Source organism: Rhodnius prolixus, unplaced genomic scaffold (assembly GCF_049639745.1).
Source record: "Rhodnius prolixus isolate KJV_2025 unplaced genomic scaffold, Rpr scaffold_1, whole genome shotgun sequence".
In the NCBI taxonomy this organism is placed as follows: Eukaryota; Metazoa; Arthropoda; class Insecta; order Hemiptera; family Reduviidae; genus Rhodnius; species Rhodnius prolixus.
Genome location: NW_027411581.1, coordinates 11,125,984 through 12,279,416, shown reverse-complemented (window position 1 = coordinate 12,279,416; position 1,153,433 = coordinate 11,125,984). Strand labels below are relative to the sequence as shown.

Sequence of the window (1,153,433 nt, the reverse complement as noted above, 5' to 3'; positions counted from 1 at the left end):
GAAATAAATCTTAATATATTCGCACCAATAAAAACACAAAAAAAGGACCTTGCTAGGAACAAAACAAAATCCTCGATCAGAAAACTTTATTTAAAGAGTGATCATTAATAAAAAGTGATAAATAAAAGAAACGCTAAAATTCTGTCTATCTGGACGTTAAATTAAAAGTCCAGGTCGGCCCACGCTTTGCCCCTTGCAAGCCACTCACTCCGCTCAAATAATTGACCTTTCACACACGAGGCAAATTCTTAACAAGGCAAATTCAATGTAGATATTCTCATGGTATTCTGCTAGTCTGGTATTGTACACTAATACATTGTTCTTTGTTTGGATATTTTAATGTTCTATTCTTACTTTTTTTTTGATACTAAATTATTCTTTCTTTAATGAATAAACATCATTGAATTTTATTCAAAAGTTATTACTTTAATTGCAAGTTAAGTGCTAGAAAACTGAGTTACTATAAATCCTTAGTAAGTAAATTAGTCTAAAAATGATTAATGTTACTCATTTACAATGTTTTTTGGTACAGATAATCCTCTACTACTCTACTATTTGGAAATCTTAAAGTTCTTTCACTCATCTTGACCTCAAGTAAAATTCACTGGAACAAATGGAATCTGTTAGATTCTTCTAAAGTTTTTACGAACAGTATTTAACAATATTTTATTTAAAAGAAATGAGCAGTTAGCTATTCACGCAGAATCTTTTAATCTATTCATGTTTTTATATTCACCGGGAATGTTTGGAAGTGCAGTCTGGTCTTCGTAGCCAAGTCTGGAGGATTTAGATCGGATTTCCTTATTATCATTATTAGTATAGAGTTACTTAAACTTCGAACGAATGGGCGCTAGATCTTACAGTGGTACTGTGAACCACTGTACTTACTCTTGAACATATGCGAAACCCAAGTGGGTTTTTCTTTTTTTTTTTAGAAAATAATGCCCCAAATATGAGTAAAAATAAAATGTTTTCAATAGCATGCCTGTAATTATACAAATTATTTAGGTAATTCAAGCTCTAAGGCAAGATGAAATGACTTAACTCTCCTCTACATCTGCTGACTACATTCCAAACATAATTCTCTAATCTAAAAATTGGATTCCAGTCAACGCATGCCGCATACCAGGGGATCTATTGAGATACCCGGTAATCAGAGCATCGCTTCTGTCATAGATTACCAAAAAGAAAAGTGTTAATTTTCTAATTTCCTTAAATTGTGGGAGTTAAAATAATTTTTTGAAGCACATGGGTAATCGATTTTTCTGAATATGGATCAACCCTTTTAACCAATCTAGTGTGATATTCCAAACGTTTCTAGTGGTATGGACTGGCAACTGCCTGAAGTAAGTTCTTGATAAAAAATAATTAATCAAACAAATCAATCAATCTAGCACAATATTGTTTATTGGTGACACATTAACTCAGAACTAGATAACTAGAAAATAGATAAACTAATCTGGTTCAGCCTCAGATTTAATTTAGTTATAGGCAATGTGAACTCACTAATATTGTGAGAAATTAGTTCTACTTCTAGCGAGAAGAAGTACTGGGTCTGCGGCAAATTTTCAAAATGTAGGTTTTACCACCAAAAATACAAATTTAGAATCTTCAAATAAGAATAGGTGCTTAAAGCCCAAATTAGCTGTCCCATTTAAAGGGTATTGTTCAAAGCAACGACTGATTGCAAGTTATTCTACTATTCAATTGTTTTAACCAAAAGATTTTTAAAACTAATCTTCTCCTTCCCACAAACCAAGAGATGAATCTACTTTCTCCACTATCTCACAAAGAGACTAATTTTGTAAAGATGATGTTTTAAACCATTATGAGCTGTAAGAGATCCAAGATTAATTTGGCCAACACATTGTCCTCCATGTTTCTCGAAATAGCCACATTACTTGTCATATTAAGGGCGCCACAGTAGCCGAGCGGTTAGAGGCAAGACCTGCGAAGCTAATATGTATTGTGGTACTGGGTTCGATTCCCGGTCTTTAGGCCTTGGATTTTATTTAATGGTTAATAAAAGAAATTTACAGTAAAGTATGTTTGCTAGTCGCCTCCGTCCACGACACCTAATTGGTAGATGGACGTTAAGCCCCGCCTGAAAAAATTGGCGATTACTTTACTTTACTTGTCATATTAGAAGCACATCCTCGTTGGAAAGTTAATTCCTTCAATCTCTTGGAAAATTCCAACATAATTTTAAAGGAAGATTGTTAGTTATTATTTGAGCAGACACAATTCTTTTCCATCCGAAGTACAACCAAGAAAAACATAGAGACTCCTGGAAGTCAGTCTCCTCTCTGGTACCATCCGTGTATCACGTTACACAGTTACTAGGTGTCATACCAGACAATGAAGGCCCTACTATCATTTCCCAACAAGTTTAGCCCAAGAACTACAATTACAAGAAAACAAAAAAGAAGTACAGAAATATTTTGGCCTAATTAATTTCTTGTAACTTCACTTATTAACATGACAACCATCTCAGTGGAAATACAATGAAAACAGGAAGGAACTCGCAGTGGGCACAAGTGATGACGAAGAAGGTGGAGCATGGAATAGAATGGAGGAGAGAGAACTGCATCAGTTAATAGTTAGATCACGACCTCATCAGCAAGACCGTAGGTCTGTCAGTGTGTTTACATCCCACCCTGTCTGGATTCATATATCTACATATGAGGTAATCGGTCAGCATCCAACTCACCCGGCTAACAAAAGAATATAGCCAGCTCTGTAAAAGAAGAATATTAATTATTACTTGTTTTTAATTTTTTAAATAAGCGGTGCAGCTTTATTTGATAGAATTACATCCAACCCTTTTATATTATTTGTTCTATATCCTCAAGGGGGTAATTTCAAATTTCATTATCATTTTTTATTTTATTTTCTTTTAATTTAAGGCAAGTTCTCTCTGAAGACGAGATCTATAGATACTGAAATGTTGTTAAAGAGATACCACTTGGTAGCTTCTCCACTCCTGAGTATGTTGTGGACGTTTCCTTGATGCTTGTAACGCATATATGAGTTGAGTGGATAAAATAAATAAATAATCTTAAAACTCGTCAACATTTGAGGAAACTGGAGCTTTTTTTATTAATGTCCGGACAAGAGGGTTCTCTCTTGCAGGCAATACTGTCCATTACCGAACAATGAACTGTAAGAAACACTTAGAAAGAGAAAATCTAAGAGTCAGCAGCTGGATTCGAACCCGGGATCTCCGCAAGCATTATTATTATCATCGCGTGGGAATTCAGTTCACTAATCTAAAAATTGAGCTATTTTTCATTCGATCGTTCCAAATTTTATTTTATTACTATTATATTCTGTTAATACAAATATATAGCATACCTTGCGAAGGAAACAACTGAAAAAAATATAGTTGGAGCTTATGATTATTTTAAAAGGAAGTTGTATTTGCATTCACAATAAGATTTTCCTGTTCAGATGATCTCCAGACAACTATTTTAGATGATTACACAATTCTGAAATTTGGCTAGATCATTCTACTTCCTCTTCTAGGAGTGAAATAGTGATAATATATATTTCTCAAATCATAAGAAGTTGTAAAATTTCTTAGTTGTTACCATTAGTGTAAAACTCGAAAGAAATTTTAACAATTCAATAACACACCCATACCAGAGGATTCTTTTACAAAGGCTAGAGAAGGATCTTTACCAGGAGTTAAGGGAATAAAAAGGTGAGAAAAAAAGATCACGAGAAGCCGTTAAAAGTGGGTTATCATGAGTAGTAGATCTGGAAGGCTGTGTGTCATGCTAGTCAGGGGACACTTCCCTTGACACTGTTACGACGCTGTTCGTCATTCTTCCAACCCTCAACCGTCTCCTGGAGACCCTTTAAAACAATTCACTTTTGTCATAACAAAACAAAAGGGATAAATTTATTATTTTACTGATATATATCTTTTATATGATTACCTTTTTTTGTATATAAGTATATGAACCATCGAAATAAATTCTCTAAAATTTATTTTTATTGCTAGATAAAAAGAAAAAAGTATTGTTGGATGCTGGAATATATAAAAAATAAAATAAATGTCTTTATTTCGTCTTTTCAAGCAACTGATTTTTTGTTGCATTTTGAGCTTTTATAAAGCGTTAATATTCCATGCACATTTAAAAAGTTTAAAGAATACAAATATTGCTATGTTATTGATGACAACTTTTTGCTTTAACTCGAAGAGACATGGCCATCTTAAGAAATTTGTAACTAGGGTTTTAATTAAACAGCTAAGTTGGATGCACAAAATGGACTATAATTCAGTTGGCTGTTACAGTGATTTTTATCAAAACAGATTGGAACCATATAATGTTGCCATTATTTTTTCGCTGTTCACTGTAACAAAAGTTTGTTACACCTAGATAACTCTTATTCCCTTCTATTTCTGTTTATATAAGCCTAAGAATAGAGATATTTGTCAAGCTTAATTGTTGGCTGTTTCTTTTTCTTCTTTAGAAGAAGGATCATAGTGGACTCGCGTAAAACTCTATCACATATCTGCCACTGACGAGCGGCACACTCCAGCCGAAACTTTGGGTTACCTAAACAATATGCAGTGTTAAAATATAAATCTATTTTAAAAGAGTCTATTTAAATTCATATCCTAAAAAGAGGCTTAACATCACAAAAGAAATTTGAGAGGAAAGGCCCTGTTGATTACGCATCAAAGTAATAACTTAAAATAGAAGTTAAATTCATCCTAAAGGCTCTGTTTAAACACATTACTGCTCAATAATTCACAAATACGTATCCCGGTGCTACAGTCCAGTTCTTGGCATGAGCCTCCTTCAGGAACTTGGACCACTTTTCTCTATCTATCGGCACTCCCATTGCTGCAGCTGTCTTAGCCAACTTAGTCGATCCATCTATTCTTTAGTCTGCCTATTCTCGTTTCTTCAACTGGCTTGAAAGAGATTCTCTTTTTTGTAGGTATGAGGTTATGTCGCACATGACCCGCCCATCTTAGCTTAGTCATGTGAGCATACTTCAATCTGGGATCATCCTTATCTAGCTTGTATAGTTGTTAATTGTTGTCTCCTTCTTCATTCTTCGTTTCCCCTAAGCAGCCCAGTCTCAACACTTTCCTTTGAAAAATCCCTAGCTTATGTTCATCTGCTTTAGAAAGTATCCGACACTCTGAATCGTAGGTTAAAGTAAGCCGTAAGCTCTTTATAGTATTTTATACTTTGGTCTCCTTAGTTTACCATAAGGGGTTTAAAATATTTATTGAGAGAAAAATCATTGGTTACTGCTTGTACTAGAACTCAAAATTCAAAAAAGATAATAATGAGGGTAGAAAACACGCTTTGACTAATACTTCACCTATCTTTAGAATCAGCGATTCTGTATAAACAGTGATTCTTGCATCAGTGCTAGAAATCTTGAAACGCTAGTAAACTGGCTGCTAAGAATTGCAGATGCAACACATATCCTGTAAGCCGCACTTAGAGTTGATGATTGTAGAAACAAAGTCTTCAACTACAAAGAAATAACCTCATTGAACCTGACAGTAACATAACGTTGAAAATCCCTTATCCTGATGAGTAATCAAATTACTACTATTAACGTTTCAATTTTTGGGAAATATTTACGACGATATTCTTTTTACTTATTACACAAATAGCCCTTACATCTTGTATTTGTAGTATTACGAAAATTCTATTAGGAACAGGATAAGCTGGCCGTAGAAGTTCCATTTGTGTATAGTGGACGATCCTGTGCCTCATATATCATAAGTTAATATTCCGAGTTTGCTAAAAAAATTCCTTCAATGTTGTCGTTGTTTTTTTTGGAATTATTTTAGAAAATTTAAGAAATTGTTAAATTCTGGTAATTTTTGTGAGCGTTCGCATGAGATTTTTATAATAATTTTTTTTTTTATTAAAGCTTAGGGACTTACTTTGTAAATTCTAAGTTCTACAATGTAATTTTGTGCATACATCCCTGATTTAGCTAGATATTGTGTCAGTGACAAATAATTTTGTGCAAATAATTGAAGTGTAGTTGCAATTTGTAACTACTCAATAGTTAAATTATTGTGCTTAGGCAAACTTTATTTCTGATACCTTGGCCCTAGCAAATTTTCAGCAACAATCTTAATGCATATCTATTACTATTTACTAACTATCCTATCTTCCTCTCATTTATCAATCAACCATCTTATAAACTATACCTTAAAAGTTTTAAAAAAAAACAAAACTAAACAAAGCTAAAAGAAAGGATTGTGTGAGCTAGTAAAAGAGGTGAAAATGCGGTAGAGGGGAGATATAGTTTAGTAGGGGAAGTGTGGAGGAACCTCCCTGTGCTGCAATGACTAGAGCACCGTCTGATGATGGTATTTCTGTGGTCGCTAGGAAACTATACACAAGTGTGTGTGTATAGTGTAGAAACTAGCCACTGTCTTCTATGTCTATATAATATATGTACGTCATTTTCTCGATCTAGTGTTCCGCGGCTTTCCGTTTACCAGCCAGACTGTGTTCCCATCCTGTTTTACAGGTGTTTTTTTTTTTGTTTTTGTTCTCTAATTGTGCTTAAATTCCTCATTAAAACAAGAAGTCCAGACTAAATGTATCTTGTTATTAGAATTTAATAATTAAGGTCAGTGTATGTAAGCAAGTTATTGGCAGAATGGCTGGGGGTCTGGTTTATCATCAACACAACGATCAAAACTTTTTACATCAACAGCATCTACATCAACACCATCAACAGCATCAATCAAGGTATAAGACTTATTATCGTACAGCATTCATCTTGTTGCTAATTAGATCCTATTGAAGCTTCATACAATTTACTTTTTACAGTTCTCAAATTCTTAATCTTAAAAATTCTGCAATTCTTACTAACATTATAAATCTTACTCTACAAAGGAATGGCATTAGTAAGGGGGCCAATTTAGAGGAAATCTTAGAATAAAAGAAGTAGTCGACAGTTTAAAAAAATATATATTTTTTTTAATTTTGAATTTTGGCATCAGTTCATTGTACTGATATAATACTTTAAAAGGAACCCCAATCTCTACCTCTCTCCCAAAATTCTTAATTAGAATTTTCTTGTCAAATTGTTTCAATTAAAAATTAATAAAAGAAAACACGTTAACAGAAAATCGAAGGACCCATTTTTGAGGAAAACTCAAAAAATTGAAAAATCCTTCCAGTAAAGTTGGACCTAGTTGTTGTGGAAGGATTGGCTTCTTCTTGAGACGTCTATAAAGTTTAGGATTCTGAGATTTCCCACTTTTGAGATACTACTCGTACACACACAAATGCGTTTACTATTTTCTAAGTAAAGCTCGATGAGAAAAATTTGACGTAATTATATTTTTTTTAAATTAACATTTTCATCTGAATTTAAGTATGTACAATAATTGTATTGAAAGTGGTTTATTGAAACAAGATATGTAGTTATTATTAAGCAGTCGGTATTAATTACAGGTACGCTCAAGAGGGATAATGTTTACTAATAATGACCCTTAAATCGTAGAATCTATTGGGTGAACTATTGCAATGTAGGTCTCACTTTCTGTGGTATTAGGCGGCCGGAAGGACTGTCTGGGATGACAGAAAAGTCCAACTATTGGACTAGAGGATCGCAATGAAGTAAAAGGGATTCTGGAATTTCTTATAAAAGAAGAATACGATTCCTTTACGGATGGAGATTTCACTATCATTGTGTAGGGGATTTTTGGATATGTAGTAAGTAGTTTGGAGGATTTTTGGATTGTAAGGATTAGATTTTTAGAGATTAGCTTGCTTGGTTGAGCTCCATGACTTCCAACTTTTATGCCCAAATTGGTCGTACAAGTTTTATAAATCAGTATTTTGTTTCTCAGTGAGAGTTTAGAACTGTAACAGTCTGAGAAGCAGTCTGTATCGTTTGTTCAGCACTTGTCTTTTTCAGTCTCGCAAGAGAATTTCACAGCATTCATTTGCTCCAAGTACATGTCTAAGAATTGGGTGTTTTCAGCAACCGGAATGGGAATGCAGTTAACAAATATTAGGGAAGACATGTGCACCTCGAATTTAACTCCCTTAAATTCTTCTAGATGATAGATTTTTACATTTCAGTGAAATAACTAGCAGGTGTCAAGGTTTCAGTCAATTTAAATGTTTCCGACTGCAATCACGCTCAAGCGGAAATGATTGGCATTAAGTAAAGTTGGGCTGCTTTGAAACATTTCTCACCTAGTCTCGAATTTCCACTAGCCTCTTTGCTCGAATTTCTTGCGCTTGTATCAATAATGATCATCTTACTTAATGCAGCCCTTTTGCGCTCTGAGTAGCTCACTCAAGACACACTGAGTCATGACAATACCATTCTTAGCTAGTGTCTGCAATTTCTTTACTCTGGGTCCCGCATTGGCCAGGTATCTATTGGTATAGTATTGTACAATTTAGGCGTCACGGTTAGAGCCTAGGCTTGCCAAGCAAAGATAAATTGTGGTACTGGGTTCGATTCCTGGTCTTAGGCCTTGGATTTTATATAATGGTTAATAAAAGAAATTTACAGTAAAGTATGTTTGCTAGTCGCCTCAATCGCAATAAAAGTTGGACGTAAAGACGGCCTGAAAAAATAGGCATTACTTTATTTTACTATTATACAATTTTCCTAAGCTCTTTGACTCAAATTCCATAATTTTCAGTAGTTTCAGGTCCGAGAAGAAGAAACTTATAACCCGGTAGAGAATCCGAAAAGATTACGTCTTTTACGAAAGGCTTCTTGGATTTTTGATATTCTAATTACGGTTATTTAAACCTATCGTAAGTGTCACTATTAGTTTTTGTAAGACCTAAACTATATATCGTATAAATGTACCATCTAAACAATAAGACATATGTCACGGTTTAGATTCAATTGTCGTTCTAGATACGTCGCGTTTATAACTGTTAGACAAACGATTGACAGCATTTTTCTATTTTTACCATTTTTCCGTTTCTAAGGAATTCTGCAAAAATTCCTTCATTTATGTTTTACAGGAAATAGAATAAAAAATATCAGTTAGAGAGCTTCACTTAGACATATATTTTTTCCCTACCAATTTATGAAAAGATAAAGTTAGATTTAACGCTATAACAGGTGTAACGTTTACATTAAAACCTTGGAAGTCTCTAATCGCTCTTATATCTTCTAAAGCAAGGATGTGCAACACGCGGGCCGCATGCGGCCCGCCAAGCATTTCTAAAATTATTTATTTTATCGACTTTCTCCCATCAATATATTGTTATAAAATTAATTATAATAAAATGGTAGTACGTACATACTAAACCTAAATATTTTTTTATGGCAAGTTACTTGTCGACGACGTTTTTTAACATGCAATACGAACTCGCCGCATCTGCGCGATTTTTTTGTGACGAGAAACACACTTGTCGGTGACTTGTTCAAAAATGCAATACGGACGTTTCGTAAATTATTAGTAAGAGTTAATCTGTGTGCGGCCCGCCAAAAAAAATTAAAATTTAAATTGGCCCATTGATTAAAAAGGTTACTCACCCCTGTTCTAAAGTAATAGATATTAGAGTGAGCTTTACACCCAGCGACCTCTCAGGACGAAGGCAAATCGCTTTCCTACTTCTAGATTTAACTCAGAAAACATTAGAACTATTATCTCTTTCTTTATATAAAAGAATTTTTAAAAGCTCTTCAAAAAATCTGAGGCCGTACCCATGGAGCATTTTTTTGTATGTTTGGTATAACATTTCCTTTAGGGCATCTTTCTCTGGACTTCTGTCCTACCTGCGGATAATCCGAGCAAACTACACATAGAACACTAATGCCTCAATCTCATACTTCAGAACTTCTACGACTTTGGACTGTAACTTCATCTTCATCTTATTCTGTTTAACTTGAGTGCTGCCTTTCTTCACAACTAGAAGAAGTTGGCTCCACCCTTGCTCTAACTAACCCTTCTTCTCAGCGCACTTGGAAAAAGTCTCCCTTATTCTGTGGAGCTTTCTTTTATTCTGAATCAAGTTTCTACCTTTGGTGCCCTTCCAAGGAACGAACATCTACATTCAAGAAAAGTTAAACCACTTTCACCTCCAATTTTCCTCGAAATCGCTACGTCTCTTAACATCCCACCCACCCAGCGATGGTAACACATTACTACGGCCTAAACAATTTACGTCCAGAACTAGTTCTGGTTGGCCAATAAGAACATAAATTTAAAAAATTCTCAAAAAGTCGCGATCAAAGCAAAGTAATCACTATTTTTTCAGGACGGCTTGAAGCCCAGTAACCAACTTAGGAGTCGCAAATATTCATAGCTAGGAATAACTCTTCATGCTTAGCTAACTCTTCAGGTTTCATGATCCAAAAATCAATTCACCTTAGATGAATCATATCTATTTGAAGAATTAGAATCATATCTAGGAAATAAGCTCCTAGATTTTTAAGGTTTAATTGCTCCATGCTTCACACAGACACTTTTCTAAACTATGATTCTCGTTTGTTCAGGATTCAACTTGTAACAATTAATTCTTATTCCAAAGTAAATCCGAATCAAAAAGATCGTTGGGGCAAACTCCTAATGACAGGAAAATAGTTTAATTTATAAAAATAAATTTCAAATTCTGTTCTCATCAAATATTTTAGTTAATTTAGGATTCTGTTGTGTGCTACTCTGACTTGAATCTTGACCAAGAAAGCACGGAAGTAACTAAATGTATTGATCAGTATTTTTAGAGGGAACCTGGACAATTTGGTTACTTTGGTAAAAAGAATCGAAGATACAATCGACTCGTCTCTATTTACAAGTTCCAGTATCTTCTTCTCCTTTGACTGGTTAATCTCCACGCTTCCAATTATCCACACCCTGTTCTTAACCGCTCAGTGGGGTAAGAGGCTGAGGTTTTTTTTCCACAATAACCCAACCAGCCTGAACCTCTCCGCCTCAGCCTTTAGCCTCCTCCTCACACCACTAATAGGAAACCAGAGTTCACTATCCATTCTCTACTTCTATTTCATTCCTTTCCTCTCTATTCACCCTTCTTTATCATCACCTCATTTCGTCATCCTCCTTTTTCTCTTCAAGCCTTTGTTACCGCTGTAAGATCTAAAAGTGTAAGAGACCAACTAACTCAGACCCATATTCTATTGTCCTTATGTTAGTTACGGCTTTACCATACAACCCAATCAACCCTATTCAATAGATTGTTATTCTTTCTCCTCCAGGAGATAACTAAGTTAATGTTAAGCGAGGACTTGTAACACCTACCCTCAACATCGTATACAAAGATCTATCTTTAAAAATTTTTACATTATACATATATGTGTAGAAAAACAGAAGTGAATAATGCTCCAATCTTTCTGTGAGTTGACACTTTAGAAAGATGAAATGAAAAATATACATCTCAATATTAATAGCGATAAATAATAAGAAAGATGACTTCATTAAGAAAAGATAACAAATAACATAATAATCTTGTGTGGTCCACTATAAAAAAACATGCACTAGGCTTTCCAAGTGACATCTCTCGTTTATTACGAAATTATGTGATATAATGTTGACAAATTTTAAATCCAAAGTAATTTTCATAGTTCCGTAATAGTTATGTAAGAATTAACATTATTCTGTGTAACATTTTTTGATAGAACTTATTCAGAGTTCTATAGACAACATCTATTTAACAATGGTGGCACTTCCGAAAGCTAATTTTGATAAAAACCTTATAAGTTCGATTTCCTAGCAAATCTAAAAAAAAAGTATGCAATTTAAACATTAACCAATAGAACGAGAATGGATTCCAATTTTTAAAAACCTCTTTATCATCCTCAGAGTACCTTAAAATACACAGGTAATTATGAAAACCTAATTTCGCAAATTTGAAACAAGGTTACAATAGTTACTCTTCATTTAGAGAAAGTTAAAACACAGAAAATGTTGAAAATATAATTATTATAGTAATTATTTTTAAAAAATTAATCAAATAACATTTATGATGTACTACTACGTGGGTGGTTGAGAGTGAAGTAGCAGAAAATACTGACAAATGTTCGAGCAATGGAGGTGGTTAGTTAACGATGTACTTACGGCTAGTCTATTGTTCGTAATTACTTTTAAAATACTTACTTTTCTTTTTTTGCTATAGTAACTTAATGGTCATCGTTCAAAGTTAATTCTTAAATTAATAAACAATTATGTCGGTTTGCTATGTTTAAGTAAGAAAAAAAAGTAATTACTAATTAATTTTTGAATAATTTAAAACAGTTGTATTAATTTATAATTGATTGAAGTTCAATAAATGAATAATAGGCTGCAGGAAAGGCATTAGCCAGGAATTATACTGGTTTGCAACGCGGAGATCACTGGTTCGAATTCAGCTCCTGGCTATTAGATTTTTCTCTGCTCAAGAGCTTCTTGTAGCTCACTGTAATGGACGGTGCCAATGATCTAAGATTTAAACGCTTTTAAAAAATAATAGTGACAATATTAAACAGCAATTATTCTTTTTAAATGTGGAGCCTTAATGTACTTAGCTGTCTAGTTTCGTGTTCAACCAGTCCACTGCACTTAATTTAAAGTAATTTGCAACTTAATTTGAGAACTGCTTCTAATAGAATTTCACTTCTTGGATTGACAGGGAAACTTGAGCTGCTTTCTTTATGTAATCTAGAGGCTAGAGAGTACATTGTTCACTTTTTTGGCCTAATCTTGGCAACTAACTGTCCAAATCTTATTCTTTATGCCCATTCTGGTTGGTTCTATACGTAGATATCAGTAGATGTAATGATTAAATTATTTGTGTATGAGTACCTACGTTTATATCCATTGTCATTGTGACTTGTATGTTGAGTTTTCTTTACTTTACAAGCGAATTTTTAGCAGGATGCAATTCCGCTTTTATAAATTTAAAAATTTGTTTTATTCCTTTCTTCCCCATTAATGAAGGCTTTCATATTATTCTAACTAATCTTATTTCCATAGAATCAGTTTTGAGAGACATTTTTATTTTTCTTCTAACTTAATAATTGAATAAGTACTTAATTTCGGGCTGACGAAGTACCAAGCAGGATACGCTTTTGTGAAGTTTTTGATATTTAGTGTATATTCTCGATAATTATTACTTGTATTATTACTACAGTCGCAAAGTAAGGATTGTTTCATTTTCAAAATAAAATAAAAAGTGGTATTTATATCAAAATAAACATTGACAAAAAAACATGTTAAAGAAATAAGACATTTTAAATCAATAATCTTTTTATTTTTCAGCTCAACTCGCTATGACTCTATTCTTAGCAAGCCACAAATTTCGTAAATAGCGTCGCTAAAATGGTTCGTTCAATTAAAATTTCTTAACCAGTTCCATATTTATGTTACAAAGAAAGATCTATCTTGGCTTATTCCCCCTCCCCCCCCCCAAATATTGTAAGCGAGGGAGTTACAATACAGAGGAAGTGACAGTAATAATTTGCAACTGGTTTCTGTCCATATCACTGAATCTACAATAAGTTTTATTTCGCAGCACAAATGCTGACCATAGAAAATGAATAAAATTTGAATTCTAGTCCTTGTTTGGAAATTAACGAAAATATTACGAAAAAGAGGCGTTTAGTGACAAATAAACAAAATTATTCGCAATCTTAGATTTTGACCAGTTGGGCAATAAACTAAGTTTCAGATTGTTAGTTCCATTTAAGAGACTAGCATTTTCAAAATTAATAAGTTATTACAGAAAGATGAGAACAGCTCTTGCGTGTATTTAGAATTTAATCTGGAGATATTATTACATTAATACAAAATTTCTGAAATACCTGAAGTCCTTCTAGCTGTGTAAATTAAACGTTAAACTTGAAATCTCCTAATCTAACGCTAAATCCGGTCCTAATCTATACGGCTATTGGTTTAATTAATAGAACTTGGGTGAGAAATAATCGATGAAAATCGATTACAACAGATTACTGCGAAAACCAATTACCTCTCTAGAGATTTTGATCCAAGCTATTATCTTGGAATTAACATGCAAATTAGATGCTATCAACCTTGGAAATTGCAACTTTTTGATTTTTTAAAGATAATTTTTGTAGAAAAATTATTTATAGCTAGTTGGTAGGTATGTCTCAAGAATGTGGCTTTTTCATTTTTAGATTGTCTTGCAGCTTTTAAGAGAACTGCTACATTACTGCAGCAAAAATCAAGAGCCAAACTCCGCAATTCGCTACGACAGTTCAGCGACCATCTGGCTAACTTAAGATACCTTTTCTTCGTGCACTCTGCTCACTTGATTAATTCTAATCAAAACATAATAAAAATTGTGTTGTAGTCTCTCCGAACCATTCGTACGTTTATTTCATCAACCAAAACACTCATCGCCTTCTTAGCTCTTGTCTCCGTCGATTTACTCTGCGCAACATTCTCTCTAGCAAGGAATATTTTTGGTTCTTCCTGAAGTATAGGAAAATATTACCGTTTGTTTGTTCTTTTTGGGTGTTAATATCATTTTATATTATTTATTCGTTTGAAGTATCTCGTCTATGAAACGTTTAACATTCTTCTTTGTGTCCGAAGACATTTCAATGGTCCCTGTTGGCCGACAAACATCGTTTGCGAGGAGAGACCTGCAAATCTAATATGCATTGTGGTACTGTGTTCGATTCCCGGTCTTGGCCTTGGATTTTATTTAATGGTTAAATGAGAAATAGTAAAGTACGTTTGCTAGTCGCCTCCGTCCACGACTCCTAGTAAATGGTAGTTGGACGTTAAGCCCCGCCTGAAAAAATAGGCGATTACTTTACTTGACTTTTTTCCTTTACTATATCGTTTAGCGAGCGTCCGATATTCCACTCCATACAAGTGACTAAAAAACACAATATTAATATTACTTCTAAATATTAAACTACAGGGTACACAATATCAGGAGCAAGATCTGCTGAGAATGAGCGATCCTTACCTTTATGCCTGTATCTAGCCCATTTATCGCTTACGATATCAAATGATCAGTATCCATAGTTAATAGCAGAAGTTCCAGGCAGAGATTTTTACCTTGCGAAGGAGGGGCATTACCGTGATAATGATATTAGAATCTGCTCTTTTAATGTTTACAACATGTACCCATAGCGCTTTCAATAACTAATGTATAAGTCTCTTTTGGAATTGTGGCGAGTCAGGCTATAAGGCAATAATAAAGCAGGCGAGCTGGACAGTTGCAGCGTTCTGTGGTCGCGAGCCATCGCGTAATCAGCATTTTCCAGCTAATGCTTGGTTAGTGGAGTTTAGGACGAAGAGAGTACTATGTTTCGGTTTCCCAGACTCAATTAATCGGTATAACTGATTGATGCTGCCGGTGGAATGATGTCAACAAGATTTTAAAGAGATGAGTTTCTTTTTGGATGGCCAATACTTTGCTCGAGTTTTGAGCAATCTGAGTTGGAGTTTCGAATTAGTGGGAGACTAGGAAAAGACGTCTCAACTGTTCCAAGTCGATGGTTTTAAACAATAAAATTATCTGTTCGAAGAGAAGATTAGGAGACCATTTTTTAAATATTTTTTTTAAAGACCTAGCTTCAGTTGTTGTGTGGTAAGACTTCAAAAACTCTCAGAATGAATGGACAAAAAAGTCATTACCGCTGATTAGTGATAGTGTATTGTGGTAGGCGATTTAATTTTACTAATTTAAAGTATCAGTTATGTTCTGTTGAAGATGATAATGAACGGTAAGGAAGTAATCAACCAACTCAGCAGGACTTGGACATGCAGAAACTATGGTAGACATTGTAGCCGGAGATCTGACCAAGCACCTGAGGAGTAACATTCAAATACAGTTCAAACTATTTCCCACCATATGAGCGGCCACTGTTTGTCTGTATGTCTATGTTTTATCTACTTGTTGTTGTTGAGTAGTTTTCTATGCATACAATACCTTGGATAGAGAACGTCACTAACTTTATATATACATGCTGAACATACATACAGACACTCTAGTTTACTACCGAATACCATGTTGTTCTGTACAGTTAGCTGCTGCAGCTAATCTACATCGCCAAGAATCACAATAGTCTCCAGCTGAGTCGGTTCATCACGCTATTTACCAACATATCATCTGGTCCAGTAGTGTGAGGTTTCTTCCTTATCTAGTTTGAGAGAAATCCCACTACATTCAGTGTAGTATATATCTGGCCTAAATACTTTTCCATTGCCTTCTATATTTCATATTCACAGTACATAGATTACACATAAACGTACACAGTACATTATATCCAAACTACTAACCAAAGACATTAAGTTTAGTTATTGCACCAAAATTATTTCGTACAATGCAATAGTTGTGTACGTTATTTTGCCCCAGAATTCAAAAACATTGTCTACAATTAAGAGAATTTTTGTTTAAAAAGCAATTATTAAGCAAACTGTTGCATTCGAGTATGTGAATGAAGCAATGATTTCGTCTGGAAGAAGATAAATTGGGTTCTGAAAATGTGAAAGAATAAAATCCTCCGAAGAATTTACTGTCCAGCAAGGTGAGGAGATTGATTTGAGCGCTGGATTAAGCGTACCTGTACCAGAAAAGGATCCCGGAACTTTCTTTGAAATTGAACGTCTTAATTACGACGTTATTAGATTCTGATCCTTTACAATTATGCATGGTTTGTGAAAGCTTATTCCGAAGCCAAACAGCTAAGCTTGCAAGAATTGGCGAAAACATTTAGAATCTTATCATTAGTAGTAAAGTAAAGTAATCGCCTATTTTTTCAGGCGGGGCTTAACGTCCAACTACCAATTAGGTGTCGTGGACGAATCTTATCATTATCGCAGCGTCTATCATAAATCTATCTATAAACCTAGCATCTATTTCGAAGTTAACTTAAATCTTTGAAGAGAGGATTTGGAGAACTTCCCTTCAATAATAAGTACTTCTTAGGGTACTTGATTGATTCAGATGTATGTATTCTAGAAACAAACGTAAACAACTTAATCGATTTTTCCATCAGAGAAAATGATACTAAATTTTTCATCCTCTAGTTAAAAATAATTATTGAATTCTTTAAAAAAAAAAACGTTAAACTACTCGAGTCAAATTCTGTCTGTAAATTTTTTTTAAAAAAGTGAGCAAACGTTTGTATTTCTAAATAGAAATAAAACGCTAAAGTTTGTAGGCAAATCAGATAATAAACGATTTTTAAAAAGAAACTCGATTATACTTAAAGAAAAGGTAAATAATAAAAGATAAACATAAAAGATTTAGACAAGTGAGTAACACTGTAAGTGTGTAAACATTATGCTGCAGATGCTGGAGTAGATAAATATCTAAATGGTTTTAAGATGTTCCTTCTGTCGGTGGGATGATGGTGTGATGTTCCCATTCTATTCGCTGGGAGTAGATTTTTGTTAGGTGATGGGTCATTACATAAAATGTTCCTACTTCTAACTTCTTTCAGCTGACAACAGTTTTTTTTTAAAAAAACAAAATTTCTCTCTTTGAATTTACATTTTACAAAAACTTAATTCAGTCGTGACTTCTAAACATTTTAGATGTCTTCATTAGACGAAATATATTTCCTTTATTCCTTTTACTGCCTTATTTATTGAAAAAAAAGATAGAAATCTTGGAAAACTTACATTCGAAAATAAGTTTTAAAATTAAATATACCAAAATCTAAAGAGGTTAAGTTACTAGATGAAATTCAAATTTTCTTTAGCTAAATATCGATAGTTTATAGGATTTCATTTTTAGGATTCACGCGGATTTCTTTTTCTTCTTTTTTGTAACTTTCACTGAAGCCTATTTAACAAATTGTTACCATTCTTCTCTCTGGCTTTCACCTAGTTCCTGTATTTCAACAGTAGGATGGAAAATTTCTCATGCAATTTCAGGATTTCAATCTAAAGCTAGACTTCTTCAGAGTTATGGATATTGTTGCCTACTTAGGTTTATTTGAATTTGTCCTTAGATCCAGTACTATTCGGAATGACAGAAGATTTTATGAGTCACAATTATTATTCAAAACTTTACCAGAAGTAGTGAATCTCTTAAACTGTTACTTTTAAGCTTTCTTAGATTGTGTATTCAGCCACAGACCTCTCTGTTTTGTTTGATGCAAATGATTTTTTAAATGGATTGTTTTTTGGAAGTCACCTTTCTTCAAAAGTCATTTAAAAAAAAGTTGACTTTTGAAGAATCAATGACAATTAAAGGATTCAAAGAATTTTTTGTTTTGTTTTTATCATTAGCACCAATTAACAAACTCCTTCTTTACTTACAGGAAACCGTCCGCTGAAGAGGTGGGGCATCCAGCTTCAGTTAACGCACGGTAAGTGCTGTAATAATATTATTTTTTTAACTACAGTTAATCTACCGGGTAACATTACTGACCTAAACCGACCAGAAGAGCGCGGGTTAGGTGAGTTTCTTCAAGGAGACCCTAGCGACTAAGATCTTCTCAGACCCACCCACCGATCATCTCCACGCTGAATCCCTTTTAGATCACACCCTATAATTATAGGGCTTACTTTAATATCACTTTTCAAATTACTTTTTCTTAATTAATTTTTTTTGCCCAAGAGTAGTTTTATTTTTATAATATTTCTATTTTAAGAAGAGATATTTTGGTATAGTCAGCTTTGCCTCAACATGAACTTAATGCTCTAAAAATCGGGGAGAAAAATAAAACAACATAACAGCAAAAGTTAATTAAACCCCTTAAACAAGGTACAATGTAAATCGTTTGCTGCAAAGTATTCCATGAGTTTCCTGGGCGGTAGATAATGTAAATCTGATTGATTTACTATTTCATGGAACTAGTTAATGAACAAATAGTTGTCGAATGACTTAAACAAGAAGCGGCACAGTTTGTCTCTATTCTTAGGCTGATTACGTAAGTTATATTTAATGAATAGTAACTTTTTAATATAATACTTTGAAAAAGATATCTTTATATTGCCAAATTTTAGAAAATTGAAAAATCAATCAATGGGAAAACTTAAGGGAGAAAGGGCTTTGAGAATTACAATTTCCTAAAACCTCTGAACATTGCAATCTAGATTATTTAAATACAGTTAATATTCCTAAATTTTGCGCAATGAACTATTATAATCAGCTTAACTGATTCTCTCTTGTTGAAATAATAGTGTTATCTCAAATAAGTGTTTTCTAATTTGACACTTTTCATCAAATCAAGAGAAGTCTACCATTCCAGTTCTAGGTATCAAGCGATGATGATCTTTTGACACAAATTTGAGTCGAATGGAGATAATTTGGTTCTAATCTCATTATCTTTTGTTCTCATCGGTTTTCATTAATTAACATTTTTAATTTCCTGTCAAGGAAGACTTATTATTAGGCATTAAGTACCTACTTAGTTATCAGAAGAGTTGTGTTATTTAGGTTTTTCGCTTTTTATACCTGTCATAATTTATAGCCACAGTGTTTGTTTTTAGAAAGCGATCTCTCGAGTGAGAGTGAAAGAATTAAATTAGTATACAATATCAAAGTTCTGATCTTATCAAGCCTTGTTGGCTTAAAACTTGACGACATAGAGGACAATTCAAGACTTGTGTGTAATGTTTGAATGGTCCTGGCAAAAAAATGGTAGCTAGAACAAGATCTTTAAGTATTTGGAGCATAGAAATTAAGCGGTGATCTGGAATATTTCCATTGGCATCCATAATCCATCACTGCACCTGAACTCTTTTATGGCGTAGTATATTCTGTCATTGTAAATAGATATCAAAGCATGGATTTATAGAAATTGCAGAAATGAAGGAAAGAAACCTACGCCGAAGGAGACAATTTAGTTCATAACAATGTAACCCTAGATTTTATAAGAAGCTAATCCGAATAGGCTGGGGCTGCAGCCATACGAATGACCGCAGACATTCCTGTAGGGCTACTGAAGTCGTAGGAAGCACATTCTTTGCAGAAATCTAGCAACGAACGCTCTGACACGTTTTGTCAGGAGAGAAAAAGGATATTACAAATGGCTGGAGTGGCTGGTTTTTGTCTCTCAAGAGAAGAAAACTATTGCCTCCATGCATAAATCGAAGAAAACTTTTGACAATCCTAAAACTGTAGGCAGATCGTGGGTGCCACAACGCACTAATCGGAAAGTAAGGACAATAATTTCAGGGCCTTAAAAGTATCTATCTAGTCTACCATACTAGTTTCAATTTCAGAAGTATTCTTTTGATTCCTGGCCATGTCGGACTGTAAATGAGTTTCGATGAATCCATATGTTCCTTCTTATCTGAGAAAATTGTTCTTTAACAGGATATTTTAAATATTCAAAGCAGTATTTCGCTAATTTGCTTAAAATTGTTAATCAAACAACAGATTTCGCTAGATTTACTTTTAGCTTTTATTTAAAGTAAAATTTAACAATTTTAAGATAATAGATCATACATTTAATAAGAGCAATCAGGCTCCTAACGCACAACGATTTTTTAGACACAGCTATTATAATCTCAATATAGTCTATATTACACTATTATAGTCACTGATCGATTTAGTAACCGTCATTATATAGTAACAAAAATAGAGAACTATCAAAAAATAAAAATAAAGATAAAAAAACGGAAAGGTAATGAAACCTGTTATATAAAACACTGTAGAAGTGGGAATAAAAATTGGTTAGGACAAAAAACCTAAGCAAACAACTTGGGAGCTCACTAATCGGTCATATTATTTTAACAAAAGGAGAGGATTTGTTTTTTGGTGTCCAGCAGATTTCTTTTTTAAATTATTTCTAGATTAATTGGGATCAAAGTGCCGGCTAAGTGATGCTGTTTCAGATACTTCTGCTTTAGCAACTTGAAAACAAAGGGGATGAAATAGTAGCTAATTATTTCAGGTAAACTGTTTATAAAAGTGTTTTTCTAGAATTAGTGGGACACGTAAATAAGGTTGATAGAATAAAAAAATTCTTTGAGAAAGCGGTTACGGATATTTGTAGTATGGAATTACCACTCTCAATTAAGAACTAAAACTATTGTGTGAAGTTTGGATTTGAGTTTGAACTGTGGAAGATTATTTCCAGAGAATTGTACCCTCTGGAAGTTTCAGACATCTAACACAGGCAACGAGAAAGGAAATTGATAATTAAAAGTTCTCTGTAAAGAATCAACTGGTGATGTAGAGGATCTTGGAGGATTCATTTCTTAGGAATAGCAATTTTCTTAAAGATCAGTGAATCAATAGCAATCTTATTTGGACTCTCTTCTTGAGCGAGATACGTTCGCATTAGAGTATGCGTTTCTGAGGGATAGCGGCATCCTTAAAATTTAGAAGTTGGTTTGGAAACTAGAATATGAGACTGTGAATGCGAATGTTCATTCCAGTTTTTTCTGGTTGCTGAAATTTCTGATACATCAACAGTTTTGGGAGTCATTGGTGCCTGGAAATTTTTCAATTTCGGATTAATCAGCTGTAGTGGATATAGAAAAAACAAAAACCAAAAACTAACCTATGGATGTCGGCACCATTTTTCTAACAATTAGCCCTTCAAAAACTCATAATTTTTTGACGTTATTTCAGACAGCGGAACAGAAGAGGAACCAGAAGTAAAAAGAAAAGGAGCTAATTTAATTATTCTTTACCTACAGATAATAACTCTTCATGTCCATTTAGGAAAGTCCGCAATATCCGTTGTAGAAACAAAAAAAAAAAAAAAACAGGAAGAGATGCTGCTCGTGGGAATCTTACATGCAGAGCAGAGCATGGGGGAGCAAGAGAGACAGCACAGGGAATGATCACTATTAAACATGTCTGTCCGGAGCCCCTAACCAGAACGCAGGTGAGCTCCTGCCGCTCGCTGTAATCCGGAATGTCTGAGAACTGATCCGCCTCACCATTCTAATTACTTGTAATGGTTCTATTTCTCTTTCATTTTTATAAACGTTATTGATTTTTCTAGTTTTTTATACATCTAACACCTTTTTCCATAATTTTTTGTTCTTAAACATTTAACCGAGTGGAGCAGTCAATATAATAATAGATACTTATAACAATAAATTAATGCGTGCATAGTTGAATGCTGTATTAAAAATCAATTTACAGAGAGTAATTTGTGCTACGAACTGAATAAAAATTATTTCTGTATATTTACTTTCTCATACTATTTATATTGAACTGTTAGGAACACACAGGTGGGTTGGAGTACACTGTGGGGAACTGAGTTTGGAGTTTTCGGGCAAAGAACCAGACACTTGGAACCCATGGGAAAGTTACTTAGCTTCTTACAAGCGCAAATTAAGCTATCGGAAGATGTGTTTGGTTTAACTTCAACAGAAGCTATTGGTATTGCCGAGGTTACCATCAGGGCTAATGTTCCTGGCCTAAACCAGTAGAAGATCTGCCTATTTATCCTAGGGAAGGTTAATTGGGCTAACTTTTTCCACGCAGAACATTGTTCACTGTAGCCCGTGAGGAACGGAAAGCACTTGAAGGAGTTGGCTTCTAGAACGTATCATTACTTGCAGATTCTGTGAGGAGATACAAGAATTTTTAATACTGCGATACTATTATTCAAGAAAGATACAGACCACTTGGTACTAGAGAAGAATCTGTTCTTTCTCTGAAACCTTCTCAACTTCTGGGATTACTCCCAGTGATTAGAGGAGGTGCCGTTGATAGTAGCCTGGTACCAATAAGTAGGAGCCACAATAGATCTTGAGGGCACAGTACCTGTCTTTCTTCCGGGAATGAGGGAAAATTATTGTAATAGTTCTCTCGGAAAAGGCTCTGTGATTCAGAAATTCCTTATTTTTTTTGTTAAGCATTCCCTTAGACATTACGGTGTTTTTTGGAAGTTCATTTAATGAAAAGAAGTCAATTTGTGTTTAAGGAACGACGATTTGAACGTAATACAAGATGGCTGCTTAAAATATGGTTCCTGTTAATGTGCGATTGTCTGGACTGAAACGCACGAAAGATAAACAACCATAAGGGGCCCTGAAATTCAAATATGCAATTAATTGGTAATTTATAAAAAATGAAACAAAACAAAACTTGAAATTAATCACATTTTACCCAAAAATATTCAGTAAGCTATCAAATTATAAAGACTAAAAAACGCAATAGAAATTCGAACAACCTGCAAAGATATTTCTCAAAACAGGTGGTGCTATTATGGTGAAGAAATGTGATCAAAGTGGCTTGTGTTCATGCTTCAAACCAATAACCTTTCTACAAACTGTATATTATGCACATAATCCATGGTCGTGGATCTTCCATTTTACCAACACAAAGTGACCTTTATACACGGCAAGCACACACACACACACACACACACAGAGCCTAGGTAGATAATCTAACCAATTTGGTCTAGATAAGACCCTGGGACTTCTTAGATGATGCGCCTATTAAATCTCAATCTGCCCTAATACCGGAGTCTCACTTTAAATTAGAAAGAATGCCGCTGAGCATCTTGTGAAGGGGGATGACCGAGTGGAGGGGGAAGGCGAACGTCTGCCTCAAGCTCCTCTTCTTCTTCTAAGTCTTCTCTATCTATCCTCAAAGTGGGGAGACGATCTGGAGAACACCTATTTCAATTATATTGATACACGGAGTGATATAGTGATTGAAAAAAGTCTTTTTTAATTATAGACTAAATGCTTTTTCCTTTGAATAGCCTCAAGTCTACATTTTGTTTTCATTTGTCTTCATACATTGTATGGAAAGTGTACTTTTTGCACATTGAGTAAACGCCTTTAAAAGCGCATGCCTATTCAAGTTTATTATATCATATATTTTTGATTCATTTATGTTATTATTTTTCTGGACTTCCTACTTTTTACATATTTCCGGTTACTGTCTTAGGAGTCAGAGTACACTTTTCAAATATCAACCCACTTGAAAGATTCTCGTAAAAAATCCACCCGTAGCAGTAAAATGTTCGTTACAAACTAACTGTAAAAAAGTTAAAAAGCTCGTTATAATCTGTTGTAGCGTGCATGTTTATTGTATCCCAGCGTGACTGGTTTCGAAACTTACATCCATCTTCAGGAGTACTTAATCGACTTCAACAATGTTCACGTCACACAGTACACCTGCTGACTAATCTAGTGTGCTACGGAAACATTATTAAAATCAAATTCTCTAAACCAAACTGGCTTCGACTGGCTTTGCATACTGTGACGGATAAAGTAGGCGTTATTAACTTTAGCATCAGACCTAATCCCATTTTCAACAAATAGATATCGCGTAATGCAAGATTTAATTTAGAAATACCCATGATAGTTTAGAATCATTAATTGTGAAATTGATAGTGCCAAATTTAGCTTATAAAAATAAGAGCTAACGGAAATCAATAAGCTCTGAACGATTACAGTTTGAATTTTGTTTTTAACACCTGTTTTGCATAATTATTACTTTAATTTAATCTTAAGGGATGAGTGTGTGGTAATTATCTCTTTTGGCGGGCGCCACGGTATCCGAGCGATTAGAGGCGAGACCTGCGGAGCTAATATGTATTGTGGTACCGGATTCGATTCCTGGTCTAAGGACTTGGATTTTATTTAATGGTTAATAAAAGAAATTTACAGTAAAGTATGTTTGCTAGTCGCCTAATCACCTAATTGGTAGTTAGACGTTAAGCCCCGCCTGAAAAAATAGGCAATAACTTTACTCACTTGTCTCTTTTGACCATTTAATTAATAATAATAATAATAATAATAAAGCCATTTATTTGGTTTCAGAATAATACATTTTTTATATATATAATACATGTTTTTTATGAAACAAATAAAACAATAACTTTTCAAAAAGAAAGAATACTATGACCATTTAATTATTAAACAAAAAATACACAAACCACTGTTACTAAAGCAATTTTTCTCAATAAATCGATAATTATTCTAATAAAGGTAAACTTCTGACGCCATTTTGCATCGTGCATCATTTTCTTTTAAGGTGGGCCAAAACTTATTGGTTGATAAGCGCATGGCTTGTAGTTAAAGTCTGTACATACGAGTGTGCACACATATAACATTCCGACTGCTGAGGTGGAGAATTCGCTAATAGTGTTTTGAACTATTTTTGCAAACACCATGAGCATAGTGCAAGTATGATTCCGTTCTTAGTCTGGAGTTACTTCCGGGGTTTCAAGATTGCTGAAAGAATGGGATCAAATCTTTCAAACTTTAAAAAAAAATGCATTCCGAAAAAAAAATAAATAAAAGTCTATTATTTTTATTGACTTACTGTTTGTTCAAATACCAATCAGTTTAAAAGAAAGTCAATGGGAGCCAGCATGCAGGAGATTCACAAAAAAAGATAACTTAATAAATTTGCATAAAGCATAGAATATTGCAATCCTATTAAACGCTTAAAAGATCAATACTGGAGATCAGAAGCGTTTTTTTTTTTTTAATTTTTTAAAAAGATCTTGTTTAAAGATATAAAATAATTGGGAACATCTTCCTGCCAAAATTGAGCATCTACCAGTTCTATGATTACCAGAACGCCAGAACGTGACTTTAAGTTTAACATTAAATTACCAGAGATAAATGAATGTATGTATATTTTTCTAATCTATGTGACTATTATCATGATAAAGCAAAACTATGTGCCCGATATTTTGTATCAATTTAATTTCTGTGCGTATTTATTTTTATTTATAGAAAGTAAAATATAAAATAAGTTATTTGAAAATAGTCAAATATAAATTCTACTTCATGAAATTTTCTTTTTCAACGTTGAAAATACTAAATACATCCAGAAAATATTCAATAATTTATAGAATAACAATATTTATTTTGGAAAATATCGTGTAAAGCAATAATTTTCATCCAAATCTAATTATATTCTAATACTTTTTAGGATATTTTATCCAGTTGGAGGTGACCTATTTCCACTATCGCTTTCCATCGATTTGACTTTGAATTAATGGCACTCATCGACTATCTTATGTGAACCGCCAAGAGTTAGGACTGACAATATCAGAATTATAAACCTTCCCCTTAAATAATCTTCAATGAAAAACAGTCAGCCTTCTCTATTTGAGTAGACAATGCAGTAGGAGCACCACAACCGTTGCCTAAATTATACATAGAATATACATATTGGGTCGTCCTAATTTATAAAAAGAACTTCAAAAACTGAGGAATAAGAAGGAAATATCATGCTTATTAAACACCAAATCAGTATCTTTTGGCACCAACCACCGACATCTCAAGCAGCGCTAGAATATGCCGTATTGGGTCGCTTAAATTTGAAAAATGAACTTCAAAGACAAAAGAAAACTTAGGGAAATTTATGTAGAATGGCTAGCAGATTAGTGTTGATATTATGTCACTCGCCAGCAATATCTAAAACAGATTAACTTTGAAATAAAACTTTTAAAACGACGTTAAAATTGGGAAATATTGTTATTAGCTCATCTGAAAATAAAAGATTCCAACTTCACCTCAAAGGAAAGAATGAGAGTTACAGTTCAGGGGTCAGACAGTTTTTAGCAATCAACGCTTCTAATTACTAAGGTAGTAGCACTTGCTAAAGATGTTCATAGAAGGTATTGATGATGAAATTCTTAATACTTGTATTGATTGATGGTTCAATATGAACACCATAGTAAAACAAAATAAGTTTAGTTGGAAAAGTGAATGATAGAACTACAATGAAGCCAAAAAACAAAAAACTTGTTCGGCGAGAGTAATGTAAAGAAGCGAGAGACCGGAGGTCGCAGACCGTACGCATGTAAATGGAGCTGCAATGCGCCTCCTACGCTCAATTAGTGAACTCTTTATTCTATGTCACTTGGCCGAGTTTACAGCGGTTACACGCTACGTTACCAAGGTCAACTCTTAATATTTTACTTAACAACTAAAAGTGGACATTTTTAAACTCTGCAGAAATATTGGTGAATGTCTATTTTTAAAAAAAGGCGGGTTGCAAAACAATATTAGAAGCGCTTAATTTTCCTTGATGTCACGTTCTTCTTCCACTCTTTAGAGGAAACATTTGCAATAGTGCAACTTTTCTTATGATGTCCTGATTTTGGTGTTAGACTGAGGTACCTGCAAAGTGGTCGCGGATTCCAGAAGAAATGTACTGAAGACTTCCACTTTTTTGGGGACCAAAAGGCCATACTCGATTGATTTTGTGTCCAACGAAAAGGTCGAAATAGAAATAAATTGACCTTTGCTAAATATTCTGTGATCAGTGGCGGATTTAACAACTTGAGGAAGGCTAAACGTGCAATTTAATTTTCCTATTTGTAACTCTATTCTGTATTTTATAAAATGAACCATTGCACCTACACATTTATTTCCGTTTGTATTTTAAGAAAAGACAACAGTATGGATCACTAAATTCGTATCACGACAGATTGAGACGATCCAAGATAGTGTCATGTAGCTGTGCGCCATTTTTAAGATTTACGATTAACTAACAAATAAGTAAACTCGGTAAGATACGAATAATCGATAATATTGCTGACTTTATGCATGATTATTGTATAAGTTCCTGAATGAATAAGTGTGAGACAGAAACATAAGTGAAGTCGAATTCTGTACACCAAACTGATTAGGTCTGACGGAAGTGCAAAACCGGTCAGAATGACAGTAAACACGACGGATAAAATCAACGAAATAAGTTAATATTCACTGAGTTTTGGTAGTCCTGCCTGAAATAAAATATGGTTATATTCTTCTTTACCTTTTAATGATTTATCAATCATGTCCGTTCTCGCTCTGCTATCTTTCTGACAGTTTTGTCCTCCTCAACAATCTTTTTCGGACATTTAAAAGTATTCATACGTTCTGTAGAAATTTCTTAACAAGTTCATCCTTTTGTATGAAGTAAATTGTCTAATAAACTACTAATCTAATATACAAGTCAATTTCCTAAAATATAAACGTATATTCTTTTAAATAATCACCAAGTCTTGACATGTTCAGCCCATCTGGACGGCATTTAAGCGTGTCCAATGTGGAACCGTTATCGATTAAGTTTGATGATATTTCATTTACATGTAGACAAGCCACAATGATTGAGTGAATCTTTCACGATGGACAGTCGACTGTAAATAAACACAATCCACCTTTATAAAGTTGGTAAGGATAAAGTAAACAAGCAAATAGAAACAGCTGTGTAATGTAGAAGCCTTGGCCAGTATTGTTAAGATGTCTATCGATGAATAGTTGATTGTTGTTGATTCTATGGTAGATTGGATGCTATTATTTAGTTATTGTATAGAAACATTTAATAAAGAGACGATACAAGCGAATAAATATATATGAATTTATTCTTTATATTTTTTTGTAAATAAGTTGATATAAATCTGAAATCAGAGAGTTTATAAGAGCGTGAAGAGTGTGCGCGTATGTATGAATGATGAAGGAATGGATGCTGTTGGAAAGAAAGGTGCTCTCCCCTTGTGGGCACGCGAGAAGGGTAAACAAGTTGTGCATGACAAGAAGGTAAGCCCCCGGCGCAGTACACGGGCGTATCCGGCCGCCTAATTGTCTCTGAGTGTCAGTCCCTCGGGGTAACTCTACCAATCATCTCAACACCTAGTGCTGTTTACTTAATGAATTAGTATATTAACTGCCGGCATCCTACTGCCTGCCTTAGGGCGGCCATTAACTCTGTCACCCGCTTTACATTGAAGTGAACTCATTTAAAAGCCAATGGTTAATGTGTTGTGCTGTATTTCCATTGATTACAGTTATACATATCTAATAAATATGCCCTCTTTCTTTACATTGTCTAAGAGATTAGTCCAGTATATCAACTTGGTCCATTTTCTCCCATTTAACTTGTAACACCCCATTTTTTTTAGGAGATACTCAGTAAATTTTATGATCTTATTCAGGAAAAGTTTAGAAATTAAGTAAACACAGAAATTGTCCGAATTGTTTACAACTTATCTACGAAAACTTCCTGTATAAGTGAACGATAAAAATGTCATTGATTACTTATAAAAAATAGCGAATTTTAAGTAATAACTGCGAATTGAGACTAAGTAGTTTATATAACTCATTAAATGCAAGGAATATTTGCAATAAAAATTGTTATTAAAAATAGTTAAACCCATTTTAACTATAATGCAATATTATGGAGATGATAGTTTGTAGTTACAGTAATAAAATCATTAATTCACAATTTTTTACTTATTCGCATTACTTGAGACTCCAAAGAGGTCTGTGTTGCACTTCACTGGAGAGCGTATAATTAAAAATAATAATTAATAAATAATATAGTTATTTGGCCAGTGAATCATTTTAGTAGTAAGTAGTAGTAGTAATGCCTATTTTTTCAGGCCGGCTTAACGTCCAACTACCAATTAGGTGTCGTGAGGACGGAGGCGACTAGCAAAATACTTTACTGTAAATTTCTCATATTAATCAATAAATAAAATCCAAGGCCTAGACCGGGAATCGAACCCACTAAACCAACAATACATCTTAGCTTTGCGGGTCTCGCTTCTAACCGCTCGGCTACCGTGGCGCCTCATGTTAATAATTATTATAGGTGAAGTTATTTATTACAAAAACTAATACAGTATTTGAAACTGAAGATTGGGCTCTTGGTCAGTCTGAAGAGAACATTTCACGCAGCACATTAGCTCATTTCGAAGCATCACTATTTTACAGCTAACTTTTGACTGTTCTCGGGCAATCCTAAATTAATAATTAATTTTTTCCCCCATTTTTAACATCAAAGGTTTGATGTGTCTTCTGTCGTAAATTGAAATTGGTCATCATCTTTCTCTCTTTATAATTAATCTTTACAATAAATTCGTCGAATGTCAGAGTCTTGCAGGTATGATCTAATAAGCTTCATGTAGCTTTTTTTTGGTAGACGAAATGAGACAATTAAATTAGTTACAAATCTTTCAAAGAACATGTTTTTTTTCTCGAGGGATTCTGGTAGCCAGCACACCATAAACTTTCATGGCCAGAGTGTTGAATCCACTTCAAAAACGAAAGCCCAAAAAAAGTAATAATAATTAAATCTGCGATCTTCTTTCAAAAAATAAAAATAAAAGAAGAAACGCTCACCAAAATTAAAACGTTCAGAAGATTGCTATTTATGGAGCGATAAACTCAAGAGTGATCTTAAAATAAAACTAAAAGATCATTTAAAAGAATTCCAGATGTAAGAGAAAAGTTTAGTAAAAGTTAAAAGATTAAATGGGCCCGTCATTCACTGCGATATTTTATATACTCTTAAGTGTCGGACGGAGGGCGGAGGGACGCATACATTGTAGAAGAGAAAGAGAGAGGAAATAATGTGGCCAGCAGGTTGTTGATTCGTTCAGTCTACCAGTGTAACAAGTGTGTTGCGGTTTAGCCAGCTATCTTCACTCTACCTGGCCAACAACTGTGGTCGTTAAAGTTCAAATCAGCTGACCACAAAACGGACGGTCTGACATCACTCCTGCTCGCTCTTTAGCTCATGGGACTCCTTTGTGGCGCTGTACTCTTCTTCAATATTTGTTAGCCTTCCCATCATCAAGGTCACTCCAGTTTTTTATTTTCTTGTGTGGATTTATCCTTATTTTTCCGTCTAACAGATAGTATTTTATGTCTGGAAATATTATAGCGCTATTACTCGTGTCTCACTTAAAAAGGAAAGTGTAGCTGCAGAACTTAAAATAACATAATTTTGGGAAGAAATATGATTTCATTTTCTAGATCGCATTATGTTCAAGTATGGTTTTTGCTGAGGTTAACTAATTCAATACAAGAAGTATTTGCAATAAAACATTGTTCCGATGAATAATTTTAATAATTACTATAAGAGAACTTATTTTATTTATCTACATTCAGCCGAAGCGTACGCACAAAAGAATATTTCCATATTCTGGAGACTTTTTAAGGGGAGCTTGACTTGGAAGATGGCTGCAGGACGTATTCCAGCACAAGAAAGACATTATGGTACTTTTTTTGAACGTGTTCTTCATCCCCAATAAATATATCTAATGCACTGGCCTTAAACTAGTTCGAAACCTAAGAAATGTTGCATTTTTTTGGCAGGCAGTTTAGTTTAAATGATTTTAAATGTATTTACAAGTAACCACTCCGAAAGCAATAACAGAACGAAGAAATGAAGGGATTACATTCCAAGCGCATTACATTTACAAATTTAATGGACATCCTTGGCGCTGAAGGAAAGGCAAGTGTAAATCACAGCATAAACCTCCAATTATTCAGATTATATTTGCATATAATAAAAATATAAATAATAAAGTTAAATCTGCATATTAAAAATAAATTAACATTGTAAAATTATAATAGTTCATTCGAAAATGTCATCAGTAAATCTAAAAACAGATGTGCGTTGCAAAATATTACAAAATATCGTTGAAATGAATAATTTAAGCTTGTTTTTGAATTATACGTTTAGAAAAAAAGCCATATAATTGTGCTTAGCATTTAAATTACTAATGTTTATTTGTTTAACTTATTACATAATTTTATTTTGGATTATTTAATTTTAAATTATTAATTGAACAGTTCAGTGCACAACTCGATTAACTCCATAAAACAAAAAACTAGAGAAATGCGATGAAATAATGTACATTGTTTTTTATAGTTCCGTTTATGATATAAATTCAAATAAATTTACCGTTATAATTTAGAGGCTGCAACTGAATTTGAGTTGAATTATTGCAACGATTTACATTAGAGCAATGAGTTAATCAAAATGGCTTCTGAAATAAATTATTTATTATTCAATGGCCAAAAATTTGTTGTCGTTTAATGGTGTTAATATTTATTATTGGGGAAATTTATTATAAATATACGAAGCTATGACTGAACCAAGTGTTTTGTCACTTTAATTTAAAATATTTCAAAAAAATGGAGTTAAACGGTTTGTGCAGTGAACGGCTCAAATAAAAGTCTGGCTTAAAAGGTATTTGTTTTAAATAAATCTTTAGACTTATTATTATAATTATAACATAAAACTCTTCTCACTAAACACGTCACTTATTCTGGTAGATTTTTCATATTTTTCTTCTTCTGCTTTGTAATATTGGTGGCACAGTTCTTTAAAAAGATGTATCTTGAGTGCATTAGGTTAGATTAGGTGCTTTTAAATACGCGAACGCCATAGCTATTTCTCCAATAAATTTATAGTCCTTTTCACAGGAAATTGATAACAAAAAAAGCGGAAATAACACGTACATGATCGGAGTTGTACTGGCTCTCCTCGATGCAACCTTCCGAAAATGCGCATTGATTCTTTACACAGCACGTTCACTTTGAATATTGAAGTGAAACCGTTCTGTCTCTACTTTCAGCTTCCCAGGGATTTAAAGGATATTTGTAGCTTGTGTCAGCTACGAAGAGGAAATCTAAAAATACATTTTGTGCGGATTCATTTTATTCTCATAATCGTTTTCAAAGCTTTCCTTTATCGAAAAGATTTGATTGTGGTCTGTTTGGTAAAATAGCTAATATTATTTTCAGTTTATTAAAATACCGCTCTAATAAATATGGAATTATCAGCATCTTTGCCATTCTTTTGATTTAATAAAAATGAAGTAATAAGAACTGAACACTCTATTAGAAAACTTCTCTTTTTCTTTTATTTCCATTAAGAAAAATTGCGCCTCTCCATTGTAGAAATTTTGTGTGAAAAGACTGGAATTGTCCTATAGAGTCCTAGTGAGCCAGAGAATTGACATTCCACAGACGGTCCCCAGCTCCCTTTACAGAAATAAAACCTTCACATCAGTCTCTTCTATATTGTGGCTTCCCTTTTGTGACGCCGCCTTTCAAGAATCTTTAGAATAGGGCAGAGAGGGAAGGAAAGAATTGGTTCAAAAATAGGGAAGGAAAAAAAAAATGGTCTCCTATTTGACTGGAACGAATTTCACCTAGTTTATAAAATCCTGCGCAAATCTGGGATGAAGTACCGGCGATGAAGGATGTTAGAAATTACCTGGTGTATCAAAATACTTCGTAGAAAGCTGTACTGATTGGTTAATAAATATTCTCACAAAGACCTTAGTGTGTTTCACAAACTACAGTGTGGCTTTAAGATTCGACAAACATGAAGTTGGTTTAATGTCGAAATGAGTAACATACGTACTGGATTATAGATTATGTTAACCTACTCATTAAATTGGGTGGGTATCTTCTTTTCTTTTTGTAAATTATTGAAGCTATTAAAGAGGCTCGCAAAGTTCTGCTGTGGTATTGTGTTCTATTTCCGGGCTAGATTAGGCTGTGTAATTTCACTAACAGGGATTAATTGGTATGCTAATTTTTAGTTAAGTTTGTAGGCTATCCTAGCGTGGTTTCCATTTAAGTTATCAAAATCTTATGCAAACTGCTGTAAAATATAGGTGATTTCCCTCAAATCTGTCATTAACATGTACTAACTTGAAATAACCTTCATTAAGGGATTGATTTTATAACAATAAACCTCCATATTTGTCTTGTTTTTTAAACGTCCTATTATAATTTTCATTCTTTTTTCACTTTTAAACTCATTTTCCACAAGATTATTTCCTTTTTCAACTAGATATCTTTATTTGAGAACTTAGATTTTGAATAAAAACCGTGTATTGGGCATCCTTGCATAAAGAAATGACAGCAAATGCAATCATGTGCCAGACTCGTGGATGTTCCCCAAGGTGAGCAGGAAAAGCCGCTAATGTTCCTGAATAGGTTTCATTGCGATGTTCGTTCGCTGGACGGCCAACTGGTCAAGGCTGGGGTTTCAGAGAAATAGCAAATAAAAGTATTTTAACCTTTACTTTATGCATTATAAAACATTTTAAGTAAACATCGCATAGAATCGTCCACAATTAGGACGGACATGGGCCTAAGTTAATTTAAGTACCCAAAAAGGACAGTACTTCTGAAGATATATACACCAAATTCTGTGTCAATATTCTGTTTTTGATCCCCCTTCAAAGAGTCCTGGGTGAATTACAGCACAAAAGGTCAAATTGCTCTAAGTACGCAGCAGTTAAATAGCTCTAAGTACGCAGCAGTTAAATAGCTCTAAGTACGCAGCAGTTAAATAGCTCTAAGATAAGAATGAAGAGAACGCAATTATCATCCAATAATTTTTGCTAGGAATAAACTATTTGATTTCTACTCTTCATATTGTTGCAGCGAAATGAAGGCAGAAATGCAATAGCATCTCTAAAATTGATTTCTGCATATTACTATTGCAACGGGAGTAACAGCATCCCTTTCCCTATCAAAAACATCTAATGCTGTTATTGTTTACATTACTGACCCCCCACTACCTTCGGCTTTGTTTGCCAAGACTGGACATAATTGCTTGTAATCGGAATTAATCCCTCAGATAGGTTAAGCTCCAGCTTCAGGAGGGTAAGCGATTTAAGCCTCCTTAATCCCTTATATATATATATATATATATATATATAAGCAGCTCCTGTAACACGTGAGGGGAAGAAAATCGAGAAGGCTAACCTTTTGTTGTAATAAATCGAAAGGGGTCAAAAAATACTGGACATGACAAAATTGAAACTGCGCTGAACGTTACTGTTTGATATTCAGTCTAGCCATATTGCTGGGGATTACAAAGGTTTCATTTCAAATGCAAATATATGTACATAAGTGCTATAATTATTATAAAATGTTAACTAATGTTGTGATGGCTTTTTGTTTAAAGATGGAATTTGCTCTAAATGTTAACAAATTCAAGTTTTCTAAACATTCTTTTCCCGCAAACACTGATACAAATAAGTATTTTTTTTGTACAATATTTATATAAAAGCTGCATGTAAACATTTATTTAAAACCAGTTAAGCGTGAAATTTAGTTTTAAAAAAACCTCCCCACAGTGTGCGGAATTAAAATCAGACAATGACGTGTAAACACGTCGAACGCAGGGCAAAACAACTAAAAGTTTACAACGTCATAATAGTCACTGCAATCTCTGAAGCTTGAGATTACAGAGCATTCTGTGCTCATTCAAAATCTTGCACCGCTTCACGTATGCATTGCTCTAGTTAACTAGGGGCGCAAGAGCTTTTAAAAGGAAGAAAAGAGCTTTGAATTCTGTGCAAAATTAAATCATGCTAGTGCTGAAATCATGAATCTCTATCTAAGGTATAAATGGCATTGCACAAGGGTTGAGAGCTTCTATTTGTGTGCGCAATTCCCCAATCTCTAATGCGGAGACCAAACATGTACGAACCACTTATCATTTGGCTGACTCCCACCGCAGTTCTATTGGTAAGATACAAGGAAACATCCCACCAAATAATATTCTTATTGTATTTTATTAAAATTTCGAGTTTTTATCGTTAATGGCAATTTTATATTTTTCACAACGAGTATACACGTCGAGCGCACCGTAATAGAGATTTGGTTTGTATACACGTCAAACACGCTTAACTGGTTAAAGAAAACATTGAAAATTATAGTCGTTTGCCAATTTCAGATCATTTTTACCTTTTTTCAAGGTTATATCTGTCAATTATTTTAAGATTAACTATTCTGATTATCATAGTGGATATAAAAAAATGTATGAGATCCGATAGAAATCCAAAAGGGGCTTTTTACAGTTCTAAACTATCTGGATATTTATTGAAGATTCCATCCTTCAAGAAAACATCTCGAAGAGTAAGAATTCGATTAAGGGAAAGTCGTATGATGTTTTATACCAGATTTTTTTATCATGCTGGAGATGGGAGCTACAGTTTGAAAGAGGAAGCTGGGAGATAGCTGCATCGTGACTATAATATATCGATTCTAGTTTGTTAAACGTCTAATTGATTATAAACACTTTAAAGTGTGAACATCGTTCAGCTGGAGGCTATTTGGCCTCTCTATTCCATCCCACTGTTTCTTTCATATAAAGGTTACCATCACTGTTATAAAAACTTGCCGAATGATGGTTCTTTTAACGCATTTACAGGTGATTCACTCATGTTTATTGGGTCCCTTATATTCAACAAAAAAAAAATTAGACACAACAATATTCTGATCCCGTAATCTAACCACGAAACCTCAGTTTAATTTTTTTTTTTTACAACAAACTAGCCTACTTTACTCAAGTTGAAGGCAAAATGAGTTCCGTTAAACTGACTACTTTTCCCTTTACTCTGACGAAACTCAAAGATGACTGTACAGAACGAACTACTCGTCTTCAAAGTGGCCATCAGGCCCGATATTCCTTTACACCTGCTACGCCTGTAGCCCTGATCTGTAGCAGTAACATCAAAGAACTCCAAGACAATACAGAAAACGTTTCTCAGATTTGCGACTGACTCTCCTCCGGTTACTTAGGAATCGATTTCCTCCATAGAGTTAGTTTCCATAATCGCCGTAGACTACTTCAGCCAAAACCATCTGCTGCAACTCCTAAACCGCTGTAGATCTTCCTCCTAACAACACTCTGCCGCGGAATAGCCTTCCTAAGAGCCTTCCATTTCCTACAGATGCAAAAGAATGAAACACATCCTCATACTTCCAACTCTAGCTGCGGATTTCCTCTCTTTCCCTGCGCATATAATTTTCTTGTTCCATTCTCAACTATTTAATGAAGGTTGCAATGTTAATTCAACTTCACTTTTTTTTGTAAGTAGTGGATATATTTTGCAATAATGTTTCTATCAATCATGTTTATTGGTTTCAACTTTAAAAAAAGTAGAGGAATGACTATGCTTTCATAACGAGCTTTACGTCCAACTACTAAATTGGGTGACGTGGGCGGAGACGAATAGCAGGTATAATATTTCGGCTGATATACATCAGCAGAAATCAGAATTCTTATATTCTGTTAATTCAAAGAGTAGAAAGGTCATTAACAAAATATTGGAAATTTGTCATTAAAAGTGAATTAAGGAAATAATATGAAATTCTAAAAGAAAGCAAAACTAAAATGGAAAATGATTATGTGAAAACTTAATAATGGTAGAACATCCAAAATAAGCTAATGGAAAATAATACAGCGACTCGGATATAGTGGTTACAACTAGCGACTTTTATATCAACTAATGGTGATTACAGGTAACAGTGAACGGCAGTTTAGTTAATGGGCAAGACCAAATGTTCTTCTACCACTTGATGAACTCTGTGTGGTGCCGGCAACAAAGCTGCTGTTGAAGTTACATCAAGAGAGGCGCCATTTTACACGTGGAATTTTAGTGACTGGCGTGCGCCCAAGAGTGTTTCTATTCGCAGCTCTTTGTATTCCGTTGGATGACAGGGCAAATCGCCGCCGCCGTCTGTTTATGTACATTCAGGCACGCGTTCTCATCCTCTCACTTAGCTAGCGCTTGATGATGCCCACTATTTACGTCTTTAGCTCAACAACTATTACAGGAAGTAAGTTATGTATGTATGATCTTGAGCATTTCACTGCAGACCGTTCATTTGTACTAACAAATAAGTTTGGTTATACAATGGAGGGGGAAAACAAAGAAATCGCCATTGTTTTCTGTGGTTTTTCCCCAGAAGCGATACTCGTTATTTTCTAAAAACTAGGAAAAATAAGAAAAGTAGAAGCAAGAAACAAATAAAAAAAAAAGACTGTTTCACAGATGGTGCAAACTAACGGAAATACAGGACCTCCTGGGGCGACATGTCACACTGTTCAATAAAAATGTGTGTTCTATCAGAAAAAAGGAAAAATTGTAACACATATCCTCAATAGTGAAAGACGTCCTAACCCAATATCTGTAGTCACGAATATGGTACCATAACCTACTGATATAGAACTATATTGTATACAGAGGATATAGTTAATACTTTAAAATTTCTAAAATAGGGGACAAGTATTCATCAAAGAACTAATTGAACCCTTGCGATTAGATCGCAAACGGAATCAAATCGAAAGTTTAATTGTCCCAGTTCAAGTTTTATTTAAACTTCTAATGCAATTCTGTGAGGAACATCCGTTTCTTTCTAATAATCTCTTTACCTCTTCCTTAAATTTGGTACAAAATCGATCATCACTCTTAGCGAAATAAAATTCAAGAAATCGAACCTTATTACTAAGTTGCTGACAATAAATCATCTTATAGAATGTAATTAGTGAATCAAATTTTATTCTATCTAGAAACTATAATGTGCCTATCGATTATTGAGAACAATCAATGGCTTAAATTGAATTTTACTGTTTATATAGTTCTTAAATACTCTTATTACAGACTTTTAACAGGCTTTATTTTACTGACTTCCCTTTTTGTAGAGCGAGATAGTATAACGATTCTAAACTGTTCTAAATATGAACATATTAATCTACTATAGAATGTATTCTAAAAAATTTGTATGTTTTTATGTTTTAAATACATAATGTGGCTAACAGAACATTATTTGCAAATTGATTATGGTTGAAAATAGTAGTTTAAGATTTCAGAAATAATGTACGAACAATCTTGATAAGATTCAGCATAATGAAATAATGACTTGTTCTCTATATTCAATCATTTCAGCCAAAATTAATCCCAAAAATTGGTCCAAAATTAATGAATAACAAATAGGATAGCATGGGATACGATGAATCAATAAACCTATCGATTAGTGGCATTTATATTTACTAATTCATTCGTGTTTAACTTTTGAAATATGAATTAATATGATGTAGAATCGACTAAAGGAAAGTTGGTGCAATATTTAGCTCCGTGTATTATTAAAGTTTAAAATTATTTAAGAGAAACACATTTTGCCAAGTTTTCTTCTTTTTTTTGTGTATATTTTTGTGTTTTGCAATATAAGTGGAAGGAAGGAAGGAATGGAGGAGGGACAAAGAGAGAGCTGGTGATCAAGAAGGGAGGGCTACAGCGGCACATTACGTGACTAGCATGATGTTATTATGAAAAAGGGTGGAGTCCTGTATTCATATATTAATATAGGGCAGATATCTGCTTCCCTGGGTCCATACCACCAGCCGCAGGGAATTGTCCTTAAGGTTCAATGCTGGCCTTAATCAATAATCCTAACTGTACATAGTTTCCAGCAAATTGTACTAATCTGTTGCGTTGGATAATTTAGAAATTGTTTTAAGTGGAGTAATTTTTAGTGAAATGAATATTCTAAACAAAAAATCTCTAAAAGATGCTTTACCCGGAAAAGATGGCTCTCTCGCTGCTTAATCCGACCAACTATTTCTGGGAAATCTTTCAAATGATAATGGTAAGAGATTAGTTTTCGTAACTAAATTTCATTGAAGCCTAGAATTTGTTCTAGAAATAAAGTTAGCTTCAATATTAAGCAAGTTAATATTAATTAGAATTAAAATATTCATTTTTAGGATACAAACGATATCTTTTAGTGAGAATCTGGACTATTACAAACGATATATTTTAGCGACAATCTGGACTATTACAATCGATATCTTTTAGTGGCAATCTGGACTATTCTAAATGATATCTTTTAGTGACAATCTGTGCTATTACGAAAACTCTTCCAACTGGGAATTGATAAGAACCGTGCAGTAAGAGGAACTTTGGGAGAAGAACTTGACTTCACCTCCCCTTTACAAGTCCGTTTAACCCTATATTGCATCGTGTTGCATTTCTGCAACATAATCTTTAGCTTTGTGCAGGAGAGCTCTCTTGGATTTCATTTGAATTAAAATATGATGAATATATGCCACATGTCTAGTGTCAGTTTATATAAGGTTTATGTCTGTTCTAGAAGGTAATAAGCTGTTATAAAGCTTGAAAGTGAAAAAAAGTCAACACGACCGTAGACTGTGGTAAGACCGCGCGGAAATTACAGTTCTTGTGCCTATTTTATTGAAAATTAACATTTTTAAAAATTTTTCTGTGCTTGGGAAGGTTAGTATTTATCTATTATTACTTTAAAATTTGACAACAATTTTCGCTTAGACCAAAAATTGAAAATAATTTGTGTTGCACATGTGCAACATCATGTTATGTTCTAATATGTCCTCTAACTTTGTACACAGATGTCAGACTATACCTATTCCGTAATTTTTCTTGAAGAAGGCGGCTCAAGAAGAGTTCTAAGAACAGAAGATATATATATTAAATTTACTACAACTTCCAGATTGTAGTAAAGATAGTGTTTCTTCTTGAGGTGATGAGGATGTTGGAGCCTCAGCACTTCCAGACGATGTGCTTTTGGAACGTATAGATGCAGCTGATGAGCCCATTGTGCCTGCAGAACATTTGGAAGAAATAGAAAATGTTTCTGCTTCGATACCAATAGAGAGAAATACTGAGAATTACAGGCAAGTACTTTGGAAAAGAGAAAATTTATTGCTGACTAAAAGAGAAACGGAGTTCTTAGGAAACTCTGATTTACCTAATCACGTACTTGCCTCCCCATTTCAATTTTTTTCATATTTTTTCGATGGAGAACTTTGCAAGAAAATTATGGAACAAATCCGGCTTGCAAGAAAATTAAGGAACAAACCCGGCTATATAGCGCTCAAAAAGATCCAAATAACATACTAAATCCATAAATAGCCTACATAAATACATTGGCATTTGTATTATATCATCTCTGTTGCCGTGTCCAGTAAGAGACCTGTGGGATCCCGTAATAGGTAGCAACTTGGTAAAAGAAACAATGTCTGTCAATGTTTTTGAAAAAATTCGGTCCAGATTCCAAAACCAAAAATGTTGCGAATACCAGTAATAGTCCAGATAGATTAGATTCCTCGGGGATTCTAATTAGACTTAGGAAGTGGTGAGGAGCTCTTGGGCAAAGTAGAAGGATTTTTCTTATTCATAGTGCTGAACTCTGGATCCTTACTATCCTTTTGCACCACCCCTTTATCTGCAGCGTCGTTTCCTTCTCTTATTCGGAACAAAGATGTTCTCCACCAAACCCAAAACTGAAAAATTGATTTAATAAATTGGTACCAGGAATAACCTACGAGAAATTGAGAAATGCTCAAGAAAAGTTTTGCATGATCGTCATACTTCCCCTTAAAAGCAGAAAGAGAATTTAAAAACGTTATTAACAAGTAGATAACTTGTGCTTGATAACTTGAGCAATAAAAGAACTTAGGAATACAGAATTCCTTCACTTAAATTGACTTATCACCAGAGCAAAAAAAAAATTATTCATAAAAAGATGGTTACATTGCCAGCGGGGAAACAAGAGGTGCAGCGTAAAAGAGATAGGTAGAAGAATGGTAGAAGAAGAAAGACGAATTACCTAGTGGAAGGAAGTAACAACTCTATCTAGGAGTTTGTCTGCTCTAGGAGTTCTCCTAGTTGTATGCAAAACTAGTGTATGTATATTTGTGGTGATTTACATCTCCGTGCGCATGCAATGGACCGACAAACATGCACAAATACACGCACAATTGCATTGTACAGCTATATTATGTACAATAGTGGTAGTAACCTTGACATAGCTGCCGACGTCACGACAATTCTCTTTGAAAATCTTCCGCTTCAACTCACTCAGTTTTTGTGCACACAGTTACTTGGTGTGACGAGAGAGTTAGTTTATCTCCATTGTGGCGACGTGAGACGAGAACTGCTGAGATCGAGGCAGATTTTCGAAATGAAGATTTCTTTCTTCAGATGAACAATTTTTTTTTTTAAGGCACGCAGAATGAGTGAACATTTTTTTAAACCTGGTATTTATGTACGCAAACAACTCTAAAAAACTATTGTGGAGTGGTTGTTAAGTGAAACACACTGCCATCTATAAGTTACATTATGGGTTCCGGTGAAAGTGCTTGTTGTAGACTAGGCCACAGACAGTTTTATTCATGTAGATGCAGGTGAGATGGAGGTGAGCTAAAGTTCAACCGTGGGTTCTCTAAAATTAAGTAATATCGATTAACACTTTGTAGTGATTGCAAGTTGATCATCGAATGTGGTTAGAATAATTACAGTGAACCTAGAAGCTGAAAAATAGAGAGAACACTTTTTACCTAAGTTTTATAAACCAAATATTTTAAAAGACAAAATTATAGAAAACTTAAGATTTCACATGGGGATCGTAGTCGCTATTGAGACCAGGTAAATCTGTAAAAGGAAAGCCATAGCTTTGCTGAATGGTTTTTCCAGTACTTCGCAGTTTTCCTCAAAATGTATTCACACGTGAATTAATATTCTCACTAGAGGTGTGAAGTTCCGCTAACCATTCTAATCTTTAACCGAATCCAATCCATATAATCCAAAATCCTTCGAAAAATCACCAACACTTCTGATTTTGTCTCCAATAAAATCCATCATGGATCTATCCATTTCCTTCGCGTACGACCTGATTCAACAACTCCTTATCCTACCAATACTTCCTTTAGACGACTGAAGCGCCAGTCGTCTAAATGGTCTCTTGATCATCTGAACTAAATCTAACGCCATGAAGTGAGATATCATTAGGTACCTTCTTTAAATGTAACTCATGTCATTTTATTCAAGTATCACATTTGCTTGTTATAAATTTTAGAGTTAAAATTAAATAAGTTCCGTAATATACATACGTAGTTATCAACTACAAACTTTCCTCTGTGAGAAGGGCACTAAAATTTTGATTACTCTAAAAGCAATCCGCCTAAATGAAAACAAAAAACACCTTCACTCACACTCCTAATATTTACACAAACGTAAACAATTTGCAGTGAACTTAATATTGGCAGTAACTGCACCTAGTAATTATTACTCTGTGCTGGCTTGGAGTTTATTGTCATTAAAATCTTTGTAGCAAATAAAGTAATAAAATTTCTAATATAGTTTTTTTAATAATATTTTTACCAAATAATACCATATTTATAATAAATAAATAAATAAAATGGTGAGCTAAATATAGAAAAAAGCGTATCACGTGTTATTAGCAATCAGCAACAAATTAACTTCTGTCTGTACAGATTTAAATAGAACCACGTCGATGCTGCGTAGACATCACGTAGCAAAACACCAATACATTGCGTACTGAGATTAAAAGACAGGTGCCAATTACCTGCATAATCTACTTTGTTCTTTCGCATAATAATCAGGGCAACCTTTAATTTATAATTTGGTTGAAAAGAGATGGAAAATGTTGATGCCGAATTATTTTGTTCAGGGTAGGCACTGCCTAGAAAGCACGTTCCTGGTTGATACGTATATGAGGTTCACTTGGATAATAAATTGGTTGCCGGAAGTTGACTGAATAGATAGGAATATTTGGGAATTCACAAAATAACCTCACTGATTGCCACTAAACTGTATAGTTTAGAGTTTGATTTAGTTAAGAAACACAAAATATTCTAATAAACAATAGATGTAACATTATTTATGGCAAAATCTTCACCGCCTGTTTAATGTTCAAGTCTTAAGTGAAAATTCTGATTAAGAAAAATTGATAAACTAGAACTGGAAGAGAAAATCACGTACCAGATAAGAAAAGAAAAACAAAAATAAATGATGTGGAATTATAAAACATAAACTAACCGAAAATGTAGTCCAAAAATGAAATCATATAACTAACTGTTTCTGTACTAGGGCAAGCATCTAATAAATCGAGCAAAGTGGCAGTTTGAATTGTTTTGCTGTAGCAAAGTAAAACTAAGCACTAATACAAAGTTAATGCTAGAAGTACTATCCTAGAAAGCTTAGAAAATTGTATGTACCTAATTCAGAGTCTAGGACAATATTGTGTATAAAGCTTTGCAAAGATATAGTAGGCAATTGGTGTGACTGGTGCTGCGCTCTTTCTATTGCAATATTAATGTAAGAAACATTGGATGTTTTTCTAGTGTATCCAAGGAGTTTGTATCCATTAGGTGACTTCTTAAGTGAGAGACGCTTGCTTTACCTTACCGCACTCACATGACTACTTTGGGCTTGGTGTAATACTTCTCTGAAAGCGAACAGTAACTTCTTACAAAGTTATTTACGTGCTTCTAACAAAACTGACTATAACTAACACACCCTCAGCAAGTCTTGTTATAACAGTGCCGAGGCTGTTTGTACTACAACTTCATGCGCACATACAGAAGAAACCTGTTTAAACATGTATTTTTATTGCACCCCATACTCCCTTTGGAGGACTTTTGCATTCATCTTTATGGGTTACACACTCATCCGTCTTCATTTAATTCGGGTGGTTTGGTTTGGAGGAACGAACCCTCGCCGCAGCAGGCTCTATCCCCAGGCGCGGCCTTCTTTGGTTCCCATTTCATCTCCAAAACCTACAGCAGTGGTCCGAGACCATTCTAACCCTCTCTCACAAACCACTGCAATCTCAATATTTTACCCGTGAGAAATACATACTTTTATCAAATAAACCTCTGCAATTCTCTTTTCCTGCTAATTCTACTTTAAGACCTTTCTACGTGCTAATTCTATTATAAAGTGCATTGTTGACCAGATATGAGCTTCATGCAGCATGCTAAACTATTATCATAAATAACTATTAATAGGGTTAAGAGATTAGCTCAGTGATTTGCACGTTAGATTTCAACGCGGCGATCATGGATTCGAATCCAGCTTTTAGATTTTCTCTTCCTAGGAGACCCTTACAGCACCTTGTCCTATAATGGACAATGTTATCTGAGACTGTTGTCCAAAAGAACCTTCCTCCACAGTTTGAGGTCCTGCCAATCTTCTTCGCGTAGACCTGTTGGTCATCATTCCCTTCACAACACTTCTCCCCACTGTTATCTTCTTTTACTTCTCTTCTCCTACTGGTAGACGATAATTTTCTTGTATGAGCCATCTTGGTGACGTGGTCATAGACTAGTCGCTGGATCTTAATATTTTTTCTTTGCAAACGACGCCGTATTTCCTCGATTTGGAATGTGTTTAGTATAGGACACTCCAGAAGCCTATTTCTACTTCAAAAAGAATCGTTACCTACTTGCCAGTAACAGTCCGAACCATATTCGGCTACATTTTCCACAAATTCTTTAAATTTTCTTTTCTTAACCTCCTAGCTTTTCTGCCAGGACCACAAAACAGAATTCCAAGCACTCACCATGTTTTTGCCAGATTATCCTTTTTTTAAAATGTCCACAATGTTACTAAAAGAATCATGTTAATAAGATATAATGATTTAAAAAATATAAGACAAAAAGAAAGATTCATGAAATCGTTTTAATAAATGTTTAGCCTTTGTAACTGGTCTGTTAATGGCTAAAATTTAAAGAATGGCTGACCCATATTGTTTAAAGATTACCGACTTTACAGGATGAAAGTCAGATTACGAATACAAGAGGAGAAATTGAAATTGAACAAAAATTCTTTCCAGTAGGCCTGCAAATAGAAGACATAGTTCTTAGAAATCTCAATTCACCCCTTACTGACCCAAATGAAAGAATTGGTGCGACGGCTCTCTATGATATTACTAAAGCAGAACGAATTTCAGCCATATGGAAACCGTAACCGAAAAACCACCCACTGGATTGGACACTATTCCGCTTCTAGATTTGGATCACACTCCGCACGGCCCGACTTAGTAAACTTCCATGGAAAGAAAAAAAGTTATGAAATAATAAATTCGTTTATATACAAAGTAAGTTGAGCGCCCTCTACTTGAGCACCCTTTGGGCTATTGGAAGAAGGAACTAGCCTAAGGTCTCCCTTTGGTACCAATATCCTCAAAATGGCATTCTACTTTGGTAAGGGCTTATTGGTGTCCAGTTTAGGTACGCTTTTGAATCTAAACTATTGCATTATCCTAGTAAACATATCAATATAAGGGCTTCCTTCTTTACTTCTGGATCTTTATTTATTTTTATTATTATTATTTATTTTATTTATTTATTTTTTTTTAAGGGGTGGATATTTACAATAAATTTATATCCCCAGCTGTCATATTTGGGTAGCTTTGCACACTGCTACAAATAGAAAAGCAAAGCACATGCCCACTCACAATTATACTAAACATGTATACCAATTTGAGGTTTCTGCTATTTCCGTTTTTTGTATTTGAGTTTACGGAGAGAGAACCAATTAGTATAATTTATATTTTAAGTATTATGCCAGTTTCCTGACTGCAGTCGGATTTAATTCTATCTTCAGAGATTGAATCATCAGGTTTATGTTGAGAATTTTGACTTCAATTTGTAAAGCGTCTATCATAATCATTAGACTAGCTCGATTATAACTTTAAGTTATATAATTATTTATATCATCGATGTCAAACTAATATCTGCTATGAGAAAAAAGCATATCTTTTGAGATATTGAATAAAAAACGTTTTCCTGTAAAATTTTATATGAAGCAGATTTTTGAATACTAATTTAAATAAAAAGTTATATGTATTATACTTATTTTATTTGATTTTCAGTTATTTAAATATAATAATTTATTTATTACTACCAAATTAGTGTAATTTGTGCACATAGCAGATTATAAATGGTCAATTATTGGCACATAATAGGTGTTAGTGAAAAAACATGTCTAATTTAAATTAGTATTTTAGCGGCCGTATAATGCTTAGAGTTACATAGCAGTCTTTTTATACGAAAATTTGGTTAATAAATTAGTCATAATAGTCAAAATATCGAAAGCTTCAAAAAGTGCCCATAGTAGATATTGATTTGATGACGACAATATACGAAACTTTTAGTCAATTACTAATAACTTTATGGCATACAAGATGACTGACTATATGAAGTCTGGGGCTCTGCATCACACAGACTTATTGATTTCTCTCGGATTTGTAACTTATTGAACTGCATTGACAGCTTCACAGGCAGCTTCAACGGCTCATCTTGATCTCCATTCGGACAGCGTAACTTCCTTAACTTTAGCTGACTTAGAAAGCTTGCCCTATATACTGATATCGTTAGGAACAACAAGTCTTTTGATTCTGCGTGACGGACAACCACGAACAACCACCAGCGGATCAATTATTTTTTCCCAACCTTCCGAAATACCAATTACTATAACTAAATTATTTATTTATAATTTTATTCTTTATAATTGTTATTATTATAATAATTAATGTTATGATCTGCTTCTTCTCGCACGTTCCCAACTACAGGATGTCCGGGACACTATGCCCACGAAGCCACACACACTCACAAAATTATATTGGGGCTGCCCAGACGTTGCAAGGCCAAATGTAGCCATTGACCATGAAGGCGTAGGTTCAAAACAAAATATTATAATAAATAAAATAATTGATTAAAATAAAATTATTAAATACACATCCCCAAAGATGTACAAATATATAAAATGATGATTAAACGTTGTAAAGCAATCAACAATGAAAAGGTACAATTTAATATTTGCAATAAAATTACAGTTGATTCAGAATTATGTGCACCTCACTATGTGGGTGGCTGTGGGGATTATAGTGCGATCAAGGAGAAGAGTTTATTAAATTTCAATAATATGGCCTTTTCCAATGTTCTATTATAATTATATAGTATATTTATATTTATACAAGCATGTGGAGGGGCAGCGCTGTATGTATCTAGCATGCTATATAAGTAAACCCCACTTCATCCATGGTAAATAACATATGTATAGTCTACAACGGGACGGATTGTGGTCCCCATTGTTGTACATTCCCCAATTAGGCAGATTGTATCTGTAATTAATAGTACGTCACTTAATTGATTTATCAGAGTCTGTGTATGCATACCACCCACTAAGGGTTATCGGCCACCCTTCCGTCCTACCAATCAGGTTTCTAAATTAAATAAGGTTTTTAAATTTAATAGCCAATCTAATATTTTATAGTACCTTGTATAGAACTTAAAATTTAAATTTTTGATTGTCAACGTTACATAAAATTTAAGAAAACTTGATTAAATTTAAAATTTTTACTTTCTCTTAGTATAAATTTCCTATTTTCAACTGTAATGTATTTTAAGCAAGTAAAAAAAGTAAAGTAATGCCTATTTTTCAGGCGGGCTTTATGTCCAACTACCACAATTAGGTGTCGTGGACGGAGGCGATAAGCAAACATACTTTACTATAAAGTTCTCTTACCATAATATTAACCATTAAATAAAATCCAAGGCCTAAGACCGGGAATCGAACCCAGTACCATAATAGATATTAAGCTTTGCAGGTCTCGCTTCTGACCGCTCGGCTACCGTGGCGGCGCCTTAATGTACAATATAGTTCAAATTGTAACCTGTAAATAACTTAGAATTTATATTTCGTTGTACCTGACGGTAAATGGTGAACTAACTGAAAGTTAGTGCCCTACAGACATTAATTAAAGTAGAAAAAGATATACCAGAGAAATGGCGTAAGTTTTACTTTCCGTACAGTACTGAAAATGTAACGTAAATAGTCAGCCACATTTAAGCACAATGTTAGTAGCGCTTAAAGCTACAATCTAGACCAAAATGTTTACCTATCCTAGGGAAATAGAAACAAAATTTGAAAGTGGTATAAAAAAAACACAGTATTTTGTTCTCTAAGATGTTCTTTAAGATGGATTAAATGAGTTACCAAAATCCTGAGTTCAAATAAAAATTCAAGGAAGTTCCACTTTATTGAACGGATTTTACGTTTGTTTGTTTGTTTGTTCTACATTTCGTGCTTACATTATGCAAAAACAGTTCTATAACATTTTGTTGCTATAATTTTTCTAGAGAATTAGTTCTATGTCAGAACCGAGGATGATTAGGGGCAATTTAGGGCTTTAAATTGTTATTTAAATTTTATGTAAGGATTTAAAAACTTGATAATGCTAGAAAGAAAATTAAATATCTTTCAAAAACTCTTAAAAAAAAATAAAAATAGAAAATTAGTTGACTAATTGGTGAGATGGGATCAACCATTCCTGAGATGAGAACATAATAATTTGCAAAGTACAAACAACTAAAGGACTTTGCACATTAATCAGATAGAACTTAAATTTTCCGTCTAAGAGAGTTATACAACAGTTAAATACATCTTTTTGCTAAATATTATGCGAACTAAAACAAGTGAAAATGAAAACATTTATTTGATAATAAATCTATGAATATTTCGTTAAGATATTTTTAGGAAATAAATAAAAATGAGCATTAAAAAAGAAATTCAATGGAACAATTTACATGACAAATGGACCATTAGTTTTTGAGACTACAGAGTCTACAATTAAAAAGAAAAAAGTGTGGGGGTATAAAACACTTGAAATAAGATACACCGCACGCCTAAATTATTAGATAGGCCTGAACCAGGGCCGACCTAAACCGTCTGTATATGTTTGTAGGTTCAGTCCCTACGTAAATCACACTTATTAAAATAGTTGCGTGCTTTAAAAGGGGTGTCCAATGCCTTCTCAATCTTTCTTGTTCATCCGGTGTATTTGTGTGTAATGGAGGATTATAAATTTAGAAGTAATTTTTATAAATTAGACATTTATGTCTGTTTTAATGGCCATGATAAATCAGGTGATTTGAATAAGTATTTAGGATGATGGTGAGGTTTTCTCCATTTTCTTTATTGTTCTACACAATTTCTTATCACACTGTTCAATACTTTATAATAATAAGTAAAGTAATCGCCTATTTTTTTCAGGCGGTGCTTAACGTCCAACTACCAATTTGGTATCGTGGACTGGGAGCGGAAGCACATACTTTACTATAAACAAGTTAATTAAATAAAAAGTAGTCATTCGCGGGATTCGAAATGGTGATCTCCTACTTACAAAACCGCACTCTTGACCACTTGACCAACAAAATTACTGTCCTCTACCCACGGTATAGCTCTTTCAAGATTTCTCAATTATAGTTTTTTTTCTTATATAATAAACTTTGTTGGCAACAGTGTTAGCAGCGACTTGTTACTATTTTTTACGTAAATAAGATTAGAAAGAAGTAGTAATAAGTAAGTAATGAATTGTAAGTGTTTGCGATTAGCTCGTAAATAAATTGACTGACTATATAGTGCAATGATTTAGTCAGAGACTTGATTGTGCGCACAAGTGACTGATATAATAACAGGTTACACGTATCAATTATAAAAAAATAGGACCACAAATGGATATAACGCGTTGCAGAGTGATTACAAAGAAAAATGGAATATAAGATGAAGAAGGACGCAGGTATTCTAAAGTGGGCGTTCACACGAACCAATAAATAAAATTCTCCAGACAAATGTACTAATTGTTGTAAAAAGAGAGTGTACCAGTTTGAGTCCGTGGTGAGAGCGCCCCAAGAGAGAGACCCCAACTCATTGATTACCAAAACAATGAGAATACCTCTTCCTTCCTCTCTAATCGTTCTCTCCTTTTAATTGCATTCGGCACAGTAAATTTAGTTAATTAAAAAGGGAAGAAAAAAAAGGTCTGTTCTGCATATAGTTCTTTCCCCTTCATCCTTTAGGGCATTTTTAACGTCCCTTCACAGTATTTTTAGCTTCTTACAAGGAAAAGAAAATATATAGCACTTAATAAAGAGTTCCCTTAATTTTTTTTAATTATTAATCCTGCCTCAATTTTCTGCCCTTCTAATTTTTATGGCTTCCATTTTAACATAAACAATGAAATAATTTAATATCATTGATATCCCGGCTCTTTGTTTTTCTTGACTCAATCTCTCGAACGTTGCTCTTAACGCTCTTAAAAAATCATCGTCTTTTTAAATCCCCTGATTAATCTACTATTTTAAAACTAAAATCAGTAGTTTTAGCATTTCTGATCAAGCCACAAAGTTAGATCTATACCAAATCCCAATTATTCCCTTCCAACTCTACTTATTTAAAGGCAATAAAGTAAGATCTTCGGCTCTTGGCACATCCTTTAAAGAAGTTTACAAATACTATAATACTCGTAATATAATAAAAATTACTTTATTCAAAAATACAGAAAAAGTATGTTCACTAAACAATAAAGAAAGTAACATGCAATATGGAACTACTCCGACTGCTGGAGGAAAACAAAGTATCTGATTCATGTTATTGTAATAAAACAATATTCACTATAAATAGATTATAATACAAATAGATTAATAATTGTAAAACGTGGACAAAATAAAATAAAACTAAAATTAAAACTTTAATAAATTATAATAACAGATCCAGAGGGAGGGGATTAGCTATGCAGTCAGCATACTGGACTCCCACGCGGAGGTCCCGGGTTCGAATCCAGCTGCTGACCCCTTAGATTTTCTCTTCCTAGGAGCTTCTTACAGCTCACTGGCCGGTAATGGACAGTGTTGTCTGTAAAGAGAGAACACTGACCGGAGGCCGGCAGTGCACTGAAAAAAGCTCCGGGCGCCAATAACCTTAGATGTTGACGCGCCTTAAATTAAAAAAATAAATAACAGATCCAAAAAAATTAGAAATCAGAAATTAAAACAAAAGAAATGTTACTGCCTTATATATATCTTTCAAAATGAAGTTCAAAATGAATAATAAATATAAACCAGTGGTTAAACTCCAAAACTATTAATTGGTAGTTGGACGTTAAGCCCCGCCTGAAAAAATGGGCGATTACTTTACTTTACTTTACTCCAAAACTAACTGAAAACGATAATGCCAAACGTGTCGTGTAAATTTAATTAGGTTTCTAAAGTTATAACTCAGCTGATCAATAAATTGGCTTTTTGTTAAAGAGACTGGGTTTAAGAGCAGCCGACGAAATTTATAAACACTAAATCATGGACAATATAAAAAGGACTGGATATTTACTTTACGATTAGCTCCTAAAGATATACGAGTATGCCTAAAGTCCCTTGTGCTTACTTGTATTTGTCTTCTGTCGAACAGATAGAATTTGTATAACACCCTCAATGTATTAAGATATAGTTGCAGGAAATTAGATCATTCCCAAACCAAATAGGTAATTTCCTTCCTTTCTAGTCCATTAATATAGCAGTCACCCTTCATTTCTTATGTTAATCCTAAAACAGCCCCTCCAGTAGCGCCAAAGAATGAGGGTTACATCAAGACTGCCTCTGGTGACGTAGATTTACTACTATAATATTAAATGTTTATCTTTTAGAATCCTATACGTTCTAAATCAACTCTGGTGGTTGACAGCGAATCATTTTTGTTTCTTAATTTGATCATTCGCTTTTCAATTGATCACGTTAATGAAAGTCAAAATATCATCCAATTAAAGTTCAAATTATAATTCGATTTGAGTTGTTCTTTTGTCAGCACTTTTGTTTTAAAGCAAGTTGCATTGTCTTAACAATCTTGCATTATTATTTTGCGAATAACTTTAGCTTAAAACTGACTGGTATGTCTTGCCATTTCGACCACCACATCCAGTTAGAAACTACAGTTTGTTTGGAAAATGAAGTTCGAAATCAGTAGACAATCTGTCAACCTTTAATTCAGTAAGCCGTTTCAAGGCTTCGTTTTTGTTTTCTTTTATGATTACCAATTAAAGTGAGTACTTAAACTTCAAGCTCACGTTTAAGAATATGTACATAGTTTTAAACACGTTTTCAACATAACTACTCGTTTTGTTTTATTGGAATTTGACGTATTTATATGGAACCCTTGTGTAAAAAATGACAATCGCAGAAAGATGTTTCATTTGGGACGACTTAACCTAGGGTCTACTAAGTAATACTTCGATTAATACAATATTTCTTTTGACATGAAGAACGTTTTTAAGGATGGAATTGTCAGTTATTAAATTCAATTTTTCTCTGAAAAAAGCTGTCACGATTTTGTTTAAACTATGTTCTCATAGAATGCGAACTTATCTAGATCTATCCATAACTTTTATTTCTATCATTTTCCCAATAAAATTTCTGAGGACAATTCGTAGTTAGGCCTTCCTCAAAACAGTCATTGAACTGCAACTAAACATTGAACTGAAGTTATTTCAATCAAAGATTGGCCAAAATGTCATGTTTTTTAACAAACATTCTTTCGTGAAAATCGATTTTAGAAGAATTCTGCAGAAGCCAATTTTGTTTGCTTCTCTTTAAAGACCCATCACCGTATGTTCTGTAGTTTGTTCTCCTACGTAATTTACTGGAATTACTACAAGTATTATTGCAGTAAAGAAGAATGTTCTATCTATACTTAAAAAGTGGGTTTTATTAACATTTATGTAAATCGGTAATTAGCAGAAGAAGAGGGTCTAAAGGCTGTCCCTTTAATGTAAAACTTGTGATCTCCTTTTTCCTAAGACCACCCTTCCAAAGTATCAGATAATGAAAGACAATCTGCTGCTGGAGTACGCCCTTTGCTGGCTTCTACCATTGTACATTCTTGTTTTCCCCTTTCTTCAAGTTCACTAGGAGAAAATGCAGTTCTTTCTGAGACATTTAACAGGACATTCTTCTCTTGCTCTTCAGTTCTACCAACTTTCCCAAGGAGGCCTCTACAATTTAAGGAAGTCAGTCAGAGAAATGCGCACACCCAGAACTAACTGCCCAGCATGTGTTTCTACTAATTCAAACCGCCCCCGCATTTTTTTCTTACTTTTATTTCTTCCCTCTTTTTTTATTTCCTCCCGCACTTTCTCTGCGTCCCTTTTTTATGTTCTCTGGTTGTCGTTGAAGGAAAGAGAGGGAATTAAAAGAAATGTAAGGGGATTTTAAAAGGAGAAAAGAAGGGCAGTTAAGTGAAGTGAGAAAGTTACTTTAAGGGGTGTTAGGGGGGCCCTCCGGACTGACTAGGCATGGGAAGGGAATTTAAAGGAATTGAAAAGAGAAGAAATCGTCATAGAAATGAATGGTGATGAACAATTGAAATATTTTACTGTTCTGCATTCCAATAAGTTGAACGAAGTGGCTGTAGAATGATGTAGATTAAAGACAGTTGCAGTAGATTAAAAGCAGAATATTCTATATTTTTGAATAGAAGTAGATTCAAATTTGTTGGATCCGTCGAATGGGATACCTAATTTAATTAGCTACAAATATTATATGTTCAGTCGTTCACAGATTTCTCTTGGCGGTTCTTCTTTTATCTTTCCTGCCATCACGCGCTTCTTTTTCGCCAAATTGTGTAGCCTCGCATCTATAACCTTTGCTGTTTTCATCTCATCTCTTTCCAGGCTACCAGACAGTGCAATTCGTCCATCGACAAGAAAACCGTTCAATCGACAACAACCGCCTCCTTGTATACCTACTTTAAATATTCATCTAATCTTCAGAATCAGTGTTTTTCTTCATCTGCTTTAGGGTTTGTCCTCGGTGTTCTTTCTTTTTGCTCTCTTTACGGCCCTGGCCCTTCCTTGCGAACTAAGGTCACCAGAGACTAATCCTCTCTTAAATTTCTCGCGTCTCTGCACCTAGGTTTAGGCGCCTTCGCGTGCTTACATACATTCATAAGTTTGCACCGCTTAATCTGAGAGGCTGTGGAAGGGAGTTTTGTTGCAAGTTTTATTCAATTTAGTTCTTTCCTAGAATATCTGAAGAAATAGAATGTTCATGATCACATCCAATAATCCAGAAACCAGAACATAAAACTTAGATAGCCGACAACTGAAAAGACTACTTGGCATCAGATCAAACCTTACTCTGGACAATAAAAGACTTATATATAAAAGTATATTAAAGCCCGCCTAGGCTTATGGCATCGAACTGTGGGATTCAACCAACTCCAAAGGATCCAGTCCTTGTAATCCTAAATTCTTCTCTCTGTACTTAACACACCTTTTCTACGTTACCGATTGGTTACCATTCACACAGACTTGAACATTCCTTTCGTCACACAAGTTGCAAAAACACGTTACAGAAAACTCCATCTTAACATTAAAGGACACTTTCAGAAGTCTTAAAAGAGTGGTATCGCGATCTCCTCTCTGAAGACGGAAGTCCATAGATAGTGAAATGATGTTAAAGAGTTACCACTGGGTAACCTCTCCACTCTGAGAATGTTACATTACATTCGTTACATTATATCATTGTTGCTTGTAACGCAATAAATGCGTTGATTGCAACTAAATAAACGATTAAAGAATTTAGATAAAACGTTTGATTAAAAAATATATATATTTTTAGCACTCACTTCCGTTTGTACATTGCAACGTATCATAAAGAGCTTTTACCCCGCATTCTATAATACTAAAGGATTCAGTTCTGTTCAGTAGCAGACAGCCAAAGAACAAGTGCTTATAAATGGGCATGAAACATATATGAGAGTAAAAAAAAGAACATTTAGAAACGGCATTTATCTGTTATCTTATATTCGTTATCAAGTCCTCAAGTACAATTCCATCCAGTACAATAACAATAAAGGGGTTTGGTTATTGGATGCTGATGCTGCCGTCGAATGGAAAGCTCTTTCTGGTTGGTGTTAGTGTGTTATAGATACCTTTCTTGCTATCTATGTATCTATGAGTTGAGTATTGGCAGGATTGGTTGGGGAAAAAAAAGAGAAAAGAAGTCCTGAGATAGTGGCTTAAACCGTGAGTGGCGCGTGCGTATGTGTATTGTAGAAAGATTGTAAGCTAGGGCAAATCTAGCGCGCTATAGAAGGGAGGAGTGAAAGGTCAGAAGGTCTAATGTAATTACTGTGCACATGCGAAGATAAAGGAACCTGAAGGGCTCGCGCCTCTTATCTAATACAAGCAACAAGGGAGCTGCCTCACTCCCCACACATACACACGCGCCAGGAGTGGGAGTGAGTTCAACTCACTTTCTGACCCTTGGTCCATGCAGGCTCAATAAAGCACCTCACTCTACTATAGCGCTGGCATACACTTAGTCCCCATTATAATAGTGCAATAAATTCAAGAAATGCAATCAGTAATTTACTCGTACTAATAATTTTATACAAAGCAGCTGGCTTTTAATCCTTTGCAACAGCTAATCTGCATTTTAGTCTTCTTCTTTTATTACTTTCTTTTAATATTATTTCCCCCAAACCTCGTACAAGAACATCTTTAGTTCATTAAAATTTGGTATCGATAATGGAGCAATTGTGGCGCTGGGATTGTAATTAGTTGTGTTATAATTATGTTCCTTTATCTAACGTGTATAGAAACTTCCACTCCTCGAAACCGGAAGTATTGTAGATTTTCTATATTATAATTTTCACCGGAAATATACCTTTTTCAAAATTCCATTGAGACGATAAAAAAAATCAAAAAAGCTTTTTGTCAAAATCGAACAAACAAAACGAATCGACTTTTCACTTTTTGTTGTTTTCTTAAATAGGGTTCCCCCGATCTTAGTACATTGATTGCATTCATGTGCATCTATAACTTCTATTTGAAACACATTCATCATGTGTCTTCATTTTTTGGGCACCTCAGCGAAAAAAGAGTGGTTACGTTTTCCTTAATTATGTCATTTTAATTTAATGACTGGATTAACCATTTATTTTAAAGTGATGTACATAAATAGTTCACTGAAAATCCAGCTTAGTAGTAAATAGCGTAACCATTTGATAATTAGTCACATTGTTAATACAGGTATTAACTTCATGCTTAAAATTTTGACTTCCCAATAACATAACTTTGCTTACTTCATATTCAAAAAAAAAAGAAAAAGAGTATTGAAAATTAAATACTGTCTCAATGAAACTTTTTTAAATGCATGGTCTGCAAAAGTGCAGTTTTGTTTTTGTTCGATCCTCGAAGGGATGTGCGGCCCCCCGGCCTAGAATTTATGTTTTGGCACAGCATTGTCCGGTTGGCAGCACTGGAGAAGACAACGGAGAGGGGGCTCCAGCGTATGCCTGGGAGCTCGAGCCAGTTGCCCTTGGGCTTCTCAGGAGAGTATAGGGGCGTATACGCATATCAGTCTTGTCTGCAGTTCAGCCATCTTTTGTCTTGTGGCACGTCGGCAGGCGCATGTGTCTAGTGAGATTTTGTGCCTCTAAAGTCTACTCTGGTCATGTCCATGATATATTATTTAGACTCTAGGACCTTGTATAATTTGTATCTTACTTGGTAAATATATAAAATTTTATTGTATTTGTCTCAATCATTTAAGGTATTCCGAGTTTCGGTGGCGTCCCCACCCTTCCCTTTCCTTTAGGAGTTTTATTTTATTTTATTTGACCTCTTCCAGAGACTCTTCAGTTTTCTAGAGATAAATGTGGTACATTGATACAATTTCAGGTTTAGACATGAATCAGAATGCAAAGAAAGCCATAATTAATCAGCTGTTTTGGCTATGTCAACATTGTTACAAGGAAAGAGGTAAATGCTCTCATTGGAAACCATCAATCATATGTTGAAGATCTCTTCTTTAAGTTAAGTCTAAATGATTTATATAAGATGGTAATATTTACAAAAAACAATACGATCGACTCATTTGAGTTAAAATATGTAACAGTACCTATTGTAAAAATTTTATATTACTAATAAATATTTATTTTAAATATGAAGTGGCAAAATAAATTCTCCGTTTATATTATTCAGAAGTTTAGCTGGTAGAGGTATAAGGAAATAGGAGGGAAAATCTCCCCTTGATGATAGGCCGGTGTCATCTTGATGAGAACTTGATGCAAATATCTCTTGCTGAGTGTTACGAGAGATGTAATAAGTTTGGTATATACAAGCAGCGAAGTTAGAACCCCTTGCTAGTTACTATTTCTTGAGACATAGAGATATATCTACTATATCGTCTATTACAAACAACATACAATTAATATGTTGATGAGGACAAAGAGTATAATATGTAAAATACTTTCATAGTTAATGCCGTCTCATATCTCGTCCTAATGTTAAACACTTGAGTTGATATTCTATTTCCTGGGGGACCTTCTTAGGCAGAAGTGTTAACCAGGAGAGTTAGAGTTGACAATCTAAGGGCATTTATGAACAAACGCCTATCTCTGACGACAAATAAATTTGGGAGCGTGTGCTTCTTGGACTTAGTAGGAGAACAGACAGAACATCTTGCATGCATTCTTGCAGTTGTTAGAGTTCATTATGTTACCGTCGGGCTGTCGGTTCGAAGTAAAAAGAAAAGAAACGATCTTCTTTCATTTCAACTCTTAAGTTCCTTAAAACTTCGAATTGTTTCTAAATTTTAATTGGCTTTAATATGGTGGGACTAAATGTTTCCAAGGCTAAGCGTCACATGTTCTTCCTCCGGCGCTTAAGATGGGGTCTTCACACATGACCGTAGGCCTTCTAGAGCAGTTTCGAAATAAACTTAACACGAATAGAGTTGAACTAAGTAATTACTGAACTCTTTCATCAAAACTCTCAAATTTTTCAGCATAATTTGATAACTTCCGAAATTTCTGAATTCATATTGCATATTTTACTATTTTTAAAACGATAAGATTATGCAGTTAATGCATTCTAAGGGGATTTAAAGACAAACACTTAAAATATGAATAGACCACCCACAAAGTTTCAGACTGTTTCTTAGTACATGTTCTTAAACCTGTCTAAACTGGTAGAAGAGTTGCCCACAGTGACCGATAATGTGAACTCAGTATTGGATGATTATACGGAACCCAATATTAACAACAACCCTTCTATCTTCTGAACTTCAAAAAGATAACCTTTCACATTTGAACTTCACTATACTACTTACGCTAACAGAAAAATGTTCATGCCGTAAAGAATGGTGATCTACATTCTATCATATTTACTAATTCAGCCTATATTACAGTTAGAGAAAGGAGCAAAAGGATAAACTTTAACCAGATATCAATAATACAGGAGCCGTTCACTGCACAAAACGATTAACTCCACTTTTTGAGATGTCTTAAATTTAAGCGCCAAAGCACTTGGTTCAGTCATAGCTTTTTATACTTATAATAAATTTCCCAAATAATAAAGATTAACACCATTAAGCAGCAACAAATTTTTGGCCATTGAATAATAAATAATTTATTTCAGAAGCCATTTTGGATTAACTCCGTGCTCTAAGGTAAATCGTAGCAATAATTCAACTCAAATACAGTAACAGCCACTAAATGATAAAGGTAAATTTTGAATTTATATTATAAACTGAATTTTAAAAAATAATATACAATGTCATCATAATGACTTAATCGAGTTGTGAGGAGGAGAACGGCTCTTATTTTGAATACGAAATTCCTGGAAAATTGATTTTTCAAAGTGAAGCGTTAGATTGATCATGAAATTGGAATGATTTACTTTGAAATCTCATTAACAGACTAAATTTAGTTAAATTAGCAATTCTATTTAAAGCCGACCAAAGAATGATGTTGCGTATTTGTAATGTGGTAGTAGATAGTCCAGATTAGTCAATAAACTGTGCTTCTCGCACAGCCTCCGTTACAGTGTTCTCTTTTATCATCGGAGCTGTAAGAGGCTTCTAAGTAGGAGAAATTCAAGAGAGAACCTAAAGAAAGCCCAGCTGCGAGCTGGATTCGAATCCGGGATCTCCGCTTGGTAATCAGTACTCTTATTATTGAACTAATCCCTAATCCCTGTAGCGTGTTATTTAGCGATTTAAATAAAATCTCAAAATTAAAATTTCTGAGCTTTTCTGGTTTGAGTACTGTTGCCAGCATTCAGCATAATAAAACTGATACACTTTTGGTGTAAATCCTGAATGTTTGAAACTCTATAATGCAGAAAACTATGAATGAAAGTTCTGCGGTAGGAACTAGTAGCCTCTCTTGGTAGATTATTAAGTGAGTTGTGCATAAACATGCTTAGGTAGCATAAAAGTAGTGACATCTTCTTTATCCACACGAACAACTTCTATGTTTATTTACCGCATTCAACTCACATACCTTGCCGACACTAAACTTGAACTTTTATACACGCAACTTCTTTACACTCTCTTTGTAGCAAAAACTTGCTTTGGTTGCAGTTAGTACAAACAAGGTTTAGAATACGTAACATTTACTTGTATAAACCACACATATTTATATGTAACAGTTTACAGAGTTTCTAGTTATAATGGCTCAATAAACAACTTGTTAAAATATACTCATTCTAACTAATAAATACTCATTATATCTGTTAGTAATATAAACTCAAAACTTCAGGACAGTATTTGCAAAATAGTATTAGTTTTTGTTACAATTGGACTTCCATTTGCTTTACAAAATTTGCTTGATTATTTTGGACATTGCTTTGAACTATACAAAACCTTCCTTAGTATAAGTTGGCGATGGAACGTAACTATTAATGTTAAGTGAACAGTATAAATAATACAATTTGGTTAAGTAGTCAAGAGAATCAGTCGATTAAGTTCGTCCAATAAGAACTGCAGTCACTTCCAACGGAAATTTTACTGAGCTTACAAAAAAAAATTGCATTTACCTTCGGAGGTGATAAATTAGTGGACACTAATCTGCAGCATTCTCCCTCTGTTCACTTCTAAAAACTTGTTTTATCTCTCTGTTTTTACGCCCTTTTATTAGATCACAGTAGTAAAAGTAAGAAACATCTTCATGTTGGGGGTGAATAATTAATGCTTGCGGTCAAGTAGCAAGGGATGGTAGAGAACCATTTCAGCAAGGGTCCGCAGAGAAGTGCACTTTCCAAGATAAATACAACTTCTGTCATTAACTCAAAGACATAAAATGAAAGATATAAAAAAAAATAAGTATTTGAAATTCTTCTTAATTCAGTCCAATTTATTAAATAATAATTAATAATAATGTTGGTGATTTCATTTCCAATCAGAAACGTTCCTTCTTTTATTATCATTGAAATTTCCTCAAAAAGGTAGCTCATCAAAAGGAAGATATGAATATTTTCCACCTGTGTGTGAATGCTTTCCTTTTCAGTTTTTAGTTTTTCCAGAAAGTCGTTTTTAGAGTTTTATTTGAAATAATTTTCTAAACATTAATGAATTTTTTTGAAAGGATTCGCGTGAAGTCTAACAAAGTTTTTCTTTAAAGGTCCTTAATATACTCGTATAAAATAGTAAAATGTACGATTCTACCACATATGTTATGCTTAACAGCAAGTGAACAAAATTTATTTAATTCATCGTTACAAAGAAGATCTTAGATTCGTAGGAATTCTGGACTTATTATGTGCGTACATTTAAAAACTGTTCCTAAATCCTTCGACCTTAATCTAAATAAACTTTATAAAACAGGAATCAGGGGTATTCGAGGTAACATCTATTTAATATTTATTTATCAATGCAAGGAACAAAACTTAATTATATTGTGATTATTTGGGGGATTATGAAGGCGGTTCCTACATGATTTCTATCTACCAATCATAATTGTGATTTGAGGCCGATTTTTTTTTGGTTGTACCGAGATTGTGTTGTTCTACATTTTGTGGAAAACTGATGCCCTTCATCAAGACCTTCTTTCGAGATTCAGAAGCCATATTTATTAGGAAAACTTTAAACTAAAGTTCAAATTATGCCGAAAAACCACTCCAGTTTTTACTAATTATCCAGCTGTTTAAAGGGAACTCTGAGTGGAGCAAAAATCAACGAAGTTCTTAAAAAAATTTATATAAATATGTATTTGGTTTTTAAAGTTCCTCTGATCGCTTTTGTATAATAAAAAATAATATTTTTTATGTTAATTCGACGTTACATTTGCATATAATGAAAGCCGCGGGTATAAAGTGTTATTTGTTAACCAAATAATTAATTCCAGTAATTATATAACTGCCCGGCAAGAAGAATTGTAGTCATAAAAGGCAAATGTTTAAGAATAATTGTTGAAATGGAATAAATATAGTAAATACCTGGAGCCCCGAAGACATTGCTTGGAGAAATGATGACTAGTGCCCAATGGAAAAATTGAATTATCTCATTGGTTTGGAAAGACAGTAAATAGTGCATTAGAGAGGTTAGTAGCCTTAAATTTGTGGCTGGCAAAAAGCTGCTGAATAATAAATAATATGTCATAAACGGTGAGTGTGGTCTGGGTAGATAGTTTGAGAGGATATAGCGCGTGGTAATAGTATCCTTTGGGGGATTGTATGTACAGGATCAGGGGGGCGAGAAGATATTGGTAAAGAAGAGAAGGGTAAGTTTTAGTAGTAAGAGAGCCGTAAAGAGGAACAGGACGGGACGCGTTCAGACTCGCACTCTGTGGGCTAGAGGTGCAGGTTAATAGGCCAGTCCAAGTGTTATTGTCAGCTGCAACCCTCTGATCGCCGATAGCCCTCCTCTGTTAGTCGACCAGGAGGTAGTGGTCAACCCAATAGAATTATTCATGTCCGGCCGAGCAATGTTTCTCCATGTTTATATACTTCTTGGGGGCTGTCGCTTTCTCCTGGCTCTCATCCAGAAATGACCCTGAAATTTCTGTTACTTAAACGGGTAGAAATAAAAACAAAGCAATCCGATATTATTCTACTTTCGTATTCCTATAAAAGGTCTATCGTACTCCAAGTAATTTCTGATTTAGAACAAACTAACTATTTCTTGTGTTAGTAATAAACCTTTTAATATTTAAAAATTAAATAACCAAAAAGTATTTAATTATTTAGTAAGAAATCTAAATTTACGCGAAAAACAATTCTCTATTGCAAAAGTACCTCAATAAGAGAATAAATGTCAGAAGTGAGATAATTTTAAATAACAAAAATTAAAAACAAAAAGAAACCAGTATCAAAACTACAATCCCAGACAGCAGAGGGTATAATAACAGAGGAGCGCGGCTGTAGGAGATGACAGGCTTGCCGTTGGTGAGCTGTCCGAGGAATAAAAAATCAACCAAATGGAAATAATGACTCATTAAAAAAGTGTATAGAGAGTGGAGAGGTACTGCAGAACTCGAGCGGGGGTGTTACTACACTCAGTGGTGGGTATTACAAACCAAATAACACAATAATGAGACGAATTACAGATTATATAGTACACATATCTCTAAATAACAGGTACCTGGGTGGACAGTCTAACATATTGGATTGTGTAAGCAAGAGAGAATGAGTCGAGTCATAGTCGAGATAGTTCTGCTGTGCCCTCCTCTAGCCGAAACGCTCGAGACATAATCGTACCGGTCTTCTTCTTTAACAGTCTGTACTTCCAGTCTAGAGATAATCGTACTGAATGGTCGGCGATTGTAATTATTATCTACTGCTTTCTTGATCTTAAAATCACCACCAAGTTAATGTGAGTAATCTAGGGAAAGTTATGTAATCAGCGTGGCTAGAGAATTCTCACCAAAACCAATTCTACGAAGGAAGGAAGGATTTAGAACAGCGGTTAGAGCACTGGATTTCCTGTCCGGGGATTCCATGTTTATGTCGAGCTGCCTGTCCTCAGGTTTTTCTTTTCCATACCATTCCCAGGTAGTGTGTGAAGGGCAGTTTTTCTTCAACGAGATATTAAAACATAGTTATGCCTTAGTTTTAACCGATTCCATTCGCCTTTAATCATATTCCATGGCAGGGTTGCCAATAGACGATCTGTTGGCCGAAATTTACAAATCTGTCGTCGACAAAATTGGCCCAGTAGCTTTGCTCAGAACACTAATAGAAAAAGTGGATGAGCTAGCTAGAGAATGTTCATTGAACAGTTATGTGGTTCCAAGCCAGCGGTTCCTTTCCCGAAATAACTTTATGACAGGGTTATTGGAAGATAAAATGAATGGAAGGGTACATGCATGGATGCTACTAGTCTAAAAGGATCATGAACAGGATTCGAGTCCTTCATAAAACTGTTTTTTTATTCTTTATTAAGAAATAATATTATAAAGAATTTTCATCCGCCTTTGGCCACGTCGGCTAATTCGGAAATTAGATGTAATGGCAGCGTAAGGTACTTTAATTTTACTCTTTAACTTTTGGAAGATAACATATTCTTGCTAGAGACTTTACACCTTGATTATCTTACTATTCATGTAAAGAACTTAGGATAAACAATTCTACTTAAACTGCATATATTAATCTTATTTTTGGGCAAGAGAATATGCGTGAAGTAAAGATAGGCTAAGGAAATAAAGATACATTAGATCTGAACTAATTACTCAGCAAATTATGAGTTATTTCAAAAAGTTACAAGGATGACTCTAAAAGAATAAGAATCAAGCTGGAGGAGCCTATTTAAAAGAAACCCTATCATATTGCCCTCTCAGTTAAAAACCTATTGTTTTTGTTTGATATTATTTCACGGAATTTGACGTCAAAAAGAGGATCTTTGACGTCAGCTTTCCTTAAAAGTTTTCTACATTTCGTAAAACCTTAAAAAATTGAAGTAAGAGAAACTCGTGGGTGGGTTTAAACCAGATTTTTCTCATTTGAAATCCTTCTTTTTTAAACTTATTGGAGTAAGAAAAATATTTTTCTTAAAAAAAAAATAATTAACTCCTTCAAAATATTAAATTAAAATAAAAAGTTTTCATAGTGCACAATATTAAATACAATGAACAAAATTAATGAAGAACACAAAGTTGGTTGTGTGTTGCTGAAACAATATTAAATTAAATTACAAAAATTAAAAAAAAATAAAAGAAGTAGATATTAAATTTACAATGAGTGACTCCAGCCATTATCTACCCAGCAGGTTGCACTTTGCAACAGGTTAATCTTTAGTTAGACTTCAGTGTTGTGAAGATGAAGGAATGGTTCAACAGAATCACGATTAGACAGCAACGGAGGGGGAAAGGTACTCGGCTGAGTTAAATTATAAAATTAATAAATTAAAAAATAAAATTAGGAATAAAAAAATTTAAAAAAAAAAACATTCAAATGAGTTTGTGATAGTTTACGAGGTGATTTTATTCAATCGCGTGTTTGAATTTCACTCTTATTTATTCATTCAGTTTTAAACTTTACGATAATGATGTTAATTTACGATTTTTATTGGATTTCTTTTAGCAAAGAAAATAAAAAGAACATCAGAGAATTCACTTAATATCTACTGCTTTTAGTATTTTTTATTTTAATAAAGATATCCCAGAATAACATTTATTTAATTATTAAAATAGCTTTATTAATTTAGTGTAATTCTGAAGACTGCTAAAAAACAGCAAATGTTTTCATAGATTTTGACTATTTTAGACCCAAGGTATTGATGCGTATTGTACCTGTATTCGTCTTAGTAGGTCTTCCAGTTTGGTCGTTTGTGCTATGTGATTTCTTCTGGCCTTTGTGGGCCTTCGATGTCACACCGCCTATACAGCAGTAACAACTCAGACAATCAGAATGTAGTGAGGCCTTTTCCTCTTCGTCCGAACGTTGTCTGCACAGAGATTCTTGGTTGGATCTTCCTATATCTATCCTTCGTAATGCTCATCTGGTGTCTACATGTTGAGTTTCTCTTTAGTTTTGGTTTAACCTTTTAGGTTTAGCCTATTTACCGTGTTTGATTTCTGGAGTGGTTTTCCATTGGTTGTCACACTTTCTCCGTTGCTTAAAATGCGCCCTTTGCCGGGTAAATTATGTAGTAATTTGAAAAATTTATCGTACAGTTATTTTAAGCATAAAATACGTTAACCTTTGCACGATGGTAAATGAATTGTGGGGTTCAGCCTATAGTTCAACCTCCAAGGATCTCTTCCATTCGTGTTTTTATCGGCCTGCTTCTTGCTTCTTACCATTAACTTCCTTATATCCTAAGCGACAAGCTTCCAGAACTGCATTTCTGCTGCAAACTATCTTTCTTGCTCCCTGTCAACTATACTCAACGTTTCCTGTTCATGCTGTGGAAGATTTTTAAGAAGTAAATTATTCCAGAGCTTGGAATTCAATAACGATAATTTTCTTAACGAAACTTCATTGAAATGTTTACAGTATTTAGCATTTAGTCTTAAAGCACAGCTATCCCATTTGTCTTAATGGCGCTTTAGTCTTACTAAGATAAGTTCAGGACTGGTAGAACAGCCCTCTGCTGCCGCTTCAATACCCTGGTAAGGGTCACGGAGTTATTTTTACATCTTGTAACCCGCTTACTCCAAACACTGCAATAAGTATATAAACTGTTTCAGCTGGCAATGCATACGATCATAAATATGTGTAATTAAAGCTAAACAGTTTGTTTTATGTGATCACTTACCAGCTCGTTTCTATTTTATGTTTATCTTAAATTATTTTATTTTTCTTCTTCTTTTATTATAATCATCTCTGCCTCATCTTCAGCTCTACTAGAATGTGCCTTTAGTTTAGTAATAAAATGTAAAACAGTCAAGTAGGAATAAAAAGTGATAAATGTTAAGAATTGTGGGTTTATTGACCCATTCCCACGGGGTAATAATTTTACTGCAGTTCATTGTAAAAATTTAAGAAGATTCTAAATCTTATCTTTGAAAAAAAGAGAAGGAACCCTTGAAACAAATCTTCCATCTAACTTTGACAATAATCTTGTCTTATTAATTACTTCTAAAACTACCTTGATATCGTGCTTCAAAGTTATGAAACGTTTGATATTTTTAAAGATAAGGACGTAGCCACGCTTCAGCCTATACTTTCTGGAATTTTATATTTAGTGAACACGTTAATGAGCTAGATGTCCGATCATTGTCATAATGTGATCAACGATTGTTTAAATACCGGAGAAGTGTACCCGAGTTGATGTAATCATCATTTTAAAGGATATTTTCATTCTTTGAAGAAAGGTTTTGTTGAAACCAGCAATTCCTGAAGACCTACAAATTAAAACAAGATGTTATAAGACTGCTTCTTAGGGTGTTCTGCTATTTAGACTTATTCTTGGGGAAGTTTGGGCCACATTAAGCTCAGACCCTTCAGTAATAGTTAATATCCAAGTTCTGTACAACCATAATTAACCATAATTAAAATTTGATTGATTTAAAATTTTCGAAAGACTTTAGAAAGAGTTATGTATAATAAAAGCATCGGTGGTTGGGAGAACAGCATCATTTTTGATGATGTAGTGGATAAAAAAAAGAAAAAGGTAATAAAATATAAATAGCACAATAAAAGTGGTAATAAAACAAAATAGTATCACAATAATTACGTAATATAAAGCTAAAGGCTGGTGAGTAGCCACCAAAGGACCTGCAGAGTTGTTGGTAGTGGTTTGTGAATAATGTTGATGTAGAAGTGAAGAAGTCAAAAGGGGTGATAAGTGCGGGATGACTGGCGGGAGGCGGCCATTATAAATCTATCTTATTAGAAGACCACCTTGACTGTAGGCCAGTCATTAGCCGCAATAAAAGTCACTTTGTATCTGTTAGATAACCTCATATATTCCGTGTCTTTTACATTTTACTATTACTCCTTAACTCCCCCCATATTAAGGGAAATACCTCGTAAAATAAAAATTCTATCACATATAGAATGCATTATAACATGGCTAAATGTGTAAAGTATAATTTGATTCTATTATAAATAACTTGGTAGTATTATTTGGTCTTTAAATAGATTTTTTTTTTTTTTTTTAATTAATTTTATTGCAGTAATAAACTATATTTTCCCATGAACTTGCTGAACTTTTCATTCTCACTTACTGTTTTGGGACGAAGAACTATGCTCCAGCGGATTTTCTAATTTTTTACCCGAATTAAAGGATTTAAAAAGTTAGAGAAAAGCTAAAATAAAGCAGTACTTCCGTCTAGAATAGAAATAAAGATGGCGATTAGCATTTTGGTGGTATACATCCTGTTGTTGCTACCACCAATATTTTTGATTAAGAAGGCACAATTATTAAAGGTTACCAGAGTAGCCAAAAACGGAAATGTTTATTTTATTTAAAAGCACAAAAAACACATTAATTTTATAAAAACGCAAGTTATCAAGTCCAGAACGTTCGGTGCTCAAGCGGGTAAAACTGTACAGTAACTAAGAAGGTTGATGTATGGTTATAAACCTGTAGTGTTGCCGCCCTAGCATCAAATATTGAATGAGTGAAATAAACTTATCTCTAAACACAAAATATATAAAATTCAAATCGAAAATTATTTTTAAATTAATAACTAGTATTTAAATCGCTCAGTAAATTGCTTCACATTTACTTTCTTTTAATCGCCTTATTTTAAGATCAGTTGTAAGTAAACTGTGATCCGTTGAAATTGTTCGTCATGTTATTGTGTTATTGTGAAGTATCCATAAAGAAAAATCTACCCTATTTTGGCTATTCCTGCTTTGACATTCTTCTCTCACCACTTCCTCCAAAGTAGTTCGTGATCTTCCTCTTTGATCCAGTATTTTCGTCTTCATTGCTGTACCTTCTGCGCACTTTCAGTAAGTTTTCTAATTTCCCTTGTTATTCTATGGATCGCAAAAAAAAAAGAGAAGTATTTTTGTATATTTTTTGTTTATTCATTTTCACAAAATTAAATTTAAAAAAAAAGAAGTAAAATAAATCAAAAGAATTTTCACTTAGAACTTTCACTTGAATCACATTCCATGTGTTTTTCCACGTAGATAGTATATATAGACCAAGGAAAACCAAATTTTCCGGCTACAAAGTTGACAATAGTGGAGGACCGACCTCCCATGTGGCGATGAAATCAGACTATCTGTTGTCATTCACAGTTTTTCAGCATGTATACATAGAAATGGTTTTATGAATATGAGTCTTTCTTGTTCTGTGAATAACCCTGAGTGAGAATCCTTAATTAAAGGATACAAATGCAGGAAGCTGGTCAACTAAGGAAAACGTCTTATCCAATATTGAGCTAGAGCATTTTTGTTGTTGTGTTCAAAAACAAAAGTTAACTATTGGTACTTCCAATATAGTAGTTTTAAGTTCAGAAATCCGGTTAAAATCCAAAACCAGGTAGTAAAGAAATGAAATTTATAATACAATCTATATTTTTCTCTTATTTATCTATATTTTTCGTTGTAAATATTTATTATATTTAAGTGTGTCGTGTAGAAAGATAAAAGCACCTCCACATCTAGACATTTCTGTACAAACTTACATACAAATACTTATTTACATAATAACAAATACACTGTACTCAAAGTACATAACTCCAACATACTGTATTTATATAAATTTTCAAACACTTGTACAATCATGCTTGTTTGTTCAGTATTTATTATACTAACGGAAATATTTATGCATAATACAATAAAATATTTACAACTAAATACATGCATCTGAATATTTTTTTTTAAAAAAAAAAAAAGAAAGAAGTTATAATAAATAACTGCCATTTAAAAAATATTTAGAATGAAATCATAAAAATAGTAAATGGAAAAGGCCAATATCGTAAAAACAGGAAGTCTGTAAGTTACTGTTTCATTTTTCGATGATCGACAAAGTCAGGAGAAAGGGTAGCTGACGAATCTTTGCAAAAACACCAGTCTTTGGGTATCTAGAAGCTGCTCTAACACATTTTTATTGATTTGAGAATGTGTAACTAGGTGTCACGGTAGCCGTGCGGTTAGAGGCGTGGCGCCACAATGCTAAGAGATGTATTGTTGGTTTAGTGGGTTCAATTCCTGGTCTAGGCCGTGGATTTTATTTAATGATTAATAAAAGAAACCTACAGTATGTTTGCTTAATCGCCTCCATCCACGATACCTATTCCTACAATACCTAGTCGGTATTGGTAGTTAAAAGGTCCACCTGAACATATAATACCTGAATAGTACAGAGTGATTATTGGGGTTACCGTTGTGTTGTTAAATTGGGATACTCGCAAAGAACCCTGAAGAAATGTCTCGTAACACTTTTTCTTATGGGGTATTGCAAAGCTTTCCCGTGTACAGAGAAAGCAACAAAAATCTCGATTCCCGAGAAGCAATCCCACAAAATCCCATCTTCAAAGAGTCCTGACGATTAGGATTACGACATTAGCTGAAAAAACAAAGTGAGTCTGTGTGTGCTGAAAACTAGATAAGATCATAGATATTTTTTGTTTATTCATTTTCCATTGGAATTCATATTGGAATTTAGAATTCAGATTGCAATTTACTTTTGCCGACAGTACAGCTATAAAAAGGTTCGCCAGCTTCTACATTTTATTTGTCATCATTATTAGTTCTGGTTGGCATCTTATCCTTTGATGGGCTTCAGTGTTGCTGTTGCTTACGATATTTTTGCGAATACTCTGAAAAACCCACATTTCAGATGTCTGAAACACAGTTCTGCTCTCTACTTTGAACCTTCTTACATTATGATTCTTTAGTTCTAAATGAACAAGAAGTATTTCGTTTTAAGTAAAAAATGTCTGTGGCATTTTCATTAGTGATTTTTGATTTCCAGATCCCCCAATATTGTATTTCCTGGATGTTCGAATTTTCCAACGGCCACATGTCTAATTTACATTTTTGGTGGTATTACACGTTAAACTCCTACTTATGTTTAGCCCTCTCTCTCTGTTAATCATGTCCTACGGTTGTTCTAGATGTTTGTTTCGATATCTTTTCGGCACTGTACCATCGGCGTACTGACTTCATAATTGCATATTGATAATATTTATTCACCATTGAATGATTATCGTGTTGCTGTCTAACTCAAGGCTCCATTAGAACATAACTTATATCAGAAGAAATAATTAAACTGGTCATTTGAGCCAATTAGAGACCTTTCTTTATTGTTACAATCAGAGAAAAAATATCTTTATCCTAGACAGTAATCGAAATAAGAAATGAAGAATTGTAGAAGTTACAGAAAAGAAAACATGGTAACAGTGAACATTAAATCATGATTCATCATGGTTATGTATCTTGGACACGTTGACCAACTATGTAACCAAATAATTGTTAAAATTTCCAACTGGAACGCTCTACTTGTAACCTTGATTTTTGTTAGCTCTAGAACGAAATATATCTGAGTTAGAATGAACTCATTTTATTTTTTTGTCATCTTTAGTCAGGACGTATTTTCTTTTAACTAGTTTAGAAATAGCCTGTAGTCGATGAGAGGCATGTATGCGTGTTTGTAGCGTACGGTCATTGCAAAGTACGTTGCTGGAAAAGTGTCAAAGAAGCTTTAATTTTAGTAAGAAGTGGCTGTTCTGCTTTTTCCAACTTATTATTTTAGAATTGTAAACTGAATACAAAAATATGGGTGTTGTTTAGAAAATGCATTATTATAAAACCGTACAATGAAAGAAAACAAATCCAAAACATGACTTAAAAACAATCCGTGCCGTACTTTGTACTAAAATTCTAAGTGCTGCAGGCGACTCCGGCAGACGGATAAGCGATCAGCTGCCCACAATTTTTACAGAAGACACCCATAACAGCAATACATTTCATTAGCAACAGCAATTATCTTAAAATCAGACTCAACTTTAGTCAATAAAAATGAACTTGAAGTGCAGATTTACAGCCCTATCTGACGGGAAATGGCGTCACTCTTTACTGATTAGAATTTCAAAGAAAAGAAGAGAGAAATAGACAGGAAAAGAAGAAAAAAAAAACACCTTAACCTTACTAGCAACAATTTTACAACCTTCCCATCATTTCAACTCATCACCGAGTACAGGGGTAAAACTTGTAAAAGTATCCTATTTGATTCACCCTGGTCCATGTTCTTACATCTTCTATTTCCTCCCATGCATACACAGAAAGTCGTAATGAAAACTTTGCCAACTCTTAAGTAACCAATTTTGAGAAAAGAATTGGAACATAAAAACTCATCCAAGAATTTACAACTTTCTTCAGCTATAACAACTATGTTGGTCTTGTAGTTAGGCAGAGAAATGGGTGGATGTAATTTAGCTAACGGAAATTGTTCTTACCAAATAAGCTCTACAATTTTTATAAATAGATTCTGTCTGAATAATAAACAAGTCTGAGTTTTATAAAAGAGAACTTAGTAGAAATAATTAACTATATTTCCTGTCTGGAAGAACTCTTAAGTTTTTAGAAAATTTAATAATCAACTGATAATTGGAAAGATATCAAACCGGATGGAAATAACATAAAGCCGGAAGCCCTAGGGGGAAAAGAAAAAAAAATCATTAAGATAGAATTACCCTAAATAATAGAAGTCGTCTGGTTTTATTTAGTCTTAATATTTTGCCACTGCTGCATAAATCTTAATTAATTTATTTTTTGAAAATCCTTAACGAAATTTGTATATCTCGATCGAGAAACAACAAATTTCCGTGAGAGAAGTTGTCACCAAAGTATATCCAGTTGTATCTATTGAGAGAGAGGAGTCAGTCACTTGATGAACGAATTAAACTTGAAAATTGTTGTATTGATTTTTTTTTGGGGTGAAATCATTAAAAAAATCATCATTTCGGGAAACATAAACGCAATGAGGATCCTGCACAGAGTCAGAGTCATCCAGAGCAGCGTACTGCAACCTTTGGTGTCTATCGACCCAAAAATAAGAACAAAATTATTAGCTGACCCATGTCAGCTAACAAAATGATGCAATTGCTGAACAATAATTTTATTTTACGTTATTCGTGCGAATAACCATTTAATACCAGTTCCTACTAATGGCTCTTCTGCTTCTGCTTCACCAATTTGTCTATTCTCACTTCAATTAATGCAATACTCAACATTGCGTCAAAGCTGTGAAGTCGATTACTATATTTATTTTTAATTGCAATCATAGCTGAAAAGCCAGTTTCTGCTAAGTATGTTGTTGCGAATGGTAGTTGCAGTTGGATTGTCTTTTATTTTAAATTTGGGTGTTCATTTTTCAATTTTATCCCAAATTTGACCGAGTCCTTTTGACTGTCACATTTGCCATCCTTTTCTCTGTAGCAGTTTGGCATTTGAAAGTTCAGCTAATTGTACTCCCTCGGACGGATCCAGAACATTGTTTTCATTTGTGAGAAATGGATTTTTTGTCTACATATTACCCAACCGGATATCTGTAAATGGGGGAAAGTAATGAGTGAATCTTTCTTTTAATTTTAGTAAATGGTTTCGGATTAAGCCACTTATATTTTATTCCGTTATTTTATCCTCAACCGTTCGATAACATTTCATTGAAATGAAACATGTTGATCCCTTTTTCATTCGATTTTTTCCAGACATGGATTATTTTTCTTGAAACCTTCCACCGTATAAATGCAATGGCCTTTTTCGTATGGAAGGTCGCGATCCATTTTTAAACTACCACGACTCCAAAAATTGGGGTCGCTTGCCAGTTGTTGCGACCGCTTATCCAGAGTATGCTTAAGTTTTGGGAGTAGTTACTTCGTTGGTTAGCTCAACTTCCTACTCTCGGGTGAGGCTTATCGCTTATCCGATACATCAAGCCTCGCAAGGCTTGCCTTGCTATGCCCAGATTGTCGTCATTTCCTTGTATAGTTTTGGCATTCAAAATAAATTGACTTTAGATCTTGTATACGTCCGGTTTAACTCAAATTAAAAAGACTCATTCGATCGCAATACTTCCTATTAAGAGTAATAAGAGGCTGTAATACATAAGGCTTTGAGATTTGTATTATTAATTAATAAAAATTACTCTACTCTAATAACAGATTATCTTACTTTGGTGTCAAGAAATCATTTCCTTTTTAACTCTAATGAAATAAGAAGATCTGCCGACACTATATAAGTGTGGCTCTATTCCACAATAAGAATTATAGAAAAGATTACCCATTGATTACAGATTTAGGCCGCTTTACAATTTCCTGCTATACCTGAATAAGGGAGTAAATTGCAAGTGACGCGGTCGCCAACTAAAAACGTGCCATCAACTGCCGCCTATGTGGTTATTACGCTGGTCCAAAAAAAAAAAACGTTGATCCAAAACTTATAATCGATTAAAACCCAAGCTTCACACACACACTCACACGGGCTCGCAAACGTATTGACTGTCAGTAATCTATTTTTGTCCAAAGATGGCTGAACGATAATTGTTTGGCATCTATCAAGTTATAAGACATGAATTGTTTTAATTATTTTAGAATTAGTAGTTTTAGATTAACAGTTTCTTTTTGAACATGAAATTTCTACTTAGCAACATCACCAGCCCTTCTTTAGAATTATTTAATTGTCAATGAAATCAATGATTGATCGAAAGATACACGGAAAAATCTGCCCTGAACTGTCCTCTTTATCTAACATATTTTTGAAGAGATCATTGCTTTATTCTATGAATAAAGATCTCCGAAAAAAGTGGCTAACCAAAGAGATGGTTTGTTTTTTCAAACCAATTCCAAAAAATCCGGTTACTATAAAAAACAGAATCGACCAGGGTTGCACCTTCATGTCACCAATTGGTCATTAAACTAGACATAAAATTCATCAACTTTAAATAAGTTTTAGACAAATTTATTACATTCAATTGGTGAAGGGATTAGTTGATTTCTCCTTGGAGATGTCGGGTTCGAATCTTTTTTTTTTTCTCCAAAACCCCACTAGCATGATTTTTTCTGAGAAACTTTTTCATTGGAACAATGTATGTTTTTTCGTGCTCATTTTGCTTGAAGAAAAAGCGTTGAAGGCCGCTTCAGAGAGAGAATCAAAATAACTCTGCGTATTCAGCGAAGACGATTTTCTATGATATTTCATGGAAATTCTTTTTTTATTAAACTCTTTGATTTAGAATTTGAGATTAACTATCTCTCATTTTAAAATTCATCAATATTTTTTGAAAGACAAATTCACCCTTTTAACTAACAAAAATGAATGTTCCTTGTCTCTAGGCCGTACAAAATAGAAAACCAAATTATGAATAAGATAACTGGAAGAATTCTGTAAAAGATTATTTTTCCGTTACTAAGCAGAGAGAGCGTGCAGATTTGATCGCTCCCTCTGCTGGAGATTGTCCCCTTGCTAAGTTACTAATCCTCTGCTTACTTACTGCGACATATCTCGCTACATATCCTAACCTTCTCTGTAATAACAGTATGCATTAGCAGTAGCACTTCTAAGTGCAGTATACTTTATTTAACTGACTCGAACTTGAGACACGGTTTCTCACTCTTGTAACAAATTAATTAAATTGACTTAAATTGTTGGAAGATGTTTGATTTTTTAAAAAAAAATTGATGCTTTCTTTGTTCTCAGCTTGATTCTTTCATCTTGCTGTCAGTGCAGTAAACAGCTCTATACAATTTTTAGCGCACATCACAATTTAATACGCTTTAAATAACCATAAGGTGGCCAAAATTATGTAATATCTGAAAGGTATCAAATCCATTAACACTCTGGGTAATTGTATTCCATCAAGTATGCGCTAATTGTGCCCGTCTTCTCTGAAGAACGAAGTCTTTTAACGGAGCGGAAAAATTAGTTATCTCCAAAAGTCGGAGCAGGACTATGTTCTCCATGAATGCTAGGGCATACCCTGCACAACTTTGAATTATTTTTCTATTTTATTAATTTTAGTCTAAATCTCAAGTACCCATTTTGCTGATTGAATTTATTTTGTTTCTCTCACAATTTGAAAATACCTACAATACCTCTCGATTAAAAGTATTAATTCAACTATAGTCCTAAGTTCATAAAAAATCCGAAGTTCAGCAGCATTGTATACTCTAAAGTGTTGTAGAAACTTTTGGTTGGGCTCCAAGCAATAGAGGACAGTTTCTTTGCAAGAAAATGCACCAATTTGAATATTATAAAGAGCACAATGAAGGAGACGTGAGTTCTGTTAATACGTAACTGAACGATGTATTCTTAGTGATTGATGCTCTAAAGAGATTTAAAGCAGACAGGTAACTATGAAAAGCCCAAGAACTGAAGTGACGCTCATGCTTATCATTGATAATAGTAATTGAGGAAATGCTTTGCATGCATTACAAGAGTTATTTCATCAAATTTTTAATAACGAGGGTTAATTTGTTTAATACAACTTTGCATAAAACAAAAATTCCATATTTTATGAGTTATTCTGGCAAATATAATGTACAAAAATTATTTTATTCAAGAAGTAAAATACTATGCAAAAAATATATGTATATAATATATAATATATACAAAAACTTACACCTAACCAACCACAAATATGGAGCGCAGGCTCATCCTGGCCACACCTCTAGCTCTTGCTATACATGCACACCTGTTCGTAATCTTCTGTTCAAGATTTATCTCTACCTACTGTTCAGATACATTTAACTGGTGCATGATGTTTCGGATTAATCTGAAGGGGAAAATCTTTTTCCCATTGTTCCATATAATTTATTGCATTCTTTCAAAAAAAATCTATTGATCATATTTGAAGGTACTTCTCAATCCTAACTTAAGTTACTTTTACGTTTCTGTTCCTTCTACGTGGAACAAAACAGCATTACGTTGCCTTCAATAATACTTCCCATTTCGCAGCTATAAAAACAAACAAAGACACACACACACACACACTTCAGCATTAGATAAAAACATTATTCTGAAGGGTCACAAAGAAACCATTTAGACAGCGTCCATGAGCAGGAAAGTGGTTTTCCTTATTTGGAAGGGTCCGAGAAGGATGAAAGGGTCCCTTCTTCTAAAACTGGATAGTGGTTGAGATCCTAACTACTAGCATCATCTTGCGGTCTGCCCGTTGAGCATTATGTCCCGTATTAGGAAGAGCGGGTGATAGAAGACGCAATTCAACGCACCTGGGGACAGACTACGAAGCAGGGGCCGTACTGGGGTTCAGTTTTACTGGCCTAAAGGTTGACCGGAGCACTTCCCTCCACCAAGAAAAAAGAAACACTTTAGCTCAAGTCGGCTATCGTTCTACTACCGCCTCTTTCATCCTCTACTATTCTATTACATTAGACTGACAGAGAGATGAGAACGTATTGTAGTTTAAGTCAGCCTCTGAGTAATTCAGACACGCTGAGAGAGAAAGTGATTCACTTTAGAGGGAAGAAGGAAAAGAAAAAAAAACAAGTTCGCAGAGTTAGGTCTCCATAAAGTCGTAAATCAGGATCAAAGCTTTCAGCATGACCCCGGATGTGGCTATGAAGGTCTGCAGCATTTCTGTCGGCAACTACACCCTTGCACTCTTTCGTAGGAAGGGATAAAACGACATCTACTTCACCAGATTAAACGTTCAGCGGTACTCCATCAGAGTTAATGACAGTCCTTCTATTGTGTGCACAAAACAGTACTGGAGACGATTAGAAGAAATATTTTTACAACACGACGAAGAAACAATCTCAGATTACTTTTAATTGATAATTATTGTGATTTATTATTAATTAAGATCCCTCAATAACTTGAGTTTGAAATTATCTGTCGAGAACTGACTTGACTGAATTAGTATTAGTAGCGGCACTAAGTACTTATCGATGTCTTTCATTAATCCAGGCAGTAGATTCTGATTCTGGAAATCACCATGCGTAAAATAAGAGCTTTTATGCTTTCAGCTTTTCTAAATATAATAAGCAGCTTTTGAAAGCAAAGTTTGCGAAGATTAATTTTCTTTTCAACATTCTTTTGAGTTTCAAACAGAAAGTTTTGTTTTACTTTGGGTAATAATGTATTGTCTTGGTTCAGTTTTTAATTTTGTGTTAACTAAAGTATAAATTTATTTGCTGTACAATGCATGGGTTCCCATTGAAATCTATCCCTATCCTAGATATCCTTTCCTTATCTTTCTCTCATTCCAGCCTATTTTAAACGTCATCATTTACCAAACCCAAGCACCCAAAAAGCTGCATCATTACTTTGGCGTAAATTACTTCTGACTAATGTTAGTTAGGAGCTTCAAATCCTTCTCCGTCGTAAAAAAGAACAACGCCAACTTTTATCTCTTATTTCACAACCATCTACCAAATTGAGGCGTATGATACAACCTCTTAAGCCGTAACAGAATCTTTGAAAATGGAAGTCTAACTCATGATACAAATTGATGAATCACAAACTCTGATTTTTTGATGAAAATTAAAGAAAACAATCGTGCTATTAGAATGTCAGAGATGGAATGAGATACCAAAACCTAATATCTAGATTGATTATGATACTGGTTTTTAAATTCTGTTCGTTGGAAATCTAAGGCATGTTTAAAAGCATGTTCTTAAATCGATCTTACCACTTTCATTAAGTTTTGAATACTGTTAATTAGGAATGTTTATTTATTTATTTTTATTTTTTTAAATTAATGAAAACACTCTCACTTACAAGAATAACTAAGGCTCTTATTACAAACCAGAGCTGAAGTGAATAATAACAAGGGCACCACTTAACTAGTGGGAGTAAACATTGAAGAAGAAGAATGTCTCAAAGAATGCTTGAGAGGGGGTGGGAGACCAAGTTAAAGAAGATAAAACTAGAAACAAGATAAGAAAAGATACGGCTAAAAAAGAAATAATGGTCAGCCCATATTTAGTGATGGTGTATGAAGTTAGTAAAACTGGATCTAGTAAAACAGGTGATGGATGTTAATACTATTTAAAGAAGAGAGGTTATACTCCAGCTAATAGTGTCCCAGAGTGAGTAGGTCTGTCTGTCTCAAGTATTAGAAAGAAATGGGCAAGCATCAAGGTGCAAGTGAACAAGTAGCTGGGCCGGGCAAAGAGAGATCCCAGCAAACTGGTAAAGATCTCTTTGGCATTTTTACAAAGAGGTAAAGACGCAAAATAGTTCTTATTAACTGTGAGCTCTACCAGTCTCCCTCCTACTATCTACACACATAGACATAGTTCGTTAATAGCAATTATACACCTGCAAATTTAGTCCAAGCTATCTAGACTACTTGCATTCTTTAAATTTCATCTTGTCTATAACTACAGAAAAAAATCTCTTACATTTTTCCTTTTAGTGTCTATATATAGAGATTTCTTTTAACACATTTGCAAACATAACTTGGCATATTTACCATATTGGTGTGGTGTATTGCGACGTAAATTATGGGTGGTATTTTCAGTTTTGCATCAAGTTAGTACATTTTAATATACGCAAACATTGTAAAGGAAGCATATTTACAGGCCTGAGGAAGGGAGTTAGTTCGAAAGATTTACATATATTTGAGTGGTGGTGTTGTTGTAGCTGCTCGAAACGATTGAACGGAATTCTACTTGGAGTGAGCTCTGTTGCACAAGCAGCACCCCAAAGAGGTTCATTGAGTCGACTAGTTGAAGGAACCTCTCATTTTTGCAAAGTACCAGGGCTTTTCCAACAATTGTTTTTGCGCTGTCCATCGCTTTTGGTCAGTTCACAAAGATTATGACTACAATAATTACAAAAATATAATCTAAGATAAGATAAGATTCTAATAGGGCAGCCCTTAAGGCCTACGCCACTGCGACCCCCTTTGGATCTATTGTGGCTCCCCTTCTCTAGAGATCGCCCTCCAGACACCGTCCGGTTTAATCAGACTCTTAAGTCTGGAGAGCGACTTCTGGGTAAAGCTCACAGGCCTTGGTATTTCCTCCCCGAGAAGTAACATCCTTAGCCAGACAAGCCCCTTACACTGACACAACACGTGCAGTGCCGTTTCCTCCTCTTCCTGATAGAACCTACAAAGGCTATCACTTGCCAGGCCCATGTGATGCATGTGTTTTCTGAGCCTACAATTATCTTTATAGCCCCACGGCCTTGATGGATTATTTCTGCAGTCAGCCTTGGCGAATAGCCCGTCATGAACTCCTTCGCCAAATTATAATCTAAAAACTACTGTATTCGAATTTTCGTCTTTCTTTACTCGTTTAAGCTGGAAGGAATAAGTTAACTAAATCGAAAAGTTCTGTAATTACATTTTTACATTATGAAGTCATAAAATAAATTTTAACGGTAGATTAGTGTATCTGGTGTAGGTGAAAGCACTGGAACTGGATTCGGGGGTTTAGCGACGTTCCTCTTTTTCTCCTCCTGAAATAGCGAGAACGGTGAGTCCAGCTTGGCACTGTTTAACTTATTTTCATCTTATCGAAGTTCCTTAAACGGAAAAAAGATCGTTTACGTCAGCAGACGAATGTAAATAATTACTTAACGAAGTTCTGTTCCTTGTTCATTCTGCACGTAAGGGTAGTTTGTATGTTTGCATATATTATAAGTATATTTCCATTACATATTTTTTGTTAAAGTTATATATTTAAAATCAACTCTATTTGTTTCGTTCTCAGGTAAGTCGCTGTTTTAAATCGTTCGAAACTCATTTCCTGTAAGTACCTTTTTAAAATATTATATATTGGCAATGTAGTATCCATGTAATATGTCTGTCTGTTGCTGAGACTTAATGTGCCAACCTGAAGCACAGTAGAACTCTAAATAGACATACGAGGGGGTACCCAAAAAAAACCGGAATTATTTTTTAAAAGCTATTTATTTACAAATTTTTTACAGAACAACCTTATCCCTTCAAAATACTATCCATTACAACTAATACATTTGTCCCACCGGTGCTTCCACTGTTCGAAACATTTTTTGTAGTCATCTTTAGAAATGGCTGACAGCTCCTTCTTCGTTTTTTTCTTGACCTCTTCAATGTTGTCAAATCGGTGACCTTTCATGCCCTTTTTCATGCGTGGAAATAAGAAAAAGTCGCACGGAGCCAGGTCAGGCGAGTAAGGTGCGTGGGGCAGCGGAACCATGCCATTTTTAACCAAAAACTGTATAACAGAGATGGCTGTGTGTGCAGGTGCATTGTCGTGGTGGAAGAACCAGTCTCCTGTTTGCCACAAATCGGGTCTTTTTTGGCGAACACTATTGCGCAATCTTTTCAAAACTTCCAAATACAAGGTTTGATTGAGGTTTAACCTGGGGGGACAAACTCTGAATGGACTACGCCTTTGGCATCAAAAAAGCAAATCAGCATTGTTTTGATGTTTGACTTGACTTGACGACATTTTTTTGGTCGGGGTGAAGATGACGTCTTCCATTGGCTCGACTGTTGCTTTGTTTCTGGGTCATAACCATAGCACCATGACTCATCACCAGTAATGACCTTTGACAGAAAGTCTGGATCAGTTTCAAGCTGTTGTTTCAAAGCACATGTTTCAACTCGATGTTCTTTTTGATTGTAAGTCAGAACTCGAGGAACAAACTTGGCAGCAACCTTTTTCATCCCCAAATCTTCCGTTAAAATTCGCTGAACCGAGCTCCAAGATAACCCACTACTCTCTGACAGTTGATCAATTGTCTGTCGACGGTCTGTGAACACCAGCTCTCGAATTTTTTCAAGATTTTCGTCGATTCGGGCAGTTGATGGACGTCCAGAACGAGGTTTGTCATCAATCGACATGTCGCCATTTTTAAACCGAGTAAACCACTCGTATACTTGAGTTTTTCCCATAGCGTCATCTTTGTAAGCTGTTTTCAACATTAAAACACTTTCAGCAGCATTTTTGCCGAGTAGAAAACAAAATTTCAGAGCTGCACGTTGTTCACTTAAACTTGCCGTCATAAAAAACGAAAAAAGAACAAAACAGCGCTGGTAAAAACAATCACTGCAGATGAACAGAACAAGCCAGGCAGACAACACAGGCAGGACTGAACTGGCAAGGAATTGCGCTATACACGTCTAGCGGCAGAAATGCGTACTACATAAGCTCCATGCGCGGCAACGCTATTCCGGTTATTTTTGGGTACCCCCTCGTATTCAGATTTTGAAATAAATATTTGAAATGGGAATTTGAAGTTTTATGACTTAATTCCAGAGGATTTTGTCTATTTTCTTTTAATATTTTCGCACTAATTGTTACACAACTACTTTACTTCATTTTACTTCGTCACTTTTCATCTTAAACATTTTACTAGATAAATTTACTTCAGAGCACCTCCTGGAAAGCTGCATTTCTATTTTTTTCCTTTAAAAGTGAAACCTTCCTCTAACAAACAACGCAAATATTCTCTGTGGAAGGTTCACACTACTACCTATTCTTTCTTTCAAAAAATCTCATTTACCTAGCCCGGAAGTTGATTGAAACTTCGGCTTCCTGTACCTGATGTTTTCATTCTTTTCAGAGTAACTCTCTTGTACAAAAAAAAAAAAAAAAAAAAAAAAAAAAAAAAAAAAAAAAAAAGAAAAAATCTATCCTACAGGCCCAGCAATAGCTGAGGTCATGGGCACCCGGTGCCTCTCCGGACGGTGTTTCTCGTTACGGATAACAGTAATCATTAACGGACAACATGGTTCCTTACTGACTAAGAAACTAACTGAGCCTCAGAGGAAATGAGGTAACAGTTTTTAATTCCTTCTTAACAACGTTATAAACTATAATGAAATTGGGATTTTGGTCAAATTCCAGCTTCAGTAGCAATAAGAATTTTTTGTTTTTTATACACTCAACAGCAAAAAAAAAAACGGACACTTAATATTTTTTATATTAAAAGCTGATTATCAGTAATGTGTTTGTTTTTGTGGGTAATCTGGTTATTACAGAGAAGGAAGGGTCTAAGTCCATTGAACTAATCCCTTCAGGATTAGTAGGGCACGAGATAAGACTCAGATGTGGCTTATTTGTCTTGAGGCTGCTTTACCTGACGGAACTCTTCCAAACTGTAAGTAGGTTTTCGCACCTTTAGAGATCTTTAATTTATTAACCGCGCCTTTCTGTCATTAATAGACGTGATTTTTTTTTATTTTGGTTCAGAATAATGGTTCTTTCGAATGTAGACGTAGCTTGAGCTGATGCCTTGGCAAGAGAAGGCCGGAGCGTCCGATCTATCGCAGAAACCCTTGGAGTAGCGAAGTCCGCCATTAATGATGCACTCCGACGTTTCCGGAGACTGGCAGTTATGAACGGAGGGCTGGCAGTGGCCGACCAAGGGCCACAACTGAAGTTGACGATCGATTTATCACGCTCTCAGTATTGTGAGACCGCCATTTAACTGCTCCTGAGGTTCGGGACAGGCTTCAAGTGGCGCGAAATACGCGTGTTAGCTCGGACACAGTACGGCGGAGACTGAGGGAGCGTGGACTTGAAGCAAGGCCCCAACACCAGGAAAGGCGTCGTAGAGAAAGGCGATTATTTGCCGACCAGCATTTTCATTGGACTGTAGAGCAATGGGGAACAGTTTTATACACAGATGAGTCTCGCTTTGGTCTATACCACTCAGACGATCGAGACAGAGTATGGAGACGATCAGGGGAGCGATTTGCTCAATGTACTCTTCGCGAGTCACTGCCTTTCGAAAGGAGATCAGTTATGGTTTGGGGTGGAATCAATTTCCACGCCCGTACTGAACTGATTTTCATTGATAATGGGGGCTCTGACTGCTCGGAGGTACATTTAGGAAGTGCTCCTAGAGGCTGTGACCCGTTGGCTCCATTTATTGGTGACCAATTCATTTTGATGCAGGGTAATGCTCGTTCACATACCGCCAGAATTGTTACCGAATACTTGGAGCAAGTGGGAATCATAGTTCTGGATTGGCCTGCACGAACTCCCGATATGAATCCCATAGAACATTTATGGGATAATTTAGGAAGGCGTGTTAGACATCGTCATCTTCCTCCTAGTGACTTTAATCAGCTCCAAATTGCTCTTCGTGAAGAATGGGATGCTCTGCCGGTGGAGTACGTCCAAAATTTAATTTCTTCTATGCCTGACAGGATTAGGGCCCTTCGCCGTAGAAGAGGGAGAAATACCCGCTATTAGAAGAACATCCCTTGTCAGAAAACCTGATAAGAATGAAGAATGAAGTTTAAAAAAAAATGTGTTAATTTCTTATTTTTACTTTATTTTATAATTTTTTGTAAATAATTAATAAAACTTAGTCATTTGTGGCAGATTTTGTGTAAATAACTTATAAATAAACCAATCCTTACCGTAAATTAAAAAGATTAGCGTATTTAACAAAATTATAAGACCAAATCTGAGTGTCCGGTTTTTTTTTGCTGTTGAGTGTATATAAATAGATTTTTATTTATGTTTTTTGGGGGAGACATTGTTGTGGACAGACTCAAGCGTATTCTTTTCCTCATTTTTAACATTGGAATCTAAAAAACTCAAACGTTAACATGCGTGTATTTTATTGCTATTAGACAGTAATAAAATAAATAAAAGAAACCTATTACTTTTATGACTTTATCTTTGGAAACTGCCTCAGAGCGTCACTTTAAAAATAATAAATATTACATCTATGAATTCATTTAAGTAAATCTTGTTTTATTCTAAATGAATCAGCGGTACTTCTTCCATTAAATAGGTGCTATTTCTTGATCAGATATTATTTTATCTTCTTTTTTTTTCAAAAATAAAATAATTGGATAAAATACAAACACGCGATCAAAATAAATCTAAAACAATAATAAATCTAAACCACTAAAGAAGAAGCAGAAGAAGCAGAAACTGGATGTAAGTTCAGAGAGTAAGAGATAGTTTGAAAGACAGAGATAGTGAAATACTAAAGGGAAGTCTCACAGTCTCAATTATTCGCTCTCTAACGTATCGTTGTGTAATGTGTACGTACGTATTGGAGAAGACCACAAACCACAGGTGGTCACAGAATATAGCCAACTCCCTGTAAACCACCGCATTCTCTTACAGACTTGGTTCAATACTTTGTAGGATTTATCACCTATTAACAAACTGTCCTCTAAATTTTATAATACACTAAAAAAGAAAAAAGAAAAAAAAGTCTTTTAAATTTTTTTGTTATTAAAAATGCAATTTATCAAGTAATAAACTATGTTTCAATTTATGAACAACTCTTTTCAACATAGGCGCAATTTTATTATGGGAAAGAATTATTTGGAGATGGTTTTTTGTTTTTAAAATAAAAGCAAAATCTATTAATAATGTGTTCACAATTCGAGAAGATTGTGCTTAACCACTCGACCGTTTTAATTTCTACAGCTGGAATTAACAGCTCCGATTTTTAATTCATTGACTCATCCTTGAATGTTCTCTTTGCTCCTCAAACAGCTTCCTTCTTTCTCTAGCTCATTCCCTCTCTCTCTCTCTCTCTCTCTCTCTCTCTCCTTCCAGCTGGACAGCAGAGGATTTAGTAAAGTCGTTTTCGGAAATTATAGCTCTTGAGTTTGGTTTTATTTTCCACCCATTCCGAGCCTCCAAATCCTCGCATCAGTTGATCCTAAATGCAGAAATAAAAAAAAAGTATCTGTAAGCTTAAGCGTGTAATAAAGTATACTTTCTTAAATTATAACCTTTACTTTACATAATTTAAGAAGGCTATACTAAATTTAAATCTAAATTAATAACTTATTGTAGAAAAAATGTGCTAAGAATTAGTTAAGAAAAAAATATTAAAAACTAACTTCTTGAATTATTCTTTATTAAAATGTTAATAAACTAGAATCTTTTGTTAGATCAAAATTTTTGAAGTTATTAATTATTATTAGTATTTAGGCGCCACGGTAGCCGAGCGGTTAGAGGCGAGACCTGCAAAGCTAATATGCATTGTGGTACTGGGTTCGATTCCCGGTCTTAGGCCTTGAATTTTATTTAATGGTTAATAAAAGAAATTTACAGTAAAGTATGTTTGCTAGTCGCCTCCAGTCCACGACACCTAATTGGTAGTTGGACGTAGTTGGCCCCGCCTGAAAAAATAGGCGATTACTTACTTTACTTACTTAGTATTTAAAAAATAATAAATAATGCATAATTTATTAAAGAATATATTTTATATTGTTGATTGCATTTCATGTTTGTGTAGTTAACAGTTCAAGTATTTTCAATAAGTTTCAATAAGTATAAAGGGCTTGAAAATCTAAGTACAATCAGTCGCATGAAGCCTGTTCAAAGCTAGTATGCTCGGAGTTTCTTGTCTGAACAGCCTCTGGATTTGCGGTAAATGAGAATGAATTAGATCGGATTAGAGTTCTATAGAAACGTTTTGCAAATTTGCAAAATCTGCCTCGGTGCAGTCCACTACAGCGGACGGAAAGATCAGACAAAAATATAGACAAAAAAATTCATTATCTAAGTTCTCTGCGGTTTTATTTCATAACATGGCGACCATTAGAAAGATCTCAGGTGTTCTAACGAAGCCCTGCATTGTGTAGGCTGGAAGAGACGCCACAATGGATCCTCCAGGTTGCGGTGGCGTAGCCAATCTGGCCAATCAAATGGATCTTTATCTTATCTAAATTTGAAATAACAAGGTGGCAAACTCGTTGCTTTTTCTCTGGTTAGCTAATTTGCTTTTTTAGGTTACCTCATTTGGTTTATTTTTTTTTTGTTTTACCAATTTTTTTTTTTAAATTTATTTGTTAAGTTACACCAGCGTTAGATACACCAAAGGGAACAATGACAATAACTGACACCACTACAAGTTTGTCAGTGAGTTCAATAATTGAGGGGAGAAGTTACCAAGTGGTAACACTCCCTAAGTCGTCTCCAGGATTAGCTACTCTCTTCAGAAGAGAGTAAACCGCGAGGCCACTGGCGTTTTAATCGTCTGGGAGGATGATCTGGATGGTGATGAGATGATAAATGGGAGACTAGAGGATTGGAATGAGAGTGCAAGTTCTGATGAAAACTTTTATAGTGAGTTCGTGCAACCTGGACCTATAAACGGAATTTCCAAGTCTGTGTGGATGGTTAGATTTGAAACGTTAACGATAACGCGGAGAATTTTAGAGTGAAGCGATTGAATGCGTTGATGATTGGAGCGTTTCGTTGAACCCCACAGTTCAATACCGGGCGGGTTTTAGTGTGAAATTGTAAATCAGTTTTACCAATTTAAAAGGAAAATTTTGCCAGCCACCAAATTTTGACAGTTTATTTGTTATAAAATTGATTCTCTTGAAGAAGTTTCCCAGAAAAAAACGTGGGCATAATCATGTCACTTTCTCTTACAAGAGTAAGAGAACACTTTCTCCTACAAGAGTAAGAGAAAACATTAAAAAATTAGGAACTAGCATCAAAATAGTAAAACAAACGCACCACAACTGTAACAGTAAAAATTACTCAGACTTGTCTTAATTCTGAGGAGAATAAAGGTAAAAGAACCCTCCTGTTCGGGGTGAGGGAGAGGTTTCAGGCAGTAAAACCGTGTGGAAGAGGGTCAGTTTGTGTGCGTTATGGAGGTGGAGGCGGATGGTCATCCATTTGGTGGCCAGTGGAGGCGGAGAAAGTCATGACGGCCGGTAATAAACTCATATTAAGGATGAATGGACAGTTGTGATGGACAATGTTACGGCCTAACCTTGGACTTTACTCCGCTAACCACGCTAGTAAAACTTCCATAGACAGTCGGGAACTCCTTTACGGACGCCCCTTCACGATGACCGCCATATACTCCTTGGTAAGAAGGAAAAGTTGGAAATTTTTCATGTCCTTCCCCCTCTTCTCTCTCCCTTCTGATTCCTTTTTTCCTCCCACACTAAATACTAACTCACTCCAGTATTCCTTCCGTATAAATATATTTCCATATAAATTATACTCAAGATAAAATACTTGATGTGCTCGTATCGGTTGAAGGGACGCTAAAACAAAGAGATAGCCTGAAAAATGACAAACCACTTTCTTATCATTTTTCACTTTGACTTCTCCCCTTATATCAACCTTCCACATATTACAGATAACACAAAATTGGAGGAGTATGTCTTATTTCTGAAATTTGTTTAGATCTACCACAGTGTACTGGAGTATGAATATTAAGAAAAACTGAGTTAATATGTTGTTTTCTGATCAACAGTATTAAAGAAAGTTTCTGCGTCAATTTTCTTATTTTTTTAGACACTAACTAGTTTTAGATTTTCTCCTATTTTTGGTTTGATAGCTCTCTGAACAGCAATGCACTGAGTTAGAAATGTTCCTTCAGAATTCGGTACAAAATGTCATTGTGTTCAGATGGATTGCTATGGCGCTTATAGAGAATAAAAGTAAAGTAATGTGCGTTGATATATCCAAGTAGAACGCTAACCAACATGAATGGAACAGATAAGGGCATCAGGTAGCTGGACGTCATCAGGAGGACGTTTGGTGAAATTAACTAGGAAGAGATTAATCAGATGATTATCCAGCAAAGCTTGTGCTCTGGAGGAATAAGTGGTTCTTCGGTCTGTAAAAGAAAGACAGTAAAATCATCCTCAAAGCCATCTCTCCTTCTAAATTCTGGGACAGAATTAACGAACAGTGATGCATAAAAATACAAGCGGAGTTACTCCGGAAACGAGATTTCCCCATCCTGATGAAGGAAACAATACAATGCACCAGTAAAAATTAAACAATTAGGAGCAGCTTAGAAACTAAACTATTTATTTCTTACATGGAAAAGGCTCAATTGGTTAGTTGCTTGTGGCTGGCAAAATATGAAGTAAACAAGAGGCAAAGTATCGGCTAATTGGAGAACATCCGTAGATGTCATCGTGTAAAAGAATGTCTTATATCGATAACAGTAAACTGAATCCGTTGGATAGAGGCCTAAAATGTCTAAAGCTCGATTGTGGTAGGCCTGAGAGCTAAAGAGAAAGGAGCAGAAGAAGGACTGATTGTCAAATAAGAACACCAGCGTTTATCATTTCAACTGCGCAACCAGGCAAGTAGCCTATCACTTGCGTTTCTCGATTAAAATTTAGTTCAGGCTTAATGAGCAATGTTCAATGGCTATAAATATTCTGTGGAGTTTGTGATGGACTCACAACTCAATTACATTAATATAAAGTTCTATTAGTATTTTGGCTCAGATTTAGCTCTAAATATAAACTCAACAATAAAGCAATCAGGTCTCAGAATACGTTGTTACATTAAATTCGACTTGTTTTTCTCGTTAAAGGTATAAAACGTGTTAAAAATAAACATTCTTTTAAAGTTCATCAAGTTAGGCTGATAAAATGAAACAAGCAATTATGAGTTCTAATATCTTTGGGAAATTATAATTGGGATTAATAGACAAGTGACTCATTTATATGGATCTACGAACAAACTTACATAGTACAAATTCATTCGCTAAAACCTTGGGTAATACTAATCCTACTACTGTGCAGGAAAAGCGGAAGTGAATATCCTCTATATTACTAATATAGCATGCAGAGCTTATAATAAACTGCTTTATAAATCATATCAAAACCCTAGAGTCTCAGTAGATACGAGGGCGTCAGCAGACTGGGACGATGATTGTCCTTCGCCCTTGGGTTTAGTAAAGAGATAGAATGCCGAGTACAGACATACATATAACCTCAATTCAATATAACCTCCTCTATCGCACATTCACAAAACGCTTTAGCTTGCGGTTCACAACAAATAATTGGGTCAATAAAAATAATTCCTACTACTCTACTGGGAGGGGTGTGCTTGAAAGGGCGGGAACAAATATTGCCCGTCCGGGAGTTTCCAGGCACAAGGATGATCATCTTATACCCTTCAACAATCCCCAAGTTTTAGTGAGCAAGGAATACCCGACTGGGCTAACCCCTCTAGTGCGGCTCTTCATCTTCGTCCCCCAGTCGGTGAGCAAGACTGAGTTTGAGGGCGGCAAAAGGAAGAGAGTGAACTTTAATGAAAGTGACATAGTCGGCTATAACTCATAGCGGCGGCGCTCGTCCGTCCCCAAGTTCCTAGCAGCCAACGCTGGGGGCAGCACCCAAGTCGGTATAGTGTTGAGACAGAGAGCCTCTGTGTGCCCAGTTTTCCCCATCCCATATTGCTGCTGATTCTATCCAGCCAACATTGTCGGCCTCCAGCACTTCTAAAATTTATAAACTTCTGAAAATCTACCGGTTTGACACTAAAATTAGCAAGAACAAACGATTAATTGCTGTACAAAATGATGTTTCGATTTTTCCCCGGCTGATTTTTAAGAAAAACTGAGTTAATATGTTGTTTTCTGATCAACAGTATTAAAGAAAGTTTCTGCGTCAATTTTCTTATTTTTTTAGACACTAACTAGTTTTAGATTTTCTCCTATTTTTGGTTTGTTAGCTCTCTGAACAGCAATGCACTGAGTTAGAAATATACGAGTATATCATACTGACGGCATTCTTATATAGTTTCCCAGATTTTCTGTTCCTCATCTTCTTGTATCGTAAATAAAATGAAGTCCATATCCACAAGACAATTACCAACTTCAATGTTATCTCTTAGTATTTAGTAAGCACCCCAAATACTGTCAAGAAAGCCAGAAGGTAGAGTTCCTACTGCCGGATCTACCCGTTCACTCTTTTAGATGACCTGATAGTACAAGTAATCATTTGGGAAGGAATTTGGGGCAGCATTAACCATTACCAGTTTTTGATGACCCAAAAGTAATCAAGTAATGACCCAAAATTGCAAGTAAGCCTTCATATTCTTTGGCAATGAGTTATAACATTGGAAAAATCTTTTCAAATGAACCATGGGTTGCATTAATTTGGAAATATCTTTGAAACCCTATCGCTCTTTCTTCCTGGAGAGCTGCAGATCTTGCTTCTCGTTAAACTAATTGTTAGAATTACCTTTCCACCTAAAACTGTACAATTCAAAAAACAATTACACAATAATAAAGATTGTCTAAATTGCTTGTTATTCAGTAGTTCTTAAGTATGAAGAGTTCTTGTGTGTAATCTGATTCCTGACTAAAGTACAAAGAAGCGCTTCCACTTTCATTGAGATACGTTATCAATATTCGTGTTCTTTGTGCACAAGAAATCGTACGAATTCGGGCAGATCTTGAGTACTTAGCTTAGTTTTAAATGTTTGATATCGCTATTTTCTTCTCTAGCCGTAACCATAGTCACACTAACAACTGATGGCCAATTTTATTTTTTAAAGAAGTGATTTATTAAGATTATGATTAAAACTATGACGCATTGTCGAAGTAAAGAAATTGATACTATTGTCAAAGAATGCTTCAGTAATATTATTTCTTCTTTGCCTTACCCCAGAATCGCTGGACTTTATCCCTAATTTTGCTATTGAAGCTTTGCTATTGTCCAATACCTTTTGATTGTGGCATTCACAAAAAAATGATATTTCCAATAGAGTGGCAAGGTTTTAGGCGATTTCCACACAATATGTCCGACCGCTTATTGTGAAGCTACAAAGAATCGACTTTAAATGCTACCTATTTCAAAATATCAAATTAAATTTAATAATAATTGATTCACACTTTTATGTAAATTAAAAGAATATACTACTGATAATTCTTTACAAAGTAGGAAGGATGTTAAATAAAACCTCCTCTTTAAAACTTCAAAACTACAGCCCCACCTCATTGTTGATAAAAGAAGTGAAATATAATCTGGTTTTGGTTTATCTTTTACAAATAAGGGGTGTAAAAAAAAAATCTTCAAATCTTCATTCATAGTTCATCAGAAAACAACGACTGCATTATTAGGTATGATTAGGGGATAGGTTTGGAAAGGAGTTGACAATCTCTTTATTAAGAAGACGTCAAAAGGAGAAGAAGAGAAACAAGATAGTGAGGATGAAGAACCAACAGCCCTAAAGGTTTACAAGCGGCAATGGGTGCGCAGGGGTGCTATGTCTCCGGAGGCGGCAGCTTTAACAGAAGCGGAAGTATAAGATGATTTATAGTGATTCCTTCCTTATGTCAAGTAGGAAGGCGGTGTTTGTGTGAACGCATTTGCGTAGCTATGTGTAGGCCGAGTTGGTTGCATAGTGCGTGCCTTGTTAAAATGCAAATTCTCTTCATAGAAGACCTCTTACTTCTCCGTCAAAGCACTTCCTCCCCCCGGCCTCACCCCACTTTGCTTTCTCCCACCCATATTGATAAAGTGCAATTTCACCCTGGAATCTCTTCCCCGGTTCATCCTGGGGAGCAGCAAGGTTCTGCACTTATTAACACCACCTCCACCACTCTTGACTCCCCAAACTCTGCCAGAGTTATACCGCTCGCCTGCTTTGTTCCAAGATTGTAGCAAAACATCTTCCGCGTATAACATTATCTGTTACACTTCAATGCACACTAAAGCTAAAGTCCATTAACTTCTTGTTGTTTGCAAATATCTAAACGAAAACAACCATTTTTTACTAAAAATTTAATTGTTTTTGAAATGTTATAATTCATTATTATTGGTGACTGATTCATAGTTTCTATAGGATGAAAAAATATATGCTAATTTCAGTCGTGATAAACTTTATTATGCCGATCTTTCGACCTAGGGACTAGGTCACACCTTCAGGGCTAATTGACAATGTAATATTTTACATCATTAAAGCATCAGTGTGTTTTCTGTCTTCTCTGCCCATGGACTTTCATGAGTTGGCATTTATTTTTTCATTCTATTCATTATTCTAATCAAAATTTGGGTAAATTTGCGACAATACTATTACGAATGTGTGAACTGGACTATAGCAAATTGCTTCCTAATAACGTACTGAGAATTCCTTAAGTCATTCGTCAATGCCGCACTATTACCTTCAGATCCTTTTAGTGCTTTAATAGCTCATTAGTAATTAATTCAGAAGATTAAGTGTTACTAGAATATAGGAAAATAAACTTAAGATTGTAACTCACGTGCGAAACTGCTTTACAGACTTCTTGGATGACGCTCCAAATTACCCATTGAACTCAAACGCTTAATATACGTACAACACTATTCTCAAACCTATTTGGACAAACATACGGACAGTACAAACATTTCAGTCAAAACTCCTCCGACAGATAGCTGACGCTCCTTTCTACATGACTAACCTCACTCTTCACAACGACCTCAACATCCCCTTCGTACACCAACTCGCCAAGACTAAATATCGTTAATTCCATACAGCTCTCTCCACTTGCTCCAATCCTCTAGTACAGTCTCTCGCCTCCTCTGACATTCCTAACATTTCTGAATTGAAGTTAATTATTATTATCATCACTCTATTAAATTGTTTTTTTCAACGATGATTTTTAAACCTCTTACTCAAATTTTACTCATATTGGGTGGTCTCGTTCGTGTTTTCCCGCATTTTGTTCTACGTCTTATTGTCTTTAGCATACTCGGTCTTATCAATGTTCAAAGCAAACCGCTGTCGGTTTCCCCTGTGTCGCCGGTGAGGGTGGATTAATTGTCTACTGAGTTAGCTATATCTTGCGAGCTTACCCTTTCGAGGCAAGTACAAATTTGGAACGGACTAAATAACGAAACTAGCCTGTTATATTATTCGCTCTTAAATTCCAAATTACATTCCTGTTCTAAAACGTGACTAGCGACTTACTCTCAAATATTTTGGTAATCAATATACTCGCTGTTAGAAAATAAAATTAATATCCAGATTTTTCCAGAGAAGAGAATTGCTAGAGGGTGGGGATTGTAGACTCAGAAAAGACGGACACAAAGAGTGGCAACAGTGTGCCAATAGGTCAGATCAGAGCTTTCATCCTAAACTCCTAAGAGCGGATTTGAGCCCAGTTTGTATGTGTGAGTGTATCTAGACGAACAGCCCTCCCAGTTCTTGTTCCATAGTTCGTGACGTCACGTCCCTGTACAGACCACGTGACCGGCCCTCTGGACACGTACTTCTACCCTCCATCAATTACAAACTAGAACCGTTTGTAGTCAACATCTGTCTGCGCACCGAGTGTGTGTGCGTGAATCGCAGACCCTACAGCATCCGTGCGTACAAGATACAACAAGTAAGTACATGTGTATGTAGGACCGTTTGTCCTTGCGAATACTGTTGTTACCCCTTCGGACCAACTTGCACCATTAAGGACAGACGGCGGCCAAAATCTCCTCACTTCCAACCACCGTCTTCTTTTGCTTTCACCAAAACCTCCCTCACATCCTGGCCAATTCTATAATATATATATGTTTGCAAATACCAACAGTTTGATAGCCATCCTTAGTTTAGTGGACACATTCTATTCCATTTCAATTTTTTTGCCTTATATCCACCCAGAAAAACCTTGGCTCAACATAAATCTAGCCCTCTCTCTCTCTAAAATGCTCCTTCTCTCTTAGAGAGTCTATATGTGATCACTCACAAACAGAAAATTGCAGAAAGCTCAAATTTTAAATTTATTTACTTTAAGGCTGTTTCTTTAAGACAGAGGTTCCCAATCTTTTTCGGTTTGCGGTCCCCTAAATAATCGGATTTTTTCTGCGGCGCCCTTAATACATAAGATTTTTTCTAAATTTTTGGCTTTCAAAAGATGCGGATTGGAAAGAAAACAATGAAAGACTCGGAAGTTGCTACATTCTTGGAATTTTGTCAGCACACACGATTGTTGGCGCAAAAATTCGAGAATTGGAAATTCCAAGAAAATTGCCGAATTGTTTAATTGAATATTTCGCGGCACCCTTATGACGGCACCGCGGCGCCCCGGGGAGCCGCGGCGCACTCTTTGAGAATCACTGCTCTAAGTCGTAAAACTTAGGCCACAGGTGAGTCTTTATCCTACCCCAGCCTATAAAATTGTCTTTCTGAATTATATCTACTCCGAATCAGGATGATGAGAGAGATGAGAATAAAACTGTAGCAAGTTGATATGAAGTTCTTTGATGAAAGGTACGTTAAGATCATTATGGATTGGGCAGTAGGAGACGTAATATGGTATTAATCGCTATGTCCACACTACGTCAATTGAAGATCTTCAGTCTGTATTGATGGAAACGCTGATCCTTGGTTATGTGCCCTTCAAACACAAGAATATTTATCTTTCACAGTTGAATTGCCAAATTACCAAGTGTTGAACGGCTAGCTTCAGATACGTCCTGGTAATGAGCACCACTAGGTTACTTGACACTGGTTACTTACCTGGTTCCTTTAATAATCTCGAAGGAGTTCTTAGGCTTATCCTTCTGTATAAATCCCTTTGACTGGGGGCCTTGAGTTGAGTTGAAGCCATTACATCTCCATTTTTTTTAAGCCCTACTCTTTAAAATGGATAGTTTATATTTAATTTCGGTACAATCTTAGAACCCAACTGTAACCGTTCATAAATAAATTTGTCAATTTTCCCGCCATTTCCTCAAGTAACTAACTGATCTCTTTTTTTAATTTAGTATTACTAATCAGTTATCACTCATAGAAGGACCAATGACCTCCTCCTCCTTACAGCAGCTCCTGCAACTGTCATCCTCCACTTCTGGGTCTTTTATGGTACATTTTCTGTAGTTCCTAGAGCCTATAACTTGATCCTGCTTAGCAATAAGAAATGCTCTTACTGTAACTCAAGCATATGTCTTTTTTTTTGTGGGCGTACTATTTTCTAGGTTCTAGGGCGCCCCCATGAGTCTAGTCATTATTATTGCAAATTAATTTTGAGTTGTCTTTACAATTGATTGGTTTTTGAGTTCTAAAAAAAAAAAAAGAAGTTCATGTAACATTTTTCAATGGTTCGACTATTTAGCAGTTTGATGGGGCAAGTTTTAGAAGGAAAACAAGATAAACGTGTTCCACCTTTGCACGTGAACATTGTCTGGAAGGAAGAAGAACGTTTTTTAATTCTTACTTCCACAACCTGTAATAATTATTTGGCCTGTCTAGATAAAAACAAAGACGAACTTCTAATAATAGAACGAAGTATGCTAGAAAATTAAATAGCTTTCAGAACGAAAAAAAAAATAGTTTTTTAAGAAGTAAAATGAGGTGCAGTACAGGTGGTAAGGTAACTTGTCTAATGTTTACATCATTTCATATAACGTGAATATCTAGTTAACACTTCCTTTATATTATTTGTGCCTGTGAGTGTGTAGAAGACAAGGAATCAAAAATCTCGTGACTTACAAATTATAATTTCCACAGCAACCATATACTGCTCGTCTGTTTTTATTTTATTATATTTCACTTCGTCCATTTTAACAAAAATAAAGAAAATATTAAAAAAAAAAGGAATGAATACAAAACTTCGGACATTTTGATTGACATTTAATTTGTTAAAAGTATTTTTGAACAAGTAGAACTAGTGTGTAGCAAGAGGCAACTACTTCATTCTATCGGCCAGTTTTAGTACTGACAGCGGCTAGACAGTGACTCTTCGTCGTGGCAGGTTGTGTAACTACTACAGGCAATGGAGCTCCTAACACTAGGAAGAGCTACCTTCTCACTCAGATCTCCTTCTCTCGGTCGGTGAACACAGAGAAACGCATTCACGCACACAGTTTAATACAGTTTGAACGTACACTCTGACCTCTGATGAGTAAGTGGTTGGAGGTAGGCTAACTTGAGGAGAATTTCAAACGGTTCCATGAACTCCCGACCTATATTATTAAAATTTTTAGAAGCATATAGTCCAAACATGTCTAACTGCTAAAATGATTTAGTTATAATTAAAAAAAAAAAGAAGAATTTCAGACAAGAAGTAGTAAAGTTCTTTTACTTGACTTTATAAAAATGCAGCCTGCTAGTAATTATTGTGGTCTCTTTAATTGCAGTTCTTTTGGTTTTGACTTTTAAAAAATTAAAATAAGGTGTTAGAATATTTAATAGTTTTAGTTACTATTTAATTAAAAACCTTAATAATTTTAAATGTAATCATGTATCAACCAAGGTTAGATTAGAGCTTGAGGCTGGTCCTGTTTCCCGACATCGCAGCCTAAAGACCTTTTGCAACCCAGAGTTTTTTCCCTGCCATTTGTAATTGTGCGTCATGGGCTCTAGTCTCTATGTGCCGCTCAAAGAGACAAGGGCCGTTCCTTCCTTCTTCTGTTACATCCTGTCTGAATTGTTGTTGGAACTAGAGCACCCGATACAAAATTTCCTGCCCTCTCAAGGCAGCCTAAAAAGCTAATTGCTGATTGCTCCTGAAGACATTTTATCTCCTCATGAGGCACAGCAACTTATTCACTTTTCCTTTTTTTACAATATGATGTCTGCTCTCATGATGATAAGAACTGGTATCCTGGCGATTACCATGTAGTCAAACAGGATACTCCACTTCTTGACATATTCTGCTTGGTAGAAACCCAACCCACTACATCACTTGAATCAGGGTGGCCGGCTTCTTGAGGTGTGAGGCACTCTTAAGTTTGTTTCGCTTTTTTCTTACTACTTCTTCCTCTTTATGGGTTGATGGTGAATTTAACACAGGGAAATCTCTGGGCGCAATCGCAACACCCCCTACTTCCGGCTGGACCTGCTACAAGGTAGCTCATTTCCTTTAGTTTCTTTCTCTCCTCTCACTCTATTTCTTTTTCCATTGTCCAGACCTCCTGCTCAAGAGCAGGATTATTATGCCGATATCTTTAAGTTCTAGTAGGAATAACTAGGTTTTTACGATATCCTGGGTTTTTCCACCATTCGGGTTGTTAATTCTGTTTTCTAATTACCATAGACCTCATATTGCAAACTAGTGCAACACTATCTGACAAGACATTTCTCCGCAAGGTTTGGATCCCCCCCCCCCCACATGGTCCTATCTATCGTGTTTATACCCACTAGAATGTCCAAAAGCCCTTCCTTATATTGGCCCAAATCGGGAAGGTCTTTTTAGTACTCTGTAACGATCTCAAGAGCCGAAGTTCCACATTTGCAGAAAATTGGTCGCCAAGGAATGCTACTTTACTGAATATTGTTTCCGTTTTTGCCCCACTATTGTTGTTTCAGTGATACACACTCGTTTCTCGCATGCTTGTAGTATTTTTCCATCAGTACTGTATTATAAGATCATCCTTTAACTATCCTGTAAGTATAATGCATGGCCTCGTTTATGCAAACAGGAATTAAATATTTCTATACATGTAATTCCAAATTTAAGAAACCTGAAGGGCCTCTTTTCTGAATGGTCTGTAAATCTCTATCTCCCTCATGCTTACATGAGATCTCTTTGGTATGAAAACGTACGCTGCTGTAAATCAACAATTGTTTTAGTACTCATTCTATGAGTCAACCAAATTTAATGCATAAATTATGGTCAGAGAAGAACGTGTATATTGTTAAACAAATTAGCGTAGAACTAAAACTGCAACGCATAACAAATGTTTCATTCAATTACTTCCAACAATAATCCTCATTCAACACAGATAATGTGCCCGATCGAATTTGTTTTTTCGTAACATTTTTTTCACAGACTCACAACTGCCATCTAGTCCCCGTGCAGTTTGGAGTCCCAGTAGTTCTGCCGGTAGACGAATGACCACCGTGTATAGAACGCCCCGTCCCCTTTAATGCATTACTCCCAACGTACAGTTAGGTTTTCGCTTCATTTCCCATCAGGGAGAGGGGAAAAAAACCCTATGAAGCCCTGACTCAAACGGTCACTCCTCTCACGACGACGGCTTGCCATCCCACACAAGTACAACAATAGCCACTGCATTAGCTTTACAGTGGATGGCTTCTTCCCAAGCCACTATTTCTTACTTAATAAACCTAATCTATTTGAGCTGTTATTTTCTTTGGACCCTCCTCGACTTTCTTTTTTATACTTTTTCTTCCTCTAGACGGGGGAGGGTTCCCCTGTTCAATCATCACACCCTTCATCCCCTGTCATAACAGTGGTCATTGCTTCAATGTTATGTCTTGCCTTCTAAGTGTTTCTTTCCTACACTATTCAATGAAAAAATAAATAAATATTATGGGAAAACTGAGTTGAACTTTCTATAACCTCCATTAATTCTAATTGATCAATTTGCTTTAGAACCTGTAAAGTTCCCGAAAATTCAAATTCATTCTCTAGCCAGACTGCTAGGTTAAATAACAAATTAGAAGCAAACTGGATTGTGACCCGTTTGCTTTGTCTTGACTTTTTATATGAGACTACCTAATTTGTTGATTAGTAAAATTTAAAATAAAGCTTATGGTGCAATCCGCTTTCGTCCTAGTGAAGCCTGCAAGATACTTTCAGCTTACCTGAAAAAGTAAGCATTACCTTTTAGTTCTATTTGGTGGTTTTAAGGAAAAAACAAGACAATCCTGAGTAAATATCAAGCCTGAACTTCCAATTCACCAAAATATTGTTCAAACTAAGGACTGTGCTCGATTGTAATACTTAGAGTTAATACGATAAAAGATGTATCAAAAATTATCTTTCCTGATGTTTTTACCAGAATAGATTTGGTCAAAGACTTTTGAGGGTCCTGTTGGCCCAGTTTGCGCAGCCAAAGGATTTTTCTCGGTCCAATCCTTGTAGGTTTATCAGCTAGAACCTCTCCTTTTTTTTTATTGCAAATTCCAGGCTGACGTCTGAACTAGTCATTTTTAGGCTATCTTATCTTCTGGTCTAAAAGTCCTGATCGCTTTCAAATCGTAAACTGGTTATTACGACGCGTACATGGACTTGGGAGAAATACAATAACTGTAAAGTAGAAAAAGACAAGATTTATTCTTCCTCGTTCCCTCAAGAAAACCCATTTTTCATTTCAAATAACATTATTTGTTTTTGTTTTAAAGAAAAGATTCTTCCCCTACCAAAATAAAATTTCTTTCCAATGATCTGCAATAAATGGTTTTTTAATTTTGTCTGTGTATTATATGTAATTAGTAAATATGATGATAATACTACATTACTGTCAGGTACAACATGAAAGAATAGCCATCAAATGATGAATCTCCGCTATAATTTGACAGCTGTCAGTTGAGTAGGTCTCGAGGCCACTGACGCTTCAACTGACGTAAAGGATTTCCTGAGATGTGTAGGGAGTTTGGCTGCAGGATAAGGAGATTTTTGTGGGGTTGATAGTGATTTATTAAAAAAACTAGGTCGTTGATGTAGGAAATATTCAGGTCAATGTGGAGGGTTAAATAAGGTACACGCCTGGGTCCTTGGGCGATTTTCGATAGGATGGCTAGATTATTTTGGAATCGATTGTATTAAAAGATCTTAATTGTCTTAAAATTTCATTTAAATGCATCAAGTCCAGAGAAAAAAAGACACCCCCAAAACTTTTGTAACTAGAAAATAAAATTTAAGCAATAAAGCTTGATAATCAATAAAGTAATGAAGCGACAAAGAGTAATGTATTGATGATTATAGCAATAGTATTGTGTTAGATGGATGACTATGTAGAAACCGGAAATGATGTTCTGTCCGGTGAGGAGGACATACGAACGTACGGTATGCTGTGGAACGTATGCAATGCAATCCAACAGGCGGCTGCTGCTCGTACAAGGAGACCCTAATATGCTGGCCGTAGAGTGCACCCCATCATTTATTACCCGGCTAGCTGATAACGACACCCAACCCTCGACATCACTTGAATCAGGGTGGCCGGCTCAAAGTTATCCTTGCGTTCAAGCCGAATCTTGAATAAATGGAACCTTTTTTTTTTTTCTTCGTATCTAACCAACTGTGAGGCACTCTTAAGTTTGTTTCGCTTTTTTCTTACTACTTCTTCCTCTTTATGGGTTGATGGTGAATTTAACACAGGGAAATCTCTGGGCGCAATCGCAACACCCCTACTTCCGGCTGGACCTGCTACAAGGTAGCTCATTTCCTTTAGTTTCTTTCTCTCTTCTCACTCTATTTCTTTTTCCATTGTCCAGACCCCTTCTCGAAATTGATGGGTCACTAGTTCTTTATTCAATCTTTTTAGATTGGAACAAAATGTATCAAATAATTCTGCACCTTTCCATTTTGTTTAAATGTTTCAATTTTTTTTAAAGAAAAAACAGAAGTGAAGTTTAAATATCCTACTTTCTTTGACTATCACACGTGTAAAATAGTCAATTTTTCTAGGAAATCGTATCAAATGATCATTTTTCCCTGCGGGATTACATACTTTCGTCCAACTATCAAATAAGGTGTGGTAGACGAAGGCGACTTGCATACATACTTTAACATTAAATGTAATATTAACCATCAAATAAAATTCAAGACCTAGACCGTGAATCGAACCCAGCACCATAATATTTCGCAGCACTACCGAGGCGCCTGAAGGTATTATATTATCCACAACGATTATAATCGAAAGTTAATTCGATTATATTGATATTTTCCTCATAATGTTAAAACAAACTTCTAAAATTTTCTTGAAATTACTACTTTTATTTGAAACGTTTCTTATTGTGGAATTAGAGTTACCTAACGTCTGATATCCCAGAACGTCTTGAAGATAAAAAAAAGAAGAATACAGAGAGAGAGGATTGCAGTTGCAAGGTGGGCGGAAGTGAGAAAAACAGGATGTAAGAAGATAGTGCACATCAAGTACAAGTAATACCAGCTGGAGCCTTTCGGAGAGAATAAATTGAAAATAGTTTTGCTGACGTTGAATAATTGTCAGTGAGATATTGGGCTATTTTTAACAGCCATTTAAATCGATTTTTGGGAACACTAATCGATCATTAGTTCCATTGATTAATAAATAATTTTTTAAAAAAATACCAAAAATTGTTAAATGCATAAAAATTTTATCCACAAAAGTTTAACCTTGAAAAAATATTTACATTAACAGCAACAACAAGCGATACCCTCATTTCCTGTCATACAAATAGGGAAACAGAAACGCTATCTAGGGTCCGTCCTCCCAACAGTTAGATCTTAAGTCATAAATTTACTTTTAATTTGTGTGCGTGCCCCTCCCCTCTCTAGAACTTCATTTTTCTCCGTTATAAGAAAAATAAACTTGGTAAAACATTTGGTATGCCAGGATCCAGGGAGATAAACACAGTGCAGCTGATATGCAAACCGGTATAACATAGCTGTATTGCTGGTTTGTTTCCTGCGCCTTCCTTAAGGGGCTTAATCATTTTTATTTCATGAGATTCACACACTGAATTAAATCTTTATTATTATTTAAAATTGCAAAGTAAATATATTCCAGATCACTTAAAGCTTTGTCCATTGTGACAAAAAAAGAAGATCAAAACGATATATAACCAAATAGTATGTTATCGTTGCCCATTTGTTTTATCTCAGAAAATTCATAACCAACGATTTATTTCAAAGTTCGTATTTAAATTCTAAACTCTCTTATCAAATATAAATATTTTTTAAACCTCTGTTATTCTTTTATGGAGAATTTAATTTTCTAGAAACCTAGAATAATTGCTTCTAATCTGAAGCGTCTAATTGAAGTTATTCCTAGGATCTTAAATTTTAGTAAATAGAGAAGCTATTCAGTAAATGATAAATTAAGTAATGCCTATTTTTTCAGGCGGGTTTACGTCCAACTAATTTTAGGTGTCGTGGACTTTTAACAAACATACTTTACGACAAAGTTCTCATATTAAACATTAAATAAAATCCAAGGTCTCTAGACCAGGAATCAAACCCAGTATCACAATACATCTACGCTTTGCAGACCTCTAAGCGCTTGGCTACCGTGGCGCTTTCAGTAATGGTACTTCTTATTGATGTATATATATACCGCTAAGTTATTTGGATAAACCACCTTTCCGGAGTCAGAGCATCTCAGAACAAATCTTTCCAGATTATTTATCACTTTCAGAGATAAATAAATTTCGATTACTTGGTATGATCTAAATTCTTTCCATATCTAGCAAGAGAACCTGAAATAGAAAAAAATAGAACAAAAATAAGTATTTTCCTCTTCACTAATGATAATTCTAACCTTACGAATTTGTCTCATTTAAATTTAAATTGACTTCTCATGAACGGCCTTTTCTCTTCGACATGTAACTCTGCATTAAAAGAGGACTAACCACAATAAAATGTAGATGTGACACACTTTCTACTTCTTTTTCCACACATATAGCAAAAATTTGGTAAGCTACGGTCTGTCATTAAAATTTAACGATAAATTACAAGAAAATTGAAAAAGTAAAAAAAAAAAAGACATTGGAATAAGTTTGATTGGATTTAAGAGAAAATTTGTCGGCCCAGGTAAGACTGAGAGAGAAAGTGAACTTGTTTTTGGTTGAAGATGGGTTCTCTCTTTATATAGACAGAGTTAGTAGATCACGTTTTGAATTCTTAAGGAGATGAACTGAAGAAGGAGAAGAAGTAGAGATGGAGCAGGGCAAGAAAGTAAAGGAAACTAAGAAGGTAGGTGGAGTTGAACCCTAGAAAAACATTGTTGGTCTAACAGAATCTCCAGAGAGATCGGTGGCTCTCCAGCTTTGGTTTGGATCTAACAAACTGTCTTTCTCATTAATATGTTAATAAGAAAACCAAACTGGCAAGGGAAACAAAACTGTCTCTTCTTTTCCTTCTTCTACATCCGGCCATTCTTCTGAAACTGTAAACTATCCTACACCGCAAACGGCGGATAACAGGTACTTTATCTGGCAAGAAAATTCCTGAATGTTCTATAACTTTTACATTGACCAATTTGTTAAACATTATAATAACATTGAATAAGCTAGAGTTCTTTGAATTATTGAGATAATTAAATATATTACTAATAGATTTGTGAAAACAATGAACAGAAATTAATTTAATTTCAGATAATGAACCTTCTTCATAAAAACAAGCGCTAACTTAATCGTAGATTCTACTGAGACAGATGTTACAAAACGTCACATATCTGAAAACTAGATACTTCTTGCTAAACGACGAACGTTCTAAAATTGACAAAAATTAAATTCACTTTTGCAAGTCCATATTAAGTACAAATTGAGTCGGACTGTAACTCTTGGGAGCTGCCAAAACTACCCATACTGACCAAATTTTACCCAATATCGCTCACTGTTAGTTAAAAACCTTAAAATACACATTCCTAATAGACCTGACACAAGTTTACAAATACATTGATCTGTCTTTGATCGTTGTTAGCAATCCTCCTTGATGTTTAAAACGCCTTTTGGCGAAGAGGTCTCCTGTTTGGGGTAGAGGAGTAATCTGCCCAGGTAGCAGGCATTTTAAGGTAATACGACATTTTCGAAGTCTTTTTGTGGAGATGTAACTCCACGACGAAATCACTACATACTTCGGAGGCTCTGTTTTTGGCTCTCTGTCATCCACCTTACATCAATGGCAGCATGGACGCCTTCGTCTGGGCTAGGGAGTTGCTGAGAAGATAGAGATAAGGAATCGGACATTAAGGCTCCCAAACATCATAGGCTGCCTTTCCTCTTCTTCCGCAGGTGTTCTGAGAATGACTATCTATGGCCACCTCTCAGCGTGAGGGATAGGTTTGAGATGTCGTTTACCTTAATCCCGACTATAGGAAAGTACTCGTACTGCCTCTGTTGAATTCTCTTCAAGAAACAGTTGCGCAGATAGGATGTAATGGATTTTGCTTCCTCAATTCTATCGTTAAAATTCATCTTAGATAGTTTAAGCTCTCTCTGTGGCTAGTCCAGTGATTTTATGATATTTATTTCGTTCATCAACTTCTGTGGTCATTTAGCGCCTACAGCACATTATTTTGTTTTCATTCAAGAACCACTTTGAGTCAGGGTGGTATCAATTGACCTGTTGGGCTTCCACACACCTTCATTCTTCACCTAAAACTTTTCTAATCAGTTCTCAAGAAGTGCATAGATAATAACGATTGAAACCGGCTTAGACATTTGTGGTTATTAACTGTAAATCACATTTAATATTTAAAATTTTTAGTAGATTTAAAATTGCATAGTAACACGAAATTCTATTCAAAAAAGTCAAGTCCACAAAGGGTTTTTCGCGATATTTTTCATCAGTTATTTTTTTTCAGAGGAACGATTTTAATAAATAATATTTCTTATGTTCATTAGCCAAAAAATAAACATAAAAACTATGCAGGAAAATAAAAAATTAAATACGTAATAATTTGATTAACATAATCAGAGATAGGAGCCAGTCTCTTTGCCCGAAGTTACTCGCCAATAACAAAGTCCCTTTTAAACGTGTTCCATGGAAATGAAATTACAGTGAAAGCACGTAAAGAACTACATCGCCTTCGACTTGCCTGTAATCCTTTGTCCTCGACTAACTCTCCTTTTCTCCTTACCTCTTGCAATAGCCGTCTTCTATCTGCTATTTCTAATGGAAGCCTTAATTTAATTCATATAAATTACGTTTAAGGAGTTCATAGTACTCGAACTTTCAGCCATTCTGGTCGTATTTCTTTAATTATAAACGGTTGGAACGTTACGAGAACATGCTGCACGTACCCGATGACCTTGGCAGTAATCACGAACTAGTGGCCAGCGTGTAACGTATGCGAGCGAGCAGCTGATATCTTATTTAGCAGGTGAACAATGCTATTCAGCTGACTAATACTTATTAATTTTAATATAATATGTACAACTTTTACTTCTACGAACAATTTCTTTTTTCAGTTTTATTGCTTAAATTATTCATTTAATAAAGTTGTAATATAAGAACGCTTAGATTGAAATAAATTATGTTCTTTCAAAACGATTACTTTAAATTAAATTCATGAAATTGTAAAAGAACAAAACAGACAAAGTAATTGCACTGTTAAATGAAAATTTAATCGACATTTCTGGGTATCAAATATTGATACCCTGAAAAATCCGTAAATATCACGGATTTTATACAATTTTTTAGCCTTCCTCAGCAACTTAACCAGACAAGCTGAACTGTTGAAAATTTGGTTAGAGCCGCAGGGCTGGACAACATCTCTGATTTAAAATTTACAAACAAATATGTGTACGTCACTTCATTGCGTGGAAATGGGTTCAAGTGGATGGCGAGATCAATTTAACGGGAGTATAAGGATAGGTTGTTAGGCTTGAAAGCTCTTTGTAAAAGAAGATTTTGATAACAAAATAAGGATTGATGGAATTTTTGATTCTTCAACAGATCGAACACGAAGAGAAGGGATAGATTATTGTGTACGTTTTTATTGGAAATATAATAAGGAGCATTATTGATATTTTTAAGGAATTTCGATTGTAAGCATAGGGATTTGGTGAAGATTGGAATGGTTAGCAGAATTTCACACCTCTGTTCCACAGATCGTAGCAAAGTTCTGTATTCAAAGTAAGTTTATTTTGTAAAAATTAAGTTTAGATCACTTGTCGAGTAGTTTTAATAGCAAGCGAATAGCATCGTCTTTTAGTCTCCTTTTGTTCAGCAAGTGTGAGGGTTCCGAGTTATTATTGTAGTTAATTAATGGGAAGCCGTAACATCATATTGTAATCTACTATCTCTTTAGTAAGAATACTAAGTTTCAAGAAAATGTAAATTACGTAAATATTTGTGCTCATACAAGAATTCTTATTGTCATCCAATACTTCTTGTAAACAAGTTGATTGGAAGTGTAGCTGTAAAATTCAATTTATTGCCAGCTGTTAAGACTAAAACATTAAGAGCAATATAACCAAGAGCTTGACGCAATTAAATAAGATAACACATTGATCCGGGCAAACAAAACTGTTATAGTTGGTCCGAATTCTTTTCCTTCTGCGAACGTTCTCGTGATTATAGTTTATTCTTCAGGATTATTCCAGATTATGTGCCCTTTTCCGCTGTATCATGCACACAAGCACGCACAAAAGTACCCTTCCATGTACGTTTAATTTAAAGCCTCACAGATGGTCGTTAGCATGTGAAGTCACGTCTAGTAGAAACTGAGAGGTAACTCTTTAGCCTGAGCTTGCAGAGTTCGCTGTGATTAGAAGACGCAGGATCCCCACTCTAACTCACTTAGCTATAAACCAGGAATATCGCAAGCACGCTAATACGCTTGAACATAACACTAAGTCATGCAAAACTTGCGCTGGGATACATACATACTGGAAGTGAAAGCACCAACTAAGTTCCACTTTAAGCATTAAAGTGCTACAATTCTAAAATCTCTTTTCTAGCTGGGAGTTGCGTTAGTGGCGTATATTCACCCAAATGTTCAGCCTTTATGGCTTCATTCATCCTAGAGTTTAGGTTTGGGAATCATGACTACTTTTACATTCCCTTATTATACTAACAATGAACTAGAGGAAGTACTGACTATTAGTCAAAATTGAGTTTTCCCAATAATACTCATTTTAGAGACGGAAAAGTGATTTACAAAAATAAGCGAGGGTGATTTCCATTTTTTTATCTTTTTTGCGTTAAAGGCGCGTCAACATCTGAGGTTATATTGGCTGTCTGGTTAGTGAATACTGGATTCAAACGTGGAGATCACAGGTTCGTATCCAGCTGCTAGCCCTTAGATTTTCTCTAGCTAGGAGCTTCTCAAGGCTCAGAGACCAGAGATGGACAGTGATTGTCTTTCTGGAGGCCGGAAAAGCACTGAATAAAAAAGCGCCCAAAAGCCTTTGAAGGTGATGCGGCCTTAAATACAAAAATAAGCATCAGTTCAGGACACCAGGAACTCTATATTTCGTCTATCTCAACTAATTCTGTCTCTGGTGGCGCCTTAACTAAATTTCAAATTCAGGACTTTCCATAAATTTCCGTTTTCCAGTTAGCTGACCACACACACTCAAAGACCAAGTTATGATACCTCTTAATCCTGTATTTCCTATAATTCAATTCGAAAATCCAGACGCTCGCCATAGCAAAGAAAGAATTTTGAAGACTGTTAAATAATTGTACATACCTATAGTTGATAATAAAATATGAGTATGTAGTTTATTGTATTTAGTGGCACATCAACAGTGTACATATATATCTCCACTTTGTTGTTAGTTTGGCCGTTACCAAAGTGTGAAGAAGGTAGAACGCGGAACCTCTTGCTCCAGTACAAGAACGTTCTGCTGGAGAGTGAGCCCTCTTATTGATCAGCAACGCTCCTCGCCTTGCTCCAGTTGTGAGCTCGGCGACTTCACCAGAATCACAATTAGGTATAATATCTGCCAGTCCACACTACCGCTGTACTGCGGCTACTCTCGCCAACCAGCATCCAGAACAACAACCTCCTCCTCTGTTGCTCCTGCAACAACACTCGTACTATTCTTATTAATATTATTACTGGAATAATTCTTTATCTTTTAATAATTAAACAACAACTACAAATCTGATGGGTTCTCACTAGTTTTTCTCACTCTGTTTCGCAAAGTTTTATCTTTTATTTGGATATTGCAATGAATTTGCAGTATTAGAAATTCAGATCGAATTCGGAAGGGTCCAATTTAGTTTAAAATAGAGTTTTTAGTTTACGCGAGGATGGCCGATTCCTAGTTAGTCTTATTGATTCACAGCTTCCAAATTTTCAACTCCTATTTACTTTTTTTCCTCCATCTTCTAAAACCGTTACTTCAGGTTTTTCGTATGGTGGGTATTGCTGTGCAACTTCTAAGTCCTATTCTGGAGCCAGTCGAATCCCTATAGCTGCTCCTCCATTTCCAGATAATGAATAAATCCCATAATATGAGATTTCTAAGGGCTGCATATCCTCTTCCAGCTGAATATTCCTCGAATAATCGGGTATTTAATGGAAATACTAGTTCTTTGGATCCTTGAATGCGTAAAAGTGGGGTTTTAGAGATTGTTTTATTGAAAACCACAACATTTTTCTTTGTTTTTTTCTGACTCAGGGTTTTAATATAAACTGCTCCACAAAAAAAGTGGCGCACTTTGAAAAAAGCGTTTATTTTTTGTTTTAACACATTTTGGGGAAAGATTATTAGTTTTAATTATTTTCATAACCTGTCAGGGAACAATTAATCGAAACAAGGCCCAAAGTTTCTTGTAAATAGAGAAGCAATTCCTCGTTTAATCCCCTTCGGTCTTTTTGTGTAAACAACAACGTGAACTTTACCTCAACAGTAAATAAATTTATTGACCTCTACAGTTGCGTTTCGGCTTTTTTCAAGCTGAAAGCATTGCAAATTCTCAGAAAATGGTGATTACTTCAGAGCAAGTGGCCCGTATTATTGCAATAGTTGAGGATGGACGGAGTCAGCGGTACGCAGCACGAACGTTAGGGTTGCCTGAGACCGCCGTCCGTAGAGCCATCCATCGTTACCGGGAGACAGGCCTCTGCACTCGCAGACAAGGTTCGGGTCGACCAAGAGCCACAGAAGCACTTGATGACCGATTTATTAGAATTCACACTCTGAGAAATCGTACATCAACTCCTTCTGAAACTGCTCAAACACTGTTTACTGTTCGTGGAGTTTCAGTCAGTGCCGAAACTGTACGAAGAAGGCTCGCAGAAATGAATTTACGCCCTAGGAAGCAAGCCATAGGAACATTGCTCACCGTAGACCATCGGAGAGCCCGTCTAGAGTTCGCTAGGGAACACCGCAACTGTCTGAGAACGATTGTAGAAACGTTCCCTTTTCAGACGAGTCCCGTTTTGCTCTCTACGCACCTGATGGGAGGCGACGAGTTTACCGAAGGCCTGGGGAGCGCTACGCTCCGTGCAATATTTCTGGTAGACTACCATTCGGAGGTGGTTCTGTGATGGTGTGGGCTGGGATTTCTATGGGGGCTTAAACTGAGCTCCACGTGTTCAACAGGGCAATCTTGAATGCAGATTTGTATGTGAGGGAAATTGTGCAGCAATATGTGATACCCTATGCACCATTTATTGGGGAAAATTTTATTTTTATGCAAGATAATGCCAGACCACACACTGCCGCCTGTGTTGTTCAAAATCTACAGGATACTAGCATTCGTATTCTGAGATGACCAACACGCAGCCCGGATTTAAATCCAATTGAACATCTTTGGGATGAGCTGGGTAGGCGATTAAGATGGAGAAATAATCCTCCCAGGAGCTTAGAAGAGTTGCGAGGTGCTCTGGTGGAGATATGGGAGGAATTAACATAAGATTTCGCGAGAAATTTAATTGCCGAGGAGATTGGATGCAGTAATACGAGCAATACACGTTACTAAAATTCTTTTTCTCTATTTTTAATCGGAAGAAATTCTTTTTTTTTCAAACTCATTTTTTGCTGAGAAGTACTTTTTTGTTAAATTAAAGGTTTTCATTACTTATAGATCATTTTTTATTTTATTTTAGCCTTCCCGTAACTTTATACTTCTTATATTTGCTAACTAAAATAAAATGTAGAACAAAAAAGTTACAGAGAAAAAAAAATAACGCATTTTTAAAGTGCGCCACTTTTTTTGTGGAGCAGTGTATATTTTCTGGGTGAAAGCTCAATACAGAATACATGGCGCGATATTGTAAAACTTCGGAGAAAGGAAAAGAAAATTCTTTCACAGGCTAAAAGAGACCAATTTTCTTTTAAAAGGGAGATGTTGTTAACGAATGAAATTATTGAGTGATTACCCAGGAGGTGCAAACAAGATAAAACAGGATGTTGGCCCTTGTAATCTACACGTTACAAATGTAGATCATCTCAACGAGATCATTTCCCTTTCTGGTCTTGAAATAAGGCTGAGAAGGGAAACCTGATTGCAGGGGGTTAGATTTTTATTATCTTTACCAGTGGAAGACCAGGATTTCAAAGTAGTAGATGAAGAACAAAGAAGACAGGGGGAATTGGTCTGTCTGTACACGGAGGAGGAGAGTTTGAGAGTTTATATTTCTGGTGAAGCTGAACTTTTCAAGAGAGCTCCTTCCTGTTTGGCCATTTACATAAAGAAATGAAGTAGAGCGAGAAAGAATATGGTGTGATATAACAACACACTACAAACAGAAGGATGAACAACTACTGTGGGGTTAAATGGGAAAATCTTGGAGGGTTTGTGGGGGGGCGGAAAGAGACGGCGCTGGGTGCTTTACATCCTGTTTAGTGCCGGCCATAAAGTTTATATCTCGTGACGGAGAACTGTTTACTGGTGAGTGACGATCATGTAATCTGGCCCACCGCTAAGACGGTACATCCAGGTTGGATGTACGGGCAGTCCTACAGAAATAGACCAACTCAGCAATCTGCCACATTGCAGATTTCTACAGCCTCCCTTCACTCTCTTTCTTTACACTAACTCCCTCTCCATTTATATCTCAAGACTTCTTGCAGAAGGCAAAAAAGAAATAAGCATGACAGTAAGACTAATCGAATTTACTAGAGAAAAATAGGCGACAATATTGTCTGAGAAATCCATTCTTATGTGGGTTAAGAGAGTTCATTCATTAAGAGAGATAATTTCTATAGTTAGTAATGGTGAGTAAGTCTACTTAGCGCCGTCATGAACTAGACATTGCCGAGTTTTCGATTTCCAAAGTACTCCAGCCCAACTTGAATAATGGTCAGTTCTGTTTCTCTTTTTGCGAGCGCTGTGGATGTTGGTGTTCATTGAAATCCGATCGTTGGGTTAAAGTACTGGAAGTGACTATTTTTGGGACAGTATCAGCTGGCAGTTGATCAGGAGCACTATATAGCTGATCTCTCCTTTTGAAAACCTATTTTCTTAGAGAGAGAAAAATAAGGGGCAAATATGAGTGTACCTATTAGGCATTTAGGTAGTAATCAGAGTTGATTGTAATTTCGGTGGGAGTTACTCATTAGAAATTGGGGAAATACTTGAGGATCGTATCTGTGAAATCACTTCGGGTCGCTTGGTCACTTCATACTTTGACCAACTTATTTAGGATATGGAGTGTCTATTTTTCATTTTTGAGAAATTCTACTGTTACACTTACAAACGCAGACGATGCGCAAAAATATATTTTTTCGTAGGCAATGGATTCTCAAATTACGTATTTCTGGAGAACACTCAAAAATAATCGAACTAGGTAATCGATAAAAAGTGAAAATTTCTAATTATTTGTCTTTAATTACAAAGTGACCGACTTAGGTCTCGATTAAAGAATTTAATTAAATTTAATGAAATCATTTTGAAGTCGATTGAAGCAAAAAGTAATAAGACAGAAAACTTGAAGCTATAATATTCATGTTCGTAATATACGTACATATAAATGTTTAGCAAGCAAGAAAATCACAAGTTAGACATAGACTGGCGGTTAAGAGATTGGCTAAAGAGAACCCGGGGTTTAAAGTACAACGGATACCCTACAGTTAACCCTAACACCTAACTGTCAGATAAGACTTGGTTACACTTTATAATTGAAAGCTAAAAGTCCCTACACTTTGTTTGCAAGTTATGTTAAAACCCTTTCCTTCAACTGTTTTAGACGACATCCCTTCTCTAACCTAACAAGTCACAATGCTCTCTCGTGCTAGTATCTGAATAGTTCCCCAGTGGGGCATCCTCTCTCTGTCACACACACATACATATCTAAATATAACACAGTATATAGTAATATCAAGGGAAATTTGATGGCTCATATGTACATATACTATATACACTGATTGAGAGATATGTAAATAAGTCTGCATGAAACACATTTAAGTATGTTTAAAGGTTCCCGATGGAATTACCTTTATTAGAAGGGGTTTGTTCCAGCGTACAATTACCACACTAATTGGTACTAATTCTTGTAATGATCTATATAAATGTAAATCAAGTTTCAATCTTCGCTTCCCACTAAAAATCTGGCAGTTTAAATTTTGTTAATTTTTTTACTTGACGCAAAAGGAAGTATTGTAATTGTCAATTTTTGGATTTTTTTACTTTTTAGCGGAAATAGGCTAATTTTTTTATTAATGGAAACTACATTTTTTAGTGGTAGCTGTACTTGTGGCTTGAATTACTATAGTAATTAATCAGAATTAATTAAGAGTTAGGAATCAATTATTTGTGGAGGACCAAAGAGGACGTAATCATAGTTTTTTGAAACTCCCCACACAGACTTGAAAGAACAGAACTGAACAGACGCTATCGACTACTTAAAAAACTCTTAGACGACAGATCAAAACTCTCTCTGGACAACAAAAGACTGATTTATACTTCTATTTTGAAACCCATCTGGGAGTATGGAATAGAGCTGTGGGGTTCAACCAAACGCTCCAATCTCCAAAGGATTCAATCTCTACAATCTAAAATACTTCGAACTATTGTACACGCTCCTTTTTATGTCTCCAACCTGGACTATACACACTGACCTTAACATTCCTATTGTCACACAAGTCGCTAAAACAAGATACCTACAGAAAACTCCATATCAACCTGCAATCTCATTTAAATCCTCTAGTTAAAAATCTTTCTTCTAGAAATCTTCCTGTCAACCCGTCAAGACGCCTGAAGAGACAGTGGCCTCGTGATCTCCTCTCAAGTGAAGAGACCGACAAATAGCCTAATATTTTGGAGTGTTACCACTGGGAAACTTCTCCACTTGTATACCTCTGTAATACATAGTTCTGTTATCACTGTTACTTATAGCGCCAACGCGCTGATTGTTGCAAAAATAAACGCTAAAAAAAACAAAACTTTTTTTTGAAAAGTAAGTTTTGACTATTTTTAAGTTTTTAGTTTTATTGATTCATTTTTTTGAAGGTTGAATAAATATCTGCTTATGGGAAATTTTTTAGTTCGTTCGTTTGTAAATGAAGTACCCATTATCTGCATGTAAATTACCAATATATTCGTATTTCGTATAATTAAAAAAGCTTTACTCAAAACGTTTCTTATGACATAAGAAGTTTTGAGCTTGAATTGAAACTCGAAAGTTAAGACTGTGGCGGCCATCACAAGAGAGAAAGAAGGTTATAAATTAGTTTTCTCCATTCTCTGTTCAAAGTCCTTTACTGTACCTTCTCTTTACTTGAACAAATTTAAACAAAACAAATAACAACGCCTCCCCATGGTGCTTTGCTACACTGTGGAGGCGGCTGCCCACAAAAACAATACCTAAACTATAGGACGGAGGCCGTGGTAGATAGGACCTTCACAAAACCAGCCTCGGAGTAATGCACAATGTGCTTCTAATTCCTTTTTAGATTCCGTAAGGGTGTAATCACATTATCTACAATTAACTGTTTGTTGTGTGGTGCTGTTGTGGATATGCATTGTGTATAGCTCTATATGAGTGGGTTTGTGAGTGAAGAGAAGGAAGAAATGAACGACATACAGAATGACAAAGAAAGGAAGAACAGTAAAACAGATTTGATTAGTTAAAACAGGAACACTACTGTGACGTACAACTGTGACGTTTTCAGTATTAAATAAAGGAAGTAGTGTAGACAAGGATAAAGGGGACAAAAAGGGGGGGGGCTGCTTTATTTTGAAAACTAAGTTAGCTCTTTGTCTGTTAATAATGTTAGCAATGTTTGCAAAACTTAGCTTGCTAATTTTGCTAAATTTGTTTCTGCAAGACTGGCGAAATATGTAAACTTACAGAGATTTCTAGCGAACTGTTAGTTGTGGTTTGGAAAAAATATCTCTAAGAAATTTCAGCTCATATACATTTGATTGATTCATAAATTCTTGACGTTCTTACGAAATCGCAAGAATAAGGTAATCACTAAAAGAAGGTAGAAGAAAAAACAATGCTAAGACTGCCCTTCAAGTTGTGTAGAAAAAAGAACAGTTACAGGAAAAGGGTTCTAGTACCTTCATCAAGCAAGAAACTGCTAACTACAACAGAAACTTAGAAAATCATGAACTTGGAAAAGAGAAAACCATTTATGGTCACTGAAATTTCAAAGTCAAGAAAATGTTGTCAAATAAAAACAATTAATATTATTTATTTATTATTTTTTTTAAGAAGTATTATTAACTGATTAGACAACTTGAAGGAAAGCAACTTTAGGCAATAATTCAAAATAAAATTGTTTAATTTCAAGTAGCGTTAGATGAAATCACTGTTTAAATTTGTTTTGTCCAAAATATCATTGTTTCAAAGAATTTCTGGCTTTGGGAAGTCCTCCCCAAACTCTTAAAAGTAAAAAAAAAATGGTTGCTGCACTTTCTTGCTAGAGAAAAAACATTTCTAGAAGCCAAAAAAAGCTTAATCTATTGAAGTGCATAGTTATATGAGCTTTCTCACATACTTATATTTTTTTGTACAAATATTTAATTGCTCTTAATACAATCACTTAATTGGGGGCGAGTTTCGTTGTAAGTTCGAACTAGTGTAATTTGAGATTGCCAGTTCGAGTCCAACGTGTTGTTCGAGCCCAAAGATAATTTGTATCTTATGGGTAAAAGTTTTGAAGTATAAATTTTTGACTCCTGTCCAAAGGACACCTAATTAGGTAATTGGACGTTAAGCCCCGCCTGACAAGAAAGGCGACTTTTAGTAAATGTTCCAGTATTTTATGTTTTATTTCTTTAAATTTCCTTGTAACATTTTTGGACTTGTTGTGCTTTAAATTTTCAACTTATTACCTAACAAAAAGTTGAAGTAACATAAGAAGAACTTATTACTTGGTAGATAAAAACATAAAAGTCAAGTTCAAGCTAAATGGCCATCTGGATAATATGTGATTAAGAGCAAGACGTCAAAATGGCGTATTTGCATTAAAGCTATGTAATTACGAAGGCCTCACCATAAGGTCTAATCTGTCAGTGCAAGGGTTCATCGCACCAACAGCGTTCGTAAGATGTGGCTAGCTAACTTCCCTCTACGGCAAAGTTAGTACAAAGACCTACAGCTCCAATCATATTTCTCTGGAGGTAAAGACCAATTGGTCCTAGTCATATGTAATGAAATAAGATCTCATAGTAAGGGTTTACCGCCTTTTTATTCATTTTTATGACGGAAACATCCACATTCTGCAAGTGGCTCCAACAGAAACGAGTGCGTTAAATATAAAAAGGAGTACAAAAAAAAAAAACAAATTCTTGACGATTTACAATGCCGTCGGTGATAATAAAAATGAATTAAAACTCTGCGAGAAAGAGGATAAAGAATTGGTGAGCGACTGAGAGGGGACGAGGCAACTTACTGCAGATATGGCCGTATAATTCACCTTGTAATAACGGGAGGGCTGATAAGAACCAGCGATAGGGTGCTGCACTAGAGGAACCCTGTAGTAGTATCTGTGCGCCACGCAAAACTACAAGACAATAATTAAAACTGGTTTAATTTTATTGCTACACACACCGACCACACCACTGTTACCAACATCACCAATAAGCACAGCTACTACGAACAACAACAAGCAGCATCCGTACCACTTAAGGATTTATGGTTGGCAACACTATCTACTCTTCTTCTTTTTTTTTCGCTCCCTCTGAGCCTTGTCCGCAACCCACTCCCATCAACTCTTAAAGCAACAACACAAACCTAAGTGTATTATCTCCAAACTTGTAGATTGCGAAATTAATTAGGATGTTCTTTTATCTGTGAGGAATGAAATTTATTATATTTATTTTTTATCCTCACTTCTCCAGGTTCTGGTATAATTTATTTGGCTCATAGATCCTATGTTTCCTCTGTTCTACCAAAAAGTAAATTTAAAAAAGTCACATGACTTCCTCTTACTGCAATTCTTATTTCTAATTTAAAAGTTCTCTTCAAATTAAATATAAACACAAAATTAACGCCCCACATATGGATATCAGATCTACAGCTACTAGTTTATGGATTTTACTGTCGTCTTCCCCACGGTGAGGTTACTTGCCATAAAGTGCAACAACGTTAATGGTAACTCAATGTAACTAACCAAAGAATTGATCTATTCTTAAACAGACATTGATAAACAAATTACCCCTTGGTTACCAATTAAATCAGTATATGCCTAGTAGCCTCCGCAGATTCCATTTTACAGACAATAATCATGATATGACTTTCAAAAATTTATAGCACAGGTGACACTTTTATGTTTAACTTCAACTTTTATGTAAAGTTCTGTCGCCTGCAAATTGATGTTGACGGCTTGCAGGGAATAAAAAAATATGCTATGGGCAGGGAGTCCTTTCTAATTGAATTATTATCATCTTCGTCTTCTACTTCTTGTTGTTCGACAGGCATTTCCAATCCTGGAAACTATTTACCATATACGAATGATTACATCAGATAAAATTTTAATTTGTTTGTTGTTCATTTTTAACTTTCAAATTTTCGGAAATGTTTTAATAAAAGTAATAAATATAAGAATGGAAAAAAGGGCTGAGAAATGTTAAGCAATGGCTGAGATGGGGACAATTACTTAAAGGAAAAAAAAGAGGAAAAATCTAGCAAGCAAGACGATGCACTGTGAAATGTATATTTTATTCATTTTTCCGAGCACGGTTCACACCCTGTCTCGGTTTATGGCTTTCTTCCATTTAATTTTCTTCTTTGTAACCCTTTTTATTATTTCTGAGGGGGTGTGTGCGTAGTCGGGGGCGCGGAACGCTGCTGCTCCCGTTCATCGCCGCCTTCAGCTCGGTTTAGGATTTTTTCCATCTCTCTCTCTCTCTCTCTCTCTTTCATTTTCAGTTAGCACGGCCGCTTGCCAGCCCACTTTGTTATGTAAAAATTCCCTGTGAAGGGACTGTTAATTGGAAAGTGTGCTTTCTGGCTTCTTGCGAAACCGCCTCCAACCGCCCCTTCCGATAGCTTTGCAAAAAAAGGGGGAAAAAAAAGAAAGCCTGACGTGCTGATAAGAATACTGATGGCGATTACTCCGCCGCTTGATGGTTAATCTTGTTAAACACTTTTGCGACCAGATCACATTATTTCGTTTTTCATCCTACCAAGACAAAATATCTGGGACTTTGTGATATGGAGGATCTACTAGTGAAAATTCCCAAATTTTTTTAGTAAATTTATCCATAGACGTTTCTAAATTTTAGATTATTAGTCTAATCGAGAAAACCTCCCTTTTCAAAACCCCACCTTCAATAGCGTTAAATAAATCTCATTTAGCGATTGCGATATAGCCGACAAGATTTTAATCGCCAACTTCACTTTACTCTAGTTTTTAAATATATACCTAAATATATACTTTATTTAACTAAAAAAAATTAAAGTAAAGTAAAGAAATGCCTATCATTTCAGGCAGGCTTTACGCCCAACTACCAAATTAGGTGTAGTGGACGAAGGCGACTTGCTAGTCATACTTAACAATGAATTCTTTTTATTAACCATTAAATAAAATCCATGGCCTAAACCAGGAATCGAACTCAGTACCACAATTGATCTCAGCTTTGCGGGCCTCGCTTCTAACCGCTCGGTTACTGTGGCCCCCATTTCATTTAACTATTTATTACTGAATTTTAAAACATTTAGTAAAGGTCCCTCTTTATTTCCGCAATGAATCGAATATTAAAAGAGCAATTCTTTATTGAAGCAAATGCTATTTGTAACTAAGTTCTAAATATGAAAGCGTAAAATATAACCAAACAATTAAAATATTTTTAAATCATTTGCTTAATAAATTAGTTCGCTTAATGGAACAAGTCCATGGATCTGATTATCATGGAGAGCGTCATAAAAAAAATTAATATTAAAAATAGGGGCATATCGCAGCCCCACATAAAACTAGGCAAATTTTGACTCCCCAAAATAGCCAACGGATTATAAACATATCAGACTTCGTTTCCGAAAACGTTGAGTGAAATTATGACATTTGGCTGTGACTTCAATCCAGAATTGTGAGCCAAAATCCAAGCGTTAAGAAAAATAAATGTAATCGTGGTCTACCAATCATTATGGAGGGATTAAACCTGAATTAATACAGAATTTTAATCATTTCAAACTTTAAAATCTGTACTGAATATTAATTTAAATGTATGATTTAAATATATATGTGTATATCAAGGGTAATTGGGTCGTATTGGCATCCAATATAATTACACACTTTTATTTATATACTTTATTTATTTATGTATTTATTTATATAGTTATACATAAATAATCAATAAATATAAAACCTTACAAATCTGAAGGCTAATAAATTGTGAGGTGCGGAATGAGTTTCGCCGGACATAGTTAAAGACAATGAATAATTAATGTAAAGTTTCATTATGTTATTGTTTTAGTGAAGACGGTAGAAGTACGTCATCAGAATGATAATATAGTGGGCTAACTATATAGATTGTTATCTCGGTGTGTGTATATAAAACTGTGACAAGGTCTGAAGAGTCACGTTGCTTTTATGGTGAGGTATTAACTTTTGTCCTCACAAAGGATAACAGTAAGTGAATCTAAATCTCACCAACTCAGTTACAGTTATTTTGGGCAAAAAAAAAAGCCAATAATTGTCAAAACAAATTCAAAACAATATCTATCCATTTATTTATAGGTTTTTCTATTTTTGGTTAAAAAATTGTAGAGCTGTAAGTGTAGCAGTCAGCTGCACATTTGCTGATCATTCCAGCCATTATGACAAGCATCTACTTCTTGGCATTACGGTGGGTACTCGCTCTAAGAGTATAAATAACTTCCCCGATCCATAATATCCACACAAGGTAAATCGTGTTCTTCGAAGGTAGTTGATGAGTGAAACCTTTTGGCTTTAGCGAACCTTAAGACATTCCCATTGTATGTAGTCTCTTAGAATTCAATGAAGGAATTAGTTTATAACCTCTCCCTTCCATTTAATTTTATAAATAAACCTTTGGAATAGATGCGGACTTAAAATTGAAAATTGAATTGAACAATTTCTGAAAGAAAACAAAATCAAACAAACTTTTCACAAAATGAAAAAACAGCTGTTTAAAGTTTCAAATGAAGGCATAAAATACGTTGGTTGGTTTTTTATTCTAATAATTTATTGGTCGCCTGGAGCCGTTCCGTTCCAGTCGATTTCATTTCTAAAAAAAAACTTGATTAGACAAGATTAAAGGTGGTCGAAAAAAAGAAATAGTCGATCCAATTTCCCAGTCACTGGACATGTAATTAAAACGATTATTCCTTCAATAACGGTAGTTTCCTCTCAAGCAAGTACAGCATGAGATGAGGCTAAAGTGTAAATACGACATACACAATATGATGAACAAGAAAGGCGGGAAGTTGTGGTGGAGAAAGGCGGCAGCGGGAGAGAGAATGCGACATCGAGGAGGGAAAAGTCAGGGTGCCAGTTTGATTTACAGTCCAATAACGTATTGCCAGAATCATCTCGCTGGTAATAAACGCGCCTCTTTATTTCCTACACACATACACTAGCACAATTTCCCTCTTCTTTTTCTTCAATCACTTTTTATTCCCCCTTTTTTTTTTTTTTCTTCAGGAGATAATTTTCTTTCTTTTTTCCTGAAGTTCTCTGGGAGACGCCTCCAACATAAAGATAAGTGTTTTTGTAATGAGCCTCTGGATTATTAATCTTCCACCTAGATCAAATCATTTATTAATATTGTAATAACAAAGATGTTTCAGTCTTAATGAGAGAAAACGTTCCTCACGTTGCTATTCAAATTCGGACAATGGTTCATCATGCAGTTTTTTCATTAATATAGGTAAACAAGGCGAAGCATAGTTGGGTGGAAGGAACCAACTGTCAGCTGAAAGCTATTTTAAATTTTCGTCATTGGGCTCCTACAGCCTTCTCAAGTACTCTATCGGCTTACAGATAATGTTCACTGAATATTTAATTCAGGATACTCCTCTTAAGATAAGAAAATCTAAAGGATATGAAACCTGGACTCAGGACTGAGACCGGATCCTTTGAATCTCAATTTTTACTGGACGTTCAACAGATTTTAGGCTTCTTGGGAAGGAGAGAGAAAAAAAAAAAAGGTCAACATTTTCACAGTTGTAATCAATTTTCTTTACCGCGAATGATTTTCTGAGTGAAAGCATTGGGTAACTGCCCTCAATTGGACATTAAGTCTTCGCCGTTGGTGTTTCTTCGACCTAACTCTCTTTTTTCTACGTCTAAGGGTCCCAAAAGAGTGCCATTTTTGGATACTTCCCTCAACAAGCTCTACACCTGTAAGTCTTTTTCCCGATGTTCGAAAATACGGTGATTTTCTTTTTAAGTATCTTTTTAAGACACCGCCATTGCTTAACTCTTTCTACTTTTTCACAAAGCTTTGCTTCGTTTTAATTCAATACTTCTGCTATAAATTGTACCACACCAAATAAAGTGATTAATCTTTCACTTTTATTTGTATAATTTTTTGAAAAGAAAAAAAAATAGCTAGATTCTAGTTAGATCTGTTAGATCCATTATTAATATTGAATTTAGCGTTTCTAGCTTTGATGGAGTTGCGTGGCAATCATTCTAAAATTTCTGTGCCGATGGAGGCAGTCGATTTTTTGGTCTAAAGTTCCTCGAATGAAGTTACTAACTTGAAAATTTCTCTCTTTGACAATATTAAAGCGATCATTGTTACACTTTAGACACTTTTACCTAAGTGGAAAACTACGTAACAATTAATAGTTACTTATGTTACCGTATCCTTGTAAAGAAATGTACCTTTTCGCTTAAACTTTTAATTAAAACACAACTGTATAAGGGCAGCCATCTTATATTAGAAGTCATATTGAAGCACTACTAATTATACAGACCTTTTTTTGATTATTATTTTAATTGAAAGTTGATAAAAGGTGGTGATATATGGTAGAATGGCGGCCATTTTTGTAATAATACCTTCTACCCCTTATGTAAATCTATTGTTAAGAACGGAAACTGGTAAATATGGCTGTTCGAGAGAATATACTTCCGGGACTGTATGTCTATATATACGTGTACGTGACATCACTGGCAAACTTGTTTGGAATAGCAAAATAACGTCAGTGAAAATTTTATAACGAAACTAGCTGACTCATCCAGGTCGTTTGAATGGAGAAATCGACATTAACAAATCGATAAATAAAAATAAGAAGAAGAAAAAAATTTACATTGTCTCTTGTTTGATGGCCGCAATCGAAGAAAATCATTTTAAATTATGATAAAAAGAGAAATTTAGTTTTTATTTTTTGTATGAAATTTTCATTTTCGCATTCTTTAAGTTCAAATGATTTCTGGTTTAATGTAAAAGTGAACATGTGCTTAAATAAGTTGTATATATTTTTCTTTTTTCTTAGCACCTTAATGTCATTATGAAAGCGATTATGTCATTTTTTCAAATTGAGATTTCACTCTTATTGTCATTGTTAATATTTGAGCCATTCGTTCACTTCACAACTCGATTAACTCCATAAAACAAAATATGGAGAAATGCGATGAAATAATGTACATTGTTTTTTATAATTCTGTTTATAATATAAAATCCAATAAATTTACCGTTATCATCCAGCGCCTGCCACAGAATCAGAGTTGAATTAAAGCAACGATTTACATTGGAACACGGAGTTAATCAAAATGGCTTCTGAAATAAATGATTTATTATTCAATGGCCAAAAAAGGTTTATCGTTTAATGGTGTTAATCTTTATTATTTGGGAAATTTATTATGAATACAAAAAGCTGTAACTGAACCAAGTTCTTTGACACTTAAATTTAAGATATTTCGAAACCGATTTGTACAGTGAACGGTTCATATATTTGTGGTACTTTAGGAAAAGCGATAAATTCGAGTTCTTAAGTTCTGTTGACAGCTCGAGATCTATTGTCAACATTGATAATTCACAGTAAATATTTTGTTTCCCAGTTTTCTCGCTTTCCCAGGAAATGAATGTAACAATTTTCTGAATACTGTTTTTTAAACTTCACAGGCTAAAAGAAAATACGTCGTAGCACGCGTATTTATTGTATCCCTGGCTGATTGCAGACTTGCATCAATGAATTAGGCCGAAATGGCTTGAGTATGTTATCCTTATCATCATCCATCAATATCATATAATTTTAGGTCCAATTTTATCAGGTTCAGTGACTGAAAATCGTCCTTATTGTTAATTAATTAATTTTCAATTATTCTACTTGAAAACTGAAAGTTAACTTTGCTTTCTATGTAATTTTTTTTTTTAATTTAGGGATGTCCATGTTCTCTTGAACCATCTGTTTTAAGAGATGCTGCAGAATTGAATCCTTGATCCTGCGATATAAGAACTTATAGCGGTTTTGGACCATAAGTAGACAGATAACTTATTTTTTAATAATAACGTAAAACAGCGCGAAAAACGCCAAGACTTTGGTAGAGTAAAGTAATCGCCTATTTTTTCAGGAGGGGACTAACGTCCAACTACCAATTCTATGTTGTTAGGATTAATAAGAAGTACTTAAAACATTTCATTAAAATGTAAAAGAATTGTCAATTTAAAGATATGAAATGAAAAATACCCGTAAATAATAATAAAACCAAAATAGAGATCAATAATTATCAAGTCCTGGATCTTGTGCTAGCAATATTTCCACTATTTGAAAAGCAATAATGAACAATGAGGGAGAACTAGCCAAATAGAATGTGGAAGAGTCTGTCGATGAGAGAGTTATTCTAGGAGTGTTATTAACTCGAACAACCCTATCTATAAGATAATTCCGCTATTGTACTGGCCCACAAGTTAGTGATCCAGGAGGCGGTGTATTGCTATAATGAAGAGATCAACAACTGTAAGTAGATAGTGAGAGAGAGTGACAGAGCAGCCGATGAAGAGGTAGGGTTCTTGTTGACAGAAAGAGTTAAGGAGAAGTTCCAAGGGTGGTCGTCCTAACTTGGTCTTATTTGATCCCACAGTCTGGCTGGTATGTTTATATGTGCCGATGAGTCACAGTAACTACCCAAAAATGTCTACGTCAAACTGTTCAATTTCCGGCTGAATAAGCAACCATTAAAAACAAAAGGATGTGTAACACCCGAAAACCGTAAACCAGCAATATTTCTTGTAATTTTTGAGTGCGTAATTGTTATTTGGAAGATTATATTCATGACTCTCTGCAGGACATTTAATTATCCTCAACTGTAGCGAGGGCCAGCCCTGAACTTGTTCCAGAGAATTGAATGTGCGTAGTTTTCCAATGGAACATCGCATGCATTGTAAATCCAACAAGGAAAACTAGGTTCAATTAAATAATTCTTAGGCAAGTCCAGCATAATTTCAAAATCATTTCATTCCCTAATTCAACCTTTGTGACGTAGAACAGAGCATCAATAAATGTTGTCATAATATTCTAATTTGTAATTACTGTATTGCTCGCATGCCAAACAAATATTTAAAATGAACAATCCATATTTTATTTTTTCAACTACCTTCCTTGTATAGATAGAATATTTGTGAATTTAATCGATTAATTACCATTATACAGGGTGAACCAGTAAGTAATGTCCATAGGCCTACTGTGTGAAGTAGATCTGAAGTGAACTTCAAAGACGTATTAGCCAACTTCATATTTCCCACTTTAATTTTTTTTTTTAAATCATTACTTTTTTGCACAATAAAAACGTTATTACTCAGCAAGTTTTAGCCCAAATTCGATTCTAATGACACGGTTAGAAAGACAGTTAAATTTTCTGAAAATTGACACCATTTTGAAGCATAAGTCATTCTCCAACCAGCCTCAATCTTCCTCAAGGAAACTGGGAAAATAAAAGTAATCGAAATTTTTAAGAAAACTCATTAGGCCCTTATGTGATCATTACCAGACCTAGGTGCTGGCACTTTTTAGTAAAGGTTTCCTTGTCTAATGTGTTTTTAAATGGTATATCATTTTCCAGGATTCCTTTTATCTTTTAAAGTGACGTCACTCAAGAACAGTGGGAAATATGAAGTTGGCCAGCCAATACGTTTTTGAAGTCCACTTCACACAGTAGGCCTATGGACGTTACTTACTAGTTCACCTGTATAGGTGTATACTATTTCTAAAACATATACTTCTAGTATAGTAAGAGAAAATAAAAAACTTCAAGATAAAATTACTTGAGATAAAAATAAGAAAAATAATTATTTGACCCACAATAAGAAAAAAAAAATGACTTAAAAGTGATTACTCCTTCATCGACTAAGGTGACTGACTACACCAGTCGAACCAGATAAAACTTTTACTTCAATCAACTACAGACACCCATGTGACAGACTGACACAAATAAATGGAATATGAATTCATCAAGATGGTTAAGTAAGTTACAGGGTGCGCCCTATTCACTTCTATCAGCACACTTGTAACCCAAACCCACCCTTCCCTAAATTGGCAACCCTTCCTAATTAAGTGCAAACAAAACGCTGAAAAGAGGGGAAGACTCCCCCCTTCGGCCAGACCATCGTCACCACTAATACTAATGAATGAAATGAATTAATGAATGCACGAAGATGAACTGACTGGCTTGAAATATCTCTGCTGAAACTGAAACTGAGCTTCAGCAAACAAAAGAACTCTATTAGCACAGGGTGTACCAACCCCCCCCCCTCCTACTCGTTCCTACTCTAAATTGAGAGCCTCTCTTTCTACTGTTCACTTTACCACCAATAGGCTCAGCCTATTTGGCAACCACAATGTCAACTATGGCTTATCAATTACTCTGTACCAGTTTTAACCTAGTTAAATCTGATTAGGTCTTTAATTCAATCAGTAGGTTTGCTTTGTAACCATTCCAGCCCTTAATATGATAGAAGATTGCGGATTCGTTTAAAATAATAATAAAATAAAATGTATTTGTATTGGATTTGTTCTGTTTTTTTTTGTATTTGCCTTCTTTGCTGATCAACTGATCTTGAGGAAGTTTCGACCAGGTCTGTTTAGTAGTCATAAGCTTAAGATGGTTTAGGGAGTGCGAATTGAAATTAGGCATTGACTAATCTCGATTGATTGATTAGGGACCCCCTCAGAGGTCACATCTTAGCTCCTTTGACCCTTTCTTCGTCGTTGTTCGATTTTTCGAAGATCAGAAAGTTTTTTTCCACCTCTCGCTAACTGATTGCCACAAGTTATTAATGTTATATTAACAAGCAAAAGCTTCAGAATGAATCGGTAAAAACATGGAGTTTAAGATTTTTTTAAAAATATATAATAAACAAGGTATTGAGTGGTTAGCGTACTATATTTAAACGCAGAGATCCAGGGTTCTAATTCTGCTGCTAGCTCTTGTATTTTCTCTTGCTAGGAGCTTTTCTTACAGTTCACAGTCTGTTGATGGAAAGTATTATCTGTAACGAGAGAGAACACTGTTTGGAAGTGGACTGAACAAATCTCTAGGCGCGAATGACCTCAGATGGTGACGCGCCTTAAATTAAAAAAAAAAAATCAATCAATTCATTCCAAATTTCAACGAAATTATCGTATTGGAGTTTGGATGGTTAATTTAAGGAAAAACAAATTCTTCAGGTTACAAACATCTGGTGAACTGCATAAGTGTAGATACACAGGACTCTAGCAATTCTTGAGCGTCTTCTTAACTCAGAATTCCATTTCTATTAAGGTTGCGAAATATATTTTTTGGATCAGCAGAAATAATTTCATTCACTAACTCTCAAACCTTTGTGACGTAGAACAGGGCATCTAGAAATGATGTAACGATTCATTTTCTATCATTTGCATTACTTATGTACAACTGTTACACGTTACACTCTCGGATGGGAAGGCGTAAAGAAGTGTTGCTCTCACCACCATAAGAACTAATTTGAGGTGGTTAGTTTTGAATCTCTGCTAAATAATTCTGTCAATAAAATAATCATTGAATTTTTCCTTTTTCTTATCTTTTTGTTAAAATTTCTAATTACTTTTTGATAAAATTGAAACAAATCTATAAAACTGAAAGAATATTAAGTGTATATAAAAGAAGCCAAAAATCATTTGAAGTCCTCAGAATTGTTTAAAATAATATATAAATATTCCATCAATCTAAACAATTTTTTGTGTTTGAGGTAGATTATAGAATTTCCTATATTGATACTGAAATTATTTTACGTGATACTACATCAACTATATCTATATAAAACATCTCAGGGGAAAACAAAGCTGAAGATTGTTCTTATATCTGAGTAGTGAGTAGAACATATCTACTTGATCCATGTCAGAAACCAAAATAGTTTAAGCGTATCACATAGAAGTAGATCAGAAGGTTGGGTGTATATCTGTGGAAGGTCGGGTTACGGTGGTACATGGCAAGTGAAGGGATTGACAGGGCCCTCTAGGGAGTTTTCCTGACACACTAGTGTCTCTTCTGTCAGGTTTGTTTGTGAGTGGTTGGGTGAATGACTTTGGCGGAACATTCTCTGAATCTTGAACACCATGTTTGATGCTCAGCTAGCAGTCAAGTTCGAGATGGGAAAGGCTGGATCTCTTAGCCTTTTGCTAGCGCCTTTGAACTAGGGTATACAAGATGGGTTTGCTAGGAAACGAACACACACACACACACACACACACAGAGAGAGAGAGAGAGAGAGAGAGAGAGAGGGAGGTAAATTTACACGTACACGTGTAGAAGAGTAACTGTGTGGAGGTGCGCGCCATCAGGATGTGAATGTTGTTAGAAGCAGAAAGAGCGTCAAGCTTGTAGCGTGTAATGGGATTACCAAGATGTATACGGAATTCATAACAGCATCTCGCTCTATCAAACACTAGCGCAATGCACTAAGTGACAAAACATACTAAACACATATACATACATAGGACAAACATCTAACACTATGACAACATACTTTAAACAACGTACAGGAGTTTGAGACTTGAGCTCCATCACACGTGGTACTCTAACAAGATTCCAGCCAATCATACACTTCTTTCTCTCTCATTCTCTTCAGAGAATGTGTCTGTCTACAGAGACAGTATAGACAGAAGCTAAGAGAAAGAAGAACCAATAGTGGTTAGAAAATAAATAAATAAAAAAAAGAAAAATCCTGTTTGTATGTGTGATTTTTATGAGCTTACAAAATATAACGCACCAAGTTTCTGCCGGCTAACACGTAAGCAAACATTTCGAGCTTTTAGGAGGGTGCAAACTAGATTTGACTGCGGTTTAAACAGATAAAAGTAGATAACCCCAAAAATGTTGAAGTTATTCAACGAAGGGGGGGGATTCGTTTTATTTTTTATTTTTTCCATTTTCTTTCCTTTTACATTGATCTAGTAAATCTCTCACGTACATCATTTCAACCTAAAATATGGTTCAACTAAAACATTTCGGAAGGAATAGTTTATAAAAAAAAAATTGATGATAATGCTATTTAAGGAAATCAACGGTAACCAACAAGAAAACCAACCAAAAGTTTCTATTAAAATAATTGTCCAAGTTTTAATAACAAAAATATAAATTTAATAAAATTCAGATAGCTTCAATACTAGTAACAGTTTCACTGTAATTTTGAACAAACATATCCTTCCAGCTTCCAACAACATTGAGTGTTCCTTTTAAAATTTTGCGAACAAGTGAATAGTTACATGTGAATTGTAAAATCCAAAGAAAAATTAAAATGATCGGCGGGAACGTTGAGTTTCAGGAAAATCGATTACTCGGAAATGCTTAAGAAAGATTTCCTTTATTGTTTGCAATACATTTTCTTAAATTTCGATTAAGGGCTGTCCTGTGAGAGGAAGATGGGGTACGCTTTCCTCTAACGTTCCATTTCGGCAATATGTACCGCTCTTTGCACTTAAAAATCATTATTTATGCGAACGCCATACTCGCAAGTTTTAAGCAAATTCCTCAAGAGGAATTAGTACTTCTCTGAATTGGTATTGTAACTTTCCATACCAACTTGTCCAACGAATTCCTCCGAACTACCTGTATTTCTGAACATTTCTGGGGATTAGGTTGTAGTTGATCTCTCTCTAAAATGTAATTTCAAATTATACAGTACTAAAAATGATATAGGGTAAAGTAGGGTGAGATGGCCACCATTTTTTTTTTTGGAGGGTGCCTGCAAATCTTTGGTAAGGCTAGGCTTACTTTATGATTATTTTTTGTAACCTCATACTCTCACAAACATAAGATAAGGAAAAAATTTCAGAAAAAATGCTGAGGGAAACATTTTTTTATTCTTACAAAAAAAAAAAATAGCAGTTGGCCATCTATCCCCACTGGGTTGGGTGAGGTGGCCAGTGCAACTTGGGAGAGATGGCCACATATTGTAAATGAAATTGCACCAGTAAAACGTAATAATAACAGAAAAAAATGAATGGCTACTTAATATTTACTTATTATTCTTCTTTTTAAATGCGCTTTTACCACAATTTTTGCAGGTCTATGCAAAAGAAGAGCAATTTTCGTGGAACCACTTCCCGCAAATTATGCATTCCAACCAATCTTTTTTTTTCCTGGTCTTGTTGTAGCTTTCCCCATATCCTGTACATTCAGTTTCATCGATTTCTAAAATGGCATCACTTCCCTCTTCAAATTCGATTCCTGTTTCGTCCTCTTCATCGGAACTTGGGAAAGGTGAGCGTTTTCTTTTTCGCACAATCCTTTTATTCAGAATTGTCTCTTTGGGGATGGTATTTCTTGTTGGTTTGGATTTCTTTGCAACTCTAATGTAAATATGGATTAAGTATTTTTCAAAAATTCGAAGTTAAAAGTTAATAAGTCAGAAACTTGAGGAATAAAATAAAATCGTGGGTATACGAGGTGTGTTCAAAAAGTAACGGGAATTTTTAAATTTCGCGGGTTTGGAGAGTCTGATTGTAATTTTTTTTTTTTTTATTATGTTGGTACACATGCCCCTGAAGTACGATAAAATTTTCAGTAATATTCATTGTTTACTTCTTAAGTGGCAGCCGTTAAGGTTAGACGTGTTTTTCGAGCTTGGCGATTTTTGTTTGTTAAAAAAAATGGATCAAAGAATTTGTATTAAATTTTGCGTAAAAAATGAAATAAAGTGTGTGAAATGTTAATAAAGGCATATGGTGAGTCTGCTATGAGTAAAACAAGGATTTACGAGTGGTATAAGCGTTTCCAAGATGGCCGCGAAAACGTTGAAGATGACGAACGACCTGGACGTCCAAGCACATCAACAACCGATGAAAACGTGAAAAAAGTGAAAGAAATGGTTATGAACGATCGCCGAATCACAATCAGAGAAGTCGCTGATGATGTTGCCATATCAATTGGCTCATGCCATGAAATTTTTTCGGATGTTTTGGGTATGAAACGTGTGGCAGCAAAATTTGTTCCAAAATTGTTGAATTCCAAAATTGAACAAAAACAGCGGAGAATGGAAGTTGCTCAAGAGTCACTCAATGAAGTCGACAACGATGCGGATCTACTGAAACGTGTTATAACAGGTGACGAAACATGGGTTTACGGATATGATGTCGAAACTAAGGCTCAATCGTCCCAGTGGAGGCATTCTGGATCGCCAAGACCGAAAAAGGCTCGACAAGGTTATGCTCACTGTGTTCTTCGATTTTAATGGCATAGTGCATGATGAATTCTTGCCACAAGGTCAAACAATCAATAAGGAGTACTACCTACAAGTTCAACGCCGTTTGCATGAAGCAATCCGAAAAAAACGCCCGGATTTGTGGCAAAACAATTCATGGATTTTGCACCACGATAATGCACCTGCTCACACTTCATTGCTTGTTCGTGAATTTTTGGCCAAAAACAAAACTTTAACGATGCCCCAGCCTCCATATTCGCCAGACATGGCTCCATGTGACTTTTTTCTATTTCCAAACATAAAGAGAACATTAAAAGGCCGTCGTTTTACAAGCATAGATGACATTAAAAGCGAATCGCTGAAAGAGCTGAAAGCTATCACAAAGATCGAGTTTCAGAAGTGTTTCGAGGATTGGAAAAAGCGCTGGCACAAGTGTATTGTATGCGAAGGGGACTACTTTGAAGGCGACAATATTAATGTAGATGAATAAATAAATATTTTTTTCAAAAAACGAAAATTCCCGTTACTTTTTGAACACACCTCGTATATTCGCCATTTCTCTTTTAATAGAAGAAAAATTCAAAATTCTATATAATTATAGAATCAAATCTGAAATCAGATTAGCGATTCTTCATGATCATTTTAATTTGCATGCAAAGCCGAAACACGTCCAACTAGTGTGCTTATGAATGTGAGGAAAATATTATATTTCTTTCAAATATTTATTTGCAAACTAGTAATCAATTATTTGCAACGCTGGCAGCAAGTTCTGCACAAGCCACGCACAACACATACACCCGCGTAAATATATTCCTTCAAGTAGACCAAACTGCCAGTTACTGATTTCTACCCTGAGTTCCGGATGAATGGATCAGAGAGAAGAAAATTTTCAAGTTATTTCACACAACAGTGAGGACAGTCAGTTACATTCCTCCTCTCTGCTACATCCGAGCGCCTCCCACGAATCAATTTCACCGGAGACTGGTTCCAGAACGTCTACAGTGCGCTATATAACATATACACTCTTCTTCTGTTCTTCTAGCAATCTGAAACATAGAAAGAAAAAAAAAAAACATTTGGAGTAGACAATGGATGAATGGAGAGGGTTAGAACAGTAGAAGATAAGAAAAAGGTTATGCTCTGTTATAAACATATTAACGGATCTTGAAAAAAATGAAATAAAATGTAGTTCGTGACAAACGTGCTTTAACTTCCGTGATGACCGTGTAATGTAGAGTATAATACTACTCTGCAAGGGTAGCCTAGCATTTCTTCTAGCTGGCTGCAACAAGACCAAGTTATGATCATTGTATGAACTAAATATTTGGTTCTAATGTTTATCACTTAGACTAACATCTCGTTATTTGACCAGGTTGTGCTCAGGATTAACTCTCCCTCATCTTTGGCACCCAATCCTCTGAAATGCTTGCTTCCCTCTATTCTTTACGATCCGTTATTTATCGGCACCATATCTCCAAACAATTGAATTAACATCCTAACTTCAAATAGCACTTTCATGGTAAACATTTTGATCTATGTTACAATTTTTATTTAGGAGATTTTTCCTGATAGGCGTCACTCTACAGTACTATTTTAGCAAAATATACGTTTGCTGTCTTATGTATTAAAAAGAAGAGATAATGTTATTGTTAATATCAAGCCACCAATGAAGTCACCTGATTTATAAACACATCAGAGAATAACCTCCACGAATAATCCTTTCTATCATAACGTAGCCACTGAGAAAGGCACACATTAGTGTGGAAATATTTGAGATGATTATAATAATGAATTTTTAAGGTCCATTTCCAACAAAAACTAATTCAAAATATACAGTTTTATTCTCTTAAAAGAGAAATTCACAAATACCATGTTCTTGTTCGGAGTATGTGTTCGTAGTAGCTCAGCAAAAAAAGAGAGGGGGTAAAAGAGAGAAAGAGAGTGAGAGAATGAACTTACACATTTTAGGGGTGGGACACACACACAGACACACACACACACACTAGATTGTGTGGAATCAGTGGTGAGTAAATAGTGGCTAATCAAGGGGCTATCTAGTAATATAGGGTGGCGAGTTTACAGTGTGTAGCATTGAAGGGCAAGTGGTGGAGGTGATTGGCTAGATGGAGCTCTATATTTGTACCCGAGAATCGTACTCACACTGTACTATATAGAATTCACAGACACTCTTATAAAGAGAGAGTCCAGCAATATTACTGTAGTAGGGTGTCTATATAAGAGAGAGCTGAATGGTGCTCCCTAATCTGGGGCTATTTGAATCACAACTCACGGCTGATTGGAGCACGAGTGAGTGCGGACCTGTTAAACGCTTCATCAGGCCTCACATTGTCTGACCGTAATATACCCACTATCGTCAATTTGCTGGCCATGTATATATATATATATATATATATACCTTTAAGAATTTGGGCTGTAGAAAGAACCACAATTACTGGGAAATTCATATGTCTAAGCTAGAGCTCTAAAGTTAAGTTATTATTTTCAAAAAGGGGACTTTTTAATACTTAATTTAAAAAATATATAACATTAGGTTTGCACTGAATCAGCTAGACATGTTGATTCACAATTTTGAGCCAGCTAGACATGTAAATTCCTCGATATACAGGGTGTATGCGGAGGAGAGGTCGAAACTTCTGGAGGTGATTCAGCAGCTCAAATGTAACAAAAAATATTCTCTTCACTTTGGCCCGATTCTCAATAGTGTCCAAGATATTTGCATTTTTAACTTTTTCGTCGATATTCGCGTTTTCCACCATAAAAACGGCCGTAACTTTTCTATGCTTTATCCTACAACAAATCTGCTTATTCCAAACGAAAGAGCATTAAATTTTCTATAAATATGCTTAACCCACAGTCTCAAAACGTTTCTTATAAACCATGAAATTTTTACTGAAATGTGTAAAAAATTCGTTCTCGATGATTTTTGTTAAAAATTTTTTTTACTGCATTTTTTCAATGATTAATGAGTCAAGGAGTCGCATAATTTCAGAAAAAGTTGCGCATTTATTGAGCTTCAAGACCATATGGATTTTTTTTTGGTTTTTAATAAAACCCTACCCCGAACAGAGGGGTGTAAATGCAGAAAACTGGGATTTTGCGTAACCGACTTTTCACTACTAATGTCAATTTTTGGAGAAGGAACAAAAAGAAAAGTAACCATTTTAGTTTTTAACAATTATTATTTAATAAAACGGAAGTAAAAAATAAAGTATAATAAACGTTTTGAGGCTCGGTATTGAGCAAATTCATAGGAAATTTAATGCTCTTTCGTTTGGAACAAGCAGATTTGTTGTAGGATAAAGGATAGAAAAGTTACGGCCGTTTTTATGGTGAAAAACGCGAATATCGACGGAAAAGTTAAAAATGCAAATATCTTGGACAGTATTGAGAATCGGGCCAAAGTGAAGAGAATATTTTTTGTTGCATTTGAGCTGCTGAATCACCTCCCGAAGTTTCGACCACTGTATAAATCAAGAGATACATCCCTTAAATTATACTAAATAAAATGAATTAGAGCAAAAAGAGAAAGCTACCATTTTGCGTAAAACCAAAATTTGTAAATTTATTCCAACTCAAATATTTGTTATTCCAAAACAAATCTCTAATAACTTTCCCATAAAATATGCCATCCCATAAATTTAAAAACATCATATAAATTCTTAGGGCAGTATGGTTATCAAAAAGGCGATACGAACCGCTTTGTTTTATTCCTTTACCTTCCCACTGACTTCCTGTGCCACTGTTTCCCCTCTGGCTGTTTGTCAGCCTGCGGCTTCCCATTCTAAATCCTAACATGCGAGTTTATAGCGGAAACAGTAGTCAATAAAATAAAATAAAAATGAGGGATTGAATATGGTTTTTACTCGTGCTGTATATGTGGAGGGCGCGTACGGTAGAAGTAGCGTATCGTGTTGACAAGCTACAGCGTCTATTAACTGCTCACGCCCCATCGTATTCCAGCCACATACCACGCGGGAATATTTTTTTTATTTATTTTTAACTTCATCTTTACCACTTCCGAGTAATAAAAATAATAATAAGGCCAAAGGAGGGATTATATGTAGCTCTTTGGTTCTACAGACTTCTCTACCTCTAAACTTTATCTTTTTTTTCAGAATCAAGTATTTGTTATTACTTTTAGAGTACGTCTGCGAGAATGGTCCTTCACTATCCAAAGTAATTTTTAGCCCCACTAGACTGGCCGCTCGTAGAGAGATAATGGAGCGCTCAGTCCTGGAAAAAAAAAAATTCAGACTTGGATTTGAACCATGTAAGATATACCGAATAACCTGGACTCTAAGCTTGAGAAGAAAAGTCTAAGTTCATTCAGTTAGTCGCCCTTTTTTTAGGTTTAAGATCCTGTACCTAAATTCCTTTCAACCACATCTAAATCTACCTAAACGGTCCAGTGTAAGCCACAACTTTAACATCCTACCCAAATACAGTTTTGAACATCCCATTTCAAGCGATCTTTAAAAAAGAAGGACTGAATGGACTTGAGATTGAAATCCACGCCGAACTAAATAATAATAATAATAATAATAATAATAATAATAATAATAATAATAATAATAATAATAATAATAATAATAATAATAATATGGTTTTTATAACAAAGTAATACTATTACATTTCAGGGTTGGTGTGTCTTCTGTCTTGTCTGTCCATGAACTTATTCATGCTTTTTACTTTTTAAACTAGCCCTGAAGATGACCTCTAGTCCCTAGGTCGAAAGCTCGGCAAAATAAATTTTACCAGACTGAAATGGCAGTTATTTTTTCAATCCCATTCATAATAATAATAATGTGTTTATTATATCAGAAAATAATACAATCCATACAAATAAAAATACACTTTTTGACTATTGACTAAATCTAAAACAAATGGTACGATTTACAGTAACTGTTACAGTAACTGTAGCTGCAACTGTTGTAAATGACTGAAAAATAATTCCACAGAATTTTATGCTGAAATTTTCATTATTAACAGCTGCGCTAAGGAAAGTCTGAGACATTAAAAATAAGGAATTTATTGTCTTATTCAATATTTATGGTAACAACTGCATATATTTGGGTTATTAATTCGTCAGTTCCTCTACACTGCAAGGTAGAAGAGGAAGAGAATAAGTAAGTAAGTAATTCGTCAGTGCTATGTTTAGAAGGGATAATACTTACCTCAGATGGATACTGCGTGTGTTATTTCCGGTTAAATTTTGTGTTGGTTAATTCTTTAGGAACAGTGGCGCTTCCAACTTTAAGCTCAATACTACTCTGAAATATTCAAATTTTATTCTCTTACAATCTTATGAGCTCTCCCGAATGATCTGCCTTCTTACGTCATCAAACATTTGATATATGTTAAATGACGAGAAGTCTGTAGAAGGTAGTTTCAATTGACTTAGCCCATTAATTTATTAAGAGGTTCCTAAGGTCGACTAAATGTTAATGTTAATGTGTCTAAGGAAGGTTTCACTATTTGCTATGCCTGATTGATGTTGGTATGTGTCTGATGTTAATTTGGGCTGCAAGTTCCGCGTTCTGATCTTTTTCATTTCAAACTTTTAAGTTGTGAAAAAAAGCAGCGCCAATTTTTGTTGTCTGCAGCGATAAAAAACCAATTTGGGGCCGCGGATGGTTATGAATGTCTCCATTTATCTTTATAGAGAACTCTAAAGTACGTATTTGCCTGAAGATTTTAATTGTTCACCTTATTAGCATGACAGGCAATAAGTTGCTAAAATTGCTTAAAAATCTGGCGATTCTTGAAATAAAGTTTAAGGACAAAAAAATAAACAATGGTAATTCATAAAATGAGCACTATCTGATAGTAATTAAGAATTCTACTCTGTAATATTTAAAAAAACATTACTTGTCAATAAAATGACGTCAGGAAGAGGAAAACAGCATCATCTTTGTCTGTTAAGCCTATGCTCACTAATTTTAGTAGATTTAACGAGACCAGAGTTGTTAGCCCCCCCTAAAAATGATAGCAATATACGAAGTCTGTAGGATTGGATACGGCAACGATCATCCCTGTTGAGCCGCGACCATCCGTCACTATAACCGTGCAGATTTGCGGCCAAACGACTTCTCCCCCACCCCTCTCACCAATCCACTAAGAGTTGGCTCGTTGAGTTATGACGTCATAAGTGACGTCACAAAGTAGGCTTTCCACTACTGTTCTTTCTTCTACAACCCTGATCCCTTGTCGCGTAGCTTTACCATTTTACTTGTTGTAACCCTCCCCTCAGCAAACTACCGCCCAAATACAGGTTCTGGAGGTGGATTTTGATAGACCATTTGTCATTTATCGTCTATAATCCTTTGCAAAGGAAAAAAGGGGAACCAAAGTCTGGATAAAAATGGATAATTCGCTTTTCCATATATCCAGAAAAAAAATGAGTAATGTTCTTCTAGTCTTTGTATACATATAAATAGGATCCTTTAGTAATAACGGAACTAACTTTCTGACCCTGTGGTAATAGAAGTGATCGTAGTTAACACAATATGAATAGAGAACAGATCTCTTGCCAACAGATAAATTTATCTTGTCTAATCGCTACAGCGGCCCTCTAATAGTCTAATCAACAAAAGACTTCTTAAATCTTTAAGGCCTAGGCCCAGATTGGCCTCTTTCCCGCTAACTCTTAAATTTATGAACTCTGAACAAAAATTAAATAAAAAGACTTCCATCTATGGAATCATTTCAAAATTGTTAATCCGCTAAAAGACCTTTAAGTATTCCTTTTGCCTCATCATTTAAAAAAATCTTTCTTATAATTTGTTATAGAATTTAATTCATTAACACAGACTACTCTATCTCAATCTTCTGGTTCTACAAGTGAGAACATTCTCCATCATTATTCTTTATAGTTGATGTCATTTTTTGGTTCACAATGATCATTATAATTATATGTTTTACTAAACTGTTTTCACTCATTATTAATTTTTTTGTCTTTATATACATACGATATCAAAGCAAATAATGGATATGATATTACATTAAATGTTAATATAAAATTTAATCGTGATAATTACTAATGCTAATAATGTTTATTTTACAGCATTGTTAAACATCAAGGCGATTCTAGCTAAATGACTGCTTGGTTTGATTTTTTTGGGCGTAGGTTTACATTTATACATGTAGAAGAATGCAATTCTTTTGTTTGAGCGTTACACTCAAAACAGATAAAGAATCAAATCTAATGTAATCTTCTGGATGGTGATTGTTATTCATTAATAATAATGTATTTGCGTTCCAACTTTTTCAATTTCAGTGCCAGCAAGTCGTGCTTGCTTATTAATTACTTTATTTTCAATTTTGCTTCTTGTACATTCCATTATTGTTTTTATTAATTAGTTTGTAATTTAATAATTTAAAAAGTATAGACTATTTTGCATTTTCTGAGTTTGTTTGTTTTAATAATGCTTCTTTCTTGTTTAATCTCAATGTGGTTGGGTTTGTAGAGCTGGATTTATAACTTTGATTTCATTCCTTGTAGTATACTCGTATTTTTGACCGGTTTCGCATTTTCATACATCATCATATGTTGATTCATCAGTTTGGAGTAGAGAATTTAACTGTAATTATGTCTCTATCTCACACTAAACTTTTTTTGTCAGAAATCCGAAACCGGTCAGAAATATAAAAAACATGCGAGCTTGGTCGGAATAAAATAATTGATTCTGTAACCAAGGGGTGGCTATGGAAACAGCTGAAACTCAGTACTATGATTCTGAGGAATACTGTGCACCTTTGTAAAGGAATCTGGTCTTTAGCAGCTGGATTGTTTCCAATTGGAAAAGAACGTTCAAAAGAAGAGATGCGAGCAGTAGATCAGAAGCTTTACTGGATAAAGCAAATTAGCTGGGTCTAAACGAATATTTCATCATTTTGCAATCTAGCTGATTACAAACGTAGGTGAGTAATAATGGGTTCTTTTCATGAAATGAAAGATATCTTGTATTATTTAGCGCAAAGTGTGTACATTTGAAATTAAACGACAACAGAGATATTACAGTTGTCAAAGTGGCGGTTGTTGAGAGGTACACTGAAACTTTATTGGTACGTGCCCAGAAGTAAGTCTTCTAAATGAATATCCATTGTGTAAGAAGGCGTGTGTATGTATGTGTGTGTACACAAAAGAAGACTGTGTGCTCGTCTGCAAGCGGGACCGTGGCTAAATCGGAGATGGACTCCAGAATACATTGTCCAGTTCCAGTATAGTAGAGGAGCCCGTGTCCATCATACAGTTCTTCTTCTTCTTCTTCTTCTTCTTATAGCCCGTTCAACTCATCTCGGCTTCACCACCTATCCATCTCAGTTTTCTCACTGTGTCCACGCCTTTTTCCTTTTTATACGCTGACCAGAGTGTGTCTGTGTGTGTGCCAGCCAGCTAGAGCTACGGGCTCGTGCAGGAATTTCCCAGTCGAATGTTATTGTCCACGCTAGGACAGATGCCCGTTAGCGTCCCCTACCCAGTACGGTGGTCACGCCGAATCATCGGCCTTGTTCCATCAGAGTGTCACACATCCTCCACTTCTTTGCTTCTCTAACTATTCTGGTCGCTTCAATGCGTCACACATTACTTACTGCCAGCCAACTAAGAGCTTATTTCCTTTCACCCTTTCTCACATGATCTTATTATCTTTCTCTGTGTTTTGAAACTGTTGGAAATTAAATGTAAACTGGGTTATTCAACACATTCTACAATCTTAACAATATACACACAACGAACACAGAGCATTATTTTTCCATTGTATAATATTTAAAAATTGTTATTTATATCAGACATGAGACATGTAAATAATGTTTATATAGCTCGTACTATATAAGGTGCACCTCCTACATTCTTCGATTTCTCTAACTGGCGCCTCAACACTTCCTTTTCAAAATGCCCTAGCCTAATATATCTTTGCAGAAATCACAATTTAAGGTCCTGAATGGAAAAGAACCTCCATTTATTTTCAAGATTTTACGTGAAAATGATCTTTCCTTTACTACAAGCTGAAAGTAGCGAATAATACATTAATCTACAGCAGTTTCGTGAAGTGACTATGTTTAATGATAGTGCTATCCACGAGCAGTAAAGTAATCGCCTATTTTTTCAGGCGGGGCTTAGCGTCCAACTACCAATTAGGTGTGATAGACGGAGGCGACTAGCAAACATGCTTTACTGTAAATTTCTTTTATTAACCATTAAATAAAATCCAAGGCCTAAGACCTAAGTACCCAGTACCACAATACATATTACCTTCGCAGGTCTCACGCTATCCACGATAGTTGGTTACAGAAATAGTTGGCGTTGTTTTTCGTTGGATGTATTTGATGTATGCTCTTCATCTCATTGAAAATGTTGTTCTGAGTTCTCGATTTTTTCCTCCTACTTGAAATGAATTATCTTTATTTATTTATTATTATTTTTATTTAATTACAAAATGATTAAATTGCTTAAAATTTCTTTTAATAACTGTTGCCCTAACCTTATTGTTGCCTTAATAAGGATTTTTGTGACCATAATTAGGTTGACTGCTTGACAGAACTCGTCAAGAGGATTATTGCTTTTAATCCATAACCGGAATTCGAACCCAGTCTCCCATACAATGGGACAAACAATGAGAAGTCTCAGTTTTTGGTTGGGAAAACTTAAATTTTTAGTTATAATTTTTATTTGTCTTATTTTTCAATTAAAAAGAAAATAAATTGCAAATGTTTAGCGATTTTGTTTCGTTTTGGCATCGCGCAGTTGACGATTGATCCCAAAATTGGCACCCATTGATAAAATTGCCTATCTTCTCTCTTACATTCATTTTATATTAAAAAAAAAATGTGTGAAAAATCAAGTCAGAATCGATACACTGTTTTGAGAACTGTAATATCGGAACCGCTCTCGATGCACGTGACAAATGCTTTACTCTTCACATATACTGTTCAGGATAAAGTATAAACACCAGTACACGAGAACTCTTCGTTGAATCCATGTATTGCTCTAAGTATTCCTATGGCAGACCCTAATTTTATTTTAACTTTTTATTTTTTAAAACTCCTTTAACTGTTCAATGATAAGAAATTTCAGTAATTTGTCCTCATTACCTAATTACAATTCTCATGAACTACTTATTTAACAACCCATTTAGTTCTACACAACATTACACATGAATGCACAAGCGTTATCTAAAGTGAATAAAAACAATAACTTGTGACGGCGTACGATTGTAGCTATTTATCAAAATGTATGACATAAGAATATGAAGATGTGATCCAAACTTCATACCTCTCAAGGAATTTTCTGATTCCCTCACTAAGTTCGTACTTATTTGGAGTAAACCAAACGTTTGAAGATGATTGTGATAAGGATCGGAAGACAAAGAAATGTAGTTGGCATTCAGTTTCTTTGCTTTTATCTTGGCTTAAATCTGTAAAGTTTAATATCCTCTAGAATGTTGGCAACATTTTGACAACTACGTACAACGCTAGTTTTCTAACTATAATTTCAAACAGAACAACTACGTACTAGAGAGAGATAAAAAAAAAAAAAAATCTTCTAGAATACAGAAAATAAGTATAATGTCTTCTACCGGCCATCTATTCACCAATCTAATTTCTTCTAGAGAGCTGTTACAGGCCAGGGGCCTGTTTTCTTTCTAGACTGAAGATTCCCACAGTTGGTCACCATCAATTCAAACTATTATTCTTTGGCAATTTCCTCAATACCTATCAGGCCGATTGATCGACCAACACCTTTATAAAGCCGTGACCAATGTAATGCCCCGTTCTACCCAAGTAGTTTTTTTGATATCAAAACAGTTCTCCCCCCACTACTTGTAACGCAACAATATTACAAAAATGGCTGACAATACACAACTAAAATATGACAATTTACTTTGACTTATAATAAACATGTTATTTTTATTTGTACTTTGTTAACTGACAAACTGTTACTTTAACTGTAATGGCAGCTACAGAACTGTAAGCTAAAGTGACTTTTTCTATAAAATGTTCAATTATAACATTGTAATGTTTTTAGTAAGCACAAAAGTTTTTTAAGAATATCGTTAGACACGTTTACGATAAAAATGCCTCAAAAATAAATATATTTGGGACTTTTTAAGAATATATTTCTCAATATTCTTATCTACACTTGCTTTTTCTTCGAAATTCTTGAATATGTAACTAACATTACACAGTCCGCAAAGCTGTACATGACACTGAAATAAAACAAAAGAGAGAAGCCTAAATAAGTAAGTAACTCATTTAAAAAGTTTAGAGAAAACTGTGAGATTGATTTTGCGAGAAAGAAAATCTCAAAAAGATGGAAAAATTCTTCCGGAAATATGGTACATCGGAGAAGTTTTTCATATTTAGTAATTTCATTTGTTCATTTAAACATTCTTAACGCAAACAGGGGATAGCATGGTTCATTTCATGGAAATGACACATTAGGCGATTGTCTGTTCACACATCTCCCTAAATCAAATTCTTATAGTATAATATTTCTAACAAAATTTGTAGATTTAGGTTGAACGAAAAACATGAAAGCCGATTTAAAGAAAAATCTCTACATAGTGAAAAATTATATTTTTAGTGAAGTGATTCATCCGGATGAGAGATTGAGATCGAATTTCTGTTTGAATCTTAGCTGAGCTATCCTTGAAATTTATAGAACATAACGAATTGGAAACACATCAGATTATTTTAAACTAGTTTTGCTGAGTTTACCTCATTCTTGTAAAGCAGTTTAAAATCGTAACGACGATGAACTTTACACGCCCATATCCCACTCACTTTATCTTTGGGTCAAGAACATTTACAGAATTTTTAGTTTAAAAAGATTTTTCTCATTTAATTTAATTTTTTTCATTTTATTTTTTGGAGATTAGTACTTTTAAATATGATATTATGCATAGAAGTAAAAGTAAAGCTAATTTAAAAGATTAATTTTGACTTAAAGCTGCATAAGACAAATAAATTATTGTCCAGATAAAAGCAATTGCTATTAGTGTTAGAAGATAATTAGATAAGCGGTAGAAGATTAATTGTTTGGAAGCTCAAGCAATTATAGGCTTTATACCTAATATAATACCCAATTAGAAAGCAGAAACACTTAGATACGTCGTTTAGATATCGCTCTGGAGTTAACCCCTTCTTCTTCAAGTAGTTATTCATTTATTGTTTACCACAATAAGCAAACATCTGATGTGAAGGAACGGTTTATAAATTAAAGGATCTTATGCAGATGTAGGGTCGCCCACTTCTTATTCTGTAGTTCATTTTTTTAAAGGGCTTAGAAACTGACTGATTTGTGCACTACTGTAAAATTTGATCAAAACTACTTGTTCAACTCACTTTCTTTGGAAATTTCTTTTAACTTTTAGAGGCTAAAATTCTAAAATCGCTGGGGACATCCATTCTAGTTACCCATCAGGTTCCTAACCAAAGTAACCATTGCAGGGGATGTTTTAAAGAACGACTACTTTATTATTATTATTATTTTTTTTTTTTTGTATGATTTAAGGCGCGTCAACATCTATGGTTATTGGCGCCCGGAGCTTTTTTCAGTGCAGTGCCGGCCTCCGGACAGTGTTCTCTCGTTACAGACAACACTGTCCATCACCGGACAGTGAGCTGTAAGAAGCTCCTAGGAAGAGAAAATCTAAGGGTCAGCTGCTGGATTCGAACCCGGGACCTCCGCGTGGGAGTCCAGCTCGCTAACCACTCAGCTAATCCCTTCCCTATTATTATTATTATTATTATTATTATTATTATTATTATTATTAGTGTCTGAGAATCGAGACCTGTAAAGCTAATATGTATTGTGGTACTGGGTTCGATTCCCGGTCTTGGTCTTGGATTTTATTTAATGCTTAAATGAGTAAATAGTAAAGTACGTTTGCTATTCGCCTCCGTCCACGACACCTAATTGGTAGTTGGACTTTAAGCCCCGCCTGAAAAAATAGGCGATTACTACTTTACTTACTAGTATCTGAGAAATAACTGACATCACTAAAATTTAAGTGGAGATATGGCCTAAGCTGGCTGGCGATCTGCCTTTAAGATCTTAGTTCTGTGTCGAAAACCAAAGAAATAAAATCAAAAGCCCACTTGTAATGCCACTAAATATTGTGGCACACATTTCTTCTTCTAAGTAACTAAGAAAATATTAGATTGCAATATTTCTCTCCATTAATTTTCCATAGTTTTTGTTTCCTAATATGCATTTTCATTTTTTTCTTAGATTAATAAACTCCACAAACGGAGGTCTTATCCGTGTACATCTGTAGCTTGAACTCATCTAAGAAATCCGATATTCTGGTCTTCATACTTCGATATTCTGCCAGTTTGTTCCAATTTCTCAAATTTCTAAATTATTTTATCATACTATGCTTTTTCTCACTTTTCTTTCGAAATAATCGATTCTAGCAGTACTGTTTGTTTTCTAAGTTTTATCAGCATCTAATTTATATATTTTGACCCTTAATTTCATTTCTTAATTCTTTTTTAAATATTTTTTCGACAATTTTTAGATTATAATTACAGCTTTACTAATTAATAAACAGATCTGTATATCTACTTCAATATGCTGTTCCTAAGTTTTCTTACTGTTTTCATTTTGTTACGTAGTCTTTCGTTGCTTTTATCGACAGCCATGAATGAACCATAATGTGTTTTTTTAAGTCATTTAAATGTACTAATATTTTATCATAAATTGTGCTAATTGAGTGTTTGATTAGTAATTTGGAACTAATATGGATTAATGTTAAATTTTAATACTTGAATAAAATGGAATCCAAGACAGGAACTGAACCTTCTAAACCTGCAATTCACCAAAGTGTGGCGGGTCAAGCATCTAAACTCCCCTTAATTTGTTTCTGAATTTCTGAATATAACCTTTGTTTGAGTGACTGGAGAGCGGAAGGCTTGTAGCTTAGAAGTCTAGTTTGTGTCTTTTATGTTAGGCGTGTACCTTATAGATAATGTAATTAATAAACAAATTAAATGGACTTAAGCCCTGGAAATTTATAGAACATTACGAATTGGAGTCACATCGAATTATTGTAAACTAGTTTTGCTGTGTTTTACCTCATTTAGCCATATTCCTGTATCACTTTAAAATCGTAACGACGATGAACTTTACACACCCATAACAAACACATTACATCTTTGGGTCAAGCACATTTACTGAATTTTTAGTTTAAAATAATTTCTATGATTTACAATTATTGTTGATTTGAGATGAATACTTTTAAATATCTATTTTAAATTATCTTACATTGTTATTCAGTCCACAATTCCTGAGTTTCTTTTTAAATGAAACTAGTATTTCTTTGCAGGCTGTAACGAGGGCCATTTATCATTTCATTTTCTAAATTTTCTACTTTTTATCACTGCAAATAGTGAAGAGAGCTCCCGTAACCCATAGTGAAAATATCACAGTTAGCTCTCGATCGGCAAATGTTGATTGCGTTTTTATTTTGTCAAAGGAGCGGGATTGTTATTGTGGTTGTTATTATTATTGTTAATATTATTATTATCGTTATTATTATTATTATTATTACTATTATTATTATCTACCATACTTTTCTTTTTTATTTATGTTTTTGATGAATCTTCTCATGTAGCAGCCGACTGTTTAATTTGCCAATCTTCCGCGCTGTTGAAGTTTAAACTATTGGGGTTTTCACTAGAAGATCAACCCGTTGAAATGTTGCTCTGTTATCTATGATGTCTGTAATTTCATTAATTCAATACCTGCGTAACCTTTGAACTGGGCAAAACTGTGTGATAGTTTAGAAATTGTTTGTAATTAGAGAAGTAACGGGTTACGGTCAGGATTGTGTAAACCAAGAGTCGTTTTTTTGCAAAGACCTTGTATTAACAGTTACTCTGAGAGGTGCTCAATTTACTAAAAAGTAATATAAGAAAGAAATTCGTCGAGAAATTGTTTCCTGTGGGAATTTATTGAGATTAGCAAAATCCCGGGTTGAAAGGAAACTCTGTCTATGAGGAAGGTATGCCTTGTTGGACAGGCCTTTAAGGAAAGAAAAACGGTTTGTTTTGGTAAGGGCGCTATCTACCGGGGGCGACCTTGGTCTTCACACAGAGAGAGACTGCTGGCTACATTAAATGTGAGAAAGAGACGGCGTTGGCGGTGGTAGTAGAGTCGCAAAGCACGTACCAGGCTAGCCGCATCTACACTCAGAGTCACGGAGGCCATTTTGAGGGGGAGCAAGTGGACGGGTGGGCACTGAGGTGGGAGAAAATAGTAGGCGTGGTTGGCGGATATTACCGGTTAATATCGACAGCGGCCGAGCACGCCCTCCTGGGTCTGGGAGAGCGTTTCGGTTTTTTCACCGCCAGATCGGGCCGGGCACGTAGTGAAGGACGTAGCCGTGCAAGTAGCGAACCCCCTTGAGACCGCCACCCACTACAAATACCCCTCTCTTCCTCTCGTCTTCTACCACATTCCAAAAAGTGAACCTGCCGCAGTAGAAGAAGAAGGAGTGGAAAGCAGCAGTCACGGAAAAGAGCTTCCACAGTTATTTAGACAATAATCGGGCCCATTATCAGTGTGTGTTGTGATAACTGTTATCATGTGATAGTAAACTAAAACGCCACCTCGTCGCGTTTTTTCGACAAAAACAAAGACCAAAGATAGTTTAGTTATTCTTCTTGATATCCGGGTGGCACTGAATTGGTGCAATCATGCTGCCGTACCAAGCGGTCGCTATGGACTACACTTCCGGCTTGGTTCGACAACCACAAGGAACCGCGGCCGCTGCAGCCAGTGCAGCTGTAGCTGCAGCCTTCACCCACTCTTGGTTTGTACCGACCGACCTCTGTGTTCCATACAAACACAATACGGGACTCATTGAACCAGGGCATGTCTCTATTATTATACTATAAAATATTATTATTATTGATTTATTTTAATGATTTCTGTTGACATTTTAATTAGCATCAAGCCATAAGACAGATTTGTTTTTCTACAAAACGTTTTGAGTAATACTCACCTTGTGAAGAAGTTTGATACTGAGCGGGTAAACACTTCTAGGTGTCTTGGACTGAATATTCTGTAAAGTCTTTAAGTCACCCAATGGGACATTTCTACACAAAGTGCGTGTTACTCAATCAACTGTTTTCAATTGAAAACATGTATATGTGCATAATTGATTTGTTTTATTTTTTTTTTTCTGCATGAATTTGCATGCTTACAAATGTTTTATTCATTTTTCAAGCATCTATTAGGAAATAGGCAAACGTCTAATAGACGTTGAACAAACAAAATTAATTTGCGCTATAACTGACGGAATAAAAATGATATACGAGTATATATTATATTGGTGCATAATCGTATAACTTGCAGGTTTATAAATATCATCAAGTTATATTGATCTTTCTATATTTTTTTTATGGCTGTATTGATTGACTTGCAAGGTTAAAGATATCATCAATTTAGGCTGGGAATAAAATCCTTAATGTTGAGGGAGGATAAAATGTAGCATGGTTTTAGGTTAATTAAGCTACTTCAAGTCTAATAAAATGGAATCATTTCTTCGATTATTTAATTTTATTTACAATATATTTAACAAAGTATTATTTAAATTTACTTTAGATAGGATTAAAACTACCAAAAACATTCTCACAAACAAATTCGAGTCTTTAATGGCAAAAGTAAATTACGAATCAAATCAAACGGCGCAAAGTACAAATTCATCATGGGAAAGGATTTTCTGAAAAGGATCCTTTTAAAATAATTAGAAAGGGCGATATATTTGTATATTATTTCTAATTTTTGGCATCATTAACAAATTTTAATGACTTAATACCATATTATTCAACTAATTATATAAAAATAAACTATGTTTTTTTTTATTTTAAAATTCATATTAAAGTTTACAAGGGAAATTTCTAGAAATTATTAAAGCTTTGACCTAGAATTAAACCTAGGTTTACCAATTTATTTATGACGTTAACTAGCTAGATTTAGTAATGATTGTCAGTGATTCGCAAACTGTGGGGTCTCCTTCCATCCAGATTTTGTTGGACGTGAGGAAATTTTGAGTAATTCAAGGAAAAAAAAAATTCGTTTATAAAAATATTTAAAAAAAAAAGCATAATTACTTTTTTAATTTACTTAAATTTAATATGATTAATTGTGTCAATTAATTACATAAACAAAAAACCTCTATGACTTAACTGTGAGCCAGGGGACATAGGTTTTAAAAATGGCCAATAAAAATAGAAGCTTTTAAAATTAAATAAATGATAATATTCAACCAGACAGCAATAACATTATAACATGTTAGTGCTATATCTCTATTTCACCATAAAATAAATGTTAACATCAAATAATGTCGCGTAAGTTTGAATCTGAGTAAGCGAATCCAAAATGTAAAAAAGGGACTAAGCATTGTATGTGAATACATGAAGTATTCGGCTTAGCATTATTCAAGGATTATGGTGGATGATAAGTCGAATTGAGTACTCAGTATTGTGAGCAGTTTTTCAGCTCGTTTGAAAGTCTATGATGAGTCTAACTTTATGGTCTTTTCTAAATACTAATCTAGACAGAAAGAATTTTATGGCAACCTTTTACTTACTTAGTTGTTACTAAGTTGTTTCTTATCGATTGATAGCTTTAACAAGATCTTGATTAGATTTTAGATAGTTATTTACTTAGAATAACCAAAGTAAATAGAATAGAATCCAACTTGTTTGCTTTTGACGCTATTCTTGTTATTCTATGGTTAACTTGATGGTTTAGAATGCAACAGCTAATGCAAATAAATGAAAAACTAAAAAACAAATATAATTATCGTCTTTATACGGTAGCGAGCCTGTATTTTCTAGTTGAGATCGTTTCCAAACTACCAACCATCTTCCAAGTCTATAGGGTTCGAGTAAAGGATTTGACTTCTTGATAGAAACCTAATGTTTTCTTGATTGATCACATAACTAATAAAATCAACAAATTATTAGCTAAAATTGCGTACGATCCAATCATAGGTTAAAATTTATTTTCAGGTTATGTTTGAAGTTAAATTTCTTTCCAAAATTTGCTTTTCAATTTAGTTTAAACAAGATATGAGACGTGGGGGTACGAATGGAATGAGCAAAGTAACAAAAAGAAGAAGTTTTTTTTCAGGCTGGTTTACGTCCAAGTACCGAATTACGTGTCGTGAACGGAGGCGATTAGCAAAAATATACTTTACTACTAAGTTCTCATATTAACTATTTAATAGAATCCAAAGCCTAGACTGGGAATCGAAACCAGTTTCCTTCAAATACTTCTTAGCTTTGCTAGAACCTCGCCTCTAACCCTTCGGCTGCTGTGGCGCCTTGGAAGTTTATAATATAGATTTTTAAATAATTTTTGATGGATTTCCAAATGTTTTTTTTTTTTAATTTAAACTCCTAAAAGTTTTAACATTGATTGCGCTTCCTCCATGGTTTTGTTCAGATATTTAAGGGTTAATTTCGAAGAGTTCAATTTACAAAAATTAAATAACAATAATTTGACAAGATGAAAGCTTGATTTATTTAAATTTCAGTTTAGATTATAGGTTATATTACAAATTATATATTATAGGTTTTAACTATTATAGATTATCATTAAGGGATGCTTAAATCAACCTTTAAATCAGTCACCAAGTGCTTATATTCCCTCATTTTACTTCTACATACTCTTCAGCAAATGATTGCTCTTCAATGTCCTTCAGTCTGTCAGCAAACACGTAAATTATATCGATCAAATTGTTTTATAAAATACTGTCTAATTTCTATACACCTTAACAACCAATTGTTTTGAGTTTTATTATAGGAGAAAGTGGTACGAGGCACATACCGAATTTGTTCCATTGTAGTAATGGCAGCTTTAAAAATCTAAATTGGGAAGTTTTTGAAATTTTGGTTACGTTCCAAAATTTACGTACCGAGAACACTTTGTTCCAAAACCAAAATGCAAAATGATTGTTAAAATAATAAAAAAAATAAAATTATTTATTATAAATATTAAAAGTAAAGTAATGATCTATCTGTTGAGCCTGCTTTTATAAATAGCATCTGTTAGACAATTTAATAATAGATGAAATTTATGGCATTCACTGAATTACAGCCATATTATTACAGGAAATTAAAAATCAATTACTGGAAACAATTTTTAATAAATAGTTGATTAAAGACTATTAAAAGTTTAATTGAATAATTATAGTAATCAATTTAAAGCGGATATTAATACTTCTGTAAATTTACATACATATTACACAAAACTGTAATTTACGTTTCACTATTAAAATACCAACTGGTATTTGTGATCGTATTTTATTTATTCTTTGTAAATTTCATCAATAATGTTTATCGGTATCCATAAAGTTTATATCTTAATATTTTAAAAAATAACGGCATTCTTTCTTCAGAATCCTAGAAAATGTTTCCTGTTTCCAAAAAAACGAAACCTTTTTGAACCATTTGAACAGTTTATTGCATTTAAATTAATCAAGTATTTGAATTTCACTTTATTCATATCTTCTTAACAATAACTTATAGTTTAAAAAGTAAAGAATAAGGGTTTATTAAACGCCAAAACGTATACAAATCAGCAACTACCCATCATTTCATTCATACATCGTGATTGTAATTTCAACCATTTAGAAACGTTCAAAAAATCTTATGTTTTGTTCAAAATTTATAACAATTTTGTTATATCATTTTAAATAATTTCACTGCATTAAATTTTCATTAACATTGTTTAAAATTTATTAGACCCTTAAGCTGGCCATTTTCATTTATAATAGATTTTCAAACATTCAAATTATGCAGTAATCTTCTGCAGCTTCATCTACCTTCTGCTTCAAGTGTAAACTGATAATGAACTCTGTTATCTTTGACTTCATTGACTGAAGTCTATGAAGCCAAATTGAACCGAATTGACGTTTCGCCCCTTTCAAAGGCAGACATTCTCAAACTTCCTTTGAACATTCCGATTTATCCCTGCCGTTTTTAAGTTGTAAATGCGCTCAAGCTAGTAGCTTGAAGTAAGCTCCTTGTAATTATTTTAGCTCCACATAGCGTTAAGAGGTGCCCTGCCTAAAGCTTCTAAGAATTTCCTTTAGGCAGCCTTCTCTTCTTCATTTCCCGGTATAACCAATGCCCTGAAGTCGATTGCAAAGCATCTCAGTGTTTCACTTTCTGTAAGGCAGCTCATGAAGCCCCTGCACTTTAGTTTATAGCTAGACTCTCTTTTCACAGGTACGAAATAGACCCAATTACAGACGCAAATCTTCAAATAATATAATTCTGGCGTCTCTTTTTTCTTCTAGGGTCTCCGGTGGTAGAAGAATGACCGTAACTTTTCCATCAAAATTGCTTGTACTTGGGAACCGCTGAGAAAGTCTCTAACGTTTTTTGAACAGTGTTAGGTGCTAGAAGTTTTACTACCTCAATTGACGCAGTGGGAGCAGTTCGCGTATATCAAAAGGCAGACCTTTAATCTTCCACGTCAGCAACGCAATTTGTTTCGTTTAGCATCTCTGTTACTGGTCTTCAAGTCTGCTAGTAGTTTATAATGAGCTGCTTCAACTTTACGAACATGTGTTTTACTTAAGTTTATCGGCGAATTTCCAGCAGTTCTACTCAAGCTGGCTGCTCCATAGCTGCTATTGGGAAAAAGTGAGCATCAATTGGGGGTGACTTAAATCTTAGCGGCACAATTTTGAAATAAAATTGGATCTGGAAAATTCTTTATCTTACGAGTAGTTTATTGTTCTAAGTTTAAATACAAAATTAAAAGTTAAGTGTTCTGATGAAAAAAAAAAGTCGCAGCGAACTTAAACAAAGACAAGAATAAAATTAGTATTACATGAAATATCTTCTTCAGTTCTCCCCCTTCGGCTGTTTGTGTCTCTGGAGATCGGGAAGGACAGCAAAGAGGGAATGATAGAGCGGTTTAATTCCCTATAATTACCATATTTCATTAAAGTGAATAGAGAAGATAATGACGATGGGTTAAGAGAGGAGGGTCGATGGCAGATCTCTGGAGTAGATGTCTGGGAACAAGTAACCCAGTACATGGATACTTGTTGAGTTCTCCAGCAGATATCCGGGCTCTGAGTTCAGTTTCACCCTCCAGATCTTCTCACCGGAGTGGCCCGGAAACAACATCAGCCCCCTGGAGCCCTTTCTTATTTTCTTGGTCTTTTTATTTGGAAATCACTACCACTGCCACCGTTTTGTTTACAGCGCTCTACTGCTGTACTAGCTGCTAGACCTCATCATAGGGTGAAAATGTCTTGTAAAATGAATTTTATTCTCTTTTACCCTATTTTCTTAAACATCTTTTACCAGCTTAAGCTCTTTTTATTGTACCTTTTTACGGATTCCCTTTACCCGTTTATTTTTTTTATGACTGTAATGACAACATCGAATAGTGAGACAAAATGTAAACAACAAAAATTAACTGGAAATTGTCAGTTAAGTTCTTTAATTATGCACTCGCAGAAACTTCCTGCTGTCATTAGTAAATACTTAAAATAAATTAGTAATTACTTAAATTAATGCAGTATTGCGAAATACTTGTTTATTTGTCACACGAGTTGTGATATTGACACATCAAGTATTACATGTCAGTTGAACAAGAATTTAGAAAATATTTTTTTCACTAGTTAATTGTAAATTTTCCATTGTAAAACAATGAAAAACCCCCAGCTTATTCGATGTTTTTCGACATTTTCCGAGTTAGCAGGAAAGCAAGAAAGAAAACACATTCTTGCCACTAAACAGTAATTCCTGCCGACCCTATTCTCATCGTTCTCTACTTGAAACAAAATCGATATATGTGAATGTAGGCCGATAGAGCACATTGAATCGTTTGTGACGAGTCCAACCTTTACTTCTTTCCATTAAGATGTAACCAGCGCTCCGCAGAACTCTGTAACACTCTAGTTGTGTACAGTACACAGCTGTTTTTGTAGCTAAGTAACTCTCAAGCTTGCCTACGTAGCATAGTTGTGGCAGCATGTGAGAAGTTCGGACGATATGCTCCTCTAGTGTGCTTGTGGGTGTATAGCTGTTGCAGTAATGGTTAGGGCATGGAATGGCCGATACTTGCACTGAATACATAACTGTAGTCGCCGCGCGCACCACACCAGCGGAGGCGGCATTCGACCAGAAAGTGGTGAAGGTTTCCTAGAGAGGATCACGTGCCGCCACTGATTTTCTACTCTCACGTCCCAGCATCTGAACCCATGGTCGGTCATGGTCCTTACCACACCTACAAACCTAACTATGTGTCCCAGCATGCTACCTGCTTACTTACTTAATACGTATTATTATTTTACAATATCCATTCATAATACGACTTCAAGAACTAGAATAGAAGTTCTTACAATGTTTAGAAAACTTTTATCTATGTGATAACTCAATTCATACACAAAATTAAACAAAATCTGGTATGAGTCCAACCGAGTTAATAAATCTTGTTCTTTTGAACGTAGATATAAAATATTGAAGATGAGAGTGAATTTTCCTTCCTTTGAACTCGAACGCTTTAGATCATGTTCGCCTAAAAGAATCTAAAATCTAGCACTAGATTTTTAGATTCTAGTTTGGGTACTTCTAACTGAATTACTTCCACAGCACCGCCCGGATCAATGATAAGTTTTTCAATTTTCAACATTAGCCAAAAAATTCAGAAATCATGTTGGAGAGGCACAATAAGCCGCCCGTACTTTTCAAGATAGAGCCATCTGAGATGGATGATGGTCCTGGAATCGTTCTAGCCAATACGAACATTCTTAAGCATTAGTAAAGAATGGAAGAAGTTAAATGTATGGAAGCGAAATAATTTTTCTAACTTTATGTTATAGCTAGTTGAGTTCCACCATTTCATTTCCTGCTCTCTTTTTGCAACTAAACGTCCTCTCTAAACATCTAACTAACAAACTAATAATTAGAAGAGAGAGCGACAGAGAGGAAGTGCTGGAAAAAATTACGTTTGGAAAATTATCTTTATTTCAAGAGCGTTAAAGAGTTGCTCCTCACCGTTTCTGTCGACCCTACCGCGTAATATCTATCCATCCTTCTATACTCACACCGGTTTCAGTTGAACCGTGCGACCCGTTTCACCATTACTTATTCGGAGCACGTATCCTACTTTAGTTTAATTACTGCTGTACTTGGCCTCCTTGTAAAAGATCTCAAGAAGAAACAAACCGAAAGATGAACAAGAAGAAGGGAGAATTTCACTCTTTTGCCAAGAACATAGGCAGAGAAAAGGAATGCAAGCTCCTAAAAATAGAGAGGGGCAGAAAGAGATCTTCCTGTGGGTCTCGGTGTAGGAGAGTGTGCCAACTGTGCCGTACCCACACTTACCTCTATAGCCACGTAAACATCAGTTTGTAAAGGAGGCGTTTGTCATCCCTCACCAAGAGCTGTTGTTTCATGACCTGGAAATTGAGTGAACTTTGCCAGCTCATACAAATGGCCATATTAAAGGTTCAGTTTACAACGATTGTGGCAGCCTACACACTACTGGCCCCAGATGGAGGGATACTGTTGGGGTGATATTCAGGCGTCTCTTAATCATGACAAAGCCCCTACCTCTCCTAATTACTGTTTCGAAATTATTGCCCGTTCCTCCTATTTCTCTCGCTTCCTCCAACATTCCTGGAAAACGAGGAAGGAATTAGTCCTGCACGGAGATCCCAATCGGCGTGCATTTTCTAGAAGCCTTTTGCAGATCACTTACAGTTGTTGGATAGTGTCTGCTTTAAACTGACTGCTAATAATTTTAATTTGCAGACTCTCCTTGAATTAACCAAAAAAATATGTTATTTCAATTGTAAAAAAACTATTTAAAAAATCTATTCACTATCTCCTCTTATTAAACCCAACTGTTGTAAATAACCATTTATTTTTTCGGATTCTCGGCAAATTCGGAATTTTAGAATTGTATTTAATTTGTAGTAACACTTTGCAAACGGTGAAAACTGTGTAATACCCAGAAATGAGGAAGTTCACCTTTCGTCAAAATCCCCACCTTGAAATAAGTTTTAACGAAGAGCAAACCTAACAATTGCTTATCTAAGTACTTATATAACATACTTGAAGACATCAACCGGTTTTTCCAGAAAATCAAGGAAAATTAAAAAACAAATCCTTCAGGAAATTCGTACTTTCCACCAAGAAGGGTGACTAAACTGTTAACTACTTCATTCTCTCCGATAAAACGAATTTTTCTGAACAAACGTTCTAATTACCATTTTGAACATTTCTCACCTAGTATACTTTCAAAACCGTTTGCTAGCGTTAAACTTCACTGCATTTTAGATGTATCTGAGACATTAAAAAACAATCATTTAAATGTTCAAAGTTTAAAGAATACAAAAACGTGACGATTACAGCATTCGGAAGTTAAGACTCCTGTAAACATAAACTTTAATGCAATACTAAACAAAGTGCCAAAAAAAGCCTAGGTTTTATTTCATTCTCAGTTCAGTCTTCCAAAATGGTAACTCCGAAATTCTCAATTGTTATAAAAGTTCAATAATAACCTCTACTAAAAGAAGTTACATTAGTTTATAGTTCACATACTTGATTATTTTCGTAGTTTTTCATAAGAAATTCAGAACACCTATTTGATTACCGTTCTGCAACAGTTCATAAAAACAATAGTAATTTCAATTTGTAAATCAATAACGGGGAAATGATAACATTATGTTAGACGGAAATTTAGAGAATATAAATTTATTTATCCTACTAACTTTAAATAGAAACAGAATTTGAAAAAAAAAAGCCACATTAATTTCCTAGTTATTGTAACTGAAAGTTTATAAGAAGATAATGAAGAAACGAGACTTATATGGGAATGAGTTAAATAGTTCGTTTGTCAATGGATGTGAGCTAATTCCATTTAGTTGAATGCGTCAGCGGTTTCTGTAAATCTTCAACTGTTTTCTGTTGGGAGGTGTGCCACTTCTTGTTGGCTCCAAGTGGTTTACAAAGGCATCTTGATTCTGCATGAACGCCTGAAACCCTGAAAACCTGTCGAAGGTTTTAATGCACTAATTTACACATACCTATTCATATATGTAATTAATATACGTTTTTATATTGATCTTTTAATGATTATGTATTTTAATTACAGTACAAACAAATGAAACTATTACCTAAATACAAAAGAAGTGAAGTTACACTATATGGTTACTTGTAAACGATTAAAATAATAGATGCTTATCGAAATATCATTGCTGGAGTTTATTAATAAATAGAGACTCGCGCTGGAAACTTGATTATAGTTATTAGATGTATAGATGATGATGGAAGTGGTGGTACTCTGAAGGTAAAAGAGGATGCTGGCCACTGAGAGAGCACACTGACACCGCATCATCTTGTTCATCTTCAAGGCTCTGCCGACCTTAATTGAGATCGCGCTACAGAGTATGACTCTATGATGCTATACATTATGTTTGTAATTATATATTCTGTTCAAAATAAAACACGATTCATTATTTTTTTGAAACAAGAACTTTTGCTTCAATATCTTATATGTTCGCTTGGCTCACTTTAATATATTAGTATTGAGAAATAAAACGGGGCTCCTCCTGAAATAAGTTCAATTAATATTTCTCGAGAATAAGTTTTTTGGACAGGGAAACCTTCGGATTCTGCAGCTCTTGTTGCGTGTCCCTTGAGAAGTAGCGCAGTAGAGTCCACTTAACAGCCTAATCACACAGTACTTTCTTCCTTCATTGCTGTCTTCACAAGGTTCGCACATTTAGTGCTAGTTAACATTGTTTTGTAAATCAACAGTCTTCTTTACCCCTTTCTTGGAAGGGGCGCCTTGGCCTTTACTAGCTGCCATTGTGACTAGAGATAATGGATTAGTGACGTGTCCTCGCCCCCAGGCTCACATTCATTCTGCCAGTTCAATACATCAACTAATTGTAAGTATAAATACTCATAATTAGACCATGCTATAGTGTATAACTGTGCTAGTTATAACTATGGTCATTCTATGTCTAGAAGTTTTAGATAAAACAACATCTTGAACTCCTCTTTCCACTGTTTTTTCCATTTTATAAAGTTTTCGGCAGAGAGGAAGCTGCATTTTCATAATTTCCGTTTAGTTCCAGAGAAGAACGGGACATTCGATTGCACCTGGAGTTTCACAGAACATGACTTAGTCAAAACTTTCCACTTCATAAAAGTCTACTCTATTTGGCATTCCCTTTTTCGAATTCTAAGTTAATTGTTGGTAAAATTGAGAAGACAATTTAACAGCAAGGATGGCCGTAGGAAGTCTTCATTACAAAAACTTTTCATTGGTTTGGCAACCAGAAGGTACCTTTTTCAGGTTCAGTTAATTAGATAAATTAGTTCATGTGTATGGATCATTTATTATAAACAAATGCTGTCAGGGCCCTCCCTGCCTGAATTAGCTCAGTGTTGGCTCAATGGACGCGCAAGCTGAGAATCCTGGATACGCGTCCAGACGTGCTGTGATGAAAGTATGGGACGAAGGGAAGAGATCAACAAATTAGGAAATGAAGGAATTATAAAACTCTTAAAACTGAATCGATTATACACCTTATAAGTAACATATAGATTATATTTTAGATTCAGTTCACCCTTTCTAGAAATCCCTAACGAGACTCTCACGCGGAAATCCCCGCTTCCAGCTGCCAGCTCTTAAATTATCCATTCCTAAAAATCTCCTACATTGCGGTCCGATAATAGACAGTGTTGACTGGGCGCCGGTACAGTGCCTCTGTAGATGATATCTTCTTCATAAAGAAAAAAGAAGGAAGGCGAGCTCAGAACTTCAATATAAGCTTGAATAATATACGACTTGTAAATAAAGATTTGTCCACTTGCCCATATTACAGAATAATACAAAAAACGAAACCCTAAATAGTTTGGTAAATTGACAGAGTCTTTGAGGAAGCCCTTACAGTTAGTTAGGTGATGTTAAAGGAGGCCACACGCTAGTTACAACAAGAATAGACGGCGTAGATGGCCGGACAGCCGATGGTTATTGTTTTAAGAGTTGCTGACAGTGGCCGATAGAAGGAAACAGTGGCCCAGGGTTCAGAAGAACTGGGAAAGTAATCTAGTTAGCAGTGGCGGTCCCTGAGGACCACTACGGGCTCTCTACTTGTACTCCGCGCACCCATCAGCCCTTCAACTGATTATCTTCACTGGTACTTCTGTCCGTGCTGACAAAACACTTAGCTTACACTACCATCCTGCCTTATCTGACAAGAGGAATCGGTTAGGGTAGAGGATCTCTCTAGGGTCAACAAAATAGGCCATACTCTACTGAGAAACTAACATTCATCTTTGTTTCTGGTTGTATAAACAAAAAAAAAAACCTATACTTAACGGGACTTTGGGCGTTTAAGCTGTTTATTGATATTTTCAATATTCACATCGATTTAGAAAATTAATTATCAATTTTAAAGAACTGCTCTGATATCGTCGATAATGATTTCAACTGCTTTATACGTACATTCGAAACGACTTTCAACCCAAATTAATTCAGTAACTAATTTGGTAATAGCAATTTTAAGTTAAAAAACTTGTTTCAGACAATATTAAATTTATGATTTTAAATTTTCTGTGAGTTTTCTAATATTTTAATAACAAATTTATTAAAATAAATAATTTAGTCTTATAGCGCTTTTTGGGAACGTCTATCAACGAACTGTGTGATTTCAAATGATTCCCAGAATCAAAATGGGCAGGATTTTCAGTTTTTAATTGGTTCTTCGCCTCAAAGATTGAAAGCTACCTAGCCTGATAGATCTTACGGAGAACTTGCCTTGAAAATATCTTAGTTTTACTCGTTTTAATGCTCATGCTTTTTAGTGTTGAACTAGTTTATGTCCATTTGCAAAGCTTAAATTCTTTAATATTTTCGAAAAATTGAGTTTAATATTTTATAAGAATTTAACTCTGCTTTCTTACGAGTATCCTTGTTTTAATTTTTATTCAATGGGTTTCTTTAAATATAAAAGATTTTTTAAAAAAAGACATGGAGGACTGTTTTGCTTTTGAAGTAACCAATACAGAGTGTTGCGCGTCCCGAAAGCAACTTATCTAGTGCACTCTCGTTCCGCCAGCCTGCATCTCCATCAGAAGGTTGCTTCCCTTAAAGCTAGTACAACATTTTAGTGTTAAGCACGGTAAAGGAAAAGCGAGCAGGGGAAAAAAAAGGAAAGTTGGGGGTTGCAATTTTTATTTATATTCAGCAAGCGTACACAGACGGCGTGCTGGCTCTCGACTAGAGAGGGCAAATGGGCGGCAGACTAATGTACAAGGTCTGGCGCTGGAAGGTGCCGACCAAGAAGCAGTCGGGTAGATTTGCATTGACTTTTTGACTTTCTAACAGGGCCCATAGCCTTCTTCATGTTCTATTCTTGGTCTTCTTTGAGTGCTTCTTTCTTTGGTCTTCACTTCTCCATAATCCTTCTGTATGGAGAAGACTGTTACGCTAAACTTCCGCTACCCCGGCGTAGCTTCAGTGGAGACGGGGTGGGCCGAGGTGTAGGCACCAGAGATAAATAAATAAAAGAAAATAAAATAAAGTGTATAAAAATTGGAAATATATATATATATATACCTGCGTTATATTTGGGCGCCACGCCGTTTTAACATGAACTTCCGTAGTAAACGGCGAAACCTACGGGGGAAGGGGGAACAGGAAGAAAATCAAAGAAAAGGCAAGTAGGAGTATATAAAGCATATATTAAAAACTATTAAGCACAAAGAAACAGAAATAATGGCAAATGCAACCTAGTTTACTTGTTCAAGTTTGAACGTTACGCTAATTACCTTAATTACGGAAGCTTCCTTACACAGACAAAAAAAAACTAGAACTTATATAAAAGCTGAATGTTAACACAAAAATACTAGAAACACTTTTTATAAGAAAACCTTAATACCACAAAGAAAAATTAATTACATGCAACAAAAGAAAGAATCGAAATAGTAAAACTAGTAACTACTAAAAGAAAAGGTAAAGTTCTTCGATTATCCAAACAGAGCCTGTCAGCAGACGCTTCTCCGGGAAACAGTTTGAATCAAAACGGGACTTACCCCAGGCCTGGTTGTTGTTCTTTTTCAGTTAGTAATTCATAGAGTGATATTTACGGAGGTGACCGCTGTCTTCTTTCTTCGGGATCCCCACGATGCTGTTCCAGAGCTCTTTCCAGCGCAGTCCTCCTCGCACTTTCTTCTTCCCTTTTCACCCTTTTTATTTTGTAGCGTACAATCCCTGCTCAGGGGTATATTACCACGGCACTACTACTACCACTGGTAACTCACCCGCTACACAATTGTTCCTAATTTCCTAATAAGGAAAAATTAGGAATACTAATCCGGCCTAGCCGTAGAAAAAAGGAAAATCCGGTCCTTCACACCGCACGCCACGCTAGCTCTCACACTGTCCCTCACTCCTCTCAACTATGCGCCGCTCTGCTTTTTTTTCCCCTTCGTCAGCAGTCCGAAGTACACCTTCACTCTATTCTATTGTTTTGTGCATAAAAACTACGTATTGCTTATGCTAGGCTTGCATTTGCTTTATAGATTAAATTATTTAAAATTAAAATTATAACTAAATTTTGTTACCCGAATTTTAGTCGGTAACAAGTCTCTTTCCGAAGAACAGTTTTAACTGTTCATTATAAGAGCCTGGGCGACTAAATTTCTACCCTCTCGTACTCTACTGAGTAAGATCAAGATATTTTGGTCATACAGACTGTCTATTTTGGGCTTTTACCATAAATATCTGTTTTGTGGTCTCTTAAATCTGAAAAAGGCTTATTTTATTTTTTTTATTTCGATTACAAATTGGCCTGCATAGCGGAAAGTTCAAATTTGGACCCCGTAAACAGCTTTTGAACTGAAATTGTTCTTAAATGAATAGATCTTTCAGTTTCTTTAATGATTTATCTCCAATGATTTCTTTTAAGCTTCTTGAGCTCAATGCACAGATCTTTTCATTTTTTCTTGAGCATATTTCTATGAAAATGCTTATTAAGATAGTTATGGGGTAGTGGTTTAAATCTAAAATTTAATTTAAGTCTAATGTGCAGCCCCTCTTGCGGTAATATTAAAAATACTTCAATAAGTGATTTTAATTTTTGTTTTTTAAGATAATCGTTACAGCGGAAATGAATAAATATTTGTTCCTGTTTCTCGCCTGATTTTTCCGAACATATCTTATGCCAGTTAGTCTAGATTTTCCAGGTTTTCCACCTAGGGGCTAACATATCATTGAGGAATTGTGCAAACTCAAGCATTAATATCTCAATTGGTTGTACTAACATTTTTTATTTCACAAAAACTTGCTAAAGACATTAGTATTCTTTGCACCGTGATTTTTAAAATAAAAGATTATTATTTGTAAGAGCATGCACCATTTTTATGAACATTATGAGTAAACTGTGCCCAATCTTGGTGCCTGATTAAACTTGTTTTTTTTTATTGAGAAACTAAAAATCTCCAAAAGAACTGTACTCTCTTAGACTCCATTAGAAAGGTCGGCAACGGTAGCCTGGGCGCATTCGATTTTTACGGATCAAAGAGTTTAAAAGATGTGGCACTGTTTTTTCTTTCTTCTCTTTTACCTTCCTCTGTGTCTCTTAATTTTGTTTTTTATTTTCTTTTCCCATTGCTAGCAGCCAACTCCACAAAGGGGAGAAGCACTATTGGATAAAATGAGAGTAAAACACAGTAGCGTTTGTAGAGGCACACTTGGTTCTTAGTTTTCTTTCTTCAGTATAACAAGTAATAGCGTGAAATCCAGGCGGCAGGCCTTGTTGTGACGCTGGGTGGTCGGATCCGGCGAGCGGGGAAATTAGATAAGAAGAGGCTGGTACTAGGAGATTGGAAAGAGAAATAGTTTAGGGAGTAAATAGTGGCAGGATGACTCGGTAAGTTGGCCACTTGGTATGCATGCATACTACACAGCTTCTTCGGGTAGTTTCTGACCGTCAGGCGTTCTACATCAAAAATCAATCAGTTGGCCTTTATATCCGTTTAAAAACATCGTACATTGAATAAAAAAGTACAACTTTTTTTTTAGACCCTCTATCAATTTTATAAGTCCTGTAATGTGCTTTTATAACATCAAATTTGAACTTATATAAATATTTTTTTTTTTTTTACTTCTATTCGTAAAACAAATAAATACGATTAACATTCCACAATTTTGCAAATTTTTGTGTTTGCGTTTCACCTGGATTGAGCGTATTGAGATGTACTATCACGGAAAAATGGTTTTCACAACTTTGTCTGCAGTCTGTCTACTTTGTCCGCCTTAAATGAACGTATCTTCGAAAATAGAAATTCACCAATATTTTGCAATTTATATTTCATTTTAGGTGCCATCAGGGAATCCTCTCAAAATTGTATTGAATAGACAGTTTTCTCAGTAATATGGCTCCAAAAGATTGTATACCGAGAGCATGCGTGCATATCGATAACATTTTCCCAGGGAACCAACTCTTAGGGTGCTCATAAGAAAGAAGAAGTGGAGAGGCAATCCTATAAAGTGCCATTTTACGTCGTAGATGCTCTTGTTCGCGTCTGAACACAACTATTCTCTGCCCGAAGGGAAAATTAGAGGCACAATGGAGATCGCGGTATTGGGCGAATCTCCGACTGCAGTCTGGTTTGGCTATGCCCGCTTCAAGCCTTCAATGTCCACTTTAAACTTTGTACTGACAAGAGGAAATAGAGACGAGTACTGGCTCACTTAATCCTAACTGTGACTACACTTTGGGTGGACAAGTTAGGCAGCATCCATCCTGGATAAAATAGATTGGCAGCAACATTTTCTTTCTGGGACGTAATATGGATTTCATCCAACCCAATTATTAAAATTAATCTGATTATTACACCCAAAAATACAAGAGTTCCATTTTTATTGCAGATTAGGTAGACATGATCTGTTGAAATTATAGTTTGGTCCGCATTGCAGGAACAATATAGTTGATTTTATCAATCCTTAGCAGGTTTTATTGTATCTTTAACCAGTTTCGGTCTTTCACTTACCATCAAAGGTAGATTAATCAGAAAGATGTTAGTGAAAGATTCGCATAATACCGATTTAGTGCTGAATAACACTTACCGCGTTGTTCTGGCAGAAATAAATTTGCGTCTGGATGTTTCTAAGTGATGTTACGTGTTCGCTTTGTCTTTTTTTATTTCATATTTCATAAACAGACTGATATAACTATGTTTTATTAAGTTAATTTTATTAATATTACATCTTATGACAATGACAAAGCTTTTAATGACATTTCCTCCTTGAAGAAAATTAAACGAGGTGATGAAATTATAAATTTTAGAAAATTGTGAATGTTTTGAAATGTATTTCATTTTTCCGCCAAGTTTTCGAAAACTAGTCCTGCTGAATTCTTTGAACAACTTGTGTTATTCACTCGTACAAAAGGCCATTATTTATGTTTGAATCATTTTATGGAATATTAATCTTTTCGATGATTGTTTAGAAAATCAGTCTAACAGTATATTCGTGCAAAGTTGATTTAAAAAAAAAAAAAAAAAAAAAATCATTAGAAAATTACACCTGTTACATTCGTAATAATTCTCGCCTGAATAGCAATACACCGAGATGTAATGGAGATAAACATTTGCTATCCCCTCTTTATATTAGCATCAATTGTTATCATTTTCCAAGCAATTTGATTCGATGAGCAACAATGAAAAATTGTTCTCTCCCCTGTTACACTTCTCTCCATGGCTGTTTCTTTCTGAACAAATTTATTTTGTTAGACAGCAAACAATCAAAAGCAAGAATGTTTCTACAGAATTTTGTTCACCATAGTTTTAGACAGCTTCCGTTGCCAATGCCGTCCCAGAAGTTTTATTGTGTAGCACCCTCCTCCATTGGGACACCTCCATTCTTGCTGCTTAGCTTAATTAGACCGGTGACGTGATACTGGGCAATCTAGAAAGCCACGTAATGTTTTAAATCTGTAATTTCGGCCTTCTACCAAAATGGCCTTGCGTCTGCATTGTGTTGCAAGTTGCAGTGAGTAGCTGACTGATAAAGATTTTCAAGTTCCCTCATTCCTCATTATTTCTACAACTTATTATGCACCCAATTTTTATTATAGCCGCCCTAAGAAGGCACTTAGCGATTCACAAAAGAGTTTGGTTAAGGAGAAGACTCCAATGGTCCCTTAATAAGTTGCCACTTACTGGTTAAGGGTATAAATTTTATTAATTGCTTAGGTTTGCTTCAAAATGTTAAAGTACCAAACTACAAAATATAGAATCACAACAAAGGTACTATTTTGTGTTCCATTTTTCGTGCAGAATGGAATATAACGCTCCTTGTAAATGGCCTATTTATTGTAAACACAAAATAAAAACTTTTCGTCTTTTATTACTAAACTACCTACTCTTTTTTCAGATATTTGGCACACGTTAACTTCTAGATAACCTCAAAAAACTGCAGCAGGTTCACGAATTTCATTAAAATTGATTAATATCAATCTGAAGTATCAAAAATTAATTTCATTGTTTAAAAGAAATTTGGTTTACATCCGCGTACCCGTTCAGATCACGCATAAAAACATTTTCCCTCGCAACCACTTTTGAGATCAAAATATTTAAAAGCTCCTTTCCAAAATGTAACACACACATGCACTGCTTTGTCTTCCTAGCAGTCAGAAGAAAATGGAATAATTTTATTGAACAAACGTTTAAAAATAAATTTCTCCGGCTAACTTTCATGAACAAAGAAAAACAATCACAATAATTTGTTCAGAAGTTGAAGAAGAAAAAGAAAGAGAAAAAACAAAGTGAAAAAACAATTTACAATAAATTTTGTCAGTGAGGTAGGAATGTAGTTTAGTGAAGAAGGAACGTAGGATGTTGTTAGGGAGCAGGATGGGTGTAGGGGTGTGCTCTTCAGGAAGATCTAGAACGGAGGGCATCGCTCTGAGAATTAGATTCCAGTCAATTTGAGCTTTCCCTCCCTATTGAAATAAAAGTTGAAGAAAAAGGAAAAGAGATAGTGGTGTTAAGGAGGGTTTGAGAACAGTCGGACTTAACAGTTAGAGAGGTTGGCCCAGCCCAGCTGAGTTGTCTAACAGCGACTTCAGGGTCGGCCACAATATGTAATTGACACCACGAGCAGATCTTCTTCTGTCTGTAAAGGTTTCTCTTTTGATGTGCATGCATCTTTTTTGTTCTCTCCCACCTTTTCTAAGTATGTTCATGGATATGGACATGAAAAGGGCATCTCTAGTTCCCCTGGGACCGGTAACAAGTTACCATCTCATACTTCTGCAGAGAATGGATAGTACAGCATTGAACTTGGACTCAGCTATGGATCAGTCCAAAAGACTTAGGCTCTCACCCTAGTCTTTTGTAACTTGCAGTCCCTTCCCAATTCTAACACTTCAAACAGTCCTTCCCTTCTGTCCATGGCCTATGTCCTGTAGACCGCGCTTACCAGCGCGCTAGTGTTACAAATTGACCGGAATTGTGGCCTCCCTTGGGATAAGACTTGGTCCGTTCATTCTCATCACTTCACACTCGCCACTTCCTCTCTCGCTGACCCTCTATCCTCTTCAAGTTGGCTGCAAGTGTGTCTGCTTCTAAAGGTGTTCGAGTGTTTCATATACATTCACACACACACACACACTCAAAGACACTTTCAGCAGCGTCGGCATCGCTTGATTTAACAAAGTAGGGTTTCTTTTCTGCCCAATTCTAGCACTGAACAGTTGCTCTTCAATTGTCCCTGCCTTGTCAACAGAAATTAGAACACAACTGTTTTGTGTGCATTTACTTACAACAGTCGCCATTGGACAAAATCTTTCCCCTCAATGTTATCCAATTATACTTTTCTGAAATTTGATTGTTTTTTTTTTTTTTTCTAATAATTGAACTTTATTACTTCTTCCGATAAAATACAAAGAAAGATAAGAAGTTAAGGTAAGCTTTTAGATGACTTAGTTGGTTTTCTGAAAATAAGTTCTTTCGAGACTAATTATTTAGCTAAAAATGTTCTAGAGTTGTAGCCAAACCCTCACTCAGGTATTTATCTTTAGAAAGCTTACTTTACCCTGGTGGCTAGAGCGCGCAGAATACTTGGACACAAAGAACACGAATTAGTCCGAGAAGACACAAATGGCATTTACATACCTGAGATCCTGTGTGGAAATCACTTTGATGGTATGAGTTCAAATTAAATCTGAAGTTCTGGTGGAGAACAGACAAGTGAAGGAATTCGTTGAGGACTCTCTAACAAGCTTTACGGCAGAGCTGCTTAAACCATAGGCCTTTAAGAGTTACAGTTGGATCGGGAATTGTACGCTTAACGCAGAGTAATGCGCTTTTTTTTGGGATGACGGTCAATGCAGATTTGAATTGCCATTGCGCTGACTGTGAGAGGTGTCTTATTATTTGATTTGAGTAGACATTTCTCAAACAGCTTATAGACATCTCACAACAAGCACTTTGTGTGTTTATTAACCGTCTGTTTCTGTTATTATTTATCAAGTTTTACGAATGTATACTCACTAAACAAAATGTCTAATGTAGGTAAATTTGATGTCATCTTTTGTCTGCAAGAACAGTTTACGAGATATCGATACTTAAATAAACTCTTTGTCTGCATTTGGTTAAGTTTTTGAAGATGACGAAATTAGTTACGAAATTAGAAAAGAAGTTTTCTTTATAGAATTAATCTAAAATGTTTTATTGCAGCTGATTCAGCTGGATAGTTCGCAAAACTTAATTTAGCTTTACTATATTTACTTATATATCAAAATTGGTCCAATAATATTCATTGATTGATTAGCCAAGTAGTAATGTCCATGGATTAGGGACAATAGTAGTGTTGATCAAAAAGATCCCAACGGAGTAAACAGGATGTAGTTATAGTTAGGGGATCCCTCTAATCATGAGCACCCTTCCACCCACTCTACGATAAAGAAAACTGCCACATTATTGAAGTTAGGGTGTGATTAATCTGAACGGGCAGCTTGCATAGGCAGTATTTCTCGTCATGGGAGATGATGTTACTCTGCTAAGGTACAATCTTGTGATAGCGTGTGTTTCTATGGGCAATTTTTTGGTTAGGTGTTATTCCCAGGTATTAGAAAATGGATTAGCTCATTTGGTAGCGCGAAGAAGTAGTAAGCCGGAGGTCTCAGGTCTAATTTTGGCGTGCTTCCCTCAGAGTTTCTGATGAAGATTATTGTCTCTACCGAGAGAAACAAAGAACAAAGACCGACACTGAGAAGGCAATGGTTGCCTTTGACCTTCTTTGTGAATGCGCCTTGAATTAAAGCAAAAATAACAAATTCCAGGTGTTGATAACAAATTCACTTCTTTCGTAACCAATAGGATTTTCTTTGCGTTCCTTGTAAACTTGTAAACGAAAGGCAAATTGTATGGTGCCTAACCCTATTTGAAACTTACAAGAGCCAACATAAAATAAGATCAGAAAAATTAGGGCATCAAAAAGCAGAGGTTTACTGAGTGGTCACTTTTTGTTGGAAGTGCCCTCCTTAAACTGTCTAATGTGTTGGAAATGGAAAAGCGATTCTCTTGTTAAAATTGAGATTCTCTTACTTTCCTAAGAAGAAAAATACAACATCTACTTCTTCTATTACACAATAATATGGAAATTCTACTGTTAAGACCAATCTTGTCTTAAGACTATTCATAGAAAAATTATCGTGCAGAATGAGATGAAACAGCTACTTGGGGATATGATCAGAATCACTTCAATTACGTCTGCATAGAAGTATGTGAGAGCCCATTAAAGGGCTGCTAAGTACAGGTCACAAGTAACTTGACAAAAAGACGGGAGATAGGTTATGAGGAAATAGAGAAGGGTAGCAAGGTTCAACAAACTTTACCGGAAACCAATTACCAAAACACCATAAACCGTTTCAATAGCGATAACGATGTTAATTAGCCGCTAAATGGTTAAGTTTACGTTTTAAAGAAATATTTTATGATTAAAATGTATAGATTTATCTGCTGTTCTGCGTAATATTATCACCTTAATAAATAATATTAGATATTTGGACCCAAACTGTAGGATTAAACTTAGAAAACATTAGCTTGCTTTATAATACGTCTAATATTTCCCTCGTAAATTTAGGAGATTGAAGAAGATTTGTAAAAGTTATTAGTTGTAGAAATAAAGCCAGGAATAGAGAAGATACTCGTATAATGAATATGTCAAAGAAGTTTTGGTGTTTGGAATTCGATGCTTTAAAGCCATTGATAATATTATATAGGTATAGGAGAGATCTTTTCGAAGGACTGTCGTCGACAGAAGGTTCTTTCGAAGTGGTTCCTTTAGAAGATTCTTAATGTTGCAGTTACTACTTACCCTAGCCCACTTTCCGTGGAAAAAGTGTTACGTTTTCCTTCAAGTAGTTACTAAATATGAGCGACACTTTTAAACAAGATTCAAATTCAGATTTGAAATATTTCTTTACTCAGGCTTGTAAGCTTTGAGAATTAACTTTTCGATCAAATAACAATTTTGAAAAATTTGAATAACTTTTTGCAGTCAATGAGTGGCTAAACTTTGTTAATCAATGGTCTTAGATTTAATTGCAACGCTGAGAACAGATGAATTAGCATTAAGATAAATTTACAGAATTAGCTCTAAATTAAAAAATAAATTCACTTAGTTGCTTGTACACAGTTTCCTTATTTGTTTAGGTAATGATGACTGGAGTTGTAGTAGCTCCATCAAGCGAAAAGCTTAGGGTTTTACTACCCAAAAAGCTTTCTTCCTGATGGACTTGCCTTTAGTCTTCATCTCCACTTCCGGTGCTGTACATTTCTGTTTGTTTAGCACGCTGGCTCTCACTAACTCATTCTAGCCAACCCAGAGCGTTGTAAGTTTGTCTGTCTTTATGACCTCAGTCACTCAGTTGGACAACAACAAGGGTTTGGCCGTGTACAGGTAGCCGCCATCCTTCGTTACGTGTCCTACGTGATCAACCCTTCCCCGTTTCATTTTCTGTTTCTCTTCTAGCTCTCTGTCCTTCTGTGATGTACGTGCTGCTCGCATGAATTGTGTGACGTATAAAAACACACACACACACACACACTAGCCACAATTCATCCCTCTCGTTTCTCTGTCCCACCATTTTTCATGGCCTTCCGGTAAAACCAGTCGTCGGACAATAATCCTAACTCACCTTACTCAACCACCGAACAGCCAATCTTGATAGAAGAAGCTAAAACGAATTACCTTAAGCAAAATTGAGACACAGTACTTTTTATTACAAATGTCGGTCCTTGGAAATTGCTTTGTAAAGAAAATATATTTTCTTTTGTAATCTTGTTTTCATGAAATAAAAGAAAATCGAGAAAATATGTGAGCGAGAGAGAAGTAACGCTCAATCTCCCTAGACTTAGAAGTATAAATTACTTTTATTTATACACCTGAAGATCAAATTTAAAATTCTCTTATCTGCTTTTGTCGTTTCTAAATCATTAAATGAGAAGTTTAATAAAATAAAGTTCCGCAAGAGGAACGAGACTTAAACGCTCAACAAGAGTTACAAGCGACTAGCTAGAAGGCTATTAATCAAGACCTAAACCAACACTCTAAACTCTAAGCTAACATTACGTTATAATAGTTTCTATATCCATTCTTAAATCGAGTTGGACTTGCGACTTGCACATTATGGTATAAACTAAAAAGCAAACAAAACCAGTGTACTCCACAATCGAAAATCGTTTTTCGAATTGTGAGAGCTCGTTTTTATGTAAGTAAACTATATATTCACGCAATTCCTAAACATTCCAAAAGTCACTACATTAAATCATAATCCAATTCTCTTGCAACAATTTTTTTCTCTCATAAATGCAGAATTGTCGAGACTTGCATTGCATTAGTTTGAGTGCAATAATTACCTTGTTAAATGTATTGTTTTTGCATGATTAAACTCGTTTGATTGTAACTAAAACTTCTATTATTTACTTTTTAAATTGATTTTAATTTTTTTTTCCTGTTACAGTATTCTGGAGTTAAGGAAAGAGAAATCTAGAGACGCGGCCAGGTCTAGACGTGGTAAAGAGAACTACGAATTCTACGAATTGGCTAAAATGTTGCCTTTACCCGCCGCCATCACCTCACAGCTGGACAAAGCGTCCATCATACGATTAACAATATCCTACCTCAAGCTGAGAGATTTCTCTGGACATGGTGACCCACCTTGGACCAGAGATGCACCACTGCCTTCTAAGTCGGTTAAAGGTAAGTTTTATGTATATTTTTCTTTGGGTGAGTTGTTTACCTAATAATACTATTTTAATTGAATATAAATATTTGGAAAAAGCAAAATCTTACTTTTGTTCGTTTTTAATGTTGTCTTGTGGAACACTTTCAATTATGGAAATAAATATTCTCAAATCAATTTCTGCTTTTTGATCTCCAAGACGTAATACGCTCCATCTTAAAAGCAACGTTCGGTGACTGATCCTTCATACCATTCAAACAAATCAACGCCCTATCTTCATCAGTTTTAAATATATTTTCCTTTAATAAGCTATCGCGTAGCTGTTAGATTGTAGGCTCACTTCTGATAACTCTTAAATTAATGCACTTCAAGTTCCTAATTTTTAAAACAAAGTAAGATGAGTAAACTCTAAGAATTAACATCAAGAGCATCTCAAAATTGGTTAATCTAATTTCTTAGCAACAGAAAATAAATTACACAGGAAAGATCCGGCCAAAAATATTTATTCTCTTTGCTTGCCTGCCAGTACCTCCCTCGAAATGCAACATCATTTTACTAACTTCGAAGATCTATCTTCGAATTATTCAAGACAAAGATATTCTTTACAAGTTTTCTCATTGTTCCATTATTTTTTCATTTTACATCACAAAGATTGTTATTTATTTATTATTTTTATTGGAACATTTCAAATTATACATTTTACATTTATATATTATAATTTGCATCTGGGGTCTAGCCCCATACAAAAGGAGAAAAAAGTTTGGCGCGACAATACAAGTAAATATACAAAGAAATACTGAACAATATCACAAATGTAGTACAAACAATGCAAAGATACAATTTTTTTTTTTTTTTTTTTTTTTTTTTTTTTTTTTTTTTTTTTTAATTATTTAAATGTTACCTAAATTTATTATTATTTTTTTAATTTTATTTCATTTTTTATTTATTTATTATATTTTATTTTTTTTTTTTTTATTTTTTATTTATTCTATAAAGGATCTCAACCTTAGTGCTGATGAAAAAAATAAATAAATATTTTTATAATCTTTCTTCGACGAGGGGTTCAAAACCAGACCAGGCCAGGAGGAATCAGGGTTTATATGAGCGAGGTAGCGTTCTCTAAATGGCGTGAAGGCCGGACAGACAAACATAATGTGGTGCAGATTCTCTTTTAAATTAGATTTACATAGAGCACAAACTTGTTGCGGATCTATTTTATAAGAAATGGCGTTTATTGTTATTTTAATGTGATATTTACTTGCAGTTCTAAGTTGAGCAATCAGTTTAGTAAATGTTATTGATATATTCTGCGTGAGGTAATTTTGTGTATCCTCCAAGCAGTTGTAAATTTCTTTATAATATGCGTTAAAATTAGAAGTTTGCAGGCTGCACACATCATTATTTTTTAAATATTCTTTATATTCTTTCAATATTATTGGAATTTTTTGCTTTATATATTTATGATCTGCTGATTCTGGCAAATCCGCGTAACCAATCAACCTCAAAAGACCTATCAGCTGAGAGACCCAGTTATATTTTGAGACCGTATTAGCTCGCGATCTCTCTAACAATTTTGTGAAACAAATTTTGGGGTATCTTGTGGAGCTCATTTTGACAAGTTTTACTAAATAATTCAAGGTTACCTTTAATATATACCAGCTGATGTGGGGCAATCCTGTTTCTAATCTTATTAAATAGTTGGGCGTATTTTTCGCTAACTGTAGGTGACGCTTAAAAAAACATAGATGCGCTTTCTCTATTTCATTACCATAGCGCAGTCCCCACACTTGGGCCCCATACAACAGGGTGCTACGTATAATGGCGTCGCTAAGCCTCAGTTTGGATTTCCAACAGTTCAATTTTGAGCGCGCGCAAATGTCAAGTACCGCCCCTGTAGCTATATTAGATTTTGAGATAGACTGCTTAACAGCTTGTATGAAGAGACCAGAATTTGAGAAAAGTACTCCTAAATAATGAAAACATTTAACTATTTCTACCTGTTCGTTATTATAGAATATTTGTCGTTCCTTTCTCGGTCTACCTTTATAAAATTTAATAATCTTTGTCTTGTTTACATTCACTTGTAACGAGTTTTCTTCTGAGTATATTCTAAGTAATTCTAGTTTATTTCTAATATCAGAATTCGAGTCGCCAAAGATTATCAGATCGTCTGCATATAACAATATAATTATGGTAGAATTAGGTGAAATCGTAATACCATGAGCACCGTTTTTAGTAAAAAAGCTTTCCAGGTCACTTAGATATAGATTAAAGAGCAAGGGGCTAAGGGGATCGCCTTGAAGAACCCCTTCGGTTATCTCAAAAAATTTCGAATAGTTAGATTCACATCTTATTTTCATTCGCACTCCTTCATAAATACTTCTCATTAACCTTATAATTTTACAGCTGACGCCCAAATGAAAAAGTTTGCACCATAATTTATTATGTTGTATTGAGTCAAAGGCTCTCTTAAAATCCACGAAAGCCGCATACAAAGAGCCTCCTTTATTATTTAATTTCAATTGCACAATGCTATTCAGAACAAAAATATTATCTAAACAACTCCTATCCCTTCGGAAGCCAGATTGATTTTCCGGAATTAAATTATTCTGGTTTGCCCAGTCGACAAGTCTATCATGTAAGATTTGTGTTAGGATTTTTAGAAAACAATTCATCAGCGAAATACTCCTATAATTATTCGGGAGATGCCTGTCACCCTTCTTAAACAACATGGTACCAACTACGTCATGACAGGAACTAGGTATTTTTTCTTCACTAAATATTTTATTTAAAAGACATTCAAAATATAAATACCAATTGTCAGGTAGCCATTTATAGAAATCATAAGAGATATTATCTAAACCAGGGGATGTACCAGATCTAGTTCGGCGTATCGCATTTCGTATATCATGAGCAGAGATGGGTAAATCCAATACAGGGTGCCCGACATCAAAATAATCATTGTCATCAATAACTCGGGTTGGATATATTTCCGTAAAGAATTTTTCCCAGGCTTCAGCATTAATTATATTATTAGAACTACCAGATTTTCGAAAGCGTTTTATTGTACTCCAAAATAATTTACTGTTATTACAATTTTCTAAAATCCCAATAATATTTTTTGTATGTTTTCTTTTTTTACATTTTAACAGATTTTTGTAACTATTTTTAGTTCGAATATAGTTATATTTATTTAATTCATTAAAATTAGATATTTTGCAGTATTTTAATAGACTTTTTAATGTTTTCTTTTTTTGCCGACACTCCTCATCAAACCAAGGTTTATTTAAATTTTTACAACAATGTTTATTACCGTTTAGTTTAACTGAATAGCTCATATTTAGCTGGGAAGCAGAATTATATACAGCAGTTTTAAAATTCACAAAGAGATCATCTATGGAATTAGTAAAGTTTGTTGCTATTAGAGAACTGTACCTCATTATATCGCTGAACTCTGGCCCCTTATGTACATCCCACTTCAAAATTCTTGTGTATGACTCACCACTCCCGGCAGTGACTCGATTTTCCACCCCACCATCAGTGGAAACATTCATTTTAAGTATTAATGGAAAATGGTCGGAAATTGTTAAGATATGATGGATTTTTAAATCTAAAATTAGTTCCAAATGTTGAGAGTCACACCATATCAAATCTGGCGTACTCGTACCCAAGTGGCTAGCGAAAGTAAAATTCCCCTCTTTGTCACTCGGCGATCTGCCATTTATCAAAATTAACGAATGCTGTTCCATAAATTCTAAAAGGAGTTTACCTTTTGTATTTATTCTTTTATCAAGACTATTACGAAAAAAATTAAGATGTGTCCCTTCAAATAATTCCTCCTGACCCGTATTTAATTCCCCTACTCTACAATTAAAATCTCCTCCAACAACAATTGCATGATTGCAGAATTTACTTTTTAAATCAATTAATACATCATCTAAATTTTCAAGAACGAATTCAAGTTCAATTGTAGGCTTAAAGTAAACAAAACCTATTATAAATTCAACATTTTTCAAATGAATCAGAGTAAAGAGCCAATATTTACAGGAGTTTATTACTTTTATTTTAATCATATTCTTCCTGAAGAAGAGTGCGAGGCCTCCACTTGCTCTGCCTAGCGTTTTCTCCTTCACAGCAGGAACTGATAAAATATCAAATCCATTCAAAAAATTAGGAACTAGATTTATATTACTAGGGACATGAGTTTCATACGCACACAGAATATCACTATCATTAAACAGATCCACACTATCAGATAAATTGTTGTAGCCATTTACATTCCAAAATAGAATAGAGATAGAATTTACCTTAATTGTTTTAATTAACTGCTATTTCGGTTCACTACCTTTACTTGATGTTTTCAATTTTTTCAAGATCTTGTGAGCCTTCGTTCTATCAGGAGTGTTGAGCCAATAGTCCAACTGAGTTATTTTCGGAGTAGATGGGCGACTGGAGTCGTCAGTATAGGATTGTTCTTCGACATTAGATTCACTACTTCTTCTTCTTCTTCCTCTTGCATCTCTTCTCCTAGGGGTTGGTTTCTTTTTTGGAAGGGGTTTTGAAGTGTCCTCAATATTAAGAACGTCTTCATAAAACAATTTTTTACCATTCCAAATAATGTAATTGTAGCGTAGTTTAATATTTTCCTCTTTATCTCTACCCTGTTTATAAAACTGGTAAAGTATTCTTCTCTCTTCCCTTACCTCTTTCGGATAATCTTCAGACAAAAATAAATTAGTGCCTTTTAAATTCAATCTTTTATACAGAATTTTATTTCTTAATTTTTCAGATTCAAATCTAATAAGAATAGGAGATTTATTAAATGAATTGTAGAGCTTTCGAATATAAGTTATATCATTCTCCAAGCAGACAACTTCTAAATTATTATTAATTATTTTTAAAATCTCTTGTAAACAAATATCAGTATCACCACAATCAGCATTAAAACCATACAGTACGAGATTCCTACTCCTAACTTCTCGTTCCAACATTTTAATCCGAATATTTTGGTGTTTATTTAGTGTTTTTAATGCTGTATTTTCTTTTTTTAGTAATTTAATCTCCTTCTGTAAAACATCAATTTTAATATCACTTTCGGAAACTATAGTTTTTATTTCCTCTGTTTTAATTATATTTTCATCAAGTTTAGACCTTAGAGAAGGTCTAAGATTGTTTTGTGATATATATTTTTTTTTCAACAATTTAATCCAGAAATGCAATCTTACAATAAAGTAATCTAGGAAATAATTTATACTTATAGTGGTACGTTAAAACAATAACAATGGTCATTTTAGATTGCCTGCGTTCCTTCTCCTATTTGGTGGAACCGCCCTTCTAGTACAATCTACAATGTTAAAACACTGGAGAAAAATTTTGTTTTGATTAAAATGGCCACCACCAAACCTTAAAATTTGAAAATTTTACTTAATGATATCACACAGGCAATAAAGTTACACTTGATACTTAAAAGATCTTTAGAGAAAAACTTCCTCACCCAAAAACGCCTTAAAAAGCATTTAACATGGGAAAATGTCTTAATGAATTATAGATAAAACTGAAAAATTCATGTAGAACTTCCGAATGGTTGTTTTTTGAAATCAGAGAATGGGAAAACAGATACTTCCGGTTAAAAACTAAAAATCTAAAATCTGTACGATCATATTCGAAGTATAAATAAATTAAAATACACAATAAAAATTAGATACAATTTTTTTAATTCATTAAACTAGTGCCCATCAATAAGTCGATTGAATGAATAACCTGAAATCAATCGATTTGAAGAGTTTCTTTAATATTATATGTGTATGTACAAAATAGAAAGATACTTTCTTCAAAAGATTTGAAGACAGAACTTCGGGAAGTCTGGCGAATGTTTTAGAAAGTAACTATTTCTTTTAACCAATAAATTTTCACGCTTAATCCTTAATATTTAATAAGATTACTTAAGATCCATTACTTCAAAAGATATTGAGAGTTGAAATTTTTTTGGGTCATGGTTGTGCTGTGAAATGGGGCCCTTATAACTCCCACAGTAAACAACAGATTATTCGTATGAAATTTTGTACTCTTACAGACTATGTTTTACTGAGTAGTATGCTATAGATTTCTTGAGTACAGATCCATTAGTTGAGAAGATATTAAGAGTTGAATTTTTTTTGGGTCATAGTTGTGCTGTGAAATGGGGCCCTTATAACTCCCACAGTAAACAACAGATTAATCGTATGAAATTTTGTGCTCTTACACACTCGGTTTTACTGAGCAGTATGCTATAGTTTTCTTGAGTACAAATCCATTAGTTGAGAAGATATTGAGAGTTGAAATTTGTTTGGGTCATGGTTTTGCTGTGAAATGAGGCTATTATAATTCCCACAGTAAACAACAGATTAATCGTATGAAATTTTGTGCTCTTACACACTCGGTTTTACTGAGCAGTATGCTATAGTTTTCTTGAGTACAGATCCATTAGTTGAGAAGATATTGAGAGTTGAAATTTGTTTGGGTCATGGTTTTGCTGTGAAATGAGGCTATTATAACTCCCACAGTAAACAACAGATTATTCGTATGAAATTTTGTACTCTTACAGACTATGTTTTACTGAGTAGTATGCTATAGATTTCTTGAGTACAGATCCATTAGTTGAGAAGATATTAAGAGTTGAATTTTTTTTGGGTCATAGTTGTGCTGTGAAATGGGGCCCTTATAACTCCCACAGTAAACAACAGATTAATCGTATGAAATTTTGTGCTCTTACACACTCGGTTTTACTGAGCAGTATGCTATAGTTTTCTTGAGTACAAATCCATTAGTTGAGAAGATATTGAGAGTTGAAATTTGTTTGGGTCATGGTTTTGCTGTGAAATGAGGCTATTATAATTCCCACAGTAAACAACAGATTAATCGTATGAAATTTTGTGCTCTTACACACTCGGTTTTACTGAGCAGTATGCTATAGTTTTCTTGAGTACAGATCCATTAGTTGAGAAGATATTGAGAGTTGAAATTTGTTTGGGTCATGGTTTTGCTGTGAAATGAGGCTATTATAATTCCCACAGTAAACAACAGATTAATCGTATAAAATTTTGTGCACTTACACACTCTGTTTTACTGAGCAGTATGCTATAGTTTTCTTGAGTACAGATCCATTAGTTGGGAAGATATTGAGAGTTGAAATTTTTTTGGGTCATGGTTTTGCTGTGAAATGGGGCTATTATAATTCCCACAGTAAACAACAGATTAATCGTATAAAATTTTGTGCACTTACACACTCTGTTTTACTGAGCAGTATGCTATAGTTTTCTTGAGTACAGATCCATTAGTTGAGAAGATATTGAGAGTTGAAATTTGTTTGGGTCATGGTTTTGCTGTGAAATGAGGCTATTATAATTCCCACAGTAAACAACAGATTAATCGTATAAAATTTTGTGCACTTACACACTCTGTTTTACTGAGCAGTATGCTATAGTTTTCTTGAGTACAGATCCATTAGTTGAGAAGATATTGAGAGTTGAAATTTTTTTGGGTCATGGTTTTGCTGTGAAATGAGGCTATTATAATTCCCACAGTAAACAACAGATTAATCGTATGAAATTTTGTGCTCTTACACACTCGGTTTAACTAAGCAGTATGCTATAGTTTTCTTGAGTACAGATCCATTAGTTGAGAAGATATTGAGAGTTGAAATTTGTTTGGATCATGGTTTTGCTGTGAAATGAGGCTATTATAATTCCCACAGTAAACAACAGATTAATCGTATGAAATTTTGTGCTCTTACACACTCGGTTTTACTGAGCAGTATGCTATAGTTTTCTTGAGTACAGATCCATTAGTTGAGAAGATATTGAGAGTTGAAATTTGTTTGGGTCATGGTTTTGCTGTGAAATGAGGCTATTATAATTCCCACAGTAAACAACAGATTAATCGTATAAAATTTTGTGCACTTACACACTCGGTTTTACTGAGCAGTATGCTATAGTTTTCTTGAGTACAGATCCATTAGTTGAGAAGATATTGAGAGTTGAAATTTGTTTGGGTCATGGTTTTGCTGTGAAATGAGGCTATTATAATTCCCACAGTAAACAACAGATTAATCGTATGAAATTTTGTGCTCTTCCACACTCGGTTTTACTGAGTAGTATACTATAGATTTCTTGAGTACAGATCCATTAGTTGAGAAGATATTGAGAGTTGAATTTTTTTTGGGTCATGGTTTTGCTGTGAAATGGGGCTATTATAATTCCCACAGTAAACAACAGATTAATCGTATGAAATTTTGTGCTCTTACACACTCGGTTTTACTGAGCAGTATGCTATAGATTTCTTGAGTACAGATCCATTAGTTGAGAAAATATTGATAGTTGAAATTTTTTTGGGTCATGGTTTTGGTGTGAAATGAGGCTATTATAATTCCCACAGTAAACAACAGTTTTAATCGTATGAAATTTTGTGCTCTTAAACACTCGGTTTTACTGAGTAGTATGCTATAGATTTCTTGAGTACAGATCCATTAGTTGAGAAGATACTGAGAGTTGAAATTTTTTTGGGTCATGGTTTTGCTGTGAAATGGGGCTATTATAATTCCCACAGTAAACAACAGATTAATCGTATAAAATTTTGTGCACTTACACACTCTGTTTTACTGAGCAGTATGCTATAGTTTTCTTGAGTACAGATCCATTAGTTGAGAAGATATTGAAAGTTGAAATTTGTTTGGGTCATGGTTTTGCTGTGAAATGAGGCTATTATAATTCCCACAGTAAACAACAGATTAATCGTATAAAATTTTGTGCACTTACACACTCTGTTTTACTGAGCAGTATGCTATAGTTTTCTTGAGTACAGATCCATTAGTTGAGAAGATATTGAGAGTTGAAATTTTTTTGGGTCATGGTTTTGCTGTGAAATGAGGCTATTATAATTCCCACAGTAAACAACAGATTAATCGTATGAAATTTTGTGCTCTTACACACTCGGTTTAACTAAGCAGTATGCTATAGTTTTCTTGAGTACAGATCCATTAGTTGAGAAGATATTGAGAGTTGAAATTTGTTTGGATCATGGTTTTGCTGTGAAATGAGGCTATTATAATTCCCACAGTAAACAACAGATTAATCGTATGAAATTTTGTGCTCTTACACACTCGGTTTTACTGAGCAGTATGCTATAGTTTTCTTGAGTACAGATCCATTAGTTGAGAAGATATTGAGAGTTGAAATTTGTTTGGGTCATGGTTTTGCTGTGAAATGAGGCTATTATAATTCCCACAGTAAACAACAGATTAATCGTATGAAATTTTGTGCTCTTCCACACTCGGTTTTACTGAGTAGTATACTATAGATTTCTTGAGTACAGATCCATTAGTTGAGAAGATATTGAGAGTTGAATTTTTTTTGGGTCATGGTTTTGCTGTGAAATGGGGCTATTATAATTCCCACAGTAAACAACAGATTAATCGTATGAAATTTTGTGCTCTTACACATTCTGTTTTACTGAATAGTATGCTATAGTTTTCTTGATTACAGATCCATTAGTTGAGAAGATATTGAGAGTTGAAATTTTTTTGGGTCATGGTTTTGGTGGGAAATGAGGCTATTATAATTCCCACAGTAAACAACAGATTAATCGTATGAAATTTTGTGCTCTTACACACTCGGTTTTACTGAGCAGTATGCTATAGATTTCTTGAGTACAGATCCATTAGTTGAGAAAATATTGATAGTTGAAATTTTTTTGGGTCATGGTTTTGGTGTGAAATGAGGCTATTATAATTCCCACAGTAAACAACAGTTTTAATCGTATGAAATTTTATGCTCTTAAACACTCGGTTTTACTGAGTAGTATGCTATAGATTTCTTGAGTACAGATCCATTAGTTGAGAAGATACTGAGAGTTGAAATTTTTTTGGGTCATGGTTTTGCTGTGAAATGGGGCTATTATAATTTCCACAGTAAACAACAGATTAATCGTATGAAATTTTGTGCTCTTACACACTCTGTTTTGCTGAGTAATATGCTATAGTTTTCTTGAGTACAGAGTCATTAGTTGAAAAGATATTGGGTGTTGAAATTTTTTTGGGTCATGGTTTTGCTGTGAAATGGGGCCCTTATAATTCCCACAGTAAACAACAGTTTTAATCGTATGAAATTTTGTGCTCTTAAACACTCGGTTTTACTGAGTAGTATGCTATAGATTTCTTGAGTACAGATCCATTAGTTGAGAAGATACTGAGAGTTGAAATTTTTTTGGGTCATGGTTTTGCTGTGAAATGGGGCTATTATAATTTCCACAGTAAACAACAGATTAATCGTATGAAATTTTGTGCTCTTACACACTCTGTTTTGCTGAGTAATATGCTATAGTTTTCTTGAGTACAGAGTCATTAGTTGAAAAGATATTGGGTGTTGAAATTTTTTTGGGTCATGGTTTTGCTGTGAAATGGGGCCCTTATAATTCCCACAGTAAACAACAGATTAATCGTATGAAATTTTGTACTTTTACACACTCTGTTTTACTGAGCAGTATGCTATAGTTTTCTTGAGTACAGATCCATTAGTTGAGAAGATATTGAGAGTTGAAATTTGTTTGGGTCATGGTTTTGCTGTGAAATGAGGCTATTATAATTCCCACAGTAAACAACAGATTAATCGTATGAAATTTTGTGCTCTTACACACTCGGTTTTACTGAGCAGTATGCTATAGTTTTCTTGAGTACAGCTCCATTAGTTGAGAAGATATTGAGAGTTGAAATTTTTTTGGGTCATGGTTTTGCTGTGAAATGGGGCTATTATAATTTCCACAGTAAACAACAGATTAATCGTATGAAATTTTGTGCTCTTACACACTCTGTTTTACTGAGTAGTATACTATAGTTTTCTTGAGTACAGATCCATTAGTTGAGAAGATATTGAGAGTTGAAATTTGTTTGGGTCATGGTTTTGGTGTGAAATGAGGCTATTATAATTCCCACAGTAAACAACAGATTAATCGTATAAAATTTTGTGCACTTACACACTCTGTTTTACTGAGCAGTATGCTATAGTTTTCTTGAGTACAGATCCATTAGTTGAGAAGATATTGAGAGTTGAAATTTTTTTGGGTCATGGTTTTGCTGTGAAATGAGGCTATTATAATTCCCACAGTAAACAACAGATTAATCGTATGAAATTTTGTGCTCTTACACACTCGGTTTTACTGAGCAGTATGCTATAGTTTTCTTGAGTACAGATCCATTAGTTGAGAAGATATTGAGAGTTGAAATTTGTTTGGATCATGGTTTTGCTGTGAAATGAGGCTATTATAATTCCCACAGTAAACAACAGATAAATCGCATGAAATTTTGTGCTCTTACACACTCGGTTTTACTGAGCAGTATGCTATAGTTTTCTTGAGTACAGATCCATTAGTTGAGAAGATATTGAGAGTTGAAATTTGTTTGGGTCATGGTTTTGCTGTGAAATGAGGCTATTATAATTCCCACAGTAAACAACAGATTAATCGTATGAAATTTTGTGCTCTTCCACACTCGGTTTTACTGAGTAGTATACTATAGTTTTCATGAGTACAGATCCATTAGTTGAGAAGATATTGAGAGTTGAAATTTGTTTGGGTCATGGTTTTGGTGTGAAATGAGGCTATTATAATTCCCACAGTAAACAACAGATTAATCGTATAAAATTTTGTGCACTTACACACTCTGTTTTACTGAGCAGTATGCTATAGTTTTCTTGAGTACAGATCCATTAGTTGAGAAGATATTGAGAGTTGAAATTTTTTTGGTCATGGTTTTGGTGTGAAATGAGGCTATTATAATTCCCACAGTAAACAACAGATTAATCGTATGAAATTTTGTGCTCTTACACACTCGGTTTTACTGAGCAGTATGCTATAGTTTTGTTGAGTACAGATCCATTAGTTGAGCAGATATTGAGAGTTGAAATTCTTTTGGGTCATGGTTTTGCTGTGAAATGGGGCTATTATAATTCCCACAGTAAACAACAGAATATTCGTATGAATTTTTGTGCTCTTACACACTCGGTTTTACTGAGCAGTATGCTATAGATTTCTTGAGTACAGATCCATTAGTTGAGAAGATATTGAGAGTTGAATTTTTTTTGGGTCATGGTTTTGCTGTGAAATGGGGCTATTATAATTCCCACAGTAAACAACAGATTAATCGTATGAAATTTTGTGCTCTTACACATTCTGTTTTACTGAATAGTATGCTATAGTTTTCTTGATTACAGATCCATTAGTTGAGAAGATATTGAGAGTTGAAATTTTTTTGGGTCATGGTTTTGGTGTGAAATGAGGCTATTATAATTCCCACAGTAAACAACAGATTAATCGTATGAAATTTTGTGCTCTTACACACTCGGTTTTACTGAGCAGTATGCTATAGATTTCTTGAGTACAGATCCATTAGTTGAGAAAATATTGATAGTTGAAATTTTTTTGGGTCATGGTTTTGGTGTGAAATGAGGCTATTATAATTCCCACAGTAAACAACAGTTTTAATCGTATGAAATTTTGTGCTATTAAACACTCGGTTTTACTGAGTAGTATGCTATAGATTTCTTGAGTACAGATCCATTAGTTGAGAAGATACTGAGAGTTGAAATTTTTTTGGGTCATGGTTTTGCTGTGAAATGGGGCTATTATAATTTCCACAGTAAACAACAGATTAATCGTATGAAATTTTGTGCTCTTACACACTCTGTTTTGCTGAGTAATATGCTATAGTTTTCTTGAGTACAGAGTCATTAGTTGAAAAGATATTGGGTGTTGAAATTTTTTTGGGTCATGGTTTTGCTGTGAAATGGGGCCCTTATAATTCCCACAGTAAACAACAGATTAATCGTATGAAATTTTGTACTTTTACATACTCTGTTTTACTGAGCAGTATGCTATAGTTTTCTTGAGTACAGATCCATTAGTTGAGAAGATATTGAGAGTTGAAATTTGTTTGGGTCATGGTTTTGCTGTGAAATGAGGCTATTATAATTCCCACAGTAAACAACAGATTAATCGTATGAAATTTTGTGCTCTTACACACTCGGTTTTACTGAGCAGTATGCTATAGTTTTCTTGAGTACAGATCCATTAGTTGAGAAGATATTGAGAGTTGAAATTTGTTTGGGTCATGGTTTTGGTGTGAAATGAGGCTATTATAATTCCCACAGTAAAATACACATTAATCGTATAAAATTTTGTGCACTTACACACTCTGTTTTACTGAGTAGTATACTATAGTTTTCTTGAGTACAGATCCATTAGTTGAGAAGATATTGAGAGTTGAAATTTTTTTGGGTCATGGTTTTGCTGTGAAATGGGGCTATTATAATTTCCACAGTAAACAACAGATTAATCGTATGAAATTTTGTGCTCTTACACACTCTGTTTTACTGAGTAGTATACTATAGTTTTCTTGAGTACAGATCCATTAGTTGAGAAGATATTGAGAGTTGAAATTTTTTTGGGTCATGGTTTTGGTGTGAAATGAGGCTATTATAATTCCCACAGTAAACAACAGATTAATCGTATGAAATTTTGTGCTCTTACACACTCGGTTTTACTGAGCAGTATGGTATAGTTTTCTTGAGTACAGTTCCATTAGTTGAGAAGATATTGAGAGTTGAAATTTTTTTGGGTCATGGTTTTGCTGTGAAATGGGGCTATTATAATTTCCACAGTAAACAACAGATTAATCGTATGAAATTTTGTGCTCTTACACACTCTGTTTTACTGAGTAGTATACTATAGTTTTCTTGAGTACAGATCCATTAGTTGAGAAGATATTGAGAGTTGAAATTTTTTTGGGTCATGGATTTGGTGTGAAATGAGGCTATTATAATTCCCACAGTAAACAACAGATAATTCGTATGAAATTTTGTGCTCTTACACACTCCGTTTTACTGAGCAGTATGGTATAGTTTTCTTGAGTACAGATCCATTAGTTGAGAAGATATTGAGAGTTGAAATTTTTTTGGGTCATGGTTTTGGTGTGAAATGAGGCTATTATAATTCCCACAGTAAACAACAGATAATTCGTATGAAATTTTGTGCTCTTACACACTCCGTTTTACTGAGCAGTATGGTATAGTTTTCTTGAGTACAGATCCATTAGTTGAGAAGATATTGAGAGTTGAAATTTTTTTGGGTCATGGTTTTGGTGTGAAATGAGGCTATTATAATTTCCACAGTAAACAACAGATTAATCGTATGAAATTTTGTGCTCTTACACACTCGGTTTTACTGAGCAGTATGGTATAGTTTTCTTGAGTACAGATCCATTAGTTGAGAAGATATTGAGAGTTGAAATTTTTTTGGGTCATGGTTTTGGTGTGAAATGAGGCTATTATAATTTCCACAGTAAACAACAGATTAATCGTATGAAATTTTGTGCTCTTACACACTCGGTTTTACTGAGCAGTATGGTATAGTTTTCTTGAGTACAGATCCATTAGTTGAGAAGATATTGAAAGTTGAAATTTTTTTGGGTCATGGTTTTGGTGTGAAATGGGGCTATTATAATTCCCACAGTAAACAACAGATTAATCGTATGAAATTTTGTGCTCTTACACACTCGGTTTTACTGAGCAGTATGGTATAGTTTTCTTGAGTACAGATCCATTAGTTGAGAAGATATTGAGAGTTGAAATTTTTTTGGGTCATGGTTGTGCTGTGAACTGGGCCCTTATAACTTCCACAGTAAACAACAGATTATTCGTATGGAATTTTGTGCTCTTACACTCTGTTTTACTGAGTAGTATGCTATAGTTTTCTTGAGTACAGATCCATTAGTTGAGAAGATATTGAGAGTTGAAATTTTTTTGGGTCATGGTTTTGCTGTGAACTGGGCCCTTATAACTTCCACAGTAAACAACAGATTATTCGTATGAAATTTTGTGCTCTTAATTACCGGTCCCTTCAGCCTATTTGTTTTGTGTGAGTGCTTTTTTAAACTCATTTTTCGAAAAAAATAAGCACACGCTTAAAAAAGAACCCTTAGTCTGTTGTTTATTTTAAACTTCTCTGTCATAAACCTTTTTATTTCAAACATTATTCTGAACAAAATTATTATTTAACAGTTCTGAGATCTGAGAATACATATCTATACCGATTTAAATCTTTTAAATCTTTAGATCTTTTAAAACGATTCCTCTTTTTTTTGCGATGGTGCGGATTTCAGCTTCATCAAATTCGATGATAGGTGAGGGTAGAATGGTGCTGATGGGTATGGCTTACAGCTTCGTTGAACTCGATGATTAGCAGGTCCGATTTGGAAGTGTTTGGATCTGGCACTATTTAGGTGCGCCAGAACCGCCATTTTCCCTCTACTTTAATTCATTAAACTAGTGCCCATCAAAAGATCGATTGATCGAATAAGCTGAAATCAATCGATTTGAAGAGTTTCTATAATATTATATGTGTATGTACAACATAGAAAGATACTTTCTTCGAAAGATTTGAAGACAGAACTTCGGGAAGTCTGGCGAATGTTTTAGAAAGTAACTATTTCTTTTATCCAATAAATTTTCACGCTTAATCCTTAATATTTAATAAGATTGTGGTGTGGCACGTTGGGAAGAATTGACACGTTACAAATTAAGTTAATATTGTCAAGGAAATAGAATTAAAGTTGAACAGTGCTCGTAAGAAGGAGAATAGTTTGGGGGGTCGTGCAAGTTGGAGCACAGTAAGCCCATTGCGAACATCTCGTCGAACATAATACAACACTATTAGTGTGTCTGGGGGTAACTGTATCCCATCGTTCTATCACCGTTATACGTCATACACAGGGATATACAGTCCACTGGGAAATGATCACTTTACAAATCTCATTACGTCATATAGCTTGCCACTGGGCTCCGTCATCTCTGGCCCACATTCCTCTTTTTACAACTATTTATCTGTCATAAAAACTCAGCGCAGTTGCATTATAATTAAGGTTCAATTAGAGTTTATTATTATTTTAATTAAAACTTTCCCTTAGGACAGCTGTATTAGGGTTGATCGTCAAAAACTGCAAGAAAAAACGTACTGTTAAAAAATACTTCTCGTAGCTCTACAGCCCGGGGTGGGCCTTGGCCTCTCGAATAACGTCATTCCAGATATTCCTATTTTTTGCTTTTCTTTTCCAGTCATCCACTCCAACGGTCTTCAAAACTTTCTCAACCTTCTGGAGCCATTGCCTACGTGGTCTTCTAATTCTTTGTTTGCCAAACAGTAATCTGCGCGGCATTCTGTTTTCAGTCATTCTTTCCACGTGACCTAGCCACTCCATTCGTCGGACTTTTATAAAGTGCGTTATGCTTTCTTTGTACAACTCGAAGCTCCTTCGTATTCTCCAACTATCAGTTTCATTATCATAAACCGTTAAAAAATACCCAATTAAAATACCCGGAAAAATGAGCAATTATCTTTGTTCATCTTAGATAACGGTACAACAATTTTGTGGTATAATTCAAGTAAAAATGTTGCCGAACCTGATCTAAAACTGTTTTCACAAATAGTTTTTGCTCTTGTTGTTACCTTTTTTTTGGCAAAATTACGTAGTCAACATGCTTGAATTAGAAACTTGGTCATATACACATTTGGGATTCCCGACACTAATATAATTTACGTAATGAGGAATGAATCAGTCACCAAAAACAATGAACAATAAATTTACGAGAAGAGTTAACCGCTCGTACGCGACACCACTTCTAAAATTATTATTAATAATAAATAACTGCTAATATTTAGACTGATTTTGAGGTTAGATAGGATATAGTGGATATAGTTTTTCTATCTAGAGAGATATCTAGTTCTCAATCCTGAGTGATGTTAAATGTTCTTTGTGAGTGATCTCAGATTTTTGAGTTCTTTCACCGGAAATATCTGGCTTTTTAGAAGCTTCTTAAATCTAGGGTGTCCGTTTATGGGTTTTTTGTTGGGAGCGGCTGCACCCTGTTTAATATGACAAATATATTACAAGTAAGCCCAGCAAATGGTCTCACATATTCCCCATTTTCATCCCCTCTCTTACAGGGAAAGGGAATCGATCATTTGTTTAAGTATGTTAACTTAATTACCTTTTTGTAGTGTGACAGTTCTTAGCGGGTTGCTAGATTTGAATTGTTAAAGGATTTTTGTCAATGTATTAGTGCGTATGTACGAAAATGTGGTTGTAGTTTAAAGCTAGCGGTCCCAACCAACCCCGCCGTTATCTTCATGTGAATCCAGTTATTGTGTAACACGGTTAGCGGAGTGCAGGACAGCGCGCAGGAAGGCGGCTCTAACAAAGCGAATGGCTTTGAGTGGCGGCACTCAAGCTCTTGTTCCACCCCCGGCCGGAATTAACACCCCCACTAACAACACAACCGACTGTACATTGTGTGCATACTGTTAGTGTTGCTAACTAAAGCCCCTGTAATTGGTTTTAAAGCAGTGATTAATCAACAAGAATGGCTAGTGGGGTGAACCACAAGATGGTAAGCAGCAACGTTGTGAGGGAGGTTTAAACAGTTTTAGAAGGATAGTAGAACAAAGCTAAATGATTTTAGAAGTAATCTTTTTTTTGTTCTTAAAATATAGTACAGTATTACCGTATTGTTGCATACTACCTTACAGATGATGCGTTATGAAGATAAATTAAAATGAATTTGTCTTCAGGTTTTTCGAAACTCATAAAATTGTAAATTCAGATCGAATTATGTTTGTATATAAATTTAAAATAGTTTTCTCGACAATGTTAACACGTCATACAACACTGTACACACCAAATAATTATTTAAATATAAAAATTATCAAAACACAGCATAAATAGGCAAGGTTTATGACAAGGTTTTTATGACAAGGCATAAATGGCAAGGTTTTTAGTTTAACCCTTGTGATTTACTTTCATAATATAAATTAAAATATCGTGTAAAAATAGTAACTACCTTTATCATTGGCTGTTTTATCATTACAATAAAAATTTACCCACATCAGAGGACTGGATTATACCAATTTTTTTTTTTTCGAGGCGCCACGGTAGCCGAGCGGGTTAAGAGGCGAGACCTGCAAGCTAATATGCATTGTGGTACTGGGTTCGATTCCCGGTCTTGGCCTTGGATTTTATTTAATGGTTAAATGAGAAATAGTAAAGTACATTTGCTAGTTGCCTCCGTCCACGACACCTAGTAAATGGTATTTGGACGTTAAGCCCCGCCTGAAAAAATAGGCGATTACTTTACTTTACTTTTCTTTTATACCAAATTTTTATTTTGCAACGGATTGCATATCTATTCTACAGTAGGCACACAAAATTAATTATAGATAACATAATAATTCCATCCCATATTCGGCCAAAAGCAGGTTTTCTCTATTTTTGGATGGCTGTTCGAGAATCAATGCTAAAAAAAAAATTACAAGCGTATAAATTTTGCCTAATAATAAAGCATTGCCTTCGCTAATTCTTTATCAGTTTACCTAGCCTCAACACTTTCTAGCCTGCCCGCCTCTTCAGCAGATCTTAAAGTAAGGAAAGCCTTACGCTTAGAGCAGCCTAAAAAACAGAATAATAAATAAACGACTGAAAATCTGTTGCGGAAGTTCTATCGCGGTTAACTGCTCAAAATGGTTTTATCAGAACTATTCGATAGATCGTTTTTCAGATTAACACGTTGACTGCCAACTACGAGATATCTCGTAGGTTGTTTGCATGCTTCGGACGCCAACTACGAGTTAGCTCGTAATACTATAATTAAAGTTTTTGGTAATATAATATGATTAAATTATATTGGCTTCTTAGACCGGAATCCTGAAAAGTTCCGTGGCAGACTACCTGTTAATAAGTTCGAATTCTTCAATGACTTCAATATAATTACTCTTCGAAGGTTACCAGTGATTTTGGTTCAGAGTCCATGAAGTTAGAAATTTAGAAGTCTCTCTTCTGATTACCTATGAGTTTTTTTTTTTATCTCTGCAAGCATCTGACCAAAATAGCAGTTACATGTCCAGAGGGATGGTTACGTTATGTTACGGGAATGCATAGAAAGGTGTCCAGTTCTATTGTCGACGTTCACAGACTGTACACGTGTCTTTGTTATAAGCTTCAGATCTATAATGGAGAACAATGGGTCACGAGACTCGAACCATTTCTACAAACGCTACCACAATCCCCCTGTTAACCTGAGTCACTTCCATTCTCTTGCCCCTCCTCTTCTAACATTTTATTCCAAGGTTGCTTCTGAACTGACAGAAAGAAAGAAGAAGAAGAATTATTTGTTTCTATCCATGTAAATCTGGAAGCATATTTATGCTTTGCTTTAAAGGATTCTTTTGTTTGAGAGATTCAAAACAATTTAGTTGGAGTTATTATTTTTATCAGTTCTTTTTTTTAATTTAAGGCGCGTCAACGTTTAATATCATCTCTGGATGATGAGCTGAAGATGCTGTTTAAAATAGAAGAGCAGCTGGAAGTAGATGGACCCAGAACTTTCGTTTAAAAAGAGTAAATACTTCAAACTGGTCCATGTTCAAGCAAGTTTAAAAATAACATTTAGAAGCAAAGAATTAACTGAATTTTGGATGACAATAACAGATGAATGCTTACTCCTGATAAAATGAAGTACGCAGAATTTGAATTTGAATCTTATCTCTTCTAATTTGATCGAAATAAGAAACAGTTGAGGGAGCCAATACAAAAGTCGTTCAAAATTCTAAGAAAAGCAGTAAAAATCTATGAGAATAAGGTAATTAAAGAGATTATGACCATTTTGATTCCTCGATTATTAATTTATTACTCTGCCACTGCTAAAACGGATTGCAAATTTTGCAAAGTAGAATTGTTAGTGCTTGATATAGGGGGCACTTTGGGAAATCTAAACTCAGCGAGGGAACTAAGAATCGAAAAAGTTTCAGAACCATTAATAATAGAGGATAGAGGATTAATTTACAAATCAATCAACATTCTTTAACCAATAAGATCAATTGTTTTATCCGTTATTGTTGCTTCGTCTTTTAATTTTTGATTTTTATTAAAGAATAGCGTGTTTTAATGGAAGTGACCATCCATTATGGCAGCGTTGCTGAATTGAACGCTCATTAAGAGTTTAAATACAACTTTACTGTGTGCATACAAAATAATTAAACACAATTAAACTTTGGTGTTAGCTGTACATTGTCTACTGTCAGAAAGTTTTGGAAAGACAAGCTGAAACTCACAGATGTCGCGGTGACGGACAAGAGTAAATCTTACGGTACATATCGATAAACCTCTTTTTAAGCTCTGGTTAAGTTTGGTTTTCAAAAGCGAGACACTTTTAGATTGTTTACAACAAATAAGAATCAAATAAATAAATAAAAATAAGGCTAGGCACTACAAAGTAGTTCCACAAATAAGTATGCTCTAAAATGTAGATCTTTAGATATCTCAAGATAAATTAAAAAAAAAAAAAATCAACGATATATCCAAGAAAAAAAGAAATAGTGCTGTACTGTTCAATTGTCGAGAGACTTAAAAGGGAAATTCCTCTTCTCCAGCCAACAGTTAATAGTTTGAAAACACAGGATAGTGTGAACTATTTCCTTTTCTAATAAACTGTTAGAGAGGTGCGTTTGTGGACGACAGGAAACCGGAAGGTGGTGTTAGAAGCAGTGAAGGAAGGAGGGTTTGTGACAAATAAGGAAATCCTGACTGGGAAGTAATATACAACATCGACTTGCACACAGACAGGGCCACATCAGGGTGGAAGGTATTTCTCGGCTCTAGAACTAGCAAGGGCGACCTGGAGTTCTTCAACCGCCCCCGCACATTTCCCTTACAAAAAGTAAAGATAAATGAGTATGTTTTATTGGCCTTGGGAAATAAATAATGTACACACTAGTTGTAGGTCTAGACTTGAAGAAAAAGAAAAAAAGAAATACTTGTAACTTTAATTCTTGTAAAGAGTAATGCGGGTATTTTTCAATTTTACATTCCACACTAATGAACTTAGTGGAGGAGAATGTGAAATTCCCAGCATCTTTTTTTCAATTTAATGAAAACTTACAATGTTGCAATTTGTATAAATAAGTACATTTGTTTGAAATATACGAGACGAGATTTATGTAACAAGAAACTGCCTACTTTATAGGAATTTGGATTAAAGAAAACTTTTCTCTAACTAATATTCTCTGAGTTCTAACTCACAAGTTTTTTTGTTTTGAACTCCAAAACGATTGAGTTATATTTCATTCTTTGTCACTTCAGAAGGAATCTACCCCGTCTCTCAGGAGCTGCCTAATTATGTATGTTTTGCGTTAACTAAGTGCCTTTTTTGGAGGGGAGATCTTGAAACCAGAGGAACAATTAGCCTCTTTTGGCTTGGGGAACAGGACCGACTTTGTCCCTCTTCTTATTTAATGTAACCTAGTTTTGAGTGGCTATTTTTCTACAATTCTTTGAGAGGATGTTGGGCATTACTGGATGAAATATAATTTACAGTACACAATATTGAAATTAATTTTACAATAAGTTCTAATTTAAATTTTATGCATATTACTTAAAATTATCACATATGTAAAACAAAACAAAAAAATTCTTAGAGTAACGATGACCCAAGAGTTTAGAACGACTGAGACAGAGGATGAGAGAGAAATAGTATAGAGGCGGTTGGGGAGGAACACCCTTTTGCCAAACCTGATCACACTTGCCTTGCACGTCCCTATTCAAATACATACGGTACACAAGTTGAATTTACAATTGACAGATTGGCTCAACTTTGTGTGTGTGTGTGTGTGTGTAGAGAGAGGATGAGAGGAGGAGAGGCCCCCCTCAGTCGCACCGGCAGCACCACTAACCAATTGTGTCATCACAAAGCACTGCCAACTAGATTGTGAATTGTCTCATTTTATATATTTATTATGAGCATGTGTATAATAAATATAAGGTTATGTTCTTTTTTTATTATATCTACGTTTTTAAACTATTTTCTACAGGTTAATTGTGTTTTTGGCCAGAAAGGAATTCATTTTTAAAAGAAAAAAGAGAGTGTAATGAAATAATGACGTATATAGTTTTACAAGAACAATCTAACATTTAGGAAGGGAAATTCACGAAAAGCAGGAGCTGAAATAAGAAATGTATCTTTTCTCCAACTTTTACAAATTTCTACATCCACAGTTGTAATACGTTTACCGAAATTAGCTTTTACAGGAATCACATGTTTTGTTCCCAGTGTCGTTCCCCAAATTCTCTTAAAAATATTCTTAGTCCATGTTCAGTGTGAACATAATATCCCAAAAACGAAAAAAGTGGCAAAAAAAGTATTTCATTTGGGTACTTTTTTTACTTCTAATTTTGGAAGATTTGGACGATATCTGCCGACGGGATGCGATTTGTCAGTTTTTCGTTTTTATTCCTAAACTGCTTCCAGTATTTCCTTCAATCAATTATTGTGAGTCTCTCAGGGAATAATGTGGCAATCAATTAGTCATATATAATTAATGTATCTTTAAAGTGTTATCTTTAAACTATCTTTAAAATTCCAATTCTGTTGAAAATCGATTAAGAACTTCACTGATTTGATTTATGAGTATATTTCTCACTAATGCAAAAAAAAAATCATAGTAATTATATCGTTTTAGTGCATATCAAGAAAACAAATATTTTTTGAAGATTTTGAGCGAAGGTAAAGTTCTACAAGCTCTACAAGACACTAATTCGCCCAGTTATAACTTATGGTTCGGAAACGTGGCCTTTTTCTAAAACAGATGGAAAAGACCTCCTGATTTTTGAGAGAAAGATTTTAATAAGAATATTTGGACCAATTCGGGATGGCCCGACTTAGCGAAAACGCACTAACACGGAAATCTATTCTCTGTACAAAGAACCAGACATCAGTAAAGTGATAAGGGATGGGCAGACTAAGATGGGCGGGGCACATGTGGCTAGAATGTGTGATGATGACGTGCCGAAGAGGCTTATGGAAATGGTACTACACGGCGGTAGGAAGAGAGGCAGGCCAAAGTTACGTTGGCTGGACGGAGTGAAGGAGGATGCCCTGGCGTTGCTGGGCGTGCGTAACTGGAAAGTGGCTGCCCAAAATCGGGAAAACTGGCGGAAGCATTTGACGGAGGCCAAGGTTCGCTAGACGGACTGACGCGCCGAATAAGAAGATTTATTATTTTAAGAATTAGAAATCTTAACTTCAATTTTTATTTATTGTTCCCCAAAATCGTTCTATAATCAATCGAAAACCTCTCCGGATACCGATCAGATCGTTTATCGAAATTCTGAATAATATATGTTCATATATTTTATAATACATACCTACATAAAATTTCAAATAATAATCGTTCAAATATGAATTTGATTTCATATTGATTAGAAGGAGCGGCTATTCCAACGCATGTTTGAAAGGGATCTTTCCAGGCTGACATGCACTATGTGATTGTTGAGGCTACCAATGTAACATAAATGTTGTACGGTTGTTAGGCTGGGATGCCCACAAAAACGCGAAAATCCCAGAAAGCATGGCTATCCACTTCCTTTATCAGGAACAGTTTATCTTAAGTAGATAATTTGGTTAGAATTTTATCGACCCATTTTATAAAAGTGAGTTTAGAAGTGGCATAGTTCATAAATTTGAACTTTATCTTTCAATTATAAAGTTTGATCGCAATTATTCATTAAGTTAATTACAAACAATAAAATTTATTAGCCATTTATTGTAATTACGTAGAAATGGTAATTATAACAAGAAAGTCATGTAGAGGTTAGTTTAGAAAGTTGGTCACAACCATCAATTCAGGCGGCAAGTTGGTATCTAAATATGAAGATTGTTTATTATCGGACCGGAAGTGGTATAACCATGTAGGCGAGATAATTAGGGAATGATTATCCTAAAACTAATGTTATAACTGATAATCATTGTAAGGAGAGGTAAGCCAATTTGTTGGCAACGTTACCATTTATGTATTGGCTGAACTTAGAGTAAAGTTAGTGAGCACGCACCGTGCTTACTACACATATCTTTAATGTGCGCCCACTAATTGATGGTTATTGCTGGCTGGCCTGGCCACCTCCTCAAACTGGCTGCAATAATATCCGTACAGATCCAGGGGGTGGTAAGTGTACATCATCCATCCCTCCGCTGGCTAATAGCTCCCTCGGGCTGGTTCGCCCATTTTCGTGGGCCTAATCTACTCTAACAGCTAGCTAACTTACCTACTGAACATCCCAGACCACATAGTCTCCTCCTTGTCACAACTTCGTTCCACTATCTGAACAGTTGTATCAATTGTTTTACTAATTTCTCTAACTAGACCCTTTAATAACCATTTCCTACCCTACTCAGTAGCCCTTCTTGTAACTAATGGAAATCTGTCTTATTCAAGTAGTTTGATTTACATACGCAAGATTGCTCTTTACGCAGTTTACATAATTAAATTTCCGTGAAACTTGGGATTTTTACGACAAAGATAGTTGGCTTTAGTTCACTATAATGAAATAGTGAGAAAGAATTGGCTCAGTTAGTGCAAGGTTGTCTAGTAATCCTGAGTTTAAATCCCTTAGATTTTATCTTCCATGTACTGGAAAAGGCAACAACTTAAAAATGTGTTTTTGCAGTTCGTTCGTTTTTGAAATTTAAGCAAAATTAAAATATAAGAAACGAGCAGCTAAAGAAAAATAATGCAGTTAGATAATTCAAATGGATTGCGATGGAATGCAACATGTCCGATGTGGTAGTGATACGTAAACGATCAAATTTGAGCTGAGATTTGATGACTCGCTTGTTGGGTATTTCTTTCAATTGCAAAAACTGTTTTGATTCTTTCAACGGACAAGAATAGTTATTTGGGAGTTGTAGATGTAGAGATGTTTTCAAATATTTCGACATCAGCCTCCCGGCATCTCTAATGCATTTGTGAAACTTGAGATCTCTTTGTAAAAAAAAAAAAGATAGCTTCTTGTAGTAAAGTCAGCAAACAATGTTCTGAAGCAAGCTGATCAAAGTTCAGAATAGACTGAAATTTATGATGCCATTCTAAAATTCAAATTGGCATTTGATAGTTTTTCCAAGTGATTACCTAAATAGTGCTACTTGATATTTATGTAAAACCCTTATGATGGGTAAATGTGAACAAATAGCCATTTCTCTATTAGTCTTAAAAAATCTTTCGTTTATCTCACCCTGAATAAATGCAATAGTCTTTAGTGAGATCCTCAAAGTCACTCTATTCAGACCCACTAGTTACAATTGAAGTTTCGTCCTCCAAGAATTAAACCAACTCTTTGTCTGGTTCGTCCTTATAATTACTTCACGATGGATAGTTAAGAGTTGTGTACCAAAGAAAGAATTTATCTCAAAACCAAGTCCATCTCCTTAAATTCACATCTATAACCAAACCACTTTAAATTAAACAATCCGTTGAATCAAATGACTGATTGCAACCATTTTGCCTAACAAACCGTTAAGAAATGATAATGAAGTCAGTTATTAGAAAAACTAAGCGAGCAATTTAAATAGCAAATGGCTCTAGCTTTCCCATAAATTAGAAAATTAAAATTAAATAGGACAGAACTACTTAATATTCTTGGGATCGTATTCTAAAAGGAATTTCATTTTAAATAAACAGTATTTTTTAAGAAAGAGAGAGAATTTTTGTAGCCACATTGTTTAATCTGTTTATTGTTAAAAAAAGAATAACATGTATCAATGTTAACCAATAACAATTCAATTCAATTGGGTGTAGTCTAGTTGTACGCAATACTTACTGGCAGTTCTGTGCACGAGAATGTGTGCTAAATACCCACTAGATTGCGCTACTAGAATAATAATTATAAAATAGAAAAGGTTGAGTCATTTATAAAAAACAGAAGAGTAAACAAAGATGGTTTCTTGATTTGGCACAATACCAAATAAATATGAGAACAAACAAATCGTACGACAAATAGTTAGTACACAATCGATGTGTGGCCATGTTGCTTTATCCAGTTCTTGACATCTATTTGATGTATTACTAGGTCTTTATTTTGTTCATGGTATAGACAGACCTCTAGACCTGCCTGGGGAGAACTAGATACACGGTCTTCTTGGCCAATGCTCAAACAAATTTGCCCCTTCAAAGAATTACAAAACTACACAGCCTTTCATGTCAGAGGTTTGACGTTATACGAGGGTCGTTTGAAAAGTCCGTGCAAAAATAAAAACTACTTAATTTTTTGGGGTAAACCTTTTTTATTTTTCAACATAGTCTCCTTTTAGGCTTATACACTTCGTCCAACGCTGCTCTAGTTTGTTGATCCCTTCCGAATAATAGGATTTGTCCAAGTCTGAAAAATAGCCATTCGTTTCTGCAATCACCTCCTCGTTTGAATAAAATCTTTTTCCCACCAGCCATTTCTTCATATTTGGGAACAAATAGTAGTCCGAGGGAGCCAAGTCTGGAGAATACGGGGGATGTGAAACGAGTTGGAACCCTATTTCCATTAATTCTGCGACCACAACTGCTGAGGTGTGAGCTGGTGCGTTGTCGTGTTGGAAAAGGACTTTTTTGTGGGCCAATCGTGGGCGTTTTTCTTGCAGCTCGGTTTTCAAACGGTCCAATAACGATGAATAATATGCACCTGTAATAGTTTTACCCCTTTCCAGATAGTCGATGAGGATTATTCCTTGCGAATCCCAAAAGACAGTCGCCATAATCTTTCCGGCCGAAGGAACGGTCTTCGCCTTTTTTGGCGCAGATTCTCCCTTGGTAACCCATTGTTTAGATTGTTCTTGGGTCTCAGGAGTGTAGTGATGTATCCATGTTTCATCCACAGTGACGAAACGACGCTTAAAGTCCTGCGGATTCTTCTGGAACAGCTGCAAACCGTCCTTGCAACACTACACACGATTTCGTTTTTGGTCAAGCGTGAGCAATCGCGGCACCCATCTTGCGGATAGCTTCGTCATGTCCAAATGTTGATACAAAATATTATGTACCCGTTCATTCGAGATGCCCACAGCACTAGCAGTCTCACGCACCTTCACTCTTCTGTCATCCATCACCATATCATGGATTTTATCAATGATTTCTGGAGTAGTAACCTCAACAGGGCGTCCAGAACGTTCAGCGTCACTTGTGCCCATATGGCCACTCCGAAAATTTTGAAACCACTTATAAACTGTTCTAATCGAAGGTGCAGAGTCACCATAATGTTTATCAAGCTTCTCTTTAGTCTCCTGAGGCGTTTTGCCTTTCATAAAGTAGTGTTTAATCAACACACGAAATTCTTTTTCGTCCATTTTTTGAAAATCACTCGACTTCCTCGATTCAAACGAATGCCAAACACAAAGAAATAGACCGATCTGGCTGAAACTTGGTGTGTGTTCTTCCAAGAGATGCTACTAACTAAACATAACCTCGATACGCGCCAGTGGTGCTATCTCTCTGACTTTGCACGGACTTTTCAAACGACCCTCGTATATGTTTCTCCGATTCCAGGTTCGCTACAAGAAATTTCGCACCTTTTATCATTATAACTTCAAGTGTCTCAGCCTCTCTGAGTACATCTTGCAGTTAGGAGAGTTTATTTTCTTTTTACACTTTTCTAAAATTGTAAAAACAGTTCCAGTTTAAGGCACTTTCTCACTAATATTAACTTTGAAGCCAGCCTTTTGCGTTTCCTCGCCTAAAGTTTAGAAAAAAGTAGGTTAGTTTAAAATAAGAATAAAACATTTTGCTTTAACTGCTTCTTAAGAAAGAAACAGTTTTCTGAACAATTTGACTTTAGAACTTTAAGTCCGTCGCACTTGTCCTAACCTTTCGACTTCTGCTTGAAGAAAAGGGCACATTCGAAAAAGAACAAAAACTGTTTTTGGTGATCGCTTGTCTAAAAGTAGGAACGCAGCTCTAAACTTGTTTGGAACCACACTTAAGCAAAAATTGTAGATTGAAGAAGAAGTAACTTAATTGCAGGAAGTACCCCAAATCCACTAAAAGTTCTATCTGGCTTTTTTTTATGGTTTTTGTCATAGAATTTTGGGCCTAAGTTATGGGTATAACATGTAAATGTTTGTTAATAAAGTGAAGTTTACCTGTGAGTTCACTAAATCCAAATCGTTGCCTTCTGCACCTACCAATGCAGGTTCTTTGAGCATTTCGTTTGTGTTGGAAGTGACAATGTGAGAGTTTTTAGTCTGGGAAACTCGAAAGAAGTCTAAGATCCCTGAAGAAGTGGCTAGTCCACTTTCTCCTGCATTTAGAAACCATTTATACGAGTTATCACTGAAATAATTTTTCCAGATTAAGAGAAATTATGTTATTTTTATAACCAAAAAGTAAGACGTGTAAGTAAATATGGCTAAATATGAAACGTTAACTCAGTAGTTTTATTTCTGTTTGGTCTAGAGAATAAACACCGACGACTCCTTAATGAATTGTTCACTATTTAGAAAACAACATCCTTCCAAATAGCAGCAGCAAAACGGTTCTCAATATCCCTCTATTTCTGTTGATTCACAATGTACGTATAGATTTATTTGTGGAAAAGAGAGTCCTAGCGCCTAGAAAGGAGGGACAGCAGTGTTGGTGTATTATGGGCAGTTATCAGGTCCATTTGATTGACGTGGGTCAACATGGTTAGAAATAGGGTCCCATCTGAAAGTGTGGGTATGTGGGCGTTGGTGAAAGAGAAGATTTTTTTTGGGGAGAATAAGAGCACCTTTTTGGATATGGTGAAGGGAGATTGTAAGAGAAGGACACTACGATAGGACGAGTGGGTTGGTGAGGGTGAATAAGGACGATTGAGGCAGTAGAGTGTATAAAGTCTGGTCAATTGTGGAAACTGCTCACGGGCGTTTTCATTAGCTGTTTGGCTTGACGATGTGGGCCGGCGTTGGGCGCTACGTGTTTGTAGTGAGACGTGCGTCTCTAACTGTACAAACAGCATCACTGGGATCTGCAACCTTCCACTTCTCAATCAACACTGCACCCTACACACACACACTCACACAAATATCCAATCTCTTCTATATAAACTGATCGTAAAATATTATATTAACTCTACTATAGAGGCTGGGCTTCTATAAACAAACGCTTCAAAATATTGCCTCCATAAAAATAACATATTTAACATCAGTATTATCCATTTTATTGAGAAGATTATTATTTCTATTTTGCTCCTTAGAGGAGTTCCACTGTAAGAATTGATAAATTCTCCCTTGTGTGATCAGATGGATTTGTATTAGAAGTGATCGTTTAGAAGTCCGTAAAAAGATGAAACAGTGTTGTCCGGAGTGTATTCCGTTCTGCTTGCGCAATCGAGCTGATTTGACATTTTGGCTAACTGCGGAAGCTCAAGGAAATCCTCTCACAATTCTCAAATTGCGAATGGGCTAAACCTCGAAGATATTTATACAAAACAAAACAAAAAATTGTAAAATATAATTGTGAGTTCATACTTTAAAAATTACTGCTCTAAGTTAAGATTCATTTGCTTAATTTTCTTACATTTATTAAGAAACAACTACATGTATCGCCGTTCTAAATATTATAGCAATGTAACTATGAACATTGAACATAAGTTTAGATCAAATTAGATTCCACGGGGTTTGGTCAGTTAGTTAACCAATGCCACCACGAAACAGGGGTCTTTTGTGGCACTCAGTTATTAGAGCACCACCTCCAGTCCGGTCGGCTTGATTAGAGTCTGGAGGGAGCTTCCTTTTCTTCTACAAACTCAGCCAGAATAAGACCTTCATACTAGCAAAGAAATTGTATTATAGTTTCTCTCTGTTATTGACAAAATCTGAAAAAGTTATCCGTCTAGCCAACGCGTTATGTGGTTTACTTAGTATGTAGTTACCTGTAAGACGGTTCACGGCCATTCATTATGATCTATGGATAGCTTTTTTTGGAGCTTTGATGAAACCTCTCGGGCCAGGAAGTCTGCTGTCTCATTGCGTAAATGTCCGAACTCCAGACATAAATACTTTCTTTAATCACCAAGTCTCATTAAGATGTAGAGGCAGTCCCTTAATAGCCTTGAATTGATTCGTACTTAATAGCCAATATGGCCACCAGGTTATTTGAGCAAGTGGCGATTATTATATTGGTTATCTTCTTACCTAGTCCTTGCTATTTTGCGTTCTTTATAGTGACGTACCTAAGACACAATACAAACAAATATTATTTCTAGAATCTACGTCCGAAACATAAACGAAGCGAATTAAATACCTCAAAACTTAATAGGTGATCGCCTATTATTTCAGGAGGGGCTTAACGTCCAATAACAATGTCGTGGACGGGGGTGGAAGCTCATACTTTACTATAAATAATTTTTTCTAACAAATAAAAAGTAGTCATACACGGGATTCGAATTGGAGATTTCCCATTTACAAAAAGCCACGCTCTTGACCACTAGATCAACATCCGCTCATAGTGACTTAGTAATCTACGATCTAAATGCAAGTTGGCTCCAAAAAACGTTCTAACATCCACTACCTCTCCGTTTTAGGTTTCGATTTATAACTAACTTCATGGATTGCGGATTTCACTTCCATCTTGCATTGAATCTCATCCTTTAATCCATCAGTATCCCTTAGCATCAAGCCCAGACATTGTTTCTGGACGGGCTACGAAGTTTCAAACTTTGGAGTTCGCCACTAGGTGATTTTCCTCCTGTCAGATTACTGTCATGCTGGTTACTTGATCCTGGGTACTTGCATATTTTCCGATTAGAACAAGAAGTAAGGATTTAATAAACGGTTAGTTGCTGACCACCATTTCATTAACGTTATAGGTTTACTAAGAAATAACGGGCCAATTTTTTGTGACAGGAATTATAAGTTCTGTAAATAAATGGTAGTTTAGAATTAATAGTTATGAAACTAAAGGTGTGCAACATGTTATTGTACCAAATATTGTTTGAAGACACCTGTACAAGACATGCCAAGTAACAACAACACTTTAACGCTAAGTTGTTTGTGCTGCAACGTCAGTGCAGACATATGGTTAGAGGGTTGTGACAATATTAGCACCATACGAACACATACACATGTTGCTGAAGACATATTTCATGGAAGCTACAAGGGGGGAGGTGACAGAAGTCAGGGGCGGCTCTCTCTGCCCACCCAGTCTGCATCACCTCCTCCCTGAACTCGCTTCCCAGCTAACACCACTCACGGTACCTTATAGGAAGTGCACAAAGTCGCATCACGATCGTACCAAGTTATTAGCACGTCATAGCCGATACAAGCCAGGGGCGAGGGAATCATACAATGTTGCCAACCAAGAGAGTGTTGGAACATAAGCAGTAAGCACTAGCACACTCACTACCCCCGGACACCCACTGGTTCCCCTTTATACAAAAGCATCGTCTATATAATAAATGGTTAAGAAAGGAGAATGGAGGATGGCTAGAACTGTGGCTCGTCGCTAGGCACCAACAAGTTTAAGAATCAAGTCAAGCCGCTGGAGCAATATATCTCGGGATAAACAGTCCCTAACCGTCCAATGTCCCTTCTTCTGCTACTTCTTTGCCTTCGTCTTCAGCTGCCTGCTTCCTTCCCAGTTCCTTCTTTCTAGAGAGACTTCCTCTCCTTCACACCTCTCTCGCTCTGCGCTTTTCCCTTCCGCTCCTGAAAGATAGTTATTTTTACCAAGCCAAACCCAACAAAACTGGCCAGAGCGTTCCACACTCAGTAAAAATATTGTTATAGTCGGTTACGAAAATTGATTCTGGTAAGATAGTTGTAAATATCTATATTCTAGGCTTACAAGGTGTTATTTTTATTTGTCTAGTGTGTAAGTTGGGTGGAAATACGTTTGTAATCAGGTTAGGTTTAATGTTTGGGGTAATAAAGACGAGTTTTATGAAACGGTAACCAACATAAAGGAGAGCATCCGTAAATCCCATTACAGCCTCAATATCTTTTTTGTTCTGTTGACTGTTCAACTGGTTTTCAATATCATTTACCTTATTATGATTGCGTTAGCTGTATTTACAACGAATTCAAGCCATCTCCCTTCTGTATTCGTTGGTTTGCGCCAAATATCAGGGTAGAAATTCGAAGAAAATCAAGTTAGAGACTGCCAAAATTGTTGAATTATCAAAAAATATCTCTTTCTCTCCCACTAGACGATTCTAAATGAGCTTGGGTAGTCAAAAAATCTAAAAACCTGATGATTTTATCCCGAAAAATTCAAATTGAAAAGATTTACACGCAGGTTTTGTCTAGATAAATGATCGGAAAGTTCTTGTCTGTGTAGAGGAACATTTTGAGGATACAAACTTAAGTAGGAGCTCATACAGTCATCTACAAAGGAATATATTTATTTTTGCTAACTGTGAATATGTTTAAATTGAGGCCCTTCATTTTGAATGAATAGTTTATGTATGATTAGTGTTTTTCAATTTTTTGTTTTTTAATGTTTTAATTAATTTGCCAGTAGTCATATTGATTTAATATTCTTTTTTATTTTAAGAAGTGGGTTTATTCCTTTCTTTTTAATAATATTAATTTATTTTAATTTGAATTAATATTTAATTTATGTTCTTTTCTATTTCTTTTTTCAACAATATGGGTTAGGTAATTGTTTTTGTCGTCTATTTATATTCATTTTTATACACTGGACACCTATAACAGATAATATATGTTACATACGCGGGGTCTGCACTGGTAGTTGATGTCACAATATTGTGGGTTAAGTGAACATACAGGAGAATCTATTGTAACTCAACACATAACCTCTCAAACTTTTTCTTTTATACTTACAGACGACTGCATTAAACTATTAATGACTGAAGACGGCCAAATGGATCTTGTAATCATTTTTTAGATCTTTTCGCAGATTTTGACATTGTAGCTACAACTTTCTTAACAAATTTAATCTATCTTAACTATGTCACCTTCTCCCAAAATAATTGTTTTCAACTGATAATTAGAGGCCTAATTTTAATTAAAAGGCCTGAATGTGATAAAAAAAGACCTCAGACTTCATTTTGGCTTCTCAATTCTAGAATTCAAAAGAATGCACTAACATATAATGGGTTGTTTATTAGATTTTAATTTAAAATTGCACATTCAAAAAACTAAATCAGTTTTTTTTTGCTTCGCAGGAGGTGTTCGGAGTAGGACAGGAAATAATTTAGCGCAAGATATATTTGAATTACATCAGGGCACACATATATTGCAAGTAAGTGATTCATTACAGAAATCTGTGAAAATTTTTCCATCCTTAACACATTATAACTGAAATAATAGAACATTAAAAATTAATAAATATTTATAATTGAATTTAAAAGATCCTTTTTTTAAATATTCCAGAGCCTGGATGGATTCGCGTTTGCACTAGCCGCTGACGGAAGGTTCCTCTACATTTCGGAGACTGTATCCATCTATCTAGGACTGTCACAGGTAAGAAGAATGTCTGCCTTAATTTAACCAACAGTTTTACACAACAGGAGTGTACTGCTTTATTTCTGGGCATAGTTTACCTACGGACGAACTCAAGCTTACCAATATCACAGTTACTAACTGTTATACTTTAGTGGTATGTTCACTCTGGCAAAGAAATCATAAGACTAAATGCCTATGCCACAAACTTTTCCTCAAAATGGATAGTCTTTACAGTGGATACCTCTCCTCTAATCCAGCTCTTAAACTTAAATGCAATGGAATATTGGCTTCTCAATCATAATTTCACAATTTATCACGTCAATGACATTATATTCCGTTTATTTGGCAATAACTAGAAACTATTTGAGGTAACCAATTTGGTATAGTTGTTATATTTTGGCGATAAAGTATAGAGGAATTCACTATAACTGTGTTAGACTTGCTTGCATGAGTTTACTGTGATCGCCATTGTGCACTTTATACTGTTTTATTGGTTTTGTTGTGATAAAACCATAAATGCTAAGATTCTATTCACTCATCTTCTTCTAATTCTTCCCTCAATTAGTGCAGTTAGTGTCGAATGGAACAGATGCTGCTGGAATTCCATTAAAATCCGTTTCTATTTTCGCTACGAAGAAAGCGGGGATCGTTTCTAAATTTCCGGATTGATATTTCCACTAGATGGCATGTTTTTAGGCCCCTCGAATGCGAAAAAGAATTTTCGTTTATCTGTAGCTCTAAAACTTAAACTCGAAGGAACAATAACCTTAGTATTACGTTAAGTTACGCGCTACTGTAACAGCGGAAAAAACCCTTTACTCCCCAAGGTATAGATAGCCCTTCAGTTTTCTACGATTTTCTTGAAAAATAGCTCCATCTTTTTCTTCAAAAATGTATTCATGTTGAACTAGAACTTTTATTTTCCTTGAAAATTCTATTACAAATACTTTTGGGAGAGAAGGTGGTTTGTTTAGGCATAAAGAAACATGAGCAGTAGGATAAATAATTCCTAGTAGCACTCCCTCGAAAATGGGGAGAGGAAAAAATTGGTTTAATCTTTAAAATTGAGGAATCAGATTAGGAAATATGTAAAAAGTTTATTTATTTCAAGAATATTAATGATCACGAAAAGGTTAAATTCTGTAACGAGAGTTAACCATTAAGAGCGAGAATCATTTTTAAGAAAATCCCAAACAACTCAGTAACAAGGAAGTTCCAGTTGATTAATTGTGTCCAATACTTCCTTTATCTGGATTATCTAACAACCAACCTAATGTAATAATAATAATAAAAAAACTTTTCTGACTCAAGGGACAAAATATAAATTATTTTAGGCGAAACGTATCGTTCTCTTGAAAAAAACAAAACGATTTAATTAAACATCAAACTATACTCATCTTTAAGAAAGATTTTTATAAATCTTCGGAATTAAAGAAGTAAAAATTTAGTATTTTTATATAACATTGGGTTCTGAATGGGCGCCGCGTTTGTGCGTCTTCTATGAAATGTTGTGAAAGAGTGGGTGATTGAGGGAGATACGAAGCAGCAGCAGGAGGAAGAAGTGGGGCCAGAGGAGAAGAAGAAGTCCTGGCACGGAGAGGATGTTGAGGTGTACAGCGACTCCTAACTACGAACTGTGCATACTTGATCAGCAGACAGCCAGTCGCCGGCCAGCGAACTGAGAACCAGCCGAGAGCCCTTCATCCCTTCGTCTTCTTCTTCCCTTTGCTCCCTTTTAAACACGTCGCTTCCCTTTTATCTCGCTTGGTCTTCACTGTAAATGTTCGCATTACCCCTCTTTGCAAGGGCTCCTATTCTACTCAATTATTACCTTGCTAAGGATAGCATCAATTAAAACTGCAAAGAAAACAAATACTATAATCATGGAAGTTTAATATTACTTAATGACAACTTTGCTGATCTTTACAAACTTTTGGTTGAGCTTTTTCAATATCTGCCAGTTTCCTTTACTACGAAGTTTAGTAGCGGCTGAGAGATTATTCATTTGCCACTGATTACCTGAGTCGTACATAAAATGGATGGACCTGGTGCGTTTCTTAATGCATTACTATGAACACGAGTCCTCCCGATTCAGCCGGACGTTGAAGTTGTCATTAGATTTCAGCCAATGCTTGCCGTTTTCGAAGTAAATTGCCGTAAGAGAGATTGAGGTTTCATGTCCGAGAGATACAGGAATGGGAGATTTGTGAAGAAGCACTTGAGGAACATGGAAAGATGTTTGTACAAAAAAGAACGTAGGGAAGAAGACACAGAGTTTTTTCCTTTCTCTGAAAAGGTTGCTCTGCTGATTCGGCAAGCTTTGGTTGTCTGGTCATCTGATTAGTTAAGCAGGACAGAGCAGCTCTGAGTGTCAGAATTGTCAGAATCCGGGAATTGGGAATCAGTACTTAGGCATGTGAGGCAGGATTTTCAATAAATAAATCTTTTGAGCCGAAATTCAATCAAATCATCGGTTAAAAATACATGGCTCTGCGGTTAGGAATCATTATGCAATCATTAAGATATTATATTAGAAGTACGAAGAGTTATAATTTGTAAGCAAAAAACAAAAAAATTGTAAAATACGCGATTGTAAATTCCAAGTTCCTGATCAAAATTGAGACTTCCTCAATTCTCTGTACTACCACTTGTTTTTTCTTTTTTACAAAACTTGCCCCTTTCTTGTCTGCCCATGATTCGCCGTCTTTAAAGGTGTCAGCAGCACTCTCCTGGTTAGCCAGTCGCACATACCCCAGTGTTAGTATACTTGACAGTAGATAATAGTCTGTACATTGTTGTGTATTCAGGTGGCACTGCCCACACTTCCTGCCCCCTTCCTAAATCTACACAACACCCATCGGCCATCTTGTCTCCTATATTTTTTTTCACTTCTCTTTTTCGTACTTTATTTTTTATTTTCCCTCTCTTCCATTCTCCCTTCCTACCTTGGGTTCACTTCTGAACACAGTCGTTATTTATGTGAACTACCAAAAACAAAAAAATTTAAGAAACTACACAAAATAGAAAAACTATTTAGAAAAAGAGGACACCCCCGGTTTTTCTAGATGCTGAAGATACAACCGTTTTTATTTGAATATTTTAAAAATTCATCGTTGATATTACGCTAGGATGATTTGTGTTGACAGCTTCTAACTTCTCTGTGATAATAAATCTTACGACACTTTTTTCGGTTTTTGTTACTTCCTGAAAATTAATTCATTTCATTGAAATTCTCGATGAGACTTGGATTTTTCATTTTGTACTCTTTAAAAAAAATAAATAAATACCTGGAAACAGGAAGTAAGAAACGAACTGTCGTTGTTCGTGGGAACTTAACAAAAGGGTTTGTGATTCGTACTTTTCCTTTGTCAGGAGTAACTAAGTTACAAATTTCACTTATTATCTCATGCGAAACTGGCGATTACTGATTGCTTATTTCTGCACTATAGAAATCACTTTCTTATTGGCCGGAAATAGAATTCAATCACGCGTATAACATTCTGCAATTCGAAGATAAATCGTCTAGAAAAATGCCAACCCTAAAATTTTAAACTTATTTATAGCAACTTACGTAAATAAGTTTTCTTATGGCTCAGAATTTTTACTAAAAACTAAAAAAAAGAAAAAATAATTGTTTCTCAAGAACACCATTAAAATAGATATTACTTGACTTGAAAAAGATTCAAAACCAAAGTGATAGTCTAAATGTTAAGATTTGAGTGACCAAGTATATTATTTTGATGACTGCCTTGAAAAATTATTACAAATCTCGAAAACTAGCTCTGTAATTCTGGAAGTAATATTATATTCTTTCCGTAATTCTTATTAGATATTTCAAACTCATAAATACTGAGGAGGACCACAGAATATACTGAATCAGCGCTTCGTACGTCAGCTAAATTTCTCCAAACGCTGAGAAGACGTGGGGGAAATGCTTCAAATAAAAGTTCCAAGTTGTATCTGGAAGAATAGTTTCAAAAATGAAAAATGAAAGTAAAAAGTTCGAAATCGTCACAGTACGTATAACCTTGAGGGAAGGGATTAGCTGTGTGGTTAGCTTATACTGGATTCCACCGCGGAGATCCCGAATTTGAATCCAGCTGATAACCCTTAGACTTTCTCTTCTTAGGAGCTTGTTACAGCTCTCTGTCTGTTTGTCTGTTACGGAGAATACTGTCCGAAAACCGGCAATGCCCTGAAAAACGCTCCAGGCGTCAATAATCTCAGATGTTAATGCGCCTTTTTTTTTTTTTTTTTTTTTTTTTTTTTTTTTTTTTTTTTTTTTTTTTTTTTTAATAACCTTCTCTCCCAGATGTTCCTTCTAGATTACCACAACCGGATTGCACTTCTTCATACTGAAACTATACGATACTCTGGGCTACATATGGACGTTTGACATACAAGAAAAACAAGATCAAAAAAAGGCGCTACGACTTCCTGGAAAACGATCAAAAGTGAAACTAAACAACAAAGTAGTTATTTATAAAGCGCTGCCTGAAACTGATTTGGACTTACGTTCTAGAACTGCGAGCATTCCAACATCTATCGACTCTAGATACTACAGTTACAAATTCTTCGATAACCAGTGCACCATCGAACGTCTATCAAACTATTCCCTCCGACCTAAAAGTACCTTTCATTCAAGACCTAATCTCTGCCCGTCACAAGACGTTTGACTCTCTCCTTTCCGCACATCCTGGACCCTCTCACATTGGCCAGCTTTCTTGCTGCCGAATCTAATCGCTGATTTAAACGGCGCTGGCCTCGCGATTTACTCTGCAGTGAAGTTTAATAATTGACTCATTGGGTGGTAACTGCTCTCATATCACATGTCCAGTCATCTGATTCACTTGTTTCAGCATCAATTGCGCTTGCAGTTATAAATTTCAATGAAGTTTAATTTTTTTTTTTTTTTTTTTTTTTTTTTTTTTTTTTTTTGGCGCATCAACAGCTGAGGTCATTAGCGCCCGGAGCTTTTTCCAGTGCACTGCCGGCCTCCGGACAGTGTTCTCTCGTTACAGACAACACTGTCCATCACCGGATTCATCGCTTCTCGGCCTTTTGGCTAAGATCAAAGTGTAATGAAGTTTAATATATACATAATTGTTTCTGTAAATCCAAGTGTAATTCTCTGTGAAATTTCTTTACTTTTGATCATTTTCCCAGCAGTGAAATTAGTGAGTGTGATAAAATTTCCCATGGAATGGCCCAGGGCTTTTATTGAATCGGAAATATTGACTTTTATTCATTCACACAAAAGATATCCTTCACAATTCATTCACAAAAACAATTACAAAATTATTACCTACCCTAAAGTGCTTTTTATGCCTTCCACACTATACCTCTAGTTTTGAGATAATATTATCTTGACAGAGAAGGAAACGTCGTAATGCTTATCTATAGTTTTTCGTTTATTAAACTTCGAAAATGTGATTTCTGCGGATGTGCTTAAAAACTATGGGAAGAATAGTGGAAAAGGGTTTGGTGTAGGAACTGAGTAGTTTGGGAGTTGACAGCAGTATAACAGCAGCAGTAGCCAGAACGGTGATCGGGGGCGGGGGAGTGCGTAGGCGAGGAGTTCCCGCAGGAGAGAGCGGGAGTACTGGCTGGGTCGCGGTGTATTGATTGTCTGACGAACTAGGCGCTGGTGGTTGGAGGGGACTCAGGAGTCCACATCAGTAGCCGGGTCACGCCCAGCTCGGTCGGGCGGACGGGCGCGCTCCCCTGGCGCACGTGACTGGAATAGGCGGGACTTGAGGGGCGGCGTCCTGGAGGTGGAGCACGTACCGCCTCTACCTTCCTCGTCCAACACGCGCACATGCACACAACATACCTGTCACTCTATAGTGATATCAAAACGTTCCTCTATTTATAAAGAAGAGGCAGGAGTAGAACTGGCTTGCCAGCCCCGCGCGTCCCTCCCTAAACCATCTCATCTTCTGCCTTTTCCTTCCTGTATATACTATAACCTACCACCTACCTTACTTTCTAGTACGTCTTCAGGGACCTGTTTAAATCAATGACGATCCCAGGTATATACCTTGTAGCTAGGGAGAGCGAGTGCCAAGGCAATGTAACGCATATTCTAAGCCCCCGTCCAATAATGCCTTATACGGTCCTCAATTTTATATACATATTTATAATATATATATATATTGCACACCCCTTAGCACTTGCTAGCTCTCTGTAGATTATTACATTACAGACTATTTGTCAAGTCTTACTTCCGTCTAGGATTGATTTACATCCGGTAATGTCAGCGATGTCCGCTAGAAAGAAACTTAAAGATAGTCTATATACCAAGGAGTAAGATTATAATCTAAAATTTTAAGTTGTAAATAAAATTTATTTTTAAGCAAGGCGATACAAAAATGTAGTAAATTTATTTAGATATAAACAATTTTAAAACTTTGATCGAACGGTGATTAAAAAAGTGAGGGCATAGTTGCTCAAACTTTGCTGTACCCTTACAAATCTATCTCCAATAACCTTCCAAAAAAATCAATTTTTTTGAAAACTTTTTCAAATTAAAGCCACTTGCAGATTTAAGAAAATCATTGAACTCATTTCTAATAAATCGCTTAATAAACATGGAAACTAATGTACAGAACACTTAAGATGGTTGAAAACCCCAAACAGAATTAAAGAAAATTCGCCATTGTGTTTAATATAAGAAAAAAAGATGCGTTAGGAACGGAGTGTAATAAAAGAGAATTCTTTGAAGTTAAAGATAAAAAACTAAATAAAAGTAATTTTTACAAATAAAAGATCCCGTTAAATGGATGGAATATCCATGAGTTACAGTTTCTCTAAGAACTAGTAACCAAACAATTACAATGTAAACGTGGATTCTACTTCATTGCATTTTTAAAAAAAGGAAATTAAAAACAACGTATTTCGTGACAATTCTGCCCTATTCGTATCTGACATATAAATGGGGAACACACGATTTTGCGATGTAGAAGATTATTGAAGATTCCTGGACGATTTAAATATAGTATACATATTTTATATTCAATGTAGATAACGTAATAATTTGTTATTACATTCAGTGCATATTTATTAGAAATTCCTGGCCGGTGATTTGCATGTTAAAAGTAATTCTTATTGACATTCCTTCTAGAAGATTGCAAACTGTTAGAAATAAGCATCCTCACGAATATGATCATTGTTCTTTCTTAACACTGGTGTTTCACTGACCATTTACTTTTTCTAACTGCCTTTTTTGAGAACATCTTGAGAAAATCAAAAACATCTTGCAAGATGTTGGAAATTGAAGCGCTCAACTGAAATATTTGTTTACATCTTTAAATTCTAAAAATTGATAATTTGGATTTTTAGAACTAACAAAGATTTTTATTGGAAATGAAAATGATAAAAATATAACTCCGATTACTTTATTTATAGACGCTTGATTGTTTTGAAATTGATAGGTTATAAATTGGTATAATTCCATTCTATTTTTCTTTCAACTTTCTTAAAAAGTTATCAGTCCATAATCAGCTTATACAAATAGTACAAAACAGGGTAGAAAATGTTAGGCAGGAGCTAATCACCTCCTGTAAGTTTTTCATTTCTTTTTATATTCTATTATTTTTGGTCGAAACTAGTAAATATTCACTTACCTGGCAGAATTAATATCCCAACTGTTCTCAATTTGAAAATAGCGGCAGCCCTTTCGTTTAGAATAATTATTAATTTAACTAGAGACAAACGTACATTAACTTCACTATATACTCACAATTTTTGCACATGAAGAAAGTGGGCAAAAAAAATGTGTACGCTGGCGAATTTTTGAACACAAGGACAATGTTTCTGTAAATTGGGAATAACCTGCCTTAAGGTAGCAGCACAATGCAGGGGACTACTTATGTACATATGAGATCTGTTAATTTTCACTTGTACTATTGGAAATTTTTTAAGTGACTTTTGAACAGATTTTATTTTAAAAAAGATATCTTATAATTCGTTTCAAACTATTCATGTTCACGTCTTCTCTGTAGTTAATGAGTCAAGTTGTGTGAAATGACCTGACTGATGCTTTATTGTTCTGATCAATCAATTCAGTTTTGATAAATTATAATTTACTTCAAATAACAAATAAGAAAGCAATCGAACAACCATTCTAAGGCCTCTCAATATGAAAAATAAGTTGTTTTATCTCGGGCTATACTCGTATTAAATTCATTCATTTTTTTCACTTCGTGCCGAGTTATATATAAATTCTTATATTTTACACATCTTTTGTTACAATACTTGTTTAGTGTAGGGCACTAGTTTTTTAATTTTTTTTTTTTTTTAGTGTGTACATGGGCATTAAAATAACTATTAAGGTATGCCCAATTAAATACAGTAATTGAAAACTAAGAGCTTAAAGTTAGTAAATATAAGAGCCGTAACTAGTGCTGCACGAGAAACGAGACAAATCTCGGTCTCGGTCTCGGTACCGAGACCAAGACCGAGACCGAGACGAGACTTGAGCAACCGAGACCGAGACATGATATATCTCGTCGAGAAATCTCGGTCTCGTCTCGGTTTTTCAAATATTAATTTTTAGCTACAAAATTATAAAATTGTGTTCTTTATTAATAAATAATCATTACGGGTATTGAATTAATTATTAAAAGATACGATTTTATTATATATGTTCAATATTACTACATCTATTTGACTTCGAATTACATAAGTAAAGTAAGCAAAGTAAAGTAATCGCCTATTTTTTCAGGCGGGGATTTACGTCCAACTACCAATTAGGTGTCGCGGACGGAGGCGACTAGCAAACATACTTTACTGTAAATTTCTCATATTAACCATTAAATAAAATCCAAGGCCTAAGACCGGGAATCGAACCCAGTACCACAATACACATTAGCTTCGCAGGTCTCGCACCGCTCGGCTACCGTGGCGGCCCCCTTCGAATTACCTAATTTTTACATAAATTCACTAAATTTCACTATTCATGTCATTCATTTATTCAATTTCATAAATTTCACTATTAATAATCTAATACTTTGAACTTAGATATTATTTGAATTATATTTTTGAATTAGTGAATTTGAAAAAAAAGACTATCTATGCATCTAAAAAATATTGCCACAAATTTTCGTTTTTAAGATACACTTTGCCCAAGCATTGATACATAAAAGAGCTTTTACTGAGTCAGAAGTTAGAGAAGCCATTATCATCGCAGCTTGCGAAAATAATCTTTCCGATGGCACTGAAGTTGCACAGATACTAAAAATATCTTTTGCCATTCTAGACAAATTTTTGAAGGAATTCTCAAGTGTTTTCCACCATTCTAAAATGTCAACGTCTACTGGTGCTTGGTCTAATTTGGGGTAATTAATTATTTCTGTCTTCCATGCTTCGGTGATATTTGCTGATTTTTGAGCAAATGGTGCAAAAATATTGATGCAGTCGTCGTCGTCGTCAAAAGGTGAATCATCAGATTCTTTATCTTCACCAACAGCCGTAACTAATGGAGCGGGAAGTTTGTTGGGAGGTGTATTTTTTTTATTTCACGAATCGACTTGTTATAGCAGGCAGATATGTTATTTGGCGCGTTTTTAACATCTTTTTGAAATTATATAAAGATATATAACAGTAATAGTAATATATGATGCATTGAAGTGTAAGTAGTTGTTTTCTTTTACACACATTTTCATTACCAATATATAAATTAAAATAATTATTAGAAAATAATAACATTTTTTGAAAAGATTATTAATAGCAAACCGCTTTTAATACTTTAACAAAAATTCAAAAAAACCGAGACCGAGACCGAGATATCTCGACGAGACCGAGACCGAAACTTGAGCGACCGATACCGAGATCGAGATCGAGACTGCATAAAGTCTCGCCTCGTCTCGGTCTCGTGCAGCACTAGCCGTAACGTTGAGTAAAGTACATTATTGTATGCTATGGTTCAAACTGTATGACTGGTATTAAAGTAAAATAAGTAAGCATTTTGATATTAATAATTTTTCAAGCGTTTAAGGCGGTATTTTTAGCAAATAAAATTGACAATTTTTTGATAATATTAAAATTTAAAAAATATAATAAAGAAAACACCTCTGAGTCTGGAGCTTGACACTTTTTTAACTCTTATGATTATGAAAATAGGCACGATTATGTTGGGATTTGTTTGTAGTTTTTTGTTTTCATTTAGAATTACTCAGATAAAACTGTTATGTGTTTGCAATATGTAGAATTAATTACTAATTCTAATGAACTTGTACATTTCTTAGACACATTTTTTTTGTTTTTAAGAATTTTGAAGAAAAAGTAAAGTGGGAATTGATGCTTAATTATCTAAAACCTCACCAAGAATTCATGAGGATCTGGCAATAATGTTAGTAAATCTTAAGAATACATTCATAAAAACAATACAAACATTTTATGAATGATACGAAAAATTAATGATCAAACCAAAGTAATGCCTGGAAACTATAATTGAATATTTAACTACAAAAATTCCATCACGATTCTCTTCTGCCCAGTCCTGCTTTCTACGTTGCCGTTTGGCGGATGTCCAGCCACTAGCACACAATAAGACATAAAGTGGCCGACCCGTCAAGAAGTCACTAGTGAAGAGAAGTCAGTAAGTAAATACATAGATGTCTGTAACTTAGTACTGGTTTGAAGCCTATGTGTACGCTTTGTACATGGGAAATCATAAAGGCATAGGCTCTTGTCGTGGTATATGGTGATTAGCCATGCAAGTGAGGTAACTCCTTCATATCGGGGCATGCATGACTATGAGCCTACAGAAATGACTGGTTGAATAGTCAAGTAGGCACCAGCCTGGGGACATTGATCCCCCCTCTCCTCTTGTTACATACACTGGGCACCCTCATACATCTTTACTATCTTCTTGGAGGAAGTTGCATACGTTAAATACAACACTGCCTCACGATTTCTCACGTTAAATACAACACTGGCTAGAAAAATGTTCCACGACGCGAACAGTTTTTATTGAAAATTTGGTTATAACTTATTTTCGCTTTGAGCAAAGTCGTATATACCAAAGTTGGTCGATAATCCATATTGCGCAGCGTTATCATCAGTAATCAAGGCATATTCTTGGATCTCTAGATAAGTGACCATTGCACAGATAAAACAGAAACTAGCGAGCTGAAATCCAATCATCAGATGGGCCAAAACCTGATGATGAAAAGCATTACAAACTTAAAGTGAAGAAAAACCAAAATGATGTAAAAAAAATCAATGATATTTTTCCGGATGGCGGATCTAGTCATGTATTCAATTTCCACGTTATTCATTCAAACAAAGTTTTTATTTAAGTTTAACTTGATTGTAAACTAAGCTACGAATCATTTAAACTTCTGTACGAGCCAAGACTACATCTTGCACGTGATGCAGGACTATTCAAGTAAAATAATAATAACCTGAACACAAATTATCAAAATTCAGTACATATTAGCAAGATTGCGCAGTATAACCTTAGATATTTATTTCGATAATTGGAAATAAAATATCTTGCGGTATTATTAGCGACCACCTGTTGCATCATTAAATTAATATACTTACTTAATAATCATTAAAACTATAGTATACCCTCATAGGATCATTAATTAATACACGGATGATATCATACAATCGACCAAAACGTAGCTGCCAAAACTTGTCTCAGAGAACTAAGCGTAAGGGCAGCTTAAACGGAATCATAACAATAAGCTTTACCAGAAATATTAAGCGCCATTGTCTGAAAAGAGAAGCTTCCAAAACAAAGATTGTGACCAAATATAATTGTCTGTAATTACTGTTCAATTGTTAAAAACATTGTGAAACTACTTTCGACTAGTAGCATACAAAAGTAAACCGTTCTTATTTATTAGTACTGTTTAAAACTGTTGGCGTTATTTCGTTAAAAAGGTAAAAATTAGAAAAATTTATGGCGATATTTTTCTTTAAGAAACTGTAGAAGACAGTAAAATAACAAAAACAAGAAACCATTAATTACATTGAAGAATGATCAAAGGTTATATCGAGTGGACAAGAGAGATTATTGTAACTTCGCCATGACTAATGTGATGTCTGGACACTCGAAGTGTTGTTGATATGTTGTCGTGAAGTGATACCCTTCACTAGACACTGGCTGGTAGGCTTCAACAGCACTAGTTATCTGGTACTGTGGACCGTGTCACTACATAGCTTGACTCAACTAGCAGGCCATCGACAATTTCTAATGTTCTTTTTTTCTGTTTGTCTGAAATTAAACAAAGCAATACGCGATAGAGCAGTGTATAGTATCATGTCCATTAATCAATTACGTAGCAAAGACCCAAATCAAAATTTTTAGACCGAGTATTCTCCAGTTGATTACTTTATAACACTATTATAGGTAAGTTATTACAACATTTATATGTGACAATTTTTTAGTAAAAGTGTAACTAAAGCCCCTTAAAATTTATAGTCGTCAATACGTACTCACATCTGATTCTTTACACTAGCAGAACTCACTTAAAAGCACTGTGTGGGAACAAAAAACTCCAAAGAAAAGTAATACGCATTTTATTTAACGAAGTTTGAAAAGAGTGTGGTTTCCAAATTGATTTTTAAATCCTTAACGAAATAGAACTCAGGCGGCCTTAGTTGAGAGCTCCGAGCTAGTTTTGTTAACTGGAGGTTCCTTAGGCGTCGCGATGATTGTGGCCTTCAATTCTGTTTCATCTGTGTATGTGGATCATCCCACTTTCATTGAGATCGAGGTCAATAAGGTGGCTGGCTATTGAGGCCCCAGCTCTAAAAAAGTTCTTCTGGAGTCGGCTTTTATATCATCTCGATTTAACTTCTCTAAAATCAGCTTGGTTTAAAACTTCTACTTTTAACTTTTGAAGCCAGATTTAATAATGCCTTTTAACATTGCTGAAAAGAGAACAACGGTGGTGGAATCGACCGCGCTTCAGCAATCCATGTTCAACTAATTCGCGGCTGTTCGAAGAGTAATAAATTACCAATGTCTTTTTATCTCAGCAAATCACCCTTCTTCCAAGACTCTAATGACATAATCCAGAGTCCAGTAATTCTGGACAGACCTGTACCTGTTCAGCCTGCAAATCAAACATGAACTGAACATGAATTGGACGAGTTGACGTGCCAAAGAAATTGCTTTTACATTATCCTTAACAGAATGAGTTAGGAAACGTTTCTTGTTTAAGTGGACATCCTAGAAGACAATTTGACTAAATTTCATTGATACACTATGATTTAATTTATAGAGATTTAAAAAAAACAAATTTTGTAAATTAACTCTACAAAAATTTAGATTATGATACTTTCTAAATTCTATTAGAAATTCAGAAAGTTACTAACTGTAGTGGTGTACAATGAATACTACAGACAATAAGGATGTACCAGTTTTTGAGACATGGAATGCGATAAGCATTCAACTGTTATTTCACATTCCAAATGTGGAACGGAGTGACTGAATAGGTTAACGAATTCATAGTTAATTTAGAAAATACAAATAAATGTAAAAGCTTACTAATTTTGCTTAAGTACAGTATTTTATAAGGTTCTATTAAAATAAGTTTTGTAACTTATTAGTTATTACATGATGTATGTATATAAAAAATAAGGTGGTTCTACTTCATTCATGTGAATAAGTTGCTTAATTCTTATGAAAAATCGTTTATTTCATTCAAAAGATTTTCACTCTGGAGCAAAGTTATTGTTGATGAGATTTTGTAATAGATGCAGCTTTCCGCCTAGGACTAGCCCGGTGTGTAATGGAACCCCATCAACCAATCGTATGACTGGCTGTGAACTGTATTGTTGCGATGAGGATTATCTATTTTATTTAATGCATTAATTAAGCAGTAATAGGTTCACCAATATTTAGTCGTGATTACGTTTAGTTTTATTGCAAACATAGTCCCCAGTAATATGGAAGTTCTTTTTTCTAAATTCAAGTTTCATTTAACCTAAGCACCTCACCTTCCCACTGGTCAGAGAACCCCAATGTTCTTCTATTATCTTTATTCTTTGCCCTTATTAACTTCTTCTTCTTCTTCTTATTCTTCTTACTACAGCCATCTCTCTCAATCCGTTCCAGGTACCAAAAACTAAAGTCAAGAAGCGCTCATCCTGGATAAAAACCTTCTGCACAATTCTTTTACTATTTCTTTATTATTTATTAATTTCAAATCGATTTTCCAGGTCGAAATGACAGGTAGCAGTGTATTCGATTATGTTCACCAGCAAGACCACAGCGAAATGGCCGAACAGCTGGGATTAGGGCTTTCCCAGGGATCTGGTATCGGATCACCACAAGGTTCTGACGAGGGTACTTCATCATCGCCAGGTAGTTTCTTTTTTCATCAATATTAAACTTACTAAATTAGTCAATACTTTTTTAATAGAAATAGACTTGATTTCATTTGGTAATTCTCTTAAATATTATTGCGTGTAACTGACCATAAGTTCATGTTGAAATCATGAATAAAGACAAGTAAGTGGGAGTGACGCAACTTCTAAGCTATCAATCAACGAGAAAAAGAAGGAAAACTAAATCAACTAGACTGGTTTTGACTGGGGTCTGGAAAGATGCTGTTTATTTGTACACCAAAGTGTCTGTTGCTCGTCAAGATGTGTTCTTGTAATTCTGTGTTGCGAGCAACTGGCTTAAATTCTGCATTCCTCAGAGGACTTTAAAGAGTTAGAGTTTAGAAGATGCTAGCTAGTCTTTGTAAAAATCTTTATTCTAAGGACAATAAATTACTGTGGTTATTATTGCCAGTCTACTTTCATTTCAATATTTTAGCTCTCATCGCCACATCTGTGAAGCAAATCTTATCAAACAAATATTATCTTTAAATTTATAAATCAATCAGCCATTTCGAAAACGGTGTACGAGTAAACCGTGTCTACCTACTTGTTCTTATTAGATCATCAAATACAATTTACTGTCTAGAGCAGGCATGCCCAACCCGCGGCCCATGGGCCGCATGCGGCCCATTTGAAGACTTGTTGCGGCCCAATTGAAGTTTTCAACTGTCTATATTACTTTAGAGATTTAGACTTTAGACGGTTGAAACACATACTTTTAATTTTTAAATTTTGCAATAATAAACACCGCATATTATGTACTGAAAACATCATAAAGGAAATAATTATTTGACTTTTCAAAATCGTGCGCAACTTAAATTATTTTACACTTAGAGGCGGTAGAGATTCTGACTTCTCGCTGTCTGACATTCTGAGAAGTGCTATATTGGTCAAAACAAGTGCAATATGGTCGACTTTCAACTTTGGCGAGCTAAAAAGCCTGTACGAAGGGAATAAGATTGAGTATTATCAAAAATATATCCTCGAAGACAAATTTCCAAATTTAAAACGATTGGCTATGTGCATTTTATCAGCATTTGGAACTACTTATCGCTGCAAATCATTTTTTTCCACATTAAAGCTGGTAGAAACAAAGTGTCGCAGCAGGTTGCTCGAAAAAACATGAACAATCAACTACGATGCGCGTCGACTAAACTATCCGTTGATATTAAGCAAATCTCAAGTAAAATACAAAAACAAGTGGCATATTAATTGTAAGATAATAACATATTTTGAATGCTGTACGATAATAAAATATTTTGATTTATTTATTGTTTTATTTTTATATGTGCGGCCCATCTCAGTACAGTAAATTTTTTACTTGGCCCAGCAACCAATTTGGGTTGGGCACCCCTGGTCTAGAGGTATGTTTACATGTTATACAGGCTGTTCGTTTTAAGACGGCACAATGCATTTCATGCTTAAACGGTTAATCTGAGCAAAAAATGGTGGAGGAAAAATTTGTTGCCCGTCACCTTTAGTTTCAGAATATGTGACTTGATTTTAGATTCCTGCTCGCATACGCGGCTGACGCTCGACCAAAAGTGAGTGTTCGCAGTTGACCCCCATTTTCATATACACAGTTTTAAAGAGTATAAAAAGTTATGAAAGAAACCGGAAATCGCAATTCGATATCTTCAAAATTAAAGGTGCTAGCCATTTTAAAATCTGGTATTTATTAATCATATTTCAATTTTTTAACTTGCTATCAAAGAGAAAGAAGAGCACGCGATAGGTCATTTTTATGTATTTTTTCATCCCCTTTCTAATAAAAATATTGCCAAGGCAGTAAAGCTAGTATTTTTCTTAATATCGGGAAATAAGTCTTTTCCGAGTGATTTTTCTAAGAAAAATCAAATGTTAAGAGCTTTAGATGTTCTCAAGCATACACAAAATGGCTAAAAATTAATTTTACATCTGTTACAAACAAGAAGGTTTAATAATCATTTGGTAATTTAGGGAGAGTTGCGTTTAATTACCAAAAAAATTGGAAACCTCCTGCCATATATTTAAGTTATAAGCCTTCAAAGGTGCTTCCTCTGGCTCGCAAGCCAGTTTAGCCAGGAGGTTTCAACTGCTCTCTGAATCTGAGGATGTAAAATCAACTTTAGATTCTGTCACATATTAGATAGAAAATTTTCTTTCCTAATAACCAAATATGTTAATACTTTTGAGGCTGAGGTACCCTAAATTCTATGGGATAGCAGATTTTACTGATTTTAATTCAACAAGGATTTTTAATTAAGCTAGTCAATTGGATCAAATAAAGTTTGAGTCGAATTCTCCCTTGGTTGGATGTTAACAGAACCTGGTTGTGGGAACGGTTTCCCATAGTGGTAACTAACTTTCCGCTAGTTCATTGTGTGCGTGCGTATGGACTTCAGTTGCGTAGAGATGTGAGAGACTTGAAGGATTGATGGGTACCTATAATTTGTGGCTGCGACACAGAACTAGGGAAGCACGCTTGGACTGGCACGAGTCTCTGCTCTGTGTACAATCATCCATAACCATTCTTGTGAAGGAGAAGAAAGTCAAAGAGAAGTTTCTACCAAAGCAAAGGATTAGCTCAGACAAAAAACACATTCTTGTCCTTCCTTGCTTCTTTTTAAACAATTACTTCTACTCTTTATTCTATTTTTCGTCTACTCCTTAATTTACGGACACCTAGAAGAAATTTAAATCAAGATAATATTGAGCTACAAAGACACTACCAACAATTTTTGCAATCATGCGGATACCACATCAAATCAAATTTTGCTTATTTATATGTGGTGATTATAAACTAATCTAATGTAAGAATTATAGCGAGAATAATGTTTCTTACTATCGTATTCACAAAAAGTTAATCGGTATTATTAGCAAAAGAATTAGAGATTTAATTACACTGGAATTTCTTGCATTCGACTCGGCTTATTCCTAAAATTGACATTTTTTGTTTTAAGAATCATTAACTATTGTGCAGAGGATTCTAGGATTGTGACATAATTAGGAATCATTTTAAGAATAGCATGAACTATTTCATGCTTTGGACTTCTTCCTCTACGTCTAGAAGGAGCATAGTTCATGACACAGAACCATTTGATGTTTCCTACTGATTTTTCAATTCCCTCCAACGTTTACAAGACATATTTGCTTTTTTCCTCTACTGATCTCTTTCTACAGCCTCTCTTTCTGTTCAATTTAGCTCTCTCTTTTAGTGGTCACCTTCTACTTCCTTAACCTACTAGCAAACCACCATTTCTTTGTCTCTTTTCATTTATTTGATTTTTTTTTTTAGAGAGCAAAATTATTCGCTGCTTATTATTATTATTTTTTTTGCCACCATAAAAATTGAGCATCAGACTGATAATGAAGGAAGTGCGAACAAATTTTCTATTTTCATTCTAGATGTAATAAGCTTTTAAGTGAATTAAGAGGATAAGTTACTTCTCTGTTATATATGCAACGGAATGTCAGGGTCACAATAGCAGAGACCATACTCCCTAAATAAAGGAAAGATACCTTCTCTTGCATTTTCGTTTGGCCAAGTTTGGACTAATCGGATCTATTATTTGATAAACTTCGAGGTATTCTTTTATGGGTAACTTAAATTTTATTTCTGAAAGAGGAAGCGAAAACGATTGTTTCACATTTTTATGAGAGAAATGAGATACTAATTGATAATCTAATTGGTAAATATTTAATTGAAGCAGCAAACTTGAAGAATTGGGATAGATTTCTCTGCAAAGAGATCCCAACTATATTGGTTATTTTGAAAATCATTTTATACAAAAATAACTTAAAATAACTTTAGAAATTCTATAAAAGCTCTTACATTCCTATAAATTTTTCTTTTTAGTGTGCATATCGAGCAACTTCATAAAATTATAAATCCTTGAATTTGATCAATGATTGATGATTGACGAAGATTTTTAATTAAAAAATTGAAGGGATGCGAGATTAGTTGCGCTTTCCTAATTCCATACGTTCTAGTGCCACTTCCAGATTAGAGAAGCAAGAGTATGATTTTCCAAAATTTGTATTTAGTTTTCAGTTCAATAATTGAAAAATGAATAGAAAGAATCATCTATTCCATTATTTCATCTTATAAAGCACTTTTAAAAAACCTCATCTTATAAAAAGTAAACTCTATTTTAAGTACAGATCTCTTCAACCGGATTGCTGGTAGAAGACTTCTTAAAAAGAAGTAAGGTCCAACAAATTAAGTTTAACAAAAAAGAAATGACTAGAACTAAAGGAATTAAACTAAAAGACGTGGCTGGACGCTAGAAATATATTGTACGATCTTAGTACGAGCCACAGCTGTAGTTGAGTTATTTTCTCCGTTTGGACACGGTATTTCTTCCTGTATCCATAGTCCAGGACAATAGGTTACAGCCCCAGAGGGCATTACTTTCAGTGCTACCAAACTGAAGAGGAACCCGTGAAATTTTTAGTTAGTTTGATCCATAATCGATGGGCAAACAAAAGCCATATGATTCTCTACGTGGACTACAAGTAATTTCACTCCTGGTAATATGAGAACAATTTTTTTCTGAAACATAAAATATATTCTCTAGTTAAGTAGGTAAATGATTTTAAAAATAATTCTTTTTAGTTTATCTGACATTTGACGATCGAGTATGCAAAACGATCTCCCATATTAAAGACAAAAATGTATCTCGTTATTTCAAATTGCGCATACCGTGCTTACACACCGATGGGTTAAAATCTATCTTTTATCTTAAGTTAAAAGATCTTCCCTCAACTCTGGCTACGGTACTTTTGGATAACTACCCTGTTTCCATTGGCATGTTAATAAGGAGCTTAAGTTTTCATTATTACTATTATTTTATTTCATTAAAAGCATTTTGGGTTAGAAAATTATTTTTTAATCTTATTTTTCCATCTTCCACCTTTTCTTTTAAGTAAAATACATGAACCCCTTTTCGCCTTTGAAAAATGTAAATTTAATTTAAAAACAGAAAATAGTAGTTTTATTTAGATGAATTATCAATTGTTTCTGATTACACACGATTCCTCTACTGATGTGAACTTTATTTTAATTTGAGTTCTGTTGGAACGCTTCAGTTACTTGGCCGGAAAATTCTGAATAAAGGTCGACCTTTCGCACTTAAACGTAAGTTTCAGGAAAAACTTGTCAGTTAAAATAACTCCTATAAGAAATTTATTAAATATTAAAATGTAAATTGATTATCCAATAGAGATCATTACAATAACAGTTATGAAAAGTGTTAACCTCTATATTAAAGTCAATTTCTAAATTTCTAGTCCCAAAGTAAAACATTTTAGTACTAACATTTTTTTCTTAAATCCTAACTGTTCACAATCCTCATCTGCACATGAAGTTAGGTAATATACTGGCAAAATAATTCTAGTATGAGTCACAATAATTAGATAGAAAAGAAATGATAAAGAACTCAGAACGATCATTATTTAAATAAACCATTAAAATAAATGCAATAAAAATCTGGTTTCACATAAACAGATAATTAAAATCATTCACTGGTAGATATTCACCCTAGATATAAACTGTAATGTACAAAAACAAACGAAAACTACAACAAAAACTGAAATAACTATAAAGCCCAGTCGATTACAAATGTAAGTCGGCCTCACAACTTACCACTTTCCTTCTAGAGTCTATAGACATGATTGAGACCCCCCCCATTTCTGAAACATTTATTTACGATCAGTAGACCCTAAAACAGGTTCTTCGAAGTAAATACAATTCCGAAATTTTGACACGACGGCTATACTACTCGGCTCTTACTAGCGAAAATGAATTTGTTTGATGGAGGAACATAAAAAAATCCCAAGATAAATTGTTTTAAAATTATTTTCAACCAGTAAAACAACTTGAATAGTAATGTACATAGAATAATTCTTAATTTACAATTATAATTGCTAATTGGCAAAAATTTTCTGTTTTCAGTATCTACCGTAATGACATTAAATTCCTCCTCAACGTACAAAGGCTTTGAAAGAACTTTCTGTGTTAGAATGAAGTCAACCCTGACGAAAAGAGGCTGCCATTTCAAGTCATCCGGTTACAGAGTGAGTATATTTTGCAGAATTTGTTTATGTTGATATAATTTGTTCATTAATATAAAAAAGAAAGATGCTTTAGTGGATAAAATCAATAGAATGTTGAACTACGTACTTTGTTTATCTTCCTCTGCCGTCCACTAAGTTGTTTTTCTTAATATCTGCTCTTGATCGATATTTTCTGACGACCTGTTTTTGAAGTATAGTCAAGTTGTATTCCACATCAAAGTGTATGGCTGCGGAGAAAGGTGATTTTGCATTAATTTTGGCTTTAGTGAATCTACTAGCAGACTATGTATGACCCACTAACTGTACAAAACCCTATGTTTTACGCACATGATGTCGCAGTGGTGGGAATGGTAGGTTTCTCTGTTAGGTATCATGTTATAATAATGTAGTATTGTTTTTTTATTTTATAATTAGGAGTGTCAAAAAATAGAGTTAGAAGTTAGAATCTTGAGATTTGCAGTAAATGTAATATGAGAGTTTCTGTTTCATACCAGATTTTTGTGTTCAATCAGCCAGTAACTCACCTTATTGACTAAAATAAGTCAGCTAAAGAAAAAATGTCAATTATTTATAATCTATACGGGGAGAGATCTTCTATTGTATTGTCAGAAGGATTTTAGTTTAGTAAAGATGGATTCTTTCTCTCGTGATCCTTCTCAAGAAACAGAATTAAGAATGTGGTCTCAACTACCTTTTTTCTCCCAACTATGTCTTCTTAGTTTCTTAGTTGCAACAACTAGATAACATCAGTGAAGAAAGTGTAAAGCTTGAAGGATTAACTGGATACCAACAAATAATCTTGCTCATGGAGTTTGTCTTCAAGAAAGAGTTAAGATCCTTATCCAACTTCGTAACTTTATACATGGTTCACCTGAATCCCATCTCCATTCTTCGGGAATGTATTAAAACTTTTGGATAAAGGAAAATCCTTTTGTCATCAGTTATTTTCTGCATGCTTTATTATTTACAAAGTTATGAAAGTGTATGTTAGTACAGAACACAGTTTTAAGCCTCTTGTTCAAAATAGTTATACCTCTAAAGAATCCTTTTGTATTTACAAATTTCTATAATTTATTTGTTTCTTAGCTTAGATTTTTATATTTATTTATTTACTAAAACTCGAAAAAAAACCTGTTACAAGCTTCGAAGTGGGTATTATAACAATACAAATGTAAGGATTAGGTCAGAGCCTATGACTCCAGCGCGGAGTTATTGGGTTCGATTGTAGTTGCTCACTGGGCGTATTGTCTGAAAAAAACAAAAAAAAAAACACTTTCCGGAGGCCGGCAGTTTTACTGGAAAAAGCTTCCGGCGCCAATGAAAAAGTTTAATATTAAATGTAGAAGCGGTAATATAATTTTTGTTTGTGAATTGTTTTCTATTTATTGTACTAAAATGGAATATACGGGCACTGTTCATAGGGAATACTCATCTGTCTGTGATTGTTTTTTGTTTTTATTTGACGGTTTAAGATTTGTTTGATCCAATATTTTAAATGTTAAGTAATCCATAACAAATAATCCAAGTTATTGCTAATAATTCTCTTTATTCTTTTAGGTGGTGTTACTATTGTGCCGATTAAGGCCGCAATATCAGTTCTCACATAGCCGCAAGAGTGCACCGCCACTTTTAGGTATGGTCTCCTTAGCTATAGCACTTCCGCCGCCCAGCGTCCACGAAATAAGACTGGAATCGGATATGTTTGTCACAAGACTCAATTTTGACTTTTCAATTGCACATTGTGAACCAAGGTATGTTGAAATTTTGTGCGTTTTTGTTTAGTTTTATTGATCAATAACCTTTTGATGTTGATTATTTTTGTGAAGTCAAAAGTTTCCCATAAACCGAATGACTGGCTAGAGTTTTGTCGATTAAACCATTACTTAAAAACTGCAAAATTTAGTCCTCGGGTGTCGGGATGACTTGTTTAAGTCGCTAACCTATTTCCCGATTAAATCACATATGTTAGAATTAATTAATTGGTACTTGGCACTTGGCTCAACATCCCATGAAATACTATTTGCCTGAGTTTAGTGAAGACACGCTGCGGTTCAAACTGCTCAGTTTTAGGACCGCTTCTTTAACTACCACTTTGTCTCTCTTTGCTGCTGCTAAACATCCTTGACCCAATTCAATGATTTTGAGCTTCTTTTTCTTTTAACTATAGACCACAATTAGCTCCTCCACGCTAAATTTTGCAGATCGAATCAAAAAGCTTAAGCGCAGAAGTTTTTAATGAAAACTTAAAAAATTGTACCATCTATGAATGTTATAACTGACAGGAATATGCCTTACTAGTTATGACGTTGATCGCAGTGTACTGTATTGTAAAAATTTTAAAAAATTAACTATTTCATAAAGAAAAAGTATATATTTACTCTTATATAGCTCGTTACTTTAATAATCTCCTTTAACCCACTTTTCTCTCTGTGTACAACTATTTTTATATCAGATTATTTGACAAATATTTGTCAAATTGGTTTAGGGTGGCCGATCTGTTGGATTATACAGCAGACGAGATCACCGGGATGAACATGTACACCCTGTGTCATGGTGAAGATGCTCACAGACTGAGGAAAAGTCACATCGATTGTAAGTTCATCAGCTTATTTATTCTACTATATTTTTAAATAATTTTTTTTTATTTGTATTAATATTTATGATGATTACTTTTATAGTGATCAACAAAGGACAAGTGTTGACCCACTATTATCGAGTTATGAATAAAAATGGTGGTTACGTTTGGATGCAGACATGTGCGACGGTTGTTTGCAACACTAAGAATGCTGATGAACAAAACATCATCTGTGTAAACTACGTTGTCAGGTAATTTGGACTGGAATACAGTAAAATAATTATAAGTTACAGAAGGAGGAAGAATTCGCTCATGTTTCAACTTATTGAAAAATTTCAGTTAAGGTAGGGTTTAAATAAGTTGGAGTACTTATTTGGAAGAGCGGAACTCTTCGGCTAAGTGAGAACATATCGCGGCTATAAATGTAGTAGCAACACCTCCTAAGAAAGAGAGTTTTAGGGGATTATTAATGTTTTAATTAACTAGTATTTAAAATATTGTCCAAGTAAATATTAACGTTCAAATAACAGCAAAAGCTTACACGCGTTCCGGTAAATAAGGAACGTTAACTTATATTTAATAACATAAATCAATATAATTGTGCTATTTCGGTTAAAGGCAGTGAAATTGTCCAATATTTTTCAACATTACGCTTTTTCGTGCACTTTTTGACAATCAACCCTTCTTCAACTGACCTAATAAGCATATACAGTTTTTTTAAGGATCCAATTAGCATACTATAAGCAGAAATAGCTATGAGAAAATAACTATAGAAATAGCTATAGAAATAACTATGACAGAAATTCAATTTGATTTCACCAAAAAATAGAATTCATCCCTAGCCGTAAATAGAAGCAAGCTAGGCAAGAAAATGGATAGATGTAACTGAACCGTTAACCTCAATAGTTCTATCCACAAACTAGAGCTAAATCCTTCTTTTTCAACTTTCGAAGCTACAATAAAAAGGCAGTTTTAGGTTTTAAGATTTAAAATTAATTCTAATACAAATTAATGAGATACTTAGTATCAAAATGTCATTTCATTTTGTGACTTAACAAAATCTAATTTAATTTTGTCTTTGCAGCGGTCGAGAATACAAGAATTTAATAATGGATTGCTGCCAGCTGGAAGACCATATTACTGCCCGAGGTGTTAAAAGAGAAGAGACTAGTGGCAACGATCCCGAGAATGGATCACCAGGATCAGAGACTGGAGGTAAGCTTTTTTTTATAATTCGCAAAAACTGTTGGTTGGCTGTAGCTACAATGTTTAAGATTCCGTAAATAAAGATAACGAAAGTATTGTGTATAAACAAGGTTATCAGTTTCAAGCAGACAATGAGAATGGACGATAGAGAGTGGTCGCAGCACAATTTCTCTCTTTAGCAGTTCTCATTTTAGATATAAAAGCTAACCTATTAACTTTCATGAAGTGACCACCTAGATTGTATCACTAGTGCAATATAGAGAAGCAACGCCAGCTCCCAGTCCACGTCCAGACTCTGACGACACTATCTCCCTTCATCCTAGTCTCAATTTCCACAGGACAGACTCTCACATTACTAAATGTTAATGCAGCCTTTCCTATGCGCTGCAGTAAATATGACTCAGTTCTGTTTTTACTACTAGACTCTTCTTTGCACTAAAAATTTTGTCTACTAACTTAACATAAAACACCAAATTACTTTTTGTTATTGTATTTACTTAAATTTGCTGATTATTGAAATTTATTACCATTTATATTACTTAAAGCTTCCGTACTAGGTCCTAAAATTAAGCAATAACTTTTAAATACACCAGCACAAAAACTATAATTACATACATGCAATATGTTAAATGTACATTACAATGGCGCTCCAAGTCAGAGTTTTGGATCTTGTAATCACGCTTCTGCCAGTGCCAAGTTATTCCAAAATATGCGTCCAAGTTTCTACAGATCCAACTGCAACTGCCAATATCTCGGTTGTTAATAATATTTAAATGTAGTCAGACAATTGATCATTTGACGGCAGTAACCACTACTATCGATTGGAAACTTAATTATTGTCAATGTTGTTGTTGAGGGAATTTTGACAGTTTTGTATGGTGTAATTTTTAGCGTGTAAATGAAATAAAAATTCATTATTTAGTGAGGTAATTAACTGATTGAATAAAGAGTGTTTATTAGCAATATAAAGCACAGCTTCTGCGAATATTACTTTATTTTCTTTGAATGGACCGAGTCAGTTGTTCTTAATTCTTGCAATCCTAGCAAGAATTTCCGAATTCAGGTAAACTTCAAATATATATTTCCGACCATGCTTAAATTCGAGTGTGTTCATGATCAATTTACTTACTTCCTTTTGTGAAAAAATAAGCCTAACTTCTGGTGAGGTTTTATCCGACTATCGATCTCATGGTCTCGGATCCAAGAAGCTATTTTAGTGGCATGTGGAATGTTTTAATATAGCAATAGCATTAGTAGCATTTTTCATTAACAATACTTGATGTTCAGCTGAAGGAAGAACTACTGGTGGTAACCACCTATCCGAGAGCAGACATGTGACTGGAGGAACTACAGAACTAGAAGAAGGAAGTCCAGATGTGGTGTCTGGAGAACAAAGAGGTCGCAGAATAATGGACCTACCTCCTTCTGCGCAGCTTCACAATAGCTCTGATCACCACCAGGTATTTTCTAAATCTTTTAAGAAAAATTGAAATAGCTCTATTATTTCCTAAAAATCTTAAGTGTTCTTCTTTCCCAATAAAGGGAAGATAATTCTTACGACTGATTTAATCTGATTTAACCCTTCACCGCATGAATTTTTTTCATTTTGTTTTAAAAAATGTCTATACTTACTCTCGTAACTAACCTTCAATGTAGAATTAATAAAAACAAGTTCTACTATTCTTTGACCACAGAAGAACAGAAGTGAACAAATTTTATTTAAAAATGAAATAAGTTAGAGAAGGTTTTAAGGTTTCTAATTTAAATTAAAACAAAAAACATATGATAGAGAAAAGATCTAGCCAATGTGACCTGGTGATCTTTGGAGGTGTGGATGGTTACTTTGACTCATTTTCCTAAGAAAAATCTTCTATTTGTAAGAGGCACCTATCCAATTTTCTATACAGCTTCTACTCAAAAATTTGGTCGAGAGGCCCATTACTCTACCATCCCCTACAAATATTGTAATCCACTGAAATAGTATCCAAGAATTTGTCCTGAATATGACAAGTAGATCGTAACAAACATAAAAACGGGACATCTCTGAAATAACTAAAAATAATCATATACGATTGGTATAATACATCTGCTTGAATGTATACTTACATATTTTAATCACATTAAACATCCAAGTGAATCTAATAATTTTTAAAATAGCCTTTAACTAATACTGTGTTCGATTCCCGGTCTTGGCTTTGGACCAAGTAATGGTTAAATGAGAAATAGTAAAGTACGTTTGCTATTCGCCTCCGTCCACGACACCTAGTAAATGGTAGTTGGACGTTAAGCCCCGCCTTTAACTAATTTTTACTCAATCCAGGGCTATCGAAAATTGTGTATTTAATTCTAAAGAATTTAATTCCAAAAATGAGTTTTGTCGCTCTTTCATTGCTCTCTATTAATTTGCGTAGAAGTGTTATAACAGAAAAATGTTCTTTAAAAGTTTAATTACAAAATGACTACTCCATTGAAAAAGTATGTATGAAAAATGACTGCGAAGGGTTAAGATTATTTATGTAAGTGTAATTAACTGTTTAGATTGCAACTGGAGGTGGTGTACCTCCGACTAGGACAACGAAAAAGACCGACCGTCACTGTCGTGGACCTAAAAGGAAATTAGTGTCGGGTGGAACAACCGAAGGTGAAGAAACTTCGTGCAGTTCTGACGATGAAACCAATGGTAACCTAAGGAAAAGGTACCCAGTACTGTCTCCAGCCTCGTCATCGTGTCAGTCGTCTGCAAGATCGCCGAAAACCGGTGCGGCCAGCGGCGCTCCAGAAGAAGAGGAAGGCGGAGGGCCAACTTCAGGCGGTGGGACTGTAAAAGATTTAGAACAAGCAATGTCTAAACATCTACCAGCGTTAGGTCCGCCTGTCTCTACAGTTCAGCCGGACAAAGGTCACCATACAGACTTCAGTACAGACGCTCTGCTGAAGGCGCAACAACAGAGGAGCACCATCCAGGTATTTTTCTCGGCCTAAATCAGTATTTAAGGGAAGGATGTAACTTATAAGGTAGCTATTGCCATTCTAATATGCTAACCCAGGCAGATCTACCAAAAAGGGCCCATTGGGACTTTCAGTAACCAGAGATATGTTTCAGTTTTTCTTCTCTCTCCGCAGTCAAGTTTAGAAACAAAATCTACCTTTTTATAAAATATTTTTGCTTGCAGACGCTGAGGGTATATTGAGATCTGTGAATTTTTTCCAAATTTTATTATTACTAGAAATAGATTTTCAAATAACGAACTTATTCGAATACTCCCTATCTCATACAATTTCTCTAAACTCGGAATATTTGAATCATATTTAATTCTTGCTAGTTTGTAAAACCATACACGTAATTTCGTCGAACCCCAACCGCTAGAACTGCCTTGTAACGCACTTTTCTTGAAATGAATTAACTAAAAGACATAAATATTCTTGGGTTAAAGCACCCTCGAAGTTCGTAGGAAATCCTTGTAGCCTTTTTAAGGAAAATCTCAAAAATGGTGAACAATCCATCTCGAAAAATGGGCCTTTTGATTGACCATGTGGACCAAAACGTTTCTATCGCCCTTAAAGCGAAATGTCAAATTTGAACTTTGGTGGTTGGTCGGTTTTTAATTTCCTGTTTGCTAGTCTCACGAGGTAGGAATATTTTACTTCTCACGAAATAAAAATGTAACATGAACAGCTTTCTAATGTACTTGAACAAAATTTTATATGTTTTGGTTTTTAAGAAATAGAAAAATGAACACTTTGGGTTGTACTTTCGTTTTTACTTTAAAATTGAAAGATTGTGATCTCTTTATGTCCCCCAGTGGATTGGCGCTTTAAATCACCATCACCAAGGAGCCGCAGGCAGCGGATTGCCAGCCTCAACTCTGCTCCGTCAGCTTTACGCGAATAGAGAATCTGTGATAAGAGCGAATGTAACGGCGGCAGCAGGCGGTCGAGCAACGGCCGGCTATTACGGGCCAGAAATGGGACCGCTACCTACACCTCCAGGATCCGATGGTTCTTACAATGATCAGTATATCCATCAAACTAAAGGAGATTTCTCTTCTCTGTATCCTACCTACACGGCCGTCGACTACCACTCAGCCATGACACCACCATCTTCAGTTTCGCCTAGAGATAAGCACACACACCAACTGCATCCGGGAGCTGCAAGCGCCGGGGGTGCTACGACGACAGCAGTGGGCGCCACTACGGCCAGCGCCGGCGCTGGATTTGATTCACCCGTATATCCAGAGGCACTGCGAGCTGCCCAGTACGGTGTGGATAGTCCGGCACAGCCGTTACCCTTGAAGCCACAACCGTACACGGTGCATGCGTTGGACACCTACTCCGTGGAACAGACCGCTGCGGCCCAGTTCTACCACCACGGCGCTGCACCTTCGCCTGCAGGGCCGCCATCTTTCCATTTGTACAATAAGCCTACACCTGGCTCGCCATCCTCACTAAATTGGTATTCCACGCCGTCGTAGCCCATGTAGAGTTGCGTAAATTAAACAAAATATAATAATGCAACATTGTACAAAACAAATTGTAGATATGGCACTCAACAAAATAAGAAGATAACGAAAACAAATCGTCCTTTTGTGTATTATTAAAACAAGCATACAAAACTTTGAACATTTCTTTTTGTACATATTACTGATAAATAATAAATAATTTAAAAACAGTATTATAAATTTATATATTAATACAATTTTACTGTACTGCATGTTGTAACGTAGTTTTCATTGTTAGATATTTAATGTTTAATTAAATATAAATTATATCTCCCACGCGCAGCTTTGTTCATTTACGCAATTTTTTTTTTTTTTTTCGTGAAATGTGAATATACGAAAGGGGAGATAAGCTGTTCGTGCCACTGCCTCTTATTTCTTTGAGTCGAATTTTTCGCAAAGCCCTACAGCTTTTCTAACTAAATAATCAATTATTAAAAAGTAAAATATATTTCATAAATGAAATATGTGAAAATACGTTTTAATTACAAACAAAAATCGATACATTACATTCCTTTACATATCATGAATTAAATTATAATCCATCACATATATGAACACATATAATAGATTTATATGCGTGTTTATATATAAATTTAAGGCATAAAAGTATAAATATTATAAATACATTTTTTAAAGAAGGGGAAAAAAACTAATTTTGTTGTTATTTATTGTTACATAAGTTGTTAGCCGTATTATTTTAAGTTTCAACACTGAAGTGAAGAAGTTACAACAAAAAATGAAAAATAAAAATAAATGTTTCTCTTATAGCCACCCTGTGGGGCATAATATTTTTTATTTAATTTTTTTTAACAAAACAAAAAAAAAAGGAAACAAATTGGCAAAGCCAAAGTTTTAAATTTATTCTTTGTTTAAAATGTTCATTCGTGAAAAATGAAAAAATATTCGTGATCTAACTAGTGCAATCAGATATCTTTTTAACTGAAGGAACGTCAGTATTATTTTTTTATTTACATTATTTTTTACAAATTTTAGTGTTCACAGCTATTCCTTTTTTTGTTTTTATTTTTTTAAAGAGGGAATGAAAAAGAAAGACAAATTTTTAACAATTGCGCCATTCATTTAAATTTTTATATAAAGTTTGTAAATTTGTGATCGTGAAAAAAAAAACTGGCATAATGTCCCGCTCAAAATTATTGTATGTGCAATAGAATTTTTAATGGTGGGAATTATGAAAAAGGCAAACTTGAATATAATTAAAAAATAAAGTTATTTAATACTGTATTTTGTAGATTGTTTGTTCATATCAAATATAATTGTTAATATTTGAAATATGTTTTTGAATTTTTTTATTATTTTTATTATAGATTCTTTTTGAAAATACATAAATGGTCTCATGATTACCACGCTGGCTAAGGTCGCAGAATGGTGATGAGGAACAGAACCCGTTCGATCGTTGCCTTTTATCCCGGCATGTCCTGGCACCCAAAATAGCTTTTCGTTACGCCACTGATATTGAGTCTTCTCCTGCGTTCTTCCAGTAACCAAGTATTCTAGCACTGCTTTTGCGTTGAACGCATCCTCAATCTGGATATCTCCCTACCTCTTCATAATCTCCCTGTCACCCTCCTCCACTCAAACTATATTCAAAGTTTCAACTTATTTAAGCAGTTAGTTTAGTTGCTAGGCTGGGTAATCCGCATTACTTACTAAGCTTTGAAGAAGTAACTAATTTTTCCCCCTTTTTTTCTTACATATGTCATCATAAAACTGTTGTTTCTGGAAACTAAAAACCTGGCAAAAAGAAGGAGTTGCTGTAGGCAACCACTTAATTTTATCAAAAAAAAAAGTATTGGCCATAAATTATAATTATAAAAAAAGAAATCAACAACAATATGTTCAACATATAAAACTACATCGCTCCACTAAGAGACAACTACGTTAAGAAAGCAGACATTCTGGAAACCAGAAAAATATAATTAAAACAAGTTTATGGTCTAAATAGACCATAAAATTAGAATTTTTTTTAGCAAGGGTAATTTAATTTTTGATAAAATAAAATGTTGGTTCACATGCGCCGGTATTTAAAAGCCTTGCAAAAAATAGATCAACAAGTAGCTGATCGCTACACTTGGAGTTAACAGTTCACACGAATGGGAACCAAATTATGAGAAATGAAATCGTTGTACGCTCTATTTTAGATCTGTTCAGTTGAAAAAAAAAGACTCTTAGCTAACAACAAAATCCTATTCCACAAGACAATAATTGTTTTAAACTAGATTTAACACAAACCACAACATGCAACACACAAGTACCATTAAAGCAATGAAACGTTATCTTTAGATAATTTATTACGAGGGACAAAAATAACAAAATTAATGAGAAGGTTTTAACGGCGATAAAATTTATTCACGTGGTAGTTCTCCTTGATCCCTAGTCCTCAATGGTAACTTAGTAGTTTAGTATAGACAGTGTATAGAAACTGGAAAATTAACTTTCAAAATATCCTTAATACAATTAGAATTTAGGATTTGTAAAGGGATATTTATGTTTCATATCAAATCATTATCTTTTATTCCTTGATTAAAGGAGATTTATGTTAGCATGCTTCCTTCTTTCGTTTCAGAAAAAGAAAAATTTACCATCGAAATTTTTAAGCGTTCAAGTCAGAAGAAATGTTAGTTCTATATCTTTCCAATAGAAAGCGCGCGCTGCATCTTTGACACTACCCTAAAACCAGATCTTGATAACAGCTTTTTAGATAACATTGTATTATTTTCACATCCAAAAAAGTGGAAATAAAGTTTTTCTTCAAGTTCTTAAGACATTGAGCTGTAGAGACACATAGAAATAGAAAAGCAAACGACCGCACACCGTTTTGAATCCGGGAATCTAATAGCAAGTCCACAGCGTTTCCAGTGAAATTAATTCTTCTCTTGGGAATTTATACTAATTATACCGAAAATAAATATAGAGATGAAGTCTGAGTACCCAAATGGCTAAAAATTATAATAAAATAAAGGGCTGGCCCACAGAAGTAATGGTAACTTTGTTTTCTTGATAACTGTACGCCTCGCAAGGTCGGTTTTCATAAAATTGCAGAACTATTCATCCCAGTTCTTTAGAGGCTCCTGTTGGTGCCACGGCACAAAAATGTAACTCACCTACTCTACATGACTGTCACCTACAAGATCTGCTTAGCTTCATTCTTTTGCAACCTCGAATAAAATAAATAATTATTAATATCAGTGGCCTCTATTCTGTGATACTTAAATTCAAATTAATTTCAGCTTTCAGCAAGGCCAACATTCAATTCGAAAAATTAGAAATTATATTTCTTAATACCAGATTTATTTAGTTAAAACATGTTATTTTACAATCTATTAACAATTTATTTGTTATAAAATAAAAATACAAAAAAATTCTCAAATAATAGCTATTTTACATTTTAAAAATTACCAAGTGGTATTTACATATTAAGTAACTTTTTTTATTCATCTGAGTTTTAAAGTATTTATTTTCAAATTCGTTGTTAACTACATTTATAAAATTGTATTTACAAAGTGAGGGGAATAAAATTTGTAGATAAATAAAATGAACTAAACAAATAGGGCAAAATATTTACATTCAAGTAGAACTTATTATAATTTTCTAATCCATATATATTTACACTGACTAATCATACATCAATTGAATTTTGATGCTCTCTACTCTCTACAATTAAAAATCTTTGCATTATCAATTTACTTTTAAAAAAAATTAATCAAATAAATAATACTTGCCACGATTGAGACAATAAACCCTGTGACATAAAGGAGGAACATAGAATATTAATTTTAACATTTTAAGTATACAAAATTTCTTATTTTTTATTCCTTTTCCTAAATAAAGAAGTGTACATGAATGATTTTCTGTTTGATTTCATTATAACCATTAAAAAACTAATGTTTAAAGAAAAATATTCTTTTCAATAAGATCATACATTCTTCCATTAAAATAAAGCTTTTTTTATTTCCATGTTTGTGCGGAATGCGTGAATATTCATATTATTTATTTTAAAAACTCATGTTTATTTTTTTTAATTCAAATAATATCTCCAGGCAAACACTCTATAATTGTAACTGTTGGTTGGTTTTCATTGCTCCAATATTTGTGAATATAAATCTTGAAATTATCTTCAGTCTTAATCTGAAACGTTTAAATGAATATATTATACAGTGCACATAAATAGAAAGTATTTGTTGATGCCAAAAATTAATCTGACTAAGAAGTGGTGATTCGGAAAAAAGTTAAACCTCTTTCAGTCAAAAAAGATTTACAAAAAAGTTCCGAACAATCCTATTTCATTTTTAAGCGAAACGCACATAATTATTTGCTGAAATACAGTTAACACCAACAATATTTTTTATTTGTTTGCTGTGTAACTCAGTATTTTACGTTCTTTGGAAAAGTTTTCGTATAAAATTAAAAAATACGAGATAGATGGTAATTTTTGAAAAATTAGGTACAGATAATACACTATTTGAGATGGTTAACACTCTTTGATCATTGATAGCATTTAAATCGAATAATTTTCTGATGGTATTAACTTTAATTACGTTTTGCATCATGTAGGAACAGATCTAACAATTTTGTTAATAATAATAATAATAATGCAAGAAGTCGATGCACCAAAATAATAATAATAATAATTTATTACTTTCAGCCTGCCAACGATCTGGCAAAAAAAGTGATGCTGTACTTCCTACCAGGCCACACACTCCAAGTACAGCCATTGGTAAGTTCACGTTCATTCCTGCCTGGAAATATTTTACAAAGATAATGTAAAATATGTATGTCCAAAAAAAAAAACAAGCCTCAAAGATTTTTAGATCTAAGAAACTTACCATATTCCAAAGATATGGTACAAAGATGAGTGCAATGCCTGAAGGGGCATTGGAAGAACCAATTCCAAGATTCCTCAATAATGTTGGGAATAAATCAGCTGTAAATATTGGCAATATTACGTTGGACGATGAAGCACAAAATCTACCAAGTGTGGCAAGACCAAGCACTAACCAACTTCCTTCATCTACAAAAAAAAAAAAAAAAAAAATTATTGGTTAAAACTCATTAATTTGGGGCTCTAAATTTCACAACTCTTTGACGTTCATGTTTTCATAATTTTTTATATAAGGGTATATAGACGTACATAAAAAGTAAAAACAATTTTTTTTTTGTCTAGATAAAGTGATGAAATTAAAATTTCATAAGGCATTTTCAGAAAACGGTTGAGAATCAGACCACCGTTTATACCAAACTTTTTTGGTCGCAAATGAGTGGTAGAAGCACCTACTTCATTTGACAAGTCCAACCTAATTCATTCTGTACATAATAAGGAGTAAATAATTTTTACTAAAAAAGAAAAGAACTTAAGGGTAATATTTTTCGTTTTATCCACCATTTTTTTAGCTGTTTAATTGGCCATGGATTTTATTTAATGAGTTAATATGAGAAATATATGGTAGAGATACCCGCTTCTGCCCACTTTACCTGAAATAGTTGGATGAATAATCTGCCTGAAAAGTAGGCATTACTTAAATTAAAAAAGTTTAAAAATGGGCTAAACTTTGGATGGAAAATTGTTTAAAGCTATCAGAAATTTTTAGTAGATAAGTCAAAGGAATTAATTAAAATTAATAACTTCTGGACAATGAAAAGCCCTTGTACACTCTACCTTCACTTATTTCCTAAGTGGTCAAAGTCGTTAGGGCAAGGTTTCATGCTGGTCAATGAATGACAACATGCTACATTACTTCGTTTTTATCAATTATTAAAAAATTAAACCACATTAATAATGAAGTAAAAATTGATAATAGTTGCTTCCTATTATTATAAAAAAAAAAAAACCTTTTGGTGCAGGAATGGTTAGAAGGCAAGCACATCCAGCTGCAGCCATTGTAATTGCAAGAGGCCATCTTCTTCCCAGTTTCAGCAGGATCAGTATACTAACAGCTATTGCTGGTAATTCGAAAGCTCCTGCAATTAATAGATAAAATTAAAGACTTACAGGGTTAAGTAATTCACCTAAAACAATTATTTCTCTAAAGAAAAGATAAAACGCAAACTTTTGGTGACTTTTGAAAGATGTGTAAGAGGTACGAGCTTGAGTATTGAATGTTGAGGTGTCATTATTCAGTTAATTCCAAAAGAAAGAAAGTTTCCAATATTTGTTTGCATAAATTAGATTAATTATTGGAATTAAATTAGATTAATTAATTGTTGAGTAGAGTAGTAAGTTTCATATGTAAAAGAATACCTAACTGGCTACAATTGATAACTGTGTTCACTATATGATTCATTAAAACACAGTTTTGTTAGCACAAGGCACTAAGAACTAGGGCTGCCAGAGAAGGTTTGTATTATAAATTTGCAAAATATTATACTGTCCTCGGATCTCAGTACATTTCACAATTAAAAATAATTTTAAAAATAAATAATTTGATTATAAGTACTTTTAAGAGGAATTTATTTATTTTTGCCAATGCAAAAATGTTTTTATACTCATATGCCTTTGAAAAGTGAAAGCCAAAATTTAATTTACCTGATATAACAGAATTAATGTATACATTGCCGCCAAGATTTGATAAGTTTAATACCAGTCCATAGTACACAATATACACACAAAACCAAAGAACGTACAATAAGAAAGATGTTCTTCTCATTCTTGGCGTTCTATACAAATCTAATAAACCAACTTTTGGAGACTGATTTTCAGTGCCTTCTTCTTTGGCGATTTCCTAAAAGAATAGAAAAACTTCATCCTCCAACAACTAACTTATTAACTAAATTAACTAAATTTCTGCAAACTATTCTAAACAAACAAAAAATAAATAAATTAATACCTGTTTAATAAGTTTGTCAACGCTGGCTGGAAGTTCCATTTTATTAAATTTTGCAGCATCTTCTAATACCTTTAGTACTTTCTCAGATTTCCCCATGGAAAGTAACCATCTTGGCGATTCAGGTAATATCCTATTTAAATTTATATTAAACTTAATACTGAAGAATAAATACTGTGTACATCATTATATTGATATAATATAGTCTTTTTTTTAGTAGAGCAATATAAATGTTTGCTAAAAAACACTTTAATTAAAAAAAAACAACTAAATTTGCTTTAAATTCGGTGCCCTTTCGGCGTAAAGTGTATCATTAATATTACTGAATATTTACAATTGCCCTGGAGTTCAACAAGTAAATGTGATAAAACATATACACAACTTAAAAAATTTGAAAATAGGACATGCGGTAATGAACTCCATTAATTGACCAGTTGAGCACAAGCCAATGGCGAAATAATTAGTTCTGATCTAATTGCAAGAAGATATAGATGTTCTTCTTAGCTTATTATCTAAAAATTTACTTTGCTTTAAATGAAGAAGAAAAAATAATAACAATTTACCACAATAGCGGAAGAAAACACACAGAAGGCAGGGTAATAGCTAGCTGTAATTCTCTCCAGCCCTTAATGCAATAAGCAATCCCAGATATTGTTACATAGCTAAGAGGAAGAGGAAATAAATAGGATACTCCTGATATGGTTAGCCATTTTCCTCCTACCAGTTCCACACCTGTAAATAAAAACTAATGAGAGATTCTGAAAGGGAAGGAATTAGTTCAGTGATTAGCTACAATGGATTCCAACGCGGGGTTCCCGGGTTCAAATCCAGCTGCTGGCCCTTAGATTTTCTCTTCCTAGGCATTTCTAACAGTTCACTGTCCGGAGATGGACAGAGTTGTTTGTCATGACAGCACACTGTCTAGAGCTCGACAGTGCACTGAAAATTGATTTTGTTTTTAGGAAGAGGTTGTATGTTTAATTTAGTTATTTTAGCTAAGTCCGTAATCCTCCAAAACCACAAAGATTTCTACTGATAATATTCTTCAATTTTTAGTTATTGCTGGGTTCGAACGTTCCTATATCTTCAGACTATCTTAATGAATATTGTTCGTATTAAACAGCCTTGCTAGGCAAACAGTTAGTTGAGCTACCACGTTAGAAGCTACTCTGATATCAAATTTAAAATGTAAATGAACATAAAATATCAATTTTCGAATGCCACTGATAAGAAGAAATAGATGGCATTCTCCTGATTTAGTTATCATAACATCTACTTCATCTTAGTTTCAACTAAATTAAGTACTTCTAAATTTTATGCCCACACTTACACAAAACGAATCCAGAAAACACAAGACTAACTGAAAAGAAACCTAGAAATCCTCGTAGCGCAATGAATACCCAAAAATGTGGTGCTAGAGCAACAGCTGTTCCAAATATTATCTGTGCAACTATTGAGATCATAAGCGTTCTCTTCCTGCCGAATCTGCAAAGATAAATCATACATTAGAAGATAATTGAAAATGAAATTAAGATTACTTTGTATTTCGTTCACTTTAATCATTACCTATCAGAAATAAAACCACATGCAAGCCCACCTATTGCTACCCCCAATAAAAATGCCATTTCAGCCAAGTTGCCATACTGTTTCTTCTCACATACCAGATCCCACTATAAAGAAGCAAATATTTTGTGATAAATTGTTGTTGAGAAATATTAAAATCATTAAATCAATAAAAATTATTATGCTAAAATGCTTCAACGTATTCAACATAAAAAAAAATAAATAAATAACACGTCTATAAAATTCACCTCAGATATAATCGTTTCACCAAACGCTGATAAATCATACTCCCAACGTGAACAAGGCTTTGTTGAAAAGTGTGACAGATCCTCTTCAGATAAAGAAGTCAGATTAGGATTAGTATAGTTGATATCTTTTATTAAGCAAGCATTATACACCTGTTTTCCATCCTGTGCACAAACCAAATTATTTTAACATATTTAACATATTATATACATTATATTATTTTAATATTAATTTTCTTTTTTTAAAGTAATTACCGAAGTTGTTTTATTTGTACCACTTAATCTTAGCCATTCATGTGTACTAAGGTGGGTTAAGTATGGAGGTTTTGCACACCAAAAATCTCCTTCGGCTGCCTCAAAAGTTGTTGAATAAATTTGAAATGTACAGGGAAAGTTGAGTAACGACAGCAGAAAGGTTAAAAGAAACTGCCACTTTCCATATTCTCCTATACACCTGGACAAATAAATGGTAAATTTTAGAAATTAAAGATTAGGTGCGAACACTTACATCACTTACTTACTTTACATGAGGAAATTTTTTCTTGAGATAATTTGATACAACAAAAAACAAAAAATAATTCAGTAACATAATTCCGCTCAATTAATTTTCTTCAATTTTGGAATTTGGTTTATTGAATTTACATATTGATTTTTTTCTTTAGTTCTTTAAAAGTAAAAATGCTGTAGATTACACTTGAAAGTATTTAATGTGATTGTCTTTAGTATTCTCTTAACACTGCTGAATCAGTTTCTTTGGCATCGACCCTGCTACTCCCTAGTTAATGAGGCGGCAATTCCTTAACAACTACTAGAGTTCTTCCATGTTTATATGCCATGGTACCTTTATTACTTTTTCATTTAATTTTCTCAAAATATTTATCTTTTCATTCAAACAAAATTATTATTATTGTGTTAGCGCATCTAGTATTCAAACAGTTTCCAAAAGTTTGGGAAAGGATTCATTAAAATGAAAGTCCACATATGTATTCGAATGTTTAGCCAATAGTTGTACTTACCAAGAAATAATTTATTCTCGGAATACCTTTGTGGTCCTCGTCATTATCTCATCCGCTGTCAAAGCGCCTCAACATTGTATGTGTATTAAATTTCACTTTATATATGTGTTTATATAATAGAGTATAATCAAAACATTTGAACTCTATTATTGGTTCACAATTTTTCCAATCCGGACTGACTAATAGCTATTAAAATGGATCAAGGAGAACTTACGTTCAAATGATTTTAGTGAGTAACAATTTAGTTGCCAAATAAAAAATTATTAGTCTCTTATTAATTCTAGAAGTACTTACTTGGATACTTGATACTTAAATTACTAAACTTGGTATTTACTGGCATATGAATATACCAATGTTTTTCTTAATTTTAGTTCTTTAAAAGAATTTCAAGTTTCTTCGAAGTTTTCTGTTTAAATTTTAGTTATGCTGAATCCCAGCATATAATTCTTTCTCAATACTTTAATTTATTATTATGATTTTTTTTAATGTATGCATCTTTCAGATATAATCTTATAAGCAAAGTTTAAGGACCGAAACTAGCCTTGAATTTTTAATTGGTAAAGGTCGAACTATACTATTTTTCTTTTCTATTTACCTCAGTCCTATTTTCTAGTTTGTAATATTAATTCCTCTTCTAGCGAAAAAACCTTTAATGTCTTGAAATAGGTTCCAGGAGTAGAGAGCCCTCAACTTACTGAAGTCTTATGTCATCCAACTTAATAATTCTCATGCTACTTCAAGATTTCTTACCTATTTAGAAATTTTTTGGTACATCCAGTTGAGGTATCATACATCTACTTTTCTAAATTACTCAAAGCACAAGATATACTTTTAAATGCTCAGTTTCAAACCCCTAGATGACTGAATAGCATTTATAAAAATTAACATTTATTAGTTACCACATTGCCCTATTTAGTTACGAGTTTCTACTTGTGGCAGGCTTATTTAGCGAATACTTTTGAATGCGGAGATTTTTTACAAGTTAATTACCTGCAGTAATTCTCTTCTTCATCTGTCTAACTATTGACAGTCTTCTCAAAATTCAGTAAACTTTGTTGAGTAAGTAATACAATGAAAATTATTTGTAAATGTGATTTTTATTTACCTTGATTCAAAATGAAATGAAACAATAATGACAATAACAATGGCTGGTACTTGGAACTGGGATTGATGGGTAAAATATTTAATTATCATTTCAGCAAGTTTACCTGGATATAAGATCAGGAGGTGGCGTTGAAGATGGGCTTGATGATTCTGCATCTTTGGACGATTTATTTCCTACCGTAGACTTATCTGGCTCTTTTTCAGTTACTCCTGTTGCCGTCATGATCTCTGCTTCTGTAAATATAGAAATATTTTTACATAAAACAAATGCTGATGATTCTAAAATGAAATAAGTCTAAACTTTAAAATGAAAATAATTACACACTCTAAATGAATTTTTAAAAGATATTGTATTCTTTTGGATTCACTGTTAATAGAAGATAAATAACTGCCATGAGCGAAGGTTTTTTTTTTTACAGATAATTTAATATGCAATAAAAATTCAATTTGGAGTAAATTTGTTAACTAATATTTGGAATTTTCTTTGAGAACGTTAGAGAAGGTGCTTATGTTTCCAGTCCGTCCTATTTGCCTTTCTGGGTCTGCTGGGAGAAACTGATTATAGTTTGTGTTGAGGGCAACACAATGCGTTCAGTTGTAAAACTGAAGTACGTTTAAACTTCTAGGAAGATAAAACCAAAGTGCAGTAGCAACATTATATCTTTGCGTTTATTTTCTATGTAGATCAAATGATTTAATAACAGACAAGTAACTAAGATGTTAAATTTAATATATAGTGTCCTTGCCTGTCGAACTATCGGAGGAGAGATTGCAAACCGTGGCCAATATGTAGCCTGTTAACCCATGTAGTTCAAGGTTTTGTGCATACAGGACAGAGGCCATTACCTTAACTCAAGAGGTAGGGTTAATAACTGATAATAATTTGGTATTTGAGAGCATCTAGAGGGGAGTTTAAATATAAAACCAATATTAGTTGGCTAATATGTTCATACTTTCTCTTTGACAATAAATCTACGCACTTCCGATCAAATTAGTAGACAATGAAAAGTGCCTTATAAATTCGATGAGTCTTCCAAAGTTAAATAATTCTCATAATTTGTATATACTTGAGGAAGCAATGAAACTTGAAAGTATAAACAAAGTAATGGAATTAATGAAATATTTTCAAGATCATTTAAAATCGGCAAAACATGATGCAAAAAATATGAAATTAAAAAAAAAGAAAATCGACTGAAGCTGTTGAGCGAAAAAAAACAAAACAAAAAACGAACTTTGTCAGCAAGTAAATCATAACCAGGACCCTGTAGTTTCAAATGTGGGTACTTTGAAATCAGTGTCTTAGAGTTAATTAGTTGCAAAGACAACGTTTGTTCTAAGAGCCATCAATTGATCAGATTTTTTTCTGTTAGAAGTGACTTCGAGGCAATTGAAGACAAGTTACTTTAACAGTATTTTAGAGAGAGATTGGAGGGTCATGTTGTTCTTATTATCGTTTTGTTAAAGTGTCCCTGTTATTGTTGGCCAACTGTCACTTTTATGAATTCCAGGATTTTAGAAATTGTGGTAGATTGGATTATTAGGATAAAGCTTATTTTATGAATTTAATTAGGCGTCCAATAATATGTATTACTGAAACATTATTAAATACTCGTACATTTCATTTAAAATAAGCCTTAGCATTTATTTTAAATCGTATCCTACATATTTCGTTTCCTTTCTTTGTTACCTTGATTAGTGAGTTGTTAATTCATTTCTAGGTTACTATGTAAACGATCACCTCCTAAACCTAAACGGTTGTGACTAATGCCAAGGTTAGTGGCTCGTTCACCTCCTGCAGAAAATAACCTTAAATCTTTATTTCCGGCAATTATTAAGGAACATACGTTTGTTACTGATTACTAACGAATATAGTGGCAACTTAGTTTTTATTTTCATGACATACTTTTTTTTTATTCTGCATGTTCAATCAAGGACAGATCAAAAATGAACAAGGTTCTTTGATCATTGAATACAATTTAGCTAGAAAAAAATTTATTATTGAGCTATTAAATTTCTTTAACCACCTTCTTCCCTAATAAAGCAGTTTTGAACAGATTGAGAAGGAGGCTGCGAAACGGTCGATCTGTTTGAATCTAATCACTAATTCACAAGGACCATACAAGTCACACCATTAATCTTCCTGTGAAATAGATTATTTGCAATCCCATTATTCATTTAAACGTTGTCTCCTTCATTCTTGGATAAATCTTCAATTTCTTTTGAAGCATTTGCTCATCTGCCGCAATGAACAACTCTTATTGAACTGTCTTCGTCGCTCTCCACTTCCTTCTGTATTTCTTTTTTGAACGAGAGTCCATTCTCACCCTCAAGTTCCTATTAGTGCCAATTTTTTATTCTTATGTAGCTTTACAAGAATTATTGATCTTGTGTTGAGTGAAAATTTACTTTAGAAGATTATGGCAAAGATGGCTCCCGAGGTTTACTACTAATCATAGATAATTGTTTTAATCGACATGAAAACTTTGCAAACAAATTTATTGCTGTTTTTTAAAGTTTAAAAACGATCATTTTCTGGTACCAATTTACAATTAACTTCAAATAACAATAATTCTTCGAGGTGCGGCTGTAATCAAGTTCAATTGGTACCACAACATCCGTAACATTTGTATTTGCTCAATTTATTTTTCTCTTTACCACACATAATACCTTGTACTGTTAATCACTTAATATTATATGTACAATTGTATAAAGAAGCCTTTTAAAACAAAAGTTGTGTCGATTTTAAAATGAATTTGTATAAAATGTTCTTTTATTTAGATGATATTCTAACTTTAGCAGGAAGTTAATTTCAGAAATTACTGAACCAATGGTATTTACTGGATTTTTTTGTTTTATAATTTGTTTACAGAGGTTGCACGTTCTAAACTTATTTTTATTCTACATATTAATTACTTATTAAAAATATTATCCTCAAATCTTTTCTATATGCTTTTTCTTTTTACCAAATTTAAAATTCAAATATTAATTTTTTTGAAGTAGAATACATTTTTCAAATTAACGTATGCGTTATCTCTTTAAAGGAAAGAGCGTTACCTAAAAAGGTTTTTGATAAATGGAGTTGGAGAGCTGGTTCATTAATATATCTTGATGTAGTTTTGCTCGTCTTTTATTCCTTTATTCCTTTATAGTAAGAGTGAATAAATTAAATATTTTTATTTTTTATCTATTATGTTTATTTTTATTTGGTTTATAATATATTTACAATATTTTATTGTTTATTAGAATATATAAGTTGCAAGTGTGTATTTCTTGGACGTATTAATAACAACAACTTGTTTGAACTAAAAACAGGTTGAAATACATTTTTGTTTTCCTCTCTAAAAACTCTGCCTAAACAATTGAGGTAAACCGAGATGATTAATGTGAAGAGAATCGATGATGCCAACCTCGAAATCAGCAGTGAAACGGTAGCACTCACTTTACATCGTCCACCATCCATTGGCGACGAGTTATTAAAGACAGATACGTCGAGATAAACGTACAGCAGCTCCATAGGTGAAGCAATTCAAGAAGTAACTACTCTTCAGTAGAAGAGAATACAGGAAAGCGGACAGCGAATTATTCGTGTCAACTACAACTACAACAGAGAACAGTTGTGCATAGATTGTGACCAAGGTCCAAGATAGCTCTTGAACTTGTCGGTTCAATAACTTGGTGTTTAGTAATTTGTGTGAAACCCACAGCTGACGGTTTAACGTTATCAGTTTGTACTTTGCGGCTATGTTAGCGATACTTCTACTTTCACCTGGTTTTGCAACCAGCTGGCCTCAAATCGTTGAACTTCCACTCAATTTTCAATGGTTTAGTTATTAGCACATTCGTGAGAAAGGAAGTGAATTCGCAGTTTTGAGGTTTTTGACAATTTTGAAAGGAAGGTCCTAAGCCTTTAATGAATTTTAACAGATGTATTTGAACTATAAGAAGTGCATTTTGACCAAAACTTTCTCAATTCGCAATTTTTTTTGAGAGGAGCCCATAATAACTAGTTGATTAAATGTAGATTTTGTGTACCAGCACATTACTCGCTGTGTTTCCACTTAAAGACATAAACATACGAAAACAAAATGAACACAAACCCTGTTTTCTTCATGGAATGTTAATTATACTTGTCCTGTGAACGAATAAAACAACATTAGAGACCGCCTGTGTGGCCAAAGTATTGGTTGGAACTAAGTGGTTAATTCCGGCCTATGTTTGCCCCTCGCAACAAACACATTGTAATCGCCGACAATCAAATTGCTTCCAGTTGCACTACTAGCCCTTACCCTTTAAGATAGAATTAGATTGTACGTCTTAAAAATGGTGCTTGTAATGTGATACAAGAGAATTGAAATAAAAAAAAAAAATGTGCAATCCTCAATGAAGATTTAATTCTTAGGTTCTTGACTGGTCATTGTTTTTAGACTTTTTCCATAATAAAAACATTTTTACGTTATTCCTTCAATGAAGAAAAGTAATTAATAGAAAACAGAGTTAAATATAGAAAGCTAATGTGAGAAACTGTACAGAATAAAAAAAAGAAAGATAATGCCAATTTAGGTCATAATTTTTTATGTATTTTTTGTTTTGCCAAGCTTTCGACCTAGGCATTAGGGTCATCTTCAGGGCTTACATTTATTAACAATGTAAAATCAAATTATAATTGTTAATAAGTATAAGCCCTGAAGATGTCTAGTCCTTAGGTTCAAAGCTTAATAAAAAATTATGACTAGCATAGGCAATAATCTTTCTTCATTTGGAATTAAAGAATCAATCACCAAAAAAGATGCACAGCAAGTTCTAATCATCCAATATGCAAAACTGTACATTACACTGTACTGAACCTATACAATTCAAAATTTAGAGATAAATCGCAAGTAGCTTTAATTTGCAAAGATTTGAAAGAAAATAATTTTTTTTTGTTATTTTTCAGATTAATTCAAAGAAAAATTTTATGTTTATAAGAATCAGCTGGTTCGCTATTGTTCGCGTCAGTGTGTTTAATTTTTGCTCTTTAAACTATTAATTATTTTGAAGTGTTTTAAGTGACTAATTAATGTTAAATTGTTTTTATTTTATTTACTGTTATTGGATCTTTTGTTTGACATTGAAGTGAGATGAAAATTTGACAATTTTGTAAATAGTTTAGCTTTAATTAATTTACTTTTTTCTTAGGTTAGGTAAGTTATTTTGAATTTAAAAAAAAAAAATTTTTTTTTGTTAAACACCTACTCTTGCAGAAGAGGGAAAGAAAGTGATTACAGTAGAGCTTAGACTATGGGTCTAAGTGATACTGATATGACAGGGTTTTCTACCTCAGGAGACGAATCCACCGCTTCCTCTCTTAATAAAACTAAAAGATCGTCACAAATGGCGAATTTATCTCCTGGGAAAGGTAAATCAAAAAAGCAGGGTAAGAAGAGCTCTCTAGTAGCTTCAACAGCTCAAACTCGTCTGCGAAGCTCACACCCCTCTCAGGCTTCAACTTTGCAGCAACAATTAGTACCACCACAACAAGAACAACATCTTCAGTTACAGCATCAGCACCAACAGGTTCAGCAACAACAAAGCCCCCTACAACATCAACAAAAAGGCCAGCCCCAACCACAGGAAGTAGAATTTGTCTCCGATTTCGCTACCCATAATAAGTTCAGTGTTTTGCCTGAGGTTGGTGACTCATCTATGAGTGACCACAAGCCACCGCCCTTATATATCTATAAAATCAATAATTATATTGGTCTGAACAACGACCTCAGAAACCTAATAGGTTCTGACAATTACTCTTGCAAATCGAGGCTTGAAAACATTTTGGTATCGACAAATACATCTGAAGCCTACAGGGCAGTTGTTCACTATCTGAACCAAAATAACATAGAATATCACACCTACCAATTAAAGAAAGACAAAGCATTCAGAGTAGTCCTGTGACATATTCACCATTCTGTTCCCCCACAGGAAATTCAACAAGAACTACAATACATAGGATTTAAGGTTAGGAACATCACCAACGTTCGTCACCCCTTAAATAAAAATCCATTACCTTTATTCTTTGTTGACTTGGAGCCAGACTCCAACAACAAAAATATATTTAATGTCACCAGGCTGCTCAACACCGTGGTTAAAGTAGAAGAACCGCACAAAACGAAGGAGATAGTACAATGCAAAAGGTGCCAGCAGTACGGGCACACGCGGGCTTACTGCCATGTGGCGCCCAGATGCGTTAAGTGTGCAGGACCTCACCTCTGGGATCAATGCAACAAGCCACCAGATACTGCTCCAACATGCGCTCTCTGCTTTGGGCCGCACTCCGCTAGCTTTCGTGGTTGTGAGGTACACAAAGAACTCCAACGAATCCAGCGAGAAAGGCAGATTGTTCGTGGCCAAAGGACTCCCTCAAGGGCACATGCTCCGATCTCGAAAATACCAACACAAAGGGATTTTCCTACACTCCAGCAGACTACAGTGCAAGGGCCACCCCTACAACAACAGCTACCTCAGCAGCGCCGTTCTTACCAACCTACTACTCGAGGACTACCCTACTCGGAGGTCGTGAGGTCACATCCTTCACATCAACATTCACTTCATACTCATCAAAATTCACTTCCTTCTCAACTTCCAAACTCACAGCCTGACAACATAACAACAGTGCTAAACTCATTTTTCCAAAGATTTGAATCACTTCTTACTCCTCTAGTTAGCTTACTAAACACTCTTATAACTCAACTTCTACCATGCCTCAAACCTTAAATATCCTTTCTCAACATTCATTAACTATTCTTCTCTGGAACGCCAATGGCTTGAACTCCCACAGAGACGAACTAGACACTCTACTACACGACAAACGTATTGACATAGCTTTACTCACAGAAACTCACTTCACTAGTAGATCTCACTTTTACATCACTGACTACAAAACGTACAGGACTGACCATCCGGACGACACAGCCCACGGAGGTGCGGCGATCCTAATTCGCAACAGCCTTTCACACTATAGCCTTCCTTCAACAGCAACTGACTACCTCCAGTCCTCTGTAATTTCCTTAACTGTTCTTCCATACAAGTTCAGTATTGCAGCTGTATACTGCCCACCAAACAAATCAATATCCCGAGAGCAATTTGCTTCCTATTTTGGCACCATCGGTCCAAGGTTCCTCTCCGGGGGAGATTACAATGCAAAGCACCAGCAGTGGGGATGTCGCACTACGAATCCAAGAGGTCAAGTACTTCTTAATGTCCTATTATCCAAAAACTACAGCAGCATCTCACCTAATCAACCTACATATTGGCCGACATCTTTAACTAAACTTCCTGATATTCTCGATTTCTTCGTAATTTCTCACATATCTCATCACTTTGACATCTCTACACTTACTGAACTCTCCTCAGACCACAGTCCTGTTCTTCTTACACTTGACATAAGGCCATTTCCTACCATACCTAAACCTTCTCTTATATGTGGACAAGTAAATTGGGAGCAATTCCAATCAAAACTGGAAGACAAGTTGAACTTACGGATTTCTCTTAAAACGGCTGAAGAGTTGGACAATGCAGTAGAACATTTAACCACTTCTATACAGACTTCTGTCTGGGAATCCTCGACTCATTCTGTAGCACAACGAACTCACATGACTAACATACCATTATACATTCGGACACTCATCACGGATAAAAGGCGTGCGAGAGCGAAATGGCAACGCACCCGCTATCCATCTGACAAACGAGAATTCAACAGACTGACTCACCTACTTAGAAACCAACTTAGACAACTAAAAGAAGAACGCTTTGAAGAATACACTTCATCTCTATCGACTGAAGACAAGTCTCTATGGACAGCAACAAAAAGGATCCTTTCATACAAGTCAGTAGCATCTCCACTTCGTCGTGATGACGGCTCGTGGGCCTCCTCTGACGAAGATAAAGCTTCCCTATTTGCATCTTATCTAACTTCTGTCTTTACTCCTCACTCTGAATTAGTCAATCCTCAGTTCCAAGAATCGCTCTTAAAAGATCTTGATACTCCTCTTCCTCTCTCGCTTCCTCCTAAGCCATTCACCCCTTCAGAGGTTAAACATATTATTAGATACCTTCCTTTAAAAAAAGCACCCGGTTTTGATCTCGTTACTCCAACCATCCTTCGAAAACTTCCTAAAAAAGCTCTAGTTTTACTCACCTCAATCTACAACGCCACTCTCCGCACCACCTACTTTCCGCTACTATGGAAATTTTCCATTATACTTCCGATACCTAAGCCAAATAAACCTTCACAACTCCCGACGTCACATCGTCCCATTAGCTTACTGTCAGGGCTAGGAAAAATTCTTGAAAAACTCCTGCTAAAACGTATTCTTCCAATAATTGAATCTAATGACATTCTCCCGGATCACCAATTTGGATTCAGGCGACAGCACTCCACCATACAGCAGTGCCATCGAGTTGTAGATGTAATCTCCACCTCCCTTGAGAAGAAGGAGTGTTGTTCTGGGGTGTTCCTTGATGTGAAGCAGGCTTTCGATCGGGTGTGGCACACTGGACTTCTCTGGAAGCTCAAGACCATCCTTCCAGCCACCTATTTCCTCATTTTGAAATCTTACTTGACTGACAGACATTTTAGAGTGAAGGTAGGAACTATTCTTTCTCCATTCAGCCATGCTGACGCTGGAGTTCCGCAAGGCAGCATACTAGGCCCCATTCTGTACACAATCTACTCCTCAGACATACCTACTCATCCTCAAACTACTCTTCTCACCTATGCTGACGATACTGCCATCTTATCTACTGATAAAGACCCAATAATAGCTCATAGAAACCTTCAGACTCACCTCACCTCCTTAGAAAATTGGTTCAAAAAATGGGCTGTCAAACTGAACGAAACTAAATCTCAAAATATCACCTTCACTCTTCGACGCATCACTCTTCCTCCTGTCTTTTACAATCTTATTCCTTTACCTGCTGTCAACGTAGTCCGCTACCTTGGGCTTTACCTTGACAGAAGACTCACATGGAACCCTCATACTCGACTTAAGAGAACAGAACTTAACAGACGCTTCCGACAACTGAAAAGACTACTCGACAACAGATCAAAACTCACTCTGGACAACAAAAGACTAATATATGTAAGTATACTAAAGCCAGTCTGGGCTTACGGCATCGAACTGTGGGGTTCAACCAAACGCTCAAATCTGCAAAGGATCCAGTCCTTGCAATCTAAAATTCTTCGCTCTATAGTAAACGCTCCTTTCTACGTCACCAATCAAACCATTCACACAGACTTGAACATTCCTTTCGTCACACAAGTTGCAAAAACACGATACAGAAAATTCCATCTTAACATTCAAACACATCACAATCCACTGGTACAACATCTATCTTCAAGAACATTTCCAGACAACACTTCCAGACGTCTTAAAAGACAGTGGCCTCGCGATCTCCTCTCTGATGAAGAGAGTCAGTAGAAAGTAAATTGTTTTTTGGAGTGTTACCGCTGGGTAACTTCTCCACTCTTTTATTCTGTTATTTATAGTTATCATTGTTGCTTATAACGCAAAATGCGTTGATTGTAACTAAATAAATGATTAAAATGTTTATAAGAAAAGATTTCTTGAATGTTTCAAGTTACTGATGAGATGTTCTTAGTAAATGGATGAATGCAACTTCCTCTTCTCATTTTGTAGGGATCATTTAATTGAATCTTGGAACTTTTGGGGATGTTATTCATGTGATTAACCATTATTCTTAGTACAAATCTAGATTTCCAGTGACCAGTTAATAGTTAAATAATGGAGGAAGGCATGAATCTTTTAAATGATTGTTCACATCACAAGGCAGTGGCCAGCAACATCAACAGTTTTGTCCGTACAACCTATAAGCTTAATTGAATATAATTAAGCTGGTTAAAGTGGGCCGTATTAAATGAAACTCTTCCAAACTTAAAAGCTGAGCAATTAATTATAATTAAGAAATAAGAAAATGAACAAAAACGACATTTACAACACTTTGTACGGTCAAGGTAAAATAAAAGCCAACCACAATACCTTGGCGTCTTAACTCATGCGATTACCCCCTCAGAAAAAGTCAATAAATTGCAGTTAATGTCTGTAACTTTGTTTTCGGATTTTTCGCAGAGTTATTGACAGGTAGAAGGACGAAGGAATGCAGAATAACACAAACTTTATGTTGATTGTAAATTCCATTTAGTAAAAAGAAAGCAATATGTTACTATTCCCCCATTTTCAGCTATATTACTACCAAAATTTTTTTTACTCCAATTTAACTCCTGCAAATAGAAAGACATGGAGATCGTGCACATAGTTTTGGATTGAGTATTTACTGGATCTGTACTTTTTGAATTGAAGTGCAAATGGTGGCAGTTCTGGTTATCAATATTTTTTTGTTGATTGTTGAATTTGTTTATCTTTTTAGAAACAAAGAATTTATGACTGCTTTACGTTTGTTATAATTTACAAACAACGCCTAAATTTATCGTGAATTAATATGAGTAAAATTAAATCATCAAGTATGCAAATTATTTCAAGAGTCTGTGAACAAATAGTTTTTAATTTTAGCACTTTCATCTAGAAACAATAGTTACTATTATAGTTGATGAATTGAAAGTAGCTGTTAGATAGATAAGATTATCTTTAGTACTAACTTGATGAACAGGAACTGCTCCTTACAAAATATTTAATTACTATGCGAGCGATGACAAAGACTATAATCGAAGATAATTGACTAAGGGATCTTTGCTCTGTTGATTCCATGAAGAAATACCATGGCGACTGATAAAAAGAAAGTTTTTTCTAATACTGTTCTTATCTTCTTTGGCCAGAGCATTCAAAGTTCTAATTTGATACATATATACTTAGTTTTTTAATAAGTTTGAAATTCTTATTTATAAAAGCTCCCAGAAGTATGGTTGCAAATCTATGCAAGAAAATGTTCATGTAAATTGTCAAGCTTTCTGCGTAGAAAGCTTTCCAAAACTTAATTGAAGCTATCATCTAGTTGTGACAAAACCATGGACTAGAATGTAGCCGACAGGTATTTCATGGATTTCTGTGGATTCCAAGCCATTACATGATTTAAAGCAATGAAACAAATAAAAGAAAATACTAAAAATACTCAGATTTGTGACAGAGATCTTGAGATGGTTAAAATAATATTAACAGATTATTAAAATAATACATCCTGAGATGAAATGAGTTTAAACAGCAGAAACAAAACAAACAAGCCAAAAAAAAGAAAGAAGAATTTGATGAGTAGATGCTTTTGTCCAGTTCAGCTTTGTGGACGACCTATTCATACGCAGAGAAGTTTTTTTCAAATAAAACAAAGACCCAAGTATTCAATACCGTTTAAATGTTGTAGAACTAATTGTTTCATAATACCTCTTCAGTGATCATTCTTTTGTTATGTAAAATAATCCATATAAAAGGTTTTTTTTAGAAACTTATAATACAAAACGTTATTTCTTACAAAAGAAATGTGCAGATTGGTAGGGGATGTTGAACGTTTTAGGATGAATATTCAATCTGTGTTCAAGGTTTTCTCTTACAATTTTATTAACAATAATAAAGGAACACATAGCTTACTGATAGCATTCTGACACCTGCAACAATTTACACTATACCCACCTTTATTTTGTGGTTTAAAAAATCATTGATTTTAAGGCACACCTTAGCAACGTGAAAGAATAAATAATTGATTTTATTAGGTAAAGGTAAACAACTACAGAATAGTTTTTTTTTCTTTTTGAAAATGAGATGAAAAATTTGTTTTTAAAAACTATTTACCATGTGTCAAGAACAAATCAATTTTTATTCATCTCACAACAACAAAAAATTGAAAATAGGTTAACCAGAAATTTGTAGAATCACTATTAGTGTTTGCAATTATCTATAATTGAAAAAAAAAAAAAGATACCTGGATTAATGCAACAGAATATACAATTTACTTAATTGAAAAATACGTAGAAACAATTACAAATTGTGAACCGTGGTTTTCAACAATTAAAAAGTAACACAAGTAAACTGTAGGTTTTACTGAAAATTTAAGATGATGTCATTGAAAATGCAAGTGTATTCAATACTCAACAATTTGGAATAATATGTTAAGTTAGTTAAAGAAATTTGATGAAGGGTAAATTGATTTTGTGCTCAGGGCTACGACGCGAGCTTGGTCCAAGTTTTGCAGTTGAATTTCAATTTAATACATTTTTAAAAAAATCATATGCGGGTAAATAACAATTGCAGTTTTACAATTTAAAGTAATTAAAAATACAATAACAATGTTCTGGATTTTTTTACAGTTTGGGCGTGAAATGATAGGCATGTTTAGATTGGTTTAGTTTGCCTGAAAATTAGTCAATGCTGGTGAAAGAATATACTTCTTCAGATATTGTTCTGAGTGCTAAATGTAAAAAAACAAAAACAAACTCTGTTTCGTTCACCTCATATTTTCATTTTACCAAAACTTTTGAAAGACAAAAAACATTACACTATGGTTGTAAACAAACTTTTTCAAAGAGAACACATTAGTGTGTTAAATTGGTCCTCATTACAATTGATTGCCGTCATATTTTTTAATTAATAAAGCTTGTACACAATGTAGCTTTTAACAGAGATAATTTTTGTACATATGTTGTTTGAGTTGGTCACTTCACTCACCTACCATTATTGAACGTCGAAAAAACTTTTTGTATTGTTTGGGGTGTAAAATATTAATAATAAAAGCTTCGTTTCAAGTTTTATTCGATTCAGTGCTTGTAACGTCGGGAATGGATATCCATCCATCCATTAAACTCTAAATATTAGCTAATCAAGTTTTCAGATTTATTATTCATTAAAATACAATTAGAATTAATTAAACAAATAAATTGGCGGAAATTATATATTAATAATTGAAGTTATTCATTGCTCCCAGATCAATAATTACAACTTACGTCATTCCACACTGTGAATATATTTCTGTGAGAATTTAGATCGGAAATCATGAAGTTATATCACAAAGCGAATTAATTTCTCATTACTGTGGATCACTTCATTATCTCTCATTTTGCTACTTTTTACGGAAAGGAAAAGCTCAGAGATTAACTATTGGATTCCAATGCGGAGATCTCGAGTTCGAATTCAGCTACTGCCCCTTACATTTTCTCTTCTTAGGAGTTTCTTAACTGTCCGTTGATGGTTAGAGGTTGTCTGTGTCGGAGGCTAACAGTTTACTGGAAAAAGCTTCGGGGCCGATGATCTCAGATGTTAATTACTTTAAATTATCAAAAATAAAAATTAGGGACATATTATCAGCTGAGTTTTCGTAGACAAGAAATAAACATCATACCCGCTATATCATGGTGGGCGTGTCCGGTGCTAGATTGGTATGATCCCTTATCTCTGTTAAGTTATAATTATTTCTAAACCAAATTCATTTTTCTTTTTTTTTTGTTTTTGTTTTTTAAATTAGAGAAAATAAATTCACAGGGGTTCTGCAAGGGCACGAAATAGTTAACATTAATACTATGGGCAGTACAATCTTATCATTAATCAGAGAATAAAAACCTGGCAAGTAAAACTAATTGTTTAGTTTACATGTTTTACTAGTTTTTAATAGTAAAAATATATCTATCTGAAGTAGACAATTGAATATAAGGTAAATTAAATATCAACAACTTATAAATAATGCAAACTATAAAGTTAAAGTAAATGCCAGAATAAATAGTTTATAATTTATTTACCAAGCTAGACAACCTTCCTTTTTCAAGTGGAAACTTCAAACGCAGTTTATTGCAGATCTATTTGATGTTTTTTATGTTCTTTTCTGAAATCACTTTGTTTCAGAAACAATGTAACTACCAACGCAAGAAGGTGAGTTGCAACACAATCATGCACATTTGAACGTCAGTCAAATGTAAACTCATGTGGGTAAATGATGTCTATACTCTTCTATCTAGGGAATAAATACTATTATAATAGAATAATAATGTTAATAATTTCCATTTCTATTAGTGATTAAGAACAATAGAAAGCACTTTTATTTTATGCTCAAATAATGATGGGAAATAAATTCGTTTAGGTCACGAGGTCTATTATTGCGGCAAGTTTTCAGACATCATATTGCTACATGAATTTTGCAAGATTTAATTTTTGTTTTTGCTTTTTCCTTTTTTCATTAAATTTTTGCCTTTCACTGAACATGTATAAAAAAGAATTAGGACAGACACAATGACTTCTGATAATCTTGCCATTTTAGGTAATATAAAACAATAATGAATAGCAGTGAAGTTTAGAGTATAGAGAAACAAGATTAATGACAAATTTATTGATGGATAATGAACATGTTCTCACTACCTACTACCTATTTCTGTGACTCCTATTTGTAAGAATCAATACACCTACTTCCAACTAACCAGCGAGAGAAAGAGAGTAAGGTAAAGAAGGACCTAAAGGGAGACAGGAAAATTCCACGTGAGCTCAGAAAGATGGAGAAATCCAACTAAGCTAAGCTTAGACACTAACTTCTAAGACTGAGGCTTGCGAAGGCCTGAAAAGATCAGAAGTTTGCAGCGGTTTGAGTGAGAAATGGTAATGGCACCTGACGACTCAGAGGATATCTCCTGAGATTCTTGGGGAGGAATACCCTACTTCCAACAAACCAGAGTCCCAGAACGAGAGAAAGAGAAAAAGTTCAATATGTACGCTTGATATAGTGTATTGTTCACCTTCACTAAAGTTTGTCATATTAATCTCCGAGCTGAAATATCTGAGTACTATGATTCTGTTTTCTGATGTGAAGTTCTAATTATTATAGCTAGATAAACGAAGTTTATTAATTTCCTTGCTGAGGTAGCAGAGACAAGTTTTGGAGATATGTACCTAGTGGTACCTGTAGTGACAGGCCTCGGCTCTTGACCTGAACTAGACCGCTTGATAGTCTGCCTAGAGGACACGATTGGCTCAGAAAACATTTCCACAGGGTGTCGACCTGTGGGTGGACCAGACTGACAGGTAAAGAGCAAAACCGGTCTCTTATGGATGGGATGGAAACGCTAGTTTGCGATATGCGCCCTCCAGTGCTTAAATATCAGAGGAGGCAAACCTAAACGTTGCAAAAAAAGGAGACATTTTACCAAACTGAACTAAAAGAGGTCAGCACAAAAACCTGGAGACGAAGAACTTCCAATCTAACCTGTTTGTTTGTTTATTCTGGAAAGATTTAAATCTCAGAGTTTTCAATAGCTAAATATTTTGCAAATATTATTGCGGACAATGAACTTCCTTTCATGCAATTAAATATGTAATAATTTCTCTTAGAAAAAATATTCATAATTATGTACATGAAATTACTTTTAAAAAAATTACTTCATCGTTTACAAAAAAAAAAAGAAAGAAAAAAATATAGTAACCAATTAAATATTTCCAATTGAAAAAATAAATTCACGCTATAATAATTAATGTGCCACAATTTTTTTTTACAATTTTATTCTTTATAAATTAATTCTTGTAGATAGTATTTCCGTAGTTATTGCTTAAAAATTATTAAGTAATTATTACACTTGTAATTGGGACATTGTTTATGAAAGTAAACTCACTTCCTCTGCCAGAAGGGCCCGGACATAAATTTTCCTTAAGAAATAAAGAATTACATTCATTTTCTTCCATTATTTCGGACTCTTGGCTTCAAACGTTTATTTCAAGTAAAACTCAGTTTCCAAATAAACTTTCTCTTACTCCGAATAGAAAAATTAAAATAAAAAAAAATGAAGCTCTGGCCAATAACAGAATGTGTTACGAGGGGGTACCCAAAAAAAACCGGAATTATTTTTTAAAAGCTATTTATTTACAAATTTTTTACAGAACAACCTTATCCCCTTCAAAATACTCTCCATTACAACTAATACATTTGTCCCACCGGTGCTTCCACTGTTCGAAACATTTTTTGTAGTCATCTTTAGAAATGGCTGACAGCTCCTTCTTCGTTTTTTTCTTGACCTCTTCAATGTTGTCAAATCGGTGACCTTTCATGCCCTTTTTCATGCGTGGAAATAAGAAAAAGTCGCACGGAGCCAGGTCAGGCGAGTAAGGTGCGTGGGGCAGCGGAACCATTCCATTTTTAGCCAAAAACTGTGTAACAGAGATGGCTGTGTGTGCAGGTGCATTGTCGTGGTGGAAGAACCAGTCTCCTGTTTGCCACAAATCGGGTCTTTTTTGGCGAACACTATTGCGCAATCTTTTCAAAACTTCCAAATACAAGGTTTGATTGACGGTCTGACCTGGGGGGACAAACTCTGAATGGACTACGCCTTTGGCATCAAAAAAGCAAATCAGCATTGTTTTGATGTTTGACTTGACTTGACGACATTTTTTTGGTCGGGGTGAAGATGACGTCTTCCATTGGCTCGACTGTTGCTTTGTTTCTGGGTCATAACCATAGCACCATGACTCATCACCAGTAATGACCTTTGACAGAAAGTCTGGATCAGTTTCAAGCTGTTGTTTCAAAGCACGACATGTTCTTTTTGATTGTCAGTCAGAACTCGAGGAACAAACTTGGCAGCAACCCTTTTCATCCCCAAATCTTCCGTTAAAATTCGCTGAACCGAGCTCCAAGATAACCCACTACTCTCTGACAGTTGATCAATTGTCTGTCGACGGTCTGTGAACACCAGCTCTCGAATTTTTTCAACATTTTCGTCGATTCGGGCAGTTGATGGACGTCCAGAACGAGGTTTGTCATCAATCGACATGTCGCCATTTTTAAACCGAGTAAACCACTCGTATACTTGAGTTTTTCCCATAGCGTCATCTTTGTAAGCTGTTTTCAACATTAAAACACTTTCAGCAGCATTTTTGCCGAGTAGAAAACAAAATTTCAGAGCTGCACGTTGTTCACTTAAACTTGCCATCATAAAAAACGAAAAAAGAACAAAACAGCGCTGGTAAAAACAATCACTGCAGATGAACAGAACAAGCCAGGCAGACAACACAGGCAGGACTGAACTGGCAAGGAATTGCGCTATACACGTCTAGCGGCAGAAATGCGTACTACATAAGCTCCATGCGCGGCAACGCAATTCCGGTTTTTTTGGGTACCCCCTCGTATTGAGAGTCATGCTATCAATAAAACACTAGTGAGACATACTGTCTGCTTTAAACTATGTATAATGTAAAACTAGAATCTAGAATTAATCAAAAATATTATAATACTCAGAAGTATAGTAAAGACGTAGAAAATTGAAAAATAGATTAGTTAAATGGCATTATTAATAGTATATTGAAGTTCTCCTCAACCTCAAATCTGTTCGAGTTTATTGCACATTTTAACCTTCAAAGAGGTCATTCTCGTTAAATACTACTCGTATTTACTGCATTTCAGTCAGAATTACTTTTTTACTATACATATTTATTTTTACGTTCACTTAACCGCTACAGTTAGAAATTGGGCAGACTTTTTATTTTGAGTCTCTACATAAAATACAAGTTTTGGGTTCTTTAAGCCCGAAAAAAATATTTTTTCAAATTAGTCTGCATGTGTACTTTATACTTCTGTTATTATTTTTTGGTAATGAAGGAAAATTTATAAGGAAATGGATTTTAAAAGAAAGAGTTAGCCTTTCTAAGCACATCACAAATTTTCAAAAGGTTTTTGTGGATAAAATATATAAAAATAAAAAATGTAATTTTAGATAATTAATACTAATGATGGCTGCTACCATTCAAAACACATAATGGCCAAAAGTTTTCAATTTTCCTTTCACCAATGACTACATTAAAAAAAAACAAAAAATAACCAAAATATTTTGAAACTATTTAATGTTTTTTGGGGCATCGACAATTGTGGTCACTATCGCCTTTATTTTATGTTTTTATTTCAATTTGTTAATGCTTATTTTAAGTAATAACATAATTAAATTATTAAAGTGTGATTTTGATACTTTTGAAATTAGTACTTTTTTAAAGTTTCCAAAATTATTCTTCATGCAATTATTAAAACTCATTTCAATATTGGCCTACAATTCTTTTCATGATCGGAGATACGGTTTAGATATACTTATATATTTTTGATTGTAGGAGAATTGCAAAACGCACTTTTATATCGTGTATTTAAAAAATTACTTAATCAGAATAATCTGGTTAGATTTTCTTTGTGTTGATTAAGTAAACCCCACCCACGTTCGTTCATTGCTTAATGTTAGTTTTGCTTGAAAAGTAATTCTTATTTTCAGTATTTCTTTTAGCCTATATTACAAGAGCTGGTAACAAAAAAAAACCTGTTATATTAATATGTCAAATGGTAATTGCGAACTCAAACATTGTAGACCTTAAACGTTTGTAGCCCTTGGACTTGGTTTTATTAAATGTAGTCAGCCTTTAGTTTGTTGCTTTACATGTGGCCTTCATATGTTGTAAGTTTTGTTGTTCTGTTAAATCAATGTACATAAGAACTTTATTTATTATAAATGAAATATTTACTGGGACTTCAAGCATCATCTGTTTCAGTTCTAAGTGCTTTCTTGGATGATGAGTCGGTACAACTTTGGAAGTGGGTAATTTCAGCTATCTGAGTGAACCAACGTTTTCAAAATGTTTGTTTTTACGGCTTCCAAGTGGTTGCCTACTACAAATTTTTTTTTGGAAGTTGCGATGTTCGTTTGATATCAATACTTCGTTAACTCCATGTCTCTTCACTCCACTCACTCTTTTAGGCTTCAATTAAGTACATTTCATGATTTACAAACGACGATTCTTCATTATTCATTTTTACCTAGCTAACAATTGTTATGATGCAGAACATAATGAATCAGTGATCGCGTCTGTCCAGATTGGAGCTGGATGAGCAGTGCAAAGTTTCTTTTTGTTCGTTAGAATCAATTTGGATCGTCAAGTTGAGTAGTCTTCTGATAATTCGGTAACAAATTAATTTCATGTCGTTTAAGTAGGGAATGAAACGTTTGTCGAGGTTGAGTCCGAGATACCGCAATTTTTCTGCTGGAAGGATAGGAATATGGTTCAGATAGTTTATAAAAGGGAGTACTTTATGATTAAGAGTCAAGGATGTGTAGGATGATTTGAGCTCGTATACGCGAAACCAGGATTCCCAGATATGAAGATGAGACTTGAAGGATCGGATTGTATTTATTGGATCTGAATTATGGAATAGATGGCCGTATTGACATTTGAATAAATGAAGAGTTGGGATGGAGAGGAAGATTATGCTTTACAGGGGGTACAGAAGTGGAACAAGAATACATCCTAAGAGGATTGGATAAATAGGAGAGGAGGATGAGCCTTGAATAACTTGAAAGAAGCAATTTGATAGGTAGGACTCAAGGACAAGGCTAGGAAGGATAGTTCTGTGCTTAACCAAAAGACCTTCATGCACCACAATGCCTGTGTAAAACTCCTGGATTGCTTCAGCTCAAGGGAAGTGGCAACCATATGGTGAGCCGGCTGGAAGTTAAAGTGACTGTTTCGAAATCCAAAAGGGGTCGAGATAGCCGATGATGTTTAGCAGACGAATTAGGAGCAGCCTCTCAACCACTTTCTATTCAATTAATCTTCGAAACTCAATCCTCTTAAAATATATAACTCAGAAATTTGTACCTTGTTTTTTCCAGAAGTATTTAGCTCACGTCGTGGAGGTTAACCTGAGCTCTAAAGTCCCCGAAATTATACCCACTGATTTTAATGATGCTAATAACGATCGGCAGATATACTAATCAAATCTTCAGTAAAACTGAAGATGCCCTCCATTCACATTCTAACTTCATAAATAATGTCACATACCTCATCATGCACACCAAAATGAACTCTGACCATCAGTGTTCCTGAGAAGCCGACAACTCATATACATTCTATTGATCATTGCCGGCTCCGATGGGGAGGATATTTTTACCGCAATTCTTCATTACAACCACAGAACTGGAGTCAAAGTGTAAATAACAATGAAAAATAATTAAAATTATAATTAAATGATATAAATATCATAAAAGTGGCAAATTTCCTTGTTACCTATTTTGGAAAAACTCACTTTTATATAACAACCCAACCTTGAATTTAACAACCACTTTATCACCTAAGATGATAAAGGAAGCAATAACTTTCTTAGTGTAATTGTTTTATTATTGATTGTTCTTAGAACTTTGGGTAATTTTTCTAATATGTTATTTTATATCAAGGTAGTATGTCCTGGCCAAAAATGCTGTTCTTTACTAAAAAACGAAGTTCCAGTTCTAGATTAGTTATCTGTACATCTACTCTTCTTCCTAACTGGTACCGCAGTCATATAAGTACCTATCATACTATCCCATGGATCATACTCTTTTTTTAAGTAGATTATGTAAAAACAGAAATGTGGCAATCATGAAAGGAGACAAGGAGTAACGCAATACAATTCAATTTTTTCTGTTTAAACCTCCGAATGATGAAAAGAAAAGTTAAACATGAAAAACCTTCGAAGTAAAAAGCAGAAACGCTACAGAATAGCTAGTCTATTGGAAAACTGAATTTTCAGACCATCAACATAAGCTTTCTTTTTTACTGTGGTTAATAACGACATTGTGCAACTAATCGATTGTGCAATCGATGCCAACTAATCCATGTAATTCTTCTGTCACTTTTCTAAATTACGTTAAACAGTTTGCCCTTACGAAATCTGTCTTCTATTTTCTTTAATAAATTAAAAAATACTATAGTTTAACTGTAAGTTTATCTTGTGAATAATACTGATTTATGAAGAATCATATAAATATAATACACAAATTATTATTTTGGCTTAAACGATTAAACAGAATAACATTTCATAATAATTGGTTATTGGATTTTGTCAAGAAAAGAATTACGGTTTTACCAACCACAGCCACCGTCTTAGACTACACAAATTAATTTAAATTTATAGCCAATTAAAATGATTTCTTTTCACATAAAAGAACCATATTTATCGGTTAAAATGTATATAATTCATTTAGGCACTTTCTAATGAATCAGTAGAAAGTTGTAATTAAGTGAATTATTAATTTTAATCCAAAATTTAACAGGATTGTTACTTAAAAGGATTCAAATAGGATAATGATACACCTAACTTAAACAAATTTCAACAAATCAGAATTACCGAAACCTTAATCCATACTAATTAAATTTTTGTTATCACCAAAAAGTTGAAAAAATGTAATAGAATAAAATTAAGAGTTTCTATTTAAAAGCTTTTCATGAAGAAGTAAAACTTTATGAATGTATTTTCAATAAAAGAAAAGTTTAAAATGAACGGGTTAAGTCTGGTTGATATTAAAGTTAATGAGATTATTTTTGCAGTGCATTGAAAAAAATAAAAACAGAAAAAATTTACCATCAGGATGTCCCCGAAATACTTTATTAATATTACCACATTATTAAATATTTTATTAGCGTTGTAGTGATCATTATGGTTCTGCATACATCCATATTATGAGTCAGAGAGGATGGGTGAAATCAATTTTAGAAAACTGATTCTCCTCCAAACCACTTAAATTTGTATTGAATGCTGATAGACAAATGGACCTATTAAACAAAGTATTTATTACCAGCCATCCCAATCTTGAGTTGGTGAAGAACACAAAATTAGGTGATTTGATGACCAAATACTTGTAAATATATTCTTATACGTATTTATATATTTTTTTAAGAAAAAAAAAAGAAGAAATTGAGTCAATAATTAGAGTGAAACAAAAGTTCTAAATTCTGAGAGGATTTGGTACAATTTTCAAGTTTATTCACACCCTTTATTCTCCTTTTTTGTTGCTAAAAATAACTTAAATAATTTGTATTTTGTTTTAGAGTATTGTAAGGTGTAACACAATTTTGGAATAAACTCAAGATAAATTGAAAACAATGTGCTAGATTTCACAAATTTAGTAAATATTTCTTTAGAAGGAAATTATTCTTATTGTTATGAAATTTAGATGGATGTTTAGATTTATTATGAACAACTATTATTACTATTTATTGTATTATAATTGTTTCAAATGCTTACTTGGTGTAATACCTGTATGGCAATACAATGTTCAGAAAATGAGCTCATATGAGTAGAAAGTGCTGGTTTCTAAATGGAGAGCTCTGCTATTTATATAATATCTTGGGTAATTTTATATCCGCTTTACAGTTCTATTATTTATGGGAGAATTAAACAATACTTCAACAAATAATGATTAATTTGAATAATTATATCTATATTAATTATTTCTATAATAGCCCTTTGTGTTTAATAATCTTATCAAACAATTTATAGAACGCTAGTTTCTAAACACAAATGATTCTATGAACTGCTAGGGCCTAGTACTTTTATGCTAGTCGCGTACATTATTGATCTTGATCCACGTTTGTGTTAAAACAATGAGATTTCTGAATATCTTCATTGCACTCAAGTAAGGGAATTCTCATAACTAATTAATTATTCTTTTCTGGATGATTAGACCATTTCAGCTCATTAGACATAACTCTGAAAAAGTAAACCTTACATTGATCTGATGATTCATTTATCAAAGCCTGAGAAGTAGGTGAAAAGATTTGATTAACTTTTAAGTAGTGATAGGTTAAAATTCATGTACGAATTCGTAACAGTAAAGCACAGTTTTCTAAATTTATTTGGGCTATTTATTTCATGTAGGTGAAGGATTTTCTATATGAATCTTCAAGGCATTGTCTCGACCAAGTAGTATGTTCCTTATGAAGCCACATTTAGATGTATATTCAGCAAAGAAACCATTAAAATGGTCTCACCTTTTTATTTTATTGGCGTAGAACTGATTACTGGGACTCCTAGGTGAATCTCTATTCCGGGAAGATAGCATCAGTTTTAATCTTTCCAACTACGGAACTAAGTCAATAATTTTGACAATGACTCAGATGAGAAAAATTTTAAGAAAAAGAGATTTAAAGAAAGAAAACGCAATTATATCATGCTTTTTGTATTTTTGTTTTGTTTTTCAATAGGATAAAAAATGAAAAATAAAACCAGATTAAAAGCTGTTTAGAGATAGTCTAAACAAAATAAAGTAAACACGAAAAGATTCCTTCTCGACATTACGAATTAACGTATTGAATTCAAGGTTAAACAGCATTCTTAGATTATCCTGCTGTTATTATTTATTTCTTTCATTAAAAGAAAAAAAAAGAGCATGAAGTGGGTAATGTGGAAATCATTTTCTATCACTTGATATTCCCCATTTCACTTAAACTGTATTTTTTCCTTCTGCTTTGGCTTGTCTATCTAACTTAACCGAAACTAATATTCTTAATATTAGCGCTTTTAGTACGGATAAAAAGAAAATAAATTTCTTTCAAGCTATTGTTTATTTATTGTATCATGATTTCATCTCTCAATAAACTGCTATAATAAAACAATTATCCTCTGTAATCAGATCTTGTTATAAGTTTAAGTTAAGAGTAAATTAGGGTTAAATTCAAATTCTTAAACATAGATACAATCAACGAAAGAAAGTTCAAAACTTTATATTCTGCATCTGAGGTTATGCAAGTCATGGAAAGATTTCCTCATCTCAGACCGCTGCAGGATTTTCCTTAATCATCTGTCACTTATGCTCAGTTTGCATTAAGTGGTTGACCTCGACCTTAAAGTTTCAGCTTTTTAAGGAAAAGAAGCTGCGGCATTTTTGTTAAAGAAAAGTTATTATTTAAGGGCGTTGTTCTAATTTAGATACTAAAACTCATTGCGCTCTACGGAAAAGCTGTTTTAAATTGTTTAAAAAAAAGAAAACCAAATAGTGGTTACAACAAAAAATAAAGGAAATCTTTTAGCCGACAGTTTAACTAAAAAAACATCAAAAATATCTTGTTTGACTTACTATTGCTACATTCCTTTAAATTGTAGCCATTATAGTTTCAAACTCTTAATTTCAAAACAATATTCAATCCTTACTTACAATTGCCAACTTTTTAATAGATTATCACTTTAGAGCTTAAGTCTAGGTCCGTCTCTCCCCATACTGCCCAAAAATGTATTTTCTCAGAAAAATTATTCCGATAAATTACAAAATTTCATCTCTGTGTACGAAATTCCAAAATAAAGTTTAAAGAAAATCATGGGAATCAATTTCAAATAATTCTCCAAAAAGTTAAAAAAAAAAAAACAACTTAGTGAAGTAGATCATTTCTGTTGACTGATTCCCTTCAGAATCGGAATTCTGACAAGCTATTGAGTCGCCTTTTATAATACATACGAGTTAGAATTAGAATATATAAGTTATATATATTTAATATTTAGTTAATATATTTAGTTCTACTTCCTTCACCAGATTTTTCTAGGGAAAGTTCTAAAATTAAAGTTATTGATCTGCAAGATCCAAAAGAATAGAACTAGTTCAATTAAAATCGCTGAAATTATTTTCAAGAAAACCTCAAAAAAGTCCACTGAATTCCAGGATTCATTCATTCAGCAAGTGTATCATGTGACAGAAACATTAAAAGTGGAAATCAAATTCTCTTCACCCTAGGGTGAACTAGATCACATCTAGATCAACCTCTGATTATAATTGAAAAATCCGAAACTGGCCAGGTAAAGAAAAACAAGAACCATACCTGTTACGATGAATTAAATTAACTTTACAAAAGAAATGATGCCCAAAATCTGCGAGCATTCAATGCAAACTGAAATTTATATTCATGTAGTTCTGTTTTGTGATGAAAATTGCTGTTTTCAAGAGACGAGCATCAAACTTATCTGACAAAATCATTCTCTTAAAAAGTCACCATCCAGATATTGAAATGGCACTTCAGGTGGTAATTTAATTTGGAGGAATAGAGGTTTCCTTGGAATCCTCTCCAAAATCTGTACTCCAGGAAATAGAATTTGCCTACAATCAACCCTTAAACTCAACCCTTTAAAGTGAAAGATATATAAAGATAACTTTAGGAGATTTGTTTACCTTTTGGATAGATCTTTTTATTTACAGTTCTTTCTTTGGTCGTTTTACAAATAATATTTTCACACCAAATATTGTATTATAAATGTTCGCGTAATGAGAATAATTCTAGTTTTACGCTAGATAAAGTTGAATAGATTGTTTTAATCAATTCCGTACAGTTGTAGAAAGCCACGCACATCAAATCATGCAGATTTGATTTCAATGTCATTCATAAGTTTTCCAGAATTTCAAATCAAATTATAAATATTATTTAAAATGTTTCACATCTAATTGATAAATATTTATTTCTACAAATATCATTCCAAGTTCAAAATATTCGATTCAACCAGGAAATTCCCAAATACTCAAAAGTACATTAAGTTTCACTCATCGGTCACAGATTTTCAATAATTTTGATATAACAATTCATTTAAAATTATTTAATTCTCTACTGCTTATAATTATTGTAAATTATTAAGTCAATATTTCACGGCAGTTCCAGGCTTTCTTAATATCTTCCCTTTAGGAACTCAAGCACTTCAAATATGTTCAAGATTTATTCTGTTTTAAATAATGCAATCTAAATTCATTTCGTCCTGGGCAAGACGTTAAACTGCATCCTGGGAGGGCAGAGCTCACAGCCGTGGTTAAGGCTATCTGTCTAGAGGTTCCATTATATCACCAGGCTAGGCTCGAAGGCACGGTGAAGCCGGCTGGCTTAGGAGAGAGAAACTCTGATAGCAAATGACCTGGTCCTCCAGGTTAGGAGTTTGTTTTCTAAACTGTGTTAAATGAAAACCTTCAAAACCCTTAAATGTAGTCTGGCAGGATTATAAATGATTATATTTACCGTAATCGCTGAACTCCGAAGGATTTTCTAACAAATTTACATAAATTTTAGATAAAAATGTACACAAAATGGCGTACACATCGTTTTATATTGCGTCTTTAGTGGGTGGAAAAAAGAAATAAAGTCCTTGAACTTGACGATGAAACAGGTTTTATGACCTTTAAAGAAGAGCGTTGATTATTTAATAGCATGGATGGCACTTTGTTAGAGAGTGATAAGATTACGTGCTCCTGTAAAATGCCGCTTCTGTTTTTTAGTGTTGTTTCTGTCGCCAGGGTGAAAATTAAAAAGAAAATCGAGCCAAGAGGCAACAATAACTTCTGTTAATGTAATAACTCAATAACTGTAAAATACGGTCTCCAGTCCTGTAGGTGATCTAGTCCTAGGTCGAAATCTTAACAAAATAAAAAATGACTGAAATTGGCAATATTCTTTCTTCATTCTAAACTTAATTAGTCAGCTTTTAGAAAATGTTTATATCGTTTATTTTATCTTAGCATGTTTCCTTTCTGTTATCGTTTTCGAATTTGTTTCCATAGAGTTCCCTTGGTAGCCAAGCAGTTCGTGGCACGGCTTTCTAAAAGTGGTTGAAGAATTCTCTCCAACAAGTTTATTGAAAAATTGTAATAATTAAGATAAGGCTTCCATGATGGGTTTCTACATGGAGTTCGTATACATCTGCTGGCCTTTATCTCTAACTAGGAGCTTCTTACAGTTCACACTGTCCGATGATGGACAGTGTTGTTTGTAATGAGAGAACATTGTGCGGCCTTAAATTTAAACAAGAAACAATAGCATTATAAATAAATTTTTGTCAAAAGGCGTCCAAAATTTATCAAGAAGTAGAAGGTTACTTGTTCATATCAATGTTTATCATTCTTTAAAGTATTTTACTTCTTTTAACTATGTACAGGTATATTGATATAAATATCTCAATGGCAATAAAGTTAAAAAGCTTTTCATGTATGGCGTTGGAATTGTCTTTTTTTATCCATTTTAAACTATGACACCATACATTCATAATCGTACATGCCACTTTTAAATAAAACTGTAAATTTAAAGAAATAATCAACTCTAAGTTCGCCACGTTGTCTCTGAAAGCAATTTGGCAACATTTCAGATATTAGTTAGTTTACTTAGTTTCCTTAAGACTTTATCACGCTTTCCTCAATTTATTAAATTGAACTATATACTAGTATACTTCTCTCCACTGTCTTTAAGAGAGAGATAAGCATTAGGTCTATTACTCCTCTGATGTAAGAGTGTATAGGAGTATGTATAAGGCAATATGTTAAGTTTAAAGCACATCGTGTAAGCTGATGCAGTATTTATATTATTCAGCATAAGGATATTTTCCAGGAGAGACGTTCATCATTAAATTACGGCCATATGCCTTGGGGTATTTCTGGGGAAGACTCAATACAGAATATAAGAAACATTTCTCACAGGATGAGAGAAAGTAATATAATTTTAGAGAACTAGATCTTACGTGCATCTAGATAGTAGCACATTTTAATATAGGCGTTTAACTATTGATTTATCATGGCTCCTGTCAAAACAATACTAAGAGTAACCAAAGGAACTTCCTCTCTTCTCTGTAGTCTAGGAGAAATCACGAAGAGGTAGCAGAAACTATTCTTATACGTTTAGAAGAGATAGGTAGAATCGGCGGATGTTAATTTTGTACCATTGCATGTGGTTGCCAGACTTCCTGTATTAAATTATATTTAAATAAACCTTTTTCAAAACAAAATTGAAAAAAGTTATAAACGTTGTGTTCAAAAAAATCACATTTTTGATAAAATTAACAAGAGAACAGTCTTAAACTATAAAAAATATAGATAAACTGTTAAAACAAAGATTCTCATTGCAGAATGGTTGGTACTATGGTAATGGTATTGCCCCTACAAACCGTAGTGATGAGTTAGAATTAGATCAATTGATTTAGTTAGTTAGGAACGTTAAGCATTACGCGCTCCCACATGTAACCAAGGTGTACAATATTGTATGTGCCTAAATACTATTTTTCCTTGTTAATTTTTTGTCAAGAATTTCGTTAACAACTGTTCTCAAAGCTGAAAGAGGTAAATTTTCTTTCCATTTTTCGCAAACTCGAAGGAAGAAAGAAGTTTCAACAAATTCCAACCGGATATAAATTTAATTAATCAGCTTTACAGTTGCTGTTGAGTTGATCGCGGAAAGCAGAAGACCTTCCAGTATTTCTCACTTCCAGTAACATTCATAGCAGGAATTTTTAGCGACTTAATTATGGGCCATCAGGTCTTCGCCACTGGATCATTCAGCTCGCCCAATGCTGGCTGCAATATCAGGTGCTATTGATAAAGAGAACTATTCTCAAACTGACCTGGAAAGTATGAAGTGAGAAAGGACGTGGGTAGCAGAGAGTGAACATCACTGTTCAACCTCTCCTATCTGGGACTTCCCAGGAAGAAATGATCAAGAAATATAATTTGGTCAAGATATTTTGTTCGTGAAGATGAGTAAGGCATGCACCATATCTGGTACTAAGAAGCACGTGATTCTGATATACGAATAGATCGAGAACTAGGGATGGTGTTTTCTTTCGGGCTAAGAACCAGGCACTCGGAACACATTTGGATGTTTCCTTGTATCTTCCAGAAGAATGACATCCTCCTCAATAAGCAGTATGCCATCAAAGCGTTGAACTCAAGAACACTTGATACAAGAACTGATAACAATCAGTTCAAAGTTTGTCTGGAATTGCCATATCGTGCTGTGTGAACCCTTTTTTTGACGTAGGTAATATTTATCTTCGTGAGCAGTTAAAGAGGGTGCAAGGGATCTGTTGAGATCAGCCTGTCTGGACTGAGATAGGCGAAGATATGTCTGAATAATTATAAGCATAACATATCTGAGGCATTCCTCGACCTGTACAAAGATAAAATCCTAAACTGAAAGGTATCCTCTAGGAGCATTGTGGTCTGAAAGAGAACCTAAGGAAGATGGAACTGACACCTGGAACACTACTAGGTGGAAAACTTCCAGAAGAAAGTACCATTCCTGGGGCCATGAAATTCCTCAGATATCTGGTTCTGGAGAGGGTCTAGTTATAGGGAATCGCTTGACACCAGTAAGGAGGCGTAGTGGAGTTTAAAGCTCTCAAAATTCCACAACGTAAACTGTTTATTTTTCTTTTTTGGAATTTGCCGCCGTATTGGAACAGCTGTAGATCTATTTAGATGTTTTAATTTTGTTTCATTCAGAGCATGAAAATATTAACATAATTGCGACATGTAAATGAAGTATATGTGAAATATTACACACTGTACATCACTGAAGGTAAAAAATATTTAGTAAAAAATGTAATGAGCAGAGAATGAACATTATAGGGTTGCAATGAGGACAAGTTTCCCGATTGATGTCTTTTGTAAATAAGGAGCTTTAATTATTTAAATCTAAGATTAATTAGTCTTAAAGATCTGATTTTTAATTTTGTTCGTTAAACTGTTATTTGGGCTGAATTGGATAGTCTAAATTATCATACTGATTAATCTATTCATGAACAAAAATTACAAATAGATCAATTTTAAAGTAATCATGTTATCTGTATATCACTTATCAGTGATAAGACCCTCTATTTATTTCAACCTTCTAACAAATTGATAGACAATTATCAATATTCTTTGTACTAGAATTTGAAATGTCTGTTTATTATTTTTAAAATACACCCCACGACTTTCTATGGAGCAATTTACGAGGTCAAAATAGTGTATTTGAAATATTCACAAAAACTGTCCGGTAGGACAGTTGTATAAGGGTTGATCGTCAAAAACTGCACGAAAAAGCTGTAACGTTGAAAAACACCCAACTTTGACAATTTTTTTCTCTTTGTCTATAGAAGATAAAATTCCCAAATTTTCTTTATAATGTAGGGCAAATCCTCCTTTATAATTATATAAGTTGATGTTAAAACGACATTGTCGAGAAAAGCTGGAAGTACATTTCCTGCAGACGTCCTCTAATAGAATTGCTATGTGACGGAAGTTTCCAAATCGATTTTTTTTTAAAATTAACTAGTTCATTGAAACCCATTGGATTATTTATTTTTGAAATTACAAAAAGAAAAGAAGTTTCTGTAATCACACTCGCGAAAAATTACTTACTTCAACATTAAAATTTTACAAAGTACACAACTAGAAAATACACTATAATGTCTCTTAGAGGAATATTTTTGAAATTCATTATTACCCACTAAAATGGCTTTACCGGAAAACGTGAAAGACCTAGATATTAGAGGTATGAAGAAAATGGCCCAAAAAAAAAAAAAATCAAAAAAAGACACTTTTTATTAATTGATTTCAACTGGCTTCGTCTCTTCCATTGTGGGAGCTAAACCGAAAATGGAGCAATACAAATTGAAAATTAAACTTCTATTCTGATACTTTCCTTTTGGAGTTATGCTAAACATTCAGTTAGACATAGGTGATGGTCTTGTTTAGGTATAGTCATCCCAGCAATGAAATTAATTTTTTAAATTCACTATACAGGGATTAAAGTAAAGATATCCTGACTGCGATCTCGAAAAGGCTTTCGCCGGTAAATGAGAATCGCAATAGTTATTTTAAAGGCATGAAAATAAGTAAAATTAAAAAAAAATAATAAAATAGGAATAAAAGTATAAAATTTACTTACGTTTTTAAAGAACAGAAGTGTTGATAGAAGAGTTGTGATCAAGTGTAGTAGACTATTGGTAGAATTAAGTTGTTAAGCCGGTACTCTTAAGTTGAAAGTGAAATCTGATTTCAGTTGGTTGGCAAATATAAACTGGCTGAACCAAATCAATACTTCGTTTCCAAAAGTAATAAAACAATGAAATGAAAAACACACAGTAGCGGACAGATTGGTAGAAATACTACATGATTCGAATACGCAGGTACTGTGATAGAAGTTCGCCAAACTAACTGACATTCAGCTATATAACCTCAGTGTCCCCACTCTCGCATATAGTAAACTAGTAAATTGTGTTTTGGTTGTTTTAACACCGTGCTAACCACCCTCATTCATAAATATTGTAATCATTAATAATAATGATTCGCTTTTTTTTCTTTTTCTTTTTTTTAAAAAAAAAAATAAGGATACAGAATTTAAGACAATAAATAAAGATATAATAATGATCACGACACAAAGCTAACAAACAACTCTCTTGCAAAATATCCTGATTGTATTATAAAGTTTTACTCTCTTCGCTAAACATCTAACATCCACTAAATGGTAACCAACAATCGCTAGCACGCAGATCTTGTCAAGCTTCATTCATATTCTTTTGAATCAGCCGCAAATTCTCTATAATTATTGTTTTTCATGCGTAATCTTTTTTATTTTTTTACAAAATTTTGTAAAAATCTAAATTTAAGATTTAGTTTCGTAATGTTCTTTTAATTATCTCTATTACTGCGTTAATTTTCCTGTACAGAGTGTGCACCAAATCATCCGGATCTTTTCTTTAACTCCAGGCTATTTCATGGAAGGTAAAGACCTCTCTTAATGCCAGCCTTCCATTTCTTTCTGGGTCTTTCTCTTGGTCTAGGTATTTGCATCTTGGCTTCCTAAGTTATTCTTGTCAGTCGATTTCCCTCCATTCTATTTGCATGATTGTACCATCACTGGTTTTCTTGAATAGTCTTTCTACAGACTTCAAATCAAGTTTTGATCTGATAGTGATGTTTATAATTCTGTTTCAACTACTATTTTTCTTTTCTATCGTACTCGGGAATCTTATGTACTAATTTTGTAGTTGATTTCTTTTGTTTTAGGTCTAAGTTGCACATGGCTACCGAGATTAAAGGGCGAGGAATTATTAACTCTAAAGTCGTAATTTTCTCGGATAGACAGGCTGCTCCACGGGCAATTAGTTCCTACCAGGTCAATTCAAGGCTGGTTTGGGACTGTCTGGGTGTCCTGAAGGAAATTAGTGACCAGAATAAGGTCTTTTTAGTGTGGGTACCTGGTCATTCAGGACACAAGGGGAACGAAGTGGCAGATTTATTGGCCCGGGAAGGCTCTGCGGGACACTTCGTTGGTCCGGAGCCCTGCTTTGGGGTTTCGAAATGTGTTAAGTCTGCAGTCATCAACGTATGGGTGCAGAGTAGGGCTCAGGAGTGGTGGCTTGCCACCACTGGGCTGAGACAGGCGAAGGAGTTCATCAGAGGCTATTCGCCGAGGCTGACCGCAGAATTAATCCGTCAAGGCCGTGGGGCTATAAGGATAATTGTAGGCCTATTAACGGGCCACTGCAGGCCCAGAAAACACATGCATCGCATGGGCCTGGCAGAAGATAGCCTTTGTAGGTTCTGTCAGGAAGAGGAGAAAACAGCACTGCACATGTTGTGTCAGTGTGAGGGGCTCGTATGGCTAAGGATGTTACTTCTCGGGGAGGAAAAACCAAGGCCTGAGAGCTTTACCCAGGAGCCACTCTCCAGAATTAAGAGTCTGATTAAACGGACGGGTCTGGAGGGTGAGCTCTAAAGCCGGGGAGCCACAATAGATCCATAGGGGTCGCGGTGACGCAGGCCTTGAGGCCACCCTAATTTAATCTAATCTAATCTAAGTTGCACATGAGTAAGACAGAATTTTCAAAAAAGTATTTTTCAAGATAGATAGCTTTGTCTTTTTAGAAATTTCTCGCTTATGTCGCAGCTTTTCCTTACCGAATGGAGAAATCTACCAGCGGATTTTAGTTTGTTTTTACTAATTAATTATTTTCAATCAATTGGGCTTCAAAATTTAAAAGTGTAATAAGAATCAACTTTCTTTTTGTTGTTGTAGGTCATTGAAGGAATGAAAAGTCTTTGGAATTGGGTCACTATGGCGAGATATCTTGGAATTCACAAGTATCGTTGCATCGTTGTTTTAAACTAAGAAACACTCCATGAAGAACCTTTACAGACATAGCCACTCTGGTGGTTTGAGCAAAATTGTTACTGTGAAATACTTAGTGTTATTTACAAGTATAATTGGTAATTTTTTTTTTAATTTATTTTGTAATTTACAATCTGCATACAGTTGTATACAATCAGTAAATATGGAGAGAGTGATGAACTGGTGCGGGAGGAGAGCAGGAGGAAAGAAGCGACCCAGCGGTAGCACTCTCTATAGGAGAGAGGAGAATGTGAGGAGGAGAATACGAGGAGAAGAGAGGAGAGATAAGAGAATAATGATTTAGGTCTTCAGCCTACAAGGAAGTCGCGGGGCCACTGGCGATTCAGTCGGCGAGAAGTATTAGGGATGTCAGAGCAAGCGAAAGACAATACAAGAGGATTATTTGGTAACTTAACATTCCTATCTTAAAATTTTTTTATGAAACCATTTATTTTAAATAAGTCTGGGAAATTTGTTACGTCAGAAGTTTTAAGTGTTGACGTGAGATGTTGCTCTGATTGTTACACTCAGGAACTTGTCAGTGATGGAGAATCCGAATGCGTTCTCTGCTTATAAAATTCATAAAGGAAACTAAACAGCAAGAAAATACTCACAACTATCAAGGAAAGCCTTAACCTTCAATTGTGGTGATTATAACAATTACAGTAATTGTCGTCAGAGTGATAAGTAACAGATATATTAAAAACTAATACTATTGAGCTGTTTTTTTTAATAGACATGTTTTGCCTTTCTTTCTTTCTTTTAAAATAATTGTGACAAAAAAACACATGTTTTCAAAGATATTCCAAAATAGCCTCATTTCCGTCTAATAATATAATATAATAATATACAGAATAATGCTCAGATAAAAAACTATACTTTCTCAAGTCCTCATTGAACTTCAAGATGTTTATAAATGAGAAGATTTACGTAAACAAAAATCTTGGACTCACCAGCTTATATTTATTGTAATACAATTTTCAACGCACTAATTTATATATTTTTCTTCCAACTGGGAACTTGAAAATGTATTTAATATTTATTCACTCCATTCAGATTGTAGAAACTGTAATTTACACTAAATGACACTTTATTGTGAAGAATACCCTCATACTTTCCACACAACTGCACATTAAAACGAATTTTTCACTTTTATTTCCCCGTGGAAACTGAATTTTCGAAAATCAACTAGATCTTAGTTTAATAGTCAAGTTGGTTTTCCCCAAAGGGTGTTAGGGTCCCACAGTTATTTCGTTTTGATTTCATGCAACTTCTAAATTGCAAATTGCTTTAAATGTCGTGTATGCTCGGATAGTTAGCTGACATGGCTAACGGAGCTAATTGCCTAGGTAGTCAAGGCTTCCCGCAAATAAATAGGTTTTCCCATATAAGGTTTCCTAAAGCAGGTATTTCTTGACGCAATTATGCTATTTTCTAGATGAGACATAAATTTCTGTTGGGTACTACGTTCTAAAGTTCCTATTTGTTTGGCAAAATACTCTAAGGCTAGCCACAGACATCTGAGAAATACTATTATAAAACAATGTTTCCTGCTTATCTGAATCTCAGTTTGGAACTTCTTGTACAGCTCTTTCTGAATAAAAAAAAAAGAAATATAATGTTGAAAACGTTGCTGCAAGTTTGATGTATTGATTGAATCAATATATTTTCAAATAAAAAATTCAAGAGAATGTGATAAGTGTTTACATTTAGGGTTAACGCCTGCTGTGAACTAGTGTTAACATTGTTAGTTGACTTATTACTTACTGTCAATCTTTTAAATAATCTCCTATCATTGAATTCCTACAAACTGTTTAGTTGTCAGTAATTAGATTTAATGGGATAAATCCTGTTTCCGAAGCTCTGCCACCGGATAATATTTCAGGATGGGCCAGTCCATTCTTACCAAATTAGTTCAATTTACTAATTATCAGGAATTACTTCCGGAAATCTGGTTATCAAAGAGATACAAACACAATCTACTAATTACTTTTTCCCCTATCGATTTATTCTAAATTCTTTAAAGATGGCTTACAATTGGAAGTCTTTGGTGGAAGATTCAGAAAGGACAAGATGATAGGAGAGTGATTGAAGGGAGAGGTTGAAGGTTGATGATAAATACAACTTTTAGAAGATGTTAAAAGTGATTGAAAGAAGATTTTGACAGCGTTATCATATTTTGGACAATGTTATCTCAGAAGAAGCGTTGAGTTCAAATATTAGATTTTGGGCCAATTATTAATAAGAACGGAATAAAATTATATTTATATTTCAGAAAGTTTGTAGTGATTTGTACATTACTACAGACAACAGTTCTTTTGCAATCAAAGCGATTAGGCCAGCAGCCTTCTTATCATCCATCTTCAGTCATTTGAAAATGTAATTGTTAACACCATTTAAAAAACAAAAATTATTGTCAATTTCAGTCATAATTTTATTAAGTTTAGGTTTAGGTACTACAGTCCTTCTTGGAAAGGATTGCTTCTAACTTTTCAGCACTTCAATTTTGTTTATTACGTTTGGTACTTCATAAAATTACTACTGAAATTCGCAAGCATCCTTTCTTTTGGATTAATAAATGAATCAGCCCGCCAATTTGGAAATTCTTCATAAGCCTGCAGGTTTACGCCAATAGGGCAAGAGATACAGCAATTAGAAACATGAAGGAAGTGTAAAACTCCCAAACTTTATTACCTTAAATCTCCTTCAAAAAATCATGTAGAAAGCTACAATTCTGCATAATTGTTGAGGTAAATGAGTACTACAATTGCACATATTTTCGTAAAGTTTGCTGTATAACTTTATGTTTGGTAAATTTCATTTTTGAAAAAAAATACAAAACTATGCGCACGCGCTCACATGTTTGTTTCTGATGTTTTAAAAATTGTTTTTAGTTCTTTATTCCACTGTAATGTCAATCACTTTGTAGGCAATATATAACATACATTTTGTAAAATTAGATCGAATCTTGCGGGCAATAAAATTATTCAAGGCGGGCTACTTGTGGCCCGCGGGATGGGCACCCCTGCTTTAGAGGATTACCGTGAGTGCACTTCGCCGAGAACGCTCAACGTGTAAGAGAAGGAATCTGTAATAAAACTGGTGGACGTTACGTTTAAACGCGAGAAAATTGAAACATAACATCAGTAAATTCGGCCATGCGATTGACCAATTTTCTCCCAAAACCTATTATCGGAAGCCTTATAGGGAGGGACTTATTTGTAATTAAATATTAATGTAAGCACATACGTATGTAACTAGATAAATATGTAATAAGATTTTTTTCGTATTCATAGTTTTCGGCTCGATTGCAGTAAATAGCCTTCTTCCGGGCAAAATTAAACAAAAAGAGAAAAGGAAGGACAAAGCTTAAAAAACATATATCTAATTATGTGGCCCAGAACTATAATATCTAGCTGATCAAAGTTGTTTAGTGCTAGTATACTCCATTACACGCTGGTGAGGAAGTAGTCTGATATCTATCAAGCCAAATGCACCTTTTTTTTTATTACAATATAAAACATTCCAAAGTTAAAGTCCCGGCAGTAATTATCTCTAAGTGATTTTTTTCTTGAACAATATTTAAACTTCAGAATAGTTACACTTCTTATTTGCCGTTAATAACGTTAATTATTTTTATACAATACCTTCTCAGAATTAATACAAACCTATCATTATAAACCTCTTTCTTTATTATTTTTTTTTTTTATCTTGTCTGGCTCTCGTTTACTTTTTTTCCTAATTGCTCAGATAAATTATTAGTAATATTGAATAATTGATTCTTATTTTTAAAAAGTTCAAATTTTCTTTTACCATACTTTCTCTTTCTTAATTTGTGAGTGCGTGCAGGTCAAAATCCCTATTTTTGTATGACTAACCTAAGAACCGTGATCACTTATAACTGCCAGAAGGTATGTAATAAGAATCTTCGGCACAATGTAAGTTAGAAAACAGCTTGAGCTTTATGAAGAGAGTGAAAGAGTGATATTTAGAAGTAAACTATTACTCCATCTTTATCACTGATCCATTTTAAAAATAAATAACCTCATTTAAATATTGTCTAAATTCTTTTAGGCCATAGTTTGTTAAGAACCTTAAGTAGAAATTTTAACAAGGTATTACGACTGTTTGAAGCAGCGACTCGCGCGATTAAATTCCGGTGAGGGGTGCATTCAATTCAAGAAACTAGAGATATTTTTGTGATTTGTCCTTAAAAAAATATTTACACTCCTTAATTACATGTTACAGGAAACTAATCGTTTGCCAATACTAACAATTACCTTAAAACTTCATCTGAATTAATTGAGGAAAGGTTTAGAAAGATTCGGCTCCATTTCTTAAGTTATTATGAGATGAAGTAATTAAGCGAAAAATAACCTGGTAACAGACAGATCTTGAACTAGTACTGACTTTGTTTTTAATGTTATAAAGACCCAGAATTTTTTAAAGAATCACACTGAACTAATTATAGATGTAGTTAAACTTAATATGCTCAATGATAGCGTCACAGAAAGCGAGTGGAGCGACTTTTCTGTCATTTGGTAGAGTGACATCTTAATAAGTGAGGGAACATCTCCATTTCTTAGGTGACTATCTGCTCGTAAGAAGACTGCCCTTATAAACAGATCAGCAAACAAGGAACAAGTAATGGAATTCCTAAGGAATAGAGACTAGAATAGTCTGGATTGTTTACATTGTAGCAATTTACAATTGAAATGCAGAGAATGTTGTATTTCCTACTTCAATCTGTAAGAGTAAGATTATTTTTTCATTAATGAGATTAACATTAATTACTTTTCTGCTTGTTGAAAAGCTACAAAAAGCTCTTAGCTAAAGGTTAGTGTAACATTTAGATTAATAATATTTAGTAAATGATAGAACCTACGTACTGAAATTGCCCTTTAGAACTAAGTTTAAACATTTTCCATCGTAACTACTTTAAAATAAATTCACCGAGACAAGAAGGATCGAATATGTGATGAGAAAATAGAAATAGTAAACTCTTTACAGGGTTTGAACGTGCATTACTGCATAACATTTATAGCATTGACGATAAAAATCGTGATTGAGGGAAATTTGGAGATTGGAGACAGAAAGAGTTGGAAAGGTCAAGTTATTTAGCTATCTAGGTTCAATACTGGACGTCGGAGGTCCACGTAGTTGAAAGATTGGTTGAACAGAACATTGGGTGCTTTCCATAGAAAATTAATACATAATATTTAGCGTAACTAAGCTGGATGCGCAGAAATAGATAATCTGGCGAAGATTAGCCGGAAAAAAAGATTATGAGGTGAATGTTGGAGGACGGTATGACAAATGATAATAATAATAATAATAATAATAAAAATAATAAAGCAGAACTGGTAAGGCCACGTACAAGGACACCCCGGACTCTATGGCTAATAAAGCGTAGAACTACATAGTTCGACAGGAGCGCAGGAGAAAAGATCAGAGAGTAACAGAAGCTGGGATGGAGAAGGAGTATGTAGACCAAGAATGTGGCCTAAGAGATGGCATTTATTTGGACAAACTAAGATAGAGAGATAATCTGGTCTCGGAACTAGGGAGAAAGTATACTAGTGTAACTTGTGAGGGTACACATAAAGGATTTGTTCAGTGATAAGTTTTGAACTAATTTGTCTATTTATTTTTAACCTTAGGCCTTTCTTGAACAAAGTCATGGGCGAGTGAAGGAGGAAGTGAAAAGGTAATAATGGCAGCTGCAATGACACGGAAGTAACTGCGTAATTGCAAGTTATATACGTCTCTATGAATAACATTTATTAGATTAAAATAGTACATTAAAGTTTAGGGGATATACAAAAGTGAATAATATCACTTGCGTTGAAAAATCTCTTGATTCTGATTAGTAAAAGAGGCTGCATTAATAGTCTTAGTGCAGTGGGTTTTATGGCTGGCATCTACGCGTATTATTTTATTAGGTCACTGCCACGATGCTAAACATTCTTTCCCCTTTCTCTGTATCTGAATAGTTACTGCCAAGGTTAATTATATATTATGTAAATATAAAGCAAAATATGATTATATTGGTATAAAACAACTTCTACACTTCCTGGCCGCCAACCCACAGACAAAGTAGGGAAAAAATTAATGTTGATGGTTACAATAAAAAGCGATTTCCAAACATTCTTCCTTTCCTAGTATTTCTTGATAATTCTATCAAAAGTAGGCTGCTGGCGCCTATAACCTGGCGACAACTATATTTGTGCTTTGTCTTTAATAATACGTTGATTTTAATAATAACTTATTTGTCTACTGATTATGCTAATTAAATGCGTTATACTAAAAACTTGATTGTCTGGACTTAATGATTTCAAGAAATTTGTAACTGTAAACTATGCTAATGAAATTTGTATATTCAGTCCAACTCTTTGGATTGATTTATTTTTTTCTGGAGGTATGAATTTTGTTGTGAGAAAAAACTAAACCAGAGAAAGAGAAAGTGGGCAAGTAGTAAAAGAGTTGAATTTACCGCTGAAAAAGTAACTGGTTACTGAAAGTAACTGGTTAATCATAAGATGTCCGTAAGTTAAAGAAAAACTTACTGCCCTAGTGAACACAATTAACCTTTTCAAGTAACACACCCACTGGAATTGCAGTTTATAGAACGTAAAACATCAAATAGATTATTTTACAGCCTTGTGGTCGAGCACATTCATACAGTAGATTCATTCATGGGGTGTGTCCGCGATGAAATGAAGTTTATTATGTTCAAATGTTTTTAGGTCCAGTTAGAAAAACGTACTCTTTAATGAGCTTTAGCTATTTTCTCTTTAAGTCGTTTTCGTCTCCAAGTGTTTTGAGGTCTTACAAACGATTGCAACACAGTAAACAGGACCAGAGGCGAGCTGATGTATTTAAATGGTTATTCTTTTACTAAAGATTAAAATTGTACTCTCTCTGTAATCTGAGAGTCAAAGAAACTGTGTTCCATTTTATAGCAATCTGCCCTAGACTGATTGAGATACGTCAAGTATTTTTAAAAAGCGTAATATAAATTTTGATGAATTTATTGAATATTTGGATGGGAAGAATTGGGTAATTCTGATCAAATTTTGCAAAGAAGCTTGACAATATAGATTTCTTTTAATACCTGAATTTAACTATTAATTTCTAAATTTTCAATTAATATTATTATATTTAAAATATTTAATTTTGGTTAAAGTATAAGCCTCATGGTTTTATTTGGTTTTCATTTATTTATTTGATTTAAGGGTGTCAAACAGGTCCTTCTTCTGTCGCAGACTGCTGTAGGGCCTTAAATAGACTACGTCTATATTCTATGAAAGTTTAGACCGTATATGTTTCTTTTTATATGAATGAAGAAATATTCCTTTAATGATGCCCGTTTCACTTTTTAAATCAAATAGCAAATAGCAATAACGGTGAACCAAGCAAACAGCAGGTTTCACAATTACTTCACTATTAGTTTTAAAAATGTAGTAAAGACGTTTGTTGCAGCTGTGATATAATATTTCCTCTACAGTGAATTTTAAATAAATTGCTTGTATTCGACTAATCCAGTACCATCTACTGAAAGTTCTAACAATAAACTTATCCAACAAAATTTGAGGACTGCAACAATTTTGTCTTCTAAGTTACTCAATTAGATTTTAAACTCTATTAAAATCAGTTAAAAATCGCTCACATACTTCCTAGGTAAATGAATTTACTTGAAGGCAGATGTTCGTGTCTTAAAACTCTGAAAAAAAAAACTTACAAGCGGAAGCAAATGACTAAGAGCAATACAGTGTTTTCAGAAAGTAATTTGTGTTTCCGTTGGCAATTTTAAATCAAACTTGCCACTAGTTTCCTAGTTATGTAACCAGCTGGAAACCAACGAGATGTGAGACGGATTCACTTGAAATACAGAAATGATTAATATCTTCCTATTTGTGTAGTTCCGTTTATGCTTTGGAAAATTTTAACTTGATTAATGTACTGTTTTACTCAGTAGTTTTTCAACTTGCAGTTGTGGTTTTTCTTTTGATTGTATGTAGGTAATGCTTTGTAATTTGAAGGATTCACCAAACACCAAACTTGCTTAAAGAGTACTGATTTTGCTCTCGAATATTTGAAAACGCATTAAAAGTAAGATATTATTTTTAATAAATATTTTATTAAATATCTCTTGACATTGACAAACAATTTTTTCGAAACTCGTGTGAGTTTTTTCTTTGATGAGTCTATAATCGAAAAAAGAAAATAACTAAAATATTAAAATTTCAACAGTGTTCCATTTCCAGCTTTTCTTTTCATTTGCACAGTAGTCTCTAGTCTCTTTTTACGTCAGAATATGGAACATTGTCAGCTATTGTTTGAATCCCACATTCATGTTTGAACTTTCAGTACAATAGCAACCTCTCTGATAACAGAATTTTGTTCTATACATTGTTCTGTTATACACCAGCCTTTTTATTTTACTCATCACCGTTAAAATGTGCCAACGTTGTTCTAATACTAATTTTTCATCAAATAAAGATGTTTTTAAATCAAAGTGTTGGAATTTGAATATTTCAGTAGTAAAACAGTTTTGAAAAGGATCTGATTGATTAATTCAATACTCGAAAATAGCAGCTGCTGTCACTTTTATTTTGTTATCATTTTTTAACTATTTTCGTTTTCTTTTCTTGTTTTTTATTTATATCTCTGGCTTCACTTGGTTAAATTCCTACATTAGATAGGTAGTAAGAAATGGTTTCGGAAGAATGTTTCTGCGTTTGGAAAAAATAATAATCGTAGATCACTCCAACTTTATATCGGCTCATGCTATTCCTCGATTAGATTAGGTTGAAAGATGGAATGAATCCTGTTTCCAACTCAGGGCATCCAAATAGCGGTTTACCAGTTTTGTGAGTGAACAAAGTAAAGAACAGGTTTTTTCTACCAGCTACTTTTATTATGTTATCGTTTTTGTTCTCAAAGAGCACAATATTTGTGATTGCAACTCAATCAAACAGGATGTGTGAGGCAGTTTCCTTCCTCTCAGGAATATATTACATTTTAGGAATAGGATTTATGTAACTGGGGCCAATTACCACAACTCAGTAAGGGGGATACTGAAGAAACCGTGCCAGTCACCAAACGTTCTTAGTAAAAGGTTCTCCTTAGTTCTGTTATTACCAAGCTTTTCGTCTCTTACCACCATGTTTATTGTCTAGGGCTGTTTTTCAGCAGTACGCGATCTCTAAAGCTATTGCTATGGAGATATTCGCTCCATGCTCTTAGAACAACAGACTCTAGAACAATAAAAGATCTGGCAGCCCCTTTCCTAGCAAATAAGCGCAGAAAGTGATGGCAGCATGACCTGACATCATTAATGCACCGTGAAGGCCGTATCACGAAGAATGTCTGCTCTTTTAGAAGGGTATATGGTGGTTATGAAAGATGGCAATGCTTTTATGCAGCATGGCTGTCTGAGAAGATGTAAAAGTCCCTTCTCTCTGGTTTTCGTCTGTGAGTACAGATTAGATAGATCTGTTAGATTAATAATCTAGAGTTCTTTCAATGTACTACACGTCACTGGGAGCTCTAGTAGTACTTTTGGAGACCCTTATAATTAGCAGAACCGATCTCCGCACTCTAGCAAGAACTTCCTTGGCGTTCTGTGGTTGATTTTTTGGCCATATTACCTCTTCGCAGACCCCGTACGGTTTTCCCACAGGTTCTTGTAATCACAAAAGAGCTTCTATTGTTTTTTTGCAACAGTTAGCCTACTAAGTTTTGCACTATGTACTTATTTGGCCACATTTGATTCACTTAAGTTTTTGTCGAAAATGTTTAATCGCTAATATGTTTCTCGAATTGAGAATGATGTCTTCCCGATATCGAATAACGGTAGATTCTACATCTACAGACTGTTGAATCAAAATGGTTCAAAGTTTTATTTGAATCGTTTTTCTTCAGTACTTAATTATACAGGTTGTAGATGGAGGTGAGGTCGAAACTTCGGGAGGTGATTCAGCATCTCAAATGCAATATAAAATATTCTATTCACTTTGTCCCAATTCTCAACAGTGTCCAAGCATTTTTAACTTTTCAGCCGATATTTGCTTTTTCCACCATAAAAACGGCCTCAACTTTACTATTCTTTATCCTACAACAAATCTGCTTATTCCAAACAAAGAGCATTAAATTTCCTTTAAATCAGCTTATCCCAGAGCCTCAAAACGTTTCTTGTAAACAATGAAATTGTTTACTTTAATGTGTAAAAAATTCGTACTAGATGATTTTTGTTAAAAAAATTTTTAACTGCATTAACGCGAAATAGATGGAAAAGTTAAAAATGGAAATATCTTAGACACTATTGAGAATCGGGCCAGAGTGAATAGAATTGTTGCATTTGAGCTGCTGAATCACCTCCCGAAGTTTCGACCTCTTCTCCGTGTACACCCTATATAGTAGTTCACCTAGAGGTTACTCTTTAATGCAGCGTAGAAGTGATTTTTTTATTTGTTCTGAAAGTTCCTTAGGCTCTTAAAATTTAATTAATTTGTCTTTATATCAATGACAGATGAATGAATGCATGCTGTATAAGAAATAGAAGTATGTACTACTTCCTTATTAGAAGTTCAATAATAAATGATTTTTTTCTAATAAGGAAGACAGTTTCTAATAACTGTTCATAATGCAAACAGTAGACTTACAAAAGCAAAACTAAGTTGAATACACAGCGATAAAAGCAAAGGATAAATTGGGGAATTACAAAAAAAAATTAGTTATGGCTTTTAGGTGAATCTAATTAGAAATCTTGTCAAATAGAGCTAATGTCCTTGATTAATTAAAACACTCCATTCAAATAATGATGTATAAATATATTGCGAATGAAAAAATAAGGATTCATTGAATTTTAATACTTTCACTTTTAAAAAAAAAGTAGTAAAATAAAATTTTTTCTGGAATGTGTTGTTCACATGCACATTATGTGGGATACAACAGGTCAGGAGGTTAATGACATTTTATAGGAAACAATGTACAATAATATGTGCTTTATGAGATTGTCCTCGGAATTTCTAGACAATAAAGATTAGAGAATATAGGTAATATATGTAGATTGTAATTTTCATTTTATTTTTTTACTTATTTATTTTTTTTTTTTGACATTTTGTCAAAGATACTTTCAGATGGCTGGTTTACATAAGTGGCTGGATGTATTATGTCATAGTCTGGATTTGGTAAAAAAAATTATAGGAGCCTGGTTAAAAAGGCAATAACAAAAAGTTATTTTAGTGCCCTATGTATGCAACACCAACAGTACAGTTAGCCCTCGAATTGGTTATCCTCGTGAAAGTGGTAAAGACCGGAACTCCGGACAAAGTAGACCAACAACTTTGCAAAAGGTTGAATGTTTATTTTAAATTCATTTAAGAAAAATAAATAAAACTCTTTAAAAATATACAGGCCACTCTGAAAAATACCTTCTTTTTTTGCATTTCGAGGTGCTTAATCGGTGGTAGAGGCACATTGAATTTTGCTTGTATTTTTAAAAGTTATCATTTTAAGTACAAAATGGCTAGTGGTGAAAAACTGAGTAAATTATGATAAAACATTATTTATTAGTGAGATAAAAGAATGATTCCTGTACAATTGGTCGGTTGAGAAAGTCACATTAATGAGAGATGTTTGTTCTGTCGGCTTGGAATCTAAATGCATGTTAATAATAATGATCATAATAATAATAACAAGAATAATAATAAGAAAAAGAATAACAAGAATAATAATAAGAAAAAGAATAACAAGAATAATAATAAGAAAAAGAATAACAAGAATAATAATAAGAAAAAGAATAACAAGAATAATAATAAGAAAAAGAATAACAAGAATAATAATAAATTGTTAGTATATTTCAATATTCAGTACGACATAGGTTTAAAAGAAAATACATGCTGCTATAAAACTCAATTACATAAAATAACTAGTGTTGTTGTGGAATTGAAAGAAAAATAACTTCTAAAAGCTCAAGTCTCAACTTCAGACCCGACCTTCATTACAACATTATTCCAACTTCACTTAAATGAAAAGTTGCAATTTTAATTTATGAGTGGTGATCGCTGCAATATAAAAAATTTTCTGGAACTTTATAGGAAACTTTTTTTATAGTAAATGTTTTTCTATTTTATACTAACTTATTATTTTTTTAATTGTTTCATATTCAATATTTTATCTTTTTACTGTTACTTGAGCTCCCCTATTTAACTGTAATTAACAATTAGTACTATAGTTTCTGCATATTCACTTCGCATAATTGGGAATAATGATCGTGTAAACCAATAAATAACTTTTTAAAAACCACTATTCGTACTCAGGGGGAAACGGATATTTCCAGTAAAACTAAAATGGAAAAGCCATCGGAAAAGCAACCGGATTAATTTTAATTTTTATACTAACTAAAATTATTGAAATATAAAAAATTATTATTTTAACCCAACATTCGGGTTTGTTAGTTTATGTTAGTTAGACTTTTTAGTAAGATTTTACTTTTTGGTAGGAACGAACCCCCTTTAACTAATCTAAATTTTCCATTTATGGTTTTTTGTTTCCAATAATAATCTAAAAAAGTTCTATCACGTAACTATGAGATTTAGTTTTTCTTTACTTTAAACTTTTATGTCTCAGTTGATTTTCCTTTGTATATTCCCACCGCTCATTAACGGCTCAGTCAAAACCTGTTATTATAGAAATACGAGTATGTTAATAAATTAATAATATTATCTAAATAAAGAATTTTACGTCCAGTAAACCTAAATCAGTTAACTTTAGAAAAATCTGTTTATATAACACATTTAATATCAAAATATGTACTTATCCTTAATTAGTTATTAAAAATCTAAAATGTAGATGTAGGAACTTTTAACAGGATGTTCATAATAGAATTTCCAAGTATTGTTACTATCTTTAACCAAATCAAGGATATGGACCCTGAGTTTCTAAAGTAATTAATGATTGTAGAATTTTTAATAGACTGAAGTACGTTACCGGATGTGAAAAATTAAGAAAAGTTTTTCCTGTTTGCAGCACTTTATTACAAATTTAAGTCATTTTATTATTTATAAGATGTTAAATATGGTAAGCTTTAGAAATCATAATAATGATTTATCTGTTTTATAAGTTCAAATTTTGTTGCTTGAATTGAAATATCTTTTATTAAAATTCATAAATTACCAAAAATATTCCCATTAAATAATAGAATATTATAAGTATTAAAAGTAAAATTTCAATCATTTCACCAATAGCTAAATTCAAATTTCGTTATATTTTGAAAAGTTCTGTTTTAAAACACTTCAAACAAGCTCTGTAATCGAAAATTAGAATTTTGAACTTCTCCCTCCCCAGCTCACAGCCCAAACTAAACTCTTGTGTTTCATGTCAATTTTTTACATGCTAAAAGTTTTCCAGGTACCGATAAGGTGTAAACTTGATATTTTGAGGTGGCTGATAGTGTCAGAGCTGTTGGAACTTCTGGACCACAGATAAGATTGTCTAGTTGTAGAAAAAGAAGTTTGAGTATTAGCCTTAATAGGTGAGTGAATAAATCATTTTTTAATGGAAAGATAAACATTAGACTTCTATTACTCTCTAGTAATAGTAATCAAACTATCTTGAGAGTACAATTGTCTTAAAATCTTTTTATTTATTTGTTTCTCTTTTTCTTTTGTTTTATATTTGTTCTTGATTCTTCAAACTTACATTTAAGTTCAGCTGCTAGTATCAATGTAGCCCTAAGCATTTATAAGGTGTAAGGTGCTTCATGTAATCTATTTTAAAACTCTCGTGGGTAGTGTGAAAATACAAAACTTCATGGTGCATCGAAAATCATCCACGTAGATAGTGTTTAATTTAGGTTATTCTCTAGCCTTAAAATTATATAAATCAAAGATACAATTAGACACCAAACTGAGTCATTATTATGTGACAAAACTTGAGAAAATAAAAACCAATCTCTGAAGATTGGATGAAACTCCTAGCTCAATCAAAATTAAATAGCACAAGTAGCAAAAATCAAGGAAATTTCCACAAAGTGATCCTCTTTATTTAGCAAAGCGACTAGTATGACATTATTATCGCATTGTTTTTCCAATAGTAACTTTCTATTCTGTAGTTAAAAGTAAATGATATGTTGGTATTTTATTTACTTATTTATTTTAATGGCTTATTCTTCCTCACTAGAAGCTACTACTTTGTAAAACTCCTAAAAATATTGACTATCTTTTGTAAACTTCACTAAATTTTCTTCTTCTTTTTTATTTTTTGAATTTCCAAAAAAGAAAGCTGCGAATGTTCGACAGTTTTATTCATTATTATTCTGATTTTTCTAACTCTCTGATGTTACCTTGCTAGCACAATCAAGCTAATGATTGAATCACATTACTATATTATATTAAATAGTAGAAAAAAAAAGATATTCTTGTTTTTCAGAACTGTCTGGTAATTAGTAATTTCAGATACATAGTAATTGGAGCATAAGATTTATTATACCAGAAATAAACCAGCATTGTTTTGTAACTTATTTATGTTTAATCGATAACATTATAATATTGCTTATACAAACATCCTTCAGCATTCTGCCCACTGGAAATGGAATTAATAACCAGCCCTCTCTGCCCATTGTTTTTTTTTTCGTTGTCATAAACAGTAATCTCATCTAGGAATACTCATTTAGCCCAGGCAGGCCGTGACATTTCACAAGGCCTAGATGACATTTCCAGCAACATGAAATTTCAGTCTGAACTGAAGATGTATTAGATAATTAATCAGCTTTACTTTAATTTCTATTACAAAATCTTTTTTTCAAAAAGTTGTGTGAGAAACTGATGGAAAAGGTAGAAATAATTCAGCCACTAATATTTTTACTCTGCGGTAAACATTTTCTTATATAATTGATAGTGGGCAAAACAGTAGAATCACTATGAATTTTAGTCAAATTGGATTTAGTGAAGTGGTTATTAGCTGTAAAAGTGTGGGAAGTCTCCATTTCGAGACTGCGATATAAAGATTAGACCCAGGTTGGGTACATTCTCTTTACCAAAAGAGCTGCCACAATGTGTGCACATCCTTTAAAATAAAAATTAGTCCAAGGTTTTCGCGATCATCTTTTTTGCGTATCATCTTCTCCGGTCTAAAAGAGTCAAAAACTGGTTGTCACAAACTAATCTTTGAATCGCAAGCAGGCAAGTATGGCAGATAATTCTCACCTCCCCTGTTAAAGTCTGCATAGGATTTTTTTTCATGGTCGTTCTACACTGACTTATTTCGGAAGTACAGATATTTTTTTTAAAAAAATCTGGAACACCCATTCGATTCCCTCTTATTGAAGTTAATGTAATTAGATATTCTTAAAACTTCAATTTGTACGAAAAACTAGTTGATTTCAATTTAATAAATTTTCACTTAAAAAAAACAGACTCAAAACTGTTTAAACATTCGAAAACGAAAAATTGAAACAATTGCTACGTCTAGTTCCTCTTACTTAGTTTAAATAGAGAAAGTTAAATTTAAAAGAAGTATTATTAAATTCATCAAGTCCTTGATTTGTTAATTTATTTTGCGAACCTTAAATTAAGCAATGAAGTTGTTCTTTTTAACGTTGGTTTTATGCTGCAAATATCATTTTGTCAGCATTAATCTAGATCTTAATATTAGACTACTGACCGACAGAAGTGATTTATTTACAACAAATTCGTTTCCTCTTTGAAACTAATAATTTCACACTTTATAAGTCACGAATGTCTGTTAAAAATATCTATCTTCCTTATCATTCTAAGTACAGTAAGTAGTGCCCATACTGCTATTAATCTAATCCATTACTACCATTAATTTGTAACGAGAATTTGAATAAAAGTTTATTTTTAAACAAGTAAATTTATATTAGTGAAAAATCTGGGACAATTTTTGGTACGATGAGTCAACTACGGCAGAGATAATAAGAAAAGCAAAATAATTAAGTGGCAATTACTTTTAATTAGACGTTTGATTAATAATCACCCTGCTACTGTAATTATTTGATTTATGAAGCTAATTTATCACTTTCACCGTTTATATTAGTCTTCTTATGTAACAATCAGTTATAGAAATTGTAATATGTTGGTTACTCGCTTTTGAGATCACCTAAATCCGAAAAAGTGTATTTTCTTTTTTTACAAATAGGAGTGTGAATTTGTGTATCCACCATAAATCAAATAACAAAAAAAATTAATTTTTTTAATAAAGATTTTTTTTTTTAATCTCTCCTCCAAACTATTCACCTAAAGAATGCACCTGTACCAAATAAGTTTCCATGGCAGCAAACTGAAGTAGAAGCTTCTTCTGGAATCGATTTCAGTTCATACTGTGATTTGTTATTTACGGATTGATTGTTTCAATGTTTCAACATGGTTTTCCTTTCATAGATGTTACGAGTTTTTGGAAAATAAAAAATGCCACAAGAGAACTACAGCGAAAGAATCCTTGGGTCATACATGTCGGCACTATTGCTTTGGCCGGATCGTGAGTAGAAGGGTATCATTTATGCCCACCAACCTAGTCAGGGAAATCTTCCACATATCATGGCTGTTTGTGAAGTAGACTTCTTGCTGTCATAGTATGTGCTGAAGAATACAACATCTCAAATGATAGTCGTCACGGAATCTCAGTGAAATGATTTATATATAGTTGCTTTATCAAAGTAAGACTTATTTCGCGTTGTCAATTTGCAATTTTATTTTATTATTTTTTTTGCAGATTTTTTAGATGTGCGAATCCCTCGCTCCATTGATTTGGCCACTCTTTCAAAACACTTAGAAGAGCTAAAAAGTTTGAAACAGTTGAAGAAATGCAAAAAAAAAAAATGCAGAAGGAACTGAAAGCGATTCCTGAAAAGCCTTCTCTAGCAATGAAACTGTTTCTAGCAATGAAATAACGTTGAGACAAGTATAGTCGTTTAGGTAGAGTTTAGTTTGAAATGGATAAAGACCTGTAAGTAAGTCCTAAAATTATTTTAAAGTTCAGAATTTTATGAACATTCGTTGTATAATATAATAACTTCTGTTATTCTAGTAGACTTAAAAATATCGTTAATGTAGCTCTTCAAGTTGTTGAAAGGTTCTATATAATTAACTAATACAAATGGGCGCAATTCAGTGAAAGTGCATTCACTCTTTATACAAAATAATACTTTGCCTAAAGTATCAACAAGAAGGTCTAAGTAAATCAGTAAACGAAGATAAATTGCACTTCAATTTATTAAACTCTATTACCAATTGCCTATAATTATGCCATTATATCATTATGTCAAGATGCAGTTTTTATTATGTTTCATGAAGTGAATCACAAACCTAACTTCACTTATAAATGAATATGTACCTACTTTCCATTAGTTTAGGCATTTTCTCATGTAGGACAAAAGCCTTGTGCTGTATAAATGTTTTTTATTTCATAATAAAATTATTTATTTATTTAGCAATCCGGATTTACTGTCAATTAAATACTATTAAATAAAAAATATTTGAAGATTCTCTGGAATGTTATCTGTCTAGTTAATAATTTTATCATGGAAGAATTAAATTATCTATAATTTAAAAAATCCTGACTGCGCCATCACATGATTTGTTTAATTCTCTGCCAGCTACTTGGCGAGATGAGAGCCACGGTCTTTGGTTAAATGAATAGTGGTAATGATAAAAGGCGAAATTAAAATACAAACCGCTCTTTCAATGTTTGTTCAGTAAGTTTGAGGTAATTCGCAACACACTTTTAAATAACATAATCAACTAGAAAATATTTTAAAAAGTAAGACAAAAAAAAAAATACATACTAGAAGTTATGAACGTATATTCTCTGGTTAAACAATGATTGCAGGCGTCGTTTCTAGCAATTAATTTTGTTTTTGATCTTTCAAAAGATTTCTTTGTGAATTTCGTTGGAATGTGTAAATTGGAATAGCGTACAGCCATAAAATTCTTAGTATTTGGCAGTTAATCGTCAAGAGAAATTCATCCAAAGTAGCGAAGATTCATTTAAAAGTATCTCCGGCCAATGAATTTAAGGAGAAGTTTGTCTTCCGCTGCTATTGGAATGTACTGGAAAAAAGACAAGAAAAGTGTATCATCTGAAGCTTTCCTGTTGGAGTCTTGACGCATTATTAAACTCCTTCTTTAAGTGTCATTCCTGTAAAATTATTTAATTTTTAAACGTAAACTAACTGTGAAAATGTGGCCAGGTCTGATGTGAGAATATATCGCTGAATTGTTTTTTTTTTTTTTTTTTTTTAGTACTGAACCGTTTTGGATTTTTAACCATCATCATCAATTGATTAATCAATTTGGTTTCGAGAATTAGACTTCAGCAAAGTTTATGTCATTCATTTCACTTGAGTCACTTAGATGTTGAGGCTAGGACGACACCTTGTGAGACTGTTAGATATATTCATTACTTTACTCCAATATCTTCTCAACAAATGACTAAATGATTTAGTTTTCACACACATCATGAAGAGGTGCCAAAGTGCATTGTAAGATTGGTGCACTCACAAAATTAACATTAAATTTGAAATGTTCTGTGAATATATTTTATATTTTAAAAAAATTCTCTTTTAAAATGAAAGCCATAATTTAAATTATTGCTTTAAATGAACTAAGTTTATTTCTGTTGTATTCTACAAAACTAATTAACACCTAAAAATTCAAAATATTCCTACACAATCTTTTTTAATATTTTGTGTAAAATATCATTATCACAACCTTTAAATTCCATCAATGTGCAAATAAGAAATATTAAACTATTTGATTAGATTATATTTTATTTATGTTTTTTCTAAATCTTGAAACTTCACTCAAGGACAGCTTATAATTTATTAAGACAGGAACTTGTGACTATACATTAATAAATTTTCAATGAAGTAAACAAATAAAATTACAGATTATATGTTTTTATATAAACATTTTTTAATTTATTGCGTTGCTAATTAAGGTCTTATATGAGAATTTCATCTCTATAATATTCTTTTTTGAGTTCATTGGCTTTTTGTCCTTATCACCCTATCTAGAGAGAATGTTCGCTTATTCAGTAGAAATGATCTGCATCTTCCAATAAATGTGTGCGTAAGAGTATAGAATAAATAAAATAATAATAAATTAATAGAGTAAAGAATAAATTAGGTCAGTTAAATAAAAAAATTTGGTTGATTTTATCAAAAATAATTTTTGACTTAGATATTTAACGGGGATATTATGGGACTCTCACCTATTAAACCATTAGTCCTGCTTTTTCTCAAGCAGGAATCCATTGTTCATCTGGGTAATGCCTTGTAATATGCTCTTTTGGCTCCTTCCCATTTGATCCTACCTTTACATAACCAGGACGTTTGATTTAAGCTCTACTCTGCAACGTAGGGCTACCTCGTTAATGATCGCCACTCTATTCTAGCATTCTCTGCGAGAAAGCAAAATGCCGACAATACTTTTTGAGCTTCACTCTTTCCCTGTTCCAGTATTTGACTCTCAGCTGGCCCCTGCCGCACCCAAAGAACAATGGAGGGCTATGCCGCAACGTGCATGACCTTCCCTTATCAGCATGATGCTTCGTAAGGAGCTAACTTCTTTAAAGACCTGTTACTGTACAATGTAAGTGAAAAATAATCTCCCATTTTCTTCAGTTGAGGCTTAACTCCAGCTACCAAGTTTGGGGTCGTTGAGATGGAAACTCACACTTGACTTTTAACATTTTTCCAATAAATAAAGAGCACGCGCCACACGCTGGACTCGAACTTTATATCTTCCACTAAGTAGTACGAACTTAGACCATTAGACTAAAACTACCACCACTGATAGTGTAATATATTATTAATTTCAAGTAGAGAAAGTAAAATTTCAGTTTTCACAAATGTTTCCATTTAATGCAATTTGAAGAAATAGAATTTAGTTTCTCTTTTAACATTTTCACTTATTCTTCACTTTCATAAATTTCACCAGTTTTGTTGTAAAAGTAAAATATACTTTTACTTAACCTTGCTATAATTTAAATATTTACTCAAAATAATATATGTTTTAATTGCATTATTGTCTGGCTTTCCAACAATTCCCTCTAAATTAATTTAAAAAAATAATAATAAAATAAAAAATAAATTCTAGATTTGAGTACATTTAATGAAAAATCTCTGGATAATGAAGGTGACTCTGGAAAGGTAATTTTGATTGATCAATTTTTTAAGGAAAAAGAAAGAAAATATTACGTACTTCTCAAATGTTCCGACTTTCCCCCAAAAATGATATGTTTCTGGGTCCCTAGAATAAATTCTGGATCTCTGAAAATGACAATATGTTTTTAGCGATGGTTTGTGTTTGTGTAAATGAAAAAATTCTCGCTCTCTCTCCCTCAAAAAAAAAAAAAAACAAACAAACAAAGATAGATAGATAGATTTGAACCAAAAGTATGAATAAGATTTTTATCGAAAAGGCTGTATCAACTTTTGATCTATGCCAAAAAAAGTTATATTAAATGGGTTCTGGACTCTGAAGTATCTTTGTTGAGGTTGTGTAGTAGAAAGTGTTCTTCTTGTGTATTTTTTAACTTCGAAATGATCAAAGACCTTTTTTTCTCTTTCTCTCTCTCTCTTAGAGAGAAAATCGATGGTAAAAATGAAATAATTGATCAAATATCCCTTAAAAGTCAAAGAGAACTTGGTAATTCTCGTTTATATTTAAATTAAGTATGTACTTTCCTTAACAAAAAACTGATACAAATTGAATAATTTATTTTTTTTAGTTTATTATCGACCAGATATGGAGCAAGGTTCTCTCCTCAAACTTCCTCAATGTTTACTGAGAGGGCATTGTACAGCATCACTATCCATTTTCAGGTCAAGGTGAAGTGAAGAAGTCCTTTCACATAATGTTAATATAAGTTGTCTATTTAATTACTTAGGTTTTTAACGTGTCAAAATCATAAGTGACGTCCATCTCAAAGCACTGCCGGTTGTTACTCTGCTTATGACAACAAAACGAGTCTGACCATTGTGAATAGCAAAATTTATAGTTAACCTTGGTTTCTAAAGATAGGGTCCAGATTTACGGTCCTTGTCAAAATTAAACATCAATATAATCTCATTACCTACTATTTTGTTAATTTTTAATAGTTTATTAATTTTCGTTTTTTGCTTTGAAATCTGCACTCCATGCTCTCTGAGCATTACATATATAATCTGCGGAGGAGAAAGGACATCCACTTCTTCAAACTCTTGGCGTCCTCGTACCTAACAACTTCACAACTATTAACATTAATTACTCAACATTCTAATTCACTCACTGATCAGTAAAAGTTGAGGTTATTTGATGTACTTGGGTTTGTTGAGTTAATCTCTTTGATTAACCATTTCTCTACCCTTTATTATCCCTTACTTTCCTTAATTTACGCTTCATTCGTACAATTAATTTTTTTAAAGTAGTAAACCTTCAATTTTTTTTTTTACGATCAGTGTGACTCTGAGTTTGGCTCTATGTAAGAATCTGTTTTCATATTTAATATTTGATATCAAACGTGAGAAAGTTCTTGTAATAGATGTTTTTAGGTCAACCTTTTCTGCTCAGATGTAAAGATATATGATTTTGAATTGTATTTAAAGAGTTGCCTTGATTGGTGAATAGTTCTGTTATTAAAAGGTAAATTATACATTTGCTATTAGTGCTGAATGATATTTATTCTAGTTTAACTAGAACAATCAGAGACAAGGACAATGTTGTGTTTTGTTACTCTTACATACAATCACAATCATTAATTAACTGAGAAAATTCGTAAAAGAGTACCCTGATTAAATATACGTAAATGTTCCAAAATAGAAAAATACCAAAAAATAACGGAAAATAGTAATCGATATAAAAATTTCATTTTTAGAGTGATAAATAGAAATATGTGGTAGCCTAAAGCAGAGTGACTGATTGCCACCTTGTTCAACCTACCACAGTGAAAAGCGATAAAACCAAATAGGATGACTCAACATTTGGCGTGTGCCGACTTCGTTCTCACAGCGCGCACCTCCTTATCCGTTCTATCCGGCGTTATTGAGGAGTTTGCAACGACAGCAGTATGTACTATCCTCAGAATTATCGCTAACAAGTCAGAAGTAAAAGAAGCTTCAAGAACTGAGGGAATGAGCGAGAAAGTTTTGCAAATAAATGGACCTAATTTCTGATGCTGTAAAAGTTACAAATACCTGAGAGCTTTAATACTAGATGAGAATCTCTAGAAGCCGAATTAAAGCTAGAATAGTAGCAGCTGACCATTTAGTAATAGTAAATAGATAGTTATAAAGTGCAATAGTTTTTACCACTTTGAAATGCAGCTCTACTTCAGTTAGAATCTACAATGACCAATTAAACAAACCAATGTAACTTTATTAAAGGGTATATTTATTTAAGTAGCAAGGGAGGAAAAATGGGCATGGGTACCGGAAAAACGTTTGCAGTTGAAGAAGTAATTATTAGAGTCAGGAAGACTTTAAATACATGATTTTGAAGGTTACAAGCATGTAGCGAATGGGACTTGGAGGTCAATTACTCAAACACAGAATATTTATCTGCAGTTGATCATGATCATATTGTAGACTATTTACTCAAGTACGTGAGTCAATTAGTTTAAAAAAAGTACTCCAAGAAAAAATTGATGAAGAGCAATGTATGAGAACCATTACTTTTATTTATTTGGTTTGAGTGTAAAAAAAAAAAAATGTTAAGGTGAAGGAATGCCGAGATCCGGAACTAATTCTGAAAAATGCAGGATTTGCTACGAGAAGCACTTAGATTAAAGTGCTAGTGGGAAGATAATGTGGCTCGAATTGGCTATAAAAGTCGGCAAAGACTAGTTCTGACCTTTTCTGAGGATCAGAATAGAAGAAGAGGCCGAAGGGTAGTGAAATGAAAGATGAAATGGCAGTCAGTGTAGGTTTTGGTTCGTAGACATCAGATGATATCAGAATTATGTGGAATAAAGTTATGAAACTTTATTTTGAGTCGTAGTAATTAAAAGAAACCCGCAAGGAGTGTCTATTGCATACAGGCGCTTAGGGAGCAGCGACCCTACAGTACACCATTCACACTGAAGCAGAACAGTACACGCACATATACCCACAAATATACACCACTCTAAGGGCCCAAATAGTACACAACCTCTGGCTAACGTCCTTTTAGGAAGCGATCCTTCTAGGAGAGCTTTAAGTGACCTAAGTGTGGCTGCCCCGCCACTACGCTAAGGGACTGTAGGCCAATCCCTCACATCCCCGAAAAGTTAATGACTAAAAGTGGCCGAAAAGAATCTGATGATTTTTTAGGAAAACCTTTAACACCATTGGTGCGCCAAAAAAAAAAAAAAAAAAAAAAAAAAAAAAAAAAACACCATTGGGTAGATAAGACAATCGAATTAGAGAGAAGAAAGAGAAATTAAAAAATTTATTATTATTAATGTAAAAAAAGCAATGTTTTAGTTATTTCTGTTGTCGGCTATATAGCACAATTTGCTTTGTTTCTTTTTCTATATTTTATTCCATGTCTTATTTAATTAACAGTTCACTTATTTATTTTATATATTTTCTGGTTTCGTTCTGCATGCATTCTGCTGGTTCAATTAGTTTATTTATATTAATTGTTATTGGCTCCCTTCTAAATTTCTGCATATATTTTTAAATATAGTAATTGAAATGTACAGTTCGAATTCGTAAACCTCCAAAAGAAGAGGCTTTTTCTCTGTAAAGAGATATTATCTAAAGTCTGTCATCTAACTAATTTCATCAACGTGATCACTGATTACCAAGTTCTTATTGTTAGTGAGTTGGCAATGTGTATATTTTGATTGTAGGTGCCCAACAACTAATAATCAAAATAATAATTTTTTTGTTTAATTATCAAGGTTAGTTTAGAGTATTGCCACTAGATGCCAGCAGTGAGTAGGTCACATTGGTGGATCTGTAAGTTAATTCATTTATCACACAATGTTATGGCTTAAATTATGTTTTTTAAACATGTTTATATTTAATTGAAATGTAGAATGTTGTAAGCTAGGAATTGTAAGTAAGATAGAATGTATGTTGTTAGCGTTTGTGATGGATAAAATGAAAGATCAGTCTTTTCTTTTTTTAGAGAATCTGTCACTTCATGATAGCGATATCTTGGTTTGTTGGATGAACACTGATGTATTACTGTTATTTTATTTATTTATTTATTATTTTTAATCGTTTATTTAGTTACAATCAACGCATTATTGTGTTGCAAGCATAGAGTACAACATAGAGTGGAGAATTTATCCAGTGGTAACACTTCAAAAATACTTCACTTCCAGTTCGCCTTCAGAGAGGAGGAGACCGCGAGTCCACTAGTGTCTTTTAAGACGTCTAGGAGAGAGGTATTGTATCAGTAGATTGTGATGAGATTGTAACTTAGATGTGAATTTCTGTTGTACTGTATTAAAAAAAGTTTATTTTGAAACATGTCAGATATTAAGTGAAATGAAGATTATAATAATAATACATGATTTAATAACTACCCTTATCGAAAACGGTGAGCCATGGAAAACTGATAAAAAAAAGAATCTTATACTTCTAAAATTCAGATGTCGGGTTAGTGGCTAAAGAAAGAGCAAATTATCGGGAAACTAATTGTTCCACTTTCCGCAATGTAAGTCAGATAGCAAGTGAGAGGCATTCCAAAGATATTTAATGAAATAAACGAATAAAATGAAGCTGTTGAATGATAACTCTTTCTAAAGAAATGAATCACTTCTTAAATGCTGAATCTTTCCAGAAGGCCTGTTATGAAGTCATATATTTCATCGATAAAAAAAAAAAAAAATTCAATCAAGATTTGATATAAACTTTTTGATCAGCTTATCGTAGCTTATTTAAATTGAAATTTTAATTCTATTTTTTGAAAAAATAAGAAAATGAACTTCTATGTTAAGAGATTTTCATTCAGTATAAATGGGTTCGAACTTTCTATTTCAACTTCTATTTTGTTCTCTTCTACTGTTTTCAAGGTTCAGGCACGGAATATTTGAGGCATATTTAATTTTTACGAACTTATTCAGTTATTTTTAGATAAAGGACCGTACATTACAGAAAAATAGCTCTGACGAGGGAATCTTGACTAACCTCTTCTAGAAGTATTATTGATGGAAAATTAAGGGAAAGTGTTCAGTTCCAGCTCTTGTATACTGTTTAGAGGAGATAAGTGTGTTGATTGCTTTGATATGAAGTAATAAAATTATTTGGAAACAAAATGTTAAACAATCAATGACAAGAATAAAATAAAAGTCTGATCAATTCAATGTTCCGGTGCGCAGATAGGGAGGAACAGCGCTATAATGAAATTGAGAAGCTATTTTATTTTATTTTTTTTAATTCCATATAACTTAAATACGAGTACCATCTTAAATTTAATTTGTGTTCTTTCTGACTGTGTAACAGTCAATACTAATATTTACTCTAAGTAGCCTACTCGTATTCCTGCGACGTGATTTACATCACAAGCAGATTTGTCTATAAGTTCCTCAACTTTATTCAAGTCTTGCTATACAACAATTTATATACATATATGTAAATATAAAATTAAAACCTATAATAATAATAATGAGAGCGCGATTATTTTCTTAGAATTTTTTTAAGTAAATTCTAGGATGCTTTTTTCGATAAAAATAAGAATATTTGTAATATCTCCTTAAGTAGAAAATCTCAGTAGTAGAGGGAGTCGTGTTTGGCCTTTGGGCTTTCGAGAACCCGGATCATAGTCTTGGAAGTGAAGTTTTTAGTCCGAATATTAATTATTTACTGTAAAGTGTCAACTATCTTTCACCACATCTTAAATCGCTGTAGGACACTTAATGCATGACGAAAAAACTGGCATTTCTCTGCTTCCTTAAGCTGTGGAGCTACCCACGAATTAATGGAACCTCTTTGTTTTTCAAAATATTTTCAAATAATTCCTATTAATAGTTACAAATTACCTAGAGAAGAAGGCAGAAGACGGCATTGTTCTTGATAATCCTCGCTGTTAGAGAGATCCATTTGAAATTATTTTATTACAAACATTAAACATCTAATTTCCGTTCCAGACTCATTTACAGTTCTCTCTCGGCTGCCTTTAAATACTTTGATAGGTAGGACTGCACAACTAGGATAGATCGTTCCCCCTCTCTAAGGGAATAACATCAACGTGACGCTCTTTAACTTATACTCACACTGCATTATTACGGAAATTTTAGATCCTAAAAACATGTTTGTTTAAGATTTTTGCATCTTGGACGTTTAAAAGAAACTCAAGTTATCTAAGCGTGGAGAAATAAAATAGAAAACTAACAATACGATGTTTTTAAGTGTCTAAAAAAGATCTACGCCATTCCTTCCTACATAAATAAGTTTCTAAACAAAGAGATTCTGCTCATTATGAAGGTAAAGATTTTCTTTCCTCTTTTTCAATTTTGTGACTTCAAAAAACGATCATATTTAATCACTTGCTCTTATGTGTATTATTTTATATTTCCTACTACCTACTTCAAAAAATTTCGCTTTTGTCCTTAGATTTACGAGTATATCTTAATAATATTACTTTTATTTTACTTTTTTGCATTATTATATTTTCTTGCTTACTTCAGTAAACACAATGGCAAGAAAACTCACCAAACTTGAAATTATTTCTAGAAAAAGAACCACCCACTTACACGATGGCTACCCAAATAGTATTTTAACGCACGAATTAGCTTTTTTTTACAAGTTTTAAAGTTATGAAAATTTGCAAAAAAAATTTTATCATTTTAATCTTCTGTCGTTTGTAGTGTCTGATGCCGACTTATAGAGCAGCTTCCAATTAGTGTCCTGACTGCAAGAAGAACATTCTCTTGGATTCCACTTTTATACTTCGATTGTTTTCTTTGACCTTCTTTTACCATCGAATTATTTCAAGAAATAAATTATAACTTTAGCCCTAAAACCTTCAGCTGTTGCTTTCATTTATGTTTCTCTTCATCTTTCACAGTTATATTTTTATGTCTGAGAAGTGAAGTCCAGTTTTTTTTCTCTTTGGAAGATGGTCAGATAGTTTAAAACATTATAAAGGAAGGGAATCTTTCTTTGTAGAAATATTGCTATTTACTGATTAGGAAGTTAAAGGCTGCAATTTATAAACAAAATTAAACAGAGCGAAATGGTAGTGAAAACTAGATTTTATATTTAAAACCGTACAATTTACCATTCTGTTCTGTGGGCGTTATGGTGAAATATTGGTAACGAATAACACCCAAGCTCTATTTGAAAGAGCTTTACAATTGTGTAGTTTATATAGTTTGTTCCCTAAATTGCTTGCATTATGTTTTTAAATTAAACGGCAACTTATGAAGAATTCGTTTGGGGAATAACCTCCAAGGAATCTGACCAGCTATAAGACTACATTCTTGGAAAATGTTAAGTTTTTTCCATTGGCATTTTTCCTGTTAAGATGATGAGACCAAGAAAAACAGACATGCATCTCATTTATAAAACTGTCTGTTCTTCTGAAAACTACTTGCTTTCACTAACCTACAAAATATGAACGCAAATAAAAGCATTTGTGATTATATATATATACATATATATTTTTTTAATTTTTTTTTTGCATTTATTTGTGCTACAATCAGCGCTATAAGTAACAATGATAGAAGTGAATGGTAGATATAAACGAGAGGAGAAGTTACCCCGTGTTAACACTCCAAAACACTAGACTCTTCACTTGAGAGGGTATCACAGGTCTTTTAAGACGTCTTGTCGTGTTATCAGGAAAAGTACAAGAAGAAAGAATTTGAGCCAGAGGATTTATAAGAGATTGCAGGTTAAAATGAAGTTTTCTGAATCGCGTTTTAGCGACTTGTGTGACAGAAGTAATATTAAGGTCAGTGTGTATAGTCAGGTTGAAGACATAAAATGGAGCATTTACTATAGGTCGAAGTATTGTAGATTGAAGAGATTGCTGCGTTTGGTTGAACCCCACAGCCGTATTCCATACGCCCAGATAGGCTTTAAAATAGTAATACTAATCAGTCTTAGATTAAATTAAATGTTCTAAATTTAGTTTTCAAATTGAGATTGTTTGTACATTCATATGTACGGGAAAAAAGCACTATCGTGACATTACTTGTGTGAAAATTATTGGGCCTATTGATCCCTCAACCTAAGACACCATTTTACAGGATTTTTTCCTTATCAAATGAGCTGCTCGCCACAAGACCTTTCTTTGTAATTTAGAATACCATTGTTTTACTGCTGTCTTGCTGGGCTTAAGAAAAATGTAATATTATAGTAACAATATTTATTCAGTGGTTGAATCGAAAAAAAAAAATTACTTCCGGTATACAATAATCAGAGCGGACCCAAGGTGAACCCTCTCTTCCAAAGCAAATGTACAAATATAAAGATTTTGCAATAAATATGCTATAAAAATTTATTTACAATGCACACTTTACTTAAGACGTTCCAGCTCTCGAAAAGAATAAATAGCTTTTCTACATTTATGTAGAAGCTTGACTCTTCGGTTGTGGCCAATCCAAGTAAAGTATGAGCAATTCACCTAAATGTCAAGTTTAGATTAGAATACATGGAAGTTGACCAATCCACTTAGGCCAGTCAGAGGGTCTAATCTACTCTTTTAGCGTTCACAAGTTTTGTAAATAGCCTTTCCTTGTTTTTTTGGAACTCTAATAATGTTTTTTACTACATAAATATAAAAAGAATGTGAAATATTTCCTAAGATACGTTTTATTGTAGCATACTGTTGTCTCGTTGTATGCTCTGCGACACGTTAACTTGATGTGGTCCATGTGGCCTACCACTAGCCGTTGATTAGAGCAGTAACTACCTCAAAAATCTACACTATTACAATATGCCTTTTTGGGAAGAGAGGGTCCCCCTAGCTAGCTTATTTAATCATTAGTTTCGAAATTTGTATTATTGGTAGGTGTAAGAAACAAAAATATTGTCTTGCAGAGTTCAGAAAAAGAACGAGAATAATTTTTTCAAATAAACTGTTACTTAAATGAAACTAAATTTATTCCAGATTCCAATAATTAATTAAAAACTTCAATGAACTCATTAATTGATTATTCATCGTGGACAAGAAACAGTTTCATTGTAATTAATTGTTATTTTTATTGTTAAATTTTGCCTTATCTGCCAGACAATTGCGATTTTTATATATTTTTTTTTATAAATAAAAAGTTGAAGTTAAATTCAAGTGCTTGTGTTCTACTTCGACGCCCCAGTCCCTTCTCAACCTCAACCTCCTCAAAACGACTCATTAATTCCTGGATTTTTGGCTCAAGGCCACACACTTTGTCATCCTATGGCCTTTTCCTCTTCAGTATATTCCAATGATGGTGCCAATAATTAACACTAGACGATATTTCTATTTTATTCAGATACAAAATCAAGAGATGCATTTGCATTAGGAACTTAATTGTTCTTGAAACTTTTACTTGAGCTATAAAAATATTTAAAGAAATATAAGTGTAACTAGAAAACTAAAGAAATCTAATTATCAATTAGAAAGGTATCCAAAAACAATAAAACTGGAATTTCTCTAAACAGTTATGGAATTTAAAGTAGAATTACTAATGCGGGAAACACCGTGTTCCTATGAACTTAACATTCTTGAAATAAAAGATATTGCATCCATTCATTCCTAGTTCTTTCTTAAAATTAATTATAAAAAATAAAAACAAATTTCCTGTTTGCACTGTACATCGTTAGGACCGTTTAAGTTCTCCTCTCATCCATCTACTGATAAAATTTTAATAGATTTATAAAAAAAATAGATTCTGTCATCACACTGGTGTTGGGTGCTTTTGAAAATGTGGCAAAAGCTAATATCATTGACATTTCAGCATTGTGGATTATGCTGTTTGTTCAACAATTGTGTTTTTAATCGATGATTCAATACAGAGAAATTACATTTCATTCCTACAACGGCTCCAAATGAAGTTCTTATTTACAATATCATTTATTGCAAAGAAAGACTGCTGGGTAGACATATCGTATACTTATATTAGTAAAAACCTCGACCACTTTGCTGATGCCCTTACATGCATAAAGTCACAGATGGGGAACAGATTCTCCAAAAAATTAATTAATTTAAAATTAATTTTTGCTATCTTAAAAAAAAAAAAATCATGAAATATTTACTAATATGTAAAACTCTGGGCGATCTGGGACATTTTTGTAAGTAACATAAACCAGAAACATCCCTACTAATTACGGGGTCTGCTCATCCTAATTATGGTACATCTACTAAGAGACATTGTTACTTATTAAAGCCTATTTTTGCCTATTATCTTTAGAGAACGATGTAAATTGTAATCATGAGAACTAAGCATTAATTCTCAAAACTTTAGAAAAATGGTCAAAAGTCTGTTAATTCTTAAACTTCCTAGACTGAAACATCGACTCTTTGACTCTTGAAATAATCAATAACTTCTTTTATTTTTATTTCGAATGATAAAAAGGAATTGATTTCATATGCTTCCGTCTGTCTTGAACTTGGTTCTCCACGTTCTCGATACTTATAATAGTATAAATTCAGAATATTCCTAATCCTACAAAAAGATTACAATTTAGGATTGCCAAAGGGATATTATGTTTTAAATGAAATCTTTATTGTATTTGTTGCTTAAAGTTAATAAATGTCCGCATGCTTCTAATCAAAAAAAGATAAATTTTCCAACAAAATTTTGATTTGCTAGCAAAAATCTGTCAAAACAGTAACTACAAAGGTACTAAATCTTGTCAATAGATAGAGCGGGCAGCTTTTTTGATGACGATTACATACAGGTATTACCTTCCATTCACCAATACAGAAAAAGGTTATAAAGATGTGCGGTATTAGGTGAGTGAATGAGAATTATTGTGGTAATTAAAGTGCGGTTACATATGCAAAAACATGAATTGTGAATTAAATGTACTTAGTAAGCCTGATGGATCGGTTATACTTTCACAAGGTAGTCTGATTTAAGTTTTCTAATACAAGATTAAGTTTTGCTCTTTGCACGAAAACGAAATACATGTACAAACATGCCTGTTTAAATATTTTTAATCTTTTAGCTGATGCAGTAGTTGTTGCATCTGTATATGGCCCCTACGAAATGAAACATACCAAAATTGAAGATGATATGCCTTTCCAAGTTACATTCAAACCTAAAGCTGGACCAACAAGTAATCTTACTGCGTGTTCCTATATAGAATAAGCTCTTTGATGGAACATTAGAATAAGCATTTTAAAATTAATGAATGTTATTTCGTTTTCAGATAATTTGTGTAAAACATATGAAGATATGATCCGGGGTGCATGTGAATCTGTCATTTTCCGTAAATCGTACAATCGCCATGAAACTACGCTATTAGTCCAAGAACTACAAAGCGGTGGAAGTGTAAGTAAAAATATTCCTCAAGATGAAGTGAAATCAGCTTCTCCCAGAGGCATTATCACTAAAGTACACTATTACTCTGATAGACAAATGATTTTTTTTCTTGTTCAATGCCGAATATTTCCTTTATTGACACGAATTACGTCCGGTAAATGCCTCCGCATTCCTTGGAAAAGTGTTTGATAAAATATTTTCCCATTTATCATGAACTGCCGTTTTTAACTTTTCAAGAGTGCTAAGACCTGGGTTGCTTAAGTTGGTCCCAGACGTATTCGATCGGATTTAAATCTGTTCTTCGAGCTAGCCACACCAAGCACTCAATTCCAACCTCATTCAGGTAGTTATCCAAATATGTGCTCTATGGTGCCTGACATTATCTGCATTAGCACGAAATGGGCGTAAAAGACACCACATGTTCCTCGATTATGTCTTGTAAGTACCAATGTGAAGTGAGAGATCTTCCTCGCACAACGGCAAATTCGGTACGTGCGTTTAAGGAAATGCAACCCCAAAACATCAATGAGCCACCATAGAGTTCCACCTGAGGAACCATACTGCAAGGGGCGTACCTTCCCCTGAGTGTCTCCATATGAAATTATGCCCATCTGAATGTTCGAGACCGACCCTGTTCCGGCCTTCTGATGTGAAGCCCTGTTTCTCTGAAATGCTAAAGAAGCCTTTCCATTTTTCCTTACATTTTTTTTTATTAGTATTATTTTTTTCGCATCAACTTCTGAGTTATCAGCGCTCACAAACATTCCTATTGTGCTGACTTCAAGGGTGCTAGGACCTGGGCTTCCTAGTAACGTAAATGCCCTGTCGCTGTCATACTCACTCAAATGCCATTGAAAAAAAAGTACGTTCGATTAATTAATTAAGAATAAACTTCAACAAACCAACGATGAAAAAAGAATAACTGAAAAGAAATATACGCGTAGCAGAATATGCTTTTGTTTTAACCATTACAAATGTAAACAAAGCATTATTTTCATTCATTTTTGGCTATTTTAATTGTATTTAACAGTGTCTAGATAAAATCATGTAGAAGGATAGTTGATTTAATTTTAATTAAATAATAATTTTCAGTTAAATGAATTAAGTGGTGCGTTAATTTTGTCCATTTGTATTATAAATTCAAAGATTGAAATTCTAAGATTTTAATTTAATGAGAAGAATGTGCGTAGCACATATCCATATACTGAGTACAAGGCCATAGTCTAAAAATAATAAGAAATACCAAATTACTAAGCTTATATTATATGTAAATATAATCTTGTAAATAACATTGCATCTGGTGTACCCCATTGGTAAAGAAATATGTTTCTTATTTAAGGTTTTGCCTTGTGCAATAAATGCAAGTTGCTTAGCATTGATCAATTCAGGAATTGACATGCAGCATATGATCGCAGCGGCGAGTTGTGTAATAGATAAAGACGGTCATTTTTATGTGCATCCTGACAGGCAGCAAACAAAGGTAATTATTGTTGGAAGTAGCCTCCGGAAACATCACTTTTAATTTAACTATTTGTGATTTAAAGATACTGTAACAAATTATTTCGATCTTACTATTGTAGAATGCCTGCAAGTTGGTGACAGCATCATTTGAAAGTGTGAATCAGAATATAATAACTTTGACTACAGAGGGTCCTTTTACAGAAATAGAATTCGAACAAGCTGTAAAAATTTGTAGGGAGGCGGCTATCAAAGTATTTGATTATTACAAGGATTTGGTTAAGCAATATGCAAATGCAATATTGTAATTTTTTCAAGGAAGGTACGTATTTATTATTGTAGTAGTTTAACAATAAATACTAGGTTGTAACTAGAATTATGATTTGTTTAACCTCACTTTTAAACGCAATGGTAGTCGAACAATGGTCTCTGATTAAATCTGATGTACCACTCTCTGCAGTGGTGAAAATCTGTAAACTGGGAGAGAAGAAAAAGCATGCAGATAAAATCTTTAATACCTAGCATAGTGGACCTAATTAACTATTCGTAAAAACTATGAACACACACGACCTTCTCTAACTATAGTTGTTAGGCCTCGAGACCGCAATGACCTCTATTGACTAGCATTTAAAAAACACAAAAAACAGAGTACCTAGTTTAAGCTTTCTGCGATTTTTGTTTTTGAGCATTCTGTTTGCACACTCATACTGATCGAACCAAGTCGAACTCTGGGGACCAAAACGGTATTTACGGTGAAATTTCAATTGGACAAAATTGCTATAACAGAAGTTAAAAAAAAAGAAAAACTGATTTGAAGGCCTTTTTTGACTTGATACAAGAGAACTGTATCAAATAAATTAGCACAATGATTTGAATCAATAAAGAAGATTTTTCGAAAATTTTTACGTATTTTTTTTTCTTGATGTAATAAACTTCCAAAAATTCTGAAAATGAAAATTGTAAGGTAGAATTGTCTGACATTTTAAAGTAAGCACGCTTATTTATTTATTTATTTTTTTTTCTTAAAATAATATTTTGAAACGTTAGCAAAAGGTCTTCAATTAACAATACTTATTTACAATATTCATTCTTTGCTTGTAGAAGCCATTAATTGTTCTTTCATTTTCTGCTTCGCTTTCTTGATTTCTTCAACTCTTTGTAATGTCTCTAACTGCCTCTGCATAAGACGAGAAGTCTTCAGGTTAATTACACGTTTCTTGGGATTTCTAATTTTTTCTAAACTGCTTACTATTAAATTGTTGATGTCTACCTAAAAAAAAGCAACAACAAAATAAATAGATTGTAGTGGAGGGGTTTACATTGAATAAACAATTTATTTAATTGTTGTATTTAATTTATTTAAGTGTGGTAACGTATTAAAACTTCTGCATCTACATCTGATGTCATTGGCGCCCATGAGTTTTGGGTACACTCTGGCCTCCGGACATGTTTTCTCGTTATAGACAACACTGTCCATCGCTGGACAGTGAGCTGTTAGAAAGCTTCTAGGAAGAGAAAATCTAATGGCCAGCAGCTGTATTCGAACCTGGGTTACCTTCCTAATTTCTATTATTATTATTTATTTGTTTAATAATAATTAAATCAGAAATAACGTTCTATATGTGAGGTACCTGAATGCTTCATGTCTGTACCGATAAGTCATCTACCTAACCCCGGAAGTGGAGAATCTGGAGTGCACTAATTACATTAAACATTAACTCTTTGAAAGATTCATGGCTGCAAGCACTCTCTGTTCTGACTCTGATGATGAAATATGAATCTTCTGGAGAAGGAAAGATTTTAATCCTCGGTGGGTGGTCTATCTATCCTGGCGGTCTGGAAATCAAATTGTGGTGTTCTCTTTCCATCACTTGCAGTAAAGACTGTTAGTGTTTGTGGGCAGCACTTTGACCACTATTATTGCCCAGAGGATTCCAAGTCAAGTGGGGATTCCGGGAGCCAAGAAAGACTTATTTTCATTATTTAATGAGCAGAATAATTGTATATTTGAGAAGATTTAGATTAGATTTTTATAATATCTTAAATATTTTAACACTACTGCCATAATTATTATCATAATTTAAAACCTTTGCCTACATAGGATAGTGCCAAGTCTCTACCAAGCAGTTGACCACTTCACTCTTCAGGAATAAATGCTGTCTGAAGAAATCTTGAAGCGCCAATTGCATTAAGATAGAGCCCTCATCAGTTCCTGACTATCGATTGAATAATTACAATCACTATTTTCTTGAAATTGAGTTAAATCATTTAAAAAAAAAAAAATCCAGGCTGTTCGTTTAAAAACAGATCATAAGATCTTGAGTGCTTAAGCATGATTTTTATTAATAATTAATTTTATAAATAAAATTAATTGTTTTTCAAAAAAATTATAATTTGATGAAATAAAAAATGTTTACACCTTATCCCTTTTCTTTATTTTATGATTTGATAACTAAATACTTAGATTATTCAGACTTACAAAAGTAAACTATCTATGATCAATTTATTTTACAAGTGCACATATCAATTATTGTAGCTTATTGAAAACTGAGATTCATAAGTTATTGTTTATACATTTTTTAAAAATTCCTGAGATAATTATTCCAATAGTAACAACTATTCTCAAGAATGTGACTCACATAGATTTTAACTTTCTGAGTAAATTTGGCAGTCGCAAATTTTTCTTCATGAAAGAATTTTCATTTTTGTGTGTGTGCCCCTCCTAATACTAACCCTATTAGAAGTGAGTTCATTAACAAAATGTTGCATTTTCAACAAAAATTCCACATGCATTATCAAAATAAAATATTCAGGTTTTTTTTTTTTTTTTTTTTTTTGCTTGAAGAGTAGTAATTGGTCCTCTTTGAGAGATACTCTCCTTAATAAGTTCTAAATTTTTGCAGTTAATAACAAAATGAGGTTGTTATTTGGTCGAAGACTAGACTTGAGATGAATATGAAGATGTACGGGTAAATTCGATCAATTCAGTCACCTTTTTTTGGTGGCCTCTTGACGTTCCAGCGGTTCGTTAATAGTTCAGTGTTTCTGATCTCGTCACTCGCTCACTACAGCGAATTGATAATTTTGATTAAATTTATGTATGTAATTTGTCTGCTTCAGTAGATTCAGTCTCTGATGTTCCAGCAGCGTGATGATGCGGTGTCTGGGTAATTTGTCTTGTCACACTAGCGTTGCAGCGAATTGTTAATTTAAAATAATTTACGTAACTTTTAAATTTACCTTTTCATAGTTCCTTTTAATTTGTTATCTGACTTATAATTTAGTGTGCGTGGAGAATGTATACGTCATAAATAAATAAACAATTTTTAGCTAATAGCCGGCCAAAAGTTGGGAATCAGTTTTTAAATTCAGTAGATCACTAAAATATGGTAAAGTATATTTTTGCATTTGTAACTACTATTGCGCTATGTACTCAGTTTGGGGAAAAAAAGGAAGAATTGATGGGTCATTTTCAGAAAAAATAGACCCAAAATGCTTAGTGCCTGCCGTTATGCAAGGGTAGCGCTTTCATCGAAGTCGAGAAATGCCTTTCAATAAATAGGTAGATTTTTCAATAAGTCATGCCAATAAATTGATAAGAATAGTAGAAGGTTAATGGGAGAAATGGAACTTCGATGTAAAACAAAGTTAATTACAGCATTACTACTAATTTGCTGAAAGGCAAACCTTTTGTAAAATTAACCGTCATTGTAAACCTATAACAATATTTGGTGTAAAATATTTCAGTCGTAGCATCTCAGAATTATCCAACTTAAGCAAAATGTATTTAGTTATTCGCACCTCAATATGTGCAAGTAATTGGACTTTTATTATCGAAAGAAGTATGCTTGAATTTTTGTGTTCATCCACTTTTGAAAGCAAGTATATTCCCCCCGACCTATCAGCCATCATTGCTTACATTTTTCGGTTTTTAAATAAATAAAGGAAAGCATAAAACATTTCAATTACACAATTTTATTATCTGAAAAAAAAAATATACAATCAGGAGCATCAAAATTATTCGTATCCAATAATATCCAAACTACACATTAGCAATAAATTAAAAAATAAGCTGTAATAAATTAATTTATTTGGTTTGTCACTTCTAAAAATCTTTTAAAAGTTGTTTAATTTTGTTGGAAATTTCTAATAAAATACTTTTTAACTGATTAACATTAATCATTAGATTTCAGCATACTGATCACGCAACCATTAGTAAAGCGTAGGTAATAATAACCAAATAATGTAGTAATAATATAGCCAAATAATCTACTTTTTATTAAACTCTACTTTTTTAAATAACATTATTAAATCTCATTTCCTATAATAACACATTTGATGAGTGTACATAATACATACTGGAAACGTTTTATAGAGCGTTTATCTCTTCGGTATAAAAAGAATAATTGACAATTATAAAAGGCTTATTTTAGATGATTGAAAAACGTAAAATAAATGGAAATATTGCAACGTTCTAGAATCTAATATTTGAAGTATTATCTATTACGGTACAGCTACTTTATTTGAAAAGAAATAATCCCTCCCTATACAAATTGTACAACATTGAGAGTGACATATTGTGCAAAAGTAACTTATTCCTTTGAAGCCTTAAAGCCCTCATCTTTTTCAGAGTGAAAACCAACAGTTTCTTCAAATGGGTACGAAGCAAGTATCTTGAGTGTAGTTACCTGAGTAAGAGCATAAGTTCGTAAAACACTACCCCACAGAGAATCCGAACTTGTATAAGACCCCCAACGTTTTGACTCAAAGAATGCTTCTTCAACAACCGCGGCCGTATCACAGCAACCCCATTTCGCAGGAGTGTACACATCTTCAACTAAATTGTCCCCGAAGTAAAGGCATGAAGGATTGGGTTTGCCAATTGACTTCCCTAAAAGATGATAAAGTTGTCCCCAATTTCCCTGACTTAATACCTTACCCATTTCAGGCTTTCTAATTTGACTTCCTTCACGTGAATCTTTGGTAGCAAAAAAAGGGTGTTTATTTTTGAAAAAACCTGGCTTTCTTGCATAACATATTACAACATCAAACATATCTTTCCATTTTTTTCCAAGGCAATGAGAAGCAGTAAAATTGGCATAATCAATATTTGAACCAGTCACCAAAAAAACAATTTTTGATTTATTTAACTGTTGAATCCAGTTTATAACCATATCTGAACATTTATTTATGTAGAGGTCAGGTTCTTCTTTTAAATATCGAAAAAAAATACTTTGCTCACTTGAAAAGTGCTCTCTGGAATACATGTCTTGAAGAACAGCCATAATATCCTTTCCACATTTCATGTAGTTATTGTCAGAGCGACTGTCCATGTCGTCAATGATTCTTGCGTAAGCAAGTGAAGCAGGCATGTCAAAGAAATCTAAAAGTGCCCGGAATTTACAAGAAACGGAGGGTTCCCAAGCAATAGTCAGATCATTGAAGAATTCTAGAATTATTTGACACTTTTTAGCCTCACCATAAATATTCCTAATTTCCTCAGTACTAAGCATTCTGGTACCATGACTAGCTCGAGATACTTCACCGCAGTTGTCAAGTTTTAATATGTTTCCTCTTTCTAAATCCAGAAGTAAACCCCTTTGCATGAAGTCCATTTCTGTGGCATCTAAAGGTGCAGCTATTATGTGTTCGCTATATCCTTTTGAAATGAGGTATTCAGCCATAACATTATATTCCATACGTACTAATGCGTCAATTTTGTACTCACATAGCGTGTTGTCCAAATCGAATCCAACACAGTCATATCTCTCAATATTAAAGGAAGGTCGGACCATTTTAAAGTTAGTCGAATACTCGATATTTTTAATTCTAGCATAATTTTGGGCCAATAAGTTCACAAACTTATATCCATGGAAACTATTCCGTAAAAATGAAAAAGGATTCATAGCCTTCACTGCAAATCACTTTTAGGAAAAAAACTTGAATAAAGCCTAGCAAAGATTTTTAGTAAGAAAATTTAAAAGTCGACTATATAATTTAAAATCCATATCAAAATAATCTTATGGAGGATAATACCTCCATACATTAACTTAGCTTTAAAACATCAATTTTCTAGTAAGCAATGGAGGTTACATTAACCTAAATTTATAAATGTTTACACTCACCTCGGTCGGTATGTGAATATATCGTATGTTTCTCTCTTTAATAAAAAATATATTGTAATAATATTCATTTCCACCTGCATCAGTGAATATTACGTCAGACATTGTAACGTTCATGGAACTACAACATATGCATATTTAGTAAAATAAAAGGGTCTAAAGTGAATTAAAAGAGAAAACTATGTATTTTACCAAAGAGAACTGACCTATCAATATCGTCTATTTTTCCATTGACTGCAGAATCATTCCTTAAATCGACTAATACATATTTCCCAACTAAACCTTTAGCCAAAACTAGTAAATTTTTTACAGATATCAGTTGGTTCATTTCATTTGTCTAACCAACTTAACAGAATGAGCCATTAGCGAACAATCTCGCCCATAATCGAAGATTTAACTAATTTCCTCAAACTAAGATAAATTTTACCCATCACTACTCATCTAATAAAAACAAAATGAATGCAGGATGAATCTCCCGCCAATGCTTTCCAAGACCTTCTGCATTTATTTGGGCATTATTTGTTTCACAGCTAATGTGCCAGTAACAGTCAAGATACAACATGATTAAAAGTGGAAAGTGGACAGAAATTCTAACTTATTTGAAGTATTTAAACTTTCTCTTAAATAAAAAAAATTAGACTTTTTAAAAATTAATGAAATAATTGTCACGTAAAAAACTTAGGGCTCAGCAGAAGTTTAATTTTATGAAGCAGAGATATATAATTATATTATATTGAGGTGTGCATTTTGATACGTTGGCTACTTCAGCTCTAAATTTACTGTTTTCTAGAACTTTTTTTATAACCCCAGTTCGATTTGCAATATTACTGTAATATGAAAATGAGAGACTAACCCTCTCTAAAATTCTCTGTTCCCTGCATATGGGTGAAGGCGCCTTCGCGCGCTTACAAATAGTTATAGCCTCTGAACAACTTACAATAATAACGAACAAATTGGAATAACAGCTCACAAATAATAAAAAATAATAATGTCTTATTTTTCTTATTAGTGGATTTGTGCTCGAATTTATTTTCCAATAAATTCGAAGTTTTATTTACCAATGAAAGTATTCTGGTAAAAAAAAAGAACTATAAATAAACAATATTAAAGTTATAAAAAAAATGCTAATCGCCGATCCATTCAATTGAATGGTCAGTGTAATAAAATAATGAATCATGGGTTGATGTCAAATAAATATAATATTATTTTTTAAACAAATTTTAAAAACATGTAACACCAAATAAACTACTACAACTTAAAAACTTAGGCATTTCCTAACATGTTTATCAATATGTTTTTTTTTTTTACATGTGTTATTTGAATAAAAAGAATGTTTTCAAAAAATAGTTTTAAACGCTACAAAATTGTTTACCATTTATTAAATTGAACAAAGTTTACGTATTCAAAAAGCAAAAAATGAACGATCAGAAATTGCAAAATTTATTTTTGGATCTCCCATATGAAGAGTTAGATACAGAAGCTGGATTACCAAATTTCAGAAATCAAGTATTTGTTTAAATAATTTAAAACATTGCCTAATGTTATACAATATATTTCAACTATCGTTGGCTGTTTACTTCAAACTGCGATAATTTATTTCGTCCTAGAAAAAAAAAAAAAAAAAACAGAACTTAACGCCAGCGCAGAGGGGCCAATCCGTTTTTGTTTTCCTTGTTTTTTTTTCTTTTTTTTAATGATTTAGGGCGCGTCAGCATCTAAGGGCTTCTATGAGCACTTTAATAAGTGTTCTACTAACCACCACAATTTACGCTTCTTCAAAAAATTCGCGATTGCCTTCTCTTAGCAAATTTATGTTACAAAATTTTCATGTCACATAAAATTTGTATGTAAAAAGATATGATCATTAAATTTATTCAATAAAACGTCACCCCATAACTGCCTATTCCAAGGAAATAAAGTCTTTCAATAGTAGATAACAAGTTATACGCCTATAACTGAGCGATCAGTGTACAAAGTTTAAAATAAATCATTGTGTCGTTTTTAACAAAATAAATTTTTAAAAAACGTAAAATTCAACAAAGTTGAAAAGATTTTCGATGGTTGATTTAAGTCCTAAAGCTAAAGACAAAGTTTGAAAAAACGCCGAGTCAAAATATCTAATTTGATTTTCTTGCGATTATTTTGTGTCTTGTTCGAGATATTAATTAATAAAAAATCAAATCATCATTTGATGAATTTAAATAAAAACTTCATCTTGAAACATTGACAGGAAGAAAAAATTGCTTACTATAAAATACTAAATTATTTTGATAAAACAGAAGTTTCTGAAAGACTTCTACAGACCAATGCACTTATATATGAACATCTATGTCCTTTATCAAGAGCCAAAAAGTATCCTTTAAGTCATTAGTACATATATAGCATTATATATGAAACAGCCGAAGAAAATGTCATTTATTAAGTAGAATGCTTCACATACTGTCTCAACTAATATACTTGAGAGAATTCTCTTTCTACCAGCTAAAAACACATGACCCAATTATATTAATTTGTTGGAAATGAAAAAGTCGCCCCGTAGGAAATGAAGTAATGCCCTTAACAAAAAAAAAAGCCTTTATCGACTAACTTTTGGAGCAGTCGAATCATTATCAAGCCTCCCACAAATTCAGCAAGAAATTGAAGCAAGTACTAAAAGAATTGAATATTTCAAAGAAGAAATCGCAAAATGGTTTGTCAGTAGAAAACAATAAATTTATCTGTAAATATTTTAAAAAGTACTTATTCATTTCATTAGTTTAAAACAAAATATTTTGTTTTAGCCTGTGCTAATAAAATCATTACGTCAGAGGAAAATTCATAATCCACTTGGTACATTCGATGCCCCAGTATTCAACAGTTATCACTTACTAGATGCATTTTCCATTTATTCAAGACCTAATGATTTTCCTAGTCTTGAAAAAGGTTTAGAAGATATTGAGGAAAAAGACAAATTACCTTTTCTAGTAGAGCCAGGAGAAACATTTCTTCATAATTCAAAGATTTATTGGTTCCCCTGGGAAACTGATGTTGATAAAAGAAGGGAAAATCTTAAATATGCTGACGTAGTTGTAAGTGACTGATTTCAGTAAAACTGGATATTATTTTAATTTTATTTCTCACAAATGTAAAAACTCTTGAGAACCTTAAAATAAAGAAGTTAATTAATGATTTCCAGGGTGGAGTACCACAAGAATTAAGTGTTGGTTTTGAGCAAAGTTTGCCTGAAATTAAAGGGGAAGATGTTATTCCAACAGTTACTGTTAACAAAAAAATACAAACTGAAAAATTACCAGCCCTATCTACTTTGAAATCAGACGATGAAGAAATGGAAGATACAGAAAAAGAAAAACAAACTGAAGCTACTTCAGATAATGACTCAAATGATTTGACAAAAAAAGACGACATTGTTGACAACGAATCTGACAGAAAATCTGAAACTAGCTCTTCTCATGCCTTAGCAACTACATTTTCAGAACCGAATGGTGAACAACCACAAGTTAAAAAGCTAAAAATGCGAAAAGTCCATAAAAGACGTTATAAGTAAGGGATGAAACATCATTTGCATTTCCTTTTTGAATAAATAAGATAACTATAAATAAAAGTATATATATTTTTTGTGTTGCTTAAGCACAACAAACATAGAGTGATTAAATAAATAAAATTTTTGTTGCCTATTTTAAAGCTAGTCAACAATGAGTTGCTTATGCCAAGAGCATTTTCTGTGCATACCGGTCTCCGGAAAGTGTTCCCTCGTGACATACAGCGCTGTCCATCACAGAGCTGTGAGGTGTAAGAGAGCACTAAAAATGATTCTAGGATCTCCGAGTGGGTGTGATCTCCAATGTACTTAACCTGTGCTAATTTTTACCCTATATTATTATTGATAGTTCCTAATCAGTACGATGATAAAGGATCTTGGCCAAGCCAATACTATTAACCCAATTTCTATCGCGGATCGCCTCGAGCCCGTTGTAGGTTAGGGATGTTAGACCCGCTGAGTTTGTCTTCACTGGTGAAGTGTGGCTTATTCTTATTTTCTGTTATGACTTTGGTTTTTCAACTGCTGTTCTATGATTCTTGGTGTACACGACACTCCATACTGTATGTGAAGGGTACATTAACACAATGCACGCTCAGCGTCTTTATTCAATGTACTTATAACGACACCAAGAAAGTAACAATCGATCGCTTAAGTTTGAATTACTTTGACGATAAAAGATCTTCCCTCCCTCTACCTATCCAACTCTTCACTGACTAATGAAAGAACAATCAAGCTTCATTAGAGATGAAGCATTCTTTTAGAATAATAATTGCAATATTGATGGAATGTTTAGATTGACACTTCTTTATTTAGTATCAGGAACTGAGGGGAACGTGTTTAAAGTAAAGAAGAAATCAGAAAACTCTCACATCTTTTAAACTAATTAAAGACTAATTTCTTGGCATAAGAATTTTATTATAAAACGTGGTAAAAAAAAATCTAGCCTTTTATAAACATTACAAAACCGAAAATTACATTCGTTCAATAAAATAATTCTTACTTTAAAATTGTACATATATTTTTTTAAATATATTATCTTCATGAAATGTATATAAAAATAAAGTTGAAAATGAAGTATAAAGAAAAACGAGGAAACTAAAAAATTACAAACAAAACTACAAATAATCAATTATTCCTCTGTGAAGTAAAATGCATGAAAAAATATGTTCAAATCACAAGAATGAATGCATTGTACGAAGTATTGTATTAATCGGCCAAAGTTGGTTCTTTATTGTACATTTCAATTAACGTGTCAATGATATTCCATATATCATCTTTCTTCACATTTTTGTACAGAAGCTGGAAAATAAATTAACATAATAAGATAACAAAATTATTAAAGTAAATTTTTGACTGGACTTTTGCGAATCGCAAAATAAAGTGCACTCACTAGATACCACGCGGATTCATCAGTCTCTTTTATATAAGGTAAATCTACACCATAGCATTGCATCGCCATTTGGATGCAAGCTATTGCAATTAGTTGTGGTGGATGTTCCAGTATTGCTGAATCGTGATGGAAATCCTAAAAGAAATTATTTAATATAAAAACAAATATTAGCGTAGGATAGATAATTTTGTATTAGGGTAGGAAAAGGAGGAGAGGCGATAGCTATCTGGAAGAGGTTATCCCATTAAAATTTTCTCTTCGAAGTTAAGAAAAAAAGAAAAGAAACTGAGCTATGAATCCGCCCTATTTGGCACCAAAAAACATGATATTACGTGGATTATATAATTGTGGGATTCTGAGCGGGGTGATTGGACATAGATCTAACACTCGAAATTTCATAGCATCTTTTCTCAAAGAAATAAGTACTTCTTCTAATAAGCAGATCAGTTCAGAATAACCTCAACAGAAAGGATCGAAATATCTGTAGCCAGGCCGCCATTAATGGGTTTTAGTTCATTTATCAGTTCAAAACTGGTTTGGTATTGGTTTGCAAAACTCAATGACCTGGGTGGGGACAATAAAATCATCTTATTTTTGGCACCGGAACATACTAGTTTAAAAGAAAATGAGATGGTTACCATGGCAAAGTGCTGTAAGCTCCTTGAAAAGACTAGAATCTTTTAGTGGGTCAGGAGATAGATTATTCCAGGAAGGGCTTACAGAGGAAATGAAAGTTATATTTACCAAGCTTTGAGTTACCTCTCAGTATTCAGGCAGATCAGATTTGCTAGGTAAAATTTTAACCGGAAGAGATCTAAGACTCTTTATATTGGACGTAATCATTTTACTCTATAAAAATACATAATTAAAAAAAAATTGCTCCATTTCTTACTTACCTGCAGGAAGGCCATGGAAGCTTGGCTGAGAGGAACACTATCCCAGGTTGATTTAGGCAACCAAGATTTTATTGTTTTTAAATAATGCAACATGTACTATAAACAGAAAAATTGGAGAGTAACCAGCCTGGTTCGAAACCACATACATACTATCATAATTTAAATATATAATTTTATATAACTACCTTGTGGGGTAATGGAGTTTTTACTTGAAATTTTAAAACCCTCATTACTAATAATTCCGCTTGTACAACGGCATCACGTCTAGCCCAATACTCATCTTTTAAATCTAGAGGCGCAGAACCACGATGTAATGTCTGATGCGCCACATTTATAACATCTCTTAGTTTATAGCTTTCATCGTTCATTTTTCCAGCTATATATAATGAAGTTGCTGCTATTAACTTAAAAAAAAAAGTAATATATGATTAAATGAGTTTACCTTTTAAAACAAAGTTAGCAATCAGTATACACAGTTACTACAAAATAAATAAATAAATAAAATGATCAACTTACATATTTGTCATATCCTGAATCAAATTCTTTGAAAAATCTGTGAAATATTGTTGCAGCAGTTGCAATTGAAATAGGATTCGCTTTTAACTTGTAACCTACAATAACAATGAATCATCGCCGTCTTTAAAAAGCGCCATATACTATATAATAAGCACAATATGTTTGAGGAGTTTGCAATAAATGAAATCTCCTTTAAAATTATGAACTATTTTAAATACAATTTAGATTTACTGAGGTAAGCGGGAGTATTGTGATAAATACGTTTTTCAATACGTTTTCCTCGGAAATACGCGTTTTATGGTCCATTTGGTCCAAAAAATTGGTTTTTGGAAAGTTTCTTTATCTCTAAACAAAAACAAGAAATCGCAAAACGTTAAAACTTTATATTTGTTTTAGCGGCACGCATTAAACCTGACACTAAGTAATTTTTTTACCCCAACGCCGTCTCGTCACATAAAAACCTCTCGTGCTTGGATGGCACCTCCTCCTCCTTCGTTACATCCTTTACTGCTTCCATCGGGAAGTAGTATGGAGCCGAGGGACACTGGAGCATATCTTCCCTATTCAACTCTTTGACCATCGGCTCCAGTCGACGGAGGGTAGAGAGTTGGCACCATCCTCTCACTAACTTAGTAATTAAAATACAACTTGAAGTACCAGTTTTGTTTTTCAAAAAATTTAGAGATTACTAAATGATTACAGAGAAAATCTTGTTTGTCTCTTACCAGATTTTGTTTACTGCTTGGGTAAAACGACCAATGGGCCACTAACTAGTCAACCTGGGATTCTTCTTACAGAAACATCTTCACTTATTGAACTGTTTCACAGAAAAATTAGAAGGGCCCTTGTAACCATAAAAGAGACTCAGTTTTTATTTACAAACAAAAACAGTTAAAACGAATTTGTTTAAAGCTTTACACTCTTCTTTGAAACTAGAGAGAGGAATAATTTCACTTGGAACCGCAACTAATATTAGAAATTTAGCAAAGCTCGTAAATAAGCGTCTTAAAATTTTAATAATGGAATATGTACTTATTTAAGACATATACTTACCACATTCAAAAAGATATCTTGACGCATAAAAAAGATTGTCAAAGTTTTTGTAATCAATCCGTCTACTTTTTATTTTCAGGTCGTCTTTTTCTTTTTGAATTTTATCCGTTTCTATGACCTTCATTTCCTAGAAAAAGATATAAATTTTGTAGTACAAAAAAAATTAATAAATAGTAGTTCTACAAAATTTCTAACGTTGCCTTAATGTACTTTTTAATTCTCGAATTAGGTATTTTGAGTGCGAAATTAGCCATAAAACTCTAGCAAAAAACTAATAGACAGCTAGTTTATAAAATCCATAATTAAATACATAATCGTTCAAAATGAAAATTAATACCCTTTTTTTAATCAAATGAAAATATAACTTTCATCTTTCATTTTTCCAGTTATATATATTGAAGTTGCTGCGATTAACTTATAAAAAAAGAAAAAGAATAAATGATTAATTAGATCACTTTTAAAACAATCCTTGTATTCAGTACACATATGTACATAAACTGTATTATGCTTTTCAAGAAATAAATAAATTATAGAATATAAAATGAATCCTTTTCTCCTTTTCAATTACTTCTTCGTTTATTTTTAATACTACATTGCCAGTCTTTACAACACTCAATTTTGCGGAGTGAGAAGTAATGTTTAGCACCGTATTTAGAGACAACTTGCTCTGATAAAACCTTGTCAAATTTAAAAAGCATAATAACATAATAAGCATGCTTTTAACAAATAAAACTTTTACATGAACGTGTCTTGAAATTTAGATATTCTTAAATATTAATTTTTACTTCGAGGGTACACCTTAGATGATTAAATTATGCATGAAGGTATGGTGAAATTAAGCATTTTTAAGGGGTTAAAAAAAGGTGAGATAATTTTTTTGTCTTCCTTCTACTTCACTAAAACCTAGATTGGAATCTGCAAATAAGATAACTTTTACCAAATTTTCTTACCTAATTTGTAGAAAGTAATTATTGAGTCACAACTTTTAACTACTATAACCTCCTCTTTGAGATAACCGCTTTTCAAAACGCCGGCTTGTAGTGCATGTTCATATAAAAAAATCGATATCATCATACAAACGAGTTGTTCTTGTAGAAAGTAATCGTACCTTATAGTATCGAATGCAAACGTTTCACTCTATGATTAATTGTAACATATTAATTTTAATTCTCTTCGCAGCGTTCATTATTATTCTGTTATTCGTTTTGACTATTCCAGTGTTAATTACAATGTGTTAAATCCAAATTGAAGGGGAGGTATAGTTTTATGTTCAGTTAGTTGTGTTTAGTTGCATTAGTCTTCGCTTCTAAAAAAGTTTTGAGAGATTGGGGAGGTACCTGGAATTCCAGTTTTCCTGCTTGATCTCAACATTTTACTCGCTCTCCAGAAAGTACCCGACGTAAGCAGTATTTGTACGCAGTACGAACTTCTGTTCGTCAAGTAAGTAATCCTTTTCAGTCAAGTTAATGAAACGAAATTCGGAATTAACTTAGACATCCGCATTAAAAATATCTGAAAACTGATTAGTCGTAGAGAATTAATTGTATGCTGATATTATTTTCTTAGGTTAAAATATAAAATTTAATAAATTAAGAGAGTAATCATCATACGAGTAAATGATTATAATTCTTTCCAACCCGTCCTGATAATGGTGTCACGACAATAACTTCGCAGGTCAAGGGTGACCATTTTATAAGCCGTTTACAACCATGCGCCACAGTAGCGGGGATAACTCTCTGAGGAAATACTGTTACCGGTGCCACTGCTAGGAGTCTCCAAAGATATCTATCAGCTAGAAGTGGTCTCGACTTCTATATGGTGCTTACCCCACGAATAACTGGGTCAGTCCATCTCATTCCATCGTCAAAGTAATAGAGTTGAGGGAGTTGTAGAACGCGCTCTCTTTGTATAAAAACACCCATAGAGATAATTCTTTCCTAAAGACAATCAATTTCAGTTCTCTCACTAAGCTGTGGGAGAACTGCCTCGCAGGATTTACTTTTTCTTGAAGCATGCTGATTAAAACAAATATATCCATAAGGCTCCCTCCCTCAAATATCTGTCTAAAATTTTTCTAACGATTCCATTAAAAACGATGAAGAGTGATGGATCTGCCTAGACATTATTTTTCCTTCAATTATTTCGGTATGTAAATTATCTGTACAGATCTTCAAGGGTGAGAAACAAACGTGATTCATGGCAAAATAGCCCATATTGGCCTTATTTTGGTAGAAGGTGTTCCAGGCAAGGAAACTAGCTCCTAGATATTTTATTTGTGCCCCACCATGTAACGATATAAAGAAAAACGATTGGCAAAGAAAGTTGAGCTACTTCTGCCTTAAAATGGTAAAAAATGTAAGTTTCAATTTAAATTTAATTTTTGTTACAATCAAAAATGCTAATAAGAAAGACTGTAAAATATTCGTAAAATATTGTGTTCGCTGGATATTTTATAGTGACACAAACCTTCCAATTTTCAAAAGTATGTACTATTAATTTAGAATGTATTCTCTTTATTTAAGGGATACCGCCCATAAGATTATTTATTTATTTTTATTTTATTTTTTCATACCCCATATAGTATGGTACTAATTTCTAAGAAATTAATAAATTTTAAAATGATTTACCTAAAGATTTAAACAAAAATATCCTTTTATATACATTTTGATCTTGAAGAAAGAAACTTGACAATAAGTTATTATAAACGGGGGCGAACAAATTTAAAAAGTTCAATAAAATTAGTCGGTACATATCTTATCAGTTCAGTCTATTATCAGACAGCTTAGTGTTCGTTTTGGTAATGTGCAGTATTCAATCAAGTGCGATATATATTTTGTGTGAATTCTGTTTCCTATCTTCTGTGTATTTATTTTTACTAAACGTTTTTTAATATGGCTAAAAAGAAACATCTTCATATTCTACCAACATTAGTTTGCCTTGTCTGTCCCTTAACGTTTGTAATAACGTGAGTATTTATTGAATTTTTGTAATTTTATTGAATTCATTTTCGAATTTACATAATTTTTACTGCATTTATTTTATTTTTAATTTTTTTTTTCAAAAGTAGCATAATCATCTCGTCAATTTGCCATATCTTGCAGGGAATCTCGTCCTTTCTCCCAAAGCGGAGGTACTTTTTCCCCTTCTTCTGAGTTCTTGGGGTCTCTGAACAATTTTTACAAGAACGGTAGCTCATAATGACATCTGTGACATATAAATAATACATATCTCTGCCTCACTTTCTGATGAGGTTACTTGGGTTTATCTTCTCTTAAAGTGAACTCTAGTTCTCCATCACACATACTAACTTTTACAAGAATCTCGCTGTAAGCATCCAGGATAGAAAATAAATCTTTATCGCGCAGGGTATTTGGCTTATAGCTTCTAAATCAAGATATTATCCAACCCTGCGGACCTAACTACATTTTTAACTTTTGAAATTTCTTCTTTTAAAGAGATTTTTACCCTTCAATTTGGATATTAAAACACTTTTTGAAAAATAATAAAAAAATAAAATTTTAATGAAACATTTATCGAAAATACTGGCTTGTTCCTGGTTCCATTTTTTTGAAATGGTATGTATAATTTGTGTGCCAGCACGCGCGCGATTGATAGTACTTAAGTGAACACGCTCACTCAAAAAAGCAATAAGTCCTAGGAAGCTGAAAACTCACATTTAGTGTGGCTTTGAGGAACTCGACAGAAAGTTAGCGGACAAAAACCTACTAGAGGTTTTCTTTAAAACAACCCCCGTACTCCTGCGATATTTTAAAACTTGGTGTACCTAGTGGCATTATGATACTAAAACTTAATTGAAAGAAAAAAAAAATTGATGAAGGGTAGTTATAAAGGATAAAAGTTGTCCTCTTAAATACTATTTCAGGGTAATTTACGGTCATACAATTTTTATGATAATGTAAAAAGTTAAATGTATTCAAAATAACAAGTTTTAAGACAATTTCTTAACGTGAAGTATCTCTTCACGGATAAATTATTCACTTTTTGAGATTTTTCACGCATCTTTAGTGTTACGTACACATGATTTTGATTACTCTTCGAAAATCCGTTCATGACCGTTTTGATGGTACAATAACTTCCCCCTTAAGTGTCATTTCAGTGGTTTTACATACTATATAATGTTAGTAAGAAATTAATGTTTTTAAAATTCGTTATTTCAAGAAAATATATAAATAATTTGGATTAGTGAAGTATAAATTGTGTAGAACCTTGAAATCGCAAGTTGAATAAAGCGTGACTATATTGTTACCAGATTTTTTTTGTCAGTGTACAATAATAATAACTATATTGTTATAGGATATGTTTACTTATTTACTTCTATTCACTTTTATAATAAAAATAAGTACTCTTATTTCCAATTATTTTTAGATTTTTGTAGTGGAAATTCAGAAAAATCTCTAAAGTCGTCTTTTCAACTTCTTTTCAATTTAGCAGTATCATCTTGTGCGCACCCAAATCCTTCTCAGTTTCTTTGAGCTATATAATGCATTACTATTTACACCCCGATTAAAAAATAATTTGCTATTGTGTTTTTATTTTTTCAAGCGCTTTTTAAATTTGAAACTTTGTCAATTAATTTTTAACAAACATTCATTAAAAACATACTGACCAAAATGCCATTATTTTTAGATAGTTATTTTTATTAATGTTTAAATATTATTAAACCATGTGGTTTTGTTGTTAAGTAGAAGTTGCAACGGGCACACATAAGCGCAGATAAATTTGTTAACTGGGAGTAACGGCGTACTTTACTATTATTCGATTATTTCAGTGTAGTACAATATGGTTTACGTGGAGCAGGAACTTGGCTCCAAGGCCTGAATAAGAGAGAAAATGTTCTCCAGAGCGTTGTTAAGTAACGTGAAAATACTGATCTGAGGCCGGCAGTATCAGCGTGAAAAAGCAGGGAAAAAAATAAGTTCAATATATGACTATATTATAATTTCCTTGGTGATCAAATGTATATTATTTATAATCGACGATCAACGCCTTACAGCTGTCCTTCCGGACAGTTTTAATTATAAAAAATCAGCTTTATTTTCCTTATTTCTTAATAGTTTGTGAATTTCATTTAGCGTCAGAGGCTGATTAATAATATAGGTGCATGGAATTTGATTTCCATTTTACAAAGATTCTGTCTCACTTACTAACAATGTGGTTGTGACAAAATTTAGAACTTGAAAAGAGCAAGTGCAGTGAGTGTCAGAAGTATGAGCAGAAGGTGAGCGACCAAACTTATTGATCAACTTCTGATGAAGGATAGAAATAGTTAAGTGGTAAGAAATAAGAAAATTAAAGTTGAAAAGAATAATATTTTCAAAAAATTTGGATTTTCAAAATAGCCTATATGATCTTATTTTTCCGAATTGACTATGTGGTAACCGAAGTCTATTCGCTCCAATCAGCTGCTCTCCAAAAACTAAACAAAAGTCGAGACCTGGACAGAATTCTGTTCCTGCCTTCAACCTGGATGAATAAATTAGACGATACCTTGAGATGAAACTGCCTAAGTTTTAATAAAGTCAATAGTTTCAGCCAAAGAACCTAAACCAGATCTTTTCTATATCCCATCCGTTTGATTGTGATCGCACAATTTATTCTGTAGAAAATAATAAATTTGCCGAAACTATGGTAAACAATGTTTTTTTTTAAATTTATGACTGCTTCCCAACATTCAATATATTCTGAATGATTACTGATCCAATTCTTTTTAGTCATTTCATTAAAACATTACGTTTCAAATGGGTTCTGTACACGCTTCAAAAATAATTCATTGAATAAAATTCGATTAATGGTTTGAGCAATTTCTTGAAACTTCACTACAATTCTTTTCCAGTGCAAGTTAAGTTTATTACAAGTAAGCCTCTAATTGATTTTGCTCTCCGAACAAGAATAACATTATAAACGGCTTAACAAGTATCAGAATAATTCCCAACTGAAAGTCTGATCTTCAAAAAAAAATCAAAATGTTGAACTATAAATATCTCTGATAACATTCATATGCGTACTGCAATTTCTTCTAACTCTTGAAAGTATATTTTTTAAATTTAATAAAAACTATTTTTATGACATTTGCCAAACCTCATGTTTTCTTAATTTAAGCTTGAAATATAAATGTTGTGATTAAAAAGACGGAAAAATGCTGAAGCAAGTAGTATGACTAATCAAAGAAGGAAAAAATCATTACTATCAATTTTTAATTGGTTTACTGAAGTGTCGATTTATAATCTTGAAATATTAATCTCCGTTATAAAAGCCTTGTCAAATTAAACTTATTACTCATCACTTACTTATAATTATAAATAATATATTTGATCACTTTCATCAAGTTACCTAATTCCAAAGAAATTATGTAGTCATGGATTTCACTTAATTTTTTTTTCTTAGTGCTTTATCCGCGCTGGTTCTGCTGGTCTCGGATCAGTGTTCTGATGCATAAAATCACGAATGGTTAGAAATAAAGCAAACAAGCAAGCATGCTGCGAGAGAAAACCAATAATGTTACTTAATACTGTGAGCCCAACCAAATTTTATATTGAAAATACTCATAATTTTAAAATGGTGTTTAAATAGACCCATTGTTTCTTTGTGTAAAATATTCTTTCCTCTTCTAAAAATTAAAGCAAAACGTTTTCGGGTTAATCAAAATGTCTTAGTAATTTTTCAATGACTTAATTTCTTTAAGGAGAATATTTCTGATTAAAGTAATTTATAGTTAAATATACACATATAAATAGAATTTAAGCGGAGGCCTTATAATTTATGAATTCATCTTAATATAATAAGAGCTATTGTTAATCACTGATACTATTGATAATTAATTTTTTTTTCCACCTAAATAATAAAGAGATATGCGTTATCTTAGCTTGCAAAAACTTTGGAGTATCTATTTCTTTTGTAATCACAATTTTTTATCTCTGCTGGTGATGACAATTAATATTGACCGACGACCGTTAGGCTGACTTACAATTTTTATAAAAGATCTTGTGCGGCTTATTATCTTATTTAGTCAACCTTTTGTTTGGTTTGGCCGGTCTGGATATTTTAAACCTTATCTACTGTTTGTTTGTTAGGATTAATGTACGTTTAACTCTGCTATTTTTATTGGAAATGGTACTAACTAATTTATTTGTACATTTCTTCATTTGAACGAATTCATAATTGACTAATCATCAAATCACAGAAATGAAAATCAAAACCTATGTATGTTTCTTTTCTTTAGTTTCATTGTTAATGTTCATTTGTAGAACTCCCTTCATTTTTTGCTTACTCTTAAAATCAGGAAAAATGTGATTTTTGTTTGTTCATTGATTTCATCATTTACTAAAACTATAACCAAGAGAAAGAAGAAAACTCCCCGACAGCAAAATGATTGTTCCAATGTATACATAAGAAAACTACTCGAAGTAATTCTTTCAATTCTTAACTCTTTTGAAAAGAAGAAGAAAAACATTCAGCGCTATATTTTCCTGTGCTCAATTGCGCATTACGTATTAAGAAATCATAATTTTAATAATCACAGTCACAATCAAGATTTAATTAGAAACTTTTTATTTTCTTTTACTGAGAGAAAGTTGTGCAATCGTGACAAATTTTCTCTATTGATTTTTCAGTGGAAACTTAAGGACCTCAGGATAAGTGATGTTTAACCTTTGTATCCTTTTGTTACATATCTGAGATTTTAACTACGCTAAAATTTAGATTGGTAAAATCTTCGTATAATACGGATCTCTTGCATGATTTTTGTAACATTCGAAAACGGTCGTATTTCAGATAATTACTCTTAACATTTCCTTCCATGAAAATCGATTATAAGACGGGGGTAAGTAATTGAAAGCCTCTAAACTTTTAGTAAAAATTAAAATTTCGAATTAGCAACAAAAAAAAAAAAAATTGCAAAAAAAACCTCGCAAACTATAACGAGAAAGTTTTGTAGGCTCAAACCACATTTTTTACTTATTATGTTACTTCTTTCCAGAAATGTTTTTATTAAATTGACTTATATTTGGCAGGTTCATTGTAGCGTGGCAGATGGGACATGTGAGTTTAGCCTTTCCTTATATTAGCGACACTGGCAATTATGCGCCTGAAAGTTGTATCTTCTCTCAGTTGCTCAACATTACGTCAATGCTTTGTAAGTTGAATGATTAAAAATTCTAATTTTTATTACTTTTATTTTAATTTATATCATCTACATTAAAAATATTACATTTTCCAGTAGCTTTATGCGTTTACATAAGATATTTGCAAGTGAAACAATTTGCAAACTTCAGATCTACTATTGGTCATAGACTTAGTGCTAACAACGTAGCAACCTTGCTAGGCTATCTGTCTTGTTTAGGCATGGATATTGTGGCCAATTTTCAAGTGAAGTACGTCTGGCAAATACACTATATTGGCGCTTGCCTCTGTTTTATCGGTGGCACTGTCTACTTTATTTTCCAGGTATAATATTTCATCCGTATCTAATCAAAATTCGTTATTTTAGCAGTGTAGTAGTTAGGGCGAAATTGTTTAATTTGATTTCTAACATTCAAGTTTTGTTTTAATTTAATAGATCTTAGTAATTTTTGTTGTCTTTAATGTCTAGACATTCTTCTCGTACTACCTAAGCAAGAAATTCGACTCAGGATTTGTGTTCTACGCTAGATCAATACTATGCTTCTTGTCTGTGCTGATGACCATTGCGGCAATCGTGCCAGGAGTTGTTTCCGGTTATTATTACACAGGTAGGTTGCTCCTTTATCAATTGATTGTTATGTCTTGATAGCCAATTTTCCAGCAGATTATAGCTGTAGGTCGTGCCATTGGCGTGGTGTCAGTAGACAAACGAATGCGTACAATTATTTAGTGATAATTAATTAAAGTATTTATATTTAAAAACTAGAAAAGTTATAATTTAATTGCAGTATCGAAATTTCCGTGCAAAAGCCTGGAATAGTCTTAGATACAGAACGGAATTGTCGGGCAACTCCACTCTAGTCTGCACTCCAAAAGAAGTTTTGGAAGCACTTCTAATTTCTACTTACTCTAGGTTTGTTCGGGAATCATTCGCGGATTGACGTCAGGTCAATAATTTCTGCGAAGAAGTTGTGCTTTTCTAATGCCCCTTTGAAGAATTGTGCGTGTGCATGGTTTAAGTGCATTGTTTTCCCGTTGTGTGAAGCAGTTGACAAAACGGAGATGAAGCTCTTCACAAAATTTTTAATAAATTGACAACAGGTATTATTTTATTATTATTTTTTTTTTAATTTAAGCATCTGAGGCCTTCGGCGTGAGGAGCTTTTTTTAGTATACTGCAGGCCACCAGATGTGTACTCTCGTAAACTGTTATGTACTGTCCTTCACCAGGTGTTGAGCTGTATGAAATTCTTAGATTGAGAAAATATAAGGGCCAGTTGCTGGATTCGAACCTCTGTGGAAATCTAGTACGCTAAGTACTGAGTTAATCCACTCCTTCAAGTGCCTTAAACTAATATTTTGTTCCTATAATTCATTAGCAGAACGTATTGTTTAAAATCGTTATAATCAGGTGAAATCCTTATATAATTATATAAGGTGAAAATAATTATAAAAAAAAAAACGTGGTTCATAATTGTCAGGTCTTAAATTACGTAAGAAGGATGTTCGCCAGTGGCCAAAGAAAATCTGAAGGATAAAAACTTTTTTATTGTTACTCTATGTTTCGGGAACCACTGGTGCCCATCATCAGGAGTTAGAAGTAGTTACTTCTATAACATTTCAAGAAAGTACTGTTTTAGTTCAAGATCAACTGATCAAAATTAGTTACGGATAACGAAATTAGTTATTTTCTGGATATTTTTGTATAGAATCTATCTCGGACCATGTTGATAATATACATATATCAGACTTAGGTAGAACCTTCCCTCCAAGAGCTGGAGAATACTAAGTCGTGTAATGCACCGAAACTATTCCAGGACCTTTTATTTTGATATTGGTACATAGTGTTAGTTTTAGATGAACATTTTGTGTTATATATTTTTAATTTGTTGCATTTTTAATTTAAAAAAAAAAAAAAATTTGTTGGATTTATTTTTTAATCACTTTACAATAACTTCTTTACTCATTAAGCCAAGAGTAAATTAGAGGATTAAAATGAAGAAGAACCTTTGCTTTTGACAATTTAGCTAAAAAATGAATTAGATTGAAAAGTTATCAGTGTACTACTTTTCAAAATTTTGCCTTCAGAGAGCAAAAATAATTGCTAAAGAAGCAATGATTCACAAAATATTAGAAAAAAGATTTTTTTCTGAACATTTTTTTTTTTTTTTCCTTTCCAAAAATTGTTAACTGCAACTCTACTAATAACCACTTAACCTTTATTTTCCAACAAAAAAGAAATTTAACAAACATAGTTTAATTTAAACAAAAAGTTACAGAAAAAAATTAAGAAAGAAAAATAAAAAACATAATTGAGATAATACTTGAATGAGTTGTAAAAATATGCTCAAACGTATTTTCTTAACTTGAAAATTATTTGTTTGATGATAAAAAAAAAGGAAACAAACTCAATTTCAATTAAAATAATCTATAAATTTTAATTCTGTTGGAGTAAAAAATAAATAATTGCAAATGTATTAATAATTTTTAATACTAACAAAAACACACAAATAAGTAAGTAAATAAAATGAAGTGTTAAAAAAAGTATACCAACACGAATTTCTCTTGCTTCAATAAACTAACTTATTCATTTTTTCAAAGATAAAAAATCTTTTCGGGGAGTCCACATGATCGTTTACTATTCCACCAGCGAGTTAGGCCGGCGTAGTCTCTTACAGAGAGGAGATCTCACCATTATTAGCTCAGCAGCTAATGACGCAGTTAAAATATTCTATAAATTTAAAAAAAGTTTATTTTTAAAGCATTAAACTTTTAAATTAAATTCAAATTTTGAATTAAGTAAATATCTTAAATCTAAAGTTTAATTAACAATAATTTGGTTTGATTTGCATCTAGTGGTTGCATTATCTGATTATTGTGCACATTTTTATTATTACGCATTTTCTGTAATGAGAATAATTTCTATTCTTCCCTACACCTAACTCTTTCTTTCTTAAAAACCTCTAAGCGCCTTAACCCAGAAGTAGCCTTTCTGTCTAATAATCTTTCTTATCTTAGACCAGCTACAAAGGAATGATCACCCTAGTTCAGTATAGATTACTTGCCTCCCTAGCGTGCCAGTCAGCACATATACCAAAATTTACATTGCAACCACACACTAATCCTGGAAGGCAATTAATGCCCATGTCATTAAATTCTTACTATCATATTAACATTCCTAATATAAGGTAAAAAAATTTGCAGGTGATCCCAATCAGGAAACCCATTGGCGACCAGAAGATGGCGGATATATACTGCATATCATCAGTACAGGATCAGAATGGATATTAGCTCTTACGCAATGCATTCTGGTCCTAACATTCCTACCTGAATTCAAAAACATTCACCTATTTTCGCCTAAGCTTAAGGTAATTTGTAAGACAGACTGGAATTTCTTCCAGTAAATTTAAGAAACTTATTAAATAAATTCTTACATCTAATAATGCAGCAATTTAATTTTTGTTTATTTCTATTTTTCAGATTGAAGGCATTAACGACACGTAAAAGAAGTAGACCAGAGTTTCTGAAAAAGAAAAAAAAACAAGCAAAACCCTGCTCTGCTTTGTACAAAAGAGATCTCTACATACTATTTGTTTGTACATATGTAATTTAATTTAATTGTCTAGTTTTAGTGTACAGTTATTTATAATAATACCTCGATGAATTATTTGTACATTTTTGTAAATAGTTAAATACTAATTTCTAAATAAATTGTACAAAAAATATATTTTTGCGAAATCAATTTCTTCGGTCAGTCATTTCATCAGCGTGACTTTTTAAAAATTGATTTATTTGTCTCATGTCATTATAGCGTTCAATACCTTATCAATTGTTAGCAAATGTCATTCTTGAAAAAAAAAAAATACATAAAAATATGATCGATGATATTCATCATTGTAAAAATATCAACATACAAAACATTGTGCACGCAATTTGATTTATTCGCTTATAAAATGTGTCATTGGTATAAACTTTTCATGCAATTTTCTCACAGTAAAAGTTGTATTCTAATTAATAATAATTGAAATTATTGCTTTCATGATTTTCTAGAAATGAATAATAAAATAGTGAAGTGCGCTAAAAATGAGTTTACAAGGAATCCAGGCTGCAGTGGTGCTAAGAATAGCATCATCAATGGTAAATTATTGGAATCACAATATCTTGAATCCCGTTTAGTCTACGTCGAAATTAGCTACGGCTGATTGCGGGGTTGACAGGAGCCAAACTCATTTGTGTTAGATAACAGACTTCGCGTTGGTCACATTTATGTGCTGCTGGAAGCGGTTAAGCATCTCTTAAGGGCTGTGGATCAGAAAGATCAGATCAGGTTTAGGTCATCTCTAAAAATAGATTCATTGTTCGCCGGAAAATCGACGCCATCTTAAAACCAGTTTTGACAACGTCGAAATAATTTACTTCTCAGGTAATGTAAGTAAACTGGAAGTTTCGACCCAGTTTTAATTCCACCTGGATGATGCAATTTTTTTAGGCGGATAAATTTTACATTCTTCCACTCAACAATCGATAAATTAAAGATAAAGACATCTTCATTCTATGGGTTTTCCATTTGTGGGTCCTAGAACTTTGGTACAAAATATGGAAGTTCAAGAATTAATGCAATGAAGAACTTCAAGACTGTCAGAAAAAAAAAAAATTCATTAAAATACAATTAAGGGCATTTCCTGAAGTTGGGGGGTGGTTACCCTTTCTTCTAAAGAGCCATTTCTGTTCATTATTTTGTTGTTTTAATCCAAGAGCAATGCGGAAAAATATTGTAGAATATTTCTTTGAGTTATGAAAGGATTCTGAAATAGCAAGATTTGTGAGGTGTGATGAAATAAAACAACTGTAATACTAAAAATGCTAATATTTTATTAAATGGATATACATACAAATCTTAAGAGGCATATTTCGTTATATGAGACAAATCACTCTTTTTTTTTTACACATGAGGTAACATTAACAATAATACAATAAATAAATGTTATTCAAACAATACTGTTATCAATCTTAAGTTCGGTTTTTTTAATCATAATTTCAATTAACTTTGAGCAAAATCATGACCATTTCACTCATTTGTTTCCGTCAATACTTTTCACTTAATAATCAATTTGAAAACTTGTTTATATATACGTTTTGTTTGAAATACATTTCCAACTGTCAGTCTCAGATCACATTAAAGGTGAAGGACATTCAAATATATTGGCAGTTATATATAGAAGCACCAATGGGGATTTTTATTTGATATTTTTAATGACAAATGTTATTTCTTTTTCTGTTATTAATTCGCCCAAAATGTATGTAATGCAAATTAGAATAGTTTTAATTTTTATTGTTGCTTCTTAATTAAAAGCTATAGGCCTTGAGAAGAATGGCAGTATTTGGTGCAATGTTTTTCAATCCGAACAAAATTTTGAATATGTGGTTCCTAAAATTATTATTATATTTACATTATTATAAATTAAATTTGTTTTAATTTTTTACTAATAAGCCCACTTATTTAATATTTCACACAAAACAAGATCTGTTCCTATCAAAATGTACTTTTTTTTGTTATCTCATGCAAAATTAAAAAAAAAAAAAATTCTCCAATCTGTACTTAAAACCATTTAAATATAGCAGATTATTGAATTTTGGTAAAAGATGAACAATGGAATGTTGTAGGATCCAAATTACAGAATTCTAAATATACATATTGTTCAATAAGGTAACATATCGGCATGCACAATATTTTAGCCAAAAATTAATAAACTCGTAACAAGGAAGTGAATTAATTATGGCATTAATGGTTTTTTAAAATTACGAAATCAATGTAACATTCGAACACCGCTTCTGCATTGTACAATTTAAAGTATTAAGTCATAAACAAGTTCATGGCTGATGCATTTATTACATATCTTTCATATTTTTGAGACTATTGTATCGTTTAAAGAGTAATAAAACGAATATTTGAAAAACTAAATGACCATGTAGCGTTTTGATATTTTGTGTACATAACTTTTTTAATTAAAAAAAAAAAAAAAACACTTTTTCTAATAACCTACAGCTTCAGAAACATAATTTTTCTTTGCTTTTATTGCTTATCTAAATGCAAACTCTGTCCATTTATTACTTCAAAACCTATTTTTTAACTTAAATTCAGCAGGCCTAAGATTAGTGATTAATCAATTTATTTAATGTTACATAAAATAGGTTTTAAATTTAATTTTGCATACAAACTTATTTGTTGGTAATGAAACAGAATATATTAGACCCTGTGATTTTTTTTTTGTTATTATTCGTCAGTATTTTTATATTTTTAACAAAATTAAAATTATCTTATTAAAGTCGAGTTTTTGAGCATTTTCCGAAATTCTTTTTAGAAACCGAGATCACAAACAAAACAAAAATCTGACTTTCTCAACAGTGAGGGGAACAAAACAAAAGGAATTTTTTTTCTGGAATCATTTTGAACTGTAGGATTAATTTTGCCTAATTTTGAAATGTATACTATTAATTGGTTCCACTTAAGTATCCTGTGTAAAAAATAATTTGTCTCTCCTATGATTTATTACACTTAATTAGAACTGATGGTTTATGTTTTCGCGATACAAACTATCAGCCTTTGATCTTTTTTTTCTTGTTATGAGTATCGAAAAAAGGCATCTAATAATATCTTTTTGTTTCCAATTCGTTTACACAAAACCAATCTAAAAATTTCTTTCTTTTTTTTTTAGTGAATTATTACATTTTAACCAACGAAATTTAGGTTGGAAAAGGTTTTAATGGTATGCAATTCCTAAATTATATGATAATTTCACTTTTTACAATTATTATTCTATAAAAAATGAAAGTCCGACAAATCCGTTGTGCACATCTACATTTATCAGCCTATAGATAATACTAATACCTGGGAATATTTTCATGATTCTTTATAATACACTAATTTAATCAGACTAAACTCTTTCTTTCCTTATAGAATAGTTTTATTTATTATACAGTAAACATATAAATACTACTTTTTTTACTTATATATTTTTGAATTGCAGATTACTGCTTCATTTTGGGAATAATATTTCTAAGTACGTCCGTTTTATATAACAGGTTGGGAGAGGGTTTGATGCAATGGTTGATTGGACCAGTGAGTGAGAGAGCCCAGGTTCGAGTCCAACGTATGGTTAATTTTAATTTAATTAGTAAAAAATTAATTAATGAAAAGTATGACCTTCCCTAAACCTAAGTTGGTTGTATGTTAAACTCTGTCTGAACTTGTTTTTTTTATTATTCTTTACAACAGTTTTGGAACATAACGGAAAATTTATCTCAAATTGAGTCGCGTGTCATAGCTATTTTCATTAATTTTGATAAAGGTCAAATTTTCTTCTATAATATAATCAAATTTGAGCTTTTGCGAGTTCTTGATTTGTGACAACATACAAATTAGACGTAAACAGAATTCATTCAAGTATAAGTCTACTCTCCAAATGCACTTAATGAACCATCAACTGATGATGAAGGAAAATCTAATGTAGGTCAAAATAAATCAAACTGTGAACAACTTAAAATCAATCAGTTAACATCATTGCAGATCTATCAATCTATTTAAACAATTAGATCAATTCTCAATTAGTAAATGGAAGCAGCAAACCCTTGGGTTTCATTAGAAATATACCCTTGGAAAAAGAAACCTCGTAAAACATTATTAAAATTCAACTTGTTTTGACTTAATGCTTTCTCAAAAATCAAAATAAAGTAAAACATTCTTAGAGTGAAAAAACAATCTAAAATAAGCCTTACATAATAAATAATTAATATATGTGCACCCAGAGTTCACTGCCCAGATAATTGGACCAACAGTTAAAACAAAAATTAAGATTACTTTAATTTGTAAAATTTATTTATTTAATTAATAACAGCAATTCTCAAACATTTTTGGTCGTCCTTAAACTCATTTACTACTATAATTTTTTTGATCGTATGATGAAATGTGTATACATTTCAGTATAAAAAATTAATTAAATCGGGGCGATTTTATGAGAATATTTCAATGAATGATTGGTATAATCTAAAAAACGAGCAACAATTGCTTTAGAAGTAACGCCACTTAAATTACCGTACGGAACTCCTCCACGATGTGGTTTGAAAAATATTCACGGGGAGTTAAGTGCAATGTACACAAATTAAGGACACTTACTCACTTAATATTCGTATTGATGTAACAAATCTAAAAGCTTTGTCAACGAGACCAACTAAATATGATAACTAAGAATGATTTATGCAGGTAAAAAATTATGAGGATGGGCTTATATAATTTTGAAGATTCGAATGTAGAATATTATTTGAAAAGAGAAACTTCCATTATGAAGATTAAATGATCCTTAAAGCGTTTTAGAACGAATGGACTTAATTACCCTCCTTTGCGCGCCTACATTTGCCAAACGTAGAAATAATAGGAAATATTAAAAAGAAAGGCTGCAAGAACTTTGCTAACTGCAAGAGTTTCAAAGCAATGCCAATCGGTCCCGAAACAACAAATTAGCGCTAGACACAGACTTTTTTTAATTAGAAGAATAGTTAGTAGAGAGAAAAGCTTCAAATCAGGAGATCGTGAAATACCAGAAATGGAAAGCTAAGATGACACGAACTCACAATCCTACAAGTTGCACAGGGTATCACAAGTAAGTTTAATTTCTTAATTTGTCGTAAAATAAGATTTGTTTTGAGAATGTATGAAATAAAGTTTGCTAATAACTCGTAAGTGTTGTTGAGGGCTCACTGACCGGTTTGAGAAACGCTGCAAATTAACTTAATTCAGATTATTACTAATATTATATTATAGCTAAATGTATTCTTATTAATTTAATATACAAACAATAATGTGTATTTTCTCTCTTAATTTTGTTAATGACTAATTAATTTTTGAAAAGAGAGTTATTTCTCAATAAGATTGATTTACTTCAAGGTATACAGTAACAACTTACACTAATTGTCTCCTATTCTCTACATGAGGCTTAAGGTTAGGTTGGTTAATGTTAATTAAAAATGGTATTATTATTGTTATTATTAAAAAAATTGAGCTATTCTTACATATTTACAAATACCTAACACAAATATGCATACAGGTATTAGGTATTACCATAAAAAAACTTAATGATCAGTTTACACATAAAAATTGGCTAATTTCTGCTAAGAACTATGGAACAAAAAAGCAACATAAATGAAATTTGTTCACAACAATGGAATAAGAAACTATATCATAATATTCATTTGCAATAAGTATATTTTGATATATGTGCATAATGTAAATGATTATTTTATTTTAGAAATCATCCTATACATGATCGTTAATGGCCCATAAATCCCAATTTAAATTATTTTTATAACATTTATTTGTGTTTTAATACTTAGGATATGAATGTTGTAAAATGTATTATATCTATTTCTATTCTTATGTGTTTATTTATGGATTCTATATTAAGGACAGTTCAATAAAAACATTGTTTTATGTATATTCAAAATGCCTCCATATAAAATTACTACATATATTTACAAAAATGGATGTATATAGCTGATGTAAGAATTTATGAATGATTCGTAGGAAGGCATTTTTGGTATATATTAACAAAAAAAAAAAATTGTACATTTAATATTTGTTTTGTTGATGCAGTTTTGCAAATCTTGCACTACAACTTTTGCTAGTAGTTCAATTTTTTAGGAGAAAGTACAAAATGTTTGGTGTTGTTATAAACACATGATTTGTTTAACAAATTTCATTTTTCTTGGATAAGGTTGAGCACGTCCCAATTTAACGCTATTAAAAAAAAAATAAATCAACATTATGCTAATATATAGAATTTATTTTCGTTAACTTTTCTTTGTTTTATTTGAGGCCGTCTCTTTGAATAATAATCTTACACATCTTGGGAAGATTTGATTTACTTCTTTCATCCAATTTTTATCATATTACACATGCTATAATATGTAACTTTTTGAAGCTTCATGAAAATGTACAAGTTATATACATATATATTTTCAAAAAGCTTCAAAAAGTTACATATTATAAGCTTATTTTATATATATTATATATTTATGTGTTTATATGTAAATATTCTTCTACTGCCTTCATAAAGTGCCGCTGTTGAAAGGCAATGCTAATTAACATTTTTCAATAAACCCAGTGAATTCAAGGAGTTTATTTAAAAACATACTCGTATTAACATTGTTGATTGAAGTATGGATTTGATTTAACGTCTACTGAAAATATTGAGATCGTTGCCGTTCTATTTACTGGCGATTAAAAATGTCTAGAAATAGTCAAACATCTTTCAAGTTTGATTTTGAAACTAATTTACTTCAGAAGAATATTTCAGAAATCTTGCCACGTCCTTGAAAGGAAGTAGTTGTTACTGTTTTGCGGAAGTTTTGAAAAAGCTATCTATATATAATAAATTATTAAAGTATTTGGAATGTGAAGATCTCATGGACGAGGAGCGTGAAGATCTCATGGATCAAGTGCCGAGATACACTTATAACTGGACATGAATGTGAAGCAATATTTACAGTTAAGATGATGAAACTAAATAACGCTTCGACAAGGGAAAATTGATAATGTAGCCAGGAGGCTGAAAAACTAGCTGTTTGAAAAACCTTAGATCGAAAAGAGTACTATTCAATTATTAAAAATAATGCAATGATGATTACTAACAATTGAGGCGAATAGGGCACTTAATGAAGATGAATTATAATTCGTTGCCACTCCGCTATAAGTTTTTGTAAAAGATTTCAAAGTAATCAAATTAAAATTTCAAAACAAGTCAAGATGTTAGTGGAACAAAAAACTCCATATGTTATGTTAAAAAAAAAAAAGTAATAAGAAAAAGGAAAAGTGTTTTCCTAGTATTATTTCAAATTAATGTTTAACATTCTTAGGAGGAATGCAGTATAAAAGTGTTTTTATTTTTCCCTGTTATGTATTTAACGAACGAGTACACAAATCTGTAATAACGTATTTATTCACTATTACAAAATACATAAGATACATGAAAGAACTGTGTATATCGTACTTAACGTAATGCACCTCGTGTCCTTCTGACCTCTAACCCCCTCTCTTCCTTACTGTCGATCCTCCTGTATCGATATTTACAAAATATATATCATCTTTCCCCCCTGAAAATGTTTCAACGAAATAAAGTATAAAAATTGTAATATAAAATAAATTTGAATAGCATTCGTACTTTATAAGTCCAATCTATCCACAGGTTTCCGTAGTCTTTGGGATCTACGTATTGTAACTGGAGGTATAGTAGGATGGGAGATGTTTGAAGTTCGAGGGTTAAGAGTATTTCCTGGAACAGCCGTAGGAGTGGAGGGTAGCGGAGAACTAGGTGTGGAAGTAGTAGGTTTGGAGGTGATGGGAGTAGGTGTAATGGCTGTAGGATCGGAAGGTGATGGATTAGTAGCAATCGTAGATGTAGTCGGAGTAGTTATGGTATCCTTTCTGTAGTTCCTTCCTGCAGATGTAGTTGTAGTTGGGATGTGTTGACTTATCTTCCTTAACTGCTGAGCATGTCTTCTCACTAGTCGTCCATCCATGTAAATCGTGTAATGAAGAAGTCCATCTCTATTGATTACTGTACCTATTACCCATCTGTTATTTGGCATTGTATAATTTCTTAACGCCACCTTCTCTCCCTCTTGAAAGGTTTGAGACTGTCTTAAAGTTGTGGGTTCTATGCTCGACTTGCTCCCTGGTCTATGAAGCAATGTCAAAGGAGATTGTAGGTTCCTGCCTAAAAATAATTTAGCAGGACTTTCACCTGTAGCAGATGGAGAACGCCGAAACGAAAATAGAAACGTATTTAAATTTTCCTGTAGGGAACCGTGGTTTTCCTTTATTAAGCTTCTTAGTGCTTGTTTTGTAGTATACACATATCTCTCCACTTGGCCATTTGTTGCAGGGTTGTATGGAGCACATGTAACCTGTCGGATACCTCGCCGATTAATAAAATCTTGGAATTCCTTACTTGTAAATGCTGTACCATTATCCGATACTAGAATTTCAGGATTTCCGTACCTGGCGAATAAAGAGTCCAGTATTGCAATGGTTCTAGATGAAGAAGTACTGTCTACTAGAAAGATTTCAGGCCATTTAGAATATGCATCGATGACCAGAAGAAATTGTTTTCCATAAAAGGGTCCCATATGATCAATATGTATTCTTTCCCATGGAGTCGTTGTCGTTTGCCAATGATGTGAAGTGATTTTGGAAGGCTCCTTCGAAACCAAAATACACGGTTCACACTGTCTAACGTATTCTTCAATGTTGTTGTCGATACCTGGCCAATAAACATATGATCGGGCTAACGATTTCATTTTTACCATTCCGATGTGACCCATATGTAATTCTTTTAAAATTCTATCCCGTAATGTCTTGGGTATGTACACTCGTATTCCGAAAAATATACAATCATTTTGTAATGTAAATCGTTTATCATTAATGCCATTGGATATTCCATTTTTTAATGTACGTAATAAATTTCTTAGTTCTGGATCTTTTAATGTTTCTGCGGCAATTTCAGATGATGTAATGGGTAAAGTTGAAAGTTGACTTATCTGAAAGATTTCCACTTCATCTTGTTCGCTTCCTGGTGGCGAATGTAAGCTAAGTCGTGAGAGGCAGTCTGCATTAGAATTTTCAGTAGATTTCCTGTATTTAATAGTGAAATTAAACATTTGTAAAAATAGAGCATATCGGAGTAACCGTGTTGCAGTAATTACTGGCAAACTGTTTTTCGATCCCAGAATCCGCGTAAGGGGTTGGTGATCTGTAATTAATGTAAAATGTTGCCCATATAAATAATGGTAGAATTTTTCTATCCCCCATTTAATTGCAAGGGCTTCTTTATCTATCTGTGAATAATTTCTTTCACTCTTTGATAAAGTTCTTGATGCAAAAGCGATTGGCTTTTCTTCATTGTTAATATTGTGCGCTAAAATTGCACCTAAACCAGTTTGTGATGCATCCACTGCAAGTACAACAGGATATTTAGGATTGTAATGTACGAGGACTTTATCTGATGTCATTTCTTTCTTTATTTGATCAAAGCTTCTGGAGTGCTCTTTCTTCCAAATAAATGGCGTATCAGCTCTAGTTAGTTGATGTAAAGGTTCAGCTAAAGTGGCAAGGTGTGGTGTAAACCTCGCATAAAATGTCACAAGACCCATAAAAGATTTTACTTCGGTTACGTTGTTGGGCTTCCTACACTTACTTATGGCTTCTACCATATCTTGCGTTTTTCCAATTCCCGTTTCCGATATTTCAAATCCCAAATATGTAATTTTCTTTTCTAAGAATTTGCATTTGCTTCTGTTCAAGCGGACTTTCTTATTCTTTAATTTCTGTAGGACCATTTCGAGTCTTTGATTATGTTCTTCAATCGTACTACCTGAAACAACAATATCGTCATGCACAACACATACACCTTTTACATCTAGAAAGAGAGTATCTATGAATCTTTGCCATTCTGCGGGTGCCGAAGCTAAACCGTATAACAGTCGGTTGACTTTGTATAGCCCAATATGTGTATTAATGGTTAAAATTTCACTTGCTTCTTCCGTTACTGGCAAATGTAAGAATGCTGTCCTGACATCTAATTTTGAAAAATATTTAGCTCCAGAAAGTTGTGTAGCAACTTCGTCAAATCCTAGAAAGGGATGCTGTGGCACTATCATTTGCGGATTTACTGTAACAGAGTAATCAGCACAAAGTCGTATAGATCCGTCCGGTTTAACTACAGGAACAACTGGTGTAGCCCAATTAGATATTCTTGTTTTCGTGATGATGCCTTCATTTTCCATACGTTTTATCTCGTCTTCTACCTTTGGCTTTAAGGCGAAGGGCACAACCCTGGCCTTTGCAAAGACAGGTTGAGCATCAGGCTTAAGATTAACAGAGACCTGGATTCCTTCAACTGGTTGAATAAGTTCTTGAAAGACTTGACTATATTTGGTTAAAATACTCTCCAGTACATTACAATTGCTTATGACATGGACCTCAGAAATATCAAGTACTCCTAAGTTCTCGATCCAGTCTCTTCCCATTAGGTTTGAGTAATTTCCATCAATTATATATGCATTTAATTGTTTTCGTATACCCTTGTAAATAACACTAACCTTACATTCTCCTAAGGGGCGAATTACTTTTTTACTGTAACCTCTAAATAAAGAAGAAGTAGGCCGTATTTTTGAATCCTTAAATCTATTAAATAAGCTTTTCGTAATTATAGTAACTGGTGAACCTGTATCAACTTCAAGGGAAACACTTAATCCATTAATTGAAACGTTGGCGTAAACCGGTGGTACATGCTTCAACTTTGTATTAATTTTACAAATTGGGAGTATTTCTTTAATTGGTTCTTGTTGCTTGTATTTCTTCTTCTTAAAGCATACCTTTATTACATGACCTTGTGTTTGACAAAATTTACAAAATAAGTCATTAGCGTAGCATTCATTTGCTTTATGACCGATCTTACCACATTTTAAACAAGTGACATTACTCTCTCTAGCATTTGATTTATCATTAGGATTGTATTTTCTGAAATTATTTCTTTTGTATCTTTGTGTGGCTATTGTATTATGTTTTGACTTTATAGACAATTTATTTACTTCACCACCAAGAATTTCTCCCGTTCCGCCAGATGCCTTTTCTAAAGCCAGTGCAATTTCGACAGTTTTGTCAAACGATGGATTATCCTCTTCAAAAAGTCTGTCTAAAATATGTTTAGAACGTAATCCACTCACGAAAACATCTCTTAGCATTGTAGCTAACATACTGTCATCATACTTGCAAGGAGCAGCTAATTTCCGTAAATGCGCAACATAATCCGAAATAGATTCTCCCTCAGCTTGTTTCCGGTTAATTAATGTATGCCTCGAAGGTATTATTAAGGGTGGAGGATCAATATGATTCTTTAAAATAGCTACCAGTTCCTCAAATGTTTTCTGCATGTATGTCATGGGATGTAACAATGTTTTTAAAAGCGTAAATAACTTCGGTCCAATTAGTGTAACAAATAAATCTGATTTTTTATCATTAGGGACACCCTTTGTTCGGAAATAAGCAGTTAATCGTTCAATGTATGTATCAAAATCTTCGACTGAAGCATCGTACTTTTCAAAATTCACATGACCAATTGATTTGGTTTCTTCATTTTTAACGCTAATTGTTGCGATTAGATTCTTAACTGTTTCTACCAAACTTTGTACATTTGGATCCAGGCTCATTGTAATTCGAGAAAGATAAATTTAAGGTTACTTACGATTTTGTAGAATATTCAAGTTCGTAATATAATATATACTCGCTTTGGATTTGTAAATCTTTTCCTCACGTATTGTATCTCGCCGGTGCCTCCAATTTGTTATGTATTTAACGAACGAGTACACAAATCTGTAATAACGTATTTATTCACTATTACAAAATACATAAGATACATGAAAGAACTGTGTATATCGTACTTAACGTAATGCACCTCGTGTCCTTCTGACCTCTAACCCCCTCTCTTCCTTACTGTCGATCCTCCTGTATCGATATTTACAAAATATATATCATTCCCTTAAAATTTGAGGATTTTGTGATCATAATAACAAATACAAGGCATGGTGGAGATCTCTTAGAGCAAGTTTGTAGAAAAATGTTACCGCACTAGATAAAGATGATTTCTCTGTTAATATATTTTTTGTTGTGTGCTCTTTTGATAACAATCTTTAAAAAAATATATATATTAAAACCAACCAATATGATTGTTTAATTGACCAGGTTAGGAGTAAGATGTAGAATAGTTGGCTACTGTGCAAGTGTGCCCTTTTTCCCTTCCTGGAAACCACCCGTTTGTCGGTGATAAAGTTTGAGCAAATCCATTGCTTCTTTTGCTTGCCGTTTATCACTCAAGAATCGACCACTTGCTTCTTTCAATTGGTCCAAAAATACCCTGAAAAATAGCAATAACAGACATCAGTTAAAAGTAACAGGACTGCAACAAATGCTTTTTATTTTAGAAGATCAGAGAAATTTCTTTGTAATTCGAAAATTTTTAAATAAATCTTAGATATTGAAAATAAATAATTGTTTAATAAATAGCATCTAAACTAGCAGTTCTTAACCAGTGATCCACACAATTCCAATCAAATATACTTTGTGGTTGGACCACTGCTCGAGTGACTTTATCGGGTTCTAAGCCCAAAGAACATATTTGGAGCTGATGTTTAGGTGAGGTTAGACAAGTATGGAACAGTTTTTTGAGTTAAGGTTTGGCTATTACTTTCTGTGCCAACGAGATCTTACGGTGAAATCTCCTTGACTGGAGGACTGTCGTTTTCTCCAAGTCAGATGACAATTTAGGCTTTTAGTGTCAACCAAGACACAAATCTACGAAGGAAACACCTCTAACGTGCTTACCACTTCCTAAATCAGGATCAGGCGCGACAAAAGAAGACGGACGAACTACCTCAGTTTGATGCTACAAACGTTTCAAAGGCCAGGAAATCAGTCATTAGGAACAGTGGAGAACCTGTTGGCACAATATTTGCGAGGGTCTGTAATCTTTATTGCAACATTTTTTTATTATACCGAAATAAAAGTATAGCCAACTATTAGATAGTATAAATGACTAATTCGGAGAATGTTATTTGTGAAATACTTGTACTATTTGTCGGAGATTATCCGGAGGATTATCATCTACGTGAAATTTGTCAAAACCCAAAGTTAATATTTTTAATTCCCTATAATATTTATTAACTTTGATTATATTTTTAATCATTTCTTCACATAAATTGGAATCAATACAGTATAAAGTTAAAAAAGTTAAGAACTGCTTGTCTAAAGCGAATTAAACAACCTAAAAATTAAATGTATTATTGGGAGGAGGAACTTAAATTATCAATGCATTAGAGACACAAAAATTTGGCTCAAGCAATGTGCCAAAGAAATGAAAATATTAAATTATAGTAGGAGCTACCAGTTTGTTAACTCGTCACACTCAACATAATTATTTTTTTAAAATGGATTTCCTCATTTATTAGAATTATTATTAAATTATAAAATCTTTTAATTAAATTTTTATTTATTTATTTTTTTTTTTTTTGTATTTTAAGGCGAGTCAAAATCTTAGCTTTTTTCAGCGCACTACCAGCCCCTTGACAGTATTCTCTCGTTACAGACAGCACCGAACTGTGAGCTATAAGAAGCTCCTCGGTAGAGAAAATCTAGGGGCCTGCAGCTGAATCCGAAGCCGCGATCTCCGCGTTGAAATCCAGTATTTGCTAACCACCCAGCTAATCTCTTCCGTTATTTCCTTATAATTGTATTTATTACTGAGTTTTATTTAATTCTTCAAAAGTGTATAAGCTTATTTTTTACTCATCAAGAAAAAACACACCAAATTGTGATTGGGCAGGGGATCGTGAAATTGTTTGTTAAAAAAAAAAATGTACACATGAATTAATCATATGAAAAGGTGTAGATAAATAAGCTTATACAGTTTCTAACTGATTTTTGTAATAACAAACAATTGTACATTCTTCAACATAAGTAGAATAATTATTTTTTTTACGAAGAAGTCGTCAAGCAAATACATGCACTAAAACAATGGTAATCAAAGATTTGGATACTTTCTGCACTGCTTCTAGAATATTAAGACAAATTCAGAAAAGAAAGAACAAAATAAAGCAAAGTAAAGAGTAATTCATCAACCGATTTATCGGCAATGAACTCAAGAAAAGTACAAACAAAACACAAATATAAATAAACAAATAAAATTGTCCTCAAAGAGAGAACTATCGACATGCCTAATAATATTTTTTAAAACACTTGATCATCCGTAAAAACAAAACAAAAAAGGCAAACGAAGAAAGCATTGACAATAAAAATGTGAAGTTAGAAATAGTGCACTGTCTTCTAAGATTGTATACAAAGTGAAACTGAAGAGTCTGAATGCATATTAAAGCTGGAATAAGTGCTTGGCTGCGCTTCTATCTGTCACATTGTGAAATGACCATTTTAATGACAATTTCTTTTATTTTATTTGTCGCAGCAGGGATGTTTATTGTATCTCTGACCGTAATCTTTTATCTTCAAACTTTCAGCAAGTAGTGCGAGACGAAAACATAAGTGAAGTCAAAAATTTCACACCCAACTGATTATCCTCTCTCTAATGATGGATGAAACTCTAAAACCGAACTTGTTTAACTTTACAATAAACATGATTCTACGACGGATAAAATCTAAGATATTTTCCAGCACTGAGGACCTTACCACATTTTCAATGACATTTTAAGAAACATTAACTGCTGATGGCTGAATATTTAGGAAATGGTTTTACTTTCTAGACGCTGTCTAGAAATAGAATTTAGTCATCAAAAATAAAAACTGCTTTATGGACTTGTTACGAACCTATCTGATTAATAACCTTTCTTCAGATTTATGGACCCTTCCAATGCAGGTGGTAATGTTCGCAGTATATATATCTTGAAATGTGCAGTTATGATGAACAGTTAATAAGCTTGTACTTCACCCAAGGAAGTTCACTGAGTAGATAATGATCATCGCCGAGTAACCGGGAAAACAAAACCCTATCGCTTGCAGTTGCAATTAAAAGCCGATAGATATCACAAGCATCGGGCTGTGCGGGGGTTTTTTTGGCTTCAGAAATTTTTAAATTCTATCAAATTACAAGTAATTGTATAAATGATCCAAAAAGATTTTTGCCATATGAAGTAAGTACATATTAATTTATCACTATCCAAAAAGAAATTAGAAAAGATATGTTTCTATGAAAAGGGTACAAAAAAGACATCTTCAATAATGCAATCACTGAATTGGGTTTAATATTTCAACTCGTTTCACTTTGCTCCATCTGACATTCACTTGCACTAAAACTGACCTCATACTGGAAGGCGAACTCAACCTTGTTGTACAACTAGTAGGCATTCTAGGTTGATTCATAGGCGTTTTAAGCAGGATCGGCACTGCTCCCAGCGTTCAGCCATTAACTATTACCATATGTTTTTAATAATATACAGTAATTTACAGCATCACTTTAGCAAATAATTCTAACTCATAAAGCGACAGTAATCTTAAATTACTCATTTAGAAAACCAAATATATACATTACAGATAATTATATATTACAGAGAATATTGTGGATTGATCACACGAATCCACCAAATCTCCGGCCATGTTCATTCTGCTACTAGAAAGCTTAATCTACAGAATATATAGTTACAAGCTAATGAAAGTTGTTCTTCTCATTTCTCTTCAGCACTGATGCCACAGTCAATTCATTTAAAACTTGTTTCGAAACAAAACCGGAGAGTACGCATGCTTACTAGACTGACTACCACCTTAAGGGACACAGATAAATTCCGGGTGGAATTTTGGTAAACGATACATACCTGTCTGGAACGATATCTGTGAGGCTTTCAGGATCCATGTCTGAAAGCAGCTCCAGCTCGCAGCCTCCAAGTAATGATACATGTCCTATATCGCTTTGAAGCCTGTTGAGGAGGCCCTGGATACCACGGCCGCCATCAACCTGATCGCCATTAGCTCCCTTACTGCACCATAAAACACACTTTAATTTTGGTTTATTTTTATATGCTCCAACTAACATTTCTTTTTACCTAAGGGACGCCAATATTGAACCTTTTTAAATACAGAAACCATAACAACAATAAACTGTATGTAAAAGAAAGGGATTGAACGCTGGCTTCTTAATTCAAGATTTCGTATAATGAGGAAGCTCACATAGACAGCGCTTCCTCATTTATAACAGCAATCTAAATTGTAATCAAATTCTGCATTAGTTAATAACAAGACAAATTTTCCTCACTCTTGAAATTTGAAAGATTTCTTTTGAAGTATATTTTATTTTGAAGGAAACACTGAAGTATCATCCTTTGCCAAGCGTTCCCCAAAGATCCGTAAAACAGAATAAAGTATTGAAACTTCCTGAGGAAGCCAAGACTCAATAATGAGCTATAGTGCCAACAAAAAATGAAAACTTCCATTCGGAAGGAAAGTAAAAAACATGTTTTTTCTTCCTTTTTTTTCTTAAATTTTTGACAATGAATATTTAAGAAGTAATAATTAAACGTGAAAACATAAAAAGAAAAGTATGATATAAAAACAAAGATGCCATAACACATACCACCTAACTGCAGAAAGATTATTAGCTTTTGCTTGTACCGTAAAAAACCGTAACAAAGATCAAAAGCCCAACAAAAACATGGTTCGGAATATGTGTAATGAGTAACTATAGTTGCTAAAAGCTTTGGTTATCATAATTTTGTACTGATTTATGGGATATAGTAAATTTGGATGGCTTTTTGAAACATTTAGGATATTTTTAGGTTCGTAAATAAAAACTAAGGAAATTCAAATAATAACATTTCAGCAATTAAGTACAGCTATTATGTAACAACTATGTAGGGGAAAAAAATTCTATATTTACTGAAGTCACTTCTAAGAATTATTCCAGAAAAAAGTCATCAAAATGTATTTAGATGATGGCAAATATAACTACCTTCTTCCAGCAGGTTCCCAATTTTGTTCGGAAGTAAGCAACATAAGACTCGTGTTCCGCTCCAATGTAATGAAATAGTCTTCTTCATCAACTTCTGTGCCATCCTGTTCTAAAACTACCTTGACACTTCCTGATAGGCCAAGTTTTTCACAAGCTGAATGTAAAAAAAATAAAAATAATAATTTATGGACACTAAAGAAAGAAAGAAAAAAAAACCTTGCATAACTTTTGTAAACAACTCACCTCTGGCTACAAGATCTTCCAATGAATTGGCAACTATACCAAACCTCTTTTCTCGAGTAACGTCAACGATCTTATAAGGAATCAAGTCTTCTTCACCTTCCATTCTGACTGGTCTTCAAATGGTTCGGTGACTGTAAACCAAGTGCTAATGGCTCTCAATATATAGGTCCTGGGCGCGCAAGCGAAGTCAACCTCTTTTAAATAGGTCGCCTTTTGCCCTACTTCGTCCTTTACTGATCAATAACTAAAACAGGCTACTGGGCTAACCAGACACAGTAGCCTCTTTTAGTTCCTAAATAGGTCACGACCTGTTTTTCTCAAATATGTTTATTATTTGAAATAAACATATGTTGAATTATAATTGTACAAGCCAGTGCAACGCTAAGATAACACTATCGTAAACAGAAGGTTATGTTATGATGCCATTTAAGCATTCAGACCAATTTTTCCGCCGTCTGGTGGCGGTCTGCAGAAGTAGGCCTACAAAGGTGAACGCCCTTTTTGTTTTTGTTGATATTGTTTTATGTTTTTATTTATTAGTGAGATCAACTTTACAAGCTTTAACCTAATGCTGAACTCATAATTATTTCCATTATTAAAAATTTGTCTGAACATTGCTGTCATAATTTATTAACAAACGTTTGAATTATACTTGTGTTTTACCTGTTACCAATTTATTTAATTATTTTCAGTTTGAAATTGCAAATTATCTGCAAATTGGCCTGTTTATAATTTTCTAAGAATTTTTTTGATATACTAAGAGTACTTATATCAATAACGAATCATAAAATTTTTAAATAAAGGAAATCGTTAACTCGTGGCTTGCATTCATTCAGTCAAATGCTTACGACTATTAAAAAAAAATTATTTTTCGTTAAGCCATATAAATAAGAATTTATAACTACTTAAAGTACACAATACAATACATCTCTAAACTCTACTATACAAATAGATTAGATAGCTGTGTATATTTTAGCTGAATGTCTCACTCTTGATGCCACTACTCCTCACTTTCTTGAGGTGTGCAATGTGGTCTTGGAGAAACCGCTATTCAATGCTTTAACCGATTTTCATCAAATTTGGAATTCTAACAATGATATTAATACCAACGAGCTCATCTAGCTATCACCTGGGTTTTTAGACAACAGAATAATGTGGCAGTTCCACGAAGAACTCTAAAAAATATATTTCCTCCGGAATAATTAACATAAAATAATAGTAGGTATTAAGGTGGATAAACAACTTAAAATTGAATTCATTTGAACTATTTTAAAACAAAGAACCTTAATCAAAAAAGCAGTTTTGGCCGAAAACTTTTTATTAGATATTACAAGAGTAACAAATCGGAGTACCAGGGTTTGAACTTACTGGGATTTTTAGTCATTGCAGTATTTTTAGTTTTTGAGTTCACACTTTCACAACTCTTGCTTCTTGACACAAAAACATAATTATAAATTTTGTTAATTGAATATAAAGAGAAAGTACTAAAAAACGTGTAAAAATACAATTACGAACATTTGACGCGTTAAAATATTACATTATCATTGGAAAAATTCAAAATATCCACAAATGTATTACAGTGCGATTGTTCCCGAAGTAAATTGTAAAGAAAGATCACATAAAAATATCATTTTGGGGGTTTGCATTTTTGGTTGTCTCTTTAAGAAATATTTCAATAATTTAATTAAAATTAACAAGAAGCTACATAAAGTATCAAATGCATTAAAACTGCCATTATTTATTAGAAATGACAAAAATACATTCAAAAGTTTGTCAGAAAAAGTTTTTTAAAAGCATCGAACTTGAACTTGAGTGTTTAATAAATTCAGTAAAATTATTTATGCTTTAAGAAATCTTATAATGTAAAACGCCAAATATGGAGAAGATTTTCAAACTTATTTATTGGTAAAATTAAAATCTGATCTCTTTTAATTTATCAAGGTTCTGGCAGCTATTTTATAAAATACATTTTGTAAACTTAAGAAAACTGATTTTCAATCAGTAAACTTTTCAATATAAACTTCTAGGATATGTTGATGACAAGACTTATCAAAAGTTATATTGACTACTAAATGATCACTTGAGGAGTTGTCTGCAACCAATTTTCATTTTCTTTTATCTCTATTATTAAAACTGTTCGGTAGTAAGGTACACGAAAAATTGCATTTTAAAAGTCTCGTTTTTAAAGTCGATCAAAATCAAAACCTCTATATCAATGAATTTTTTACCAAATTGTAAAGAAAACCTAGCTCTACGACTGATTTAAATAGCAACGTTCTAGTGATAATAGTTAATGAGATATAGGTAGTTTAATTTTGCAGGTTTTGCAAGTAGTTCTCATTTCAAACCTCTGTATCTCTCTTTCTATTTTTCAGAATTCAATGAATTCTTTACCAAATGGTAAAGAAAACATAGCTCTACAACTGATATAAATAGCAACGTTCTAACAATAATAGTTAATGAGAGATAGGTAGTTTAATTTTGGGTGTTTTTAAAGTGGATCAAAATCAAAACCTCTATATCTCTCTTCCCATTTTTCAGAATTCAATAGATTTTTTACCAAATTGTAGAGAAAACCTAGCTCCTCGACTGATATAAATAGCAACGTTCTAGTGAAAATAGTTAATGAGATATAGGTAGTTTAATTTTGCAGGTTTTGCAAGTAGTTCTAATTTCAAACCTCTGTATCTCTCTTCCTATTTTTCAGAATTCAATGAATTCTTTACGGAATGGTAGAGAAAACATAGCTCTACAACTGATGTAAATAGCAACGTTCCAGTGATAATAGTTAATGAGATATAAGTAGTTTAATTTTGGGTGTTTTTAAAGTCGATCAAAATCAAAACCTCTATATCTCTCTTCCCATTTTTCTGAATTCGACGGATTTTTTACCAAATTGTAGAGAAAACCTAGCTCTACGAATGATGTAAATAGCAACGTTCTAGTGATAATAGTTAATGAGATATAGGTAGTACACAGAAATGTAATGTATAAAAAGGAATCTCTTTGTTAGGAGAGAATATTATATAGAGGGTGGCAGCACTAATGTTGCTTTTGTATTCAGTATTTAATAATGATAATTTTAAAATTAAATAAAATATTCCAACAACGTAAATAAAACTTTTAACTGAAGTTTTTCTGCATAAATTACATTAGAAATAATATTTTATAAAGTATTCAAACCTGGGCAAGTGGGCGGTATATAATTTTAATTGCTAGCCTAAGATTAGGATTATTTGAACTATGGTCCAAAGCTGTGCTTTAATCAAATTGAAGTGTTGAATGAAAGGATAGATGGATGGGTCTTATTTGGTAACCATGGATTGAGCTACAGAGTAAAATCTACTACTTAATGAGGGAAATTAATATTCATCTGGTTTTAAGGAAAACTTTTATTAGAACAACAGTCAATGGCTTTTGTGAACAAATACTTCTGAATAAAGTTTTTAACCAAAATAAAAGATACACAAGTCTTTAGAAGCTGCTAATGAGCGGGAAAAGGAAGTAACTGCTTAATTAATATTTCTTGGTTTTCTATTCATTTAATTTTAAAATCAAGACTTGAGCACAATTTTATTTAGCTCAAAGCATAAAAAAGGAAGCGTAGATGTACATTGGAAATAATGCTTTCACATTGAAATGCTGAAACTAGTTATTTTTAATAAAATGATCCAACAAAGATTGCATATTCAGTGTTAGGGTTCTTAATAATGACATTTCTTAAATAGACAATCGTGCGATAACTCGAGCTAAAATATTAACAACTTCTCAACAACAGGCATTTTTCTCAACAGTCGACACCCAATACTTGCGCCCTACCATCCCCTAAAATCTTTTCAGAGTCAAAAATACCACAAGATTACTCAAGACAGGAAAACCTGACAAGTCATCCAGAAAACAAATTCTTCCTTGTTCATTTGGACGGTTCTGTAACACCCGAAATGGGCAAAAATTTTACTGAGGCATTCTCTAAGTCAATCCATATTATTAGTCAGTGGTGTAGTGGGAGGGTTGTGGAAATTTTAATGGTGAAACAGTCTCTGAGGAGATAACTGCCAAAAAAATGAATATGTTTCTCTCACACATTTCTGAGTTTTGGAACACCTGGTATGATTTAAGGAGGTAGATATTGGAATGCCTCGCTGCATCCACATTTTAAGTTAGTTTGTTCAAATCTGTTTTAAATAATTAATCATAATTAAAATCGATTTATTCTTTGACAGATGTTTTTATTTCTTGTCAAGCAAAATTTACAGCCACCAGAAGGAAACTCTTGATCCAATTAAATTATATTTAGCTTTCTAAAATTGATAAATAAAAGCGTCTACTTTAAATCTTAATAGCAATAGACCATATGTAGATATAATTTATATCAACTAATAATACATATATCACTTATATTAAAAACTTCGAAGCCTAATTGGTTGTTCAGTTCTAGGTGCTTGTAAATGAATTGTAGACATAATTTCGATACGATTATTATAAATACGATCATTATTCATCTCTCTATCCACTTCACTGCCAAATAGTTCTGATAAGTTTCTGTTCTCTGTCGATTCTCTTCTGTCAAGAAAAAGTCGACTGAGCCTTTCTTGAACTTCTATTGGTGATAGTAGACATCTGATTAAACAAACTGGATTATTAAAAACATCTGCATATACAATTTTTGTATTAGGTTCTACTATTTTCTAAGTTGCCTCTGAATATGCAATTATCAATTTTATTTATATATATTTCTTTTCGCTATCTAACGAAAGTTTAATACATAAACGCGAAATAAGATCTTATTGGCTGATTCAATGAATTCATTAGGCAAGCAAGCAAACTGATAGAAAATCCATAAAGAATATTTAGGAATAAATTCAAAAAGTTTGAAATATAATTAAAAACTCTTGTAATGAATAAATTAATTATTAGTTACAGAAGTTCTTGACATCTAATTAGAAATTGACCTACATATTTTGCACCTGAACTGGAAAGCCAAGTTATAGATAATGGAACAGAATGTGTGTGATCAAGTTCCTATTGTTGTTGACAGGATGAATTTTCCGATTAGGGGAGGCAATCCGACAGCAGATAACTGTATTGATTTTCATCTTATCTTATTATTGAATACATGAGTAATACTGTTCAAGGAGAGATTAGTTAAAATTAGAGAACTTTAAACTAATGTTAGGTAGTTCGGATATACGTACAAACTGTGGCATCTTCGCCAATAAGATAGCGATTAGAATACCCGGACATCAATTTAGAACGCCCATAACACTCTAATGGAGAGAATGATCGGCCATCGTAGGTCAGGATCAAGTTGAGAGTGAACGATTATGCAGAGTGGACCAAATGAACCAATGTCTACTCTCCAAAATTGATGTATCAAAAAAATGGATTAAAGATTAAATTAGATCAGAAAGTGTACCTTCATCACTTTCCAAAGGTTAAATGTGGCACCCTTTAGTTAGAGCATCTCTCACATTCCTATTCGTTTAATTAGACTTTGGTGGACATAGGTTGCCCACGCGCGAAGTGTGATGGCGCAGTTTACTGCTCCGAAAATTCGGACTACTGCCCACAACTGCCGATAACGACTAAATAATTTTATTCTAATTATTACATTATGATGGGTTTACCATTGGCAATGTCGTCATATTAACTCAAACACTACGTTCAACTTATTGAGCAGAAATAATCTGTAAGAGAACGTTTTAAAGAACTGAAGTTTAAAGACGCCATAATGATAGTGTAGACTGACTGGCGCATTTCTAAAAAGGAAGGCCTTTAAAAGAGTTTCAGTCCAATCCTCTCTCAGAGAAGTTAAAGTGAGGATGAAGATCAAGTTAGGAAGGTTCTTTGCTTTTGGATGCCTTTTTTGAAGTAATAATAAAAACAAAGTCAACTTTCATTACCCTTTGCATTTATATGCCCACTTGTATATCCTCTCCAAAATTCTTTCTCCTAGCGTTGGTTTGCCAAACTCGGGTGGAGCTCTGGTTTCTTTCCAGACGCAGGCGACTATCTCTCCAGTTAAAGCGGCCACAGCTATGGCAAATCCGGCACCAAGTAAAAGAAACATTCCCTGGGTATCATCCAATGTTAATTCTCTGTCTTCCGGTGGAGTTCTCAAGCCAGTTGATCTTTCCTACAAACATGAGACAGTTTATAATTTTCATTGGATTATTTGAAAATATCATTTCAAGATTTCCACTGAAACACTGGAGTAGCATCTATTGACCCAGTCTGGTGCGAATATTTATTCAGGTCAACAGCGCCAAATTTCTTTTGAAGATTTACTGGTACGCTCAACTAGTAACCAATGATAAATATTTACACTAAGTTAACTTAAAAGGATGTATACTTTAGTAAAAAGTAGACTCAGCTTAGTTTTCTTATTTTATTTTAGTGCTGTCAATGATTTGGGTTATTTAATAAAAGCTTCACTGGAACTCTAAAATAGAACTGATTGAATTTTGTTAAAAATCTCTTATAAGACAGTTAAGTATGTGTTAATCGCTAAAAATCACAAAAAAGTGTTCTATCTAAAAAATCACAATTTAACGATTTTTTTTCTTTTACTTTTTAATAGATAAAATTACCTAATTTTCTGTCAAAATAAGAGCTATCCTTCTTTAAAAAAGTAATTTATATAACGCAGATAAAATAGATATTAGTGAAAAGAATGCCAACAACTTGGCATTTATAGAATTTATTTTTTATTTATTAATATTATTATTTTTTTAAAAAATAATTTAAGACGCGTCAACATCTAAGGTTATTGACGCCCGGAGCTTTTTTCAGTGCACTGCCGGCCTCCGGACAGGGTTCTCTCGTTACAGACAACACTGTCCATCACCGGACAGTGAGCTGTAAGAAGCTCCTAGGAAGAGAAAATCTAAGGGTCAGCAGCTGGATTCGCGTGCTAGAAGAGAAAGTTGGGTGAGTTGATTTCTGGCCGATTGTTATCTTAATATAAATTAGGATTACAAAAGTAACAAAATACCTGCAACAAGTTCCCAGTAGATGATCTATAAATGATCCAGTCTACTTCTCTGATAATTTTCGCCAAAAAGCCAGCTTGAATTAAATTCTCTAAAGCGACATTCATGTGTTCTATGAAATACGATCCAGGAGGAAATGCAAGACTTACCATCAAAGGAACAAAACATTCTTTGCTGATATGGAATAACAGACGCTTGCTTGTATCTCTGTGAAGAAAATATCAATAAATAAAATATATTTTTAGAAAATCTTACAGCTTATGGCATCAAAATTAAGATAAATGTATTCTAAGGCAGCAGAATTGTAGCTAACATGGAGTATAAAATTGTATAAGCAGAAGACGCAATATTTAGCAGAAGATCTGTTTAAAGGAATATCTCTGCTAAAGTATTTTACCTTATACAGAGTTTCATAGTTTCATAGTGTTTAATTTTAGCTAAATTGGTGAAATTCATAAAATACCATACTCTTGGTCTCCAGCTACCTAAAATGAGATTTGTATAATTTCATTATAGAGGATTCTCTATAGAATGAACGTGTGGTAAAGGAGAAGGTACCTTCTCTCCTTCTATCTCAGACTGCCCCAGGGGAGGGACATAATGGCAAGTCTCTCCCTGAAAAGCGGAAAAGATGAGGGGCACTAATAAGTTTAGCAGCTGATGTCAAGCCATCCCCCCGTCAGGTAGTTGCCATCAGAAAGGAACCTGACTTCTCTCGGCAATACTTTCTGCATTTATGTCTTCTCGCTGAAACAATCTATTAAGGTTCTTCTAGTTGAATTGATAATGCCAGCTAGACTGTTAAGATTTTAATTAGATTCACTCAGCTAAAAGGTTTGTAATTATAACAATTATTTTCTAAATTGATAATAAAAAATGCGCTCATTTCGTATTATTAATTTTGATTAAGGAGCCATTGCGCCTAGGTCAATGACGCTCGAAGCCTTCTTAGTTCTCAGCCCGCATCCAAACAATATTCTTTCGATACTGACAAGGACTTTATTTACAGCAGGACATTCACTGTAAGAGGAATGTATCCTAGGTAGAGAAAAGTATGAGGATAGCAAAGTACATATATTTGAGCACGGAATATTCTTTAATCCGGAACACTAATCACTAAGCTTATCTCTTTCTTTCTTAAATTTATAGATTTCTTTTATGGAGAAGGGCCCCAATCTTTCCATATCCAAGCTTCTCAGTGCCTAGTTTATTATTAAAATTCTTGTACTTGCAGATTGACTGTGTGGAAGCTAATCTTAAGTTGAAGCCCAACTACGCCTTGGTGAGAATAGGATTGTTATACTAGGAAATCCGTTGAGACAAGATCTCTGAAGTAATGATGTAGTCTACTTCCACTCGCTGAAATCGTTGACTAACTTCTAAATGTTTTCAAATTGTTAATATTCATTTTATTTTATTTTATTTTTTGTTTTGTTTTTGACGCCTAAACAGCCAAACGTTTGGGCTTCGTTTGCGATGGAGAACTTAACGTTCAATGTACGACTATTCTGACGTTAAAGTAGTTCTTCATCGTAAGCAAATCATTAGAGGCGAGGCATGCAAAGTGTTGTTCCCAGTGTTTGCCCTTGAGGTTTTTCGAAGTTAATAATCAAAGAATTTACAGCAAATTAGTTGGATGTTAAATTGTAACTAGCTGAGGATAAATTAATCAAAATATATATCTGACTTCCTACCATTCTTAATTAAACGAGTTCATACTACTGTATTGTATAATACTTTACTGTAATACTACTGAACTGTACATACTACTGTAATCCTCAAATCATTATATATATTATAAGCTCAACTCCTGGAAGCCGGCTTTTAAAGTCATTGCTGTAAAAAAGCAATCATTTAGTATGTTTAAATAAAGCTGTTATTCTATGGCACTACCTATATCGAACCTACAATTAAGAATGTTGAATGAACATTTTATTGAAATAGAATTCCAGGTAAATGTTGTGACTACAGCGTGGGAGTGCTCTGAAATGGAATTTTTGAATATCACACCGATCTGAAATATCTTTCATAGAACTTACTCAGGTGTATAGTTAGTTCTGACGACGTACTCCAGGAGGTGTTTAGAGCCGAGAAATACTGACTTACGGTGACGTTTAACACTTTCTGAGACATTCCTCAAACCCTCAATGTAATCTGATACTAAATCTATGTCTGGTAAAAGTTGCAAAGCTACGGGATCAGAACTTTCATTCACCAAAGAATGCCAAATTCCATTTCCTAAAAGAAAAAACACAAAAACAGAACTTTATTGGTAATTAAAAATGTAAATACTAATTATTCATGCCTAAAATATATATTTTTTTTAACTAAAGAAAAATTTAATACCTGCTATACCTTTAAAACAATGGAAAAAAAGTCAACGCTCGCTCCTGGTTACCGAGAGTTTATTGGATTAGGACATGAGGCACGTCCAGTTCCCAAGTTCATCAGCCAAAAGAAGCTTGTTATACCAATTCTTTATCAGTAAAAGAATCGTATCTCTTAAGGTCCTTGGACCATAATGAGTTTCCCATAAAATCTCCTCTGGTCTCCACTCCAAGTGGCAGAGGTCCCTCAAACGCAAAATAGCTACTGTTGCGTAATCAGGCTGGATACAAGAGATCGTTTCTGTTATCCATGTTTCTGTCAACAATGAAGTATTGTGAGGCATTCTGTGAATAGTTTTTCTGAGTCCATCTGAACTTTTGAAGAGGCTTAATCCAACCAATCATCATGAGCACATCCTGGTACGGGTTTAGACCTTAAGCCAGATACCGGTAAAGGAGGTGTGCCTTAGCCGTCAGAGGATAATTTAATGAATTTTTACATCGCTTGCCATAAAGTCAAATCTTTGCCACTTTGTAAGATTTTACGTTAGCTGACATTTCTGGATTCCCAAAGATTAACCAAACCAAAAGATTCCCTACATCGTTCCAAACTACTATCCTAGATTAAATAGAAACTTATTTGTTGAAAATAATTCTAAAAACTAATCCCTGCTGCATCAAAGTGACAAATAGAGAGTTCCTTAGTATTAGACAGGATACAATCAAGTTTGTGACAAGCTTTCGCTGTCCTCGACCTTACAAAGAAGTTTTTGAGTACATTTTTGTATTTCTTAAGTTGAACTGATGAATCAAGGAACCTTTCAAAATATTTATAATAAAATTGAACCCTTCATCAACCTCTAACTTTAAAGATTAGAAAACTACGCCCTCACAAATAGTGAATGAAATATAAACTGAAAATAGTGCATAGTTCGTACTGAGATGGAAATATAAATTAGTTTACACTAACTGATTGTGCTAAGTTTATACTTTTCCTCAACAAATTGCCTTGTCGTATCAATAACTTCAGGAAATACTGGTAGCGTTATGAACGCGATTATAGAGCCAGTGTAGCAAGCGGTGATGATAATTGTAAATACCCAATATGTTCCTAAAAATAAATAGACAAATATTCAGAGATATTTATTTAAAAAAAAAAAAAAAAAAATGGCCGAATTCTAAGATGTATTAGTAAATTACCAATAAAAAATCGAGTCGCTGTTTTATCACCCCTTGACCAAGAATTGGTTCCACTAAAAGAGAAACAATTGGTGAATGTGCCAAACACATACCAGAACATATTCTCTAATTCCTTGAAATCATTTGTAATTGGTGTAAAAGTATGCCACACCGAGAATGAAATGGGTACTATTGCCAAAAGGTAGACAATGGTGAGCGCCAGCCAAACATCCCAAAGGAATGGTCCCATTATGGCTCGATATCTAGTAGGATATTTAAGCACAGAAAAATTATACTTCATCAATTATTAATACTCTGGAAAATACTAATAAGTAGGGTAAATGTTTTTGCTTCCTGCAACGAAAAATTAATACACAAATTTATTCAAATCACTCAATTAATTCAGCACAATTCCTCAATTTCATATATAAATGAAGTGAAGATATTACCATTTTAAATGAAACACGATCATTTTATTAAAAAAATTGAATAGATTAATTTCAATTCAATTCGTGATTTGTACTACAAATTTAGGGTTTAAATTACACAGAATAAAATTGATCTTCGCAGGTCACTCTCAGATTTAGGACAGTACGTTAGCATATTATTTTAAGAGGGAAAAAAAGAAAAAAAAACTGTGAAGCAGTGTACTTTGGTAGAGCTGTTGACGTCAGAGAGATAAATGAAGCACAATCTTGGATGTGAGGGAAGATAAAAGAAAATAGTTGATACCTTGATGATGTCATATACATACCACCTAGTGCTACTTGTACCCTACCTTCTAAAAGTTCATTTAATACTACATCAGCTGTGTCTTCCCTGAATAATAAATTAAAAGAATAAATTTATGGTCGCATTTTTGTAATAAAATTTTATTTAGATTTAATAAAACTAACCCATCATTGGCTTCAAAAGATGGCTCTTTAAATTCAACAGTAAAATTCATTATTTTACCTAGAAGTTTTATAAGCCTAACTTCTAGTCCCTCCCAAGTTGTAATGACAAAACCTTCATTTGTCTGCTGGTCTCGCCTGTAAAATATAAAAATCTATTTTAAAGATGAATAGGCTTACAGTCTCTGTCGTTAGTTGTGAAGGCTCTGAGACATCCGGGCACCTTCTTACTAACTTTGGTTTCATAATTGTTACAAGGTTATGAGGCTAAATAAAATAACTAAATTACCATCTAATAACTAAACTCCTTCCTTCTTGCTTTAATAAGTGTTTTGTTTAATTCAAACCAGTAATTCTTACTTTCTGAATACAAAAGGTGGTTTATTTGAAGCAGAAACAATCAAATGCAGCCCGTTGAGACCGCCCTTGAATTTGTCTGGAAACAGTGTGATATTTGTCCGAGTAAAACTGTCACGACGCCAAGCTGTAATGATCATTGGGTGGCTGTTACCCAAGGCATCTGCGTACATTTTATGAGTGTATAGCATAATATCGCACTCTCCAATTTTATTGCGCTTGCGCTAAAATTAAGTATAAAAACTAAAAAATTGTAACATCATTTGAATGCTTTTCTGATTAAATTTTAATTGTACCCTGTCACCTGTGCGTAAAGATCCACTTTCAATGTCATATCAACTATGACTAGAAGATTGACAATTCTTCGGGCCGATTTACTAGATAGATACTGGTTGACTTGATAGCTTGATGACTGTGAAATCAGTACAACTTTTGTATCGCTTAAAACATTTCCAACGACTGCTTCACCGCTCACATCTATATCCTGGTAGGACATTAAAAGTGAATATAATTTCACTGAGGCTACATAGAGACGGTTTGTGAGAGAATCCAAAGACTTCCCCGGGCTGCAGAGCAGAGTGTGTTGCAAGTTAGTAAATTAATGTTAAGCTAGAAGCTTTAAGAAACGAGTGTGAAACACCTAAGAACATTATAAATTGAACTAGCTACAAGCGTCGCAAGTAGTGATGTGTACAGCTTTAACCCGTCGTTATCATTAAATTATTTGTTTTCCCCGGCGCATCGAAAAGTTGGTCATTAGCGCTGAATTAAATTAATATTATTATTAATTAGCTATTTAGCAGGATGCAAGTAATAATAATACTGTAATTCTATTTTTAGCAAAAATATAGAATAATTTTACATTAATGGAAAATGGCTATCAGCTGTGGTTGGTATTTACAAAATAGGGACATAGTATTGTAATAAAAACATAAATCATAATTACAAATACTTATAGTAAACAGTAAATGGTAAAATACAAATAAATCAACTTAAATTCAAGTAGAAACCATAATAAATAAATTTCTGCTTATAGGAACGCAAAATCAAACTGTAAATAAATGTTCATGCTGTAAAGATTTGTAAAATTAAAAATATGAATTTAGGGAGAGACAGAAAGGTGAGAGAAGGAATATAAAAAGATGAAATAAAAAATACGGTGAACAGAATTAAACCAAGTTTTAATTAAAATAAGTTTTGCATTTTCGAATGAAATCCTGGATGAAGTTGGATTGTGTCACAATCACCTTAATATTCCTTTAATCTTACACTCTGTTGATAGTTTCTCATTCAAGAACGTATTATGTCGCTTTAAAAAACGAACTGATAAAATCTTAAGTTTCCTTCTTTGATATAAGACGTGAATTATTAAATTTTGAAGAAAATAATTAATATGACAATTTATGACCAAGAAAGTTGCAGCAGAGGAAAGTATGATATTACCCTCTTGAAAAAAATAAATAAATACTGACTAATTTCTATACATTTCTAAGTTGAAATCTATACTACAAAATAAAATTTTAAAACTAACCTTTGAAAATACGATAAAAGCCAAACGTTCATTATTGTTGACCTGCATGAAGCCAGGCGGGGCTCGGGGTGTTGCTAAACTCGTATCCAATTTACCATGACGTAAGGAAATACTCATTTTCAGCAGATTGTCCAATATTAACTAATTGGTAATTCATTAAATCGTTATATAGTTAATTTATTGTACTTTCAAGGTATTAAATAATAGAAAATAATCAGCATAAATTCAATTCTTGTTACTAGCACTGCGGTTTAAACAAGGATTATTTTATTTTTTCAAGAAGAGTCTAAATACATTTAACCCTCTCATTCAGCGCATATATAGATTTATCAAGTCACGCGCATAACAAGAAATAATCTGCAGCAGCCTTTTTTTTCCTTTGTCCACAGACTTTTCTTTACTAAAATTTGACAATGGGCAAGGAATACCCGTTTCACTTTTTTTTTGCTATTATTTCACACTATCATCTTTTCAAAGAGTCATTCCAGAGTTTAGTTTCCATTGAATAGCCTAACTAAGACTATCAAGATTTAGGTCACTCTATACTTAAAGAGAAGCACAACTGTTAATCAAGAACTGTCAAGTACAAACAATCTCTTCGTCCTCTATTATTCCTTCAGTTTAGGAAGTCTGGAAATCGATTCTTTCGTAGAACAGCTATCACGACTTGATTTTTTTGTGAAATTGATTTTAAAAGGCTCAAATCTTGCCGAGTGATCAAATGGAATTGTACAAATTTATAGAATGAGATATTTATTTAAAAAACGGGAAAAGACCAAATAAGACATTGTTCTGATTCTGGCAACGTACATTGTGACCATAGAATTCTTTATATTTATTAGTGCCTACACAGAGGGGATACTGAAACATGCGATTTTGGTTTACATCTACCAACTTCAGGGTAGGCTCATTTATATTTTGTGGAATCAACTTTGGAAATTTTCTGAAAATTTGGTCTAGAAACTTCTGCCCCACTTGGGTCTAGCATGATCATATTTCCTGTGTGATTGTTATTTCTCTCATAGGCGTATCAAGTGGCCTCAAGTTTTAAGAGTAGAAAGTATCAGAGTGAAAACTAATGTAATATGTAAATCTGGTTTACAATTCAGGCAAAACTTTTGTTTACAGCCGGCTGAAAGAAACTACGAAATAGAGAGAGACAGAATAGAAAAGTAAATATATATTGGCAGATTCGAGGGAAATTTAGTTGAATAAAAAGATTCATTTTATACTAAAATAAATCATTACTTTTGTATTATTTACCTGGAATGAAGAACTGAAATAGAAGTACTCATCGTACAGCAAGACTACTACATTGGTTGACATGTAAGTCTGTACTATTTCAGATAACAATGGCACCAAGTAGGGTACTCCATATTCAGACGTGCATGTCCTTCTTACAATCACCTGTACAATAATGTAGGGTTGCATTATACAGTAAGATTATAATTAAAACGTGTTTAGAAGTGAACTGGATTGGGAAAGGTTTTGAATTCTTGGTGAACAAATATGAACAATCTAATGTGGACACTCACACGACCTTTTCTTAATAAAAAAAAGCTCAAGGCTCAATAGTTCAGAGTCAGAATTTGGGAACAATTTAAGGTCTTATTTTTGTGTTGAAAGTTTTGAATTATTTAATTGTATTCTTGTATCTATTATCTGAAACTTTTAGACTAACAATCCAAACTCACTTTGTAAAACAAACGGCGACTATATGTACCCTATTAGCTCCAATATTGACTTACTTGATCTATACGGGACTGCCAAACGCACAAACCTCTATCGCATTCAATCCCTACAATCCAAAATCCTACGTCAATGCTCCCTTTTACATTTCAAATCTCATACATACTGACTTCAAAAATTCCCTTCGTATCCTTCCAAATCAATACACCATTACCTGAAATTAAAGTAATTCTCTTCTTCACTGATTTAACTCACATTTCTGTTGAAGAGATATTGAGCTGCAGAGGCAATCGTGACATTTTCCCTGCCGCCGCGCGCCTCACTCATTACCAAACTAGTTGATAAGAAAAATATGGTAATAAAAATCTTAATATTCATCATGGTGAATTTTCAACAAATTTCATCCTGTTCATTGCGATTAGTGCTATTTGTTACTGCAGAATAATGCACAGAACAAGTGACTAGTTCGCTTTTTGTCTTTTCATACTTTGAAGTATATCGTTCAATTTATATTTATGAGGGTCATAATGAGTAGAATTGTGGTTGTGCTCCACCAGTCTGCTAGTTATGATACTGTCAGTTAATAATTAATAAAGTTGGTTGGCATATAAGTTTTCTTTATTCAATCAATAAAGTTGAACTTTATTTTTAAAAAACATTATATGTTATATATTCCAGCAAATAGGTACAGTAAAGTCAGTGGCATTTCCTGAATTTTAACCCAAATCATCAAACATTCAATAATTATTTTATAAACTTATTTCATTACCTAAAATGTTTTTTTGCCCTTCTATGATTTCTAAAAACATCTAAAAGGTATACTTTAACAGCATTAATTATGTCGTCTCTTAACTACCTTGTCTTCCAACTATGTATATACGAGGTGTGTTCAAAAAGTAACGGGAATTTTCGTTTTTTGAAAAAAATATTTATTTATTCATCTACATTAATATTGTCGCCTTCAAAGTAGTCCCCTTCGCATACAATACACTTGTGCCAGCGCTTTTTCCAATCCTCGAAACACTTCTGAAACTCGATCTTTGTGATAGCTTTCAGCTCTTTCAGCGATTCGCTTTTAATGTCATCTATGCTTGTAAAACGACGGCCTTTTAATGTTCTCTTTATGTTTGGAAATAGAAAAAAGTCACATGGAGCCATGTCTGGCGAATATGGAGGCTGGGGCATCGTTAAAGTTTTGTTTTTGGCCAAAAATTCACGAACAAGCAATGAAGTGTGAGCAGGTGCATTATCGTGGTGCAAAATCCATGAATTGTTTTGCCACAAATCCGGGCGTTTTTTTCGGATTGCTTCACGCAAACGGCGTTGAACTTGTAGGTAGTACTCCTTATTGATTGTTTGACCTTGTGGCAAGAATTCATGATGCACTATGCCATTAAAATCGAAGAACACAGTAAGCATAACCTTCACATTCGACCGCACTTGTCGAGCCTTTTTCGGTCTTGGCGATCCAGAATGCCTCTACTGGGACGATTGAGCCTTAGTTTCGACATCATATCCGTAAACCCATGTTTCGTCACCTGTTATAACACGTTTCAGTAGATCCGCATCGTTGTCGACTTCATTGAGTGACTCTTGAGCAACTTCCATTCTCCGCTGTTTTTGTTCGAAATTCAACAATTTTGGAACAAATTTTGCTGCCACACGTTTCATACCCAAAACATCCGAAAAAATTTCATGGCATGAGCCAATTGATATGGCAACATCATCAGCGACTTCTCTGATTGTGATTCGGCGATCGTTCATAACCATTTCTTTCACTTTTTTCACGTTTTCATCGGTTGTTGATGTGCTTGGACGTCCAGGTCGTTCGTCATCTTCAACGTTTTCGCGGCCATCTTGGAAACGCTTATACCACTCGTAAATCCTTGTTTTACTCATAGCAGACTCACCATATGCCTTTATTAACATTTCACACACTTTATTACACTTTATTTCAATTTTTACGCAAAATTTAATACAAATTCTTTGATCCATTTTTTTTAACAAACAAAAATCGCCAAGCTCGAAAAACACGTCTAACCTTAACGGCTGCCACTTAAGAAGTAAACAATGAATATTACTGAAAATTTTATCGTACTTCAGGGGCATGTGTACCAACATAATAAAAAAAAAAAATTTACAATCAGACTCTCCAAACCCGCGAAATTTAAAAATTCCCGTTACTTTTTGAACACACCTCGTAGTTCATAGATATTCTAACAACTCGAAGCTTACTGGGATTATTTTATTCGGATAGGTTGAGCCGTCGTGGTTATCCATGTCTTCTAAGGACAACTCTTATCTAGACACTTAAAAGCAACCTTTTATTGGAAATGACGTGTAAATTGCCCAAGAAACTTACTTTAAAAAATTAGTTGCAGATCTTCTAATTTTCATTTCTATTTTCACTTTTCTCTCAAATTAGTAGTTGAATAAAAGCATAGATGCCATTAAAATTTTCATTCTCCATCTGAATGAACCTCATTAAAAAAAAAAAAAAAAAAAATGATACTTCAATGCTACTTTTAAAAAAGCAACGATAAGCATATAGAATAGACAGAAGCGCGATAGCTGAATTTACTTACCTATCAATCTGTCTTATTGACTTATCTGTCAATAAGAAATAGAAAAGAATAGAATAGAAAAGATAATTAGGTCAGGTTTTATTTTTTTATTCGAAATAAGAGTATGAATTTTCCGCTTTAGATTTTCTAAATCGTCTTAAACTTATTGTGACTCAATAGTTTGCACAGGAAGGTGATGAAATGAATCCATTGTTTAGTTTTCGATGAAATTAGGTATGAAAAGCTGTTTAGAACATTGTGATCACAGTTTAGGAAGCTGCAGTATTGTTATACAAACAAAATTCGGACGATTCCTCAATAATAAAGCTAAGTGTAGTCAGCCCTTAGGCAGCAATGCTTAAGAAATGTGTATCTGAGTTGTCATAACTAAGGTTTTGTCGGGAATAAATATCTGTCAATTCCAGTATCAATGACTGCAAATTGGAGGATTAATTTTATTGCGTTTGGGATTGCGTTGAGCCAGAAATTCGTATTGTAATATATTACAAATGAGAGTTTGTGACTTCAGCTAATAAAGTTGTTCATAAATTAAGTTTCAAGAGAAATATATGAGCCCCTCTCGTGGCGCTATCTCTTGCTTCTGCTAGTAAAACTTACTAAGTATTATTAGCCCTTAATACTAAATCTCCGGGGACGTAACCCTGTGTTAATTAATGCACAGTGGTATTGTAATGTACACACTATTACTGGCTACGTATTGTTGCTGGGATTTATATTAATGTACCCCGTTTTACTTGGGTTTCAAGTTTTTTTGATCCTAACATTTCAATAAAAAAATTCCCCTTTTTCCACAAAACTTCGAAATTTTACTTAATTTAGATGGTTACAGTTCCTTATTAAGAGATCCTGAGAGACGTGGTGGTGCTAGTAGTCCTTCTTCAAAATTAGGTTCCATGAATGAATTTCAATCATCTTGATAAGTCTTGAAAAAAAATAAAAATACAAGGCCATACGGTGTTTAATTGAAAAATCATAAATAAATCTAATGTATAAATTCATAAAAAGGAGGCCAAGCATTAATTTTTTCGTGTTTTTTCCTTCGCATTCAGCGAAATTTGCGGCGAAAATTTTGCAGGTTTGCAATATTCTTATGTCTAGGAGTAGGTGTAAATAAAATTGAGGAGATAATAACTCCGACATAACTCTGTATAGAAAACCGAGAGAATATTCCAAACTATTGCCCCAGTGGAGAGATTCAAAAGTAAATAAAGCTAATATTGGGAAAATAAATATTTAGCCCTTTGTGTTTTACTTTATCCATTTTTTATCTTTCTTATTGCCAATATTTTCAATACGTCAACCACAATAAGGTGTCATGAAGGGAGGTGGAAGCAAAAGTTCTTCTTGACTATAATATTCCTTTTATGAACCATAAATAAAATGCAGGGCCTAGACCTGTGAATCGACCCAAGTGCCGCAATTCATAATATAGTTTTGCGGGCCTCACCTCTAACCGCTCGGCTATAATGGCTTTCTAATATTTAATTTCTTGAGACCGAATTATTTTATGGTATTTAAAAAAAACTTATTATTTTCAGTTAAGAGTGGTAGCTTTGAAAGATGTGCTGAATTTATCGTTGAGAAATAATCAGATACAGTAAATTCACAAGCAGTGCCAAGCTTAGCCACATTGTTGGTGACGTATTGGAAATATGACGTCAATCTGCTCATTATTCAATGAATATGCCAGGAGCGTGGTGAACGACCTAAATCCTTCGTACTTGTTGTTCCTGATCATCCTTGACTAAATCAATTACAATTTTTATTTATCGTTTCAAATCATTACACGGCAAAGTTATCATTTTTCCTTCTATTGTTCTGAATTTATATGAAAGTTTTCACTTTTTGTTTTTCTTAATAGAGCTTGTGATTAGACAAAAAAAAAACTAGCAGGAAGTCAAACTAACATAATATCCTGCTTAAATCTCATTATCGTCCCAGTCACAAAAGTTTAACACCGGATTCCGTTTATTAATTTTCTAATGAAATAGGCTCTAAGCATTTAGGTCCACTCAGTTCATTATAACTTATAGAAGGTTATAATCAGATTTAATGAAAAAACTTTTTTATTTTTAGGGTTGCTGAGAGGACCACTTAATTAACCTTTCCTTTTGAGTGTACCTTCAGAACAATTTACTTTTGGAACGGAAAAGGAATTTTTAATTTCCTGTAAATTCTACATTCATTATTATTGTACAAAGACAACATCTTATAGGTTGCATCTAGGAAGAGAAGTGAGTTCAAGTGAGCTCTGAATCTGAATCGCCTTATGACTTATGAGGCTTCTATCTCATTTCCATTACAACGAAACGATTCTGCACGACCCAAAAGAATGTAGCAGAGTTTTTTCTGGAAGAAAATACCTACGGAACTCCAAATAGAAGAATTCAGGCTGAAGACTGGGTATGATTAACTAAGGAAGCACTTAAAAACGTTAAGCACATTCACTTCGGTGGTCTGATTTCTTTGGCATTCAAGAACAGCCCATGGGTAAGGAGTCAAGTTCCACTTTAAAAGTACCTGGAAATAACTGGTGGACTTGGATAAATCTTCGGTGCAGGGGAAAAGATTTCATTAAGTGCTTTAAGGATTGGTGCTTGAGAATTCAATATAATATTGAATATTATACGAGTGTTTAAGCACCTACTTAAAAAAAAACATTCCGAACAGTCTAATTTTATGAACGCTAGAATGATTTACTGCCAAGGTTGTCCAAATGAGCACAAGGTTGGGTCCACTAATAATATTTATTTATTAAGTTAATATCATCTTTTCAATTGATGTGCTATTGATTCATTTCTGATCACTTAGAAACATGGGCTTAAAGTTCAGAACTGATGAGGCGATAATTCCTTTTCTCTCTGGTTTAATTTCTCCTTCCTATTTGGGACATTCCGCAGGATGTTTTTCTCAATGCTATCTTCATTTAATTTCCTTCCTCTCATCAATCTCTCTCCCCCCCTCTTTCTCTCTTAAATAGTCATTTGAACAGAGCTTGAGTAGCCATAAAAATTTGCATTCAGAGACATTCTAACTTAAAGGAAATTATAGTTATTAATCTTCTTTTTTTTTTTGCACTAATATTTTACAGCAACAATGGAAGAAACTATTTCTTAATAGAAATATAGTAGAGTTTAGAAATCAAATAATACTCCCGAAACTAATAAATAAAGGTATTAGTTTTTATTAGAAATTGATTCAGCATAAAAAGATTGAAGTCTTAGATTTTGCGATAAGATGGAAGTAAATCACTATAATTCCGCCAAGTTTGCAAAATAAACAATAAAAACTGTTACCATATTCACATTTGACTAATTTTTAAGCGATTAGATATTTGCTACAAATGATTTAGTACTGAAATTTTATTTGCTTATTTTTTAGTAACTACTTCACATTATTGTTTATTCAGTTTATTTCTCATAATTACAATAGTATAACTGGTATTGCTATTATTCACTCTTTCATGAATTGTCGAACGCGAAATAGAAACTTATCAATGATTTGGTTATTCACTTCCACTATGTGATTTAAGAGTTCATATTTTTATTCATCAGAATTTAAGTGCCACAGTAAAGGGAGATCAGGATTTTTTGGGATGCTTCTGTGGAGAACAGGAGAAAAATGCATTGTGGTTTCCTTTTATGCCATTGTAAGACTACGGATTGTAGTGTGCAATGAGTAATTGGCAACTAAATTAGGTCCGAGTAAACTCTAAACCCCACTAACTTATAATGAGACAGATTCATAAAAAAAAAATGGTAAGTTTATTAAATTTATTTTCTGCCCTCTGAAGAAAAGAGAAGCAAAAGATTCGTCGATTTGTTACAAAATAGGTCTCAACATCATTACCAACATCTTTTCACTTATATCTTATATGTGATCTTATGAAAACATAACAGAATTAAAAGATAAAATAGGTGCAATAGTAGCTACTCAGGCGGAGAATATGGCACACCACGAATATTCTGTTTCATCTTCTCAATCTTCTGGCCAATATTTGCTAAAGTTAGGCTCAGTAAAAGCAACCATATCGCATGATGAAGGAATCTCAAGTTCTAGTTTGCGAACTGCGGAGAGCTGTACTCCAGCATCAATCAGCAAACTTCTATTCCAATTCCACCAAGAAACCTAAATACTACTTTCATTGTTTCAATTTTATGTTAATTTAGTTTAATACAAATTTGTTTTCTAAACATAGCCTTATCACTGTAATTTTAATAATTTTTAACCAATTTGAAGCTTGTTATTGCGAAATAGTATTTATCAATTAAAAAAATAATAATAAACCTTCCAAGGGAAGGGATTAGCTATGTGGTTAGCATACTGGACTCCCACGCGGAGGTCCCGGGTTCGAATCCAGCAGCTGACCCTTAGATTTTCTCTTCCTAGGAGCTTCTTACAGCTCACTGTCCGGTGATGGACAGTGTTGTCTGTAACGAGAGAACACTGTCCGGAGGCCGGCAGTGCACTGGAAAAAGCTCCGGGCGCTAATGACCTCAGCTGTTGATGCGCCAAAAAAAAAAAAAAAAAAAAAAAAAAAAAAAAAAAAAAAAAAAAAAAAAAAAATAAACCTTCCAAACGAAAATTGTTCCCCTTAGTTTTGAACAGCCACTCAAAAGCAACAGAAAAATTATTAGTAACTAAAATAATTACACAGGATTGTTAAATTCCAGGTAAAAGAAATTAGAAAAGTAATTACATATGACCTAGAAAAAATTTGCACATAAGAAAAAAGAAGTATGTCGCAAAGACAATTATGAGAAGTAATTTAGAAAACCTCATTATAATTGAGTATTTTGTTTGGAGTTAATTTCTTCAGAATTGATAATAGTTTGGTGATGAGTCCTGACTTTCATTAGCAGGATTCTTGAATTTAATAGAAGAAGGATAATTTGTCAGGCGATAAGAAATGTCCAAACCGGACCATAACCCAAAGTGAAGCACTTGACATGAATTAAAATGAAATTATCATCTGTTGTGGACCCTTGTAAGAAACTAACCTAAGAAAACTGACAGAGCGAAACACTCACCTTCATCTACTCTTCATACTCTTTCTGTGCCGTCTGGAGGCCGAAGATATATTTCTAGAATCAGTGAAGAATACGTGTGACCAAATTCAGTTCCCAATTTTCAGGAGAGCGGAATTGAAAAAGACCTGCTCTGTGTTGTTAGAGTAGTTTTGGTACTAATGTTGGACTGAAAGCCAGCTATTGCATTCCCGCCGTGAATGTATTAAGTTTGAAGTAAACGTTACAGAAGAGATAGACATACACAAGTCCCACACTTATTAATCACTAGTCAGGGTTACTTTTAACACTTAGATACACGTGGTCAAGTAATCGATATATGTTTATAAAAAAGTGACAAATAGAAACCTCAATATTTCGGCGCCTTGTTTACACCTCAATTCATTATTTACGAATTCCAAAGTGATTTCTTTGTCATGAGAGTAGTTTCTGTGTTATAATTAGACGCTACTGTTCGCAAAGTTCTCTTGAAATTTTTAAACTAATGTTATTATGCATAACTAATGAAAATTATGCATAAATAATTAAGAAACAGTGATTTTGCAAATCGATTAAATTAATATCAACTTTAACAGAAAAAAAGACTAAAATTATGAAGTATGGTTAATATCAAAGGGAAAACAGGTGCCGAATAAGGAAGTACATTGACCTAGGTAAGTACCATCCAACGACACTGACCTAGTTAATGTTGACCTTCAGGAAGACACCTCAATGCCGCTGAGTATCTGTTCTGCACATTAACCACTCTCATCTCCACCTTTGAACGACTCTACTAAGTTATTAATTATATTTTATTATTTCTTAATTAGCAAACATTAATTAAACAAACAGAACCGTTGTTTCACACGTAGTTTTACTTATTGCAATCATTATTATGGCCAAATTTTGCTACTACACTTTTAGCTCTCCTACAATTTTTTAAAATGCAATTAACTGGACTTGATTTGTGCATGCTTTGAGACTTTCATTCATGACATGTTCTCTCCTTGAAATAAGATACCTTCAGTTACTCTTTTAGTAAATGAAGATGAAAATGAATGGCGACGAACAGAACTGCATTCAAGTTCAAAAAAAAAAGACCCTAGATGAAGAAATTTAATATTGCATGGAGTAAATTTTGAAAGAATTTGATATGGCTCAAAAAATGAAATACCGTTAACTGTCCTTCATCTCGGCAGCTTCTCAGAGAGAGAAAGTGCGCCAAAGACTTCAAATGACGACACATCTAAAACAAAAACGAAACAAAAAATCACGTAATCCTGTAATCGTTCTATTTAAATATCTTAATTCCTGCAATTGTTCAAATAGGCTCATGGCTACGTTTTCTATTCTAATCGCAACAAAAACCTATTTTCGCGGCGAAGAAATTTTCTTTAAAAAAAAATCTCTAAAGAATTTTCATGTTCTTGTCATTTACTAAGCGATGCGAAAATTAAAATATTGCACAAATGAATTAACGTTACTTTGAGGATGAAGATTGATTCTTCAGCAAATTTTATTCTTCTTCATTTAGAAATTTACCATCCTATTGTGTAAAGAAGATATGAGAGATGAGTTTGTGATGATATCAGGGGGAGAGAAACTACCCAATCGTATCCTCTTAAGTCTCTACTGACAATTTTTCTCTAAATTATTGACATCTTCCTCGAATGTCGCGTAAAATCTAAATATACAGTACAAAAATACAGTACCAATTATTTATACTTTAAATAAATTTGTTGAGATAATTTTAATTTCAAGGGTTAAGTGGCCCTACGTTACAAGTTCTCTATTGAAGATATAATTGAACATTTTTGTCTCCATTTGAAATTATGTTTCAACTATATTAACCATCTTTAAGTTTGAAATAACGTACCAAATGAGAAAATCGTAGCCTACTTAACAGTCTATTAATAGTTTAACCTTAAGTACCCTCTGTAATTATGGATACTCTTTCCATCTTGCCTCTACCTAGAAATGTGAAAGGATACCAGAAATGTGGCGATCAATTTGTAGTAATTAACTTTAAATAAAATTATACTTTCTCTTTTGCTTGAAAAAAGAAATATTGCAATCTGTGTTGTCAATTTGAGTTTTCTCCAAAATTGCAGTATAATACATTTTCTAGCTAGCTAGAATGTTTAGGAAAAAGTATGTGACTGAGAGATGCTGTATATAAAACGAACGGAAATTCAATCCCTTCTCGAGGTTAAAAACATTAGTCTGATACAGAATCAATCTTCAAGAAGTTCAGGGTTCTACCAAGTTCAAAAATATACTTGATTGATGTAAAAATGGGGAATGCTTCTTTTTTGTGTGACTTCTATTAACTTGTTCTGACTTCAAAATTCTTGAGGAGTAGTTCTTGATAACTCATCCTTCGGTTCGGATGTGTAACCTCCTCATAATATGTTCTGATTTAGTAAGGAAGTGTGCAATTTGTGAGTTTCTCTTTTGTGGTTACTCTCAGTCGCCAGAAATGACAATCTGCTGCTTTTTTATTGTTAAATTATGTAAATATGTGGTTCAAGCAAATTTACGTCTCTAGTAAAATTAAATAAGGTAGGATCTTTGACTTTGCATGTCGACTCTAATGTACTTCTGTTGCCAAATCAACTTTTGGTACAACTTTGGACTCGTTTGTCTAGATTCTATGCAATTGACAACTACTCACAGCATCCATTTCGACGGACGAGGTTAGTAAAACTCTCTGCGACTTCATGAACTTCTCTCAAGTATTTGATTGAATCCTTTGATACGCTTTTGTGGTTTAAGAAAAAGTCCAACTGTTACTTTTTTTCCCCTCAATGATCAAAAAATCATCAAACATGTGATTGTAACAAAAGGAAATTTCTAGCATTTCTTCTTTAAATGAAAATGCGGAAAACACATTTAAAAAATCAACTGCCCGAAATAACGGAAATCCCAAATGAATTTTCTGTGAGTTCTTTTACCTTCACACAATGTTTTAAAAAAATTAAATTCTTATTTTTTATGGTAATTTTTTAATTGATATTCTCCTACAATCTGGCGCAACAACCCAATCTGTCATGAACGTAAATCTGTAACAGGAAATATGAATAAAAGATCAGGAGAACTCCATCCATACATAATGTTTCTTGGGAATACACATGTGTACATGATTCCCCACTTTCTGCATGTACGGGTCAACAAAACGTGCTTGCTAGCGGCAGAAATTGAAAAGATCAAGTTGCTAAAATACATTTTTTTGTTACACTGATATTATTTTTGCCTCTAGTGACTATAACGAGATATTTAGACACTTTTGTACATTATTCCCGATGTTTAATATTAGTATGAAAGTAAACTAGTGACTAGGTATACCAAAATTATAGTTTTTATTAGGAAATGAGGCAAAGCTGTGTACATGAGGGATTCACACCAGTTCTTTGGTTCTGTACTTATGTCAGTAACATTTGAAAAAGAAGCGAAGAAATAAAATTAAAATAAGAGAATCTTATTAAATAACTCAACACTCAAATTTTAATAACTTTGATAAAACATTTCTGGACCTTGTAATTTGCTTTTAACTGAAGGCAGAATTGCTTTACTGATGAAATGTCTGCTTCTTACAAATATTAGATAGATTCTGCTCTACATCGCTCTCTCTTCGCCGTCCTGCTGAAACCACCATTGATCACGTGATCAATATGAATTTAATGGAATAACCTCTAAGCAAAGATAATCACTTGTAACAATAATAGAAATATAACTAGAATTTTTTTTGTTTCAATTTTTTCCTAAGAATACCCATAAAACTGGGGCACAAGTTGAGGATTGTTTTTCATTTCCTATCTGACCAAACCTAAACACATTAATAAACAAAAAAGTCTCACATTGCAAGAAACCAACGATACATTGTCTAGTATTTGCAAAGAGATTTTGCTGGGTGAAAGGAAAAATTGTAGAGGATGTACTAATAAGGTTTTGGAATCAAAATTACTGCAGCATATACATGAAGCGTCTTCCTTTCGTTTTCGTAGCACTCCGTTGCCCCACAGTTCCCCGAAAGGAGTGCAAACTGCGCAAAAATGCAGGAGGTTCACATACTAAGCTGCTGCATTCAGGTCGTAGTAGTGGAAAGTCTGTAGCTTCCTTAATTGGTAAAAGTACAATTCAAACTACATTTGTTTGCAGCAAACATTGCTATAAACAAAAATAAATGAAGCAAAGTATTCTTATTTTCACAAAATATTCAGGGTATTTGGTGTTTTTTGCATGCAAACAGGTAACTGCGCCTCTGATTTCTGCTGATTGTCCGGTAACATTTCTGATCATCTGAGTTTCTTGAAATTTAACATGTATAAACTGCTGATTTAATTGGAGCCTTAATTGGAAATCATGTTTTAAGAAAACCAACTAAGAAGTTGCCGTTTCGGTAGCGATTTCAACCAATTTCTTAGAGGTGATTCTCGAAGAGGACGAGGTGACTTTTTTTTGCACGTTTCCATTGGTCAGACAAATTATGTGCACATACATTTCTTGAAAAGTTTAATAAAGAATACAAAAGTAAACTTAAATTATTTACTTCCATTAAGTAATTGTGTCATTAATAAAATGAATTGTAAATATTTTTTCAGAGTTTTTGGTCACTCTGAAATGAATGGCAACATTGTAGCTGAATCGCCAGCAATGCAGGCGTCTGTGATGAGATATATGTCTTCAGGAGCATGTAAAGTTCATCATTTAACAAAGACAGCAACTCGAATGGACGGCAATTGCAAACAATAAGTTGTGAAGTTATGAAGGAAATTGTGAAAGCATTTCTTTCAGATCCGCTCAGAGAGAGGAGGTGCTAAATGGAGAATAGGGTCACACGTGGTTACCTCGTATTAACAGTAAATAAAAGGATAAATGTAGAATTGAGGACGATACTTAAATAAGGAGTAAAGTTCTGCTGTGCTTATTTGAATTTGAATTGAACCTGAATGCAGCGAATGAACAAAAAGAACACTTATTCAAGATTTATTAAATATTAGATTGGTTTCTGTTACTATGTTAAATTGTTACTTATCTAAAGCTGAAATACCTAGCAATAGAACGAGTATTCAACTTAACCATTTCCTATAAATAGAATATCAAACGTCGTAGTCATTTAGAATTATTTATCAACGACAGATTATTGGAATGAGTATACCTTTGACTGTAAGCTGTTAATTACTAATGCTATGCATATATTTTTTAAATATTACTTAAATATAATACATTCAAATATTACATTAATAGCATTCTTCTAAATTCTGCCCACTAAAATAACTTTACTGGCTAGCATAAAAAATGTTGCCGTTTACTTCCCTCGTAAATTCTGTCAGTAGATAGACACTCAGCTATTCTAAGATCGTACATAACTCGGATGGCTGAAACACTGGCTTTCCCGTCTAATCAATAGAAGATACTCAGACCGTTTCTGTCTTTATCTTCTTAAGCGGAAGTAATAAATCTCATTTTCAGATAGTTTATTTTTTCAAAAATTTACGTTTTAAAAGTGTACAGGTTAGAGTATATTGTACAAAGTATAAATTCAAATATATGGAATGTAATAAAACTTTTAAAGGCATTTTTACTTACAATTTAATCGCTATTTAAAAAGACATAAAATTTGGTATGTAGACTCATACGACTTTCTCTTTAGTAATTAAATTTTCAATGTTTCATTGGGAAATGCTTTTCACTTTTAGTTTTTTTCCAGATTTTCACGAAAACCCCTTCCTCTCTTTGATTTTATTTAAACGTTGTATACTTATACCGTACACGTAAATCTGGAACTTTTATTTGAACCATTTTCACCAGATCTAATTGGCCAAAAAGAACTTTGCTTTCAAAAGACTGAAGCATCTTCTAATCTTCCCTCTTTCTTCTTATCCAAAATTATCGATCGTGGGTGTGCGATTAAACATTCTGACCATCTTAAAAGGTGCCTTGTAGCATCTTTTTTCTTTAACTTTGGTGCAATCGCCTGAGAAGAACACCTGTTCGTCTAAATCACTTTGATTTTCTGGTCATCATTTTCCTTGGCTTTCGGCAAACAAAACCTCTTGTTCTAATTGGCACGCTAACTTACCGTTGGAATTGGTAATTCCTTTAGTAAGTCAGTATTGGTCTTATCTTAACTTTATTAATTTAGTTATAAGGCAATACATCTTTATTGTAAAATTTTATGTCTAGATTTTTCTATTTTCGTTTCACAATTGAAAATACTTGAAAAATTAATAAAAGCTTCCTGCCAACTTGAGAACACTTTTCTAACTTTCTTAGCAACATGGATAACAAAAGAAAAGACTGAGAGAGAATGTAAAAAGAAGCATTTTCCGTGTGCTGTCAAGTCTACTTCAACTTTTCAAGAAGTCAAGCCAACTACACCAAGCACCGCCTCCATACTGAATACCGAAGTTAATAATAATTTAATTTCCTTCCGTTCACCCACTATGATACATAAATATCAAATTTTTTATTCCTTTATTACACTTTAATGTCAAAAAGGAAAATAAGGAAAAACAGTTACTTTATAAGTAGTATATCAGCGCTCTTTTGGGATGATAGCTGTTGGCATTTTCATTTCCCTGATTACAAAAAAGGAAAAATAGTTATTTCTTTTGTTTCGGGTATAAATCAACCAACATTTCCAACCAGTTCTACTTTAAAACTCAGAAAAAGGGCGTTTTTAAGCTTTAGATCAACTGAGGCTTAGTTTTCAACTTTTTTAAATGCTTTAGTGGTACATAAAGTTGTTCCTATAATGAGTACAGTGATGTCCTAGAATTGGCCTCTCATCCTAACTTAATTAAGTGCAGTTAGGGTTGGAATATTCTTCCAACTTAAAAATTTTAGTTAAACATTTCTCTCGAAAACATCATACTGGTTATAAAGCCTTCAGATGAGAACTTAACTTTACGTCACCATAAGCACTTTAAAGTTTTCTGGAAAAATGCTGCAAAATAAAAGTAGGTAAATAGACCTTCATTCATGTTTTGTGTAATTCAAAGATTCAAAAAGATTCCATGAAACTGGAAAATCTATTCAATAAATAGAAACTTCCAGCCAACCGAATTACTTGCACTTGGAACATATTTAATACGGTAATTTTCAGACTTAGTCATTTAGAAAATGTCCCTTCACATTCCCCAAAAGTGAGTTTTTCCGTGAAAATGATTCAAATAAGAGTTATAGATAAATGAAATTAATATATCAAGTATCGTTGATTTTATCCTCGTCGCATGTTAATTTCATCACCTGGTTGTGGACTTTCATGCACCATCAGAGGTAGTTTAATCAGTTTGGATTAGAGATTTATTGATGAAAAGCCGCAGCCGATCAAGGTTGCAATAAACATGCGAGGCTTGGCCGATAAAATCAAAGATATCATCCTGCACTGCGGACCAAACCACATTCTCAATAATGTACCAAGATTTAAGAGAATAGTGTTCAAATTTTTTTTGGAGTAAAATTTTAAAAAAAACGTCATATGAATTCAGTAAAACTGGTTCTGTTGACTTTGATTTTGCCCATAAGTTTATTGTCGCTTCCAGACAACTTTACCAATATAGAATTTAAATTTTTCTGCGATTTATCGTTTTTGGTTTATGCTGGGCCAAATCTTAACATACTTGGGTGTCTCAAAAATACGTGTGCGTCATGATCCAAGTTTTTTTCTAGGAAAACGCAAAAAACTAAAATATGCCAATTGTAACACATTTTTTTAATGACAAATTTTGACTTTAAAGAGGAATTCTAGGACGCGTAACTTCCCTAAACCTTTTTTATAGATTTCACTTTGTTTTTAGTAACATTTAGTAGTAAACTGATGTTTAAGAAAATGAGTTTGTAAGAAATAGTCGTGTTAGTTCCAAAAACAGAATTTTTTTTGTTGACGAATGAATGAATGTACGAGTTCGATTTTGACCCCCTGTGGTGTCAAAGCATAATACACGGTAGAATTAAGCGTTTAGTCTATAAAAAGTTTAGAAATTGATCCCATTAACTTTAAATAAAGAAACGGAGGGAGATATTCGATTAATTTAATTTTACGACGCTTTCATCTTAAGATTAGCCTTCACCTCTGGCTTTGGAGGTAATCAGTAAAATTTGCAAACGATTAGCACTCAGGATTTGAAATATTAAATCTTTTTATAAAAGTTTACGATGGAGTTTAAAGTTCAAAGATAATATAATTAGCTAAATACTTGGAAGTTCTCTACACAATTATCACACTTTATCTTTTATCTTAATGACACACTCACAGCTGGAGAGTTTAATGACTCGTTAATTGGCTGGGATTAACCTCATTGTTGGGTACGCACGACAATAAAGCAAAATGCGTGTAAATCTCGGTTTTATTTACTTCCTTATTTTGTGGGACTTAAGAGAAAAATATTTTTTTCCCATTCTTTTTGTTTTGTTTAATTTTTCAAATAATACAACACTTCTTAAATAAAACAAAGGTGAATCTAAGTCACAGATTGTGATTCTTCAGGGCATAGCGCCACAAGTAGTGAGATAGCGAGTGTTGGAAGAAGAATCGACTGAATGCTGGAACACAATGGCTGGAGATCTGCTTGTTTAGAAGTTTGCAATTTCTGTCAATAAACTCCCAAAAGTAGGTTTTCAATGGTTAATTAATATTTTTGCATTCACCGCGGGAAATAATGAAATAGATGCATCACGGTGGAAAGACTCATTGTAAAACTAGAATAAATTTCTCCTGAGTCCAGATGAGCAATCGGACGGTACACTGAAGCACGGGTCTATTAACTTCAGTAAAGTAAAAAAAAATTGCTTGAACTCAGAGATCTAAAACTAAATAATTTTTAAACAAAATGATGTTGTACGTATGTACCAGAAATCAAGAATACTCCCCTGATTGCAGAAATAATTCCAATAATTTACATCACTCATCTCAGTACAGTTTAAAGACCTTCGGACAGATACTATCGACCAAATAACTGAGCTATTAACCGTACGACCTTGTGCTCTTTGTTGCCTTGTTAAAATCCTTCATCAGCCAATCAAAAAAATCTGGTGTGAGACACGCATATGAGGCTCTCTCTCTTACTGCAATTTACGTAGCGTAATTGATGTTTTTTTTTTCGATTTGTACTAAATCTTTAGTTACTGTTAAGTAAATATGTGCTGTGCTTCTTAATGGGTTCAGCTTGCGTTTGTGATCATGGCTACCTAAGGCTTTGTTTGAAGCCTTTCTAAATTGAAGCACACTTCGAAGCCATTGCCACAGTTTTGGTGAACCAGAGAAGCATAATGTGTAGATATTCCTTATCGCTATAGCTCAACACTTGACCCATGAATGTGAAACTTCTTGCCCCCCCTCCGTATCCCTAAAAGAGAGGAGCGTCACCAAGTGCTACTGCTATCCTTTCGACAGGGTTTGCATATCTGGCTGCCGTTCCCTAGTTTTGATTTACTTTGTTTCCGAGAGAACTGGGGATAATAACTTAATGCCAATAACATCGCACTACAATGACTTTTCTTTTAGTTATTGTCAAGGTTCTAACTAATAATTTTTCTACAAATTCGAAACATCAAATACATTTTTAATTCATTCTAACATTATGCTAAAACCTTACACGGTTCTAAACATATTTTCGAACACTATACCAACTTCTTTCTGAACCTATAAAGGTATCCTTGGGAAAGATCGCCTTTAACAGACTATGTTTTAATAACCAACATCATATACATTGCACAATTAATTTGCCATCTACAACTTTGTTATCTGAAGGTCAGATCCCAATAAAGAATTTACCCTCATTAACCTTTATTAGTTGTCCATTATAAGAGAAATTAACCAACATTACATTCATTATGGCAGTTATCATTTTGATTCAATAATACTTGGAAGATTTCACTGAAAATGTAGATACGACATAAAACGTACATAAAACCTTAACGAAATGAAACTAATGAATATGTTGAAGCAAAAGTTTAGGATAAAACAATTGTTGAAAATGAATGAATAAAAATAGCTATTCATTTAAAATTAAAAACCAAAATATTAGATAACTAATATCATTAAATTCGAAATAGGTTAATACGCATATAGGTTCCTGCTTCGAGGTACTAGACAAAAAGTTAAATATCTGTTTTTTTTTCAGATTTTTTCAGGTTCAGCAGATTTGAAATAGCTTAACCCCTCATGGGTGGTAATTGGTCAGCGAACAAAAGACATCATCTGTCGATAGTACTAGTCCTGATTACTGCTTACAGTGCGTCATACTGATTATAGATAGTTCATTGATATTGGTTGGGCAATCTCTGTTGAGCTATCACTGTCTAATGATAAAAAAAAAGCGTCACTCTGACCTACTGCTGGAACCACTAGCTAGCAAAGAAAGAAGCATGATGTAAGTTTGAACTACATTAAATAATATACCAAAACAGGACAATGGGGTTTATGGTTATGATATTGAAGGCTACAGTGCATCTTGAAATGGACGAGAAGAAACTAGACGTAGATTAGATGAAGGCAGACTTTGCCAAAGCAGATAATGCCCAATCGTTGAAGATAAAAAGTTTGAAATTGTTAGAAAATTATTTGACTAGGACAGCAAATTTCCAATAAGGTTAATTCACTTCTGCCACATATGTACCTTTGTAAAGAAAGACCTTAGATTTTTGTTTTTGAAAACTTGGTATTTATGGGGTCTCTATTTTTTAAAGTATTCGAAAAGCTGCTGTAAAAAAATAAAAATGAACAAACAAAAAATGTGAGAGATTCATATCATTAAATAAAATAAGTTATAATTTAAATTAAAATAGTTTAAAAAATGAAAGTTTTTATTAAGTAAAAGAGGTACTAAAATATATTCTAACTGAGAAAATACTTCAAGAATATTTTAGATAGAGCGACTTTAAATTAAATTCTGATTGACCGATGGACCGGCCAGAATTAGGATCTGATGGAGATGGCAGACTGTTCCGCCGACCTGGCCCATTTTAATGGAAAGCTAGTTAAACTTCTCCTCTATCAGTTAAAGTGTCAACTATGAGAGGACAAGAACTAAGTATAAAACAAATTTGTTGTGATTTATCTACTCAGATTGTTAGAAAAAGTTTATTTAAGCTATTGCTAAATAAATATTACAATGTATTACAATGTATATATAAATATTACAATATATATATTACAATAAATGATCTTCCTGAACATAACGTTTTATTATTAAGAACCTATCCACCAACAGCCAATCAAGAACTATTTAAAAAATAAATAAATAAATAAAATTTCAAGTTTTGGGTTTTCTTAATATTTAACAAAATCCAGTTGTATTCGAAAAACCTCAAATTTCACGTAGTTTCAGTAAAATAAATTCTATTTATTTTGCTCTATGATCTGTTTCTCTAGGAAATTAACACAAAGTCTGGCGTTGACACTTAAACCCACTATTTCTTTCAGTTATTCTCGAGTTACTATCTCACCCTGAAGTCCCTGAAGAATCTCTCTTAAAATCGACCTTATCAATACATTTAACGCCACTGACTTTTCCGTGTTATTTTTATTTCTAACCAGATTTTTATCCAGTATCAGTGAGATTCATTTAGATTTGTGTACAGAATTTTGGCTGTAACTAGGTTTCTATCATTTCTTACTGTTGCTGTCTCCATAATTTTCAACAGGATCTCTAACATTTCGGCTACTGTGGCACCTTCTTATTGAAACTATTTGTATTAAAGTAGATGTAAAGTAAAGACTATGTTTTCAAAAGTGTTTTACTTTAATTAGGTAAACGTGTAGTACCAACTGCTTATACTGTAATCATTTTTTTATTGTATTTATAATAGTTTTTACTAGATAGTGGCACTACCATGACGCAGACTATGTACAACTAATTATTCCAAATACAACTCCATTTAAGACTCCATCATCGCATCATCATCTATTACATCATCTAGTTTATAAATTATAACTAAATATTCAACATAATAAACTAATTAATTTAGTACAGAAAGTTACAGGAAACGGTCAGCATATGTTTGGCAAAGAAAATTACAGTAAATATTATGTCCTTAGGATTTCAAGGATATTGGCCAGAAGTCTGAGGATTATAATAAGGATTAGGCAGAACTTCAATTTCCAACTCATTCAACTTTAGGACAATTATTTGTGAAACATATGGCCGAGCTTTGTCAAGCAACCGGATCGGAGCTTTTCTGTTGTCTAACGCTGGTTGTTGGTTAATTTTTATTATTCATTTCGTCGATTTCTTAAAACTACGTTTCTTGTAACTTCACTGGTTTTGAAAGATGTTTAGCGGAAGACATCCTTTGCCGTCTAATAAAAAGTAAGCATTTTTGTTAATGGATTTTGACATTTGGAAATATTTGGGGGCTTAGCCTTGTCCAACCACTGTCCAGGTATTCTACTGTCATATATGATCCATTTTGCGTGAAAAGTCGTGATTCGATCCACTAATGAGCCGTTATAGTTGAATAAACGCAGCGAAGAAGAAACCTCCCAATTTAAGACTTTCTAACCGATCGTTCAAATCATAAGGGTTTTTACACTTTTTGCTACGGACTATAAACCCTTCACAGCATCAGTATCGTCCAATTGTTCTGCGATCTCCCGAATCGTTTCAAAATGGTCATCTTATGTCAGGAGATGATTCTTAAAGCAACTTTCTCGGTTAGCGAAGGTCGACCGGTACATAAGTCGAGGCTAATGTCTCAAGATAGACTTTTCTGGAACCAATGTTGCACAGAGCTTTTACTAATACTGTTGGTGCTCGCCAAACAACCTTATTTTTCATGTTGCCTCAACAGCGCTTTGTCCTAGTTAAAAGGCGTAAGGGAAAATCGGTCGAAAAGCGCTTCTTAGTCACTTCGCGTTTCGGATTAAAGAACTGGTAAAACTATAAAGGTTATGCAAACAAACAATGCGTATTCTTAAAACAGCTGAATATCTGAAATTTGAAATTTCTTAAGATACTCGTAGTTAACGAACAACATGGTTTTAAGTAAATATTTCAATCAGAAAAACGCTTTGGTAAGTGCACGGGTTAATGGCCGTAAAATGTTCATTCCAAAAAGTTACTATTAAAGAGATATAAATAAATAAAATAATGGATTATTCGAAATCCAGATAAACTTCCGTCAACAAAAGAAATTATCTTCAACTACAAAGAAAAAGAGAGAGGAAAAGCAAAACGGAAAATTCATCTAGCCAAAGAAAGTGTATCTAACCTTCAGGATCGGGGAAATTTGCACTTGTGGCAACTGCAGTAGCATACATAAATTGATATTTATATGTGCTGCATACCTCCTTGTTAATCCCTACCAAAAGATTTCGTTCTGCATACAAGAGGGGAGTGGGGCGCGGATAATAGAGCCGATGGACTGTAGCGGTGGTCTCTCTTCAGTTAGTTTTCAGTCTTTTATTAGTGTTGTGAGTGAATTAGTAATAGTTTACTGCTGACAGTTTTATACGAGAATATTTCAGCTAACTACCTCAGCGTTACCAATATATTTGGTAAATTTAAACAAGTAAGAAATAGTTATGTTTCAATATTATTTGTTTCTAAACTCCTAATTGGTTTTATTTACTTAATTTTTTTAAAGCAATTATTTGTTTTCCCGAAAAGGAATACAAATCTTGATTCAATAACAGCAACTACTTAAAAAACAGGACTTAAACAATTGTCCCAAAATAGATTTTGAGTGTTTCATAAATGTATTGATAATAACATCTATGAACCCACGATAGTTTTGTTTATTCCACTTTAAATCTGATTTGAGTAGTTCCACAAGTCTAAACTGTTAAAAAATAAAAACCCGCGTCACCTTTGAACAAAAAAAAAAAAAATCCGCCGGCTTTTGTACGTGACTGATAAAGATTATGAAACAGGATTTAATGACTTTGAAAAAAGAGTCAGTAAACTAAACGGAATGGGAATAAAATTAAAGCAAAACTTATCATGAATGAGGTAGTTGATGATTCATATATTTTAGCAATAATTTATTTGATGGAGATGAAGACATTCATTAAATATTTGAACTTAGTTTATACTCTTGAATCCGAAGAGTTCTCTCATTTATAAATGATAGTATTTTCTTTACAAAATGATGTATGACACATGCTTCAGAAGGCAAAAAGAGATCTTATTTTCCGATTATTGTTCCATTATAGTTTTTGCTCTCTTATTAAAGTGCCAATCTAGTTTTAATTTAAACTTTTCTCTAATCTGAGCTTTTCTCTTTCTTTTCACATGGTTTTTATTTTCTCTCTATTTTGTCTTTTTTTATATCTATGTTCCCATAAAAAAATGTATTACTAGTCTGGAGGTTTATTGATTACAGTCTGTAATCAATGCCTTGATCTCTTCAAAAGATGGTTTCACAGGTGTATTTTTAGTTATTCCCCTATTTGTACTTCTGTTAACATTTTTGTTAAGAGTAACTTTTTCATAATACATTATTCTCTGTTGATTTATAAGTAGTGTACTTGTCGTGATTTTTTTTTTTTTTTTTTTTTTTTCAAAGTCATCCTCCTCTTAAGCACAGCAGGCCTCCAGTCAGTGATCTCTCTCACAGAGAACAATGCCCGATAAAGAGGCTATTAGAAAGAGAAACTCTTGGGGCATCTAGACGGATTCGAATCTTTGACTTTAGTGGGGAATCAGAACGGGCAGTAAAGTGCAACTTTTATTAAATTCGAATTTAATTGCACATGTGAGACATTCCTTAATTGTAAGACAGTTGCGTTTTCAGAACAACTGCCGGTATTCGGCCAGTGTTCACTGTCACACTCTACCCATTTCCAGACAATCAGAAACTATGATGTAGCGAGAAAATCTAAAAGAAGCAAGCGAAATCGAAACCTAGAACTTCCACCGTCTTCAGTCCCCGAAGAAGGAAATTTCGCTTTTTATATCTTTTTCGGAGACCATGAGACCTAGAATCTCGTAACCAGTCCTTACGGGACTCCACTTTTCCCGTCTGTTTGTGATACACATTCCAGGAGACTAAATCCAAAGGTCTTCTCTTCATTTTTTTTGTGAGGCTATACTTCACTTCAGCGTTTCAGTTTTATTTCTACAGTGACATAATAATAATAATATATATTACACCTATTACATTCTGCAATTAAACTCACACTATCTCTTAATTAAACAATTAACTACTCAAAAAACATTTAAAAAGTTATTTTAATATTTTACGAATAATTTTAAAGAAATTCGACATATTCTTCACTTTCAACGTCTACCAAATTAAGGGTCTGTCATATTTAATTTACTTTTTTTAAAATGTACAGTAAATAATCTCACAATCTCACAAATGAGAATATAAATGAGTATGAGAAAACGTGAAAAATATTTTTTATTAGAGAAAACTTTAGACATCAAAATCAATCATCATTTATTGGTGCTTTCTTTCATTGACAACACAATTTTTCACTTTGTGTCAGATATTTTAAAAGGAAATCATTGATTAAACCAATATTTATAAAATGTCGACTAGAGAGCTTTAGAAGTTGCAAGAAAACATGAAGAACAAAGTGATTGATATTTAAAATAATGTTGAAATTAAAAAAATATATTCAAATTTCCTGGCAAAAAGTTATAAAGGGCAAGAAAATGGGACGATCAGATGGCCGATGAGCTGAAAAACTGCAATCAGCGGGATAATTGGAGTTCTCAGCTCAGATTTCTCTCTGAAAAGAGCCTAGACAGAGAAGAAGCTATTCCTAAAAATAGATTGAAAATCTTTTTTTGCCACAATCAGACCTCTTTCACCAAAACTTTAAGACTGATAGTTTAAGATTCACATTTGGATACAATTTAAATTTTGACGTAGATACACTCTCACAAAAAAAAAAAAAACGTGTTATTGAACATTGATCTTTAATGACGATATTTTTAAAGAAATACGATATTTCATTGAGAATAGCGAAATAATTGATAACCAATTAATTGATTAATAAAGACATAAAAACAAATTAAATTAATGCTAATATTATTTACGTAACAAAGAATAAAAATTTATCTGTTTAATGGTGGGCCTGGGCATTTCAAAAAAATTGGAAACATTTGTTTAAAAAAAAAAAAGTAGAAAAAATAGCAATATTTCATTTCCATGTTACGCACTAAAGATATGCAAAAAGATCATTTCTGACGTATTTTCATTCATATAAGTTTAAGATAAAAAAGAATATTGGTGATTGATTAGGCATGATTATGTTCCTTCAACTGGGAGTCTGCATTGTTTGCAATTTAGATAAATTTGTTCAGATTCAAGGAGTGAATGGTTCTTCCAGGCTTTAGTAGTGTCCGCTTAAATTATTGTTATATTTCAATGAAAAAAGCTATTAAACCAAACTCTGAAGTGAATACTAAGCGGACCTTTTATTATTCCGAAAAAATAAAACATAAAATATCTAATTAGAGCAGCTGTACCTTATTTGAGAATTACAACACTATGGAGGCGAGACCTGCAAAGCTAAGATGTATTGTGGTGCTGGGTTCCATTCCTGGTCTTACCCCTTATAATAGTCGCCGGGCTCACAATAATTTGTAGAAAACGTTTTATTGGGGGTAAATGAAAGTAAAAGAAGTACCTCTTAGTACAGAAAAGGACTTCGAACCCGTCGAATGACAGTGCTAAGTGGAATTGCAGATTTTGGACAATGCGTTTCCATCGTTTGCTGCTCGCTAAACATTGAACAAGAAAAAGGAAATCTACCTTAGAAAATATTGTCCTCAAAATTATATTTATACATGCATTTTTTGGAAATTTCACATTATTAGAATTGCAATAATTCCTCACTGCAACAAGGATAAGATAAAGCCTATTGTATTGTAATTTTGTTGCAACAATATAATAGATAATAAAATAATAATATAGATATTTAAAATATTCAATATAGTTAAGAATTAAATTAAAATAAGAGCACATTTTATAAATAATGGCTTCAAAAAGCTTGAAAAAAAGAAGCCAATCATTATAAGGTAATCGTAAACCTAAATTAAATCTTGGTAAATCTTTTTTTACAAAATTTATCAAATCTCTTCGCTAAGAAAGCATAAAATGACTTACGAAAATCTTGTTAAATAATAATAATCATTACTTAAAGATGGCCATATTTAGATATTTACATTGAATATGGTGATTAGACTAAATTGAAACAGAAGGAAAAACCAAGCAGTTCATCATTACTTTGACATTCGAGGTTGCAAATTATTAGTTAATCAACAGCGTTTGACTAGAGTTTAAACTAGAGGCCAACAGAAGGTTGCTTCATCAATTTGTTTTTCTTACATAATGTTGCAAAAAGTTTCGAAAACAATAATATAAATAAATTTAAAAAAAAAGATTATGTGAATAAAATTAGGCTAATCTAGGAAAATACGAATTCTGACAGTTAAGGAATGTGGCTGAACAAACAGAATATGATTTGATCTTGGTCATTGGTGACCGCAACTCTGAACTGACTGGGTTCATAATATCAGTCAGCCTGAAATAGCAGTAGGGCAAAGGAAAACACGTGTATTCTCCTCTTCGCCGCATCACTTACCTTCCTTTTTGTCATTCTGCAATGTATCTGCAAGAAAACGAGCGTCTGTCGGTTCAAGTCATTTTCTGAAGATTAACTCCCGGAATATAATCCAGCAATAAGCGTCTTCAACTGGAAGAGAAAGTATCACAGAAGAGACATGCCTGAACCAAGAAGAATGGACGTTAGTTGATGTGGCCAAAAGCAGTAGAATCGATTGGCAGTTGATTACTAATGATTCTCCTTTATATTTATTTATTTGGTTATAAAAACTGAAGAGAAAGAGGTTGTTGAAATAGAAATAAATTCAATTGTCCCTAAAATGGAATCCCTAAAAGTTTTAAAATTTGATGTCTATAATTAAATATTGGAAGTGAAACTCAAGACCAAACTCCACTTAAGAAAGGAAGATGAAAAATGGTGCACAACTTTTAGAGGTCTGTTTGCACAGATTCGAAGAAGTTTTTTCAATCGGTGACTGTCTTCTAAGTTCGCCATATTAGTTTTAATAAAACATCATCAATCATATTTGAAACCCTTGCTGAAAACTGTAACAGATTTTTCATTAGTTTTATTTAAAAAAGAGGAAAAAATATATCCAGCTAAAATTAATAGCAAAAGATGTCAAGTTTTAACCCACTTTAAATTTACTTTCATTAAGTAATATTTTTCATTCGTAAATATTTTAAGAAAGAAATTAAATATCGTTTAAAATAAGGATTTTTTTAATGGTTTTTCATTTTGAATATTCTATTTTATTACTCATAAAATACCACTTTTTCTTGATCATAATCTCTCGGTAATAAATTATAAGTTTCCAAAGAAGTTGAATATGAGTTAGTTACTCTCTTTTAAGCAAAAAGAGTGACTGATTAGATTTTACTATTACCTAATAAAGGCAAAGTTAAGATAAATACCCCACCTTAAGTGCCCTTGCTAAGTGTACATATGTACTTTTATAGTGATGTAATGGTTGGGTTTTGCGATAAATAGTTGTATTCGCTCTCTACGCTTTCTCTTCCTTTTAATTTCTCACACAGTAATAGTAAGAGAAAGTATTGCGCAATCGTAGAACTAAATAAATAGGTAAATTAATGCCTTTTTTTTTTAGGCAGGCTTTGTCGATTAGTACCGATTAGGTGGTTATAAAATACTTTGCTATAAATTTTTCATGTTAACCATTAAATAAAATCCAAGATCTAGACCGGGAATCGAAGCTTACTGGCAACAATACATTTTAGCTTTGCGGACTTAGCCTCTAACCGCTCGGCTACTCGGTGGCACCTTCACCACTACTACTATTTGTTATGAGGTTCCATTAGTAAAAAAAATTGTTCTTGCAATTTGATTTATTTGTGTCTTTTTGTGAGGTTATCATAACAGAAAAATCGGAATAACTGCAAATAGTTGAAAGATATCATTTTGAATCGGCCTCAATCAGGGATGAGGCAATAAAAGTTGAGACAAAATCAGCCAGCCAAGTGTCCCTTCATCTGGATCATTTTTATTTAGTTCATCAACTAAGCACCTTTAAACTCCGTAAAAGTGGTTCATTCATTCAAGTTGGATTTAGTTCACCCGCGTTTGGCACATGTTGTATGGTCTGTTAAGACTTCTCGCATTTCTCATTCTTAGGTTCCCTGTAATCCCATTCATCTGCTTATCTTCTTAGATGCTTAACCAGATGCTGCAGTTACCATTTTCATGTTTCTAGTAGATAACACTTCACTAACGGCTATCTGATTTCCACTGCATGCAACAGCTAATCTCTGCCCATATGTACGTTTATCTTGATTTATTTTATCGCTCTAGATGAACAGCTCAAATTGTAACTTCATTGTCATTTCTCGTAAACAAAATACACTCTCTCACAATAATAACATTTATTCTTATTTCTTGAGCAATAATAGCAAGAAATAGGAATAAGCATGAAAAGAAAATAAGATTTATAATCTGCACACAAAAAAAAACAAAATGGAGATTGAATGCCAGCTGTACCGATTGAAGGAAATTCCAGAAAACCTATTTTCCTTTAGTGGAATGAATAGGGAAAAGAAGTAGCTTTTCATCTCATAAGAATAAAAGAGTAACGATCCTTGTTTTTTCCACGTTCTATCTCGTTTAGTTTTTTGTCAATTTTTATTTTTGCTCCAAAGCGATGAGATTATTCTGCATCATCTGATTCACAAATAAATGACAAAAAAAAATGTCCACCATGCGCCGAGGAAAACCAAAAATTAGAATACTGAAACGAAATCTAGATCAATTAGCGAATTGCGATTCCACTAAAAGCTTCATTAAGATATCTCTCTAGACAGCATCCCTATCCAGACAGGTGTTTATCTGGCAGATCGACGTCAAGTTATTCTCTTAAACCTGTTATTTCATTAGATCACGAATAATTAGACCTAATTTTAATTAAATTCTTTCATTTATTTATATTTTTCAGGAAAAGATAATTGTTCATTAAGCAGTAGTGTTTTATTCTTTTAAGGTTTAATACATTAATACATACCTGTGCACTGGCCAGAAATTTGCTTCAAACTGATTTAAATTCGCAATAAGTATAAATTTAAATTCCGACACTAATTAGTCTTTGCGACGATCTTGCGATATTGTTTGTTCTATATTTATTTAAAGTTTCTTGAATACGAGCATCGTCTTTGTGAGTGTGGATGTTATTGCAAGTGGTCCGCCAACGGGAATTGCACTCAGTGTATTAAAATTGTTTGCAGATTTCTTTATAATGGTTGTGACAATATTCTTTAAACGGTATTCTGGCAATTTATTCATTCATTTTGGGGAGGTTCTCAGGAAAGTACAGCATTGACTTGGAGAACATCTGAAGAAGGTGGGCATCTGAAGAATGAAGTAGATTGATGTCGAATTGAAGCAAAAAAGAGATCTATTTTTCTTGAAAACATCAACAATTTTACAATATTATGGGAGAGAGAGGTGAGGTTTTAAGGCCTACGGGTAATTGAATAATTGTTCCCAATCTTGGATATTCATTAACATTTTTGCATTAAACTAGCATTATTTTGCTTATCTGTGACGAAATATACTAGAGAAGGTCATCGCTGACACATATCGAAACAATATTGACTAAATTCTGAAATTTTCCCAAATTATGGTCCATTCAAAGAACACAAGACAAACAAACAAAAACAGGTAGAAATTAAAGGAATATAGATTCGTGTGAGTCCTCGTTTTGCTCTTTTGATATCTTTTGAATTTGACACGAGTGAACTAGGGACTGATACTTACAAGAATAAATAAACTTAAACGCTATTTGCTTAACGCTAACTTTGAGTAAAGTTAGCTTACTTATAATAAATAATTTTCGATTAATATAAATAAATAATTACTCTGTAGTAATATATTCTTTAAAACAAACAAATATATGTTAATATTGCTTCCATTACTTGGTCGCAGCCGCCAACTACTAGTTACATCCGTGTTGTAGTCATTTGTTTAAACAGAGTAAACATAATTAGTTGCAATACGAGATTCATAATGTCACAATGTTTACCATCAAATTTAATTTATTTCCAGCTTGCAATATACAACGGTTTTTCAACCTTTAGAAGTTTTCTGCAAACTCTAACTGGAATTTAAATTACTTTCTTTTGTAATTTTATGTATTTTATTATTATTTTTTTAACTTGCTAAGTTTATTGAGAGTACACTGTAAGGGAAATTTATTCAGTGTTGTACTGAGTAATCTGAGACATTAGATAACCTTTAGTGACACCATGTTTGGTTAAAGATAGCAGCTTACTACCAACGAAAGAAAAGATTACCATATCCTTCACTGGCTTTGAACATAGTTTCTCCTTAACGAAGTGCTTTACTAGAAGTTGTGTTGAAGATTACTATCAATAAAGCTAGAGAAAAGAAGTTATTGAGGTTAGACATTTTTGCTCATAAAGGTTATGACATTGAGGCTTCTGGTTGAATAGCGTAACCCCTAGAATGGCAACCCGACCTCAGCGTGTGTCCTACAAAACGATATCTCACTCTCCCACTGATCGTCTGAACACACTCCTAGGTTACTGTTGGCGAAGAAGATTTTTACTGTGACCTAAATAGGCATAATGTCAAATTTAAAAAAAAACGGAATTCTGTAAAATTGCACTTAATTTTTAGAGATTTTTTTCAAACATAGGATTCACCCAAAACTTAGGATTCCTTTATTCAGACAAGTAAGAGTTAACTTTAAGGATTGTTCTCTAAGAACCTCTCAAAATCCCAACTTTTCTGGGAAAAAAAGTTTTAAATACAAGTGATGAAGTTTTTAAATGGATAAGCGTCGATTAAAGGTTGAAGAAAATACTTTACGAGAAAATTCGGAAAATAGCATTTCTGGTTAAAAACTTTCATATCGGAAGCGACAATATCAAAACTTAAAATTGAGATTGAACTTGCTGAGACTTTTTTTTTATCGTATTTTGTTAAAACACACGAACACAGTGAAAAAAAAAATTTTTTGGTTGCAGAGATTATAAAAAATATGAATGTTCTGATTTAAGTACAAAAATTTTTGAACGATCTTATTCCCTCTCGTACTTGTAATAAGAGAAAGTTGAGTTTTTATAACTTTAAGAAGAATGTCATCAAGTAAATTGTAGCTTTTCTTCATTATTCCATGGAATTAATTTGCAAGTTTTGGAGAAATTTCTTAAAATAATGAAGAAAAACGTAATTAAAGTAGTATGTAACTTCGCCGTAAGGTGGCGACAGCTAAGTTGAACTTGACGAGTGAAAAACGCCTGTTTCAAGTAATATTGGAAACAGGAGCAGAAACTTACTCAATAATTATACTTCACTAATATAGTAAATTCTCAGTTTTTAATTGAAAATAGCTTGGAGAACTTAGTTAAATTGAAAATTCAGTTGCTTAGTTCGAAAGTGAACTTTGTTATTTCTATTGTTTTCAACTTGTATTCAACTTTCAAGCAATTCCAGTTCATTTAATTGAATAAAACATTATTAAACTTAATAATTAAAGTCTCTTTTTGCCTTAAATTGACCTTGTTTTTCAAATAAAACAAAAATAAATAATTGAACGTGAAGATAAATGTTTTAACAATAAAATTTCAATTTTTATGGTTTATTTTTAAAATTGCTTCAGCTGAAATCAAAAAAACATTTTGCCAGGTCATTTTTTTGGGTGTCTAGGTGTCATCAGCTCTAAAATTAAATCAATCTTTCCTGCTTTTATATAACTAACAATATGAAATCAAAGTTAGCTAAAGAAAAACCTCTTCTATTCTATAAAATTCCAATTTGAGCTAAATAGACCCTAATCAAGTACGTTGGAAGCTACATACATAATCAAGGAATGAAAGCTGAACATTTGTTGCTAGCCCGCCAGTTATTTGAAAATAGGTAAAGCAATTAAAGCTGCTTTTGATAGATTGATTGCAAATTTATCTAATTTACTTTTTCCGTTTATCGTAACAATTTCGTGTTAATTATCCGTTCTATACTTCTAGCTATTTCCATGAAACTCGGTAATTTTATACGGTTGCTATTATTGTGTGGATATTGTAATGAAACGTATAATTTACCGAGTTACTGTATGCGAACATTTCCCCAATTTTGATTCGTGCATTGACAAAGTCACAACAATTGTACCGACAGTAATTGGTTTTTGCGGAACTAGTAACCTATTTTTCCTTTTTTTTCTTCTAATCATAATTAAGAGAAATTCCCTGACCACATTTTCCGTATCATTCATTGAGGTATTGTATTATAATTCTGTTGGCTTTACTTTACTTTACTATTCCCTCAGGTTTTACGAAGAATTATTTTAACAATTGGGATAGTGCTCAAAAGTAATTTGCCGAAGAAACGAATCAGTCGAATCAGTATACAGTCGAATATTTCTTTGACCATATGAATTTCTAAGAACTCAGAAATTTAAGAATGAATTTAATAGATATTTTTAAAAAAAATAAAGAGCCGTTCATTATTAGAAATACAATAAAGTCAGAATCTTACACAGTTGTAGGGTGAAGGTAACTCGAACATACACTGCTGATCTTTTCCGAAGATCAATAAAAAATGGATTATAATTTCACAGATCTATCGTGCCTCCCTACTGAACTGGATTAAGTGAGAAAACTCAGAGTCTGAAAGGTTACAAGTTGCGATAACTCTTCTTTCCAGGACCAGCTCACTGCCTTAAACCCCCACTTCAATAATAGCTTGGAGCCTTCAAGAATGGGTATAGGATTTTCATCCAACGAATGACAGAATTTGCAGGTGTTTCATGTTTCTTGTGTATAATTACTCAGACAAATCTTTGACGGTAATAGTCACGGAAAGTCGTCACATATCGTCTCTCCTGAGGAGAACTGTCGCCTACCATAGGCCCAGTGTGCCTGCTTCTTGGCCCAAATTCTCCAGCCAAAGTTTAGTCAAGGAGAAGTTTACTTATTATTGTAAAATAAGAGAAATAAGACCAAGTTAGCTCTACTAGCTCAACTAGTCTAAGCTAGTCAAGAGCCATAACACTCAGTAAAGTTCTGTAGATCGCTCACAATGCCGGTTCTACATTTTTAGCTTGCAGTTTTGAGTCCTGTTCAGCCAGCCGACAGCCTCATATTGAACGCTAATTATTCACCATCTAAAGCAGATGATATCGCTCCTTGCCAATCCGTTAACATCCAAATCATTCACCTCTAATTCGTATTCATTCACTCTTCATTTTCTAGCTATCTCCTCCCCTTCAGCACTCCTTGAAGATTCCAGGATGTGGTTAATAGGTTTAAGGAAATTGTCAGAGATTTTAATGAAAAGAACATTAAGTAAAGTCGCACTTCCTGATCAGGTTCTCTTGTGATCTCATTGGTTAGATTTCCCGCAGAACATTTAATTTTGACTGACAAACATCCTGAATACAGACTATTGATGTTTTATTATTTACCAGAATCTTAGAAACATATTTTATAGATGCGAATTTTAATATACAACATTTTAAAGAAGCATTATGCTTCCTTCTTGCCTATAATCTTTTTTCAGTGGTACATTATAGAGAGATAATGCTAAAATATATTTAGCGAAACTATCAGCTACTAAGTTACAGCTTCACAATACGAGTTGAAACGGAATGGTTGCTAAAAAGTACTTGTGTTTTTGACTCGCTCTTATACTGATTTCTACTACACTAACTCATCAACAACAAGATTCCACGAAAAGAAAAAGTCTTTGTTTATAAAAAATTTTAATTTCAATTAGAATGATTTGCAAGTTTTGAATTTTTGCAATAAAATAAATTATTCTTAATATTATTTCAATTAAAGAACATTTCTTTTTTGCTACCTTTAACATTAATTAGGTCCGGAAACGTGAAATATCTTTATAAGAAGAAGAAAAGTACAGCGAGTTCAATTAAGAAAATCTTGGTCTAAATTTAAAGGCAGCATTTGAGAAGAATTTTCCCCATCCGAGGATTACACTAGATAGAGCTGGCGGTTTTTACTCTGCCAGCATCAAGAGCTACAGTTCTCTTTATCTGTTTTAAGACTTATTCTCATCATGCTTTCAAGAATAATTGATTAAGTGGTACTGTCTGAGTTCTCGTTCTTACCCATTGCGCACATTTTACGATTACATTCTAGGTTGAAACTCCTGATTCCTTAGGGATCCCTCGTAGATCTTTTAGGTCACAGTAGATTTAGTTTTATAGCCACTGTTTTACGTATTCAACTTTCAAAGTGTCATTCCATTTAAATAATTTCGACCTGAATCCTTGGGTCATGTCACCAATAGAATTTTAATCAGTTGTAGACTTCCTTCAGAGGGAATCGGCCAAAATAAAATTGTACAAAAATTTAGTTCAGCTCGTTAAATTTGTTCGAAGTACAGCCTAGGACGCCTAAAAACATGCGTTGAGAATATTTGAGAGAAATAGTAGAAAAGACAGAACCGTAAAGCGATTGAAATGATTCAACATACACTATCTCTCGCAGTAATAGTTTAGTCAGTTTTCGAGGTGGCGATTCTCTATGTATGTACGAAGCAGAAGCAAGGATCCATCCTTTGAAACCGACTTCTGAACACCTAAAAAGATTTTTGGAGATATTAGTAGGAATATCGTTCAGCAAATAAAAATAATAATGTGTCGGAAAGAACATTCCGGAGATTCTGGAACATTCAGGGTGAGAGATATACTCGTATACCTATGTGATGTACCCTATGTGATGTACCCTATGTGATGTACCCTATGTGATGTACCCTATGTGATGTACCCTATGTGATGTACCCTATGTGATGTACCCTATGTGATGTACCCTATGTGATGTACTCTATGTGATGTACCCTATGTGATGTACCCTATGTGATGTACCCTATGTGATGTACCCTATGTGATAAAATAACGCTAGATTGATTGTAAAATAATTCCTGGATATGTTGTAGTCGCAAAGTGCTTGAAAAATAAAACACCCTATCGAAGTGATACAGTATGAACATCTGCAACAAGTATGCACGTGGGTTTAGAATCCCAGCAATTTTTACAATATTCATTAGTACTTCGGATCAGTAGCAACCACTTGAAGTAACAATTTGGAGGGAAGTCGAACTTATTAGTCCGCTTTCAAAAAAAAGAAGATTCAAATAAACGTAACAGGCATATAAGAAGGTAGATTAAAAAGGAAAACTGAAAAATAGCAACAGTCAAGTCGCTTATACAGTTGTCGAATTTTAGCCAACAGAAGTGGTACTTATCGATAAGTGAAACCATCGCAATACTCATAGTATACAATACAAATTATAATTAAACTTGCAAAATTAATTGAAGTATTGATTTTATTATGTAATTACAACAGGCCGGAATGACTGCTGGAATGGAAGGAAGTACGTATACTGTTGTAATGCTCCTGCAGCTATAAATACTTCATGAATGGGAAATTTTCGCGAAATTTAGGAAATTGTGGTACACTAAATGAACTATGTTTAAATAATTATCTTTTCCCGATAGATGCCAAAATAATGTATTTCTGGTGGAACTGAGAATTCAGAGAGTAAAGAGAAATGAAAATTTGGAGAACCAATATATGGAATAAGGTTTATTTCTGATAAATGATATAGAATACAGGAAAATGAATTAGGTTTAGAATTAAATTATATTGGCCATTATTTATTACGTGGTTTAAGTCAAGTTGCATTAATAGCATTCATGTTTATTTTAAGATACAAATCAAAACTTTATTGTACCTCTTTATTTGGTGTTCCTTGTTCTGCTCAAGGAGCAAACGAACATAACTAATTGATAACTAATATCAATATCAAATTACTGTACGTATTTATTTTAAAAAGTTATGTACGATTTCCTACAAAGTATTGAAATAAAGCCGTATTAAAAAAGAAAAAGAAAAATAATTTAACGGAGTATAAGATAAGAATAATGAATAGAAAGAGAGATGCATGTCTATTTGATTAAGTAGAGCGGTCAGTGAACACAGATCTGTCGCATTACAGGAAGTTAACCATAGTTGGGCCACAAAAACTATCATTATAGTTGTATGAACTATCCCGAACTAGAGCAAAATGGTCCTTTGTGAGAACATTGGCCGACACCGGACATATCCGTTCTCACATACAGTTGTGTATGTAAAATTATAAATTCTACTGCATACTCTCGTCCAATACGATTAAGTAACTACTGTATAGTAGTTAACCTTCGCTTGGGATATTACTGTTCTGTTCTAATTTTGACAGTTTCATAACTTCAAATCATTTATTTACTTTTACCTTGTCTTTATACTGGAAATAAACTTTTTATTTATCCAGAAATTTATTACGATTCAGTGGGAGACTCTTTATGTTAAGACCATATGCTTTTATTTTGTTTATGTTTGTGCACTTTGGTGTAACCAGATTTCTTTATGAGGGCTGCACTTGTTTAATATTACACCTGAAGTCACTACTGATGGCTGGCGTGTCGTCCATTGGCGTCCCTTATAGCGTCCCTTTTCTCAATAATACCACTCTCTCATTCTCCGAGCAAGAGGTCAAAATTGAGCTTTCACCGAAATTAAGTGTCTAGCTAAAAAAAAGCTTCGAAAGTTCAGCGATTGAATGAAGCATTTAAGATGATGAAGGCGCCACGGTAGCCGAGCGGTTAGAGGCGAGACCTGCGAAGCTAATATGTATTGTGGTACTGGGTTCGATTCCCGGTCTTTAGGCCTTGGATTTTATTTAATGGTTAATAAAAGAAATTTACAGTAAAGTATGTTTGCTAGTCGCCTCCGTCCACGACATCTAATTGGTAGTTGGACGTTAAGCCCCGCCTGAAAAAATAGGCGATTACTTTACTTTTTTTAAGATGATGAAGGATGCTGGAAATTCTTGAATCATGCAGAAAGTGAAAAAGAATTGGGCGGGTGGTCACGTTGCCGGGATGAAGGACGAATATATGAATAGTGTGATGGAAGAGTGGCCTGTATATCAAGGTCGTAAATAGAACCTTTGGTTGAGTTAACCTAAGTTTCACTTAAAAATTCAGAGTTTGAATCTTTGAAAGTAGAGAATTTCAGGCCAGACTTTTATTTTACACAAACCCAAAAACACAATCTGAAGGATAAAACACAATTCCTAACTAATCAATCCCATCAAAGATTTATTTGAAAGACATACCTACTAACAACTTCGTTAATTAAGTTTGTGAACAGCACAAGTGCACAGTTCCTTTGAAGTTGCCGAGTTAGTGTTGTACCATTGATTAGTTCAATAACAGAAACTGTTAACACACACCCGGTATCTTCATCGCCCAGAGGTATTACATCCGCTTTCAATGAACACATTGAAGACAGACAATCAGTCGGGAGTTTAGCATTGTGGCTCACGATTCCACTGTCTACTGCAATCTATGCTAATTGGATTCATATTCAAAACGGTGTCATCAATATATCCACAAACTAAGGCCACTTTACAAAGCATATATTTGAATGTAATTGAGCTGGTTTTATCCATGAATCGATAAAGTCTTTTGACATTTTTGAAAAAGTTTCGTTGTAAAACTTCTTTTTTTATGAACTAATTAATGGAATGTTTTCTTCACTAAGTTTTAGTTTCTTTTCGAGCTTTTTAACAATGAAAATTGAAGTATAAGACCAAGTACTTTTTTGCCCTTGATTTTGGTTATAAAGGTTATAGAAGTTCAGACAATTCTCAGCTTAGACAATTAAATTCAAAGTGCAACTTCTAGAAGAAAAAATGTGTATTTTTTTTTATTTTTTAATAGTTATGAGGTTCAAGTGATTGCCTAATATTTTGTTCATTTCTTAATTTTTCCTTCTAAAAACTTACTATAAATAAGTTTTGCAAATTTCGACTACCTTGTTTTATCACAATGAAAATTAAATGTGATGCTGAAAGTGCGAGTCCAAAATTAATGCATCAGAAGCGCATATTTATGGTATCCTTTTAGTTTTTTATTTTCTTAATTACTCCTCAAGAGATTTATCCCCATCCTAGAAGTCCAAAATATCATCCCTACCCATCAGCTTGGTTTTCGCACCCGTCACTCCACTATCCAACAGTCATTCAGAGTCGTCGACACTATTTCCTCGGCTCTAGAACACAAGAAGTATACTGCCTGCGTGTCTTCCTCGACGTGGCCCAGGCTTGGCAACAGAGTTTGGCACCCAGGACTACTATTTAAACTTAAAAAAAACCTCCCCACTCTTTTTTACCTACTCCTGCAGTCCTACCTTACCGATCGCTGTTTCAGAGTGAGATGCGATGGAGAGGTCTCTGACCTTCATGCAATCTACACGCCGGCGTGCCTCAGGGCAGCATACTTGGACCGATCCTATACACCATCTATACTGCTGACATCCCTACCCATCCCCAAACCCTAATCACAACCTACGCCGATGGACACCGCCATACTATCTTCCCACCCTGATCCACTTTAAGTCTCTAACATTGTCCAAGAACACCTTGAGCTCAGAGAAGCTTGGTGCAGAACATGGAAGATTAAACTTAACACTACTAATTGTATTCGGGTGACATTAACATTACGAAGACAGACCTGCCTTCCACTATCCACATCGTCCCATCCTAACAATCCTCCACGTAGCTTAAAAATGCGCTGGCCACGTGACCTCATTGCTCTGTGGCACAATCAAATGTTTCATTCTATAACACTTTTGCTAAATGTATATTTTTGGACAGTTGCAAATAAATAAATAAATAAAAGTTTTTTATTTTCATAAAAAAGCTAAGTCTTTGTTAAGAATATTTTCATTTCTCTGGCAGAATTACTTATAGGAACAGATGGGGGGGGATACCGGAAAGCTTCCCTCTAAAAAGCCTTGTAACTGAATAGTACGATATCTATACGCATAGCATTGGTGAGAATTGAGTAATTTCCAAAATTCTGACTTTGAAGCGAATCGCTTCCGTATGTGCCAAGTTGTACTTTCTTCTTTTACATTTTGATACTTTATCGCTTCAGATTGACTTTCTTTGTCTCCTATAGTTAAGGTTAACCGCCTTTGGCTTAGTAAAAGAAAAAAAGGTGTCCACTGCTTCAATTAAAGTGACGTAGTAGATATATTCTCACCTTTATGTAGCCGCGTAGGGTACAGAGTAGAAATCACAGTCTCCTGAACAATTATGCACCTTCTTTATCGTACAATTTGTTATCTGTTAGAAAGGATGATAAAAGGGCAATCACTCAATCTAACCGTCTGGTGCATGGATGATTCTCTTACTTCGAGGTTAACTTCTTAATAGATTGCCTTTTTTTATTCAGTGTATTTTTATCGCTTAGAACCTAAAATAATGTAGCCCCCTTTTTTTCAACTTCATTTCACCTGCTACGTAGATGTGTCAGTTAGTTGCATTTATTATATTGCCTGAGAGAGATTTACTTATTCAGGGGAAAACTCCTGAGGTGAACAGCAGACGAAGTGGCACAATAAATTAACCTCAGCAAAATACTCTATTATACAAGTTTTCCGAATGAATCGAACTGGCGAGGTACACCTACCTAGCTTCAACTTCTACTAGCGAACACTCTAACAGTAAATAAACTATTGAATGTGGCTTTAAATAGTTTTTAAAGAATACAGAGAACGGAAGAATCAAACATATATTTTGAGCAATTGAATAATATAGTTCTTTCGTTTAACTTTAAAATGAACTCTTAAAAATGATCATCATTAAGCAATTATTTTCGGTTAAATTATGTTTACGTAAACTCATATTATTATTCTCTAGATCATGAATATGCGCGAGGAATCCCATAAATTGTTTGTTTTGAATAGTTGACAAATATTCCATCAGATTGTTTAATATTTTAATTGAAGCTCTAATTGCCAATTGTGCTGTTTGTATATTTGCTTTTATTCTAAAGGATTTATTACAATTAGTGAATAGAATTATTATTGTACTCAGAACATGTTGACATAGTTTACGTTACTAGAAAATATCTTGTTTGCTTTCAATACAATTATCTGACTAATTATAATTATCACAAATATCGTGTTATCAATTATTTATCATTAAATAGCAAAGTTCATTCGACTTTCTTTTACTTGCTTGCTTCCAACAACAAATTTAAGAAGTATTTTTAACACTTTTAACATTAACATTTGTAAACCCGTACAATGATCATCTAAATTAAACAAAAAAATATATTCAAATGAGAGTTAGAGTACTTAAAGTTTGTAAAGTACACAAAATAAAATCATAGATAAGGATTGAGTGATTTAAGGGTTGAATTCTCTCAGAAAAAATCCAAATAATGTAAGGAATTGCATTACTTTTCTTTTTAGAGCTAGATTGTTCAGAAACACAAAGCTAATTTCAGACTCAGGGGACCATAAAACGAATAATTCCGTGAAAAATTAGATATCAAAAATTATAAGAATAATTCTCCTCTCAAGGAGTGAGATAAAATAAAGAACCCGGTGATATTTAAAAAAAGTAAAGTACAGAAACCAGAAAACCTAATTTGGGTTAATTGCAAGTTGTACTAAGTACAGATATAGATATGAAGACTGAAAAAAAAAAACACCATCTATTTGTGCACCTGGAGGTGATGTTTTATTTAGAGCCAGATCAATACTTCAAGTCGGCTAATATTCCCCGCAAGTTTACATTCCCTCCTGGGACCAGACATACATTCCCTACAGCACATTCTCAATAAATAGTAATAATGGAAAATTAAATTAAAAAAAAAAATGTTGCATTTTGTTATGAGAGGATTTTGTTATTTTAGAAATTAGGTATCTTAAAAGATGATATTTTTTTCATTTTCATTGAACATTAAATATTTACAGTTGAAGGAGTCTGTTTTATTTATTTATTTTATTTTCCTTTATTACTGAGTAGAGTAACTCGACATAAAAAGTTTTTCCGCTCAATATTAAGAAGTTCAATGAAAAATTTGGCAAAGAGAAAATTTTACTAAAAAATACTTGTTTGCATTTTACTTCCTCAGATCAATAATTCAGTCTGGAAATTTATTATTCCACTTCCTTTACTGATGATTAGAAAGAAATGTTATGATCTTTGAACAAACAAAAAGCATCCAGGAGTAAATAGGACAGGTTTAAAACTTTCATGGTTTATTTACATCAGCCTAAGAAGTAAATTATTGGCACAATCTTAGCAATAAATAAAATTATTTCATTTGAGCGAAACACATGACAACCAACTAATAAATTTATGGTACATAAAACAGTCCATGCAGGAAACTATCCTAGAAGTCGTATGTCGTTTGCACAGGTTCGAGCATGGGAGATCATGATGATGTTTGCGAGAAGCACAGTTACCATCATACTTGAAGTGGATGCTGAAAGAAAACAATGCTATGATCTACGGCTTTCACTTAAAAAGATTAAGAGTCAGGTTATTGGAGTGATTAGAATGATTGTCTTGAGAATAAAGGAGTCCATGTGAATTGTTTAACGACAAGACTTCAACCTTATTGACCTAAATTGACTAGTTCTTAGTACCAGTTTTGATTCTTTTGTTAAAGAGGTGCCATCTTTCAGTAAGACGATATTCGACCTCTTTTCGTCACTACAACAGGTAGAAATGTTGACTTTGTCCCTTCCTGGACTTAAAGTCATTCCTGCCACAGTGATCGAGACAAATCTTCGCTCCACTCAGAGTGATTGAAGCTTGATTTTCAAAATACTTATAAATCCGTCTGTCTCATTTGTTAGTTAACAATCTTAAGCATTACACAGTCAATCAGACTGGCATTCCTTAGTCTGATTATCACTCCCATTGTCTGTGTATGGTTGGTTTCCTTAACATCCATAATAATCACATTCACAATAACCCTACTTATGTTGAAGAAATCATAAACTAATTTCATCTCCATTAGGTGAACCTTATTTCACAAACATCCGTAAGATATTATATACTATTAACCAGTAGTTGGAGGGAAGAATATGAAACTGAGTATATTTTTTTAGACCACGCGTAAAGCCTGAATAGTAATGGCGTGAATAAAGCCTAATAAATTATCTGTTAATTAATAGACGAGCGTCAAATAACCTCCACTAAATATCACTTATGTTACAATTAATTATTTAAACCCTTTAATGGAACTTGCATTGTTAATCTGCTTTATTTGCTGCTGGCAATGGTGATTTATTTTCAAAACTTACTCATTAATTTGTTGATTATTGATTTACTAAGTTCTCATGCTTTGTAATTAACTACAGCGGATTACAAGTTGGGGAAGTCAGCTCGTAATACGTTTGTTTCCTTTTTGAGAAAATGTAGTGGGCAATCTATTCCCACATTTTGAAAAATCTGTATTTTTAAAGAATGATTCTTCATAATTGGCAGATTGGCATTCTTGATGATGGCTTAAAGTCTCACTCAATCATCACCATCCCTTTAGGGCAGCGATATACTTTGTCATTGTGCTAATAATTTCTTTCTGAATTTTTTCTTTCGAGCTTCTCGAAGGGCGCCCTCCCTCTCGTTGACTTTACGCGAAATCATCTCTTTATTTCTCGTGTAGGGGTTAGCAAATCATGTTCCTTTCTCTCGCCTTCAAAGTGCCCTCTTCAAAACCTAGCCGGCTAGCAATTGTGATTCTATGAGTAAATTTTGCTCTAACAAAAAAATATTCCGAATCAATTCTTTTATAATTAAGTTTCTTACGTCTCGAATTTAATATGATTTCTTTTAATTAGCGCCTTGACAGCGTTTGCGACGCTGGAGACTGACCCTACATTGAAAAAAGTACTAAGGGTAAAAATAGAATTTTAATTAGATTTCCGCCATTTCCAAGTTGCAGAAATATATAGTATGATAATATTCGGACAGTAAATCTTGAGGTAGATTGTTAAAAAGTTCTGTTGAAAACTTTTATCAGTTTCGGGAGGAAGGGAAGGACAGAAAAAAAAATGTTAATATTAAAGGAACCGAAAAAAGATGGAAAAAAATTAAAATCATTCCTCCTGCAGTCTTGTTTACAAAGAACAATCGCGAATCGGAGGTTGTTATTCCACGCTGTCTGGAGTTCTTTCATCAAAGCCGCGCTATCTGCCCACTTTTTCTCTCTGTTCAAATAGAAATAAGGGTAATAAAGAAATCAATACTTTTTAATTTAGCTTTTTTTTTTTACTTAGAAACAAAGTGAAAATTATCTCAACAGAAAAAAGAAGAAAACGCGAAAACAGTGTGTATTAAAACATATTGAGAAAAAAACTTAATAAATTTATACTTTTTCATTATCATTCTCTTTCATTGATGAATGTCACAAGGAAATGGAGTTCCTGGTGGATTTCCGCATCCCAAAACTGAAATAGGTATTGTAAACTAAGATGAATGGTTACAGAAGTAGCGAAGGCAATAAATTTGCTAAGGATGGGGCATCCCTTACTCTTCTTTCCTAACTCTCCTACAAAACTATCTGTAAAAACTGAAAACGAGGGTTAGCTCTCTTGGAACTATACTCCCAACTGGAGGTGGAACTGCGGATATGAGGCTGTGCAGATTTTCCTTGGAGAGTAGGTGAAGATTTGCATAACTTACTTTTTAGCAGATGGGAAGCTTGAGCCTGGATTCAAGAGGATTCTTATTTGATAAAAGCATCCACTTTGACTGGAGCCAGCTGTTAAGCTATTACAATGTCGAAAGTTGAGAAGTGTCGATTATGGAAACAATTATTTTTCATTTTCGCTTTCTAGCGGTTACTTTGGGAATGACACGAATGATAGCAAACTGCCTTGTTAAAGTTTACTATATTAAATGTAATTATTGGAAGAGATCTTAATTAATTATTAAGTATTAAAAATGAGAGGTCAGGTAAAAAGAAAAAGGCAAAAGTGTTAATATAAAATAGGGATGTCATTTTTTAAAACAAGTTATTGACCTAAATTATTTATTTATTAATAAGTAATTATAAGCTTCGTTAAATATAATTGAAGTTGCACTTATAAAAGTCTGGTCCATTTTTAGGAGCAGCAAGCACTTCATACTTAATTTCTTTACCAATTGTTCTAGATATAACAATGGCATTAAGCATCAAGAGAACTTATACTAAATAAAATACACGTAAGCCAAATATATAACAATATTTCTTGCAAGAGATTATACTTTTTTTGCAAACAGTTATAAAATCTATGAATATCTGTTCCAAAAATTGCTTTATGTTAAAATGGTTAACCAGCAACAAACTTAAGATGATACTTTTCATCCAAAAAATTCATTACTATCAATCTTTAATTATTTAGCCTCAAACTAGAAGGGGACTCATCGAGACTATAATGATGTCTAATTGATTTCCCTTCTGAAGCCTTTTTTTTGGACACCACTGGCTGCCTCGACGTGTTAATGCCTTCGATAGGCGTCCAGACGAGGCTATACAACGATAAACTGTTCGCTTAGTCTTAGAAGAACGATTTGTTCGTCCAATTCACTTTAATAGCAGCTGAAAGAACAAAACCTTTCCCTATTATTTTCACAATGATTATTTACAAATGGGCGCGAGTTTTATGTAATGATTACATAAAGTTGAATGAAATTTAATGGACCTCATTAAATTATTTACTGTCATTTACAACAGATTTCCAAGTTGGTTATTATAATTTATTCTTATTAAAACCCAAGAGTTCTTCTGCGTGCAAAGTTAATTTAAATAAAATATCTCTAATTAAAATAAAAAGTAAATTATAGCAATAGAGTATGAAGGGAGCAAAAGTTTTTTTTAAATTAGAATACAAGAGGAAGAGAAAAGAGAGACAGGCTATAGTTTACAAATTTCAGAGACTAAACATCACTTGGCTTAAACAAACTGTTCGGGAGCAAGTTCTTTTTTTTACCCTCTTGCCACGTCAAGTTGCAAGGGATTTTTTTTCAATTAAAACTAGGGGGATGGTACAGCCACTTCTTCAGTGTTTGTTGAAGTGGGCACTTCAGACTTTCACGGGGATTTTGCAAGACCCTTGGCACTTCTTTCTTTCTTCTTTGCAGCCTAGTCTTAATAGAATAGCAGACGGCAGCTAGCCGCAAGCTGCTTTGAATTCCTTCATCACTTCAAATCATGATAGCATCAATAGCTATATTTATGTTATTATACTTAAATTGAGTCACTAAAAAATGGCATCTCAAGTTGTAGAAACATTCGTATCGATTTCCGTAAACCTTCGTAAACGATATCTGTATATTTTATTATGTAAAATAAACTATTTGAATAATTCAAGGAAAACGGACCCACGTTCAATAAAAGTAAGCCGGATCCTATTTCTATGGAAAATTGGCAAGAAAAACAATTTTAGAATAAAAATAAATAAATGAAGAGAATAAAACAACTTTTAAAAGTATTTGAATAAAGTTTCAAATATCTTTATTCTCGCTACACTTTCTTGTAAACTGAAACTAATTTACAAAAGATTAAGGAAGTTTTATTGTTGAGAAAGGTGCGCATACTTTTTCATAATAAAGAGGTTATTAATTTATTTATTTTGCGTTTCTATTGCAAAGATACAAATTGTCATTTTTAATTTTCAAGTTGTTGGGTAAACAGAGGAAATCTGTCTTCATGTATCTTCATCATCAGATGATTTACCCATCATTCAAGTTGTAATTAATGATTCTTTTATCTACTGGAATTTTATTTATACAGATGGATGGATGTTTTGGTTTAAACTTATTATAACTTTTTTTTTTTTTTTACACAAACGTTAACAGGCTATCCGTTAAAGTCTGTATTCGCTAAGAACTTTTATTATATTCCAAATCATTTCCAAAAAAAGAATTGTGAAAATACAATTTTGAAAACTAGGCGAGATTGCAGTACTTGCTCTTAAACACTAAACAAAAATTAGCATTAACTTTTTTTCTGTATTAAAACAGAGTAGACGGTCAGATTCACATTTAGACTTTGTCATAATTTATCTATCAATTATTGCAAATGGTTTATATAGTGCATCAATTATGTAATTTTTAAATAAATGTTCCCAAAATCAAAAATTATCTATTTGTAATAGAGATAATAGTATCGCACCTAAAAATCAAGAATCATCCAAAAAAAATTAACTTCTATCATATAAGTAACGCAATGTCTGTCGCCATTTGGCCATATTTCAATAGTTAATCTTTCATTGATAATTATTATCATAATCTTTTTCTTCTATCGATAGATTAAATCAATAAATGTTACAATCTTGTATACGTCATTAAACTGGATATCTTAGATAACGAGCTTAGAAATATGAAGTAATTGTAAATTAGAGGCCATTAATAATTTAATACAGATTATTAGTTCATTGCTTAATAGCAAATGCTGAAGAATAGTTTATTGCGATATTGATTCATAGACTGATTTTTAATAGTGAGTCAATTCGTTATTACAAAACAGCCTACACTTATTTTTTATTTTTTTATTTTTTTTTTATTTTTCTGATCGCCCTAGAATCCCTTCCGTACAATCTGGGGAAATTGTTGAGGATATTGTGATTGTAATGATATCTCAGCCCTCAAAACCAATTCATCACACTTGAGTAGTTTGAGAAAATCATGATCCTGGTGTAATATTTTCCATCATTACCACATCGCTCATCTTTGTTCCTAACTGGCTGGATTGAACGCTCACAAGGAAGTTGTACGTATTGCAATGTTGTTCTACATTTAGATTGACATTTTGACTATTTGTTTTTTATCCTGTTGAGACTGGCTTTAATATCGAGGTCATATAGAGATTTGGAGGCTAGTCTGCTGAAATGAAATATCAAAATTCAGATTGAATTTTTAATAATGTTGAATAGTTGTCAAGAAAAATGAAACAATTTTATTTCGTTGTATCATAGGTTAACGCAGGAATAAATGTACTCTTGTGAGAGAGCAGAACTCTGCTTAGGAAAGCGTTTCCGGAGCAGATAATATCGAAACAGGCTACGAATTATCCACGCATTTGTAGACAGCAAAGTGATCGGCGGAGCAGCAGGGAGGACGTCAGCAGAGCTAGCTGGAGGCTGTAGAAGCGGATTCATTAAGGAGGGGCGGTTATATTGTCTAGATGGTAAAAATGAAAAAATGAGAAGAAGAGATAAGATAAAATTGAATGTAGAGAATCCGGAGATGATTTAGAGCTCATCAGTGATCTAGCCACGTTATAGAAATGATGAGTGATGGCTAAAAGAGATTCTGAATATTGGAAGCGAAGAAGAGTTATCTGAAGATCAAACTGTTCCCAACCTTAGCTATGATTTTGATACGGATTATTGACGGAAAGAACAAACAGGTTTAAAGATCATCCATTGAGTAATGGGTAGGAAAAACAAAGAAAAAGAGATCTATTGATGCCATCAATTCGTGAACTTCTCTCTTGAGCTAGACTCTAAGATTTTAGCAGCCAACATCAAGGATTGTTGCTTCTATCTTCAACTTCATTTTTTTCCGAACTCAATCTAACATCTTCTTACTCCTGGACGATCTTCAAGAGTTCTGAGTTGCTCGATCTGGATTCATCTTACATAAATGCCCCAACCACCTTAGCATTCCTAACTTTCCTATCATATCCAGGACCAGTCCAGGATTCTCAACTCTTGGTTTCTTCACTTTTTTTTTTTTTTTGAAATGTAATACCTTTATCTGTTTCCCAACAGTTGTATTCTAGGCAAGGTACATAAAGTCCATTTTGTTAGTCCAGTTTGAATAAAATGTCCACATTCAAAAAAAATTAAAGCACAGATATTAACAGAATAAAGCAGCTATTCATCAATATATTATCTAACATACAGATTGCGATAATTTATAATTTAAAATGTAATAAGAGTGTAAATTTGTACAAATAAGTTTCATAATTACTATTCCAAATATAACTGACGAATTAGGAAAACTGGTTTAGATACAGTGAGCTGTCAATATTTGCTTTTTATTAAATTTCCTCTCGTTAAAAGCTCACATTTCCTCACTTTATTCAATTTTCTTTTTTGCAAACCTTGAACTGGCAGACTTTTTTTTTCCTGTTCAAGCTTAATTTACGAGCAAAAATTTTCTAGAAAAATCCATTAATTAAATTTCCTTCAATAATCTGAATTTTCAGTAATCGTAACGTGTGTACGAGAGATATATATAATGAATACACCCACTATTCATTGATAAAATTTCACTCTACACTCCACTAGAGGGATTCTCGCCTACTCTAGCCATGGACCCCACATGATTTACAGACTTCAAAGAGAAAAACCTTGCCAACAATAAATCTTCCACGGCCTTACCCAACTATCTTACACCAAATTAACATCTCGTTTTTATTCCATCCAATGAACAGTGTTCAGAATTTATTTCCAGTCGGTCGATTTTTTTTAAAACTTCATTAGATATTGCATCATAATGTGTCGCCTACGTCAGCAACTTCAGCGGATCGTCTAAGGGAAGGGTAAGGTTTGAGATAAAGATATTTCTCTTGTAGTATTACGGTAAAGTTGTTAGAAAAGTAAAAAAAGAAAGAGAAGAAGGCGACAGGGATGGGAACAACCCACCTACGTAATTATCTAAGTCTGGTGTAAGTAGTGACGTCATATGAGAACAAGGTTAATTTTTTTTTTATCTCTTCTTTATCGATTTGTGCATGCTCTGATTGCGTTGTGTCTATAAGGAGTAATATAATAATAAAATTCAACGATTATACTGAAGGATCTATCATTGTTTGGAAATTCAGGAAGATGCTGAGAAAGAGACCAAGAATGGAAAATCAAAGAATAAGCATGGATTATTAATGGAGGTCATGGATTATCATTGAATTCAGTCGGCATGCTTTCATCAATTTAAAACTGTTATTCTTCAGATTCGTCTCAAAAGGAGCATTGTTCGCGATTACCTCTAGTATTTCCCAGATATTCGCAGAATCCCCAATTGCCGTCAAGAGCTGAAAGATTGTTTGTAAGATGGTAATTTATCCAGGAGGTTCCATATCATTACAAGGTATTTGGTGAAGGACAGGCGTGGCCTTGTGCCTGCCTAGTCTGAATTGCCTGAATCCACTGATCTGCGTTAAAAGAATTGTCCAGCTGATAACAAGGGAATTTTCAGCAGAAAAAGCGAGAAGCGAGACTGAAAATTGTATCAAAGAATAGATAAATGTTGAACGCACGCTTTGACCTACGAGTGAATAGCCTATGTAGGATTCTTCAGGAGGAAGAGGAAACTGTATTGCTGTAGAGCTGGTATGGCTCAGGGTCCGACTCTTAGGAGAAAAACTGTGTTTGTACGGCACTTGAAATTGAATCATTTATATTAAAAAGTGGATTAGGAGCTATCTAAGAACAAGATTTGAAATTATTTTCGCTTGGAAATAAGAGTATCGAAGTGACACTAATGACAAAACTTGTTTCTATAAACAAGTCTGCAATCCTATTAAATATTTAAGAAGATATACACTATATATGGTTTACATAAACGTATTTGCGTGTAGATTGCAACTGTTACTTCTGGAAAGCTGGAGCGACCTGTTCAACTTTCTCTTTGTGCAATTATTTCAAATTTAAGTGGCAAATTTTCTTAAAATATTTATTTTTTACTGAACCATTTGTAATTATATTGCATGGTAATTAATATCATATTACCTGAAAGTGATTAATTGCATAGCATCATGCCATCAACCTTAGATAGGAAGCCGTTTTGAGAAAGTTTAATGTTACAGTACCTCTAAATTAATTTGTGCTAGAAAAATGTTGCATTATGTATATTTAATGTATCTTTAGTTAGTAGGTAAATATTTAAACAATATTTGAGCCGTTTTATAAACATTTTTAAAGCCGTTTTTCATTCCTGACAGGATTACAGGATTAGCTGAAAATGAATAAGCAGAACTTAAAAATAAAGTAATGTAAAAAAATTAAACAGAATTTAGGGAATAATTAAGGGAGACAAAGTTCTTTCAATGATGATTTTGGGAAAAATTATCCTCCATATTTGCGTTTAGCCCGTAAATCCTGGCCGATCCGATTTGAGGCTTTGGATACACCAATTATTAACAATCTCTTGATCGTTCATCCAATTCATTTAAGAAATACACAGAATAATGCAATTGAAAAAATCGCAAGATAATTATTGTACACTATAAATGTTACACTAAATCGCATTCGAATTTAAGAATTATTTATTAGCATCATCACGTTTTGCAAGCAAAATTTGTAGACTAGTGTTTGTATTTGCTTTCACAGCCAGCAACATCTACGTGCATGCAAGAGCTGTTTGCCTTCTTTTTAAATTAAAGGAAACATAATTTCATTTAATTACTTGACGTAGAAGAGAAGGTTGACGCTTTACGAAATCTGGTTTTTCGCCGAGAAGAGGAACAAGAGTGAGAAATGAAAAGGTAACGTAATGAATGGCGTCGAGAAAAGGTTTCTGGCAATTCAAGCAAATAATTCACATGCATGTATTGTGCAGATGTATTCTGCAAAAACACAAATTGTTTCGAATGACATCGTTAAACTTAATTTAGATTTTTTTAAAAAAATCCAAAACAATTCCTCGTTAAAGGAGGGTTGTTAAATGGCACTGGAAATGATTGTGGGAAAAATTCAAAAAACTTGTCTTCACTATAAAGGATAAATTAACAGTAAGTGGTTGAGGTTAATTTGGACCAATTTTGTCATCCAGTGTATGTATTCTGTTAAAGTTGAATGAGATGTCCACTTAAGTCAAATCCGGTTTGATAATTTCTATAATTTTTCCAAGATAGTAATCACTACTAAGGGTTTAAGCGTGCTGCAATCTTCTGCAGTGGAAAATTAAGTAATCTGTCTTTTTCTGCTTTTAAATCACCGTAAACAAGGACAGTAAGAAAGATTGTTGAAAAACACTTCATTCCAGTGAAAACTAAAAATAAACAATCTACACGATCGTAGCAGGAAGAGGAAGTATAATTTCAAAAACTCAGAATCCAGTTCCGCTAAACTGTTTTCCCTTAATTTCCTTCACTTTGCTCAAATATCTCTCTCAAGCTCATGTTCTAAAAAACGAGTCAACTTTCTTTCTATTGTTTTGTCAAAGTTCACTAAATGTGCTTAAACGTTAAGATATTAGCCGAGCATTAAATATGAACATTTTATGGATCTAATCAGTGTTACGACTTTCAGAAATCTTTTTATAAAAAAGGAGTTTCAAAAATTTAATTAAGTTTAAAAACAAAAATTAAAAGAAAATAATTAAGAAAAATTTATGTAATAAGAATCATACTTTTTAAATTAAAAGAACGCAATGAATTATTTAATAATGACCAGACACTTCATTTTAAATTTGTTATAATTAATCGTACAGTTTTTTTAAAATTATTTCTATAGAATAAGACTGTCCTAATAATAACTCTTGTCATCCTAATTAAAGAGTTATTAGTTTCTACAATCACTTTACAATACATAATTTTGTTTTCAATTGATTTATTTAATTTGTTATTGTTTGTTTCTTTTCTTTTTTCTTTTTATTTTTGTTGTTTGAAAAATATTTGATTGTGTCACCATCAATTAATAAATATTTAAACAATAGAAATGTTAAATAATTTAATTATTTGCTCTAATTAAATAAATATTATTATTAGGTGAATTTATTCAAGGAAATTAAATTAAAAATTTATGAAGAAAACGTGGAAGGACATCTGCATGCACTCTTACGGCTCAAAGTCGGTTCCTTAAATAACGCAACAAAATGTCTGGTATTAAAAGGTACACATCAAACGAACTCACAGATACAGAATGTTTAAGAAAGTATTAGACAAACGCGCCTAACTCACTTTACAAAACAAACGATAACTTGAATTATACGGGACTACCAAACGCACAAACCACAATCGCATTCAATCCTTACAATCCAAACTCCTACTTACCATAGTCAATGCTCCGCTTTTACATTTCAAACCTCAACATCCATACCGACTTAAAAAAAATCCCTTTGTTCCCGCCAAAGCCTAACTCCGTTACCTGAAATTTTATGCCTAACTATCCTTCCAATTAAATCCACTTATCAATGCCCTTCCAATCTCAGCTCTTCCCATGAACCCTCCAAGAGGTTAGAGGCGCTGCTTGTCGCGCGACCATCTGAATGCCTGACATCGGCTATCCAGAGTGGCAGTCCTAAACGCCGTAAGTGCCTATTACGGCTACCATCACTGGATGGCCGCCGTTCACGTAATCAATATAGTGTGTGACCGTAAGCCAGTTTTATGTATACTTTATATACATTTTTATCTTTATTTATAATAAAATTCTATAATAAAATAAAAAAAAAATGTATTCGGGAGGAACTGAATTTTCCTCAAGATTATTTATATTTTCCTCACTAATGATGAACAAATATATTTTCTTAGAATAACTTTTCATCTTAGAAATACAATATTTTAAGAACTGTTTTTCTCCTGAGTGTTGAGCTTTTAATAATTGGAATGTTTCATGGAATTCCATTCCGCCACTTTAAATGGAAGCGGTTCCAAAATTATCCATCTCGGAAAAAGAGATCGATATCTCAGCTGTATCAATTAGTCCATCCGCATGTTGGAGAAATAACAAGGGTTATTTCCGTTAACCACCTTCTTTGTGCGGATAATTTCTCTACTAGACATTTACTAAATAATACAAATAAACAATAAAGTTATTTATTCATTCCGCAGTGACACTTTATTTTCTTTAGTTGATCTGATATTGTTGCAGAAGTGCGCCCAGTGATGTGAATGGAATGGATGTCAGACTTTAAAAAAATAAAGCTGTTAGTACTAGCTGTTACCAATAATCCAGCAGACTCTAAACTAACTGAAAGACCAGTAACAACTAGTCAGTTATTAGCTAGTAATTAGACGAAAGAAAATTAAAGCACAAATTGATAATTTAGTTTGCGGAGAGATTTGGAATATTACATTATTACATTTTTAAAAAAATAAACAGTTTCGTGACATTTTGATAAATCTTGATTGCCTAATTTGGTTTTAAATACCTTATAAAGCTTTTTTTTGCCCTATTACCTAATCGTCTTTTGTTTTTAATATCAAAATCTTTTTAATGAGAAATTTTTTATCATCAAAGGTCGGTCGGAGATAGTCTATTTTTAAGGTTAATTCTTTTAGTAGTAAATGTTTTTGGTAGCATTGGTCCCCTTCATTAGAAGGTGCTTTAGGGCCATGTAGATTTGTTCGCTGTGATTGTACAAATTTATACAATTTTACGGTCTTTTAAGTTCGCATCTACTTCATTCCTAATGAAAGCCCAGATGAAGGCCACCAACGGTACCTGTAGGCAGCAGGCAAAACTACTGATATCTAAAAGATCAGTTTATCATTGTTTGTCATTTGATTTTTGCTGAAACATTCTGTAAATCCTTGAATACTTTTTTTAAAAACCTTCAGTTAAACACTCCCTAAGAGCATTTTAGAATGTTATTCAGTTTTTAACCACGGATCACTATCTTTTAAGCATACCAAGAGTGTAAAAAAGAAATACCGACTTGGAATGGGTTAGTTTACCCGAAATATGAGAGTATAGAAACGTTTCAATTATTTTCGAGGCGATCGCCTTAGGATTCCATTTGAATCTAAATGAAACCTATGATGATGTTTTTACCATTTTGGTTCCAAATTTTTTCACAGAGAATATTTATTTCTTGATGGAGCTCTGATGGGCACCACTTCTTTCAACGAAATCGATACACTACAATGAATATTAATAAAATAAAATTCAACTATTTTCTTTTCGTTTAAATTCTAAGTTTCTGGAAATAATTACGTTACATTTCGCTAGAAAGTTTTAAATAGTTTTTTTATGACATATTGAAACAATAAACCTGAGAAAATTATTTATTGAAATGATAAAAATCACAAACCCGTATAGTGCACAAATTGTTTGGCAAGAGCGCGGTGAAATGAGAGATAAAATCTTTACCATCTCTAACAGCTGTAACCAGCGAGTAAAGTTAGGCACACTACTATTCCCTTCAATAAATTATTGAGGCAGTAAATGTTTTATGCATACAACACTTCTGGTGTTTACACGCCTTAGTGTTTGAAAAATCTTGCTATAAATGTGCTGAATTCGATGTGTTTAGGGAGTATATTGTGTGCCACTAGACTCCGTTTAACTCTTGGATTTTCTTTTAGCTCTTTTGTTTATATATGTTTATTTTTTCCTCTTTAACAATTTATTGCAAAGATTTTTATTAGTACTGAGATTTTCAGTCCATGAACAGACAAGACAGAAGGCACACCAATGCTTTAATGATGTAAAATATTACTTTGTAAATTAGCCCTGAAGATGACCGACCTGTCTCTAGGTCGAAAGCTCGGCATAATAAAAAATATATCATGACTGAAATTGGCATTTATTTTTCATCCTCTTTAAAACAATAAATCAGTCACCAAAAATAGTGAACAGTAATTTATTTACTACTGTATAATAGTGTTATAACATTTAAAGTACTAACTAAAGTTTAACATTTGTGTTTACTGCAAGGATTATCTAGTTTTAACAACCACTTTGTTCAATGATGTTTAATAGCGATTCGCGGTAAAAACTGAAGCAAGCTATTACTTTATTTAACTGAAGCTATTACTTAATTTATCTAAGCTGCTTGATTTAATAATTTCTAGCCCTACATCTACATAACTATCTCTGAGGTCTAAGAACATGTAGAAGTCTACGCCTTAGATAATAATAAACCCGTTTTGAAATAATAATGATAATTATTATTGATTAAACAATTTAAACAAGTTCTCATTTAATCGTTCTATTTTATATCTGAAAAGGATGCAAAAGGACGATAGAAATTCGGGCAATAAAAGTCCATGCAGGGGCAGACCTTGAACCTTTCGAAACGGATAAACGAGGTTCACTATAATCGTTATCAAGGCTGTAAAAATGCGTAAAACTATGATGAAACAAAAATTTAGATTAAATGAACGCAGATAAATTTTCAATTTTGGAGAAATGAGACAAATATCAAGTGAAGATTAGATAAAATGCGATTTTAGAGTTCAGCCCATTACATTTTAAATCACTCAATGCATTTGTGCCTCAATCAGAACGAGAATATAATAACTCCCTGTTTTGAAAAGGGAGTAAAAAGCAGAGGTTCTTTGAGAGAGAGAGAGAAATATGGAGTTTGCCACCGCTTTGATCCGCTTAAGTTCTTAGTCAACTAATTAATTTCTGAATAAGATTTTATTTTCAATAAAACAGAAAATTAAGACTCGTAAAAAAAGACATAAGGAAATATGATAGAAAATTGAAGTATTTCACCTGGAATGGATTCACTGAAACATTCTGCGACCAATTTTATTTCTTTTCCTTCTAAGACCTGGATAAATAAATATTTAAAAATAATGTCTACCTAATAGGTGCAAGTTCAAATATAATCCCTAAATATCAACAGAGTAAAAAAATAACAAATTTCCTTGCAGTAAATTGCAGAGGGTTGCCTCACCTACCCTATGGTGTTGAGGCTTACCAAAAGGACTACCAGAAATTTCTGTTCAAGATTCTAGACTTCCACCAAAGTCCTGGATCCCCACTGTAAAGCTCTTCTAACATTCTCTTCCCAGGAGATCCGTCTTCTTTCTCTGGAAGGCTTCCCTATCACTTTCGTTTCGAAAGCATTCTTTTGGAAGACGGGCTTTGTCCATCCTTCAAATATGTCCTTCGTCTAGTTATCCTTTTGCTACCTGTTAGGAATAGAAATGGGAAGAAAAGTAGACAAGACTGGTGCAAGCGATTGGAAGAACAAGGCGGATATCATTGCAATTGATATTCAAATTTATAGTTTAGGCCATTCACTTGTTGGTCCTGATTTAGAGTTATCACAACACACGAAAATCTCTCTTCAAATTTCCAGTTAAATCAATTTATTAACTGTGACAAGTTAATAACAGACGCAGAATGTTTTTTTATTAAATGATTTGTTTAGAGTTGTTTATCATAAACTTAAAACGTATATTTAAATTTGGTATGTGCGTGTTATTGTTTTGCATGCTAATTACTACATCAGACGGTTGCATTTAGTCCATTAGGGACAATTGAAGGCTTTCGTCTTTCACTAATTTACCATTAATTGGATATGAAAGGAAGTCTTAGAATAAAAAGACAAATCTGTCAAAGTAAGATTAAAAGTAACATTGTTTTAAAATATTGGCCTTGACATCAATTAAGATTTGGAAACTGTATGTGAAGGGCAGAGTCTAAACTTCTTGCGATAAGGAATACGAGTAAACTACAATTTATGCCACAGCCTGCACAAGTTTTATTGCTTCTTACAAACATTGGTGCCCTTTTTGGTTACTAGGACGAGAAAGTAATGGGTGAAAAACTTGAAAAAAAAGAAGATTTTTCTGGGTGTGAATTGTTTGAGCTCAAAAATGAAAACTTGTAAGTGGATCAAACATTATATTAGTTTGTGAACCTTCATAATAAGTTAGCAAAGAATATCCTTCAGCGAAGTGCCTCTCTTTTTTTAGCGGAGATGGTATAAAAAGTGTCTTACAGGTGTCAATGATTTGAAGCTTTTGGACCAATGCCATCATCACTTGTACTTATACTGTTTCTTTCTTTTTACTCAATTCTGTATACTCAGCGGTTTTTTCTTGACAGCTTTCTAAATCCAGTTACAAAAAATGTTTGATTTTCTCAGATCAATTGATTTTTGGCGTTTAAAAGAAATTGCAGCCTCATTCTTTTCTCTACAGATCTATGGATCTATCATTTATAAATCCTATATATTTTATAAAGCTTATTAAAAGCTTTACTTGCCATCCAAGCTTAAAAAAAAAAAATCAATTAATTGAGTGATTCCCACTGGATAGATTCATTTTCTTCTTTTTTCCTCCGTGCTTCAAAAATGCGTTTCAGCTTTTACAATTTTTGTGTAAATTTGAAGCACTAATTGCACAGTTGTGAAACAATTGATTTATTTAAATTATTATTTTTAAACAAATTAGCCTGGGGGAAGTTTCTTTAAAGCTCAGGTTAGTTGAGAATTTGTTCGCCGACATCGCAGGTAACAGAGGTCAAACCGTCTTGAATATGAACAGGTCGTCGACAAGGGCACTCAGGCCAAGCAGGCACTCAGGCCAAGCAGGCACTTAGAAACATAAGAAACAAGGAGATCTCGGTGCAAGTTAGAATTAGAATCAAAGTAAGGAGCATTAGCGATTCTACGGAGTGTTTTTGACTGGAAGGATTGGATTTTGTAGATATTGGAAGCTTTGGCTGAGCCCCAAAGTTCCATTCCGTAAGTCCAGACATGTTTTAGTGTCAAGGTGTAAATAAGTTGTTTGTTGTTCAATGAAAGTTTCTATCGTTTGTCAAGAAATCTAGAGAAAAGTTTGAATCGTCTGTTTAGTTCTTTCCGTTTCAGTCTAGTATGTGGATTCCAGGTGAGAAGGTGTTCTTAAAAGTAAACATTAAAAATCTGCACTAGTAAATACTTCCTCTTTAGAGAGAGAAATGAAAATAAAATAAATGGGGAATGCTTAATTTCTTTAGTAACACTAAACCCTAAGCGAGAATTGATATCAAATAGGATATAAATCTAACCAGAGCGGAGGTTGTGGCCATTAATGTTGAATAACTCACTTTGGCAGCAAGACAGAGTACACAAGATCATACGTTGGCTCCATGCCAACTGTATCACAGCTATTAATGTGCATGTTCTGACGGCAAATAGGTACCTTTATTCCTACATCTCACCCAGCATGGAGTGTGTTTAAATCGATTATGTTAGATCATTTAGAGCAAGAGAGTATTCTCTAATATCCCTCTTACTTTCTCTTACTATTGGTTAGACCATGTATAGCGATGTTTACTAAATTTTTTAAAACGATTTTCCGAAAGGAAATGTACATGTTGAGTTCCTCTAAGTCAGAAAAAACCTTTTCGTAAATTACGGTCTAAATTACTCAACTGGGAGTCATCTTTACGGAAGATTTTGTCGCTTGTCAGAAATTTTCTCCTAGCTCATCCTCCTCACAGACCTGATGTACAGCTATTTGTCTGTTTAATTATGAATGACACTTGTTGGTATAAAAAAATTTTATTAAACGTTGTTTCAAGAAAATTTCTTAAAAGTTATTACCGGGAGATAAGAGAGGAAACTAGAATCAGAAGGTAATTCTTGAACCTAACATGGCATTTTGAGATTTATGGCCAATTCTCTTTATTATGTTGAGTTAATTATCAAAATTCCTCAACAGAAAGCAGCACTCATTGAATCTGTGTTTCACTTTTTCAATTTTTTTCTCCCTGAAACTGACCCGTCGATTCTCCCTAAACTTCGAAGACATCCTTCTAAACTAAAAGAGTGCAGATTAGAAAGAAATGTGTTTCAAAAAAAAGTTGGAGAAAATGTACAAATTAAGACCTTAAAAATTGAAGTTAGAGAAATTTGCGTGTGTTTTCACGTTTTTGTTTTTAAATAAAAAAGAATCCAATGTTTTTAAAAAACAACGATGAAATTTAATCATTATTTTGCTTTCCTAATATATTGCGACATAATAATGTTTGCATAGTTTATAAATGTTTACAGCCAAACTAAGGTCATATTAAATTTTCAGTTATGGTTAACAACAATAATAACTTAGTTTTCCTTGAAAAGTATACTTTTATGATAGTTTTTGGAGAATTAATAGTGACGAATCTAATGATTATTATGTATGTTTTAATTAATAAATTAGACTAAAAACCGGTGATAGTATAAAAAATTGATATTAGGCTTTGATCTGCTTATTTCATAATTTGAAATTTTGAACAGTAATAATTTGTTTCTGGGAAGTTCCCCATAAAATAGAGTTGACTGATTTCTCGTTTTATAAGTATTTTATAAACAAAATACCTATTGAAATAACATGATAATAGTAAACATATTCTACCTGAAAAATAAAATAGAAAAACAATGCTTCAAAATTTTTTGATGAACCAGTAACATGGAAGCAATAACTCTAATTTTTTTTTATAAATTGCAATTTTAGTGACATATAGGATTCTTTTCATCCGAAGCTGATTGCTCCATTAAGTAAATTATTTGAGAAGCTAAACCATATTGCACTGTGAAAGCCGCTATAGACAAAATATTCAGTATTTACTAATTCAAAAATTAATGAAATTAATAAAGTCTTAATTAAGTGAGAAAAGATTAAATTTTATCAATTTGAAAGAAATAAATTAATATTAAAATTTTAAATGATCAAATAAAATTTGTTAGTAAATGCTATTAAACAAACTGTGAGTAATTCTACTTCTTGGCACAGCCAAAGGTAAACTAAAGCGTGGCCAGTCGGTGAATTGCAGTAAAATTGCAAGAAATTGTTAAATTAGTTCAGTAATTAGTAAGAAAAGTTGTAAGATTTATTAAATATTAGTGTAATTTTTATAAATTTTAAAGCAGCTAATAATTGGTTTAACTTATTTTAAGTAGAATTTTCTCTTATTTCAGGCAACAAGAAAGTCAAGTACAATATTAATTTATCATCATACCAAAGAATTTTAGCTAATTACTGGTAGGACATTACAAGAATAATATAATTACAGTCAATTTTGTTAAAACCATTACATCAAATTATTATTGTTGCTATTAACAATGAAATATATTTAATTTTCAATGAGAATTTTGTAATTCGCTTTTGTATTAAATAATGAATAAGGGAATACATTACAGACTTTGACATAGGTTACACCTTAATTACTATGTTTCCATTGAAAATCAAGGAACTGGAAAAACTAATGGATGTCTGTACATCATCCTGTGAAAATTAATTAAATTATGGCTGGAGAAGTTTTTCCTTTATTAAATCATAATTAGAGATTGTTAATGTCACACTTCTTTTGTCATATTATCTTACATACCACTCATCTTTGTATGCCATTCAGCTTTTATAAAATTAGAAAATATACGTATATTTAATTAGTTAAACTTATTATTTTTCTACTTTTGATGTAATAGAGGAATGATTTAAAATGGACATTAATAAGTCCTACAATGTGTGCCGTAATAACAAATCATATTAATCAATGTGGCCTCAACATGTCACATTGCTGTAAGTAAGATCCAGTTCAGTTAAGGAAAATATCAACTTTTGTACTGTCTCTTATCTTTGTAAGATAAATTATTGTGATAGGGTCAAATTTTCCAAATTAATTTATCACGGGAAACCGTCTGAGGAAAAATCATCTTGAAATCATCTGAGGGCGAAGAAGTACATCTGATCTCTTCAATAGAAAATTGCGCTTCTATATTCTCTTTTCTAAAAAGTCAGTAGAGTTCGATATAATACAGGTTTAGATCTAAAAATCTATTAAGAAAGTGGAACTGTAATTGGCTGGTTAAGCCCCGAAATCTATTGTTCTGTCCCATAGTGAAGAGGCGTAAAATAATTTTAAATTCTTAAAGATAATAGGAATCATTTCGAAAAAAAAAATGTGTTTTGTTTTAAATAAGTTTAATAATAAACAAATAAAATCAAGTAAAAAGCTAATATCAATGGCAAAAATCTAGATTTTTGCTGCTGGTGAGATTTAACGCTGAAAGTTTAACTCTGGAACATCTGTGATATTGTGCTGCTAGATGAAATATAACACACTTTTTACTCCAGCTGAAGATGTATAGGATAAAAACGACTTTACTGGCTGGTGGCAAATTAAATTAATTTTATTTTAACTTTTGCCCTGATGATGGTATGGTTAAATTTAGATTAATCTGTTTTAGAAACTGTCTCGAGTATTTAGTTTGCAGGTGTGGCCCTTGAACATTAAATATTGGCTATTCTATTATTCTGTAACTATTTACTATTAAATGAAACTTAAGATCACTTTCCTGCTCTGTGAAGGTGTTTTCTGAACATAGAGAACGCTGGAAGTATGTCAGGATAATCATTCCTTCCTAGTTTAAGGCTTCTGGGTTTTTGTTCTTCTTTGGCATTAACCTCTAACCAAATTGTTCTTAAGTGTTTATCTCTTTAGAAACCTGAGAGAGAGAGAGTTCGCTCGGTGTCGTTGGTTATTCTTACAACAGTTTTTGGATTAATTAATGGAACTTCTGCCCCATTCCTTGCGCCAGTTAGTCAACAGGTTAATTTACCGAAATCCCAGTGTACTGCATCCGTAAAGCCACACCAGAACTTCCGCTACTTCTAAACAAGGGATCAGAAAGACTTACAAGCTGCCTTCAATGAAGCCTGACTATCCGAAAAGATGGGAATATCATTTCAACTAAGACCTTTCTGCAGCACACCTAATTTTGACAACACATTTAATTCTTATTATCAATGTGCCACTTGATATTGGTTTTATATTATTGTTATTATTATCATTATTTGTTTTTCGTAAAAACGAATTAAAATTGTATTAACTATTTATTTTGTAATGCTATAAATTAGTCACTGATTTATTCAGGTGTGAACCTTCTTTTGCTCCAATCAAAATCGAAACATCTTTGTAAGTTATTTTGACACCTTTTATCAGGTGACCGATCAAAGCACTAAAACACCAAAAAAAAAAAAAAAATTGATAATGCTGACACTCAACTTAAAATAAACTTCTTTCAAAACTAAAATAAACCCTTCATCACAGAGTATAAAAAACCCACTGAATAGTTGAAATAATATCAAAAGAGAAAACAAGTGTTGTCTGTAACTTGTAGTGTTTTAGAAATGTATAACTGAGTTAACTTTTTTTGCTATTTAAGAAACTTGTATAATATTTTGCAATTTTCAAATCAATTTAATGAGCAATAATTAGTTGATATTTCTTTCAATTAAGATGACACAATTTCTTTTTTTCAACCTTGACAAAACAAAAAATTATTTATTTTCATTCAACTTTAGCCCCAATTATTTGAATAAATTGCTTTAAAAATAATAAATAAATTATTGACTCTAAAAATCATCTAATCAGTTTGAACTGTTCTCCAATATTATCAAATTTATTTTAAAAATTCTTTATTGTCTATTTAAACAGAAATAATTATTTTTCTTTTATACAATTGAGTTAAAACTGTTTAAAGTTAAACAAAAAATAAAATAAAATTCTCAATCAACAGAATAAAGAATTCTTTTAGATTATTTTCTTTGGTTTCAGAGCCATGAGACTAGGTAGTCCAATTCAGTAAAGGACCTTTTTGAGCTTTCCGTTTAAATGTAAGCAAAACTGTTAAATAAACCATTATTTGCAAAATACTGTTAGCCAGATAATGGATTTAAGAGAAACCTATAAAATCAGGACATGAAAATGGTTTATGCTAAAAGTAACCAACGTCAATATTAGCAGTGTTTTCCAAATAGCTGCATCCATATAGAGGAGCTCTTGTCATTTTTTAATTTCCTCTTTTACAAAGCATCTGCTTTGTGTGTATTAAACTATTAAGTTGAGTGTGAGTGGCCAAAGAGCATGGAGCTCCCAGTATGTGTGGTTAAATGAAAGTGTATTTATGTTTTTAACTCTTGAAAGCATCTCATTTTTATTGACTTAAATTTATCTGCAAATGTGATGTTAAGCAGATTATAGGACTAATGATAATTTGATTATCCTGTTTCTATGTATTGCTACCAAAATTGCATTTTCGTTTAAGTTTACAATTCTTCTAAAATACATTCTCAAAACAAAATATAATCTTTTTTTCTTCTCACCTACTTGCCATGTCTTACATCACCACCACTTCTAAATTAAAATTACGTTACGATTCACCTTAATTAACGAATCTACCAGATCCCATTAAATAGTTTTCTAGCTAGTAGTAAAATAAAATTAAAATAATAAGATGAAAATTACATTGCGGGATTTGTGTTAATTCAAGGCATTTTTTGACTAGTTATATTCTAAGTCATTTCAACCTTAGGCCTTGTTCTCAGTCCTAATTAAGTATTTATAGAAATTATATGGCTATTAAAATATTTTTAATCTAAAGTAATAAAAACCTTACTCCCACTAAAATATTATAAAAAATGTATCCACTACAAAAAAATATTAACATCTGTGTTTATGTAAATATATTGATATATTTTTTTAGTGCAAATAAAAACTGTTATGTATAATGTGATAGTAGACAATGACAAATATTATTTCTAAGAAAGAACCTTTAAGTACGAGGATTTCTACCACCAGTGCTACCCTTTGCTCCTTGCCCTTGGTCCCTTTTTAGTATCCCTTGAGGCCAAACTTGGTAAGAATATACGATTCTGGTCGGCCTTAACATACACTATTCTTTATTTCACCATATATCCAAGTTAAAGGTGAAGTAAACAAATCTTATCTTTGTACAACAAAAAGTTCCTTTTCTTCAGTAGAAATTTAATCTTAACAAATATTTATCAGATTATACGTACAAATACTGTAAGACGACTATTATTTAAAATAATGTTCTTTGAAGTTGTATCCATAAAAAACGTTATTTATAGGATATATTGATTTCAGGAGCTTAAAAAATGGAAGGAATTCAACATAATATTTTACAAATGTTACATTTTTATAAATTCTTGACGAAACAAAAAATTAGTTTTCTATTGTTGCGAGTAGGATACACATTACATGTAATGTAATGGGAGACCCTCTAACCAAATTATGTAATACAATTATTTTTAAATATTTTGTATGAAGAAAAAATCGCCTTAAATCCACAATATATGTTCAGCAAGTTGATGTTTTGTTCCGCCAATTTTCTTTAAATTTGAGACGATCCGCGAAATTATCCGCCCTTGTCTAATCTTCAATCAGGGAAGTACTTACATTTCCTTTATAGAGTTTTCAATTTTGATTATTTCCGTACACTGATTACATCCTGCACTTAGAACGCTGATTGGCAAACACTCCGGTCCACGATTTACTTGGTTAAAAGTTTAAAAATTCAGAAGGGATGAAAACGGAATATTTTATGAAGTTCCGTGATAGCTCCTAGCATAGGAAAGGCATCTTAATGCTTTTATAATGATAAGATTAGCAAAAATTTAGAGTTTCAAAGTATAATTCAATCTTTAAATAATCTAATTCCAGTAATTAACTTCAATAAGTCCAAAGTTCGCAGATTTTCAGTTTACAAAAAAGCAAGCTTAAACAACTTAGAAAACTCTAACATCATAAGCAATATCAAAAATATAATTAATAAAAAAGACCTATATGTTTTTATCCAAAATAAATGCTTTTAGTTGAAGGTTTTTGCATTAATTTGTATAAAATTTAAAATAATTCGGCTGAACAGTTTTTAATATTTCCCTTAGTAATGAAGAGAAAGAAAGAAAAGAAAAGCATATGCAACATTCCCCCACTTATGTAATAGATCGCTTATTAACATACATCCTCCAAGAGTTGAAGGCTAAAATAAATCAGATATTCTTCGGCGCGATTGATCTGAGATGAGAATAAACAAGTAAAGAATAAAATCTTATATTCTGATTGAACAGTACTTTATAAAGAGCAACTTAAAATCTTACAGTGCTATATAACACAATAAATTGTTGAAAGTCTATTTATATTCTGCAAAGACACGTTAAAACAACGATTGTTAAATATTTACTTTTACATCAGAAATCGCCAAAGTGATAGAGAAAAAAAAACAATAGACCACTATAAAATATATTTCCTTTCCTCTTAAAACAATAGAAAGGAGAGAAACGGCCACAAGGGAGAATCTTGGAAGAAAACAAAGAGCACGTAATGTTTGTAAACTTTTTAGAGAGGTTAGAGATGAAAAGCATGGAATCTATCTAAAGTACAAACTTTTCTACAAAACAATTGTAGATCTGCGCTATTTTCATTCTAGTGGTGAGAGGAAGTATTGCAATCAAATTTTTATCAGAAATTCATTCACCTACCCATATTATTACAGTATAGAGAATTTTTTTATCAACCATTTTCTTGGTACACTTATTTCAAGATTTATTTCAATTTTCCAGAAAAATTCTGTTCACTTCTGGAGGAGGTATGGTTAGTCTTCGGTGCTCTTTTAGTGGAATTTATCATTTATGTATCTAGATAAATGTTAACAAGAATTTAAGTAATATAGCAAAGTATACGCTTCCCAGTCCACCCATGTCACCTAATTCGGCAGTTGAATGTTAAGAATAAATATGTGAATTTACTTATTAAGGACAACTTTGGTTTGAAAATCTTTTCTAAGATTCATATTCGCAACACTTCCTTACGACTGACTGTTTTATTTATAGTTTTGCTACATCCAAATCTTTCAAAGTAATGTTACCAAGGAAACGATACAGAATTCTATCCTACAATCAACTACCTTCGAAATCAACAATATTCTGCAATAATTATATTTTTTTTAATATGAAATTATAATTTGTAGAAATCAAAACGAAGAGCTGCAACTGAAGTATTTATGGCATCCATAATAAAAAGTTTCCTTCTCTTTATCATGTAGTTTGTAGAAGCATGCATTCCAGAGAAATGGCATATTACACGTGAAACTAGGATCGAATGCTTTCGGTCCTCATTAAATTTTATTTTTTTCGAAAGTGTATTTAATATAACAACTGTCAACCGAATTATTAAATTATTTAACAGCGGAAACGTCCAATTCATTCAGGTTCAGGGAAATAGCCTCTGTCGAATACAAGAAACTTATGATTTCCTAATCATTCACCTTGAGATCTTTAATGTCTGTTTCTAGTGATCGGGCCAAAAATGTCTCTAAATCAGACTATTAACTCAGCCCTTTTTGTTTTTCAAGTAAATATTGCCTTTCTGCTCCATAGTTTCCTAATTTCCTTGATACAGTACAAATTCCTCATGTCAGATTTCTTGCCTGAATCTAGCATTACTTCTAAAGCTCTTTAGGTTTTAATCCTGGCTTCATAAAAACTTGGAGCGTCAACCAATAGAACCATCTTTACCGGGAAGTCAGGCTGGCCAAAAGCAATGTGATTTAATATCTGAATATTATGTTAGAGACAAGATTTTTCTTGAGGTGCACAAGAGGAGTTCCCTCCATAACTTTCGCAGTTCAAGAGGTTTTCCTTTATCGGGCTACCCACTCATCATTATAGGAAGGTCTTTCGCTAAAAATGTATTTCGAAGGGCCTCAAAATATTTATTTTTAGTGAAACACCAAATTTAAATACAAATTGCAATTCATTTTATACTTCCAAAATAGAAATAGAAATTCTTGATACTTTTCAATAATTCTACATAGAGCAAGTCAAATCGATTCTCGCAATTAAAAAGTAATAAATTAAAGCAATAGTAAAGTAAATTTCGTAATATTACCAAGAAGTTATTACTATTATTAAATATTCTAATAAAACAACTACATTGTTTTCTTTTTTATTGTTACAGGCATGGAGGGAAGAGAAGCGGTACTCCAAGAAGCTATCGGCGACGTTGGAGCATGGCAGATCAAGATCTTTCTCTTGATGGCGCTTCTCAGGTTCCCAGTTGCTTGGACATTGCTTGGTTTAATTTTCATGGGTGCTCCAGTTACCTACACGTGCAAAGGTATTGATTTCTTGTTGAACAACAGAACATTTCTAATATTTATTCCGACATACTTTCTTACTCTCTATAGTATAAGGTTATCTAGTGCTCTTTGGTAGTTTTTTATTCGTTTCAGTTTTATTACTAGTTATTATTTGCAAAAAGAATTGGTGAAAAAACTCAATAGACATTCTCTTACGTCTTTCTTTTCAATTTGAAATTTTTTGAAGATTTTATTAGTCTTAAATACAACAAAGACAATGGAGGGATCATGCTAAAATTGATCTGAGTGAATTGCCTGCTAGAAGCTCGATTTCGAACCTTTGGCTCAATCTCAACTAGAGAAATTAAATGTAGCAAACAACTGCTAATTATTTTAAAGAAATAGTATTCCTTTTATATTTATATATTCTCAGAAAAAAATATTGGCCATCAAAAAACATTGGAATTTGCTGTCAAAGGCTGCTGTAATTTGATGGTAGAGATACATCTCTTATGTCTATCTCTTTCAACTTTCTTCCTGTAAAAACATCATTTGAAAGTAAAATACTTCTCTTTGAACCAAAACAGCGAATAAAAAAAAATACAAACGTAGAATGAAGCAGCTTAAAGGTTATGTAATTAACGAAAAAATAAAATAAATGTTCAGCATGTTGTATAGTATATGTATTTTCTATATTTTATCTTGATGTTTATTTTTGGTTTAATGTTATTCAAATACTTCATTGATCTATTCGGATTATCTATAATATTTGCCGACATCTAGCATTTTTGTAATTATGTGAAATACTAAATAAATCTACAAAAAACAATTTTATACCTAAATAAGACCGTAGTAATTTTGTAGTAAAAAATGTGAAAATTAGATATCAATTATTAGGAGCACCTTTCTGAAGTAAATTCCTGGTTTTTCAACCCCGCTGAAGGGGAGAAACTCTGGATACACCTTGTACGATCATCCATGGAAGAAGCAGTCACTTCTCAGATCCACACCATTCACTTTTGACCTTCTATTATAACTTATAGAATAAGAATATATATCTTAAAATTAAATATATTTCAATTTGAATCTGTACCTTTGATAAGATATAATTGTGATATTGAATCTTAAAATATGTTTTTAAGAAATCTAGTCTTAATTTCTTGTGTTAAACATAAACTACTTTATCTAATGACTGTTTAATTTAACAGATTCTTCGGAACACTGTTTTGATAGCCAAGGAAATGAATGCAAATCGTGGACGTATAATCGAACTGTCTTCACAGAGACAATACAGACTGAGGTAAAATCCAAATGTGATGTTTTATTGTAAAACAAAGTCTATCATTTAAAGCTATCAAATATATTAGTTTTAATAATAGGACAGATAAATATCCAAAGAAAGACAATATTCAAACTGTGATCTCCACTCTTTATTATCACCTACACCCTCCTGTAAGAGCTTACTACACTCGTAAGAGCCACTGTGAGAACAAAAAATCAGTGACAAAACCTTGACCAATTAAAAGAGAAACGATTTTTCAAAATGAAATCCAGGCTTAAAAATGTGTAAGACAAAATAATCAAAGTTCTATTAGTAAGCAACTCATATTTTAAAGAGAATTTTAGCTTTATTTTAGTTTTTTAAAGCCACAGTGATCAATATTACAATGCGCACTCTCGTTTCTGAATTTTTGCAGTAACTGGAGATGACCCTTTGGGCTTCGATTGTTTGATCACCGAAAAATCCACTCAAATTGAAGTGGCTATCCACTATATCAAAGCTTGTGATCAATACACCAAACGTTTTGACAGAGTGTATTTTACCTTGGCTACTCACCATTATATATAGCTTCTTTTTCCTATTTATTTGTCACGTTAGCAGCCAGATATTTGAAGCTTCCAACTATAATGTTCATTAGCGCGCAATGTTTCTGAACCTGGGTTGTGGTGCCTGGAAGTTTTCTATTAAACAGTTTCAGTGTCATTACTTTGTAGCACTAGAGTTTTGGTTTTCTCTTTGAATCCTTTAGCAAGCGCTGACTTGTTGAGTTCCAAGATATGTACTTCATCTGCGAACGCTAGATGCTGTGTTGACTTATCATATATATGTACTTCCGCTAGGGTTTGTTTTTGTACTCGAGCTGTCCACTAGAAGGATATTCCCACCAAGGTTATAAACGTTTTATAACCGCTCTGCTCTATGCAGCGTGTTGTAGGCTAGCCACTCCACAAAAATGTGGAAAGCTGACATTTCGCAACATCTGCCTTTGAGAAAAAATGTTGTCCATCTTTGATCTATTCTTTTTGAGAAAAAATCCATTCAAATATTTCAAATAGTTTTGAAAAATGTTTTTTTCGGTCTTTTAAGCAATAAGAATATAACTGTCTTTATAACTCTCTTGTAAGTAGTTCGCGAATAACTCAGATAACATTAATAAAGTTCGTGAACACAAGCATTTCATCTTGCTCGCTTAAAACATGATGTGTTATCATGAACTTTTCTGGACTCTGGTGCCAAAAGAAGAACCTTCTAAACGCCATTGAGAGCAAAAAAGTATTTCCCGTTCAATATAATTTATAATAAATGAGCCGAGATTATCGTGAAGAAAACTATTTGTAGTTGTGCGTAGCATGACAGTTTAATCGCCTCTAAACTTTAAGCTCACACAATTATTGAGTAGCGTTGGCAAGTTTCGACAGGACCTTCATTGTTCAGCATAATTGGTTACCCTTGCCATTCCATATTACTGGTCATCTCCATAAGTAATGACCCAATTAACTTTGAGTGCACCCATGGTGAATAGTTTCTAAGTTAGAGTATAGTTTGAGTTGGGCTGTTATGTTTTTATTCCTTTTTGCTACAGAACTAGAACTCTACATAAAGTGTCAGTTGGTTAATAAAATAAACTTTAATAACTTTAAGAATTGGTAATTATTGTTATAATTGAATTTGTTGAGTTTAGATATTCTAGTCAATTTCCTTTTATTTCCAATTATAAATGTTCAAATAATGCTCTTAAAAATTACTAATCTTTGCTTATTTATTTTCATTTTATTTTTTTGTTACAATTCTAATTAATTGATTTTCAAGTTTCACTCTTATATCCGTAGATATTATACATTCATTAGCTGTGACTTTATAATAAATAGAAGGGACATCCAAATAAAGTTTTATAATTTTTATTTAACTACTTTTTTTTGTTCATAGTGGGATCTTGTTTGCTCACATAATCAGCTAGTAAATTTGGCGCAAATGACATTTATGGTCGGCATAATGTTTGGCACAATCTTGTTCAGTTTAGCATCAGACAGGTGAGTATTCAGATTAATATTTATTGGTCATCAATTGCTTGTTTCAGAATTAGAAACTTTCTTCCATAAAGTTTTTAAATATTACAAAATATCCTACACTACTATTATTAGTTCATTTCAGCTGGACTTGAACCCAGGAGTGCACTAACCGCTTAGCTAATCCCTTCTCTTTATTATTATTATTCAATTTTCGATAGCTTTCGGTATTCTTACCGTGACTGGTAATTGCACAGTTCACAGAGAAGACCAAAAATCAAAACAAGCAGCAAGAGAAGTTGTTTTGGCATTCGAATGCCAACCTAGGAGATATTTTTGAGAGAAGCCTCATTGTGGATATTGTCAAAAAGAATTTGTTGGAAACATTGCACTCTGTCCTGATCTTTTTCCCCCTGGTTTTAGCGAGTTCTCGTTGTTAGAACACCTACTTAAATTTATTTGAACAGTTAGTAGTTCGTAACAATCTGCAAGAAATCAATTTTTGGGCAAAAGTTTCAAATGATAGCAATGGGGGCGTACATCTTTACTAATTAAAACGAAGTTTAAATAAAATCGTAAGAGCCAATTTCTAGAAAATATTCAGAATAAAAAAAATCACGCCCAAAATCTAAATGAATTACCAAAAGTTTGAGGTTCCCTTGAAGTTTCAGTTTTTGATTTATTCTTTAACCCGAACACCCAGACCATTACTAAAAACTATCTATTCGTTTTCAGGTAATATCAAATCGTCAAAATATGCAATTTCCGGGGATATTATAATTTCGGAAATTTAAATCTATCACAACTAGTGTCAGTGACCAAGGAAGTGGTAATTGGATTCAGCGTCTTCACGGTTCAAACACTGAAGACTGAACATCCTTCTTGTTTTGTGTAAATAACGCTGCCCTGCCTTTCCACGCAAAACTCTTGAGTATATCATTTTTGGCATGAGGTACCTTTGACCCGGCCCAGGAGAACACTTATGAAAGAGACCACTAAATATTCCTCTAATAATTTGGAATGGTATATACGCAGCCTAAAGTGTAGATTGTTTCAGAAAATATCGTTATCGATTCACATCATCCATTCTACATTTCAATTCACACACACTTGTTCAAACAAAAAAGGCATTGTTTCTCTACATTAACAAAAAATTCCAAAATACTATTGAATAAATTGTTATTATTTGTACACAGGAAATTTATAGAACTAGAGTGCTTCAATTTTTATCATTATAACGACAATAAACGTAAATTACTTCTATTATTTGTCGTAGAAATTCCCATTATTTAATGTTACCTTGTCATTTTTTATTATTATTATTATTTTTTTCTTGTATACATTATTAAACTAACTTTATATAATATCCTAGCCCGATTGTGCGAAATAACAACAATGTCACCACACTAGCACATCCAATCACAATTTAAATACTTTATCGTGGAAAAAAAAGATTTTTCATAAATCATACAGAATTATTGTTGTAGCCAAACTATTGATATTTAGACATCATAAACGTGATTAAATAAAAACTTTTCTTGATTTTATCTAGGAATTATTTTTATTTATTTATTTTTTCGGATAGGGGAGAAAAATTTGTAATTTTTATGTCTATTAGTTTACTTTGGGACCTTCACTCGGCAGGATTTTTTTAATGTTAAACTAAATGTATCTCTAAAAAAAAAATTATTATTGAAAAAATGTGGTGTGAAGTGTGAAGCAGGTCCTGTCATCAGAAGACTCAGAAGCAACATTTGCGCTATTAATTATTGAACTAATTAATGAATTTAATTTTTTACAAATGATCCGAAACAATTGGCACTTACCAATTATGAGGGCAAAGCAACAGAACAAAATGTTTACAAAAAAAAAAAAAATTTAGATGCACTTCTATAAAAATTAATTGATAAGAATGCAAGAAGTTGAGTATTTTTTTTATTACCACAGCTGGGTGACCGTGAAATTGAGGTAAAGACCAACTTTAATGTAGGGCTGAGAGAAGGCCAGTTGATCTGCCTGCCCTTGTCAACCATTAACACTGGACAAGATAACAGAAAATGACCATGAATAGTGTTCGATGAAAGGATGAACACTGTTGCACTCTGGTTCGCCTACGTAGTTGTACTTTTACGCTGTTTGCATCAATTCCTGCAATGCCCACTAACTCCATTCATCTATCTCCTATTCATCTGTATTTGTTTGTTTATTTTTTGTATTATTTAAGTAATAATAAAAAGTTAAACTTCAATATGCTTTTGGTTAAACCAAAGCATAAGCTTCGTCTTCACAGCTGCATTCTTCAGTTCATTTAGCCCAGAATCACTAACTGTTTTTTGAGGTGATATTACTCTACTTTGTGATCTTTTGCCGTAGTTCATTTCTTTGACTGGTTTCAGTTAAGAATGTTCATTCCTTACTCAAAATTCTAGGATTACTAAATCTTCTATCTTTTATTAAATTTCCGTCATATTTATTGTGTTTTTCTCGTGAAACTCATCATTACTGCTCCACCTTTTTCTCAGCTTACCTTTTCTTTGCCTTCATTTTGACGAACACAGATGTATGGCCGTGATATTTTAAAAATTATATCTATTAATTGATTCCTATTTTCCGAAATTAAATTCCAATTTTTTTTTATTATATACTTAGTTTATTATTTATGCTTGCTCAAAATATCACTTAAGGCCAATTGTGTTGTTTAACAGACAAGGCTTTCTTTTTATTATGTTTTATATATTTTTGTGGGCTAATTTATAAAAAAAAAAATAACCAATTTAAAGGGCTCTTTTGATTCAGCCAGCTGAAACAAGATTTTTTCATCAAAGGTTTAAAACTTATTGATTTTTTTCAGATGGGGCCGTAAAAATCCGTTGATCGGCGCTGGTCTCATACAGTTGGTTACTGGAGTTTGCTCAGCATTCATACCATGGTATTGGGGATTCATCATACTCAGGTTTATCCAAGCGGTTGCAGTCGGTGGCTCTATGACTGTATCTTTCGTACTGTGTTAGTACAGAAATAATAAATTTTGTTTGTGAAGGGCAGCACAATGTGTTATTCAGGCCTTCCTGTATCAGTAGTTTTACTTTAAGGACAGCGTTAGAGCCAAAACAGATACAACTGGGTCTCTCAGCTATGACATTTTTTGGGTTGTGACCTTTTACAAAAATTCTACTACGTCCAGAATCTTTTTATTTTAAATGTCTTAAAAAAAATATATTTCAAAGTTTTGTGCTTATCATCTTAGAGAAAGAAGATCATAGTGACTAAATCTGATCTATTCAATTTTATTTTTTTAAGAGTATCGGCCAAAATTTTGTCACAGTTCAAAACTTAATGTAAAACCAACCTGTTCAATATGCACCTTTTTCAGAACTCATTACCCAAAAAAGTAGCTGTCAACTCTCAAGTACTAGGGTTATCAAAGGATAAAGAGCATTGCGAAATTTGTGGCTCGTTGAATTAAGAAATTTATTTGATATTTTTGCTGAATCATTAAAGCTAAGGTCATTTTTGTTGAATGAATAATGAAGCTAAAAAAAGAGTTTTATTTCATTTCTTTATTTAACTGTGAAGTATTAGTGTTCTACCGTTCACCTGTTATCATGAAACAGAATTTTGCCGCGCTTGAATTGATTTCTGTTTTTCTTTGAACTATAACAACAAAAACGTGTCTTATAAAAGTAAAAAATTAAATACAAAAAGTGAAAACTTGACTATATCAATACAAAATAATTAAAAAAGAAAAAGGATGTATCCAGCCGGCTCTCTATGCAATGAAAGGGGGTTATTCGATTTTACTAGATCGCAATAGTATTAATAATAAATGTACTTAGATCCTTTTTCCACTTTAAGGGCTCTGAAATATAATGTACTGTTAATTCAAAAACTGGTAAGGCTTAGACTTCGTCATCAGTTTTAATTTTATTAATCTGTTCCTATTCATTAAAAAAAAGTACAGCAATAAAATTTCTTAAGTAATGTATTGACTCAGTTTAATGGATTTCATCATTTGCTTGTTCAAAAAAGATGTTTTTCTTACACAGTGGCCACTTGAATTGGTGAGCCCTGAATTTAATTATGTATTTATTCGAATATGATTGGTGATTGTAACTATTCCGTAAATTCTGGCTCGATTCCGGTAGAACATAGTTTCGTAACAGGAGTGCTTATATTTTGTAGTCTGCTTAATTTTATCGGTCTCTGGATAACATATCTTTTGTATTTCAAAGCAACTATTAATTAAGTTTTCTCTTTTTCATACTTTAGAACTTTTTAAATAAAATATTATTTTGGCTTCTTCAGGTATGGAAGTTCTAGGCGGTCGATGGCGTACCATAATGGCAACTTTGACACATATTCCATTTAACTTGGGAACAATACTTATGGCTGTTATTGCTTACTATACCAGGGAATGGCGGAAGTTTCAGCTCTCTATATCCTTGCCGATTGCCGTTATAATTCTTTATTGGTGGTGAGTATCTTTTTTTAATAAATAATTTTTCTACAAGAAATTCTCGTTTTGATTTGTTTCCAAATTTAATTCTTCCTAAATACTTGCATTCAATGCGTGTGGAGTGCGACGGTAGAGCATGGGATGTTTTCTGAAAATCTTTTTCTTTTTGTTAATCAGATTAACAATCCAGCATTTGCATTTAAAAATACAAAGTGATAGTAAATTTCAGGTGGATACCAGAGAGTCCAAGATGGTTATTGGCCGTAGGTCGTGACAAGGAAGCTTTGGCCATTCTTCAAGAAGGAGCCAGAAAAAATAAACGTACTCCTCCAGAAAAAATTCCAGAACTGAAAAAAGAAGTAAGAAACGTTTGTGTATAAAATTAATCTTTAGATATCGGAAGGGGTGATTATCTGGTGTGAAAAACTGAATTCTATAATCCTACAAACACACTTACTAGCATAGAATAAAACTTTTAATTGCTTGATCGATGGCGCAAAGGATTTAACTGCATACAAAAAAAACTTTAAAGTAAAATGTATAAAAATAAAATGAAGTGAGTTAACGAAGAATCAAATATTATTCCTCACTATATTTAGCGAAATTACTATAGAGTTTAGAGACCGAAATAAAAAAACTGTTGATTTTGTTGCGGGTAAATTGATGAGATTAGCCATGTACATGGCGATACTCATATTAAAATAAATATCAATTAGAGCCACCCAGTGGTAAAACCTGTCTTATCCAAGATACTTAACTACAGAAACATTTCTGATAATTTGAAAAAACATACTAAAAATAATTTGTTCGAATTAACTCAGGTATCTGAAAAGCTGGAAAACAAGAAACCTGGCGTTTTTGATCTGTTTCGTACGCCGAATATGCGAAAGAAAACTCTCATCGCATGGGTAAATTGGAGTAATGTTGGATTATGCTTCTTCGGTCTGGAGCAGTATCTCAGCAATGTAGGGGGGAACATTTTCATCAGTGTGGCGATATCAGGTTAGTGGTTTTGAGGTTTAAATTCGCTTTTCAATTAGTAGTGAATAAGAAATAAAATTTTAAACAGTTTAAGTTCATATTCATTCATTTTAGTCCAATCGTTTCCTGATATTCTTATATATACATGAAATATTTACATAAAGATCTACAATTCTGCAGCATTTTTAAGTAAAAACATTTCCTAGGTTGTGAAAGAGAATAACATTAGACTATCCATTAAGATAGATTATAAAAATGTTATTAAGTTTAACGAAAACCGAAGAAAATTCTATATTTCCTTTATATCCTTTATTAATTTAATGAAAATTGAAAAATAAGTCTACAAGTGTCTAATAATTAACGTTTATACTCCATATAATCCTCTCTCCATTTTTCGATCAGGTAGTTCCTAACCAATTGTTCAAAAATTTTATGTAAATTTTATTTCCTTATAATAATATGAAATTATGTTACAGGTGTATGCATGATTCCGGGTGTACTTGGTTCCATATACACCATGGACAAAATTGGAAGGAAATGGACTCTGGCTGTAGGAGAGTTCACAGGAGCTATTTCATGTCTGATCATTATTCTACTTCCAGACAGTTAGTCATTTTTTATTTCATTCTTTTACTTATTTATTTTTTTGGTAAGCTTTTGTTTTAAATGTTATCAAAAAAAATAACAAGTACGGTAGCTTTGAATAAGATTTGGAACGTAGGTCTAATATATCAAGTTGCATTCTGTTTTACAACATTATGATCTCTTTATCTTGTTGTAGGCATGAAAGACGTAGAGTGGTGGCGTCTAGGATTTGCTACTCTGGGGGTGGTCGGCATATCTGTAGGATTCACAACTCTATATCTGTATTCGACGGAATTGTTTCCCACTGTGGTCAGGAATACAGGGCTGGGTTCAGGATCTATGTGTGCCCGTATTGGTTCAATGATTGCACCATTCATCGCCTCTCTTGTTAGTGACATTGAGTTTTATTAATAATTTAAAATATCTATTTACCTATTATAATGTTTTATACTCATAATCGTCAAGTGTAATGTGTGACGAAGTTTTGTAAGAGGAAATCAAAATTCAAAATCTATAACTACTAATAAATCAATCATATTAACCAGACAACGCAGACCAAACCACATTTTTCAATCTCCTCTAAACTCTCAAAGGGCTTTATGCAAAATTCTATCTTCTATTTCAGGATCAAATATCGCCAGTGATTCCACCTTCAGTGTTTGGATTGACCAGCGTTAGTGCAGCTTTCTTATGTCTTCTTTTACCAGAGACTTTGAACAGAGTCTTACCTGTAACTTTAGAAGATGGAGAGAACTTTGAAAAGTAAGTATTATTACTTGTTACATTTCAATCTTCGTTAGATTCTTCATTTGGTAATGAATAATGAATGAATGAATTCTCAGTTACCTTGCAGTTTATGTGTGTCACCGGCTATGGGAATGTTCTGAAACCGTGACTATTGACAAGATTGGAATCTACAATTTAAGGAGGAGAGATGGGATTTTTCTCTTGTTGATATCTTTTGCAGGACTTGTAGACAGCAATTTTTTTTTTTCTGCCAGTGTGTTCCTTATTTAATATAACTTTCGAAGTTGCAATTGTGGATCAACATACTCGTACTTATATAAGTTTAAACAACTTTGCTATAATAGTGGGGAATTTATGATTTATGGTTGCAAAGAACTTTCAGTAGATCCAATTTGTCTTTCTAATTTTCATAACTTTTTATTTTATTTTATTCATCTTACTTACGATCTGAACTTTGTAAAATAAGTGCATTTGTTTAAAAAGTTGTCGGATTTGATCAGGCTTAAGGAAAATTGACGAATGCCATTTTCTTGTACAGGTTATTAGGACAATCCCAATCCTCTGTCAGGTGGTTTTTTGACCAACGGAGGATTCTCAGAGATAATTTTGTAATTAATAATATGAATTTTTTTTATAGATTGTCTAGTAAGGAAAACGTTGCATCAAATGGAAATATAAATAAAGCCTACGGTGAAGAAATCGCAATGGAATAGTTTGTAGATATTATTGATATGAAGGTTATTATTTTAAATTAATGGTTAATTATAATGTCATTACAAAAAGAACAGAAAATTTTAACAGAAGAAGTTACCGCGTGACCCAGGTGTATAGATATCAGAACAGATTCTAGCACAGTATTATTTCGTTTTTGTAAGTGATATTTAGATTAATTAATGTATGGATCAAAATTAGTTCTACAATTGCCAGGGTGGTTTAAATCTTTAACAAATAAGATAGCTGATATTATTTTATTTATTTTGTATTATTAATAAGCAAAACTTCCTTGCTGAATCTTTTAAAAAAGTTAAGGTTCAATTATTGTGAGAAGAATATTTAATAGAATCATAAAGCTATACAAAGTATTCTTTCGGTTGCAAAAGCTCAATAGGATAAGCAAATATCACGGGTAACATTACACAATCTAGAAAAATAAATAAATAAAGTAAATCTGATAATATTTAATTGTGGGGAAAATATAGAATTTTGGATTCTATATTATGATGTTTATATTTTATTTGTAAATAAAGTTTTTATACATTTAAAGTTTCAATTATAATTATTGTTTAATAATGATAATTAAAGCAGAATAAAATTTGTTTTGATTAGCTACTTAAGATCTGGCCTTATAGAATTAACTGAGATAATGACTTGGAATTAAGACTTGTGTATTGATTTTAACGAGAATAGTATTTTGTGATAAAGCAGGGTAGCAATATCTGGTAACTTTTGTTTTTTGGGGACTAGTCGAACACAAATTAAAAGTACACTGTTAATGTGTAAAAATAACTATTTGTGAACGTAATAATGGACATTCTAATGAAAAAAAAAAAAAATAGGGAATTTTAATATCTGAAAAATTAGAATGTATCATTATATTTGGATATGAAATGAAAGTGGATTGATTACTAGTTTGTTTAGTTTTAGTATGTTCATGGAAAGAAATAATGATGAAGAGAAGTTTCTGTAAATAAAAGTTAATTTTATATGAAAATATTTTACTTTGTGTTAGTATTTTCCATTTTATGACTTATCTGTTTCATGTTTATTAAACTGTTTCGGAATTGGGCTATTGGCAGGGCTAGATGGATATATATAATAGTCCCGTAAACTCCATGCATGGCTCCAAAGGAGGTGAAGAAAGCAATAAACTAGGCAAACAAGTTTTCTCTTAATATTATTAACAAAATAAATATTTAGTTTCGCTAATATCGGCCAAATACCCTCAAAACTCCAAAACTTCTAAGTTAGTTTCAAAACCAATGTAGAGCGGTAATGAAACCCTCACATAATCTAATGTGACACTCAATCGACATTCTTGCTGCATATTTTTTGCGAACTTTCAATTTGTTTTATATTTTGCATAAAAACTACATCTTTAGTAAAACTCACACGACTTTATTCTGAATACAAGTTTTCTACAAACTTGCACATTTATTTCTACTATTTATCTCTAAAAAAAGAATTCTTTATTGGGTGCACCTTAGCAGAGTAAGCGTTTCCATCCCAGGGAATAAATCAAAGAAGGCTTGCATTGGATGGTTTCGCTGACAATGAACTTATTGCAAAATAGCTTTCCGTTACAACACAATCAGAGAAAAATATTCTTTAATTGCAATAATTTCCATACAATATGAATTTTTATAGCCTAATGCTACTAAAATTTATTATTAGCAACATAATACCTGTTTTATCAACAATTAAAGTATTATGAATACGCATAAAAAGAAATTGATAATTAATAATTTTAATGCAAAAGTGCATGACAATGCTATCTAGCAACAATAGCTTAAACTATCAAGAAACATTAGTTCAAACTAAAACCGCTAGATAGCATAAGTGTGCTGAAAATAGGATTATGGCCTCAAATAGTCAAAACATTGGTTTTGATTTGGTTTGCTCTGATACAGTATTGAAAAAGTAACAAAAAAATTAGCATTTTGTGAAGTAAGATTTTCGAAAAATCTATTTTCTGAATTTTGTTCCTATCAATGCATTTGAGCTAAATTTCTGCTTTCTTGAAGCAGTAGTATAGGCGTCACAGCAAGTTGTAGTTTTGTCTTTTTGTGCACTTTTTTTGGTGATCAACCCTTCCTTACACAACTGTCTACCGGACAATTAATTTTAATTAATTCACTGTTTTAATTCAACTACCTAAAAATTGTTCTATATTCTGTACTATTCTTATCGTATAGAAGTATCGATGTATTTCAAATATTGAAAAATTTGGAGGTTATTTCTTGTTTAACATATTTATGGGTAACCAATTGTAGGAAAAACCTTCATGCAAAAGTAAGAAATGAAATAAGTGATTGGTAAACTTAAACATGGTGTTTCTTAAAGGGTATTAAATTTTAGTTTTATTTCTATAAGTAATGGATTACAATAACTTAAGAAGCATCAACTGCAAACAAGGGGCAGTCAGAAGAGTGCGTTTTAACAGTAAGTAGATCTTTGAGTTAGTTACAAATAGAATTATTTCTTTTAGTGGTATATTTGGTCAGGTGCAAAAAAGGATTAGTTTAAACTTCAATGCGCAAATTGCAAACAAAGTTACAGAACATGATTCTTATCCCTTATACAAAGCGCTTAAGTTTGATCTTGGGAACCATCATTACTTACGTTGCAATTTTCCCTTGGAACACAAGCGTTGGCTAATGAAGCCCCGAGCGGGTGTATTGAAATTAGGGAGCTCTGCTCCGTTTCAAAGAGCTGAAAATGACACTTGCCAATTGTGCAATGATATTGTAGCTGACGGTGTATATCACTTTATAGTAAGCTGCCCGAGAATATCTGACATTAGGCGCAGATATTTTGGCCAACTGCAACTCTCTGGAGAGGAAGCATTGATCTACATGAATGGTCGTAAATGGTTCTCATTTGTTGGTTACATCAAAGCAGCGTATGTTCATCTGAATTACTCATAGCATTTATTGTACGATTTGATCTCAATTTGTGTAAGAATTTAGAACTATACAGTAGGTATTTTTATTTGATTAGTTCACCTTACTTAATTCCGTAATAATTAATTTATTTTTTATTTCTCTTCCTTAAAGTATTATTGTATCATCATATTAGGATTAATACTGTTTAGTTTATTTTTTATTTCATTATTTGGAAGCATATTTTATTTATTTCAATGGGAATTGTTTTTTCGACTCCACCGACGGTCTACGACCACGGTTATATCTATAGAGATGATTGTTTTATTTTGATTATTGTATTTTTAAGTATGTAACATTTTTAAATAAATAATAAATATTTTTTTTTAGTATTTGTTATTTTTTTTAGTTGACGGTATGTACTGCATAACTTGCGGTTCTGATAAAACCATCAAGCTGTGGAATCCGCATAAAAATTTATTTTTAAAAACCTATTCAGGTCACAGTAATGAAGTATTAGATGCCTGTGGTTCATGTGATAGCAGGTTAAAAAAAAAGTATTTTCCAAATAGTTCATGACTCAGTTTTTATTGGCGATTTATTTACACCTTAGACAGTCATTTGTTATCAGGAGGAGCGGATAAAACAGTTGTACTATGGGACGTAGCAACGGGCAAACCCTTGAGAAGATTCAGAGTTCATGTAAGCAATGTTAGTTGCGTTAAATTTAATGAAGAATCTTCGTTAGCATTTTCTGGATCAATTGATAACTCTGTAATGATTTGGGATCTTCGAGCTTTTAACTTTCAACCACTTCAGACACTAAAAGATGCCAAAGATAGTATCACTTCATTGCATGTCAGTGACTATGAAATCATTACTGGATCATTGGATTGCAAAATTCGCCGATATGACATTAGGGCAGGATCGTTATATATGGATTTCGTAGGAGGTACTGTTCTTACATATTTTTTAGCTTTAAATGTATGTTATAATTTCGTGATATGAAAAGTACTTATTGCAACAATTACACTTAAGTTGAAGTATAAGGTAGTAGACAAGATTGTAAAGAATTATGCGATTTTTTATTATGTACATATTGTTTGTTTAAACACGAGAATTCATATTTTAGAACCTGTGATATGTACCTCCCTTACGCAAGACGGACAATGTTTTATAGTTAGTACTAGTAAAAACAACATTATGCTGTTTGACAAAAGCACTGGCGAATTACTGAATGAGTAAGTCATACTTATTTGATTATAAATGTTGCAAAATTCTTATATGTTAAACATTGAAAAGTTTAAATAAAACTTTCAGATATTCTGGCCATTCTTCTGGTGATTTCTACATAGAAAATGCTTCTGACAGAAAAGATAGATACATATTATCGGGATCTACAGATGGAGCTATTTACTGCTGGGATTTAATTGGTTGTAAAATCATTAAGAAGCTCAAACATGAAGAAAACTATGCCGTACATTCTTTAAATGTTCATCCAACCTCCAACTTTCTTATATCAGCTACCAAGACCAGTGTCCATATTTGGGGAGAGAAATCATTAGATGAAGATTGAAATTAAAAAATCTTTGACTGAACCACTTTATTGATTGTAGAATTATAATACGCAGCAATGTGATTAAAACCTTCTCGTTTTAATGTTAAGTAATGCAAATTTGTACTTACTTTTACAGTTTTTATAAATTTATTAATTACAGTTCCTTTTCTATAAAAGTGTAGCTTAATGTATACATCTCTTCCGTTTTAAAATAAGATGTAAATTTTCTACATATGACAGAAAATTATTACAAAAAACAAGGCTCTACTGCCTCAAATAATTTCTCATTTGGCCCACATCTTCGAGCAATATCATACGAAGTGTCACCACTTTCATCTTTCAAATCTGTTTTTAACTCTAGATTTGTAAGGAGCATTTCCAACAGATTCTTGGCTTCCACATGTCCTGCTGCGAGGTGAAGCGCAGTAATACCTTCAAAGAAATAATACAAACATGTTCAGATAAAAATCAAAGCTCTTGAAATAAGCAGAAGTTGGCAAGTCTGCCAATTACAAGGCCCTTAAAAACCTCCATCTTCAGCTTTAAAAGCGGATTGGGACAGCAAATTCTATTTGTTAAAGTAGAAATAAATTGCTGCACGCAGATCTTGTTGGGAACCAAACTCTTCGTAAATGCAATGTTGAACACCTATTTCAAGTGAGCCTTAAGACTAAGGACTAAATGGACATAGCTGGATCGCACGCAGGCCAACGGGAATAGGGTTTACTGATCAATTCCAAGGTAGCCGGAGTCTGTGGAGAGGGTTTGCAGATATTCATTGAAAGACATAATGCGGTTAATCTTTTACCATATTTCAGGCTAAAAGTACCACCTGTGCGCAAGGGAAAATGAGAGAAAAGGCCTTAAAGGAATCTTTTCGGACAGACAGTCTGCACTAAAAAAAGCATAAAAATCTTTTTAACGCCAAAAAGTAGCACTGAATGCTTAAGGCTTTCAGGAACAAAAGATCTCTGTCTTGTCCTCTTGATTGTTTCAACTTGAAATCATTAAACAACTATTATTTGTCCGTTTCCATTGATGGCAAATTATTTTTAAATCGAGGTTTTAATTTCTGTAAAATTTAAAGATTTTCTAAAAAGGCCTGATGGCAAGCAGAAGAAACTTTTAAGATGGCGGGAATGTAGGAGAAATGAGCCTTCAATCTGAGTCACGAACGTTATATACAAATTCTTCTGCAAACATTCTTCAGATATTGCTGTTATTATTGCCTTTTGCTGGGAACAAACGTTTGATGGTGCTATTTATTTTTTTAATAAAGCTCTAGGTTATAGGTATAAAAGAAATAACCATATGAATGAGTTTGAATTACCTCCTTTGGACTTAGCGTTAATGTCTGCACCATGAGAGATTAGTAAGGCGGCACAGTCTAGTTGATTCCATCTGCTAGCAGAATGTAGAGGTTGCCACTTATCAACTGTTTCTTTATCATGCTTTGCTCCATTCAAAAGTAAAAACTAGAATTTATATAAATTGTTCAACAAATGTATGGAAAACTTAGCTTTAAAGAAATATGATGATCCTAGTTTCAAAACTTACCTTTACAAGTTCAGAATGACCGTTGTAACATGCTCTGTGAAGTGGGGTGTATCCATCGTTGTCTGTTACTTCTAGAAGAGTAATATCTCGCTCTAGAAGTTTCTGAACAACTGTCATTTCACCATGTTCACAAGCCCAAAGTATCTCTTTAGCAGGACTATCTGAAATCGAATCTCCTTTTATTCATGAAAGCTTTTATTGGATTTTGGAAACTACAAATAGAACAAACAAATGAGAACTTTGTAAACGGTCACGTAATTGTGAAATTCACATCTGCTAAAAGAAACCCTTCATTAATTAATTACCATGGGGTTGGTTTTCTTGCTCTATACCATCATCGTCATTGTCCCAACCACTTACTTGGTATCTATCACTACTTTTTGACATTAAAGTCCGCTCACTGAGATCATCTAAGTTGTGTTCTTCATCTTCTTCTTCACCAGACATTTTACCACTTGCATATTTTGCTTCTCTGATCTCTCTCTTTACTTTATCAAGACAAAGACAGAAGCATAAGACATGGAAGGTTGCAGTAAGGTTAGCGTGTTTAGGTTTCATCTTGAGTTACCGAATAAATTCAAATAAACGTTAGGATGTCTAACTATCTGAAGAGATTAATAAAATTGAGTTGTAAAAACTCAAAATTTTCTGTGGTAAGTGCTGATAAAAATGTTTGTTCATTTTTAATATTAATAGAATTGACTTTGATTTTTTAATCCAGGTCTTAAATCGTAGATTATTATCGGCATCTCCACCAGAAAATGCCGAAAATAAACTAAAACGAATTCTCAACATAAACTTCCCTCAAGCAGAGACCATTGAGGTTGTGGATGTCTCAGGTAAAAAACGTTTTCTTACAAGCTTCTATCAGAATTTAAGAAAAAGGATGCTTTTCGGTTGATTATCACACTATATAAAACAAATGTCACAACCTTCGTTGATTAATATTTATCCCGTTTCAATAGGATGAAAAAAGAATGAACAATTTATCCTGTTTATTAATTCATTTCTGCTAATGTTAAGAATTCTGTTTAATTACTGAAATTCACAAATGACAAGAGATCTGATTCACAAAAAGAACGTACCCAAAATTTGATCGAATTGCCGTCGGATTTCCATTTGAGTTAAATCAAGAAAACTTCATGTGAAACACTTCTAATGGCAATGAGTATAGAACTGTCTACAGTCGCTAGTAGACTAAAATTAAATGCTTAAGTTTTTATCATAAAAGGTTGAATTACTACTTCGCATTTGTGTACTAACCATACAGGGGATTATAGCGAAAAGCCTTAAAAACTATAGTATTTTCAGGTGTAAGCATTGATTTAGTGAGAACTAACGAATTTATGAGTTCCTAGTGTTGCTGGTTCAACATTCCTTTTATTTTTCGAATTGTATAGGAGTGCTTGTTTATTGGAATAACCTCGGGGACTGGCGTACTTCAGCTCGTTTTCCTTTTAAACAATCGGCACTCTCTAGAGAGATAAGCTACAAGAAGTTCTTAGGAAGACTTAATGTTCTGTTAAGAGGGAACTTATCATTATTACTCGTCCAAACCAAGGCTGCCCAAAGCCGAATGTAACAAAATTTATTTTAAAAAAAATCCGATCACTCTACGACAGGCCATCTTCCTGACAAAAAAATAAACTTAAAGAATGTAATAAGAAAAATTTAAGTTTCTTGATTCGTCTCACAGACTTAGTGTGGCTTAGCACAAATTCAACATCCTTAAAATTGCCTCCTTAAACCACACTACTCAGTAAGTTTTCCAACCAGAAGACTGGAAAAGTTATGAGAAAAACTCATCTTCCCAATTAGCATATCACTCGTGTAAATCACCGACGAGGATGAATATTGGAACTACACATGTCGGCTATGGCTCTTATTTAAAGTTGGTACAATTAATACGTTAAAAACAGCAATATTTACCGTGATAATTCGTGGTTTTCCATAATTTTTGGGAATTTCACATGCAGGAAAATGGGTATGCCAGTTTTCATTGTGTATTTATCAAGACATTGTGATTTACTCACTAGTGATACGGAATGTAATCCAGAAAACAAACTTCAAGATTTTCTTTAATCTTTGAAGTGCTGTCTTGCAAGTTTATTGAAGCCAATTGGTCAATTTTGTCCCATGTTTCCGTTCGTTAAGATCAGTATAAAGTATGGGAGAGGGGATTATGGAAGATAGAAAACCTGGTTACTTTTTAATAATTTAATTTGGCGTCTACAATGGTAATTAATAAGTTTTAAGGAAGATGGTTATTAAATAAAAATTCTGTTTCCGTAAAAAATATGTGTACATTAATATTTTCGTACCTAAAATTAATCCCCATTTTAATAGACCACTTTCTAGCAGGGAGGCCTACGCCACTTTGACTCCCATGATCTATTGTGGCTCAACATAAGTCCTTAGTTAGAAATGGTACAGGTGCATTCACATATATTGTTTTTTTCGTTCCAAAAATCCCTTGATTATTACCTAGTTTATTATCTGAACGGTGTGTGTCTGTGCATCATGTTTTGTTATGAAAGAAATTCTTACTTTTTGTTACAACTTCAGTATCCATTACTCCCTGTCAAGAGGAAATATTACAATCGTGAAAAATATATATTAAGTTATCGTGCATCCATACTTAGGCCGACATAACGCAGTCCTATCTACATAATGTACCCGTAGTCGCCTAACGTTCCCTTCAAACTCATCCCCACATCATTTGAGTCCTAGATTACTAAATCCCGAATGAAAATAAACAACCAAAAATCCCAATACAATCCTAATTTACCTTATGCTAAAGGTACTATCCCCTGTTAGCATTCCTATACAATTCCTCCATCCCAACCGCAAACCACGTTCGAATTTAGGCATATTCTTGGACAAACGACTTACGTGAAACTCGTACATCACACTTCATTACCAATCGCTTTAGACTACTTGCCAGACTTCTAGACAAGTTGTTCTTACAGATAAAAAGACGATTCCATACTTCACAGCTTCACCAATCTGGTGTACGAACTAGATCTCTATGTAACCACAAAACTAACCGACCTTATAAGAATGAATACAAACCATATATTCCAAAATCCTATGATGTATAGTCGAAGCTCCCTCACAGATTTAAAGAATCTTGTTGTCTGTCCACAACCTAGCAAAATCCTGATACAACAAATTTCATCACTAAAAACTCCCTTCATCCTAATCCTTGTCTAAAACTTTTCCTCAAACTCACCTCCTGGAGACTTAGCAAGGCTGCTGAAACCGTTGGTACCTCGACAACTACCATACATGATTAACCTCGCCAGTATTTACTTTTTTAAGGATTCCAATTTTAAGGAATTCAATTAACCAGAAGTGCGAATTGTGAGAATAGACAAGTTTTTTTTAAAATTTTTCTCTGAAATATAAGTAAATGTATTTGGGATTCTGAAGAATTTGTGACTACAAGTTCTAGTATCGGAATATCAGGGCAATAAAATATTCTATCTTTCCTTAACACACACTCACTTCAAGCACACATTAACATCTTAGGCTCCTATGTTCAAAGCAAAAAATACATTTTAGGTAGTTAGAAGAGATTCTTTAGGCCTTAGTGGATTTCATATATATAAACTCATACTTTCCAGTACTACTACCAGCTTTTCGAGCTTTGCTCACTCATTTAGGGGCTTCGCAGTACTTCCAGCGGTTCGTTCTCTCTGCCTTCTAGTAATGGCACTTAGTAAGTTCTTAATTTTTTTTTAAATTTCTACTTACCTGTTAATTTTTAAGATTCTGACCATCTTCACTGAATCGCCTTTGGTAGGTGGTTCTTTTGTCTTTTCTCTTCGGACCATCCTAATATGTAATGTAGTCTTTTTGTGCTTAATATGATCTAATATATTTCTTAATAACTGTTTGGTTTTAAATTTATTTTCCATATGAAATCCAACAACGCCATTCTTATAAAAATGTATGGGAGAAAATTTTTTTTATTCATTAACTAACGATTCCCCATTAAGTTGTTTTAAAAATGTGAATTTAAAAAAATGCTTGTTGAAATATTCATTAATGTAAAATATAGAGTTTAAGATCTTATTAAAATTTATATAAATGAAATCTAGTTGAACAATATTATTACTAATAGTGTTAATTTCCAGAAATTTAAAACAAAAAAAGTTAGTTGAATTAAAATAATTTAAAATGTGATTAATTTTTTTCCAGGAGGATGTGGAGCTATGTACGATATATCCATCAAGTCACCTGAATTCAAAGGACTAAGCATAGTGAAGCAACATAAATTAGTTACCGAGGTTAGTTGCTGTTCTTCATTCTCTATTAAAGAAACTCTTAGCAAGAAATTTATTGGAAATTTCTATTTTAGGTTTTAAAAGAAGAAATAAAAAGTATGCATGGTCTACGAATACAAACATCGGCCACGTGACGTTACATTTATTAGTTGAATAATTTACCAACTGCGGAGAAATCGAAACAGGCTTAAAACGTTACAATCTCTAGTTTTCAATTTGATTTTTTCAATAATTTTATAGAAATTATAGTTTTCTCATTTGTGTAAATTACTTCCACTGAAATGTAAAATTTATAAAGTTAATAAAGGTTTTTATTGTTCTTATTGCATATGTATATGCTAATTTTTTCTCATTTTAATTAAATCGCTATCCTGGTCTATTTCATCAAGGTACAATGAATTTTTGCTAGGTTTACTAAGAATTTCATGCATGTACACAGTAGATAACAAAATCAGGTATACAAATCCATCAGGCACTAAATTGTAAATCTGTATTCTTTTTTAAATACCTATATTATAATGCATAATATTTACATTATTGATATTATATACCTTACTGTTTCACTTCAGTAAGTTATGCGGTAAACAAGACTGCAGTTGTTTACGTCATGAAACATGAATTTAATTTAAAATATTTGAGAATACCTACATATTTTTTTTTTTTAAATTTTTATTTAATTTTTTAATTTTTTTTAAATTTTTTATTTATTTTTTGTTTGTTTTTAGACAACTATACAATCTGAAATCCACATTCAACAGATAGACATTGTCGTGTTTTAATACTACCGTAGTTGGCCACCAATTTTTTTCCTATACAAGTCAAGCATTTATGCAACATCAGATTTGTTTGTAGACTGTTTTCCGAAAAAAAATAAAAATAAAAAAAGAAAAAATTATAAAATTAACTTGAAAAAAAATGGCAAACATCTAACTGCATAAACCCTGAGACACTTTAAAAATCAATTTATTATAAACACTACATCTAGTTCAGTTTTAGTTTTTAAAAAATAAGTCATTATAACACATGTGGATATTTTTTTTTTTAAATCATCTTATTTACATTTTTATTTAATATTTTCAATATTTTATTCAGACATATATAAAGCATTTGCACAAGTAAATACCAATTAATTTTATTTATTTTTTTTTTGTTTAGATAAACGCACTATCTGTAGAATAATGTAGAAATAAAAACATAACCACCGACATTGCTAAAACAGAATCCAATATTGCATTGAGAAATATTGGCAAAATAAAGTCATTTGGAACACAGAGTATTTAGAAACAACCGATAATAGTCAACATATCCCTAGACAATAGTCAGCTCAAATATGTTTTCATTTACTAGTCCGTTACACTCGACACGTGGTAAATATATATATATTTATATATTATATAGCTAAATAAATACAATGTACCTCACTCGGTACTAAATCTTAACCACGATATCGATGGAATTAATAATATTGTCTTTATATTTATAGTTTTATATTTATATATATATATATTTATATAACATTACTTTCAAGTAATTATTAAACATTACCTAATTAAAATTGTATATCCACAAGACCTAAATCACAAGAGTCATACCTATTAAGTATCTTGTATGTTTATAATCGTATAGTTTCACTTAATAATATCACCTCACAGAATAGCCACTCAATAGTTTTATAAAGTCATCGGACACGGTGCGTTCTGTACAACTAACACAGATAGACTGAAGATAGAGAGTTACGAAGAGAGCTGAGGGATTGACTACGTTGTGTCGTCTTCGCCATTAGGGCTGGGAGACTGTGGTGCGGCACCTGCAGCCGTCGTCGACGGCGGCGGGGGTGGCGTCTGTGGAGGAGGTGCTCTCGAAACCTGGAACAGCACCATGGAAATGATGGATGCAACTTGCTGATCCAATATTTGCGACATGACCAGCGCCAGCAAGCGTTGTTCCTGTTGCAGGAATAACGGCCAATTGTCTGGATGTTTGCTGAGATGAAGCAGTGTCCTAGCTGCCCGACGTAACATATCTAGGCTGGTGCCCATACAGTCTGGGTTGTCGCGAAGTGCGGTCAATCCATGTTGGTTAGCAACGCCAAGTGCTGATTGTTCAGCTTGTTCAATGAATGCAACAAGTTGCGATACACACGGGCTCTGCATCGCTATCGTCCTCGCCATTCCACTATCCGCAGCGCCGAGATAGTACAGAAGATTCACAGCAAACTCTCTTAATACCTAAAAATCAAATAAGTTGATTACAAAGTTTAAGCGAAAGTAAAGGAGACAATATATTGTTTAATAACACTGGCATTTTAATTAAAACATGTTATGATGACTATGTGTGTAAGGTCAGAAATAAAGCCTTGAAATAAGCGCGGAAAGAAACATATGTAGATCAACCAGCTCACATTAATTACTACTCCAATACAAGTAATATGACTGCTCTATGGAATAAAATTTAGGGTAAGAAACTTGAGAAAAAATGAATTCTTATAAGCAAGTAAGATTCAACCTTGAAAGAGTACCTACCAGCAAAAACAAGTGTTTACAACTGTTCAAAAATTATATTCGTAAATATATAAAAATGTATTAATTATAATATTTTACTAAGATAACCCCAAAAAGGCTGATATGATAAGAGTTGCTAACTTTTCCTTAGTCGGAAAATAAATACTCTGGCGAAACCTGATATTGCAGTCTGAATCATCAACACTTTTGGAAAAATTTTTACTTTGTAAGTTTGATAACTTACTAAGGTTGATACCACATTCATTTCCAAAAAAAAGTTATCTTTGAAAAACTAAGATTTTTCCTATTTCCACTAAATTTTATATAAATTGTTGAAACAGGTTGAATCCTTTCAATACTTAACATTGTAAAGAGAAATACGAATGTCCTTTTCATACGAAGAATCTAATGTTAATTTAAAGTTTTTGAGTTAATTATTGTCCTCACGAGTTCAACATAATATGTAGTAGAATATAAAGAATAGTGTCAGATAAATATCTATAATTTATCTACAATATCACAAGGCATATATTATATTTATTGCATAAAAATTAAAACGACCAAATTCGCATTTTGTAGTTGTTTTGTTAATTATTAACAATCCTATCGATAATGCGACTCCGAATTATTTATGTAAAAACTGCAAGATCATAGAGAATACTGGTTAACTCCAGTTTTCTACTATATGTTCTCTGACTAACTGAAAGCTAACAAATGATATGACTACGTAATTTAGTTTGTAGAATCCTGTCACATACCTGTTCTTCACTCCTGCATAACAGCCTTGTCAGCACTGCAGCCAGCCTTTCTAACCTGCAATAAGGTGGTGTAGCGATGACAAGATCCACGTTTGCATCTGTCACACACAATTTACAAAGAGCTTCTAAAGCCAGCCGTTGAGGTGATAAAGAACTGGTAGGTGAAACAGTGGGAAATGGGTCCTGCCCTTGAGCGGCCGGACAAACTGCCCAATGTAGAAGGCCGTCTAATATCGGACGGGATATATCCTCAGGATACAGACCAAGATCAACATGTCCTGATATGTTCGCTATACTGACTAGAGCATTTTCCCTTAGGTGATGCAAAAACTCCCACCACCATTCCGAATCACCCTGTAAACTTGAACAACAATCTGCAAAGTCTACCTCTTCCTCACGATCATAATTGCGCTGCTTGGTCACACGCGGTGGGTGTTCATGGTGTAGTAGAAGCAGTTTTCCTACCAATCCTAAAAATGTTCCACTCTTCGCAAACTCACTTTCGTTGCCAGGCACAAACGTGAGATTCCGAAGTATAGTTGAGAGACAAACACATCTTCTGGCTAACGCATCTTGGCTCTCGGTAACAAGATAAAGACTTGCCTCATCTCTGGTATAACACTCATCTTCATAATCTGATATCCTTCTTCTTTTTAACGTTCCTGCTGGATCTCTTATCCTACAAGATAATTTGTTCTCAAACATATCTTCTTCTTTCCGTTCTGGCGTTTCAGCTCTCTCCACTTTTGCGGGTTCTTCTTTCACTGGTAAGTCAGAAGATGAATCAGTTTTGGTTTCTGGGGGTGTATCAACAGATTCTTTCTTAATTCTAGATAATACATCACTCAATGTTTTAGTCTTTTTTTTACTCGTCCTTTCACTAACTTTCTTTTCTTCTTTTTTCTCCAAACCTGCTTCTGGTAATTTATCAGTAGGCGATTTGGCTTCTTCCATTTTCACTTCAGGTTTACTCTTTTTATTTGGCCCTGATAACATTTTAACAAAAGGTATCCGGCCAAACTCCGCTCTAAAGCATGCAATAATATATTTGGAAGAGTCTTGTTCTAATGAAGCATCATCAACTGTATCATCCGCATCCCAGGGTCTTTTGTCACTGGTCACAAAAATATCGCTTGCATCCTGCGTCACTGTGACAGTGTGTCCCTTACGTGTTCGAAGTGTATAGTCCTGCGACTTAAGAATGGTAAGACGGTCTTTAGGATCAGGTATCTTATCAACTGCACCAAGATCAGCTGGGCTGAGATCAGGCACTGGTTCGCTGAACGGTGGTGGTGTTGGCGGATCTAGCATATCAGATAACGATCGCCGCATATGTTCTAGCAGAATGTCCATTAAACCTGGTAAGTGGACTAGACCGAAATAAGCAATAGTAGAATCATCAAACAATAAGATGTTCAACATATCAAGACCCCAAGTCGTCTCCGCTAGCAGACCCGACTTTAGTGCCATCATTATTCTCCAAGCATCCACGGGAGTGACATCATTTTTACCCAATCTCCGACGTTTATAAAGAACAGGAGTAGTTGCCTCAATGCTTTCCATAGGGAAAACTAATTCTCTTTTCACCTGACTTCCACTTCCGTAACCAGCGTTACTCTGTAAATGAAAAGAAAAAAGTTAACAGTCACTTAATAAAGTAACAATCATACAAAGTGTTAGTTTTCTAGAGTATCCATACATCAAAAAGTCAAAATCTAGAATAGTTTTGCTAGTGCAGTCTTCAATCTACCAATAATGCTTTGTATTTTGCATAATTTACTTACAAACTTCAATTTTAAGGGGTCTGTTCAACAAAATTCGTATTTATCTCTTTAAAATTTCTGTTGCAGAGTAAAGTCACAAGAAAAATACATCTTGTGCCACTTAAAAAAATACAAAAATTTCATCAGATTATGGCTTGATCATGTATTGTAACTCATAAAGTAAATACAAACTCTTTTTAGATTGAATTATAAAGTTACTGAGAGTTAACAGCAATTTAAGACAAACAGCTGATTATTTTAATGATTATCATTTTTTAATTTTTTTTATTTATTTATTTAATTTTTTTTTTTTTTTTGAAGAACAATAATACACATACATACTTTGTTTACTAACTAAGATAGCTCGGCAAAATAATGCTTTAGGTAACAAGAAATTCAATATTTATTGAAAAAGAAATAAAAATGCAGCTTTGGATCAAGAAATGTAAAGTATCTGTAGTAATTACACGTTTCTACCCTCGAGATGTCACCACATCTGGTAAGCTTTATGAACTCTCTAAGTTTATTCAGTGCACTAGGCGATTGAGTTGCCATGCTTCCTAGTGTTCTGTTGCTATTCTATTAATTTACAGTATTAACATCTGGCAATTTTTAGCCGGAGTTGTTGGTTTTTAAACCCAGGTGCCTCTTATGAGGTGAAGGGTGGGCGAGGAACAATGGGCATTTTGGATTGCCTTCGTTCCTTCCTCCTTTTGGACGGACCGCTCTTTGTCACAATCTAATCTGATCTAATCTGTAAAATCATCGTCGCAGCTCATTATTTTTTTTAAGCCAGAATTTTAAAGAAAAGAGGCTTTAAAATAAGGTTCAGTCAGACTAGTTCAGCACGGATACCCGTATAACATAACTACTCAATAATTTAAGGACTTTGTAATATCATTTTCGTTAAATAAACCGCGCTGACAGTAATCTAAAAGAGAAAATCACAGTGTTACTACACAAATTTCTTATTATTTCACTATCCGTATAGAATTCCTTATTATCTCAATAAACAAAATATGCAACAGAAACAGAAATTCTAATTACTAGAAAGAGAACTGATTATTTTTTGCTATAGATTAAATTAAAGGCTATGGAGTATTAAGATCAATACTCCACTAAATAATATTTAGCCATATAAAGTGCTGAAAAGTACATTTCAGCAACTAATTACCTTTATTTGTGGAGCAGCATGAGGCGGCATCTGATTGTAAGGTTTGGAATCTGGCCTAAATGCTGGTCTTGGGCCCAATGGGGGCCTCAGAGGAGAACCCTGTCCCACACCTGGCGTCCCCATTCCCCACCCTTGCTGAGTCTGTAATTTATTATTAGAATAAGTAAGTGATGTTTCAACGTATTGACATAATACCACTAAGAATAAATAGATAATAATTTAACTACATGTACAGGTTCGATAGTAAATATGAATTTCAAGTGAAATGTATTTTTAGGCTAGGATCCTCAATTAGATAAAATTCTTACTGGATTTTACTGATAGAAGAATCTGTGGCAACTTCAAGCAGATTTCTTTTTTTGTATGCAATGAGTAAAGCAATTAAAAGAACAACATTATCAGAAGTAAAATGTAAAAATACCTGTGGAGATTGATATGGTGGCTGAGGAGGCGGCCATTGGTTATTGGTTTGAGGAGGAGGTGGAGGAGCGCCTGGCCTAGAAGGACCTTGGCCCCATTGCTGAGGACCTCCAGGACTACCTGCTCCAGGATACTGGCCTCGATAGCCGCTGTTATTGTTATTCGACCATCCTGCAAATAATAACAGAATAGTTAGATATCCGAAGATCAAATTACATTGTATAGTATAGTATATTTCGCTGGTTTTAATCTAGGGGCCGTACTTAAATTACGTAACGCAATTTAAAGAGCTTTTTAATCCCTCCCCCCCCCCGATTAACAGATCGTAACAAAATGTCAACCTCCCCTCCCCCCCTAGCCAAATGTACGTAATTTTTTGTTATGGAATATCGTCATTGCATAGTATTTAATTAAAATCAAACATATATTTTTTATTTATTACTTATCTAATTACATTATCACTTAGTATGAAGGTTGGCTATAGTAGAATTTGGCGCGAAAAATATCGTTAGTATTTTTCCATTAATGACCAAAAAATTATAGATTCAATTGGAAAAATTACGTACAAGCATTAAAAAAAACCCTCCCCCGAACCATAACGAATGGTAACAATCGAGCCTTACCCCCTCCCCCCTTGCGTTCGTTACGTAATTTAAGTACGGCCCCCTAGAATAAATTCATTAGAACAGTGACGTTTCAGCACATACGACATTAAAATAAATAAAAATACGACTGTTTTTTACATTTACAACGAATTATTACTCGAACTGAAAAAGAGAATGCACTTTCTTAAATAAAATAAATTACAATCTTGCTACTTTTTCCTGATTAACAATTGCGGCTGTATCAAGCAGAACCCGTTTTGCATTATATTAAGAAACACTAAAAATTATTATATTAAGCAAAACGATTAAGAAAACGCAATTTTTGGTTAAAGTTACCTCTACTTCTTAAAATATCATTCCTTTTCTATTCAAAAATTAAAAAATGTTTGTCAATATTGATACTTTAAATATATATTGTAACATTAGCATAAAAAAAATACCTGGATACATGTTTGGCCTTTGTTGATTATAAGGAGGATATGGTTGAGGTTCTTTGACAAAATCTGGATGTCTCCTAGGCTGAGGAGCTGGAGGAGGCATTGTTTTGTTCTGAGGATAGCCGGCCGGCTGACCTCCAGCAGCACCAGGATACACTCCAGGGTCTTGCCTATAATAATCCTGAGGAGGAGGAGGCGGAGGACCCTGATACTGTTGTGGCTGCGGAGGTGGTGCTCCTTGAACAGGAGGTGGTGCTCCTTGAGGCGGTGGAGGAGCTGATGGTGGCGTCCCACTTGGACTCGGTGAACCTTGACTTGAAGGTGGTTGAGGAGGATAACCTCTTGGTGGTGGATAACCTCCTGGAGCTACTGAGTTCCCTGCACCACTGCCGGGACCTAAGTATCCTCTGTAGTCTGTACCTGGAGGTGGTCCCTGACCTGCACCACTAACTGGTGGAGTTGGGCCGCCACTGTTATTACCCGTGGTGTTACTTTGGTTGTATACCCTGCTAACAACAGATCTTATGATTAGCAACAAATCAAATTATCATTAACTGAAAAAAAACTCCCATAAACAAATTAGTTTTGTGAGTATTTAAATACAGATTAGCTGTTCGTACTAGATAACTGCAATATGAACAGAGAATACTAAATTCAAAAGAAATTTAGAACAAACAATTCAGTCAAGTTTAGTTGCTACATAAACTTAATGTGAATCTCATCAATCTACGAAGTACGGTTACAAGCACCGTCGTAAGGAATGAATCGCTAAGGCCTTAACCAAACTGCTGACTCCTCTCTACTTAAAATTAGCAGAAAAAACAGAATGAACATACCTGTCAGGTTCTGGCCCATATGGTGGATAAATAGGACGATTAGCTGGATATGATCCTCCTGAGTACTGTTGGTTGTATTGTTCTCCATACTGATAACTGGCCTGGCCAGGGTAACCACCACTTGGGGGCATCCCTAGTCACGAAATAAAAATATTAGCCTTGAAGTGTCAAATTATTTAAATTATTCTTGAATGTTTTTTTAAAAAAAATATTTCCATAAAAGCCGCTTCAAATTCAAAACTCTTCAATGAGACTTTCTTGGATAACAATGTTAATTTGCTTGAGATACTAGCTTATGTGACACTTTTTTTGAAAAATTATATGTTGCATAATAGACAGATTTTCTTCCAATTTCGTTAACAGGATGAAACTTACAAAGTTTTCCAGGTTCCTAACGTCATAACCAGTTTTCGTTTAGTCATTGACAGCATCAGTTGTAATATACAAGTAAAACAGTGAAGACTATAAAACAGATAAAGGGAGCCAGTAAACTTGAGAACTCATTTGAAAATGCGCTTCTAAAAAATTCCCACACATCTAAAGTGAGCCGAACAACGCAACTTCTTCAAAAACTTTAAAAGTTAAGTCGTAGGGGCTTAAAAAATACGGAATAGGTTTTATTTTTTTCGATAATGGCCGAGAAAAACTAAAACCTTCATGATGTCTAACTTTTCTAGTGCTCTTCATCGGAGCTATGAATAAGTTAAAATAAAAAATAAAAAATGGTAAATTTGCTATCAACGTGTTAAAAATTAATTAAAAGGTAACAAAAAAAAAACAGCATTTACTCTAAACAGGTCATAAGTAATCAAAATAAACAATAGTTGACAACTGTTCAGAATAAATAAATAGAAAACGTTTAAAACAAAAAAGTAATAATATTTAGGGGTTAGGTTCCCTCTGTGAAAGGCGCGGACTTGGGGACGTTGAGATAACAATTCATCATAGAAAGGGCAGATGATGGAAAATGTAAAATGAGGTCATTCCAAGAAAGGAAGGGAAGAAGATTTTAATTAGTAATTAAAACTTCATGTTCATAAGGGTTCTAGATAAAAATTGTTTTCAATAATGTACGTAAGGATTAGGTACTGAAGGTAATTAGTTATTTACAATCCATAAAAATAGGTCCAGTCATCAGTTCAAAAATTAGAAATGAACATATTACACGGTGTATTGAAAACAGAACCGTTGAAGTAAGCATAAATATACAAAGAAATCCCATTCAAAAGCTCTCGGCAGAACTGACGGGCTGCTAGCTGTAAGTCCGTCGTGGTGGCCCTACCGCCAGGAGGCACTGTAAACTCTAAAAATATATGAGCTTTTTGGAGCTGGCAGGTTACTTGTCAGTGGAAGTCTCCTTTTGTTGCGAGAGAAGCCAATGGAGAAATTTCCCAGACTTTAAACCATTCTTAGGTTTTGTGCATGCTCGGGGGCGACTAGTATTTAAAGTTTGCTGTGAAGAAATAGTACAACATAAGTTTCGTCGCGAACTGCTCGGCTCACTACACCTTTTTTTAACTTCAGAGAACTAATTGATGTTACAAGTGAACAAGATATTATAAACTTAAGAATGGATTAGTGATGTTGCTATGGTCTTTCCATGTAAAATGTCAAAACCTTTCAGAATTATAATAGATCAATTATAATAAAAATTTATATTTATAGCTCTGTCTGGTGGACAGTGCTGCCTGTAACAGAACACTTTTCGGAGACCTGCAATTCATAAAAAAATAAAGCTCCAGGCGTCAATGATCTCAGATAGATGTTGGTAGATTTATATATAAATATAAATTTTCTTAAATAGCCTCCTCCTAACATAATAGCCTTTATTGATTAAAAGTTCTAGGTGGTAATAGAATGGTACCCAAAACTTAACGATCTGCAATAAAGTTTCCAATTTTTAACGAATTTCAAAACTCACCCCTTCCACCTAAATATTTTATCTACGTTAACTTCAGAAGAAAATTTATCTATTAATAAAAAAAAAAATCATTTTAAATACAAGAAAATCGTGTACGTGTTTGACAGGCGATTTTTCTTGGTTTTCTGAGTGGCTCTTGTAACCTTTTATTGTTTGAAAAAAATTTCGTTACTTAAAATTAAGTAATGTTAAGCGTATGAAATTGTTTATGAAAAGCTATACCACAATATATACGGTACTTCAATAACACCAAAAATAACTAAAAATTAATCATAAAAAAAAGAAGCTATTTTAACAAAACTATGCATCGACTGCCACTATTATCACATTCCGTCCAGCCACCAAAAATCATGTTACAATGATACAATAATAGTATGTTCACTTTAAATTAGAGTATTGCTAGATAGCAATCAACATCACCCCATACCTGGACAGGGTTTTATATAACACAGAGAAGTAACCAGCAAGCTAGCTAGAACAACATCCAGTTATAAAAATAACTACAAGTAGTAATCCTCATAACAATTATTCTAATAAATTACTCCTTTAAATATTCTTTATCCAGACAAGAAGCGGAAAAAAAAGCTTATTTTGATTTAAAGATGTTTTAAAAGTATTGTATATGCTCAGAGTCAACATTAAAAAAAATGTCTAGTTATTATGAAGATTTACCCCTCCTTAATGTGGAGGCAGATCAAGAAGTACTTAACAGCTATTGTCATTTGCAAAAATGTCTGAGGGACTGATGATAGGGAATTATACTAATGTAGAGAAAGAAATAAATCAAGCAAAAGAAAATGAAAAGAAAAAAATAAGGAAATGAATAAACAAAATTATTGTTGGGGGTAGTTTGGATCACTTATTCATTTAAGAATGATACCTATTCTCCAAAAAAAAAAAAAACTATAAGATAATGATATGCAAAAAACATAGTCTAAAATAAAGAAGTGGGAAAAAAGATCTTTTCTTTCTCTTACTACTGTTTTTAAAGGAAGCAAATCTCTCAAGAAGACTATAGTAGTTTAAATCACTACGGAGGATCAAACCCTAAGTATAACTAGAGATCAAAATTTCTTATTTAAGACGCAATTTGGATTTATGCGCTTATTATTTTTAGATTTTATCGAAAATGATTCCCGAGACAAGACCGTTTCGATTTAGGGTATTCCTTATAAAGCTCTGTAGATCTGTAATTGAAACATAGCGTATAAGTTCCCTTTAAACATTGTTCTTTCAATGAAATATAATGAATTAGCAAGGCAATGTTTTAATTGCGAGATAAAAGAAATTGTGGTAACAGGAAACGCTAATTTGAAACATGTTACTTGATTCTTACAAGAAATAAATCAGTTTTGCTAAGAAAGGTTTAATCAGTGAAAATGTTTTTTCCGGAAGCTGGGTACTTGAGTTTACCTTTGAGTGCCACTTCAAGTTAACTACTTTTAACACTTAATAATGAATCAAATATGTGGCTCAAATTTTGAATTTGCACAAAATGCGCAGAACAACTGTTTAATACTATGAATTGTGGTAAGAGAAAGTCGTGAGTGTGTTCCACGGCTGAATTTTATTTCAGAAAAATGACAACACAAGTTCACAAAAAACACACAAGCATGCCCCATTTATAGACAAAAGTACATCACTAAAAAATTGATAGTAGTTTAAAACAAACATCAAAAATAAAAAGTAAATGCAAACATGAAAATAAAAATAAATAAATAAATATAAGAGAAACTTAAGGGATTTAAAATTAAAAAATAAAAATAATGTAAAAGGTAGGAGAAGAAACATGCTGGGTATTTTACCTGGGCGGGGGGCCCTCGACGATGCAGCATGGTCATCAAACGGGTTGGACACACTAATGTTATCCCCTCCTACTTGAGTCGCCGGCACGCCTACACCTACCCATAGAATTCTATCACACACCTCCTTCTTTTCAAATAACATATCACTTGCAAAGTGTTCCTTACAGTATTGTGACGGTTCAAAAAAATTTAATAAGTAAAAAAGGAAAATAAAACCAAATAAATGAGCATGAAGAGAAAAGACTAGTTTTAGAAAAAAAAAATTAATTAAATTATGAAGCAAAAAGTATAAGAAAAAATATATTGCTTAGCTTGTTGGTTACAACTCTCTTAAGGAAAGTGATTAAATTTTATTTTAGAAAACATGAAACGGGTTGGAAAGGAGTAAAGTATTAAATTATTAAGTCCACACCTTGACTTGATTGACTGGGTGGTCGAGGTTGGCTGTTGTAATCTTGAGGATAACCTCCGTAACCTCCATAACCATCCATTCCGCTGCTGGCACTGCCAGGACCAGGAAATGAATCTTGAGAATTCGATGAGCCTACAAAAGAAAATTACACACAAAATTACATTATGTATTTATATTTTAAATACATACGGATTATCTAACAAAAAAAAAAAAACTTTACACACAGATTAATTATGGGACAACAGCAGCATAACTACAGCTATCCAAGTGCATTACTCAGTACCACAATTACAGAACCCGGCGGAGGTCTCATTGTTCTCCCTAATACGGCTTAACTTAAAATTAAAACTGACTGCTTCATTCAAAAGTTACTGTATACAAAAATATGTATATATACAATATTTTGGCGCGGAATATTTAATATTTACAGTTTATTTAACAAGGTGCCACCACTAGCCAAGCGGTTAGTGGCAAGGAGTAAGCTAAGTATTGTGGTACTGGGTTTGATTCCCGGTGTGACCCAAAATTTTATTTAATGGTTAACATCAGAAGTTTATAGCAGTAATGTACGTTTGCTAGCCATCTCCGTCCACGAAACCTAATTAGGTAGTTGTACGTAAAGCCAGTCTGAAAAAAAAAGTCATTAATCCACTTTACTTTAACTTTCAGCAACTTAAAGCAAGGAAATCCTCCATTTTTATGATTGCACAGAAAGAAGACAATTTATCCACATTTGCTATACAACTGTTATTAGTTCCATTATAACCTGATAGCCAACAATTCTCGTAAACTTCTCACATTGAACAAAATGGCTGAAGCTATTGTAACTAACTGATTCTGAGCAGTAAAGCAGCCCTGAAAATCTTGAATAATGTGTTAACTGATTGTCCAAAAATTCAGGTTGTCAAAAAATAATTCGAATTACTTCAACCAATTTTTTTTTTTTTATAATTATTGGGATAGAACTTTAAGATGGAAAAACTGATTGATACGGAAAGTGACACTGAGTTAAAAGCTAAATATTTCGATTGAAAATCAATCATATCATGCCGGACAACAGCAGCATGACCCTATTTACTAATAAACATTTGGGAGCATAGGTTCTAAGTAGCCTAGAACGTCTATAACTTAGGCTGACAGAATTTTGGATATACAATCATCATTTTTGTATTACAGCTTTTCATATCTCAGATAGACGAAGTTACTGGCAAAACTTTGATTCAACTACCCTCCGTCCTTTAAATTTATTAGGGCCTCAGGAGAATGTAAGGAACTAATACTGTTTGCTGTGATCAGTTAGCCTGTACAATCTAGCTTCTTTGCAACACTTTTGTCTAGTCTTTTGACTAGATCACATTAGTTTGCAGAATCAATGTATTTTTATTTTATTTATTTTTTAAATGAATAAAAGTTCTACTGTAAATAGGTAACTTTAGCTCTCAAAAATCTAGCAATCCAAACATAAAAGTTGCCTAATGTGAAAGGTCTTTAAGGGCAACCCTGGAGTTGAATTTCCGATATGTCACCTCTCTGAATCGCCTCTTTTTCTATAACCTGAAGCAGTTAAAAAACAGTTTTTTAGCAAAGAAAAATACATTTCATTGGAAAAGAAGAGAAGTGAAATCCACAATATTATTCTGTGCATAAAAACGTTTTCGGCCAACTTTCATTAAGTATTGTTACGGAGATAAGTAAGAGAAATGGAATCATAAACTCAAAAAAGAGTAATTCTTAAAGAGTAGATAATTTAATGCAAAACATTATTTGTTTTGTTTAATCTTTGGATGGAAACATAAATTTTAGTCTTCTTTCTTTAAAGATTGTTATCAAACCTGAATTTAACCAAACCTTGGTGAAGTTGGACGAAGTCGAGAAGTTACTTGCAATATGCGTTTGTCAAATTGAAGTTCAATGAATTGATTGATTTGTCCAAACGTTTTTAAGATATTTGGAGTAACAGAAGAACACAGAAGAACAGGAGAAAAACGAACGAATTCAAGTCTTGGTAACAGTTTTTATCTTAACGCCTAAAAACTTTCATAGAAATCTGGTGACCAAATGGGCGTATAAAAAAAAATGGAACAAAGGGCTGATAGCAGCTTGTGGAAAAAGGCCTATCTTTCTCTTTCAGCGCCTAATAGCATGATTTGTGTGGATCATCTTCTGGTGTAAAACAGAAAAAGGTCTAAAATTATCGGGATTAAGAGATGTTTGTTGCTCTAGATTCTCTTTCCCAGGGTCGATAATATATCTGATGATAAATACAAACTGTCTAGCTCACATTACTGCCGTTTGGATAGCTTGACCCTCTTACCTATCTCACAAAACAGTGGGAAAAATGTTGCTATCATATCATTCACTACTTATCAAACACTTCTAAAAACTGGAACAATTGAAAAGTTTTAAGTAAAAAAAACAACTACAACAATATGGACAGTTTGCAAAGTACATAGAACATACACTGATTTGAGCATAAAAATGGGTCACCTTGTTTGACCTTGGATTATTTGAGATATTAATTTAATTAATTTTTTCTAAAAATCCTGTTTCGTTCATTTATCACTTCTTAAGTCATGTACCACTATTTCGGTAACTAATAATTTTATTTATTAATTTAATGGGGTTTAGAGAGAAAATGAGATAGAAACGCTTACACAAGCTGGGTCCATCCTCTAAGGCGAACTGTTTACAATAAAAATGCAAAACATCACCTAAACGTTACTTGATTTTATCGCCAAGAAAAGAGGTGATCCTGGCGGTATTATTAAACGAAGAAAGAAATAACTAACATTTCTAAACTAATTTACTAGAGATTGCTCTTTGTAACATTGTAGCCCGAGTAGTTATTGTGAATTGCTGTAGAGGTAAGGTAAATTAACATGTGAAGCCTCAAATCGAGCAGGGAAAAATTGTAAATGGAGTTTAGGATCATTTTCTAGAGCTGGGGAACCTCTTTTAGGTTGCGTATCTTATAATGCCGAAATAGTGATACTATTACTCGGTAGTGATAAATGAAAAACAAAATTTTCAAAAAAAACCATAAATCAATATCTCCAATAATCAGCTTGAACCATTTTTATGCTACTAAGTGTATTTTTAAAAAAAACTGAAAATGATAATTACCTGGTGAAGGAACTGGAGCAGCCTTTGCACCTTTCTTTTTGGAAGTAGCTTCGACTTGACTAATAATAGGCTGGGGGTCGATGCCTCCCCGGTCGAAGTGGCACTCGTAAGGAAGCAGGTTTTTGGTATAGTGCTTCCTCAGAGTGTACGCCGCACTGGACGAGGCACCTATCCCCAGCAAGCCGGCAATATCTTTCCAAACTTTATTTTTAGTCACCTGTGGAAGAAGAATAACATTCAATTAGGTTATACTTTAAAAAAAAAAACAACCTAACAAAAGAAAAAAAAGAAGTCGGAAGTATGTTTAATGTGAAGGACGATTCCTGTGAAGAAGAAAGTCGAAGCTCAATTTGGGATAACGAGGCAATTTAGAATAGTTTATATCTACTGTAGTTAAAGAACTATTTTTATGTGGAACCTAATTAATTCCATTTTTGTGTTTGCATGTACTCATTATGGTATTTACGTAAAATTCAATACCATTTCATTCGCCAATTAAAATGCGTTTATATGGATTGTTACTAACTGGAATTTAATTCGTGTAAAGCAGGTAATAAATAAGTTTCTCTGAAACCACTTCTTGTTAATGTCTTCAAAGTAAAAATTAAAATTGTAGCAATACTATTGATGGAATTTTCAGTTTTCCAAAATTAACATTTTAGAAAAATTTACGTTAAATAAGTTACTTAATTATTGAAATGCTGTACCTTGCATACTTCCATGAAACCTCCTCTCTCTTTCACATATAGGTAGAGTCTGAATAGATCGAGTGGATTCTTAGAGATTGTCGGGCAAACGGTAATCGGCGTTCCTCTTTCATCCATAAAATGTAGTAATTTATCCAGCCATAATCTCCGTTCATGTGAATCATCCATTTCATATAGTTTACCCAAACTGTCGTGTTGTTTCTGTAACAATAAAAAATAATTTATTTAATTCAAATTGAATGCTATTGAGAATTTAAGAGCTAATTTCGCCAGTGTTCTTTTCAATTGTGTAGTAAAATGGTCACCGAGTCCAAAGTTTGTGATTTCATCGTATATTTTTCTTATTTTTAAGCCAATTTAAACTTTTTAAAAAATCATTACTTAGAAAACTTATACTACCCTCTTTAATTATATGATTACGATTCGGCCCTAAGTCTATCAGTCCACTTATAAATTAAAAACACTAGGTTCAGCATTTTTTTTTTTTTCCAAAAACCTTTTAAGGATTTATTTAAATAGATTTTTGTCTTACTTTCTTCAATATAATAAAAAATAATAGTAATAGTAACTAAAATTATAATAACCTTCTGTTTCTGATAATAAATACTTTTATCTTGTTCATTACAGCTTCCATTACGCAGTATTTATAAAGCTAGTTTCACAATAAACAAAAAAAATCCTTTACGGAATCTAATACCGATAGCTATAATTTTATTATGTAATTGCTATAAATTTATGGACTTATAAGTAGGAGGTATTAAACTATTTAATCTCAAAAGCATACTTTTAAAAAAAATTATAAAAGAACAAAAAGAATTTGCTAAGATACTCTCAATGTATCTCAATGTGACCTATACTAGAAAAAAAATATTTTTCGTTACATGGAAATTTTTGAATTGTATAATAAATATTTTTGACATATCTTGTGTCTTAATTGTAGCGAGGATACAGACAATAAAAAAACAATAACTTTTTTGCAAATGTTTTGACAAATTAATTATCTTCTTCAGGGAGTTATTCAGCAAATTGGTAGTGAGTTACAATAATAATTGTAGTGAATCGCAAAATAACGCCCTAAATAAGTCGAAACATTAGCGAAAAAATTAAAATTGATTTGTTGAACGAATCCTCGCTACTATTAAAATCACACAAGTTAATTACACGAAGAAGAAATACAGAAAGTATAAACAAACAAAAAATTGTAACACTTTTTCAAAACCATTTTTCTCAAAAAACGTTTTTCCCCTCCCCAGAATGCTATAGGAAAGACGAGTAAAAAGAACCTTGATTGCCGCTCCACGTTTATGGTGCCCGATATAAATAGCAACAATATGGCATTTTACTTCTCTAGCCATTTACCGAGGAAATCGCTTTTACAATTTAAGACATCAAAATTTAGAATTAATATAGTTTATTTGATCGTCCAGTGATGTAATTTCAATGATTATTATAATAGTTTTATAAAAAGTTATCTTACAGAATATTTAAAATCTCTAAAAGCCTGATTTAAAAAAAAAAATATTCAGCTATTATATCGTAAGAAATCTGTACGCTGTGATTGTTAACAGTCACTGAAGTTTTATATTCAAATAATTTTATAGTACGCACAAAGTACTATTTGTGCAGGCAAGTGTCCCTTTCAGTTTTCTAGCAAAAAGCGGATATATTTAAATGAAGTAAAATATCTAAATGAGCCCACAAATTGAGTGCGTTTCCATACGGAAAAGCAGGTTACTAATTAAATAATGAATAAATCAATAAAAAAATAATAATAAATGAATGATTTATTTTCTTTGCAACCGGCTTGATTTAGTTTTGTTCTTTTTTTCATTTTAAAATGTAATTATCATGAATCATGGATTGTTGTGCTGTGTATACATGCTAACATTACACAATAGAATAAAATTTAAAATCACAGAAATACAAAAAATCAAAACATGCAAATTATGTACGAGTACCTCCACACTTAGTTTTACTAAACATTTACAATAAGCAAGCTTGACCAAAACAAAAAGAATGTAGTTTTGGTTTTAGAACGTTATTAGTTTTCTTCTTTTCAATGTTAGTAAGTGTTAAAACTTGGCAGAAGATAAAAAAAAAAAAAAAGACAAGAAATCCGAACTCATGCTCATTTCGTGCATGAATAGAATCTAATAACTTGTAAGAAGGGAAACGAATGTAGAAATTTTTCAAGTGAACAATCACAATAACGATTTATCTAAGAAAAGAAAGGGCAAATCCGAAATTTACTTTAAACACTCAAAAATATGAAATACTTTTTATAAGCTGTAAAACCAGATCATAATTTCCCTCCTCACAATAAAAAGTCCAAAAAAATGTTGATAAAAAATTCACTCATGCATATAGGATTGAAATTTACTAAATATATTGCCTTTAATTTAGTATTAAATGAAACATCATTGGCAGCAATACGTAATTATAGAACAAAGTTCCCTTTCTCAACCACTATTTAGTAGTAGTATTAATAATAAGTAATAAAAAGGCCTGCCGAACAAAATGCTCCTTCTTTTAACTCAGCTCTTTTTTTTAAAAAAACTTTGATGCTCAGTCCTTTTTCAAAAGTAAATGCACAATTCAATTAAAAATTACTCAAAACTCTATTTCCTAAATTTTTTAAAAAGGCAATTCATTAATTAAAAAAAAAAGAGGCATATTTGCATGCCGCCAAAAAGCACAATTTTTGTGCTTGTTTATGCAACCTCATGAAGCTATTTATAACTATTCAGAATGCAATTAAAATTTTTAATATAGTTCTATGTTATTCAATTTGTTTATAAAAATTAAAATACAATTTAATTTTATATGTTAAATGCAATTTATCTAGCATTTTTTTAATCAATACATAGCAGGCACAGTGAAGAGAGATTTATAATTATAAGAAAGAAAAAAAAAAAGACAGTGGCATTAATATAAACTATTAACCTTCGGCCTGTACAGATCTTGGGGGACATGACTGTTAAACACCTGGAAACAAACAAATACATACTCTTTTTCACACTTAAAAAATAGTGGCCAATACATAATTTTTTAAATTACTATTTCTTTCAAATGAAAGAACAATAAAAATAAATGAAAATAAAAAAAAGTAACATAATTATAAACTTGGTGAACAAATAAAAGAGTGAACAAAAGGGTTGTTGTTTCTATAGGAGTGACCGAGCAAGATTAAAGAGAAATATCCATTCGGACAAATCGATAAAATAGTAGAAAATAAGGAGTGCGTAAAAAATTAACATTTTTCTAAACAAAGGCGATGGTTTGTTGTATACATGCGCTTCAGCAAAAATATAGTGGCATGTGGAAGAGAATTGAAAATAGCGCAATTTTCTGTGTGGACATCAATTAGATCGCGTTGAAATGGCATTTCTGGTTAGTAATTTGATTAAGGTCAATTTTCTAGAGCTAACAAGGACAATTCATCCCAGACTATCCATGAAATTCAATCTTATTTCAGCCGAACTACTAGATATAAAAGTAGAACTGAATGACCCAGCTTCCAGCAATTGCAAAGTTTTGTTCCTGCAAGTTCCTGCTTTGCTATACATCTCTCTAAATAGAAACATTTGGGGAACTAGATGGACTTCTTTTGCACCCATCCAGCAGAGTAGTCGTCTTAGCTTCTTCTGATTATCACTACTTACGACTCATAGCGCACTATTTGGTGCGAGAAAATATTATCAACTTACTGAAGACGAAATTGAAATGCAAAAGTAATTTTTGATTCCTAATACCAGCGGTTACTACTCATGTTTGATATAATAAAAGTATCAGCGAACTTAACAGCTGACAGAAAGTTGACTTGCGAAAGTCAATAACTAAGAGGCTGAACGTCTTACATTCATTAAAACAAAATGAACGGTAATGAACAATTAACCTTCTTATTGAAAACTAGTCATTTTTTATGCACTCCCACTAGATGCAATGAACAGCAATGTGATGATAACATTAAGCAAATATTTTTATTTATTAAAAAAAGATCTATAAATTTAAAAAACAAAAAAACTAAAAAATGTTTATCCCAGCAAAGACACAGATCATGCATGAAAGAGGATCTACAATTGAAGAGAGGAACACATAAATATTAAATATGAATTGACACTTAAACAATTGAAATACAAATTTAAAATTCAAATTCAACAATTAACTTGTATAAAAATAGATGATTATTTGCTTTCATTTATTTGTGACATTATCTTTCATAAATATCACAAATGAAACAAATTTAAAATGAAAATTTGTGTTCAAAGAAAAAAAATATTTAAAAAAATACTAGATGGAAAAGGAATTAGTAAATAAAATATGAATGGAAGAACCTAAACGGCGAAGTTGTTGCCTAAAAATGCAAAGTTGACGTAGCGAATTAGTCTACTCAAATGCGCCCACTTAACCGTAATTTAGAGGAAAACTCTTTTATGTACGGCACACTTGGATTTGGGATTTACATTTTCTTTGGATTAGACGAAATAATATCTTAACTAATTTACCTAAAATAAACAAAATATTTTTCCAATTAAAATCAAGAAAGGAAGTGTATTCCAACTTTTGCGATGAATTTCAAGATAAATAAGTCATTGTGAACTATGATATTATTTATAGGAAAAATTGATTCTTCATGGATTAAGACTGACCGGGCTTGCTGGAGTCCTGGGCCACGTTGGACTATGATCTGGTGGATATTCTTCATGCATAGAATTGAGGCTAGCAGCGCCCGGGGATGGTGCTGTACTCTGAGGTGTTGTAGGATGGCTATGATAACCGCTTACCATTCCTTCTTTTCTTGATTTAGCTGGTGTACACGTGGTATCATCTCCTGAGGCTGCCGAAGCGTTGGACAGTGTGCTCTGCTGGGATGCTTCGTCTAACGATGCACCATCAGGGCCAGTTGTAACAATGGATGTCACACTACCACCACCACCACCGCTTCCGCCTCCTCCTGGTGGTACTCCTCCTCCGGGGCCGCCGCTTCCCACCAGGCCTCCTAGAGCAAAAACAAGGTTTACTTAACTAATACTTGTAAATCTCTTCAAATAGTCACTGAACGCGACATCCTTTGATAAAAATCATCCAATAGAAAGTCTTACTAAAGGTTTTCCAAGAACTGAGAAAAGTGATATATAAATCAAAAAGAAGTTCCTTCCTCTCGAATAGCTCATAAACATGGAGTTGAAGAGCTAACTTCCTGCGGACAAAGCTCTGTCGCAGGCTTATAATGATATTGAAATAAAAACAACTACAACAAATCGAAACTTCTTATCAACTAGATTATAGATTATCGGGTATTAAGATTAATAAAAATGCATACCCAAAATATACTTGTAAGTCGAGAGCCTTTACCTTTCTCAGAAAAAGATGTTCTACGATGTCCTACAAATGGACATAACTTTTTTTTCTTACGCTAAAACTAGAAATTAAGGTGTACAATTCATAAATAACTTAACTTTGTCAATTACAAAATGTAAAATAGTATCGGTTTTCTCTGCTATTGTTTTTGGTCTCAACTGCCAATCAACTAGAAAACAGCGAGTCGACTGATTCTAATCCAACAGTTTTTCAGAGCAGGAAGCGACTGAACATGCAGTCGCGAAAATAAACGCGAGCGAACATCAACTTTGCTGTGTATCATAGTATTCTTTAGATCAGCGTTTTTGCTCGAATATTTTCTTATTTCAGCCATACATTGATTGATATTTTCAATTGTGTTTAATAAAATATTTTAATCAGTAAACTTCGATCAGTATTTTCGATCCTCCTTCTCGATTCGAGCGCTTTAAGTTTGATTCCATGTAGTTGAAATATTTCTTGGAATAACCAATTATTATTTCAAGAAAAAGAATGGAAGGTTTTATACTTGGAGGTGGAGGAAGACTTGAAATATCGTATCTGTCTAAAATAGTAAGAAAAGAAATTGATGTGGTTATCGGCGGTAATGTTGATGAAGTTACCTTGCGTGGGCGCGGTGGTGGTGATGGTAGAGTCATGAACATCATGGGTAGGTGTGGACGCAGGTGGAGGCGGAGGCATAGGCCCGTCGTGGTGCGGTGGCGGAGGAGGAGGCATGCCCAACTGGTGGGACTGGGGTGGCCCCATCGAGCCCCCGCCGTGTGAATTATAACTACCTGGACTCGGTGGCATACTGCTTCCGTAAGCAACTTTGTGCTGAAACATTAATAATAATTATTGCTGGTGACATTCTATTATTTCATGCTATGAATATATGAAATTTAGCATTGCTTAATCATTAACTTTGGCTTTGTTTTTTTTTTAAAACTAGAAAAAATAAAGGATTGTTTTAACAAAATGAATTACCTGATAAGGAGATGGAGGGTACTGTACATGGTTTGGTAAGGGCCTAGGTGGAGGATACTGGGCTTGCGGCGGAGGACCTCCAGGCATGCCACTCCCAGGTGGAGGACCACCATATCCTTGGCCGTACCCACCTAATCGTACACCATAATTACCTGAAATAGATGAAAAATTAGTACAAACATCTTGAAATTTCAAACTGAATTATTGTATTTTGTTTTCCTTAAATAATAATTAAATATTTGACCCTAATTATATTTTTATACGTTCATGTTTTCAATGAAAAAACTGTTTTACCTTGCTGTGGATACTGATGTGGAGGTTGCGGAGAATAAGGAGGAATCTGCTGAGACTGTGGAGGCCCATGTGGATGAGGCGGCATTTGGTGTGGAGCCATCTTGTAATTGTGCATATGAGGTCCGCCAGCAGGGTAACCAACTAAAATTTGATCATTTTATAAGTGAAGCATTCAATAAGTGAAATTTTCGTAGTTTCACTTTAATTATTGAAATAATGGGGGAAAAAACCACCAAAGGTAGACATACCAGGCTTCTTAACAACAATAATGATACAGTTCCAAGCCCTTAATTAAAGTAAAGGTAATCAAGTTTTTAATCACAAAAAACAATTTTTGATTAAAAGGGGATGAAAAGGAGAACAAGAATAAGTTCGTTTCATGGAAATCCAGACTTCGAGTCCAGCTGGTTAGCTTATAAATTTTCCTTCGTTAAAAGACTTTGGTTATGATGGACAATGTTACTTGCAACGAGAGAAAGTCCGCGGGACCAGACAAACAAAATAAAAACTTGTGATCAGAACTAGTGAGGTAACCTGCAGTCCCCAAACCTTTTGAACGAATTATTTACAAGGCATTAGAAAAAAATAAAAGTCAACAAAAGGGGAAACTTATCCAAAAACAACAGTTAGAAATGTAATTTCATTCAAACGACGATTTACGCTTGCTGTTAACTGTAATCAAACTGATATTAGTGCTTGAAAAAGGGAGATTATTGGTCCAAAGGTTTTAAGCGGAGATCCCAGATCCAGCCCAATCCCTAGATTTTCTCTTTCAAGGAGTTAATACATACATTGGCCCGACGATGAATTTGTAGCAGTAGTCTGCAGCCGAAAATACATAAGCTCATCAAAACAATGGATCAACTTGGTTCAGTTAATATTATAACTATTCCAGCATTAAATTAAAAAAATATTCTGACCCAAATTCCACATTTAGCCTTTTTAAGTGTGAAAAAAAAAGAAAACTTACCCTGATTGGTCATTGGAGAATGGCTCATCCTGGTCGGCCCATTCCCACTGTCGGATTGTCCGCTTGAAGGCCTTGGTGGCATTGTTACAACGTTTTGCTGACCTGCAATATACAATTTCTATTAATATAAGAGATACTTTAAGCTGTAGCACAAGTAGAAAGCATAATACGAGACTGAAATTATTATATAATAACAAGAACTTAACCTAACTAGCAGAGTAATAAGAGAAGACTGCTACTTAAAATTATACTTTGTCTAAAATACATAAGATCCCCTAATTTTGGTAATGTTAAAGGAGCACTTTTAGCCTTTTTTTATTGAGAAGGAAAAATCACTTATTATTAACTTCATAACTTGTTTTAAATATATCGAAAACCAACTAAATAAATAATTCTTTTCTAAATATATATACTGATCAGTGCAGCCAACAGACAGCAATGGAAAAAAATAGAAAAAAATAAAACGAACACGGCGGACAGTTAATTATGATAAGGTTCTTTACAATATAAAATGGCAGTGAAAACAGGCCAAGGAAATATGGTGGGAAGGGCGCAAAGAAAATTGGATTTCTAGAAATCTGTTTAATATTAATAAAAGAAACTTATAAAACATATACAAGATAAGTATATCTAAACTATAAATTGCGATATGTGTAGTATAATATAATGTCCATTGCGCTGAATTCAATTTTTTTCTGTTTTGTGAAAAATCACTAATTTCACGATAACAGATCCTTTATAAAGATTTCTTTTATCTGATCAATATGCGCATATTAGTAATTAATTTATAGAGAAGAGATAGAAAAATTAAATATTAAGAGGGTTAGTTAATATAATTGATTCAAACAAAGTAATACCGAAACACAAAGTAACACAAAAAATACCGGAATGTCGTGTCGTGAATGTCTCCTGTTGATTGGGTTTTTGGAAAAAAAAAAAAAAAAAATTTAAAGAAAAGGAGGAAGTCATAAAACAAATTTGATAAATTAGACAGGCGCTAGTTCGTGAAATAGGTGGTCAACAGCGCTGGAAGTTGATACCTTTTTCAATTCAAAAAATTAAAAAATATTTAACATGACTTTGATATGAGTAGTGAAACACAACTACTAGAGGGGTGTTAAAAGAAAAACTGTTATTAAATTGCAAAAGTATTCTGGTCGTTTTGGGCACGTACCTTTTTTTTAAAAAAAAGAATCACAACTCTAATTCTAACTTCCCAGTGATGTAAGCTGATTTGAAATGACTTGTTTACTGGAAATGATGGATTGTTATTATGAAGTAAAAGTTGTGAGCTCCAATAATAAAGGGGCTAAGTCTGTATTGAAAAGAAAACAATCCGGAATTCAACTTAGCTTTGACCAATAAATAACTTATAAAACGAATAAAAAAAAAAAGCAAAAAGCAAAAGTGGACAATTAAGACATTGTGATCTTCGTTTATAGAACTTTTTTCTCGTAAGACTTTCAAAATGTGGTTAGGTCCGTAGGGATTGTTGATTTTATCCCATTCAGAACGTTTTTTTTTTTTTTTTCTTTTCCTGATTGATTTTGAATTGTCAACTTCATCAGAGGTGCTGATTCATCAGTTGGGTAGAATTCATCAGAAAAAGTGGCCTTCCATTAATAATGTTTCTGTCTCACGCTAAACTTGCTGACATGGCGTGTATGAATGCTATTTCAGTAGGAATATATGTATTTGTTCGCGACGTTTTTTTTTAAACTAATGGAAGGTTTCTTAGATCTGGAAGGCCATAAAACGACTTTTTTTTAAAGTATCATTTGATCGGACAAATATGTGGAATACATATATTTTATAAGACAATTAGAAAAGCTAAATACAAATCTGAAGGAAGAAGCACGATATTCGTGTTACTTGTTTATATGATAACATGAACATTAAAAGTTAAATGTTTTTTAGATGACTAATGCAGTAAACATCTTATCCTAACCTATCTCAAAACAGGTATAAATCACTATAAATTTGGCTTATATCCAAAATATATTGCAGACAAGAATGTTTATTAAAAACGTACTTCCGCTATCATAAAACTTTTATTTTTGGGTCTGAAATTAAACAAACGTACTAAACCATATTGAGATCATGTCTACAAATTCTTAAGGTTTACAGGGTTCAAACTAGGAATGTTTGGGACAGGATTTAGGTTTATAAAACTATAAATCATACTAGGAGATAGATTTATGCCTGCCTACTTCCACCATCCCGGGTACAGCTTGTCCTAATCTTGCTAAAGAAAGCATTACTTATAATTTACGGAGCAATAGGAACGATAATGGGACTGCACACGTGAAATTCAGTGCAAATCGTAAGAGTTATTTTCGAGAAATAGTTTAAAAAAGGGGGACATTCAGTAGAGTGACTTTTGGAGCGAGAACACGTGAAGAGGACTGGATATGAGAGAACTCCTACAAAACCTGTTTTACCTGGCTTACAAGAGATCAAAGGTTGCTTTGGGAACAGAAAGTGGTCGTCTTGTAAGTCAAGTCAAGTTAATAATGATGCTTACAGATCGTGGAGTAAATATAGTTGCAAGTTTCAATAGAGATGAACAGAAGAAGTTTCCGTTCTAGGGTCTCTTCACCAGCTAAATTATGTCCACCAACAACAAGGAAGCGTGGTCGACAAGCAAAGACAGTGAAACTCAGGAGTAGGTGGTTTTGGGTGCTTGGAAAATAATTTGGCCATAACATAGTATTAATTAAGAAGAAAACTTGGTACTGACCTACAGCTGGAGACATTGACCTAGACCCTGAAGAGCCAGTAGGAGATGGTGTGGGCCTCATGCCCTGAGAATTGGGGGTACCTGGGGCGGCACCCCCTCCGCTCGAACTATCATTGCTGTTCTGACCAGTTAAATCCTGAAATAAATTAGAAAATATTAAAATCATCATTTGAAAAAAAGAATTTCAGTTTTAAACAAGACACAATTAGAGAGAGAATGATGCTAATCATCTTAAAGTTTTTAATAAAGTTTAATGTTAGAAATATGATAAAAACTTGTTGGATGAAGAATTTAATGATGGATGCAAATTATATTGGAACATCAATCACGCATGATTAAGAATAAAGTATACTTGATGACGAGTTTGCCAGAGATGTACTTAGACTGCTCTTTATCAGGTAAGCCAGCTAAACATTAATCTAACAAGAATGATGACGGCGAGATAGCAAGTTAAATACTTGGAAATTACATTCTCTGATAACTATTTAAATATATATTCTCCTTCAAATTCACAAACGTTAAAAACCTGACTAAATTATTTCAATTCTTACAATAAGACCAGCTTAAGAAGACTGACTACAAATCCTCTCTGGAACAGTTTAAAATAGATAAAAAGGATTCGTTTAACGCACCGCGAGTCTTGAGCTTGCCAATATGTGAACTTCTGCAAAGTAGCTGTGGTCCGGGTACATACATGGTTGTCGACTCACCACGAATTTGACATTTGCCGACGATATGAGGCTAATTTTTTTGTAAAAAAGATAAGAAAATGTGTACAATATAATAATATTATTATTGAAAACTACCTTTTTACTGGAACGAACATTTCGTTCTACCACAATAGAACTATTTATATAAGGAATATATACGATTGTTTTTGAGAAAACATCTAGTTGAAATAACAGTATCTATTTATCGATTACTTATATCTTCGTTCGAAATATTCAAAACGAAATCAACGTACATCTGATCTGATATAATTTTTTTGTCTTTTATCAAATGCACTGATATTATTCTTAATCAGGCAACCCTTAAATTACATTTTATTCCCTAGGACACGAGAATTGGGGGAGGCGATCAGAATCAGTAGGGCAGAATATTTCACAATTCATTGAACACTCACTTCTCCCCTGGTTCCATCACGAGATAGAATTCAATAAAGTGATCACGCAGTAAAGCGAACGGTCGGTCTCTCTCTTTGTAATTTTATTTCTGATAGCGACTTTTTTTTTTCTCCCTTTTTACTGAATGAACAGCTAAATTTTGACGCTGAGAGTGAGAGAAAAAAGAACGAAACTCTTTTAATTTATTTTTGGTAATGGTATTTTCACTTTTTGTAACTATTAGTGCAAGTAATGCCACTCTCAAACTTAAAGAATTGTGATTTCGCCGAACACATTCTTTAAGAGGCCTTTTAAACACGCGCTCAAAAAATATGTTTAGCAAACGGTGGTTTATTAACAGAACAGTTTTAAAACGAAAGTCGCCGATACTTCAAACTTGCAATCCTACTTTGGTTTGGTTAACCGCTTCAAGATATTAAAGCTTTAGGGCGCAATCTTTACTTATCGACTATTTTTTTGTTTTTACGCGATCTCCTCGCTAATTGACCAAAATATTTATTAATAATGAATATAATATTTATTTAATAGTAATATTTTAATATTAATATAACAATAATAATATTAGAATAATAAATACATTTTCAATCTAATTTTAATTCTATAATCTATAACCATCACTTTCTTTTGAACTTTTTACCCAAGACAATTGGTTTGTTTTGAGAGACTTTCAAGAAACCACACAACTTAAAGCAGCACCTCTCGTCCAAAGTACCACTGCACAATAAGATACTGATACACCGACTAAATAATATCAACAAGTATTTAACAAGAAAGCACTGCCAAAGTTATGAAATTTGTATTAAATCTGTCGACTAAAAGAGAATTTCTAAACATATTTATCGAAATTAACTCCATAGATGGTAGTTAATAAATTTTGGACGCTGTTTGTTTATGCAATAAATAATCACTTTCATTAGGAACGATAGAATAAACTTGAATGCACATTTAATTATTATAGCAGTGGCGCAGATTGGTGGCAGGTAAATTTTGCTATTTACTTCTCTGTTACAGTAATTTTGGTTATATTTGGTAATATTATAATACGGAGGAAGTGACTATGACGCTGTAATAGTTGCGAGTAACAGAGAGTGGTGTGAATATTCACAGCAGAATTGGCTTATGATTAGTCTGAGATTGGTGCTGATATAGTGGTGGACATATTCAGCAAACTCAAAAAACGTTAAGCCAAAACCGCATAAAATTAAAATTTAATAAATCGATTGTATGCTCTCTCAGAGAGCCGCCTCTAGATTTAGATAAAAAAAACTAATTACTAGTTTACTATTATAGATTTTCCAATTTTTGGGATATTTCGAGGGCCAATCGCATTCCTGTATTACAATAAATTTTCTTTAAAAATAATTTCCCAGTTCTGGAGTACCAAATTATTTTTGTAATACGTTTAAATATAATTGATTTTCATTTTTTTAAGAATCATTTGGGAAATCTAATAAACAAAACGTGCAGCGTCAATGTGAATACTGAATTGGGATTTCTGCGGGTATACAGTGGCGTACTTCTCCGAGTTCAGTTGCAGTACTTGTGCAGCAAAAAAAAAATTTTAAAAAAATGTAATGGACTGTTCAATAGAAAACTTATTTCCTCTCTCTTGTCAAGGTTACACCCATTCTAATTCTTGTTGCACTCTGGGTACACAGTTACCGCCAGGAGTGTCTTAGTGAGCTCCAAAGATCGGGGAAATTACGTTAAAATCGGTTTGATTTCTCGCGTAATTAAGTAGCATGAAATTCCGCCCATTAAAAAATAAGATAGATACTACTATCTCCTTCCAGGTGAGAATAGTTGCACAACTGCAATATGAGGATTATATTGTGAGCACTGAAGTTTGGTTTCTAACGGAGGGAGAGATTTTCCTTCTCTAAATAGGACCATTTTGGTTACATTCAACAAATTTATCATTTATAAATTAATAATAATGTCGGTAAAATTTTGTGGTTTTTTTTTTAGAAAACCCTAAGAAAATAAGAATTATGAAAGAGGTTGCCATACAATTGTTAAATCTGATTTTTAACGTACTGAACAGCTGCTTAGAGCTTGTTACAAACACATAAAAATAAAAGAATGAATGACATTCAAGAATTTAATATTTAATATGTCACTGATTACATCATATAGAAAGATTATGATTAATGAGGAAGGGGAAAAAAATCAAACTTGGGAAAGATCCAAAAAATTAAACAAACTGGCAAAAGTGATAAACACAATTTTGCAATGGAAGAGATACATCAATTTCCTCTTTATTTTATCTGTTTTGGTTAACAGTTTTATAGGAAGAGTGTATACACAGAAAAAATAAAAATAAAAAAAAATAGTAAAAGAAAAAAGTTATATAGGGGCCACATGTAGTGTTTTTAGGGCGAAGGGGATCCGTTGTATTGGGTCGTGGTGAGGTGAGTCCAAGCGAACCAACATAACAGCAGCGTGTTTCAAGAGAGATAGGCATGGGCTGTAACATTGCAAGAGCTGGCAACCTCGCACAAGCATGGCCGCACCGTTGCCAGCAGCCTCTTGTGGCCAACCGTGCACTAGCTGGCAACAATGCACCCTACACAACACTATACACAAAACACTAGCACACACTATACCAAATAACATGCACATACATACATTATATATGTACGGTATATTATTTTGCAGGTACGTCTGTGTAGAACTCTAATAGCATATACAAAGCGCCTACCAAATTAAGCCTATGGTACAAGAAAAAAAAAATGTATTACTCGCTGATTACTTTATTTTTAGGGCATTACTAAATGTAATAATACTCAGTAACAGAGTAGCCAAGTGTGTTGAAGTGAGACCCCTTGAGCTACAAGGTTATAGGTTCGATTCTCGATTTTCAGTCTTTAGTTTTTATGTAGTGGGTAAATTACAAGTAAAATGTTTTCACTTTGCTACTTGATCCGTCCACACGTAATCGGTAGTGGATTGCTGAAGTCCGCTTGTAATAACAGCTTCACTTTACTAATATATTATTTACTATTCAAATGAATCTAAATAAAAAGATTCCAAAACATTTAATTCAATAGTGCCAAAAATAACAGGTATGTATGCAAAGTAAATACATATTGTTAGCAGTAGAGAAACATATGGTACTCAAACTAATATCATGCATATCATGAAACAATAATTCACTCAAAAGTTTATAAAACAAGTGAAGATGGTAAATAAAAGAAATCATTTACTGACATGCCAGTAACATGGCTTTTTAAACAACTATGAATCAATTATTAAATTTAAAAATACTTCTTTATTAGTCTGTTCAGCAAGAATTTCTAAATTACTTTTAAGAAATAATTAAGCAGAGAGAACACTGCAAAGATTTTTCTCTCACCATTAATTTGGAATGGCAAATTAAAGTAACAATGCTGATTTTTATTTAATGTTTAACCTGAACTAAAGGAGCGGGAATCACTACAATGTAAACTGTATGAAGTACAGAAGAAGCTCTTTGGAATCACAAAACAGACCTTTTGTAGGAACATATTTTTAAAAAATTATGCAACGCGTGACAGGTAGGTTCTAACAGTATGAAGTTTGTCCAAAACTCGATGAAAATCTGAAAAAAGAAGAAATATAGTCCGATTTGTAAAAATTACCCACTTTTCTTCGACGTAAGAGCCGAATCTGATCGTGCAGGTTCAAAGATTTGGAAATTTCACCGCAAGTACACATTTTGAGGACCCTTAAAAACGAATAAATCATGAATACTTCAAAACACTGTTATTTTTTTTTAGGTGTCACCAGGTTATGCAACCGCATAACCTCATTTTTAATAAACCGCATTAAATCGTAAGTACCTCTTATTTTTTGAATAGGTTTTTCAGTTTTTACATTTTTTAAAATTTTTAATTTTTGAAATGTTTCTAATGATTTCCTTCTTTATTCTTAGTACATTGCACACAAATAAGTATCTACAACAGTACCATATTATTGTACTGGACGTGGGTAATAATTATATTTTCAGTACCAAGTCTAATGTCTGAGTAAATTTAATTACATTAGCTGTGGTAAATGAAAAACTGTGCCACCTTAATTTTATAGATATATGTATTTTTTTTTCACAATTGTTTCGTTTTAATTTTAATTATAAATTTCTAGATAATTACCAAAATAACTGTGAACATTAATTTAGTATTCTATTTAATTTTTTTTAAAAAAAAACTTTATTTCCCAACCTAAAATCTCTACACAGTGATGTAGTATTCTGAAATTGCGCGCAAAACAGTGGTGGGAAATCGAGGCCAGCCATGGAGGCGAACCGTGCCAGAGACTAGCTACTAGCTACCAGCTAGCCCACAGCCTGTAGAAGGCTTCTCAACACAAAAACTATCCTCCCTGCTGAAGTTAGTTCTATTTGTTTGCTGTACTTGGAAACAAAAACTATTTTTTCTTTCCATTTTTACGAACCAGTAATGTACTGAATTATTAAATTAACCTAAAAATTATTATTCGTTTAAAACATGCAAAACTGTTTCCATTTAATTATTAAACTTAATTATTTGAAAAGTAAATGAAAAAACATTTAATTAATATAATATTAATTAAGTAATAATGTTTGAAGATTTTTTTTTTATGTATTTTATAAAGTTTTGAAAATCAAAGAGTTTTTAGCAAACTTTTAAGTGGAAAGAATTTCCTAAAAGAACTATTCAGCCCAAGTATTCACTCTTCTTTTAATTTTCAACTGGTGAACGCACAAATCAGCGACTTGGAAACTTCAATTATTATTATTACAATTATTTTTTTCGATTCTACATACTTAAGAAGCTAAAATTGAACCTTATAAAGAAATAATTGTTCAAATTATGTCCAGAATTGTCTCATATCTGCTATTATCATCAACTATTTATGAGTTAATCCCATTATTGACTAGAATTAATAATATTAAATGGTTTATTTATTCTAAGGTCTATGTAAAGTTTAAGTAATGCCAATTACTTCTGGCGGATTTCAAGACCAATTACGATTAAGGTGAAAATGGCCAAAGATGGGAATTTTTGGGAGAGATAGGCCTAAAAAGTACTTAGCTAGGGGTATTCTTTACATGAACACATTAAATGAAATCCAAGGCCAAGAACGGAATGAAACTTAGAACGCAATACAACTTAGAACTTTTGGTTCTTTGACACTCGCCCAGCTACTGGAGTGACACCAATGAAAATATAATCTTTCAATAAGATATAAAATCCAAATTGTTGGCTATAACTGCAAAATTTTGATGCTCAGTACCTTCTTAAAGGAATATCAGCAAACTAACTACCGAACTTAAGTCCTATATAAGAAGAATTTAAATAATTATCCAAATATTAGAAGTATCAATAGAAATGAAAGCGGTGGTAAGAGGAAGAAAACAGACTACAGATAGAGACAGATGCAGGATGCTGTACTGCAGCGCATGATAGGGCCGATGATGGAGATGCTGTGTCGGTCGGTATGTAAATGTGTATTAGCATTCAAGAAGTGGCGCATTGCTTAGCTTGCTCTTGACCCGTTTCCATCAGCTGCGTGACATATCCACGCCTCTATCTTCTTCAATCGCGCACCCATTGTCATTGTTTATTCAACTTTCCGTCTATGACTTCTTTTCCTTACCTTTCACTTTATTTCTACCTTTTCTTTCGAGTTTTAATTTAAATGTTCTTCCTAATTGTAACGGAGCTTTAATATTTTTTAAACACGGATATTCTCAAAAGCAAATTAAGTTACCTTGGTATCGCTTCTTTGAATGTGTATTGTTCGTTCAACATACCGACTTTCTGAGTTAAGCTCCTTGCATGCAATAAAGATTGCAAGTTCAAATCTGTTATCCCATTCCTAGTTTAAATTTATAAAGATTTCCCGTTGCTTCACACTTCTTAGCCGAGTCCCACACAGCTAATCATGCAAATTTTGGTGAATTAAGAATAATTAGAGCTAATTCAAACAAAGTTAAGTCAAAAAAACATCTCAGTAAAGGGTGTTCAAAAACCCTGTGAAGACCTTTCAATGATAGAAAACCTTTACAAGGGTCTTGTTAAAGGACCAGCTTTCCCTGATAGATCTTTGGGTTTTACATTCACTCTTTTATCCACAAAGTAAACGTAGAACCCCTGTGCAGTGTGTGTCATGGAGGAGCAGGAAATGGTCTCCAGCAATGTAGAGATCTTTGGCATGTTTGAAATCAGAGACACCAAGTCGCGAAAAACGATTACTGGGTTAAGAAAGGAGACCTTTATAGTACCTACTATGCCCTTAATTCTAAAGAAAATTTGGGAATTATAACTTTTATAGGAAAAGAGAGAAAAAATTGTCAAAGTTGGGGGCTTTTCAACGTTACGCTTTTTATCGTGCAGTTTTTGACGATCAACCCATATACAACTGTCCTACCGCACAGTTTTAATCAAGCCTCTTTGGATGCACAGTGTCTTGGGGAACAGGATCTGTCCCGTTTACAAAGAAAAAAAGATGAAATTAATTCTATTATTTCGAAATACATTATTTATCCAGTTATCCAGTTGTTTTCTTTTTAGTCTTAAGAGCCGGTAATGTACTAGGGCATGTCTTCAACATTCTATTGTATTATGTATTCTGCTTCTTTTGTTGTAGCGTATTATTGTTATGTATTTACCAAGTTAAGAGTCGTAACTGTGGCAATAAGATAACAACAAAAACAATGTAGAAAGGAAAATAAAAAATAAAAAAGGAAAAGCAAACTGTTAGTGACGTTAAGCGGTGGTGATAAGGAGAAGAGGTTATAGAAAGGTTTTCCTAAGAGGAAGACGACGAAGAGCAGTTTGTATATAGATGGAAGGACAATCAGAGTGGATTTAGCAGGAAACAGTCTCTTTTTTTTTACTATCTGTTAAGGGCATAGTGTAATCCTGCAGGACTAGTGGCTTCCTTTCTATACTACCATTACTTCGGTTCCTTTAATGCAGTAGTGTATCCGTCCATCTCCCTCAAACCCTTATACGAGGAGACCAACAACTACCGTCACACAGCTCTACGGGTTAGTTCCATAGAGCGCCTAGGGTACTTATTCACTCACTCTCTAATCTTACTCCTGATAACCACTGCTGCTCATCAGCCTCATTAACTTCATTCTCTCCCATCACGCTAAAGACTCCCAATAAACATCATAATTCTTTTTCTTTCTTACTGTTGTCATCCATCATGAATTCTAATCTAACTATTAATTACATTTTCAAATTTTTAATGCATTGTTTTAACTGTTAGAGCGAGAGATATTATAATTTTTCTTCTTCTTCTTCTATAAATTCTCTTATTTTTCTTGCTTAGGCAACCGTCTTTATATCTGGGCTGCATTTCAAGCACAAGAAACCCATGCAGTAAGAATGAGCAGCGAGCTTGAACGAATCTAACCGATATAAAGTGCGCCGGTCAGAAATATAGCCTTCGCTTCCAATAAATAATAAAATATTGTACCCGCATACATATCCAAGTAAAAACAAATATTACGGAGATCCCAGGTTTGAGTGCAATAACGTAACCTTTGATATTTTTCTTTCTAGGAGCCTCCGTATACTCCCAGGGCTATGTTGCCGGCAAACGTGCCCAGTAAAGCGCAGTGAAAAAACGATCCAGGCGCCACTGCCCTCAGTCGCTGATGTATCTTAATTAAAAATAATTAATCACCATCATCATCTTTTTTACGACTGTGAGTGGAAGAATTCTATGTAGGGAATACTGTGCGATCGTGTCTAATTTTAAAAGAAAACCGGGTTTTGAACAATTAAAAGAAAAAAGAAAAATTAGAAATAGCTCTGAATATGGATGTAGGCCCACACTAGAACTGCATATATTATGATGTTAGTTTTGTATGTGCATACATAATACTCGCATACTATTTAAAACATGAGCTAGCTGCTATTATTATTACAAAACTTTTTAAGGCTAATTTTTAGGAATAACTGATTTTAAATTAAACACTTTATAATGGCATAGATTCGGAGGCAGTGATTATACAGAATATAAGAGTGAAATTGAGAAAAGCTAAATATACCGAGCGAGCCGAAACGTAGCGACCAAATCATCCTGTTTAAAACCAATATCATGTCTTCTTACACATTTTGGTTATGTGTTTTAACCTTTATTATGGGCCAATAATGTAAATACTGTATTCTTTAAAGTTGAAAATCAAAATTTGAATTTTGACGCTATTTCCTGTTGTTGAATTATCGTGCACACACTCACACAAATTTTGTAAAACGTAGTTTATTGAAGTTTAGGGAATTTCAGAACTTGCGTATCCGGTGAAACCTTAGAATATGCGCGCGATACGAGGGAAAGTGAAAGTAAAAAAAATGGGTGTACATCAATGCAGCAACGTGCACTCCTGAAGCTCTGATAATAATTAAAGCGCCGCAACTCAAATGTTCAAGCTACTAAAAGTTCACAAGAACTGACAGGGTTAGACTAGACTCCATGGAAGTGGTGATTGCTAGAAAGATTACTGCATCCCCAAACCGTGGCATCCCTCATTAAAGAACCTGTTCTAATCCTATGGATTAAATTAGAATTAAGGATCTCTATGATACTCCAAGGAGTAAGGTCATGAGTTTTTCTTATCTAAATCTAAGCCATGATTAGCTTTCATATTGACACACTTTATGGCAGCAGTGCCGTTTCCTCTTCTTCCCGACCAAAACCTATCCAGATCCATCACAGACCCATCGCCTGCCAGGAATGCAAGCGGTAACGAATGGCCACCGAGTACCCATATGAATGGATACCCAATCTTCTGCGAAGAATATCGCAACAAATGTTTCAAGATTCGTCTTTGGGACGGCATTTTCTACCCATCACTTCTGTGACTTCATTCTTTGATGGTTGTACATACGAGGTATTAGTATTTTACAATGGTATGGGGCCTGGTTAAGTTCCTAAAGCTTTCACAGTAGATTTTGTCAGGACTTGAGCATGTGTAAAGCCGTCTTGCTGTAAGAGAAGATGTCAAAGCTGAAATTCGTTAATTATACACGTCTAATGATCTCGGCAGTACAAAATAATAATAATAATAATAATAATAATAACAATAATAATAATGGAATGCTAGTCTAGGATGTTGATTGAAAAGACCACAAATAATTTTACTTTTATAACATAAAAGTAATGAACTGTTAAAAGAAATCGTAGTAAAATAGGACGTCAGCTAAATATGAGCTTCTCGTTGCATAAATTCATATACACATTAAGGAATGGTTCAAAAGGTAAGTGTGTCTGTGTGTGTGACGTTTTGGGCGTCATGTAAGAAACAGCTGATGTTAATCTATTTATCAAGCACTGTGAAGTACAAGGATGGAGAGTGCGGAGTGTAGCTGTGTCGAAGAGAAGAGAGGAGAAGGTGGGCAGGCTCGGAGAAGACCAAGTCTTCAGAGAGGGTGTACGTGTGAAGAAGGTACTTTGGAGAGATTGATGGTGAGAGAGACAACACGATAGCTATTGAAGGCATGGGGTGTAGTGTTGTTTGCGTCAGTGTTTAAACTGTGAAGAAGCTTTCATATATATATAGATGTATATAGAAAAAGGTTTTACTAAACTAGGTCAGAGTAGGAAGAGAAGTGGGTCATTGAGTTGGCTGGTATGGTCAGGGTGGCCATGCGGTACACACACTAAAGTACTCACTGCCACTGCCACAGAGATAGTAATAAAAAAAGGAAGAAGAAGAAGAAGGCATGTATTTTATGTAAGGCGCAGAGCAGCATCAGCGCACTAGCGAGAGAGGGTCGGCAAAGAGGAAGACCAAACAGGAGACGGGGCGTTGTTATAATGGTAGCAATTATGTGTGGAATCCACACGGTCAGGCACAACGACCTCTGAATGTAAACATAGACACGGACGGGGTCCAGACTGTGTTCTGCAGCACCGGGCCAGGACTATTTTCCCTCTCGCTTTATCGCCCATACATCATATCCAAACACTAACAGACATCCTTTCCACCAAAACCCATAATACACTATTTATTTACCCGGCTAAGAGTGAATTAAACTAGTCTACAAAACAAACAAGCGCCTACTAAGTGAATACACAAGTAGTTTACATTCACTACACTATCAAAACATAATAGTGTAATTATATAAACACTAAAATAGTTTTACTACTTTTGTTAACTACAAAATACAGCTGCCAAATAAATAGGCAGTTATAAATGATTTCATTATACTTTGGAAAACAAGATCCAGTTTTAGTAAAGACATTTTTGGCAAACAATGAATTGACAGAGCAATTAGAGGACAAGATCCGCCAAACTAAGATGTATTGTTGGTTAGTCAATTCGATTTCCGGTCTAGACCTTGGATTCTATTCAATATGAGGAATTCATATTAATAAGTTGCTGGGCGCCTCCGTCCACGACTTCAAAATTTGGTAGATAGACCTTCCCCAACCCCAAAAATAGGCATTACTCAACTTCCATTTTTTATATAATGGGTTGATGTGAGAAATAGTACCACTGCAAAAAGAATTACTCACTTCTAGAGACTAACATAGAGATGGTATACCATGGGGAGACGAACCACCTGGCAGACATGCTGAGGGTGGATCTTACATCCAGCAAGTTTATAAAAGAAAAAACCTCGCCAAGACAGAGGAAGGAAAATCAAACGTCTATAGAAGAACTCTTAAGTACGAATCTGGACGCAGATAGATCCTAGAAACAGGATTTGCACATATCTTCTCCAAAACTGTAGTTGATGTCTCTCTGGTTTAATTAATTAGAGCCACATTATCGGTAATGCCAACCCAACAGAGGTGTTGTTCCTCCCCCCAAAAAATAATTGTTGAGTAATTTGATTCCTCTCATTTTAGACTCAAGCTCCGCTTTTGCTGGAGCCAAAAATTAATTTTATTAAATACAAACTGGGATGCAAGGAGCCGAAGATAAAGTCGAGCTACAGGAATAGTGTATACTCATAAATTATTGTTTTATTTTGATTTTATCTTTTTTCTTACAAGTTTTCAATAACTGCGTTTAAAAATTCATTCCTTTAAAATTGGATAATTCTGGCCTACCTATTTTAACCTACTTTTAGTGTGTTCTATGATACGAAATTGTAGTAAATACTGGGAAAAGATGAGCTTCAACTCAAGAAAACCTGAAGGACATTGTAAAGGGAATAACTTCATACCATGTCGAAAAGATAAAGGAGGAGCTTCGGTAAATGCCTTCAAAGATAGGTGGCACATTGTAAAGAAGCTGAGATGTTTGCATCAGTACCGGTCCAATGATCTTCAAAACTGTAGACTGTCCCAATATTTCCGATATAATAACACTAAGAAGAGCATGCGGACAGGCTCTTCACGTCTGGAGACGCACCAGAAGCGCGGCGTGGTTCAGAACGCCGCCTAGTGCTAACTGGGAATTCGATGGGAGCAATAGAATTGCTTGTTTGAAGCAAGATTGTTCTACTGTCTTGCAATGGCCAAAATTACTGAGGATGTTATAAAACTTAAAAAATTTGGACAAAAAAGAGTAAGTTTATTTTTAAGAGAAGATTTAAGTGAGAACGATCATTAAGGATCACTCATATCCCGGATCGTTGATTGCCACCACTTGGGTGAACAACTAGAACGTGGATACAATTTTGGCGCAAATAGAATCACCTAAAACGAATAATTTTTCCAATCAGATAACGCGGGACATGATTTAACGATCACGCGGAAAATTCAAGAACTTGACGGAATGAAAATTAGAATAAACATCCGTCTCAAAAGAAATCTTGACTCTATTTAGTGATATTTCCTCTTCAACGACTTTCAGCGTCAACAGCAATTTAGGCTGAATTCTCTTATTCAAAAATTTGAGAGGAACCCCACAACACTAAAGTAGCAAACTAAAATTATGACAAATGTTATGACTTTTTCTCTGATAGCAAACAAGAAATCTGCAAAAGGAAGTATAACGAGCAACATAAATTTCAAGAGATTTTAAAGGATGAAAAATACAGCGCGCAGTAAAGAAAAATTATTTCTGAAAATATTAGAAGTTATGACTTCAGGGCTCACAGTTGCTGAATGCAGCAAGTTAAAAGCTAATCTTCAGAAGTAAAAAAATAAAAATAACGAATTTGTATTTAATTTAAAAACCTTTCATTTTAAAAAGTTTATTGAACTGATTGGAAATTGTGTTAATTTAAATTCATTATTACACAATGACCTCGCGACTAGTTCCATTTTTCCTTAAATAAAAGAAAGAAAATTAAAGAAATAATTAAGGCGCTAATGACCAAGGCAGTCGATGCGCCAACAAAAAAAAGTAATAATTAATTAAAGTAATAATTGGAAGAAATGTAGAATGAAAAATTAAAAACAGTACGAACAAACAACAGCCAGCACGCGATATGTTTACATGACGTCATATTCCCACCAATTTAGTTTCTGGCTTTGTCACCGGTATGGATCCGGGAGATGCGAGTAGACGATCAATGATGTAATCATAGGACATACATAAAGAGGACCACATCTTATTCTTTCTTACATTATATAAAGATAATGTAATTTTTTATTAAACTCTGGATACAAAACAAAAAATTATCAAGAAACAGTTTTTCTAAAAATGATTTATCTACCATCAATAATAAAGATTCTAATAATCGAATAAATCGAAAGAGAAAATAAAATTATTTGTTTGGAACCCTTAATCATTATTCGTATAGATTAAACCAACAATACACCGGTGTTTTTAGTATAACCTGTAATATTACTCCATCAACGTTCATGATTTTACAACCTACATGAATGAACAATCTTTATTCAGAAAAACAATAAAATCGTGACAAAAAAAAAATCGATTGTTACAACAACTGAAATTTGGTATTCCTTTAAATGACTGACTAGAGATCAGTTTCGCTGGGATTCGTAAATTAAAAAAAAAATCAAATTCAATTTAAAAAATATGTTTCAGTCCTGAAACCACGGTGCAATAAATGCAATTTTTTTATCACCATTAGTGGGATATTTGCAATCGTATGTTTTTTATATAACGTTTTGATTAAAACTATGTTATCGGGTTCTTCTAATTCTTTGCAAAGTTCTCGAAATTCGCCCATCATTATTCATTTATTTGAGATAAATCTAACTGTATAAATGGATATATGATTTTGTTTTTTTTTAAATTTATTTAAAGAAGTACAACTTAAGTTGCGTTTAAGTAACATCTGCCCTCAATGTAACTAACGTTAATTACAACAATAAAAAAAAAAAAAGAGTAAGGGATAAGACAGGAAGGGCTGTCTAGGACAGAACGGAAAGAATGACCAACGGAATAGTTCGTTGTATTTAAAAGAAAGAAGAAGAAAAACTCTTGTCATATAAGTCCAGCAGGTGAAGGAAGCACCTGGCATCCTACTCCTTGACTGACATCCGGTAAAAGACCTATTATTTATTGCGCTTTAACATTCTATAAAGATTATTACGAAGTAACTGTGTTTTAATAAAATGATAATTTGGATTTTTACTTCATATTACCCCAACAAATAAGTGAGGAAGAACTGCAGCAATATGAAATACTTTTGATTAGAGTAAAATATAATCGCTGATTAGTGTGCACAACGGAGCTGTGATACATGCAACATGTCCGAGAAATGAAGAAGAGTTTGTATGTTCAGCAGCAACAAAAAGGTATATTTTAAAGAAAAAACGCTTTAGAAAATATCATGTACATTCCATAAATAAAAAACGAAGTACTTTGGGTGAATTTCACTATTTATATAAGGAACTTAGAAATTATCCGGATCGTTTTTTTGAATATGTGAGGATGGGTCCACCCACATTCGACTATATTTTAGAAAAAATAAGGTCAAAATTAAGAAAACTTTGGAAAAATTGTCATGGAAATCCTATAACCATAGAAGAAAAACTAGTGATTACTCTTAGGTTAGTAATGATTTTATTGAGAAAAAACAAATACACATGAAAATAAATGTAAGCACGATTTAAAAAACAAAATATTGTTTAAAAGTAAATAATAAAATAATAACCAAAAATAATGAGTAAAGAGAGCACTAAATAATTTTTCGACGTCCATTTTGAAGCTCCGATACTGGAGTTCAGCTAGCAGAAAAATGAAAAATCCAATTCTATCATCTATGCTCGTTTATAGCAGCGAGTATAAGTCACTAGTCGAAGCTGCGTTGTGCACGCTCACATAAGAATGTACTAGGTTATTCTATAAGCGCTGATGCATCACTGCTATCATCTCCGCTATCATCTATGCTCACAGCTCCGTTGTGAACGTACCCTAAGTGATGATGTTTAGGTTTCTTCTAGTGTCACGAATGGTCCCTTTTATTTAAAGGGATGCTGCTTAGGGATCCTAGTTTTAAGGAAATCAGTTTTCCACGTTTTTCTCGAAGGCCATAACTTATGTTTTCATTTATTCACGGGGAAATTTATTTAGTATATTTCGGATGGAGAAGGCTGGCTAAACTATCTTACTACTAAAGTTAAGTTTTCGTGATAACACTGCTAAAATTTCAAGTTTTAAAAAATTAAAGATCGTTTTTTTGTAAATGAAAGACAAGTTAGCAACTGTTTCTTTATTTTTTATCAGCTAAAAACCCAATTAATTAAAATAAACGTTTGAAGAATTTAATAATAATTGCAGAATGAGTAAATGATGTGCATTATGAGTTCATTAGAACTGATAATCAAGAAGTTTAGAACATATTGCTAAATTTCATTGGTTAAAAACAAAACGAACAACTATCAAGAGAATAATAGGGCAATAAATAATGAAAGGGAATGATGATGACTAAGTTAGTAAACAAATCAAAGTATAAAATAGGAAATGATAGTAGAGAATGAAAGGATAAGGGGGACTGACGGAGGTAGAAATATAAAGTGGGTGAAATGGACAACGGTAGGTCATGTCTATCAGTCAGTGACCTCTGCTAGCAAGAGCAGGAAACACGTGCACCCACCTACTACTAAAACATACACACTTACATACAAATATATATATATATACATATACATACACTACAAAGAGAATGAACAGCTGATCCGGCCGATAATAAACAATCACAAAGACGAGCAACGCAACGCTCGGTCGCGCGCGCCTACATACACACGCACAAACTATAGAGGTACTACTAGAATACAGAGAAAAGATTGGATATAGAACTAAAGTGAATAGGATGGAGTGTAAGACTAAGATAACGTGAGCAGATTGATGGGCGCGGGGGCACTGCAGGCGACAGTTTGTAGTATATATGTTATTTAGTTAGTCTTACAACCGCACCGCTGGGCCACTATCTTATTTATCAAATCATTTTTTTTTATTATTAAAACGTTATTTAAACTTTTTAATTCTTTTCAATATTTTTATCAAATAGGCTAAAAATATATTCCTAGCTTTCTGCTATGTTTAATATAATAAAATACAAAACGAAACCTATAAGCAAAGGTAACTAATGTTGATATTTCTACAAACCGTTATATGCTAATCAAGCACATTACAACCACGCTGGCGTCTTGACACTGTTCTGATAAGGGTCTGTTTTCTTTCTTCTAGAAGGTGCGCTTCTTTCGTATTAACTGATTAAAGTTACGTTTTTCAGTTATCATAATAATTACACTAAATTTGAAAATATTATTCTCTTCAATAATTTTGTATATTTCCAACTGATTGTCAAAGAATACGCGTAGTCACACAGTAAATATATATATATGAACAGGCTCACTAACGCTAAGACTGCAGCATGTGTCTTTTTTTTTTCTTTAAGGAAAACTTGAAATTCACATTCCACCACCAGCACACGGTTACTAAAATTTGTTGCTATATTTCCAAACTATACGTATAATCTATCCCCCTGTACGACGAGTGATGTAGGTGATAAACTTGTTTGGTAGAGGAACGCGCCAGGCCGGATATGACGGCGGCAGGCTCTACCACCATTACTAACTATATATATATATATATACGTATATAGGAGGCGGTTAGTAGTGAGCATAGTGGGGACACGGGGGGGCGGTAGTAGTAGTAGGTAAAGTGACAGTGGCGGACCCACTACGAGAGGGAGAATAGAGAAGAGAGAGAGAGAGAGTGCCAGCAGACCGCGGGTCCATGTGCCCCTTTTCATACTGACGAGCGTACTCACAACAGTGTGCTGCACAGTTTCTATTCGCGCTCTCACACTGGGTGGTGCGCGTCCGTACGAGCTTGGTATTACTGGCGACCAGGCGGGAGAACTAGGCGGGCAATGGTAGTGGGGAAAATGGCGGCTACACGCCAGCCTGCCGACCTAACAACCGCTCCTTTGCCATGTTGCCACATTCACTCTAGTACCCACTTAACACACACAATTCAACTATTTTACTATCCCACCCAACGTTCGGATATTATTATAAAATAACATTTAAATAAATCTACAAATTTAAAACACACACAAAAAAAAGTTAGGAACAGTTAATATAAAAGAAAAACACTAAGGGTTTTAATAAGTGTAATTGTTTGAGAACAGCCTGAAGGAAGAAAACGGAATGGTGTGGAGAGCGAGATATGGCAATGTGGCAAAGTGACGACGCTCTGCCTTCTAAGACCGGGGCTGGGTGGAAGATGGTTATTCAGTCCACGCTATATTTCTCTGGCTTTGGGTTGGCTTAACCAACACAATTATATACCGAACAAACTTTTATATCTCTCCAGCAACATTCTCAACTAGAAATTGTTTGAAGAAAAAAACAAAAAAAAAATACTGAGATCAGTAAAATAAAAACAATCTTTTAAACAGAATTTTTAGGTAAAATTATTCCATTGCTTTCGATGTTTTGCCATTTTCAAAATGGATATTGTTTGGAATTTACAAATGTTTTGGGCGCTCCACAACATGTTATCTCTGCAGCAACCAAACATGTTGCTCACACTCTTTTTTAATCAATGCATTATATTTATTTTAAAATAAACTATTGCTCCTTTTTTACAATTAAAAAATGTGCATAAACCATTAAGAATAATAAAAAAAAAAATAGACTTAAAAAGTTTAATCGCAACCATTAGCAATATCTATTATTACATGATTGCCATTGAGATTGGTCTAAAATCGAAAGCAAGGAAACTGCGAGTGTAAATAAAGGATGAATTCGTAAAAAATCAAGGAAACAATTAATATTACTTAGAAAAGGATTCAAAAGAAATCACCTCAACAAAAGTACCATTATTGGCATCAATTGTTAAAATAAAACAAAATTGAATGTAACGTCATAGAATTCAAATATCCTCAATGAAATTTTTGTTGAACTTTAACCGAAACGATCTGACTTTAACTAATTAACTAAAAATGTAAAGTAAAGTAATTGCCTACTTTTTCGGGCAAGCTTTTCGTCCAACTACCAAATTAGGTGTCGTGGACGGGGACGACTAGCAAAAATACTTTACTATAAATTTCTTTTATTAACCATTAAATAAAATCCAAGGCCCAAGACCGGGAATCGAACCCAGTACCATACAGTACATATTAGCTATACAGGTCTCACCTCTATCCGCTCGGCTACTGTGGCGCCCTTAACTATTTGCTTTAACAAATTGAATTTAATGAAGCGAATTTTATGAGTTAAGTGGTGTCCTTTGGCAATTTATTACTGCCTGCCTAATTACTACCTACTTCATTCACTTTGTAAAATGAGTAACTGCGAGAAGGCTCACATATTTGGGGGCAAACTAGACTAAATTAATTTATTTCTTTCATTTATGCACATTGTCAGAATCAATTCATTCGTTTTGAATCCCTAAGGAAATCTCTAGAAGATTGGACATAAAAATTATAGACTAGATTTGTCAAATCTTCTGGACAATTATAAACTTTTTGTAATCGAAAATCTTTCCCCCCTTTTTGCAAGTGTCTTTTTGCATTTTTGCAAATGGAAGTCATGGCTTGCCCTAATTTGTCGGATTTGACTGGTGTCACTAGCTGTTTTGCATGAGACAATAGTTGTTTACGGTATGTACTATGCGGGTCACACATATTTTAACATCATGAATTTGTTCTGTAAATAGTAGCAGCCATCAATATATTTATTCTATAATCTTTGAAATAGGCGCCAAAATGGCCGCCGGAGCTATCTTTGTAAATATGATTGCACATGTAAAAGATATATTGCGGTTATGGGTTTGGGCTATGGTTTTATTCATTATTAGTGAGAGTTAATTGAAAATACAATACGTTTGCTATTTTCAACACTTGATCGGTGGAAGGAATAAAAAAAAAAACCTCCAAAATTTGAATTACATTACTTCCTCTTTGAAAGATAAGTTAGAAACTGATCTCGCTGCGTAGAGCTCAATATGGGTGGAACATTTATCTTATGTATTCTTCAAACTTCACTTCACATTACACACACATGTGCGCATTGAGAAAAAGAAATACTCAAAAATAAATAAATTAGACAATGTAGGAGTTTAGCACAGAACAAGTCCCGGAGAAAGACGACAAATACTGTGAAAATATATTAATTTGATACGGCAAAGGAAAACGCGAAAAAAATTGCTTTACTTTGCAACACATTTTGAAACGGAGCGGAAGTAACGCTAACTGTTTCTGTACCAAGCATGGGGTGATAAAAATATCTTTGATACGGTTTCTTACTCAGAACTCATTTTAAGATTGAAAACAATGCTCTGGGGTGAGATGTGTCCTTATTTTGTGGTTTCCATCCTTTACTAGAAAAGCTTGCTTCTCTTGAAACAGAATGGACGGAAAAGTAAAACAGCCTGTTTCTTTCGTAGTCCATCACCTCAGGCCATGTTGACAATGGCAGCAAGTGCAAGAGGAGGAAATGCTAAAGTAAAACGGCCATTTTTTCAATTGAAAAAGTTATTAATGGAGTTTTGGCTGCCCTAATATAGAGAGAAGGAAGACTTCAATGCTCGGATTTGTTTTCACAACTTTGAACTCTTCAACACGCATGTTGTAAAATAATATTCTTCGTGGGTATAAAGTGAAAAGGAAGGAACTTTACCGTTGCCCGTAGCTCCGTCTTCTTACCCTATGTCAAATAATTAAATTAAGGAAAAGTTTTTATATCTTAGGAATAAAATTAAATGAAAATTGAAAAAAAAAAGGCTACAATGAAAAACCCCCTTCTTCTTCCTGTACACTATGAATGGACACTGATAAAACGAAAGTTACAAAAAAAAAAAAAACGAGATAAGGGTTAAAAAATAAAAGTGGAGATATACAAGAGAGGAGGTTTCAGTGGATAGACAGAGAGCTAAGGGATTTTCATAGAACGAATAAGGGTTGGCGAAGGTTATATAAAGGTGGAGGTGGTATATTTGAGGTTATAAAAGAGATGTAGGTGGTGATGGTGGAGGCCGTGGTGGCGGCAGTAGAACTATAGAAGGCACTGGTTGGCGGTGGCATGGAGGAGTTCAGCTCAGTGAAATACATAAAATACAACACACAACAACAGCTGACCTTGTTGGCAAATACTTCTCTCTACATATTTCCCCTCCTCCTCCTCCTACACTTTACAATGTTATACTAACACACACCGCTCCAGCGCAAACCTATCTGCTTATCCCTTAATATTTATCGATTCCAATCATTGAACATCTTTCCTAATCATAATCCTCGTAAAATACAACATGTTCTAATTCTTTTTAAATATTTCACAAGGTACCCCGCAGAATTGCAATAATCTTTCAATATTCAAATTATTATTTTATGTATATAAAAAGTAACACAGAATCTCTTAAGTATATCTATTTAAAAAAAAATTTAATATAAAAGTATAATTTACGCAAAACGAAAGAAAAGAATTTTATGAAAATATAAGAAATTATTAAATTATTAATTTTCTTTTACACATAGCGAGTTTCAAGGAGGGAGTTCTGAGGCGAACGAAGAGCCAGGTGCGGCTTTACGCATGCGCTCTAGCCTTATTCATTCCAAAATTGCCAATAACTTGCCTCCCACAACCATCCAGTTTTATTTTAGTAAAAGCGAGTCTTTCCTTTACTCCTTTTTCCACAAAAATAACTCGGACAAGATAAAGCAGTTTGGTCAAAATATTCTTTTTTGTAATGTAAAAAAGCCGAAACATTATCATGGTGTAACAACGATCAGTAAAGGAGGCGTAATCTACTTGTAATAAGAAATAAATAATAATTAATATTATTATTTGGTGTAATGTAGTAATCCTTCATCCTGGACCGAAACGGAACAGTATTTTTTAAATTCTCAAGGAAAGAAAAGAGATGACGTATTTGGGTGTTCCCGCACGTTCCGTTAAAGAAGCGTTCGAAAACTGAAGGAAAAACAGAACAAAGTAATAGTAGAAATTAGCAAAGCAGTTGTAAACAAAGACCATAGTTGTCGAACGACTAGTACAAGGAGCTAAAAGCTTAATCTTATAATTAAAATAGACCCAGTGCAGTCTCTACCTAATACTGACCACAATGGTATAGAACAGCTCAGAGGATGTTTAATTACCATCTACAAATAATCTGGAAACCAAATCCAAGTAGAGTAATTACAGTATGTTCTACGGTTGCCTCGGGAGAGTATCGAATGCACCATGATACTACGAGAAATACAATACTACTAGAAGTTTGCCTTGAAACTGAGTTTGATAGAAGCAAGACCACCATTTAATGGAGAGAAAAATGATATAAGAAAAAAAAAAGTGAAATGGAGTAAATAATTTAAAAAAATAATAAATAATTCCTGAATATGGCCAACTCAGTGAGTAAAGAGGTACATTAACTCGATTTTAGCAACATACTAGTAAATAGTAAACAAGAAGATTCGAGACCATACTTTTCGAGAAAAATGGTACGTTAAAGAGGGGGAAGAACTTAAAAAACAAAAAATTTGTCAATAGGTTTTTTTCTCAGCAAATTAAAAGGCCATTTTACATTTTAATGTGGAAATTTTCGATGTAGACGTTACGACCGAACTTCTGAATTGTCTTTACATTATTATGTATGTTCTTAATTGAAGAGCTTGGTGCAAAAAGGAGTTATCTAACTTTTTTTTCAGAAAATGTGTTTAGTGGCGCCCCCCTATTGTATGTTCAATTCTACATCTTTTGGTGCATAAACGAGTCTTTATGCAGACTCGTTTATTATTACTTATTCTCTAACCTAGGTTGGATTTGGAGCAAAAATAAGATTTCTACTCCAGATAACTGTCTTTTGCTCCAAATAGAAAAGATGACGCCATCAATCAAACAAAAATTGTTTTATTACGTTTATTTAATGTTTATATTAGGTAGATATTATTTTTTTTTTTTTTTTGACAGGCATAATAATAAATCTAATATTCGCTTCGACAAGACACAAAATGCCACTAAAAAGCGCAAAAACGAAGAAATCTGTTGACTAAAGTACTTAATATGTTCTCAAGTTTTACTGAAAATTATGATTTTGGTGCAAAAAAAAAGAGTTAGCTGCAAAATAACTTTTGCTTATAGCAAGCTTAAAACATGCCCTAGAAAGTTCAAATTGAGCCCCAAATGACCCCCATTACAATATATTAACTAATCCTTACAGCAGACACAACATAAGGAATACATCTTAAAGCATATTTAGTTTTTTGTCCCTTCTAAAAATTTTAAAAAACTGTAGATAACTCCTTTTTGCACCAAGCTCTTTATCAATTAGTTTATCAACACTTATACAAACCAACACAAGAAATTTATAGTAGAGTTAAACTAAAAACTATGGTTAACATTAAATTTTTTTTAAAAAAAACTAACATTACTGATATTCGAGCGTATTCTCTGTTCAGGCAGCTCATCATAATTAATGCTTGGCAATGATTTAATGTACTATTTCCTGTCGCGTGTAGGAAAGCGTGATTGCGGTATGTGTACGTTGACCTTTTCTTTTTTCTTTTCTTTTTTGATGCAAAAAATTACTCAGCTGCTAGAATAATTTCATCGCAATAAAATAAAATTTATCAATTATCTGCATGATAACTCTCATTTAGTACAAATTTATTATCGGTCTTTATTGCAAATATCAAAGACCAATTTGAAAGCTGAGTATTGGTCATTAATATTTATATGTAAAACTTGACATGAACAAAATGTGACGAGCAAAATTATGTATTTTATTGAAAATAAATGGTTTTTGAATCAAAAAGTCCACAGTGAAGGATAATTTATAGATCTTAACCAATACAATTGCCGGATTAAATAGTAACAATTAAGTCACATTACCCGTAGACAGATTTCGTACAAAATTTTGGCATTTTCATTCACCCGAAACGCTAAAATTGTTTCCCCCTCCACACACCGAAAATCTTGAAATCATACTTCTTGTAAAAAAAATTCTAAATTCACAAATTTGATTCAATTGGAACACGCCTTCTGTCGCACATTTCACCCTGTGTTCATTGAATCAGAACCCCCAGCTATACTATAAACAAAATTATCCAATAAAATGTAGCCAGGATAGGTGGGAGAAACTGCCAAGAGAAATCCAGAAGAGTAGATAAAAAGCTCTCGGCGTTTCTCTATAAAATATTTTTTATTTAAATCAGAAAATATTCGAATAAAAAATAACATTACATCCTTGAATGGAGGAACAAACAAAAAAAAAGGAAAAAAAGATATCAGATATATTTTGGAAAATAGGAGGGAATAAAAGATAGGGAAAAGGGAAAAACGATATTACGAATGAGAAAAGATGGCAAAAAAGAGTTCCCGGAGAGAGGGGGGAGAATACGGAAAAAAAAAATTCCAAGCAGGCCTGCACGATGACTTGGCAAAAAGAAGATCTTAGGCGAGGGGCTGAAGCAGCTTTGAAAGCAGCAAGGGCCTTTAGGGACTGTACACCGCGACCCTCTTCTTTATCCTATGGACTGCCTTTTTACTGGTCTACCCTTTATGGGTGGATAGGGTACGGCACTGCCTCTGGCAGGTTTTCTCCACGGCTGGCTCTCCCTCTCCCCTTTATACACTATGCAAATACCGTGGAACGGGTTCTTCAGAGTGGCTGGCTGTAAGAGATGAAGTCTCCTTCTCCTACCTAACCAGGCTCGACACAATCCTCTCGCTAGCTTGGAGAGAACCTCTGCTCCAAACAGCTGTTCAGCCGGATCTAGTGTTTGGAGGTAACTTAACTCCAACCTCCACCGACTGGCAACCATTTCTACTCAACCTTACACTGAGATCCTTCGCTAAATAGCAACAATAAAACTATCATAAGAATGGGTAGTAGCAGCTATCATTGCATAACTACCATTATGCATAACAGTAAAATTAACGCAATGAAAGGCTGAAAATTGTCAATAACAAACTATGAAGAGTTTTCTTTAATAATCTGCTTCAAAGCAGTTCTATCTTGGAATTACATAACCATTTTCAACTTAGTTAACACATAAACAAAATACAAAAAAGCGTCGCAAGTTAGCTTTTTAAGATGGACAAGTTTCATTGGATGTGTATAATTTCTCTAAAAAAACACAACATCATTATCCGAACTTTGCCAGTAAAATTTACTAAAGTAATTGTAAAAAATTGTCGAAGTTTTAAAGGATTATTTGAATCCGAAAAAAAATATTTTAACGCATGGTCTAATTTTTTTTTTTTTTGAACTAATGTCGCTTCAGATACTTGGCTGAAATCCGTCAACTGGAAAAGCGACTTTTCTCAAATAATTTTCCAATTTTCCTTGAAAATAGCACTTTAAGGCTTTTTTGGAACTTCACACAATTAATGTATACAAAATACTCCAAAATTCTTTTTTTGGGCGACTCTTTTAAGTTTGCCTGCTATTTTTAGTAATAAAAGTTAATAATAAAAAGAATAATAAATAATAATAATAATAATAAACGGCTACAATTTCAAGTTCTTCGGTTAACCAGAAATTATTACGCTTTTTTCAGAACAGATTTTCAAATTTCTGGAATTCCCAGGATAAAGGAACCGTATTAAATTAATTGCTCTCATACATTCCTTATCCATCATTTTTATTTGAAACATATTCCTGTTTTTTAGGGATTTCTTAGAGAATAATGGGAACACTGTTTTAGCAGAATGGAAAAAGTTTCAAGAGATACGCTAGCTTTATAGCGAACTCGCAGGGCATTCCTAAGTATAAGACAGTTCTAAACTAAACTAGACCCAAATCCCGCTTCTCTATTTATGCAGCCTACACTAAAAAGCATGAAGAAAATTGATGATTAATTTTAGGGTAAGTACACTATAATTATTTGCATGAAATATGATTACAGGAGTTAATGAAGCTGCAGCTATATTTATTCCCCAATTTAAACCGTAAGATGCAAACCTTGATTTTTTACTAAAAACCCAAGTGGAAAGAAATCATAGGAGACAAGAAATGTCGGCACGTCAAATTTCTAAAAACATGAAACGTAATATTTAGACTGGGAATCACATCAATAGATAACGATACAATAGAATTACTTCATATTGTGTATTTTCTTATCAGATATTTGCTCTCAAACTGCATTAATAATATTTTTTTTTTAAACATTTTATATTAACAAATTATTTTTTAAGAATTTGTTTATTACTTCCTCTCTATGCGGAAGTTTACCAAATATATTAAAACTAAAAATAAATCAAAGTAACTTTAAATTAGCACTTCCGCCTTGATGTTAATTAGAATCCAAAATAGTAAAAAAATGGATGATTATTCCCTCGATTTATTTCTACTAAACGCAGACAGTTTAATGGATGGATCATTTATTAAACAAAGATGAAAAAAAAAACCCTCTCCCTTTAAAAACCAAAAAACTGCAACCTTGCAAAGCTTTGCTTGGCAATGTATTGACAATACTACTTACTGATCTATACAACTGCAGTTTGAATGGTGGTCCCTGTGTTATCAATACAGAAATGTACACGATTTACACTAAGATTGGCAACAGCTAAAGCTATAAATTACAATTTAGTTTTTGTTGGTCCAGCAATGCTACATGTTACTACGAATTGTCACTGACCACCAACTCCAGAAAACTGTTCTCCAAATGCAAGGTAAACTGGGTAACAACAAAAACAACATACATATTGCTAACTTCAATGTCGGGCTGGTATTCTAGAGTTCGCTATTAGCGCGTTTGCCCCCCTTGCCGCTGCATTGACGCTCTATCAGCAAATAAGAAATACTTGTATGTTTTCCTGTAGTGTGGTTGCACTATTGAACAACAGCTTCCAACGTGCTATAACTTAAACAACCTTTAGTATTGCGCCAGACCCATACAAAACCGTAAATTAAAATTAATTCATTATTACATCAGTTTACTATATTAATGTAGCTCCACATTAAACAAAATTACATTCAGTTTACTCCATTTCAATGCTCTTACTCGTAAGAGACAAATTTTCCATCAATCAAAACTTACGTCATTCTCTTTTTAGTGGTAAAAGCGTACAATGATCAACAATGGCACATTAGAAGGAGAAAAAACCCTGTCCCCCCAAAAAACTCTCCTGAAATTAGTTTACACTAAATGAATTTTACATAAATTTGTTGTTTTCAAATGATATTTATTTAACAAGTGTGTAAAGTAGTACTTTTCCTCACGCGAGGCAGGGTTTGCACGCACGAGCGAGCGAAGCGAGGCGAGTGCAAGTGCAAATTGCCGAGTGTGAGGAAAATACTTTACACTCGAGTTAAATATTATATTTTTTCTGAAACCATTAGGGTTATTAACTAAAAAAAAACTAAACAGGAATCACTAGAATCCATTTTAAATTTCTATAAGGTAACACTATAACCTTTTTAACTGTTATAATTAAAAATATCTAATTATTTATTAAAGTATTATTTTTATTTCTATATTCCTTTCAATTTTTATTTTATTTTTTTAATATTCGTTTTTTAATTATTTATTTAGTTACGTTAAATAAGCTTATTAAAGTTTTACAGAAAATGTTTAATAACAAAACTTCTTATATCAAGGAAGCAGAATAAAGTTTTTTCACTCACTAGTGAGGAAAGTGACACTAATGGGAATTTTTCCCCACTAGTGAGGTAAAGTTGGGCATTACAAAGCTGATTTTAATTGAGTAATGAGAACATTCCTACATGGTTGCAGAAAAATGTTTTTTTCCTTACACTCCATGGAGGTAGGCTTTACGAAAGATTAAGTCCAAGCTTCCTGCGTATTTTGAGATTCTGTGCACAAACTTTCTCTCTGTTTATCTGTCACAAAAAAAACATCCTTGCCCCTAAAGTAATTATTTTATTCACAGACAATTCCTCAGTTGTTCAGTTGAACCGAATTCCCAGTGAACATTTTGTATTCTTGGCTCTTAAATGAATCTTAAAACAATGTAGACGCATGTTTAAGTTTAGTAGAGTATAATATTGTGCTATATTAGTGGGCTAATGGAGCAGACGGGAAAGAAAGAAATAATTCTAAAGAAACTATGATATGGAGAGAGGAAGGTCTCCGCGACTCTGGACAGAGCAGCCGTGACTAGAGAGAGAGCTCTTCAAGGCTATCTGGAAGGTCTTGGGGACTCCCCCCAATTTATCTAACCACAATCCCAAGGGAATCTCGCCTCCACTCGTTTCAATTTTAAAGCGAACAACTTTATCCACATACACAATGTTCTTATTTATTTTGTTACTTTATTTGAATGAGAGTAATATATTATTGTTTATAAATAAGTAAATATATTACTACACGAATTGTATCTGAACGTCATTCACTTGAATTTGAAGCATGAATCCTTTAGTAATTAATGAAACTATGAAAATATTGAAAACCTACTTAAATATACCCTGGATATCGATATATAGATTTAAAGATTGCTACAAAATCCTATAAAAAAAAAACCTTTATTTACATTTGTCTTATGTATAACCTCAGAATGAATCGTTAAGTACTTCTTAAAATGGAAACGTTCAATGAAATCTTGACAACTAAAATTAGTGCTAAGTGAGGGGAGAGCAGCAAGAAAAATATTTTGAGGAATGCAAAACAAGAGAAATTATTTGCCGATAATTATTGAGATTTCAAGAAAGAATAATTTTTATTGACATTGACAGAATTCAAAAATTAATTAGAACTTCGAAACTATTTTTATTCTCTTCATTCATTATTTAACTGATGTAAAAACAATGTGACCTTTGATCAAGAAGGCTTTGAAGGCTTCCTTTTTTTTTTGGCTAGTTCGTTTTATGTTCTCCTAAATTCGCAAAAACGTTTTTGTAAAAAAATTATTCGATGACTTTATTAAAATAAAATCGATAGTACCATATTGTTGAATCGATTTTTTTTTTCATTTTGTGCTATCAAAGTTTTGTAAAATAAAACTGAGAAAGAGAGATTCTGAATATTTTATTAATAACAAAATGTTTCGCTAGTTTTGTTAGAACCAGAAAACAAATATCAAAAAGTTTATGTTACTTTTTTTTTAAAAAAAAAAGAAGAGTACACAATAAAAACCAAAGCGTAAATATAGTTTATAGCAGAAATGCTGTAACAAAGTAAATTCTAAATACATTTAAAAGAAGATAGAGCAGATTGTAGTGAGGGCAGTACAAGGCTCAATGGTTCTCATGGCGCAGCGCAGCTATATTCTCCTAACGGCCAATAAAAACTTGTAGCTTTTTAGTGCAGTAATTCCCTGGTAGTAAAGTTTAATTTCTTAGAGCTTCAGTAAGAAAGATGTAAATATTTCTGAAGCCTTACACTCAGCTACTACGTCACTCCCACAGTACTATACGAAACTCATAAACATCAATGACTTGCCTTGAAAAACGCAAGAATCATGAAAAAGTAAACATCATATACGAGAAATTATATCTTTTTTCTCAAATAATTTTGTTTTATCAAAACAAATTAAAGTAACCTCCATTTGACTTAAATTCAAAGAAAGGTAAATTCTTCACTGCTATTCAACCTTGCATTCCCCGTCAAACTGGGGGGTCCTCAATTACACAGAAAGCAGTTTTTTTTTATCATTAATTACTCGCCAGAAGATTAGGCCCGAACTGGTACTTCAAATGAGCACAGTATGTACAAGTGATTCCGAATCCATTGTTGATAATGGCTAATTTGCATTTTATACAAAAGGCAAAAAGAAAAAACAAAATAATTATAACAAAAACACTCCCAATAAAACAGTGGTAAGACATTTGACGAAAGAAATAGATCATTTTTGAGTAAAAAGATATTTTACAAGATTCAAGATGATAGTGTTAAAAGATGCGCTATATCACAGCTTCTCCTTGGAGAAAGTTTTTTAAAAATAAAAATGCTACCCTACGTTACGCCCTTCTTCAACTAAAACCCTTTGGCAGTGTCCTGAAGGATATGAATGAAGATTTTTCCATCGAAAAACCTATTTCCTTCATGGAAAGACCAACTATATTCCAGTGGTGAACAAATTTTTCACGCCTGCCAAACAGATCAGTGCGTAATTCCTATCTCGTGTCACTAAAAATACAACTCTATTTTCCTGAATTATTACCTCTCTTCTTAATGATATCCAAGTAACGCTTTTTCCACCTCGTCAGAGAAATAAGAAAAGAATACTAGCATCAACAATGGAAATATAGTGAATGAGGGGTGACGGCTGTGACTTGCCATGTTCAACAACTTCTTTACGCACGCAGAACTCTCTCGAATAAGAAGATGGGTTATTCAAAAGTCCTTGAGTATCGACGTAAGTTTTGTCATTTAAATTTCTCTACCAGCAAGTGACTTTGATTTCTTTACATTCTACTTTATTGGTAAGCTTTCAGGAATAATCTGGGAGTCCTTGAGTTGTGTACTTTTAAACCCACAGCTAAGTACAAATTTGAAAGAGTTTTATGTCAATGTTAATTCTTTTTGTATTCAAACAAAATATTCAGCGCAGTTCTTTCTTTGACTATTCTAATTCTTTAAATATCTGTGGAAAATTGAAAAAATTGAGATAAACCTGATCGGCTTTATAAAGCAAACAATTTTATATTAATTTTGTTTGCAACCGTATAGTTATGATTCTTGTTTAAATTATTCAATCAAAGTAGAGACTTTGAACTACTACATATATTTAGCGGCAGATAATAGCAGTTGTTTATTTAACCAATAAATTTCAGACACTCATTATTTATTACTTAATTAAAACTTTTATGCTATTTCTATTAAACAACTTTGACCAAAATTAAATGGAATTTATTTATGCTTAACAACTTAAACAATTTCAGACTAGTTGCTAATATTTAAAAAATGTAAAGAAATATTTAATTCTTAATGAAATTTTCAAATAAGGAACTGCCAATATACCTTACTGAACTTGAGGATATAAAACAATATTTTAACACGATCTTGTAGCACTTGATTTTTAGCAGATATATCGTTTTTGTTTATATATATTTTTTAAGGGTGCTTGAAAGGGGACGAAGATATACTGGTTTAGGCTTCCGCGATACCATCAGCAGTGAGTGAGTGAGGAATGCAAGAAGTTTTAGGAGAAGGTGAAGGGAGCCTGAAGTTCAGGTCAAGTCTGCTAATCGATAAATGTCTGTAGATGACAGCAATTCAATAGTTTGGCGAGAGACATAGGAGGAGGGAACATTTCTGAAAGGCATACAAACGTTTGAAACGTGAGTGACAATAATAGACTGGTGGTTGGTATGTATAAAAGAGTTCTCTTCTACCAAAGTAAATGTAAATACTAGAAATGTCAGTCATTCTATGTAAATCCATTAAAACTTCCCAAAGGTGGTTTAGGTAGATTCGCAAACAGAAATGTACATACGCTACCAAAAAAGCTTTTTTCAATAACGGAAGTTAAGATAGATGAATTTATTGTTCTCAAATTCAGTTTATTTTTAAATTTTCTCCCAATGAAAATAAATTCTGCTGAAATAATATTTTAATTTCTATGAAATACTAATTAAAAAATTCAACCAATTTGAATACGCATTTTCGGTTAACATATAACTTAATGTTACGGCACTTCTGAGTGTCAGATTAAGTTCCGCTATCCTCCAAAAAACCCCTCAAATAAAAGTAATATATCTAACACGTACGTCGATTCACAAATCGTATAAAGAAAACCATTTGAAACTTTTCAAGAAAACATCTGAATACTGGGAAATTAATTTACGAAAATGGCACTAACATTGAGATGGGCTGGCCATATAGCGAGGATAGATGCTGAAGAAATTCCTTTCAAACTACCACGCGTGACACCAGACAGGAAACGAAGAATTGGAAGGTCTAGGTTACAAAATAGGATCGCGACTGGCGGAAACGTATTGATGAGGCCAAAACTCACATCACTGGGTTATACGAGGGTCGTTAGAAAAGTCCGTGCAAAAATAAAAACTACTTAATTTTTTGGGGTAAACCTTTTTTATTTTTCAACATAGTCTCCTTTTAGGGTTATACACTTCGTCCAACGCTGCTCTAGTTTGTTGATCCCTTCCGAATAATAGGATTTGTCCAAGTCTGAAAAATAGCCATTCGTTTCTGCAATCACCACCTCGTTTGAATAAAATCTTTTTCCCGCCAGCCATTTCTTCATATTGGGGAACAAATAGTAGTCCGAGGGAGCCAAGTCTGGAGAATAGAAGGGATGTGAAACGAGTTGGAACCCTATTTCCATTAATTTTGCGACCACAACTGCTGAGGTGTGAGCTGGTGCGTTGTCGTGATGGAAAAGGACTTTTTTGTGGGCCAATCGTGGGCGTTTTTCTTGCAGCTCGGTTTTCAAACGGTCCAATAACGATGAATAATATGCACCTGTAATAGTTTTACCCTTTTCCAGATAGTCGCTGAAGATTATTCCTTGCGAATCCCAAAAGATAGTCGCCATAATCTTTCCGGCCGAAGGAATGGTCTTCGCCTTTTTTGGCGCAGATTCCCCCTTGGTAACCCATTGTTTAGATTGTTCTTTGGTCTCAGGAGTGTAGTGAAGTAACCATGTTTCATCCACAGTGACGAAACGACGCTTAAAGTCCTGCGGATTCTTCTGGAACAGCTGCAAACCGTCCTTGCAACACTTCACACGATTTCGTTTTTGGTCAAGCGTGAGCAATCGCGGCACCCATCTTGCGGATAGCTTTGTCATGTCCAAATGTTGATGCAAAATATTATGTATCCGTTCATTCGAGATGCCCACAGCACTAGCAATCTCACACACCTTCACTCTTCTGTCATCCATCACCATATCATGGATTTTATCAATGATTTCTGGAGTAGTAACCTCAACAGGGCGTCCAGAATGTTCAGCGTCACTTGTGCCCATATGGCTACTCCGAAAATTTTGAAACCACTTATAAACTGTTCTAATCGAAGGTGCAGAGTCACCATAATGTTTATCAAGCTTCTCTTTAGTCTCCTGAGGCGTTTTGCCTTTCATAAAGTAGTGTTTAATCAACACACGAAATTCTTTTTCGTCCATTTTTTGAAAATCACACGACTTCCTCGATTCAAACGAATGCCAAACACAAAGAAATAGACCGATCTGGCTGTAACTTGGTGTGTGTTCTTCCAAGAGATGCTACTAACTAAACATAACCTCGATACGCGCCAGTGGTGCTATCTCTCTGACTTTGCACGGACTTTTCAAACGACCCTCGTAGTACCATGAAAGGAGAAGTATTCTTCACTAACATCACACAGATAACGAGACTGTCGATTTCACTGAAATGGTAATTTAGAAAACAAATCTGCCCATCCCCCCCCCAAATGCCCTTAAATGAACTTAAGGAGGAAAAAATGTTTTCAATAAAAACATAGATCTGCATTATTGTAGTTTGTATACCAAGATAAAAGGAAAATGGAGTCGTTTTTGAAAAGAAATCGGGGGAAAAAACTGATTTAGCAAGGTGCCACTTCCGTTTATCTGATTTTCCAAGAAGTTTTAGTTTGCAGTTCGAAGGCACCTTTTTTGTGCTATGGTGGATACAGACAGACAAACAGGATCTAGAGCAATTTGAAATAATAATTATTCTTACTAAAAACCTTCCTGGTTAAAAGGGTAAAATAAAAACATCCAAATGTTTCATTCTTAGCTTGAAAACTAAGTAGCGTCAAAACCACTTCTTAAACTTTTATAAGTTGAAAGGTTAGAAAACCAGCACACTTAACTTTCCTTTTCCTTTTATAAGAAGGAAATTCTCAGTGGTTAGAATTCTAAAAAGTCCCTACCTAATGCTATTTCAGGTTTAAAGGGAGAGAAAAAGGAGCTTTTAAAAGACTGGTGAGAAGAAGGGCTGGGTATGAGGACCCCATAAAAACCCCTTTGAGAATTCGATCAGGTACATGAAAGAGGCAACAGATAACCTAAAGTGCACCTTCCCCAGCTGGTGCTATGGAACAATGTTCTAGACAGACATTGCTAACACTAGCTAAATTACCCCAAATATTGTTAGCGTTGTACAGAATATAGCGGCTGTAAAGTTCCAGGTACTTATTAGCACTGAAATCTTCTTACATTCAATTACGGTAAACGTTCTACAACAAAGCAAAAGATAAATTACATTGACCTTCTTCAGGTCAAACTTGTTTCAGTTTAATTTCTTACAACAATTACTCTCGGAGCAGGATTTCCCCATTCAGGAAAATAGTGAATTGGAAAATTCTCTTTATAAATTCCTTCCCTCAGCGATTTTTACATTCATAAAGGGGCCAATTAATTATCTTTGCTATATGCCTGCAAATAGATGCAGGAAACACAGTAGACTGAATCTCTCCCAGCTTAGTGTATTACAGTGTAGTTCTGCAATCATCACAGAATCACGAACTTAAATTCATGTTGATAGTAACACAATATCCGAGATTTACGAGTAAATATCAGAACCTTGATTACATTATTAAGAGAACTAACTAACATTGCCCAGATTATAGAATTGCCCATTAAACCGTAATTACGCTACTGTGGGTGAAAAACCAGGGAAAAAATGGAAAAAAACCCATTCAGTAAATTGGGACTTTTGGTATTGTCATTTGTATCTAACTCAGAATTTTTAAAGTAATGCCAATTTTGTTTTAGGCTCGCTTTACATCCAACTACCAAAAGATTATGTGTCATGGTTGGTGACGACTAGCTTTACATACTTTTTACATTAAAATTATTCACGATAACCTTTAAATAAAATCGTAAGACCCAGACCTGAGTCTGGTAATCGAACCCGAGAATCGAATCAAGCTAGACAATATATATTAGAATTTATAGTTTCGACCGTTGTTGATTGATGATTCTAGGGAATATTGAGCTGTGGTCAAAAAATTCACAAACAAATATCATTTTTTATACCAACGTTTCGGTAAATATTATTACCTACTTCAGGGGTATTGTAAAATTTGTGGAATTTAATGTTCATAACTGTTTCTACATCATAACCAACAGTTATGACGATGTAGCTTAACATTAAACACCACAAATTTTACAATACCCTGAAGAAGGTAATAATATTTACCGAAACGTTGGTATGGAGAAAAAAAATTTGTTAGTGAATTTATGGACCGCATCTCAATATTCCCTACTAAAATACATATTAGTTTTGCGGACCTTGCCTCTAACTGCTCATTTATCAGAACGAGTTAATTCATAATTTTTAACAATATATTTAACCCTCATATAATATGTAAGAACATAACACTCACAATAAGTCCTTCAGAGGAAGTCCTCCTACACATCTGTCCAAGAAATAACACCACGAGACCCCCAATCTGAAGACCATCAGTTTCTTTTAAAAAACAAGTAAAGAGCCAAAATGGTGAGAATCCGTCCAGTGAAGAGGATTACTTCTCAATTTTGATCGCTTGCTTTGCATTCAGGACCCCAGCTGGAGTCTTTCTAAATATCAATTTTCCACTAACTACCGATTTTTAGACCCATTTTCTAAAAACCCACTCCGAGATCCTCAAAACGTATTTTTCCGGGAAACACTAGAAATAGAAAATTTGGCGTGATCGTAACACTTTCCCTACCCTTAGTAAGAGAGAATCCAGAGAAGAGAGTAAAATTAAAGGAAACTAAATGGTATGTGGATGAGAGGAAGTCTATGTTCTGTAGTAGTGAGATACTATAGATATATATACTCGTATATAGAGCCACGGTTGCAACTAAATCAAGTTGTGTAATTTGTAGTGAATGACACAAGTTTGTAGAGTAAAGGTCAATGTCGTTGCAGCTCCATTCTCTACCACACAGACACCTATTATCATCTCTTTCTCGGTGTGTATGTGTGGTGAGGCGGTAACAGGAGGGGGGGACTACATTAGCGTAGAACATGATCTCCATGCTCCTCACGCATACCTCCTCTCACCGCGCCTGCATGAACTCCTTGCCGCTCCTCCACCCCCTCGGATACACTCTGTTAACTAGTCCACTAGACTAACATGGAGAAAGACAGATCCCAGTACGGGGGACACGGTGTTGCAACCAGCACTCTCTCTCTATCAACAGTATGAGGGTCATACTGGGCGGAGATGGAAACGTTGTCGCGACCACATTTACGCACAAGGTGTCACTCACGCGTTACTGTTACCTCCTACGAACTCACTCGCTATCTCCTATTATATTCAGCAGAGAAACACGTAAATTCTAATGGTTACATAAAAAAAATGGTTGAAATTGATTTTGCAGTATCAATGGCGTAGCGGAAATTTAAATATAAATTTTACTATTTATAGACTGGCCTAATCAGAGATGCCATTCAGTTAGAACAGTGAAATTCGCTGGTAGAAATGTGTAAACAGTAGGAGCATGAATATTTGATGAATTAATGAATAAATGATAAGAGTAAGGCCTATAAATTCTTATGGAGATATATTTAGTCTCACTAGACTTGCGAACTGATTTAATACTTACTTTTTTTAAAAGTTAAATTCAGTTAGATTATTGGATTAAAAGATAGAAATAAAAGAGATTTCCTCGGTGGTTAACATATTTGGATTCCCACGCTTAGATCTCTTATCTGAATCCAGCTGTTTTAGATTTTCTCTTATTTAGGGGCATCTTACTGTCCGGTGATGGACAAATGATGTCTATTAGACATAAACGCTATCCGGAGTGCACTAAACGGAAAAAGAAGCTCCGGTCGCCAATAACCTTAAGACATAGAAAGTTAGAAGAACTAGGGAAGTGCAAAACTTTACTTCTTGTTAAATAATTCAAATTTAATTTAATTCTTTTACTTCCTAACCTTGTAAAAGTAGAGCAAAAATTTGGAAAACCATACGAAAATTGCCCTATAACAGAATCTGAACTAACACACAGCTGACTGACCCACACTTAGGCCCTAAAATCTCTTAATTTGCAAGTGTGCTCCAGTCGCTAGGAAACTTGAGGAAGTCAACATCAGTCAACTAGAGTTTTTCTTTATAATTTGGGTAACTTAGGGGAAATTGGCCACTGTGAGTTTCTAGTACCAGAAAGGCTAAATCAACTAATCACCCTCTAAGCACAAATATACTTATGCGAGCTGTTCATTTAGTACAGGTAGATAGACCAGCTATTATTGTGCATAATGACCCAGGCACAGTAGGTCACAACAATGCACTCGGCTAAAAACATATGCAGCGGCCAGCCAATGGGAAAATACATTCACACATTACAATATTATGTACGTATTGGGTGAATAGCAAACTTCTGATGGGGAGGGGGATCCATCACATACTACCACTACCTCGCTGGTGAAACAGTCGCAGGATGCAAATACAAATCTACAGGGTGCCAACATAAACACCACTGCTGCCATTGCCTTAATTCCTTCTCAATGGATTTCACCATCAGAATACCTACTATGTAACCTACAGGTCATGTATCAGGCGAACCCAACCTTACTATAAATCCTTCCACCCGACCATGTATGTACACAACAGATATATCATTTTATTCAAATTGTATTTTCAACCGCAAATAGAAACCTAATCCTACTTTAATTTTTGCTATTCTTACAACTAAATTAAGAACTCGAATCTCTCATAAGAGCCATTCAATAATTCCACAAAGTAATCGAGATTACCCTGTACTAAATATTGTGAGTTAAGTCCACCAAAGGTTAGATTGGTGCTTTTGCATCTGGGTTTTTAACATTCTGGCAATAAAAATAAAAAGTAAAGTAATTGCCTATTTTTTCATCACGCGGGCTTTACGTCCAACTACCAATTAGCTGTCGTGGACGGAGGCGAACTAGCAAACATACTGTAAATTTCTTTTATTAACCATTAAGTAAATTTTTTCATTTTTTTTGAAGTTTGCTATACAAAACATGAACATAAAATCACTGTCAATTGTTTTTCTAAAAGATGAACCTCTATGACGTTGAGATACTTGTAATAGGAATGTTTAAGCTGTAAAGTATCAACATATTTTTGCATTTTATACGCGTTAATTAAAATTCAATGATAAAAAATGCAAAACAGCTAACAGCTTTGTGTAGTATAGGAGAATATCGTATCTTGTAACATGGGGTTATACTGTGTTATCATTCAACATCACGTCGAAATTTCATGTTGGCCAAAAAAGTTTTTATTTTTTAAATTCTCCTTTGCATTTAAAGGAAACCATAAATTTCTCAATATTCGTAAATTTTCTGAAGGAAGACAATCTTTTTACGAGTAAGTACAACAAATTTGAAAATGATTCAAGGATCTGTGAACATCACAATCCCTTTGTGGATGAAGCGATTCCATTGAGTGTTTGTGGATTGCACATTTCTAAAGACAAGAATTTTCTATAGTAACTAAATCTCTAGAAACAAATTTATTCAACTAATAGTAAATGCTTCCTTTCTATGCCTTATAACGGAAATGTCCGGCTTTAGTTTGACCATTATGAAGTCATGGACCAGTTTATGGCAGATTTTGGAATGAGAAAGGTAGGCTAGTTTTAAAAAAGAGGAAATTTAGGTCTGATCTATTAATCCATTTGCACCATAAGGAAGTAAGAAAAATAAGGTCATTATCGCCAAAACTTTGTTTTATTATATTTTATTGTTCATCATCTTTCGTCGTACCGCACGTTCAAAGAATTAATTTAAAATAAAATTTGTACTTAAATAAAATCGAGGTTAAAGGTCGTGTCATAAATTAAAGTGCCATAACAAATATAAAACAGAATTACTACGTTCATCTGCAACAACAACCACTATTCCTGTTTTTTCAGCAAACGGATAATGATAGTGACCAAAAAAACTGAGCGTATATGTACGCTCCGGTGATGGTGGCCAGGGAAAATTGAGCCCAAATGATGCAAATGGGTTAAAGAGTTGGAAGGGAATTCCGCTTGGGAGAATCAAAATATTGTAAGAAACAGTCTAAATAAAAATGTAATTTAATATACTAAAAGTTTTATATGCATTATTTAATTATATATTCAGTTTTATATAATAAATTTTCTTAATATTATATCAGTACCCCGGAGGTACACAAACACTATGTCTAATTTTAAATTTTTTACAAGAGAGCAAATGAAAGAGTTTTTTCTTACTCGTAAGCCCACAGGAGTTATTTTGCTTAAATCTTTGGTCGATAATAAGTAACGTAGATGCACGTTAACAGAGGTTGGGTAATAAAAAGGGAAATGTTGTATTAGGGAGATTAAAAAAATAAATTTTGAAAAAATGGACATAGTGTTGTGCACCTCCAGGGTACTGATATAAAATTCGCCTATAACTTGGAACACTACAGTATTTTTAGCATTGTGAACTTGAACTATCCTTTTTTTAGAACGAATACCAACTTTTCAGAAAATTTAATTACCAGATTTTTTTTGTTTTAAGTTTGTAACGAGATAAAGAATTGTAGCAAACATACTGTACTATAAATTTCTTTTATTAACCAACAAATAAAATCCAAGGCCTAAGATCGGGGAATCGAACCCAGTACTACTATTTACACATTAGCTTCACACAGTTCTCGTCTCTAACCGCTCGGCTACCGTAGCGTCTCCATTCTGGCAATATTCTATAATAAAAACTGGTTTAACGAATATTCGTTGGAAAATACCCACGGGTTTTGGTCGCAAATTTATTAATAAAAAATTCCAGTCATGCATGGATTCTAAATAAATACTATTTCAAACCATTTAAAATCATTTTCATTAATGGCTTGAAAGAAAATAGAAAATGCAGTGAAAAATTTCTCTTAAAATAGTATTTTTAGTTGAATAAAATTTATAAGAGTTAATATTGAAGTTACTGATTTAACTTCCGTTGAAAATTAAAGTAACAGTAACTTTATTATACGAGTATTTATATCATTTTATACTTTTTACAATATTTGATCACACGTTTTGTTCCTCGGATACAAATATATGGATAATAGGTAATTCTAAAGATGAATAATGATGGATGCAGGAGAGATAGCATCTATGTAAGATAATATTACAGAACTGCCGATAATGATGACGGCGATCTAGAATACAGCAAACTAAGTGGAAATGAAAGATGAGAAAAAAGAGAAAGAGAGAAAAAACAAAGAAGAGATGTGTTGTCTTCTTGATTGGTCATAAGTGTATGAAGTAAGTGAGGGGAGCATAAAGAGAGTGCGCGTGAGTGTGAGATAGGCAGGGGCTGCGTAAGAGGATATTGTGAGGAACAGCAGGGAGAAAGAGAGAGAGCTGTATGATAATGGTTGGGAGTATAAGCGAGAGAGGAAATCAATACCGTGGGCTGGAAGCTCTCTCAGCAGCACGCTGGAGAGACTTGGCAACGTTGCAGCCATACGGCTCTCTCTCACTGACGGCAGCATGCAAAGCGGCAATATAGTGTTGGTCATTCTCCCAACACATACACACCAGCTTGCAAAAGAGATGTATGTATGTATACCACAACCGGTCTCAGTGTGTATCTGCACATAGTAAAAGAAAAGAAAAAAAAAAAGCCAAGGGTATTTCTCTGCTTCTACAACACTCGTAGAGCTTGGACAAAGCTCTCTGGCTCTCATAACACTACTATATTACTGAGGTGGGTATAATAAAGTAAGTAGAGAACCAACCCCCAAGACAACGCGCGTTTCACAGTGAGTTCCATGTTATGCAAACACATCGCAGCCAGCCAGAGTTACACACGCATACACTCTCATTCCTCTGTGTTGTTACAGTACCACTACTACTCTGCTACAACACAACTGTCAAATCTCTCTCTTACCATACACATAAAAACGCAATGTTCCTTTTTCTTTTTAAGACCATCTGTATAGAATCGTATAAGTTCTTATCATTAACCAAAACTTACATCTGTTCCCTTACTACTTTGTTATTAATATAGTTTAGCCAGCAATAGTCTTTATTCTGCTTACTCCAATTCTAGTAGTTGTAAATAACGAAGACATTCAACGGATATTTTATTCAGCCTACTCGGAAATTTAATATTTAATTCATAACAATGAAAGAGCAGTAAAACCGTACAGTTTACAGAGATAGCACTTCAAAGAGAAGCATGAGAAGCTTAACTATACCACTCCACGCCCCTCACAGATAGATGTAGACACGTTTTCGAGAAAATCACAAAAAAAAAAATTGCTAGGTCGCAGAGAATCTTTGCTTGCATTAAGCCGGCTTACAACCTCTTCAAACTAAAATCCAACATCTAGAGCAGTGGTTCTTAACCGGTGTTCCGCAAATATGGTCCAGGTGTTCCGCGAAATTTCAACTTTAAATTGTATTGAAAATTAGAAACTTAGGAAAGATACGAAAACAAAAAAATCGTTCCTTTTTTTTAAATTTGAATTTCCTACTACCAAAGCTGGCCTATCTTTTTAAGTCTTAGTCTTTTACAGCATTTGTTATTTGTAGCAACGTACTTTTGTGTTCATTATTTGATTAATACCATTTTCAGAATTTATTTTTTAAAACTATGTAATAATTTATCCTTTTTAATTTTAATTAATACATATATCTTTTTTGAAAATTATATTCGATTTTTTATTATTCATTAATTTTAAGTTCTTGCTAAATACCGAATTTCAAATTTTTTAATGTTAGTGTTCCGCGAGAAAAATATATACATAATTGTGTTTCGCGTCTTTGAAAAGGTTAAGAACCACTGATCTAGTGTTTAAGAAGCCGGACGATATGGTCCAAAAAAAACAAACTATCATTCACAGTTTAGAATGATGCTGTTAGAGGTTTACTGGGCAGGTTGTCTCTTGGGAGCTTCAGGAAGGAAATAAGAAGAATCGGGGATTCGAAAAGATAACAGCTTGGGACTAGTTGGCTCCCTCTTAAGTTCTACTAGGACAACTTCTTGGATTTAATATTACGAGCAGGAAATCATTAAGAGATAAAAGAATGAATATACAGAGGTTTCGTGACCGTAAATTGTTAAACTAAGGATTCAAGATTGGCGAGAAATCGGTCAAATAAAAAACAAACTCGTCTTTTTGCCAACGTTTCGGCAAATATATATTGTCTTCTTCAGGGCGTGGCTATGCGGGTTGGTTGAGTTACAGAAACGTTGGCAAAAAGACGAGTTTTTTTTTTTTTTTTTTTTTGACCAATTCCTCGCCAATCTTGAATCCTTAGATGAGAGAATCTTGGACAGCAATAAAAAAAAAAAAAAAATGGCAGCCAAGGAAAAGCAATAAATATTGGGCCACCGTCAAGAGTTTCGTGATCTCGTTGAAGCACGCGTCATCCATCTGACCAGTAAGCTTAAGTCCATCACGTGATTGCTACTAAACTCTTTGTTTACTTAATAAGTCTGGAAAAACACAAAAAACAAAATACAAAATAAAGATAGTTTTTTGTTTAATGAAGCTTTTTAAAGGTCTTTTGTTCAATTTTTTTGTTTGCAGACTAAAATATAAGGACATCACACTTTCTTAAGGGCCAAGATGTCTCTATTAACAATAAGACTTGGAAAAACAAACAATCAAACAAGAACTGGGGAAATAAATGCCAGAAACAAACCGGAATTTGAACCTCTCATAATTACCTAAGATTATTCCGGCTCTTTTCCACATAAAGAAGCCTTTACTACCCTTTTGTTGTTTAGAACATGTGGCTGATTCATTCACAGGGCACATGACATGTGCTTCAAAAATACATTAGGAAACACCTGACAATGTAACCTTTCACCTGTTAATACTTAGGCTTTTTTCTATACTATTTGGAACAAAAGGTTTGTTTTTCTAACATTTACAGGTATTGCAGGAAAGTACAGACAAGAATTTAGAACATTTTATTAGAAAAAACAACTTCTACAGATATCAAATGAACATTAAGTTCGAATCTAGCCAATTTAAGACGCACTGAATGAAACCTTTCATTAAAAAAAATAAATAAACCAAGTAATTCCTGTTATATCCTGTCAAAAAATGTATTTTCAAGTACAGGTAACAATTTCATTAGAAAATTTCATATCATCGTCATTATTTATTAAATCGACGGCAAATCTCGAAGAACTACTTGTTCTTCTAACTTACTACATTTTCTAAACGTTAAAATTAGCTTTAATAATATACAGATTAACTGCAATAATGCGCTATAATTGGGGGCAGTATGCACTGCTAGCTCACCAAAACTCCATAGAAAATGACTTTTCCTTAGCAGTTTTCAGTAAAATTGATAAGTATGCATATTAAGTGAGTACACAACAAACTTTCAATGAATCTCGTTAAGATCCTGGGAAAATTGTACATTTCTTTCCTTTTTCAAGTCATCCAGTCTCAAAGGCCTTCCTATATTTTTCAACTCCTTAAGTTTAAATCCTCCATCCATTCCCTTAATACCAGATCTCGCTCATCCGATCTCTATATTTCCTCTCACCATACCTCATCCTTTGACAAATCCTTCCTAATTCGCGCTACCTCTCTCTGGAACTCCTTGCCATCATCTGTCCGCCATCTGCTCCTACCCTTTCTATCTTTAAATCCCGTCTATTCAGTTATCTCCTTTCTATCCAGCTTCCTCCGAAATTTTTATTGTTTTAATTTATTTCCTTAATTTCTGCTGTTATTTTTATTTTCACTTTTTGTAAATACTTGTTTATTTATTTTCTTTTTAACACAGGCCAAACTATTGAGGCCTCTATTTGTACCTGTATTTATTCTTAGGGGACAATTGTCCCAGAATAATAAATTTCTATTCTATTCTATTCTAAAAGACAAAACCTTTCAGTCTACAAATATTTCATAAAATTCTGTATTAAGTTCACAACTAAGATTAGAGGAGTTTCTTTAAAGCTAGATTTACTTGCACTAAAAAGAAAAAAATGCATTTTAAAAAGCACCAAATCAGTATGCACGTAAACTACTAATAATCAATTGTTCTCTTCTTTCATTAATTAATTTTTAATTGATGGAGCAAATCTAAAAAGTAATCAAAACGTTTCAATTCTCTGATTAATTGAATTAAATTCAATTATACCGATCCCCCCCCCAATTTAGTCATGAAAGTAAATAAATATTTATTCACAATGAGATGGAGCCAATAAAGGCTCTGGATAATATAGAACCTTGACCTAACAATGGCAATAATAATACTCCGAGGGGAGAGGAGAGAGAGAGATTAATTAAATGCAAACATTGACATTCAGAATAATTTTGAATTAAAAAAAAAAAAAAAAAATTAGGTACCTCTAGACATTAAGTCTTTTATCAACTTTAATTCCTCAACCAGAGTGCAATGACTTTTATTTTATATCGACCTTCAGATTAACAGTAAATTTAGAAAGGTCTTCTACCAAATTGCTTGTCTAATTACCTTTTTAAGTAGCCCCGGATAGTTAATTAGAAGAAATTCCCAAGCCCCCATTATCGACTATGGACGGCGGCCATCTATACTCGGCAATGTGCTTTTTTTGGGGGGGGTAAGCAACACAATTTTTAGAAATTTAGAAAGGCAAAAATCTAATTGGCGGACGTCTTAAAGTTACAAACACAATTGTTCAATTTATAACCGTTCAAATAAAAGCAAAATTAAAATTACAAAAAATTATGATATCGCAATGACAGAAACAGAGGACTTCAATTCAATGATTTGAAAAATGAAAAGTCAATTTAATTAAAATCTACTAATTAAAAAAAAGAAATGCCCAACAAAAAGCATTCAATGAGATGTCGATACCATTAAACAAAAAGCATTTAATGAGATGTCGATACCATTAAACAAAAAGCATTTAATGAGATGTCGATACCATTAAACAAAAAGCATTTAATGAGATGTCGATACCATTAAACAAAAAGCATTTAATGAGATGTCGATACCATTAAACAAAAAGCATTTAATGAGATGTCGATACCATTAAACAAAAAGCATTTAATGAGATGTCGATACCATTAAACAAAAAGCATTTAATGAGATGTCGATACCATTAAACAAAAAGCATTTAATGAGATGTCGATACCATTAAACAAAAAGCATTTAATGAGATGTCGATACCATTAAACAAAAAGCATTTAATGAGATGTCGATACCATTAAACAAAAAGCATTTAATGAGATGTCGATACCATTAAACAAAAAGCATTTAATGAGATGTCGATACCATTAAACAAAAAGCATTTAATGAGATGTCGATACCATTAAACAAAAAAAAAAAATTATTAGACACGTTGAAAAAATAATGCACAGAGCTCCCAGGAATACCGAAATAATAATACCAACGTCAAATAAGGTAATAATTAAAAATTTCTCTAGTGCAGAGGTAACGATATTAAAAGCAAAGTTATGGCTAATATTTCAGGTATTACAAAAATTTCTCATATAAATCATTATGCATCTCTGCTTTATGGCCTCATAATGTACAGGGTATGCGGAGGAGTGGTCGAAACTTCGGGAGGTGATTCAGCAGCTCAAATGCCAAAAAAAAATATTCTCTTCACTTTGGCCCGATTCTCAATAGTGTCCAAGATATTTGCATTTTTAACTTTTCCGTCGATATTCGCGTTTTTCACCAAAAAAAAACGGCCGTAACTTTTCTATCCTTTATCCTACCACAAATCGGTTTATTCCAAACGAAAGAGCATTAAATTTCCTATAAATCTGCTCAGAACAGAGCCTCAAAACGTTTCTTATAAGCAATGAAATTTTTACTTTAAGGTCTAAAAAACTGGTTCTCGATGATTTCAGTTAAAATTTTCAACTGTATTTTTTCAATGATTAATGAATCATGGAGACCACCCAATTACAGAAAAAGTTGCGCATTTATTGAGCTTCAAGACCAAATGGATTTTTTTGGTTTGTTAATAAAACCCTACCCCTAACAGAGGGGGTGTAAATGCAGAAAACTGGGATTTTGCGTAACCAACTTTTCACTATGGAAGTTACGGCCGTTTTTATGGCGAAAAACGCGAATATCGACGGAAAAGTTGAAAATGCAAATTTCTTGGACACTATTGAGAATCGGGCCAAAGTGAATAGTATATTTTTTTTTTTGCATTTGAGCTACTGAATCACCTCCCGAAGTTTCGACCACTCCTCCGTATACAACCTGTATAAAAGAATATTCTTTGCCAAACGAGAAGAATAAATATGTAAGGAACGAGTCGTTAAACTTATGCATCTTACAAATCAAAAATGAATTACGACAGTTTAATTATTCCTTTCCTTTAAATAAAATTCAATTTAAAAAAAACAAAAACTCTCTACAGTGATCTTTAAAAATTATATAATTTATAATTTAAAGTTTCAATAAATTAATAAATTCAATTAAGCGGCTTTTCTCTGAGTGTATCAGAAAAGTGCAAGTACGGAGTTATGTTTCACATCGATAGCCGGTATTACCAAGGGTGTTCCGTTGCGGGCCGTGAGAGAGCGGAGAGAGAACATGGAAACGAGAAGATAGTGAAACGGGTGGTGTTGGTTGCGCCTGCGCAAACGTCATTGCGCCACTATGTCCGGCAAGGCTTGCTCTTTGGTTCCCTAACGTTGGAAAAAATATCAACTTTCCAAAACTATAAAAAAAATTAAAATAAAAACCACTATTTTTATTTATAATAAAACTCTAGGAACAACAAAGAAATTAAAAAACAAAGTTGAAAACAATAACTGTTTATATATTCATCTATGTGAGGGGCGTTAAATTATATGAAGCATACAAAGATAGGTAAATCATAAGAGAATTGAGAAAAAGAGAAGAATGTATGAAACTGATGTTGGTCTTGCAAGTTCATATTCATTAAGATGAGAAGAGAGCAAAGCAAAGTCAGCAACTCAGTAAAAATGACGTGGTGAGGGTTTAGCTTGGAACGACTGGGACGCCAATTAAAAAGTTCTAACAATTACACCCATATCTATAACTAAGTCCCTTATCAATTCCATTCTTAACTTTCTACTTTTATGATATACGAGGGTCGTTTGAAAAGTCCGTGCAAAGTTAGAGAGATAGCACTACTGGCGCGTATCGAGGTTATGTTTAGTTAGTAGCATCTCTTGGAAGAACACACACCAAGTTTCAGCCAGATCGGTCAATTTCTTTGTGTTTGGCATTCGTTTGAATCGAGAAAGTCGAGTGATTTTCAAAAAATGGACGAAAAAGAATTTCGTGTATTGATTAAACACTACTTTATGAAAGGCAAAACGCCTCAGGAGACTAAAGAGAAGCTTGATAAACATTATGGTGACTCTGCACCTTCGATTAGAACAGTTTATAAGTGGTTTCAAAATTTTCGGAGTGGCCATATGGGCACAAGTGACGCTGAACGTTCTGGACGCCCTGTTGAGGTTACTATTCCAGAAATCATTGATAAAATCCATGATATGGTGATGGATGACAGAAGAGTGAAGATGCGACTTTAAGCGTCGTTTCGTCGTCACTGTGGATGAAACATGGATACATCACTACACTTCTGAGACCAAAGAACAATCTAAACAATGGGTTACCAAGGGGGAATCTGCGCCAAAAAAGGCGAAGATCGTTCCTTCGGCCGGAAAGATTATGGCGACTGTCTTTTGGGATTCGCAAGGAATAATCCTCATCGACTATCTGGAAAAGGGTAAAACTATTACTGGTGCATATTATTCAACGTTATTGGACCGTTTGAAAACCGAGCTGCAAGAAAAACGCCCACGATTGGCCCACAAAAAAGTCCTTTTCCATCACGACAACGCACCAGCTCACACCTCAGCAGTTGTGGTCGCAAAATTAATGGAAATAGGATTCCAACTCGTTTCACATCCCTCCCCTATTCACCAGACTTGGCTCCCTCGGACTACTATTTGTTCCCCAATATGAAGAAATGGCTGGCGGGAAAAAGATTTTATTCAAACGAGGAGGTGATTGCAGAAACGAATGGCTATTTTTCAGACTTGGAGAAATCCTATTATTCGGAAGGGATCAACAAACTAGAGCAGCGTTGGACGAAGTGTATAAGCCTAAAAGGAGACTATGTTGAAAAATAAAAAAGGTTTACCCCAAAAATTAAGTAGTTTTTATTTTTGCACGGACTTTTCAAACGACCCTCGTTTTTTTTTTTTAATAACCACATTCCTCAATAAAAATAATAATAACAATAACAAAAATTGAGGAACTAGTGGAAAGTATGCAGAAAAATAAATTGAATATTATACAGCTGTAGGCACGACATTTGTTATGATATGAATAAAAAAAAAATACGTTCTCTCATATTAAATGGAAAAAAGAAGGAATTTCCGCTTTCAAAACTTCCCTTCCGTTTCGTACAAATGCACAATGATAAATTACTTTACCACAAACACAATTATACAATTCTATGAAATATCCTAAATTGCAAAACCATAAGAAAAATAATAATAATTTATAATAATTACAACATTTTGTAGCAAAGTGTAAAGTACATTTCCGCCTTAGTCAAATTAATGGTTAAATTTATGGTATGGTAAATGTGAATGAAAATATTTTTAATGAAACAATTATAAATAGAGAAGAACGTTTATTTTAAAAAAAGTAGGGCACATCAACATGTGAGGTCAGTGGCGCCTCTACCTGGTCGCTGAAAGAACAACGTCTTCCGTTTCTCCAATCACTCCGTACAAGGGAACATTTTAAAAAAGCTATAAAAAGGCTGCGTTTCAAATATTAGCTATTTAGGAGAAAAATTAAATGTGGGTAATAATTCTCAACGTTTTCTTAGCCTAATTCAAAAAAAAAGGGGAGAGCAAAAATGCATTTAGCTTCATCAATACAAGAGAAATTTTCAAGTATGTAAAGAAATCTGTTTTCAAAAACAACATTTTGTCACAAAGAAAAACAAATTATTGAAAAACTTTTCGAATGAAAGCAAAAAAAGCGTTTTTTAAAAAAATAAAGTAACAAACAGGGACGGAATAACAACTTTATAAAATGTTATTTAATTATAATTAACACTGTAACAATTATTAGAGAAAAGCGCTAATAATCAATCAACCCAGAAAGATTAAAAGTCAATTAATGAGAATAATTATTAAAATATAATAAAGAAATGAAGAGATTACATACTTAACTAATTATTAATGACTACTGGCTTTAATTAACTTAGTATCTATCTTCGTTTCAATTAGATATAATTAGGGTTAAACTTTTATTTCATCCACAGAAATTCTTACTTTCATTTGTTAATTGAGAGTATTTTCTTGTTGTACTGAACTGTTTATTTGATTGGACGGCCAGGACGGCGAAGTTTGCGCTTTAATTCTAATAGAAAATAATAATCTATTCTGAAATATGATACACCTAATAAAAAGTACTACTAACTTCATTCTGTCACACACTTGTCTGTCTGTCTCAACCAATTCAAAGATGTTTCGAGTGTGAGCTCAAGTTTTACTTCCACAAATAGTAATTATTCTATTTTCTATGATTGACTGTTTTCTTAACCTTCCAGCGGGCGCGCCCAAAAAGTTACAAAAACGGGCGCGCGTATCTTACAGATAAACTTTGGTATTTTTAATTTTTTCTATCAATAGAAGAAATGAAATTAATTAAATAACATCTATAATTATTAATAATGAAATAACAAATAAAAAAAGACTCAGAAAACGACAATACTTTTTATTTTTTACGAGCCAATAGGTGTAATTTTACAATCACCATGTTCAGCCAATAGACTGTCTAAAAGTGTTCGCAGTTATTTCCTCCTCGTATCTGAGATATACAATGTCTTTTTCTGTCAGTAGAAAACAATATTCTTATAAACAATGTTGAAAATAGTTCAATTTGATGAACACGTATAAAAGAAAAAATATAAATTATTGATAAGTTAGGAAACTTACTCGAATGGTCGCGAGTATATGTCAGGCACGGATCGGCAATTGCAAAGAAATGTACAACCCCCAAACAAGATAAGATTTTTATTGAAGGAAACTAGTCGTGAGAGTGTAGCATTGCTTAAAGGACAGCATTCTCCGCCGCTCCGTCCCTAAACTGCGATTATTTTAGTCTAAGCTTGTATCTGTGAGATACGCGCGCCCGCTGGAAGGTTAATACTTGAACCAGGTTTTTACAACTAGAAATAGTCTAAATCTAGTTCGAATAAACTTTCTTTAAGTTTGAGGACTTCTGGTTTTAAATTGATCCCATTTCTTAATATTTCCGGTTATTGGGGAGGGGATTAGGGGATTAGTGATGGCCAGTGTTGTCTTTAACGAGAGAACACAGTCCGAAGGCCGGCAGTGCATTGTAAAAGCTCTGGGTGCCAATAACTTTAGATGTTGACTCGCCTTAAATCATTTTGAAAACACAAATCAGGCCATTTCTGTAGGCTTCACTTTTCTTTTCTTTTAACTCAACGATTTTAAATAAATTCGTTAATTTTTACCATCTTGCAATAACTGATATGACAAGAGAGTAGCCTAGTGTCACCCCTCTCCACCAAAATTCAATTTAATTTTTAAAGAAAATTACTGCGCCAGATCCAATGTCTAGAACATCCGTACAAATAGAACGATCTTGTAAATATATGATTGAAACAGGGCACTTCCGTTTCATCTCCTAGTTTCTAGTTTATCATTTAGAAAAATTAAGGATGTGAACAAAGTGTAATACTCCTTAGGAGAGCTAGGCGAGAGAGCAAAAATACTTATCAAGGTTTCCAGACGAGAGCTTTAGCAACTTTTACGTGAAAATAGGAGATAAAAGGAAAAATAAGTTCTTCTACATTTTGCCACATTGGTGTGGGGGGTGTGCTTTAAAAAAGAGGCGGAAGTAACGAAGGCGAGAATTTCAAGTGCAGGAAATATGGCTACGAAAAGAGAAGAATTTCTAGCTGGTTGACAGACTGACAGAACGGCAACTAGAAGCCCTGGAGAGAGGTTGCCACTTCCTTCAGAGTTACTGGGGCTGGCTGTAGCAGAAGAGTACAAAGTACAGAGATCTCCATCCACTTCGTGTGTCTACACACAGCAATAGACGACAGCACGAGTAGAGCTTTAGTCTCTGCCAGTGAGTGTTACTTCGTGAGTTCAGTCTGTAAACTATTACATTGTACGCTTCTGTGTGCCATCCATACCAACTTACACCACAACAACGAAAAAAGAAAAGAAAAGCCGCAAAAAGAAGTTGTTGGCAAAAACATTATGCAGAGACAGTGTGTGTGTGTGTGTGTGTGTATGTGTGAAAGAGAATGAAAGAGAACGAGGGCCGCAGAGGCGGCAATAAACAAGCTAAAGAAGAAGGATGAGTTTGGGGTTTAAACGCCCGGCCATAGTTTGAGCTCTACACCCAAAACTACATCCCAGACTGGGACGGCTAACCTTTCTTTACCTATTTCTACTCCAGACAAAAGCTCAGGGTGGTCCTCCATATCCTAACCAACAACTCACAGCTACTCTCCTCCACCTCCCAACTGCAAAACACAAACGTTCTCCCTCTCTCTCTAACTACAATTCCTAAAGTTTTCTAACTACTTTGAAATTTTATTAAATGCTAGTTTGATTCACGTAATAAAAGTTATTTTCTTTCCACGTAGATTCTCTATAATAAAATAATTTTTGAAATAAAAGTGACCTACTGGTACCCCTCCATAAAAGAATCATTAAAATTTGATGGCAGGTATTTCAAGCATAAGTAGGTTTTTATTCCCTCCAGATGCACCTAATAACATGCTCACTATCAACAATTTAAAAATGTAATCCATATAAATGCATGTGCTTCATGATGTGTGTTTGGTGCAGAATGACTTGACAGCGTGTGTCCGAGTTTTACGATTCAATTTGGCAGTTTCACAGAAATGTTTGGATTACAGGTAAAAGGATGTGTTGACCAGAGGACCAGCTGGCCATCTATTTTCCAATCTGTCATGGTGATTCCTAGCATGATGCTCTTTGGAGGTCATAAGTAAAGGTTAGTGAAGTGAATATTTACTCAGATAGTCAGGCGGCTGCTTTGAAGGCCCCGAGAAAACCGAAATGTAGAAGAAAACTCACAAGAACCAAATGAAAAAGAAAGTAGTAAGCCCGTTCTGGGTTCCAGAACACCAAGGAATCCGGAGTAATGAAAAGATAGCCTGGCTCTTCTTCAGTCCAATGAAGGCCCAGAACCCGCGACACCAATTTCTGGATATCAAAGAGTGGTCGTAGAATTGGACATAAGATGGCTCCAATCTAACTCTTGCAGCACCCAATCCAAGAAATTTATGAAGAATGTTAAGTAAAAGAAACTCTTTCAAGATCATTAAACGGAATAGGAAAGATCTACGGTGTAGATTGTTTTAGACATGCACCAGTGGCTCGTCACTTGACAACAAGCAGATAGGTAAATTCACCACAGGTAACTATCCTGCTTTTAAAATGCAGATTATGGGTATTTGGAGAGTGATAAAACCTGTCTCTGAAGGATTTAAAAAGGTACTGTTGCTACGTTAAAGTTAAACCATTGTGAGAAATGAATGTGAGAGTTAGGGGTTACCCATAAGGCAAGAAGGAGCTAGCCACCCTTACGGAAAACGCCTCTAACAATAATTTGGTCCTTCAGAGAATGCTTTTGCGATTGCTATGTATAGGCTTATTTCTATTATTACGAAAATGCCTATAGATCTTCTCTATTTTTCTTATTTTAGACGGGTTTTTTGGCGGGTTAACATTCTGCAGTCCATTGGCAACGAAGCTTTTTCAATGCTCTGCAGGCATTTTGACAAAAGTCTCAAGTTGCAGACAATACATTCTATCAACGGACAGTGAGCTGTAAGAGGCTCCTAAGAACAAAAAAAATCTAAGGGGCTACAGCAACTCGATTCAAACCCAGAATCTTCGTGTGGGAATTAAGCAAGCTAACCTTTCCTTCCTATATGTAACAACGTAATCGTGTTGTTCATACAGTACGGTTGGCGACCGTGTTTTATAAGATGATTTCCGCTAAGTTGAATCAAGTTATATTTTGAAGGAGCTGATTAATTCTTTGTTTTCCCCGCACTGTTCGATATATAGGTATCGCTAAAGACGGGACAAACCAGTTTGCGAATTCTGCTGTGAAATTCCACGGTGTAAGAAATGAACACGCACATTTTGGTAGATTAAAAATAACGATACTTATCATCAACAATAATAATAGTATGTTTTAAATTAAATAAACCATCTTATTAATATTAATTAAAATATTGTAAGTAATCTTGTTAAAACAGTGCGTTGTTACTTGGCCATTATAACGCATTCATGAAAGAAAGTAAACAGCTGGTAAGGTAATATCAGAACGGAGTTTAACCTTACACAGCTGTACAAACAGAAACTACCGGTATTCTTGATGGTGAAGGGAACAAAAAGGTTTCCACCTTCTGCCCTTTAGGACCTTACGGTACCATTTTCTTACCACTACCAAAAAAAAAATAATATATCCATTTATAATGGAATTTAATGGTATTCTAATTCAACGTTTTATTTGCTCTTATTTTGGAGGAAGACTTTTTTTTACATCGAGATTGACTCGAAAACAAAACTTTCTGAGAATGTTTTCAGAGAAAGAAGAATTTGGTTTTTTTTAATAGCTTTCTCTCGCCTGCGTGTTCTGCGCAACTCAAAATACGGAAAATCGCATAAATTTAAAATCTGATATTTCGATTTCCTGCCTCCTAGTTTGGATCTCCAATAATAATGTTCCAGACCAAATCTGTCAACTGGAAATGAACCTAACTTGATATTTCCCCCCGCGATTTGAAGGTAGATTTACTTACTGTTCTTATACTGAAGACTACATGAAGTTAAAATGAAATATTAGTAGCATTTTTTCATGAAACTCTTTAAAAACTGCAAAAATTCCTTTAGTAAAGTGGTTCTAAAACACTATTGTCCGATTCTGAGTTCTGAGATTCTGATTTCTGAGAGAGAAAGATGAAAGACCTCAACAAAATGGATATATTTGGTTTTACTCAAAATAGTAAACCAGCATGATTACAATAGCTTCTCTTACAAGTACATCAGGAGAGAGAACGGAAAATAGAAAATGTATTTTAGAAAAGTTCGCCTTTAATTAATGAGTCTAAACAGTAGCTAAAAGTGGTATAGATGAGTACTGATTAAAACACCAATCAGTTAAATGTGTTTAATGAAGATATCATCAAAGAAGTGGATACAAATACACAAAGAAAACCAAAATGGGGGAGGCAGAGAATCGAAAATCCATTAGAGAAGTGATGTTTGGAAAAGCGGCTAGTGGGAGAGAGAGACAGAGGATAAGAATACATGAATGTAGTTAAAAGTGAGGTGAGTACTATAAGAGGAATTCTTTGGTCCTGCAAAGAGCTAGAGGACGGCACAGAAAGTGTTGCAGATGCGTGTGCGGGCTGCAGCGGAGTGTCCTGCTGCTAGAGGAATACTTGAACTCATAAATCAGCTGGCAACTACTTCCCCTCACTGCCGACTAGAGCCGCCTCCTCTCAGCTGAGAGATCTCCAAGTTCTATATATATATATAAAAAACTTATACAACAAACACATTCAAAACACACAGACGCACCGACGGAACAACAACACCCACCCCAGTGAGTGGGTACAAGAATCACCTCGTACAGAACTTAAAACTTCTTGCTCCAACTCCCTCTTCTTCCATCCTTTATTCTCCTTCCTTGTCCTTCACTCTCCGTCACCCAAGATCAACCTATTTTTATCACCATTTATCTTTTACAAGGCACACTTCTTAATACAAAAACACAACACTTACGTCATACATGAATCAATACAAACATGCCATCTGTATTTGTCTCCTCTTCCATTTCAAAACAGCTGTTATCGTGAACTGGTTGGCGCTTTTCAATGAGTCTCAGGAAGTCACATTAAATGGGTTTACTTCTTTTGCAAATAATTACGTAAACAAGCGGATTTTCAAGTCTGAATTCTCCCAGTAGTACACATTTTGTGGTCCACTGGGTAACAAAAAAATTGGTTACCAATTAGTCTTGAGCGGTTAAAGGCTAAGATGTATTGTTGGTTAGTGGGTTCGATTCCCGGTCTTAGGCCTTGGATTTTATTTAATAGTTAATAATAGAAATTTACGTTTGCTAGTCACCTCTGTCCACAACACCTAATTGGTAGTTGGATGTAAAGCCCGCCTGAAAAAACAGGCAATTACTTTACTTTTTAGTCTTGGAGTCTGACTCTTCATGAATCAAAAACAGAATAATCGCGATAAGAGGCTTTTCGACCAAACTAGCCAATTGGAAATGCCACAATTGAAGAGCTTGGTGCAAAAAGGAGTTATCTACATTTTTTTCAGAAAATGTGTTTAGTGGCGCCCCCCTATTGTATGTTCAATTCTACATCTTTTGGTGCATATTTATGCAAACGAGTCTGCATAAAGACTCGTTTATTATTACTTATTCTCTAACCTAGGTTAGATGTGGAGCAAAAAATGAGTTTTCTACAGCAGATAACTGTCTTTTGCTTCAAACAGAAAAGATGACGCAATCAATATTTTCATTAGGTCTATTTAATGTTTATATTAGGTAGATATTATTATTTTTCTTTTTGACAGGCATAATAATATATCTAATATTCGCTTCGACAAGAGACACAAAATGCCACTAAAAAGCTCAAAAACGAAGAAATCTGTTGACTAAAGTACTTAATATGTTCTCAAGTTTTACTGAAAATTATGATTTTGGTGCAAAAAAAAAAGAGTTAGCTGCAAAATAACTTTTGCTTATAGCAAGCTTAAAAAATGCCCTAGAAAGTTCAAATTGAGCCCTAAATGACCCCATCGCAATATATTAACTAATCCTTACAGCAGACACAACATAAGGAATACATCTTAAAGCATATTTAGTTTTTTGTCCCTACTAAAAATTTTAAAAAACTGTAGATAACTCCTTTTTGTACCAAGTTCTTCAATTACGGAATCGATTTCTTTTATTCTTGAAGTTTTTCTGTAATTCGGTGCAGAAAATTTTCCTTTAACTTGGAAAGCTAACTGCATTTAAATAAATGAATAACTTTTATTTTGTAACATGCTGTAAGAAAATTGTATTAAAGGACAATATTTAGGACTAGTGCGGATCAAGTTTTCACTAATAAAAATGCTATTCCAAGGTCAGTCAGTATTGTCGCATTCCCCTTACAGTAAATCGGCAAGGATTTTGGTTCTACGGGACTTTAGAAGAGGTACGATTTGCACAGTTCTAACAACAAATTTGTACCGAGCTTTGAAATTTATTCTAATTTAATTATGAAGTTGAATAATTTAATGAAAAAGGTAATTTTTAAGGATAAAATGTAATTATATCAATTTGACAAACCTTCAAAATCAATTATAAAACATCTTTGCAACCAAAGAAAGTGTTTGATTCAAGGAAATCTCGGCAAACTCCAGTAAAAAATAATCAAAATTAAAAAATTTCATAACAAACCGCCGCTAACTTAAAAAAAAAGTAAAATAATACCTTCAAGAATGTTTTAATTAAATTATATTAAATTAGATCTGATAATGCATTTATAAATAATATTAACAAGAATATTCTATTAATGATTTAGCTTCACACATTTTGCCTGTGAGTGTAAAATTGGATTGGAGTTGGGCCGCTCTAATTTTAATTAACAACAAATCATAAACTGCCCCACTAGGTTTGCATTTAAATTAAAATTCTGTTCATTTACTACTTAATGTTGGAGAATGGAAAACATTATTATTCGTAAAAACAGGCAGAAGGCGAAAATAAAGAGAAGTTACGAGATTAAAAAGAAAAAGAACCAGTTCCGGGATGCCTTAACCATGCGTATACTTTTAATGGAAATCTTTTAAATTGTTATTTTCACTATAAACATACTTCCGGTATAGTAAGGTACAGTAGTAATACAGTAAAAACTGCACTTCCTTGAAATGAGGTGAATTTCAATTTAAGGTATAAACAGGAAATAAATATTTATTTGAAAATGTAGAAGGAAATAAAGAAATAAACAAAAGTCAATCAGTTCTTACACAGACTGGAGAACAAAACAATTCTAAGAAGTGTATGTTTTATATGAGTGAATCATTCGACTAAGATGGTCTTTCTCATGGCGTCGACTACTCTCAGAAGCAATCAACAGCAAACAGCAAGTCTCCCTCCTACTGGTGGGTGGTTCAGTCAATTTCTATATTAGTCATCAAAAGAATAGGAAAAAAAAGAACTGGAGCGGTCTTATTTTTTCTCTTGGCTAGTTATTCTTTCTATAAAAACACTGATGGCTACTTTATGTGAGGCAATACACTAAAACTTAAGTAATTATTTTTCCCCATAAAAGTGGATTTATTAAGTGATTTTTGTTTTTTTAATGAGAAATCCAAAACTTAGAATTGAGATCGACAACTGTGAAAAGCCAACCAAATATTTCTGTAAATAATGCAAGCGCATCAGGTTCTTAACTTTTTGGTACTTATACGCAAGTACGAATGTATGTGAAAGTAACCAGTAAGGATAAACATCTTTTTTTTCTCAGGATAATTTTAACTTAAATAGTTACTACTGTAACAAAGATACGTAGCGTCGTTTCTTTCTTTTAGAGGATATTAATTAGAATCCAGGATGATGAAGGAAGTATGATATTAACACCTAATGACAGTTTCTAATCAAATTATAATTTACAGAAACAAACCAAGCTACATGACCCAAGATTTAACTAGTTATCAAGAGAAGAAAAAAGACGCTGGAGCAACGTGAATCTGCTTGGAGAAGAACAAAGTTGTCACTACGTGATTCGTCGTCACACGAAGTAGGAAGTACTAGTAAAAGATGTAGAATGTCAAGAATGCCGCTCTGCAGAACTCATCAGCTTTTGGTTCTTGCTTCTTTCTTCCGCTCTCTGTCTAGGGGGTGTCGAACGAAATGTCCTCTTTATGGGGCACGTCCAGTTTAGGATCTATGGGGTAGATTGGTTTGCCTCAATCGACACTGTCTACTGATACAGCTTACTAGACTTACTGCCGTAAGTTTCCAAAAACTTATTAATGAAGTTGGCATTCATCATGAACATCCGGGCAAAATTCTAAGAGTCTGCTACCTTCCTTTCCATGATATTACATTTAAAAACATGATATGATTACAGCAAACAGAAAATTTTTGAATTAAACATCAACATCGACGCTAATCCAAAGCAAAGATATAAGCGAAATTACCAAAGAACAAAGAGAAACCATTGCAAGACAATTGGCAGAACTAAGTAAATAAAGGGCCTAAAATCATTGTCAAGCCAAGTAGGCATCGCCTCTGACAATTGGTTTGAATAAGCCAGCTTAAGACTCCTTAGGAAAGAGCAAAACCAGAGGAGTTTCTAGGAAATGTTATTGAATATTAATTTCTGTTAGGTAGAAGTTCACTTTTACCTGATGAGCCTGTCTACAATCTTATTTTAAAACTGACTCGATTGGCATGGAAAGCAATAAAATATACCAATCATTTCTCTTCTTGAAGATGTTTCAGCTTCGCAATGCTAGCTGAAGATATGAGAGAAAACATTGTGGATCCAATGATCTTATGCAAGCTAACTATAAAAAATAACCCCAGTAAAATTTGCTTATTGCAGATCTAATTATGCATGGAATGTTGGTAGAACTGAAGAGTGTGTGTGTGGTTGTTTGTTGTAGGCGGACGGTCACAGAATGGTGGAGACGCAGCCAGTGATGATAACGCAGTGGTTTTAAAGGAGGAGAAGAAGAAGATGTGTCTCTGGATATCCTGACTAGAATTATTCATTAGAGAATTAATAGGGTGGAGGCGAGTCTCGGGAGAGATTGCAGTGAATAGACGGAGCTGGACGACGCTGAATAGACTGAAGAGAGACTAGTTTAGGTAGAGAATTGTATGTGCAATGATGAATAGCCGAGGCTGTGTTGGTTAGTCCGCCTACAATATCCTATACCCTGCCAGGTCTCTTCCGCTAGTTGGTATTGGTTACTTACACACGGACAGATCTCTGTACACGGCTCCTCTTTCTTCCTTATCAGACCGGCACCCCTGCAGGGCCTACCTAACAACCGATCTCTATATTTACTGGCATTAATTTCGGCCAACCTCTGCCTAACATCTGCACAGTCGTCCCCTCTCCGCAGCCCATTTCGTCAGACCACTCCTAACCTTCCCCTACGGCAATCTCTCTCTACTTTCCATCCTTTACAGTAACCCATTTATTCTAGATTTTTATTTATTTTTTTTTTTTTAATCTATAGTCTGTTGAGGTAGATCAAGAACGTATGTAGGTGGTATTTCTAGGGGTCACGATAACAGATCGTATCGTTTTATTAATATTTCACTTCTTGTAATTGTCCACGACATATTTTCTACTATAACATTTCTTTCCCACTTTTTTAAAAAAAAAATTTCTTCTTTTTCAGAGAACATTTTTCAAATCAAGACCTAAATGTTCGTGAATGACAGGAAAATCTGTAGAAATATTCAAAAGTAACAAAATTCAGCAAATTCGTTTTTCCGGCCAATCAATTTTTTTTGGAAAATTTGGAATTCTGGCAACGAATTTTATTCCTACAATGTGGATGTTCATTTTTCTCGTTTATTTGTGCTAAAAAATGATAACAGTGCACAGTATAAGTTAACGGGCGGTGAAATAGTAGGTAGGACCATTTGTCACTCTCTTCACTAGTGAGACGAACACGATGACATTATCTTATAAGGCGAACTGTTGGATTGTCAGAAACGAGTTCTAGAAGAAAGATTTTGAGCTAGAGGATTTGCTTGTGACTGTAGGCTGAAATGAAGATTTCTGCATCTTGTTTTGGGCGAGTTGGGTGATAAAAGGAATGTTAAGATCTGTATTTGTATTCCGTTAGAAGCGTAAAAAGGAGCGTTTACTATAGTTCAAAATATTTTAGATTATAGAGATTAAATTCTTTGGAGATTGGTGCGTTTGGCTGAATCACAAAAAGCTCTATTCCATACGCCTAAATGAGTTTTTAAAACATATTAATCTTTTATAGACAAAAGAGATAGATCTATTGTCTCAAGAATTTTATTAGTTGTCGAAAGCGTCTGTTTAGTTCTGTTCTTTTGAAACTCCACAGTGTAGGGATTCCAAGTCTTTGTTTTAAGTAAAGCCGAAGGTAGCGGGCGACGTTCCACTACTGGTAGAAGTTGAATTTTTTTTTTTTTGAGATTGCTGTGATTGGTTGAACCCCACAGAATGTTGATGTTAAAATCATTAAAAGTACTGATTGATACAGCACACGAAAGCTTATTTCATTTCATGGGGAAATAATTGTGCACATAAATATAGCATAGCATATTTATATACTACTTACATTAGCAACATTACAACGAAAAGCTCTAAGAAAATTGTTAAAGCAAAATTTTGGGGAATAAGAAATTTTTGATTAGAAAAAAATCGCCCTGAAGGGTAGTTTTAACATAGGGGCTCTTTCGGTTGATTTGTTTTTTACTACAACTTTATTATTTTGGGATATCTAAATGGCAACAAAAGGAAATATCAGTTTTGAAATCGCTGCTGCTTTAAACATTTACATCCACAGATACTAACACTGAACAAATACTTTTACATTCTTTCAGTAAGATACATTTTTACTAAAATTCGAAATGAAATAATCACAAAAGCAATTATTCTACTTGAATTGTGCGTCAGTTATATGAATATGAGTTAGATAGATAGATAAATAAATCTTTATTATAAATATGTACAATAAATAAAGACATGAAGTGCCAATGTACAACACATTATAACCTTCATAACAATGGTATGATGGAAAGTTTAAAATTTGAAGGATAAGAATGCAGGGAAAAAAGGAAGGAAGAACCTGCAGCTAGAAAGTTAGAGGAGTATGTTTGATTATTTTGTGCCTGAAAGGAATAGAAGGATTTGTAGGAGGCTATGTCGCGGCAGAGTGGATTAGGATGGCAGCCTAGGATGGAAAAGAGTTTGAGCAGATGATTTTGGATATAGGAGTGTACGGGGGGATAATGGACGCAGTCTCGTGGAGTGAGTCAATTCTAGTGGAGAGTCTGAGAAATTTGTTCTGTGTTGTCCTAGAGTTTCTTGATGTTGCTACTACAAGTTCAGGCTTCAGGCGGAGCAGGTGTAGACCAACATCGACCTATTGACTGACACTTTGTAAAGGAGGAGTTTGTTGGTCAGAGTCATTTTGGAGTCATGGTGAGAGTAGAGGAAATAATAGTCTTGTACTCCAGTTTGCCTGCGTTTACTTTGTCCTGAACGTGTGAATATGAGTGTTTAGGTGAACTAGAGTTGGCTCGAAATGAAGTTGAATGCAAGTGTAGTTGCGTTTTGAGGCGGTCAGTAAGTTAGCTGAAGATACCAGAGAGAGGTTACTCGAAGCAGGCTGCATCCATTTTTTTTTTGTTTTTTGTTTTTGGTGTTATCGGTTTGTCTCGTTGATCTTCAGGATGATTTGATAAACACTGTCACCTCATTTATCAAGACATTCTGAAGATGCAAGTACGTTATGGGAGAGAGGAAACGCAGGCGATCAGAAACATACGTAAATCTATGATGCTTAATTATCTAGGAAATCAACAACAAAAATGTTGTTGGACTAGTATATTCACGCGCAAGGAAGCAAGATGGAATGTCTACATCGAGAGCTTGAAAAACTTAGCGGGCTGTAATCTCATCCTAGCAAAACTTCATCGCTTGGGTGACAAAGTCAAGAGTGTTCTAAAGAATCACCAAATATTTGGATATATCATTTGAATCCAGAGTTTAGTTGTTTGCTCTTGTAGAAAGCTCTAAAAGAAAAGACGAGTACAAATTTCTCAACTCACAAAGGCGTCAGCCCCTTTTACAAACATAAATAAATAGAACGCATAGGTCAGCATTGGAATGACTGAATAATCGAAGAATACCAAACAGCTGAGTATGAAAATAAAAGCAAAAGATGCAAATGTGCAGTAGCAGTACATGGTAGGAAGATTGTATACAAGTAGGTTACCATGGGAACGGGACATAAACTATGTACACAAGTCTCATTTTATACGGACACACAAAAACACTGGAGAGATTGGTGCTAGCCGTGTGCAGCAGAGCACAATGTGGGGTGCTTGCTGTCAGAGGGAGGACTGTCGGTGATGGCGGCAGGGGAATATAAAAAGGGTGAGAAAGTACACAACTGCAGTTCTCTAAAGCGGACATACGCGCCCCCGCACGCACACACAATTACCAACGAAGTAAATAACAGCAAGGGAAATGTGCGCCTAAATGTGTTGCCGTACGTCGATGTGCGTGCGTATGTGGGTTCCCCGTGGCCACCGGTGAAAGTCCTTGACCCGTGCCACCAGACAAGGTCGCCATCTGTCAGACCTATCGACGTCATCCCCCTCTTCTAACTCAATGAAACACATACCACACACTTTCATCTTTTGTTTACATAACCTGTTTCAATTGACCAAGGTACCCAATCATGATATTCAGTCAACATCAGCCAACTATGAACAAACATCGGATTCCAATTAAAAAAAAGAAGAAGTGTATTTCAGCAAGAAAAGGATAGAACAGGACAGAGGGAGAGAGGAACAGGATAAAATTGCAGTTATGGGAGTCAGAAGATCTGGATCTGCTGCTGGACTCCGATCCAAAGAGATACAAGAAGTAATTGCTAAAGGATTAGATGCTGACATTTCACAGTACACTAGCCACAATAGGTCTGAACAGCTGAAAAGGAAACGTTTCACCATACATATAGATCCTGCAGAGGGCATTCTCAAGAGAAAGCAGACTTGTCCTTCAATGAATACCCCTTCTGGTTCAGTCAAGAAAGGAAGGAAGGACCTGGAGGAGAGCGTATTAACAAAATCATAATGCCCTAAAATCTTGTCACGACAGGTACACAACTACGTCATTCACAGGTACTACAGCTAGCGTAATGAATTCTGGGGACTGTCAGTCATTTATCCTAAATCTATAATGAGTGAATACCATTTATTCAAATTAATATCAATTACATAATGAGAACATAAATGGAGTTTGAAAAGACCACATCTTGAGAGACACCAAAATCAATGACGTAACTGAAGATAGGAGGGGTCATTATTAAAGCAATAATTATGCACAATGATTTTGGCAATCATTAGTTCTTATTGTGTATTGCAAAAAAAACACACCTGGATCATCAGTGATGCTTCAGTCGTTTAAGATGAATCATTAGTGAGGGCATAATCGGCGCCAATAAACCTCCACATTTACCTTTAACTACTCGTACTACATTTAACGTACTAATTGTTAATCCAGTCACCATTTTTATTCCCCCTGGATTATTCACATTATTCACCCAACTGTTTTTTTGCACGATACCTTCCTTAGAAAACCGTGTAAAAAAATACATGCGACATTATGGTAAATTTGGGGATATGTTCCACAACATTAAAAAAAAATCGTGTGAGATGAAAAACTCTAAATGTTTTCCCCCCAAAAAAACGTGCAAAAAAGTAATAATGAATCCGTATTACTTATTTCTAAAACAAAACAATTCATTTTTATTACAATAATAAAATAAAATTATTGTACAGTGAAAATTCAGCCCTTAAGTACATAAAAAAATTAAAATTGAAATTAAGAATAAAGATCAATTTCGCAACTGTTTATCGTCAATTGATAACGAGCGTGCATGTTTATTACGAAATGGATCAAAAATGCTATCATCAGTAGATATGTCAGTAACAGTGATGATATACTGACCACTTGAACACTGAATAACGAAATGCTGTGTACAAGTTGAAGTACAATGAGATAAAGAAAAGAAGTGATAATAAAATTCGGGTATTTCCCCGTTAGCTCCGGAATGAATACACAGTAAACTAGCCATGAAATCATGTGATGACTAAATTAGAACTATAAACATTTTTTGGGGAATTCGTGCTAGAACAAAGAGTTTGTGTGAAAAAGTGTACTTGTAAGAAAATCTTGTAAGAAAAATTGTTGGGTATAAATGAATTTTGTTCCTAACGAGATTAAAGATCATTCTACAGACACTGGGACTATCCCACTCCTGCAGTTAAAGCACCGCACCTCAAACTTACGCAGAAATTAAGGAAAGATATTTGTGCAATGGGACCAGGTCCAAGAGTACAGTATGGCTAACCTTAGATTATCTCTGTCCTTAACAGCCCAAACTATTAAGACGTTCATTTGTGCATTAAGAAATGGAGATCTTAACAACAGAACATTGTCCACAGTCAATTAAGCAGCTTTACAATCATCGGCGTAGCGTCGACACTCATGGAAGTATACAAAACTCTGTACAACCTTTTTTTTAAAGTTCAAAAAACACAAACCTAGCTCTAACTTGAAAGAGCAAACGCGTTAGGCCGTATATATTACTGCAATATTTTAAACAACTCGCTGCACTCATGCGTAATGCAATTCGAATGAAAATAACCAACTAGTTCATACGAGGGTCGTTTGAAAAGTCCGTGCAAAGTCAGAGAGATAGCACCACTGGCGCGTATCGAGGTTATGTTTAGTTAGTAGCATCTCTTGGAAGAACACACACCAAGTTTCAGCCAGATCGGTCTATTTCTTTGTGTTTGGCATTCGTTTGAATCGAGGAAGTCGAGTGATTTTCAAAAAATGGACGAAAAAGAATTTCGTGTGTTGATTAAACACTACTTTATGAAAGGCAAAACGCCTCAGGAGACTAAAGAGAGGCTTGATAAACATTATGGTGACTCTGCACCTTCGATTAGAACAGTTTATAAGTGGTTTCAAAATTTTCGGAGTGGCCATATGGGCACAAGTGACGCTGAACGTTCTGGACGCCCTGTTGAGGTTACTACTCCAGAAATCATTGATAAAATCCATGATATGGTGATGGATGACAGAAGAGTGAAGGTGCGTGAGATTGCTAGTGCTGTGGGCATCTCGAATGAACGGGCACATAATATTTTGCATCAACATTTGGACATGACAAAGCTATCCGCAAGATAGGTGCAGCGATTGCTCACGCTTGACCAAAAACGAAATCTTGTGAAGTGTTGCAAGGACGATTTGCAGCTGTTCCAGAAGAATCCGCAGGACTTTAAGCGTCGTTTCGTCACTGTGGATGAAACATGGATACATCACTACACTCCTGAGACCAAAGAACAATCTAAACAATGGGTTACCAAGGGGGAATCTGCGCCAAAAAAGGCGAAGACCGTTCCTTCGGCCGGAAATATTATGGCGACTGTCTTTTGGGATTCGCAAGGAATAATCCTCATCGACTATCTGGAAAAGGGTAAAACTATTACAGGTGCATATTATTCATCGTTATTGGACCGTTTGAAAACCGAGCTGCAAGAAAAACGCCCACGACTGGCCCACAAAAAAGTCCTTTTCCATCACGACAACGCACCAGCTCACACCTCAGCAGTTGTGGTCGCAAAATTAATGGAAATAGGGTTCCAACTCGTTTCACATCCCCCCTATTCTCCAGACTTGGCTCCCTCGGACTACTATTTGTTCCCCAATATGAAGAAATGGCTGGCGGGAAAAAGATTTTATTCAAACGAGGAGGTGATTGCAGAAACGAATGGCTATTTTTCAGACTTGGACAAATCCTATTATTCGGAAGGGATCAACAAACTAGAGCAGCGTTGGACGAAGTGTATAAGCATAAAAGGAGACTACGTTGAAAAATAAAAAAGGTTTACCCCAAAAAATTAAGTAGTTTTTATTTTTTGCACGCACTTTTCAAACGACCCTCGTACACTGGTCGAACAAATGACTAGCAATAAAATTTAATTTTTATAACTTTTATGGACTCCCCAAGATTTTCATAACTCAACTTGGAAAATTAAATGGTAACAACAAGATTATTTATTCATCCAATTTTTATAAATCCTGTAGTATGTTTTTCTTTGATGGAACGTTGACAGAAAGAATTTTTCGTTTTTGATAGTTTTTTTCTCAATGTTTAATTCTGCATTACTATCATAAAGCTATAAATGTAGAAATAATACATATTCACTGATAGCTTACATATAATATATATTACCGTAACAACAGTTTTCAAATTATTAAAATGGAATAGAATATTTTGAGAACGAAAATTGGGCAGGAAATCTAAGGAAGAACAAGTTATGGAAGGGGATATAAAGTTGTAAGCTGGCGGTTCAAGGCTGCCAGTGACCACACGCCGGTCGCTCTATACTTACCAACAATACTTCACATTCTGTCCCCTACGAACTTAGACAACTACCGCACTAAATTACACACCTTCCATTATTATTTTCATTGAGTAACATTCCATTTAAAAATATTTTTATTCTAAATAATGTATTGATTGTGTTCCTAGAAATTTTCAGCTTTGCGTGGCACCGATCACGAGTTGTCACACAGACAGTAGAGGCTTGCCAGAGTTAACTGTGCAGCCAACGGTCAAAGTGTAATGCTTATAAAAAAAAAAAGAAGCTCTGCGTTATGTTTAACAAACGAGGAAAGAATATAAAGTATATACATATTTTATTATTATAATATTTTGTCAAGCGTAGCACTGTCACAAAGAGGTGGTAAAAGGCGGCCACGAAATCGTCGAAGGCAAATCGCGCGAAGGGCATTTAACTTTAACAACGACAGAAAACATGGTGCAAATGAAAACTTTCCTAGACACGCTAGAAATCCTATCGAAAAAGATTGTTTATCAAATCATTAGTTACTGCATTATGAAAACGCTAGGATTCTCACAGTGTTCTTTCTTTGTGACGTAGTATCTCGCTGAAGAAAACCACACCATCAACTTGTTACTCCAACCAACTTCATCCTCTTCCTAAAACTTAAGAACGGACATCGCTTTACCACCATAGGAGAAACACAGCCAGAAAGATCGATCTTCCGCGTATCAACGAAGAAGAGTTTAAACAGTATTATAAACAATGGGAAAACTTCTAGCATTGGTGCCCATGGCAACCGGCATTGTAGAACGGTGCTATTTCAAATAAAAATAAAGTGCGCATCAAAAAAGGCTTTAATGACTTCGATTAATTTAAATACAAACATCTTCATTACTTTTGGGACAACTCTTAAATTTTAATCTCACACTCAAGGAAAGAGTGTGGTATGAAGTGATACTCATTTAAAAAACAGTTTCTGGAGCACCAAAATAGGACGTCAATATTTTCGGTTGAAACTAAATTCCAAAAGAGGATCCGTTCTGCAGAAAAAGGGATTATTCATAATTAAAAAACAGATAATATTCTTGATATGATTTATCGTCAAAATTAATTTAACGCCATTTAATTGGAGGGCAATGAAACAAGCTTCTTTTATCTCATTAAGAGGGCGTACAGCTCTACTAGCCGAGTGATTACACAACATTTAATCGTTTTAAATAAAAAGACCATAGCAGTTAATGTGCAGCACTCAAAATTCTTCAAGAAGGAATATTTGCAAGTTTGTTAAATTATGCGTATAAAATGGACTACCCAGATAAGGTGCTACTTGTAAGAGAACAATATTCTTTGTTTTTTTTTTGTAATTCTACATCCAATTTTAAAAAACAGCTCATGAAATTTAATAGAATCTTTCTGCTATTTTGTTTTTTATTTTACTAAGAGTAGGAGACGAAGAGAGAGATATGGCCATAAAGGACGCTGGATGTTTTTTACAGAGATATTGTTATAATTTTGTTAAGTGTCAGTGGATATCCTTTGGGTAATTAAGCAGAGCAAGGATGGGCGCACAGAGTTTTGGACCGGTTTAAGAGAGTAGTTGTTGTTGTTGTTGTTGTTGTTGTTGTAGTGGCGAAGAGAGAGTAGGGGCTGAGTAGTAAAGTGCTGAGTGGTTGCTTGGCAACGGATCCGTGCAAACAACAAAGCAATCTGCACTTTCATTAGACGGAGAGAGAGGTAGTAGAACGGCGCTCTGTTGGGAGCGGAACGACGACGGCGCCCCAGAGCGAGGGGCACCAATGAAAAGGCTGATTCCAACAGGACTGAATGTGCGATAGAAGGAGTGAAAGACCCGCACCACTACCATGGGGCTGGAAGAAAGAGAGCCTGTAGGGGGACGCGGGCGAGTAATAAATGAATCCCATTTTCCTAACTGGCTGGAATGTTTGATGCGGGGCCGGCCATCCAGAGTATGCCAGAACGAGAGAGCGGCCTGTTTGTATGGGATGGAAAGAGACAGAGAGGAAGTTAGGCGAGCGCCGGTTGCCATGGACACCAGTGCGAGAAGTGACGTCAGAGTCAGCTCCCTCCCAGTTACTGCGTCAATACCCGCCACCGCCACTACTTGCCGCCCAGTGCGTTTGCCGCTGGCTGCCATCTCCATCCTATATCCACCCTCTGGAACACTATTCCACCATCTACCAGCACCAGAGTATGACAGTCCTCTCCAACTACACAGCGTCCCTTGCAATACTACTACCAATTAAAAGCAAGCCCCATCTCTAATGGACACACGCACATCTGCGATATGTGTACAAATAAAAAGAAAATGACAAAAGTTGTTCTCAAAAATAAAATTCTACACAATCGTAACGCAACAATAACAATTGAGGCTTGCGAATCATTTCTTCTAATTTAATACATCTACAAACCAACCTAACTCCAGTGACAATGTTCTTTTTTACAGAACTTTTAATAAAGAAATATCTTTATGTATTCACAAAAACTTATTTGAAATATCTATTACAGACCATGCCGAGAAATTTACTTCCAGGAACGGTTCTGTCCCACAAATACACTAGAATGTGTAAGATTGTTCGTAAATAGTAAAACAATTTTGGAATTAATGATATAATAAGAGTTAAATAGGATAATAAAATGTTCTGTATCTATGACGAACGGAATTCACAAGATATGCGATTTGATAACATAAAGGGTATGGAGTACGATTCGCCCTTCGTGAATCGCTAACATTAACTGAACACACAACGTACTACTACACATCGACTTCTTACATAAATGATTTAATATTCAAAACACACACATATCGTACCAGCACTATAGACATCTCTTAACCTCCCTCACACAGTAAGAAAATTAGTGGAAGTCAAACAAATGAATCATCATCTTTTGATGATTGAATACCCGATTTCTAGTTGAATATTTAAAGTTGAAAAAACGTTACTACAGATTAAAGAATGGATTTGAAAAGATTTTCTAATTATATCTAGAATATAAATCTATTATTTAGTCCCCACTAAGCGGAGCCGGCCATTCCAAGCCACTAAATTATCAGTTTTAAAACCAAACTATCTAATCTATTAAAAATAACAATAATAATCAAATGAACTAACAAAAAATCAGCGCTTATATAAAAAACCATTTCCGAAGTACAAACACAAAATAATGACGTCACATTCACGTTTATCTCAATGTGGATCATTAGTTGTAACAGTTCTAGAGTGTACATTGTGCATGGAGAGGGAGAGGGGGATAGAAGGGTCACTGTTCCACAATAAATTATTGTCACAATTATCGTGACACCAGCGCTAATAATTACAGTACCGATTAGCTACATTTATGTGTACGTCCGCCATTCTGCTACCAAAATTATTTACCAATGCGAGTTCCCCATCCATAACACATTATTATAATTGCTTTTAACAAAATTTTATGACCAATTTACAATTCTGATTAATACTGAAAACTAGTAATTTTGGTTATGAATATAAGCAAGCTATATACACAGCATGTTCCTTTCATAAATTCAATATTTATCGTGTAAAACACTTTTCATTGTGTGCTTTGAATAATTCAATATTTTATTCATACAGTAAAACCTACGTCATAATTCTGTTTAAATTGAAATTCAACTGACAGAGAGATTACAACCTCTCATTTAGTACAGCCAATCGCCTGGAAAGGAGGTAACTAACTAATAATTGATTGATCTATAAATAAATTGAGTAAAAAAGTCTTGAACCATCGTTTAACGTATCGCGTATCATCGTATTGTCAGTGAATACAACAATCGTTACACTGTTCCAAATCAAAACATGGCACCAAGCAACGCAGCAAGCAAGCGGTCGTTCACTACAATGTACACTATGGAGAAACGTTAGTAGGAAATCGTGTGGAATCCAAAAATACACTTAAACGGAGTGTCATTTGAGCAGAAATTTAATAAAGGTACCAAAAGTGTAACCCCAAGAATCACTGCGGGTCAAAAAGTTCAGCGTTAAAAAGAGCCTGATCAGCGAAGGAATCGTTTGCCGAAATTAGAACAGCCAATTAGAAAATTTGCGTCCAATTTATAATAAAGTAAGGTTTTTTGGGGAGGAAGAAGACGAAGCTTTTTTCGACAAACTGTTGTCTTCCAAAAGATAGATATTCCTTTACGTCTACCCAAAATTTTATCCACCAGTCAATCAGGTGTTTATAATTTATTAATTTTCTAAAAGTATTGAATACAAATTTAAATAAATAATGAGTTTAAATTTAAAGAGTGATAATCTGCCTAATTCGACCTTAATCAACCAATTAGTATAATATCATACAATGCAATAATTAATCGATTCAAATCAGACAAATCAAGGTAAGCCGTTCAGTGAACATATGCAATTGTGATTCACCAATTTGCAACAATATATGGATTAATACATTTGCCCTTTTGCCATGTGATTTGAAAAATAAGAAAAACTGTACCGTAAACATTTCCAAAATTACAATAATAATAATAATAATAATAATAATAATAATAACACTTACCGCAGCATCAGGACCATGGGTATTTGTTGCTTGAGGTGATGGTTCTCCTTGTTGGGTATGCTGTTGAAGAGATTGTGGCGGAGGTTGAGAACCTGGTCCTGGAGCTTGATGCTGTGGTTGCGTTGGACCCCTATTTTGGAAGTTCGCCTGTGATACAATATAGATAGTAATTATCAGTAGGTGCCAATGATTTAAGTAGATAAAAAAAAGGGAAGATATCTTTGTTAAAAGAGTTTTGGACAATGATCTTGCTTTTCAAAATTAGGATAACTATAGTTTATTTTTAGCCTTGGTAATTTAAGACAGTAAGACCGATTGACTGGCAGCTTCCCCATCTCGAAAAGCAGGACACACGGAGGACTCCTCCTAGTCGGCGGTCTATCCTGCTGTTCACCAAAGCCGACTTCCTTATTAAACCTTTCTCCCTTCATCCTACATTTTTTTTTTTACCGCCTTTTTAATTCTAGAACCTTCGCTTCGCCAAACTTGGATGCTGCAATGCCGGTTCATTTCCTCTGAAATGCTTCATTTCATTCTTTTTTTTATGATCGCCTTTAACAGATTAGGCTGGTAATTTGCTAAATTCAGTTTCATACCCTTAACCAAGGGTTCACAGATTGACTACAATTAACTTCTTAGCGGATTAAAATAGATGTTTCTATAAAATGGTTATGATTTGTGGAAAGAATTGAGAATCTATCGATTTTATCTGTAGCAGGGCGCATGTTTATTGTATCCCTGACCGGTTTCGAACCTTTAATCTATCATCAAAGTCAAAGATATTATCTAGCCTAGTGGATCTAACCACATTTTCAACAAAATTTGGCCCTTCGACCTACCAGCGAGTATCCCACCATAAAAACTCCAATTCAACACAAACTGACATGCCAAACAATCACAGTAACACCACAGCGGAAACCTGTTTTACAGCTGTAAGAGACCTCAAATCGTGATATCCGGTGGACTCGATATTAAAAACCAGATCTGGTCCTAATATCTCATCTAATACCTGCTACGACAGATGGAGTAAGTAAAATTAGCTCTAATCTTCTACTTTCTTAATCTACTTTATAACAATTAATCTTTCTAAAAAAATTAAAGTACATCAATCATTTTTACTTCTCACTTTAAAATGAGAATTGAAAAAAAAAAGCAATCTATTTCCAATAAAATGAGGTCTGCAGAAAAACGAGAAAATAATATAAAATATAAGATAATGTCAGGAAGAGAAAAAGAAGTGAAATAAAAGCGGACGAACCGAGCTGGCCACGCCCAGAGCTTTTCTTCTAACACAACACGTTTCTCTAGAATTTTCATTTTAAGGAAATATGCTTTTTATAACAGTTTATCTTTTAAAAAATCTCTTTTACCAAATTAGAAATTAAATTTTAAGAGTTTTCCAAATAAAAGACATTTTCCTTGAAATACGGGAAATAAAAGAAAATGCTTTTAAAAAAAATTTTAAAGAGTAATCTTTGGCTGAGAAAACTTTGCTTTTAGTGGGAAAAGAAAATAAAGATAAAAAAGAAATCACGTAGAGACAGCGATAAACTACTTCAAACTAGAAAACCACAAAACTTTTAGTTGCTTCTAGCAACAATACAAATATCTCAAGCTGTACATGAAGAATATGTAGGAGAATACAGTTTGTTATCTTACTAATTTATTTTCAACGTAAAACTATTACTTCACTTAATGGGAGAAAAAAAACTTTATGACGTTGTTCTTGTTATATCTCTTAAAATTTATAATATAAAATTATCATAAGGTTTACTTGCCGAAGAACGCACAGCTTGCATCATACATGGCTACTGTTAAAAGGGTGAGTCCAGCTGGTTCTTCCTGAGAGGAACTAATTCGAAATGGACCACAATCTGCACAGAGTTGGCGGATGTACAAAAACAAGCTGTGCAATGGGAGGTTCGGTTGGCAATAACCACTGAAGGTTCACGTGCTTTAGTTAAACACAAGTACGAGTATGTAACTCAGCAGAACAAAAACAAAAAAAGTTGATAAGGAATTGCCGATAAAGATCTTTTATCCTACATTTAAGAACAGGTAACCAATCCGGAGAATTTCACTTGATAAACAGACTTTTAGGGAGCACAACTGCAAGCAATAATATCATCAACATCATCAGGGATTTTAGTAGAAAAGAAATGAAAAACTTTATCCACAATGATCTTAAAAAGTGTATTTGAAAAGTTAGTTGAGGTTGTGTAGGGAGATTTCCTTTATGGAGGAGAAATATTTTGCCTACCAATGTGAAGTTCCTGTTTATAAGGTCCGAGTATGCATGGGGACGCTAAATGCTACGTTGCATGCAAAAAACAAAGGAACTTTTGTTCACTACGAAAACGCGTTGCTTGTTACAACAATACTGCAATCATATTTACTTTTTACAAAGAATTGATGTCGAGCATTCGACAAGTCCTCAATAATGTAATCAATAATCTCCTCTGTCGACTCAAAATTCGACTAGAAATGGATCCTGGCGGAGTATACTAAAACTGCGCGCGTTCATCAAGACTTACGATGGTCGTTCTTCCTGCATTACACATTCCTCCCGCTCGCGGACTTAAGCGTTGAAAGACAGGTGAAAATTGCAAAATTGAGTCAATGGAATTGGTTTGTATTTAAGGGATAGTAGAAGGTCTTCTCGCTATTTGAATCCTTGACATTACTTAGTTATTGTCTGCATTAAGTAATTCTGTTTCTACTACTGAGTTTAGGCGAACAAAACGAGCAACTTAAGAATAATTGTAAAAGTAAATAGTGAAAATGCTTATAAATGTTTTTATCTATTTTATTATTGTTCTTATTATTATGTTCAAAGATGATTACGAAAGCAGGTCCACTTAATAGGAGCAATATAAATAATAAACACACTGCTATGTTTTTAGCTTTTATACTCTTTTTTAAGGCTTACCTACGTTCCTATGTCAATGTTACTAGTCTAGTACAACCAACCCAAGCGTAAATTATAGTAACTAGATTTGTTTCAATTCTAAGCCGACATAAATACTTCGGAATATTTGTCTAATTAAGTATAAAACTATGTCCATTTATAATGCAAAAACACATAATTATAGAAACACATTCTTTTCTCGATAAGAACACTTAGAATATGATCATATCTCCTTAGTTAGTGGGTCAAACCGATATATTGATTTTTTACAAGTAATATTTTATATAGGCAGAATGTTACCCGTCATGACAAAATCCAATATCTACGTCATTCTACATTTATTGTAAAATATATATATATATATATATATATATATATATATATATATATATTTATTACATTTCAATACAATTTATGATATTCTAAATTTACATAATGGAAATATTGAACATGTTATTATTGATTATGCATTCATATGGACTACAAAGGGTGGGATTCATCCCTATGCAATCCAGAGCCAATTCAAGTCCTAGTTGGCCATTAAAAGGGTTCATGACTGAGTGAAGTAGCCTTGGAGTTATTTTTCTTCCCTCTTTTAATTGAGAACTTTCGCAAAAAACGTTTAGCACTAGAAGAAATCCTGTAAAATACTTCCGGAATAATAATTTGCAAATTGACCCAAAAGGCAGAATACCTTTTATCACGACATCAGGAGAAAGAAAGTAATTCAGTTGATGTTCCTACTAACACGTAACCCTGCCTGCTGAACATTAACAGTCCCTTTAAAATAAAGTTCAGCCCCCACAACAAACGTACGTAACACGGTAATCACTAATATACGACCCCGGAAGGGGAGGTAGAGAAACACATGGAATTACAGCTTGGGGGCAAGTTGTTCCCATTTTATTGGTGCCACTCTCCTTTACACATCATTACTCTAATTACAGGGCACTCCACAGCTGGGTGACCCACAATCTGCTTCCATCAGGGAACAAATGTGCATAACTTCCCTACTTCCATTACTCTGGGTAAATAATCAGCACAGTAATGTACAGATGAAGAAATGCAGCACTTCGGAAATCAAGATCTGATGACAAGTTACGATCGCAAGTTTCCCGGAAGGGTCCAATCGAAATATCAAGTTCCAACTTCCGGCTGGTTTTCGTTTTCGATGCATTTTGCTTCACACATACACACACAATCATTCCACTTTTATTTGAAATGTTATATAAAGAAATGTTAAGCTAAAGTGCCATTACGGCGATAATTACGTATCTACCACTTATGTAGTAAATAGGTTTAAATTGTTGCTGAAACTGTTCATTAAGAAAATTCCTCAAAACTTAAGTTGCATATTTTAACGAATGGTTTTTTAATCATTTAAAGATTTCCCCCGAAAATGGCCATAGATTACAAATAGTTTACAAAAACAGTAAAAGTTAACAGTTAACAGAATCTAATATGATGATAAAAATAATTGCCATTTCAGTCGAGTAAAATTTATTTTGCCGAGCTTTCGACCTAAGAACTATAAACAATGATTCTATTGAAATGAATATGTATAATACAACGAAATTTACAAAAATTATTTACCTAGTTCACAAAGAAATATTTTTACATTACAGGGTTGGTGTGTCTTCTGTCTTGTCTGTTCATGGACTGAATGTGATCGGTCTGTGTGTAATATGTGTTAGGTTGTGTGGAAGTCAGTGTTGCCAATTGTCAAGTATTTTGTAGTAAAAGTTTGCGATATGTTGTTTAAATTGTTTGTGTCTGTTTTGAAATTTAAACTGTTTTCTGTCTTAAGATATGTAATATATCATTTCTAAGAAAGCTCGGCAAAATAAATTTTACTCGACTGAAATGGCAATTATTTTTTCATCCTATTGAAACTATGAATCAGTCACCAAAAAGAATGAACAACAAGTATCTAATATGTTAGAAGAAAACTGGAAACGAGGTTTAGATCCGCCTTGCTAGATAATATCAGCTGATTTTATCCGTCCTTGCACGCATATTTATTGATATCTCTGATTGGAGTCTAATTATCAGCTATTATCAGTGGTAGATTACATCAGTTTGATGTAGAGAATTCAGCGATATTTGAAGATTATGTTTGGATTAGGATCTTGAGAATTTGAAGAGGGGCGTTCACCCTAGCTTTTTTAATTAATACTATGGAACTATTATTGATTTATAAACAAGAACATTTTCTGAAAATGCCTTTTTCTTTTTCTAATTTTTGACAACAATTTTTCAGGCAATCTATTAGATCTGGGTTGTTACAAAAAATTACACAGTTATAAAGGAGGATTTGCCTTTTATTTTAAAGAAAATTTTGGAATTTTATCTTTTATAGAAAAAGAGAAAAAAATTGTCAAAGTTGGGTGTTTTTCAACGTTACAGCTTTTTCGTGCACTTTTTGACGATCAACCCTTATACAACTGTCCTACCGGACAGTTTTAATACTTTTTTTTATTTTTTTTTTAGCCATTCTGGGCCGAGCAAAAGTCCATATTTAAAGTAAAAATGCTTATTTCATCTTTGTGTGAATCTCTCCCTTATTTTTCTGCAGCATCCATTTGTAGAAGATGGTTCATCTGCTTGTACTGTTTATACGAGTACTTTATTAATAAAAATGATCATTATTTTATTATTTAAACTTTTAAATGAAAATTTAGGCCTTAAAAAAAATCACGTTAAATTTATTACATTCTTAACTAGGAGTCTGTTCCTCTCTATTTCATTTTGTAGTTACTTTAAAGATAACGATTTTAATTTCATTAGCTATAAAAAAGCGAGTTCTTCCGGGCTAAATTTTATAGCGGTTGTAATTTATATGTTAGTCTTCAAAAACACTCCTTCCTGTCTAATCCACAGCCTTAATCTACTTCCACTTTATTGTTTAATGTAAAAAAATGTACTCTAATCCACTTTTAGGTACCTCAAAATTCCACTGTTACCAAAATAAGAACCTACTCTTTTAATAATGACGTAAAAGAAAATACATACAATAAACTAAACATGATTCCCAAGTCTCAGTGAACTGCAATGAGATAGACGACCAAAGTAGATCATTAAGCGTACACCATGTGTAATTAGATTTTAATGTTGGTAAACAGTTAATGGTCGAACCTTAACTATCTGACCTCATTTCAAAGCAATAATAACTGGGGGGGGGGGGGGGTGAAAATTCATTAGACTTTTCCTTACCGCAATTATTATAATACTAATTTAAAAATTTTCTAGGGAAAAATGTTAAAAAAATTATCCCAGAAAAGTGAAAATTTCATTCATTAAATTTTTTTGTTGCGTAATTTCCATTTAAAATTTGAATTTTAGCGACCCTATTAAACCTACATAATGGTGATTTTGATCGTCAAGTTACAGTCGGGGTTCGACCAAATTGAAATATAAAGTTACCTGCTTTCTGCGTTTATTCAATTTTTTGGAATATTCAACCATTATCCATTATTTATCCATTTTTTTTTTGTTCAAAACAGATATTTCTAGTGAAAACAAGAAAACGCTGAATAAAGGGTTCCTAACTCTTATCTCTTGGCACATATTCTAAAATCAATTCTAATCGCTACACCACGGATTAAAACATTTCGGCTTAGAAAAAACGAACTCCTCATAATTTTGCAATAAAATTTAGAAAAAACCAAAACATAGAACCAGAGTTGGTTGGAAGAAGGAACATTCCTTGTATACGCAGACGGAGAGAGCAAGAGAAGGAGCGCTTACTTATACATTCCATTCTAGTAATCACATTGTCCCCAAGTATCGACTAAACTCAAGGTCACACATCATTCATTTCAATGTCACCAGCTTATTCACATCAATTGTATCTGTTTAATTATGATAATTTTATGGTTGAAATGAGGTCCACGAGCTGTTATTCACAAAAAGATTACGTCACGTTTCTCTTCCTTGTTATTTTGTACAATTTTTTGTTTAATAGAATGAAATTAAAAGTGGAAGTAATCGCCTATTTTTTCAGGCAGAACTTAAAGTCCAACTAACAATTAGGTGTCGTAGACGGAGGCGGCTTACAAACTTGCTTATTAACATTTTTTTTTTTTTAACACATAAAAAGTATCTACACGCGGGATTCGAACTGAGGAACTGATGTCAAACATTATGTCCATCACAACAACACTCTTGAGAAACCAACACCTACTTTGTTTTTATTCTGGTTTAAATTTTAAGGCGCGACAACATCTGAGGTTACTGGCGCATGTAGCCTTTTTCCAGTGCCACAGCAAACTTCTGATCAGTATTCTCTCGTTACAGAGCAACAACCATCACCGGACAGTGAGCTGTTAGAGGCTCCCAGAAAGAGAAATACTAAAGGCTAGCACCTGGATTCGAACCCGGTATCTCTAGCGTTGAAATCCAGCATACTCTAACCACTCCATGTTTGGAGTTTCCACCAAAACGACCAATTTTAAATAAACAAACCACACTCTATGTTATAAATTAGAAATATATAGTTCAAGAACCCTTTGCTAAACAACATTCGCTTGTTTAAAGCCAGGAAATTCATCACAAGAGAAAGAGCAAATTTGCTACGTAGTAGTAAGTTATTTTGGTCACATTTTACTGTTTAATTACTAACTTGTAGTTGCAGCAGTACTGCAAGGGGAGATGACTACCACCATAAAAGGTTTGGCCTAAAGCAAAAATCAATAGAAAGAGAACGTGATGATGAAGTTCTATCAAAGGAGCAAGTAATCAGTGAATACTGATTTAATCAATTGGTCATTTAGTGCAGCAAAGGCAACAAATTGTTATTTTTTTTTAGCTCAATACGAGCTTAACATTCCGATTTGTTGGAGGAAGGAAGTGGTATGCAAAGTAGACTTGCCAATGAATATCTCTCATATTCTAACTTCAATTAAAATCCAAACAGACCGAGATCATGGCCAGAAATAACGTCACAGCTTCGTCGTCAGCAGAAAACAAGCAGCACTAGAGGTAAATATCACCTTTCTTACAAGGATAAATTAAAGAATTTTTAACTAACGATAACAATTACCGCCTTAATTACACCATAACTGGTTGGAACAAATTAGTTTAAAGTTGCCGTCTTATTCAATTAAGAGTTAACAATTAAAAAGAAATGTGTTAATCACAAAGTGAGATGAAAGTGCTGAGAACTTGACAGACATCTTTACACACCAACGGTTACCCATCTTATACTTCTTATCCCCATAACCTGTTCAAAATATAATTACCTTTAATAGGCGGCTCTGGATCTGAAGTGTAAATAAAATTGTTTAAATTTCATTTTTAATAACCTCAAGAGCATTAACCTCTGGGTAGTGGCGTTTTCGTGAGCATTTCTGGTGACCACTGATTTTTTGCTGGTTAACTGTATATTACAACTCCATATTTTTCTTTTTGAGGTTTTTTTTAGTTTAACTGAACTTCTGCATTTTTTAGAACAGTAGAAAGACAGGATTAAACATGTTTGTTTATGCTCAGATCATCTGTACGTGAATATCCCTGATTAGTAACCAAAAAACACTGTTGTTTGCTACAACATTTTTTTGTTTGCTACGACTCGTATGTTTTGATTTGCTTCAAAAGAGTACACAACTATGGTTGTACACTATTTTTTGAATGTGAAAGGTCATACAGATAGGATTTACATGTTTCAGCTATTTAAAAGATACTATCATCTTACGAACACCCACGATGAATAAATAAGTGTCAACATTCCGCAATGACAACAAAATCGTCGAGTATGTTAGTAAGTACGAAGAAGAAACACACTGTCCTTTTACAATTTAAATATGGCCGGAGTAGATGTAGTTTTTTAGTATTTGTTTATTTTGTAAAATTTTGAATTGTAAAAATTTTATTTAAAAACATAAATACTATGAATCCTGTAATATTAATACTGGATATTAAAAATGAAGGGAAATCAGTAGCTTGAGAGAAGCCAAGGTTAGGGATGAAAATACGCGCGACTTGAGCAATCCAACACTATCCATCAAATTAATAATGAATTAGATACCAAATCGTAATAATCATTTTTAATTATTTTGGTCGACTAAACCTTTATTCTCCTTGGGTATAACCTGACTAAATAGGCCCAGAAGAAGTCTACTATAAAGATTATGAAAGGGCCATTTTTGGAAGGAGTTAATTCTTATAGAACAACTTTAAGCATTAGGTCTATCTAGATCACTGATTCTCAACCTTTCTTTTGTCGCGGCACATTTTTAACAATTTCCAAATTTGGCGGTACACTAACAATAAGATAAGTTTTTAAAGTACAGTGGTACCTCGGTTCTCGACCGCAATTCGTTCCGGAAGTGCGGTCGAGAACCAATTTGGGTCGAAAACCGAAACAATTTGTCCCATAAGAAATAATGTAAACTATGTAGTTTATTTCGTTTCTAAGCCCCAGAAATATGCCGTTTTACTGGCCTAATTTTATATTTCTTGTATCTAAACAAGAAATAAGATCTAAAAGTGTAAATATAAAAACAACTCGGCTCATCTCGGTGGTGTTCGAGTTCCAAATGTTTGTTCGGATTTCAGGACAATATTTTCTCGAATTTCTTGGTCGAATACCGATTTGTTCGAAAGTCAAGTCGTTCGAAAACCGAGGTACCACTCTGTATTTTATTTATCCATAATACACTGTGTAATAATTATTTATTTAACAAGTGTGGAAAATACTTTACACTCGAGTTAAATATTATATTTTTTCTGCAACCATTAGGGTTATTAACTAAAAAAAAAACTAAACAGGAATCACTAGAATCCATTTTAAATTTCTATAAGGTAACACTATAACCTTTTTAACTGTTATAATTAAAAATATCTAATTATTTATTAAAGTATTATTTTTATTTCTATATTCCTTTCAATTTTTATTTTATTTTTTAATATTCGTTTTTTAATTATTTAGATAAAATAAATTTAAATATCAAGGAAGCACAATAAAGTTTTTCCACTCACTAGTGAGGAAAGTGACACTAATGGGAATTTTTCCCACTAGTGAGGTAAAGTTGGGCATTACACAGCTGATTGTAATTGAGTAATGAGAACATTCCTACATGGTTGCAGAAAAAATAGTTTATGTTTATTTTCAATATAAAATAATATGTACTACAAAAACGAACAGTATATGTTTATTAAGGGATTAATTACAAGTTAATAATAAGAATACTTTTAATGAGAAATTTGAGCTTGGTGTTTTTTTGATAATCACAGTTTATATTTGCTCGTGTAAATGATAATGCTACTCTCATATCCTCTTCTACATTTAATATATAATTTTTATTGTATGCATTTCTAAAATTTGGCGGCACGCAAAAGTGCCGCGGCACAATGGTTGAGAATCACTAGACTTGATCTTAAAATATTCCAGAAGAAGAACACTATCCGAAACTTTGAAGCCGTTTTATAGTTAAGCACAGAATGTCCACCATTATTGTTTGGTCCCTATTGATAACGACAAAATTGACGGGAAATACTCCCAAATTTATTGGATCACTTTTTTTTTAAACAGGGTGAAAATAACTTTCTTGAGTCGGCTTCCGGTCCGCATAAACCTTAATCCACGGCAGATCCTCTAGAACTTAACTATCCCCACCACCACCTTATAAACACTAAACCATTATTCGGTTATTAACTCAATGAAAGCAATTGAAGATACACAAAAAACTTTTTAAAAGAAGAGTGTCCTTTTTTTTCTAAGTATTTGAGCAGAAAAACAAACAATAAATCGCAGCCCAGGAAATGGTCAGATAAATTGGAAAGAAAAATAAATGCGCAGGAAACAGGAAATTGAATGCGAATCAAATTAATCTAACTAGAAGAACCGGTCGTACAACTACGCGGGATGCAGTTTTTTTTTCTTCCAGATGGCGGGTAAGAAATACAGTGCGGAAGCTTGGGATAACTTTTTCTCCGAATTAATATATTCCTCACTTTTCAAAGGAAACAATTAGGCGCATTCACTTAGTTTAACACTATTATTTATAACAGCGCAAAGGGAAATAAAAGTCTGACTTCCCGTTAAAGTCCCGTTACTTCCCAATTAATATGACTTGTTTTCTTCTTTCTTTGAATATTTTGTTAGGAACGAAGAATTTCATTTATTTTATTTTTATTTTTTCCAAATCTTGTAGCATTCACTCAAAAACTAGTGCGCGACTTCTGTCCTGTTTTAGTTAAGGGAAAAATTTATTTGGGTCTCTTTAAATATTTCGATTCCTTTTTTTTACTTTTATTAAAAAAAGAGAGAAATTTACTTTTAGAAATGCAAAGTAGTATTAAAAGCAGGAATAAAAAATTACAATTACAATGAAAGTTGAGAATTTTCATCCTTAAATCTCCCTCAAGCAAGAAGTTTCAAATAATTTAACCCCTTTTCTCGCCTGATCTGAAATTGCTATCAGCTTCAGCGAGCCCCTGAGAGTTTTTACAATTGCCGATTTATTCTTTTATACTACTTTTATTATATTCTTTTCTAGTCATGCAGAGAATGACTACCATTTTAAAGTCCTATCAAATGACTATGCAGTCAGATTCACAACGAACCTTTTAATGTGGAAATCAACTAGTCTAAATACTATAACTGAAGGGCTATAATCTCTCGATATAAAACATTAGTCTTGTGCGACAGGTATTAACCATCATCATGCATTCACACAACCGGATGTAGGTTCCTGTTTATTTACACATTGATGATTCAGATTATTTGAAGAGGAATCACGTAATAGTCCAGAAGTCTGCCGACTGTGGCCATTTTTGTGATTTCTACTTCCGTCTTGAGTATTTCTTATAAGATACCAATGCTTATAAACAGATGGTGACGGTTCTCGAAAGTCTCGGCATTACGAACAGAATACTAACCAGTAATTTGTAAATTCCAAAGGATATGATTAGAAACTGACCTGCATATGATGTGAAGAAGGAGAAGGAGGTTGTTGACTACTAGAGATTGACTGAGGCGGTTGTTGTTGTTGTTGAGGAGGCGGTGGCGGCTGTTGTTGAGGAGGTTGTTGTGGAGGCTGGCCGGTTGGCGGGCAATTAGGAGGCGCTCCCGCCGGTCCACCAGGCTGTTGAGACTGTTGTTGTTGTTGTTGTTGTTGTTGCGGTGGCGGTGGAGGTTGCGGTTGTTGTTGTTGACTACTGACTACTGGCGGAGGTGGTACTCCTGCACCAGCCGACTGTTGTTGAGGACCAGGACTCCACGAACCTCCCCTATCGTAAGGGCTACCGTTATTACTACCAGGCATCTGAAAAACAAGGAAATCAACTCTCATTAATATCGTAGATAATTGATCCAAGAGAACAGCGAAATTTGCCCTTCAAAACAATAAACCAAATTATTTTTTATTAACAGCACTGGCTGTTTTGCATCATTACATTTTACATCTACGTAAATAAATAGGCACTTTAATTCAACTCTATTCCAAATTATTTTTTAGATACACATGCCCATTAAAATAGAAAAAAAGTTAGATTCGGTTACTATTAAAATCAGAAAAAAGGAATTTAACAACATTTAAATCTTGAATTCGTCTAACGGAAGTATTCGAGAGCACAATTTACACAGTTAATAAAAAGTAAATTATTCAATAATTGTTTACAGTGATACTTCAGGTTTATATATTTTCGCCCAAAAATTTTTCGGCAACCACTGAAATATAAAATTTGAACTATATCAGCGAATTTTGAGTTAAGATGGATATAGCATTCAAAGGCATATTTGAAAACTCTTTTTCAGATACAAAAAGCTTATTTCCGGTAAAAATCAAAATAAAAAATCAGCACAATGACAATATCTACTCTGTGTAGAATAAGGATAAGTAAAATTTGAGAAAGGTGTACATCCGGTGGACGATATTCTAGAAATATGGAATGTTAAATTACAAATTTACTTATAATTAAGATTCAAGGTGAAGAAAACATAAAAAAACCATAAATCGATTTTGTAATATAGCATTTCCGGTTGACCTATTTTCTTCAAATATAGAATCTTTGTTTCACATTTAATCCTAATTAATGTTTAACAGGAGGTAAGTCCATTTATTACAGCGAACTGGCATTCTACTGGACTGCCTAACCACCCCCTCCCACAAAAGTGCCCTTAATCGAAGTATTACTGAAAAATGTTTCATATAAAAGTTATAGAACTATTTGCGAGCTATAATTATTCCAAGTTTAAAGCAAATCCATGGTGTAGTTTTTGAAAAAATGTTAAAAAAGTGAAAAATCTATTCAGTAAAGTGGTACTTCCGGTAAACCTATTTTGTCTAAAAATTTAGTGTCGCTTCCTCTGGTGGCATTTGAACGAAATATCAAATTTGAAGTTTCTACGACTTTCCGTTTCTGAGATATAGTGGATAAACTCGCTGCAGAGCAGTAAAGTCAGTCCAAACCTATGCCATCAAGGCACGTTGGGTTAGAGAACCGCGATTCTAGGAATTACTGGATCTGTAACCCAACGTGCCTTAGCCGTGATTTTTAATATCACTTTTCTCTCTCTTCTCTCTGACTAGCCGAATGCGTTCGGTTTTCTTCGGTAATTTTCGGCTCTATTAACCATTTATTTCCAATTTAATTTAATATACACACTCACACGACTTTCTCTAACTTTTATTTCTTACAAACTGAATGCGATCGGTAACTTTCGGCTCACCTGACCATTTATTAACTTTAATTCCAATTTAATTTAATATGCACACTCACACGACTTTCTCTAACTTTTATTTCTTACAAACTGAATGCGATCGGTAACTTTCGGCTCACCTGACCATTTATTAACTTTAATTCCAATTTAATTTAATATGCACACTCACACGACTTTCTCTAACTTTTATTTCTTACAAACTGAATGCGATCGGTAACTTTCGGCTCACCTGACCATTTATTAACTTTAATTCCAATTTAATTTAATATGCACACTCACACGACTTTCTCTAACTTTTATTTCTTACAAACTGAATGCGATCGGTAACTTTCGGCTCACCTGACCATTTATTAACTTTAATTCCAATTTAATTTAATATGCACACTCACACGACTTTCTCTAACTTTTATTTCTTACAAACTGAATGCGATCGGTAACTTTCGGCTCACCTGACCATTTATTAACTTTAATTCCAATTTAATTTAATATGCACACTCACACGACTTTCTCTTACCACTACCAATGTAGTTGGGTTTTCTTGTAAACTAGAATTCTTACCGGAAGTGGCTACTTTAAACTACACAATACATTCTAATGGAACTATTTTAGACAAATCTATTGAGCACACTCACACGACTTTCTCTTACCACTACCAATGTAGTTGGGTTTTCTTGTAAACTAGAATTCTTACCGGAAGTGGCTACTTTAAACTACACAATACATTCTAATGGAACTATTTTAGACAAATCTATTGAGCACACTCACACGACTTTCTCTTACCACTACCAATGTAGTTGGGTTTTCTTGTAAACTAGAATTCTTACCGGAAGTGGCTACTTAAAATTACACAATACATTCTAATGGAACTATTTTAGACAAATCTATTGAGCACACTCACACGACTTTCTCTAACCACTGCCTATGAGATTGAGTTTTCTTATAAACTAGAATTCTTACCGGAAGTAGCTACTTAAAATTACACAATACATTCTAATGGAACAATTTTTGAAAAACTATTGAGCACACTCACACGACTTTCTCTTACCACTACCTGTCGTTGGGTTTTCTTATAAACTAGTATTTTTACCGGAAGTAGTTACTTACTAGATTCTTACCGGAAGTAGCTACGCAATTTAGCAAGTACCCAAAATTTCATACATGTTTCACAGTTAATAAATTTAGCCATACAGGAACATTCGAAAAAACAAGTATTTAAATGTAATATTATAAAAATCTTTAAAGTAATTTTACTGCATTAAATTTTCATTAACATTTAGAATTTAGAGGTCACAGACCCTTATGCTGGCCATTTCATTCATAATACATTTTTTGTTATACTAATGATAAAATGTAGATTACATTTTCATAAATAATTAGGACACTTCATTTTAATTCTATTCCACATTATCCTTCCAATTTATTCTTATGTTCTATTCAGAGCTATGGTTTAATTTTAAACTGTTCCCCCCCTCCCACAGAGAACGGCAAAAGATTTTCTGAGAAATGGTTGCGACACGAAAACGTTGTTAAAAGTTGTGGTTCAAACCACCAACACTCTCGTCAAGATTTAACTATATTTTTAGAATATAGCTAGTAAATTGTGTTCACTGTGTTAGTTTGCATACACGTGCTTTATACAAGCCATTATGTTTTTGTCCAAATTCACTTGATTTGTATATCTGTCTGGGTATTTCACCTTTTTCTTTTATATACTATATTCTTTTTTGAAATATAATGAAATGAAAATAAAAAATTTGGCTCTACTCATCACAAAAACTACCTTCCAGTAGTCTATTCATCCATTTTACAGGTGATTACACACACATTGTACAGAATACTAGCGCCAGTTCAATGAGAATTCATACCGGGTCTAACTAAAAGCAGGTCAGGCTGATATTTAGTTGTACAACCACTTCATTCATCATACTAACCCCACCAAGTGTGTCTAACACCTTTTGTATGAGTGATCGATTCCATTCAACACAGAAATGTTGACAACATTCTGCATTAAGAGCAGTCAATGAAGGTGTACACGTACCTCTTTTTTACCCCCAAATCTACTGAATATACTAAACGAAAATATTAAACGTTCACAAATTAAAAAAGGAATTACAAAGAAGAAGAAGAACAAATCTGATTGGTCTGCAAGACTTTTTCCTCTTTAACATCCTACACGGTTTTGGTCATGGAGTTATTGAGGAGTTGGCGTACCTATTGAAGATTGTTCATCTTGTAGTATACACACTGATAGCAGAGTACAGTGCTACCTCGGTTTTCGACCACAATTCGTTCCGGAAGTGCGGTCGAGAACCGAAACAATTTATCCCATTAGAAATAATGTAAACTAGTTTATTTCATTTCTAAGCCCCAGAAATATGCCGTTTTACTGGTCTAATTTTTATATTTTATGTAAAATCATAAAATGCATTTCATATTTGGTAATTATTTCTTTCTTGAGTTCAATAGTTGTTCTCGCAGCTTTTATCTTACCTGTATGTTTACTGTCACTGCTGGCTTTCTTTGGTGCCATGTCTAAGGGTTAAAATAAGTGTAATGTAAAGGTAAACACTAAGCGTGAATCTTCCACCGATCGCAGATTGACTCGTACTGATGCTGCGAACGAACGCCATTCGGCTCATCTCGGGTGTTCGAGTTCCAAATGTTTGTTCGGATTTCAGGAAAATATTTTCTCAAATTTCTTGGTCGAATACCGATTTGTTCGAAAGCCAAGTCGTTCGAAAACCGAGGTACCACCACTGTATAACGGAAATGATTATGACGATTTATTTTAAGTTCTTTCTACAAGTTTACAAACCTACAAGAAGTATCTTTAAAGAAATAGTTTTTTAAAAAAATCAGAACTTTTTTTTTTTTTTGACTTGATGGAACTTGACTATTTTACTGAATGATTTTTTTTTTACTTTTTTTTAGATTTTCCCAAAACATGGCTGCCTTTCCTTTAAACGAAGTACACACTGTACTCTCGGTGGACTGCAGCTTTTCCTTTAAAACTTTTTACCGAGGAAAATTCGATTAAGGAAAGAGGGAAGTAGGGGTAGGCTTTCCTTTAAAGCAGGGGTGTCCAACTAAATTTGGGCCAATTAGGTGCTACAGACAAGATTCACGCGGGCCAACAACACCGTTAAATTTATATTCTGAAGTGAGGATTCACGAGCATGGATAGAATAATTATAACACTGTAAAATTGTATTTATAAAACGAAAATTATTCTTTTTTACCTAGCGATTTCCTCGTACAAGTTTTGGATTCAAAGACTCGAGAACGTAAGAATATATTTTGGGGAATTCCTACTTCTTTTTTGTCTCTTACAAAACCGGAATCATTTCGGAATTCCTCTTAGAGTGGCAGACATATCCGCTTACTCCAAACGTCGCCGGAACTAAGTCAGCGTGTTCATACACGCCCGCAGATCTTCAGCTAAGGGAACTGGGCCACGTGTATTCACGTCTTCACTAGCTAAAGGGTAAACAAGGGAATTCTGTGTATGGTATTGCTTTGATCTCCCATAAGAGCTACTTACTTCATAACAATTTTTTTTTTTTTTTCTGAATTCATATTATTTTTGAACAACGTTGGGGGCCACAAAAAATTACCTCGGGGGTCGCCAGCTTATACACCACTGCATTAAAAGGACGTTTATAATGTATCAATGTCCTGCACATGATACAGGAGGATGAAAGAATCTCTTTAAATCACGACCAGATTTAGGAAGTTTTTTTAAAAAAAATATTAATATTTTTTACAATAAAATGACTCAGTTCTTGCCTAAACAAAACAAACCTGCCCAATATTCGTGGACATTATTTAATGAGTTCATTGTTTATCCTGAAAGAATGTAATCTCCCTCCTCTTAATGCCCTTAAAAAACCAAACATTTTGGTCACCACTGATATATGTACAATTTGGTTTTCTAAACCCGTCTAAATAAATAAAGACCAAGTCTATTTCATTATAGTTATTAAGTAATATTACAAAGGGAGAAAAAAAGCCATTATTCCCGCGCTAAAATGAATGGCGGGAGCAAATAAAGGAAGCTGACGGAAGCGTATTAAAATCTCATTACCCAGCCACGGGACAGGGAACCGCGGGCCGGCCCATCCTCAGATCTCTCCCTCTCTGGTCGTTCTATTCAAGTGTCTTCTTTCTTCTGCCAGGTAATGCACTAAGATATTAAAAAGACGTTTAAAAGAAAATTCAATGGTGAACTAAACATTTATTTGTAGATCAGGAAAGAAAGTATCTGAGGAGCTCGCTAACTTATTTCGAGTTGAATGCAATTTTCTCCCCATACCACCACCCTTTTGAAAAAATTATTGTCATCAACTATAATCTAAATCTAAATATGTTATCCACAAATAGGTTTCAGAAGCTGCTTCACTTTAGATTAGGTAGGAGCAGGGGATGATACTTGTTCTCCCTCCACCAATGCTGCCAGAAGACTTGTTTACTGGGCCAATCCCTTCAGCGGCTAGAAGGTGATGTCACCTTCTTGCGACGTCTAGGCTCTATTATACTGAAGATCTGATTTCACAAGCAGCTTTTGCAACGCAAGCTCTCCTATACAATCTGTTCAGAGGATCTGATTCACTAATTGTATCATTAAGACCCATTATTTGTTACATAAACGTCTTTCATAAATCACTAATGTTTCTTTATGGGACAAATGATGAACGCTATAAATATATACAGTACCTATTTACTAACTAAGTAATAGGTTCTGGTCTCATTTCCCCGAAGTTTTCTTTAAGACGTTTCATAACCTCGAAAATAGTTCAATAAATTTGAAGAGAGTGGGTCGGACGTAGCCGGTTAAGAGCGTGGACTAAGGGAGTTACCCAGTACAAGTTTCGAAATTAGCCGCTTTTTATTTTTTTTGAAAAAATTTTAATAATAATGTTCTGGTAGGGAAGGGATTAGTTATGTGGTTAGCGTATTGGATACCCACGCGTAGGTCCCGGGTTCGAATCCAGCTGCTGGCTCTTAGATTTTCGCTTCCTCGGAGCTTCTTACCGCTCACTGTCCGGTGATGGACAGTGTCTGTAACGAGAGAACACTGTCCAGAGGCCAGCAGTGCACTATAACCAATAACCTCAGTTGTTGACGCGCCTTAAATCATAAAAAAAAAAAATATTGTGGCTGTGCCATGGACACGGCCGTGTGTTGTACGTGAATACGTTTACGTAACCGGTTATATTTTTTATATAAAATATTTTTATTTAGGTATTTAGGATGAAATCAAGGAAACAAATAATTAGATAAACTGATGTCACATCAGCTTGACTCGGTCATATGGTGTTTTATTATTACCATTCGATTGTTCTTGAGAAGCCCTTTTCAACCGTATACGATCTCTGTATTTGGTTTTGGCTTTTCGACGCGTATAGGCTGACATTATATATTTTTGATATTTTTTTTATTCTAACACCTTATTATATTCACTGCCACTATTTTACACTAAGGTTTTATATACAATCGATAGATTGTGACGACTGCTGACGATTAAAACTTAAACGAACATCGTGGCTTCTCCGAATCAAAAGTTATACTAATTGCAAATCTCGATACGCAGCAAAATTATCTCAAAATGGCGGCGCTTCCCCTCCACCGCGCGCGATGCGTCACAGTCCTCGCTTATCGTAATGAATTTTTTGATCCTTTAGCTATCCAGTGGTCTAATTTAATTTTGGATGTAGACAATAGATTCGAAACTATAATGCCAAACTGTATCCCCCCGATTTTGTTATCATTAGGTTTTTTGGATTGCCTCCATATGATAGCAAATTTAAAGACGTATTCACGTCAAAAAAAAATAAAATGGAGCAAGTAGGTTTAATTTGTTTCAAGTTTTCAAAAATTGCATACATCTGAAACAATCAGCTGATTATAACAAAATATCTTCATTATTATTCAATATTGGGCAGCACATAATATGTTTCTTATCGTTTAAAGTTTACCAACAGCACATTGTGCCCAACGGAAGAGCTGTAGAAGTTTTCGCATGTAATCCAGTGTCGAAGTAGAAAACCGGAAATTGACAATACATGCACGTCCTCCACAAGCACGAAGAGAGAATTTCCTTAAATAGGCTATTCCACAACCACCCAAATGTTCCATTTCCTTGCACTGGAATCACAGAACCCCTCATACATACGTTAAACGATTCTCTTACTATCTGTAGCTTGTAGGTTAATACAAGGAGGGGAAAACGGCTAGAAATATCCTTCCTTTACAGAACGTCTGCGCCATTTCCATTGCCTTGGATGCCGCATTGGCAAATGCTACAAATTGTCCCACCTTTTTCAGAAAGAGTGACACAATTTAATACTTTATGATAAACTTATTTATTGGATTAACTTATTTAGATTGTATGTTGTTGATGAGAAGTAGATTCTACCTCAACCTAAACAAGAACTAAATTGAGCGAATAACTGGCAGCGATGTGGAATTCGCAACGCTATACCCACAATCTCAGAATGTTCCAAGAGCATCAGGTTAGATTCGAAAGAGTTATATACAAGCCTTCTTTCCGTATAAGACTTCAGATACCAGAAGAGGTTGGTATTTTGTTGCACAACCTGGAAGAATGCAGGGTTTCCTTACCAATACTATCATGATTTCTGAACGATGCTTCTTCTTCTTCTTCTTCAGATAGCCTGGAGTTCCCTGCGGGTATCAAAGCCTAACTATAATATAAGAACATCCTTCGGAATCCTTGCTACCAACTACCCATTTAAGCACTGCAATTCTATATACTAATCTATATACTTCTATATAATTCTATATTCTATCTATATACTAATAAAACATGGCAAAAAACTTTTTATGTTGAAGAGAATTTGACTCTTAACTACTTCTGCTACCTAGACAACCATGGTTTAATGGAACTGTCACTAATAAATGGGTTGTTACGACAATAAGCAGGCTGAGAGCGAACCACGCTGTATGCGGACCGTATATTCACAGGATCAACAAAAGGTCCTCTCCTCTTTGCGTAGTTAGCAATGAGGAGGAGGAGGATTTCAAACACATAATAATAATATGTCCACGTTATGTAGTAGAAAGGAAACGAATGTTTGACGATATATACAGGTATTTAGATGCACCATTTCGCTACGAAGACATAATATTCTCCAGCAACATATATGTGCTTAAATCTGTAGCAGAGCTAGCAATGAAATATGAAAGTATTTAATAGTTATAGCCAATTAGAATGAATGGAAGAAAATGATTAGAGAAGGATTACGGTGATTTTAATTTCGGTTAAGCTATAAGGCTGGCAGGAATATAGAGTACTGATCCATCCATTAGGTGTAGTTTATGTAAATAGTTGTATATAGTAGAGGGATGAATGTGTGAAGCGAATGTATTTATAAGTAAGAATGGAGAGTGAGTGATATTATAGTGATAAGCACCTAGACGATGCTGGCTGTATGGCGAAAGCCAATGCCAAAAAAAAAGGCAAAAAAAAAATACTTCAGCTACAAATCTAGTTCGCAAAATGTTTTGTTATTTTTAGTGTGCAAAACACGAACAAAGCAAAACTATAAATGGTTGTAGCAAGCGTTAATATGAAAACAATCTAGAAACGGTGAATTCCACTAAAAAGGATTTGAAAGTAATAACTGTTATCACAATCTTTCAGAAGCTGAATGAAAGTGGAATTTGCTAATATTAACATAATAATAAAGATCTGACAGAAAAAGTAGAACAATATCAGAGAGAGATGGAGAAGCCAACAGAAAACAAGTATTTCTATTACAAAATGTGATGAATGAATTTTATGAATGAATGTGTTTAGAACAAAAACAAAAAAAAAATGTAAATAAATAAAACGGTGATTGACCATACGACCTTGACTCATTAAAATATTATATACAATACCAGTACAGACACAACGACAAGATGTTGAACTAAGGCCAATTACGTTATTTAAGGATAAAAAGAAAAAAAAGAAGCTATTGATAAAGAATACAATAAAAAGTGAGAGGACCACAGTATTAAAGTGAATAAGAAGATCCATCTGTATGGTGTAAAATACCTTTAATAAAAATATAAATGCGTGTATGTAGGTCGTATGTCGGTGGTACAAAATAATAAAGGGAAGAACGAGGTCTCGTGAGGATGTAACGGCCGGTTTTATTTATAGCTTTTATTTAAGTGTGTATAATACACCTATAGAGGGGATGGATCAGTTCCGGCTGTGTTGCAGCATATCTTATCAGGCAATATGATGATAGAAGGAGGAAGAATTAATCAGCAATGGTGGTGGAGGTGGTGGACACTTACACGTACGCACCATACTCCATATTAAGTTGTAGTATAAAACAACAACAGTTCCATTGTTTACTACTAAACTAGATTTATAATACTACGAGTGGGAAAGAAAGCCAACTTCCAATACTACTACCACCTCATTTATAAACATTCAATTAGAAAAATAAACAAACCATTAAAAAAAACACACATATACACACACAAAGACATCTTATGAATCATCAGGTGGCCATTTATCAACCTGTTATCAATTTCTTCCTGTTTATTTGTTGTTCTTGTTTTTTTTTTAATTTTAAATGTTTAATAGATAATTGATTTATCTAATTTATGATTTGATAATTTATGAAGGAAGGTAAAGACTGTTTATTCTTTTTCTAAACTTCGGTTACGCACATACATACATATACAAAGTATTGAGAATTACAAATGCCATCTTAATCTAATACAATGTTTATTATTTATACATTTGTGTTTGTACCACAAAGAAAAAAAAGTGTTATTATCGCGCCGCCATATTTACATACATTATGTATTGGCTGTTCTTTAGATGATTACACATTATCCTGTTGAACGATACAGGAAGCCTAAAAAATTTACAAAATAAAATCAATGTATCCAAAAACACAGCAATTGTGTTTCAATAAAATTGAAGCACAATAAATTTAAGCACGATGTAAATTATAAGGGGACCAATTGTTTTTGTCCTTTCCACTTTTTAAGAGTTCCAAATTGGACACCAGCAAAGAACTATATTTGATGATAATTAAAGACAACACTAAGAGACCGTCCAATGCACAAATTGATTTACACCATTTCATTGAAATATCTTAAATTTAAGTGGTGTCACAAAGCATTTGGTTCAGTCATAGGTATTTATATTTATAATAAATTTCGCAAAATAATAAAGATTAAAACCAATTAAACGGCAAAGATTTTTGTGGCCATTGAATAATTTATTACAGAAGCTATTTAAATTTAGTAAAGTAATCGCCTATTTTTTCAGGCGGGGCTTAACGTCCAACTACCAATCAGGTGTCGTGGACGGAGGCGACTAGCAAACATACTTTACTGTAAATTTCTTTTATTAACTATTAAATAAAATCCAAGGCCTAAGACCGGGAATTGAACCCAGTACCACAATGCATATTAGCTTTGCATAGTCTGTATTTAAAATTAAATTCAGTAGTAGGCGGTGAATAATAACGGTAAATTTATTTGAATTTATATTTTATATGTAACTGGAATTAAAAAAAAAAAATATGCACATTATTTCATCGCTTTCTAAACTTTTTCTTTTAAGGAGTTAAACGAGATTGTTTAATTTCACTTGACCAACCAGTAAATTGAAATCAAGAGAAGTGAAAACCAATTCTTGAAATATGAGCTAGCATGCGGAATAATCCGCTTCAACCAAAATGTCGGGAAGAATTGACAAGAATTCTTTGGTTAAAAGCTCTGGTCATTAATGCATATACATCCTAGAGTATCCTACTACTGACGAAACTCCTTGATGGATCTGCCGCACAAGAAAATTGCCCTTGGAAAACGCTTCGCCAATTTTTTAGGTGACTAGTGACTAACTGAAGAAGCAGTAGGTTCACAGCTGAGCTGGAATTTCAGTACTACTTCTCTGATTAAACCAGAAAAGTCTGGTTCTGACTCTCTGATTTATTGGTTAGAGAGAAGAGGATTAGAGGAGGTTGTAAATTGTACAGGGGATGGACAGAGAGAACTATCCTGAGGGACACTTCAACCACTGTAAAGTGAAGGGAAGTATTTTTATGTATTAACAGAAAGGTTGATTGATTTTTGACCTTAGGAATATCTGGTAGGGGAACTCACTGGTGTGGTCATAACAGAATGAGGGATAATTGGTTAAACCCCTTTGTATCCACAGGGATTTTAAAAAAAAGGTTTACCTGCCAATGTGAATACAAAATAGAAAACCTGCCTTATCTAATCTCCTTTCTTACTAAAAAGCAAGAGAATTTTATTACATTACCTTTTAATGACCTACAATACAGAAGAAGTAAGTGAACAACCTTCACCAACACCACAGTTAAAGGAAAGAAAGAGACAATACGAAAACAAAAGAAGTGGAAGAATAACAAAAACTAACTGGAATTAAAATCCTCTCTATACATTAATGATCAGAGATTGTTGAAATGTCTTTTCCATTGAAGTATATCTTCTTTCCCCTTTACAAAGAGATAATTTTTTTTTACTTTTAAAGAAGAGAAGAAATAGAGAAGGCAGTGAGGTAAGATGGAGAAGAAAGTGTTTCAATACTTGAACACAGAGAGTGCGACAGACTTGCTCCTTTTTTGTTTTCCTACTTCCTTTCAAGTTGTTGCTTAGTTTATTGTTTCTTGGGCGCGCGCGTGGTATGTGCGTATGTACAAAGTTCTGTCAACCACCACCACCTCTAGTATATACACAATGGCAAACAAGTTGACAGACAAACCGACATTCAGCAGTACAAAAAGGAAGGCCAGTTGTGAGTGAGCAAGAGAAAGAGAGATCTAGAAATGGTAAAGACAACTCACGTTCTTGCCATCTTAAATACCTGAATGGCTAAATAAAACCCCTGATGCTGTTGACCCAATTGTTCTTCATTTTATAATATACTCCTTTATATAGGTACACTACACACACTAACACACATTCATGTGTTTAATGGTCAAGGTAAACAACTAACTTCCTCTATCTCTCTCTTTGGATACTTATTTAAACTAAATAACGGAAATATAATAAACTCATAAAAGATAAAATTAAATTAATAATCTACTGTTTATTAACTGGAATACTTTTTTTTTTTAAATACAGGGTAATAAAATTTTATAGCTAAAAATAAATACATAAAAGTATATTTTTACTTTTTCCCCCCAGAATTTTTTAAAAGAGGAAATATTGTTTTCACGCTAATTTTCGACGCTCTACTTCGAGAATCAATTATTTTCTAGCGCCCTCTTAAATTTTTGAACTTTACTAAATCTTAAAAATCACAATCGTAATCATTACTTTAATTAAATTGTAACGAGCCATATGAGTTTTATCCGGTATCTGAGTTCAAATTTAAATTTTAAATGAGACTGCTCTAATGAGAGCAATAAAACGCAACTTTATAAAAAATATTTCGAAAAACTTTTATTCAAATTAAAACAAAACATTTTAATTTAAATTTCAAAACTAATCTAATGTGAAGGATGATGCTGATGATTTTTAACATGTTTGTTAATATTAGGCTCGAATTTACTCAAAAAACAGCGTTCTGTAACATGCAAACGATTTCTCTTTCTAGTTAGCAGCGTTGCGACACCACTAAATCCACGTTCACATAAATACGACGATCGAAATTCTATCAAAAAATCGTTGAACAATCGACCACAATCCAGGGTACAATTTTTTTTTTTTGGGGGGGGGGGTTTGTAAGGTGCGCAACAACAAGGGTCCTTTGCACCTAAACTATACTGTAGAATAGACACTTTACTACACAGCCTAACCTAGTCAATCTGATCGATACAAACCTCACGGTTGGCCTAACTCCTACATCAGGGTACAATTGCTGGATGAGATTTTGTAGCCAAAAAATATCGAAAAAACGAAATAGAATCTATCTATGTAGTGTAGTAGACAAGTTTTGATTTTGGTGGATTTTGATTTTGTAGGATTGGATTTTGGAGGACAGGTTTGGATTTTTGAATTTGGTTCACAATATTAGAAAAACAACAAATCAGCCATCGGCCCACTAAACCGCTTCAATGACCCCCAAAAGTTTCTCTGGGCCCTTTACCAACCCCTGCAAGCCTCCAGCGCCCACAAGGGGGCGTTGTCGCCCACTTTGAGAAAGACTGTTTTAGAGCGAAAATAAAAAGTCCTTTCTGGGTTCATTGTAATTAAATATAACTCTTATTTAACATGTAAGAGAAAAAGTAGTGTTTCTTTGGGTAAAAAAAATGTTCAACTTAAGAGTGACTTTAGAATTGAACAGTACTTTAACTGAACTCAAAGAAAAGAGATTTTGTGAAAAATATAATGGTCGGGGGAGATCCCTTTATTAAAACCGGCATTGAAACGTATGAAAATCATTTCCTATTGAATTTCAGAGCTTATTAAATATTCAGTAATTAAACAGAAGACATAAACCGATAAATCTAATCTTTAATACAACCAGCCTAAAAGGATTAGGACTTGCGCCAAACCCTTTAGTCCTTAAGCTTCAACAAACAATATGGCCGCTTACAAAGGATCAGTTAATACTCGTCTTCCATGTCTAAGAATAACAACTGCCCAACAATAACCGGGTCTTCTTCCGGGTAAACACCCCGGAAGGCACTTATAAGAAGAACAAGAGCTACTTCCACTGCTTACCTGATCTCCAACCATTTCTCCATAGAAAAATACAATTTAAGCAAAAATATGGAATCTTCCATTGACAAAAACTGCGGAAATTACGGCAATATTTAGAAAAATTTAGTTTAAAAACCAGAGTATCGCGATCTCGTTCAGCTTTCTGACTAAAAGATCCATTGTCATAGAAATAATTGTTATCAATGAATTTGGAATTCTCAAGCAACTATTTCGATAAGTTATGTGTAGAAAGTAACAGCAAATCATAATATTGAAACTTAACGAGTCTAATAATTTTAATCGTCTATATTAATACTAAAGATAATATTATAATTCTTTCATACAAAAGAGATAAGCACTTTTATTGTAACCAACAGCTACTTCTGCCTGGATCTTTAAGAGGCCTTAGAAATGATCCCAAATTATGGTTACATGGAATCCACCGTCAATGGTAAACTGATGTTGAAATTAGCCTAAATGCAAGTAAAATTTTAGCTCACCCACTCACATACACATTTGCACATTGTTCACATTTTATGCACTCACACAGAGCATTTAAGGAAGCCACTAATAGCCATTTTATGTCGCAGTAGATTTAGCCGTTTAGTAAACCATTTTCATTTCTAGATCTAAGATCAAGAAGGTTTTTCCAAAATTTTTTGATTTCATTTTAGAAGACATTCTATTTCGTAAAGGTAGCTTATCAAAGGGCCAAGAAGGGCGTCAGACACCATTTAGCGCACCCCATCAGGAGCTTCTTTGGGGCTTAAAGAACTGAATAGCGTGTACTTTATAATGTAAAAGCACGAATCTTACGAGGAAATACAAGAGATCCCTAGAAGCTGGGTTGTTTGTCGTTGGAAACATCGTCAGAATTGATTACAAATTTGGAATATTCTATTTATTTATTTACTTTGTTGAAAGAACACAAGGCGAAATTAAAATACGTTTGCAAAGGGGTTGCATAACCGGAAAAATATAAAACAAAAAGCTTAATGAAAATGAATTTCCTTGAAGTTCTAGTAATAAAGAAAATGAGAAAAGTTAGTTCCTTTTTCTTTTTTGTACAAACATTAAAAGGAAAAACTGTAATTAAAAACTGTTGAAATAATAATTAATTCAAGAACATAAAAATATAATCTAGGCTGAGAAGAACTTTACCTTAATTATTAAAATTCACAACAAGAGAGCCGAGTTCAAACAAAACACTTGTAACTTCTTCATTTTCCCGCTCTGAGCGATAAATTTCAATTATTGTATTAATATAAGGAGTTACACTGAATGGGGAGCCCATAATTAAATATATTGATGATTTATTAATAGCCTTTCTTTAGTATAAAAAGGTAATTTTACTGCTCGTATTTTGGGAATAACATTAGACGAAGTCACTTTATTGCAGGCGTGGAGAGATCTCCCCAGATAGCAAACAGGTAGTAGAGAGAGTCGAAGAAATGGCCGCCAAAAGGGACTCGAAATGTTGTCATTAAGGTACTCTACAATGTTACCGGCGGACTTCATTCCATTAACCTACCCTTAGTTCCTCATTCTGCCCTTTTTTTCTACCTGGATCTCGCCTGGCAGATGATAGCCTTTGTAGGTTCTGTCAGGAAGAGGAGGAAACGGCGATTGCACGTGTTGTGTCAGCGTGAGGGGCTTGTCTGGCTAAGGATGTTACTTCTAGGGGAGGAAAAACCAAGGCCTGTAAGCTTTACCTAAGAGTCGCTCTCCAGAATTATTAAGAGTCTGATTAAACGGACGGTGTCTGGAGGGCGATCTCTAGAGAAGGGGAGCCACAATAGATCCAAAGGGGTCGCAGTGGCGTAGGTCTTAAAGGCCGCCCTATTAGAACCTTATCTTATATTATCTGGATCTCACCATCTTCTCTTTAAGGTTAAATCTATAGTAATGCGTCATAAATTAACTCCGTCATTCATATTTATAGTAACCACCTAATAGTCTTTTTCAATTTTAATGTGCATAAGTATGTGATTAATAACTAAAGGATTAATAAAGGGCATAATAAAAAATAAATCAGAAGAATAATTTGGAGTTGAGTTAAAATAAATTGCCTATTTATTAATGAAGATGTAATGGTACATATTATCATTAGTATAACAAAAAAGTTGTTACGAATAAACTGGCCAGCATAAGGGTCTGTGACCTCTAATAATTCATAAAAAATATTAATGAAAATTTAATGCAATAAAATTACTTAAATGATTTCAATTAAGCATGAATGAAATGTTGGGTATACTAGCTGTTTTGTGTACCTTTTAGCGTACTTAACTTTTTATACTTAAATATTCGGGCTACAAAGTGAAAATCTGCTTGCCAGTACACTGAGGTCAAGAATGCTTGATCATTTACGCATTAGCGTTCAGAGTATGTGTGTGATTATGAGAAATACAGATGTGTAAATCTAAAAAAAAGACTGTTAAGGTAAGGTACAAGAGTGAAACTCATTAATTAACCCTCAACTATAATCTTCACTTACAGGAGTAAGGAATTGTGAATAGGTTCGATGAAGATAAGCAATAATGAATGGATGCTGGTTAGCGATATTGTTGCTTCAAAGAGAACAGAAGATTGATTGTAGCTTTTTGATCAGGGATTGTGCTTTATGGATTCAAAGACTGATGTTTAAAGATGTTACTGTTGCACTTTTCCGTGTGCTTTTCGCTGTTTTTATGGTTTTTTTCTTTCTTTTCCAGCGAATCATGGTAGATGACAAAGAGCACTCCTAGAAGCTTGGAGAATGAGAGGTTAAAAGTGGGTTCATCTTTCTCTATTTTCAAAGCTTCCTAACAGCCAAGGCAAACGCTCGCTCGTGGAGAGAATTTTCTCTTTATTCCTCAAACTACGATAGATTTTAAAAGTAAATTTATTACAGTTAAGTGTAGATAAAGTCAAAGAACATTAAAGATTAAAAATTGCAAGTGTTAAGACAAATTTAAGGGGAATTCGTGTGAGTAATAACACTAACTTCAAAAAAAACGCTAAGCGAAAAAAGTAATAATAGGATCAAATGTGAATGCCAAGGTAAGCTCCTTAATTAGCTACAATTTAAAGGAGTCACAAACTGACAAAGGAACTTCTATCAGCAGTAGGGCAACAAAAAGCAGTGTGATTAAGAAAGGACACTACAACAAGAAGAGGAGGAGAGAAGTGCACCCACTCATACCAACACACCACCAGGACATTAGTGAAGTGGCGAAGGAGCAGGAAGTGTGTAGTGTCCTAAGCACACAAGAGTCTTGAGATTGGAGTTGATATCCGGCCAAGTTGGCATGCCTTACATAGCCGCCTCTTTAGCCGACCTTTATAACAATGTGCAACTACCCCACTGAGTCTGGTGGTTGGAGGGGGGTCCTGTCTACTTTTTGTCAGGGCACTCACCTTTTTAAATCACAACATTAGCATGAGCGCGAGCAATGCTAATCATTTTTAACGGATATTTCTACTTTTGCTTAGTCCTAGGTAAAGAGATATCCGTAATGGTGTAAAATTATCGAATCTAAGGCTTCATCGTGGATATTCAATTTGAAAACTTAAACATCTTAAAACATGAAGAAGGTGAGGGCTCACTGATTAGCGGACTGGATTCCCAAGCGGAGATCTCGAGATCGAATCCAGTTGTTGGCCCTTACGAGTTTTTCTCTTCCTAGGAGCTTCTTACTACGGTTACTTGTCTATAACTAGAGAAAACTGTCCGGAAGCCGGCATTGCACTGAAAAAAGCTCAGGGAGCCAATGACCTCAGCTGTTTACGTGCCTTGCAGTAACAGTAATAAGAAAATCAAGTTAATTGTTCAATCAGAAATGACACATTCATCAGCAAGCCAATTCTTAGTTGCGATAAAGCCTGGTTGATTGGACAGTCAAGTTTACGTAATATTAATTGTTATACCTTGAAGAAGAATTACCATTTTATATTTAAAAAAATAATAAAAATAAGCCAAAATAATAATAACAATAAAATAATGATAATAAATAATAATATGAACAACTTTTCTTGTTTTACTCTGTAAGTACACTCATTTTATAGTTGCAACGACACACACAAAATTCAAGGAAACCTCTTTTCTATGGAACAATCGATGGAAATGTAATCGAGATAGGTTAAAAAGAAATAAATTATCGAAATGGGGACTTTCAAATGCTCCCCCTACAGTAAGAAAGCAAGAGGGGACGGAAATCTATTAAAAATACATAAAAGAGGGGAAAATAAAGACATTACTCCAGTTCTTTATTCTTCTCTTTTTTCTATATATTTTCAATAACCACTCAGTCCAACAACTGGAGTAATGGCAGACAATTTGATGAGGGAGTAATGAGAGAGTTTCGAGGAGAACCTGGCAGCAGCTGGTTCATTGCGCCATATTTAATACATTTCTTTACAAAGTAAGTCTTTCTTCAATAGAAAGCCTTTTAAGCAGAATGAAATACTGTAATGGACAGATATAATGTTGTAAGAAGTAGAAAGCAATCTGCTGGAGAGCCCAAGTCCAAGAAAAAAGCGAAAATCAAAACACCCTTCTACAATAATTGATAATTTTTCAATTTTCAATTAAGTTTAAGCCCTACTAGTTCATGTCAAAGATCAGGGTCCCCAAACTACGGCCCGCGGGCCACATGCGGCCCCCTGAGGACATTTATCCGGCCCTCGCCGCACTTCCGGAAGGGGCGTCTCTTTCATTGGTGGTCAGTGAGAGGAGCACTATATGTGGCGGTGCCGCAAAGCACTGCGTCGCTCATGTACAGTACTACTTCTGATGACGCGGGATGCACGCGAAACAGTGTAAAATAACAGCAGAAGTAGGAAGAATGGCAAAGCACTATAACTAAACTGGACATTGACCACCTCATTAGCCAAAAGCAGGTCCATAATTCCCACAGAAATACTGGGCAGTTTGTTGATTTAAATTTACGTGTTCTTTATTTGAAATATTCTATTTGTTTGTTCTATAGTCCGGCCCTCCAACGGTCTGAGGGACAGTGAACTGGCTTCCTGTCATAGATATTGTAAGTGGCTTACAGCTAAAGTTACGGCAATTATTTTTGCAAAATTTAAACTTCTATTCTTTTAGCTTTACAGTTTCATGTTACCATCATGTCTTCTAATTAAGCTTACGAGGGTCGTTTGAAAAGTCCGTGCAAAGTCAGAGAGATAGCACCACTGGCGCGTATCGAGGTTACGTTTAGTTAGTAGCATCTCTTGGAAGAACACACACCAAGTTTCAGCCAGATCGGTCTATTTCTTTGTGTTTGGCATTCGTTTGAATCGAGGAAGTCGAGTGATTTTCAAATCGTGCGAAGTGTTGCAAGGACGGTTTGCAGCTGTTCCAGAAGAATCCGCAGGACTTTAAGCGTCGTTTCGTCACTGTGGATGAAACATGGATACATCACTACACTCCTGAGACCAAAGAACAATCTAAACAATGGGTTACCAAGGGGGAATCTGCGCCAAAAAAGGCGAAGACCGTTCCTTCGGCCGGAAAGATTATGGCGACTGTCTTTTGGGATTCGCAAGGAATAATCCTCATCGACTATCTGGAAAAGGGTAAAACTATTACAGGTGCATATTATTCATCGTTATTGGACCGTTTGAAAACCGAGCTGCAAGAAAAACGCCCACGATTGGCCCACAAAAAGGTCCTTTTCCATCACGACAACGCACCAGCTCACACCTCAGCAGTTGTGGTCGCAAAATTAATGGAAATAGGGTTCCTACTCGTTTCACATCACCCTATTCTCCAGACTTGGCTCCCTCGGACTACTATTTGTTCCCCAATATGAAGAAATGGCTGGCGGGAAAAAGATTTTATTCAAACAAAGAGGTGATTGCAGAAACGAATGGCTATTTTTCAGACTTGGACAAATCCTATTATTTGGAAGGGATCAACAAACTAGAGCAGCGTTGGACGAAGTGTATAAGCCTAAAAGGAGACTATGTTGAAAAATAAAAAAGGTTTACCCCATAAAATTAAGTAGTTTTTAATTTTGCACGGACTTTTCAAACGACCCTCGTACTTTAGCAAGCTTTTGATGGCAATTCAAAAAATATAAATAATTTCATCTTCAACGACAGAATGGCCTGTGCCATGATAAACGGATGTCTATCATGCAAAAAAATAATAATCAATTAGAATAAGGAGGTGAATACAGATTTAATTCTATTAGAACAAACATCTAACTGAATAGAATAGCATTTTTTATTTGCTCCAAATAAACATCCTAATCTTAGATGTAGATATAACGCTTGATTAGCTGTTATGTAGTATTACTGCTTGTAAAGGCAGTAGGGCTGTTGGATTGGACTCCTTTAAAACAAAGATCTAACTGGAAATCTATACTGTTTGTGAAAGTGGATTTATCTCTGATCCGATAAGTAACAGCCTTATTTCGAGATATCTATTTCACAAATACAAAAATATGAAACTCCTTCAATTCCCCAATTGCAGAGATTTCTGTCCCCATTCGACTGACTTTATCGTTTATAGTCTAAGAGCTCTTCTAGTTATCTACTAATCGATAACAAAACAGAACTGCGGCCCATTTTCTGTGACTCTGTAGTCTTTCTATGTCAAAAGGATTTATAAAGCTTACACTTCCTCGTTAGCGTCAACCTGGCGGAGTAATTCCTCCTAGAAGCACCCACTGATACGCTCTGTTCCAAATGCTATCACTAAGTCCAGTTCTAATCGTAAGAGAACACCCTCTTAAAAATTTCCTAAACTACCATTATTGGTCTGGGTAAAATCATGAAGGAGCCATATCTAAATTACTTTACATTACGTAGCTGCGAAAGTAGCAAAATTGTACTGAAAGGGGGACATTGCAAGTGAGGCGGAAGTTACCAGAGAAATGTAAAAGCAAATTGAATTGCCTAAGTAAACGATTCAAATAGACTTGTCAAGTATTAAGGTACTGTTAAATATTAAATCCTTTAGAGAAAAAGGTCGATTATTTTCTCTATGATTCAGCCTTCTTCCAGACAATCTTGTCGTCCTCGGCTGGTGCAACAAGCTATACCACCCACAGAGCAGGATAGTTTCTAGAGGCGTCGATGAGGGCTTAGTGAAAGTTCAAAAAGATAAAGCAAAGATCTATTTGTAATTTACTCGTTAGCAGTGAACATTTTGATTTATTTAACTTACGTATTTTTAAGTAAAAACTAGCATTTTTACTTTAAACGTAGATAGAGTTATTTGTTATTTCTCCCGGCCTATTGAAATCTATTTTATCGCATTAATTGTGAAATCAGTTTGGAGGGCAGTAATTATCTAACCAGAAATGTAATATTAATTAGTAATTACAGTTACATTATTGTAATTAGGTGGCCGGCCCCTTATTGTGTAGATTGTAGTAATTACAGCTGGAGTAATATTTCCATTAATTATTAGATTCACAATGGTAAATATTTAGTACCTGTTGATAGTTGTGCACGAGCTCTAATATATTGATAATTAATTATCATGGCTTCCTTTGTATTGATGACACTCATTATCCACTTGCTAACTGCTTTATAATGATTTGGCCCATTTATTAACCAATAGCAATATTGGTCATTATTACAAACAATAAGGTCATTCATGAATTAAATCGCTTCACTTCTTGACTTGATTGTATTAAAATAATTCCAAGCAATAAATTGTAATTTACAAATATTCTGTGTGATGGTTTCTCTAACTAAATTTTATCAATTCTTCAGGATATTTTCAGATTCAGGTAGCAGTGGAAATGAACAGTGAGTGTAATAGAGATAATTAACAGTCAGAACTAAATTCCCAATGCACCCAGAAACCATTCAAAACCATTTTTCCTAAAATGTGAAATTTAAAAATTTTAAAAAGCACATTCTTCACTAACCCAATTTAAAAAAAAAAAAAAAATTATTAAAAGTTTTGCCCGCAGTTCAACATCCGAGTCCCATGTGTTTATATCGATCTTTGCAAGTCAAAGACGCCAATACAACTCAACCAACTCCTCTAACATCAAAATCAATAACGTGTACAAAGTGAGACTTGGCTCGCTCGCTGTCATTCAAAATTCAGCTCATAATTTCAGTTCGAAAAATCACATGTTTAATTAACATTTTATTACAATGGATATCATCTAACTGATTTTACTGCATTAAATTTTCATTAATATACTAGTTTAGAATTTATTAGATGTAACCGACCCTTATGCAGGCCACTTTCATCTACAAAATATTTGTTTAGTAAATATGTAGTAGCCTAGCATAAAAGGTAAGTCCATATATTACAACGAACTGACATAATACTAGAATGAATAACCACCCCCTCCCCCAAAAGTGCCCTTAATCGAAGTATTCCAGAAAAATGTTTCCTATAAAAGTTATAGAACTATTTGTGAGATATAATTATACCAAGTTTAAAGAAAATCCATGGAGTGGTTTTTGAAAAAGTGTTAAAAAAGTGAAATATCTATTCAGTAAAGTGGTACTTCCGGTGGGCCTATTTTGACCAAAAATTTACTGTCGCTTCCTCTAGTGGCACTTAAACTAAATATCAAATTTGAACTTCCTACGACTTTCCGTTCCTGAGATATAGTGGATAAACTCACTGCAGAGCAGTAAAGTCGGTCCAAACCTATGCCATCAAGGCACGTTGGGTTAGAGAACTGCGATTCTAGGAATTACTGGATCTGTAACCCAACGTGCCTTAGCCGTGATTTTTAATAACACTTTTCTCTCTCTTCTCTCTGACTAGCCGAATGCGTTCGGTTTTCTTCGGTAATCCTCGGCTTACTTGACCAGGAATATTAATTTTAATTCCAATTTAATTTTTAACGTCTATTGAGCACACTCACACGACTTTCTCTTACCACTACCAATGTAGTTGGGTTTTCTTGTAAACTAGAATTCTTACCGGAAGTGGCTACAATAAATTACCCAATTTATTCTAATGGAACTATTTTTGAAAAACTATTGAGCACACTCACAAGACTTCCTCTTACTACCAATGTAGTTGGGTTTTCTTGGCAACTAGAAGTCTTACCGGAAGTGGCTACATTAAATTACACAATACATTCTAATGGAACTATTTTAGTAAAAACTATTGAGCACACTCACACGACTTTCTCTTACCACTACCAATGTAGTTGGGTTTTCTTGTAAACCAGAATTCTTACCGGAAGTGGCTACATTAAATTACCCAATTTATTCTAATGGAACTATTTTTGAAAAACTATTGAGCACACTCACAAGACTTCCTCTTACTACCAATGTAGTTGGGTTTTCTTGGCAACTAGAAGTCTTACCGGAAGTGGCTACATTAAATTACACAATACATTCTAATGGAACTATTTTTGAAAAACTATTGAGCACACTCACAAGACTTCCTCTTACTACCAATGTAGTTGGGTTTTCTTGGCAACTAGAAGTCTTACCGGAAGTGGCTACATTAAATTACACAATACATTCTAATGGAACTATTTTTGAAAAACTATTGAGCACACTCACAAGACTTCCTCTTACTACCAATGTAGTTGGGTTTTCTTGGCAACTAGAATTCTTACCGGAAGTGGCTACTTTAAATTACACAATACATTCTAATGGAACTATTTTTGAAAAACTATTGAGCACACTCACAAGACTTCCTCTTACAACCAATGTAGTTGGGTTTTCTTGGCAACTAGAAGTCTTACCGGAAGTGGCTACATTAAATTACACAATACATTCTAATGGAACTATTTTTGAAAATTTATTGAGCACACTCACAAGACTTCCTCTTACTACAATGTAGTTGGGTTTTCTTGGCAACTAGAAGTCTTACCGGAAGTGGCTACATTAAATTACACAATACATTCTAATGGAACTATTTTAGTAAAAACTATTGAGGCCACTCACACGACTTTCTCTTACCACTACCAATGCAGTTGGGTTTTCTTGTAAACCAGAATTCTTACCGGAAGTTGCTACTTTAAATTACCCAATTTATTCTAATGAAACTATTTTTGAAAAACTATTGAGCACACTCACAAGACTTCCTCTTACTACCAATGTAGTTGGGTTTTCTTGGCAACTAGAATTCTTACCGGAAGTGGCTACTTTAAATTACACAATACATTCTAATGGAACTATTTTTGAATAATCTATTGAGCACACCCACACGAGCGGAAGTATAAATGAAATTGCTGGGAACTGACTGATTTGTGTACTTTCTATCGTTTAATCAACCTTTATACTTAACTTTTTAATAAGTATAAGTACTCCTTTTTGTTAAGGAGTTTGTACTAAAAGGGCGAAGATTGTTATGTAATTACACATTAGGACTTAATGATCGTAATTATTGTAAATATTATTAATAATGTTTATTTATCTGTTACTAGTAGAGCGCTATTTAAATAACAATAATTTTATTTTTTACTTTAAAAAACAATATTTTCATTGTCAGACAATCTGACATTCCTCTCGTCTTTCATTATGCAAATATGAGTTCAGAGATTTATATGTAATAAATTCAAAGGTCATTGGCTTAAAAAGCATTGGTGGCACATTTAAGGAAGTCAAAATAACGATTACTTTACTACTCTTCCGTTTACAGTAAAAGCTATTTCAAAAATCACTAAACTTCATTCCGAATACCTTCTTGTCTTCATTATTCATATTCAAAGTTTTTCAAATAATTAATTGAATAATTAAAAATTATAAAAACTGGAGTCAATAACACTAAACTATGATTCATACAATAGTAATTATTTCCATCTTTCTTACAACTGTTTTATTCATGTAGAATAAACAACTAGTTTACCACGAAGAGTAAACAATGGAAATAGCATATAAAGCAACCATTTTTATAAATATTAGCACATTAATAATTAATAAAGAATATAATCACGATCAATGAAAGAATACATTAATGAAATCCTGTAATTTTGCTAATGCACCCACTTTGGATACAGGATGATGTAGTTAATTATTAATAAAGTCCTCCAACCTTCATTCATACAACTAATCGCAAACACAAACAAAAAATTTGTAATCATCTTCCTGGCGGAAGGACGATCATCTTACAAAAGTTATAGCCAGTAAACATAATAAAAGGAAATTATTTACCTGATAAGGATGTCTGTATGGTGGTTGAGGAGGGTACTGGCCAGAAGGGGAGGCGGACGGCGGGGGTGGGTAAGGACCGCCGCCTCCGGGGGAGCCACCGCTGTAACCTCGACCTCCCTGTAACAACAACAATGTAAACATAACAATTATTACAAATATAGTAGTAATTTGTAAATAGTCTGGCACTTTCCTTTCTTGTGAGTTGGTAAGTACTAGAAATGATGTACATATCAGACAGAAAACAATTTAAATTTGAAAACAGACACGAACAATTTTAGACAAAATACGAGGTGTGGCCATTAAATAACGAGACTATTGCTGTAAAACATTTTATTTTAAATTTATACATATTTAGTTATTGTCACCTTCAGTATACACCACTCCCCTATCCCTATAACGCTCCATGCGAATTTACCATTGTTCGAAACAGTGCTGGAAGTCTTTTTCTGTGAGCTCCTGCATGACGCGTGCCGATTTTCCTTTCACAGCTTCAACTGACTGAAATCATGTTCCTTTTAATGCAGATTGGACTTTAGGGAACAGATAAAAGTCACATGGGGCCAGGTCAGGCAAATAACGGTTGGCCTAAAACTGGGATGTTGTACTTGGCTAGAAACGTCTTGACTGGCAATGCAGTGTGAGCCAGTGCATTGTCTTGAGACTTGTTCTTCCTCAAATCGAGTCGTTTTTTCGTTGCTTTTTCTTCAGAGTTGAGCAAGCATCTCACGGTAGTAATGTTGATTAATTATAATCGATATTTTCATCCGTTTTGGACGTGGAAGGGCGACCCGGGCCGTCATCATCTCCGACGTCTTCTCGGCCATCTTGGAAACGCTTGAACCACTCAAAAACTCGCGTAAGTGATTAAAATTCATCGCCATAAACTTCTTTTAATAAATGATAAAACCAGTAGTGGTTTTACCAAGTTTCATGTGAAATTTCACGACAGTTCGTTGCTTTACTACATGTGTAGTATCATGTTTTCGGCAAAACGAAACTAACACCTCTTACACAAACGATGGTTCCGGTCAGACAGATTTCTCTACAAACACGTGAGACGCTGCAATAGAAAGAGAAGGCTTTACGCTGCACAGCTGTTGGTCGCTAGGATTTGGCGCATGCATAATTCTTCTGTAGCAGTCTCGTTATTTAATAGCCACACCTCGTATACGCCAACTTACTACAAAATACTTGACAATTGGCAACACTGACTTCCTCACAACCAAACACATATCACACACAGGCCGATCACATTCAGTCCATGACAGACAAGACAGAAGACACACCAAATCTCTAATTATGTAAAACAGTATATTGTAAATTAGGTAAATAATTTTGTAAATTACGTAACATTATACATATTCTTTTTAATATAATTATTGTTAAAACACTGTAAATATGTTCCACACCCTTCCTACGTCGAAAGCTCTGCATAATAAAAATATATCATTACTGAAATTGGCATTTATTTCTTTCATTCTGTTGAAATAATGAATCAGTTACCACAAATAATGAACAGTAATTTAATATTAACGTTTAAACGTTAATAACACCACAATCATTTTTTGGTAATTGACAAACTGACAACTCGCCGGTTGTAATTGCAAATATATTTATTACAAGAATATATTTACAAACAGACATAATTAATTATTTTATTAGGATTTGTATCTCACAGTTGCATCTTATAGTATATAAATATGCAAAAATTAAAAAGCCAATATCATCGTCACGCTAATATCCGTATTGTGAGGAAGTGGCAGAAAAGAAGGAATTATTCCTCATTAATTACCCAAATTAGACTTGGATATTTATGTTGATAAATCAAAAAGAAAGTGAGTAATTATTTAAAAGTTAATTTAAAATTATTAATATTATTGCTATCTGGAGCGATGATTTTCGTATGCTGTCACCAGTCCACAACACTAGGATTTTAATAAGATGCGGGATCATTCATTGGCCTCGCTTAATGTATTGGAAGGATCTCTTACACAAATTACATTGTGTAGACAGACTGGCAAAAGAAGATGGACACGTTCAAACGCCATCAGGAAGCTAGCGGGTCAAGGGATCGTTTTTGGTCGTAAATACGATTTATTTCGCCAGTTCTTCGGCTGTTTTGACCGGATGTTTGTTGTCCATTGTTCGTTCCTCTAGCCCGGCTGTGAGAATAAAGATCTGGATTAGAGGACTATAGAGACCTAACCAGTACTTTTTGTTGGTGGGGAACTGCTTTCTTTCCACCGTTAAAAACAAACTGGTAGGATCCAGAATTGAATTCAACTTCCATCGCAGGCATCAAACCTTTTTTAAAAACCATATTCCTTCTAGTGATATGTGAAAGTAACCAAATTGCAATAAAGCAGTCTAAATTAGACAGGTTTTTATTATTTAAAACATTTTACTGCAAATAAGACCTCATCAAAACTTGGTTTCTTCTATTTATATAAAACGTAATAAAGCGACAGTGTATTGAAAGACATAAATACGAGGGTCGTTAGAAAAGTCCGTGCGAAAATAAAAACTATTTAATTTTTTGGGGTAAACCTTTTTTATTTTTCAACATAGTCTCCTTTTAGGCTTATACACTTCGTCAAACGCTGCTCTAGTTTGTTGATCCCTTCCGAATAATAGGATTTGTCCAAGTCTGAAAAATAGCCATTCGTTTCTGCAATCACCTCCTCGTTTGAATAAAATCTTTTTCCCGCCAGCCATTTCTTCATATTGGGGAACAAATAGTAGTCCGAGGGAGCCAAGTCTGGAGAATAGGGGGGATGTGAAACGAGTTGGAACCCTATTTCCATTAATTTTGCGACCACAACTGCTGAGGTGTGAGCTGGTGCGTTGTCGTGATGGAAAAGGACTTTTTTGTGGGCCAATCGTGGGCGTTTTTCTTGCAGCTCGGTTTTCAAACGGTCCAATAACGATGAATAATATGCACCTGTAATAGTTTTACCCTTTTCCAGATAGTCGATGAGGATTATTCCTTGCGAATCCCAAAAGACAGTCGCCATAATCTTTCCGGCCGAAGGAACGGTCTTCGCCTTTTTTGGCGCAGATTCCCCCCTTGGTAACCCATTGTTTAGATTGTTCTTTGGTCTCAGGAGTGTAGTGATGTATCCATGTTTCATGCACAGTGACGAACGGACGCTTAAAGTCCTGCGGATTCTTCTGGAACAGCTGCAAACCGTCCTTGCAACACTTCACACGATTTCGTTTTTGGTCAAGCGTGAGCAATCGCGGCACCCATCTTGCGCATAGCTTTGTCATGTCCAAATGTTGATGCAAAATATTATGTACCCGTTCATTCGAGATGCCCACAGCACTAGCAATCTCACGCACCTTCACTCTTCTGTCATCCATCACCATATCATGGATTTTATCAATGATTTCTGGAATAGTAACCTCGACAGGGTGTCCAGAACGTTCAGCGTCACTTGTGCTCATATGGCCACTCCGAAAATTTTGAAACCACTTATAAACTGTTCTAATCGAAGGTGTCAGAGTCACCATAATGTTTATCAAGCTTCTCTTTAGTCTCCTGAGGCGTTTTGCCTTTCATAAAGTAGTGTTTAATCAACACACGAAATTCTTTTTCGTCCATATTTTGAAAATCACTCGACTTCCTCGATTCAAACGAATGCCAAACACAAAGAAATAGACCGATCTGGCTGAAACTTGGTGTGTGTTCTTCCAAGAGATGCTACTAACTAAACATAACCTCGATACGCGCCAGTGGTGCTATCTCTCTGACTTTGCACGGACTTTTCAAACGACCCTCGTATTGATTAAAGACATAAATAGAACGTAGAAATTCTCTTAATGTTTTATGGCTTTTATCTAATTTTAGCAACACTCTACCGGACAATGTTGTTTTATTAGAAACATTATTGTATGCGATAGTAAATAATAAAGTAACTCTAGTTTTTTTATTAGGTGTTTGGGTATTATATTGCGTACATTCTCTAATACAGGAATGTTGTTTAATTAAAGCCAATCATTACCTGAGGAATTTCACATTAAAAGTGATTTATGTCGATAGAAAAGTTAAATGAAGAACGTAAGAATTTAAATTTAAACTCTGTTAAAAAATAATTTTTTTTTTGTTTATTCGTTTTGACGTTTGTACAAACCAGAGTGTTTTTCTGAATGAAATAATAACTTAATACTAAGTTCTCGAAAAGACTATCTTACAGGGAATTTTCTGTTTTTTAAGGAACCCACATTATTGTATTGTTAATTACACTGCTGTTAGTGGATATGATTTAAAGCGCATTGGAAACTGGACAAATGCAGGTTTTGAACGATTGGCAAACAAAATGCATAAAATTTTTGGTGATTAGTTCTTAATTGCCTTATATATTAATGCGCTGTGTCCAGCCGACGACCAAGAACCTCTCCCCTCATATCGGTTCAAATTTATGTTAGCAAATATCCCTTCCAAAATGAAAACTTAACTCCAAAAACTAGCCCCCTTGGCTGCATCTTTGGAAACTACCACTGCAACTGGAATGAAGAGAAAAGACTTTTGCATGCAGTGAGTAGTTTTTCATCGTCAAGCAAGAAAGACAAAACAAAAACAAAAAACAGTAAAAGTGAAAGCAGATGGCATTCACGAGTTCATACAAGATCGAATTATTGGGGAAAGAAATAGTGGCACACATACTGCGAGGGGCAGATGTACGAGTGTGACATGCAACACACAGAGCGAAGGAGGTAATAAATGAGAATGCAGCAGCATGACCAAGATCAGGAGTAACAAGCATGGAGTAAGGGGTAAGAGTGGAAAGGGTAGCAGTTAGTTTTAATGAATGAACACAAGGTGAGTTAAACTGGAGAGAGAGTATGTGTGTGTGTGTGTGTGAGAGTAATAGACGGCCGAGAAGAACAAGAAGAGCAATGAATGAACTCAGTGGTGGTAGCCAGAAATATAGCAGGGCAAGGTCATTACCTATTTATAATCTGTACCCAACCCGCCCTCACAGTCGCTCCTCTAGAACCCTCAACAACAACGCTCACTAACCGACAGCCACAACATGATCATCGCGTTGACGGTATACAGCCTTAACCATTCCTCCACTTCACCGCCAAACTATGCTGCTCCTAAAAACGCACAACTTGATGCATAATACAATAGCAGACAATGATTAAAACCACTTTCTTTCCAGCAACGTCGCCTAACCAGTCACGTGCGTCCACAACTAAAGCTAGTACTATCGGGGAAGACACCAGTCTGCCAGCCAACTCTACCCACCATGTCTATTGTATTATCCGCGGAAAACACTCTGCACTAATATCTGCTGTTATCAATGACCTCCACTCTCTTCTAAACAAATCCGCACAGACCACAGAGAAGTCGCTGACTTCTACTATAAGCTAGTTTAGTACTTCCTTATCTTTCATCCCCTTGTCCATTAAAATTCCTTGCACAATGATTAGATAAGAGACACTAAGTATACCACGTTGCCAAAAAGAGAGGAAAATTGAAAGAAGAATATATGGCCCCATTCTGGAAGAGGACAGATGGAGGATAAGGACCAACAAAGAAGTCAGAGTTCATTATGCTGATCAAGACTAAGTTGGCATTATCAAGCAAGGAAGAATTAGATGGTTAAATCACTTGGAACGAATGGGGGAGGAAAGATTAGCGAAGAAACAAGGAGGAGTCCCCGGGTGAGATGAATGGACAGTGTTTGGAGAAGAGCGGTCCAAGAGAGAGAGACGAATGGCACAAGATTATTGAGGCGGCCAAGGCCCTTCACGGACTGTAGTGCCAAGCAAGAAGAAGAACAAGTATACCACAAATAATTGAGGCATAACCTGGAAGATTTCATTACCATTATAAAGGTCTTTGTGTGATGATTTTATATTCCCAATACGTTCACTGTAAATCTGGACCAGTTTCTGAAACTTGACCATACCGATGAAACAGTTGTAGAGTATTGTTCATCGTTTTTTGGTGACGTGATTCATTACTCCAACGGAAATAAAGAATATTGCCGATTGTAGTCATAATTTCATGTTTTTTGCTAAGTTTCGACCAAGGAGGCTAGGTCTTCTTCAGGGCTTATGCTATAATTAATTACAATACTTTTTTTACATGGTTATATCTAAAGTTGGGTGTATCTTCCCGTCCTGATTGTTTATGTTCCAGAGCCCTGATGATGATCTAGTCCGTAGGTTGATAGTTTGGCAAAAAAATAATAAAAAATTATGACTGAAATTGGCAATATTCCTTCTTCCTTCGTAGCGTTTACAGTACAGACAGGCCACAATAATGGAATCATTCTGTGCTGACGTTATGATGCCATTGTACTCCTAGCAAATCTTAGAAGCGTCTAGATGTCTTTGAAACGGTAATGAGATGTAAATTACAGGTTAAAAGTTATAATGTTTAAAAAAGTTGGAAAGAAATTTCTAAAGAGGAATCGCTTTACTCAAAACCAAATCAAACTCCTTGGTAGCCAGCTATCGAACTCTTAAGATGCACTTTCATGGGAAGCGCAAGACAGCAATACTCAAAGAACAGGAACCAAGGAAAGCTTATACGCCAAGACTTATCGAATATCATACAACAATGGAACTCAATTCTGGTTAAATAAGAGAAAATTTAGTCATATTTTAAAAAAATCTTTATGAAAGAAGAGATGCTATTAACTATGTTTTATTAAACGGGTAATTCAATACAAAAAATGGTATTGAATGAATGAAGCAAAACACCGGAAGGAAGAAGGTAAAAAGAGCAAAATAAAGCAATTTCCTCCAGTTTATCAAAAATGATTATATAATTATTAGTTTTATACATTTATACAACAAATTGGCGGCTTTGTGCTAGGAGAGCGGTCCTTCCAAAAGAGGGGAAGGTCGTCGTATAGAGATCAAAGGAAGTTTACATAAAGGAGACTTAGCTCCCCTTTATCCCGTCTATTTTATTCTCTTTAGCATTCATTAACACACAGTTTAGGGAGGACAAATTAAAAATACAACACAAAGAAAACTGTGAAATGTAGGACTTGTAGTAAATAGGAAGGGCCAGGAATTTCGTAGCCAGCCGAGTATAAGTAAGACAATGAAAGAAAAGAAACAGAAGCGAAGAGGAGTGTGATAGAGTCGGAGAGAATGGAAGTTGATGGGCAGAAGGGAGCAGGGCACGTCTAAGAGTATTGAAGAGGAGAAGTGGAGAGGAACTATCTCGCTTCGTGCTTAAGAGGAACACAGAACTGTATGATAGGAGACGGCAGTTTGTGCAGAGTAGAGAATGGTGCGGGGAAATGATGGGTTGTCGAGCGGAGAGTAGATTGGGTATAACTACAGGCTGACGGTGTAGGGGATGCTTCTCATCAGGACAGGGTGTACGACGTAGTATAGTGCAGTCTACATCCCATACCACTTATCTATAGAACAGCAGAACAGCGGCGAACCCCTCCCAACCAGTAGAGGGTACTTCCCCTATGCTGTCAAGCATTACCAGCCGGCTTGCTTTGCTCGCTTGCCTAAGAGGTCCATGCCGGCTCTAGGGGGAGCGCTGCTACTACATACAATCGATATAAAGGGGGGTTTTCAGCAGGAATGGGAAACGTTAGTAGGCCACGCCTATTCTGAATGAGACCACGCCCACAGTACGGTCGATACCAGATACTGAACCAACACTGAACCTAAAACCATGGAGGGACGGAAAAGCGCCAACAATTTAGGGCTCCTAGAGCGCACGGAGTGGCAGAGGCAAGGCTACTACAACTTTAATTTTAATCACCATCGTACTGACGCACAAAACTCCCCCTTCGGCTCAAGGCCCATGCTTTGTAAAATGTACGTACGCGCACGCATACTCTTACAAAACGTGTACATCAACAATGGATGGAGCAGTGGAAGGGTGGTTGGAAGGGCTGGTAAACTTTGGAGTAAATATATCTGTGTATACATACATAACCTAGAATGGGACAAGTCATATGAGAACTGGCTGACAATGCCAGCACTAATCATAACCATATTACAATCAATATTAAGTTACCAAATAAATTAAGATCTTAATGTGAAATATACATCTCTGCCCGCTCCACTAAATGCTTGCCTCTGGCTGGCCCGGGCAGCGCCGTTATAAAAACAGAGAACTCAGCCTCCAACGTTAATATACTAAAGTGGTGTTCATTACGTAGTAACAAAGTAATTTAAACAACATACACCCGCCGTTTCTCCTCGCTGTGCCGCACTTTTGACCAATTACCAACACAAAACCTTTTCCTCTAATTTTCACCTTACTTCTGCCAACCGGGTACCAATTACTGCCTTAGGTATTACCTTCCACCTCACTACATCATCTATAAATTTGAAACTGTAATGTAATTATTCTATTTATATATCAATTAAAATAAATTTAATATGAATAATATTTTGAATAAAAATCTCACAAGTTTTTTGTCTTTTACCAAAATATTCTTTTAATGCTCTTTGAATAACACAAATTTTAAATGTAAGTTAATGATAAAACATAATTTACTTGAGATTCAAGATAATGTTATCAACCATTAACATACGTAGACTAGATGGAAACACTTTACTATTAACATATTTTCTAAAAGTAAAACAAAAAATATAGCTAGGTCCGAGATTCGAAATCATGATCTCAAAACAAGTTATTTCTGGCGAAAATTGCACGATTACAATCATTCCTCTTATGAGTTCAAAGAAAAATGGATGTAACTAACCAATTCTCATTAGAAATTCCAAATTTTTAAGTTTTTTAATTCGAAAGACTAATCGAAAGGGGGAATTACAGGGAAATTCGTAATTCCCCCCCCCAAAAAAAGCACTTTAGAGGAATGAAATAAAATTTGAAGCAAAAAATTGTTATTGTGCGTACGAGTATCTAGTTTTATCTAGTTTCAAAAAATTTGGGGAAAAACAAGAAATACGCATTTCCCAAAATGCCATTTTTATTTCAATTCGGATTTCTGTGACTTAATTTTTATTTTTTTGTCAACTTAAAAAGCATCAATTTCCGAAGTTTTAATACCAATATTGGTGTCCTCATCAGTGCCTCTAGCAGGTCTCAGGAATGTGTTCTCTTCGGTGTGTACCTAACTTTCAATTATGGGACATTAAGCTTTGGGCAGCTTCTAGGAAGGTGTAACCAACAAGCAGTAGGACTCGAAACTGCTAAAGTGAATTCACCGATGGAAATTCAATTTTGAAAATTTGAAACCGCACACTTTCTTTTATTTAGGGACAAGAGAAATTAAAAAAAAGGAAAAAGAAAAAATTATTTATAAATTATTGTTAATAGAGAAAGTGGAAAGACTATTATTTGTCATACATAATGTTATACCAAAAGAAAGAAGGCAAATTACTGATAAATAAGTGAAGAGACAATTACGATTGTCTAATCATATGGTAAAAGACGCGTATAAATAGAGGGTAGGTAGGTTGCACATGGGCAGGTTAGATAATACACACACACATGAAATAAATGTTAAGGGAGACTTGGTATTGGTGGAAAAGCGAATACATTATATACATGTGTTGTAGTATAAGCAGTAGTAAATACAGGCGGGTATGTACAGTACGTGTAATATACTGTTGCAAAGGGTGTTTCGTTTCCTTCATGTGAAACAGTATTCAACTGTCATTATCGACGGTCGTTACTGAACTATTAATGAAGACAAGTCAGTTCCCATTTTGGAATGATTGGGTTGACAGTACGGTTCATTTATATAATTATTTATAGATAATGTGAACACAATTGTAGAGAGATATGACTTGGCTTGTCATTCACTCTATTCCACTCGGCCCTCTTAACACAGAAGGGAGGGTAGGAATACAAGGAAGTAGTCCTATTGGAAGTAAGGAACAGGAGAGCATTCAGCGCAAGGAGGTCGATATTTCGGGTCAGCGTACACTGGAGCTGATCTCCTCTCTCTTGGCAGCATCCACTTCTATCATGTCATTGTACAACGTGAGCACTAAGTTCTACCAACCAATCTATTACAACTAGAAATAATTTATATATAACTGCAAAGATAATGTGCATAAGGATTATATAATCCAATTATAAATGTCAACTGTGCAATGCTAGTATAAATTTTTTATAGCCGTTATCCATTTAATTTATTATTAATTTATTTTTTTCAATTCATCAGAAATTACGTACAAGTTCCATGAATGTAATAGGTTACCAGTATAACAGGTTATCCAAATGGTATTTTTATGGATGTTATCATTAAAATGACCAATTACGATATGATCAGTAAACTACAGCAGAATTTGCAATAACTTTTTCCATTTTTAGTGAAATGACTTACGTATCATAATAAAATTTAAGAATACTATTCTCATGACTTTTTTTTAAAATAATATCGCGTACGAATTGGGGTGGAGGGGGGAAATTAAACGCAATGGTTCTTCTTAAAAGTCTCTCTCAAGCCTTCTTAAATTCCGTTAGAGAAAGGATTTTAGATTACTTTATCGTATTAAAATTTTTCTAAAATGAGAATTCACAAGAAATACCCATTTTGTGGTACGAGAACTTTTAAAGCCTCAGAAACAAAATCGCTAGAGCATCAAACTTTCGGAGTTTCCATTGAGATCTCACAGAAGTGCAGCAATTAAAAGTAAGTCCTTCAGTAAGCATTGAATGCTATAAACACTTCAGCGGATATCTTTAATTTTTTCGTAGTATAATAAAATGAAAACAGCGTGAATCTTTTGAACGATATCGATTTTAGATAAAAATCTTTACACAGGAAGTGTGAATATTTTGAGCGATATCGATTTTGGATAAAATCTTTACACAAGAAGTGTGAATATTTTGAACGATATCGATTTTAGACAAAATCTATACACAGGAAGTGTGAATATTTTGAACGATATCGATTTTAGACAAAATCTTTACACAGGAAGTGTGAATATTTTGAAAGATATCGATTTTGGATTCAAAATTTTTACACAGGAAGTTTGAAATCTATTGAACGATTCCTTTTTCTTTATTTTTTTTTAGTTTTCTTACACAAATCAATAGTTCAGTAAACGGATTGCTTCTATGGGACTGCACGCTTCTTAAAATTTAAAATGAATCCAACTAACATTAGTTGGATGATTCTAAGTTAGGGATCAAAAAGCTTGGGAATTGTTTTAAGAAAAGTTCCTGCCAGTTTTCAAACTGGATTTTCCATCTCCCCGATATAATCTTTCACTCCTTGAATTTATTATCGACATTTTAGTTAAATTGATGGGAAGTATAACAAAAAAATATTATACAAGTCCACTATATATATATAGCTAGTCGAATTATATAACGATCTGTCGAAGAGCGCCTGGTTAGTAGGCGGGCTCCATTGGTAAAACTGCGCAAGGGCGAAAAAGGGCGGAGATCTACAACCATTTCAAGCCCTTTTGTTTCTATTATATCTGAATATAATTTTCAATTTATTGTTAAGTTTTTTAACAAATAAAATCATTCATTGCACCTCCTGCCATCTTTCTCGCACTCAATGATTGTTAAGAGTCTGCGTACCACTTGCCTCTGGCACAATCAGCACAATGAAAATTATTTCCTCTTCAATGTATTTTGTAAATATAAAATCCTGAAAAGTTGCTAATTGTATTTGAATGATAAATAAAAAATAAACTTCCAGAACTGTGAAGTAAATACTGAAAAACTCGGTAAAGTTTTACAAATAGAAGTGGTAAAATAAATAATGTTTTTTAGTAATACTTTATGTTGGTAGAACTTAAATTTTTATCAATAAATTATTAGTGTTTTTTTCTCAAATTAATTCATTTCAAAGATATCGCAGGAAAAAGAATTTTCTCTGATAGTAAGGATTAAACTAAGCTTTAAAGAGAAGTTGAAGCCAGCTGGGACTCTTTAAGTTGGAAGGAAAATGCAGAAAACGCCTGAACGACATATTTGCACAGGAAGATATAGATTCTTCTGGATCCCTCGACATTCAGGAATTGCTCTGGTTATCTCGACACGAGATTATCCGAGAAGTGGTGGCTGAGGAAATTTAAGAGGCTATGAAACGGGAGAGGGGGGACTCAGATCTGAAGGACAGGTCCTTATATCTTATAAAAGTATTAATAAAAAGTACTTGCGGTGCAGCTGCTGCTAGGACATGCAGGGCACCAAAGAAGAATACTTGGGAGACCAACGACATCTGAAGATGGTGTGGAAGTCTAGGGTCCACCATAATCTGGCACTGTGCTTTCGCTGAAGGATGCCTAGATTGAGGACGTTTGGTACTGGCCAGATATCAAGAGAAGGATCTTGGTTAGTGAAAGACCAATGAATTTTGGCGGATTGCCTTCGAAGGCTCATGTTCCTCACGATAATGTGGCCAAAGCAATAATAATAACAAAACTTTTATTCATTTCCGCTGTTATGGTAAGACAGAAATGTCCGAAAATAAATCCTCCTTGGAACTAAAATTTGACAAGCATCAATTTAAGGTACTAAACATATTGGCAACTGAAGAAAAAGATCTTTTTTAAAGCCTGTTATGGCAGATTAACTAAAGATGCCTTATCTGTTTTTTGATAGGAAGATATTTCAATGACTTAGCTTGCACTCAAAAGCAAAATTGATGTCTCGTATGTGCAGAATTGATAAAAAGTAATGTACATGGTAATATCTAATCGATTTATACTCAGTATTGTTTTCGCATAATTGGAAAACGAAGAAAACTAAGCTGTTATTAGTGTATTAAACAAAATATTAAAGGAATATATCGCAAAGGAAGTTACGTAATGCCTAAATGTTGCAAAACTGTTAACGCTAGAAGGCTACACCTATAATAACGTAAGTAAGAAAACACATAAATGTTAAATCAAATTTGCTGTTTTGCACAGGTAAAATCAGAAAACTTTAACAAAAAAAAATCCTTATCACTAGGGCGCGTGCGCAACAACAGCACTATTCAATTCAACTATGTGCAAGTAGAAATACACAACTATCATTTGTATTTCTGTTTTTAAAACGGAAATCCTTTATAACAATGAAGGAGCCTCTCCACACAACATATCTCTTTTAGAAGTAAACAAACTTTCTTTTCAAATTGTACATAATATGCGTGAGCACAGTAAATAACTTTTTTTTATCGACTAGACGGTGCGGGTCTAAAAATGAGTGCATTTACTCCTGAAGATTACTAACGGCCATTATTTAAAACAAGCCAGCGTAAGGAGTACATAAACTGCAGAGACTGAGTCCTCCGATATCCAAAGCCCCTCCTGGTCCCAAAGAGAAACAAAAACAACATGAGCCGAGCCTAGGAGGCACTATCTAACATTCACATCTAAACAGACAAATGGTACAGCCTGTTTCCCAAAGTTAATCTGTTCTAATTGGTGATCATGAACTTAAACTGCTCCCAATAAACACACCCCCAAACAATACATCATGAGAAGAATTGTGTCTCAACAAACTCCATGGACATACGGGACAAGCATGACTTAAACCAAAATGCCCAGATTACGGGAACTAACCATTAGCTGTCTATGTGATAACCAAAGCCAGGATAAATAATCTTCAGCTTTGTCCTAGACCCAAATTAGTAATTTTAAAAAGTCAAAAATTTCCACATGCAAAACAGTTCTTCCATTTAGGGGTTTTTAATTTTAGCCAACTTAAATTAGGGTAGGTAAATGTTAACTGTAAAATAGGGTTTTGAAAAACTAATTCAGTGCCACGGATGGGTAGTCTATGTAGGAGGTAGGATTATGAAGGATTGGCAGCATAACTGGCTTCATGCTGAAATTATGAAGCTTCATGAAGAAAGCTCTTGACTAGGTTAACGTTGAAATTAAAATCTTGTACTTTTTAAAAATAACAAGCAAAACATTTAAATAATAATCTGTTTACACTAGAGACACGACACCCACTAAACAAGTTAATTGGTAGCAGATATGTATTTATCATTCAATTAAATCTGAAGTAATTATATGTAACTATATATACAGTTAAGTGAAACAAAGATTAAGTGAATATTTAGATCAGTAGTTAAGATCAACAGGTGAATAATAAATAAGCAAGCGAGTGAAATTAAGTAAAATGGGAATGTTGCACGTGATAATCACGTGAAGAGTATGAAAAGGAGGGTTTGGGACTGACACAGCCAAAGTAAGTACTATATTAAGTTAAGAAACTTCCAGGGCGGAAGTAATCGGTTGGAAAAGTTGTGCGAAGAAGAGAAGGAGAGGGGGTAGTTAGGCAGGCATCAGAATAAATCACGGTGATTAAGGAAGGGTGTTTGCCAGCTGGTGGACACTACAGAAACAAAAGGACCTTGCAATTGTACGGGAAATTGGTTAGTGTGAGTGTGTTTATATATATAGATATAAACCGGAAACAATAACAATGATGTTTTACTTCTAAATAGCAGTTAAAAGAATTAAACATCAAATAAAGTAAAAGAGAATAAATAGTGTAATGTAACTCTCTAGAGGTAAACAAACATTGGAAACTGTTCAAAAACATTATGTATGTATAAATTAATACACTCTCCTCCCATCGGACCATCAACCTCCTTCTTTATCAATTCGTGCTTGTGGTGGTGCGTCCGTCCGTCTGTCTGTCTACCAAAAGTCTGTAATTTGTAATTCTTTAAATATCCCCCTCCACACTTCAACATAAATCGTTTCCTAACACAATAATATATGCACTCTATTTTTTTTCTGTATTTTAAAATGGTGACTCATATTTCTATTTTTATTAATAGCTTTCGTTTTTACTGTTATCTTCTTCTTTTGTTTGATTATATGATTAAAACTTTATTAATTTAGTTTTTGTTTTTTGTTTATATTTGTTCTGATTATTTTTAATAAAAGAGAAGAGTTTTACAACGTTCGTCTTTTCTAAAGGTTTCTGGTATTACAAAATACGAGGTGTGTTCAAAAAGTAACGGGAATTTTCGTTTTTTGAAAAAAATATTTATTTATTCATCTACATTAATATTGTCGCCTTCAAAGTAGTCCCCTTCGCATACAATACACTTGTGCCAGCGCTTTTTCCAATCCTCGAAACACTTCTGAAACTCGATCTTTGTGATAGCTTTCAGCTCTTTCAGCGATTCGCTTTTAATGTCATCTATGCTTGTAAAACGACGGCCTTTTAATGTTCTCTTTATGTTTGGAAATAGAAAAAAGTCACATGGAGCCATGTCTGGCGAATATGGAGGCTGGGGCATCGTTAAAGTTTTGTTTTTGGCCAAAAATTCACGAACAAGCAATGAAGTGTGAGCAGGGGCATTATCGTGGTGCAAAATCCATGAATTGTTTTGCCACAAATCAGGGCGTTTTTTTTGGATTGCTTCACGCAAACGGCGTTGAACTTGTAAGTAGTACTCCTTATTGATTGTTTGACCTTGTGGCAAGAATTCATGATGCACTATGCCATTAAAATCGAAGAACACAGTGAGCATAACCTTCACATTCGACCGCACTTGTCGAGCCTTTTTCGGTCTTGGCGATCCAGAATGCCTCCACTGGGACGATTGAGCCTTAGTTTCGACATCATATCCGTAAACCCATGTTTCGTCACCTGTTATAACACGTTTCAGTAGATCCGCATCGTTGTCGACTTCATTGAGTGACTCTTGAGCAACTTCCATTCTCCGCTGTTTTTGTTCGAAATTCAACAATTTTGGAACAAATTTTGCTGCCACACGTTTCATACCCAAAACATCCGAAAAAATTTCATGGCATGAGCCAATTGATATGGCAACATCATCAGCGACTTCTCTGATTGTGATTCGGCGATCGTTCATAACCATTTCTTTCACTTTTTTCACGTTTTCATCGGTTGTTGATGTGCTTGGACGTCCAGGTCGTTCGTCATCTTCAACGTTTTCGCGGCCATCTTGGAAACGCTTATACCACTCGTAAATCCTTGTTTTACTCATAGCAGACTCACCATATGCCTTTATTAACACTTCACACACTTTATTACACTTTATTTCATTTTTTACGCAAAATTTAATACAAATTCTTTGATCCATTTTTTTTAACAAACAAAAATCGCCAAGCTCGAAAAACACGTCTAACCTTAACGGCTGCCACTTAAGAAGTAAACAATGAATATTACTGAAAATTTTATCGTACTTCAGGGGCATGTGTACCAACATAATAAAAAAAAAAATTTACAATCAGACTCTCCAAACCCGCGAAATTTAAAAATTCCCGTTACTTTTTGAACATACCTCTTATACACCAGGTCAAATTACATTTTTTTTATTACTTTAAACCTTAACAATTTTTTGGTTTTAGAATAAACGAGCATCAACCTCCAATTCGCGCTTGTGGTGGTGCGTCCGTCCGTCTGTCTACCAATAGTCAAATGTACAATACCTCCTCGTAGGGTAAAGTCGGGTGAGATGGCCAATCAGGAGAGATGGCCAACAGCCGAAATTTAACCGAAATGTCGTCCGACGGGCGCTGCGTGACCTCTCCAATGATGAACCTTCATGTTTGACTACAGTGTGTATATTTTGGTCTGCGTCAAAGCGTTTTTAATTAACTCAGAGAATAAAAACATTATCGTCTTAACAAAAATGTTTATGATAGTTGCATATTGCGTGCTGCAGCGAATGTATGTGTCGAAGTTTTAGTGTTGTTTTCTACATATTAGGAAAGTACAGTATACATTAATGAATCCTAACTTCTAAAACTGTTAAAAATTATGCGTTTTGTTTTGTTGATCATGATGGCCATCTCTCTCTAGCATTCGGGACAGATGGCCATACCAACAGTAGGGATAGATGGCCAATTATTTTTACTTTTTTGTTATAGTTTGGCTCAGTTTCCAATTCACTGCAGAGAAAATGCCAACTCAGCAGCATAAAAGACAGAACACTAACCGCGGAAATTATACTGAAGAAAATTTGAGATCATATTAACCCAACACCCAAAACTGTCGTCTCTGCAAGAAAACGAGCCAAGTCTGTTGCCACTTTATTAACTTCACCCGAGCACATTGCTACTGTGAAAAACAGAGTTGCAAAGAAATCGAAGAAATACCATCCCCAAAGAGACAATTCTGAATAAAAGGATTGTGGGAAAAAGAAAACGCTCACCTTTCCCAAGTTCTGATGAAGAGGACGAAACAGGAATCGAATTTGAAGAAGAAAGTGATGTCATTTTAGAAATCGATGAAACTGCTGAATGTACAGGATATGGGGAAAGCTACAAGACCAGAAAAAAAAGATTGGTTGGAATGCATAATTTGCCGGAAGTCGTTTCACGAAAATTGCTCTTCTTTTGCATACGCTTCCCAAAATTGTGGTAAAAGCGCATTTAAAAAGAAGAATAATAAGTAAATACTAAGTAACCATTCATTTTTTTCTGCTATTTTTACGTTTTACTGGTGCAATTTCATTGACAATATGTGGCCATCTCTCCCAAGTTACACTGGCCAACTCACCCAACCCAGTGGGGGGGATGGAGGGCCAATTGCTTTTTTTTTTTTTTTTGTAAGAATAAAAAAATGTTTCCCTCAGCATTTTTTCTGAAATTTTTTCCTTATCTTATGTTTGTGAGCGTATGAGGTTACAAAAAATAATAATAAAGTAAGCCTAGCCCTTACCAAAAATTTGCAGGCACCCTCCAAATAAAATGGTGGCCATCTCACCCTAATTTACCCTACATGAAACTGATTTAGATCATCAATCGATTCTTATGGTGCCTCAAAAACAGTTTTGTGCACAAGATAGACTTAGACTTGGACCACCACTTAATTCCACAAAATTCTGTTTTCCATGATCTAGTAGCTCAACACCCTGCTATTACCTACCCAGACAATTTCCTTTTCTGTTCTCCAGAAAAAGATTCAGATAAAAAATCTTAAGGAAATACGTCACATTCCAAATCTTGTAAAGTACAGCCTCACTTTACCTCCATAGAATATCAATTTGATTTAACTGTAATTCTTCTTTCGATCCTTCCGATTTCAATATCCCTTCCTCTTGGGACAATATAAAGTCCTTTCTTTCCTAGATCTCTCTTTTAGAGGCTAAGGGAGGTTCTACAGAGAGCGACACGAATCTAGCCTAGCCTGAAATCGAAACCTTACTTGTAATAGTTGAAATGAAATTTCGAAAATTTTCAGCGGGATATCCACATATTTTAAAGTGCTTTTCTAAAACTGCTGCTCCAAATGGTCCACATTACTTCTAACGCTGTCACATCTAATAATATTGACATAATTAGAAACACAAAAAACTACAAGGCACTAATAATTATTAGAATTTTAACATTTTCACTTATTTTGGAGCAGATTTCTTAACATACATTACTATTGTTTAGTTATTTATAATTATGTATGCACAAAATTAATTGTATTGTCGATAGAAATATAATTTATTATTATGTAAATTGATATAATCATAATTTAAGTGAATGCAATATGTAAATTGGTGATAAGCGACCTAACCAGATGATACTTGGGCCCAGACTAATCAATAATACGAGTTAAGGAGCCCACCCAATAATCTTATACTAATAGCAAGCGCAAAATCGATTGTTTACGTTTAATTAATAAGAGAATTAGTAACCATGGTAACACTGTTATGAACCTAATTAATATCTTGACCAATTTAGATCAAATGAGAATTAATTATCGCCGACCGTATATCATATTCATGAAGGTGTAACATATACTACATGTACTAGCGGGCTACCTCTATTGTCCACTTGGTGTTTGTGAATGGATATTATTATTATTATTATATATTATTATTAATTACTCTTCATTATAGATTATTCAGAAATATTTACTCCTTTTCTGTTGTAAAAACCATGTTTCCCAAATCTCTCGTCGTTCCATCCATATCCTAAAGCAGTTTAATAGTTCTAGTCACCTTTTTCCAATTAAGACCCGGCAACTCCTAGTTTCCTCTCTTATATTCCCCCATTTCGACCATGGCCGATCTTTCTGGTGATATTGAAGCTAAGCTCAAGCGCCTCATGAACTGCTTCATAAGATTTATTTTCAGCATTTCCAGAGACTGCCGCATTTCACCGCTACGATGAATTGAAGTGGCTTTTTCCTGTCTATCGCCGCCAATATTTTTTTGGCTTCTTTCCTTTTTCAAGTCATCCAGTCTCAAAGGCCTTCCTATATTTTTCAACTCCTTAAGTTTAAATCCTCCATCCATTCCCTTAATAACAGATCTCGCTCATCCGATCTCTATATTTCCTCTCACCATACCTCATCCTTTGACAAATCCTTCCTAATTCGCGCTACCTCCCTCTGGAACTCCTTGCCATCATCTGTCCGCCATGCTCCTACCCTATCCATCTTTAAATCCCGTCTATTCAGTTATCTCCTTTCTATTCAGCTTCCTCCGAAATTCTAATTGTTTTAATTTATTTCCTTAATTTCTGCTGTTATTTTTATTTTCACTTTTTGTAAATACTTATTTATTTATTTATTTTCCGTTTAATCACAGGCCAAACTGTTAAGGCCTCTATTTGTTCCTGTATTTATAATAAATTTCTTTTCTATTCTATTCTTATCAAAAATGAAATTTTGATAGTACGGTCATCTCAAAATTCTAAATAAAACACAAAATACAGACCCAAAGACAGACAGACAGAAACTATACAAAAAAAAAAAAAGTTTAGGCCCAAACAAAACGTATATTTCCTTTGAACAATTATAGAACTAAGATTGACAATATCAAAGCAATGAGAAATTTAGTGTGTGCTACGGGTCATGAGAGTTTTCTTCTAGTAGTCTTTTTTAAAGATGTTAACTGACCGCATTAAATTAACTGCATTAATTGGCCCATACTTAAATTGAGTTTGACCACCACTGCGGCTACAAGATGAAGAAAGTAACATCCATCACATGTTTGACCGGAATCGAGCAAAGTACATGGTACGAAATATAACACCAGCATTTAGGGGTTTTAATTTAAAATAATCGCTGATAACCTCTATGCACAGTTATTGTTAGACTGGGTTACCCGCAGTGTTGACAAAAATTCCTATAGAAATGGTTAGTCCCGTCTAGGAGGAAATGAAGTAATAACAAGTGAAGTAAGTATATCTAGGAAAGTGAAATACCAAAGAGGTTATAAAGCAGAAGACGAGAGGAATGGGTACTAAGTGTGACCGAGTAAACTACATTCTTTATACTAAGTATATATGTATATTCACACAGAACACATTGATGTGTATTCTCTGGCCGTGTATTAAATAAAAGAGACAATGTGTTGTATGTATCTAAAAGGGAAGAAGGTTAATGACCTGATTGGTTGTGGTAATGGTAGAGAAGACCTGGGGGATGTTGGATGATGGGGAGGTGACGAGGGGGCTACATACACACGCACACCGTGCCGGTGATGAGACCGTCTGAAAGTGATTTGTTAGTTGGCCTTGATTCCTTTCTGACCTACCATTACTAGCATTTACACAGCTAAACGACCAATCTTATCAAAACATTTATGTAGAGATTATCGCGTAAACAAAAGTTACACACACTAAATAAACACAGTCGACACCTTTACATCTAAATCTACAAAACGGTTACAGCAATAATTAAATAAATAAATAATTTGATAAGGAGAAACAATTTGGACATCTCATCAAGTATAAATATCTTTCTTTCCACGTGGGTCATGACCATTGCATTTCATTCAAACGCTGAAGTAGCATGAACTTAATAAATATGGAATATTCTCCATATTGCGTTTCTAAATAATTCCAATTTTTTTTAGTATTATTTATGGTACAATCAGCGCGTTAGCGCTATAAATAACAGTGATAACAGAGTAAGTAACATTGAATAACAGAAGTATACGAGTGGAGAAGTTACCCAGTGGTAACACTCCCAAATTTTAGGCTATTAGGCGCTCTCTTCACTTGAGAGGAGATCACGAGGCCACTGTCTCTTAAGGCGCCTTGTCGGGTTGTCAGGAAGAGTTCTAGAAAAAACATTTTTAGCTAGAGGATTTAAATGAGATTGCAGGTTGAAGTGGAGTTTTCAATATCTTGTTTTAGCAACTTGTGTGACAATAGGAATGTTAAGGTCAGTGTGTATAGTCCAGGTTGGAGACATAAAAAGGAGCGTGTACAATAGTTCGAAGTATTTTAGATTGTAGAGATTGAATCCTTTGAAGATTGGAGCGTTTGGTTGAACCCCACAGCTCTATTCCATACGCCCAGATGGGTTTTAAAATAGAAGTATAAATTAGTCTTTTGTTGTCCAGAGAGAGTTTTGATCTGTCGTCTAAGAGTCTTTTAAGTAGTCGATAGCGTCTGTTCAGTTCTGTTCTTTTAAGTCTAGTGTGGGGGTTTAGTCTAATTAAACTAGAAAAATCGAAAATAAATTAATTATTTTACAGGTAACTCTTAGCGGATTTTCTTTTACTCAAGACAAATATTAGGATAGCGCCAAATTCTCTACACTGACTGCTCTTCGGTACAACATTTGATAAATTGCAAATTTGAGATCCTCCTTCCGCAAAAATGGATTTCTAATAAAAATGCTTGTTCTCCTCTCTCGGCGGTATCATAATAATCTCGCGTGGCAAAAAATCCAGCTCAAAAAAACCTAACAATTTCTCAGTTTTTTTCATTTTTTTTTCAGGTTTTCTTAAATTTGGAAAATTCTTTCAATGACCAAATTGCATGATCATAACGTTATCATCTTCAATAATATGGAAATTCTATATGTACCTTACTGAGATCTAGTGTTGGTAGGAGTTAAGTCTGTAGTAAATAGATATTGATGAAGACGACATCATCATGACGAAACATTTTTTTTATTATTGTACACAATATACATCTAGCAAAAGAGTAGTACAAAGAAACATTTGATTGTGCTACAGAGCTCTGGCTCAGTGCCACAACCAGGATGACGGGATGAGAGAAACCAGCCAGCGCTGGAACTCTGTAGGAACTTATTGGGGTTTAGAAAGCAATGAGGTCACGTGGTCAACGCCGTTTTAAGCGACGTGGAGGATTGTGCAGGATGGGACGATTGAGCCAGAGGATTTGGGTGATCACAGAGAGTTTGCTGTGGAAATTTAGGGAATCGGGTGTGGATTAACTCATTTACATAGAGGAATATTGAGATCATGATGGAGGGTGCGGTTGGTTGGAGGACATAGAATGGTGCGTTAACGATTCGGCGGAGGACTTTAGACACTGGAATGATTGGATAGGTTGGATGTTGGATGGTTTGGCGGAGCCCCACAATTCTGCTCCATATGTCCCATATTGATCGTAATAGTGTTTTGTAAAGTGTAAGTTTGTTTTGTACGTTCATGGAGGATTTCGGTCCAAAAAGTCTCCTTAATAGTCCGTAACGTCTGTTCACAGTTCTTACGAAACATTTTATTTTAAAATAAATTGAGTTAGAGGAATTTCTCATCTAATTAGAGTCAACTAAATCCATTTAAAACCAATTTTCTTAACAAAATAAAATAAAAAATTGCATTTAAGTTGCATTTATAGGAGAGGGATTTCAACAGAAATGCAGGGAAACGCCATCCAACTGTTTGAGAGATTCTTTTTGTTCTTTGTTAAAATTTTTTATAGATATTCTTTTAGCAAAAATCCAAATGGAAGAAATATAAATCGATCAAGTGCTGAAATCATTTTTGGAGTTCACGAAGTATGTAAAAAATGTGTAAACTCAATTTCGGAAATTGCCACGATTGCAATTATTCCATTTACCAGGAGATAAGATGAAAGTACAAAATTCAAAGTGAAGATGAAAGTATTAATAGTGAGAGATATTCTTGGAACAAAGTGATTGGAAGGTTATAGTCAGAAGGAAGGTGATAGAAATGGGCATCACGAAATGGCAAAGATTGAAGAAATAAGATCAGCCAGTAACCAGGAGGTTCAAAAAAAACAAAAAGAAGTAGCGATAACATAAACAGAGTATAATAATAGAAAGAGAGCAGATAGAAAGAGAGATAAATTGTACTGATGGTGTGGGGAGAGTTGGTCTGGGTGGCTCGTGTGCATGAAATCTTTAAATCTTGTAGAGTGAGAGATTGAGGAGGAAGTTGTGGAGTAAGAGGGACGCTAGTACAACACACACTTTATGAATGGAGTCCCACAAGAGTTTTGTCCATTCATGAATGTAAATGGACCGCCACGCCACTACTCCATACCTTCCCTATCTATATATATATATATATATATATAAATATATATTTTACTACATTCCTCAACCGTTCATTGGCTCTTAGTCTCACATTAACATTAAACTGGGTACACCATGTAACCACCAGCGTCTTCTTCCTCAGTAGTTGGCCTGAACAACGAACGGTACTCTCTTTACTAAAATTTACATAAAATGGAATTCGTCAAACTAGTACGGGGCGAAGTCAGGGAACTGAAGACATAACAAGGCAACTATATACTAAGACAACGATCGAAACTTTTCCTTCAATTAAACCTCCTCTGAAACTTTAGCACCCTTCTCTACTAGAACAAGGAGCTAAAGAACTGCTATCCACATATATTTTACTCTAAATTTACATTCTTCATCCATCTTGAAATCTAAGAATATTTTCACTAACCTAAAGGTGTACTCACTTTGTGAGTAATGACAATTACAACTAGCGGAAAAAATTCCCAAAATTCTATAGCACATCTGAAATAAAATACAGCCAAACCTGTTTTTATACAGTACATGAATATCTATGGAGGATACTAAATATTGCATTAACCAATTACATGAGGCATGAGGCTAAACCAAGATGTTGCAGCAGTTGCTCAAATAGAACGACACACTTGAAATTCGTGCTAAAAAAGCCTGAATGCGTCATCAATAGAAATGTAACCGGAAACACATCCACGTCATCATCAGCTAGAGCACAAAATATCTGCGGAAATGGATTTTGACACTTATCAACGAAAAATGATCTTATCGCAATGATTAAGGAAGAAACCGTTAATGATAGTGAAATTATCAATCTTAGGATCCAAGAATGGCGAGGAATCGGTCAAATAAAAAACAACTCGTCTCCTTGCCAACGTTTCGACGTTGTATATATGTACCTGCTTCTCCAGTACTGGCTCTTAGTTTCTGTAACTCAATCAACCCGCATAGCATAGCCACGTAAGTTTTCAATAATTATAAAGAATTTATTGTATTTTTATTTTTAAATTACTGTTTTTTTACTGATTTTCTGTGTTACTGAATTGTTTGTATTTGTGTATTTATAATATATTTGTCGAAACGTTGGCAAAAAGACGAGTTGTTTTTTATTTGACCGATTCCTCGCCAATCTTGAATCCTTAGTTTAACAATTTACGGTCACGAAAAATATATATTCATATTGAAATTATCAATAACTTAACAGATCATAAAGGTTTCTACGAAAACAGATGAAATATATACAGGCATTCAGCTAGCTTTGCAACAGATTGGAAAGACATTTTCTTAAATTACTATTCCGTAAAAAGTATGAAATTCCAAAAAGAGCTTCTCGATCGTGTAAGTCTGGCTATAGCGACCTTTACAAGCAGCTGATCAAAAGAATAAGATCATTGTAACTAATTTGACGAGGAAAATAAAGAGAAATATGAGACTCAAAGCTACCATTGAGCAGGCATTAAGTTGTTCATCAAGAACTAGCGATAGGAGTGGTAACAAGAAGAGGAAGAAGGTGAAACTGCGACGCCCATGAAGTTGTGCGGTTGGCAGCACAGTAGTAAAATGGCTCTCTGTCCAACTGGCTAAGCCACCTGGCGTTTTCACCAAACACTACCATTAGCCACACTGCTGTAGGCTGTGTAAAGGGACAATTTTGTGAAAAGTGCCGGCTGGGAACTGCAGCAAAGCTCTCACTGTATAGGTTTAGGGCATACGCCCTTGGAGAACGTCTCCCCCCACTGAGAATACAGGCACAGCACCATTGACAGGCCCTCTCTCATCTGGGGCACAACTAGTTTTTAGTTCTCCTATCTCATTCACACACTCCCTAACTAAGCGTACACCCTTTATTTGCACTGAGATGGGCTCTTGAAGTTCTAACATTAGGGAGTGGCTCAGGCTAACATCGATCCATTGATTACGTTCACAGAGAGAGCATCAAGAGCTGAATCTGAACACTATTAAAAGATCCTCCTCCCATTCTTCTGTATCAACCCCAGTAGTGAAATAGTAACAAAACGAAATCTCCTGAGAGATTCACTCGATTCTTCCCTTCCAACATTATCAAGGTTTTATTCCAACATGTAATTTTTACTGAACATTTCACTAAAATGTTACAAGATATTTGAAGAAAAAACGTGCACCCCCCAAATCCCTAAATAGAATCAAAAAAACAAAAGAATTACAACAAGAAAAGCTGTATTGACTAGAACAGATATTGATTACTTCTTTTTCAAGTCATACAACCGAATATTTCACTATAATAGCACATTAGAGATAATCTCCAACGAATCAATTAACCCACTGGTAAATTACGAGAATTTCCGCGAAAAAAATTTACTAATAAAAAAGAAAATTTATAAGTGTAAAATGAGTATACAAATTGTAAAGAAAATCAACTTCTAAACTTGTAAAATTCTTGTACCAGCAGCAAGAAATAAAACAGTAAGAACACACGGTAATTCCATTTATTTATTTATAATTTAAGTTAAATTAATTTAAGTAATTAATAAAATAAATTTACATATATAAATAATGAGGAGAGATAACGAGACAAAGTTATAATAAAAGAGAAAGTGAGGTAAGAGTTGGCGTATCAGAGAAATGTAATTTAACAAAGCTGACAGAATTAAAGGAAAGTATAAATATTATAGTAAAGCTGGTTTGTGTATGTGAGCTTGTATCTGTGAACAATATGTATAAATGTACAGATATATACACAAATATATATATATATATATAAACGTTTTGTGACCTGGTCAAGGTCGGATAGGAGTTAGAGAGAAAGAGAGAGTTAGCGAGAGAAGAGAGTGAGACAGATGCAGACAGAGATCTATTTATTACCGGTCACGTTTGTTACACGCACGCACATGCACGTCCCCTCGCACCATCAGCTCACTGATATCCACTATCAGAGCACATTTCCCGCATAACATCACTTTCTATATAACATGTGCTCTAGCTAACAGCAAACCTAAAAGTTACTGTAGTAATTGTTAAAAACTAATCAAAGGTGTGGAAATATTCACTCTGAAACCAATTTTTTTCTGCGAACAATGAAGTTTTACTAAAAAATCGTTTTTTTTATTTTTTACAATATTATATACTTTAAAGAAATTTTACTTAAACTTTACTCAAATAAAACGATAGTTACAGGAAGCGAAGTTAGCGAAATGGTATTTCCGGTTGATCTACAATATTTTCTTCAAGTCTAGAATTAATCTTTCACAATTAATCCTAATTAATGTTTAACAGGAGGTAGGTAAGTCCATATATTACAGCCAACTAACATAATACCAAACTGATCCACCACCCCCCTCCCCCCAAAGTGGCCTTAATCGAAGTATTACAGAAAAATATTTCCTATAAAAGTTGTAGAACTATTTGTGAGCTATAATTATAACAAGTTTAAAGAAAATCCATGGAGTGGTTTTTGAAAAAATGTTAAAAAAGTGAAAAATCTATTCAGTAAAGAGGTACTTCCGGTGGGCCTATTTTGACCAAAAATTTACTGTCGCTTCCTCTGGTGGCACCTGAATGAAATATCAAATTTGAACTTCCTGCGTCTTTTCGTTCCTGAGATATAGCGGATAAACTCACTGCAGAGCAGTAAAGTTAGTCCAAACCTATGCCATCAAGGCACGTTGGGTTAGAGAACCGCGATTCTAGGAATTACTGGATCTGTAACCCAACGTGCCTTAGCCGTGATTTTTAATAACACTTTTCTCTCTCTTCTCTCTGACTAGCCGAATGCGATCGGTTTTCTTCGGTAATCCTCGGCTTATTTGACCAGGAATGTTAATTTTATTTTCAATTTAATTTTTAACGTCTATTGAGCACACTCACACGACTTTCTCTTACCACTACCAAAGTAATTGGTTTTCTTTTAAACTAGAATTCTTACCGGAAGTGGCTACTTTAAACTACACAATACATTCTAATGGAACTATTTTTGAAAAATCTATTGAGCACACTCACACGACTTTCTCTTACCACTACCAATGTAGTTGGGTTTTCTTGTAAACTAGAATTCTTACCGGAAGTGGCTACTTTAAACTACACAATACATTCTAATGGAACTATTTTTGAAAAATCTATTGAGCACACTCACACGACATTCTCTTATCACTACCAATGTAGTTGGGTTTTCTTTTAAACTAGAATTCTTACCGGAAGTAGCTATTTAAATTACACAATTTATTTCATTCTAATGGAACTATTTTTGAAAAATCTATTGAGCACACTCACACGACTTTCTCTTACCACTACCAATGTAGTTGGGTTTTCTAGTAAACCAGAATTCTTACCGGAAGTTGCTACTTTAAATTACACAATACATTCTAGTGGAACTATTTTTGAAAAACTATTGAGCACACTCACACGACTTTCTCTTACCACTACCAATTTAGTTGGGTTTTCTTGTAAACCAGAATGCTTACCGGAAGTTGCTACTTTAAACTACACAATACATTCTAGTGGAACTATTTTTGAAAAACTATTGAGCACACTCACACGACTTTCTCTTACCACTACCAATGTAGTTGGGTTTTCTTGTAAACCAGAATTCTTACCGGAAGTTGCTACTTTAAACTACACAATACATTCTAATGGAACTATTTTTGAAAAATCTATTGAGCACACTCACACGACATTCTCTTATCACTACCAATGTAGTTGGGTTTTCTTTTAAACTAGAATTCTTACCGGAAGTAGCTATTTAAATTACACAATTTATTTCATTCTAATGGAACTATTTTTGAAAAATCTATTGAGCACACTCACACGACTTTCTCTTACCACTACCAATGTAGTTGGGTTTTCTAGTAAACCAGAATTCTTACCGGAAGTTGCTACTTTAAATTACACAATACATTCTAGTGGAACTATTTTTGAAAAACTATTGAGCACACTCACACGACTTTCTCTTACCACTACCAATTTAGTTGGGTTTTCTTGTAAACCAGAATGCTTACCGGAAGTTGCTACTTTAAACTACACAATACATTCTAGTGGAACTATTTTTGAAAAACTATTGAGCACACTCACACGACTTTCTCTTACCACTACCAATGTAGTTGGGTTTTCTTGTAAACCAGAATTCTTACCGGAAGTTGCTACTTTAAACTACACAATACATTCTAGTGGAACTATTTTTAAAAATCTATTGATCACACTCACACGACTTTCTTTAAATTTTATTTCTAACAAACCGAATGCGATTGGTTTTCTTCGGCAATTTTCGGCTCACTTGACCACGATTAGTAATTTTATTTCCAATTTAATCCAAAATGCACACTCACATGACTTGTTTGTTAATAACTTTTAAGAAGTCATGTTTTCTTATTAATTGGAATTGGTAATTAATACTAGTTAACTTATATTACTTAAAATTATTAATCTGGGTCAATTGAAAGGTTTTAAACATCATGCTTTAAGTAGATATTATAATATTAGGTAGACTAGTTTATTTAGAGAGCAGGAACGTCTGTTTTTATGGTGTCCAATAGCATCTATTGCCCCGATTTTTATTTTTTTTTAATTATTTAATTCTCATTCTCTATTGTGTGTAATGAAATAATTGTTAATTAAGAAGTATTTCTGATCTAACGAAAAATGAAACAAGATTGGATAAACAGAGTTGAGCATTTTATTAAAAGAGACCAAAGGGCAAAGTATTATTTGCATATTGCGCACATGGTGTTCGTAACTTTTGAATTTACAGTTACCCTGCTAGAAAACTTATACCATCACACCAGAGATAATGTTGCCCAGATTAATAATGAAATCTTCCCATTGAAAAAAAAAAAATCTAAAATCTATATCTTATTCATAAATATTTATTCAAAGCAACCAAATAATCTCTAAACTTGAAAATGACTCATATTTATACATAAAGATGATAATTTATGAGATGTCAGTAAAAATTTAAAAATTCTAGGTGGAGAGATAAGTGATTCGTGGTGCAACAACACAAGTTATGGAAAAAAATTCAGTTTAGAATGAAATGAAAAAAAAAATACCTTATTTAAAAATGTGCGTCATACTGTTTATAAAAGAGAAATAATTGTTTACAAATTAAATTCTCTCACATCTTGTTTACATTTATATTAATGATAAGCAATTTAAATACCTAATTAAACATATTAACACTCATTAGAATAAAGTAGTTAGAATTAAATAGGAACATTTTTACCATTGCTCCTTATCTGAACCTAATTAAAAATAAATACGTCTTTTTTTATCTAACAAAAAAAAAAATCTTATGAAGCACAATTCAACGAAATAGTCACAAAAAGTAATGGCAGGATTTTAGAAGCAATATTTGAGGAAATGTATTTGAAATTGTTTAACTATTTATTAGACTTGATCTAGATCTAAAACGTTTGTCAACAAACTGTTTATGAATGTAATACGAGGGTCGTTTGAAAAGTCCGTGCAAAAATAAAAACTACTTAATTTTTTGGGGTAAACCTTTTTTATTTTTCAACATAGTCTCCTTTTAGGCTTATACACTTCGTCCAACGCTGCTCTAGTTTGTTGATCCCTTCCGAATAATAGGATTTGTCCAAGTCTGAAAAATAGCCATTCGTTTCTGCAATCACCTCCTCGTTTGAATAAAATCTTTTTCCCGCCAGCCATTTCTTCATATTGGGGAACAAATAGTAGTCCGAGGGAGCCAAGTCTAGAGAATAGGGGGGATGTGAAACGAGTTGGAACCCTATTTCCATTAATTTTGCGACCACAACTGCTGAGGTGTGAACTGGTGCGTTGTCGTGATGGAAAAGGACTTTTTTGTGGGCCAATCGTGGGCGTTTTTTTTGCAACTCGGTTTTCAAACGGTCCAATAACGATGAATAATATGCACCTGTAATAGTTTTACCCTTTTCCAGATAGTCGATGAGGATTATTCCTTGCGAATCCCAAAAGACAGTCGCCATAATCTTTTCGGCCGAAGGAACGGTCTTCGCCTTTTTTTGGCGCAGATTCCCCCTTGGTAACCCATTGTTTAGATTGTTCTTTGGTCTCAGGAGTGTAGTGATGTATCCATGTTTCATCCACAGTGACGAAACGACGCTTAAAGTCCTACGGATTCTTCTGGAACAGCTGCAAACCGTCCTTGCAACACTTCACACGATTTCGTTTTTGGTCAAGCGTGAGCAATCGCGGCACCCATCTTGCGCATAGCTTTGTCATGTCCAAATGTTGATGCAAAATATTATGTATCCGTTCATTCGAGATGCCCACAGCACTAGCAATCTCACGCACCTTCACTCTTCTGTTATCCATCACCATATCTCATGGATTTTATCAATGATTTCTGGAGTAGTAACCTCAACTGGGCGTCCAGAACGTTCAGCGTCACTTGTGCCCATATGGCCACTCCGAAAATTTTGAAACCACTTATAAACTGTTCTAATCGAAGGTGCAGAGTCACCATAATGTTTATCTAGCTTCTCTTTAGTCTCCTGAGGCGTTTTGCCTTTCATAAAGTAGTGTTTAATCAACACACGAAATTCTTTTTCGTCCATTTTTTGAAAATCACTCGATTTCCTCGATTCAAACGAATGCCAAACACAAAGAAATAGACCGATCTGGCTGAAACTTGGTTTGTGTTCTTCCAAGAGATGCTACTAACCAAACATAACCTCGATAGGCGCCAGTGGTGCTATCTCTCTGACTTTGCACGGAATTTTCAAACGACCTTCGTAGTGTGGGAGTACAGCCAACAGTAATTTTATCTATTTGCCTGGATAGATTTGTCCAGGTCTTTTTTAATTTTTATCTTATCTAACTCAAAAAATTTTTATTTTTATAGAAATCTACAAGATATATCTTTGAAAAAAAAATTTCTAAGAAATTCTTTAAAGCAAAGCAAGCTAATTTTCATTTTTCTATCAATCTAAAAATTGCTACAATGGCTGCGGTAATCAAAAGAAATACAACTTTTATTCGTATTCATGTGAAGCTTTCCACCGACCTAGGGGAACTAGTGTCATCTAGGTCAGAGAAAACGTTCTGGAACTAAGCAACTTTTATAGAATACTTTTTCGTAATAAAAATAAATTCGATAACGACCAAAAGGTAAGCATTGCTCTTATTTCATACAATAATAAACTTGGGACTAGTTTTACATAAACAACTCATACTCTCCTCTATTGCATTGTTTACTTTGAAGATATGTATCAACATCTGACTAATATATCATAACAGTTACATCTCAAGGTTGGCCTGACACAAATTAATGTTTTTAACGCTGGTAATATTTATATTCTTGGCACACCGGTTCATCGTAGTAAATCTAAAAATACATTTTTATATAAAAATAAAATGTTCTTATTTAGAAAAAAAAAAATCACTTCTATGTATTGTTACACGTTGGGTTAAATAAAACCCATTTGAGTCATCGATAAGAAATATTACAGGGGGAATTCCCTAAATATATTAGAAAAAGAGAGAGGCATTAAATGGTGTTGCAATACATAGCAGAGACAGCAAGTGTAGCGTAAAGGTGGAATCATAAAGTGAAGTGGAGATCTCTACAGAGAGAATTATCTAACTCTGATGATGGGAGAAAGAGTCAAACTGGTCAGAATGACAAATAAAAAATCAAAGATGGTAACCAACACTGCACTCCTAACAACATTTTCAAAAGCTATAGATTTACGAGTAACAAATATTCAGTAAAAGTGGTAAAATCTGCAATTCACTAGAATAATCAGAACATACTTAGACAGTACTTTATTGGCACGTAAGATGGGTAGCCAATCCCCCTGCAAAGATGTGGCATTTCCTGGAAAAAAAAATGTATTAAATAGAAGGTTAAGACCTTTTAAATACAGATGCAGCAAGTTTAGAGAAACACCCTGGGGAGTTCTTTCAAGAAAATAGTGAAATAAAGTGATTTCGGAGGGGATATTTGGAAACTTTCATCAGATCTCATTATCCCACATGGGTCATACCCATAAAATTTCCCCAGTTTTGAGCTAAACACATTTACTTCACGTGCAAACAAAATAGACCACCTTTTTTTCTCAGGGGGAACCTCAAAATACTCGCAATTGGTAGAAGAATTTTGCACGCTTCCATTTATAGCGGTGTTAGGTTCCACATGCTACGTACAGCAAACCAAAAGAAAATAATAGATTTATTACAGATGAACAGAAAACTGTAGCATCAAATGCACCAATGAAAGGCCATTTACTATACCAATTACGGTTTCAACACCTATTAAAGTAAACACCTGAATGAATTAACGGACATTGGTTCGGTGATTGGTCACGCGACAATATGTTTTCTTGCATGATCATTAATAACAAAAAAAAAATACTAGAAAACGTTGACACGATAAGAGAGATATCTAGCTTAAATCATCGTACGAGGGTCGTTTGAAAAGTCCGTGCAAAAATAAAAACTACTTAATTTTTTGGGGTAAACCTTTTTTATTTTTCAACATAGTCTCCTTTTAGGCTTATACACTTCGTCCAACGCTGCTCTAGTTTGTTGATCCCTTCCGAATAATAGGATTTGTCCAAGTCTGAAAAATAGCCATTCGTTTCTGCAATCACCTCCTCGTTTGAATAAAATCTTTTTCCCGCCAGCCATTTCTTCATATTGGGGAACAAATAGTAGTCCGAGGGAGCCAAGTCTGGAGAATAGAGGGGATGTGAAACGAGATGGAACCCTATTTCCATTAATTTTGCGACCACAACTGCTGAGGTGTGAGCTGGTGCGTTGTCGTGATGGAAAAGGACTTTTTTGTGGGCCAATCGTGGGCGTTTTTCTTGCAGCTCGGTTTTCAAACGGTCCAATAACGATGAATAATATGCACCTGTAATAGTTTTACCCTTTTCCAGATAGTCGATGAGGATTATTCCTTGCGAATCCCAAAAGACAGTCGCCATAATCTTTCCGGCCGAAGGAACGGTCTTCGCCTTTTTTTGGCGCAGATTCCCCCTTGGTAACCCATTGTTTAGATTGTTCTTTGGTCTCAGGAGTGTAGTGATGTATCCATGTTTCATCCACAGTGACGAAACGACGCTTAAAGTCCTGCGGATTCTTCTGGAACAGCTGCAAACCGTCCTTGCAACACTTCACACGATTTCGTTTTTGGTTAAGCGTGAGCAATCGCGGCACCCATCTTGCGGATAGCTTTGTCATGTCCAAATGTTGATGCAAAATATTATGTACCCGTTCATTGGAGATGTCCACAGCACTAGCTATCTCACGTACCTTCACTCTTCTGTCATCCATCACCATATCATGGATTTTATCAATGATTTGTGGAGTAGTAACCTCAACAGGGCGTCCAGAACGTTTAGCGTCACTTGTGCCCATATGGCCACTCCGAAAATTTTGAAACCACTTATATACTGTTCTAATCGAAGGTGCAGAGTCACCATAATGTTTATCAAGCTTCTCTTTAGTCTCCTGAGGCGTTTTGCCTTTTATATAGTAGTGTTTAATCAACACACGAAATTCTTTTTTGTCCATTTTTTGAAAATCACTCGACTTCCTCGATTCAAACGAATGCCAAACACAATGAAATAGACCGATCTGGCTGAAACTTGGTGTGTGTTCATCCAAGGGATGCTACTAACTAAACATAACCTCGATACGCGCCAGTAGTGCTATCTCTCTGACTTTGCACGGACTTTTCAAACGACCCTCGTAGACAATCAAGACTCAACTTCAGAACTACTGATTCCATTTGAATCTACTTTTTTTTACTGGAAAAATGTAACATAAAGCACACAAAAAAGTCTGTTCAGTACCATTTAAGTTCAGCTTAACTGAAATTGGGGGCTTTTACGGGCAATTTTAGGAAGTCGATTACTAAATATTACTGAAGTGAAAGGGGCCATACTTTGCATTAACCTAGCACTGTAGAGATGGAAATGTTTAAAGGCTTAAACAAACTTAAAATTGCCCTAAATTGAATATTCAACTGGACACAAAAGTTGAAGTCATAATCGTGTACAAGGAGGGTAACAAAATTTAAAATGAAATTCCTGGGAGCCTCAAAAATTCTCAAAAGATTCTCCATGTTGTTTTGTTTTAGCGTGTTCGCGGAAATACGCACAAATATGTGTGCACAAACACAGATCATTTCTTTATTATAAAAAAAAAAGGAGTCCGATTCTAAGAACCATTTTCTAACAAAACTCACGTTTTAAAAACTTGACACAATTCTTCATTAAAAAAAAAACGGCATTGATGCCTACAACTCTTTATGATGCTTATGTAGAAAGTCACCTGTCCAGTGATGATTCATGAAGCTGGTACATTGCTCACTGGGATATTCCAATTTCACTGGATAACCTCGTTAAATTGGACATTCACGTTTTATTATATAAACGATAAAGATATATTAAAGACTAATATACTTTAAAAATAAATAACTAATAATCTAGTGTTAACATTCACAAAAATCCTTCTCTTGTTTAACTATTTGGAAGTGCCCCCACAGTAAATTTAGGAGGTAAGGATTGTGGTTGCAAATTTAGAGCACAGATGTTGGTCTTTACTATCAAGTATATTTAGGTCTTTTTTCCTTCTATTAGGCCAACAAATCACTTTCCACCATTAAAAAATTATAATGAACTTTAAATTCCTAAATAATAATTTTTATTTAAACTGGTATGTTTTAATTATACACACATAATTTGCCAAGAAAACGTCACATGGCCAATTAATTCTATTTATAAAAATTCCTGACCAATCACTTAAAAAGAAAAAATTCAATTATCTACAAAAAAAAAAATAGATTTTATTTATTATTTTTTTAAGTTTTTTATTTTATTTTAATTGCGTCAACATCTGACGTCATCGCCGTTTAATTGCATAAACAATATTTCAGATTGTAAAGAAAAAATTTCTGGAGTTTCCGTTGGCATATTTTGGTTAGAACGTTAATAAAAGTAAAGTAATGGCCTATTTTTTCAGGAGGGTTTTACGTCCAACTACCAATTAGAGTGTCATGGACGGAAGCGATTAGCAAATATACTTTACAACAAAAGTTCTCATATTAAACATTAAATAAAATTGAAGGTCTATAGACCGGCAATTGAACCTAGTAACCAAGATTAGCAGATCTCGCCGCTAACCCTGCTCGGCTACCGTGAATAAAAATAAAAATATGAAACAATTTTTACAATTCTGCGTGGGGGCCAAGCTAATCTTCTCTATAATCCCTCGGTCGAAACGGCACAAAAAAGACATGTAACATTGGAAGGACATTTTCAGAAAATATGGAAGCGACCTATAATTACTGTTCTATAATGAAATTTGTTGTACCGCCTATGAACACTGAATTACGAAAATTTGTCTGTCGATCACAGAACTACTTCACAACAACGGTAAGAGAGAAAAATAAGAAGTATTTCCCTCTAGATATCATATAATTATGTTAATTGCTTACTAAGAGAGAGCAGTATATCTCCTTAAGTGCTAGCTAATTTCGAAACCTTTTAGACTGGACTTCCCCAATACCCCTTCACCTTTACATTTAGAAGGATGAATTATAGTTAATTCTTTAGAAACTGAACTATTCACCAGTTATTGACTTTCGGTTAAATTCTGTATAAATATAGTTGAGGTTATTGTTCTCCAATAGAGAATATACTTTCAATAGTACAGACGGTAATGGTTTCTACAGTGTCTATATAATCGCAGCGATCATGCAACCTATTATACTACCTACGATTCTAGTAGCTCAGTTAAAAGCTTGAACGCTTACAATAGTGGCGCCCAACTCTTTTATTCCGGAACATACGAGGGTCGTTTGAAAAGTCCGTGCAAAGTCAGAGAGATAGCACCACTGGCGCGTATCGAGGTTATGTTTAGTTAGTAGCATCTCTAGGAAGAACACACACCTAGTTTCAGCCAGATCAGTCTATTTCTTTGTGTTTGGCATTCGTTTGAATCGAGGAAGTCGATTGATTTTAAAAAAATGGACGAAAAAGAATTTCGTGTGTTGATTAAACACTACTTTATGAAAGGCAAAACGCCTCAGGAGACTAAAGAGAAGCTTGATAAACATTATGGTGACTCTGCACCTTCGATTAGAACAGTTTATAAGTGGTTTCAAAATTTTCGGAGTGGCCATATGGGCACAAGTGACGCTGAACGTTCTGGACGCCCTGTTGAGGTTACTACTCCACAAATCATTGATAAAATCCATGATATGGTAATGGATGACAGAAGAGTGAAGGTGTGTGAGATTGCTAGTGCTGTGGGCATCTCGAATGAACGGGTACATAATATTTTGCATCAACATTTGGACATGACAAAGATATCCGCAAGATGGGTGCCGCGATTACTCACGCTTAACCAAAAACGAAATCGTGTGAAGTGTTGCAAGGACGGTTTGCAGCTGTTCCAGAAGAATCCGCAGGACTTTAAGCGTCCGTTCGTCACTGTGCATGAAACATGGATACATCACTACACTCCTGAGACCAAAGAACAATCTAAACAATGGGTTACCAAGGGGGAATCTGCGCCAAAAAAGGCGAAGACAGTTCCTTCGGCCGGAAAGATTATGGCGACTGTCTTTTGGGATTCGCAAGGAATAATCCTCATTGACTATCTGGAAAAGGGTAAAACTATTACAGGTGCATATTATTCATCGTTATTGGACCGTTTGAAAACCGAGCTGCAAGAAAAACGCCCACGATTGGCCCACAAAAAAGTCCTTTTCCATCACGACAACGCACCAGCTCACACCTCAGCAGTTGTGGTCGCAAAATTAATGGAAATAGGGTTCCAACTCGTTTCACATCCCCCCTATTCTCCAGATTTGGCTCCCTCGGACTACTATTTGTTCCCCAATATGAAGAAATGGATGGCGGGAAAAAGATTTTATTCAAACGAGGAGGTGATTGCAGAAACGAATGGCTATTTTTTAGACTTGGACAAATCCTATTATTCGGAAGGGATCAACAAACTAGAGCAGCGTTGGACGAAGTGTATAAGCCTAAAAGGAGACTATGTTGAAAAATAAAAAAGGTTTACCCCAAAAAATTAAGTAGTTTTTATTTTTGCACGGACTTTTCAAACGACCCTCGTATGTCTTCCTCCCGTTGTCATTTCGTTAGAAACAAAAAAATTTCACAAAGAAATCAACGCCATTAACGTAGTAAGTTAGGAAATCGTAGAAAGGTAAGGAAGAAATTAAATTAGTGTGCATAGAAACTAAAGCGGTAACCTCGGAAACGAGTCCAGTCTCCAGCCTTAAACCTACACACTTTCTTTTTCGAAAAATAGATCCTAAAAAATTGCCTAAAAACTTTTTCTTCATACTCAGAAGATCCCCAAACTCTATTTCCGGTTATTACATAAGAAAAAGTAGCGTAGAATTGTGGCCAAATTAGGAATTTGATGATACATTTGAAAATAATACGAAAGGTGAGCTTTTTGTTTTTATAAATTTCGCGTAACATACGAATGCAACCTATCTAGAATCTTCTTTCCTAACTTAGTGAATAACCGAAATTACATTTAGAAAAAGAATAACGCTGTAAGAAAAAGCAAAATAGAAATATGGAAACATCCGGTGGAATATTAACCAAAAACCAAGTGTTGGAAATTCTCCCGTTAAAATTCAAGCGTATTTTTTAAATTCTTAAAATAAAACGAAGGGAAAAGCAAATTTTTTCTAAATCAGGAAACGAAAAACTAAAAAATTAAATTTCCGATGAAAAACTAGATTATGAAAATATGAATCTCTCCTCCCACAATTCTCTCTCTTTCTCTACGATGTTGTTTTAAAAAAGAAAACAAAATGAAGGCAGCCATTTGTTGTTTTTAAGTAAAATCACTCCTGCATGGATAAGAGATAAAAAACATGAAATGTAAATTTCCAGAGTTCTGAAAGAAAGACTAGCACGATAAGTGAAGTTCGATTTTAGTAGACGGGAGAGGAGGTTGGGGAGATAGAAGACCTGAATGTGACAAACAAAAACAGCTCAAAGTATTGAGTTGTTTATCTGCGTGAAGAGAGAAAGAAAACTCGGAGCTTTTAGAGTTCCATCTAGCCATATAAACAAATATTATTGACATTTTATGCTCGCGTCCATTCTTAGGGAACTAATAAAGTTACTTTATACGGAGAGCAATGGAAAGTGTTTATTGGCTGGAAACTGGTGTAATGAATGAGTTAAGTAAGTTATGTCTATCTTCCTTAATGCAGGATAAAAGAAAACAAAGCTAGGCTAGCCAGAAGAAAGGATCTGCCAGCAATAGTTAGCAAAGAAGATGCAGGAACTGATAAACATGAATGGGAGACCAAGAATAAGGCCGGAGAGTCCTTGCAGCTCACTGAGATATATTACTGTGTTTACCCAGTCCTCTACTTCTTCCTGACCATACATCTATCTGGGTTAAATTATCAACGGGTATGGTACGTCTCTCTCAAAATTATTTCTGAGTTACAGTGAAGTCACTTAGTTTTACAAGAACATATTAAGGGTTTCAGTCTTGCTTTCTTAATTACAACGTTACAGAACTGAACACTCCAAGTACTTCTTGGAGCAGCCATCTCTTTGGCTAGCCTCACTTTAGCACTTCTTCAGTGTGGAGAATAAGGGCTAACGTAACACTGCCACTTCTACAAGAGTAGAAATATTTGTGATAGGATTTAACATCAGCTTCAATGAACATAAAGGCCAAATTTGAACCTTTCCTTCTGAGGTCGTATCTCCGCAATTAAATTTTTGGACCACTGTATTATGCGGAATAAAGGGTTTCATATCATATAGTGCAACCCACTTCAGGAGTAAGATTTTTTTTTTAATCTTTTATTGGAATTTACAACTGCAACGATATTGCAACAAGCAAATATGGTACCTGATAAAAAAAAAAATAAGTGGAAATCACGAGTGGAGAAGACACCCAGTGGTGCCACTCCAGTAACGTGCTTTGCTCTCACGATAAGAGAAGATCATGAGGCCATCTTCTCTTCAATCTCCTTAGAGGATTACCTGGTAATGTGGAGGAAGATAGGTGTTCAATGAGAGGGTTAGGATGAGCTGCTGTAGAGGAATGAAATTTGAGAAAACGAGTGTTAGCAAGATCTGTAATAAAAGGGATTTTGAGGTCATTATGGATGATATAGGTTAGATATAGTACATAGAACGGAGCGTTAAGAAGTTTTCGAAGTATTTTTGACTGTAATGACTGGACGCTTAGTCGATCCCCATACTTCGATGCCGTATGACCAAATAGGTCGCAGGAGCAGAAAGTATTGGAGTCTTTTGTTATGTAGGTTAAGTTTCGAACCTTTTTGTCAAGCAGTCTGGTGAGAAGTTAGTAGCATTGGTTAGTTTCTTGTCTTTTCAGTCTAGTACGGGGATGGGGAGAAGTAAGTCTTACAATTATAAATTTAGCAAAACAAAGCAATGGTAAAGAAATGGGTGTAATTGGGTTACGCTAACCCGGCACCCTTATAACGTTGGTAAACCACAATTCCAATTCAGTCGTTTAATTTTTGTTACAATCACGAAAGAATGTACAATTTCAAAGTATGCTCCTCCCATAAAAACTAATTTTGATTGCGGTATTAATTATTAAGAACAATAAAAAAATAAGCAATTAACATTATTAAAGATTGATTGATGATACACCTTAGATAAAGACATTGAGAATGGCCACAGACAGACTGCATATCAACAGCAGGAGGCTGTAAACAGTAAATCAATAGATAAGATAGGAGAAACAGTAATGTACCATGTGTTTAATGTATGCAGTATCCCAGGGAATCTAAACACTCTCATTAACATAGTTAATTAGCAAGGGGTTAAACCACCATTAGTGTTCAACATTAGCTCATCAAGCAACTATCCAACTATATAGATATGATGGTCTCTGTAACTATCTATCTAAGCGGAATGATACTAGTTTTGGAGGGAATTTTCCTCAATGTAACCATGAATGATAAACTATAATAACTGAATGCGTAAAGGTGGAGAGGAAAGAGTAAACATTAGTAACAATGGGCAGTTGATAAAAGAGTAAAGTATTGCTGATAAATAATTGATATAAGTAGAGCCGTAAAAACCAGTGTGTGAAAAGTCAACTTTATCACACAGCATGCGCTTGAAGAAATTGATATCAGTGAAGACAGAGAGAGAGAGAGATGAAGTTATATCAATAACTAAAAAGAAGTTATATAAACGGGCAAATACTTTTGGCTCTTTTAAAATGACCTGAATACGTTGGTGATAAACAAGACTATTCACAAGAGTTATCTCGTTATGCAATTACTGAACAGATAAGATAAATAACAATGAAATGAGCAAGAAAAAGAAAATAATAATAATAATGTATATTCCCTCATCTTTAGTGTAAGTCACGAACAATTAAAAAAATATATATTTTTTTTTCTTTCAAAAAAATACATTTTTACAAATAAATAAATAATTATAATTATACCAAACAATTAGGTTTTATCTTGTGATATTACGTAAACAAGCAGCTGTAAACCTTCCTTTGGAAAATAAAACAGGAAATGAAACCAACCATCGACTGAAAGCACTTCCCCTCAACACTTGAGATCATAACGTCATAGATGGCACTTCCGCGACAATAAACAGTGTATCAAGTAGAAAAAAAAAAAAAAAAATCGATTCTGGCTTTGATGACTAAACTATAGTTAGAAATTCTAGCAATAATTTAAAAGTTATTTTGGACATTATAAAAAGGGACGATTCAGAAACTTAATCTCAAGTGGAACGTTAGAGATAAGCTTGAGTGAGAGTTTCTCGAAAACCTCTCTTGGAAAACATGTTTAATAAAAGTGATACGCTTCGAGTGAATTGGAGACGACTTATTCAATATGAAGAACAACATTATTATTAATTAAACCCGGGGAGCGGGGGCCAAGCCCTTTGCTATCGAAAATTAATTTAATTTAACCCTCCCTACAAAAAAAAAATAGAATCTAAAGCCCCACCACCTAAGCTGTCCGAAGAAACAGCCAAACCTGTTCTCCCTTGACCAATCACCTTTAATCTAATCACCTCCTAAACTATCCGTCCTATTATGGAATGAGAGTTTCCTTCTATAGTTCAAAAACTGTATACAATGGATCTAATATGGGTACCATTATGTAGAGAAGTGTAGTTAATTCACAATTTACAGTTTGGAATCCAAAACAGTTTCTGAAAGCATGTCCGGAACAGAATCGTCAGACTATTAGCCCACCTTGACCCCCAAATCAGTATTTAAGAGATTCATACAAAACCAAACAGTTAAATATCACATTATGTAACCACACAGTTCACGTAGAACATTAGAGAAAATTACATCCCCTTCTGCTTCGATGGACAGAAACTTAAGAAGTGTAAAATCTAAAATACACTAAACTGATAGAGCTATCAGTAAAGATGGACTACAGTTCAAAATCCGTTAAAATGTTAAGGGGGAAAAAATATATACAAGCTGTGATGGATGAAGTCCGACAAGTTTTCTTTTTTTGGATTGGCTGAATTCAAAATAATTTCCTCGCTTCCCTAACTCCATGATTCATTCCAAAACTGAACTAATTCCACTCTTATTTTATTAGGGAAACAAAGTTTAAGAACGGACATACAACTGTTGGGTTTTTTTTTTAAAGAAAATTAATAAATATGTGCTGAATATGTATATAAAAATAAAATAGAATTCAACACGCGATGTAATAAAAAAAAAGAAAATTATATGAATAATAATAAAGTAATTATAATTAAATGCAAACAAGTGTGTGAGAGTCAGACTGAGTGCACGACCATAAAAAGTTGCGAGTATAACTAATACAGGAATAAAAGAGATGGGCCAATTACAGGGTCAAAGAGTTCCTGTAATTTCTTTTCCCTGTATCAAAATGAATAGCTGCAAAGAACAACTGGAAGAGATGGCAGGAGGAAAAAAGAAACCTATTTGTGAAACGTCACCAAGGTTTACTCAAAATAAAATATTTCAAGTTACAGGGAACCGTAACAATCTTTCCACTGCTTTTGAACGAAAACTGGATTTTGGTGTCACTAATTCCATACAGATCGAACAATAAAGTAATTTTCAGTGGTTACAATCGTGAAAAAGAATAATTGTGAAACTCTCAACAAGAAACAACTTTCTCTTAAACCTAAAAACAATGAGTACAGCGATCGAATCAATGATTCGAAGAACTCTGTTTTCACCTGAAATACCTATTTCATTATAGAACCTGAATAATAAGAGAAAGGATTAAACTCAGTTGTTTAGGTTAGAATCTAGCTGCAAGCTGGGCCCTTAGATTTTCTCTTTTCAAAAAGCAACTTACAAGCTCACTGTCTCATAGTGGACAAGAGTGGACCAGAGGCTGGCAGTACACTGAAAAAATAAAAAAACGTTCAGGGCACCAATGGCTTCAGCAGATCGTTGATGCACCTTACATTTAAATAATATTTAAACCCCATTATCTGGCCAAGGCGCCACGGGTAGCTGAGCGGTTAGAGGCGAGACCTGCGAAGCTAATATGTATTGGCTATATTCCCAGTATTAGGCCATGGATTTTATTTAATGGTTAATGAAAGAAATTTACAGTAAAAGTATATTTGCTAATCGCCTCCGTCCAGGACATCTAATTCGGTAAAGTAAAGTAAAGTAATGCCTATTTTTTCAGGCGGGCTTTACGTCCAACTATCAATTAGGTGTCGTGGACGAAGGCGACTAGCAAAAATACTTTACTGTAAATTTCTTTTATTAACCATTAAATAAAATCAAAGGTCTAAGACCGGGAATCGAACCCAGTACCACAATACATATTAGCTTCGCAGGTCTCAATTCGGTAGTTGGACGTAAAGCCTGCCTGAAAAAAATAGGCCAAAATAGGCAATTACTTATTAACTGACTAATAAAAGATATAACTTCTTATATTGTAAATGGATACTCTTGCAGAGCAGTAAAATTTCCAAAAAGAGCAATTAAAAAATAATTATGCCACTTATTTACAATTGAAATTAAAAAATAAACAAAAGCAAACAAATTATTTAACAATACAGTAATTTCCTACCTTTTTTATTTTATAATTATACTTAGAAATATTATTTTAATTTACACACTTTACAATCAACCACCAAGAAAGAAGAATAAAAATTATTGCAGTTATAATTTTGAACATTTCACCATTTGCTCTTTTAAATTAACAGCGTCATTTATTTAGACAATGCCAGAAAAGATTTGGTAAAGTCTATGCATGAACAAACAGTCGAGATTTCCTGGAGGGTTGTTGTTAGCTGCCGTTTGAGATGGAGGTGTATGTAGGACTCCGTTTTTAATGAAGATTTTTTTTTTAAAAAAAAAAAAACTTTGACTAAGGAGGCGTCAAAACAATTATTTTCCAGCAAAACTCCATTTAAACTAAAAATAATAAAACCGACTTGTCCAAAAACTAGAAGAAAGGCTACCATGATTGTATAAAATAAAAAAAAGATCTTTCATCAATTCCAATGAAATAAAAAGAAAGAAAGTGAAAATACATGGAACAAAACGAGTAAAAAATAAAATAAATAGCGCCGATGGTGGATAGAGCTCATTAAGCACTAAGTTTAGGAGTCTAGCGGGCCCCGGCTGTAGTGGGGAGGAATAGCCCGGGTCCCTGGCTGATGGCTGCTTGTCCAGTACTACTGATACATACACTCCACTAATGGAACGTCGAAATGGTTACCACGACCTGTGTGTATGCAGGCTAACTAATGGCTCACCAAACTCGTTATCAATCAGTACAAACAACTCTTAAAAGGTTTTTTTCTCTTTAACCTTGACTTAGGATAGAACAAAGAAATTTAAAAATTGTATCAAACTAATGATTCATACATTGAAAGTAAAGCGATAAAAATCATCCATTAATATACTTAAAAAAAAAACAAGCAAATACGGTAAATTCTAGCCAATGAATTCCCTAGTTTGGAAATCAACACAGCCAATAGTAACAAGCATGCTGAACATCCGGTGTAAACACTCACCTAGACTTCCTTTCCTTCACAATCATCAACATTTTTCTTAAATACAGGATCTTTTAAGCAGTTACCTTAAAATTTATTGAGTGCGATCGACACTTAACTGAGAACTTGGTTCGCAAAAGCAAAAACAAAATGGTAAAAGAGATTCGCCAAGGGATTTTTGAAGTTTACCAACACAATAAAAGTTGAAGCCCATTTCTTCAAGTTGGAACTTAGTATTCAGAAGAATTTTATAAAAAAAAATTACACTAATTAATGCAAAAAAACTGAACTATTTAATCATTAAGACTAGAAAACTATAATATATTAACCTATGCATAAAAACTACCGGATTTCACAAATAAAAAAAAAATATTTTAAATTAAAAACACACAAGAAGGTTACATTTTCAATTTCTCACATTTTCGTTAATCCAATTTCAAGGCACATTTAAAACAAAAACGAATAAATCACCAGAAGGGTGTAATCATTTTGTCAGTTGAAACCATAAAAGTGGGAGCCCATTTTTTTTACAATTAAAAAATAAAATTGAAAATCGGTATAGGTTCAAATCTGAAACAATTGATTTTTATTTTTTTACGAGATGATTAAATTACTGAAGATAAAAATTGTGATGTAATTAAAATTGATACCATTATTGAGACCTTTCTCATATTATCATTATATAATGATGGATTTTTTTCTTATATTTCTATTTGCTGTTACTATAGTAAATTTAGAGATCTGTACAATTAGAAACCGCCAGAAGTGGAATCGGTCTGTCACTTTATACTCAATTTTATAAAAAAACAAAAAAGTAAAAAAAAAAATTATATATAACATACATATATACTCCTTACAAGGATTATATAGTCTAGTCTACTCAAGTTCTTACAACTTAACTTTTTAGCATTTCATTTTCACTAGAACTCGCGGGTAATTATTATTTAAAGGCAATGAACGGAAAATTGAATTGTTCATACGTGCTACGTATGTTTTTATTTATATTGTATAGCTGGCTGGTATCACATAACACTGGCATACCATTCACAATAATCAGCAAATGTAGAGCGAGACAGAAACACAAATGAAGTCAAAATCTCTACACCAAACAAATTAGTCTACCACTGATGGTTGGATACAAATCCAAAACCGGTCCAAGGTACATGCGTACCACTACGAATCAAATCAACGGATATTGTCTAGAACTATACCATCATCTTGATTTCTGCATCCAAGACAAAAAAATAACAGTGGAACAAATAACTGGTAAAAGTAAGTGAAATGGACCTAGACCATTCACCTCTCCAGAGATAGCCCGGTTGCCCTGTGGGTATCCCCAACCTAACGATACAAAGAACACTCAATGCTAACCACATAAAAATCTCCCTTTTTTTTTTTTTTTTTTGAACTGTGTTTAGCGTTTAACAGGTTGAATTCAACAACCTCATTTACTATAAAAACGTTTACATTCTATGTATACTGCACTTAATGAGGACAATACATCTATTTGATCGCAGTGAATACTGAAGTCGGCTGAAATCAGTAGTTTATGCTCTACACCAGAGGTTGATCAAGCCCAGGAACCCTACAGGTTCCCTCTGGAACGTTGACAGAGGTTCCGCAAGTGATCACTATTTGTATAAAAAATGCTTTACGATAAAAAAAAACCAGCACAGCCAAATCTCATTGGAAGAATTTTCTTTTTATTAATTTGTTACTTATTTAAAATATTGTTCCTTTAGTTAATTATTCATAAAATGTATTCTATAAAATAAATAAAATAATGACTCGCTACCTCACTATACAGTTGTCTTATTAAGATGTTTGTATTAAGATTAAATAAAGATACAAGAATAATTTTGCGAATTTGAGTAGAAAAAAAGCTTCGATAAACTATTTTATCTCAAACATGAGGTCCGTTCAAAGAAAACCATGAGCTCTAAGGGTTCCTAAAAGTGTGAAAGGTTGGAGACTCCCTGGACTACACAATTAAAAGGGAAAATAAACAGATAGTTGACGCAGTAAATTTTCAGTAAGTTTTTAGCCGCAAATTGAAAATTTCTTACGATAAAAATAGAAAAAATTGATAAAACAAAATGGACGTCGAAAAAATAACAGAATAAAACGAATACACGATTTAAGAATGAAGAATCTATCGAGAACTATCGAATTAATTGATCACAAAACTAATTTAGCATAGTAGTAACACTACAAATAACCGGTCAGTAAATAAAAAATTTAGTTCGTTCCCAGGAGGTAGTTCTGAAAACTATTAAATGCGAAATACTAGAAGAAAAACATTTAAATTAAATTACCAAGACTACATGCATAATAAGGCCGCAAAAAAATATCCAAAAAGGAAAGGGTTAGCGTATTGGATTCCCACGCGGAGATCCCGGGTTCGAATCCACCAGTCCAGAGGCCGGCAGTGCACTGAAAAAAGCTCTAAGCGCCTAATAACCTCAGATATTGACGCGCCTTAAATCATAATTAAAAAAATAAAAAATATCCATAAGAAATAAATGCAACAAGCAGTTTTTATGTAGAACTATAAATTGATCATAAAAATTTCATTCTTTTTATAACTTTTTTTTTTTTATATGCATATTCAGCAGGTAGTCTGAGAAAATGAAAGACGAATCAAAATAAATATACCCTGAAGCAACTCTGATCCAGTAATTGCAGTATCATCTTATTTGCATATTAAGGCTTCATATTTTTTCCCTCCCTTTTCAGTTTTTTAATTATTATTATGCAGAAAAAATTGGTTATAATTTAATTTTATTGATATTATATGTATTATGATCTATAAATAATGCACTTTTCTACATTTTTGTTATAAAAATTAGAATATAATAATAATGCGCACATTTTTAATTAAAAGATAATCAATTCAAAAATGTATAAACTTTTAAATTTTGCACACATCTTTGTGCAGAATCAAACAAACGAACAAACTTATATTTATTAAAACTGGATGTAACAATAAGTCAAATTTAAAATAATAAATTATTTTCTGTTTATTATTAGGTAAAATTTACTATAATTAAGCACACTCAACTAAAAATACGAGGGTCGTTTGAAAAGTCCGTGCAAAGTCAGAGAGATAGCACTACTGGCGCGTATCGAGGTTATGTTTAGTTAGTAGCATCTCTTGGAAGAACACACACCAAGTTTCAGCCAGATCGGTCTATTTCTTTGTGTTTGGCATTCGTTTGAATCGAGGAAGTCGAGTGATTTTCAAAAAATGGACGAAAAAGAATTTCGTGTGTTGATTAAACACTACTTTATGAAAGGCAAAATGCCTCAGGAGACTAAAGAGAAGCTTGATAAACATTATGGTGACTCTGCACCTTCGATTAGAACAGTTTATAAGTGGTTTCAAAATTTTCGGAGTGGCCATATGGGCACAAGTGACGCTGAACGTTCTGGACGCCCTGTTGAGGTTACTACTCCACAAATCATTGATAAAATCCATGATATGGTGATGGATGACAGAAGAGTGAAGGTGCGTGAGATTGCTAGTGCTGTGGGCATCTCGAATGAACGGGTACATAATATTTTGCATCAACATTTGGACATGACAAAGCTATCCGCAAGATGGGTGCCGCGATTGCTCACGCTTGACCAAAAACGAAATCGTGTGAAGTGTTGCAAGGACGGTTTGCAGCTGTTCCAGAAGAATCCGCAGGACTTTAAGCGTCGTTTCGTCACTGTGGATGAAACATGGATACATCACTACACTCCTGAGACCAAAGAACAATCTAAACAATGGGTTACCAAGGGGGAATCTGCACCAAAAAAGGCGAAGACCGTTCCTTCGGCCGTAAAGATTATAGCGACTGTCTTTTCGGATTCGCAAGGAATAATCCTCATCGACTATCTGGAAAAGGGTAAAACTATTACAGGCGCATATTATTCATCGTTATTGGACCGTTTGAAAACCGAGCTGCAAGAAAAACGCCCACGATTGGCCCACAAAAAAGTCCTTTTCCATCACGACAACGCACCAGCTCACACCTCAGCAGTTGTGGTCGCAAAATTAATGGAAATAGGGTTCCAACTCATTTCACATTCCCCCTATTCTCCAGACTTGGCACCCTCGGACTACTATTTGTTCCCCAATATGAAGAAATGGCTGGCGGGAAAAAGATTTTATTCCAACGAGGAAGTGATTGCAGAAACGAATGGCTATTTTTCAAACTTGGACAAATCCTATTATTCGGAAGGGATCAACAAACTAGAGCAGCGTTGGACGAAGTGTATAAGCCTAAAAGGAGACTATGTTGAAAAATAAAAAAGGTTTACCCCCAAAAATTAAGTAGTTTTTATTTTTGCACGGACTTTTCAAACGACCCTCGTAAGAGTATGAAATTTGAACTTGCTTCACTAAATTTATTAAAATAATAAATAACAAGCCTAACAAGCAATCGCAGGACATTATTAAAATATATAAATAAATAAATAAACTATTTGCTTAAAAAACAAATACCAGAGCAGTACAAAATTCAAACAATAATATTTACAAAATGTTTTTGTTTAGAAATTGAGGAGGGTACTTTCTCTATTTAAACAAAACCTATATTCTTCTATAGAATGAATTATAACCTCAAACAGCTGACAAAATGATTGTATATGCAATAAAAGTAGATTGGAATGTAACCGCACCTCGAAGGCTAGTTACAGACTGGCGGGAAAGGGGAAAAACAAAGAAGACTCTCAGCTGATGTGAAGAAAAGAAGACTGGAAACAAGAATCCAAATATATCATTATGGTCGCCGGGAGCAATAAAAACTGAGAGCAGATTGCAAAAGGAAAAAAATTAGTAGGAAGCCATTTAATGTGCAAGGACAAACAACGAGAGAGAGCGGTAACTATGAAAGAAATACAATATGTAATTACAATTCATTTGATTTTATTTAAAACTGTGTCAAGTGATCTTTTTTGGCGCTCTAAAAGTAGTTTTCTTCAATCGATAGGAATATTCGATTAAATTCCAAAAAAAAGTGAAATGACTAATGGATTTTCTACTGCTCATTAAGTGGATAGTATTTTAGTTGATCGTATGAGAAATTTGGGGATATTGCACACCTAAAGAAATACAGATTTTCTTACAAAATTTATATAGATTTCATATTTCTAAAAATTTCAAAAATCATAATTGCGGTTATTTGAGTTTAACATAAAAATGAAAAAAAAAATTATTGCGATTAAAATTGAAATTTCCTTTATAATGATGCATTATTATTTTATTTAAGGCACATCAACATCCGCAAGTTATTGGCGCACAGAGGTTTTTTCAGGACCATCTCCGATTGCCGGACAGCACTGTCTGTATCAGTGAGCTGTAAGAAGAAGCTACTTGGAACAGAAAATCTAAAAGACGGATGATGTTTTTCTAATAGGTTTTGCAAGATTTTGGACAGTTCCTCACATTCACATCGGATACTTTAAAGAATTTCATTTCTGTTTAATATGTGTGTGCTTCACAAGACTGTAGTCACAAACGTAATGCTTAAAGAAGAACGGTACCGGCGGTCGGAATTATGAAGAAAAAGAGAGATCCTTGACAAAACAAAATCTTGATTGGAAGATTGCAAGATGGATTCCAAGGATTTAGCCACGAGAAAATAAGAATATGTCAAGTACTACATTAATTTTTAGTAAAATTGCCCTTCGAAAATTGAAAAATGCAATAAGAAAGTCATTTGGGTGTTCCAAATTAATTATTTTTAACTTTATAAGTTAAAAACAAATATATATAAGCACATAATTAGGAAGAAGTTTTTCAACACGAATGAAACAGAATTTAAATTATTATTGGCAAAAATAATTGCCTACAAAAAAATTTATTTGATAATCAAAATAAGATTAAGTGAAAAAAAAAATATATTTGAGGTCCAAGTAATTCACATTGGCTTGGGTAAATAACAGGGACAACCATTACCACTGAATTAACATTCCAATTGGGTTGAAAAATTAAAACGTTCTCATATTTTAATGGACAAACTCCATCATATTACCAAATTATTAATATGATAATCAAAGAAAAAAGAACACAGAAGAAAGTACGAAAATAACTTTATGCTTCAAAAATTTAAAAGAAAAGGAAAAAAAAATCAACATTTATTAGAATAATAATGAGGCATTAATTAAAACAATTCTTCGATTGAGAGTAGAAAAAGAGACTCATGCGTTCCGACTTTTAATTGCAAAACTCAACTTTAAAGTGATTAATTTTTATCTTAACTTAATTTTGCATTTTATATAACATTATACAGTATATAAAGTGAAACAGTAAAAAAAAATGTACATCAGGCAACTGTAGGTGGACTTTTTCTATGTACCCTCAACGATTCTATAGTGAAACTGTCAAATACAAAATATTAGACTAGCAAGTTTGTCAAAAAATAGAAATAAAAATCGGCATAACACCAATACTCTGTTCTACTAATGCGCCATCAAAAAATATAAGTAACAAACATTTAAAACTAATAGAAACGTCAACAAATTATTTCGGATTTTTTAAAAATTTACTAGCCTAAAGACTGACTAAAATACTAATTTGCTTGAAAATAGAATTAAAATTAAACTAAAAACTTTGAACAAGCTTTAACCAAATTAGGTGACGAGGATAGAGGCGCCTATTGAACATTACCATTAATTAAATACAAAGCCAACACCAGGAATCGAACCCAGTAGAACATGGCTTTGCGGGTCCCGCATCTAACCGCTCGAATATCTTAGCGGTTCATAATAAATTCAGAGTAAATTTGTAATTAAAACAAATGAAAAGGAACGATTAGAACAAAGACCGTCAACATAAAATATCCAGCAAAAAATATATGTAAGTGCAAACAAAAAATGTATTTTTTTACAAATTTAAATTTCAAGTATGAATTACTTGTCTCTCAATAAAAAAAAAAACAAATTAAATCAGTTATATTAATGAGCCTACAGACTATAAAAAGATGATCAAATGAAAAGTAATCGCAAAATATTAATTTAAAAAAATATATATATTTATGGCGTGACTATTCAGCATGACAATTCTCAAGGATCAAACTCATAAATAACCTCAAACTTATAAATTTTTGAGCAATATTTAATTCTTATTATGATTATTACCAGTAATTAAAACCACAAATTATAACGGGCTGAATACAAAAGAGAAACCAATCAGCAAAATCTTTTGTTCGGTCCATTTTTTGTCCCCAGATTCAAAATCCCATATTTTATTCTTAAAGTCTAACCACACCCTTTCAAAAGAGTATCTTTAATCGATTTTTTCTAGAAAAATGTTTCAATTAAAAGATAAATAAAACCGTTAAAACGCTATTAGAAAAAAATCTTAAATCGCTGAAAAATATAGTACCGATTATGAATAAAACATTTAGTACTAGGCGTCCTCTGTTGGGCATTAAATATCTAATTTGCGCTTCCAGGAACTTTTCGTTTTTATTTAATGTCACTAATTTGACTACACAACCAGCGAAAGCTTTACATACAAAATTTATTGGTAAGAGAAAGGAAAAAGTCAAACATCTCTGCAAATAGTATACAAACCGCACAATTAAAAAAAAAAAGATTAAAAAATTAAAATCGAAAAGTTTTCAAAAAAGAAACGAACCATTTTAATTTGTATTTTTTAATATTTTACTAAATTTAAGAACATATCAATTTAAGTGAGGAAAATTTTCATATCAGCAAAATAGGGATTCTTCCAGTGTATGAATGTACATTAAAATTGGCCAAATATTATTTAATAAAAATTATAAAGTCTAGCTTAAAGAGAAGAAACAGAATACCTTTCTAAATCGGAAATTTGAATTATGTAATATTTCTACAAGAACAAGGCGCCACGGGTGGATCTTTGATTTCATAAAATTAAAATGTCTCACTGTTCGGTGTTTTTTTTTTAAATCTTGAATTTAAGCAAAAAGGAATGAAGTACGGCTTTGAAAATTCAAGAGGAAACCCCCAAAATAAATAAAAATTTAAAAAAATATTAAACTTGGTGAACTGAGAGGAAAGTTACAGTACTCACATACTAATATAACATGCAGTTTATACCTACCTAGCTAGAACAAACATTTGGATTTGTTTGCTGCGTTTTGAAAGAAAAATAATTACAATACTTATAATTGAAAAAAAGAAGAAGAATTTTAAATTACTTTCACTACATGATTATGGTCATAAAAAAGACATTAATGAAAAAGAAAAAAGTTCACAAATATAAACCTATATTCACTGTAATTCAGTTATAATAGCACGAATGAATATTACCTATATAACATTTTGAAGTAATTACTATTAAGTAACTATCCAAGTAAATGAGACTTCTTTTTTCATTCAATGACTTAAAATCACCATACGGTGTTAGAAGAAAAAAAAAATTAAAAACCGAATTCAAAAATGAAATGATTAAATGTAATGCGAATCATTTACCCAAAATAAAATTTAACCAGAGGTATAACAAATAGAGCGTCGTTAGCAAAAACAATTGTTCTTATTTCCCGAAGTCTAACCTAAACTATACTATATAAAACGAAAAAAAAATAATTAAAAAAAAAACGGATTAAGACTGATTTAGCAAATGTTAATTTAAAAAAAATTGTGACACAAAAGAGAGTCCTAGACTATAAATTTTAGGTTAAATAAAGAACAATAACCACGTTTCAGAAAAATGCTTTTTGATTTTAGTTTTTTTTTTATTTATTCAAGATCTTTAGAAAATGATTCTCTTTACGCTTTTAAAATGTATGATCAGAAGTAATATAAAATAACCCCAAAAAATAAAGACACTTTTACACATCCAGATATGAAAAACGTGGAAAGCAATGTTCACAACTGACCATATAAGCCTGATTTAATTTCAAAAGGCTCTGATTATCACTAATTTAAAAATCTCAAAAAACAATATCTAACACTAGTAAAAATGTGCACAACGAATATTATTTAATTACTTCTTACTCATACATACAACGAACTAACCTCTTCCAGTAAAAAAAAATAATAAAATCATTAATAAATTGCTGGTTATAAAGATAATGAGAGCCACAAAACTAAATTATTGAAAAAAAGAATTAGTACTTACTGGAGGGGCTTGGTTCCTGTATGGAGCAGGCTGCTGAGGATACGGGGCCATCGGTCTGGGTGGAGGCCAGTTCTGATTATATCCCATATTTTGAGGTACTTGATCACCAGACTTACCCATTCCATAATCACTGTAACTATTCTGATATCGGTGGGCAGAGTTGGACGATTGTAATAACTGATTTAGAGTAGGCGTGGGACCTGTCGGCGGCGATATACTCTGTCCGGACATGAACCTCTGCTGTTGGGAATGCGGAGGAAAACCAGTAGAAGGTATTGGGCCTCCACTGGGAGGTCTTGTCGGAACAGCAACAGGCTTTGATCCGGGATACGGATGTCTCATATTAGGATTAAAATGTCCATAAGAATTACTTTGATGGTGCATGGAATCCCCGCCCATATGCATAGGATTCCCTGCATCAGGGTGCACATAATTTCCCCTCTGCGGGAAAGGCAGTCCATATCCTTGCATGTTTTGGCTACCTTCAGGTGGTCCCTTCCCAAAGTTAACATCACTAGCACTTTGTTCAGAATTATGTTGATAAGATTTTTCCGCGTTATTAATTTTACCACCACTGTCCTCGGAACTAACATTTTGCTCACTATTGTTAACGGGAGGGCCAGATTCTTGACGATATTGACTCATGTCTACGGAGATATTATTTTGAATAGGTTTTTTACCTTTTACACCTACTACATCGGTTCCTAGAATAGCGCGACAATTACTATTATCAGTTCCATTTTGGAAACTATTATTTGCGGATAATGGAGGCTGTTCCTGCTGAACAATTTCCCGATTCACGTCATTTTGCTGGGGTTCAGCTTGCGTTGCAGCCATGTTAGGCAGAGCCTCTATCGCTGCCAACACCCCGCCACTCCAAACACATCTAGCTTTTCCTTTACGTTATACCGAAAATGTTCGAAAGCCACTTCACTGAAAACCATATTACTCCCATCACTTATTCACACACATATTACTGGCTTCATTTGGGCCAGTTATGAACAAAACACTTCGAGAAAACCGACACATTTTTACACGGCACAAAACACTATTTCGCATTTCTACATCAATAGATGGATAGCGCGAAAGGAGGTTAGGGCAGAAAGGTTATTATGTTCCTCCGCGACAATAACAAAAACCACATCTAATAGAATTGTTGTTGCAACTATAGTTACAAAATAAAATACAAATAATCACTACAATGTTAATATGTACTATAAACAATAAACTGAGTACCTAACACATTAGCGAGGTTAAAAGGCTGTACAGTGGGAACTACTTTCTCTGAGCAGCCATGCTAGAGGAATGATTGTCCACAAGTGTAATACAACGTTAATCAATGTAGAAACTAAATTTATTTATAGCCCTTAAAAAAATATAAAGATACTGTCTTAACAACATACAAAAATTTAAAAAATATTTTACTTAATTTTTGAGGCTGCTAGAAAGTAAAATATATTTTATTTCTTTATAAAAGTTCTAATTTGGATCTTATATGATTCATAATCAGGTCACCAGGCAGCAGCACTTTCCAAATCAAACTGGAATATGAGAAAGTAGTGAGGGAATGGAATTTTGTACACGTTTTACATAATGATATCACTAATTCCTATAAATACTTGGTACAGCTTGTTGACTTTACTTTGAGTGAAACATTTTTTTTTATTTTTAAAAATTATTTAAATGGCTTCACGAGGCGGTCCCATGATAACAGGTACCGATGGTAATGATTTTTCACATAGACAACGAATTGCAGCACAATATCAAATAAGGTTAATTTTCAAAATGCTAACTCAATAAATTTAAGTGGAAAACGCTATCTTTCCGACTTGCAGTATCTTGATTCAAGGAGAAGTAGGAGTAGTAGAATCGCTCTAATTTAAAAATATATACTTTCCTTGAGGTTATGTCTGGTTTATATTTAGGAAGGTTCCTTCCCATGTTAGTTCTTATCAGAATTAGTTAAAACAAGGGGTGTCTTCATTGAAGTATTTCATCACTGGCAGAGTTAATAATTGTAAAATCATGGAAACTCAAAATAATAATTTTTCTTTCAAAATTTTTAGTGCACAAAATAAGTCAAGGCTCAAATATTGCATTTTCTTTCACTACCTCCTCTTTTTTGCAATGCTAGCGAAGTTATCGGCTGATATTCTAGATAGACTTGATATATTTATTTTAGAAATTGAAGAACTTCAAATTCCTAAGGTATGTAATCAGATATAATAACATTTGAATATATAAATTTGCATCGTCTATCTCAAATTTATCATTTTCTAGCCTTTGATTTGGGAATATGCTTGGTGTATCAGCTTGCTTTGTTCATTTCTGGGCCTTGCTGCAGCCAGAAAGAATAGAGTTTCAACGATGCAGAAATACATGATTGGAATTGGCGTTTTTGGTTTATTACCAATAACTTATGCTACCATCTATTACATCCCAGACGTATGGTATTACATTAGTACTGGAGAAAAGGAGGGTATTGTTCTCTGGCAGGTTCGTATATATTAAGATTTAGTAGTCAGTGTCCTTTAGAACTTATAGAAGACCCAAATTTTCAATACTAAAATTATAAATCCAGGAAGTTTTAGAATATTTGTGGAGATACCAGTATGTCAGCAATATGTCCCAAAACTGTCTTCATAATAATTTCTTCTAAAAACTCCTTTTATTACAGTGATCATGTGATTATTACAGTGGTAAACTTTGAAAAAATAAATGCTTCAAATCGTAACATTGTCACACATCATTAACACGTCTTGTGTGATAATGTTATAAGGAGTAAAGAGTGTAAAATTGTATCTTCTATCATTACCATAAGAGTTGTGTTGAATGAAATTCTTGCATTTTTTAATTTTTAATTAACTGTTTTATTCATACATTTTATTGTTTTGAACATCTGATGTTATCTGCTATTCCAAAAAAGATGGAGTAGTTGAATTCCCTTTTATGTTTTCGATTTTGTAAGTAACTTGTTGAAGTTATGTTACGCCTGCTCTACACCTCCACCCGTACGCTAAATATAAAGCCTGATGATTTTCCGACTCAGAACGCAAGTTTATTCTATTTCTGTTTTTTAATTTCATCCATCCTCAGAGGTGATTAATCAGTTTGGTGTAGAGAATTGACGTCACTTGAAGAATTAAAGTCGAATTATCTAAACCAAACCGATTAATCTACCTCTGGTATAGATGGAAGTCCAAAACCGCCTAGGAATAATAAACATACGTGCTACGAGGGGTTAAATCAGTGATATTATCCATCACTGCGAACCTAATGCATTTACTGTCTTCTATTTGCTGATAGTTCTTCATCAAACATGCCTTCATCAGCCTTTTTTTTTTTTGAAAATGAAATCACAGTTGATTTACTGGTTTCTAATTTTGTAGTTTCTTAGTACTCAGTTTTCTAATTTAATCTACTCTCATTCCCAAATGGCTAAATTCTCCCCTTATTTTAGTCTGTTGTCTATTTTTAAGGGCAATTTTTATTTTTTACAGGCAACATTAAATTTAGAATTAAAAAAGACAAACTTTCTTAACATTCTATCTTTTCCTTTGAAAACAATTGGAGAGGTAGAGGATTTAGTTTTTTATTTTCTCCTTTAAAAAAAATCCGAAAGAGAGTTATCTTCAATGTATTTGCAGCCGAGGACTCCTAAATTCTAAATTGAAAGGGTTTAAAGTATGCGGAGAAGTTATTTTTCGGTAATAGATAGAGAAAATCTTTTGAAATATTTTTCTTTTAGTTTTAGGTGCCATCTTTACTGTACATCACATGGATTTCTTTAGGGTTGGATATATGTTATAACCGTGTACTAACTGAACGAACAGTCCCTGAACCGTAGAGTAACATTATTATTAATAATATTATTATAATATATTATTATTACAGCCTGTGGCTGTTGTCAAAATAAGAAGTTTCTCTCCAGACTTCACGACCTGACTTTTAGAAAACAAATTACTTATTTTTTGCTCTCTCTGCTGAAGCACTCCTTCCAAAGATAACTGCGATATTTTAGAAACTGAAAGGGTATAACTTTCTCCATTACAAGATGACTGCTCAGATATCAAAATCCCTTCTGGACAACGGCATCACTGCTTCTCTAATTCTCTTTTATTTCTGTCACCAAATTGCTTCATTATTAAATAGCAGTTTTAGTGACATAGAGTGGTGTTGAGAATCCGATTCTATTACCATTCCGCTCTCATTACGTTTTATTCTAGCGTTTTCAGGAACAAAAAGAAATTCTGCACATTACACGACTAAGCAAGGTCTTTGAACCTTCCTCTTAATTCGTTCACTCTTTTAATCTCGAGCAAAATCTTGACTTGATCTGAGTGCGCAGCTTGACTTACTAAAAATATTCTCTCTTCTTTCTAAACTCCCTGGCAATCTTACAAATGGTAGCATGCAATTACCAAAGATCCTATCCTGAAAACCGTACCCATACTTCTAAAAGCCCAGAGCTTCTCCCTTCTTACTAAAATTTTTGAAAGGCCGTAAGAAATAGCGAAGGGAATTCAATAAAACTTAACAGACTAAATTCATGGTTTTATTTATGATCTTAAGGTACCAAAACTTTGGAAACCAGATTGTTCATCCCTTGATCAATCAGAATTTTTGTTTTGTTTCATTCTTTTTAATATGTATATATATTATGCCTATCATTATAAGATAATACAATTAGTGTAATTTTACAGGATTACCCTTATGGTATGCTGTGGTATGCGTTCATTTTACCAGCATTTCAAGTGCACTTGTTCTCCTTATACTTCGCTAACAATCTTATTATTGCATGGAAATCTCGAGGTACTAAGAAAATAGATTAATTATTTTTTCTTTATTTTAATGTTTCTTTTTAAGATTTTTGTCATTATTAAATTTTAATTTAACATTAAATAATTTGGGGATTTTATTTAGTTTTGATTAGACAAAAAAAAAATCATAAAATATTGGCTTTAGATTTGTAAATAAATAATTAAATTTTAATGGCTCAAATTTTCCTTTGTTTTCGAAGAATTCATTTCTGCAAAAATGTCCGTCTAACCTTGCTGATGTATACATTCTAAATTATAAATTTTCATGATTTTTCATTTTATGCAAATATTTACTTATAATTTTGTTTCATGAAATAAGTATAGCCAATAGCTTATACTAAGGAATTATATAGCAGAAGCTTTAAGTTTTTAACTATTTTCGGTTGATCATCTAATGACGCTGTATATATAATTAATGTTTGTATTAAAATGACATAAATTGTGCCGCCTCTTTTTATCAAATATCTAATAACTATTCTTCATATAATTTTTTGAGTCCCTTGCTTTGTTTCGAAACAAATTGTAATTTACTTGGCATCTTTTTTTTTTGTTTTTAAACTACCAAATTAATAATTGTTTCTTACACTACAAGAAACTTTAAATATTACCTTGTCATGTAATCAAGTTTCTAAATTCTGTACCTAACTTCCACTTGTTAAAAATGTTGCCAAATTAATTTAAGAGTATTATATAAATGGTCCGAGTTCACTTTAATTAAGTAGAAAAAAGTAATTAATATTTCTTCATTTGATATAAATGACAATTAAATAAATAAAATTTGAAGCGGACCACATAACCAGTGATCAGATTTTATACACAGATCAATTACATTCAGGCAGCAAAATATTTAAAAATATAAATCAATTAAATGTTGAAAAATTATTGTTATATTTTGGGGTTTATCATATCAACTAGGATGCATTTAACATAAAAACGAAGGGAAAATGTATTATTGCAGTATAAAAATAAAATAATTATAAATATTTTTTTATGGAGACGCTAAATATATTTTAAACAAAAGCAATACGAACAGCTTCTAAACATGAGAGAAAGATAAGAGGATCTATTTAAAGTCCAATAATGTAATGGCATATATATTTGTATAGATATATACAGAAATATTGATAATGAAATCTGTATCGAGCTAGATTATTGTACAAGAAACAGAAAATAATGAAAATGTACATATGTACATAATGTACTGTAGAAATATGTGACCCAAGAACATTATTTTATATATAATTTTTTCACATCTTACTGGGCAAGCCGTTTTTGCTAGTTTGTTTTTTTAATATATGTATACAAAACATATATCATCGTATTTAACTCAAGAGTAATTTATTGTGACAAAAAAGTTTTTTTTTAGAGTTTCTTTAATGAAACGTGACTTTAAGTTGTAATCCTGCATGGTTTCTTAATAGTTTCGAATCAAGCACCAAAAAACTTATATCCTACCACAATTCTGAAGGCAATGTGGGCAAGATCTGTTTTTTAATTCATGGTACTAAGAATTCATTATACTTTCGTTAAGTATTTATTATAAGGTATTTTGTCATTTTAAATGTGAAAATTGCCCTTATCTTACATTAATTCCAAGCCAAACATCAAAAGAATAAAATTTCCACCGGTGTAAAGACAAAAGAGCTGTATCTCAAAAAATTTACAAACCAAATTGGCTTTTTTTCTTTCTTTACTGTCTAGTTTATTTAACTATTTTATTGTTTACTTAAAAAAGTCTTAGTGAAATTGTGTGCAGCTCTTGTGATTTGCTCTTTTCAGTACAAATTGTGATACTTTTCTTTCCGTTACCGTCTGTAATCATGTTGAATTACTTATTAATATGAATTTATACTGTGAGAGTCACAACTAATTTATTGAGTCAAAAGACCAGAACTTAAAAGACACATGCTAGTGCGACTACTAAGGCTGACAATAAAAAATGACCCTAAACCATAAGTTACTGTTTAAAACGCACTTCTGAAACCGTTCTGGGTTTGGGAACTTGAACTGAGCGAGTCAGCCAAGCATTCCAATATAGCATTCAAATTCTACAGTTTAATTCAAAATCGTTCGCTGAATAACTAATTCTCCACAGAAAGTCAAATAACTCCATATAAAATATTTCCCATACCGTTCATCATAGATCGCTTCAAAATAATTATTTCTCACGTAACTCTAATCGCCTCTTTCATTCCTTACGGATTCCCATGGCCACACAATTTCCTCGATGTTTGATTTCAGTATTTGAGTAGTGAACTTCACTATTAGGTGATGTTTCCTGTCACTACACTTATTATAAACTAATTTCTTAATAGGATGAAAAAATAATATGAATCAGTAACCAAAAAGAATGAAGAACAACTAATTTCTTAACTTTATCCTAAATATTTTCGAATAAGATGAACGAATTCTAAAACAATAAATGATTTTTTTCTGAAATTTTATATCACTCTTATTACGGAGAAAAGTTCGGAGGATTTATTTATCTTATTTTGGACTATAAATAAGTTAATGTCGCTTGCGGAATTGCGGAAACCGATGCCAAAAAGAAAAAATCAACTTTTTATTTTTGCATTACTATTAAACAATCTGTTCATGAATCTATCAAAATTGTTTATTGGACTCGTTGCGAGCCCGTGCTATTCACCTATCCATAATTCATTTTATTTAATTTATTTGAATTTTTCGTAAACCCAGTAGATGTTCTATACTCACAATAAATCTATAACTATTTTCCCGGCTGTGTACTTACTCTATTTTAATGAAATCTCTTACAATATGTAATGAACATAGTAAAAAAAAAAACATAAACCTAATGTATATACATACAGGTTATTTAATAATTAGTTTTAATATATTTGCAATAGTATGTACATTTTAAGACAATATAATGTTATTGAGAAATAACAACAAAAACAAAAAACAGTAATAAAGTGCGAGCTTTCAGTATTTTTTAGAAATCCTAACAGTTCAATTTTTAAGGATTTTAAGGATTAATATTATTGTATCTGAATTAAATTGTATATATTATTATATAAATTAAATATCATCTTATGTACATACATTTATTGCATATGTGTTCTTAGATGTAACAATTACAAACAAAACAGTAATAACAATATTTATGAAAGAAGAAAAAGTATTAGTCAATTCACTCAAACTGATTAGTTATTTTAATAATCTACTGAGAGTGAATTTTCCTATAAGGAAAATAAATAGATGAATTCCCTGCTTTAAGAAGCAAAAATAAATAAATACAAAATAATCAACAAAGAGCTTCACGTAACTGCTCTAATACTGTTGCTGCAGTACTTTTTAGGTATTTTTTTAATAGTGTTTAGAAAATATTGTATTAAATTTACTTTAAATATAAAACCTATGTAATAAATACATTGTTAATAAGAAACATTAAAAAAAAAATCTATGGTTGTGTTTTAGGTCTTTGCCTCATTTTTTGTTTTGTTTATTAGGAGTAAAATTGTTATTAAATGTTGTGCCTAATATTGTAAAATAAAAAGTATAAAAAAATTAAAAAGTGAAAAGGAATGTTTAGTGATAAATAGAGAGAAATTGTAATGGAATGTAAATAAAAAAGTCTGTTTAGAAATAAAACTGTAAATTATATATTTTACGGGAAGTGATCTCAGAATATAAATTTGCTTTTATTTGGCTTTTTGAATTTAATTTATATTTTGGTAATTACAAAATTAGTTCCTGACCTGCTATCAGTAACAAAATAAAAAAGATTGAGTGATCAGAACTTTAACTTTTAAACAGGTACAGATTCAGGAAATTGGATCTGCTTTATGGATAGTTTAAGACAGTAAAGCACAGATCCTTTAGTTGATAAGTGGATAAGGTTTTAGAGGTTGTCTACGGCTAGGACGTCTAACTTTTGAACGACCCGAGAGTGTAATTCACTAGAAATAACTGCGAAACATTTTGTTAATGCAATTTTCTCGGGCTGTTAAGACAGCTTTGAAGGCCTTGGAATAGCCAGTTTCACCAAAGCTAGTAAAGAATTTAAAAAATCATTCAATACAGTAGAAAGATGACGATTGGCAAAGGGAGATACTTCTTATTCTGTGGTACACTGTCTGATAGTTGTTATTGGGTTGCCTGAACTAAAGAATGAAAATACTAGAAATTTGACATGAGATGGCACCAAATTACAACAAATAAACAATGAATAGAAAACAATAAATATAGTCAAGCCAGTGAAAAGAATCCCCTTGACATTGTTAAGAGAAATAAGGACGATTTAAACGACCTACTGGCGCTGATTACCATACATGCACCAGTGGCCCGCCACTTGTTGGACATGAAGTAAGTTGTTACTCTGGTACAATAGTGTGATTGTAGAGTACACAAGGTCTTGCGAACACTACCTTGAAAGATGTCCTTTTCCTTTTTTACTGAGATAATTTTATGATGCCGTCTCTCACAGATTTGAAGAAGTACTGCAACCCGCATGCGAGGTTTAAGCGGTACCAATGGGAAAGATGAGTGTGAGTAGATTATGATTACGAGGAGGATACGGACAGTATACATTGATAATTTATGCCCTCTTTCTGAGGGCAGCAGTTGTTTTGTAAACAAATCTGATTTATTTTTCAAATAATTTCTTCAGTCCTTGAATTTTATTTATTTGGTTTCAATTCCAATATTTCTTAACAAATGAAAATATAGTGAACAATAATCAAATGTAACAAGATCACAGAATTTTCAACATTACACACATGAAATATTAACTTTCTAATATAACGTAAAAATTAAAGTTTTTTTTTCCTTTTAATACTAACGACTTTAATTTTACAAAATTTAATCTTTATAATTTTTTTTCCATTATTTTTGTTTTTTTTTTTTTCTGGTTCAGTCTTTCTTGCACCATCATTGCACCCTTAATGACAAGTAGCTGGACATAACTTGCGCAACCTACCAACTTTTAAGTCTATCATGCATAAATGCACAATAAATCAAAGTACAAAATCATCAATTATGAACGCTCAATGTCACCACAATTTTTGCTGCGGTTTTAATTTTTTTTTTCTGCAGGAACATTAAGCAGCAATATTATAATTTTCTGTTCTTGGAAGTGACCTCAAAAATTATTTTCAAACAAGTTTTGCTCCAGCTAATTTTGTTCTTTCAAAACAAAAGCAGTTGATAGGTTTAAAATAATCAATATCAGCAGGATCCAAATTCTTCTACCCACGTTTTATATCTGGTTACATCTTTTGCGCTTACACTGGCTCGACATTTTGTTAATGCTTCTTTGAAATCAGCCCCAGTTACTGGTAAATCAACTTCGCTTTTCTTCAATTTTTTTATCTCTTCTGGTGATCGTCCCATTATTTTCTTTCTAACGCTCATCATAGCTGCATCTCTGAAATAAATAACAATAATAATTAAAAAAAATTTTTTGTTCTATATTTGATTAAATATTATTTCCAAAAATCATGAATATTTAAGAATAACTTACCTGCAAACATTTATTATGTCCGAACAAGTATATCCTTCCAATTTTTTGGATAAATCTCCAAATTTAAGATCTTGATCCACATCGAGATTTTTTAAACACAATTGAAGCAATGAAATCCTTGTTTCATCTGAAAAACGGAAACAGATATAAGCACGCTGATTTCTTCCATCGTAGCAACAACACATGGTTTTAATATTCCTTGCTCACATTTACTTTACTTAAACAAGTACATCTTCTAATTGTTAGCCAATTCTTCAAATTTTAGTTTTCGATCCAATTCAAAAAATATAAAAATATGCGGATAAGATCCAAAAAAATATAACTAATTTTTATAATAATACATATTTTGTTCACGTTAATGATTGCATTATCTTCGTAATAATTAAGGAAATATATTTCTTCCCCAAAAAAGCACGCTTTAGACTCATCACCGGCCCAGAGATTCCACAGCATCAATCCAAAATTGATTAGCTGATTGCCCCGTTATGACGAGAATATCTCTATAAATGTTTTGCCCTACAATTGTATTTATTCTGTTAAGGCTGAATATTATTGGGCTCCACATGACAGAAATGCCTTCAGCAGAGTAAGAAAAAGAACTTCTTATTCTTATAATGATGTTAAGGACGGAGACCTAGTTTCACTCAAAAATCTAAACACCTTCTGCAGAAAGTAATTGAATTAAACATAAAGATTACATGTTTCAAATAAATATCTTTTAATTAAAAAATTTTATATAAATGTATCAAGGATATAAATAAATAGTGTTAAACATAAATAGTTTTAATTTGCATTAAAAATACAAAATAAATAAATATCTAAACCTTACAGATATAGCATAAAACCTACCGTCAGGTAATGGTATAAATATTCTTTTTTCAAATCTTCTTCTAAAAGCTTCATCAATATCCCAAGGATGATTTGTTGCAGCCAGGACCATTATGATTTTATCGTCACTTGAAAATTAAACAACAAACTACCAGTCAATCATGTTTCATGTTACATTTCTTACCAAAAAAAAAATAAATAAAATACCTGCCAGAATTTATTCCATCCATTTGTATCAAAAGTTCTGCTTTAAAACGTCTTGATGCTTCATGTTCAGAGTCAGTACCTCTTTGCGAACAGAGTGAATCAACTTCATCAATAAATATGGTGCTCGGAGCGTAAAATCTAGCCTAGGAAAGCATGTATGGTTTATGAATTTAATTCTATAAAAACTTTATTTATATATGTGAAAGTACTAGCAACAAGAAACTTTTTCCTGATAGTAGTTGCTGAAAGTTAAATCAAAGACGGCTAAAGATTTTCAGAAACAAATTCAACCATTTTCTTTTCTTTTTCAGTAATAGTTCCTTTTGAAGGCAAAAAGTCACATCCCTAATTGCTATTAATGATATAGCTGTTGTGTTAAAAGAATTGTTCACTAAGCATCGGTACTTCTAAAATACGACTTTAGGCTTTACTCGTAGTAAAGCCTAAAACTAGCCTTATCATCCTTTAAAATCTATTCTTATTATCCTTAATGTATTCATGCTTAAATAAATAAATAAATTTACCATCTCGAAAAGCAGTCTTACAAGTTTCTCTGATTCGCCACGATATTTCGAAGTCAGTGTCGAAGACGAGACATTAAAGAATGTCGTACCACATTCTGTGGCCACGGCTTTAGCGAGCATTGTCTTCCCAGTGCCTGGAGGACCAACCATCAACACACCTTTCCAAGGTCTTCGAATACCCTGCCACATAAAGTAAAAACATTTTTATACTATATCAGTAAACTACAGAAACCATTAAGGTAAGCGCTATATAATGACAGAATACAATTTCTACTTCCTAAAACATGAATCAAGCCCTTCAGTAACGCAATAAAAAACAGAAGTTTTTATAATACTAATTAATTAAAAAAAAATTATTTCTTGAACGAACGGATCTTAAAAAATTGTCATAAAAGGCACTAAGGCACCTATAGTGCAACACCAATAAAAAGGTGGCCTTTCTATCTTACTAATAGTTATGACGTAGGATAGGAGAAGCTGCAGATACTTAAATTGAAAGAGGTACTTCGCTGACGATCAGATTCTGATTGCTCAAGATGAGGAAGATATTAATTACATGCTGAGAAAGCTGTTGAATATGCAAAGTGGGGCCTAGAAATCAATTTTGACAAAACAGAATATATGACGGCAAACCCTGTTAATGAGTGCATGATCGATGGCCACAGATTGAAAAAAGTACTGAACTTCAAGTACCTTGGTTCTTATCTCCAATTGGATGGCGCGTCGGATCTGGATATAGAAAAACGGGTGACTAGTGCGAGGAAAGCTGATGGAATGTTAAAGCCTATCTTATGGAGCAGCAATATCCAGATGAAGACCAAGCATCTAATATATAATGCAATCGTCCAGAACATACAGCTCTATGCTGCGGAGACCTGGACGATTAGCGAGAAGTTACAGAAAAAAATAGCTGCGACAGAAATGGGGACCAGAAGAAAATCAGAAAAGGAACATGATATCTCTCTGACCAAAGTCTTTGAAAATTGAGCTTCATTGACGCGATTGAGCAGTATGCAGAGACTGGTATCAATGCACAGTTTCGGAGGATTTAGAATCGCAAAACTGATGAATGGAGCACAAACCTTGAGTTGAGCGAGTTGGTATTTCGACCTCCTCCACAAAGTTCACAGACACATTCTTTGTGTCTTGGTCAGTAGTTCCCTCAGATAGAGTAACTTTTAATACTCTATATCAAATAGAATTATCGAAAACCTTTTTTAACGAGCATTATATTACCCACTTTGTGCCACTGAAGGCGGATTGTGAGTTTTTTTAGTGATATGAAATGGAAAAATATTTATTTATTTATGTTTAAATTAAAATATTTTATTTTTATAGCAATCGATCATTGTGCAGCTCTGATTATTCTCTAGTATTTAATTTTTCTACACAATGTTAAAAAACATGATTTTATACTAGCCAAGTTTTACTTCATAGTTATTTATATTTTGACTTAACTAAAACAGGTATCTCCAGCTAAAAAATACTTAAATGGGACTTCTAATTAAAATAGTACCAACTTTATTCACAACAGGATATTGCTTTAAGCACCTACATGGCGGAGGAAATAAAAAGGACATTAACAAAAGCAATGAGTAGTCTAGAAAACTTTTTCACCAATAAATAAAATTATAACAAATTATTCAAAATAATTTACTTTCCCAATTTAATTCATTTACTTCCCATTAATTTCTCTCTTTTCTTAATATCTAACTTATCTCTTTTCATCTTAATAATAATAATAATAATAATAAAAACTTAAATTCAGTCTTCTAACCTTGAAATAATCAGGTAACAGCAATGGTAAAACCATCGCCTCTTGCAGTACCGCCTTCGCTTCGGTCAATCCAGCTACCTGAGTCCATTTAATATTCGGATCTCGCTGTAATATATCTTTCTCTAAGCTTTCAACTAAGTGCGTCTCATATCCAACGGCATGAAAGACTCTTTCCTCCTTCACTTCATCATCTCCACCCCCTTCATGTAAATCTAGATTTTCTTTTACATTGTATTCTTTCTTATTTTCTTTAAGATCGTCTGTTTCTCCACCACTACCACTGCTGGATTTCTTTGTTAACGGTCTAGAAGATCTGCGGTCACGTCGATATGCTGTTCCAGATACTCCCATGATTGATGGTGTGCTCTCTACTTTTGTTTTTGGAACGCTTCCTTGATGTGAATTGAATCTGCAAAAAAATGTACTTATTTACTAAAATAAAAAAAAGTCAAGTAATTCCTATTTTTGAGGGTGCTTTACGTCAGTACCAAATTAAATGGACGGTAGTAATGTAAAGAAAGCATAATTTACAATAAATTTTCTACATAAAACATTAAATAAAATCGGAAAATAATTTAAATTCAAGGTTATGATCCTTCAAAGGAAGTGATTTTCTCTAAAATGGCTTTAAAGATTTTTCTAAAGGTTTAAGTACAAACTTAGAACTTTTACTTAATGAATTATTTTTTCAGAATATTCGATATTCTGAGCTGATTCTTTCTATTGCCACTTAAGTAAAATTTCCGTTTAATTAATTTGCAGGTGGGGTTAATGAATTTAAACAGTAAATTAAAAATCTCACTTCTAATAATGTATATTTATCAAAAAGATAAGAATTGCTGGAGTAATAGGAGTATGTTTTATTGGAGTATGAACTCCTTTAATTTCAATACAATCGACTTATTTAAGTATAACTTTGCTCGATACGCTTTTAATCATACCTCGTTTTAGAAGAGATGGCTGGCAGTGAAGGCTGAAGTTCAGGATCTCTTTTGCGTAACGACGCAACCCATTTGTTGGTCACAACACCAGAATTGGGAGACGTATGTCCATGACGTGATTCTTCTTGGGTCTGCACCTCTGAACAATATATTCTTCTTCCTTATGGCATATTTTACCATTAAAACAAACATGCAACAAGGCTCTACATAAATTCTACCGCTTGTTCTTTTTCCAAACGCATGTCCTTTCTGATAATAGCTAGATGTACAATATTGACTTTAAAAATAATATTCAAGGTTAGATTAATAGTTTTAAACAAACTTCTAATTAAGAGGTATGTGAATAAACCCTTTTAACAAAATTTACTTCATTAGCAGTAATAAAAAAAAATTAAAATTTATCATGAGAATAGAGAGGGCAAAAGATAATCTACCAATTATTTAATGGTACAAAAAACATTTTTTAGCTGTAATGTCTCGATGAATGATATCCGCCAAATGTTCCAAAAAAATAAATCTACAATTTTATTTTAAATTAACACAGAATCCACCTCTTTCCTTTGACAGGGACTCTCAATTCAATTTCCATCTGCTTAAGTAAATCTGAGAAGCTGATAGACCCAGTAACACGAAATAATGCCGCCTTCTCAAGTACTCAAGTAAGTTAATTAAATTCAATTTTGCCTTTTTAAACGATATAGTTTCACGATATGGTAGATTACTTTAAGCCAAAAAGTTTTTCTTCTACGTTAAAATAAAATTAAAACATACAATACAAAAAGAGCACTCCAGCATTATTACATTTTGCACTTTGAGAAAGAAAGACATACAGAAACTGGGAATTCAGTAATTAATTCAAGATTTCATTTTTATTCAAAAATGTAAGCCATAAATAATGAATTATTTTTTCTAAGTTAAAGCTGGCAAAAAGTGGCATAACTCGAATAAAAAGAAAAAATTACTCAGTAAATACTTGGTAAGAAATTAAAAAATGTTGCCTTCAATCTAAATAAATATATTTTTCATTATAAATATAAAAAGGGAATTAAAAACATAAGCACACAGGGTAAATATGTTTAAATAAATTAATCACAACATTATTCCATAGATTTTTAGCATATTTACCTTGATTTCTAGAAGTTGGCTGAGTAGGGCTAATATGTTGCTGACGCCGAATGGTCCTAGAGGGTCTGGCAGTAACTTTGGCAAACGAAATCGGAGCAAAACTGTCAAGCATGATGGAGTCCATCATCTGAGCTACTTGATGAAAACTGTCTCTACTACCGGCAGTTCCGCTGGTCCTGAAACAGAATAGGCACTGAAAGTTAATATACATTTTAATTTAACAAAAAAAATATATATTATTTATTATCTGAAATAGCATTAATTATTTTTTTCTGACATTTTAACATTCAACTCAGCTCTGAAGGCAGTAATTTCTTTTTTTAGGATCGTACATTGGAGGATTTCTCTGCTAAAAATATTTTGGATATATTCTAAAATTATAAAACATTAAGCGACTCAAGATAAGATTTGCAAGGCTACTGCAATATTCGCAATCAGCGATCACATTGCATTTCGGATCACACTATGATTGTAAACCTTGCTGAATGCTTGCTGCTAAATTTAATATTTTTTTTCTTTGCAAGATAAGCGATACGTCCTTTGTAACATAAACCGTGAGACATTTCTTGTTATAGAATGGCAAAGACTTCTTGACAGTACCTTCTAGATAGGGTTTGTGAACTACGTATCCGTCCGATTGGTTACACTTGTCTGAGTATTATATTAATTCTTAAACTGATGGTTTCAAATTTAAAAGAAGGACAGGCACTAATGTTGTAGTGGGAAACCACTAGCAGTTTTTTCGGAGAATGGGAACCGCAAACCATGACTCTTCCCACCATTCTTCGTAATATTTCGCATAAGCAAGTTTGGAGCTCAACTTCTAAAGCATGCTGCGCTGAAGCCACTAATGATTTTATTCAAGATAGTTTTTCGAGTCAAAATGCCAAGAGGATTTCGGAAAATGAGGAGACTTATAGATGGGCAAAATCAGGAACCTAAGCTGAGCTATTGTTGACTTTATCAGTAGTCAGCTTCGAGGAATGGACTTACTCTCAGTATTCATCCCTGCGGATGTGCTTAGTTATTTGTCGGGAATCTAGAATGCTAATAAGAGTCCTTACAGGGCTGGGAGCTAAGGACCAGCCAGTGTTTTTGGATCCCTTAATGGGCATTTCTAGGAGACGTAGCTACAAACTTGTCACGTACCATACTTCATTAGTAGAGTTTTTGAGGCATTAGAAGAAAATCACTCCTTAAATGACCGATTTTTAGATTGAGAGATTAGATTTTTGTCCTAAGCTTCACTGTATTATTTTTAAGCGAGAGATTAGGGTTAGCATCAATATTCCTGTATCAGTGATCTATTACCAGTGAGCTTGATCCATTACCACACTTCGAATATAATTCACACATTAACATAGACCGATGTCAGGTTGCTTCAAACATAAAAATAAACTAACTAGAAAAAATAACATGGATTATTTACTTCCAATGATTTCCCCCGGCTCTTTTTTAGTTTCAATTATTTTAATCACTAAAAAATAATTTCATTTATTGGATCTTCACTTAGTTAGAAATAAGAACTGGTAGATGCTGCAGCTAAGTGAACCAAATGAATAAAATGCAAATTAATATGATATAAAAAAAATATCTTAATTAGAAAGATGTCAAAAAGATTTTAATTATAAATGAAAGCAAGTTTTTTTTAAGAAATTATAATCCAAAAAAATGCTACAGCTTTGTAGCTCCTATTAAGTATAAACGTGCTCTTTTGGTACACTATTTTACAACCAAAAAGATATAAGATAAAATTAATCTGTGTTACAATCAAATATTATAAAATTTAGTTATATTTGATTTAAAGAAATTTAAAAGAACCTTTACAAGCCCCATACATTAAACATCAGCTAAAGCTGGTTGATATATTGTTTACATCAAGTATCAATTCTAAATTTTTTATTTCACTAGAGGTAATTTTTTTTACCCACTGATGAGAAGAACATCAGTCTAACTACTATAAATAATTATATTAAGGAAATAGGAACAAAAACAAAAGAGACATTTTTTTAATATGAAGCCATCAGCTGCAACTCAGCCCATGGATCAATAACATGGAATTCGGACCATCTCCTTTTCTTTGCAGTAGGCAAATGCAGAGACAATGCAGTTCCATTATAAATTATTCAAAACAAAAACCATGTAATGCTGAACATAAAAAAAGATAAGCCTTAATTAAAATGCGAATTCATTTGGTACATTCCTAGAATTTTTTTTTTTTTTTGAGTGTTCTTACGTGGAAACAATTGGAAATATCACGATAAATTTATTTTATAACTGTTAAATCTTTATTTTGGTTTGTTTATGAATTCAAATAACAATTCTGGATATTGCAATTACTTGTAATATTTGGAAATTCAACCTAATTATTCTAATGCACTTAATTTTTTAAAATATAAACTAAAAATTTTACTTATTGATGATAAGTCATAAGAGAGTTTCAAATTATTCAAGCAAACAAAATAACTGGCGCTCACTTATCTTAGAAATGGTGGGGGCAGAATATTATCTTACCTAAAAAATGGGTCATTTAAGAACACCGCAAACGGATCTCCAAAACTAAAAAATGCCATTTTTGTTTTACACCACTAAAAACTGGAATAATAATAATTTACTAGCACACAACAGAAAAAACAATACTATAATAATAAACCATGAAATACAGACTCTTTCTAAGAAGTAACCTTTAGCATATAGCCACTAGCCAGCTGATTGACTAGGTTGCCATGGCAATGAATAAACCAAAATCAATATTTGAAGATAACAATATTAAATATTGTTAATTTAAATTTTAAATTTGAATGAAACATTTTTGATTTATTAGTTCTTTTAATCAATCTGACGATATATTATTCGTAAATTTGTTGCAAAAATATTGATAACACTATACTGCAATAACACAACGCTTAAGGAGAACTTATAGCGATAGCTAATTGAAAGTTATGTCAGGCAATTTTATTGATCAAATCCAAACCTGCCTTCTTTTCCAAATTAGGTTTGGTTAACTAAAATAAACTGCCGGCCTCCGGAGAGTTTTCTTTCGTTAAAGAGAACATTGCCAATTACTGTATAGTGAGCTAGCTGCAAAGGCTCCTAGTTAAAGTAATTCTAAGAGCAGTATGGAACCCGGGGATCTCCGTGAGAATCAATTACACTAACCACTGAGCTAACCTCTTCCCTAAGAGATTTTATACACTAAAAGTCACTAAATTGCAAATATCCTATCAGATCATACCTGTATCTAATGAATTATTATTTTGATGAAGCGGTTACTAAAACTATAAGCGCATTCTAGCAGAATAACGATGAACTACAAATAAAAGTTTGGTTACAAATGCCACCAATAGATCGTGTGGCCAGGTAGATTTTTTAAATTACAAGTTCACTTTTGAGACATTCATGTCTAGCATTTATTTGGTCATATTTGACAAACTCAACTGACAAGGTCGTTTTTTAAACGTTTTCTTCTCTGATAAAGAAGTATTCAATTTTAAGATTATTTGAATCAGTTAGGCATGGAGAAATTCTATCAGTAAAATTATTAACAAGCTAATGAATAAAAAAAATATTATGCTTGCAATTACTATACATTTTATTACTTATTAAAATAAATGTGTTTCAAAACTAAATTACCAAATATAAAAAAAGTAAGATAAACAAAATTCATGAGACCAAACTAAATGCAAAATAAACCAATTAAATATTGATAAAAAGTGTCTTAAATTGGGCTTTTAATTTAATTTTAATTTTAAAATAATTAGGCTAGGTATGGCCATGGAAAACTAGCAGACGTAATAACTTAAGTAATAACTGTTTAATATAACCAAGGCGTTAGAAAATAATGTTAAAAGGAAACTAATAGGAAATTTCTGGTAAAACTTGAAAAGATTTTCTATTTTTCACTTTTTCATAAAATTCACTTTCCAAGTCTGGACATGCCAGAGATACAATGTAGGAAGGAAAAAAAGAAAATTTCAAGTGAACTTAGGCAAGATTTACAATATTTCTCCCACCTATATGAACTTCTACCTCCAAAGCTAACCGACCTAATTAGTATAATATAGCCCTGGCAAAGAAGAAGAATATTAGAAGAAGAAAGAGAGAAAGAAACTTCTAGTGAAGCTAGACAACATTTACCAGTTTTTCCATGAAATCTGAACTAGTCCTCCCATAACTAGCTGATATAATGTGTTTAATATACCCCTGGCACCTAAATATTATATTAGGAAAAAAAAAGGTTACGAATTTCTAGTAAAACTAACAAAAATTTAACATTTCATAAATTTTTTAAGAACCTCTAACTACAAAAATAGCCAAACTATTGTGTACCGAAAAACCATGACACAATTATATAATGTTAAAAAGAAAAAACTAAATCCACCCAAGATATTCGATTTCACCATTTTTTTATAAAACATTTACTTTCAAAATTAGACGACCTAAAGAGTATAATCAAGCAGTGGTAAAAATATAGTAAGTTGGTACTAAAAATAAAAAATATCTTCTATAACCAAACCAGATTTCCCACTTCTTCCCTTTTTTTAAGAACATCTACTTCCAAAACTAGCCGACCTGATGTGTATGATCAAACCCTGTTCTAAATATAGAATGTTAGAACTTAGAAATAAGGAAATTTTACTAAAACTAGACCAGATTTCCCATTTCTTCCCTTTTTTAAGAACATCTACTTCCAAAACTAGCCGACCTTATGTGTATGATTAAACCCTGTTCTAAATATAGAATGTTACAACTTAGAAATAAGGAAATTCTACTAAAACTAGACCAGATTTCCCATTTTTTCCCTTTTTTAAGAAAATCTACTTCCAAAACTAGCCGACCTGATGTGTATGATCAAACCCTGTTCTAAATATGGAATGTTAGAACTTAGAAATAAGGAAATTTTACTAAAACTAGACCAGATTTCCCATTTCTTCCCTTTTTTAAGAACATCTACTTCCAAAACTAGCCGACCTGATGTGTATGATTAAACCCTGTTCTAAATATAGAATGTTACAACTTAGAAATAAGGAAATTCTACTAAAACTAGACCAGATTTCCCATATTTTAAGAACATCTACTTCCAAAACTAGCCGACCTGATGTGTATGATCAAACCCTGTTCTAAATATGGAATGTTAGAACTTAGAAATAAGGAAATTCTACTAAAACTAGACCAGATTTCCCATTTCTTCCCATTTTTAAGAACATCTACTTCCAAAACTAGCCGACCTGATGTGTATGATCAAACCCTGTTCTAAATATGGAATGTTAGAACTTAGAAATAAGGAAATTCTACTAAAACTAGACCAGATTCCCCATTTCTTCCCATTTTTAAGAACATCTACTTCCAAAACTAGCCGACCTTATGTGTATGATTAAACCCTGTTCTAAATATAGAATGTTAGAACTTAGAAATAAGGAAATTCTACTAAAACTAGGCCAGATTTCCCATTTCTTCCCATTTTTAAGAACATCTACTTCCAAAACTAGCCGACCTTATGTGTATGATCAAACCCTGTTCTAAATATAGAATGTTAGAACTTAGAAATAAGGAAATTCTACTAAAACTAGACCAGATTTCCCATTTCTTCCCATTTTTAAGAACATCTACTTCCAAAACTAGCCGGCCTAAACTGTATGTTCAATCCCTGGCATAAGAGTAATACACATAAGGTCGGCTAGTTTTGGAAGTAGATATTCTTAAAAAAGGGAAGAAATGGGAAATCTGGTCTAGTTTTAGTAGAATTTCCTTATTCCTTCGTTCTAACATTATTTATTTTGGCCAGGGTTTGATCATTCTCATTGGACCTTTTTTTAAAAATAATATTTACTATTAAGTAGGTTTTATTTGAAGCAATATTTGTTTTTTCACCAAGGCGAAAGTAAATCGTAGTCAGAAAATTGCTGCCCCCGATCTAAGTTCTTAGTTTGGAGAGATGTAAATATTGTTCATTTCTAAGTAGTAGCAAGGACTTGTAGATTGAGGTGGTCGATGTAAAATAGAAGTCACACGTGATTCGAGCTGAGTATAGCCAGAAAGGTTTTATACCAACTTGCGCCCTACTTCACTATTCACGATCGGTCACGATATCACAACTCACATCTGACCCCAATCTTTTCCTTATTATTTTTCTTATACTAATTTAAAATTATAAATACGTGAAAGTAGCCTAATAACTCGTGATGAATTTATTTTTGTTAGTGCCTTGCATTAACCGAGTAATTAATTTTTTTTCTTTTGATTGCTTGCCATAATTAGCGAGTTGAAAAATAAACATTATCTTTGAGCATTTTGAACTTGAAAAGTAAGATTTGCTTAGAGGTTTTGTACAAAGCCATCCGAAATGCAATTACAGTGATAAATGCATTTATTATGAACGTTTGAGGTTCAACTGGCATTGGAGAACAGTAGATGACTCTAACTATGGTCACTGTTTGTGAAGTAAAAGGTCTTCTTGGGAAGCTATTACCCAGCACCTGCACTTGCGTTCTGAATGATTACTTAACTGACAGACATTTTCAAATCATCTTAAACATTTTTCTGTACAACCAGAAGAGCCCAAGAAAGTATTTTAGCTTGTTTCCACTTCGAATGCACAGCATTCTTAACTTACGTACCTTAGAATCCTATACCCCCACTATTACCTTCGCTGACTACATTGCTACTTTCATCTCACCCTGATTCTCTTTTATTCCTGACTCCAATCTTTGAATTGAACCAATCTTTTCGATCAGTACTCTAATTCCAGCAGCTATGTGCGGTATCTTAGACCAGAGACTTACTTGGAATGAGACCTACCAATTTGAAATGCAAGAACCCTCATTCGACTTACTCTTTCTACTATTCTAAACCTTCTAACTCACTAATTTTCTTCAAATACCAAATATGCCTTGTCTATCGTGGCCACAGATTGAAATATTACATCTTTAAAGAACTGTTGTAGAAGAAGAAGTGGTAGTGTATTTAAACAAAAAAGAAAAAGACAATTGTTTAATATATCCAAGGATGGTGAAGCTGCCTCAAAGTATTGTAAGACGATAATGCAACGCGAATTTTACAATATCTTTCTTTAAGAGATCAATGTCACCCTGTATTTAATTTCATCCTTGAGGAACGACTTTCTTTCTGTTTTATTTACTATTACTAAACATTGAGAAGCTTCTTTATTTATTTTTCTTTTGGAATGTAATTTTACTTTGAAATAAAGGCAAGGTGATATTATTTTAATGTAAAGTACATCAAAGTTATTAATACATTTGAAGAAACTTGTCTAGATATTAAATAATACTGTGAATGACGAATAAACTTATGAATGACTTGGTTTCTGTTTCCTATTATCAAGAAAAATTATAATGAGTCATTAGGTCAATATGATTAAATCACAGTCAAAAACACCAAAAGCATATCAAAACGCTTTGCGAATATTATTTTCGTTTGTATATCCAAATTTAGATTTTACATAGATATAATACTATGTAATCTTTTATTTTTTATAAAAGTAAAATTTTAATATATTATTTCAATTTGGTTATTTAAAATGAATTAAATTAATAAAATCTGGTGTAATGGCGCGCGATTTTCCGTTAATAATTATTGAATAGTGTGAATTGCGTTAAAAAAATTTGTGTAAATGGTCACACCAGTTTTCATTTTTAATAAAAATATTTTCTTTCTTCTATTAAACATCTATTTTTTCCTTGTGAGTAATACTAATCACTACACCTGTAATAGAGTAGGAAATGTATCAAATTTTAGCGATAAGCTAAATTGTCTGACCTTAAGTCGTTGATGACTCAAACACGCCACCTCAATTTCCGTTTAGAAATGTGAGAGACTGAGCATATAATCCGCAACATTTTCTTGCATGATAAAGAAAATATGACCAGTTTATTTTCCAAGAAATAGTGCTCTACAGATATGAATTAACATTTTATGTAATAGTTTTCAATTTTAAATGTTAGTTTCATTCATTCATTAAATTTACAGCAGAATATGGTTTGCCTACTTTTTTTTTGCAACTACCTGTCTGCAACGTCCTGGTTATTTGATAACAAGGGAAGACGAAAAGCGGAGAATTTTTTTTAAATCGAGAACTGTAATGAAAGAATATGTAGAAAATGTATTGACAGTGCTGGATAGTATCGTTTACTTTTATCCGCAAGTATCTTTTCTCTACCTTCTGTGGACACTACATTCATACTACAATTTAAATGTACACCGTGCAAGGGAAATGTCTCATCCAAGATTCCTCTGAATTTTTTTTTTTTCGCAATATTACTTATTATTATTAGACTTATTACAAGATTGCTGCTTGCAAGATTGCTTATTACAAGTGGTACAGGTAAAGCATTCAAATTCAAACAGCAACGATACATAGAAGTCAACTCTCCTTGCCTTACCTAAAAGATGTATTACGTTCGAGATTTTCCTATTTATACCGTGCTTCACAGCACTATTGTTTCAAGATATGACAAGAATATTCAAATGAAACATGTTTACTTTATTTTCACAACGCATTAATTTTTCTTATCTACAATTTGAGCTAAGTAGGCTCTGAATTTCTAGATGTATAGCTAAGAATGAACTTTTATTAGTTGATGTCTGCAACCAATTGGAATGTCAAAAAAGGAAATAAATTTTGCAAAAGCTATATTTTACAAAAATAATTTAAAATAAAATTAGATTAATTAACAGCAATTAGTAAAGCGAAATAGTAACAGTTTTGAAATCCGTGACCTGGGACGTCAAGTTAAAACTGAATTATTAATTGCACTGAAAAAAAGAAATATTAAAGATATTAATTGCACTTTTATGAACAGCTTCATGTAGATTTTTACATACAAGCTTTAATTATTTTTTTTTCTTTTAATTAAGCTTAAATATTTTCCGTTATAGTTTTATGCTTATAACTTTGTGTTAAATAAATATGTAAATTTGTAAATAACCGTTAAATTAACTGATATTTGAATATAATTTTTGGTAGAATGATTTTAGGTAGTTATTAAAAAACAAAAAATTATTAAACGTGAACTAGATATTCGCAATGCACATCAGGACTGGTTGATGAAGTAGCATGAAATTTAGAAGTAGGACAAAGAAAGAATTAATATCACCACTATTTAATTCTTAATAGTTTATCTAACTAATCTGACTAAACTTTTTAATATCATGATTGATCATAGCTGAAAACTTAGTCAGTTCTAGATGTCATAAATAAATGTAAAAGTTACTAAAACCTTTATGTTTTTTTTTTGTTAAAAAAAAGAAAAGAAAAGTGAAATCTGTGTTAAAATATGTTTAAACTTTACTTAATTCTTTTACATGAGAGTCTCAAAATGTTGTGAGTTACCATGACCAGCAATAATGTGTGCGTTACTCTGCTACTGACCTAAATAAAGAGGATATGATATCTGAATTGAGCTCGTTTATATTGTACTAGCACTTAGTTTATATCTTTACTCATTTACCATGTTATAAATTTCATAAAAATTTAGTTTTTATGAACACCATTATCAACATGCATCTCAACTTTACATATGAAATCATTTGAACTAAATTTTATAACAAAGGTTACAAACAAATTAAGGATTAAACTTAGCACTCCGATCAGCACAAATTCTAAAGTAGAGAAATCATTGCACCAGGCAAGTCTCGCCACATTTTCCCATTCAATTTCATTTGTATAAATCCCCTTCAAATCACTTTGACTTTAGCAATGCGGCACTTCGTTCATTCACGAGAGAATCAGATAACGGCACTTTTTATTAGTATTTTTTTTGGCACAATCATCTATAACGTTAAAAAATAAATATTTTTTTTTATTTCTTTCTTAATGAAATAAAAGTCTTGTAAATTACAAGCTCGAAGCCACTTTATGAAAAATAAATTATTTTTAAATCAGGAACTAAGTATTTTAATATTATTTTCGTCTTTTTTAATTTAATTAGACTTCTTGACAAAGAATTGTTAGTCTTCGAAGCATGAATATCAAATGAGAGTCCCAAGTTTACATCTTGATCTTAAATCAAAACAAGCTGTATCTTAGATAAAAACACAATAATTATCACTCTCCTCTTTTTACAGAATTAAGTTTCTACAGATCTAAGTAAAGTACAGAGAGGTCATTGCCCTTATTGGTCGATAGGCTGACCACGTGAGACACCACCTTCTACACGTGCAAGTCTTATGTATCCTAAGCGACTAGATTGTCAACAAACATAATAATCATCTCTGGCTTTCATTTTGCCTATTGATCTAACTTTTTCCCATGCACTTCCGTGTCGCTTATTTTCATTTCGTATGTACACTTCGCCAGATGCCAGGACAATTGCATAATGATAGAGTTAGTCATAGTTTTCATCAAGTAGGTAGACATTCTCAAAGTTTGAAACGTTTTTACGTTAAATTATGAAATTCCAAATAGCACATTTCTCTAAGAGACAATGAAAGCAATTATCATAATTATATTCGATTTTCAACTTGCATTTTCTGTGAACTTTCTCTTCCCCTCAATAGTGATAGGAAGAATGTGGCAATCGTGTACAATTTTTATTTTGAGTCTACACCAAAACTTCACTGTTATTTGGGCTAATATTTTCAGTTGATTTCAAAAACAAGTGCTGCAGAATCAGCATTTCTTCCCTACGAAACAGCAGGAATTTTTACGAAGAATTTGTTTTTGGCCAAATATTCTCCCCAGAAAAATAATACCCCTAGAACCTCAAACAAATACACAGAGAATCTTGTACACTTTGCGAAGAGCATTGAAGTTCTTGTCAGATATGAGTATGAGCTGGCTGCCAACTTTAGTCATATTAAATTAATCTCGCTATAGAAATCATGATATATTATTCATCCAAGTCATATCTGCTTATTTTCCTTAAAAAGAGGCTGAAATTCTAGGATCAATATGCTGCAGTTTCCAGATATAAAAAGTGCTCGTGCAAATCAACAAACCAAGTAACTGGATCACTAGTTGCCACCTTCTTAATATTAGCAACGCTCCTATTAACTTAACGACAGTTGCAGAAACAAATACACAAAAGAAGAAACGCACAATTCATTGAATTTTGTGATGAATATTGTTTTACATTTATATTTATTAAAAATTGTATTTTGCAGGAGGTCTTTGGAGTAGTTGGCAAGATATTTAATAATCAAGTCTAGCTTAAGATGAAGATACTGCATGAATACTCATTTCATAACTTAGAAATGAGTTTTAATGCAATGTACAGTTTTACTACTCTGTACAATCGTAAGAAGTAAATATAATTTCAGAATTCGGAGTTCAAAAATGAAAGATGAGAGTTAGTAAGAGAAAGGTTTGTGAGTGACAATACCAGAATTTGTATCAGTAATTAGTAATAAACGCTATAAAATATTTCTTACTAAGTCTGCTTCTGTCAGATAAAAATAGGTTTATGACTTTACGAAAACTTGGCTGACGACATTTAATGCTGCTATCTAACGACCACGTTAAGACCTTGGCCGGGTTCACGGCCATGTGGCCCAGTAATTTCTGTATAAATCAATATTATTCTAATGTTTTAATGTTAAATAAGATATATTTGACACTTAAAACATTAACTTGTTCCATAAAAGAATGCATAAAATTTCATTCTTACTTTACGTTTACTGTCGAGAATGTTGAATAAATTCAAATATACTGTTTTTTATATAATTGTTAAATTTTTAAGACAAGTTAATAGATTGAAGGAAACGGAAAACATCAATTAGAAAAAATTATTTTAAACTATAAAAAAGAAATGGCTGCCTCTTCCTAGGAGCCTTCACAGTTCTCTTCCGGAGGTACACTGAACAAATTCCTCTGACCTCAAACGTTAAGCGCCTTACATTAATAATAATAATAATACAATAAGAACAACTCTTACAGAAAACAAGAAACTTTTTTAAAAAATAATGTAAACCAGTGAAATTTTATTGTAAATAATGAGGAGGACAATTTGGTAGAATAGTGCGAGCAATTATTTCCAGAGAAGCCTCATTTACTTTTAGCTATTTGTTAATATTAACTGTGAATGTAACAAATTAATTCAAAATTGTTTGTATTCATATATTTTTAGTACAAAATGAATATTTACTAAGGATGTACATGGAAATGATGTATATGGAGTGGAACCTTTGCAGAATTTCTTGTTCACTGATTTTTAAATTGTCAAAGAATGTTTAATAATTTATTATTTAAATGTTTCCTTTGTTTTGTACAAGTAAAACGGTTTATTTTAACATCAAAAAACTTCTACAGTAGTTCACTTTTGCTTTATGGCAAACCGACTATTTTAAAAACATGTATTGTCAATAAATAAAAATATACTTTGAATTTCATTTAATGAAGGGATGTGGTGCTTTACCGATTTCGCTCAAAACATAATGTTGGTTAACTAAAAATTGAAAGCTAAATTTTTAACTTTCTGTGATTTCTTTTGTGAGATATACGCTGATCTCACCCAAAGAAAAGCGCGCGTTAAAAGTTAACTTTCAACATAATAAATTTCAAGAGCATTCGTCTTGCGACTTGTACTGCTAATTCTTTTAAGTAAGTACTGGCTCAGCAATCTCTTCCTTCTCCTCATGGGGGCGAGAATACATACTTGGCTCTTTGTACAGTGTACATACTATACATGCCTGCACAAAATGGAATCTTGGGGAAAAAAGTGGGGAATTAAAATGAATCCAGAAATGCCAGCATGCCGCATTCAAGCCTTTTCCAAAACAATCCTCTTCCAGCTAATTTATTCCTTTGCCCTCCTCATACTAAATACAAAACGTACTAATCTTTTTGAAAGATTAAACAATAAATTGCCCGTAAAACTCAAATGGTGGATATATCTTACTTTTACCAAAAGATTTATGGACTTACAGACTAGAACAATGGGTTTCTGCCAAATCTACTAACAGACTGTACAGACATTCTCTTCAGAATTGTTCCGTCTTATGTTATATGAGATATGAGATAATCTTACACTTTACAACGATCTCAACATCCCATTCATTGCCAAGAAAAAAAAAAAATCACAAATTCTATACTGTTCTCTTGACTTGCTCTAATCCTCTCGTACAGTCTCTCGCTTCTACTGTCATTCCTGACAATTCACTTTGCCGACTGAATCGCCAAATGACCCTGAGACTTCCTTGGGAACTAAAGATCATCATCAAATATCCTACAGAGAGTTTCGCTCTTCTCCCTTATCATGCACCAATTTGTATAAGGAAAATAAATTATTGCCAATTTCATTCTTTTTGTATTTGTTTTTCCAAGCTTTTTAGGAACTAGGTCGCCTTCAGGGCTATCTGTGAAGCTAGATACATATAGTGAAGAAGTGACGGAAACGCTTGCAAGAGCAAGCTAAAGATAGCAGGTCAGAGCCAATCAAATTTTGTAACTATTTACTATATTATATAAGTACTTACCTACTAGGTACTAATTCAACAAGCATCACATTTTACCGAAGTAATGAAAAGAAAAAGATGTCATATAACAATAGCATAATTAATCAATTACTTGCACAAATATAAGTGAATGGAAAGCAAGAAACAGAAAATCAGGCGGAGCAAGTAGACACGCATGAAGCAACTAGACTGGAAGGAGAAGTTACTTTCTATACATTGTATAAGCAATAACAATGTAGCAGTAAATTGACAGACATTTTCATTGGGCTTATGAAGTAGATCGTCGTAATAAAAAAAAAGTTTTCTAAATTAATCTAGGAACAGATAATAATTTACTCACTTAGTGGAAAAAATCAGCAACTGCTGTGCAAATTTTTCCTCACACGTTAAAAAGTATAATATTTATTTTATTTAATTCGATGGTTTTTCTAGTACGCAATGTACAATATCCTTGTAGCTAGAACTTTGTTCAAGCAGCAGTTTTTTTTTAAACTAAATTATGTGCTAATGATATTAACATTATAGACTGTTTTTTAATAATGTATTAGTATGATCACACCTCTAAATTATGTTTCAAGCAGATTTGACACTAGTGATTGAAAAATGATCTTGTTTGTAGAGGGAAAATCCCGTTGATGGGATAAAGATACAATCCCAAGAGAAGTATTTTCATACCTCATATGAGTGTTTGAAGTATTTATTCGAACGTAATTCATAAATATATAAATGAGAATGCTCCTGGTATTAATGACCTTAGATGTTGACGTGTTTTACACAAGTTCTCAAATAAAATACAGAAACACTTAAATAAGTAAATACTTTAATCTAAGTATTTAAATAAATTGTCTATTTTTAAGTAACAGGCCTAATTTTATATTTAAATCTGTACATATGATCTGTTAAAATACAAAATCAGTATGATCTGTCAAAAGCAGTATTTCAATAATTGTCATTGTCGTTGAACTATAACTATTAGATGATTATAGCTTGTGGTACTTAACATAATCTGTAAAAGTAAAGTCTTGCTAGAAATTCGCGGCAATCAGTACAAGGAGCTGTCTCTTAGTTGGAGACAAAAAGATGAATGAGTCAGGAGGTGTATAATTTCAGTTCATTCACCGGCTTATTGTTATTTTTTTTCTGCATGAACAATTGTGACTTAAACGATCAATTATGGCCCAGTCCATGGATATAAATTAAATTATTTTTGCAACATTGTTGCTGTAAATATAACGTATCAAATTTAAATGTAATATTCAAGATCCAATTGAAACGTTTTGGAACTTATGCAGTGGACATAATTATAATTGTTATAATACATTTTCTTTCAGTGGTAAGTTGCCTGTAAGACATGTAGATCGTGCTGGGTTTGAAGACTTTAAAGAAGTACAAGCCAGATAAAAACAGTCCGGTAGCGCAGTGATATAAGGGTTTATAATAAAATACTGCACCAAAAAAGTGAAACATTGAAAGACGCCTACTTTGACAATTTTTCCCTCTTTTCTCATAAAAGATAAAAATGTCAAATTCTCTTTAAAATAAAGAACATATCCTTGTTATCACAAATGTGATCGCAGTCGTAGTCCACAAGTCGTAGTCCACCAGTTAAGTTCATTTCTACAATCTTTGATAAGCGTTGCAGGGCCCAAAAAAAGCACCTGAAAGCAATTTTTCGAGGAAGTTATCCAAATTATTCTATTTCTGTTCATAAAAAAAACTTCAAAGATTTCTTATAAAAACGTGTAACTGAGCAGTTATTACAGCAATTAATCGTGCTTTATCAATAAATTTGATAAAAAAAATTAAATATTCTACTTATGAAAATAGTTCAGTCATAGAATTCCAGAATACCTCAGCGAATAATGAAAGTTCTTATGTTAGATTTTTCTTGGAATAATGAATACCATAAATCAATACAATATTGTAATCTAAGCTCGGTCAGTGTAATTTAAAAGGAATTCACAGCTGAAGAAAAAAATAAATACAATAAAATAATGTAATACTAGTTGCGTTTTACATGCAATCTTGCATTAAGTTCCCGATACCAGATCGGAAGGCTCAGAAAATACAATCGACCGTATTTTATAATTAAAAAACAAAAAACAAGTTTGCTTAATACTGTCTATTTTTTATGCTATTTTCTCTGATATTAAAAAGACGTTACGAGACGTTAAATAGATGAACTGGACAAATCTGAAGTTTTATAAAGCTGCTAATTGCGCTTTTTATGCTCAATTTAAAAACATCTACAATTTTTTTGGACTCAGGGAACATCGAAACGGATACTTCCGATAAAAACACATTACCCAAAAATTGGACACAATGGCAATTTTTGATTTTACTAAGTAGTAAGAGAAGTAAAAACTTCACTCATTTATCTAAATAACATTAGCTAAACAGGTTTTTCAAGCTCAATTTCATACTTAACAATATTTCCACTTTAGAGAAAATATGAAATGAAATGGATTAATTCACATGAATCATAGGGTTGTCATTTCCAACATACATAGGGATTACTGTTCAATTACTCATGGTTTATTGAATTATAGACATGTATTGACCTTCAAATTGGAGAACTGATATTATCTAAACAGAAATCAATGAATTATTTAAAAAGCCACAATAGTGATGGAGAAAGTTACTATAGTCCAAATTTTCTTTTAAATAAAGATTTTATTAGAATAAATGAAAAAATTATGCAATAAGAAGCCAGCTAACAAGGATGATGTCAATAGAAACATAAACTAGAGTGGATTGTCTGAATAAATAACAACAGCTGGTTTAGAAAGAATGGAAGAATGTTGCCTTTCTTTCATAATTTTTACAACGGAGTTTCCAAATATTAGATTATTGAAGTTTTGTACAATCTACTTCTATAGGAAAGAAATAAAATAAAATATCTTATTGTAATATTCAATATTTCCACTTCTTTTATTATTATTGCGAATCGTGTTTCACCTGGTGTTTTTACGAAGTAACTCAAAATCCAGATCATTGTCCATTTTTAGACTATTATCCAATTAAATGACGGAGTTATTAACCAAGAACTACTATACATCGGTTACAAGCGTCTCTTTATTTACTACATAAGGATAAATATTATAAGGACAACCACAGGATTTAACTTCGGTTTTAGTTTCCTTAACATTAGATAGCCTGGCTGCAGTAAACCTGCTTGAGATCATAATGTGTCTCTGGAAGCTCATGGGTTACCTAACAGAGACAAGAGAGCACACAGCACGTTCACAAACAATTTGTTTTTGAAGCCAAACTGCTCTTTCCTAAGGATAAAGCAAAGATTCCATCTTCATTTCAATAGCTTAGAGATATTCAAAATTTATTTGACTCCCAAAAGGAGACTTCATCGGCGTTTAAAGAGCTAACTCAAGACCATCAAATTAAAACTTCCAGGAATAATGAAGAATTTCACTAAAAATGATACAGGAAACGCTAGAGCTAGTTTTGTGCCTCTAAATTTCTAAATCGCGAAAACATCACCTATTGGTAGATAAGTTACTGTAATTTTTCATCCATAAGACTTCAAACTGAGACTCTCCAAAATGGGAGGCATCGCGTAGGAGCTTGCTTGAGGAATTTGGTAGAAGCTTACCACCAAATGGTGGTTTTTAGAATAACTGCGCGCCATAATTTCTTTTTTTTTCAAGTAATTCACCAAGGTAATGTCATTCATTTTAACATTAGATTGGGCATCCTAAGCCGAAAGGATGAACCCCAATGGCATTTCCATACACAAACATGCATTAATAATTAGAGCGTGACAAGGATCGAAAGTTACTTTGTTGAAGAAAGTTAAGTCTTCGCCAGGAGACACAATTAACTAGGTAATTACAGAAACCACCGAAGAGATTCACTGCGCTTACCACTGATCATGATAAAATAAACCTTGTACAAATGAAGAGTTCTTAGCATTCGCATTATGTAAACAAAAAAAATCTTTCATTTTAGCGTGACTTAAGGTGTCATTTACTTATACAATATTAATAGAAAGTAAAATTTTAAAATTACAAATTTTCGGTTGATCAAACTGCCATTTTATTGAATAGGATTTCATTTTTCTTTATCTATATTTTTGAAAATTGCTCTAATGATCTTCATTAAATTGTGTATAAACCACACACATGTAGATCTATTCGTTTTAAATCTGTTAAATTCCAACATTCACAGTTAGTTTAAGGTTTTAAGATTTTAAGTTGGTCTCCTATAAAAATCTGTATAATAAAGTTGAAATCACACACAGAAAGTCGTGTGAATGGGCCAAATCAGATGTGTTGTATTCGGCAGAAGCATGATTTTATTCTAAATAGAACACAAACTAGCTAATTACAAAGCAACGCAAAACTCGAGAGGAAAAAACCTCAAATGTAACATTTTTATGTACGTACATGATTACATTCAATGACAATGAATTATAGTGAAGAAATGGACTAAATGAGAGCGTATTGTTGCATGCTGTAATAGCTTAAAATTTAGTGACATAGGGGCATTATTATTTTATGAGTTTTTTTTAAGTGGGTTTATTTTTTTGACCTCTAATTTACAAATGCGCCACTAATATCTAATTTTATTTGTAATAGTCCCTTTGTTATTCAAGAATTCTTATGTTACAAAAAGAATTGTGGATACCCAAGTGCCCGTAAAGTTCTGGGAGTTAAACGACACTAATAGAAAATATTTACTTAATTTCTGATATTCCAATCGATAAATTCTGTAATACTTATAAATGTTATTTCTAGAAATAGAAATCTCAAATAAAGTGAATGAGCAACAGATGCAAGCCCCTTGTTAATTAATTTAAAAAAAAATCTGAATGAGGTTCTTAGTAGTAGCATAACACTTCCCTCTAGAATACAGCAATGCAGATTTTAATGAAAAAACAAAATTAAATGCAACAGAAAAAATAAAATGTGATAAAATTCAATGTCACAGCCAGATTTATGCGCAGATCAAGAAATTCAAATGAATTATTTCATGACTAATTTTAATTTAATAAAACAAAAGGCAAAAAATACCATGGTATATGACATAGAGGATGTCTGCACGATCGTAACGAAGAACGGGGTTGAAGCGGCACTGTTACTTCGAATTCCATATGTACTTCTGACACGTTCGAGTCCTCCATAGAACTGACCGCTGGAGAGTTAACTAGCCGTTACAGCACCCAACCACTTGCCCCTTCTACACGGTCCACCTAATACATTGTTCGTTAGCTCTATTAAAATATATGTTTCTTTCATTAAAAGAATGCATGATTTTATCTTTAATTCTATCGGATTTATTAATTGATTTTAATTATGCTTTGATCTCAAAGACAGGGATTTTATTACCTCATTTTTCTGGTACATTTTTGGCTCAAATTATTAGAGAAGGGAAAATATTGCTACATCTACTAAAAAAAATGTTGAGATTATCACTCTTTGCAATGACTTAAATTATTTAAGTTAGGCAAATTATCTAAATTATGTTTTTACGACCTTTAAAAAAAAAGAAGCTAACGGAGGGAGAACTATTAAATTTCCAAAAATAGTTCCAGAAAGCACAAACTTGGTATTCATTTTTCGTACTCTGTTCCGATACTAGGTTTTTTTCAGCTGAAATCCACGTCAGAAAGACGATTTTCATGATATTCTTTCAATTAGAATAATATTGCTTGGCCTTTTATCGTATTTACTTTAGGTGCTGGTTAAACTGCCCGGTTAAACTTCTCACTAAAAAATCCAAATATTAAGAGTCGGATAACCGACATAGAAGCTTCACAAAATAGTTTTCTAAGATTATTGAAAATTTCTCAAAAAAAAAAAAACATTTTTATTAAACTAAGTGTGCTAACTGTTTCCTTTAAGAATTATCTTTTGTTTGAAACATTCTTCAGGAAATTTTAATGAGATTCTGGTGGCGAAAGAAGTCAATTAAAAAGATATATCTGTACAAGGTGGAGAAGTAAATTTTTCATTTGTTAATTATATGCACATACCTATTTTGAAATTTTACTATCCTGATAATTTGCTTGAAGAAATTTGACAGAACAAACTGAACTTCAGCAGAAATAATAGCACGTTTTTACCAAAATCAACGCTAAAAATAGATTCATTGATTTGTAATCAACGATACCGTAATTTTATGTAATTTGTGGTAATTGGTTGGCGTGGGCGTAAAAAGTTAACTTAAGCAGAAATCCCAACTTCAAGTATTTCCATTCAAAAAGCCTTTATAACAACTTTAAAAAACGAAATTTTTAAGGCTTGAACTCTGGAACACCTAATACACAAAACGTAATTAAATGGAGTACCTCTGAAGAGAAAATTCTAGAAAACGGAACAAGCGAACTCAAGGTTCTGAATGTTTGAATAATTATTTAAAAAAGGGAGAGGACAAACCGTTAGAAACTTGTTTTTTGATTTTTTGACAAAAATTTTCGAAACATACCACCTTGTATGGTATCAGGTTTGCAACTGAACCGTACGTGTCCAACTTAATTGACGAAATGATGTAAATGCTCAGGTCCCCACAGTATAGAGCAATATGACAATAATAAAACAGAATGCATGCACTGGCCAAGGGAAAACTCAGGCTAGAGATCAATTCGCACTAAATAAATCCACACGGCAAACTTTGTCAGTTTACGGTTCTACATTTGTAAGTTGCCCCTAATTGGAAATTAAGAAATAGGGTCGATAATCTGTCGGAAAAAGAATTCCTTTTACTACCGGACACATCAAAACCCAATAAGTTAGATCAAAAAAATATTTTTATACAAGAATAATAGGATGTGTATAATATGAACTTTATTTTAGGAGGTTTAAAGGCTGGCCAAATACTCGTATAATTCATCTTCAAGTCCACTTCATTTTTGTTTTTAAATTGTATCACATTCAAAAGGATGAAATGTTGTACCGAAATTATAATAGAAAACAATTTATTTTAAACTTTGTTTAATAAAACTATTTTCACTTACCAGTGAAAGTAAGAATTATTTGAACCTATTTATAGAGTAATTTATTGTTTAAAGATTCTAGGAGCACTCAATTATCAATTCTCTTTAAAGAGTTTTGCAAAAGGCGATTTTTGCAACTTACTCTGGTAAGTTGAGGTTGCCAGGAAGTAGCTATTCTTCTCCATGCTTAAGCTTTTCCTACCATTTCCATGACTCAGTGAAATGTACCTTATATGTGTCAGAATGCGTTCCAACTGCTAGTTTGCTAAACGAGGTCTTGGACTCTTGAAGATCTGAGGCGATAACACACTGAGAGCAAACCTCCCTAACTTTTAAAAAGTTGAGATTTTCCAATACTCGAGTATTAATTAAGGAGTCGCGGCAAAATTGGCCTTGTCTCTTCACTAGATTGGTTAATCCGGCACTGTGACAAGAAGAGAAGAAATATCCTGTTTGAATGCGTTGTAATCGCCAGGTTACAGTATGAAATCTTTGGCATTCTGACACCAGAGGAAACTAGTAGTTGCAGACATTCCCTGTTTAAAAGGTTCAAAATGAGGAATTTACTTTAGATATTCGGGAGGAAGGTATCGTAACCCCACTTAGCTACAGTTCTTTGGGGGAACAGGATCACTGAAGTACTAAAGTAAGCCGATCTAAATTGACGTTTATAGCCAATTCCCAAAATTAAATTAATAACAAAATCCGACAAAAATTCTGTATAATTTGATTTCATATTTACATCAATTGAGATCTAAAGTCTATTTGTTAAATAAACAAAATATCACAACACTAAATCTCAATATCTTATTTCGTGTTATAAATAAGTACATCAGCCTATAATTGTTTAAATAAATTAGATTATTAACGATTGTGCATTGCACAGTACAAAATAGCTAAATGCACAATTGCATAAATAAAAATAAATTGAATATTTTCAGTCACAAACAAGTTGACCCATATTTGTTTAAAATAAACTTATACTCTCAAGTCTTTTTTAAATAATAAGAATAATTTAGTTTTGATATGCACTTATTGTCTTTTTTTAATTATTAAAAACAAAAGGGCTTGAAGTTATACCTATTATTTTGTTACATTTTAAAATATTTTTTATGATTTTTAAATTTATAGATCATATTATAATAGTGAGCAAACTAACGCTGAAGTACTTGGTAGACTTTTCCTTTTAAATCTGCCTCTAAAGTAAAAAATGGTCGACACAGTTTTTAAGTATTAACTTTGGTAAAATTTAAAAAAAAAAGTGCAAAGTTATCAAAAAATCAAGTCTGTTTTAGAATTATTTCTTTCAACTAATTTCAGTTTAACTGACATCATAATGTACAATTATTTTGGGAATTAAATTAGAAATAAAAAATGAGTTTATCAGCCCCATACCAATTTTATAAGTTACCACTTATGTTTTTCATCTTAATTAAATTAAAACAATGGCATTATTTATTTAATAAGTTAATTTAAAAAAAAAAAACTCATTCGTTTAGTATATAAAGGACTTAGTATGGCCTTATCACTTTGTTTTACAAATATCAGATTATAAAACATTGTGCTTATTTACAAAAAACAAAAACGAAACATAATTATTCAATCCTACAAAGAAGGCATTAACAATTTTAAAAGGTAGAATCATTTTATGATTTAATAATATGGAAGATATATTATTTCAACAGATAAAAAAAGTAGATATTTACAAAATTTCAAGTTAAGATTATAGTTGTGTACATATTATTTACAAAATTGTCTACAAATACTTTTCTCTTTCATAGCAAATAGTATCTATTTGATCTGGCCTAAACTAGTTAGCATTTAGGGTGGGGGTAGGTGAGATGGAAATGGATTGAAATAGACATTCCTTCTTCTTCGTTCCTTAGAAATGAAATCCTTTTAAAAAGGCTAGATTATGAAGATCCTAGTGTTACATCAATTGATCTTCTTTACACCATCTAAAACCAGAAATTTCAATTAATAAAATCATTGAAAGACAATTAAAAAGTTAAAAAATTGAAAAGATACCATCGAGAATAGCAAATTATTAAAACAACTATCGACGATAAAGTTGGAATATTTCAATAACCACTGGCAAATTTCAATTGGTCGGGGCAAAAATAATCTCCACGTTCAATTAGTTTATTAAAGGTTCGTATTTCATTTTTTAAATTAAAAAATATAAGCCATCACCAATACCAGTTTTTTTCCTTACACTTCTTACTTAAATTTACATAATGGGGTTACTTAAGCGTAATTAGCTAAAATTATTCATTGAAAAGATTTCCAAACAAGACTAAAAAAGAGATGTTTTAAAATTAAGTCGTTCTAGGGCTAACAGTAAAATCTTGGCACTTTCACACATCTGAATGAATATCATATCTCGTTAGCAAAAACTTACAGTTTAAAAAGTTGAGTATAAAGATTGATTAAACGAAAAAAAGGTACACAAAAATCAAATATTTCATGCATACTTTATTGCTACCATTACTTTACTGCATTACCTTTTAATTAACATTTTTCAGAATTTATTAGATGTCACTGATCCTTACGTTGGCCATTTTAATTTACAAAATATTTGTTTAGTAAAGAGTAGCCTATCATAAAGAGTAGGTCCATATATTACAGCGAACTGGCATTCTACCGGACTGATCCACCACCCCCCTCCCCCAAAAGTGCCCTTAATCGAAGTCTTACAGAAAAATGTTTCCTATAAAAGTTGTAGAACTATTTGTGAGCTATAATTAAACAAAGTTTAAAGAAAATCCATGGAGTGGTTTTTGAAAAAATGTTAAAAAAGTGAAAAATCTATTCAGTAAAGTGGTACTTCCGGTGCACCTATTTTGACCAAAATTTTACTGTCGCTTGCTCTGGTGGTACATGAACGAAATATCAAATTTGAAGTTTCTACGACTTTCCGTTCCTGAGATATAGCGGATAAACTAACTGCAGAGCAGTAAAGTTAGTCCAAACCTATGCCATCAAGGCACGTTGGGTTAGAGAACTGCGATTCTAGGAATTACTGGACCTGTAACCCAACGTGCCTTAGCCGTGATTTTTAATAACACTTTTCTCTCTCTTCTCTCTGACTAGCCGAATGCGTTCGGTTTTCTTCGGTAATTTTCGGCTCTATTGACCATTTATTAACTTTATTTCAAATTTAATTTAAAATGTATACTCACACGACTTTCTCTAACTTTTATTTCTTACAAACCGAATGCGATCGGTTTTCTTCGGTAATTTTCGGCTCACCTGACCATTTATTAACTTTAATTCCACTTTAATTTAATATGCACACTCACACGACTTTCTCTTACCACTACCAATGTAGTTGGGTTTTCTTGTAAACTAGAACCCTTACCGGAAGTAGCTATTTAAATTACACAATTCCTTCTAATGGAACTATTTTTGAAAAACTATTGAGCACACTCACACGACTTTCTCTTACCACTACCAATGTAGTTGGGTTTTCTTGTAAACTAGAATTCTTACCGGAAGTGGCTACTTTAAACTACACAATATATTCTAATGGAACTATTTTTGAAAAACTATTGAGCACACTCACACGACTTCCTCTTACCACTACCAATCTAGTTGGGTTTTCTTGTAAACTAGAACCCTTACCGGAAGTAGCTACTTAAATTACACAATTTATTCTAATGGAACTATTTTTGAAAATCTATTGAGCACACTTACACGACTTTCTCTTACCACTACCAATCTAGTTGGGTTTTCTTGTAAACTAGAACTCTTACCGGAAGTAACTACTTTAAATTACACAATACATTCTAATGAAACTATTTTTGAAAAATTTATTGAGCACACTCACACGACTTTCTCTTACCACTACCAATGTAGTTGAGTTTTCTTGTAAACTAGAATTCTTACCGGAAGTAGCTACTCAAATTACACAATACATTCTAATGAAACTATTTTTGAAAAATCTATTGAGCACACTCACACGACTTTCTCTTACCACTACCAATGTTGTTGGGTTTTCTTGTAAACTAAAATTCTTACCGGAAGTAGCTACTCAAATTACACAATACATTCTAATGGAACGTTTTTGAAAAAAAAAATGAATGGGCACTCACATAACATCTTCATTCAACACACGAAAACTTTAACTTGCTGTGTCGACTATACTACTTCATCAAGGAAGTTGAAATTTTGCTCAAATGTAGAGATATAAATTCCCAACATTTGATCTAAATTTCTTACAAAAATGAACTTTGTAAGTCAAAGTCAAGAAATTGTGGATCAATATTTCAGTAAAATACTACATATGAAAACTTAAATCAAATGTTTAAAAAAAAGGGGTCAGTAATGTATGCTGTTTAAATTCAGTAATTCACTTCTTCACTGACGAAAACGATGGAGCCGATTTTTTACAAACATTAGGTGAATCACTGCCGGCGATAAGACGCCAAAAATGAATGATTATAGGGCGGTTGAAATTCAGTTTATTCATCATAGCGAAATAAGCCCACTGAAAATGCATATGATGAAAACTATAAGGTTTAAGTTGATCTTTGCATACGTTATTGCTGTAGACGTTTCTTTAACAAAGTTTTCTGAATTGTCGTTTTGTTAAGTTAATAATTGTTTCTAACAAACTAAATTTGAACATTAACATAAAATTACTCAACAATGAATAACAGTAAACATTTCTGAATATAAGACTTTTTTTTTTTTTTATCATTCTAACTTATATGTAGTATGTTACCTTGGTACGATGAAATCCTCTATCATCACGATGACCCAAATTCGGCCATCCATTTATCATATTTATCGAGATCTTCTTTTGAAACACTCTTGTTACACTTAGCTATTGCTTCTATAAAATCTTGTTTTGAGACAGGAAGATCGAGATCTTCTTTAGCCAACTGTTTGATTTGTTCTGGTCGTAGACCTGCAATTTTTCTTCTCATGGACATCATAGAAGCGTCTCTGAAAATAAATACAATAATTGTATCTAAATTATTAAATTTTAATAATATCATCCTGCAAGTTGGAACATTTAAATACCAAATAATTCAACCAACTAAATAGAAGGTAGTTAATGTAATAAATATCTAAGATACGTATAGCTAGATTTTTTTTTTAAATAATTCTCGCTAGATCGAGAGTTTTAATTAATAAAAATTTCAAAAGCAGTAGGTAAATATTTATAATAATTTTATAAAACAAAACAAATATTTTTAAAGTAAAAATGATAAAAATATAAATAACCTTAACCTTCATTTGTTTTCCTTTTTTTTTTATTAATTTACAATGTATTGAAAAAGAAATCACTTCTAAAAAGAAAAATGAAACGAAACCCAAATAAAAGAAGTTCAGTTAAAAAGATAAAATAAACAAATAAAACGTATGTTCTTTATAAATTTATACTTGTTGACCAAGAAGGAAGGTTATCCAAACCTGGGGAGAAATTGCAGGGCATTGATGGATCAAATTTAACAAGTGCTTAAGTCCAAAAACGTTTTCGAAAATGGCTTAAACGGTAATTATTTTTGCTAGGCGATGATCTTTACTAGACAAAATTTTGACACAATATTTAAGATTGAGAATAAAAGTGAAAGACTGAAAGGATACCATAAGAGCTTCTAATGTTAGTATATAGTTGAGGCAACTAATAGACAGAGCAAACAATTTTTGAGGAAGCAGTTGAAACTTTTCTAAGGCGTCATTTTAGAACAAAGGGAAAATAACTGAGTGTCCAAAAGAAGAAGGTAACTGGCAGAACTAAGATTTTTAGCTAAGGAAGGTTTCAATTTTTATTCCTTCGGAAGAATGCATATAAGTTGCCCGGGACAAGTACCTAATTAGAAGAGCTGTAGAAGACACTGTACAGAAAGAAGGTAAGTAATGATATCAAATCCCCTCATTAAAATTATTGTAACTATAAAACAAATCCTTACCTGCAAACATTTGTTATATCGGCTCCCGAGTATCCCTTAAGTCTGGCAGCAATATCGTTCATATCCAGGCCGGCTTCTACTTGTACTTCACGTAAATTTATTCGCAATAGTGCTTCTCTACCTTCGTCTAAAAACCAAGTCCAACTTTAACGGCCATTTTATGTATAAATATAATTTTTTCAGGCGGGCTTTACGTCCAACTACCAATTAGGTCTCGAGCACGGAGGCGACTAGCGAACGTACTGTATTTCTTTTATTAACCATTAAATAAAAGCCTAAGACCGGGTATCGAACCCAGTACCACAATACATATTACCTTTACGGGTCTCGCCTCTAACCGCTCGGCTATCGTGGCCCCTATGTATAAATATATTTATATAAGAAAAAAATGAAAACTAACTATTTGGAAGTGGAATGTAAATTCTTTTTTCCAATCGACGTCTTAAAGCTTCGTCAATGTCCCATGGGAAATTTGTAGCAGCTAATACCATAACAACCTTGCCAGGATCATCATTATTTGAACTTATACCATCCATCTGCACCAAAAGTTCAGATTTTACACGACGAGAAGCTTCATGTTCTGACTCAGAACCTCTACGTGAACATAGAGAATCTATTTCATCTATGAAAATAGTTGATGGAGCGTAGAATCTGGCCTAAAAAGAAAAACAAATTGTCGTAAGTTTTGAAAAAAATTATTTACATTCCCTACCTAATAAATAAAAAAAAATTCTTTTTCTTTGATTTATAAAATGAGTAAGGGAACAAATTCAAAAGTATAATTACAAGAATCCCAAAAGCTTAAGACATCACCGAAAATAATCACGACTTTGATCCAAATATATCAAGGATTCTAAATGGAATTTTCCTGAAAACGTTTCCATCCAATTAAACTTTGTAACTCAACCAACAAAATATTTCTGAATCAAAATTGTTTTAAAGAAGTATTCTGGGTGATAGATTTATTTATTTATTTATTGTATTTGTGGTCTTGTTTGCACATTAACCAATTACTTTTGGGTGATACATAATATGGGCAAAAAATTGCACTTGTTCAAGTTAGACTGACGATTATTGAAGATTGAGATACTGAGTATCATAGGCTTACTTTTAATGGTAATGGTAACTAATTGAAAAAAAAAAATCGAAAAGATCGGAGAAGGCTCAGCAAAATGTTCAAAAAATATCAAATTTGAATGAATTTGTCAATTAAATTTAAAAAGTTTTCAAATTTTGTTGGCTTCATATATTTTCCTGACATTTTACACACAAATGTTTACATTATAAACTTTCTGAACAATTTTGTCCACGCGTTCCTGTTAGAAAACTTTTGCTTTTAATGCAGTTTCAATTGAACGAACAACAAAAGCACATCTTTTGTCAAATATTAATATCTCAATCAAAATACTAGTTTCTCTAAATTTTGAAATTTTGTAGCGTCTTGGAGAAAGTGAATTCCTTCATCAAAAGAAACCCAAATTACCATTTAGAAGTAATGGTAAAACTTTAATTTGTCTAAATTTAAAAAGATAAATTCGCTATTAGGCAATGAAAACGTATAATGCAAAGTTTCATTATTCAGAAATTGATGTTACAAAGCTACACTAACCATTTCAAACAACAACCGGACGAGTTTCTCAGACTCGCCACGATATTTGGAAGTTAATGTGGAAGAAGATACATTAAAGAATGTGGTGCCACATTCTGTGGCCACTGCTTTCGCGAGCATTGTCTTCCCGGTACCTGGTGGACCAACCATCAGTACTCCTTTCCAAGGCCGCCGAATTCCCTAAAAAAAGAAGTAGAAATTAAATGAAAACTATTTATTATTCTCTTTTCCTGAAAATGTTTTATCCAATGACAAAAAAGCTATCCAAGACTATAAAATGCCAAACATTTCAATCCTACAGCATTGCAATACTTTTAGATTTAACTCCTTAACACCACAAAAATGAAATAGAAACCTTAAAGAAGTCCGGCATCCACATCGGTAGGACCACAGCCTCCTCAAGTAATCTCTTTGCTTCATGAAGGTCAGCTATGTCTTCCCACCTTATATTAGGATTTTTTTGAACTATATCCCTTTCTGAAACAATAACAATGGTTTTTTGGACAATGTATTAATGGAAAATTAATGTTATAACGTTATACTTTATTTGGCTGAATAACAAAGAATGGTGATATTCAACAATGTGCAGTCACTAATAAACTAATGAGTTTTAAGAAAACAATTACGGCTATTATAACTTCCATATTTAAAAATATTTGAGAAGAAACTATGCTGCTAATATTTAGAATCATAAAAAATATAAATACAACCAACGAATTCAAAATTAAAACACATCAAATAATATTTATAAAGAACTGTAATTTTAAAGTACCTAACATCTCCACAAGATCGTGATCATATCCACTAGGGTCAAATCTCTTCTCTTCTAAGATGTCCTTGCCTTCAGTGTCTTTATTATCTTTTTCTTTATCAATTTTTTCATTCTGAAAGTCACACATTTCCATAAACAAACAATATACATCTAACTTCAATGTGATTTCTTTTTGAAATGTAATGTTAGCAACTTACATGATTAGCATTTCCATTTGTTTCTTTTCTAGGCATAGTTCGAGTTTTCTCATCATTCTTTTTAGCCCCTGCTTTTGTTTCGTTTCTTCTAGTCAGGGTGTTATTTCTTGGGGAGTTCTTCATACCAGTTTTTACTGTCTCAGACTTCTTTACTGGTGCTCTTTTGTTTGTAGTAGTCCTAGAGAATATTTATTAATTAAACTCGGCACAATTTGAACAAGTTATTTAAACTACAGTATGACATTTACGAGTTAAGAAATATCAAAGAACTGAATTGATTATTAAAGTTAAAATAACTATTTGGGTTGGATTTCTTAAAAAAAAAAAATCACTAGTAAATGACATTGAGAACGTCTAATGAAATGAAGAAATGTTTATGCAATTGATGTATCTTCAATTTATTTCAGCACTATCCTAAACTTTTACCATTGTTCATGAAGGTTCCCAACACCTGTCAAAGAAAAAAAAAAAAAAAAATTGTTTTCTTGCCTATGATCAACTGGAGTTGGTGGAGGCCAAACATCTGGATCCCTTGACGGAGGTGGTGCCCAGACATCTTTTGGTGTCCCTAGCCACATTATTGGATCTCTCGTCGGTTCATCAAACTGCAATGAAGTTCTTTGAATGCTGCCACCTTAACATATGAAAGGGGTGTATAAAGTTGAAGCTACATATTTTTTGACATTGAATAAAGAGATTTTTGAATGTATGCGTATTATATCAATAATAAAACCTCTCCAATCTTTTAATTAATTCAATTATCTAAAAAAGTTTGGTTAACAAAGACAAGACCGTTACTAACCTATAGGTCGACTGTTATGATCTCTTCTGAACATTTGAAGTGAATTTAATGTTATCTGCAGTTTTTCATGTTCTCGCACGATTTGGTGTTGAACCTTCATAATAAAATTTTAGTTGATTAGTAATCCATTTTGACGGTTATTTGAACTTTTATAAAATTACTAAATCTCGCTATAAGCAAGATCAATGACTATATAAAACCTATCCCAGTAATTTTGATTACCAAGAGCTAAAAATCTTGAAACATTCATACTTACTAGCTGCCATTTGCTTCTTCTTGTTTTATCAGCTATTGTAAGAAGCAGCTTGTGAATTTGTTGGATTACACCAAGGTAGTAAACACTTGATGTCTCATAATTTCCCATTACTGCCATTTCTCTCGCTAACTTCGTGTTCTCGCATATTTCGTTTATAGATACGGCCATCACTCTCATCACAACTGCACAATTAAAACAAAAAGTTTTATAAGAAAAATTTATAACCTGAACACTTCAAAAAAATAGAATCATAATTAAAACCTTCAAAACAAAAAAATATCTTCACTCGTAGAAGCTTAATCTTTTGTGAAAAGAAAAATTTATCAAAACAAAGACTTTAAAAATAGAGAAATAAATCACCAGACGAGTTAGAGAACAAAAATCACAACTTAACATTTGGATGATAAACTCTTACCAGGTTTTAGAATTTCCATGTAAAATATTTTGTTAGGTAAAAGTAAAATGTATTAATATCACTTCATTTTAAAAATTCCATGCTATTTTCTAAGACACCATAATAGAGCTTTCGTACAAACAACGGTTCGTTTCCCCTACAATGACATAAATGAACGTTTCAAAGAGCAGTGTTACCAACCTAATTGTCCAGTACTTTATTTTAACATTTTACATTTTAATTATTCATTCTTTTCACACACAAAGTTAATAATTTTTTTAAATGCAATTAAATATAAATAGTATTTTACTAAATAATAAAAGATACTGAGTATAAATAAGAAATTTAAAAAAAAATACCCGGGATACCAACCCATTCTTTATCAAATGTTACTCTGTCTGGCTGGCTGAATGTTAAATTTACTTATAATTATTTATAAAAGTGCATCGGATTTCTAATAATTAATTTTAATTATTTAAGTAGGTAAATAAGTTGCACTACTATTAGAGATTATTCATAAAAAATATTAATCATTTTCTCATGTCCAAATTTGTTTCCAGATTTTCCCTAGAAATAAAGTGCGTGACATCAAAATTACAGCTTTAACGTCAAGTATGAAAAGTTAAGTATTACAAATTAAAAATAACCTCTAAAGCATTCAAAGATTGAATTTCTGAATATTAAATGAAAAGTACAGAGTAAAAAGTTAACGGGGCACGTACATAAGGAGTTATCTCCTTATTTATCTGAAGTTCCCTCCTTTTTTTTTTTTTACTTATTTCTATGTGAAAAGATGATATTGACCTTGGTATTTTTAAAAATATTCCATTTTTTTAAAAAACATTCGCTTGTTTTAATGAATTATTTTTTAATTTTACATTTAATCAAAAATAAATTTCTAGAATTTTCAACTTGTAGGACCCCAGATTGAGAGAATTTTATTTTGTTCTTTGAGGAAAGAGTTGATATATTTACAGCTTAGATACTTATGTTAGTAGAATTATATATTGCGATCGCCCAAATAGGGGTGACTGGCTCACCTTGAAGGAAAAATATTATTTGTATTGATTCTTTTCATTGTTAGGATTTGGGCTTCATACTGTTACTGAAGTCCTTATTTTGTAATTAATATAGGTGATTATTACATTATTTAAGTAATGTGATTGCTGTTTTCTGTTAATTTAATTGAACCCTGAGAAAGAATTGAACAAATAAGAAATACGAAATATATTATCATTTAAAATTTAAAGAATAATAACGATTAGGGCAATCACCATTATGTACCTTTTTTTCCTTTTTTTTTATAGATCATAATAAAATTACTTACTGTAAAACAAAAATATAAAAATGTGGGATGTATTATGTTCGGATTTAAGAAGGGGCTACCAAAGTATAAAGGAACATTATCGTAAGCGTTATCTAATAGTAATGGAATCAATTATTACTATTATTATTGGGAAACAAAAAATTGAACTTCTGCCAAGGTAAATAATTCTTATATAAGAGTAAAAATAATAAAGTAGGAAGTTTATATGCATTAAGTAAACACTTGGGAAAATTTAGTACAAGGAAATATTATGACATGGTAAACTATTATATTTTGGATTCATCTTTCCCAAATAATTTTATAATGGATTATTTTTCTTTAAACAGGGTGAAAAGTTAAATGTTTTCGAAAAATCATACAAATTATGATTTTTTTTTTCTCACGTTAAATTGAATTATTGTTAAGGAAGAAACTGGTGAATCAGACACAATGTATCCGAATGTGGGAGTACACATAGCATTTAAGGCGTAAGGTGTGGTTTAAAATGTTGCAACTGTTACTTTTTGAATAATATTAATTTAAGAAAGTAAATTTAGCAAATAAAAGATGAAACTATTTAGACCATTGTGTAATGTTAAACACAAAGTCAACACACAAAAATTAAGTAAATAGCATATTAGGTAGAAGGACTAAGTTTATGACGGAAGGATTTTAACTAGATGACATAAACTGCATTTGCAAACCATAAATTTTAACAAAACGTTTACTAAGTCAGGTGTTTGAACACAATTTTTGTTTGAAACCTTGTTAAATACATAGTTACTTGTGCGTGATTTTTTTTTTTTTTTAACTGCAGGTTCAGAGAGTTTTGTATGAATGTTTAGAACTGAATGGAAGTATTCACGATATTGAGTTGGGCTACCCTCAATAGGTTGTTAAAATTCCTGAAGAAATGGACCAGCATCTTCTTCAGGGTCTTATGGCAGTAAGTGAGAGTTGTGTGAATTTAATTTCTTATACGATATTATATTGAAATAAAGTCGGATTTAGCATGTCTTAATGAATATGTCTTTAAAAAAAGAGGACTGAATTATAATGAAACGTTTCTTAGAATTGTTTATGTTGTTAGGATAAGCTACACTTATGAAATATTTGTTAAATGATTTATTTCAAGACATTACACGAATTAATTGAAAATGTATTCAAGTAGACTAACACTAATTTTAATTACCATAAGACAAGGCAAAAAAAAAGACAGCAAAATAAAACACACAACTATGTAGTACAGGACGCATTAGGAGTACGGCATTTAAGTACACGAGTAAAAATGATTCGCAATTTACTGTCAGCTGTTGAATGACATTTCCCTTACTTGTTTTTCCGTTTATGGAAATACTTTAATCCTCCGTAAACATTTAAGTTGTCAGGAAATACAACTGGTAAATATGTTTTTTACTTTAAAAAATTGCCTAATGCGGAAATAGTTCATTTTAGTAATCTGTAATTCTAGTGTAGGATGGAATGAAGGGTTAAGTAATAAAATTAAATTGCATTGTCTTAATTTCCAAAATTCTTTTTAAGTAAAAGTGTTTTTTAGAAGCATTTTGAAATAGATGTAGGTGAAAATTAAACTAGTCATAAAATAAGAAGTTTGAACTCATCAAGGTAAAAGGCAATAGGTTTTAGGTCAGATCATATTAGAAAGAAATGAAATAACCCTAAAACCACGTTTTTTTTTTGCACACGTTAATAACTTAATTAAAATCTTAATGGATGCTCTTTGATGCGCTAGTAGATATGATTTGAAAATAGTTATTGAAAACAGTTACTCTTAAAAATGAATTTACAAATTAATCTTTAAACTTTTCACTAATATATTTAAAAATCTAATATTTGCGCCATAAGTTCAATACTAGTTTTTATTTTTAAGATCCATCGCTCACCAACTAACTGCATAAAAAAGAGCAGGCCTCCTCAATCATTTTTTGCCAGTCAGATTTGTTCTGAATGGCTGCTCTCCGTTACTAATCAGCGCAGCTTAGGCTGTCCAACACTTTGTTTCATAGACCTTTTGGCCATAACCTTTCTTTTCAAATTTCATTACTGCTACACATTTAAATACGTGTAAAAGCTTTTTTGGACTCCTACAGTGGTTGCTTCAGCTGAAAAAAAAAGTCGAAGTCCTTAGCAAGCTACATGCACTTTCTTTGGGCTTTGAGCATATCTGGGAAGATACTTATGGGCAAGAAAGATGTAGAAAATATATAAGTTCGTGAGGTGCCTAATCCTATCAGGAAACTCCGATACTTGAACATCCCAGAGCGTTCTTAACGAGAACCTCCGTCGAATTTACGATCGATACAGGAATGGAGTTCTCGATATTTAAATAAAAATTAATGTGGTCAAACTTATCAAGTTAGCTAGATGGGTCAGGCAACTGTGACGGGAGAATATGTGATCGTTAAAAAGGTGAGACCGAATGTTCACATTCTACAAAATTGATAAATAAAGATTCGGTGCGCAGTACAAATATGTGCATTATTTAAAGTGGATATATATACAAATACATAATAGGTACTTCATTAAGATATGAGTTGCGCAGATTTCTTTCGAACTCTTCTTATCATAAAAATATACGACTAAGTACTCTCTCCTTTCTTTTTACTTCTAAACCTTGTGAACTCTTTGGTATTGTACTGTGATAGAAACAGATAACGATGTTGAATTGCAATCAAAGATCTGCGGAAAGTAGGTTATCCTTGCTAACTGTCCTCATTACAACTTCCTAAAAGAGTTTGACCATTATCTCTTCTTAGATAAACTATCATCCGTTTAATTATACAGTACTGACATTCTTCCTCACATTTATGGAAACTGTTCTCCTTAACAAAGTTATTAGAAATTACTTACAAAGAATGGTTCTATAGTTATTCAATTTAATCTTACTCGTAACTGAAAAAAATATAATGTGTTCGCAAAATAATGCTGTGTGTAAAACTGTTATTTCAACTTTTCCAATATTAGCACTTAATAATGAAATATTGTAATTTAGATAAAATGAAAGGTGTACAAACTTAAATCTATCTGCACCGTAACATAATTCTCTTATCTAAAAATTTTACTCCTAGAGTAGATTAAAGTCAGCCTGAAGGCCTACGTCTTAGAGGGTTTCTGGTGGCAACTGTACTCAGACTCCGAGAACTGTTTCAGTCTCGTGTGCTTAATTAGACATAAGAATTTGAAGAGGGTTCCTGCTCAAAAAATTGTTTACAAATTCATATTCTGGAGTTCGGAATAGGACGTCCATTTTTTAAGAGTTATCAAAATTTCTTTTTGAACCTTAATTGTCAACGAAGGGCATGGCAGCAAAATACATCGGTGATCTTGCCGCTATGCATCGCTCCGCACAGCATATAGTAAGATCAGAGAGAAGGTTATACAGAGCACTGAAGGTATGAATTGATGAGTTACTTTCTTTAGTAAAACAGACGATCGTATCTCGAAAATATTTTTGTATACAAAAATTAACGTTGACATTAATTTTGTCAAAAATTAAAAAAGTTCACAGGATCCATGTCAAATCATATCTTGTATTCATCCATCTGATTTTCCTTTAGTTTTTCTTGTAATCATTTAATTTTCGGGGATGTGAATTACCTCACAAGGAATCGCCTCAATCCATTAGCGAAGTAGCGGGGACATCACCTTCAGGCCTCCACGTCTGCCTTTAAACTCTCCTTGAAGGGTCGCCTTCTAGGAAAGGCATCCCTAGGTTGTGTACTATTTGTAACCAACCTTTGAGTTGTGTAATTGTGTGAAGTATGTGTATGTACTATTCTGGTGAGTGTGCATAGTGCACTGTGCTGTGGTGACCCGTGGGATCGCCACTCCCCAAGTGCCTGCATGCAACAGAAATCCTTTGCGGGAAGAGCAATAATAAATCGTGAAATCTTGCCTAATAGACATCACAGCTACTTCGATTTTTGTCAGATGGACTAAGTTTCTGTTTGTTGAACATCAAATGCCACTAACCTGATTAGGTTTTTCACTTCTTTTAATATTTTTTAGAATAGAATATAATTACTTCATGCAGTGAGTACCATGAACTTTTTTCAAACATTTTTTCAAAAATCTGATATTTTGCTTCCTTTAAATACCATGATATTAAGTCATAAGTTCTATCGCGGGCCTAATGTTAAGTAATACTACAACTATTCCATGCTCGGAGAAAATTTGGTTAACCTAAGTGCGACATTACCAAATGAATTTCTCTTTCTTCTTGATGCCTTCAAAAACGCCTAAAGCATTTTCATTTTCAATCATCTGTTTTATTTAAACATTATTCCAGAAAACTGGAGGGTGGAGGCCCTGGAGGACATAGAATAGAAACATAAAATATGTGAATGTAGAACGAGAACCAAGTGGAATGCAATACAATCAGAGACATTTAAGTTTTAAGAAACTATGTAAAGTCAAACAAATGTAAGTTAAGGACAAAAAACTGTAAGAAATAATTCAACTTATAACAAAATGTGCCACAATTGTCATAATTTAATTGTAATTTGCAGTAAGAGAGAATCATGTGAAGATCCACATTAAAATTTTTAATTTTTCTTTAGGTCGTAGGCCAAAAAGTCACTTCAGAGCGTTCCTAAGGCGACATTGATCTAAGTAGGTAATTGGAACATCAGGGCGAAGGTACTTCCCTTACAACCGAAAGCCATGGGAATATTTCCTAGTTCAACATTATTCAGTTTGTCACTTTTAATTGTTTAGATTGTATGAAATCACATTCTTTGATTTAATAGGTTAGACCAGTTTATAAAGCAATAAAAAAAATCGATATCTTTAGAGTAATTTATTAAAAAATCAATAACTATTATATTTAACGATTATAGACTATAGGCTTTAACGTCCTAAAATAGGAAGTGCTTACTGATTAAACTTTCTTTTTTTCCAGAATACAGCTCTTGAATTCTTTGTCAGGGCACATTCTTCGTTAAGAAAAGGACTAATTGTGATTCACTGGGTAAGTTTATTTCATAGCCTTTTTTTATGATGTACAATATATTTTTTTTTTACTTGATTTTTCAAAATTATTACAGTTATTTGTGTTCCAAAAACCATTTAATAAGTACAAACATATTTTATTTTTTAGTCGGTTACAAATAAATTGTCAGAAGTTGGGATCATAAAATGATGTGCTTGCTCTGTGTTATCAAAACTATTGACGACTTATTTAACTGGCAAATTATTAAAAATTCTGGAGATTTAATTAGTTTGATTTTCGTATTCTTCATTAGTTCCTTTATTTGATATTTTCCTAGTTTCGTACGTCCGAATGTAAAATATACTTTATTTTTTTTATCGTCTAAAGATTTAGTTTAATTTTTTTCTTTTAGTTACCCTAAAAAAATAACCACTGCTAAAGTTCCAATCTCATTAGGCCAAGACTTCGAGCGAGAAAAATCTTCATGGAACACATACTATTTTCTATTTCTATTTTACCATTATTACTACTACAAACTAAGGATATTTCGACAACTTTATGTGTAAAGCTGTAGAACACTTAAAAATCGATTCTTCAACCAGGAGGAACGGTGGATATTTTTCTAAAAACCCATCACTTCTTCTTATGCCATTTAAACAAATAAACTATTGTTTGAACTTTTCTGCAACATTCTGTTTTTAAATTATGTTGAATAGCTTGATAAGTTTTAAGAAATTGACTTCGAGAGATTTTAAGAAAATTGCTTTAATTGAAAAGATATTTACATTCATAGTAGTTCCTGGCCAGTACAAGGGTCTTAAAAAGATAGTCTTTAAAAAATTAATATTGCAATAATTATGGTATTTCGCACCATACATAAAATTTTTTTAAATCATTTAGTAAAAAATAATAAGGAATTAGTCCTTTTTTTTCATTTTTATTTCTCCTGGTGAATTGATATTAGATTGTACTATTTTAAATTACTAATTATGATAAGTCACGAAACTGTATGCAGATTCTCATTTATCACAAGACATCTAACAATGTCCCACCTCAGCTATACCTTATTTGCTACTTTTCATATATGTAAATTGTAATATTAGAGCAACATATCATTAATATCTATTAAATTTATAGCATTTTTATCGTTTCGGCCTCATTTTCAGAGTTTCTTTTTGGATAGTTATGATATTTTTATTTTCTCAACTAGGAAGTAATGCATTGGATAGTGAAGATATTTATATTTTGAGGTTTTGTTTTTTACAAATTGGCGTGTGTTTCTATTAACGTTAATAAATAAATAAATACATGAAAAGGAAAAGCTGCATCGCGGTCAAAAGTACGCGATTTTAGTCCAAATTGTTGAAATTTTCTTTAAAATTGGTACACTCATTGCAAACACTTGCCTGGGAAAATTAGCTACAGTATTAGTGTAGTTGAGAAGGCTTCCCTCTAAAGTACTGTTTCAGTGAAATGTACAATCTTATGTTCTCCTCTGCGGCGCTATGGTCCTCCAAGGCCAGACCTTACAGATCATTCGTTATTCTTCCCTGTCAGCGGCTGCCACACTCCATTGAGGCAGTCTCAGCATCATTCATCATCGCTAGGTCGTCCCCATCTCCCACACATTATTCTGTCAAGGAAGCGTTCAGGCTCCATATAACTCAACGTGACCAACCATTTTAAAGGAGCTCTTTAAAGGTTCTGATTGTTTACTGATCGCTGTCACACTTAAGTTGAAATTTTGACGAAGTATTTTCCTATCTTATGCTCTTTGATGATCTTTCATCGTCCTATGACAAGACCCACGTCTCAGGAGTAGATAATGGCTGGTCTGAACATTTGCAGTTAGGCACCACTAGACAATGATTATGACCAATTCACGCTAGATTTATAACCTAATACCATAATGACTTTTAAGTTAGACGATTCTTTGCTGCAAAAACTGTGTAATGATTTGTTGGGGAAGGGGTATAACCCTCCATTCATCAATATAATTTTAATTGACTTAAAATAAAAGAAAAGAAAAAAAATGGTAAATTTCTACTCAAACAGGAACCAAGTGGCATCTTGTTTTGTGTTACTTTCCATGACTGGTCCAACATAACTTTCTCATAAAATTATGTAATTATTATAACTAATTTGATCAATAATGATACGCTATTTTATATTAGTTTTCATTTCTTAATTTAAGAATTAGTTATTTTCTTCTCATCAAATTAATTTTATAAAATTTTATGATTAATAAAAATTTTGTTTAAACCAATAAACTCGTTTAACTTTCTACAAATATAACAATTATAAAAGAACATATAAAAACTATTTTAAAAAAACCGTTTCTAAATACTGGATTTAAGATTTAATGTTTTTTTAGTTTTTCCAAGATCAGTGGAGGGAAGGCGGAAAACTTAACTGATTTGGACGTCATTGGCTGAGAGAGTCCGATTTGACGACAGAACATTTCCAACTAGGGGATTCCCCTGGCTCTACAACATTTCTAATTGCTCATGGAAATTTATATTTAGGTAGGTTGATTTTTTTTTTGTTATGGAAAATATAGATATAAACGAAATATAAGAAAAAGATGCAGCCGACCATAGTACATATTACTATAGAATCTAACTTTTAAAGAAGGAATACTAGTAGTAAACATTACGCAGTTAATAAATAAGAATATACTCTACGAAACATTAGGTTATTCTCCTTGAATCGATAAATTTTATTTTTAAATATTCTCATGTGAATACTCGTGCTTATTCATTTTCATCAAACTCCGAATTTAAGAAATATTTTTAATTCTTACTAACGTTATACATTTTGTAAAATCATACTTCATAGTGAAATGATGTCTTAGAAGGAACACTACCCAAAATTCCTCCCACAACTGTCCAAAATGTTTTTTTTTTTTACTAAAAATATGTTTCAAATAAAAGTTGTAAGTTTACTTTTGAGTTATTTAAATAGAATGTTTAAAGAAAAAGTTAGTAACAAGGATCCAGAAAATGAATATTACATTCATCAAAGCGGTACTTGAAGTAGTCGGATTTCTGCAAAAACTTTAGTAACTAAAGCGAATTTGTTAATTGCAAAATTACAGTCGGTTTCCTTGAAGGAACTCAATTGAAATATACAGTTTCAGGTTCCTCTTGTTTATTTTTTTTTATATATATATACAAATACCATTCACGGATAAACTTTTTTTTTTTTTTTTTTTAAAGAACCTTAAATACAGATATTTCAAACACTGAAAATGTGACTCGATGTTTACTCTTGTTGCTAATATAGTGAGAGAGAGTAAAAATACTTCTTAATAATCTATAAGAAATCAAATCTGCATTTCTCCACCAGACGGGGCAGTTTTTTTTATTTTTTCTGATTTACTGGTGAAAGTAGTTTTAATTATTGATTACTTGTAAACACGTTTTTGTTTTTGTTTGTTTTTGACAAGTCTAGTTCTTAAATTATGATACAATATTCCGTCAAGTAAGGCGCGTCATAATATGAGATCATTGGCGCCAATGGAGCCTTTTTTTTTAGTGCACTGCCAGCATGCGAACAGTGCCCTCTTGGTACTGTCATCACAGGGTAGTGAACTGTAAGAAGCTTCTAGGAAGACCAGAAGCTGGATTTGAATCCCAGGATTCCTGCGCGGGGAATCCAGTATGCTAATCACTTAGCTAATCGTTTCCCTGATTAAGATTATTTATTTGATTTAGGCTTCAAAGTTATGGAAAATATAAATATTTCGATGAGTATAGTATACCTATATTTAATCAAATCAATTGCAGACATATCAAAAGATGGTGAAACATTTACAAGGTAACAATGTTGATTTTTTTATACAGTTCGCTTGATTATTATTCATTTTATATCTATGTAGGGTAATTACATTGTGAAAAATCACACCTTAATAAAGTTAGGGTTTTATTTATAATGCACGCTACCCCATTCTGCGTGTAGTATAACTATTAGGTGCGTGGCAAATGTTTAGAGAACTATTTGACAAGGTTAGTGATCTTAGAGCCTACTCTGTTATTGATATTTGGAGTTCATGGGGTCACGGTTCCTGGTACCGGAAGTGTGCGTAACACACTCCCCGGATATTAATGGTTTCACTTCCTGATATTCTTAGCTACTCTTCCATAACAGACAATTGTATCAATCTATTATTTTATAAATAAATATTTATCTACGTTTAAATGTGTAACCATCAGCTATTTCATTATTATAACAGCCTTACATCCTTCAATAGAAATTATTTTATTAACACTTTCTCTTTTTTGTTATATTTGAACAATTTTAGAAAATGAGTGTTCCTATTTCGTAAATTCATGTTTCAAGGACAACTGAGTTCGAAATAAACTTAAAACTATATTTTTGTGTACATTTTTCTCAAGTGTACATGTATATGTGCACCACTAAAGCGTCGAATTCAAGAATGGTTAGCTCGAAAATTTTGTGGAAGTTCTCTAGCCAACTCAATGTTTTAAAAATTAGTGTTTTGGTGTTCGGGTATATGTTGGCGTTGAAGGAAATTTCAAGAACTTAGCGCCCAGCTGTCACGGGACCAAACACATGTATACTATAGGCAATTTCTTTTAAGAGTTTATACAAATTATGGAACCCAAACAAGTATCTTGTAGAGAAACCTCCGTTAAATAACGTTATGGATTTTCTGGTCATGACGAAATTGTAGTCTTGGCAGGTAAATAAGTTGGAATAGAAGAACCTAGAAGGAGAAGTTTCTGTAGATTTAATTTGGGCACATAGAGCAGACCCTAAGGATTTTTATGCCATCCATATTCAGTTTTTAGTTCGACTATATATTTAGATAATGATGAGAACAATTAACATGGCTTTATCACCGACTATTAATACACAAAATATAATTAAATTACATCGAAATGTATTGATTTGAAAATATAATAAAATCAGTTGATTAATCCACGGCTTCATGCTGAGGAGAACATGCAATGGTAGCAAATATTATTGAATATTGTCATTTGATATTCACAACAGTTTTCTCGTCAAGTTTTGATTCAGACGATATTTTACAAATCATATGATATATATCTATTGTAATTTGAAACAAATCAAACACCAATCAGGAACTTAGAGCTTTCATTATTGCCAAATACAACAATATAGCTCACAAACAGAAATATGAAACAATATGATATCTGATCATGCTATAAAAAACAATTCAGTTTCCAGCGTATCAGTTAGCATTGGTGAGAAGATAGCTAGCTAGCTATAGCTATGTACACATGGTATAATTCGATCCGATTTACTTCATGTTGGTGGACCCAATACTAACACTGCAATTTCACGGTCAATATTTAGTCTGTTTTTTTTTTCTTTAGTTTGTCAGTGTCAAGGTCTGACATGGAAGGATAGAGACCTTCAACGGGTACATCTCATTCAAGAATCCATTTTGGTTAGGAAACTTGTGTGTATTCAATAAAATATCTCTCGCTATAGCTGCTTATTTTATTCTTTCACGAATTTATTCATAAGGTGAGTAACGTCCTAAAGGTACTGCTGCTTATTAATTAATATTTGGTACTACAGCTACGATTGTACTGAAGTCAAAAGGTCCGTTTTTAGCGGGATTAGCTTAGTGGTTAGCGTAGTGACTTACATGCTGTGTTCGAATCCAGGACCCTTCAATATATTATCTCTTCCTAGTATCTCTAGCATTTCTTCCTAGTGACGTTAGGTTGATATCTGGAGCTATAGTACACTGTCCGGAGTTTGGCACTGTACTTAAAAAGCCGTCTAGCGCAAATGAACTCAAATTATGTCTTTAAATTATTTGCAAAAAAAAAAAAAGTTAAAACCTGCGACGATTGTTTTTTTTTTACCCCTATTTACATAATTAAATTTTATTGAATCATTAAAATATTATGATTAATGAGTCCTTATTTAGTTATTGTTCATTGTTTTTGGTGACTGATTCATTTTTCCGCGTATGTTGTGGGCGCGGGAGTTGGTCTAGTGATCAAGAGCGTGGCTTTGTGAGTGGGAGATCCCCAGTTCAAACTCCGCGTATGACTTTTTATTTATTAGAAAAAATTGTTTATAGTAATGTATGAGCTTCCGCCCCCGTCCACGACACCTAATTGGTAGTTGGACGTTAAGCCCCGCCTGAAAAAATAGGCGATTACTTTACTGTTTCTTAGATGTCAAGTTCTTATATTATATTGAAATGGTACTTTAAAAGAACTTTTAATCCTCAAAGGAAACTGCTGCGAAGAGTTGGCTTTGGAAAGCATTAAACGTTATGAAGAGCTTTTACCACTCAAGCAAATCAGAAAGGAACCATATTTCACAGCTGCAACCGCCCGGACTATTTATGTGCAAAGTACCCAAACTGTGCGCCTTTCCTTTGCAGAGAACGAGATATTCCAAAAAGCATTATTTCATATTTAACTGCTAGAAGTCAAATGACCACTTTTTTTTACGACTGGGCTTTAAAAAATAAAAATAAATGAATGAACATACAATTCACTTTTAATGAAAGGTTGAGCCTAAAATAGATTAGGTTTAAAATATAATGGGTTAACTTAAAGTTAAAAGCTACTCATGTGACAAGCGGTGATGGCGTGTAGCATGAGATCAATAGGTCGTCTATCTCGGCTCGTTCATTGTTCATATAATAGTAGGAGGCTTATCGATATCTCTGGTATTATCAATGATTCGAAACTTTCACAAGTGATAGCATTTATTTGAGCTTATGTGTAAAAAAAGTTCTGATTCTCCACTGAATGATCTGTAGAGAGGCTTGGCTCACGGGAGCAAGAATCAGCTTGGGAAATATCATTGCCCAAGTCTTTCAGTTCGTTGAAATCATATTATTATTTGTTGAATTGCCATCTACATCCCACAAAGAACGTCTGCTTACTTCTAAAAATCTGATGGGAATAATTTATAACTTCAAAGTTGCTTAGAACTTTTTTTGGAAACTTACTAAATATTTCAAAAATGAAAAATCGTAAGAACCTCATTTTTTATCCGATACTTCCAAGCTCCGAAGTAAATATCGATTAAATGTTTCTTAAGTAACTGCAGCTGCCCTCTGAAGTGCATTTCAATAAAGTAAAAAACTGCAGGAATACCATTTAAGTAAGATTAAGGTTACACTAAGTCCGATACTAATTTGAAATGTAAAGAATTTTCTAGTTTTGCGCCTTTACCAATTAAAGCGACAACTTCTGGCAACAATGATTCTGTTTTTTTAATTATTTTTAATTTTTTTTTCATTTAGGCAATATTAAAGATTCTATACAAATTCGCAGTTTGAAGAGAAATTATGAAAATGTGATTAAGGAGTTTCATATCAAATTTTGATTTTATCATAAGTAGAAGTACTGGTGTGTTCACTCTAACTTTCGAATCTTAAAATTTTGTATTCAATAAAATAAAAGTTATAATTTTATGATCAGCGATTTAAAATTTTAATACATCGAAAAATCGAAACAATAATGAAGTAGTTCCACGAACCGCAGCATTGTTTTTCTTTTCTGGGTATACAATGAACGGTGAAGTCTTACAATGGGGTTGGGTATTGTTGTCGAATGTTTGAAAGGAAATAAGCTTTACATTTATTGTTCTATATTTAAAATAAGAGAGAAACTACAAACGTATGTTGTGTATATACATCGGTGGGCCGCTCTTGTTGGTAATATTATTTGTGGTTATATTTAGAATATGAAATTACAGTAACAGTTATGTAATGTATTCCAGACCTTTGAATATTTAATACTTTGTTTCATTCACCAATATTTGAGAAAATTTTTGTTAATATTATTATTATGTTGTATTGTGAACAAATCAAACATACATACCGAACAAAACAAACCAATTTCAATCCAAAATTTCATACTAGCTAGCATTTTTCAATATTTCATTTTTCTAGTTTTTAATCGTAATAAAAACACTAATTAGAAATCTAATTTGAAATACTTTCACAACTTTATATTAATGTTATAATGACACAAACATTTAGCACTGAATTTTAGTATTGAAAGTTGAGCCTACCTATACATTATTTGTAATTAATCTTTTACTTTAATGTTATTATTAAAATGTGAACTTTGTTTAAATGCGCTGTAAACAACTTTCTGGAAATCATTTTATTCTGTTCTCTCTGATTAAAAATATTATAATTATATTTCAGTTAAGGAACGTCGATATCTCGAGATCATTAGCGCCCTAAGTCTTTTCTAATGCATTGCTGGCAGCCAGATGTATATTGTAGCTACTGTTGAACACTTACTATCACCAGGCAATGAACTGCTGTAAGAAGCTCCTAAGGTGAGAAAATCTTCTTAAGGTAGTCTTAATTCTTTAAAGTGCCAAAGAACAAGCAATTGCTAGCGTTTGGAACGCTATCAAGACCACATTTGAGAGACTGTTTCTTCTCCTTCTTATAGGGGCTCTAAGTTAGTTGTGAAGGTGCTCCCTAAACAATCCTAGAAGCTGGAATAGTTATCCAGACTAATCTGGTTCCAACCCAATTTAAGGGCCTGCTGGTTTAGCATTATGATGCCTAAATGCAAACGAATAATGTTAATGATGTTGTAAATTGATGAAAACGAGAACGAATTATGTGCGAAAATTGAATCAGATCTATAGTCATTGACATCATTGCTTACGAGAACATCTTAATTTATATATTTCCCTGGATTAAAAAAAAAAAAAAAAAAAAATACGGATAATCTGACACAAATCAATACTTACTTAGTGGAAGAACGGAAGATTTAGCCGTAGTTTTCCTCATTATTTTTGTGAAATTTAAACGTTTATTTATGTAAAGATTTGGGCCATCTCACTAGTAGTTACAATTTGTTATCTGAGTGTTCTGTCTGATGGCTTACTTGCGTGATTGGATTCAAACTTTAGGTAGAAATGTGTGAATACAAAGAAAATGTAATGGAAACGCAAGGTGAAGGAATCTCTATAAATCTATTAAATAAATACTTATTTGAGTGTTATCAACCAAAACACTAGAAACGTCAAGATTTATTATTAAGCGAAGTAAACAATTTGAGGTGGGATAACCTCGGGCAGTAATCAAAAGGAGATTTAAGTAAGCTTTATCACTAAGTAAGCCATTTAGTGTGCTCTTGTGTACAATGCTTAGTGCAGTACAAGTTGCCTTGAATGTTAAACGAAGGCAGTTGGTCGGGCAGTTGGACATTCCACTTGGATATGTGTTTTTAATGGTTGTTTCTGATGTCACCATTAAACTAATGATCAAATCAACCATTAGCTGATTTGATGATAAGGTCTGAAAATGTGCTGCAAGAACAGCCATTGAACACTAAGGGAATACTTTTGCTGATTTAGCTTCTATTGCCAAAGAAAAGGAAAAATAAAGTTGTAATTATTTAAATATTGCTAAGTATAAATCTATCGGTCGGATTACCGAGATAAAGCTTTGAAAGGGGTATTTCATAATATTTACAAGCAACTTTCCCTGGATGTAGACTATATAAATTTGGGTATGCGTGTCTCCAATATTAGTAATATATTCAAAATAAGAGGAGAACTTATTAATTTAAATTATAAACCTTTCATCCAGGGAAAAGACTACTCCTGCTCTATGTGTAACCTTCGTGAGGACGAGGATGTGTACCATTTCTTAGGTCGCTGTAGGGTTCTTGCGGGAATAAGGAAAAAGTGTTTGGGTGGCCTCACCTTAACGAGAGACGAAATGATAGTATGGTTGAATGGTGCAGATTGGGCAGCTCTGACCAGATACCTAAACGAAGCTACACTTTACCGGTCATATTTAGTTGAAAATTTCAATTTTTAATTATACAACCTAAAATAAAAAATGTAAAATAAACAAAAAATGTATTTGTTAATTATTTTTTCTTTTATATAGAATTTATTCACAGTTTTCCTTCTTTGTGTTAATGTAAAGTTTTATTTTCTTAGGTAAACTTTCTTTTTCTTTTTCTTTTCTTATTTGTTGTATTAACAGCACTCCTGACAGACAGCCGTTGCTATGTCAGTACAAATATTTTTATGTAGAGTTCTTTTTTCTTTCATAAATGAATTGTAAATATTTTCAATAAATAAATAATAATAATAATATTGCTAAGTATAAACATTGAAGAATCAACTGTGGCCTAAGTGAATAGAATCAATTAAGAAGAAACAATAATGATAAAGGAAATGGCAATAGTACCAGGTGCATTCTTCAGAAATAAGAACTAAAGATTTGTAGAAGATAATCTAGAAGGTGGAGCGCTACGTAGGAAGATGGTAAACTGGGTGTCCATGACACCATCCTCTACTCATCACCTTGCAGAACAGCTGCTCATCCATGATTGACACGATCCCACGCCGTGAACTGCATGAAAATGTTGTAACAGCTTCAAACAAACAATAGTGTATTCAATTATTGTATTGTCATTATTTCCACAGTTCTTTCATTTTGTAACCTCATAAAAAGAAATAAGAGATTTTTAAAAAGTTGAAATATATCGGACAACATTAAGTACAATAGTTAGTTGGTGCTAACATTAGCTTCATTATAAAAACAAAAACTATACTTGATTGGCAATCATCATTGATTGAGAGAAAGCATTGTATTATTATTTTAGCAATTAAAATGAATGAGCCAAACCGTTTCGTTTATGTTCTTTCATAGCATTAGTATTAGATGGCTAGTTGTTACTTAATAGTAAGTTCGCTTTGTAAGAAAGCCTTGAGTAAATCTTATCGAGAGAAACATTAAAATTCGCTTATCATAACGGGAAAAAATTTAACGGATTTCCTTGATAATATAATACTAAATTTTCAGAAATTAGCCCTATTACCAACTGCACCCTTCAATACGACCTCAATGTGCCCTTGTTATTCTAATGTTAATTTCTTTGTCCATAATCTTGGAGTTGTTTGTGTTGAATCAATGGTTAGGTTAAGTGTTATTGGGAGTTTCACTTACTCTCTTTTGTTCTTTCAATCTTTCCAATCAAACATTCGATTTTGTTCAAATCCAGAATTTAGGCAATGAACTTAAATCTTCTAATTTTAATGTAGAGTACCTGCTGCGATATTGAGATGCTACAGTTTACGAGATTTTGTCCCCTCCTCTCTGGAACTAATCTAAAATCAATTTTACCGGAAAGCTGTTTCAAATAGAAGTTACGGTTCAAGTGTGTGATGGCCTACAATCAACATTATTGCTTACTTGGGAAAATCGCTAGTTCCGTAAAGGGTTTTTATACTGCAAAATTAGAGTTTTTTATAAATATAATTATTACGAATTTTTTAAAAATTAAAATCAAAACAAAAATGAAAATTGATCGATAAAAAAAAAATCGATAAAAACTAGTGGATCCTCAGCTGTTCTATATTTTAGTATACAAAATCAGCTTTTTGTTTTTGTTTTTTAATTTAAGGCGCGACAACATCTGAGGTCATTTGCGCCCGGAGCTTTTACCAGTGCACTGCCGGCCTTTGAACTGTAAGAATCTCTTAGGATGAGCAAATCTAAAGAACCGCAACCGGATTCGAACGTGAGATCTCCGCATTGGAATCCAGAATAAATAGGCTAACCTGTTAGGCTACATCCTTCCCTAATTTTGTTTTTAAAATTGACCAAAATTTTCTATTTTCATTCGTCATTTTCTTTGTAAAAGTACGACTTAAGACAAAAATGATAATTCCTAAATGACAAAATCCATTTAGAAAAAAAATTATTCATTAGTCTTTCTGATTTTCAGGTTAGTAGAGTGGCATGCGTTGCTCTACACCATTTATCTATATCTATAATATAATAATCTATAATAATTTGATTATATTATAATCAAAAATGTTTATAAATAAAATTAATCGTGATTATATTGAAAAGTAGATATCGATATCTCGCGAGTGATAAAAGGAGATACAGGACTTTTGTTTATAAATCGAGACATACTCTCCAAAACCAGGGATGACTACCCTTAGGAGGCTAAACACATAAAAAAAAATATCGAATATAAACTTTCTAAAGTTTCCTGTTTTTATGTTATGTTGACGTCACAAAACCACTCAACGAATCTCAAAAATATTATATTTCCAGTGAAATAACTTTTTTTTTTTGCCGATATTGTTTATCGCTGATAGATAAAGAAAGCGTTTTTTTTTAAAGTTAATATTATTAAGGTGCGTGGTTAGTGTAGATTAGAGAGGGGACCAAATTGTTCCTTGGAAGGTCGCACCGTGTTCCCCTTCTTTAGCTTATATGGTTTGTGTTCAGTGTGAGTCATCTATCAGCCTGTCAAAGGTCCTCTACCCTGGCAATTTACCTTATCAATGTTTGTGTTCAGATTTGATAAGAATAATCTGTGTTTTAGAATAAGCGTATGATGAATGTGTTTATTTATATGTATTACATTCGGCTCTTGCCGAAGTTAATTTATTTATCGATATAATTTTGTATTTCAGAGTCCATGACACACTGCCCTCGACCTACTAAATACACTTAGTAACTCGCCTTCACAAAACGTTCAATAATATTTACAAAACAAAATAAAAACCCAAGAACATGCTAGGGTTTTACTTATATTAAGCTCATCGCACCGAAATTCTGTAGAATCATCTTTGAGATTTTATTTTTATAAAAATCATTTCCTGCTTTTCAAATCTTCAAAAATCTGAAATTGTTCAAATGCCCCTCACCGTAATTATTAATTTTATTAATCTTAGTAGTAAATTACTTTAATAGAAGGGAGAATGAAATAATGGATTCAGTTTAATAATGGGTTAAGTCATAATGATTAATAACAACACATTCTCTAATTCGAGCATTTTTTGAATGAAGCGGCCGCTGCCCTCTTGTGATACTACCACCCTAAACTTGTTGATTGAAGAGTACGACTTACGCGCCATCATCATTCATCATCTGCAATCCATTTTCTGTTTTGTTTAAATCGGGAGAAAAGCGCCAACATTCTATCTTCTCTTGCTGTTGAAAGATGCGTACAATTCTTTCAGATCTCGATAATTGTCTGATTGAAAGATGGCACCCAGCGTGATCATTCAACAATCAAAACTGGTCTTAAGACCTTGTCGATAGATCTTAACCTTAGATAGACACCAGAGGTGACTTAACCCCAATACACTAACTGTAGTACCCTATCCCATACGCCGTTAATACCGCGAGTAGCGAATTCAAAATTTCTCTTTTCACCCTGGAATCTTCTCACTGTCAAAACTCGGATCATTTTGCCACAGAAAAAAAACGTAGCTATTCATTTAAAGATCGCATATGTCTATTGATTGACCCACTGAATGAAGATCTAAAGACGCTTTATAACAATAAACTATTTGCATGGACTCCACTTCATTAGTATATGCAATCTCAAAGTTGAAATTGCTCGTGGGAGGCAAATGATTGATATTCGCCTAGATTAGTTCCTTGAGACTGCCCAAAGCGAACGTGCTGGACGCCTTCCTTAGACAGAAGAATGGTTTCGGTACAAGCTGGACACGATTTCGCAGAAGATATCTGCTTCATGCTTACCGACAATAGTTCCCCAATAAATGTTAGTTCACTGGGTGAACTGCTGGCAATTCTCTGCATAGAAGAACTTAAATGCTCTACTTTCTCATGAAATTCTAGAAAAAGATTTATTATCTTTTCAATTGCACACATTTAAGTTTACACAGGGTATATTCGGTTTGAGGATAACCGCAAATTTAATTTTACAGAATCGAATTGATACTTTTTTAACAAATTTCTGCTTATTATTTTTTGTAATACTCAAAATGAGCAATTGATCAATTGAACCAATAAATTCTCAAATATTTGGTTATAATAAGTTAAAATAACCTATTTAATAAAGGATAATCTCGATACTTTCTCTGTAATTAGTCATTTTTAACTGAAATATTTCCACCAGTTATTAGAAAAAATGACTCATAAATTTACTTTAAAGTAATTTCAGAAGAAGGCACCATTGGTCAGTTGCATGACCAACAGTAGATTTTGAGAGTTTTAAAATAAATGCTGATATTGCTGTATAATTTGTTGGTCAGGGATGATGAGGAAGGTTGTATTCAAGGTGAAAACATTTCTCATGTTTTAACCTTTTGTTTTGTGAATTCATTTGAATACTCCCAAGTTAAATCAGCGCAATTTATTAATTGGAGATTACGTTGCTGTAGTAATTAATTTAGTTAAGTCGTTTTGGTTCTTTGTATTAGTCATATTATTAGCAGAGAATTCTAATTGTTTTCTTAATGATTTAGTCTTACAGGATGAACCAAAATAAGTATTCACTTTTTAGAGGATATTTTCTGTAGAACGTGTATGTAGGTGCTATAAAATCATCCTTTACATGGAGATGTAAGAAGTATTAAATATTGTAGAATCTTCTTCAGTTGAAATGTTGGGCAGAAATTTTTTACATTCTCTTACTACTGTGATCGGGTTAAATTACATTCAGAAAAAAACATGCCTAGCGTATATATTGTGACTTTGCCGTTTCAAAAAATATCTAAAAAATGAAAATAAAATTGAAAGATTAAACTTGTACAGTGGCCTCCCCTGACCATTAAGATATGGTGTAATATGTCAATGTGAGTGTAACCTTATCAGTTAATTTTCAATGTCTTGCAACATTTGCCTATCTCCTGAGCCAATAACTTTAATTTGAGTTATTCCCGAAGAAATTTACTTTTTGGTAGTTCTCAGAGAACTGTAAGCACTGTCATTACCACATAATTTGTGGATTCACCCTCAGAAACAATATGAAATTAAAGACTTGAAAAGTTTTGCTCATGAATTTCAAATATAAAATAAATCGAGTAATCGAAAGCGCGATTATCGATGCACTCAAAATAATTCAGAAGACACACCAACCATTGATGTTCAAATTGTAAATACTAGCTTAAGCCCTGAAGATGACCTAGTCCCTTACGACGAAAGCTTGGCAAAAAATATTAAAAAAATTATGACTTCTATCGGCAATAATCATTTTCCCTTTTTTGAACAATGATTCAGTCACCAAAAACTACGAACAATTATTCTACAATTTGTCACATTTATTAACAGCAAAATATAATTTAGACGGGATTGACCAGCTCAAACTAGACATAGACAAGTAACAAAAAATTTACTCAAAACGTGTTTTTGGTGAAAAACTTATTTATGATCAGGAACCTTCCACCTAATCCGGGAGTAATATAATATCAGAATGAAATATCTAAAACACACATAAAATACTGTACTTATGAAGCAAGTTATTAAATTTAGTTGTGTTAGTTAATTTTTAGAGTGGACTTACTGCATATTGCGAACGAACAGTAGAGAGCGCGCGTGGCGGTGTGTGGGCCTGTCCAGTGTTGGCGCTGCACTGGCCACCTACCTGCCTCACTAAGCTCTCCTACTGTTCTGTTTATTTTCTTTAAAAAAAAAAAAAAGCTATCTATGAATAAGATACTATTGCATCCCCCTCTATTATCTACATTTCTCCCCACTCCAACCCCTACCAAAAGTTCCTATCAGAATCATGTTTTAAATCAAACATCAACCCAAACACTGACAGCCACTAGTTATCGTACAGATTCAAACAATAAAACAAATTGTGCAACAAGTTTACTGAAAGATTGCATCAAATACGTTTTTGTAAACACAATACAAATAATTTCAGCTAATCATTTTTAGTTATTGTTTTTTTGTTTATCTTGAATGGAATAATGTAGTGGACCAAGTGTTATTGAACTTAAGACTAGATCTGTTACTTGCCAAATTAATTTGGCGCGAACACTCCCATGACTGTCTGTTATAATTCTGATGCTTGTGACTCGTTCATTTTCTTTTTACTCCGAATTTTCTGAACATATTTACTTTTCAACTAACGTCATACTTAGGCCGTGTATTGCACTGAAAATGAAACATAAGAGACAAAATATTCCTCTTCTCCAACACCTAAGTACCCTTAATAAAATGTCCCTGGATAAAGTTATGCATACAAGTGGTAGACCTATATCTGTGCAAAGGATGTGCGATCTTAAGATATAAGTAATCTTAAAACACACATGTTGAACGAATCCCTTCAAAATTGAAATACAAGGATTACCAACTTCTAGCGAGAGAAAAAAGTAAGTTAAGCGACAATGATTGTAATAGTAGTCTAGCTGCTATTTCAAAAAACCTGCAGCGATGCAGATATGTGCATCACTTGAGATTAATGAACCACTAGTGCAGGTTCTAAGTGCGAACTCTAGGACATCTCAGGCAAAACAGGCTTAGTTAGCTATATATGGCCCATTTGGTTGCTAAAGAGGATTGATCCTTTCCTAAGGAATAAGTAATAAGGGCCACGACAGTTAATGCGACCAGCGGCGAATTTTACTAACTGTTTCTTGGGTAATTTTTGAAAATTTAACAAACTGTCTTTCGAAAATGTGGTTAGTTCCTCTCTGCTGGATAATATCTTTGATTTTAGTCTTAGCACGCATGTCTCTAAACGGTTTCAGACTTTCATCAAAGTAGATTAATCTATTTGGAGCCAACATTTTGACTTCACTTACGTCACTCTCTCGCACTGCTCTTGTTGACTTATTAAAGTTAAATCATGCAGCAAATCCAAATAAGGCAGGGTGTAACCTCCCTCAGGTGCAAAACTAACACGTAAATGAAGTCCCTATACCAAGCTGTTTAGTCTAACTCTAATGATGGATGAAATTTCGACCTGCTACGTCGGTTAAAATAATAATTTTTAAAAAAACTCTCATTAAAGTCATGCATAAAGTTCCAACATATTGGGCAGTCATAGGCGGATTTTTATTCGTTAAATATTTATATATTAAAATCCGTCAAAGATGTTTATACAATCAATTATTTTAAACACAGAGCATAATAGAAAATAGAGTATAAAAATGAGTTCATACATTATATTAAATTGTAAAATCTAATGTGGGTGTAACCAGTCAATTTTCTTGGGAGGGCTCAAGCTATTATATCAATTACCAGACATCCTTGGCGTGCTCTATAAAACTGTATTACTCATTTTTTTGTGTTTAAATGAATTATTTCATTTAGTAGAAATTAATCTTTCCACGTAAAACATAAAGGAGTCACACTTTAAGTAAATCTTTTTGTAGGCCGCGTGGATGTTCCCTATCATAATTTCTATAGGTTTATCACTTCATTAAAATTATGCATAAAGATTGTGGGGGCAGTTATTGTAAATCCCAAGCATTAATTAATGCCTTAAAATAATTGCTACTAATAGTTTCAATGTATGATGAAACTTGAAAGATTTTCGTCACTTTTGGAAATGGCAAAAAGCATTCAGAGAGATAATTGTTAAGCATAAAGATTTTTTTTTTTCAATTCTAAAATTGGCCAATGTTTTCTATTAGCATATTTTTGTTTTTAAGAACCGCGGAAAAAAGAATATAATAAGGGGAATTTGGGGTAGATGGATTCCACAGTACTGTCTTGTAGCTATCTTCTTTTCAACTATTTCCTTGCTTCGTTGTGAGAGATATCAGTGGATCACGGTGTACATTTAGTTTTAATACACAAGTTACTCCTCAATAAGAAAAGAAACATTAAATACAACAACTTTGTAAGCTTTAGTAATTCTTCGAAGGTTTGGAAGAATCTATCGCTGTTTCGTTGGTACATTATAGATGAAATAAATAGCTCTCTATAAGTATACCTGGCTTAGACCAAAAATTAACCTTATTTTTAAATAAATACAGCTAACAATTAGTTCTATGTACAGAACACTTGATACGCATTAATAAGTTGCAACAGTTTGCAATTTTGACTATACTCTCTTGATTTCAGTATGGTGATATTAAATAAGGGCAAAATTATTTTGAGAGAAGTAAGAAGCAAGAATGTTAACATAAAAATGATTTCTGCTGCCCACCTTTATTATCAAAACTTTCAAGTCAAAGTGTAAATGTTTATTACATGTTAACATGAATGAAGACAATGGAAGCTATTACGCAATTTTATGTGAGTTCACAAGCCCAATTAGCGGGCACCAATACCACTGTTACGCCTCTTAACTGTATTGAAATAACTCTACTCTAATTTTATAAACAATAGTAATTAGTTTATATAGGGGGGATATGTGTACATATTTTTCACTTCCTAAGGTATAACATTTTACGATGATAATCTTGTTTTTATAATATTACTGATTACGGATTCGTAATTTATTCACATTATTTAATAATTTAATAGTTACGTCTTTTATTCATTCGTCAAGCGTTATTAGGTAATTGCAGATTGATTGTTCTTTTTCACTTTTATACAACTGCACTTGTAATTTATCACACCTACTACTAAAAGAGAAGACCTAACATTTCCCAAGCTATCTTGGTTCGTTTTATAAAGTCTTATGATTAGGCTATAATGATTGCTAAAGTTAATGTGAACATTGGTGATGAATTTGAAATCGAAGTAAGCTGTTGCAAAGACTCGACATTTCAGGAATCTTAAGGTATCTAAGAGCTGTTGGAGAAATAAGGGAGATGAGAAAGTGCAACTATTTGCAGTAGCCTTAGTCTTCACTAAAATGAGCCCTGAACATGAAACCAAGAGGCAAATTACTTATGCTCTCATACTGAACAGTAAGCAGGCCATTTATCTAATTTGGTAATTAAGGTAATTAGCAATTTCATCAAAGAGCGTCCTTTTGCGTATCCTCTCCTGACAGAATGAAACAGATTAAGGCAAAACGTCGATTTCTTTCTAGAGACTTGAAAATACGACCTTAATTTGCACAGTGCTCACCTATCGATCTGTCCATTCAATCTCTTGGAGCAATGAGAGGACTCAATAAAGATTCTTGCGAAGAATTGTGTCCAGTTAAAAGAATGCCCTGAGCTGGAGTAAAAATACCAATCTGGTGATTATGGACTTCTACGACAAGCCGGTCATGTACAAAGAATAAGGCTCAGTAAATGGGCAGGACATTTCACTAGAATGTCCTAGAAAGGTGATGAAAAAAAGTAGACCTCACTAGCAGAATGGGCTAATGCACTGACTGGGCTTGCATATGACTGTAAACAGTAACACTGCATTTCGTTTTACAAAATGCAGATTTTTTTTTTTTCATTGACATTTTATCTTACAGCCAAACAAAATGTAGAAAATATTCACTAAATAATGTCTTTCTAGTTTATAAAATTATTGAAAACAAAAGATCATTTTTGTGATGTACAAACTACACTTGGAATGTCCGAAGTCAATAACAGCAGTCATGCCACAAAGCACTTAAAACTTACTAAACTCTTCTATAGTGACTTGCATTATTTATGACTGGGTGAAATACACTAAACGAAACAGAGAATATTTTAATAATATCTTCAATTTAATTAAACTCATACATCAATATTCCGGTATAAATAAAAATTATTGCTTGATTTGCAATTTCGAATCTTCTATTTTTGCCAATTATTAATTAACACGTAGGTAGTTTTTTTTTGTTTGCTGCCAGTTATCGGCGGAAACATGAAAAGTTAGACCACAACACTGACTAAAGGGATATACATTTGGACTAATAAACCGACTTCCCTAGCTCTTAAACTCCAAGAGGGGTTGATGGAAACGGTAGTCTTTGGAACTACCGACAGGTTTTTTGGTTAGTGGGTGCCAAACAACCTCCCAAGAGATCCATCCTTTTCATCGGCCCAAAACTTAGGTAGCAGGGCATCCCAGGCTAGTAATCTCCGACACCCTTCGTGACTCCATAAATATTACGGAATTGAAAGAGAAATTTTGACACTGATAGAGTAACTAATTTTTACCGAGTAAGGTCTTTAAGTTTGATGTGCTTTCTCTAACTTTACCCACATAGTTTGCGTAGTATAGCATATTATAAAAGTGAAATAATGCCTATTTTTTTCAGGCGTGCTTTACGTCCAATTACCAAATTAGGTGTCATGAACGGAAGCGACTAGCAATCGTAATTTAAATTAATTTTTTTATCAACAATTAAATAAAATCCAAGGCCTAAGAGTGTGAATCGAACCCAGTTTCAACAATGGATCTTAACTTTGCAGGCCTCGCCTCTAACCGCTCGGCTATCGTGGCGCATAAAGTATAATATAAATTTATCATTAATATATTATATGGATATTATAAAATAGAATAATTTAGAAACGCAGTTTTAATAAAAGTTTCTATTTTACCTGCAGCCGAAATGATTCAGTATGATTTCAGTTTTATTTCATAACGATAAAGTTAAATATATGAACAAGATTTGAATAGTTTCCCATCACAGTTACTTTACTCAGAGAGATGTTATTTCCTCATGCTTTCCAAATGATTACGTTCAATAAACTAAAAAGAAAAAAATTGGTCTGTTATGAAATAGCTCTTTACGAGCTTATTTTATTAAAATATCCGATCTAAAATGCAATAGCAATTTTAATTTTTTTGGACTTGTTCTTATATTAAAGAGTTTTTTACAATTACACTTATTTAGATAGAAACAATGCCGAAGAGGTAGAACTGTCTAAATATATACTTCCAGCCGGATGTGTTGAGCTACTTTTGAACATTTATTTTAAAGATACGTTTAGTTAATTGTGATAAAAATAGTCTATCACTGGAGACACCAGGCTTGATCTATCTATTAATTCTTTTTAATGAAACTGTTCGCATCATAAAATATTTTGGTTAATAGAAGAAAGATTTTTAATTCTAATTTAAATAAGTCTAAAATAAACTATTTAAATAAAAAAAAGAATTGATTATTATTAAATTAAAAAACTTTTTATGAATTATAACGGTAAAGGCTAATTCCATATTAATAGTAAAAAAAAAGCAAAACGATTCAATTTAATTAATAATTTGAACAAATTAAATATTTTTTAAACTATATTCAAACTGGAAAAAATATAATGCATTACTCTGTAGAGAACATCAGATAAAGAAACTCTGTATATTTATTGATAAACTTTGGTAGAGTATTATTCTTTCTTTTTTAATGACATTTTGATTATAACTCATTTTCTTTGAATGACCCCTTTTATAAATTTCATATAACGCTTGCTATCGATTTAAGGTTATTTTAGATGTGGATAATGAAGTTTTTTATTTAATACTATTTTATTATTATTGTTATGAATAGAAATGGCGTTCTTAGAAGATTATTAATTTACTTAAATTTGCCCTGTAGATTTGGATTGCCCCCCGATCCAGTGGATGTACTTTAATGTATATAAAACTTGGTGCCTCTAATTTGATGAAGACGTCTAGTTTTCAAAAAGAAATGTAAGTTAAATGTCTCAAAACTTTTCTTTATATATCCAAGCAAATTTATTATCAAAGAATGAGAAAAATGGTGTATAAAATTTAATGATTTATTCATGTTAAAGCTGATCCTATCAGTATTATATTAATTCAATCTATTCATAGTTCGTAATCATTTCAGTGATTAATCTTAGAGTCGCAGGTAAATTGTTTTTCAAAATATGTTTTCTAGGGGAACCATGCAAAAAAATAATAAATGTACAGTTAAAAAATTAAAATAAAAAATGTAGATCGTCTTTACATTAATTTTGTCTTCAAGAAATCTGAAAATTATCTTCCAAAATATGATCTACTCTAAATGTACCACTTCATTCAATGCTTGTTTTTCTTTAGATATATTTATGAAATGAATCAAAGATTTTCTCTAAGCTACCTACAGTTTATAACATTCCTCGACATTTCAAGGCAATTACTTTTGTCATATTTTGATTATTATTACACTGGTTGCTAGGATAATCGGAAATAATTATTGAGACTTTCTTTTAAAGGGCATCTTTGAATGTACTCTGTCAATATACAATAAGAACGAACATAAGTATTATTAAATTTTTGAATGTTTCCACTTTTTTTTATTTTTATATTCTGGTGGCAAATTAAAAAAAAAAGATAATTTAAATAGTTGGAGAAATAGTTGGGTCATATTGCTCTTTATTTTTATTAGTATGGTTCAATCTAGAAATTTTAAATTTCTGTAAAAAAAACTTTACAAGCGTTGTTCTTAGCATGCAATTTCTTCAACTTTTACTCAGCAGAGTTTCATGTTTTTCCTAACAAAAATATTTACAATTCTGAACAATTAATGTAAGGATGTCACTATAATAAACTTTTTATTGGTTTGAAATATCACGAGTTATATTTTTCTTTGTCCTTCAGTAACAAGTAAAATAAAATAAAATACATAAAATCCTTAGCAGTTTGATTTTAGATTTTATTAGGCAAGTTTATTTACTTATTTTTAAATGTTTTCAATATGTACACACAGTGAGAATATGGTTCGTAATATTTACACTATTCTAACATGTTGAAGATGTAATCCCTTCTTTAATTCTCTAGTGAATAAATATAGAAAGTTGGAGAAGTGTTTTCTCACTGAGGCGGAGTTATGTTGTATAGTGAGAAGGGTAGGGGTATCGATTGTTTGTGCCTGTAGGGTCGCTATTGCCGACAGTAAGAGAGTCCGCCGCAGGGCATACTGCCGCTCATGTCTTCTCCTGTTAGTTTTTTTTTACCTAAAACAACGTTAGAAAAAGTATTTTATTGATAAAAATTCATCAGTTTACATAAATGTAATTTATACATTTTCATAGTGGTATTCACTTTTAATTATAAAATGTTCAACATCACCTAAATGAAACTTGCACAAGCGTTCTGCACTTATAACAATGCATGTTTTTAAATATTTTTAAATTGAACCAATTATACACAATTATATATCTAGAAATATGCACAAAATTATTTCATTATTCGGAAAAATTAATTTTATTTGTGAAAAATATAGAAAAATATCCGTTTAAGTAAATATATAAAATAAATCTAAAGCTAAAATACCACTAAGCACAAAAATTACAGTCATTAATAATTATAAAATATCAACTGACATTATTAATGTGGGTGATTTAAAAAGCAAGTTATAAGCATTGCGTAGCGTTAATGACGGGAAGTCGTTGAGTTGATTGTCAGAATTAGGGTTAATATTAGGAAATATGCAGGTCTGCTGTGTGCTTGTCTACTACAAGCAAATACATTCGCCAATCTACTACATTTTGCTAGTTATTGCTGAGCCACATAAACGGTATGTTTTCTTGAAATAAATAATAAATGAAACTTTTTTACTCTTAAAGAAGTTATAAGGCTTCATTTTAATTTTAAAATCCAGATTAGGAAAACAAAAATTACGTCTTAAGCTTTAATATAAGAAACAAACATTTAGCCTAAAAACAAAAATAAACAATAATTCTCTCACTCAATAACCATATTGCTTAAACAAAAAAGCACAAAAATATGCAGCATTATTTTTTGCAAATTCTGATGTTCTCAAAATCAAGTACAAAGATTAAAAAAAGTTATTTTTTTTAAATTTCTTGGGGACATCAGAGTTTGTAGACAACAAAATCTAGATCACTTAAATTTTACAATTATACAGGAAATTTGGGTAATTTATATTGTCCTAAAATTATAATAGATTTCCATTTAAAAATTCTTAAAAATTACAAAAAAATTCTATTATTTTTTTTAAAGAATATTTAAAAAAAATATTTTGGCTTATTACAAATATTTTTTCTAGTAATTACTCGCTCCTACACTATTTTGTTGCATTAAGTCTGAATATATGTCTTTATTTGTCTAGGTTCATTCTGGATTCTATTTCTTTTACTTCAATGGAATTCCAGTTGAAAATGACTAAACATAAAAATATTATCTGATTTCGTGAGACCGTTAAGTTAATGACGGGCATTTTTGTTGCCTTATTTTTTACATGTAAGTACCCATTAATATTTTTTAGCTAATTTGCCTATAACTTTTAGCTTATAATTTTCAAGTCTAATGCGAATAAATGATAATTTCGTGTTTGATTTTCAGAATATGTGGGGACTAGAGTTACCTTACAGACGATACTCTGTTCCAGAAACTGTAATGCGGAAAGTAAGACTAAGGCAAAATTCAAGCAGCTCGTCGGACAGTTCTACTAGAAGAGCTGCTAGAAGACCCATTGCTAAAGCTAGGCAAGCCGGCCGCAGCAGATACTGTATGCACACATCAAATAAAGGAGTCCAGACTAGTCCGAATGCTGACCATTATTCTGTAGGGTACTTAGAAAATAAATGTTTGCTGCATACCTGGCATCAGGGGCCACCAAGGCGAGCATCTTCAGTTCCAGATCTTTCATCAGATGCTGAAGGTAGAGATGGACACAGACCTTCATCCGCAAGGGATAAATTCTTACAAAGGTACAGTCAACCGACATGTAACGGACCCCCAGTGATTATCAGTCCTGGAGGAACTCCCTCGCCCATTCAAGCTTCCAACTACAGTAGCGCTCTGCACAGGTGTGATGTTTATTCAAATTCATGGTCTTATACATCTTCAGAATGTACACTAGGACAAACAGTTTCTGACCGCACCACTTCTACGCAGGATTCAACACTGAGTCTGCAATCTAGTACTCCAGAAAGTTCAAATTCAAACTACTTTTCACCTACTGAAAGAGCTGCCCAGAAAATGTTTTTAGAAAATAGCATATTTTCTCCGGCTGGTAATTTTATCGCTGTGCACACAGAAAGCTTACTCATACATCCCATAGAAATCATTGAAAGAAGAGAAAATTGGAACTTTGGTTTTTCGGATTCTCCAGAATCGGATCCTCTTGCTGCGCTCACTAGTTGTCATAGAAGTATTGCCGTAAATACAGAACCACCTGAGATGATAGGTGCATCCATGGTAGACAAAAGTACTTGCGCTTATGGCGTGTTTAACGATAAATCCGCCCAGGTTAGGGATTCTGATATTGAAAATGAATTAATGGTTGACAAGAGCACAACTATAGAAGTTAATGGGTTTTTAAGGAAAGGAAATGGAGAAACTAATAGCAGAGAAATTTCAGTCGAACGATTAGTAGAAGAACCTCCATTTGTGGATATTGGTATCAATACCGAACAATGCATTGCTCTTTTAGATGACGACAAAGAAAATGAGAATCAATTTAGTGAATACCCCCTTACTGCTTCCCTAAGTAGAAGAGCTGTATTCAAAATTCCAAACATAAAAATTTTCAAAGGAAGTACCACGGAATCACAACAAACAGACGACCGGTCCAACGTTATGGAAGAAGCCAAAGTTTATGTTGCAAAGTCCACCTCAATGGAAGAAAGTTACTTTGGAAACATTGAAGATGATGTCGACAGCAAACAAATTTGCAAATATTGCAGTAAAGAAGAGACTGCTGAGAAATATAATATATTCGATAAGGAAATGAAACAGCTTTGGCAGAATAGGCCAGAGAGAACAGATGATCGTTCGCCATACGAAAGTAAATTGTGTGCAAATGTTGCGTGTGCAGGTTGTAATTACAAAGACTATCCAGAAGTTAAAGGAGTGATAGCCAGATTTTCTGCCCTCCCAAGATCTAATTCAATGTTAGTGAATACCTCCTCCATTGATTATTCCAGTGATAGTGAACTCAGTCTCACAGATAGTTTGGAAGACTGTAACGAACACACAGCGGAACAATATCATAGACCTGTTACCAGGCACGACAATAGACTAGTAAGAGGAGAAGTCAGTCTAGAACAAGAACAATCGAGCAAAAAATATCCGAAAAGCAATAAAGCTTACGCTTACTTTTTATCAATTTCTGGGGAACAAGATATGGTGAGGCAATACCCTCTGCCTGATTGGTTAAAAGTTAGATTACAAAGAAGGGAGGAAGAAATTAAGAAACTTTTCCAAATTAGATTAAATAAACATCAGACCATTGTGTATCGAAGGCGTAAAAAAGGTGTGAAAAAAATTATAGAAAATGAAGGTTCAAATTCTTCTCCAAGTAAAGAAAATAAACCAAAAAAATTACATCAGGAGCAGATTTTGGAAAAAGCCGAAGAGACCATCGAGAAAGACAAAAGTATTGTTGAAAATGTTGAAGCAGAAAAACTGCCATCTACATCAGCAGCAGATAGTATGAATGATCAAGTAGGTAAGAAAGTAGTGCAAGATAACGTTAACACTAACTCCATTGCAGCACAGACAACTGGAGAAGAAATGAAGAGTGGTAGACTAGAACTTCAACAAATTACAAACAAAGATAATAATTATTTACACATTTCAGAAGTGATTAAAATAGAAATGTTAAACAATTTGAATACCGTCATAACGAAAGAAAAACAAATTAATCTAAATAAACATTTACTTTCAAGAGGTCATCATAACTTTCAAACATCGGAATGTATAAAAAATGAAAGCCCTTTAAACGCTCACAAAATTATAATGAAAACCAACATTGGAAATTTACAAATTGATAATAATTCGCTACCTGAGCTAAAAGATGAAACAGACAAGACATTTAATGAGAAAGAGAAAGTAACTGCGGAAATTAAAGACAAAAAAGAAGCAGAAAAAAAGAAAGAAAAAGCACTTATTAAAAAAGACGAAAATGAATCATATTCATTTAAACAATTTAAACCGTTATTTGAATCTAAAGCCGATGACCAAACAGTAGCAGAAATTCTTTTATCGGCAATGAAGAATAATGCTTCTTTGAAAACTGCCGATGAAGATTTCAAAAATAAAGAAAAGGAACCTTTAGGAGGTTTGCAGGCAGATCAAATTAAAACAGCAGAACTTGAAACAACCTACACAAAAGAAGTATCAAAATTGAATCCTAAAAATGTTGCTTTCAGCGAACCAAATATTAAAGAAGAAAGATCTTGTAACACTATTAATCCTTATTTATCTGCTACAGTTCAAACTACTGAATCCTTTTTAAAAGACAAATGTGTTTCTTGGATGGAAAAGGAGGAGGGTGAAATGGAAGAATTAAAGGGTATTCCGTCTACAACTTTCATTACAAATGAATCAATTCCAGATTTTCCTATGATTAGTTCGCTAGTTCAGACTAACGAGACATTTTTGAAAAACGACAAATCTTTCATTGAATCAGAAAGTCTAGTTCCTATCAGAGACCAGGGCACTGATGTATTTCAAGAATTTTCTGAAGATAAAAATGCAAATGATGGTCTTGACAACGCTTTACTCTGTAACATAGAAAACGAACAAAGTTCAGTTTTTGTACAAACTGAACAGAATATTGCCACTATAAATGAAGTAAAACCGTTAATTATTCACAGCAACAATGAAGAATTCAAAAGAATTGTTGAAAGTGATGACCTTGAAGATAAAAGGTACACCAGTACCAAAAAAACAGGTACAAACTCATGTAAAATTAGGCGACATGGAATGGATCTGCATAAACAAAATTGTAAGTACTACCCTGGGGGATCACAAGAACATAAGCCTTCTCAGGTTTTAGAGTTAAACGTTCAACCTTGTACATGTCATATGTGTACCTTAAATAAGAAAGTTGGTTCACGTGGTGATAAGCTTTGTGAAGGACCTCAGAGTGGATTCCAGTCGAGCTCTGGCTCTAGAAAAAAATTACTAAATAAAAGTTCGCCTAGTGAGCACAAAGAAGAAAAAAAATCTTATCAAAGGTATTCAAGTAACAGACGTACAAATAAATTTCAAAGGAGATTTGAAGTTATTCCTGAAGAAAAAAATAGCTCGATGGAATCTGTTGGGGAAACGCAGAGCACTCTTTTTAAGGTTACACATGACAAGAATAATTCCTGTGAAAATGAAAATTTGGATAAAGCTGGACTGGATCAAGAAGACTATGCAAAAGTACCTGTTAGTGAAGTTCAATATAATAGGGAAACTAAAGAATTACCATGTAGTTTGTCAATGTTGCAAGAAAGAGAAAATTTACATAGTTCAGACGTGAAAAGTACTCAAACTAATGGTAGTAGAAAATCTAACGTAGTATTTGGCAGTTTTAAAGCCATTAAGAATGAGGCTAGAACCAAAGAGGATAAAATGCTGGGTGAGGGGATTGAAGTGATGCAGCAGTACAAAGGACGTGCCGCTTTGGCAGCTGCTCCCGTGGACGCCCAAGAACAACTGCTAACACTTTCCAAGGGTTGGATTAATTTCTACCTTTTGAAGGATAATCAAGAATTCTCTGATAGCAATAATGATGAAGGTATTTATTTTCAGTGTAGTGTAGCTCAGTTGAATAATTCAAAGTATTAAATTTATTTATTGAATGAAGTATCCATTTGACACCTATTTTGTTATTATTTCAGTTCAAAAAGTTTACAGTGGAAGTTTAGTGCAACGAGCAGTCTCCCCAATAAGAATTCTCAAAGGAAGTGAGATAAAAGAAGAACAAGTCGAAGAATTCACTGTAGAAATACGAGCTACTCCAGAACCTATCCAATCAAGTGAGAAAACAGTATTGCTACCTAATTTACATCAAGATATACTGAGAAAACGTAGAACAGTGAAACCCCAACCACCAAACAGTGCGGTTTCTTTACCAGAAATACATACATCTAGTTCTTCTTCTACTCCAGAAAATGTAGGCGACAGAATAGTATCAGTAGAAGATAAAAGAAAAAAATGTCATCCATTGCCTGTGGTCAGTGGTAGAAGTTCTAGGCATGAAATAAAAATGAAAAGAGAAAGTCTTACTGCATTTAAAAAAATACCGAAGTCTGAACCTTTATTGCGTTTGGCTGAAGAATTTGCGTCTGGTTTTGAGAAGGGTCATTCTGCAAGTAAGTATTGTTTGACGTAAATTTAGAAAGATTACTGCTTCTCATCTATATATTTTTAAACTTTAAATTTCACATAAATGCAATGGTCACCCTATTTTATATGCAATGTAACAGTTTCATCAATATTACTTTATATAATTTGTCCACACATTGATGATTCCATTATTGTCCAGCGGCGTCCAATTTTGACTCCCTAATTTTTAACAAACGTAAAATTCTGATATTGCCTATTAACCATAACATTTTAATCTGCTTCAAAAGCATACTAAAGGGTTTGGTATTAATTTTACAAATTACTTGCTAATAAAATACAAAATTGGAAATAAGGGCGAAGTATTAATTATTATAAAACTTATGAGGGAAAAAAAAACGATCGTTATTTTTTAATTTTAGGTGCCTCAACATCTGATGTTAGTGGCACTAGGCACTTTTTTCATTTTACCGCTGGCTTTCGGTCAGTGTTATCTCATTTCCAGACAACGCTGTCCATCACCAGGCATTGAGCTGTAAGAAGCTCCTAGGAAAACAAATTCTAAGGGCCAGCAGCTGGATAAACTGTGAATCGTTATTAATATTATTAAATAATTTGTTCTAGCTGGATTAGTATTATTTCAATCAAACTTGGTGAAAAAAAATAATGTAATGGTGCGTAAGTTATTATTGACTTTCGGTCGAGACATTTTCTTAAGTAATTCAAGTATCATTCCAAAGTCTTTGTACAACAGACACAATTACAAATTAACTCAGATTTGTATTTTTATAGGAATTGGAAATAAGTAATCAATTTATCTTCTAATGTTTTGTGAAACTCTAAACAACATAAAGTTAAAGAGACCTAATGAGTTTAAGATATGGAAAAGAACGAGTTATGTGTAACTAACTATGTGTATATAAATATATGTTTTTTAGTGAAATTTTTGTTAAGTGCTTTATGTTGATTTGGGGCATTACATCTTAAGCGGATGACATTCGAATTGCTTTATAAATAGTATTGAAAGGGAGACAAGTAGCGAGGGTAGGAATCGACGAGAAGGATAATGTCCACCGCACACCGTTTTTGCAAAACCGTTGAAGACAATACTGCTCGTGAATAGGCAACCCGCAAGGTAAGTTTCTCTCTCTTTGAATAACTCCTCAATAACAGGAGTAAAGAAAATGTCTCACTCTGTGAAATTCCTCTAGAGGCAGGATTGGGAAAAGCATATCCTTCGCACACATATTCCAAGGTCTTGTTTATGTATTACGAATAAGAATATTATCTTTATTTCAGTTTCTTCTCTTCTGTTTCATTACAGAAGCCGTAGAGGTAGCGCTATCAGAACATTCAGTAAGTTCAATATCTTCCACTCTGATTCTATCAGAAGATAGTCCATCACCGAAACTTGAGAGAAAATCACGTCAAAGAAGAGGTCAAATCATGCAACAACAGTCAGATCAAAATGGTCAGTGGAAAAAAACGACCAAAATTATTCGGTTCAACATTTTTATTAGTTTATTTGAGATAGTGAAATTATTCTTTTATAATTTTTCGTAGGTTCTAGTTGGACAGTAACAGTAGCTGGTACCAGCGGAAGTAACAGTAACGTACATCCAGATGTTGAAATGAAACTTACTTTCGGAAATAAACAAAACGGAAACAACAATAAAGAATTGTGCGATGAAAATGAAAAAAGGCTAGTGAAATACAATGGAAAGAAATCTTCCCATATAAGGTCATCAAAAAGAAGAGGTTTCTTTATTTAATTCTCATCTTAATAGATAATTTTGTTTTGTATGTTTGTACCATCGCTTTTAATACCTATAAATTCTTGTTAGGCAGATTGACTGAAGAATATGCACATACTACCAGGAATGAAAAACGTTCTATTCAGTATATGCCTAATATGGTAATCCATAATTCTCAGCAATCTAAGGTAAATTAACAGTTCTTTAATGAAAAAGTTTAATGGTTTTATCAATCATAATCTTAATAGATAACTAGCTCAGACAATTCAATGGTCTATTATTTTTTGCTTCTTCCAGATTGAAGGAGCTCTATCTCAGAAGGATTTAGTAGGTTATTTGGACCATGAAAATACTAGTCAACTTAGCAGGTAAAATTTTTGTAATACTCTCTTTTTTATATTTTTGCTTTTTGAGGAGAACACACATTATTTTGAAAGATAAAATAAAATAATGTAAAAACTCTGGTTTGGATCACATATAGAACTGATCTGATTGACTGATAGACTGTTTTCTCACTAGACATTTCATATACTTCCTATTCCATATACCTTGGTGGAACGCAGACATTATGATGATTTAGGATGGAGGTTTTAAGTAACCTGAACGTTAGTTGAAGGTCAAACTTTAGAGAAATATTCAAGCACTAAGAGCTTTATATAATTGATTAAGAAATTACTCACTTAAGCTTTTTGTGTTGGGCATAAAAGTAATCTGAATCTGACTACAATGTTGGGAAGTATCCTAAAATTCTCTAAGTTAATGAGTTTAGTGGTTGAATTAGTTGCCTTTTCAGACTTAATTCTATATATATTAATCATGGAACGAATGGTCGCTCATTCTGTTGAGGTAATAACGCGATTAAATTTAGGCAATAAGCTATTGTTTTTTGCCCGTTTCTGGTCTTGAATTCCCCCACCACCACGTATGCGAAAGGGTTGAGGTCCTGTGATAATCCGCAGGATTTCCAAAGCTCCACAAAAGTAAGTAATTATATTTAAGGCTCTTATATCATAAATGTCTAAGCACTCACCCAAAGAGAAAGGCCTTATTTTGGCTACCCATTCTCTTCAGGATTTATAGGAAGTCCCCCACAAGCCTTGAGCTGACTTCATAGAGCTTGATAGTTTGTGTAGTTTGCGAAAGTGATGGACTAATCCCTAGTCTTACGAGTATATTCGTTCAGCAACGTTCAACAACAAATTTCTTTTTCAATTAGGATACTCGACACGTATCCTTTTTCTAATTTTATTGGATGTAGCTGATGAACTATAAAAAAACAGTGTTGCAAAAGTTAAAAACGAATGAAATTTGTATAAATCGTTAATTAACTATGGAAATAAAATTTTTAGACCAAGGAATGAGATATTTTGATCAATAATTTAATTACTAAAACTTCAGGGCCAAAACCTAATATTAACTAATTCTTACAGAAGATCAAAAGGAAGCATGGAGGGAAGCAGTGATGCGGCAAGTTTATGTAGCGATTTACAAGTTACAGGTTTAGCGATAACGCCAGAAAGTAAACCGTATGTACCCACCCAGAGTGAAAGAGATTTAGTCAGAAGACAAAGGTACAAATTTACAAGGTAGATTGTGGAAGATAAACTGCCTTCTTTTTTTTAGTCAATAACTGTGCCTTTAAACCTTCCATTGTGTGATATTTCTATGCAAAAAGAAAGAATGTACAAAACATTACAAAAATGCCTTTCACCAAAAACAATTATATATATATTATGTTCAAAAAAATATATTTTTTTAAAAAAATTAATATTTAAATGCATAAAGTTTCAATTGAAAAGTTCACAATTATTTTATTTATTTATTTTTATTTTTGGAGGGGGTATAGTTTGGTGTTAGTAGGAATGGAAGTGTGAGGGCCTAGGTCCTATGAGGATCTTAGAGCCAAAAGAGAAGAAATTATTAAAATTATTGAGGAGAATATGCTTAGATTGAAAAAGTAAATATTTTATTATTAAAGAAGCAGATCTAATAATTAAAATACAGCTCTTATTCTTAGGCTTATTTATTTTAAATATGCTTTTGTAGTAAATCATATTACAGTTGTTATTTTAAGGTAACAAAATATTTAAATTTCAGTCAAACTAATTTACACTTTAGTGAAAGGTATTATTTGCCAAAGAGACGTCAAGGTGTAACCATCCTTAATACTTTCTATAGCTAGTCCTAATTGATTATTATAAATAGGAGGTCGATCTTCACTTTCATGACCATCTGAATAGTATGCGCTAGCAACACCTGCATGATCTTCATTCTCGATTTCTTCTACCTCTTCCATTTGTATTGGCTCACTTTCTGAAAGTGCAGGCTGAAAAAAAAAATGTACCTATTAAATGTGCTAAAATAAATTCCATCGTAAGCTTATAGGAAGAAGTTGTCTGAGCTGGACTTTTATAAGCTACAAACTCAAGTTAACCGTATGGTTTGGCAAGGTGAGAAAATTTGGATATCAATCAAATTTTTAAAAATAGTGACTTTTTTTAAGATAACAAAATTTATCTTATGAAGTCAAGAATGATTTCATGTTGTATCTAGAAATGAAGTCCTTGTAATCAGCTATCCTAAATTAATTAGGAAAAAAAATTATTTGAAAGCATATTTCCTTTTACTGCAGCTCATCGGAAATTTTAATTAATTTTTTACTCGACTTTCACTTGAACCTGGTAAGTTCTCAAATGGTGATTGAGATTTATTGAAGTAATGTCTATTGAAGTAATTAAATTCATTGCAACTCATATGATTAATGATATTAGAATAACCATCTAGAAAATGTTTTATTAATTAGTAGGGTGTGTGCAATTGTTGGTGGGGGGGGGGGGGGAGTAAGAGAAAGTTCCTGAGGGTACATTAGACCCAAATAGTTCACACGTTCTGCTGCGCAACCTAGGGTCTTGTGTGAATTTAGGTGTGTAATTCGAGTTGTTAGACTAGAATACGACGTAAGGCGCCAAGATCCCTTTGTAGTGGATATAATTCCCCCAACGATAGTTGTATGAGGCTTTTTTTCAAATAAAAAATTTGAAACACATATCTTTTCATGTCCTTTAATTAGCTAATTTAGATCATAGTGTTAAAACTTTATCAAATGAAGTGAAATAGTTGCAAGAGTTGTTTGAATAAAATTCGTTACAGCTTTTAAAAACTCAAGATGGTTTTAGTACGCACGTGTAAAAAATATTTTATTCTGGATGTTCATATAAAATAAGTGTATAACATGTTTTTATTTTAGGTAATATAAGGTAAATTTAGGATAAATAAGAACGGAAGCGATGATGACCACAATTGCATGACCCAATCCGTCAGCTGAATATACAGGTGAGGATAAGATGTCAGCAGTTTCACAGTATATATAAGAGGAGCTAGAATGCTCTCATGTGGTACACCAAATAAGTTATGACTGATAACATGAACCATGGTAAGCTCAAAATTACGAGTACGAATTTAAAATCAAATCAAGAATGCTGGTAAGAAGGGCCCTTTTATCAAGTCCGGATGCTTTACCCAATCAAATGCATGGCTGATTTCCAGAAAGACACCTGTACAATACACATCTGTTCAAGGGAAGATTCTATGGTATTAAAATGAGATGGCACTATTGAGTTCTAGATTGTAGAGCACGAAATCCAAATTAACTTGTACTTTTAAATTACTTTATGAGATTCGAGGATGAAACAGTGAATAAATTAATAGTAACAAATACATACACAAAAGCTGTAGATATGTAGAACAAAATTGTTTCTGTAGCGTTCATAAAATAAATCATTCTAGTGAACGGTTTAGACTAATACTGACCAATTCTGTGACAGAAAATTCAACACCTAGTTCTGGATTCGCTGAGTGTATCTCGTACATTGAAACTAATTCTTTTGCCACGTTGTGCAAACGAGATAATGGATCAATTCTGAATCCTAGAACGTATGCACCACTTCCTGCTCTACTTTCAACGACAAGTGCTGCTCCAAAACGCGAATCTCGTATTTTTACCTTCAAAGAAATACAAGTATGATGATAAGGAATTTAACAAATTATACTTCGGTGAAATGTACTATTTTATTACCGATGCTATTTGCAAATATGGCAATGATATATTAAAATTTTCGTTCATCTCGGCAAACCACACAAGACGGATATTTGTAATGATAAATGATCCCAGATTTCCCTATTCAAAAAAAAGTGACATTATTTTCTGTGTTGTACAAATGTACCGTGTGAGGTTTGCATATCAAGTGAGAAACACCTGATCACTTGATAAATTCCAGACACCATCGATAACACTAAAAACTTGTTCCAAAGGTAATATTTGTAGTTGTTTATTTCTGACCATAGCCCCTCGCAGTTTAAGTTCTCTGTACGCTTTAGAAGATAAATATGCTCTGAAATTAATATTAATATATAACTACTAAATTCAGGTATTAAACTAATCTATTACACATTGATTGTGCAGTGATATACTTATGGACACCCATAACTGATGTAAAATGTCTAGTATTCCCTGATACAAGATTTGTAAATATAAATTCAAATCTAGAGTTATTTGATTTGGTCAAGAGATGTAGAGCCTCAGTCGTCCCTCTCAGTTTCTGTTTACAGAATAAATAGAATAAAGTATTAATTTCTTTTATAGAAAAAAATATGTATCTGACTATTAATTGCATTTTGAAGGAAATATTTCATTTGCAATTTTGTATCTATTATACTTTACCGAGTTTACGACTTTTGTAGAAGCTGCTATAATACAGTTTAAGCCAATAGCTGCAATTATTTTAAAAATACAGTAAAAGTGTCTTTGCAAATAGCTTGAATATTCACTTTTTAAAATACTAACATAAACTGATTCTTAAAACGGACAAAGAATGCCAAATAATTCTTAAATTGGTAACAATCAATCGTCCTTTGTCACCATTATTTCCTTTTGTGTCCTCCACAAAGTCCAACTTATCAATTACTTTTTCTCCTGCTCTCATCCTGTTCAGCCTAAGAAAAACTTTCTAGGTAAAAAATATTGACAGTTATTGCTCACATATACACTCAATGTATTGCTGTTAAAGTTAATGCCTAAGTAAATAACTTCTTTTTATTCTGAGTTTACTTACGTGATAGGTACATCGAATCTAACTTCACGATCCTCCCAAAGATCAGAAACATCTTTTCGCACTTTAGTCTTAGAATTTCCAACAAGCATGGCCATATTGCAAAAAAAAAAGTGACGTTTATCCTTTCTATTTAAGACACTAAAGGTAATAAGAATAATGGGGAATGCTATGTGTTGCTATAACAACCTAAACAACAACTCATACTTTCCCCACCAGATTTTTAAATCATTCATAAATGTTTAATTCATAAAAATAGTTCTAAAAACAAATCAATCTAAAAATAGTTTACTACAAACTAAGTTTATAAATGTGTCTTAATAATTCTAAATTGAATTACCTAATAAAAGTTAGTGCCTAAGCGAATATCTTTTTTTTTCTGAGTTTACTTACGATAGATGTATGTAGGTTGCATCGAATCTAAATTCACGAACCTCCCAAAGGTCAGAGACATCTTTTATTACTTGAATTTTAAAATTTACAACAAGTATAATTATATTAAAAAAAAAAAAACGATGATACTGTGGTTGATGCGCAAAAAAGGCAACGATTTGGTACACTTGCAAAATTTAAGGAATCCATATTTTGATTAGTATACTTAGTGATTTACAGACACGATAGGCGTCCAAAAATAATTTTGGGTGGTGGATCAAATTTTCACACTATTTACTTAGTATTAAATGAAACAAAACAAAAAAAAAGTGCTGTTTATTGCAGCTTTGTTATCAGCATTCGATGATATAAATAGAGAAGTTTTATTATTTAAATTATCCCAATATGAAATGTAGTGTCTTCTGGCTCTCTTCATTTGGTTAAGTAAACTTTCTTGTGATTTAGTAAGACACCTAAAGTTGGGACATTTGTTTTGAATATCAGAGGTTTATAGAATAGTGAAATTACGGTTCATCTCTTTACAAATTCTCCATTTATTGTTTTTGTACTTATTACAGATTTACAATCAGTTAAAGATTTCACCAAAATTTGGGTTATACAAAATATTTCGACATAAGATAGTTACTATCTACTAAGGTATTTTCTTTTCTACCAGTTCTTCTAAAATATTTACTGGGCCTCTTTTATATATATAGGTTACAACATTTAGCAGAAAACGATCCGCAGTACTTTCAGATTTTAAAAATGTATTAAATTATTTATGTCAATAAATGATTAATAAGATTAATAATTGATAAGTTAAGGAGACATTTTGTTTTTTAATTGATTTATTCGAGCAGGATAAATGAACTAGTTTTATTAAAAATAAGTAAAGGGTGAACTCTCTTAATCTAAGGAATAAACTAAAATTCTAAGATCTAAAGATTGAGTAATACCGTAATATACTGCTTTCTTCCGTGCTGATGCTATCCCGACTTGATGACCTGAACTGATGAGAGGTACTTCACCGAATTCCGCAAATATTAGGCAGATTCAGGCGCCACGGAGGCCCGCAAAGTTAATATGTATTGTGGTACTGGGTGCAATTCCAGGTCTAGGATTAGGATTTGATTTAATATTTTTTGTGCAAACTATTAGTAAAGTATGCTTACTAGTCGCCTCCGTCTTCGATACCTAATTGGTAGGCGCGTCAACAGCTGAGGTTATTAAAGAAATAAGAATGAGGTTATTGGCGCATGGAGCTTTTTTCAGTGCACTGCCGACCTCCGGTCAGTGTTCCCTCATTACAGACAACACTGTCCATCACCGGACAGTGAGCTGTAAGTAGCTCAAGAGAAAATTTAAGGGCCAGCAGCTGGATTCGAACCCGGGATCTCCGCGTGGGAGTCCAATAGAATAACCGCGTAGCTAATCCCTGCCCTAAGTGATAGTTGGACGGAATGCCCACCTGAAAAAAATTGGCATTACTTTACTACTTTTTTTATTAGGCAGATTCGTTTCAGTATTTGTTTTTCAAGTATTTCTCCTGAAGAAAGCGGATCGGTTTGATTGAGGAAATTGCAGGGCGAGGTCCAAGGAATGGAAACTGGTGACAAGATAGACAGTGATGGAATTATTGTGGGGAAAAAAGACAACTGTTCTGAACAGGCATAATTCCTCCCAAACCTCTCGACTCAAGTTTTCTAGCCAAGAAATGCTTCCATAGTCAGCGCCAATTTTCTGCTATCCTAGGAAGATAATTTGCAGAATTTGGTAGTTGCATATTCTTCATCACATGGCCAGAATGTTCTAATTTCCACTTTGACTTAGTACTGATATTTTTATAGCAACCGCATAAATGAAAGGATTCCAAAGAAACTTATTTAAAAAAATCCTGCAAATTAAGGTAACACGACAGCCGAGCTGTTAGAGGCGCAGACCGCATAGCTGACCTATTGCGTGACTAGGTTCGATTCCCGTTCTTGTCCTTTGGTTTTATACTATAGAACAAAAATAAATTTGTCATAGCTTTCCGCTTCCTCTAAGGTACCTGATCAATAGTTGGACGTAAACCCTGTCTACAATAATAGGCATTACTTTGTTTCTATTTTTTTACATAATAACACAATTTCCTTTAATCTTAAATCCTTATTTAAAGATATTAAAGCAAATTGTAATATCAAAGCGAAGAAATAGTATTCTTCAAATTTTATTTTGTAACAATATAAAATAATTATCAATTCTAAGCTGAAGACACATTAAAACCCCTAAAGAGGAAAACATTCAACAGTATATACGATATGATCTATATTGGGAGCATAAGATTTAATTTTATAAATTTCTTTAACTGTAACTTTTCTAATATTAGTATATAAAGCGCCTAAAATAGACGAAATAGAATGAGTGATGTGAACAGCAAAATGAAACCATTCTTCTTTTTTACATGAAATTTGATAATCATTTAGTTTATTCCATATGTGTATATTGTTTTCTAAATAACACTCTAATGGCGCTTGGCACTTCTCGTTATTTTTCAAATTAAACTTATACTTCACATTTTCACAAATGTCACAAAGGTTTTTACCGTTGAATTTTGATGTAACATTTTGATGAACATAAAGGATTCCTCCCTTGTCCGACAATGTTTCACAAGCAACCTGCCAATAATCTTCAGATGATGGAATTATTCCAAGATTGACTCTATCTGCAATTCTACGCGGACAAACCTTGAACAAATTATACATAAAATTAATATAATATTTTATATAATAAGGTTTCATAAATTTTTACATTCTCTTACTCCTAATAAAAGGTATAAATGCTTTTTGCATCAAATTTTCGAAGCTTTGCTTGCATTAAGATCTGAATGCCAAAAAAATGTGCAGATTTTGTGTTTTACTGGAAATATCTGTTTGAAGTACCCTGTCATTAAAAGTGGTGGGGGGGCGTATTCACGGTTGCTAAACAAAACAAAATTACAGAGTTGAAATCTCTTCGCTAAAGCACCATCACTATACGCCTATTCTGAAACAATTTTTGTGTTTTTATGATTTTTCTAATATTTATTACTGTTTTTTCAGTATGTGTGAAGTGTTAACAAACCTCATGAATCTTGTCTAGAAATAATTTCCTAATTGAAAATATTGAAAGTGGTATATGAAATTCTTCCTCTTTTAGTCGTAAGAGAATAATAAAAGTCACAATAATAAGTCAAGGAACACGCAAGGAGTTCAAAATGTGTAAAAGTCCATACCTCTCTATTGTCACCTTCATAGATAAGGCATCTTTCAGTAACCCCATTAAGTTCCAAATTTCTCCTGTTAAGCAATTCACCCTGATGTGGTATATTGATAGATATTAAAGTTAAAAATAGTCACAAATTGGTGATAAAATCATACCTCAAAGCTTCTGTAGCATCTAAATTCCATTCACATGCATGCACAAACTTAGCTTTAGCATTCACAAGATATGGTAACGTAAAGTACCCTATGCCTGCAAATAAATCAGCGATAACTTCTCCTTCACAATTCAACTTTCCTATTCTGTGACGCTCATTGACATTACCGGAACAGAACATATTCTTTTCAATGTTCCAAGTATACCTGAAAATAAACCTTCTAATATTAAAAATAAATGGTTTTTACTTTCTGTCACTCTTAGTAACAACTTTTTCATAATTGAGTCTCCAATTAATGTATTTGTGAGAACAGAATACCTCAACCTCAAATTTATTATGCCATACGATAACAATTGTAGCTGATTAAGGTAAAAGCTGAAATCCGAGAGCCACATACCAATTTTGGATTTACTAAGTCTATCATTGTTTTTTTTTCTCAGGAATTCCAAGGTACTTTTTAAAACGCTACACCAGAACATGATGTATAGAATGGTTCTGACAGCTTTATAACATTAAAACTTATTTAACGCAATGATAGAATATCAAGTTTTAGAAAAAACTTGACCTGAATTCTATTTAAAAAACGGATCTCTGATTTTTGGGGGAATTTTTGGAGAATGAGCAAATCTCCTTTCTCTACACTTGAGCTACTAATGTATGGTTATAAGCCTAGATTTTCTGTAGGAAATAATCTCCTAGTAAAATGATTTTTGAATAGTTCTAGGAAAGATAAAATTTCCGTTTCAATAGGACAAGGGAGGAAGTAACTGTACAAGATCAAAAGAGGGTGAAGCCAGAAATGATGAGGACCCTGCCATACATCTTAGTCTAATTATAAACCAACCATTATGTATGTGTGGGATTTACTTTAAAGAGAATCTGTAACAGTTAGGGAACACGTTTCATATCAAAATTGTCATAATTAGTAATCTTCAAATCATGACAGTAATCCTTGTGAGCTCCGGCCTTGGATATCTGCTTTCCACCAGTGGTGGACAAAACTTCTGATTCACGGTGATCGACCCTTGCCTTTAAAATAAAGAAAACTTTTGAAGATGCTCGTTGACCCTTCAATTCCATCGATGAAAGAAGGCTGAGATACAGCAACATAGTTTATGATAACAAATAAGTTACTAAGTTATATAGAGATATGGCATGCTAATATCGGAAATACTTTTTAACGAACAGATCATACTTAACATGGTTGTCAACGAAATTTACAATGGATGTATCTCCGTAGATGAGGCGAACTCTCGGAGTACGATACGAATCGTTTTGAATGCTTCCTCCAATTGCCACAGCTTTTCCTTTGTACAAGTTGCTCACCAGTTTCCATAACTCTTCTCCTATAAAACTTTAGCCTTAAAATGAAAAGAAAAAAGAGGATAGCTAGCACATTATTTATAAAAGGATAGTTAAAATTACCTGCCTCATACCAGTTTCTGTTAGCAAAAGCAGCTTCAGAAAATAATAAATGATCGCCGTATTTTTTAAAAGATCGTGGTATTTCATCTTTCATCTCTTCTTCCCAAAGGCCTAGCTCTTTCATAAAACAAATTAGTATTTGCCGGATGTTTTCATGTCTCATTAACTTTAAGGACATATTTATTTTCTAAATTTAATAAACAATTTTTTTTCGAAGTTACACAACACATGTTACGAGGGCCGCGGTATCTTGGTATCCACAGCCGTAACGCCTAGCGCATTCTACAATTGCAGTACTAATACAGAAGTCCCCCCCCCCCTGTTAAAAAGAATTTGAACTAAAGTCAACTGGAATATCAGTCAGAATTAGCCATTTCATTCCTTAATATTGCATTGTTCAAAGCCGCAGTCACAATAATGATTGAAACTGACGGCCCTTCTTTTTGAAATTCTTCCTCTTTTAGTCGTAAGAGAATAATAAAAGTCACAATAATAAGTCAAGGAACACGCAAGGAGTTCAAAATGTGTAAAAGTCCATACCTCTCTATTGTCACCTTCATAGATAAGGCATCTTTCAGTAACCCCATTAAGTTCCAAATTTCTCCTAGGAGAGGGGAAACCTTCCGAATGACCATTTCGTCAGTCCAATTCAGAGAAAGTACATTCAATTGTACGTGGGCATATTTTATATGGATGACAGAGAAAAAACATGTATTGCTGAATACTATCTGCAATCATAAGCAGCTAAGATTATATTAAGGTAAACTAACTAGGTTCTTAAGTCAGCTTCGGCTTAAAATGAAAGAATAGAAAATGTCAACATTTTTAAAAAAATTTATTAAGAAAAATAATTTATCAAAAAATATATTATACAATTTTGTCCAAATCAAATATCAATTTACAAATTATTATTAGGCACTATGCATCATCAGTACTATCATTATATACCGCTTCCACTGACTCGCAAGGGTAAGTGAAACTTTCGTCTAATGAAGTACTCGTATTAGAGGAACTATCGTCCGAGAAATAAGAGCTATTAACCTCTTGAGGTGGCTCCTTATTTATCTTGACGGAGTTACGACGTAGTGTGCCCTGGCAAGCCTCAAATAAAACGTCATTAATAACTTTTTCTGCAATTTCTCTCTGCTGAGGGTGTAACGTTTGCAGTTTCTTACCCCATGCTTTAGCAATGCTTGGGATGTCTTCTTTCGAGGAAGAGTTCAAAGAAGAACTAGATTTCCTAAGGGTTTCATTTTGTCTTGCAACGGGATCCAATATTTTTTGTTTCTTTCTTGGTTGCTGCTTGAACACTGAAGATATAGACGTAGAACAGGGCGAAGATATAGCGGTGTTTCTTTCTGAAGACTTGTCCAGCTGTGCTTCCAATAGTTCCTGTAACTAAAACATTCTATTACCACTAATAATTTGGAATATTTACTTTATAGATTTTCTATTTAGATTTTTATAAAACTACAATATGAAATCCTACTATACTAGCGCGTATAAAATATATATTATAAATACATTACTAGTTCGACATAAAAGTTTAGTTACTTTTATTATATATACAAAAATATTGAAAATATATATATATAAAAACATATATGTACATTGGAGAATAAATAATACACTAAGACCTACAAGATCTACTGTGCCGCACACACTGAGTTTGCCAATAAAAGTATCCAAACCCTTATATCGAACTAGTAGACGTTTCGTGAATCAAGTTTCGAAATAGATTCGTGTTTTTCCAGCAAATCTCCACTCTCTCAATTCTGAAACATTACATTAATTAATTAATTCTGAAATAGCACATTTGTATCTTAATATAACTTACATTGTCCGACGGCGCATAAACACACCTCACAGCTTCCAAAAAGTCTGTAAATTTTTGCGAGGGGTGACTTCTTCGCCACATGTACTCGGCCAGGTAACCGTCAAAGTGGTCCTTGCAATGGTTCGTGCTTATGCTTAAGCTTCTCTTTATGGTAGACCACATACCTTCTATCGAGTTGGTGTGTACTCCATTTTCGGGATTCTTAAATTTTAGGGAGTGATTTAACATTAAGTGTCTGTATCTCTCGTCTTCAAGGCAATCATAAGACTTCCAACATTTTGAAATAATTGTAGTTCCTGGCAATACGAAAGTCTTGATAATATCCAAGAGGACGTCTTTCCCCCTATTTTTAACGACCCTGAAAAACATCTTATGCGAACCTTTTTCCAAACCCCCAATTACCCATTTTCCTCTAACAGCCTTACCTCGGTTGTACTTTCTTTTACCAAATTTGATTTCATCAATTTCAACAATTACATTCACTCCCCCAATCGGCTTGCTTTCTTTCACACATGCTTCCATACATATTTCTCTACAAAAACTCTTCCAGTCAACCACTGTAGAACTTGACATTTGCAACATTTGTTCAGTGTACTTATTTGGTAACTTATGAAACCAATGAAAAGTAACTAACAAAATGTTGCAAATGCTAAGTTTACTGAATTCAAACCATGAGCCCTTTCGCACGGACATACACTCGTCGTGCTGTACCCCATCCATACTCTTTCTGCACCTCCACACATAATCCTCAGTTGCACCCTTTTTTTTTAAAACAACTTCCATTGCTTTTCCACATACTTTACACCTTCTTTCATCAGCGATCAAACCCACTTTCATGCACAAATCAATAGCTTCTCGCCCCCCCTTACTTCTCAACTCGTATAAGAAACTGGCATTGATGGTCTCCATATTTTCAAAACTAACCACAAACCAAAGGCACCAGCACGATTTGAAGCAATCTTCAATACTCAAGTAACACTTAAAGCAAACAAAGCAAATATGGCTGAGTAGCCAGTTCACTGTTACAGTACTGGTATACGGAACAATGCCTTATCCACCAAAGTACAGAAGCAATAAGTAATAAGTATTAAGCACAACGTAACAAGTAGGATAGGTTATACATGGTTATTTATATGGTTCCTGATAAAAAAATTAGAGCCCTCCTGAAAAATTAGGTAAATAGACTTTTCTCATATTGATACCAAAATCTAAATTTTAATCTTTATATTTTGTTTACGTTTTCTAACTGTTATTTATGAGTTTTGATTTACTGTTAAATAAATTCACTGCTTATTTATCGAAGTTGAGTGTAAATAAAAGTTGTGACAGGTACACAAATAATTATGACTCCATAATACTCCATAATTGGATAAATGTGTATTGTTAAAATGTATTTCTATACTTGAAGTGTTTTGCTTTAAAAAAATGAGTTTAACAAAATAAGATACGGCATTTTTGAATTGGGACCCTAGAAACGAAAGGCCGGAGATACTTCCAAAAACTTACTGTAGAAGGCGTAATAAAAATGTGATGGTGAAACATGGGAAAGCGCCCTCTGTTTTTAACCAATTGTTTTGATATTGAAATAATGCAATAACTAGTGAACCGATCTAGTATCACTTTTGCTTCGTGAAAATTTATTCTAGTTTACTAGTGAACTTCTCATAAACGCTTTTTATTATTTGTGTTTTTGCACATGATTTTGGCATGACCCGATTTTGATAGTGTTAACCTAACCGTAGAGTGTAAGTGATCTGAAGGAGTAATTAACATATGGTTTTCGTTAGTTATGGAAGAATATTTTGTTCCTTCTAAATGTTGCCCAACAAGCTCTTCGCATGAAGTGCACGAGTTTAAAAAAAAAGATTCCAAAGGTAGAGAAATACACTGTCAACCTAAAGGCTTATTAGGCACACAGAAAGCGGTCTGTGATTTGGGGAGATTACACAGGAGGCGATATCTTTGTTTGAGCGGTCCAGTTTGATCGCTTTCTTCTTAAGAAGTAGTGCGTTTTCTTGTTCTTTGTTTTAATTTTTATATATTGGGTATGAGCTCGGGCGAAGAATTCCTTCTGTTATTAGCTTTGCAAAGCAAAAAGAAGAAAAGACGAAGTTGTATCAATAAGAAGAGAGAACAATTAGGGGAATACCACCGCTTATGTATTGAACTGGAGTCACATAAAGATAGGTTTTTCAAGTATTTTCGTATGTCGCGAGAATGTTACGAAGAATTTCATGATTTGTTTCAAGTATTTTCGTATGTCGCGAGAATGTTACGAAGAATTTCATGATTTGTTTCAAGTATTTTCGTATGTCGCGAGAATGTTACGAAGAATTGCATGATTTGTTAAAATGCGACGACCATATGTTTCCTGTTTGTTATAATGAAATAAAAAATGAGTAATAAAGTTTCTTAACAATGGAATCTATTTCGTACTTACTAGGTGGCAAGGCGGTCACGTTGATATCTGTAATTTTGTACTACCAGATTGCTTGTGGTCGCGACGAAGACTAGCACGCAGCAATAGACCGCGTTCTGTTTGACAGAGTCGATGCAACATTGTGTAATACAACTAGACCACCTGACCGCCTCGCTCGGAGATCGTTGCCCGCCGCGACAGACCGCTTTCTTCTGCTTAAGTCTTTACATTTCCACTATTTAAATAACTTTAATACCTATTTTACATCTAATATAAATTATTAAACTGATTTACTTAGGAAAGTCATTGGCTAATGAGGAAAGAGAAAATGTCGAAGAAGTTGTTATGAAAAAAGCACGATTTGAAGTCTATAAATTTGCCCAAACTGGACTATCTAACGTAGAACGTCAAAAATCACAGTTTGATTTGGCTTTAAAACTTGGAGCAATACCAAGAAAAAATAAAGCCATTAATTACAAGGTATTAAAAGAAGAAAAACAAGCAAAAAAGAAAGCAGAATACGACATGATGACCCAAATGGAAAAGAACATTAAGCCAAGAGCTAAACGTAAAATAAAAGATACCAAAAGTAAATTGCATCGAAAGAGAAACTTTGGCGCTGGCATTTTGAAAACCTACGGCGAGGTAAGTTTCTTTTTTTCTTTTCTGAGTGTGTTTATTTTGAAAATATCACTGAGTGTTGTCTTTTATTTTAGTTACGGAGAAAAAAATGAAAACATTGGATAAATGTGTATTTAAAAACTGCGAATAATCGTATAAGGATGTGTCACTTCTCAAGTAAAGGAAAAAATGAGCTTGATTTAGCCTTTAGGAAAAAGTACAGGTTTTCACTGGAAATAACAGAACTTTGACAAAAAAAAAAAAATAATTTGAAAGATGTAAAGACGTTTATTATTTTGTATAATTATACGCAATATTTAAATTTCTTAGGTTTATTTTCCTTTGGTTGGTATAATGTGAACAGAACATTGTGGCAAAGCTTCCTGCAGTTCTGCAACAGACCTGGTAAGGTCCTTTACTTGATTAAGATTTCCTAATCTTAAATCATCCAATCTCCTGAAAATTCATTTATAAGAACTAGTTGTAACCTTAAAAATGTTCACCTAATTATTACCATTAATTTTTTTATATCTTTGTTCTATCGCCATTAAATCTTTACAGATACAAAAGTTAGTGCATACTTCATTGTTTTAAGCACTTATAACATTCAAAGAGATACGAAAACGCACCAATTTGGAAAGTAAAAGATAATACATACTTGAGATTTGTAAGAGTTGCTAATCCTTTCTCTGTTATTTCTCCACAATTTGTTATTTCCAATTGGCATAGACTATTTGCAAGTAAGCTTAACTGAGATATAGAGCGATCATCAAAGTACCAACAATTGTGGAATTTTATTTTCGTGATATAGTTGCATCCATCTTTAAGGGAAAAAAATGTATATAATTAGAGATTTAAAGTTCACAGTTTAATTAAAAAACTTTTGTTTTCATACAAATTCTTAGAGAACAATAAAAATTGCGAGTTAAAAAAGATTATCTGGAGGTAAGGCTGGCTTTCCTTGAAAGTATAAGCAGTGTCAATTTTATGCAGACCTCTTGAATTTTTTTGGCCGAACTTTGTAAATCATTGTCCTCACAAGCTTACATTACAGACAAAAAAAAAGTGAATTCGTTGTTCGGGTTGACTTAACTTTAAGGGTGAATTATATAGAAAATGTATGCCAATTATGAAAACCCCTACTAAAATAGGGAAATCCATGATGGGATATAGCAGCATCCGTAGCATCTACTTCTTCGATGTAATAAGGAGTTTTGTCTTTCTCGTCAAGAGGAAGATTGTTGTAATGTTTAACGAAAGTCGGTTGCCCATGCCATCTAACATAAGCACCGTTTCGCATTAGCCACTCCGCACAAGCTCTATCTGGTCCCACAGCTTCAATCCTACTATTCGATACCCTGAACATTAAAAAAAAAAGAATTATTTAAATAATATTGGCGGGAAATAGAAATGTACCTCATTGGAATTTACTCCTGATTTATTCTGGATATGACAGTAGTTTTTTTTTTTTAACTAAGGGTATAATTGTTGGCTATTGTTATGATTTTAAGGCGTATCAGTATCTATGCACAACTCGCACCTGCTGGTTTGTAATTACCATAAAAAAAGTTACTAACTGATTTTAGACAGATTCCCTTAAAGTAATGAAAATAATAATTTACAGTGATACTAACCTATTAAATATTGGTAGAAGAGCACCAAAAATATTGCGCGTCCCTGGAAGGACTCGGCGCAGATATCTGCACTTTATCAACATCTAGAGTAAATAAGAAACAAATTACACAGACATTTTAAAAAAGTTCAAATTTTATTTTAAGAAAATATTACGTACCTGATTTCAAAAGAGTAGTTTCTTTTTTACTTAAACCTTTGATTAACTAAGTTATAAATGGATATCTTGAAACTTATTGTTATAAACATGTTAGTCGTAATCTATTAATCGAGTTCCATAATTTTGTATCGTACTCAAGATTTTGCTTTCGAATTTCATTTGTAAATTTAATCATCAGGTTAAACTCCTTCCAATGCTATAGTAAAACCAAGTTTGAAATAACCCAACATTTTTCAATAATGAACTGTTACCAAAAGGACTAGAAATAACAAAGATTTGTTAGAAAAAAATATTCTATTGCAATTAAGAAAATATGTTAAAATGAATTTGGAATTGAGGTGACTCCCCCCCTAGAAAAAAATTGACGGTTTCCCTCCTCATAATAGAAAAATGATAACTTTGCGAGATTAATTTTTCTTCCTTATCGACTAGTACTTTTTAATGTAAGAAGCTAATTATCTTTCAGAATTTGGAAATAACAGTGTAATCTGCATTTTAATAGATTACTCATTAGATTTCGAAAATTCCAAAGGATATTTAAGAATAAAAGTAAGGCATTCGTAATTCAAATTAGACGAGCTATATCTTTGATGAACCAGAAAGTAATATTGGATATTCTAGAGTAGGTTTAATCAGGGGTATAGTGTGCAGGAGTGAAGCTTTGACATGGGCTATTCTGACCTTAGACGAACTTTGGTTTGACTAGGTACTAGAACAGACAAAAAAAAATCTCTAGGTTATTATAGCTAAATAGTTGACCCGCGAGTTGAACTTTGAGTAAGCTTCTAATTAATGGTAAAAGATGTATGGGATAAGTAGCCTAACGTGAACCGACTAGTTCTCCGAGAAGTTCTACATACTACTTACGAAACCTCCAGAAGTGCAACTTCCCCTAACCAGCAAAGGAAGAGAGCGAGAAACATCTGCGCTTGAACTCAAGCTCATGGGCCTCATCCCTGGTGGGGCGTCTGTCTACCAAACTGTAGGTACTAGTGTTGATAAGAGAGCTACGGCTTATCATGAGTAAAACCAATATAATTTTAACCCATTATTCAGAATTAAAAACTTAAAATTGATTCCTCTTACTTTGCTGAAACTTATGTATGTGTATCTAATCTAAATAGCACCAAACCATAAATACGACTACCTAAGATTACTCAAATATAACCACAGCTCTTGGCTTTATGTAGCGATTTTTCCTAAGTATCTATGTATAAAGTTTTTAACTCGTTATAAAACTAGTTAACAAGTACGTACATACGATTTGATAAAATAGGCCAGACTCTTAATTACACAGCAATAACAACAATAACGCAATCCACAAACGAAGTAAATAAATATAAAAAGTCTTTCAGTTCTCTTTACCTCACTAATAACCTCACAGTGACACGTTACAAGTGGCTTTGGACTTACAAACCGGTCGGCGCCGTCCAGCTCTACTTGTACTTGTTGGTATATTCTAGACCCATCTCTCCTTCTCAATATTCTCGTATCTTCTGGAAGAATCTCGCTACTTTGTCCAAGATCAATCAATGGACTTGAGCAATAAAGAAAATTGGGACTAACAACATCTCTATCAAGAGAAAGACATGTACAGTTAGATAACGCATGGGCGAAGAGAAATTGCCTATAAAGCTCTTTACTTAAAGGAGTTTATTACGTTCTTACATCCTTCCAGGTGATTTTCGACAAATTTGAAAAGTTCGCGATTGTGTGGACAGATTGCAAGTATCACTTTTAGAAAGAAAAAATTAAAGATTTTAAAAATAAGGAAAGAAAAAACAATATAATTATACTACTATAATATTATTATTACTTGTATATCTGCACTTTCTTGAAAACTAACTTTTGGAAATAAAATACAAATTTGTTTTGTAAATTTACAATATATATTTATAATTTCAATATTTACAGTTTACATATTAAACGAGTTCAGACTTAACTTCTGTCTTCTCTAACTAATTGACTTCATTCCAAAGTTCTTACCTAATTGTCTTTTTTAAATACAATTATACAACAAATAAAATAAAAACTTCTAAATTACAATTTGCATTTGACGGTTTCTATACTGGATGTTTCTGAAACCTGTCCACTAAAAGCAGCTTCGACAACTTCAGACATTCGGCTCACATATATAAGTTCTAATGAATTCTAAAATAAATAAATAAACTTTATCACAAGGCTTTACTAAACATAAATTAATTACAAAGAGAATATACATTTGTTTTCTAGTTACATGTAAGTGTTTCATGTGCATTTCAAAGATTGAAAATTCTATCGATTTTATTTTGTACTTACCAATATGTCTTTTGGTATTTCATCCACGTAATTAATTGATTTTTTTGGCAAAACAATTTTTGTTAGACCGGCTCGCTGAGCAGCTAATATTTTCTCGCGAAGTCCACCAACCTATTAGACAAAAACAAAGAAATAAAAAATTACATTCTAAAACAAATTTCACATCCAAATTAAATTCTGTTTTAAAAATCTTTACAGGTAGAACAATGCCTTGAAGTGTTATTTCCCCAGTAAAAGCCATACTGGTATCGACTGGTAGACCAGTAAAGAGAGATATCAGTGCAACAGCAATAGTCACCCCTGCAGATGGACCTTCTTTACTTACAGCACCCGCAGGAAAGTGAATGTGTACACCGTTATGTTTCAGTAAATCCTGTCCAGGTTCTACCAAAGCATACTAAGAAGAGAAAAAAATAAATTAATTTTATACAGTGGAAAATTTATTGCATAATAATAATTTTAAGTAATATACCTTGTGGGCAACACTTCTGAGCCAATTTAAAGCAAGTTGTGCAGATTCTCGCATGACGTCGCCCAAAAGTCCAGTGAGTACTAGGTTTGGTGACGGAAACGAAGGCAGAATCTCCGACGTAACACCTGCAGGCGATGGTAAAAGGGTTGCTTCAACTATCAACACAGCCCCCCCTACTGATGTATAAGCAAGGCCAACTGCTACACCTGCTACCCCAGTTCTATTCTGTATGTCCTCTTCCAAGTAAACACTACCCTAAGAGAAAAAAAGCACAACTTACACTAGTTATATAAAAAAAAAAGATACATTTTTTTCGTACACTTAAACAATTAAACTTACTCCCAAAATTTCAACCACTTTTTCCGCATCTATTAAAACAGGAATATCAGATTCTTTTGTTTTGGGATCTACTATTTTGACTGCTACAGCACGGCATACTGCAGCTAGTTTCCTTTCAATTGCTCGGACACCTGCTTCCTTCGTGTAACCTTTAACTGCAATACAAACATGTGGAAAGGTTAAGAGTGGTCTTAATGATGATATTGATGAAGCAAATAAAATGGAGCTCAATAATGGTAATTTCTTTCTCTTCTCCTCTTAAGTAAAGTATACGTGTATATTTATATATAAAATGCTTTTTACTATAGATTAGAATATATGCTTTTACAATCTTCAATATCAACAACCATTTGTTTACAAAAATACGACTTTCACAGAAAATGACTCAGGTCCCGATGTATTTTTTTTTTTTTTTTTGCGCATCGACGTCTATGGTCCTGATAGCGCCTATCCTGATGTAATTAATAAACTTACAGATGAGGCGAGAGATATCTCCAGGATTTCTAAGGAGTCGCCTCGAGGTAATAGCGCATTCAAAGTAAGAAATATATGAGGTATGTTTAATTTTAACTATATTCTCTATAAAGCGGATTTGGTAAAACCTACAGCACTTATGCTCCTTATGAGTTAATTTCGTTGAACCATTGTTATAACCAGCAAATCTCTTGAGGATTTTGTAGAATATTACTCCAATTCTATATCAAAAACTTTTCAACATTCTGAGGCATTTCTTAATGCCGTCACATAAATACGAGAGGCTCACTACAGATTAAAAGTTTTAATGTATAGGATAAATAATCCACAAGTAGAAATTATATTGTAGAAAATATGCGTGACAGAAAACATTCCTGAAGTATACCTACTTAATAAATTAATGGTGTTATCAGGCACTATTAGCATTTTTGATTTAAGTCCATGCATATTTATTTGCTTTGGTAACAAATAATTTTTAGCAATTTGAAATTTCTCCTCCTGAAATAAGAATGATTGTGGCAATTAAAGCAGAATAAAAAAAGAAGAAGTTTTCATTAATCGATTAAATTTATGTCTAATTAACAATCGCATTCATAATATTACCTGGGCATATCCAGAAACCTTTATAACTTCTAGCCGATCAAGCAGCGGGGATGGAATAGTGGACGTAGTGTTTGCTGTGGCTATAAATATTGTTTGCGATAAATCAAATGGAATGTTCAGATAATGATCCACAAAATTACAGTTTTGTTCAGGATCTAGTACTTCTAAGAGGGCAGCAGCTGGAATTCCATGTACTCCTCGTCCCTATCAAAGGATTTTTAATCATTAAACTACACCAAAATAATATCTCAACTATATCTCAAGATTTTAATGATATAACATTGTACATTAATACAAAGAAAAGATTTTTTGATTTAAAGTAAGTCTTTTAAAGCAGTAATACTCAAAATGTCAAGTAAAGATGCTCATTAAAACACAAATTATTGTAGAAGTTGCTATTGAAACTCAAGATATTTTTATAGATAAAAAAAATGATACCAGCTTATCAATTTCATCCAAAAGAATAACTGGATTGTTTGTTCCGGCCATTTTTATAGCCTGAATAATTCTCCCGGGCATTGAACCTATGTAGGTTCTTCGGTGACCTCTTATATCAGATTGATTAGCGATTCCTCCCAAAGATATTCTACAAAAGGAATAGTTAATTTTTTTTTTTCGAGTCTAATAATAAGCTGAAAGAAAAATAGGTGTAGCATAAGATACGTTATATTGCCTTGCTGTTATATGCTCCCTCCCCCCACCCAAATATTACCATAAAATTGCCTTCAAACTTAAATGTTTAAATAAATCTATTTTATCAATGTTAAAAAAAAAAAAGATATCGCAATTGAAATTCGAAGATTAAAGACAAAATTAATAAAAATTAAGACCATGAAAATGATGAAAAATAGTTGTACCACATATTTTTAGAAAAACTCGTACTACTATAAAATTCGCTCTTCCGAATAAACGATTACCTTGGATTTGAACTATAAACTTGCATTAATAAAAATGTGCTTCGCAACTGTTACAAATTTTCCCATAGAATTAAAGAAATAGAATTCCAAGAAAAAATGATTACATAAACGGTCTTCGTTAAAATTAAGAAAAACTCGAGCACAAATGTAGACTAGCTCTTCCGAATTTACGAATATCTTAGACTTCAATTATAACTGCATGTAATGATGAATTATGCAAGGCAACGTATTAAACATTCTAAAGAAATGTCTCTTTGGAAACAAACTTAATAAAGCAAATGCTGAATTAAGATACTTCTCCTGTAAAATTTATAAACCTATTAGTAAACGAAATTTAAATTAAGTCGAGAGAAGCTAAAAAACTTTTACCTTTGAAACTGCCTGCCTAGAATGCTCGCCACAGATCGTCCTACACTTGTCTTTCCCACACCAGGAGGTCCAACAAAACATAAAATTGGTCCACGCAGGTTGTTATTATTCAATTTACTTACGGCTAAATATTCAATTACTCTACGTTTTAGTTTGAACAGGCCGTAATGATCTCTATCCAGTTCCTGAAAATAAAATAAATTATATGAGCTTAAAGTTAAAAATAAATAAATAAAAATCATAATGCCTAATTTGGTTCTATCGTAAAATAAATTAAGTTTAAATTTGAACCAACGTGTATTTTTTTTTTTTTTGTTTAATGAAGACAGCCTTCTTTAAACACAAAATCAAATTCCAGCTTCAAGCCAGTTGACGAATTGGGCTTGGTACTTCTCCTTCCAATTTATGGTAATGAAACTGAAGGCAAACCAGGCTGATTTACAGAAAAAAGGATCTAGGAATGGAATATGAATTTAAGCGATTTGGAATGTGCAGTCTTTAATTCCTAAAATACTACATCCTTGTTGTTTGCCGAAAACTTGAAGAATTCATGAAGTCAATGTAGAATTTTCCGCAAAAGATAAGGCTGAAGGATTAATGAACGGCCACCCCGTTTTTTCGGAACACATCATTTGTGGCCCCTAGTTTTTTATGATGTTCATTGATTCAGAAAATAACTGAATTTGATCAGTACTAGAGACTCATAAAAATTGGAAGGCTACGTAGACAGGATCACAGAATGAGTCCCCGAAGCTTTCTGCGGCTTTAGATGTAAAGACGGATTTGCTAATTATTGGTATTCTTGAGTGGAGAAGCAAAACACGGGCAAATATGATTGGGAGCAGCTGCTGCTAGGGCAGTTAAGCCAAAAATGATGTATATTTTTAATTAATTGCGCGGAAAATGTCAGGTTGTTGACCTTTGGAGCCTGTTTCTCTACAGGTCTATTGTCAATATTTCTTTGCAGAAAACACTGTTCACCTCCGCACTATGAGCAACGAGGCTGAGAGGAAGAAAAGTAGAATTAAAATGGCCTTGCCTTCACTTAAACTTACTTCTTTCGCTTGGCTGACATCCACTTCTTTGCTTGATGAAACAGACCATGGTAAGTCGGCAATTAACTCAATGTAATTTCGAATTAGCGCATGCTCTGGATTGTAGTAGCTCATTTTTTGTAAACGCGCTAATTCTCTTGTCGCTATTTTCTCTGCATGAGGTGGTAAGTTGGCATTCCTGAATGTCATAAACATTTGAATTGAAGCTTTATTTAACTTTAACATTGACAATATTTAGAGAAAAGCAATTGTGAAGGAGTATCTAATATGTATGTATTATTAATATTAAGAAAATATATTCAAATGTATATATATTTAAATATATACAGTTTCTTACTTTAGTTTTTCTTTAAGTTCAGTAATGTCTTTAGATTCATTACTTTCAGAATGTGCTGGAAGGTGCGCATGTCTATTATCTAATATTTTCATGACAACACCTCTTTCTACTGGCTTACGTCCACTAACCAATGCCAATGGATTGCCAATCTCTAAAATAAAAGTTTTCTTAAATTCATATTGCATTGATTTTTTTTAAATGAATGTAGCTGATTAATTTACATATATATATTTATGAAAAATTACGCTATAGTGTATTGCTACTACACTAAATTCTACTCACCTTTTACGTATCTTTGTGCAAGAGGTATCACTTTCTTCAACCTGCTACAAAGATCTACTGTCTGTAATATTTCGAGTTTTTCCTCAAACGATGTGGATACAAAAGCAGCACATAGATCAATCAACTGGGTATTTGATATGGAATCAAAAGCTTTCTATAAAAATAAATATATAATAGAGTTAACATTCAAATAAATAAATAACTCAACTCTAAATATTGACAATAATTAAGAATTCTTTAAATTACCTCAAGTTTTAAATGTGACAAGTCTTGTAAGCTGAAAGCATAAAACAATTTGGCTAGAATAGTCTTTAACTGTTCCATCAATTCACTTACTTGTTCGGTTGATTCGACATCTAAAATACAAGAGATACAATCCAATAATGTATTGTTAAAAGTCAATCTAACTGTGCGGAACCGAAGTTTCACAGGAGTGTCACAATTAATTAATATTATTAATAATAATAATAATAATCATCATCATCATGGAAGGAATTGGCTATGCGGTTAGCGTAATGGATGATTCCCATGCGGAGATAGCATGATCGAATCCAATTGCTGACCCTTAGATTTTCTCTTCCTAGGAGCTTCTTACAGCTCACTGTCCGGTGATGGATAGTGTTTTTTGTAACGAGGTAACACTGTCCGGAGGCCGGCAGTGCACTGAAAAAAGCTCCGGGCGCCAATAACCTCATATGTTGACGCGCCTTAAATCATTAAAAAAAAATAAAATAAAAAATAATAAATCTTACACTCTTTCACTTACTATACGGTAGAGAACATTACAACCTATTATGAGAAAAACTAACAATGCACTGGAGAAGGTTTAGGGCTCAATGATCTTAAAGCGTTAATTAAGTGAAAGCAAGTAATAAATTTAAATTCATGTTTTATGATTCCCTTAGCGCAGTCGCTCGAATACCGACTGAGATTAAGAACTCCTGCTAGGCTTAAACATTTACTCTTCAAAATAAAAAATAAAATAAATTACATAAAGAACTTTTTGGATGGAAAATAGAATAGTGTATTATGATGGCACAGTTAGATGAACGAGCTCACTGCCATCTAAGATTGCATTGTAGAATCGCAAAGTTAGAAATGTTTCAAAGATAAATTTTCTTTCATATAATTCAATATTTTACTTGAATTATAGAATAGATGAAATGTAGACTAATATGTTACCTATTTTATCTTCTAATTCTGCAACTGTCGCCAATGAATAATTTTTTTTATTGAAAGTTTCTAGTAGACGGATTCTGGTTAATCCTGTGCAGGTAAGGGTTACTGTTCTCCGAGGTACTGCCACGCTCAAAATTTGGTTAACTATAGCAGCAGTGCCGACAGTGCCTTCTGTAGGTTCCTTTGGCAAAAAATATGGTTTTATTATTCCACTTTTCTATTATGTTACAGCGAAGGTTTAACCAAAATATTTGTCGTTTTATAGTTTTAATGTTTGCAGTTTTAAAGTTTTTTATAGATTCCACTTCTTAGCTTGAACCAATATTTAAAGAAGAAAATTTAAAGTATCTGTCCTTTGAAGGTGTAAAGGACATTTTTGGAAAATACTAATCATTGTTTACTAAGATAATGAAGTACATAAACTTGGCCACACATAAAAAAGAAGCATTTTCTTCTCTATTCTGTGGAAGTAACATAATGTTACCCTAGTACTTAACGCGAAGGACGTAACTGCAATAATTACAAGCTATAACTCACTGAAATTTTCTTCTTAAGGATTAAAATATAAAATGAAATTAATACTAATTAATAGAGAAGTCCAACAATCTACATTCAGTTATCAGTACAATTTTTGTCTAAAGCTGCAAAAAAGCATTTATATGCACATATTTTTTAAATCTATCATTCACAAAACAAAATACAATTTTTCGCACCTTCCTGCTTTCTGTTGTGGGAATTACTCCGACTATTATAGGCAGGTCAAGACCCTTCTTCATATTAAGCTCCATTATATGACCACTGTAAGTTAAAATATTAGCTGATTAACGATGTTGTCATCTATACGCATTTGTTAAATTTTATTTTTGCTTTATTAAATTTCAAAAAGTATAAGGGAACACATGGGAGTAAAGGAACGATATTGTTACTTGTGTACAAATGAGGATTCTCTTACGGTACGGGCACATTTAGTGTAAGGCTGATGATTGATGGCCAAAAAAGTGCTTAAGGAGTCAACTACCGTTCAACAGAGGTAGACAAAGGGTCGATTCGGCAACAATGCAACCAGGAGGTCATGACCGTCAGGAGATTGCGAGACAGAGGAAGTGGTTTCGGAATAAACTAATTTAGTACGGCCTTGGTATGAGATTAACGAGTCTATCAGCCTGATTTCGAGCTTTACCGTGGCGCGATGTACTGGTAAACGTTCAAATCCTGACTGAGGTATTCCATTTAATGATGAGTCTGACCGGATGTTGATCAGAAGTTGGGTAATGGATAGGGTTCAACACTGAATCATTTTCAATTTTAAATCGTGTTAAATGGAAGTCCTAATGAAGGAAATCGCATATACCGGATTAGGAAAAGTTATTTAGAACCCGATGAAGACAAGAGTAACAAGAACGGCAACTGTGCCACTTTTTGTAACTCCAAGATAAGTCTTTCTATAGTTGTGGTCTGGTCTGGACGCTTATAAATATGTTCAGCAAATTATAGGCCAAGAATCACTTTTTTTTTGAAAATGACTGTTGGTCTTAACGAGATGGATACTCACCAGAACAATTACTGGTGAACAAAACTGTTGAAGTCTTTTGAAAAGTTTTTAATATTTTATAAATATAGATAAACACTTAGAGAGCAGAAAAAACCCTGTACGCTCCAACTATGTATTTCGAAGGGATAAAGCTTCACAGAAATATAAACGAACTACGGCTTTAAAAACTTCAAAGATGTCAATAATGTTTCATGCAGAAGGAATAATTCATCCAAAGGAATATTTGATGGATGTACAATTATTTAATCTGAATCTTTGTCTTTCGTTTTTTAACCCAAGAAAATAATTACTGGTTTAAAATAAGTAAGAGATTTGCAGTGCTTACATAACATGCTTATTCATGTTTAAAAAACACCGCGAAAGAATTGATCTAATTTTGCTTTATTTATAATAATTGAAAGTTAAGTCTTACTTAGTGGATTCCAATCTGAGTGTCATTCCTGGCAAAAGTACTTGATTGGGTAACAAAATGACGGGTATTTTTTTAGGAATTTTTACTGACTCTAACATAATGTAATAACTGAACTGTTTTTCTCAGTTGAAAAAAGAAAATGATCTTATTTTAAAAACGGACAGCAGAACACTTCACGTAATGACTAAACAGTTTTATGCGCTGCGTAAGTACAGATGTTTATAGAACTGAAAGATAGGTAATTCATATTAACATCTGCTTCAGAACATTTTTTTATGTAGTACTATAAATAAGATGCCTTATATTAAGAACAATTCGCGATAACAAGCTACACACATTTACATGTATTCCTTATGTTCGTTTCAACTTCAAATTGACTTTGACCTGCTTGCTAAGAGCACAAACCTCCCCATTATCAGAACTGCAATCACAAGTTGTCGATTATTTACTATCGATTAAAAATTTGTTTCTTTACAATATTTTTTAAAATATTTAATACAACCTGCAAAATAAATTTATTGATTAATTGTTAGGTTTACTATTTTACTATTTTCCCTTAATCACTCATAATTGGAAATATTTTTGGCAAACTTAGGCGTGAGTAAACATTTCTTCTTCGTAAGTAGGTCTTTTAATTCTGACAAAACGTCCCTCTTTCTTTCTAACATTGATCTATGATCTGTGATCATTTGAAGTAATTGACCATTGGATTTTTTAATTCTGTTTAAAATTGAGAGAAGAACAGAGGCAATGTTTTGAATGAGAAAGTTTAGTGCCTAAGTATAGCCTCATTAAACTTAGAACTTATTGCTTGCACTAGAATAATCAGTGATTCAAATCCATACATTCCAATTTCCAATTATTGCATGAAATAGGCACGTTTTTTACAACTTGTTAAGAAGTTTCTTAATTCAGGTCACATATGGAAGTACTTGTAACATGAAAAAATTAATTACGGAACAACTTCTGTCATCGAATTCTAAATTTTTTGATAAAAAATTTTAATAAAATTTATATTACAATAAGGAAAAAATTAACCTTCCAAATTCTTGACTTTTGAATTTTATGTATCTTTTATTACAGCAAGTTATTACTCAATATGAAATTTAAATAAGTGACTAAACAATCTCAGTAACATCTTTTTTAAAATTTTGTCAAAATAAGTCACATAATTTTGGTAATACTGCAACATATCTATATGTAAAGGATAGTAGTTGTTGGGAGTCAAAAGTTTGCGCTCGGAAAGAAGAGAAACCTGTGCTCAATTTACCTCAAGCATTCACGTAGGTTCAGAGAAAGCCAATCTTTTAAGAGTAAGCTGCATTAAATTAAAATAATTGTGAGCAAAAATTAATTTACAGATTAATCAATATTAATCTATAGGTTTAAGTATGGAATATGCCCTATCTTATATCTCAGTGCTTAAAGCCAGGGCCGCCTCTTGATTTTAATTATTACATAAACCCTCGTAATCACTCTTGATGTTGGCATTGTTAGATTGTCGCTACTATTACTGAGTCAATACATTTACATTGTATTACGTACAGGGTAAGTGTGTTCTCTAAATTTTTACTTGCTAATTATATTTATCTTTAAGGAAATTATATAGACTTCAGCCTTGCGCTATTTTAAAACTACCTTATAGATTATATTAATTTCTATTTTATTTTATTTTTTAAGTTGCTGTAACAAGTTACTGCATTTGTTAACTTCCATCACAACACTATGGCCAAAGTTAAGGTAATTGATATTTATATTTCATTGTCGTTTGTAAAAAAGTTTGCAATTTATGCTTTAGCTACAATTTGATTTGTCCAACAAAGCATGGCTTTAATAAAAATAATAAATATTGTATATTTATATGGCAGTAAAAGTCATGGCGAGTCTCAGCTTTCAGAATGCGTTATCAGTTATATTAGGATAAACGTAGATATGTTTTTTTAAAAATAAATTTACCTTGAGTGCTAGATAAAAAAAATAAAACTCTTTCGAAAAAAAAGATCTCATCAGACAACTGAATGCGTTCTGTTCATTGATTATTTTTTGATGAGATTTAAAAAATCCAAATCCTGCCTTCAGATTTTCTCTTGCCTCACAAACTTCTCACAGCTCTTGTCCTTTGATGGGTAGTTTGTTAGTTGTGTTAGTAAAAAGATGGTTCATGAAGAGCTAATTACAGTCAGTATTTTTATTAAACGAAGTATTTCAATTCGTTCGGTACTTTATTCGCTTTATATATCAGAAATTTCTCCATTTTCAGCTTATTTTTTCAGTGCAGTGGAAGATTTGGTAGTCTCTATTTGTTTCTTCCTGGAAAATATGCTGTTCAGAGCTCCACATACGCTAAAAGAAGGTGGTTCTTGCCTTTGCCATTAGGATCTTAACCAAATCCACTAGATAACACTAACACTGCTATCAGGTTTAAAATTATTTATCCACAACTTTTGATGTGAACTCTGATCGATTCACTTAATAAAGGACCTTAATTCTTGTGTCAAAGATCCATGGCTATAGCGTCTAGACCACGCATTAAGGCATTAGAATTATGACTGGGTTAAAAAAGATGTAAAAGTACATCATTGTTTTATTGAACGAATCCATGAAATCAAGAACTGTATTTTTTTAAATTAATAATTAATATATTACATATTATAATATTGCTAATCGTTCATTTCAGATTGGCATCATTGGTGGTTCTGGATTGGATGATCCTCAATTGTTAAAAAACGTTGTGGAAAATCATATCAAAACTCCATATGGGCCTACATCGGATGCTTTGTTAGAAGGTCAAATAGAAGGAATTGATTGTGTAGTTCTGGCAAGGTAAAACAATATTGCTCTTTATATTTATATTATTTATTTTTAAGTATATTTAACTTTTAAAAAATTTCTGTTTTAATTTGCTACCAAAGAATGACAAGGGATAAATCTGCATATCTCATTCGTTGAACGAAGTAATAAAAGACACTGGTCGAAAATAGGATGAAAAATACAAAGAAGAAAATGGGTTAGCGAATGTCCTACGTGGTTTTCTTTCAAAATATGTTGCATGATTATCCCACCTCTAGATACGTAATAACCATTCAATGTAGCAGAAAATCCTAACAATTTAAAACTCCATTGTGTAATGTCCTCAAATTATATAAAAACTCTCTCACGACAAGGGAATAATTGTGCTTTTTTTTTAGGCATGGGCGGAAGCATTCAGTTAGTCCGACAAATGTTAATTATCGAGCCAACATTTGGGCACTGAAGAAAGTTGGGTGCACTCATGTGATCGTTTCTACAGCGACTGGTTCTCTTCGAGAGGAAATTGCTCCTGGAGATTTAGTTGTTATTGACTCTTTTATTGATAGGTGATCATCCTTTTCATTATTGAATGTTGCTAAGAAAACCTAAACAAACAACCAATTTTCTACATCCTATATTTAACATCTTTTGCTTTTGTTTCATTGCACTTCAGTCTTATATAATATTAGTATAAACCAAACATTCTATCGTAGATCGCAATTATTTGTTTAACAAAGTAGAGTCTGTTCGGATCCAGAATTCATTCAGTGAATCTTTTAAAACACTCCGCTCATACTACTGTCAGGAAAGTTTTAGATTTTCACATTATATTTTTTTCCAGAACGAAGCATAGGGTATTAACATTTTTTGATGGAACTTCCGAAGAATTTCCTGGAGTTTGTCACATTCCAATGGAACCAGCGTTTTGTGAAGATACTCGGAAGCTCCTTATAAATGTAGCTAAAGAGCTTAAATTAAAAGTACATGAATCTGGCACAGCGATCTGCATTGAAGGCCCCAGATTTTCCACTAAAGCTGAAAGTAATCTTTTCAGAACCTGGGGAGCTAGTTTGGTCAATATGACTTTAGTTCCGGAAGTAAGTACTTAACAAAAGTAATAGGTTTATCTAAAAATATGTTTTAAAATATTTTTAAAATTTCTTTATAAACTAATTGAATATTAATGCTACTAGTTACAAAAAGATTTTTTTCTTGTAGGTGATTCTAGCCAAAGAGGCAGGGTTGTGTTATGCAGCTGTAGCTATAGCGACTGATTACGATTGTTGGCGCGGCTCCGTGGTTGACGTAGATGAAGTTGAAGCTGCAATGAAAAAATATGCCAAAAATATTAAAGAATTATTTTTAAAATCAATACCTATTATAGCTAAATTAGATTGGTCTACTACAATTACAGAATTAAAGGTTCGTTTACCTTTAATATTCGTTCTTTATTAAAGGCTTTATTCATTCGTTCTTCCGCCCTAATTTTAAAAATTGTGTTTACCTATTTGATTTTGTTAGAATAAAATGCATAAATAACCATAAATTTTTAGGGACGAAAAACTTTTATTTTGACGTTTTCGAATCCAAGCTTTTATCTCCATACGGTTTAAAAACAAAATACAGCATCCAACTTTTCAGTAATTGGGGTAGGTGAGAAATATCAGTACTTCTTTCACTTCTGGCCTGCTTATTCTCATTTTTCTATTTTATAGCTAAGGATTTGCAGGTTGCGAAATTCCTGAAGATAATGATATTGATTTATTTTTGTTAGTTTATTTTCAGTTATTATTTTAATTCAGCGAAGTTTCCTATGTTCGAAATTAGGATGTTTTTAGTGATGAATAAATGAATGAAAACTCGATAGTTTCTCAAAGAACAATGTACGTTATATTGTATGAGAACAGAAAAAGATATCTCCTAGCGGTCCATTTATTAGAAAATAAATTCGATAATTTACTATTTCGTTTGCATTTGGTGTGGTTGAACCTTAATCGAATTATCCTTGTGAGGAAATGGCTTTTTTCAGTAACCTTGCCAAAACAAAGGTCCAAAGGTTGATTTAAGTTGATACATATGTTGGGATTTATTCATATTCTTCACTCTTCTGTTTAACGGACAGTGTATAGTTTTTTTAGACAATACCTCTTAATTTCACATACTGAGTCGTTTGGAGTCACAAATGGAATACTATTCATTTTGGGTATTTTCTTTAATCTTAGTATTAGTTCTTTGCACTTCATTCTCGGAATGTCATCAAATCATTTTATCTTTAGCTTTCTTCAGGAAGAGAGCGATTCTAATAATAGGATTTCTGCATCAATCGCCTGCTCTTCAGCAGTAGTTGTGGACTATTCAGCAATAGTTTAGCTTTTGGTTATTGCTATATAACATTGTAACTGTTTCAGTAATAAAATATAATTTACAATTTCTGTTTCAGTCCGTGGTAAAAAAAGGTAATATGCATAAGGAAAAAAATTAGACTCATTTTGCGAACACAGTCTTAATTGAAGATAAATGTGTGGATTTCATACTAAGTTTTAGAATGTTTACAAGTTAGTAAAATATATGCATAATGTTATAAAATATACATAATCTTGGTATGGCATTACAAGTTTCTTATCAAAAGAAGTTTTTATTTATTTATCTGCTACCTATATTATCAGATTAAAGTTATCAGATTAAAAGATTACTTGTGGCAAAAACTGAGAAGCAATAAAATAGTAAAATAGTGTTCCTTTTGTTAGTTCCCTTCTAAGTCTTCTTTATCATTCTAAAGTCTTCTAAGTCTCGGATCTGGATTCATGTGAGTCTACTTCTAGAAGGAACCCAAGTAGCAAATTCGTTCGAGGTAAGTATAGCATTGTTTTTTAAGAAGAATTTACTCTGATAACTTGGCCTAATGTATTCGTGTAGACGATTTTTGCCTTTGCGTGAAAGCTTATTGACTTTTCAGCCACAATTTCAGCTTCTTTATCGTTCTTTAATATGAACAAACCTACAAAAGCAATGCAATTGAAAAGCGTTGAATATAAGATAGCATTTTCCAGAAATTTAGATTTCAGAAGCGTGTTTTTTAGTAGTTGCCCACCCTTCTGATGGAGAACTGAAATTCCATTTCAACAGTATTCAACGATGCTATTAGATTGTGGAGAGTAGAAGATTTCAAAGCATTGGATCTTGATCGTGATGTTACCTAGCTCTGGTGATATATTTATTCTCTTCTTCAAATTCTCAATTTCCAGAATTTAAATTAGTATTTAATTGACCGTCACACAGGAAAGTTGGATGTTATATGCTGTTCTAGCCCTCCACAGTCGTTAGAATAAGCACACCTATTTATTTATGTCTAAAATTTAAAACGCTTCAAATATGAAGTCATTGGCAGAGCTTTTTACAAATGAATTCACCCAAATTTAACAGGACTTGTAAGAGAGATGTATTGTGTTTCAAAGTTCAAATTTACATGCTTTTAATTAGGATTAAAGTCACCTAATACGTTGTTTTTCTCCAACAAGCCATTGAAAAGAATTTCGAGCTATTTATTTTATGAATAAAATAAATGTGTCCGTATTTCATGAGCTGTTAGCCAAGGGAAATCGAACAGGTATCGAAGTTTAATAGTAATCGATGGTATTTCGTAAATAAATATTTCGGCTGTCCACCGAGTTTGTAACCATGATGTAGTGAGTGTACAGAGTGTATTGCTTTATTGTTCCTACGACTAATAAGTTACAAAATAAACAGTCAAAAATGAAAGAAACAGTATTGTCAAATTGTGAAAAAGAATTTGTTGTTAATGCCATTCGTTGTTGTCAAGTGAGTATTGTAGTGAGAAATAATATTAACATTATAATGTTTAGAATATTGTTAAAACCGGTACTTTTTAAGTTTATTAATAAAAGTAAAAAATAACTTTTAAATATAAAAAGTTATCTAAATGTTTTCTAGAGGCTTGATGGTCGTGACTTTGATAAATTCCGAAACATTCAAATTAACTTTGGTGCTGATTATGGCTCAGCAGCGGTATCCATTGGTGAAACAAAGTAAGTGAAACTAAAAATGTAAAAAAAGAGTTACAAACTTTAAATGAATATTTGTTATTTTGTACTACAGTACTTGCTAACTTCAATAGACACTGAGGAAATTAAAAGTTTATATTCAATCATCTTTAACTCAAGTGAGCTAAGTTATTCGCAAAAATAATTAATCAATGCTACTGCGATAATGTACCGTGGCTCCCTTTAGTGTCCGAATTTGTTCTTTTAATGGAGAGTGTTTGTTTATATGTCAGAATTAGCCTCGGGTACAGTAAACCCAAGCACACAAATACTACTTCCACAAATCCTATGTGTATTATTTGAGTGTTCGAGATTCAAGATAAATGTAAGTTTTGGGATTTCACAAATCCAGAGAGTTCCCTAAAGACGTGATTTTCTCTCCTATTGGGCAATTCAAAACATATGTGTATTAGCTCATTGACAACTTGCATGCAGTTACGTACCTTAATTTCTTTTAAAAGTGTTTACAATCATAGGGTAGCCTATTATTGTTAAAGTCATTATTTTGGATTTTACGCTTATTGACAATTTTCTGAGACTATAGCCAGGCTTATTAGCGACTTCCAAACACTCTTAAGGTATATAAAACCATCTCTGACACAATTTTCAATTTTAGAGCAGTAGCGCAAGTAACTTGTGAACTGAATGAACCAAGAGCAATCAGGCCAAACGAAGGATTGTTGTTTATAAACGTTGATATCAATGAGATGGTGTGCTCAGAATTTGATACTGGTCATCAGTCACATCTTGCTATACACGTTAACAGGATTATTGAAAAATGCATTCGAGAGTCAGGATGTATAGATGTTGAGGCTCTCTGTATAATTTCAGAAGAACAGGTAATGTTTCAAGATTTATTTTTTTTTATCTATGAAAAAGATGTCTTTCTTTTTTTTTTATTAAAGCTTTATTGAATTCTGTTGCAAAAACCTAGGTTTGGGATATTCGTCTGGATGTCACCGTTTTGAACTATGATGGCAATCTTTTATCATGCTGTTCTATCGCAGCGTTAGCAGCATTAATGCACTTCAAGACACCTAATATTTCAGTGGAAAATTATGAAATTACAGTACATTCAATGGTAGACTGTGACCCAGTTCCTTTAAGTATAAATCACTATCCTATTCTGTTGACATTTGCTATATTTTGTAATGGGTTAGTATATATATATATATTTTTTTTTTCAATAAATTATTTCAAAAATGTTTAGTCTTTTATTTGTATTTATTTAGTGAACATACACTGCTTGATCCCACGGGATTGGAAGAGAAAGTCAGTGAAGCCGAATTGGTATTTGGAATGAACAGCTACAGAGAAGTTTGTGCAATTCACTTCAGTGGCAAAGCTATTGGAAATAAGTCGCTTATTCTTAATTGCGCTAATAAGGCTGCTAACATTGCCGTAGAATTGGTTAATAAAATTAAAAATGCTGTAGAGGAAGATCATAAAAAAAGGTGTTTATGAAAGATAATCTAGTCTGTTAGAAAGTTACTTTTATAATTAATAAAACACATATGAATAATAAATTGATCTTATTCAGTTCTGATAAGCTTCTGCTATTAATTTAAGATTTGAACTGCGCGGGCATTCCGAGGGATTCAGTAAACTAATACATCTTGATCGGATATTAGCTGCATCTAGAGACAGAGAAGTCTTAAAAATATCATATGAGTATAGTGATGTAGTTAAAGATGTAGCTGATAACAAAGGTAAGATTATTTTAAACAATGTAATATGTATTTTTACACTTTTGCTCATTATTTTGTATTTTAAATTGTAGATGAATCGTCTAGTGACTTGGAAAAAAGTGAAAATACCGAAGATGATAATGACTCTAAGGAAAGAAGTGATAATGAATCTACAGTTAGTGATAAGTTGTTCACAAGAGATAAACATAATGGCATTGGCATTGAAGCTTTAGAAACGAAGGAATTAGTATGTACATTCTTAGCATTATTATTATTATTATTATTATTATTCTATTACAATTTCAATTATTATGAGGCCCGCAAAGCTAAGATGTATTTTTGTACTGGGTTTGATTCCCGGTCTTGGTCATGGATTTTATTAAATGTTAATAATAGAAATTTGTAGAAAGAACGATCGCTAGATTCCTCCGTCCATGACACCTCAAAGTGGTTGAGCCAACTCAAACTAAAAATGACATTATTTCACCTTATTTTTTCTTATGATTAATTTTTGTCTTAATTCTTTGATTGTATGACCAGTGTCCCGAATGGGAACCATCGGGAAATAAGGATACTTGGCAGGTTGACGAGGATGAAAGTGATGAAAATGACGTTGATTATGTAGGAACAGTAACTAATGAAGATAGAATTATCGATAATATTGGTAAGATTTAGTTAGTATTTTTTTACCCCAAATGTTAAAGTAAAGTAGAATATATTTCTTATTAAGTGATTTTTTTTTATCACACAGCCAAACACTAGATGTCTCTTCTAATATACTAATTAAATCACTGAATAAAATTTCTGCTGTTACGACAGCCTCGAGGGGCTCTGACTGACTATTGTAGTTCAATAGACTAAAAGACAAATCCAGTGAACTACAGACTGCTTTCCTTCTGCTTAGAATTATGCCTATCCATCACAGTTCTTTCACCTAGATAACAAGCTAAATTCAAGCATTCTTGAATTGTATTTGGTTGTTCTTCCTAGTCGATTATCTTGCACAATAAATTTTACTTTTTGCTTTAGTGATTTAAAATCTTGCTTAATGCTGTTCGTTTAATTCGCTTAAAATGTGTACAGGTTAGTTCCATCCTCCAAGATATCAATCGGAAATTCACATCAGATTATGTAGAAACATAAAGACTTTATCAGACAAGTGATGTTCAGTTTCTAATTTATATAAAAGTTTTTTATTGATCAAACTGTAAACGTGTACACGTCGTGCACTATAACAATTATGAAATGTTTTCAGGAACTGTTCTTTATAGGAAAATGTTAAATCATCCAGTTAAATGTTTTTGTTGATTTAAAGAAATATATTATTTATTATTAATGCAGTTATAAATTCTTAATTTTTAGAGCTTAGCGGTGATAGTGAGGAAGAAACTGTTCGAGTTCTTGAAGGAAAAGGTAAGCAAGCTGTGTGCTATTCCTAAATATTATTAATATGCAGAGTTTCTTTTTTAGTTTAATGTAATTTATTTTGTGATAATTGCGAATAGATGTATACATATACTTTTCTTTTTTTTTTTATAGATTTATGAATTCTTTAAAAAAATTGTGGAAAGAACAAAGCGTTTTTATAGAGGTACATGCAGGACTAGAGGATCTTTGTACTGAATTTTATTAAATCTGTTTTTTGATATGTATATTTTTATAAATATTACTACGGAGTACAAATCTTTAAATTGTAAATAACATTACTTTTAAATAGGTATATTAACTTTATTTTGTTTCATAATTCAAAATTGTGTATACAAATGGTGTAATGTTTTTATTAATTCATTTGAGTAGTTCACTAACCAATTTTTAAACATACGTACAGGATTACTAAAAGAAAGAACGGTATTGCTTACAAGTTTAAATTTTAGGGATTTTTTTTTAAATTTAAATTTAAGGCTCGTCCTCATCTGAGGTAATTGGCGCCCGGAGCTTTTTCCAGTGCACTGTTGGTACAGATAACACTGCCCATCACCGGATAAGCTGTTGGAAAATATCTTGAGGGTCATCCGCTGGATTCGAATCCATATATAATACATTATATTCCATTATTAAAATCATCATATTAAGACTAAAATAAGTCAGAATAAAATGTGTAAAAACGAAGCTAAATTTACTGCAATAATATTTTTTATAATTCAAGAAAACTGGATATGGCCTTTATTTGTGCAAACCTTGCAAATTGCATTTTAATAACCATCCAAAAATGATTCAAATGTAGGTACTTAAGTACTATAAATTATAAAAATAACCAACTAATAAAAATTCAATATTTTGAGATTCGAAATGCTATTTTGAAGGTAATCTTTCTATTACAAATCAAGTTCAAAAATTAGTTACGATTATATTACTTTGACTTAGCTGAAGAGAAGAAAAGTATTCTTAAAAGGAAGTGAAAAAATCGAAATTGGTTAAGTAAAATATGTAAAATTGTCCAAGAAAAAATTGTAATAAAGCTAATTAAGAACCAAAAACTTCACTAAAACATAATCTGTTTCTAAACCGATTATTTTTAAATGGATAATTGTAGCTAAACATAATGTCTGATTCCAATTCAACTTCTAAATAACCCACCTTACCAGTAGCGTCCTGCTAAAGAATTCTACTCACCGCTTAAAGTACTGATGAAACTGTCACAAGCTATGATGTAAACTTCACTTCACATAACAAAAGCCAGGAATTGAATGTCTCACTGCAGCAAACTTCTTTCTTTTCAGCTGAAAACTTAGATATTCTAAAGTTCTAAGAAGCGCTATTAGATAAAACAATCTTGCACATTACCGATAAAAAAATAAATTCTGACCATTTCTTTTCACTTATTTATTTAATTAATAGGATTAGAGGTGATAAAGAATGGTGTAATTAATAACTACAAGTTGTAATTCTTAGAGGTGGTAATGTGCCATCAGGTATTTCTGTTGGTTCTTGATACTGCGAAGTTCTAGTAAGTAAATCCAAGCACTTCGTAGATAATTAGTTTCAGCGAGCTTTAAAACTTACAAGGTAGGGTTTAAAAGGTGGTCATTGAAGAAGCCTACAAAAGTACATGGATGACTTGGATTAAGTTAGTGTTATTAAAATGATACTAAATTAATAGTTTTCGTAAATAATTGAAAGCCCCGCCCTCTATAATGAAATTAGTTATTATTATAACAAAAAAGTAAAAGAAAAACTATTCATTTAATATAATATTTTCAGTAGAATAAAAGGAATTAATTAAGCTTAATCCTACAAAAATTAACTTCAAAATTATGAATAAATTCATAACAATATAAAACAGCTAATTCTATTAGCTATTCTAATTCTATTAGACTATTTTACCAACAATTAAAGTGAATAAAATAAACGAAATGGAAATTACTGAATTATTGATAAAGTGCATGTTTACGCTATCTAGCGGCATTTGTCAGAACTGTTAAATATTTCTAGTTCAAGCAAACTCCGTTAGATAGCATAAAAATGCAATGTTTTATGTATTGGGTCATAGTTTTAATTTCAATCAAAGAAAATTGATAGCTTTTTGTTAAAAATGAAAACTTCACCCTTATGTAAGTTCCACCTGGTCAATGCAGCCTCCTGTTCTTTAGCTTCTGCCTCTAATTACTTATTTATCACTAATTGTTTCATAAAAATATATTATTGATTTTTTCTTTTTATTAATTTTGCCCCCTTAGGTTTTGATAATTTGAAAAAGGTCAATTCAAATGTAATATTCAAAAATGAAATGGCTAATTTTATTTTTACTTGAAGCGAAAAACAATTTAAGTCGATTTTTACTATTTTATGGTGAAAAATAATAAACTAAAATCTGCTTAGATTTCGACCTGGAGAAATAATTACGCCAAGTGGTGATGTTGCATGATGACGATTGTCTTTTAATAAAAACTGGTTTTCCGTATATAATAGAATAAACATTATTTGAAGAGATTACTGTTGGTTCAATGCAGCAAAACTTTCAAAGCGAGCGATTCAGATGCGAAACACTTTAAATTCTTTAACACAGATATCTGACATATCTATCTAGCTTAGACCTGATTTAGACATATCGATCTAGCATGGTACTTAATAGAAGATATTAAATGGTTTAAGTTAATTCGATAAAAGTTGTCCCTCTAAACTTGAGAATGTTCAGAGAGAGGTTGAGGGAGTGGTCTCAGATTTATTTCCCTGTAAAGTGAGGATTCTGCCACTCTGATAATTGGATTTATTGGAGGAGACAGAATCAAATAGATTTTTAAGTATAGTTTGTTTAGAGTAAAATTAGCAAAGCTTGGAGCTTAAGATGTTTTGCGTGGATAAACCCGGTTTGCGTTGGTGGTTTGAACTGTGCAGGAAGTTGAACTGACAGAGCGGGGTGTGGGCCCATTAGCAGTCTATTCCCTTGTTCACTTGTTCCATGTGTATTTATGCATCCCTAGTGGTGTTGTCGGGCACACAGTTTACACTTTCCATTTACTACATACACACTGTGTTACATAACAGAACATTCATTGTCATTTGTTCTTATTTACTCTTCCCCACTGTTACCTGTTCCGCCAATAGGAAACCTCCAGTCCCTTATTCCGGATACTACTAACCACACTCCTATAAATCTTCCTGTTGTGGTATTTCTAAACTGCATTTTGCCCACACATTATTTCTTCCCGCGTCAGTTCTTCTTTTTAAGTAATTTGGATAAATATACGTTAATCAGAGAAACTAATGAAACTTCTAATTGGCTTTCTCTCTATGTTGGAGGGGGTATAATGTACTCTCGTGGCCCTCTAAAATGCTAACTCTTCAACTTGCAGAACCCATTTAAGGATCGTTTGATGGAGGATATTAAGCCGCCCAACAACTTCTATAAAAACTTGCTGTCGATGGATGGACATCTTTTTTGGCAAAATAAAGCTGCAATTTACCTGTGTTAGGATTGGCGTTGACTCTGTATTGGTTCAGTAGTAGAAAAGTTGAAGATGAATGTTATCTCATTTAGGAACAGTATAAATTGGGAGAACCTCTGGATGTATTAACATTATTGAGAAAATAATCAAACAAAATTGATCAACCAAAATGGCCAAGTATTTATTTTTTTTCTGCATTTTCAGTGAAAGTGTCACAACAAAATAATGATAATACATTAAAGTGGATACAGGGAGTGCAATGAAGTTGTCTTTAAGTGGGTGCCGGGATATGCTGGCAGGAGTAATGTAGTTACTGACCATCTGCCCAGCAATGGAGCATCTATTACATTCGTAGATCCACAATCTGCCTTTGACAATACCAACGGTGTCGTGCACACGGTTCTTAAGCAATAGCTTTGGAAGGAAAACAGGCTGAAATGACATACCAGGGAATCAAATGCAATCTAGTAAAATCAGAACTTAGAGACCCACAGGTTAGCTGGGAACCAAAAAATATAATCAGAAGAGTAGCCCTCCTAACATAGCATGGTAGAAATCTTCATAGGGTGGAGTTATTTAGCCTCTTTAACGCTGTGTAGACTGTGCTAGGAGGAGTGGGAAATTGGTTTTCACAACCTGTTTGATTGCATTGTTGCAATCACGAGGTTGCGGTCTGAGATATTTGACTCTCTGCGGTCAGAGAAGATTATTTCGCAACGAAGGTTAGTGAAAAAAATCCAGTATTTAGAAAACATCAAAATTAGGCCAGGTTCTTAAAAGGAATTGTTACAATAAAAATGAAAATTGCGGAGTTCAGTATTTTTAAAATTTTTTTTTTTTTTTTTAGAACGATCAGAAAGAGTGATATTAAAAAAAAGGTTTGTAACTGCACAGCCAAAAAAAATAAAATTGTGTTCTCCTTTAAAATTTTTATAAATTAAGTTCTTGAACAGGGTTTTCAGAACTTGAATATCTGAAGAAAACACAATAGCAGAAATTTCTCAATCGCAATACTTCTCTTTCTGCAAGAATGAGAGACTAAAGATATTTTGTTAACTAATTAACAAAGTTCTTCCACCATATTCAATCAATAACCAAAGAATTTATAAAGAAACTTGTTTCTAAGAGGAATATATTTTCTATATAATTGAATAATGAATGGTTTAGCACGGTGATGGTAATTATGTTGATGAAATGGTGAATCAGTCAGTCGACTTGTCTCTCCAGTTCATTCATTCTCTGGTGACCTCTTTTACAGCGCTACTTGCATTAGACACGCCAGGCCGAATGAACTGCGATATTGCTTTACAAGTAAGGAGTAATGAAAGACTCCAACCTGTCTGCAATATCAGATATTTTATTGCTCTATTCTTATAAAAAGTATACAAACGTGACCAAATCTATCCGAACCCGTGTTAATTAAAGAGAATTGAAGACATATTTCATACGACAATTTTATCCATCTTATTTATAAAAAAAACCTTAGAAACGGTCACAAACTCCGACCGTTCCAAACATTCCACCTGATTCACTCCACAGAGCCTTCCATTTTCTGTACGCTTACCTACGTAAATCCCTTCACAAAAGCAACATTATCCTGAAAACTTTCTTCTCCTGCCAATAAACTTAACAAACATTATTCTAAATTCAAAAACCTTATTTACTGCCCTGATAAAACGCTTGCTGTTTACAAACTCGAATTTACTACCCCATCTCTAACGATATTTAGGAATAAGTCTTGGACAAAGTTAATTGAACATTATTAACAAGAAAATTGACAGTACTCCTCTGTCTATCAAGCCATCAATCCAAGTTATTCCTTCAACTTTAACAATCCTTCCGTTTTAACCGCACACCTCCCTCATACCTAACGATTCCTATCCGAATCCGTAGAAATTAACCTCCAAAAACTTCAAACAAGACATAGGCATCACCACAATTACTCACAATAACATTTTCCTCACTCTTAATGAGAATAAAACTTCAAATTTCACTTAGAGTTCAAATTTTCCTGCACTCTTTCCCTGAATCTCACCAATTTTCACCATCACTTCACTATTTTTTTTTTTTTTTCATAATTTAAACATCCACCACACCTTTCTAGTTTGATACGTTTTAGAGTACACAACTCTCCCAGGTATCTTATCTTTTCTAAATTATTTTTTTATAAGCAAAATAAACATTATTTTAATTTTTCAATTTATTTCCAATTTGCTATTAACATGAATCTTCCTCTGTTTTATTCCATTTTTGTTTTTCTTGCACAATTTTTCTTGTTTGCTTGCTATGCAACGCATTTATAAATTCTGTTATCAATTTCCATAAGTATTTATCTATCACTATGTAATTAAATAAACAAATACAGATTTTTGTAAATATTTAAATAAAGACCAATTACTATTATTATTATTTTTCAGTTCAAGAAGACAAGAGGTAAAGTCTAACAGCTGATTTACTTGTACCCATTGAAAAGTGAGGTGTGAACAATAGAACATGTTAATCTGCACCAGATTTATAATAAAACAAAGATTTACAGCAAGAGGGATTATTTAGAGGAATAATAAGCGAATTTCAATAATGGATTACTGAGAAAAAGATAAACTGCAGTAGATTGAAAAAAGGAAAAGGAATAAAGTGGCACATAGGTGGATATATGATATGTATAGTTAGTTAAATAGATAAATTGGATTAAATGGTTAGATGAACTGGAGTAGATAGATAGATGGTGAATAAATAAACTTGATTAGGAGGGTAGTGAAATAAATTAAATATTTCAGGCCTCGAATTGAGCTTAATTAGATGGAATAGATAAACTAGCTTAGATGAACAGATGATGTGATTAGATGGGTAGATCACCTGGAATAGATGTTAATATGAGTAGATAATAGAACTAGAATAAGTGAACCACATTAGGAAGATAGACTAAATAGAAGTGGAATGCGTAAGGGGTGGATGTTGCATGCAGCCACCTGGAAGTACAGACGCAATCAGCAACATTCTAGAGCGAACGGCCGCTGCAAATCTCTGATCGCATAGAATTCTTTGCTTCCTGGTTATTTGCTATTTCCTCAAATTGTTCTTCGTTTCTATGTTAGAGTGGAGTAATCGGAGTGTCGGCTGGATCGCTGGTAAAAAAAAAAAAGCTTATCTGAAGATATTATCTTGTCTTTTTTGAAGTAGAATTCTGTACAGCTGCGTAAAAATTATCTGTAAGAAAGTATTTAATGAGGTGCCTATGTACCTTCAGAATCACTTTAAAATGCGGGTACTGTTGCAGTTAGTTTATGTTGTATCTGAATGTTTCCGCTTATCATCTTACACCAAGCGAACATGCTCTTTGTTCTAAGCTCTAGTTTAGTTGATGTAAACACAGTTTTTTAAAGAAAGCGTTCTTAAAATTCCCTCGCACAAGACTAATGCAATCTGGTAGCAGGGCAGCGCAACACTCCAACTATCAAATCTTATATCGTTGTTCTCAGTGAGCTCAGTTTAGTATATACTGTCGTTCGCCGTGGAAGTGTGCGTGGTCGATTTTTACCTGGAACACTTCATTTTTAAACACGTTAGTATCGAAAATCTGTACATTATTGTTTCTTAAGTAATTTTTGTTTATATTTCTGTCCATTCTTTTAAGTTTAATGCCATATTTGATGGTTTTTTTTCTTTTAAATATCATGAAAAAAAAAACTGAAATTAAATAATTTAAGTCAACAAAATCTTATATTGTTACAAGTGTTTTAAAGTTTAAAATAAACTTTTTTTTATATTTATTGATGACCTCACATTCAAATTGTTTAATTCAGTTAATGGTTCATCTTTCTTTTCTATTCAGTGTGAAATATTAAAAGCTCAGTTAAATTTAAAACTAGCTAGCACCAAAACACTAAAAACGTGAAGACAATTTAACTGTTTTAATGAGTATTTCAAAAAATAATAAACATTCCGTTGCGAACTTCTGGCATCTGGCAATGTACAAAATTAATCGAGAACGAGCCAATTTACCAATAAATTTAAAGAAAATCGCCTAAAGTGGAAATTATAAGTAACTCAAAAATCCCGTAAGGAAAGTTGGCAGTTTAGTTCAAGACCTTATTGGCAGCAACCTCTGACAACGTACAAACCAACTGTCAAATAAGAGTTCTGAAGTTTTCCGTTTTTGGGTTATGCCAATCAAACACGCAGGCTCATACAAAGACCAACAAATAAAAATCACATTTTCGTTCTGGCTGGGCATAAGCAAATAAATCGAAATAGACAATCTGCATGATTCTATTAAGAGTTAGAGAAATTAATTTTAATAAAGTGAAAGCATAAACATAGTTTAGTTTATGTTTGTAGTTCTTTACAACTATCTGCTAGTGGTGCTGGATGTAATAGAATTCGGATGTTTAATTTAGAATCTCAAAAGTTGTAGTAATTAGAAGTCGAGGGTGTTTGCAGATTTTATTATTCGTTGCTAGCCAATATTTTTACATCTGTATTTTCTAAATTAATTTGGTGACTTTCGCATTGACTCAATTGTCACGCACTAGATACCCAAGCGAAAATCCCGCGTTCGAATCGCAACTGCCAGCATAAATGGATTTTTTTTATTCTAGAAGCTTCTTACAGCTCACTGTATTTGAAGAGAGAACACTTTTCGGAGGCCGGCAGTGCACTGGAAAAAGCACCGGTGCCGTTGACCTCAGATGTTGACACGCCTTAAAATTAAAAATTATAAAAAAAGAATTGTTCATCTATTCATCCAATTATTATAATTATCCTGTCCATCACCGGACAGTGAGCTGTAAAAAGCTCCTAGAAAGAGAAAAATCTAGCAGAAGGATTCGAACCCGGGATCTCTGCGATGGAATCTAGCATACGAATCCTCTCCCTTAATAATAATTATTAATTTTTAATAATTATGATCAGTAATGAATTTAACATTAAATTAGAAACAGATTGATTTACCATATACTATGTTCTTCATGTAATTGTTAAATTAGAGTTGGTTTTTCAAGAGTTACACATTAAGATATACATACATTTTTACAAAAAATCGACTAATATTTTGCAACGTTTAATTTTCGTTGCGTGGAATTATTCTCTAAACAAAGGTGTATAATTAAACTTCTTATCTTGACACTCATACTAACACACTGTCTGATGTTCTTTTATAAAGCATTTTTATTAGATTTAGAATGATTCATTAGTGCGGTTACATGAACGTCTCTATAGGTCATTTACTTCATTCTCTAATCATTTTATATTTTTGTGTCGTAATCTTTTTTTCTTGTTTAGTATCAATAGTTATTTATAATACCATATGAACACGTTGACATTATTTATCAATTAAGTATTTTTGAATCAGCTGATGTCTTAAAATATTGCTTACTCCTTAAAATAGCTGAAGTCTGCTTTTCTTTTTCACTTTTAACTATCCTTGTATTGGTTCGTTAATCTTTTATTGTAAATTTCTTCGGAGAGTTTTCTTTTTTTATTTTCTTCTAAATTTACTGAGATATCAGATATTAGATCTCGATTTTCCTTAGTATCATTATTTTGAAGTTACGAGGGGATTATCTAAGAATTTACATTCTTATAATTGATGTAGTAGTTACTCAATTTAAAAACTTGAAGAATTTAGAATCCAAAATTGATCGTTAATATGCAAATAAGTAATTCTTGTTAGAGACTTATTTTTAATCAGCTCTTTTTTCGATCTAATTCGAATAGGATCGATTGAATACTTTGCACTGAGGTAATAGTTCGCTGGGGATCTCTCTTCCCCTTTCAGAAAACCGAAACGAATTTTTCTAGTAAAACGTTTTAAATAACCGGGCAGACCTAATTCGGTACCCTAATAGCTTTTTTTGGGGCTGAAGAAACTGAAGAAAAGCATCCAGTGAGGGGGGTACTTTGATCGGAAAGATACGGCCGGCTCCCATGGCGGTACCTAATCGAAATACCCAGTTTTAATTTCTTTTTGGGTTTCAGCTTTGAGAAATTTTTTTCACTCAGCTCATTCTTTTGGAGAAAATGTTTAAAAGAGAAATTTTTAAGCTACTTGTATTTGTTTGTTTGTTTTTTTTTTCTGACTAATTGTAGAAGGATGTATCGCAATCAGACAGAGTTTTCGATTTTTGTTTTCTCAGTAAATAATACTTTTTCAGGTGCCCCAGAGTTCGAAAAAGTGGATTTTTTTATTTTATTTATTGTTTTTAAACTTCGTACACTTATAGTTTTGTAATTGAAATATTTTTCCGGAAAATTTCTATTAAGAATTAAGAATGACATTTAAATTAAAACAATTGGTATTTTTTGGTTTTACAGTTTTTAACAAATGGTTTGAAATATAAATTCTAAGCATTCAATTACGTAAACTACTGTAAGAAAAAATCCGTGCTCATACAAGATTTGTTTTATTGCCAATTATTTTTTGGAATGAGATTGGCCAATGGTAAATCTAAAAAGGGAAGTAAACAGCATGTGGTTTAGAGAGCGGGCCCGCCCCATTTAGGGCTAGAATCTTAATTGGACAGTGTGATATTGTATCTGCAGTACACGAGGAGTGAAAGTGGATTTTATTGGTCCATTTAGCTGTCCATCAAGGTGTCCACTCTTTCTTCTAGTTAGTCTCCTCAGGTCCCTGCCAATTTAGTTCTATTTAATTAACCACATGCTGAAGGTTTGTCCCCCTTCCCATGGTGTTTGTACAGGGCAACTAAATGTATAGACCTGCACTGGGAACACCTACCCAGTCCTATTGGCCAGGTACAAAGTTCGGTTGCATAAGGTTAATCATATGCAAGCTGAATATTGAGTATAGGCACACACTATATGTGTTGAGTAATCGCGTAGTAAGAATATTGACTAATAAAAATAACCGAACATAATTTATTACTGCGTTTTTATTGCTCGCTCAAGAGGTACCGTCGGCGCCTCCTCCCTAACTTTAGTGAACAAGGTGAACCGCATTCAGTCACCACCTCAGTTTGTGGTATTTGTCAACATTCACACTGATATCCTGGTCCGCGGACTTAACGTATTGTTAGGGGCAATTTCATAATTCATTATTTCTGGAACACTAGATTGGTATTTGTCAATCAACAGATTTTTTAATGTGCACATTAACGACAGAATGTACGAGCATGATATTTTTATCTAATATCTAGTTACTTTACAAAATTTCTTACTCAGTTTAGACAGTTTATGCAATGTGCATAATCATACAACTTTTATAAATGTCCTATGTGAAAATGTAAGTTTTTAAAACAATAGATTTGTTCAACAATTTCACATTTTCAAATTAATTATAATTAGGACATGGCAAACTAAGAGAAAGATAAAAGAAAAAAGAATATTTAAACGACATTTTAAATATAAATCTCAATATAAATGAAGTAAGAAAGAAGCCAACAGAAATTTTCAATTATCAAAGAAATTAATCAGCTCGTTATCAATAACTTTTTATTTAATAAAATAGAGGTAATGCTTACTATACAGACGCACACCAGTAGTGAATGGAATCTTCATTTTTTGTGTAAATATATTTAAAGTAAGAAATTTTTTAAGTTAATTTTTTTAAATCTTATTATTTTAAAAGAGCCGAGCTTTAATTTATTGTCATTTTGTACAGTTATTTCATTTATATATATGTTTGTAATTTTTTCTTCGTTTTTACTGTTTTTTATTTTTATTTGTTTTAAGTGATCTTTTAGTTTTATATATATAATATATATTTTTTTTTTTTTTCATCATCAAGCAATCTCTTTATTTTGTATTATCTGTATGGAGTTCAGGTCAACTCACTCTCTGTATACCTTTGAGGTTGTAACAGAAAAATAAATAAATAAATGAAGTAAAATGAAATAAACCTTAACGTAAGTTATACATATGTACTTGTTAGGTAATATTTATTATTTACAATAACTAATGTCAAGTTACTTTACAAAATGTCTTACATATTTAGGTAAACAAACAAGTAACTAACCTATAAATAACAAATAAAACAATCTAAATAACTTTGTGTTCATTAATTAATTAATTTATCTGCTCTAGACAAAATAACTCTGTACAAAAACAATTCTTTGGTCAAACTGGTGTGATGGAACCGCCGAACTGCGAGGCTCTGCAAAGCTCACTGAAATTCAGAGTATCCAATCTTTCACAGTCCTGGGGTTTTTCTGTTTTTGATTTTATGGTTGACTTACACACTACAATTTTCGTATTTCTGGTGAACAATCAAGCTGAAAAAATCCAACTGCCTGATGACAATAGTTAAGGGAAGGTAGGTGAATAAACTATCGCATTCTTTAAGACACTGTTTCAGTAACAGTAGCATTGTTCAGACTGGTTCAGCATGGCACAGATTCAGTACTAAAATGGAGTAGGAGTATTTCCGGGTTTGATCGGAACGCTGAGTGAGGTATGCCGTGCAACCAGCCTATTTAGGTTTCCTGTAATATCATGACAACTAGTTCTAATTTATGGCTGGCCCTCATTAAGAACAACTAAACGTTCAGTAATATTTAATGGAAGAAAATTAGTCTCTATAACGAGCCATAATTTCTGTAAGAGAATATCTTGTGAATGAACCACACCTTCTGTCTTAGAGTGACACCATTTACTAAGTGAAATTTTCCTCAAAATATTTTTTATAATAAAGAATGTTTTCTTTCTATGAAGCAAAACCAGTTTAAGAAACTAGAAAATATTTATTTATTTTTTTAAATAGTACAGTCACGAGAACACAATACGGACAGATAAACATACCTCTTACACACATATACGAGTATATAAATATATCCACATGTATACAACTCGGCGCCGCTTTCTTGTTAAAATTGTTTGTATGCAACAGTTTTCATTCTTTCACCACAAAACTGGGCACAAGTTTAAACGCGCACATTTAAACCGGCATTTTTTGTTTTTTTTACTAATTTATTTGCTTTACTGTTTTTATTTTCCTTCTGCTTTAAGTACAAACTCTTATCTTTCTATAAATATTATCTCGAAAGTTTCTGTTTATTTGTCTAACACTCAATTAAACCAGGAATCTCTGATTCTACATTTACTCCAGAATATGTACAAGTGATTAAACAGTTTGCTTTTGTTTAAAACTTAATTTTAATCATTAACGACCTAATTCCTTTTGAGACTTTAGTGAAGTAAACAAAGAATAAATAACTGGTACTCTTATTTTCAATTTTATTAATAATAAATAACCTCCTATAAGTATAGTACAGACTGTATAAATATTATTCGGTTATCCACTTACTTATACAACCGTTTCCCTTTAGGGTCGCTCCCAGAGATTGCTGTAATCCACTGCCTCCATTTATAGGCTGATAATTCTCGTTATCTTCATTACTCAATCCTTTCTATTTTATCGAATCAATACTCTTACTGATCTTCTTTAAATGGTTCTCAAATGATTATCCTCAAGATCCCCGTCATTGTCAGCGAGTCGTCGTCATACGCTAAAAACTTATTATCACCAAATTTTCTCGGTATTCTTCTGATGTATGATTGGAAATCCTTCCACTTGTTTTGTTTCTACCTTTAATTTTATATTTATAATATCTCCTTTACAATTTATGTCCAAAGTCTTCATTAAATCAACAGAAGCAACTCATAGATCTCTCCTTTTTTTCCATTACTTTATCGAATAATTTGTCTCTTACTATATAAAAGATAGTTGGCAGAAGCCGCGTTGCTCATCCTTCAGCTTATCCTCGGTAATATTTATCTATCTTTCTTTTCCAATATTTTGGCTCGTTCATTTGGCTCATCACGTATAGTAGAGATACAGGACCTCTGATGTCAAACCAATCTCCGCTTTTCATAATTTAATTTAAGATATTGCATTTCTTAAATTACAGATATAAATTTTTAAAGGAAATTTGCTAGAAAGCCAAAACCTCTGCGACCTATTGTGATACCCTTAGTTTCAGTATTTTGTTCATAGATAGAGTAGGCTTCTAAATTGTGTACAAAGCTTGCCAGTTCGTCTGCCAGATCGTATTGTTTGCTCACATCATCTACTTCGCAGGTGTTAAGACTATCAATGTTTGTGTGGTTAGGCTATTCACTTCTCATCAAGGGGCCAAATTTGCCACAAAGCAGGTAAAGAACTGAAATAGGAAATTCGAGAATATGAGAATATGATAGGACTTTTTGTAGATGCGGTTTAGCAAAATACAGTTTCAGCAGTAATTCATGAATAAGAATTAAATAGAATATTTATATTAAAAATAGTAATTCTTAATTTTTTGATAGTTTGTACTAATTGAAGTTATGTGATTAATATTTATTTTTAATTACACCCACCCATACACCGTAATAGTAATTACAGTTGGAGAAAGCCTTACGTGTTGCACGAGATTTTTATAGTTTTCAGCGACATTGTAAGGCAGATGGGAGATAGTTCTCAGTGATGGTTGTAAGATATACGAGTATAACAGGATTTTGTGGGGTTAGTGACAGGAAGTAAGATATCCAAAATGTCGGTATGAATCAAGCGGTGGCTAGCAAGGGAAGGATACAGTCTGTCAGTACGCTAGACAGTGAGGGTGCGGTAATAATTGGTGAAGAAGGTTGGTGGTATGATGATGGCAGAGAATGGGCTAGAAGAGGCTCTCTGGAGTTAGGTCAGTCCTTTTGGAATGTGTTGGGTATAATAATACCTTTACATACCTACAGACCTCCCCAGGATGCTGTTGTAGTCGCACAGTAATAGTTGAAGGAGCAACTCCTCAACAATATGATACCCTCACAAGTGACATAGACCGGCATTCTTCTCTTTTCTTCTGCTTATAATACCTCTATCCTTTTTCTTCTCTCGCCAAGGCCCCCAATCCTCCCGATCTACACCACAAACCACACATTCACAAACACCAGAGAATGGACGTTGTTTAGTAAAGAAGAATCCCTTTGCGATCTCCCTCTTTATTAAAGACAGTTTTTTTTTTCTTTTGGACCTCTTTCAAACTATTTTCGCCGAAAATAGGTAGAAAGAGAGCGAAGGGAATATTATATTTGTTTGACAGGTGATTGAAGAAGAGCTCGACAATGATAATATATCTGTCAAAGAATATTTCTTTTCGTCACATTATTGTATTCTAGCGTTGCTTCGGTTATTTTTATTTCTTCAGCTTTAGCAGCAGCCGTTCCTGATGGTTAGAAAAAGCTCTTCCATTCTCTACCATATTTCTGCTCAAAATTTCCCATGATTGACACACTCAGTAAATGTGTCAGTATTGTGCATTTACAGTATTATTCATTGGTATTTAATATATCTATATATGTTTACCCCTCAAAAGATGGAAATTATTGAGCTGAGTTTTTCATAATTATGTTTTTGAGAGGGCCAATAATGACCACCAGTAAGTCTAGCAAGAGAAAGTAGAGCCGACTTAAACAATTTTTCGAAATTGAATCTATACCCGATGTACTCTCATATTGAGGTTCTCTAAATTCGAAAATATTTTTAGCACAAGGATCGTGTATTCATGTGAGTAGTATATTTAAAAAAACTACCTATTTTTCACATCTAATAAATGTCCAACTTTTCTTTTAGTTTTTCGAGAATACCTTTGGAGGGGGGGTATTACCGAAGAACTACTACTTAAGCTTCCCAATTAAGTATTCTGGAACAATTTACTGCTCCCATTTTGCCATGACAATCATGAACTTTAGAATTAAATGATTAAAAATACGATTAACGGAAGTACAAGTTTATTGAATATATTTCTGGAGTTACGTGCAAATTTTGTAAAAATGGCTACTTCGATTAATGAAACTTTGTTCAGAAAAAATTATTTTAAATAGAATCTGGGCCCCCCACAAATAACAATGATTTCAATAACAAATAATTTACCAGAGTTCCAATTACATTATTGATCCTCCACATATTTATTCCTACGGAAAAAAAAAACCATCTACGACGGATTTGATGGAAGCTGGCTTTTAAATTGCAGTAATTGAGACTGCAATGAAGCTGTAATTGCAATAATTGCAGTAAGTCTTGTGAATGCCGATTTTAAAAAAATAAATAAAAGCTAGTTTCGCTAAAAGCTAGTTAGATGAATCCTTCTTGGTCAAATACGGAAAACAGGCGAGCCTTTCAGAATAGTTTCTACGTGTTCATGCAGTAAATGTCCATGTAAATTATACCTATAAATGGAAAAAAAAGAAAAGTAATTTCATTTCTTTAATTTGTGTAAATAGTAATTACTGTTGAAAAATTGTCTTGAAAATAAGAAGTTAATTACTTAAAATAGCCGGGAACTTTGCAAATGGAAATTGGCAACTGCGCTGAGTAGTTAAGTGTAGGTTATAATTTTCATGTTTGCAGATGATGATTCGCGACAGTTTGTTTGTTTTTTTTGGTTTGTTTGATTTTATTAATAAAAGAACGATTATTGTAAAAATGTTGTTTCAAGGAGTAGTTAATCTTTTATGCACTTGAGGCTTAAGTTTTAATTTTATATTTCTCAACTGCTGCAGGTGAGATAGGTGTAGGATGTGTGCCTCGAGGTAGTCTACATATTTTGAAATGGATTTCTCACCGAAAGTTCTTGTTTTTTTGGTTCCCTGTAGTCGAACAAAGATTTTATGTGGATGAAACCTTGAAAATGAAAGATAATGAAAGACAGTATCCAGGCGATAGTATTTGTGGAACGATCCAGTAACACGAAAGGAGTAACTCTCCTACTTCTTGAAAGTCCCATTTATTGAACGGTTTCGTCACCAGTAATTATTTCAAGTATCAAATTGCCGCTCAAATTTTTGAGAAAAACAAATACTTAGTTCATTGGAAGTGTGACTGGTACCGATAGACTTTTCGAATTTCCTGTAATTTTCCGGGCAATAGCCAAAGAGATCTGAACTTGAGCATAACTTAAGGTAGGACTCATCACTTATGTTTGAAATACTTCCACAGAAAATTGCATTTTTGTTTAGGGTTAACTGTAATTATTTAAATCAATTCTATGATTTTATTAGACTGAATATGTATTATATTGAAAACTACTTGATTTCAAGTTAGTACTGGCTCAGCAATCTCTTCTTTCTCGACAGTGGGGGCGGGAGTGCGCAGGGGAGTATACTTGGCCCCGTTCTCTACACAGTATACACATCAGACATACCTTTACAACCCTGTACACTACTCTGTACACATGCAGACGACACAGCCATATTAGCCACAAGAACACATCCAACATCAGTTTCATACAAGTTTACAGACACACTCCTGGGCCAAGAAGTGGCGGATTAAAATGAACCGGCAGAAATGCCAGCATGCCACTTTTACACTCCGGCGGGGCTCCTGTCCACCTGTCCTCTTCAACAGCAATCCTCTTCCCTGTACAGATCTGGTGCGCAACCTTGGACTCTACATAGACAAATGACTCACGTGGAACCCACATACTAGACTTAAAAGACAAGCAATGACGAAACGTGCGAAACTGCTTTACAGACTACTTGGACGACGCTCTAAATTGCCCATTGAACTCAAACGCTTAATATAAAGTACTATCCTCAAACCTATGTGGACTTTCGGACTAGAGCTGTGGGGTTCAGCCAAACCTACAAACATACGGACAGTACAAACATTTCAGTAAAAACTGCTCCGACAGATAGCTGACGCTCCTTTCTCAGTGACAAACCTCACTCTTCACAACGACCTCAAAATTCCCTTTATAGACCAACTCGCCAAGACTCAAGATTAAATATCAGAAATTCCATACTGCTCTCTCGACTAGCTCTAATCCTCTTGTACTGTCTCTCGGTTCCCCTGACATCCCTAATACTCCTCGCCGACTGAATCGCCAGTGGCCCCGCGACTTCCTTGTAGTCTGAAGACCTAAATCATTTTTCTCCTATCCCTCCTCTCTTCTACCACTCCTCTTTCCTCCATACATTCTCCTCTGTCCTATAGAGAGTGCTACCGCTGGGTCGCTTCTCTCCTCCTGCTCTCCTCCCGCACCAGTTCATCATACTCTCCATATTTACTTATTGTACACAATGTATACAGATTGTAAATTACAAAATAAATTAAAAAAAAAAGACTTTCCAGTAAAAATTCCACGTTTTAAAGGTTTACGTAAATTGTGGTAGATGAAAGTCATGCGGACCATGTTCACAGCAGATTTCTTTGTGTGAAGTTCATGCTTAAGAGTCCTCGTATAGGATGAACGAAATCTTGTTAAGTTCATCAAGACAATAATGCGGACTGAAAAGTAAACCCGCTTAAACAACGTTGCCATTTCCCGTCGCCATTTTTTGTTTGTTTGTTTGTTCGGTTATGTGACATAAGTATGCAGTACGTAAATAGAAACAAATAAATTCAATCAAAAAGACACAATATTTGCCCACTTAAGTTGCAAGCTACTTTAAAGGAATACTTAAATGGTGGTGCTTATTTTATTTATTTGTTCAGTTTGACAATCCATTGGTGACAGTTTTTTGCTGATTTATTCTTTAGAATATTCACAAGTTATTTGTCTTTGTTTCTTTATTTTGAAGGACTTCATTTTTATTTTCCTGTTGTAATATTCTGTTAGAAACAAAATAAATATGTAAAAAGAAGTTATAAAAAGCACAGTTGAATTTTAAATAGGCTATTTATTTTTATTCTCTTTTTTTGTAGTAGGCATGTGAATTTCAACTTAATCTTCTAGTTCTGTCTCCAGACTGTCACTGCCAGCTGTAGACCCACCATCTATTACCCGAATTAATTATAAACTCAGTAATTTCTTTTTTCTTTCTTTTGGTTATCCGTCATTCAGCTTCTCAGTCATTCAGTCTTCTTTAGAGACATCTTTTTCATTAGTAAATCATTCTTTTCAGTCTGTTGGTAAGGATACCAAGTTAATCGCTTGTTCCTGATCGTAATTCATGGGAAACATGTGGTAAAAATCCATTCTTTTACGTGAAACCATGGTCTGCTATCCAGTGTACGACCCTATACGGACGTACGAACTTGAGGTTTAGGGTTTCACTCTGAGCATTCCAATGTTTAACTGAATCCAATCATTACAATCCAAAATCCTGCAAAAAAAAAGTCATGAACACTCCCTTCATGTCTTCAATAAACCCCTACATAATGATCTATTACATTTTACCAACTTTTCCAGATGTTTCTCCTACCGCCATCTTGATTTTTCGCCCTGAAATCCTTAAATATTGTTAGCGCAAATCTGTGCGAGAACAGAACTTTTGAATTTTTTTATTTTTTATTTTAAAAAAGCACCAAGTTTACACCAATTTTTTGGATCCACCACTCGCTAGAAACCAAGATTTTTGATTCTAATTCTTAAAAAATGAAATATATTTTCATAAATTTGTTTGTGAACCATAGAAATAAGATTGAGAAGCTGTCTTTGGATTGATAACTTTTAAATTGTAATGGTAGTTAACTTCGTCTTTTTTAATCTTTTTAAACACCTCTCTTAAACTTTTTAGAAGAAAATTGTACAGAAAGCTGATATGGAAATGAGGTTATAGGAAAAAGCATGAAAATGATAATGACACATGACGTCAGTAATAGAAATCTCCAGTCATTTCCTGCCTTCTAGGATGCTGGTCTTAAAGAACTCGCAGAATAGAGAATTTATTAAAACAAAACATAGATAATGTACAAATTGAGATGAAGTCATAGTAATAACAATAATGATGGTTAGATTTAAATTATGCGAAAAATTAGAAGAAGAAATAAATACAGGAAATACTAATCAAAAACATGTTTAAAAACACGAAGTCTTGATTCAAACCGGAGCTATAAAAATGAATTCTTGGTGCTTACTTCTATTTATTTTTGTAATTAATAAGAAGAAAAAAAAACATGTTTCATTCTTAGTTTCTGTTAGAATTTAAAAAACAGGAAACTAGGACGTGAAATATTTAGAAACCAATGCCCACCTGATCGATGACTTGGTTATAGGTTCCTGTAATTGGGAGGAAAAACTTGAAAACAATCTGTTAAAGAATGTTAAGAAAACAATTATTACGTCGATTGTTCGTCTTATTAGTATTAAGATGAAACAATAAGTGGTTTTAAATGGCTCTACTCATCAGCGCGTGTCTGGATCAGAATCTCCATCATCCTCCTCCTCCTCCTACGTTCCACTTAGTCAAGGACATGCAAAATAAACAATTTTGAAGAGTGGTGTAAAAAAAGGAGCGCAATATTAGTAAAAGGCACTACGGACAGGAAATAATAGTTTTTACAACTAGTCGTAATAATGGAAAACAAACATGTTAGTGCATGTCCGCCTCATGGCCTCCTCCTGAGGGATAGAAGCCCCATTTATTTTTACCTAATAAAGTTGTTAAAATGTTAAAAACATGTAATGGCCTGTTTGAAATATGTATTTTAGTTTTCTTTAGTTCAAAGGATCGATTCTTCACCACCATCTTTTTTTTGTATAAATTTTATTTTAAATTTTATAACTGCTGCTTCGCTAGCGGAACTAAAAACAAGCAAATAGTGTGGTACGTAATGACGATGAAGAAGAACTCACCAGTGGTGACACTCCATGTTTTATCAGAGAACTCTGTTCAAGAACTACATTTTCTTCACTGTAGATCGCGTGGCCACTGTCTTCCTCGGTCGTCAAGTGGATTATCTGGATTTTGAGGAAAGTTGGTGGATTAAAGGAGTGTATTTACGTGCGAGAAGGAAGTGGACTTTGCGATAATGCATATGGATTTGGTTATTGGTGAATAGGATCTGAAGAACGCAGTGAATTGTCAAGTTGGATTCATAAAAAGGGGGCATTATTTGGACAGTAGAGTGTCTTTGATTGGAGAGATTAAAAGTGGAGCGCTTGGATGAGCCCCACAAACTCGTAAATCTGTACGTCTGAGATGGTTTCCGGAGTAGAACATGGAGGTTTTCCACTTCGTTTCGTTTCAATCTTGCATGTGAGTTTCGGGTCAAGGGATTGTCTCTGTAGAGTCCTGAGTACTTAACTGGATTAACTCCTGATCCTGTTAGAGATCCAATTCATAAGAACTGAACGACAGATGGAATGCCTCAGTTTGAGAGTTTTATTTTTATTCTTGTATTCACCTTAACCTTCGTTTCTTCATCTTCGAAACCAGTGTTTGGATGCTTTGAAGGTTATGCTTACAAACAATCACGCCGTACTACCATCTATGAGAGTAGTAAGTCTTAAAGGTATTGTAATAATATAACACAACGGTTCCTGGAGCCACACTCGATCTAATTGCTTGTGCAATTTTGGAGTAACAATAACTATTTTCGCTCAAGAGAAGGTGTGATGACAGTTGAACCACGCGTATACGAGTATGTGGGCGCCTCCAAAATCCAAACTGCTGGATTGAAACAACTTTGGAGCCTTCAAGTTGATTGTATAAATCTCTTGAGGATCAGTTTTTCAAGAATCTTGCCTATTATGGAAACCTCACATCTATTTAAAAAGTAAAAAAATTGATTAGATTCTATATCCTGAAACCAATTGTTAGAAAAGAGTAAAGGATGAATGATTAGGATTTTATTTTTGGTAGGAATGAAGATTGTAGGTGGTGGTATTGGAAGCCAGCCCAAGTAAATGATAAATGTTCGGCAGTGAAGCGGAGTATTGGAAGAGGATGGACACCCAAGAGAACTTGTGCCTCCTCCTCCTGCTGTGGTCCATGTGCAGGGTTGGTAAGTGAGAGTCTGTGGACCGGTTCTATTGAAGAATTCATCTCGGATCTTCCTGCAGTAATGTTCAACTCTCCTCTCCTTCTTTGAATCGCTTAACTCGCACACTTAGACGTAGAATGTGAGCTGCATACTCTTTTTTTTTTCTTTTACATCTCACAGACTCGAATCTGTATCTGTGAATGTGTGTTGGTAAGTATTTCACTTGTGATCGCTCGTACAAACACTCTTACATAAAATATACCATACTGGGTTAAAGTATTGACTATTGGTTGGGTTAGAAGTAAGGTTGGATGAACTTTGTGCTCTGCTACTACCAACGTCGTCGACTTGGGTACTTCACTCTCTACGCGGATCCATTTGGAATATACAACTAGATACACTTAACTTATGCACTATACTCTGGACCCTCTTCTAAATCCCTTCGTTCGAGCATTGGGTGTTTGCTTGCTGATATTGCTGGCCTCCTCTTACCCATCAAACTCTGCCTTCTAGGTCGGCCGTACCAAATCTTGTATTCCACTCAGCAAAGAGTGAGGGAGATAGAGCGCCGAGAGAGACAGAACAGAGTTTAAGGGTGCGTATCCAGGGCAGTTGTAACTCTGACCTCCAGTCTATTTATAGACCTTAACAGTATTAGTTTATTATTTGTTTTTTATATCCAAATATTTTGTAATTTCGGTTTAATTACTTTTATTACCACATAAGGAAAAATGGCCATTGGGCAGATTTTTAGTTTTAACTTGAAATAACTTTATCTTTTATCTAAAACGGAAAAATCAGAAAATATACATTTACATATGGTTTAGATCAGGGGTGAGCAACCTTTTTAATCAATGGGCCAATTTAAATTTAAATTTTTTTTTGCGGGCCGCACATAGATTAACTCTTACTAATAATTTACGAGTATTTATTTAGTGTGTATCTCGTCACAAAAAAATCGCGCAGACGCGGCGCGTTCGTATTGCATGTTTAAAAACGTCGTCGACAAGTAACTCGCCATAAAAAAATATTTCGGTTTAGTATATACTACCATTTTATTATAATTAATTTTATAACAATATATTGATGGGAGAAAGTCGATAAAATAAATTCAATTTTAGAAATGCTTGGCGGGCCGCGTGTTGCTCATCCCTGGTTTAGATGTCACCAGTTTTACCCATAAACAAATTAAAATTACGGTACGCCAACATTTTACCCGAAAAGTAAATATCGGGCCAAACAGAGACAAAGTTTGATAGCTGAGATCTCATTCTACGATAAAGATGGGATATTTGCATAGTTGAAATATTTAATAAGTCGAGTATTAATCACATCACAATGTTAACTGCACAAGGCTCATAGCAGAAAATGCACTTATATTTTAATTATACTTATTTAATGGTTCTAATACTCGTATAACCATTTGTTTGGTCGTCTCTTTAGCCCTCATTAAATGGCAAGAAATCACGCACTAAAATGCGCTTCCAGAACAATATAGTCGCACGATGCGACAACCATCGTCTTCCGAAATTATAGTTTCTGCCATAAAGATGTTGAGAATCAGAATCATTGGGTTTTATTTTCAAACTAAATTAGCTCTCTGCAACAACATTGTTGTTCTAATTTTTTTACTATTATCTCTAAAAAATTGTTCTAAAGATTTTGTTTGAAAAACTTATTTATTAAAAAATTTATTTTTAACAAGATTAACGGTAACTAAAACCATGAAACAGCTTCAAAAAGTCATTGATATTAACCATTAAAACGAGTTTAGCGGCACAATGATCGGATTTATCATTCATTGCATGCCTTAGGGTTCATCATAAATGGCATTTAGCATTGCAGCGCTTCCAGTCTCTGGAAAGTTTCATTGCTGTCATGTGCTACTTCGTCAGTTACAACTGACAATATTATTATTTCCCATTGTCATTTCTAATTGATTTTGATAGTTAACAGTATTTATCTAAGTTTGCTCATAGAACTGGGTCAAAACCCTTTACAGCACTTCAGAATGTATACGTTGTAATAGCGTTCTCAGGAAATCTTAAAGTGAAAACTGACAACAAAAAATTGACTTAATCCGTCAACTAGTCAAAATAGGCCTAATGTGGAGAAATTAACTGAAGCTTTTCAGATGCCTGAACGTTGTGGCCTTTAGCGGTCTACGACGAAGGGTCTCTTGTAGTCGCAGCAGATTTAAAATAACAGTTTTACTTGTTTTTCCTCTCCTTATAATAAATCAAATTTTAAAATAATTATTCTTAATATTTAAGTAGAGAAGTAAGATGTTTGGTCTCATCTTTGCCAGTGAAAGTGGCAGCTACTAAAAAGTTATTAAATTTAAATCAGCAGCAACTAGTGGAAAATTTTCAAAGCTAGTGTGAGCTAAATTACAAATGTAAATTACGTAATTTGCTACTGTGTAGGGAGTGAATTGAACTAGATGTCTCGTAACAAGCAATTACTCTGAGCAAACTATCATCAGAGGGAGATCAGAGCGAGCCGAGAGAAGCAACAGTGTGACGACAAAGGGATGAGCTGCTGCTCTAGGTCAGTGCCACTATGGCAGGGCACTGCATTGAACTTTTACACTCTCTTATCTCCTATCTGTAAGAAGTGTGGAAATCGTTTTTTCGATCTGCATGAAGATTCAGTGGGTTTTTGGGGCTCCACTGAATGTAAGTAAAAGTTTATAGCGTGAATGAATGTTCTATATGGGTTCATTGAGGGAAAATATCAAGAATGAAACTTAAATTAAGGGACCTTATAAAAAAGGTACTTTTTTTTTAATCATTTATTTAGTTACAATCAACGCATTTTGCGTTATAAGCAACAAGGATAACAATAAATAACAGAGTAACAGAGTGGAGAAGTTACCCAGCGGTAACACTCCAAAAACATTTTACTTTCTACTGACTCTCTTCATCAGAGAGGAGATCGCGAGGCCACTGTCTTTTAAGACGTCTGGAAGTGTTGTCTGGAAATGTTCTTGAAGATAGATGTTGTACAAGAGGTTTGTGATGTGTTTGAATGTTAAGATGGAGTATTCTGTAACGTGTTTTTGCAACTTGTGTTGCACGAAAGGAATGTTCAAAAAAAAAAAGGTACTTGAAAGAGGTAAGTGAAAAATATAAATCAAAAACTTGCGCGATCGCCAAACTTCATCTTAGGACGGGTAAGATACTTAAAATCGAACTTTGCCTATTGGTTTTTCAAAGAGCTTTTTTCGCAACAATGTTCATTTTTAACCTCTCAGAGCTGTAGCAATCTACATAACTTTATTTCTGACCGATTGAGTGTCTTTATTTTGTTTTTTTACTTCATAAAGATGTACCATTTATTTATTTATTTTTCGAATTGATTTCATTTCATTTCAAATATATTTTTGTAAATTATAAGCAATAGTAAAAATACTTATTGATTATTAATAATAATCTAATCTCATAATAAACCAGTAATCTTAATAAGAGTATCTTTGGTTAGGATAAGAATCTTTGCACATCCAGCTTTTGGAATTTTAAAAAAAAGTCAGTTTGAAGCTTAATAAATTTTCTATTAATAATAAAAAAATAAACTCTGCAGTAATTAACTAAAAAAAACAAAATGAAATCTAGACCACTTGCACAAAAAGTGAGCCAAGTTCTTGGGCAGGGCAAAAAGTCATTTTGTCCTAATGTCGGAAGGCTTCTGGCAGATATTACTTTTCCCTGCAGTCATTTCATCCCCAAGCTGCTCTCTTCGCTGCTAAAAACAGTCCACTTCTTTTACCCAGAAAAACACGCAGTATATTATAGGATAAAGGAAAAAATAATGTGAGTATAATTTGGAGTTCTGTTATCGAGTATTTGATTATACTGGAGTATTGAATTGGGGCTGTTAATTATTATTATTATTGTTTTAATGATTTAAGACGCGTCAACATCTCAGGTTATTGACGTTCGGAGCTTTTTTCAGTGCGCTGCCGGCCTCCGGACAGTCTTCTCTAGTTACAGACAACACTGTCCATCACCGGACAGTGAGCTGTAAGAAGCTCCTAGGAAGAGAAAATCTAAGGGTCAGCAGCTGGATTCGAACCCGGGACCTCCGCGTGGGAATCCAATACGCTAACCGCATAGCTAATCCCTTCCCTTATTATTATTATTATTATTATTTATTATTATTATTATTGTTTATTATTATTATTATTTGAAATAATAGTTTCCATCTTGTATTTACGGGACAGTTGATCCCGTAAAATCTCTTAGTACTTAAGTAAGTAAGTAATTTTTTATTAAGATAAAAATGGCATTTCGGATAGATCTCTATCTATTCACCAACTATGCCGGAAGTTCTCATAAATCAATTTTGCATTAAAAAACAAAATTCAAATGTAAGTTGTATTTTATTATGTTTTGTGATTACTATAAAAAGTTTTCAATCAAATTTTCCGAGCCAATTACGAGTTAATATTAAAAATCCGGGAAAATCTCCTTAGAAAAGTGGCACTTCCGGTGAACCGATTTCCTTCAAATTTACAAAAGGATTTCCACGTTTCATTCATTATTAATATTTTCCTGTTATTAAGGGAGTACAATGTACAGAACTGGCAATTTAACTAAGTCCCCTCTCAGAAGTGCCCTGAAACAAATTTCCCTGAGAAAATGTCAAGTTGTAGAACTTTTTGAAGCCAATAAGTGTACCAAATTAAGCTTTCTACAGCTTCTTTTTTTTTTGGAGATGTTTTGTTCAGAAACGTATTTCCAACATTGAACACTTAGACTAGGATTAAACGGCAACGCCTCTCTTTAAGCTCTATTTAATTCAATTGAAGTAAATCATTGATAAGCTAACCATTATTATTGTGCTTAGAAATAAATTTGTATTAAGTCCAAGAGATTAGGCCGTATATTAAAGTGGCCCCAATATTGTACAACCCAACGTTAGAATAAAATACTGAATTCTGTGTGCAGCGTTCAAGAAAGTTTAAACATAGTACTGATATGCTCCTTTCTCTCACTAACTTGGGTCCCGGACATCTGTAAGTTCATCCTCTTCCGGCTTTATCGAGTAATGGTTAAACTTTGAAAGGGACGATGAAGGGAGAGAATAACTGATGGGCTATTCATCTCTAAATCTACTTTCAGTGAAGGTACCAACTTCAATAAATCTTCTTGGCAGGATATTTATGATTATGGTGGCCACGTTTACTTTGATGGATACATTCATCTTGATATCATTGAACTTTCTTTTGAGTAGTTAGCGGAAGTATGGTGATTGCGTCAAATTTCTCAAATTCACCGGAAATATAAGTTATAATAAAGAGCCTCGTGGGATTGAAAAAGTTTGGGTCTGAAATAAGAATAATTCTGATTAAATTTTATGTTTGGGTTTCTCCATGGAATATGATCGAAAGTTATCGATCAAATTTACTCTCCCGGAAGTAACCAGTTGCCTTAGTTTATAAATATTTTATTTATGTTTTGACTCATTTCAAAACAGGAAAATTAAATTTTGTAGTAACAGAAAGTCTATAAATTTTGAATAAACTGAACAAAGGAAGCTGTAAAGATAATTCATGACACATAGGAAAGTCTTCGTTAAAACAAAATTATCAGTAACTGTCACAATAAAAGTACAATAAATCGGTAGTTTTCCACATTAAAAATAACTAGTATATTAAAGTCAAACTAATATTTTTATTATTGCTATCGAGTTTTTCCCTTGTAAAGTAAAATACTTTGGCAGAATGCCCATATTTATTAGAATTTTTGGAAAACTACTTGGAGTGATGAGTATTTAGAGACAATGTGATCTCTCTGGCTCGTATACTTCTTTGTGTTACTTTTCTATTTTTGCTGGCAGCGGTGTATGACAGGCACTGTCGAAATTGAATTGTCTTTTTCTGTCGTGTTGGTTTATTCTTTCTCATATTTTACTTTAGAAATAATAAAAACATATTTTAAGATATTCTTTGGGGAAACTATGACAATCATACTTTTTTTAATATATCATTTTTAACGATTTCTCATTGTTTATTTACATATACTATATAAACAGAGATAGAAAAAAAAGAAGAAAGAGACTGTTGTTTTTGTTCATTTCTATTTATTTTTAATACTATGACATAAGTTATAATTATAGTTAGTTATGAATATAAATACAGAACTAAAACATAACTTGGCAAGAGTTATATTAAATTAATTAATAGTAAAAGATCACTATTAATAGAAATTCATTATTTTACACACACAAAATAAAGTTGTTTTTGTTTTTACTAACTTCAAAGTAATTTATTGATGTTTTTGAGACTATCTGTTACGCGAAAAGAACAGTTTCCGGTTTCTGCTACTTGCTTGGTCCAAGGAAGTGTTGCATGTGTGGCCAATTTTTAAAATAGAAACAGATAGGTACTTTATATTTACATAAATGTAAATATTTACATTCATTATAAAAGACAAATGCACCGAATTGTATTACTTTATTGTGATTCCGTTCAAATATCGTACTTTACTAGTATTTTCGTACAATTCATCAAGTTATCTGTTCCCCAAGCACGATAGCCAATGTCTCAGTTCTATTTGCCTACTACTAACCGAGAGGCTGTAGGTTCAGCGCGAACAAGTCTCTTATAGGGTTGACTCGTAGTCCACATATTACTCACGGAGAAGATGGAGTTATTATTATCCAGCCCTCCTTTAAAAGATTCCCCTATATGGAATGAAATGTTCATAGGTAGAAATAGTTATTTTCAATAGTTATTTTCGACAGTACTATTTGAAGGGAACGTATACGGTTTACTTTTGTCCTATCGGACAGTTGTATGAGGGTTGATCGTCAAAAACTGCACGAAAAAGTGTGACGTCGAAAAATACCTAACTTAAATGAAGCATTTTTTATAGGTTCATTCTATAGTACAATCGATTTCGCATTCGATTTTGTATGTTCTCAATTATAAAAAAAAAAAAAAAAATAGACGATACTCTGTTAAATTACTACTTGCAACTTATTCAGCCCGCGATAAAAGGTATTATGTAAGATGCATTACTTCTATGTGTTGCGGGTTAACAATCTCAAGTATAAAATATTCTGAGGCTGGAAACATAGTGGAGCGGCGAGCAAAGCGGCGCTGATAGCGAAGAGCTAAGCGGCAAAAACAAAAACTAGAAATAGATAGAGTTGCTCTATCTTCGCTTTGCTCGCCACTATGCGCGGTCCCATATGTTTACTTGTGTTTGATTTCGCCGCTTCGCTCTTCGCTATCAGCGCCGCTTTGCTCGCCGCTCCACTATGTTTCCAGCCTGAGTCATTGAGATGGTGTGAAATCTCTATGATGGTTTAAACCACTAATTTAAAGTAGAATTAATTAATGCAATTTTTTTGTAAAAAAAAAAAAAAGGCTATTACCAAACTACCCAGTGCTCTTTCTCGATAATTAGTAACTTCTTTTCCTATTAGGGCGTCGCCCTAATAGGAAAAAATAAGGGTTCAGTCTTTTTTCTCTTTTTTTTTAAAAGCAACAGTAAGTTCCAATATTCCAATCTTTCTAAATGAATTTCCTATAAACTAAAATCAATAATGTTCTAAATTTTAGCCTTTCTACAGAACATTAAAACAGATTTCTTACTTTAGGCACCGTTATTCCTTCAGAAATTAAGAAAAAAAAAATCAAAAATTTTCTAAATTTATTATAAATAAGTAAAAAATGAATTCTTAATGGAGCAAAAGGTTATCGGATACAAAAAAATAAATTGTGGTCTAAATATTTTGGTTGTGGTCTTCATTGGGTAAAAATCATTTGGGATATATACGAGGGTCGTTTGAAAAGTCCGTGCAAAAATAGAAACTACTTAATTTTTTGGGGTAAACCTTTTTTATTTTTCAACATAGTCTCCTTTTAGGCTTATACACTTCGTCCAACGCTGCTCTAGTTTGTTGATCCCTTCCGAATAATAGGATTTGTCCAAGTCTGAAAAATAGCCATTCGTTTCTGCAATCACCTCCTCGTTTGAATAAAATCTTTTTCCCGCCAGCCATTTCTTCATATTGGGGAACAAATAGTAGTCCGAGGGAGCCAAGTCTGGAGAATAGGGGGGATGTGAAACGAGTTGGCACCCTATTTCCAATAATTTTGCGACCACAACTGCTGAGGTGTGAGCTGGTGCGTTGTCGTGATGGAAAAGGACTTTTTTGTGGGCCAATCGTGGGCGTTTTTCTTGCAGCTCGGTTTTTAAACGGTCCAATAACGATGAATAATATGCACCTGTAATAGTTTTACCCTTTTCCAGATAGTCGATGAGGATTATTCCTTGCGAATCCCAAAAGACAGTCGCCATAATCTTTCCGGCCGAAGGAACGGTCTTCGCCTTTTTTGGCGCAGATTCCCCCTTGGTAACCCATTGTTTAGATTGTTCTTTGGTCTCAGAAGTGTAGTGATGTATCCATGTTTCATCCACAGTGACGAAACGACGCTTAAAGTCCTGCGGATTCTTCTGGAACAGCTGCAAACCGTCCTTGCAACACTTCACACGATTTCGTTTTTGGTCAAGCGTGAGCAATCGCGGCACCCATCTTGAAGGATAGCTTTGTCATGTCCAAATGTTGATGCAAAATATTATGTACCCGTTCATTCGAGATGCCCACAGCACTAGCAATCTCACGCACCTTCACTCTTCTGTCATCCATCACCATATCATGGATTTTATCAATGATTTCTGGAGTAGTAACCTCAACAGGGCGTCCAGAACGTTCAGCGTCACTTGTGCCCATATGGCCACTCTGAAAATTTTGAAACCATTATAAACTGTTCTAATCGAAGGTGCAGAGTCATCATAATGTTTATCAAGCTTCTCTTTAGTCTCCTGAGGCGTTTTGCCTTTCATAAAGTAGTGTTTAATCAACACACGAAATTCTTTTTCGTCCATTTTTTGAAAATCACTCGACTTCCTCGATTCAAACGAATGCCAAACACAAAGAAATAGACCGATCTGGCTGAAACTTGGTGTGTGTTCTTCCAAGAGATGCTACTAACTAAACATAACCTCGATACGCGCCAGTAGTGCTATCTCTCTGACTTTGCACGGACTTTTCAAACGACCCTCGTATTTTGTATGCAATGCCATCATTAGGCATGTTAATAAGTTTTTAACTTAATACAACTTTATCAATCTAAATGGCATATCTTGGACTCGAATAGAACTGTGGCCTTGATTTTTAACATAGATTGCAATATATAAAACTGACTGAAATTAGATCTATCGATGCAGCCCTATATCTTCCTCAATAATTAATCATTTCTCACAGCGTTTAGAAATAATTTCCTTTTATTATTTATTTATTTATTTTTATTTTTTAATTTTTCTGACTACACTACGTGAGAGAAGTTCTGCGATCGCGTCAAGGTTTCCATATTGTATTTTCATCGGGAAATATTTATCGGAGCATGTTTAATAATATCTCCATAGAGCCTAAAAGAAGCTCTTCATTTGAGAGATTTTTATTTGCTAACTTCCTGTCTGCGCCATTATTATGATCCAACTGTAATATTATAAATTTTGATTTATTTTTCGTTTTGTGATTTATGCTGCCCACTTTTTTGGTACGTATATTTTCCGGTGTATGTTCAAAAATTGGACACGATTGCCATACTTCTCCTTCATAAGCAACGATCCGGGGGTTTAAAAAAAACAAAAACCTAAATACTAAATAAACGAAAAGTAGTTATATTTCATTTTCACGCTTAATATATTTGGAGATGAAAGCTGTTAAAGACAGACATAACAACAATACAGTTTATTAAAATGAAAAATTAAACCACATTCCATATGAGATATGGGTATACGTATATACTCGCAGTGTTTCTGTCTGTCCCTTTTTTTTTTACCCAGTGGGTTTAGAATGAAAGAATTTAATGGGTGCTACCTACCCACATTCATTCTGCACTACCTGAACATTATCTGAAAAGCCTAGCTGGTGGAGATTTTCATTTTTTTAACCATCATCTGAACTTTAATTGAATATTTTTTTTTTACATTTACATTGTTTTTGTTTAAATAATTTCAAATAGAACTTCTTTTTTCTCATTTTATTAGATTAAATTAAAGTTTAGAGTAATAATTACTTCATCGTTTGAACAACAGGAGGCTGATTAGCAGTTTTTAGCACCGAGTTAATCTCTTGAGTGGACGTTCTTCCCCTGATCAAAGTACTCCGTTTTTTTTTTAAACGTGATTTTCTTTTTAGAACTTTCCTTTTGAAGTTCAAGTTAATTTTCCAACTTTGAAACTTACCCCTACTCTATTTCATTAATTAATTTTTGGCCAAACTTTCAACTTTTTTGATAAATAATAACAGTAAATTTTTCTCTTCAATATGATTAATGCAAAAAAAAAATGATCTTACCACGTTATTATGAAATGTACAAAAGTGAAAATTCGGTAGAACAGATTTTCATGCAGTTTGCAAATATCGAGCGGTGAATGAAGCGATCCCCTATCTGGAAAGCTTTTAGGCGTAACTGCGTACCAAGACTGTTCGTGCCAAATATTTATTTTATCTCATATTATTAAAAATCCAAGGTTGGCTAGGGTATAGAATAACCCTTCATACTAATTTAAGTAGTTTAAAATAATATTTGATATAATATCAAAATAAGATTAATGTTACTTAATGGATCCAGTTATTTTTATGAAATGTTTATTTTTGAATTAGCGATAGCAGCTTGAATAGTATCTCGGTGTCTACAATTTTAGGCACAAATTTGTCTAGGTTCTACTTGATTGCTTTTTTAGAATAATTTGTTTTTGGTAAAACTTTTGCAGAACTTTTGTAATACTATTTTGAAAGATATCTCTGTCCGTCTAATGTTTACTGTTGCTGGTCAATACAAGTTATTTAAAATCTTCTTATATTCCACAACTAGTACTTTATTAATAACATAGTTTTCCCAACTGAGATAGACTCTGCAAATGGCGTAGTTTGATCTAAGACGGCAAATTGTGGTAACCAACTTTTCTATTTAAACCAAGGTCTGCAAAACAAGGGGTGCCCGGATTTTCCGGAAATAAGTTTTGTAAAAATATCCTATTGTACTACTTTTTAAAAAAAAATAACTTTATTGCAATTTACAACTGCAGGCGCAATTGTCCCTGCAATAACTAAAGCAGATGACTGGATGTGACATCAGAGGAGAAGTCAGCATCCCTCCGTCGGTGGCTCTCCTATTGTTACTATTTTTTAAATTCATTTTGAGATTTATATACAATATTATACTTTTTTTCGTAAATATCCATTTCACTTTCTTTTTTTTTATGAGGGAACTAGAAATTTAGTTTGTTGCACAAGGCACAGCATCTCCTCGAGCAAGTTAACCTACTCTCTCATTAAAGCGCAATGCCATTTTATCTATCCAAAACTTACAGATACATTTCTGTATATCTAGGGCGAGAACTTTGATACCTTTCTCTGTTTTGTTAACTTTATATTCAGTCTTCCGAGATTTCTTGTCTTCTGAAGTAAACTCAAGCATTTATGTACCTGAGGATATTACCTTATTGGCTTATTGATACAGTAGGGACTAGATTATTACTACCACTTCAGCTAGATGTTTCTTTTGGTAAACTAACTACATTTTTCTGTTGCTCAGTTGGCAAATCTATACATTACATCATACTTTCCTTCTACTATTTCTAGCATTGCAAAAAAGGAATTTGGAATTGACTTTGAACCTAAGTATTTGTGGGCGTGGCTGCCAGTTGACTGCAGGGAAATAAAACATTCAGATCACTTTACCTGCTGCATCCGTACCCTCAACATTACTGCATCATCTCACCGAAATTTTTAAAATAAAGGAATTTATGTTTCAAGTACATTTGTAATTTATTATTACGATTATTGGAGTCAGACAAAGTCGTGTGAGTGTTCACGATTTGTTTCATGGTTAGCAGTTCTTGTTCCCTAAATTTAAATTCATCGTAACATTTCCTTTCTCAAGTGAAAAGAAGAATGAGTTATATATAGTTGAAAATTAAATTTTTGGCACAGTTTACAATTCACGTGCAGGTCGTTAAACAATTAACGAGGATAAGTTTTTTTGTTTTAAGAACAAATAGTGTGATATAAATAATTTTGTTTCAAAAAAATACCTATTTTGTTTCGCTTGTTTATTTAGCGATTATTTTGTGATAAATATAACAGCTGATTTGTTGGATTACAGCTATCAACTTTCTAAGGTGTTTGTATGTGAAGATTTAGGAATTTACCAATTCTAAAGGGAAAATTAAATAGTAACCATTGAAAATGCGTTGTCTGTTTTATTTTTTGTACCGCCTGGACATTAAACAACAACATTGCAGAAGTTGTAGCTGCTTGTTGGTTTACACAAAGTATCTATTTCTGATACTCCCGGACAGCTAATTCTGTTCCCAAATATTCGGACTGATGGATTTTGTTATAGAAATAATTGGTTCGCGAGAAAGCTAGCCAAAAACGGTTTGTGCATTGATAAACAGTAAATATACGTATTTATTGCTATTTATTTTGTTTCTGTTTAGTATTTATTTTTTGTTTAACACCAAAATATTGATCTAAAATAAAAGATAACTCTGAAATCAGATTTATGTAGATAATTAGCTACAAATTTAAACGCTCAGTGTACTGGTGAATTTCAACGATTCAAGGGATGTACAATAGAAAACAGGGTCACCAGTTGCCTCCCTAGAGTAACTAGTCTTCCTGACTAACGTAGGTTTGGAAGGGAATTTCCCAGAAAGCCTTAGAAGTTACCTGCCCTTTCTCTTAAGATGGAAGGGCTATTTAGACTTCATTGTGAGGTTGTTTCAGTCTTCCCTTCCTGCGACTTTCCTAGAGAGCCTGTTCAAGTAGGATACAATTTTCCAGACATTGAGGAAGGATTTCAGACACCAGAGAGTGATTATCCCAAACTGCCGGCTTTCCGATTTCCAAGCGTTACCTAGCGTGCAGTGTTGGAGGTATGTATGGCTGTTTCGAACGCTCCAAACTTCCTAATGAAATGTGCCACCTTTGGAGAAACTGGGAAGGCGTCATGAAGAGGAAATATCTCCGCCGTAAATACCGGATGCCCTCTTAGCCTAGAACTCTATACAAACGCCCTTCCAAGCCTGCCGTGTTTTATTACCAATGTCTGGAATTCTCCGTTCTCGACACAGTTACTCATGTGCCATCCAATCATCGATAAAGGAAAACCACTCCTTAGCGCCAAATAATCTTTCCTCTTCCTTATATTTCTGAGGAAAGTTATGTTTTGACCATTTCTTTGGAATGGCTTGGGATTCGCTTCTCTTCTAAAGTGGCTGTTGGAAATAAAGCGAAAGTGAATTTGATTCCCTGTGCTTTTATACAAAATTATCAAATTAATACGTGCATTATTAACATATTAGTCCAATAAAAGGAAATCTTGAAAATACAGTTTTCAAAGCCGTTTATTAGTATAACAATTAATATTATAATTTTAAAGCCACCAAAATTCCCCAAGTGATGAAATTTGGTCACTAGAGTGGCTCAAAATTGCTTCCAGTGCCATCTCAGTTAAATAGAAATAGAAAAGAAATTTATTATTCTGGGACAATTGTCCCCTAAGAATAAATACAGGTACAAATAGAGGCCTTAATAGTTTGGCCTGTGATTATAGAGAAATTAAATAAATAAATAAATATTTACAAAAGTGAAAATATAATAAGTGAAAATGAAAGTAAAAATAAAGTAATAAAACAGCAGAAATTAAGGAAATAAATTAAAACAATTAGAATTTCGGAGGAAGCTGAATAGAAAGGAGATAACTGAATAGACGGGATTTAAAGATGGATAGGGTAGGAGCATGGCGGACAGATGAAGGCAAGGAGTTCCATAGAGAGGTAGCACGTATGAGGAAGGACTTGTCAAAGGATGAGGTACGGTGAGAGGGAATATAAAGATCAGATGAGCGAGATCTAGTGTTACGGGAATGGATGGAGGATTTAAACTTAAGGAGTTGAAAAATATAGGAAAAATATAGAATAAGTAATTTACCAACTGTATTGGCAATCGATTGATTTTATCCTGATCGGTTTCGTACTTTTATCACTTACCAGAAGTTGATTAAACAATTGAATGATGAGAATTCGACTTCAACTGTTTTGGCTCGTTTGTTGGCTGTATGTATGAAGTAAATATTTCGTAAGAATTCCGTGTTTGAAGGAAATGTAACAGTTAAGACCATGGGAATTGTACTTACATCGGATTTTTATTAATGGACTAGATTATCTTCAACAGAAAAACAAAAAACTTGCGAAGTTGTGATGCTTGTGTAATGGACTTAATTAGAAAGTCACTTGTACAAAGTACACTCTTCCATGTCTAATACTTACAAATGTAGTTTGTGATGCAATAAAACGTTAATATTTACACTATGCATTAGTTTAAACATATATAAAGAGCACGTTACTTATTTTTTCCTTTTAATTTCCCTTTTCTTCGAAAGACATTAATGCTAAACAGCCACCTGTTTCCTGTGTCTTCCCACATATTCCATTTCAAGTTTATCAACAGACTGATGTACATTTCCATGAATGGATTTATGTAATGGACTTCTAATTACTACTAGTGTTCTTATTGTTCCGCTAAAGAACATTGTAACTAATTTGTTGAATCTTTTAGTCAACTAAATACATTCACGACTATTATTTTCAATTATATCCAACTTAGGAAATTGAAATCCATTTTTCTTGATAATTAATAGCTAACTGGAGTTTTCCCTTTTTTTTCCATTGGCCTGATTTCTTCCTTAATTTGTTGCTGATAATTTTAAGAAAATTTTGAGCAAATCCCACTTGACGCAGATTACGTAATAATTTTTTCTTTAAAACCTAGAATTTGTACAAAGACAGGCTACATTGAAGAAAGTGTAACAAGTACTGCCCAACACTCTAATCATTGTTCTCTGACAAAATTTCCATGTACGTGTAAATCGATGGGGTATTTTCATGCTTGCACTTCTACACAGTTGCATATACCCATCTGTGAGGTGAAATAGATAACGAAGCTAGAGCTCCGCTTCAGAAATATCACCGCTTCAAGTTAGCTTCTACACGTTAACATTGTATAACACCAAAAATATGTTTGCTTAATTCTAAAATTAGCCAAGTTAATCTCAAGATTACATCTTTAAATAAATCTGATAATCCACTTTCTTGAAGAGGCTCATAAAACAATTTAGATAATTTTCGTTTTCCTTTTTTGACAGTGACAAATTTATTTTAAATAAAAATTTTGCTTTATAATTATATACAATACAGATAAAAGGTTCAAAGTCATTTCCACTTTTGGATTTTCTCTCCTTTAAAAACTCTTTATATTTCCTTTGGTTACTTCCATGCAACTAATAAGAAAATAAGCGGCCAGAATTTTCTAACCAGAATTTAGTAATCTCTGAAACAATTGTTCACTTTTCCAAGAGATTTTTCAAATCGCATCTGCGATTTTTATTTAAAGTTCCTAAACTATTACATCGATTGAGATCAACAACGGATATATTTTGGAGGAAATGCAAATGTTTTTCTCTAGAGTGCACTTTACTGCATTTTCAGAGTAGTTATAGCCAAGGATATGCTCCTCTTTAAAGGGTCATTTCAGTGTAATTCACGGTTTTGGAAACTATAAAGTTACCAACTTATTAAATATGTTGAAAAAAAATTGAGAGTAAAGAAAATGAATAAGTTCATTGGTCGATTTAGGTTTCAGGTTGCTTATAAGATTCTTCTGAGAAAGAAGAGATCAGGTTTGCCTTGAGGCTGTCTCTGAGTGCTGCCTCTTTTACTCCTTCGTCTCTTGAAGTTAAATTGGAGTCGATTGATTCTACAGCACACCGACAACTTGTATATAAGCGCAAAATTACAGCTGCTGTTATAAACTTGATGTTGTATCCTCCCAGCTCAGCGTTTAACCATTAATGTTATCAATTGATTGATATGATTGGCTTCAACTTGGCTATTTATAAGAATTTAAATAGAAATGCTCTTATAATTAATTGAAAACTGTCGACTAATAGAACCTCATTCAAATAAAATAAAAAAAAGTGGGGAAAAACTAGAATGCATCATTCATGAATAAGTCAAACGATAATCAATGGAAATAGATGGATTTATAAGAGGGCAATAAGTTAAATGTTTTTATGTTCTCAATTAGATGACGTCAAGCCTCAACTCGTTGAAGATACAATGAGTTAATTTTTAGATTTATGCGCAATTAAAACAGAAATAATAATTGCAGCTTCGTTGGAGTTATTTTTACTCTGTTAAGGAATGTGAACTATATCAGCGTATATAATATTCCTCCTTTGCGACCTTCTTCTTGTGTTATTGAACGGCATTAAAATGTAACTATGTAACTCTATATCTATTATTATAACAGCTGACCTTAACAAAACAGCTGATTTATATATTAACCTTCCATAAAACACATGTTGTTTCACCTTTCACTCTCTTTGCATTGGATTGCTGCAGAAATGCTCTTCAATCAAATTCCTGGGGAAAATTGTTTCATATAAAAAGTTTCGGTTTTTAATACCATTTAATTAGAAATTTAAACGGAAATCGTTAACAGATTTTGATAGAAATCTTATTCTCGCGTTCAACGTTAAATTTAGATTAGAAAATTCAATTTAGGCACTTTTGGGAGAGAGGTATGGGGGATGCATTCCTCTAAAATGCGATTTCAGGTCCACTACTCTATAGAAGGATCAAATGGATTATTGGAAAACCAATTCTAAAGAGAAGAAGAAGAAGAATAAATATTTATTATAATAGATACATACATAGAATAAATATTAAAGAAGTATAAATGTATAATACATTTCAACCTTATTAACTGAGTAACAAATAGAAGAGTTAGGTGAGGAGGATTTCAATGCAGGGAAAAAGGATGAAAAACCTGCAGCTAGTGTAGAAAGTTAGAGTAGGATATGTTTTAGTCTTCTGTGTCTGTATGTTGTAGAAGGATCTGTAGGAGGCTATGTCGTGGCAGAGTGGATTGGGATGGCAGTCTAGGATCGAAAGGAGTTTAAGCAGACAATTTTTGGATATAGGAGTGTACAGGGATAATGGGCGCAGTCTCGTGGAGTGAATCAATTCTAGTGCGTCGTGTAGAGTCTGTTGCGAGTCTGAGAAATTAGTTTTGTTATCTATTAGTTGCTTGATGTTGCTACTACAATTCAGGCTACAGGCGGAGCAGGCGTAGAGCAACATCGGCCTAATGACTACTTTGTAAAGGAGTAGTTTGTTAGTCACAGTCATTTTGGAGTCACGTGGGAGAAGAGGAAATAATAGTCGTATAGCCAGTTTGCCTGCGTTTACTTTGTCCTGAACGTGGTTTAGTGAAAGTCAGTTTGTTGTCTAAAGTTAGCCCTAAGTACTTCACGTGGGTAGGTCCACGGAACGAGAATGTTATTACATCTGATTTGTCGATTAAAAGTGGGTCTGCGTTTGGTGAAAAGTATAGCGTTTGTCTTGTCGTGGTTAATTTTAATTTTCCATTTGCTGCAGAATTTTGTAGCAATTTTAAAGAAAATTCCACAGTTGCATTTTCACGGAACAGATTCTACTCTCTTTTGAGATTTTTCCAACTGAACTCCCAACGTCTTATAACTTAATTTGTGCTCGGCAGTGCTCGGATTTGGTACATTTCAGAGTAAGTACAGTTTTACATTTATAATTCGGAAGTTGAAGCCAAGTTTGACTAAAATACTGAAAGAACTACAAAAATATAAGCGCTTTACCCACAGAATCTTTTTTAATAAGGTTAATCTTTTTAATAATAAGGATTTAATGAAAGGTTTGGTTGTAGCAGTTGGACCTGACAGCTGATGTGAGCCCAGTGTGTACAATATATTTAAAAAGAAACTCTCCAACAAGAGAAGAACAGCCGTTGAAGAAGGCATTGGTAGAGAGAAAGAAAGAAACTAAAGGATGAAAGTGAAGCAAATAGACGGGACAACTGGTCATTTCATGCAGAAAGTAAGTTTTCTGGTGCTATTGGAAAGTGTCTTAGTAACACACAATAAGTGTCAAGTTCGACGCCCTGCCCCGTTATAAGGAGTACACACGGTCTCTTTAGAGTTACTGGAGAAGTGCCAATATATACACTGTCGGCTACAACCTGCCTCCACATACTACACACACTCTTCTAGGATACTCGTATATTGGTTTTTCCAAGTATTTTCTTTGAATGAAATGTTTATGGTGGGTTATTCTCCTCCTTTAGCCCCCATTTTTATTACCTTAAATGGGTAATATTTCCTTCAAAAATGAAGACATGTCATAAAAGTAGGCCATAAAAGTGTTTATTACTTGTGTTTAGGAAGGTGTTCATTTTGGTTTGTGTCGTGATATTTGTTTGGTTTAATAAATATTTTGAGTAGGCCATTCCAGGAAATGGTGTGAAAATTTTCTCTCTTTTTTTTTTAATTTTTCTCACTGCACTTTACCAAACAGGAAATAGGTAGATGCTTCCGGATGTAAACCTTTTTTACGCTACTCTCCCGGAAGCTTTTACCGGATACTCACCTGAAGCCTTTCTTCTTTGGAAGTGCGAAACTATGAAGCAACATGATCAACCTTTGTTCCTACAGTAATTATCTCATAATTCTAGCAAACTTTTCTTCAAATTTAGGAAAGCTAAAATGTCTATTTAGATAAACAAAATTGTACAATAAATGGAACATTTAACTTGTACAGGGTAGCACAAAATAAAACATGTTAATAAGCATAATTTTATTGATTCACTGTAGAGAAAAGTCATTAACAATAAAACATATAGTCATAAATGCAGTTTTGATGTCATCTAATTTCTAAAGCTTAAATCGGAAAGAAAGTTGGAGACATTGCTTAAAGTTCTGAATCGTACATGCCGAAATTTCTTCTGACGCAGAACCAATATTCTAGCGATTGGTTCTTCTAATGTTAGAATTTTGCTTATTGTAGACTTTACATTTAAGCTAACCTCACAGAAATTATCTGTAACGTCTACCGACAAATCTGTGAGGTTGTGGAGATTTGAGAGACATTGCCGAATAGTTAGACTACTACATTTTGTCGAACTGTGGCTCCGGCTTTATTTTAAGAACCATATTTATTCTATATTTAGCTGTTATCTTTGCTATTAAGAACGCAAAAACGTGGCGTTAGGAGTAGCAAGACTATTAAGGTCGCCAACAGATAGAAACCTCGTCTCCAGTACATCATTTCTTTGTGCAGTCACGGAAATGGCTTAATTGATGATTTTGTTATGTTTCTTTATATTGATTAGAATGAAGTATACTTGCTTTACGGATGATTTGCAATGGATGTACTATTTGACCATTAACAAATGGATAATGTTCAAAATGTGAGGTGGTTGATTTGCAATGGGGACACTATTTGACCATTTTATTTGCAATGGAGATACTATTTGACCATTAACAAATGGATGATGTTGAAAATGTAATGAGGTTCGCAGTGTATTGTGTGTATGCATGACGTGGGAATGTAGTTCAAGTCAAATTTTCCACTCTAAGTTGATAAATCAGCCTCTAATGATGGATGTAAGTCCAAAACCAACTCAGGATACAAAAAAAAAAACGCGTGACAACGGATAAGATCTGTGATATATGGATAATGATTTAGGTCTTTTAAAAGTATTCATTTTCTAGATAAATATAGATCTTCTTCGGAGATTTGTGAACTTTATATTCGAACAATAACTGCCCACAATTGGCAAACAACTTTAAAGCGGAAAACCTGGTCTGTAGGCGTCCGTATCTCTTTTGTCACTTATAAATGATATTAAGTGGGCTTTCAATGAAATCGGAGATTTAGTCTTCAGCTCTAATTGCAATTTACTCCTCTATAACTCTCGAGTACCGGAATAAGGTTGGAAACACACCCTGGGTCGTTTCAAATAACATTATTTTCATTTCAACTATTTCAGCGAGTTCTAAACCTTCTATTTATGTGGGAGATCGACGTAAAAAAAAAGAGCACAGAAAAGAAGGCAATAAACATGTTGTAGCAGGCAATGTCAGCTTGATAAATAGGTTAGTTATTGCTACTTGAGTTCAAAATTTACCCTAAGATTAAATAAAAAACTGAATTGATTAAAAACCATAATTTATCTGAATGAAGTTGTTACCCCGTCACACGTTCAGTGTGTATGTGGGTGCCAAGATAAAAAAGAATAATGGAAGATGCTAGGCGGCCGTTTTGTGTTTAATATGTCTCTATTAATTGGATTAATAATAAGAGAATACTCAAGAGTGGGTGCTACAGTTGGTAGCACTGTAGAAACAAAACAACATCCGCTGCCTACATGGTCTTCTTTATAGTTCTTTTACTTCTATTTTTTATTTTTTTGTTCTGCGCAGAACAGCTTGAGTGTTAGTGTGTTGTCTCGTTTGTTTTTCAACAGCTCAACATTACATTGCAACTAACTTAAGTGTTTTCACTTTTTATTTCATACGTAATATATCTGCAACAATAACAGCACGATTTAACAGCATATATTTCTCACTGTAACGTACGCAGTAACAGACATAAAGTTAAAGAGCCGTGCCCCTCTCGACATGCACTTGAATTATGCGCATACCACATCAACTATGATATCACATCATGGCAACCTCTCCCTCAGGCTCCGTTTATTTAAATTTATAAGCATGTCATTTCTTATACATTCTTCGGCAGAAATGTTTTTCCACATTTCAATTATGATTATCTCTACCATCTTTGTGCTTATATTCTTCTTTCTTCTTTCTACAGTGATGATGCCTATCATTTCTTTGAGTAGCTTTATAACATTTTTTATGATAAAACTTCTTTTTTGTTTTTGGTTTTCCTTAGGAACATAAATTTGAAGTGTCCAGCTGAATTTGGAACGCAATATCCAAGCATTTATCCTTCATCACTCTGGTTTTGGAAAATTCTGTCCTGCTTCCTAGGTTCAGTTTTGTTCTGAGAATGTCATTAAACCTCCTAAAATAAAAATAGAAAACTATTTTTTGGAAAGAAGTGCAAGTTTTCTTTACAGAAAAGAGTTTTTCTTTCCCTTATTCACTTTTTCCCACAGACGATTGAAGCTCCCATTAAAATGTCTGTGAATGTCTATTTTTAGTTAAAGTCATGACGCTCTCAAAAATATTATAATAAATTAATAAGGGCTAATTTTCAATTCCTACCTGATTGTAATTCTTAAAACTTTATATTCTCATGTTTAAAAGAATTGACAAACAATCTTTCTGATTGGAAAGACTGACAATGATGGTTAGGTTACTGATTCAAAATGCTTTAGAGGCGTCTTGCTTTTTCTATCACTTCCGAAGAATAAGTTTCATTTCACAAGAGAGGAGTACTGCACATGAGTTTAAGGCTGAGACGGTGTAGTCTTTGGCGTAGTTCGTCAACTTCGGTCTTATTTTATAAAGTAACCAATTCAAAATTGTATATTTGAAAAAAAGAAACATTGTTATGCTTAAAACTAATATTTTCACCATGTTTGGAATTTTTGGGGTCACAGGGCAAGGTAAAATTCTTAACGTCGTAATAATTAGATGATCAAGGCACTTTTTGAGACCATTTTTGAGGAACCAATTGACTCGTCTCTCCAACAAGAAGCTCAAAAAGTACAAACCAAAAAGAAAGAGAACAGGTAGAACTTTGCACGGCGAAGTCTTAGCAGGTTTGAACTTCAATATGGTGGCTACTGTGTATATTGTGAGGAAGAAAGAAAAGTTTGACATATCCTTCTTCCGGTAAGGTTTACCAGCAAAGAAGGTTTAGAAGCTTGGGTACTTTTAACTGTACGTTGAAGAAGGAAATATCCAATTTCATTCTCAGATTCTTAAGGAAATACGCTTGGTAGGAACTTGCAAGATGAGTGCCGCATTGTAAACCTTTCTTAATCGCGTCTTTCTTCCATTTAAAAAAAAATGGGACCAAAGATTTCCGTTTCTTTGCATATCCAAACTAGAGGCAACTACGTCTGTAATATTTATTTTTTCCAAGAAAGTTTATTGTAGGCGAATCAGATTTCATATTTCTGAACGCTGACACTAGAAACGAGAATAAATGTTGAGAAAATTTTATTTAATGTCTTGCCACAGAAGAACTATATTACTACCTCTTCTTACAGCAGTTTACTGTAGCAATCACATTTCTCTCGTTGGGGTTGTGGCAACCACGGGGGATCTGCCCACTCGGAGGAATTGGTAATAAATAAGATGAAATAAACTTTATAATTCTTGATATTCGGTATAACAATGTGCAGATAAATGTATGGGGAAATAAACGAATTAGTGGTAGTCACAGCTGGCGTATGCAATTTACTTACTACGCATTAATAGATTATCATGGTGTGTTTGGGGGTTGTGAGGCGGAGAAAGAGGAATGCGTTGTGGGAGTGCACGTGTGGTCCAAACAGCATCACTCGTCTTTGGTGAATATGTATGAATATCGTCCGTCTGTGATGCGCATGTCACTGGAACTGTCTTTGGGGTTGAAAATTTCATGAGAAATTTATGTAATATCATAAACTCAGCTCACAGTAGCATCCAGTTACTTAGTATTGGGGCCAGTGGGGTAATACAAACTGGTGAGGTAAATACAAACATTTTGTATGAATTAAATAGGAAAAAATCTACCTCTTAGTTATTTTAATATCCTGCTCTTTTACATTTCAAGTGAACAAATTTCTTAATTATTTTGGGATTCAATTTGGATGTACGTAGAAAGATAACACGCTGCTAGCTCTGAAACAGGACTACAGAGCCACCCTTAGCCTAGGTTAGGTTAAATCGACTGAATGACCATGAAAGGCCGAAATTGGCCCCAAGTTCAAAAGCGATGAGAAAACTGCCTGTACGCAATTCGTTACAGTTCATTATAAAATTTACTCCGTCATCTGAAATATTAGATCAAAGCATGCGCCCTTCACGCCACACTTTTCAAATATATCACTGCGACAATCAAAGTCCTTGATCTCTTCACCTTGAAAAATTATTTTAATCGACTCAAACGAACTAAATCGATTCGCAGACCAGGAATATTAAATAAACAATTAGAGAAACAGCTTTAAACTTATTTTGTTCAACAAACTACAGCTATAATATGGACGCACGAATCTATACGGGTCGGACAAACGCACAAATCTCTATCGGAATCAATCCTTAAATTCCAAAATCCTACTTAACTTAGTCCATGCTTCCTTTTACGTCTCTCCCTTAGGGGCGGGTGTTGGTCTGTCTAGTGGTCAAGAGCGTAGCTTCGAAAGTGGGAGATCCCCAGTTCGAATTTTGCTTATGACTACTTTTTATTTGTTAGAAAAAATTATTTATAATAAAGTATGTTTGCTAGTCGCCTCTGTCCACGATAATTGATAGATTGGGCGTAAAGCCCGCCTGAAAAAATAGGCATTTCTTTTACTGCAAGGACTTAAAAATTCCATCCATTGTCCGCCTTAACCAAATCCCGCATCCTGTAATTCTACACCAAATTAATTCTCTCATTTAAATCCACTTACTTCCCCACTTTCGCCTTCAATCCGCCAAGACATCTCAGGCGTCGCTGGTCGCGCGAATTTCTTGATGCCTGACGTCGGCTATCCAAAAAGTCACTTTCTAACTCCTTAATGGTGGCCTTTGACGTATATGGCGTACTTTATGAACATATTTTTTGTTTTTGTTTTACTGGGTGATATGAAGTTTACTGTTTTGAAAACCATTATATACAATCAAAGCATAATAAATACAAAATTGTTCTTTTCAATGTTGCAGAAATAGTTTTGATAATAAAATGAGCGCCGAAAAGCGGAGGCAACCAAGCCCCAGGGCCAAATTCATCCAAGTTAAGAAAACTTCCGACGACTGGAAAAGAACGAAGAAGAGCCGACCAACTTTGTAATAACTACTCACTCACAATTCTCCTCTCTACTGTTTACCACAAAAAACATAAAATTAAAATCTCTAGCAACAAATTTACATATTCTAGGTTATATTACTTACACTACTTCGATCATATATGTAATACGTACATATTACGATAAAGTATGATCGACCGTAACTTTGTAGTCTGTTCACCTTCTCTGGACATTATTATTAAAAAAAGTTGATTATCATTATTATGTTGTCTGTACTTTTTTAATTTTATTTTCATTTAGAGTTCAAGGTTGGATGTTTTTTCTCTTGTAGAGTATGTCCATCAACGGGAATGACATGTAATTTTATATGCTAATTGACTTAATAAGATTTAGTTGGCGATTGAATTTGGACAATATCTTTGCATTAAAAAAAAAAAATACATTTATTAAAAAAAGTTTATTGAATTTTTTCTATACAAATTTTAAGGTGATCATTTTTTGCTTGTACTGACTCAAAATGTGAGTACTATCCCACACTTTGAACCAAAGATGCCTTTGATTCTGCTTTGCTTTTCCATGCTAAGCGTAGAAGTTCTTTTTCTCTACAAGAAATTTCGCACCCATCATAAAAACAAGTATTATGCTCAATTTCACGATAATAAATTCAATTAGAAGGTATTCTTCAAATTACGATAGAAACTTGTTATTGGCTAGAACACTTCAAAGTTCTCTAATCAGTCTGCCGTTCTCAATGCAATATTTTAAGAATATCAGTACCTATTTACTGATATTGCGCTCGGAGTTTCTCAAAAAACTTCTTCCAATTAGCTGTAGAGGCAACTAGTACAGGAATATCTTGAGACAGCAAGCCTGAATACAACTCCAGGACCACTGCGTGCTCAGTGCTCTGTCGTTGATCTAATCCCTTTCCTGTTACTAGAGAATTCAGATCAACTATAAGTTCCTTTGATTTATTCCTGTGGTTATTGACTCTGTTCCATATTTTCTGGTACCTTTACGGTTCTTTAGATTTTTCCAAGAAAGAAATGTGAGATAGGTAGAGAGAGAATTATATCAAATTGAAGTTAAAAAAAACAAACTGTAATCTGGAAAGGTTCACAGACCTGGAGGTCCCAGATTACAGAATAAGTGTAGTTAGTCCATCTCTTTCACATGGCTTTTTTCTTCAAAGAGATATTCTTGGAATTACTTCGGGACGTCAATCTCATGAAACTCTTCTAATTACTTTAAAAAAAAAAAAAAAACAGAGCGTAAGTTTGCCTGAATGAATGTTAAGCAGTCGCAATTTGTTTAGATTATATTATGAAATATAAAGGATATAACCAATAATAATTTAATGCCTAATGTTATTAATAACAGTAATAATTACAGAAAATCCTTGTATTAAAATTGGTAAGAACTGCTATTAAGGGTTTATTTAATCCGATGCAATTTTCAATTAAATTTTTGGGTAAGTAACTACCCGAAATCTAAACTACAAACACAAGAAATAAACAAGATCTTAGAAATTGAATGCCCAGTTTAATATTGAACATCAAACATTAACGAAGTTACATTTGTACTAAAAATATAAGCATGTTATACAGAACAACCCTGGATTTAAAATTCCACACATCCGCTAAAAGTGGACCCAAACCTAATTCTACAATTAACACTCCTCCTGAGTCAACCACAACTTCCGGAAATAGTTACTGGCTTTTTCCGGCTTTCTAACGTGATATACTGAGCTGAAAACCACTCAGCGGAGTTCACCAGCCAGTATGCTGCTAACCAGAACATAGCTGAAGTACTCATTCTACACTGTTCGTGGCTTGGCAGTGCCCTCAGTTATTCAAACGCCGACTCCAGCGTCCTCCACATTACCATTGTTCTTGCACCCTCATATTCTCGTAATTCGTTACTAAACTGCCTCTTTACAGTTTATAAGGTGTATTAATGGTGTGTTTACCCCAACAATTCCTGACTTACAATATCGATTATCGGATTCGGAGATATCGACCATATCATCTATATTTGAAACAATTTAAAGCATAAATCAAATAATACAACATCATCAGTTTAAAGAATGTGCATTATAAATTAAGAGAAGACGTGTTATGTTCTAAATAGCAACTAATTTCTAGCATGTTGAAAATCTGGTTGGGTGAATAATATCTTTCGATATTATCCGTCGAAGCACGCGTTCATTATTTATCTCTGATTTGGGTTTGGACTTTGAAACCGGTGATGGTTGGACGTTGACTTGGAAACTTAATGATGGATGGATAGCATGATGGATAGAAGACCGAAACGTTAAAGCGTACTACAATGGATAAAACCAAAGATACTTTCTATCCTACTTTGAGCAAGATCATCCCAGAACATCTTCTGCTTCCAAAGTCCCAGATGGGTTTAGCTAGAGCTTTTTAGAGCTGAAAAGTACCTAATCTCCATTGTATTAATGAATACTGGACTTCATAACACCAAAACTTGTAGTCAAACGTTTAAATTGCCCAATTTTCAGCTCTGATTACTAACAATGGTTGCTATTATCACATAGTTGCACAAAAGTGTCTGGGAAATTCCCATCACATCTATTTATCCGAGCAGAACAACAGGTTCTTGGAAAAGAATTAGTACAAGAAGATAGTAGGTTGATTTTCTCATCCTATTAGCCAGTAGGTGGTCCCGAGGTTGGCGTTTCCTGACGAGGAAAATAAATGAGGATAAGGAGGTGGAATGTTTATCTGTGAGTGATGCAACACTTACTAGTGGATCACTAGATAAACAGTCGAAATAAAGTGTACTTTTATGCAGTTTAAAAGCTAGAGAAATTTACTGTTTCCTTTGATTATAATTTCCGTTCATTAACAATTCTTAACAAGCACAGACTTTTTCTTTAGATCAATCTAAGAGATAGCTCTTACAGATTTGTTAACAATGTGAAAAAAACATAACAAACTTTAAAAGAGAAGGGGCACTTAAAGTAAGGGGCAAGATAGTAAAATCAGAAATTTATAATACTTAAGAGGGCCGCATTTAAATCAAGTACAGAACTTGACAAGAATAACATGAGACAAAGTCGTCGCTGGTATTGTTGATAAAATATAAGTTTATGATAGATCTGTTGCTATTAAAAAAAAACATCCTACTTATCCTCTTAATTTTAAGTGGACATTCTTTTTAAAGTACCTTGTAGTCTTGTATGATTTATGATTTAAATTATCAGAAATATCAATGATAGAGTCTTCGATTTCTGATGGTTGATTTGTTTTTGTGATCTATGGGTAGACATACTATTTAACTTATCTGTAAAACTGTTAGTTTTTAGTACTTACAATTAATTAAAGAGTTCAATGAGATTGATGCTTCAAAGTAATTTCAAGAAAGCCTCTTTGAAAACCATAGGCGTAACCGAAGTTCAGAAATCTAGGCCCTCTTGCAAGAATTCTTGCCCTTTGAGCCTTTAAGGCTAGTTTTTTAACTTCAATTTGGTATAACTACCACTGCCTTTGCTCTGGAACAATGTAAAGAACTCTGAAAAGGATGAAAAGAAAACTTTACTAGTTATTTACTATTTCACGGGATTAAACTAAAAAAATCTTGGTAATTGTTCTAAATTCTCTTAGTAGCAGGGATTAGATTGGCGATAGAGCACAAAACTGACACATGGAGATCCAGAATTTGTGTTCAGGCGTGCTTCCTCTAGAGATTCTTATTCTGGTAGTCTACAACTGAGTGGAAATTTTGTCCAAGAAGAGTCACTAAGCGGAGACCGACTGGATTTAGAGAGGAACTCTAGTAACCGTAGCTGTTATTGATCCTAATGGTAATAATCTGTAAACAAGACGCGGTCATCAGACTCTCATGAGCTTTTCAAACAGCCTCTTGATGCTCCACGATAAAGTGTTGGTCTGTACCGAGTCGAACACTGATGATAGAATAATATTTCTCCTCTGATTGGCAAATAAAACTTAATCAGGTAATCCTAAAATAATTTCAATTAAATTTCAAAATTAAAATTAGATTTTATATCCCCCCCCTTTAACATCAAAACATTCAAAATACAATCAGAAAGTTGTAAATAGTGCTCCTAATCATGGAGATAAGCAAATTAAGGAAATAAAAAACAGGCGACGATTGAAAACAGGCAATAAATTAAACATTCATGTATCTAATTTGAATACATAACTACGTAGTCCTACTCTTCAGAAGTGTGTATTTTAAAAACACAAACTGTAAGATAACAAGTGAATAAGAATAAATAAAAGTTGAATCAATAATTACAAGTAAACAAAAACAAATTTACATAAGATGAAATTAATGATAATTAGATAGTTAGCAAGCCATAGGTTGCAGCCAATTGTAAGCAATTATATCGTAATTACGTTTTATTTTGTCTTAATTATTCAAAAAATGACTAATTTATTGCTATTCAATTCTGAGCTAACTGTAAAACTATATTTTGATTGGATCATTACAAACATTGAGTCACAATCAGAAGTTCTGTTTTCCAAATTCTCGAATTGTTCTTTACAGCTGTGTCCTTCCTGATTAATGAATTGCCGTCTGATCCGAGGACATTTACCTGTCACCGTGTCGCACACCTCACATCCTCAACATTCCTCTCTTGTTACTGTTCTCAAGTCCTTCCACTGCGACTATGACCGGTGTATGTTCTTTCTCGGACTGAGCCATTCTTTCGTATTTACTTTCTTTTCTCTTCATTTTAACCTACCTTTAAACATCTTCCTTATTATCTGTGTAATGGAAGAGAAATACTTGCTGTTTTTTCTCTTAGCTGCTTCAAGGATCAATAACAAGAACATGAAAGAAGAGATGGAGAAAAAGGGAACTCCTTGCTCTGTAAACATATTGAAGTCCTCTTCCCTCTTTATCATACTTATAAATGGCCATTAACGTAGGAACTTCAAATCAATCTCCAATCACCTTTAAATATTCTCTAATCAATCCTCAACCTTAGGTCGCTTGAATAACCCCAATGGAAGAAGTCCAGTTATCACATTTCTCACAGAGAAAATAAGTCTTACTCGGCATTTATAAGAACTCAGAATAGCTTTCAATTGGAAAATATTCGACATCCTGATTGGCCGGTCTGGTGATAGATTTTTTTTAGGAAGCTGTAATAGATTTAAAACAAACATTAGGCATCTGCTGTAAGGTAATCTGAGGAAACAAAGTTTCCTCAAAGCTGGGAAACAAAGTGGGGAATTTTTCATCATTTCTGGGGATTTTCTGAACTCTTTTTTTTTTTTTTTTTTTTTTGAGGTCTGCCAATTTCAAGACGAACGAAAGCTTGATTAGGAAGAAACATCATTTGTATCTATAAAAAACGCGTTTATTACTGGTTAATGATAATATTGCCACTTTTAACAAACTCTTAGATTGTAAAAATTATCTCTTGCGAAGAGAGAATTATTTAAAAATTAAAACTAATTACCTTCTTTGTACAAGTAATTCAATAAATAATTTAATAATAAATAAACTGCTCCCAATCGTATGAGGTTCGCTCCAGAATTAAAACCTCAGATTAACCTTTCAGTTTAAATAATACGTACTTATATTCTGGTGAAGGCACGAATTGTAAAACATCTAAACTTGAATGGAATACATCCTTTAACGAGAGTATCAGATAAATTAAGGGGTTCACTCAATATCATTTCAAAATTCAGTGTTTGATAATGAAACTTGAAAAAATTCCAACTGATTTTGTAATCAGACTTTTTAATAGAGACAGCTGATAAGCATAATAAACCATAGAATAATGTGTTTAGAATTGATTTTCTTAATCGATATGTCAATTATTTAAGTAACTTTATTTATATTTAATGTGTTATATGATGTTATGAAACACTGAGGTACAAACATTAATTTGACTAGATAAAATTGTAAAACAATTTTTCACATAAAATAGAAATACATCGACCACTTTTTTACCTTTTTTTAAAAAAAAATCTAATAAGATAAATTTTATTGAAATAGTAAGAAATAAAGAATCGACTGTTGGAGTCAAAAAATAAAAATAAATAAGACACTAAACATGATTATCCTTTTAAGGTACAAACCAAATTTTGGTCATTCAAGCATAAGGTGTGTTTCGTTAATTGTTTTGGTATACTTTATTGGAGAGTAAAGAACGATATTTCGCAACGTTGGTTTCGAAGTCTGTTATTTTTCCCCACAAAACTCTTACCAAGTGAAGATGCATCGTTTGATTTAATGAAATAATTTTTATCAGTTACATTGCCGTAACTTAGGCAACTCTTTTGCTTTTACAGTGGCCATATTTAAACGCCGTGGATTATTTTTTCAATTTGGTTTATTATGACGAATTTCTATTGCAATCTTATATAGTCAAAATTTAACAATAACTTTTGTGTAAATTCACTTTAAACAAATGACATTTTTAAACTATGAAAGCGTGCAAAAATGAATCGAATTGCAATAACTTGAACTCTTACTATAGAACACCTCCTTTCTTGTGCATTAGGCCCTCGGCACCGTACAACTTGTTGCAGTCATTTTAAAAAAGAAATTAACTGCACCGGAAATGCCTCAACAGTTTAACTAAATGATTTCTTCGAAAGTGCACTTCTTCATCTTTTTTTACTCTTCAACATTAGTGGCGGAACAAACTGCTCTGGGGCTCGGCTTCTTTACTGACTTCTAATTTTGTCCATTGATCTTAGAGTGAGAAATGTGCATTACCTTGCATAAAATGTTGTTGTCTCGCTTGTTTGAAGCGCCAGATATCTCATGTTTCATTTGGTCTATCACTTTTAGCTGCTCTCAAACTATATAAAGGAATGGAACTTTGTTTTAATATACTTTCTCGGTATTTTTTTTTCAACTGCCGTTCTTAAGGTTCTGACCTTATTTTCTTTTCTACAAAATTATCTAGTTCTAACTTTTTATTTTTATTTTTTGGCATTGGCTTTCGCCGTACTGCCAGCATCGTGTAGGTGCTTATCACTAGAATATCACTCAATCTCCATTCTTACTTATAAATACATTTGCTTCACACATTCATCCCTCTACTATATACAACTATTTACATATACTGCAACTAATGGATGGATCAGTACTCTATACTCCTGCCATCCTTATAGCTTAAGGGGTTATAGGCAGTCAGAGCCGCCAAAAAAGTCATTTTTTCAAATTTTTTTGGGGGAAAAATGTGTTTACTTTTTTATTCGGGAACTTTTGCGTCATATCAGTCCATGTTTAAAGAACTTATTGTAATTTTTTCGTTACAAATTAATAATAATTGTACTAATGGCGAATATTTTAATGCAACACGTCAAAAAAATGCAACCCTCTCGTGGACATGATATCTTGAGACTGGGTCATCTGAAATCAAAATTTCGAAAAGATTTCGTTAGTAGATGACTTTATCTCGTACTTGACCGAAGGATTTAAAAAAAAAATTGAATTTTTAATTTTTGGGACAACTTTAAAGTTTCATTCACGATTTTCACTAAAAAAAATTGACCATTTTATGTTTGTAAAACAAGTTCTATTCATTGGAAAAAAAAATCCTTCGTCCAAGTACGATTTTAATATGTGCAAAAGAAATACGTAAAATTTCAAAAAGATCGGTGCAGTAGATTTTGAGATATCGTGTCCACCGACTTTGAAAACGTAGTTTTGAGAAAAACGCGTTTAAAGTTTTCAGCAGTTATAGGTTTGCGAATAAAACCTGGATAATCTTTTTTTCAACTTACACAGTGTCATCGATTCCAGGCCCATAAAATAAGTCCTCCATGTCTTCCAAAATGTCCAAGTTTTCCGATATCTGCTGTCTGCGTAGGATTCTTGCCTCCCTCTTAGCAAGTTGAGCTCTATGCTCAGCGAAGGTAGGGGCTTGTAAACACTTTCACTCTTACAATTTTGCTCGGATCGACCTGAAATTTTAGGACAACATTCCTGAGATACTTTAATATTAAAAAATAAAAATAAAATCGATTTTTTCAAATTTCGGACTGCCTATAACCCCTTAACCGAAATTAAAATCACGTAATCCTTCTCAAATCATTTTCTTGCATTCATTCTAATCGGCTATAACTTTTAAATACATTCATATTTCATTGCTAGCTCTGCTATAGACTTAAGCACATAGATGTTGGTGGAGAATATTATGTCTTTGTAGCGGTAAATGGTGCATCTAAATACCTGTATATGTCGTCAAACATTCGTTTCCTTTCTACTCCATAACGTGGACGTATCATTATTATATGTTTGAAATCCTCCTCCTCATTGCAATCTACGCAGAGAGGAGAGGACCTTTTGTTGATCCTATGAAGATACGATCCGCACACCGCGTGGTTCGCTCTCAGCCTGCTTATTGTCGTAACAACCCATTTATTAGTGACAGTTCCTTTAAACCGTAGTTATAACTTAATGGTAGAGGTCATCGATATATATTTATTCAAAAAAAAAGAAAGTCGTTTATTTTAATACGTCATCAGCTATCACGTGATCCTGATCTTTTTATTTAATTAGAACGCAATGCATGAATGTCCTAGCATTAGCGCTAGATGTGTGCAGTTGAACCTGGATGGATAGAGGGAACTAATTGGAACCTGAGGAATTTCTTGCACACTAATTCGGTTGTATTCAATAAATTGAACTAAAAATGAAGGGTTCTAACGTTTAATTCTTTAAAATATAATACATGTGCACATTGGCACATGTATTTGTGAAGTACACAAAAAGTTGAAAAAATATACATTTCTTTATAACAAAATCAAAGTTAGAACGATAAAGAGAATTCATAACTCTCAATACAGTTTAAAATGTGGGTGTACAATATGCGCCATTTTGGTTATTAAAGCCGTGCATAAAAAATAAAGGCAAAAACTGGAATAGCAGCTGATATTTCTTGTTACACACAGATGAGCTCTGATTTTTGTTTTTTTTTTTTTAATTGAGACGTACTGCAATTGTCTCCAGCTTTTTGAATTAATTATTAGAAAAAAATTAATAAATAAAAATGGACACTTCTCCAATAGATTGAGTAGAGTTCACGAGATAAATGGTGTTTCGTTTTATTTGTGAATTCTGTCGGCACACTACAAACGGTTCTTCTAAAAATAAATTAATTATATCAAATAAAGGGGGGGGGAAGAAATAAATATATTTCCTGTATTTTATTTATTTATTTCAATGAGACATTTAGGTATTCATTTTTATTACGATACGTTCATATAAATATATAATTTAATGGGATACATATATAAGGGGAGCCCCGCCCTGCTAAATTATAAAATTAATTAAATTATAATGAAAAAAATATTAATAAAATTTAATGAAGCAGTTGGTTGTGTGCGAGCATATGTTTAGAAGCGGGTTGCCTCAACTTTTTATATTGATGTCAATGTCCGCCACATCGTTTCATACGGGATACATACATGTGCATGTGCATACATCTCCTTGGCCCTACTGTTAAAACCTATTGTATTACTTACGTCACTGCGACCTAGACAATGTAACTATCATGACCCTTCAAATGGAATACATCTGCCACTTTGTATGATATTAACAATACCAACACCTAGGAACATTTCCAGAATTTCTTTCCCTTAATATACTAAAAAAGATGTAATTAACAATTATTTCAAATTTTGTAGATGAAAATATATTTGGAAATTCACTCTCTTTCTACCAAATATCAGGAAACTTCCTTCCTTCCAAGTTTCGATCAAAATTCATCAATTAACCCCTTAACGTGCACGCTCGAGTTAACTCGAGCGCGCTAAATTGGCCAAACTGTGCACACTCGAGATAATTCGAGCGGCGTTGTACTTTTATGCTGCTATAATTTTTCACACTCGAATATAATCGAGAATTGAAAATAATGTGAAAGCAAAGAAAAACAATCGTTTTATTGATATTTATCATTTACATGGGATTGCAAGCTATAACACTTACTTAATCGTATAAAATATAGCGGCTTTTTTCAAAAATACTGTGCATTAAGGGGTTAAAGATCGATTTTAATAATCATTTTTTAGTTTTCTTGACGTTTAGCTTCAAAGATTGCTTAAAACGACTAAACTTCTTTTTTTTTAATTACATTTCATAAATATGTCGAATCAATTGCCTATTAATCAATTTTAGATGTTCGACTAAAGTACCATGCTAATGAATTTCGTTTCTGTGGCCTACATTTTGAAAAAGAGTATTACGAGTAGTGGATATTTTTTTCAAAATCCGAAAAATCAGCAGATCTTAAGATTTCGTGGTTTAAGAATCAGTTTCCACGATTTTCTCAAAATGCATTTTCTTTTTAACTTTCTAAGATATGCAGCCTTAAATGGATGCATATCAATCAATTCCAAAACTCTTCGCTGCAAGTGTAAAAATCAAGAAATCGAAGAGCACGATGAATTTAAGTAAATTTATTGTGGATTTCGAAACACGTTTTGATCAGTGAAGATAATATTTTAATCGTTTTATTTGATTTTCAACTAATTTGGTTTGGAAATAAATATTGTTAAAAATAAAAGAGAAGGAATTATATATAAAAACTAAAATTACATCTACTCAGATACTATATACCTGCTTATACTGTATATAACACATAGGTATAAAGTATTTTTGAAATAAATTAGAGCCACTCCAATGTATCTATTAATAATAATGTCAATTAATTATTTGCATAAACCACCTCTTTCTGATTTATCTATAAATCAGATGATCTAATGTGCATTACTTATACTTTTTTTAATTCTCTTTTAGAAACTGCATTTTCTATTTATTTATTGACTTGTTTTTAATTAATATTCAATCAGTTTATTGATTCTTGTTAATTAAAAATACCTGTTCAAATAATAAAAGTCACCTGTAATTTTCATTATAATAATTTCTATCTATTGGTGATCGTTGACTTTACAATTAAAAAAATACAAAAATTTATAATCTAACATATTGCATTAAAACAGTGATATAATACTTTTTCTACGTTTCATATCAAATCTGTTTTTCTTCATTGGAATGTTGTGTTTTGTAGTTTTACAGAAATAGTTTTTTTCTTTCTCTTTAATAATTAATTTTGTTTACAATAGTTTGATTTATTATTGCTTAGTCTGATGCTGAGAATATCTATTACAAGATCTGCTTCAATTTAAATTCATCCAATTGTCCTGGCTGTGATGCATTTTCCCAGTATGACCCCTTTCTTCCGCCCTTTGACGATGATGTACCTCTGAGTTACTGATACCTGCCGTAGAAAGAATTTGTTCTCATAAAACGATTGCAAGAACTTTAAGTGGATCTGATCTTCCACTTCCAACTGCGAATCTTTGCTTGTAGAGCAGCGTGGGATTGTTGAAGATGAATATTTTGTACAATCACCCATTTAATGTAACAATAATATATTATTTACGATATGACTAGTTCTTAATCTGGACAAGTTGGAGCAGAAGACAAGATGGAATACCGTAAGGTATTTTACATGTTCTTCTTAATGCTTCTCAAAATACGTACATGGAGTATATACAGTACATATGATGGTGCAGTTAATCTTCTTTACTAACTGACAGACAGATTCATTCACTGTCAGTTTTTAGAAATCCCTGCATTAGATATAACATCGTTTACATAGGATTGTGAGTAACATCGATTTACATAGATCTACATAGTTACATGATTATTTCCATCCGTACAACAGTATAGTTTGCACCCATTGACGGCGGAGGGGATTTATCCCTTTCGCCCTGTTCTCCATTGTTTCGCAGTTGCTCCTGTACAAATGCAATATATATGCAATGTGGACAACATTGTGAGTGAACCACCTAAATAACGTACACCCCTTTCATGCGCACACAATGAACACAATGGTAAATTATTCAAGCTAACTTAATGCCTTTCATATAAATATACTGGTTTTCTTTTCTATTGAAAGATCCAATGGTAAAGAATCATTTTTTAAATCCGCCCATTTTTAACAATTTGCTAGATAATCTTTTAAAATTTAAACGACCCACTTTTATTTTTTGTTTACAGGTTGTTAAACGTAGTAACATTACAGTTGCAATCTAAAATAGCTCGGCCGTTTCCTTTTTCTGTGTTCTAAATCAACAATGCAGCATTGTACAATGGAATGCCTTCAGTTTGGTCCCAAATGTGGGCTGTTCAGTTGAAATGAACACCTTACATGTTTTCTTATAAAAGCTATTCAATATGGAATATTTTGTTTTTCATTTATAGAATTTTAAGTTCAAATTGAGTAATCTGAGTGTCTTCTTTCTGAACTCTTACATATTTTGCAATATTTGGTTATGAACTTTTGTATTCTATTATTTATTACAATATTCTTCAAAACTAATTTTTTCTTCTACAAAACGCTTCAACAATTTTGGAGATAATAGATTTAAAGATTACTCCCTGTAGATTGTGGTTGATTATAGAATATTGAATTAAATTCTTTTTTCCCACTGCAAACAGATCGTACCAACATTTTAGGCCTATTTCACCTCCATCTGGGAATCCATTACGCCAACTGCGTAGCTTCCCTTAAACTTCTATTAATATTGTTAAAAATTGTTCAAAATTTTAAAAACCTAAACGTGTTTAACTCAAGCTATATATACTTTGAGCTTACTTTCCCAGAATTCTGTTCTGTTTCGTCAGATAACATCAAGAATTACTAGATAGCTCATATTATCTGTGTTTTCAATCTTTTATGAGAATAACGATATAATGGCTGGCAGATATCTTTTATTTTTACGTAGATTGCAAATTTTTAACGATCTAGGATGTAATTAAAATTAAGATGTGGGTGGAAGATATTAATACCTTTTATATCTGCATACCACTACAGCAGCAATAGTAATTATGTTAATATAGTGCTATGACAGCGAATTCTATTCTGTAACGTCATAATCACCATAAATTACTAACATAATTTCAACTTTATAACATATTTCTTTATGGTGCCTCCATGTTTTTTGTTATTTCAAATTTGAATTTATTACCTCACTTTATGGTATTTATTATTTTTTTGTACAATATCACAAATACTTTCCAAGGACAATAAAAATCATTTACTATTTACATCCTTCAAATTTCTAATCTAAATATATTTCTCATTCTATAATTGAAAAATTTATTCCTGATCCTCAAAATTTAATTATCCATAGTAAAACTGATTGTTCCTCAATTTTAGATAGACATAAAACTTTTTTATTCAGTTTGGACTGCAATAGAGCAGAAAACTCAACATACAATAGTTATATAAAACAATTATTACCTAATGAACAGTTATGCCAGCCTTATTTACACCTTAACGTTCCTTTCAAATATATTAAACTGTTATCTCAGGTGAGATTAGCCAATAAATATTATTTTAAAATTAGTGTTGGGAAAACTACAGTTAAATTTGATGGCCAGTCTGTTTGTAAAGTTTGTAATACTGACAAAGAGGATATCTTTCACATAATGTGTAAATGTCAATCATATTTAGAAATTAGAAAATTGTGTTTTAACTCTTTGGATAGTGATTTTATTTTAAATGAATTTATAGCAGCCAATTGCAATTTGGAGAAATTACATAAATTATACAAATATTTAGATTTAATTTTAAAGTTTAGGCATTTCTGTACCACGTTCTAGGGTTCCTTAGCATTTTTTTTTTCTTTCTTACAGTTAAAAGTTCATTTAAGTATTATTATAAAAGAAATTTTTGTTATTTTAAGTTATTGCTTTTTTTTGCTTACTTTGTAATTAACCATTGCTCATTGTTGATTGCGACTCTGTATTGTAACGTTCATTCTTATACAATACACATAAATAAATAAATATATTTCTCATTCTAGATCATTCATAATTTGTGATGAAGATAAACGAAGTTGTATTCTCGTTACTAAAAATATTGTACCTAACTCATAAGTGAAATTTGACAGACTGATCAGTATTAGTTCACCTTAACTAATTTAAGTCCAACGTACATTATAATATTGTCCATGCAATATGTTCTTACACTCTAAGCAATAATCTCTGCCCTATTTGTCAGTGAAGAAACCCAGTTTAATTAGGAATCCAAAAAATGAAACCTTCAAACAAGCTTTTTATAGAAACTTTAAGAAAGACTTTAACAAGGAAAGATGGAAGTGTTTGAAAAATCAAGAACTCTTACTGATAGGGAAGGATTAGCTCAGATTACTGGATTCCAACGCGGAGATCATGGGTTCGAATCCAGCTGCTAGTCCTTAGTTTTTCTCTAGGAGCTTCGTAAAGATCACTATTTTGCAATAAACAAAAAGAAACCCGTATTCAGCAGAGTTGGCGAAAAGGTTTTCGCAGAAAGGAAATTTTAAAAGCATATTTTCCTCAGGAGGGCAGATTTTCCTCAGTGCAAGTACCACATTAAGTATAGCGATAACTTGATAGTAACTTTTCCTTTCAATGTAGCTAATTTTGGTGATAATCTTTTGACAAAAACTCATTATATCCCACCTGATCTTTAGGAGGCATTAATTTTTATCACTTTAACCTAAATATAGCAACTGTTATCAGTGCGTATTTCAAAGTAACTTATCTCTACACAGCACGCAATCGTTTCTCGTAAATCTCAGCTATAATTGATCAGAATATACAATAGCCATTAGATTAATTTTAATCTAAATTTTGCAATGAAGATTAATGTTAGTATTGAGTGTTTTTTATTATTATTATTTTTCACTAAAGATAGGATATTCTTTTGAACGTATATAAGGGATTCAGGCTGTAAAAGTTACATTTTAAAAATTGAATTCATTTTAATTTAATGAAATAATTCTTGAAAGATACACGCTTGTTAACGGCCATTTATATGCATCACATAATAATCTTTTAATTAATAATCTTATCTCGGAACTGGTTCTGGTCCAGAACAAAGATTTTCACTTCCTTTGCCAAAGTCTCGGATACAAATTACTCTCATTAAAGCTAGATTCAAAGCTCCACTTGAAAGCACTTCTTTTTTTGTGTAGTTTAAAACATAGATTTACCAGATTGGTGCACTTTGAGTGTAATATGGTAAAAGAAATAGCTAAGAATTCAGTGACAGTTAACTTTTTTATGGACTCCATGCTTCGTAAACAGTAAAGCGGAATTTTTACTTCTTTAGTTCTGTACAATATAAACTTACCTTTTTGGGTATCTTGCTTGCTCTTCCTCTGGTCTTTTTGTATCAATTTGAGACCTGTTTGTTTTCAGAAGAGATTTAACAACACAGACTCTCTCGATTGGTAGCAGATTGGACATTCCCGGTCTGCAACGCCTGCTGCTGTTTTGGTAGGAAAGGTGATATGTAGGTTTTCAGTTCAGGGTGCCTCTACGTGTAAGCCTTCTTTTCAAATCTATTTTCAAGGCCAGTTTAAATTGTCTTTGAAGGAAGTCCTCTAAATTGGATTTATTCAGTGAGCTAATACGACAGATCTCTTACGAAGTCTTTGTTGATGGCAGTTGCTGCTCCAAGTGAGAACGATAAACATTATCACTCGGAAGGAAGTCTAGCTGGAAAACTGTTCAAATTAAAATCGATGCCAACAATCTTCACTTTATAAAAGTTAAATTATCAGTTAAAAATTTCTTCCTTGAAATTTGGTTCGTTTTATGTTGAATGACAGAAATCTTACAAATTCCGTCTTTTGTATTCTAATACTTTTAGAATAGATTAAAACTTCTATAATGTATTGTATTTCCTTGTTTTATGATAATGGTTGTAGGCCGTCAAATTAGAAAATAATTACAGCTAATGTTCTGTACAACCACGCAGAACTGAAGATAATTGTTTTTATTCAAAACAAAGAAATATAATTATCAAAGTATAGTTTAGACAAATAATAATCACTAATAAAAGTAGTTTTGCTCACTGCGCGATACTTCAGCAACAACGTAACCTAGAGAAAAGCTGAAGAAATGGAAATTTCTTTAAAAAATTCAACGGAAATACGACCACATTTTGAGCTCTTTTTCTTAGAGTAATAAATTTATGGTGGCAGAGAAATTGTTAATTTGCGGGAAGTTGAGTTTCAATCAGGAGTCCAGGTTTTTGCTTATTCGTGCAAAGGAAAATACTTCTCTAAAATGTTTAAATACGCTCCAAACCCTCTCCAGTTTTTTCTGAACAAGACAGATCTCAGGACAGTGAACTGTAAGAAGCTCCTAGAAAGAGAAAATTCTAAGAACCAGCATCTGGATTTGAACTCAGGATTTTCTCGTGGGAATCCTGTATGCTAATCACTTAGCTAATCTCTTCCCTGGTAGGTTATAATCTTCTCTAACATCCGGTGACTACCCAGGTTCTTTTAGGAAGCCCTAAAAAAAGGCGGAATCTCATGTATTCCGAGGATAAAATACCTAATAAATTAGTTCCTAATAAAAAAAAAGTACTCAATTCCAGTGATCCAGAGAGCTCTAAAGAAGAACAGGAGCTGATATTCAGGGATTATCAAAGGGTGATGCCTAATGGACCCCTCCCCGCAACATCTTTCCTAAAATTAAAACTTCGCCCTTCTCCGTTTGAGGTGATTTGGTCTCGAAGAGAAGGTGCTCAGAGAACGGCTGTCAAGGAGGCTCGTATAAAGACAGCCCGTAGAAGCAATATGTCGTAAACAGTTTCGTCTTAGATAGCTGATAGCATTTCCGTTTGGTTGTTTTGAAAAGGTGGCGTCAAAGGCCGTAGACTGTTCCACCGTGCAGTAAGAAAACCTTTCATTGAATCCCAGTCGTTCAATCACATTCTTGGTAGAATTCGCATATCACACATTGGACACAATAAAGTAGACATCATAATTTCACACAGAAGCATGGATTTAATATTGATATTCACGCTGTTAGTTGCGCTGTTATTAGAAGAACATTTACTGCATTTTGATCATATTAAGTTATTCTAAATCGTACTATATTCTATAAAATCAATTGCAATCTTATTGCGCACCAGTCACATGATCGATGATAATTAAGTATTGGGATAAACGTTTAGAGGACGAACAAGTTTTTAAACATGGATTGGCTGGAGACCAGGCTAATGGTGTTTCACTTCTGGCCCTAGAGCTGTATTGTAGCCAATGACGTGAAATCACTCTCACCATCTTGATGTTTGTAGCTTCAGTACAAAGTTTACTTTTTTTCTAAGAACAGTCAATAAATTTTGTGTCCTTTTTTGTTAGTGTTAGCTTCTTATAAAGTAAAATGTCATGTTTTACAATTACATTCCGCTTTTATAATCTTAATATTCAGTTAGTGTTTCTTGAAGATTAATTACTTACCTAGGACGACAACTTCGCCAACGATGATGGCTCTAAGTTCTTTATTACAAAACAAGTCGCCTGAGAATAAAACAACCTTGAAAGTACTTGTAAAGAACAGTTTTATATCATTCTTGGAGATTTTCCTTACATTTTTTACTTTTAACCGCATTACTTTTTTTATCAATGTCTTCTTTCTTGAAAGGACAGGCTGGGAAATCAATTCTGTCATGGCGGAAGTTACGACTTACATATTTTTTTACTTTCATTTAAGGATGGGATACATCCTTCTTATATTTTCGTCAGTAAGTGATCTTAAACATGAACTCTTGCTTGTTCCCTTTTAATAATAACATAAAACACGCAAATAACGAAACAGAATTATTAATATTTTTTATCTGCATTAATATTTACTTCCCTCTTTTCTATATTAATTATTTAAAACATTTTATTAACTCGATCTTTATTCGTTTAAATACAAGTTGATTAATGTGAGAATCAATTTCATATCATAGACCGAGAGACTGTGCATAGTGCATTTCCACTATGTTCTAAAAGATCTATTACAAATTCCTTGCGTCTGCAAAGTGAATCCTTGAAATGAAAGTAAAGAATCACAATTTTTAAGGCTGATTAGTTGTCATGGACGGTGGCGAAACCACAAAGTTTAATTATTCATTTCTTCTAACAAATAAAAGGTTGCCAAATGCTGGATTCGTACTGAGGTTCTCCTTCTTACAAATATACGCCTCATAACCTTTTGCTCACTTCCGCTACGTTATAAGAGTGTTTTAAGTAATATAATTGAATAATTCTTTGTGCTTATGACTCTTTGGTTCTCAAAGCAAAAGAGCGAGGCCATAGGCGTGAATCCAAGGCATGATATCTCAGAAATCCTAAAAAAGAAACAAACACAATTTTCAGACAGTGCAAGTTACTAATAAGAGTGCAGCTGAGATTATAAAAGAGCGATATTTAATTTCAGAATAGTAGTTATCCAGACTCCTGACATCCAGTGACTTACAAGTAATTGGACTGGTTATCAAGACCTAGAAGGTTTATTCAAGGCAGTGTGATATAGCGTGGATGGACACTTTAGTGAATATTATTAGTACGAACTTTTATCTTTTATAGAAAAAGAGAAAAAAATTATCAAAGTTGGGTGTTTTGTTTTTCAACTTTATGCTTTTTCGTGTGGTTTTTTGACGATCACCCATTATACAACTGTCCTACCGTACAGTTTTAATACAAGCAATGAATTAAACGTGGAATATATTATAATTATACTTGCATTATACAACTTGTTAATCAAATAGGCTATAAAATAAATCTAATAATATTAGTAAAAAGAACCTTACATAATTATACAATAAATAAATTAATAAGTTTAAATTTATACATTTAAAATATGACTGTTTTTTCAACAGATTTTATAATTAGCTTTGTAATGGAATAATGCAGAACTGAGAAGAATATTTTGTGAAATAGTTTTCATTCCAAATTATTCCTACCCATAAATTATAATTAAACATTTAAAATTTGGTTAACAATCGCCGAAATTATTATTTATTTATACTTTCATGTTTGTTTATTAGTTTTATGGATGTACATTTCTGTAGATGGAATTGTTTTCTTTAGAAACTGGTTATTACCAAAAGGATTCTCATTTAAACAAACATATTTTTCAGTGTTTTTTTGACTAAAATTCAGTCGTAAAGTTGTTTTTTATCCCATTTATTTGTATTTTACGAGTGAATAGATAATAAACGTTCGTGTAATTTTAATGTTCTTTATTTTTTCTAACTAATTAACACTTTTGAAAAGGAAATAACTTCGAGTTTATTTTATGATGAGATGAAGTGTGTTTATTTCTCTTAGGTTCTCGTAGTTCTACAGGAAATAATTTCTTAAATCTTTGCTATGGGTTTATTTACATTTTATTAGATTTTCAGAGATATTTTTGTTTTGCTGAATACTTTTTGAGGAATTGATCACTATGTATGTACTTTGCATATGGTCCTGATTAAGTTAGGCTTGCTACTATACTTGGTGTTCGGCCTAGACTGGAGATAAAAACAATAGAATAGCTGCCAACTGAAAGGCGGAAATAGACTGCTGGCGGTCAGTGCTCTAGTAGGCTAATATTCAGGTTTGGTTTTTGTACCATTTTAAAAACAACATCTTTCATTGGGGAATTCTCTAAGAAATGATTTTTTTTTGGAGAAAAAGAGGTTTTTAGATTTTCAGATCCCCCTACCAACAAAAATGGAGGCGTTTGAAAAAAAAAAACAGCTGTAAAGTGAAAACAAAAATCTGAAGGAAAACATGAGAAAAAAGGTGTAGAGCTAGTTTTACACTTTCACTGGAGAACTCTGAACAGAATGGTGCTATGGTTCATAGAATAGAGAAATAATAGATCGTCAATCAATGGAAATATTAATTTGGAAAAGGAATTTCAGAAGAGAATTCCGCCAGCGGAAGTGGAGAATTTATTCTTCAGAGATCAGGACATTCCAGCCGAACATCACGAACAGTAGTTACATAGGAAAACCTCCAACAATGCTGGCTGTCCTAGCTGGGCCTGCTTTAGTTGATATGTGCTTCTATTCGGGTTTTAGGGTACATTCCGTTAGTCGCTAATTTGCAGCTACATAAATCAGTTCACCTACATTACCTTACGTTTGTATTGTTGGGAGAATAGATACTATCTACCGATACACACATGAAGGGGAACGAAAAGGTAATTTCTGTGTTCGGTGCATTGTGTCAACTCTGAATCGCAAGTGCCAATTAAGCATCACTGTCATAAAAACATCTATATTCTGATGGAAGGCAAGAGTGGTCTTAATTAACTCGAGACCAATACTTTAAATTTCCCTTTATGGGTTCGAGTATTTTTACAGTTACCTTGATTCTCTCGAGTCACTCTTAGACCAAGCCAAGTCACGTCTACAAATCCATCCTAACTAACACGTTCCTCAAATCTTAAATCCATGTTCTCTCAACATCCACTCTTAGTTACACATGGCCTGCTATAAACGCTAATAACGATTAAAGCTATCGGCAGAAGGCCATCTCCACGCCAATCAGGTTAGAGTACATCCAACCTGCGTATTTCCTTTATTATTATCAAATTTAACAAGACAGACTGGATATGCTTAGGATTTTGATACGTCCCAAGATGTAATTTATTATTTCTTAAGAACGTTTCGAACCACCCTGGGTCCACTCTAGTTTATGCAAATTTCTTTTTCAATGATTTCATAATTATAGGTGGATCAAGTTCCACAACTAAAAATTGTCTTTATTTTTAGATTTATAAGTCTAAAATTTTACTTGAAAATTTATATATTTGTTAAAAATAACAATGCAAAAAGCCGAACTTTTCGTGATCTAAAGCCTCTTGTGCCAATAAATTTTTTTTAAAATTACTTACATTTGGATTCCCTATGGTTTGATTAACCTTTTAAGTCGCCATTTCCTTTTTAGATATTCCAATAATACAGGAAAATCGAAGTGAAGTAGTCTAGAGTCCTCAAGCACTAAGACCTCAACTTTCTGCATACGAGGGTCGTTTGAAAAGTCCGTGCCAAAATAAAAACTACTTAATTTTTTGGGGTAAACCTTTTTTATTTTTCAACATAGTCTCCTTTTAGGCTTATACACTTCGTCCAACGCTGCTCTAGTTTGTTGATCCCTTCCGAATAATAGGATTTGTCCAAGTCTGAAAAATAGCCATTCGTTTCTGCAATCACCTCCTCGTTTGAATAAAATCTTTTTCCCGCCACCCATTTCTTCATATTGGGGAACAAATAGTAGTCCGAGGGAGCCAAGTCTGGAAAATAGGGGGGATGTGAAACGAGTTGGAACCCTATTTCCATTAATTTTGCGACCACAACTGCTGAGGTGTGAGCTGGTGCGTTGTCATGATGGAAAAGGACTTTTTTGTGGGCCAATCGTGGGCGTTTTTCTTGCAGCTCGGTTTTCAAACGGTCCAATAACGATGAATAATATGTACCTGAAATAGTTTTACCCTTTTCCAGATAGTCGATGAGGATTATTCTTTGCGAATCCCAAAAGACAGTCGCCATAATCTTTCCGGCCGAAGGAACGGTCTTCGCCCATATGGCCACTCCGAAAATTTTGAAACCACTTATAAACTGTTCTAATCGAAGGTGCAGAGTCACCATAATGTTTATCAAGCTTCTCTTTAGTCTCCTGAGGCGTTTTGCCTTTCATAAAGTAGTGTTTAATCAACACACGAAATTCTTTTTCGTCCATTTTTTGAAAATCACTCGACTTCCTCGATTCAAACGAATGCCAAACACAAAGAAATAGACCGATCTGGCTGAAACTTGGTGTGTGTTCTTCCAAGAGATGCTACTAACTAAACATAACCTCGATACGCGCCAGTAGTGCTATCTCTCTGACTTTGCACGGACTTTTCAAACGACCCTCGTATGTGCAATGTCAAGTTCATGCATCAAAACTGAAGATGGACTCAGAAGAGAATGCCGATAAATTACGAATCAGCAATTTATTGGCATTTATTTCTGCGATGTTTGTTAGTTAAATTGATAGTCTGAATTATGGTAGAAGACAGTGTTCGTCTCATCAGATTTTACTTTTTTCTTAAAGCAAAAAAGAACAAAGTCAGAATTAAAAACCATTAAAGCGCAACGAGATGTCGGGTCTGACATACCTACCACACAACCCGGTAGGTAACATACCTGTTTTTGTATTTACTGGAAGAAGACAGATGAGGCGGCGATTCCTTGTCTATATTTGGAATGAACTAGAAGTCGTAACTACTTTTGCAATCCATATAAAGTCTTGCCTACAACATTCCAGACTGAGCAGTTTTAGTTTTAATTTTCTTTAAACATCAAATACTTTTGAAGCTGCAATAATAAAGAAAACAAAAAAATGAAAATTAGAAATCTGTTTTATTAAAAGTGTCCAAATGTGGATCTGTGATTGGAGTTGGAGAGACAAATGAAAGGACACCTGATAGAATACCTGAAGATTGGATTTAGCTACCAAGTCAAATACATTATGTGACTCTATTCAATAATTTGTTGAGATTGTCTGCTAGCAATGTGGCTGATATTGTCGGCCTATTACTTAAGAACCATTCAAATTAAAATGCACAACACCAGTGACACCTATGGGAAAATAATTGATTCACTTTAAAACTTTCTCATGAACTTATCTCTAAAAAAAAGATAAAATCAAACGTCTCTGTATGGAATTTTAAAATTCAAAATGGTGCTTTCAGGTAAAGATTAAACTTAATTCGAATTGCAATTATTTAAAAAGTCTGTTGTAGAATTCTTTATTATTTAATTTTTTTCTCTCAAATAATCTGGATTGATGAAGCTGTAACATGACTTTTGCTTATTACAATCTTCGAATTTCCAATTTATATGTACATTTTCATCTCAAATCTCGGAATTTTTACCCTTTATTAAAATAAGAAAAAGGAAAATTGCAATTCTGTCAAAAACATGAAAGAAGAAAGTACTTTTCCATATGTTTTTACAGGATATCTTAAAAATGAATACTCGAAACTCTTGTATACGATTTGGATTCTATTATGGCAGCTGATTGTCTATATTGGACAACCAGAAATTCTATTTTGTAACTATTTTCTAGAAGTTGGGATGTTAAGACACTGTTTGGATCCTGAATTTGTCATCCATATTGTGAAGTTAATGGGGGAGTATATTTTGCTTACTGCGCTAAAGTTCAAGACCGTTTTCTTTGTACCTCGAACGAACCAAATACTTTATACACACATTGTAAATTATGCAGTAATTACAGTAAGAGAAAGCCATGTGTGTATGTTTCACTTCAGATATTTATGGTTAGTTGTGCTCTATTCAGGTTCATTTCAGTAAAAACTCCTCAGACTTCAGGAGTTCCGCCCAGCCTAACCAATATCTCTCTTCACAACTAAAACTGCCGTGAAAGTATTTTCCTTGGAAATTGTTTCAGATGAAAATTTGAGACCCAAATGTAAACTTTATCATTAGAGTTTTTACCAAGAAAATCTTGATGTAGAAGGCACTTTTGTTGATCGAATTTTTGTACAAAGGATGCGCGTTTTATTTTTCCTTTTTGTCAAATTCAGAAAATATTACTCATTTTATGAGCTCTATTGATCAGAGACTCAATTTAATCTCACGGAAACTTATTGCCCAAATTAAGGATTGTCTATATTGAAAATAATAATTCCGCATTCACTTTTCTATTAATATCTCAGACTAAAAGAGAGAAAAAAATAGTTTAATATTGTCTTGGAAGACGTGCAAAGATCCGGTGATAGATACGTCTTAATTATTAATAAACGTTTCGCCAGAAATATTGATAACAACACCACTTTGTTGATGCAAATGAAAATTAATAGAGGCCAGATAAGGTGTACCATCTAAAACAAAGGTTATTGGCCTTAAAAAAAGGCGAGATAGTAATCTGGGTTTATCACTAATTTTATTGCAGGAAACCGGGCGGAGGAGTGATGAAATGGAAAGTTTTCCTCACTGAAGATGATTAGAGCGTATTAATGGTGTCCATTTAATCAAAGATGGTAGGAAAATCGGTGCGAGGAAATGGAGGACGTTCTTTTATAATGGCTGATGAAAACAGATTGGGAAGAAAATTAAAATATTTTGTAAGAAAGTGGAAGCGTTATCACATCTCTTTCTTGCTTATCTTAGGACTTCAAATCGTCTACTTCTGGTCTCTTTTCCTTACTTTACTTTTACTTTTTCTTAATTCCCTTTTCTCTTTTTCCTTAATTGATAAAATTTTATGCGTTTTTTTTTAAATTGATGCTAATTTTTCCTTAAATAAGTTTTATCAATGCTGATAGTGTGTTTAAAATTATAGAAATATCTGATGCAAGAATCAAACTATGAATATCAGTTCGTTCGAAGCTTATTTCAGACATAGGAATAAATACTATAAATAAAGTAGGACTATTGGGAGTTCTTCAGAGCCTCGATCAAATATAAGACTTCCTTTCGCGTTGAACAGATTAAAAGTAGACACAGTATGGTTCCTGTTCCCCCCAAGTTCTGCAGTTAAACGTTTGCTCCTTAGCCTACCCCTTTTAGATAGGTAAGCAGTTTCGTCTCATTTCAAGATGTAGGATCTCTCCACTAGTCTTTTTTTTTTTTTTGAGGTTTAGATTCTGGCTTAAATGGTTGAACCACGTCTTGCGTCTTGAATTTGGCAATTAATTCTCTTCCAGTCTTTAAAGTAAAGGAGTCTCGGATAGAAATAAGTCAACAAATATTTCAGCCCAGTTTTATTGATGAAGCGCCTAATTTGGGCGTGCCACTGCTTGATTGATTTACTTTGCACTAAGCTAACTATTAATACTTGAGAGCTCATTAACATCGAGTTTCATTAATTACCTGTTGGGGAGGGGAGCAATAGAAAAACACTTTTATAATAAATTTAGTTTAATAAGATTTAAAAATATTTAGGTATCTATTTAGTTAACTCAAGAATCATATCAAAAATTAAATAAATATTCTATTTCTTTATAAAAAGTGAACTGTTTAAATATTTACGAACGGACAATAAAACTAAATAGAAAACATTCAACATTGGTGGTCCTACTTTAAAAGGTGTGAACAGAATGTCAAATAGACCAAGAAGAACTAGAGATAACGCATGCACACAAAAAAAGGGCTTGTCCTGTGTACAGCCTTAACCGGATCGTACCCTTTTTTACTCCCTTAGGTCTTTCCATTGCTGACTCAATCCATTTTGATTAGATATTGTGTAAAGCAATTGGTATTTGGTCACAGAATTCTATTTGTAAAGAGAATTGTTAGTGTACAATAGGTTTCTCTCTGTCATACTAGGATGTATTGTAATCGCTCAGATTATCGACTTTAAATATTCAGGTATCCTGAATACTTTAGATTCCCTTTAAAGTGTCATGTTTCTAATTGTAAGGTTTAAAGTAAGGTAAAGTAATCGCCGATTTTTTCAGGCGGGGCTTAACGTGCAACTACCAATTAGGTGTCGTGGACGGAGGCGAAAGCTCATACTTTACTATAAACAATTTTTTTCTAACAGATAAAAAGTAGTCATAAGCGGGATTCGAACTGGTGATCTCCAACATACGAAGCCACGCTCTTCACCACTAGACCTGCCCCAAATGTAAGGTTTAATAAAGACTAATGAACTGTTTTTAGCTGGTTAAATATGTTGCTACGTCTAGTAAATAAACAAAAATAAAGAAAAAATCCTCAACCGGTAGTATTTATTCAATCAATGTAATGTTCCTAGGGGTATACTTCCTGAATACATTCTTGCTCATAGACATAACTTTTACGTTAACTTTTTTCGAGAAGTATTCGTTTTAGAATTCATTTTCTAGGCGGAGCTCAGATTTTTTTGTGTAATTGTCTGTGTTGTCTGTGACGGAGGCCAGCTAGTACACTGAAAAATGCGCCAATGGCCTGAGTTTTGAATTGAGTGAGACGTGGGCTTTTGGTGAGACACCTTGAGACAGGTGATCGACATGGCAATAATAATTTCTTTACGGTTACGTGAAAATTGAATGATCATTACAGCTGTTCAGCGATAACACACCTTTACAAGTTGTCGGCTGTGTCGTTGTGTCAGGTTAAATTTGAGCGTAAGCGTGCTAGAGTGAGATAGAGAAGAGGTTGACGTATGTCGGTGGGCCGGCACACACACACTCAGAGAGCCTTGTAGAAGTGGAGGTGGTTGCATGTGAGAACCAGCTAGTAAGGAGGGAGTTTACGTGCGTTCGTAAAGATTGTTGTCTGTACGCCTGTGAGTCGTTCCTTTTTCTTTTTTTCAAGGGTCACTGCTTAAGGCCGGTTAACAACCCTTTTCAGTTCTCTTTCTCTCTATCGCCATCTGAATGTCTCTCTCCTCTCTCTCTCTCTCTCGTACCGACCTCACTTCTCTTCACCAACTTTTTTTTGTACACTCATCTGTCTGGAGTTATGTCTAGCGTTGGGCGAGGTTCATTCTCTCAGCTGGTTAATGCCTGTTCCTCTGGCCATTCTTTTGTTCACTTACACCGCATAACTTTACGCCGCACTTTCATATACTGCGGTCTATGTTTCTTACTTATAGAACAATATCTCTTCGTTTTAATGGTTATTTTTGGAATGTAGGTCACTGTTATTTTTAATTTAATCTTCTTGCATTAAAATACTCTTTTAATCATTATCTTCTTGCTTATCTTCTTCCCAAACAGCTTAAGGTTTAATCGTAGAGGTTACATTTTTCTTTTTCTTTTTTTATCAAAACAGAACTTGACGATGCTCTAAATCATTCCAAGAATCCAAGCTAAACATGCTCTCCCTTTAGACCTTCGTACTTTTTGATTTGAACAGAGATGAGCAAGGCAGTGGCATATCCTGCATTTGACCCAGAGCATGCTATTTAAATTCATCAACAATGTTCTCAAATATGTCTAATACCAGCTGAATAACCGTCTCACAACTTAATGCACTTTTATTATGTAACATCGGTGTATTGGAGTCATGAGGAATATAACGTTTCATTCCATTTCCAACTTAGCACAAACTTTCAATGGTTGCTTCAGATTAAGTGCTCAGGAACGTCTCTGTAAACGACATGCTTGGTTTTTCTTTCTAGCTGTAGTCTCCAAGGATGTTAGATAAAATTGACTCTGAAACATTACTGTCCATGGGAAAACATCACTCCTCAGATCTGTGCCAGACTCTTTCAATCTCCGCCACTGTGCCTTATTGATGGTCATTACATCCGATTCCACTGTAGTCGAAGAAGCCTGCATATTTATTGCCCATCATGATTAAAGCCTACACTTAGGAGCTCATAAAAGTTACGCTTCCTCACTTTCTGAACATACTTATTCTGACTGTACAAGTAGTTCCTCACCATTCAACTTCCGCGGAAGGAGAAGAATATCAGCTGATCAGGTTCTTTGTTGAAATTTACTGTTTCTGGTGCCCTCTAGAAACCATTCTAGAGGTGTTCGTTATCTTTTTTCAATCCCTTATTCTGAAAATGACTCTGGCCAAGCTTAATTAATAAGTAACTAAGAGAATATTGCAGGGCCACCAGCGGAGCTTTTCTACTACTGTAAGCACAAGATACATTAGGAAAATCAAGAGGTTTTAAATTCATCGAATTCGTCCCAAGAGAAAATAACAAGAAAATTATTTTAAATAATCATTTTTCTACCTTTTTTTTAAATATATAAATTGCTTCGATCTGTTTGAAATTAAATTTAACGCAATTTTTATATCATGAAGTTCAAATCTTTTTTAAGGAAAATATATTGAATAAGTAAGGTTAAATTGTCATTATTGTATGAGCACAGACTTCCGCTGGTATTACTATTTTAATTTAGATATTTGTTATTAAAATGTATCCTCAGGAAGTTAAGATGAACGAAAAATGCCATATTTATAAAATATCGTAATATCTTCATTTTCATTAGATAATTGCATGCAATTGCGCTTCTTCTTCTTCTTTATAAGAGTATTACTCTATCTACGGCGGCCCCCCTCTACATTTTACTTCTATTCATTACGAATATTTCACAATCTGTTCTTAAAATCAATAAATCTTAATATATTAATGATATACTATTTACAGATTTAAATTTGCTAGTAATTTCAAATGGAAAATAAGAGATCTTTAAAATATATCTTCAAAATGATATGCATATAATACAAAAGACAGCATTATTACGGATCTCATTTGATCTCGCCGTGCTGATGTATTATAGATATTTTTTATTTTATTCATATTTTTTTTTGTTTATTTAAAGTAATTTATAAAAGAAAATGAAAATAAAACTGAATTAATTATCTGGAAATGATTTATTTGTCCTTGTAGTGAAGCTTGATTGAAATTTTGCCCTTGAAATATCATTTTTCTTCTGTTTTTGAGTCTTGTAATAATTTCATGTATTTTTTTTTCATCTTCTTCTTTTAGATTTAAAATTAATGTTTTAATGTATTTCTCATTCTAGTTTACTAGAATATATTAGCGAACAATATTAATTTTTAGTTTTATTTTGTTTAGTTAGTTGCTCGACATCGCAACAATAACTCCTACAGATCCCTTTTTAATACTTTTCTCAGGTACTCAATTTCCTTGTACCTTTCAGACAACTGTTCCGGACTAGTAAAATCCCTCCGTATTTCCACTTTTCAGATTTTCAAAGAAAATCAAACTAGCAGCTGTCGTCTAATTTAGAAAACCCAAGAAAATAATAATGATGGAAATTACTAACTATCAGGGGAATCAGAATCCTACCATCTGTTCTATTAGTTTGCTACCATCTGACATAATTCTTAAATCATTTGGTGTTTGGGGTGTCCACAAATGTTAGAAATGATCAGAACTAACTTCTTACTCACCATTCTTTGTGAGAGTAATTGCAATCTTGTCAACTTTTCGGTAGTTAGTTTTCTGGTTAGTCTTTTATCTGATTCTGCTTTTAGACAACTTTGGGTAGGGTGCAAAGTATCAAGGATTTCTCGGCTAAGTTAAGAATAATTATCGATTATCTGTAGCCTAGATTTTTATGGCAGTTGTAAAACATCGATCGGTTTCTCTTATGAGGCCCATTCAAAATAGATTTTTATTTTAATTTAAATAAATAATTTTGTTCCCTTTTATAAAGAGTAATATAATAAAAAAAAAGGGGGATAATATAATTGAAAGGAGGAATATATTGAGGAAATGTGTGGGCAGTGCTTAAGTACTTGAGAAACTTCCTGAGACATAATAACGGGGTCCCGTTTACATTGAGAATCTTCCACAGCCTCCTCTATGGTGCAGTCGGATTTAGAATAACCATTCTGTTCATGTTGATGATGGTTGAAATTATTATAATAGAAACTTTCGGGATATTTCTTATTATCAATTTTGTTCTAAATATATTTACATCCTCTTAGCTTGGAGCGTAAACTGTTACATATAAACAGTTTTACACATCCTTATTAGCAGTTCATAGATTGTGCAATAAACTATTACTTTACAAATAAATTATGGTATTAATAATCACACGAATTTCTAGTTTCAACAGTTTCCGGTATTTTATTTTCTCGAAACTCAACTTTACGCTAAAAAGATAGTCAACTTCAATATTAGACATCTTCGCTTTATCCACAAAAGAATCTGTCCTGTAAAGTGACACTTCCGTTATGTTGATTTCCTTCCTTTTAAGAATTTTCGTTACATATCTAATCCTCTGTAGTATGAAATGCGTAATAAGTTTTTAGATTACACTAAAATGGCCCAGAAAGGATTATTCAGCCATTTCCTCTGTATCGATTCTTCTTGGGAAAGTCAGTTACACATAAAAGAGCGATAATTTTCAACTTTAAATAAAGAGAAAACACACATTCGATAAATCGAATCATAAACTATTACTTTCGTTTGATCGAACGATATTGAATGGGCCTGTGTTTTAATAAAATATTTTTCTAAAAACAGCTTTTTCGATCTAAGGGGGCCGCAAAAACTATCGAAATTTTGATAATACTTTCCTGTAGTAAAACAACTTTTCAAGTTTTCACTTTACAGAGAACCAGATATTAAAACAAATTACTTACGATTAATTTTCTTTTTATTTATTTAAGCATCCTCTAATTTAGACCTTAATCCCAGAAGTAAGGACTTGGACTAGAAGCAGATGTCTGTATTAAGTATTTTACACCAATTTCAATGTTCCATGTTTTCCCATTATTTATTTAAGTTACACCCACAATTTAGTAAAGTATCTGTTTACGTTAAAGTCATTGGTAAATTGGAGCTATAATAGTTGATTCTCAAGGGATGTGATAGAAATCGTGTGACTATTTCACACCGACGTTTGGCTTCATATTCTCTGAGCATTGTATAAAGACGAATTGTGTCCAAGAAAGAGCTACTACTATCTTGGATATTATGATTTATGGATGTAGAAACAGGTAGAGTTGTACCTTTTGTTTGGTTGGTTTAGGGCTTCTTCTTCTAAATCCTAGAATATATGCTCCTCTCTTTTACAAGTAGGATCAACATGGTTGGGTAGGACAGTTTTCTGAACCAACTGCTCTATTACCTTTCCACTTATTTATCCTACATTTTGTTGTAAACAATTTGTAAAGTAATTTCGTACTGACAGTAGTGTGTATTTCTGTTTTTGTTACAGGAAGGACACCGATGTGTATATGAATGAAAGGTACCAAGTTGGATGCATGGCCCACCAAGTAATGAGGTGTCCAGCGAAGAAGAAGAGGTGGGAGAGAAAAGGATAAAAGAAAAAAAGGAAGGATTTTTATAATAATCTGTTCTTTCTTTTGGGTGGCGTACACAGCGAGAGAGAGGAAGGGGATAATGTTGGTCTAGCGGAGGAGAGGAGAAGGGGCAAAGGACGTATATATACGAGTGTATCGTAACAGTTTGACCCAGTAGAGTGCGCTGAGTCGGGGTGTGCAGAGGTGGCTATACTGCTTCACCGCCTACTATTGTCGCTGGAATTTTCGTTGTGTCGAGTTGGTGCACGTGAGCCGCGTATTGTTGTACAGTGGACAGAATGTTGTGAATATACTTTGCAGTGTCAACCCGTCTATCAACAAGTTGCCCAAACTATAAAACTACCGCCCTTTGCCAGTGTTAGCGCTTGACGACAAAGTGAAACGAAATAAAATTTATTAAAGTCCCAACTTCATTGTCGCCACATTCTTGTCACAGAAATAAAGGGACACAAAATTAACTAAACTAGTAAGAGTACTAACAATAAATTGGACAATAATTCAAAGGGCCCCCAACCACCAACCTATCTATGATGGCATCATTTTGTCGCCATGGTTATCTATATAATTTTCTAGTCTTGTATCTAGTATTTATACTAAATAATAATTGTTTTATTACGGCCAAACCGCAAAATAATGGCAAATCTAGAAGACAATACTTGCCGCAGCCTAAAGAACGCCGTCCAAATATTGTACTAATTATGACTGATGATCAAGATGTTGAATTAGGTAAGTCATTCATTATTTTTTAATTAATATTAATTATATCATTAATAAATAGATTAAACAGTTTCGTATGTAATGGTCATTAGCACTGGTGTTGCATTTTAATTTTTCACTAGTAATTTTTTAATTGAAAATTAATTAGTCGAAAATTAATTTCTTTTGATGGATGAACGATGATTCAAATTGGCTATTTCAGATGGCCAATACAAATTTTTGAAAAATCTCCCCCTCAAAATCTACTGTGATAAAACTCGAGCGACTGACTTCCTGTTTCCACAACTTGGGTCGACCGATTTTCTATGAACACAGAAACTCACAAAAAAAAAAGTTGTTTTCTGCCTCTACAGGCTCCATACATGAAAATCAAAATACCAGCAGTGAAAATCACCCCTACGGGAAACTAATTTTCTTTAAATTTAGAATATTTGAACCTGTGAATTTTCTTGAAATGGTTCATTTGAGAAATGTTTAATTTTACTCGTTTCTCAAGACTCCAAAAATTTATCTTGCATGAAAAAATAAGTTAAAATCAATGTTTATTACACAAACCTTTATGAGTGCAGAGTCTAAATGAATTTCACCGTAAATCGAAGCCGTTTTGGGTGGGAGTCCTAAAAAAACTCATTTCGTAAAGTGTAATCTATTCATGTCATATTTCATCATTTCAATTTCGAGTTACACTGGGGAATTAAGATTTACAGATCTATTTTATGAAAACTGAAAAACTCGTTCCAACTATTAGGTTTTTAGATCCTGTATCGAAAGCGTAATTTGAAAACAGGAAATCTACATGAGAACATTCGTTCTTCAGAGAAACAATAGCCCTAATTTGGCTTGTGGTGGTGAATCTGCCTTTTTACCTAGTCAGTACATTCGTACGGCATTCCAAATTAACGTTATTCAAATGTTAAAACAAAACCATTCGACTTAGGAGAGGAGAGAAAAAATGTTAAGATGAGGATTTCATGAAGAGAAAGCGTATTTCATGCCAGATTTATGGTATTTTTGAAAATCGTGCGGCCCATAATGAGAGCACTATTGTTTGTTGTACCATTCACTGTAAATTTACAACACATACTGTGAACAGTTCCCATTACTACTGTACATACTTTTCACTACCTAACCCTTACTAGTAAAAAAGGCTAACAATAGGGCACACAACAATTTATAATACAATAGAACTGGAGGATTTCGTTGTATAAGAAGTTTACAAATAATATGAAAATAATACTTCTAATACTGTTCATTACTGAAAGAAAGTTAACCTAACAATTAACTCAAGATATTGAAATAAAGAAGAAGTTCATTGATCTTTTTTGAAAAATTCAAGCAAAAAATATTATTCTCTGGGATTATAATAAATTTATTAGTTTTGTAAACAGAGTTTAAGGTCCTGTTAGTAGGTTAGCAGACATTGCTAATTCATTTTAAGAAACTTTACGTTAAATTTAAGGTTATTGGCTTCGTCTGTTAGTATTATTGAACATTATCAGTTCTTACCTACTAAGGCATTCTGACGGACATCAGTAGACTCAAATGCTGAACGTTACCATCGCCCAATTTCAAATAAAATTCTTCCGTGAAGGTAGTATTTGAGTAAGGTGTCACTCATCAATTCACTTATTTGCTCCATATTTAGATTAGAGAAGCCTAGAAATGTTTTATACTAATTACTTTATTTACAACAAATCAGGAACCACAATAGATCTGGATTGAAATTCGTCCCACTGCCTTTGTTACCACCCCTCTACATGATCGTCTTGTTAAATTTAAAACTAGATTGAGCATAATTGGAGGTTATAAAAGTTGAAATTTGTACAAAAACCTTTCCAGTGATAGTGCAAAAAGTAAATCGATACTTAATGAACATGTATTTCTTAGCGGCCCCCTCCTGGTAGCTGAATGTTATCAAATTTGAATTTTTGATGAACAGTATGGACCCCAATTTTGTAATTTAAATTATGATGTACTGGTACCTTCGAATTTTGACACTTTGCTGTAAGGAAACTGAAGTGGATCTCCTTGTACACATTCCCTGTTCTGCTCACCTTAGAGGTTCCTTAAAATACTGACATCTTTTCGTCCTTATCGATCTAATTGCTCATCCTCTGAGGGTCTGAAATCTTGAGTTCTAGTTGAGTTCTATGTTTGTACAAAAAAATAGGATGGTCCCTCTCTTTAATTATGAAGCAGATATTTCTTTTTTTACAAATTCGATTCTTGTGAATCTAAACCTCCTATAATGTATCAACATAAACGACTAAAATTCCAGACTAAGCTCGGCACCGAACCTGGGAATCATCGCAACTCTTTGTAGAAATTCTAATCTATTTTGTATACACTATGCACTATTACTACAATTTCAATAAACTTGATCCCACGCAGTGGAAAATAGTTGCTTGTAAATATCAATAAAATGTAATATTGAACGAAGTATTGATGTTATATCCAACTTACTATATTTACAGCCATATAACTATATAAAACACAGTTTTCTTTATTACTACCGCATATATACATTAGATTATGTATATATGTACATGACAGCAGTAGTAAATCATCTATTTTTATTGAAAGGGTAACACGGTTATGTTAACATCGGTAACACCTGGGAGCTGTTCCCTACTGCCATCCCGGACATTGCTGTATTACTAGAGGCATGCAGTGTGGGGTACTACTCTACATTAATTAAACAGACTAAAATAAATCTTAGTATTTATTTGTTTTGTAAATGATTGCTTTTTTTTATGCTAAGCTTAATTTTTTTCGTGTAAAATTATTTTTATTGACTAATTTATTGCACTTTTAAACCGAATATAAAATTTAAGGATGATTGGTGGTTTCTTAATTACTATGTTCAATCAGTTATTATATCGCACTGAGTCATTTGTTTCTTATTACGTGAAAATCTTTACAAATAACTCAATTTTCTCCATTCTTTTCGTAAATTGAAAAAGAAGGAAATATCAATACAGTTTGGATTTCAGATTCTTAGTGAAAAGGTGAATCTGTTTACAAGCCTCAGACAGGAGCACTCTATGGAGGTAGAGGTTCTCTCCGGTCATCGGAGCATTCTGCCATGGACACATTGGCGACGTAGGAAACTCCCCAGCATCTGAATTATATTCACTAGTTGCCACACAAAAAAAAATGTATGAAAGTTTTTTAAATTACTAGAAGACCCCCTCTTACACGGTGAGGCATGAAAGAGAGTTCATTTTGGTAAAAAAAAAATTGCTTGCAAAAAATTTAAACGGACTGATAAAGGCAGTGTCAGCAGGCCAGAGTTGGGCTTCATGTTGAATAAATCACCTGACACACTTTGATTATCAATTCTTGTAAAACTCTACCAACTCGTCCCGCCAGCCATGGCATCCCATTCTAACAATTGAATTATTTTTTTTATTTTTTTATTTCTTTTTTATCGCCTGTACAGAAATAAAAACTAGGTTTGTAGCCTCCTAAACCAACATAACCTCATACCCGGGAACGGACCATTGTGCCAAAATATCGTTGCACAACGTGTGCTGCAAAATTTATGGCTTCGTTCTATTTTTTTACTGAAATATATATTTCGCTTCCATTGAGAATATTATTGTACTTTCAAAAAAACAATAGTCTAGCAGTAATCTGGCCATTATTAGATTATATTTAATAAAACGGATTATTGCGTATTGTAACTGTTTTATCTAGGAAGGTTTAAAAGTTTAGAGGGAGGGGCCTTTCTCACGGCGACGAGAGTTGTAAATAAAAATAAATGAGATCCTTTCGCTTGGTGATTAATATTTAAACCGCTTCACGTTAATCGCTGACATAATGCGCTAAATACGCACGTTGAAAAAAAAAAACGCTTCTTAATCTGCCCATTAGGATTCTTTATTATTATTGAGTCAGCAGCCATTCATGCTCGTTCACATCTTCCTTAATGTGGTCCTGCTGCTATCCCCGCTCTACAAAAAAAAAAAAAAAAAAAAACAAGACGAAACTAAATCGGCTTAAAATTTATTACTGGAAAAAGGCGGCGAGCTTTTAACGGGGTGTGTTAAAGTTAAGATTTCTTTTAACATCCGTTGCAAAGAAGTAATTAATGGGCTACGCCTTGCTATTTAGAAGGCTCACGATGCTGGGTGAGTATCGTAACGAATGTTGATATTTTTTTTAACCAGGCCTTAATACTATGTTGAAATGGATTTCACTATTTTGATTTCTTTTCTTTTCTTATTTAAGCATGAATTAATAATTTTGGGGATTCTCTTTTAGTTGCGTTTTAAGAATACGGAATTAAAGAATTTTCAACTTCTTTTAGTAGTAAATCATTTCACTTGTCTCCCAAAAACATTTTTCTTGCTGTTACTGATTTCTTTTTTAACTGTGTGATTAGGATGAGATAAAAAATGTAATGAACATGTGAAAATGGCGACATGCAAAGTGGAATGAAGATGAATTGTGAGAAGAAGAATAAGATATTCCATGCAGTAGGTCAAACACAAAGATATTATAGTTGTTAAATTGGGCAGGAAACAATTTGATAGCTGTGTCTTTGTGTGACATGTTCCTCTTATATAGGTTATTACATGTTGATTGTTTGATTTAAAAACCACCAAACTCTTCTGCTCCCAACAAAGGCAGTCGCATAAGCATTCATTTTTGCGAAGGACATACAAGGGAAGGGTGTCCATTTTTTTTTTTTTTTTTAATAAATTATATTATATTCAATTGTGTTTTAAGTTTTATCGACTTCATAGATTATGAAACCAGGAAATACGAAGCGAATATTTACTTCATCATGAGCTAGTGTGCATCAATGCTATTTCCGTGCTTAATCGTAATTTTATGCAGTATCCAATCAGTAAATTGTACTCGTATATTCCAACTTACTAAAGAAGAATTTTATTAAGTTTGACAACAAACAAAAAGTAGGAAATCTAAAAGCTCTAATCAAAGCACAATTAGAATTAGAATGACGAGTTTTCACTTGCCTTGTTCCTCGCTTGAGGCTATCATTAAAGTAATATAGAAATAATAATAATAATAAAATCTGAGGGAAACACACTATTTCTCGGTGACATAATTGAGGCTAATTTTTTTTCTCAAATTTTCTTCAAATTGATTAAGCAATTTCTGGAATTTAGCCTTTCTCTGATATTATTCACGTAGTAAAACCGAACATGCATAAGTGCAAGCTGCTCCTCTATCGGGACCCTCATAAAATCAAATTTAATGAGAAAAGTTTATAGGTTTTTTTTAAAAAAAAATGATTAATTAGCATATTAGGAAATCCGCTGATGGATTTTTCGTGAACATTATAAAATACCCTCTGCTAAAGTGTTTGTCGCATTTTCTTTCAAACGATTTTTTCCTTAAACTCGGCATTTTTCCTTCTCGTCTCAAACTCTCCCGTTGGAAACCACCCAAAAATAATAAAAGTGACGATATCCCAGCGATCTTTTGGGCTAATAACATTACTGGATCTGTGGTATTTAAATATGTCAGGTCATTGAAATAATTGTAATACATTTACTTGTCATAATTATTGTAGTTGTAAATTACAAATTAAAAAAAAAAAGTTAAAAACAAAAATATAAGCATCTCAAGGAGGCTTACTGCAGAGATCCGAAATAATTATTTACTAAAACACAGTCGACAAGCTCTTAATGAATTTCGTCTGTACTTTGCATTTGTCCTGGGGTTATCCATCCATAATTCTTGTTCTAACTGTATAAACCATGATTGCAATAATAAGGCTTTGGCTATACGCAATAAAGATACCCTGCAATACCCTCATGGAACAGGCAACCTGCCACCATAATATTTTAGGGTCACAACAACCACACGAGGAAAATTTTAATTCCACTTTTAGTCGGCAGGATCACAATGACGTCGCTTATCTTAAATCAACTTTAAAGGAATAGATAACTGTGGCAACAGAAAATTGATATCTCTGAGAAAAAGTGTACCTCCCTAAGCCATACCGAAATTCAAACCCAACACCCTCCAAAATCCTACTGGAGCAACTTTCTTCTTTCTAATGACATGCAATTCAACTTTATTTAAACGATCGCCGGAAGTTTGTGAAAACAAAAAAAATTAACGTAAAGTTTAACTGAAGTGGGTACGGAAGGAGGGATGATTATTGAAATTAACACCGAAATTAACATATGGGATAAATGTGGTAGCAGGTGGTTAGTACTTTATTCCTCAGCTTGGTGTATAATTCAAACAGCTGGCTCTGAAATAATCACAAACTACCCTTCGTGTTCTTCTCCCCATTCGTCTAATAACACTGCTTTTATATACAAACTAAAGAAGAACCATGTATATGTAAAGAATCTACACTGTTGACTCGCACCTTCTACATGTTCAGAATGTTGTTTCTTTAGTAATTTTTTTTATTTTTTTGTATTCTCTTCAACTTCTTCAGTAATACTACTCTCTGTTAGAAGAAAATACATCACGAGGAATGCAATAGAAGGAGGTTAAAAGAAAGAGGAATACTCCAGACGTAGTGTTTGCTCGGTGAGGCGCCTTAAATAGCCGCCAGACTGTCTATCTCGCGGCCAAGCTATGTACACGGTCAGCACAAGAACAAAAGCATTTAGATTTAAAAGATTTGTCTTGCTTTCTTGTATCATGTTTTTTAAATAAAAAAAAATGAAAATAAACAAATAACCAAGTGAATTCACAAAAATTGTGCTTTCGAATTAAAACTGGTCATATTCCTTGATATGAGAAGAAAGATTTGTATCATCATCCAAAAACTATAGTTTAATATTTGCTAACCACTTTATGTTGTTTCGTTAACAAGAGCATGGAAATCTGAAACGTTATTCATAATCTTGTAAATGGGAAATTGCAGCTACCAAAATCTTTCAGAGAACCTTCATTTTTAGTTATCATTGATTCTAGAGTCTTGTGGTTTCAAACTCTCTTTGACATTTCTCATTTTGTGGTGAACATTGGTTGTGAAGAACTTAGTTAAAATTCAAGAAACTTTTAATGAATAATCAATTAATTTAAAGTAAGCCCGTTGAAGGTCCACTTTTACCTTCTCTATTCTTCCTAAGAAATAATTATCCTCGATTAACCACAAATTGATGCATTTGCAAGACTTCTGAAGTAAGAGATATTAAAAAGAATAGAAAGAGCTTTCCAGAAAGGTCACAGTCTGTGGAGTTAGAAATCTGAAAAAAAAAAAAAAAAAAAAAAGTAACGGGAGACAAAAGCTCTCTGAGGAAACTAACACTAGTATTATTAAAGCGGACATATTGGCGTCAACTCAAGACAAAAAGCCAGAATATAATGGCGCTCAAGAGGGTAGATTGCTGTCCTGCTTTACCAGCAAGGTGGTGGCTTTGTCATTCATTCCACAAAGCTCCATTCTTCTAGATGTTCTTTTATCTTTAAAGAACTTAGTTGCTAATAATTCCACACTTTTTTCTTGAAAGTTAATTGTGTGGGAACCAACTCTAGTCTGGCTAGATCTTGACTTCGCCACCATAAGTGCTGCTACAAGCAAAGCGTGGGAGACCAGAGTTTTGGCTTGCCTATCCGTTGGTTGTGTCCAGTTTGAATAGATTCTTTAAAAAAAATAACGTAATTTTGACAGTAAACTGAAATTTGTTTTTCATATTTTAAATACCCATAACTTTTGAAAAACCTAACCGATTTCAAAAAACTTTTTTCTTTTTTTTTTAGGAGCTCAAATACTATAAAAATATGCAACAAAAAATATAACGTTCCATTTGAAAAACAAAAGTGGGATGCTGTATCTCGAGATACAGGGGTTTAAAAAATGGGCCAATCACTTAAAATAAACTAGACTAAAAATGATTAAATACGTGTTTTTTATTTTTTCGAAATTTCCCGCCGTTAAAAAAAAAAGTGAGTGGAGCATATAACTTTGGTCACCCTGTACATAAACTATCTGTGGGGAAAAACTAGGACGGTAACTTCTTTGTTTTTTACAGCATTTTCATTTAGAAGTTCACAAAGTGCAGAAAGTGTTTGTGACAGATAGTTTGTCAATATATCTTGAAAATAAAACTCCACGGCACAAACTTTATTTTACTTTTGACTTTTTCCCCTGATAAGGAGGATGGTGGGCTAAAATTCCTCTCCCTGAGGACCATGAGCTCACCTTAAAGAGATTAAGATTAGCTGGCATCCTCGGATAACGCTATTGTACGGATGAAGGCGTAAAAACCTGGTTATCCTGGACTTCTTACTTTTACGTGGTGCAGACGCCTTCGTGACAGATCCACTTAGTCTTCCTTGAAAGTGTTAGATAGTACCAACTGAGGATCGAAAGAGAGGCTACTAAGGAAACTATAATCTACAAATACATCTACATTTTCCCAGATAAATTAAACAAGGGCAGTGCTGTAGGAGTGGAGTAGGCCTTAATCGTAGCTTCAGAATAAAGTCTGGTTACTTTTAAACATAACTTTAAAGTTGGTACGAAATTGGTGTACTTAGGCGGAGCCACAGTAGATATTCCACATGGATGCAAGAATAATTGTTTGTATTAAGTAATGAAATCAAATATGTACGTAGTTCATATTTTTAGGAGAAAGATTCCCAATTATTCTAGCGTATAATAGCAGAACATTTAGTCCAAATAATATAACAATCTAACTCACAAAATAAATTTAGAAAATAGTAAAATTGCAGGACGCTGACTTTTTTTTATACTTTGAAATAAATTTGCTGTAAAACGTTTTTTGACAACTGGACGTAGCACTTTACTGTGTAGATTCTGCTCGTTTTAGAGATTGATGCCATCTACAATTTCCTCTAAACTAATAATAATTACTTGAAGATCAGTCAATTTTATTTGAAGCCTTTTTTTTTTTCTGTTAGGTATAGGTTGACCTAGTAAGGTCGAAACGATCTAAATAATTTGCTAGATTGTAGTAGGTGTCATTAATAAAACCCAATCATGTAGCTGAACTCTCCATTGTTGTTTGCTATCTGTCGGACCATTTTAGTGTGATAACAATAATAAATTCAGTGTACTTACATGTCATCATACCACCAATATTGTAATATATGAACTGATCTTCCACACGTGCACACGCAAAAAGTGACTACGTAACGGATTGCGGTCAACCATTTTACCCACAAGAACTACCTGCTGGCGTTGAGTGTCTTCTTATTATCTGTTAAGATAATTTCTTCTTCATTCAGATGATTGATGAGTGTCAGGTGAATTTGAATATTATTTTCATGTCCAAGAATCTATCTACGGTATAATTTTTCTGATAATAAAGTAAAAAAGAGCAAACTCTAAAAGCGGTATCGAGCAGTTTGATGGCGATGTACCATCTTTTTTTTTAATTGTTATCACTTTTTTTGACATAGCAAACTACTCAGTAAAACAGAGTGTGTAAGAGCACGGAATTTCATACGAATAATCTGTTGTATACTGTGGGAATTATAAGGGCCCGATTTCACAGCAAGACCATGACCCAAAAAAATTTCAACACACAATATCTTCTCAACTAATAGATCTGTACTCAAGAAAACTATAGCATACTACTCAGTAAAACAGAGTGTGTAAGAGCACAAAATTTCAAACGAATAATCTGTTGTTTACTGTAGGAGTTGTAAGGGTCCCATTTCACAGCAAAACCATGGCCCAAAAAAATTTCAACACCCAATATCTTCTCAACTAATAGATCTGTACTCAAGAAAACTATAGCATACTACTCAGTAAAACAGAGTGTGTAAGAGCACGGAATTTCATACGAATAATCTGTTGTTTACTGTGGGAGTTGTAAGGGTCCCATTTCACAGCAAAACCATGACCCAAAAAAATTTCAATATCTTCTCAACTAATAAATCTGTACTCAATAAAACTATAGCATACTACTCAGTAAAACAGAGTGTGTAAGAGCACGGAATTTCATACGAATAATCTGTTGTTTACTGTGGGAATTATAAGGGCCCGATTTCACAGCAAGACCATGACCCAAAAAAATTTCAACACTCAATATCTTCTCAACTAATAGATCTGTACTCAAGAAAACTATAGCATACTACTCAGTAAAACCGAGTGTGTAAGAGCACAGAATTTCATACGAAAAATCTGTTGTTTACTGTGGGAATTATAAGGGCCCGATTTCAAGCAAGACCATGACCCAAAAAAATTTCAACACTCAATATTTTCTCAACTAATAAATCTGTACTCAATAAAACTATAGCATACTACTCAGTAAAACAAAGTGTGTAAGAGCACGGAATTTCATACGAATAATCTGTTGTTTACTGTGGGAGTTGTAAGGGTCCCATTTCACAGAAAAAACCATGACCCAAAAAAATTTCAACACTCAATATCTACTCAACTAATGGATCTGTACTCAAGAAAACTATAGTATACTACTCAGTAAAACAGAGTATGTAAGAGCACAGAATTTCTTACGAATAATCTGTTGTTTACTGTGGGAGTTATAAGGGCCCGATTTGACAGCAAAACTATGACCCAAAAAAATTTCAACACTCAATATCTTCTCAACTAATAGATCTGTACTCAAGAAAACTATAGTATACTACTCAGTAAAACAGAGTGTGTAAGAGCACAAAATTTCATACGAATAATCTGTTGTTTACTGTGGGAGTTATAAGGGCCCCATTTCACAGCAAAACCATGACCCAAAAAAATTTTAACACTCAAAATCTTCTCAACTAATAGATCTGTACTCAAGAAAACTATAGCATACTACTCAGTAAAACAGAGTGTGTAGGAGCACGGAATTTCATACGAATAATCTGTTGTTTACTGTGGGAGTTGTAAGGGCCCCATTTCACAACAAAACCATGACCCAAAAAAATTTCAACTCTCAATACCTTCTCAACTAATAGATCTGTACTCAAGAAAACTATAGCATACTACTCAGTAAAACAGAGTGTGTAAGAGCACGGAATTTCATACGAATAATCTATTGTTTACTGTGGGAATTATAAGGGCCCGATTTCACAGCAAGACCATGACCCAAAAAAATTTCAACACTCAATATCTTCTCAACTAATAGATCTGTACTCAAGAAAACTATAGCATACTACTCAGTAAAACAGAGTGTATAAGAGCACGGAATTTCATACGAATAATCTGTTGTTTACTGTGGGAGTTGTAAGGGTCCCATTTCACAGCAAAACCATGACCCAAAAAAATTTAAACACTCAATATCTTCTCAACTAATAGATCTGTACTCAAGAAAACTATAGCATACTACTCAGTAAAACAGAGTGTGTAAGAGCACGGAATTTCATACGAATAATCTGTTGTTTACTGTGGGAGTTATAAGGGCCTGATTTCACAGCAAAACCATGACCCAAAAAAATTTCAACACTCAATATCTTCTCAACTAATAGATCTGTACTCAAGAAAACTATAGTATACTACTCAGTAAAACAGAGTATGTAAAAGCACAGAATTTCTTACGAATAATCTGTTGTTTACTGTGGGAGTTATAAGGGCCCGATTTGACAGCAAAACCATGACCCAAAAAAATTTCAACACTCTATATCTTCTCAACTAATAGATCTGTACTCAAGAAAACTATAGTATACTACTCAGTAAAACAGAGTGTGTAAGAGCACAAAATTTCATACGAATAATCTGTTGTTTACTGTGGGAGTTATAAGGGCCCCATTTCACAGCAAAACCATGACCCAAAAAAATTTTAACACTCAAAATCTTCTCAACTAATAGATCTGTACTCAAGAAAACTATAGCATACTACTCAGTAAAACAGAGTGTGTAAGAGCACAAAATTTCATACGAATAATCTGTTTTTTACTGTTGGAGTTATAATGGCTCCATTTCACAGCAAAACCATGACCCAAAAAAATTTCAACTATCAATACCTTCTCAACTAATAGATCTGCACTCAAGAAAACTATAGCATACTACTCAGTAAAACAGAGTGTGTGAGAGCACAGAATTTCATACGAATAATCTGTTGTTGTCTGTGGGAATTATAAGGGCCCGATTTCACAGCAGGACCATGACCCAAAAAAATTTCAACACTCAATATCTTCACAACTAATAGATCTGTACTCAAGAAAACTATAGCATACTACTCAGTAAAGCAGAGTGTGTAAGAGCACGGAATTTCATACGAATAATCTGTTGTTTACTGTGGGAATTATAAGGGCCCGATTTCACAGCAAGACCATGACCCAAAAAAATTTCAACACTCAATATCTTCTCAACTAATAGATCTGTACTCAAGAAAACTATAGCATACTACTCTGTAAAACAGAGTGTGTAAGAGCACGGAATTTCATACGAATAATCTGTTGTTTACTGTGGGAGTTGTAAGGGTCCCATTTCACAGCAAAACCATGACCCAAAAAAATTTAAACACTCAATATCTTCTCAACTAATAGATCTGTACTCAAGAAAACTATAGCATACTACTCAGTAAAACAGAGTGTGTAAGAGCACGGAATTTCATACGAATAATCTGTTGTTTACTGTGGGAGTTATAAGGGCCTGATTTCACAGCAAAACCATGACCCAAAAAAATTTCAACACTCAATATCTTCTCAACTAATAGATCTGTACTCAAGAAAACTATAGCATACTACTCTGTAAAACAGAGTGTGTAAGAGCACGGAATTTCATACGAATAATCTGTTGTTTACTGTGGGAGTTGTAAGGGTCCCATTTCACAGCAAAACCATGACCCAAAAAAATTTCAACTATCAATACCTTCTCAACTAATAGATCTGCACTCAAGAAAACTATAGCATACTACTCAGTAAAACAGAGTGTGTGAGAGCACAGAATTTCATACGAATAATCTGTTGTTGTCTGTGGGAATTATAAGGGCCCGATTTCACAGCAGGACCATGACCCAAAAAAATTTCAACACTCAATATCTTCACAACTAATAGATCTGTACTCAAGAAAACTATAGCATACTACTCAGTAAAACAGAGTGTGTAAGAGCACGGAATTTCATACGAATAATCTGTTGTTTACTGTGGGAGTTATAAGGGCCTGATTTCACAGCAAAACCATGACCCAAAAAAATTTCAACACTCAATATCTTCTCAACTAATAGATCTGTACTCAAGAAAACTATAGTATACTACTCAGTAAAACAGAGTATGTAAAAGCACAGAATTTCTTACGAATAATCTGTTGTTTACTGTGGGAGTTATAAGGGCCCGATTTGACAGCAAAACCATGACCCAAAAAAATTTCAACACTCTATATCTTCTCAACTAATAGATCTGTACTCAAGAAAACTATAGTATACTACTCAGTAAAACAGAGTGTGTAAGAGCACAAAATTTCATACGAATAATCTGTTGTTTACTGTGGGAGTTATAAGGGCCCCATTTCACAGCAAAACCATGACCCAAAAAAATTTTAACACTCAAAATCTTCTCAACTAATAGATCTGTACTCAAGAAAACTATAGCATATTACTCAGTAAAACAGAGTGTGTAAGAGCACAAAATTTCATACGAATAATCTGTTTTTTACTGTTGGAGTTATAATGGCTCCATTTCACAGCAAAACCATGACCCAAAAAAATTTCAACTATCAATACCTTCTCAACTAATAGATCTGCACTCAAGAAAACTATAGCATACTACTCAGTAAAACAGAGTGTGTGAGAGCACAGAATTTCATACGAATAATCTGTTGTTGTCTGTGGGAATTATAAGGGCCCGATTTCACAGCAGGACCATGACCCAAAAAAATTTCAACACTCAATATCTTCTCAACTAATAGATCTGTACTCAAGAAAACTATAGTATACTACTCAGTAAAACAGAGTATGTAAAAGCACAGAATTTCTTACGAATAATCTGTTGTTTACTGTGGGAGTTATAAGGGCCCGATTTGACAGCAAAACCATGACCCAAAAAAATTTCAACACTCTATATCTTCTCAACTAATAGATCTGTACTCAAGAAAACTATAGTATACTACTCAGTAAAACAGAGTGTGTAAGAGCACAAAATTTCATACGAATAATCTGTTGTTTACTGTGGGAGTTATAAGGGCCCCATTTCACAGCAAAACCATGACCCAAAAAAATTTTAACACTCAAAATCTTCTCAACTAATAGATCTGTACTCAAGAAAACAATAGCATATTACTCAGTAAAACAGAGTGTGTAAGAGCACAAAATTTCATACGAATAATCTGTTTTTTACTGTTGGAGTTATAATGGCTCCATTTCACAGCAAAACCATGACCCAAAAAAATTTCAACTATCAATACCTTCTCAACTAATAGATCTGCACTCAAGAAAACTATAGCATACTACTCAGTAAAACAGAGTGTGTGAGAGCACAGAATTTCATACGAATAATCTGTTGTTGTCTGTGGGAATTATAAGGGCCCGATTTCACAGCAGGACCATGACCCAAAAAAATTTCAACACTCAATATCTTCACAACTAATAGATCTGTACTCAAGAAAACTATAGCATACTACTCAGTAAAACAGAGTGTGTAAGAGCACGGAATTTCATACGAATAATCTGTTGTTTACTGTGGGAATTATAAGGGCCCGATTTCACAGCAAGACCATGACCCAAAAAAATTTCAACACTCAATATCTTCTCAACTAATAGATCTGTACTCAAGAAAACTATAGCATACTACTCAGTAAAACAGAGTGTGTAAGAGCACAAAATTTCATACGAATAATCTGTTTTTTACTGTTGGAGTTATAATGGCTCCATTTCACAGCAAAACCATGACCCAAAAAAATTTCAACTATCAATACCTTCTCAACTAATAGATCTGCACTCAAGAAAACTATAGCATACTACTCAGTAAAACAGAGTGTGTGAGAGCACAGAATTTCATACGAATAATCTGTTGTTGTCTGTGGGAATTATAAGGGCCCGATTTCACAGCAGGACCATGACCCAAAAAAATTTCAACACTCAATATCTTCTCAACTAATAGATCTGTACTCAAGAAAACTATAGTATACTACTCAGTAAAACAGAGTATGTAAAAGCACAGAATTTCTTACGAATAATCTGTTGTTTACTGTGGGAGTTATAAGGGCCCGATTTGACAGCAAAACCATGACCCAAAAAAATTTCAACACTCTATATCTTCTCAACTAATAGATCTGTACTCAAGAAAACTATAGTATACTACTCAGTAAAACAGAGTGTGTAAGAGCACAAAATTTCATACGAATAATCTGTTGTTTACTGTGGGAGTTATAAGGGCCCCATTTCACAGCAAAACCATGACCCAAAAAAATTTTAACACTCAAAATCTTCTCAACTAATAGATCTGTACTCAAGAAAACAATAGCATATTACTCAGTAAAACAGAGTGTGTAAGAGCACAAAATTTCATACGAATAATCTGTTTTTTACTGTTGGAGTTATAATGGCTCCATTTCACAGCAAAACCATGACCCAAAAAAATTTCAACTATCAATACCTTCTCAACTAATAGATCTGCACTCAAGAAAACTATAGCATACTACTCAGTAAAACAGAGTGTGTGAGAGCACAGAATTTCATACGAATAATCTGTTGTTGTCTGTGGGAATTATAAGGGCCCGATTTCACAGCAGGACCATGACCCAAAAAAATTTCAACACTCAATATCTTCACAACTAATAGATCTGTACTCAAGAAAACTATAGCATACTACTCAGTAAAACAGAGTGTGTAAGAGCACGGAATTTCATACGAATAATCTGTTGTTTACTGTGGGAATTATAAGGGCCCGATTTCACAGCAAGACCATGACCCAAAAAAATTTCAACACTCAATATCTTCTCAACTAATAGATCTGTACTCAAGAAAACTATAGCATACTACTCAGTAAAACAGAGTGTGTAAGAGCACGGAATTTCATACGAATAATCTGTTGTTTACTGTGGGAGTTATAAGGGCCTGATTTCACAGCAAAACCATGACCCAAAAAAATTTCAACACTCAATATCTTCTCAACTAATAGATCTGTACTCAAGAAAACTATAGTATACTACTCAGTAAAACAGAGTATGTAAAAGCACAGAATTTCTTACGAATAATCTGTTGTTTACTGTGGGAGTTATAAGGGCCCGATTTGACAGCAAAACCATGACCCAAAAAAATTTCAACACTCTATATCTTCTCAACTAATAGATCTGTACTCAAGAAAACTATAGTATACTACTCAGTAAAACAGAGTGTGTAAGAGCACAAAATTTCATACGAATAATCTGTTGTTTACTGTGGGAGTTATAAGGGCCCCATTTCACAGCAAAACCATGACCAAAAAAAATTTTAACACTCAAAATCTTCTCAACTAATAGATCTGTACTCAAGAAAACTATAGCATACTACTCAGTAAAACAGAGTGTGTGAGAGCACAGAATTTCATACGAATAATCTGTTGTTGTCTGTGGGAATTATAAGGGCCCGATTTCACAGCAGGACCATGACCCAAAAAAATTTCAACACTCAATATCTTCACAACTAATAGATCTGTACTCAAGAAAACTATAGCATACTACTCAGTAAAACAGAGTGTGTAAGAGCACGGAATTTCATACGAATAATCTGTTGTTTACTGTGGGAATTATAAGGGCCCGATTTCACAGCAAGACCATGACCCAAAAAAATTTCAACACTCAATATCTTCTCAACTAATAGATCTGTACTCAAGAAAACTATAGCATACTACTCTGTAAAACAGAGTGTGTAAGAGCACGGAATTTCATACGAATAATCTGTTGTTTACTGTGGGAGTTGTAAGGGTCCCATTTCACAGCAAGACCATGACCCAAAAAAATTTCAACACTCAATATCTTCTCAACTAATAGATCTGTACTCAAGAAAACTATAGCATACTACTCAGTAAAACAAAGTGTAAAAGAGCACAAAATTTCAAACGAATAATGTGTTGTTTACTGTTTGAGTTGTAAGGTTCCCATTTCACAGCAAAACCATGACCCAAAAAAATTTCAACACTCAATATCTTCTCAACTAATAGATCTGTACTCAAGAAAACTATAGCATACTACTCAGTAAAACAGAGTGTGTAAGAGCACGGAATTTCATACGAATAATCTGTTGTTTACTGTGGGAGTTATAAGGGCCTGATTTCACAGCAAAACCATGACCCAAAAAAATTTCAACACTCAATATCTTCTCAACTAATAGATCTGTACTCAAGAAAACTATAGTATACTACTCAGTAAAACAGAGTATGTAAAAGCACAGAATTTCTTACGAATAATCTGTTGTTTACTGTGGGAGTTATAAGTGCCCGATTTGACAGCAAAACCATGACCCAAAAAAATTTCAACACTCTATATCTTCTCAACTAATAGATCTGTACTCAAGAAAACTATAGTATACTACTCAGTAAAACAGAGTGTGTAAGTGCACAAAATTTCATACGAATAATCCGTTGTTTACTGTGGGAGTTACAAGGGCCCCATTTCACAGCAAAACCATGACCCAAAAAAATTTCAACTATCAATACCTTCTCAACTAATAGATCTGCACTCAAGAAAACTATAGCATACTACTCAGTAAAACAGAGTGTGTGAGAGCACAGAATTTCATAGGAATAATCTGTTGTTGTCTGTGGGAATTATAAGGGCCCGATTTCACAGCAGGACCATGACCCAAAAAAATTTCAACACTCAATATCTTCACAACTAATAGATCTGTACTCAAGAAAACTATAGCATACTACTCAGTAAAACAGAGTGTGTAAGAGCACGGAATTTCATACGAATAATCTGTTGTTTACTGTGGGAATTATAAGGGCCCGATTTCACAGCAAGACCATGACCCAAAAAAATTTCAACACTCAATATCTTCTCAACTAATAGATCTGTACTCAAGAAAACTATAGCATACTACTTAGTAAAACAGAGTGTGTAAGAGCACGGAATTTCATACGAATAATCTGTTGTTTACTGTGGGAATTATAAGGGCCCGATTTCACAGCAAGACCATGACCCAAAAAAATTTCAACACTCAATATCTTCTCAACTAATAGATCTGTACTCAAGAAAACTATAGCATACTACTCAGTAAAACAGAGTGTGTAAGAGCACGGAATTTCATACGAATAATCTGTTGTATACTGTGGGAGTTGTAAGGGTCCCATTTCACAGCAAAACCATGACCCAAAAAAATTTCAACACTCAATATCTTCTCCACTAATGGATCTGTACTCAAGAAAACTATAGCATACTACTCAGTAAATCAGAGTGTGTAAGAGCACGGAATTTCATACGAATAATCTGTTGTATACTGTGGGAGTTACAAGGGTCCCATTTCACAGCAAAACCATGACCCAAAAAAATTTCAACACTCAATATCTTCTCAACTAATAGATCTGTACTCAAGAAAAGTATACACAATAATAATAAAAAAAGGAAGTTTTTTGAAACTATGTTTTACGTCTTTTTTGACTTCAATTGCCATGATTTTACTTTTAGCTTAAGTTACTAAAGCAACCCGTAGGATTATCGCTTTTTTTTTTTTACTTATAACCTTATTTGGGGGGAAATTTATTTTTAGGGACGATCTGTGGGAGTTGGGAGTTCACGCTTGGCTCTCGATAAGTTCTAAGTTCAATGTCCTGTTTGTAAATTTGTTTTTAACTATTCTTCCCTTTTTTTTTTTTCCTAATAACAGCTATTCTGTGGAGTAGTGCATATATATTTATAGTACGCGATTGTGGGTGAGGAAACACTTTAAACAATACCCTACACTAAATGTCTCCCCTACTGGCGTTGCCCTTTTTCCAACTTGTTACCACCTACACACTAAACTCACTCTAATGTAATGTGCTATACCCACGCTAAAAAAAAAAAAATAATAATAATAATCTTGTGCAAAGTTTGAATCAGTTAGATTTTCAAATCAATGCACTTGCAGTAAGAAGTGTGTGCATTAAAGTACTTGCATATTACTAGTTAAAGTAGAACTCGCTATTTCGCAAATTATACGTATTGCTAGTTGTTTCTTTTTTTTTAATACGCTTATAAAATAACGCAGAATAGTTGTATGCATGTGATTGCAGAAATTATGTCCTATTGTAATGCTGTTTCACCTTTAAAGCACCTTACACTATCAAAACTATACTGACCTTTTCAACAAGTTCCCTATTTTAAGGTACACTTTCTCTCTGTCTGAATGCAGTAACGAGTTTCATAAAATAGTGTCACAAATGATTTTCGCAACTATTCCTTTTCCTCTTCTCTACTTCCTCAAAAAACAGGAGGAAAAAAAACGAGTCTATTCTTTCTGCAAACTAGATATTATCAAGTCTTATTGCTGCGAATGTAGTTATCGCTCTGTTCAGCACCATAAGATGCGTTCAACTATTCCATACGATTTTGTGGTAGGATTTTGGAAAACGAATTCTTCACAGAACACTTTGCTTTAATCTGACCACATCATCGTAAAATAAAAAAATTATTTGTTAGACCAGTGTTCCTGAAAATGGTTGAAAATAGAAATATAAAAAGAAAAGAATATTTGATGCAGGCACCCTTCTAGAAATCATATTTAAAACTAATTTGAAGTAACCCCACTTGTTGAAGTATCTTAAAATTTGAGCAACTTCTCAGTCCATGTATCCACTTGTTAGAACGGTGCATTTTGTACCACAGTATTAACCTCAACCATACAAGTGGCTCCATTGTGGATAAAATGTGATAACGCAAGTTAACAACTGGTTGGCCATTTGCCACTATTTCAACCGAAAAATCAATGAAACGATGCAAAATAAGTCAGTAGTTATGGAGTTGGATTTTCATGACTTTTCTTCAAATATATAACGTTTTAGTTTAATAACACTAATTACTGTAAAATAATAATAATAATGTTTTATTTGTAATAAAAAGAAAGTAAATACAATTAAATAAATTAAAAACATTCTGCGGCATGGAAGTTCCGTCTGCCGGAGGGTTAACGCAAAATTAATAAAGCAAAATAACCACTACATAAACAGACAGTAGAAAAATTAAATTAGACAGAAAAATAAATAAATAATAATAATAAAAATTAACAGCATAAAAAAGAAAAAAAAGATAAAAATAATAATAAAAAATGAAAAAGAAATAAAACAGAATAACTGATTCATGCTAATCTAAAGAAAATTATACATACTTTGAAAAAAGAAAAGAAAAATACATAAATAAATAAATAGAATAGAAAATAAAAGAAAATTATAATACTCTGAAAAAGGAAAATTACTGTAAAACGTTTTCCCGTGAAATGAAAATCAGAGTAATTTGAAAACATATTCCCGATGAGTTCAATTTTGAAAATACACAAGCGTGTAATATTTTCTCTGGTTTGCTGTAAACACTGTAAACAAAATTTATTGTTAACAATTTCTAATTAACTAATTAATCATTCGATAAAAGTAGCCATTTTTGAAGAACAATGAGGTAGCTTTCTTTTGAAGGATGACAAATCATGTTGAAAACAATATTCACGGAATATCTGCGTTTTGTGACGTAATATCTATAGCATGCAATAAAATCCCGTCCTATAGTTTACATAGTTAATATTAAAAGTATACTGTTACATACTTAACTTATAAACAGAGAATTATTTCCAGGAAAGTATATTTGTTTTTCAAAATAGCCATTACGGTTGACTGATACAGGATACATAAAACAATTTAGGTTGGGCTGATTATTAATTTTAAATGACTAATCAGTAATATTTGGTTTTAAAAAAACGCAACATTGAAACACTCCTGGTTCTGTTTAACTTTCATTTTCACTGTTGACAAAGTGACAAATCCACTACGAGCCGAATTCTTACTAAATAATCTTTATTCCAACCAATATTACTCAGATGTGGCAAAAGGGGAAATTCTCGGCCTTGCCAGAGATCGTTGAAACCGTATTTTCGTCAACTTGATAAGTTATTTATTTATTTTTTTACACAGCTTTGTTACAGACGTGTTGTGAGCGATGTTATGCTTTGAGATAGACAGACTGGAATGTTGAGCGTCATAAAATTCCTTATTTAGACGGGTTATCAATTGAAATTCATCTAAAGTTGAAAGGATTCTGTTCGTTCATTTTAAACATCATTTTCTTGGCTATATATAATATGAAGAACGTCCAAAATCCTGCAGCCTTAAGTGTAAACATAAGGGTATAAATAGGCTATTAAAGATTTATGAAAGAATTGACACTGTAAGCTTATCGGAACAAAGATGGCGGTACTTTTTAAATCAAGAATTTAGATATTGGTAAGCTCTGTTCAAGATTTTTGCTAGTTAAATGATGACGTAAAACGAATAGGAAGTTCCCAGCAATGTGTTGACTGCTCTAATAAAGAGACCAACTGATTTCGATGGCCATTGTTCCTGTGGATGAGACAGGTGTGCTGTCATACTATAAACTAGACAGCCATCAAAGCAATGTGCGGAAGCAGCTGGCTCTACACCAACAAAGGGAGAAGAGAAGTCGATTGTGCGTGGCCGAAAAGTTGTGGTTAATGTTTACTACTGGGATGCAAAAACAGAGTTTTTTTCATTGATTACCTTGTAAAATGATAATTGACGAATGCTATCTTCTGGATAAACTATGAATAGTGCTTCTACAGATGCTTTGGCAACTGGAAAACTTAGGAGTTTTGAAACATGATTACTGAATTACTGAACCTGAAATTTAGTAATAATTCGACAAATATTCCTGAAAAAAACAACAACTTTGAATTCCTACTGCATCAGGAAGAAGTCATGTGAAGATCCACACCAGATGTTTGCTTTAAGCGGTGCTATCGCGTTCTCTGTATGCTCACATAGTCCTAAAGGAAGAGACACTCTTTAAAAATTTTGAATTCGACTTATTTTTGAGCTTGAAAGCTCAAATTTGGGCTCGCAATATTTCCTATTGCAGAAAGAGAATTATTAAATCACAGCTTTTGATTTTAAAGCTAACACTTTTATCGTTCTATTGTTGAAATGAAGTTAAAATAGGTCTGGTGTCAACCTCGTTGAAAGAGTTACAATTGAATAGCACTACGTTATAAATTTAGGACCCTGATTGGGAATTGTAAAGATCTTACGGACGGTACTGCTGCTATAGAGACGGTCTTATTAACCTAGTTGTACTGGATGGGGCCACCGTCAGTTAATCAATTATTTGGGCCAACATTTTGGATCTTTTATCATGTGATAGACTTTCTTCTTTTTCCAATCTATCGTATATTGATAATTAATATTTCAAATTGATTTAATTGATTAGTGTAGTTTTTACTGTTTAAAGGAAACAACTGAAAACGGAAAAATCAAATAGCAACCATCGCTTTTTCGTCAGCCGAAGGCTTAATTTCAGTTTTTCATGGTTTTCTTTAAACAGTATTGTAAGATTTTCCCAGCTAAACGTAGTTTGAGGGCTTCACGCAAAACTACAACTTATTTTACTTCTCGTTCTACATTTCTGTTGTAAGTACAGGTTTAATATCATACAACTTAGAGAAATATAGCGTAGCTACAATTTTCGGAAACAAATTATCTTTAGTTCCACTGCACTCAAAGATCTACCGCTTTGGTTTTAAATTCTTTCTTGAAATTTGATTAAACGCCTCTGGTAATCTTAACGAACTTTCTAGGTTTATTCAGTGCACTGGGCGATTGAGTCGCCATGCTGCCTACTGTCCTGTTACTACTTTATTAGTTTACTGTTCTGCTCTCCGGAAACGCTTAGACGGATTTATTGGACTTGAAGCCCCGATTATCTCTCATGAGATGAGGGATGGGCGGGTAACAATGGGCATTTTAGATTGCCTGCGTTTCTTCCCCGTTTTTGGTGGAACCGTCCTTCTAATTACAATCTAATCTACCTTTACAAAAGATCCAAGTTCAAATTAAGTGTAAACCGTGCCATATATTTCTTTTATTAATTAGTTTACCATATCTGTTTGCAGGTTCTTTAAACTTTATGCCCAGAACGTTGCGTCTGTTGCGAGATGGCGGCGCTGAATTTAGACATGCATACACAACGACGCCAATGTGTTGTCCATCAAGAAGTAGCATGCTGACAGGTCTTTACATGCACAATCATGAAGTGTATACAAACAATGGTAATTGTTCTAGCCAACAATGGCAGACTACTCACGAGACAAAAACCTTTGCTACATACCTGAGCAACGCTGGATATAGAACTGGTGAGTAGTTTTAGATTTATTACCAACAGTTAACTAATTGTGGTTTAGTGTCTCGTTAATTGTTGAGAATCAGAATTTTGGCAAGAATTTTGTTATTGCAGCTGCATTGGGTAACCTTTAGTGTAGAGTTCACAGTGAAACTTTGCCATCTATGAGGGAATTTTCATTTAGTATATTGGTATAAATACGCTTAAGTGAAATATGACGTAGGTTTTTTATCCCTAACTAAATGTGAATACGTAATGGGAAGATTTACATAAAACGTTGCCAACACTCTACACATTTTACTTGCCCTTCAGTATAATTTCAATTTGAATAAAAGTTCATCCGTAGTTTGTATTTTTTATCCGAGATTTAGACTTTTGTACGGCTCACAGAAATAATGTTAAAATCGTAGTTGACGTTAAAATATGTAAGATAGTACGAGTTCTTGAAACCAAACTATGCCAACCTTTCGAACTGAATTTAGTTCTACTTCAGGACTAAAAAAACAACTGAAAGAAAGATCTGTTATTTTACAATATCAAACACCAGAACTAGTTCACCATAAAAAGTATTGGCAAGAGTTAAAAAGGAAGTAAAATCCATCGAATAGACTTTACCTCAATTCATAAACGTTATTACGGTTTTGCCTATATTTTCATAACTCAGGGGCAAATTCTTTATTCTGTTAAAATAATAATAATATTGGTGGCTCTTTATTAATATTATTTTGTGTGGTATGTGGTGGTGGTCGGTTGGTAGTGATATATGGTCGTCACAGTGTTGTTATTGCAGTAGAGGCCAAAGTTTTGTGGCGCGGTACCGATGGCGTCACTGCAAGGCCCCCCTCTAGGGGAGGGCGCCCCTCTGGAATCTCATTATTAAAGTTCTGCCACCATCCGCCTCTTCATCCGTTCATTGTTTGGTCCAGCTTTAATTCTAAAATATATATTTGTTATTTAATTGTGATCATTATTTTACTAACCAAAATAATGTCTTTTGTACCGCACTCCAATGGAAATGGTTTGGATATTGTTTTCATTAATTTTATTATCGCGTAATTGTTAGATTGAAGCATTTCGGTCCAGTTGTACGATAATACGTATTCCTTTATTTCTAAACACTGCTATCACAATATCTAGTTGCCATAATGACTGCCTATTTCAGCATCACCAGTTTTACTCTCTCGCAAATTATTGTGTCCTTCCTTTTCTTTTGCGTTGCTGCCGAAGGAGAAGTAACGCTATTGGCGAGATTATTTTTTTAATTTGCGATCAAAAATTTAAAAAAAATTAACGCAAAAAATGGGATTTTACCAATAAATCTTCTTTTTGATATTACCTTAGTTGCCGCCATTAGATTATGTACTAACGTAAGAGTTAAATGCAAAATAATGCATTGTCTGAATGCATTCTAAGCTAAGGGAAATGTCTCTCTGCATTCTTCGTTTTTTTACTGATGCTGTTGAGGAAAAACGAGTGGTTCAATTAAATGGCACAGCAGCCAAACATGTTTAATTCATGGTTCTAAGATTGATTAAAATTTAGAAAAATCATAGCTGCGACTCTGTATTATGGAACATTTTAGAATTTTCTTTAAAAATTGTACAAAAAGTTTTTAATTAGAGTTAGAATGGCCAAGTAGATTGCATGTGACATCTTAACTGTAACATTTTTCCTTGAGTTGAACCCATTAACTCTCACATAGATTTTGTAAGAGGTTCTGTATTCAAAATTTTACATTTATTTAAAATGACATCATTGAATAGTAATTCCAAGTTTTTGGGTATACTTACTTATAATATACAAAAATGAAAACACATTTATTAAGATAACGTGATTTAAAAAAAAAAAAAATCTCACTCCTTTATCGACTTAAATACATAAAATCAAAACTGCTTCCCTTCTTTTTTTTGTTTTTCTTTTTAATTTAGACATTTTAGGTGAATCGATTTATAAAAAAAACAATTTATTACCTGCAGACGACACTTCGACTGAATCAGAAAAAAAAAAGTATATGCTCAAAAAGTTGTCAAACTTTCTTTATAATCGATATTTCTAAAATAGAGGGCAGTGAAATTAAAATAAAAACAGTTTTTGGAATATTCTTAAATTTATTAATATCCTATGGAGGACTGGGTTGGGTGTGATTGAGGGGAGGGACATTGCCATATCTCTTTTTTAAAACTTTAATTATAACACCTGATATTAATATTTATAAGATTTAAATTTCTGTCTATTTTTATCTTTCCTCCAGTTCACTTCGCCTTTCCTCCTCTTGGTAAAGCTCTCTTTTTTAATTTTTAATATTATATTCTAAAAATAAAGAAGGAATGTATAATAAATGTTGAAAATTAAATATGTCGAAGTGAGTGGATGAAGAGGGGAACATGATGAATACAATAATAAAAGAGAGATGTCTTTATTAAGATGCAGAGAGATTGGAGAAGTGATGGTGCTTTACAGTAGAGAACAGAGTCATCTGTTATTTTATTTCTGGAAGTTGATGAATATACTGTCTAATTGATTGTAGGTCTATTACAATAATATGGTAAATTGGATAGACAATCGCTACTCTAAATAATCGGATCAATCGTACAAATATATTCAAGCGGAAAAACCCTCCATCTGTTAATATACAATTAATATGTAATCCAACTGGCAAATTTTTATCTTATTTATTGTTGATCAGTGGACCTTTTAACCAGGCATTCCAGTAAATTGAACATCGGTAATGAACATGCACAATCTAATAAATATATTCCCACTCTAATCGTGTAAACATTTTAATAGATGTTACATCCATCTGAATGTACACTTGACTTTGCGCGTCCGTTTGCAAAGTGGAAGAAGCGGTTATTAACTCGGTAAATTACTTGAATTATGTTATTTAAAATTGTTGGAATTGAGTAACTATCCCAATTCAACCATCAGAGATCTAAAACTACACTAGGAAAAGGCTGCAATACACATCAAGTGCATCTGCTTTTTTCAAGCAAACTTTAAAGAAGAATGCAGAAATAGAGAATTCAAAGACTGTGTCGAGAAGAGTAATTTCCAATAATTCTTTGCCTCACGATGTCAGTAATTATGGTCTCACGCGAGTTCCTGCATCTTCAAGTGTTAAATACCAATCACTTATGATCGATTATAAATTGATAAAACTTTTTTCTTTTCTGCCTTCTTTGTCATAGAACTTGGATGGCAAAATTTGGTGTTTACCAAGCATGTAGGAGTGTACACATTATTCAACAATAATCAACATAATATCTGATCTCTTTCTATTGCTGCATCAAGAGCGTGGTGTTACCACAGCAATATGTGTACATCTTGCAGAATAGAATAGAATAAATCTTTACTTATTATATAAATATGTAAAAATAAATAAATATACGAAGTACAATGTACAAAACATTGTAACCTGCATAATAAGTGCCAGTAGAAAGGTTAAGATGTAGGATATGAATGCAGGGAAAAAGGAAGGAAAAACCTGCAGTTACTCGTACATCTTTCACATTGCAAACTCTACAATTAGGTTGTACTAATTCGAACTCTGTGCCTATATTCTCCAGGAACAGAGCAAGGTTCATTCTCAGTCGGTCCTTTTCATATTAATGGAAAGCCTAACACGATAATTTAAAACGAAGGAGTTTAATTGAATGGAAAGATTAGGAAATTCTTTTAGAAATCTCGGCAGACTTAGTTTAAGGCTGGTAGTTGCTAATAATAACAATAAAAAAAAAAATAACGCAAAAGTTATGTGATGGAATGATTTATTAATTGTATAATAGGTTGTTCAGCCTTGAGATCTCCTGCGAGACACAGACAGACGGATAGGGGGGAAGCGGTAAGTCGGTCGGACAGATTACTGAACATTTTAATAATGCACCGCCTCCATCATCATATTTAGCGCGGGACATTCACCTTCACGGAATAATGAATAACAAAAGGCAGCGATCTGTTTGCGCCGCATACGTTTCTATATTTGCACTGCCTCCACAGCATTCTTTGCAAATAGTGCTAGTTTATTTGCTTAAAAATCATGGTTTTAAGTTTTAATGAAACTAGGTAAAAATATTTTCAAATAGAGAATTGGGTTTTATAAATTTTCCATCGTGATTCAGCAATAGTTCCGTGACTATATAAAACTATCGTTGAAGCGGCCGTTGTAATAATTAATGTTGCCCCAAGGGTTGTTGTACACTCAGAGCATATACTTGGCTATCGACCTCTTTCTCCATTATTAATCTGATTGCACAAGGGAAGCAAGAAAAGAAAACAAAAGAAGCTGGAGCAGTTTGCGAGCGTGTAACCTCAATTTATTTTGCCTAAATGGCGCAGCCAGCCATTTATAAAGTTTGGGCAGCCCGTGTTCATGCCAATGGCACAGAGTGACACCCACTGGCCAACCAACTCGGACAACAGGCCAGCTGCCTGCTCTCTGTCCGATATATTTGGCAACCTTCTCTGCCCGACCTCGGCCCTTTAACTTTCACGTTTTATCTCATTTTCTGCACACTCATTTCAAATCTATCTGAAATTCTAGTTTTATGTAATATTACGGTTTAAATAAATTCTTTTAAAGAACACCCACCCTTGATTTTCTTTTATTACTCTTAAGTTTTCACCTTGCAAGTAACAACTTGCAAGCAGAATACTATAATTGATACCCACAATGTTCTACTGTTACTGAAGTCAATGGAAGGATACAAAAATTGCGATCTACGGCTAAATAACGGGAAGTAGAGTTCACAATTGCTAATAAGGCTCAGAATTGGAGCTAATTGGAGCTTCAGAATAATTAAATAGTTGAATATATAGCTGAACTTAGAGACTGTATTGCAAAGAAAAGGGTCATCGTTGCATGAATTATAGAAACATAGTATCGCCACTAGCAAAAAGGCAAGAAAGCAATGTCGGTGCTGAAACTTATTCAAAAAAAGGACTTTGACCAGAAAAAGATTCAAAATATAATTACATCAGAGCGGAAATGTGAGCTGTAAATAGAAAGCAACAGAACTACTTCTGAGCAACAACAAGATGGGGGTTCTGGAGCTGCTGCAAGAGATTGAAGGTTAGGCTTTCAAACAGTTCACATTTGGCATCTGATGCTGCATACTCAGAAACAGCTGACCTGGTACGACTATATTTTGTGGAAAAGTCTTTCACAGATACTCTCAGACGTCTGGTTTGAATCCTTGGTAGGAAGTGTGATAATAGAGAAGGAAACATCCATTTATCTCGTAATGAATTGCCTGAATGGATGTGGAGATGAGGTTTAAGTCCTTGATGTCCTCCTTAAGATTATTTGTCGGGACAGTTAGGAAATCTTAGGCAGCTCAAGAAAGAACTTGCTTTTTGCTTTTCTTTAACGTAATTTTTCCCATCCTATCCACAAACCAACAATAATAATTTCCCCCCGGAAAAATACTACGTACTTACAACATAATAAAAGAAGCAGTATAAAGGTGCAAGGCTAAAGGATTAACGAAATGAATACCAACAATGGAGAAACTGACCAGTCTTAAGTTTGGAACAGAGAGAAATTAAAATTTTTTGAGTGAGCCATACTTATCTAGCATAACAGGAAATGCTAGAATGGGTATTGCAGGAAGTTTTAAAAAAGTGTGTGTTCCGTTCTTCTATTATATCATAGCAAGACGGTAATAATTTTTCGCTTCTGTTAACTAATTGCACATTTTTACTTTTATATTTCATTTTCATCTCTAACACATCGATTGCTATTATCGTTATTATTGCATCGTATTCATCCTTTGTTTAGTAGGTTTTTTTTTGTGGATTTTTAATACCCGGAGATAACTTTACTCAGCTTGAAGGTTATTTGGTTGTTACGTCTGTTATTTCCTTTCTAAATGAATGTGTCTCTGTGTTACTGGATGAAACGTAACTATACAAACTGCCAACTCATCGGTTAAATGTTTAAATTACAATGATTGCTTAAAACGCTAAAAGAACGTATAATTTATTTTAGTAAGATTTTTTCAATATTCTGAGAACTGCTGAATTGAAATGAACTAGACATTGCACCAATCAGAAGTAGTAAAGTTTACAGGCTTGAAAATGTCCTAGATTTTTTAAAGTAACTTCATTGAGAAATGATTTTAATTGTGGAAGAAAGCGATAATAATTAAAGAAAAAGTTTTTAAAAAACAAGGCCATATTGGAAAATAAATAAAACAGGGTTTTTGAGAAGATCTTATTCTCTAGAATGACCAATCTTTGTTTATGAAAAATTAGAGCTTTAAACTCCGCTATTCCAGAAGATTCCAGAAGAATTACCAGAAGATAGCGTTACAGCAGTTGGAAGAGGAAGAAATGTCGTTTGCTGAAGAAGGTATCTCCTTCCGAGAAGTCAATGGTCGTTGGAGCTGTAACCATTACCTTCGGGGTTTCGATTGAGGAAATAACGACATGAGAAAGGCAACCACACTGTTCTGGAAATGGACGCCCTTGGTCAAGCCATCTCGCGAAGATCGTCACCTCCGAAATATGAGTTTAAGAGGAGAGGTTTTTTGCCCTTACTTAAGAGGAATAGATTAACGACTAGCGATGCTGCCCATGCGAACAGTTTACCGTTTTTCAGTACGTGTAGTCTTTATTCGTACCATCAATGTAGTAGAAAGGCTACCTTTGACAGGACTTCATAAAGCAGCTAGACTCCAGTAGCATCAAGAAAGCCTGTAAACTTTACTACTTCTGATTGGTGCAATGTCTAGTTCATTTCAATTCAGCAATACCTTTAGTGACAGGACCCGGTATTGTCTGCGTTGAAGTAATCGGAAATTGACAGCAAGAAGGATATTATCCGTATCGAATCAGTGAATAATACATAATGATGATACGATACGACCATTGGAATGCATGACATTTTATGTCAGTTATCCCACTTTGCAAAGCCGTGAATAGTAATCATTAACTTGAATTTTCATAATGATTGCAAGCATCAAAAACCTGCTGAGGATCTGTTCTGAATTCTTAGATTGTTTTAAAAGGATGTAAATCGAAGGTTAAAGATGTGCGATTTTGTATCAGCGATCCTGGCACAGCTCACATCCAAACCAACCAAGTGTGCGTATGATCGCTTTTGAATAGAAATCTAACGATAATTAATGATGTGTGACAAATGTTATTACAGTAGGCAATATGTGTGTACTACATATAAATTGTCCTTGAACTGTTAGAATATTGAAGTAGCTATAGTAATCTATTGAATTAATAGAAATATAGCTGGCTCTAGCGAAGTTCAAGACGACTTGAGCAAACAAAAGACACCTCCCTTCTAAGGCAACATAATTTATAATGCAATCTTTACCGCCACAACCTACCCACAATGTTTCTTTATAATTTGGTTTTTAACACGTTCAATATTGTTGCTTTCTTCTTTTAACTCATCTTCACTAATAGGTGGCCTATTATTTTGCTTCCAAGAGTTTACATCGCCTTGTTGTTCGCTTTACGCGTGTATTTCGCGTATTCAACTGTCCATTCCAGGAGTACTTCATACAGCTAGCTTAGTCGGACTCTCTCGTTCACCACAACCACGTACAATAGTTCCGTTGGTAGTTGCAGTGCCCATTTCTTATCTACTTCTATCCCAACTATACAATAAAGACGTGAAATCATGGAGATCGTGACAGAAAAGACTATTTGGAGTATTTCACTGGCAAGTAAGTGCCTTTGATGTGTTCACCGCTAAAGGCTTTGGTCTTTTAACAAATCGTATAGTGCTATAAAAAGTATAGACTGAAAGAGTTAATTGCAAGACATAAATGGCTTTGTATAAAGGTTCATGTACATACAGCCAATGACAGCATGAGAGACTATTACTTGTAAAAGGAAGTCTAAAAACAATGCGATATAAATACATGAAAAACAATGCTCCAACTTATCATTTATTCGGTACGAAGGAAAGCTTTGTGGGTTTAGACTTCGATATCTGTAATTTTCTTAGCTTTTTTCTCAATAAACTATTTGCATCAAACCATGTTACTGTCTTACAGAAAATTTCCTGCTTTTTGAAAATACGCCATTGTTTTTTGTTTTTTTTTTACTTATTTTACCCATTTTCCGGACTATCTCCATTCAAAAGAAGCTATTTCGGGCCTCAAAGTTTGTGGGGGTTAGTAGAGCAACTAGACGTAAACAAACTGCCGAAAATGGTTTAATGCCCTTCATTTTGAGGCCATCTGAGTTTTAATTCACCCATCGAAATTTCATTCAAAACAAATCACTAAAGTGAAGCCAGTTTTTAAAAAGATCACTGGGCGTGCGACGATTGGTTTTTCAAATAGCGGCTTCGCAAGACTGGAAACCAAAAGTTTGCTGCAATTTTCTCAATAATGTGATGTGATAACGCTATTTTTATGACCAAAACAACCATGAACCGTCTCTGACGTTTTGTTGAGCTGTTTTGGAAAATGAGAACTTATTCCTTCTAATAATCGCTCTCTTGGGGGAGAGGAAAATGCTTGCCTTTGTCTTTGATTTGCAAGACTACCTTTAGTCAATTCTAAATTAGCGTCAAACCAGTTAACTATTTAAGCGTCTTTCAATGCACTTAAATTTGGACTGCAAACCAAGTACGAAAGTTTAGTAATAATTTTATCACAAAATAGGTAATGTCAGTTTGGAATATTATGGAAACTATTGGATTTGATGGATACTCACAGTCTGCACGATCTGTTCATCATCTTGCATCTTCCCGATTTAAATAGTTCTCTATTTTTTTTTTTTTTTTATTTACGCCCAATGATTGATTCAGCATTCCTTATTTATTTCATCCCCTTTAGCCAGAAATGACTATAATATACACGTCTGATGTAGGGCACATCTCATCTAGTGATCAATAATGAGGTAAATTCAAGAATAAATGAAACATTGGGGATTAATCTCTTCGTACAAACATTTTTTCTGTAAGGGTCAAATACAATGTATTCGTCGCAATAGACGAAAGGGATAAATTCCAGTCACAATGACATTATAAATTACAAACTACCAGGAATAAAGTAAATGATAAGTGCAAATAAATATTCAGTTTACCCATCTGTTGCAATATATTTATTATTATTATTATTATTAATAGCCTGTAAGAATTTTGCAGCAAATGACATTTACAACTTCTTAAGTTCAGAACGACTTTATTTATTTAACAGAACATTCACTTCTGCTTTACTTACTTAAGCGGTTCATAAAGTTAGGTAATTAAGTATCTTTTTTTATACCGCCAGAGGTTGTTAATAACACTTGACGGCCCTCAGTAGCGCGGCGTTAGTAACAAATTGTGCTTCACTTGTTTGCAGAAGTTTAAGAGTAAAAGGAAAAAAAATTGGCAACTGTAGTTTCCATTTTAGAAATATTTTTCTGTTTGAAAGTTTTTTTTAAAGGAAAACTTGAATCTTACCTGTCATATCACTTTTACTTCCTTATTACCATCTTTGACGATTATTTTCAATAATATTTCATTTTAAATAAAAATAGAATACATTTAATTATTTACCTGGGTTCGAATCCAGCTGCTGGCCTTTAGATTTCAACTTTCTAAGAGCTTCAAACCATGTTACTGTCTTACAGAAAATTTCCTGCTTTTTGAAAATACGCCATTTTTTTTTTACTTATTTTACCCATTTTCCGGACTATCTCCATTCAAAAGAAGCTATTTCGGGCCTCAAAGTTTGTGGGTGTTAGTAGAGCAACTAGACGTAAGCAAACTGCCGAAAATGGTTTAATGCCCTTCATTTTGAGGCCATCTGAGTTTTAATTCACCCATCGAAATTTCATTCAAAACAAATCACTAAAGTGAAGCCAGTTTTTAAAAAGCTGCTTTACTTACTTAAGTCTATTGCGACGAAGACAGTTTACTGTCCGGTGATGGACAGTATTGTTTGAGACGAGAGATCACTGTCTGGAGGCCGTCAGTACACTGAAAACAGCTCTGGACGCAAAAGACCTGAGATGTTACTCCTTAAACTATATTATTTTAAATGTAGCGATTTTTGCCAGTAGCTGGGAAAAAAATTAATTTGAGCTATTAAGGAACTGTCTTGTAAGTGATTTTACAAAATCTAAAAACATTTCCGATTCTTTAGTTCTTCGTTACAGAATTACTAGCCACTTCTAGGAACATAAAATAAGGAAATCAACTAAAGTGAAAGGCCCCAGATAGTTCTAATTTTATTTTTTGTTGACTGATGTAAGGTGTATGTTGCAGGACACATCCTATCATATAAAGCCCTATTTTCCTGTAATGTACGATACTAAACAGGAAATGACGTTTACTTTAGAAATTCCAAACTTGAACAAATAACTTATATAGAGAGTTATTAATTTCCGTGAATGTTTAGTTCTAATATTTCCTCCTTCATATTGCCTATCTCGAACTTCCGGCCTTTATAGAACACATTATAATAAAAGATATTATGCAATACAGTTGTGAAATGCGCTTAAAATAGAACTAAATGTGTGCCGTTGGACTTCGATAATCAGACTTAAGTAGTTGACACTTGGTAATTGCAACAGATTTCCGATTACTGAAAATACCGAATAGTTTTGGGGTAATAACAGTTAAAACTAAGGATTTAAGTGAAAATCGAAGTTACCATTAGAACACAGATGTTTAATATATAACCGCGTACTCAAACCTATCTGAACTTACGGACTTGAACTATGGTCTTCAACGTCAGATTAAAACCATAGTTAGTGATTCTGATTGGTTAAAGGACACAAAAGAAATTAATGTTTACAGTATAAATATGGATTTAGTAGCAATATGCTCAAAGTTAGGTCAGAGATGAATGGTTTAACCAGATTCATTTAGAAGGTGATCAGTTTATTTCCTGTGTCAATGGAGATCATTGGTACAGACTTATTGGCTACTGCAAAGAGGCCTGGCTGCTCAGGAGAAGTTAATTATCTAAGAAAACATTTAGTTCATTCCAGTTATTCATGTATTTTATATTTAATTTCGTTTATGTAAATTATATTGTTTGTCTTTCGAGAATTTTAAAAGTTTATCACAAAAAAGTCACTTTTCTCTTTTAATTATTTCTTACTATTTTTGTTTCAACTGTTTAGTATACCTAGAACTCCCCGGACGGTCATTTGGCCATGTAGTTGTCTAGTTTTGTCTATTTAAATTTATATATATTTTGTAATTTATAAATAAAGACAATTGTTATTATGATTTCGTCAGATTATGGATGCTCCATTTTGTCTGTAACACTGACACATCACACTTCGATCCTTAAATTTCTTTGTTAAGTGAAACGGGGATATTAGTTCCTTTCTTTCTTTTAAAATTTATGGCTAATGGATAATAATTACAAAAATAATAAAATAGGGAGCAATATATTGTTTGCTCACTCAAAAACTGACTTAGAATTTATTGCACACCTAATTAAGTTGCTAAAACTAATTACATACGAGTACATAAAGAAAATTCTATATGACTCACTAACTAGTACAGAATTCTTTTTAACATTTAGTCGCAGTTTTAAAAACTGCTCAATCAAATTGCACTTACCTGGGCAAACAGTATCGATTTGCAAGTAGGTCAGTGTCATTCAAACAAGATCATTGATAAACAGAATACCAGAAATGTTAAGTTTGTAATCTAAATGCGAGTGAAATGTTTAAATTTTGTGTTTACATATCTCTCAACAGTTAGAATCATAATTTCATTAAATCATAGTTTACAGCTTTAAATTAACATATTATTAAATTACAATGCTCTGTTTATTATGCGAATAGAATGCCACCTTGCAGTTACAACTTGAATCTAAGTAGAATTTGAATTCTAGGCTTCATATTGTATGGAGATAATGCAGTTTTATGTTTCACTTATTGTTGCAATCCTTCCTTCGTATTACATGCAGTTAGTGTCTTATTTTCTGACATACAGTTTCAATTTTAGGGCACTTAATTTGTTTTCAATTTGAGCATGTGTTAAAATTTGTAAAGCTATAGAAGAATGTATTGTAGAATTAGAAACTCCATAAGTGCAAAGTTTCTATTTATTGCAAGAAAAGTAGATAAAATATTTTTTTTTTAGCCAAAAGCAAAGGTCAAGGTACAATTATAACTTATCTGTTTATCAGTAGTCATTCTTTATTGGTACTTAAGGAAATGAGTATAACTTGGTTTATATAATAAACACGAAACTGCCCTTGAAAAGACCTATGCTCTAAAGAAGGTTGACATTTCATCGATTACCACACATTTCATCGATTATCTTCTCTAACTCATAGGTGAATACTCTTGAATTGAAATACTGACTGGATTGATCAACGCCAAAGGTCAGCGACTAACCTTTCACATCTAGTTGAAAGTGTAAAAAAATGGAATGAAGTTAAAAGATTTCAATAGTTTGTGTTGTACCCAAACTAGTCTTTTGGATAATTCCTTACTTTTTTTTAATACTTACCTCGCTGATTACTCCGTTCGACAAATACTGACCGCCCAATAAATCGACTTTAACATAAAACGTATTCTCTAAAGTTTTGCCAATACAGTTTTTCCTGCTGCGTATCATATTTCAGTTTTCAGTTTCATTCTAATAAAACGACAGTTGTGAGAGATGTGTGATTGGACCACTCCAAGAGAATCTCAATAGAAAAACAGATAAAACAAAATTAAATAAGATTAGAAGATCTGCCACTAGATTACAATCTTTGCAATTAGGGCCTAGTCTTTCAAAATAAAATTGTAGATCCACGTTTTGGAAATTAAATCATTAATGAATATTTCTTGTTTGCAGCTTTATTAAGAGAATCTAGTTCAGCAAGGAGTCACTACACATTAGATTAGATCCTAATAGGGTGGCCTTAAAGGCCTACGCCACCGGAAGCCCAATGAATCTATTGTGGCTCCCATTACACTAACTGCCCTTCTTCCCCGTTTCAATAGATGTTATCTTTCTTAAGATCTTAAATACCCTGTTTAGACGCATGCTAAGAGGTTCTGTAAACTAAATTACCGCAGTAAATTTAGGGTGGTTTGCTGGTATTAACCAAATCCTTACTGTTAGGAAACCGTGCAGACAACTATATAATTCGATCTATCTGTGATTGTTCGTTTTAGAATCATGCTGATTATAACCGCAGGCTAATTTCAGGCAAAATTACTTTTTCATACTTTAGTCGAAAATCTGCATAAATGAATGCTTCCTGTTTGGAGGAGCAAAAGAGGAAGTAAAAATAGTAACAATAATGAATTGATGAATCTGATTAGAGAGAGCCAAATTGTTAATTCAGTTTTTATGTGTGTGGTCTTAGCAAACCCTAAAGTGGTAGAGTTCAATATTAATTAACCTCACATTCCAAGGACATTTTTTTTTTTTTATGTTAACGTACGAACAATTAATCAGTTGTTGTAAAGTATAAAGAATAAATTGTTATTATGCGTATGAAATAAATCCAGCGGGCCAATTAATTCTAGTCAAACTTTATACTAACTTAGAACTAAAAAGAAAACTCAAGAGAAAAAGTTGAATACCTATACTAACCTTAAATGAGAATATTAAAAAGTGAGTCGGGTTTTAATATAAAAGATTTTCGTTTTGTATGCAAGGCGGGGCTCCCAAATTGGAAAGATCTATTTAAGATGGTCAGATGGCGCCAACAGCCGGCCCTTATCCAGGCAACTTAAAGTTGCTGCAAGTGTGTGACTGTGAAAGAGGTAGATCTCCAGAGATAGGACTGGTGTAGTTCTCTTTCCAGCAAGGTTGATGTAGTGGTCTGTAGTTGGTCAATACTGTCTACGAACCCTGATTAGCCGCCTCGTCATTACCACCAACAGCTGTGTTGTAAAATCTGGCTGTAAGCGATGAGATTTGTTGTTCCTCTGTAATCTGATGCTAACCACTTTCTTAATTCAACCACCCGCCTCCAACCTATCATTGAGAACACCTACAGCACACACCAGTTCTTGATCTATTCATTACTTCCAACCGTCACAAAATACTACTTCTTCTACGTCCTTCTTATGTAATCTATAACATTCTACAACTTGCTTTCTTTCCCATTACTGCAGTACTCTATCACAAGTCTTCTTTTATTGGCTTTTAAGTTGTTCTCAAACTTTCTACATTTGCTTGAACTATCAGTTTAATTAACGTTGAGCCAAGTTAGCCCTTCTTTCTGTAAAAATTCTTAACATACACCAGCCAGTCTTTTTATTTCAACGGCCACTACTCTTTGACTCTTGTTCAAGTGAAGCAAATGTTTCCGATTTCATTATATTCAAAAGAAACCGACTAAACAACCATAGGTAACTCTAACTTTCACAGCCTCTAACTTACACTGGTTTGTCTATAACATTGCATACTCCGTTGCAAAGTACCTTCTCAAATCCGTCAGAGACTGGTTTATGAACTTGCCCGACTGAACTAACTACCTTCTCTTCGAATACCCGCAATCTTTATTTTGAAGTGAGCGCGGGCATTCTCCAAGGTAGAGCACCACCGACCCTGTATACTCGTCAATGACACGCCGTTGGCACTGAGGCTGTTGATTTACCACCTTCATTTTGAACTAGTGGAAAGCTACTGGTGCATCTCCAGTTTTCAGCGTTACAATATCATTGACGGAACGTAGAGAAGTTGTAACATTTACCTCGACCAATAATGGCAGTAGGGTTTGGACTTCTATATTGCAAGCTACTCCTTAGTTAAGAAACTCCAGGGGCTGTAAACTGCCAGTTCTTCGCCACGTACATGAATCTTACAATGCTGCGGCAGCCTACCGACAACGCCTCTCTGTTTGGCTGCTCTTGGGGGCCTTTAAAAGTTTTGATAATTTCTTTCTTGACAAAAGAAATTCAGTAATAATAGCTGCTTATTTGAAATAAAATGATAAATATTTGAGCTGGTACATCATTAAAGATGTTTAAAGAAAACGTTTCATGTCATTTTCAAGTGGATTCGCAAATTGTAGGGGGAAAGAGTCGGTCAGGAAATCCGTTTTAAGGACCAAAAATTTAATTGTAATGTTGGCTGGATTATCAAGGAAGAACTTTTGTCGATTACGTTTTTGGAGATATTTCCGTTAAAAAAAAAATCGAACAACAGGTGATTAACGCGTAGAATTAAACTATAACCTATTAATACTATTAATTAAACTATTAGAGTTGCAGTAAAAAAATCTCTCACAAGAAATACCTTCTTTCCGTTAATTATTTGCTAAAATAGTTTCATCCCAGAAAATGATTCCACCAAAAATGTTCTTTTAGAAACTATGGTAACCAAAAAAAAAAGTGGCAAATTTCACTTAAAATATTATTTTTACATAGAATATATAATTTGTTATTTGGCGGCAGTTTATAAATAAACTCTTTAAGCAAATATATAAACACCTTCTAATTGTACGCTAAAACATGTAGGTTCATTATCATCTGTTTTATATATAACTTGTTTATTTAAAACATATGCTAATTAGATAGATAAATTAACTCCTTATTCATTTGATATATTAAGACTCCGTAGTAACTTTCTTTAACCAGATAAAATAATCATTAATTATATCAAATATTTTTTTTGACGTAAATTTCCCCACATTATAGTCCTTTTTTGTATTTAACTTAATCTTAAAAGTAATAAATTAACAAAGAATATCTTGTGTTACTAGAGATTTGAAATATTCGTAAAAAATTTACTCTTTATTGAAAGTTTAATAATGAAGATTTTAAAAAAGAATTTTTGATGGCATTTAATTGAAAACTATGACTTCAAAGTTTTCAACCAGATTTGCGACAACCGTCTGAAATAGTTGTCAATTCAGTCCACTTTCTAGTGTCAAGAACTTGTCGTCAATGTTTGCCACTTTGTTCCTTTTAGGTTGTTTTTATACGTGAGCTCGCTGCACGGAGGAAGTAATGTGGTATTGAAGATTTTCTTTATAAAGTTATACCGGAAATAGCTGTTCAGAATTGGTGGTGCGTGCCAACTGAGGATGATTTTTTTGAACAAAAGGTAACTTAAAGTACCTGAAAGTCACATAGGTTGCTTAAAACATGATTAGAGCAATATCAGTTAGTACTAAGGATGCGAAGGAATCCGATTTCTGATTATTTAATTTTAATTTTCCAGACTGTCTGGGAAAAAGCTCCGACTTATTTTTTTCATTTCCGCCATTTGCTGTTACTTAAAAATTATTGTAAACATTTTCCCAGACAAATGGATTCCTCCTGGTTCTCTCTGGGCCAAAGGTGGTTATGATTCCTAAGGTCGCTTCTGTAGATTAACTATTAAGGGCTGATAATGAATTCTGATTCCAATTAGGGAAAAAAGGAACGGATTATCGGAAGTTCAGTTTTTCTTTACAATGAAAAGTTTTTCATTATTTCGAGATTTCCTCCAAAACGATTCCCAACATTTGATTGACAAGATTTTCTTAAAAGCCTTTAATGTTAATCTGCTGTCAGCTTCATAGAAGTATCTTAAGTTGATCTCTGAAGGTAACCCTGGTACATCTTATACAAACAGAACATCATCTCTCTCATGTATATTACTGATTTATGAAACTATTATGAAGTGGCCTAATAGTTCACAGGCGAACTAGGCTCAGTATATTTGTAGATTTCCAAAAAACAAAACTAAACCTTTGCACGCAGAATTACAGTTCATATTCACTTTTATAAGCATTCCCTACTTTCATAAATCTATGTTATCAGTACAATGCTGATTCTAGTTTTATAGATTTCCGTTTTAGGATCCAATCAATTTGAATTCTTAGAAAACCATGAAAAAAATTGATTCAATCTTTTTTTACTCCAATCAGAAAATCGATCATACCTCTTCCAATTGAGAACCTGATGAATTCTCTTAAGTGTGCATTATCCTATATTTTAATGCCAATGATTTTGTTCTTTATAAGAGCGTTTCTTGTTTTTGTTTTTGTTTTTTTTAAAGGTATTTGCAGAGTTCCTCGAGTAAAAAGCAAACTTCTACTCATTATTCTTTTATTAATAAATGTTTTAATCAATTTATAGCATTTACTGTTCATAATGTTTCAAAGCAGTCATGAGTATTTTAAGAATAGAAAAGAATTGTCTCAGGTAAACTGAGATAGGTAATAGGGCATGTTGATGATGTGATTCAGTTCATCGGAGGCGTTGTTAGCGGATTCTTGTCCCTATAGTTTGATTTTTATCAATTCGTCTGAACTGCTTCGTTCCTTTTATTTATTAGATTAGTCGTGATCAAGATCATGATTGTACAAAGGTCTTTTTGGTATTCATTTATATTCAGGACATCCAGGTTTTTCTAAGAATTGGAAGTCCTTTTGTTTAACTTCTTTTATTACCTCACTGAAATTGATCAGTAATCAAAAAAAAGAAGGAGTTTCTGTAAAAGACTATGATATTTATCTTGCTTTTCGGAATCAATAAACAGTAGGGAACATTTGTTGAAAGGGTATAGCGCAACATTATCTAAATTTAACTACCTTCTTCCATCCGAAGAATACTAAACTAACTTTAGTTAATACTTATCTTACAATATAAACCTCCGTAGGACCAGCCATTTTTTTAAGTATCTTAGCGTCCCTGCGGGTATCCCAATCTAACAACCATAAATTATATTCTCACACTTTACGAATAGGACCTGCAGAAATAGTTGACAGTAGTGCATCTATCTGATTTAGGTTTAGAAACCCACAGTCAGACTTGAGCTCAGCACCACCCTTACACACTTAGTCTTCCATATTTATGCACAAACATGCATATATTAGGGAGTTACAATAGATGTATTAGGACACAGTGGATTTGTCTTGTAGCCGCTCCCTTTATAAATGCATGTTTCATGTTCCAGAGAAGGGACACAACGTCCTGCAAACATAGATGCACTAACAAACATCCTGCAATGAAGTGGCATCACAAAAGAATTACTTGTGCTAAATATTCTCTTTAAAAATTGTTTTACAAATGTTTTCCATTTCACAAGGATATTGGAAGAAAAACTTTGCGGGTAATGACATTTTTACTTTTTAAAACGTTTTTCTGAATGTGAAGTATCTACTTAATGATCTCGACGTGTTATTTCATAGCAATTTTCTGTTTTTAAGCATGCGCTGTTGTTGCTTACTTATCCTTTCCATTTTTTCAGAAGTAAAGGCCACATGTCGAGAATGTGATTTCAGTCGTGTCTTTTATAAGTATGAACGAAGGTAAAACGCTACTGAAATGGCTCAGAAAATAAATGTTTGGTGTGCCAAAGAAAGAAAGAACTATGCAAGATTGATTCCAGATATATCAGGCTGAAGATTGTCATCCGAAAATAACTCACATAACGGTTGGCCTTCGGTAATCGAAAATAGTGCCTTCTTACAAGCTGACCCATCTCAAACAGTAACCAAACTGTTGATGTGGATGGTGTAAATAAAGCACATTGGAAAGTTGTTAGCTTAGGATTTGAAAGATCGGCACAAATGATCACGTTTGTAAGGCTTTCTATATTTTGTGCAACAAATAAAACCCATTTGCGTATCGTATCGTGGCTTGTGATGAAAAATGAATCTTGAACTACAATAAGAAACGTTCTGAGCATTGGAATACAAGGCTGAGTCACTTAAACATTCCCTAAATATCAATATCCTTAAAAAAAAGAAGCTGTATCATTGTTTGGCGACTGTACATCAACGTTACTATCAAAAAATCGACAAAAATCTACACCCGGCTACTTTCAACCAAAGAGGTTTGATCCTAATGCTAACCTTTACACGACTGGTAGATCCTCCACTTCTGAGGATCAAGCCATAGAGCATAGAGCATTCGATTAATTCCTTGAACCCTGAGAGCCCAATTTGTACAATGTAGGGAAAAAATCGATTTATTTCTCGTTGGTAATGATGTTGATGATGGTAATTTGGCTTAATTCCATTTAATTGAACTATTAAAATATATTATAAAATTTTCTTTGCAACCTAGAAACTAAGCTCGGCATAAATATAAATAATGTCTGCTTAGAATGTGATAATAACAGAACTCTTGACAGAAATGAAAGGAAACGAGAAGTATCTATCGAAATAGGAAGCCCATCTGTAAAGATTAACTGCATTCTGTTATTAATTGGCCATCGTCATTAACCGCACTACTACTCTCACGTTAAAAAAAGAAGAAATAAAATGCTTTAAAGGTCTTTGCTTTAACCGCAATCAAGATCGTCCAACTGGTAGCCAGCCAGTCTTTCTTCCTTCATACTTCGCTTTAGTTTGCTGTTCTTCGGGTAGAACACTCTGCACACACCGAGTTGGCATTCTATCAGTGTCCTCTTCTGGACGTACTAATTAATTCTTAAATGCCTTTTATTTTTTACGTAAATTAATAACTAGCTCCATTACTAGATCAAATTACGTGGGCGGTAGTACTTTGAATTGAAATTAAATCACAGTTTTTTTTAATTAAATTGAATATAGCAGATGATAAACAAAAAGTAGGTATGTGCTCGTTTTTTTTTTTTATTAGTTCTGTTTTATTTTGCTTCTACATCGAATTTATTTTTTCATTATTATTTTAAATTTAGATGTTCGTTATGTAGGAGAAGTAAATAAATATGAAATGTTTAAGAAATGTTCTTTTTTTAGCGTTTGTATATTAATTCAAGGCGCAAGAATGAAGCGATATCTAATAAAGTTTTGAAAACAAGTTGTATTTATTTTTACATTGATTAAGTCGCTTAAATGTCTAAAATGAGTTCCAGTGGATTTATGGTGAGCAAGGGACTCGCTAAACCCAATTAGATTCGCAACTATTTCGCAGGTTCTGGGAAGAATTTTTCTGCAAAGGGTGTTTCATTTCGTCCACTTTGTAATATCTCAAGCTGTTAATATTTATACATCTCAGAATCCTAGAGTTACATCTTGAATTACTAAAGTTTGTAATATTGGGCTTATTGTAAGTTTACGGTTACTTACTTTTTTGACTGCGCTTGAAGTATGTTGTTGAAATCATTCCTTAATTGAACTTTCTGTTGTATAACAACTCATTCCCTAGCTTGTTTAAGAATCAGAGTTTGAGTGCAGATAGGGACAAATATTTATAATCAACAGGATGAACTACCCAATTTGAAAGATTACAATCTCTTGAATTTTGGGCACCGTTTAGAGATGACACTTCTGCATCAATTAATTTCAGAGAGCGGAATTCCATAATTATTGCATTATACTTTGATTGATCAGAAATTACTATTGACAAATCATTGTTTTGTGAAAAGATTTGCAACCAGACAATTCAATCTCGTATAAATAATATCTTAATCTAGGATAATAACACAGAGCTGCGTTCCCTCGAAAGCAAGGAAGAGAACTTATTTAATGATAATTTATAAGATGCGTAAGAAGACCAGGGTTTGAGTTACCCAGTACAGACTCTACCGGGAGGGCTCTTGCTGTATTCTGGCCCAGTTACTCTGCTTCATGTATCTAAGAACTCTTCGCCACTGGATCCAAAGGCGTGATTTGCTCACAATGGATGCCGAACAACTGTCAAATGGTCTCCCTATTTGGGTTCAAATTTATCCATCCTAACTTAATTCTAAAACTTTTCCCATTACAACCTACGATTACGATTTCCTAGCTTCTTATTTACACCAACTAGACAAAGAACATTCAGAAGTACTGTTTGTTAACATTCTTGTATTTTATTTACAAATGAAAATGATAAAAATTCCAGTTAAATTTAAAACACGATTGCTTTGAATCAGTCGATTATTCTGAAGCATCATTGATTGGAAAGAACTGTTTCATAGAGGAAGTGAATCCTAAAAGAATCAAATTTCTTACTTTATGACATTGTAAATAGAAACTAATAAATAAATATTTTGAATCTGCTGTTTTTATAATGAATTTCCTTGGTTATTCTATTTTAAAAGAAATCACCATAATAACAAAAATACTGGGAAAAACAGCACAAAACGCTTTGTGATAACAATAAATACTAAAATACATTTAGTGGGTTGTATTTAGATATTTATTCTGAGGGACCTTTTGTTCTTATTCCACACCCATAAATGTTAACAATTAGTGTGGGTTGGAAAGTTATATTTATGTAAATTGTACATAAAAGTTGACATGCCAGAACAACCTTTGATAGGAAAGCTTTTATTATTCTACTTGTAATTACATCCTAAAATTCATTGTTATTCATTTAAATATGGATACACAATTCGTTGGTTAAATCTAAAATACGTAACGGGATAATATTAATAGTTTGTTGAAGATATAAATTGGCTTTTTAGGTACAAATTGATGAATACATCCAAAAAACATGCAACTGTACCTGAACGAAATCCATAAACATTGACTTTTTAGGAACAAAGAAGACAGTTGGTAATCTTCAGTACCTATGAGAAGTTCCTGAACAAAATCCGTAAGTTACAAGCTGTCGATTCAGGACTGGACAAGAAAATTGATAAATATATCCTGGCCAAAGATTGTAATCCAATCTGGGAAGTAGGATGAATATCCGTTACCTGTTAAAACGAAAGGAAACAAACATCCTGACAGACACAACGGAAGTAAGGCACCAAGTTTAATTAAATTCTATAAATTACTGCAGTTTATAGTAATAATAAAGGCGAGGCAATAAAAAGGAAATTTATTTATTTTTATTATTACTGAAGTATTATGACGTTTCCTTTTATTAATAAAGTTATGGGTAAATGTATGCAGTAAATGTAGACTTAAAATTGTTCGACATCGTTGTCTAGTGCCTACTAGAAGAACTGAGTTCAAGATAAAATAAGCTTGATAATTTAAAGATCTAAGATCTTAAGGTTAAGAACGTGGATCACTTACGATTTTATCAAGGTAATCACCCCATATTTGGACAAAATTTGACGCATTGTTTTCACATCCTTCACAATTTAAAAATAATATCTACATCCGATTACAGTCGATTGGAAGCATATTAATCAATCCAAAAAATTTGAAGGAAATTGCCGACGTTTATCTACATGACATGATGTCAGATGATCAGGCTTCATCCGAAAGAAGTGGCAAGGAAGACCACGGAAATCATGTTCCTTAAGTATATCTTTCATAACAATAACTTACACAGTCGGCAAAAAGTTTATAAGGAAAATCCATAAACTAAAACTTGAAGTGAAACTTAGACCAGTGGAGATCCAGAGAGAGCCATATTTTTTGACAATTGGAAATGGATTCTGGAAGACTCAGCCTAAAAAAAGGCGAAAAAAACTGCTGCAATGATTTTACTTAGTGTTTAAAGTATTAGAAGGGCCGTGGAAAGAAGGATGTTTACAAGACTATCACTGCAGAGGTTAGAGTGGCTCGGACATGTCCAAAGGATCAATGGAAGGAGGATCCCCTAACTGATAACAAAAAGAGGCCTCGCTCCCAAAAAAAAAGAAAGAAAGAAAGACTATTTTTTTCTGGAAGAAAGTGAATTGGGATGTAATTTCACCAATGAATTAGAGCCTGCAGTAAATAGAGATCAGGATAAAAAAAAAGTCTGTTGTGTTTCCCCAAAGTCAAGAAATTTCTGGATTGTGGCCTACATTCAGTTTATTTTAATTTAGAAGATTTATGAAATAACTTGCCACCTGTGCTTCCAAACTTGAAACACCCAAATTTCAACATCAAATTCCAACGCAAAGAATCTTTATCTTTTAATCAAAAATCTCTCCAGGTGAGAGTTAGATAAAAATTGGAGGAGATATCTTGCGAGAAATGTTAAAGGCGTAAAAAAAAAGGACGGATCTTTTTCTAGATCGAAATGTAAACAACAAATTTAAAAAGTTTCATTTCTTCGGCCTGTTTATGTTCTGTTTTGACAGCCAGTGCTTGAAGCTTTGCTGGTTACGACTTTTGCACTTGTCGTTTTTTCTGAATAAAATATTTAATACAGAGTTGTTTTGGTAGATTACCTTATTACATTTACCATTGATTTTTACCATTGTCTTTTACTGAACCTTTATTTGGTTCCCTGTTTTTTTTATCTACACCCAGCGGATAGAAGAGGAAGCAATTTTGGACGATTTTTTTTTTTTTTTTATAAGTTTTGTCTAGAAACTAAAACTAGAAAATCCATTCAAGAAAATGGCTCTTTTGGTTTGCTGATTCAGGCCTAAAGCTTAATTACTGAGCCCACGCGGGCCAACCTGCAATATTCCGCTTTTACTTTTCACATTCAAGAGATCTTAAAAGAGATATTTCCGGCAAAAACTGCACGATAAAATTCTTCCGTTATTGGTAAAAGGAATATTAAACTATCATCTTTAGTAACTTGAAACAGTGAAACTAAATGGAGTTATAAATAGGAATGCAGAATGGCTAGAAAGCGAACTCGAATAAATTTAATATTGGATTGAAACCAATTGATCATTGTTTGTGGTCCAGCAGCGTCACTTTTCGCATCCCCAATATCAGTTTTCTTTAATATTAATTAAGCTCCAAGCCCACCAACTCAATCAGGTTTTCAGTTGCGAGTAAAATTTGCACTCGTATTTTTACTGTGCCGATTCCATTGGTTTGTAGCCGGGAGTTATGTACTACTTCTAATTAATTACTTGCGTTACTGGCCATGTACAGGCTGGCTGCTGGCTCCAGTTTCCACAGGTAATTTATCAATCCTGACTACACTTCTAAAACACTTCCGTTCTTATAACGAATTACATAAAATCACTTCTTCTACTGCTCAGATAAATTTTGTAAGTTTTTTTAAATTCATTATTTCATTTAAAATTGACTCAACCAAACTTCAAAATATTTGCGTTTCATTTACAAGTACTTTGTTACGCGTGTATAACCAGTTAATTTAAATTTTATGTCTTAAACGTTTATTAATTTCTTATTTTCTCTTTGTTGTGTGAAAAATAGTTTTAGAGAAATTGAAATTAATATGACAAATAACAAGCAAAACTTTATATTTTATTTGGGTATGACCAGTATGTAATTTAATGGTTAAATCTCTCATTCAAAATTTACAGATATTTTTTAACATTATTACTTTTTCACCCCTGATTAACGATTTTCTTTTGCAAGGAAAATACGATTGATGGTACTTATGAGAAGTCTTCCCTCTAATGTACCATTTAATTATAATGTACAGTTATACCATTACATGTAATTAAGCGTTCACAGTACAAATTGATTGTCTCCACTTCTTGAAACATCTTCAATTTATGGGTAAAAGCACTTGGTTTAGTCATAGCTTTTTATATTTATAATAAATTCCCAAATAATAAAGATTAGCAGGGAAGGGATTAGCTATGAGGTTAGCATACTGGACTCCCACGCGGAGGTCCCGGGTTCGAATCCAGCAGCTGACCCTTAGATTTTCTCTTCCTAGGAGCTTCTTACAGCTCACTGTCCGGTGATGGACAGTGTTGTCTGTAACGAGAGAACACTGTCCGGAGGCCGGCAGTGCACTGGAAAAAGCTCCGGGCGCTAATGACCTCAGCTGTTGATGCGCAAAAAAAAAAAAAAAAAAAAAAAAAAAAAAAATAAAGATTAGCACCATTAAATGACAAAAACATTGTGGCCATTGCGTAATAAATAATTTATTTTAGAAGCTATTTTGATTAACTTCTGTGCTGTAATGTATATAGTTGCAATAATTCAACGCAAATTCAGTAGCAGGCGCTGAATGATGACGGTAAATTTATATTATAAACGGAACTATAAAAAAAAATGTACATTATTTCATCGCATTTCTGCACGTTTTGTTTTATGAAGTTAGTAGAGGTGGTGCAGTAGAACGGCTCAAGTTAAAGTTAACATGTGTGGCTAAAAATTAAGAGTTTACCTCAACCGAAAATACCATTTAAATTCAAAATTCTTGCATAGGTTACATATCTAAGATATGTAATTGCATTTTATTTGGATTATTTTTATTGCAGATTTATTTTAGGGCTGTACTGGGGAAAGGAAAGAGTCTAAAATGCCATTTCTGGAAAATGTACGAGTTTATAACTGAAAAAAATTGCGCCTCATTTCCGTACGGTTTTTAAATTCAGAAATCAGCAAAGTAACTATTGCGTCATAACTTAAAACTAGTGTAAGAAGAAAGTTGACGAAATTAAATAGAAAACTTTAATAAAAATATCCTCACCAACATACAGGTGCATACACACCTTTATTGCAAATTATTTGATACCATTTTTATAACCCCAAGAGGAAAATTTAATAAAATCTCATATATTCTTTTATTAAAAGTGTTAAAGAGATGTTAAGTCCATTTGAGCTCTAATATTAGAACATATTGCTGCGAAATAGTTTTCATTTTGAACTCTACTTTCTTATTCTTAATAATAAAATATCATCTAATGAGACGTCTTGATTAGATTGAATCCACTTACAATGTACCTTCTGGTAATCTTGCCGACATTCTTTATTTCTCATTTTGTTTTCTGTATGTATATTGATTTAATGTCATGTTGCCTTTGTTTCAGGTTATTTTGGGAAATATCTAAATAAATACAACGGCAGCTACATCCCACCAGGATGGAGAGAATGGGGTGGTCTGATCATGAACTCTCGATATTACAACTACTCTGTGAATCTGAACGGCAGGAGAATCAAACATGGCGATGATTATCACAAGGTTCTTTTAACAGTATTCAGTTTTAGTTTGATGAGATTTCCTTTAACCCTTTGCCAGCGGAAGGATATGTTGCATAAATTTTCAAAATCGATGAATTGATCTAATTGTCACGTTAAGTCTTTCTTCCTTTTTCGAACACTTTTCAAAAACTCACTCAAAACTCTCCGAAAAAATTATTCTAGATGTTGGTCAAGAAATGTATGTTAATCTCGGCTTTTTAAAGGAAACTAGTTTCTTATCTTCTTGAGGAACTGCATCGCGGATTAGGATCAGAAATAGCGTAAGAGGATCCTTACTTAAAGGGGAGGTTACTTCAAAAGGGTTTGAGGATTAGATAATAGGATAAGAGTGGAAAAGAATCCTTCGAGGTTCTTCAGCTAGCCGGATGCCTAGGAAGTAATAAACAACACCCTCCGTATCTGCAAAGACCGTTGTACTGTCCTGCGGCTGCCGCTTCTCCGTCAGCGACTTCTTCAGCATCCCCTCTACTAGGGGATTGTAAACAAAAAATCTCTTATCTTTTAACTAGATTTAAACAAGAAAAAAAGTCAATCTAATGTATAATTTAATAAATATAAAACAACTAATAACACTGACTTTAATACTTATTTGCATAATTAAATACATAGAAAATATAATTGACCAGCTCCTTTTAAAGAATAATTTACTAATTTACATAAACACTACAGTTCTTCTTGGTATTTATTAAAGTTTATACATATATATCCTTTTTTTTATATAATATTTTATCCCATCATTAATTATGTAACATTTATAATATAATTTTAATTTTCAGGATTATTATCCCGACCTGATTGCTAACGATTCAGTGGCCTTTCTTAGACAATCTAAACAGTACTTCAGTCGGAAGCCTGTGATGTTAGTACTTGGATTTCCGGCCCCGCATGGACCTGAAGATTCTGCCCCCCAATACTCTAATCTGTTCTTCAATGTCACCTCTCACCAGTGAGTAAAAGTTTCTCTTTTTATTTTATTTTAAAATAAGTTAAAATAATTAACTTCATGTGACTTGCCTACTGAATATTACCAAGTTTAATAGTTGTTACAGTTAGCCAAAAGGAGTTTTCATTTTTTTGAGTATATTTTTGGGAAATAGAGTAGAATAGTAGAACTTGCAAAACCAAACTCAGTAGATCGATAAGTTTTATTTGAAATATTGTCCCAAGAATATTTGCAGCTAGTCTCATTTCAATGTTCGGCTAAGCAACCTACTTAATACGAATTAAATTTGTGAGGAAAATTCTAAATTTCATGAAAATTTAACTATCCGGAAGTGCCAATTAAATAAAGGGCACAATAATAGCTAAATTAACATCCTCTTATAAAGAAAAGAATAACTTTCTAAACATTATAGTTCGCTAATTATAACTTAGCTGAAATTATAACGGTCGTGACGTAATCACGCAGATCAATATCTAATTAAGAAATATCTTTCACTGTTTCACCTTCCTCACTGTTCGCTTCACAGGTGACTGAAAGTGTAACCTTCACCCTGGGGTCAAATCGCGGTGAAATGTGCGCCTAGTTGGATTATTGCGACTGTGCACACCGCATTGTTACAATCAATCTCTCTAATATGGAATAGAAGATTGCTATAGTTATTGTCGCCTTGCTACCACTATTCAGTTGGTGTTTTTAAATATAGTTTATGGTTCTAAAGCAGTCATGTCTTTCTTCTCTCCAGAGGGTTAATCAAAATTAGATTTCTGGAAGTAAGGTCCAGAGGAACTGCTTTCAGTGCTTGAAAGTTATCGGAACGGTACAGAAAACTTATTCTTAGATGGTGTCGCTTTGATCTCAAATAATAAAAAAGATGTTGTTCACTTGAGTACTTGAGATGAACTCTGATAATAACTTACAGAGTGTAATTCGAGAAGTATTTTGTTCACTAATTGGTGTGTACTTGTAAATAGCCGATTGTTCTCTAGAACTGCCAAGGTCAAAATATATTAAAAGCTTATCTGTCTTGTGTTTGCTTAGATAGGAATGCGGAGAACTTAGTCTACTTCACATTTAGAATGAAGTTCTTCGAAAAATTTGACCTGATGGACATAAAAATATTCTTCATTCGCCAAAATAAGAATTATATTGAAAATATGCTTCATGAGACTGGGTAAATTGTGATAGGCCACATTACCCACGCCCCAAGAATGAACTCGAGAGAGAAAACTATGAATGAGCGATAGTTCAACGTGACTAGGTGTCGGGCTTACTTCTCTGTGAAGGTCGGATGATGAGAGACCTTTTCCGGTGTCAGCTAGCAGCGTTATTGCAACAAGAGACTAGAATACATGCTTGTTATTATGGTACCAATGGCTCAGTAGCTACTAGTACTGAGACTAAAGCGGCCTACGCAGTTACAATTTATCGTGCAATCTATTGAACAACTTCAGTCGACTTGATGTTCTGACCTATATTAGTAGGGCATGTAGCAAGCACTACAGTGCACAGAGCTAGTAATGTTGTATCGTCTTACAGTACAGAGCGGCCGTAAAATCGCAATGATCTGTTTTCACGTCACGTCATCTCAGAATTGTGACTCTGGGCCTAGTTCTGTAGCACCAACGATACAATAGAATCTTCATCATCGCCAAAGAATGAAGAGAATACGGATGCAAATAAACAAATAAAAACTTATTTCTTATTGTTCAAAATGCGCAGATTGTTGATTTTTAATTACTTCCGAGAAATACACGTGGTAAGATTTCTCTTGTACGTGATAGAGGTTTTTAGAAATTTATAAGTATCGTATCACTTGAAAACCAAAAGTAAATCAAAATAGGAAGCTCTAATTTGATAACTCGTTTAAGATTACTTTATTATTAACAAAGAAACTGCATCATTGAGTAGATTATTTGTTCATCTTTGCGATTTTCTTCAGAGAAAATCCATTTTAGGAAATTTCTGTGGAGAGACAGACATTAGCTTCCCTTCTAAAGAGTGGGTCATCCACTTCAGTTCACTTTGGCACTTATATAATATCAACAAATACTGAATTTCCATCAAAATCGGTTGATCTGATAAACAAAATGATAATTGTTTCTTGCAAAATGATTTTATTTAAATATAACCTCTAAAAAATGTTTCTATATTGCAATGTGACGAGACCTAGGAGTCTGTTGCAAAGAAGAAAGAAAAAAATAAATAAATAATAAACTTCGTCAACACTGTATCTACATATTTTGTGATAATTCACAAGTAATGAGCTCTGCTCTCTCGATGTATGAGCTTAATTGCTTTTGACAGAGATTTACCAGTAATTAAATGATCGATGGTGATTGTGGGTGGTGTCAACAGTTCCTCTAGGAACTATTTCCTGTTATGAATAATAAATCAACCATAGATGAATGATTTACTAAATCTATTAAACCAACGCCCCAGATGTTCGAATATGACCTTTCCTCGTTAAATTATTGAATATGAATAAATTCAATTAAAAGCAGTTTAAAAAAAAAATCTTTGAATTTGTATGAAGTCAACATTGAAAAGTGTCATTTGGATATTAAGTATCTTGTAAATAATTAAAATGGTTGTTACAAAAAAAAAGTAATTTCATGGTATGAATTAATTAATGAAAACATCCCAAAGCAAAAACAAAATCCAAAAACGGAATCTGTGAACGAGATTTTTTTTTAAATTGGTTCAGTTTCAAACCATAGTAATGTAGTAATGGGCTTGTTTTGCCCATTACTACGAAGTACAGAACTCTCGAGTTTAGTAGTAATCTGTTGAACTACAAAGTTTAAACTTTCTGAACATTCCTTTGGTAAATAGTGTAGAAGTTTAAAAGAAAATCGGAACCATTTTTAAGAAAAAGAAAAATCGCAACATAAAACCACAACATCCGTTGACTTCTATGGATGAGAACAACGCCAAAATGGAATGCCAGGTTTTCTGCTTTCTGTTTCTTTTTTAGATACATCATGTACACCAAAACAGGTACAAAAATCTTGTGCTAAAAACCATTTCCGCTTACTGAAGGGATCGTATTTTCCGGTAAACACCGAATAACGAATAATTTGACACAATCGCTTCCTGTTTTACTTAGAATTGGAAGGAAGTATTAGCTTCCAGACATATTTGTGAAGAGACAATGCGAGAGAGAAGGGAGATTAGACTCCGCCGTCGTAGAGAGGAAGCGAGGCAAGCTAAAGTACATAAAAAAGAGCAAGCATGGCTCCTAGTCGGCGTTCAGGTCGTGCCGAGTATTTCAAGGACCCGGCTACATCTCATTCAAATATTTCACACCAATCTTCTCAACAACCGCCATCTCCGACTGCGCTCACTTCAACTGTCTCACCTTGACCTCTCTCTCACACACAGACCCTTTTAACATCGCTCTGCTCTTTCTTCTAGTTGTCTCTACTTACGCAATGTTTTGGTGCTTACACATTTAATATTGTTTTCCATATCATGTACATACCATTCATAATATTTCTATTTTAAATTAGAATAATGGTTTAGTTTTCGACCGACGTTGATTATTCTTGGGAATATTGAGGGGCAGTCAATAAACAGTTTTTTGTGAACAAATTTATTTACTTTTATACCGACGTTTCGGCAAGTTTATTGCCTTCTTCAAGATATTAAAAAATTTGTAGAGTTATAATGATCAATTGCATCATCTTAACAATTATAAGTGACACAGAAAACACTGAAATTTCAAAATGTTTTTTGGTTGTGAGAGGAGGATTCCAATTTAGCCTTTTTGTCTCTAAACAACTTGAAGAAACAAGGGAGCGACATAGAAGGGAAGGAATAGGGATTATAAATTGGAGGGTGAAAGATACTAAATTTAGAGATTTGGTTTCGTTAAGCTGAATTTTCCATTTTCTAAACCATTCTTTCAGGGATTCAGAATGGGATTGAAGGTTTCAGTTTGCTGGGTTTGTTGTGAGGAAAAAGAATTGCAGTGTCATCTGCATGTGAAGAAGAATGTTTCTGGACTGGTTGATCTAATTGTGAGTTGGATGGGACCAAGGAAATGGACTTGCAGGACACCGGCTTCGGCTGTGTGGATAGAAGTAAGAAAAGTACCGGTCGGACCAAGATAGGTAATAGGAAGGAGAGGATACCCTTAAGTTTTAGAGCATCCTCTGTTGATCGTAGGCTGGTCTTTATTCTACTCTTTTCTCCACTCTTTCTCTCTGGAAACCCGTGTTTAATGCTGCTCAGGAATTCGGGAAATTAATAAGAAAATTGAAATTGGGCATCAACAGTGCAAAATTACTTTTTCACCAATTAAATTAGTATTTTGAAGCAGGGGTATCATTGATTCTTCTTTCTAATTTGTTAAATTTTGTTGTTTACAACCCTAAAGATTAAAAAATGCTCTGAGCAGTCCCAAAAAAATACTCATATTTATTTATTGCTTTATTACTACCATTAGATAGCAAGAAAAAAAAAGCAATAAAAAGATGGAAGCCTACTATCTAGCTAAATAAAATCCTCTCTGAGGTAGTTCTGTTCATGGAACTAAATTCCTTACTACTAAATTACTCAGCCATTTCCTCCTCAGTTTTACTATCAGTGTTTTTGGAAATGCTCATTTAATCCTTGATGCTTTGTGTCGAAACGATCGCTTCCCTCAGAATGTCCAACAGTGTGACCAAAGGATTAACAATTCTTGAATATGTGTAGAAGTGAGTTGGTAACCAGTTAGTTCGTTTAACTGCCTTCAAGCTTGCAACAGAAGTGTTAGAAAAACATAATTTAAAGATTTATAGTTTTTTCTACCTGTTTAACTGCGGCCATCAATATAACATTTCTCATTTTTTATTTGCTTCCAACAAATTTCAGGAGTTCGAAAGAGTGAACTTTGTTTTAGAGAATACTATCGAATCCCCTAAATACTCTGAGAATATCACCATTGAAGTGAACTCTTAATTTCATCTGGTATTTGATCAGCTCACCATCGTCTTCTCCAAGTATATCATGTAAGACTTCCCCCTTAGTATTAAAATTTTCTCCTTTAATAGACCAAATGTAATAATCGGCACCAGTCGAAGAGGCGCCGCCGTCAAAGAAGATGAACGGGACTTGCATTTGTGTCGCCGTTGCAATAGACTCTTTCTTCTTGTCAGCAGTCAATATTCTGCGTTACTATTTATATCTCACTTTATTAATCAAGCACACTTCATTAAGTTATTAATTATTCTGATCAGAATGCATTGACGACTGCATTATGTACGTCACACTACTTCCTTCCATTTAATTTTGCATACGTCATAGCTATGAATATCGCTCTGAACTTAATTCCAGTTCATTGATTATTAATACTTGATTTTAGTAATATTGGAAGATAATAATAAATGTTTAAACGCTATCCTCTGGAACAATGAAATAAGAATGAGTACGAAGAAAATGATTTACCACCATTTTTGGAAAGTATAATCTCTATGCTTCATCCACCTGGACTTTATCTAGAAGAGTTGGTAGTAGCGTGCTTGCTTTAGAGGGGTATTTTTGGAGGAGAAGTTGTAGCCAAACAATTAATCTACTCTATGTGACATAATTATGATCCAATGGTTCCCTAGAGAGTGAGAAAGCATAAGACCATTACTCTTTACACCATAGAGAATAGAAAGCTATAATGGCCCAAGAGAATTCACTACTTCATCTCTGTAGAAAGGAGAAACGAGACTGAAAGAGGAAAGCTTGATTAAAGAATTTGATAAAGGAAATGGCTTCGAGAGCCCACATGGAAGGACCAGGAATAAAAGTGGCGGCTATTAACGAAGTTCCGATCGATATTTACAAAAAGATATTGGGATATGGATATAAGAATATGATAGTGGGTAAAGGATGTTTCCAGAGCTTAACCCTGCTTCTAAACTGCATTAATTTTTCTTATGAAAAAATTGATAGTTCTAAATATAATCTACTGAGTTAATTTAAGAGCGAAAATGTTTTCTTTTCAACCGCCTACCTGTAACGGAGGATGTCCATCATAGTGCAAACAGAAAGAAAGGTAAGTAAAAGCTGTTGGTAAGAATCTGTGTGCAAGAACACTGTGCCATTATAGATGCAGCATAAAGAAATGAAATTATCTTCAATACCAAAAAGTACGTAAGTTTATAAAATGAATAAATAAATAAATAAACAATAGAAGACAGGACGATAAGGCTAACTGTGTAACTCACCATCAATGTATCCTGGAGGATATAATCTGCTGATATCTGTTTCACTAAATCCCTCAACTTATTATTATCGCTGGACGTTTCACCACTCGCATCACATACAACACTCAACCTATCCATTCTTTTTTAACGGGAATTTATTCATCCTTATTAGAGTGAACACAATCCTCTAATAAACAAAAACCTTCTTGTTACTTAAGTAGGATTTCCTTATTCTTCAAGTAAATATCATTATTATTATTAAAGCCGTCATTATTTTTCACTTATTGAACATAATCTCGCCCACAATAATTACGCGTTGGAATAAATTAATTGGCATTTCCCTTTAAACCGCTTGAAATCATCGCTTGAATTTTTTGAACACAAAGTCCTATCAGAATGTGCGCATCACTGATCGCCATTCATGTTCATCATTAGCAGGGCCGTTAAGTGGTTCTTTAAAGCAGGGGAGGGATGCTTAACCACCCTCTGAATTCAGAATTCGGCTCTTAATCGAGTTCCTGGGAAAAATTTCATCTTGATTTTGATTGTGTATTGTTCATGAAGTTTTCCCCAAAGCGCTTATACCATTTCCGGAAAAAAAAGTTCTATAAAAAAAACGAAAAATTCAATGTCCATTCAGTAAATTTGTTCTGGTTAAGAGAATTTTGTTCGCAGAGATGTCTAACTAACTTTGAAATGTTTTTTCAGCTTCCTTAGATTTACATTTTTCATCTTCAGTTCACGGAATCTCAAAACTTGCCTTTTTAGGTGAAAACTTTTTACCAGAAATCTATAAATCATATATATCAAGTTCTTGCTATGAGATTTAAGAGAAATTATTAGTGACGAATCAAATAGAATGCTGCTGCAGATTTTTAGTTTATAGTTGATGTATCAATTTTGGGTTTCGGGAAGACGCAGGCAACTAGCTCTAGCTCACCATCATATACACTAAATAAATAAATTACAAAAACTGGAAAGGAAAATGATTAAAAATATTAATTCACTGATTTTTTTAAAAAGCTGATCCTTTTAATGTGATCCTGATACCATGAGCAGAATAAACTCTTCAAAAACTCCATAAGTTAATCAATATAACACTAATTTCTCACCATCGTATCACTTCAATAACTTGAAGTTTCAAGACTACAAAACTAGTTAAGCCTAGAGTTAATAATAGTAAGTGGTAATAAAAGTGTTAGTTCAGGTGTCAACTAGTTTTAGAGCAGTGCAATCAATTCTGGCCAGCAAAGATAATGGACCCAGTTGACAAATAACATTTGCCACGCTACATAACCCACACGAAAGTAGTTCTCTTATCATGCATTACTTCAGATAATTATTAAGTGCTCCTTCTCTGTGAAGAGAGTGTGTGTGTTGCTAAGCAACTTGTCCGAAACCTGGTACTGGAGAAGATTATTTAAATATTTATTTTTAAAATTTATTTTTTAAGATTTCTCCTTACAATTTTAAATTAAACTTAGTTTTTAAGATTTACTTTTACTAAAATGTTTGATTTTCAAAATTTGGGAGAAGTATTTTAAGTTTTACCGTTCTTGTTCTTCGGTGCAGGGAAAAGTTAGATGTAATCAATGATCTCAGCTCTTGCCCGAATCGCTAGCTTACAAAAATATAGAAGACATTTATTTCAGGCGTTTATTTATTATCTCTTGATTACTAGTCTGAAAGCTTATTTTAAGGATAATATTAGTATTTTTTTATTATGCTTTATTCAGTATTTTCATGTTTACTTTTACAATAAGGAAAATTTATTAATCTCTTAATATTTTCAGTAAATTTTACATTTGAAATTGTAATGTAGGCACCGTTAATTTGTGTTCCATATTAGAATATTGGATTTTATATCTAGTTTTATTTAAATCTACATTGGACTGTAAGCTCTCATATTTATCATATTTAATAATTTTTAAATAACTTATGTACTTATTTTCAGTACACCATCCTACGACTATGCACCGAACCCTGATAAGCAGTGGATTCTCCAAGTTACTGGACCAATGAGACCAATACACCGTCAATTTACTGATTTATTGATGACAAAACGGTTACAAACCTTGCAGAGTGTGGATGATGCTGTGGAAAAGGTAATCTCTAGTTTTAGGAACACGATGAAGTGCTCATAATTACGGCGTTCAGCGTTCCTGTAATCATATTCCTGTATACTGATGGAATGATGGAGCGACAAAAACTTTACTTACAGATAGAGTAGGGATTATAAAAAATGTATATATATATTTTTTATCATCACGGGATCTCTATCATACATTTTCGGCGAGAAATCCGTTTCAAAGAGGTGCATTTAACGATTAAGAACAAAAGATCCTCTTCTCCTGACACAGTCTGCACAGGTGAATGACAGTGGAACATCCTGTGAAGATTCTATCCAAGCCTGTCAGTTTCATGAGTCCAGTCCTGGGCTCTCGGACTGGTTCCGAATCAAGGTAATGGTGGGTTTGCTAGAAAGTGTCCCATTTAAATGGTAGGGTGGATTTAGTTGTCGCTTTCTGGCCTTAAATAACTATCTTTTCAAGCCAAAAACTCCAAGAGCCTTTGGGGGAGGGTGTGTCCGCGGAATAGCCACGGGATCTTCGTTCATTATGGCCCCAGTGCTGGTTGTCTTGCGACCGCTCTAGAGGCTTCACCATGTCGGTCCAAATTTAGGTTGTACACATTATAGACCAGAATACTAACCCTACAAATTAGCCCTTGCTAATTCCTATTTAATCTTTTTTTTATTTCTGCTATCAGTTATGGCCCTCAACTAAGCTGTGTTCATTTTCTTATTGTTTTTTTTTTTTTAACAGATTTATCAAGAATTAAAAGCGCTTGGTGAATTAGACAATACGTATATAATCTACACATCAGATCATGGATATCACCTTGGACAATTCGGTTTAGTTAAAGGAAAATCATTCCCATTTGAGTTTGATATAAGAGTACCATTCTTAGTGAGAGGGCCAGGAATTGAACCAGGAACTATGTAAATAAACTGAACTTTATTAGTATAGTCATTATACCAATACTAATTGAAATAAGGTAATGTAAATAAGGTATCCTAAAGAACATTAAGTCTAATAAAACAAATTTTAAAGTATAGATGAACTAGTACTCAATATTGATTTGGCGCCCACATTTTTGGATATTGCTGGTGTTGAAGCTCCACCACACATGGACGGCCGCTCGTTTCTTAAACTGCTTAACAGACGTCATAAACCAAGAACTAAATTTCCAAACAAATGGCCTGATACTTTTCTTATTGAAAGGTGCGTGAAATTATTAATTAGTTTTAAATTACTTAGTTTTGGGGGGGGCAGAAAATGAATTTTTTGCTTTTGTTGTAAATTTGTAGCAGTGGGAGGCGTGATGGTCCAGAATTGATTACTGAAGGAAAGCTAAAGGAGTCTATAACAAAACTTGAAAAAGACGTTAATCAAACGTTGAATTCTCATGTTGCACCTGTGGAAAGTGAGTACACATCTTGTGCCCAAAAATTTGTTTTTTCTGGGCATTGATTTATAATTCTTTAGTAGAAAACATAAATTCTAAACAGAACATTTATTACAGAAACATTTAATGATTCGAATAGTGTAAAGAAAAGTGAAAATGAAGGCAATGATTTTGAGCAAGGAACAACATTCCCATCACCCAAAGGTAACTATTAATTTGTTTGTTGGTATTTTCTATATTGACCATGGGAAAAAAGGCTAATACCACCTTTTTAAAGTTCGAAGCAGTTGGCTTAACATTTGTGGCTGCGCCTCTCTTCTATTTCCTATTTTCATCCCTACCTGTTTGCTTCTTATTTAACTAAAGCTTGACATCTTTCTAATTTGTGTTAAGGAATTGAATCTGCAAATGATGGACAATTAGATAATCAGTTACCACCCGTAATCGGAATTAGTAAAATGGAAAGATTGGCAATTGAATGTCAACGGCCCGAATATCAACCACCTTGCAAACAAGGACAGAAATGGCAATGTCTTGCTGAAGGTAACCGGTATGTATTTATTTCTATTATATACTCGAAGATTAAAATTTCTTTTATAAAAGTATAAAACTAAATAGTACAAAAATTATTTATTAAGAATGTAAGAATGATGATCAGGGAGTTGTGGTGTAGCAATTATCAATTTTATACCAATAATGTTTTTTGAAGGTGGCGTAAACACAAATGCAAACTTAGAGCGAATGTTTTCACTGCTCCACGAGGAAAGAAATGTGCATGTTTCACACCAACTGGCTTTATGTACACAAAATATGAAAATGAAAGAAGAACTAATAGAGATTACATGAGGTACTGTCTAAAATCTGTAAATTTAGTTTAGTTTTTATAATATTCTGTAACTTCATTGAAATAAATAGATCTATAAATTGCAATTAAACAAAATGCTAAATTAATAGACATATGAAACTCCAAAGTACCAAGAAATTTAAATAAGATTGAAAAATAAAAAAGTGCTAAATAAAACTACCATTTTTGAACCTTTTTGAAGCTGCTGAGCCCTCTAATTAAATATCTGGTGAGGTACTGGTATATCGTATATTAATGCAAGAAATATAAGGGAACTCTAACTAAATGTACGTTATACTTTCGATAATCAATTACTTGTTACATTACAGACCTGTTTACATCGAAGATTAAAAGAAGCGCAAAAGTAAATTTATTACAAACTGGTAGTTCTTGTGGCTTCGTACAAGAGTCTATGCTTTTATAGGAATTGTAGCCATCATAAATTGAACAAATAAAAGAATAATTGAATCCATATTGCAAAATGCTACAACTAACTTTGCACAAATATTGTGTGAGTCTCTGTGTAAGCGTTAGGACTTGGATACCAGCAGAGGCTTTGGTCTCTAATGGTGTATTTAGTAGTCTTAACTATTAGTTCTAATTTAAGAAGATAGGTTTGGTGAAGTGCTTATGATTAAGCCCACTTTGTGGGAGTTCCCCAGTTCGAATTCTGGGTGTAGCTATTTTTCAGTGGTTGGAAAAATGTGAATCAAGTATTAGTGTCCATCCTCCTAGCCACCAATCTGGTGGTTCGGCGTTATGTCTCGTCTGAAAAAATATTCGCCTTAATCTTATTACTTTCCTAGTCTCTCAGGAATATTTTGTTATTAATCATTATTTCTCTCTTTTGCAGGAGCTCTTTTTTCAGAGACGTACACGACTTCAAACCAAAATATGTGAGAACTTTTAGAACTCGAAGAAGTGCAAACCAAGATTTACCACCTGACATTGATACACAAAGTGAATTTACTTTATTACTTAAACCAACTGACGATGGCAAACTTAAATTTGTTAAAAAAAATAACTATCAAGCAAGTAATATTAATGGTAATAGGTACAATAACGAAAAAGAAGACCCAATGGAAGTTCTTAGCACCGTGTATAGAGACTATGATATATCAAAGGCCATCGATTCTGTAATCGCGAGCATACAAAATAATAAACCCCGTACTAAGAGATCGAACGATGCTTTAGATCTACGCGTCAGCACTATGATGGGAGTACTGGAAGATAGAATTAATATCCTGCAGGTAACACATCTGCTTCATTATTAATAGCATAATATAGTTTTATTTGTTCTCAGAGTATTACCCCTATAAAAATGGAGTATTGGTTACAGAAATTAAATAAATACATTTATCGTATTATTAATATAGTGCATGCAGAATTTGATTTTATCTACATTTATATGTAGCATTTGTTCGATTCTATGCTTGGCTTCGGAAAACTGAACGCACTCTTAGTTAGAGGCGAGGCCACGCAAGCTAAGATGTTTGTGATACTGGGTTCGGTTCCTGGTCCAAGCCTTGCATTTTATTGAAATGTTTATGTGAGATTTATAGTAAAATATGAAGTGCTAGGCCACTCGATCCACAAAACTAACTTGATAGTTGGACGTAAAGCCAAACTGACAAAATAGGTATTACTTTTCTTTTTACTTACTATTTCTTCAAATTATGCAGCTTTCCTCTCCAGACTAATTTCAAACTGTTCATCCGGAGAATACTTTTTTTTCTTCTTTCATGTACACAATTAAAAATCCATTCCTAGATGTTGCTTAGTAAACCAGAACAAACCAGAGTAAGCATCCAAAATATGAAATTTATCAGTTTATTGACATCCACGATAGTGCTGTTCGTTTCTTACATTGTTTGAAATAAGGCAATGAGTAGTTGTTCATTCCTTTTTGGTAACATCATTACATTATTCTGTGTGATAACACGCTTATAATACCAATAAAGTATTAAATTTCTAACTTTAAACCTTGAAAATGAGCAAGTTTGAAAATTTGTGCAGGTGTCAGGTAATGAAACATATATGAAAATCAATTCAGAAGGAAACTGTACACTTGGCAATAAAGGAGAGGTATCCTGCAGCGAAGCTGTTTATCATGATCCCAAAATATGGAAAGCTAGTCGAGATCATCTGGATGAGCAAATTAAGAAATTGAAAGCTCATATTGATAAATTAAAGGTAATTCATTATTTAATTTTTTTTTTATCTATAATTTATTATGGATTATGATTTAACTTTGTTTTTTTTCTCTCTCTCTTTAGGAGATACGAAGACATTTGAAAGAAAAGCGACCTCACCATATTCCATACGATCATAGTAATGAAGATGAAGAAGAAAGCGATAAAGAAAACTTTACTGAAATCAACCTACCAACGACAACAGAAGAACTGCTGCACATGGTAGCAGGAGAACTGGAAACCAGCACAGAAAGTAACGTGCGAAATAAAACTGATCTACAATTACCGTCGGTTAATGCCGATAGTTCAACAAATGCTGAGATAATCATCGTAACAACTACGGAACTTCCGATAAAAATATCGAATGCAACTTTGGAAGTATTTCTGTCACATGATGGTCAACAAAGAAAAAAGAATAGACATCGACATCATCATACGTTAGTGCATTCGGATGATAAATCACTTTTCAATGGTGGTTCGACGTCTGGTGTAAATTATTTAAACACAGGAGTTGAGCAAGACAGTTATGGAGGAAATACGTTCAGAATTCCATCACATGTTGGCGTAAGTAGATAAAAAGATAGAAAATGAAGTTGTGAAAGTAAAGCTTTATTGTACTCACATTGTTTTTTTTTTTTTTTTTAGACTAATGTTCAAAGCAGGATAGATATCGCTGATCAAGATCCTGTAATTGCTCAGACACCAAATCATCCAGAGAAATTTGTACCTGATACTTGTTATTGTGAAAGAGACATGTAAGTATTTATACTTCGAATGCAGCTTTGCTTCAAACTATCATTAATTTATCCAACAATGTTAACTTCAACGCGATTATGTTACATTGGACCTAGAATAAACAATTTATTAAAACTTTTAATCAAAACTTTGAGAAGTACATTATTGGATGAATACAACATCCAACTGATAAGTGCATGTTGGCGATTTCGCTAACAATTTTTCAGTCTTACTGCACTCGTTTTAAATAAGATTATTTTTAGGTACACTCCCGTCCTCATAAATTAGTGGTGAGTTTTGTTTCGTGCAAATGTCTCGCGGGACTTAGATCATCCATACTTCAACTGAAGAGGGGTGTATGATCTTAAAGAGAACTAAGATCTTATCTTAGTTTAGTTTTGAGTTCCTTACCTTCTTGTGATAATGTGATGCCAAATTTTTTCAATACATGGGCCTACAACTAAAAGTGAACTTTGTGTAAATATTTTGAACTTAAATTCGCGTTTTGACAATTTATTGTTATTGCATTAAATTCTTTTCTACTCTGAGGAACTTAAAACATTTTTCAGTTTACTCTCTTTTACAGCCCTCTGCTTAAGGATGAAAGAGAATTGGCCAGAGAAGCGAGGAGAAAACTCAAGGAGGAACGTTTAAGGAAAAGGGAAAGAAAATTGAGAAGAAAAGCTAAATTTGAAAGTGAATGTCTTTCAGAGAAAATGAATTGTTTCAACCATGATAATGAACATTGGAAAACACCTCCATTGTGGACAGGTAAATATTTCTTTCATTGACATTTTTATTACTTTTATTTATTGGTATGGCAATAGGGTCAAATTTGCGATTTAAAATCACCAAAAACATAAGTTAATTAGAAGTAATTTGTTCTCCCACCTCGCGCTGTGTTTGTGAACAAGATAACTAAAACAAAAATCTCATGAAGCTGAAACTTTATATTTAGATTTGACCCTACTAAGGGTACCTGAATGCAAGCAAACCCTGTACTGAAGTAAAACTTAATTTTAGGTTTAGTTTTTCTACGTTTTTTTAGTTTCCTTTCTTAATGATGAGCCCCTTGAAAATTCCAGTAAAAAAATGATCTCCTTTTTACAAAGACTCTGGTTATCCTACTTAGCTTGTCTCCAAGTCCATAGGAATTTCTCACATTTGAGCGATTGTAATGGATTCGATGTAAGAGACGTTTCTTCTTCTCCAAGGGTTGAAAGTTTACTTGGGTTCAGCCAATAATCAAATAAAAAGACATAAGATAAGAAAACCTTTTTGATATTGTTAATTCCGAGATTTAGAGACAATATCTTTTCTTCTACCCAGGCTTCAGTTAGGCCTTTGTAACAACCTTTTTACTCAACAAAGTTTAATAAATTGAAATAGCATACTTTCCACAGTGTGTGTATTTTTATCAAATGAATAGAAAAATATATTTATTTGTGTTCTTTCAGAGGGACCATTCTGTTTTTGTATGAATGCAAATAATAACACGTATTCATGTTTGAGGACAATAAATGCTACTCACAACTTTTTATATTGTGAATTTGTGACAGGCCTAATAACTTACTACAATTTGAGAATAGGTAACTATTATCTTAATTATTTTCTTACCTAAACTTTGTGTGGTGTCTAATAACTTTGTGTGTGTGAACACATATATTTAGAAAATTACAATTTGCATTTGTTCAATTAAAGTTTAAAAATTATTTATTAAGAACACTAATTATAAATTAGATAATTCTCTTCAGACTATTTATGTATTTTTATTTTCAATAGATCCATTTGAACAATGGAACAGAATAAATACATTAACCAAAGAGGAAAAATCATACCTTCATGACCAATTAGAACATTTAAAAAGTTGTAAAGGTGTAAGACAATGTACAGTAGGATCGGCGCAAAATTCTTTCAATGCACCTCCAATAACTAAGCCACCGAAACGTCGGAAATTCCCAGGAGCTTCACTATTAGGTATGTAGCAGCATATCTTGACTTAATATTTCATTTAATATATGTTTGTAGATATTGATTTCCCCAGTAGATAGATTATTGTTACTTTAATAATAAACTATCTCTTACCCTTTCATATCAGTTAAATCAAAGTGTACCTTTTTTTAAAGTAGTACAATAATTTTTGTTTATAAAACCAGAAAAATTCATTCATTTGCATTTCTAATCATTCTTGTGGACAGAATTAACCATAATTGTTCTTAGATCTTCTCATTAAATCACTAAAAATACCTAATTCTATCCCAAAATCATTATTGGCTTAAATGGTTATGGTTCTACTTTTCATCAACTATTGCCTTTCTTTTTTTATTATTTATTTAAACACAAATAATTTTATTTCTCATGGAAAAGTTCTTAGGCTGTAACTTATGTCGCTTTGGCTTATAGTTCCCAGCTTTCATTCACACAGCTACTCCCGTCTAGTCAAGCATTCACAGCGTAACATGTTCAGAAACAAATCATTTCTTAGGTAAGATATTGTGTAAATAATTCATCATCACTACTAACATTTGAACATTTATTTTATGTATTTTTCCCAATGCTGTTTAAAAAAATATTATTTTTTATGTTGTTTACTTTAGAAGTGAATTTACTTAGTGTTCGAAACATTTCGATCTACACAATGTAATTTTTGATGTACTGCATGAATTATTACTAATCATCATTTAAGTGGATCTACGCATTCTTTATATTCTTTGTAAATTAGTTGCAGTTACGAGTTCTCATTATTAATTTGCAACTCAAATAATCTTGCAGCAAAGACGCTTACAGAGTTAAATAATAATAATTTAATTCGCTCTAAAATTCTCCTTAGACAGGAGTGGGCAAAACCGATCCTCAGGTGCGCGCAGAGCATCCATCCGTCCATTCTGATTATTTAATGGATTAATAAAATTTTAGGAGAGTGTCAGGTCCACATGACATACTTGTCTGACAGACTTATTAAGACAATCATATCTAAGCTGAAACAACGAAAAAAAAAAAAAAACTTGTAAGTTTGATTGGAAGTATATTATTAGGATGTTGGAAAGCAGTTTGGTTTGGTTCATGTTTCTTCGATCTAATTTAGTTGCTGTCATTTGAAATTATATGTTAAGTAAGTCTATTAAATCAATTCAGTGAACACTATTTGGTCAGTAATTGAGACATAAGTGCAGTGCAAACAATTTTGAACTGTTTACTATCAAGATGAATTTTGAATTAACTTATTCTGCATTAAAATAAAAAGCAGTTTCTAAAACAGTAATAGAAATGCCAAAAAATATGGTAATCACAAATAACAAAATATGGGTTTCTTGGTTTTTTAATTTTTGATAGAAATCTAGATAAATAACTCAGAGCTATAGATTTATTTTAAACCATTGAAGCATTAAGAGAAAATTTAGTTTAAAAATAGTAATGTTCACATGCCCTGCTATAAATTTAATTTTAGCGACTTTTCTTATTTTCCAGTAGCTAGAGAACTGATGTCCAATTTCACAGCTACAGGAGTGCCATCAAATTGTGGATATTTAACGGTATTTAAAGGCTATGAATTTCAATTCGGCGGCAAACGCTTTCCCTTAGACCTCTGTTACAAAGCACCTCTCTTAAGAAGTGAATCACGTAAATACCATTCTCTAAAACGTTTGTATTTCAGCGGCATCTTCAACTGGTGTTTGGTTTGAAGTTATTACACAGCGTCTGTATTATTTTCTGGGACAAAAACGTTGGTTAATTAATGATTTAAAAGACTTGACATTCTTAGGAAATTAAGAGTAAATAGTGACAATCTGTTCAAAAAATGTACTAAGTTGATAACAGATTTCGAATTATTTCTTTAACTTGATAGATTAATAATATAGATAGAGGTTTAAAATTGAGGGAAGAACTCCTACGTAAATTATCTGTGAAATTTCGCTTCATTGCTAGGAGTGATTCGTATTATTCGTTGGTGTACCCATTTGAAATAAACTTCATTTGAAGCGTTCCTGCAATCTCAACTGTTGTTTCAATCAATTGTTAAAACTATATACGTTTTGTAATCATGTTTTGGAATCTACGATAATTATTAGTTAGTATCAATAAATCTTGAATCTCGTTTTTTAGTCGCTTCCGGTCCTGCTGAATTAAAATGCTTAATTTTAAACAAGTTCGCTGTTCTTATTTGTAATTTGATTGTTAGTTTCTTCTTCCCATTTCGTTCCACAGGTGCATTATGGAATTGCGGTCTGACAAATGGGGGAACGTGTGTATGTGAAGTTGCCTCGTCCCAACTGGATCAGTTTTTGTTTGCCTGAGCAGCAAGTTTGGTGTTGAAAAATGAAAGACTTTCGGAATCCCAGTTTGTGGACTCTTGCCGTAAATTGTTACATAAAATTTTCAAGAAATCTGGTTTATACAAAATATCAAAGTCAGCTTTTTAAATGATAGTTGATCATTTGGTTTTCTCCAGTCTCATTGGTTTGGTTTTATGAACAAGCTGTTTCAGTTAGGTAAATGAATTACTGATCCAAATGTGCTTAGAAGGCTCCAAATAGCACCAGTAATTACTATTGTACACACTGGTGTCTATAAATTCTAATAATACAATGTGCTTTAAAAGTACAAACAATTTACTTTAATTTGCTTTACATGCAACGTGGATTTTAATGTAGTCCAACGTCATTAACTAGTAAAAGGCGACCCATGATGTAGAGCTAACAGGTGCTACAACTTATGATATCTGTGAATAAATAAAATTGTCTACTATTCTCTGTAAATAAATTGGCTTCTATCTTTCAAATACCTAACTTCAATGTTGCAAATCCTTATTTCCTATAGCAGAAGCGTATTTTAAAGTATGCAATAATTTCGAAATTTTCTTAACATTGGAGAACTCTTAACTAGAAAAGTTGAATATCCACTTTATTTGATATTCATATTGTCATTAGATTCGAAAAACTGTTAAAACAAATTTATGATTAATACTTGCACGTTTGTAGCTTTGTTCAAGTTGTTTACAACTAACTAGTATTAAAAAAACATTGAAAACTGTTTAGGCAGTGGCGGAGGAGACACGGCGGGCCTTATTGGAAGAACAAGCGAAGACAAAGTATTCAGCAAACGCGTACGACAACTCTAGCTTCATAAACAATGACGTATATAAAAGCAATTTTAATTATCTGTGAAAAAGGCCCTAATGTGCATTCCAATCAGTACAACATTGTCTTCGTTAAAAGAAAAAAAAAAGAAAGGATACTTTTATCATTATTTAAAATCTATTTGTTTGTTAATATAAACTTTAGAGAATGGAATGAGCTTATTTTAGGCATGCTTTCGGTTTGCAGAGCTTATATAAAGTGATTTTTGAGAGAGAGAGAGAGAGAGAGAGAGCTTACTAGTCTATATGTTTTATGTCGTGCAGTAACAATACATAATTTATGTATGTAAATTTTTAGATTAGAATAATAAAATATAAGAAAAAACACTTTATTACTTGTGAGTACTTGTGAAATTAAGTTGTAATACTGAAGAAGCAGTATTGCTTTTTTTCGTTTAAACACTACTTTTTTTTTAATTAAAAAAAGATGTACTTTAACAATATCGATTATATTGAATGGTGCAATGTTAGTTATGTACAGATCACTTGCCAAAAGTAGAAATTCTTATAGGTTCCTTGCAAATCTTGTATTGGATTATGCGTGATGATGACAAATATTTGAGCGGAAAGGGTTTATTATATTAACCTTACTACTATTTTTAAATTGATAAACTGATGTCTGGTCTCAATGAGTTTTTTTTTTATTTAAAATGTGATTCAGACACTAACGCAAATTAGCTTAGTTTCAACGAGTTTTATTAATAGCTGGTTTATTTTATCGCATGTTTTTTATGTTCTTCTTAAAGAGAGAGATGTAAATATCCAATAATTATTTTTACTTTCTATTTTTTTAATTATTTTTCGTTGTACAGTAATGTAATATATGTTTGTAAACTTTGTAAAATATTTACTATTTATATATTTATTTAAAGAAAAAAGAAATAAACAAAAATTCTTTAAATAACAATCAAAATGTTATTTGTAAACAACAATCAAGGACTGTAAACAACAAATTTAGAATTATTCCAGTCGCGAATAAATTGTAGTTGTATGTATATAAAACGAAAAATAGTCAACTATCTGTAGATTTAAATAATAATATAAACAATCGAAAGATAAATAGAACTTTTTTTTTTGTTTACCAAAAGAACCCGAATAACTATCGAAAAAATTGGACTTAAGATTTGCTATTGTATGAATTTGGTATGTGAACAAATTTTGGTGACGCGTTATTGCCATTTCAAGACAGCAGATTTGCCCGAGTGAAAAAGCGATGATTATAAATGGAGGTATATATTTATAATTCACGTTTCTTGACATTTATTTTCCTAAAAAATTGGATATTTCCAAAATCATTATAATGTAAAATGGATTAAAATGAAGCTGGTAACGCAAACATAAGCCGTAAATGTTAAAAAAACTAATAATACGTCGGTACTAATAGAATTTTACATTATGATTAAACAATTATAACAGTTTTTATCTATAGCTCGCCACTATTCTCCGACTGGTTATTAAAAGTACACGATCTAATCCGAACTCCCCATTCGCTTTACTACTTTTTTACTCTCTTTTCAATTTGAAGGAGATATAGTATACTTCAAGAACGAGGACTCTCTCACGTTAATGAATACATATTGAAAGAATAATAATAATCATATACTCTATTATCATCTATACAAAATACAAGACACATAATATACATGGCAATCTTTTACAAAGTAATTACTAGTGAAAAAAAATAAAATAAATAAATACTATTATATTTGTTTAGGAGTTACTTCAGTAAGCAAATAATTTAGGCAAATGCATATGTACAACAAAGAAGGTAACTAAATAGAATTACACTTTTATTACAATGGCCAAACTGACCCCTTGGACTAACAATTCGCACATTTTCCTTAACACCAGCTATCCACAAGTATAGGATTTCAGCCTGAAAATAAAAGTACAAAGAATCTAACTTATTATATTAAAGCATACATTTCTATTAAACTTCATGACTTGAGTGATATGTTTCCGATTCTTTTTTTTAATTTGGAAAATCATCTACATCGTTTCACAATTAATCATAAAAATCATATATTTAACATATTAATGATTCGTGAATACCTTCTGTAAGTTTAATTGACGGTTCTTCAACTTCCGATTCAGTTTCTATTTCCGGTTCCGAAAGTGAAACTCCCACACGTCTTCTTAACATTTCTGAACTACTACTCTGCTGAAATGTGATAATAAATTAATTCTTCTTATAAATTTTATTGGTATAATTGGACCGTTATTCATGTTTATACTAGATGTAAAAATACAGTTTGATATTTCATAAATGTAAGTAAGGCAGTGAAAGAAATGGAATCCAACATCAGTGCCAGCCAAAGTTTCCTAAATTTTCCTTTGCCTACAATGAGCTACGTCATGCCTACTGTTATTTGAGTGCCAATCAGTACTATGTTCCTTATATAAGAATATATATCATTTATTTTGCCTTCTACCCAAAGAAGGAAGTGTAGTGATCACGCTTAATTTTTCAAAACTCATTTTTACCGGTAATCCTTTATAAGGTTGCATTGTCTAAAAATTTTCAAATTGGAGTATCATTAGGGTTATTGTTTGGAATATCTTCGGTGGCATTAGGGGAAGGGTTTCGCAGTATTCAGGGTCTGGTTGTCCCTGATTCTCTCACCTCCACCTCTTTCAGAATATCCCTGGAGAGCATGGTTCCTTAAATGGGGGCATCTTAGGGGTAGAGTGTGATATAAGCTAAATACCTGCATAAAATCCGCGGAGGGTTCTGAAGCATAACCATGCTCTTGCGCGTCCTCTTCATCTGCCTCGTAATCATCTGACGACAGTTCATCTGAAACAAATATGTTTTTTCTAACAGTAATAAATATTAATTTTTTAATTTCATTATTAGCTGCTATTTCAGTAAGTGATTACCAACCATCATGAGTTATATCCCTGGGAAGTTTGCAAACCATTTGAGCAAGATCAGTAAATTTATACATTGATAATGCATTGTGTCCTGATGAGGACTCTTGGCCAACATCTTTAACTACTTTATGAGGTTTATTTCCTTTTAAGAAAGGTGGCGGGCCGGTTTTCATCAAAGCTGTGAAATATGTTTTCCCATGATTGTAACCAACCTCCTAAAAATGAGAGAAAGTCCATTAATATATTTAGTGCCGCTGAAGCAATAATGTAATTGGTCTAAATTAAAATAAAAAAAATTAATCCGCCGTACAAAACTCAGATATAACAATTTAATCCACCTCTAAATAGAAAAGACTGTGCTAAAATAGTTGGTTCTAAATCCATTAGTCTCTAAAGCACTGAAGAAAGATTTAGATATGTAAATACAATAATAAGTTTAATGGTGGAATACCTAGTAAATGGTAGTTGGACGTTAAGCCCCGCCTGAAAAAATAGGCGATTACTTTATTTTACTAATGGTGGAATACATTATTCATAATATTGCTTTAGGAATTTAGTTGATTTCCCATCTTCGCTCTAAATCAGTTCCTGAAGAAGGACATCAGAAGACTCCGAATTGTCGAACACTATCGAAAATTTATTATTTTTGGGCCCCAAGACAAACTTCAAATTTATTTATCACCTAATGTAAAAATTAAGTGTGTCTATCACGAAAAAAATTAAATGGACTAAGTAAGCAATTCTCATGTTTTTTCATTATACAAAATTATCTCAGTTGACCTAATATTTAAAAATTATCCATTCAATGCTGAAAATAATGAAATTCTTCAGGTATGGATCATGCAGAGGGCTATCAATATTAGTAGATATGACTATAGATACAGTCACGATTCATATAAATACCAAATTTCCCTTCTTGATAACGCTTTTAGCATTAAAAAACAAGCAATTGGCGGAAATATGAGGAAGGAATCGAGAACAGCTTAGTCTTTCAAGCTGTTAGGACTCATACTGACGCATTTATTTACTTATAATAAATAAAATTTAAGAACTTCTATAAGAACACTACTTTTGAAACTTTACAACTTCAAATAACTGTTTACCTTAATTTCATCAAAACTTCCAAACTGTAGAGTTTTGAATCTGTCTATTGGTGGTCGAATATATTCACAGTAATCGCTGGTTTTTACTTCCTAAAAAATTATTGTTTTTATAATTAAATTAAACAATACACATATTTTATTACGTTAGCAAAATAAAAGCTACCAATTTTAATTAATATAGTATCAAAAAATTAAACTTTGCTGATTTTATTCGTCAAGGCACGGAACATGTCAACTTCTTTGAACTTCCACCAGAATTACTTACTTTAATAACATGTTTTGGGTGTTATGAATAACATGAATTAATGTTTGTATTAGTCTGTTCGTTGGCTTTCTATTACAGTCTGAGAGAAACTAGAAATAAGAAATAAGTCTTCTTTGAATCAGCACAACATCCGTGCTATGTCGGATAAAAACAGCGATATTACTCACACTGCGAACCTAACGAACCGAAATAAAATTAGTTACCTCTAATTGTCTCACACAACTGACGTAAGCAAGTCTTGATTGAATCTCAGGTAGGTTGGGCACCTTAACTGGGGTTGTAAATGGTAACCTCTTCCAAAGCAGCCACCAACCAGATAGACAATCTCCATAATTAGTTAGATCGGTGTCGTCTAATGAGCCCACATCGATGGCTAATACATGGCGAGCACCGTGGGTTCGCATTACGTCAGCTGTACAGCGTTTTATGCATGTAAAGAAGAAGTATGAATGCAAGGAAAATGTATCATAATTACAATCAATAAAAATATGAAAAATTAGGAACAAAAAAAAACTTTTGGATGCAGTTAAAACTGTACTCTTACTACAGAAATGTGAATAGTTTAAGAAAGTAAAGTAATGCCTATTCTTTCGGACAGGCTATCCGTCCAATTACCAAAGGAGGAGGCTAGCAAACATACTTTACTATAAATTTCTCGTATTAACCATGATTATAACAGAAATGTTAACTGTTTGTCAATTTAACTTTGAGTTTATTGCCAAAGATGTTTTACTGCTGTAAGATCACAAATTTATTGGCTCCTCCATTGTTATGAACACCCATACGAATTTTTTAATGAAACGTACTATATAGTCCAAATTAATGTTGGTGCTAGCCTAATGTGGCTTTCTATAAAACGTCTAAGAGAAACTAAGAAAAGCGCCTTCTCCTAATTTAGTTTGATTATATTTTTCTAAAGAAGTTATAACAACCTTTTTTTTGCCCAGGGTCCATCGACTTATTATAGTAGCACACTAGATGGAACTGCTATGCCGGATAATATTAATGAATTTAAACGTCATTCTTTTATTCTGACCAGTTTTAGATTCGAATTCATTTGCAGATATTAAACCACCAGGTGTGTACAAAGAAAATTAACTTCCACTTTTAAAGCTTCGGCCATATTCTTTAAAATGTCAGCTAAATCATTAATATTGATAATATTGATATTTTGATTCTGCAACTTCGATTATATAATTAATTAATATAAGTACAAATACTTAATATCAGTGTACTTCACATCCATATTAGTAATAATTATCAGTCAGTGCGATGAAAGAATTTCATGCATAATAAGTTTAACCAGAAGGGCATATTTTTTAGTTAATCAACATTCCTTAAACTGCTCAAAAGCTTTTTCTCAAATTTTTATGACAGAATCGCACATTAAGGCCCATTTAATGCTGTTTAGTTTGTTATATGCTGTAGTTGCAAAAATTTATTGCTTTCGCCTATTTTTTACTAGGGATAATACGCCACATTAAAAAGCCTAGCATCTTTACCTGGCAACATTTCTCCCTCATCACAAAAATGAATTATGAACTGGCATACCTATAATTCCATAAAAAACTTAAGAATTCAAATCGACATTAGAAATAAACTAGGCATAAATCTATTGAAGTATAAAATATTATTTATTATCCGGTTTCATTTCACATAATGTTAATGTGGCCTCATATGAGACTTTTTCATTGATGCGATTTGTTTTTCCGGTAAGTTTTCCCGTTTTTTAAATGAAGTATACTGCAAACATATATAACTTATTTGAGACATTTTTCAGAAATAATGCAAATATTAACATTGTTTGTAGAAAAAATACCCAGTAAATGATCTTTGCAAATCACCAATATTTATTGTATAATCTGTTATTTGAACAATAATTAAACAAAAAATGGCGACAAAAATAAAAAATTGTAGTTTACCTGGAACATTATTAATGTAACATCCATCAATAAGTAAATGCCCATCAATAGTATCACACATTGGCGGTAGCACCCCAGCAATTGACATACTAGCTCTAACATATCTCCACAAAGTTCCTGTTAACCTACAGACTCTTACCACAATGAACATGATACTAGCATATATACATATACACTATGCATCAATACCATCAACAATTTGTCTTCACCACTGCCTCAAATAATAGTTCTTATTCCCCAAAAAATATTGCTTTTATACAGTTTTGCTTTAATCATTACTTTATTTTAGTATTCAATTTATGAATGATTCTAATTTTTAATAATTGTAAAAGAAGATTCAAAGAGGATTGAGGCCTAAAGCGACTTTAAAATTTAGAAGAAAACTTGTGATCAAATAGAAATATTGATTACTACTCCAAATCTAACAAGAGTGGTTAGCAGAAAGTTGAAAAACTAAAGCGATCTCTAATTGCACTTGCTTCTAATACAGCATGTGTTGGTCAATTCCCCCACCCCATTCCGCAGATACTAGAAGCCATTTAGCATCTTGTAAGCCAGCAAAGGATAATGAATCTTTGTTTGTGTTGGTGAGAATGTTAACCAAAACGTTTGGCATTCATTTACTTTTGGCGAAGCGAGCTATTGTCGGAGAACAATACTTAACTGGAGGTGCTCTCGGAGACAACCCTAAATGAAGAGTCACTGAATCTCACTTCCTTAATTCGTTTAAAAGTTTCTTGCTTTTGCTGCAAAAGCATACCATCTTTTGCCTCTATCAATTTTTTGCTGTACTTTCGTAGTCTTAATCCTTTAATTAGCTTTCTTGAGGATGAATCGGAGGATATGGTTGTTCCTTCACAACAAATAAAGCTAAAGCTTTCACTTCCTACCTCGTATACTCGCAATGGGTGAGTGTCCATCATAATTTAAACGTAAATCCCTGTGAAATCAACGCATTTAGTTCCGCCCCAGGTAATTACATTTTCCAGGAGCGAAAATTGCGGTCACTTTGTCAACGACGTTTTTCGCACAATGCAAATTGTAATCTTATTGAAGATGAAGAAAAAACATAGCATCTCCAAGGACTCGTTGGTGTTGTAATCAATGATTAGATTTCTTGACTCATTTAGAATTTCAGTTCACTGGAATTTTGTTTGGACTCCCAACCATTACTAAAACCATGGTAGAATATAAAAGCTATTTATATAGCATACAACAACAGAAAAGATAAATAAGATGTGATCATTGTAAAATTACAACGAATTTTGTTGTATAAATTGCTGCAGAAGGAATGAATTTTACAACCAATTATTAATGAAGTCTACAATTTTCATAATTAAAAACCACAAATAAACCAAAAACTTTCAAGTACACTGATTTCAAGTAGATTGCTTCGAAAAACTTGTAGGTGACATAATTATTAAATAACGTTTGACTTTATTAAGAAAAATTATTAATTGTAGTTTAAACTTATAGAATCAGATTTTACTTGATTGTGATTGCTGTACCTGGAAGATTGTTGACATATCCACCATCTAGAAGTAAATGACCATCAGTTGGATCACAGAGTGGTGGCATGTAACCAGATAAGGACATCGAGGCACGGACATACCTCCACAAAACTCCTGCAAACACAATCACCAACCTTTCTTACTACAATCATCTCGTTTTTACCATATCCGTCTTTTTCTTCCAACCGTCTACGCTTAAGCAAAGGAACCCTTGAACTTTCATGTAAATCTAGATTAGACCATTTAATTTTTAAAAACCACGTTATACACACGTTTTAATTTTTTTTTCTTTTAAAAAATCTGAACATTTTATTCAACTAATGTAAATTAATATAAATGTTAGAAAAATAACTGCAACACCCCAGGTCTAATCTAGAAGTATAAGGAATATTTTTTCAGAACTGCTACTTCTTTATTTAAAACAATTTGAATAGAATTGTGAATACAATTTGACACAAAAAGTAAAACAACATAATAAAATCAAAGTAATTATTACTTAGCCGAATTTAATTTCATAAAAGTAAACGAGAAAACTAAAATAAATCTTTAGTTAATTGATATATTCTTCACAAAGTTCTAGGAACCTATATATCAATAGAATCAATAAATAAGATGTGTAAAAGCATGAAATTTAAAAATTTATTTAAATTTTAAAATACAAATAAACAAAATTACATCAGAAGATAAAATTAAAAATTAAGATTCCTTAAAAAAATAAAATTAATAACATGATTTTTCGGAGATAACATCAGTAATCAAAGTCCAAAAAAATAAATAGGTGGAAAAGAACTACAAAATGAAAACTTTGTTACTTGGTTTTTAAATTTACTAGAAGATGAAGTAGAATGTGACAGAAGATAATCTAACAAAAAATATGTTGCAAGTCCAAACCAAGGTCCACTGAGATTAAACAATTGGTTAATTTGAAATTCGAATAAATCAAGTTGCAGCATATGTTTCGCATTGTCAACTCAATCCTAAATATGCAAGAAGCAACAAGATGAACACAAAATAAATGGAAAATGACTGACGGAATCAATGACGGCATACAAGAACTCATCACAAAAGTTTCAGAGTGCATCTTTAAAGAGGGAATTATGTCGTACGGTCAGAAATTTCTATTACAGAACAAATACACTTTGAAAGCACCAGGTAAAAAATGAAAACAGTTACATCACAAAAGAAACAAGGCTAACAATGTACAAACTTTCAACACAGGGTGCATTACAGGAACAATGTTTTCTGAACCAATCACAGGCAAGCAAATCTGATCTATTATAGATAAAAAAAAATTTTTTTAAACAAATGTAGAGTAAATGATTGTTGAAAAGGTGTTTTTAGAAGTAATGGACTTTGGTAATAATAAATTATGGCTCCATTCCGAAATGAATAAAACACAATTTATATTTTTAGAAATATTTATTTCTAGGTGCAAGCAACAATTACAAAGAGCAAAAATATTTTGCAAATTATTAATCTAAAAAAAATAAAGAAATTCTCCTTTATTTGATATAAGAAAAAAATTATTGTTGATGGTATGATGAACGAATTATTAAATTATTTAAATCACAATTAAAAGTTTTGATTACGTATAAAGAAAATATTTAACGGATATTAGTGTAAAAACAAGTAAATACTATTATGAAGCAGCTGTGTGTAAAGTAAGCACAGCACTGCAAGGAATCTAAAAGTTCTACAAAATAAAAACTATTATTCTACTTTCATGCAAATTCACTGCAGAATGCAGAAGTCCCAAGCATTTTAAAACTATACAATTTGGGTCCCTAATCTCCACATTTTTAAAAATAAAGGCTTCGCCGAGAATCTGTTACAAAAGGTTTCCAAAAATGTATTTTCAAAACGAATATTAAACGAAAAGTAATACATTATTACATATTTACTTTTGATTTGCATGATTTTCAATAGAAATTAGATCTAATATTAAAAAATTAGTATTCGACTTTCGTCCTGACGAATTAATTGCTTTAAACCGAAGTGTCGTCAATTCCCTTAATGGAATTCAGGCAGTTGTCACAGTTTATATTCAACAGACATTAATTCCAAATGTTAACTAGGGTGTTTAAAGTAAGAGATCTCATGAAACTGTTGGGTCTAACAGTATAATCAGGTCCTGAAATAAAAACACACCGAACTTAAGGGAATTGAACAAACCGAAGCGAAAGCTAAAGAGGCACTTCTTTTTTTTAGTACTGAAGATAAAATTAAAAGTGAAAAAACAATTTTTTATAAAAGATAGTGAATAGTTTGATAGAAACTTTCGCGTATATTTAGTAAACTAAATGCCTATGGGCTTTTCGTCCAACTAATTATGTGCTGTGGATGGAGGCGACTAATAAACGTACTTTAATAATTCATTCTCATATTAAAGCCATTAAATAAAATCCAAGGATAGACAGGAATCAACCCAGATCCACAATGAATTTTAGCTTTGCGTGCCTCATCTATAACCGCTACGCTATCGTGGCGCTTGTGAATGTAGAACCGCTCCCGAATGACCACTAAATGCTACATGCACTCATTATCATTACGGCACCGTTTAACTTCCGATTTATCCACTACTTTTATACACACCGCAGATAAACACGATAAACACAACAGATGCTAACCATTCAATATCTGCTAGCCCGTTAAGGTAGATTTTTAGATCTTAGATTAGCCTTTGGGTCGCAATCATTCGTTCTCTATATATTTCCTAAGTATTGCTTTTCTGGCTAATTCAACCAACAGAAAATTTAGTCTTTATTTGATATGGCCTTATTTTAATATTTAATCTCTAACTAATTCCTACTTTAATTCCTATTTGTGCTCAGAGAACATAAGAGTATTCGCCCATTTGCAGGGTAATTAGAAAACAAGTTATGTGAAATTAAATTCTGAAAATTTTCTAGTAAGTTTAATTAGATGAAAACGCTTTTGGAGACGAAGTTACAATATATTCTTACTGTTTTCCGACATCTTCTGCTGTAAACAGCTTGCTTCAACATTCATGTGTTTACATACTATTTGGACTGCCGAAACGTTATATTTCCAAAATATTTTAGCCTTGCACTTGAAGAGCTTTCAATAAACAAAATAATTTAAAATCTGGTATAATAAAATATACAAAAAAGAAGAAAAACTCTTCATTAGAATATAATATAATTTGCACGGGATAAATACGAGTCCATAATATACTCCTTTTGACATGTAAAAAAGAGAACTCACACATAGGTTTTTTCCCAGAACTGACATAGTTTACACACAACATAGATGAATTTCAAAGGGACTAATTATTCAAGAAGCTCTTAATGATTGGAGGATATAATATTTTTAATATTACTATACGTAGTAATATTTTATCAATAAACGCTTGACATTTCTTGGTAGTCAATCTTGGAGCTTTACAAAATGCCCAACATTTAAAGTTTTTTTTTTAAGATAAAAAACAAATTTTGAGAAACGTATAACCTACAGATTCCATATAAATAAAATTATCGCTACTAGTCTCCTGCGAATATTTAAAAATTCACATTTTAATTTAGTTTAACTGAATTGTAAATCGCAAGTAATTAATTTCAAAGATCTATTACAAAAATAATAAAATTAGTTCAGAAATAAATTATAAGATGTTATGAAACTTTTTTGGCAATATTTATCATGTATTGTATTTGAGTAAATAACTGCACAAGGCCAAACGTATTGTATTTTTTAAGTTCATTACTTCTAAGATTTGAAACTTCTACATAACAACTAATTAAAAAGTTATCAAAACTAAGATATCACATTAAAAGTACTGGAAGTAAAAATAGGTAAAAAAAAAAGTTCCATAAACAAAACTTTTCAAGAACAAGTAAAACAAGTGTTTTTCTGCAGTGTTCATGCATTCCTACAAATAGAGCCCAATTTCTATTTTTAAAAGGAGAAAATAAACAGTTTCCAAGCCTTTACTAAAGATTTAAACAGGATTTTACATTCTTAAAAACTTTTTAAGCAAATTTTCTGCCTACCGTGATCCTCAAAAAGCAACAAGCAAAAGCAATAAAAAAAGTAAACACCTTAAAAAATAAATAAATGAAACAATATTCAACTATTCTCATTTATCTGTCACATACATTTATTATGTGGGAAATGAAAGACAATTTCAATTTTCTTTAGAGGAAAAAATAATGTTGCAACACAGAAGTAGGTCCCTCTTAAATTATTTAGTAAGTACATATCTTTTAAGAAACCTTTTCAAGAGGCAATTGCATATACTCATAAATAGTTAACAATAGGGAATTTTAGTACATAAGTAAAATAGGCAGGGAAGAACGGTCAAAAAATAGTCACTCGCCTTTAGAAGGGTACTCAGTGTTTTACAGACAGAAGTCAAGGGCTCAATTCAACTGATATTAATTGCAATGGATTTCCATTGATTGAAAAAAAATTAAAACTTGAAATTACTATACTCATACGTCACAAATTAAAGAATTCACTTAGTCAATCTGAAAAATTGATGATGAGTAAGCAAAGAAAAAAAAGAAACTCAATAACAATACAAATCAGTAATAAAGAAGGATCCAAAGAAAAGATAAAAGAATCATCTGAATAAAAATCTATTTGAAACTTCAAAGGAAAAAATAAATAACACAAATATCATTCTTGGAAGAGAGAAATATAAGCTTTAAAATTCAAGCAAGGACCGAAAACCGAGCTAAATTGATAAAGCAATAAATTATTATATTTTTAATAGTAAAAATTGTATTCACAAAAAAAAAGAAAAAAAAGTGGGAAGTGAAATTGTAACTGACCGTGCGTATGGACTCGCATTGTTGAAGCAGTAATGTCCGTGCTGACTGTAAAGTAAGGCACCCACAAATCTTCAATTCTTGTCTCTCCAAAAGCATTGGTTAGTGTCCGATTGAATGCTCGTCCAGTGAACATTGAAGTCACAGGATAAGTGAGATCGAATATTAAAGCCCACCACTTGTTCATTTTCTACAGCAATGATTGAAGATGAATGTATAAATTTAAATTAGAAATACATAACAAAAACTTACAGCTTAAAAAGTTAATTATAAGTGTTGATTAAACATCAAAAGGTGAACAAATCAGTTAGTATCTAATATGCCATTCGACTTCAGCTGGTATAAGTAACCAGTTAAAAACATTAATAATACAATTAATAATAATTAAAATAAATAAATAATAATAATAATAATAATAGTAATATAACAAATGATAATTTTGAATGTGGGATGATGAGCCCAAAGGATGAGTGAGGCTGTCTCCTCTTCTAATGCATACACAGCGTACCATCAAAAGGCATTTCTTCATAAAATTTCCAATTAAATGACGCTACATTTATAAAAATTGTTCACGCGTCGAATATTTGGCACGATTGTATTATTTAATTAGGATTACACCAGGATGGTACGTTGAATTTACGAAGGAAATCGCTAATCCCTTCATATTAACAAATTTATCAGAATCGGGCCGAGATTTACTGAATTATTGCAAGGAACAATTACAAGGAAACAAAAAACATTTCTCAAAACCCTTTCTAGCCAAATTTTGCCGTTTTTCTCCAAATCTATTTGTTTTACGTTATTGCTGTTATACCTTTTATAGGTAAAGTTAAAAAAAAAATAAGCCAGGAGTTTTTAATAGGTACGCTTTTCGTAAATTTGGAGTTTTCTCTTTTTTTTCCTATCCTACCGGACAATTTTAATCCGTTGTCACTAAAAAGAAAATATTACACCTAATAAGAAGCTTCTAGCTGTCTTCTATTTCGTCTAGTTTGGAGCACTAACAAAGAAATGACTTGCCCCAAACCGGGATGGAGATCTTAGAGGACAAGTATGAAGATGGGAACATAAAAACATAAAAATAAACATTCGAGATCTATGGAAAAATTTCTCAATATCTTTTACTCGGGTATTCACTCAATTATAAAATATCTCCAGTTTAATTTAGCAGGGATATTGGATCACCAAAAAAGGCCATATCGACCGAGCAAGTGTGGATGGCGCAGCAATTCTTTTAATGCGGTCACTAACACTTTTGTAAAAAAAACTTCAACCCGGAAACAAAAAGGCGTTAAAAAAGTATTATTCTGGAGGAAAACTCACAGATTAGAATTGTATAGCTAATTTCAACAGATAAAAAATTTCAGCGTCCCTAATAATTTCGCTATATTTGAGGGTAACCTTAAATTTCATTTTAGAACTATGATTTTATGATTTTAGATTTTATGATGTATTGCAATAAAAAAAATAGAAATAAAACAAACAAACCTGAGACCATTCCCTGGCCTTCTGTGTGAGAGTTGTGGTATCTCTGTACATGCACCAAAGTCCTCCAATAAAAGCACCAATACTGACACCGCCGACCATGTCAATAGGAATGCCAGCTTCCTAAAAGTAGTATTAGATTATAAAAAATGTGTGGCAAACAAAACATAAAAATCTAAATTTATCATCTGAACCCAGTTTTGGACAAAATGTATTTAAAATAACCATTAAATAATAATGAAGTGTTATCATATACAAGAGTGAATGTATTTACTTGTGGAACTAGGGAGACGTAGTAAATTTCAAATAATTTTTTTTTAGGTCAAATTATTGATTAGTCAATTATGCAATAAACTAAGGAAGAGATTGATTCAGAGGTTAAATACTCCAACACTACCTCTATAGCTTTTATCATGCCAACATGTGATGCTCCTTTGGCACCTCCTCCTCCTAAGACCAATCCAACAGAAGTACCAGTTAGCCACCTAGCCAATCTTGAGAAATCTGAATGTACATTCGCCTCAGACATTAATACTTTAGCATACATATCATTCTGAAACCAAATAAAAATAGTTTAAATAGCAACATACAAAATTACCAAACACCGCAACTTTCGGAAAAACTTTCGGAAAACTTACTAATCTATACTGAGATCTTATAGAAAACATTCGCTTGCTACAAAGAATATGATGATGACAAGATATCCACTGTCTCATATTCAACCATTCAATAGTATTGTTGGGCCTGTCTCCACCCTCCTTATGTAACAGTACAAGTTCCTTTTGAGTTCTAATCGCGAGCCTTTCTATTTCTTGTTCTATCTAAATAATTAAGAATGAAATAGTAATGATTTCAATTTTTTTTTTAAATTGTTAGAATTAACACGAAAAATGATATTACCTTTCCAATACTTGGTTCTCGAAACCCAAGTCCTACGATAAGTATACAATCCGCTTGCCGAAGACATCTTTGCGACCAAGCAGTAAATGAATGATCACATTGGTACAATGTGATTTTATGTTGATCCTCTTGTTGGGCTAACCAAGAAGTAAGCCTATACTCTTGGGTAACTTCCATCGCAGATACTCCTAACGTTTTACGAACTAATTCAGAAGTGAGGCGGAGAACTGTACCTAATTTATATTAAATTACTTTTAGAAGCGATTCGTTTAGGTATTTATGAATTTAATTAATAATTATCAAACCTATAGAACACAACGAATGATATAGTTCGTAGGTGAACGCTGTCACGGGAACATCTTCTGAAACAGGTACTATAGCAACCGTACTAAAATTATTATGTGCAGGCCGATTATCCACTTTACCAAGGCTTGGATTCTGCCAGGATCCTTTGATAAACAAACGTTAATAAAATATTTATAACAAGGACTAAAAAAAAATTAATTAAAACAATATAAATTACAAAATTAAATGAAAAATAATAACCGAGAATACGATGGCCCAGCAAATTTATTAAGCGAGTAACAACTATAGGAAATCTTAGCTTTATAGCATTAAAAAGCCCTTCCGGTAACTTTGCAAGTTCAGAATCTCGAACAGCTATTACTGTAGTACTTCTAGGAGTTTGGGTAACCATTTCTACCTGTAAAAAAGAAACTATTAAAAAAAAACATCCATCTCAGTTCCAAGGAATAAAATCCTACAGTACAGTGTTACTTTTAGTTTTGAGTGTTAAAGATAACCATATTTAATGATTGATTGAAAGATTTTAAGAAATAAAATTTATAGCAAAAATATAAAGAAGTACTATAATTTTCTATTGCTGTTAAAAAATAATAATAAAAACAAACTAACAATGCCCACAAGATCGCCTTTGCCATATTCACCCACGAGCTCCTTTTTACCATTCGAGTGCGTGATAACAGACCTTAGACGTCCACTAAGTACTATATAAGTACAATCTGAGTCATCTCCTTGCCTAAAATAATTTTAACATTTCAAAAGAAATAATAAGGACAATGACTATACGTATTAAAACAAATTCAACATGTTTTCCTAATAAAATCTCAAATTAAATTAAAGTGTTCATAAATCAATAATTCTGTAGAGTTTGATTTTCATTTAAAAAGTACAATTTTTAACCCTGAAAGAATTACAGAAAGTTAGCTAATCACAAAAATCTGTATTTCTGATAATGTCCCGCCTCAGGTAGACCGAAACATAAGACGACAATAAAATGATGAAAATGTGACCAGAAAATAGTGAAATGTTCGTAATGATTTGTTTGGAACTGTTTTCGTACCATAGCATGCAAAAGACAACCTACTTGAGATCCGAGTATTCTCTTTATTTTACTTTCAACCAGAAAGAAACATTAACTTACCTGTATACTGCTCGTCCACTCTCTAGGAAAACCCAATCCAAAGCAAAATCAACTTGCCTAACAAAAGGTGACAATCTTCTGACTACAGTATGGGCAATATGAAGCACAACTTTAGGTTTCTCTCTCAAAATACTGTGAAACAAATTTTATCAGTTATTAAAACGAAATATCAAAAACTAATATTTGAAAAGGATCATCTCAAACTTACGTATAAACAGTTGTCTTCGAGAGAAGCGCTATACAAGAATTATGTTTTGTACGAATAGTAAAGAAACTAGGTTCACCAGTGAGCACAGCCAGGCCTCCAACTATCTCTCCAGGATAGGCAGTAAACATGTGAACTTCTTCATCCATGTCGGCTGTTTTTTGAGACACCACCAACGATCCACTCAACAGATAAACAAGGGCTACATCCTGTTTGTAATGACATTTAAATGTTTCTTTAATAACCCAATTAAAACAAGCTACATACTACATTATATTAATAGAATACTTATGATAAATAAATCAGTGACTGATTTTGAGGAGATTATTTTCATGAATTTTTAGAAGAGCAAAACACATGTATCTTACAATAGCCATAATTATCTACCAATTTAAATTCATATTGAAATAATATTCACTATTCATAAACCGTTTTACTCTCGCAAATATACAGGCAATAAGCAAAGATAACGTTAATACCAACTTTGTGCGATTCCTCTTTCATCAGATAAGTACCAGCTGGGACATGTCTGATTTCCACCTTTCCATTCATTATAGTTGATTTTTCTTCAAGACCTAGTTCTTGGATAAATGCATCAGTGGCCAGTTTGATTTGAAGTTGTTCGTCAATACTTTCTAAACTTTTTCTACTTATGCTACCTCTATTGCTGACTAAATGAGCTAATAGTTTTTCATCCTAAAATAAATTAAGTAAATAAACAAGTTTTTCATGAGTAATTCTTATCTGGAAAATGTTTTTCTTCATCTAAATGACCAAGGAGATTATAAAAATTTATTAATTCCATCCTAAAAATAAAATAAGTACTACTCTAAATATTCACAACAACATTAATTAAAATTATAACTGTTTAGATGATGAGAATACATAGTAACTAAAAAACAAATGAATACAATCAAACTCAGATACAAAAATTAAAATTACAAACCTGAGTTTCTGATGGAGGGACTGAATTTGAATTGGGCTTCAAATCAAAAGAGGAACGTGATTTACGAGCCTGACTGCTGGCCTCATCCTCATCACCTAATCAATAAAATATTAGTGAAGAATCTGTTTGTTAACATGAAATAACTTCTACTTAAAAATGTTTATATAAAAATGACTGTCTTTAAATCAAAATCGTTTTTTTCTTTTCTTTTTTTTAGATCACTTGTAAGAATTCATTTGTATTAATGTTTAAAAGTGTAGGAATCCCTTATCATTCCTCGGGTTTCTTATCAAAAATTCCTGCCAGCAAGTTGTTAAAATTTGATTTATAACATTTTATTAATTTTAATTTACATGGTTTTTGTGTGATAGCGAGGGGTGGGGATACGAGTAATCTTGCTGGAAAAATCTTGTTAACGGTAGCCTAAGGCTGGATAACGCAGAGTAATATGCGTGTAAATTATATCTAGTAATTGAGGGAGAAGTCCATCAGGAACGAATTCGTGAGGATATTTCCTTCAAAGGTCTAGTAACTTTGATTCTTTCCCTCTCAATTCTATCTTGTACGATCCGGAAATATCGATGTTCCAAAGGTATTTTCCACGATTTAACTATTTACTACCAAGTTTTAGCACCCAGTTATTCATATAATATGTATTGATAAAACCAGAAATGTATATTTCTTAAGTTTGTAGTATGTATTATGTTCGCATAAGTCAAGTCAATGTAAATGGCAATTTAAATCCACGATTTTTTTTTTTTTTCAACAGCAAAAAGCTCATTTCCATTGATGCTCAAAAATCTCCAATTATAGAGGGAAAAAAAAATCATTCTTTGCTTACCAATATTACTCGAACCAGTAACAATCATAAAATTAAAAGCTTCTTCTTTACTAAATGAGGAATCAGCTCTGGTTTTTACAGGAGATCCATTACTTGGTTTCTTCCTCTCTTTACCCTGAAAAAAAACTTGTATTTTATAATTTTTTTTGGAAGAGACAAGTTTTTCATGAGTAATTCTTATCTGGAAAATGTTTTTCTTCATCTAAATGACCAAGGAGATTATAAAAATTTATTAATTAGTGATTATTAATTACTTAAAATTAAAGATGTGCTGAGATCTTAAGGAATTTTCGTTAGTACTTGCTATTTCTTTCTACAGTTATGTAGTTACGACAAGAAGTTACTGGTAAAAAATTTCATGTACATAATTTATTTTTTAACTGTTAAGGAAGTAGCTCGAGTTTTCCTCTATAAGATTCGAAAACGTATATATCTCCACCGGGTAAAGGAGAGGAAACTCTCTTGTGATCTTAAGATTTATATTCTATCGGATTGCAATGCAATCGCTGGTTTGCAGCGTAAGGCCTCAGGCACTTAAAGACGAGAGAAGAAATTTCGCTTAGTGAGAAATTCTGGATTTAGTAAAAAAAAAAAGCTAGAACTATATGGTGTTTAGAATAATAGATAACTTTTTTTCTTGGGATGTCGTTAAGATAGAGTAGAGCCCTGTAAGACTGGCAGGAAGAGGTGGACTAATATGAATGAATGAATGACATGTGCTGATACATATCACTAATTGAACTGATGATCGCCTATTTTGTAGAAATTCTAGTGTGATGCCAATCGCCGAAAGAAATGGTCCTGGTATTTTTAAAAGAAAGAAAGAAAGTTAGTGATAGTAAAAACAAAAACAAAAAAGAAAGTTAAAAAAATAAAAACTGTTTAACTCAGTTACTCACCGGTTTGACTAGTTCTGCAGTTAGTCCTAAATACTGATGAAGAGCTGTAAAAGTTACTCTTTGTAATCGAACCATAATTACTTGCATTATTCTAATAAATGAATCAGGATATTCTTGAAAAACTTCCTGAAAGGCTGCCATTGGTAACCTAACTACTGTAGAATCTTCAATGGCACGAGCGGACACAGTTCTATAAGGATGTGGATGACCCTAAGAAAAAAGAATATATCTGTAAGATACAAATAACATAAAGGGTGTCAACGCAAATAGCTATTCATTTTTGAACTTTTAGTTAATTCCATCAAACTGACCGTTAACACATCTGTAAAACTCAACAAGGATGTTACAGAATCTCCAGTTTTAACAATTTTTAATGAAATAGTACTTCCATCGTTACTATTCACAAATACATTAACTTTACCATTCTGTACCACGTAAAAATTTTCATCTGGATCACCTGCAATACATTTTATGAAAATTAACTAACATTCTACTATTCGAAGATATTTTCTTTATTTATTTTTTATGTCAGCCAGATTCATTCAGACTCCATCAACTGGCTTTTGGAGTACGAAAGAGTTGTTTATTTTTTATTACTTAAAATATAAAATTTTACAATGTTGCACTTAATAAAAATAAAATACGGCTTTCATTGGATTTGCTAGATAAGCTAATTATAAATTCAGAATTTTTCTCACCTATTTTAAAAAGGAACGTGCCAGCTGGTAACGTCAAAATATCAGTATGCTTGCAAAGTTTTAGAAAAATAGGTTTTTCAAAATGTCCAAAGACTCTGAAAAAGAAAACATGTAGACATGTCAGAGAATATTTAAAATTAAATCAAGGAAATATGAATGAAAAGAATCTTACTTAGCGTAATTAAAAAAATAAATATCAAAATTTATGTTGTAAAAATACAGTTTCAAATAGCAATACCTAATACTTTGCAGCATATAAAATGCATCCGGTGGTACTTTTTGATCATCCTTTAAATCTTCCTGCAAATATTCTGCAGGTGGTTCGGAAGTCTGAATAAAGAACACAATAAATAATGAAGTTATCACTTCATTAGTACATTTAAAAATTAAACAAAATTCAAATTACTCTAATATTGTACATCTTTTCTTTTTTTAATTTAGGTTCATTTTAAATTCACAACAAACAAATGTATTTCTGCTGAAGTATAATAAAATTATGAACACATAGAAGCATTAAGCCAACAGACCTTGAGCACTTTCCACATTTTTTATCTAGTAATTCAATAGAACCAATACATTATGCAATTACTTGGAACTTACAAAAAGCGTACATTTCCTGCACTTCAAGAATTAAGGGCAAAGATTATTGTAGAGATTTTTGACTATCACCATACACACACACTGAACGATTTATCCATATCATAAATTCAATTGCCAATTTACTTTTTTAATCGAAATTTGTTTGTAAGCTTCATTAAAAATTAAATCAAATAAATAAAACTGTAAATTAATTGTATCCTTTACAAACTGAGAGCAAAAATTACTTTTGTAATTCATTGCACATCTGAGCAATAACCCATAAACATTTCTTAAGTCTAAGTCAATTAAATACAAATAGTTCAACAACTTTGTGGTTACTTAGTGGTTACCAACGGTAAAACTGCTGCTTCTATATAATTCTTAACTAGTTGAATTCCACTAAGGTCCTTACTCTGAACTGATTCAAACAGCTTTATTCACTCAAGGCGAAACTAGGAGCATCCGTAAAGATGTCAGGCAATTCGGAAAAAATTTCATGCAGCATAACATGAATTGAACCAACTAACTAACTACTCCGAAAGCGTAGAAACAATGTTCAAAAAAGAAACATGGAATTTTATTTTACTATTAAAAAAAAAAATTAGTGTTTGATCGAAAACAATAAGTTTCCATCTGGGTAGTGATATGAAATAACTTTCTCGAATTAAATGTCTAGGCTACAAAAGGCCAATTTTTTCAGACCTCAAATACTTACTAAATATTTTAGATTCCAATTGACAGTTCATTAGTTCCCTTACTATCACTGATAAGAAATCGGGAAAACTTAAACCTTGTTTTCTGAAGGATACTCAAGAAAAATAAATTTAACATGACTGCTTTCTGAAACGGTAAGTAGTAAAATTATCGTATACATTTCATAGATGGATTATAGAGAGAGTAACTTCAATCCAATATAACCCGACTTAACGTTACATGAGTATTTGGGAATGATTTATTTTTTTTACACAGAGACGCAAAGTTCCCTGAACCTGTGGCAAATTTACCTTCCCCGACAGGAAAGTAGAAGAAAGATAAGATCTATTTTTTATATTAACGATTTCCATCAAAATGAAAGAAAATAAAAACACCTCAATCTGAGCGATGTCTAAGTCTAGCAGTTTTTGGAAGTTAACTTTCTTTCTATTGACTTAAGTCCATTTTTTTATTCAAACTTATCTGAATATAAAAAAATTATAATTTTAATTAAAGCAAAAAATAAATAAATACTATTAGCTGAAGTGGGCGTTCGGCTTCCTTCTTTAAGCGAAGAATACGGTTTGCGAACTTTAAAACAAGTTTTCTTTTTTTCCCTTGCTTTACTTGACCCGAAATAATTTTCATCTGCAAAATAAAAAAAATAATTATATAAAATGTTTAAAAAAAAAATGCGAGAAAAGATAAAGATTTGAAATTATTTTTACCTTCCTGAGCATTTTGCGTCCATAAAAAAGGACTTTGTCTCGTTTCCGAAATCTTGGTCTGGTTTGTCCAACTCCAACCAGTTTTTTTACCTCCGGTAACACTAAAAATATAAAGTGTGCTTGCGAATACATTTTGTTACCTGTTTATTTATTCTATTAACACTTAACCCTATGAGACGATCCCGGTTTCGAATCCAGATACTGGCGCTTAGATTTTCTATTCCTAAGAGCTTCTTACAGCTTACTGACCAATAATGGACAGATTGTCTTTAACAATCCTTAATATTCAGATTGTCCGTAAGCCTGCATGAAAACATTTCCCGGCGCTAATAACCTAAGGTGTTTTCGCGCCTTAAATACAAATAAAAAAAACTAGAATTTTAATTAAATCATGATCGCTTGATAACGAGGGTTTGAAGTCCGTATCACAGATAAATTCAATGCCATTCTAAATCTTGCTGATTACAAATGTGATTTGTATATCGTGACTTGAAACAGAAAACTGTTTCTTCATTACATTTAATCAGAATTAGCTTTTTCTGTAACACACCTGCACAAGAGGCATATTATGCAATTTTGATTACAAACACAGTCAAGGACTATTTATCAAACCCTGAAATTTTAATTTCATGCGAAAGTTTGTAAGATATTACATAAACAAAAATCTACTTTGAACATTCAAGAAAATTCACATAAACTTTTAATTTTTATGGAATTGATGTACTTTATATTTCTTAATTACCTTTGTTCTTCCATTTCCTTACAATAAAAAGAACTACCACAAATAATATCGAACATGAAAATAATATCACAAAGAGTACAATCTGGAAAAAAAAAAAATTGACCAAGTTAAGTCAAATAAATTAAATTTTTAATAGTTCAAAGATTAAAAAAAAAAGGAGAGGGAATTAGTAAGACGAATTAATCTACCATTTCACTTAATTCACCAATGTTTCAATTTATTGTTAACTATTAGATGTGTTAAGACCAAATAAAAGTTTTTGAAAAATGAACATGAAGTAGCTGACTACTGCTTCTAATCTGTTGTAATACCTTATCACCTCTTTATTATCTCACAATCTAATATCCACCACTTTTTAGTTTTATAACTTTTATAATAAATGATGATTCTCCATTAATAAAACTATTGTCCTTTTAACAAGAAAACTAAAGTCGTTCTTCAACTCATAGATTTTATAAAATACACCGAAAAATAAGGGCTCCGTAATGTTATTATGAAAGAGACGAATAACTGGATAATAAGTAATATGAATATAGTCAACTCTTAGTGTATCTAATTTTTTTCTTTATTTGTTTTCAATTACCTGCCAATTGTCATTCACATCCAATCCCAGCAATGGAATCCATTTTCCTACAATGAAAGAACTAATGTCCCTATTCAAATCATAAAATAACTGCACTAAATCCATATTTAATAGAGCTCATTTCAAAATTAATGCTCCAATCAAGCATTGAAATAAAAATTTAGAGATTTTAGAAAATATTTCGCAAGTTACGCTCAGACTCTTGTCCTACCGATAAGTAAACGCTCTGTATAACCATAAGTATAACATTCCAGCTGGAGCTGGTTCTCGATCACAATATCAACAAAAAAAAAAGCATTGATAACAACTAAGTCATCACTTGCCTCAGCTCAGAACGAACGCGTGAAGTAAAATGAGCGTCATGAATAAAACAAAAACGACATAACTTAATTTATAAGTTTTATCATTTGTATTAACAAAATTTTTTTGTAATATAAAAGTAAAATCATTTATAAATATATCAACACCTTTTTTTTCACCTGCTAATAAATTTTGAAAAGTAATCTTCAATACGGAAAGATCTTTTTTACCGGCAGCCGACAGACCCAGGAGGCATGAGGGGATCAGCTAATTTTAGCAGGTCTTGGGTCCACCTATTAGATTGACGAATCAATATGGATTTGCTTCTTTAGCGTATCTTCTAATTCAATTGCGACCTCATCCAGTCATGAATGTGAAGCTTGCGGTGTCTCATACACTACACATTTACGAAGATTGTTGTGCTTTTGCCAGATTACTTGCCTTAAGGGAGATGAAGTTTTCCCTTTGATATTATCGTACCTATTTAGTTAAATAAACTATGTAAGTCAATTAGTCCTTCAAGCAAGAGTACTAGCTTACCTTTTCCCTAATCTAAGATCTGAATAGCTTTGTCTAGACTTTTATGAAGGATTATCATAGTAATGATTACCAACATTTATTCAGATGTAACTCCACTTTGAAAATGCTGCTAAAATCTATGTATCAATTAATTCGATGATAAAATTAAAACCAATGGGTCATCTTAAAACCTAACTTAAAGTAAACTGTAATTAGATATATTCTGTTATCAGGAAAGTTTTATACCAAAATAAAATTTGCCTCCGTGAATCAATGTAAGAATTTTCTCTTGCTTGCAAGAGGCATTAAAAAGTACCAACATTCTTCCAATTTAGACCATACAAGTAGAGGAAGCAAATGGAAAGCAAGTGTTGGCTAATTTTACTAATCGTTCAGTATGGAAAATATATGATTAAAATTTGATATGTTTTAATTTATAATTAAACGAATTTTAAATAAGCATCCAATTTATATTTAATTTTTTACTAATTTACCATTTAATGTCAGAAGTAATGAACAAACTAGGCTTAAAAATGAAAAAAAATGGCCATCTATTATTTAAACTAATAATGAATTTGTGTACTGCGACAAAGGTAAACAATAAGATTTTCTTGTTATTCCTAAACAAAAATATCTAATATATAGGAATTCTATGATCTCTCTCTGTAGGATCGAATATGACAAATAATCCAAATTGGTACTGCAAACATCCCTGCCGAAAGTACTACCCCATGGGCGCACTTTTCCTGTAACAAACAATGAGTTATTAATATACACATAATAAATTAGCCCGTCTTAAGAACAGAAATGAAGACTATACTTTATCAGTATACTATTGTTATAGTTTACTATAGTTTTTCAGTATAATTATATTTACTTAAACATACTAGAGAACTACAAAAATCTGAACAATGAACTCACTGCAAATGAAACTCTCTGGGCAGGAGGACCTGACACGACGGTTCTCTGTTGATTCACGTTTAAGCTTCTTCCCAATAAACGTAAACAATTCAAAGAGTTACGTACAGATGCCATGTCTACAACTACAATTAATCTCGGTCACAAAAACCTGAAATAAAATCTGGCTGAAAGTTAAGGTTAACTCCAAAAGTATTTTGCAAAGTGCCAGTGACTTACCAGAAAAAATTTAGCGCTAGTGTCTATCTATACATGTCAATGTCATTTTTACAGCTGAAAATAAAAAATAATACGTCATAATTATTATAGCGAGAATAAAAATTAGAAATATGAAATTTTAGGAAAACTTTTAAAATAAGTGTTGATGGAGTATAAAATGTGCGCGACACATATGTGCACATTATGAAAGTGGAATGGAGAAGGTTTTTCATTCCATATGGCAGAATTAAACAGAGTACTTATACTTAACGTTGCAAGTTCATACGTCGATAGGATTTGATTACAAATTAGCTGTTTTATTTGAAGACGACAAATGATCTGACTTATCAGATAATCCCAATACTAAAATGTAGCAATTTTGTGATATTCTGATATTGCTTATTTTAACCGGTACATTTGAATTAATGAACCTGCAAATTATATCGTATATATGGATTAATTTTGAATAAGTAATTAAAATGATTAAATGCGGAACGTCGATTCATATGGAAAAACCTTTTGTTCACGTTCTATCGTCTCATTTAAGAAACCAAAAATGTGACCACTGTTACGCGGAGTAAATAAATATATATTTTTTTTAAATATACATTTACAAGAAAGTGGATAAGGATCTAGAATCTGATATTCATTTTAGGCGAGAACTCCTCAGTTGTTCAGGATGTCGTTACGTAAAATACTGTGATAAAAGTTGTCAAAAATCTGCTTGGAGTTACCACAAGAATGAATGCATTAATTTGAGGAAATTACCTTCTGGCAAAGAAGTTCCCAATACTGCAAGACTTTTACTTCGACTTATAACTAAACTTAAGGTATTTACTTACTTTTTGATAAACAGTTTAATTTAATTCTGTTTTTACTATTCTTTTAAACTATTTATACAGAAAGGTGGCGAACAAGAAAAAGGAAATTATGACAAAAATAAATTCAGATTTTTCAAAGATCTTCAGTCCCGTAAGTATTCCTTTACTGCTAAGAATTTAGAGAAACACGTTAGTAATACTTAATTTCATGATTTCATCACGATTTCAGATTATTCTCAAATAAAGGAAGATAACAAAAGAATGGAACATGCTGTATCTTTATATGGTGTTCTAAAAGGTTTCATGGAAGAAAATAATCTTCCAAATTTTTCAGAATTTACTGGTATTTACGGAAGAGTAGGTTTACTTACATTAAGGACCTTATAAATTAAAATTAACAAATTTAGAATTATGTGATAATCAGTGAGTGTTACTAGGTCGTAGTTAATTCTTTTAATATTCTTGATGGAGATATGAATAACCTGGGAACTGGAATTTATTTGGGGGCATCTACAATAGACCATTCTTGTGAGCCTAATGCAGTTGCAGTTTTTAGTGGAACTTCTATAACAATTCGAACTATTAAGGATATTCCAGAATTTAAGTGGTCCAAGGTATATTTATTGTTTTTTTCACTTCCGAAATGTTGGCCTTCGGCCCCGTTGGATTCAGCTAAGAAATAACCTATTTTTAATGTTGTTTTCATGTTTCGCTAATCTTTGACTGTCATCTTCAGAGATTCTAAAATTATAACTAAAAATATGTGAACTGTTTGCCAGCATAGCTACATTAATATTCTCTTCCTTTTTATATATCATTTTAGGTTAGAATATGTTACATTGATTCATTAAAAAGCACTGAAGAAAGAAGATCTGCTCTTCTTGAACAATATTACTTCCTTTGCGATTGTCCAAGGTGTAATTCCTTAACTAAACATAATGTACTTGAAGCTTCTGTAGAATGTCAAAAGTGTTTTTCGTCGATCAGCTACCATAAAGTCCGTACGTAGTCAAAAGATACTCCATAACTATGACAATTAGTGTTGCTTTAGAATGGTTTTATATTTTAGGGTGAAAGCAAATGCCCAAGTTGTAGCTGGGAAGTACCAGTTGACTTTTCAAAAGTATATTTTGAGGTTGTAAATTTTACTAATGAACAGCATGAAAGAATGAATACTATTGCCTGTATCCTTTTAATTTATTATGATTACGTATTATAATAATTATCATTCCAGTATGGATAATATTAACATCATTATTAATCAATATTAATATCAACATTCCAGTATAGATATATTTAAATATGTGTTGCTTAACTGGAGTAAAATGCTTTCTTGATACGTATGGTGACAATATATTTTTATTAAGTCCTTAATATGAATGAATAAAAGTAGATTTAGATGCGTGCAAAGTATGCCTTTCAAAGCAAAAAGATATTTTGCATAAAAACAGTCTCCTATACGTGAAAACGATGGATCTAGCATTTGAAGCATCATTACAGTTAAATAAATGGGATGACGCATTGTCATTGGGAGACCAGCTTTCTGATGGATACAGGTATACAAAACCTAACATAATATTACTTGTATTTGCAAAGTTATTTAATTATATCTTTTTTTTTCTCGCCAAATTTAGTTACTTACCTAAATAACAACATTATTTCGTGTGATTTTTAAAGTTTTGAACGTGCAGGGAATCAGCGTATCTCGTCCTAGTTCTGTAGGAGAGCAGTCCTTATAGAAAACTGAACAATCCCTTTGGCACTCTGAAAGACTTTCCTAGGAATATTGTCCTAAGGCATGTTCTATATTGTCTTATCTGGAGCATGGTTGCAGATAAGTTACGCAATTGTATCGTCAAGATTTTATTGGTTTCCAGAGTTTGTTAGAATAAAGATCTATCTGGTGTGTTGAAAATCATGTCCCCTTATTTAGCTCCAAAAGATTTGTACTATCAGTTCCATCATTGCTGCTTGTTGTAGAAAAAAAAAAGAAAATTTTGTTCTGGAACAATGATTTTCATAGATGATAAGTGATTTTTTGGCCACAATTGCTTTAACTGTTACATTTTTAAGAATTTGAATAAAATTTATAAAATCAAATTTAATTTAATTTTAAATTTGTTTACATTTTCCAGGATATATTATGGTAATACACATCCGGTGTTAGGTTTACATTATATGAAATTAGGCAAGATCCTTTTATTGAAAAACGAATTCGAAAAAGCTTTGGAAACACTTGAAAAAGCAGAAACTATAATAAAGATTACTCATGGTACAGAACACGAATTTTACAGAACACAGCTTTATAGATTGTTGTTTGAAGCCAAAAGTGCTGCTTACGGACTCTAAATTTACCTAAATGTGAGTTGTAGTAAACTTTTCTTTTATATCGTTGATAGCACAGTGTTTTATCAGAATTTAATTATTGATTTTCTTGAAATTATTTATGAACATTTTAATGAGAATGTCTAAACAAAAAATAATTGTTATTATCTACTCCCTGCTCCCATTTTTTTTTTCCACATATCAGTGGTTCTTTTAATGTTATTTTAAGAAGATATAAATACATTTCAAGTAAAAAGAAGCAACAATATTTTTTTTATTATTAATACTTATTTGTTATTTGATAATAGAATGCTATTTAGAAATCGCAAGAATCAATCTCAATTTTATGCTGAAGATTCGATTTGATTTTGTCCCCCTTGTATTGTTATTTTGTTGTTTAATTTTTCGTTAATCATAGTACATATTTCTCCTTATGATATGACAAAAACAACTGTGAAATTCTCTACACCCATCTGAAAAATCAATCTCTTCTGATGGTGAATGGAAATCAAGAAGTTACGAACAGAAAAAGCGCAATATTAGCGATAACACTTTTTACATCCTATGTAACATGATACTCTAGAGCAGGGGTGGCCAACCCGCAGCCCGCCTTGACAATTTTATCGCCCACGGGGATCATCCTCATTTTACAAAATTTATATCTCCAAATGGAACTGATTGACTTACAGTGTAATAATGAACTAAAACATATTTGAAACATCAGAATCAAAGATAGATTTTTATAACACTTACTTCACAAAAGAGAAATTTTCTAATTTGAGAAATCTGGCAAAGAAAAGTAGAGAGCGCATTTGGATCAACTTACACCTGCGAATCGCTTTTTTCGAAAATGACATTTACCAAACATGAAATTTTACTGTAAAATTTCCAAAAATATGGATAATTGTTTACCTCTACTATTCTGCACAATTCAGCTTCATTGCTGTATTCGTGAGAAAGTATAAAGTGATAATGTTTGTGAGTTTTACATTTCCTTCACATCACCTCTCCTATAGGTGTAATCTCTGCAAAAATATGGACAATTATAGTACTCGATTACCTCTACAATTGCAACTTTCTAGCTTTAATTATGAAGAAGATAAAAGGTGATAAAGTTTAGGAGCTTTACATTTCCTTCATATTTCTAGTTGCTGTACCTCCTGTCCTATTAGCGTAATCTCTGCGAAAATATGGGCAATTACAGTACTCGTTTATCTCTACAATTGTGCCCAATTGCACTTTTCTAGCTCTATTTTTAAAAAAGATATATGGTGATAAATGGCCGCTTTGAACAATTTTATGGCCAACGATATTCATCCTAATTTTACTAAATTTGTTTATTATCTTCTGAAGAAAACTAATTGACTTACATTATAATAATGAACTGAAACACATTTTTGAATCATCAAAATCCAAAATATATTTTTAAACCTCTATTTCACTAACGAAAAATTTTCTTATTTGAGAAATGTAGCACAAAAAGTTTGAGCGTTTTTGGATCGAATTTCACCATGCGATAGATTTTTTTCGAAAATAAGATTTACCAAACATAAATCACGCTCTCACTTAACGGGTAAAAAACTGCAATATCAATTACGTCGTGTAAATACGCACATTTAGAACGACTTGCAAGAGGTAAGTGAAAGAGTGGTAAACAAATATCTCAGTAATTAAATAGATTAAATATTTTTCAATCAACTCATAATTGTCATTATTATTTATCTATGTTTATATGTATGAATAATTAAACAATGGCTTGGTGGCTTATAATGAATTTCTAGCATATTCACACATGCATACACCTTTTTCTATAAAACACTTTTTCTATTTATTTCTGGTGAAAACTTGATATAAAAAATTAGGCTAGTACAAGTAAACTAAAGAATGTTAGTGTTATAATTTAAAATCGTTAAACTGGTTGTAACTTTTTGACAAAGCTTGTGTCACTTCACGCATAAAGATTTCGCTCGAAAGTAGCTCCAAGATTTCCTTAAAACTTGGTCGCTTTTTAAAGTTATTTAAGTACAGTGTACGGACTCATTACCTCTATAATATCAACAGGAATTTATTATGGCTTATTTTGTAATTTTTAGAAATTTGTCAGCCCCAATTTAAAAAAAAAAAATGAAAATAGCAAGCAGAGTGAGTGTTCGCCCCATATTTTAGGTAATAGAAAAAAAATTACTTTTCCGTAAGGTTGTTGAGACTCCTATCGTACACATCGTTAAATAATTGTAAACTTGCCAACAGTCTAGGTGTCTCATACTACTAGAATCCTAGTAGAATCTTATTTTAGACTGTATGCTCAGTTGGAGGTCAAATTTAGTTTTTGGTAGTTTAAAAACAGTACTAATTAATAATAAGCAATGAGAGAAATTGTACACTTACAAGCTGGACAATGTGGAAACCAAATAGGATCAAAGGTGCTTTAATTAATTTTGTCCTAATATATGTAAATACATTTAAAATAATGGGTTAACATATTTAATTTAGTAGGGTTGTCATGAATCGAACATTAAAAGTAGTGTGTGTCCTTCAAGTAAATAATCATATAATTTCTTATTTCATTAAAAAAAGTAAAAATTGTTGCAATGATAGTGAATCCAATGAACAAAAGTGTTGCGGCCCGTTTCAGTGTAGTGCTATTTTATTTTCTTCTAAAATTTATTTTTTGAATTTTCTTATATAACATTTGCACATGGGCTTTATATCACTTATCTTGTAAATATAACGTAATACTGAGGAAGTTATACATACATGTATATATTTTTAGTTTTGGGAGATAATATCCGATGAACATGGAATAGACCCAGTTGGAGCGTACCACGGTAACAATGCCTTACAACTTGAGAGGATCAATGTTTATTATAACGAAGCATCATGTACGTTAATTATACAATTTAATTTGTTTAAAAAATATCTAAAGATGCTACATAGATGTTTTACAGGTTAAATCGTGATCAATAATACCAAGCTCAGGTGTAAATTCGATTTTATACAGAACATTTACTGATTAGTTAGTTCGTCTGTAGGTATTAAACATTATCAAAGCAATCTAATCAATCCATCTACCTGGTAGTGTTTATAAATATTTAACCGTTTAATTTGCACTTATATAACTGAATATTTTAGTTCTTGTAATAAATTCAATCTATTTAATGGAACTCTCTTGATATACTTCAGAAAAAAAAAATGCTATAATTATTGTAATCTAAAATGCCTTTATTTCATCTGACTTAATGAAAGGTGGAAAATATGTTCCACGAGCGGTACTTGTTGACTTGGAACCCGGGACCATGGACTCTGTCAGATCTGGCCCGTTTGGACTTCTTTTTAGACCAGATAATTACGTTTTTGGACAAAGTGGCGCAGGTAAGATATAAAATATTTAAAATTTGTTGAATAATTTCTCTTAGTTACTGTCAAATAAATGAAATTTTTGGAGAAAATCAAAATATTGGTACATTAAATTATTAGGAAACAATTGGGCCAAAGGACACTATACTGAGGGTGCAGAACTTGTGGATGCTGTTATGGACGTAGTGAGGCGTGAAGCTGAAGCTTGTAATTGTCTTCAAGGATTTCAGCTGGCACATTCCTTGGGAGGTGGAACTGGGTCTGGAATGGGAACATTGCTTATTTCAAAGATCAGAGAAGAATATCCAGATAGAATTATGAACACTTTTAGTGTAGTACCCTCACCCAAGGTGAGTCTTTAACCATTTTATTCCTTGTAATGTTTGGAAATTAAACGGATCGCATTAATTAGACTGCTGGGTACAATGTATAAGGTAGAATTTCGCTTCTAGTTTTAATTATACATCGCTTTCAAAAATTGATTTAAAATTCTATAACAATAATTAAATAATAATGATTTCTGCCCTTACATTGCTGTACTTCTCTGTTTAGGTATCAGACACAGTGGTAGAACCTTACAATGCAACCCTATCTGTACATCAACTTGTCGAAAATACGGATGAAACTTTCTGTATAGACAACGAAGCCTTATATGACATTTGTTTCAGAACATTAAAATTAACTTCACCGACATACGGTGATCTCAATCATCTTGTTTCAGTAAGTTCTGTTTTTAATGTATATGTATATTTTTTTTTTATTAGTTTGATGTACATAATGTTCATAAATCTTAATTAACAAATACAGAAATTCCCATTTTTTGCACATTGCAAGCTTCAGCTCCCTCTCTGGTCTTGCACCAAAAATTGTATTGTACAATGTACATTGATATAATTTTTTACTTTAGATAACTATGTCCGGAGTAACTACATGCTTAAGATTTCCTGGCCAACTTAACGCAGATTTAAGGAAATTGGCTGTGAATATGGTACCATTTCCCAGATTACACTTTTTTATGCCTGGTTTTGCACCATTAGCTGCAAGAGGAAGTCAGCAGTACAGGGCCCTCACTGTACCTGAACTCACGTCACAGGTACTTCGTTTTCCCATTAATATTACATGAGTGTTTTCGTGATACAACATTTTTTATATATATATATATATATATATAATTTTTCAAAGCGCATTTCTCTAATGGAGAAATTAATCATTTTCCGTAGCGCCCCACAGACTATAATAATAATAAAAATTAATGTGAAGCATGTTATACAAGCTTTATAATTAAAAGAGGAATTCTCTTCTTTTAATTTATACTATAGATCAACTTTGACGATGGATGAAAATCGTTAACCGGTAAGAAATAAGGAAAACACGCGTTTAGTGAAGATAAAATCAACCGTATTACCAAGATTATTATTTTTGTGTTTTATGAAAATAATTTTGTTGTATCTTGATAAACTGTAATAATCGAGTCTAGAAAATGATTGGAATTTAGAGAAATGTAACAAATTAATAGTAGCATTAACATTGATTCCATTTAGATGTTTGAACCCAGAAATATGATGACCGCCTGTGATCCAAGGCACGGTAGATATCTGACTGTTGCTGTAATCTTTAGAGGAATAATGTCTATGAAAGAAGTTGATGAACAAATGTTAAATATGCAGAACAAAAATTCTGGGTAAAAGTGAACGTTTATTTTTAGGAATCGCTGCTGTTATTATTCTCACTTTGTATACTGTTTAATAACGCTTGTGCTACTACTATGTAGCTATTTTGTAGAATGGATTCCCAATAATGTAAAAGTAGCAGTATGTGATATTGCACCACGTGGTTTGAAAATGGCTTCCACATTTATTGGTAATACTACTGCTATACAAGAAATATTCAAAAGAATTTCTGAACAGTTTACGGCAATGTTTCGCCGTAAAGCTTTTCTTCATTGGTATACTGGTGAAGGGATGGATGAAATGGAGTTTACAGAGGCTGAATCAAACATGAATGATCTAGTGTCAGAATATCAACAATATCAGGTACTATGTTCCTCTTAATTTTTTGATATTTTTTAAAAAATATAGGTTTCATTTAGTGAAATTTCTAAAGAAAGTTTAGTTTCTAATTATTTTTGAAATTTGCAATTAAAAAAAAATTAATTGCTTAAAAACAGGATGCCCCAGCTGAGGATGAAGAAGAATTTGCTGAAGAAGAAGAAGTAATGCCAGAACCAGAAGAAGCAGCTTGAAAAAATTGGGGTATTTATTTACTTTTACTGTAAAGAGATGCCTTTGTAACATATCTTATTTTCAGAAAACATTTATTACGTCTTTTTTTTGTAACGAATAAAATATTTTAAGAAATATAATTTTTACTGACTGAAAAATAATTTGTGGTTTATTTACTTTTAGTTTAATGATCAAAGAAGAGCCAGTTGATATAGTGGGTTTCAAAGTTAATTATTGATTCTGAGAGATAACGAATACGATAGAGCGAATTACTACTTATATTCGTATAATTTAATTTATCAATCGCTGTTTTGCTTGTAATTTAGTGAAACATAAGACAGATTAGATCTAATCCGTTCCAAAGTTTTTAAATTTTATCTAACTATTTTATTTATATAAAAAACAAACAAATGAAATAGCATAAGATTGATGGCAGCTAAGATATAGGATATCCACCCTAGAGGAAAGAATTGATTGACTTGGTAGAATTCCGTAAGAGCAGTTTGTTCCTGAAGCACACTATATGACTGGCAGAATAGATAGAATAGTGGTACAAAAGTAAAATCCAACAAATCAAGACTATCAGTAATTTTTTTTTTAGTAGCTGGATGTGCAATAGTGACACTTGAAGGAGGCCACTACATCTTTTATCAACAGATTTGGTTTACGGCAATTCCCTACACGACCTACGATTCCTGAACAGAAGGTTATCACAGAAAGAAGCAGGCTAGGAAAGAAACTCAATAAATAACTTTCTTTCAAAGTACTTGACTAGACGTGGGAATTAGACAGCCTACAGCGCTTAACTAATTACGATGCAAATTTTAATAGAAACTTATCAGTATAAGAAACCATTTGAATAATAATAACACACAAATTTTAAAAAACATGCTTTAGTTATAGATAATATCATTTCTAAATACAACTTTTAACAAAAGTTAACTAACGTTTAACAAATTTTGCCTGGATAAATATTCTGGGTACACTAATTGATTCTTTTTTATTGACTGTTCTTCGATGAACATAATTATTTGATATTTCAGTAAATCCTTCTCTTTCAAACAAGCTTTTCAATTCTTCAATGGTGAAAAAGTAAGATCTGAAAGTCAAAAGGCCCAAGTTTATTATAAAAGCCCATTCAGATTGAAATTTAATATTCCAACTCTTAGCTTTACATAATAGAAGAAAAAAAAAATCTATAATAAGCGAAAGGGTTTACCTTGTTCCGTCTTGTCTGACATAATATTTATCTGCAATTTTGTGCCCAGGTTTAAACCTAAGTTGAGTCATATCATACAGTCCATAATCTCTGAATAAAACTATTGTGCCTGCTCTTACGATTGGTAATAAATTTTGAATCACTGATTTGAATTTTTCTGGATTTATTGCAGACAGTACGAATACCATAGTCACAATGTCTACCGGTTCTTTAATTACAGCAGACAAAGCGCCGGTTTCCGTCAGGTCTGCTTGAAATGCAGTTATGAGGGATGGATCGTACCTACAATTAAGAAGCTATATTAAACTTCAACAAATTAAATATAAATAAAAGCCTATATTGAAAGTTAGTATTGTTTGGAAAAAGTAATGTTTAATGGTGGATGTGGACTAAGAAGCTCTGAGTTTAGAGAATCTAGTAACTGATTTTAAAACTAAGATTACCTAGAATGAGATTTAACAAGATTAATGGCCCTAGGAGAAAAATCACATGCATAGATTTTGCTGAAAAATCCTTCTTCAACGAGTGGATAGATAAGATTTCCTACACCACAACCTATTTCCAGAAGGGATTTCCCTTCAATTTTCTCGGCTAGTTCTTCAAATTCTCTTGTGGTCCAATATCTATTTTTAAAAAATCTCTCACAGTTTCTTTTATAGAAAAGATCCCAATGTCTTTGCGCGTCTTCCTCGAATTTAGCTTTCATATAATCAGATATTGGGCGTGAATTCTGCCTTTCTAGAAGGATCCTTTCATCTTCTGTCAGAACTTTGGATGTTGTTGTACTGAATTCTGTACAATCTCTATCATCCATTCCATCAAAACAGAAACAAAAGTCTGAATTTTATAACTCCAGTTAAATCTGGCTAAAAAGGCTCCTAGAAATGACTCCTGAATGAAAATTCCGCTATAATTCTTTTAATAATCGATGTCTCTTTCAGAAAATGGAACTTTTATAACCATTATTTTCTGCTTAGCACATTTACAGCTTCCAAAAAGTGCAAAGTTAATTATACGTGATCTATCATCAATCAATCTTCAAAAACCTAGAGTAGAATGTATGAAGCCGTACAAGAACATAACCATGAAGTTGAGCAATTGGAGGTCGAATTATTCAATTTTATATTGCCGTTTGTCAAGGAACATATGTATTAAGTCGCACCAATAGAATACTCGTACTTAAATAGAACTGCTAATAACTACTAGTCCATATAATTTATTAAGCACTTAAATACCGATTTTCTTCGGGCTCTCACAATTAACAGAAAGAAGATATGTAATCCAACTCAATGACTTACAATTCCACGAAATTTGTACTATTTCACCTAAAGCATTTCTTATAACTTTTTCAAAGAAGTAAGACAACTATGGCTCACAGAACTTCTAATCCCAACATTCCAACTAGTATTTATCTTCCTTGTTTTCTTATAGTGCTAAAGTTATTTGAAATGCTTTATTAACTTTGAGATACTTTTTGTCTAGAACCACAAAAATAACCTCTGGCAAGAAGGTAATACCTGTTAAGTAATGAGCCTGTTTGGACTGACATGTAACATTCATGTTTCTTTCAAATAAAAATTTATGAACTGTACAATAAAATGTTTTGAATAAAACATAAACCGACTTTATTTTTGTTTAGATATTCATAGGATGCAAAACAAAAGATGAATCTACTAAAAAATTCAGTATTCAATATTATTTAATGAAAATAATCTAAGAATTAATGTATATAAAAAATTATGATATTTAATTGAGATTACATTGTTTTGTTATTTTTTAACTTCTGTTTAATGAAAGATCACACTATCGATATATCAGTTATAGAATTTGGCGGCAATATTTATAATATGAGTTTATGACTGTTGTACATTTGAACGTTTTAGTTCAGGTTCAGAGTTCAGACGTGTGTGTCGTGATCGAAGTTAGCCAGAGCCAAGGACCAGCTTAAATTTATTTTGTGGGTATATATATAAAATATTTCAATATTATAACATAATTAAGGGAAACTTTCCATCTTATCTTATTTTGCTATATAGTAAAAAGTTTTGCAGAAACATTTGAAATTCATAAAATTCTTTTAATTGAAGAGATGGCACAATTCCATTTTGCCAATGATCTGAACAATGCTTTGAGAATGGACGAACCCATTACTAAGGGACCAGTTCCAAGGTGGAAAAAAAAGATGGATACATCCAGGTAAGTTTAAAAGAATTTCTCGCAAATAGAAGTATACGGATTTACTTTAAATTCAATAATTTGTAATAACATTAAGCAGAAAACATTTGAATGTGTAGAATCCTTTTTTTTGTATTACGTTTCCTAATCAAAATAAAATAAATAAATAAAATTTTCTTTGCTAGACATTATGTTGATATCTGAGTGTACTTTTTTTTCAATAATTTGAAGCTTCAATTAGTCAAGACATCAATATATGGTTTTGATTAAGTTTTTTGTTCTTAACGAGTGTATTTTTTCATCTTAATGTTAAATTTTAGAATTATCAAAGAATATAAGAAATAAGAACCGAGCAGTTAGAGGCGAGGCTTGCAAAGCTAAGAGATGGTACTGGGTTCAATTCCTGGTCTACCTAGGCCTTCAGTTTTATTTAATGTTTAATAAAAGAAATTTACAGTAAAGTATGTTTACAAAACCCTCCGTCCACGATACCTAACTTGGTAGTTGGAAATAGAGCCCACCTAAAGAAATAGGTATTACTTTTCTTACATCTCAAGATAGGTAATTAAGTGCGTCAAAAATTAAAAATAAATTCGGAAAATTAAAAATCATTTATTTAATCATTATAAAGAGTGTCTGCGCGAAATGGAGGATATAGTTTGTATAGAGTTTGAAACCAATAAGAAACATTCTTTACAGATAATGCAACACTACCAGTTGGTTAATAAAATGTGGCGAATTGTTATATTAAAATAAACATTCATTCAAAACTGTAGTAATAGATTTTTACTTATCAATTTGTAGACAATGTGGAAGATTTTTTCTCTTTGTTGCCATCTAAAAATATTTAAATTAAACTAATTATTTTAAAAAAGTAATCATTTTACCCTATTTTTGTAGTAATATGACTATCAACTCTAGCCTAAGTACGTCTACAGTTAAAAGCAGCACTAATTCGAAAACCCCGAACAAGAATGAAAGAAAGACACCATCGAAAACTCCTTCCAAAACACCCAAAAATTCTCCCGGTAAATTATTTGTTGTTTTTAATTAACGAAAAGTTCTTTTTTTTAATTTTTAAGTATTAAAAATTGAAAACTGTTTTATTTTATAGGAAAAAGTGTCAAAACTCCAAACGGTGGAGACCGATTTATTCCCATGAGAACTGCAACGGATTTTGATTTCGGACATTTTAAGGTAAATGTACTTTTTGAATGTATTTTTTGTACATATATCTTTCCTCTTCAAGAGATATTTAGAACCGAGCTGCTTGAGGGTATTTACATTTGAGATTCTCCGCCATCAAATTGAATTGAAGAATGGTCTGGGAAAGCCGTGAGTGAGTTAGTATACGCAAAATTCCTTCAATAAGGAAACTGTTCGGGTACTTAAACTAGTGTCTGCTCATGGTAGAAAGAAACGATGACTGCGTTAGTTAAATTATTCGATCCTCTAGAATCTGAAAAGCCCTTGTGGAAATTCGCACTTTCTTCCATATCATCTTTTTTTTTTCTTTTTTGTAATTTTATAAAAGTGATGGACACCCTATCCATTAGTTATTCTAAAGTCGCCTTTTTGGAAGGAAAACATTTCAGCAAGACATTGATTTACAATGTCATTCCGAACCTTTCAAAGTGAAAGTGAAATAATATATATTTACTGCTTGCTGAAGTAATATCATGGACAATTGTTTTTCTTAATGTTCATTATTTTTGAGTGTTTTTGGAATAAACATAATGTTATTAATTGAAATAAATAATGAAAACTAACGATCAGAACTATTCGCAGCAAAGACAAAATACCTGACTTTTTAATCTCAATTAATGTTTGAAGTAAGATACCACTAAAAATAAAGGAGTAAGTGAAAGAGGAGAAAGGTATCAAATATCGTTGTGAACTTTTTGAGAAATCGCGAAAATGAAAAACGTTCAGTTCTAAAATTTCTATCTGACTTGAAATTATAACGCACACATTATTAGACAATTAATGTCCTACCTTCCAAATTAGTTGACTCACTTTTGTCTCCAGATTACTCAATGTGATGAGAAGCCCGAGGAAGATGAAATAAAATCACCTTCACAAGTAGAAATGGAACGAGCTATGACTGAAAATCTCCATGGTTTGGATATTTCTGGTGCTAGAATACTTGCTTTCCAGAAGAAAGCTCCTGCTCCACCTGATGGTTACCAGAATCCGTTAAAAGTTGTTTATTCTCAAACTAAGACACCCTCAGCCAAAGCATCAACCCGATACATTCCTCAGGCCCCAGATAGAATTCTTGATGCCCCAGATATTCTAGATGATTATTGTGAGTATTTAAGAAAGTAATTAGATTATACAACAAAATTATTTAAACTAGTGTGTAAGAATGTTTGGCTGTCACAAATTTCTGTGGCTAGTTGGGGCCAAAAAGAATATATTTTCGACCTTTTGGACACCTTAAGGACTCCATAGGAGTCTGAAATATCGAACATTTAAATTTTATTTTATTTATTTATTATTATTTTTTATGTTTGCCCCAGCCACCCATTGAAATTTGCAAATTTATTTAACTTTAATTTTATATTTTTCATTAAAATTATTTTAGATTTGTTTTGTTTTTATTAGATTTAAATTTAGTTGACTGGAGTAAAAATAACATGTTAGCTGTAGCTCTCGGTAGTAACGTGTATTTATGGAATGCAACATCAGGAAATATTAGTCACTTGTTGGAACTGCAATCACCAGATTATATCTGTTCTTTAAATTGGATTACCGATGGTGATACATTAGCTGTCGGTACAAGTTTAGGAGCGATTCAGGCAATTATAATAATTATTTTTCATCTTTTTTAAGTTTCCTGTTGATAGTTATATTTCTTATTCTGTAACCACATTATTGGACCTTAGGTATGGGATGTATCTGTATCGAAAAGATTGCGAACAATGGATGGGCACTCCGGAAGAGTTGGTTCATTATCATGGAATTCTTACATATTGAGCAGTGGTTGTAGATCTGGATTACTTATCCACCATGACGTCAGGCAAAGAGAACATATAGTCTCAACTATTAGCGCTCATGCCCAAGAGGTTGTTAACAGTGTTAAAATTGATTTTGGGGATGGATTTTTATTTCTTAATAGAAAAGTCTATGTTCCTTGTTTGTCATGGCTGGAATAATAGTTTTTATTGCAGATTTGTGGATTGAAGTGGTCCCCTGATGGTAAGTACTTGGCAAGTGGTGGAAATGATAATTTATTAAACATATGGCCGGCAGTTCAAGGTGGTTGTTATTCACAATCCACACCTTTACATTCATTTAGGTGAGTTTTAATTTTTTATTTTAAAATAAAGCGTTTAAAAATAAATGTATAAGATATTTTACTTATGTGACAGTTTTGTTTATTAAATGATTGCATGTTAATTGATGTAAGGCAAGGTTCTCCCTGTTGTATCTGTGCTGTAGAAAAATATTTCCTAAAATTTATGTTTTGTATATAGAACACATCTGGCTGCCGTAAAAGCGTTGGCATGGTGTCCATGGCAACCTGCTTTATTAGCTAGTGGTGGTGGCACAGCAGACCGGCACATTCGATTTTGGAATTGTAACACGGGCACTTCACCAAATTTTATTGATACCAAATCTCAGGTATATTTAACACTTTCATTTCCTAGTAAATCTAATGTGACAAATAGTGGAAAAAATACATTTCTTAGATACACTCAATGTAACAGTTAAATTTTCATCTAAGTTTGGCCTACCGAAAAGACTGCAGACACTTCAAAAAGAACATTGTTATAAATTTTAATTAATCTTATATTTTTTCAATTCTCTTAGAAAACCCTTACATGCATTTTTCGTATGAGAAAACTGCAGTGAATTGTATTTGCCGTAATCCGCATGAAATAATTTTTATTTGATATTTTATTATAGGTTTGTGGTTTGTTATGGTCAACGACGTATAAAGAATTGATATCTGGACATGGTTACGCGAAGAATCAATTGATAATATGGAAGTATCCTTCCCTTGTAAAGGTTGGTTATGATAATTTTTATTGTTTTTATTTTTACAAAATAACTTTCAATATTGTATTATTGAATCATTTTCCAATGCAAGAATTTATGTTTGTAAATTCACTCGTTCGTAAAGCTAGTTTTAAGTACTTAATTAATAGCTAATTTCACTTGTCAAAACAACTATGAAACTTTCATAAGTGATTCCATTAGGTATTTACACTCCAGATGCCAGTTTTGTTAAGTATGTTTCTGTTTCGAAAACTTTTTTATTCATAAGTGATGAGTGCGTCCAGCCTTACTTTCATACTGCGATTGATAAGATTTAATGCTAATTCCACCTATTTTTCAAAAGCTTGTACCCAGTTATCAATGTCAAATCACCCACTATCAATCAAGTCTTCAGTCATGAAGACAATTACCTATCAATGAGGATTTTCATCTAAAAATCAGATCTTTTTTTTTTTTTTTTTTTTTGCGGCTCAAGTTACCAATCTTATTCCTCGCTATAGTAAGCGAGGAGGAGATATAAGCTTATTCTAAGCTATAGTCTTAGAGTAAGGAGGAGATATAAAATTACAAATTAAAAAAAAACTTAAAAGGTTTTAAAAATTAGAAATAATTCATTATTTCAATAGGTATCAGAATTGACTGGACATACAGCCAGAGTTCTTCATTTAGCCATGTCTCCTGATGGAAGTACAGTACTTTCTGCTGGTGCTGATGAAACTCTCCGACTATGGAAATGTTTTACATCCAACCCAAAAGTAAAAAAAGAAGTTTCAGAAAGTAAAGCTCTTACCGGAAGCATTTTCCATAGAGGAATACGATAAAGAAGATTTTATTTGGTGAATTAGATAGATATTGTATAGTAAATATTAAATATTTAGAAGCAGATAGATAAACATTTTGAAAATTTGTTTTGGTTTTTTATTCTTTTTATTATTATTATTATTATTTTATCATCCGGTTGATAATTTATGGTCATGAAATTATATTTTAGAAATTACTTTCCGTTGGATTCCTATTTTATTTATTAATTGTAGCATTAGAGCCCAAAATTACCTCTATTAAATCCTCCTCTATTTTGAAGGAAAGGTTGTTTTCCTCCAATAGTAATGTAATGGACTCAAAAATGCGGAAGCCCGTCTGATTATATAATGCTCTACTCTTCTCTTCTTTAATGTCTAATGATGGGACAGTGTTGCCTGTCACAGGGAGAACTCTACGAAAGCCAAAACTACACTGAAGAGGCTTTAGGCGTTAATGTATTTATGTTGAAGTGCCAAATAAAAAATAATTTTTTTGTTATATAATGTAATACATTTTATGTACTTAATTTACACGCTTTTATTAATTTCAAAGTTGTAAAATAAGAGGGCATCGGCCAGTAAATCAGGAGATTTGTAATGTTTATATGTAAATGACTATGGCTTTGTACTTCACGCTTGTTTATGTTTAGAACTTATTTATTAATTGAATGTACCTTTTTTTTGACTGTTATCGTATTTTAACATTATACTGACTACGAATGAAAATAAAGAAAACTTTTTCAAAACTTTCTGAAATTTTATAAAAACAAAAATTAAAAAATGGTGAGTTCTTTTGTTAGACTTCGTTTTCTAGCAGCGTGATGTCTTGGAGTTACCTTGTAAAATGGGACTATGTCGTGTATATTTTGTTAACTAAAAGGGTAAATATGTCTCACCAATTTGCACACATCTTGATGTTAGGCAAACGCAGAAGGTCGATTGAAGGCCACATTTACTGGAAAATCAGCGGTGTAAAGCAATGATTATAGGATAAAAAAAGTTTCCAATAAGCACAATTAAAATAACTGAGTATTATAATAATTCAAAAATCATCATAAACACACCCTAATTTATAATTAACAGGGAGCTAAAGGACATCCTGAGCTGAATGTACTCCTATCCCCTGTAAAAAGGTCTGGAACTCCTCTTGTGCGGAATAGTGGAAGCTACGTTAACTATAGGCAGTGCAGAATTTGATTTATTAAAGTGATGATTGTAATTTACATTTTATTTTAGATTGGCCACCTATTCGTACATAATGCTGTAAACAGAATGTGGTAAATGTTCAGCGACAAATGCTTGAAGTTTCTCTTTCCTAGTTACTGGAGTATATCTTGCTAGAGGAAATGTTCGAGTAACTGCGTCGCCAACAGCTTTTAACAGCATACTCAAATCCTCCTATTAAAAAAAAGAAGGCAAATTTTATACAATTGCCATCGAAACATTACTAATTTCATTGTTCTCAATGTCTTTTTATTCTCAGCTATACAAATTGCTAATAAAGCATTTTCGTCTGTTGCAGATAAATTTCTGATTTAAAGTTACCTGATCGTTAGAATATTCATTCATTGAAGTAATTTTACACTCAAAATATTTTTCATTGTACACTTCTCGTTGATCTCCATTTAATGAATGCCATAATTTCCTTGCTTCATTTAACATATCATTCCTTTCGTACCAAGCACCTATAATTTTATTAAATAATACGACAATATTGTACTAAATTAAAGTGTTTTCATCAGTTCCATAAATAAAGAGCTAGTGATAAACCAAGGTCCTTAGAAGGGTCATAATAATTCGTTTCAAGTAAAATGGTGAAGATCAAACTAGCGTACTATTCTTTAGAGGTACTGTTCTAAATTAAATTAAAATATTAAAAACTAAATAATTCTCGGAGGTTCTTTTTTTACATCATAAGTATTCATTCATTCATTATTTAAATTACCAATTGAAGCTTAATTCTTATTTTAAAAAAAAATCGACTGCGTTTTGTAGATTACCTTACTAGTGGTAATTAATAGCATGTAATGTGAGTATATTAAAAACAAAGCATCATTTTATTTCCAAGCAATGATGTGACCTAGACAAACAATAAGCAACAAAAGGGCTCATGGGCTAAATAAGTTGGAAGAACTCTTTTCAATTTCCTTGTTAAAAAATAAATAAAACTGACTGAAAATTAGAGCAATTTGTCTTCCCTTTAGAATGATTCTTTCATTCACAAAAAAAAGATGAATAGTGCTGAACAAATTCGAAAAAATATTACCTGTCGTAGTCATTCCAGTTTCGATCAAAACAACATCAACTCCCCATCTTTTCATGTTTAGTCTTAAACAATCAGAAAAAGATTGAAGACCAGATGAAACAATACAAAGCGGAGATCTTATTCCTGATCTAATTCGACCCGCTATGCTAGTGATATTTATAATTCGTCCTACACAAATTATTTAGATAAGGTATTAAGTAATTTTATTATTAATAGAAGAACCAATAACGTAAATGTTGTTCCATTACCTTTCGTTTTCCGAAGTACTGGTAAAAAACTCCGTGAAAGTGCAATAGCACCAAGAAGATTTACATCAATGGTCTTCTTAAGTACAGAAGTGGGAACCCACTCAGATTCACCAAAAGCAGACCAACTTGCTGCATTAACAACTGCCCAGACACCTAAATACAAAAAGTAAAAAGAGTTTTAATATGTTTATCTAACAACGGCATATAGGTTATTCATATTTATAATTTTTGGGATGAAGTCAGTTCAAATTTCGCAAATAATTATTGAACTACATTGTGGAGAGATATTTTAGATAGTTAATTAAAAGAAAAAAAAACACGACTTGCTCTTTCCGCAATTCAATAAAGTTTTAACTAATAAATTTTCTTTAAACTTATAAAATTTATAGAATGATAGTTGGTTTCATTAACATAATAGTTCATTTTAAAAAATCTGTAATTATAAGAAAAACAGTGACAACTGGAACCAATCTAAAATAAATTTTCTAAATAGTGACATCCTACATGTATTTAGTTAGTCAACTAGCTCGTTGAGCGTATTTGAGAAATTATCAAGTGAAAACATTTTCAGCAGAATCTGTTTCTAAATTAAGGTGATTCACATTGTCAATACACGAATACAAATTTCTAAACCCACTGTTTTGATTCGGAGGGCCTCGTAACGTGTTATTTTTTTTTTTGTTAAAACTAAAAACTGAGCATCTTTTCGATTTTTGTACTTCCCCGTGACGTAGAAATATTCACCGACATTTAATCTAAGATTCGTCCCACAAAATTTACAGTGAACTCAAATATTAAAAGAGAAATTTTTCAATTATGATAATCAATTATAAGTTTAAACATTATGTTGCATCCCCAATAATTAATAATTAATAGTAGTTAATATCAGTGATTCTGTCACAGTGTGCACAATATAATATTTGGCAAATATTATATTTAATGATATACACAAAAATTAAGGAGATACACATATCTCTTTAAGTAAAAAGTAAAAAGTTATCTTATTATTTGAGAATTGAGAACTATTGTTCTCCACCTTTACTGAGAGATCATGCAATACACTTTCGATGCATGCTCTTATGGCCCTACATTCTACCATCCCTTCCAAATAAAAAACCAAAAGGGTCTAGAAATGACTACTGGCTCTTGGTTCAGTCCGAGGACTCCTAGCAATCAAGACGAACGGGTGACAACCAGAAAAGAAAACACTAACTACCAGTTCCGACCAATGGATCTTTAGTACAATTTCCTTGCCCAATCAGTGATGGAAATTTTCTCGTCTGCCTCACCGACTTTACTCAAGTGGCCCGGCACAAACCCTATTTGTTGTCTTAAAATAACACTGCCTTGAAAGCGCTCTGAGGTGCCTGATTGAGTTCCGTGTAATGTAACTGACATCTTCTACCGTGAACCTGCAACGGGCATTAAAAATTGGTGTAGTCACGCCTGGAAGCTCGACTAACCCGTCACGTGATAGACCAGGATCACGTGAAAGACGCATGCTCGGGATCAATGAAGGGCGGACCGTACGGCCAGATTTAACCAAAATAAAACATGCTCTAATAATTCCAAATATTATTTAAAGATAGCTGTTCCAGTTAAAGAAAATTTCAATAATTTGGAGGAGAAAACGTAAGGGTTTAGTGCCGGCAACGTAGCCAGACTAATCGACTAGGCAGCCACTTTTTTCAGGTGAGTGGCGGACGAACTCTTACAAATAATGTTATCAATCTGTTCCTTATTCTTTAATTTTGACAGATTTTGTTTTTTAGCTTGTATTTCTTTTTAGACTTTTTAAAGTTGATGCCTCTTTGGAAGTAACGCTTGTATAAGAACTTCATGATTAATGTCTCTTACATAAAAGCGGAAAATCAGTTAAAAAAAAAATCGAATAACAGACACAAACTTTAAAAGTCTCAATGTACTATAAAGCAATAAACAGAAAAAAGAATAAGCTAGAGTGAAGATTTTTGGTAATAAACAAACAGGTAGCTGAATTATGATTGCTTGAATCAGACTTCTTACTTGAAAAGCGTGACACTTTGGTCACGTTGGTTCACATACTTTGACTTGATTTTTTTTTTTTAAATAATTTAAGGCGCGTCAACATCTAAGGTTATTGGCGCCCGGAGCTTTTTTCAGTGCACTGCCGGCCTCCGGACAGTGTTCTCTCGTTACAGACAACACTGTCCATCACCGGACTTTGAGCTGTAAGAAGTTCCTAGGAAGAGAAAATCTAAGGGTCAGCAGCTGGATTTGAACCAGGGACCTTCGCGTGGGAGTCCAGTACGCTAACCGCATAGCTTCTTCCCTTTTTGACTTGATAAATATATTTTTTTAGCGAATTTCCTTGAAGCGGCGTGAACATTTGGAAGTGATTAATAGTCACGAAAATTAGAATATCAGAGAAAATTATTATTACTAAACATACATTATTTTAATGAATCTTTAACATTAGTTTAAATTAAAACTTATAAGGAATTTATTATGTTAAAATTCTTTTTGACTTAATTGCAATTTTACCTGTTTGCAGTTGTTGCACATTTTTTAATACGACAGTTATACTTTCTTCGGATGATATATCTAAATCTAATGTATTTAATCTTCCTGAACATTCATTTTTAAGTTTTTGCTTTTGTTTTTCATTACCATTGAAACCTGCGTACACAGTGAACCCCTAAATGAAGACAAATGTGTTGTAATAAGTAATAATGAAATTTGTATATTAAACATGAAGTATATTGATTAATAGTACCAAATCATCCAGATATTTAGCAATACTGTAACCAATATGATTTTCACAACCTGACAAAACAATACATTTTCCAGCATACGATACCTACTCAGAGATTTGCATTATTTTTCTATGGTATATGTTAAAATTAGATATTCATAAAATATTTGTTTCTCTTACCTTTAAATTATGGAAAGAAAGAGTTATTAATAAAGTGAAAAACACAAGAATGAAAAAAACGGAGAAGAATGAAATTTGAGAAATATTTAAAGTATTGAGAAAAGTTGTAATAATAACTGCCGCTGCGTGTGAAAATATAAGTGGCAATAAACATCTATCTATAAGATCCCATTGCACTTCTTTTTCTTTTTCTTTCTTGCCTCGTTCGCCTACTTTCATCTTATCCTTATTTTTCGAAATGCATTAAATATCAACTAAGTTTTCTTTTAAAACTACGATACAAACACTTCCTAATTTACCAACATACACACACAAGCTTACAGGACATATGAATTTGGCATTAACCCAGCTAGAAAAGAGTCCTACATATTCACATAATCTATTAATACTGTTAGGTCTGCATTTAGAAATAGATTAAAGTTCTCATTCATGTTGAAAATATTTTAATGACAAATAGATTAATAAAATAGTAGATATGCTCAATAAGTTAGTATATGTCACCAATAAATAGTTTATCCGTTATAAATGGTTTAACTCCATTTGGGTGGCAAGGAGCTTGAGCAAAATTAGGAGCTTGTTATCTACAATATCTATAAAAATCCTCTTGAAATCCGTTTAAAAATACAATTTCTTTTTTAAAGAACCAAAAAGGAAAACAGTATCTGTCAAACTGTCGAAATTACGATTTTCCGGAAATCCTTCGCTTAAGTGTTTAAAAGTATGAATCATAAAAGCTGGTTAATTTTTTCCATATGTTTTTATGGTATTCAATCAATCTTTTTCCTGGAGTTAAAAAAAGGAACAGTATTTAATTTTTAAACAAAAGGTCTTCTATAATAACGATACCTCGTTAGCAGATAAACTGATCATTATCCGTTTGAAATCCATTCAAAAATAAAAGTAACTCTTTATTAGAATTAAAGAGAAAGATAGCGTTTAATTTTAGTAATTGAGTTTTCACTAAAGAAATTTACAAATACGACCTAGGCACTTAATTATTTTTCGTCAAATAACGTTATTAATGAAGGAAATGTAAGAGAAGATCCTTACAATTTTTTTACATGGATGATTCGCGTGTAATGGCAAAATAAGAGTAGTCTAAATTAGTAGGGGATAGTTAGATATAATAATTTTTATGTACATAAATATATAATTCTTGAAAATCTGTTCTTTATTAAATTCGTAGTTATACGCTGATAAAATTATCGCGTATTGATACTTTTGGAAAAGAAAGCTATAAAATATTAATTAAAATTAAGATTTACACCTTTAAGCAGATTTGGTCGTAGTTTATTACAGTGCATTTACAATTTTCATTTGATCGGGGGGTTCCATTACGGAATTAAAAAAAGAGGTGCAATATAATATTTTTCTACTTTCAATATTTACCTTTAAATTTCAAATTTAAGGGGTGTATTATGTACAATTTAGAACACTTAATCATAAACGACTCTTATAAACTTATAAACGCCAGGATTCACATAAATCAAAAGACTCCAACCTCCTTAACCTCTCTACTGTTTCATAATAGTGGGTGTGCATCTAGCAGTACGAGACAAATTCTAGATACAAATCAACAAGAGTGAGATGTGTCTTCTAGTTTTATGTTAAGGCTATGTGCTTTTTGTTGTAAGAATAATTTTAATTGCAGGAAGTGTCTTCTAATTTTATTTGTCCACTGTATGAAAGTAGTGGTAGAAGAATGAATGTAGAAGAAATATGTAAAGAATTGGATTCTTTGAGTATACGAATGCTCCAACTAATGAAAGAGTATATCAATGTTAAATTAATTATTGAAGACCTCATAAAGAATGGAAGCCTACATTTGGCTAAATCTAGATACATTATGGGAAACAGAAATGTTTCTGCTTTACAACTCCCATCCGAAGAAAGTAATGATGTTATTGCTTCCACCACGGTAATATGTAAGGAAACTACTGACGAAGTCTTACTATTGGAATTAAGTCGGCTAAACATACACCGTAACGGGAAAGGAGATGACAGCGACGCGCTGAGACAGCGCAATAAGAAAAAGGAAGAAGACAAATTGGAAAAAGAATGTTCAAGAGATCCTCTAAAATGGTTTGGAGTTTTGGTTCCTCATGATATGAGACAAGCACAATCGAAGTTCAATAAGGCAATTGAATATGTAGTTGAATGTGCGAATTTACAAATAGAAATGTTAAGCGTAGAAGCGAAGTATAAAAGATTACTATCTAAGAAATTAGAAATGAATAAACAATAATTATTCTCTTCCCACATTCCATTTTAAAATATGTAAATACTTTGTAAAATAAATTTGTAATAAACTCATTCTATGTTTGATGTTGATTTACTAATTAATTAAACTTACGAAAGCGGTTGTTTGAACAATTTTAAATCGTTACAGGAATAAAATGAGAAAAAATTATCTCCGGTTAGGTAAACGTCAACTGAATTAGTTAAAATGGAAATTTGGCCGTTATTGCGACATTCACATTTTTTTTTTAATTTAGAAGTCTTATTAATTAACAAATAGATGTAAAACTACGACAAACAACATTTATTATAATTTTCGAGATCTCCAAGTCAGAATCCAGTTACAGTGCGAGATATCAAGAATGGTGTGGATTTCCGATTGTCGAAGTATCATGAAATGCAGCGGCTTCTATTGATTCAGCCGTCGATTAATGGATTTTTTTTTTTTTGAAGACTTGGGAAGACGTAACTGCTGTAAAGGAAAGTTATAAAATTCACTTAATTGTAGTAGTTATGGGAATGTAGTCTTGAAATTTCTAACTGGTATTTTCTTTGAGTTTTAGCAACGTTGGGTACTTAAAAATAAATAATACCCACTCCAGGGTTTCCTTTTCAATATTATTAAATTAAGGACTAATAAAACAATTTAAAACTGCTCCAAAAAAAATTGATTATTAGAACTAGAGATTTGTGTAGGCACATGTGAGTGTAATTCATCAGATTTTTTTTTCGGATTAATGGCCGACACTCATATAAAAGCGTCCAGTGCCAACAATTGGAATATCTTACAACGATGTGGCTTTTGAGGAGTTGGATGCAAACCTTATTCCCTTCATAAAATTTCTCATGCTTCCTCAATTTTCTTTTGATATGTTTATAATACCTCTCTAAAATAGAATCACCTAAAATATGAGATAATGTTATCAATTTACTGTGGAACTGTTTCAGCACAGGGAAGTAATTGTAAAAATAATTATTACATTTAAAATTAGATTCTAATGATAAGTTTTATATCAAAATGAAACGACTTAAAATAGGTCTTCAAGAAACTGCCTCTTGGGTGCATAGATCCGATTCCGAACTAAGTAAAATATTATACCTTCTCGAAACAGTCAATTGATAATAATATAACATGAATTATCAATGAAATTTATGAATATATAAATGTGAAAGTACTTTATTAATATTACAATGAAACATATCTATACATATTTGAATATTGACACATTTTCAAAAGAACATTGAATATGAATTTACAAAAAGGAGATCATATAATAAAAGAATTTTTATGATATTTCAAAAGAGTACATGTCTACGGAGGTAATATGTTCAGGAATAATCCAAATTATTAATTAGAAAAAACTAATTTTAAGATGCTACAATCAGTTTTATCTTTACAATCTTCAGTGCTAGTTTAACACAATCGTTTTAAAAATCTTGATTACAATGAATAAAAATGCATTTATTGCAACACTCAACTTTAACTCGAATACTAAACTGGATGTATTACATATATACATCAATGACACTTAATCAGACTCTTGCTTCATACTAGCAGGTAATACATCGGAATATATATTATCCCGATAGTTATCTTCTGAAAACCATTCTGGATGCTCTTCTAAAAACCTGCAAATTAAAAGGAAAAATATTATTCATGTAAATGAATAAAGCATTATTACAAATTAAATTAAGTGAACTTACTTCATAAAATTAGTCAAATAATCAATCAGTAGATCCAATTTGAGGTCGTTCAGGTCAGATGTTGCAAGCATGGATGGAATTTTGACTGGAATGTAAGTACAATTTTTTGAATATATGGCCTGACTCATGCAAATTAAATTTTGTAAAATTTCTGTTTACAGAATCAGACGCTGCGGATGGCATTATTGTTATTACTTTACATACAGCAGAAGTCAAGGGATACAACCTTTCATTTAGTTTTAAAACAATTCAAAGCTTTTTATATACCGATGCTAGAGTGATCGATAAGGTACATTTCAATCAGATCAAATGGGACGAATCATAAAGACAACAAAAATAGATGGGCTGAAGATGAATATTGACATCTCTTTTAAGAGTTATTATTGGCATCATTTTTAAGAGTTTTTTCGTGGACTGACTTTAAAGTCTTCAAATCCTTCAGAAATTGTTCTTTAATTACTTCCCAAAATGTGTCTAAAACAATATTCAAATTGTTTAGAGAAATGTGGGAGGAAGTGGCGAAATTTTATTAACCAAGTAGAACTTGAATACATTTCAAGTTTGTCGGCTTCTTTCGTGGTTTTGGAAATTTCGTGATGAGGAAATGAAAGGTATTTATTTGTGTTAAAAGTAGAGATAACTAGATCTCATTATAACTTTAACTCTTTAACAAAAATCAACAATATTTACGGAACATATGCAATGTTATTCAATGAGGTAGGGCTTATATATCCCGGTTCCCTTCTGATTCAGTCGATGACCGTCGAATACATTTCATTACGGACTACAGCACAATACCAGTAGCATTCAGAGACCCAAGACACCAACGCATTTTCTGTAAGTGAGATTTCCTTGATTTCGATGCCCACTCCCACTGCTTCCATTAAATGTTATAAGAGGAGCTCGCTAGATCTCGCTATAACCCCTCTTTTATAGCAATAAATGCTATTGCTATTCTGTCAACGAGAAGGGTGTATATTTATAACTAAATTGGAATATTTTATGGCAAACAAGTACGTATACATCTGTATCCATAAAATGACAAATTGATTAGTGCAACTTCAAAAAAGAAGGTCAACTGGCGTTGATCAGCCTATCTATTTCCTTGAAGATGTTTATACTTTTTGCTTGAAAGAGAGGCAATATGTTAAGTTTGCTCCAATTAAATTTCAATTAAGTTTAGTGGGCATAATTGTCCTGGATTGTACGGTCACTTGACTGGAAGGTAAACCAACTTGGGCGTACTTACCTAGAGCTCTTGCAAGGTGAATAGCTCCATACACTTGCGAAGGAAGAGGATTACCTGAAGAATGATACTTCTCAGGCAACAGTCTGCGGGAAACAACTTTCTTCAAAAGTTCTCTTTCTTTTAAACTCATGGGGCGAAGAACCAACTGCTCCCCCCTAAAACGAAGAAAAAAAATTGAATATTCTAAACAAAGGTGTAAATTGAGTTCAAGACTTTTAAGATTAAATGGGTAGGATGTTTTATTAAAATAATGTAATTTGAAGCCAGTTAAGAGAGACATCAAACACTGGGTCGTCTGCAACCATAACAGAATGCATAGATAATTTCAATCTTAAATAAGCATTCACACTAACCCTTTATTAGCGTCTGGTCCAAAAATAGAAGCAAGATCAATAGCCCCGTGGGGTAGTTCTGCAGATGGAGCTCTACTGTCTGTCCGTCCATTGCATCTTGGTTGCTGCTGCGGTTGAGTTGGCTGAGGTGCCATGCCTAATAAAGGTCGGGGCCTAGTTGCAGCAGCCTGAGGTTCTGCAGGTTGTCCGGGCGGTTCTTCAGCTTGTCCATCTGGCCGAACTTGCCTCGTTATGTGTGACCTTAAACTTTTTCTTCTATTATCACCTAGATCGCGTGCACCACCGACTATAAATTTCGGCTCTCCTGAAAATATTGATACTGTTAACTTGTCTTTCCTTACTATACATACGTAAATAAATTCTAACTAAAAAATAATACGAACCATCGTCATGAACATTTTCTTCGTTTTCTTTGGAATTGCCCTCCACAGGTTCATTCCTAAAAGTAGAACTATAAATTAAGAATACTTGTATAAATTTTTACTTGGTTAAAAGTTCAAACCTTTATTTTAAAAAAAGTTTGAAGTTTAAACTTCTTCTTTTAAACTAAAATATTGAAGCTGTTGTGCAAGCACTAACTATTCACTCATCACTATTCACTATACAATTTAGATTGAATTCTAGCGTTAACTGCGGCACACACATTAAAACAATAATAATAGCGCTTTTATTTTAAAAAGTTAACGATTTTTTTTAACATAGTACAAAAGCAATATCCAACGTCGTCTGCCAAAGAAAAAAAAAGACAAAAACTCAAATAAAATTAAATTAAACACAGAGCACTAATAACACTAATAACTTCTACTAAAAAGTGAAAAAAGATAAAGGAAAATAAAATAAATTAGAAATAATTTGGACATTAATGATGAAATGCTTCAATAAGGCTGAACCTATACAACAACGTTTGCAATGGTCAAAAGCTGAACATTGCAGAAATATACAGATTATTATTCAAAGAATTTAATACAAACAGACCTGATACGAATTTCACCTCAGACATCTCAGTTGGAATTCGGACAGAATGGAGGTATTCACACAGGAAATGGGTCAAGTCCACTCTACTATTTAGATAACACATTTTTTTTGAAGGGTTGCTAATAGTTTAGATACATCAAATCACTATCTCAAACTGATAGTACCAACTGGGTAGTAAAGTCAACTTTAAAAACAATGAGCAACCAAAGGTCTCTAACAATGTCCTGTAAATGACTAAACGCTAAGATTTCATGCGCGATTCACTGACTATTCCAAACTAACCTGAAACTAGCCTTTGTCCTGAGCAACCGTTCAGAAAAATTAATGAATATAGGGGAGAGACGGGATAGTAATGTAATACCAAGTTATTTGTTACTAACTTTGACTATCTGTCTTAACACGCATGTTTATTGTATCCCTAACCGGTTTCGAGCCTTTTAACGCTATATTAAAACAATATAGTTAGTGAATTGTTTTAATAATCTTACTGGAATTTGTCAGCGCTGAAAAAGATTTCTTTATGGAAGAGATAAACACATTTTTTACAATTCTGCGGATCTGAAGGCGTATTACTGATCTCACAAATTATAATTTTTCAATATATATTTACAAATCTGTTTGTCTAGGATCTACATTAGATAGGGGAGAAATGGGCAAAGTAACGGAAGATCAGGAAGAGGAAAGTGATAAAACGATAAAGATAAAAAAAGAATCAAATAAAAAAAACGGCCTTTAAGGATAATTAATAAATAATCATCTAATATCTCCAAAAATTAAGGACCATTACTATTTAGCATAGGGTCTTTTGAATTCCTAATTAAGTTGAATTTATCGCTACGAAAGAAAAAGTCATCCGTAAGAGCCTGTGAATTGCCAACTCAAACGTTACAATCGCTGTAGTATTAGAACAATGTTGCAAAAATTTCAATTCAAATAACAAGGAACTACTAATATTTAGGATTTTTCTTTTTTTTGTATGGAATCAATTGATTTCGAAATTTATCGGGTCAAAATAAATTTTTTGGTTGGGAATGTGAAGGGGCTCTAGTTAAGGAAGAAAGGTTGGTACCGACTGACAGCGATATTCATGGTCCCTAAAACTTAAATCCCAAGCTAAAAAAATTAAATAAAATTTGAATCGAATTTTTTTTTGTAATTTTGCCTGCAAGAAAGTTTTGCCCAAAAGGCACGATTACCCAATAATCAAATTCTGGGTCAGAGTTTGGCCTTTTGAATGCGTCGCATTCTACAGTAACTAAAACAACTAATATAAGGGCTATCTAATAGTAAATTTGCACTCACTTGAGGAAGTCCTTGGCAAGACCACCCACAAAGAAAACTTCGTATTGACGCCTTTCTTCTTCATAGAGTAGTATAGTTCCAATAGTGAAATCAAGAAATATTCTCAAACCGTCAGCAACTTCTCGACACAAATTGGCACTATAAAATTGCAATATTGTACTATCGGCCCATGATTGAGAAAAGAAGATTCAATAATAACAATACTTTTGGTTACCTTGTACAGAAATTGTCAATAGTAATGGTATTAGTTGGACGGCCAGCTGAAGGGCGTAGATGACCTCTCTTTTGACAATTGTGGCACATCAATCTTACCTGACTTAGCGTGTATTCCCTCATCCACATTTCTAGCACCTCAACAGCAGTTGGTGCCCCAGGTAAATTAACTACCTACAAACATTGTGATTATTCCAAAATTTTCCAAAAAATGAAATAATGTGTTTAAAAAAGAATATACATATCTGACAAAAATCACTTACTTTAGATTTTTCTGTAATAAGAGTATGGTCATTATTGAGTGTTGACATAAGAGTAGGACTGACGATAAAGTGTACCGCTCTTGTACTAAAATCATCGTCAGAGCCATCAGAGTCTGAGGTATGATGTCTTTTAGCGCCAGCAAATGATGAGAAATTTATACTAGCACCTGCTGTTCCAGCGGAGCCAGTGCCACCGTAGTTGTTGCCCTGTCCACCAGAACCGCAGCTCCCTCCACTGTAGTTACCGCTTCCGTTATGTAATGAAGTATCGCCGTCTGACCACCCCCCAGAGCCCCCCTGACGATCTGCAGCCTGCCCGCTCAGTTTGACACGTCCTCGCTTCTTTCTTTCGCGACGATACAGGTTACCGCAGCCGCTGCAACCAGAATTAATGTAATAATAATAAAATATAAATATTTTTCGGTCAAACAGCAGCACATATTAATATGAAAGCTATCAAGATATATATTTTTTTTTTATCCTTACGCAGTAAGTTGTGCTTTCTCTGCCAATTCTCTTTGTAATTTCCTATTCTCTTCAGTATCCTTTAGTATAAAATCTTCGGTGACAAACCTATCCCAAGTTGAATTCCAACCCTGAAAATTTATATGAACTTTTTATTACAAAAACAAGAGCCCGTTGAGAGGAAAAAGGAGAATTTCATAAATATGTGTTCTCTACGTATCTTGCTGTCCCTGTGAGTCGCAGCCAAGCAAAGTACCACTGTCATTATCCATAAGCAACTCTTTTAGCTTGGCGTACCCATAGGAAACTCTAGCCCACCACACACATTCACAATTTCTACTTACACCTGTTACAATTTACCCACCCAAATTCTCATGGGACATCAAAGTCGATTATTTACGTTTCGTAAGGAGGCTGTGAAATATTTTTGTAAATTCTTCATTCTCAACAAAAGTAACAAAAGTACAAAAGAAAAGGCCGTAGGGGCTACCCTCATAACACTTCCACATCTTAGGATGGTCAGTAACTGGACTGGAACTGCTCATCTCTTCAGACCAGGTTTTAACGCGCCCTAAGGGTTTGACTCTTTCAGTTTAGGTCACCTCTCTTCTTCCGGAGTAACTATTCAAAATTATAAGTGGAATTTTTTTTTCCTTAAAACTTTTCACGTACAAAATTTAAATTCAGCAATAAAAAATAATTCCTTCCATATTTCAAGTTACTGGAACTTTTTTTTAAAATTAGATTAATCGTAATAGTGTAAGACATTATCATTTTGAATTATTATGAATTTCTTCTACTTAATGGACTACAGGGCAGTTAATTACAGACTTTTCATTTACAGCCTACAGTTAACTTTTCGAAACGAACTTATAGTAATCTACAGCTACGAATTTTTTTGGAATATTGATGACAGGACTGAGAACCACTACTTAACTAAAAAACACCAATATGAGTTACAAACTTTTATCATTAAACCAAGCCATTTGAGTTAAAAAATTAAATTTTCAACTCTAAAAACTTTTTTATTTAAATGCAAACAAAACATTATAGCAAAATGCAAAACTTCTTAAGAGCAATTTAAGAAAATTTTATAAATTTTATAATTATTTTGAATTTACCAACCAAAGCCTAAGCATGAATTGTGTCATTAAGGATTTTTTCCTTACGTTCAATGCAAAAACTGTTTCGGCCTTAAGATACCATTAAAGAACTAGTTTTTTGACCAGGCATTTGGTCAATTAATACAATGATTATTTTATTTATTAAAATAGATACCTGAAAATGAATTAAAAAATGTGCTACTTTTCTTCCTGAACTATCCTTTTTCAGACGTACGTCCAAAACCTGTAAAAAAATAACATCGCGCAATTATTTGTTTGGTCAGAACAGTTTCAACATTTTCTTGGTTCTATGCGAATGAAGGTTTCGTCAATGTAAAGAAGGTAACAAAACTGCCCGCCCTATTAACCTATTAATACGCCCGGAAGAAACAAATAAAACTGACGGAAAGGGAATAAATGTAAAAGCACAGTAGATGACATCCACATTTTTTTTCATACCCAGCACAACAGACAGATCCTACTCGACCCCAAGATTAATATTGAAAACCCCAAGAAAAATGCGACAAGAACTTATGAATCAGTAGACAGATTTATTAGAGAAAACAATGAACAGTTTTTAGTTAATTTTCAATAGATATTAAAATACTTCCTTAAATTTACAAATTAAATGTAGGCCAGCTCCCTAAGAGCTTTCCACATATTGATGCATATTCCAAATAGAGCAATGAAATATTTTTAAAAAACTAAATGGTTTTAACCCTATAGCCCATACTACATATAACAAAAAAAAAAAAAATCACAACTTAGGCTTCTACCTATACGCACGATCATAGGAAATACCTTAAATAATTAATCACTGATACGTCTGGCTAACAAGCAAAATTTTTACAGAATGCAGAATCACTCCGCAGGAATCAGCAAAATAAAATTATAAATTATCAGCTGTAATGTTTTTCACAATGCGTTTCTCTGAATTGCACTCATTTAAAACAATAAAGAGCAATAATTTTGTCAGGAAAAATCGCCAAAGAAACTTAAATAATTTCATCCAGAAATGATTTTATTCTATTGGGACATTTGGTAAGCAGCAAACTTTTGTATGATATCTTATTATGCATTAACAACTTTAAAAACAAAAGGGAACATCTAACGCAGAAAACAAAAAATGGTGAAATTTTCTGGGGATTCAACAAATCTTATAATCCGGTAGAATATTGCTACCGGAATGTGATAAGTGAAAAAATAAATAAAATTAAACCATGTTCTTAAAATCTTGTTTTTTTTTCTTAATTCTTCAAAATCACAGTTCATAAATAAAGGTAACAATATTTCAGGCCACAACGTTTCGGTATCGACTTTGGTTGAACAATAGTAATGTCATCCAATTATGTCTTACGATCAGCTACTTAACAAAAACCCAACTATGAGATCCATTAAACTGAATACAATCTTCATATTTCACTTTAAATATAAACAATGTGTTATGCAGGATATGCTATAAAAAAAAAAATCATAAAAGATCAAAAATGCCCAACTCAATACTACTTTTATGAGCTCTCACCTTAGAGTTGTACAGAACTTTGGTTTTCGCTGGATCGGGTTCGTAGCACAACACCTTCTCCCCTTCACTAAATTTGTACTTAACGCTTCGCGTGGAAACCATCCTCCATCACAATGAATTTGTAGAAGAAATGCTATAGTTCCAAGTAAGTTCTTCAACTTACAAGAAGAAATTGTGAAATGAGTCCAATAAAAAGACCACAACGGGTCAGTGAAATTGAAAAAATTAATTAGAAAAGCAAATACTAAGAAAATGTGACTTAAAAAAAAACAACTATAGGCCAAATTAAACGGATCGGCTTTATACATTAGCTATTAATAATTGCACTAGCGAAAATATAAAATTAAGAAATATCTGATTCCTAAATCACCCACTCCATTTACTCCCCGTCAGATGTACACATACACAATACACATACAAATATCACATACTACTTAACTCCTTACTTTATCTTCAACAATTGAAGTAACGTAAAATAATTTAATTAAAAAAAAAATTTAAAATCTATGGTCTTGAAAGAAATATTTCATTTTCTAATAATTTTCTAAAAATTGGAACAAAGTATTTATTTTTGATCTTGCGATTCCATTGCATTGGGAGGGGACGCTCAAAAGTTGCAGTTTAGAAAAGCTATTTCGTTTTACTTTCTAACCTACCAACTCTTATTACGCTTATAATTTTTCAAAATTATTTAATAATAAGCAGAAACATTCTATTTTTACTTTGGTAACGATTTTGAATCAACATGCTGTGAACAAGTGTGCTTCAAAGCAATATCCTGATTAATGCCAATACAAATAATAACCCATGATTCCAAGATTCAACAGTTATTTTCAATTGATTACATCAAAACTTAGCTTATTTTTGTTCTTTATCTACTGACAATGTCGATAGAGCCGTAGAGCTGGATAAAATCTGACATTTATCACACCCTGCTCCTTCATCTCATCTTTTAGGTCAACTCCCTTAAAACTCTTATAACTTTTCTCAAATGCAGAATCTTCATCATATCAAATTGATTCTTGATTAAAATTATGAAAGTTATGGGCGTGTATCCAAGATGATAAGATGAAGATGTAGAGTGCAACAAAATTGATGAAAGTTATGGGGAATTGGGGCCCAATGAAAATGCTGAGTGCATTTATAATTATTTTCCAAATAAGTTATATAAAATATCTAAATTGAAAAAATTTATTTCATAACTATTTGTATAATAATTTTGATAAAATAATTTATTTAAACTAAATTTGGCCTAACTCTGTCCCAAACCAAAGCCACTGCTAGTAATAATATGGTATCAGAAGAATAATACCTAAAGAAGATTATGACCGCATCCTCCTATTTTGACCGAAACCCTTTTGAATTAGGCATTTTCTGCGACATATGTAGATATATAGTCTGTATAGAAACTAGCAGATCGCGAACGTAATCATAACATTTTTTTCATTCACGTTCCATCAAGGAAGGTACACATGCTAATCATGTGCAACATTTATCAATCCTCATTATGTTGTTAAAAGAAAATTTTGCTGACACAAGGTCATATAAAATATTGAAAGACGAGATTTTGTAACCAAGGGAATCTCCCATAGATCTAAAAAAACAAAATTTAATAACTTAGACATTTAGAATATATTAGATTGTAACCAGACGGTTGCTATTATCACACTAAACATTGAGTTATGTGTAATTAATTTATTTAATCAATAAGACTGATCTTCACTTTACAGTAGATGAATAGTTGTGCATCACGGCTAATGCTAACACACAGTTTAAGGCCAATGAGCAATATGAACGTTAGTAATATTGCTTTATCCTGACATTACGGTTAAAATGCTTCTTTTTTTTTTTGTTTCTATTACAAAATTTCTTTTACAAAATTATTTCTTATTATGATTTAAATTTTACAGCTTATGGAAATCTAAATGAAAGGACGTGAAAAAAAAGTTCTGCTCCAAGAAGACAGTGGACGTTCCTTGCACTTCCCATTTAAACGACAATATTTATTACATATATGATGTGTTTGTATGTACATGTATATTGTGCAACTACTGGTGCCAGGTGGTTTAGGGGTATCATTCAACTGCACCTTAAAGTTTAAAGTAACCTACCATAACCTTTTTTGTTTAAGGTGAACAGCTTTACATAATTAGACATTTCGTTTGTTTTTGAGAAAGTGTTATTTTATTACGGAAGAATGGTTATTGGAAATTCGTTAAAAGAAACTAATAAGTCGTAAGTTGATTTATTTGAACACAACGTATATTATTTTATTCATTTAGTATGCACCTAAGCAATTTTTTTTTTTTTTTTTAATGAAAGTACAAAATTATACTCTAAGAATCAAACAGTTTAGAATGGTCAAAAACGCTGTAATTAGTGTAAATAAAAACTTCCAGAAAAAAGAAGTAATTGCATCGATAATTTTTGATAATAAGCTAAAAATTTACTACTAGAGATCAGATTTGCATTATTTTCTTCATCTTATTATGTAAATGATGCGTACATCTATAGAAAAATATAGAAAATTCTGTTATTTGATACTTCTTTTTTGTAGGGCTTCTTTGCAAACACCAAAATGTCAGAAATGCTTAGAAAGTGGACACTGGACTTATGAATGTAAGGGAAAAAGAAAATTCTTACACCGAACTTCAAGGTCTTCATTACTTAATAAAAGAATGAAAGTACTAGAAGATATAGGAAAGGATGTGTATGTACTCAGATTTGTATTCTTTAGAACGTTTTGTTAATGATGATGAAGTGCGTATGATTGTTTTTACATAAGTGTTTGGGATCAATCCAAGTTGGTTTATGGGATGGTGCTAAAATCCAAATTCTAGTACTCGCATGCTTACGGAAGAAATTGTTTGTTTCAATCGGTGTCATGCTGGGAAATGAACAGGGAATGGTTCTAAAAAAAATAGACCAAGGCTGGCTGGCTTGCTGTAAAAATCCATGGTAGAAGAGCAATTGCATTACAAGAAATGAAGTGTATAAAAAAAAAATTGACTGTTTTTATACTTTTATTTATTTATTTTTTATTATTGAGGAGGATGATGTCTTTATGATTTAAAACATCCAATTTATTTGTTTTTTTTTTGTTAACAAAATAATAAACTGCACCTTACCATATATTAGAAAAACAAAGCTATTAAAGCTTTGTGTAGTCATCAAGGGAGGTTACGCTTAATTAATGTTATACCTAATTTTTTTCGCCCCCAGTATTGTGTCTAGGTCAGCTAAGGTGTGACGATAAATCCTTATGGGATGGTGCTAAAATCCAAATTCTAGTACTCGAATACTTGCGGAAGAAATTGTCTGTTGCAAGCACATTATTTTTTTAGTAAAAATTTGTCGCCTAATCAGCTTAAATTTATTCTGAGTACTAAATATAGAAACAAAAGATTGGGAGTGTGAAGGAAGCGAATTAAGTTGGTCCTCGGGAATGGTAGAAAGAAAAATCGTGTGTGTTCAGATTTTTTAATTAGAATTACAAAAATGTTGAAAGCAATTTTCTTTAAAAAAAGAAGTAATATTTAATAGATTTTTTGAAAATATTGGTTATTTTCACTAGGCTTATTAAAGTTCCTTTAGCATATTAAATTTGAACTTTCTAATTCAGTAATATTGCAATATTTGTTTATTAGCGAAACTAAGTTGGTCAAAATGATGTAAGTAACTTTAATAAATGTTAATATTTTTGAAATTCATTTTTATAGTATATTTTTGAAAAATTGTATATACATGTATGTAAATTTTTATAAATAGTAAGACTATATTTGGTCAAACTAAGTAATAAATACGTGAATTCTTGCTGAAAATACCCATTTCATTTTCATTCTGTTTATCTAGGCCCTTTACTGGAAAACAAAAGAGAATTGTAAAAAAAGGATTGTCCAGTAACAGTAGTAGCACAAGCTCGAGTTCATCAGAAAGTAGCAGTGATTCCTCATCAGACAGTGACAGTGACAGTGATTCCTCTACTGAGTCTTCATCAGAAGATAGTGCGGACAGTGAATAAATAAAATATTTCTTACTGTCCAAGATTTCCAAGTACTTTTTATATTTTTTTTTTATTCAAAAAGAAGTCAGTAAAGAAAGCACACACATTTAAAATTTAAATAATCTCATGAACAATTTTTTAATTTTGTATAAAATTGTGCAATAACATGTAAAAATGATGGAATGATATATTTGTATTCAAAGAATCAGTAATTTTTTTGTTATACAAAAATTGTTGAAATACTTTTGTATAAAATCATTAACAAAGTAATCCCATGGTTATGAAACGTTTGAATTTTTTTTCATAAATATAATTTTAATTGGAATGGAATTGTTTATAATTTGTTTTTATAAATCTAGAATTATTGGAATTTTTTAAAGAAATAATCCGTTTTAGCTAAATTATCTCAAATATTTAAAACTATTATTATTATTAAATACAAATTACGCTTTAGTGAAACCGTAAAATTTTTCGTTTGACGTGATTGACTTCCTGTTTTTTGCTTCCTGCAGTGTTTAAAGTAATGTTAGCTACAACTACTGTGAAGCAGCGTCACTAGTAAGCATAGAAAAATATTAAGAAATAGTAATAGCCTGCTCTTTCAAGATTCTTTTTATCTGATGAGCTTGGGAAGGATGTTATTGATCCGCACTGATAATGAAAATTATTATAAAATTGCCATGTTACGTTGAAGATATAAGCCTGTTTTATGTACAATAAATATATTTATTGTCGTTGATAATGGGAAATTGAGAAAAAGTCGTGTGAGTGTGCCTATTAGAGTTCTCTACAATAGTTCTATTAGAATGTATTGCAAAAAAAAAAACCAACTATTTGATAATACTAGTTGACATTGGTAGTGGTAAAAGAAAGTCGTGTGAGTGTGCACATTTGATGTTAAAAATTAATTTGTAAATTAGGGAAGGGATTAGCTATGAGGTTAGCATACTGGACTCCCACGCGGAGGTCCCGGGTTCGAATCCAGCTGATGACCCTTAGATTTTCTCTTCCTAGGAGCTTCTTACAGCTCACTGTCCGGTGATGGACAGTGTTGTCTGTAACGAGAGAACACTGTCCGGAGGCCGGCAGTGCACTGGAAAAAGCTCCGGGCGCCAATAACCTTAGATGTTGATGCGCCTTAAATAAAAAAAAAAAATTTGTAAATTAATATTCATGGTCAAGTGAGCCGAGAATTGCCGAATAAAACCGATCGCATTCGGCTTGTTAGAGAGAAGAGAGAGAAAAATGAGAGGCTAAGGCACGATGGGTTACAGATCCAGTAATTCCTAGAATTTTGCCCTGTCTAACCCATCGTGCCTTGATGGCATAGGTTTAGACTAACTTTACAGCTCTGCAGAGAGTTTATCCGCTATATTTCAGGAACGGAAAATCGTAGAAAGTTCAAATTTGATATTTCATTCCGGTGCCACCAGAGGAAGCGACAGTAAATTTTTGGTCAAAATAGGTGCACCGAAAGTACCACTTTACTGAATAGATTTTTCACTTTTTTAACTTTTTTTAAAAAACCGTTGGTTCAATTTTCTTTAAAATTGATATAATTATAGCTTACAAATAGCTCTACAACTTTTATTGGAAACATTTTTCTAGAATAATTCGATAAAGGGCACTTTTGGGGGGAGGGGTGTTTAGGCAGTCCGGTAGAATGCCAGGTCCCTTTAATAGATGGACTTACCTTTTGTGATAGGCTACTCTTTACAGAACAAATACTTTGTACATGAAAGTGGCCAACATAAGGATCTGTGAAATCTAATAAATTCTAAACGAAAGTAATGAAAATTGACGATCGTAGTTTATATATTTAGTGTAGGATGTAGTTTTAAATACGTATATGGATTGTAGAAATTTGTTAAAAAAAGGAGCCTGACTGTCTGTCACCAATTCAAAGAAAAATTTGTACATGTCTTTTTCAGGCAGTTGTATGAAAAAACCTTTCCCACTTGAATATTCTTTAGCACTCACATTTGTTTAAAGTTCTTTAAATATATGTATGTATTCTTAAAACCCATATTTTTAATTGTTTTTAATCATTACAAAAAATAATAATAATAATTTAGGAAACTAGGATTTACAAATAACTTGACTGTTTAATACATGAAAAGAGTTATATAATAAAATACTTTGTTTTATTTTTTCAAAGTATTTATAAATTTAAACAAATGTTCAAAACAAATGACATTAAGTGAAAAACATGGTCTTATAAATTTCTAATTAAATACGTATCCTTAATTCAATCATGAGAAAAAAAATTGTAACATTACTTTTTAGCATCTGTTTGTTTTTTTTAAATTACTTAACGTGCACCCTCAAGTTTAAGGCCACTGGTGCCCTGGCTTTTTTTTTTTGAGAGTACTGCCGGCCTTCAGACAGTTTTCACTTGTTACAGTCAACACTGTCCACCTCTAGACAGTGAGCTGTGGATGCTCCTAGGAAGAGAAAATCTAAGAGCCGGCAGCTGGATTCGAACCCAGATTTTAGCGTGGGTTTCCAATACGCTTACCACTGAGCTTATCTCTGACTTCGTCAAAATTAATTATTAAAAACTGAAAATGTAGAAAAAGTCAAACAAACAAAAAACATAATCTATCGATGAACTACTTAATAACAATATTTTACCTGAGAATATAATTTATTTTACAAATTATAATTATTTCCAATAACTACAGACGATTTTAAAGCAATACGGTTTTTAAAGAAAACTATGGAACCGTAATGAATTGAAAAGTAAGATTCGAGATCCCACTAAAAAAAAATCTCACTAAAGTTACATTGAGAATATTAATTTAAAAATGAATAGTTATCTACATTAACAAACCCATTTTTACTTTTTCAAAAATAAACAAATTTTATGAAAATACATTTAATTATATTAGATACTGCTTTTCTTTGCCAATAACTTCATATGACTGTTTCGTGAATTTTTGTCAAAATTTTTACATAAAATATTTAAAATTTAAAGTTTATTAAAACACTAAACATGGTGACTTTCCAATCTTCTTCATTTTGTATGATTTTTCTGACTTTTCACATTTCAAATACTGGTTTTTTGCTTGAACAATTGCTTTTTTCAAGTTTTAATTTCATATTCATTGGAAGTGGATAAAATTCATATTTTTTATTTTGCAATCTTTCGCTTTCTTCTTACTTTCTTCTTACTTATTTGACGTACGTTAATTTGTGGAAAATCATGTTAGGTAAAAGTTATTAGCAATAAACTCTCATTTTTCCTAAATTTAAAATATGTAATACACACTCTCGTACTTACAAATCTTCTTTTAAAGACTATCAGAAGCAACTAACAAAACAGAACAGCTGATTCAGATTGAGAATAGAATTGTTAATATTAGCCACTATAGACTTAATGTCGGAACTTAAGAACAATCGGCAACAATGAACCGCTACTCTCCCTTTAATATCCGTCAAAGAGGGATAAATATATATTCCAGTTTAAAAGCAATTTTGCCCTTAACCAAAAACGTAACTTGAAAACCACTTTCAGCGTCGTCTAGAAGCTATGCTAACTATAGTTGAAGGCACGAGTAGAATTTTTATGCCATAGCAAAAAGCAGTTGTTACAGACTTTCCAATAAATAAATTTTGGAACAGAAAACCTTCATGAAAAATAAACAGCAAGTAAAAATTACAGTTTGCCATACCGAGGTAAGCGAAGAAACTTTGACCGGAAAAATAAGTTTTAGATGGAGAAAAACTTTTATGGGGTGATAAAGATGATATTGATGATGATCACTTAACGTTAAGACCTTAACTTATTAACTAGCATGCAAAAGATACCATCAGCCAAAGTTACGAGTCATGCAAATACCATGTATACGTATGTGTATAGGTGAAAAGTGTTGTAGATGTCATGAAGTGGATTATACATACAACTTACCAACAATATCAATGAATATTATTGAATGCAAATAAAAAAATTTAGTCACAAAATTCCTACTACTGTGAAAGATTCTCCTTACTAGTAATTGTGAAATAATTTAGCAATATCCTAATAGGAGTATTAAATTTTGTAATTTTATTTTTTGGTTTTTATGCATGCTACATTTATAGTTTTGAAAGAAATTGAAACTACTTAAGAAATAGTTGCCCCAAATATTATTAATTGATAAATCACACATAAAACACATAAAAGTAAGTAAAAACAAAAGAAAAAAGTCTTTCCCATTTCTAACGATCCCTGGTATTTTTTTTTTTTTTTTTTTTTTTTAATCTTTTCATGGATTGTTTTCTTTTTCTTTTGAAAGAATTGAAATAACTTCTCGTTAGAGTGTAACAAATTCTTCAGCGATAAATGGATGTTTTAGAGCTTCTTCTGCTGTGATTCGCGTGAAAGGGTCCAAATCTAGTAACTTGGACATTAGAGAAAAAGCGCTTTCTGGATACTTCTCTTTACATCCTTTCCTTTCGCTTAATTGTTCACATAATTTCTTAAGATCTAGTGGTTTTCGTGTCTCACTGCACACTATATTCCTACCTGTGAACAAATATTACAAATGATTTATTTTACATTAACTGTAAATATGTAACGCTAATAAACTCTTAATTATTTTTATAATTAATATATATGTTATCTGCTATATTAAATAAATTGCCTAACCAAATTTTCAATGTATTTTCTACTTTGTTAATCTCACCTACATTGAAATGTTATTTCAAACATCTGGATTGCAACCCCTTTTGTCAATTAGATGTATATTGAAAAGGAATAGGCTTTATTTAAGCCAAACTCCCTAAAAGATACTCGCGAATAACCAAGTACTACAGAGTTTATTGATGCATCTATATTATGTGGTAGTGTCAGTGTAAGTATTTTCCTTGGTTAGACTGAGGTAACCGCAGAGATAACCCCGTTCCCTGAAGAAACGACCAACTGGTTCACCCAAGAATCTCCCGTTTGCTCCTTATGTTACAAAATCATATGAAGGATATCACCTTTCTCTCTGCCAAGGCCTTACGAACATAATCGATCGCAGGAAAGAGGATTCAAGAAGATTCCTAGAAGAACTCTTTGCAAATTGGTCTTAAAGTTATAATGAACGACCACCCACTCTGAGTGTGTGTAAGAGAGACCAATTTCCAAACAGCTAGCAAACCCTTAAAGTTAGTAAGCTACAATTAAAGTTCATTACGTACATGATAAGCAATAAGTACATGAGTTTAAGAGAGGAAAAAACCCATACACAATTAGGTGTGTGGTTTTACTACAATCTTTTAAATTCTAAACCACGGATGAGTACATACCTAATCTATTTGCTACGTTCTTAACTTCGTCTGATCCAAAAAGGGTTATCATTTCTGCTAAAGCTGTAACATCATCGGGTGATCGAAAAAATGGGTAAGTTCTACTAAGAATACACAACATAATCACACCAACTGCCCACATATCTACGGCTGATTAAACAAAAAATGTATTATTACATATTATACTGTTAATATTATAATTTAGGATTATATAACTTTTGGTAAGTAAAGCAACTTACATAGTAAATAGAAAAAAGTAAATTTAAGTAATGGCTACTTTTCAAGCTGACTTCATACACCGATTAGGAAAATATTTAATAAATCCTGCGGGCACTACAGGGTACTTGAAATAAAATTGGAAGTTCTAGCTGATTTTCAGGCTCTAAATGACCTTGAGGTCAAAATAAACTAAAGTTGTCATTCGCACGAGAGAAGAATAAAATAATAACAAATCTGAAGAATTTATAATAAAATGTATAAAATAGAACTAATTCTTGTAAAAGTCAGGTTAGGTTTATAAGAATGTTATTTTAAACTTTCTGACTCTAAAATAACTGTTAATTCAATACAGAAGCAAAAATATATAACTTTGAACCTGTATTAAAAGAAATTCAATACTAGTTTTTTTAAAGAAGGGATCAAAATTATAATTTATGTATGAATAGTTTTCAAAAAAGGATTTTTTATGTACCAAAAGAAAACTTAAAGCATAGAACATGAGTAAATGAAAAAATATCCGCTTACCTGTGGTTTGCTGAGGATATTTTAATAAAACTTCTGGTGGCCTGAAGCCAGGTGTACCGGCTCTTGGCGCAGCTTGAGCCTTTCTTGTTAGACATTTATGACATATCTGTGGTTTACCGTCACAATTGCATTTTCCAGCACATGTCAGTGGTGTAATCATAGGTTTTGCAAATAGTTTATCAGCATTTTTTTTTACCTTTAAATAATTCGTATTATTTTAGTACATCAAAGCAAAATATATCATTTGCAGATACAGTCTGCATAACATAAGTTTGAGTAAATCACATAAAAATTTTCAATTCGTCGAGTTTTTTGGCCATTTAACTCACATTTCACGAAGTGGATGGTAAATACCATCTAGCACAACATAAATGGGCAACAACTAGCACGGAATTGGACCTTCGCAGCAAGTAAGTCAATGAGATATGGCTGGAAAGTAGTCAAGAAATGATTACCATCAGAAAAGGTTCAAACGCCTTGGTAGAGAAATGTGGAGACAGTCTCAAATACACTGTTGGCACCCATATTAAATTTGTATCAAAAGTAGTCTTAAAAATATAATGGATTCTTATATTCTTTCACTGGGAGGCATCTTCCAACACGCTCACATGACATGTATCCTATTTATATGCATCATACTCGCTTAAAATATTTTTATATAGTAGGAGTGCCTTAATAAAATTTAAAAAAATAAATAGATTGAAACAATGTAAAATCTGAACAGGTTACGACGGCAAATATGTTTTTCGCCACTTCATATTAAGTTGTCATCCAACTCAAAGTACTTAGAAATCCGGTTGAACATTACTGTCTTAAGTCCATAAACGAAGAATGGTTTCTTAAATTCAGAGTTTGTGCAATCGTCAAGATAGAATTAAGCTGTAGTGATCTAAAAGTTCGTAACGGCTGCTTCGCGTTTTTTTTGAAAGAAGTATTTATAAGGATACTACTTCAGATGGCTAAATAGAGCCTCAGGTTCCACAGTCTAAATCGAGATTATGTCAATACTATTGATGTACAGTGTTTGGCAAGTCTTGCTTCAATGAGCTCGAGGAATTCTTGGAAAAGAACTTCAAATCTAAACTAAATATACGCAAACTTACCTGTTGTGTGTGTAAGAATGTAATATTTGACTCTCTATTGCCTAATGGCAGTCTTCGTATTTGATCAATCACTAAATTACTAGAACTGTTTTTATGGCTGACCAACGGTATATTACTTGATAAATTTTGCAAAGCATGCCTTTTTACAGGTGGCATATCATTGGTGGGTTCTTGGTTTTCCTAAAATCAATAAAAAAATTAGTTACATTTTCACTACACTAAAAGTTTAAAATGAATGAGTAAAAGCCAAGATTCATACCCCTTCATCTGCTCTTTTTCTTTTTTTATTTCTGGCAGACATATTTTCCCCGTTTTCACCATTCCATTCTCCAAGTTTTTGTGCTAAACCGAAATCAACCAGAAGGAACCTAAAATTGAAAGCAATTTTATCAATTATGTCAGAAATAATGTTGAAAGTTATAAATTTTCATTTAAACAAAAAAAAAAAAATGCAGAAAGTAAATATTAGATGTGCATCAAATAAACATCTTAAATATTAGCTAATTAAAATTTGAAATAGCTACTATAAGATACCTCTTTTCTTTTCTGCTGTAAAGAAAATTACTTGGCTTTACATCTCTATGAATTACCCCAAATTTATGGACTCTTCTTAGTGCAATTAACAACTGTTTTAAGTACATCTGTGTTTCTGGTATTGTCATATCAGTTACATAAGTCTGAAATAATTAAATAAGTTTTGCTATTCGTGAATTAAAATAAATATATAAACTTGAAATGTAAAGTGAACTTACAATAAATCTGTCGTGAGGCTGATAAGGCATTACAAATGTAATGCAATCATTCATTCTGAGGCACATAAATATTCCTGCTACATTATCTACGCCCCTAAATAGACACAAAGAGTAAAAATACTAATTATTTACTAATATAATAACATAAATACTAATTATTTGCTACAACCTATCTTGTTTTGAAACTGTTCTTACAGGTAAACGTCATTTTTTCAAAATAATAAACATTCATTTAGATACGCGCTCCAAACAGTAAATTTGAAAAAATGTATTTGTTTCTGAAGGACGAAAACTGTTTGTTAATGTCACAATTGGGTGTTTTTCAATGTAAAACTTTTTCGTGCAGTTTTTAACGAACTGTCCTTCCACATAGTTTTATAACATTTTTGCGTGAAACCGTGTGTCCTTATACAGAACCAAGAGAATTCATGGCGCAATAATTCTGTCACTCGAAACAATTCCTTAGTCTTCCACGTAAAGTTCAGAAACTTGTATTTGCATAAATTTGCTAGTTTACAAAAACCCTAAATATGAAAATAAATTTTGAAACTCAAGCTGTTGAAAAACACATCAATTTGTGTTTTAAACTCAATTGTTCAGTGTTATGGTTTTTTAGGCGAACGAATACATAAGACAATTAGATTGCAAAAATTGATTGAAAAATTGAAATGTGTTATTGTAAACAAATATTTTTAGTATCTGACCCAATCTCTTGAAGACACTTCAATTCTCTAACAATACGGGTTGGGTGACATGTAGGTATAAGATGTTTCACAGCGAACTGATCTTTGAAACCTTTTTCGTTATGAGCCTTTGACGAGGCTAGATACACATTACTGAATGTCCCTTCGCCAATTTTATAATGAAGGTCAAATATTTCTCCAAGTACTGGCAGCTTCTCCAGCAGCACATTCATTTTATTACCTGTACAAATAAGAGGACGAAGTTCTGTTATTTATAAAATCTATATCAAGCAAAAGACAGATATTACATACTTCTGTTAGAATAAAAAAGTTTATTTAAATTATAAATTAATAATTAATCATAAAAACCATTTCCTTATATTGACTTCTAAATATTTTAAACTGTACAAGCAGATTCTCATAGTCAACTAAGGGAGTGTATCACATGAGCGATCAGGTACAATTCATTTTAAAAGTTTATACTTTAAAAACACAAACGGAACTACTTCTCCTTACAATTAGATCTTTCAAGCTTCTTTCTTGACACTTCATGGAGACTCCTTTCAGATTGTAAACTTTCAACACAAGCTTCAGCCATTTCAAATGAGCATTAGAAGAAAATGCCATTTAATACAACTCCAATTTAAGAATTTTTTTTATTCATTTATTAACTATAAAAAAAGTGAAAATTAATGGAACTTGACATCACATTTTACACTAAAGCAATTCATGAATTATGATTATTTGTAGAGAATAATCTAACCTCGTAGGATATCCTAAAACTCTTCTCATTTTTTATAAATTAATACCTAATTGCATTTGTACAGCTTGTACTTCCTGACGTTAAGAGCCAATTTACATTAAGAAAAATAAAAATGTTTTTCAAAGGTACGAACGTAGTATTCGCCAGCAAACTAGTAAACAAAAACGAAAGAGTAAGACTGTTCATAAAACCAGTGTTGCTTGCTGATTCTGTATTTGCACTTTGTTAATTGCATTAAAGCAATATTGCAAAATTTAAATAAATTTTAATGTGTAAAATATTTGTAATTTAAAATGCTACATTATTTTATAGCACAGAAAGACTCGAATAAATATAGTGGAAGGGTCTACAATTGGTTTATTTTTAATTGGCGCGTATTTTTAATCAATGGGATACAATTTTTAAAATCCTAGTTAAAAAAAAAATATATATATATATATATTTAGGAATGATCGAGACTCCGGCCACGATGTCCAGCTCCATCCGCCCTTTCTGCCCCAATTCTTCTACCTTTAAGGCCTCAGGTTAAGATGTATGTTTGGAGCTAATGCTCCCTAAATCCATCCATTCTATTCCTTTACTTAAATGGTTATCCTCATTCATAAACGCAGTGCAATTGGAATTTATATTCGTCCTACATATCGCTGATAGATGGCCACTTTAACCGCATCGGTTACATTCATATTTCTGAAATGTACAAGATACGAAAGAATGATTACCTTTTCTACAAGCGGAACATTTGGAGCCGAACACTTCTCAATCTTGACCGGGCCGGTTATTTTGGCGGCTCCCTCTGGCCATGGTAGCTACTTTTTCCATATCCTCGTTTCTCTTTGTTGAGGAGCGTTCGAGAATTATGACCTCTTCGTTTGTAAAACTGTAGCAAGCTTCTTTCTAGAAGTTCTTTTTTATAAAGCCGGTCCAGTGCAGTTGGAAATTACAAACTGCAAACAGATTTGTCTTTAGGAATATTTTCTAAACTATTTCCAAATTTGCAATCGGCTGCCCACCCCTTAACCTAGCAAACCATCGTGTCATAATTTGATCTTTTCCTTGCTGCAAGCTAAAGAAATTTATTCGGTTTCTAAAAGTGGAAAATTCCAGTTACATAATCTCAAAGAGCTGCCTTTAACTTTTATCTCTTTGCTTTTCCGGAGAACAAAAATCCTGAAGAAACATGTAGGCGACCACCCCAACGATGTTAAAAATACATACATATACCTTTTGATTCAACCCAATCGTTCTTCATAGATCTGCCAATCATCCGTAATTCCAACCTGAACATCATATATGTACATAATATGTTATAGGCGCTTCATTTTTATTCACTTTCACCTAGATTCTTTCTGTTCTTTTTAAGTGTCATAATTTATTTTCCTTTTGAAAGTGTCTACTGCACTAATAAAGAAGGAAAGAACTCTAGAATAGTTCAAAAGCAATTCTTTATTTTCTTGTAACTTTTTTTGTACCCAAATTTAAACATGTGATTATTTCACATGGCAAAAATTATTTAATTAATAACTGTATACATAACCAAAGTTCCGATTGAGATTTATCTGCCCATCGGAAGTGTTATCGTTCAGATCAGCATTTAGAGTTTTCTATCATCGAAGGGTGTCAGTTAAACTTGGACTATCTGTTAGTTATAAGTTATATCAGATTATATATTTTAGAGTTCTTTGACGCACTTGTCATCCATCTATCTTATTTTATTTTATATTATTTTATTTTTAAATAAAAAACGGAACAATATCCAATTTACAGAAACAACAATAATTATAACATAAATAATACAAATAGTTCTCAGTTTATAATTTAGGTTTATAATTAGGCTTTCATTTTATTTTACCTCTTAGAGATTATTATACAAATTTATACAATACAAATAGTTCAAAGAAATAGATGACATCTGGCTTTATTTAGAAAATTTTGTATATCTGTGCCAAAGAAATCTAAGTTAAAATGATTGGCTATCCGCATCATACGAAAGATAGGGGAGTAAAAAACGTAATTATGTTAGCAGTACGGTACATTGAACGGAGAAGAATGTCGTGTAATATGGGATGGGATTTTCTATCTAATAGAAAAACAAAAGTAACTCGCAGATTTTCAAAATGAGATACCAGAAGTTGTCCCTGGGATGGTAAATTGATACTTGCTTTATATATCATTATTTCTAATTGGTACAATTGATTGATTCTAGCGGCAAAGAGGAATTGCGATGTCCAATAGGAACCTCAATGGTAAAGTGCAAATCCTTATTTTTGTTGCTGCTGTCCCGAATACTTGTTGCATGTACGATGATGCGCTCTTGCAAAAAAATAATAATGATAATAAATAAACATAAAATAAATAAATAAAATCGACCGCCAAATGCTTTATTTCCCCTGCTCCCATCATAGAGCTTGTATAGAAAAGATTACTCGAATCAAAATTCACCAAGTTATTTCAGCAGATAGAAAAATTCCATTTTTGCAAAAAGTTCAAACAAATGAGTTTAGAAACTCGCTGGACTGAAGACGAAAAAAGGCGAGAAATTCCCTGATATTCATCCAGTTCTATCCTATTGTCCACTTTACCTCTACTTGGTAAAGTTTAATTAATAAACATTTCAAATAAATCTATATATCGATTAGTATCAAATGAGAGGAATCATAACCAAGTTCAGAGTCATCCATTTTCATAAACCAATTTCAGAAAAGTTGGCATGCAAACAATGAATAGGAAAGATAAAATTGTGATAGCTATCTGTCTCCAATGGCTACCGTAACCAAACAAAATAGCAATTATTTATCATAAAGTTCATGATATTGTTCAGTCATTAAAGAAAAATAGAGGAAATGATTTTAAATTCGGTCATTATCGGGCTATAAGTAAGGCATAATTAATGCTTAAAAAAAACCCTGTTAATATCGATAAAATTGGTTTAAATTTATTTAATGGAGAAATACAAGCAAAAAGATTGCGAAAGGCTTTGAATGGATTGAGAACTGATACCGCTACCATCATTGATATTTTAGCAAAATTAACTCAAACTCAATTGCCTAAATTATTGCTTTATTATCAATCTTTAAATGGGAAGGTTAGTTTTTTTTTTTTATTTAGTTAGTACTTTAATATTCACAATTAAAAAAATAAATATAAATATTCTTGTTAAAAAAAGTTTAAATTTGAAGAAAGATCCAAAATTTTTACTATTTTTATTTAGTATTACACTAAATCAAATGATTATGACTTGCTGACGACGGAAGGGTTAGCTTACTGTATTCAATTTTTTGAATATTTATTTTTCGATGAGAATAATTAACAACACCTTTGTAATTCAAATTAAATTACTTTATATAAGATATATTTAACGTATTTATCCATTATTTTTCTTTTTAGAGATTATCTACAGATTTTCAAGTTGAACTTGGAGGTGATTTCGAAAAATTTTGCCAGGAAATTATTTTGGAGAACAATGATTTTATCATTACAAAAATTGGGCAGTATTTAGCGGTAAGTATTTTGTTTTTATAAATGTTCTTTCTAAAACAATTTCAGAATTTTTTACAAATACTATATATGAACATTCCTGGCACATTTAATCATTTGTTAAAATCATTGCAGGAAATAAATTTATATTTTTCTGTTATATAAATAAAAGTAGTAGAGACTATTACTATTTCATTAATTACATAGTGGAGATGTAGAATAAAACACTTTATGATGATTTATTAATTTTTATAAAGTTCTTTAAAAAAGCGACGATTTTATTTCCGAAACCAATTACAGAAAAATTTTGCTACTTTATACTTTTTTGAACGCGATTTCTATTTCCATTTCAATTACTGGAAATTACTGCATGATCGCCTTTCTGCTTATCATTATTATTTATTTTCTCATGGAGTTTTTGAATTTTATAATTCTTTTTTTTAATCAATGTAAACTCCTCCGAAGCTTGAATAAATTCGATTCCTCCAATATTTTTGATACGTTTGTCAAGCAGCAAAATATCAGCAAAAAGTAGTTTTAACCGTAGTCTTTCGCAATTTGAGACTTTATTCTTCTTTTAAAGTTACTTAACTAACAACAGTTAAAGCTGTCACTGCAACACCTGAGCATCAATACTTCAGTACTTAACTCTTTGGGAGATCTCATAATCAATCGTATCTCTAGACTGTAATCTTTGATTCCCAAGCTGAAATTGCGCAGCTGGTGTGTATTACCATCCCAGAGTCAGTACCAGGACATCGAGAGCAATGCATTGTGCCAATTTTTTAAGAAGTAGGGAAGGATGCTGGAGCACCAGCGTGTCCCCAGGTCTTAAAGGTAGTGAGAAAAGACTAAAATAAGTCAACTCCTCTGTACTCACAGTTATTATAAAATAATAATAATTACTTAAATATTCAGAGAGAGCTCCAGCGAAAGGAACATTGGAGTTTGTTGCTTAATCAGAGGCTAACGCAGAATTTTTCTAGTTAATTAATGATGTTAATTGAGGGTAACCAGACCACGGCTTTCTGCAAGGCCATTTTCACTATAACAGCACAGTGGATTCCTCTTTGTAACCATTACGATATGTTAAGGCATCGTCTGACTGGGTTTAGGACTGGACGACGAGCACGCTGTTTTAGGACGAATTGTTATTATTCTTTTTAATTCAGAGAATTAAAATTCTTACTAAAAAGAATTATCTTAATAGTTATTAATGTCTGTTTTCCGACATTGGTGCGAATTATCCTAATAATCTTTATTTAAACAGTTCTTATTCTTTAAGTCTTTTTTTTTCTAGTTTTAATGCTTTACTAAATGCCTTGTAATTTCTGTTTGAAGGAATCGCCGTATCCACGAGAAGATTTCCTAATAGCACTACTCAGTGAAAGAACTAATAAGGAAGTCAAAGATATCAAAGATATTTATGAGAAAAGTATGCATTCTATTACATACAATAAAACGTAAATTTTGTATAAGTTTAAAGAAGTTTTTTCAAATATTCCCAATAAATAAAGAACTTCTTTTGTCGAAACTAGAAAGAAAGCTTAAATTTGTAATTTTAAATTTTCTCGACTTTATTTTTCTGATAATAATGTTTAGTCTATATTTCTTCTTTATTTTTAATTAAATTTTTATTGTATAATATATTGAGCAGTATTTGAAAGGCCTTTGGATCCGGAATATTTTTTCTAGAACCACTAATCTCTTTTTTAAAGAAACTCTTTAAGAAATCGCGAGATCTTGTTTTATGCCATTCATCCACCCATCATGAATGAAATATTGGGTACTTATAGATTTGTGTACCTTTCGTTGTTTAATCAACCATTATACCTAACTTTTTAGACTGAAAGTTTTTGTTATGGAATGCATAAAATACCTACATTGGCTTCGTGTGTAGACGGTTGAGGTTCAGCTTTTTGCAATGCAATTTTAGCACTTATTTCTTCATAGGTTTTTTGATTTTCATAGACCAGCCGAACCGCTACCGAAAGTCAGATAAACATTTTAGCCCTTCCGAAATTATAATTTCCTATAATTATTGCTTCCTCCTATTCCTCTCTGTAGTCAGAAAAGGTTTGGCGTCATTGTGAAAGTCTGTGTTTTCCGACATTGGTGCGAATTATCCTAATAATCTTGATTGAAACAGTTTTTAATGATTTGTTTTCTTTTACTTAGAGTTTGGATTAAGTTTGGAAGAAGCCATTGAAACTTATTTGGATCCTATTGGTTGTAAATATGTTAAAATTTTTTTAAATTCAATGCGGCAAAATGATATGGTATTGACAGCTTTGCACGTTCATTCTGATGCTCAGGTAAGTGTATAATACATGTATTAAAATATTATTAAAAGCATATAAATTACTAATTCGCAGTAATGTTGGTGTAAGAAGTGGAAACAAAATGATACACCTTATTAAAAAAGAGAGACCGTTTCTTTACATGAAAGATTAAGATTTTAATTCTTAACGTTATGTTAGTCATGAATCTTTCTTTCTAGGGTCACGTCATTATCATACCTTCGAATTCCCATAGAACAAGTGAAACTTTTGAAGTTATATCTTCTTTTTTTTTGCGTAAGTGTCGTAATATTACATGTATCTAAGACGCAACTGAAACCCACGATTAAACTGAGGGTACATTATAGATATAGCGCAATGTGCGCAGTATAATGATAGTGTTTTACCTCAATGCTTGTGTTTTAGAGTCTATGGAACTTGTTCTTCAGAGAAATAGACTTTTTTGTGTACCTGTTCAGTAGTGGACTTAGCAAAATTGAATTCATAATTCAAATTTCAAGTTTCTTTTAGATCTGAATTTTGGGTTGTAGCTTGGTATTGGTAGTCCCTTTAAAATGTATTCCTGTACTAAGTCCTTTACTATGGATTAGCGATAAAATGGATGTATATGGATTGCATATACAAAAATTATTTTGGTGAAACCCTTCATTAATTAACTAAATATTAAATATATTATTACTAATATTAAATTAATTAAATATATAATATCTATATTGTTTATCAAATATGAATTCTAATAATTACAGTCAGCTGGCTGTGCAGCAATTATCGTATTAAAATAACAGTAATAAAAGTAAAGGAAGGGATCAATTATATGGTTAGTGTCTGGAATTCCCACCGGAGATGGGTTAGAATCCAACAACTGGCCCTTAGATTTTCTATTCCTAGGAGCTGTTTGGAGGCCGGCAGTGCACTGAGAAAAGCTCCGGGCGCTGATGACCTCAAATTTTGACGCGCCTTAAATTAAAAAAAAAAAATCATAATATAATATGTATTTTGGCATACCACCCAGAACGTGAGCAAATTGAATATGGGGAATTATTTATCTTACATGTTACAGATTTTACTTAATCTTGGAATTGGTACCCAGTACAATGGTAGTGCTCCAGTTCTCTTTTCTTTGTTGAAAAAAAGAAGTTTCGCTCACTTGAGGTTGGTATTTTCAGAATATTTCAGACTGAGCGGTGGCTGTAATTTGTGGGATAGCATAGAAGACCGTATGCAGAAGGAACACAAACATCGACTTATTTTAATAAGTATAATCTAAATACTACCTATATGAACTCTTTGTTATAATTACGTTAAAGGTTTATTTCAAAAAGAAATAACAGAAGTAATAGCATAAAAGCTCTAGATTACTGATAATTCTTCTATCAAAGTATTTCGTATTCTTCTCTCTAAGAAAGTATTAACCAAAATATTTGCACCAATTTCGCCTAAATATTACCTATATCATCTGTATTTGGGTGAAAAACACGGGCCAAAGGAAGCTCTCGCTTAACTTTAATAAGGCCGAGACGACATTCGAAAACCTTTTGTAAGGCCTAAACTCTAAACACATACATTGCATTAGCCTGTAATAGAAAAAAAGATGACACAGCATACAACTATTGAGTTGTTCCGGAAATGTGACGGTAAAGGGCATTTTTTGAATGTTCGGCGCTTTGGAAAAGAAAAACTCGTGACTTCAAGATTTACCAAGAGTTTCTTTCCAGATTCTTCAGTCTATTCGTACACAAACAACTGGAGTGGTGCTACAACAGTCCTCTGGGGCAGGTGCATAGTAGCCTATAGCAATAATCCCAATAAAATCTGTACTTAGTCCAATTTTTAGATCAGAGTATTATGTGTAGAAAGCATACAAGAGATGGATTTATGTTTTAGGCCGAATCTAAGAGAGTTAATCAATTTAAACTTGTATTAGAGTAGGAATTTGCTAAATAATATATGTAGTGTATATTTTGTATTTTTCGAGTGAACCCCCATGGGTGTGTATATCTGTTATATATTAAATTTATGGAACCCCCTAACTTATTTTTTCAGCAAAAGCAATAAATAATCCTGAACTTTTTACGGCTAAAATCTTGCTGAAAAGTAGCTATTGTAGTGAAAGATTTTGTGATACATTTGTAGCAATAAGACTTTCCAGAAGTAAGGTATTAATCTTACTAAATATTAATCTTATTAATAATATCTTAGTATTATAATGAAAGTAGTATTTATTTGATTTTTCAGGACTTTTTTAAAGTAGTTGAACATTTATTTACTGAAATTAGTAAAGTGAAACTAATTGATGAGATTCGTATCCATTCATCAGGTTCAGTGCTAGAGCTGTTACACAAACTTGCCAGTTTTTAGTCTGATGAACTTTTAAAAAAATCTCATCAAACGAGTTTTTATGGATTAAAAAGGTTTTTATATTTTTGAATTTTCTGAAATGTTTTTAAATAATAGAACACAAAAACCTTGGAAATCATTTTATGCGAAAAATTGTATGCAATCATAGACAGGACCTAGATTCGATAAATTACAGATTAAGTTTATTAATACAAACATAAATTTATACCTACTTACCAACGATAAACAAAACAAGATCGTAAGTGATTGTTATTTTTTATAATAGTAAAATAAATGTCTCATATAAATTGTTCAAAAAATTCTCCTTTGCACCTGCTTACAATAAGCACAATTACATTATTGTTCCGAATTTGTTCGGGAGCATCCTTGATATCTTCGATAACTGTTCAGATGTGTTTATTTCAACAATATGCGAGCTGCTTTAGATAATAATTAATCTATAATTAGTTGAAATAAGACCTTTATTCATGCAGATTTTCACTTAAAATGACGTCCAACAAATTCTCAGTTTTTTACTTTCGTTTTAGTACACCCTACGTATAAAAATCATCTGATATGCTGTAATTAAAAACTCTTCCTAAAAAATTATATACTTTTACTTTTTTAATTGTTTTGAAATCTTGGAATAATTTTTGAATTTGAATATTTAGCGCGCATCCTGTCAGATGTACTTGTACGCCTGATTCGTCCACATTCAAAACGAACCAGACCATCCAGAAACCACACCTTATTCCACCATCCCGCCAAATCTACGCTGCACTAGCGCTTCTGTGAATCGAATCTTATCAACTATCTGGTCCTAGTTTTGTCTTAAGTCTTGTTTTGGGTACTGTTATTGGTTAGAAAAACCGGTGACATTAGTGTGTTCTTTCTTATAATTTGTTTACATCATTTATGTTAGCATTGAACACAACTTCATAAATAAGAATTGATAAAGCCAGTGCGTAATGTCCTTGGAAGATAAACTCAAAGAAACGAAATCCGAAATTCGTAGCCTCATTGTGTCGAGCCCAGAGCGGCTCACAATACCGAAATTGTTGTATGAATATGAAAAAAGTATAGGAAAGGAGTTACCTTATCAAGAATTTGGTTTTAAATATGTTAATGACTTTCTAAAGTCTATTTCTGACGTTTTAAAAGTACGTCATAATCTTTTAGATTTTTATTTTAACATTCGTACTTTATTAGAATTCATAAGATTTTGTTGTTAATGTTTATGCATGACATATAGCGTTTAGGTAGCCAATGATTTGTACTGAACAAATATTTAGTTATTGTTTCTTAAAGCTTTATTTGTATTTTTTAGATTGAATATACAAATCGAGGACCATTTTTAGTGCCTGTGTGGAATGAACAGGTTGCGCATATACATGATTTAGTTCAGAAACAAAAAAAACAAAAATCAAATTTTTTTTCAAGGCCACCAACAAGACCTACGTTGTTTAATAGTAAGTGCATAATCTCATTATATTACTGTTGAAACACTAGGAAAAATTACACTTTACCCACTTGGTTCAGAAGTTCTCTACTCATTTGAGAACTTCAGAAGTTGTAATGTAGAGTGATCCTAAATTTGACCATTAAGATCACTCTTCAAATTATAATTTAGACATCTAGATGTATTCTCTGGAGCTGGTGAAGTAGATCGCTATCCAATGCTTATTTATGTAACTGCAAATGATTTCTCGTACCTTTTTTTTTCTTTTAAGTTCCTCTATCAGTATAGACACACTATACACTCAGTAATGTATTTAAATAAGAAGCACCGTTTAGTTTCGTTCCGTTTGGATCTGTACTGCTTATCATATTTCACAGGAAACAGTCCACGTAGTCGCCAACTACCTACTGTTGCAACTACACTTTTAATCCAGCATTCTTGTTTTTGTTGTTGTTGGATTCACTACGATATCATATATATGTAAAGGCTTAACTCTAGTCTATCACCTACTCTCCAAAGAAGACAAGAATATTCTGTTGGGCCAGGTTCTTTAGTCTTTTAAGTAGACTGCCGTCACTTAGCTATGTGACCTGGTTGCTTCCCAACAGCAGTCATGCTTTGTTAAAATTAATCTCTCTTTTGGAAAAGAGTTCCTCTTTATCGCAAGAGGATCTTTTTAATATAGTAAATTTGAAAAAGTAAAATAAAAGTTCATTTAAAAATTCAAACTAGTTTTTCAAACTAATTTTATCCAGTTTTTGTTTTGTTTTATTTTAGAAACAAAAGTTCCAACAAAGAAAAGTTTATGCGCCCCAAATCAAGAAACTCAGGAAGAAACTCCTAAGTCATTAATGCAAATAGAAATGGATCGTTGTAGTGAACAAGGAATTGTGAAGGACATTTCAGCTCTTGAAGTATCAAGTATATCTGATGTATTATCGAAAAATGTTGAAGGTGCTGAAATGACAAAAGACCCGCTTGATATCAGTCCTTTTTCTGAAACAAATGGTACCTTGTATAATTTGGCTCAATTATTTCCTTTTTTGTTTTTTTTAATTCTAAAGGCGCGTCAGAATTTAAGGTGAAAGGCACCACGAGTCGTCTCATGCATTGTCTCTGGACAATTTTCTTTTGCTAAAGACAACCCTGTCCATCACAGCAGTGAGAGTACAATGACTGCTGACTAGGAAGAGAAAATCTAAGGGTAGCACTCGTGGATTTGAAATCGGTACTTTCGGCTTATCTTCTGAGATAATCCCCTTCCTAGAAGGATAACAATAATATTCACATTATTGTGTTATTCATTATGATTTATTTCACGTTTAATCACTAAATCATCTGACTTAGAATTAGAATAGTAGATGGGAATGGACCTACGCCCTACGGCACTGCAGCCACAAGAGGCTTATTGTGTTAGATCATCTGACTTAAATACATCCATTCTGGAACAAAGTTTTTTTTCTTGATCAATGAAGTTATACTTAAATTTATTAACTGTTCATGAATATTTTATGTTTACATGAACTATTTTACTAGGCTATTGGCGATATTTCAAGAGTTTTCAAACTGAAAACATGAAAAAGTCAAATTTTATTGCCATTGAGTTTGGCTAATATGTTACAATCTTTGGCACCTGGAAGAGGATTGGATGACCCCGGTTTTTCCCAACTTTTAAAAAATAACAGACATATAATAATAACATATTTAGTACGTTTATATTATAATTTAAGCTGCATTCTTGTGTACATGTATGAGCGTTTGTTGAGGTAACTACTCATAGTTTGTTTTAAACACAAAAGAATCAAATCTTGTTAGAAATTATTGAAAAGTTGGATATTTTCTCAGTTTTAGCTAAATTTATTATATTTAATTTTACTTATATTATTTTTATTTCTAATAATTAAGACATATTTTATTTTTAAGTAATGTTTTTTATTTCTAGATACTTTGCCTGCAGTAACCAATTCTCCAGAAGAATCAGTTTATAGGTTAGTAATATTACTTATTAAATAAAAATATTGAGGGAAAGTAATGTGTATTTCTATTACTGTCACGTTCTAGAGTCAACATTTCTCCACTTGATCTCATCACTTCAGATTGCACCTTTATAAAGTGCAAGTGCACGATAAGTTCGTTTTGCAACTAGTAACTGTGCGTTTTTTATTCTCACCTTTCTTCCAGACGTTGCTTTCTTTAGTATTATTTTTGCTTTCTATTTCTACATATGGAAAGTATTGCAATTATGTTAAAGTTTTCATTTCGATTTCTCCGGAAATATCATTTTTTGATTAGTGGTTTTCGAAAATGGTCTGTGTGTACTCCAGGAGTCGGCGATCAAAAGTCCTCATCATAAGTAACACTTTATAAATGAATTATTCTCTTGAGATTTTTTCAAAAATTGCTCCAACGGTTTTTCTTGAAGTTAGTATACCCATTGTACTAAGGTAGTATACAACTTTTATTTCAACATGTTTCCAGGGTTATTCGTTTAATAGCACATTTAGAGAGTAGAGTGGATAGGTTTCTCTACAAAGTTACATATCAGAATAATGTGTCTTAATAAGCAAGGAGTGTTAAATGTGTTGCTAAAACTGCGAATAATTAATAATTTCATAACATAATACAATTTATCATTCTTTCTGGTTAGCACTTCTTGCTCCCTCAATCCAATCTCTTCATCCCCATCCTTTTCTTAACTTGTACATAATTTTTAATATCCAAGCTAATTTTTTTTATCCCTTGTTTTCTGTGCTTAATTATGCCTAATTCTTCGTGGAAACCTTTTTGCCAGCATTGTTTTAGTGTGACTCAACCACTGGTGTGATTTCTTAATGAAAATCATCAAAATGACTTCATCGCCAACAACTCGAAGATCTTTGTTCTTCTTTATTTTAAAACTTAATTTTCTCCTGATGTTCCATTGATGGTTCTTATTTGTTCGTTAGACATAAAGCCCGACTATTGCAACTGTCCAAAATATTTTAATGTGACAATTTCATCTTTAAAGTAAAAGTGCATTCTGAAATTCTGATAGTTAACTGGATGTACGGCAAGCGTGTTACAATACTCTGTTTTTATTTAAAAAATGTTGCATTCCTCTTCCGAATGTTTAATAGAACCAAATCATCACTTCGAAAACTATTTTTGTTAATTATTGTGTAATACTATTATTATATATCATCCAGTTTTTGTCCAAATGAACTCCTTCAAGGTCGAACAATGTGTCAGTTCTTTAAATTAAAAGAGTTAAGTGCCTTGATTTGTTTTGCCGTTGAGATATTAATAATCCTTTGGTTGTGATTGTGTGACAGAGATCTTAGAATTGTTTGTTTTTTAAAATGAAAGTGTTGAATTATGTTCTAGTAGGTTAAATAAAATAAAGATTGAAGTCCTGTTTTATATATTTAGAAATGTATACTTATAAATCTTTTTATTTCAGTGAAAATATAAGCGATCAAATGAAGGATAATTTTAGAGAAATTCTCCTGTTATATTCAAAGGGTATAAGTGCCACAAAATTTAGTGCTGTTTATAAGGTAATTTTGACTGAAATGTTTGTTTTTTTTCTATTATAAGTTAAAGTAATCACTGTCGCCTACTGGGAATTATAATTTATCTTCTTCCCTACCTCAAAAGACTTAATGGGAGTTGGAATTCTTCACATAATCTTGAAACTAGTTCAGAGAAGAATTTGTCATATTTTTCCTTTCATCTGATAATATTTTGAGGGCTAGGATCGTATCGTTTTGTTTTGTTTTCAATCAAACCTCATCAGTCCAAGTTGGAGTAAATGTTCCTTAAAGGGTCTGCATGAACAAATATGAGATATAGTTTCTCCAACAATCTCTTAATTACTTTGGAAGAAATTTATTTATTTATTTATTTTGTATTTATTTATTTATATTTTGCGTCTGATTCGACGAACTGAGGTTTTAAGAGAAATGGAATTATGCAAAAAAGTATAACTTAGATTTGTGCTCTAGAATAATTTAGGACACATATTAATCTCCCGAAGACCCAATCTAAAATTTATAAATTTTTGTACTCTAAAGAAAATTGTGAAAATTAAGAGTAAGTCGTTGAATATTTCAAATGTTTCTTTTTATTTTAAGGAAAAATTTGGCGGCCCATTAATTGCTCAAGATTTAGGATTTAGCTCCATGAAAGAACTTATAATTTCTTTACCTAACATATTTACGTTTGAAAAGACGAAATATTCTCAAGATTGGGTACTTTATGATGCAAGAATCAATCCAAAACGAAAGGGTGAGTTGAAATCAAGAAGTGTTTTGCGTTTATTTTATGTAAAAAATTAGTATTTTTTGCTTTTTGCCACTTTATGCAGATCATTACTTTACTATGCTTGTTTTAGATAGGGAGTAACTATAAAACCAAAAGGACTGCTGCTCAATAACTTTTAAATAACATCTAAGGTTTTTGGCGAACCGATAGTGTTCTCTTATTACATACAGCACTGTCCATCACCGGAAGAGAAAATCTAAGGGTCAGAAGCTGGGTTCGAACCCGGGACCTCCGCGTGGGAATCCAATACGATAACTGCATAGCTAATCCATAATCCTTGTTATAAGTCTAGGCAACCTCTCATATCTCTGATGATGTTTTCCATGTTTCTGATTGATTATGTTCTCCGACTTTCGCACTGTTGTAAGCATTTCGACAGCCTCCTACCAATCAGCTATTTGAAATGAATTCTTTTTTTATTGTTACAGATTCTTCAAGCAAATGGGTTCCAAATATAGTGTCAGATTGTATTACTGATCTTACCGAAAAGTATCCTCAAGGGATAAAATCAGAAGAGATATTAGACAAATACGAGGTACGAGCTTAAATAAAATTTTGACAATATAAAAAACTTCCATAAATATAAAACGAGGAACTGAAGTTTCTAATAATAATAAAACCTTTATTAAATTCAAGATCCAAAGGAAACATAGTAATTAATAAATATTTTAAACAAATTTTTACGTTTGAACAGAATAATATATTCTCATGCTGACAGGCAAACTCAAGGTCTTAAGACTGTCCAGAGAGTTGTCGGTAGTGTTATCAGTACTCTGCTAATAATTTTATTTATTAGTACAATTTAAATCAAGAATACAAAATTAAAATACATCTTTTTAATTAATTAATTTTAGGTATGGATATTTTTCATAAATTTAGAAAATAAAATATTTAATAAAAATAAAAAAATCAGTCAAACCGCTCCAAAAAACCTCTTTAACAGAGAAATAAATGTAGAGCAGCACAATACTTGAGTTCACCTCAAATACTAAGCACCAATTCAGAAGGAATCTTCTAAAGAGATTCTGAGAAAAAAAGTTGAACAATACGTACGTATACGTGTAGCGCCCATTACTTTGTTTAATTTACAGGAAGAATTCAAAGTTAGAATTGATATTAAGAAGTTAGGATTTGATAGCGTAGGATCATTTTTAACCAACTGTCGAGGCATTAAGTTGAAAATGGTAGATGAAGAATGTATAGTATTTCCCAAATTTAAAACAAAAAATCTGGATATTGAAACTAGTGAATCTGTTAATGCACTTCCGCCACTTCAAGAGGTATGTATTTACTTTTTTTTAAAATTATTTTTTCGATTTTTCTGTTTAGTGTATTATATAAGCTTATTATTTAACATACTATGTTAAACTTATATTTAAGATTTTTGTCTCGCGATGAAATTCTCTAATAAAAAGTAAGAATTTTTGTTTTCAGCTTTAGTTTTAAAACTTCTATAGTCCTTAAAAGCAGCCAGAACTTGCTTCAAAATCCCTCGAAATCAAAGAACTTTCTAAAATAAAGAACTCATTTGAAGAAGTTTTTCTGAAAAAAAAAAAAAAAAAAAATATGAACTAGTATATTAGGATTAAGCGTTAAGTTGACTATAATAATGTTATAAGTTTAAAGATAATATTGTACCCTATTAAGAACAAGGAGAAAATAAATAAATTACTAAAAATAATACATAACACTAAAAGCAGATTACGCGATTGTCGTTAAAACTCGGAATGCTGATTAGCTTTAAATGTTATATACTTGCTATTATATAGAGTATAGACAGTAAATTTTTGGATAGGATAGCTTGCTTTTAGATTGTAGTTTCCCGAAAAACTTCCCAAAGACTCAATTTTCTTGGTAAAATGTTTTTTTTTTTTGTTTTCTTTTTTTGGCATTGGCTTCCGCCATACAGCCAGCATCGTCTAGGTGCTTATCACTAGAATATCACTTACTCTCCGTTCTTACCTACAAATACATTCGCTTCACACATTCATCATTCTACTATATACCGCTATTTACATAAACTACTGCTAATGGATGGAGCAGCACTCTGTGCTCCTGCCATCCTTCTCGCTTAACCAAAATTAAAATCACGTAATCCTTCTCTAAGCATTTTGTTCCATTCATTCTAATTCGGCTATAGCTTCTAAATACATTCATATTTCATTGCTAGCTCTGCTATCGACTTAAGCACATAACTGTTGGTGGAGAATATAATGTCTTCGTAGCGAAATGGTGCATCTAAATACCTGTATATATCGTCAAACATTCGTTTCCTTTCTACCACATAACGTGGACATATCATTATTACATGTTTGAAATCTTCCTCCTCATTGCAATCTACGCAAAGAGGAGAGGCCTTTTGTTGATCCTGTGTAGATACGATCCGCACACCGCGTGGTTCGCTCTCAGCCTGCTTATTGTCGTAACAACCCATTTATTAGTGCCAGTTCCCTTAAACCATGGTTGTCTAGGTAACTGATCTGCCATAGTTTTATAGAATCTACCTTTATCACCATTATTGTAATCTGTCTGCCATTTTTGTAGTGCTGCTTTTGCAATTATACGCTTGATATCGGTGTGTGGTAATTTATAATTAGCCATTTCCCCACTATTGGTGGCTTCCTTTGCAAGTGTATCAACAATTTCATTCTCTTTTATACCACAATGACCTCTTACCCACAAAAAATTAATGCAGACTCCCTTCTCTTTAAAAATGGCAATAGTTTCTACAATCTCTGCGATAATGTGATTCATTCCTCCAGACTGGTTGTGTATATGTGATAATTTACACAACGCACTCTGGCTGTCACTAATAATGGTATATTTTTTCTCCGACAACGAATAAATATATTTTAAAGCCGTTAAAATAGCAATTAGCTCCGCTGTATAGATGGACGCCTCATCTTCTAATTTAATTGTTGAAAATAGTTCCGAACCGGATCATACACAGCACTTCCGACTTTATTATTGATTTTGGACCCATCTGTAAATAAACGATATGAGCCCGGATAATGGGAAGAAATGTAATCTTGGTAAAATGTTCCAAGAAAAAATGTGTAAATAGTACATGATTTAAAAATAATCGTGAAAAATCCATACCATAATCAGACCTTAATTTACATATTCCAGCCAAAATCGTAAGCAACATCAATAACAAAACGGAATACAAGTTTGAGCTTAGTACTAGTTGACTCCATCGTTTTAATCACTCTTTAGTATAAAAAGTAGAGGTATTGAAGTAGAGAGATGTAGAGATTAAAATGTGGTTACGTCCGCTTTGTTATCCGATCAGTGTCATCCACTGATGTTATCCGTCGCAACACGCGTATTTATTGATTCCCTGACAGATTTCGGGCTTTCATCCTTCATAGAGGTTGATTAAACAGTTAGGTTTAGAGCATTCGGTTTCACTTATGTTTGGTCTCACACTACGCTTGTTGAAAGATATATTTAACTTTACTGGTGAAGAATGTAGAACTAACACGGTACCAGTACTAGTCAGTTATGCAGTAATGACTGCATTGAGAACAGTATGTTTAAAATTTAGGTCTCTCTCTCTCTCAATTTTATTAAAATTTGAAGAATGTTCCTAGCAATTAATATACCATCAGGGGCTAGATATGTATCTACAAATTTGTTATAACTTTTATTTTCACAAATTCGATCCTTAATTAGATAAGTAAGGTGCATTTTAAAGATGTCAAGTAAAAATTGTTTTCAGATAAAACATCTTTGGAACAATTATTTTAATGACGAGGTATGTGATCCGACTTATGATTATAAAGGATTTCAATTACCAGATGTATCACAGATGAGAGTTCATGTGTCAGATGTACATTCGCCTTCAGCAATATGGCTTCATCCTTTAGAAAACGCAACAAGACTCTACAAACTTATGTTTGCATTAAAGTGAGTTTCTTTAGTGTAATGTTTATTTTATGTTCAGCGCTGATCTAAGAGAAATAAAAGATTTCTTGCCAGGTTTCAATGTTTAAAAGTAAGTATTTACTGGAATTTGAAAATTCATTGGGATTTTAAACTGTTTGAGTTTGAGGAAAGAATATAAAGTGGAAAGCAATTGGTCTGTCACTTTCTTTAGGAAATATTTTTTAAAAAGTTAACATTAATTTGTAACTTGAGTGTAAATTTTGGTTGTTATGGTAATAATGGAAACTAACGTTTTTTTTTATTTCAACAGCATATTCTATGATGATGTAGAAGAAAATTACCGTATGCATGAAAATATAATAAAACCTGGACAAGTGTGTTGCGTTAGATTTCATTTAGATAATCGATGGTACAGGTCTAAAATACTTGAAATTCAAGATAAGAACAAAATCAAAGTGAGTAAATTATTTTATTGGTTGCTTAATTTTATTAGTTAAAAAAATAACTCTCAATTAAAAACAGACATTTAAAACGCAAGAACTTGAAGCAGCGTAATTGACGTTCCCACGCTGTTATTCTGCTCCTACATTTGAGAAACAGTTAACATACCCGCGATAGACTAACGGCATTGGCTTGGCTTTCCCAGATTATATGAAATTCAAAGCTGAATTTCGCCTCTCTTTCCAGCCATCCACATATTTCCACACCTTCCTGTTCTTCGAACGTTCGCAACCTCTTGAGGGCACTTTGGTCGCTTCTCAATTTGACCTAATTTCCATAAAAATAATACTTAAAATATTTCATCCCATATGCTACAGCTTGGAGCTCTTTCTTGGTGACCAGTAATTTTTCGTTCTTTGATAAACTTCTACTGCTGTAAGCAATTGTTCTGCTCTGCCTTCAAGAGCTCATTTGAAGATAGTTTTTCTGAAAAAATAAACCATTATATTATGATTAAGCATTAAGTTGACTAGAATAATATTATAAGTTTAAAGAAAATATTGTGCCCAATTGAGAACATGGAAAAAATAAATTACAAAATTCCAGTCTTTATATGATAGAGATATAATTGATACACTATTAAAATTTTACCATTCCTCAATGATGTGAACTGCTGATGATATGAAACGCTTATTCTAATCTATCACATCAAGGCAAGAAACGATATCCCAAGCAGAGCTAGAGGCTTCCAAATTATTCAGTGATAATTCTATTAAACTTAATGTATGTACATCTTTTCAGGTTAGTTACGTAGATTATGGTACAATAAATTGGGAAAGCCAGGACTCACTGCGCTTGTTGCATAAGAAATTTATTGAAGATCCTGTTCATGTTGTTCGAGCGAAATTACATAATCTTCAACCAGTGAACCATAAAACAGAGTGGGATAATGAAGTCAATTATTTCCTTTTTGAAATTTTATATCAAAAGACTTTCTATGCTTGCATTTTGGAAGCTAACGAAGTAAGCCAAAAGCGTCTTTATGTTTAAACATACAAATTTTATCTTATTTTTATCTGAAAACTAGAAAATTTTATACATTTATTTTATAAATTTTCAAATTAAAAATAGGCTAGCTCGCTGCTTGTGACTCACTCATTGATGTATATTTCAAAAGAGTTCAGTTCTCAGATCTTGATACAGACTTGGTTTCAGTCTTCTTGAAGCTGTAGGCTCGCCAAGGTAGTGATCAGATGTGGATGACAGGGTGTGAAGTGTGAGTTGGAATGGCTTGAATGACTAGTACTCTGTCTATTTGTATGTTCCTAGTAAACCATGAGGCTTCATTGCATGCCATTGTGCTTTAGTTTGTAAAGTCTGTAGTTTTTTATTCAGTGTTTGGATGGTTGTTATCCAGATTAGCCAGTCGTGTGTTAAAAGAGGTCTAAGAAGCGACTAGTAGAGCAGTACTGCAGATGCTAGTAAGTCAGTAATGCATTGGTTAATGTTTAGTTGGAGGAGGCTGTAGTTGTATCGTATATGCAGGTCTAAGTAAGGAGTGTAGATTGAAGAGTAGGGGATTCAAGATTGCTCCTTGAGAATGTCCCGCAAAAATCGGTCGTTTAGTAACTGGTTTAGCTGCTATGGTTTGGAGAAGTGCTGTATTTGCCTGGATAACTACAGCTTCAAGTTCGTTGTTCATTTAGTTTCTCTTCACTTCTGTTTATTTCTTGATTCACCCAAATAACTTTTATTTTCGATACTTTTTTTTTTTAAATATATATCACTTGTTTTGGTTACTATAGAAAGTTAAATTAATTGTACAGATTCCTGTAATTAGTGTGATGTTGATTGATACCAGCCAGGATGAAGATGTTAACATTAATGACATACTAATTCAAAAAGGCTTTGCAAGGTGTTCAGCTATTTTGGTAAGATATTTATTTCATTTAAAAATTGACTTATTGTCCGTGCAATACCAACAACTCCGAAGATAAACAAAAATTAGTGTTTGAATTGAAGCATTCTGTCACTAAAACTTATAGTAACAATAAGACAATTTATATGGGGATATATATACATATTTATTTATTTTCAAATCATTACTGATTTTATGTATAATTTTAGAATCATTTCGATCATAGTTTCCAATAATCATCTACACCTCTTTTTTGAACTTACCTGTTTAATTCTTGATTGAGTCATTAGAAACCAACTTATAATGTAAACAATTTTTAAAAGACATTTTTTGATCATTGCCAGCAAAAGCATCATAATTTAAGGCCTGAAGTGCAGTTCTAGTAAGCCGCGGTAGCAAAAATTTTGGTATAGAAAAAATAAAATTTTAATTACTGAAGAACATTGTTAACTATTTAAATTAAAAAATGTTTTAATACACGACTTTCTCTACATACAACATACATATGTGGAGAACATACATGTTAACTGTACAAGAATATCCTCGCTTTAATAATTTTTAGTTGATATTTGTATTATATGAAAATAATGTATTATATCTTTTTAATTTTTACAGTCAATTAATAAGGTTAAGGATGATGCGGATTTTGAAAGGCATGAAGTATATCAAAAAGTATGTTAAAAATATCTTTTACTTTTATATTGTTTTGTTTTGTATTAAGAGAGTATTAGCAAACTTGCATCTACGTTCAGTTTAGGAATGAGATGAGATCGGATTTGAAGGATCTAATGAGCAAAGCCTATTTTAATTTTTAAAACTACCATAGTTAATTTAATTGAAAAAAGTATCCAAAAAATTGTTTTTAATGATCTAGAAAAACTGTTGTAGAAAAAATGATCTAGAAATTCAAAAAATGTTTTCATTATTACCGAAAGTTTGTTTTTTTACAAAGTAAATGAGCGGTAAACGTGTTAAGCTAGGCGTAGTGGAGACGAATATGTCGCGTGTGACCCGTCACATTTCAGTGCGGGTTTTTGTAACTATTTTTGTTATGTGTCACCAATAAGTGCCATTTCATTAATTTCGTTACTTACAAATAACCAGTGCCGTGTCATGCTATACGCATCATACTCTGCATTCTTTAGTTTGCACCTAACTTAATTGTTTATTGAATCAATGGTTCGTATTAAAAAGTGCACACTTCACAAGTTATTATTACTTGGTAGTCTAAGAAAAAACAAATTGCAGTGTTAATTTATATTCCCCTTTGAAATTTTATTCGGATATTTTAAGAGAAGGAAATGTTGGTTATCGTTACATCTTGCTGTGGAATTTTTATATTATAATTCTTTTTTCAAAAACTTCATTTCCTTATCTTGCGAATGCAACACCTTAACATTCATTATAGAACGATACGTATTTAATACATGATTATTCAATGAAATATTACAATTGCCTCCTTTTCGTAGTGAACCTATGCTTATAAGTTTACCAGTTGCTAGACCTCTCCGTGAAAGAAAAAATTTATCTCCGAAACTGTAATTAACCTAGTAATTTTGAATGCATTTTCTATTTCATGTTTCTTCGCACGATTTTTCAAATAAGGCAAAATCTTAATTCACAGTTAATGTAAATTAAAAACTCGCATAAATCTTTCGGTTTTAAGCAAAAAAACGTTGGGTCAAAAGCAGTAAACTAGCAATGTAGCAATTCAGTTTCAAGCCGAGAAATTTATCATGGGTGCTAGATTATCATCTGAATCTTAAAATAGATTTAAATTTAAGCTCTATTACAATACATAATACTTAAAGTGGGTATACTTTACAGGATTATTGTGGCGATGTTTCCGATTTGCTTGCAGGAATCTTACAAAAGGTAAAATTTTAGAGTATATAGTAGCTTAACAACAGATTAAGGTGTCAAAAAATGAAACAAAATGTGCTTTGGAAATGCAATCATGTAGCCTATGACTTTATCAACCTTGACCTTGATAAAAATTTGTTGATAAAATTAATTGCAATTTTAGATACTTCCTGTTTGGCTGACATTAGGTGCACCAATGGATGCTGAAGGAATTCGAGGTTTATTTAAGGAGGTAAAATTTTTGGCGCTTACATTGAGTTTTCATTAATACTGTTAAATAATTACTTTATCCTCTGATTCTTGTAACAGATTGAAGAGAGCGCTGAAAGTGGAAATAAAAACAAACCATTAAATACTTGTTGTTCTTCGCATTTCATTAGATCAATGTTTCTTAAGGATGTTGTAAGTAGTTGTGCTAAAGCATTTAGATACTATTGAGTTTTCAATCGATTAGCAATTTTATATCATATGTATTTATTAATGGCTTTGAATATTAACCATTACAAAATTATAAATAGAAGTAGCCTATTATTAGTAGGAAGAGAATATCGAAGATAAAGAGCCGGAATTATGGGAAAAACATTGCATAAATTAAATAAAAAAGCCCTTTATTCTGTTGGCAAGAAATTGAAGAAGGATATTCTACTTAACCGCTAAAATATCTAAGCATTGTTCTTGAAATTGGTTGCTCCACACCACGGTTTTCCTAAACTTACTCATTTAGTATGTGAGTTGAGTTTTGTGCCAACATATAACATTGCATCTGATGAATGCTTGAAAGGGCGAAATCCTCTCTGCCCCTCTTATCATCTCCCCCTTAATCAGACACATATTTAATGATTTATTTAATCAGGAATACTTGGTAAATTAGTTTTATAACTGTAGATACTTGACAATATAGTTATCAGTACTTATAATGTAGTTGTAAACAAATTTTTGTTAATTATTGTTATCTTTTTTGATGTAGGAAAACATTTCCAAAATATGGCACAATGTTTTCTTGAAAAACATTGTTTACATTTATCAAGAGTTTTTAAAAGAGGTAACCGCGAGAGTATCTGTAGAAGAAAGATTCTTCCAATTGCATCCATTTTGTGATAAATATTCATCAGAAATTTTAAGTAATGTAAGTACCACAATTATTATGCTTATGCTCCTTTTTTAAAATATTAACCAGGCTGATATCCAGTGCTCTTTTCCAATCAATATTGTAAGCAGAAACATGAAAATACAACTGATGCAGTACTAAAAACTATTAACCAGCGTTACTAATAAAAAACTGAGCCTAAATTTAGTTCGAAACGTTGGCTTTAAGATTGTTTATTTATAACTAACCTTATCTCAAGATTTTTCAAAAATAATTACAAGCTCTGGCCAACTATCTTAAATAATTATCATTCCATTCGCCAAATTCGTTAAATGTCCTGTGACCATGTAGTCATATCGGGTCACAGAGTAACCTATTGAATACAACACCGTGCTTTTTGTACAGAATATTCAACATGAAAATTGTAATTGTAAATATCATTCTAAATAATGTTAAACACTAGAGATCGCATTACCCATCCGTTATCGCTAAATTATCAAATTCTAGATTTGATTGACACATTCTGATCAGTAAATTTCGTTAAACATCTTTTGGAACCCCCGCGTTTTTTATCTGCAGCTATGTAGGAGAAGTTAAAAATATTCCTTGAATAAATCGTTATCTATCCTCTTTCTTTATCGTTAGCTTTCCCTTCAGCAGATGCTTTTTTAGTTTCATTTCTCCTTGGAAAATTTGTCAGCTGCTAGTTGCTTACCAGACAAGTTGTGGTAAGCCCTCCTTATTATCATCTCAGTATTGTAATCTGTAATTACTGCGGTCTGAAAAAATTCATATTCTCCGTGTAACTTACTTCCGATTAATCAGATAAAGGTTGTGGTGGTAATTGTAAATCATTCTTGTGAAAGAGTCCATTTTCGAGTTTGAAATATTCAGTTTTTTTTTTAAGAAAAGTGAAATAGTCAAATGATCCAATGGACCAAATAGTGACACACTTTTTAGTCATGATTTGATCTTTGCTACTGGCTATTGAATTAACTTATTTAATGGAATATGTACTTAAAAAATTAAGTATTGCATCCATAATTATTTGAAAAAGTCAGTGATAATTTTGTTACACAAGAGCACATGGTGTTGCTTTTAGAAAATATCATTGCTCTGAAAATACTAGCTGTTATGGTTTTAACCCTTTTAATACGCCTAACGCAATTTAAAATACAAAATATAAAAGAAAAATAGGGTTGATTATCCTGAAACGGATATATCTCAGTTAAAAATTATAATACGTACTGTGACCACATTTAGATACTTTAGATCTTGATGGGTATATCAACCCCGTTTTCACTGAATTAATTTCTTATATACAATGAAATTATAGACATAGTACACGATCATATACAATTGATATTGATATACGTTCAACATTTTTGCTGCTAATACTCATTTTAACTTTTATTCTATCATTAATATAATATTTATTAACTTTTATTCACTTTATTTGTATATGTTGTTTTACTAGACTCTGCTGAAAAATGAAAGCCCTCTGGAAACGGTAATAGAAAACGGAAATATGGAATCAAAGTAATTATTTATCTTCTTCTTTACTTAATATTTATTTTGGCATTCAAATGCCCTCGTTCTGAAGACTTCTTATGGGTTTTGTACAAAATTTGTCTAAATGTATTTCTTAAATTAATGTGAATGAACTTTTAAAAAAATTTTAAAAAAAACTTTACATTCTAGTTTTACTGGTTTCCGTTTAACTTGTAACTACAGTTGTACTCCTTAACAAAAACTTACAGTTTATAAAGTTAAGGGTTGACAACTAAAATTGCCATTTAAGACGGAAATAGGCTCCTCAAGCACAACATATATTTTTTCCAGTAGTCATACTTTTTAAATTCTTAACGTCTGCTGTGATCTGTAAGAAGCTCCTAGAAAAAGAAAATCTAAGGGTCAGCTGCTGGATTCGATCCCGGGTCTTCCGAGTGGGAATCCAATACGCTAACCGCATAGCTAATCCCTTTTCTTACTTATTGTTTCATATTCTAGGGAAACATTCCTAAAAGGAAACCTATGATAATAAAGCTTAAAATAATGCAACAACTTTCATTAATCGCGCTCTGGGTCTGATTTTAAATTTGATTTTCCCCAATTTCAGTGATGCAAATCCGAATACAGAAGGGACTGGTGATCAACTTTCCTGGTTCGTATTCTGTCAATATACTCTTCAGATATCTTATTTTCACTCATAATTTTTTATCTAAAGTGGTAATGTTTGAAAACTAAGATAATTTATTATTGTTGTTTAAAAGTGTAACTATGCAAACCAGCCATTTGTCTCTGTCAGAATCTCAATTGATGGGTATTGGCGATTGTTCAGAAAATATACAATCCGTGAAATCGCGCAGGAAAGGTGGTTTTGATTTTTATCCAAATTTTCCTTCAAAGAAGGATTCTTGCGCTTCATCAGTAATATCATCAAGGAATCTGTCTCCCAGGTCAGTTTACTCATTCTACAAATTTAGAAGTATGGATACAAAGTATTTTATCTATCTTAATATGTTATTTCTCAAGTTGCTTAATAATGAATTGCCTCTTACCGAAAAGTCTGTGACATGTTTCTTGTTTATGTTGAATGCTTGCTGTTTTACTTTTATTGGTTTTTAGGGATTTTACTTTTAAAAAAAACTTTTTTATGGAGTATCGACTTTTATTATTTAACATCAACCAGGTCAAATCCTGTAACTTTAAACTTTGGGGAACCACAAAACTATTTAACTTTTCGAATTATTTTTATCTGAAGAAATAGATAATTGCATGTAAATTTAATTTCATAAATGCAAGCAGTCGTTTTCAGAGATGAATCCAAATCATCTTCATATAATAATATTTTTATTACGAATTTGCTGAATATGAATAATTGTTTTATTTGTGTTTCATGTGCATAATTGTATAGAATCTTATGAAAAAGTGCTTTTACTAAAAAAGAAGGGCATTTAAAAATAAAATGGAACATCTGATTAATTATCTGGAGTTGAGTGTATTCCTCTTCTCAGAATGTTTTATAATTTTTTTTTTTTTTTTTTTTATTAGAAGCGGGTTGATATGTCCATTACAGTGCGAACGGGATGAGAAAAAATTTGTATTTGAAGCTGGTGAGTATATTGAATAAACAGAATACTGATTTTAATGAAAAGGAATTTTTAGCATTTGTTTGCTTATACTTTTAGAGCTTGACGATGGAAGGACGTTAATTGTTGTCCAGCTGGTTAACCAAACATATGTTGTACAAGAACAAATACTAAGAGATTTCACTAATGGAATACCATTTATGCTGTTGAAACATAGAGCCAATAAATTTACGGATCAAAGTGAAAATGTAACTATTACATCAACAAGTCATCCTGGAATTTACCGCAGTTTAAAAGGGTAATTATTCTGTATTTATTTACGAACTAGAAAATTCATGTATCAGTTTTTACTATAAATAGAAGCTTTGAGATAATATTTGAATTTGTTCGCCTAATTGAGATACTTATGTACAACCGATATGTCAAAAAAGTTTTCTATTTGTTTCATTTCATGGCAGATGTGGAATAATAACAAGTTCAGAAGCGACACTTATGCCACTAGCTAATGTAGGGAAATTTTTTAGAATTGTTTCACCTCAGGATAAATATTTGCCAACTTTTTTTGGAGTAAGTTATCGTCAACACAGATATTAATTTCTAGTTTATTTGTTGATTGAAAGTAAGATTGTCTAGTGGTGTTTAAATTTAAATTAATTTAGAACGCCTCCGGTTAGATTATGCTCTAGAGGGTAGTTAAGGTGTAACCCCTCAGTCAAAGGTTGTTTTGTAGTAAAAAAGTAGGTGTATGATTATACATAAAAAAAAGGGCATTAACCAATTGTAATCGTGTCATTTTAACTGCAGATCCAAAATAACCTAAGTGAAAATATTAGGCATAAAACGACGAAAACAATTTAAATTCACTACTTTTTTGCGGTCTCTATCCAATTAATGTCTTATTCGTGTTCTTCTAAGTACAAAAAAAAAATAATAATAATAACTTCTCAAACTGAAAAAACAAAGATAACGCTTTCTAAGTCTTTCGAAAGACCTAATTGTAAACAAATATTGATTTCAAATAGTCATATTTTTATCGATATTGGTATCTTTTATATGAATTTGTGTTTTATGATTAATCAAACAAAATTTGGTTATCGAATAAGGACTGCAAGCTATTTGTTTACATTCTATTGTAATCGCTTAATATAAGCGTTGGAAAAACGTCCCTGAGAAAACAGTGAAGTGCAGGTTCAATTCAAGGGCAAAACAATTTATAAGAAATTTTGAATCAGAAACACTTTGTGATCCGATTAAAATTTTAGTAAAGAAAATTAGGGAAGTATTGACTATCATATGATATTTCGCGATGCACTCATTTTATGCCTACAAAATATAAATATTTAAAATAAAATCCATCTGAAAAATGTATGTATTATGACTTCTCGGACATTTTGGTTGTATCATTGACCTAGGATAATGATTTAATAAAGGTTTCAAGATGTACAAAAACGTTTGAAACGTTCACTTTTCCTTTAATTATTGTGATTTTTTTCTCTCACTTCTTTTAGAGTTTAGCACTGAGCTGGGAATTAGTCGACCAGTGTAAAGGTACTTTTCTTTCCTGATTGAATACGTCCTAATAAAAGGAGAGGTTTATTTATTTAAAAAAAACATACAATTTAGAAAAGTATATCACTTAGTTGTTGTCTCCTAACTTTAAACTTGAGCTTTAAGCTAAAATTTTAATTTTAGCGATTTCTGGCAAATAAAAATGAGTGTATAAGATAAAAAAGTCAATATTTTGAATTTATAATTCAGAAAAATGAAAGAGCCAGTTATTTTTACTACATATTTGTGGTTTTTTTTTTTGTTTTTTTTTTAATGCATTTATTCAATTGTTTCTTACTTTAGCACATTTACTGATGATTAGTAGTTACTTAATTTTTTTTTCTGAAAAAGTTTTATAAAATTGTTTTAATAGTATTAATTTTTTAATTATATTAATTTTTTAATTGTTTACGTAATTTCTTATATTTTCTCAAAATTGATGTTATTAAACAAAAATTAATAAAATCGATTTTAATTGACCCTAAAGTATTGAGGCTTGGGTTAAGAATTTTGTTAGAAATAAATGTTCTGTTTTGTTCCTATAATTTTAAAAGTAAACTTAAGTGATTTAAAAGTACAAATTTAAAAATACTTGAAGTAATTTGTTTTTTCAAAAAATTTGAGTATTTTTTCGCTTATTGATTTTTTAAATTTTATAAAAATTCAAATTGACTTATAAATGTTTATTTCGTTTAAATTGACTCTAAACATTTCATTTCTTTTTTGTAAATTGTAAAGTGCCTTTAAAGCTTTTTTGAATAAAATTTGTATTGTTTCCATTATTTACATAAAAAGATAATTCCTGTGATATGAATTTATTTTTGCTGAAAAAAATCTAAGCATCTTGTTTAAAAAACCCCTCAAATAATTTTTAGGAGAAAAGTTTTTTAAAAATGTTGGAATGCTTACTTTTTGCAGCAGCTGCAGCTATTAAGTATTGCGGCTCGTCCAATTTTCGAAATTACTTTTCTACTGTTTTCATCTGTTGAGACTCTTGCCATTGGGCTAAAGTTTAGCTAGAGTTCTAAAATAGAAGAAGTTAACGTAAGCGATCTAGGGTGTGTACATCCTACCCTCCTACGACATCGGAGGTACAATAAAATTAGTTTCCTCTACCCTTCACAGAATCAGCAGGCGCTATCACCTTCGAAGCCCACCTTTTACAGGTTTTCTGAATCGACAAAGCTTTTGAGGAAAACCACTGGCATTTCATTTTGCCTCTACTGGTTTCCTACCCTTGCTTGAGCGCTTCCTGGAGAAGCCTATCGCTTATACCACCGAAGGGTTGGAGGCCCACATTGAAGGAAATGCGTAACCTAGCCAGGATGTCGGCCTCTTCGTTTCCTGCCATGCCAACATGTCTGGTATCTTATCCAGGTAATTGAATTTGCTACGGCATCCATAAACCACTTGAGAGCTTACAACAGCCTTGCTAGCGAAAATTAAAATTTGTGTGATTCCAATATTTCTGTTCAGATTGAACTGGACCTGAATAGTATGCTATTGTGTGAATTTCTGCAAAGAAATGCACTCCTTGAACTCTTACCCTTAATCGTTTAACTAAACTGTCCGACCTGTGGTTCTTTAACCTATTCTTCACCAGCCAAACTAACATTTTTGAACTTTTATGATTAAATGACACTATCAAGAAAATTAGGTCGAATGTTGAGGGAAGTGTGCATAATTACTAGCAAAATATGTACAACTAAAAGGTAGTTTAATTTTATTCGTGATTTTCGCTGTGTGTTTTGAATATTGTGTGAGTGAAGATCTCTTGCTGCCTTGCAGTCTGAATACCGAAGGATGAATTCAGTGCCCATACAGTTGAGTACCACACGAAGTAGAAAAAAATCTTAACAAAACTGCACTTGCTAATTTCTGTGCCGGAAATTCTAGAACAGACGGCAGACAATCAGAAATAAATGCTATTGCATTGCATTTTTTCAAACAGATTCAGAGAATTACTCGCTCCAGGATGTGGGGCAAGTCCCACATGCTCCCATCATGCATTGACAACCTAGACATTTTCTAGAAAATGTCACCAATGATTTTCACTTAGAATTAGTAAAATGCATAGGACAAATTTTATTTATTTCAACAGCCTTTTTTATGAAAGTAATTTATTAAATTTTACAAATATTTTTCACGTCTTAAGATAAATATTTTTTGCATGATGTTTTTCGCAAGGAAACTTTTCTTGAGGCAAATACTTTGAAAGTGCAGCATTAAATCTGACACAAATCTTTGGTGGATTCAATTTAACTGGTAGTATCATCTTGGTGAATTTAAATATTACAAGTTGGTTTTTTATAAAAAGTGTTCCGAGTTCTGGGAAATCAAGTCTCACGTCGTCATTTCTATACAAAACTTTCCATAAATTCTGAAAGTAAAAAAGTGGTGAAGTTAAAGAAATAATTGCAAATTAATGATAGATTAAATAACTATAAAATTAACGGTATTATCTAGCACTGCTAACCAAAATAACATTTTTCTGAATATAAAATATTTTTGAACTATCAATTGCCAAACTTGGAGTGAGATTAGCGAACTTCTCTTGAAGAAAGACAGTTTTTTTTATTGTCAAAAATTAAATGTTACACCGCAAAGAATGTGTGCCATCAACCAAATAAATTAAAGATCGGATGGATCTAAGTCTGTTCTGTAGGGCGGATAGAACAAAAATAATGGCAATCAAGTTCTTCAATTGTTCTATAGTCTTCCGGTAGGATATATTGCAGGGATAGAACTTGTACCATTGGCAAAAGCTAAAGAACGTTAGATAATGTTAAAGGTCAGAATGGAAACTCCATTAGGAGCGAAGGTATGAATCGATTCTTCATAGTCTTAGAAAAGACATAAGTTGTTCGTTTTCTCTAATTACCTTCTTTCTAACCGAACCATTAAGTTAGATTCTATTAAAATTAAATAAAATGGAAAGCTGCCGAATAAGCATAGCTTTAAGGCGGTGACATCCTTGAAAGGTCTATCTCTCTTCAGTAAGTGCAAACCCTAAGATGTGTTAATTATTACATTGATAACTTAAGAAGTTTCACTACAATTACCTCTGCCACAGCTTGCAAGGCGTACAGTACACATTCTTTATCAATGTTACACTCAGTTGCTAGGGCACAATAGTTCACAGATGCAATTGGAACCTGTAAAGAGGCAGAAAAATAGTTTCATACCTGTCGTGAATATAATAATATTCAGACATCTTTAGAAGAGAGTGTAATGTGGTTTGAAAGTGAAGCATTGAACAATTTTTTGCAGTTATTTTTATTTTGATTAATGAAAATGATACAGCAGAACCTAAAGAGTTGTGTTTTACCTTGTCATCAGTATATTGTTTTGATTGATGAAGATCAAAATGTTCAAGTACACTTTTTGAAAGTTTAAAAACTGGTTCAAAATGGGATAATTTTCGACGAATTCCGCTATCTAATGACCATTTTCCCAAAGTGAATAGGCCAATGTTTTTTAAACTTATACTCTACAATAAAATGTTAAAATCAATAATTAAATTTTTTAAAAGACATATTCATATATCATATAAATAATTTGATTCGGACTTTGTTATTTTGTAAGTATTTGCCAATTAACTTGCAGATATTTTTCCATACTTCAGAAATAGCTAGAAAAAAAAAACTTGTTAGATAAATAAGTAAGAGACAAAAACATGCTGATTGTTTCCTATAATCATTTTACCTTTTACTGATGAACTCTAATAAATAGGTAAATATACCAAATTAGTTCTTTGTTAAAAAATAATTCAGTTGTTCAAATCAATGTCAATAGAACTAAATTACCTATGATAATTTCATTGATAAAAAATGCTCATTTGTATTTTAATTATAGATTTTTTAAAATTGGAGGAAGCTTACCTTCTACAGAATATTTATCACCAATTTCAGAAACAAAATTCTCGTTTATTTCTTCAAATATATCTACTAGTACCATCCTTTCAAGCTTGAAATAAGTTACTTTGTTGCCAAGCAATGACACCAAATAGCATTTCACTAGAAAATAAAATGAAAATTCTTTTTTAAACTTTTATTTGATAAAAGTCAAGTGACTTTAGTCTATTTACTTATAAGGGCAAATTAAATTGTAAAATCCATGTAATGGAAGTAAAGTCCTGCTAATTTAATAGTTAAAACGTTATTTCCGACAGTCTATAGTTCTTCTAATGGTCGTTAGATAACATTACCTATATTGTATAGCAATGTCAGATGTGTGATGTGCAGAGCACTCTGTCTTGAACCGCAAGCAAGATTTCAGTAGCATCTTCTATCATTCGGCAACTACTACTTGTAAACATCTTCGGTCGTTACCTCTTTTAATCTAAAATATCTTGAGAAGAGTGCGCGCGTGTTTTTTCCAAAACGGAGTGCCAAAATAATAATAAAGTTAGACTTTATAGAAAACGAAATAGGTACGTTTCGAAAGAGATGCCCTTGGCTGGGTTAACAGATCCTGTTGATCCTTGGCAGCAAATCCAGCTTAAACAAGAGCTAGAGGTACGAAATTGATTTGTATGTTATCTATCTATTAGCACATAAATTTTACGACAATGAACGTTCTATCTGAAATATGAATTTGTGTAATGAACAAGGTTTAGGTCCAATGTTAACGGTTATTGGTTGCACACTAGTCTATGTTAGAATTACTCCTCATTTGTGTTTGAATCATTGAAACATCATCTAAAAGATTCTTGTAATAAAAATCATTTTCCTAACGTGAGAGCGTCCTGAAGTAGATTGTGTAAAGGTTTAGTTATCGTGATAATGTTTTAAAGGATTTTGATATGATAGTTCTGAAGTTGTTAATTTTGTTATCAGATTTGTAATGTTTCCTGGTTTACTACGTAATTGTGTAGTTTGTTGGCGTATCACTGTTAACAGAAAAATTCTTTAAGAAGAAATTATACAAAGTTCTTACTATATACGAAAATTCGTTAAGTTGAGACACATTCATGATGCTTCAAATTTAATTATTGTCGACGCTCAGTCATTTTGAGTGTTCCTTATCATTTAAAACTAAGCTAATCCCCAACAACATGTCAGCATTTCAGTAATAATTGCTTTTAAGAACAAATGATTTTTTTAAATATTAACAATCAAATGTAACGTAATTGTATTATTATTGTATTATATATATATATAATTATTAGGTTTACAGAAGCGTTGTGTGATTTCTTTCGTAGATTTCGCGGATTGAGGTTTAGTTTCTATGAGTGTTGAAAATTAAGATTAACCCATGGTACAGTTTTGAGAAGAACTCCTTTTAAAGGTGAAAGGTGCTCTATTGTGTTTACAAAAACATCTGCACTCTATACCCTCTCATTGAACCAGAAGATAAAGTTAAAAAAAATCTCTAGCACTTGCAGAAAACAATTTCTCTCTACTTTACTCTTTTGTTTACTTCTCAGTTTACATAGTTAAATAATATCATAAGACTTGACACAAATTTTGATAACGTAGCTGGTTGCCCTAATGTTTAGATTCCAAACTTGAGATGGTTAATTTAAACTTCTTTGCTATCAGATGAAAAGTGAATTTGAGTTTCTTTGTGCCAAAAAAAGATAGATTGAATTTTAACGGCCAATAATATAAGTAGAGATTTTAAATCTTGCTGATTTTACAAAGCGAGTGTGTCTGAAATATTTCAATATGTTGTTTTATTTCTTCAAAACTGTTTAGGTTATTTTATCATTTTAGTTATAATCCTCTAAAATGAAGTGACCTGTGAGAAAATGAAAGTGAAATTGACATGTCACATTTCCAGAATTCCGAATTAAAGAAGCAACCGCTGAACATCAATATTGGTCATAATTCTTATTTTCCCCTGGTTGGGTGTGCCCCGTGACTCTATATATTATAGTCTCTAGTAAGCTTACTTGTCTTGTAAGCATTAGGAAGTTAAAAAATAACTTCAACTGTTGATTCATTAAATGATTTAGAAAAGTCATCGCTGTTAATTTGTTAAGGTTTATTTATCTGTATTATGAGTCTTAAAAATCACTTTATAACATTGTTTATTAATTACGCTTGTGTAGTTCAATGTTTCTCCAATAATTCTTTGTGATGACTTCCGTAATGCAGGTTTGAGGGCCTCATCTTATTACCCCTTTAAAGCTGATATTGGATTAATTAGCACATTAGCTGCATCCTCGATCCTGGAATTTCAAAATTTATCCACTTCTAATTAATGCTTAGTGAATAAATGTCCAGGCAGTTCCCTAAGTTTCGAATTTGTTCAACTGGTTCAATTTGGAATTTATGGCATTCAGCCCTGAGGCAAAATTATATTAACCCAGAAAATTATGTTTTGAAATCCTCCAAAAAAAGGAAGCGTTTTAGTACTTCAACTTTGTCCAGTTGGAGGATCTCTTTATTGTCATTTAAAGTTAATTCAATAAAAGGTTTATTGATTGTTATCGTGAATTCCATTATTACTGTCTAGTTTATAGCTTATCTTTTTGTATTCTTCAGTTATTTAGCTGATGCGTTGAGAGAAAGTAATGGGTCAATCGGAGAAAACTGGGATGGTTTTCAGCGAGCTAAGGTGAAAACAGCAGAAGTACTGGTCTCCAAGAGTGTGGAAAAGAATCACCATGATTTGATGCTGAGTGTAAAACAGAAACATTGCCCTAGAAGAAACATGGAAGAGTACAGATTAAAAAGGTGGAAAGAAAAAACAATTCATGAGAGAAAAATAGAGAATGCGAGAACAAGCACTAGAGCGATTGAAGCCTGCAGAAATGTTAATAAGAATTTACTATTTCTCCAGAAGTTTAAGGAGCAGCTCCTTTTAAACGTGGAATAGCCTCATAAAAATAAAAAAGGATGGAACATCATTATCTAGAAAAGAAACGCAGAGATGGGCACGATATTTTGATTCGAGGAGCCAGAAGAGATGAAAAGCTGCAAAAATCTATCACATTTTAAAATGCAAGAACGAGGAATTATAATTTAGAATCTCCAGATTTGGATGAACTAGAGGATACTATTTCTTTTATAAAAAATAACGAACCTCGCAGGGTTTGATAGCCTGCCAGCTGAGCAATTTTTTTGTGGTACGTATCTAAGGTTATTCATAATTTAATTATCACCTCGTGGATAAATGAATGGATGCCACCTCCGTGAGCAAAACCATTTGTCCTGCTTAATAAAGGACACCAGTTAGTTCTAATTAAGAGATCACCTCACTGTTCTCCTGGGTATACAAAATCTCTCGTAATATCTACTTCAAGAGATAATCTTGTGTGCTAATAGAGAGATGAAGAAGAACTATCATTAAGGGTTCAAGAAGTGTAAGCTCACTGTGGATAAAAATTCTACCTTCCCTTGATATTTGAAAAAGGTTTTGCATTTAATTTTAAAGGGCAACTTTTCATTGATTTTAAATGTACCTGTGACAGAGTCTTAAGCCCAAACTTGGACAAGGCATGGAGACACAAGAAAGATATCTTTAAAACTCATCAGACTCGTGATGATGAAGGATGTAGCATGCACCCAGTCTAATCTTCTCCTGAATTTCAAACAAAGGGCTGAGGTAAGTTGATGACAGCCAGCCTTCTTTAGTCCTAGAGAAAAGGGTTTTCTGGAATACAGACTGACCATGTTTAATAAATCAGTCCAACTGCCAATGCGTACGTGGATGTAATTGCACCTTTCTGCTCTGAAGAATGTTGCTCTCACGGCAAAAAGCAGAAACTTCAATGGGTTTGATTATATAATACATGAAGGTTGAAATGAAGATTACAAATTAAGATCTCACATACTGATGCACCTTAAATAAAAAAAAAAATAATAATAATAATAATTACTTTAAAATTTAGCGTGTTGGATTCCCGCGCGAGATCCCAGGTTCGAATCCAGCTGCTGCCCATTAGATTTTCTTTTCCTAGGAGCTTCTTACAGCTCACTATCTGGTGATGGAAAGAGTTGTTTGTGACGGAGTGTTGTGCGGAGGCCGGCAGTGCACTGAAAAACTCACGAGTGCCAATGACTTCAGATGTAGACGTGACTCAAATTTTTTTTTTTTACCAAACATTAAAGTCATTTATAAAGTTCAACAACGAATGAGAAGGATTATTGGCCAAAGTTTCGATTTATTTTCTGTTATTTTTGAGACCATTTTGGGCATGGTGAATTTAATTTTTTTGGAGCATTTGTAATCAACAATCATTATACCAATCAACATACATTTAATACGCACCACATCTAAAAAAAAGAAAAAGGTATAGAATATATCAAAAGTAACAATAAGTATAGGTTATACATAAAAACTCCGGTGAATCTCCACCAAACGTTTTTATAAGTTTTTAATTCTTTCAGTTAAGGTTCTGATAATTTTTAATTTTATATATGAAGTTATCAACAGCACACCTATGTTAGCGTTTCCCTCATTAATGAACGATTCTTATCTTCTTTGATGATTAGATAAATCTACACCTGATAGGAAGGAATTATTCCAAGTGCCGTGTGTAAAAAAATTTAGGCAAAGTAAAAGATTAATGAATTTGTTTTTAGAATACTCTAAGAATCCATGATATTGATCATAGCCAATTGATCATACTTCGTTAATCTTCAGTTATGTATTAGATATAACTTATCTCCTGTTATAAGTTTATTCGTTCTTCTTTTTATTGTTGTATCTGGATTGTTGCATCTCTGGTACCACATTGTTGCATCTCTGGTACCACATTGTTGCATCTCTGGCACCACATTGTTGCATCTCTGGTACCACATTGTTGATTTGAATTGGGTAAGAAATGATGAAGATTAACTGGATACAGATGGTAATCTTTTGTCTAAACAAAAATGAGTAAAAAAAGTGAAAAGCTGTGTACAAAATGTTGGTTTTTAATTAGAATGAATTGATGGATTAATCCATATTTGTTGGAATTTTTCTCGCTCTTTCGACTTGATGTCTCAAGTTTTTCAATAATTCTTTCTTCGGTAGTAGTTTACAAAAAAATTTCTTTACTTACACGCATTATTTATTTTAAAGATGAGATTAGCTGCTCCAACTTAAATATTTATTTTTTTTATACTTTAGTTTAGGTCAAGCCTCAGATTAATTAAGTTTGGAATTATTTTAATCACATGTTTGGAGGCGCTTGAAACGTCCCACAAAATAGATCTGCATATTTTATGTAGTTAGTATCCTCTAAATGGTATTTCCGGCTTGACTGTAGAAGGAAGTTATAAAATTGAATTTCCTATTAGATTTTGACCCACAGACGCGTCGTTTCCTGTTTTTTTTTTTTGCAGGCTAATAAAATTAAGCGTAGAGGAAGCTTCTATGACGTTTCTAGTGGCAGCAGGCACCAGAATCGATTCTTAGCGTTTTAATGGATTGATAGTTTGTTTATTTGCCTAATAGAATTATATTTTTCTCTAGAATCATTACTGTAAGGGATTCCGATGGATAATAATTGTATTCAACTGTCTTAGGATATTAGTTTATCTAAATTAAAGGGAGTTAGTATAGTTATTGTAATCACAGCTAGGATTTTTTATCATATTTATATGCCAAAACAATTTAATGAACAAAAAAAATGGGTTCAATAATTACTCAGTGTATCAGTTGGGAATTCACACTTTTTAATTCAATTTTTGTTATCAGCAGAAATGATAGCAGTATCTTCAAAATTAACAGTTATTCTCCAGTAATATAGAAGAGTTATTTGTTAACATCAATTATATTCTTTAGTGTTGATGGCTTTAGGATATTTTGATACCAGCACCTGTTATTTAGCCACACTCAGTTCTAAAATGGATAGATTAGGTGGAAACTTCTTAAAATAAATAATAAAGTAAAAATGAATAAATAAATAAAATAATAATGCAGGAATTCCAGTTATAAGCTGTAAAAATTTAAATATAATTTAGATTATACATTATTTAAAGCTTAAATAATGTAAAGCTTAAATCTGTAAAGTAACATGAATCCATCTGTAGTCAATACATAATTTTCTAATCTAAATATTGGTTTTAAGTTTAGATAGGATTCCGTGAGATTTGGCCAGTTAGCCTAAGTGTGGTCGGCAAACTGCGGCGCGCGATAGCCACATGCGGCTATTTGGCCCCTTGAGTGTGTGGCTCTTCCACAAAATACCGTGTACGTGTGGGCGATTGAAACTTCATGGCCCATGTGCAGAAATTGCTTATCGGCGTGGACGTTAGACCGGGATGGGAGTATGGGTGAAATTGCCATTCTCACTTGGGATTCCTCGCGGCCACCCACACCGCTTTTGCTGCTTGTGACAATATATTCAAAAGTGGTATAATGGATAATGCTTCGAAGTGAGGCGCTTGAGATAATTTATGAAGCAGTGGAACTTTTAAAAGTGTGGACCTGTATCTCGTGATGTGTGGGAAAAAGCAATCGGCCGATGAAAGAAGAAGATAACTATGCTAATAATGAACTAACAAAGGATCATTTGGAAAGCAATTTAATAATAACTCTGAATTCTGAGTTGAAAATAAGTATACAGGACAAGTGTAGTTGGGAGAGTTGGAAGAGGTCTCTACCTCAGCGTTCCTACATCAATCAGATTGAGGACGTTTCCAGCTAAGGCCTGCTTAGGAGTACCATAATTAAAACAATAACTATACGCCTTCCTATATAGCCTAAATTTAAAAAATTTATCTCTCAAAAGAAATTTCAATCTTCATACTGTTGACAGTTGGCTCTTTAGAATAATTAGTTTGCAGAACACTGCCCTAAGAGATCGTGATTTAGAGGTTCTGTGTGTCAAATTAGGATAAACAAAATCACAGGCATAACACGTTGTTAAAAAAGAAATAAAAAGACATTGAATCTGACTCAGCTGCTCTAAAAGAGTGCTTCCTCCGGAAAAGAGTAGTTGAAGATTTGCCACTGCCTTAGCAATAGTAACCGAAACAAAAGTGGAACAAATTATTTGTAAAATTGGCCCTTTAAGCGACAAAGGGAAAGGAAAAATCCTGTATTTTCTTTTCTTAAACATAATGCTCAAGAGTTTCTTTCTTTACATTATAAATATAACATAAAATTGCCTCAAGCTGAAGGTTATCCTCCAATATCGTGTTGTTTGTTTATTCACCGCATCCTCGAGTTGTGAAAACCTAAAAAAAAAATGGAATAAATGCCGCCTAGTTGGGCAGACAATCTTTCCTATTATATTGGCCTTTTTAGGTAGCCCTAACAGATTCCGCGGATCTGTTTTTCCATCAGTTGTCATGGACCATTCATAAAGTCAGCACTTTGGTTCACTCACATATTTCATAATCTGGGAATTCAAGGAGTTAATACGAGAAATCCCTAGCAATTTTCCCACTTTTGAGCACAAATTAAAGGCTACAAGTTTTTAAATTTTATTCAATTTGATATTTGAGGTCAAAGCTCGCTTGAAGATAGGCTGTACCATTTGACCTGTTTTTTTAGACTGAAATACGTACTTGGTGGCCAGGATCCCTGAAAATATGGATAGTCTTCCACTTCCCCCTAAAGGGAAGAAGAGTTCTCTGAACAGCATGCTGATGGTTACAGGCTTAATGCTTCCTGAAAATGCTTCTTTAAATAAGTCAGTAAAAATTTTGTCTGTATCCTTCTTATTGATTTAATCATGTTGACTATTGATTATTCATGTTACAAAAAAAAAAAAAATTTACTGCGTTAACCAGCTTCATTCAAGACATTAACTTTAGATGAACGATTTGAGACCATTACAAGATTAGAAAATAACCAATGCATTGAAGCGTATCAACCTAATTCCTGAAACAAACATCTCTTACAGTGCCAGAAATGTTATAAAGATAGGATCAGAATGGCTTCATCAGCGTAGAGCCTAATCGAATGTTGCTTCAGTCGCGGTAGTTAGGACAGCTAGCGGTGGTGATAGATCAATAATCAACAAGTGGTTCTTACCCTCCTGCGGTGTCTGTCTGTTTGGCAGTGTGTGAGTAATGGACCACCAAGGAGGTGGGAATCATCCCTCACTATGTTCCAACTTCAGAAGACATTTCCGTCTACATATGTCCCAAGGTGCTAACATAATTGGTTTTAATAACTTACTAACGGATTATTATAACTCTTCCCTAAATTAGTTCCATTTAAAAGTCATCATTTTATTATATTCAATTCGATTTTCTTAATAACGTTTATTTATGCAAAAATGAATTTATGTTGGTTTTGAAATTTCACTGCTTTAATTAGAAGTTAATTAAAAATGGACGCCGTAAAGTAATGCATTGAAGCGAATCAAACTAATTCCTGATCGAAGAAACAAACTATCTTATGCCTCTTGCCGACATATTTTAAAGATAGGATCAAAATGTATTCATCACTGTAGAGCCTAATCAAATGTTAGGTAGTACCAAATGAATTAGGTAGCTTCTACTATCTTTTTACATTTATGATTTTCAATAATGAGACCTTCCTTCCTTCCTCTTCGGCGCTACAGTCCTAAAAGGACCAGGGCCTCCTCAACCAAGGCTCTCCACTGAGCTCTATCAGGAGCCTTCAGTCTTCACCTTCGCACACCCGCCTGTCTCAAATCCCCCTCGACGTCATCAAGCCATCTCATTCTTGGCCTCCCTCTTATTCTGACGCCTCCGGGTCTTCCATATAAAAGGCGTTCAGGGATGCGGTCATCCACCATCCTCTCCACATGTCCTAACCAACTTAATCTTCCTTTTTTAATGTATGCAACGATGTCTGCTTCCCCATAAAGGGTAAGCAGTTCTAAGTTGGTGCGGATTCTCCATCTTCTTCCCTCGTTCACAGAACCATATATTTTCCTCAATACTTTTCTTTCCCACACTCTCAAGGCTGTCTGGCTCTCTTGGGTCAGAACCCAGCACTCGCTTCCATAAAGTACTACCGGTCTTTTCAGGGTCTTATATATGAGAAGCTTCGCTTTTCTAGAAAGGGATCTGAAACATAATTTTTTCTTTAATGCGAACAGGCACCTGCTCCCTGCCGCAATTCTCGTTTTTATGAGACCTACATTTGTTTTTATGCAACGGTGCAGTAAATTGACAATTATTTGTTAAGAAATAAGGAACAAAGTTATTTAATATTTAATTTAATATTAATTAATGTTTAAGAGAAGATAACTAACAGGTTGAAAGTAAAAAAGTTTAGCAGTTTTAAGAAGGTCATTTAAACTTCAATAACTTAACTAATTCGAAGATCTTTACCGTCACTTGTGCTTATTAATTTTAATAATTGCCATTACCACTAGCACGTCTTCGCCAAGAAAAAAATAGATTTTATCCTTCCTCGTGAATTCTCTAGATTCTAGGATATAGAATGTCATTTTTGCTGCATTCTCAAAACATCAATAATGCCCAAAGGTACACTCTCAGTCAAAGCACGTCGAACATTGAACACAGAATTAAAAAATAAAAACAAATCAAATAAAATTGGATTATCTTCAATACTGTACCCTGAAACTTCATTTTTATAAGAAAATAATCGTTTCCAGGAAAACTAAGGTATATTTTTAGAAATAGCTTTTAATTAATGTAAGGTACTCTTTCTTTTTTCTTTTTTGGCTTTACACGTAATTAGTTTGAATGAGTAATTTATTTGCCTTACCTAATTTTTGGTGCCAATAATCTGGAGTCATTCTGAGTGGTCGAAGTCGTTACTTGCCTCTTGCTATGGTATTTTTGGGCGATAAAAGGCTGATGTAGAAAACAGTATTAAGGCTTTTGATGTAGCTGAATGTCACAGTTTTGTACCTAAACAGTCAGGACAGGAGTCAAACCAACCTTGGTTTTTAAAAAAAGTAAAATTTATTATAATTGTTAATAAGTATAAGCCCTGAAGATGACCTAGTCTCTAGTTCGAAATGTTGGTAATAATACAAAAACAAAAAATGCGACTGAAATTGGCGTTTTATTTTTTATCGTTTTTCTTAATCTCTGTTCCAATTTTAAAGATTACTAAGAAAAGAAAGAATTCAAAATGTGAATGTTTTAATTTTTATTTTTGAAGAAGGTCTTTATTTAACTTTTTCTGATAGTTAACTTGTAGAAGAATTTGTGAGTTATAACAAGGATTGCAAAACTGTAATTTCTCTAATTGCAGGTAATAATACGTGTCTTATCCTTATTTCTCAGAGGCAACTGATAACTAACTAACTCTGTTCACTTGAAGATAACATCTCTGCTTCCAATTTTTTACACAATTCTTTCATTTTTGTCTCGTAATTGAATTTAGCTGGTAATCTTTTCTCTATATTCAATTTAGCATCTACTATTTACAATCTGTATAAATTTAAATAATGATGAAAGCTATGAAGAAGAATTCCATCACCGCTCAGGACAAGGTGAGAGAGGATGATGTTTTAACAATTCCCTGTTCATTAAATAGTCTACAATAAACTGCCATTAATTGGTGATGCTGCTGCTAATGATTTCTTTTTTTTTTTAACCGAGTAAGGGTGTCAATGAATCTCTCGAACCCATCTCACAAACATGGCGAATAACTTAATCAAAGCGCTGCTTTGTAAACACGGTTGTATCTTAAAAAAAAAAAATTATCTGTAGTCAGTAATATTATTTTAAAAATGGTAAAATGCACTTTAGATAGATTGAAGTATTATTATATCCAAAAATTTATTTACAATGTTTGATTTAGAAATGTTGTTTGGATTTAGAATCTTATCTAAACAGTTTACAGATAATTTAATACGCAAAATTAGCTCTGGACAATTTGTGAGAACATTCTATTGCGTCAAAAAAAGTAGTTAAATTTAATTTTCTCTTAACCACTCGTAAGGGGGGTGGGTGGAGGTATTGGGCTCTTGCAGATTTTTCTGATTTTGGGATTTCATTTCCGTTTTAAAGGTGCTTTGAGTACGAAAATTTTTATTTTTTACAAAAATGAGAAACTTTGGGAGCAACAAAAAAAAAAAGGTCTTTTGTAACAGGCAAAAAAACAGAGGTACTACTTTAACGAGAGGTTTTCACTGGTTTTGGAAATCTCCTCGAAAATGGCTCCTACTCCTCCTCTTCCATCCTGATGCATCCCCGTAGATCTGTAACCTTTATTTGAAACGTTCCGTCAGGATAATCCACGAAGAGGCAGTTGTTGTTTTTTTTTTTTTTTTTTTGAATAGAGGCGTAATTAACATTCGCTCTGAAATTCCATTTCATAAAACTTACGTCCTTATAACCTTTACCATATTAGTAAGAAGTCCATCAATTAGGGAAAATTCAAATTCGTGGAGAAATTATCCAAAAAAACAGTATTAATAGAAAATGAAATGCAAAATTTGAGCCAGGGTGGGCCATTTCATTCAATTGATTTTTTTTTTTTGCATTGGCTTTCGCCATACAGCCAGCATCGTCCAGGTGTTTATCACTAGAATATCACTCACTCTCCATTCTTACTTATAAATACATACGCTTCACACATTCATCCCTCCACTATATACGAGGGTCGTTTGAAAAGTCCGTGCAAAAATAAAAACTACTTAATTTTTTGGGGTAAACCTTTTTTATTTTTCAACATAGTCTCCTTTTATGCTTATACACTTCGTCCAACGCTGCTCTAGTTTGTTGATCCCTTCCGAATAATAGGATTTGTCCAAGTCTGAAAAATAGCCATTCGTTTCTGCAATCACCTCCTCGTTTGAATAAAATCTTTTTTCCCGCCAGCCATTTCTTCATATTGGGGAACAAATAGTAGTCCGAGGGAGCCAAGTCTGGAGAATAGGGGGGATGTGAAACGAGTTGGAACCCTATTTCCATTAATTTTGCGACCACAACTGCTGAGGTGTGAGCTGGTGCGTTGTCGTGATGGAAAAGGACTTTTTTGTGGGCCAATCGTGGGCGTTTTTCTTGCAGCTCGGTTTTCAAACGGTCCAATAACGATGAATAATATGCACCTGTAATAGTTTTACCCTTTTCCAGATAGTCGATGAGGATTATTCCTTGCGAATCCCAAAAGACAGTCGCCATAATCTTTCCGGCCGAAGGAACGGTCTTCGCCTTTTTTGGCGCAGATTCCCCCTTGGTAACCCATTGTTTAGATTGTTCTTTGGTCTCAGGAGTGTGGTGATGTATCCATGTTTCATCCACAGTGACGAAACGACGCTTAAAGTCCTGCGGATTCTTCTGGAACAACTGCAAACCGTCCTTGCAACACTTCACACGATTTCGTTTTTGGTCAAGCGTGAGCAATCGCGGCACCCATCTTGCGGATAGCTTTGTCATGTCCAAATGTTGATGCAAAATATTATGTACCCGTTCATTCGAGATGCCCACAGCACTAGCAATCTCACGCACCTTCACTCTTCTGTCATCCATCACCATATCATGGATTTTATCAATGATTTCTGGAGTAGTAACCTCAACAGGGCGTCCAGAACGTTCAGCGTCACTTGTGCCCATATGGCCACTCCGAAAATTTTGAAACCACTTATAAACTGTTCTAATCGAAGGTGCAGAGTCAACATAATGTTTATCAAGCTTCTCTTTAGTCTCCTGAGGCGTTTTGCCTTTCATAAAGTAATGTTTAATCAACACACGAAATTCTTTTTCGTCCATTTTTTGAAAATCACTCGACTTCCTCGATTCAAACGAGTGCCAAACACAAAGAAATAGACCGATCTGGCTGAAACTTGGTGTGTGTTCTTCCAACAGATGCTACTAACTAAACATAACCTCGATACGCGCCAGTGGTGCTATCTCTCTGACTTTGCACGGACTTTTCAAACGACCCTCGTACAACTATTTACATACAAACTTACCAACTAATGGATGGATCAATACTCTATATTCCTGCCATCCTTGCAGCTTAACCGAAATTAAAATCACCGTAATCCTTCTCTAATCATTTCCTTCCATTCATTCTAATTCGGCTATAACTTTTAAATACATTCATATTTCATTGCTAGCTCTGCTACAGACTTAAGCACATAGATGTTGGTGGACGGATATGCCCAACATGCTTTTATCATAAAAAAAATTGTTTCTACTAATTCCAGTAAATAAAATCCAAAATGCAAGTCCGGGAAATCGTATAAATTAACCACAATCAACACAGCTTTAGGCCCAGCGTCTCAATAGATACTTAACTGTAAACTTTATCCAGTGCATTAGCGGTGATTCCACCTGAATACTGTGTCACCTGTTTGAAGTGTCGAAACAAAATTCGGTGTCTAAAAAAAATATCTATCCACTACAAACGGGTTGTAGAGTAAAGCTTCTTCTAGTTTTCCCGATTTCTAGGCTGTCGCCGAAGAATTTAAACTTGAATATAGGACTTGACGAGTGGTTAATGTGGACAGTATCGTTTACCAGAGGTCCAGTAGGTTTTTCAGCTGTACGTTCCCTTCTACTTTGTCCTTTTATGTTTAATTCTTTTCAAGTGGACAGAGGCGGATGCCCAACATACTTTTATCATAAAAAAAAATGTTTCTACTAATTCCAGTAAATAAAATCCAAAAGGCAAGACCGGGACATCGTACAAATTAACCACAACCAACACAGCTTTAGGCCCAGCGTCTCAGATCGCTCGGCTATCGTAACGCCTCATTTAATTGTAGCAAACATTAAAAAAATTCTCTCCGAACTATATTTTTGGTAACACTTCTAAATAACTGTAAGAGAATATTGTGTTACACTTTCTCTGACAATTATTTAGGGCGTTACTGCGCATACTCTTCTACATTTTTATTTTAACCAGTTTAAAGAATTTTATCAATGCAAACTGTTGCTTCACATATAGATTGACCTCATTTTATTTTGAATAAACATTGCCTCCTTCCCATCTCCTAATAGACCATGTATTTACTTTGAATGAATCAGCTGTTTTTATTATTTAATATATAGGACAAGCTGTAGCGTTATTGGTACAAGGAAAAAAGAAGTAAAAATGGTAACAAATTAATGGTTATTTGATACATTTCTTTTTGTAAATACATAATTATTTTGCGTGATATTTACTCATCTTTGCTTATAAGCTGTATTTAACAAATATGATTCGTTCAGTTTTGAAAAAAAAATCGGCTTTTATGACAGCTTTAGGATTAAATTCTCATCATGTAGAATTTAGATGGAGATTTTTTCTGGAGAAACAAATCTCTGGTGAAAACATTAATCTTGGTAACAGAGATAAGCCAGAAGCTTTGAAACATTAAAATAGGAACTAAGAAACCCAGCTGATTGAGTATATCCTGTTGATTGAAAGACCAAGGGACCTAGGAAGTAGATGGATGAGGTTGGATACTTGTAAAGTGCTGGAGACTGGAACTCCAGGTGAATCGTGATTGTGTACAGGGTCACTGACTTAGTTCTCACATTCCTCTTTACTGGCCACCTTTACTTTCTCTACTAACGTCTACTTCTTCATCTTCTTCTTTTTTTGTACTTCCTGCTGTAACTTCTCTATGGAGAACTTTATCCTATTCCAGTGAGATCTATCAGAGAGAGAACACGAAATAAATAATATCTGTTGGTTGTGATATCCATTTTTTTTTTTTGGTATTTTTATTGTTTTGCTGTTTTCCGTATTCTTTTAATAAATTGAATTTATCAGAGATTAACATCTAAATCTCTTAAAAAATAAAAACATCTTGAGGCTAATATCTTGTTACACAGAAACTTGATTCCAATTGAACTCCAGCTTCTTTTTTCTCTGTGTTAACAACGAACGCCAGAAATAAAACAAAAAAAAAAACAATCTCCTCCAACAATCAATATCATGGTTCCAGCCCTGAAGTTGGATAGACTGAAATTGGGTTTTATTTATCCTCATTTTGACTGTTTCTATTATTTTACGGTTCCTCCAATTTAATTTAATTAACGTAGAACTACCTCGTATTATCTTGTTTCGAGTTTTTTTCCCACAGAGAATTCATTTTTCGAGAGTGCTTGGGTAGTTGTGCCTGACTTACCTTTACATTTCAGTGAATATTGGTGCCAACCATGATTTATTTAAATTTTTGAAAAAAAAAAAAAATGTATTATAATTAATTCCAGTAAGAGAACTCACGTGTCCAAACCTCTAATATTGCCCATCAACTTGCTACTCATAATATAAGTTTTACTTATCGATTCTGCAATGATTTTCTGCTGTGTTAAGTATCCATTATAGAATTTAATGCATAAAGTTTTATGTGCAAAACTATATTCTCTGAAGATTGTATGTGGAAACATTTAATAGATAATCGATTTCATTAAAGGATAAATTGTCTGAACAATTGACCCACAAGGGAAGTTTGTAGAGGACGTGAAAGGAAACCAGGTACGTAGGATGAGCGAAAGAAACTTTTCAGGTCCGGCCAATCAGATAGTAGGAGCACAATTGGTCTATTGTTGTGGTATATTGAAAATGCTAGCAGGGTGACAAGTTTTAGATTCCCAAAGGACCGGAGCCGATTTAATAAAAGTTCAATTGGGAAATTTACTCTCAAGCGAGGCCAGACTCTATCTTTCACATTGGCCAAACAGGCGTCCCTGTTTCTCCTTGCCATTGTGTGATGCGCTCTTCACTTTGGCGGTATGGGGAGTGTTCCCACGGAGATGTTTAGAAACACTTAACCCCTTTTTTCCTACCACCCACGACTATCTGATTCTATCTTTACACACAATGGGGGGACGTTCACTGTTTGAACTGCTTTTTGTCTACAAAACATGGGAGAGGGAATTAACATTTTCTTTCTTTTTCTTTGATTGAAAATCTAAATATTTATTTAAAAATTCTTATAATTATTCGTCTAGGATAACTATCTTCAAATATCGTCTAGGATGTAAGAAAACTCCCTAAAAATGAATAATGCATGTCCTGTAAAAAATGTGTAGCGGATATTGGTGCCTAATTTACTTCTATCCTGTAATAATCCAACTAACGGTGGCTGTCTCTCAGTGTAAAGCCATCTTCTGCGATTTGAACTGAGACAAGAAACTGTAATTATTACTTCTATTAGCAGTTTCATGCAGGGAAACACTTTATTTACCAAAAAATAATAATAAATAAAATAAAGAGTGAGTGGAGTTGGTCGACTATATCGAGTTACTGAACACCCAGCGTTCCCAACTATTACAAGCAATTTACTGTAAAAATAAAAAAAAAAGAAAACATTTTGATTAATAATAAAGATGCTTTTTTCCCATCTTGACTTGTCTATAAAGTCAAGGTTATCAGAGATTATGAAGTAGTAATAAAACGTAGAGATTTCTTGGCATTTAAGTTCTTAAAAGTCAGTCTACTTGTTTGTTGTTTTTTTTTATAAATTTGAGAATTTAACATTTTTCTCTCAGTTTGGGCATGGCTAAGCTTTTTTAGTTAGATAAAATGGTCAAAATAATAATAGTTAGGAGGTGCCACGATAGCCGAGCAGTTAGAGGCGAGACCTGCGAAGCTAATATGTATTGTGGTACTGGGTTCGATTCCCGGTCTTGGGCCTTGGATTTTATTTAATGGTTAATAAAAGAAATTTACAGTAAAGTATGTTTGCTAGTGGCCTCCGTTCACGACACCTAATTGGTAGTTAGTTGGACGTTATTCCCCGCCAGAAAAAATAGGCGATTACTTTACTACTTTACTAATAATAGTTAGGATCGAGTGGCGATAGTTTGGAAAATACGGCAAGAATGTAGGAACGCCATTCGTTGCGCTAAAAAGAAGAAAATGAGCTTAAAGTTCTGATTATATTTGATTTAAATCCGAGTTATGTTGCAGAAAAAGATATGGCGGAATTACTGTTGATATTTGTGTTTAACAGCAGAAGAAGAATCTTGTTTAACCAATAATAACAAGAGACTGATCTCATTAAACCACATTTTCCTTAAAATTCGAAGTAGTAGAATTATTTCCAATCCCTAAGAATCCCCAAGCTTTACAATAAATGACCCCAATATTCTTTTGATGTTCAACGTAACCTCAATCCTTTTCCAAAATTCCAAGATTTTTGAACACCAGAATCCTTTAGTCCAGGGAGTCTTCAACCTTTTACACTTTCAGGAACCCTTCGAGCTCATTGTTTTCTTTGAACGGACCTCATGTTTGAGATAAAATAGTTTATCGAAGCTTTTTTTCTACTCAAATTCGCAAAATTATTCTTGTATCTTTATTTAATCTTAATACAAACATCTTAATAAGACAATTGTATAGTGAGGTAGCGAGTCATTATTTTATTTATTTATTAGAGTATAATTAACTATTGAATTTTATAAGTAATGCGTCTTGATTGGTGTATTTGAAGCACGTGACTTTTACCGAATTTCAAGATTTTATTTGATCCATAAACCATTTATTTATATTTATTTTTTACAATCAACTGCCTTTTTATATCCAATTTGTATTAATATTATAATTTTTACTTAAAAATCATATTAATATAATATTTTAATAAGACAGTCCACTACCCCGTTCCTACATGAAAAATCCTTGTATCGATGATTTCCATTTTAAGTGCGTTTTGGCTGAGCTGAGTGAACACTTGCGGAACTCCTGTCAACCCTAGGGTACCGCGGATTGAAGATTCCTGCTTTAGTCAGTCGTCTCTCTTTTCGAACAATTCTTGACGATCCTCCTAGACGTCTTAAGCGCCAATGAACTCATGATTTACTCTAGTGAATCTATGTGCGTTAAAGTTACCAAATCTTTTACGCGGATTGCCACCACTGAGCTTAGTTTCCCCCCTCCGTATATTTGTAATAAATTTTTGACCACTGCTTTTATATCACTATTACTTTTTACTTGGCAATTATGTTTTTTTGATTAGGGTTTAGACATTTTATTCGAATATTTTTGTAATGACTTGGTTCTGGATATTGCAGTGCTGCAATTCATTTAAAGGATGTTCCAAAATGCAATGTTTAGCCCCCCCCCCAAAAGAATAAAACCTTCTACATCTCCGTGATAAGGTTATAAAGATTTTTGTTTCTTATTATGCAGGACATTAGTCACAAAAGGTGAGTTATGCAGGTTATACTGCCGTTATTAGCAAAATATCTCTTACGGTCATTGAGTGGGGGAAGGATTGCCTTCCTTCGTTTCCCCTCTTGGGGTTTTGATTGCGGTCGCACTACCATTCTGCATTTTTTGTACATCTTTTTTTAAAGGAATATCTTTATTGCATAAAAATCTATTTTTTTCCATATTTTATTATAATGTTTACCAAAAAATATATACCTATATTACTTTTTTTAGTTTTATGGAATATAAGAGTAATTTGTTTTTTGTATGGTTTTTTTCCCTACAGTGAAATTTTGAGAAGTAAAGCGATCCATAGAAAAGCAAAAAGGAAGTGACCATTAGCGGATCTTTAGCGTTGCAAAGATCGCGCAGAGAGCTGTCGTCCAATAGAATAGATAGAATGCACTGCACAAGTTCGTGCTAAATAGCTCTTCTTCCAACATATCCATCACACTGTTTCCTACTTCTGGTACACACTCTGTGGTCTGCTGGAGCCAGAGACGAGAAGGCTCAAAGGAACTGCTGTTTGGGCAGCTAAAATATAACTTCAGCTTCTCTGCACTATTCGCACACAATTCAACTTCTGCTGGGCAAGTGTGAAGCTCTACTTTATAGCTCTTCCTTTTATTTTTTGAATTTTCTACCTTCATCGTAGATATTTCTGATCAGAATTATACCCAATACCTAGATCAAACCTTCAGCCACATTTTTGCACTAAATCTCATCCGTTTTCTTACTTATACCCGTGTTTAATTAGAGGCAGTAGTGTGACAAAAAAATTTTTGTAATAGTTTTTACGCATTTCTTACCTTATAATATTGTTCATTAAGTAAATTTAATCAGCCAAATTGTTTTGGTAATTAGAGAGATGTTTGGTCCCAACATAACCTTCGAGAGCTTTTGCAAAGAACATTACTAAGCTCGAACGTCATTATTTAGTGTGCAGTGGTAGATTATATTTATATAAAAAATTGCTAGCTCTAAAACTAAATAATTTTTTTGCCCTAAACTAAAGTAAAACACATTTGAAATTACTAAAAAGGAGCTTTCGTTTCAGTATTGACTAAAGGTTAAGTGCTAGTTTCTGGATTATGTGAACGACCTAGGCCTCACACTACGTATTGGAAAAACTGTTCACAACTCGCAGGAAACCAAAATTGGTGTTCAGTTTATTTTCTATTACTCTTCATGGAGACCAATCTTAAGCGGTACAAAACCATGGTTAGGCCAGTCACTGATAAGGCAAAGACTGGTTTCACATTGGTAAGGTACACTCTGCGGTGAGCTTGGTAAAGAAGAGATCACCGAATGGATTTACGGGACTGATATACGCTAAAGGATAATGGGTGGAAATTTAAGGGAAAATGAATTTATTAGGCCAGTAAAAGCAATCTAGATTAGAATGGGCAACAATTCCATGGCCCGATATGGTGGTCAAAGAAAGTGGTCGTCCATTTGAAATAGCTGGTTTAACCAAATAGAAGCGGATCTAAAAAAAAAAAAATGGGTACCATAAGGGAGAGGAGAATGGTTGATGAAAGCTCTGGTCAGGGAAGAAAGACGATTGGTGGAGGCCTTGGTCCTTTGAAGATTCATCGAGCTTTAGTACAAAAAAATAAAATAATATTTTTATACTTACTAAAAGTGGTCATATACATGTTTCTTCCCAAATAACGCACTGCATCTTAAGCTTAATTCGTTTTCTTTAAAAATTATTGCCAAAAATTAATCCGGTATTGTGAGGTTTTTGAAGTGAACACGGAGTAACATTTTAATTATCTACTAATTTTTGTCACATTATCTATCCAAACAACCTTCTGTATACCTACATTCTATTGCAACATTGTGTTGGTTATTTGGATTCCTACATTTATTCGTCAGTCTTCTTTCTTTTTGTACAAGTAACATCTTCAAGTCGTGGGTGGCTGCAATTATTTGAATGAAAGTTGAACCGCGGTTGGTAAAAATATTTTTTTTGGAAATTTTAGACCCATTTTTGAACTTGCTCATACAAATGTACATATACCGAATTTGATGGCTGAAACTTAAATGTATGTACTTGTTGCATAAATGTGGATCTAATGAGGATGACACCTCGGTGTCCCAGTTGACTTGGGTGGAGTAGGGCTTCGCTACTGCGAGTCCCGCCGCTAGTTCTGTACGTGTTTCTGTTAGCTGCGAGCATCCTACAGAGATGCTAGTTGTGGAGTGTTTTGCAGTGTAGCTACTCGTGAAGACGTTGCAGACGTTTGAGGACTTGTCATTTTATCTAACATCTGGTCGGGATCACCATTCTAACCGCAACACGGTGGGTAGCGTATCCGTCCAGCGCACTAGACTGTGACAGCAAATCGCAGCCTTAAGTTCCAGCGCTCCGGCATCCCGGAGCCTTGATGTGGTTTTCTTGAGCTCCGATCAGTTTGTCCCCAGCTCCCTGTTCAACAGGAGTGCCCCTGTCGCAACATTACAATTCCAGGGCATCTAAATCGGGCGATCCATGCAGGTATGAAATTTTCGTTAGAGGCAGGTGGTCGTTGAGTTCAACTTATACGCGCAAATATTTGTAACCCTGATCCACACCCTTAGTGTGTCCTAGTTTTATGTTGTGTGAGTTTATGTTGAATTTTTCTCAAGAACATTTTATCAATTAATGTTCATTGACTCTGCAATGTGTTACCTTGGAAATTTAGCCCTTTACCTTTGTTCATTCAGCACGATGTTTTCCTCTTGACGTCACTTAGGTACACTACCTGGTGTATTCGTTTCTCTTCCTGTTCATTTATTCACCTACCTTTCTTTAGAACTTAGAGCTGTAGAGGAATGTTGTTTAGCATTTTCTATATTTATTTAAACAAACAACTATATTCTAGTTACCCTGTTCATGATTTACTGTTTTTAATTATTCACAACTTATTTCTATTAGTTATTTAAGAAAATTTTAATCATTTATCAGCTTTTAAGGGATAATAAACCTTTAAAGAGAATGTCCGATATGTTCACGTATATGAGGTTAAACGTGTCCTAACAGACTGAAATCTCGGAACTGGAATTAATTTATACTACTAATGAAGCGAAAACTACATATTTCGTAAACCTTTGAAGGTACATTTGCTTTTTTAAACTGAAAAAAAGTTACGCAAATGCTTTAACCAGTTTAATTTTCCCTCAGGCATTCATTCCCTGAAAATATATGGAATTTAAGGGAATTCCATTTATATTTTTCCTCAAATTTTGAATTTCAGAGAAATATTGTATCCATTACTAAGATTGTACTTAAATACGAACTTCACAGTGAAGTGACTCGTCGTGGGAAGCCTACTATCTTCTGTCTCCAAGAACAGCTTTTAAACAAATTGTCTTAGCTAAATTATTAGATATTTCCTAATCAAGTTTTTAGACCGACGTCTGTACAATGTGTAGACGTAGTTTAGAATAAATCTTGGGAGTCATTTTTGAATAAAGCTTGGGAATCATTTTTGAATAAATCTTGGGAGTCATTTTTGAATAAAGCTTGGGAATCATTTTTGAATAAATCTTGGGAATCATTTTTGAATAAATTTAGAGCGACACGAGTTTCTAATTATTCCGTTTTCGTAATTGTTTTTTCCTCCCCAATCTTAGAATTGAGGAAAAAGATGTTTAACGTTACACATTTTCAATTTAATGAAATATTTTTTTTAAAAAAGTAGGTTGACTTTTTTCTTTTGGTGACAAATTTAATTCTTATAAATGTTTAACAGGTGATAAGTGCTTACGTTTTACCAAAAGGGACTTCAAAGGAAAGAGCAAAGTAAATGAGGAGCGCAAGATTTTTGACTAGGGGCCGGCTAATCATCTGAATCTGATTCATCGTGATGTTTAGTGTGAATCAGAAGTCCCAAATTTATGTGAGTTGGACGACAAATAAAAAAAGTCGGTCATTTTTATCTGAGATTGAGAATGGCTGGTTGCCACTCGCTGAATGAACGAAGATCCTCTATCTTCGTACAGGTTATGAAGATAACCTGAATCTTATGTATTAAGATTTCAATGTTGGTAATATATGATTTTGCTAAAGCAAATGAATAATGCCTCTCGCCCAAGATCGCAGCTTTGAATAATAATAAATACACGGTTCACTTTGACCGGGGCAACATAGTTCACAAGTGGAAGGTGAAATGTACAAATGAAACAGCTGGTACATTCACCACCTACCCAATAGAAGCCATCTTCTTAACATAATAACATGAAAGGCATTCCTCTTGGTTGAATATCTTCTACCTACTATTTCTCTCTATTAAACGACCGTCGTCACTATGTTGGATACTGTGTTAAAGGTCTATGTGCATTGAATGCTAAGGAGTGAACCTTTCATCTTCCAGGAAGTGCTCTCAGCCTGCTTCGAAATTTAGACAAAATCTAAACTTACGTGGGAATTTTTCGGATTTTCTATTTTTTCATAAATTCTAGCTGCTGCGATTGTTTCCTGTATTTTTAAATTTGTATTTTCTCCTTAAAAGTAGAACTTATTTCATTTATTTAAAATATTTTTGCTAGAAATGTTTATGCGAAGGATGGGATGAAGTATATGGTTTCCTAAAGAGATCATTTCAGATGTTGTAGACCAGTTCTAACAAGTGTTAGAACCAAAATTCTGAATAGAAATAATAGTTTCCGATAGATTCCAAGCAGTTACTATAAGAAACCATTTAAACGTGCGAAAGATGAGCTTTTCTCAAAATATTGTGGTTCTGGGGAGTAGAGTCATCTTTCCTTCATTACAGCGAACATGATCAGCGAACTTTTTAGAAAGAAGTATTTTTTTTATAAATTTATTTAGCTATTTATGTTCTGTATAAATACAAATAAATTTACTTATTTACAATAAGTATATGGGAAGTATACATATGATGAACTGGAGCGTGAAAGGCAGGAGGAGAGAAACTACCCAGCGGTAGCACTCTCTACAGGATATTAATGATGACGATCATCTTCAGACCTCAAGGAAGTCGCGGGGCCACAATCGGCATGGTGGATTGTAAGGAATAATAGTAGAGAGAGACTGTATAAAATGGATTAGAGCAAATAGAGAGAGCAGTATGGAACTAGTGGTATTTGGTCTTAGCTAGGAGTTGTAGGAATGGGAATGTCTTTGTGAAGAGTGAGGTTAGTCACGTAGAAAGGAGCGTCAACTATCTGTCGGCAGTAGTTTTTTTGATTGGAATGTCTGTACAGTCCGTGTGTTTGTAAGTTTGTCTGAACTCTACAGTTCTAGTTCGTAAGTCCACATAAGTTTAATGATAATAATATAAATTAATAGTTTGAGTTCCATGGGCAATATGGGAGCGTCGACCAAGTACGTAGTCTGTAAAGCCGAGTTGCTTGTTTTGTCATCGTTTGACTTTTAAGCCTAGCGTGTGGGGTTCAAGTGAGTCTATGAAGAGCACAAGGTCTGTGCAGGGGAGTGGATTGGTGATGAAGAAGACAGGTGGACAGGAGCGGCAGAATTAGCTTTAATCAGAAGAAAGAGTATGAAGCAAAATTGTAAGAAAGTAGAATTCATACTTCGCAGTAAGAGAAAAGTCATGAGAGTAGTCTTTCTAAATCATTCTTTTTTCTTTTTCTTTAAAGTATTTCAATAAATGAGAAATCCTTAATTTAATGTTTTTATGTCTCTTAATGAATCATTTTGTCTGTTATTTAGGGTTGTCCAGTCTTTCTCTGATGAAATGTTATTGCTGTTGTTCATCACTATCTTACTTCATCCATCTTAATGGCGAATGCTTAGTTAGGGTTCTAAAGATGAACAGATCTAGTTTATAAACTGATAAGCAAAAATTTTTGTATATTTCTTAGTTAATTTTAGCAAAATTATTAAATAAAATTACAGAAATTAAATTTCAAATTTGTTTTATCTCCATGAGAAATATTTACCTGGAAAATATTTACTGGAATAATAATTGTAATTTCCAAGCCACCCACGTTAAGGGGCTAAAGCTACACATGCGCTTCTGGTGTACACCAACACCAGAACCTCCTGGGTCAGTTTGAGCCTGGTATTTAGTACACACAGAATAGAGGTCACCAAGTTCTCTCCCATTCACTCTCTCTTCTTCTAATACCCATACATGCACATAACCCTCTATATAACGTGAGTTTTACACTAGTGTACTGCTTTTTTAAGTACGTCAAAAATGTTTTTCTTTCTCAGAAAGTAACAATAAAACTTTTAAACATTCCAGGTTCGTATTCTCTTCACTGCTTTCATTTTATTACTTGGAATTTAATTATTAATTTCTATTTATTCAAAACTTTTAATTAATTGTTTCATTTTCATTATTTATTTATTGTTTATAAATACACAATGTCTTATAGCAAGGGGGTTTGCTTACACATTTAAATATGTATATATAAAAAATGGACATCTCCTTAAAAAACCAATTTACAGAAAATATAGTAGCTTGGCTCTTTGAAAATAATGAAGAAATAATAATAATGCAGAGATTTCACTCAAGTTTTAATTGGCCACCTAGTTATGAAGGCGAATAATAAAATTGCATAGAAACAGTCTGCATTATAGTGAGTAAATTTAATAATGATAGCAACTGTTGAGGTTACACTTAACTTAGAATTAATTATTTTAATGACATGCCATATATTATAGTTGAAGAATTTTTCAATTCTATATTTGGATTTTTTATTTTATTTTAAATTTAACTGCGTTCGGGCCAGAACTCATTCTACATGCGAATAGCGGTTGAAATAGGTGCAAACTGAAATGTTTTGTTAGATCATAATATTAAAATGAGACGATCAACTCAGAATGAAGTTTCTTAAAAAGAGAACAGTTAAGATGTAAACGTTATATAATTAAATCCGCTGTTTTGTTTTGGGGGGGTCTAGTATTACGTTCGACCACTGATCTCCCATATTATGAACTTTAAAATGTTGTCTAACTGACTTGGTAGAAGGGACATTCGACTAGAATGTGGTCGATGCCTTCCAATACATTTAACGTGCAAAGTTTACAGTTCATTCATTTTCATTGTTATACATAACTTATTTTTATGGCGTATAGATACCTATATTTACGAGGGTCGTTTGAAAAGTCCGTGCAAAAATAAAAACTACTTAATTTTTTGGGGTAAACCTTTTTTATTTTTCAACATAGTCTCCTTTTAGGCTTATACACTTCGTCCAACGCTGCTCTAGTTTGTTGATTCCTTCCGAATAATAGGATTTGTCCAAGTCTGAAAAATAGCCATTCGTTTCTGCAATCACCTCCTCGTTTGAATAAAATCTTTTTCCCGCCAGCCATTTCTTCATATTGGGGATCAAATAGTAGTCCGAGGGAGCCAAGTCTGGAGAATAGGGGGGATGTGAAACGAGTTGGAACCCTATTTCCATTAATTTTGCGACCACAACTGCTGAGGTGTGAGCTGGTGCGTTGCCGTGATGGAAAAGGACTTTTTTGTGGGCCAATCGTGGGCGTTTTTCTTGCAGCTCGGTTTTCAAACGGTCCAATAACGATGAATAATATGCACCTGTAATAGTTTTACCCTTTTCCAGATAGTCGATGAGGATTATTCCTTGCGAATCCCAAAAGACAGTCGCCATAATCTTTCCGGCCGAAGGAACGGTCTTCGCCTTTTTGGCGTAGATTCCCCCTTGGTAACCCATTGTTTAGATTGTTCTTTGGTCTCAGGAGTGTAGTGATGTATCCATGTTTCATCCACAGTGACGAAACGACGCTTAAAGTCCTGCGGATTCTTCTGGAACAACTGCAAACCGTCCTTGCAACACTTCACACGATTTCGTTTTTGGTCAAGCGTGAGCAATCGCGGCACCCATCTTGCGGATAGCTTTGTCATGTCCAAATGTTGATGCAAAATATTATGTACCCGTTCATTCGAGATGCCCACAGCACTAGCAATCTCACGCACCTTCACTCTTCTGTCATCCATCACCATATCATGGATTTTATCAATGATTTCTGGAGTAGTAACCTCAACAGGGCGTCCAGAACGTTCAGCGTCACTTGTGCCCATATGGCCACTCCGAAAATTTTGAAACCACTTATAAACTGTTCTAATCGAAGGTGCAGAGTCACCATAATGTTTATCAAGCTTCTCTTTAGTCTCCTGAGGCGTTTTGCCTTTCATAAAGTAGTGTTTAATCAACACACGAAATTCTTTTTCGTCCATTTTTTGAAAATCACTCGACTTCCTCGATTAAAACGAATGCCAAACACAAAGAAATAGACCGATCTGGCTGAAACTTGGTGAGTGTTCTTCCAAAAGATGCTACTAACTAAACATAACCTCGATACGCGCCAGTGGTGCTATCTCTCTGACTTTGCACGGACTTTTCAAACGACCCTTGTACCTAAAATCTCCCACTAGTATCTCATTTGTGTGGTTCCAGCACTGGAGAAACTAAAATGGTACTATTATTAGCCTTCCCTTTAGTGTCTTAACTGGAAATTTAAAAAAAATACAAATAATTTCGAAAAAGCTATACTGGTAAAATTGTTTTTTTACTTCTGCGATCTTGTCTAAATTTAATAAGTGAAATTGTCACAGAGTTGAGTTTGGGGATGCATTAAAGTCGAAAAAACAAAAACAAAGTTGTCGCGGCCTGATTTGAGTGTTTATCAAATATAGAAGATGTCAAACGCGGGAAAGTGAAAGTGACAGTAGACTAGGTGACATACTACATTCCTGTTTGATACTTGGTCCGTTCCGACATTAAGGTTTGAACTAGAATCTGCCAAGTGCCGCTTTTCAATCCAATGAAATCTTCCCATTGTTTGTGTATTTTCTATGAATTGCATACAATCTGCGCCAAGAAATCTTCGTTGAATCATAATGACTATTCAACCTGTTTATACCCAGCATCCTACCGGCGTGTTGTGAGGTGGAAGAAGAAGAAGAACTCCGGATAATATAGAGATTCCACACTGACCAGTCGTCAAGGAAACTAGTCCTTGGTAAGGCAACTCTGTTTGCGGATGACCCTGATGAAACTATAGTGGAAGGTTCCACTATAGCTCCTTTATAGTGGAAGGTTTTAGTGTGTGCCCCAGTCTTCTGCTGGGAGTACGATTTACACCCAGCATCTTTCTACCTGGATGTTCCTTACTTCACGCTATGACACTCCTCTTAAAGGTGAGAAGGCTCGAAGAATAATGTGCAGCCAATTATGTCCCACTTGGAGAGGTGACACCCACTGGAAAAAATTACTTCACTGAATCAATTTTTACATTTAAAAAAAAAATATATATATATATTTTCTCAAAATCAGCCCCGACCGATTTGCTATACATTATGTATTGCGTAAAAATATAACTTTTATTTAAAAGATAAAAAGTCGATTCCCAATTCTAAGTGAGTAAGGTTGGTAAGACTTCTCTCTTAGTTTTACGCGTGATTCCACTACGTATTCAACTATAACTCCATTTGAAGAAATCCGGCCGATTACAAGTGATACAGTCGACTATCGATAATTCGAAACTCGATAATTCGAACTCTACAGCTGTTAACTTCGGTAAATCGAAAAAAATTCAGTGTATTTAGATACGCTCGATAATTCGAAATCCTTTTCTTAACAAGAGGGGGAGAGAAGGCTCTATAATTCGAACGAGGCCGCTTCCCCTCTTTATAATTCGAATTTTCCCTAGTAATGTTTACTTCTCATTTTCCGCTTATTGTTCATTTCCTGCGTAATGTTTCCCTCCTTTCAGCCCTGTTTAACTTTACAATTCTCTTTCTTAGTTTGTCACGATGGGAAGTACGTCTCCCTTACTGTGTCCCACAAAAAAAAAAAAATTATCGCGGCCGTGAAAAGTGGTTCGAAAAGAAAAGATATCGCCAAAACTCTCAATATTCTACCATCAACGCTTTCTACAATTCTAAGTCACTTGACTAAGTCAAGCCACATTGAAACAAAAAACTGTCCTTCATTTTTTTAATTAGGTACATATGTATATTATTATTTATTGAAATGTTAATACATATGTAATTTTTTTTGTTCTTTTTTGTCGTTTTCATTATTTTTACTTTTTTACTTGAGGCTATATAAGTCTAAAACTTAGGTAAGCTCATACGTATTTTCAATATACGTATGTACATACATATATACATAACAAAAACTCTTAATAATTCGAATTTTTTTTCCCTTCTTGATAATTCAAACTTTTTGATAATTCGAAGTCTCGATAATTCGAATTTTTCTTGTAGTCCCTTGGATTTCGATTTATCGAGAGTCGACTGTATTTGACTGAATAGATTTTCCACTTTTTTTTTGCCATTTTTTCCGAAAATGGTTCCAGTATTATGTTGTTAGTACATTGCATATTCATTGCACACGTGTAAATTTCCTTAAAGTTGGTTTCCCGGAAGTGCGAGTATAGAAACTTCTTCAAGTTTTCTATAATTTTCGAGGCAGTAGTCGAGAAAGGCTTCTATAGCCAACTTCAATAAATTTTTATAGTTCCGTAATTTTTAGTTAAGTTGAGATGATGCTTTATTGAAAATCTTTTTATTAAAACAAATTTTTGTGAACACAATATCTAGTTGCAAAGATGATCAAAGGATCAAACTTGGATGCTTCCATCGTATTATTGATCTTAAAATTTCTTTCAACTAAAAATTCTCTTTGCTCAATCAACCTTGTTTGATGATTGAACACCACTATAGTCGAATTTTGGGAGTGTTTGTAAGAATCTATCTAGTTAAAAAAGATGAAAATCTCTGCCAATTGATTGACTACAATCTCTGAGGCCGTCCACTTGAATTTTATTTTTTCAAGTTTTTTGTTTGTTTGTTTTTCAAAATAATTTTGAATTATTAATTATTAAATTCTTTTTTGAACAGCCGTTTAAAAAATATTCGTTAAAAATATGTCGGCTTATCAACGGCTTATCTCGATAGAGAGTGATGTTAATGGTTAAATTGTTATGAATTTTGTTTACAATTCTCCGTTCTGGTTATTAATTAGATTTAGGTAGTTCTAGTTTCCTCAGTGTACGTGAGCAGACCATTATTAATATGAGACTAGAGAATAGTACATTGTGTACTACAGTTTGAGGTGGTCATCGGAGGTAAGTGTAGATAGTCCCAGATGTAATTCTAGCTACTAGACACATCCTTCGGTTGCGGTTTGAGGAATGACCCAGGATAATGGTGGTAATCTCCGGTATAAGAAGGTTATTCTATTGGACAAGCAGCCGTGGCCCAAGGAAATACTCCAGGCTCGAAGATGACAGAAATATCCATTTGAGTTTTCTGCAATTTTCGGCCCTTAATTTACAATATATTGACCTGAACTATGAGCAGTTTACGCTGGCGTGGCTCAAGTCAGCCCGCTTGGACCCATTCTGTACACAATCTACGCTATGGACATCCCTATCCAACCTTAAACCAATGGTCCCACCGTTCTATCTTCCCATTCTGATACTAATTATTTGGGACTCCGCCAAACCTTCCAATATCCAACCTATACATTCCTTCCAGCCCATAGTTCTTCACAGAATTATAACACTACAATCGAATTCTCGATCATGGAAGTCCCCCTATACCCGATTCTTAAATTTCCACTTCAATCTAGTAGTCCTACACCTCCTACACCTCGTTAAAAATAACGTTGTCCTCGCGATCTCCTCGCTTTCCGAACTACTTCCTTTAACCTAGAGAGTGTCTGCTCTGGCTGGTTACTCTCATCACGTCCTCAGGAGGGGCGCTGAGCTAGCTTGATGACACAACAGATATTATCCTGTATACCAACATTTGGTAATAATAGATATATAATGCGCAGTTGCAAATAAAAGAAAAAAAAAAAAATTATATTGACCATACAAAAAAATCACAGACACCCCATCCTCAGTGGACAATTTGTAAAAATCACAGAGAACATTCAAAACTCAAATTTTTTGTTTCCCTTACAGTAGTAAGAGAAACAAATGGCAGTCAATTGTAAGTAGCTGTAGCTTTTTTGGAAACATGTGTAAAAATTAGGGCATCTGGGTTTCTAGTAATACAATACGTGATCTACGAATAGTTGAAAAGTCCAGAGATGTCACCACACGTTCCACTAGGCAAGTCTAGGCATCTTAAGCTTGAAAACAACGTATACTGTGATGTAAAGTAACTCCAAGTGAGCTAACTTTCTTATCAATGTAGCAACTCATTTAACAGATGGAATCCATAACACGAAAAATCTAAAATATTTTTATTATCAAGTAAGAAATTACAGTTAAAATTATTACATGTATATTTTATTACAATACGATATACTGAGCGTATGGCCCCTTAAATCTCAGTATTATTCTATGCCCCTCTGAATTTAGCTATGATCCCCCTGCAGAGATTCAGAACCAAGAAATAAAAATGTAGAGTTTTAAGCGAATTGTCGACCTGGCACAGGAAATAGTCATTATTAAATATGAAATCTCCAGTATTTCGTACATACAGATTTGTGTTATTAATTTCTGTGGAACTGAAATCTAAAGTGGATTTAATGGTCGTCCAAATAGAAATAAAGGTGTGGGTGGATGACGACGGAAAATAGAGTGTGGGCGGAAATTAGTATATTAAATAGCTTTTCAATCTTCAAATTAATGTTGAAAAAGAGAAATTCACTAACGGTAAGATTTCTATTCACTTTCTATATATGCATCTAAAATTGATGCTTTAAGAAGGGTGTGGTGCCCTGTTCGGATAAATACGTCAGCAATAAATCAAGCAAGGCGTTCTAACTTTATTGAATTATCGACAGAATTTGCTTTGACGTAATCATTAGCTTTATGATACACTATAGGGGTGTTAATGACGTCATTGTTTTCAAACCAAGCTTATATGCAAATTTAATTTCAATTAAGAGGGAATAAATAAGTACTTGAGTTAGATTGCGCTGTTAATATTGGTTACAGTGAAGATGTAGAGGAAATGAAGGTACATCGTTGTACACTTCTTAGAAGAAAGTGGTCTAACTAGTTGCATGATCGATCGATCAACGATTTTCCGACGGTTTTTCCACTACTGGGGCCTAGCAACTCCATCTTTTTCCACCATCCAGCAATCTATAACTTCCTCTACTCTATCCACCCTGACAGCTGTAACATACTTCCTGCCGTAATGTGACAGGCCTACCATCAAATTTCTATCTTCTACAAGTTTGCAGCTGTAGCTAATATCACTAGTCCCCCTAGTTCCCTTCTCTCTTCATAAATTACACTTACTGTTAGAGCCTCCACGCTCAGCGCAAAAATTAATGCCTTTTACCAGGATGTTCGTACCCTTTATTTTAACCTTTAAAAGAAAAATTTTACCAAAAGTATCATCTATCGTATCTACGGCGCAACAATTCTGAAGGACCGTCCGCGGCCACTCCTCAAACTTCTGCCCTCTCATTCTCCACCGTTTAAACCACCATCATGGAGTTCGTCCAGCCAACGCAAACCAGATCTTTATCTCCACCTAATCGATCTTAGAGAAACCTCTTAGACAGTCTGTCCTCCTCCATTCTTTCCTCATGATTTAACCATCGAACGCGATCTTTCTTTATAAAGATCACGATGACTTCTTCCTTTTATAGCGGGTCCAATTCTTAGTTTCTCTTAATGCTCCATTGACTGTTCACCAATACATATGGACCAAATATCTTTCTTAAGACCACAACTTTGCAGTAAGTTTTTCCCAGTATATTTGAGTTCTCTTGGCTTCGAACTGCTCATTCTAGAGTGGCCAAATTCTCCCTAATCAGTGGCAATGTTGGACGACAAAGCAAGCCGTCATTTTATTGAGGAGGAGAAATCCCGATTGTGTGATCTATCTTACTGTTTCACTTCTTTATCTTGAGAAAACCATTCATTTCGTCAATAATTATTGCGAAAAGCAAGAAAATAGCAATTTGTATTTATTTTAAATCAAGTTAAAAAAAGAAATAGATCCCAAACATATTTTTTCTTTGTTAATATAAATTTTTGTATATACATTTATATTTTTTTAAGGTGCAGCGACATCTGAGGATGTAGGCGCCCGGAGCTTTTTTCAGTGCACTGCCGGCCTCCGGACAGTGTTCTCTCGTTACGGACAACACTGTCCACCACAGGACGGACAGTGAGCTGTAAGAAGCTTCTAGGAAGAAAACAGTTCTTTGTATAATTGTTTTTACCTGCAGATGTAGCGGCTAGTAATGCGAACCTATTATACATCTGTGTAATGCTGGTTTGCATACTGCTGAAGCTAAAGGGTTTTTACTGTAAAAGTTTGTATATTGTGTATTATGTTACTTAGCTATATGTTACTAGATATGTTACGCTATATCGTCATTTTATCTTATTGCTGTTTTATCTTATTGCTTAATTTATTTAATAAAATTGAATAAATTGACTAAAATGCTACGTATATTACATACAGTTAAAAACTAAACATAAAGCTGGTTATTAATTACAAATTTAATGTGAAATGGCTAGGTATCTTGTAAAATGCTAGAATGGAGATTAGTCAATTTGTGAAACAAATTTGGCATGAGTGAGTTTGAACAAACATTAAATTAGAGATACAGGAAGTGTTCACATATGGACTTTTAGTTTGGAAAGAATGGACTCACTAGATTTTGTAGGGGTTTCGTGGAGCCTCCAATGTTCAGTACCATCAGACTATCTAGGTCTTAGAAAGGATTTTGTACAGAGTCAGATCGTCTAAAGCCGATATATTCAATCAATGATCATAAAATTATTAAGATAGTATTATTTGTTTGTTACAGATTAATTATTAAGATTGTTTTATTAATTATTAACAGGTTAATTGCTTGTGCTACCCAGCAAATATTAAGAATACTTGTTATTTACAAACATACTTAAGTACTTAATAAATACTGATTAAATAGTAATTTATAAGTAATGAGATTTATGTTTAAAATGTGGTTTTATTTTTATTTTAACTTAGTTTAATTAAAAATATAATTTGAAAAAATAAAATTGTTTAACAAATGTGTTAGATCGTTCCAGTTTAGAAGGTACAATTTATTTCAAAATGTACGAATCTAACTTTTTGGCACAGAAATTTCATAAAAGAGTAATTAATAAATATTGCAAAATCAGCTTAAATCAAGTAATACATATTATTAAGTAACCAGGCATTAGATTGGTTTACATAGCTTGTTGGTAACATATATATATATTAATTGAAAGAGAACCAACATCTAAAAGACCAAAGCCTCCTTTTCGTGCACTGCCAAGTTAGTGTTCTCTCGTCAAAGGCTTTCTTTTATTACTTTATACATTATTTAATTTCTCTTTCAGTTTTAGTACTTGAGAGACCTGTTGAATACTGAGGATGGATTCATAAAAGATTGGGTGGTATATCAAACATAAAACAGAACATTACTCACGAACTGCTTTTTATTTACCTTTTTTTTTTCCATCTTCTTTCTTCCACCACGCCTCCATCCTGCTTTTACTTGATTATCTTCATTTTTCTTTTGCCTCTTAGTTAGCCTTAGTGGGCACCCGATATTTTATCCTGTCCAGAAAAGGTAATGTATATATATATAAGAACAGCCATTCTTTCAGATTATTTTATTTAACCGACCCTTAATGGTGTGGTGTTGGATAATTTAGAAGTGAAAGCCACTAGTGTTACTAATGTTACGCTTAACTTTGTTAACGAAGTAGTCTCATTAGCTACTTGCACATCTTAAGTAAATTGTAATTTGTAACTTCCCAGCTAGAGCTTGCTAATTTGTCTTGTTTGTCATGTGTATTGATCAACAAGATAAATCAAAGCAAATTAAATTGGCTTTGATTTTGGTTGTATTATAGAACATGTAGAATAGAAGTCATAGTATGTGTAGGTTAAATCAAACGGCTTCTAATCATTATGATACGAGTAGGCTAATGTTATTTACCAAATTCCCATAAAACTGTATTGCCGATGGCCATTTGATTGTTGACTGCTCTAAATACGGGCTAAAAATTGTCCCATTGTTTTCCGCCTTCCACTCGCCTCCGAAGAGAATGCCGGAGCCTCAAATCCTGCCAAGGTGCCTGTCAATCGCTCGACACGAACTACTAGTGGTTCCACTGACAACTGGCAACTGACGCCACGTCCTTACAGTCCAGCTGATGTATCCCAATCCCTTCAATACTAAAATCTCGTTAATGAATACAATTTAATCGTTAGCCACAACATAAAGACCAATGCCTGTATAATCAGGAGCGTTTTGGATAAACATGGATAACCATCCCTGGGCGTGGCGTTTCGGCCAGGCAAGATCTATGCTCTCCCTACTCCATCTCCTCTCTTTACTTAATGTGTCTTCTGCATTTCCACACTTCCATTCCCTTCAATCTATATCACTATCATTACCTACCTACTTCTGGGTGTTTTTGTCCCCAAAATGGATGCTGAGGAATTTGGGAGTCTATGGACGAAGATTAGAAGCTGTTGGCAGGCTAAGAAATTTTTAGAAGAAATTAACCCAGATCCTCTACTACTTCCGAGTAGCAGAGGACACGTATAAGAAGAAGAACACGCTTAATCCGAGTTCTGCGAGGTATACTTTTTGATAGGGAAAAGAAACATTTAAGGTTATTGGTGACTTTTTCACTGACTGGGAATGTTGATGGTCACCTGAATACCATCAGAAAGGAGACTAACGTCAACAACATGATAGAGTGAGGATAGAGAAACTGCGAATCATTTCTTGAAACAACGTCCCGGCTTCCTGAAGACCATTTATATAGGATAGATATTTGGCCCTGGATAGTTACTACGCAAGAATCTAGTTTAGATAGACCCTTGATGTTGATAAAAATTGTACTGAGACCGGCAGACCTGATTTTTAAAGGAAACATTGCGGTTGGCTTTCTTCCCCCGGAAGTGGATGGTATAAGAGCCTTTGGCGGGCTCAGTTCTCCCTCGTTTTGCTGCCTTAATGATTACAATAATACTAGTAATGAACTATCATCTTATAAGCACTTAATAAAATATAATTACAGTCCAGTATCTATCTAATAACTGATGTTTTAATTCAAACGAATGATTATATCCATCAATATTTTTGATAAAAGAAAAACTGTTGCATTTTATACTGGTTTCTTAAAACTCAATTTTATCAGAAAGGAATATTGATTGATTGACTTGACCGATTTATTATAATATTGCTGGTAAATGAAGTGCAAACAGCTTTACGGACGGTCTACCTCCCTCTCGGAGACACCAACAGCGGTCTGCCCTAGATACTGGTTTAGAGAGAAATATTTATAGATAAAACCAACTTCCTTTCATCATTAACCGACCAGAGAGTCAATCTAACATCATGATTCTGTATTCATTTAATTCTAAAATATTCAATATTATAGACAAGTTTTAAAGGTGAATCAGAATTGCAACTAATTAAAATTATATTAATTTTGTTATGTCTGGGGAAGTTGTGGGGCAAAAGTTGTTTTATTTATTAGACAAAATCCTTGAAGCTGGGGGTTAATTAATACAGTAAGTTTTCTTTTCCTATTTTGTACTTTCTGGTTTTATTCTTCGTAACAAGAAGTAAATCTTGTCAATTTTTTTTTAAAAAATCGAAGTTCTTTTATTTCTTAGTGGTCTGTCTTGACTAGGTACTGCTGTACTGCTGCTAATTTGCTCAGTTTCAGTTTTTTTGTTTTTCTAATTAATTTTCCTGAGATTTGGCAGGGCCTGGTTTAATAAAATCCATAATCAAAAGATTATTTCAATTCATTACCAAACTTCTTATAAATTTTCTGATTTGGAACCAAGTATTTTCGCTTTACCATCTTCCAAATTTTTCATGGTTGGTCCATTCTCGACAAAATATTTTTCTAGATCTTTAGCCGATCTGATTTTTGTTTTTAGCTTTTTTTAATAGCTACTAGTTGTTACATAATAATAATAATATAAATAATAATTAACAAATTTAATTACATTAATCGATAAAAACTTCCAATTTTTCTTCGCCGCTTGATGCACTTCGCCTAATAAATAAGTGCTAGAATTTCAATCAACGAAAGAGGTAAAAATGCTGTCTTTCTTTTTGCTATTCTGTGACTGAGCGTTTTGATTACGCTGCCTTCTATTGCTTCTATTGCTTTATTGATTTACTATAAGTTCCGGACGGTTGCCCTTGTATTACTCCGTTTGCGGACAGTAGTATTTCTCTTCCTAGGAGACACTGTTGGCTGATATATACAGTTTATCTTAACTGAGAGAATACTGTGAGTCTCTGAGGGAACACTGCGATTTCATGAAGGGGATATACAATATACATAAAAGTCTCTGCGTGCCAACAATCCATTTTGTTGTAGCCTTGTGAAAGGAATTTTAGATGAAAATGGAAAGAGTTTAGAAATGAAAACTTCGGAACTAATTCATAAAGAGATCAGAACAGTGGCAAATTTAGAGCTAGTCATTGAAGTTTCTACTTATAAATGGTGAGTAGCAAATAAGCTTTTAGATCCTATTAAAAGCGAAAGAAGACAGGCAAAGTTGAAGGCATTTGAAATGATTGGCTAGAATGATTAGTTCTTCGAATTGGAGAGAAATGTTTCTGCCTTCTTCAAACTTAACTTTAGCTTCCCATGGCCTCTCGCTGCTTATTGGTTGATCGCATATCTTGCTTTATAAAAAGTGAAAGAGAGGTCCCTTTCTTGCTAGTCCCTTTCTAAAATGTTCTGCCTTCTGCGATTATATTTCGGAAGTTTCCAAATTGTCTCCAAATTTTGAATCATTGCCTTTTTTCTTTAAGGTCCTAATGTATAAAATTTCTTTTAGTAAATAAAAAAAAAAAAGATTCTATAATTATTTTAACTCAATTTATCAAAAATAGGCGTGGCTAGTATCATAAAAATGAAATACAACTTAGCCAAAAATCATCACGTTACATTTCAATTCTATTAGAGGTCTATAATGCACGCGAATGTTAAATATTCATTATTAGCCAGCGTTCACTTCGTATTTGCTGTCGAGAGTTTTGGCAGATTGTTAATTGCAAAAACTCTGGAATATTGCAGCAATATTGAAATATCTGTTGAAACTAATTTATTTTTTTTGTCTCTTTTCAGGCGCCAAGTACCGAGGATATGGTAGTGGATCAACCACAAATACAGGTGATTTTTGTTTTTGGTTTTTTAAAGATATTTGTTAATTTCTCAGTTATTTATGAAAATTTAAATGTTAGCTCTAATTCATTTTCACATCTCTTTTACAGAAAATATAAAAAGTATTACTGAACTATAAAACTGAGTAAATATTAGATTAGAATAAAATTTATTTATATTATAACATAATTAGATGAGGTTTTTGGTAAAAATGTTGACAAGTAGATGTAAATGAAGAAATTGTAACCAATTTAGCATGATCTGAATGAATTTAGGGTGATTTCATTTGGGTCTTTTCCCTTATTAAAATAAAATGAAACAAAGAGAAACACTTATATTTATCGAGATCAAAAGCCTCAGGTTTTATAATAACAATTTAAACAATTGTTTATAAAATTGATCGAATTTAACAAAACTCAGTGATCGAGAAAACACCATTAAAAAAAATAATAAAGTAAGGTAAACTTTTTTTCCCCCATCCAGCTAATTAAATTTTCTGTCCTTTATAAAGTGAAAAATATAAAGGGAAATACTTTTATTTACTCCGATAAAAAATAAAAATTAAATATTCAAAAGACTCTGACAGATATCAGATCAAAAGATGGAAAATATAGCGGGAAACTGAGGGAAACCCGTGGAGTTCATTTTTGTCTTTTATTTTTCTCTCGCTATTCCTCTTCTTCTTTATTTTTTTGAGTTGTTGACTTCCCTTTTTTGTTCAGAAAGGGTTATTTTCCGTTTGTTGTAATTTTTTTATAAAGGAAGCCCTGCTTTTGATATTTTTTATGAGGAAGTTTTATAAAAGAAATATAAATTCGGTTATTATTTTCAAAAATATTGATTTCACTTAATAAGTCAAGCTATATATATGGGAGGGATCCCTTTAAATCATTTATTTGGTAACATAGTTTAGGTCTAACTCTTTCTTTGTTAATTTCATCAACCGTGGATACTATATATTAGGTATTAACCGTAATTATCTGAGATTAGTATTGTAAACAACTTCAGCGTAGTTTATGAATTATTCAAATAGCAATTATTAGCCATAGTTACTTGGCTATAATGACATAATCTCTAAATTTGTTTCATACTTGTTAAACAGATACTGAAGTTGTTAAAAGAAGATTATTTTCCATTTGTACATTTAGACGTCATTCAGCACTTGAATAAATAGAATAGTTGGAACCATTTTGAGACGTAATTGCGACAAAAACGTGTGAATTGAGTCGCATTTCTGATCGATTGATTTTTGATAGCCTTGTATCGTGATCATCGATGAGATCGAATCTAAATGCCAGTTGGTTTCATGCTATTTTTTTTTTTTTTTTAGGAGTGGGATGGAGGAGGAAATTCAAGGGCGGGTGTTGGTCTAGTGGTCAGGAGCGTGGTTTTGTAAGTTGGAGATCCTCAGTTCGAATCCCGCGTATGCATAATTTTTATTTGTTAGAAATAATTGTTTACAGTAAAAGTATGGGCTACCGCCCCTATCCTTGACCCCTAATTGGTAGTTGGATGTTAAGCCCCGCCTGAAATAAATAGGCGATTACTTTACTTTTAGTAGGGGAAATTCGTTTGTACTTTGAACAATAAGAATCAATCGAATACTCCTCAAAATTCGTGGAAAAAGGGTACTTACGTAGGGTACAAGTAAATGGTATTACATTTTGAGATATTACTTTTTGGGAATGAAACTCTTTTTTTTTGCTAGCTCAGCATTAAATAGAGAATATTTGAATGATTATTTTTTGCTTTTTAATTAATAAGCCGGTACCATCATTTGTGAACGAGAGAGTTGATTGGCTATCAGCTCTCTGTACAATATGGTGTAATATTGTACTATACGGTGATGTATGGTTAATCTCCTTAATTGGGTTGTGCCATAATTAGGGCGCCATCATTCAGAAAATTTTGCTAGCGTAATTTGTTTCATTATAATTTATAATAATATTGAAAACTATGTAAATTTACTTAACTGAGAAAGTTTTATGAACTGCTATGCTTACAGGAGTACATTTTTTTTTTCCAATCCACAATAAATGCTAAAAAGTTTATGGTAGTTTTTGTACTTGATAAGTGGCCTGCGCCTTCTTTTTCAGGAGAGAAGAAGGGGGCGATGAATTTAAACTTACGTCCATTCATTGGAGAAAACTTTGCACAAGCGCTATTCACTAAAATGGGACTTTGTAATAAATAAATAAAATAAATAAATGCATTTTTTAAAATAAAATAAAATCATTCTTTCACTATCAGGTCGATAAGTTTACACCCTCGAATTTACACATTGGCCATTTTCTTAAGAGAGACCATTTTTCTTTTTTTCGAAATTAAATGATCTCGATACGTTTATTACCAGAGAAAACATATTATACTTTCCAATAATTGCTAAGAGTTAGAACAAAACCCTAAAACTGATTGAGTACAATGGAGAAATAGCGGTAAAACCGCAATATTATGGAGGATGTCACGTAATAAAGTTTTGTTTTCATTTTATACAATTAATATTAAATTCTTTTATTTAAACAGGAATTTGAAACTTTGTTAAAACAATACGAACACCGGTGGGTATTTATTTGAAGAACAAGTTTTATGCTAAAAACACATTCAGAAATATCAAACAGGAAACAATTGAAGCTCAATATATATAAAATAAAAGTTACACAGATCTGTCTCTCTATCTCTCACTCAGTCTCTCTCTCACTAAACCTCTCTCACTCTCACTTCCGATGGGAGGACATTCTCTTACCTCCTCACACTCTCTTCTCCTCTCAATCTCTCACCTCCTCACACTCTCTTCTCACTCTCTCTCACCTCCTCACACTCTCTCTCCTCTCACTCACCTCCTCACACTCTCTTAAAATCCAAATTCCTTAAATGTCATATTTCATAAAATAATAATAAAAAAGAAAAAGCAGTAGCTAAAAAACAGATTAACTTGGTTGTGGCATGGATCCCTAACCCTAGCACCTCAGCTAAGCCTTTCTTCGTTTGATGTTATTGTTAAAAATAAATTAATGGGAAGTTTATTTCGGTAGGGATAAACAAATAAAGCTAATTAAATGAACAAGGAGTAAGAGGATGAAATAAAATGAGCAGCAGAAGAGATGAAACTGGCCGTTTCCCCGCTTGAACATTTCAAACAAAACTTTAATATATAAATACCATCTGTCTGTTTTCATTTATTACTTCCCTTCTTTTGATTGGACGATCAATACGGATGATCGACCTCCAATAATTCCTTTGTATCTAAGGTTGGAAGCAGTAGAGGATTAGCTTACATATATATCCAGAATAAGAAATAAGGTCAAACGAATGAGATAAAGCCGTATTAAAGCACAGGGATTAAGGGAAAAAGCTAAAAACTTCCTGGATAGGGAGTTATTTGAACAACAGAGAACTTGACGTTATTGGCGGTATCCTGATAAGAAGGGTTAAATTTATTTCTTAAATCCCTAATTAGGCAAAATTCTATCTCAACTGGAAGATTGGACACCATATTCATTCATTTATTAGATTTCACTAATCGTATCTAATAAATTGTGAATTGCAGATTGGAATGCAACACAACCAGTTCTGTTTAGTGCAAATAAAACTTACGACTATGGCGGATTCCTAAGTGAACAATATGCCTTATTTTCTCCTATTTTTAGTTTTTCATTAAAATAATCAACATTTTCTCCCTGCACTATTTCTGCTTGCACAAAAAATGAAATAGTTACCTCAGAAAATTTTCAATTTTTGGTATATTTTTGATGAATTTGTTTTATGACGTATTCTGATAATTCATCAAATACCTGTGGGGGAAAAAATAGTTAAACAAAATTTAAGGTGTATTTTTATGAGAAATAAATGGTAATAAAAAACTGACTAATCAGAATGGAGATTAAAGGTGTGAAAAGAAGGAGGTTTCTAGAGCCAATAGGAAGCCATGGGAGTGTTAACTGGCCACGCCCACATCAAACATGCTCCGCCTGTATCAATGAAATCTTCATTCACTGGGCATTCTACATTTTATCTTTTATAATTTTGTAGATACCAAGAACTTACGCCAAGAAGTATTGCAAAACTTTTAATGTAGTTATACATAGTAATGTTTTATCCTTTAATCTTGATCATTTTAAGGTATTTGATCATTTTTTTACTCGTGCATAGGATTTGATAGACGTCAATTACAGGAAGTTATGTAAGGGTTTACTACAGTTTGTTGGTAACTAGGAAATTAAATCCCATTTAGGGTTTTTAATTTCATTTTAAATATTTACCCTTTTTCCTAAACAACGTTCCTTGTCCCACAACAGATTAAGTGTTAAGTACCTAGGACTCCAATAACTTAAAGTTTGCAGATGACGTGGTCCTAATAGCCAGATCTGAATCTGAAGACCACTTGAGCAAAATGTTTGAAGATGTAGAAAGAGCGGGTCGTGAAGTTGGTCTTAGTCTGAACTACCAAAAAACTAAAGTCATTACAAATAGCGTGGTTAGTCGGATAAGAATACAGCATCCCAGTATTGAAGTTGTTGAAGATGTTGTTTATCTGGGTCAAACAGTCTCTTTTCAAAACAGGCTCCCAAAAGAGATTCAGAGGCGCATCGCTCTGTCTTGGAGAAAATATTGGTTCTTGAAGTGCATAATGAAGACAAACATAGACATTAAATGGAAGAGCTATGTATTCAACTGCAATATACTTCCTGTGCTGACGTATGGATGCCAAACTTGGTCGACCACAAATGTAGTAGAGAAGAGAATAGAAATTTGGCAAAGAAGCGTTGAGAGAAGCATGCTAAGCATAAAGAGAAGAGACAGGATTAAAAGCCAAATTATAAGGGAAAGAACTTCAGTGAGAGACGCCGCTCGGTGCTGCAAGAAGTTAAAGTGGGAGTGGGCTGGACATTTGGCCAGAACGGATACCCACAGATGGACAAGGATGGTTACTGAGTGGTTACCTTTAGAAGGAAAAAGGAAAAAAGGTAGACAGCGAAAAAGATGGTCAGACGAGATAAGGGAAGAAGAGGGAGTCAGCTGGATGAGGAAAGCGGAAGACAGAGCCTACTGGAACAAGAAATGGGAGCAGATGAAGAAATTAGGGAACCCTTATCCTTAGGTACGGCTGGTCACCGTCAAAGGACCAAAACACCCCCATGGGAAGGCCTACATATTTTACAGCAGAATGGTTAAATGAATAATGATTTACGAGTATATCAGTGAAGTTTTATTTTATTTATTTTTTAATTTTTTGGTCTTATTTAAACTCAGCGATGGATATTTATTTGTGTTATTATTCTGTAAAATATGTAAATAAAGGCTTATTATTACCTAGGACTCTTCATGGACAAACGCCTAACCTGGAATCCACATATTAGACCTAAACGGGAAGAACTAAACAGACAAATCAAACTTCTCTCTAGACTTCTCGACAAACGAGCTAAACTTGCACTAAACAATAAACGACATATCTACTTTATGATATTGAAACCTGTCTGGACGTAAGAAATAGAACTTTGGGGCTCAGTCAAAGCTTCCAGTATCTATAGAAATCCAATCATTTCAATCTAAAAAAAAACTCCGTCAAATCGCAAATGCTACTTACTTTGTTACTAACTCTACCTTATAACGAGATCTCTTTGTTTCCTATATTAATGAAGCTGTAAGATCCTGAGAAGTTTCACGTCTCAGTTTCCTCACATCCTAACCCTCTAGTTTCCCAACTTACTACATTACCAGACGGTTGAAGCGCAGGTTGTCACGTGATCTTCTTCTTAATGAAGTAAGTGCCAGTGAACAATAGTGAACTGTTCTTCTTTGAGAGTTACACCAATGGGTGAATTCTCTCCTCATGCTATTCATTTATTTATCTATTATCATGTTGCTTCACTTATTGCGGAAATATTTTATTTAATATTTTGATTTTCCAAAAATTCTTGGGAGAAATTTATTCTCTCAAATTTTCATGAATTAGAAATTTTATAAATTACAAGGCCATAGCAGGATTGTGCATGTTGACTCGATCTATTTTGAGAGACAGGAAGTAAAAACCATTGGAAAAAGCGATAATTGTCTTATAATTTGACTAGAATGCTGCAGTTTCCGTATTTAATAGTTAATAACAAGGCCATAGCAGGATTGTGCATGTTGACTCGATCTATTTTGAGAGACAGGAAGTAAAAACCATTGGAAAAAGTGATAATTGTCTTATAATTTGACTAGAATGCTGCAGTTTCCGTATTTAATAGTTAATAACAAGGCCATAGCAGGATTGTGCATGTTGACTCGATCTATTTTGAGAGACAGGAAGTAAAAACCATTGGAAAAAGTGATAATTGTCTTATAATTTGACTAGAATGCTGCAGTTTCCGTATTTGATACTTAATAACAAGGCCAATGCTGGATTGTACATGTTAGGTCGATCTATTTTGAGAAACAGGAAGTAAAAACCATTGGAAAAAGCGATAATTGTCTTATAATTTGACTAGAATGCTGCAGTTTCCGTATTTAATAGTTAATAACAAGGCCATAGCAGGATTGTGCATGTTGACTCGATCTATTTTGAGAGACAGGAAGTAAAAACCATTGGAAAAAGTGATAATTGTCTTATAATTTGACTAGAATGCTGCAGTTTCCGTATTTAATAGTTAATAACAAGGCCATAGCAGGATTGTGCATGTTGACTCGATCTATTTTGAGAGACAGGAAGTAAAAACCATTGGAAAAAGCGATAATTGTCTTATAATTTGACTAGAATGCTGCAGTTTCCGTATTTAATAGTTAATAACAAGGCCATAGCAGGATTGTGCATGTTGACTCGATCTATTTTGAGAGACAGGAAGTAAAAACCATTGGAAAAAGTGATAATTGTCTTATAATTTGACTAGAATGCTGCAGTTTCCGTATTTAATAGTTAATAACAAGGCCATAGCAGGATTGTGCATGTTGACTCGATCTATTTTGAGAGACAGGAAGTAAAAACCATTGGAAAAAGTGATAATTGTCTTATAATTTGACTAGAATGCTGCAGTTTCCGTATTTGATACTTAATAACAAGGCCAATGCTGGATTGTACATGTTAGGTCGATCTATTTTGAGAAACAGGAAGTAAAAACCATTGGAAAAAGCGATAATTGTCTTATAATTTGACTAGAATGCTGCAGTTTCCGTATTTAATAGTTAATAACAAGGCCATAGCAGGATTGTGCATGTTGACTCGATCTATTTTGAGAGACAGGAAGTAAAAACCATTGGAAAAAGTGATAATTGTCTTATAATTTGACTAGAATGCTGCAGTTTCCGTATTTGATACTTAATAACAAGGCCAATGCTGGATTGTACATGTTAGGTCGATCTATTTTGAGAAACAGGAAGTAAAAACCATTGGAAAAAGCGATAATTGTCTTATAATTTGACTAGAATGCTGCAGTTTCCGTATTTGATACTTAATAACAAGGCCAATGCTGGATTGTACATGTTAGGTCGATCTATTTTGAGAAACAGGAAGTAAAAACCATTGGAAAAAGCGATAATTGTCTTATAATTTGACTAGAATGCTGCAGTTTCCGTATTTGATACTTAATAACAAGGCCAATGCTGGATTGTACATGTTAGGTCGATCTATTTTGAGAAACAGGAAGTAAAAACCATTGGAAAAAGCGATAATTGTCTTATAATTTGACTAGAATGCTGCAGTTTCCGTATTTGATACTTAATAACAAGGCCAATGCTGGATTGTACATGTTAGGTCGATCTATTTTGAGAAACAGGAAGTAAAAACCATTGGAAAAAGCGATAATTGTCTTATAATTTGACTAGAATGCTGCAGTTTCCGTATTTGATACTTAATAACAAGGCCAATGCTGGATTGTACATGTTAGGTCGATCTATTTTGAGAAACAGGAAGTAAAAACCATTGGAAAAAGCGATAATTGTCTTATAATTTGACTAGAATGCTGCAGTTTCCGTATTTGATACTTAATAACAAGGCCAATGCTGGATTGTACATGTTAGGTCGATCTATTTTGAGAAACAGGAAGTAAAAACCATTGGAAAAAGCGATAATTGTCTTATAATTTGACTAGAATGCTGCAGTTTCCGTATTTAATAGTTAATAACAAGGCCATAGCAGGATTGTGCATGTTGACTCGATCTATTTTGAGAGACAGGAAGTAAAAACCATTGGAAAAAGTGATAATTGTCTTATAATTTGACTAGAATGCTGCAGTTTCCGTATTTGATACTTAATAACAAGGCCAATGCTGGATTGTACATGTTAGGTCGATCTATTTTGAGAAACGGGAAGTAAAAACCATTGGAAAAAGCGATAATTGTCTTATAATTTGACTAGAATGCTGCAGTTTCCGTATTTAATAGTTAATAACAAGGCCATAGCAGGATTGTGCATGTTGACTCGATCTATTTTGAGAGACAGGAAGTAAAAACCATTGGAAAAAGTGATAATTGTCTTATAATTTGACTAGAATGCTGCAGTTTCCGTATTTAATAGTTAATAACAAGGCCATAGCAGGATTGTGCATGTTGACTCGATCTATTTTGAGAGACAGGAAGTAAAAACCATTGGAAAAAGCGATAATTGTCTTATAATTTGACTAGAATGCTGCAGTTTCCGTATTTAATAGTTAATAACAAGGCCATAGCAGGATTGTGCATGTTGACTCGATCTATTTTGAGAGACAGGAAGTAAAAACCATTGGAAAAAGTGATAATTGTCTTATAATTTGACTAGAATGCTGCAGTTTCCGTATTTAATAGTTAATAACAAGGCCATAGCAGGATTGTGCATGTTGACTCGATCTATTTTGAGAAACAGGAAGTAAAAAACCATTGAAAAAAGTGAAACTTTTCCCCTAATTTCACTTGAATGCTGCTGTTTTCGTATTTGATAATTTTTCAACATAAAATTTACTATGAATAAACGTTAGCATAAGGGTCTGAGCCCTAATGAACTAATAAATTCTAAAAAATATTAATATAAATTTACTGCAGTGAAATTGCTTTAAAATGATGAATAGAATAAATCTAATTGCTATAAAAGTATGCGCAAATAAATATATACCTTTTATCTTATGTAAGCTGATAAGAAGGTGTGAGAAGTTTTGTATCATTTCTAAACTTAAAAGAAAATTAGTTTTTATTTGACATGAGCGTTTCAATTTCAGGTTTTTCTCTAGAGAAATTATTTCATCTCAGTTATTGTGTCTAAAATTAGCCCTTTTCTTTTTTAGCGCTTTGAGACAAGTTTAGTTTCTTTGTTTCACTAGAGAGGAACTGCGATTAAAGTGGCATATTTTATTAGAAGTTCCTGTTAATATGAGCACTGCAAGGTAAAAAGTTTTAAAGAAAAGTTAAATAGAAATGAACTCAGAAATAGTATCAACAACCTCTCGAACTTATATCAGGTTTTATGTGGGAAGTTACCTGTTTGTAATATTGACTAAAGTAATTCGGAGAGTCTAACTAAAGAAGTTAATTTACTTTTATACTTTCCTCCTCAGAGTTTACTGCTGCAGCTTCTTTGATTGGCTTACACGTCAGGAGTTTTCGCCAACAGCCTTCTTAATATTTATTCCTTCTTCGGAGGAATTAACAGTTTACTAAAACAAGCTCCACTTTTGTCTGTTTTTAAGAGTACGGTGGAATCTACAACCAAGTTTTGAGCATTGTTTGAATTTGTATTTATAATATCTACTACGACGGAAGGGATTAGCTGAGTGGTTAGCGAATTCTGGATTCCATCGCGAAGATCATGGTTTCGAATCCAGCTGCTTGATTTTTCTCTTCTTCAGAGCTTCTTACAGCTCACTTTCCGGTCATGGACAGTGTTGTCTGTAACGAGAGAACAAAGCCGGCAGTGTACTGAAAAAAGCTCCGGGCGCCAATAACCTCATATGTGGACGCGCCTTAAATTATAATAAAAAAGAAAAAATATCTACAAGATCAAAAGAGGTTCTTTGGGTTATATACCAGTTTGAAATAATGTCCTTATTGCTCATCTTGAGGGAGACTTGCGATTAGTTGCACTAAAAATTAACTATTTTTTTTTTTTAAAGCTGCTCGTTTAAAGGTTATCTACATGTAATGTGAAAGGTCAATTTGGTAGGTTGGAAGTACCGGGTGTAACATGATCGTAGTGGAATATAACGATGTTGAAAGTTGTGGAGAGCACATGCTATGCCACAGCCACCCACGAGAAGGGTGTGGCAACACTTGACGTTGTAAAGTTGTTGCATGAGAAGCAGAGAGCTTGTAGTACTTGTAAGCTTGCTACTGGAACATACTTCACTATCTACATTAGTCTCACTGATCCGTCATCATTCTTCCCACCTTAGACACGCCACTAACATTCACTCCGACTCAATTGTTCTGTTATTATCATTAAATATATTATTAGTTATAAGTCGTAAATTAGTCTAGCGCCTAATAATACGACTTGTAAAAGCTAACTTGGCCGTCCACAAAATTCAATCAAGACTTTTGTAATTACGTTATTGTTATCCGAAGTAAATCTACAAGACCTTCTAATTGAAAAGATCTAGAATATGTTTGAAACATTTTGACATAATATTGAAATAGTATTAATTCTTGTTTATGAAAATTGGTGTATTTATTTTTTGTCAAACTTGTGGAGATTTTGAAAGCTTCTCATCATTGAAAATTTGGATTTGGTTGATTATAAGGGTCATTCAAAATGGTTTCTTTTTGGAAAACTCTGCCTTTGCTTAAAGCGGGTCAAACAATGAATTTTATGAATAATAATTACCAAAAGATTAGTTTAAAAACAGAATTTTTGTAATAAAGTAATGTTTTTATTAATACTAACTCAAACGATCTCGCCAACTCTATGGCAATTGGTTATACTGGTCAAAGACAAATTTTTACCAATTAAATATGCCAAATAGCAATTAATAATTTCCAAAAATAAATGAGAAAAATGAAAAACAAGTTAATATACCGTATTAAGCTAGTTTACCGCCATAATATTAAATTGACTGTTGGTGTTAACAGTTATTATTAAATACATGATGGATATTTTCGTTTAATAAATGTTTTTAATTTATTAACCCACTGAGGTACTTATTTGTGTTACTATCTCGCTAGTAAATTGTTTAATTACATATTATTTTAAATAAATTTTAGGTAATAGGTCTCTTTTAGCAGAAAACCCACTTTAATAATGGAGCTCTACTAAATGAGAGAATTTCCCGGCCAGGCGGTAGCTATCTTACTCTAGAACACCACACCCCCATACCAAGATCCTGGCCAGCCTGTTGCGTGTCCAGGAAATTGATATTAGTTTCCTCTTAGAGACTTTTAGAGCTTCTCTTCAAGGTCATCTTCACCCAACTCTTCCATCAGGGTTTGGATCTATTGGCTACTTTTGTCAAATAAGCTGTTGTATTCTTTTTTTAAAAAAAGATTTGGGCATATTATATTAAATCTGACAATTTTCTTTTTCTACAGATTATGGTTTGTAAAATTCAAAAAGTAAAATCAAAAATTCCTAAACGAAGGTGTGGCTCCGATTTACAGATTGTTTACAAGACTGTCGATTAAAAACTCTACTTGAAGACAGTGATGCCTACTGCAGACTGAGCTTTGGAGTTTTGTTTGGTTATCTTCTTTGCCCAGTCTTCATGTTAATTTCCTAGCTTTGCCACAGTTTGTCCGCGAGCGCTCTTTCAGAGTGGTAGCTAAGCCTCTTCGGCTTAGACAATTATACAAACTTGCAGAAGATACCTTTTTCATACGCCGATTTTGCTTTTAAGTTCTTCGTCTATTCAAATTTGTAGCCAATAAGAAAACAAATTGATTCAAGATTTGAATGCAGTACTTTTAACTTTCACGCTTTTGGCCATGCTACCACATTTTGTTGCGGTGTTGTTGATCTTTTCAACTAATTTACACAAGCTTATATTCCCTTCATAATAACTCATCATGTAATTAATACAATATTTTAAGGTAATGATGTCCCTCAGTTGATTATTTAAAAATATTTTAAATATTACATTATGCAAGCTTGTAATATACTAGTTAGATGGATGAGAAATGAGTTCGGTGTTGACACTATGAAGTATAAGTCCTGAATGTACAATGGTCGGCAAGGATAATGAGCTTTGTAATAAGGTGGAGTTTCCTTAAGGCAGATCAGTTTAAACAATAGCAAATAGATGAGCAAGAAGATCAGAACGGGTGGTGGTCGGAAGAGATGATGTCTCAGTATAAGCTATGCTCAAGTGTACTGACAACCGGGTGACATTCCTGCTGAATACTGGAGTTCTTAGTTGGGGGTTGATGGAGGCGGTAAAGTAGAAGAGCAGTATCAACACTGTAGATACCCTTGTCAAATAACTTAACGTTAGACTCCACCGGCTATACACTGCCTCCTGGAGCTCATCATGGCGCTGATCCTACCCAGCCCGTGTTGCTCTTCTGCATTGTGAGAGTATAGCCAACTGGTAACGCCAAACTCTACTCCATTTCCAGCTCACCCCGCCGTCACAGTCATCCTTAGCCTTTTCCGCTCTATAGTATAGTGAGCACTGTTCAATTTCAATATTATCACGTATTCACATTATTTCATAACCTCTTTTCCTCCAAGGTCGTCCTCAAAAATGATATACACTTCATCTCCCTCGACTTTGTGACAATAACTATTATTTATTTACATTCTTTACAAATAGAAGGAGGAAAAATTAATAAAGTTAAACTTGCGCTTAAAATGAAGAGAAAGGTGATAAAGTGAAGAAAATAAGAACACTTAATTAAAGGAGATACGAGTATTTGTTTCCTAGAGAATCCTTTCAAGGTGAAATTAAAACAGATAATTTATGTTTCTGCTGAGTTCTTTGTGATTCTACACTATTCTTCATTCAAGAAGAAGCTCTTCACTGTATTTCCTGTCAAAATTGGAGAGGATAAAGAAGAGACCATTATAATTGCGGAAATTACAAAAGCAAGTTGCATATCTGTACTAAATTTGATGAAGAATTATCATTTGTAAGACTTAATTTGGAAACGAAGTCTGATTGTATTAAAATCATTTTCTTAATAAGCTTTTCTAGGCCAAGCCAACTTAAACGTAGTGTTAAGCTTAACTGCAGTTTAGCTCAGTAAAGGAAGTCAGTGCAACTCTTGGAAATGGCACTTCCTTTTTTTTCAGAAGTGACCTTAATCGATTTTTTCTGAAATAATGCTACCAGTGCAAGTCCGTACATCAGTGTATATATACATACTGTTAGTACAAAGTTAATAAGAAAATCATGGGAGCGGTTTTTGATAAAAGATCTCCACCAACAAAAAAGAAGGAGAAATATCGATTCATTAAAACGGATATCAGTGTAACCTATTTTGATTAAAACTTTATTGTTGCATCTTAAGCGAAATATACAATCCTCCGTTTTTTTCATATTTGGATAAACACCCCGTAAAACAGATTTATTTTGAAGAAAACTCGGAACGTTTCTGGAGAGAATTCAACTTGGAAAATCTCAACGATTTCGAAACTTTACCTCCAGGATTAAGAGAAAGTAATAAAATATAATAAAACAATGTTTACATTTTTTGCCCGTCAATTTCAATTAATGTTGGTCCAACTTTTTGTTGCCTTATTTTAAAGTTATCACCACATATTCGTAGAATTTGGTAAAAATAGCAGTACACCAACGAAGTATGCCAAATTCATTCATGGGGACGATGTATATATGAGTCGAGGGTGAAGGCGCCTCTGAGAGGAGGGGAGTAGCGAATTGGAAGTGAATATTTCAAGTTTTTTTTTTTTCCATTGGAAGTGAACGTTTGTGATTGGAGGCGGCAGTGTGTGGAAGAACCATATTTGAAGCGGTAACCAATCAGGTGTGTTTTCCGTGATGAAATTGAGATTTTTAAACTAACAACATATTTCAATTAGTCGTTGAAATTTAATTTCACCTAGAGACAATGCTGTAACTTCCATTTTATTTGTTTATTTTTGAAAGAAATCGATAGAAGTGGTCCCAAGGAAATTTTGGGATACGTACTAGCAATAACTTTTCAAGAATAGCTCTGCCGGTGATGTCATTTTCTTTATTCCCGGAATTCGTAGCAATTCTTCTCAACGTTATTGAACGTTAGAGCCAAATTTACCTCCAGAAATAGGCTTACTATCCAGCACCACCAGGACTACCTTTAAAAGGAATTTCCCTAGTTAAATGTATCAAATCTAACTTATATAGATACTTATATGACGTCTACAGAAAATCTTGTAGGAGCGATGATGAGGAAATCGTAGAAAACTGAATCATCCGTTCTGATTAAATCATTATTGGAGACTTCTGAGAGCTGAATATCGGATATTTTATTTCGGTATTCAAAAAGAAGAGGGGTTTTTTTTTTAGCATTTGGAATGATCATGCAGCAAATTGCAGAGGCTTTAGCAGTTGGAATGATCATGCAGCAAATTGCAGAGGCTTTAGCAGTTGGAATGATCATGCAGCAAATTGCAGAGGCTTTAGCAGTTGGAATGATCATGCAGCAAATTGCAGAGGCTTTAGCAGTTGGAATGATCATGCAGCAAATTGCAGAGGCTTTAGCAGTTGGAATGATCATGCAGCAAATTGCAGAGGCTTTAGCAGTTGGAATGATCATGCAGCAAATTGCAGAGGCTTTAGCAGTTGGAATGATCATGCAGCAAATTGCAGAGGTTTTAGCAGTTGGAATGATCATGCAGCAAATTGCAGAGGCTTTAGCAGTTGGAATGATCATGCAGCAAATTGCAGAGGCTTTAGCAGTTGGAATGATCATGCAGCAAATTGCAGAGGTTTTAGCAGTTGGAATGATCATGCAGCAAATTGCAGAGGTTTTAGCAGTTGGAATGATCATGCAGCAAATTGCAGAGGCTTTAGCAGTTAGAATGATCATGCAGCAACTTGCAGGGGCTTTTAGCAGTTAGAATGATCATGCAGCAAATTGCAGAGGCTTTAGCAGTTGGAATGATCATGCAGCAAATTGCAGAGGTTTTAGCAGTTGGAATGATCATGCAGCAAATTGCAGAGGCTTTAGCAGTTAGAATGATCATGCAGCAACTTGCAGGGGCTTTTAGCAGTTAGAATGATAATGCAGTAATTCCAATCAAAGAAAGAGAAGTAATCTTTTTGCAAATTTATGACTTAATAATTCGTATTATTACTTTTTTTTAAAGAAAGCCTCAACTACATTTATGATATTATTTCAATGAATTTTAGACCTTTGATTTGTGTTCTCTGGTTACTGACAACGCTGTTCTTCTCCGAAAGCTGTGCTGCAGAGACCAGGATTTCGTATAGAAACTATGGCTAGCTACACCAATAAGAACTACAGTGCCATAATTGGTTTTACTGTATTCTATAACTTTCTAGAAGTGGTGATTTGCGAGTTAAACTTCGCTTTAATGATATACTTATTACGTCTTCATTATGAGACGGTGTTTTTTTTTTTCATTTTGAATAGCTGAGAATAAGTTATTTAGTTCATCTTTTATGTTCACACAGTTGCAAAAAAACAATCTTTTGTTGATCATATTTAGATGGTTTACTTCTGTTAAGTTTCTATTTCATCCTTATTTTTTCACAAAAATCTTCCCTTTAATGAAATATTAGTCTCATTTTTCTTCATTTTATGCTTCTTTGAGAAAACAATTATTTTTGGTCTTTTTTTTACTTTTATTTTTGGAATGTGTATTACTTTTTACGTTTTTAATGTTTTGCTGTTTTCAATGTTTCCTTTAGTAGTAAGAATTTAGATTTACAAAAAAAAGAACTGCGAGTTTTCATCTATTTATTTGTTTTTTACTAAAGATAACAAAACAGATTTATTTTTTTATTATATGTTTGTTTTTTTTAAGAAAATTAGCTTTTTATTTACATAAATTGTGTTTGACATTTTCTAGAGTAGTACCAACTTGTAGCATGCATGTTGTTGTAACATGTTGAGAAAAGTTGTAGAAGAGTTATTGCTGGTTTTCCCGGCAGCTAATTTCCTCCAGACTGTTAGTCGAACTTTGTTTACATAACAAAGCTCTTCATTTATAGCTAATGGAATTTACTTGAGGAGGATGGGATTAGCTCTCTAGAGTACTCTCAGGATGGGATATATACGTATATATATATATATTTATAAGGGGTGCCCCACCGCGATACGATTAACTGCTCACCGATTCTGTTTATTTTTAAAATTAACCGCTCAGTGATCCCTCCATTTTGCCAAGTAATCCTTTATAAAGTGGTCAAGAAAATAGATTCAAGGTATAACCTCAGTTCTGAGGTGGAATTTTGTATTTTTCTCTGGTAAATCTTAAGGTAACCAAAATTCCATTTTCAAAGCTCACAGAACGGTTTCTCTTACTGCAATTTTTACTTTTGTTTGTTTTACTTTGTCTTGAATTGTTATATTAACGTTGGTGCACTATGAGTAATGCAGCTAAATCTGCATTCACAGCAATCGTGCGCATGGATACTTCGAAAGAGAAATTACCTACTGGTGCTCTTTAAAGAGAAGCCTACCATAACTCTCATCCAAAATGGCTCTTTAAAGAGAAGCCTACCACAACTCGCATCCAAAAATAAAAATCAAACTTGAAATGAGTAAGTTTCAGTTTTATGATTGTAAGCCAAATGCTAAGGTATTAACTAAGATATGGTTTTTAAAAAAAGTCATTGAAAATTTAATTTGATTTTAATTCCACTATTTGCTTCAAACTCAGAATTTAAGCAACGCTTTGAAGCCACAGTAGTTATACATTATTATATGTTACACTAAACATAGTGCTTAAGAAAGAATAGATAGATTCTCGATCAGGATAAAATGACATCATTGTAACATAGGTGACGAATTTTCCTGTTTTTTAGTTTTTTGGCGTTTCTTTTCTCGAGACTGGGTCTCATTGATTTCCTTTAAAGATAGTTTAAGCAGATCTTTATTTCTTATTTGGAAAATTTTCCTTTATTTCCTCACCTAACTTATTACTGAGAATTAAATGTGTTTCAAAATACTAAGTCACTCGGAATCCGATGAAAATATTTCACTTACAACATTAGCGTTGTAATTCGGAAAATTCGTTAAGATTGTAGTGTACTTTTACTCATTTTCCTTCTATTTGTTCACTAGAGAAGGTAAGGAATGGTGGTGTACATATAGGCAATGATTAGTTCGACAAGATAACGATAGATGGCCGTGCAATGTCGAATAGTAATGATTGTTGAACACAGTTGATAGGTATCGCTACTTGTCCACTTGGTAACTTTCAGAGTTTTTTTTATTATTATTTATTATATTTAAGATCCACGATCAACATGGATCCGAAGGTACTTCGCAGCACTAAACATTTGACGATGCCACCACTGTTTCTTTCAGATTATCATTTATCTGTCTTCTTAGAAAACAAATTTCCTGCAGCAGAACTGTAGGTTTGTAATTTGGAAAATAATAATTATTTTAAATCGTGTTCCCCTACTTCGAAATTATTGATTCTTCCTTGTTACATTGTAAATCCATTACACAAAATCCTCCACTTGCCAACCGTGGCCAAAAAATCTGTCCCTAAATTACAATAAAATTACCCCGCTAATGACGTAGTTGTCGATGTGCCGGGGGGGGGGGACAAAAATGAAAATTAACCAGCCTAACCAAATTCTAGTGAATGAGAAAATACATTTGGTAATTATTTAATGGCTGGGAAAATTTTCACTTTTTATTATTACTAATTAGGAAGAAGTATGTGTCGTAATATGCGAATTAGCTTAAGAAAATTCTTTTTGTTGCTCCCTATGACGTCATATTGTTTCACGAAAGATAACAATTAGCTAATCTTTTTCTCATAATTATTTAATTAGGTCAATTTGTTTAGACATTTGCGAATTACAGTCATAAAAGTTATAGAGCTACGAAGTACTTACTACATACGAAGTTTAGAGTAACAAAAAGTTGGTGTTAAATGAGCTTAATTTAATGTATCAAACTTTAATGACTTAATCTCAAGGTCCTGGGCGTTAAGGCTGGTCGTTTTTCCGTTATCTTTTGCAACTTTTTAAGGCCGCAAACTAGAGATTCCTTTTTTGACAAACAGAATATAAGAGATCGTTTCCTTCTCCCCCAATGGCACAGGAGAGCCGCTTTTATGGGCTAATAGCCATAACCAGAAGAGGCTGAAGAGATAGAATTGTGTATAGCAAGCTGGCTAGAATTGTGTATGGCAAGCTGGCTCTAAGTAAGTACTTCTCCAAGTCCAAAGTACAAAAAATGCCTCAAGCGAATGTTCTGAAACAGTTGTCCCATATTCACTTGGGATCCTACACTTTAAATGCTCTTTAGTGAGAACCGCTCAAGAATGGTAAAAAATTTGTTAGCAGGCAGGCGTTCCTGGTCATTAACCAACTCCAGTAGCTGCCTCTTCGTGACAATTACTATGACAAGACAGATTATTAATCTATCCATGTTTAGAGTGGCTACTTCTAGCCAATCTTGGGTGGTAAAAAAATGATTAAATGTTCTTACATTTAACAGCATTGTTTCGATGAAATCCTTGAAACCAATTAACTGTAGTGATAAAGGGGTGACTCGTGATTTTACAAATTACTAGTGGATACTCTTGTGGCGTCATCAGTTATGTAATGATGTATAGCAAAATAATCCGACAGGTTTTGTTTTTGCTTTAGTTATTTTCATCTGTAGCATTTATTAAAATATTTTGATTACATAACATTTATCTTCTAGAACTCCTTTGCCATTGAATATTAAATATCTCCAAAATGTAATAGGGATTTCTGATAAATATATAATTTTATTTTTTCCATCAAAATTAATTCCGTTGTCTGTAAATACAGTTGGCTCACGCGAAAATGCGTCAAAAGAACATATCACGTGTTTATGTCTTTGAATTGATGTAACTTTATTTTAAGCTAATTGATTAATCGAAAATGCCATTTATCTCAATAGTTTTCTAAGTAAATTTTTCCATTAAAAATTCGATTAGGATGTTCTTGGGAATTAGGGGGTGGACAGCATCTTACTAAAGTACCATTTACAATGAAATGGTGAATCCTGTGTTTTGTGTATTATTGAGGAAGCATAAAGTGTGGATAAAATTTCGAATTTGAAGAAAAAATAACGCTGCCGGAAGTATTTCTTTGTAGAATGGATTTTCAAGTTTTCTGGGTTTTGTTCGCAAATGTCTCCAGCGTTTTTCTCTAACGTTCTACTTACTTAGAGCAATAACTTCAATTTGAATAATTTTTCTATAAGAATACGTTTTAGGGCGTTTTAATGAGAAATGGGGCATTTTAATTGAAAAAAAATGCGTATAAATAAATAAAATAAATTGTAGTAACAGTAAATCGTTTGAGAATTCCCATGAGATTTTTATTCAAAGTATCTATAAATAGCTATTCCCTATCATAAATGTTAACAACTACAAACTCTGCATTTACAAAATTAACTAAAAACTGCATTTATAAATGAACTACAAACTCTGAACTTTGTATTTATATGGTGATCTCTTTCATTTTCTTAAGAAAATTTGTGTTGTATTTTTTTTGTTTTTTCTTGTATGATTTAAGGCGCAGATTAACATCTGATGTTATAGGCGACCGGAGCTTTTTTTTAGTGCACTGCCGGCCTCGTTCAGGCTACACTATCCATCACTGGACAATGAGCTGTAAGATGCTCCTAGGGAGAGTTGACAATCTAAGGGCCAGCAGTCGAATTGTAATTATTTCAGAAAGAGAATGTTGGATTCGCATCAGATTATTAAATAGATTTTGGAAACATTTTAGTGTATTTTATATATTTTCCAGATTTAATGCTACAATTCCACCAAAATAATGTAGAATTTATTATTTTCATTATAAAAGGCTGAGAAATGAGTGCGAATGTTGCTATTTATATACAAAAATAAATGCGCAAAATACGCCACGTTATAATTGTTAATGGTAATGGAATAGCAGTTCAAAGGTCACCAGGGGTCGATCGCTCTAATCTGGAATGGTGAACTCCCATTCAGAGTTCCCCGTTTCAATCTGATAGGCTTCGTTAAATCGGTTTGTGAACTTGTTCTAATTTTGTGCCAATTATAATTCCGTGGGCTGAATTCTCCTTCGTTACCACCGTTTTGTAAGTTGCACTTAGTAGGAAACCCTGTTTCTTTTTTTTTGAATGACGTTTTCTGTAACCTTTTTCGAATGATGTATTATGTAAAGCGTAATTCTATTTTAGGATGTATTGAGTATCGATCTTTATGAATGGCGGATTTGATTAGTTGAAGTAAACATTAGAAGAAGAAATAAACAGCGTTCTTGTAAATATAGTTAGATTTTGGCTGAAGTAAATAAGGTTTTGTTTTTTTAATAGTTGGAACTATCTTTCCTGGAGTTCTAAGGTGAGGGCGGAACATAAGTTTATACATCGTTCAGTACAATAATAGAGCATGTAAATTATAGCATTGGCTTGGAGGTAGTGACGTCATCGCTTGCTAATCAGACAGTCTTTGGCTAGCGGTAGGGCTTGTTAATTCCTGAGCATTCCGTTTGACTGTTGGTTGAGTTAATGATGACGATTTGCCTAACTCTTATAATGTATGTTGTAGTAGTGTAAATATGGAGGGGGTTTGAGTCCCCTCTACTTCATCAGCTGATTCTACCTCTTCTTTGGGTTTGTGGATATCTCTCTTTCAGTTGGCCAGTAGATCGCTGGTGGAACTCCGGTCGTGGTGGTGGGTTGTTAACGACAAGTTGATCGAGTTATGAGACTCACGTGTAATTTGTACTGAGTTTTTTTATTTCCTTTTATCTTTATTTGTATATGATAACGTTGTAAATAAATGTCGTCTTCTTCTCATCATCGTACCGGATGTGCAAACATCATGCTTTGGAACATCTTCAAAAATAAGCTTACAAAACTTATTGGGCACAAAAAGAAAAATCAAAACCAACTGCAGCAACCACCACGTACCCCAGCGATTCAGGTAATTATTCCCAACCTTCAAATTAAATTATAAAATACTTTAAAAGTTGGATAAGGAGAAAAAAATTATCTGCTAGGAAATTCTAGAAAGGGTGATCGTAAAAATCTGCATAAAAAATTGTTTGAACCGTTGAGAAACACCCAACTTTGACAATTTTTGCCTCTTTTTCATTAAGACACTCCGTAGTCGATTAGACTAATGTCCCCGACTGTATATTAGTCATACTTGACGACTAGATGTTCCAGTAGCCTTTCTAGAGGAGATGTTGAGCCCTCTCCTGCAAATGTGGTAGAGAGAATCAAAGGCAAGCTCATGTACTTGGAAATGGCCCCAATTATCTGCTCCTCGTGACACGGCGTCACCATACGGCCTGTAAAGCATAAAATTATGGAGCTAAAAGCTGAGAAATTGCTGATCATTGACACCTGACCGTGAGCTATGAAATGAATGACTGCTGTCAGGTAGTAAAGGTACATCTTAAGAGAAGAGTGGTTTAGGATAAATGCTTTGAATATGGTTAGGTAGAATTCCAAGAAAGGTTCGATCTGAGAGAATTCTTGGTCTGTAGCCTGAAGATAATTTTTGGTACATGACTTTGACAAATTTTCACGAAGTTAAAAGAACTTTTGAGGGATGCTTGAGGTTCTAGTATTTCGTTGGTAAAGAAACTTCAAAACATATTTTTTCTTGTGGTTACGCAAAATCGAATATGCAAAGGAACGGTAAGGGTAACTAAAAAAATATGTATAACTTTCTTTTACTGCAGCTGTAAAGTTTCTTGAGATGTCGGAATCCGCGCAATTCATTTTACTTTACTTCCGCTTCTTCTCTTAGTAGGGTTCCTTTAGAGAGACACCTCAGATTTGCAGAAAGCTAATTAGTTTTCCTATACAATTCAGTAAAATGAATGGGTTTTTTTAGAAGCAAATCTATGAAAACAATACATTTTTCCATTATATTTATAAACGTGCTTTATATACATTGTTTAATATTATTAGTTACGCTGTATTTCCTGTGCTTATGAAAGCACTGAACTTACGGAAATAGGAAAAGAGTATTTTCTTACCGGTTTTGCTAATCTAACAAAACCATAATTACTCCCAAGAAAAAGTTTGAAATGAAGCAAAAAGCTTTGTATGTATATTATTATGTAAGTAGTTACTAAAGAAACTTGCGAACTTGAATAAAGAACAGTCAAGGTACTTGGGCACTTCCCATTGTCGATCCTCAAGAGTGGAACTCCAAGAATGTAAGAATCACATGATTATTTTGTTTTTGCTAAAAGATTGAAAAACGCTAAAAAAAGCTACTTTTCTTTTGCTTCAGTTCATGTTCTGGGGCAGTTAAAGGAGATCCCTTATCCAGGAAAAATGTCTAATCCCTGTTTTCAAGTTATTTTGGTTTTTTTTAGAACGTTGGAAACATATTTTTGCTGGCAAACAGTGGAAACATTTATTATTAGAAGATGGGTTTGTACCGAAATTATTGTACACTAATTAAAATTGAATTTAACAATACGCGGGGCCCAGTTCTAAACAATGTTAAGAGAATTTTCTAAAATTAATTTAATTCAATATTGGCTATTCTGTTAGGCTGGTTTTTATTGTTATAATTATAAAATTAATATGAGTTTTAATTATGAACAAATCCTGTTCTAAAATCAATATTAGTTTAAATAATAGACAATTCCAACCATAATAATGGTTTCTCATTGACATTTTTAATTAATTAATTAATTGTTGTGACAATCGGGTGATCGGTTAGCTGCATTTTCTTTTCTTACAAAAAGAAAAAAGCAATCAATTATAAGTGAACTTCCGTTTTATTGTAATCAGTAATGACCATTTGAGTCATACATTTATCTGATGTATTTAATATTACGTAATGCGTTAAAATAGCACTTATTATATATATTATCCTTTTTAATTTTATTTTATTTCAGTAAACGTTTCGACATCTTGAGCATGATCATCATCAGCTTAAAATTTCTAAAAAAAAAAACTGACATATATAATCTCTCAAAAGATGTTACAATAAAAATTATATATTATTAAACTTTAGTTTCTGTTTTCATTTGTGCCATATTTGGCTGTACTTTAAATGATCTTGATCATCAATTATATTTAAGGTTAAAAATTATAGAATTGTGGATAAATAAAATCTGATTTATTTAACAATAAATAAAATATATAAGAAATAAAAAGTCTTGATTATACTTTAAATAAGATTTTATCCTATCTATGTTGATTTGTTGTTATCAAAATATTAGAAAAATGATTGCTTTAAAAAATAAAATGAATACATTACGTATGAAAACTTGCGTTTTTTAAGTATAGAATCCGTTTGAATACTTCTAAGGGAAACAGTAAAGCACAGTCGATTCCCAAAATACCTCCAATTGGCTGTTAAAAAAGCAATGAATTCTGACATAAGGAAAGAAATTGAGGACAATCGATATCTCTAATGACTAATTTATCAGGTTCATCTAAGGGCATTGTTTTTTTTTTGGGGGGGGGGGGGAGTTCTCTTTGATTACATTTTGTTCCTTTGTATTTATTGATTTTGTTAATTTTTCATAATTTGTGTTCGTCACAAAAGTAGTAACAGTTCTGTGATTGTTGTTGGCATTACAATCATTTCCAATTTTTAGCCCAAATATTATTGTCAACCTTTTTTTTTATTTCTTAGGGTCTATTTATAGCTTCTTTTTGCTATTATTGTAACTTTTAATTCAGCCAACATTGAAATACAAACTCTTTTTCTTTTTTTTCTGTCTTGAAAACGAAATAAATAATTTATCCTCTAGTGTCCTTATTCCTCTATTGTCACAAATGTAGTCAAGTATGGAAATAATTATTATTTCTTTTTAACCTCGGAATATTCTGGGTTGAAATAACAAGGTAAGGGTTACCTAGTCGAGAAGATTTTTACTGGTCACACAGAAATTGGTGGACAGTACGGCGTCTGTGTTCAAAAACATCGGCCTTCTGTAAGATGGACGTAAATATTTCAGTCCAATGGAACCATGCCAGTTGCTGAAAATTCTAAAACACTACCCAGACTGTCTCTACTTCCCACAGCCTTTTCATTTTCTGCACCAAGTTCTGTAAACTTCCGGTTTTTCCCCTGAATAAATAAAAGCGTCATATTATGTGTGTGTGTGTGTGTGTCATATCCTTTATTAAGAATTCAACGTAATCTTGTCGCAAAGTGTTTTCATTATTGCGCTAAACTCCTTCTGAAGGCTCTCCACTACCTTTTTCTTATTATTTTGTGGATTTATTGTGGAAGATGTAGCATTTTCGCCCAGCTCTAGTGTTGAGGAGTTCTAAAATAGTTGGAATAATTCAGGGCTTGTACAATCTTCCACCATGTAGAATGGCAAGAAATGCATTGAAGTGATTCTACAATCCTTGTAGATTTATTTAAATTACAAAAACTTTTCTCCATCAAAAGTATCTTCTTGTTGGACTTGAACAAAAGTATAACATATATCTTAACTTGGGGACACTTGGAAAGTTAAATTGCATAATGGTGGCGATTTCTTGATTAAACAAATATTTAACCTTGAATAGAAACTGAGAAAAATGAAAAAGATACCTGATCCATTGCAGCTGTTGAATTACGTGTATGCAAATTTGGGAATTTCCTGTCTTATATAATAAGAAATAAATAAATAAATAAAAATATTTATACTAAAAACATAATCTTAATTTACATCTCAAGGACAATAATTTATTATTTGTTTTATTAATTTATTCCTTGAGCAACTTCAGTTTTACGATTGTGCTAATTACTGTTTTCATGTTTGACTAAAAAAAAGAAGACCAAGTCTTACATTCAAAACTACTTATATTGGTCTGATTTTATTAGTAGATTCGGAACCTATAGACAGAAATGAATTTCTTAAATATAACATGAATTCTTTTTGTTTTATCGCAACGTGCGAAAATTTCAAGATAACGTTCCCGACGTAAAAAAATATTTTACGTATATACTAGTATTTTAATGAAATTCCTGCAATCGTGTGATGAAACCACTTGTCTTGAACCTCAGCATCTTTGCAGTTCGCTCAAGTATGAGGTGTTACTGATAGTTACGTCATTGAATGAATATATGTCGAACGTCTATTGATTTGTAGAATTATGCTAATTTTACTTTTTTAACACTTGTTTTGAGACCATTTATATGTGTTCTAACAAAATATCTAAATAAAAAACAAACTTCTTATATAACTTTAACTTGGAAATCTTGATTTGTTCAGTTGTTTGCCAAATTCTTTTCGAAGAAATCCATTATCAGGAAATGCGTCTTTACTAAATCGATTTTTAAGTTGATTAAGAATTTGACCCGTTCTCTACACAGTATACACATCAGAGTATACTACTCTGTACTTATGCAGACGACACACCTTATTAGCTTCAAGTACACATCCTTCATCAGCTTCACACAAGTTACAGATACACTTACATAAAATAGAATCCTGAGAAAAGAAGTGGAGGAGTAAAATGAACTCTCCAGCGAGGCTTCTGTACTCCTGACTTCTTCAACAGAAATCCTCTTGCTTTCACAGATTTACCTTGGTGCGCTACCTTGGGCTCTTTATAGACAAACGACTCACTTGGAACCCATTCGCTAGACCCTAAAGTCAAGCAATGACAAGACGCGCAAAACTGCTTTACAGACTACTTGTACGGCACTCCAATGGCCCATAGAACTCAAACGCGTGATATACAACACCATCCTCAAACCTATGTGGACTTACAGACTAGAGCTGTGGGGTCCAGCCAAACCTACAAACATACGGAATGTACAGACATTCCAATCAAAACTCCTCCGACAGATAGCTGATGTTCCTTTCTACGTGACTAGCCTCACTCTTCACAACGATCTCAACAACCCATCCGTACAATACCTAGCTAAGATAACACTAGTACCATTCTGCTCTCTCTACTTGCTCTAATCCATTTGTACAGTCTCTCTGCCCTCTACTATTATTCCTTACAATCCACTATGCTGACTGAATCTTCAATGGCCCCGAGACTTCCTTGAGGTCTGAAGATTGTCGTCATCAACATCGGTATCCTGTATAGAGTGCTACCGCTGGGTAGTTTCTCTCTTACTGCTCTTCACGCACCATTTACATCATTACCATCATATTTACTTATTGTAAATATTTACAGGCGTACTGAAAATTGCTAAATAAAAAAAAGAAAAAGCTGTTTAATTTTTTTTAAACAGCACACAACTGTTTACCCACCTGTATATTTTATCACTTTTATTTGAAGCGATCTCCAGGGAATCTTTTTTGTTTTCTAAAGCTCCTTATGGAGAAACTGTTGTGGTGTTATCCTGATTTTATCGATAATCCTAGCAAAATTTCAATGTAAATGATCTTTTTTAAAACGGCTCTCTGGTACGCCGTCTGTAAACATGTAGCTGTAACAAGCTTATCGTCATGCTTACCCACTCACGCTAAACTATTGTATTTACACCTACAAATACTTAGGTGAGCTTTTTTGGTGGCAGTGGCAAGCTTTCCACCTAGGGACTAGCTCATGTTCAGGGCTTTTGCTTATTAACAATTATAATCCAGTAATCAAAAGCGATGAACAATATTCTACTAGTGATAAATAACTCACTGCCTTAGCGAAGAGCTGGTCTTGTGACTGTAGCATTGATTGAAAATGTATTCGTGAAAATAAATAAATAATGCAAATATCCTATTCGACAATATTTTGCAGTGATCATTTTTTAGTCATAAAAATAGAAATATCAAGAAAAAAATAAACTAAGAATTGGTTTGAACCATTTTAGAGTAGCAAACAGCTCCAAACGGAACCTTTAGATAAATCAAAAGTCAATAATTAGTCACTTTAAATCCTCAACATCTCCATTTACTTCAGTAAAAATTGTTGGTTTAAAAAGCTTCACTAAGTCATTTTTTCTTAAAGCAAGCTGTGACCGTTATAAAATTTATATATTTAGATTTGTCGATTGCCCAATAAAAATATATTTCTCTCTTAAGCTAAATCAATTACAAGGAGTTACAAGGATGTTTAATAAGTCTAATTAGGTAAAGAGCTTATTTAAAGTTAATTAACCGACAGTCTCTTGAGATTCTTAGGTGAAAGAGATTTCCTTTAGTCTCCTCCAGGTTCATTTTATCCGCAAAGATGAGCTTGAATTAACTTTTAAGAAAATTTTCTTGTCAAAGAATTAACATCTATACAAATCAATAAATTTTTCTATGTAATTTTATTTTCGTATTGATTTATTTAGAGAAGTACGTCACTACTAATTGCGTTCTAGTTTATGATCATACTAATTGTGATGAATTGAAAATCAATAATCAATTATTTTTTTAAAGATAGTTAATGAAGGAAATGGTTAATTAAAATTGATGATGGACGATTTTGAGAAGAGTCACTCTACCTGAGTTCAGGTCAGGGTTGGGCATTATTTCAAATAAATTAGCGAAATAGTAATTTGAAATAAATTATACCTTTTTAATTAATTATTTGAAAATTATTTTGATATTTGAAATAATTAATATAGGAAATAGCCTTTTTATTTTATTAAAAAAATATTTTTCACAACCTGCATCTTTATCCTAAAACAACTTGGACCCAGCACCTCATAAATCACTTTTATACCCTTACCAAGTTGGTGAGATGAAGATTATGAGCTGGAGGAAAGTGATGAAAGGTTTTTTGAAGAAGTAGTATAAAGTGTAATGAAATGAAAGTGATTAAAGTGAAGAACTGATCCGCCTAAATTCATAGAATGAATGTCCAGGGTGAGAGATATGTAATAAAAGCCATGTGAAAAGGCAGAGTGCATTTATTTAAATAATTACTTTCCAAATATATTATTTAACATAAGCAGGTTCAAAGCAATTACTTCAAAAAATAAATTTATCTAATAATACTGTTATTTGCAATATTTTATTTCAAATGATTATCTTAAAAATTTTATCTCAAATCTAGTTCAGTTAAATTTATTGAATAGTAGAAAAAAAATCTGTGTCCAAGCTCCGAGGTAATCAGTACCAATCTATTTATTGATTGATTCCTACAATAGCATCAGGACTTTCGCTGTTTAAAACCATTGGAGCAGAAGACATCAGTCTGAACATAATTCAATTTCCATCTTTTAGCTATAGCAGAAAAATTTTGGGTGCTTCAAAGGATTTACAATGAAATATTTTCATCGATTTCTAGCACTGTTTCTAGCAGGCTTGTGAACAACTGTACATACCTAGAACTTACGGAAGGGCAGCTCATTTGTAAGGGAATGAACCCAGGAGCTTTTGCTCGAATCGGTCCAGGGTTCTGAGCAGAATCTTCTCTGAACTATGTTTAAACAGTTGATTAGATGTGATCAGACGTCAAATAAAATTACAGACTAATCAAGAAAATCGTGAAACTAGGGAATCACTTCGAAATGCATTTTGAGTTTTAAACTCTTTACAGGATTGGTGTGATTCTAATCGACTTTCTTTCGTTTTCCTTAGCCTTGATTTGACTGTTTTAATCCGTCTTCTTTTATAGAAAACAATTGGTTAGAAGAAAAGTACCACTAAAGTTTTTGCCGAAGAAGTAGAATGTAACCAACCATACGTTCCAAATTTGGAATCAAAACAATTTGTGAATTACACAGATTTTAGATATGGATTTCAACCTAGAATACTTGGACTTCCCATTAAAGTGGTATAGAATGCGAATGGATTTTCAATGAAAACAAATTAATGAAATAGTTGCGACATAGCTGCAAGAGGCAGACAAGAGGGATGAACTAAGTTTGAATTTGACCTTAGTTGAATTTAGACAGAGTTGGAGGGCAGAAACATGCGGTGGAAATAGTTCAAAAACTGGTCCCCGCCCATCCTTAGAAAACATCTTAAAAGGCTAACAAAAGTGCCAATGAGAGCTTACAAAGTTGAAAGTTTGTAACTTTAAATTAAAAGCTCCATTAAAAAAAACTTTACTGGCTAATTTTTTTTAAAAAAAAAGGAGAACTTTTTTAAAGAGACTTCTTTACAGCTAACAACGTTTAGATTAATCTGAACAAGTATGGCTCAAAATATCCACAATTTAAGGGTCTAATAAGATCAAGTCAAATTTTTTATCGAAAGTTTTTATCACAGCTCTTGTTTCAGGAAAATGTTCTCAACGCTTTTCTCTAAACTTTGATTACTGTATACCCATCTTTATGCTTATCACTTCGGAGGAAAGTGCTTTTACCTTTTTTGGGGCAGCTTCTAAGGAAACTTCGTCTTTAAACATTCTCTGATATGCCCGTAGAGGTTTCATTCTTTTTAAAAATATTATAAGCATCGGTAGAATTCAAAATTTGAGGAAAGTAGGTATCTTGTGAGATATTAGTAGCGTTTTGATGCATGAAAGTTGAAAAAAAAGAAGCTTAAACATGGCCATGAGAAAAGGAAGATTGAATTATTCTAGTTTCTGGAAGGCAAAGTTATTGAAGGGCCATTTCTTAGCGTGCATGAATGAAAGCTGCACTGAATGGGATCAGCTTATTTCTCTGTCTGATCTATCCACAGCTGCAAAAAAAAAGACAGCATCCAAAGTGCAGCCTAATTAAGATCTAAGCGGAAATGGAATATTTTGATATCTTTCAATAAAACCCAATTTATAAAACTCAAGCCAGTTTACAATAATAATAATAACAAATGAGCGCAGTAAAACTGTCTAAGAAGGTTTATTTACTACCTCGTATTTTCCTTAGATCGGTAATTTCAAAGTAATTCCGAACCCCTAACTGTGCAACAGTTATTACTGTCACGTAGCCCAGTAACTTTGTCAAAAAGACTGCCGAGTCACAGCTATAATCTGGAAATGAGCGGTCCAGGTTTTCTACATTGGCTGCCCTAGGTGAAGGACTGTGGCAGGAGGGCACTTAATATTTCTCTCTTTTTTTTGCTACTTTTCATAAAATTTATGAAGAAAAATGGTATCTCCTTTATTTCAATAATAAATTCTGCCTTTTCCATTTTGTCGTAAGTTTTCCAACGTTTTAACCATTTATTAAATGTTCCTTCTTACAGTATAAAGGTCTAGAATTCCATCGTTTCTTAAAATGAACTTTTCTCGTCAATTTTTATGCTCACTTAATATTAAACTACCTTGTTGGAAACACTTGCTTGTAAACAAATTTAAAACTGAATCAACCAATTACAATATTTTATTTTTAAATTTTAACATCAAAAATATGATAAGTTGTTGCTAGAACTTTCCTTTTTTAAAGCTGTAAAAAGTGAAGTAGAACTAGCGCGGGCATAAAACAGATGGAGATGTGATTTTTCCCTGCTTCTGGGTCGCCATAAAAAGTTGAAAGCTGTTCTCAATCAGTGCACGCTTGTCATTAAAATAACTACTAGACCACCAACTCCAGACAGCTGGTCAGTTGTGCATTATAAAAAAGAAAAAAAAAGAGAGAGGAAACGAAGGATGTCGTTAAATGCAAGTGGGCTAAGTCCCAGCTATGCATGGGGTGATACGTGCATAGTTATTTATTCAGTCCAGGTGCTTAACGGTAGACAACATTATCTTTATTTAATCTACTTAGTTTATCATATATCCTTTTCTAAGTAATTAGTACGATATTGATAAGCTCATAGTGAAGGAAAATTCTATTGCAACAGAAACTTATTCAATAAATTTATAGATAAAGAAATGTGCATCAGAGAGATGTGGTAAGTTGATGCAATGAATAATACTGAATCCATAATTGACTTACTGAGATTCATATTTTCATTAAACTGTTCAATATTTAAGAGTATCTTGAAATTAGACATAGAAAGCCCATATGATAATAGTGATAGTGCTTTGTTTTTAATCATTATTACCAGGAGAGTGGTTTTTGTTGTGTCCTTTGAAAGTTGAAAAGTTTACCATTGGTTCAAAGTAATGTTAAAACCAAAGTAGCTGTACCTAATTGAAGTTGCCAAAGTTGTGTACATTTCAGTTTGTTTAATAAAACAAGTTTACTAAGAAATAATTTGCTTTGTTAATATTCCAGGCTAGCAGATTCTATTTATTGCAGTAATTCCTTTAATTTTTTTTTTTTAGGGATTTTAGGGGCCAACTCCTGGGATGATGAACTTTATGTTTATAGCTGTAATAAACTATCAGGATATTTTATAATAATTATTATTTAAAAAAAATTAAGAACTTGGAAATCAAGTCAAATTCATTCATGTTCCAGTGGTAGTTTCGATTTTAAGCATATCAAGAGGATAGATTTTAAGGAACGTATTGAAAACTATATTGCTGCCAAGTTTGGAGAAAAATGATGATATAAATACAAACAGAAGCTGTAAAAAAGTGAAGATACTTTATCAAGTGGAAAGCTTTTTTTTTTGTTGAATAATTTCTTTCCTTATGATCATTCCTTAAACTTTAGAATCCCTAAAACAGAAAACTCTTGAAGAAGAATTCGTGATAGATTTTAAAACTGAGTGCTTAAGGGAAAACAAGAATTTTCATTACCAAGTTTATCACAGAGAAGAATAGTTTGGTAAATTGTGATAAAAAGATAAACTTTTAAATGAATACTTACTTCTTAAATGAAAAGTTACTGCAACATTTAATTTAATACTTAGTAACCTTATCTATCTTTTAAATAGTTTAGAAGTATTAACACAAATTAAACAGTTAAACTTTTAAAAGACCATCGTCTTAATTAAAATTCTGATATTTGCAAGTATGCTGGATTTTCTTAAATAAATTTTTGCTTTAATGTCCTGTAAAGATTTCAGAATTGGAGTATTCATAGGTTTTTCTGTTTTTTTGATGTCTTTTGAGGTAGCTACTAAAATGGTTTTCTTTCCTTTTAAGGTGAATAAAAAACTTGGTTTGTTTTTGTTGTTATAAAATTTATTTTTTACGCATTTTACTTATTTAGACATTTCTGGGATGAGATTTAAATCCATTTTTGAAAAGAATATTCTGTGAAAGTGTACGACCAGATGACACTTAGTAATTTAGAAGCGAAGTAGGTCCAGAGGTCCGTCGGTCAGGTGGTCCAAATCTGACGTCAGTACTTTCAGTGCAGCTGTAGTTCCTTTGTGGCGGCACACCGAGCCTGAGAACAACCAACCGGTCGGCTGTCTGCGTTCTGTTTGGGGCCGCTGGAATGTGACCTCAGTGGTTGCTGCTTCGTCAGGTTGGGCTGATACTCCCAATCAGTTTAAAAAGAAAACACACCTGGCCCTCTACTACCTGACTATGCTATGCGATAAATACCAGCGTTTTTATTAACAGTTCCATCTGTAGGTTGGTAGAGCGTTGATTTAATTAAAGAGAACATCATTTGTTATCTTCTCTTACGTCTTTTTTGCCGGAAGTATTGCGCTATTTTCAAAGTTGGGTTTTGGGCAGGAAATTCAGGCATTCTGATTGCCTCAAAAACAAAGAAAGAAAGTTTTTAGCCCTGTTCTGAGTCTGACAGAGTCTCCGAGAAAAGAAAAGCCTCGAAAAACTCAAACTTTGGTATTATTTATTGTTACTTCTTCATTTCCAGTATCTAAATGTGAAGATAAAAGAAAGCGATAGAATGTTAGGGAGATGGTAAAGAAAAGTGCTGGGGAAAATATATATAAATGAAGGTGAGCAATGAAGAGTCGGTACAATTGGCCGAGCTGAGGCAACTGTAAGATGATGATGATCTCATAATATTTATTAGAAAAAGTAGGCTAAGGTAGTTGGAGAGATGTGAAAAGAATGGAGACAGAAAGAGATTTTCCAGGCACCTGCTGTACAGCCTACCCAGTATGAGCTGGAAGTCCGTGAAGATACGCTTGATGTGGAAGAAGGGTCAGAGAAGGATGGGAGTGGCAGGATAGCCCAGGTCTTTTCAGGATCGCACCGCCAATGGCAGAAGAAGGGGCTTCGTCAAAGATGTGAAGTATGACTTCATCTTGAAACAACAGTTCTGATCATTCTCTTTCAACTACTTGCCTATTTACATGCATGCTTACAAGTACTCGTTATTATTAAGAGTGGAGCTTTAGTGAAAAGACGTTGAATTGCAAGTGTTTATATTGCATTACGACCTTTATTTAGTACTTATAAGCAATTAATTGTTCAGTTTTTCTATATTTTACTATCTAAACAGTTCCGTGGGAAAGTAACCTAAACTTTAACAATGTAAAGGCAATGGGTTACTGTTATAATTCTTTTATTTCTTGGAAAGTAAATTGTAAAGCCGTACAATTAGGCTGGCGGCTAATTGTAAAAGAACAAATGATGAAACTGGGGAAGCTGTTTAAAGTGAATGATGCATGCAATAAACAAGGTCGTTGATTCACATACACCACTCGGTATGTCCCTGTGGCGTCATACGATAGATAGTATTTCAGCCGTACTGACGAAGAATGTAATTTGATAGTGTGGACAATATTTATCTTTTACTTTGATATTATTGTAGTTACATATTAAAATTTTAATTTCAACTCAGCGAAAAAATTTAAATAATGAAATTCTCTAAATTCAATTAATCGATTTCATAAACAACTCTTTGAAAACAATTAGCTTTACGAAGGTTTCCGTTAGATGTTTTTATTTTTGATTTAGAAGATTTTACTTTCTCTTTTTTAGCCCTAAGAAAGATCTGGAATCGTGCAGATACTTTATTTTGATTTTTCACAGGAAAAATCTCGGTCTCCTGAGAACGGAAAAGGTTTTTTTTTAAAAAAAATGGTGTGTCTGTCGGATGGTCATAACTTAAAAAACAAGCTAATAGTTCAAATTTGAAATTATGTTAAGAGATCAGGAAAAGAAGATTGTAGTCAAAATTGGTTAACAAAAATCGATTATCGCATTAATGATTCGATTATTTTTGAGTTTTTGAAATTTGCTCAAAACAGGGCCAACGATTTTCTCCTAAACTTGGTCTACTTATCACGCATAAATGGTACTGCAACTTTGTTCGGAAAATTATACTGTTTAATATTTGTAACAATTAAATATGATTCAAATATTCGAAACTTTTACCACACTTTTACTAATTCGTCTTGCTGCTTGCAAGTGTATGTATTGCGATCGTGCGGAAGGGTTGCAAGTTAAATTTTTTGACGGAAATAGTTTTAGGAGGAAAATTCCAAACAAATTAATATTCGATTTTATTGAATCTTTTACATTGTTTTTGGTTACTGATTCCATAATCTAAAAGGTAGAAAGAATAATGCCTAATTCAGTAATCTTTTTTTTTTATTTTACGCCAAGCTTTCGACCAAGAGACTAGTATCTTCTTCAGGGCTCATACTATTGACAATTGCAATATTTTTAACACAGTTACATCTAAGGCTGGTGTAACTTCTGTCCTCACTTTGTGCCCGGAAATAAACTACAATTGTAATCTATAATTTGATATGATCGCTATATTTATCTTGTTAGGCTTGTTAAGTGAGGAAAACAGGCTACAATTTAACCATGCTGATTACTTTGTAGAAGTACTCCTTTTTTACCGGTTGACTAAATGCTCTAAGAAAAGAATCAAAGTAATTAAAATTAGCCGAACTACTTTTAATGAGATAAAAACTTAATTTTATAAACAAATATTTGTTTTATCGCTATCTCCTTTAACCACCTTCCAAATATGTCAGCCTGTGCAACTTAAGGAAGTTAGAAATATTGATATTTTATCTCCATTCTGAAAGAGGAGATTGTACGTATGTTTTACCCGTTCTGATGACTGTAATTAAGTTGTGTTTTTTTATCATCATCATATGTGCCCTGTTTTTAATTATCAAAATTTATTTAATATTTGAACATTCTTTTAATCTTACAAATGGTGCATTTAAAAAGGAACTCATAGACTTCGAAGAAATTAAATTAATATTATTCAAAATACTTCAAGTTTATCAGTAGTTTTATTTTTTTTGCCATTAGATATGATTCAAGTAAATAAAGCAATCGAAAAATAATAATATTAATGATTAGAAACAAGTATTTTTCCTTATTGACTGCTGAGTATTGAATGTTATCGATTTATGTTTGTGAGTATTCGGCCCCACCTAAAAAAACTCGTAATTTTTACGCCAAAATTGCGACAAAATTCTCGTCTTTCTCAGGGCGTTGTTGTGTAGTTTGGTTGCGGCGAGTTGCTATTGTAGTCAATACAGATGTCGAAACATTTGGCGAAAAATTAGAATGATTTTTATTGACCCAAACTTCAGAAATGTAGTTTCTCAGTAGGGGCTAATCAATTACATTAAGTTGCTGAATGAAACACGTAGCATACTCATGTAGTAAATCAGTAATAAAAGTCACAATTTTGCAACAAATGGTAGTGGCCGGTAAATAACAAAAAAAAATTGAAAAATAATCAAAGTTTTGGCTACGTACGGGATATGATGGCATTAAAATAGGAAATGAACAACGTGAAAAATCAAGCGCGAAAACTTATATATTTTTCTAGATTAGATTTTCTCTTACTAAAATTGACGTCAAGAAACCTGTCCAGGAAAAATGGCCAGTAACCATAAAAATTTATGAAATAAAGTAGCATTTCCGATCAACCTTTGCTGCCTGGTTATGCATTTTATTAAGATACTGCATTCCCTTGTCTATTATTTCTTTTAATTTGTATTTGATTTTTTGTATCATTGAGCCCTAAATTTAGAGAATTATTTATTGAATTCCCCAAAAATGAAACAATTTTCATTTTAGACACATCTTGAAGAAAATCAGAAAATGATGGGAATTTTCATTTATTCTTGATGTATAATATATGTAATTTTTTTTTTGTAATAAATGGAGTGCATTTGACTACATATACGCATCAAAGCAAATACATTTTTTACTAAATGGTAATTTCCATGAATTAAGCAGGTTTTTGCACACTGAGCTATTAAGGAGGTTCCACAGTAATTTCTAAATTATAGTTCATTTGATTTCCAAGAACAATTGAGTGTCTCTGTTAACACAAGTTGGTGGGTAATTGCCTAAAATCTGAACGTGGGAGGCTTCACAACTGGAGGAGTAATGCCCTCCGTCATTACTTCCGGTAAATTCCATGCTTTTCTTAATTACATTATGATTTTTTTTAGGTATGTGAGTGTGTAAGGACTTTCGGAAGAATTATATTAATTTTAATTCGGTGTTCTTGAAAAGAAGAAATGTCAGCTCGTTACAAAATCAGTATTACTCCGAAACATCCAGTTAAACAAAGAGCAGTTTCCGTTCCTTAGTCCGTTTCACAAGAATCTCTATTTCTCTCACAAATCGGAAATTATTTTTGTACATCCTAAAAAACGAGTGTAAACCTGTTGATGTAAACCAGTAAAATTGGTACTTAGAAAGCGCAATGTGACAGAATTATCGTAAGTTAAATTTATGTACGCAGATATCTGTGAAATGTACTTGTAACAAAATTGATTACGTATCAAATGATATATTTACCATTGCTTTGAACACAAGATATATTTTAGTTATAGCTTGGCCACGAAATAGATTTCCTTCTATATTGATAACATGATTACAGTATGGAGCAGATATCTATCTATCGACGAGGGAAGCAGTCAGAGTATATATGTACTTCTGTCACTCTCTTGCAGCTTTGAGAGAAGTCCCTCCCCGGCCTTCTTGCTCCTTGTATGTATTACTTTCGTATCTCCTACCTCGGCTAGTACAAGTGATGAACTGACCCACAGTTTCCTTTCGTCTCATTTCCGCCGGATATACCACTCTCTCATCTTTTTTTTTCCACCATCTTGTGTCCGGATACATTCCTTTATTTATTGTATTAACGTTTAAAAAAAAATGTTATGAATGAGAATTAATACTCATTAATACCGCCGGTTTGCGTTCGTCATTAAAATGCGCTTCTATTAAAGGTTGTGTAGAGGGGAGATTTAAACATTCCAAACCTAAGTCTTGGCTAATATTTATTCAAATGAAACCCTTTTGCAACTGTTTGGAAATTTATAGAAAATTGGAAAACCTTCTACTAGCATTCCTGGAGAAAAACTCTAAATAGAAACTCTACTCCATAAATAAAATAGATTTGACGCGCGTATTTTTTTTACCATACCTTGTAAGTTGTTGGGATGTTTATCTTACAATTCCAAGTTGATTCAAATTGAGAGAGGTAGGAAGACGGATACAATTTTGAGACTAAAACTCAAAAGAGGTGCCGCAGAAAAGATTTGAGAGGTTAATTACAGGTTATAACTTACCAAAAACTGCAAAATGGGGAACCCATCATTGACTGGAAAACATTATTGGACCTTATTTTTATTTTTTTAAATTCTTAGCGTTACTCTTAAAGCCGTTTTAGACTATTAGGCGGGATCTTGCAGTCCAGTAAAATGAGTCATTGATGACACAGTGCACACGTCAACCTTTTTTAAACAGAAAGTTGGATATGCGCCATGCCTTGTCGGTTGGAAAGAACATGTCAGGAAGTACACTGTCCCGATATCGTAAAGATGGACTTGCCTCCCTTTAAGTTCACGGTGTCTAGGGTACCCACTGGCAAATCAACAATCATTTCTCACTTCTTAGTTGTGTTGCAGACCGCTTTGTTGCAAATAACCAGCTTGGTTAGCTAATTTGGAGCAGCATATGCTTGGGAATTAGTGAAGTTCTCTAGCTTCTTTGTTTCTTTTTTTTGACTGATACAGATCTTTCCAACGTCAGCCATACTGCCAGGAATTCAGTACCAATAGGTGCAAATAATTAACCTTTCAATAACAGTTCGCAGTACCTCACCACACAACCCTCAATTCTAGTAATTACAAATTAATAAGAGATAACACATAGTGCAGATTGATTTTAAGGAACTTAAGAAACGCTATGGTGTAATACTGGACAAAATTATCAATATGTGCCACTGATCGCACGTCAGTAGCTAAGAGTTGAGGAATATTTGTCCATTTAATTTTTTACTAATATCTTGTTATTTGTGTTAAAGTTTCTACTTGACTTCTGATGTCATTGAAGTAAATGTAGAAAGTAAAAGTAATTAGCTTGTTTAATTAAGGAAAGATGATGTTGACATTGATAGATATCAATGAAGGTAATTAAACGATAAGATATCGATTAATTTATCATCCCTTGTTACTGTCACTATTTCCTTGACAAATTTATGGGTTATCACTTTCTCCTATGGAAGAAGGACCTCTGTTCATTGAAGAACGTTGCGCTAAAGAGGGGGTGATTATGAGACGACATACGAAACAAGCGTAAAACCATGGGGATATCACTCTCCGTATAGATTAGTACATGTGATTCATTAACCATTTCCTGTATACTACAAACCCAACTTCCTTTTTCTATTTCATTATCAATAGTACCGCGAGAGAGTGCTGCTCGCTCTCTGTCTTTCATATCCTTAATATTGTTTAAACGGAAATGTTAGCTTTTTGTTTAAGTGGATGAAATCTAATTGGCTGTTAGTTACGTATCTACTACGTTTTTACGAGCATTTACTTCCTGTCTATCGTTTACTTGAAACATAACTATTTCCTTTTTTACCCCTTCTCATTTCCGTTTATACGCGTTTTTTCTTCTTTTTTTCCCAGACATTGCATTAGTCTTCAATTCTTGTAAGGGAAACGATTTTTCCTGTTTTTCTAAATAACTTTGGTTACACGATTTGTAGCCACAGTCGAATCTTGTGCTTGGTTTTCAGTTAATTTAGGCAATATATTTACTTTGTCCGAAATATGCTCTACTAACTGGCCCATAAACTTCTAAACATTATTATTCAAATTATAATATATTCGGTCTGTTGATACATAGTTGATACTGGGCCATGGATGGATAATTCCTATATGTAACCCGTTCTCCCTCGAGTAATACGAGTTTCCATCCCCTGTTGCTACCCTAGGGTGCCTGTGAGCAAACGTCAGTTGATTAAATTATCCCCAAATAGTAAATGAATTCAAATAATTACGACAAATGATTTTGAAAAAAAGAAGTTTTACAATGAATAATCATCAAAATCATCATCAATCTAGAAATTTTATGAAAAACAAGATTTCCTGGATATTTTCTGTGCTAAGAATTACCAGAAGACAGCATTCCTTGCAAGTAACTGGCTTTGAAAAGGGATTGGCATTATGCATGAAGCAGTTACCTCCTTCCAGGAAATGGTGCGACGTTTAGTCCAAAACCATTCTTTTGTGCTTCTTGAGTGGAGGAAGGAATCTAGAGCGTTATTTTAGAAAAGAAAGTTCTTGGATAGAATTAACCAACTTGCGAAGATTCATAGAAATAGATCATAGACGCTCATAGAAATGGCTTCAAGAGGTTTCGCTTTTCACCTGTTTGCTGGCTGGATTGGATCAAGGAAGATTGGATATATTAATGCTTTTGACGATTACTTCCATGACTTCACAAGGCATGCACAGATCCCACCAGCCTGTCAACCAGAGGGAGACCATTTTGTCTCTTCTATGTTCAGTCCCAGTTTTTGTCGTGTGAAAATAATATTTGGAAGTGGTAATTTTTCCGCTCTGTATCCCATGAAAGGGAAATTAGGTCCCAGAACTACCAGAAATCAAGAACAATATCTAGATTAATGCTAACCATTTTCGGTAATTTTATCTTTGAGAAAATTGCGATTATCTGAAATTCATAGAAGTAGGTAGATGGGGGAGACTAGCTTAAGGTTTGAATAGCTACTTTTCAGAATCTCTTTCAGCGATATGTCACTTTTGAACATGTTCGTTTTATACCCGTGGGAAGAAATGGGCCAGCCATTTTATTCAGAGATCATGGAGCTTTGTAACTATGCTAGTCGTTCAAACTTTAGTAGCATTCATCTAACATCTACCTTTTGAACAACTGATTTCCCCAACATCGTACGTATATACACTACAAACACGGATTTAGAGGCACTTTGTTGTGAGCTAGCTCGCAGGTAAATTCTAGTTCTTCGAAACCCAGAATTACTCACTCTTATATTCAGCTGTGTACTTACCACACAATATAACTGGATATATGTGTAATAGATTGATATCCAAAGGTGGGACGTTGAATCTACAACCCCTGCGGTTTCGGCAATGTAACTAATTATCTATAAACTCCAGAAGTAATCTTATTTTCACTATTAGCTTCGCCATAGCGTGGGAAAACCCAGTGGGGATAATATCGTCCTAATAATATTAACGATTTTTTTTTTTTTTTGCTCTTAAATGCCAAGAGATTGATGACCGCATCTTGTCAGTTTATTGTATTATTTTCTCATGAACCTCGTATTGTGTTCGTGTCAAATTTTAGTATATACTGATTTTCCGAATTCCACTTGAATACTGCATTTCTCGTTCAGTTTATTAATTCGCCCATTCTCTCTCACTCTGTAAACGATATTTAAAAAACGAAAAAAAAAACACAAATGGTTGTGACAGGAAGTGTGGTTGAAATCTGCCAATGTTTTATTACCGGATGGTTGTTTACTGCAAATGTTTTCTGTAAAATCTGAATTTGCTTTTCAGAATTCTAAGTTTGAAATATCAGTTACTGTGCAGTTCACTTTTCGGAAAATGGTTTTCCAGTTCTCACAAACGGCACGGAATTTCCGCCAAACTAACACACTTTAACCAGCAGCACTTATTTAAGGCTATCAACATTCATTTAGAAGATAATTATTGGATGGGTTTTGGGAAATCAAGAGGTTTTTAGTTAAAGCACAGGTGTAATTGTTGGGGCGTGCAGATAACTGCTTTTAGCTTATAATAAACCTACTATTGTACAATTATAATCACAAACTAGCTGAACCACCATTGAATTCATCTATGTTAATGTTGAACTAAATAACTTAAGAGAACCTGTAAAAAATCAGATTTTTTTTAGCGCAGAAAAGAAGAGTTTCTTTAAGATCGATAGTTGAACTTGATTTTATTTACATGTTCTAATCCGGAAGTCTATCTTTGAAGTTAAATTTTTATCACTTCTGGCCAGTAAAACTTTACTTCCTTTAGTTTAAAAATAACAACTAAACTACCGTTAAATGCATTCTTTGTGAGACATTTCTTTTTTAGATTATGTGTATTTCAAGACTTGCTACTTTTCTATATTCTTTCTATATTATTTACAGTAAGGGCAATCACCCAGTTACAATGAAATATAATTTAATGTTATTTATAAGTATCATATAATATAATTTATAGAATATACATATGTTCATTGTCATAGAAATAGAATATATTGATAACTCAACAATAAATTGATTTTAGGCCTTTTGTGGAATATGTATAATAAATTGAATGATGTAGTTGAACTGAAGTACTTCACTTAATTAATAAATTTTAATGATTGCACAATTAATGTGAATGTAATTTTCCTTAGTTACTAATAATAAACGTTATTTAATAAACAATTCCATTCGACCATGTGAGTGTTGAATAAATCAAAATCAGAGGGCAGATGATTAACTTGATCCATAATTCTTGGTAAAGAACTGAATTTACTAAAATTTCTACTAAGGCACATTTTAGAAAGTAAAGTTTTTACAAATTGTCCTTTGAGTGTTTGAATTCAACTCTAAAACGAAAAGCAGCTGAAAGTTCTAAGTTAATTGCAGAGTATTGTTGCATCTTTCTCGGTGAGTGATTCATTCACCCAAAGATAAGAAAAAGTATTGCCAATTTCAGGCATCATTTTGTTATTTTTATTTGCCAAGCTTTCGATTCACGTCAACTTCAGGACTTACACTTTTATCAACAATTATCATTTGTTTTACATTGTGTAAACATTAAAGATTGGTGTGTCTTCTATTCTTAAGTATAAGTGTTAATACAGTAGTTTAGGAGATACTTTTAAAGGTAAAAGAGATTCTAGAATTTCCATCAAATTTGAAGCTATTACTTTTTTCACCTTGATATAACTGTATTAAAACGCAGCGTTCTTCACCCCCCCATTGTTATCCAGTCAGCGTAAAATCTTCAAACAGGAAATGCATGAGGCACGCTTTGAACATGTTAGAACAGGAAAACAAGTTCATTCCATTTACGGAAGGAACTCTATAGACAGACAGCTTTATCCTCGATGACAGTTACACTACGTTTTTCATCGGATAATGACCTCACTTGTAAAAAGCGAAAATGTGACCGCTTTATTTAGTGTAAATCTAACTGAATCAACTTTTCACAAAATTTTATAGTTGATCCATAACTGAATACTTAATTTTTACAGTTACGGAATGGTTAATTATTTTTTGAAACTTATTTATGGTAAAATGAGAAATGGAAATTTTATACTGGCTTTTATGTAAGACCTTGAAACGTCAACTGTTTTAAAATAAAATTAACAACAAAAACAAACACATAATTAAATATTTATACATTCCATATATGACGTAATAAATTTCTAATTTAATCCTTAATCAGTTCGTAATTAAGAGGTAATTTTTTAATCAATAATTTTTTTGTGCGCCATTTTTTGTCTCCGTTTTTTTAGCTTTATTTATTTTTGCCATTTATGATTAGTCTCGATTTATTTAACTATTTTTGTTTTTATTAGCTACTTTGATTTACTTAATTTTGGTTAGTTATACAAAAATTTCAAGAAGGTAAACTGAGGAACGAAGTGCATTTTGCAACAAGCAATAGAGCAATAAACTTTCTTTAGATTACATTTTTTTCTATTTAAAGGCGCGTCGACCACCTGAGCTCCGCAAGATTTTCAATGTATTTCCGGCTTCTCGGACAGTGTTCTCTCTTTTTAAAGACAACCGTCACAAGGTTGTAAGCTTTAAGAAACTTCTAGGAAAAGAGAAAAATCTTAGGGTCGGCAAGGGAACTCCGCGTGGGAATCACTTACCATTACTTACCATTAAGTTATTCTCTTCCCTTAACACTTTACTTTTAATTTTGGGCTTCATATAGATCAAAAATATTTTCCTGCAAAAAATAGTTACCCTAGTTAATTTTACTAAAAAAAAAAAATCTTTGGATCTGCAATGTTGGTACATTATGAATAATGATGCTGTTCCTGGAGTCCTGCCTGAATAATTTTAAGTACTGACTGTATACCATTTAAACTGACGCAAGGTTCTTGGCCAGACTCAAATACTGAGTGACGTGTTTTGCGTTTCTACTTCTGACTTCCTCTTTGAATATCCAGATCTTCTAAGACAGCTTTCGGCACTTCTTGAATGCCCCGTTCGACGACTGTTTTGATTAACTTGAAACGTAGTTTCCAGACTGTTGTTTTAAAAAAATACAATTTTATACACTTTTTAGCCTCTAATTTCGTCCCTTTTACAATCATTTTCCTCCTTTAATTTCTTTTTTTGTAAAACACTTTCTGGAAATACCCGCGAACACCTGCCACTACACATCTTTTGCTTTCACTTTGGTTACAAAATTCTAACGAATAACAGGTTCCACAAGCGTGTACATTATTATTGCCGGAGTGAATCTTTACGATCTGTTTTAATTACAAAGTACACCTTATTCCGGTTGCTACTATTTCTTGTATCTCGCTTTTTTTTTTACCCCAGCCTGATTTAAATAAACAAGGCTTAAGATATTTACATGAAGCTGTACCGTTAAGACTATATCTGAGCAGAGCAATTACCCAGTTTTACTAGCTAAGGATTGTAAACGAAGGATTTTAGAACTTACGTCATACGTCTAGTTAGAGGAAGTATTACGCTAAAGATTTTTGGGTTTTTCCATGACGTTCTCGCCCCCAAAAAAACTTTTATTACAATTACATTTTAATCAGTTTGTCATATTATTTGTTTCAATTTAAGGTTAAATAATAATAAAAATTAGCACAACATTTATAAATAACTTGTGCAGAGATTTTCCACCTCCCCTAAAGTCTCGATCTTTTAATAATTCCTGGAAAAATTCCCCCTGGGACTTTAGCAACCGAATCAAGCAATTACAGCAACCGAATTAAGCAATTACAGCAACCAAATCAAGCAATTACAGCAACCAGCAAATTTCTTCTCCATTTCAAATATCTTGTTTTTAAGCAATGTTATTTAATAAAAAAAAGTAGGCCAGCGGCAGTTAAGTCCACAAAACTTGGAGAATCACCATTGATTTTGCTCACCCCGTTTGTAAACATGAAATTACTAAGATGTACAAGTCTAATTTGCGGTCAGCGTGTTTAATGGCAGACATAAAATCTCAAGGGGATGCTAAGTGTCTACACCTCAAAGTACCAACTTAAAAATAGAACTTGATTAGCATTTTATTATCTTATAAATTGGGTGTTTACGTTCCTTTTATACATAGAGTCTTGTATTTTTATATACATAACCTCATTAATATAAATTTATTTTTATTGTCTTTTTTTTTTAATTATAAACATCTTTTCTACTAATGGTTAAAAATATTCGCCCTTATTAAGGGATGTCTAAAATTGGTGCTTAGAAAGGGCTAAAAAGCTAATTACTGGATATCGATTGACCTTTTTTTTTATCTTTTAGAGGGAGAAAAAAATGGAAATGGCGAAATATGTGGACGCAGTTGTTTTACCCAACTTGTTGCTCCTCGTCGCTACCACCACCTGCTTTCAACATTCACTGATTTTCCACAACATGTTGCGCACTAAACAAGTAATCCCTAATACTTTGTTAATATTATATTGTCACGATAAATTTTCTTTTTAAGAAGATAATAAAGCGATTCGACAACAGCCTCGCTATACTTTAAATCAGAGTTGGGCGAATTTAATCATAATTTTAATCAAATGACAATTATTTAATCAATTAAAAAAAAAATGAACAATTTCTTGTTTTCGTATCTTTCCTAAGTTTCTAAATTTCAATACATTTGAAATTAAAATTTCGCGGAACACTTTGACCATATTCGCGGAACACCGGTTAAGAACCACTGCTTAATATCTTCTAAAATTATAGATCTGTGCACAAAATAACTATAGTTTATAATTGAGAAAAACAAAGTGTACAAGAGAACAAAATTCCATACCAATACATGGTTCACAGTGGGAGATATAGAACGGCCATAATTTTACAGAATTTCAGGACCCAAAAAATTTTCAACCCTTTATATCTTCTACCTTTTTAGATCTGTGCACAAACTAACTATAGTTTATAATTGAGAAAAACAAAGTGTATTAGAGAACAAAATTCCATACCAATACGTAGTTCACAGTGGGAGATATAGAACGGCCACAATTTTACAGAATTTCATGACCCAAAAAATTTTCAACCCTTTATATCTTCTACCTTTTTAGATCTTTGCACAAAACAACTATAGTTTATAATTGAAAAAACGAAGTGTATTAGAGAACAAAATTCCATACCAATACGTAGATCACAGTGGGAGATATAGAACGGCCACAATTTTAAGAATTTCATGACCCAAAAAATTTTCAACCCTTTATATCTTCTACCTTTTTAGGTCTGTGCACAAAATAACTATAGTTTATAATTGAGAAAAACAATGTGTATTAGAGAACAAAATTCTATACCAATGCGTAGTTCACAGTGGGAGATATAGAACGGCCACAATTTTACAGAATTTCATGACCCAAAAAATTTTCAACCCTTTATATCTTCTACCTTTTTAGATCTTTGCATAAAACAACTATAGTTTATAATCGAGAAAAACAAAGTGTATTAGAGAACAAAATTCCATACCAATGCGTAGTTCACAGTGGAAGATATAGAACGGCCACAATTTTACAGAATTTCATGACCCAAAAAATTTTCAACCCTTTATATCTTCTACCTTTTTAGATCTGTGCACAAAATAACTATAGTTTATATTTGAGAAAAACGAAGTGTATTAGAGAACAAAATTCCATACCAATACGTAGTTCACAGTGGGAGATATAGAACGGCCAAAATTTTACAGAATTTCATGACCCAAAAAATTTTCAACCCTTTATATCTTCTACCTTTTTAGGTCTGTGCACAAAATAACTATAGTTTATAATTGAGAAAAACAAAGTGTATTAGAGAACAAAATTCCATACCATTACGTAGTTCACAGTGGGAGATATAGAACGGCCACAATTTTACAGAATTTCATGACCCAAAAAATTTTCAACCCTTTATATCTGTGCACAAAATAACTATAGTTTATAATTGAGAAAAACAAAGTGTATTAGAGAACAAAATTCCATACCAATACGTAGTTCACAGTGGGAGATATAGAACGGCCACAATTTTACAGAATTTCATGACCCAAAAAATTTTCAACCCTTTATATCTTCTACCTTTTTAGATCTGTGCACAAAATAACTATAGTTTATAATTGAGAAAAACGAAGTGTATTAGAGAACAAAATTCCATACCAATACGTAGTTCACAGTGGGAGATATAGAACGGCCAAAATTTTACAGAATTTCATGACCCAAAAAATTTTCAACCCTTTATATCTTCTACCTTTTTAGGTCGGTGCACAAAATAACTATAGTTTATAATTGAGAAAAACAAAGTGTATTAGAGAACAAAATTCCATACCAATACGTAGTTCACAGTGGGAGATATAGAACGGCCACAATTTTACAGAATTTCATGACCCAAAAAATTTTCAATCCTTTATATCTTCTACCCTTTTAGGTCTGTGCACAAAATAACTATAGTTTATATTTGAGAAAAACGAAGTGGTTTAGAGAACAAAATTCCATACCAATACGTAGTTCACAGTGGGAGATATAGAACGGCCAAAATTTTACAGAATTTCATGACCCAAAAAATTTTCAACCCTTTATATCTTCTACCTTTTTAGGTCTGTGCACAAAATAACTATAGTTTATAATTGAGAAAATCAAAGTTTATTAGAGAACAAAATTCCATACCAATACGTAGTTCACAGTGGGAGATATAGAACGGCCATAATTTTACAGAATTTCAGGACCCAAAAAATTTTCAACCCTTTATATCTTCTACCTTTTTAGATATGTGCACAAAATAACTATAGTTTATAATTGAGAAAAACAAAGTGTACAAGAGAACAAAATTCCATACCAATACGTGGTTCACAGTGAGAGATATAGAACGGCAACAATTTTACAGAATTTCATGACCCAAAAAAATTTCAACCCTTTATATCTTCTACCTTTTTAGATCTGTGCACAAAATAACTATAGTTTATAATTGAGAAAAACAAAGTGTACAAGAGAACAAAATTCCACACCAATACGTGGTTCACAGTGGGAGATATAGAACGGCCACAATTTTACAGAATTTCATGACCCAAAAAATTTTCAACCCTTTATATCTTCTACCTTTTTAGATCTGTGCACAAACTAACTATAGTTTATAATTGAGAAAAACAAAGTGTATTAGAGAACAAAATTCCATACCAATACGTAGTTCACAGTGGGAGATATAGAACGGCCACAATTTTACAGAATTTCATGACCCAAAAAATTTTCAACCCTTTATATCTTCTACCTTTTTAGATCTTTGCACAAAACAACTATAGTTTATAATTGAAAAAACGAAGTGTATTAGAGAACAAAATTCCATACCAATACGTAGATCACAGTGGGAGATATAGAACGGCCACAATTTTAAGAATTTCATGACCCAAAAAATTTTCAACCCTTTATATCTTCTACCTTTTTAGGTCTGTGCACAAAATAACTATAGTTTATAATTGAGAAAAACAATGTGTATTAGAGAACAAAATTCCATACCAATGCGTAGTTCACAGTGGGAGATATAGAACGGCCCCAATTTTACAGAATTTCATGACCCAAAAAATTTTCAACCCTTTATATCTTCTACCTTTTTAGATCTTTGCACAAAACAACTATAGTTTATAATTGAGAAAAACAAAGTGTATTAGAGAACAAAATTCCATACCAATGCGTAGTTCACAGTGGAAGATATAGAACGGCCAAAATTTTACAGAATTTCATGACCCAAAAAATTTTCAACCTTTTATATCTTCTACCTTTTTAGGTCTGTGCACAAAATAACTATAGTTTATAATTGAGAAAAACAAAGTGTATTAGAGAACAAAATTCCATACCAATATGTAGTTCACAGTGGGAGATATAGAACGGCCACAATTTTACAGAATTTCATGACCCAAAAAATTTTCAACCCTATATATCTTCTACCTTTTTAGATCTGTGCACAAAATAACCTTAGTTTATAATTGATAAATACAAAGTGTACATAAGAACAAAATTCCATATCAATACGTGGTTCACAGTGGGAGATATAGAACGGCCACAATTTTACAGAATTTCATGACCCAAAAAATTTTCAACCCTTTATATCTTCTACCTTTTTAGATCTGTGCACAAAATAACTATAGTTTATAATTGAGAAAAACAAAGTGTATTAGAGAACAAAATTTCATACCAACGCGTAGTTCACAGTGGGAGATATAGAACGGCCACAATTTTACAGAATTTCATGACCCAAAAAATTTTCAACCCTTTATATCTGTGCACAAAATAACTATAGTTTATAATTGAGAAAAATAAAGTGTATTAGAGAACAAAATTCCATACCAATACGTAGTTCACAGTGGGAGATATAGAACGGCCACAATTTTACAGAATTTCATGACCCAAAAAATTTTCAACCCTTTATATCTTCTACCTTTTTAGATCTGTGCACAAAATAACTATAGTTTATAATTGAGAAAAACGAAGTGTATTAGAGAACAAAATTCCATACCAATACGTAGTTCACAGTGGGAGATATAGAACGGCCACAATTTTACAGAATTTCATGACCCAAAAAATTTTCAACCCTTTATATCTGTGCACAAAATAACTATAGTTTATAATTGAGAAAAACAAAGTGTATTAGAGAACAAAATTCCATACCAATACGTAGTTCACAGTGGGAGATATAGAACGGCCACAATTTTACAGAATTTCATGACCCAAAAAATTTTCAACCCTTTATATCTTCTACCTTTTTAGATCTGTGCACAAAATAACTATAGTTTATAATTGAGAAAAACGAAGTGTATTAGAGAACAAAATTCCATACCAATACGTAGTTCACAGTGGGAGATATAGAACGGCCAAAATTTTACAGAATTTCATGACCCAAAAAATTTTCAACCCTTTATATCTTCTACCTTTTTAGGTCGGTGCACAAAATAACTATAGTTTATAATTGAGAAAAACAAAGTGTATTAGAGAACAAAATTCCATACCAATACGTAGTTCACAGTGGGAGATATAGAACGGCCACAATTTTACAGAATTTCATGACCCAAAAAATTTTCAATCCTTTATATCTTCTACCCTTTTAGGTCTGTGCACAAAATAACTATAGTTTATATTTGAGAAAAACGAAGTGGTTTAGAGAACAAAATTCCATACCAATACGTAGTTCACAGTGGGAGATATAGAACGGCCAAAATTTTACAGAATTTCATGACCCAAAAAATTTTCAACCCTTTATATCTTCTACCTTTTTAGGTCTGTGCACAAAATAACTATAGTTTATAATTGAGAAAATCAAAGTTTATTAGAGAACAAAATTCCATACCAATACGTAGTTCACAGTGGGAGATATAGAACGGCCACAATTTTACAGAATTTCATAACCCAAAAAATTTTCAACCCTTTATATCTTCTACCTCTTTAGATCTGTGCACAAAATAACTATAGTATATAATTGAGAAAAACAAAGTGTATAAGAGAACAAAATTCCATATCAATCCGTGGTTCACAGTGAGAGATATAGAACGGCCACAATTTTACAAATTTCATGACCCAAAAAATTTTCAACCCTTTATATCTTCTACCTTTTTAGATCTGTGCACAAAATAACCTTAGTTTATAATTGATAAATACAAAGTGTACATGAGAACAAAATTCCATATCAATATGTGGTTCACAGTGGGAGATATAGAACGGCCACAATTTTACAGAATTTCATGACCCAAAAAAATTTTCAACCCTTTATATCTTCTACCTTTTTAGATCTGTGCACAAAATAACTATAGTTTATAATTGAGAAAAACAAAGTGTACAAGAGAACAAAATTCCACACCAATACGTGGTTCACAGTGGGAGATATAGAACGGCCACAATTTTACAGACTTTCATGACCCAAAAAAATTTCAACCTTTTATATCTTCTACCTTTTTAGATCTGTGCACAAAATAACGATAGTTTATAATTGAGAAAAACAAATTGTATAAGAGAACAAAATTCCACACCAATACGTGGTTCACAGTGGGAGATATAGAACGGCCACAATTTTACAGAATTTCATGACCCAAAAAATTTTCAACCCTTTATATCTTCTACCTTTTTAGATCTGTGCACAAAATAACTATAGTTTATAATTGAGAAAAACAAAGTGTAGAAGAGAACAAGATTCCATATCAATCCGTGGTTCACAGTGAGAGATATAGAACGGCCACAATTTTACAAATTTCAAGACCCAAAAAATTTTCAACCCCTTTTATCTTCTACCTTTTTAGATCTGTGCACAAAATAACTATAGTTTATAATTGAGAAAAACAAAGTGTACAAGAGAACAAAATTCCACACCAATACGTGGTTCACAATGGGAGATATAGAACGGCCACAATTTTACAGACTTTCATGACCCAAAAAAATTTCAACCTTTTATATCTTCTACTTTTTTAGATCTGTGCACAAAATAACTATAGTTTATAATTGAGAAAAACAAAGTGTACAAGAGAACAAAATTCCTCACCAATACGTGGTTCACAGTGGGAGATATAGAACGGCCACAATTTTACAGAATTTCATGACCCAAAAAAATTTCAACCCTTTATATCTTCTACCTTTTTAGATCTGTGCACAAAATAACTATAGTTTATAATTGAGAAAAACAAAGTGTACAAGAGAACAAAATTCCACACCAATACGTGGTTCACTGTGGGAGATATAGAACGGCCACAATTTTACAGAATTTCATGACCCAAAAAATTTTCTACCCTTTATATCTTCTACCTTTTTAGATCTGTGCACAAAATAACTATAGTTTATAATTGAGAAAAACAAAGTGTACAAGAGAACAAAATTCCACACCAGTACGTGGTTCACTGTGGGAGATATAGAACGGCCACAATTTTACAGAATTTCATGACCCAAAAAATTTTCTACCCTTTATATCTTCTACCTTTTTAGATATGTGCACAAAATAACTATAGTTTATAATTGAGAAAAACAAAGTGTACAAGAGAACAAAATTCCACACCAATACGTGGTTCACTGTGGGAGATATAGAACGGCCACAATTTTACAGAATTTCATGACCCAAAAAATTTTCTACCCTTTATATCTTCTACCTTTTTAGATCTGTGCACAAAATAACTATAGTTTATAATTTAGAAAAACAAAGTGTATAAGAGAACAAAATTCCATATCAATACGTGGTTCACAGTGCGAGATATAGAACGACCACAATTTTACAGAATTTCATGACCCAAAAAATTTTCAACCCTTTATATCTTCTACCTTTTTAGATCTGTGCACAAAATAACTGTAGTTTATAATTGAGAAATACAAAGTGTACAAGAGAACAAAATTCCACACCAATACGTCGTTCTCAGTGGGAGATATAGAACGGCCACAATTTTACAGAATTTCATGACCCAAAAGAATTTCAACCCTTTATATCTTCTACCTTGTTAGATCTGTGCACAAAATAACTATAGTTTATAATTGAGAAAAACAAAGTGTATAAGAGAACAAAATTCCATATCAATACGTGGTTCACAGTGAGAGATATAGAACGGCCACAATTTTACAGAATTTCATGACCCAAAAAAATTTCAACTTTTTATATCAGTGGTTCTTAACCTTTTCATAGACGCGGAACACAATTATATGCGTATATTTTTCTCGCGGAACACTAACATTAATTAATTTGAAATTCGGTATTTAGCAAGAGCTTAAAATTAAATTCAAATTAAAAAAAAGTAATAATTTTTTGTTTTCGTATCTTTCCTAAGTTTCTAAATTTCAATACATTTAAAATTGAAATTTCGCGGAACACTTGGACCATATACGCGGTTATGAACCACTGCTCTAGACGTATATAGAACCACCTTACACTCACATTTAACCATGTTTACCACTCACTATACTTAGATAGGACCACCTTGCACTAACATTTAACCATGTTGGCGGCTCACTAGACTTTTATAGGGCTACCTTACAAGCACATTTAACCATGTTTACCACTCACTAGACTTATATACGGTCTACCGGAAAGTTCTGTCCGTTTTTGGAATAAATCAAAATACAAATTTTTCTTACCAATAAACTTTATAAATAAACTATTAAATAATATATTTGCCATTATTATTAATGATATCTCGCCAGCGTGAGCGCAATTTATGTATTTCATTTTGGAATATTTATGTATTATTTTTTGATGCGAGAAATTGAACCAGTACTTGTTTGATATCTACTTCATTTTTAAATGTTTCGCCCTTCAACAAATTTTGTAAGGACAAAAACAAGTGATAGTCGGAGGGTGCTAAGTTCGGGGAATATGGTGGATGCGACAGAATTTTCCAGCCTTGTTCTGCAATTTTTAGACGAGTCTTTAAAGCAGCATTTGGCCTGGCATTATCATGATGCAGTATGATGTTCTTCCTATTGAACATCGCCGGCCTTTTTTCTTGGACTGCTGTCTTTAAATTATGCATTTGCTAACAATACTTCTCCGAATTTAGCTTTTCGTTCGGTTTTAAAAGCTCATAATGTGTAGGTCCTCGAATGTCCCACTATATACACAACATTCTCTTATTCAGAGTGAAATTAGGTTTACAGGTGGAAGGGCTATGTTTTCCGGGTTCACAATATGTCCTTTTCTTTAAGATGTTTTCGTAGGTAATCTACTTTTCATCCCCAGTTATCATCCGGTTCAAGAAGAGCTCGATTTTGACCTCGAACTACGGATTTAACCCCAATAGACTATTTTCAGAGGGGATATCTAAAAAATAAAGTGTACAGTAACCTTAATCCCTTGGCTTCAATCGAAGATCTGGAATATCGAATAGCTCTAGCCTGCCTAGATCTGGTTTGTTACATTTGAAAAAAAACTTAGATACTGTATCTGGGGAAATTGGGGTTTAAAAAATGGGTCAATTACTGAAAAAAACTAGATTTGATTAAATACGTGGTCCTATCTAAGTATAGTGAGTGGTAAACATGGTTAAATGTGAGTGTAAGGTGGTCCTATCTAAGTATATTGAGTGGTAAACATGGTTAAATGTGAGAGTAAGGTGGTCCTATCTAAGTCTAGTGAGTGGTAAACATGGTTAAATGTGAGAGTAAGGTGGTCCTATATAAGTCTTGAGAGTCACCAACTAGGTTAAATGTGAGTGTAAGACACCAGAATGGTAGAATGAAGGTGCCAAGTTTGGAAAAGATGATAATATTGATAAAGAAGGGGCACCAGCTAGGCGGAATAAAGATGCATTGGTCCGATTCTGGTTTAACCATTGGCAATGTTTGGTTTTAAAAATTTAATCTCTCAAATTTTGATTAAATTAAAAAATTTAATCGTCCAAAGTGATTAACGAACCAAAATTTTAAAGATTTAAATAGAATATCTCACGGTGGCGATTGAAATGTTGAGGGTAAAAACTAAGGGCGATATCGCTTAGCAGTTCTTCCGTTAGTCAAGCTATTTACTCGATATCTGCTCTGTTTCTAACTGATAATCTAGAGAATTGCGGACTATGGAAATATTGGGCAGTAAATGGAAAGAATCTCTTCTTTGGCAGGGGAGGTATTCTTCCCTCTGAATATCTTAAGTCTTTCTAAGAATGTGGCTTGTTTCTAAATAGGTGGCCCTGAATAAAGAAATCTATAGAAAAAGAAAAAACTGTTAGGTGAAAAACTCGCATGACACTTTGTTTTACCGGAAATAATGACAATTGAATGAATAAAGTTATTAATATAGAACACTGCTGAATGCTGAGTTACCCATATGATTCATTTATAAGCTTCATCAGAATTATAATAAAATACTGAAAGTTATCATTCGGCTATTTTTGTGATCATCAGCGTAAGCATACACTCGCTACTAGGAGCAAAGAGAAAGTGTTTAAAATCAATTTAAATATGCGCATTCAATTTAAATACCATTAGGTAACTGTAAATTAAAGTGGAATACACTAGATAATGAAATGAGAGTGGTGACGTCAGGGTAAACCTGTCACTATCTGGGGCTAAGCTTTACTTAACTGAGCGCAGTAATAAATCCTAGTTGATTGCTGTTTAAACGAAACCATTGTAAACACACGATTAACTCTGCTCTAACTTTGGCTACTGCATCTGCTTTATCATCATGGGTGGGAAAATAAATCTTCAAATATTTATTTTAAGAGAAAATTATAGTTTTACTTTTTAAAGAGAAATGTATGTGGATGTTGAACACATGGTCATCTCTTACGCCAACCAAATATTACAACTGTAAACGATGGATATTGTAAGATTTTATTCATACTTTTGGAATTCCAACAATGCTTTACTTCTTTGACAGTTTATGGATGAAAAAAAGTGTTCGTCCAACTTGCTTCCTTTGTTTCGTGACTGTGGCATGTCAGGAAGAGGTAGCAGGATCTATTTTTCAGAGTTAGTTTCCTCGTAGAGGATAATGGATGAGCCACTTTCCTATTTTTTTTTTTTTTTTTTTTTTGGTATCTTGGATTTCCTGCGGGAATCCCAGTTTAACAACACCCTGCCACTCAATGCATCAACATTCATGCACTCACTCACAGATACAAATTTGTTTGCAGACGCCTATAATCCGTGAACAAACACTTAAAACTTAATGGAAGCACAATCAGGCGGCTCTGTTTTAGGCTTTGCTGCCCACTTTCGATTAATCTAATCTATTCTTCACCGAGGTATCTAGATTATCTAAAGTACACCTGATTTCTTGGTTTTTTAAGCATTCTGTACTAGGCGTTCAGAGACCACTATGGTATCTTGGATTTCCTGCGGGAATCCCAGTTTAACAACACCCTGCCACTCAATGCATCAACATTCATGCACTCACTCACAGATACAAATTTGTTTGCAGACGCCTATAATCCGTGAACAAACACTTAAAACTTAATGCAAGCACAATCAGGCGGCTCTGTTTTAGGCTTTGCTGCCCACTTTCGATTAATCTAATCTATTCTTCGCCGAGGTATCTAGATTATCTAAAGTACACCTGATTTCTTGGTTTTTTAAGCATTCTGCACTAGGCGTTCAGAGACCACGACGGACAAAGACCTGTTGGCTGTCCAAGAGACACCTCTCATCTTACTTTTGGACGTGAAAGGTGTATTGCTTGCGACCTACAAGGATATTCCACTAGCCGGTGTAGTCAAATGCAAACGGCACACTCTTAGAAGTCCCGCTGGTTATTCTGGTCGCGAACAAGGCTCAGTGGCAAGTTAAGCGCAGAAAGCATTATCACTTAGTGTCCTAGCATCGTAGCAGCCCTTGTGCAGATTGTGACTGATGCAAGCATAACTGTTTCGTGAGTTATTCTGTCTGATTGCGTTAAAATCGCTAGTTTGCGAGTTGAAACCTCTGGTACTTGAAGATCAGAGGAAGCAATAAGAAAAATAACTTGTTAAGGAGGGGATTCTCAACTAACAAGGGGTTTACTTTACCTCTTTTGATACAGGACGCAGAAACAGGATCTACCTATGCTCTATAAGGTGAAAGTACATTACAGTATTCTGAAGGGACATTAAAGAGAAGACTTTAAACTTCTCAAGAACCTCAAACCTCTTCCGGTAGAGTCCTCTTCAGTTTAACGAATTTTGGCAGAGACGTTACTGCTACGTAAGTAAAGTACCGGAATACCAAACCTGAGCGTTGTATGATTATTAGTTTTTGCGTTATTTGGTATTAAACAATACTGGACAGCTCTTAAAACTTCTTTTTTAAAAAATGTTTTTGGGACTTTAAAATCAATTTTCCATGGAATCTTTTTTCTCGAAACGAATACCAATCTTCTTGCCAACCCTAAGGGAAGTTAAATTAGTACTAGATTTAAAGTTTCCTGGAGAGAACAACTTCCGTAAACGGTTAGTAATTGCCCTCTGGGAATATTGACTTGGGCTCTAAAGAAACACACTTGACTTCATCTTAATACTCTTAATTCTTACAGTCTAACTTTTCTTTTGTAACGAAACCTGTCTGTTTCTTCTGATTTGGTAATCACGTAAGTTTGTTGAGAAATGTTACATTTTCCTAACAGTCAAAGGCAATTGAAGTTGGGGAAAGTGTTCATTTTTTAATTCCGTTTAATGACTATTTTTATACGTATTAATGAATAAGGGAAATACCAAAAAATAAATAAAGTTACAGAAAATCCAGAAAAATTTTGAATTAAGCAAATGGTTGCCCTCTCTTTCTGTTTACGCCTCCTCTGAATTGCACAATTCAAACCCGAATGAATCTAGGAAATATCTGTAAACCCAGGAGCGTAGATTTGTCAAATATGTCCCATTTAGAATAATAAAGCTAAGTGCAAAAGAAAGATCCTCACTTTTTCAGGAAAAAATGTCTTCAAGGAAATCTTTTGGATCTAGATATTACAGACAGCGGTGATTTTTAGCATCTGAACAACTGAGGAAAAATATGTTAAGCAATTAGTGGGTTAAGCTATGTTTGAAACTTTGTAAATAATAGATTTTATAGGGCTTATAGGGACGTGGTGTTTTTAAAACAGGTTTTTATAAGCTCTGGACTGAAGGAGGTAGAGCGGCCATAACTTAAATTTAAGCCCTTGTTGGATTCTGATTATACAAAGAACTATTTAAAAAATTGCATTTATAATATTTACAATAACAGATTGTCGTGAGTGATGCACACTGTGTTATCTTACATATCCGGTAGTTGTTTACCTTCTTACAACTCTCTTACCTACAATATTTGATGATTAAAGAAATAGATTATAATCTACAAATTTATTGGATACATCTAAAATAACGTTAGTAAAAAAATAACTATGATTGATTAAACTCTAGAATCAAAAGCGAATTAATTATTGTTCTCAAGCTACAAGCTGTCTCAAAGCTCTGTTAAAATTGCTAACGTTATCAACAGGTTGTTTATTTAACACCACAAAGTTGTTGGGCTTCACTTATATCAATTTGAAGCACACCTGACTGAATATAATTAAATTAATGGATTTATTTTGCTGAATATTTTAGACATTTGTTCTATAACATTTCTCAGCTGTATTCTAGTTTAAATTCAAATTACTAAACTCATCTCTAACTCATTTAGTTCCTAACTTTCTCTTCCATCTGCAGTTTATATTATTGACTTTTTTTTTTTACTCATCCTGTAACTTACTTGGTTACTCCTTGGTTACAAAATCGACAACATTTTCTTCTGACATTGAACTTACTGACCTCTAGTTCTTCTCATTTAATTATAGTTATGCCAAAAAATTGTAAATCAGATACTAGAAGACATAATCCACCCGCCAAAAAGAGCGCACCAGCAAATCCAAAAGGATCGTCCCAATTTTATAATCTATGACCTCCAGAACTCCCTTCACCATAACCAGGGAACATGTTTCAAGTAACAGAGATTGCCTTACAAGCGGTTAGCATTCCATGTCGCAGTTTTCGAGAAAAATGACATCGTGAGAGAGAGAGAGAGATTTGGAAAAAAACACATTTTCGTTGTCTTGAGATCTTAATACTTATATTTTCGAGATAGTATCAATTGTGAGCATTTTCCATGATGTAATTCACAGGTTAGAAAGATCTCGTAAAGAGCAAATAACAGACTCTTGATAATTTCGATAACTTGGTACAATAATCAGAGAGAGATACTGATAAAGAGAACGAGATCATGTTTTGCTTTACAGACGTTTCGCAACAACCCTAAGATGTATGAGCAGCGTGGTTTAGAGATTAATTATTTGTTTTGGTGTTTATTGGTGTTTTTAGATGTATCTGTGGAAAATAAAGTTTACTATTGGGCGTTTTTAATGCCCTTGTACTCAGATTTTGATGACTTTTGGTCCTTGCTTCTTTCTAGTTTTGTTATAGTTATATCAAAACATAGGAGCATTTTTATTGCTAAATTACAATTAAAGATATCTCTAATAAAAGTATCAATTAAAAGGTTATTGTACAGAACATTTATTACCATTTTTGATGTCAAATTTATGCCATTGACGTCATACTCGCATTTGACTCCTTTATTTTCTTACATTTTCTTTTTCGTGAAGACGTCTTATTTCCCCAATACAATGGATCTAGATATGATTGAGATCTCACTTTGATACTGGAATTAGATTGAATTGTTTATCTTGAATCTTCAGCGTAATTGTATTTAGAACTTTTAAATCTGTATGACTAAGAATGAAACCGCTAGAAGTTACGAAACACTTATTTAGAGTTTTAGATTGTTTCATATTTAATTACAATTTTGCATAGTTAGAAGATTAGCAGAAATAACGTGATAAATAATCCGCAAAGATGAGTAATAATAAGTCCAAGTTTTGCAATATTATGGGCACATAATGATGTGATACCGATCGTTTAAATATCTCTTGAAGCCTAATTCAGATTGGACAATTAAGTCCAATTTGAACTTAAATCTTTGGACTAGACTAAACATGTATGAAAGATCATTACAGTGCTGTGGAGCGCACTGGTTGCTTTACAGTCAGGATATTTTTTAAGGCTAGAATTCGAAATTCTTAAGCATAAAACTAATCATTTTCGTTTCTTATTTCAGGTATGGAAAACAACAAGCAAGTTCTAAGCAAAATTATTTAAATCGTAAGTTTTTTTTATAAATTATATTCACGTCATTATAATACGGCTTTAAGGCGCTTCAAAGTTTTTATTAATAATAATATTGTAACCACTGCAAGTGTTCTGCAATTAACTGGTGGACTAATATTTTGCATAAAGGCAACAATTGTTTCTCAAAAAATATATATCTTAAACATATGCTGGCACTTTATAATTCGCATAATTTTAACCTCAATTAGATCATCCCGGAAGGAACTGGTGATTGAAAGCGATTACGAGATTATGAAAGGATCAAGACTTCCTTTTAACAATGAAAAAATTGTTGGACAATTACATTGGTTAATTGTTTTAGGCGGACATGGCGAAGACTTGGAACTTTGAAACTTTGAATATGTCGATTTTCTTTGTAAAACGATGAACCAACCATAAGCAAACTTATTAGTAGTTCACTGATAACTTTGCTCGAATTAGAATTCAAGCACAGGTTGAAAGTTTCAGTTTATGGAGGACATTTTTCTTTTAAGTTAAGAAGAAAATGTAACTTTAGCCACCAGCCACTCCTCAGATCTACGAAGTTGAGAAACGTATAGTTCTGCTTAGAAGAATTCGCCTCCAATTGGTTCAGTAAATCTAGATATAATTTTGGTAGCCAACTTTCCAAGTCTAAGCAGTATTGCAACGTCGCTAGCTTTATCGAAGCCATTTCGCGTCTTTTGCAAGAAACTCTCTTGTTATTTTTTCAAAATTATCTCTTATTCTATTGATAGTGTTAGTTATTAACTTCGGTGAAGCTTTTTAATGTTAGATTTTTAGTCTTACCAATTAAATTTAGTAATAATACAAAAAATAATAAAAATAGCTAGCAATTATTTATAGATAAGTGGTTAATGTCATTATGACTGAAATATATGTCAAGGTGGGGACAGTAGAGTACGCAAATAGTACATTAATCAGTAATTATTTAGTTGCAAACAGTACCGCACACATATCGTACATATTTGCCTAATATTTCTGGCAGGCGGGGAAAGTTATTTTTTTTAGTTTTATTATTTTAACACAATGGTACAATGGTGGTAACTAATTGGCCGGCTTCCTCTATTCAGTGTTGATTCACAATCTTATTTAATAAATGTAGGATATAAAAGAAATGTAAAAAAAATAAAAAAAATGTCATGTTCAGTAAATTTGTTTGTATTTATGTAATAAACTTTGTCGTTATAACGTACTCAGTTGTCCAGTTTAGTTTCATCTCTGTAGTGATTGTGTCCATCAATATGTTCCGTAGTTTTGTCAACTTTGTACTTTGTCCCTACTCCAGACAAGTGATCAATTTGGAAGTAAGTAATTTTTATTGGTCAATTAATTATGTCCTGATTTATGAATGCTCGAATCTACTATATTCTAAAAACATTGATGGCGTTACCTTTTGAGCTTGGCGTCTCAAAATGTTGAAAACCCACAAGTTAACTCTGGTGCCATGTTGCATATTCGGAAATAGTTTGCTAATTTCACTGGAATGCTACTGTTTCTGCATTTGAAAGTTAATATTAAGGCCAGTGCTGGATTGTACATGTTGGGTCGATGTATTTTGAAAAACAAGAAGTGAAAACCATTGGAAAAAGTGGAAATAGTCTGCTAATTTCACTGGAATGCTACTGTTTCTGCATTTATTAGTTAATATTAAGGGTAATACTGGATTGTACATGTTGGGTCGATGTATTTTGAAATACCAGAAGTGAAAACCATTGGAAAAAGTAGAAATAGTCTGCTAATTTCACTGGAATGCTACTGTTTCTGTATTTGATAGTTAATATTAAGGCCAGTGCTGGATTGTACATGTTGGGTCGATGTATTTTGAAAAACAAGAAGTGAAAACCATTGGAAAAAGTAGAAATAGTCTTCTAATTTCACTGGAATGCTACTGTTTCTGTATTTGATGGTTAATATTAAGGCCAATGCTGGATTGTACATGTTGGGTCGATGTATCTTGAAATACCAGAAGTGAAAACCATGGGGAAAAGTAGAAATAGTCTGCTAATTTCACTGGAATGCTACTGTTTCTGCATCTGATAGTTAATATTAAGGGTAATGCTGGATTGTACATGTTGGGTCGATCTATTTTGAAAAACAAGAAGTGAAAACCATTGGAAAAAGTGGAAATAGTCTGCTAATTTCACTGGAATGTTACTGTTTCTTTATTTAGTAGTTAATATGAAGTCCAATGCTGGATTGTACACGTTGGGTCGATGTATTTTGAAAAACAAGAAGTGAAAACCATTGGAAAAACTGGAAATAGTCTGCTAATTTCACTTGAATGCTACTGTTTCTGCATCTGATAGTTAATATTAAGGGTAATGCTGGATTGTACATGTTGGGTCGATCTATTTTGAAAAACAAGAAGTGAAAACCATTGGAAAAAGTGGAAATAGTCTGCTAATTTCACTAGAATGCTACTGTTTCTGCATCTGATAGTTAATACTAATGTCAATGCTGGATTGTACATATTGGGTCGATGTATTTTGAAAAACAGGAAGTGAAAACCATTGGAAAAAGTTGAATTTATTTCTTTATTTCATACTAATGCAGGCTTACTTTTAACTATCAAATACGGAAATCTGCAATAGTAAGAAATGTAGAAATAAATTCAAGTTTTTCTCAATGGTTTTCACTTCCTGTTTTTCAAAATACATCGACCCAACATGTACAATCCAGCATTGGCCTTAATATTAACCTTCAAATACAGAAACAGTAGCATTCTAGTGAAATTAGCAGACTATTTCCACTTTTTCCAATGGTTTTTACTTCCCATTTTTTTAAAACAGATCGATCTAAGATTTACAACCTAGTTTATTGCAGCACACTTACAAATAAGAAATAAAAAGTACTGAAAAAGTACCTGGAGCTAACTCAGCCCTCTTCTCATTGCCTTGTCTAAATCTTCTGCTTCGTTGAAAACTTCTTTCAAGAGGATCCGAGAAATAGTGGGTAATCCCCTCCAACTCTTATAAACTAGCCAGGCAGTTCGGGTAGCTCTACATCATTGGTTCTTAATCCAGGAGTCTTTGGTGGTACGTAAAAAAAAAGGGGATGCCCAAGTAGATATTAACATAGATAATAAAATATAATTAATAATATTTTTAATATTACGAGGTCGTTTGCTAAAAAAATGAACCCAAAATTCTTGTTTATTTATTTAAAATTTAAGTTTATCCATAATTAATAAAATGATGTGGTAATGGAAAGCGCTGCAATGATGGATTCTTATCCATTAATTAACCCTAAATCACTCATTATTTAATTCAATTTAAATTTTTCTTCTAATTTTAGAGTTTTACTTGATTAATGGATTGAAACTCACCAGCTGCGATGCTGTCCGTGGTGAAAATGTATTTAAAGACACTCATTTTTTTCACATTAACACGTTAGTTTTACAGAGCAGGTAATCATAAGCTAATAATGTTAGTTTATGATGATGCTTATTGTGTTTAAGAATTAATTATTCTGAGATGGGAATTTGTGCGTATTTACTTTTCTGTCAAAGGAGTCCATGGATACAAAAAAAACGTTAAGAAGCTGGCTCTAGATAAAGTGAAAATAAAGCCCTACAACGCCCTGGAGTCTAAACTATTCTCTCCTCCCAAAGAAGGGTAAAAATGTTCTCCCAAATTTGTGTAAATCAGGGAGTCTTTCTTAATCCGAGAGCTTCCTTCTCATAATAGTCACGCCTTCCATCTTTTGGCAAGGGTCACACGACACTTTTATTAGACTGGAGAAGTTCTAGGAATAGAGGCCATGTGCTGCTTCCTCGTCCGCCCAGATTTTTCTTAGAATGGCTTCCCCTTTCCACACAACCACAAATCTGAGAAATAAGAATTACTTCATTTCCAATTATGCAACAAGTCTTCATAGTAGTTTCTGTGGCCTGCTTCTATGAACCGTTTTATCCAAAGGGCATCACGAGAAGGTGGAAGATGGAATTTCACTCAGACTGTCTTTGGTATAACATGTATGGTTCTTGTCGTTTTGATACTCTGCATAACGTTGTTCTTCTATTTTAAAAAATAAATTCCTGCCATTTCCTATGCAGTTGATTGTATAGCAACTTCTATTCATTTATCCCGTAATTCACACAATCTATTTAAAATCAGAAGTTGATCAGTTTTAAAAATTAAAGTCATTGAGAACATTTATTTATTTATTTTTTTTCAATAATTGATTACTCACAACTCATTGCGCCAATTCTGTCGTTCAGATGGAAGACTGTAATCTAGTTAATGCAGATTGATGGAATAATGTAATCCAATAAGCACAGAGTTTAATCACTTTACACTCTCGTTGCCTCACAATGTCACCTGATATCTAGTGTTGTCTGGATACCTAATTTTTCACCATTATTAGAATCATTTCAATTTAATTAGTGAGTCCTTGACAACAAATGGAAATGTTTTAATATTTTTTTGTTGTTAAAAAAATCGGTTTAAGGTCATTCGATTATTGTTTGCCTACGGTAGATTTGTAACTCGATTTCTTCATATTTGTTACAGTACTTCTATTACCTTGAAGATTAATACCATTTCAATCGGTTTTGTCGTTATTTTTATTGTCCAGTCACATTGAAACGGTTAGCATTGAAATTTTCACTATGTATGTTATTATTTTTGGTTTTTGTAATATTTTAATAAACTGAGTTGGTTACTGAAAATGGCCAACTGTAACTGTTTTATAAACTGAAAAACAGGCTTCGTAATCTATATTTTGAAATATTTACAGGCCATTTTACAAGCTATTGCTTTAAACTACTATCTAAAGCCTCAGCCACCATAACAGGTGATATCGTACAGATTTCTCAGCCCATCAACTAACTTCAGCACAGCAAAATGAGATTTTCACCTCCACAGAGCTGGTGTAACCAAGTTTACAATCACATTGTTTACAAATTTTAATTACCTCCTTAAATTGGTTTTTAGTGAGGTACGGTGTAGCTAGTTAGCTATTAAGTCATGGATAAAAATTTGGAAAAAACAACGTGAACCTTTTGTGTCAATTGCAGAGACGTTTACTACACGATAAGCACAACTGCTTATCGCTTGCACCCTTCGCCAGATTTGTCTTCAAACAAAAATCGTGGCCGGGAAAGTTTCATTTCTTTCTCGTGCCTCTTTGTTACAGGTTATTAGGTGTTCAGCTTCAGTACAGATAGGTACTGAAGTAAGAAAGCACTCTGATTTAACTAAATTTCTGTAATGTTTAGCGAGAATGTAACAAAGATCAAACAAGATATTTGCAAAACTCAAGGAAGCGGTTCTCTTTAATTTAAAAGTTTTATAAGATTGACGGTTTACATCTGATCTTTTTTTTTAAAAAGATTTCTAGTTCTAAATTGCCTCTTCAATTTCCGATTTCAGTGTTTCTAAAAGCTTTTAAGTTTCATTTACAATTTTTAACATCAGTTCAACGTACAAAATGTGGTATTTTACTAGATTAATTTTCTACAATTTTTTTGTAGTTCTGTTTTTGTTTTTTTTTTTGTTAAGATTTGCTATGACAAACGTAATTGGCAGGTTTCTCGGAATTTGGGAACCTAAAGAAGGATTTTTGGCCGGGTAAATAGTCAATGGTGGTTACGGGGAATATGAGGAATTGAATTAACTCTACAGAAAGGAAGCCCTTTAGAACGCTTGCGTTGGCGTAGTAACACCAAGAGGACCTGAAGAAAAACGGGATCAGAAGGTGCTGAGTTAAGACGCAGGACAGAGTTATACGGAAAGGGCGAGGATAGAACAGGAGGAGCGGGCTGCCCACAATGCTATTTACGTCCCTACCAGATTGATATATATATTTATATAGCTAGAGATAGAGAGAGAGAGAGAAATATGCCAAGCTTGCGTAGGCGCATCACTGCTTACATAAAAGGGATCACAAGTTGCAGAGTTAAGACGCAAGATAGAGTTGAATGACATAATTTTGTGGACGATACCCGGATCCTTCAGGAGTGTTGAGCGATTATAATATTAATAGTAATCTCTCTATTTTGGTTTTTAACAATTGAAGAAAATTTAACTAAATCTTTGGAGTCATAATTATAAAATGTTGACCTAATTCTCTTTTTCATCCATATCTGTGCCGTTGTTTTATTTTAATGTTCGTTATTTATGTTCCTTCATTCCATAGAAGGAGAATTACGAAGAATGGCTTAATGGTCCTATTCAAGGACTTTCGTCAGACCAGTGACTGATTGCTGTAGAATCTGAACATGATCAGCATATTGTTTGAAACGCCCAAGCTAGTTGGCTAACCAGAAGCAGAAGAATCATGCCCAAGCATGTTGGTTATCATAAGCAGAAGCAACAGTTGAAAAGAAAAACTCTCTAGAATGCGGATTTTCCTCTCAGAGAGCAGGCATACTTCTATAGGGTCTTAGTACAGAAACACGCCCTTTTTTACATTTTACCAGTTAGAAAGTGGTCCTGTAAATGTTGATTAAAAGCATTTATTGGTCCCGATATATCAATATCTAAGAGGAAGCATACTCTAACGCCTACAAGTTGTGCTTCAATTGTGGGAAAAACAATTTCTACCTTGGTACTTTCTGTTTCATTATGAACGCAGGACTAAAAGTGTAACCTAAATGCGTGAGTGGGTGCCTTACCACAATGGCGTAGGCTGTCTGGTAAATTCTGTTCATTTAATCAAATCTGTTCAGCTTATTCCATCCATCGTGTGCATCCGTTTGCGGTCTGCGGGAAATCCAATATGCTGTGGACAAATTTACCGTTTCAACATCCCTTCATCGTGGACTGACAATTTGGATCCTACCATTAACCATCTCCATACGCAACCTCGACTTTCACTTCTCTTGAAGATTTCGCTTTAGTTGTTAATATCTTTTTCTTCCAAATTAGCTGTACTTAAGTGCGAATATTTTCATCTTCTTAACACGTAAACATATAATCATTTGATCAGAAATATCTGGAATACTGGGAAAATAATAAAGAAGAACAAAAGATGGGGAATAGCTAGGTGTTGGCACCCTGGCCTCAAAGCGGAAAGGTTTTGTGTACGAATCCCAGCATGGATATTTTCCTGATGGGTAACGATATCATTAACAAATGAACGCTGTATACAGACCACAAAAATTTAAACAAACTAAACTTTTCTTTGTGCCTTTTCAAATTCTCCCCAAATAAATTCTTTAGTCTTAACATTCAAATCAAGTTGAGCAAACATATTTTTGCAGTACAGGATTCAAAAATTATTTTAAATAACAAATATCCCAAAAAAGATTTCAAATCTTAGTTGTTGTTTAATTGACAGGCCTTCTTACCATATATGTTATAATAAAGGTAGAAAAAGCCGAATATTAAATAAAATAAAATTGTTTTAATACAAAAAAAAATAATGCCCGGAAGTTACGTAAAATTTTGGGCCAAAGAACACCTTTCCACTGAAGTAGTAAGGTTAGTTTCTGGGAAGCCCTTGGGGACATAGTTTTTCCAACGAGTTATAAAGTTTTCCATTTATTGTCATTGTATTTTTTACTGAGCGTTTTACATAATACAAAATAAAGAAAAAGTTCACCTCTATTTGCTTTTATACTAAAAGTTTCTAGAACAGTATTTTATGAACAATAAAGTTTTATTTACATTTATTTGGATATAGTTAGTGAATTGAAATAAATATTTTTGTCCTTCAATACTCATAATGGATTGATAACCTTTCATGTAAATTTATAGTATTTTCGTACACGGAACCGTTTTAAGGAAACACCTTTTCCCAGTGATTGTTAATACAATATGCGCGATTACACTAAAACATAAAAATCACTCTTCAATATTTTATTTTAAAAAAAAAAAAAATTCAAGGGGCAAAATATGACTAAGTTTCGGGACGCCTGGCTGGGGGCCTTTCTCAGTGATTGTCGACCTCCTCGGCGGGACATTTTCTTCTCTTTACCAAATAACTGTCTACTGCGAGCAGTGAACTGTCCTGCTGCAGATATTGCTGCTGAAGAAATGTCGCATTGGTTTTGAAATATAAAAGGAAAACAATAGTTGCATAAAAAAAATGAAAAAAATAGTTATAAAATAGCCTACCATTAATAAAATTTTAATTCATAATATGTTACTAATGTTATTCCAGTATCTAGACTTATTCAATTCCAGTCGGTTGCTTATTTACCCCATTTCTACGTATATTATATTATTTATAGTATATTATTTAATAATATTGAATGTAGTATATTAGTGTAGTATATTATTTATAGTAAAATTTCCAAGAGTAGAGAATAATCTTTAAATATTGTGATAGAGAAAACTAGTAAATTTTCTTGAGATTATTAAGTACACTGATTTTTCAGCAGTTTGAGGTAATCACGATCAGAAAAAAGCTATGGTAAATTTCTTTAATGGGCAAAAAATTAAATAACTATATTTTTAATATAATCTCTTAATCGTATTAACGGAAGTTTTCCCATCGTAATTAATACGTTCATGTTGAATAAGATCAATATATTGAATATTATTATAGATTTTTGAATAAAAAAATAATAATAATGAAAATGCATGAGTACCAAACAGGGTACGGTTAGGGTACCAGCCATATTCTCAACGTTTCTCTAATTTTTTTTAATGAGAAAATAAGTCATGTACAGTTGTCTGATTGGATAAAACATATTAAAGTAATCCCACTAAAACAGAAGTATCCTGCTTAAAATAAAAGAGAGATCAGGGAAAAAAGATTTTTGCTTTTTGTCAGCAGTTTTCATAATGTTTTCCTCAACTGCTGATAAAAATGATTCAGTGTAAACTTTTTTTTTTTTGACATTCATTGGCTGGGAGTTTGTTAGACTTGCTCCTGGCTTTTTACTTCAACTATCTCCATGATTGGCTTCTTCCTCCCTTCAGTCCGGCTCCATTTCCGCTTTGCCACATTGTCTAATTGCTTTGCTTCTTTAATTTACGTGGAACGATTCCAAGATCAGTCGTCATATTAAAATACCTCTTGTTCCTTTTTTATAATCATTTTCCATCTATACCCCACTGCGGTTTCAATACCTAACGCGTTAATAGACATAATTAATTATCGTAGAAGCAATATCAATATAATTCTCAGATGATGTTGACAGAACTTACGCGAAAATATATCTGCGAATAACGTGAGACTCCTAAGTCTGTGCATCCATTGTAAGGCTCAAATGAATATCTAACGTTATAATTTTCAAGACTTCCTCTCAATTCTGGCAAATCTTCTCCAAATTTCCTGCTAACTTGAAATTACGTGTAACATAGCTCAGAATTGTAGGTTATTTCATCATTATATAGTTGCTAAAACCAACAATAGACTAGAAATCATTCATAAAGAGAGAAGCTAAGTACCCCTTCTCCCAGGGACAGTTTAAAAAAATAATTAACAGCAAAGGTGTGAAACTAAACTGATTCTGTGATATTAATTTAAACCAAGTTTCCAAAAAAAAAAAAAAGGCGGTGGGTTTTTTAGCGAGGAAGCTCTAGAAGACTGAAGAGAAAAAATAAATCTTTTGGAAAACCTCATTTTCAGGTCCGGGGTGTTATTATTAATGATTCTCTTTGACATGAAGAAAGAAACCAAAAACCCCCCCAAAAAAAGGATTTGTAATTTTAAAATGTATTTTTAGTTTAAATATTTTCTACCATAACTTATGACTCACAGTACAAATATTTGTCAATCGTAAGGCATGCATTAGCGATAAGGAACTAATTATATCAAAAGAATTTCTTTACTGATTTTAATTGCCATATAATGGCGTCAAATCCAATAGATCGTGATTGTGCAGAAATGCAAAACGTTTTTATTACAATATTTCATTTACACAAACTAAATAAATCCCAAAATGGATAGATTAATCTGGTTTACAGGTAGAGACTGTTTTCGATGATGATGTATTGATAAGATTGGCGCCTTGGCGATAACGTCTTATTTATGGAATGTCTTAATTAGTGACTTCCTTCTCGCATATGATTGTAGATTATTTATATTAATTTGTGTTCTTATCGTTCCGGAATTGTTTGATAAAGTTGATTGCTCTACAGAAGAAGTTGTATTCTTATTTCTTAATAAGTACACAAATCATTAGTCAGTTCTCGACATATTTAATTTGTTTTATGGTATGATAATAAAGCAGATTAAAGTTAGTCGGGGTCTAACGTCCTACTGTTAAGATGTCGGGTTTGGGGCTTCAATTTCCTACTTACATTTTTCCCATTAAAATAAAAGCATCCCGAACTGTGAACTGCCATTTACTATTTCTCAGTGTAAAGTACTTTTAAAGGATTTCTTCGTTGCCCTTCATCGCAAAGTGCGTTTGCGTAGCAGGACAACTTAATTACGCATACTTCAGGAGTGAAGCTAAGGGTTGTCTTTCTCCAGTCAGCAAACTTGAGGGCCGGCTAAGCAATATGTTAGTCTGTGGCAGCTAAGTTTTTACTGTACAATAATTTTTTCCCTCATTGGACCTTGTCTTTTTATTGCTGAGTTTTCTTCCGTCTGTAAGCCAAAGTTTTCTCTTTTCATTTTATTATGGAAATACACTGAGTTTTGATAGTTTTTCCATATTTTATCTTTATTGAATTTCTTTCTCAGAGATAATATCAGGTAGTTACAGGTACGTATTAATCTTATCTCTTGAAAGATTTTTCAGCAGTAATCGAGCCAAGTATTTTTAATCTTTTATTGACTGAGCGATCTTTTTATGGCCCGTTCTGTTTAGACCCCTTAACAGATCTATGACAAGAGGTACTTCACTAAGAGTTTAACATTCCTAATAATACTTCATTTATTTAACGTTAGAATCTATTAAAAACTTGATCACAAACTTCCTGAACGTAAACTGCTTGAATCTGCTTGTTCTGCAATTACAAAGAAAATATGGACCTCCTAGCATATTTCGTTTAAACTGATTGTCATGTCGAAAACTTTCCTGCATAGGATGAGGAGATTTTGGCAGATGATAAAGTAATTAGTTTGAAAATTGTATTAGATTTTAGTGATCTTAAAATATTTATATTAGCGAGGAATTGATCCAGAACAAAAAACAACAACTCCGTCTTTTTCCCTGCCAACATTTCGACAAATTTATTGTCTTCTTCAGGGCGTGGCTATGCGGGTTGGTTGAACTACAGAAACTAACTAAAAACCTGTCGAAACGTTGGCAAAAAGATGGAGTTGTGGTTTTTTGTTCTGGTCCGAATCCTCACCATTTGAATCCTTAATATAGTAATTAGTTTATTACCTTGATGTCAGCTTCATTTAGTGTCCTTCATTTGTGGCTAAAACTTTAAAAGTTTCAATATGATGTACGGTTCTGAGTCTTGCATATTATATTAACCTGTGGTTAAATATGTACTCGTAATTAGAATTCCAAGTTTGATGTTCAGTTTTATTTATAGTGTTAATGAAAAAAATATTTTTCGTTTATTTCAAAGTATTTAAAATTGATTAATTATTAAAAAAAGAGTATTAAAAAATAAATATAGCAATTCCCGAGAGGAAAATGTTTTCTTAAGGTAATTAAGAGAAAATTAACTGGAATGGAAAATCCATATTTCATTTAGAATCATTTTCTCATTGGGCTGTATTTACTTTCTCGCAAAATTATTTATATTTTAATTAATTTTCCTCAACTGTTTTGCCACGAAGGTAAATACAATTATATTAATAAGCTTTTTGTGAAAAATGATATGTGTTCACGAATTATAAATGGAAATTCTTAAAAAGAAGCAGGAAGCTTCATGGTGGCTGCTGAGTTATGATGGAAATCATTTTATTTAAAACGTCCATTAGACAGCGAAGAGTTGCTTTATCTCATGACAGATTATTTCCAAAGAAGTTATTCGTCATACCTGCATGTATAACACAGAAACACATCAAATAAAACAAACATTTACCTAACTAAATCATATCAGTCGTTAGTCATCACTCTGCCGCCATTACTTTATTATCATCGAAAAAGATTGGGTGTAATTTGCAAAGGACCAATATTTTCTTCAACGAATCAAGATCTAGGGAAAGCCTTAGACCTGAATGTTTGGTTTAGGCCAACTAACTTGTTCCATTTCCAAACGACAGTTATAAACGATGATGTATATTATAATGAAAATAAAAATGACTAGGTTAAAAAAAAATAAATTATTAAAAAAAGATTGTAAAAATTGATTTCATCTTGTTCTAGCTGGAACGAGCTACATTCCGCCAGCCTCGGGTGTAGTCCAGCAACTTCCGAGGGAAGCGATCTCTCCGCACTTCTTTCTACGTGCACTGCTTTTTGAAATCACTTTTCTATTCCCAAAAAAACGAGATCACTTTGAGTTCCCTTCTATTCAGGAGTGAGCCATGTACTCCGCCGGTAAAAAGCCTTCTATTTGCATTATGCGAAAGACTTTATTGTCTGGGATTTGATAAGGTAGCTTATAGAATTTTTGCTCAAATGACATTGGGTCCATCTCAAAGATTATTGTTCTCTTTCCCTCTGCGATAGCTTTATCTAAGCTATCTTGATCGTTTTGTTATATCTGGCAATTCATCGCCTTGAAATCCGGCCGTTAAGGAAAGCTTCTTAACAATTTTTGGGTTACAGAGATTGGCTTCCAAGTTCCTCGATCCGTGTCTAGAAGGACTAGAAATGTATTCAACGTTTCTTGGTCGTTTCTAATCGAGCCACGCATTAAGTAAAATCTCTGCAGCTTTTTTTTTTTTTTTTTTTACAGATTACAGTTTTGTTACAATGGAAAGTGACTTAATACATAGTTGATCACGCTAGAAATAAATTCGCTGTAATGCGCTATGAAGTGTCACTTAAATTAGTAGTAGTTAGTTGATTTGACTTGAAAGTTTGGCACCTGGGGAGGCATTATGGGTCTTCTGTTAGTCCCTGTTCCAAGTATCAAATTTGTACTCCCGATTTCTATTTATGAAATGGGGAATTGGTGTTCTAACATCCTTAGTTGAGTGCCAGGCTCCAGATAATTTCTCTTTTTGCAGGTAATACTGCCACCAGAGGTCCATACAAAAAGAAAGATCTAAAAGCAACCAGATGAGATTAAGGAATATAACTACACAGTGTTAAACTGTATCACATCCTGAAAGGGCATTAGAGGAATTTTTATTCTTAACTCCTCCAGAATGAATGATTTTTTTAAAACGTTTAAGGTTTAAACTAAAAAGCAAACAATCTGAACTGTAATAAGTGGTAAAACTAAAAAAAACTAAGAACAAAATGCTTTAGTAAAATGCTTTATTTTGCATATTTATGTGAAATACCGGTAATTGAATAAACGAAAATGTGCGTTTGGTAGAACTGTAGTTCTAAAATGGAAGTTTAGATGTGAAATGGCGTGAACTCCGTCGGCCAAAAATAAATGATTCTTATAAAATTGATTTGTGCCAAAAATGAGTTTAAATGAGCATTTCCTGTGTAAACTCGAGTTAATTGGATATGATCTCACAACTTTCACTAACGGCTGTAAAAGAAAGTAAAATTTCTAAATATATCGCAACTTCAGTGAGCACACGTTAGCGAGCAAAACTGAATTCTCTTATTATTCCATAGACAATTTGATACAGCATCGTTTTAAAACTTGTCGAAGTTTCTTTGAAAATCCATTTGGGGTTGCGTTTCATCAGTCGTATAATTAACATTGAAATGGATCTGCACGATTACACATTGTAATCCAGATTACAGTAGCTAGAGGGTAAAGTGGTTGCCAATCAGTTTAACCCTTACCAGAATACCAGATTATTTTGAAAAATATGATACCTCAAGAGATGTTTTGTACATAAATGCCCGAGAATTATTGAAGGCTTCTGTGGCTTTTCTGAAAACTTTGTACATAAATTGTATTCACATAGATAAATAACTTTTTCTTTTATCATTTTTGCTTTGTATGAATTCCATGTTATATACGATAAACCCTTTATAACGTTGATAACAATAAATTTTGACCAAAATATGAAAATTAGAACCTTAAGTAACAGAAAATCGTGTGACTGGTCTCTTGAGATGTATTTTGGGTTTACATTTACTCAATTTTCACCATGTTAACTACAGCCTTGTGTCTATTTTGCCCTTTGGGAAATAAATTTTTCAGCCAATTCCATGTATTTTATGTTATATTAAAAAACTTTTTGGGTTTAAAAAATGTTCTTCTAAAATACAATATTCAGGAGATTCAATTAACAATTCAAAGACTTATATTACTGCTAGAATTTACTTACTAATAGTGCTACTCACCACAAACAAATGTATCGTCCAAAAATTTGAATCAGTTGCTTCATAATTAGAGCTAAGTCAATCTACACCAGCATCCCCACTAAAACCAGTATTTCTGGTTTGAAATGGATCTGATCAAGAAAAGAGGATGGGGGATTGCTAACTTGAAAAAAAGAAATAATTTCAGAATTACCAAGTTCTGTTCTCAGTTCGTTGGCTATGGGCTACTTTCGGACGAAATGAAACGGGCTGATTTTCAGTAGAAGCATCTGCATCTTATTGGCCAGGCAGCTCGATTAGAGTCCCCCTTTTGGAAGTGGTGAAATGACCAGTTAGCTCCTGGGATGTAGCAGATGGTAGACCTAACTCTTTACCATATCTGGGCTTAAAAGGAACTGAACTATCGTACGGTCAAAAATCTGAACTTTATAAAAAAAAGGGACTTATTATACCTAAAAACATGGATTACTATGTTAATATGGTACGGTATTATCCAGAATTCCAAAACTCCTTACTGTTCTGTCAACCAAAATCACCCTGTCGATGCTAACCATTATCTTCAGCCTAAAGTTTCTGTTATGTTTCTAATGATTAATCTGTTCGTTTAATTGAAGTGACTAGAGGAGGAATTGATTGGCTGAATTTAAGTAATTATTGCCTTAAAGATTACACTTATAAGCAAGGAGTTGTACGCGTTACGACTGATGCTTCGGTGCATCGCTTTAAAAAGGCATTTTCCGGAGAGCCCTCAAATTTTGATTAGATTACTACAATACATGAATTTAATAAATATTAAATAAATTAAATTTTGTGTTGCCCTCCAGCAATTATTGATTACATTATTTAACTGAGCCTGAGACAATAAATATGTAATTTTACCCGCTCTAATTTATATAACGAATGAAATTTCATTAAATTATTGTAATTAATGCTAATGAAGATTTTCTTTCAGAAATTTGGTCGTTAGTATGAAATTAACTTTAACTTATTCATTAACTTCCTGTGTTTTTTTGTGTAAAAGGAAGTGTTTTATTGATTCAAAGTTATTGAAATTCAAGGAAACCTTGATTAACGGAAACAAATCAATCTAATTGCAGTTTTGAATTTTCTCAAAACTTTTTTTATCTAAAACGTAAAGTAAAAGTAAAACGATTTACTTTAATCGAATGGAGTACTTTAGTTTATTATAAAATCCCTACAGGATTTACAAACAAAAAGAAGTAAGTAAATAACTAGAACGGTGTGAACAAACAGTAGGGATTTTTCTTTCTTCGACTTTACTTTCATCGTAAATTTAAATATTTTTACTCTTTTTTCCTCTTAAAAGAAAATATTGGAGCTTGTTAATACCATGTTTTTAGCTCTCTGTAAGGAAAATTTGGTCTGTTTCTCATCCAAATAATTAGAAAAACCTTATTAAAAGAGAATTTATTTTCCACATGCTCCAATGGTAATGAGTCTACATATTGCTTTTTATAATTGATTATTGATCAGGTTTGTGCCCTAGACAGATTCTTAATTAGAGAAAATAATTAAATTTAAAGGTAACAATTAAAAACACATACACAGTCGAAAAAAAAAAGGAGGCTAACTACAAACTAGTATGTCTGTGATTACAACAAAGCTTTTTTTCTCTTTAACAACTTTTTGTTAATGTTCATATTGAATTGCAATTGTCTTTTCAACGAATTTATAGAAGTTTCCATTAAAATTAGATGAAGTGTTGATGTGAAGAAGTGGGCCAATTTCTATCTGCCAGTTGAACTGTCCTAATTAAGGACTTTCTCTCCCTGTGAGTGGGTAGGAACCCAGTAGAGGTAGTCGAATGTTTGTTGAAACTCATTATCATAAGGGCATGACCTCTGACTGGTTCAGCGTGTAACCTCTTCCAGGTATGGCTGTTTGATGACCTGACCTTAGCAATATATTTATGTGAGAGAGAATATGAGAATAATTAATCTCGTAAAGTTCAAGTTTTATTATTTGATTTGGTTTTATTGCGTTTTGCATTAAAGTGATTTTTTTTATGAGTTTTTCAGTTTTAATTTAGGTCTCTCCGTAGGTGGGCTGCATTTTATTGGTACACTCTTCTTCCATTCGACAGTATCTCTGTTTAATAATAGTTATAATGTGCATTCACTTATGAAAATCGTATCATATTGCACATCGTAACGCGACTCATGGTGGTCGTTTCAGTGTTTTGGTCATGAGCCTCTCGCTACACGCCTTACTTTACTGCCGTTGATTTTTATAAGTGAACCATGGAATTTTATGGAATTTGATTGCATTCTATTGAAATTTTTTTTAAGAGCTTCAATAGAATCAAAGAGTTGATGGAAAAGGATTGCGGTGCATAGATGAAAGAGAGTCATTGGTCAGAAGTGTGTACATTGTATAGTTAGTTTTAGCTGGGGTGTAATAGAGCCGACATGTCACCGAACTGTGAGATAGCACTCTTACTTCCACCATATCCCTTCTTCTAACTACATTTAACAACTTCTTTATTCTATCTTCATTAGCTTACCAGAAATAAGATAAAAACCTTAAAAAATCTACCACTTTTATAGATAAAAAATACGCATTGAATCAAAATAGTTCATTTTAACACATAACTTTAATTTCAGAAATTTCCTATAACGAAAATTAAATATTACCTACCTTACATAATCGTTTAGGAATATATTTTGTATTCAATTTCGTTAATTACACAAGAGATCAGGACGGCGATAACCACGTGATTCATATTTTATTTATTTCTGCTTTAATAACCAATGGGTGTGGCTGGAAAATTGGATGTGGCGTATCTTATGCCATGCGGAAGTGGATGATCTAAAACTACCGGTCTGTAATTGTGAAAAGTGGAGTAGAGTTCTAACAACTTAAGAGATCTTATTTTTTTAAAAATTCTTTTAATATATAGTTGAGTGCAATCAATTTTCTAGCTTCTCTGATAAAATGAGTATCCTTATTAATCATTATTTAAATTAAGTGGAATGTAATTCCCAAGAGACAACACATTCCCTGTAATTATATCAGTTTACGCAAAAGTGTTGGGAATCCCGTAGGGGCGCTGTCATTAAACTAGATTATTTCCTTTGAATTCTGTTTTAGTTAAAAATGAAGGACACCTTTTATATGTTTATTTTTGTTGAAATTTACAACTGCAACAATTGTTGCAACGAGTAAATGTTACCACATTTACATGATATGATGATAATACGATAACCTAATATCAGGATTATTTGAGTGTAGAAGGCACCCAGTGGTGTCGTTCCATCTTCTCTTTAATCTCCTTGGAGGATTACCTGGTATTACAGAAGAAGATAGGTGTTCGATTAAAGGGTTAGAATGAGCTGTTTTAGAGGAATGCAATCAAGAATTTTGAGGTTATTATGGATAGTGAGGTTAAGATACATACAGTGGAGCGTTAAGAAGTTTTCGAAGTATTTTTTGGTTGTAATGACAGGATATGCAGAAGTTGGAACGTTTAGTCGATTCCCATACTTCCGTTTGGCCAAAGAGGTCGCAGTAAGAGAAGGTATAAGAGCCTTCTGTTTTGTAGATTGAGTTTCGATCGTTTGTCAAGTAGTCTGGCGTGAAGATTGTAGCGTTGGTTAGTTTCTTGTCTTTTCAGTCTAGTATGGGGATTCCATGTCAACCGTTTGCCTAGGTACAGTCCAAGGTAGCGTACTTTGTCCACAGTTGGTGTAGGAGTTTGGCTGATGAAGATGGGAGGTAGGATTTTAGGTCTAAGAGTAAATAATATATACTTTGATTTGGTAACGTTAGATTTTGATTCACCATTTGCTAAGCCACACCTGTAAGTTATTGATTTGCTAATTGAAGAGCCTTCAGTTGTTGTGTGACTGAAGTATGTTAGTCAAAGTTTTTCTTCTAGACTAGAACGGAAGAGTGTCCAGTCAGAGTATTAGTCCGTTAATCAGATGTATCTACACAGGATGCACATCTAGAACCAGTAAGACAGGATTCTGGTCAGACGAGAGATCGTTAATTGTATGTATTTACAGTTTACAGTATTATTTACATTAGAAAGTTAAAATCTAACATTTTGAACAATTCGTTACCAACTGTGGGTCAGTTGGAGCGCCATCTGGCATATTAATATACCATTTACCATATTAATGTGTCATACCATAGTTGCGGACATAAATGGTACCGACTGCACTGGATGCTTAGTGAAACTAACTGCCGTTATTGATTCTATGTGGAAACATTACATAAAGTTTGAAGTCCGAATGACGGTCTGGAACTTTTTATGGAAAGATCTATTTATATTTAAATTATATACCCGATATTATATTTAATAGTTAATAGTCATAGCTAGCAAAGGAGTGCTAAATCACAGCATAGGAGGTAACTACCTAATTTATTAATAAAGTTTTAAACGATTGGAAAAAAATTGTTTAAAATGCTATTTATTTTATTTAAAATAATTTAATAACCCATAGCGATTCGAAATGCGAAAGAAGAAATATATTAATCCAGGTTAGATCAAAGTCTTGACATCCTTTTAACTTATAAAGAATGAAGAACTCATTCGTAAACGATTATATAAGATTTGTACTTGGTTAGACAATGAAGCCAAATCTGCCTTCAAACTAGAAGATCTAGTCGGTTTCTTTTTGGTGTGTCCTAAGTTGGTACATAGGAATTGGTATGTTTGGTTTAGTACCACACTTTACTCCGTACTGGTCCATACTGGTCTTAACTTATCTGATAGATGGTTGGTTAGTTTGTGGGTCAAGACAAGATTCAATCTGCAGAGAAGGATGTAATTTGAAATATCAATCCTAGGAACAGGATGATAGTGTACCCAGTAGAGGTTAGGTTGGAGACCTGACATACCGACTTGGTTATCCCCACAAGGAGTCAGGAGGCAACAAAAAAAAGAAAGAAATTGAGTCTAGGAGAGAATATTTTTGGGAGGACAGGTGTACTGCTGCTGCTGTTGTAATCTTGAGAGAAAGATTGCTTGAAGTGAGGTTGGCAATGATGATTCTGATGGATTGTTGGGATTTAGAAGTTGACAGTGATTGGCGAAGAAATATTGCTTGACACGTGGAGGGGCGGCTCTGTGAGGAACTGTTATCACACGTCATTATCCTTTCTCTTTCTCTCTTTTTATGGCTGTTCCTTATATTAGGTGGGCTTTATAACGAGAATCATTCTGCCCCATTTTGAGATTATATTGTTTACAAACATGAAGATAAGCCCACCATTATTAAGGATGGTAATGAACGAATTATGTACATAAGATCTCTTGTGTTTTTTTCTCCCCCTCTACTTGAAAATGGTGATACTTTTACAGAATTGGCGTTTAATGAGGTAGTTACACGCTGTTTTTGCCGTTTAATGGTTGCCATTATTTTATTATCACGTGGCTGTTAAACTTTGAATGAGGCAGTTTTATTTTGAAAACGTTACGTTTCATTGTTAAACGGTTCTCATATTTTTTTTTTGCTTATTATATTTAGCTATTATTATTTTTTACTACCTCACTGTTCATGGCTCGTTGCAGTATAAGGAGCTCTAATCACCGTTTTTAATGTTGAACTAACATTGGGGTGTGTTGGGAGTGTTGCAGTATGTTGGACCTCAGATTTTCTCTTAGACCTGGCCCCTTCATCTCATCTTAATCTTGAATTACCTTCTCTTTCAGTTGTTCAGAACAGAAATTGAAAACAATGGTATTCATGGATATGGTTCTCCAAACCACTTGTTAGCGCTTTCTTGTAGCCTGAGTCTGTACTTCAGACTCCCACTTTAGTTTCCATTACAATTACCTTGCCACCATTTTTGCATTCACAAGAAAAAGAAGCTAACAACTATTTCTATTTTACATATTTTTTTTCTTCTTATTGCCTGAGACGATTTTAAGCGGCAAGTATGAGACCCTGAATGTTTCATTTTCAGATTCATCTTGTGAGACTGTAAGATTATTCTTTCTAAAAAAGTTATCGTTGATGAAGTATTTAACGTAGAAGAGAAAGGATAGTTGGTAATTTAGTATTGAGTTTCAAACTATTAATGACACAGATATAAATTTCGTCTTCAGGTTTAAGGAAGAGATGATTAAGAGCCGATGAAATCATCTTGCAATCCTGGGGTTTACGAATTCCGTCAATGTATATGCTCACTCATCTATCTTTAGCTAAAGGTGTAGTTCAGGGATTTCTACGGATCTATTTTCCCATCATACTTTGATGATTCTATGGTCGATTAAATGTGGTTGATTTAAGCAAGCTTTATTCTTAGGATCGGAGAACCCCTGAGTATTGTTTGTTGCCCAGAATTCAATTGTTAATGAGGGAAGTCTAACTTGAATTGCTTAAAGTCTAGGAAAACTTTATGTTGGTTTGTGCGTGAATTCCAAACTTGACACCCAAAAGTTCTTCTTTTATAAGATAGGAGCCTTACTCATTGTCAAAATGAAAGAAACATCATTCTTATAAAATATGTGATAAGTTTTTCACAGTGAATCCAGTCTCTCATAAGAAAGTTTTAATTTTTTTCGAAATATGATATAACTATACCTACCTCAGTTCTTGGAAAAAGTAATTGAATGATGTTAGAATTGATATTCCTGACGTTCTCTTATTATTATCTTCTAGCTTTATAAACGGAATGGCGAGAAATGATTTCCCCTTACTTCTTTAGAGAGTATCAAACTTAGGTAAGCCTTATATTCATCCTGAGGCAACATTATCTTGAAAGCTATGCCACATTGCAGCTTATTAAAGACAAACCCACATCCATTATTAAAAATTAAACAATATTTTCTCTATTTTCTAAAAGTTTAACTCATTTCTTGTAGATGTTGTTTCAACCTGGTAAATTGAAATTAGAGCAACCCCTTATTTTCCCCACATAGAACCGTACAGTGAAGTAGTTGGTACATTAATTTTTCTGACTTGGGGACCTGAGAAAACGTGTTTTTCTGGTGACAAACTAATTTATAATATTATATTTTTGATTAAAATACTTCCTAGTAAGAGAAAATAACAATTACCCTGGTTAAAATGATGTTATATTTTAATTTTTAAGTAATGGACATAACTGCCGCAGAACATTATACTTCATCAACTCCATCATACGTAGATCAGCCGTTATGCTCTAAACTTTTATACTTCATGAGATTAAATGACTAATCTCAATCATTAAATGCTACCCTACACCTGGACTGTTTTCATAACATTCACCCGCTCCATCTAAACATTGCACTTGTTATTTCGTGACATAAATTCTAGTTGTTCGTAATTCAATACAAAATAGTGAAAAAATTTGCTGAGGGGTTAGCGAATACTGGATTCCAACGTGGAGTTCCCGGGGTTCAAATCCAGCTGCTGGCCCCTTAGATTTTCTCTTTCTGGAATCTTCTCACATTCCGGTGATGGAGAGTATTGTTTGTAACGAGAGAAAACTGTCCAGAGGCCGGGAGTGCATTGAAAAAAAGCTCCAGGCGGACGTCAGATCTTGACGCGCTTTAAATAATTAAAAAAATATAAATAAATATAAAGTTAAAGGAATATTTTATGAGAAGGTCGTAAAGGAATACTGGGTAAATCCATTCAACGTCGTCAAGAAATGAACGGAGATTCCGGTAATATATTTTGCACACAAATAAACGTTTGAAGATCTCTTTATTTGTCGGCATGTTTGTCTGAAAGTATGTATCTACCAAATCCTGAAGTCGGAAAATCAGTGAATGGTCAGAGTGGATATTTGATATATTTTTTTGCAGAATTCTAGTTAGTTTTCTTTTTATTATTACTATTCTCTATTCTATTTCGCCTCTCTATTTATCAGTAACTATTTTCTAGCTGTAATACGAATGCTCATTAAAATATTATCCTATTTGATTTACTTATATTCTAGAATTAAGTAATTAGAGAAAGAGTTAATTTGGAGACACTTAAAGAAGTGGCATATTTTTCTGGCATTAGGAGAGGAAAAGAAGCAAAATAGGACATAAAAGGAGTAGAGTCCCTTTATAGTGTCTGATACCATAGGGGGAGGTACATCAAGTACGATGTGGATTTGTTTGTATTGGACTTCAGATAGCGTTTTACTCTTTTGTAAGGATGGCCTTGAGAGAGAATATGGTTCTCTCCTCAAGCTACTTCTCCTCTCTCTCTCTCTCTCTTTTGCTGGATGTGGATATTCGCCACAGTCTGAGCTGTTCTCTTAGAGGAATCTCCTTGTACATATAGTTCCATATCAGAAGGCTATGTGTCTTAGCTGTGGTTGTGCTATGCCCGGTTTGGTCGCCACTGGCAACACACCATTTTGTCTACAGAGGACCAATCTCCGTTTTGTTGTTTGTTGTCGTTAGATATACGTACCATGCGAGGGGAGACACTCCTAGAATATAAGATGAAGATGAGAGAGGTTTACCAGAGTCGCCTTATTCGTCTCCTCACTATATATTACTTGTCTCCATGTTATCAACAAATACACCTCGTTACTTCCCTTTACTTTGAATTTCTAGCGACTTCTAGAGCAGTGAAAGAGACCTCATTTACAAATTATACCCTTAGAATTTTCTTTACATTTATACATACAGTATGTAAAACATATTGTATAAATGGTTCTCATTAGCCTAATTCAAGTATTTTTTATACAAATCATTTTACCATTGAATGGACAAGGCTAAATCACTGTTATAAAGTTTTTTAAATCTCCATAATCGCATTCTATTTTACAAAAGGAGGTTACTCTTGCTTACAGAACATTTTTCGTGAAATAGTGTGAACGGTAGTTTAATGTAACTAATGACGCTAAGACCTAATAAAATCAACTTAGAGCATTACTGTCTTCAAAAAGATCTGTGGAAGACCTTGACTTCAGGTGAGTTTAGAAAAGCTGGTATGACGAATTCGAGTTACGCACTTAGGGTAAGGATACCATTACATCTTAAAGTTGATGAATGTTTTAAAAACTTTGATAGCTACTTTGTTTTTTCGGAACAGTTCATGAAATTTGTGTTTGTAAAACCTCTACTTGCTACTTTATCATTCTTGTCCTGTACAGCTGATCAGCGATGTAGATTGCTGATAAGACGTAATGCAATCTTCCTCACAGATACTTCTGTTCCGTTTCACTGACGCTCTGTCAAGAAACATGTTAACTATGATAGCATCTGAATTCTTCATTCAACACTTTAATCTTTTAAAATAGATTTACATACCTTTACCATCACCTCATAAGTCATATACTTACTTATTCAAATACATAATAATTATTAAATAGTTGAAATAAATATTAGTGCAATTTTATTGGGTAGAATACTATAAAATGTTTTTAATATGAACTAATTATGTGTTGCAGGATGAAAAAGCATGTCCAGGAGGAGGGAGCACCGGTGGCAGTTTGGAACATGAATATGAACTTAAAGATGTTGTTAAAGAAGGACACGATAGGGCCGATCCTACCCAGTTTGAACTTCTCAAAGTGCTGGGCCAAGGCTCTTTCGGAAAAGTAAGTTTACTTGGTGAACTTCTACTCTATTTAGTGTTCTTTTTATTTTTTGTAGAGACGGATTTTCCTTTTTGTGTTTTCCTAGTGTTGTGTGTAACTGGTCGTACATCTGTCCATTCAACCTCTTATTGTCTTATCTTTTCCATTCAGTCTTTTGATGTTTACATCTACATCTGATGGATAAACTTATTTGAGGCTCTATTAAGGGCTAAAAGAAGTAGTATGTATCTTAAGGAAGATTTATCTTGGAAGGTATATTCCTTATTACATCCGTTCTCAGTCACAGATAATCAGGGTGAATATCACTTTTAGATAATTTGAAGAACATTTAATATCTGTATATGATTTTGACTAATCGGCAGAATTAAAGCTGATAAAGAAAAGAAAGATGGTGAAGCGACAATGAAGAAAAGTAGAATTATTTAGTGTGATATCCCATTTCAGATTAAAAATCTCAGTTATTTTTAAAGATTTGAGGGTGTTCTTTTATTTTGGAAACCTTTGGGAGTAGTTTAACAAAACTTCTCGTGAATTTGAAACTTAGGTAATTGTTTACACTGATTTTAAATTAGACTTCATCATTAAGTCTCAAGAAACAAACCTCCTTTCTCTGCTAGTCAGAAAACTGTACATTTACTGAGCCACATTCAGACAATAATGGGTTAGGATAATAAGTTTGGCCGGGAATAAGTGTGTAAAGTTAAAAGGCCATAGAAATTGGAGCGCTCCAGTAGGAGATTTAAAACGGGCTCTTTGTTGAATTGATGAAGTTAGTGGAAGCAAATTGCTCGGATTGAGTTATGGGCGCCAGGAGTTTAAAGCTTTGCGATGAAGCTCATTATTGTACACTTAATGAAATTAAATTGCCATAAGTTGCTTAGAAACCATTTGAGCTTTGACTTTCCTTGATACTTTTAGCCAGTAAAGTCTGATAAAGATTCTTTTCGAATTTAGATTTACTTTCCTCTGTTACCATTCTGTATCTTTTAAACTGAGCTTTATTATATTTACTGGGTGATCTGAGTCAAAAGGAATGTTCAAGTGCTACTCTCAACATTTGCTTAAGTAGATAAAAAAGTAATAAAAATGCAAAATTTGTTTAAGATTAATTAATGTGCTTCAAAGGAGTTTCAAAATTGAAGTATTGGTAAAATATTCCTTTAATCTGTTGACTGTTTTCTAATGATAGCAGTGAAAAAATTCTGTGAGTAGCCTTTTTAATTCCAAAAAAATTGGGCAAAGAACTTGAAATTCAGAATCGTGATTTTAGAGTAATTTTTAAATAAATATTTTTTTTTTAGAATGTATAAATATATATGTTCTATTTGTATGTGTTTTATATGCGTATGTGTATGAACCTATGAACAAAGACCTACTGACTTACACAAAGACTTATTGCCTTTGTTTCAAGTTCACCCCCATAATGTTTGTTCAAGGATTTTCTGAGCAAGGCTCATCAAGGTGTGAATAACAAAAGGGTAATTTTCATTTTGTTAAATTTCCTTACTAAGTAATGCCGAGTAAAGAAAATTTGTCACAACTGTGAACGTCTTAGTAATAGATAGTCTGATAATTGCTTAAAAGCGAGGTCAATGAATCATTGATTCAAGATTGTTTACAATAATTCGTGTTATATTACATGTTATCAGACTTCATGCTTCATATTCAGGTACTTACGTATATAAGCTCGGCTATATATATATATATATTTTTATTTATTTATTTTTTTTTTTTTGAGAGAGGAGGAGTGCATCATCTACAATTGGAGCACTTTGCCCAATAGTTTTACTTCTTTGTAATTTCAGTATTTATTCCTTTTGCTTTCATGAAATCCATTGGTTAGAACCAAAGCTTTCTCTCCAATTATCATTGATAAATATAATTCAAACTTGTGCACACCCCGTTAATGGCATAGTTTAATTACTTCCTACCCTTAATATAAAGTAACAATTGCAATAATTATTAAATTGAAAGCTGATTGGTTAAACTCCAATTAATAGGCCATTCGCCAGTTAGGGTGGCTAAAGCCACCGTCCAATTAGGTTCCAATAGTAATGCTTTAAAACGTATTTAGCAAGCAAAATAGAGACCATGGAATATCAACGGTAATTCTAAAAGAGCCACTCGCGGTTCATCTGACAATAGTAAGAATTGAAATAGAATTGATAACAGTTCGTAATTTCAACAAAAAAAAAAGGAAAATTATATAATGCACGAAAATAACTATGGAGTTAAAAATATCTTTTTCAAGAAGTTATTCTAATACTTCTCTCGAGCAGAGAGAGCCTCTCTTGAGGACCTGAATTTACTCGGAGAATACATTATTTATCCTCGTACTTTATCTGAATTTTGAGTAAAATATAAATAGTGAGTAACATTCCTTTGTACCTGGCCCAATTCGTGATTGATATATTTTTTAAAAAAAGGGCAAAATAAAATTCCGTACAAAAACCATAAATCCACGTCCCTGGTAGTCAAGAATTGGCCATGTTCTATGCTGCATTCTAATACTTGCGGTTATAATTGAATTTTTGATATTTACCCAAAGATCTATTATTTAAAACATTTATATGAGCACCATTGTTAATATAGCCCAGATGAATTCTACCATCTAGGGCAGACTTTTTTTTTTTTTTGCGAAGATAACCCAGGGTGTGCCCTAGATCTCTTAATAGCCTATAGGATGGTATCTGTTATCTTTGAGTAGAGCAGTGTTGTTCTCATTTTTACCAAAAGCTATAAAGTAACCAATCTTAGAACGAGCTGGAACGGGTGAATATAAATCTTTTGGCCTCATTTTTACCCGCAATCGCGTTATTGGAGAGTCTTACTTGAACAGCTTTTTTTTTTTTTTATTGTGAATGTTTAACACAACTGCAAGAATAGGTTGTCAAAAATTGTGAAATAAGAAGCATCACTACCGCACTTAGCGATTCAAGGACGTGAATTCCTTAACCTTTTCCGATTGGCAGATTGGAAGAATTTTTGAAAACAGTGCTTCAGTTATGGGGGAGATTAAGATTAGAGTCGACTGGAATCAAAAAGGAACCATTCACCTTCGGAGTGGTAACCATTACCTCTATAAAACATTTGCCAAAAGAAAATCTTTGATTTGCTAGATAACTACCTGATATTTTGGAAACAAGGACAAATTATAACCATCAGAATGCTCAGGGCTGAGTTTACCTCTTTATGTTTTTAGTAAGAAATATAAAAACAAATTTTTAATTGAAATTACTCCCTTTGAATGTATTTACAAAATTTGTATAAAATGTTTGATTAAAAAGTAAGTGTTACTGAACTTAGATGTACAGAAAAAATGGTTGGACTATTCAACTGTCCATGCCCAGAAGAATTGTAAATGCTTGAACGTACGAGTATAGTTACATCACATTACAAGAGCCATTATGCGCTAGAAATGTTACATACTTGTCAGAACGTGAAGGTATGAGTTAGTTAACATATATAGAGTTGGATAGAAGATTGTCACTCTTTGTGATAGCTAAACGTTAGTGGGACCTTGACAGGGGACTTCCCTCACACGTCCTTCAGGTAAACAGGTGAGTCTCTTCTTCATTGCACATGCGTACCACTAGATAAAATAGATATCAAATACATGAAATTTAGTTGCAATCCATTGATACTCTACGGAGTAGTGGCATGTTAGGTATTTCATTGTATTCAATTTTCATTCGAGCTTTTCAATCATAGGAAGTGCCTGGAAGATATTGCTGACCTTCCGTCACTATTGATCATGCTAGTTTTCAGTTAGGTTATTCTAAATGAAAAGCGCAGCAATTAGTTTCACTTTCTGCAAATGATAGTTTTTAAAAGGCAGATTTTTCATTAAAGTTACCATTTTTGCCCTTAAAATGTACGGAAAGAGTTCCAAACAAAACTAATAAGTTGTAAACTACCGAAAATCATAGTGATACGCCCGCTAGGATAATTTTGATTAAGACCATTATTATTAAGAACCCTGGAGTTACCTAAACACAAATTGAAATTATAAATATCTGCAGGAAACCCACGCAATGCCTTCCGTTTTCTAAATATTTTAATGATCGTTACATTTCCTCTTTTGAAGTGTGAGAGAAATTTAAAAGAAAAAGAAAGAAACAGAGACTTTTAGTGTTGCACCTTGGAAGGAACCTTTTCATGGTGGAAAAAATTAGGTAGGTGGAAAATCAGGAAATAATTGGAAATGAGGTGGAGGCCGCGGCTCTAACTTTAGCTTCAAGACATCAGACAATCTTTCTGCAAAACGAGTGTCCAGTACAAGACCTGCTCCTTATTCTTAACACTTATAGTCTTCATAACAATCCTGACCAAGATCCTGTTTGATTTGATTACCTAAACACATTTAGGGAACACATACAATGTGTATTAATAAGAAATTGTTTTAGAGGTTAAGGCGTCAGATATAAAGATTTAAGCAAAAATAAAGTGGATAATGGTTCTTCTTTTGGCAACAATAGAGATTCTTTCAAAATAAAGACTAACTCCCAGAATTGTATAGACTTTAGTGCAAGCAGTTAATTTAATTAATGGATGAAATGAAATGAACTAGTTAGTTCAGAGAAACTCAAGATACCTCTTGAGATACCGTGTTCTGTGTTTGAAAACCTGAGATACTGAGCACTGGTTTGAACACAACCTGAGATATCTAGTGATAACTAGCAATAACCTGTCTATGATCTTTCTGTCAGACACAATATTTAATGAAAGTTTTATTACCTAGCCAAATTATAATTTACTTATTCGTTTGTATTAGCGTCGCACTATCTGAAATAATAGATTTCGTTTGTTTTTATACTGAACTTTTAAAACTTATTGTGTGTTTTTGACAGGTTTTTCTTGTGCGGAAGATAGTTGGGGCTGACAGTGGCACCCTCTACGCCATGAAAGTACTAAAAAAGGCTACGCTAAAAGGTAGATAATTTTATTTTCCTTAGTAAATCTCTTTAAACAGTTCACTACCTTAATTTTTGTTGCCTTCAGGGAAACAAAGATGCATCCAAGTTGGGACATCTTCTCTTCATTTGGTCCGTTTGTCATTCTGGTTAAGGATTTAGAAGTGTCTCTTTATGTACTGGAATGCTAACATGAAAAACGGTTGACAAATGGTCTATTAAGGGTTTTAATTATGTCAGAATCCTTGCTCTGTAAAAAAAAAAAAATATGACGAAAAAGTAGCTAGATTGCACAATCTTAGATTTACGGTATTTAGCAAAAAATAAATAAATAAATGATACCATATTACAGCTCTTTTGTGATTATTTGGGAGCGAATTTCACGGTTCCATAACGGTTATACCTTTGATGAGAAGTGCTATCAATAATTGTAGCCGTACGTTGCTCTCATCGCCAAGTGATCCATCTTTGTGATATCACATCTTTGTAAATACTCATTTGTATACAGCATCGAATATCCATCTTTTGTTGTTGCAGGCTTTCGGTGACATGGTTGCACTGCCTACAGGTATCCTGATTACTTTTTCTCTAGAGTGAACCTGCCCATTAAGGTTTTCGCATGCCATCTTTCTAGGCAGAATGCCTCTGTCTCCGAAAATATGTTGAAACAAAAAATCAATGTAGTTATTTACCGATCTAAGCTGCGCGTGATATCTGCCGCAGAATTATTTTCGTTCCATTATTTCATTAATTCCTCTTCGCCACTAGGGTTTCCCAGATCCTAAGGCTTAGAAAATAAAACCTCTTGTCTGCTACGTAGGTTCACTATTTTTATTTGGTACCTTCCTCTTTTCTGCTGTAACAATCAGTTATTACAATAATTATTCTTATTTTTTTCCTTTTCTTAACTATTTTCCAGTACGAGCGAGATCTCGCGGTTAAGGGACCTACTGTACTTACGGAGGGAGCGAACGATGCTACTGTACCGCTTTTCTTCTTATTACTTCTATCGCTGTTACTTGAATCTCACCAACTACCTCTCGTCTCCAATTTCTTCAAGTCAACAATGCAGATTAAAATATTTCCTCTCAATTTAGATGTTGAACGCAGAAATCCAATCCTTATAGTTGATATTGAATTATATCAAATGAAAAATAAATTGTCTTTAATAAAAATAAGATAAAAATAAGCTGAGAGATAACATCCTTTTAAAACATGTTTGTTTGTTTCTTTCTTTACAGTAAGAGATAGAATGAGAACTAAAATGGAAAGAAATATCTTAGTTGATGTAAGACATCCGTTTATAGTACGTCTTCATTATGCTTTTCAAACTGAAGGAAAACTCTACCTTATATTGGATTTTCTGAGGGGTGGTGATCTTTTCTCTAGGCTATCCAAAGAGGTAGGTTACAAGAGCTATTACATTTTGTTTTGTGGGTTTTTATCGACCATTTATTTTATACACCAATATTCTTACTCTTTGACCATTTTATCATTATGGGGACTTCACTGTAGACTGTTTTGCGATTCTTCTTCTTCTTTTATTTCATTGTAACCATTTTGAAAATTTCTTTCTTTTCATTTTAATTTATTATTTTTGTAGCTTATGTTCACCGAGGAAGATGTAAAATTCTACTTGGCCGAACTTGCGCTGGCATTAAATCATCTGCACAGCTTAGGAATCATCTACAGAGATCTTAAACCTGAAAAGTAAGCAGTTATACCAGTAATAAAATATTTCAGCAATAATAGGGTGCCTTAAGTTTAAGGAGTTACAGGTTTTGTCAGTAGGTGACCAAGCGGAATCAGACATCCTTCTTCTTTTCAAACTTAATTAATTTTCACCATCTGTTTTAATAGAAACCCTTTAAAATTTTACTAGGATATTTCAAGTATAAGAAGAAATGCTGTTCTAGGGCTATAAAATTGTATACCCTGTCAACTTTATTATTTTTCAAATGATAATTAGTATTTACATTTCTTTCAAGTTCAATTTTTTTCTAAACAGATAATAAACATTTACATTCTGCAGTTATTACAATTTCGTCAAAAAAAAAAAATTTAAAACCTAAAAGAAAAATTAACGCTGTTAAGTATTAGGTATTGAGGAATGTACGGTTTCCACCTAAGACTTGCCATTAGGCTGATTTCAGGTGACAAAAGCCTTTTAGCAGCTCTTTCCTCATTTCTTTTAATCAATACGGTCACCTATGTAAACCCTATTGAAAACAGAAGAGGGTTTCAGGTTTAGTTTTACCACAGTTAAAATTGGGAATTTCTTCTATTTTTGGAAAATGAGTCGTGGAAGTATGGATTTCTTGATGCTAGTAATTTAGATTGTAAATCTACTTTTCTGTGGTATTATACGTTACATTCTGTGTATATTGAGGTGAAATCTGGAAGTTGATCAGTCTTTTAAAATTTTAAAGAGGAAAGATAAAGTATTTATTGATTTATTGATAAGCCCTCACCACTGGAAAAAGGAGTTCGTTGGTAGAACCTAAGCCAGTGACATTCTTCTTGAAGGCTACGGAGGAGGGCGACGTTTGTTCCAAGTACTTTGCAGTTTTATCATTCTTAATTTTATTCTTTTAAAAAAAGAAAATTGGCTAAAAATGGAAAAAGTACTGCTCATATTAAAGTGACTCTTTTTTTTAACCAGCTGACAGAGATTAGGTCAGATCGCTCAACTTCCAGAAAATATTTTAATTAAGTAGAGAGAAAGATAGAAAATCGATTGTTTTGGTTCAACTCAAGAATTATAGTACTTAATTTTTAAAGTTCTTTAAAAAAAATAAATAAATCGTATATAACAATTACTTCTAGCATTCTTCTGGACGAAGAGGGGCACATATCGCTAACAGATTTTGGATTAAGCAAACAACCAGTAGAGGATCAAAAGGCTTATTCATTCTGCGGGACTGTAGAATATATGGCGCCAGAAGTTGTTACCAGAAAGGGACATACTTTTGCTGCAGATTGGTGGTCTTTTGGAGTGCTCATGGTAACCAATTGGTTATTTATTGTTTATTGGCTTATTAGTAGTATTGAGTAAAAATGAAATATTTCAAGATTTACTCGATCTTTATTTATTCATTTATTTGTTTTGAATTGTAATACTGGAATATCACTGGTATTATCTAATATGAATATATTGGTTTCGTGACCGTAAATTGTTAAACTTAGGATGGAAGATTTGCGAGGAATCGCTCAAATAAAACAACTCGTCTCTTTGCCAACGTTTCGACAAATATATTGTCCTCTTCAGGGCGTGGCTATGCGGGTTGGTTGAGTTACAGAAACTATAACAGTTACAGTTTCCTCGCAAATCTTCTATCCTAAGTATTATCTAATATTCGAACTCCCTGTAACAGTGTTTTTTGAGTTTGAAACAGAAATCTCATTCATTCATATTTGAGCTATTAAAAGTAAATAGTACATCCGCAGGCTAACTTAATTGAGACCTTATCAGTAAGCTTGTGGACGGTGACCCAATCACTTGTCGCCAAGATCAGCAACTTCCCATAGAATACTCTCTCTAAGTACTCCAGCAATTTCTATCAGCGTACTGAAGAGAGTAGACTAAAGAGCCAATCAATCCAAAATGTTTTATCAAGTTTTCCCCACTTTTTTTTTTTTTACTTTTTAAGTGATTGTTCAAATTTATGTTTACAGTTCGAGATGCTAACTGGTGCTTTACCTTTCCAAGGAGCTAACAGAAAAGAAACTATGACTCAAATACTTAAAGCCAAACTGGGCATGCCTCAACATCTTTCCATGGAAGCACAGTCATTGCTTCGAGTCTTGTTTAAGAGAAATCCTGCCAACAGACTTGGAGCTGGTGAGTTCAATTTTTTTTTTTTTTTATGAAGTAACAAAATTAGGTTTAATTAGTTGTAAAATTTTGTAGAAAGAGGTTCAAGTTAGTTGTTTTTTTTGTGATATTAGAAGGTTTTGAAACTTAATAATCACTGCCACTGAAATTTTAATTTTTTTTTTTTTCAATAGACAATAGGCAGAAATAGATTTTTCATCATCCAAGCACTACTGCAAGTTCCTTTTTTTTCTCTCATCCTTAGCTTTTAACATTTTTCGACACACTCAACAGGTTGTTTCTACCAGCTAACTTGCTGAAAAAGCTAGCGATGACTGGCATAATGTCGAATTCTTCTTTTTTTACTTAGCCACAGTAATTTCATGATTAGTTCAAAGTGCGCATTATGCTATAGAAGTAAAAGTTGAATGAAATTGTTTAGTAAAGTTAGATTTTGTTTTTGTTTTTGAACTGCCCGTTTGATGATTATGAAAGTGATACACAAAATAAAAAAATTAAAAAACATGTTTAAAATAAAAATTATGTTAACTTGACGCTCCTTGCTATTTAGGAGAGGGTACGTATGTATTTGTACAATATAATGAATATTTACTTTTATTAACCTTTAATTAACTTATCATCCAATTAGGTGTGAATTTCTCTCTATTCTTTATTTTTTTTATTTCAGAATATCAATAATAAGATAGATATCCCTATATTTATGCACGAGATTAGATCAACGTTTTATTATATGTTAGGACAGGCGGCCAGCAAACAGTATTAGTTTTAAATACTATGGCTTCTTGTAAAGCTAGATTTTCTTTGTAACGGTTTCTTTTTAGAAAAGAGGTTCTCTCTCAGAAGTTTGTTGCCTGCCTTTTGATGCTGTTTATTAATTATTGTATTCACTTAAATAAATTATTCATTGTTAGTCCACAAATTTAATAAAATGTAGTGATCAAAAGTAATAGAAACTAATTGCTTGATTTGGTAATCATTTTTAAGTGTTTAATACTTTCTTTCAGTTTAACATCAAAACAGTTTCTCTTGAACTCATCCCAAGAACATTTTATTGTAGAATATTGTAAACATTAACCACTAACTTGCATGCATATTTTTATAAAACTACAGATTGTAGAATAATTCCCCCCCTCCTGTGTGGGTGGTTATGTGTTGTGTGTCTTTGAGAGAGGTAGAGAAAGAAAGAAATACGTTTATTAATGTCCTGGGACATTAGTCCCTTAAGGACAACAAAAAGTATATACATAAATTTAATGAACTAAAATTTCTCTTCTGAGTTGCTGCCAAATTAATATATACAATATATACACAGTAAAACAAAAAAAAATAAATAAATAAAACTAAAATTACATTTCCTTTTTAAATATATACACAAATAAATAAATAAAAATTTTAACTGAAAAGAAAAGAATAGGACTACTGCTTACAGTTTAAATAACAATATAATAATTATATAATGATAATAATAACATTAACAACAATAATATCAATAATAATAGTAATAGTGATAGTGAGGGAAGGGATTAGCTATGAGGTTAGCATACTGGACTCCCACGCGGAGGTCCCGGGTTCGAATCCAGCTGCTGACCCTTAGATTTTCTCTTCCTAGGAACTTCTTACAGCTCACTGTCCGGTGATGGACAGTGTTGTCTGTAACGAGAGAACACTGTCCGGAGGCCGGCAGTGCACTGGAAAAAGCTCCGGGCGCTAATGACCTCAGCTGTTGATGCGCAAAAAAAAAAAAAAAAAAAAAAAAAAAAAAAAAAAAAAAAAATAGTGATAGTGGTAATAAGTAGAGGGAAACTTGACAAAATAAAGATAATAATTAGAACAAAGAAGTAATAATAGTAATGAAAATAATAACTTTAATAATAAATTACTGATTTAGATAACTTTTGATAAGATGTTCGTATAAATGATGTTTATACGTATTAACAGACTTTGCACGCAAACCAATCGGAAGAGAGTTCCATAACTTGCAAGCTTTTAAATAAAAAGAATTTTGATAGGTTGCAGTCCTAGGTGTGGGCGTGTACAACTTTGTATCCACTTGTCGAGTGGTTCTCAAGTGTAACTGTACTTTGCTACTAAATAGTGAATACAGATAATCTGGCGCTCTATTTTTAAACAGAAAATAAATAAAGGCACCTAAAAAATATTGCCTTCTGTATTCAACATTTAGCCAGTTCAGACGATGGTAATAAGGAGTAATATGTTCATCTCTCCTGACATCAAAAATGAAACGAACACCCGAGTTTAGAGCTCTTTGTATCCTTGTATTCAGTTCCGAAGTCAGGTCCAAATAAACAAGACAACAATAATCTACATGCGGGAGGATGAGTGTTTGAACCAACTGCTTTCTTAGTGACACAGGCAAGATTTCTTTATGGTACTTCAGTTGATACAGAGCTTTGTTCATTCTATTGACAACATCACCCACATGATTATGCCAAGTTAAGGTGCTATTGAAGGTAACCCCCAAAAACTTAGCAGAATCCACATTAGGTAGATCAATGTTACCAATTTTTATCCTAGAAATATTGTTAAAATCGATGCCATTAACAAATCTAGAACTACCAACCACCATCGCCTTCATTTTACCGGCATTAAAAGATAAATTTTTATCTTTTGCCCAATTAAAAACAGAAGCAACGTCATCATTTACACATCTGATTCCATTCTCCAATTGATCAAAAGGAATATGTAAATAGAAAATTAAATCATCAGCGTAAATGAGATGCAAACAGTTTGAGATAACTCTAGAAATATCACTAACATAGATAGAGAACAATAACGGACCCAAAACAGAGCCCTGCGGCACACCAGAAGCAACATTTTCCCATCTTGAGCGAGCACCATTCATTCCAACGACACATTGTCGCCGAGACGAAAGGTAGACGAAAGAGAGAGAGAGAATGATTGGATGAGATGTACGAAAAGAAATTAATTTTTAAGGGATCAGAACCATTAGTAAGGAAATATTTGGAACCATTTTTGAGAAAATCGCTGAAAAAAAAGAAAGTAAATCCATTCACGATTAATTGGATCGATTTTCACCATAATCTTATAGTCCCAACGATATATAAAATTTGGAATACCTGTTGATTTTAAATTTTTGAATTATTTTGAGCTCTATAAAGGGTCTCACATTGCTCAAATGATCGAGAGATATTGATTTTGAAGAAAAAGAAGAAGAATTAACTGATAAAAGACACAAAAAACAGAAGCGACGTCATCATTTACACATCTGATTCCATTCTCCAATTGATCAAAAGGAATATGAAAATAGAGAATTAAATCATCAGCGTATAATTGATAATTTGTATAATTGATTTTTTTTTAGTAGTTTATTAAAGTTATGAAAGATTTTATAAGCTTTAAGATTGCAAAATAATATAATTTTTTTAGTTTTAGAATAAGTGATGAGAGAAAAACTAAGTACCCAAAAGTAGTGGGTGTACGTGTGAGGAAGTGAAAAGTATTAAAAAATCTGGCAAATATGGTATCGTTTTGTAGTGTATGTAATTTGTATGAGATGTAAATAATATTTTGTATATCGTTTTATAGATGTTTGTATGGAGAATGTGTACTGTATGAATGGGATAAGGGAAGGAGGCTAATACCAACGGGGAGTGGCTATACTTACTTAGGCCTTCCACTTGCACTCAGTAAATAGAGTAAATATTTGGGAACTAATGTTGTGTGGGTTGGCGCCTCGACCACTTTAAAGTAGAAGTATGAATGAAATGTGAATGAATAGTGCACATAAATCTGGCACTAGTATATTGAAATTCCAGCTCAAGAAGTTACTTCTTATTATGAGAAGGTACACAAGGGTTGATTGAGTAGTGAGAGAGTTAAATAAAGTTAGGAACTTCGAGAGTACAAAAATTATAAGCTGATAGCAGCATATTTATAAGCTCGTGTTTACAGACATGTATATGGCTTATAATACTAAATCAACAAAAAGTTTAAACTCCTGGTGCAGGGCAAAGATACCATCAACGTGTAGCAACGAAGGTTTTTTTTTTTTTTTTTTTTTTTTTTTAGGTCATTGACGAAAAAATATCCTGTAAAAAGTAGAATTTTGATTTTATCTCTTGAATTTATTTTAGATGTATCTTAGAAGTGAAATACTTCAAAATGAGTTGAATGGTTGTAAGTCGGATCACCTATCTGTAATTGTGTGAATTAAACAAAGGTACTTTCCCCTTCAGTGAACCACACCTTAGTTTACTTTTATTACATTTTTTGCACTTTTTACTACAATTAATATTCGTTTTATTTGCATTTTAACATATTTGCATTTTATTCAAAAAATAATAAGCAATATTTAAGATGTTCAAATAAATGGGGTAGGTATTATTAAAATAAATAAATTTATTCATATATATTAGTGTAAGACTTTAAATCGTTGAGAAATAGTTCATGTCAACCAAAGTTAATCAGCTGCCTGCGTGAAACGAAATAATTTGCCATAAATAAATAAACAGATTTGCAACTAAACATGCTCCAAAAAAAGTGTTTTGCGACTGAAAAAAAATAATCAGCCCCATATCAGAAAATTCAGAATCACATATATGGAAATAGAACTAACTATGCGTTTATTTTGGTCATTATCCCTGCTTGTTGAGGACGATTTTTGGACAACATCCACGTTAGAGAGCGACGTTATTTGAACTCAGCATTTACAATGACAAATAACTTGCAATACTATCTTCACAAAACGCATTCCCTACTCTAGACTAAACCTTGTTCGTCAGAATCTCTTTGTTTTAAATACCTAAACTGCAAGTACATTATTGATGTTACTTCAATTCTAACTCGAAGTCCTGTGTATCCTTCCTCTCCTCTTTAAACAGGTGCGGGTGTCCAAATCATCTAGCATTTAAGTTTGGGAAGTACAGAATTTTGCCTCTCTTATGCCCGTTTCGATTCTTGTACTTTATGATAAAAACTGGTTATTATATTTCAAATAGCCATATTTATTTGAGTTTTTATAGTTTTGTCTCAGAACCTTTCGTCTGCAATGTATTTTTTTTTATTTATGTATAATTTTTATTTTACCGTAATTGTTTCCTATTGAATCTTGTTTAATAATTTCTATTTCTTTTAGGACCTGATGGAGTGAACGAAATTAAGAACCATTCATTCTTCGCAACAATAGACTGGGATAAGCTATTAAAAAAAGCCATCCAACCTCCATTTAAACCGGCCACACAAAGAGCTGATGATGCTTTCTACTTTGATTCTGAATTTACTTCCAAATCGCCCAAGGGTAAACAGCTTAATTAAAAATCATCTGTGTTCCATTTATTATTTGAATTGAAAAAAAAAATCTTTCTTCTATGAAGTTATTTTTATTTTTAATTAGCCTTAGTTTGTTTAAAAGCAACAATGTGCTTTTTGTTTCATTAAATTTGAGTGAGTTGATAGACTATCGGCTTTCAATAGTTCCCAGTTTCTGCTACTGCTGTAATAGGATTTCTGAGTATGACAACAATGTCGTGGTGTAATCATCCCCATTGTCTATTTAAACTGCCACTGTTAAACAGAAATATTAAGTACTCCTTTTTCCAGGACTTTTATTATGCTAGGTAAGTGCTGGAAAGAGAGGAGAGCAATAGTCTGGGATATTTTGCTCCTTAGCGCCGTATCCCATTCCTTCCCCAAATATCTTCCTGCTGATGTTCTGAAGATGCCTCGTTAGTCCACCTAGCAAAATGGAGAGGTGTGAGATTGAAGAAGGAAAATTAGTCAGAATTAGGATAGGATAATAAATAAATAATTGGTAACACTTCAGTATTACCAGTGGGTCTTTTTTCGCCCATTTAGGTTTAACTGTCGAGTGAGGCTATTCTCACACGATATTGGTCTTTGAGATATCTTGGTTGTTTGGTGCTCAAAGATAACTTGCGATATTTCAGGGAGCTGCATTTTGTAGGTATTGTTGGAGAGGGGGCTGTGAGTGGGCAGAAGATCCAGGTTAGGTTTCAGTCATCGCACCAGTTAAAATTTATAATAAATAGGAAATTAGACTGTAATAATTTGATCTTTGAATTCAATACTCCAAGAAGGGTTATCCTTATTTAGCTCAAAAAATGCTTAATATTCTTTTAGAAATAATAGTAGTAATAATAAAAGATTTTTATTATCTAACAGAAATTGTTTTTCTTCAGATTCCCCAGGTGTTCCACCAAGTGCAAACGCTCACGAATTGTTTAGAGGTTTTAGTTTTATCGCACCTTGTCTACTTGAGCCAGAATCTCCTCATCAAACGAGAATCGTTGAACCTTTAACTAGGGTAAGTACCCAAATTTCAATTTATGTTTTTCATGTTCTTTGTCGAAATATTTCCTCCAATCTTTCTTTTTTGCAATTAAAAGATTGATTGTTTCATTACCTTCAGTAATGTAGAATTAATAACTAGGATGCATGATTGATTTTGTGCCTGGGTACTGCTGAATAAGTGAAGTTTCAGAACCTACTAATTCCTCCTCAAACCATTTTGCTTTTAAGTGTAGTATCTATCTTTAATTTTACGTTTTAGATGCCATATTCAAAGGCCACGAACATTAATGATGAATACGAAATGCGAGAAGAAATTGGTAGAGGCAGTTACTCAATATGCAAACTGGCCGTTCATAGGGTTTCTAGAGTTGAATATGCTGTTAAGGTTTGTAAAATGCATTTTATTGTAATTACTACTATCTTTTCCGTTGTGTGAAACAACGCGTTGTTCAATGATATTTGAAATATTAATTCATTAGTTTGATAATAATAGCAGTTCACATTTACTTATACACAGCTTTCTAAAAAAGTTTCACTTAGTAAACTACAAATTTTCTCAAATACGATTACATTCGGCAGAGTTATCTCTGATTTCCTGCAGTTTATAACTTTATTGTTAAAGCTATTTACACAAATTCTTCAAGTTGCAATAAGTTGTGATGAAGTAAGTACTAATGTGATTTACTTTATGTGCAGGATACGTAATCGTTAATTGCATTGTAAATTTGCATTCTTACTTTTCTTATTATTAAGTTTCTTTACTTGTACAGCATAAAATTGTGACTAATGCAAGAATCTAGATATTTATGTAATGTTTGTGGATCTCTCTTCTAGTTAATTCCGCACCTCCTCTTATACCCCAAAAGCATTATCTCTTACTCTCCAAGCGGGGGGTATTCTTCCATAAAAAATTTACTTGATTTACCCTCATGTTAAATCACAAAGAGATGGTGAAGTCTCTATTCACCATCCTGAAAATAATAAAGCAGGTTATTATGCTTACCATTATCAATGAATTTTAAGATAACTATTTCTCATCTGAAATCGTAGTTTACCTGGTCTATTTATAATCTTTTTATAAACTTATCATTTTCTGTGAAGCTTCATCTCTTTACATTACATACAAATTTCCTAGCTATAATTTTATACCTAGCTGATACAATACTGATGTACATTCCAAAAGTTTGTTTTAAATGCAAAATTTGCCCGACTTGTTAAATGTAAATTTTCCTACATTATTTTTAATAAAAACTTTAAAGAACCTTGAGTATGTTCTTGGATGGCTATTGGTACGTTTCTTATTTAGCTCATTTAGATATGGTAACTAAACTTGCGGGAAATAATAATTATATTGATTCCATTGATTTTATCTGTATAAGTTTATGTTTTTCTTATTTATCTATTGGAACGATTACAGATAATAGATAAATCAAAAAGAGACTGCCAAGAAGAAGTAGATATATTGCTTAGGTATAGAGAACATCCCAATATTGTTACGTTAAGAGATGTAAGTAGGATATTTTTATAACTGAAATTAACTTTGTATTCAACAGAAAATGATCTTATTTAAAAGATGAAATTTATTTTCAGGTGTACGAAGACGATACGCAAGTTTTCCTCATAATGGAGCTCATGAGAGGAGGTGAACTATTAGACAGAATATTGAGGTTGAAAGCATTTTCAGAACGTGAAGCGGCAGCCATAATGTACACGGTTATTTCCACTGTTGGCTACCTACATCAACATGGTGTAAGACATTTTTGTAATTTCTTTTACTTCTTCAATGTAAACATAAAAAAAGAAAACTTCGGTCAGACATTCATTGCATCTTAACGTTGGTTGTAGGTTGTGCACAGAGATCTGAAACCATCTAATCTACTTTATGCTACTGAAACGGCTAATCCAGAAGCCTTACGATTATGTGATTTTGGATTTGCCAAACAGTTGAGAGCTGAAAATGGGCTGCTGATGACTCCATGTTATACAGCAAACTTTGTTGCACCTGAAGTGTTGAAAAGGCAAGGATACGATGCAGCTTGTGATATTTGGTCTTTAGGCATTCTTCTATACACTTTATTAGCTGGGTAGGTAGTGCTATTAGTTAATAATATTTATTATTAACAGTATATACATTTCTGTGTACCTGTTACTAACACTCATACAACTTTCTCAAACGTCAGATACTTATTCCAGTTACTTTCAATAAGTTAAATAGTTCACTGTAACGAGAGAACACTGGCCGGAGGCCGGCAGTGCACTGAAAAAAGCTCCGGGCGCCAATAACCTTAGATGTTGACGCGCCTTAAATCATAAAAAAAAAAAAAAAAAAAAAAAGTTCACTTTAATCGAACTTGCTTTTTAAGGAAGCGGGACTTCCAGCTTCTCTTACCAGTTTTTTTAGTAGAATTAGACTGGAGATCTATGATTTAGAAAAGTTCAGGGCGTTCGCACTTAGTGTCAAGGTAATTCTTTAAACTGAGTTTTTGCTTTGTTTTTATTTTCTGCTAATATTATAGGAGAAATAAGAAGTGCATTACACAAAGGACCTTTAGAAGTAAGCTGAACTTTTCCAAAAATTACTCCAAAAAATAATTCTCGTGGGAAAATGTTTCAAGTAAAAGTTACTAATTTAAAGTGGGTGTACGAAGTTACAAGAAAATCGTAGAAATAATTTTAAAACTCGTAGAAAACTCAAAAATTGAAAATTCGTTCATTGAAGTAGTTTACTAATTTTGCCCCAAGTCTTATTGGCACTTTTGTCAATTAAAAACAACAAAAAAATCTAATCGTCAGTTTTGAGATGAACGGTTTACTAATTGAGGTGATGGCAAATGGAATACACTTTTGAATCTGCAACAACAACTATTATTACGAGAGAAAATAACAAAAAAAATTGTTTGTGATTCAAATATTTGCAATTTTAATGTTATTATCTAATGTTGGCCTTGGTCAAAAACCTCCACTATTCTGCCTTGTAATTTAATTAGGACAGTCACATCAAAATTAATTTAAACAAAAAATTATACCTTGCTCGTTATTAATTGATATTTTTCTTTTGTTTTCTAAGAATGTAGCGTCTTCGATTCTTAAGAAATTCGTGAAGCATTGAGCGACAAAATAAAAAAGTGATACTTTTTTATTGTTTGTTTGACTTAAGTCTCAAATTGCACACTAAGAATTATTACACAATCTTAAATGTAAATCTATTTTAATGTAATTGTTGCAAATGGCGAATTTATCACCAGTAGGTATCCAAAACATTTCTTCGTTTTGTATTAAAGCAGATTTTATTTGTAAGAGATTGACAATATGATGGTTTTTGCTGCATCATCCAAGTAACTGTACAAAGCATGAAATTTTTAGTGAGTAATGGGTTTTTGAATTTTTCCTTAAAGAGTAGCTTGCCAGCCTTTCTCTCTTCTACATTAACGTCTACAGTCTGGGGACAACTTAGAACTGATAAAAGTCAAACTGGCAAGTCAAGCAATTGCACCTTTAATGAATGATGTGAAACGACTCCCAATTTAATAATGTACCCCATAATCATGTGGATACCTGGATTAAGAGACCATTTCCTCTTCTCTTGACTCTGGCTGCCTAGAAACCAACTCCAAAATCAGCTTCTGCTACCACCTCTTCATGACACCATTACAATCTGAATAGTCAGAAATGAAGGGAGAACTTGGACATAGTACACATAGGAAGGGTACACATAGAAAGTACATTCACAAAAGTTCCCAAAGTGTAGGTCAGGCTCCGTCTTAACAGGAGTATAGTATTAAGGGAATTATAGCTGAACTAGAATTTCAACTTTAAAGATATATTTTAACTGGAAAATTGGTAGAACGTCTCTACAGAATTGGTTTCGAGTTCCTAATTTTTCACGGAAATGGTTTCAATGAATTTATTAAATTTGGCATACTATTTTTTAATGTAATGTACAATCATTTTTATTCGAAACAAATTTGTATATCTGTATAACTTAGGTATTATAAGGTGATAAAGGTAATATAAAAACATTCTTCCGATTTTGACGGTGGCGCTGATTAAAGGTAACTCTAAGTTAACTTACCAGCTAGTGATTTGTAGCAAACCCATCCAGCTCCATAGTAACTAAAAACGCCCAGTAAAATTCACATTGGTAGAACATTTTTCAATTAAACGTAATAATTGTGAATGGAGATGGTATGAGTGGACTATCTAGATTTGTTTATTTGAGTGAAGTCTTGCCTTCAATTCAATTTTGTTATATCGTTAGAAATAACGCAAAACAATTGTTTAGAACAATAACTATTTACATTTAGTGCTAATTTACTTTCCAGGAGAACACCTTTTGCCAATAGTCCTTCCGACACTCCGACTGATATTTTGCAGAGAATAGGTGACAGTAAAATAGATTTAGAATCAGGAAATTGGGCATCAATTTCACCCGAGGCAAAGGTAATTTCTACGATTTAGTACATATATATATATATATTAATTATCAATTTTATGTTCTACTTGGAAAGCAACGAGTTTGACAAGCATTTTTTAAATAAATAGTTCTCAAATAAGCATTCATTGTTAAACTAGATTTATTGTAGACCTTCTTGTGAGGTATGTTAAAAGATAATTTTCGAAACGGAAAATAGCCACAAGCGCGGTTACAAATTCACACTTAATGATTACTACACTAACCCCGCCCAACCTTCAGAGTTTAAGACAAAGTTAAATTTTTTCCATATTTAAATTATAATGAAAATGATTTAATTAATTTGTTTTAAATTAATTTTAAAGGATCTAGTGCGTAAAATGCTACACGTAGAACCAGGTCGCAGGCCAAACGCGAATTTATTGTTAACGGAACCTTGGCTGTCACAGCGACATCGACTACCAGGCGTAAGAATAACATTGATACATTCACAACAGGCGGCTGACGTGAAAGCAGCTGTAGCGGCTACGTATCGTGCTGTAGCGTTGCACACCCCAAATCTTGGTCCTGTGGTGATGAGTGAACTAGCCCGTCGGCGGCGTAAATCTAGACCTAAGTCTTCTACTCCTGTATGAACTGATTGTTTTTTACCCATAGATAGATTTTTTTTATTCAACTTTTTTTTCTGCTTGGTAAAATATTGTCTAAAGATCTTATTTAAAGAGAAAAGAAAAAGGAAGATAAAAAATAATAATAATCTTGTCAACGATCGAATGTGTATTTGTATATGTGTGTATTTGTATTATATTAGTCAATTAGTGTACGATAAAACCGTTTTATACGCTTATGGTAATATAAATATATATCTCCCACTTGTGTAAGAAATTATAAAATCTGTTGTTTTAATTTATTTTTGTAGAATATTTAAATTTACATATATTCCTAAACAGAATGATAATATTAAGGGGTAAAACAAATATACGTAGTACATAAGAAAAAAATCATTCTTGCCAAATATATGTTTTTATTTTAATTTCATTTTTAAATAAATCACAAATAGAAGTACATATTTGTAGATGTTACGATTTGAGTATTAAGTACATTCAACAATTTAATTTTTGTAGTATAAACTGAATTTTCGGAAGCGAAACTTTGTTATTATTCTTATATGAAATAACACACATTGACTTTCTTCCAATTTCATTTTTAGGAAAAAATCTGCCTGCTAAATGCAACTGTGCGCGTCGCATTTACCCTTACCACATATCTCAAGACTACTTAACTTTAACCCTTACACTCTATGTTTCTTTTACTTACATATTTGTAGCAGATTAACTGTTATTCAGACAGATATCTTAACAAATAAGTTCATCTATTTTGCATGCTCATTTAGCAAAATATTAGATCGAACATACTCTTCCCCAAACATATCTCATCTTTCACTCTTTTCTTTTAAAGGAGTTAAGTCACATACTAAGGATTATTGTTCGCTTTTCTGGGAAGTACCTGGCTGAAATCAGTCATTGAAATATCGGACAATGTTCTTTTTAGAATGCTTTCCATACTTAAGTTTTTCTCACCTTGGACTTTCCAGAATTTCCTATCAAGATTAGTTCAAATGATTAATGTTCCTACGCAAATTTGTTATTTACGGAACCTTGGCTGACACAGCGACATCGATTACTTGGCGTAAGAATAACATTCATATCAGGCGGGTGACGTAAAAACTTCTGGAGCATCCTGGTGCTTCTTTTTCTAATGTTACATATTAAGTGCAATAATTAATCGATGAGGGCCACGGAAATGTGTACTATTTTTATGAAAACTAAATTTTTTTTTAGGTTTTCATGGCCTCTAGTAATTTTATGCAGTTTGACTTATGTGAAAATTAGTTACGTTTCCAAATCAATTTTCCTGCTGGATTTCCAATGAACAATTTTGGTTTGCCAGTACAAATATTGAAATTCTTTGGCGTCATTAGTTGCACCCAAGAATGAAGCCATTCGCTTTGGTATGCCTAAACTTTCACGTTTCGCTTTGGAATGGTCCTTGTCATTCTCTTTACGACTGCTGACAATATTTTCAGTTGTACCCAAAGATAAGATTATTCTCTTATAAAAGTTCACATATTTCGAGGGGAAAATGTTAGGTAGTAGCCAGAGATATTTTAACAATTTTTTGCGAGTAGGGATACCATTAGTGCCATTTGTGAGGAACTTCTTCAAGTTTAAAAAAAAGAGGTTTGAGTTGTATCAATGGAGGTCTTGGGAGAACAGAGATCTTTATTCAAAGAATCAATTCTACCGTACTTCTTTCCTCTTATATAAGGATCTGAAGAGTTACGAACCAGTTGTTTTTCTTTTCCAGAGCAACATTTTATTGCCAATTTAGCTCACAACATGTTTGGATTCTTGTTAATAACTATTCAGAGAAATTAATTTGTAATCTCATAGTCCGTATATAACATCTCACCTTGTGGCAGGCAAATCAGAATTCTATTCCTTCGGTAACCATCCTGTATCCCGAGAAGAAGAGGGTTGCTTACAATTAAAATATAGAAGCGGAGGACTAAATGCGGATTAATTTTTGTCATCAGCCCCCAATACAAATCACCGGATATTCCTTCAAGGGCAGTCGCGCAATCAAATTTAAATTAATTTGAAACTAAGTAATTGCACAAAAAAAGTAATTCTTGTGAGTACAAAGCTATATGAGATAGTATTTGCCGTACACACGAGACGCACATCCTTTTACGAAGTGTAATACTTATTACTTCAGTTATTATGTCTTTTCGTTTCGTTTCATTTTCTTTCCTGTAAGTGCAATATTGAAAAATCTCTAGTTAAAAAGTTTTTATCTTTTAAAAACAAATATAAAATATCCAATAGATTGATAATTTATCAAGTAGACAAAGTTTTGTTATCTACGAATATTGTTACTATTTCTGTTTTAAATAATAGTAGATATGTATTATGTACATACCTTTGTACATTTAAAGAAGCCTCCATGTTACCTCTAGTTAAAAAAATATATGCAAATCATAATTTTATGTTTAATTGTTATGTTTAATAAATAATTTTAATAATAGTCCCTTCCATGATTAATATTAATTAATGTCTGCCTTAATTTTTAAATTGTTTGTACAAAAAAAAAAAAGAAAATGAACATTCATAAACCTAATTCTACTGTTGTGTATATTTTAGAAATTTTTCAATACTTAGGAGCATTTAAGATTTTTAAAAATTTTTTTTTATTTAGTTTTTTAGAAATTTTATAATTCGAATATCGATCAGAAAATAACACGGAATTTTCTCTATAGTCTATAGTTGATCAAATTGTCATGTTTCATTTTCTACCAAAAATATAATTTTTTTTAAGAAGAATGCATCTTCCATATTGTACCTACTTAAATGCATTTTTTATTTTGTGTAAAGCAAACTTCAAATAAAAGGAAAAAACAGAGCAACTACTATAACCACAGAAAGAGTATTGATACAAAAATTTATATTCTATTTGTGTGGATGGCCTAATTGTAAAAATGTTACAAATTTATAATCAATTTTTAAAAGGAATAAATCTTTAAATAAAATTGAGGAATCGTTAAAAACTGTATGATTAATGCATAAAAAAATTGTATATTTACGTCATATTGTACGCAAACTAGATTCTAAAAACAAAAACAAAAAACATATATATAAAAATTGTTGCTACTTTTTAATTTTTTAAATTATTTTAATTGTTCTTTTTTTTTTAAGAGAGAAAAAAGATAATTTTTTCTGATTGTTATACTGAAATGTCTTGTGAAAAATAGAGAAATATATATACTTAAAAGAGAGATAAACGAAACAAAATTGAATCATTAAAATTATGTGATAAAATAATATTTTTAATGGAAGGAAATAATAAATTAATTTTAAGAATTACAAAATAAAAAACAATGGTAAAAACAAATTAAAGTTACATATTTTGAAATAATTATGTCTTTGTTGAATATTTTCCCTAATTAATACTCCAGTTGTTACTCCTTCTTTCTTTCAAGTCAATTTTCCCTTGTTTATTTTTATTTAATATTCTTGATAAGAGCTGACTGTAGAGGAGTTTTGACATCCCATATAATAGAATAATTACTCGCTTCTCACTATTCGGTAACGTTTCTAAACTGCGCCTCCTAGGAGAGTGCGAAAAAAATTGCAAAGAGGGCGCGTAACTTTTTTCAGAAATATGTTTGGGTCCATTAAATGGTTTTTGCTTGGGTACCATTCATAACTACAGGACCTTAAAAAGTAATCCTGCTGCCCAAGTCGAATTAATAATTGAACTAATAATTGGATATATTATAACTGGGTACATTACCAACATTCGAAACCGGTTTTGATCAATTATCCAGCACTGCTAACCTAACTACATTTTTGATGGCGTATTAATTTCAGGGAAGAACTGCAATTTGAAGTATTTAATCAAATTAGTAGTACAGTTCTCTTCTGGAATTCATGTAACTTACGTTTCATTAATATCTTTAATTGTTTAAGCTATAATTTGTGTACTATGGTCATTTACAACGTTTAAAATGAGGGCACTTGCTGTCCTACTGGACAAATCAAACGTCTAGACATACTACGTACATTATTCACAAAACATTTTAGCTCCCACATCCTGTTCCTGCACCAGACAACCTGCCATCTGATCATAATCCTAGTTCTCTCACAACTCGACACACAACCTCTTGCCATTCCTATTAAACCCACTTTCATACAGGACCAATTGTCTGGGAAACTTTCAGTGAGGAAGTAAACAAAGGCTAGTGCATAAACGATGTCCAAAATCATGTTCTGAACTAGAAGAGGCTTCTGTAAAATAAACATAATAACGCAAGAGGCAGCTCGCTGTTCTATTAGACCGAACTTACACAACATCTATCTCCCTGTTACATATTAAACTCAATCAGAAAATAAAAGTAATTGCGAGTGCAAGCTGAGTAAAAACCAGATGTTTTCATTGTCGTCATACGCGTAACAGACTCTGCAGGAAAGAAGGAACTGAAACATTACGACAGTATCTTTATGAAGAAAATTTAACCTACTAACTTCACTGTGGACTGCACCAAAACAAATTGATAAGTAAATTGGCCTCTTCGCCAAACTGATGGGCCTAAGTAGATTAGTAAAAGCTGAGTTTTTTGGTTTTTCTTCCTCATACTGCGGACTATGACAGAACAGTAACTGACCTACTAAATGTACTGCTTCAGATTGCCCTCCCACTTAAATCTTATCACACCTACCGAAATAAAATAAACCATCAAACGTCTCTCTTCTGAAAAATCACCAGGGTGCGACTTAATAACATCAGAAACAGTAAAACACCTAACTAAAAATAGTCAACTGGTCTTTACCAACTTATATAACTCTGTACTGAGACTAGCCCACTTCTCTATTTTGCCTGGAAACGTTTTCTCATAAAAATGAAACTTAAACAGGAAACAGAACCGTTTTACTATATCTTAGAGACCCAACTTATTGTGTACTCTCACTACTAAGATAATTTTTCAAAAAAAATATTACTTGAACAAATTAAAACGATAGTGACGGACCAACATCTTGTTATCAAATCATCAGTTCGGCTTCAGATGAGGACATTCAACAATTCAAAAGCATCATAGATTTCTGTGTAACAACAATTACACAACCACAATCAAGATCGAAAGCCAAGTAAGAGGATCCGGTGAAGACATCTTCTGCAATAGATAAACAGACTGGCTAAACACAAATTAACTCTCAAACTAATGCACAATTAGCATGTTAAATGCTATCATGAAAATGTAAAAACTAAATTAATTAAAAGTCAAACGAGTGCTTTCTTTATATCTTACTTATCAATTTACCACATTGACATTCTCTTACTGTCAGTTTAAAAATTGCTCCTTTTAAAAAGCTATCATTGTTTAGCCTCTTATTATAGCTAAATGTAAACTTAGTAATGGCAGAAGTCATTACAAACGTAAATTGACAAATTGTCATACTTACCTTACCTACTTTGAGAAAGTGAAATTACAAAATTGATAACACTTATGCCTAAGGTCAATGGTTACCCAACATACTGTGACTCTATAATTTGACGTTCTTAGGTCGTGGTTTTTACTATTAATATTATATTTTATAATATATTTGTATTAATATTTGTTTATATTTGTAATTATGATTTATTGAATAAAATAACTCTTTAGGAGGAAGTATTACAATCGAGTCTAATTATCTGTATTGAATTTTCACGGTAAATGTCTGTTTTGAAGTTCCTTGAATGGGTGATAAATTATTTTAGTGAATGGTCTAGTCAATAGCAATGTACTAATATCGCCTCCAAAATGTAAACTCTCTAGATATTCCCTATAAAACAGTGGGCAAATTTGATATCCAGACTAGCATATTATTGCCATTAATGGTTGAAATGAAACAAATATACACGTAAATTCAATGAATTCATTGTTTAATTACAAATGAGCTTATAAGTAAAGTAATGCCTATTTTTTTAGGCGGGTCTTACATCCAACGAATAGCAAACATACTTTCTTTACTATTAAATTCTCTTATGAACCATTAAACAAAATCCTAGATCTAGACAGGGAGTGAAACCCACAATACTTCTTAGCTATGCAGAAAAATTCTTCTTCGCCTCAAATGCTCGGCTACTATGGGCACCTAAAATGAGCTAATAGCTCATTCATTGAATGATTTATTTATTTTTTTTGTTTTTGTAAATCTGAAGAATGTTTTTTTTTAATTTTTTCTGATTCAGAATTTTGTAAAAATGCTGGCCAAACTATTATCTTGTAATTTGTGAGCATATTTTAATATTTTGTAAACCATTCTTTTATTAGAAATTCTTTACTTCGGTTAGTCGTCCGATAAAATTTAGGATTCTCAATTTTTCAGCATTTTTTCTTAAAAATATCTCTCAAGACTGATTCTAAAGTGGGCGACTGCGCTACTGCTGGAAGCTGCGTAAAGCATTAGCCTGTCCTGTCTTTGGAAACTTAAGCGAAGCTACGCCACGACTGTAACTGTCCAAAAGTGGTACAAACTTCAGTTTTAGCCACCAGATTGGAGTCCAATTGATATGTAACTATGATTCAGTACTATCTTTAAAAAAAATTGAGAAAAAAGTCATTTAAGTTATTAGCGCTGTACTTAAGTAAATGTTATATTTCTAAACAATTATTAATTTCTAATTTTTTTTTTTTTTTGCCTCAACCATTAAGTTTAATCGCTTTAATACCCTTATAAGTTTGGCCTCAATAACAGAGGTATTCACTATCAGACGTATTCAGACATCCAGTCCCAAGGTTTGGTCAAAAACATTAACCTGAGGCCGATTTTACTAAAGTGCATTTCAAGGATTTAACCTTTTTTCAATTTGGTAATTTGGGGTTTGTGTTATGGTTATCAGCGCTGGATTTGTGGTTTGGAGGTCTCCATTTCTAAAGTAATTACTCGGGTTTTTTTTGTTAAAGAAATGTTAGTGAAGTATATGTATATACAACTAACTAGTTTATATGTATTAGAGTAACTAACCCAAGTCCCTAATTTGGGGTAGTTACAGGTTGAGCCCTTTTGTAAAAATAAGCGTTACTTTTAAATTAATTTTCTAATTAATTTAATTTGCAACATGTTCACAACTCAGCCTTTTGCCTACTATTTAAACCCTTATATAAACAATTGTACCTTACTTTATGTAAGTTATCGTGTACCTTTTAAGTATATATCTGTTTATTTATTCCTTTGTCACTACTGTATTCTTATCTTTATCATTTCTTATCTGTTAAAACAATTAAAGTATAATAAATTCACAAAGAAACAACTGAAAATTTAAATTATAATAAATCTTAATGAGTTATTTAAATTACATAACTATTGTCTCTAGAAGAATGTAAATTATATTAAATATTTAATTTCTTACTCCGTCGTCATTTTAAAAAATTGTGAAACTACAATTTATTATTTTTGATTTGGCCATTTTCTTTCTACTACTTTGCATTATGTAACAATATTGCAATTTAAAATACAAAAATTTGAGCTGAGGCCAGTGGTCGCAGACAGACTCGTTTTACAAGCTAGTTCACAAAACGGGGAATCCCCACTCGGCTAGAGTATACTGTGGTTGTGCTCCCTCTTTGATTTTTCTTATCTGTTGTTTCGTTGCTTAGAGAGTAATGTATGTCGAGTAATTTAAATATCAAATAATTGTATTGGCTTCCACATTCTTTTAATTATCAAATAAATTACCGCTATTCTACCATAAACAGGAAATAATTTTTTTTTTAACTATAATATTTTCACTGAGAAATGAGATAATAATAGGATCTTATGAAAATTCAATGGAAGGTTGGAACCTTTAAACTGTATTTAAAATACGCAATCGTTCCGAATCGGACCGAATTTGAAATAGAACATTAATATATAGGAGAGAAATAAATCTGAGGTACTAATTTATTTGATGAACTTTGTTACTTATAAACTACAGTTCTGCTGACATGTCTCTTTTTGTTAGCTGCAGTCCTAATCTTAGTTTAGCAGATGTTTGAATCCATCTACCTGCTCTTTGATTTTTTCTTCTTAGGAGCTTCTTCTTAGCTCACTGTCCGCTGATGGAGAGAGTTCTCTGATAAAACACTGCCCGGAGGCCGGTAGTGCGTTGAAAAAGGCTCTGGGCGTCAATGATCTCTCAGCTGTTGAGCATTCTCAGTTGAATGATTTTGTGAATGTTAATTAATAAAGATGAAACAACTTAGATCAAATACTTTCCTTGCCTCTTGGCCCCAAGGTAACTGCCATTCTTGTTACAATAGCTGAGGAGAACAATATTAATTATAAATCATCGCTTAAATTTCACTAGTAGATCATACATATTCCATTTAAATCAATTTTATAGATAAACTCTGTTTTGTTTGAAGAAACTTGGTCAAACGTAATGTGGGTCTTCCTCAGAGCTTATAAATAAAGAGATTCAAAGTTCTTCGTCCTTTGTTAATACAATAATTTTCGACATTTTCCTTTTAAATACCCTTCTCAAAAATTAAGAAGTATTTACACGTTCAGTTCTACAAAAGCCAAAGTTGGGTAAAATTAATGAAATATTTGAAGAAAACTTAAGCTGATGTACGTATGTCATTAAATGATTATTTAGGTTTAAATCATTATCGGTCTGTTTTGTAACTGAGTCGGTACCACTAATAAGCTAACTGTGACTTTTGTTGGCTGTTTTAGGCTGTAGCCTTTGATTTGTATTACGAATTATATGACTTTTGCATTGGACCATACATGATTCAAGACATTATTCTTACTCTGTTTTGGGAAACTTTGTTCATTGCGATCTTAAGCCTCTAGCGTAGCTCAGAAACGTTTTGAGTATAAAACTGAAGAGTAGTCTCGATCATG

General features: G+C 33.3%; 42 protein-coding genes and 10 long non-coding RNA genes across 128 annotated transcripts in view; 24 read left to right on the top strand and 28 right to left on the bottom strand.

Annotated features, from left to right (window-relative positions):
- Positions 1-231,272, top strand: part of trh (PAS domain-containing protein trachealess) — a 350,233-nt gene extending 118,961 nt beyond the window's left edge. For 2 of the 4 annotated variants that reach the window (XM_074129109.1, XM_074129093.1), the window contains 13 exons: positions 18,223-18,270; positions 167,746-167,984; positions 201,017-201,093; positions 201,225-201,314; positions 215,478-215,622; positions 221,581-221,702; positions 223,260-223,453; positions 224,188-224,294; positions 224,381-224,528; positions 225,362-225,492; positions 226,771-226,943; positions 228,022-228,447; positions 229,287-231,272. In XM_074129109.1, coding sequence (XP_073985210.1) covers positions 18,223-18,270; positions 167,746-167,984; positions 201,017-201,093; positions 201,225-201,314; positions 215,478-215,622; positions 221,581-221,702; positions 223,260-223,453; positions 224,188-224,294; positions 224,381-224,528; positions 225,362-225,492; positions 226,771-226,943; positions 228,022-228,447; positions 229,287-229,955 — 2,569 coding nt within the window. In that variant the 3' untranslated portion in view covers positions 229,956-231,272. Of the gene's footprint in view, positions 1-18,222; positions 18,271-144,051; positions 144,589-167,745; positions 167,985-201,016; positions 201,094-201,224; positions 201,315-215,477; positions 215,623-221,580; positions 221,703-223,259; positions 223,454-224,187; positions 224,295-224,380; positions 224,529-225,361; positions 225,493-226,770; positions 226,944-228,021; positions 228,448-229,286 lie in introns of those variants that run through there. The other 2 variants (XM_074129102.1, XM_074129089.1) reach the window with 2 other exon arrangements.
- Positions 197,439-223,247, bottom strand: LOC141454673 (uncharacterized). 2 transcript variants are annotated; one of them, XR_012458865.1, is made up of 5 exons: positions 222,394-223,247; positions 221,809-221,929; positions 199,405-199,535; positions 197,762-198,061; positions 197,439-197,658 (listed from the first exon to the last, which is right to left on the bottom strand). It is a non-coding gene; the product is annotated as an uncharacterized lncRNA (long non-coding RNA). The 2 variants fall into 2 exon arrangements; XR_012458866.1 differs by lacking the exons at positions 221,809-221,929; positions 222,394-223,247 and adding an exon at positions 208,922-209,319.
- A 2,386-nt stretch (positions 231,273-233,658) lies between the features above and the next one.
- On the bottom strand, positions 233,659-271,437 carry LOC141454655 (organic cation transporter protein-like). The gene is made up of 13 exons (XM_074129122.1): positions 271,160-271,437; positions 240,854-240,983; positions 238,885-239,083; positions 238,633-238,794; positions 238,388-238,491; positions 238,152-238,306; positions 237,385-237,553; positions 236,825-236,954; positions 236,524-236,719; positions 235,830-235,958; positions 234,827-235,011; positions 234,640-234,739; positions 233,659-234,128 (listed from the first exon to the last, which is right to left on the bottom strand). The coding sequence occupies exons 2-13, from the start codon at positions 240,970-240,972 to the stop codon at positions 234,124-234,126; spliced, it is 1,653 nt and encodes a 550-aa protein (XP_073985223.1). The 5' UTR covers positions 240,973-240,983; positions 271,160-271,437; the 3' UTR covers positions 233,659-234,123.
- A 9,796-nt stretch (positions 271,438-281,233) lies between these two features.
- On the top strand, positions 281,234-293,271 carry LOC141454618 (uncharacterized). 5 transcript variants are annotated; one of them, XR_012458839.1, is made up of 4 exons: positions 281,234-281,497; positions 286,802-286,925; positions 289,792-290,356; positions 291,652-293,271. It is a non-coding gene; the product is annotated as an uncharacterized lncRNA (long non-coding RNA). The 5 variants fall into 5 exon arrangements; XR_012458843.1 differs by having other exon boundaries at positions 289,792-290,360; XR_012458845.1 differs by lacking the exon at positions 291,652-293,271 and having other exon boundaries at positions 289,792-290,033; positions 290,123-290,895.
- A 10,941-nt stretch (positions 293,272-304,212) lies between these two features.
- Positions 304,213-308,676, top strand: Rrp46 (exosome complex component Rrp46). The gene is made up of 6 exons (XM_074129023.1): positions 304,213-304,375; positions 304,479-304,589; positions 304,683-304,804; positions 306,135-306,275; positions 306,376-306,575; positions 308,355-308,676. The coding sequence occupies exons 1-5, from the start codon at positions 304,318-304,320 to the stop codon at positions 306,559-306,561; spliced, it is 618 nt and encodes a 205-aa protein (XP_073985124.1). The 5' UTR covers positions 304,213-304,317; the 3' UTR covers positions 306,562-306,575; positions 308,355-308,676.
- On the bottom strand, positions 307,234-312,881 carry Lsm10 (U7 small nuclear RNA associated Lsm10). Its single transcript, XM_074129041.1, has 3 exons — positions 312,582-312,881; positions 312,379-312,496; positions 307,234-307,523 (listed from the first exon to the last, which is right to left on the bottom strand). Exons 1-3 carry the CDS (start codon positions 312,701-312,703, stop codon positions 307,338-307,340), a joined length of 426 nt encoding a protein of 141 aa, XP_073985142.1. The 5' UTR covers positions 312,704-312,881; the 3' UTR covers positions 307,234-307,337.
- LOC141454541 (5'-nucleotidase domain-containing protein 1-like) lies at positions 310,212-312,370 on the bottom strand. The gene has a single exon (XM_074128898.1). It carries the CDS (start codon positions 312,157-312,159, stop codon positions 310,846-310,848), a length of 1,314 nt encoding a protein of 437 aa, XP_073984999.1. The 5' UTR covers positions 312,160-312,370; the 3' UTR covers positions 310,212-310,845.
- An 807-nt stretch (positions 312,882-313,688) lies between the features above and the next one.
- On the top strand, positions 313,689-315,976 carry LOC141454547 (uncharacterized). 2 transcript variants are annotated; one of them, XM_074128910.1, is made up of 5 exons: positions 313,690-313,881; positions 314,606-314,727; positions 314,948-315,068; positions 315,156-315,443; positions 315,551-315,976. In XM_074128910.1, exons 1-5 carry the CDS (start codon positions 313,792-313,794, stop codon positions 315,917-315,919), a joined length of 990 nt encoding a protein of 329 aa, XP_073985011.1. In that variant the 5' UTR covers positions 313,690-313,791; the 3' UTR covers positions 315,920-315,976. The 2 variants fall into 2 exon arrangements, with proteins under 2 accessions (XP_073985021.1, XP_073985011.1); XM_074128920.1 differs by lacking the exons at positions 314,606-314,727; positions 314,948-315,068 and having other exon boundaries at positions 313,689-313,881.
- A 933-nt stretch (positions 315,977-316,909) lies between these two features.
- On the bottom strand, positions 316,910-320,841 carry koko (cyclin Q). 2 transcript variants are annotated; one of them, XM_074128929.1, is made up of 7 exons: positions 320,722-320,841; positions 319,772-319,898; positions 318,719-318,813; positions 318,388-318,606; positions 318,203-318,298; positions 317,307-317,441; positions 316,910-317,215 (listed from the first exon to the last, which is right to left on the bottom strand). In XM_074128929.1, exons 2-7 carry the CDS (start codon positions 319,893-319,895, stop codon positions 317,123-317,125), a joined length of 762 nt encoding a protein of 253 aa, XP_073985030.1. In that variant the 5' UTR covers positions 319,896-319,898; positions 320,722-320,841; the 3' UTR covers positions 316,910-317,122. The 2 variants fall into 2 exon arrangements, with proteins under 2 accessions (XP_073985030.1, XP_073985039.1); XM_074128938.1 differs by lacking the exon at positions 320,722-320,841 and adding an exon at positions 320,109-320,132.
- Positions 320,842-320,988: 147 nt separating this feature from the next.
- LOC141454565 (DNA damage-regulated autophagy modulator protein 2-like) lies at positions 320,989-333,552 on the top strand. Of its 7 annotated transcripts, XM_074128972.1 has the most exons (7): positions 320,989-321,211; positions 321,938-322,126; positions 327,802-327,923; positions 328,008-328,234; positions 328,380-328,518; positions 331,115-331,278; positions 331,391-333,552. In XM_074128972.1, coding segments are annotated over exons 2-7 (678 nt in total). In that variant the 5' UTR covers positions 320,989-321,211; positions 321,938-322,124; the 3' UTR covers positions 331,415-333,552. The 7 variants fall into 7 exon arrangements, with proteins under 7 accessions (XP_073985073.1, XP_073985093.1, XP_073985063.1 ...); XM_074128992.1 differs by lacking the exon at positions 321,938-322,126; XM_074128962.1 differs by lacking the exons at positions 320,989-321,211; positions 321,938-322,126; positions 331,391-333,552 and adding exons at positions 322,527-322,736; positions 328,824-329,011 and having other exon boundaries at positions 331,115-331,251.
- LOC141454591 (DNA fragmentation factor subunit alpha-like) lies at positions 330,453-349,100 on the bottom strand. Of its 3 annotated transcripts, none has more exons than XR_012458818.1 (5): positions 348,709-349,100; positions 348,466-348,619; positions 347,336-347,497; positions 343,680-343,875; positions 330,453-330,641 (listed from the first exon to the last, which is right to left on the bottom strand). XR_012458818.1 is itself a non-coding variant. In XM_074129031.1 (4 exons), exons 1-4 carry the CDS (start codon positions 348,809-348,811, stop codon positions 343,731-343,733), a joined length of 564 nt encoding a protein of 187 aa, XP_073985132.1. In that variant the 5' UTR covers positions 348,812-349,100; the 3' UTR covers positions 343,665-343,730. The 3 variants fall into 3 exon arrangements, 1 of the variants encoding a protein (XP_073985132.1); XR_012458812.1 differs by lacking the exon at positions 330,453-330,641 and adding an exon at positions 332,763-337,700; XM_074129031.1 differs by lacking the exon at positions 330,453-330,641 and having other exon boundaries at positions 343,665-343,875.
- Positions 349,101-350,021: 921 nt separating this feature from the next.
- Positions 350,022-371,685, bottom strand: LOC141454532 (ionotropic receptor 21a-like). 3 transcript variants are annotated; one of them, XM_074128875.1, is made up of 13 exons: positions 371,292-371,685; positions 363,251-363,394; positions 361,988-362,128; positions 360,761-360,940; positions 360,460-360,680; positions 360,103-360,237; positions 359,858-360,025; positions 359,228-359,469; positions 358,998-359,138; positions 357,740-357,938; positions 355,703-355,907; positions 354,612-354,844; positions 350,022-353,328 (listed from the first exon to the last, which is right to left on the bottom strand). In XM_074128875.1, the coding sequence occupies exons 1-13, from the start codon at positions 371,295-371,297 to the stop codon at positions 353,109-353,111; spliced, it is 2,235 nt and encodes a 744-aa protein (XP_073984976.1). In that variant the 5' UTR covers positions 371,298-371,685; the 3' UTR covers positions 350,022-353,108. The 3 variants fall into 3 exon arrangements, with proteins under 3 accessions (XP_073984976.1, XP_073984972.1, XP_073984986.1); XM_074128871.1 differs by lacking the exon at positions 371,292-371,685 and adding an exon at positions 363,932-364,410; XM_074128885.1 differs by lacking the exons at positions 361,988-362,128; positions 371,292-371,685 and adding an exon at positions 363,932-364,414.
- A 100-nt stretch (positions 371,686-371,785) lies between these two features.
- LOC141454612 (uncharacterized) lies at positions 371,786-376,238 on the top strand. The gene is made up of 3 exons (XR_012458820.1): positions 371,786-371,941; positions 375,517-375,714; positions 375,869-376,238. It is a non-coding gene; the product is annotated as an uncharacterized lncRNA (long non-coding RNA).
- Positions 376,239-384,622: 8,384 nt separating this feature from the next.
- LOC141454521 (organic cation transporter protein-like) lies at positions 384,623-440,420 on the top strand. Its single transcript, XM_074128848.1, has 12 exons — positions 384,623-384,782; positions 428,532-428,690; positions 429,861-429,952; positions 431,861-431,964; positions 434,792-434,946; positions 436,246-436,414; positions 436,626-436,755; positions 437,218-437,398; positions 437,854-437,982; positions 438,159-438,349; positions 438,588-438,724; positions 439,347-440,420. The coding sequence occupies exons 2-12, from the start codon at positions 428,534-428,536 to the stop codon at positions 439,420-439,422; spliced, it is 1,521 nt and encodes a 506-aa protein (XP_073984949.1). The 5' UTR covers positions 384,623-384,782; positions 428,532-428,533; the 3' UTR covers positions 439,423-440,420.
- A 1,020-nt stretch (positions 440,421-441,440) lies between these two features.
- LOC141454495 (WD repeat domain-containing protein 83-like) lies at positions 441,441-444,042 on the top strand. Of its 2 annotated transcripts, none has more exons than XM_074128791.1 (5): positions 441,441-441,868; positions 442,699-442,853; positions 442,926-443,260; positions 443,441-443,549; positions 443,629-444,042. In XM_074128791.1, the coding sequence occupies exons 2-5, from the start codon at positions 442,726-442,728 to the stop codon at positions 443,882-443,884; spliced, it is 828 nt and encodes a 275-aa protein (XP_073984892.1). In that variant the 5' UTR covers positions 441,441-441,868; positions 442,699-442,725; the 3' UTR covers positions 443,885-444,042. The 2 variants fall into 2 exon arrangements, with proteins under 2 accessions (XP_073984892.1, XP_073984885.1); XM_074128784.1 differs by having other exon boundaries at positions 441,445-441,868; positions 442,718-442,853.
- LOC141454503 (ankyrin repeat domain-containing protein 49-like) lies at positions 443,881-445,981 on the bottom strand. The gene is made up of 4 exons (XM_074128805.1): positions 445,729-445,981; positions 445,424-445,584; positions 445,197-445,341; positions 443,881-444,298 (listed from the first exon to the last, which is right to left on the bottom strand). The coding sequence occupies exons 1-4, from the start codon at positions 445,979-445,981 to the stop codon at positions 444,114-444,116; spliced, it is 744 nt and encodes a 247-aa protein (XP_073984906.1). The 3' UTR covers positions 443,881-444,113.
- Positions 445,938-450,040, top strand: LOC141454510 (bolA-like protein 3). The gene is made up of 4 exons (XM_074128829.1): positions 445,938-446,076; positions 446,145-446,262; positions 449,627-449,715; positions 449,787-450,040. Exons 1-4 carry the CDS (start codon positions 446,017-446,019, stop codon positions 449,844-449,846), a joined length of 327 nt encoding a protein of 108 aa, XP_073984930.1. The 5' UTR covers positions 445,938-446,016; the 3' UTR covers positions 449,847-450,040.
- A 148-nt stretch (positions 450,041-450,188) lies between these two features.
- Positions 450,189-638,239, bottom strand: osa (trithorax group protein osa). 5 transcript variants are annotated; one of them, XM_074128711.1, is made up of 21 exons: positions 636,951-638,239; positions 583,787-583,903; positions 558,321-558,665; positions 546,492-546,638; positions 476,506-476,641; positions 473,766-473,867; positions 472,796-472,936; positions 472,502-472,653; positions 472,138-472,351; positions 470,824-471,173; positions 469,118-469,159; positions 466,175-466,375; positions 465,468-465,684; positions 462,345-462,476; positions 461,933-462,028; positions 458,207-458,339; positions 457,374-457,879; positions 456,330-456,499; positions 455,909-456,049; positions 452,972-454,588; positions 450,189-451,940 (listed from the first exon to the last, which is right to left on the bottom strand). In XM_074128711.1, exons 1-21 carry the CDS (start codon positions 637,785-637,787, stop codon positions 451,470-451,472), a joined length of 6,267 nt encoding a protein of 2,088 aa, XP_073984812.1. In that variant the 5' UTR covers positions 637,788-638,239; the 3' UTR covers positions 450,189-451,469. The 5 variants fall into 5 exon arrangements, with proteins under 5 accessions (XP_073984812.1, XP_073984818.1, XP_073984837.1 ...); XM_074128717.1 differs by having other exon boundaries at positions 457,374-457,876; positions 636,951-638,238; XM_074128736.1 differs by lacking the exon at positions 461,933-462,028 and having other exon boundaries at positions 636,951-638,238.
- Positions 455,023-472,599, top strand: LOC141454517 (uncharacterized). Its single transcript, XR_012458766.1, has 3 exons — positions 455,023-455,233; positions 469,345-469,564; positions 472,467-472,599. It is a non-coding gene; the product is annotated as an uncharacterized lncRNA (long non-coding RNA).
- A 242-nt stretch (positions 638,240-638,481) lies between the features above and the next one.
- On the top strand, positions 638,482-645,435 carry jagn (jagunal). The gene is made up of 4 exons (XM_074128821.1): positions 638,482-638,722; positions 639,017-639,158; positions 639,231-639,446; positions 641,654-645,435. The coding sequence occupies exons 1-4, from the start codon at positions 638,634-638,636 to the stop codon at positions 641,780-641,782; spliced, it is 576 nt and encodes a 191-aa protein (XP_073984922.1). The 5' UTR covers positions 638,482-638,633; the 3' UTR covers positions 641,783-645,435.
- Positions 642,837-671,236, bottom strand: LOC141454483 (katanin p60 ATPase-containing subunit A-like 1). Of its 5 annotated transcripts, none has more exons than XM_074128761.1 (10): positions 655,322-655,369; positions 655,169-655,249; positions 652,655-652,830; positions 651,530-651,689; positions 650,589-650,997; positions 648,812-648,991; positions 648,288-648,430; positions 648,102-648,208; positions 647,253-647,379; positions 642,837-647,156 (listed from the first exon to the last, which is right to left on the bottom strand). In XM_074128761.1, exons 2-10 carry the CDS (start codon positions 655,225-655,227, stop codon positions 646,958-646,960), a joined length of 1,560 nt encoding a protein of 519 aa, XP_073984862.1. In that variant the 5' UTR covers positions 655,228-655,249; positions 655,322-655,369; the 3' UTR covers positions 642,837-646,957. The 5 variants fall into 5 exon arrangements, with proteins under 5 accessions (XP_073984862.1, XP_073984869.1, XP_073984846.1 ...); XM_074128768.1 differs by having other exon boundaries at positions 655,169-655,242; positions 655,322-655,359; XM_074128745.1 differs by lacking the exons at positions 655,169-655,249; positions 655,322-655,369 and adding an exon at positions 671,095-671,236.
- A 2,484-nt stretch (positions 671,237-673,720) lies between these two features.
- On the bottom strand, positions 673,721-704,621 carry LOC141454376 (katanin p60 ATPase-containing subunit A-like 1). Of its 3 annotated transcripts, none has more exons than XM_074128530.1 (12): positions 704,512-704,621; positions 682,574-682,755; positions 682,318-682,411; positions 682,005-682,149; positions 681,516-681,693; positions 681,319-681,430; positions 680,902-681,023; positions 680,547-680,726; positions 679,338-679,593; positions 678,938-679,064; positions 677,743-677,966; positions 673,721-674,974 (listed from the first exon to the last, which is right to left on the bottom strand). In XM_074128530.1, exons 2-11 carry the CDS (start codon positions 682,748-682,750, stop codon positions 677,768-677,770), a joined length of 1,590 nt encoding a protein of 529 aa, XP_073984631.1. In that variant the 5' UTR covers positions 682,751-682,755; positions 704,512-704,621; the 3' UTR covers positions 673,721-674,974; positions 677,743-677,767. The 3 variants fall into 3 exon arrangements, with proteins under 3 accessions (XP_073984631.1, XP_073984629.1, XP_073984640.1); XM_074128528.1 differs by lacking the exon at positions 704,512-704,621 and adding an exon at positions 682,989-683,149; XM_074128539.1 differs by lacking the exon at positions 704,512-704,621 and adding an exon at positions 682,835-683,140.
- A 5,738-nt stretch (positions 704,622-710,359) lies between these two features.
- LOC141454349 (uncharacterized) lies at positions 710,360-721,223 on the top strand. Of its 5 annotated transcripts, none has more exons than XM_074128479.1 (9): positions 710,360-710,471; positions 712,858-712,988; positions 713,091-717,261; positions 717,365-717,838; positions 719,134-719,280; positions 719,373-719,567; positions 719,654-719,751; positions 719,861-719,931; positions 720,994-721,223. In XM_074128479.1, the coding sequence occupies exons 3-9, from the start codon at positions 713,094-713,096 to the stop codon at positions 721,151-721,153; spliced, it is 5,313 nt and encodes a 1,770-aa protein (XP_073984580.1). In that variant the 5' UTR covers positions 710,360-710,471; positions 712,858-712,988; positions 713,091-713,093; the 3' UTR covers positions 721,154-721,223. The 5 variants fall into 5 exon arrangements, 4 of the variants coding, with proteins under 4 accessions (XP_073984580.1, XP_073984573.1, XP_073984563.1 ...); XM_074128472.1 differs by lacking the exon at positions 710,360-710,471 and adding an exon at positions 711,591-711,723; XR_012458674.1 differs by lacking the exon at positions 710,360-710,471 and adding an exon at positions 711,733-712,302 and having other exon boundaries at positions 719,658-719,751.
- A 347-nt stretch (positions 721,224-721,570) lies between these two features.
- BBS5 (Bardet-Biedl syndrome 5 protein) lies at positions 721,571-724,810 on the bottom strand. 3 transcript variants are annotated; one of them, XM_074128582.1, is made up of 8 exons: positions 724,675-724,810; positions 724,407-724,555; positions 724,284-724,333; positions 724,034-724,161; positions 723,819-723,954; positions 723,639-723,740; positions 723,374-723,565; positions 721,571-721,889 (listed from the first exon to the last, which is right to left on the bottom strand). In XM_074128582.1, the coding sequence occupies exons 1-8, from the start codon at positions 724,767-724,769 to the stop codon at positions 721,671-721,673; spliced, it is 1,071 nt and encodes a 356-aa protein (XP_073984683.1). In that variant the 5' UTR covers positions 724,770-724,810; the 3' UTR covers positions 721,571-721,670. The 3 variants fall into 3 exon arrangements, 2 of the variants coding, with proteins under 2 accessions (XP_073984683.1, XP_073984686.1); XM_074128585.1 differs by having other exon boundaries at positions 724,407-724,569; positions 724,675-724,795; XR_012458709.1 differs by having other exon boundaries at positions 721,748-721,889; positions 723,286-723,565.
- Positions 724,811-725,567: 757 nt separating this feature from the next.
- LOC141454412 (tRNA wybutosine-synthesizing protein 2 homolog) lies at positions 725,568-730,172 on the bottom strand. Of its 2 annotated transcripts, none has more exons than XM_074128603.1 (5): positions 729,866-730,172; positions 729,636-729,786; positions 728,442-728,645; positions 728,297-728,360; positions 725,568-727,769 (listed from the first exon to the last, which is right to left on the bottom strand). In XM_074128603.1, the coding sequence occupies exons 1-5, from the start codon at positions 730,041-730,043 to the stop codon at positions 727,311-727,313; spliced, it is 1,056 nt and encodes a 351-aa protein (XP_073984704.1). In that variant the 5' UTR covers positions 730,044-730,172; the 3' UTR covers positions 725,568-727,310. The 2 variants fall into 2 exon arrangements, with proteins under 2 accessions (XP_073984704.1, XP_073984706.1); XM_074128605.1 differs by having other exon boundaries at positions 728,297-728,377; positions 728,529-728,645; positions 729,866-730,170.
- Positions 730,173-730,683: 511 nt separating this feature from the next.
- On the bottom strand, positions 730,684-732,910 carry LOC141454387 (uncharacterized). Of its 2 annotated transcripts, none has more exons than XM_074128553.1 (2): positions 731,703-732,910; positions 730,684-731,263 (listed from the first exon to the last, which is right to left on the bottom strand). In XM_074128553.1, the coding sequence occupies exons 1-2, from the start codon at positions 732,609-732,611 to the stop codon at positions 730,784-730,786; spliced, it is 1,389 nt and encodes a 462-aa protein (XP_073984654.1). In that variant the 5' UTR covers positions 732,612-732,910; the 3' UTR covers positions 730,684-730,783. The 2 variants fall into 2 exon arrangements, with proteins under 2 accessions (XP_073984654.1, XP_073984659.1); XM_074128558.1 differs by having other exon boundaries at positions 730,684-731,257.
- A 314-nt stretch (positions 732,911-733,224) lies between these two features.
- LOC141454448 (uncharacterized) lies at positions 733,225-735,068 on the top strand. Of its 2 annotated transcripts, none has more exons than XM_074128690.1 (3): positions 733,225-733,576; positions 734,420-734,766; positions 734,838-735,068. In XM_074128690.1, exons 1-3 carry the CDS (start codon positions 733,492-733,494, stop codon positions 734,853-734,855), a joined length of 450 nt encoding a protein of 149 aa, XP_073984791.1. In that variant the 5' UTR covers positions 733,225-733,491; the 3' UTR covers positions 734,856-735,068. The 2 variants fall into 2 exon arrangements, with proteins under 2 accessions (XP_073984791.1, XP_073984786.1); XM_074128685.1 differs by lacking the exon at positions 733,225-733,576 and adding an exon at positions 734,189-734,341.
- Positions 735,011-736,727, bottom strand: LOC141454444 (ATP synthase subunit s, mitochondrial). Its single transcript, XM_074128675.1, has 5 exons — positions 736,535-736,727; positions 736,377-736,459; positions 735,886-736,100; positions 735,401-735,563; positions 735,011-735,198 (listed from the first exon to the last, which is right to left on the bottom strand). Exons 2-5 carry the CDS (start codon positions 736,457-736,459, stop codon positions 735,075-735,077), a joined length of 585 nt encoding a protein of 194 aa, XP_073984776.1. The 5' UTR covers positions 736,535-736,727; the 3' UTR covers positions 735,011-735,074.
- Positions 736,728-738,400: 1,673 nt separating this feature from the next.
- LOC141454366 (lon protease homolog 2, peroxisomal-like) lies at positions 738,401-747,240 on the bottom strand. 3 transcript variants are annotated; one of them, XM_074128499.1, is made up of 17 exons: positions 747,160-747,224; positions 746,824-747,050; positions 745,573-745,657; positions 744,863-745,040; positions 743,927-744,036; positions 743,681-743,834; positions 743,399-743,549; positions 743,062-743,239; positions 742,007-742,191; positions 741,159-741,306; positions 740,721-740,924; positions 740,507-740,615; positions 739,644-739,798; positions 739,305-739,559; positions 739,029-739,229; positions 738,833-738,943; positions 738,401-738,685 (listed from the first exon to the last, which is right to left on the bottom strand). In XM_074128499.1, exons 2-17 carry the CDS (start codon positions 746,919-746,921, stop codon positions 738,575-738,577), a joined length of 2,433 nt encoding a protein of 810 aa, XP_073984600.1. In that variant the 5' UTR covers positions 746,922-747,050; positions 747,160-747,224; the 3' UTR covers positions 738,401-738,574. The 3 variants fall into 3 exon arrangements, with proteins under 3 accessions (XP_073984600.1, XP_073984610.1, XP_073984619.1); XM_074128509.1 differs by having other exon boundaries at positions 743,681-743,804; positions 746,824-747,240; XM_074128518.1 differs by lacking the exon at positions 746,824-747,050 and having other exon boundaries at positions 747,160-747,178.
- Positions 747,241-747,914: 674 nt separating this feature from the next.
- Mtap (Methylthioadenosine phosphorylase) lies at positions 747,915-752,244 on the top strand. 7 transcript variants are annotated; one of them, XM_074128642.1, is made up of 8 exons: positions 747,917-748,106; positions 748,207-748,371; positions 748,504-748,563; positions 749,501-749,646; positions 750,012-750,179; positions 750,455-750,710; positions 750,832-751,035; positions 751,167-751,801. In XM_074128642.1, the coding sequence occupies exons 3-8, from the start codon at positions 748,549-748,551 to the stop codon at positions 751,224-751,226; spliced, it is 849 nt and encodes a 282-aa protein (XP_073984743.1). In that variant the 5' UTR covers positions 747,917-748,106; positions 748,207-748,371; positions 748,504-748,548; the 3' UTR covers positions 751,227-751,801. The 7 variants fall into 7 exon arrangements, with proteins under 7 accessions (XP_073984760.1, XP_073984756.1, XP_073984743.1 ...); XM_074128632.1 differs by having other exon boundaries at positions 748,185-748,371; XM_074128621.1 differs by having other exon boundaries at positions 747,917-748,136.
- A 1,024-nt stretch (positions 752,245-753,268) lies between these two features.
- Rrp45 (exosome complex component Rrp45) lies at positions 753,269-757,014 on the top strand. Its single transcript, XM_074128569.1, has 10 exons — positions 753,269-753,432; positions 753,565-753,659; positions 754,291-754,513; positions 754,609-754,829; positions 754,907-755,128; positions 755,244-755,383; positions 755,455-755,609; positions 755,903-756,026; positions 756,725-756,775; positions 756,902-757,014. Exons 1-10 carry the CDS (start codon positions 753,367-753,369, stop codon positions 756,907-756,909), a joined length of 1,305 nt encoding a protein of 434 aa, XP_073984670.1. The 5' UTR covers positions 753,269-753,366; the 3' UTR covers positions 756,910-757,014.
- A 4,422-nt stretch (positions 757,015-761,436) lies between these two features.
- Positions 761,437-765,563, bottom strand: LOC141454320 (uncharacterized). 2 transcript variants are annotated; one of them, XR_012458627.1, is made up of 3 exons: positions 765,384-765,563; positions 763,490-763,794; positions 761,437-763,373 (listed from the first exon to the last, which is right to left on the bottom strand). It is a non-coding gene; the product is annotated as an uncharacterized lncRNA (long non-coding RNA). The 2 variants fall into 2 exon arrangements; XR_012458625.1 differs by lacking the exon at positions 765,384-765,563 and adding an exon at positions 765,199-765,377 and having other exon boundaries at positions 761,438-763,373.
- On the top strand, positions 763,682-902,310 carry LOC141454146 (extracellular sulfatase SULF-1 homolog). 2 transcript variants are annotated; one of them, XM_074128060.1, is made up of 21 exons: positions 763,682-763,810; positions 832,199-833,030; positions 855,935-856,174; positions 881,576-881,727; positions 882,524-882,693; positions 890,824-890,974; positions 891,695-891,870; positions 891,983-892,153; positions 892,240-892,355; positions 892,455-892,541; positions 892,731-892,887; positions 893,047-893,184; positions 894,035-894,431; positions 895,198-895,374; positions 895,458-895,937; positions 896,019-896,128; positions 896,695-896,879; positions 897,566-897,697; positions 897,891-898,085; positions 898,512-898,593; positions 901,145-902,310. In XM_074128060.1, exons 2-21 carry the CDS (start codon positions 832,832-832,834, stop codon positions 901,233-901,235), a joined length of 3,606 nt encoding a protein of 1,201 aa, XP_073984161.1. In that variant the 5' UTR covers positions 763,682-763,810; positions 832,199-832,831; the 3' UTR covers positions 901,236-902,310. The 2 variants fall into 2 exon arrangements, with proteins under 2 accessions (XP_073984161.1, XP_073984168.1); XM_074128067.1 differs by lacking the exon at positions 898,512-898,593.
- On the bottom strand, positions 802,200-809,785 carry LOC141454304 (uncharacterized). 4 transcript variants are annotated; one of them, XR_012458613.1, is made up of 4 exons: positions 807,331-809,785; positions 806,237-806,892; positions 805,090-805,288; positions 802,200-802,996 (listed from the first exon to the last, which is right to left on the bottom strand). It is a non-coding gene; the product is annotated as an uncharacterized lncRNA (long non-coding RNA). The 4 variants fall into 4 exon arrangements; XR_012458615.1 differs by having other exon boundaries at positions 805,090-805,268; XR_012458616.1 differs by having other exon boundaries at positions 806,702-806,892.
- Positions 818,941-836,374, bottom strand: LOC141454314 (uncharacterized). The gene is made up of 3 exons (XR_012458618.1): positions 834,528-836,374; positions 823,737-823,907; positions 818,941-819,902 (listed from the first exon to the last, which is right to left on the bottom strand). It is a non-coding gene; the product is annotated as an uncharacterized lncRNA (long non-coding RNA).
- Positions 868,265-871,493, bottom strand: LOC141454333 (uncharacterized). The gene is made up of 3 exons (XR_012458633.1): positions 871,328-871,493; positions 868,595-868,775; positions 868,265-868,488 (listed from the first exon to the last, which is right to left on the bottom strand). It is a non-coding gene; the product is annotated as an uncharacterized lncRNA (long non-coding RNA).
- Positions 871,725-875,789, top strand: LOC141454329 (uncharacterized). Its single transcript, XR_012458632.1, has 3 exons — positions 871,725-872,137; positions 873,977-874,132; positions 874,271-875,789. It is a non-coding gene; the product is annotated as an uncharacterized lncRNA (long non-coding RNA).
- Positions 902,311-902,822: 512 nt separating the features above from the next.
- Positions 902,823-924,756, bottom strand: sws (patatin like phospholipase domain containing sws). 7 transcript variants are annotated; one of them, XM_074128004.1, is made up of 29 exons: positions 924,451-924,756; positions 923,868-923,949; positions 923,126-923,226; positions 922,932-923,045; positions 921,364-921,455; positions 921,126-921,220; positions 920,739-920,884; positions 920,428-920,637; positions 919,529-919,643; positions 918,688-918,782; positions 918,225-918,437; positions 917,745-917,950; positions 917,537-917,668; positions 917,008-917,131; positions 916,639-916,795; positions 916,398-916,541; positions 916,093-916,325; positions 915,831-916,013; positions 915,590-915,745; positions 915,196-915,315; positions 913,711-913,897; positions 908,918-909,034; positions 907,410-907,526; positions 905,691-905,899; positions 905,223-905,312; positions 904,130-904,334; positions 903,954-904,042; positions 903,298-903,403; positions 902,823-903,121 (listed from the first exon to the last, which is right to left on the bottom strand). In XM_074128004.1, exons 1-29 carry the CDS (start codon positions 924,553-924,555, stop codon positions 903,117-903,119), a joined length of 3,948 nt encoding a protein of 1,315 aa, XP_073984105.1. In that variant the 5' UTR covers positions 924,556-924,756; the 3' UTR covers positions 902,823-903,116. The 7 variants fall into 7 exon arrangements, with proteins under 7 accessions (XP_073984105.1, XP_073984102.1, XP_073984115.1 ...); XM_074128001.1 differs by having other exon boundaries at positions 903,298-903,406; positions 924,451-924,753; XM_074128014.1 differs by lacking the exon at positions 924,451-924,756 and adding an exon at positions 924,056-924,087 and having other exon boundaries at positions 903,298-903,406.
- Positions 924,757-925,718: 962 nt separating this feature from the next.
- On the bottom strand, positions 925,719-926,404 carry COX8 (Cytochrome c oxidase subunit 8). The gene is made up of 2 exons (XM_074128391.1): positions 926,191-926,404; positions 925,719-926,015 (listed from the first exon to the last, which is right to left on the bottom strand). The coding sequence occupies exons 1-2, from the start codon at positions 926,302-926,304 to the stop codon at positions 925,920-925,922; spliced, it is 210 nt and encodes a 69-aa protein (XP_073984492.1). The 5' UTR covers positions 926,305-926,404; the 3' UTR covers positions 925,719-925,919.
- A 117-nt stretch (positions 926,405-926,521) lies between these two features.
- Positions 926,522-929,790, top strand: Smyd3 (SET and MYND domain containing, class 3). Of its 4 annotated transcripts, none has more exons than XM_074128228.1 (9): positions 926,522-926,962; positions 927,041-927,215; positions 927,288-927,357; positions 927,436-927,563; positions 927,644-927,820; positions 928,030-928,203; positions 928,276-928,390; positions 928,597-928,762; positions 928,898-929,420. In XM_074128228.1, the coding sequence occupies exons 1-9, from the start codon at positions 926,865-926,867 to the stop codon at positions 928,926-928,928; spliced, it is 1,134 nt and encodes a 377-aa protein (XP_073984329.1). In that variant the 5' UTR covers positions 926,522-926,864; the 3' UTR covers positions 928,929-929,420. The 4 variants fall into 4 exon arrangements, with proteins under 4 accessions (XP_073984329.1, XP_073984324.1, XP_073984319.1 ...); XM_074128223.1 differs by having other exon boundaries at positions 926,523-926,962; positions 928,884-929,420; XM_074128218.1 differs by having other exon boundaries at positions 926,530-926,962; positions 928,600-928,762; positions 929,342-929,790.
- Positions 929,791-931,206: 1,416 nt separating this feature from the next.
- On the top strand, positions 931,207-935,271 carry LOC141454207 (tubulin beta-4 chain-like). Its single transcript, XM_074128197.1, has 9 exons — positions 931,207-931,954; positions 932,305-932,413; positions 932,778-932,903; positions 933,009-933,238; positions 933,441-933,608; positions 933,796-933,981; positions 934,430-934,569; positions 934,660-934,921; positions 935,056-935,271. Exons 1-9 carry the CDS (start codon positions 931,898-931,900, stop codon positions 935,128-935,130), a joined length of 1,353 nt encoding a protein of 450 aa, XP_073984298.1. The 5' UTR covers positions 931,207-931,897; the 3' UTR covers positions 935,131-935,271.
- A 716-nt stretch (positions 935,272-935,987) lies between these two features.
- LOC141454228 (tRNA N(3)-cytidine methyltransferase METTL6) lies at positions 935,988-937,839 on the bottom strand. Its single transcript, XM_074128258.1, has 3 exons — positions 936,773-937,839; positions 936,330-936,611; positions 935,988-936,209 (listed from the first exon to the last, which is right to left on the bottom strand). Exons 1-3 carry the CDS (start codon positions 937,141-937,143, stop codon positions 936,053-936,055), a joined length of 810 nt encoding a protein of 269 aa, XP_073984359.1. The 5' UTR covers positions 937,144-937,839; the 3' UTR covers positions 935,988-936,052.
- Positions 937,840-938,126: 287 nt separating this feature from the next.
- On the top strand, positions 938,127-944,055 carry fzy (cell division cycle 20 protein fzy). 4 transcript variants are annotated; one of them, XM_074128123.1, is made up of 11 exons: positions 938,127-938,286; positions 938,417-938,525; positions 939,405-939,532; positions 939,619-939,701; positions 940,533-940,812; positions 941,112-941,305; positions 941,393-941,572; positions 941,678-941,805; positions 941,984-942,131; positions 942,417-942,518; positions 943,136-944,055. In XM_074128123.1, exons 2-11 carry the CDS (start codon positions 938,419-938,421, stop codon positions 943,328-943,330), a joined length of 1,545 nt encoding a protein of 514 aa, XP_073984224.1. In that variant the 5' UTR covers positions 938,127-938,286; positions 938,417-938,418; the 3' UTR covers positions 943,331-944,055. The 4 variants fall into 4 exon arrangements, with proteins under 4 accessions (XP_073984224.1, XP_073984233.1, XP_073984237.1 ...); XM_074128132.1 differs by having other exon boundaries at positions 938,132-938,286; positions 938,381-938,525; XM_074128136.1 differs by having other exon boundaries at positions 938,132-938,286; positions 938,366-938,525.
- Positions 944,056-944,320: 265 nt separating this feature from the next.
- LOC141454224 (D-beta-hydroxybutyrate dehydrogenase, mitochondrial) lies at positions 944,321-950,261 on the bottom strand. Its single transcript, XM_074128243.1, has 8 exons — positions 950,127-950,261; positions 948,738-948,962; positions 948,579-948,662; positions 948,347-948,500; positions 945,824-945,976; positions 945,576-945,743; positions 944,855-944,994; positions 944,321-944,707 (listed from the first exon to the last, which is right to left on the bottom strand). The coding sequence occupies exons 2-8, from the start codon at positions 948,954-948,956 to the stop codon at positions 944,555-944,557; spliced, it is 1,071 nt and encodes a 356-aa protein (XP_073984344.1). The 5' UTR covers positions 948,957-948,962; positions 950,127-950,261; the 3' UTR covers positions 944,321-944,554.
- Positions 950,262-950,439: 178 nt separating this feature from the next.
- Positions 950,440-951,062, top strand: LOC141454251 (coiled-coil domain-containing protein 115). Its single transcript, XM_074128313.1, has one exon. The coding sequence runs from the start codon at positions 950,440-950,442 to the stop codon at positions 950,980-950,982; it is 543 nt and encodes a 180-aa protein (XP_073984414.1). The 3' UTR covers positions 950,983-951,062.
- A 1,074-nt stretch (positions 951,063-952,136) lies between these two features.
- On the bottom strand, positions 952,137-960,551 carry msl-3 (male-specific lethal 3). Of its 2 annotated transcripts, none has more exons than XM_074128099.1 (11): positions 960,125-960,551; positions 958,778-958,846; positions 957,521-957,630; positions 957,035-957,410; positions 956,773-956,945; positions 956,559-956,696; positions 954,665-954,732; positions 954,282-954,585; positions 953,929-954,083; positions 952,680-952,764; positions 952,137-952,604 (listed from the first exon to the last, which is right to left on the bottom strand). In XM_074128099.1, the coding sequence occupies exons 1-11, from the start codon at positions 960,224-960,226 to the stop codon at positions 952,505-952,507; spliced, it is 1,680 nt and encodes a 559-aa protein (XP_073984200.1). In that variant the 5' UTR covers positions 960,227-960,551; the 3' UTR covers positions 952,137-952,504. The 2 variants fall into 2 exon arrangements, with proteins under 2 accessions (XP_073984200.1, XP_073984208.1); XM_074128107.1 differs by having other exon boundaries at positions 954,665-954,720; positions 960,125-960,550.
- On the top strand, positions 959,496-964,193 carry LOC141454265 (uncharacterized). 7 transcript variants are annotated; one of them, XM_074128348.1, is made up of 7 exons: positions 959,626-959,643; positions 961,855-961,920; positions 962,035-962,149; positions 962,256-962,359; positions 962,682-962,834; positions 963,772-963,795; positions 963,977-964,193. In XM_074128348.1, the coding sequence occupies exons 4-7, from the start codon at positions 962,322-962,324 to the stop codon at positions 964,143-964,145; spliced, it is 384 nt and encodes a 127-aa protein (XP_073984449.1). In that variant the 5' UTR covers positions 959,626-959,643; positions 961,855-961,920; positions 962,035-962,149; positions 962,256-962,321; the 3' UTR covers positions 964,146-964,193. The 7 variants fall into 7 exon arrangements, with proteins under 7 accessions (XP_073984457.1, XP_073984429.1, XP_073984473.1 ...); XM_074128339.1 differs by having other exon boundaries at positions 959,627-959,643; positions 962,228-962,359; XM_074128356.1 differs by lacking the exon at positions 961,855-961,920 and having other exon boundaries at positions 959,496-959,643.
- Positions 964,194-968,343: 4,150 nt separating this feature from the next.
- Cdc7 (Cdc7 kinase) lies at positions 968,344-982,101 on the bottom strand. Of its 4 annotated transcripts, none has more exons than XM_074128175.1 (11): positions 981,795-982,101; positions 974,166-974,390; positions 973,200-973,354; positions 972,705-972,924; positions 972,001-972,094; positions 971,783-971,925; positions 971,508-971,616; positions 971,249-971,428; positions 970,146-970,341; positions 969,402-969,551; positions 968,344-968,634 (listed from the first exon to the last, which is right to left on the bottom strand). In XM_074128175.1, the coding sequence occupies exons 3-11, from the start codon at positions 973,279-973,281 to the stop codon at positions 968,423-968,425; spliced, it is 1,386 nt and encodes a 461-aa protein (XP_073984276.1). In that variant the 5' UTR covers positions 973,282-973,354; positions 974,166-974,390; positions 981,795-982,101; the 3' UTR covers positions 968,344-968,422. The 4 variants fall into 4 exon arrangements, with proteins under 4 accessions (XP_073984276.1, XP_073984267.1, XP_073984282.1 ...); XM_074128166.1 differs by lacking the exon at positions 981,795-982,101 and adding an exon at positions 974,668-974,907; XM_074128181.1 differs by lacking the exons at positions 973,200-973,354; positions 981,795-982,101 and adding an exon at positions 974,668-974,908.
- Positions 976,177-981,475, top strand: LOC141454238 (annexin A3-like). The gene is made up of 6 exons (XM_074128292.1): positions 976,177-976,528; positions 976,831-976,944; positions 978,262-978,355; positions 979,099-979,235; positions 980,281-981,376; positions 981,456-981,475. Exons 1-5 carry the CDS (start codon positions 976,334-976,336, stop codon positions 980,485-980,487), a joined length of 747 nt encoding a protein of 248 aa, XP_073984393.1. The 5' UTR covers positions 976,177-976,333; the 3' UTR covers positions 980,488-981,376; positions 981,456-981,475.
- Positions 982,102-982,344: 243 nt separating the features above from the next.
- On the top strand, positions 982,345-1,147,166 carry LOC141454118 (uncharacterized). The gene is made up of 38 exons (XM_074127987.1): positions 982,345-982,717; positions 982,885-983,026; positions 983,794-984,024; positions 984,959-985,004; positions 986,456-986,552; positions 987,129-987,282; positions 987,747-987,853; positions 988,410-988,598; positions 991,040-991,227; positions 991,517-991,661; positions 992,449-992,670; positions 993,474-993,578; positions 994,181-994,237; positions 995,393-995,440; positions 995,592-995,660; positions 995,738-995,830; positions 996,396-996,554; positions 997,993-998,054; positions 998,635-998,679; positions 998,789-998,974; positions 999,570-999,631; positions 999,707-999,905; positions 1,000,066-1,000,174; positions 1,042,146-1,042,190; positions 1,124,406-1,124,555; positions 1,129,406-1,129,487; positions 1,130,710-1,130,870; positions 1,131,072-1,131,178; positions 1,132,295-1,132,472; positions 1,133,144-1,133,309; positions 1,138,420-1,138,581; positions 1,139,483-1,139,607; positions 1,139,854-1,139,979; positions 1,141,012-1,141,101; positions 1,141,185-1,141,343; positions 1,141,440-1,141,678; positions 1,143,917-1,144,034; positions 1,144,371-1,147,166. The coding sequence occupies exons 1-38, from the start codon at positions 982,526-982,528 to the stop codon at positions 1,144,638-1,144,640; spliced, it is 5,085 nt and encodes a 1,694-aa protein (XP_073984088.1). The 5' UTR covers positions 982,345-982,525; the 3' UTR covers positions 1,144,641-1,147,166.
- On the bottom strand, positions 992,498-993,465 carry LOC141454337 (uncharacterized). The gene is made up of 2 exons (XR_012458635.1): positions 992,803-993,465; positions 992,498-992,730 (listed from the first exon to the last, which is right to left on the bottom strand). It is a non-coding gene; the product is annotated as an uncharacterized lncRNA (long non-coding RNA).
- On the bottom strand, positions 1,003,239-1,006,224 carry LOC141454246 (uncharacterized). 2 transcript variants are annotated; one of them, XM_074128303.1, is made up of 6 exons: positions 1,006,094-1,006,224; positions 1,005,037-1,005,171; positions 1,004,725-1,004,786; positions 1,004,484-1,004,645; positions 1,004,218-1,004,310; positions 1,003,239-1,003,535 (listed from the first exon to the last, which is right to left on the bottom strand). In XM_074128303.1, coding segments are annotated over exons 1-6 (690 nt in total). In that variant the 5' UTR covers positions 1,006,095-1,006,224; the 3' UTR covers positions 1,003,239-1,003,298. The 2 variants fall into 2 exon arrangements, with proteins under 2 accessions (XP_073984404.1, XP_073984410.1); XM_074128309.1 differs by lacking the exon at positions 1,006,094-1,006,224 and having other exon boundaries at positions 1,005,037-1,005,337.
- Positions 1,147,167-1,153,433: the final 6,267 nt, after the last annotated feature.

What these genes read in the sequence shown, in the direction of transcription:
- LOC141454655 (XM_074129122.1), bottom strand. Translation starts at nt 240,972, where the DNA reads ATGACGGCAACAGGAGTAACTGAAAAAGAGCCAGATAAGTCTACGGTA. An exon ending in GTTTTCTGGATTCGTTTTGT is followed by an intron (nt 237,554 to 238,151) that starts GTAAGTGTGGGC and finishes TTTTATTTACAG; the next exon opens with GTGTGGAACTGGTAGGAGGA. An exon ending in AACCATTCCTGCACCAAAAG is followed by an intron (nt 235,012 to 235,829) that starts GTTTTTTTTTTT and finishes TTTTTTTTGTAG; the next exon opens with ATGAAGGAAGTTGGTTAGTG.
- Rrp46 (XM_074129023.1), top strand. Translation starts at nt 304,318, where the DNA reads ATGAATTGTGAATTAAATGTACTTAGTAAGCCTGATGGATCGGTTATA. An exon ending in ATCGGTTATACTTTCACAAG is followed by an intron (nt 304,376 to 304,478) that starts GTAGTCTGATTT and finishes TTAATCTTTTAG; the next exon opens with CTGATGCAGTAGTTGTTGCA. An exon ending in AACTACAAAGCGGTGGAAGT is followed by an intron (nt 304,805 to 306,134) that starts GTAAGTAAAAAT and finishes TTCTTATTTAAG; the next exon opens with GTTTTGCCTTGTGCAATAAA.
- LOC141454541 (XM_074128898.1), bottom strand. Translation starts at nt 312,159, where the DNA reads ATGAATCCTTTTTCATTTTTACGGAATAGTTTCCATGGATATAAGTTT.
- Lsm10 (XM_074129041.1), bottom strand. Translation starts at nt 312,703, where the DNA reads ATGAACCAACTGATATCTGTAAAAAATTTACTAGTTTTGGCTAAAGGT. An exon ending in AAAATAGACGATATTGATAG is followed by an intron (nt 312,497 to 312,581) that starts GTCAGTTCTCTT and finishes CATATGTTGTAG; the next exon opens with TTCCATGAACGTTACAATGT. An exon ending in ATATTCACATACCGACCGAG is followed by an intron (nt 307,524 to 312,378) that starts GTGAGTGTAAAC and finishes GCTTTTTTTTAG; the next exon opens with GTAGACATCAACAATTTAAT.
- LOC141454547 (XM_074128910.1), top strand. Translation starts at nt 313,792, where the DNA reads ATGAACGATCAGAAATTGCAAAATTTATTTTTGGATCTCCCATATGAA. An exon ending in TACCAAATTTCAGAAATCAA is followed by an intron (nt 313,882 to 314,605) that starts GTATTTGTTTAA and finishes AAACATTGACAG; the next exon opens with GAAGAAAAAATTGCTTACTA. An exon ending in AAGAAATCGCAAAATGGTTT is followed by an intron (nt 315,069 to 315,155) that starts GTCAGTAGAAAA and finishes ATTTTGTTTTAG; the next exon opens with CCTGTGCTAATAAAATCATT.
- koko (XM_074128929.1), bottom strand. Translation starts at nt 319,895, where the DNA reads ATGAAGGTCATAGAAACGGATAAAATTCAAAAAGAAAAAGACGACCTG. An exon ending in AAACTCCATTACCCCACAAG is followed by an intron (nt 318,299 to 318,387) that starts GTAGTTATATAA and finishes TTCTGTTTATAG; the next exon opens with TACATGTTGCATTATTTAAA. An exon ending in ATGAATCCGCGTGGTATCTA is followed by an intron (nt 317,216 to 317,306) that starts GTGAGTGCACTT and finishes TTTATTTTCCAG; the next exon opens with CTTCTGTACAAAAATGTGAA.
- LOC141454565 (XM_074128952.1), top strand. Translation starts at nt 322,663, where the DNA reads ATGGCTAAAAAGAAACATCTTCATATTCTACCAACATTAGTTTGCCTT. An exon ending in CCCTTAACGTTTGTAATAAC is followed by an intron (nt 322,737 to 327,801) that starts GTGAGTATTTAT and finishes TATATTTGGCAG; the next exon opens with GTTCATTGTAGCGTGGCAGA. An exon ending in TATTTTCGCCTAAGCTTAAG is followed by an intron (nt 331,279 to 331,390) that starts GTAATTTGTAAG and finishes TCTATTTTTCAG; the next exon opens with ATTGAAGGCATTAACGACAC.
- LOC141454591 (XM_074129031.1), bottom strand. Translation starts at nt 348,811, where the DNA reads ATGGAAGGTGAAGAAGACTTGATTCCTTATAAGATCGTTGACGTTACT. An exon ending in GGAAGATCTTGTAGCCAGAG is followed by an intron (nt 348,620 to 348,708) that starts GTGAGTTGTTTA and finishes TTTTACATTCAG; the next exon opens with CTTGTGAAAAACTTGGCCTA. An exon ending in TGGGAACCTGCTGGAAGAAG is followed by an intron (nt 347,498 to 348,465) that starts GTAGTTATATTT and finishes TTTATGGTGCAG; the next exon opens with TAAGGGAGCTAATGGCGATC.
- LOC141454532 (XM_074128871.1), bottom strand. Translation starts at nt 364,057, where the DNA reads ATGATGAATATTAAGATTTTTATTACCATATTTTTCTTATCAACTAGT. An exon ending in AATATCTCTTCAACAGAAAT is followed by an intron (nt 363,395 to 363,931) that starts GTGAGTTAAATC and finishes ATTATTGTACAG; the next exon opens with GTGATTGTAAGAAGGACATG. An exon ending in AGCGACTCGATTTTTTATTG is followed by an intron (nt 359,139 to 359,227) that starts GTAATTTACTAA and finishes ATTTATTTTTAG; the next exon opens with GAACATATTGGGTATTTACA.
- LOC141454521 (XM_074128848.1), top strand. Translation starts at nt 428,534, where the DNA reads ATGGAGGGAAGAGAAGCGGTACTCCAAGAAGCTATCGGCGACGTTGGA. An exon ending in TTCAGTTTAGCATCAGACAG is followed by an intron (nt 431,965 to 434,791) that starts GTGAGTATTCAG and finishes GATTTTTTTCAG; the next exon opens with ATGGGGCCGTAAAAATCCGT. An exon ending in GACTGTATCTTTCGTACTGT is followed by an intron (nt 434,947 to 436,245) that starts GTTAGTACAGAA and finishes TGGCTTCTTCAG; the next exon opens with GTATGGAAGTTCTAGGCGGT.
- LOC141454495 (XM_074128784.1), top strand. Translation starts at nt 441,802, where the DNA reads ATGGATTACAATAACTTAAGAAGCATCAACTGCAAACAAGGGGCAGTC. An exon ending in TGTGGTTCATGTGATAGCAG is followed by an intron (nt 442,854 to 442,925) that starts GTTAAAAAAAAA and finishes CACCTTAGACAG; the next exon opens with TCATTTGTTATCAGGAGGAG. An exon ending in ACTGGCGAATTACTGAATGA is followed by an intron (nt 443,550 to 443,628) that starts GTAAGTCATACT and finishes TAAAACTTTCAG; the next exon opens with ATATTCTGGCCATTCTTCTG.
- LOC141454503 (XM_074128805.1), bottom strand. Translation starts at nt 445,981, where the DNA reads ATGAAACCTAAACACGCTAACCTTACTGCAACCTTCCATGTCTTATGC. An exon ending in GTCATTCTGAACTTGTAAAG is followed by an intron (nt 445,342 to 445,423) that starts GTAAGTTTTGAA and finishes TATAAATTCTAG; the next exon opens with TTTTTACTTTTGAATGGAGC. An exon ending in TAACGCTAAGTCCAAAGGAG is followed by an intron (nt 444,299 to 445,196) that starts GTAATTCAAACT and finishes ATTTCTTTGAAG; the next exon opens with GTATTACTGCGCTTCACCTC.
- LOC141454510 (XM_074128829.1), top strand. Translation starts at nt 446,017, where the DNA reads ATGTCTAACTATCTGAAGAGATTAATAAAATTGAGTTGTAAAAACTCA. An exon ending in TGAGGTTGTGGATGTCTCAG is followed by an intron (nt 446,263 to 449,626) that starts GTAAAAAACGTT and finishes ATTTTTTTCCAG; the next exon opens with GAGGATGTGGAGCTATGTAC. An exon ending in AACATAAATTAGTTACCGAG is followed by an intron (nt 449,716 to 449,786) that starts GTTAGTTGCTGT and finishes TTTCTATTTTAG; the next exon opens with GTTTTAAAAGAAGAAATAAA.
- osa (XM_074128711.1), bottom strand. Translation starts at nt 637,787, where the DNA reads ATGGCTGCAACGCAAGCTGAACCCCAGCAAAATGACGTGAATCGGGAA. An exon ending in ACAGGAACCAAGCCCCTCCA is followed by an intron (nt 583,904 to 636,950) that starts GTAAGTACTAAT and finishes TTGTTGTTACAG; the next exon opens with GGAGGTCGAGGTTACAGCGG. An exon ending in TATGGGCCAGAACCTGACAG is followed by an intron (nt 457,880 to 458,206) that starts GTATGTTCATTC and finishes ATCTGTTGTTAG; the next exon opens with CAGGGTATACAACCAAAGTA.
- jagn (XM_074128821.1), top strand. Translation starts at nt 638,634, where the DNA reads ATGGCTTCACGAGGCGGTCCCATGATAACAGGTACCGATGGTAATGAT. An exon ending in AAGAACTTCAAATTCCTAAG is followed by an intron (nt 639,159 to 639,230) that starts GTATGTAATCAG and finishes ATCATTTTCTAG; the next exon opens with CCTTTGATTTGGGAATATGC. An exon ending in AGGGTATTGTTCTCTGGCAG is followed by an intron (nt 639,447 to 641,653) that starts GTTCGTATATAT and finishes GTAATTTTACAG; the next exon opens with GATTACCCTTATGGTATGCT.
- LOC141454483 (XM_074128745.1), bottom strand. Translation starts at nt 671,204, where the DNA reads ATGGAGGACTCGAACGTGTCAGAAGTACATATGGAATTCGAAGTAACA. An exon ending in ATTTATACCATTACCTGACG is followed by an intron (nt 647,380 to 648,101) that starts GTAGGTTTTATG and finishes TCCGTTTTTCAG; the next exon opens with ATGAAACAAGGATTTCATTG. An exon ending in GACATAATAAATGTTTGCAG is followed by an intron (nt 647,157 to 647,252) that starts GTAAGTTATTCT and finishes TATTTATTTCAG; the next exon opens with AGATGCAGCTATGATGAGCG.
- LOC141454376 (XM_074128528.1), bottom strand. An exon ending in GGATGCCGGACTTCTTTAAG is followed by an intron (nt 680,727 to 680,901) that starts GTTTCTATTTCA and finishes TTCTTTTTTTAG; the next exon opens with GGAATTCGGCGGCCTTGGAA. An exon ending in TCCGGTTGTTGTTTGAAATG is followed by an intron (nt 679,594 to 680,546) that starts GTTAGTGTAGCT and finishes TTTTCTTTTTAG; the next exon opens with GCCAGATTCTACGCTCCATC.
- LOC141454349 (XM_074128479.1), top strand. Translation starts at nt 713,094, where the DNA reads ATGTGGGGACTAGAGTTACCTTACAGACGATACTCTGTTCCAGAAACT. An exon ending in TGAGAAGGGTCATTCTGCAA is followed by an intron (nt 717,839 to 719,133) that starts GTAAGTATTGTT and finishes GTTTCATTACAG; the next exon opens with AAGCCGTAGAGGTAGCGCTA. An exon ending in ACAACAGTCAGATCAAAATG is followed by an intron (nt 719,281 to 719,372) that starts GTCAGTGGAAAA and finishes AATTTTTCGTAG; the next exon opens with GTTCTAGTTGGACAGTAACA.
- BBS5 (XM_074128582.1), bottom strand. Translation starts at nt 724,769, where the DNA reads ATGGCCATGCTTGTTGGAAATTCTAAGACTAAAGTGCGAAAAGATGTT. An exon ending in TCAGTTATGGGTGTCCATAA is followed by an intron (nt 723,955 to 724,033) that starts GTATATCACTGC and finishes TATTAATTTCAG; the next exon opens with AGCATATTTATCTTCTAAAG. An exon ending in CATATTTGCAAATAGCATCG is followed by an intron (nt 723,566 to 723,638) that starts GTAATAAAATAG and finishes ATTTCTTTGAAG; the next exon opens with GTAAAAATACGAGATTCGCG.
- LOC141454412 (XM_074128603.1), bottom strand. Translation starts at nt 730,043, where the DNA reads ATGTCCTTAAAGTTAATGAGACATGAAAACATCCGGCAAATACTAATT. An exon ending in GATGCTACAGAAGCTTTGAG is followed by an intron (nt 728,361 to 728,441) that starts GTATGATTTTAT and finishes ATTGCTTAACAG; the next exon opens with GAGAAATTTGGAACTTAATG. An exon ending in ATGAAGGTGACAATAGAGAG is followed by an intron (nt 727,770 to 728,296) that starts GTATGGACTTTT and finishes AATTTGTTCAAG; the next exon opens with GTTTGTCCGCGTAGAATTGC.
- LOC141454387 (XM_074128553.1), bottom strand. Translation starts at nt 732,611, where the DNA reads ATGGAGACCATCAATGCCAGTTTCTTATACGAGTTGAGAAGTAAGGGG. An exon ending in TTTATGCGCCGTCGGACAAT is followed by an intron (nt 731,264 to 731,702) that starts GTAAGTTATATT and finishes AGAATGTTTTAG; the next exon opens with TTACAGGAACTATTGGAAGC.
- LOC141454448 (XM_074128685.1), top strand. Translation starts at nt 734,254, where the DNA reads ATGCAACATTGTGTAATACAACTAGACCACCTGACCGCCTCGCTCGGA. An exon ending in GACCGCTTTCTTCTGCTTAA is followed by an intron (nt 734,342 to 734,419) that starts GTCTTTACATTT and finishes TGATTTACTTAG; the next exon opens with GAAAGTCATTGGCTAATGAG.
- LOC141454444 (XM_074128675.1), bottom strand. Translation starts at nt 736,459, where the DNA reads ATGTTGATAAAGTGCAGATATCTGCGCCGAGTCCTTCCAGGGACGCGC. An exon ending in CTTCTACCAATATTTAATAG is followed by an intron (nt 736,101 to 736,376) that starts GTTAGTATCACT and finishes TTTAATGTTCAG; the next exon opens with GGTATCGAATAGTAGGATTG. An exon ending in GCAACTCTTACAAATCTCAA is followed by an intron (nt 735,199 to 735,400) that starts GTATGTATTATC and finishes ATGAATTTTCAG; the next exon opens with GAGATTGGATGATTTAAGAT.
- LOC141454366 (XM_074128499.1), bottom strand. Translation starts at nt 746,921, where the DNA reads ATGTTAGAGTCAGTAAAAATTCCTAAAAAAATACCCGTCATTTTGTTA. An exon ending in TGGATGAAATTGATAAGCTG is followed by an intron (nt 740,925 to 741,158) that starts GTATCATTTTTT and finishes ATCCTTTGATAG; the next exon opens with GGACGAGGAGTACATGGAAT. An exon ending in AAATACCAAAAGACATATTG is followed by an intron (nt 738,686 to 738,832) that starts GTAAGTACAAAA and finishes TATTTATTTTAG; the next exon opens with AATTCATTAGAACTTATATA.
- Mtap (XM_074128659.1), top strand. An exon ending in GATTGTGTAGTTCTGGCAAG is followed by an intron (nt 749,647 to 750,011) that starts GTAAAACAATAT and finishes CTTTTTTTTTAG; the next exon opens with GCATGGGCGGAAGCATTCAG. An exon ending in ATTGACTCTTTTATTGATAG is followed by an intron (nt 750,180 to 750,454) that starts GTGATCATCCTT and finishes ATTTTTTTCCAG; the next exon opens with AACGAAGCATAGGGTATTAA.
- Rrp45 (XM_074128569.1), top strand. Translation starts at nt 753,367, where the DNA reads ATGAAAGAAACAGTATTGTCAAATTGTGAAAAAGAATTTGTTGTTAAT. An exon ending in ATGCCATTCGTTGTTGTCAA is followed by an intron (nt 753,433 to 753,564) that starts GTGAGTATTGTA and finishes AATGTTTTCTAG; the next exon opens with AGGCTTGATGGTCGTGACTT. An exon ending in AGATGTAGCTGATAACAAAG is followed by an intron (nt 755,384 to 755,454) that starts GTAAGATTATTT and finishes TTTAAATTGTAG; the next exon opens with ATGAATCGTCTAGTGACTTG.
- LOC141454146 (XM_074128060.1), top strand. Translation starts at nt 832,832, where the DNA reads ATGATGGCATCATTTTGTCGCCATGGTTATCTATATAATTTTCTAGTC. An exon ending in ACTAATAGAGATTACATGAG is followed by an intron (nt 893,185 to 894,034) that starts GTACTGTCTAAA and finishes TCTCTTTTGCAG; the next exon opens with GAGCTCTTTTTTCAGAGACG. An exon ending in AGAAACAAATCATTTCTTAG is followed by an intron (nt 898,594 to 901,144) that starts GTAAGATATTGT and finishes AAAACTGTTTAG; the next exon opens with GCAGTGGCGGAGGAGACACG.
- sws (XM_074128001.1), bottom strand. Translation starts at nt 924,555, where the DNA reads ATGGATTTAGTGCAGTTATTTTATGATTTGAATAGGGACATTAGTTCT. An exon ending in GTTTTACAGATGTGTTAACG is followed by an intron (nt 920,638 to 920,738) that starts GTCAGTTTGATG and finishes CTTTTTTCTTAG; the next exon opens with GGTCATCCACATCCTTATAG. An exon ending in CAGGGATATAACTCATGATG is followed by an intron (nt 904,043 to 904,129) that starts GTTGGTAATCAC and finishes TATTTGTTTCAG; the next exon opens with ATGAACTGTCGTCAGATGAT.
- COX8 (XM_074128391.1), bottom strand. Translation starts at nt 926,304, where the DNA reads ATGGCATCTGTACGTAACTCTTTGAATTGTTTACGTTTATTGGGAAGA. An exon ending in CCCAGAGAGTTTCATTTGCA is followed by an intron (nt 926,016 to 926,190) that starts GTGAGTTCATTG and finishes TGTTTGTTACAG; the next exon opens with GAAAAGTGCGCCCATGGGGT.
- Smyd3 (XM_074128212.1), top strand. Translation starts at nt 926,865, where the DNA reads ATGATTAAATGCGGAACGTCGATTCATATGGAAAAACCTTTTGTTCAC. An exon ending in TTTCAAAGATCTTCAGTCCC is followed by an intron (nt 927,358 to 927,435) that starts GTAAGTATTCCT and finishes TCACGATTTCAG; the next exon opens with ATTATTCTCAAATAAAGGAA. An exon ending in CAGCTTTCTGATGGATACAG is followed by an intron (nt 928,763 to 929,341) that starts GTATACAAAACC and finishes TACATTTTCCAG; the next exon opens with GATATATTATGGTAATACAC.
- LOC141454207 (XM_074128197.1), top strand. Translation starts at nt 931,898, where the DNA reads ATGAGAGAAATTGTACACTTACAAGCTGGACAATGTGGAAACCAAATA. An exon ending in GTGTAGTACCCTCACCCAAG is followed by an intron (nt 933,239 to 933,440) that starts GTGAGTCTTTAA and finishes TTCTCTGTTTAG; the next exon opens with GTATCAGACACAGTGGTAGA. An exon ending in TACCTGAACTCACGTCACAG is followed by an intron (nt 933,982 to 934,429) that starts GTACTTCGTTTT and finishes GATTCCATTTAG; the next exon opens with ATGTTTGAACCCAGAAATAT.
- LOC141454228 (XM_074128258.1), bottom strand. Translation starts at nt 937,143, where the DNA reads ATGGATGATAGAGATTGTACAGAATTCAGTACAACAACATCCAAAGTT. An exon ending in CTTGTTAAATCTCATTCTAG is followed by an intron (nt 936,612 to 936,772) that starts GTAATCTTAGTT and finishes TCTTAATTGTAG; the next exon opens with GTACGATCCATCCCTCATAA. An exon ending in GTCAGACAAGACGGAACAAG is followed by an intron (nt 936,210 to 936,329) that starts GTAAACCCTTTC and finishes TTTGACTTTCAG; the next exon opens with ATCTTACTTTTTCACCATTG.
- fzy (XM_074128123.1), top strand. Translation starts at nt 938,419, where the DNA reads ATGGCACAATTCCATTTTGCCAATGATCTGAACAATGCTTTGAGAATG. An exon ending in CAAGTTTAGGAGCGATTCAG is followed by an intron (nt 941,306 to 941,392) that starts GCAATTATAATA and finishes ATTGGACCTTAG; the next exon opens with GTATGGGATGTATCTGTATC. An exon ending in ACACCTTTACATTCATTTAG is followed by an intron (nt 941,806 to 941,983) that starts GTGAGTTTTAAT and finishes TTTTGTATATAG; the next exon opens with AACACATCTGGCTGCCGTAA.
- LOC141454224 (XM_074128243.1), bottom strand. Translation starts at nt 948,956, where the DNA reads ATGAAAGTAGGCGAACGAGGCAAGAAAGAAAAAGAAAAAGAAGTGCAA. An exon ending in TTTCTTTCCATAATTTAAAG is followed by an intron (nt 948,663 to 948,737) that starts GTAAGAGAAACA and finishes ATCTCTGAGTAG; the next exon opens with GTATCGTATGCTGGAAAATG. An exon ending in AGTACTTCGGAAAACGAAAG is followed by an intron (nt 945,744 to 945,823) that starts GTAATGGAACAA and finishes TAATTTGTGTAG; the next exon opens with GACGAATTATAAATATCACT.
- LOC141454251 (XM_074128313.1), top strand. Translation starts at nt 950,440, where the DNA reads ATGAATGTAGAAGAAATATGTAAAGAATTGGATTCTTTGAGTATACGA.
- msl-3 (XM_074128099.1), bottom strand. Translation starts at nt 960,226, where the DNA reads ATGGTTTCCACGCGAAGCGTTAAGTACAAATTTAGTGAAGGGGAGAAG. An exon ending in AAGTTCTGTACAACTCTAAG is followed by an intron (nt 958,847 to 960,124) that starts GTGAGAGCTCAT and finishes ATTTTTTTACAG; the next exon opens with GTTTTGGACGTACGTCTGAA. An exon ending in TCACCTTGCAAGAGCTCTAG is followed by an intron (nt 952,765 to 953,928) that starts GTAAGTACGCCC and finishes CTTACATTCCAG; the next exon opens with TCAAAATTCCATCCATGCTT.
- LOC141454265 (XM_074128372.1), top strand. Translation starts at nt 962,322, where the DNA reads ATGGTTATTGGAAATTCGTTAAAAGAAACTAATAAGTC. An exon ending in TTAAAAGAAACTAATAAGTC is followed by an intron (nt 962,360 to 962,681) that starts GTAAGTTGATTT and finishes TCTTTTTTGTAG; the next exon opens with GGCTTCTTTGCAAACACCAA. An exon ending in GAAGATATAGGAAAGGATGT is followed by an intron (nt 962,835 to 963,771) that starts GTATGTACTCAG and finishes TTTGTTTATTAG; the next exon opens with CGAAACTAAGTTGGTCAAAA.
- Cdc7 (XM_074128175.1), bottom strand. Translation starts at nt 973,281, where the DNA reads ATGGCTGAAGCTTGTGTTGAAAGTTTACAATCTGAAAGGAGTCTCCAT. An exon ending in AAGTGTCTTCAAGAGATTGG is followed by an intron (nt 972,095 to 972,704) that starts GTCAGATACTAA and finishes GTGTCTATTTAG; the next exon opens with GGGCGTAGATAATGTAGCAG. An exon ending in CATTCTTACACACACAACAG is followed by an intron (nt 970,342 to 971,248) that starts GTAAGTTTGCGT and finishes AATTATTTAAAG; the next exon opens with GTAAAAAAAAATGCTGATAA.
- LOC141454238 (XM_074128292.1), top strand. Translation starts at nt 976,334, where the DNA reads ATGCTTAAAAAAAACCCTGTTAATATCGATAAAATTGGTTTAAATTTA. An exon ending in CAAAGATATTTATGAGAAAA is followed by an intron (nt 978,356 to 979,098) that starts GTATGCATTCTA and finishes TCTTTTACTTAG; the next exon opens with AGTTTGGATTAAGTTTGGAA. An exon ending in ACGTTCATTCTGATGCTCAG is followed by an intron (nt 979,236 to 980,280) that starts GTAAGTGTATAA and finishes TACATGTTACAG; the next exon opens with ATTTTACTTAATCTTGGAAT.
- LOC141454118 (XM_074127987.1), top strand. Translation starts at nt 982,526, where the DNA reads ATGTCCTTGGAAGATAAACTCAAAGAAACGAAATCCGAAATTCGTAGC. An exon ending in CCAGAAGAATCAGTTTATAG is followed by an intron (nt 985,005 to 986,455) that starts GTTAGTAATATT and finishes TTTTTATTTCAG; the next exon opens with TGAAAATATAAGCGATCAAA. An exon ending in GGCATGAAGTATATCAAAAA is followed by an intron (nt 994,238 to 995,392) that starts GTATGTTAAAAA and finishes TATACTTTACAG; the next exon opens with GATTATTGTGGCGATGTTTC.
- LOC141454246 (XM_074128303.1), bottom strand. An exon ending in TGATAAATATTCTGTAGAAG is followed by an intron (nt 1,004,787 to 1,005,036) that starts GTAAGCTTCCTC and finishes TTTTTTTTCTAG; the next exon opens with CTATTTCTGAAGTATGGAAA. An exon ending in CCTTGCAAGCTGTGGCAGAG is followed by an intron (nt 1,003,536 to 1,004,217) that starts GTAATTGTAGTG and finishes TTTTACTTTCAG; the next exon opens with AATTTATGGAAAGTTTTGTA.